The 1080528-nt window shown below is 37.1% G+C and overlaps 1 protein-coding gene and 2 pseudogenes across 12 annotated transcripts; all 3 read left to right on the top strand.

Moving 5' to 3' along the window:
• The first annotated feature begins 87239 nt into the window (after nt 1-87239).
• Nucleotides 87240-88208, top strand: LOC308521774 (large ribosomal subunit protein uL10-like; annotated as a pseudogene). The gene has a single exon. The product of its transcript is annotated as a large ribosomal subunit protein uL10-like (transcript).
• A 315855-nt stretch (nt 88209-404063) lies between these two features.
• LOC308521604 (ferritin light chain-like) lies at nt 404064-406493 on the top strand (annotated as a pseudogene). Its single transcript has 3 exons — nt 404064-404162; nt 404768-405445; nt 406474-406493. The product of its transcript is annotated as a ferritin light chain-like (transcript).
• A 112035-nt stretch (nt 406494-518528) lies between these two features.
• On the top strand, nt 518529-1070489 carry KHDRBS2 (KH RNA binding domain containing, signal transduction associated 2). 10 transcript variants are annotated; one of them, XR_013996149.1, is made up of 14 exons: nt 518529-518895; nt 600380-600507; nt 689469-689585; nt 758539-758685; nt 840470-840597; nt 846437-846635; nt 972941-973023; nt 1000732-1000790; nt 1020387-1020560; nt 1022506-1022566; nt 1041514-1041547; nt 1042029-1042199; nt 1063005-1063095; nt 1070277-1070489. XR_013996149.1 is itself a non-coding variant. In XM_081094151.1 (11 exons), the coding sequence occupies exons 1-10, from the start codon at nt 518805-518807 to the stop codon at nt 1022528-1022530; spliced, it is 1029 nt and encodes a 342-aa protein (XP_080950277.1). In that variant the 5' UTR covers nt 518529-518804; the 3' UTR covers nt 1022531-1022566; nt 1024765-1025000. The 10 variants fall into 10 exon arrangements, 4 of the variants coding, with proteins under 4 accessions (XP_080950277.1, XP_080950275.1, XP_080950276.1 ...); XR_013996150.1 differs by lacking the exon at nt 1070277-1070489 and having other exon boundaries at nt 1020387-1020438; nt 1042029-1042076; XR_013996151.1 differs by lacking the exons at nt 1041514-1041547; nt 1042029-1042199; nt 1070277-1070489.
• The last annotated feature ends 10039 nt before the right edge of the window (nt 1070490-1080528 follow it).

Here is a 1080528-nt window from a genome sequence, read left to right as displayed (position 1 = left end):
CCATAAACCCTTATCAGAAGAGAATTGCACCCTGCTGTGGCAGGAAAAATATTGACAAAATCAAAAGGGTTTGATTTCGGACAGGTTATTTAACACCTCTGAACCTCACTTTCCTCATCTGGGTTGAGAAACATATACCACTTGGGTTGTTTTACTGAATAAATAAAACAATAATTTATGTACATTGTAAGGCCTATAGTAAGATTTTTTTAAAAATAGCAATTATTCTTTGTGGAAGGCGGTGAAAAGAACACTTTTCTTTTGCCCATAAAAGGAGTGGCTCTATGTAGTAGAGGCTGTAATGTGCTATACGGATTCTCCGTTTGTGATGCAGGTGCCCCAGCAGCTGCTGAGACATTTGGCTGCTGACTGATAATAGCTAAGCTCAATGGCTGATTGATGGATGAGGAGTCCAAAGGCCGTGTTCCAGTGCGTCAATGTGACACCTTCGCAGGGCTGTCCTGGCCCCATAGCTCCCTGTGGGACTGGCTGAGGCTCTGACGTAACTGCATTGTAGTTCTTGTCTCTGCCGCATCCTGCTGTCTCCATTCCCTCACAGGTGCCGCATCTGACAGCCGTCCTCAATAAGCTTCCTTTAAGAACATCTGTCTGAGTCTGTGGCCAGGGCACCCATCCCAGGACAGTGTACTTGAGGAACGCTGACATTTCTCCGCGCTGGCCTTCCTGCAATGTCAAATAGTGGTGCCAACCTTTCATGCATTCAACACCTACTTTCTATTCACCGAGGGCCTGCTACACGGCAAGCACAATGCGTCTTTTTGAGAGTTTTCTTAAATGTGTTTTTTTCCTAACTGGAATGAGGTATTGTTCTTAAACAAGAGCAGAAACATTCTAACATGTTGGCAGCACGGAGATTTCCTGATTGTCTATTACCATTCAGCGTCAGCTAGCAGGGGACTTTCTGTCAGGTTTACTAGAAAACATCCCCTAAGTAAACGAAGTATACGATGGATTTATGTTGAGAAAAATAATGGAGCAGCATGAATAAATTATGAAAATATGCTATTATAACACAGGCAGTGCATTACAATAACAGATGCAAATTTGTTTTGTGAATTATGAGGTTATTCTCAAGTTATGTATGCTTTTATTCTCAAGCTGTTCATTGCATCTTTTCTCCTATTTCATTTGGTTTGAAAGCATGTTTTTCTAAATGGGGACTGGTTTATGCTCTAAAATTAGAGGCAGCAGGGGGAAATGAAAAGGAACACAGGTTTTCGTGTAAAAAGACTTGGGACTGAATTTCTTCGCCTCTTTATAGCTGTGACCTTGGGGAAGACTCCAGGCTCTTTCAGTCTTGGCTTTCTTATAACTTAAATGAGGACACTAATTCCTACTCCATAGGATTTTTAAGACAATAGATGATATAATATATGCCACTTAAAAAGAACTCAATAAGTAGTAATAACTATTACAGTATCTGTTTATATATGATGCTCATCACATGATCAACTTCATTGTAGAATTAAGAGCATTACTAATATGTGGGAATTCAGGATTTTCTAAAGTGAGCATATGATCAGAAATGTCATGTAACAGAAACTTTCATCAAGCCCAATTAATTCAAATTTGTGAGAATTTAATGAGTTGATATATGTATAAGCTGCAAAGCAGAAGACAAAAATCAGCTTTTTATAGTTGTTAATGACCACAGCCTTTAAATAAAACTTTATTAATCACATAGGCACTCAGATATTTGTTAAACTATGTAAGCATTTTGTTCCTTTATTAAAATTATCAATCTACTTCAAGTTACAGTAATATGGGCCTTGAAATTTTTAGCCATTTATAAGGAAAGCATTCTGTTCTAAAAAAATGTTCTAACCTGGTCACAGGGAAGTGGAGCTATGGCTGTCTTTATATATTGTGTAGTTAAACCTAGTCAAATTAAAATAGAAAAATTATTGAGCCTATCTTCTACTTAAATACAACTTTAAGAGAAATGTAGTTCATATGTTTTTCTTCTGACCTTTCCAGCAATTACTAGTTTCTTCAAGTTTTTACAGCTTACTGAAAGTTATCTTGAATATACCTAAAGTTGGATCGGGACCAAATGCTTTAGCCTAGAGCAAGAGTGGGGCTCAGCTCACTTTCAAGTTTGTAGATGTAAAAAAGGTTTCTTTTCAGCTGTCTACCTACTTAAGGAGCTTTGAGGTATTTCTTAGAACTGTTTTCTAGAAAATGCAGCTAAGGACATGGCCTTGACATTCTTGCATATAGCCACAATAATCCCAGCTGTGAAGTAAAGACTTAAGACAAGACTTCAGGCTGAAAGGACCATGCTGAAATGTACAACAAATGCATTGGCTTGGCGTAACAGATTTATGTATCTTCAGCTTTTAATATTTAAAACTCTGCTGTGATTGTGTGTGGCATAGGAAATTAATCACTAGATAGTAATTATAAAGAATTTCTCCTTTTACATGGACATCTGTAATGGTTCCCCGTCCCCCAAGAAATCTTTATAATTTATGTGGATATATGATGCTGGCTTTCTTGTCCAACCTTAGGGTGACTATTAAAATGCCAGTTAGGTTACAGCAAAGCAGCAGAATTGTCCATGGAGAGGATGTCCCACTCTCTACTGTGGTCTCAGGAAGCAGAAGAAGTCTTTGGCAGATGAGGGACCTGAAATGTCAGGGTTCTGCTACTGGGGTAGCCTTGATGGAAAAATGACAGTGAGGCCCACGACAGGAGTCACACGCAGTCATGAGTAATGTAGGATGTGCCTACTGTGGCAATGTTTTCCTCCTGTCAGTTCAGATTTACAGAGAAGGGAGGCAAATGTGAATCTCAGAGCTGTGTTGTAAGGATCTATACTAATTAGTTGTGCTCCTTTAGGCAAGTAACTTTAAGTGTTGATGACTGCTCTACCAAATGGCAGATAATGTAGTTAAAAGGATTATGAAAAGCATGAAGTGCTACATAAACATAAGTTATTACCAGTATAATTTAATTCATTTTTAGTAGCTTTTAAATGTCAAAGATACTTAAATGTTTAATTTTTTTTCTAGACGAACATAGTTTTGAGGACACCCTTTCCAAGGTAAAGAACAGAGGAGGCTGCTCTGGCCGGGTAGATCAGGGGGTTGGAGCATCATCCTGATAGGCCAAGTTTGCAGGTTCGATCCCGGTCAGGGCACATACAAGAAGCAACCAAAGAATGCATAAATAAGTGGAACAACAAATCAACATTTCTCTCCCCTCCTCTCTCTCTCTTTCTGAAAAAAAAAAGAAAAAAAAAGAAAAAAGAAAAAAAAGAATGGAGGAGGGTTCTATTTGTTTTGCCAATTCCTAGAACCCTTTTTCATGAACAACTTATGGAGATACAATCAGAGGGTCTATGTAACTGGTTCAAAAGTTGTTTCAAGAGAATTTTTCTAAAGATACATTATTGACAGTTATTGGAAGAATGATCATAAATTCAAGTTAAAAAATTCTACTCTAAAAAGATTTCAGAGCAGTGATCTCCCTATGAGTATACTAGGAAGGAATTTTTTTCTCTCTTTTCTTCCTCCAAAGGCCTATCAATGAAGCTGCATCAGTTTCACAGATTAATAGTGCCCCATTTCACATGCCCACCTTTTCCTCCTCCTAGGAAAATGAGAGTTATAGTATTAAGTCTCATGGATGCAAGTATATTATTGGAGTAAAATCTTACTGATTAAATAGAGATTGCATCAAAGTACTACCAAAAAAACACTATGAAATCCTTAAATTCATATTCTGTATCTAAGGGAGTAAACCACACACCTCAGCTATGTTGTGCGGTTCTGTGATTTGTTCTTTTCAAGTTTTCATAGTAGTTCATATCGAAGTTTGAAGAACCTACTGAAGTATGTTCCTTCTCTCTTCCCTCTCACAAGGCTGCTAGTTACCTGAACAAAAAAGGAAAAAAAAATGGCAATAACAACAAGAATTTGAACAAGTGAAGTATTAACAAGTTCTGCTACAAATGGAAAGAAAGCCTGTCCATTAACAATTCAACAGGGGTGGTTACATGTACTGATTCCAGCCAAAGAGGAATAAGTTGAAACAGGCAGAAGTCACTGCATGGGGTTCCCAGGTAAGCTTTGTAAACAGGGCAAAGGCAGTTGGCAAGACCCTTTGGATTTTGCTCTTTTATCTCCCGTCTTCCTATAATATGTTACAAAATGCCTGTTAGTTTGTAACTAAGACAAAATCCTTATCAAGAAGAGAATGAGTTGGGGTACCTGAATGGTGCTAGTTGTGGACTGTTATCTTCTGAATTTCTTAAGTGAGAAAAAGAAAACAAAACAAATAAAAACCTTCTAGTGGATTTAAGCCTGTGTTGTTAGGTTCTCTGCAGAATTTACACCCCGCCCCCCAAACAACTAGAGTCAATTTATAGTACTGTCTGAGTTACTATTTTCACAATACCTTTTTAAACCAGCCAATAAAACTTGTTTTCTAAGAGATACACACTTAGAAAACTGGTAGTGAGTAAATTTGAGAATAGATTTGTTTCTGGAAAGGTGAACTGGACTTGTTTCCCTACTGTAATGCACTCAGCCTGCCTACTGGGCCTTTAGTCTAAGTTCAGCAGCTAAAGCTCTGAATTCCTGCAAAATAATAGATGGGCCATTAACTCATTGATTTATTCAAAGTATAATTGTACATAAGATTTAAAAATATTTACATTTTAGGTTTTGGTACAGCATAATACTAACTTTGTAAATGATAGCATTTCATTTTTTTCTATATGTTGTGAACCCTTCATATAGAATGGAAGTAATCTAGTTCTTAAAATAGGCAGAAGTCACTGCATGGGGTTCTTATATAAATAGGAAACTCCTATATAAACATATATATCTGAAGATTACCTTTTCCTTGGAGTGAATTCTTTGAGAAGTTTCCCCATTTTTTAATGTCTTTTTTTTCTGTTTAGTTTTCAAGTTTTTCTTGAGACAATTTAGATATTTTAGATTTTATTCAAAATTATTTTTGCAGAAACCGGGTTGGCTCAGTGGATAGAGCGTCGGCCTGCGGACTGAAAGGTCCCAGGTTTGATTCCGGTCAAGGGCATGTACCTGGGTTGCGGGCACATCCCCAGTAGGAGATGTGCAGGAGGCAGCTGATCGATGTTTCTCTCTCATCGATGTTTCTAACTCTCTATCTCTCTGTAAAAAATCAATAAAAAATATATTTAAAAAAATTTTTATTGTCTGTAAACTCATAATTTAATCAACATAATCCAGCTTCATTTGTAAAAAATGAAAAATGTACACAATTTATGTAATTCTCATGTTGCCTTTTGTCATTGTTGTGTTTGATTTTTGTAACTTGGTTGTCAGGGTTCGAAATATGTTAGATATTTTACTTGGTTGGCTTTTAGAGGTAGAGACCAGAGATAATAATGGCTTAAACAAGATTTATAAGACTATAACATAGAACAAATTGAGATATAGGTGGTTCAAGATTAATGAGGCAGGTTTATTCTCATCAGGGACCCTATCTCCTTCAAGGTTTCTGTTCTCTTATAGTTAGCACATAATTTTCAAACCAAGATTGTCATAGACCAAATAGTTTCTGGAAATCTAGTCATCACAATTGAGTTCAAGGGAGAGGGCAGACACAAAAGGGAGAGCAAAAAGTGAAGCCCAGTTCCATAAATTCCCTTTACATTTCACTGGCCACTCCTGCTTCCCAGGGCATCTGGGAAATACAGTTTTTCAGTTAGGCACATTACTCAAATTCTGTTTAGTAAAGAAGGAGAAGATGATAACTGGGTAGGGGTTCTTTGTGTCTGTCAGTCTAGATATGCAGAAATTTTGTTTTATTTTATTTATTTATTTAATTAAATCTTTATTGTTCAGATTATTATATTTGTTCCTCTTTTTCCCCCCATAACTAGCCTCCACCCAGTTCCCACCCCACCCTCCTCCCTCACTGCACTGTCCTCATCCATAGGTGCACGATTTTTGTTCAGTCTCTTCCTGCATCCCCCTCACCCCTTTCCCACACAAGAATAGCCAGTCCACTCCCTTTCTATGCCCTGATTCTATTATAATCACCAGTTCATTCTGTTCATCAGATTATTCACTTGATTTTCAGATTCACTTGTTGATAGATGTGTATTTGGTGTTCAAAATTTGTATCTTTACCTTTTTCTTCTTCTTCCTCTTCTTAAAGGATACCTTTCAGCATTTCATATAATACTGGTTTGGTGATGATGAACTCCTTTAGCTTTTTCTTATCTGTGAAGTTCTTTATCTGACCTTCACTTCTGAATGATAGCTTTGCTGGATAAAGTAATCTTGGTTGTAGGCTCTTGGCATTCATCACTTTGAATATTTCTTGCCACTGTCTTCTGGCCTGCAAAGTTTCTGTTGAGAAATCAGCTGACAGTCCTATGGGTACTCCCTTGTAGGTAACTGATTTTTTTTCTCTTGCTGCTTTTAGGATTCTCTCTTTGTCTTTTGCTCTTGGCATTTTAATTATGATGTGTCTTGGTATGGTCCTCTTTGGATTCCTTTTGTTTGGGGTTCTCTGTGCTTCCTGGACTTGTAAGTCTATTTCTTTCACCAGGTAGGGGAAGTTTTCTGTCATTATTTCTTCAAATAAGTTTTCAATATCTTGCTCTCTCTCTTCTTCTGGCACCCCTAAAATACGGATGTTGGTATGCTTGAAGCTGTCCCAGAGGCTCCTTACACTATCTTCGCATTTTTGGATTCTTTTTTCATTTTGCTTTTCCAGTTGGGTGTTTTTTGCTTCTTCGCATTTCAAATCTTTGACTTGATTCTTGTGATCCTCTGGTCTGCTGTTGGGAGTCTGTATATTATTCTTTATTTCAGTCAGTGTATGCTTAATTTCTAGTTGGTCCTTTATCACAACCTCGAGGGTCTCATTAGATTTCTTGTAGATCTCATTAAGTTTATTGGTAGTTTCTAGAAAATTCTTGAAAAACCTTATAAGTGTCGTTTTGAACTCTATATCCAGTCATTTGCTTTCCTCCATTTCTGTCATTTGTGTCCTTTTTCTTTGTCTCTGCATTTGTTATGCTTCCCTGTGTTGATAAAGTGGTTTTCTGTGCTGAGTGTCCTCTAGGGCCCAGTGGTTCAGCCTCCCCAATTACCTGAGGAGGATACTCTTGGTGCACTCCCTTATGGTCTTTGTGCACAGTCTTGTTGTAGTTAAGCCTTGATTGTTGTAGTTATCACTGGGAGGAATTGACCTCCAGGCCAATTGGCTGTGAGAATCAGCTGTGTCTGCAGTGGGAGAACTTCTGTGCTGGAGACACCTCTCTGGGGCAAGACTTGCTTCAATGGGGCTTTGGTGCTCACTGAGTCTGCCCCTGGAGTGTGTCCTTTATGGTTCCACAGAGCTGCAAACTGGATGGTCCCACTCTGACCTCTGGGTTTCCTGACTCCTGGATCTCTAGGGAGGTGCTAATCTAGCCTTTTCCTGAGGTTATCCAGCAAAAGCCTCCCTGTAGGGCTTGGGCGGGGCGGGTCCCACAGGATCAACAGGGCGGGGCTAGCAGTTATGGCTGCTCTCAGTCCAGCCCTCAGAGGCTCTGCTTCTCAGTGTCCCAAAATCACTGCAAGCCCCTCGGAGAGAAAGCTGCCCTCGAGTTCTGACCGATGCCAGACAGTCCTGCTTCTCCTGTATGAGTCTGGGTCCCTAGAGACTCACCCAGAACTGGAGCTCAGAGCCTGAGACTCTCTCCTGAATGAAAACGACAACCGCACCCTCAGCCGCCAGCCCGTTCCTCACGCACCTCCTCACCTTAGTATTTTACTTCCGCACTGCGCCTCCTCTGAGTCTCTGTATGCTTTTCTCTTTCTTTCTAGTTGTAGAATTTCCACTCAGCCAGCCTTCCTGTGGTTCTGGGTGATGTCCGTTCTGTCTTTTAGTTGTATTTTTGAAGTGGTTGTTCGAGGCAGCAAACTCTGGTGTTTACCTATGATGCCATCTTGGTTTCTCAGAAATTTTGTTTTAGTATTGTCACAAATTCCAAGTTATGAGAAAATTTACTAGGAAAATACTCAAAATACTGTAATTTGTTCCTTGTTCTTTAGTTTTAAGAAATAAAATTATGCCCTGACTGGGTGGCTCAGCTGATTGGAGCATTGTCCTGTACACCAAAAGGTTTCGGGTTTGATTCCCAGTCAGAGCACATACCTAAGTTGTTGGTTCAGTCCCTGGTCAGGGTATGTAACAAGGTAACTCATTGATGTTTTCTCTCTCTCTCTCTCTCTCTCTCTCTCTCTCTCTCTCCCTCTCTCTCTCTCATAAATAAAAACATATCCTCCAGTGAGGAATTAAAATAAATTAAAGTTGTTCAAGAGTGTCAGTGATTAATAAAATTTCACTCTGCTCAGTACTATTAGAACATTTCAGTGCAAGCAAGTCAAGTGGCAATTATAGTTTGGAAACCCAAATGCTGCTGTTTTTAATTTCTTTTTTGTTCGAAAGCAAGTATTAGAAATTGACTTTTCTTCATTACACAGCTAACTGTATCTTAGTCTTTGTTTTTTATTTCCAGTTGCATCCTCTCTACTTGTTGATTTAGGTTTTTGTTTTTTTTTTTTTATAAAAAAATTTAAAAAGTTTAAATTCTGGTAACCTTCCCAATACAGTATCTCAGGATAAGAAAGTAAAATAAGGGTATTCTGTGCTGCTTGAAATAAATTATTATAAAATAGAAACTAAGTAATTACAAACATCTATCCATATATAGTTGATATACTGTATATACAAAGAACAAATTCTTAGTACACTTTCACAAAAACAATCAACCTAGATTAGATGAAATTTTGTTGGAATTGAGCCCTACCCTAAGTATGTCTTCCTTAAAAGAATTTCTTGTTTGAAGCATTTCATTCCCAATTGAGTCAAGGGCAAGCTGAAAAGTATCTTGTATGGCCTTTTATATAAAGTAAATTAACTTACCATAATTTTTCTCAGTAGTCTATTTAAACAATTGCCTAGTTAATTCATGCTGAAAATTCTTTATATCTGGTAGCACCTCAAATGTATTATAAAAAACATAATTTTTTAAACCTGTGATTAAAGTTTATTGATATAATGAATCTGTTATATTAGCTTTATAAAATAATTTATGAGATCACAGACACACACACACACACACACACACACACATGCTCATTTCATTTCTGTCACTTAATAACTTAATAGCAGTGCATCCTTTGGTAACCTCTATGGCACTGCTACCATGTTTCAAAAGTAAGTATTAATATTAGTACTAAGTTTTCTATTTTTTTGTGTGTGAGAATTAAATAAACAATTATTAACATGATGATGATCATCATCACAACTCTTACCCACTTGTTAACTCATGACAGAATACTAGTACAGAACACTGAACAAAGATTAAATTCTTCTTTGGCTCTCCATTAACTATATAGCATGAGTCACTTAAATCTGTGTTTTATTTCCCTCATCTGTAAAGTTGGACTAACTGTAAGGGTCTATAGCTCTGTCCAACAGAGCTTTCTGCAAATGATGGGTATGTTCTATTACTGCACTGCCAGTATACATCCACTAGCCACACGAGAAACCAAATTTTCTATTTATTTTAAATTAATTTAAATGTACATATTCCCATGTGTCTGGTGGTTGTTATGTCAGGAAATACTGATCTGTAACAATTTTAGGATTCTAAATGTACCTCTATTCATCAACAAAACAACAATGTAAATAGAAAAAATAGTTGGTAGGCTCATGATTGTTATTCATTCCCTGAAGTGGCATGTTTTTAGGAAACTTCTGAGATGCTGAGTATTATTAGTCTGAGATAGCTTACTTGTTTTACTTATGCACACACTAATTTATTTTTTCCTTAACTTGCACATTTCACTGATGGCAAAGTCTGTGTGCACGTGGCTTTAATGTACATATTTAATATTTCTTAATATCAGTGGGCACACTAAAGTTGTCTCACAAAAACCCAGAGAAAGAATAAACATATGTTAATAGTAAAAAATATGGACTGGAATAGTGTCACATAAGAATTATCTGGAGGAGGGAGATTAAAAAATCCTACTCCTTGAATTCTATTCCCAAAGATTTTTAGTTGGTCTAAGGTGAGGCCATGCATCGGTATGTTTCCAGGTGATTAAAATAGTCAAGTTGGGAAAGAATAACATGCCATTAATTCTCACAGCATCCCAGGAATTAGGCCATGTGTTGTTATTCTTATTTCAGAGTCATGTTTATCCGGCCTCAGTATGCATACAATTCCCTTAGGAGCTTAGAAGACGCTTCGTTTTGACAGGCACACCAGTGATTCTGATGTAGGAGGAACTCGGATTACATGGTGAGGAGTGCTTCTTTAGAGAACACTCAGAGTTTATGCCAATTTGGTAAGCTTGGGATGAGCTATGAAATAAGCAAAAGAAAGAACTACTGTAAAAGATTATATAAGTATGAAGTGGTTTTTATATTTGTTATATTTGAAATTCTTTATATGTGCGAGATTCCAGTAAATGAATTGGAATTGAATGTAAGGTTAGATGGGATAAGGGCAGATGGTGGTAGCAGAGACAGCAAACTTAAAATGAATGGAGTCTGGAGGGAAATAATGGGTCTCATCTATTCACCTGTTTAATAATGATAAATGGCGACATCATTCCATTTCCAGCTGTGACTGCAGACATTTAGGAAGGAAAGGTTCTAGCTTATAGGCCACAGCACTGAAGTTTTTGTCTTCTGGTTGTCCCCTAAGATCTACTCCGGTGCCATTTGTTACCATGGTAAATTTAAGATGGCTTCGTTCTGGTCCCTAGTCACTGTACACAGAGAAATCGTATTTTGTCTGAAAATATATAATCATTGGGCATTATATTTTTATTAACCAAAGTAACTCAACTGATGTAAACAAATAATAATGCCAGTTTATCAATTCACAATGAAAACTTACTGCTACACAGAGCAAAATACTTGTGTCCCATTGGTTAGTACATTTTATTCCTATAGATACATGTACATAAGAAGTGAAAACATAATTGAAGGCTGTTTACTGGCTAAAAATGAGGATAAAGAAAATATTTAAATTTATTGACCTGCCAGGCTATCAGACCAAAAAGAAATGAAGGCATTCATATCACAACAGAGATGGCCTTATTTACAATGAGCCAGAACACTTGTAGTCCCAAATCTAGGCTTCCTCTCCCCAAGCAGTGTCAGGACGGATACTGTCAACATTTACTTCTGTGACTTTCTATTATGCTTCCATGGCTAAATAGCCCATGCTTTTATAGGTGATATGATAATGCATGAATTAGGTTTTAGTCTTCTGTTAGCACTCTCAGGTAATGATAAATTCAGGTTTATTATAAGACTAGGCCTGGCTGGCGATCAGGACCGATTGGGGCCTTCTGGCTGCCTGCCGGGGCCTTCCTTCATTCCATGCCACCCCTGGTGGTCAGCGCATGTCATAGCAAGTGATCAAACTCCCAGTCTCCCGGTTGAACTCACGAGGGGACAATTAGCATATTAGGCTTTTATATATATAGATTTCCAGAGAAGGAATACTTTTGTAGCTGATATCAGCCAACTGTGGAGGACTTGAATATATTTCATGATCCAACAGCAACCCTGGTAACCTTGTATCAACCCAGTTTTTCTTTTTTATTTTTTTTCTACTCCCTCCAGTACTCTCTGAGTATCTCACACTAAATATCCTAAGATAAATGTGGTTTGGTCTCTTTCTTGCTAAGAGAAAACACTCATATTGGGTGGGGTTCTAGACCATTCTCTCCATAAGGCATTTGTTTTCTCTATATGTTCAGTTTATTGATGAATGTCTTCTTTAGAATGCTGATCTGTGGTCTCAATACAAAAGTCATGGATGCTTGTGAACAAATTTCTGCCTTGGGCATTTCTCTAACAAGAAGGCTCTGGACTTGTCAGGTACTTCTTATTTTTAAATTTTTATTGAATTTATTGGGGTGACATTGGTTAATAAAATTATATAGGTTTCAAGTGTTCAATTCTAGGACACATCCTTTGTATATTGTATTGTGTGTTCACCACTCAAAGTCTGATCTGTTTCCATCACCATTTATCCCCCCTTTACCCTTTTCTACCTCCTCCTGTCCCCCTTTCCCTCTGGTAATCACACTGTTTTCTGTGTCTATGAGTTTTTATTTTCTTAATTAGGAGAATCAAAAAGAGACTATGAAATAACATTTATACAAAATCAAAGATACTTAAGAGAGGGAAATTTTTATGATAATTTTTTAACATTATTTAGATGAGTTTTAGATAAAGATAAAAGATTCACATATTTTGGCACAAAACACTTATTACTAGTTACAAAATAAGAAAATGTGCCATTTTATTCATTAAAATACATAAATCTTTATTATGAAGTAATGTATACTTCCTATTCTTTATTAAGCTTTATAAATTTTAAAGTAGCCTGGATCTGCATGAACATAAAATTGGTATATGTTCTATATTTCATAAATATTAAATTTTGAATCCAAAGTCAAATTCTGCATGTAATAATATTCAATAAATTCTTTATAAATCTGTTAAACTTTTAAAGGAGATAAATATTAATATCTTATATTTATTGCCATTTGAATTTTCTGAAATCACTTATTAATTATCCTTCCTACAGATTTAATTTTTATCCAATATATCTTATAGAATATGTGTTATATTGGACAGAAAACTCTTCTTATTTATATTTAAAGTTAGACAATCACAGATATTTGTAAGTTTGACATTTGCCATCATTATAAAACACTTTTAGTAATTTCAGTATTGTATAGCATAGGGAATAAGTGGAAATAATAAATTCTGAATTAAACTTTACTGTCTTTGTATTTCACAACACTATCTTTCATACATTCTACACATCAATGCTTTGTGTTACCTTATTATGTTGGTGTAAATGTCAATACATTAAATACTCAGAGTGTGAATATAAATCTAGTTTGTTGTACATCACATTATTGAGGAAATGGTGACATTGAAATAAATGATTTTTAAAAATAAAAACAAACAAGATGTTTTTTTCCACCCAAAAAGGGAAAAAAAAATCTTTGTCAATTACTTACTCAAGATTTCTCTTCTTTGTGGAAATTTAAAATGAACATCAAGCTTGCAATTTTTTAAGTTCCTTTTAGTATTTGTAATGTTTTACAAAATATTCTGCTACGTAAGTGCATTAGTGTACTATTTTGTTTAAGAATACTCTGTTTTGCCCGTCCAGCATGCTCAGTGGTTGAGTGTTGATCTAAGAACCAAGAGGCCACTGGTATGATTCCAGGTCAGGGCACATGCCCGGGTTATGGGCTCGATCCCCAGTAGGGGGCATGCAGGAGGCAGTTGATCAATGATTCTCATCATTGATGTTTCTATCTCCTTCTACCTCTCCCTTCCTCTCTGAAATCAATAAAAATACATTAAGCAAAGAATAATCTATTCTTGTTCTCCACACTAGCTACAAGATAAAATCTTTATGGTTACAGATGGGGATAACCTTGAACCACATACATTGCAACTTGCATTTTACAGATAAGAAAAGTAAAGCTAGAAAGTCTTCAGTGACTTGATCAAAGTCACATTTTATAAACAGATGATCCAGAAAAGCACCCAGCACTGCAAATGAAGGGCTCTTTTCCTTACCCCAAAAGCTTCAGAATCTTGAATACAAAATACTATTTATGACAAGGGTTTCTATAGGGGTTCATTTTCTATTGTAAGGTGGTTTCTATTTTTAAGGAGGGCGATCTCTTAGGTTTAGTTGCACCATAAGACAGTAACTATTCAAAAACTGGAGAATGGTGTAGAAACGGGAATATAGAGGTAAGTCTATGCTTTAACACTTTAGCCTCTTTCATGAGTGGAGGAAAATTTGAAATGCTAAAAGGCATCCTAGAAACCTTTTAAAGTAAAAAGTATTTGGGAGTTACCCAATCCTTTCTTTAAAATGTCTTTGTGGAAAAAATGTCTTTGTGGCTGTGAGTTTAGATTATTAGTAAAAATATTTAATATAACTGGATGATCTTCAATATGAAGGAATCCAAAAATCTCACCCACATTAAGCCCAATATATTTATACAATCTTCTCAAAGTTTTATCTTAATAAAAGTGAAATACATAGATGAATGGATAATGCAGTTTTAATCATCTACATGCTTGATATATTCTTCACCTTCTTGAAGCTCTCTTATTGGAAGTATAAGTACTTACGATTGTTAGGTGTGGAGAGTGACTACTGCGTTCGGACAGGATCAAGCCTCAGACTGACTTGTGGCAAAGCCACATACAAGTCCCAGCTTGGAAGGCAAAGCCCTCCCAGCACAGTTATAGCCAAAGGCTATGGTTGTATGTAAGCTTGACCTTATAGTCTGATCCTGCAGTCCTTGGTAGCTAAAGGATGTGGGTTGTGGGGGATGTAGCAAGTGCTGCCAAAACAAAGCTTGGTAGAGTTCAGAGAATGGCAACAATAGGAAAGAAGCAGATTTGAAACTCGCAAGAACATTGTAAACATCTTGCTCTTGTTTTGCTTTGTGTGACCTGACTATAAAATAAAGATTTGGCTTACAGGCTGTGTCACTGTTTCCTCATCCAGGCACAGTGATCCTCCTGGCCCCAACTGTATTCTTTTGTCTGTTTTCTTTAATCCTTCACCGCCCTCTCTCAGGTTCACCACTGGTCATGCTGGATGCAGTTCAGTTAGGTTATTTTAATTTATTAATATTTTATCATTATGAAATATACCTTTTTATTGAGATTATACTGTGTGTCTTGAAGTCTACTTTATAGGACATTAATTACCACCACAACCTTTCTATATGTATTGTTTGCATGGGACATCTATTTTTCAACCATTTTCTTCCAAATGATGTTTCTTAAATTTGATGTAAGTTTTGCAGAAAGCTCAGAGTTGGGTTTCATTTGTTTGTCTTAAATGTGTTCCTCAATGTTGATCTGACATGATAAAACTTATGTTTAAAAGTTTTTATATATTCATTTAAAATTAGTTTAAGAATAATGCTGCCAATATTTTTATTAATTCAGAGATTCAGGTATCTGTTTTTTAACAATACCAGTAAAAATGATAAAATTATAAAAAAGGAATCAGTTATTCAAGTGAACAAATAATATGTTTAAAGAATAAATGACTTTTTAAAAGTGCCATGGAAATGAATCACTATGCTTATAAAAAATGTGTGATACGACATCTGAAAAGACAGCAAAAATTATTTTATTTTCTTCAAGAGCCTAAAAGTTTTGTAATGTTTATTCTGAAAGTTTTTTGATTGTTATTATTTCTCCATATTTATACAACTTGCAGTAAAAAATATAATAGGTCAAATGTGTAACTTTAAAAGGTTGAAATATTTTAAATGCTTTTTTAAAATAGGGCTATTTTAAGTGGACTCTGTTTTTTTTTTTTTTTTTGAGATACTTACATCATAATAGAGCTTCCTTTGGGGTAGAAAAAATATCCACTAGAATTTTTCATAATTAGCAGAGGGTCTTACCCTCTAAGTGCCTACTTATGACTAAAATATGTAAGGTACTTAACCTAAATTGGCTCATCTGTCCAATTTTTGTGTGCATTACAAGTGAAAATTTGCACTCTGAACCACTAGGTATAAATCTGACATAACACATTTAACCAGTCTCGGTACTCTTTTGGAAGTTGTTATCATTTGCCTAAATCTCCCAGCAGTCTACAGCCCATGGCCATGCTTCATTTCTCCCACTGTGCACAAATCTGCCTGCCAGCCATGAGGAAATATGGGCTCACCTGACCTTAGAAAAAGTGTAGGTAAAAAGAAATTTTCTTTGAAGTGAAAGTGGCCTGATTTGGTGTTCAATGCTTTCATAAAGTAAGAATTTTGCTTTCTCTCTAAATTCCAAACCAGAGTCTATGGTAGTGACTTAGAGTCATTAGAAAGCTGGAGGCAGAAACCCAATCATAATAGGAAATAGGTATCTCATTTTATTATCTACCAAACGTTCATCTGATTTTCTGCTTAGAAATTTAATATGCACCAAGTCTGTAGAAATGATTTTACCACAATGTCAACTTCTTACTCTGACTTTAAAACTAGTGGAACTTCTACTACTCAATGGAAAATGAATTAAATAGAAATAGATAACACATAATAGGCAACATGAAAAGATATCTCTTTTTAGGATTACATAAGCCTTTTAGAAAGGAAGATCATAAAGTTTACCTATAAATATGCCAGGAAAAATTATTTAACTTGAATATCAAGGAACTTTGAAACTGAACTAGAGTAGTTAAAATTAAATAAAAGTCTATTGTTTCTTTTATAGGGTCTTAAATCATTAGGGAATTAAAGTAGACAACGTTTATTTGTACCAGGAAGCTCCATAGAATATTTCTGATAAATACCAAATGAGCAGAAGAACAAAGGAGGCCAATTAAATTTACATGGCTTAATGTCAATGAAATACATTGTTCTCGTTGTTATTAGTCAGATATTTTATAGCAACAAAAATAAGTACTATAAACTCTCAGTAGAGCTATGTGATGCATTTAAACAAATTAAATCATTTTTAACCAAATGATTTGTTCTTTCATATTGTATCAACATATAATTTATTAAATAAATATAATTAAATTAAATGTAATTCTGATAATTAGAGATAAAATTGTAAACATTTCAATTCTTTGGGCCAAAACATAACTAATTATATAGCCACTAGAGGCCCAGTGCACAAAAATTTGTGCACTCGGGGGGGGGGGGGGGTCCTTCAGCCCAGCCTGTGCCCTCTCGCAGTCTGGGATCCCTCAGGGGATGTCCACCTGATGACTTAGGCCTGCTCCTGGGGGATCAGGCCTAAGCTGGCAGTCAGACATCCCTCTGGCAGCCTGGGAGCCCTTGGGGGGATGTCCACTTGCCAGCGGGGAGCAGGCCTAAGCTGCAGTCGGACATCCTTAGCGCTGCTGAGGAAGCAGGAGAGGCTCCAACCACCACCGCTGTGCTGGCAGCTGTCAGCCTGGCTTGTGGATGAACAGATCTCCTCCTGTGGGAGCACACTGATCACCAGGGGGCAGCTCCTGCATTGAGCATCTACACTCTGGTGGTCAGTATGTGTCATAGTGACCAGTCATTCCCAGTTGTTCTGCTGTTGGGGTCAATTTGCATATTACCCTTTTATTATATAGGACTAGAGGCCCGGTGCACAAAAATTTGTGCACTCGGGGGGGGGGGGGAGGGTCCCTCAACCCGGCCTGTGCCCTCTCGCAGTCTGGGACCCCTTGGGAGATAACGACCTGCTGGCTTAGGCCCGTTCGTGGGTGGCAGAGGGCAGGCCCAATCCCTAGGTGCAGCCCCTGGTCGGGCTCAGAGCAGGGCCGATTGGAGAGTTGGGGCGCTGCCCCCAGTTATGCACAGAGCAGGGCAGATCAGGAGGTTGCGATGCCACCCCCTGTCATGCACAGAGCAGGGCCAATCAGGGGGTTGGGGCGCTGCCCCCTGTCACTCACAGAGCAGGGCCCATCAGGGGGGTTGGGGCTCCGTACATTGTCACGCACAGAGCAGGGTCGATCAGGGGGTTGGGGAGCTTCCCCCTGTCACGCACAGAGTAGGGCTGATAGGGGAGTTGGGGCACCGCCCCCTGTCACACACAGAGAAGGGCGGATCAGGGGGTTGGTGCGCCGCACTCTGTCCAACTCAGGGCAGGGCCGATGGTGAGGTTATGGCTCTACCCCGTCACCCACAGAGCAGGGCCCATGGGGGGGGGGAGGGTTGGGGCTCCGCACCCTGTCACACACAGAGCCGCAGGGTGATCAGGGGGTTGGGGAGCTCTCCCCTATCAGGCACAGAGCTGGGCTGATCAGGGGGTTGGTGCGCCTTCCCCTGTCACGAACAAAGCAGGGCGGATAGGGAGGTTGTGGCCCTGCCCCCTGTCATACACAGAGCCACAGGGTGATCAGGGGGTTTGAGTGCTGCCCCCTGTCACACTGATCCTGGTGCTGGGAGGCCATGCGCCTCTGCTTATCCCGGTGCTGGGAGGCATATTACCCTTTTACTATATAGGATAGAGGCCTGGTGCATGGGTGGGGGCTGACTGGTTTGCCCTGAAGGGTGTCCTGGATCAGGGTGGGGGTCCCCACTGGGGTGCCTGGCCAGTCTGGGTGAGGGGCTGAGGGCTGTTTTCAGGCTGGCGGGTGACAGAAGCTGCCAACCACTCCTTTTTTTCTTTTTTTCTTTTTTTTTTCTGGGCCAGCTTTAGCTCTGAGGCTTGGCTCCAGCTCTTAGGCCTCCACTGCTGAAAGCAGGTATCTGGTTTGTTTGGGTTCTATAATCGAAACACTGTTTCAACTCCAGCTCTGAGGTCCCGGCTGGCTGAAAGCAGGTTTCTGGGGTTTTGTTTAGCTTCTATATTTGTAACAATGTTTCAAACTGCAAGCTCAGAGGCCGCCAGCGGCAGGCAGGGAACGTTGGAGTCCTCCGTCACTGAAGCAAGCAAGCCTCATGTTCGCTTCAAGCTGCCTGGCTGCCGGCTGCCATCTTGGCTGGCAGTTAATTTGTATATCGCCCTGATTAGCCAATGGGAAGGGTAGTGGAGGTATGGCTAATTACCATGTTTCTCTTTTATTAGATAGGATAGAGGCCTGGTGCATGGGTGGGGGCTGGCTGGTTTGCCCTGAAGAGTGTCCTGGATCAGGGTGGAGGGTCCCACTGGGGTGCCTGGCCAGCCTGGGTGAGGGGCTGATGGCTGTTTTCAGGCTGGTCAAGTCCCCCAGTGGGGACCCTCACCCCATGGGGGTGTGGCCAGCCTGAGCGAGGGCCTGAGGGCCGTCTTCAGGCTGGCCACACCTCCTTCAGGGTGGGGGTCCCTACTGAGGTGCCAGGCCAACCTATGTGAGGGGCTGAGGGCCATTTGCAGACTGGCCACACCCCCTTCAGGGTGGAGGTCCCCACTGGGGTGCCTGGCCAGCCTGGGTAAGGGGCTGATGGCTGTTTGCAGGCTGGCCAAGACCCCCAGCGGGGACCCTCACCCCATGGGGGTGTGGCCAGCCTGGGTGAGGGGCTGAGGGCCATTTTCAAGCTGGCCATGCCCCCCTGTAACCCAAGCTCCTAGCCTCTCCTTCTTTTTCCATTTTTTTTTTTCAACGCTTCCTTGAGCAGAGGCCAGGGCGGGCTGGAAGCAGGTATCTGGGATTTATTTATCTTCTATAATTGAAACTTCGTAGCCTTGAGTGGAGCCCAGGTCTGGCTGGAAACCTGGGTTGTCCCTGGAAACCCAGGCTCCCAGCCCCTCCTTGAGCAGGGGCCACAGCTGGCTAGAAGCAGGTATCTGGGATTTATTTATCTTCTATATTTGAAACTGTAGCCTTGAGCTGAACCCAGGGCCAGCCTGGGCAGGTGGGAAGCTTGGCTTCCTCCATTGCCGGGGGCAACCCAAGCCTCCTGCTCACTCCAGCTCTGTGGCCACCACCATTTTAGTTGGGTTAATTTGCATACTCACTTCTGATTGGCTGGTGGGTGTAGCAGAGTGGCAGACTGATGGTTAATTTGCATCTTTCTCTTTTATTAGTGTAGATTAACTATTATATTAGTCTTTTTTTATTATTTCAAGGAAGAATTTATTAAATCCCCTACAAAGCTTTATTTCTTTGGTTTACAAATTAAGAAGACAAAGAATCTGAATTTTTTCAAGTATAGCAGAAAGTTAATAGCTAAATCAAACCCAAGAACAAACAAACTCAAATCCTTGTAGAATAATTTCTGAGTTTCTCTTATGGGACTTATTAGAAAAGTAGGTGGCAGAGTCATCAGACTTTTCCCCATGTTACTATTTTAAGTGAGAATGGCTATATATCTATATATATATATGTAATATATAAATAATTTTAATATATTAAATAATATATTAATGTAGATTTTTAGTAATATACTAAGTATATACTTAATATAGATTTTAAAGCTATTCTTGAAAGTGGAAAATTATTACATTTATTTTCTCATATCAGATTTTACCATTAGACTATAAAATAAACAAACCAATGATAATCCAAATGTAATTTGCACAAACACAAATATTTTTTGAATGTACTAATTTGGAAGAGTCTGTTTCTAAATTTGTAACTGTTATTTCCTATTATATAAAAGCAAATATGAATATTTATAGTCTGTGCTTTCAAAACAGATTTGTATTCAACATTGTTTCTGGTTGAAATTATACTTAGGATTACATTAGAAAATAACTATAAGTGTTTTCTTAAATCAGTTTTTTCCCTTTTTTTTTTCCAAAACAAGTGTAATGCTAATTCTGTGTCAATGTATTAGGCATATAGAATTCACTGTACATAGGTGAATAAGAATTTATTCATAGCTTCTGGGAATACTGATGAGTTTATACTAAAAAAGAAAAAAAGTGTCATGACTAATTCCCAAAGGAGCACATAAAGGAGGCTGAAGCATATTCATATCAGCAGACATTTAGCAAAATGAATGCTCTGTGTTCTTCAGCTGACCTTTGGAGTTCTTCAACGCCAGTCCTGGGTAGCATTTGTAATGTCTTTGTGAAGGGAATAGTGCTAGCTGAGTGGGTTAATCAATAACTCAGAGTGAATCTCTACACGGTAGTAGAGCTAAAAAGACCCAAATACTCTATTCCTTCATTCTTAGCTAGAATTGCCACTGGGATAAAGTAGGGATAAACATAGAAGCACCAATCTCTACAACTATTAAGACATTGTTACACGTGTTTTCTCTATGTCCGCACCAATGCAAAAAAAAACCTTAAATATAGTCCAAACAACCTCAGAGTATCCAAGATATGAGAGAATATAAGTAAATGCTAGGAGGACATAAAGGAATTGACTTCTAGCCAAAATGCTAGAATGATTAACATATTTGTCAGGATTGGCTATCTGCCAATTCCATTAAACAGAGCACATCAGAATGGAAAAACTGATTTAATTTCAAAATTGTTTTTATTGGTAAAAGTACATGATATAAATAATTTTGAAGCTAATGTGATGATCACGTTAAAAAGTCTAGAAACATCCTGTGGATGGCACTCTTCAAGGTAAATGGAACATGAGTATTATTAAATCACTGGCAAGCCTAGACTTTTGTAATTCCCTGAAAATCTTGCTGTGTTTTAGTTCTACCAAGGGCATCATCGCAAAAGTGATGAAAAGCTACATTAAAAGGTTTAGTTATTTATTTAATAAACATACTAGTAAGTGGATCATATCTATAGAGAGAGTGCCAGCATGGACCTATATTTATTGTGCAAAGCGTTTGTAATTTAATGGGGAACCACTCATACACAGCCAGTTCGAAGATTGTGACCTCTGGATAACATTAGGAATTACTAAGAGGAAGTGTTCTCCCATAAAAGCTTTCTTGTGGCTTCAAGTGTTACTTCCCTGGTGACAGGAAGGGTTGCAGCCACGCCCAGAGGAAGCCTATCCTCTGAGCCCTGCAGGTGAAGACAGCGAGCACCCTCTCTACCTGCGGCAACATGGACACCTTGCTCAGATTCCCTTCCTGTGTCCTTCCTTGGTCAGCAAGGGCTTCCTATCCTCTTTGCCTGAACAAAGTACTTGAGTGTATGTTATATGCTACATCCTACGAAATTATTTTTCTTTTTCTCCACGTTTGACCTCAAATTCTAAATTAGAGTCCTTCTTCAGATCAAAACCCACAAAAAAACACACATTTTTTTCCTCTCCACCATTAGAACATTGCAAATATGAAAGGATTTGGTGTCAGACTTTTGTATATGCTCTGATTAAAGATGTTCATTCAGCCTTTCAATATTCTAGGCTGCAATTACATCATTTCTAGGGTCAAAAAAATGAGGAAGAGCCTCTGGGTCAGCAAGAAAACTGAAGATGGAAAAGAGGAATGTTTAAGTTAAAATCTTTAAATATTACTCCGTTTCATAGAAATTACCATATTTCTTCAAATTTTGACCAAAATAGATATACCTTGCCATTAGAAGATTCTTCACACTTTGTGAGCTTATTATCTTGTGGTTTATAGAGGAGAAACTTAAAAAGAAGAGCAAGTGAGAAGTCATTCAATAGATGGGGGGCGGGGCGGGGGGGGTCACTTTTTAAACTGCATTAGTTGCGAACTTTCACCGCCTCTCATTAGCTTTTATAATGTTTTGCTTCAATTGTTTCCAATACTTAACACGTTGGGGATATGGTGCTAAAGTAGGCATTGGAAGAATACTTAGATATGGACATAAATCAAAGAACATAGTAATAACACACATAAAAGTGAATGATTATTAAAAAATAAGTGTTTCCTAGAATTTTGGTTCTGGACGCAAATGCATTGCTTCTCTAGCTCAGACGTTTTACTTTAGAGCTGAGGAGGCTGATGCCCAGAGCGGCTGAGTGACCAAGGCAGGGAAACACACACAATGTATGTCTATTAAACATGAAGTTAGGGCTTCCTTCTTTTTGACTTTCCTTCCTTTGTCAGGGAAACGTCTACCTCAGGTGAATAAGCCAGGAAATAAACAATGAGCTGCTCACACTCTCTTCCTTTCCTCTGATCTGTTGTGGGGCTCTCTAGTGATCAAATGTAACCAGAAGCCAGAGGGCAAGGGAGACTTTTTCCTGTATGATGATATATTTTCTACAGGTCAGAGAGAGAAAATGGTAGATAAAGGTGGAAAATAAATCTGGAGGGGAAACTGAGATATCCCCTATGCCAGGTTTTATTTTCTTTTTCCTTTAAGGTTTTTCTAGGAGTTTAACTTGATAAAAAATACTTTATTGATGTTACATTCTGGTCACTGTTCTCTTTTACACTAATATCATCTTTTAAGATACAGAGGGAACAAATACATTTTTCTTTAGAAAACTAGATCAACCTGTTTTTCCTATCGGTCTTATCTGGTTTTAATGGGATAAAACAAAGTTATCACAAATAATTATGAGGTAGAATGACATCAATGAAGTAGAGAATTGAGGGTTATATTGTACTAGTAGCCCTGCGCATGAATCAGTGCGCCAGTAGCTCACCAGTAGCTCGCTGACACCCTCCTATAGCTCCCCCGCCTCCCCCTCATAGCTTGCTGCCCTGCCCCCTCCCTCCTGTAGCTCTCTGCTGCCCGCTTGTACTCGCTGCCCCACCCTCCTGCTGATCTGTGATCCGGTCGTTACGCGGTCTGTCGTTATGCTTCATGGCGTAACGACCATTTGCATATTACATCTTTATTCTATAGGATAGTTGAACCTCACCATACTCATGAGTGGCCTTAACAACTAATTTAGTTCATTTACAGTTGTGTCTAAAAAAGTAATTCTAAATGCGAGAATTTTTTCCATATTCTATAATGTATGCCTTGCGTTACCTATAAGTATTTTTTCCTAATTATTTTATGTTTGAAAAGTAACTCTACCATAGCACACACACACAAATCAAATGCTGAATACACAGGTCGAAGGCAAATTATTTCTGACCCATGTAGGTGAATGGCTTGCATCCTGGATATAATGTTTTATTATCCATATCATTGTCCTAGCTAGAAAATATTTATGAGTGATCATAAAATTAGGTACCCCGTTTGGAGTGTGCAACCTGCAGCAAGTATGTTGCTGACCTCCAGTGGGAGGTATGGCCTGGCTTGACTATTTTATTTAAAAAGGAATGCTTTCTATTGGCTTGGAATTTACCACACTTTCATTTTACTAAGTTTTTCAGATATCCCACAATTTCACATCTTGAAACAATTAAAGTTGGTAGCTTTAGCCAGTCTTTATCATATTCTTCAAAACAGTTTCCATACAAACACATTTTCATGCATAACCGTTTCAGACAACTGAACTTAACAGGTGTGCACATTTATACAAAGAAAAACAGAAAAACAATTCCCATGGAGTGTCTGACTCGGAAACGAATGTCACCAGTTAGCATCTCTACCCTTTCTTCAGAAGGAAACGTTGCATTCGATGAAGGTCTTAATACAGAGTTTATGTAACAAAAAATGTGTCTTATAAATGTAGTGAAACAGTCCAAAATTCTGTTTTATTTCATGGAGGTTAAGAATATTCAAAAGAAAGAAAAAGTATGAAACACTTATGTTTAAAAGTACTGCATTTGGTCCTTCAGAAATCAAAGCCAGAGACAAGGATTAAGGTGATGCCACTTCTGGAAAATGCAAGTGCAGGTGTTGAGGATGGAAACCAAAAAGGGTGTGATGCAAAGAAAAGTATGACACTGGCGGCTGCATCACAATCAGCAAAGTGAGTCAGACCCTTGTTCAGCAGGCAGACGTGTTCTTTTTACATGGGAGACTTTCTCTGCAACAATTATTTGGAGAAATCACACCTTAGAGAACACTATGAAAGGAAAAAAAAACAAGAGGAGGAATGCATTAGCCTCTCTTCCATTTCTCATTGGTCAAGGATCATTCCACGGAATGAAATTTCTTGAATTGCTGGGTTGTGTCATCCTTTTTCTTGGCAACCTCTCAGGAAGCTATATTCAGCCCAAGTTCAACAGAATGGCATTTCATGTAAGAAAAAGGCAGGTGGGTGAGGAGCTCAGAGATAATAAGGTTAGGCAAGTAATACTTGTTGACCAGATAGATGTGAAGTTTAAACTTGGACACCAGCCAGTTAGATGAATTCATAAAGGAGGCTTTATTATTATTATTATTATTATTATTTATTATTATTATTTTTATTTTTGCAAGAGGGAAATAAGGGATGGAATTTGAGAAGGCACACAGTTTGTGCACAGGAAAAGTAGGTAAACTGAAATGGTTTGAACTTAGTAATGGCTTCATTCAAGATTATGAAATATCTAACAATTACCAATAATCATATTACCTTAGAATTATATCCGTGCCAGACTCTCCCACTGAATTGTGAACATTTGAACAGGAATTTTATTTATTTATTTATTTTCCCTATATGCTTAAGCTTCATAATTAGTGAACATAAATATATATCAATATATATGTATGAATGCATGTATATATACATATATTTGAACATATATATGTTATCAAGAGACTTCAAATAGAGTTTCAAAAATGTTTGGGTCTTGTATAAATGGATAACCTCTAAGGTGGTAACATGGAGGGAATATTATGTTATTGTTTGGTTAAAGTATTAGATAATATTTGTAGGGAAAACTTATTGGTGAGCAGAACACCCAGGAGATAGAAATTAGAAATTTGAAGCAATGAATAAAAAAGGTACCATACATCATCTCATTTTACAAGGTCTTGTGTGGATATTAGTAAAAAGTATGATTTATTTTATTCATTAAAAATGTATTCAACAATATTCATGAAACACGTACTATTCTATATCCTGAACCAGCACTGAAGACCTCAAAATGAGTAAGACAATATTTCTTCCAGAAAATTAGAGTCTATGACAAAAACAGGCATACAAACAATTAATTATTCATTACAACAATTTTTAAGAGTTCTCTAATAGGCATATAATGAAGCAAGATTCCACAAGCCAGCTTTTTACAGCTGCAAAATTACTCTGGACCAGTTCCACCTAAAATCATAGCAATGACAAATAGAAAATCAAAACGATCCTGAACATTTATAACACCTCTAACCCATATAATGAAGTAAACAGAATGAGAATACTGGAATAAAATTGCTGCATAGCATTGCATAATTTAGCACACACAGGCTGCTGTTGTTTTTATAAGCTAAATCAAAATTTTCCATCATCAGTAGAAACACAAATGTCTGTATATACAAGAAGCCTATATGGTTTATTAAAGACAACAACCCAAGTTTTTATATTAAATATCACGTGGTCTGAAGTTCATTTGAAGATATTTTGTCCTAAATTTTGCTTTTGTTGCCCAACAACAAGGACATGTAGTTGGTCAAGAAGAAAGAGGAAATGAAATTATAATTGCAGTTATGCTGGGTTAAAAAAATCACAATATACTTACACTTCTTTCCTATTTCCCTTCCACCCCCCCCCCCAAAAAAAAAAGATTTAAGCCAGCGTATAAAGATGAGTCAAATTAAAGATAAAAATAAGTCTAGAAAATGAAAGGTGGGGACATAAGGTAGAAAAATGTTGTAAACACTTACTTAAGTTATTTGGGTTAGTAGATAATATGCTTGCCAGGGGTGGGGCACAAATGTGGCATTAAACTTCTTAGCCGTGTGTGTGTGTGTGTGTGTGTGTGTGTGTGTGTGTGTGAGAGAGAGAGAGAAACATAGCACATCCTAAAATTTAAAGCTTATTAGATAACACTGTTTTCTAAAGAGAAACATGATTACTCTTGATGCCAAAATTCAAGTTATCATAAACCTGATGACATCTTATATTTCATAATGTAAGTTGGTGGCATAATACCAAATCACAAAAACATAGATGGAGAGAAGAACAAAAGTAATGAGATTCAAGTATGTGATTCTCTGATGATCCAGCTTATTTCAGGGACTGATTTTAAATTACCCAATGAATGAATAAATTGCATATCCTTCCTACTACATTGCTGGGATAACAAATTGAATGTCCATTAACTTTGTTTCTCTCTACTGAGCTTTTGAAAGCTTTCTGTTTAGTGACAGAGCATTTGAAGTTATACTCATTGACAGGTAGCTGGAGTACTTGTATGCTTTATAAAACAAGCACACAGCTGTATGTTTTTAATAGCTTAGTTGGAGATAGGGTAAAAATTGAGGAACCCAATAAGAAAAGGGGAGAGAGTCTCTATATAATGACATTCTAACTCTGTGTAAGTGAGCAAAGAGATACCCAATTGGAGCCACATTTCTGTTTTGGATGTTTTTTTTTTTTTTTTGCTTAATGAATTTCCAAAGCAAATAATGAGATAGTTTTATTTTATTTAAATTAATATGTAATTCAAACATACTATTGTGTGAATTTAAGGTGTACACATAGTGATTTGATAGATGTATATATCGCACTGATTACCATCATCACGTTAGCTAACACCTTCATCAATGTCACATATTATTATTATTTGTGTGTGAATGGTGAGAACAACTAAGATCTAGTCCCTCAGCAATTTTGAGGTTCATAATACAGTATTGTTGACGGTAAGCTCTATGCTGTGCATTAGGTCTCCAAGACCTATTTCTCTACTGGCTGCAAGGTTGTACTCCAACACCATCTCTCCATTTCTCCTACCCGTTATCTCCTGGTAACCACCATTCTACTCTGCTTCTACAAGTTTGGCACTTAATAAGTCCACAGATAAGTGATAGCACATGGAATTTGAAGAAACAGTTATTTTAGTTGTAACAAAAGCCAGGACAAATCCACACATACACACACAACCACAAACACACACATAAATCACCTTACATTGAGCTTAGAACTATGTGAATTACTTATGTTCTAAGATAAACTAATGTCAAAACGTACATGTGAATAATCAATTGAAGGGATTTGAATAACATAGTGGGGTATCTTTTCAGTTTTATTTGCTAATTTAAAAAAGTCAAATTATAAAAATGACTTTAGTACTAATTAAAATATCTGGTTATGTATATAATTAGTTTCTGATAGTAATTAGACGTCAAAGACATCTATCTACTGCAGATACTCCTAATTCATGCTAATAACCTTACTTCATCTCTATAAAACATGTAAATTCATGTAACATTCATAACAGGCAAAGAGCTTTTATCAGACCAATCTAACATAGTATGAAATAATTAAGAAACAAGTTAAAAAACAGGTCAGTTCCTATACCTTTTTCAGTGTAACAGCGGGCTAGTACTTTTGAAATATTGTCTCAATAGGGGAGAGTGGGGGTAAAGGGGGAGAGATCAACCAAAGGACTTATATGCAAGCATATAGGCCTGACCAATGGACACAGACAACAGGGGGGTGAGGGCATGAGTGGGGGGATAGGGGGTAATGTGGGGATAAGAACACATGTGTAATAACTTAATCAATACAAAATTTAAAAAATCCCTGTAACTCACATAGCTTTTCATCTGTCTGCTTATTGAAATCAAAACATTCTTTGGGGAGAGGGAGGAGATACAGGCAGAGAAAGGAAACAGACAGCTTTGATGTTCAAAAATAATGTTTAAAACAGAGGGAAAATACAGGAGTCTTGAAAGTGTGAATTTCTTTTGCGGAAACCAGAATTTAAAAAAAAGAAAAGATTTGTGGTCCCCTAAACCAGAGCAAAGTGAATGCAGGAATGACCTGAGGGAAGGTTCCTGGAATGCAGAGAAGATGATAGCTCCTTTATAGGATGCAGGAGATGAACGGGGAGTCAGAGAGATAAATAGACTTAGAAGGGACAGGTCTCAGAGATGGCCAGAACCCACTGCATCCTTGACCTGCAAATTAGCCTCTCTTTGTTTCCTGAAGCCGCTGAAAAAGAGCTATGCACACTAGAGAATTACTGGCCTGAGTCCAGGGAGTGGAGGCATCACTCCCTGGCAAGGGGACTCGAACAGAGGAGCTCCCGAATTAGAGCCCCACCAGGTAGAGCTGCCATCACAGCTTGAGGAGGATAGAGCTGGAAGGTATGTGGCTGGGAGGGCTTGAGTTATGCCATGAAATGGGGGAGATGGGGCAGCAAAGGTGCTATCATTGGGCCTTGATTGCTCTGAAGGAACAGAGCACATGTTGCACTTACCACAATGACTAAGTAGCAGGTCACATGAGAACAGATGCTACTGTCTCTGTAAAGCACCATATCAATTATAAACTATAAGAATTTGTCTGATTCATGTGGATCTATTCCTTATGACATCGACTTGTTGAAATTTTATAGTTGGTTTAGTAGGGTCATGGGTAGCCACAGATCTGTGGTGAGCTCCCGGAATGTAGGTTATAACTGATTTCTGTCCAAAATGTCTAAGAAAAAAAGAGGGTCATTAGAGCTGTTAACAATTTTATATTATTCACAATAGAAATCTTTATAAGACTATATGTAATGTAAGACTGATCTTTAGCAGATTATTCATGCTTAAGGACCATCTTCTATTTGTATTATCCATTGGCTTTAGAGATTTGTAGTTTAATGAAAGCAAACATTAGTTTAAGTTTATATTTCTACATTTTACCTTTTACTATAACTCCTCATATTTATATAGTTTATGAATAGACAAAAGATATAGGGCACAAATTTCAAAAGGTACAAAAGTTATGCAGTGAAAAATAATCCCGCTTTCCTATTTTCCTGATTTTTCATTTGGTTTCTCTTTCCAAAGGCAGCCTCTATTACCAGATTGTTTCTTTCTTTCTTTTTCATTTAAAAATATCTTTATTGATTTCAGAGAGGGAGAGATAAAAATATCAATGATGAGAATCATTGATAGGCTGCCTCTTGCATGCCTCCTACTGGGGATCGAGCTAGCAACCCAAGCATGTGCCCTGACCATGAATCTAACAGTGACCTCCTGGTTCATAGGTTGACACAATCACTGAGCCACGTTTGGCTGGGCTTACCAGATTCTTATGTTTCTTTTTACTCATATGCCTTTCAAACCAACCTAATTTAATCTGGATTTTGGATATATCACTCCATATGAAAAATGTAATGAGTTAAGTCACCAAGTCACTAGTTCCAATACATGTTCAAAATCTACCCCTCCCTAAATCTTTCAATAACAATCAATATTGATTCTTGATCTCTCTGGCACATTCATTTTCCATTATTTGGAGGAGGCTTGAAATACTGAGGGCTTAGTCTTGGGACTTCTTCCTTAGGTAAAATCATCCACTTCTGCATATTCAATTACCATCCGACATAGATGACTTACATTTTTAACTCATGCTCAAGTTCATATATCCAACTTTTCACTGGATTCTTTCTCTTGAGTAGCCTAAAGCCATCTTAAAGTCATGTATATATGAATAAACATTGTATTTGAGTTGTAGAGTTGGTTGGTTAGCTTCCTTCTCCTCCCCTCCCTATGGTCTAGAACAGCTATTTTCAAGCTTTTCCATCTCATGGCACAGAAAAACTAATCATTAAAATTCTGTGGATCACCAAAAATATATAGTTCTTGCTAATTTGACAAAAAAATAGGAATAATTTCGACTCATTCACACCAAAAGGCTATTGTAGTGTTGGCTATTGTTATTTTTTTATGTGGCAAACTAAGAGAAAAAAAGTCAGTATCCCTGACTAAATAGTCAGTTATTGCATGTTTTAAAAAATTTTGTAGCATACCAGTTGAAAATCTCTGGTCTAGAATAATTTATATGAGTTAGAATACCAGTTCCTTGAGGTATAGGAAGGTATGCATCAGTAGGAATATCTCTCTGTCGAACTTTTAATAAAGCTGTCCATGCTTTGTGTACCTTTTTGGCTATATTTTGATGTCTACTGAGATTATGATTAATTAACGTTATATAACTGAGGTTATCCATCTATTAATTTACTTCTGCTTTCAGCCAAGATGGAGCAACAGAGACTGAATTTAGTTTCCTGCCTGAAAAACTAAAATACTGAACAAAATATATGAAGCAAGGCTTTCCAGATAGTGAACATTAGGCAATAAAGGACAATGATCCTGAGAGATGGGAATAAGTTAGGGGAAACTTATAATTGTTACAAATTATTGCTGAAGAGAGCTTCCTGAGCCTAGCACATGCAGGGGGAACCAAGTTAAACTGGGCGGTCAGTCCGATTTGAGGAGACAGAATTGGGAGAGCAGAGACAAGGATGGGCAGAGTTTACAGGGAAGAGTACTGGAGAGAGTTGCAGACAGAGGTGACATTACTACCAATTCTATCAATATTAGAAGGACAGTAAGATTATATTATGAATGATTTTATACCAATCAAAAAGTTAAATTAAAAGCTACAAAATGATTACTGAAGAATAGATAATCTGATTGGTTCTATGCCTTTAAATAAATTTAATTTATAGTTTTAAAATGTCCTACAATGAGAGAAACCAAGATTGCAGCATAGGTAAACACCGGAAATTGCTGCCTCGCACAACCACTTCAAAAATACAACTAAAAGACAAAATGGACATCATCCAGAACCACAGGAAGGCTGGCTGAGTGATAATTCTACAACTAGAAGGAAAGAGAAAAGTACACTGAGACTCAGAGGAGGTGCGAAAGTAAAGTGCAGAGGTACGGAGGCGCACATGGAAAGGGCTGGCAACTGAGGACACCGTTGTCTTTTTCAATCAGGAGGGAGACACCAGCTCCCGACTGCTCTGAACTCCAGTTCCGGGCGAGTCTCTGGGGACCCAGACTCATACGGGAAGAAACTGGACTGTCTGGCAGCGAGTGGAACTCGAGGGCAGCTTTCTCTCAGAGGTGCTTGCAGCAATTACTGCGGGACACTGAGATGGGACACTGAGACCCAGAGACCTCTTAGGAGAGGGCTGAGGATCAGCCATAGCTGTTTGCTCCGCCCTGTTGATTCCCTGAGACCCCGCCCCACCCAAGCTGCTAGCAGAGGCTTTTGCATATGAATGGTTTGGCCCTTTGAGATCTAAAATTACCTAACAAACTGCAGCTGGGTCTGAAAGACCTAGAACATCCAAAGGAAGGCCCAAGGCCCCACAGCAGCTTGCATTGCTTCACAGCTGGGCCTCATCTGGGCACCTCCAAACCCCAAACAAGGAAGAGGAATCTGAAGGTCTCTTCATAGCTCCTGCTGGGTAGCCTCAGGAAGAGGCTAAATTAGCAACTTCTTAGAGATCCAAGAGGCCAGTGTACCCAGTGGTCAGAGTGGGACCATCCAGATTACAAGTCCTCAGATCCATAAGGGACACAGTCAGGGGGCAGACTCGGTGAGCACCAAAGCCCCACTGAAGCAAGTCTTGCCCCATAAGGGTGTCTCCAGCACAGAAGTTCTCCCACTGTAGACACAGCTGATTCTCACAGCCAATTGGCCTGGAGGTCAATTCCTCCCAGTGATACCAAAAACAATCAAAGCTTAACTACAACAAGACTGTGCACAAAGCCCACAAAGGGGTGCACCAAGAGTGTTCTCCTCAGGTAATTGGGGAGGCTGAGCCACTGGGCCCTAGAGGACACCTAGCACACAAAGCCACTCTATCAACACAGGGAAGCATAAAAAATGTGGAGACAAAAAACAGATCACAAATGACAGAAATGGAAGAAAGCAAACTACTGGACATAGAGTTCAAAACCACACTTATAATGTTTTTCAAGAATTTTATGGAAACTGCTGATAAATTTAGTGAGACCCTCGAGGATATGATAAAGGACCAACTAGAAATTAAGCATACACTGACTGAAATAAAGAATAATATACAGAGATTCAACAGCAGACAAGAGGATCCCAAGAATCAAGTCAAAGATTTGAAATACAAAGAAGCAAAAAAATACCCAACCGGAAAAGCAAAAAGAAAAAAGAATCCAAAAATATGACGATAGTGTAAGGAGCCTCTGGGACAACTTCAAGCATACCAACATCCGAATTATAGGGGTGCCAGAAGAAGAGCGAGACCACAATATTGAAAACCTATTTGAAGAAATAATGACAGAAAACTTCCCCTACTTGGTGAAAGAAATAGACTGCTAAGTCCAGGAAGTGCAGAGAACCCCAAACAAAAGGTATCCAAAGAGCACCACACCAAGACACATCATAATTAAAATGCCAAGGGCAAAAGACAAAGAGAGAATCTTAAAAGCAGCAAGAGAAAAAAAGTCAGTTACCTACAAGGGAGTACCCATATGACTGTCAGCTGATTTCTCAACAGAAACTATGCAGGCCAGAAGGGAGTGGCAAGAAACATTCAAAGTAATGAATAGCAAGAACCTACAACCAAGATTACTTTATCCAGCAAAGCTATCATTCAGAATTGAGGGTCAGATAAAGAGCTTCACAGATAAGGAAAAGCTAAAGGAGTTCATCACCACCAAACCAGTATTATATGAAATGCTGAAAGGTATCCTTTAAGAAGAGGAAGAGGAAGAAAAAGGTAAAGATACAAATTATGAACAACAAATACGCATCTATCAACAAGTGAATCTAAAAATCAAGTGAATAAAAAATCTGATGAACAGAGTAAACTGGTAAATATAATAGAATCAGGGGTATAGAAAGGGAGTGGACTGACAATTCTCAGGGGGAAAGGGGTGTGGGGGGTGCGGGAAGAGACTGGACAAAAATCATACACCTATGGATGATGACAGTGGGGGGATAAGGGCAGAGGGTGGGGCGGGAACTGGGTGGAGGGGAGCTATGGGGGGGAAAAAGAGGAACAACTGTAATAATCTGAAAAATAAAGATTTATTTAAAAAAATAAAAAAAAATGTCCTACAATGAAAACTCTAGCCCCTTATGACTTTATTGATAAATCTATGAAACATTGAAGGAAAAACTACTAAATATTCACAAAGGCTTCTGAAAAACTAAAGGGGGAACAATATAGTCCCACTATTTCATGCGATCAGGCTGAAAGTTATACTTTATTTTTCTTTGCTGTTTTAGAATGCATTTTGGCCTTTATTAATATCCTTATAATGAGAATACCATAAAAATTTCCTGGCACTGTTCTAGTAATAGCTGTGTTTCTTTGTTTGTTTGTTTTTATGATATAATGCTCTTAGGAGTTTATTTTAAATAGACCAAATGGCTCTTTCATTTGAGAATTTGCAAAGGAGAATGGCATCATTATGGACCTGAATTTAAAATTTCTTCCATTGTACAAAGTGGTTTGAATTTTTAAAGGCTTTAAAAAATGTATTGGAATATTTTTTTATTTGCGTTAACCAAGGTGAAACCCTATACATTATAAAGTGCATAATATTGAAAAGAGTTAAACTTCTTTTCTTATTTATTTAAGTTAATTATATAACAGTTTAATATTTCTAATCTAGTTTCAAACTGGCATGATTTTTGTTTCTCACTTTCTTATAACCTTAAAATATTCCATAAGTGTTAGTTAAAATACATAAAATAAGGCAATAATCTTTTAAATTGTTGGCATTTTAAATTATAACTAAATGCTGTCACCTGAATTATAATAATAGTATTACAAGCAAGTAATTCTCTGATAATTTAGAAAGAGCATAGCTACATAGGCTATTCTCTTTTTTATAAAAACAATCTAACAGCAAAAAGATCAATACTTGTAGAAGTCTCTTTTGGATAATTCTAAGACAGTGTTATAGGGAGAGTGAGAAAATTACAGGCACACCAATACTCATCAGAAAAACACTACTATATATGACACAGTATTATGACAGACACTTATGTTGTTTCCATATCTTAGCTGCTGTGAATAATACTGTGATGAACATGGGTGTACAGATAATAATTATCTTCAAGATAATACTTTTATTTCTTTTGGAAATATATACCCAGAAGTGGGATTGCTGGATCACATGGTAATTTTATTTTTAGTTTTTTGAGGAACCCTTATGTTGTTTACCAGTTTACATTCCCACTAACAGCATACAAGCATTTCCTTTTTTCTACATCCTAGCCAGCATTTATTATCTTTTTAAAAAAATAATAGCTATCCTAACAAGGGTGAGGTCATATCTCATTGAGGTTTTTAAATTTGCATTTCCCTGATGATTAGTGAGGTTGAGAACCTTTTTATGTACCTGTTGGCCACTTGTATGTCTTTGGAAAATGTCTCTTCAGGCCTTTTGCTCATTTATTAATTGGGTTATGTCATTTTATTTTTTTTCTATTGACTTATATGAGTTCCTCATATATTTTAAATATCAACCCTTTACCAGATATTTGGCTCTCAAATATTCTTTTCCATTCCATAGGTTGCATTTTCATTTTGTTGGTGGTTTCCTTTGCTGTGCAGAAGATTTTCAGTTTAATATAGCCTCACTTTCTTATTGTTGCCTTTGCTTTAGATGTCAAATCCAACAAACCATTGCCAGATTGATGTCATGAAGCTTATCCCCATGTTTTCTTCTAGAAGTTTTATGGTTTCAGGTCTTATATTCAAGTCTATAATCCACTTGAGTTACTTTTAGTGTATTGTGTAAGAGAAGGGTCCAGTTTCATTCTTTTGCATGTGGTTACCCTGTATTCCCAACATCATTTATTAAAGAGACTATCTTTTCCCCATTTTATGCTATTAGTTGCTTTGTCATAAATTAATTAACCATATATGTATGGCATATAACTTGAGATTTTTAAGCACTACTTTGGGAAATTTTATTGGTATTTTATTCTTGATTTGAATTAAGTTTAATAGAGATAAGTCAGATCTGAAATGATATAGCTGAAAGTTTAGAAAAGAAAGTTGTATTTGAGAATGGTAACTGGATAAAAATATTTTAAAATTCTTTTTGGCATAAAGTGTTTTATATTACCAATGCAGACTTTGAGACCTAATGTATTAGTTTTTCCACTGTCACAGTGAAGCAAGATTTGGGAAGCCTTTATGTTGAGATTTATATGTGAAAGTAGTTGCTTTGGAGAGACTATCTTTTGACTCCAATTTTTCTCTGGAAGTATTTATATATATTTAATTCTTTAAATATTTATTTTACCATCATGATATAATTTAAATAAAATATTGGAGATTAAAAGCTATTAAACCCCTAAAAATGTAAACAAGTTTAAAAAGTTTAAAAATTCTGCTTTAGAAGGAAATTTTATGTTTTTAGGTATCATTTATTTATAATGTAGTTTTTGGTTGAAATATTTATTCAGAATCCCATTTAAATTTTTAAGAAGCAAACAAGAAAAAGAAACAAAAACAGAATGCTATTTAGAATAGAAAAGCAATGCTATTTCAAGTATTAAAGCACTTTTAAAACCACAAGTGGATTCTCTTCTCCAGAAAACCACTAAAGTAGAGATAAATTGCTGTGCTAAAATTATTTATCGTTCAAGTCTTCCTATATATCAGAAAAAATAATTCCTTACTATAATTCAGGTAAGTATATTTTCAATCCAAATAACAAATCTCTAACTACAATCCAGTACATACAACAAGTAAAATTTTATGTAAGTGTGAAGGAAAAAATACAGCAAACAAAAGAATCAGAATATTTGACTGTCATGATGGCGTATGAATCAAATAAGACAAATTGAAATGTCGTGTCATAAACTTTATTTATAACTGCCTGTTGCCACAAATTTAAGTGTTCTCTCTCTCTCTCTCTCTCTCTCTCTCTCTCTCTCTATATATATATATATATATATATATATATATATATATATATATATAGAACAAAACCAATCATCCATACAGAAAATAATCTTCAATCAAGAGACTTTCCTTTTATTTATTTTAAAAAAGTTTTTTTAAGATTGATTTCAGAGGGAGGAAGGGACAGAGAGAGAGGAACAGAAACATCCATGATGAGAAAGAATCATTGATCGGCTGCCTCCTGCATGTCTCCCACTGGGGATTGAGCCCTCAACCATGTGCCTTGGTGGGAATCAAACCCTGATCTCCTGGTTCATGGGTTGATAATCACTGAGTCACACTGGCCGGGCTGGACTTTCCCTAGATTTCTGTTTAAGTTTTTCCAACTCTATTATCTGTGTTATATTTTACAAAATATCTCATAAATATGGGTTGAAAATATAATTTAATTACTTGTGCATTTCATGTGTTCACCAGTTTTACATTTGTATTGTAGACTAAAAATCTTTTAAAAATGTTGAATTTAACTGATGAGATATTTCTGATATTCTTTGGTACAAAGTTCATTCATACCATTTTGCCCATTAAAATCTTTTGTGAATTTAATTTGTGAACACTTTTTAAAAATGAATAAGTAGTTAAACGACATATACTCTTCTCATTATACAGTAGGCATCTTTCAAAATGATGATAACACATTAATATCTCCCAAATAAGATTTTACATCTTACTTGAAAGTGCTTAATTTCATATTTTCATAAATGGGAAATAAGAAAAATATTTAATGTTCTACTTAGCCATTGTGTATATTTGAAATAGTATTATTTTGTCAATTTTACTTGTATAGTCAGTTATAGATGTCAAAATTTAGAATTATTACATTTTTATGGCCACACAGTTTTTGGGAGTGGTTCTGAGTATTTTTTCCTATTGAGTTACTAATCTACATTTCTCTTATTCAAGAAATATTTTCTTTATGTTTATCTGTCTGTAAGACTGTTACTTTAAAATTAAATGCACAGGAGCGTTTAGCAGGAAGCAGTCAATACAAGCTAGGTCATGGCAGCTCCCCAAAGAGGCCATTTTGTATGTCAAGCAGATCAATACAGATTGATTATATTTTGAAAACTTAGATAAATTAAACAACAGATTTGCAAACATGAGTGCAATAGTTTTGGAAATGAAAAAAAAATTATTTCAATGTCTGAGTCAAAAGAGTTCATTAACAAAATGCACATATGATTATGCATTTTGAGCAATATTGTGCACAAAATGGAAAAATAGTAAATCGCATTACTAGTCTACAGATGTTTGGCGTAATTTTTAAACTGTATACAAAAATTGATGGTGCTTCTTTTTCTATAAGCCATCTGGTCACATTTTATTAAGACATCTGTCTGGTCTTTATAGAAAATATAGTGAAATCAGAATTCATTTAACTTAAATGAAAGCTGTAGACACTTAGTTTGTAGTTATTGAAACAGAAACCAATAAAATGAAATATATACTTTTTCTCGATTGTCAGTGTACCTGAAAAGTTGACATAAAAATTTCAGGAACAGCACAAGGAAATATAAATTTTCAACCTGGAATACATTTCTTCTTTTTTCTTACCAAAACTTTTTTTTTTTTTTTTTGCACTGATCCTATATTACTCTGCTTTTGCAGAACTGCAGGTACTGAATCATTCTGTTTTAAAATTTTAATATCACTCTGCCACTTGGCAACTCCTATAAGCTTGAGTGATCTAGCTGAAGTGAAAAACTTTTGAAAAATATAGTGGTTTGTTGAGAGGAAGCATTAATTATATGCTGTATGAAAAAAGAGCATTTAGCTGGTAGATCTTCTTCTCCATTTGTCTGTTTCTGATCTCAGATCTAGGATATAAATCACCCAACTCTTAGAAGGAATTTTATGCTGAAACCCAAGGTTGATGAAACTCCTGGTCTATCCTCTGTTGCCTCCAATGGTGCCTTTCCCCAGTCTCATCTATGACCTTGTTATGAACTGTGCCCCCTCATATGTTAAAACATTACCCCCTAATGTGATGGTATCAGAAGGTGGGGCCTTTGGGAGATAATTAGAGTTAGATAAGATCATTAAAATAGAGCTCTCATGAATGGGATTAGTACTTTTGTAAGAGTTACAGATGAGTTTTTCCCCTCTATCTGTTCTGTACCAGGTGAGAATATAATGAGAAGTCTGCATCCCAGCAGAGGGTTTGTGCCAGAAACTGATGTGCTGGCACCCTGATTTTGGAATTCCAGACTTCAACACTAAGAAATACATTATGTTATTGCAAGCCACCCAGTCTATGGTACTTTGTTATAGCAGCCAATACTGATTAAGGCTGAAATTGGTAGTGATAAAATAAGTTTTAGGACAAAATAGGCAGGTTTAGGGAGTTTTAGGAATGAGTAGGGTCCGTAGGAGAGGAATACATAGACGGAGACTTGAAGATGTCAGGCTGCTTATCTTACTTATACAAAGGATAGAGAAATGCCACAGGAAGAGGGGGGTCCAGGCAGATGGAAACATTTCTGGCCTGAGCAATTAAAACAGCCATAAACCAAGGACAGATATCTCTGGCCTGAGCAGCCGGGAGATCAAAGGCAACTCCAACCAGCAAGATAAGGGGAGAGAAAGCGGGGGGCACCATGTGAGCTTTAAGCTTTGAAACTAATGCTATGTAGCAGAATGACCAAAGAGGAAAACATGGGGGCCCCAAATTAAGGAAAGGGACCAATAAAAAAAGGTCAGATTCAAACAAAGAACTGCAGCATATATAAACTGGAGACAAAGGGACACAAGGGAGGGTTTTTTAAATTTTCCCATTAGAGAGATAGAGCAGGCTTTTCCCATTGGGAGTCCCTCCCCAGGGAACTCTTGGCCAGATAGAGTTTGTATCTGCTTCCAATAAACTTCTACATTTTTTTTTTTTTATTAAAGAAGCTTTTTGTCCATGAGTTTATTCTTCAAACTTTGTGAGGACAAGAACCCATGGGAAGAACCCCAAACCTCATGTTTCAGTGAGAATAGGGTGATGCTGTAACAAAGATCTGAACATGGAAGTGGCTTTGGACCTAGATAATGGGAAGAAGCTGGCAGAATTTTAAGGTGCATGCTAGAAATACGGATGTTAAGGGTGATTCTGGTGAAGGCACTGAAGAAAAAGAAGTGTAAAGAAAGCCTCAGTCTTTTTAGACAATACATAATCAACAAAAATATTGGGAGAAATATGGATGGTAAAGGCCATTCTGAGAAGGTCTCAGGCCGAAATGAGGAACATGTTGTTGGAAGCTAGAGGAAAGGCAATCCTTGTCATACAGTGGCATAGAATTTGGATGAATTATATTTGTGTCCTAGTGTTGTGGAAGATGGAACTTACAAGCAATGAAATTGGATATTTAGCCTAAGAGATTTCTAAGCAAAGTGTTGAAACTGCAGCATGGTTCCTCCTGACTGCTTACAGTAAAATCCAAAAAGAGAGAAACAACTTTAAGGTGGAATTGTTAAGCAAAATGGAAGCAAACTTAAATATGTGAAAAATTCTCAGCCTATCCGTATTTCAAAAAATGAGAACATGGAGGATGTGGCTAAGATGAGCCTGGATCAGCCATCTCAACAGAAGCCAGGCCCAATTATTCAAAACAATGGGAGAATGACCCTGAAGGCAATTCAGAGATCATCGGAGCTAACCTCCCGTCACAGGTCCATATGCACTGGTCTGGGGAGAGGAGATGGCTGCCCCCTGGGACCACCAGCAAAGCCTTGTGTTCAGGACCCCAGCCCAGGAGAGTTACAAGGGCCTGGCAGGGAGTTGACATGAGGTCACTCTGCCAAACTATGCGAATGACTTTATCACTCTTATGGGAAGAATATGGAGTCAAAGAGAGGAGTATTTCTAACCTTAAAATCTCATAAACTTTGCCTTGCTAGGTGTTGGACTTGCTTGGAACCCATCACTCTTTTCTTCCCTTGTTCTCCTTTTTGGTAGGTGAGTGTCTATCTTATGCCTGACCTATCATTGTATTTTCAAAGCACATAACTTGTCTGGTTCACAGGTTCACAGCTGGAGAGGAATTTTGCCTTTTAAATATATATATTTCAGAGAGGAAGGGAAAGGGAAAGAAACATCAGTGATGAGAGCAAATCATTGATTGGCTGCCTCCTGCATACCCCACACTGGGGATCGAGCCTGTAACCTGGGCATGTGCCCTGACTAGGAATCAAACCATGACCTCCTGGTTCATAGGTTGCTCAACCACCGAGCAACACCAGCTGGGCAAATTTTGCCTCTTGATCTTGAGTCTCAGCCATATTTGATTTAGATCTTTACATGAGACTTTAGACTTTAGAGTTATTGCTGGCATGAGTTAAGGCCTTTGGGGTTTAGAGGGATAGAATAAGGTATTTTGCATCCAGGGACAGAATGTTATGGACTGAATGTTTGTGTTTCCTTCAAATTCAGATGTTGAAACACTGCAACTCAATGAGATACTATTAGGGGGGTGGGTCCTTGGGAGGTAATTAAAATTAGATGAGATCATGAAAGTAAAGATCTCATCAATGGGATTAGTGCCTTATAAGAGTGAGAGAGAGCTTGCCTCTCCTCTCTTTCTGCCATGTGAGGATACAGAAAGAGAGGGTATCAGCAGTCTGCAGCCCAAAAGAGGGCGCTCACCATAATCAACCATGATGGCATTCTGATCTTGCACTGTCAGCCTTCAGAACTACGAGGAGTAAATTTTTGTTGTCTATAAGCCATCTAGCCTATTGTACTTTGTTATAGTAACCAGAACTGACTAAGATAGTATTTTTATCCAAATGCTCTTGTTGGACACACCAGATGAAGAAGCTAACTTGTGTTTGTGAGTGTGATCAAAGGCAGTTCAGAAGTCTTTGGCAAATAATAAATAGAAGAGACACTTGTTAGAAAAATATGAAAACAAATAAAATTCCAAAGACACACAGCAACAGATATATCAATTGAACAATCTGTGATTAAAGACAAAAATCCTGTTAAAGGTAGGACGTATCTTTGTGTATCTAAAAGGCATCTCAGGAGACCAGCTGAGGCCTAACTCTGCTATTTGATTTGTCCTCTGGAGGGAGGCCAGGCAGTAGCCAGATCCGTCCAAGAATAACTTATTTCACATAATCTCAGGAAGTTGCCTTCAGTAACCTGTGTGGTTATATTATTAAGAAGGTCTCTATCTCAACCTTCAACTGAGGATTTGTGAGAAGGAAACCGGTAGCTTACATGTTTCTTATTGGCTGGCACATCTCAAGCATATACTCCTAAGATTTAAGAGTTTCTGACTGAATATGTCCCTAGTCTGGGAAGGAAAATATAAGTGATAGCAGATATTGGGAAAAGTAATTTATCTCTCTGAGAGTTCAAATTAATCTTGGAAAGAATTTATAGTTCAGTTTCCATTAGTAGCAAGGAGTGTTGGCCCTTCATCAGTGGGCCAGTCCCCTTCATCAGTAAGGGGACCAGAGCAATGGTACTGGTTTCCATTTAATTGGAACTTGAAATAAGAATCTCCAAGTGTATATGGAGAAATAATTATCTTAATTTTGGACTGGAGAGTGAAGATGGGAAATGGCTGATAAGAACCAGATAGTATCTAAACCCAATCCAAGCAACTGGGATGCAGAATAGGGGTTAATCTCCCTCATTAGGAAACTGGACTGAAGTCAGGAAACCAATTCTGCCTATATCACCAAGGCACATGACTGGAATTAAGAAGAAAGAGTGACCAAGTGGTCATGGGCTGCTGGAATAAATTTTATAGGAATAAATTTCACTCTAGAGCCCACTGATTTTAGTGAGGATGATTCTACAAATATGTTATGATAACTGGAAAAACAGACAAGGGAGACTTGACACCTGACACTTTTCATCTTATGACAAAAAACTCCAAATTTTAAGTCCATTTATTTTAATTAATTTTAAACCCATTAGCTACAAATAAATTTGAGAATGAGAAGTATTCTGCTTCTCCCAGAACATCATAACAACACAAATACATAGTTACTACATCACCTTAAGCTTTTTTATTGCTTAAGGATCTGACCAAGCTAAAGAAATGCCTGAAGCTGTTATGATTTAGTTTCATAAGAAATTGACAAATTGGATTTCTAAATGCAACCCATAAGTCACTTGAAGAGTCTTAATACTTGAGTTGGATCTGCATATACCAATCCTTTTAAAACATTTTAATAACATTTCACCCCCTGTAGATTGTTCTTATCCGTGGGTATTCCTCATGTTTTAAAACTTGATTTTCACAGGTCTCACATACTAAGTGGTCTCTGGCCAAAGACTGAAAGGCACTCCCATCTTATGCAGTAGTGGGCACAAGGCTGGCCAAATGTAGAGTTAGCTATGTCTAATTCCTATATTTAACAAATGCCTTTTCAGTGTCTATTACATGCCAGAGACTATGTACAATGCTAGAAATACCTATACTTATAAAAGGGTAATATGCTAGTTAGACCAGATAAAGCAGACATCTTCTGGACGTCCTTCTGGACAAAGTCATAACAGCTACGAGGGCCAAGGTGGGCCCTGGGAACCACAGCGGCCGGCAGTGGCAGCAGCAACTGTGTGATGGGGGTGGCACCTTCCCCTGATCAGCCTGGTTGCCTCCTGCTGAGGGAGTCCAGACTGCAGCTTAGCCATCAAAAGGGCATCCCCTGAGGGCTCCTGGACTGTGAGAGGGGGCAGGCCAGGCTGAGGAACTCCCTCCCACCCGTCCAAGTGCACAAATTTTCGTGCACTGGGCCTCTAGTAAGTAAATAAGAAACAATCATATAACAAAGAGCTTGGCAAACATACAAACCAATCAATGAGAGTAACAACTACTAATTGAGGCAAAAACAGAGTGCAATAGGAATGCTCTCTGGCCTCCCCCCTCACCCCTAGACTACTAGACTAGACTAGATATCCCAAGTAGGAAGTGCATGAGTTTTGAAAGGCTGGCCAAGTATATGATGTCTAAGCCAAAAGCTGAAACAAAACAGGACCTGGTCAGGTAAGGGAGAGGCAGTGGACTGGGAGATCATCTCAAGAGAAGGAATAACAAATGCTAATTCCCACCAGCATTAGAGAAACTGCTCTATTTAGGAAAGGCTGCATATTTCAGTACTGTTGAAATATTGTGTAACAAGACAAGCACAGAGTGGTTTGTATTATCTTTCTACAGAATATAACATAGTAGTAGAGTTTCAAGTCCTTCTTGTATCTTAATAAGTGGGGCTTGGGAGAGTTCTGGAGGCTGCAGAAACATAATCAAAACACGCGTGGCCCATCTGCCTGAGCTGCTTTCTGCTCAAATCCTGGTTTCCATTCTTCTGCTCCTCTGGGACAGAAGCTCATCCTCACTTCTGTGTGACCTGACCCCTCACCTCTCTGGTGCTCTCCTCTGGTTTTCACTAAATTTCTCTAAATTTGGTTGGTGTATTAGTCAGGGTCCTCCAGAGAAACAGAACTGATATATATGTAGAAAGGGATTTGTTATGAGAGATTGGCTCACGTGATTAAGAGGGTTGGGAAGGTCTGTGCTCTGCCATCTGTAAGCTGGAGCTCCAGGAAAGTCAGTGGTGTAATTCTAGTCCAAACTCGAAGGCCTGAGAACCATGGGAGCCTAGGGTCTAGGTCCCTGTCTGAGTCTGAAGGCCTGATTCAAATGCTAACCTTCCAGAAAGACCTTTACAAATATATCCAGAAATAATGCTTTACCAGCTTTCTAGGCATCCCTTAGCCTGGTCAAATTGACACATAATTTTTTTTTTCAATTAGAGTATTATTCTGTATCAGTTTCAGATATATAGTTAACCATCACAGGTAGACACTATTTCTTTTTCTCCCCTGTATTTTTATTTTTTTAAATTCTTTATTGTTTAAAGTAGTACATATAGTATTACATATATCTCCTTTAAACACTATTTCTTAATGCTTTCTAGCATTGCCTCTTTCAGACCTCTTCAATAATTAACCCCTCAAGACCATCCTGGATGGAGATATCAATCAGAGTCAGACTTCCTTCGTATGTTCTGAAGAATATTAATTCTTTATGAGAAATAAGACTTCCATGACCAAATATGTCAGGAAAGTGCTACATAGGGGAACAGTTCTGCCATAGAGCCCTCCTGAACTTGCACATATTGATCTAAGGCACATAGGGAAGGGCTTGAACCACAGTTAATCCAAGCCTTGACAGAATCTCCTGCGATCCTTTGGAACATGGAGAATGAGAGACCTATACGATGCTACTACAAGGTCATCTCCCATTAGCTTCCCTTTCTTTTCTCCAGGGCTTTCACAGTACAGTTTCTTCGGACCTCCTGGGTTCTGGTGAGATGTAGAGCTTTAGATCTCTGCCCTTCCCTCCTTGGAATAGAGCTGCAGGATATAAGATCACTTGGCAGCAGTCTAGAATTTACTCTTCAGCAATAGAGTATATCATAACTCACTGTGTTTTTTCCAGCCCCTTTAATTTTGGTGCCATACTTTTTTGTGTGTGGGACAAGGACTGGGGAGCTGGCACCTTTGGCAAATATTCCTTTCACTTTGTAAATAAAAAACTGTCTGAGTCTAAAAGTGTCGTCATATCTTTACCAGTCAAATTAGTCAGGCCTTGCCTCCCCTTGCCTTGTATGTGCGTTGACCTATTGTAGTCAATGGACATCTCTTGGAGTCTTGTAAGGTAGGATCTTCAGGGATCTGAGCAGTCTAGGGGTAAAGGCATCTGCTTAACTTTGTTCAACTCGGTGTGTCCTAATCTGTTTAAACACAAAGTTTTGTTTCTACCAAAAAATCCCCACTAAAACTACATGGAACACATTCATAGACTCATTATTATTCTTTTGAGAGGTTTGTCACTATAAATCCCGTTTATCATTTATTTAAAAATTGATATTATTTTTTAATTTTCAAAGACTATCTTTTCACATTCAAAGAGAGTACCTCTAATTTCCTAAAGTAAATATCTGTATTTAATTTATTTTCCTCAGAATTTTTGTAAACAACAAAATTATATCCTCTAGAATAAACTGGTATAGATTTCATTATACCCATATTTCTAAGTCTCAGATTCACAAGACAAAACATGATTTTTGGATAGTTAATATTTGTTGAAATTGAAGCACTTGATATTTCTACAAAAACTAACCTTCTTGTGAGATAGCCTCACCAAAGTGTACTCATCTTTAAAACATTAGGTTAGCTGAGGGAGGGTGGGGCTGTTGCTATATGTAGACATATCCTGTACCTCCAGACACCTATGGTTTTTCATCTAGTACAAGATTTAAAGAGAGTTTCTATTCAACCTATACATTTGAAAACCAAATTATCTTCTTTTTTGACTAGTTAGCAATTCAATGGATATTCAATTCTTCTGAGCAGCTCAATGGATAATTCTGAGTGGCAAATGATGCCATAACTAGTAGTGGTTAAAGAAAAACTATCTGGAAATATTTCCATTAATTAATTTATAAATTACAAAAGGTCAGCTTTCAAAAGGTACTATTTTGAATCCTGAAAATGATAGGGGGAATATTTACTACTTAATCTTATAATGATAGGTTTATGTTTTACTTTTAGGTGAAGAATAAAAAGTGGTAGGAATGAAGTGATTTTTCATAGCTGACAAGAATAGTGAGTGGGTTTCAGAAAGGCACAGTTCATTCACTGAGCAGATTAGCAAGGACTTTTTTGTTGGCAACTTAATGTTGCATGACTATTAATCAATATAAAGCTATGGATACAATAATGGCTTGTAATAAAATAAAAGCAGAGGCATAGATTTTAATTAGTTATTAAATGTTTAATTATTAAATCAGCATTTTATGGTTCAACTGATATTTAAGGATAAAAGCATCAGGCCTTTAAAGTGGATTTTATAATTATAATATATATCTATAGCTATATCTTTACTTTAAAAAACTCAAAGTTCTTAGTAGTTAATCAAATTTTATTTCATAATATGATACTTATAGGATACTTAGGTACTTAATAAGATATTTGTTAAATGAGTGGATTATTTTAATATTGGTATTTAATTCTAATAGGTCTGTTGAGTAGAATAAAATCATTTTAAGAATTAATGAATTTATAATATTCCTGGCCTCTAGATCTCTCCCTGTCCTCTCTTCCTTCTGCACATCTCTCCACAACACAAACACACTTTCAAACACAAGCACATAAACTCTTGCACCTGAACAAATTTAAAGGATGCTTTAATGAGATGTACAGCTAATTGAAAATCTGAAAATCATTGTCTCTCCCACTAATCCCATTCCTATGGAGAGGATATATTGGTCACTGAGTTTTCCTTGAGTTTGGAGGAGATAGTGGACAGAAATGCAAGCAATAAAGAACTTTCAATGTGGTATTAGGAGAATTGTGGAGCTGCAAACAAGTGTGTATAAGGGAGCAAATCACATTACATTGAGATGAGTGAAAAACCTGTGTGGTTGAGGAGTTGTAAAAATAGTAACGGTGACTTAGTATAAAGTACAATATTATCATTTTAAAGGTTTATTTTACTATAGGAAGAGAAAAAAAAAGTTAAAACAAAGAAATAAAATATGTGCTTCAAGTGCTTGAGGAAGAAATTGGGGGTTACACATTGTTGAACATCTATCGCCTAATAGTGTCTGATACAGTGAATGCTCAAGATTGATGATCTAATAATTTGAATTATTTTTTTAGAAGGGTATTGCAAAGTGGGCAAGAACAAAATGCTGGGAGCCTGGCTGCCCGGGTTAAAATTTGTGTTTCACCACTTACTAGGGGACCTTGGGACATTCTCAAGGACAGACCATGTGTTAGGACACAAAACTAGCCTCAACAGATTTAAGAAGATTGACATCATACCAAGCACGGAAAGGAAATGATAATATTATATTGTCAAGATTAAACAAATTAATATATGCAAAGTGTCTTAAACTGTGCTGACATATTAAGTGCTAAATTAATGTCATTACTGTTTTGCAAGTTAAGGACAGTTTCTATAAAACTCTAAGAACTTAAAGACAGTTGAAAATTGGTCTATTTTCTTTTTTCTGGGAGTATTTTATTAAATGCTGATTTAAATTGGACTTATCAAAGAAGCTTGGTGATCAAATATGGGACGTAATTCACAGAAAAATATGGTATATTATTCTCCAATCTTCTTGTACAAGAGATAAAAAAAGATCATGTGCCAATGACTTAGAGATACTCTTAGAATTATATACATCATATATAGAAATATGTATAATGTATGTAGGCTGTTTGCCTTTATAATTAATTCTGAACATTAGCAATAGAATTTTGTAAATGTAAGAAGCAAGATATTTAGTTAATTCTTTCATTTTCCAGATAAGAAAATAAAGACTCAAAACAGGTACAGATACAAAGCCAATATTATCAAGATACATAGACATTGTTTTATAGAAATACTATAGTATTTTGATATATTAGTATACAGTTGGTATATATTTTTAAAATAAATAACTATATTTAAACTTGAATTTAATTTGAAAAGCAACTATTTTGAAACTGAAAGAAGGTATAGCTAGTTTTTCAAGACTCAAGTTCTTCATTTTGATTCATTTTTTTGATAAACTGAAATTCACTATTGAGTTATTGAGAGTTCTTCATTGTGAACAATAGAAACTGACTGGTGACATAAGGAGAGAATGACTTGATTCTAATGGTATTTAGTAGCTCAGAGAATTTATAGGCTTGTTAGAGGAGTCGACCCAGGCAAAGATAAAGGGAAAGGTAATTAGAAGAAAAATTCAACTGACATAGGTGACTAGAATAATCATATTTCAAACAACCCATATAATATTTATAGTGATAGAGTCTAAGCATTAATTTTGCCAATTAAAAATTGATATTTAAATTATAATTAATGCTGCAAATATTTTTCACCCAACCTCAACATTTAATATTTTGGTTTCATAGTTAATGAAAGAGCAATGTATCTTGTTACCAGACCTGGTATTTCTACGTAAAGATAATTTTGAAAGGTATAAAGAATAGCAATTACTCATCAGAGACTTCCATTTTTATGGGCTAATGTTAGTAAGTAAAAATTTTAAACATCAGAATAAATAGGAATGGTGTTTTATTGGTTATTCTTGATATAAAAATTGCTGGGTTTGTATTCTCTCAAAGTGCTTAGTAAAAGTATTCAAAATTGTGATATATAGCTCTATCTTAACTGTGTGTGCTGAGAATAGATATATAGATTATGCTTATTTGAAAATATGGCTCAACATATGAACTATTCATCTCAATTTACCACTTTTATATTCTTGGACATTTTAAGCTATCTTGCTTTATCAAAAAGTACTACACACACTTGGTTATAGTAAGTTGTAACTCATAATTTCATGATAATGGAAGTTAGATGTATAATGTATGAAATCAGCTATCTACAAAAACAATAAGCACCAACACCCTCCTACTAGAACACAGTTCATATCATGGAAAAATATTTACCTGAATGAAATCAAAGTGAGAAAGGCATTGCTGAAATTTAGTCAAGGTACTTAGAGTATAAACTTCAGAAGGCATCACTGAATACAATTGATGTACAAAGACAACATAATCTAATCTGTGTGATTTTAACATTTTGAAAGAGAAATAAGCATATGTTGTGAAGGTAGACATTCTATGTGGAATCCACAGAGTATATACTAAAAGAGCTAGGATACATCAGAGTAATTTCAGGGCTGTCCAAAGAGAGGAACATGTATTTCTGATGGCTGCCTCAGACCATCACAACCATTATGATCATCTTCCTAATTGCCTTTGCTTACCAAGCAGCTTTCTAATTATACCTGCTTTCCATAAAGACTTTATTACTTTGGTCTGGAGGTACTGACCAGCTGATAAGGATACTCTCAACCTTTGAAAGTTCTATTTCACTTGAATTAACACATGAACAATCTGTTTTATAGGTCAGTCTTTCATGAGCTTGATTAATGTGACTTTGTCACAGAGCCTGATACATTGCGGCTGTATTGAAAAAAATTAAATTTCTTTTCTATCTGGACTTGGAACATGGACTCTTTCCACAGTGCTTCTGGCTTTAGGAGTCTTTACTAATGTAGCCAGACAGCAACCCACTTAGACTTCTCTTTTCTCTAAAAAGTAGTATTCTGTAGACACAAATGATCTCTCTCTCACTCTAATGATCTTAGCGAGCAATAAAAATGCCAGTATAAAGGGACAGTGAATGCATTCATCAGGAAAATAAATTACTGAGCATTCAATCTGGCACTATGCTAGGCATTGAAGTACGGTAGAAAAAAGAAATAACAGTTACTTTTTTGTCTTTAGGTCTTAGAACATCACCAATGTTCCAGGTGGAAGCTATGTTATTAAGTTCGAAACTGCTGATGAAGCTCTGGATTGATTCTATTGATTAAATGAAGCATCTTATGTAAAGAGCCCAGCATTGTCTTTGGCAGATGATGGGAGCTCAGTGGTAGTTACATTTCTTTCTTTTCTTCTTTGCATCTCCTTATTTTGCAAATGATTAAATATTGGAATGTTTAGATTTTATTTTGAAATTCAGTCATTTTTTTCATCTGAAAGAGAATGGAATAAAATTTTACATGTCTACTAGATGATGTTGTAGGGAAAATATTGAATATACGAGCATCTTTTGATGGTAATTTTCACTATCTATAGATTGTTTAGATGTTCAATACTATCTTATTTATCTTCATCTAAATACATAATTATCAATTTTCTTCCTATATTTTTGCATAAAGACCGATGATGTTTAATAAAATATTGATCTTTCACTTCAGAATTATATGTTCTTTTACATGTAAAATTTTCTTTTTCTCTGAATGCTTTTAATATTTTCCCTTTACCATTGATTTTAAGCAATTTTATTATGATGCACCTTGGTGCAATTATCTTCTTGTGCTTGGAATTTGTTGGGCTTCTTGGTTTTGAGGATATATAGTTTTTATCATGTCGTATTTGGCCTCTTGAAGTTATTTCATAGTTCATTGATGTTCTTTTCATTATTTATTCAGTTTTTTCTATTTATGTGTTTCTTTGGATAGTTTATTTTGCTATGTCTTCAGGTAAATTAATATTTTTATGCTGTGTCTAATATGTTGTTAATAATATCATGCATATTTTTAAGATAATTATATTTTTTAATTTTAAAGATTCAATTTGGGCCCAGCTGGTGTGGCTCAGTGGTTGAGCATTGACCTATGATCCAGGAGGTCATGGCTGAATCCTGGTCAGGGCACATGCCTGGGTTACAGGCTCGGTTTCTGCAACCATGCAGGAGGCAGCTGATCAATGATTCTCTTTCATCATTGTTGTTTCCATCTCTCCTCCCTTTCTCTCTGAAATCAATAAAAATATACTTAAAAAAACTCAATTTGTTTCATTTTATAGCTTCCATATGTCTTCTTAAAATTCTGTCTTTTATTACCTTTAAAATGTACACAATATAATTATAACTCCTTCAATGCCCTTAACTAGTATTTCTCTTATGTATGTCATTTTAGTACTTGTGTTATTGGTTGCTGTTTTCTTACCATCATGGAGAAAAATTGGTGGCCCGCTTTTCTGAATGCTGGTAGCTGTTAATTGGATGCCAGGCTTTGTGAATTTTCATACTACTATTTACTAGATATTTTTGAATCCCTGGAAATAGTCTTGAGCTCTGTTCTGACATGCAGTTAAGTAGTTTGGCAAAATTTAGTTCTTAAAGCTTTCTCAGGAGGAACCAAAACAGACTTTGCAGATCATTTTCCCCCTGTAGTGAGACAGTACCTTTCTGAGTACTTTACCTGATGTCCCTAGATTTATGAGGTTTTCTATTTCTGCCGATAGGAACATGAACTATTTCCTTCCCTGTGCAAACTTCAAGGATAGCTTTCAGGTGGCTCTTTCCCTAGGCTTAGGTAGTTTTCTTGCATTCCTGTGCTGGTTATTAGGGTGAAGCTGATGGCTCAAGGGGGGAGTTCCCCGGCCGGTCTCCAACCATCACTCCCTCTCTATAGCTCTCTCTTTTCTTAGTTCTGCTCTGTGAACTCTAGCCTGCACTCTCAATTTTCTCTCCTCAAATTATTGAGACTGCTGGGCTCCACCTGACTTTTTATGGTATCCCTTTTCTACAGCCTGGAAACTCGCTCCGAGCAGTGAGCTGGGGGATCACAGGGCGCGTCCCTGTTTTCCCATCATGGGGAACACCGTTGTGCTGCCAGATGAAAAGCAGAAAACCATTGTTTTGTACACTGTAGCCTGATCTTAAGTTATGTCAGGACAGCGCACTCGATCTTGGATAGGAGGTGAAGTCCTTGTATGTTCTTCTACATGTTTATTTTTTTCTTATAATGAATAAGAAAATAACTGCGTTATTTTAAAATTGTATGGCTGTTTCTACTTTTATGCTAGTTTAATAAAAAAACTGAAGCTAGTGAGCAGTAGTCTGTGCCAATTAATTATTTATTTTAAAAATATATAGAGATTTTTATTGATTTCAGAGAGGAAGGGAGAGGGAGAGAGAGATAAAAACGTCAATGATGAGAATCAATCATTGGCTGCCTCCTGCATGCCCCACACTGGGGATGGGGTCAACAACTCAGGTGTGTGCCCTGAACAGGGAGTCAAACTGTGACCTCCTGGTTCATAGGTCAACCCTCAGGCACTGGGCCACACAGGCTGGACTGTACCAATCTTATCTAATAAAGAGGGGATATGCAAATTGGCTGTCGCTCCACCACAAAGATGGCGGTGCCCACAGCGGACGGGGGGGGGGGGGTCTCCCATAACACAAGATGGCTGTGCCCACAGAGGCCAAGTTCCTGCAATGAGCCTTAATGAGCAATTAGCAGGGACCTGAGCTTGACAGGGGACCTCAGGCAGTGCCCCCCACCTGGCAGGGCTTGACAGGGGTCTCAGGCCATGCCCCTCACCTTGGCGCCAGGCCAGGGGACCTCAGGTCATGCCCCCTGCCCGGCGGGGCTTGACAAGGGACCTCAAGGTGCACCTCCTCCACCCCAGTGCTGGGCTGGGGGACCTCAGGCCACACTCCCTGCCCAGCGGGGCTTGATGGGGGACTTGAGGCTGCACCCCCCTCCTGGTGGGGCTTCATGGGAAACCTGAGGCTGCGTCCCTCTCCCGGTGCTGGGCCAGGGGCCCTGAGGCTGTGCCCCCCTCCTTGCAGGGCTTGACAAGGGTGGAGCCGGCTGGGTCTGGATCTAGCCCAATGGGTGGGGGCAGCCAGGTCTGGGTCTTGCATGATTTTGAGGCGCATGTGGGAACTTGACTCTGGGTCCCATGGTGCACCCCAGATTCTGACAGAAGGAAGATTTTCAGATACATTTTACTAATTTTCTTTCATCTCTGACACTTCTATTATAGAGAAAGGGCAAATGGCAATATTAAAATATTTTCTCTAATTAATCCCCTTTTAACGTGCATGAATTTCATGCACGTGGCCACTAGTCCTATATAATAAAGGTGTAATATGTAAATGGTCATTACTCTGTGAATCGTAATGACCGGCCATGTAACGACCGGATCACGGATCAGCAGGAGGATGGGGCAGTGAGCTACAAGTGGGCAGTGGAGAGCTACAGGAGGGGGCAGGGCAGCCAGCTATTGGGGGGGAGGAGGGCGGGGGAGCTACAGGAGGGTGGGGAAGCAGGCAGAGAGCTACTGGAGGGTGGCAATGAGCTACTGGTGAGCTACTGATGCATGGATTTGTGCGCAGGGCTACTAGTTATTTATAAGCAAACTTTATCCTGCATCAAACCATCAGGAAGCAAAACTAGACTATAAATTTTTTGTTTCAAAGCAGAAAAATATACTCAAATAGGTCAAATTTTATGGGACTATCATGAACTTAAGAGTAGCTTAAATAAAAATTTAAGTAGTTTTCCCAATAAAAATATGGTTATTAGTTTTCCAATTACTCATTTTCTACTTCTTGATATGGACAACTTAATATAGAGGAACAATAGATACTTCAGAAAGTGCTATACTTTTTCTAAGCAAGCCAGAAGGATGTGAGAGAAAAATTCCCCACTTTGCATAAGCAGTAGTCTACTTGAATATTCAAATGCAGTCTGTAAGCTCATACAAGTTTTATGTTTATGACTAAAGTAACAACCTTGAAAAACCTTAAAGTAACAACCTGGGCTGATGTTCTTAAAAGAAATTCTATTTGTAAATTCTGGTCAAAGTTGTAGCAATAATTACAGTTTTCAGTGGCTCTAACATGAATCATACACATAACCTAGCAAACTTTTCTTTTTCAATATATAAGTGTCTGGATGCCAATGAAACATTTTTCTTTTGTTTGTGTCTAGGAAAACGAATTTTAATATTACATTTCATTAATTTGAAATGTGTATTTTTATGTGTATTAAGGTAATCAGATTATACCCAAGAAGGCATCACTCATGCTCAGCCTCATGTCAGGAAACCAAAATTTAGGTTACTTTCTGTTTTGCTCTTCCAGAAAAGGAAGACCCAAGTCAACCAAGCAGCACTTGCCTGCTCAGCACCAGTTACCTACCCCAGCTCCATATAAGGAAAATAACTCTGCTTTAGCCAATCAGCAAACGTTCAGTATAACTTCCTTGTTACTGCCTAATTTTCCTTTCTTTTCTTTTTTCTTTTCTTTTCTTTTCTTTTCTTTTCTTTTCTTTTCTTTTCTTTTTTCTTTTCTTTTCTTTTCTTTTCTTTTCTTTTCTTTTCTTTTCTTTTTTCTTTTCTTTCTTTCCTTCCCTTTTCTTTCCTTCCTTCCCTCCCTCCCTCCCTCCCTCCCTCCCTCCCTCCCTCCCTCCCTCTCTCCTTCCTTCCTTCCTTCCTTCCTTCCTTCCTTCCTTCCTTCCTTCCTTCCTCTTCTCTCCTTCCTTCCTTGCTTTCTAATATATTTTTATTGATTTCAAAGAGGAAGGGAGAGGGAGAGAAAGATAGAAACATCAATGATAAGAGAGAATCATTGATTGGCTATTCCTGCACACCCCCCATCGGGGAATGAGCCCAGGATTCAGGCATGTGCCCTTACCGGGAATCCAACGGTAACCTTCTGGTTCATTGGTCAATGCTCAACCACTGAGACACACCAGCTGAGCTAGGCCAATGATTCTTAATCTTTAGCATGAAGTAGAATCATGATTTCCTGGAAAGCTTGTTAAGTAAAATCCAAATTATTAGGCCCCACCTCCAGCTGGGTGGAAATCAAGATACTAGAGTTCTTATAACCATAAGCTATTAATATCTATGCTAATGCTAAAAGCCACATTTTGAGAGCAGTTGCTTGATCAATGGCTCTCAGTTCTGTCAAAGCTTTGGAGACACCTGAGGAGTTTCTGAATATAGACAGGTCCCACTTTGCACATTGCCCCGGACTGTAGAGTCATCACACAACCTGAAATCATGCAAAGTGATCTCAGTAATCATTCGAAAACTTACTATTGCTCCATGATCTTTAAAGATTTGTGTCAAAATATTTTAAAAAACCTCTCTTAATGTCTAGTAAAAATTTTAAAAGTAAAACTAATATTTATTTAGGAAATGATTTTAAAATATTAAAAATATTGAGAATACTTTTTCTCTTATTGCAGAAAATTTATTAGAAGTAATTTGAACAGTGCTTGCTTTCTTGCTGTGTAACATGATATAGAGTATGCATTTTTCTCTGCTTTGGCAAATTTTCATACTCCTTTCTGAGTTGAGATCACCTTCCAACATTTTATCCTTTGGGTTTTCACTATTGTGAAATATATTCAAGGGTTCCTTTAATGGGAAATTTTTGCCAATGTCATTTCCTCAGGGACATCTTCATCTTTTTTTTTTTTTTTTTTTACCACCACTTTTCTCATTTGTGCTGGTAAGTTTGCCTTCACTAAATGCCTCTGGCTTCCTATCTAGAGACTATTAAACAGCAGCAATGTCAACATTCCCAAGGTCAGCTATTTCTTTTTGTTAATAAAACAATTTTATTGATTGATTTTTAGAGAGAGAGAGAGTTACCGATTTGTTGTTCTACCTACATCTGTATTCATTGGTTTCCTCCTGCATGTACCCTGACTACAGATCAATCTGCAACCTTGTCTCTGGCAGGGGAGGGGGAAGGGGGGAATGTTCCAACCAACTGAGCCACCTGGCCAGGGCAGCTATTTCTTTTTATAATCCATTTACATTTTATTTGCATATCACTTCCAGCATTATCACCTTTCTTTTTTTTGCTGCTCTTTTATCTTTGTTGGACACTTTCCTTCTTGACTTATCTATTTTTATAGTATACTAGAGGTCTGGTGCACAAAATTTGTGCATAGGAGGGGGGGAAATCCCTCAGCCCAGCCTGCACCCTCTCACAATCCAGGACCTCTCAGGGGATTTCTGACTGTGGGTAGTCAGTCAGACATCCCCTGAGTTGGAAATCACTCTTGCAATCTGGGACAGCTGGCTTCTAACTGCTCACCTGCCTGATCACTCTAACCACTCTTCCTGCCTTCCTCATTGCTCCTAATCACTCACCTGCCTGCCTGATTGCCCCTAACCGCTTCTGTCTGCCTGATCACTCCTTACCACTCTCCTGCCTGCCTGATCACTCCTAAACACTCACCTGCCTGCCTGATCACTCCTAACCACTCACCTGCCTGCCTGATCACCTCTAACCACCTCTGCCTCGGCCTCTGCTGTGGCAGCTTTGTCTGGAATGATGTCTGGAAGGTTGTTTGGCTGTCCACTCTAATTAATATATTATGCTTTTATTATTATAGATCACAGGAGCTTATCACTGTGAGACACACTTGCTTTCTATGTGTGCACTGAATAACAGATGTGGTGACCAATCACAGACATGCTTTAAAGAAAGTGATGTGATTGGTCACGGATCCCAAAGCACTTTTGTTATTTACATAAAGATTTGCTGACTGAAGAAGTGAAGTTAGCACTTTATGCAATAACTGGCAGTTAATATGCCATCACAACTAACATTTCTATAGTGTTTTGGGGGACTTGTGCTATTTAACTAAACTGTGATAACTGAAATCTGCTCAAAAAGCAAAGATGGCCTGAAATAACCCTGCCTGGTCGCTCCATCATGCCAACAAAATTACAATCTTTGAGATGGGATCCAGGCCAAGATATTATTTTAAAATCTCCTCCAGGTGATATTTACATGCAACCAGGTTTGAAACTGCTGCTCTAAAACAATGCTTCTCAAAATTCAGTGTTTATAAAATCATTTGGGGAGAAAATAAGATGGCGGCATAGGGAAACACTGAAATTGCTGCCTCCTACAACAACTTCAAAACGCAATAAAAAGACAAAACGGACATCATCCAGAACTTACAGGAAGGCTGGCGGAGTGGAAATTCTACAACTAGAAGGAAAGAGAAAAGCACATTGAGGGTCAGGAGCTGCGGAAGTAAAGTGCAAAGGTACGGAGGCTCGAGAGTGTGCGGAAGTGTGCTGGTACCTGAGGACGTAGCTGTCATTTTGAATCGGGAGGGAGTCACAGGCTCCCGACTGCTCTGAACTCCGGTTCCGGGAAGTCTCTGGGGACCCAGGACTCATATGGGGAGAAACTGGACTGTCTGGCAGTGGGCAGAACTCAGAACTCGAGGGCGGCTTTCCCTCAGAGGTGCCTGCAGCAATTGGATTGTCAGGACACTGAGATGCGCTCGGCCCCTTAGGGCAGGGCTGAGAATCCGCCATAGTTCCTTGCTCTGCCCTTTGATTCCCTGTGACCCCGCCCCACCCAGGCTGTGGCAGAGGCTTTTGCATATGAATGCCCTGGCCCTTTGCAACCTGAAAAATACCTAACAAACTGCAGCGGGGCCACAGACCCAGAACTTCCAAGAGAAGGCCCAAGGCCCCACAGCAGCTTGCATTGCTCCACAGCTGGGCCTCATCAGGGCACCTCCAAACTCCAAAAAAGGACAGGGAATCTGCAGTCCTCTCCATAGCTCCTGCTGGTAACCTCCAAGAGCCAGTGTACCCAGTGGTCAGAGGGGGACCATCCAGATTACAACTCCTCAGATCCATAAGGGACACACCCAGGGGGCAGACTCAGTGAGCACCAAAGCCCCACTGAAGCAAGTCTTGCCCCAGAAGGGTGCCTTCAGCACAGAAGTTCTCCCACTGCAGACACAGCTGATTCTCACTGCCAATTGACCTGGAGGTCAATTCCTCCCAGTGATCCTACAACAATCAAGGCATAACTACAACAGGACTGTTCACAAAGCCCACAAGGGGGTCACCAAGAGTGTCCACCTCAGGTAACGGGGTAGGCTGAGCCACTGGGCCCTACAGGACACCTAGCACACAAAACCACTCTACCAACACAGGGAAGCATAAAAAATGCGGAGACAAAGAAACAGGTCACAAATGACAGAAATGGAGGAAAGCAAACGACTGGATATAGAGTTCAAAACCACGTTTATAAGGTTTTTCAAGAATTTTATGGAACCGCCGATAAATTTAGTGAGACCCTCAAGAAATCTAGTGAGACCCTCGAGGATATGAAAAAGGACCAACTAGAAATTAAGCATACACTGACTGAAATAAAGAATAATATACAGAGATCCAATAGCAGACAAGAGGATCCCAAGAATCAAGTCAAAGATTTGAAATACAAAGAAACAAAAAATACCCAACTGAAAAAGAAAAAAGAAAAAAGATTCCAAAAATATGAAGATAGTGTAAGGAGCCTCTGGGACAACTTCAAGCGTACCAACATCCGAATTATAGGGATATGAGAAGAAGAGAGAGGGCAAGATATTGAAAACCTATTTGAAGAAATAATGACAGAAAACTTCCCCTACCTGGTGAAAGAAATAGACTTACAAGTCCAGGAAGCGCAGAGTACCCCAAACAAAAAGAATCCAAAGAGGACCACACCAACACACATCATAATTAAAATGCCAAGAGCAAAAGACAAAGAGAGAATCTTAAAAGCAGCAAGAGAAAAAAAGTCAGTTACCTACAAGGGAGTACCCATATGACTGTCAGCTGATTTCTCAACAGAAACCATGCAGGCCAGAAGGGAGTGGCAAGAAATATTCAAAGTGATGAATAGCAAGAACCTACAACCAAGATTACTTTATCCAGCAAAGCTATCATTCAGAATAGAAGGTCAGATAAAGAGCTTCACAGATAAGAAAAAGCTAAAGGAGTCCATTACCACCAGCATTATATGAAATGCTGAAAGGTATTCTTTAAGAAGAGGAAGAAAAAAAAGGAACTCTTACCATTTGCCACAGCATGGATGGAACTGGAGAGCGGATAAATACCACATGATCTCACTCATTTGTGGAATATAATGAACAACATAAACTGATGAACAAGGACTGATCCAGAGACGGAGAGGCATTGATTGGACTGTTGGGCCTTGGAGGGAGGGTAGGGGAGGGTGGGGGTAAGGGGGAAAGATCAACCAAAGGACTTATATGCAAGAATATAGGCCTAACCAATGGACACGGACAACGGGGGGGTGGGGGGGTGGGATGGGTGAGTGCATGAGTGGGGGTGGGGGGGGGGGTGGGGGGTAACGTGGGGATAAGGACACATATGTAATATCTTAATCAATAAAAAATCTATTAAAAGAAGATAAAAAAAATCATTTGGAGGGCTTGTTAAGACACAGATTTTTGGGCCCCATTTCAGAAATTCTTATTTAAAGATCTGACATACTACCTGTTGTAATTACCCAAGAAATTACCTAGAATTTGAATTTTTCACTAGCTCCTGGGTGATGCCAATGATGCTGGTCCATGGAACAGCAATTCCCTGAATGTAAAGACGATGTATCATCTGAATTTGAAGCTGGAACTAATTTGGATTGCCTATCTGAATGCAATATTAAGAGTGAAAACATTGTCACTGATACCACCTGATTGATTTTGAATGATGGTAATTTTTTTTTACTGTAAAGTTGATATCAAAACTCTTATTAATGAAAAATTATGATGAATATTTTAGTCTAGTTAATCATAATTAGCAGTCTACTTAAAATGACTAGAAAGTTCAATTATTTTCTCTTTCCATTTCATTTAATTATGTACACCCAATAAATTTAATGAAAGTTATCCATTTAGTGTCTTGTTGTAATTAAACACATCTATTAAGTTGATACTCAATATTCTTCTCATTGCCCAGTGTATTAGTTTGATAGAGCTAACATAACAATGTATCACAGGCTGGGTGTGGCTTAAACATTTATTTTCTAACAATATTTGAGTGTAGACGTCTGAGATCAAAGTATTCACAGGTTTCATTTCTTCTGAGGTCTCTCTTCTTGTCTTATTGATGGACTTCTCCATCTGTTTCTACATGGTCTTCCTCCCTGTATATCTGTGTCCTAATTTCTTTTTATAAAGACACATTATATTGGATTAGGGCCTACCCTAGTGACCTCACTTTAACTCAATGGCTGTTTTAAAGATCCTATCTCCAAATAACGTTACATTTGTAGGTACTAGGGGTTAGACTATCAATACTGAATTGAGGGGGGGAGGGGAGCACAATTCATTTCATAACACTCAGATAACTTTAAATCCACAACTTAGCATCTAGGATCTATTTTATAACTTCTCTCCTCCCTTCCTCCTTTTTTCCCTTCTTTTCTTCCTTTCATTGCACTCTATATTGTTTTCAGTTTCTATGCTTTCTTCTTAATAAGTAGAAATAGATGTTGGGCATCATAATGCCCAATAATGATAGTTGTGCTGTGCAAATACAGGAACATTTACTTCACAGATGGCACTGTGCTTCCTCACTGTCCTTGGTGAGGTCCTAGAAAGAGTTAAAATTGTACCACAGCATAGAATCAACCTCCAAAAACCATTTTCCTTTTTTCCAAGAGGAATGACAAAGTACCTGGTCATAAAATAAAGGTAAATTTATACCAAGCCTTGCTACAGTTTCCAAAGGTGATGTGGGAATATGTGCTTTGACCCTGGCTGAATGTGAAACTTGTAATATAGCAAAGGTGTGCTAGTGGTGGACATAAAATGACATATTTCTGTTCCTGACAAACAAGCATTTCCTGTGCTTGGTGCTTTATTCCATCTTAGAAGTTCTTAAAAATATAGCTATATTATATCGTTAAATCATAACTTGGGCCAACTTTGCCAGATGACACTATTGAAAGCTTAAAGTCAGTTAAATCTATGTGATCGATCTTCAAGGAAATGCATATTAGATTAATGTATTGTTTATATAAATAGCAGTCCATCATATGAATGTTCCTGACAGTTATTCTTCCATTATGAAAGATTGCAATTAAAACAATTGCAAGACATTGTAATTCACCTACTGTTGGAGAGTAATGGGAAAGATTTGATTGATATGTTTTGCATTTTAACAAATATCACACATTTTAATATTTACTTTGTAAAGGGGATTTCCAACTTGTCTTCCTAATCTATTCATTACTATGCTTTTTCTTTTTTTATCACAAAAATTTGTATTTCTTTCCTCTAAGTGATTCTTACAATAATAAAACTATTTTGTTCTGTAGCTTCTCTGATATTGACTTTAGTAAAAACATAACATAAAGCAAAACAGACTAGGAGTATATTTGAAAGTATAATATTTCAAAATAGTCTCTACATTTCTGTGAAGAAATAGAGTTTATTCAGTACCCTATGATTCTAGGATTCAGTGTGTTTTGAATGCTTTAAGTAATGGAACTCATATGCAACTCCAATTAGTAAAATAATAAAAAGACATTTGCTTTTTTACATACCATACCATTACATATCATACCTAAAAATCTCGCCAAGATGTTACTGGATGAAAATTCACAGGTGCACAGAAACACACACACACACACACACCAAAAACAACAACAACAACAAAAACCTGGGGTGGATGGATTGGTTGTGCTGCTCTGAGACCAGAGCCTGGATCCCAAAAGGCCCGTTTTCTACTAACTGCCTATCTGGGCCAAAGTCAACTCTAGTGGGTGGCATTGCTGTTTATCCTTCAGTTATTGTGGCTTTGTATCCTATTGTAACAGTCCTTTCAGCAATATCAGTGCTCTGTTTTCTTTCTAAATTTGTGTCTATCTATGGACAGATCTTGCTGGCATTATCTCCTTCACCCTCCCTCCCTATTCCCTCCCCCCACCCCCAGGTAATTTCCTGAACAGCAGCTGGTGCTGACCTTGTCTACTTGTTCTTTTATGGCAGCTAACACAGATCTTCTACTTGGCAAAAACAAAGGGAAAAATAAGCCAAGTTATAATTTATTCTGATCAACAGATATTTCCCTTAAAACATTATTAACTTTAAAATTACCAGATAATACAGCAGCTTTGCATTTTGTTTAAATCTCCCCATTTGGATGTTGTAAGCTATATTCAACTAAATAATGATTCATCTCTATAAGCCTTATTCATAACAACAGTTGTGGCAGAATCTTTTAGGAAAGAAAACACAGGCAGCACCTACTCTGATGAACTTGGGGGATATCTTACTCTTCCAACAAATAATTCTCAGGTTAAATGATTTTTCATACCATTTAGGCCCTAAATTGTTTATTTAGTTGCCAGCTGAGTTGACATAAAAGATTATGGTATTCAAATGTAAAACTCTATATAGAGCTGGTAGCTAGGAATATAGCTAATTTTATAGAGCACTTATTTCTGAATACACTGAGAGCCAGTGCTTGAAAATCTCTGCGTGAGGGGAATAAAAGATTATGGAACTAAATTCTGGAAACTTAGAAGTAAGTCATTTAATAATAATAATAATGATAGTTGCATAGTCAGAAAAAGAAACCACTTCTATTTAATAAGGAGACCCAAAGAGAGAAAGTGACTCGTTGAAGGGTAAATGGCCTATTTGTAGCAAAGCCAGGGTGGGAATTTTATCTTTACCTGTACTATAACAGTGCTCTTTCCACAGATAAAGAATTAAATATTTAATTAACTTAAAGTCCTCCCAGTAAATATGACAAATTTTATATAGGATTGATACCTGGCCTTCCTACAAAAATGTTATTGTTATCTCTGTTTTAATGTTGAAGAATCTGAGTCTTGGTGACATTTAACTTGCTCAAGGTCACCCAGATGGAAAGGGACTAAGCAGGGTTTTGGATCAGGCCTGCGCGAATTCAAACCCTGTGTTCTCATTACAAGGCAATGTTGTTTTTAACTCTGATATAAAAGAAATGCTGACCACTGAGTTTGCATTCTAAACAGACTGTCAGACAATATGATGTTAGGTTCATTTAAGGTCTGCTGCTACAACAGTCAGGGAAGTCAACCCTTAGTTGTGGAGCAGGATCCTTGGGACCTGTCAGATCAGAAGGCCAGATGCACAACTGGTTTAGATGAACTTTTGGTTCTGTGTTTCTCCATCAATAAAATGTGGAATTAGGGGCAAGATAGAGTTCAAATTCAATGGCTGTTTATTTCTACTACATGGTCTCTACTCAGAGCTGCTAACAGTTCAAATTAACTGTACTTTTGCGGTCAAATATCTGATTGACCCTCACTTTAAATAATTTAACTATGTCTACCATGTAATATTTACTTCATTTCTTTATATGTTCACCAAAGTTACATCCAGGAGCTAAACAGATTGGACCATGTTATTCTCAGTAACTACCTAGGGATGATACGGATACCAACCTGAGGCCGGATAAAGCAAGAGACAAGTAGGCTCTGGGTGAGACGCCCTGAGTCTTAGTTCTGAGTCTGCCACTAGGCAGTCATATGACCTTGTGTTAATCCATTCACAACTTTTTTGATTAAAAAAAAAATGAAAATAAAAGAGGGACAGTTGATTTGCCTGCCTCAGAACCTGCAAAAATAAATGTAATGGTGCATTTTATAACGAGCTTTTAAATGGAAGAAATTATTATTAATCAGCATATTTTACTGATGGACCTACAGTTTGTTATGATTTAATTTAGGCATTTGAAGCAGGAACTTACCGGATAGTACCTCATATAGTACACATCGCTTTCAGAGAGCAAAATTATAATTTACTATTTGGAAAATACATCACTTTAGCCTGTCCAGAGGAATGAAGAGAATGAGCATCCATTTTTTGGATGTTTGAGAAGAGAAAACTAAGTGCCATATTTCTGTGATACAACTGGTTCTTGATAAATTGTACAGTAAACAGCACATAATTAACTTAGAGAAAAGAGGGAAACTACTTCTCAAACTTATAAAAAGGCAAGTGCATTCTAATGACACAAATGCATTTAGAGCATTTTTATTGATACTTTCCATCTTAATCTTTAAAAATCTAGAAATATGCCATTAACTTACATGAAGATTTTAATTTCTCTCTCTGTGCCCCAGAGATTTAGAATATATCAATGTGCTAAACCCAAGGTGAGTCTCACTTTGATTCACTTACGGAAAAATCAGAATCTTACTGGAGTTAGGATGTAAGTTGGAAACTTTGGATAAAGAGAATAACAATGCTCCTTTCCTGTACCTCCGCTGTTTGCTGCATTTTAAAGGGGACGCTTGAGGATGAAAGGCACTACAAACACTGACGTTGGAAATTGAATATAGTCTGATATCTGTAATCTTACGCTGTTAAAACGATGACAAAGAAAACCGACACCTCACAGCATACAATGCAGTTGTCGCATTGCTTGAGCCGCGCAGAAACCATTACACCTGTCTATTTAATACACAATTTTAAGAACCTATTTTAGTCCTTTCCTCAAAATCCAAGTTTTGCCAGGTATTTCCTCTCCTCATGCTCAGCAGGCGCTATTTGTCTACCCAGTGGTATTTTCTACAACCAATCCTCACGTTCATTTTAAAAACTTCTAAAAAATTTTATTTTTTATGCTTTTTTCCTAGATAGAATTTGAAGTGAACTATTTCAGTAGTCAACTGTTATGGAAAGTCTAGTTTAATTGCTCTCAAACATCAAGTGCATAAGTAGCACATGGCAGCTTGTTAAAATGCAGATTTCTGTCCCTATTCCCAAAGACACATTCCATAATTGGAGCTCACAACACTCCCCTGCCCCCTGCCCCCAGCACTGATTTTGAAGCAGGTAATGTCCCGATACATCAAAAAACTATGAACTTGATATATGTGAACACAGGTGAGAGGAGTTGGGGATTTGGGATTTTAGAGAAATTTAAAAACTTGTCTCAAGGGAAGAGGAAATAATTAATATTAATTGAGCAGGGACAGTCATTGTGCTAAGAGCCTTACACATGATATTTCATTTAATGTTACTAACACCTTCTGAGGGGCCACATCATCATAACAGTTTTAGTATCATAAATCGCTAAGTAGCAGAGCTAGAAATGGAATGATCTTTTTCCCCACATCAATGTCTAGTGAGATTCTGCTTTTTGCTATAATTTGTTAAAAATCTCCATACCTTATAAACGTATAAATATTATTATTATTTTTTATTGATTAAGGTATTACATATGTGTCATATTATTAAATAAATCTGTAGATATTTCATGTGAGGGCAAGGAAAATATGTTTATAGGAATCACTTTTTTGATGTATTATAATTTAAACTAAAGAATGAGTAAGATGAAGAATTAGTAAGATGAAGAATTAGTAAAGAATACATTGTTTTAGTCATTATGGAGGGAGATGCAAAAAAAATAAAGGGCTCTAGGTTCTTTCAATAATTTCTTAATTTTGCACAAAAGTGTGTCCCATCCTCCAAAAGTAAAAGTAAAGGGCATAAGACATGTACAAAAAGATAAAGGTGATTAAGATTATGAAAGGGAAACAGTTAAGCATTCATGAAATTCAAAAATCGCATGCCAAAAAATAAGCTTGTACATTATTATCAATTATTATATACTGGAAGCCCATTGCAGGAGGATTCCTGCAAGAATAGGACTTCCTCGGGCCGATTTCACCGCCAAGCCCGCTGCCCAAGGCCGCTCAGGGGGGGTCCCGGCTGGGGTCGGGGCTTAGGCGGCACACGGGGGCCCAGATGGCGGCTTGCACTGGCCCGCCCTGCCTGCAGTATGCAAATTAGCCGCCACCTTTGTTGGCGGTTAATTTGCATATTGTGCTGATTAGCCAATGGGAGGTGTAGCGAAGGTACAGTCAATTACCATGTTTGTCTATTATTAGATAGGATTTGACATTACACTGCTTGACATAATAACACATTATTGTATGTTTGTGTGTGTGTGTGTGTGTGTGTGTGTGTGTGTGTGTGTGTGTGATGGGGAGGCAGGGCAAAGACAAACTATATGTTGTGGGAAAAATTGTAATGTTTATTTCCAAGCTTGAGCTGCAACTTTACTTCTCGTATTGATCTGAATGTCTTTGCCCAATGTGTAATTTTCACCTTTCCTTTGTGATTTTTCCATGTTTTAAAAAATATCTTCAATTATTTTATTTTATTTTATTTTTTTCATTGCTCAATGAGTTACATTTTAGCTTTTCACTCCTCTCCCTTCCCCGAGTTTCTGGACCATTTCTCTTGCTTGTATGTATTTTCCAGCTCAGTCTCTTTGTAGGTCTCAGTTCCAACCCCACAAGTTCTAGGTACTCACTTCCACACCTCTGATATGGGATTTACAAATTGTCCCTTAAGAGTAGGAATAATTCTGAAGTTCAATCTCCTACAAATCATTTTCCAAAATGAAACTAGAAAAGTGTCTTCCTCCCACATTGTAAGTTTGTATAGACTACTCTCATGATTATTCAACTTGAACATCTTCTCAATTATACACTCAACTTTACCCTCCTTCCTTAATTCAGATTGAAATCAAAACTCATAAATAAAATAAAATTAAAAGGAAAGACAGTACATTGAATACAATCTGACAGGTTTAATTTTTCAGACAATTAAAGGTGTGCGTAGAACTAATGACATGATTTATTGCTGTAACTAAGAGTTCAGAAGAAGTCAGTATTTTACTTTTTAAGAATAATCAACAATTACATATAAAATTTGCCTCTCTGAACCGGTGTATTAATCACATGAGATTATTACATGTTTAAAACTATAAAATTTTTGAAACAGTGTATAATGGCATATTTGTTCTTGAGTTAAATATATAAAGAGAAATAATTCTTATTCAACCATTTTATTCTAATATATATACTACAGGCCCAGTGCATGAAATTTGTGTGTGTGTGTGTGTGTGTGTGTAGTGGGGGGGAATCCCTCAGTCTGGCTTGCACCCTCTCACAATCTGGGACCCCTCTCTCAATCCAGGACCACTGGCTCCTAACTGCTCGCCTGTCTGCCTGCCTTATAACCCCTAACCACTCACCTGCCTGCCTCATCACCCCTAACCACTCTGCCTATCTGCCTTATTGCAACTAACCCCTCTGCCTGCCTGCCTGATTGTCCCTAACTGCTCACCTGCCTGCCTGATCACCCCAAACCACCTCTGCCTCTGACCCCACTGCTGCAGCTTTGTCCAGAAAGATGACTGGAATGACATCCAGAAGGTTGTTCAGCTGGCCGGTCTAATTAGCATATTATGCTTTTATTATTATAGACTAGAGGCCTGGTGCACAAATATTTGTGCACTCAGGGGGGTCCCTCAGCCCGGCCTATGCCTTCTTGCAGTCTGGGACCCCTCGGAGGATGTCCATCTGCTGGCTTAGGCCTGCTCCCTAGGGGATCAGGTCCAAGCTGGCAGTCAGACATCCCTCTGGCAGCCTGGCAGCCCTTGGGGGATGTCTACTTGTCAGTGGGGAGCAGGCCTAAGCTGCATTCGGACATCCTTAGCGCTGCTGAGGAGGCGGGAGAAACTCCCACCACCACCACTGTACTGGCAGCCATCAGCCTGGCTTGTGGCTGAGCAGAGTTCCCCCTGTGGGAGCGCACTGACCACCAGGGGGCAGCTCCTGCATTGGGTGTCTGCCTCCTGGTGGTCAGTGTGTGTCAAAGCGACCAGTCATTCCCAGTCCTTCTGCTGTTAGGGTCAGTTTGCATATTACCCTTTTATTATATAGGATAGAGGCCTGGTGCATGGGTGGGGGCAAGGTGGTTTGTCCTGAAGGGTGTCTTGGATCAGGGTGGGGGTCCCGCTGGGGTGCCCGGCCAGCCTGGGTGTTTGCAGCTGGTCACACCCCCTTCAGGGTGGGGGTCCCCACTGGGGTGCCTGGCCATCCTGGGTGAGGAGCTGATGGCTGTTTGCAGGCTGGTCAAGCCCCCCACATGGGAACCCTCACTTCACGGAGGTTTGGCCAGCCTGGGTGAGGGGCTGATGGCTGTTTGCAGGCTGGTCACACCCCCTTTAGGGTGGGGTGTCCCCACTGGGGTGCCTGGCCAGTCTGGGTGAGGGGCTGAGGGCCATTTTCAGGCTGGCCAAGCCCTGCGACGGAAGCTCCCAGCCTCTCCTTTTTTTTTTTTTTTTTTTTTTTTTTAATTCTGGGATTTATTTACCTTCTATAATTGAAACTTTGTAGATTTGAGAGGAGCTCAGAGCAGGCCAGGGCAGGTGGGAGGGAAGCCTCCTGCTCGCTCCAGCTCCATTGCCACGGCAGGGTGAAAGCAGGTATCTGGGATTTATCTATCTTCTATAATTGAAACTTTGTTGCTTTGAGTGAAGCTCAGAGCCGGGCCACTGCAAGCGGGAAGCTTGGCTTCCTCCATCATTGGGACAACCAAGCCTCTTGCTTGCTCCAGCTCTGTGACTGCTGGCTGCCATCTTGTGTGGGTTAATTTGCATATAGTTGCTCTGATTGGCTGGTGGGCCTGGCTTAAGGCATAGCAAAGGTACGGTAAATTTGCATGTTTGTCTTTTATTAGTGTAGATGCTATTTCAATAAATATATATATATATACATACTCTATCTATCTATCTATCTATCTATCTATGATCTATCTACTTACCCACCTACCTACTTATCTATCTATAGCAGTCTATATCACAGTGTGTTTTGTAGAGCTCTAGTGATCTATCACCCATTCAATCATGGATTAGTCAGGAAAATGGAGATCACTGTCCTACCTGAGTTGGAAGAGGCTTTAATACAGGAAATTTAAGGCATAATACAGGGAATATGGCTGGAAGCTATCTGTAGCTAGAAGTGGGGGATTCTCACTCATTTTGTAGATGCAGGACAGGGCTGTCAATAATCTCAGCTACCTGCACTGTAAGCACAGGTAAAATGCCATGTTCACTTGCATCTGTTGTCAGATTAACGAAATCTCCTCTTCTACTTTCCAAATGCAGAATGAACAAGTCTCAGTGCCATCATCTAATCAGAAACTGGCTGGAAAGGAGGTCTTTGAAAAATGAGTGTGAAGGATGGGGATTATATTGTGTAAACAAACTGCATCTGAAACAATAAAACAATGACAGGTAGTCATTCACATTTTGTGTGTGTGTGAAAATGTTTGGTAATGACCAATTCACAAACTCTCAAAGGAATTTGATAGCACCAATTGCTAGAACATTTACCTTATTTTGAACAAAACACTCATTCCTCTAATTTGCATTCTTTCTCTTGGTCTGTTGTCTGGCATGGAACATGGAATATCTTCTCTCTTATTCACATGAAGAGCCAAGTAGCTCAGTTTCTTTAGAATTTTCTCATATAAATTAAATGTAAACTGCGATGTTTTCAATATTTTGAATGCTTATTACCAAATGTACGTTAGTTTCTTGATGTTGATATCAATGTGCTGATGTGGCTTGATCCATGTAGTCTATAGAGAAAATAGACTCTTCTTCTATTTTAACCTTAATGTTGCAATGTATATGTTTCTGACCTTCACATTAATCTTGCTGATAAAATAATTTTTTATAAACCATTGTCCCTTACTCATCATTTCAAATGCTATTTTAAATCCAAGTGTAGGATGTTTGATCAATTTCTTTTAACTCTTATTTTGGTCATTTTTTACTATTGCTCTAATCTAGTAAGATTTTCCTGAATGTTAGGTTTTTTAGAGGCTCTGAATTAACTTAAATAAGTGAATTAAATGAATAAAATAAATACATATTTGTAAGAGTTAGGAAATATTCATTTTAATCCTATGTGCACATACATATATTTTGTTTTTCTTCAGTGCTATTTGAATGTGTCCTCTCAAATTCATATGCTGATGCGAGCCCCCAAGGTGATGGTATTTGGAGATGAGGCTTTTGGGAGGTGATCAGGTCACGAAGATGGAGATCTCATGAATGAGACCAGTTCCCTATAAAGGAGGCTCAGAGGGCTTTGCCCCTTCCACCACGGGTGTATACAATAAGTTGACAGCCTGCAACCTGGAAGAGGGTCCTCAGTAGAATCTGACAAAACTGACACCTGATCTTTCTTGTACATCCAGCCTCCAAAACCATAAGCATTACATTCCTGCTGTTTACCAGCCATCTAGTCTATGGCATTGTGCTATAACAGCCTGAACAGACAGAAATCCCTAGAAACCGGTCTTCTTGGGAAAGTTCTTCCAGCTGTATCTTTCCTTATTTTTCTTTTCCTTTTTCCCATTCCTTTTATTTATCCCTCTCACTGCCTCCACACACTTTTGAATCTCGCTCTTACAAATACTTGAGCTCCCAACCACTCAAGGTAACATGGAGAAGACAGAGAAGCTAAATAGCATTTCCTACTTATAAGTAAGGCGATTTAGGTTAAAATTCTGCAAAAATAAGCTCTATCCTTTTAAAATCCTTTTAAAGAATAAAGCATGATAAGAAAAAGCATAAAGAACAAATATGCAAACCTTGTTTTCTTCACTATATAATAAATATGTTTCCTTTATCCTTCAGAACTGACAGTCCTTAGATTATTATTGAAATGAACCTAGGGAGAAAAACACAATTTTCTGAAAGGTGGCAATTTACTATGGAATGCCATCATTTTTTTTTATAACGTACTTAATTGCAATAAAAATATCACTTTCTCTTATCCAAAGATTAAAATAGCTTTGAAATTGCCAAGTCCAAAGAGCTATTCAGTTATCTTTATGGGATGTTCTATTATTGCTATAATGTTTGAAAGGTCAAATTTGTACATTATATATTGATGGTGTGGAGAACATGTAGAGAAATCAATTGAAAAGATTTTCCCCTGTGTTGCTGTATTGCATTTCTAGGTACAAGTGATATCTTTAACAAAAGCATATAAAGCAAACATCTCATATACTATGCAAATTACATGGTTAGAATTTGGTTCAGTTATTGGACTGGGATATAGAAAGGATTTGAATGATACAAAAGTGCCAAAGATGAGTTAATGTTGGAGTGAAAAGCTATAGCCTTTGAGCTAAGTGCTTTCAGCTTTAGCTGTAGGCCCTAGTGAATAGAATTCTACTGGGTTTTCAGTTACAACTTTTTTTTTTTTTTTGTAACAGTAAAAGTTCTTAACAAGAACAAATGCATACCATAGATGCAGATATTTTGGTTCTCCTAATAGCTATAACCGATAACTTATTAAAATAACTAACAGAAGACAAGACTGACCTTTCTCGAGTAGTTATGAATGGCTGTCTTATGTGCCTGGTTTCATTTAGCCCTCATGAGATTCTAAGGACTGGTGTTGTTATTCCACTTTTACAGATCGATAAACTGAGACCCAGACTGATTAAGTAACTTTCTCAAGCTTAGGCAACTAATGAGTGTCAGAGGCCCAAATTTAACCTGTTCGATATGCAACAAAGTCCCTGCTCTGGGACTTGGCAATGCTTCAGGGAGGGAGCAAGTCTCCTTTATTTGACTTTTATTATATCAGCTTCTGACCATCACAAAAGGGCCAATATCATCCAAATTGATAATAGTCCCTTTTTCCTGGAAATGCTTACACCCAAGTGTAAACATTTCATGAACTTTTTTTAAAAGAACAATTGTATTTTTAAACAACACAATTGCCACGAGAAGGGTTTCTAACCGCTCTGCCGAGTTCCTGAAGAAGGGTTAGAGAGAGACAGGATAATGTTCATGGAGGCTAATCATGCTTCATGAATTTAACAGTAGAAAACGAAGAGAGAAAATAATTCAACATTTAATTTAATGTGTTAACAACAATATTAGTGGTTTTTACAGATTCTGTATCCGTTTTCCCCTTTTTAATCTCTAGAAAGGACAACTAAGGATTAGAAAAGTTACGTAACTTTTCGCTTTCCAGCCTTTAATGGAACCAGGATTTAAACCCGTCACTCCGACATCAAAATTAGAGCTCCTTGCTTTTTGGTTGGATGTATGTAACATTTTGTTCAATAGTTCAAAGTAGCAATTATCTGTGATTGTATGAGATTGTTAAACTCAATAAATATTTTTATTGAGTACTTTTTATATGCCAGACCATGTTTACGGTTTTACCAGAATTAGCACTAATTCTCACAACAGTCTTTTTATATAGGTATTATGATTATCCTATTTTACAGATGCAGAAATTCAGAATCAGGGAGATAAATAATGATGTGGTAAGTAGAAGAATTCTTGTTCAAATACAAATCTATGTCCAAATTGATATGTTCTTGCATATTAAACTACAGTGCACTATAGATTTCTCTAGCGTGGGTTTTAAGATAATAAAACAATTAGAAACCAGTGAAACATTGGGATTTTAATGCAATCATTCAAATAATCACTATGAAAAAAAGTAGAGATTTAATGAGATATTTATTGTATTATAAGTTTTATTTAAAAAAAGAACTTAATTTATTATGTACCTGATTGCAACTATATAAAAAATCATCATACCTGTAGATGAATACTAGATGATCAAAAATAAACATGTTACTTAATTAAATGGTGGCATTATAGATTATTTTCTCCAAAATTTTACTCACTATATGGTTATATTGCCCTCTTAACCTTTTAAATAATAAAGGGTAAGACTGATGTTTAAAATTTGTGTGAAGTTTAAACCAAATAAAAAATACATATCTGTAGAGGTTTTTTTTTGGTGCAAAGGTAAATAAATTTTATTTCTGACAATAAGAGCTTAAAAAATCCTTGTAATTTACACTAATTTCTTTATCTTTAATTTGTATGCAACTGAGTTTTAAAGTCTTTGCATAAACTTAGTTTTATACCATTTTCTTTTTTTAAATCTGTCATATGCAGGTTGATGATGTATATAAGATGGAAATGAAGCATTGTAAGTTTACTCAATCATGGATATTTTCATTAGAATTTACTTTTCTAGTTTAGAATCTCTATGTAGAATTTTAAGGCTAAATTTCTGAATCTGGAAAACATCTACCCAGTGTTGTTTTTGTTTTTTTGTTTTCTCTCCAATCCCTATAGAAATATTAATTAGAACTTGTTTTCCTATGGCTTTAGTAATAAACTTGGGGGTAGATTTATGCTTCCAGTCATGGCCAATGGGTAAATGTTATCCAGCTTTCTTACTGAGAATGACCAAAGTTGTGGAATATATACTTGAAGGCATGGAAACCATTAAGGCAGTGAAGAATGAGAATCTAATTCTGGAAGATGAGAGGTGTACCCAGTATTAAGGGCTGCTTTTCCCTCCCAATTTTTTTTTAAGATTTTTGGTGATATAATTGACTGGCTAAGAAATTGAAAGGGACCTTTGAAAATGTTACAAAGTTGGAGGACAAAATTCAAGTCTAGACATTCCAAATCAGGGCACATTAAATTTTCCACTTTTGTTTGGGATTCTCAAGGGATGCACTCTTGGAGTAAGAGTGCAAACAAAATAGTTCAGATGTGTACGGGTTGAATCCCACCTTTCAATCATTGTAAGTCCTTATACTGGATGAAGATGCTCCCAGTCTTCCAGGGGCAAATGTAAATCATCTCTTGAGCAATATGTCATTATCATTTGTAGCCTCATAATATTTCAGATTACAATGCTTGACACACAAGTAGTTAGAGAACAAGGACAAAAATAAATGAAAAGCCATTGACAAGAGAGACATACTCATGAAGATCCTGATAAAGTAATTATCAAACACAGTCTTTAAAATGATCATGGTTAATATGTTGAAAAGTTAATGGATGAGTTTGGAGACTTCAGCAGAAAACTGGAAGACATAAAAAAATAAAATGAAAGTTCTAGAATTGAAAAACCCCCCACAATATTTAAAATTCAGAAATCAATACCTGGGTTTAACAGCAGGTTAAACACAAAGAGAATCAATTAATTGAGATATAACTTTGCAACAGAATCAATGGAGGATAGAAGAAATGAAATCTTTAGGGGACCAAAATAAAATAACTGGTAGTTAGATCGCTAAACCCATGAAATTTTTCCTCTAAGATTGAAGATGAAGACAATTTTTGGAAAACAAACAATCCGGAATATATCACTGCAGATGAGATAAAGGAAATAATAAAGGATTGTTTTATGATTTAAAAAATCACAAATGGAATGTTAATGATGTCAAAGGAAATGAAAAACAGTAAAAGTAGAATTATCTGAAAAATATAAATATTAATTGCATAAAAGAGCAATAACAGTTATTTCTAGGATTTAAAATAGAGTAAAAATATGACAATAACCCAAAAGTCAGGAGGTGGGACAAAGGGATAAATTGTTCCAGCACCTTGTATTTTCTGACTACAAGGTACATATACCAGTTAACCTCAGTCCCACCCAGATTACCTTATCTCTTTCCCATCTTCAATTTTCTGCATAGTATTATCCCACCTGATTTTGTGTGTTTATTACTAATATTTACTGTATCTCCAGCTCTTCTTGAATGTAAGCTCCATGAGAGAGAGCTATTTTATTCATTGTGTTGGTGATAACAGACATCATGGTATATGTCCTATAAGTATTTGTTGAATCACTCAATAATAAATATAGTGGTAAAATATTTGCAAGTTCAGTTTTTATAAATTGGTAATATACATAATTGCTCATATGCAGGAAGTATTGTTAAAAATAAATCTTAAAAGGATCATTTGGAAAAGATATGTCCTTTTTGCTCTTTTAGCTTTGCTAATTAAAATCAGCTAGGTTGGTAGTGTTATATACTGATACAATCCGAGTCAATATAGCATTTTAATAAAAGGCAAAGCCTGAAAAATGATGATAAAACTGCATCATAATATGGCAAATATAATTATTGATTACCTTTATAAATGCTAACTTTTTTTTTTTAAATATATTTTATTGATTTTTTACAGAGAGGAAGGGAGAGAGATAGAGAGTTAGAAACATCGATGAGAGAGAAACACCGATCAGCCGCCTCCTGCACATCTCCTACTGGGGATGTGCCCGCAACCCAGGCACATGCCCCTGACCGGAATCGAACCTGGGACCTTTCAGTCCGCAAGCTGACGCTCTAGCCACTGAGCCAAACCGGCTTCGGCTGCTAACTTTTTTTATACTGCAGAATATCAGAGTGATTCATGTCACTTCCCAAATATATATTTGCAATTTAATCTAATTGTAGAAGTAGGCTATTATCTTACCTTTATGTGTGGAAATACTTTATTTGTGTTTTAAAATAATGAAAAAATTTCTTGAAAATATGTGGAACTTTCTTTTCACAATATAGACATGTGACCAAAAATATATTGAATTAAGATGTTTGATTATATTAATTTTTCTATATCAACTATTTATTTTTCAGTTAAAAAATCTATGTCAGTGGGTTATATCTTTTCGGAAGAGAGAGTAAATAAATAATGTTTCCAAAGGAATTATCTTGACTGGACTGGAGCCCAGGGCCCTTCACCCCACAGGCCAATGCTCTATCTACTGAGCCAAACTGCCTAGGGCAGATGTCATGACATTTAAAGTGAATAAACAAAATTATCATACAAAGCAAACTATTTCAGAAAAAAAAAAAACACATTCCAAAAGTTTGAAGTGAAAGTATTTTTCCCATAACCCTATTAAAACCCACATAAATAAACTCTAGCAATGCAACTACTAATCACTTCACTTGAGATTTTGGGGAAGTTAATGGATGATAAAGAAAAGAACATATTAAATGAAAATTGAGCATTGCAATAAAACATCCTTAAAAAGATTAAAAAAAAATTGTGCCTGGCCAGTGTGGCTAAGTGGTTGAGTGTCGACCTCTGAATCACGAGGTCATGGTTCGATTTCCAATTCCAGGTCAGGGCACATGCCCAGGTTGCAGGCTTGATCCCCAGTGGGGGGCAGGCAGGAGGCAGCAGATCAATGATTCTTCTCATCATTGATGTTTCTATCTCTTTCTCCCTCTCCTTTTCTTTCTGAAATCAATAAAAATGCATTAAAAAACAAATTATAACTTCATTTATTTCTAGATTAACTATTGCTTTGAAGATATTTAAAGCAAAAAAACCCATTATTTAAGCATCTGTTTAGCACCTACTACGTCCTAGGGATTTCATTAGTCCGATAGGCTATACGTCAGTCAGAAATGAGCACAAGTCTGTCAAAATGAATACTGTCCTTCTTGAACACACATGCTTTGTAAAATATACTAGGTATCTAAAATAATTGTTTATAGTTTTGATTATTAGAAACCACATATTGCTGAAGTTTATTAAATATTAATATTGGAAGTGATGTCTTTTTTAAAAATATTTTTTTTATTGATTTTAGAGAGGAAGGGAGAGGGATAGAGGTAGAAACATCAATGATGAGAGAGAATCATTGATCGGCTGCCTCCTACACGCCCCCTACTGGGGATCGAGCCCACAACCCAGGCATGTGTCCTTGGCTGGAATCGAACCTGGGACCCTTCAGTCCGCAGGCCAACGCTCTATCCACTGATCCAAACCGGCGAGGGCCAGAAATGATGTCTTGATTGGCACATATGAATCAATCAGAAAACATTACTGTACTCAATGGTATATTAACTGATTTATTGCTTTCATAATAAATGTTACTAAGAGATAATCCCTTAATTACAATGGTACACTAAAAAACATTTTTCTTTAAATTATATTTATTTTCAATCAATTTCAGAATCAACATTAAAATTACTATAAGTAATGCAATTTTAAGAGTATATTAAGCCGAAACCGGTTTGGCTCAGTGGGTAGAGCATCGGCCTGCAGACTGAAAGGTCCCAGGTTCGATTCCGGTCAAGGGCATGTACCTTGGTTGCAGGCACATCCCCAGTGGGAGATGTGCAGGAGGCAGCTGATCGATGTTTCTCTCTCATCGATGTTTCTAACTCTCTATCTGTCTCCCTTCCTCTCTGTAAAAAATCAATAAAATATATTAAAAAAGAGAGTATATTAAAATAGAAAGACTGAGATAAGTTCCATAAACTCTTGCACAGTTGTAGGTAGCAAATAATTATTTCTGAAATTACAATACATTGATACAAATTACTAAGAGTTTTATGATTATAATGTACATAAGTAAAAAGACTGACCTTACTTATTGAAAATTCAGGGGTGCGAAATTTTTTTAATGTCATGTTACCTCAAAATGAAATAAAGGCTAACATGCTTTTAAATTCTTATGCAATATCACCTGTAGGGCATGAAACACTCTTAGTGAAGAAAGGATGTTTTCCTTAAAGGTACATAGAATAGGAGATTTTACCTCAAGAAAAACTTTACAGCAAGTACAATTCTTAATATGCTGGATTTATTCATTTGTTTGTATTTATAATGTTCATGATTTCAAAACTAGACTAGGCGTAGTGACTCTTTATAAGGCAGTGCCTCAGTCAATTGAAAATGACTTCAATTTCAAAGTATCTCTGATTAACTGGTGAGAAGTTCATTGAGGAGGCTTGAATGAAGAGGCTGTAATCATGGCATATGTACGGTGAGAACAGGACAGAATGAGGGATATTGCAGCATCCAGAGACTAGCAACACTAGGAAACCATTATCACTCATAGAAAGAGATGAAAATTTTACTGGAGCCAATGAGAGAGAGAGAGAGAGAGAGAGAGAGAGAGAGAGAGAGAGAGAGAGAGAGAGAGAAGCAGATGCTGCCAGAGGAAGAGTTTGATGAAGGGAGAAAAGCAGAAAGAAATATTCCAACTTCTATTCTCAGTTTCCTGCTGTTGCTTCTTTTCCAAAATCACTCTAAGCCCAAAGGCAAGGAACTCTAGGTAATATCTCCTATAATTTAAAAACAACTGATAGAGTAAATGGAGAATAACAAGCAGAATAAGTAAGAGGTTCATCACATCCACCTCTACAAAAGTACTAATTAAATTTATAGGGAATGTTTTTCTTTTCTGGCTGAAAATTCAAAACATTACTTTATTTGTTGTTTTTCTTATAGTTTTTGGCATATGTTAGTGGTGAAAAAAAACATATTTGGAAAAGCAAATTACATTAATTCATTCCTTTTGGAATATATTTCTAATTTTAAGAATAAATCTTAGAGGACTTCATTAGCATAAAAGCAAGAAAAGTTTATTAATGACTTCAATTTCAAAGTATCTCTGATTAACTAGTGAGAAGTGCCTTGAGAGGCAAACTCATTTTCATTAATTATTCTTTTTATTGTTTCTATTATAAAAAGTCTCCAATTGATGCACATATTTTCCAAACAGTCTGTATTGGATTAAAGCTTGACACTGTTCATATCTGAACACATGAACAAAAAATAAGCACATTTAATAATAATGGAAAGAACCCCCAGTAATCCATCATGCCACTATTGTAGAATGAGCAGTGAAGCTGAATGGGTGCCAACTTACAAAAATGATTCTATAAAAGTATGCCAATTACTGTAACCATAATAAAATTCCTACCCCAATTAAAGTGAATTCGAATCATGATCATCACCTCCAGTCAAACCCCTTAAGACTCTACTGTTTCTAAATGTTAGATGCTTTTGAACACACATTTGGCACAAAAATTTTATGAAAGCTTAATGAGAAGATGCATTTTTAAAGCAATGATAGCTCCATAACTCCATATAACTCAATTGTTGAACTTTATTTCTATATCTAAATATTGATGAGTTACATAGCTGTGATTTACTTTGTGATTTCATATGATCTCTCTAAGCTTTTATTTGGACAAATCTGGGCATACCACTATAGGAAGTTGAGAGAATCATAAACAATTCACTGTATTTTTCATGATACTATTTTTCTATCCAGATTTAAGGTTATTGTCATTTAATGAAGTAAAATGTTGAAAATGAGCTTTAAGTTAAGAACTACCTTCACCATCAATTTCAGGCTTCTCCTCTTTCTAACCCCTGAGTTTTATGGATTTGCGTTGTTATTCAAAATTCATTGAGAACTTATTGTAAATATATTTTCCTGTGCCTTTGTTGGTGTGGCATGAAAACGAACTTGTATTCAAATTCTATTTATGGGCAGGAACAGGGGAAAATGGGAAAGAGAAGAGAATCTAAACGTGCACAGATTTCCAGAGGCCCCAATATTTGTAGCATGTGTTGCTGGCTTGTAAGCACCCGTCCCTTCTACTCAGAATTTTCCTTCAAAGCAAAGTACTAAATTAATCTTTTAGAATTCTCTCTGTTTAATGTCAAGTAAAATATATAGATGAAGGACTGAATTGGGACTCTTAAATATTTAATTTGTTAAGGGAGAAAAATCTATCAGAGAATTTGTTACTGAAAAAGTTGTTGATCTGAAATTAGAAACATGTTCATGTTCCTTAGAAAAGGACATTGATCAAAGCCTTGAGACTCCATAAATATTTGTTCAGCTCCAAATGGCATTTCCCTACTTACTGAGTTGTTTCCTAAGTATGCAGTAAATGTGTTGCATCCTTTCCAGAGTAGGTTTTAGCAAGAAAGTAGGAAACATTAAGAAATCAGGCCTGTCACTCTTAAAAGAAGAGGCATGTCACAGATTTATACAAGGAGCACACCTGTTTCACAAGTTCTACCTGGTCCAGCAAAGATGTCCCAAATCTTTGGTAGCAAATGAGTCACCAAATGCGATCATAAGAAAACAAGGCACATTCATGAGTGAATTGTGTTTCTATTTTTAAATACATTCTGTCATTTTTTTCTTATATATGAGAATTATTTCACAATTTTATTATGTATCTATTTATTGCAAGTATCAAATCTATAGATATAAAAGCCTAATATGCTAAGTGTCTGACCAATTGGTTGACCGTTTGGTCTACGCTAGGCAGGTCGCTATGATGTGCACTGACCACCAGGGGGCAGATGCTCTGACCGGTAGGTTAGTGTGCTGCTGGAGTCCGGCTGATCGGGACTGGGTGAGATGGACTGGACATGCCCTGGAGCCCTCCCACGGTCCCTCCCCGACATCTAAAATATTTTTTTCTAATTAATTTCCTTTCACTGTGCACGAATTCATTAACCAGGCCTCTAATTGTAATGTTCTATGACACAAGGTAGTTTTCTCTAACACTTATTACCTTTTCTTTTCTTACATCCATTCTGTTTCCCTTTCTGCTCAAGACAGCATATTTTTACCTGATGTTTCTAAAACCCTTAGCCTCAGAGTCAGGACATGATAGATAGAAACAGTAAAGCAAGTTAGGTTGGATCACAGAACCTGGGGTTGGCTCCAAATCTGGGGAGAATGATGACTCAGACTCATCTAGAGTTGCTTTGAGTTTGGTTTGCTACCAAAATTTGGTGCAAAGGACAAATGCAAGATTAGGGTATAAGTGAGTGAATATCACTGTCTGAGGATGCCTACTTCTACAAAAAGATGTTCCTGAATTCAGAGGTTTTAGTGACGTGCATGAGGTGCAGAATCTACCAGACAAAAGGAAATCAGAATTGTTTACTCACCCCTCAATTTTATTTTATTTTATTATTATTTTTTTATTCCTCACCCAAGGATATTTCTCCATTGATTTTTAGAGAGAGTTGAAGAGAGAGAGAAGGACAGAGAGGCATATCTATGTGAGAGAAACACATCAATTGGTTGCCTCCTGCACGAGCCCCAACCAGGGCCTGGGCTGGGGAGGAGCCTGCAATGGAGGTACATTCCCTTGACCGGGACCTTTTGGTCCTTGCTCTATCCACTGAGCTAAAGTGGCTAGGGCCTCACCTCTCAATTTTATTGCAGTCCATAGGATGTTAGGGAGCCATGTAAAGACTGGTGACACTCCAGTCTTTACATGAGATTCTCAGATAAGGGGTTCTTTCTTGACTACCCTTGCATACTTACTTCCAAGTTTTTTTTACTACATCATCAGGTCTACTTGAAATTTTCATTGAGTAGTCCAAGCCATAGAAGACTAAAAAAATATTTTTGTAAGGGGTGTGTGTGTGTGTGTGTGTGTGTGTGTGTGTGTGTGTGTGTGTGAGAGAGAGAGAGAGAGAGAGAGAGAGAGAGAGAGAGAGAGAGAGAAATCTGTGGGTTCTAGTAGTCCTGGTAGTTCATCAAGAATATAACAAGACCCCGAGAAAAATGCCTATGTCAATATTCAAAGTTAATAGACTAAAGAGCCCTGTATCTCAAAGAGCAGCTGGCATTGTCTACATCTGGGGAGGCCAAGCATGTTGCTAGGTGGTGTGGAGGTATTCAGGAAACACAGCATAGCATCGAGTTAGATCTCAAAATCATGTCACTGAAGTCAATAGCAGGGGAGAAGATATGCCCATGAGTGATAGATGTTACTTTGTTTCTTTTAACTGCCCAGCAGAATATAGACTTAGAACCCCAAATTAAGTTATAGAAAATAAAATTATATGACTTTAATACCTGGATTTATGAACTGAGATTCATATGTCTTATGCCCACTAATATACCCATTAATTATTTTCTGTGTTGTATTTGTGGAGTAAATAGTTTTGTCTTTGAGAATCAGCCTGCCCTTGAACTTAACCCTTTTTCTTTTTTCCTCACTGACCTTTCAAGGTACATTTTTATTTGATCTTATTATCCACAGTCCATGCTGACATGCCTGATTTGTTGTTGCCGACCAGGTTAATTAAGCATAGCTTCTAGCCCATCATTTGGATACATGATACAAACACACACATGATGGGCTCATTTCATATAATAAATAAAACTGAAAGCATTGCAAGATATTTATTCTTTTGTTTATTTTATAAAATCAAATTTGATCACCTAAATTTCCTTAAATAAACAAATATTTTAGTTGCTATACATATTGAAAAACTTAAGAACTATTTCCATTAATACTGTCTTGTTCAGAGAATGAGTAGGAAAATCATAGAAATTGAAACATTAGACTTTGTCAATCATATTGTACCATGCAATAGAAAAACTTTCTTCTTTGTTACTTTTTATGGGCAAGAACAATATTGTGTAATGTCATCTTAAAAATACATTGCATACATCAATGTCAAGGCTCTATTATTTTTTTCCATATGGGAGAGAATAAGTCTCTTGAGAATTACCTCCATTATGGATTCTCCAAAATGACTTGCAGATGTCTGCATGGGCCCTTAAAATTCCATAGAACTGAACATGAGTTATTTGAAATACTTTTATTTGCAATTATACTGTGAAATCCTTGCCTTGACTGTAACAATTGCTATTTAAGCCACTTAGAAATATTTATTTCTGCACAGCCAGTGTGGCTCAGTGGTTGAACGTCGACCTATGAACCAAGAGGTCACCAATTCGATTCTGTCAGGGCACATGTCTGGGTTCCAGGCTTGATCCCTAGTAGGGGGCATGCAGGAGGCAGCTGATTGATGTTTTTATCTCTCTCTCCCTCTTCCTTCCTCTCTCTCTAAAGTAAAAAAATATATATGTTTTTAAAAAGAAATATTTATTTTTAAAGAAGTATTAAAAACTTTAAAAATGATGTACAATTTTAAAGATAATAAGTGTAAGTATATGCATGGTGTGTGTTGGTGTATGTGTGTGCATGTGTGTATACAGTATTTACAGAAAATATGTTGGGATAATATTAGGGACTTATTATTTTTTTTACTTCATATTTACTATGTTGTGAGATTATTATATTACTTGCCATGTTTAAACTACATTTTCTGTGGACTATACACATAGTTTGATTGTTTGAAAATACAATGCTATGGACTATACACATAGTTTGATTGTTTGAAAATTTTTTAGTTATGTGAAATTCCAATGGTGAAGGGCTTCAAACTTTTATCCTATATAATAAAAGCCTCATATGCAAATTGTCCCTTTGGGCGGTTGTTCAACCTGGAGACCTGGGAGTTTGACCGCTCACTGTGATGATGTGTGCTGACCACCAGAGGGCGGCGCAGAACATGGCAGGAGTCAGTAATGTGGCACTAGAAGTGGGTGGCAGTGGAGGCGCTGCCAGCCCTGATGGGCCCCGACGAGAGCGGGAGGCACTAGGCCAAGGCATGTGCAAGTGGGGGCCCAATCGCCCCTCCGATTGCCCTATAGACAGTGACCAGCTGTGGTGGCTGGGGGCGGGGCCGCCGCCTGGTTCCCAGGGCTGTGGGAGCCGGGCAGGGGGCCTGGTTCTGATCAATTGCCCTGCAGGCGGGATGGTGGAGCAGGTGAGGGGGCGGTGCCAGGCCAAGGAGGTGTGTCAGGTGGGGCTGCGGGGCTGCGAGGCTGGAGGTGTGAGCTGGGGCCTGATCTCCACAGGCCACCCCGAGGGACCCCACCCATGCACAAATTCATGCACCAGGCCTCTAGTTTACTATAAAATTAGTAAACTGCTATATGTAAACATAAAATTAAGATATTTGGGCTCACTGAGTCATTAAAAAACATCTAATATTTAACTGCATTCTCAAGATGAATCAAAACCTGTGTAAATTAAACTGGCTGAAATGGAAGATCCACACAATGTATAGATATCTCCTTATCAAATAAACTTGGAAAATTACCTCTGGTCGGTAGTGAAGGGAAAGGGCTGGCTCTGCTTTTAACCAAGGATGTGTGTGTGTGTGTGTGTGTGTGTGTCTCTGTGTGTGTGTGTACTGGATTTGTTGTTGTCTAGACTTAATATTAAGGATTTTTCCAGGATTGTCCTATTTTAAAATATTACCTCCCACTGTGCCCATGAGTTTATTCATATTTGTCAACTAATTTATCTCAATTTTTGATTTAGAAAAATGGTCACCACAGGCATACAACCCCCAGGTGAAATTTGAACCATCCTCTCTCTGATTATTGCACATCTGGTTAACACCTAGCATACAAATCAGATAGACATTCCCAAAGTGAGGACTGTCACAGAATAGACACGGAAGGTCAAATAAACATTTGATACTTGGGTCACGAACACATGCTGTGCACCAAAGAGCAGAGAATCAATCACTGTGTTGTGGACATGACTTTGGATGTAATCCAAGCCAGGGTGAACTAATAGGATGTCACATGGAGAGAGGTTTAGGAAGATTTTAATCTAAGAACATTTATAAGTAAGCATACAATTTGTGTTTTGATTTTTACATAAAACATTTCCAGTAATAGATTTCAAAGAGCACAATGGCAAGACAGAGTTTGTGTCTCTTAGATAAATAGTCTTATTTAACAATGAACACAATTTTCTAGGTAAACAAAGCCCAGTTAAGATAAAGGTAATGAAGCATTTAGTGAAGAAGAGAATATGTGAAAATTATAAAGAGCTGGAGAGAAAAGCTTTTATTCTTGGAGTTTAGCACACGCAGAGCAATCTGTAATGCTGTAAAGATTCGCTGCCTAACTGCCTTTCATTATCATCGTCTGCTATTGTGTGTGTGCCTGAGACACATCACGGAGTAAATTATTGGTGGAAGAGGAGAGACATACAAGTGGGGCAGGATAGTCTACCTTGGGAAATTGTATCCAGAATCTGCACCACAAATCTTGGAAAATAAGCTCCATTCAAACACGAAAGGTACTTTAAATCCTTACAAGAAATGCTCATTGTCATTAAGAAAATTGTTGGTTTCTGTGAAGTAGCATAGCATATCCACAGAAGGTAAATACTTGTCAGTGGATCTTTAATAATTACAGTGCTTTATTTTTTTATAGCATCTCCCTAAAATGCAGAGCCATGCTATCGAGGCACCTATAAGACCTAAAAAAAAATAGTTGGAATCATCTTTATTTAAGCATTGTATGCAAGAAAAAGAAAAAGAAACTGCTTAGTGGATATGTCTGAAATGCTACCAAACAAAAATATTCTAAAAACTGGAGATGATAAAAATAAAGTTTTAAACACACCATGTTCTTTATCCCACAGGCAAGCTCCAGTGCTGAGTTGGCTGCATAGACTAATGAAAATAAACTTATTAGAGAAAATGACCTGAAATAATATAAAGTCACAATCCTTTCTCAGAGCCAGAATCATTCACACAGTGAAACTCTTAGTTGCTTAGCACAGTGCACTAACTTTGGGTTGGTTGCTTAAAACTAACTTGCAATATTTCCCCAGATAGATAAATAAAACACTCACATAGCTTTAAACATCAGTAGGACTCAAATATTACTTTAGATTTTAAGTAAATGTACTGTGTAGATCTAAAGGCCAGATGTGTAAATATTAATGTTCTTGCCAACTACATTGAAGAGAAAAGAGCAAAGGTGACTGTTCTGTTTTTATGTGTATCCCCTTTATTTATGTTTTTCACAAAACTGATAGTGTATTCTGATGCGTGTTCCAATAATATAAGCACAAAAGAATGCCAAATCTTAATGTTTTGAGGTAGAGTCCACATCCAAGACTGCCAAAGAGTGTTTGTATTAAGGTTAGTTTACTGATGATGAATTGATTGTTCATTATATATTAAAAAGTTTCAATATATTATTAATGAAACTCATTTAAATAGTGTATAGGAGAGCTCCTTTAATATCAATTCATTTTAAAAAGAACATTTATACTGTAAAATTATGGAAGTGAACCAAATAAAATTAATTTAAATGTGAATCTAGCTTCCAACAATGATAGACTTGTATGAAAAGAACTCAGACAAATGTTATTTATAATGAAACAGTCTTATGTGGCATAACCTTAGATGGAAAACTATAAATTGTTTGTTGAAAAATGGAATAGCAAGTACCCTATGTTTTTCATTTTTGGTGCAATATTCCCAATTTTTTCTTATAAAAATTCTTTGAGGTATAGATTAGAATTCATGTTTAACAGATTACAGGTTATAGTTTTCTCAGAACCTGCAGAATCTCTTGTAGAATCAACAAGAAAAAATGAAATTCACTGAATGGTAGAAAAAGACATCAGGTTTAGGATAGTGACTGATTTAAGGAAGAGAATGGCTATTTACAGATGACTCATTTAGTAGTAAATAGTATAAGTAGTCTACACACAGTTTAAGACTTAAAAACATTTGGATGTGCCTATACTTACTCATTTTTGTTTATTGGGTCTGGTCTGTCCCACGCAACTAATTTTGTGTTTTAATATCTTAAGTTGATCCTATGTCTAGTAGCTGTAGGCTCATTCCAGGCACATTATCCCAGCAATTCCTTAAGTCTTGAAGTCTTAGTGATTCTGCCCATGATATTTCTTCTGCCTGGGACACTGTCTCATCAGATGTCCACAGAGATTCCTACATGAGTACCCCAAGTCTCTGCTTACTTCTCTGACCAGCCATATATCGAAGAACCCAAGATAGTCTGGTAGATTCTCCATTACTGCAATGTTGACAATATTTGGTCATAACAGTACAGTCTTTTTCATCTCATCTTTTGTGGAGGGAGTATAGTGGTGGCTCATTAGTCTTTCCATAATGATTAATGAAGTTGAGAATCTTTTCATGCTTATATTGGCCTTTTAATATCTTTACCTTTGAAGTGCCTGTTCAAGAGTCTCACCAATTTGCTATTGAATTGTCTCTACTTTTCTAGTTATTTGAAAGACTTAACATATTCTGGATATGTGTTCAATTTCAGGTATAAGTGTTCTGAACATTGTCTCTCACTCTGAGCCTTGCTTTCTCATTTTCTTAATGATGTCTATAGTGATAGGAAATTCTTAATTTTAAAATAGTACAATGTGCCGATCTTCTTTCTAAATAGTTACAGATTTTTTTTGTATTTTGTTTAAGAAATATTTACCTACCCCAAGATAATATAAGAATTCTCCTATGTTATCTGGATGTTTTATTCATATCATAGAAAACAATAAAAAAGAATGAACTGCTTTATGTATCCACATAAATCTCACAAAAAATGCATGAAAGGAAATTAATTAAAGGAATACTTATTGCATAAATGTTAAAAAATTTATAACCTGTAAAGCAACTCTAAGATATTGGAAGGTTGGAGGTAAGGGAAATTTGAATCGGGAGGAAACAGGATGGAGGGTGTTGTTTGTGGTTTCTAATGTCCTGTTGCTTGACCTGTGAGTTTACTTCATGGGTGATTTTACTCTGTGGCAACTGACTGAACGGTTTGCTTATGGCTTGTTTACTCTTCCGTAACTATGTTATAATTCAATGGAGATTTAAAGTAACTTTCAAGCACTAAAATGTAATTTAAATTATTTAAGAACAAGAAGGCAGTCTGAGGATCTACAGCAATTTGAGGAAGGAACCTTTAGAAATCACCCTTCAGGGGCTCTGCTTTGCTCTTAGAATATTTATTTGGATTTTTAAAAATGGCAGGAAGGTTAATTACTTAGATGAGTGATCCAGCAAAAATGTCAACATAAATATTATAATATCTAATTCCAGCCTGCTATTCTGGAAAATTAATTTTATAATAAAATTTTAAATGTTATTATAGAAATGAACTGCTAGAATTGATTTCGGTTGGGGAATCTTATTGAGTACATTTTAATAAAGTAGAATACATTTTTCTAGAAAACCGTCAGTTTTCAAAATTAACAGCCGCCAGTTTCATATATTGTTAATTATGAATTACCTGAAAAAATATCTTCTCTTATCTAGTCTTTTCCAAATACTCAGTAATGAAAGCCATATTAATGCAAATGCTTTTTAAATAATTACTTTCTAAAATAGCTCTGAGGTTTGAAGTTTGTTTACTATGAACAAAGAGAAAACAAAATGATTGAAGTTGCCTCTGTAGAATGAAATTAGTGATAATACTTCTGTTTTGAACCCTATCCCAAGGTTTGTATGTTGAAGAATCAAATGAATCTAATTGTGGGCTTTAAAATAATGATACCCTATCGATAAGGCATGTAATCATTTCTTATCAAAATACTATATTCTTTAAAATTGTCACATGCTGCCCAGCCGGCGTGGGTCAGTGGTTGAGGTTTGACCTGCGAACCAGAAGGTCATGGTTTGATTCCCGGTCTTGGCACATGCCCAGGTTTCAGGCTTATTCCCCAGTGTGGGGTGTGCAGGAGGCAGCCAATCAAAGATTCTCTCTCATCATTGATGTTTCTATCTCTCTCCCTCTCCCTTCCTTTCTGAAATCAATAATAAAAATATATTTAAAAAATAAAATAGCTTCCTCTTGCCAGGTGTCCTCGTGGGAGTGACATCGTCTTTAAACCCTGCGTGGCAATCCCTGATGCACTGCTGTGATGCCCAGGGAAGACAGGGCGACCTGGAAGTCCAACTACTTTCTTAAGATCATCCAACTCCTGGATGATTGTCCAAAATGCTTCATTGTGGGAGCAGACAATGTGGGCTCCAAGCAGATGCCGCAGATCCGCATGTCCTTCCGCGGGAAGGCGGTGGTGCTGATGGGCAAGAACACCATGAGGCGCAAGGCCATCCGAGGACACCTGGAGAACAACCCGGCTCTGGAGAAACTGCTGCCTCAGATCCGGGGGAATGGGGGCTTTGTGTTCACCAAGGAGGACCTCACTGCGATCCGGGACACGCTGCTGGCCAATCAGGTGCCAGCTGCTGCCCGTGCTGGTGCCATTGCCCCGTGTGAAGTCACTGTGCCAGCCCAGAACACTGATCTGGGGCCAGAGAAGACCTCCTTCTTCCAGCCTCTGGGCATCACCACTAAAATCTCTAGGGGCATCACTGAAATCCTGAGTGATGTACAGCTGATTAAGACTGGAGACAAAGTGGGAGCCGGCGAAGCCACACTGCTGCACATGCTGAACATCTCCCCCTTCTCCTCTGGGCTGATCATCCAGCAGGTGTTTGACAATGGCAGCATCTACAACCCGGAAGTGCTTGACATCACAGAGGAAACTCTGCATTCCCGCTCCCTGGAGGGTGTCCGCAATGTTGCCCGCGTATGACTTCACATTGGTTACCCAACTGTTGCATCAGTACCTCATTCTATCATCAATGGGTACAAGCGAGTTCTGGCTTTGTCTGTTGAGACTGATTACACCTTCCTACTTGCTGAAAAGGTCAAGGCCTTCTTGGCTGATCCATCTGCTTTTGTGGCTGCTGCCTCTGTGGCTGCTGCCACCACTGCTGCTCCTGCTGCTGCTGCAGCCCCAGCCAAGCTTGAAGCAAAGGAAGAGTCGGAGCAGCTGGACAAGGATATGGGATTTGGTCTCTTTGATTAGTTACCAAAAAGCAAACAGCTCAGCCAACTCTATTTGACAAACAAGGAAATAAAGCTTACGTCTCTTAAAAAAATGTATAAAATAAAATAAATAAAATTGTCACATTCTAAAATATAAAGGATCAAATGAACACTCAGCAGTTTATAATGTTCATTGTAATGAGCTACTTCACAAGTTAGTTTACAACCATTTATCATAGAGCAATCCTATATAATAAAAGCCTAATATGCAAATTGTCCCTCCAGCGGTCATTCGACCAGGAGTTCGACTGCTCACAATGACGTGCTCTGACCACCAGGGGGCAGTGCAGACCATGGCAGGCATTGGCAATGTGGCACTGGTATTGGGCGGCAGTGGAGGTGCTGCTGGCCCTGATGGGCCCCGACAACAGTGGGACTGTCGTGGGATGGTGGAGCAGGTGAGCGGGTGGCATCAGGTCAAGACGGGTGTGAGCAGGGGCTGATTGCCCTGCAGATAGCGACCAGCAGCGGCAGTGGGGGGCGGGGCCACATGCTCAACTCTCAGTCACTGAAGGAGCCAGGTGGGAGGCCTGGCCCTGATAGATCACCCTGCAGGTGGGATGGTGGAGCAGGTGAGGGGGCGGTGACAGGCCAAGGCAGAGTACCAGGTGGGGCTGCGGGGCTGTGAGGCTGGGGGCATGTGCTGGGGCTGTGAGGCTGGGGGTGTGAACTGGGGCCTGATCTCTGCAGGCCACACCAAGGGACCCCACCCATGCAAGAATTCGTGCACCAGGCCTCTAGTGTAGTTAATAATTATGTCTTTATACATCTATATATATAAAAGCCTAAGCAACTATCCAACTGTTCGACCAGTTCTATGACGCGCACTGACCACCAGGGGGCAGATGCTCAACACAGGAGCTGCCGAGCTGTGGTGACTTGGCAGCTTCGGTTCTGGGGTGACACACCCGGAACCAGAGAGGAGGGAGCCCAATTCCAGGGTGTGTCACCCGAGAATCTCCCTCTCCCAATCTGGGACCCCTCAGGGGATGTTGGAGAGCCGGTTTTGGCCCAATCCCCACAGACCAGGCCGAGGGACCCCACCTGCCAGAGGAACCCCACTCACTCCATGACACCCTTCAAGCCCCAGCACTGCCCCAGGTGTGGCTGGCCGGGGAAGAACCACAGGAGGTTGGCTCCAGGGTGTGTCTGGCCTGTCTCACCCAGTTCCACCCCACCAACCACCTTCTAATTAATTTCCTTTCAATGTACATGAATCCATGCACCAGGCCTCTACTTTGATTATAATGATGAGCTTCATTTAGATAAATACTCACTCAATAATACTAAAGATACTTATTTCAAGGATGTTAAAAGTTAGCAATCTTATGACCTTTTCTTATCCTAATCACTTTATACACACAGATTCCATTTCTTCATTTTTTTAAAAATAATTTTTTATTTTTCAATTATAGTTGAGATACACTTTTATATTAGTTTCAGGTGTACACCCCAGTGATTTGACATTACATAACTTACTAAGTGCTCATCCTGAGAATTCTCGCATCCATCTGACACTATACAGTTATTAAAATATTATTGACTTTATATCCCCATGACTATTCTATAACAACCAATTTGTATTTCTTAATTCCTTCACCCACAGCCTCATCCCCACTCCCATCTATTCCCCATTTCTTTGTTTCTTTTCTGGATTCCTAGCAGATATTATGATGGAAATAAAGTACAGAGACAGGCAAAGAATGTGTAAAAGTATTATGTCTGAAAAGGCAAAATAAGCAAGTAATGAACAGACCTTAATCTAGTTATTTTTTATTTATAAAACAACTACTCTAGGTTCAATATACATTTTTAGTCTTTGCAGATTAAACAACAGATATTGAAAAGGAATACCAGCATTCATAATAGCAAAGCCTTTATAAAACAAACAGAAAATCCCCCAGTTTACAGTGTGCAAAGTTTTTCCATATGCCTGATCTCACTGTATCCTTGCAACAAACTCTTGCAGTTGGCAGGGCCATTTTATAGATGAGCAAATGACACCTTAGAGAAGTTAAAAGGACACCTTTGTCATATAACTGGCAAATGCAGATTGTAGGTAGAATCTTTTGATGACCAAATAAATGCTTTCTCAATATACTGCATTTATCCCATCATACCACACACACACACACACACACACACACACACACACACACGTACCAAAAACAATTATAACAATAATAAACAGGTTCTTTCTGCTCACAAGCATAAAATATAATTTTTTCAGTAAACAACTGCTCAGAATTCATTGGTTCTAATTTTTGTGTCACTTTCAAAACTCCTTCAGCATCTTCAGGGTTCTCAACTTCATATCTATCTTTTAAAAACTGAACCTTGGAAAACTTCTTAATGAATTAGAACTTAATATTAAATAATTGATGAAATTACTTGGAAATAATTTTTACAAGATTTAAAAGAAAATATATAACCAGTGAAGAAAAAATGAGAAATTCAGCTCTTTTAAAGATTGGCTGTTGAGAAATATCAATATACAAAAAATAACAAGCCAGATGCATAGCAAGTTATTGCTTCCATGAAAAAAATAATTTTTGTTGCAGAAAATAGATGTCTGCAGAACTTCAGTCAATGACTAATCTTTTTAAACATATAAAGTGATTACAGATACAAAAATGTAGTTCATAAGTTGCTATTCAGTAGAGAATCTGTTTTGTAAAAGATGGTGGGCCATACAACAGCCACTGAACCTTGGCGAATTAGTGATCCTATCCAAAGTCAAATAAATACTTAAAACTAAAGTTGGAACTAAAGAGGAGGTACAACTCTCCCTCAGTTATTGGTTTTTCTCCACATTACTCTAGGGAGGGTGGCCCCTATTGTCTCACTGCCCAGTAAAGTCTAGAGAAAGAGTTTAGGCACATCAGCTCTGGAGACAGAAAGTCCAATTTTCACAATTTATTAGCTATGTAGTCTTTGGCAAGTTTATTAAACTCTCTGAGCTTCAGTTCCTCCGTCTATAAAAAGCAACAATAATAAAACCTGTCTTAAAGGAATGTGAGAAAATTAAATGCCAGAAAAGCCTTTCTCTCAGTATTTGTCACATAGGAAGTACTCAGTGTATAATAATTATTATTTTGTGAATATTATTTCTGACTTTCCAGTATTTTAATGTTTCTAGTGCAGAAACACAAACTCACATTCTCAGAGCTACGCAGATTTTGTATCTTAGGTTCTCTGATGAGTTCAGTGATCTACGAGAGACTTGGCCGGTTTGTGCATTCTGACCCTTCCTTAAATTTCTCATTGGTAAGGGCAGATGGATCAGCTGGGCTTTTCATACCTGGGAACATAGGTGTCTCGTGACAAGAACTGGGCAGTTTTGCAAATGAGTTTTCAACAGGTTGTAATCTACTTAGTAAACTTTAGGGAAAGAAAAATTCTCAATCATATCTCACATTACTGTATTTTACGTGTTGGAAAAGGGTGAGGAAAATGTTCTGGTTTACAGAGAGTAATTTTTGAGAAGTCATAGGAAATGCAAATTAGAATTAAAAGTGTCAGACCAGATTTCAGGGAGTATTTATGTAGGACATTAAGTTGAAAAAATTACATCAATGATAGCAAATTTATTTCATCTTTCTAGTCTACTCTGATGGATTATTAGAGGCTTTCAAATTTTGAGTTAAAAATGATTGTAAGGGCAAGTCTTGACTCTTCAGAAAAGCTTGCTGTCATCAATTACTATGTCTTTTTTGAAATACGAGAGAACACATGAGACATGTTTGCAATACTGAGCTGGCCTAGGTAGTCAGAAATAGGGACTAGAGCAATCTCGGTCCTCCTTCAAGACTCTGGTTGGGGCAGATTGAAGAGGCAAGCCTGAGTCAGAGAGACTAAGTGGCTCTGAAAAGAAATCAGGCTGATGCTTCCCAACATCTGTTTTGTTTGGTAGGGTGTGTATTTTGTGAGGATCTATCTAGAAGACTTATAGCTACTTCGAAGTATCTGAAAGCAACCTGTAGCCCTGAAGGCTAGCACTGTAAGGTAGGTGTGTCTATCAGTCAAGATGGACTCGGTTATGGTGTATTAACAACCTACTAAAATATCTGGGGCCTTAATGCAAGACATGTTTATTTCTCACTCATGATTATATATATATTTTATTTTATTTTTTATTTTTTTTCACTGCATGCCAACAGGGGACCCCACCTCCATCTTCCACACTCAGGGACTCAAACTGATGAAATTCCACCATGTAGAAGGGCCAGGCTGAAGACAGAAGAGACAGCTGCAGTCTTATACACTGGCAAATGAATGTTCTTACCTAAAAGTGTCACTTGAGCCCAGCGCCACTGGCCGGATGGGTCACATGACTCTGCCTAACACAAGGGGTTGGTAGCAGTGAGGTAAAATCCTTCCAAGTGCCTGGCACAAATATGAAGCAGATATGGCTGAGCAATAGCAAAACAGCTTTACTACAGTATCATAGAAAAATATATCTAAGGTAAAAGGTAATGGAAAATGGCAGTATTTCTGAACTGGTTGAAAAAAGAGCTCCCCTATTAGAAAAAATGGATAATGATAACAGTAATTAATAACCTTATTAAAAGTTGTCAAATACCTTGCTCTAAGTCATTTGATCTTTATAAAGATTCCATTTGGTCATCAGCATAGATGATGTGCTAATTATTTGACTGATACAGAACTTGAGACTCAGGTTAAGGGACTGATGCTATTTGAGTGTCTAGTTGAGCAGCAATCGAATTCCTGTGTTCAAATACAGTAAAGTAATATTTTATGTTATTGTTTCTTCAGTTTTAATGCTCATATGATTCACTAGGGGATCTTAAAAGAAGATTCTAAATCAGTAGTTTTCGGGTGGACATAAGAGTAGCAAGAGTTTTAGATGAACCACACATCACTTTCTGTAACTTAGATACCACATTCTACATTTCCTCTCTGCCAATTCTTTCATGTTTGAAAGTCCTTTCGAGGTAGAACAGGAAGTACATGTGAAATTTCACAAATGTCCTTGAACTTTGTAAATCTTTTAGTAAAACTTTTCAAAACATACAGGTGATGAGCAAAAAACACATTATTTTTGAGACTATCTCATTTGCTTTACCTGTGAATTACAATGAGAGTCAGCTGATGTGTGTGATCTGCAGGCAGCCTTCGCAGAGGCAAGTCTATACCCTGGGAGGTGAGAGCTAAGGAGAGAAGGTAATTGAGTGGTACTGAGTACCAGTTGTAAATTTCATTGTGTTCATAACACATTGATAGCTATTAAAACTGGTGTTTTGAGAAAATTACATTTGTTACTTTCTTACTTAAGTTTCCACAGAGAAATCACATTTTGCCACCTGACTACCCATTTGACATTTTGAAAGGTAAGTGTAGCTTTCTATCATAAATAACATCTTGAGGCCATTGTGTGCTATTCAATTCAAAGCAGAGGGGCTGAACAAAAAAAAATCATTTAGCTTCAAGGACAAAACAAAAGACAATTGACTGAAAGCGTATCCGTATCTGTGGGTCTTGTGAGTCAGAGGGTCTTTGGGAAAAAGTCTGTCTGAGACTTTGGTGATCAAGTTGCCTGCCAGACTCTGAAGGGACACATTATTCAGGGTTGACATGCTGCTGATTGCACCATTAAATCACCATCATGGGCTTGATTTGTTTCATCAGATCAAGGAAAAAATTTTGGATGGTAAGTTCTTTTCCGAATTTTCTTATTTAAGTTTCTCCAAATAAATCTCTATTTTGCATTGAGGTAGGCTAATGGACCATAAAGTTCTACCCTTAATAACAAGATACTTAGAGTAGTCACCATGCTTCCTTAAGCAGGGTCAAATTACTATTTTTAGCAAGATGGGGAAACATTCATGTTGTTAACTCTCCAGAAAGATATGTGATGGACTGCAGGTCATGTTGACTTTGTCTGTATAGGAAAAGGGAAGAAGGTAAAGGTTGTCATAAACTTTTGGACAATGGCTAAGTGTGCATAAAATCTACACTTAAATTCAGTTACAACTTAGCACACATAGAGAATATCATAAGTTGTTTTATGTTTTATGTTTTATATTCTATCCTAAATGAAATTATTTAAGATGTTGAATATTTATGATTGATGTAATTAGAAAAATAGGTTTACACATATTCAATATGTGAAATGCTAGTATATTGTAGAGAGTCAGATACAATTATTCATTTATTAGGGAAAAACAAATCTGAGACCCTACTCCATTTCAAAACACTAAAATAGGTATTATGGGGATAACAAAGATAGTATACTGATAATAATCTATGTTAATGATAGTGATAATTATCTTTCCCCTGAGCTCTAAGATATATTAAAAACTTATCAATAACTATCTATACTAATAAAAGGGTAATAAGCTAATTAGCCTGGGAGACCTTCCAGATGTTCTTCTGGACAAAGCCATGGTGGCGGGGCTGAGGTAGAGGCAGTTAGAGGCCAAGAGGGGAGGGCAGTTGTGGGTGATCAGGCTAGTGGGGGGCAGGGCCATTGGGGGTAAGCAGGCCATCAGTGGGGGTCAGTTGGAGGTGATCAGGACTGTGGGGGGGCAGATTGGAGTGAGCAGGCCAGCAGGGGGACAGTTGGGGATGAGCAGGCCAGTGGGGAGGGAAAGTAGGGGCGAGCAGGCCAGCAAGGGGGGCAGTTTGGGGTGATCAGGCTGGCGGGGGGGGGGGCAGTTGGGAGCAAGCAGACCGGCAGGCAGAGTGATTAGAGGCAATCAGGCAGGCAGGCAGGCAGGTGAGTGGTTAGGAGCCAGCAGTCCTGGATTGCGAGAGGGATGGCCGACTGCCGGTTTAGGCCCAATCCCTGCAAACTGCCAGTAGGACATCCTTCGAGAGGTCCCAAATTGGAAAGGATGCAGGCCAGGCTGAGGAACATACCCTCCCCTGTGCACGAATTTCGTGCACCGGGCCACTAGTCCTATGTAATAAAAGGCCAGTGACCATAACAGCATCACGACCAGAACAACTGATCGATCAGTCGCTATGAGATGCATTGACCACCTCTCAGTCCCTTCCTCTAGCCCGCTGGCTCCAATCGCTGGATGGCCAATAGGGAACCACGGGGAACTGGGATGGGTGTCAGTGGCAGGGCAAGACTTGGGACTGGTGAGCGGGTGGAAGGCAGACCTCTTGGTCCCTTCTCCAGCCCACGGGCTCTGATAGATCTCCAGACGGCAAACAGGGAACCAGGATGGGTGTCAGCGGCGGGGTGGGACTGGAGACTGGAGAACGGGCAGAAGATGGCCCTGATCGCAGGCTAGGCCTAGGAACCCTACCTGCACGTGATTTTGTGCGCTGGGCCTCTAGTAATAAATAACTAGTATCAATTTATATTGACACCAGTTGTAAATGGAAGTGGCCACTTGATTCTACATAAATAAGCACTATTACCATTATTTAAACTTTTCTGAGAAAGAGGGAACTCTCAATTTAGAAAGGTTTTGTCATATATATGTTTTTTGTTTGTATTTATTTTATTTATCTATTTTTTAAAGTTTGATTTATTATTATTTTTTTTTGTTAACCCTCACCAGAGGATATTTTCCCATTGATTTTTAGGGAGGGTGGAAGAGAGAGGGAAAGACAGAGAGAAACACTGATGTGAGAAAAACACATTGATTGGTTGCTTCATGCGTGAGCCCTGACCAGTGCCCAGGCCGGGGAGAAGCCTGCAACCAAGGTACGTGCCCTTGACTGGAATCAAAACCTGGACCCTTCGGTCCACAGGCCAATGCTCTATCCACTGACCCAAACCAGCTAGGGCTGTATTTATCTTTTTAAATTGCTTGCTCATTTTATTAGGTCTTCATTTTTTTCATATTTACTTGAAAAATGTTTCAAAATTAAAAATCTAACATTTCGCGCCAACCGGTTTGGCTCAGTGGATAGAGTGTCAGCCCATGGACTGAAAGGTCTCAGGTTCAATTCCTGTCAAGGGCATGTACCTAGTTGCGGGCACTTCTCCAGTAGGGGTTGTGCAGGAGGCAGCTGATCGATGTTTCTCTCTCATCAATGTTTCTAACTCTCTATACCTCTCCCTTCCTCTCTGTAAAAAAATCAATAAACTATATTTTAAAAAATCTAACATTTCACCATATTTACAAAATGTTATTTATCATGTCAATCAGTAAGACTGTTTTTAGAACTATATTAGGTTCAAGTTGGCCATATTGGTATGATCTGGAATAATAAAAATAATGCCTGCTTTTGCTTTAACCTGTGCATAGAGCATTGATATGTTCTTTGAAATCTAGATTTTGATCAACATCGTAGTTTAAAAAAATACTGTCAATTAAACGTTTTTCTTTAATGAAATAAAAATTCTTAGAATGCATGAAAACCAGGAGTTGGTGATATTGGGAAAGTTGATATTTTGATTGACTTGCATGCTGAATAAAAATGTTATACCTGCCAACTGACCTGTTTTAAAAACGAGAAAACACTGTCATTTTAGCCTGGGGTAAATGCTATTTTAAAAAGGCATGTTATAATTGAATTTCTTTGCTTTAAGCCACAACTAACAAGAAGATTTTTAGGGCACATGGTTTTACCAAGGACTCCAATTGTGCATGACTTCTTTTGCTTGGGAGTGCAGAAATGTAAATATTGAGAGTACTTCAAGATTTGGCTCTTTTGTAACAGACAATTGAATTTGCTAAAGTCCTATTCATTTTAAATGCATCATTCTCATAAAAAATCCACCCAGTCAAAACATTTTCCAGGTCATTTTAAAAGTAAAAGTATACATGAGTTCATTTTTCTTAGTAATCTTTAATATATTTGAATTTTATTTGACTTTATGGAAACAGAGATCATAATATTACAAAAAGTTAATTATTTTCAAAGGGCACTATTTTCGGAGTGAAGTTTTGTGATAGATATTTCTTTTACATCCATCAGCAGAACCTTTCATTGAAATGTTTAGCCCTTATTGGAAAGAATTCAATGACCGATGTGTGTGTGTGTGTGTGTGTGTGTGTGTGTGTGTGTGAGAGAGAGAGAGAGAGAGAGAGAGAGAGAGAGAGAGAGAGAGAGAGAGAAACATGTCTCTTCTCTCAATATATATCTCACATCATTATTATTTTTCATTATCATAAAAGTACTTATTTTAGAATATTATAAAAAAGTTATTTCTAAATATGAAAAGTGGAAAAGTGGTGCATTCAAACATAGTTCTTAAGCATTTGAAGGTTTGCAAGTATATATTATTTTTACTTTGTTTTTTAATATTCACTTTGATATAATGTTATTCATATTTCCCTGCTTCTTGATCCACTCCAAGGAATTTAGCCCTCAAATCACTATATTATTTTTATGGTTGTTTAAGCAGAATATGAAATAAACACTTGAAAATATAGCAGCTGAATTTATCACTGATTTTCAAGTGTTTATAAGTTTAATCTGAATAGACGACTAAAATAAAGGTGTTAAAGCTACACTATAAAAACATTTCCTCACATATATATTTAAACCTTTGCTTATGAAGAAACAAAAATGTACTTAATAATACTTTCTTTTTTAATAAAATCTGTGACTGATATTCTCACATAATGATTACTCACAATCGATACTTCACATCTTCTGCTATTTATTTGTTTCTATCTTAAATATTTTATAATCAGAGTCCAACATCTTAGAGCATTTCTTTTGAAATGTTTAAGGCTCTAGTTATTCCAATAAAAAATTTAAGTTTTAATGCAAATATATCATGGGGAATAGCAGACAAATGATAAAAACAGTGAACAATCCCAATATTCCAGGGGTCCTCAAACTACGGCCCGCAGGCCACATGCAAATACAAATACTGTATTTGTTCCTGTTTTGTTTTTTTACTTCAAAATAAGATATGTACAGTGTGCATAGGAATTTGTTCATAGTTTTTTTTTAAACTATAACCAGGCCCTCCAATGGTCTGAGGGACAGTGAACTGGCCCCCTGTTTAAAAAGTTTGAGGACCCCTGCAATATTCCATAGCAGCAATTTTTTTTATCAAGTGTTCTGTACATGAGAGTGATATCTGATAATAAATAAAAAATATAACTTCTAAAGGTTTTCAGTTATTCCAGAATTTAAAAGCAAAAAAGAGTAATTAATAAGCATGAATTGCTTGAATTCTCATTCATTCAGTGTGGTAACATTTCACATTTTAAGTACATATTTTTAATTTCTGGTGTTTAGTCATGCATGCCTTCCATAGCCATTGACAAATATAAATAATCCTTTGAAGTAATGAAATATTTTGCTATAGGGATAATTTAGTGATATGGCTTCAGAATAATTTAACTCCCTTGAACCAGAAGGTGAAACACTTTACCTTTAATCCTTTAAATTGAGTTTCATGCCATTTATTCAGATTTTGACAAGGTCTTACAGTACAAGTATCTATATACTTCATGTGGGTAGTGAATATTTTTGAATTTTGATGAAGACTACAGAATATTCACTAGTATTGGTTTATGTCCATCAATTCATAATAGCAAATATCCCAATATTAGTAAGCTAATTAATCTGTAGAAGTATTAATGTCGTATTTAATATACAGATTATAGTTTGAAAGGCAGATTTTGCACACAAAGTATCACCAGTGCTACTTTTAAGAGTCTTGGAAAAAATCTGTACACTGAAGCACATTAAGTTTCTACTGAGCAGTTGCCATATGCCAACTCAATGCTGGACACTGTGTGTACTGCCTTCACAATGCTGAAATACATAGTATGTTCAAATCACTGGAATATGATAGATGACAGCTATACAACTGGATGGTTACTTTACAAATTTAATTTTAAAGTGTATAAAACAATGTAAATGAATTTAAACCAGTGGGCTATTGAAACCTGGTTGCTTGCACACAAACATCATAGGGCACTATTTTGTAAAGTCCATATAAAATACTAATACATTAATTTTAATAATTGAAATAGAGCTTATTGTTCTGGAAGTACTAACTCAAACCTTTGAGCCTGTGATTTTAGACTAAATAATTATACAGCATTAATTACCAAAGTTTTTATTTTGACATATTTCCATGAGGGGGCACTATACACAATTAATGTAAAAATTAAAGCCTTTTCTGAGTTGTAAATGTGTCTGATCAATATTTGTCTCCTATAATTTATTTGCAAGTCTAAAAGTTAAACTTTTGTGTAAAAATACAATGTTGCATTTCAAACATACTTACCTCTATAATTTACGAAAGCCATTAGGTTAGAAAATGCCCTTTATATAAGCATATTTAGAATGCTTGATTTTATTTACATCAACAAGTAGAATCCATATATTATGCCAGTAGAAATTAAGTAATTATTCTCTGAATATTAAAAGAGAGTTTACTTAATTGTAATTATTAAATTAATTATTACAGAAGTCATAAATAGTAGTTCAAATGGATAAAAATAAGGGATTTTATTGAGTTATATAAGAAGAAGAGCCGAAGCCGGTTTGGCTCAGTGGATAGAGTGTCGGCCTGCGGACTGAAGGGTCCCAGGTTCGATTCCGGTCAGGGGCATGTACCTTGGTTGCGGGCACATCCCCAGTGGGGAGTGTGCAGGAGGCAGCTGGTCGATGTCTCTCTCTCATCAATGTTTCTAACTCTCTATCTCTCTCCTTTCCTCTCTGTGAAAACTCAATAAAATATATTTAAAAAAAAAAAAAGAAAAAAAAGAAGAAGAAACTGTGTGTTTTTTCTGGTCTGTTCATGAGGCCTTAGATTCCTATAGTTCCACTAGTATGTAAAATCCTGATCCTTTTTATGGAAAATCATTTGTATGATTACAAGAATTAAATAGTCTCTCATCATAGAGACATATATAATTAATATCTATAACTGCTAGAGTTCAAGATATTCCGTGTTTAAAAAGTTGGTTTTCAGCTTGCACTTGGTTTTCTGTTTTTATATCTATAGAAAAAAAGTGTGTGCAATTACATTGTTTGGGGACAACCTAACTAAGCAATAGTTTATTTATTAGTGGTATTTAAAATAGAGGTTGTTAATTCTGTTGTTTTGATAAAAAATTATTGCAATGTACTACAAAAGTAACACAAATAGCTGCGGATATTCACAGTCTAAAGTGAGAATAATTGCATTGCTTGAAAGATCCATCTTAAGGTAATAAGTAGGAAAACAGAAGTCTATGACAGAGGTCAAGAGAAAGTATCCATCACAATGTTAATCTCTTAAACACTTAAAAAGTCTCTATCTCTTTTAAATGACAAATCGGTTATAGGGTCCTCTGTACATCACCAGGCTGATAAACATTTTGATGTCTTAATCTTTGTAATGTTGCTGTAACTGTAGGTTTGGATTAGCATGATCTTGCAAGCTTTAAAATTTAATCAATAAAAAACAAACTGAAAACAAACAACAAGGACTTATTGGGCATCTGTAAAATAATCCTAAAATTCCTCCAATTAGAATTCGAACCTTAAAATACCAGCCAAACCCTGCTGTCCCATTCCTGTTTCATATAAAACTATTGGCTTTTCTTTTAATAGGTATTAAAAAATAAAGCCACTGTGCTCGCTTTGGCAGCACATATACTAAAATTGGAACAATACAGAGAAGATTAGCATGGCCCCTGCGCAAGGATGACACGCAAATTCGTGAAGCGCTCCATATTTTTTAAAAAAGAAAAAAAAAAGCCACTTATCAATTCAAATGAGTATTTGTAATGATTTTGAGGGTATAAATGCATGTTCATATATTTTACATCAACAAGAATAGGTAAGGAGAAAGAAGGTGGAGTATGTCAATAAATTGCTGTAAGTGTAGATTAGTGATTTTAGTTGTATTTTCTATTCACATGTTCCATATTTTTGAAAGCCCACTGTGTGACATGTGGTATAGCATGCACTGGAGATAGAATGGAAACTAAGATGCAGTACCTGTCTTCAAGAGGTGTGGTGGCAAAGGATTCAGGGGAGAAGAGAGGCAATGATGAGTTCACTTAAAAGGTAGGCATTCCAAGAAAGAAATATGTATATTGATGGAATACTGTACAATGTTTACATAAAGCACACCTTTTAGGGTATATCAGTTTAGCCCTGTACATTGTCTTGAACTATTTTGGGACTCTGAATAGTAGGAAAGGACATGCAGATTCTGTCCTGTTAGAGGTGCAAATGACTTCCCACTCCTAACACCCATCCACCTTACCCCATTCCCATGTTTTGCTTCGATTTGTAGTATTTTGCCTCTATTTGCACATTTACTTCAATATATTTTTATGCTCTATTTTTTACCTTTTATGAACTGACTATATATATATATATATATAATAAAAGGGTAATATGCAAATCGACCAAATGGCGGAATGACCAGTCAATATGATGTTCACTGCTCAATGCTGGAGCTGCCCCCTGGTGGTCAGTGCACTCCCATAGGGGGAGTGCTGCTCAGCCAGAAGCCAGGCTCACAGCTGGTGAGCACAGCAGTGGTGGCGGGAGCCTCTCCTGCCTCTGCAGCAGCGCTAAGGATGTCCAACTACTGGCTTAGGCCTGCTCCCCACAGGCAGCGGGTCTAAGCCATCAGTTGGACGTCCCTGAGGACATCCAGGCTGAGGGATGCCCCCCTGGAGTGCAAAAATTTGTGCACTGGGTGTCTAGTATATATATCTATACTAATGGCTTGGAGCACAAATTTGTGCACATTGAAAGGAAATTAGTTAGAAGAAATATTTTAATATTGCTATTCGCCCTTTCTCTATGACAGAAGTGTCAACCAAATTCACGATCAACAATGACAGACAGAAACACGTGTGATTGGCACCAGTGAGAGCTTTATACGTATTGAGCATGTGCAAGTCAACTTAGCCCTTTATAGATAAAATAAACTTGCTTAATTAGACCTGCTTTCCGATTTAGCTAAACTTTTTTTCAGCCCAGTGAAGCACCCCAACTTCTCTTTCAGGTAATTGTCAGCAACACAGCAGTAAATATCAACATGAAGCAGGTTATTATTGTAGATCACGCAGGGAGAACAACGGATAAAATATTTAACTGCAGCAGAGTTTGACTATATTCTGTGCAGTGAGAAAACCTGAAGTCATTTCCAAGGTCCACCATTTCTTACTTCTTTTCAGTCAGGTCAAGTTTCTAAACTTTCTAAATCTCCGTTTTCCAGCTAATGAGAAGAAAATAGGATTTCACCGAGTCTCCTATGTACCTACTCCAGGACTTCTGTGAGGATCAAATAAGATGAGGCATGGGAAAACGCTTCACAGACATTTGGTTACAGTGTAAAGTGGGTATAAACAAGTCATGTTCCTGGGCTGAAGGAACTTCAAGGAGGCTAGTTGTCGCTAGGGAGAGGAAGCCAGATGTTGGTTCTCTCATGAGAAAAATAAAATCTTTAATATGTCTTCATTTTTATATCTGTATGAGAGTCACAATTTTATCATATTTTAAAAACTGTCTTTGAATATGATATGTTGGTTGGATATGAGTTTAGATCTTAGAAGTGTGTTAGTAGAAGGTACCCAAATTTATGGGAGCAGATGACATCCCCCAGAGAAAGTGGTTATAGAGGTAAAAGAGGATGAATAAAGAACCTTGAGAAAGGCTAAAATTTAAGAAGAAAGCTTTTGGAAGGAATATATATATATATATATATATATATATATATATATATATATATATATTCTATCTCAAACATTTCCCCCCCTCCCACTTGAATTCTAAAAGAAATGATTTTCACTTTTCAGTTCAGTTCAGAGAGTAGAAACACATAGAATACATTGCTATAGCAATTTAGAATCCCGGATTTTACAAGCAAAATTTGCAAACCGGAAGGTGACTAGAAGTGAAATTTTCAACCTTGTCTGTATTTTAGAATCATCTGTGAGATTTTCAAATGATGATGATTTGATTCCATCCCCAGAGATTTTAATTTAGCTGATTCAAGGTGGGGTCTGGGCTAGGAATTTTTTAAAAAGTCCCCAGGTAATTCTAATATATACAACCAAGGCTGAGTAACACTGGTCTAGGGAGAGGTGGTGAGGATGCTAAGGGCCATGGAAGGAATAATGAGGAATCCTTTGTGTGTGGTATAGAGAAGATGAATGGAAGGAGTTAGTCTGCAATAAAGAAGATTCCAAGGCTTGAAGGGTTGCCAGGTAATGCTCTAATTTACTCCATATGTGTAGAGTTAGGACGTCAGTGAAGGTCCTTTAGGCAAAGGAAGAAACTTCAAACAAATTAAAATGTATTTGAATAATATAGACTGCTTTGCAGGACAGCTAAGTAAACACTTGAAGCATTGGAGGATGTCTAACATAGTTCTTTCTTTGATACAATATTGTAAATTTGTCCAAATCATTCATCTTTGAAAACAAAGATTGACTACATTTCATGGCACTGTGAAAGGAAATTAAAATGTCTGCCTCATGTTTTCCATGCCAGCCATGACAAATCTAGTGCTATCTGCTTTCTCTTTCTCAAGGTCAAGATAAAGCCACTCCTATAATACACAAGTATCTCAGTCAGACTCTGGTCACTGGCTTGAAGAGGACTTGCTGGATACCCATAAAAGGAACAGAGTAGAATGTCCCTGAGCAGGATATCCAGAGACCTTCGAGGACACAGAGGTTATGTTGGGCTCACACTTTATGGAGTAGAGGTATCCACCCAGCTTTTTTGTTGTGGTTTTGTGGGAATCTATAGTAAGAAAACAACAGCAGAGAAAACAAGTTAAGACTAGTCTGCAGCACATTAAACAAAATTGACTACTTTAAGCAGCCCTGACAGTGGGGGCAAGGAGGCATGCATTGGCATGAATCTTGAAACAAAGACTGCAGGGACAATGATAAAGATCTCTTTTGCTGCTGAAATGTTCGTGAATGTACGGAGTGAAAAGGCCTGTTGGTTCATAAAATCATTTCTTCAGTCACACCTGCTATTCAAATCCTAATCACTCTTGGTAGTGCTTTATTCAAAATAAAAGAGCTAGCTATGCATATGTTGCACTTTACTTTATCTTTCTGTTTATTGTAAGTTATCAGTCATTAAGTACATGCTTTATTATAAAAGAAGTATTTCAGCAATGACATTTTTTAACAGTAAATATTTAGTATGCAATTAATGATTACCAACTGTAGTCACCATACTAGCATAGTACATTAGATGTCTAGAATTTATAACTGAAAGTGTGTTCCCTTTGACCAACATCCCCCATATTTCCCTTCCCACAGCTCTGGCAACCACCATATTCTTTGAGTTTCACGTTTTTTGGAAGCCACATAAGTTAGATCATGCAATATTTATCTTTTTGTGTCTGGCTTATTTCACTTAGTATACTGGCCTGGGTTCATCCATTTTGTTCCAAATGGCAGGATTAACTTCTTTGTAGAAGGCTGAATAATATTCCATTGTATATACCACATTTTCTTAGTCCATGCATTTGTCAATGGACACTCAAGTTGTTAAGTGTTTGCTTATCTTGGCTATTGTGAATGATGCTGCAATGAACATGAAAGTGCATGTATCTCTTCGAGGAACTGACTTCACTTCCTTTGGATAAGTAACCCCAGAAGTGAGGTTGCTGGGTTTTATGGTTTTCTTTTTTAAGAAACTAAAAATAAAATCACATTTATGAGTTAAAAAAATGTGATGAGAAGATTCAGAGTAAAGTAGAAAGAATGTAGAATGATGATTGTAAGAATTGGGAGTAGGGGAAATGGAGAGTTATATTAATGGGTTTAATGTTTTTTTGTTATTTTTTTCAAGAAGAAAAGAGTTGTGTGGATGCATTGTGGTGATGGTGATGCAACAACTCGAATGTACTTAATGCTCTTAGACTGTACACTTAGAAGTGGTTATGCTGGAAATATTTATGTTGTATCACCATAACTAAAATAAGTAATACTAAACTGGAAAAATTTGAAAAGCACTTAAAATTTTTAGTCTCCATAATTTGTTTCTGAATTTGTATAAACATTTTGAAGATTTCTTTTTTAATTTTACTTGCCTGACTACTGAAACATGCTTTGGATTGTTTTTTACTTATTTCACTAGTGTACCTTTAATTGAATATTGAGGATTATTACTTTTTAATTAGTTTTTGTAGTTAAATTCTGTTGCTTATTGAACTGTTTTTAGTTGAGAGGGACTAATAAGATTTATGCTTCATCCAGCATTCTAATTTATTTTACTTTAATTTTAGAAAATATAAAGTAAGCTTTTCTTACTCATTTGAACAAGAAAGACAAACCTATTGTATTTTTAAGTTCTTTTACATTAGGTAAGGATGTGGTTAATAAAAAAACTAAATTGTTGCTATAATAAAAATATTGTTAATCCAGATTCTATGTTCAGTAGAATCACAATTTTACTATACTATCAACTGGTTAAAATATTACATGGTGCCGATATTCATCCTTTGATGCTATTTCTATACATAAAATATGTGTTAACCTTTAATCAACAGTAATATATATAAAACAGAAAAAGGAACATTTTCCCTCCCTTTCTCCTCCTTATACAATCTTTCTCCCTTCTTCAATTCCTCCTTCCTATTCAATCAACCTCCCTCCCTTCCTTCCTTCCTTCCTTCCTTCCTTCCTTCCTTCCTTCCTTCCTTCCTTCCTTTCTTCCTTCCTTCCTTCCTTCCCTTTTTCCTTCTTTCTTTCTTCTTGCCTCTTTCCTTTTTTTCCTTCCTTCCATGATTTTGTATATATACTTTCATCCTTTCTGTCATTTTGCCATATTTCTTCATTCTCTTTTTTCTTTTTAGTTTCTGCATTTCTTTATATCTTTGGTTTGACTTGGAACAACTTTATAAAAAGAGTATAGTCATCTTGAAGGCAACTTTTTTAAAAAACTAAAATATATCCATCACTAAAAGATTAAAAGAAAACATTTATGTTAGGAATAACTCCTTTCTGAGCTACAATTTATTTATCTTTATCTTTTTTGACATTCTCATAATATAGTATAGGGAATTACATCTATCATTTTAAAACTCTATTTTTAAATTTTCAATAGATAACACTTTTTTTTTTAACCTTCTGTGAAAGCCTTTTTAATCTCATTTTTGGCTTCTTACCTTCTTCTGCATATTTTCCTGCCTTCCCCATTCTCAAAACTCTCTCTCTTTTTTTAAACATTTTAATCACTAACCAAGTATTTCAAAATTTGGCATTTGCTGATAATGTGTGCCAATCCCAAGAATGCATTTCTAATGACCACAGACTGCTTTCTTTTTTGGGGGTGGATGCCAATAAAATTATATTTACAAAAACTGGCAGTGTGCTGGCTACTGTTTTCCAACCCCCTCAAATCTAGCCACTGTCCTTTCAGACTGCCTTTTTTTGTATGACCTTTATATTTCTCGTCCATGAAGAAGTAGGGAATTGCTAATATTTCTAGGCCTGTTTCCACACTTGTAAAATGGGAAAAGTAATAGTACCTACATCATAGTGTTGTTGAAAAGCATATAAAATAATGCACCCATAGCACTTTCAAAAGCACCTGGCATCTGGTAAATCTTTATAAAGGTCCCTGATGTCTTCATGGTTGTTGAGATGTCCCTATCCCAATGTGAATTCTTCAGTACCATATGCCTAGATTATGAAAATACTTTTATAATTGGATTTCTTGCTAAAGTTTGTCATCTGATTTATTGGGTACTGTATTTTAAAAATAATCTTTCTAAAGTACCACTTCTATCATTTTACTCCACTTTGTAAAAAGCTTAGAAGTATTGATTTTTAATTTTTAATTTATTTATTGATCTTCAGAGAGAGAGTGAGAAGCATTGATTTGTTGTTCTGTTTATTTGTTGTTTCTTATATGTGCCCTGAACCTGCAACCTTGGCATTTTGAGATTATAATCTAACCAACTGAGCTACCCAGCCAGGGCTAAAAGTCTTGATTTTTTTTTTATTTTCTCAGTTATACTACCGACATAACATTCTTTTCTGACTGTTATGGGCTGAATGTGTGTGCTTCCCCAAAATTCATATGTGGAAGCCCTATGCTCCCCCAGTGTGATAGTATTTGATAATGGGGCTTTAAGAAGGGTTAAAGTTATGAGGAGGGAGCAATCATGACGTGATTAGTGGCCGTATTAGAAGAGGAACAGCGGTATCTCTTTTTATCTCTCTTTCTCTGAGTGCATGCACTGAGGAAAGGCCATGTGAGGCACAGTAAGATAATGGCCATTTGCAACTTGAGAGCACTGTCACCAGGAACAAAGTTGTTTGGAACCCTGATTTTGAACTTCCCAGTCCCCAGAATTGTGAGAAAATAAATTTCTCTTGTTTAGCCAACTGGTCTGTGTATGTCAGTCTGAGCCAACTAAGACACTGACCATAATGATACTTCCAGAATTTTAAATTCCCATCATAAGAGGTTCTAAAATATGCATATTTTATCTTTGTAGATTTTCTGAAATTGTATTTCAGATTATGTTACTCTTTAGTTACTTCCATTGACAATAATTATTTAAAATAGGGACCATTTGTTGGGAAGAGAAAGTTGGAGATAAAATGTGACACAGAACAGACTAAATAATGTGTTTGTCTGCAAAAAACAAAAAATGTGAGAGTAATAAAGTAAATGAAGTTAGAATGGCTTAGACTCTTGAACTACAGTTTTTAGTATTTTAGAAGACAACAGACGCACCTAAAAGTAACTAACTGAAATGTATTCTAATAAATTTTCTCATTAGTTGACTTATAAATAGGCAAACTATATTATACAGGGTACTGGGATAGCAGAAGTAATGAAAACTAATAAATAGACAAATAATAACAAAACTTTTGTTAATATTGAGAACAAATTTGACACTACATGTATACTTTAAAATTTAAGGGTGATTATATTATAAGAAGCACCATTTTTTAAAGAAGAAACACCCCATAGTTGATTTATAGAACATGCTTTCTTTTCCTTTTCAAATTTTCATATTCATTAAAAGAGAACTTTTACCTCAATTTAACATAAATTTCATTGAATACTTTTGTGCATATATATAAAAATAAACAAGTTAGTTTTTTATTTTTTACTTTCAGAGTCTAAGTCATTTTTCAATGAACAATGTTTATGATTTTTCACACGATAAGGTCTGCTCTGTCATCAAATGCATTAGTGATACAGTAATTCTTTTAAAATTCCGTAAATGAATTAAAGTTACTAGTAGTATGAGGTTCTAACCAAGACTCTTGATTATGTAGTTAGCCTGCTTTTGACTCCTGCTTAAGTAGTCTTAATAAATATTCTTAATCATCACATCTCTCATCCTTTTCTCAACACAGATTTTTTTGTAAGGGTTGACAGATTACTATCATTTCTTGGATATTTTTGTAAGTTAAAACCCAATAGGCAAGATTTGATGCTGGAATACCTGGTACTTGACTGTGCTCTAATAATGAAAAATTAATGAGATTGTTGCCTTTCCTACAGAAATATCTAGGAGGAAAGATGCCATAGATTTTGTCCCATTTCATTGAAATTACATGTGCTGTTCTCCAATGATTTGGAGAAGGAGAATGCTGGAAGAGAATGTTCTTTAAATTGGCTTTCATGGGAGAGGGATCAATGACCACCATGTAGGATTTTCTGAAGCAAGAGGAAGTTCATGGAGTATTGTGCTAATAACAAAAATCCTCTCTCTTCAATTATACTGTGCACTTTTTATGTATTTCACATATTTTGTGTCTATGGACTGAAAAAAATCAGGCAATCTATAAACATATAATATACCTAAATCTTTGGAAATCAGATTAATGATTTCTCCAAGCTATGCTTTGCACTAAGTAAGGTATTAGGCACTGCGTCAAATTTGAATGTGCAAATCACTCCACGTATGCCTTCAGGGAACTTGCAATCTAACACTGGTCCCTGGGGCAGGAGAAGATAACTTGAGTCTACAAAAGGCTGTGAGAATTCTACTATTGGTTTATATTATTAGAAGCTTACCTTGGTTCCACTGGCTGCAGTTGATTTTGCTTAAAATGACTCAGTCCAATTCTGATTTTAATGGTGTGTGTCTAGATCCAGCCATCAATTGTTTTTATTAACCTGCAGCTTGGTAGTGAACATTGACATATATGTTGGCAAAATAAACAAGACTTAATGAATGTTTAAGTTGAACCATGACCTTGCTGGGTCTGCAAAATATTGATAAGTTGTATTTCCAAGTTGAACAGTATCTTAATATAAATAAGAGAATCTGTACATGGAGATACCCATTCTTAAAATACATCATTTGATAGTACAATGTTTAATAGACATGTATACCAAGTTAATAACATTCATTTGTTTCTTTAAAGATGAAAAGGCTTCTTGGCAGGAAAAATTGTTAGTATGCTATTAGGTTTTTCTAAATTGTTGTTACTCACTTTTTAATTAGTAGTTGACTCATTTATTTCATGATAATTTACTATTTCATGGATTATATGCTGTATTTGATGCTTTTTGAGCTTTTATTTTATTATTACTTTTAATTCTTTATTGTTTAAAATACTACATAAGTCTCCTTTTTTGCCCATTGACATCTCCCCAGGATCCCCCACTCCCCAGCACATGCCCTCACCCCTCTACTCTCTGTGTCCATTGGTTATCTCATATGAATGCATACAAGTCCTTTGGTTGATCTCTAAGACTGCCGTATTAACAGCCTTGAATGCAGTTTCTATTTTAATGCCTCAATGTCCTTTTTTACTGCATGCACATGCACTAAATAGTTTAAATTATTCTAAAAGCAAAATTCATGCATAATATTCTTCATGTGATAAGACACTTCAAACAAAAATCAATTAAACTCAATAAGTTATTATTGAAAATTGACTTTGAATTGAGGAATATATCAAATAAGAGAGCTTGAGTGAGGTCAAAAGAAATGACTTATCAGCTGTAATTTGCTCTTTCATTGGAGAAATAAAGTATATGTCATATATATTTACATGTATATGAATCCTATATAATAAAAGGCTAATATGCAAATCAACTGAACGGCAGAACAATGGGTCACTACGATGCTCACTGACCACCAGGGGGCAGATGCTCAATGCAGGAGCTGCCCCCTGGTGGTCAGTGCACTCCAGCGGGGGGAGCGCTGCTCAGCCAGAAGCTGGGCTCATGGCTGGCAAGCACAGTAGTGGTGGTGGGAGCCTTTTCCGCCTCCGCAGCAGTTGATATCCCCCAAGGGTTCCTGACTGTGAGAGGGCGCAGGCCGGGCTGAGGGACCCATCCCGCCTCCCCCCCCCCCCCCCCCGCAAGAGCTTTGTGCATCAGGCCTCTAGTTTATATAAAAAAGTAAATGAAATGTACATATAATGAATATACACATGTATGATACTGAACAGTCAAAAGTACTAAAAATATTTTATTCTAAAGTTAACTGAGATAGGATTTTTTTGTTTTCGTGTTTGTTTTTTTAAGATCCTCACTTGAGGTTATGGAGAGAGAGAGAGAGAGAGAGAGAGAGAGAGAGAGAGAGAGAGAGAGAGAGAGATTAATGGGAGAGAAACATCACAAGTGCCCTGACCATGCCCTAATCAGGGATTGAACCCACAACCAGGTATGTGCCATTACTAGGGATTGAACCAGTAACCTTTCGGTGCACAGGTCCACACTCAACCACCTGAGCCACTCTGGCTGGGCTATTTTTTTTTAATCTACTATGCTTTGAAAGGAGTATCAAGGTTATGATAATACAACTAATAACTGCTAATATAGTATTCAAATTTTTATATATTTTATTTTTCTACTAAAAATATGAGTGAAATACTTCAATTAAAAATTTCATGGAAATAGCTTTTTTAACAAAAAATACACAGAAAAATATTTCTATCATTGTAGTATTTTTCTCTTTTGCTAAATTTTCTCCAAAATAGTTTTGTCCTGTAAATTTTATGCTTTACATGTTGAGTGCCAACATTTCTTATACAAAACTTCCCATCAGACTCAGAATGCATTAGTCATTCCTAGCAATGCTAGCTGCCTCGCTGTTCCTTGTAAAGGCTATATATGCAAAGTGGCCCCCAAAGGCCAAAGGAGCTGAGATACCAAAGGAAGAGGCAGTCAAGTCCAGGTTGTCCATGAATGAGTTTAATAGGGAACTTTGTACTGAAAAGAGGTCTCAGGCAGCAGCAGGGTAGTCAATCTCCTCAACTGTCATCCCCTCAACCACTGCTTATCCAGCCATGGGCAAACTACGGCCCGCGGGCTGGATCCTGCCGTTTGAAATGAATAAAACTAAAAAAAAAAAAAAAAAAAAAAGACCGTACCCTTTTATGTAATGATGTTTACTTTGAATTTATATTAGTTCACACAAACACTCCATCCATGCTTTTGTTCCGGCCCTCCGGTCCAGTTTAAGAACCCATTGTGGCCCTGGAGTCAAAAAGTTTGCCCACCCCTGGATACCCTCCTTAGAAATGACCTCCCTGCTAGGAAAGGAATGTGTGGTGATCAGAGGGAACATAGGGACCACATGCCAGGAGGCTCTGGCACCAATGTGAGCTAAGAGAAAGAGAACATTCAGGGCCTCCAATGAAGGAGGGGTTGACAGGAATTCCATGATTAGTCTGCAGCCCCTGTACACATTCCAGAGTCTGCCCAGGGAAAGAGAGGGGCCAGAGTTCTGGGTTCAGTTAAGATGGCAGCTTAGTTTCCATATGGAGTCAGCTTTTCAAGACGGATTCAGCTCTGTCCACACAATCACTTCCTCCCCCAGATCCAAGATACGACACTGGAAACATAAATTGAATGATACTTGCAATGATTCCATCAATCATAATATTTCCACATGTAGAAGAGGCTTTAAATCTTATGCTAGTTCCTATCCAAAGCAAGAATCCTTTCAGAACTGTCCATATATATTGCCATTTGCCTTTTGCTTGAACTAACAGATTCATAAGACAATCCTTTCCAATAACAGATATCTCAAATTGTTGGGGATTCTTCAAGATCTCTCCTAACATTTATGCCTGCTTGACCTAATCCCACCTTTTACACATTTCCTCAAATGTTTAGAGTCAATAATTATGGTTCATTCCATGTCTCTTGTTCCAGCTAAATCTATCCTGTATCATTAACTATTCATTGTGTGATTCGCTGTACAGATCACCTCAATGTCTTTCTTAGTTTCCTTCCTGAGGGTTTATTTCAATTGGTTAATATCTCTTTAACAGGAAAGTTATAACTCAACCCAATGCCTTGGTTTTGACAAATTATGGCTTCAGATTACAAAGAAACTCTTATTTCCCCTTGTTGGTGCTTGTGCAATATAAACTTATATTGGGTTTTTCATGAATATTTCATATTGCTGATGCTTAGTGTGCTTTGAGTTAAATAAAATCCTTTCACATACATGTATGCTAAGCCAAAGATTCTACTGTTTTGTCGTTAAGAGATGAGAAATGAACAAAGAAGAAAGAACAATGTGATAGGGTTTAAAAAGGGAGAGTGGCTCACAGTATTAAATACAACAGGAAGGTTGAGGGAGATGAGGACTGGAGAGAAAGTGATTTGATCCCAGGAGGTCAGTGCTCACTCGACCTTAAGATAAGAGCTTCTGTACAAATGAGGTGATATAATACAGATATTAGAGTTTAAGGAGTGAACAGAGTCAGCATGAGAAATGCCTTCAAGGAATTGGAATTGAAAAGCAGAGAAGGAAGTAGTTTTGAGAGAGAAAAAAAATAGCTCCTGTGGTTTGTTTTTGTTTTGTTTTGCTTTTTCTTAGTTCAGAGGAGACAGGGAACAAGTTTATAGCTAAGGAAAAAGGAGCTGGGGATTAGTCTGCCTTCCTTTATAGTTACAGTTATTTGTGTGCTGACATTCTCTGTGCACTGTTATAAGTATCTTGAGAGTGAGACTGATTCCCACTCGGCTTCTTAGCACTGTGTCATTCACATAATAGGTGCGACAAAGATATTTGTTGAATTGAATTGTGTCATTTCTCCCAATGGGCATGTTTCTTCAAAGATTGCTGTAATTCTGCAATCACAGCAGCAAGTTTATTTCATTTTCTTGTTTGTTTCTAGTCTGGTCTGTAAGAAAAGCAAAATAAAATAAATAATAAGCAGAAGAAAAAGAAAATGATAGAAAGAAAAATTATGGAAACATACCAGCAATATTTTTTGTGTGTCCTTCAGCATCTGGACAATATGTTAAGCCAAGAGAGAAGATCATCAAGGGAATGAATGTAACTAGAAAGAGAAATGAGGACTGAGCCCTGGGAAACTCCAATATAAAAAAGTGAAAGAGAAGAGGACAAAGCAGTTTTGAAATAAACAGCCTATGAGAGAGGAAGAAAAAAAGAAAGTGTGATACCCTAAAAGACAAAAGGAGAAAGTGTGTAAAGAGGAGGAAATGATCACAGTATCAAATACTGTTCACAATTCAAGTAACTAAGAACTAACCATTAAATTTAGCAACCTAGAAGTCATTGGTGACTTTAAAATAAAATTCCAGAATATTCAGATGTTAAACAGCATTGTGACAAAGGCTTGTGTGCTCTAATCTTATAGTTGCCTTGGCATTAGGTTACATTCTTCCTATTATGCCTTTCAAAGACTCTACATTAGTATCCTCATCAATACTAGTATTTGCCTTATTCATAAATTTATTTCATAAATACTTGATAAGCAACTACCACCAGCCTGTTAAGCCTACTTGATGAGCAACTACTGTTAAGCCTTTGAGATACTGCATTGAATTAGGAATGCATGATATTTGCTTTCACAGAGCTTACCATCTATGGCAGGAGTTACTCATCTGTTGCCAAATCAAATGCCATTCTGCTCATATTTATTGCATAGAGAATCCTCTTTTTTTCAGGTGTTGAGCAGGGTTGTGCTGTACTCCTTTCAATTTACAGCAAATGAATGCGAATGTCATAGACTATTATTTTTCTAGCCAGTGACTGGTTAAAGAATAGTTATGTCAACCAAATATGGCCACGAGACCTGAGGGAAGTCTATGGAGGGAACTCTGGGAAGGATGCCCAGGTTTTAAAAAGGGAATTATGAGAGTTAATGAATCTCTTTCTGCTTCTGGACTGATGTCAATTATAGGGTTCAGGATATGGAATCCAAAAATATGGCACCTTGACATATTGTATATTTTAAGTGAAAGGAGTTTGAGACAAGGGAAGAAACAGGAAGCTCATTCTGACCTCTTCTTGCTCTCACCTTTCTTTTCTGAGATGTCACAAAACACTCATGTGAATGGTCCCCTCCCTATGGAGGAAAGGAGCATCCTTATCTCCAAAAACAAAGGGAGGCCAAGAAGAATCCGAATAACAGGCTTTCCCCCATTTTACTGCTATTACCTCCTCATACTTCTTAACCTATCATACAATTCTCATGTCTAATTCTTTGGATCTTTACTTCCTTTTTAGGGCCCCCATATCATTCAAAACTTATATTTAAAAATATGTATGCTTTTCTCCTGTTAATCTGAGAACTATAATCCTTTCAATCATTGTAGGAAAGAAAAATACAATGTGGAAATATGAAAATGAACGTGGAGTCATCCTGAGTATTCATAACCTTTTTGTTATGTGAGCTGCCAGCGGTTCTCAACCTGTGGGTCGCGACCCCTTTGGGGGACGAACGACCCTTTCACAGGGGTCGCCTAAGACCATCAGAAAACACATATATAATTATATATTGCTTTTGTGATTAATCACTATGCTTTAATTATGTTCAATTTGTAACAATGAAATTGGGGGTCACCACAACATGAGGAACTGTATTAAAGGGTCGCGGCATTAGGACGGTTGAGAACCACCGTGCTAAACTATTTTGTGGGTACTATTCGGCTGTGTCTGGCAGCGAGATGCATTCTGATAGCAATTTTGTAGCATAAATAAAACATTCTCTGTTAATTGGAGGATACCTAGGAAAAGTGATGAGGTAAAAGAAAAGTAAATGAACTGAATATTAGTATAAAACTAAAATAATAAAATTAAACATAATATACTTGACATATTACGAAAAAGATGCATGAAGCAAAGCAAGAGGAAATAGGGAAACCATACTGAAAACAAATTACAAGCACAAGTAATTTATGGCAGCAAATTTATATAAGCCCCCTGGTGGTCACCTTTTCTCAAAGAAGGAATCATGTAAGGAGGTACCTGCCAGGCACCATTTGAATAATGAATTCTAGCATTAACTTGAGAATATAAAGGTTGGATAAAAGTGTTTGTTAAATAACAAAGGCAGTGCCTCTAGCGACCAAGAGCCACCAACACATTCATTTGGAAAGAAGTTCTTCTGAAGCAAGTCTGACATAATGTAAGTTCAAAACCTAGGTGAAACAATGAGCGTGTGCAATCACCTTCAGCCTAGGTAAGTTAGAGCACAGAGGCATATTTGTTCACCCCAAACTAACCTCACAAAAATCTATCTTGGAATTTCAAGGCAGAGTGAATGCCCTGGGAAAGGCACATGCCAAAAGTAAATACACATAGAGAGGTAGAGGTATCTACACATGAGCAAGATAAGGGCATGCAGCAGACAAATAACTACAAATTTAACTATATCATTTTCTTAGGTCCTTAGAATCAGCCTGTAATTATAAAGTAGCCCAGATTGAGAGCTTTCTCAAGGGAACCAATTTTAATTTTTTAAAAATGCCATTCGAGTTCTAGTTTAAGTCTAACATTTCAACAGGAAAGCTTTTTCACTCGTAAAATACCACATCACCTCTAGGAATTCTGCAACAGTCATCTGATGATCTGTTCTCAGTATAAAATCAATTTAGGATAGAGAAGGTCAAAACATTTGTCACTTAGTTTTACTGTTCAGAGATTTCCATCTTGACTGTGTTAAGGAGACAATGAAAATATACTTTTACACTTTAGGATAAATATTTTTAATCTTCTAAATGGCTAGTAATAAACAAAGTTTATAGCAGTGGAACAGTGTATGAATCCACCATCAGGAGATGTGGAATGTGATGGAAAGAGCTGAACAATTCAGAAGGGATACATCTAAAAATCACAAATTTCAATATTAGGGGAAAAAAAGAGATTTTAGAATGCTTATTTTATGATTCAGCAAGAACACTTTAAATAGGAAAATGATATGTTTACATTCAACCGCTGTCTTTTTAAAACGATTTCATAGTTCCTATTCTCTTAAAATTTTGTTGATGCTAGAAGATTATATAGAAATTTGAATGAGAGCAGAAACATTCTAGACTAGAGCATGCCTTACTGAAATACTACCAAACTCATTTCTATCCTGCCTTGCAACTGACCCCAACTTCTTGACTGCTCAAATGAACCTTCATAGTATTCAGAAAGTAGAGGATGGAGTAGGAGAAATGATCATATCTAGTTCTTTCTCAAAAACAAGGTAGGTAACATTTTGTATGTTATTTTCTTTCTATGTATTTAAAAGTAATCATTTTTATTTAAAACACATTTTTATTTAAATTTATATATGTTAAATAAATTGAGTATTGAAAATTGCAGAGTTGACATGAAAATTTGAAGGAAAAGACATTCTGTGTAGAGAGAAAGATGCCTCTTAGCTAGATTATTCTATTTGAATATTTTTTGTCTCTTTCTACAAAGGGCATCCACACTGAATGTGAATCAAATTAATGTGGTCAGTTCTCCCACATGTGGAAGCCATGCTTCTTACAGAGAAACTGACTGATTTGTTCAATTTAAGTGTAGGGTCTGAATGAATCTGGATTAATGGGCACTTAGAGGCTGAAAAGTCTAACCAACACAGGGAACACTTGATTATGACTGCAATTTGATTGATAAGTTAAGGAGTGGATTATTGTTTCAGTCAAAACGTTGAACTGATCACAGCACTTTCTATTTCATTTTCCACCTATGTAAATTAGCACTAAACATTAATTTTAAGTGGAAATGCATTAGCAACACTTAGGAAAATAATACTCAGCCTCCCTTAGTGTACCTAGGGAATTGCTTGGTCTTCTTGACAGGGCAACTGCAATTTAGAATTTAAAAGATGAACAACAAATATGTGATTACAGTATGTATATTTGCAGATAGAAAAAGAGTCTCTCCTGAGTCTCTACTGATATATGAATACTAGCAACTGAAGTTTTGTGAGAAATTTAGGCCTTGAAACAGATAGTATAGCTACAATAAAGATTTAACAACTGGAAAAAGAACCAGTATTTTAGAAGACATGGGGAAAGTAAACTAGCTTCTTTCACTGTGCTGCTGCATGAAGGCTAATAAAATAGAAACAGCAAAAGCACTTTAAGAACATGATTCTAGGCAGCATTCATATACAACTCATTTTATTGAACAATTTAAGTGGAATGCCCAGAAGGCAGAGTGAAAATATCTATTTAAATGGTCATTCCTAAAGGCTAGGTGTAAAAGGAAAACAGGGAGAACAATTCAAAGATAGGGCAGGAGACAGATGTTTAGATCTTCAAACTTTTACTTGCAAAACCTCTGCACATAGCAATTTTATTTGATTGTTTAATCTGCAATGTCTCTAGGAATCTTAATCACAGTACATAGTGATTAAACATTTAAAAATGAACTGAAATTTTTGCTTTATTCATTTGGATCCAGTGAAGAAAACAATTTATTCCCACCATTTATTTTATCAAACAAGAGATTAAATAGTCCAATTCAATACCCCATATCTGAGGGTCTTCACTATTTTATGGTCAGTATGCTGTAAACCTGTAAGTAACATAATATTGTATGTCAACTATAATTTTTAAAAATTTCAGTTATTTTTACATGGACTAGTAACTAATTCTGTGTATATTTAATTATCTGTCTTTATATTTCCTTAGTTGATTTCGGAGATCAACTAAGGAAATTCTATATAATATGCTTGCTCTTTCCCTAGATTTGTTAAGTTTGTACTCTGCATCTCACACACAGAGTGGAGCATGATTATTTTATATAAGTTAGTTAGCTGGACCTACCCATAAACATTATTATGAACTCAAGTCCTTATAGTACTTTTAATCAAAACTCCTTGTTAATTCTTTAAGTGGAAAGTGAATAGCATGTATAAAAGTTTGCATAGAAGACATTCTGAAAGAGTAATGAAAGCTTAAGTGGGGCCAATGATTAACCTTGTTGACATAGTATCCTGCTGTTGCTATCCTCTCTCCCTCCACTGCTCTCTCCTTCAGGGACCATTCTTCCATACTCTTTCAGTATGAAGACATATGAAGACTTTTTTTGTACTATGACCTAATATATCTTACCTTTTCATATTCAAGTATCCCATTATTTACATAATTTCAGATGTAATGTTAGGACATTTTGCCCATTCATTTATTCAGCAAACAATTATTAAGTACCTGCTTGGTAACAGGTACTTTGTTAGGTTCAGGGAATAGAGAGGTGAATAAAAAAGGTTCATAGTGATGGAGAAATTTACAGGTCAGTCATCTCTTCTGTTTGTGCATAGATGAACATATTCATTTTACCACTATAAGGCATATATAATAAGATAAATATAACAAATTTTATATGAACATTATTTGAATGTACTTGTGTTTATGTCATAGATAAATATTCTAAGTTAATACAGTCACTTATTTAAACTTAATTATAATATTTGAACATTTTTTAAAAATGAGGAATATTTCAATAATAGGTCAATGGATACTTAGTGAAGCAGAAATAATTTTTAGTTCTTGTCAAGTTTTTATATAGCAAAAGAGAAAGAAACTATGTATAATTTTATGTAATATATTCAGATGAGATGTGACATGTAGCTATCAGCAAAATTCTAATTTTTATCTAATTCTCCAGTTGAACTGAGATATGAGGAGGAAAATTGACTTTCCAAGGTCAAATGATGAGTCAGGAATTGGTCAGGAAATGGAAAAGAAGGCAATTTTGATTTGTAAATCCTGTACTGTAATCACCTGACAAGCCAACTGTGCTTGGCAAGAATACGGTACCACAGTCATTGGATTTCTACATTTTGCAGCCAAATAAAATAATAGTAAATAGCAGTTGTTTTATTTCTGTGAAATCCTGCAAACAGGATTATCCTCAAGTCCTCTTTCTGAAAACCTCAAACAATATAAAGTTTCAGAAAGGAGCAATTTCAATTTGGTGAAATATATGTTTTCTTTCTTTAAAGAAAAAAATATGAAAGGAATGTTCCCAATATACACAAGTTAAGGCAGTTTGTGAAGAATAATGTGACTATATGGAACCATATTGAATTCTGTGGATGGAACAAAAAATATAAAAAATGCAATTTGACTACATGAATAGTACATAAAATTTTAATAGTATTTTTCCTAATTAAAATAACCTAATCTAGTGGTCTAGGTAATAGCCATCATATTCTATCCTATTTACTAAATATCAATAACATCTCCCTATATTAATGTTTTATTATGTCCAATTCTTTGGTTGAATCCAATAGTCAATGTTTTACCTACGAGAAGGAAGGTGTCAAACTAGAACCATCCTGCCTTTTGAGTATGATGGTCTATGCATACATAGAAGGGAATTTAATTATTTAGTTTCAATGAACTATTGAAATATTTAGAACACGACAGAGAAAGAAAGAGAAGTAATTAGTTTAGCGCAGGAGAGCTGGATTAGGGAGACTCTGAAAGCTTCCTGGATGAGGTGATGATGGCCTGACATCTTATTTCCTTTCTTCCTCTTCTTCTTTTTTTTTTAATATGTAGAAAGTAGCATCTAACCATCCAATAATCCTTATATCATTTATTTTTTCTCCTTTTCTTTATTCATTTTTTTGTCTTCCTTTATCTCTGGTCTATTTTTCTATCCAAACTCTACCTCCATCTTCCAAAATTTTGAGACAGTTTAGGTAAAAACATATGGAATTAAAATGACTAGGTCCTAATCTTTTTGTATAGTGTTCGGTGAATCCAATTAAGAAATACCTCCACAATACTCTTGGGTATTGATGTGTTTTCAAGAACACACACACACACACACACACACACACACACACACACACACACACACTGGAATGCACCTAACGAAGCAACTTTCAAACTGTACTTGGAGTAGGTCTAGGAGAACTCCCACCAGGAGCTCACATAAAGTATGCGTGAAGAAATTAGTGGTGAAATATTGTAAAACTACTGTGTTGTTTTTTTCAGGTGTTTACTGAGTTCTTGTGTTCATGACACTGTGCTAAAATTATGCGAGGGAAACTAAGATGATCAAAAAGAGACTTTGCTTTCTTAGCTCAATAACCTCCTAGGGGAGAGATGCCTTTAACATAGCAATGAGTAAAAGATGTTTCCACTAAAGGAAGGGTAGGTTTGGACAGACAAAAGGGAAAACGGTAGTCAAAGGCACAGGGATAGGATATTTTGCAGCATATTCAGGAAACTTTATAAAGGAATCAGTTTGCTTGATAGAGGACTCCCATTGCTCAACTGGACATCACAGCACATTGAACACCTAAATGACCTCAGCCAATCCTCCTTTAACTCATAGGGACTGAGACTCTAAACATGTCATGATTCATAACCAGGACCTCACATCCTCCTCACCAGATGGTATGATGCATCCATTTCAATTCTACTTCACACATCCTCAGGCATTTGTAGACTGAACTGAACATTCTGTATCATGCCAAACCAAAAAGCTCTGTGACACCAGAACAATGAGTCTGGTGTCAACAATGAGACAACTGGACACTGAGCATATTAGGCTTTTATTGTATAGGATAGGTTTTTATATTTGTAATTTTTAAATTAAAATATAAATTACAACACATCGTTTTTTTGGGTGGTATAAAACTGAGCTATATAATGCTCTGTTAAAAAGCATGGAGAAAATGCTTAAAACAAGACAAAAAAGAGTAGAATAGGGTATGATCCTTGGTTTAAGATTGTACTTCAGAAAACTTATATAATAATCATAGTGTCAGTGATGGTTCTCAATTGTATAGTTATATTTGTTGATACTGTCTCTTATTCTATAGCCCTGATATTGAGCTGAGAGCCTTACAATCATTTAAATTTGTATTTTTCTTGTAAAGCAATAGGCCATGTTAATTAAACTAAAGAAGAGTATATTCCATTGGGCATTTCAAGTGCCAGCTTAAAATTGACATTTGAATGGAAGCAAAATTATAAGAAAAGGAAACCAACATCTTCCACTGTATATGCTGTAAGGAGAAAGAGACATGGTGAACTCGTCAAATCAAAAGCTTTGGAATGGGCAATGTGAGTGTTTATTAATTCTGGAAATTTTATTTCTATTCATAATAAACTAGAGACTGTTGTACTTTAAAAAGGTGTTATATAAAGGTACACTGGGTGAGAGATGATGTTGGAAATATAAATTGAGGTAAGATCACAGAGGGTCCTGAAGATCAGACTTGGAAGAGTTTGGATTATGTGGTATAGGGGGTGAACTGGCTCGCAGTATCTACAACAACCCTTTTCTGTTGTAATGCAAAGGCTGGAAAGTGAAATATGTTTCCTGTGCTACCATATAGCTAGGCTCTGACTGAAAACTAGGTTTCACCACTTGGATGCACTTGTGTGAACTTTGGAACAGTAGACTTTTTTTTGCAGCAATATCCAAATCTCCAGTCTTTGCCTTCATGGTGCCAAGCATCAAGGACAGTGACAGCTGTTGCTACAGTGGCATCTCTTAATTCTCCACCCTCCTGATGGGGCAGACTCCCTTCGGAAGCCAGTTTGCCAGTGCTGTTATGAAGGCCATTTCTTAAGGCCCTGACTCTGACCTTTGCAACCAATTTGTAAGTGTCTACTTTGTTTTATTAACCAACTTAAGATAAATGGAGATATTTCTATGTCATGCAACTAAATCCTAGCAGAAATATTGAATTTCCCAGACAATGAGATCTTGAGAGTTTGAAGACTTCTGAATGAATTACAGTTGTGTTTCACTTAAGCCAATTAAGAATAAATTACATTTCATGCTGGATGGTGTAAGAAACAAGCCAGGAAGTATTTTGTGAGAGTTAAAAATAGATGGAGATCCAGAGGTAATGTGTAACTTAGTAGTGAAATACTTAATTTTGATTCAATGTCTTGTGGACATAAGTGGAAGGAGAACAAAATATAAGTCCTGCTAACAATATGAACAAAGTAGTTGTAAAATTAGATTGCTTTCTTCATTCTTACCTAGAAAATTATAAGTCATTTCTTTTTGCATGTGGTGGTAGAAAGAAAATATAGAGCAAATCTGTGATTGTAAGCATTCTGGATTTTAATTGCCTTGTCTGGCTGGGAAATCATAATAGTAAAGGGGAGAAACAATAATGAATGGGTTGAAATTACTTTTTAACTATTTTAGACCATTGAGAAGAACATTATGTCTGAAAGAAACAATCAATTGTGGATTTTGGAGTTTAACTATTAGTTCTTAAGGAGAAAATGGTAATTAAAAAAAGAAGTCAGTGAGATATCCAACCCATCAGCTGCTGAGTAACTTAGACCCTAGGTTGGGTGAAAAAAAGTCGAATATATTCTGTGGTAATTGTATCAAAAAAGGCATTAAATTATTGATGGCAATAAAATCATAAACAGAGAATTAAAGAGAGCCAGCATTAGCTTGAAGGGACTTATTCCAATTGTCCCCAATTAACTTGTTTTATGTCAGCAAAGTCTGGCAATGGCCATAGAGATGGTGGGAGACAGAGTACAGCTGCCTGGACACTGTGACTAAAAGCTGATGTATGTACGCAGTCTCCTGTGCAACCTGGATCAAAGGACATTCTTCAGCAGAGCCAAGTGTTTATGGGTTCGAGGAGTCCACCCATCACATTCCCTCCCCACAGGGTTCATCAGGCCTAGAACATTCACCTAGTGTCTTAGTTCTCATTTTTGGAATAGGAAGAAATCCTCGTTTATACAATGAAAGGCTTGCAGGGACATTAAATCATCACACTGTGTTTTCAGAGTGGGCGCTGAGCCCAGGAGACGAAGACTCATTATGTTGCTATGTTCTTATTAAAAAGTTATATTCTCTAGACCAGAAAATGGAAACCTTCAAACTTCAAGATAAATACTTTATAAGAACTAAAATTACTTCAGACTAAGAAGAAGGAAGTTATACATTAGTTATGATGGTTTTCACTATTAAAAACAACCAGCCAAGATGAAATGAGTTGGGTGAGGATAAAAGTAACATAAAATCCACAAAAGTGTAAGAATTCACTCTGGTTGAAGGACATTCTTAGTAAAGTATTTGGGAAATAAATGAGTATCATTGTTGTTATATTTTCAAAACATAAAAACATCAAAGCTATTTGTCAAAACATACACTTTGGAACAAAAATACACAATCACAAACTAGCTGCATTTCTCTCTCTCTCTCTCTCTCTCTCTCTCTCTCTCTCTCTCTCTCTCTCCCTCCCTCTCTCCCTCCCTCCCTCCACCCTGTATATGTGTGTGTGTGTGTGTATGGTGTGTGTGTGTGTGTGTGTGTGTGTGTGTGTCCATTTCAGACCTGCTTTTTAGGACGAAAAAATTAACTGCCATTTTAGTTAGAAAAAAATCCATCTATTCCTGTATATTTTGAACAAAATTACCAGTAAAAGTGTCTTTTCTTGTGCAATTGACTTTTTAAATAAGTACCTGCAGGACTTAACTACCATAAATCCAAACTTTTAAAATGTGATTATTTAACAAATTTTACACAGAATGGTTAATTGACTTCTTTAAGGACACATATATAGGATGTCCCCTCAAAATGCATACATATACTTTGAATAATTATAAAGGCAGTATTTGTTAAAATGCATTTCATTTTCAAAATTGAGCTATCAGCTGTTACAGTGTGTATACATTTTGGGAGGGACACCCTATAGTTGGTAACAAACACAGAATTCTTAACTTTGGGAATGAATAAGCTTTGGGGCCAACAGTATCATTGACATTTATTAGCTGTATGCCTTCTTGCATGTTTTGTTATCTATTTTGCCTCAGTTTTTATCTGTAGTTCATGTTTCTCAGTGTTTTCTCTCCTCCAGTCATTAGCACATAGGATACAAAAGAATATCTATTATTATTTGACAAATTCAAACTCATTTATTTCCAATTTTGTGCTTTTCTAAAATATACAATTTAATGGTGATATTTTAAAATTAAGTTATTAGATGTTTGTTTTAAATAGTGAAAAGTTATTTCTTACAGTTTTTAGATAATTTTTTTAATAAACAAGGGAATAATCAGCAGAGTCTAACTATGAAACATGAAAAAAAACAACCAATATTAATATAAGTCTATTTTTATTATTTCTACTCTGGAATTATTTTAAATCATATTTTTTAAAAAATGTTAATGATATACTAATATACATTCCTCATAAAATTCAAACAATAAAAAATAAAAGTCTTTTTTTTAATACAATGGTAAAGATTCTACAGCTTTTTGCCATTAATTTTTATATCTGCTGAGGTTTCTATATGTACCATTTATCAAGGTAGAGAATTTTCCTTAGCTAGTTTTTAGTGAATGTTATAATTTTCTTAAGTGTCAGTTTAATTTTATCAGTCTTTTTGAATTTTTTCTGCTAGTATTGGTAAATTTAATAAATTACATTAACACTGTTTTTGCTGTTCAACAATTTTTTTTTTTTATGGGATAAAACTCCCAGGTCAAGATATATCCTTCCTTCAATGTACACAGTACAGCCAGATCAGCTATGCTGATGTTTTAATCACATCTCAATAAGAATATTCAGTGCTCTCAAGTAAGATTAGCTTCTAGCCTGTGCTTTCGTGTCATTCTTGGAACCATAGTTATGCTGACCTTAAACAGTGAACTGCAGACATTTTCACCTTTTCTTGCTCTGAAGTGGGTTATATTTGTGCAGGATTGATTTGTGGAACTCACTGTTAAATTCCTCAGGCTGAGTTTTTTATTTTAGGGCAATGCAGCAACATTTTTATTTTTAAAATATATATATTTATTGATTTCAGAGAGGAAGGGAGAGGGAGAGAGAGATAGAAACACCAATGATGAGAGAGAATCATTGATCTGCTGCCTCCTGCATGCCTCCCACTGGGGATTGAGGCCACAATTTGGGCATGTGCCCTGACCAGGAATCAAACTGTGACCTCCCAGTTCATAAGTCGATGCTCAACTACTGAGCCATGCCAGCCGGGCCATTTTTACTTTTGTTAATATTTTGCTCGGGGTATTCCATTTTCCTCTACTCCGTTTTTTAATGGATATTTTAATACAATTATCCATTTTGTTTAAATGCTCAAATTTATTGGCATCAAGTTCCATATTATTCCTGTTATAATTAAACATAAAAACAAAGTTTATCTTGAAACATTTATGCTCTCCTAATTTCTAATAGTGTATACTTGGCTTTCTTTCTTTGATCATCTTTGCCAACTAATTATGTGTTATTTAAGATCAGCTTTCAATTTGCCATCAACTCTAATCAATTATTCCTTCTGATTCATCAATTCCTGCCTTTATTTTTCTACTACTTTTATTTTAGTATCTTTGTGTTCATTTTCTTGATATTTTCCTAGGTTATTGAGTGAGAAAATGTTCAATTATTTTAAATCTTTGCTTCCTCACATACATACTGGTGCTCTAACTTTCTGAGTACCTTTTCTTTCCTGTCTATTGGTGTTGATATGTAAGACAGTCATAAAATGTCTTTCAAACATTTTAACTTTCATTTTGCTGTCTTTAATACAAAAAGTTATTGAGAGTTTTTAACTTTCCAAGTGGATAAAGTTTTTTAAATGTATTTTCCTTTTATTGTGTTTCTCATTTTGCTGTTTGTGGAAAATATGACTTCTATGAATATTGCATTTTAGAAATTGTGGACATTTTCTTGTGGCTTACAGTGTGGTCACTTTTAGTAAAATAACATACAAATAAATGTGTATGTTATGTTTATGGAATATAAAGTATATAGAAATATGTATCTGCTATCTCCAACTCTCTATTTCTATAAATCTGTGTTATAACTTAATTTTTGTCTCATAATCTACCAATTTCTGGAAACACTATTTTAAAAAACTTCTGTCATTTTGAATTTTAAAATGAATTTTACCATGATCTGTTTTGGATTTCTTTTATAACTGAAAAATTATTTATTGTTTTTTTTAAAAAATATTTTTATTCATTTCAGAGAGAAAGGGAGAGGGAGAGAGAGATAAAAGCATCAATGAAGTGAGAGAATCATTGATTGGCTGCCTCCAGTGGGGATGGAGCCCACAACCTCGCATGTGCCCTGACAGGGAATTGAACCGCTGAGCCACACTGGCCAAGCAATAGCTGAATATTTGTATTTCCCCCACCCCCCAAATCATTTTGTTGAGACCTGTGTCATGGAGTTTGGAGGTGGGACCCTTGGGAGGTGATTACATCATGAGGCTAAAGTCTTCATGAATGGGATTAGTGTCCCTGTAGAAGAGATCATAGAGAGCCTCCCTCACCCCTTCCACAGTCATCTTGAACTAGAAAACCAGTTCTCCCAGACACTGAATCTGTCAATGCCTTCATCTAGAACTTTCCAGACTTTAAAGCTGTGAGGAATACATTTCTGCATTTATAAATCACCTAGTCTATAGTGTCCTATTATAGCAGCCAGAATGGATTGAGTTTCCATCCTTTATCTTCTTTTCCTTCCTCCCTTCCTTCCTCCCTCCCTTCCTTCCTTCCTTCCTTCCTTCCTTCCTTCCTTCCTTCCTTCCTTCCTTCTTTTTATCCTTCAGAGTTTTCCCTAGCTAGTAACTTTATAATTACATAATTCCAATTTTATATTATTAAAGTTTATGAAATCTATAATCTTTCCTTTGGCTATAGTTCTCATTTATATAATTGTAGTTCTACTTCAAGTATATTTTATATTCTATTTTAGTTCTTTATCATAGCTGCTTTTCTCTTTCTTAAATTCCTTATTTTAAATTCATCTTTGATTAGTTGTATTTTGAAATTAATAATTTTTTAACCAACAGTCTATAGGTCCTTTAATTATTAGGTTGAGATATATATTGGTTGTCTTTATCCATAATTCTGAAATTCAAAAGCTTAGAAAAATAAAAGGTGTGTGTATGTGCATGCACACAATTTTAAGTCAATATTATTTGATGGCAGATTCTGACATGAACTGATGAAAGTCTAGTTATAGTTTATATTTATTCTCTAAGGTGAATATTGGTAAATTATCCTGAGAAAATATTGATGCATGCGATGTGAATTATGTTAACCCATGGCCAGTTTTATATAAGAATTCTATATCCTATATAATAAAAGCCCAGCGACCATAATGGCAGAATGATCAGAACGACCGCTCAACCGTCACTATGAGGTGCACTGACCACATCTTGGTGTCTTTCCCCGGCCGACAGGCTCTGATTGCTGATGGCGAACAGGGAACTGGGGTGGGTGGTGGGGGATGCGGGTAGCACCAGGCCAAGGCTCCTGCCCCACCAGTCACCTCACACACAGAGGACGAGCCATGGTTTGGAGGGGCTGGCAAGTGGCCAGGAACGGCCGACCTCTCTGTCCCTCTCCTGGCCATCAGGCTCCAATCGCCAGAACGGGGAACCGGGGGCGGAGGGGTGGTGGTGAGGAGTGGGGCCAGCTACCGGCAGCCGGGGAAGATGGCCCTGATCACACGCTAAGCCTAGGGACCATACCCGCACACAATTTCATGCGCCGGGCCTCTAGTTATATAATATTTCTAAAATCCAACAAATTCTGAATTGCAAAACACATCTGCTTTTAAAGGTTTTAGAAAAGGTACTGTGGACCAATATTCAAGGGACCATGTTCTGGGGTTTAAAAAACTTGAAGTACAGGTGTTTTCTCTCTGAATTTTGTAGATATAGTTTTATAACTTTTGTTACTAAATTTGGCCTTAAGCCACTCTGATTAATTTCTATCTTTTAAAAAGTGTCTTGCCGAAACCGGTTTGGCTCAGTGGATAGGGTGTCGGCCTGCGGACTGAAAGGTCCCAGGTTCGATTCCGGTCAAGGGCATGTACCTGGCTTGTGGGCACATCTCCTATGGGAGATGTGCAGGAGGCAGCTGATCGATGTTTCTCTCTCATCGATGTTTCTAACTCTCTATCTCTCTCCCTTCCTCTCTGTGAAAAATCAATAAAATATATTTTTTTAAAAAAGTGTCTTATTATTTTTTCCTGCCTGAATATACATAGATGTTTTATTTGTTTTAAATTCACTATTCACTGAAATTCAATAACTTAAGAGTCTAGACATGTTTAAGTTTTGTCTCTCTATATTATCATTATGACAGTTAGCACTAGCTAATATATTAGCAGCTATTTATATATTAGCAGTGGGCCTTTTTTTTGTACATGCCTTCATTCATTTTTTCTCCATTTTAGAGAAATTTTCATCATCTCAATGTAATTATAAATTTTTAATTATCTTCTTTTATGTTCTTTAATTTAGGGAGACAATAATCCTTATATTGGATCATTTTTGCCTTTTTAAAAAATCCATTTTAATTATCTCATATTTTTTTGATTCCAGAAATTCTCTACTTGACTTTGTCTAAAATCAGTTTGTGTTTTCAGTTTAAATTTACTTATTATTTTTGTAGGAGTGCACCAATTAGTTCAATAGTTTCTATTTTCATTGATTTATACTTTTTGGTAGCCCACCTGAAAAAAATAGTGGATCAAGAAATCTAGCAGTCTTTTAGAAAAAATTTTTATTGGAAAATCTGCTGTCTCAAGATTTTAAAAAAAATCATTCCACTTTCTTGTTTAAGTCATCTACCTCTGAGAAACTCCCCTTAAATTTCATGTTGCCATCCCATTTGAGAGATAGCTCTGAGTATGGTCAAGTTTTTGGCTTGTGGTTTTGTTTGTTTGTTTTTGTTTTCTTTTTAATATTCTGAGATGTTATGGTAGCAGTGATCTATTTATTTTTAATCCATAACCCTACATTCCTTAACTGCATGACTTGAGGCAACTGGTTTTACCTTTTCCTTAGTCAGTTTTTTTTACTGTAAAATTGGAATAATAATGGTATTTACTCATTGTTCATAAGAAAAAATAGTGTGTTTGTCCTGCATAGGTGGCTCAGTGGTTGGAGTATCATCTCGTATACCAAAGAGTTGCTGGTTTGATTCCTGGTCAGGACACATACCTACGTTACGGGTTTGATGGGTACAAGAGGCAGCTGATCCATGTTTGTCTCTCACATCGATGTTTTGGTGTTTCTCTCTTTTCCTTCTCTTCTCTCTAAAATCAATAAATGTATCCACACACAGAAAAAGAATGTGTCAATATAGTAAGTACTTAGTGAAAGTTAGCTATTTCAAAAGTTGGATAAACAAAAGCTCTCTCAACAACTTCACAATCCATATAGAAAGAAAGAAAATTAATGTATTATTGAGTAAATGTATCAATGTACGTGCATGTGGGTAGTCTGCAAGAGACTATAAAATGAGAATAAAATTTAACACACTTTATATAAGAAATACTAAAAAACTCATCTCCTTGACAGACTAATGGCTACTTCAGGAGATGGGCTCTTAGATGAACTCTGGAGGTCCGTGGTTAAATGTCCAGGGATGATGAGGTCCGTGACTTTGGAAGTATCTCTGTACTGCAAAACTAGCGCCTGCCTTTACACAGGCCCTGAAGAGATTAACTTACATTCCAGAGGTTAAAGCCAGGACTCAGGACTATTATGTTTTCAAGGAGATCTTTGTAATCACCAATATTATAATTATTAATACTCAATCCTCAATTTGTTTCTTCCCAAATAGTTTTTGAGTGATAAAGAGGAATTACTCTCTTCTCCGGTACTGCTTCTGGGAGATTTGGGTAAGATTAGGAGTCAGCCCAAAATGTATCATAGTTTATGTACAGGATTCTTTGCCATTACTAGTTAGGTGTTGATAAATCATTTCTTAGTTATTCAAATTTTTGTTTTTTTCTTGCTTTTTTGATTTTGGCATTGGGGAAAGAAAGCTCTGTGGTCCATCTTTATTCTGCTGTTCATCCAAATATGTAAGGTTCAATTTTTTTACTACTTTTGTATGCCACATACGTATATGTTTAACATTTTTAATTGTCTCTCATATTCAGACTTATATCCATAACCTCTCCTCAAATAAGAAAAACATTAATCCTTAGATTATCATTTAAAAGAGTTTCCAAGGGCTGAATAGTCTGTTCAAGAGAAATCAAATAAAGACACTGAATATAGATTCTGACATTTATATGCAAACAATTGTTTTAAAGGAAATTGATGCTGAAAATACTTTGTTGCTGTTGACAGCATGTGACCCCTCCCTGTCTTCACGGCTGTGTGCTGGCATCCAAGTGTTATTAAAAATGACCAGGGTTGGCTCATCCCTGCTGAAGGCCAAGAGATGATCAGCCCAGGGTAATGCAGTGGGTAATTGAGTGTCTAGGGTTCTGTGTTCAGCCACCTACAGCTTCTTACACAAACACATTTCTCATAGTGGTGTCATCGCTAATGAAATTTAGGAAGGATGAAAGTCTACAAATTAGCAACGAGTCGCTCAAGTCTTCTAGCCTAGTCTTTTTTTTTTATTTTTAGCTTCCCTCCAGAAGCTCATCTTGCTTTCTATCATCATTACCAGAACGAATCACTTGCTCCTTGTTAAACTTTTATCTCCACAAAGTGAAGGTGACAATGAAACACTTTTCTGTGAGACCTTGGCAGCTATCCCACACACCTGCTGGCCTGTATTGATCTCATTCCATATGTCCACAATTTAAGTGGCAATACAACTCTCTCTGAATTGTATCGTACAGCACCGCAGGGCACAATCCTGCATTATCTGCGTCTGGAAATAATATTTTCAGCCTATTTCAATTTTCCCATTAAAAAACTGGCTGCCTGAAACTTGATGATTGCAGCCTTGTAAGGACAGGATCAAACAGAAAAAGATGCTAGCAGGGAGTCAAATGTGAGAGCATTATTCTGCATGCATAATAGACTGTTCTCTTTTGCTAAATTTGAAGCCATTGGTAGTATTATTGATTCAGGCAATGGCCCTGCAGTTACCTAGTCTTACAAACTCATTCTAATGAAATGCTGAAGTGCAATATCTTATAGAAATGTAATTTCTAAGGTGTATTGACAAAATTAATTAAATTGCTGGGGAGTTTAAAGAGTTAATATATAAATGGGTTTCAATTTAGAAAACTTCCCATTTAATGAAACTCAAAGGGGAAAAAATCAATTATTTGTCTCTTGATTAAAGACAGTGAGCATTGATTTTCTCATAGGAAGAATTTCATTTTCTTTAAATGAAATTAGTGATAATGAACAGACATAGTTGTCCCTTTGCTTAATCTGTCAAGTGTGTTTATTTTTATCTGAAAATTTCTAGCACTGTTTGTTAATTTAGTAATTATTTGGTGATACAGCATTTTTCTGTCAGTATATCTATAAATGAGGAAGTAAAGATTCATTGCTATTGTTAAGGATTGAATTTTCTGCTCAGCAAAAACAATTTACTTGAAAGCGAGTCTATTCTGAGTCACTACTAGGGTAATAAACATGATTTTGACATTCAAACCTAGTATATTGAAAGATTTGTTAGCTTAACCTTTAAAACAATTTTACAGTGTTTATACTTTGAATATGGTTAGTGTGCTAGTGATTTGAAGAATGAAATCAATTAATGATTATAAAGTTTTCTGCGACTACAGCAGCAATTCACTTTTAAATTTAGTCACAGAGATATTTTCGTTCATTTCTATTGTTACCTCTTTTTCTTGGTTGATATGTAACTGCACTTGAAAAATTGCTCTAACTTCAAACTTACCCATAACAATGATTCTGCCACTTGGTATCTCTTTACAAACAGATTTCAATATCCTTTTAGAACTTATGGGTCCACATAAGTGAGACAAAACTGTCTATTTATAGATACTGATTTAGCTATGGCAAACCCATCTTGTCTGTACTCAAAACTTAAATCAAGTTAAATGTTATGAATGCAAGGGACAATTTCTTATTATTCTCTCTAACCTCCAGACCTAACCAGTTTTTGATAAATGGTAGACAGTCAATAAGTTCTGATTAAGTTATTGACTAGAATAAATGTGACAAAATTGTCAAAGAGGCACTGAGTATAAATTCATTGAATGACGTTAAAAAAAATCCATAACTAAGTTAAGGTGTATTATTTTAACATCAACTCAGTTTTTGCTATCACCTCCTATGCTCAGCTGTCTTATCTTTCAGAATTTTCATTGCATGCTTATTCTCTGATCTAACAAATGATAGCATAGGAGTCTTCCCTGAAAGCTTTGATTTAATCATTCTAAATTGTCCATTGTCTTCAGTGTGTCATCTTCTTTAATGGCTTATGCAAGTAAAATAATTAACTCTGAATTTAACTTATATTGCATAATTTCACATGGCTTTTCATTATTTTTTAATTATTTGTCCCAAATTATTATATCTCTGCTATACAGTGGGGTTGTGAATAAACCAATCTTTCCAGTCTCATAAAGTTCATTTTCTGTCCCTATGTTGCTATAAATGAAAAATATTAGTAAAATATATAACATATGAATGAAAAGAGAAAAATAATGAGCACCTTTGTATTGGTACATTAAAATGTTACAGAAATCATGAACTAATATTAATGAAAACAATGGTGTTATTTATTGATGATTAGGCAATTTATGTATATTTTTTGCATGTACAATGAACTGAACCTAACTATTGCTATTGCCATTTAACAGATAAAAAAAAAAATCTGGGACCCAAGGAGAAGTATATTTAAGACTCCTGAATATTGAAAACTAAGATTACAAAATGAATAAACCACTATATAAATAAGGCTTTGATATAAAGCTCCAATTCCTTGGCCTGACATTCAAATCCTTTCACAATGTGCATTTTGAATTACAGCTATTATTAATTTTCTACTTGATATCTCACACTGTGATCCTTCTCTCCACCACACTGAGCTGGTATGAGGAGAGAGGAACTCTAATTTGGAGTCTAGTTCCTACGTGACCTGGGACAAACCTCTAGTCCACTAAATACTCCTTTGAAAAATGAAAAGATTGCACTAGACATTCTCTGAGGCTACTTCAAAATCTTACTATCTGTAAATTTTCTTGCCTTTTATTTTTTTTTTTGTCTTTATTTTTGCTCTTGTTCTTCTCTTGGTCTGAAATGTCTTCTAAGTTCTACTTATTACTTCAAGTTTATCTCAGTTTATCTAATCTTTCCAAATCATCATAACACATGGTAGCAGCTCTCATTTGTAGCGCTAGAAACTCCTACGCTTTATTGTCAGTTCAAGTTCCCCTTATTGCGTGGTGACCTGTGGCAGAGAAAAAGAAGTGGAGTGAGAAGTTAAATTGAAGTCAGTGCTTTTGTGTTTGGAGTGGGAAGTGAAGCATAAACTGTCAGATGAAAAAGATAGTGTGTATAAAATAGCAATAAAAGCAAGTCAGGACTGTGGAATGGGAAGCAGAGAATAATGAGATATGATTTGGGAGAGCCTAAGGACAGGATGGTGTTTGTGAAGGTCACTATATTGTTGAAGGCTAGGGTCATGCCTATTATGAGATTTCTATGTGGCCTTCAGTAGAAACTGAAAGTCAATATTGGTGAGGGAGGTTTGTGTTATAGACCGTTTAACTTACTAGTTTGCACTTCCTACAGGTCAGAGTCGCTGAGAAATTTTTAAAGTTCTAAATTTAAATGGTTTCATTAAATGTTATTTTTGCATACTTTAAAGTCTTGCAGAAGTTTTCATTACTTTTATTCAGTGAGTTTTTTTTTAAATTTTCTTATTGAAATAATTTTAGGCTTACAAAGCAATTGCAAAGATTTGATGGAGGGTTGCTCTATACCTCAGCTCCCCCCAATGTTAACATCCTGCATAACTATAGCAACATCGTTTTAACAAAAAATTAACCTTGGTTCAATATTGCTAACTAAACTACAGACCTCTTCCAGATTTCAGCAGTCTTTCGCCATGTCCCTTTCTCTTCCAGACTCAGACCCAGGATCTCACATTGCCTTTAGTCGTTGTGTCGCCGAGCCTCCTCCAGTCCGTGAAAGTTTCTCATCCTTTCTTGCTTTTCGTGCTTTTAAAGAGTACTGGCCAATTATTTTGTAGAATGTCCCTCAGCGTAGTTTTGTCTGATGTCTTCTCACAATTGGATTGAGGTTATGCATTTTTGACATGAATACCACAGAAATGGTACACTATTCTCCATGTATTATATTAGGAATTCATGGTGGTAATATTTAATACTGGCATTATTTCTTAATAACTTTGGTTAGTTGGTTAAGATAATGTGTACTGTGTTTCTTCACCATAAAACTACTAGCTTTCCCTTTGACATTAATTACCACCTTGGGGGAGATGAGACTTTGCAAATATCTTGCTTCTCTTCAAATTTTTACACACTAATTTTAGCTTTCGTTAGTAGATCTTGCCTGCAACATTTAATATGGTGGTTTTCTAGTGGTGCTTTCTTATTGACCTAATTCATTTCAAATTTAACAATTGGAATTCTTTTTAAGGATGAAGTGCCAATTTTTTAAATGTGACTATTTATTCAAAATTCTTATCACTATGGTCTTATTGTATGAATTACAATCCAATACTATTGTTATTGTTTTTTGAAATTATTTCAGATTTAGCTAATCAGATCTCTTTCAGGATAACTTCTGTGCCTTTTCTATATGCTCCCATCCTTTTTTTGTGTGCATGTCCTTATATTCACCACAAGAATTTCCAAGTTCATCTGGTGTTTTCCCTGACTCAGCCTTGGATTCAAGCACTTCTAGGGTTCCTTTATATTATAGAATAGTATTTGGAAACCATGATCTGGGTGTTGGGTGTGCTCATAATTACTGGGATATTATTCTTACCATTCCCTATCAGTGAAGAGAGATGAGAAATATATGAGTGTATACTAATGCATGAGCCTGTATACACATGGCTGTGTAATCTCAGTAATGCATGTGTCTCTGTGTGTATGTCTGTTTTCATCTATCTATCTATCTATCTATCTATCTATCTATCTCTCTATCTATCTATCTATCATCATCTGTCTATGTATTATCATCATCTACCTACCTATTATCTATTCATCTATGAGCTTGGACTGTTCACATTTTAGAAAATATATATTTTTATTGATTTCAGAGAGGAAGGGAGAGGGAGAGAGACAAAAACATCAGTGATGAGAGAGAAGCATTGATCAGCTGCCTCCTGCATGATTCCTACTAGGGACTTGGGCATGTGCATCAGGAATCAAACTGTGACCTCCTGGTTCATAGTTTGACACTCAACAACTGAGCCAAACGGGCTAGGGCTACTTTTATATTTGTTGGAACTATACTTCTACTAGGGAAGAATTCTCTGTTATTATTTGAGAAATTCTTTATTTCTCCTTAATTTTGAGGAAAACTGTTGTTGTTGTTTTTTTAAACTAGGTATAGAATTCTGGTGTGACATATCTTTTTCTAAATATTTTAAATATTTTACTCCATTGTCTTCTGATATGTATGATTTCTGACAAGTCTGTTCTACTGTTAGTTTCTTTCTTCTACCTGTTATATATCTTTTACTCTGGATAAATTAAGGATTTTATCTTTGTCTTTTGTTTTTAATAGTTTAAATATGATATGCCGGTATCTAGGTGTGTGTGTTTGTGCACATTTATATTTCTGTCTGGTGTTCTCTGAATATCTTAGATCTTTAACTTGTTTGCAGCCATTGTTTTTGAAAAATTCTTAAGCCAGTATTTACCTTCTTCCACATTTTCTGTTCTTTACTCCTGTCTCCTGGTATCCTAATAAGTTACTTGTCCCACAGATCCTGGATGTTCTATTCTGTTTATGTTTTTTCACTTTTTTTCTCTCTCTTGATGTTTTAGTTTGGGTAATTATTATTGACCTATCTATTTTTCCTGATTCATTACTCAGCTATATTATTTATTTGTAAGAATGAAAAAAGTATTTTTAGTTTTTCTTACTGCTTTTTTCATCTCCAGCATTTCTGTTTGATTATCTTATAGTTTAAATTATTTTTGCTAACATTCCTGATCTGTTGTTGTATATTATACACCTTTTTCATTAGTGATTTAAAAATTGTAACCAAATCAACAGTTATATTTATTTTAAATTATCAGTCAAATTATTCCCATGTTTATGTTATATCTGGGTATGTTTCTGTTAATTGTTTTTTTCTTAGGGTTGTGTTAATTTTTCTAGCCATTGATGTGTATTTTTTAAAAATATACATAACATAGAAGACTATGGAGACTAAAATAAACAGTTTTTATGACTGTACATGGATATCACCTTCCTTCTTTTAGATTTCTATTAATCTACTGAGGACTTGGGCTTGTTTGAGGTTTTTACTGTTGCTACAGTTACCCACAGTACACACTGGTTTAGTGTGAGGGCTGTTTGCCAGAGGATTTTTCTCAACGTCTGTTCCACCCACAGTTTTAGATCTTCTTTTATTGCTTGTCAGAGAGCATGCTTCTTGTAGCTCTTCCACTAATATTCATCTATTCCTTTTGCTCAATGATTTATTTCTGTCTGCTGGGACATCACAGGGAGTTGTGCTCTGATGTTCTGATTGAGCCTCAAGCCTGATATGGGCACTGCACTCCTGGGTCTCATGTGCAAGGTCTTCACAGGTACCGTTGCTGTTTCTCCCACTCTAGTTTGGGACCCAGCATGTACTCAACCCCTCCACCAGTGGTGGAGGGTTTTTTTTTTTCTTCTTTTCTTTAATTTGTCTTTATTGTTGAAAGTAGAATAGATGCCCCTTTTTGTTCCCCTATTAACTCCCCACCCTGCTCCATTCCCCTCCCTAGGCCTTCATGGAACTATTGTCTGTCCATGGGTTATGCATATATGCATATAAGTTCTTTGGTTAATCTTTTCCCGCCCCCTCTCACGCCCTTCCCTCTGATATTTGTTAGTATCTTACATGCTTCAGTGTCTCTGTGGATATATTTTGATTATCAGTTTATTTTGTTCATTAGATCTACATATAAGTGAGATCATGTGATACCTGACTGGCTTATTTTGCTTAGCACAATACTCTACAGGTCCTTACATGCTGTCTTAAAGGGTAAGAGATCCTTCCTTTTTACAGCTGCATAGTATTTCATGGTTTAAATATGTACCATAGCTTTTTTTATCCATTCATCTACTAATGGGTCCTTGGGCTGTTTTCAAATCTTAGATAAATAGTGCTGTGCCAGGGCTGACCAGCAGCCCCTGAAGGAGGGATAAACAGATTACTCAGACACAGTTTGACTGTGAAAGAGAGGGCTAAGGGGCCCCTGGCTCTAGTGTCCAGGGCAGCCTCTATTGACTGCCTCATTAGGCTTTTATTGGAATTTTTATCTTTAGATGCCATCAGTAGGGTGAGTAATCTTGGGAGGACACATGTGTTTACATTGTCCTCTAGGCAAGGGCATCCAAGGATTAAGCATGAGGATTCCAGTAAACACCCAGGGGTCTGCACCTGCACAGGCTTGTTTGGAAAGGTCAAGGAATAATGAGGGGCACCATCTTCGACACTCCCCTAAGTTGGAATTCCGATAAACAGAGCAGGCGGCCTTCCACACACTTTCCTTTTACCAGAATGTCCTTCTTACAACTTTCCAACCAAGTCTCTTGTGCTCCCCAACAGCACTACCATCAACATAGAGATGTGTATTTTCTTCCTGATAGGTGTTTTGGGATTCTTAGGCTATATTCCTAGAAGTGGGATCACTGAGTCAAATGGCAGTTCCATTTTTAATTTTGGGGGAAACTCCCTACTGTTTTCCATAGTGGCTGTACCAGTCTGCATTCCCGCCAATAGTGTACCAGGGTTCCCTTTTCTTTTTTTTAAAACATTTTTGTTGTTGTTGTTAATACTCACCAGGGATATTTTTGCATTAATTTATAGAGAGGAAGAGAGAGGGAAAGACAGAGAGAAACATTGATGTGAGAGGGTAGGAACCTGCAACCGAGGTATGTGCGCTTCATCGGAAACGAACCGGGACCCTTTGGTCTGCAGGCCGATGCTATATCCGCTGAGCCAAACCAGCTAGGGCGTACCAGGGTTCCCTTTTCTACACATCCTTGCAGGCGCTTGTTATTTGTTGATTTGTTGATAGCAGCCGTTCTGGCAGGTGTGAGGTGATACCTCATTGTTATTTTAATTTGCATATATCTGCTGATTAGTGACTTTGAGCATTTTTTCATATGTCTCTTGGCCATCTGTATGTCCTCTTTGGAAAAATGTCTACTCCAAAAATTTATATGGAACCACAAAAGACCCTCAATAGTCACAGCAATCTTGAGAAAGAAGAACAAAATAGGAGGGATCACAATACTGGATATCATATTAGAATACAAAACCATTGTAATCAAGACAGCCTGGTACTGGCACAAGAACAGGCATATAGAACAATGAAACAAAACACAGAACCTAAACATTATTCCAAGCCATTATGCTCAATTAATATTTGACAATGGAGCCAAGAGCATATAAGGAGTCAAGACAGTCTTTTCAATAAATGGTCTTGGAAAAATTGGACAAGTATGTGAAAAAAAAAATAAAACTAGACCACTAACTTACACCATACACAATAATAAACTCAAAATGGATAAAAGTCTTAAATGTAAGTTGTAAAACTATAATAATCCTAGAAGAAACCATAGGCAGCAACAACTCAGACATCTCTCATAGCAATATGTTTGCTAATACATCTCCTAAAGCAAGGAAAACAAAGGAGAAAATAAACAAATAGGACTGTATCAAAAGAAAAAGCTTCTGCACAGCAAAAGCAACCGTCAACAAAATGAAAAGGGAGCCCACTGTATGGGAGAACATATTTGCCAATGATATATCTGATAAGGGGTAATTTCCAAAATATATATAGAACTCATACAACTTAACAAAATGAAGACAAACAATCCCAATAAAAAATGGGCAAATGACCTAAAGAGACAATTCTCCAAAGAGGTCATATAGTGGTGGAGTGTAAGGTGTGTGTGTGTGTGTGTGTGTGTGTGTGTGTGTGTGTGTGTTTGTGTGTGATGGTGTGCCATTTCCCATTATGGATGAAGGACTTTGTAGTTTCATGCCCAGGTCACACTGGCTGCTGTTCCCCTCCAGCAGCCCTGTACTATGAGGCAATCTTTCTCAGTGTTATCTATAGGTTTCCTTTAAGTACCTGGCATGGTTTTTTTACGGAAAGGGTGTGACTTGCTCTAGGAGGAAAGCAATCTCTCCCACCAGCCTGCACTCAGCTTCTTTCAATGTTAACTTCTCTTATTTTTGTTCCGAGGCATCTCTTTCAAACAAGGAAGTGTTGGCCTCTTAGCTCTCCCTGCAGGTGCCTGCCTCTCCTAAGATTTGGGGTTAGTTGCTTGTCCTGCTATTTCTTCTCTCTGAGAGTTTCTTTTAAAAAGTCATGAACTGGCATCTTACACAGCTTTTTTCCTGAAGTAAAGTTGGGACTAATGATCTTCCCAGCTCTCATCTTCCCTGAGCAGAAATCATAAGTCTTCACTGTTGTTCAAATCTAGTATTTCCCCTGTTCTCTGAAACTCATTTCTAAGAACCACCTCTGGGACACCTATTTTTGTTACCTATACTTCTTCGCACTGGCAGCTCCACACCTGCTGTCTTTAAAGGCTCTTTCTGTACACTTTTTAAGATATTCCTAGCACTTCCTTTTCCTAAAAACAAACAAGTTTTAAAGCTACCTGCTTTCCTCTCTAGGTATCATTCAATCACTTCTTCCATTTTGAATTCTTGACGTCTGGTTACTACCCTGTGCACAACTGTGTGGACACTAACTGTTAGTTCATTACCTTTGTTTGCCACTAATCTTAAAAGTATTCTTTCTATATTTGTAGACATGATACCTACCAGACCCTGCTCTTACTTCTTTTTCTATTTATTCTGTCATACTCCAAACTCTTTCCTTACTTTTCTCTCAGTAAAATTCTTATTTCTATGGTTTAAATTTTTACTGCTATTTGGATATTATATATTGGATTCCCTGGAAAAGAGATTTTGAGATTGAAATATGCTTTTAGGCGTTTTTGTCTGGAAGGGTGTTCCCTGTGGGGGAAAGCAGAAGGAGAGTTTGGACAAGGTGAGAAGTTGGGCTGCAAATAGTTGCCCAAAGCCTTCAACATTTTATGTGGAGCTTTAAAATGAGGATAGACCTTTAAAACTGTCTCTCATTCAGAAAAGGGGGGTCTAGCCTTGACTACTATCCATGTGCATGCAGATGCCAAGGGGCCACATGTGGGGACACAATGAGAGGGTGACCATCTGCAAGCCAAGGAAAGGGGTCTCAGGAGAAACCAAGCCTGCCAACCCCTTGATCTTATACTTGTAGCTTCCCGCATTGTTGGAAAATAAATTTTGTTTTAAGCTACTCAGCCTGTTTTAGTTTTTCTGTTTTTTTTTTTGTTTGTTTTGTTTTGTTTTTTTAATTGTCGCAGCCCTAGAAAACTACTACAGGGAGTCTGGCTGAATGTACTACGGATGTGGCCCAAGAGAAAATGCACTGGCATAAATCATCTGACATTGGCCAAGGTGAGGCAAAATATTGTAATATACTTATGATCATGCCCATGCATAAAAAGCACTCAATAAAATGACCTATCACTTCAATTAGTGTTACCTTCATTTCAAAAGGTGATTAGTGGATAGGGTCGCTAATATGGACCAGGAAGGTAGTGGTGTTGAGTGACCCAGCAGTGTCTGAAGGACTATGAAGGACTACTTAAAACAATAACCCTGAAAAAGATAAAATCAACAGTGGCACTGTTGATTTCCTTTTCTTATAACAAAAATCAGAATATTTTTCCTTCTCTCTGTGAAACTACCAGGTATACTCCCCTGGGGTTCTTAAGAAGCATACTAGTATTTATGGAGCAGATAAATGGAGAAGAGATTGAACTTCTTCTTCATCAATCATATGGATCCTGATATTGTTTTAAATAATTGGGAGAAATAAGACATGACTGAGGGTACCTCTGCATTTCAAGGGTGATTCCATGTTATTTAGATTGAGGTCTATTGGGGGCCATTTTAATTTTTTCCTATTGATATTTTATTAATAAAAAAAATCCTTGGTAGGCCAACAACTGATAAAATGAATTAATAATAACTAATATCAGGAACTGAAACATTTGGTGGATATTTAAATAATATATTAAGCTTAGACAGCAAAGTATGAGGGATTCCTTATAGCTTCTAGTTGTCTCATTACAAACCCAAATTGCAGATGTCAGAAAGCTTCTTTAAGTTATATATCACTTAGAATTAAACTTCTACTAAATACATATTAGAAAAATGAAGGCATGCTATACTGAAATTTATTTAGGTTATTTTCCTATAAACTATTACATTAAAAATGGATATTATATAACTAGTACTATCTGATCCCATACATTCAGGAAAAGTGGGTTTTTCATTCCTTTCCTTAGCAGAAAGAGGCCAGAAGTACCAGGTTTAACCCAATATAACTGACTTTTACTATTAAATGAGTTTAAACTTTAATAAAATAAAACTATTAAATAAATTACAAAACAATATATAACTGGAATCTCATTTGAGCTTACACAACTGCTTCAGATTACATATTTCAGCTATTTCACTTATTTCTTACTGAGGGCTGGGCTTACCTATTCATTTCTTTTTGCAACTACCAAAGAAATCTTAGCTAAATAATAAATTGTAGTTTAATGTCTCTTCATTACTATCTATTCCATCATTTCAAGCAAAGCACTATAAAAAGTTGGAAATATTCCAGTGCCCAAGAAAATTGTAGAATCAGTTTGTGTTTTATCTCATGTGACAAAAGCAATTGAGTAAAATACCTCAGCTAAAGGAATTATTAAATTTCTCCCTTAATAATTCTTTAATTTCAACATGTATCATTTAGTTATTTGTCATGCAAGTTCTGTTATAAAGTTATATAAGTAAGTTTTAAAGGTTTTTGCCCTGGCTCTAATTCACTTGCTAGTAATAGGTAAATTATGAGAGAAGAAACATCTATGGCAACCCATGGCCAAAGAACTAGCCAATCCTGTCATTGTAAGGTGGTTACCCTCAGTCCTGAGTAGGACGTGGCATATATACAATGGATAGGGTATATCATACGTAAGCTAACATCTATAAGATAGTCTCCAACACATGGTTTAATATCTTTAGGAGTTTTATCGTATCATAGAGCAACAAAAATAATAAGGAAAAATAAGATTTTTAATCATCATCTCAAACCAGTTGCATTTTGAAAAATTGAGCTCATAATAAAGATTGAAATATTTTCTAAATAACAGATGTCTCACTAAAGGTAAATATACATCTGTAGATATGTATTGAACAACTACCACTAGTTTTAGGAGCATCAATTTAAACTTTCTAAGCACACTCAGTGAACATTAGAAAAGAAAGATGAAAAATTTAACATTCAATTTCTGGTAATATTTTCACCTTGCTGCTAGGTCTATTTGTTTTTATTCACTTTCATTTTACTTTTGATCTAAGCAAAACACAAAACTTTCATATAGAAGCTTTTATATACATAAAAATGCATTTAACATCCTATTTTTCTTTTCTGGGAGGAAATTGTATAAATTATGTAGCATAAACCATTAAATTAGCTCCCCTCTGGTGCCAGGAGGACAAGGTGTTTGCTATCAAAGTATCACAAAGCACCATTTCATTTCCTCTTTTTTAAAAAAGCAAGCCATTTATTCTCAAATACTAAATTAATTTAATGTAGAATTTTTTATTTGAAACATAAAGATTTAAGAGTTAGAGTAAATTACTCCATATCAACTTAGAATTATAAGTTTGTTCCCTAATTCAAGTTTATAAAATGATTCTTGGCATATACATAATGACAAAATGTGGTTAGAAAAGTGAAAGAATTTATTACTTGGAAAAAACAGTGTCAATCTGGAGACATCAAGCATTGTGAGCCCTGTGATTTTTAAATTTGTTTTCTATGTTTTTACCTTATTAACCTTCAAGCTTTGTCTCATCATTTCTTTAAGAAAATATTTTGAGGGTCTTGAACTAAGGTAACACTGTTAGAAAAGAGATATAAACCCACGATGTATTAGCTATTACATAATGCTTTGTAATCCATCATTCCAAAACCTAGCAGGTTAGCATTTATCATCTTATTGTTTCTGTGGGTCAAGAGTCCAGGCATGACTTAGCTCAGTGCTTGTTGATTCTCATATGGTTGCAGTCAAGCTGTGGGCTGAGACTATGGTTTCTTCTGAAGGTTCAACTTCAGAGAGGATCCACTTCCAAGCTCACCATGTGGTTGTTGTCAGGTCTTTGTCCCTGGCCTAGTGGGTCTCTCTATGGGGCTGCCTCATGACAAGTCAGTTAGAGTCCCACAGGGTCAGTGACCCAAGAGACAGTAAGAATAACCAAGACAGAGTCAAAGTCTTCTTATAACCTAATCTGCAAAAGACATCTTATCACTTCTGCTGTATTCTGGTAATTAGAAACAAGTTAGTAAATCCAGCCCACAGTAGGGGCATGAGATTATACAAAGGGATGACTACAAGAATGTGGGGATTGTTCAGGATCATTCATTTTAGAGGTTGCCTTCATTTAAGGAGCTTATCTATAGATCTCAATGTTAGATTCTTGGTACTTACTAGTAATTAATCATGCTCATAGACTAATGCTTACTTAATGAATGGATTAAAGAATAAATAGATACTTTATACTATAATATTTTGTATGGTAAACATCACATATAAAGAGATCTTGTCCCTGCAATATCATATGCAGAGTTCCTTGTAATATTTTCATTTCCAGGGACTTGCATGGCTTTCAAAAGTCATACCACGCAAGCTACATAAGAAAGAAAAGAGAGAAGCACTATATGCTTTAAAAATACAGTGGGGCCTTGACTTATGAGTGTCCTGACTAACAAGTTTTTTGAGATACCAGCTGTCTCTCTGCTGACTTTTTGCATTGAGTTGACAGAGTAATTTGAGTTAACGAGCTCCTTAACGAGCTCGGTCTTGGAACGAATTAAACTCCTAAGTCAAGGCCCCACTGTAGGTTTGTCCTCTTGTATTTGTGTTTAAACCTCCCACACCCTTCTACTATGGTTGAATGACTTAGAGAAATAATAGTTTCTCCTGATATTTTCCCTCCTCCCATCAAGGCAATAATCACACAACACCATCTTGGTATTTTGAGGAGAATGGACATTGTAAATGGAAGGAAGCTGGGTAGGTGTGTTGAGAGTACATGCTGGGAATAATGACTGATACTAATTTCTCAGTCTGTGTAGAAGGCCATGAACTTGGAATATGATATGCATTGACTAAAAAAAAAGAGAATGTGGTATTTCTTGCACATTGGAGATTGTGGTTTCTGTTCAGACCCACATGGAGTTTTAAACCTGGAACTTGCTTAGCATTTTAATCTAAACAAGAGGGAACTGTTGATAATGGTTGCATAACAAAAACTACTTTGGGAAAATGAAAAGTTTCAGCTAAAGAATAATTAAAAAACATGAAGTTGCCCTTTCTAGTTATTCCTCCTCCTCTTCTTCCTTTATATGGTTGTAGTCAAGCTGTGGGCTGAGACTATGGTTTCTTCTGAAGGTTCAACTTCAGAGAGGATCCACTTCCAAGCTCACTATGTGGTTGTTGTAAGGTCTTTGTCCCTATTTTATAAAACTTATTTCTTTAATATAGTGTGTGACTTGAGGAATGATATTTTATCTGAAAACATATCATAATTTTACTCTTGGGGAAATTAATAGAGTACAAAAGTCTTGAAACTGACCTGGATATTAGAGTGGATATAACAATAATGTTGTGTTTTGAGGTTTTCATTTCAATAACAAATATTTTCCATATAATTACAGCAATTATAATATTTTATGGTTGCATGATTATCCAATCATTTCAGATGCTGCATTTACATAAAATCTCTCCCCTGTGGAATTTATTTTGAAAGTGTTGACCAACACATTAGGAAGGGTAAATGTGAGTCTGCATGATGGTCAGATATCAATCTTTAATGTTTCTGAGAAAAATTCAAATATAACGTGTTTCTGTAAGTGGGTGTGTTTTTTTAACCTCAAGTATATTTTCTATGATTATGTAGATTTAATTTACCTGATCTATTCCTTTGGTGAACCCACAGAGTATAAATTAAGAAAACGAGGCATTAAATCTCAAATAAAATGAAAGTAAAAATGTTGGAGGATTCTTCTTTATATCAAATCTAACTTTACATAAATTTGTGACTATGAGGTAAAAAAAGAGAATAATTTATTACAGTAAATACAGATACATGTCAGAGACAAATCTGAACAACTTATCCACCTTATATTCCAAAAAAAGGCTGCCCAAAATTGGTTAATATGAAACCAATACCTTCCAAGGAAGGAATGATGTCAGCTTTCATAAGACTTGCTCTGACCAAGGATCTCTGCAATGAGGGTTCTGTTTTGAAAGTGTGTATAAATGTACTCAAAGCAGTGATGTTATGAATTCTGTAGACTTTTCCTTATTGTTAATAATGCCAATGTCTAATTCAAAATACTATGAAAAATACCACTTAATGAAAATCAATAAAATGAAATCAAATTGTAAACCCAACTTACAATACAGTTAACAGTTGTTCACTACCCAGCCTTCAAGAATGAGGTCCATATCTCTTTCTCTTTGTTTCCCCAGGCCAGGTTAAACACAGGGCGTGTAACAGGCATCAGATAAATGTTTAGTGAAATCAAGGAGTGAACTGGCACCACAGGAGGTCTCAAATTGTGTAAATCTTAAGAGTTCCAACTTCCATTTGTGAGATCTTTCTGGTTACAGATAGGGGACTCCACATTTTAGAGGCTTTATCTTATTTCATTGTCATCCTGTATAGAATAGGCATTATTATCCCCATTTTAATGCCGAGGAAGGTTAGATCAAATTAATGAACTATTCTCAAATATGCAATAAATGTAGTAAAGTATCTAATCACAAAAAGAAAGTAACAGCATAGTTGCACACTAAGTTTAGGAAGAGAAATTCAAATGTTGTGCTGTCTTAGTCTGTTCGTGCTGCTGTAACAAAATACCATAGATTTGGTGACATATAAACAACAGAAATTTATTTCTCCTGTTTCTGGAGGCTGGGAAGTTCAAGACTAAGGTGATTCATAGACAGCTATCTTCCCCCCCCCCACCCCCCGTGTCCGCACATGGCAGAGAGGGTAGGCAGCTTCTGTTACAAGGGCTCTGTCCTCATGACTCACTCACTTCTTGAAGGTTCCATTTACAAATAACATCACACTGAGATTTAAACTCCAATATAAGAGTTGGGCGAGCACATGAACATTCAGTTTATGGCAAAGTCCATCCGGGTCTAAGCCAGAATACACCATGTTGTCCAACATGTAGGGTCCTTTTTCTGTAGGCATTACAGGACCATAAATAACCAGTTTTCTCCTCTGAATTTTCTATGCTATGAAATATTTGCTCTATGTAGCATGTAGTCAGCCTTTTGACGTTTACTAGGAGGCTGGGGGTTGGAACATAAAATAATGCCATCTATATACAGAAGTCAAGCATGGACAAGTTCAGAGTAAATAATACTGGGTAGGTGGCAGAACTAAATTATTTATTTAATCTTATACGAGAGCCTTTCACTGTTTAGAAATCACTTCCCTTCTCCTATATTTGATTAAACCAAATTAGAACTAATCTCTTTTAGAATTACAAATTTTCTTGGCCATGAAGAACAGATATGCATGTGAGTTGCTGGGCCTTGACAAAAGGTCAAGAACTAAGCTTTGAGGTACCGATTCTAAACACTAAAGTGTGCTTATTGTTTCCCTGTCTCAAATAAAAAATAAAATGTGAATGGGAAAAAGAAACAAAAGGACACCTCAACGCAAAGCCATTTGTAATATCAGCATTTAACATTCTCTTTTATTTTGAAATATTTAGATCTTAAAGACATAGGCCGAATACAGAAGTCCTAGAACTATATTATTAACATTATATTACAAAAAGTGATGCTTAATATGACAGTATTATTTGTGTGCACAGAACTAGCGAAAATGCTTCCATTAGCTGGTCATATCTTTAAACATCTATGAAGAAAGCTAAAAAAAACCCACAAAAAACCCCCCCACAAACCTATTTCTTCCTCAATATAACTTTGTGGATATTCCTACTTCTTTACATCAGATTTAACTGAACTAGTTATGTGTGTTGATGAACTCTCATTTAACTCTCTGTAAGCCGATTAATGAATTAGATATCAGGAAACATTTAATTAAAACATGATTATAACCATTCCAACACTGTTACAAAGACACTAAGGAAGTCTTATATATCTGCTTCTTGAATTATTTCTGGGATCCTAAAATAAGAATCCTTTTTAAACATTTGTATTCCAGGTGCAGATTATGTAAATTTAAACTCCCCTTAATATGGCATCAACAAGAGATGACAGCCCTACATCATCTTTTCTTGCCACATTTATTGTCCTCTATGTCAAAGACAGGGGAGACAGGGTAGATAGGGTTCTTCCACATCATCTTTTAAAACCTCTTCTTCAAAGAAAATAGCAGAGAAACAGAGTCTGGTCTATATTGTTTCTTATGCACTGGGACAAATCTATTCTACATAATTACAAAAATTTCTTTTCTTAAATCCTTATACCTCTCAAAAACATACTGAAATCTGACTTTGGGGAACAAAAATGGGCCTATCATACAGTATCGCTTAAAGACTATAAAGCTTAAAATCTGCCTTGAAGTGCCTATATGCCTCCACTTTGCAAACATTCAGCAATTCCCATTGATGAGATATTGGAAAGAGGGAAATGAAGATTAACTTCCTAATAATGACCTGGAGACTAATACATGCAGGAAGAGATTTTTTAAGTATTTTTTCAGACATAAATATACTGGCATCTCCTGTTTACTAGATGAAAAAAAAACAAAAACAAGTATTAAGTAATTATCAGGGTTTTCCTTCCCTCTTTTTGCATTTCTCAAATTCAGGTAGCTACTGGCTTATTTGGGGTTATACTAAGTATGGCTAGAGAAGTTAAAAATCAGTGTGGACATTTGTTAAAAACTTGTTGCTCTTCTGAAGCACTTCCAGAATCTGCTTTTTGATAAAGAATTGTTCTGAATGTGTCTTAAAAGACTAGCTAAACCTTAATCATTCATTTACCTTCAACCACTTATTACTTGTATGAGTGGGGAGGGAAACTGTTCAAAGAGTTCAACTGTTGAGGAGCACAGAACACCCCCAGTGACCTTGAAATATCTGTAGCTTCAATTTAGATTTATGTCAGCCCCTCTGAAAACGAGTGAACTTCTTCAGTGAAATAAAATAATACAATAAAAATTGGTTCTGTTTAATGAAGGCAGAGAGACTCTGCAATGATCATTGGTTCTGCTAAGAAGTACCATTGAGCAATAATTCAGCTTCATGTGCTAGATTCAGAATCCTTTTGTTCAAATCCTAGCTTTGCTTTCTAGTTGGCTGTATGCCCTTGATAACATATTTTATTACTACGTCTTAATTTCTCATTTGAATACTAAGTGTGAATTTCTCACGTTTTATGCTATTGTTCTAAGCATTTTAATCTAAATTAAGTCACATAATTCACAAGACAGTGCTAAAATGTAGGACTTTACAGACCAGGAAACTCAAACTCTGAAGCTGTAAGTTAAGTTGTGGGTGTCACATAACTATTAAGTGGAATAGTAGGGATTCCAACCCAAGCAGCTAGTGTGGGGCAGACTATGTGGTCTCTTGACTTCTTTATTTACTACTTCTCAGGCTTTTGCTATGGATCAGACATAAAATGAATTCCTATGAGTTTATTTTCATCTTGAGTTGCTATTTTGTTTGTTACTTTTTTTTTATATTCCGTATATAAGTTAAATCATAGGGATATTGTCCTTTTCCATCGGACTTAGTTCACTTAGCATAATATCCTCCAATTCCATCCATGCTATCACAAATAACAATGTTTCATCTTTTTAATGGCCAAGTAGTACTCCATTGGTTGTATAGGCCACATATTCCTTATCAGAGATGCCAACAGAAGAATGATATTTACCAGAGGGAAGAGGGTAAAGGGAGGGTGAAATGGGTAAAACGGTCAAGTAACAGAAGGACATTAGATTTTGCATGATAAACATGCAATAGAGTATATAGATATCAAGTTGTAATATTGTGCACCTGAAATGTATATGTTATTAGCCAATATTACATTAGTAAGTAAAAAAATAGAAAAAATAAAAAAGCTAGCTAGCATTTCTTTTAAAAAAATAATGCCTAGTTGGCCTTCTACAAGGCAGTTTTCTTTCTCTTTTTTGTATTTTATTCAATTATACAATAAATAAATTAGAAATGTTATGAGCCATTCTATTCTATATAATGTTACAAGGTGAAACAGTTTACACATTAACAGAATGAAAAAGTATAACAAAATATATAAAGTACCAATAAAAAGTTAGCCATTTTCTCATTGACTGTACCTGATGTTGAAAATAAGGGAGTCATGCTAATAAAAATTCCTAGTGACCCTGCCATAATTTTTAAGAAGAAATATTCATGTATAAATCCTGAGACTTGAAAGAGAAAGCTTTACTAGTATATAATGAAAAAAAGAGGGGCTCTGGAATAAAACTGATTTAGGCTCCAATCATTGTTTTTTTAAGTTTAAAAGGCACAGATTTATTTATTTATTTTTAATATTTTTATTGACTTCAGAGAGGAAGGGAAAGGAAGAGAGATAGAAACATCAATGATGAAAGAATCATTGATCGGCTGCATCCTGCACACTCTGCACTGGGGACTGAGCCCACCATCCCCGGGATGGTGACCAGGAATCGAACCATGACCTCCTGGTTCCTAGGTCGACACAACCACTGAGCCACAAAGGCTGGCCTAGGCTCCAATCTTAATTTACTAGTTATGTAACCTGGGAAAATAATATAACCTAAGTGAGACTTGGTTTCCTCATCTGTAAAACTGGATTAACCTTTAACTGATAAATAAAATTGATAGATTAAATGAACTAAAGTTTAGTATAGAACATAAAGAGTATAGAATTGATGTTAAATATATATTACAGTCACACACAAAAACATACTGACAATGCCATACATTTCAATAAACACAAAATGAATGATATGATCATGTGGCAATAGTTAATTTGTAATAGACAAATGAAAAGCAAAAGAAAAAAAAAAGAAACTGGTATAGGGAAGCCCTACATATTTCTTCTTAAAATTCTTTCTGGAGTTTTCTTTGTTTCCTCTTTTCTTCCATCATTTTTCATCTTTCCAAAGCTTTAATCTTTTGTTTAAATGTAGTTGGGAATCACAGATACGGATTAAGATTTAAAACAAAAAGAATAAAATAAACTGTGGAGTTGATTTGTTTGCAGATCACATTGGTGACTGAATAGTTTGTTTACTCTTTGCAGCACTAACTGGTAACAAAATGCCCAGTGCAAGCTAAGAGCCTCTTAGTTGTTTCTGGGAAACAATATCCTCCTTAATATGCCCAATTATAAAGGCATTTGAAGGAAAAACAACCCCAGGTAATCTGTTCTCAATTCTATGGCACCCTCAGACAACTTTATTTACTTTCTTGCCTAATTTGTCTTTGACCAAATTAATACATTTTCAGGTGTTAAATTAACCACTAGAGGGAGCTATAAAATGTCATCAATATATTTTTTCAAAGGATGCTGATAGCGAAAATGAAATCAAAATAAATGTTTTATCTGTAGTACTCAGGATCCAAAATGAAGGCACTGATAGTTTATATCAAATACTAAATGCACACAAAATTAAATAATTGTTATTTTTGTTTCTATGTGCTTCCCAGTCCATCCAAAAGAGAGTCTCCCAAAGTACTGTTTTATGGTTGCATAAATGAGAGATTTCTGGAAAGAGGAACTATACAAGAGAATATTATTTTTAATTTGGATATTCAGTGAAAAAAAATATACACATGTAAAAGAACAAGTGCTAATGAAAGGGATCCTACAATGACTGTTAGCACGAAACAGATATCTACACGTCCTACTAGAGCAAACTCCTTTATGTTACAAAAAATAAAAATAATAGAATTATTCGCTATCATTATGTACAACGTCTATGAAAGAGGGGAGAGTTGGTAGAGAGAAATATGCTTAGGGATGCATTCTACATGATTCCACTCCCTCTCCCCATCCATACCTTATACACTCTATCATTTAACCGTTCTCTTCCTCCCACCAGGCAGAAAAGCACTTCAGGGATGTTGTAGACATAGGTTTGGTACTTTCTTTGCTACCAGCATGTGGCACCACAAGGTATATGATCAGGCTGCCACATCCCTGAACAGTTTCTTTCTGTCCCTCATAGAATGCACCTCACCCTTTTCTCAGCTGAAGCTCAGACTCAATACTTGAAAAACCTGTGAAGAGAACCTACCTGTCACCCCATAGGCTCCTGCAGCAATGCATCCATCCAGTTCTTTAAGCCGACACGGAAGAAGAAATGGATACAGTTATATCTTTTGTCTGCTGGGCTAACCTGATAATGAAAAAAAAAGGAAAGAACAGCAAATAATTTCACGCGTGAATATAAATCTTTATTTTATTAAAAGAGATACCATGTATTAACCAAAAATAGATTTGTAAGACACCCTTAAAATGATCTCTACTGAAATTGTATTCTTATAATTAAGGGGAAATAAAAAACAGCCCATGCCAGGCATTCCTTATCTCACTAAAAAGAACTCTATAATTTAAAATTAATTTTTTTTGGAGTTTTAAAACAATATAGAAGAAAAATAACTGTAATAATACCATTTGAAAGGGGGTAAATGTTGTTTAATTGCAATATCTTTTGTTAGACTAAATGTACAAGCTTGATGACTTATTAAAATTACAAGCTATACTGATTACATAAATCTCTAGTTACATGTAAATCACAAAATTATATCTTATAAAGCTTCCCAAGCAGAAGATCATCCTTCAGTATAATTCATAAGTAATTAGCTGGGACTCAAGAGTAAAAATAAAATGCCATTAACATTCATAACAACAAAACCATTTTTTAAAAATAAGTAAAACAGTATGTTAGTTTCTGCACAAGTGAAAACTGAAATGAATGTGTAACTGAGTGAATTTTTTTATTAAATAAATCAGTTTATGTAACTACATTGCCCAGATTTACATACTGTTATTACAAGTTTCATTGTACTCTTTTTACTTCCAGCTTTAAGTATGACTGACAAATAAAAATTACCTACATTTAAATGTAAAATGTGATATTTTGATATTCTTACGTATTGTATAATGATTATAACACAAGCTAATTAACAAATATATCACCTCACATAATTGCCAATTAGTGTGTGCTTTAGAACATTGAAGATATACTTTGTTAATAAGTTTCAAATATACAATAGTGTATTATTAACTGTAATCACTATGCTGTATATTAAAATCTAGATGAAACTTTGTACCCTTTGACCAACATGTCCCCATTCCTCTACCCTGCCCCCACCAAACGTGCTGCTTGTATGCATTTGAATTTTGAAGACTCCACATATAAGTGAGATTATGCATTTTTGTCTCTCTGTGACTAGCTTGTTCCAATTAGAATAATGTCCTCCAGTTCAATCCATGTCCTTGCTAATGGCAGAATTTCCTTCTTTTAAAAAGTTAAATAATATCCATCTTATATATGGCATTTTGTTTTGTCCATTCATACATTGACAAACAAGTAGGTTATTCCCATATCTTAGTTCTTGTGAATAATACTACAATAAGCAAGGGAGTACAGGTATGTTTCAGAAGAATTCCAGGTGTAGCCATCTGGTCTGGGGATTTTCTTGGTTGGGAGGATTTTGATTACTGATACAATTTCTTTACTTATTGGTTTTTTCAGATTCTTTATTTCTTCATAGTTCAGTCTTGGAAGGTTGTATATTTCTAGGAACTTATCCATGTGATGTCTCCTCTTTCAGTTGAATCTTATTTTTTTGGTCTTGGTTAGACTAGTTGAAGGTTAGTCAATTTCGTTCATCTTTTCAAAAATACCAAGTTCCATTGATCTTTTCTATTGTTTTTCTAGTCTCTGTTTCATTTATTTTTGCTCTAATATTTTTTTCCTTCTGCTAATTTCATGCTTAGTTTGTTCCTTTTCTAGTTCCTTGAAGTGTAAAGTTAGGTAGTATATTTGAGATCTTTTTTTTTTTCTTAACATAAATATTTATCATTGTAAACTTTCTTCTTGGAATTGCTTTTGCTGCACTCCATAAGTTTTGGTATGTTATATTTTCATTTTTATAAAAAAGTCTGTATCTCTTAACTTTATCATCTATGCTATTTCTGGGTCACATTTGTCTGTTTCTTCACATTTAGTATGAAGTTAATTATCCAAATTTTATTGTTTTTCTTATTGGGATGTCAAATTTTCTCACAACTTAACATTGCTCCATTAGTTCAACTAACTTGGTTAGTATGTTTTATTTCCACTTTTGTTTGTCTCAAGATATTTTTTTATTTCCCTTTTAACTTCTTCTCTGATCCACTGTTTGTTCAGGAGTGTGTTTAATTTTCACATACTTATGAATTTTCTATTTTTCTTCCTATTATTGATTTCTAGTTTTATGTCATGTGATCAGAAAATATATATGGTATGATATGAATTTTATAAATTTAAGACTTATTTTATAACATAACGTAACATAACATAACAACATATAATTTATCCTGAAGAATGTTCTGTGTGCACTTGAAAAGAATGTATTCTGTTGGATAGAATGTTCTATATATATAACTTAAGTCTATTTAACTTAAGTTATTCAAGTCCATTGCTTCTTTATTGGTTTTCTCTCTGGACAATCAATCCATTGTTGATAGTAGGGTGTTAATGTATTATTCTATTACTAGAGGCCTGGTGCACAAAAATTTGTGCACTCAGGGGGGTCCCTCAGCCCAGCCTTTGCCCTCTCGCAGTCTGGGACCCCTTGGGGGATGTCCACCTGCTGGCTTAGGCCCGCTCCCCGGAGGATCGGGCCTAAGCTGGCATTCAGACATCCCTCTGGAAGTCCAAGAGACCTCGGGTGATGTCCACTTGCCAGCGGGAACCAGGCTTAAGCTGCAGTCGGACATCCTTAGCGCTGCTGAGGAGGTGGGAGAGGCTCCCGCCATCACTGCTGAGCTGGCAGTCATCAGCCTGGCTTGGGGCTGAGCAGAGCTCCCCCAGTGGGAGTGCACTGACCACCAGGGGGCAGCTCCTGCATTGAGCGTCTGCCCCCTGGTGGTCAGTGTGTGTCATAGTGACCAGTTATTCCCAGTGGTTCTGCTATTAGGGTCAATTTGCATATTACCCTTTTATTATATGCCTGGTGCATGGGTGAGGGCTGGCTGGTTTGCCCTGAAGGGTATCCCGCTGGGGTGCCTAGCCAGCCTGGGTGAGAGGCTGAGGGCCGTTTTCAGACTGGCCACACCCCCTTCAGGGAGTGGGGTCCTGCTGGGGTCCTGGCCAGCCTGGGTAAGGGGCTGAGGGCCATTTGCAGGCTTGTCAAGCCCCCCAGCAGGGACCCTAACCCCTTGAGGGTGTGGCCAGCCTGGGTGAGGGGCTGATGGCTGTTTGCAGGTTGGCCATGATCCCAGCCACCCAAGCTCCCAGTGGAGGCTGGCTGGAAGCAGGTATCTGGGATTTATTTATCTTCTATAATTGAAACTTTGTTGCCTTTAGCAGAGGCCACAGCCGGCCAGGGCAGGCGGGAAGCTTGACTTCCTCCATCGCCGGGGCAACCAAGCCTCCTGCTTGCTCCAGCTCCATGGCTCCCAGCCACCATCTTGGTTGGGTTAATTTGCATATAGTCGCTCTGATTGGCTGGTGGGAGTGGCTTGGGCGCAGAGAAGGTACAGTCAATTTGCATGTTTTCCTTTTATTAGATTAGATTGTATTACTGTCTATTCTCTCTGCAGTTGTGTTTGTATTTGTTTTATATATTTTGGTGCTCCAGTAATAGGTGCCTATGTATTTACAGTTGTTAAAATATTCTCTTCATGTATTGACTTCTTTATCATTATAGAATTAACTTATTTGTCTCTTGTGACAGATTTTGAATTTTGTCTGATGCAAGTATGGCCACCCTTTTGCTTTCCATTTGTATGGAATACATTTTCTATTGCCTCACGTTCAACCTATGTGTGTCCTTAAAGTTAGAGTGAGTTTCTTGTAGGGAGCTTATTGTTGAGTCTGTCTTTTTTTTTTTTTTAATGCATTCAGCCACTGCTGTCTTTTGTGAGAATTTAATCCATTTACATTTAAAGTAATTGTTGAGCTCTGGCCAGGTGGCTAGGTTGGTTGGAGCATTGTCCCATACACCAAAAGGTTGCAGATATTCCCAGTCCAGGCACACCTAGTTTGATCCCCTGTCAGGGCATGTGCAGAAGGCAAACTATCAATATTTTCTCTCACATCACTGTCTCTCTCCGTCTTTCTCTCTCTTCCTCTCTCTCTAAAATCAATGGACATATCCTCAGGTAAGGATAAAAAAGAAAATAACGTAATTATTATAGGTAAGGACTTACTATTGCCATTTTATTGGTTTCTGACTGTTTTGTAGTTCCTTTGTTCTTCTTCTCTTGAGTGTCTTTGTGATATGTTGATTTCTTTTTATAGTAGTATTTTGAATTCTTCATCTTTTTTTATCTATCTACTAGAAGTTTCTTCTTTTCTGTTACCATGAGATTTACCTATAACATCTTAATGTTAAAACAGTCTATTTTAAACTGTTAGCAACTTAACTTCTACCACATAAAAAAAACCTACACTGTACTTCTCTTTCTCACATGTTAGGCTATTTAAGTCAAAATTTACATATTTTCATATTATGCAAACTTTAAAAAAATTATCTTAGCTATAGGTATTTTAATACTTTTGTTTTTTAACCTTTGTATTATAATTAAAAGTTATTTACACACCATCATTACAGTATTAGACTATACTGGATTTTACTGTATATTACCTTTACTAGTAAGTTTTTTACATTTTCATATGTTTTTATGTTGTGTTTTAGAGACCTTTTGTTTCAACTTGAAGAACTCCCACTAGTATTTCTTGTAAGGCAAGTCTAATAGTGATGAAAATCCTCAGCTTTTGTGTGTCTGGGAAAGCTTTTTCCTTCCTTCATTTGTGAAGCGTAGCTTTGCTGGGTAGAATATTATTGGAGGCATTTTTTTCTTCATTACATCGATATATCATCCTACAAAAGATGGTCCTTACTACCATTATCTAATAGAAAAGAGGAAAATGGCAGTGAACTAAGAAAGTAGGTTTTAAATTAGGAATATCAAGGAGGAATGAAGGGGAAGGTGTTTCTGTTAGAAATCCTGATGGAGGTAAATAATGTGGCAATCCTATACAATAAAAGCCTAATATGCTAAGTGTCTGACTGTTCGACTGGTCGCTCAGTCACTATGACATGCACTGACCACCATTGGGCAGTCGCTCCAACCGGTAGGTTAGCTTGCTGCTGTGGTCCGGCCAATTGGGACTGGGCAAGATGGGCCAGACACACTCTGGAGCCCTGGCCCTGATGGTGCACCGGTGGGGTCCCTTGGCCTGGCCTGCGCCCTCTCACAATCTGGGACCTCTCAGGGGATGTCAGAGAGCCACTTTCAGCCCAATCCCCCGCAAGCCAGGCCAAGGGACCCCACCGGTGCAGAAATCCGTGCACCAGGCCTCTAGTCATTAATAAGAGGTCAGTTTTTTATAAAACATTATAATGTCACTTCCATCAGAAGAATCCCTGCTTCCTATGTTGCCTATCGGTATTTTTTCCAGATTAGGTTATGAAAATACACATACTGCAAAAGGAAATGTAACTATGAAATTATTTAGCCTTATTATGCACTTGTATAGCTATATATGTAGGAGAAAAAAGGATTAAAAATAGACATGACTGATTATACCATTAGTACATACTTTCAAGATTATCAGACAGGGATTATAGTGCTTTAACTAATGAATTTATGGAAATATGGTACCTTTGTGTAGTTATAAAGAGTATAATTCAGACAGAATGTTAGTATGTATTATACATTTTTACATATGATATGGCATTTGAATCTCACATTAAGCTTAAAAGTTCAATATTGTTATTTACATTTCACAAAGGAAAAAAATTAGTCCAGCGAATTTTTAAGTTAATAGCAACCATATATTTAGTATGTTTCAACTTTGGTATTTAAACCTGAATTTCACCTCTTTACTTCCTAGAACTTAAAAAGTTAATGATGTATATATTCTTCTCTAAGGAGAAAAATACTTTGTCTTCATTATCATGTTTAATTTATCATTTGAATAATGTTCATGATAAATCATATCATTACTTATAAATAAATTATTATTATATATTTTTATGTATTACACTTTCTGCTAAGTCTTTTATACATATACATGGATACACACTTCATGGAGTAAATACTATGGTCTACCTAGACTCATTGTCCGCTACATCCCCAAAGAGATTCTCATTTTCCCTAATATTCCTATCCTGGATGACATTAAACTAGTTCTAGTCTCACTGATTGGGACTTATATTTTAGGTTATCTGAATCTATTTTACAAATGTAATAAGATAGCAATCAGTACACACTCCCTGCCAATAGAAACACCACTAATATTTTATGTGCCCCAATTATTTATCTGTTTCTTGTAGCCTACATATTACATGTAGCCTCGCTCTTTAAGAAGATATAGACCAGGTAAAGAAAATAATGAGAGGCTCGTCCAATAGATAAGGGCATTTCTTCATTTACATATTTTAAGTAACTCTAGCTTTCCATGTAAATTTCATATCTCAGTATCTTTCATTAATCTAACCATGAGGGAAAACTATAACCTTATGTGACTTTCCATCATAGCCAAAATGATTAAACTGAAAATACCAAGGAGTGAGAAGAGACTTCAGGTTTTGAAAACCTAATCTAATCTGACACTCCATAAACTTCTATTTCCTGATTTTGAAAATCTTGTCTTGGTTTTTTCTGGTATCCACTTATCCCTAAAGTATTCTTTTTGGATGCTTCCCTTCATAACAAATACGTGACAATCTGTCCCAAAGAGAATATAATTTAAAAAGTGTTATATGCCTTCATTCAAAATAAATATAAAAAATCAAAGAAATACGGCATAATAAATCCTAAAGAAAAAAAGATATTTTTTTCTGACTGATCAGAATGAACCATCTATTAAATAACTGTGTTTTACTTATTAGCATCTTATCTCAAATGGAAAGTATAAACATAAGGAGGCTAGAAAATGCCCAAACTTATTTTATGAAGCAAACATTACCCTCATATCAAAGGCAGATAAGAACAATATAAGAATAGAAAAATTACAAGCCAATATCCCTGATGAATACAAATCAAAAAATTCTCCACAAAACACTAGCAAATAAAATCAACAATACATTCAAAGGATCTTACACCATGATCATGTGGAATTTATTTCTGTGATCCAAGGATGGCTGAACATACACAAATCAATAAATGACATATAGCACATTTACAGAATGAAATATAAAAATCACATGATCACCTCAAAATATTCAGAAAAAAGTATTTGAAATTTTAAACTATCCATACTACCCCAAACTATCTATAGATTAAATGCAGTCTGTTGGGGAGCACAGAAGACTTGGTTGGAAAGTTTGTAAGGAGGACATTCCGAGATAAGAGAAGAGTGCTGAAGGTGGTCCATTCTGTTTATCAGAATTCAGAATTAGGGGAGTGCTGAAGGTGGTGCCCCTAATTATTCCTTGACCTTTCCAAACAAGTCTGTGGACGTGTAGACCCCCTGAGTGTTTACTGGAATCCTTATGCTTAATCTTTGTGTGTCCTTGCTTAAAGGACACTGCAAACACATGTGCCCTCCCAAGATTACTTACCTACTGATTGTATCTAAAAGATAAACTTTATCTCAAACTGCTGTTACAATAAAAGCCAATTGAGGCAGGTGATGGAGGCTGTCTTATTCCTTTAGCCAAGCAGTCCCTTAGCCCTCTCTTTTACAGCGAACTTGTCAGAGTAATCATTCATCCGTCACTCAGGGACTGCTGGTCAGTCCCAGCAGCAGTCTTTATAAAAATATCAATGGTAATTTTTAAAGTAGTAGAAAAAACTATTTTAAAATGTATATTAAGCCAAAAAAGCCCCCCAAAGGCAAAGCAATTTTGAGTAGGAAGATCCAAGCTGCTAGTTAACAGTACTGTGTAGTATATATGAAAGTTGCTAAGAGAGTGATAAGAAGTTATGGAAAACACTTCCCATACAGAGTCAGTCATTCATTTCCTGATTTCTTTACCCATAATTTATTCATTAATCTATTTACCTATCCCTTATATTATGAAACACCCATACTTTTATTTATTTATTTATTGGTTTGTTTATTTATTTACTTTTATAATCCTCACCTGAGGATATTTTTCCATTGATTTTTAGGGAGAGTGGAAGAGAGAAGGAAGGAAAGACAGAAAAATATTGATGTGATGTGAGAGAAACACATCAATTGGTTGCCTCCTGCTTGAGCCCTGACCATGCTGGGGCAAAGCCTGAAACCGAGGTACATGCTCTTGACTGGAATAGAACCCAGGACCCTTTGGTCTGCACTTCAACGCTCTAGCCACTGAGCTAAACTGGCTAGGATGGAGTTTAGTATTTCAATTAGTTTTCCACTGAGGTATAATTGACACAACATTATATTAGTTTCAGGTGTATAACATAATTCTTTGATATTTGTATACTATGCAAAATGCTCACCACAGTAAGTCTAGTTAACATTGTCAGCATACATAATTACAGAATTTTTTTGTGTATCTGTGTGTGATGAGAACTTCTAAGATTTACTTAGTTTTTTAATTCTAAACTTATGCCTTATTATTACTAAGAGGGAGGATTTTTTTAAAATAATTTACCAGTTGACATTAACTTGATTGTTTCAAATTTGAAGCAATGAATATTCCTTTTAATAGAAATAATATGCATATATGGGGACAATTGGATTTCATGGTACAGAGATTTATTTTTTTGCTAAAGCCAGAAAACATCCTCCACCTAAAGAGCTCCCTGTGGGTCTCAATCCCTTTTATTTTCTTTGATTTCTCTAACGTCACTGTAACCTTAACCAGCTGACAGAACCACTGAGTTACATCCATCATGCATCACAGAACCATCTGATTATCGCCTAGTCCTCTTCCTGCTGGGGTAGGATAGTACTAGCTTTCCACTTTTCTATTTATCCCTTATTAAAACTTTCTCACTAATAAAAGCAACCCCTAGAGATTTCTATATTTTCCAATAATACTGAAAATTTATACTTACTATTTAATATAGGAATCATAGGCCCTCACTTCACTATGTGCAAATGTGTTGGGCAACCATCATTTCAAAGTTACATTTGGGGAAAAATAAGTATTTTGGCAATATGCCTTCAGTGGTGATCCCATTAAAAAATTAATTTTGTCATGATGTCAGTAGAGTTGTAAGGGAACGAGATGGAAATAAAAGAGAGGGGGAGAAGTAGAGGAATGAAGAAGAGAAAGAAGTGGTGGAGGAAGGGGGAAGACTGACAGAAAAAGAAAGAAAATCCTTTCTCTGCAGCTTTGTGAGTAAATGAAGTTAAAATCTCAGTATTTTAAATCCAGAAGGGATTCTCTTCTGGGGGGTTGGTTGTTTTTAAAAAATGACTTCAGCTAGAGAAATGTAAAAATCTTAAGTTTATATAATTAGAGATTCTATAATAATGTTTTAGAAAAGTATCAGTTTATGATAAATACAACATTAGTAATTTGTGACCTGCCAGATTGAACACTGGTTCCTGATTTAAAAGTACTATTTTATTGTTTAACTTCAAAACTGTTGGAGGGAGAAAAAAAAAAGAACATAGTACATTCAGAAGTACAGTCTGAATGCTGTATTATTGATTCAGTTCATAGACACACTTGTATCTAACTGGCTTTCATCTCCTTTAATAATTCTGGAGCATCCTAGTCACGTTTTATCAAAGCTGTACTGAAGGAATGTTAACTTATCCATTAAGATAAAAGCACCAAATGTCAATCTTAGCGCAAAGGGATTAGGGACTTCATATGTAGCATCACACCCCTTCTAGGCAAAGCCAGGAGAATGACACTGAAGTGATAGGTGACCTCGAAGTCAATAATACGTTGTAACAGACTCCATACCCTCTGAATAACAGCTTGAAATAACTTTCAACTATGCATGTGAATTTTCTTAACGAGACTACTTCTCAGGTTGTTAGTTTAAAAACAGGATCTTGCACTCTTATTTTGGTACTCAGTCTCCCATTCGTGCATAATGCAGTACTTTGATTTCATTAAAGGATACCTTCAGTTTCAAGGAGTGAGAGGAGGTCAATCAAAAGTGAGTGTGAAAATAAAAGGCTTACTTGAGAAGTCCTTCAATAAATCTGCAGCTTTTTAATTTAATTCGTTCATATTTTAAATAGCATAAAATCTTATGTCCTGTCCTCTTAACACACATATACATACACACACAGATGACAAAAACAAACAAAATAAAAACAAAACAAAAACAAACAAAACTCCAAAGGGGCATAATAAAACTTTTGGAGATGATAGATAATTTGATCTTCTTGATTGTGGTAATTATTTCATGGTTGTATATAAATGTCCAAACTCACCAAATTGCATGCATGAAATATATAGTTTTGTGTTTAGTAATTATACATCAGTAAAGCTGTTAAAAACATGCTAGTCTATAAGTTAAAATATTTAAGCCAGGTTACTTTTTTAAAGGGCCACTAATTTTGAAATTAGTCTCTCTTCCCTAACATAAACTGTGTGAAACTTTACTACTAAATTTTTATTACTAAACTTTTATTACTAAACTTTTATTACTAAATTACTAAATTTTTAAACAAAATTACAAAATAAAAATAAAAAATCACAAACCCAAGGAAGGTAATTCTGAACTAATTCCTCTACAGCTGAAAAGTCAATTGATCCTGATAGCTTGAGCTTTGATCAGTTGGTGCCCAGGGATCAAAATAATTAATAAAACTTTTAAAATATGAAGAGACTATTCAAATAATACTAAAGAGTTAAACATTTTAAAGAAAATACCATCCTAAGATGATTTTAGTAATAATCTGAAAGAGTATTTTGAAAGGACTGGCATTTTCCAATTTGGTTGAGTGACTGACAATCTGCTGTAATGAATTTCAGTTAATTTATATGCCTGCACCTAGGACAGAAGAATAGAACATTTTAAAGGCTTAAAAAAATAGAGATAATAACCCAGAAAACTATTTGGAAACATGAATTATATTGATTGAAAACTGTTTGAATAATAAATTCACCTATATGCATTGAAACTATGTATTTAAGATGAAAATATTATATATGAAATATTCATAATTTATACTTGTAACAGTATCATAAGCTATTAAAATGAACATAATTTTAATATGTATGTAATTTGTAGGCTATATTTCAAAGAAATCAAATAATGTGATACTGTTAAAGACAGGCATTATTTTGCTAATCTGTGAAAATCACTAATGTAATTACATTCATGCTCATTATGATCCATAAAAATAATATACTTCCAGGATGAGGCAATTAGATCAAACTTCATGAATAAGAAATTTGGTAATGCAATAAATTGATCTTCTGGGAGATGCTGATTTTTCTTTGTATGCTTTATGGCTTTGGTCTATGTCTCAGGAATATTTTCATTTCCCTCCTGGGATAGAGTAGAATGACAATGAGAAAAATAAAAAAAGAAAACAGGACCTGTTACATTTGCACTCTGTGTTGTATCTGTTGCTTGGATATATTTGGACACCATTATATGGTTTTGACATTTTTCTGTATGCATATATTTATTTTATGCTGCAGGATACATACATGGAGACCAACTTATGCATCCTGTAATTTAATATTGAAATTATCAATTATGAAAGTGATTAACAGATGTTTTCCTTAATCATTTTCTTAGGTTTGCTAATGCATGCAATTATAATCATCAATATATTCATGAAATGTTGACAGTACAACAATTGCAACATTATCCTACAAAACCCTCAGAAAAGACTACTGAACACAAAATACCAATTAAAATGTAAATCCTTTGGTTTCTCATTTAAATTTATAATTTATTTGTGTTTAAAACAAAACACAAATTCTGAATACATATATATGTATGAATATGAGTATATAAGACTTTGATAGTTTTTAATGCATCACTGGTAGGTTTGATGGCAGAGTAGAAATGCTACTTTGTGAGTGTTTATCTGTAACACTCAAAAAATAGCATTTTGGGTCTGATGATTGCTCATAAGACATTTTACTCCTTGTAAAGGCCTTGGACTGCTAAACACCAAGCCTACCCTTCTGTTGATCTCCTGCTTCTGCACACTTTTTGATACAAATTAAAAGTTATTTAATCACATCATCAGTTAGATTGGGTTTGACACCTGGATAAGTTATTTTAAAGAATAATGTATAATATAGTTCTAAAAATAATAAAACTTTATTTAATATAGTCACTCCAGATTATTTATACTATTTAAAGATAAAAATGCCACAGAAGTAAATATGGAATATTATTCAATTATATGAAGTTACATTTTAATTAGATAGAAAGGAGAACACTTTAATTTTAGAAATCTGGAGATGAGTTATGAGCTTAAAGATGTATAGTGCTTTTATGGCTTGAAAAATTCCATTTCCACAGCTCTGGACTTTTCTTTTGTTGCTTATATCATTTCAGTAATCTTTTAATTGCTCTACCTGCATATGAGATCTTAGCTCTCTAGCTTTAGGCTGCTGTTAGAGTTATTGCGCTAAAATTCAAGTCATGTCTCATTTCTATTCTTCACAAAAATTTCAGTGGCTTTCAAGTGGCCATGACCATAAAAGTTGTTTCTTAGCTTGGCTTCAGAGGCTGCCACAAACTGGTCCAAATCTTTCTGTTCTGCTGCTGAGGCTCCAATTAGAGCATTAGCAAGATCAGACTCTTTGCCTCCCTTAACAGGTCATCATGCTCTTAAGCCTCCGCCTTCCTATTTGGGCAATTGCCTCTGTGTGGAATGCCCTTGCTCAACCTTTGCAAGCTCTAACTCAACTCATCCTCTTAGGTCTGATTCAAATGCCCCTTCACCCTGAGACTTCCCTCTTCTCTCCAAGGTGGGATAATTCTTTCCATGTGGAATAATTCTAGAAGCATGTGTCATGGGCTTCAGTTATTGTACTAGTATTTAATTTAGTGATAGAAAGCAATAAAGGGGAGTCCCTAGAAGCATGTATTCTGACATCTGAGAGAGTTAGGATTAAATTCATGCCTGTTCCTAAGATGGTGACCTTGGAAATTTTACTTAATATCTAGATTTAATAATCTTATATAATAAAAGGGTAATATGCAAATAGACCAAATGGGAGAACAACCAACCAATCAAAGTGTAATATGCTAATGATATGCTAAGGCTGCTCAACAGCTTGCTATGATGTGCACTGACCACCAGGGAGCAGATGCTCCAACCTGTAAGTTAGCTTGCTGCTGGGGTCTGGCCAATCAGGACTGAGTGAGATGGGCCTGACACACCCTGGAGCCCTCTCATGCTCTCTCCTCAGCCCTATCGTGTACCGGTGGGGTCCCTCAGCCTGGCATGCACCCTCTTGCAATCCGAGACCCCTCGGGGGATGTTGGAGAGCCAGTTACAGCCTGATCCCGCAGGCCACAATTGCACAGGCCACTCCCCTTGGGAGGGTGCAAGATGAAGGGCTCATGGCTGGAGAGTGCTGTTGAGGCAGCACGAGTCTCTCCTGATCGATTGGACTGATTGGGCGAGAGGCCATGGTGGGGCTGTGATGAGCAGGAACAGCAGGTAGGAACTGCAGGAGGCGTTGGACTGTGGGTTTTGGCCCAATCCCTGCAGGCCATCCAGAGGGATGCCACCTGTGCACTGAGCCTCTAGTTTTTAAAACGTGAGATTAAAAACATAATGATTCTTATGCTTTTGTCTCTTTGACAAATGAGACACTAGATGATATTAAGAAATCATTTTAATTTTTTAGATGTGATAATGGTATGACAAGCATTAAAACAAGACTATGAGTTGATTATTGTTGACTATGATTGAAAGGAATATGGGGGTTTATTGTTCTGCTTTCTGCTTGTAAAGAAAGTAGATATTTGCCCTGACCGGTTTGGCTCAGTGGATAGAGCGTTGGCCTGTGGACTGAAAGGTCCCAGGTTCGATTCCAGTCAGGGGCATGTACCTTGAATGTGGGCACATCCCCAGGTGTGCAGGAGGCAGTTGGTCAATGTTTCTTTCTCATCGATGTTTCTAGCTCTCTATCTCTCTCCCTTCCTCTTGGTAAAAAATCAATAAAATATATTTTTTTAAAAAGTAGATATTTGAAAATTTCTAGCAAAGGTATGGCAAGGGAGAGGAGGAAACAAGAGTAACATTTATAGATAATATAATTATCAGCATAAACAAGACTCTAAGTAATTCCCTGAGAATTAGTTAGACATAAAGAACATAGTAGGTTAGTTTGTATATAACATCGATGTACAGAACATCAGTTGCATTTCAAAATGGAGGCTAAAATACACTGCAAAATTTGGAGAGGAAATTTAGATTTTAATATTTTGCCCCAAATGAAATTTGTTTTAAAGACAGGAATAAATGGGGATTGAAAGAGACTTTACTTTGGGAGATGAGCACACAAAGAAGTATACAGATTATGTCTCTATTGAGTTGTACAATTGAAATCTGTATGGTTTTATTAACCAATGTCACCCCAATAAATTCAATTAAAAATAAATTTAATGCGAGAGAGAGAGAGAGAGAGAGAGAGAGAGAGAGAGAGAGATAAGATAGCCTTTTGGTTTGATCACAAAGTTGCAATAGGTCTTCAATGCACAGAGTTGACCAGTAACTGATGTAGTAATCTTATTTTGCCATAAATTTCACAATAGGAACTGAAAGTTGTCTATAACAATGCAACCTTTTGTGAGAAAGTTGGCAAGGATGTCAAATAAAGCATAAGATTTTATTCCCAGAACTATTTACCAAATCAGATATTCAGGCATTTATGTTTCTAACCCAAAACCCAAAGAAGGAGAAAATCTGATAAGAATATTTGCTTTTCTCATATAACATCAGTTGTCTCTTATAACTTAATTAGCACTTTACCTGTTTTATGACTGTAGTTCTAGTCGAAAAATGTTTTTTCTAGTAAAAAAATCTACTCTGCATTTCACTTAGAAGCGAGGTTTTGATTTTACTTAAGGATAAAAGCCAGAAGGGAAAAAATGTAAAATATCTCTTAAGGAACATTGAGTAAAACTAAAGTATTTTGCTTACTCTACACATGGCATTTTATATCTTAATTCTGTAAAAAAAAACTGTTGAGGGTTAATGACTTAGAATATATATTATCAGATCATATTCAGTAAAATAATCTTTGCATCATAATCTAGGGGACAAATACTAGCTTAACAGGACACATAACATCTAACTAAAAATAACAACTAGATGCTGGCATTTGTATTCCCAGGTAACGTCTATAAATTCTAGATTTTAATAGAGAATTTTAATGACTTTTTATGTGAGAGACTCTTGAATGATTATATTAATATTTCAATTCAAACTAGTCATGATATAGCATTTGAATAAAGTAATTATGAGTTCTGCCACTAAAAAATGAATGTTTAACAAGATTGAGTTATCTCTTTGAGTGACTGAAATATTTCCATTTCTTATTTGGTGAATTAAATGGGATGTTTACTTTCAATGGAAAAGATAACTGTTTGTTAATAGAGAATTTGCCTTTCTTGGAGTAAAATATCAAAGGTAGTAAAATATTATTTACATAACTTATAAACATAAATTAATTAAAAGCTTACATGAACCATAGAGAATATTAAGTAATCCATAAATATAACTACATAAGCCATGGTGAATATGTTGTTCATCTGTATTTTTGGGAATATTCAAAACCATGGAAATCTTCAAGTCCATGATAAAATTTATAATGCATTCTTGGTACACTGCTTATTATTAACAAGTCTGTCCCTGACATGTGAAGCCTATACATCCTAATCTTCATTTAATAAGGATAGAAAAGGCAGTATAGCCCGTAATTATTTATTCAACATGTACTGTTTTGTAAAGAGCAGTATACAAGCCACCTGCATCAGAACACTGGGCTTTCTGACTCAAAGTATTTGGGCATAATATCTAGGAAAATTGCATTTTAAACAAACTTTCTTGGTAATTGCTTTATATTTGAGGGTAATGGGCATAAGTGGAACATTTTGAAATATCTCCATTGCTTTAAGAAATCATCAAACCATGGAAGTCAGTGTCTTATAATACAAAGAAAATGCAATGGAAGTTTTGTGTTTTGTTTTTAATTCTAATTCTGTCATTAACTTATTGTATGATTTGGGTAAACCACTTCCTTTCTCTAGGCTTTATTTTCCTTCACCATAGAATGAGGGATTAAGCTAGATGATTTCTAATGAGCCTATGGTTTTATAATTCTTTCAAAATCAAGTGGGAAGACTCATGTGAACATATCCCGATGTTATATTCTAAGGATCTCAAGATGCCAATGACACCCATAAGAGCATATTCAATTCCTATTCTCATTTCAAATTAAAATTTACTGTCCTCTGAAATACTAAATAGAAATTAGAATTATGACACATGTAAAGATATATTAAAGGAAATAGACCTGTCATTAATTAGTACAGAGCTTTCACTTCTGCTGTCTCACGAATAAGTTTGAAATACAGTTCTGGAGTCTGTTTGCTTCCCTACAAATATAGTACCCGAACTTCGGAGAAGTCACTAAGAAATAAGAAATAACCTGCACAGGTTCTTTGTTAGGGAGAACAGCTTGCCATGAGACCTTTATCTCTCGAGAAACTGTAGAGCAACTAAAAACACTGGATCTATGAAATACTGAAAGGTATTCTTTAAGAAGAGAAAGAAGAAGAAAAAGGTAAAGATAAAAATTATGAACAACAATTACATATCTATCAACAAGTAAATCTAAAAATCAAGTGAATAAACAATCTGATGAACAGAGTAAACTGGTGAATATAATAGAATCAGGGGCATAGAAAGGGAGTGGACTGACAATTCTGGGTGGGGAAAGGGGTCTGGGGGTGGGGGAAGAGACTGGACAAAAATCGTACACCTATGGATGAGGATAGTGGGGGCGGGTAAGGGCAGAGGGTGGGGTGGGAACTGGGTGGAGGGGAGCTATGTGGGGAAAAAAAGAGGAACAACTGTAATAATCTGAACAATAAAGATTTATTAAAAAAAAATAAAAACACTGGATCTGCCCTAACCGGTTTGGTTCAATGGATACAGCATCGGCCTGCAGACTGAAGGTTCCCAGGTTCCATTCAGGTCAAGGGCATGTACCTTGGTTGCAGTCACATCCCCAGTAGGGGGTTGCAGGAGGCAGCTGATCGATGTTTCTCTCTCATCAATGTTTCTAACTCTCTATCCCTCTCCCTTCCTCTCTGTAAATAATCAATGAAATATATGGGGGGAAAAAAACACTGGATCTGAGAATATTGGATTAATTTTTAGTCTGAATCTATAGAAAAGACATTTATGTTAAAATAGTCACTTCAAAGCCAATGTATGCTATAAACAGGATGCTTTGGAAATGAGAGCATACAAATATTTTAAAAGAAAAAGTTCTGCATACTTTCTATCATGATGCCATCTCTGAACCTTACATTTCACCTTGTATCATAAATAAAGAAAATAGCAATCCGTGGAGTTACCACAGGGAACCTCTCCAAAACATTAAACAGCTGGTGTGGCCCACACACTAAACGATCAGTGTGGCACTTACATTATCCCATATAGTTCATAATCAAGTGTGGTTCCACACCTATTTAAAAAAAGTTCCTCAATAGTTGAGGTCTAAAATAACTCAAATCTCTCCTTTGGTTCCAGAAGCCTGTTGAACTTTACATACATAGGAACAGGGCTCTACTGAAATAACTCCCTTGGCTCATGTAAAGGATGATGGATCGCTCACTCATTGCATTTTCCTGCTTTTCCAAAAAGAGACCTCTGGAAGTGTGCCTTGCTATTCACTGGAGACCAGCAGCGCTTCCTGCCATCTCAGCTGTTTTCCTTTACACGATGAAATTACATTTCCACCTCTAGCCTTGTAAGAGCATCTTCTGAATTCCAATGTGTTAATCCAGATACTTTTTGTACTATTTTCCAAACACTTTTTATAGAGCTTTAGCAATATTCCGCACATCTCTGAGCCCCGTATTTCTATGTTTCTTTTATTGGTTTTCAAATTTCCTCTGGTGTGCCAGGAAAAAAATAGTGTCTAATAGCTATTGGTATTTTGACAGCTTTTCTTAGATATCAACTGGGTGTATTTTTCCCCCCTCTGGTTATGGATTTGTAAATTTTCATTTTAAAAGCATTGAATTGATTAGTGTGGAGTCATTTAGAAGTCTCTGATCTTTCTCTTTCCATGCATTACTTACTGACTCACTGGAATGACTCTATCAAATTCCTAACTTTATTTTTATAATTACTTCTTATTTTTCTAACATGATTTATTCTTTTATTCTTCTCTTCTGTTGAATAATTCTCAGTTACTGTTAGTTCAACTCTAAACAACAAGAACCAATAAAAATAAACTCATACGTCACTCACCTATGTTGAAGGTCAAAAGTAACAACAAGGTTTGCTGGGGAAGCAACGTATGTTAAGGAAGCCAATAATAGCTCCTATAACTAAGACATTTGAAAATGTCACTTTTTTAAAAAATAAAAATTTATTTCATGTCTATACAATGAAGATGAAAGTGTTCTTCATTAAGGTGGGGGGAAGTTTTTTATTTAAAGATCTTACTTAAGGATCAACCCCAGAAACACTGTCATTTTCTGCCAGTCAGCACACAGAAGAGTTGGTGGATAAAGCACATCTGCTACTTATTTATTTTATTCAAAAGTGATATGTGTCCTATCTTTTATTCCAATAATGAAGACTAGTCACGTGGTAACATCTAGCTGCAAAGGAGTCTGGGCATTACAGCTCCTGTCTGTACAGATGACTCTTTGCAGCAATTAATGACACAATGGAAAGGAGCCTAAATCTTTGGTAGACTGCTAGTTGTTTCTTCTACTTAGCAGAAATGAATGAGCACATCAAATGCATGAATTCACCCTTAGTCTCCATCATTCTTAGCTATATTTTCTTTAAGGATAGCCACATTTTGAAGTCAAATACTTATTCTTTGTTGTAAAAAGGTATGAACTATCCAAAACGCATATAGATCAGAGTATTACTTATATTTTTAACCCTTTGTTTATCAAAATTTGGAAATATAGTAATATGTAATTAGACATTTAGGAAAAACCTAGTAGTGCGGACATCTATTATTTTACAAACAAGCATTTATTAATTGCCTAACCTTATATTATACTGGGTGGTCCTTTCATCATGTTGTGGTGAAAGTGATAAATTATTCTATTTGCTGTGTGAGGATTTTATAAATTGCTTATCTCTTTGGGTCTCATTCACACCATTGTAAAATTAAACAAAGACCACCTTTTCCAGAACACTTGTATTTAGACCACCATAGAAAACAGCTTTAAAGTTTATATTTTCTTGCAACAAAAAAATGCTTCATACATTTTTGTCCCTTTAAAAGATACATTTTTGTTCTCTTCAAGGACAGAATTTTGTCCTTTTAAATTTAAAGGCTTATATTTTCAAAAAGAGTGAGTGAGAGATAGAGACAGAATTAATGGAAGGGAAAGGAAAAGTGAGAGAAAGGAAAGGGAAGGGAAGGAAAAAAAGGAAAGGAAAGGGGGAAAAAGGAAAGAAAAGCAAATAAGCTGATGCGATCTGTAGCAGTGAGCTTTTATTGTGCATTGCCCTTGAGACCAGGAGTTCTATCATCCATCCCTTAGTGTTTACTGCAGTGCCTTCTACTTATTAGGGAAATATCAAGTGTTTATTTGAATTGATTTACTTATATGACATTTAAAATAGGGAAATGTGTATTAAGGACGTTGGGCAAGTATATAGTTTAGGTGTGTTATATACTCACATCACATGTAGAAAGAGGTAGCTCTCTTCTGACAGAAGTCTTCTGAGAGAAAATTGTACTTTAAAATTAGTGTCTGAAATTATGCAAAAAATTATTTTTTAAAATTAAAAGAAAACATTGGCATGAGTAAAATATAGCAGAGAAAAGAAGCAATTAATTAAATTGTAAATCAAATTGATTTTTCCACTCCCTGAGCATTTCAGGCAAATTTGATCTTTAAGTTAAAATGCCTCAAATATAAAGTTCACTTTGTATTTAGGGAACAATCCAATCATTCTCATAGGCCCTTTTAGCTATATAAACAAATATTGCAATCTTACAAATGATTGAATACCTAAAAATTGAATATTTGAATATCTTTAAAAACTCATAATTTAAAAAAAGTTGTTAATACGTGAGTTCTACTGAGTTGTTGAAATCACATAGTCTTGTGTGATTATTGCTATGTTCAACCCTAAAAAGAGTAAGATGCTTTTTACACAGAGTAAAATTGCCATAATTTACAACACATCTCTTTGATTTTATAAATATTAACAGAAAATTTAGTTATTTTGCATCATAGATTATTTTAGAAATATATTTGAAGACATAGGTTTGTATAATATTCAAAGTGGTTCAGTTTTTCAAGGTAACCATTGTTCTCACAAACTTTCCTTTTAAATATTAGAAATATTGTTATATGATTCTTTTAATTATAAACAAATGATTGTTTCTATTTTAGAAACGCTGGTATAGTTTAAGAAAACCTAAATGAATGCGTTTTTTCCCCAGTTAATTTACAACTTACCCCTAATATCATACTTTCTCTTCTACCTTAGTCCCACAGACAGACACAAGCACAATTATCATTTAATGAAAAATAATTGCATTATAAGATTACATATAAGATTTTTGAAATGAATGAAAGTTTATTATACTTCTCTGCTTCACACTTAAATTACTCAAACTATAGCTTTGTACAGAAATGCAGAAGCTGTTTAACAATTCCTAAGCTGAGCATGAATGTGTTAACATCCTCATTACTGTTCCTCTTCAGATTTCCCATATATGATTCCCTAACTATAGATTTTAGGACAATTGGCATTGCCTTAATGTTTTTTTGGAAAGAATATTTAGTCTCCAACTAAATTTAGATGCAAACAACACAACATTTGAAGACTTAACCTAAAAAGTTAGCAATCCATTTAAATGAATTACCTTGATTTTTATAAGATTCTGATATATTCTATTATAATCAACTTTACAGCTCAAAATAGCATTAGATAAGTAATTTAATAATCATGAAATATTCAATGAAAAGGAAGTTATCTTCTTACTACCACTCTCAATTATAGCTCTATCAATTTAACTGACAGTTACTAATATGTCATTTAAAATTAACAGCTTATCCAGTGTTTCTCAATTATTCTGAGATTAATGTTTCCCAAGGTACCAGTAGCAGGAGAAAAATATATCTTGAGACATGTTATGAGTAGAATTGAAAGCAAATCATGTCAAAATAGATTTGGATAGACATTTAGTATCTCCTTTCTATGTTAAGAATATAATGCTTCCAATTGTTCAACATTGAGATAAATTAATAAAAATTTACATTCATTTCTAGAGAAAAAATTCCCAAATTAGAGCAAATAGTCTGTAATGGAAGTTGGCAGTTGAAACAAGAGATGTGACAGTTGCAAATTAAATTCTTTTAAATATATGTACTATGTATATTTTATTTTATTTTGTGTTCACACAAGAAAAACTGCACAGCACAAAACTGATGAACTAGAAAATAAATGCTTGGAGAGCTCTTGTTAGGAGAAGATGGCAGAACAGGAAATGCTTCTGATTTTCCTTCAATCTAAAGATGCCATAGCATAGAGTCAGGAAGTATTTTACGTATTTTAATAAGTAAAACAAAACTACGAGATTGACTTGTAGATACAAAAATGACTGGGGAGAGGGGAAAGAAGGAAAATGGCAAACAGAAGACCTGAGTGTCATTGGTGGAGGATAGGCATTGATGGAAATCTCACTTCTGTCATTCTGAGGATCACAGCCATCGTTATTACCACTTTACAGCAAGAAGATGGAATAGCATGTCAATAAAGTCTGCCAAAAAATTAGAAATAGATAAAGAAATGTAAACAATGAGAAATATTTTCAGGAATATAGGTGATGAAGTAGAAGTAATATATATGTGTGTGTGTATATATATACATACATATACATACACACACACACACACACACACACACATATAACCTTAAGTGACTGCTACGACTGAACAGCCGGAATGACCGGTCGACAAGTTGCTATGATGTGCACTGACCACCAGGGGGCAGATGCTTAATGCAGGAGCTGCCCCTTGGTGGTCAGGGCGCTCTCACAGCCAACCTCCTGCAGCCCCTCCCCCTGGCTGGCTGGCCCCCTCACCGGCCCTGATGGGGGGGGCCAGCCGGCCAATCTCCCACGGCCCCTCTTCCCTGACAGCCAGCCCCCCAGTAGGCCCTGATCAGAGGCCAGCTGGCCAGCCAACCTGCCAGGGTCCTTTCCCCCAGCCAGTCAGCCTCCCGATAGGCCTTGATCACCAGCCAGGCCAAGGGACCCCACCCATGCACAAATTCATGCACTAGGCCTCTAGTTTCTACATAATAATAGCACCTGAAGAGAAGAAAGTGATGAGAAGAAAATAATTATAGAAGAAAAGTAATGATTAAGAACACTCTAAGTTAAGGACAAATTGAATAGTGCCAAATTGAATAGTGCTGAGCAACAGCAACAACAAATAAAACCAAACCAACCAAACAAACAACTGCATACACATTTTAGTGCATCAAAGTAAAAGGAAAACTCTCAGTATCCAAATAGAAAAAACAGATCATTGAACAGAAAAGAATGTAAATATTACATCAGACTTTTCAACAGCAACACTAGATGTCAGAAGACAATAGATTTTTTTATTTTAGAGTTGAAGAAAGAGAATTTCAACCTTAACCTTGGAATTTTATTTGTAGCTAAACATTATTTAAGTCAGTGTTTATATGAGGATTTCAGGCACATGAAAACCTCAGGAAGATTATCACACAAAAATCTACTTTGCAAAAAAAATCATGGAAGAAATATTCTGTGAAGGAGATAAAACCGAGGAGTACTAAAATATAGAAAGGAATAGATAATGAATAAAAAGTTAGTCAATTTTTCTGTTAAGTAAGCAAACATATTAAAAATATGTTTATAATACTCTACAAATAGCATGCTATGTAATAGCAACATGGCAGGCATAGTGGTGTGAATGTGAATGACGGTGGAGACTAGAGATGAGAGGGAGATGAACTCATAGTAAGGTATTTATCCTGATTGCAAACGGGGACAGGGAAGATGAAAGTGGGAGGAAATGGTTAAACTTAAGACATTGGTCCCCAGTGTAAGCACAGAAAAACAGGCCTTTTTTTTTTTCTTTGCTGTGCTTTCCATAATTTATGAGAAGCACCTGGTAATTAAATCCCAAGATTGTTAGCTACTCTGATTCAAACAGCCCCTCTATTCAAACTGAGGGACAAGATAAGCTACTTTCAAGGCTACATTCTTGCATACCTCTCTTTCCTGCGGTTTTAATGATTCTGGGGAAATCCGGGCCAGAAAGTTTCCAGTTAGTAGAAGGGCTCTACTCCCTCCTTTCAAACCCAAACTGGCCCCCTTTTGAACTCTTTGTAACTTTTGCTCTAAGCATGTTTTACAGGCATGGATGAAGATACTGATGAAGACACCTCCCTAGGACATCTGCTCCTGCCTGGACTGTCTCATGAAGAACTAACAAAGACACCACCCCCCCCCCCCATGTCTACTTATTTTCAGCCCCCAAATCCTCCTCCCTTCCTTGTCGCCTAGCAACAGCAACCATTAAAAGAGCAGGCCGCTGTTTATTTCTTTGCCCTTGCATTGATTGGCAATGCACTGGCTTTTCCCCACAGGGAAAGTAAAAATAAACTTTCTCTCTGTATGTATCTCATCCTTCAGTTGTGTATTCTTTCGTATCCTGCATCACTGCACCCACCTCTTCCCCCCACCCACCAAACCCTAACAACCAGAAAGACCAAGGCATGATTAGAAACTCTATCCCTCACCTTCCAGAGAATGGAGGGGGGCTCCAAACAGTGCTCAATACTTGATCATGCCTACATGAGGAAGTCTCCATTAAATCCCAAAGTACAGGGTTCGGAGAGCTTCTACATTGGCAAACACATTTGTGACTCACTGCAACTCCTGAATTTGGGAACCTTTCAGACCTTATCCTATGTTTCTTTTCGTCTGGCTGTTCATTTGTATTCTTTGCATATACTTCATAAACTAGTATATGTAAGTAAGTGTTTTCCTGAGTTCTCTGAGTCCCTCTAGCAAATTAAACAAGCTGGAGTTGGGTGTACTGGGAACCTCTGAGTCACAAGAGACAACCTGGATTTGAGATTGACATCTGAATGTGAGGGCAGTCTGGTGGAATTGAGTCCTAAATCCTTGGGATCCGATATTATTTCCAGGTATATAGTGTCAGAATTAAATTAAATTGTAGGACATTGAGCTGGTGTTACAGAGAATTGCTTGGTGGTGTGGGTAGGGGAGGAGTGGGGAGGAGTCCACACATTTGGTAACCAAAAGTATCAAAAGTAAAGTGTTCTGTGTGAGTAGTAAAGGAGATGCACAGACAGGAATTTGAGTTTTTCTAATGCAACATATAATCAGATATTATTCAACCTTAAAAAGAACAAAGTCCTGCTATTTGTGACAACAGGGATGGACCTGGAGGACATTATGCTAAGTACAATAAACCAGACATAGAAGTACAAATACTACAGGATTCCCTTGTATGAAGAATCTAAAATAGTCAAACTCATAGAAGCTGAGTGTAAAATTGTGGTTCTCAGGGACTAGGGGCAGAGGGAAACAGGGAGGTACTAGTCAATGGGTAAAAAGTTTCAGTTATACAAATTAAATTAATCCCTGAGATCTGTTTAGCATAGATTTTATAGTTAACAACATTATATTCACAGATGCAAATAGGATAGAATCATAATCTAATGTAAGATGAGGCAACTGTGTAATTAGAATGGAATTTGGCAGCATTTGGAATTGAATGGCTTTGAAATAAATTCTGTTGCTATAAAATACAGCTAAAGAACAGTACAATCCCTCACTTATCGAACCACATAACAATAATTCAACAACTAAAAGACATATTTACTAGTACTAAACTAGTAAGGATTTTTACCTACTTATAGGAACAATTAGGTATTGCTCATGGTGAGATTTAAGCATGGTATAAAACAGTTGCTCATATTATAGATAGAAAAGCTGAAATTTTGCATTTGCATGTTAAAACTACTATAAAGCAAATCAATATTGTCTAAAGCTTGTAAGTTTTCATCTATGCTGATTAGGAACAAATATCTTAGGTGAATGCCTCTCATTCAAGGAGATTTAATTAATTTCAATTCAAATATTACTATTGCTATTGCAAAATTTGAAACTGATCAATTGGATGGGTTACCCTCCAAGATCTGGGACAAACTAAATCCTAGTCCTTAAAATTTAACAATTCTACATATACCTTACAATGAACACTCCATGATTAAACTTTATTAATGGAAAATGTTCTTGGTGGAATATGTGTGTCTTATATGAGAAACAATATGTGAGAAGATAGTACTACTTCTGTTGGCCCTGGTTTAACCTGTAAAAATAACATAAAATACAAAAAAATGTATATTCACAAGAGGTATATTGAGTTATGAAGAAAACATTCAAGTCAAAGCTTTAGATATCAAGTAGAAAAAAACTAAAAAAGCTGAAGAATAACTATCAAATTGTAGAGCACTTGGAAAAAATAAGCTACTAAAACTTATTAATAACTAGAGGCCTGATGCATAAAATTTGTGCAAGGGGCTCAGTCCCTCGCAGCTGCGGCTGCCTCAGCTCTTACAGGCCCAGCTGCCTCGTAGCCCCGCGGCTCCGCCCTCTTGGCGTTCCAAAAGGGCATTCCGGAAGGTTGTTCTGGAAGGTTGATCCACCCTCTGGTCTAATTAGCATATTAGCTCTTTATTATACAGGATTTGTAAAGCTTTTATATAATGAAAGATAATTCTTATCCATAGCTAGCTAGCCAAGAATCTGCTTTAAATACATATTACTACCTTTTTTCAAAGCTAATATGATTCTTAATTTTGTAATACACCTGATTGTAACATTAATCATTACTTTATCATGTATAATACTTTGAACTTGATGGAAAAATTGAATATTAAGAACAGCTCAAAAAGAAATCAACACTGCAATGCAAGTCGTACAGAAAATTTGATATTATAAATATCAAAAGTTGGAATGCTTGTGGGAAATTAAATTTAATGTTATTAAGAAATGTTGAATAATGTGACTAACCATTTGTACTGCCAAGTAGATGCACTGTCAGGAGGAACTGTAGGAGGTACTGATAAAAAATTTTGAAAATCAGAATGTCAGAGTAAACCTAACACAACTACCAATACAAATTGAGTAAGCACTGACTGTTTACTAGTAGGAGGAGGATGTATAAGAACTGTAGCTTTAATTTCATAAAATAGAATTAAAAATTTCCTATAGCTTTGTAGCCATTGTGAGCTTTGCTTATGCATCCAGTTTTTTTCCTTTTTTTCTCCTCTATAATATACTTAGCTTATTATTATTATTTTTTTTAACTATCATGTTCTTTGGGTCAAAACTTTTTATTTTCTCATACTGGTAAAGGAGACCCACCACTGAGTGTTTTTTAAATGTTAAATTCCCCTTCAACAGCATGATATCTTTAGATGCCATGATTCCAAGGTGCCTGTGTGGGTCCCTAAAATGTTCAAAACAGGGTGGAGGGTTAAGAATGGGTTTGTTATTGAGCTGGTCCAGCATCTTGAACAACTGAAGTTCAGTCTTGCTGGAGAGGGTCAGAAGAGTTGTGTAGAATTTCCACTAGGATTTCCTTTCTCAGAGACGGAAGCGGGGACTATTTAGCCACTGGTCCTTGTCGTTTTGATCTATGGACAATGAACCCCTTTTCACTTCCATCTCCTTACATGGGTCAGAGTGGGCCTCCCATCCTGGCAGCAGAGAAGCCCTGGGCAGAAAGCCAGAGATAGATGGTGTAGCTGAGGTAGGATCTGTCAAGTGTCATCCACACACAGCGAGTGGCCCAATTTGGAGTAAAAAGTTAAGCAGAGAGGAAAGTCACAAAGAGTTTCTGGCAGAGTGCCATTTCACTATCCATAAAATTGCCATATACATTATCACCTTTATTGTATTAATGGGATGAAGTCCATTAATAAATTATCTCGTGTGCAATCATAATTACACTTCTCAAGTACACTTTTTGGGGCTGTGCACTCATAATACATAGCTGGATACAACTAATAATTTATTTAAGATATTCATATCTATAATTAATAACATACATTTGTCTTTATTTTTACTTGGTTGTAGTTCTTGTAGTTATGTCAGTTTCTTTAAAAAAAAGCATGTATTTTCATTTTTACTCTGGGACATAGTAAATAGCAGAGACTTTACCTATTTGACCCTCAGCTCTTAAAACATATTTAAAAATGAAGGGAATTTAGTTCTTTTTAGAAACTTTTAATTTTTACCCATAATTATTCATTTATGCATATTTGTTATCTCCACTTGAATAAACCTCCACAATTTGTATTAATTTTGAATATGTTCATTTATGGAAATGTTAAAATTTAAACCTAGAGTTACTTAGAGCATTTTCATTTTAAAAATCTCTTTTGAATCAGTAATTACTGATTTTGATCTCTTAATAATTTCTTATGCATACATTTTTCCTTTCATCCATTTTCCCCCTCTTGATTAGAAATGGCAGAGTTTTGTTTAATTTATTAGGACTTTCAAAACATAACTCATGGTGTGTTTCTGTAATTCTCACCCTAGGCTGTGCTTTCAATGATTCTGATAGGAAGGAAGAGAGAGAGGAGAGAGAGAGAAACATCAACATGAGAGAGAAACATGGATCAGTTGCCTCCCATATGTGCCCCAACCAGGGATGTAACCCACAACCTGAGTATCTACCCTGACTAGGAATCGAACCCACAATCTTTTGATCCATGGGGTGGTGCTCTAACCACTGAGTCCATGGGCCAGGGCATAATTTTTATTTATGAACTTCACTGTTATTTTTAGTGTCTAATACATAGCTGATTTTATTAATAACCTCTCTATATTTTCTTGAAAATATACTTTTGATTTAATAAATATAAACATTATATTAAGATAAATTTCCAAAAATACAGCTTAGGTCACATTCTAAAAGTTTTGATATATAACAGAGATTTTATTTACAAATCACTTATATTAGCAGTTTTTATCATCTTTTTGAAACATTTACTGGAAAAGGTAATGTTTGTGTCTGTATAGGAATTATTGTCATTGAACTTATGGAAGCCATTGACCCTCTTCTCAAAAATATGCACGCACAAATACACATTCAATATGTTACAAATGATGTCAGTATGCCTATCAATTATGTGAAATTTGAACCACCAATTAGAAACCCTTAATTAAAACAGCTTTCAATAATTTCTACTTAATTGCATGTATCTGATTTTTGTTAGCAGAGTTGGATTTTACATTTTTTCTTTGGGGATAATATTAGTCAGTGGTTGTTTGAAAAGAGATATGGAATTTTCAATATATGTAAGTATAAATATTAAATATATAGTGCATAGGTATATTTTTAAGAAGTTAGTCATTAAAATTTATAAATTATATTATTTAGATTTTCTATATAATTTTTGTTATTGTTATACTTAAAAATACCTTATTCTAAAAAGTACATGTTAAAATCCACTACATAAACTATAAAGTCAATTTCTTGTGTTTTTGAGAGTTTCTGTTCTATATATTTTGCTATGTAAATTAATAATTTTATACTTTCATTTGTTCTCAATTTAAAACAGCTGTTTTAGCAAAATAAACTATCAACAAAATGAAAAGAGAGCCCATTGTGTGGGAAAACATATTTGCCAATGATACATCTAATAAGGGGTTAATTTCCAAAATATATAAGGAACTCATACAACTTAACAAAAGGAAGACAAACAATCCAATTAAAAAATGGGCAAAGGACCTAAATAGACACCTCTCCAAAGCGATACTGATAGCCAAAAGACATATGAAGAAATGCTCAAAGTCACTGATCATCAGAGAGATGCAAATTAAAATGACAATGAGTTATCACCTCACACCTGTCAGAATGGCTATCACTAACAAATCAAAAAACTACAAGTGCTGGCAAGGATGTGTACAAAAGGGAACTGTGGTACACTGCTGGTGGGAATGCAGACTGGTGCCGTCACTGTGGAAACAGTATGGAGTTTCCTCAAAAACTTAAAAATGGAACTGTCATATGATCTACTGATCCCACTTCTAGCAGTGCAATTTATAATAGCTAAGATTTGGAAACAGTCCAAGTGCCCATCAGATGAATGGATAAAAAAGCTGCGGTATATTTATACAATGGAAAACTATGAGGCAGTAAAAGAGAAGGAACTCTTACCATTTGCAACAGCATGGATGGACCTGGAGAGAACTATGCTAAGCAAAATAAGCCAGTCAGAGAAAGGTATCACATGATCTCACTCATATGTAGAATCTACTGAACAAAATAAACTGATGAACAAAATAGATCCAGACACATAGAACCATGGAACAGACTAACAAATTTTAGAGGGAAGGCAGGGTTAAGGGGGCAGATGGGGAAAGATTAAGTAGGGAACTTATATGCATATATTCATAGTCCATGGACACAGACAATAGTGTGAAAGCTTGGGAAGGGCGGGTGTTGGGTGGATGGGATCATGAGAAAAAAGCAAAAACACAAAGGGGGCATCTGTAATACTTTCAACACTAAGATAAAGTTAAAAAAAAATAAAACAGCTGTTTTATATCCTGTAATTTTTTACTATTTACTTTTTTTTTTTTTTTTTACTATTTACTAGAGACCCAGTGGGGTCTCTTGGCCTGGCCTGCAGTATTGGGCCGAAACTGGCTCTCTAACATCCCCCGAGTGGTACCAGATTGCGAGAGGGCACAGACCAGCCTGAGAGACCCCACCAGTACATGATTGGGGCCAGGAAGGGACATGGAGGTTGGCCAGCAGGGGAGGGACAGCAGGAGGGCTCCAGGGCATGTCTGACCCATCTCGCTCAATCCCAATCAACTGGACCCCAGCAGCAAGCTAACCTACCGGTCAGAGAGTCAGCCCTCCTGGCGGTCAGTGCACATCATAGCAAGCAGTTGAGTGGTCTTAGCATATCATTAGCATATTATGCTTTCACTGGTTGAATGGCTGACCAGTTGACCAGACACTTAGCATATTAGGCTTTAATTATATAGGACTAGAGGCCCAGTGCATGAATTCGTGCACCTTGAAAGGAACTGTGGGTCGCGATGCCAGGGTCCAACCCCAGCAGGTCCAGGGGTTCCCAAAGGCGTAGATGGAGTCGGCGAAGAAGGAAGGACACGGAGACAGTGTTCAGTTGATCAGCAGCCTAGCTAGGATCTCCAGCCAGGATCTCCAGCCAAGTTCTGGTCTGGATCTCCAGAGAGGTTCTGGTTAGGATCTCCAGCCAGGTTCTGTGTCCATGTTCTCTTGCTAGGTTCTCCAGCCGGGTTCTGTAGCCATGTTCCCTCACTAGGTTCTCCAGCCAAGTTCTGTCCAGGTTCTCCAGCCAGGTTCAGTCACCAGGTTCTAGTCAGGTTCTCTTGCCAATTTCTGTAGTCAGGTTCAGTCCAGGATCTTTTGCCATGTTCTCTCGCTAGGTTCTGTCTCTAGGTTCTGAGGCCAGTTTCTGTCCAGGATCTTTTGCCATGTTCTCTCCAGCGAAGATCTTCTGTCTCTAGAGAACGTTCTGTGTAGGTTCTGTGCCTAGGTTCTGTCTCTCTCGGTTCTGTCTTCATACATCTGTATTTATACCAGTTGATTCTAATCCTATCAATCTCTATTTCAAAGGTTAGGGCGTTTCTTATCTCCATTCCAGGGAGTAAAGATTATGTAGCTTAAGCATGATTGTTCGTAGTTAAAGTGATTAATTACCCACCTGGCACTTAGTTAAGAGGTTTTATTCCCTCCCTAACTTCAGGGGAAAATCCCTACCTGGGGAAACAACCTTTCTCAGAGACCTTGGTTAAAACACATAGTGCCAAGAAGGTGAGCAAACATATTAAGAACAGTATGCCATATATGCCAGGTCCCTTGGAACAGCAAGCATGGACCAGCTCTTGGCATCGCGAGGCTGCGGTGGGCACAAAGGCAGATCTCAGCCCATCCTCTGCACCCCTGCCCAGCCCCTCCCACCGCGGCCCAGCCCTCTGTCTGCCAGCAGCCCCGCTCCCGCTGCTGTTGCTCCCATGTGCTGACTGTACCAGCCCTCCTTGCACCTGCTGATAGCGTGGAGTGATTGGGGCTGACACCAGCAGCAGGTACAAGTGGAGCCGGCGCCATCAGCGGGTGCAAGTGGGGCTGGTGCTGTCAGTGGGTGCAAGCGGTGGCTGCTGCCCTGATTGCCCCTTAGGAGCAGGGGTAGGTGGAGAAGCCCTCAGGGGCGATAAGGGCCAGCAGCTGGCACTCGCATATGCTGATGGCGACAAGTATTCGGGACCAGTGCCAGGCACCGGCAGTGGGTGCGAGTGGTGGCTCTGGCACTGGCTGTGGATGCGAGCGGGGCTGGAGCTGGCAGTGGGTGAGAGTCGTGGCTCCAGGGCCAGCAGTGGGTGCAAGTGCTGGGCGGGACTGCCACACGAGGGAGCAAATCAGTAACCACCAGATCCTTGCCCTGATGACAGCGACCGGTGCCTCCACTTGGTCTGGTGCCCACACCATCCCACTGCGGCCAATGCCTGCCATGTTCCGCACATGCCTCCTGGTGGTCAGCGCATGTCATAGCGACTAGTTTTTTGGTTGTTCTGTTTGTTCCGCCTCTTGGTCTATTTGCATATTAGCCTTTTATTCTATAGGATTGTTATCACAATCAATAACCTTCTTTTAATTTTTTATTTTGGGGTTTTATGAGCCATTTTGTTTTAAGTGTCCCTCATGTCATTATACCTGGTAATTAAGGAAATTTAACCCATTCTTATCAAGATAACTGAAAGTTTTGGTTTCTTTATCGTGGCTATAAGGTTTTATAATTTGTGTATGTATATTTATCCTCAAGCTATATTTGTGCTTTATGGTATTTGAAACTTTAGTCAACTTGTTTCTATTTTATCTGTTCTTTTGGAATTGACTTGTATTTTTGTTCTAATAGTGGATACCTCAATAAAAATAGAAAATAATTAAACCTATATACCTATGTACCATTAAAATTAAAGATGAAATAATGTATAGATTTTAAAATGTCTCGGTAACATGATTTTCTAGTTTTATTGCCTTGCCCAACTTCCCACTTCCCAGATTTTGTTAAAACAATGTAATTTTATTATTATTTTTTATTTTTTAGGCTTTCCAAGAAGTTATTTCTTGCTTTATTTTTTAAAGGTTAAAATTTAAATCTGGGTTACATTTGAAAATCATATTCCATAATATAAAATTATCAGGATTTTAAATCTCTAAAAAGAAAGCAGTTTAATTCTGATAAATTATTTTCTACACTAGAGGCCCGTTGCATGCATTCGTACACTGGTGGGGTCCCTCAGCCTGGCCTGCGCCCTCTCGCAATCTGGGACCCCTCAGGGGATGTATGTAGCAGTGTGCAAAGTGGCAGGCAGCTGGCCCAAGCTGGGGCTGGGCACCACTCACACTCATCTTGGCCCCGCTGCACCTGCCACTGCCAACTCTCGGTAGCGCTGCCACAGAGGCGGGAGAGGCTTGCATCACAGCAGCAGCACTTGCCAGCCGTGAGCCTGGATTCTGGATGAGTGGTGTTTCTGCTATGGGAGCACACTGACCACCAGGGAGCAGCTCCTGTGTTAGCATCTGCCCCCTGGTGTCAGTGCGCGTCACAGCAACTGGTTGTTCGGTCATTTGGTCACTTAGGCATATATATATATATATATATATATATATATATACACACTTATATATATTATTGCTGTTTTTAAAAGCAGCAGCATTCATCATTTATAATATACATAAGCATATGTATAGATATCCTACCTAATAATAGACAAACATGGTAATTGACCGTACTTTTGCTATGCCTCCCATTAGCTAATCAGAGATATGCAAATTAACCACCAACAAAGATGGCAGTTAATTTGCATACGTAGGCACGAAGCAGTGGAGTGAAGACTGAAGGTGGCTCTAGTCGGAGCAGTGACAGTTTGAAGGCGGCTCCGGCCAGTGCAAAGGCCTGAGTCCCTGGTGCCGGAGGAAAACCGGTGCCGGCAGCCAGCAGAAGGGAAGGCCTATTGCACGAACCTTTTCATGCAACAGGCCTCTAGTGAGAATATAAAATCCCCCAAGATATATGACACATAACTGAATATTTATTTCTTTTAATTTATCTTTATTGTTGAAAGTATTACAGATGTCCTTCCTTTTCCCCCCATTGACCCTTTCACCCCACATCTGTCCACCCCAGGCCTAATCCAGATTGTTGTCCAACATGATTTATTTTAAAAAAGATACTGCTTTCTTGATATTTATTTTAATCCTCACATCCACATAATAATCACTTAGATTTAATTTTGAGTAAAGACTTCATTGATCACAATTTTCAAGGTAGTTAATTTGTTGTCATTTTTGTAAATTTTTGAATATTAAAAGATGTTTTTCTTTTGATCTTACATTTGGAAAATAATTTGTGCACAGAAATGTTGTTTCCTAATGTTGTTTCTTTTAAACTCTGGTATCATGTTTAATTATAGAATATCATTTTTGTTCTGGAAGAAAAGTCTGAAGCAAGAATTATTTTATTTTTCTTGAATGTTTAGATTCTTATCTCTTTACTAGATGCTTATAAAATGATCTCTTTATCTTTAAAATTCAGACTTTTTTTCTACAATAAATTCATTATTGCTATGACAAAATAAAATTTTCTGTGATAAAACTAGACACAGATTATTTGCTACTTCTTTCATTAATAATTTTTGTCTAAGTATCATTGAATCTAGCTTGGCCTAGTGACTTATTTGATTAATAGAATATGCAAAAATGATAGAACTTCTGAGATTAGGTCATAAGAAACCTTTTAGTTTCTATTCAGGCTTCTTATAAAAACTCATTCTAGGGTAAGGTCAAGCTGCCACGTAAAAAGTCCAACTACCCTGAGAGCAGCATTCTGTGAGGAAGCCAAGTTAGTTACAAGGGAAGGTCATGCTAAAGCAACCTCACCCCACCTATTGTAGACATCCCCCCCAAGACTATACATGAATGAAGAAGCTACTTTGTACACACCAGTCCAGCAGATGCAATGTGAAGACATGAAGAACCCTTACAATATCTAGATTGAAGGCTTCAGGCATATGGCCCTAGTCAATCCTTCAAAACCATCTCTAGCCATTGAAACTGCCATAGCTGAGGACTCCATCATCATGGACAAAGATGAACCAAGCCTGCCTGAATTTCAAACACATAAAATTGTGAGCATAACAATGCATGGTTGTTGGTGTTTGGTTTTGTGTGTGTGTGTGTGTGTGTGTGTGTGTGTGTGTGTGTTTAATGCAGCTTAGTTTTTTTTGGTTTGTTTTAAAATATATTTTATTGATTTTTTACAGAGAGGAAGGGAGAGGGATAGAGAGTTAGAAACATCGATGAGAGAGAAACATCGATCAGCTGCCTCTTGCACACTCCCCACTAGGGATGTGCCCACAATCAAGGTACATGCCCTTGACTGGAATCGAACCCAGGACCCTTGAGTCCGCAGGCAGATGCTCTATCCACTGAGCCAAACTGGTTAGGGCAACGCAGCTTAGTTTTAAGGTAGTTTGCAACATTAGAAAAACAGAACAATTTTAAATATGAAAACTAGTTGTTTTTATTTTTTTTCTAAATTCAAGTGTATACCACTATTTCTTTAATAATTGCGTCTGCTGTTTTATTTGTTTGTTTGTTTATCAATGCTACCCTTTACAGATTGGATAGCTTGTATTTGTTCCCCATGTCTATTTCTATGTCTGCCTATTACATGTATCTTTTCATCTATCTTTTTATCTTTTTTTCCCCTTGGGAAAATCATTCTGCCTTTTAATTTTGAAGTCTGCCTTTATGCCCTATCCAATTGGCTCCTTACTGCACTGCATTGAGGTTATTAGTTTAATAATTATGTTTTACATCCTCAACAACTCTTTCCCAAATTGTTTCTTTGCTGTAAAAGCATGGTCATCATATATGGCTGCAATATACTATTAAGATTCATGGTAAATAATGTTTGTATTATTTGTAATGCATTCGCCTTTTACAAATTTTGTTTCAAGTTATCTGAACATGTAAATTGATTCTTGTGGAAAAGTGCTATAGGCTCTTTATTAAGTAAACTCCTCATTAAATAAAATCCTTAAAATCTTATCAGCCTTGTCTCTATTTCCTCCAGTAAAATTGAGGTCCATAGAGAGATTTTTTTCTTATAATGCCAAATAATGAAATTCCAGACCCTTCTGTTAAAAATTCAAGTTTGCAGAACCAACAAAGGAGTCCAAGAAATAATGAAGGAGATGTATTTTCTCCCTGCAGATTTGGGGGAAAGATACACTATTGTATTATTAAATTTGCTTAAATGATCTCATATAGTAAGGTATTAAAGTGGAAACTTTCCCAAGAATATCAATTTTATTATTTTGTGTAAACTGGATACATGTGAATATTTATAACTATTATCAACATGTTTGGTTCTCTGTAAAATACATCTGTCCATGATAATTCACTTTGAACAAAGGGGCATTAGGGTCTTGTAAATCTCCTAAGACTTTAGAAATGTGTGCTACAATCTGTGAAAAATTGTTGAGGAGGCTGATTCTTATTTGGCTGGTTTCTGACCTATTAACAACATTAAAATTGACATCTCAAATGGCTAACTTGCTGAAATACTTAGTTTTGCCTGTCAAATGAGGAGGGGATCATTGGAACTTTTATCTTTTCCCACAGGCATACTAGAAAAATAAGAGCCTATGAGACTTTTAGAATTATTGTTTAACAAATAATGACAATATATAGGCTTCATTTAAGTTTCTCTCTTTTAACCTGATGACTCTTCTTGTATTTCTTATGATTTTCTTCTCTTTTCACACATTTACAGAAGGTATTTCTTTATACTTGAGAAGTACTATGCCAGAGATTGTAGAACTTAATATAATTCTTTACCCAAAAATATCCTCCCTTTCATGTCTTTTGGACACATTTGGAGCCCATTCTTCAACTGGATCACTTCAATAAGAACTAATCTTTGTGTTCTTGTTTCTCTCCATGGGTTATCCACCCACAGTACTGGCAGCGTGTATGGATTGCAAGCAGTTTGCTTACGCACGATTGACTCTAAACCCAGTCAGATGTTAAGTAGGGCCACCTTCAGCATTTATCCTGAATAGAGAGCGCTAATTGAGTTCTGCAAGGTTAGAGAAAGAAAAAACAGGAATAGATTTTGTGTTGTTCACTCTCTTCAAGGATTTTAGGCAGAGTGATGAATGAAAACGAGTTGATTCTACATCCGTTTCCTGTCACTTCCCCACATTTCTTACCAGAGTTGCAGGTGGATTCCCTCCCTAATATCCACATGATGTAGAAAATTCCCATTGTACTGGTGGGTCATTTGGCCAGAAAAATTATAGATAGAACTAGGTATGTAAGTTTTGAATGGTAACTTCAATTTTGATATTGTCCTTTTAATAGTTGAATTTGTTTTTAAAAGTAACACTTTTTTGTGTATTGTTTGCATTTCTTTTTTTGTTAAATAATTTTTTAAAAATTTCAATTACAGTTGACATTTAATATTATATTACTTTCAGGTATACAGCATAATGGTTACACATTTATATGACTTATGAAGTGATCATCCCAATAAATCTAGTATCCATCTGACACCAACCCAGTTGTTACAATACTTTTGACTATAGTACCTATGCTATACTTTACATCACCATGACTATTTTGTAACTACCAATTTGTACTTCTTTGTCCCTTCCTCTTTTTCACCAAGTCCCCCAATCTTCCTCTGATCTAGCAACCACCAATAGGTCCTCAATATCTCTGAGCTTATTTCTTTGTTGTTGTTCTTTAAATTCCATACATAAATGAAATCATATATTATTTACCTTATCCTGTCTAACTTATTTAATATGATACCTTTTAGGTCCACCCATGCTGTTGCAAATAGCAATATTTTATTCATTTTTATGACTAAGTAATTTTCCATTGTATATGTGTTCCACTTCTTCATCCATTCATCTATTGATGGACACTTCGATTGCTTCCATATCTTGGCTATTGGAAAAATTGCTGCAGCAAACATATGGGGGCATATATCCTTTAGAATTAGTGTTTCAAGTTTCTTCAGATAAGTATCCAGAAATGGAATTGGTGGACTCTTTTTTGTCTCTTGTTATAAACTTTGTTTTAAAGTCTATTTTTTCTGGTGAAAGCATTGCTGATACAGGTTTTTATTTGTTTCCATTTTCATCAAATACCTTTTTCTATTCATTTACTTTTAGTCTATGTGTCTTTCCATCTTAAGTGAGCCTTTTGTGGGTAGCATGTGTGAGGGTCTTGTTTTCTTACCTAATCAGCCAGCCTATGTCTTTTGATTGGAACATTTAATACATTTGCATTTAAGGTAATCATTGATAGATATGTAGCTATTGCCATTTTATTATTCACTAGAGGCCCGGTGCACAAAAATTGGTGCACTCAGGGGGGTCCCTCAGCCCGGCCTGTGCCCTCTTGCAGTCTGGGACCCCTCGGGGGATGACCACCTTCTGGCTTAGGCCCGCTTCCCCAGGGATTGGGCCTAAGCTGTCAGTCAGACATCCCTCTGGCAGCCTGGGAACCCTCGGGGAATGTCCACTTGCCAGCGGGGAGCAGGCCTAAGCTGCAGTCGGACATCCTTAGCGCTGCTGAGGAGGCGGAAAAGGCTCCCACCACCACCGCTGTACTGGCAGCCATCAGCCTGGCTTGTGCTGAGCACAGCTCCCCCTGTGGGAGGGCACTGACCACCAGGGGGCAGCTCCTGCATTGAGTGTCTGCCCCTTGGTGGTCAGTGTGTGTCATTGGGACCAGTGATTCCCAGTCTATCTGCTGTTAGGGTCAGTTTGCATATTACCCTTTTATTATATAGGATAGAGGCCTGGTGCATGGGAGGGGGCCGGCTGGTTTGCCCTGAAGGGTGTCCCAGATCAGGGTGGGGGTCCTGCTGGCGTGCCTGGCCAGCCAGGGTGAGGGGCTGACGGCTGTTTGCAGGCTCGCCACGGCACCCAGGCACCCACGCTCCTAGTGAAGGCTGGCTGGAAGCAGGTATCTGGGATTTATTTATCTTCCCTAATTGAAACTTTGTTGCCTTGAGCAGAGGCACAGCGGGCCAGGGCAGGCGGGAAGCTTGGCTTCCTCCATCGCCGAGGGCAACCAAGCCTCCTGCTTGCTCCAGCTCCAGGGCTGCTGGCTGCCATCTGGTTGGGTTAATTTGCATATAGTCGCTCTGATTGGCTGGTGGGCGTGGCTTCAGTGTAGCAGAGGTGCGGTCAATTTGTATGTTTCTCTTTTATTAAATTAGATAGACTAATCTTTTTCTTCTTCTTCTTAAACAATACCCTCTCTAACCTCTTTTGTATTAGTGGCAATGACCTACTTTTTCTTGTATGGAAAGCTCTTTATCTGTACTCCTATTCTAAATGATAGCTTTGCTGGGTAGAGCAATCTTGGTTATAGGTTTTAGCTTTTTATCACTTTGAATATTTCATACCAATCTCTTCTGGCCTGCAAAGTTTCTTTCAGTCTTTCTTCCTTTCAGGCTTCCTTCCTTCCTTCCTTCCTTCCTTCCTTCCTTCCTTCCTTCCTTCCTTCCTTCCTTCCTTCCTCTTTCCTGTAACAGTTTACAGATGCCCCCCTTTTCCCTTTCCTTTACCCCCTCTACCCAGCCCCCACCCAACCCCAGGCCTTCTCCACACTGTTGTCTTTGTCCTTCGGTGATGGCCTGCAAAGTTTCTGTTGAGAAATCAGCTGGCAGTCTTATGGGAGCTCTCTTGTATGTAACTAATTGCTTTTATTTTGCTGCTTTTAAGATTCTCTTTTTGTCTATAACCTTTGACATTTTAATTATGATGTATCTTGGTGTGAGGATCTTTGAGTTCATCTTGTTTGTGACTCTTTGTGCATCCTAGGCTTGTATGTCTATTTCCTTCACCAGGTTAGGGACATTTTCTGTCATTTGTTGTTCAAACAGGTTTTCAATTCCTTCCACTCTTTCTTCTCCTTCCGGCACCCTTATGTTACATATTAGTATGTTTGGCATTGTCCCAGAGGTCCTTTAAACTATTCTCATTTTTTAAAATTATTTTTTCTCTTCGCTGTTTTGATTGTTTTCTGCTAGTTTATCTTCCAAATTGTTGATTCATCCCTCTGCTTTATTTAATCTATTGTTGATTATCTCTAATGTATTATTCATTTCAGTTATTGTATTATTTATTTCTGACTAGTTCTTTTTTATGTTTTCTATCTTCATTTTAATGTTTAATTTCTCATTGAGATCATTGAGCATCCTTATAACCAGTGTTTTAAACTCTGAATCTAATATATTACTTCTCTTCATGTTGTTTAGTTCTTTATTCAGGAGTTTTATTGTCTTCTTTCATTTGGGATATGTTTCTTTTTTAAAAAAATATATTTTATTGATTTTTTTACAGAGAGGAAGGGAGAGAGATAAAGAGTTAGAAACATCAATGAGAGAGGAGCATCGATCAGCTGCCTCCTGCACACCTCCACTGGAGATGTGCCCGCAACCAAGGTACATGCCCTTGACTGGAATCAAACCTGGGACGCTCTATCCAATGAGCCAAACCGCCCAGGGTGGGATATGTTTCTTTGTCTACTCATTTTGGCAACTACCTTATGTTGGTTTCTACATGTCAGGTAGAGCTGCCACATCTCCTGGCCTTGATAGAGTGGCCTGTGTAGTAGGTGTCCTGTGTAGGCCCAATGGCATAGCCTTCCTGGTCACATAAGCTAGGTGCTCCAGGTATGTCCCTTGTGTAAGTTGTATGAGTCTTTCTGTAGTAGTTGAGCCTAAGATGAAACGGAACTTCTGTTTGACCCAGTGATCTCACTCCTGGGAATATATCCTATAGCCCCAAAACACTAATCAGAAAGAATATATGCACCCCTATGTTTATAGCAGTGTTATTTACACTAGCTAAGATTTGGCAATAGTCCAAGTGCCAATCAGTAGATGAATGGATAAAAAAGCTGTGGGACATTTACACTATATAATATTATACAGCTGTAGAAAAGAGGGATCTCTTAAAACTTTGGAACAGCATGAAGGACCCAGAAAATATCATTCTAGGAGAAATAAGGCAATCTGAGAAAGAAAAATATCACATGATATCACTTATTTGTGGAGTCTAATGAACAAAATGTGATGACCAACAAAATAAGACCCAAAGCAAGGAGGCATGGAACAGACTGACATACCTCAATGTGGGGTTGGGGGATGAGAAGAGATAAACCAAAGAACATATATACTTATATGTATAACCCATTGACATGGGCCATAGGGTAGTGAAGACATGGGGGGGGTCTGGGAGGATGAGGGTAAAGCAGGGAAATGGGAGATATCTGTAATACAATCTATATCTATATCTATCTATACACACACACACACACACACACACACACACACACATGCATGGCCATGGCCAGTGTTACTCAGTGGTTAAAGTATTGGGCTGCACACCAAAGGATCATGGGTTTGATTTCTAGTCAAGGGCACAAACCTTAGTTGCAGGTTCGATCCTTGCCCCTGGTTGGGGCACATGTGGGAGGCAACCAGTTGATGTGTCTCTCTCACAGCAATGTTTCTCTTTCTCTCCCTCCTCCTTCCCTTCCACTCTCTCTAAAAAATTCAATGGAAAAAATATCCTCAGGTGAGGATTAACAACAAAAATAATTTTAAAAAATTATATATATATATATATATATATATATATATATATATGAAGATCTTCATGGACATGTTACTTACAAAATGAATTTCAAAACATTAAAACCTTTTTCTATAAAAATTAATTTAGTGAATTATGCTGCCAAATTTGATGGAATATCTGTAAAACAATATTTAATAGTTTCAAGCTAAAACATTAAGTATTATAAAGGTTGATTATGTGAGAACACACTTTTTTATGATGTTGAGAGAAAACAGCAATTTCAAAAGTCTATTTTTGCTATGTTTACATTCAAGTAAACTAAATTTTATATAGTATAAAATCTTGAAAGACATATGAAACAAAGAAATTTTTGTTTGTAAGGACATTAGATTCCTCCCAATTTTTTTTCATATAATAAGAGAAAAATCTATGAAAGTTAATAATGAGAGTAGACTCTACAATAAATCTGACATTTTTCTGATTATTGAACTTGCAAATTATAGAGTGCTTTGTGAAAAATTATAATTTTGAATTTATTTGCTTAAATAAAATATCTGTGAATTGTACAAATATGTTGAAGTACTATGAAATGAAGGATTTCCAGAGTGCAATATGAAATGAAATGTCTAACCTATACAAGGCAAAAGGAACATACAATGTGTGAAGTAAATATGTTTGAGCTGACTTCAGACAGAGACTACAAAGATGACAGATTGACTTTAAAAATTATGTTAAAAACCATGCTTACTGTAAAAAAACACACTACTTAATTCTTAAAGCTATAAGGCACACTTTCAATTTTTGTCAATATAATGACATTTGAGGGAAATAACATTTTATAAAGGTTGAATCATTTTATCTCAGAAAATAACTGTCAGCTCAAAACACCACGGGAACAGTGAAACTTTAAAATATCACATATTAATGTTATCTACTTCACCTATGCAAGGTAGCTTGAATTAACTTGAATTCGGTAAGTAAAAATGAGTAATGACCAAATAATTTATGAAAATCTTATGAACTTTTTATGATAGGGTAACAAACAAATCAGTTATGGTACTATTATTCCAAGTATGGGGAGTGGCTAACTCAGATAAGTATAATGATGCCTTCCCCTTATAATACTGAGTGCATACACTCCACATATATACATAGGATGAAATTCTGTTCTCTTCTAATTCTCAGACAATGAAATAACAGGAAAGGGTTTTTCATTTTCTGCTCAATGACTTATTAGGTTGTTGTTGTTTTTGAACTCCAATACTCAAATATATTGTTGGGATCACCACACAGTGCAATTTGAGGATTTAATATTTCACTGTTGAAATATTTATGATAATTAAATACTGTTTGAGGAACATGATGCTTGGACAAACTACAAATATGTAGCATAATATAGTGATTTAAGATTACAAATAAAATAAAATATATGTTTAGTTTAAGATTAATAAATTTCCCTCCAATGACAACCTATACAATATTGTATGTGTTGTTGACACTATCAAATGTAATCTGACTAAATCATATATTGAAACTCTCCTTTAAGGAAATATAGCCTTAAAAACTAACTTTACTATTTCCTTGACTTATTTGGTCTATGATATATATAGCTATTTATCTTCATTTGTCAGGATGTTTTGTTATAAATTTTAACTACCGTGGGTAATATATCTTCCTTGCCCTATGTATTGCTTTCAAACAATAATTCTTGTACTGTTGCATTCCCCCTGAGAACAATGCCTTACAGAGTTATGACAAATTTCAGGTTTCTAATAGCCTTTTAAAAAATCATGTTCTCATTGTTTTCTAATTGCACACACATACACACATACACACATACACACACACACACACATTCTGAGGAACAGTATCACTGAAAATAATGTACCACATTATTTTCCCAAAGCTAGAAGGCTAAGAATACTCATTTCACAGTTTTCTGACAAGATTTATTAACCTTAAGTTTAAATACTGAGCAAAAGAAACATATGCCCACATTGTATTTTCTTTATCCATTCAAAAATAGCCAGGTGAAAAGTGTGTCACTATTCCTCTCTTTTTAAAAATTAGGTGGTTTAGAGAGTGAGGAACAAAATTAAAGTACGCTTTGCAGTTGAGTAAAGACTTCTTTATGGTCTAAATTATATATGGAGAGGAGAGAGAGAGAGAGAGAGAGAGAGAGAGAGAGAGAGAGAGAGAGAGAGAGAGAGAATGAATAAGGAATTGGCCTACACACTATGAGGCTGAGAAGTCCCAGGATCTGAGTCAGCAAGCCAGAGACCCAGCAGAGCCATGGTGTAGTTCCAGTCTGAAAACTGGCAGGTTTGAGACCCAAGAAGCAACATTTCAGTCTGAGTTTGAAGGTAGGAAAAAAAGTAATGTCTCTGCTCAAGCAGTTGGGTAGGAGTTCCCCTTACCAATATTTGTGGGAAGCTTTCCAAGTCATCTTCCACTGACTGAAGGGGGCCATTCACATTAGAAAGGGCAATTTGCTTTACTTAGTTTACCAATTCAAATGTTAATTTCATCCCAAAAGGCAGTCACAGACTCCCAGAATAATGTTTGACCAAATATCTGGGCACTCCAGTGCCCCAGTCAAATGGACATACTAAATTATGTATTTGGCTAAATGAAACATCATTGTGAATAAATGCCATAACACTAACTTCAAAAATGCCTGCTTTCTAGTCCTAGACATTTGTATTTTGGGATTTAAACTCTACATTTAGTCTAATTTCATGGAGCGTAAAGTTGGCCTTAAATTAAGGCTAATGTAGGCTATCATAGAGCATTGCAATCTTGCTTCAATGAACAGTTTGCCTATTTTTAATTTTATTAACTTCAGAGGACTTTGAGGATCTTCTGGAACTGACTGTGCTTTTGTGCAGTCCTGCCTTCATCTTCTTGAACCTTAACCATATGGCACAGCATTTTAAGATTATGGCCCTAACACAAAAGGAAAACTAAAGCATAGAGCAATCTAAATAACATTTGGGGACTAAGTATAAAGACACTACAGGATTTTTTTTCATACAGTGCAGTTATGGTGGTGATTTCTTATGGAGGGTGAAGAAGTTATTTGGTAGTAGCAAGGGTACCTCTGGTGATTCCAGTGGTCAGCTTATTTACCCAACTTAATTGCATCACAGGACTTTTGGCTTTAAGGCTTACTGATGTTGAAGCTCTCACTTTATATATTGAGAAAATCCCAAGACTGTCTCTATGGGCAGGTGAACTTTTCTCTACAGAAAGTTTAGTTTTGTGGTTTAGATGAAAAATTTGAGGATGTAGGTTTTTAGTCTGGGTCCAAAAATTATCAACAGTTAGTGCCTTAATCTTCTAAGTACATGTGACTTGATCTTTTAAGGTAAAACTTTCGTGTGTTTTTTTTCCCCAAGGGTATATAGAAGACTGCTTCCCTTGGTTCTAAATAAAATCTCATCGGAATAAAAACCTCAATAAGTGATTTAGAGGCACCTCTCTGATCTGTCCATAAATTCATTACTTCTTACCTCGAAATTTGCATATCGGTTTTCAAACATGTGGCATGTCCTGTTTCTTAGAAAACAGTGATATTCTCACCATAGGCTGAACCCTTGCAGTTCCTTACATAGCCCATGCTGATTCTCATTCCCCTCATTTGCTCATTCTGACATCTCTGCCTTTCTCCTTTCTGCCCCTATAATGCCTATTAAAGCTTTAAAGTTCCTCAGGTGTCACTCTCTCCCATAGGAAACCTCATCATCTTTATCCACACAGCCAGGTATGTGAGGTGATGTCCTTCTTGTCTCTGTGTTCCTATATGGGCTCTTCAAATGTTCTTACCTTAATAGCATGGTGGGAAACAATGATCGAGACCACTTTCTAATCCAAGTAATTACTAACCTGGGCAGGGATTATTTTAGAAATCAATTATGGTGAGAAAATATACTGTCCAGGAACAATTTCAAAGATGGAACAGTTTTAGCACGAAATTACCATGCTCATGGCAGTAGTAAGGGAGGCTAAACTATTCATGTTACTTTATTTCAAGAGATAAAAGAATGGGGTGGGTAGAATAAGGAGAGATTAGTGTTAAAGGTGAGGGAAATGATTTGGATCCCCTTCCTAAAGCTAAGAAAAGGAGAATTTCTGCCCAAACCAGAGACTGACATGCCCTTGAGTTGGCATCTGGTTAACAACCGAGCTTATTGACTTACTTACTCAATGTTATTGGTATCAAAGGAAGGGAGAGCGTGGGAGAGAGGTGCGTATGCTGTGATAGGAAGACGGTGTGAAAGAATGATCCAATGACTCCCCAGTTCTAAATTAATACAAGTGGATCCTTCCCATTTCTATATGCCTTAAGTTGGAGACTTCGAGTTGGGCTGGGAGTCAAGATGTGTGGATCAGAGGTAAGCAGCTCATTGTTGCTGCAGAGGACAACAGGAAAATAAAATTGTTCTCCAAAAGATCATCGATGCCTAGAAGATATTTTGGGATGGAGTCTCTCATGGGCAGGGCCTGTAGGGCTTTCACAATGCACCTTAGATCAGAGACAATGAGCCAGAAAAGTGGTGAAGACCAACAGGAAAAGGTAGCACCCTTGATCAAGTAAGCCATGGAGGAGATGTTTTCTCCTCTGCCTTCAAGAGGTCTCAACCATAGAGGGTAAATACAAGAAATACAGAACATTAAATGTAGTACAGATGGGTACAGCACACCCCTCTCTCTATTCCATGACTAAGGAAAGCTGGAGCAAGAAAGACAAGGAGCACTTTGAATTAAATATGATGACTGTTATTACTCTCTTGAATACCTACCTTCTTTTGTTTTAATTCAATAATATAAATTATCTACATAGCTGGGATTAACATATTAAAGGTAAGATTAAAAAGAATAAAATCAGGAAGGAGACAATGGATTATTTTATCTATAGCTACTGCTGCATAGAGAAGATTATTTGTTCATTCCTTTTTTTATGGTAGATAGCTGTAGGCCAACTTTTAAAAGCAGTGTCTCTCTCAGAACTTTGTTTTTCCTCAACTGAAAGTAGATACTTTGATATCACTACATCCATAGAGCCAGAGCAAAAAGAAACTTTTCAGTCTATGCTACAGTGGCAGGTGACTTAAAGGCAAATATTAGAGACTTCAGTATAAATCTCTTGATTTCTCAAATGTCTACAATTTTTTGCACTAACCAGAAATAGAAATTATTAAAACTATAAAGAATAACTTAAAATATAACTCTAAGGTGACTTTAAATGCTTAACTTACAGTAATTACATACAAAAAAACCTGAAAGTGTTTCTTGGCAGTTGACCTGTCTACTCAGACCCCAGGAGGAAATGAGTGGGTGTGAACTGGCACTGTGCCCAGAAAAGGGCGGGAGGCAGATATATAATAAGAAAAACAAAAAAGAGCTAAAATCTGGACTGAAAATTTTCTATTTGAGGTTCCTAGATTAAGGTCTTCTCCTATCAATAGAGACCAACACATGTGGAAATACATACATATATATATATATATATATATATATATATATATATATATATATTTGTAGTTTATGTATGTTTAAACTGACTTTTGGGAAAACCATATAGCTTATTTTCCTGCTTTTTGTTCAAGAAATTCTTTGGGTTAGTCATTTCTAAATAAAATAGTTACTTCAATAATTGTAAAAGAGAAATATCTGTACCAAAGGAACATTTACTGTCTATGTTACCGCATCACTGTGAGCAAGCGATACATTGTAGTTCAAGTACTGTGGTAACAAGCACCAGAAACAGATCTGCTTCTCATAAAGAATGAGACAATTTTTGGAAGTATTTTAAAGCAATCTTCCCCCTTCATACCAAAAAGATGGAAAATATAAAATTTTAGAAGGCAAGTTTTTGGTGCAGCTACAGCGAACTAAGAGGCATGAATTGAAATGTATTCCCACCCCCAACTGGAAACTCTTCATGGAATTGTATCATTTGAAGAGCACCTTGAAGAAGAGTAGGGTTTTGACAGATAGCAATAAAATAAAATGTAGGGAAGGACTCCAGTAAAATCTTTCTCTAAGGATTTAGTATTTTGTCCTACACACACAACACACATACACACACACACACACACACACACATACACACACGACATATTTTTAAACCCCTGAAATATCAGTGAACATATCAATAATTCAAAGTTGCTAACCTTTTCCCAATCAGATCTGCATTCACCAATTTGATATTATTTTTTAGTTGCATTCGATTTAGACAGCATATAGTTGGGACTTATTTTTTTCACCTAATCCAGTGCTATGAATCTCTTCATGCACTATTTGTAACACATTGTTGTCCAATCACTAGGGATGCTAACCGTGTTCTCCTTGTCATGTTTTTATCTGCTAGGTTTTCCCATCATATTTCCACTATTTTTCCCCTTTTGGATGATTAGTAAGTTATTAGAGGTATTAGTAATTTATTAGCATTATTTCATAATTACTCATCAAACTTTTAATTCATCAATTTTACTAATTGTTTAATCTCAACTAAAATAACCATTTATAAGACATTTGACTGGGAAAGGAAGATAAGGGAAAAGAAGAGGAAAGGGAAGGGATGATAAATTGAGAAGAGCAGAGAGGCAGGGAAAAGAAGATGGAAAGTTATGAGAAGATGGGGGGGGGTAAAGATAGGGAAAGAAAGGAATATGAGAAGACAAGGCAGAAGTATTGCTTTGAATAGTTGCTATCTTATCTTAAAGTAAAATCATCTAACTATAAAATACCTTTCTTGGGTTTATATCTGACTGAACTTCAGATTGGGCACTTATTATTTATTAAAATAGCATCTAAATAATTACTGTGTAGAATTAGAGATGAAAAATGCTCAAGACAATTTATTTATCAATTTTGACTAAAATCTAGCCATCATTTTGAGACATTTTGGCATGTTTAAGGGCTGAGGGTTTGTTGTGAAGCAGTTCAGCATTCTTTGTGTTCATTGTTCCATATGAGTCCCCAGCTAATGTGGCCAGCTAAGGTTTTATATCTTAGGGTTTTGGTCATAAATTTTAGGTGCTAGGGGAAAAGTAGTGTATGACCAGGTGATGCCAAGAAAAAGGGTAAAGATGAAAAAATAGGCAACCTTTTGTTCTTCCACAGCAACACACAGAAGCTTCAATCATAGCTACTGCAACTAATGGACTTCTAAACTTTTCATTTGCGTATCTATTCTGTTATTTGTTCGTGGGCAAAAACCTTGTCTGATTCATCTTTGTAAGCCTTACACTTAGCACAATGCCTAGCCCATATTAGGAATTCAATACATAATTTCTGAAGAGATAAAAAATGACTTAAAATCTGTGGTATAAAGCTAAATGAATTAATAAGACAATATCTGGGGCTAAGGTCAAGGAGTAATTGTAGAGAGCTCCCTGGATTTGTGGTATGGCAGACAGGAGAGGTTCCTGGAAGTAATTATTCTAACAACTGCCAGATTAATATTGCTACCTTTTAAATATTGAGAAGTTTGGTCTACCTGCTCAGCACCTTTCTGCTTGGCTGGATCCCCAGGATTTGAATGGCTTCTGGTGGCCTGTGGTCAGGTTCCCTGGACAGCAGTGTCTTCAATGTCAGGGGCATCTTTTCTAGATGAAGAATAGATCCTGAAAAAGAATGCAAATGTCCTTAGGGACTGAGACACAATTCATTCTTTTCCCTGTGGTGATTAATCTGTGAGGCAGAATAACACAGTGGTTGGTGGTGTTGGCATGGAACAACCCTGAGTTGAACTCCAGCTCTGCCAAATCCTAATCAGGTCACCCTGAGGCAATTTACTTAACCTTTTAATGTCAGTCCAAGTCCCAGCAGTCAACAATTGGAATATTCCAAAGGGTGTAACTGAAGAAAGCAAAACAAGGCTGTGCAGTTAAAGAAGGAACAAAGGCTAACGAAGAGCCAGAATTAGCAACAGCAGGAAGCTGTTTCCACCGAGGCCTGGAAAGGAAAGAAGGAAAGGTGTTTCCACACTGCAGAGGTAGCTGGAGACAAGGGGTGGGACCACTGGCTTGAGCTGTGGTCATGAAGAAAGGCAGTCCCTGGCAGAAAGTCAGCAAGGTGAGTAAATACTGAACTCTGCTCTCACACTCCATTGCCTCCTAGTTCTTCCAACTTCAAAACGCGACCACTAGCCAAACACCATGGAGTCCTGGGAAAGAAGTCCTTATGATGCAGTTGTTCTGGGAGTCTGGTGCCCGAGGTTCAGAGATGCACTGTAGATTCTTGGCTTCATGCAGGAAAGGATTCAAACCTAAGCCAGCATAGAGTTTAATGTGCAAGTGAGTTTTTTAGTGAAGCTCTGAGAGAGAGAATGGACTATTCCATAGACAGAGCAGCTCCCCTTTAGAAGAATTTACTTCCTTTGTTGCTATTGTGGTTCATTGTTGGGGGTGGTGGGTGGGCAGGGGCAGAGTATTCAACAATGAAAGGAATTTTAGAGATAAATCAGGCAGGTATGGAGAGTCATAGGAATAAAGAGGGTCCATGGCAGAGGAATGCATAGGTGAGGGCTTGGAGCCGCCAGAAGGCATACATTCACAGAAAATAGAAAAGTGACACAGGATAAGGGGAGAGGAAGGCATACATTCACAGAGGATAAAGAAAAGTCACAGAGTATGGGGAAGAAGGAAACATACTTTCATTGAGGATAGAGAAATGTCCACAGATGCTGGAAAGACGGAAACATATTTTCACTGGAGATAAAGGAATGTGGCAAGATAAGGGGGAGAGGACGAGGGGGGAACCACGTGGGTTTTGGGCTTTGAAGCTGATATTCTGCAAAAGACTGACCCATTAGAAAAGCACAGGGTCCTAAAATGGGGAAGGGGTCCAATTAGAAGGGAGCATGAAGAGACAAAGAACTACAGCCTTTATAAACCTTAGTAAAAGAGGCTTAGTTGGTTTTCCCCTTGGGAACCTCTCCCCACGTGGGAGTCTGTATTTGCTTCCAATAAATTTCCACTCTTTTACTAACAAGTCCTTTAGGTCTGCAAATTTCATTCTTCAAACTTTGTGAGGCAACAACCCGCCAAGGGAAGATCCGTTCCCCGAGCCCCATGTTTCAGTAAGGAGGAGGAATATTCAGGATCTTCTTGGGAAAGGGGTGGAAATTTCTTGGAGGAGCTCTGAAATCATTTGTGTCCTTTTATGGGCTTTCTGTTTCCAATCATGGCAACTCTGAGGTGTGTTGTTTAGCATGCACTATAATGAGAGAATGAGGCTAGGGTCACCATACGGTGGAATTAGTTGCTGTATTGGATCAAGTTGGCCTGTTGATTTTAAGCTATAAACCTGGTGTGTGTGTGTGTTGGGGGGGAATCTTACTATCTTCACAATTCCTGTAGCTTTTATCGATTATATCTATTTCTTGTATCTATTTCGCCACATATCCTATCTCACTTAGAGACTGGACCTCAGGGTGCAGAACAGGGGAGAAAAATGCAGAAAATAAATCTGGAAGGAAATAGAGAACAAAGATATTCCCTAATCATCAATTTCCCTTTCTATAAATTGGGGATTATAATCACATCCTCCTCAAGTAGGAGAGTTGGATAAGATAATGAATGCAAAGCTTTAGCATAAAGCATAGGACATTGTTTATACTTGTTAAGTATTAAAGTATCCTCTGAAAACTGCCCTAGACTCTAATAAGATGGATCCTAGTTTGTGAAAACAATTCTTTTCTAATTAATCTCTAATATCCAAACAGATGAAATAGAATATCCAAGGACACGTCTTCCGTTTTCAGAGTGTACATACATGCACAGTTTATAAAGTAACAAACATTCCTGGCATGAGATTTGGATTCAAAAAGACCCAGGCACCAATCAGGTTTTCAGTTTCTTTATTTACCATTTCATGTGTCTTAGGCAACAGGGTATTTTATGTAAACTGAAGGGTTTTTTTTAAAATATATTTTATTGATTTGTTACAGAGAGGAAGGGAGAAGGATAGAGAGTTAGAAACATCGATGAGAGAGAAACATCGATAAGCTGCCTCCTGCACACCCCCTACTGGGATGTGCCCACAACCGAAGTACGTGCCCTTGACCAGAATCAAACCTGAGACTTTTCAGTCCGCAGGCTGACGCTCTATCTACTGAGCCAAACCGGTTAGGGCTGAGGGTTTTTTTAAGTATAAAAATAAAGGAATAACAACAACTACCTTACAGATGTGTATCAAAAATAAAACAAGTTCTAACACATAATAGGCACCCACAAGTTAGCAACATTATGCTTTAATATCACTAAAAAGGTTATATTAGACATATGTTATTGAGCATAAATAAAGATAGACCTTAATTGTATCACTTAGAGTATTTTCTTTTTAAGAATTAAAAGAATTACATAGATAACCTTAAAAACTGTCCACTGATCATCTTATATTAATATTCCAATGTTTGTGTGTTTGGAGCTATAAAGCAAACATCCAGAGTGAGGTTAATGTTAACATACAGTCTACAAAAAGGCAGAAAATCTCAATAACCCTCAAATATATTATTATGTTCTCCATTACCAAATAGCAAAGAAAATAACAGGCTGACTCCAGATGTTCTCAGGAAAATGAGTTGTTGTTCAACCTGACTTTATTTTCCTTTGACTAAGCTTTATGGAGTCATTTTGGACAATTACACAATTTTCCTTGCTCTGCTTGGTCAAGAGACACTAGAGAAAAATGTTTGGGGAAAAATAGAATCACTGTACCTTTTCTTGGAGGGAACCAGCAAATGTCACTGAATGAGAAATGTTCTTGATGCAGAAGAATACACCAGTGATGAGCATATTTGCCATTCCTGATGGCTGCATCAAGCCCACACCTCCATCAGCATTCAGTGTAGCACCATGATCTGCAGGAAACCATTACATTTGTAAAAGGTCAAACATTGGTAGCCCTAAGCTTTTGAAACGAAGCAGAGAAAACAATTTCAGAGCTATTTGCTACCCTGTCCTCTGACAGCTTTTGTCCAGGCTTCCAGTAAGAGAGATTTGCTTTTATAGTCACAATCCTTTAAGTAAATACGATGCTTGTGGCTACAAAAATGCATTTGATTGCTTTCTTTGAGTCAGAAGGCTTTTATCTTGTTTCCGAAATCATAAAGCCCACTAGGCATTGCATTTTTCCAGGAGTATTGACTGATGTCTATCCTATACATTTAGGTAATCAGATAAGGGTATGGATGTTGATAGAGTAACTTTGCAGGGAGGAATTTATAATACATGAAGATTCTTTTACAATGAAAATAATGTGCCTTTTGGAGGGTAGAAAAATGTTATTATTGTTTGGTTATAACATTTTGCATTTCTAATATACTTCCTAGCTTTGTTCTATATTAACAAGAATATATTTGGAGGTCCTTCAGCGTTATTTAACAGAAAGAAACACACATACACATTGTCAAACTTGAATACTGTTAAAATAAAAAGAATAGTAAATATAAAGCCGATAGAAGCTTTTACAAAACCCAGTATAGTTCCTATCAGGAACTGGTGGTTAGAATAAATTCTATGTGTACTTTTAATAAAATAAAGGCAAAAAGGAGAAAAAATGTATAAAAATGACATCTGTTTGATTTTAAAATTATTTATACTTAAAGTGAATATCATAGTACATTAATTTCACAATGTTTACAGAAATTTAAGCAATTCATAGAGCCATTGCTTTAAAAGAGCATTGTTATTGCTCTCATAGAGAGGAATTTTAATGATTATGTGACTTTCCTGATAACATACAGGGTAGAAAAAAAAATTGATCTCACATAAGATACAAGAAAGGAAAAGAAAACAGAATGAAAACAGAATGTATTCTCAAACTTTTTCTCTAGGTTTTAATCCTGCTGTAAATATGATATACAGCTTTTTTGAACTCCACTCATCTGTTATGAGCTGTCTTAGCCCAACAATTATGAACTATTACCAATAGTCAAGATGTATTTCTCCACCTGTTATGGAACAAGCTTTGTAAGGCTATAGGGAAAAAATGGGGATTAAGAAAGACAAGGTTCTTTTCTTCATAGAGTTCAAAATCTTAAAGGTAGTCAGTGCTGCTGAAGAAGCAGTAAAGGAAGCTATCCTAATAATAAATATACAGGAGCCAGAATGTCATCACTAAGGGAGTTGTATTGAACTGAAAATTAAAGGAAAACTAGGGGTTAATAGACAAAGGAAGTAAGTGACTATGGTTGCTGAAGAGAAAAATGGGCAGAAATGATGAAGAGCATAGCATTTTTGGTAAGGGAACAGCTTACCGAAGTGAGGTGAACAGAAACATGAATGTACTCAAGGAACCAAAGTAAGTCCAGAAAGTGCAGTAAGGCTGGAGTGTAGCATTTTGATAGAGAAGATCTGAGGCTCAAGGACTTCAAAAGACTAACTCGCATTTATACTTATTGAATTAACTCAAAGGACTATATTGTCACATCAGACTCATAAGAATCAGAAATCTTATCTGGTATCAAGCTTTACTAAAATATTAAGGATATAAGTAATCTCAAGAACTAGGCAAAACTGAAAGAAGTTTGGGATAACCAATACAACTTCTTGACATGAAGATGTGTTCTTTGGGCCACATTTAAAGATGAACTGTCTAAGTGAAACATGAAGGTCATCATTTATACAAAAAGGAATTACCTTTGTTATTATATAGCTCTGTAATATTTTCCCTGGTCCTGTGGCCCATAAATCCAGAGTTCATGTTTGTTTGTACCCTGTTATAAGCATTCTATATGTAATGACTCTCCCATTAGCAAATACCAATAATGTGCCTGACAGCAGGTCTGTCAATAACATGTTTTCAAGGGGATTTGACCGAGTTATCTTTCTTTCTATTTCTAGGACATTCCCTGGTAAAGTGAGAATGCATCACAGGCCTGCGATTAATTCTTTTTTTTTAATCTACAAGATATATTATAGATTTTGGACATTATCATGATATTGGATAAAAGATAAGGATAAAATATTTTAGGCTTGATATGTAATATAAGGAGACTAGATTGAAAAAGGAAGAGTATAGGCAGCGAGACCACCAGTTGCAAGCTTTTAAACAGTGAGTGTGGCTTAGACAGTGGTCGGCAAACTCATTAGTCAACAGAGCCAAATATCAACAGTACAACGATTGAAATTTCTTTTGAGAGCCACATTTTTTAAACTTAAACTATATAGGTAGGTACATTGTTATTAACTTAATTAGGGTACTCCTAAGGCTTAGGAAGAGCCACACTCAAGGGGCCAAAGAGCTGCCTGTGGCTCGTGAGACACCGTTTGCCGACCACGGGCTAGGATATCCCACCAAGGTGTTGCAAGAGCAGAAGGCAGATGCAAGAGTTGCTTAATTAGTCAGAGTCCATGGGACGTGGTGGTTAATTAAATATAGGTGGGGAAAGAGAGTAAGGAGTTAAGGACCACCTATATTTGCGCAGTGAGGTAAATGGGGTCATCAGCTGAGATAAATAAACATTAGAAGGGTTTATCTTAAAGTCAAAATATGGTCAATTTTAGATACATTAATCTGTGGTGACTGGGAAACATAAAAGAGAAGAATTCTAGTAGGCAGTTGGATAAATGGGTTAGAAATTCAGGAGAAAGCTCTGGGCTGGAGAGTTGGGAGCTACTGGCATAAAACAAAAATGCATTGAGGTGATAGGAATGGATGACTTTGTCTAAAGAGATTAATTAGGAAGAGGGCCAGAAGAAAGCTAGCCAATTTTAAAGAACACAAAATGGATAAGGAGAACAAAACAGTCATGGTATGGAATTAGGAAGTCAGGGAATGCTTCTCAGATGAATAAAGAGAATGTTTGTATAAAAAGTTTCTGAGCATCCAAGAAATGACTGTGCATTTGACTTAATAATGTGGAAGGGATACTGAAATAAAGCCCTAATAAAGAGATGGAGACTGAGTAGGTAAACAGATTCTCATAGAAGCTGGTTTGTCAAGCTAAGAGCAAGATCAGGCTATAGGTAAAAGGAGGTACAGTTTCAAGGAATGATTTGTCATTAATAGTAGGAGTAAATACATTTGAATGTTGATGGTAGAGTTTCAGTAGAGAGACCTGTAAGATGGAAAGGTAGTTTTGCTTCTTAGCTAGGCTATATTCCGTTTTCAGACTTGTATCCCTTTCTGTATGCCCCCAAAGCAGCAGCAGAGGGCTATGTATGAGAGCTTAAAAAATCTTTTGAAAAGGAATAGTTTTGAAAATTATTATTTGAAGAAAGGCTGCATCTAGATTAATTCTTTGTTGGATGTGTGCAAGGTGAAACTTCCAAGCCAGGACTTGAGTACAACTGTCCAGTGTGCCTTCATAGCATTTTTTACCAGTTTTGTTTTTTAATTTGCCAAATCTTGTGATCATGTTTGTGCTTCAGGAATGAAGTAATCCATTTATTTTAGCTTGATCAAAAGAGCTGGAAAAGAAAATCTGCTACACAAGTTATTATAAAATACAAGTCTAATACAGAGAGAAGTTTTATTGACTTGCTATTGAATTATCCATACAACTCCACTCTTCTATTTTCATATATAATAAATGATTATATTTCAAAGGAAAAAGAACTGACTTGCATTGATATATTGATATGCTTGTATAGATCCTTATGATTTAATATAAAAATGTTGACAGAGTAAAGATATTTGTTTTTAGTTTGAAATAATAATAATAATCTCTTGTTCTTAAGAGATTATATCACTGATTCATCAACAGTAAGATATTTTTTCCTATAGGAGGGTATGTATTTATACCAATTTACCCTTTAGTAATCAATTGCACTCAGTTGAGAGATTACTTATTAAGTTTAGGAATCATATTTAAGCAGGAAAGAAATGAGAGATATTTGAATGCTAAGAGGATGACTACTTATCTCTTATTTTTAATCAACTGAACATATTAAGTCATTGTAGGACTTTCAGGAATCATTCCTAAATTTTTTTAAAAAATGCTATTTTACCTTTAGATTGAGAGGCAGTTCAAGATCTTTGAGATCATCTAATCATCAAGGGCTACTTAGCATTTAAGTGCAGAATATTCATGATAATTCTGCCTTTCAGTGAATTCACTGAGAAAAAAATCCCCCAACTGATAAAAACGTAACACAGTTTACAGGCACATTATCATTTGTAACCATTATACTATCGCCTTTGTTGTGAACATCCCTAAATGCCATCAGGTTTATGACTCTATAAATCTAGAAAATGCCTTGCAGTGAAATATGGTCATCTGTTTCCAAATTGAAATGCTTCATAACACTGAGGGCTGGTATGCATAAGTTGTTAATTCCTATAAGTAAAACATTAAACAAAGGGAAAAATCCCTCTCAGATTTGATATTTCTAAAATGGGTATGCACTTAAAGAGTTTCAGAGGCAAAGATAATTTTATTCTTTTTCCATGGGAACATAACAAGATATAGCAGGCCTCTTGATCCAGTCTTGTATGTTTGGAAAGGAAGGCAATGAGAAGGATAAACAATTCAGTCATTACTTTAGAATTACTAAAGGAGTAATTTACAATGAGGCATACATAAAATAAATTATGTAGAGTGTATATAAAATAAATTAATATGTTTAAGACAGATAGGTGCTCTGACCAAGGCCTTGTCAGCTGAAAAATGTATTATACCAGTTGGAACAGTGTCCTGATATTGGGTCCTTGTTTTCTGCAGAAAAGTCTAGGAGCCAACAGGAAAATTCCCCCACAAACTGCTTAGTACAGGCAAGTGCAATGTAAATATGATAAAATGTTAATATCCAAAATTTATAAAGAACTTATTCAACCCAAACCAAAAAAAGAAATAATCCAATAAAAAATGGCAAAAGGACCTGAATAAACACTTCTCCAAGCAGGACATAGAGATGGCCGGTAGACATATGAAAAGATGCCAGCTTTATAATTCTGTTAAATAAATACCTTAAGTTCACCTAATGTATCAACTTAGTGCAACACTAAGTTTGATATGCATCTCATTTTATGATGTTAATCTGGAGAAATACAATATTTTACTTAAAAATAATTTTATCTTTATTATTTTATAATTGCTTTATTACATTTTTTCAGAGTATAGAAAATGTTGGCATCAAGAAGTCCATAACCTGTGTCCTAAATTAACAAGGTTGAATCAGTTCTTCTATATAGGACCTCAATTACAGATGCAATTCACCTCCCTAACTGGTAGTATTCCTCAGAAAAGTTGACAGCTTTCAGATTCCTAGTGATTCAAGTTCAAATTGAATTTGAGGAGTTAAATACATTTAGGTAAATTGCTGGATAAAGGCTTTTCTTCGCATCATAAAAAAATGCTTCGTGTGGAGGTTGAAGAGTAATCAGGTCAGTGCCCCACAATGACTCCGGAAAAATTATGCATATATAAAATCATGTGTCAAAAGCAGTCATTAGGTATGAAAGACAAATACATGTACTTCAATGCCTTTAAGATAAAAAAAAATAAATAGAGACCAACCTTGAATATACCCAGAGCAGACAAAACCAGATTAATCATACAAGCAAAGTTTAATTTAGTTTATTTTGCAAGGCTAACCTGACCTGGGTCATTTCTGGCTTATGCCTCTGGAAATCATAAGCAAAACTTGAATGGTTTCCCAAGGTTGATATGAGGTAACCACTGTGGAAAATTCTAATATTATAACCAATCACCATGAAAAACAAGCAGTCACTGCTTTCTCACTATATAAGCCTCTTTATAACAATGTATCCTGCAACTGCTTCTGGTTTGCAAACTCTGTACGTGTGTTTAAGTTAACATATGTTTATTTATTTTTTAAAGGCATGGACATATGTGATTTATTATTTTTATTTCAATCATTTTTTAATTTTTCAAACATTTTATGTAATACTGGTTTGGTGATTGTATTTCAAAAATATTATTAATAATTAACTTTTTTCTAGGACTTACCAGTATGTAAACTCTTTCTACTTCAAGAAAAAAAAAAAGGATTATACATACAAGAAAGCATACTGGTACCTTTTCTCACTACAAAATACAAAGTTATCATATCATATTTTACTAGTGGCCCAGTGCATGAAATTTGTGCACGGGGGGCTGCGGGGGTGGGTGTCCTATTGGAAACTGGGACCGCTGGCTCCTAACTGCTCACCTGCCTGCCTGCCTGATTACCCCTAACCACTCTGCCTGCCAGCCTGATCACCCCCAACTGGCCGCCCCTGCTGGCCTGCTTGCCCCCTACTGCCCCCTCTGCTAACCTGCTTGGCCCCAACTGACACCCCCTGTTGGCCTGTTCACACCCAACTGTCCCCCCCCACCCCCCACCATCCTGATTGCCCCCATTGCTCCCCCTGCCGGCCTGCTCACCCTCAACTGCCCCCCCTGCTGGTCTGCTCAGCCCCAACTTCCCCCATTGCCAGCCTGATTTCCCCCAACTGCCCTCTTGTCCTGGCCTGACCACTCCTAGCCCCATTCCTAGGTCTCTGGGGCGACCCAGGAAGCCAAGCCTTCCCACCTGCTCTCCAGATGGCTCTGTGGCTCTAGCCGGTGCTGCCATCTTTGTCACATCAATTTGCATATTTCCTCCTTATTGACTATGGGCGCCACCATCTTTATTGCGAAGTGATAGTTAATTTGCATATTACTCTTTTATTAGATAGGATTTTATTTAGAGCAGGTATATAAAAATCACTTTGTTGATGTTTTATATCAATATATATAAGACATTTGAATTATTCAAAACAGAATGGGCTAAATAAAATTAGAATATAAATTAGAAGAAACGAAAACAGTTATTTTTAGTATATATAGCACCAAAGTTATGGTTAAATTCTTAAGAAAAAGGGTATTGGCAGCCTGCCACCCACCCCCATTCAAACTTTAGCCCATAAAATAATTTCCTCTATTTTTTCCTTATAGCATTCTTTAATTTAAACCACACACATTTAGGAAAAGTACAGCAATGATATCTACCATGGAGTCTAGGCTCACTTTTATTTTATTTTAGTTCATTATTTTATTTTATTAAGATATTTTTTATTGATTTCAGAGAGGAAGGGTGAGGAAGAGAGAGATAGAAACATCAATTATGAGAGAGAATCATTGATTGGCTGACTTCTACACAGCCACCACCAGGGATGGAAACCGCAACTCAGGCATGTGCCCTGACCATAGGTCAACATTCAATCACTGAGCCACATCAGACAGAGTAGGCTCACTTTTAAATCCTTACTGATTTCTGTCTACATATTCTATCAATTACTGAGAGGGAAAGATATTGGATCTTCAACTATAATTGTGAATTTGTTTAACTTTTTCCAGTTCTATCAGTTGTTATTTCATATATCCTAAAGTTCTTTTATTAGAGACAAACATTTAATGTTAATGTAACTTCTTGATGAATTAGGCCCTTTATCATTATGAAATGACCTTTTTTATACCAAGCAAAATTCTTGCTCTAAAACTTATTTTGTCTGGCATTAATTATAGGCCCTAAAGTTTTCTTTTGAATAGTGTTAACACCATTTGTTTTTTTATTCTCTTCCCTCTTTTTTTCTGCACTTTTTAAAAATTGGATAACATTTTATGGTTTTTAAATTTTATTTGTTGGCTTATAGGCTTAAATTTTATTTGTTGGCAACTTTTTTCTTAATGTAACGGTTGATTTATGTTTTATAATATATACCTTTGATTTATCACTGCCCATCATTCAGTAATATTACATATTATTTTATGTATGGTATAAGAATCTTATAATGGTATACTTTCATTTTTCCCCTTCTGGTCTTTGTGCTAAGTATCATATATTTTATTTTGATATATGTTATAAACCTGACACATTTTTCTTATTTTTGTTTTAAATCATACTTAACCTCTAAAGAGTTTCTAAAATGAAATAAAGAAAAATAAAATGCATTTATCCACATAGTGACTATTTTTGGTCTCCCTCTTCCCTTTGTAAGTTTCTGTTTTCCTCTGTTACTAATTTTCTTCATTCTGGAAATTTTCCTTTGACATATCTTGTATTCAGATCTATTGATCATTTTTGCAGCTCTAGTATGGCAAAATAATCTTTATTTCAACTTCTATTTTGAAAGATGTTTTTCCTATATAAAGAATTGTAGGTTGAGAGAATTATTTATTTGATATTTTAAAACTATTGGTCCATTAGTTGAGCTTGTTGATGGCAGTAAATCAGCTATCTTTGGTTTGTATGTTTTGTCTTTTTTCCCCTCTGGCTGCTTTTATAATTTTCTCATTATCATTTGGCTTAAGCAATTTGATAGTTATTTGTCTTGGGGTTTTCTTCTTTTTGTGTTCAGCTTCTTGGTCTTGCAAGTTTTTGATTTTCATCAAATTTCGAAAAATTTGGCCTTTAATTCTTCAAATACTTTTGGTGTCCCCTGCCTCTCTCCTTTTTTTCTTATACTCTTACTATACATATATTGGGAAGCTTGAAGTTTTCTTCACAGCTCTTTAATGTTCTGTTCAATTTTTTTCGGCTCATTTATCTCTCTGTGTTTATTTTGGGTGGTTTCCATTGCTATGGCTTCAAAAATGTTTTCTTCTATGCCTAATTTTTAATTTATTTTATCTAGGTGTATCTTTGATCTGACATAGTTTTTATCTCTAGAATTGCAACTTAAATCTCCTTTACATTGTCATTATCACTACTTAATGTGTTCTAATATCTTCTGGCTCCTTGAGCATATAAAATACAATTGTAATAAGTTTTGGTGACCTTATCTGATAAATCTATCAATGTGTTATTTCTGGCTTGGTTGATTGACTTTTTCTCTTACTTTTGGATAGTATTTTTCTTTTTCTTTGAAAGTCTTATAAATTTTAATTGGTTGTCAAACATTGTGACTTTACTGTGTTGGTGCAGGATAATTTGTATTTCAATAAATATTTTTGAGTTTTATTCCAAGACATGTTTAAATTCCTTGAAAATAATTTGCTCCTTATATCTGGTATTGTCTTTCTTTATGCTCTATTTTCTTGTCAAACTCTGAATGCTTTGGCTTTCCGGAATTCTGAGCTCAATCTACTTAATTCAGGAAGACCACATAGCTCTGCACTATGGTCTCCTCTTCCTACACTGCTGCTTGGAAACGTTATCCAGTCAGTACTCTGGGGCAATGTTAAGGCTCACTTCATTTACTTTCCATCCGCCAGGGAGCAGTGCCCTGTGATGCCTGCTGCCCAATGTCTTGAGACATGTTTCATGGTATTTTGTTGTTGTTTTTGTTTTGCATGTTTTATTCAGCCAGAAGTGTAAATCCAGTTTTTCTGTATTCATTTTTATATTTGGACTCGATAAACCTCATTTAATTATCTTGACCTCATTACTTCTCCTGAATTCATTTCCTCTTTAAAATACAGCATTATTTTCCTCTTATCTACTTCTTCTTAGCTAGAACGGAAAATATTTTATATGTTTCTTTATAGTGTAGCTCTAGAAGTATGATTATTCTTTCAGCAGAATAATTTTTTTTGAAAATTTTATGAACTGGTGAGACATGGAATTTGTTGAGTTCGGACTCTCCTTGTGGGTTCTTGTCCTATGAAGTCTGAATAATAAAATTTGTGAACTAAAATATTTTAAATAACTGTGTAGAAGTTTATTGCAAGCATATACAAACTCCCCCTCAGGGAGGGGTCCTCAAGGGGAAAATCCTGCTCTTTCTCTGAAATGGGAAAAATCTAGTCCAGCTCTGAGTTTCTTTGTCTACCGGTTTATATATGCTGGTAGCTTCTTTGTCTGAACACGGTCCTTTCTAATGGGACCTTTCCTTAATTTATGTCCCCTGCGCTTTCCTAATTGACTACTTTCCTGCCTGGCATCAATGTTTAACGCCTCCGAGCTCACCCAGGGCCCCCACTCTTCTTCCCTTTATCTTGTAACATTCCTCCATCCTCTATGAATGTAAGAAAGTCAATCTTAATGTCTTCGCCCATTACATATGCATTCCTCTCCCATGGACCCCCTTTCCCTAAAACTGCCTTTCCTGTCTCTAAACTGTTTTCACTGGGATAATAATCAAAATTTATAACAACTCAAATCCACAGTTTGGCTATTCTAGATGTTATTTCCTTTAATGCACTCTTAACAGCAGACTGATTTATGTGAACCTCATGGTTTTTGCACACCGTACATACTCCCCAGGTAACGTGTTTTGAACTTTTAAAGTGATATTCAAGAAAAAAGCTAGAGTATACCTAAATATTCTTCTACCTATTTCTTTTGTCAGGATTTCTCAAATACTTGAATGTGTAATTTTTCAAGTGATAATTTGGTATACAACACTTTAAAAATCTATTTAACTGTGATGTTTGTTTTGAGTATATTTAAGTAATATATGTTGAAAAATATGTCCTTAGCAAATATTTTTTTAAATCACAAAGTATTCTTTAATGACACTCTTTTTAAAAGAATTGCCTTAGAGAACATAACGTTGTCAGATACTTAAGCTGTAACGTTTCTTTTCTTTTATTAGCCCAGAAACCTCATCTATATCAAAATGCTGAAGGAATGTAATTAATATATTTACAATCTTGCTGCTTTGTCAAGTGTGTTCTTGTTAAATGCTTTTTAAATTAATGTGTATAACACAATTATACTAATAAAATTAGAAAGGTTAGTATGAATAGTACAGATATGAAGAAATGAGGGTTTATTTTGTTAGATAGGAAGCAGCTGTTTTTCCATTTGAGTGTTTTTCATGGTAGTGCCAGGTATAAAAATTATACTACTTGACTTTACATACAAATACATGATTTATAATTCAAATCACGTGACTTTGGTGGCTTTTACTTCATACTAGTTAATATTTGCAATTTTTTAATACACCCTGGATTAACAATTCATTTTCTTTGGTTCATTTTGTAAGTTTCTTTAAATATTTTTTATTAGTGTTGATGTTAGAGACTCTAAGTTTTTAAGAATCACAATCTACTCATTGGTTTGATTCATCAACTGAATGCAGAGAATATCCTACTGTTGTTACATTTAGTAGTAAAGAATTATTAAACTAGATTACTGAATAAGTGGGTGTTCTGATTAATACTGTCAACAAAATTTAAAAATACTTTTTAGTTAGGAAATTGGATTATATTTTGTAGAAAATGCAGTGTACTTGGGGCTGGATGTGGGCAAAATGGATGAAGGAAGTTAAGAGGTAAAAACTTCCAGTTATAAAATAAATAAGGCATGGGGGTGTGATGTACAAAAAAGAAGTACTAGGGATGCAATGTGCAACATGATGATTATAGTTAACATGATTGTATGACACATAGGACAGTTCTTCAAGAGAGTTGATTCTAAGAGTTCTAATCACAAGGAGAAATTTTTTTTTCTTGATTTTTATTATATCTATGTGAGATGATGGGTGTTAACCAAACCTATTATAATCACTTCACAATATGTATAAATCAAAGTATCATGTTGTACACCTTAAACTTACAGTGTCCCGTATGTCAATTATTTCTCAGTAACACTGATAAAAAAGAGTGGAATCTTTGTAAAAGAAAATTTAAAAAAGAACAGATATGCAAAAGAAATAAAGGCAAGGGAAAAAAAAGCTAAGGAAACTAAAGAAAATATTGGGGTGTGTTCCCAATTGGAAAATGGGGCCTTTCTCTAGCAACTGCTTTGTAATTATTTATTTGAACTTTTATATAATGATAATGATTTGATATTATGGAATGCATTATACTATATTCCACTAGAGAGAACATAGCAATGAAACAGAGTTTTTGGACTGGAACACACCGTATTCCCCTGGGCAGACTGGTTCCCAGTCTTGTCCGGTGGAATCAAAGAATGAATCCACTGACGGGAGGTGGTATAGCAAAGGTGGAAATTTTATTGAAGAACAAATATAGATTCCCTCGTGGGGAAGGGGAAAGAATATCACAGCACAGACTCCCACGTGGGGGTGGGGAACGAGTCCCACTGAGTCCCTGCTACCATGGTTGATAAAGGCTGCAGATCCTGGTGCCTTGATATCCCTTCTGATTGGTCACTATTTCCTTGGACGAGTTACTATAGGAACTCCTGAGCTCAAAGGTCAAACCTCACATCGGACATGTGAGGCTCTCCTCCCCTCCTTCCTTATTGTTTTTCTATTCCCTTTGGGTTTTCTCCTTCTCCTTCTGGATGAAGGGCTTCCTTCCCTTTATTTTGTAAATATAGATCTTTTGCTGTTTCCAGCTCCCTCATTCTATGGAAATACACCTTCTGCTGCTCTGCAGCCCTGTGCTTCTTCCATAGTCCTCTTAATTTCTAAAATTTCTAATTTTTCCTAAACCTGTCTTTTTTCACCCTAAACATTCCTTTTTCAGTAACATTTAGAAAATTGTCTTCCTTTCTGGTATCATTATGAATAATGCTACTATTAGAAATAAGTACTTGTGCACATCTTAAAAATTAGTTAAATCTTTTGTTGATGATTAAGGGGCCTGTCTATTCTCAGGACCATCATTCACTGACATCAGTGAGCTATGGGGAGTATTTGTATGAAGGAATGGAGCAGTATATGTTATCTATTAAAATTATAGGACAAAACCTATAAATGTATTTGGTTTATGGCCTTGTGATTAAAATATGAATGCAGAGGAAAATGAGAAAGTGATTCTAGTTAATTGATTCTTTTCTATCATGTTTTGTTCATGGCAGTGTCACTCTGTTTCCTTAATATGGTAAACTAGAGGCCTGGTGCACGAAATTCATGCACGGGTAGGGACCCTAGGCCTGGCCACCGATCAGGGCCAATCTGTAGGGCGACCAGTAGGGTGATGGGAGGGCTTGCTTCCACCCGCCTTGGCTGGCCTGGCACTGCCCACTCACCAGCGCCACTTCCCACCACCGCTGCCAGTCTGGGCCTGCAGACTTGGGGAAGCTCCTGCATTGAGCGTCTGCCCCCTGGTGGTCAGTGCATGTCATAGTGAACTGTTGTTCTACTGTTCAATCAATTTGCATATCAAAGAAGACACAGTCACAAAGGCTCAAAAATAGGGATCTATATAAAAATGGAACATTTCTTTCAGTAGTATATATTCATGGAATAATATAAATTATAAAAATCTACTTCACTGAGGATATTAATCTTAAATATTTTCCTTACATATATAGGCATAAAATTATGCTTATGCAATTTTAGTCTATATCATAAAATATTTAGTTTTTAAAAAATATTTTAAAAGTAATCATTACTTAAGCAAATTGGAAAATTAGTATTTACATTTTCTTATTTTATTCTGCAGCGCCACAACAAATTTATAAAGAATAATCAATTTTCTACTTCTCCTCAGGTTGTTCTTTTAAATTCCCACAAATCAGGTTTGCTACTCTGCTTCACTGCTCCATGTGATCTCAGATTAATCTACCGAGAGTCCATAAATCAAAAACTCCTTTATTCATGGACAAAGTACATTTAATCAATTTGCCCACTGCTGAGTTTCTAGTATCATCAAATCTCTGATCTATCTTTATGAATTTAATACATAATCTAAGAATATGATATTGACTGATTATTCATTATTTTGAAGCACTTATGGACTATAGCAATATTAAAATGTTTCAAATAGACAAAAATATCACCTCTAGTTTTGAGAGCACAATGGCTTAGAACTCATTGCTGTTCTGTGGTACAAAGTTATTTTATCTTCTAAGGATATTATTTGTTTAAATTATTATTTTTGGCATTGAATCTAGTATAATAAATTGCATTTGTTTTTATCTGCTTTATTATGCAAAATAGTGACTTGTTTTATCAACTGTATTCTTATCCAATTACTCTTTTTTATTCTCTTTCTGGTTAATTTTTTTATTTTAAAATAATTCAAATGTATAGAAAAATTGAAAGAATATTTGAAAACATTCCCATAAGCTTTTGCCCATTTTCTTTCTTTGTTTTATTGCTCTCTCTCAATATGTAAATATGAAATATATACATCTATATATATATATATTTAGATGTATATTTACTTTATATAATTATTATTATTTTCTCTTTATTTTTATTGTTGAAAGTAATACAGATGTACCCCTTTCCCCCCATTGATCCATTCCAGCCTGCTCCCTCTCCCGGCCCCAGGCCTTCATCACACTATTGTGTGTGTCCCTGGGTTATGCATACTGTATATGCATATAAACTTGTTGGTTAATCTCTTCCCGCTCACCCATCCCCACCTCATTATTTTTGGAACCAACTGAGAATAAGTTGCAAACATGATGCCAGTTGTAACGAAAAGCCAAGTATACCTCCGTGCCTAACCTTAGTCCAATTACTGGTGCGCCACCACTAGTTTGAATTGGCCCTCGAGAGCCAAATGTGCACAGCTCTTCTCAAGTCCTCTCAGTGATTTCACATTAGTACTTTGAAAGCAGCCGTTGTGGGAGCAGTTATATCACCATTGTTACAAATCTGGGGAAGCAGTAAATGTTACAAACCTGGGCTTCCTGACCGCCATCTCAGGGGAGCCAGTTTACCACTGAAATAATCATCACCTTCAGGAAATCAACGGTACTACAATCCCACCATAACTCAGATATTTCACTCAAATATTGAAATTTAATAATGTTCTTTGAGGCAACAAAGCAAAACAAAAAGAAAAGTAACACTTTCTAGTTTCCATGTCCCTTTATATTCTTCAATCTGGAGTAGTTTCACAGGGTGACGTTTTCTTTTGGGACTGACACTTTTGGGGAGTTCATGCCAACTAATTGGGAGATCTTTGCATCATTGGGGTATATATGATGTTTCTTCCTGTTTGTACCTGGGTTATACATTCTTTCAGGTAAACAAAGAAGTAATACCGTGCTCTTCATGATGTATCTCATCAAGAGGCTAAACAATGTTAACTTTGTCCTGTGACTGCTGGCACTAGCTTTCATTACCTGGTTAAGGTGTTGTACACCAGGTTTCTAATTCTGCCACAGAAGCTTGAGCCTGAGTGACGTGCAGCCACTAGGCTGGAACATTTAACTGCTAATCTAAGACCCTGCAGCGCTCAGTCTTTCCATCTGGCTCAGTCACTAGCAGAGTCATCCTTTAAAAAAGTGTAAGTCAAAGTATTTTATTTATTTATTTTTTTTATTCTAAACTGTTCAGTGGTATTTCTTTCCTTTCACAGTAAAAGCCCAAACTCTACATGATTTGTCCTTTCACTACTCTCTCCATGATACTCTGTCCAGGCTCACTGTATCTTGTTCTTTTAAGGTGACAAACATAAACACACTTCAAGGGATTAAGTAAAAAACAAACAAACAAAAAAACCAACAACAACTCACAGACTCAGACAATAATAATATAGTGATTACCAGAGGGAAAGGGGTGGTTGGGAGAGGTAGAAGCAGGTATAGAGGAAGTACGTGGTGATGGAAATAGACTTGACGTGGGGTGGTGAACACACAATGCACTATACAAATGATGTATTATAGAATTGTACACTTGAAACCCATATAATTTTATCAACCAATGTTATACCAATAAATTCAACTAAAAAATTAGAAAGCTATTCAATTGCCATTCTTAATTTTTAGAAGACTTTTCTTCTCCTGTGGTCGGCAAACTGCGGCTCGCGAGCCACATGTGGTGTGGCTCTTTGGCCCCTTGAGTGTGGCTCTTCCTAAGCCTTAGGAGTACCCTAATTAAGTGAATAACAATGTACCTACCTATATAGTTTAAGCTTAAAAAATTTGGCTCTCAAAAGAAATTTCAGTCGTTGTACTGTTGATATTTGGCTCTGTTGACTAATGAGTTTGCCGACCACTGTAATCTAGACCTTTACCCCAAAATGTTGATTACTCATTTCTTTCAACCTCAGATGTCATATTAATCATAAGGCCTTCCCTGACCCCTTATGTAAAATAATCACCTTCACTCAACCCTGATTCTTCTCTTTTCTTATCCATCCTACCCCTGCATTTATCACCAAAATGATTTACTTTTTGCTATCTTTATATACTTTAGTTCTGTCTATCATGGGGAACAGTACATAAGCATGCTTGGAGTATAATGAACATTGGTTTAATTCAGGGATTTTCAACTGATACGCCACAAAAGGCACAGTTGTTGCAAGAATTTTTAAAATATGCAATACCTGACTATTTAGTTAGGGACACTGACCTCTTTTCCCTTAGATCAGTGGTTCTCAACCTTCCTAATGCCATGACCCTTTAATACAGTTCCTCATGCTGTAGTGACCCCCAATCATAAAATTATTTTCATTGCTACTTCATAACTGTAATTTTGCTACTGTTATGAATCGTAATGTAAATATCTGATATGCAGGATGTATTTTCATTGTTACAAATTGAACATAATTAAAGCATAGTGATTAATCACAAAAACAATATGTAATTATATATGTGTTTTCTGATGGTCTTAGGCGACCCCTGTGAAAGGGTCGTTCGACCCCCAAAGGGGTCTCAACCCACAGGTTGAGAACCGCTGTTCTAGAGGTTGTCTACATTGTTTGGCTCGTCACATCTCTGACACTGACCCTCCTCCCTCCCATTAATAAGAATATGTGTGATTGCATTGGGCCGACTAGTATAATCCAGATCATCTCTTCATCTCAAACTCCTCAATTTAACATATTGGGGAAGTCCTTTGTATCATGTACCTTTTGTATGTGTTCCTATTTTTTTTAATTGAGGTAACATTTTAAATGTACAGAACTTGTGAAGTTTTAACAAACATAAGACCCATTTAATATACATTCCTATCTAGATATAGAATATTTCCATCACCCCAGAAAGTTTCTTTGTGTACTTTCCAAGTTAGTTTCCCTCACCCAGAGATAATTTTTCCTATTTTTATCTCTATAGTTTACAGATGGTTCCTGACTAACTGTGGTTTGACTTGCAATTTTTCAACTTTATGATGAGGAGAAAGTGATAGGTATTCAGTAGAAACTATACTTTGAATTTTACCTTTTGATCTTTTCCCAGGCTAGTGATAATTTGAACAATACTTTGTCATGATACTGGGCAGCAGCATCAAGAGGATTTTACCCAACTCTAAGCTCATGTAAGTGTTTAATGTGGGCTTGGCTAAGTTGTGAAGCTCAGTAGGTTAGTGTATTAAATGCATTTTTAACTTACAATATTTTCAATTCATGATGGGTTAATCAGGCCACAACCACATCATAAGTTAAAAAGAATCGGTAATTTTGTTTGTTGCTGAAATTCATATGAATGGAATCACACAGTATGTAATCTTTTTACGAATGGTTTTCTTTCATCCATATGTGCTTTACCTATGCAGTTGTATACATCAATAGTTTTGTTTTATTGCTGAACAGTATTCTATTGTATGAATATGCCATGATTTATCCATTCTCTCTCCTTTCTTATGGACATTTAATTTTTTTTCAGTCTTTGATCAATATGAACAGAACTGCAATAAACACTATTGTCTCATGAATACATGTTTGTTTTCATTTCTCTTAACTAAATAGGAGTAAATTTCTGGATCAGAGGAAAAACTAGCAACCTTTTTATTGTCAAAATGGTTGAAACAGTTTACATTAAGCAGCACATTTTTGTCAATATTTGTACTTGTAGGCATATCCATTTTAGCATTCTAATTGAGGTGAAGGATAGTTTAAATTTCGACTTGTGATGATTAATTATGTTGAACACTTTTTCATGTACTCATTGCCCTTAAAGTTTTTAGTTTATATTTTAATTAGGTTGTTTCTTTTTTTTTAATTATTGAGTTAAAAGTTTATATATATATATATATATATATATATATATATATATATATATTCTGGATATTAGCAGTTTGCTAGATATATATATTGCAAATATTTCTCCCAGTTTGTGACTTCATTGTTCATCTTGTCAGTAATATATTTTAACAGGCATTTTTTCCCTATTCATTTGTTTTCCATGTGGGTTTTCTTTCAAAAAAAGTTTGAGTATTGAAGTTAAATTTATTATTATTATTAAAATATTTTGAGGGGAGCAGTTTAAGGTTACAGAAATATAGACAGAAAGGTACAGAAACTTTCTATATGCCCCTACTTCACACATGTATATCCTCCCCTATTAACAGTCTCCCCCAACTAATGGCACATTTGTTGCAATTGGTGAATCTACGGTGACATATTATAATAATCCAAAGTCCATAGTAACACTAAAGTTTACACTTGGTGATGTACATTCTATGTTTGTTTGTTTGCTGTTGTTTTTAATGAAGTCAAATTTATCAAATTTTTTTCAAACCCTAGTGTTGTATATTCAAAAGTTACTATTTCAGTATTTGGGAATTAGAAATTTAAAGAAAGTATATGACATGCCATTGGGAGTCATTCTACTACGTCAAACAATAGTGTTCGAAAGATGTTTAATATTAATTACATTTTTAAATTGTGTAGTTGTTTTATAAAAATATAACATATGCCAAAAATGCAATGGGATTGTTAGTGACATTGAGAATCTTTTCATATGTCTATTGGCCATCTGTATGTCCTCTTTGTCTATTCAGATTCTTTTTTTATAGTGTTGAGTTACATAAGTTCTTCACAAAATTTGGATATTAATCCGTTATCAGATTTATCAGTGGTGAATATGTTCTCCCATTTAGTGAGCTATCTTTTCATTTTGCTAATGGTTACTTTTGCTCTGCAAAAACTTTTTAGTTTGATGTAGTCCCATTTGTTTATTGTTTCCTTTGTTTCCCTTGCCTGAGGAGATATATCAGAAAAACTATTGCTAGGAGAAATGCTAGAGCTTTTACTGCCTGTGTTTTCTTCTAGGATTTTTATGGTTTTGAGTCTTACATTTGTCTTTAATCCATTTTGAATTTATTCTTGTGTATGGTGTAAGAAGGTGCTCTCGTTTTGTTTTTGTGTGCACAGATCTGTCCAATTTTCCTGACACCATTTATTTATTTTTATTTATTAAAAAAAATCTTTATTGTTGAAAGTATTACATATGTTCCTCCTTTTCTCCCCTTCTAGCCCACCCCACCACCTGCCCCAGGCCTTCACCACCCTATTATCTGTGTCCATGGGTTATGCATACAGGAATACAAGTTTTTTGGTTGGTCTCTTCCCACCTACCCACCCACCCTGGCCTTCCCTCTGAAATTCGACAGTCTTTATCCCATTGTATGTTCTTGCCTACTTTGTCAACTATTAAATGAACAAAGTAAATAAATTAAAAAAAAATAGAAACAGACACAGCCTGGCCGATTTTGCTCAGTGGATAGAGCATTAGGCTCCATTCTGGTGAAGGGAACATACCTTTGTTGCAGGCTCAATCTCTGGCCCCTGTTGGGGTGCTTACGGGAGGCAACCAATTGATGTGTCTCTCTCACATCCATGTTTCTCTCCCCCCGCCCCCCAATCCACTCTTTCTAAAAAATCAATGGAGAAATATCCTTGGGTGAGGATTAAAAAAAAAAATAAATAAATAAAATAAGCCCTAACTGGTTTGGCTCAATGGATAGAGCATTGGCCTGAGGACTGAAAAAGAGTCCTAGGTTCGATTCCGGTCAAGGGCATGTACCTTGGTTGCGGGCACATCCCCAGTGGGAGGTGTGCAGGAGGCAGCTGATCAATGTTTCTCTCTCATCGATGTTTCTAACTCTCTATCCCTCTCCCTTCCTCTCTGTAAAAAATCAATAAAATATATTTAAAATAAATAAATAAAATAAAATTTAAAAAATAATAAATAAAAAAAATAAAAGAAACAGACTCATAGATACAGAGAACAGAGAAGAGGGGCATTAAGGGACTGAATATAAAAGGTGAAGGGCTTAAGCAAAAAACCCCCAAACAAACACAAAAACTTATAGACATAGATAACAGTCCGGTGACTGCTGGGGACTATGAGGTGGGGACAGGTAGCAGAGGGTAAAAGGGGGGAATGGTGATGGAAAGTGAACACACAATACAACATACAGATGATGATTATAGAATTTTTTTAACCACAGTCAGCCCAATACACTCAATAAAAATAAATAAATAAATATTATCAATATCACTAATCATCAGGGAAATGCAAATCAAAACATGGTGATTATATTGCCTCACACCTATTACAATGGCTATTATCATTGGATAAGAGTTAACAAGTGTTTACAAGGATGTTGGAAAAGGAAACTCTTGTGCACTGTTGATGTGAATAGCCACAATTTAAAGCAGTATGGAGGTTCCTCAAAAATTAAATATGAACTACCAAATAATACAGCAAGTCTACTTCTGGGTATGTATCCAAATGAAATGAAATCATGATCTTGAAGAGCTATCTGCATTCCCACATTCATTACAGTGTTATGCACAATAGCCAATATATGGAAATAATGTGTATGACTATGAATGAATAAATAAATAAGATGTGATATCTATGAAATGGAATATTATTCATCCCCGAGAAAGAACTTTCTGCCATTTGCAACAATGTAGATGGACCTCGGGGGCATCATACTCAGTGAAATAAGTCAGTCAGAGAAAGACAAGCACTGCATGGTCTCACTTACAAGCGGAATCTTTAAAAGGCAAACTCACAAAAGGAGACTACAGTGGGGTTCAGAGACTGTGGGTTGGTGAGAGAATGGGGGAGATGTTGGTCAAAGACAATTATGAATAAGTTTTGGAGAGTCAATATGCAGCATTAAGATTATATGTAGTTAATAATAGTGTATTATATGCTTGAAAGTTGCAAAGAAAAAAATCTTAAATGTCCTCACTCCAAAAAAGAAGTAGTAATTATGTGACATGATGCAAGTGTTAGCTAATGGTAATCATTTTGCAGTATACTAGTATAAATATATCAAAGCAACATGCACATCTTACACTTACACAATGTTATATGTTAATTATATCTTAAAATTCGAAAAAATTATCATCCTAAAGCTTTATGAGGGAGACCCCTAGCATTCATCAAAGGACTTTTGCTTACTTTGGTCTCTCTTGGTGGTTCACAAGTTGTGTGTGTGTGCGTGTGTGTGTGTGTGTATGTGAGCTTGTGAGTATACATAAATGCATGCTCACAGCTGGTACGTCTTTTATTTCATTTCTAAAATTTGGGTGGGTGAAAAGGGAAATGTGGGCTAATGCTGCAGTGGAAATAATTTTTCTTTTTTTAAAGAAAATTAATTTTGCTACCTTTCCCATAAATAGTCAAATTCATTTACATATTATTTATAGAAGAGATATTAACAAGGGCTATGATGGGATGTAGCAATGATCATTAAGTTTAGAAACTTTGATAAAAGTTATCATTACTCTATGAATAAAAATGGACTGGGGGCCTTCTGACTATTCAACAAAACTCCATTCATCTTCCAACTCTTAATCCAATGACAATAAATAATTCTATTTATTTTATTCTCTGATGTTGGTATTAGACATTGCAACAACTAAATAAGGAAAGAAGGTAGGTGTGAAAGACAAAGAAAGGCCAGGTCTTAATTTTCTGTGAGTAGGTTTTCTCATACTTTAAGTTCCAAACTGATTCAGCAACATCTAACTTAGTTTATAATAACCATAAATAATTATTCAAAATACAATTTTGCTTTTCTTTTCAACTCAACCCCCCCCCAAAAAAACCCCAAAAACAATAAGACCCCAACTGCTGTTGAAGTCTTGCAGTGCATATCCTACTGCATCACACTGCTGCTCTTGTGATAAGCGCACAGTGTGAATTATTCTTTGGTTTGAAAGTCCTCTATCTAAAAAAAAAAGTGCATCTACTTATCTAATAGCGGTGCCTTTGGAAAATCACTCTATGTAAATTTTTTTAAAAAAATGTTTAAATTTTGGACGATATCATTAACTCACTATATATAGTGTATCCATAATATTAAAAAGTATTAACTCAAAATGCTCCATTTGTGGTGATAATGTCTATGTTTTTTAATTGTGGTAAAATACACATAACCTAAAATTACCACTTTAACCATTATTAAGTATATTAGTTAAATGTAGTTAACATTTTTAACTACAATAAATTTACAATTGAGTGGTATTAAATATATTTTCTGTGTTGTGCAAACAATTTCCCAAAATTTGTCATTTTGCAAAACTGAAACTCTATGCTCCTTGCACAGTTCCCCATTTCTACTTCCTGCAGTTCCTAGAAATCATTATTCTACTTTCTGTCTTTATGGCTTAGACTGCTATAGATTTTTCATACAGGTGAAACCATATAACATATGTCCTTTTGTGACTCATTTATTTCATAATGAGTAATGTCCTAAAGGTTCACCCGTGTTGTTGAATGTGTCTGAATTTCCTTTTTTTTTTTTAATGCCTAAATAACATTCCTATGTATGTATAAATCCCATTTTGCTTATCCATTCACCTGTCAATGGACATTTGGGTTGCTTCAAGTGTCTATGTTGGCTATTGTGAATAGTGCTGCTAGGAGCAGGAGTGCGCTTATATTGTGTTTTTAAATTAACCTAACAGATGAGACTTACTAGCAATTTCACAAGCTCCAAATTCTTAAGCTTAAATAAAATTTTAAGTTGAAACAGTAGAACTGGCATTTCTCTTTTACTGCTCTCCCTCTCTGATCTGGTACATTTCAATCATCTTGACCTAAAACATCCAGAAAAGTCCTGCAATTCCAAAGATAACATGAATTTCAGGGCCATCTGAAAAGCTTTACACTGTAAAATAAGCCAGGATCCCTTTTTTTTTTCCTTATCTAAGACTAAAACTTCAGCTTTTTATTTAGATTTATCCACACTTATCCCATCAGAATTTTCTACTGTCTTAAAATAATTTGTACAATAGGTAGAGATTTTTATTTATTTATTCTGGAATCTCTGTTTTTCTGAAAGCTGAACTCCATTGCATTATATTTTTTTATTGTAAGTAAAACTCTACTTGGTTTTTAAAAGATTTTCTAAGATGTATATAGAATTTGTACGTTTTATTATTTTTATTTCTTGACAATTTACTTAGCGGGTCCCAGTGCAATATCCACAGAAAACACTCAACATAGTTAAGTAAATTGTGCTGCCTAAGAAGTGTATTTCACAGATCCCCTGTGCCGGCCTTGCTTTCCTCAGTTCTAAGTGTATTAAGGGTTATCACCAGGCAACAATAGAATTTTACTCCCTGTGAGCTTGATTCATGGTCATCTTGTTGTCTGGGATAAATCTACTTTAAAACCAATCTGGATTATTTCTGTCTTAATGGCTTCCCGAACCGCCCCAGTAAAGGCAGGTGCAGAGAATTTGGTACCTGCCTTTGCTCTGTGCTGTGTATTTATAAGCTTCGTGGGCATCCCCTATAACAAACACTCACCTCTTCAAACTGCTGCATTATAAAAGCAGCCATTTTATAGAAATCACTAGTGGCTCGGTGCACATAATTCATGCACAGGGGGGAGTGTCCCTCAGCCTGGCCTGCACCCTCTCCAATCTGGGACCCCTCGGGGAATGTCCAATTGCTGGCAGTCGGACATCCCTCTCACAATCCGGGACTGCTGGCTCCTAACCGCTCACCTGCCTTCCTGCCCGATTGCCTCTAACTACTCTGCCTGTTGGCCTGATCGCCCCCAACTTTCCCCCCTCCCGCTGGCCTGCCTGCCCCAACTGCCCCCCTGCTGGCCTGCTTGCCCCCAACTGTCGTCCCCTGCTGAGCTGATCTGCCTCTGCCCCGCCACCATGGCTTTGTCCGGAAGGATGTCTGGAAGGACTCCCAGTCTAATTAGCATATTACCCTTTTATTGGTATAGATGGGCCAGTCTCAACTGCATGTGTGAAAAAGTTACCCATGTCATGTCCAACATCATTGATGTCATTTTTATTTGGCTTAACATGTCTGTCAGCCTTCTGTACATAAGTTGTTTGCACATATGTTTGCAACTGTATTAACTTTTGACTGCTGAATTGCCAAATGATCCCAGATCTCTGATTGTCATTCTGTCAGAAAAGCCTCTCTCTGTACTTTGTAAAAGGGCTATTATTAACTACTATGCATTACTTATTTTCAATTAAGGTCCCTTTGAGTCTATAGACAATGTTCCTGTAGAGTCTTTCTTATAGATTTATCAGGCATAAAGATCTGTCCATACTATAGGAGCATGTAATTCAAAATATGTAATTAAAAAAGAGACAGCTGCACTATCAAAAAGAAAAATACCTGCGAATATCTAAAGATTCAAAACTGGATTTGGAAGACTTGAAGATGAGAGATTTCTGATATTAAAGCAAGCAATGCCTAGCTTGCATAGCAATTGCATGGATGAACCTTAACTCATATTATAAATCTTGAACACTCAAGGTGCCAGAAAAGTACATGTCCTTTTATATCTGCCTTCCCCAGCAAATTTATGGCCTCCTGTTATGGGTGCTAAGATACATGAAACGTTCTGAGTGGGTGCTTTTTTCTTTCATACAAAGTAGATAAGTTCCAAATACACAAATTGCTGAAGTCAAGATGTGAGAAAAAGCTTTATGTTTTGATTACATGTTAAATTTTATATTCAAGCCCGTAGCTTGATCCACAATCTGACTGGATAAGGGCTACAGAAAAGGGCATGTATGAAACATCAAAAGACATATGCTTTGACCCTGAACTCTTTCTTCTAGACATTCATGGGAACTGATATTCCTTCCCAGGACTCAGCCCTTGGAGAAAGGACTACCTTCTCCAGAGAAAGACTCTGTCTAACCTGTGGAAGAACTTGAGAATATTCCTCTGTTGTATAATATGAAGCATTTTCTGAGCAAAACAAAGGTTTATGCAAAATTGCCCATTTCTAGAATAAATGAACTTATTAAATAATGTAATTGTCATATTTAAAAGAAGTGTTTTGAAACTGGTGTTCATGAATATCTAAGATAAGGGAAATCAAGAATTATTTAGGGACAGAAGAAAAATATTTGCTTTTCAAAGAAAAAATTCTGACACAGAAACTTCCAGCTTAGGAAGATTAAGCTGTGATAATAATGGTTGATTGCTAGTTAAGAAACAAGCAAAAATACAGAATCAGGAATAACTAATAGTCATAAAATACACAAACAAAATTAATAAACATTTTTAACATATTGTGAAATAAGTACTGAAAGAATAAGAATTCAAATTCATATATTATAGCTAATTAAGGTAAATCCTGGAGCAACATATACCAGCTTAATGATTTCCTCTAAAATTAGCTGTATGTTTTTCTCTGTGATCTTTGATCCTGCCATAGTGTGAAATATTATGCAAATGCAACATTTTCTTTTATGTTTGATTTGAACTTTTATTTTTTCCCATTTCTTTGAACTTCCTAAATTCTCCTCACTGCTTTTATGGGTCAGACAAATGAACAAACTACTTAAATTCATGGAATGTAAGCATTTGTTTGAATATATTGAATTATAATAACTTTTTTAAAAAGACTTGTTCTTGTGAACCTCAGATATTGTTCACCTTGGGCGTTTCTCTGTTGTAACTGTCTGAATAAAATCTTAATGTAATTTCTTTGAACAATATTAGATATAAATTATAATTTCCTTATTTGATAGGTTCATCTTAAACTGTAGTTTCAATATAACTAATTGACGTTAAGACCTTGGACTAATCTGAAATCCAGTTAATGAATAAGGATTAAGAAGATTAAAATTATAAAGAGAATGCAAATGATCTGAGTCACCAAGTGTGGTTTTAACTTACATACTCATGTTTATAGAAAGTGTCTGTGATATTTGTAATACTTTCATTAAGATCATAGCACCTTTAACGTGGTAAATGTATTATGATGACAAGATTTGTATATTTGTGTTTGTGTGAGACCGTGTGTATGTTTAAACCAAACATATAAATGTAGACTGTTATTATTCAACAAATTTTATGAAAGACAAAAGGGGAAATTCAATAGCTGGGAAGAAAACTGTCCTCATTCAGGTGTTAATGGGAAGCAGCATCCTGGGCCCGCTTGAGTGCCCAGAGCGCACAGAGCCTGCTTATCACCAAGACTCTCGTTTCCCAGTGGCCTGTTGACGTTTTGGGTCTTGTTGTTTTTAACAGATGCTCTCCACTTCTGGAAAGAGCTAGAATTCTTAGCAATTATTACTTTTTGCCTTGCTTATTTGGAATATTCTTATGCTAAACCAGGACCAGAGCTATTTCTTGTTTGCAGGTGGGTACTAGTATCTGTGACTTATATTGGGAGTTTACATAACAATGACTTTCAGGCCCCAAATGCAGAATTATAAAACCACTAGAGGTCCAATGCACGAAATTCGTGCAAGAGTAGGCCTTCGCAGCTGCGGCTGCCTGGATCCTGTGGCTGCAGCCCTGGCTTCGTCCCGGAAGGATGACCAGAAGGACATTCGGTCTAATTAGCATATTACCCTTTTATTATTATAGATGGGATTTTTTACACTTTCACACTTCAAAAGGGAAGGAGGCCATATATAGCTAGATAGGTCTAATATTCCCATATTTTTCATTAGTTCACTATTTTATGTGCTGTCTTTTTATTAAGCTACAATATAGGAAAGTCATTCAAATCAAATGGAGGAGCTAAGTTTTGCCATTGTCTATGATATAAAATATTCTCAAATGAAAACATTTAAATAATTATATACTTTTTCAGAATGCATAGGTTTATATTTATGTTTATGTGCAAGAACTGGTTTAATGACTATCCCTAACTTAATGTTATGAAATATATTGTTTCATGGTTTTAAAATATCTTTGTTGATTGATGGTACTTGTGACACACAGTTTATTGGATAAGTTGGAAGTCTCTAGAAATTTGTCCATGTCCTCACGGTCTACAATAAGTTCTTACCTCAGGGTAATCAGTAACTAAAGATTCCATCAATAGTGTAGTACATTGATTTTCAGCCTTTTTCATCTCATGGCACACATGAACTACTAAAATTTTATGATACACCAAAAATACATTATTTATTTAGCTGATCAGACAAAAAAGGTATAACTTTGATTCATTCACAATAGATGGCTATTGTTGTGTTGGCTGTTGTAGGTTTTTTTATTTCACAATCTAAGGGAAAAGAGGTCAGTGTCCCTGACTAAACAGTCAGGTATTGCATGTTTAAAAATTGTTGATGCCGAAACCGGTTTGGCTCAGTGGATAGAGTGTCGGCCTGCGGACTGAGAGGTCCCAGGTTCGATTCCGGTCAAGGGCATGTACCTGGGTTGCGGGCACATGCCCAGTGGGAGATGTGCAGGAGGCGGCTGATCGATGTTTCTCTCCCATCGATGTTTCTAACTCTCTATCTCTCTCCCTTCCTCTCTGTAAAAAATCAATAAAATATATTTTAAAAAATTGTTGAAAATACCTGGTTTGGTATTATAATACCCAAAAAGAGGATTCTGTAACTTTCCATTTCTATACTGTTTATCACTATAATAAACCTGCTGAAACTCTCTCTTAGTCTTAAAACATGATAGCCTCCACAAGGACTGTGCTCTTTGCTCTTGGCCGTCTGTGGACAACTATGGAGCAGCCTCAGGAGTCCAGGTGGGATCTGGCTCCACCTTCAGCACATACTAGTACTTGTCAGTCTAGTCTGAGGAGCTGAGTCAGGATTTCCAGCCCTTTCATTCAGAGGCAGATGTCTCTACAACTAACTCGAGATGAACTGAAAAAGTATTGATTACATGGAAAAAATGAAATTAGTGATAGAGTTTGTGAGATTATTTATTTGTAATATTATTGGTCTCATTGGTAAAATTCTAATTTCTGATGAATGTATAAGAAAATCTTTGTCTTTATCTAAATTCTCAGTATAGTTGGCTCTGTTTGTTTAAAGTGAAATGCAAGATTTTTTTGAGTGGTATCTGAATTTAAATGATCCTTTAGAATTGAGGGAAAATATCCTAAAGTTGGCATACTAAAGATTCTAAGAGACTATTTAACTAAACAGCGTCCACAACCTATTATTCAGAATCTATAGTTTTTAACACCTATTTATATCTTTTTGAATTCTAGTATTCTCAAAACATTATTTGAAAAATACTATAATAGTGTTCATCTATTCCCCAGATTTTCAGAAATGTTCCCTTTTACATGGATTAGCCCTTAAAAATCTCCCTATTATTTTAACTTAAAAAAGGGGGGGCTTTGGGAGAAATTTCAGCTTTGACTCTCTTCATATTAGCAGACAATTGCTATAAAATGTGATTATGAATTATCAGTGGGCTCAAATTGGTGTTTGGTCAATTACAACCTGCAGACGTTATAGTTTGGCTTAAGCAGCTTAAATGAAACACAAAATCAGCATTTAAAAAATTAAGAGATTCTGAATGAAAATACTAATTTCTGGCATTGCCTGATGAAATGGAACATCTGTCTATGTTAGGGATGCCTTCCCTCATGACAACAATCAGCTACTGCTAAAGTGGTACTCCCTCATACAGAAGATGCCCTCGATGGAACCCCCTGTTGGGCCACTTTACTTACGTTAGTTGACCTGGCCACTGCAGTCATTTGAGTTTACAGTCCCTGATTTCATGGTAATTGACCTTAGGTGTGTTCCTAAACATTTATTGGATCTCTTCTCAATAAATGGGAAAGATTGAGAACAGAAAACATAAAGTAAAGCTCATAGCCTCTATGGAGATAATAAGTCAATAAGAGCACAGAAAGTTTCATCTTTCTAGACTATGAACAGTATTAGAAATGTGTCATACTAAAATGAAGAAGCCCACTTCAATCAATCAAACATTTGATAGGTAGGAAAGAATATCACGGCATAAGGGAAAAATTAGCAGCACTGCAAAGTAAAAAATGTATTCTCTTTATGTCAGCATAAATTTTTCAGACAGTAGTATGAAACTTACACTAGGCTTTTGATTAACCCCATATACATTAACCCCATATGTTTTTTTTTCTCTATTTAACAGGCATTTTTGCACAACTCTAATGACAAAGTTACTGTGTGCTGGCAAACATATGATGACACTCTCCTAAAGGTACTTGATTAGGTATTTGGAAGTGGATGAGAAGGGACTGTGAAGAGCAGATAATTAATCAGCATAATCTGAATTGTAATCAATCGCTTTCAGTTACAAATAACAAAATAATTCACCTATCAAAAATTTCTGAGTCCAAAGTTGAAATCATAAAATTATGTGAATGAGTATGGAACTAAAGTATTCACAACCTAGATTAATTTGTGTTCACTAAAATTGAATTAGTTTAACCATTTGACTAAGAATATGTTTTCTCAAATAAATTGTAGAAAAGATAAGTTGCATAAAATATTTTCAACAATTTCTTTTTGCAGAATAAGCTCTGAGAAACTCAGCTATGATTTGACCTATTAATTGGATTAGAGTCCAGTTTTCTTTATTAAAAATTACAAAATATTTAATCTGATAGTTTTTTAATCCAAAGTTCAGTAACTAGACATTAAGACTATGAGGGAATCTATTATAAAAATATGAAAAGATGAATAAGATAATAATTATGGCACAGAGGTAGAATTGTTTCTAAATATTTTTTTCAAAGTGTTCCATGAAGAGTAGGCTACTTTAATCCATTTGAATACTTACAGACCATTTTAAACCTTTGAGAATCTTAGCAACTGGATGAATAGCTAGTCCTTTTTGTAAAAACAAAAACTTTAATCAAACATTTCAGCATGAATTCATTCACTCAATACTAAGGGTCATTTCCTCTGAAATTATCCATAAATCTTCAAAGCCCTGTGTTAGAGAAATGTAAAATTTAACAACATTTTTTAAAGTTCTGAAATTAAACTGTGCTGCATTTTTAATGGAACCCTAAGTTGAGTACAACATCCATATCCTTTGGGAAGCTACTAAGACACCTGCAAAGAAGTTTAGAAGAGATTTTCTGAAATGTTGCTCTATACGCATTGTTAGCCACTTTACCTCTTGATTTCAAAGGAAATATTATGTACGCTTTTAGAAACAGGCCTTTAATCTTTGGTAAAAATTTTCCTCTACTGCTAATGTGTTCTGTGACCTTGAACAAGTTATTCATTTGGTGAGGCTTTTGATTAACCCCATATATCATTAAGGTGATGAGTCTTTGAACTTTGTAAAGAATCTGAAATTAGTTATATATCAACATTTTGGTGCTATGCATTTTTTTTAGTTTTAATTTTGAAATAATTCTAAATCCATAGAAGATTGACAAAAATAGAGTTTCTATATACTCTTCATTCAAGTTCTTTTAATGTTAATATCTTATAGCGCTATGATATATTTGTCAAAACTAAGAAATTACACATTAGTACATGTTATTAATTAATTAAACCTTTGACTTTGATTGGATTTCACCAATTTTTCTACTGCTTTGTTTTCTGTTTCTGGATTTCATCCCAGATCCCACATTGCATTTGGTTGTCATGTTTTTTAAGTCTCTTTCAAATTGTGATAATTTCTCAGTCTTTCCTTGCCTTTATGACCGATACATTTTTGAAGATGCTGGTTAGGTACTTTGTGAAATGTCCCTTAGTTTGGATATGTCTGATGTTTTCTCATGAATATATGGAAGTTTGCGACTTAGGGAAAGAATGTCACAGACATTACATACTCTTTTTATTGCATTGTATTAGGATTAAGCATAATAACAATATAACTTTTCACTGGTGAGGTTCATACTGATCACTGATTATATCAGTCAGGTTTCTCTACTCTAAAATTTCTATTTTTCTTTTTCCATACTCCATTTGCTAGAAGCAAGTCACTAAGTTCAGCTCACATGAAAGTAAAGGGGAATAAAGCTATAGCTCCTAAAGAGAAGGGCATCAAAGAATCTGCAACCATATATTAAAACCATACCATAGTTAGTAAATTTTGTAAAGGAACTTAAGGCTATTCAAAGATCCTGTTTCACCTATTAATTTTAGCACTCCACTCATCAATGGATCAGGATGCTGCAGTTTAGTCTACATTGATTAACTAAAATTCTTCTGTAAGAAATATTTATCCCATATCTCCCATTATTCTATTTATTCAATTATTTACTCATATCAGTATAGCCTCATGGAGATTTACATGATTTTTTAAGATTTTAAAATTGATTTTTAGAGAGGGAGGGAGAGGAAGGTAGAAAGAGAGAGAAAGAGAGAGAGAGAGAGAGAGAGAGAGAGAGAGAGAGAGAGAGAGAGACATCGATGTGAGAGCATAACATCAATTAGCTACCTCCTGTACCCTCCCTACTAGGGATCCAGCCTGCAGCCTGGGCATGTGCCCTGATCAGGAATTGAACTGGTAACCTTTTGGTGCATAGGATGATGTCAACCCACTGAGTCACAGTAGCCAGGACTACATTATTTTTTGTGTTATGATATTTTACATTATTGTTTAAGTTGTTCAAACTTTTGCCATTGGGAACTCTCTTGGCTTGGCTTCTGAGACTCTTTGATAGGACCCAACATGGCGTTTTGCTTTTGTGTGTGTTTACTTCTTTACTTTTTGTCACCAGAAGTTAATGTCCCAGGCTTATCTTGTATTTTTCCTGCCTCAGTCCTAAAATCAGCTGTTTCTCCATGGAGTCCTGATACCTTTTATTGGACAATGATACCTGCATTCTTTTCCTAGGATTTCCATAACAAGTTACCATGAACCAGGTGGCTTAAAAACAACAGAAATTTATTGTTCCATAGTTTAGAAAGCCAGAGTTCTGCAATCAAAATGACAGTAGGACTGATTCTTTTAGGGGACTCTGAAGGATAATTTGCTACATCTCTCTCTCCGAGTTGTGGTGCTTGCTGGTCATTTTTGGCATTCCCTGGTTTACAGCTTCATGGCTCCAGTCTGCTGTGTCATCAGACGGGCCTTCTTCCTTGTGTACCACTCTGTGTCCTCTCCTGCTCTTGTAAGGACACCGGCCATTGGATTTGAGGCCCACCCTAAACTAGTATGACTCATATTAAATAATGGTATCCGCAAAGACCCTTTTCCAAATAAGGTAATATTCTGAGGTTCCAAGTGGACATGCATTGAATTTTGGAGGGATACTATTCAGCTCACTGAAGTATTTAGAAACCAAGATCTGGGCGCTACATTTTAAATAGGAAAATTATTGTGTGTGTATGTACTTTGCTCAATGACAGACTGCATACACAATAGTGGTCCCAAAGATTATAATGGAGCTGAAAAATGCCTCTTGCCTACTGATGTTGTAGCTGCTGTACTATTGTAGTGCAGTGCATTAATCATGTGTTTGTGGCGATGCTGGTGTAAACAAACCTACCATGCTGCCAGTCGTATAAAAGAATAACACATAATTATGTATAGTACATCACACTTGATAATAACAATTAACAACTATTACTGGTTTATGTATTTACTATACTTTTTTTTTACTTTAGAGTGTATTCTTTTCAACTTATATATAAATAAGTTCGCTGTAAAACACTATGTTATGTTACACTGGCAGCAGCCTCATACATCTGTTTGATGTGTGTCTTGATTGCATTATTTTCTCTCATGCTTGATTTAATCATGTGTTGATATATACAGTAGCATGGTGTGTAGGATTGTAGCCTAGGAGTAATCCTATATAATAAAAGGCTAATATGCAAATCGATCAGACAGCAGAACAACCAGTCGCTATGAAGTGCACTGACCACCACTCAACACAGGAGCTGCCCCCTGGTGGTCAGTGCACTCCCACAGGGGGAGCGCCAGTGCTCAGCCAGAAGCCTAGCCTATCGCTAGTCATTCAGTTAGATCCCCTTCCCTTTTCCTCCCTTAAGATAACATCTAGGCCTCAGTTGTATTTCAGCTTCAGGCTCAGAAAAGCAGCAAAACCAGAGAAGTGATACAATGGCTGCCTCAGGACCAGCGGCCTTGACTAATGAGTGCTTGCCCTGACACGGACCAGTCAGTCAGACCATGACCCTGAAAGAGCACACCTGGATAGTTGATGAATAGTCTATTAAGACCCTCCCTGGAGATCAATCTCCCGTAAGATTTCCACCTGCAAGAGAGAGATAACTATGCTGAGGATGAAGGACCCAGTGTGCACTCTCCCTCCAAGGAGCACATCCATGCCATTTTCCCACAGGCACGTCTCCCCCAATCTCTAAGGGACCCCACGAGACTTGCAGCCAGGGGGACAATGGGCAGTGGCAGCTCGTCCCAGGATTATTCCCTGAACCTGTCTTCAAGGTCCCCTTTCCTCTGACTTCTCAGTGAGCCAGTGCAGCCCAGCCCAGGCTTTCCTGTTGCTTCTTTTGTGACTTTCCTTGTTTCATTGTCCCACACATATTCTGGCTGCCATCATGGACCCAGTATCCCCTTGGCTCAGTGCTACTCAGCCCTTCCCTTTGGATAGCCCATCCTCAGGCCCTTCTCTTAAATAAATTTAATTTTATTTAATCACCATCTGAGATGGCTATTTAGCCTTCCCCCATGCACCATCCACCATGTTAACCTTTCAGTAAGTACTCAATATTTATTCAAAACTCTCTTGCATTTTCTTGGTCTTTTATTCTTCCTTGTGAATTTTAGGGCCAGCATTTCAAATAGTTTAATAAACCCTATCCAGATTTTTTTGCTGAAATGTCACTGAGTTTATAGAGTAACATATGTTCTCTAACTGATTTGGTGAATGTTTTATTTGAGCACCATTAATTCCTATACTAAGTTGTGATAGAAACTAGTGTGTAACTAGTCTTGATACACAATATTTTATGGAGTAACTTTCTGAAATCTTATGACTATAAAGAAACTGTGGAAACTTGAGAGTTATTTTTTTTTTAAGATAGAAGAGTGACTTAACAATCATGTAAAATTAGCTCCTGATGGAAAAATGAGGAACATGAGGCTCAGGGAACTGATTGGCTCAGTGTGTCACAGTGGAGCGGGCCTAAGGCTCATAGCTGGAGCATGGCTCTCTTTCTTTGTACACTAGAGGATCTTTGATCAAAAATAGATTTGTTGTTATTAAGGGAACTTAAAAATAATTAGATATATTAAATTTTAATATCCTACTTAATAAGTTTTTGATAACTGACTACACTTAAGTATTTTAAAGTGCCCCCAGGTCAATAGGAACATAAATTGATGCTTTGGAGAACATTTAATAGGGATTCTCAGCTGAGAAAATTGGCACATAAAAATCAGCTTTTATTTTGTTTTAATATTTACCTCAAAAGAACTCTGAATTCTTCTCATGTCATATTCTCTTTTCTATTTTTTTCTTCTCAAACCTTTTAACCACTGATGTACTCAGTAAATTACTAGAGGTTTGAAGCATTTCTATCAGCTCTGCTTTGAGTTGATGCAGCATTAGCATGCATAGCGCTCAGCAAGTTTTTGGGTGATGGTTTGGGGAGCATTATGAGGGTGCTGACTTGGTTATTCATGAAAACACCTATTTGAGGGTCAGACCCTCATCATTGTAAAAATTGTTTTTGACTGCAATTCATCTTTTAAAATCCTGCTTTGCTGTCATCACTTCCATAAAGCTGTTTCTGACATCCTCCAGAGGAAAAGGAGAAAATGTTTTGTAAATAAGTTTATCCTTAAAGGAAAAAAGTGAATATAACTGTATCATAATTGGATAAAAGGTTACCAGATGACATTTTTAAAATGTACTACAAAAACCATGCATTTGGCATATTGCTTGCAAAACATAAATAAAAATCCTAGTGAGCCGTAGCTGGTTTTGCTCAGTGGATAGAGTGTCAGCCTGTGGACTGAAGGGTCCCAGGTTCAATTCCGGTCAAGGGTGCATGCCCTGGGTTGCCAGGTCCATCCCCAGTAGGAGCATGCAGGAGACAATTCTCTTTCATCATCGATGTTTCTAACTCTCTCTCCCTCTCCCTTCCTCTCTGAAATCAATAAAAATATATTTTAAAAAATCCTAGTGATTGGGTTAAAGGAGGACATTTTTTACTTATTTACTCAGGTAGTTTTGCTGAATTTTTAAGCTGGCAGATTCTCGATTCACTTTATTATTGAAAAGAATTCAAGGAGGGAAAAAAGAATCCACTTTGTTGTTTACTCATTGGTCCATTTTACAGCAGTTCATGCTGGGATTTGTGATTTCCCATTCTTTTTAGAATGCATCTACTCAGACATATGATTGAAAGGCATTTCTACTTCAAAGCTTCTATTTTCAATAACTTGCAACCAAACTAATTAACTGGTGAAATGAAATGATTCATGCTTATTGTCAGTTGAAAAGCGAATTTAGCTATATGGGGAAAAAATATCCTTGACATTATTTTAGAGGATCAGTTGAAAACATTTAGATATTTTGACAAAAATTCTTCAGTGAATCAACCTTGACTCAAAATCTTTAATATCCAAACAAAGAAACAACTATTCAAGGAACAGTACATTGTGCCTGTTGGGTTTTTTTAACTGTATTTTTCTTGTTGACACTATTATAAATGTCTGTGCCTATTTTTGATTCTCCTCATCAAGACCACAGGATGGCCTAATCATGCTAAAGAATTAAATTTATGTTAAAAATAGGACAAGATTGATAAACACTTAGATCATTTAAATATAAAAGCAATAATGAACAACATAAACTGGTGAACAAAAATAGAACCAGAGACACAGAAGCATCGAACAGACTGTCCAACCTATGAGGGAAGGTGGGGGGTGATGGGGAAAGAGATCAACCAAAGGACTTGTGTGCATGCAATGGGCATAACCAATGGACACAGACAGAATGGGGGTGAGGGCATGTGCTGGGGGGTGGGAGCGGCTGGGAAGAGGTCAATGGGGGAAAAAGGAGACTCATGTGATACTTTAAATAATAAAGAATACAAATTTTAAAAAATAATAAAAAATAAAAGTAATTTTATTTTATTTTATTTTTCCCCCTTCTCCTTGCTACTCAGAAAGAATAAAACACAGTTCTAAGAGGGCAATTTAAATTCTTTTTGCCCTTGCATAATGGGGGTGTATGTCTGAGTATACGAAAAAATTAGATGTCACCTATGGAGATGAGAAACCAGCCAATCTTAAGGAAATTGGGCAACAGTGGAGAAAACTCCACTCTCTTATAATACCTGGGTGAGCAGATACAGTAAAGGATCATCAGAGTAACTTGGAAGTCTTGGTAACTGTCATATTAATTCAACCACTCAACCATTCACGGAAGCAAGATTGGCCTATTGCTTTTGCCCAAGGTGCTGTAATGTTGATGTCCAGAGTTTTACCTTGTCAGCGTCCAGCACCTCATCTGTTAATTAACAGTAAGAATGTCATGTGTTCCCTATCAAACCCTTAGGTCACATCAGTTCAATATACAAACACAACATGCCAGACCACAAATACTCAGTTCTCTGATTGTAACCATTACATGGAGAATGAGAATTTAAGATAAACTTGAATTAAATATTCAAATTTCACTTAAAAGACAGAAAAGAAGTAAGAATTTAAAAAGATATAAGAATTAGGAAAGCAAAGTGTCATAAAACCACAAAATATCAGTTTTCTATAAGGTAATTTAAAATATTAAATGCTGTTGAAAAAAAAACAACAGTTTAATTTTTTTTAAATGGGCAGAGGACCTGAATAGACACTTCTCCAAAGAGAACATACAGATGGCCAACAGACACAGTTAAAGATGCTCAACATCACTAATTACCAGGGAAATGCAAATTAAAACCACAATGAGATATCACCTCACACCTATCAGAATGACTATCAAAAGGACAAAATATAAGTGTTGGCAAGGTTGTGAAGAAAAGCTCATATACTGTAGGTGGGATTATCAATTGGAGCAGCCACTATGAAAAACAATATGGAGGTTCCTCAAGAAATTAAAAATATAACTACCATATGACACAGCAATTCCACTTCCAGGTATTTATTCAAAGCAATTCAAAACACTAATTTGAAAAAGATATATGCACCCCTATGTTAATTGCAGTGTTATTTACAATAGCCAAGATATGGAAGCAACCTAAGTGTCCATCTATAGACAAATAAATAAGGAAGAGATGGTACATATATATGATGGAATATTACTCAGCCATAAAAAAATAAAATCACGCCATTTGGGACAACATGGATGGACCTATATGGTATTACGTTAAATGAAATAAGTCAGACAAAGGATAAATACCATATGGTTTCACTTATATGTGAAATCTAAAAAATGAATGAACAAACAAAACATAAACTCATTGGTACAGAGAACAAATGGGTGGTCACACTGTGGGAGTGAGCTTAGGGGGATGGGTGAAAAGGGTAAAAGAAATTAAGAAGGGCAAATTGCCAGTTATAAAAATAGTAACAGGGATGTAAAGTACAGCATAGGGAACGTAGTCAATAATATTGCAATAACTATGTATGGTGTCAGATGGATACTAGATTTATCACAGTGGTCGCTTCATAAAGTACAGAAATGTCTAATCACTATGCTTATACCTGAAACTAATATAATATTGTATGTCAACTTAAATTGAAAAAATACATTTTTTAAAAATCCATACTTTTAATGTGCTTTGTTAGAAGAATCAGACCACTCCAAATGTGCTCTTAAGTAACATGAATATTTGTGTAAGTCCCTGAAAAATAATGAATAAAAGAATATACTACAGATCCAATAGGCATTAAGAGCAGTATGGTTGTACTTATGATAAGATCTGCAGGAGATAACAGCATTACAGCTGAGTTTCCTAAACTATTAAAGATGAATTAGAGCCTCTTCTGCATAACAGTTATATTTCTCAATTAAATATAAATAGAAGAGCAGTTTAGTTTTATATAACCATTTATGTGAACTTTCTGCCAACTCACAAAGAGAAACACACTCATTGAATTATCAAATTAAAAGACCAGATGTTTAGACTCTAGTGAATTTACCAAGAAAATATATGTACAACTGGTCCAGGGGCCAAGTTGGCCCTTTCTTTGAGATGCTACTATCTAATCTAATAAAAGACAAACATGTAAATTGACCGTACCTTTGCTATGCCTTAAGCGACGCCCACCAGCCAACCAGAGTGACTATATGTAAATTAACCGAACCAAGATGGCAGCCAGCAGCCATGGAGCTGGAGCGAGCAGGAGGCTTGGTTGCTCCAGTGATGGAGAAAGCCAAGCTTCCCGCCTGCCGTGGCTGGCTCTGAGCTCCACTCAAAGCAACAAAGTTTCAATTATAGAAGATAAATATACCCCAGATACCTGCTTTCAGCCGGCCATGTCCACAGAGCTGGAGCGAGCAGGAGGCTTGGTTGTCCCTGGCAATGGAGGAAGCCAAACTTCCCTCCTGCCTGCTCTGGCCGGCTCTGAGCTCCTCTCAAGGCTACAAAGGTTCAATTATAGGAGGTAAATAAATCCCAGAATAAAAAAAGAAAAAGAAAAAATGGAGAGACTGGGAGCTTCTGTCACCAGGGGGCTTGGCCAGCCTGAAAATGGCCCTCAGTCCCTCACCCAGACTGGCCAGGCATCCCAGTGGGGACCCCCACCCTAAAGGGGGGTGTGGCCAGCCTGAAAACAGCCATCAGCCCCTCACCCAGGATGGCCAAACCTCCATGGGGTAAGAGTCCCCACTGGGGGAGGGGGGGGTTTGACCAGCCTGCAAACAGCCATCAGCCCCTCACCCAGGCTGGCCAGGCACCCCAGTGGGGACTCCCACCCTGAAGGGGCTGTGGCCAGCCTGCAAACACCCATCAGCCCCTCACCCAAGCTGGCCAGGCACCCCAGCGGGACCCCCACCCTGATCTGGGACACCCTTCAGGGCAAACCAGCCAGCCCCCACCCATGCACAAGGCCTCTATACTATATAATAAAAGGGTAATATGCAAACTGACCCTAACAGCAGAAAGACTGGAAATGACTGGTCACTATGACATACACTGATCACCGGGGGCAGATGCTCAATGCAGGAGCTTCCCCCTGGTGGTCAGTGTGCTCCCAGAGAGGGAGCTCTGCTCAGCCACAAGCCAGGGTGATGGCTGCCAGTAAAGCGGTGGTGGTGGGAGCCTTTCCCGCCTCCTCAGCAGCACTAAGGATGTCCAACTGCAGCTTAGGCCTACTCCCCGCTGGCAAGTGGATATCCCCCGAGGGCTCCCGGGCTGCCAGAGGGATGTCTGATTGCCAGCTTAGGCCCAATCCCCTGGGGAGCAGGCCTAAGCCAGCAGGTGGTCATCCCACAAGGGGTCCCAGACTGCGAGAGGGCACAGGCCAGGCTGAGGGACCCCCCCGCCCTCCCGCCCCGAGTGCACAAATTTTTGTGCACCGGGCCTCTAGTAGATTATATTGTGCTCAAATTTTTATTTAACTTTTACTGTATAAGACCCTTCTGAGAAATTTAAATTTAACTTAAACATATATACATCTGCAAAAAATGACTATAGTGCTTCATCCTTTGTAATAAACAAAGTAGTCCATTTATTTCCTAAGTAACTAACATATTTCTAGTAACTAAGTTTGTTATAAGTAACTATCTTCTTTCACAAAATTTAAGTCAATGTTGACATTTTATACTATTTTAAGGAAGCCAATATCTCATTTTTATTTTGAGTTATATCAGTTATTTTATGACATATACTAGTTATGTGTTGGCCCCTTATACAGGCTTTTAAACTAAACATTTTTAGGCTGAGTAATAAGTAATAGCAAGAAATAATTCATGTAATATTGTTTCATCTATAATAATAAAAGCGTAATATGCTAATTAGACTGGACAGCTGAACGACCTTCCAGATGTCATGTTGGATGACCTTCTGGATGAAGCTGCAGTGGCAGGGGTGAGGCAGAAGCAGCTTCCATGGTGGGTGGAGGCTTAGGCAGAGGCAGTTGGGGTGATCATGCAGGCAGGCCAGTGGTTAGGGGCGATCAGGCAGGCAGACAGAGTGGTTAGGGGTGATCAGGCAGGCAGATGAGCAGTTAGAGGTGATCAGGCAGGAAGGTGAGCAGTTAGAGGTGATCAGGCAGGCATGCAAAGTGGTTAGGGGTGATCAGGCAGGGATGTGAGCAGTTACAAGCCAGCAGTCCTGGATCGCTAGAGGGATGTGTGACTGCCAGTTTAGGCCTGATCCCTGTTATGTATTGATCAGACATAAGGGTCCCAGATTGTGAGAGGAAGCAGGCCAGGCTGGAGGACCCATGCACCGGGCCACTAGTATATATATATAATGATTTTTGTTATGAGATGTTTGGAAAAGATCCTCATTTTGTGATAGTTTGTGGCAATTTACATTCTTTCTTGTTTGTTTCTTTTAGAGCAACTGTCAGAACTTCACTTTTAATCATGTAATGTTGATATATTTATTAACTATATAATTATTATTGTAACCATATCAACAGTGAACTCTTCCTATAAATGGCCAGATAGTGAATATTTTTGGCTTTACAGGCCATTTGGTCTCTGATGTAACCACTTGATTCTGTTTTAGTGAAACATCCATAGACTGTATGTAAACTGATAGCTATGACTGTGTTCCAGCAAAACTTACAAAACAGGCAGCAGGCTGGATTTGACCATGGACCACAGGCTGCTGATCTGAACTTAAAGCACTGAGAGATGTATGCTTAAATTGTGACTAAAATGTCACTGAGGTAGCAGAGCTTAGAGCTTCAGTGTCTCAAACTGAGTTTGATTCCTAAACTAACCTTTTCCCAGCTCTATGACTTTTGGCAAGTTTCTTAATCTCTCTGTGCTTCAAATACTTAAGTACAAATGGAAATAATAACTATTATTATAAAAATATTTGAGATAATTTCCCTAGGTCAGTGGTCGGCAAACTGTGGCTCGTGAGCCACATGCGGCTCTTTGGCCCCTTGAGTGTGGCCACGAAGTTTCAATTGCATTGTACGTGCACACCCACACGTGGTAAATTGTGGAAGAGCCACACTCAAGGGGCCGCAGTTTGCCGACCACTGCCCTAGGTAATTCATGTGAAGTACCTAACAGTGTATCTTGGCACACGAAAAAAGTCAATAAACCTTAGCTATGTTATCCTTTACTAAGATTATATATTATATAATGTCACATAATCTAATATACACAATATATGTTGTCACTTTGCTCTCACTAAGATTATATATTGCGAAATTAATAAGATATGACAATTATACAATACAACCTAAGACAGATATTATTTAAAAGCTAGAGGCTCAATGCACGAAGATTCGTGCAAGAATGGGCCTTCCTTCCCCTGGCTGCCAGCACTGCCTTCGATCTGGCCCAGAGCCACCTTCGCATGCTGCCCAGAGGCCCAGAGTGGCTGGGGCAGTGCAAAACGCCTGAGTTGTCACCATGGCGATGACACAAGCTTCCCGCTCCACCCCGGCCGCTTGGCGCCTGCATATGCAAATTAACCCACCATCTTTGTTGGGTTAATTTGTATACTCACTCCTGATGGGCTAGTGTGTGTTGTGAAGGTATGGTCAATTTGCATCTTTCTCTTTTATTAGTGTAGATGTTTGATTTTAAAAGTTTTTGTTTCCCAATAATTTTTGGTGAAATTTCTCGTTAGTTTTGTATGTTTGCTACTAAAAGTGTTTAAAATAGCATTGTATTAATTTAATTAAATACACTTTTCTTAAGTTATTCAAGACTATGTATAAGATTGGGACTAGGCATACCAGGAAATGCTAAAGTCCAGACATGCAGATTAAAGGAAGTCTAGACATAGTAGAATTAATGAAAATCTATACACAAAGGATTAAAGAAAGCTATATAATCTGTTGCATTTAATCAAGATCCAGATTCACTTCAAAACAAGTGATTCAAAAGCTTTTCACATGTTAACCACCAGTTATGTGAAACAACAGTATTATAAATGAACTAAAGGCCCAGTGCATGAAATTTGTGCACGGGTAGGGTCCCTAGACCTGGCCCAAGATCAGAACCCATCGGGGCCTTCTGGCTGCCGGCCAGGGCCTTCCTTTGTTCCACGCCGTCCCCTGGTGGTCAGCACACATCATAGTGAGCGATCAAACTCCCAGTCTCCTGGTCAAACTCCCAAGGGGACAGTGTGCATATTAGCCTTTTATATATATATAGATAATTTCAGTCTTGATAGCATGGCAAGTAAAATATATGGCCTTGATATTTCAAGTGGTGCAAATTTGAAAAATCTAGACTTCACAAAATATGATTGTAATTTATCATGACTTATAAAATATATTTTATGAATTTTTTCCTTATACAATTTATATATATACATATTTGTATAAATGCATATGTGGGTATATATTTGCTTAAATATATTGCACAACTTTCCACCTTAATAAGATTTAATAAACAGGTGTGTTGATCATAATTAACCTTCTCCTGATGACTCATCATTCTACAAAAGTGAGCATGGAAGTTGAGCTTGCATTTAAAGGCCCCAGGATATTCTAATTACTAGTTTCATTTTATCTGATATTGAAAATTTTTTATCTTGTATAATCTGGTGTAAGTCAAGTAAAATCATACTGCTTCATTTTTAATTTACATACAATTTGAATGCAATAGCAACCTGCCTTTGGATTTAGAGCTTTGTGATATCCCATGCTCAAGATGTTTACCTGTTTATTCCTTTTTTTAGAGAGATAATGATTCCAAACTTCATATGTGCCCAGAATTCAATTAATATCCAGTTTCTCCTAAAAATATAACACATTTGGACTCTTAAGAGAAGATGATGCTGTTCAGTGAACTCCAAAGGTTACTTGTAGACAACAAAATTGGAAAAACATTGCCACCAATGTGATTAATTTTGACTATTGAAAATTTTACACATTTCAAAGTTTTACAGAATAATTTCAAATAATTTTTGACAGTATGAGTAGTGAAGACAAATGTCTATTTGAAATCTTTTTTATCCCTTGTATGTATGTTTGTGTGTGTGTGTGTGTGTGTGTGTGTGTATCCTATCTAATAAAAGAGAAACATGGTAATAGCTGTATATCCACTACCCTTCCCATTGGCTAATCAGGGAGATATGCAAATTAACTGCCAGCCAAGATGGCGGCCGGCAGCCAGGCAGCTTAAAGCTAACATGAGGCTTGCTTGCTTCAGTAGCGGAGAACTCCAACGTTCCCCGCCTGCCGCTGCCGGCCTCTGAGCTTGCAGTTTAAGAAACATTGTTACAATTATAGAAGCCAAACAAAACCTGAGAAACCTGCTTTCAGCCAGCCGGGATCTCAGAGCTGGAATTGATACAGTGTTTCGATTATAAACCCAAACAAACCAGATACCTGCTTTCAGCAGCAGAGGCCTCAGAGCTGGAGCCAGAGCTAAAGCTGGCCCAGAATAAAAAAAAAAAGAAAAAAAGGAGCAGTTGGGAGCTTCAGTCACCCACCAGCCTGAAAACAGCCCTCAGCCCCTCACCCAGACTGGCCAGGCATCCCAGTGGGGACCCCCACCCTGAAGGGTGTGTGACCAGCTACAAACAGCCATCATCCCCTCACCCAGGCTGGCCAGGCATCCCAGTGGGGACCCCCACCCTGATCCAGGACACCCTTCAGGGCAAACCAGCTGGCCCCCACCCATGCACCAGGCCTCTATCCTATATAGTAAAAGGGTAATATGCCTCCCAGCACCGGGATCAGCGTGACAGGGAGCAGCGCCCAAACCCCCTAACCGCCCTGCGGCTCTGTGTGTGACAGGGGGCGGGGCCACAACCTCCCTATCCGCCCTGCTCTGTTCGTGACAGGCGAAGGCACCCCAACCCCCTGATCAGCCCTGCTCTGTGCCTGATAGGGGGGAGCTCCCCAACCTCCTGATCACCCTGCAGCTCTGTGTGTGACAGGGTGCAGCGCCCCAACCCCACCCCCCCACAGGCGCTGCTCTGTATGTGACGGGGTAGAGCCATAACCTCCCCATCGGCCCTGCCATGAGTGTGACAGTGGTGATGCCCCAACTCCCCTATCGGCCCTACTCTGTGAGTGACAGGGGGGAGCTCCCCAACCCCCTGATTGACCTTGCTCTGTGTGTGACAGGGTACTGAGCCCCAACCCCCCTGATGGGCCCTGCTCTGTGCATGACAGGGGTCAGTGCCCCAACTCCCTGATTGGCCCTGCTCTGTGCGTGACAGGGGCTGGCGCTGCAACCTCCCCATCGACCCTGCCTTGAGTGTGACAGGGAGCGGTGCCCCAACCCCCCAATCAGCCCTACCCTGAGCGTGACTGAGGGTGGCATCGCAACCTCCCAATCTGCCCTGCTCTCTGCATGACAGGGGGCGTTGCCCCAATTCCCCAATCGGCCCTACTCTGAGCCCGACCAGGGGCTGCACCTAGGGATTGGACCTGCCCTCTGCCACCCGGGAGCAGGGCTAAGCCAGCAGGTCGTTATCTCCCGAGGGGTCCCAGACTGCGAGAGGGCAACGGCCGGGCTGAGAGACCCCCTCCCTCCCCCCAAGTGCACAAATTTTTGTGTACCGGGCCTCTAGTATATATATATAATTTTATTAAATTTATTGGGGTGACAATTAATAAAAATGATATGGGTTTTAAGAGTACAGTTCTAATAAATCATCTGTATATCACATTGTGTTTACCACCCAAGGTCAAATCTTCTGTCACCAAAAATTTGACCCTCTTTACCCTTTACTATCCCACCCTCACATCCACACTCTGGTAACCACAATACTGTTGTCCATGTCTATAAGTTTTTGTTTATTTGTTTTTCTGGTTCAATTGTTGCTTTCAGTTTTATATCTCACCTATTAGTGAAATCTATGGTCATATGGTCTCCCATGTATATTAATCACAATTGTGATTTAAAATAATCACAGAACTTTATGATTAATAAAATATTTTTTTCATTTAGCCCAGAAAATTAAAAAAAAAAAAAAGCTTATGAAGCACCAAAAGTCAGGTTATGGATTAAATAGCTCTCAATACTCTTGATTTCTTTCAAAGCCTCAGTTGGTACGATGTTTATAGAATTTTTGAGCTGGTCTTTTCTCATTTGATTCTAGTATGTGTAAGATAGAAACCAGTATAACTAAAATGCATAAAAATGAAAACGTGGTTTACCGTAAATGTTTAATGTTCTTGAATTTTATAGCAAGCACAATCTACGTTTATATTAATTGAAAAAGAAGGGAGGAAAGAGTTAACATAAAACAAGATATTTTAGAGATAATATTCTACTTTTTTCCCCTAAAAGGATAAAATTATTAACCATAATACAGCTTCCCCAAAACAATTCCAAAATTATATACCTTGTATTGTTTGGCTTTTTTAAAATGAGTTTTGAAATATGCTTCCTGAAAAAGAGTAGATTTTCCTTGTGGTTTATTGGTGATCTTAAAGAATATATTTAAAGAGAACAATTTTAAGGATCCTGGCAGCCTACAGATGTAATGTCATTGATTTACTACCTCCCCCCTTAGAAGCCAGTCCTTGAGAGTAGCAACTGAAATGGCTATAGTAGAAGGCAATTCAGCAGAGCTAGTTCAAGTGAATAACAACAGAATGTAGAGCAGCCAGTGATGCCCTGGAGTCTGCTTTCACCAACACAGGAGAGACAGTTGTGCATATCCCATCCCCATTCTTTGTCAGTGACATTATGTTGGTAACTTGCAATGACCATGACAGGGGTATCATGCCACAGAAATCAGAAAATGCTACAAATCAAGCCTTTTCTCTTTCTTTTTATTTCCTTCTTGAGAGCTAGCTCTTAAAGATTTATGAGCACAACACTGCACTTACTCATAAAGATTCAAACATATTTTCTTTTGGGTTTAAAAACAATACAGTGATATTCTCACTTAGAATTGTTATAAATAGAATAAATAAGAAAATAAAAAAGAATGGTCAAAATTAACTGCAGCCCTGGTCAGTGTGGCTCAGTTAGGTGAGCATCATGCCGTGCACTGAGCGGTTGCTGGTTTTATTCCTGGTCAGGGCACATGCAGGGGTTGCAGGCTGGATCCCCGTAGAGGGTGTACAGGAGGCAGCAGATCTATGTTACACTCTCACATCAATGTGTCTCTCTTTTCCTGTCCTCTTTCTCTAAAAAGCCAATAAACTATTTTTTTTTAAAAAAATAACTGTAATAATGACACTTCTACTTTCGATGGTAGACTATGGAATATTTATTAATTTATTCACTTCATCATTCTTTGTTTATATTGTGTGTGACAAACACTAAAAATAAATAAGAAATGAATTTCACTCAAAAAGCTCATATTTATAGGAAAGAGCACATTTACAGAGAGTATGTATTAAATGCAAATGTAGAAATGTACATGGGATACGGTAGGGACACCACAGAACAGAACCTGTTATAAGATAATGAGTTCATAGGAGACTCCTAGGTTCTGAATTTAATGTCTTAGAATGTAGGTACTAGAATATATATTGTTTATTACATCAGTGACAAAGAAATGGATCCTGTCAATGAAAATTCTAAATTTAATGGTATATATTTAAAATTCCTAAATCCATCACAACTAAAGCATCTTTCCCTCTAATCTAAAACAGGCATCTATTCTCTTTGGATCTAGCTTTTCACCCATCATGATATGTTCAAATTGTCAGAAAGAATTTGGGTTGTTCTCAGACTATGCAGCGGTAGGTACATGTGCTGGAAAGAAAACCAACATTTTAAGCAAGTGATTTTATTTATAGATGTAAAACTTCCTTCTCTTTCAGTATGCTGGGGAATTCCTGAGTGGAGGAGGAAGGCCACATTTCTGTGAGAAGGAAAATTTACTCCCTGGTAATGGCCGGGGAATTTCCATGATGGTATCCAAGAATATCCATGTTATATAATATAATTACTTTGTTTCTGATAGTTTTAAGTTGAGGTCTGGTTTTTGAAAGATATAGGCTCAGCTATTAGGAGTAAATGCAATTTACATTTAGTTTAATTTATTGAGCACTGTTTATGTCCAGAGTGTTCTAGGATAAAAAGAGATGGGCACAACCAGGTATCTGCTATCTAAGTATTTATAATTTATTTGGTGAAGAGCAATGCAAAGATCTTCAATATAACATTGCATTAACTACCATAGAAGAGGTAACAATAAAGGGAGAGATCAAGAGGAAGAAAGAATCATTTCACTGGGGAGGAGATATGAAGGAGGTGGTATAGAATTAAGATAGGGAATGGCAATTGCAGTGGAGGAGTAACCTAAGGAAAGACATGCTTTGAGAAAGGCCTGGGGTGCGTTGATGAAACCAGCATAGAAGGATCCTGCCAAAGACAGAGATCTGGAGACCTAAATGACAGCGGCGACATAGAAGCCAAAGGAGGAGAGAGAGAAAGAGTCTCTAAATGAATTCAGGTCTTTAAAATGTCTGCTGGCTTTGGGACATAGTGATCAGCTAATTTCCAGATCAGATCCCAGGGAATAGAGTGTGATGGGAGAAAGAAGGTAATCTTAGTGGATTGAAAAGGGAATGGAAGATAGAGGAGTGAAGATGGGAGCTGGGGAGGAGTTGATGAAATTTAGCCTTATGGGATGGAGATGCTTAGGTGAGTGGCAAAGAATCTCCAAAGAGCAAGTTTATAGGCTGAGGGGAAGGAGACGATAAGGAGGGCCAGAGAAGAAGAAGAAAGGGGCATTGCCTTGGAGAAGACTGGATCTCTCTGACCCAGTGGAAGTGGGTAAACCAGCTCTAAATAGAAGGAGACTACAAGAAGGAAGGGAAACATGGATTAGGATATGTAAATAAGTAAAAGCGTCAGGAAATTGCAAGTATCTACTCCTAATTATGTCAGTTTTCTACTTGTCAGTGAGAAGAATGAAAGATGGAACTAAGAAGACACAAACATATTACCAAGTAGATCTGAGAGCCCAGCCCTCTCTGAAAACATTGTTTTTGGGTGTCATTAGTCTGCATGGGTGCTCGGTTCTGGTTATCAGAGCTTAGGAAACTGCCTAGGTAAGAAGAAAGATACTATGGGATTGAGTTGTGATTGCAATTTTGCCAGGCAGATGCAGTGAAAAGGCAGGAATACAAAGATGTTGAAATTCTTTGTAATCAAGATTTTGGAAGGGGATTCTGGGCACAGAAAGAGGTGAGGTAAGAACCACTTTACATAGTAGGTGAAAATGGAGGGGAGAGGCTACCGTTATTAAATTGAAAAGGAATTCCCTTGGAAGTGATATCCCAGAGGTGAAAGGACTGGAGATTGTAGTTAGACAATGAAGTGAAACTGAGATATCTTATTTGGAGCAATTCAAAGTGATTTCAAAAAGGGCGCAGTTGTGTGTGTTGGGAAGGGGGTTATATGTGTCTGCATGTACATACTACCTTCTCTTCTCAGGGTTCCTTTTTCTCAGTCTGGCTCTTACTTCTTTGTGCAATAATTCTAATTGTGGTAAAGATACATGTTGTATTACTTTGTATTCAACTTATAGATTTAGAAATTTCCTCTTAAAAATAATATCACGGCATCAGGACCCCAATAGCGGAACTGGTTTTGGGAGGTCTGTTTGGCAACAGCAGTTTCCTTGGATAGCTGATTCAGCTCCGGTGATAAGGTTTGGCTCTCGCACAGATGCAGCTACAGGAAGACAAAATGAGCTTAACAGCTAAATTGTAGACAATTCAACATTCTCAGCAGGTGAGCTTTCTAAGTTTGGACTCACAGATTTCTAACTTCTGGAGGCTGCGTGGTAGTCACTACTGCACTAATTGGGTTTGATTTATTATTGCACCAGCTACTGCACGTGCTTTAAACCATAGATTCTCCTAACTGCTAGATTGAAGTCACTGTGTACAATGTAAGGGCTTTTGTTAGGTAATAATGCTCCTAGGTGGAGCAAAATATATAACAAAAACAAAAAGTAAGCTTATGTACAATTAAAGTGTAACACCCATGGGCTCCAAAACTGGTAAGAGGCTATTTTAATTTAATATTGCGCAAAGTTCTTTTCATTCTGGATAGACTGCTGACAGATTTTGTTAAAGAGCATGAAAACTCCCCCCAGCCATACCTGTTTTCTGTTGGCCTGCTTTCCCTTGTCTTCCTCGCATTCTAAGATATCCTGAGTTATCCAGATTCAGTGTTTAAATATGGATAGAGCATTACTGAGGAGAGAGGGTAGTATATAGAGCTTGCGTTTTAATTCTTAATTCTAACCAGACATACATTTCCCAGAAATTCTCATAACCAAACAGTGAGCTTACACTATTTTTGGTAAATTCACATGCTCTTTCATTTTAATTCTTTTTTTTTAAATTATAAGAACTTAAATATGTCTATCTAGATATCTATATTTATACATCTATATAGGTCTTTCCCTATTCTTAGCACTGTTCTAGATATTTTGGGAACACAAAAAGATGAAACCTATGCCAGGACCTCAACTTCTGGCAACCTAATTGTGGTAGATTAGTATCATGCAGGGGATAATAAAAGCTGGGAAAACAAAGTGAAATATGAAGTGTTAAACCACACTCCCAATATTCATTCAGCAAACATCAATGGAACACTCTGTTTTAGGCGCCCTTCTGGGTGTTGAGCACACAGTGTTGAACAAAATGGATAGAAATACCTGCTCTCACATGGTTTATGGTGAGCAATAAGCAAGATAAATAAGTAAGTACATTAAAGAGTAGATAATGCTAAATAGAAACAATGAGGAGGAAATGGGTATATGAAGTATCAGCAGGATGGTGTGAGGAATTTTGATGAGGTATCCAGTGAATGGTTCATTGAATATAAATCTAAATAAAGTAGCTGAACTGGCTGTGCAGATATCTGGGAAAGGGGCTATTCCAGGCAAAGAAGTCAGGTGCAAAGGCCCTATTGGCAGGAGTATGTTCAAGAGGGCAGAACAGTGGGAATAGCATGAATGAAGAGGGAACATTGGGTGAGAGAGTTGAAATGAAAAGGGACAGAAATCAAGAAGTATGTAAAGAGAGATAGCTCCAGGATTTGGAATTTGAACTGGGTTCTGATGAGTAAATGGACATTGAATTGGCATATAACTATTGATAAATAGCTCAATCTGAGCTAAGACATAGTAGGAGTTACCTTAGAGGCCTTGAGGATGAGGCACCGTGTGTGCCTTGAGTAGAGGAAACATTCCAGGACTAGCTAATTTTGCTGGAACTAAATTACTAATGCCATTAAAAGACATGAAAGGAATCTCTTGCTTGAGAAAAGTGGAGAATCTTGGAAGTTTTTTGACCATCAGAGCTTAAATAAATTGGTCCAGAAGAGATAAAAGGAAAACAGAAAGAGAAAAAATAAAATTGACTTCTAAATAGCAGTTTAAACAATCAAACTCTATTTCTCATTTTCAGTGGACTTGTGGTTTGTAAACATGCGTGGTTTTGAACCGTTGATAATTTATATATATAAAAAGCCAGCAACTGTAACACCATGAGGACCAGAATGACCAGTTGCTATGACACTCACTGTGGCCAGCAAACCGGCCTGATCAGGGGGTGGGGCCAGCTGGCCAATCTCCTTCAGCCCCTCTCCCTACCTGGCCCCATCCCAGATCACAACCCCCCCCAACAGGAGAGCCGGCCAGAAATCTGCCAGTTGGCCCCTTCCCCTGGCTGGTCCCACCCCCAATGAGCCCCCACAACCCCAATTGGTCCACAGCTTCTCTCCCCAGCAAGATCCACCCATGATCGACCTCCCCATCCCACATTCAGGGGCAAGGCTGCCCAGCCTATCACCCACAGCCCCTCCCCACAGCTGGCCCCACCCCCAGTTGGCCCACCCACTCCAATTGGGGGGTGGGCCCACCAGCCAATCGCCCGTGGCCCCTCCCCCCAGCCAGCCTGGCCCTGATCAGGCCCTGATCCGGGCAGGCTGGCCAACCAACCTCCCACCATCTCCTCCTCCCAACAGGCCCACCCTGATTCACCTGATCGGGCTGGGCCAGCCAGACCCCACCCATGCACAAATTCATGCACTGGGCCTCTAGTGATATTATAAGAAATGTGGTTTGAGATTGTAGAAGAGTATAGGAAGTGAAGAAGATTAAAGGAAGATATGAGATGTAGAAATAGGAACATAAATAAAAAATAACAATTCAAAAAGCTGGAGTTTCCTTAAATTTTCTTTTAACTTGATATTAAGAATGTTTTAATGTGTCAACATTTATTGCAGTACAGTAACCTGCTCTTTAGGTTATCCCAGCTGGTTTTTCAGCTGTCTACATTTTTAGATAGTGTTTTGAAGCCTATTTTTCTAACAGTAAAATATAAATGTACTTTAATGTTTGCCTCCTACTTCCTCTCTGACATGGTAAGATTTTCACACAGGTTGATACAGGAGGTAAAAATAAAAATTGCTTTTACTGAGCCATTGGACTGCAAAATGCAGTAAATTTCTAAATGGCAACACTAGAGCAGTGTTTATGACTGTGGGGGATTTGCTTACTACAGAACATGCTTTTAGGTGGGTTGGGAATTTGTGAAATTCTATTTTCTATATTTGACCTTTAGCAAGTGTAGAAGATGGGAGAAAAACTCTTTTCAACCTTGACTGGTTTACAAAGTTATATCCATTAATTGGGTTGTGACTGTCAGTGCATGGTTAGGCTAACCAAAAAAAAAAAAAAAAAAAAAAAATCAGCTTAAATATGTGACCTGGAAAGGTTCATGTTTCTGAGCCCAAATTGGAAAGAAATAGGGGAGGGTTTTGTGAATGATGATAAAGAGAAACAGAATTTCAAATATGTTTAACAAATTTCTAGTGATCTATTCTTGAAACAGATATTTGTTGTCCTTATGGTCTTAAAAGAGACAACTCTGGCATGGAAACATGCTATGGCCGAATTAGCTCACACACGAAAATTACTGATGAGGAGGAAAGGAAGCAATGTTCTAAGACAAGGATTTTCAAACTATGGCTCCTGGGCCAAATCTGTCCCCCTCAACGCTGTTTGTAAATAAAATTTTATTGAAATGCACCCATATTTATTCATTTATGCATTGCCTATGGCTGTTTTTCCAATACAATTACAGTTGAGTAGTTGCTGTAGAGATTGCTTGGCCTCCAAAGCTGTATTTACTATTATAGAAAATGTTCGTCATCCCTGTTCTAAGAGAAGCACCGCCTCTGAGGTTCATACTCCTAGAAGATACTATAACCAGTGGAAAGGGAGGGCAAAGGGAACTGGGAAATGAGTGGCAGAGATAAAGCAGTAAAAGAATTCATAAATTTTGGGAAACTGTTTGAGGGCTACTATTTATGTACAGCTTATTTGAATACCCACATCATTCAATGTTTTATTTTAAAAAATAAAAAGCAATTTTTGCCAAATTCTAAATGTTATTCTGTTGTTGTTGTTGCTTTAGGAAAAAAAGGGCATTTTTATGTACAAAAAAACTACAAAGGCAACTCGTACCTGTTGACCTTAAACAAATATACCACCAGATATTTCTTTAGCAAAATGGGTTTAATTCTGCAACAACAACAACAACAAAAAATGCAATTTGGAAAATAGAGTCCAATGGCCAACTATGGACAAGTCTACAGAACAAAAGAGACAAACGTTCCTTTTATGGAGGAAAGGGGCACTTCAGAGGGGCTATTATAAACGAAGAGTTTATTGGAGGTAACTTGGAATTGGAGAGTGGTGGTTTTTCAATGGCTGAGTGACTGCTGTGGGAGAAGATCCTTCTTCTTACTACTAGAGTAGAGTGGAAAAGGTCTTTCTGTTGGAGATGGAAAGCACATCTCTTCCATTTGGGGTTTTTGACAATGAATGGTAGGGTGTGAATGCTTTCTTTACAGGTCCTTTCAACTCTAATTTAAATGAACTTTCTGTTTATTAATCATCACATATGCAATAAACAATTATCAACAATTAGATTTATTTACCAAAGGAGAGAAACATAACCTGTTGCCATTTTATCATTCTCAGTCTCTTTCGTTATAAGAGCAATAGTGTGTTTTGAAGCTACATAAAAGAAAACTGCCACTTGCTGAGATCACAATATAAAGGCAAGAGAGATGAGAATTTCAGATCTACTACATGCTACATATACATCTATTTATTTAAAGTCTCAAATTTTTTGCTTTTATTTAGGGGATCATCTATTTTAAGGAGAGCTTGTATCTCTTCTGTCTCATCCATAAAAACTCATGAACAATGCGCTCTATGAACACATGAGAAAAACTTGAATGGTGCAATGGGATGATGGAAACACTAATTCCAGTTGCTAATCAGATATTTTTGTTGCTGCTGTCCCAGATGTTACAGTCTTTGTTTACAAAACTGAATTGATAAATAATAAAAAAGTCAATATTTCTTTGTTTCAAGACAGTTATTGTTAAACTAGAGTCCCGGTGCACAACATTTGTGCACTCGGGTGGGGGGTCCCTCAGCCTGCCCTGTGCCCTCTCGCAGTCTGTGAGCCTTTGGGGGATGTCCAACTGATGGCTTAGGCCCGCTCCCTGCAGGGAGCGGGCCTAAGCCATCAGTTGGACATCCTTAGTGCTGCTGCAGAGTGAGGAGAGGCTCTCGCCACTGCCACTGTGCTCACCAGCGAAGAGCCCGGCTTCTGGCTGAGCAGCGCTCCCCCTGTGGGAGTGCACTGACCACCAGGGGGCAGCTCCTGTGTTGAGCGTCTGCCCCCTGGTGGTCAGTGCACATCACAGTGATCGGTTGTTCCGCCTTTTGTTTGATTTGCATATTAGCCTTTTATTATATAGGATGTTTTTGGAGAAACGGTCCCTCTTTCCATTTTTGCAATGGATTTTAATTCTAATTAAGTAACAGGCTAAAATAGCAGTGATGTTTAGAGAAGCACTTTCATACTTAAAAATTAGTAAGGATTTTAGGAGTTTTATGTTTATGTGGATTATATCTATTATTATTTATAACATTTAAAACTAAGTTTAAAAATTACTAATTCATTTTAATTTCCAATTGTAAAATATACATAAAATTTACAATCTTAAACATTTTTAATCTATTGTTATTGTTAAGTATATTCGCATTGCTTTTTATCATAATAAATTTGAAATGACAATAAAACTCTCTATGGTGACATAAGTAATATATTTTTAATGCAAAATACTATTATTTAGTTTTAAAAATTAAAATAAAATTTCCCTCAAATTCTAAAAAGAATAGATTTTCCTCCCAAATTCTATAAAGGTAAAAATGGAATTGTTTTACATTATTTTAAACTTCTTTAATATCTGACTTAATAGTAAATGTCAGATCCTCATATAGGCTTTGCATTCCTTACAGTATGTACAATATGTTTTTTGTGGGTTTTTTTGGTGGAAGTATATTAAGAAAGTCTGGGTTTGCATGAATTTGTAGTTGATAAAAAATCTTTTTTCCCTCTTTTTGTTGAATTTATTGCAGTGACACTAGTTAACAAATTTATGCAGGTTTTAGGTGCACAATTCTACAACACATCATTTATACCCTATATTGTGTGTTCACCACTCTAAGTCAAGTCTCCATCACCATCTATCTCTCCATGCCTTCCTTCACATCCTCCAAACCCCTCCTTCCCTCAGCAATCACCTGCAGCATGGTGAAAAAGAATATTTTAATAGCCTTTCCAGATAATTTTGGATTTTTCATGCAGCCAACACTGTGTATGTGAAACACAATAAGATTAAAAATTAGCAAATAACATCTTAGCATACTTGAAAATATGTTGACCTCACAGATCCCCTGAAATTGACTCCCACAGGACCTCGGACAATACTTTTAGAATCACTGGTCTAGAGTACAGCATTGTACAAATTATAATATGACTTCTTAGAGGCCAAGGTTAACATCAAACATTGTTATTAGAAAAATTAAATTTAAATAGTTTTTAATTGTGGTAAAAATACATGTAACAACATTTGTCATCTTAACCATTTTTTAAATATGTTTTTATTGATTTTTAGAGAAAGAGGAAGGGAGAGGGATGGAACGATAGAAACATCAATGAGAGAGAGACATTGATTGGCTGCCTCCTGCACACCCCCTACTGGGGATAGAGCCTGCAACCTGGTCACGTGCCCTGACCCAGAACCTCTTGGTTCATGGGTCAACACTCAACCACTGAGCCACACTAGCCAGGCCATCTTAACCATTTTTAAATGCAGTTAAATAGTATTAACCATACTCACATTCTTTTACAAAAGATTTCATCTTGCAAAACTAGTTTTGGAAAAGCTGGATATCCACCTGCAAAAGAATGAAGTTGAACCCTTATACAACATTAAAAAAATCATACACACACACACACACACACACACACACACACACACATATGCTATGTTTTGCTGATGAATTGACCCTTTATCCTTATGGAGTCTTTCTCTTCTACTGGTATATAACTGTATTGATTTACATATCCACCAATAGGATACTAGTAATAAACAAGTAGAACTAGAAATTACAAACATGCTACCATCTATATTAGCATCCAAAAAATGAAATAGTTCATCCAAAGAAATGAAATCTAACAAAATATGTACAAGATCTATATGTAGAACACTATAAAACATTGATGAAAGAAGTCAAAGACTTAAGTAAATGAAGAATCAGTCCATATTCATCTATCTAGGAAAACTCAATATTGTCAAGATGTCAGTTTTTCCTCTCAGCATTAGTTTGTGGATATATACAACCTGATTCTAAAGTTTGTATGGAGAGGCAAAAGTCCCAGAATAGCCAACAGTATGGTGAAGTAGAGGAACAAAGTTAGAAGACCAATTTTACCTGACTTCAAGACTTACTATAGACTTACAGTAAGGAAGGCAGGGTTGTACTGTCAAATAATAGACAAATAGATCAATGGAATACAATAGAGAACCCAAAATAGAACCACATAAATATAGTCAAGTGATCTTCAATATAGGACCAAAAGTAAAAATAAATAAATAAATAAAGAAAGAAAAGAAAAGGTAGTGTTTTCAACAAATGGTCCTGGAAAATCTGAACATTCACATTTTATAAATAAATAGATCTAGACACAGAATTATAGCCTTTATAAAATTTAACTCAAAATTTATCTCATACCTAAACGTAAAATGCAAAACTACAAAACTATTGAAAATAAAAGAACATAGCCGAAACCGGTTTGGCTCAGTGGATAGAGCGTCGGCCTGTGGACTGAAAGGTCCCAGGTTCGAGTCCAGTCAAGGGCATGTACCTGGGTTGCGGGCACATCCCCAGTGGGGGATGTGCAGGAGGCGGCTGATTGATGTTTCTCTCTCATCGATGTTTCTGACTATCTCTCTTCCTTCTTCTTTGTAAAAAAATAAAAAAATAAAAAAAAGAACATAGAAGAAAACCTAGATGACTTTGAACATGGCAAGGGCAATATCTAAGACATGATCCATGAAAGAAATAATTGCTAAGCTTTTCTTAAAATTAAAAACTTTTGCTTGATGAGAGATAGTGTCAAGAGAATGAGAAGTTAAGCCACAGACTGGGATAAAATACTTGCAAAAGACACATTTGATAAAAAAAAAACACAAAAAACAGTTATCCAAAATAGTCAAATAACTCATAAAACTCAATAATAAAACACAAACAATACAATAACAGGCTAAGGACCTTAATAGATACTTTAACAAGGGAGATATACAGATGGCAAATAAGCCTATAAAAAGATTTTCCACATCATATTTCTACAGGGAAATGCAAATTAAAACAACGAATTACCACTGCACACCTTATTAGAATGGCCAAAATTCAGAACACTGACACCACCAAATGCTGGTGTGTACATAGCACAACAGGAACTCCGTGTTGGTGGAGATGCTACATGGTACAGCAACTTTGGAATACAGTTTGTCAGTTTCCTATAAAAATAAAATTTTTCTTACCATATTATGAGGCGCAACTACAGTGTTTTGGACAGGTTCAAGCCTTGGACTGAGGAGAGGGCACGGTCCTCTCATGGCCACGTGCAAGTCCCAGCTTGGAGGGCAGGGCCCACCCAGCACAATTATAGCCAACAGCTATAGTTGTGAGCTTGAACCTATGGTCCGAACACGTGGCCCCACGTGCCTGGTGATAGAGTTCAGGTGCATGTAGCTGAGTAGGATTGAAACCCATGAGAATGTTGTAAACATCTTGATCATGCACCTACTTTGTCTCGTGGCATCTGCTATAAAATAAAGACACAGCTTCTGGGCATTGGCGCTGTCCATCAGAGGAGCAGCGTCCCACTGAGACCCAGCTTTCATTTTCTTGTCTGTCTTTTCTAAGCCTTTCATCGCCCCCACTCAGGGTCACTGAACCCAGGCTGAGCTGGCATGAGTATGACATGGCCGTGCCGGCTCCTCATACCATGTGATCCTGCAATTACACTCCTTGAGATTTACTCAGAGTTGATTCTTATGTCCCCACAAAAAACTGTACACAGATGTTTATAGCATAAATTCCAAAACTTGGAAGCAACCAAGATGTCCTTCAGTGGTTGAATGAATAAAAAAACTGTAGTACATATAGACAGTGAAATATTATTTAGTACTAAAAATAAATGAGGTATAAAGTCATGAAAAGACATGAAGGAACTTTAAAATGCACATTACTATGTTGTGGGTTTTTTGTTTTTGTTTTTTTTTAAAAAAGCCTATATGAAAAGGTTATATACTATAATATTTCAACTATATTCTGGAAAAGGCAAACAATGAAGACAGTGAAAAGACTATTGGTTGCCAGGCATTGGGCATAAGGAGAAGAGTAGATTGAATACACAGGATTTTTAGGGCAATAAAACTTCCCTAAAATTGTTGGCTTAGCTCTTGAAGTTTTCCCTGTTTGATTTTCTATTTTCCTGCCCATATTTTACTTCTCTGATCTCCACCAATCCCTTTCACTCTTTGTCCTCTTGGCTCACCCTAGGCTAAGTGAAATGTCAAAGACCTCCATCATCAGGATGAAACATCACAACAGTTACACTGAAAAATGACAGTATAAGGCATCCTTCAGTGATTGAGGTGGATGTCAAAGCAATGGAAACTTTGACTAGGGTTGCTAATGTATTCAAGGTCTTGGTAAATATCTTGCTAGGTTATACTCCTCTAGCTTCTTGTGAAATATTACCTAACTCCCAGTAATTTTCTCAGGCAGCACAACAAGCTATGCACTGTAGTATACCTATACTTGTTTCTTAAATTTCTTTTCTTTAAAAACATAGACATAATTTCCATAGTAGCCTTGAGTTTATGCCCATTTATTATAATATAAAACTAGACACATGCTGTGAAAATTGGTAAGTCTCTGAACTGCCTTACAAAAATCTTTAAAAAAAAAAATTATGGCTCCTCATATGTATAGGAGCTTGCTTTGATGATGAAATACTCCACTTTACCTGTCTAGAGAAATTAAAATCTTTAGATTAAATCTTTAGTCATTTGGTGATCTGCTTCTGATGAAAGACTAATCCCTTTCATTAACTGTCTCAGCCATAAATACTGAGGCAGATGCAGTGCGAAGGGAACTTGCAAGAAATTATTATAACTGAAAGGATAGATCAGCAGCCTCTGTGTTGTCTGGGCTATAACATATAGTTATTTCCACCCTTATTTTATAAAGTTTTTGTTATGTAGGTAAGAGATTCATTGATGAATGCTACAAAGAAAACAAAAACAAGACAACTAAAATCACCTTATTTTCTCAAATAGTGGTAAAAATCTAATACTACATACAAAACTGTTTTTGCTAATAACTAATCACAATGATGATTCTTTTAAAAATATGTTTTTTATGATTTCAGGGAGAGGAAGGGATAGGGAGCAAGAGCTCGAAACATCAATGATGAGAGAGAATCATCCTTCGGCTGCCTCCCACACCCCCGCCCCACTCCTCAATGGGGACTGAGCCCACAACACGGGTTTGTGCCCTGATGGGGAATTAACTGTGACTTCCTGGTTCATAGGTAGACACTTAACCACTGAGTAACACTGGCCAAGCGATGATTTTTTTTTAATTTCAAGATACTTTATAGCTTGTAACGTACTTTCATCTGCATCATCCCATTTTAAAAATATCATTTCCCACTATCTCAATAAAGAGAAAACTAAGCTGTAGAAATGAAATAATTTTCCTAACACACTGAGTAAATGTCAGATTCAGGATTTGATCCATGGTCTTTAGACCCTAGGTCCCATGTTCTTTTCACACTATAATATTATCCTTCATAATCAGCAAAATTAACATTTTGAAACAATGTTGATATTTCAAGTTCTGCATTCACTGGCAATTAAACAACCTAAAAATGTCATTAAAAGTAAGATGAGAAATGATACTTGGATTACGTAGAGTGCACTAATTAATCCAGCTTAAATCTAGTGTAGCATGCTAGTCATTAATGAATAAGTTTGACTGGTATCACATCAATTTAAATCATATTTATGCATGAAAATGATAACAATTTTTCTTTTTCCTGACTCCGTTTTCTTTTCTATTCTTCAGAAAGTTAATTGAAAATAGTTTGCATAAAGTATAATGGTGTAGTGAGGATGGTAAGGCATACTTTCTTAATCTGAGTAAGTACTTAGGGCTGAAAATATGCATCTCTCCATCCATTCTTCCATCCATTTGTGTGACTTAATATGAAATTTCCAGTGGCTCATTGTATGAATATGGCACAGACTTGGATTTAGAGAACATTACATCATTTTTATTGCTTTGCCTAATTAGAAGTCTTAAATTCAAAATATTTGGGACCCCAGAGTTACAGACAGGAATAGTTAGCATGATATAGTGAAAAGAGTCTTTAGCATCAGACAAACTTAAATATGAATCCTAGATCTGCGACCAACAGGATGGTCTTGGGCAAATCACTTAACTTTCCTGAGCCCAATCTTTCCCATGTGTAAAGTGAGAGAATTGTTAATATACCCCAAATTGCAGATATGTACAGCAAGGGTGTATGCATAGAATCAGACACTTTATGCATGTTGCTCTTTTTATTTAAATTTGAATTATATTATTTAATGAATTCAAGGACTGTTTAAAGTTTAGGTATAAGATGTATTTTCCCATGAGAAGGTATATAAAACAATATTTTTGAGTACTTAATTGTGTGTTAGGTATTATGTCAAGAGCTCCATGCTTACTATGCCATTTAAGAGTAATGTTGCTGAAAAATTATATTATAGTTAATGCAATTTTTTAATATACCAAAATTCATGTTAATTTATTGAAGATTTTAAATTTAATAAAGGATATATCCAGTTCTCAGATTCAAGGTTGATTGACTCTTTCATTATTTTCTGACCATACCTTATACTTAAGCATCTATGAGTTGGTATTTATCTATACTAATAAAAGCCTAGGGAGACCTCACGCACTTGTATGATGCCCTCACGTCATCACAAGATGGCCGCCATAAGATGGCCACCCCCACGTTATCACAAGATGGCTGTCACAAGATGGCCACCACAATATGGATGGCAGGGGAGGGCAGTTGGGAGCAACCAGGCCAGTAGGGGAGGCCAGTTGGGGGCCATCAGGCTGGCAGGGAGGGCAGTTAGGGGCAATCGGGCCAGCAGGCAGAAGTGGTTAGGGGCAATCTGGCAGGCAGGCAGGCGAGTGGTTAGGAGCCAGCAGTCCAAGATTGTGAGAGGGATGTCCAAGGGGTCCCAGATATGAGAGAGGTAGGCTGGGCTGAGGGACACCCCCCCATGCACAAATTTTTTGCACCAGGTCTCTAGTATGAAATATAAACACAGACAAAAGTAAAATATGTACTAAAGATCTATAATAAATTTAAATAATTTTTTAATTATTCAGCATCAAAAATAATAATGAAAAGCATTACTTTGAAATTCATTTATACTAAGAATGAAAATTAATTCATAGAAATAATTGTTATCCACGGGGGGGGGGGGGGAAGAATGCCATCTTAATCTATGCAAAATCAATGTAAAGGAATACTGAGCTATCGATCTCATAAGGACTTTAGAAAAGAGTGAATATCTCAGGAGAAGAAATTCATGACCTAAGCGCAGATGTAGGAAGGACTATGATCCAAGTGTCATACAAGTTTTATGAAAAAAAGCCTCCAAATCTGACTCTGTATAATCTCAGTGAGAAAGGAATTGGAAAATGGGAAATATTCAAAGAAATGGCACATTTGAACAATTAACTCTTTGAAGATCTCAGATTGTAAAAAAGGCATCAAACCATAAATTTGAAATGAGCACAATGTAACAAAGTCAAGGCTAACAAACAAATGTCATGATGACATATTGAAAATTTCAGTAATGTTAAACCTTAAATTGTTGCAAGATTATTATTTTAGGAGCTAAAGATAATGCCTATAGGGTCTTCTCTTTGTTGCTTTCTCTTTTAAGGAAAATGAAGGAAATAAAACCTTTCATGAATAGGCTCTGTGGGTATTGAGGTTTTCTTTAATATCCGAACTGGAGAAATCTTTGTACAACCCTTTAAAAATGCAATCTATCATTCTTAGCTCATGAGTTTTAAATATTCTTGTATCATGATAAGAGATGACAAAGATGAAACTTTTCTATGCTGCCAGTTTACAACTTATTAATTGTTTTACCTCAGAGGAGTTATTTACCTTTTTTTGTACCTTTGATTTTTTTCATCTTTATAATGAAAATAAAAATAGGTTCTACAACATGGTGTTATTGTGAGATTCAAATGGGTTAATATATTTAAAGCAGGAGTACCAAATGGTTCATAATAACATTTAGTACTTCCTATTTCTATTACTCTACTCATTGGTATGTTAAGAAACTACTCTTAACAAGGTGGGTGAGAAAGAGGCTTGTAGTATTTGCCAATGTCTATAGCGTAAATATTCCCATGCTACCTGATCCTATCTATTATGAAGTCACTAAAGTCACTGGGCAGATATGCACAATAGCATATAACTATAAACTATTTTCATCATACAGAAACTGATTACCATAAGGGCATAGATGATAATAATATCCTATCTAATAAAAGAGAAACATGGTAATTAGCGTACAACCACTACCCTTCCCATTGGCTAATCAGGGCGATATGCAAATTAACTGCCAGCCAAGATGGTGGCTGGCAGCCAGGCAGCTTGAAACTAACATGAGGCTTGCTTGCTTCAGTGAAGGAGGAAACCAACATTCCCCGCCTGCCTTGCCGGCCTCTGAGCTTGCAGTTTGAAACATTGTAACAAATATAGAAGCTAAACAAAACCCCAGAAACCTGCTTTCAGCAAGCCGGGATCTCAGAGCTGGAGTTATACATTGTTTCGATTATAGAACCCAAACAAACCAGATACCTGCTTTCAGCAGCAGAGGCCTCAGAGCTGGAGCCAGAGCAAAAGCTGGCCCAGAATAAAAAAAAAAGAAAAAAAGGAGCAGTTGGGAGCTTCAGCCCTCAGCCCCTAACCCAGGCTGGCCAGGCACCCCAGTGGGGACCCCCACCCTGATCCAGGACACCCTTCAGGGCAAACCAGCCAGCTCCACCCATGCACCTGGCCTCTATCCTATATAGTAAAAGGGTAATATGCCTCCAAGAACCGGGATCAGCGGAGCCGCGAGGCCTCCTGGCGCCGGGATCAGCGTGACAGGGGGCAGCTCCCAAACCCCCTGATCGCCCTGCGGCTCTGTGTGTGACAGGGGCGGGGCCACAACTTCCCTATCCACCCTGCTCTGTTCGTGACAGTGGAAGGCACCCCAACCTCCTGATCAGCCCTGCTCTGTGCCTGATATGGGGGAGCTCCCCAACACCCTGATCGCCCTGCGGCTCTGTGTGTGACAGAATGCGGCACCCCAACCCCCTGATCGGCCCTGCTCTGTGTGTGACAGGGTGCAGCGCCCAAACCCTCCCCCCACGGGCCCTGCTCTGTGTCTGACAGGGTAGAGCCATAACCTCCCCATCAGCCCTGCCCTGAGTGTGACAGTGGCAGCGCCCCAACCCCCTGATCGGCCCTGCTCTGTGGGTGACAGAGGGTGGCGCCCCAATCCCCCCTCCCCCACAGCCCTGCTCTGTGTGTGATGGGGTAGAGCCGTAACCTCTCCAACGGCCCTGCCATGAGTGTGACAGTGGCGGTGCCCCAACCCCCTGATCGGCCCTGCTCTGTGGGTGATAGAGGGCAGCACCCCAAGCCCCTGATCCGCCCTGCTCTGTGTGTCACAGGGGGCGGTGCCCCAACTCCTCTATCAGCCCTACTCTGTGAGTGACAGGGGGGAGCTCCTCAACTCCCTGATGGGCCCTGCTCTGTGCGTGACAGGGGGGAGCTCCCCAACCCCCTGATTGACCCTGCTCTGTGCGTGACAGGGTAAGGAGCCCCAACTCCCCTGATGGGCCCTGCTGTGTGCGTGACAGGGGGGAGCTCTCCAACCCCTGATTGACCCTCCTCTGTGCGTGACAGGGTAAGGAGTCTCAACTCCCCTGATGGGCCCTGCTGTGTGCGTGACAGGGGGCAGCGCCCCAACCCCCGGATTGGCCCTGCTCTGTGCTTGACAGGGGGTGGCGCCGCAACCTCCCCATCGACCCTGCCTTGAGTGTGACAGGGGGTGGTGCCCCAACCCCCCATCGGCCCTATCCTGAGCGTGACTGAGGGTGGCATCACAACCTCCCAATCCGCCCTGCTCTGTGCATGACGGGTCGGCGCCCCAACTCCCCAATCGGCCCTGCTCTGAGCCCGACCAGGGGCTGCACCTAGGGATTGGGCCTGCCCTCTGCCACCCGGGAGCAGGCCTAAGCCAGCAGGTCCTTATCTCCCGAGGGGTCCCAGACTGTGAGAGGGCACAGGCCAGGCTGAGGGACCCCCCCTTCGCCCCGAGTGCACAAATTTTTGTGCACCGGGCCTCTAGTCTATAATAATAAAAGCATAATATGCTAATTAGAGCGGATGTCCTTTTGGACCACCTTCTGGACGAAGCCAGGGCTACGAGGGCTGAGACTAAGGTGGCCACGAGGCGGGTAGGGGACAAGGTGACGGGGGCCAAGCCCCTTACATGAATTTGGTGCATTGGGCCTCTAGTGTAGTAAAATAATCAGGAAATGGTGAGTTTTGACTTTTGGGTTTTTCTTATTTTTGGTTTTTAGAAAATAAAGAAGGAAGGAGGACAGGGAGTACTTGAGTAATGGATTACAAAAAATATGCATTCTTGGTGTAATGTGATAAAAGCTTCCCTAGAATTTTTAGTTCTAGGAGAGCAGAACTATACCACTGACAGTGTCTGTTGCACCTGACGTCTGTTTGACTCTCCATAGAGCAGGGGTAATGAATAAAGCATACTGTACATGTAGAGCCTGTTGAGGTTAGAAATAATATTTTGAAGACATCTCTATCTAGAATGTAGTATGACATGTCTGTATATATGTATTGCTTTTCCATACTTTGTCATTTTTCTATAATAAAAATATATTACTCTCATTATTATTAACAATGAAAAGTAAAGCTATATAGCATCTAACTCAATAATTTTCTAAAAATAGAATTAACCAGCTAACATTACAAGGATAAGGTATGACTGTGACTTAGTTATGGTTGGATCCAAAGGTTAAAACAAGTTTTCAAAGCTCTCTTTCTTCCTCCAGCCGCCTGTAACTATGAATCAGTTGAATGCTATCCTAATCCCATCAGATTTCCCTCTCTATGCTAAAAAGGATGACCACATTCTCCTAGTTTTTGTGATATGACCTTGATGGCAAAGAAGTGTATTTTACATATGATTTGTGTAAAACTTTTGCAGAAGATTCTGATTGGCCCAGTGTGGGTAATGTGCACATTCACGAATCACTGAAGCCTTAGAAAGAGAGTATTCAAATTGGCCAGTAAAAATAATCTTTTCCCTAATGGAGGAGAAGTAGTTTGCAAAAAATTCCAATTCTGTAGAAGAGAAGAAACGATTTCTTAAAGAAAGGAACTTGGACTGTAAATAACATGTCTACTGTAATTGCGAAATGAAGGTGAAAGGTAAATTGGTAGCTAGAGGGGAATATAAGGCTGAAGGAGAGCACATGAAATAAAATGTATGTGTGAGATTTGTGAATTACCTGAAGCTGGGAGAAACTATAAATATAGTTGATGGAAAGATTGGATTCAAAATGATCTCAATAGTCAGAAATGAGAAGCATAAGACAAGATGTAATTTCACAGCAGCAAATATAAATTTCTACATTTAGGTTCCAACACTTGGTTTTATATAAATAAAAAGTAGAAAACAGGATTTATAGCAGTTCTGCTGAAAAAATAAAAATGTGAAGTTTTATTTAGCTTCAGGTTCAATAGGAACTGACACATGACACTTGCTAAGAAAGGTAATCCAATTTTAGGCTGTTGTTTGGCTCAGAACAAAGGAAATTATAGTCTCCTAGTGCTCTGGGCTGATCATGTTAAATCCAGATTATTGCTTCCAGTTTTGGATTCCACACTTTGAGAGTGACACTAACAAACTCAAGGAACTCCTGAGTGAGATGAATGGGGTAGAATAATATCATCTCAAAAAAAATGACAGAATAAACTGGATATATTTTATCATGGAAAGGCTGGTTTCAGAGTCATATAATAGCCTTTGTCAACTATTTTCAGAGGTATCTATGGGAAAGGAAGATAATTAATCCTGGGGTGTAGAAGGACAGAACTATACAGTACTAATAGAAGTCAAAATGAATTCTGGCTCACTAGGAAAATGACTGTTCTAGCTATGGCTATGAAATGACTGTCTCAAAGTAGTGTGTGTCTTTCATTGGAAATGATAAGCTATAATGCAGCATGGTGGAGAGAGGGAGAAAAACCATTAGTAAAAATATTAGTAAGAGTGGGAAGTTCGACACTGGTTCCTACTAAAACACTGCAAAAATATTTAAAATACATGTATCAACTATATTCTAAATTTTAGTGTCTTCTGCAATTTTATGTCATGCTGCCTTAATATCTGATTTTTTTCAATGTGATTCTTAACAGCTTTATTGAGGTATAATTGGCATATAATAAAATGCAAATAAAGTGTATAATTTGATGTTTTGACATATATATGTAGCTGTGAAACCATTATTATAGTCAATAAAGTGAACATATCAATCACTACTCAAAGTTTTCTCATGGCCTTTTGGAATTCTTCCTTCTTAATACTTGTTCCCTCCTCCGCCTGCATCTCTTGGCAAACACTGATCTTTTTTTTTGTCACAACGAATTTGTAGCATTTTTTTAAAAGGACGTCATATGAATGTAATCATTCAGTCTATGCTATCATTTTTTTTTCTTGGCTTTTTTCACTCAGCATAATTATTCTGTGGTTTATTCATGTTAATATAGGTATCAATAATTGAATCATTTTATGGCTGAGTAGTATTCCACCATATAGATACCACGTAATTTGTTCATCCATTTATCGACTGACAGCCTTTTGGGTTGATTTAGTTTGGGCCTATTACAAATTTTGGTATAGACATATACTTTCATGTATTTTGTGTAAAGTTTAGGAATAAAATAATCTGGACTATATGGTAGGTGTATGTTCAGTGTTTTCAGAAATTGCAAAACTTTTCCCCAAAAGTATAGCACCATTTCAAATTGTTACCAGAAGTACAAAGTTCCAGTAACTCCACATTCTGATCAATTAGCTTTAGACATTCTAGTGGGTACAGTGGTATCGCACTGTGGTTTTATCTTGCATTTCCCTAATTACAAATATGGTTAAGCATTTTCTCATGGACTAATTTACCACCCATTTGAATTCTTTAAATTGTCCAACTAAATATTTTCCCATTCTTTAAAAATTAGTGTGTTTATTTCCTATTATTTCACATTTCAGACACAAGTTCTCTGTCAGATATATGATGTGCAAATATTTTCTCCCCATCTGTGTATCCTTCAGAGTTTTTAATTTTAATGAAGTCAACTTATCAATTTGTTCCATGAATTATACATTTTTATAGATTGTGCTAATAATTCTTTAACTAAATATTCATAAACTTTTCTCAACAGTTTTAAAAAAACTTAATAGTTTTAGATTTAGGCTGCGATCCATTTTGAATAATTTTTTATTTAAAAGTATATAGGATGGATCTAAATCCTTTTTAATTTTATACATGGATAAGCACTTGTTCCAGCATCCTTTATTAAAAGGTCCTTCTCTACCACATCTTTGCATTACAAGAAATCAGTTGTCCTTGTATTCTGTTACAATGATGTATTCGTCTATTGTCATGCCAATACCATACTGTCATTATAAATAGCTTCATATTAAGTGTTGAAACCTCGTACTATTAGAATTTCAAGACTATATCTCTTAATGTTTCTAATTCTTTAATTTTGCTCAGCAATGTTCTGTAGTTTGTGGTGTGTCTTACACATATTTTGTTGTATTTATCTCTAATTATTTTCTATTTTTGGTGCTATTGTAAATAGCATTGTGGTGTGTTTTTTTAATTTCAATTTCCAATTTTGTTACTACTATAAAGAAATGCAGCTCATGTTTATATCCTCTCTTGTAGATTCCATTAGATTTCATGTGCATATATGAACATGTATATGACCATAAATAGGTCCACGGAAAGAGCATGGCTTTAGTGGGTAACAACTCTCTTCTCCATTCAGTGTTCAAGAGCTTCATCTCAAGAAAATGACACTGAAGCCAAATTCTGAGAAGGATAACTCAAGTAAAAGTTCTACCTGAGTGACTTTTAACTTTAAAATAACCAATTCGTAAGAGGAAAACTATAGATAAAAAAGAAGAAAAAATGCAAACTACTCAATAGTCATTAAAATTAAGATGTAAATATTTTATATTTACATTTTCCTTTGAATGTGGAAACCTCCAATTCTAAATTTTATGTGGAATTTATGGACAAAAGAATAGGGAATTTCTAATAAGAAAAGTGTTAGAGTAAAAGTATTTTATATTAAAATTTCTCAGTAAGGTAGAATGTATGAAGATATAGCAAGTATATTATTCTGTGAGCTAATTATGAGCCATTATATATCGATGCATTCCAAGACCTTGAATAAACAAGGTAGTTTCAGAAAAATGTACAAAAGCAGATGAATTTTATTTTCACCCTTTTTGAGCCATATAGCCCAAATAATTGTTATCTAACAGGGTTAAATAATATTGCTCCCAAGTTTTATTTTTCCTACCTTTTTCAATTTTTTTTTTATCTTCAAAATCCTATTACCTCATTTGCCATTAAAACTCTTGACCTCTTAATCTTTCATTCTTCTCCTCAAACTTTCCCAGTTGGGAGTATTAGAAGCACCAGTGTATTAATTGATAGATAGTTAAACATGGAACAGAAATTAACTCATAGATATTTGTTTAAAAGTTCAAAAAGTTATCTCTTACATTTACTTACATCAGCTATAGAAAATCACATTTGCTCTTTTATTCCTAAGAAGGAAATGGGTTTTATTTTTATATGCTATAAACACAGAAATCTGTCACAACTCAACTTCTGTCTACTTAAGGAAGAATAATAAAATCTCAACTTTTTTTAAATAACCGTAGCAGTGACATGCCCTTGCACTCATCATAAGGTCCTTGAGGCAGTTTACATTTGGTTCTGCCCCACTTCAATGCCTAACCAAAGCTCTATTCTAGGGAAGTGCTGAGTCTCTATTTGTTTATTGACGATGTATTTTATGATACAACCTCATGAATTGAGTAGAGTACGGCTGAGTGTGAAATTATATGGTTGGCTCTGTTCCTCAGTAAGTCTTTGTATGTAAAGTGATATAAAATTAATAAAATCAAAAGATTTTGATCTTCAGATAACAAGTAAAAATTAGCAATGGTCTAGCTTCAAAGTAAATGATCATATATTATAGTCACTACTTTCCTGCCTGGCTTTTCTGGAAAGTTAGCTTTTCTTACTACTTCACTGTGTCTATTAACTGTGACAATTGTATTGGCTATGGTTCTATACTTTTAAAAATGCTCCTATTTTTAACATCCATTAGGTTATAAACCTGGATATTAAACATGTCACATTGTCATTTAGTAAAAAGCAAATGATTATCTCATGGTTTAATAATATAAAAATTAGTGTTGATATACTAGTATACCAATATGTCAATTAATATTTCAACTAACCTCAAAAAACTTGCTTCACACTCTGTGGTTCACGCAACTTGTTAGGTGTAGAGTTGGAAAGATAATGACAAATATTGCATTTTACTGTTTAAAAACAATATTGAAAGTGTTTTTCTTGGTTAAATCTATTTTGAAGAAATTATAAAATAAGAATTAAATACAAGTAAAAAAATGGAAAATATACGCATTTACCTAATCTTTTTAATAGTTTTGTAGTTGTCTGGGTGCTGTTTTAATTATTTAATGTCAACCTCTTCTCTAGATAAAATTTAATTGTATTGTATTTTCTAAAGGTAGGGGGGATTAAGAGAAAAGTGTGCTATGTCCTGGTTCTGCCCTCCCCCCAACAAATATATGTTATTTAGTAAACAGATACTAAGCCAAGGTACTACTCTTTTTACATGCATTTTCTATTCATTACTTCATTTTTTAAAATAAAATTATCTGCAAGGTAAATATTATTCTCCCCTTGAAGATATGGCAAGAGGATTAGGGAGGTTAAGTGATTTGAAAAAGGACACACAGCTGGCACATAGTGGCTGATATTAGAGGTAAGTAGTCATATTCCAAGTTATCTTCATTTGCCATATAACTTATTTCAGGCTCAATATACTCATATGGAAAATAAGGAGACGATCAGATAATTCTTTAACTATGTCACTTTGCAGATTCTACAAAAGGAAAATAAAAGCTTTAGGTTTAAAGTATTGTTTATGTGACATTAGCAGGATGAATAAAACACTAAAACAGATCATCCATCTGTCTCTTCCTAGAATCTCCAACATCAAACATTTTATCTGCACAGGTTTACTCAGTTGAATAAAAACTAATTTTTTAAACATTTATTATAGCTTGAACATAATTACAACATTCATTTCTAATTCTTTAAAAAAATGATGCTGGTATACTTTTCCACTAAACCAGAAAATATACCTTCCTCTCTCACTAGCCTAACGCATATTTCTTTCATTAATTCAATATGGTGTTCATAGAACAATGCATTTTATGTCTGCTAATTCACAGTCTGTCTTCTCTGTTTTCAAGTGAAATTCCTATAACTGTGAAAAGAGTTTCATATTAAAATCTATAGTAGGACACGACCCATGGTTTTGTATCTTGAGATTTCATCGCAGAATTATAACTACAATTCATGGTTAACTGCTTGCAACATCCATACTTGAATCGTGTGTATTTAAAGTATGTTTATTAAGCGTAGAGAGGCAAACATTTCTAAATTAATTTTTGTGTTGGTAATATAGACTCTTTTCTGGAAGGTATTATTATTTTATTCCAATATAATAAATTAAAATAAAGCAAATTGAGAAATGATATGATGGGAAATGCAAGTGCAATTCCTGTGGATGCTTTTGTAGGGATGCTTAGAAGGAATAGCTTACAGATATTACTTGAGGCAGGAGCAAGACCAAATCTTACCCCCATCTGATGAAGGGTGCCTAAATACCTCTTAATAATATTTCCAATAAGCTTTATTTTTTAAGTTTAGAATTTAACAATAGATTAGAAATGTTTCTTTAATCAGTTGCTTATATTTCAGTGTGAACACATTCTTATTATCTGACAGTTTTCATTTAACAAATATATTTATTGAATCAATTATCCATGTACTGGTAGATGCCAGATACCAACCTAAGCGAATTGAAGGATATAGAGTGACTGTGGCTAGCATAGGTAGTTGGTGAAATTGGATTGAAAATTGAAACCAGAGATGTCTGAATAAGGGTGAAAAGAACAGTAAGTGCAAAAAATAGAAATAAGCTTAGCACGTTCAAGGAACAGAAAGAATGACAGTGTGATTAGAAGATGGGGAGGTTTAGAAGACAATATTAAATAGACATTCATGAACTAGGTATGAAGGCCATTGTGAGCCATGGTAAAGAGTCAATTTTATTCTAAATATAAGAGGATGTTTTAAAGCAACAGAGCCATTTGATTAAACTTGAAAAAAATTGTTTTGTTCTTTGAAGAATGGATTGAAGGGGGCAAGTACGGAGAGGTGAAAGTTTAAGGTGAAAATTTCAGATCTACTTATTTATCTATTATTTATTTATGATGGAACATGGGTTGACAGTGAGGGTGAAAAAAAACATGTAAACAATATATATTTTGGAAATCAAGTGAACAGGATTTATTGGTTAATTGAATTCTGGGAAAGAGGAATAATAATAAAAAGTCCACACTTGGATATTTTATCTACTTTTCCAGATAGTTTCATTTACCATTATGGGGAAGACCAGCAACGGGGCATCCATATAAGTTTGGGATATAGATTTGCCTGAATCAAGTGTTCTCTGGTCCATATGTTAAATTTGAGGTGACTGTTATTTAGCCAAATGAGACATGTAGAAGACAGCTGGTAGGGGGCATGCAGGAGGCAGCCAATTGATGTCTTGCTCTCACATCAATGTTTCTATCTCTCGCTACCTCCTCCCTCCCTTCTTCTCGTTCTGAACATTAATAAATAAAAAAATAATAAACTTGTGTGAAAAGATAAATTTGAGCTAGGAATTTTAAAAGTAATAATTATTTTAAAAGTTACCATAAAAAATACTATAGATCACTTTTCTTTCTCCAGGTTGGCACACTATCGATGACAAATGTTTCATTTGTAGGCAAAAAATATAACTCTAGAAGTACAAGGATTCAATTTAACTTAAGAATTAGATGTATTTAATGTAATGATAGTCTTTTAAAGATTTAATTTAGTGCGTTGAAGAGAGTTTTAAAAGAGGAAACTAACAGTTGGCATAATGCCTACCAAAGATAATAGTACCAATGTGCCATTAATAAAAGAAATAAAAATGACAGTTTCAAAATTGATGTACAAATATAGGTTTTTCATACTGTTACACTTTTTTGGCAATTTTGTGTCATTTTTCTGGTATTCAGGCACTATTATATTTATTTATGAGTACTTTATAATATTTTATAATTAAAAATATGTACCTCTATAGCAGCCTGTTCTGCTCTTCATTCCACAAAAATGGTTGTGAATTGGCACAAAAAAATTGCTGAAAATGGCACTGTCGGTAGATATTATCTCTTTCATTTGGAAATAAGCATAGAGTAAGTTAGTGATATTATTATCTATTGCTAAACATTTTTGGTAGATAATCTAGAGGCTGCTTTTCCAAGATACTTTCAAGGACATTGAGTTTTATTTGTCGAAGTTTTATTTGCAGTAGAAAATAATTTTTTGACCTCTAGGCATCAATATTTGGGGTGCATCAAACTACTGCTTCCCATGTTGAATGTTCAAAGTAGTATCCATTCAGGACACCTAATTTTGAGGATCCCAAACTAGAATGCCAACTTGGTAATGGTTTTCTCAAGAAAATGATTTCCTAGGAAACTAGATAGGATTGTCCTAATTTCATTTGGAAATATCGATGTCAGGATGAGTCTTTCTAGAAAGTCATGGTTTTCTTTAATGGAAAACTTTTTTTTCATTCTTTTTGAAAAATATCGTAGTGTATTGATATACTTAATTTCATCACACAAATTAGAAAGCATCATCAGCAGAATTTCTACTTTTAAATGTTCATCTCTACTGGAAGAAATTGATATGTCCAAGTTCATGAGGCAAGAAGCTAATGACCCAGTTTCAATCAGAACCAGGGTTTGCAGACCACTTATCCAGAGTCAGTCATTCTATAACATCCAACTGTTCCCGAAGTGTCTCCTTAACATAATCACAACAACAAAAATAAATCCTGTGAAAGATATTTGTCTTTGGACCAGAAATATCCGCAATTATAAAAACCCCTTGCTTTCCAACCACAGGGGCCTTGAGATTTATGAGATTCATTGGGAAAGGGGTTGCACTTTAGAATATTGCAATACTCTGTTGGCACTAAAAAATTAATGATACAAAAAACTGTCTGCAAGACAAAAAGTAATGGAAACACTCCATCGTTCAATAATCACTCTGGTATTTAGTACTTCAAGATGGGTAAGATTGTTTCCAATGTATCATTCTGCTAAAATGAAACAGTGCTTTTAAGGAAAAGAACCTGAGGTGTTTCTTAACAAGAAATTGAAAAAATATCTTAATAATGTCTAAGCAGATGAATAACAGCAGCCAGAGTTTCCCCTTAAACTGGTATGCTGGGAGATGTATTAAAAGCAACTATAATTATGCTATTCAAAAGGCTAATTATTAATATACATGTAACTCTTTTAAGAGGCTTGGAAAAATAGCATCCAAATTAATACCTAATCTCCTTAAATCCTAAGGTTTCCAAGTATTGTTAAAAATAGTACTGCATGGATTTTATAAAATGCTACCATGCTATTAAATGTCTCATTTATGTTTCATACACAGTTCTTAGAAATAGGGACTGATTTACTGCTGAGTGTTTCTGAGTTAAGGCACTAGGAGGGAGAAAATAAAAGGGCCTTCAAAAGCTTAGGAAATTACACAATACTTTTTCTCACAATATGAGAGAGAAAGATGCATTTTCTGTGGACAAGAGATCTAAATGGAAGTAAAGAAAGTACACGTCTTGCCTGGACTCTGAGATACAACTAATTGCAAGATATCCATTCACCATGAAAGATATGGACAATGTACTTTCCATAATTGCCGGTGAATATGCCCATAAATGACCCTCATAAAATAATGGAAAAAAAATGGTCCATGAATGATCAAGTTTTTGATCTGACTATGTAATGAATGAAAAACTCAACTTCAATAACTTGAGGAAAGGACACGATTTCATTAGAAACCTTAGCATAAATATCATTTTATTTCCCTGCAAATATTTTATTCACTACCTACTATTCTAGGTAGTGGGGATCCAGATAAACAATAAAGAAAAGGTCCTTCATGGAGTGCACATTTAGTAGGAGTGTGGTGAGGAGATGATGGCCGAGTAAACACATGCATAGATCACTTCAGGCAATTGTCAGGGCAGTGCTATCAGGTAAGGAATGCTATAGGGTGGGAGTGGGGCTTTTTTATTCAGTTAGATCAGTGGAGACCTCTGGCAGATGATGCTGGAGCTGAGTTCTGAATGCTGAGTTGGAACCTATCTGCAAGGCTATGCAAGAAGTGTCCCAGGCTGAGGATAAGAAATTTAAGGTCCTGGGGTAGAAAACAGTGAAGGTTCCATAAATGTCACTTGACATTTTGGTTGCAAAATTTGACTATTATTGGTGCTCATACTAAAGAAAATGCAGAAAATTAATATTATAGGTGTGTGAAAAGTCACAAATTCTATCATCTACTGAACTTTAAGTCATTGATTTTTCTACCCTTAGTTCACTACAATTAATTTAAAGAAACAACAAACAATATTATCTAAACATATTTCATTTACAAATATTTTCATTTTAACAAAATTAAGTGATGCTGTTGTGTTCACAGAAACATTAGTGACAAAGCACAGACTTAACTTGTATCATTTTTGCTTAAATTCACCTAATCTAACATAACTTCCTAACTCCAATAGTGCAGAGAAATACCAGGGCTACAGCTAGCATTAAACTTGATTTTTAAATTAATTTTTCCACTTAAAAAATTCATAAACATGTTTTTTTATTTAAAAAAGACTAGAGGTCACTATCAATAGAGTGAAAGGCAATCCATAGAATGTGAGAAAATGTTTGGAAATCATGCATAGAATAAGGAGTTAATATCTAGGATATGTAAAAAAAACTAAAACAAAAAAACTATTATTTGAAAATGGGCAAAAGACTTGATATTTTCAAAATAAGTAAATATATTCTGTAATATATATAATACACACATACACAAATGGCCAATAAGCACATGAAAAGTTGCTCAAACGATCAACCACTAATTAGGAAAATGCAAGTCAAAACTATAATGAGATACCTTTTCACACTCATTAGGATGGCTATTATTAAACACACATACACACACACACACACACACACACACATACACACACGGAAAATATCAAGTGTTGGTGAAGTTGTAGAGAAACTGAAATTCTATGCATTGCTGGTGAGTATGTGAACTAGTGTAGCTCTATAAAAATTTTATGGCAGCTCCTCATAAAATTAAACAGAATTGCCATATGATGCAACAATTCCAATTTTGGGTATATACTTAAAAGAATTTAAAGCAGGAACTTGAACAGATATTTATACACCCACATTTGAAGCAGCATTATTCACAAGAGCCAAAAGATGGAAGCCATCAGATGAATGGACAAACAAAAAGTGGTATATACATACAGGGGAATATGATTCAGCCATAAAAAGAAAGACATTTTTACACATGCTACCACATAGATGAAACTTGAAGACATTATGCTAAGTGAAATAAGGCAGGCACAAAAGGATAAATATAGTATAATTCCACTTATATGAGGTACCCAGGGCAGTCTAATTCAGAGAGAGAACAGAATGGTGTTTTCCAGGTGCTGGGGGAGAGGGATGGGAGCATGAGGAGTTATTCTTTAATTGATACGAAGCTTCAGTTTTGGATGCTGGAAAAAGTTCTGGAGATGAATGGTGGTAGTGATTACACAAAAATGTGGATGCATTTAATGGCACTGCACTGTACACTTAAAATAGTTAACATGTCAAATGTTGTTATATGTATATTTACCTCAATTTAAAAAAAGAAATGCAGTGTTATTAACTTTGGTGATGTGTTCTCCCTATGTAATTGAAAGAGACCCCTTGCTTAATATGGAATTCTCAAATAAAGAAATTTAAAATGTACTTTTTGTTGCTTTGATCATGTTAAATATTTCAAAATCTATCTTATTAAACCAAAAAAACCTTACTCTTTGACACTTGTTAACAAAAACTCTACCTACAAATGTCTTCTCAAATTTCTTGTACAGTAAATGACTCTAAGTAGCATAAAATGTGAGAAATAAAAAAACTATTTTGTTTACATTTTATGTGTTTTAAATATATATACTTAGTATATACATATACTAAGCCATATAAACAGATTAAAAACAAACTACTATGAACATACTAGTATACTTCAAATAAGTCTAATTTATTGGGTGTAACATGTAACACATTTCATCACAATTTAAGATGAATTCAAAATTCTAATAGTTTTGCTGGAGCCTTATCCTTCTGGTTATTAGGAAAGTGCTTTTTCTCTGGAGTCAAACAATTTAGAAGAACGATTGCACATAGTACATGATGTCACTTGTACATCTGTTTGTACTAATGCCATGGTTCGTTGTCAAGGCATTGCTTTAATTACATATGTTATTAATTAATGTAAACCATATATAGTGAGGGCAAAGTAAACTGCTTTCTCCCTTCTCACTGAGCTACCAAAGCTTAAAGACAGAAGATGCCTCTGCATGGAAAATTATATGATGAGAGAAAAAACAACAACAAAAAACAACAACAGCAGCAGACAGTGTGGTTCTTGCATTACAAAGTTGCCTTCCAGGCAGCACTTAGCCTCAAAATCATTTATCTTTAATTCAAATCTACAAAAGACCACGATTTGAAACATCCCTAGCATCACTGAAGGCATTCTTGGGGAAAGGAAACTCTCAGACACTTAGGAGCCATTACACTAGGAAGGGGCACCTCTTATTGTTTCTGCTACATGTAGATTATTATAGTAGCAAGTAGAGGGACTTCGCAATAACAAGACAATAGAAATGTGGTTACTGAACTCTACAAAAGTCTATATTTAACTCACTCTTCATTGTATTTGCACAACCCAACCCTACCTCTTAGCCTAGACCCACGCAGATGGCTATGGCTGGAAAAACAAATCTATGTTGATTCTAAAGACTCTTGTTAAAATTATAATCTAGAGACTTCAAGTTGAACACTGCTCAGCCATCCTTTCTTATTCCCACAGTTAATTTATTCTTTTCCAGGTTCTCCATTTCCTGTCTCTCCTCAAAATTCCATCTGCCTCTTCACTGATGCTCTAAGGAATCTTAAAATGATGAATGCTCCTTGGACTAAAAGAAAAATCAGGAGGTATCATAGTTCTGGGGCATTGCAGTGAACACATCCCACTGTCCTTGCTCTGTAATTCAAGACTGCACTTGAGATCACATTTGCTAACTCTACGGCCACCCATCGAGTGACAGAGGTTGTATTGATTTGCTCCAGTAAAGATATGCCATACAGCTCAGCAGCTGTGGGTACCAGGCTGCCATTGGATTAAATTTATGGGAGTGCACTCTCATCCATTATGACACATTCTTTTTTGCAAAGGCAAGACAGATGAATTGGCCAGAGATAGTATGAAGACCACCAAGCCTGAAGCCTTTACTTAATGTTACTGGTTTGGAAATAGTTTTAGTAAAAGAAAGTATAATCCCTGGAGTTTAACTTCAACCAAGTTCTTTGAGTAAAAATTAAAGACAAATAATAGTGAATATGTATGGAAACAAGAAGTATTATTTATATGAGCTCTTCTTGTAGAATATATCAGTAGCCACTAGCTCCATGTAGCTATAAAAATTTAGTTAACATGAAATAAAATTAAAAATTCAGTGTCTCAGTCACACTAATAGATATCAATGTACATTCACTAGTGCCTACCATGTTCAACAGCATGCAGATACAGTCTTTCCGTAATGGAACATTGAATGCTTTGTACTAGAGGATGAATGAACTGCATCGAAAAGATTAGGAAACCTTGGCAACGCTGGTAAACTTTGAATATATTTAAAAGTAGAATACTTTGTAATCAACATTAAAAATATTAATTATATTTAGATATAAAATGAAACAAAGGAAAAAATAAAAATGATATGTTGCTATGTATGTAGCTTGTACTTTGACACAAAAAGGAAATAATATAACTACTTCTTTTTAAAAGGAAGAAAAACAGAAAAATGACAGAAAATAGAATATTTCAAGCTCTTGCCTTTTAAGTAATAGTTGGGAGAACAAAATATATCATTTAAATCAGATAAATCTGATAATCTATAGACATACTTGCTTTTATTGGGCTTTGATCTATTGTACTTCTTAGATAATACGGTTTTTACAAATTGAATGTTTGAGGAAACCCTACACTGAACAAGTCTATCTATGCCATTTTCTAGCAGTATTTGCTCACTTTATGTCTCTGTGTCACATTTTGGCAATTCTTGCAATATTTTAAACTTTGTCATACTTATTATATTTGTTATGATTATCATGAAAAATATCTGTATTTAGTATTTAAAAATAAAACATGTGAACACAGCATTACTTTGCCCTTTCTCATAACAACACCTGCAAAGTTGATTCAAAATTAGTTTTTGTGTAGGAAGTGAGAATCTGGAGATGACTGCCAGGTTATATTTCTGCCTGATGCTAAATGACTTCATTAAGAATTATAAAGCAGCCTGGCTGATGTGGCCAAGTGGTTGAGCATCAACCCATGAACCAAGAGGACACTGGTTTGATTCCTGGTTGGGGCACATGTCAGGTTGCGGGCTCCATCCCCACGAGGGGGCATGTGGGAGGAGGCAGCCCACTGATGCTCTTATCTCTCTATCCCTCTCCCTCTCTCTCTCTAAAATCAATAATACTTAAAAAATTTGTAAAACGCAGGCTGTGCCCAATGATCCAGATATTCCAGCTGTGTAAACACGAGAAAAATCAAATGTATTATGTTTAATAGTTGATGACCAGAAACTAATAACAGCAATTTTTTTTATTGTCGAGGTAAAGGGCTACGTGTAATGCTTATTGTTAAAGTAAAAAGCAAAAAATGACTTTCAATTATTAAATTAAGATGGAGATTGATTTAACATATTCACACAGAAACTTGTTTGAATTAAGAAGATTTGCAATAAAATTTGCATTTAAATATGGGGAAAAATTTATTTTTCTGTGACCATTCCTCACTTCCCATTTTGGCTTACTGAACTGAGATTCCTTGGTTCATCCTTACCTATAATGCTATCACTTAATTTTTTTATTATTATCCAATTGACAACAAGAATCTCTCCTTCCCTATTGGGTTCCTCTTGTTTAAATAAGTGATTTAATAGTCCATGCTGAAAAGCTTCTTCTTCACCATGTTTTTATTAAAGAAATATTTCCTGTTTGTCAATTGCAATAAGGAATATGGGAAGACATTAAACAAAAAAGCCCCACAGTGATACTGGGAAGAGAAATATACATCTGTGAAACACTAGAGACCAATTAAAAGGCAACAAATCAGTAAAGCCATGATTATGTGGTGTAATCAATATGCATGAGTATCAGGAGAATGAAAAATTAGGAAAAATAGGTCTGGAATGTAATTAGGTCTAATTACATTTCCTGATAATAAGCCTGATCGGTGGTGATTTTACATTTATTATTTAAGTCATACAGTAAGGACATTGCTGCAAACGATTACCTTATTTGACTAGAGAGTGTTGTTAGTATTATTTATCTCCCTGTGACTAAAAATAGATACAATTTTGAGTTTTGGGGAAATGGTTTAGTGTGTCCATGTTATCATTTTTTTAAAATGTCAAAATAGAAATCATGTGAACATGAGGCGATATGGGTACTACAGATGAAAAAGCTAGCCTATTTTTAACTTTTCATTTTAACTTTGAACTAGAATAACACAGATTAAAATGTGGTTTCATTATTAAATACAAGTGGTATTAAAAGAAGCAATACAATAACTAATCATCGGCCCTGACAAGTTTGGCTCAGTGGATAGAGCGTCGGCCTGTGGACTGAAAGGTCCCAGGTTTGATTCAGGCCAAGGGCATGTACAGTGGTTGCGGGCACATCCCCAGTAGGGGGTGTACAGGAGGCAGCTGATCGATGTTTCTCTCTCATCGATGTTTCTAACTCTCTATCCCTCTCTCTTCCTCTCTGTGAAAAATCAATAAAATATATTTTTAAAAAAACACCTAATAATCATCGGATAAAGTGACAATTTTCATTACATCAATACCTTTTTATTTTCATCAAATAAATGACATATTTAGATTTTAATAAGAAAACAAAGTGTTTATACTAAAATTTCTACTCGTCTTCCACTTCTAAAGTATAATTCCATGCGAATCCAAGTCTCCAGAGTGGGCCACTATTAACGTGTAGTGACATTTCACGCATGAAAACATATACAAATCATAAATGTCCATTCATAGTACCAGTATTGCATATACATACCGCAACTTTAAAACTTGCATATAGGAATATACACAGACAGATCTGATTTAAAAGCTCCATCCTATCTTACTTAATGAAACTACAGCAAGTTACTGAACAAATATGCTACTGATGAGCACTCGTTATTCCTAGGCCTTTTCAGTAATAGCAAAGAGCTATTGGTAATGTGTTTATACTATAGCCTTGCACATTAGTTTAGGCATATTTATTCAGGAAAAAAAATAGGAATATGTCTGCTTCTCTGTCTGCCCTGAAGTAAACTTGCTTACTTAATGAGAAAGCAATTTTAGGTGTTGCTTTACTTGTATTTCCCCAAATATTTCTCATTTCAAGAGAATGAATGTTTTTATTCTTCTATTAACAATGTTCTGTGGCCTGTTTCTTCTTTCTTACCAAATATGAGTATATTTTAAGATTTTGCTTAGGTGAATAATAGTACATTGTTATTTTATTTTACATTATTAATTATAATGAGATTTAACATCTTTGCAAGCTCATTATCTATTTGTATTTTGCTTTTTATTGAGTTTTCAATAGGTTAACAAACTTAGCCTAGCTTTCATATTTTTCTCATGTTATTTGTCTTTGACTTCTAATTCTTTTATTTAGAAAATATTGACTTTATTTAATCAAATTTAGAAAATAGTAATTCATTTTTAGAAAGAATTTGTTTTCCCTTAAAAGCTATACTATAGCTTTACTATAACTTTAAGCTGTACTATAAATATTGCCTCTACTAATGCATTGTCATGTCAAAGATAAAAGACTACTTAATAAATTAATAGTTATTTTATATTTACATTTTAAATATTGAAAGTAGCCACAAAACTGTAGTCTTGCTGAAATATTAAAGTTAGAGAAGGCCAGGCCAAATTTACACAAATAAGAGAAACTTGCTGCTGATAACCAAGTTCTATGAATTAGTGAACAAGCCAGCAAACATGATTAGAAATGAAGAAGACCATATCACAAAATTTACTTTGTTCATTTATCTTGACAAATGTAGTTCAGTACCAATTCCTTGATAGTGCTTCAGGGTAGACTAGCAAATGTCTTCTAACACATTTCGTGAAAATAGTTTAATGTGAGTGATAATGAGGTCTCACTCCAGTTCCTAGCTAATGATTTGCTGCTGAGAAATGAAGGAAGACTGCTGGATATGCAATGAGAATTATGGGCTTTGCCAGCTATGGAAATGACACTTAACAAGTTTCACTGAATAGGAGGACTATTTTATCTTTTTAGAGTAAGATGCAGTTTCATGACTGTAATTTTAAAGGCCTGCGGTGAAACTTGAGTGTCACTGTAACTGCATATGAAATAATGAATGAAACACACTTAGTTGCAATAACTAAACATATCTGTGACTATACCGAGAAGGTAACTCGATAAAGTGCCTGCATTTACAAGGCCATCTTACAAGACTTTATATTCAACACTTAGTGAGTTTTTCTATGCAATGAACCCTGGTCTCTCTATTTCCATCTATGTGATATAGGAGTACTTGTATACGTTTTGATACATTATGCAAGAAAATAATTAAGTATATTTAATTTTGACCTACATTAGGCTTTTAGGAAAAGCGGTTTATAAGGTATTTCAGAACAGGCATTACCACATGATTATGCATGTGATTTTGCAACACCATAGTTAGGTCATAAAGAATTTTTGATGAGAGTGGAGTTAGGATGGAAGTGAACAACAAACAGATGTCCCAGCAAATTACACATTCTGGGAGCTGTGGTTTTCACCTGTTCCCTGCCTCTCATTACACACACATTTAAAGGATATCAATCAGTTTTTTAATGAAAATGGGATCATGTAGAAATAAAAATGCCTTTAAATCTTTCCTTCTTCTTCAAATACAAATATCCTAGATTTCACCTTTTGAGTAAATGAATTCTATTAAGCTTTCTATTTTTCTTTCTCCTCTCTTTTTCTTTCTTTCTCTTTGCTCAGACTTATTTTACTATTTTAGTTATTTAAAATGTACTGAATACTTGAAAGGTACTAGTAGTCAAAAATTCAAAGATGTATGAAACAAAGATAAATGAATGCATGATCCTGCCCATTACCCATGAGACCTCTCTAGCTAGAAGAGGGATCTTCCTTTCAGGTTTGCCAGGACAGTACTAGTTAGTTCTTGCTTTCCAAATGTAAGTATAATGGCACTAGCTTTGACTTGCAAAAGTTTCCCAGTGGGAAAGATGACATATATGTGCACTCTGGATATTGGAGATATGGTGGTCAGAAACTTGTTTTAGCTGATACAGTTTCAACCAGTGCTTTTACTTACCTCCATCACTTCCACCTGAAAAGATTTGTCCAAAATTTAGTTCAAGCAAGAGAATTCAGAAATATTAAAATTTCAGTGACAAATTGGAAATTCCCAACTCAGTAAGAGTTAAAAATTTATCTTTAAAGCAGTCCCTGAATATAAAAAAAAAATCTGTTTGGAATGTTGTGATTTAATCATGTTTATTTCAGAAAAAAAATCCAAAAATAATGAATTTAAAACATTTACTTCATTGTTACAGTTTTGGTTGTTTTCTAATTTCCTTAAACATACCAATTGCTTGTGGAAGCATAAAACTTTTGGTTATGATTTGCTTTCAATTTTTTTCCAAGTTGAAGGAAACCAGATGACAGAAGACCAGAAAGGATGACTGAATCCATATTTACTAGTTCTATTATCTAACAATTTCATAGTGGTATACATATATATAAATATATATAAATATATATAAATATATATAAATATATATTCATATTGAAGGGTCCTGGTTTGGATTCCCTTCAAGGGCACATGCCCAGGTTGCCGACTTGATCCCCAGTGGGGGATGTGCAGGAGGCAGCCAATCAGTGATTCTCTCTTATCATTAATGTTTCTCTCTCTCCCTCTCCCTGCCTTCAATACCAGCTATGCTAGGCAGTAATATAGGGTTTTGAAAAAGTTTCTATTTTCTAGTTAAACAGGTAAATTTCTTTTATTTGAGCAATATTATATATTTGAAATACTTGTAACACACTTCTGATTATTTAGACAACTGCTTAAAAACACATACTTTGAAGAAGATACAATGAATAAGACATCAACTGATATCAGCTAGTAGCAAGGGAGCAACACTTACTGTCAAAAGTATTTCTGCTTGCTAATTATCCATAAACACTGCAGAGTTTACCTCAATGGTGCATATTTAAGCAGAATGCTTCTTATTTAATGTGAAATGCTATCTCTGCACAACTGTCTAATGTTCAAAAAGAAATCAAGTATAATTTACATCTCCCTTAGAAGGATGATTCCATCCACCATAGTGTTGTGGTTTCCTGGATTTATGTTTCATTACTTTCCATTTGTCTGATTTTATTGGTTAAATATTGTCATCTATAATTTTTAAAGTGGGATGCATAAGGACAATAAAAATCACAATAATGGTTTCTTATTTTTAGAGAAGCAAGAAATGCATATTAATCACTAAAGCAAAAACGTAGTGTTAAAATAAACACATCCAGATCACTATTGACTTATATAATTCATTAGAGAGAAGAATCATAAAAGCTTTCCTGAACTTGCAGGAAGCACAAATGGAGTCACAGATACAAATGGCTTTTCTCTGACCTTATTTGCCAGAAAACGCCTCCAAAGGAAACAATATGGAAAGAAGAGTTGTTTTACCAACATTCCAAGGAATAAAGAAGACACATGCACATGTCTTCTATTTTTCTCCTGAGAACATTTGAAGGAAAAAAATGAATCTCACCATGTCTGTTTCATAACATGAATGTAATTATGTATTTCATGAGTCTATATTTTAATATACAAGTAGAAGATTATATTTCCTATTTTTGGTAAATGAAGCATTTATATTGAATGCATCATACATATCAGAAGGAGTATTTTTCTTCCTTTTCATTCATTCATTCATTCATTCATTCATTCATTCATTCATTCATACTAAGCATCTACCCACAGGTACAATTAAGTTCTGCTGGAATTTCCTGAGTGACTTGTGATTTCTGTCCACAGGAGCTCACTATTAATTGCTTAGCAAACTATTTGTCATTTCAGGTTCTTCAACTTGAAGAAAAAAAAGCCAAACCATACTTATTTCAAAGTATTCTTTGGAAAAAAAGCTTCAATACTTAGAAAGTGATTTAATTTTAGAAACAGTAGGTAACATTCAAAAACAATGGCCCTGCCCGGCTGGCATGGCTCAGGGGTTGAGCATGGACCCATGAACCAGGAGGTCGGGGTTCAATTCCCAGTCAGGGCATATGCCTGGGTTGCAGGCTGAATCCCCAGTAGGGTGCCTGCAGGAGGCAGCTGATCAGTGATTTTCTCTCGCCTTGATGTTTCCATCACTGTCTCCCTCTCCCTTCCTTTCTCTGAAATCAATAAAGATATATTAAAAACAAACAAGCAAACAAACAAACAAATAAACAAAAAACAATGGCCCTTACTTGGCATGAAATAGTATGCATGTTTCAGTTAATATCAGTTAGTTAAATAACTCCTGGTCCCCAAACAACATAAAATTAAAATTTTGAGTTACCACAGCATATTATTGTGGGTGATTATGTAAAGTATGAACTTTGCTTCTAGCTCTTTCAGTATACAAATTACTACACAGATAACAAAGTGTGCTATGGTCAGTGACCAATCCCATGATTTTGTTTATAGGTGAACATATTTTGCACCCCAAATGTGTCTCTTTGGCATGAGGATTATTTTAGGCTGATTGTATATTTATTTTTATATATTTTTATTGATTTCAGAGAGGAAGGGGGAGGAAGAGAGAGATAGAAACATCAATGATTAGAGAGAATCATTGGTTGGCTGCCTCCTGCACACCCCCTACTGGGGATCAAGCCCACAACCAAGGTACGCGTCCTTGACCGGAATGGGACCTCGGACCCTCCAGTCCACAGGCCAATGCTCTATCCACTCAGCCAAACTGGCTAGGGCTAAGCTGATTATTTTTAAGAAACAGAAGACTCAGGATGTTTTCCTTTTTACCTAGCCCTTAACTGACTTAAATAATTTAGGTAGGGAGCCTGTACTTTTTTTTATTATTACAAAGGTAACTTTATTATCGTCATCATCATCATCTCCTCTTCCCATCTCTCTGTGAATTGTCTTCATTCTCTTTCAAGTCTCACACCCGCATCCACTTCTCTTTAGCTGGGAATAGCATATAAGCTGCAATTGCCTGTCTTTCTGGGAGCCTCAAATCTGTGGGATTCCTGTATGTATGAAATTATTTTTTTCTCCTGTTAACCAGTTTTATTTAATTTTATTATTAGACCAGCCAAAGATCCTAGAAGGGGAAAAGAAAAATTTTTCCTTCCTTAGCCTTTCAAAGTCTTTTGCTAAGACACCACTGCACATCTGTTATTCAGCTAGTACACAGAGAGCCAAACATGGAGTTATGCTGTCCCATATCTCAGAGATGGAGAGATACTACAGGCAAAATAATTTAACTCCTCAATTACTGCTTCTATTGGATAATGCTTTAGGTCACCTTGATTCTCTTTGGGATTGGTAACATTTCAATTTTACCATCAAATTTAAGTTCATCCATCCAGCTAATGGACCAAAAAGTTATTTCAACTTTTGAAGCCTATTACTATAGACAGATTTTTGGACAGGTTATTGATGATACAACAATTCATGCGATTTCTCTAGATAAACTTTGAAAAAATATGACAGAGAATGCAATGGAAGTAATAGAGTAACATGCCTACATTATAACAGAACCTTCTATTGCGTTGCTCAAATAACTTTGCACAAGTTGAATCAAACACAAATGGATTTTTAGGTCATAGGAATATAGACATTGTGGCTATTTGGGAGGCACTAGAAATACATCCAGGTGAACTTAGAGGTGGTGACTTAAATGGTGAAAGAAAATGGTTGTGATGAAAAAGATGATACACCAAGAATGATGGGGACAAAAAATTAACATAAATCCTTGGAGATATTTTATAACATTGACAGAACAAGGAATAAAATGTTAAAAGTGGATCCAGAATTATAAAGGTATAGAAAAGATGCTTACTCTATATTGTAAGTTATACAACATTAAGGAGTCAAACACTTAAACTACTTTTGACATGTATTTTGTATAAAGATGTAAAACATCATTCTCGATGTTCTTAACGTTTCAAAGTACAGCATATAAAATAAAATGTAATTTCACTATTTTTATTTCTGTATACATTTCTACTGACATATTTTAACTTTTTGGCAAAAATGTTAAAGGTAATAAAATAATAAATTTCCCATTTGCTATTAAAATTACCTTGTACTCTTTTAGCTTGCACAGTCATTTTTGATTTGATACATTACTGTGCAAAGCAAGAACTTCCTGTACTTATTTCAGATAAAAACGTAGTTGTGACTCAATACAAAATTTTAATTATGTATATTTTAAAGATCTTTTTGCCTCATTCTTCAAAATTATTTTTTTTACAAAGGACAGGCTGCACATAAAATTTTAACCACATAAAGCATATAATTATGATATAAGTTGAAATTAAGTTTTAAAAATTCTAAACAATGAGCAATAAATGTTTTTTTGAGAAACTAAAAGCCAGTAACCTGAAGTGTTTTTTTGAGATCCGGTGTAGACGGTTTTGAAATATAAAATTTTATATATTTCAATTTTAATTATGCACACATGTTCTAGTCCCTTGGAATTGTAAAGAAAAATTAGTCACAAAATTCATGTAGCTCAGAGAAAATTTATTTCTGTTGGGTGAAAACATCTAAGAAAAAAAACATGGAGATGGCAATCAGAAGCTGAATTCAAGATGTATATCTTTTGTGTCAGTTACTAGAAACAAACAAACAAACATATGCAGCCAAGTTACACCAGAGACTCAGTGCAAAGGAAATGCTATAGCTGATGGAAATGCCCGGGAATAGGTGACTCCCAAAGGGAAGAACAGAACTGGCACTTAAAGGCAAGTTGACAAAGATCTGCAAGCTAAACCTCTAATCATGGTAAAGTGGAATCCTGACTTTAATTGTGAAGCAGAGAAAAAAACAACAATGATGGATTCAAACTACCTGAATAGAAGTATGTTGAGTGAAGCATAAAAAATATAATCACCAAATACAGTTTAATCAGATTTTATTAGAAATAGATGGATAAGAAATCTCAATGATAATTCTAAGTACAGTATAATAAAGATTATTAATACATACATGTGTGTTTCCCCTACAGATATCATAATGTGGAAATCTTTCTTGTCTATTTAAATTTGTTTTTGTTAGTTATGTTTTGTGTTATTTGGCACTCAAAACTTTGTATAGAAAACCAAAAACAGTGGAATTTAGGTGGAATGGTTTTACATTCATTAATTCACTCACAAAGCAGCTTGCCATCTGAATAGCACTTTTTATAATATTATAAATCATCTTTCTCTGCTATGTTTCATCACACTAAATATGACAAACGTTCATTGCTTGCTAACCCAACTACCCATTTTCCCTATACCTGCACACCAAAAGTCAAGCACTGCTTGTAAAAGTCAGATAACTTCCTTACAAATTCAAGATCAATAATTTCAAATGGAGTCAAATTGATAATTTAATTCTATCCTGTTTCTTTATCTCATTCTCATAATTGGCATATGTGGGCATACACACATACTCAATAATTCTACACTGCCCTTAAATCTCAAGTCTTTTTTCTCTCCCATCAAATCCTTAAGTCTTGATTTATAAAATATGTACAATAAAGATTTATAAAATATGTACAATAAATAGCCCAGCAACTTTCCAATGCAATCATACAAAACTGTCTATTATCCATAAACACCCTGTCCTCCTTCCTTCCTGTTACCAGAGAGGAAAAGTCATTACTATTGAATATACTGTAAATCAAATGTACTTCTTTTTATTTAATAGTCTTGTAATGGGGAATGAATATACTATACTTATATAAAGCTTCACATTTTAATTTTAGTATGTGTTAAACCCAGCTTGGTACTCTAACCTGATTTCTCTCTCAAAAGTAGAGCTTGCATGTTGAAAGTTTTTTTTAGTATATTTTACAATTCAGGAGTTTCAGTTCCTGTGTGAACCTAAGAAGCAGCCTGACCTGCGGAGAGCCCAGACACAGGAATTCAACCAGTTGGCCAACTCAAGGATGCTGACCATGAGAATCCATCTTGGGACCAGCAGGTACACTGCCTGCATGCCCACAGCCCGTCCCTCTAATCACTTTATTCTGCTTTCCCTCTCCATCCTCATAAAAACCTCTGCCTGCACTGAAATCTTAAGATGGGTATTTGAGGACTATGAAAAGTCCCCCATCTTCTCAAGACGCCAGCATTCACATGAACCTCTTTCCTTTTTCACCAGCACCTGCCCCAGGAGTCTGGTTTTTGTTGCAGCAGGAAGCAGAGCCTGTGTTCATTCGGTTACAATATAACAGTATTGAATATCCCCTTTTCCTTTTAGTACTCAACCTCTACCCGTCACCTAGAATTCTTCCTATTGGATTTTAGACATATTCACATTTTTACTATTGGAAATAAACACACTTCACAATGTTCACTGTTTTTCTCAAATTTTCCAGCTACTTTGGTTGCTTTCTCTTCCCCTTTTAGCCATCATTATAGGGGAAAACATTTTTCTATACATGCTGTATCCATTTTTGCAACTTAACTCTTATTTCATTCGTTGTATACTAGTATGGATGTAAGTCCAGCTGCTACAACTGAGGTCCAAAAGTAACAAAATACTAAACAAACTGATTTATCTTTCTCATATACAAGTTGGAGCTTTTTGTGGCAGGACCCTTCCGATAAATTTTTAAAACCCACATCCCTTCTGTTTTATTGCCCTGATGTTTATAAAGTGTTGCCTTTATCTGCATGGCCAAAGATCACTTTTCAGCAGATCCACATTCTAATCACTGGGCAAAGATGGAAAAGGCTGTGATTTACCAGGAAGTTGTGTTTGTATTATCTATAAATTAACAATGTGACCACATTTGTTTGCAATGTTAATTGAGAAATGTTGGCTTGATTTTGGAAGCCATGCCCACAGCTAAGAATTGGAACGTCTTTTACTCTGCAGGCGGAGCAGAGAACGAATACTGGAACACAAAGCAGAATCTGCCAAATACTCCAACTTTATATTTTCTCCTCCAAAATAATTTTCACTAAGATCAATGGTCATGTCCATGAATTGAAATCCAATGTGCCCTTTTCCACATTTCTCTTGTGGCACCTCTGAGCAAAAATTGACAGTTCTGGGTTTTTTTTTCCCTTCTTGAAATGTTCTCTTAGCTTGACTTCTATGACATAATGACTTCCTTATTTTCTCTGATTTCTTGCCATCCACTTTGCAGATTAACTTTTTTCTAGATATGAAATTCTGGAGTTTATTTTGAGTAATGCTACCCCGTACTTTTTTTCCTATTGTATTCTCCCTCCCATAGGCAAATGCCTTACATGAGTATATTCTCTTTTTTGTTCCCTTGATTTACATCACCAATCTGGGCATCTCCCAATGTTTCCTCCCCAGTTAATGACACATACACTCCCAGGTGAAACAATTCCAGTGCCTAACATAGTTTCTAGTTTACAGTAGGCACTAGACCAGTGTTGGCGAACCTTTTGAGCTCGGCGTGTCCGCATTTTGAAAAACCCTAACTTAACTCTGGTGCTGTGTCACATATAGACATTTTTTGATATTTGCAACCATAGTAAAACAAAGACTTATATTTTTGATATTTATTTTATATATTTAAATGCCATTTAACAAAGAAAAATCAACCAAAAAAAATGAGTTTGCGTGTCACCTCTGACACGCGTGTCATAGGTTCGCCATCACTGCACTAGACACTTATTTTTTAAAGAATAAACAGCCCTAACTGGTTTGGCTCAGTGGATAGAGTGTCAACCTGCGGACTCACGGGTCCCAGGTTCGATTCCGGTCAAGGGCATGTACCTAGGTTGCAGGCAGATCCCCAGTAGGGAGTGTGCAGGAGGCAGCTGATTGATGTTTCTAACTCTCTATCCCTCTCCCTTCCAATCTGTAAAAAAAAAAAAAATCAATAAAATATATTTTTTTAAAAGAATAAACAAATTAATAATATGATGAGAATCCTTTCTTTAATACTATGCTGGTCTTTGTACTTACTAATGAAAATAAATTGAGGCCTGGAGAAATGAAATTACTTTATGAAATCATAGAAAGAATGAAATGGATTCAAAACAGAGTTTGTTTGCATATCTATGGTCTTTCCACAACATGTTTTCTTTTCTTGACAGAATCGGATAGGAGAGGCAAGAGGTACAGAGAGAAAAGAGAGTGAAAATTAATTTTTGCAATGTTTTATATTGTAGGAAGAAAAGGATAAAATCTGAAAGTTTGAATTTGAGTTACTGGGAAAAGATTAGTGCTATGAAAATAAAGTGGAGATAATGAATTGAGTTTTTGACAAAATGAACTTAAAGTGCAAAGAATTGATGTGAGATTTCCAAACGTTATTTGGATGAGTTATTCTAGAGGTAAATCCTAAAAGTGAGAATGGGAACCTCAATAAAGGGTAAAAATGGCAACAAAGGGAGTATTAAAAGAAAAAAAAATTACCTTTTTGAGAAATTTTCTTTGTTATGCTTATGCCTTCTTTGGATATGCTTGCAATTAGTTACACTGCCTGGTTAGACAAAAGTTTAGTATTGCCTTTCTATGAAAAACTCCTTTTATCACCTCTAATGTCAATGGTCTCACAGATCTTCTTTGTGCGTTTCAGGATATTAATTATTCTGTTCCCTTCATTGTCTATATGGGATGAGAATTCCTTCTCTGTGGCACCAGATTATTCTCTCTTTATAGTTCAGCTATGATTATTATGCATAGATATGTTCATTTTATATAATTCTTCTGAGTTTTTGGAATGAATTGTTGAAATGAATGCTATCATCATCTGGAGGTATACAGTAGTCATTTTTGCCCTTTCCCCCACTTTGATCTATATCCAGATGCTGTAATTGTCCTGGGATGTTATGAGATATTCAGTCCCTCTGGCACAGAAATATATATAACAGGAACTTTTAGAGCAGAGGGTAGAAAAAATTGACAAAGTCTGGATTCATTCCTGAGCATTGCCATTGAAAGTCTAAGAAAGTCACGTGATCATGATTAATTCACAGGAAGACTCTCCAGATTTGAAATTCCTCGATGACTAGGAACGTGTGTCGGACTCATTTTTGTTTCCTCAACAATTAGGCCGTAATGGGGAACATAGGAAGCACTTGGCAGTTTGGTGTCTTAAATTAACTGAGGTAGTCAAACATATCTCACTATAAAATAGATGTAATTTGAAGTTTAATTTCTACTATAATAGGAAAACAGTTATCTATTGCCTGAACTGATTCATGATTTAAAACTCAAACTGTTTTGGCAAACATTTGTAAAGGCTGCTGAAGGTTTGTTATCAGCATTTACACAATTAAATCCCAGTACCAGTATTTTCTTAGGATAACATAATTGAAATACTAAAAAAACAAAAAACAAAAAACAAACAAAAAACACACAAAAACCATACCAACAAAAACCCAGCGTGGACAACCTGCTTCACGGTTGCAAACGGGAGGGAGTCTCTTGCTGTTGAACAGAGTGCTACACAATTAATCACGATTGCTGTAGTGACTATGTCTGCCCTTAGGGAAAATCCGAAGCAGGACTTGGTATTACACTACCTCTGCGTGATCTCCACAGGCACATGTATCACCATGTGGCAGAGTGCCGCGCGGAAACAAACTGGCCTGCGCAAGTCTGAAAAATGATAACTTTTAATCTCCTAAGATGTATGGTGGTATAACTTTTTAGCTGTTTTCCATTCCCCAGTTTTTAAAGCAATTATACCGTAGGCTGCAGGGCATATTGTTAGACGCTTTTTCCTATCCTCAAAACTTTTCTTTCCCTATTGAATATTTTCCCAACGTGAACATTTCCTAAATTGCTATGGAAACTGAGTGTGAAGCACAAAAGCTGTAAAAACACCTAGAAAGTCCAGGTTTTGAAACAAAGCAAGAAGCAGTAGCTTAATTAGGGATTCAGTTGTGAAGAAATAACCCTCTTTCCCATACACATATGTGCTCCCCTAATGATATTTACTTGCATGTCATCTCAGCATATCTTGACAAACTTGAATTTTGAACTTCTTCTGTAGATTATGTACATTTATAAAGAACTAAAGGCCCAGTGCACAAAAATTTGTGCACCTGGGCCAGTGGGCGAAGGGGGTCCCTTAGCCAGGCCTGCAACCTCTCATAATCTGGGACCCCTCAGGTAGGGTCCCTAGGCCTGACCTGAGATCAGGGCCTGTTGGGGCTTTTCTTCCCCCTGGCTGCAGGCAGCTGGCCCCACCCCCGCCGCTGCCACTTCTTGCCATCTGTGCAGCGCTGCCGCCCCCCCCTTCCCCCCCCCCCCCCCGCATGCGACAGGCTGGGGTGTGATGGCTTGGCTGGTCTGGACCTCCCTCTTTCTTTGCTGGGGGGCGGGGCCAGCCCAGTGAGGGGCCATCTGCCTACCTGATTTCCCCTAAACACTGGTCTGCCTACCTGATTATCCCTAACCACTTACCTGCCTACCTGATCACCCCTAACCACTCTGCCTGCCTGCCTGCCTGATTGCCCCTAACCACTTACTTGGGGTTGGGGCCAGTCTGCGAGGGGCCATGGTGGTCTGGTCTCTGGTCATTCAGGTTCTGATGCCTCTGGCCTTTTATTGTATAGTATATGTATGGTTGGGCTGGTGTGGCTCCGTGATAGAGCATCAACCTATGAACCAGGGGTTATGGTTTGATTCCCTGTCAGGGCACATGCCCAGGTTGTGGGCTCAATCCCCAGTATGAGGTGTGCAGGAGGCAGCTGATCAATGATTCTCTCTCATCAATGATGTTTCTATCTCTCTCTTCCCCTCCTTTCCTCTCTGATATCAATAAAAATATACTTTTAAAAAGAATCTGTATTAATTGGGAATTCTCATATTCCTTAATACCAATAATATAATTGCTACAATATAATTGAGAAGTATTTGTGGATTCCCATCCTATCTAATAATAGACAAACATGGTAATTAACCATACCTCCGCTACACTTCCCATTGGCTAATCAGCAGGATATGCAAATTAACTGCCAACAAAGATGGCGGCCGGCAGCCATGCAACTGAAGCGAGCAGGAGGCTTGCTTGATCCAGTGATGGAGGAAGCCAAGGTTCCCTGCCTGCCGCGGCTCAGCTCTGAGCTCCGGATGCAACAATGTTGCAATTATAGAAGCTAAACAAACCCCAGGTACCTGCTTTCAGCCAGCGGGGCCTCAGAGCTTAGAGCAGCCAGTGATGCCAACAGAGTTACAATTATAGAAGCTAAACAAACCCAGATACCTGCTTTCAGCCGGCAACGGCTTCCGAGCTGAAGCGGACTCTCAGCTCCAGTGACAGTTATAGAAGGTAAACAAATCCCAGAATAAAAAAAAAGAAAAAAAAAGAAAAAAAAAGAAAAAAAAAAGAGGCTGGGAGCTTCAGTCACCCACCAGCCTGAAAACAGCCCTAAGCCCCTCATCCAGGCTGGCCAGACACCCCAGTGGGGACCCCCACTCCAAAGGGGGTGTGACCAGCTTCAAACAGCCATCAGCCCCTCACCCAGGCTGGCCAGGCACCCAAGCGGGACCCCCACCCTGATCTGGGACAACATTCAGGGCAAACCAGCTGGCCCCCACCCGTGCACCAGGCCTTTATCCTATATAGTAAAAGGGTAATATGCAAACCGACCCTAACAGCAGAAAGACTGGGAATGACTGGTCACTATGACACACACTGACCACCAGGGGGCAGACACTCAATGCAGGAGCTGCCCTCTGGTGGTCAGTGTGCTCTCACAGGGGACAGCTCTGCTCAGCCACAAGCCAGGCTGATGGCTGCCAGTACAGCAGTGGTGGTGGGAGCCTCTCCCGCCTCTTCAGCAGCGCTAAGGATGTCTGACTGCAGCTTAGGTCTGCTCCCCACTGGCAAATGGACATCTCCCGAGGGCTGCCGGGCTGCCAGAGGGATGTCTGATTTCCATCTTAGGTCCAATCCCCCGGGGAGCAGGCCTAAGCCAGAAAGCGGTCACCCCCGAGGGGTCCCAGACTGTGAGAGGGCACAGGCTGGGCGGAGGGCCACCCCCCACCCCCGAGTGCACAAATTTTTGTGCACCGGGCCTCTAGTCTATATAAATAAAAGCCTAAGTGACTGGAACTACCAGAACGACTGGTTGCTATGATGCACACTGACCACCAGGGGGCAGATGCTCAACACTGGAGCTCCCCTGGCCAACCTCCTGTGTTACCTCCCCACAGCCAGCAGGTCCCAATCACCTCATCAGGGCTGGCCCCCGGCCTGGGACAGGGAACTGAGGAGTGGGTGGCGGCAGACGTGGCCCTTTCCCAGGGGAGCCGAGGGCCAACTCGCTCCTTTGGCTGGTGGTTAACCTCCTGGGCCTGTCTCTCCCCGCGGCTGGCAGGCCCCAATCAGCCCACCCACTGCGGTGGTGAGGGAAGGAGGAGGTGGGAGGCGGGGAACTGTGTAGTGGCAGGGCACCAACGATGGCAGTGTCGGTGTCTGGTGTCCATTCTTTCCGTGCCTGGCCCAGAGACCATTGCCTCTTCTCCATCCTGGCCCTGATTGGTCTGGCGCCAATTGACCCTGATCGCCGGCCAGGCCTAGGGACACCACCTGTGCATGAATTTCATGCAGTGGGCCTCTAGTTAAATAATAATTCTATATACTGATGAACATATTTAAAAGCATTTCACTTGAATCATCTATCTACAGAGCTCTGTTTTTCCTTGTGCTTATCTTGTGAAATGGACAAAAATAGTATGAAAGCTAAAGTGATTCTATTAATGAGTAAAGAAAAATAAGCCTTTATTGTAATGCAGATAGTAGGAGCTGCCTAGCCTACTGGGAAAGTTAAAAGAAAATCTTGTTCCTTCTCTCCAGCCCATTGCTGTGTGTCTCAAACACATTGTGATGAGGCAGAAGTGAAAGTTAATTATATGTCATGAAACTTCAAGTCTATTGTAATAAACTGACAAGGAAAAACTCCTCCAGAGGAAAGCTTGAGTTAAATGAGGTCATCAATTTGAAAGTAGGAAAGTAGGTGAATACATTAACCATTGATCTTTATTGGTAGGTTCATTTATAAACCCATCCATACCTTCTTCAGTCTCCCTCACAATTTCTACTGTTCTAGAGCTCTTAATAGCCACTCATCATTATTCACTATTCATTCACTCAAAAAAATTATTAAGCACATCTAATGTTCTGTCCTGGGTGAATCAAAGAGTGGGGTAAAGAGAGGTTGAATACCTATGTCTAAAAAAATACATACTGAAAATTGTGATACGTTCTTTGAATGACAACCCAGAGCAATAGGACAAAGAATAAGCAAAGGGGTAATATTTAGATTAGGTGATTTGAAAAAGTTCCTATCTGACATAAGTCTGGAAATGTCCATGTTAGTAGCTTAGAAGTAGCTATTTCATCTGAATACAAACATGTTTCCTCTAAATGCAAAGTCATTTCCTTTTCAAAGATTTCCCACTTACTACTCTAGATGTAACGAACAAACAAACAAACAAACAAACAAACAAAACACCTCTCAGAGCCAAAGAGAATCTTTCAAGGAAAACATTTTCAGATTGCCATCAGACTGAAATTTTCACCTTAGCTAGAGATACATCTTTCCCATCCCTAGGATTGTATGACTACCACCTCTATACTCACACAGTTACCTTTGCCTCAACTCAGCCAAGGAGTAAAGAATATATCTCCAAATGTCCATTCTCTAAAATTTTTTTAAAATATATTTTATTGATTTTTTACAGAGAGGAAGGGAGAGAGATAGAGAGTTAGAAACATCGATGAGAGAGAAACATCGATCAGCCGCCTCCTGCACATCTCCTACTGGGGATGTGCCCACAACCCAGGTACATGCCCTTGACCGGAATCGAACCTGGGACCTTTCAGTCCGCAGGCCGACGCTCTATCCACTGAGCCAAACCGGTTTCGGCCATTCTCTAAAATTTTAAGATTATTAATATGTCAATTGTCACCCTGCCCAACAGAAAAAAACATTGACTACATGCATGCTAAAACCATAAATGTCTCTCCTCCCCCCTCAACAGCGGTCTAAAATCCAAGACCAACATCATGAGCATATTGCCCATAAGATTTCAGAGATAAGACAGATATTATCTTCCCAGTTTGGGGTTGTCAAACTGTGAAGGATAGTCTGGCAGGACTGTGGGCTCCTTCTGTATCTATCAAAAAGGACTTCAGATCTGATTAATATCTGTATTGATGAGTGAACGAATTTGTTTGAAAAAATAAGTTCTGGGCTCTATAAAGGTATACAATCACTACATGATTTCACTATATCATTGTTTGTTTAAACAATGTAAGGTACTAATGCTAAGACTGAAGAACAGCATCAGTGGTTGCTCCTTTTTCTGATCCATTAGTTTTTCTCTTGCCCAACATAAGTTATATCTTATAGTCAGTGCCTTCAAAAAGTGAAACCTACAAAAATGATACAAGCAGGAAATAGAAAATTTGTGTTCAAAATCAGGATTCCTTCGAGGTAAACATTTGTAATGTTATGCTGCCTTTTGGAATTATTCCAGAATAAAATGCTTCCAATAAGGCGCAGTCTCAATGGATGTGCAAAGGAGATATATTTATTAAAAAGCAGCATGAGCTCAAATATACTTCTATTGCCAGCCAAAAGACAGAAGTAGGAAAGCAAAATTGAAACTTAGCTAAATGCAACCATTAACTTATTTCATTGTGCTTTCATTCTTTCCAAAGACTCACACCAATTAAAAATGTTCAGCACCTGTCAGAGACTTAAAAAAAGAGTTAAAAGTCTAGTTGGAATGTTGGGGCCTAGAAATCTAAAGCTAATCCTTCAGACTGACACCAGAAATACTGCTGGGCAATTCAAGAAAAGATGGCCTATTGACCAAAGTAGCTAAAATTGCCAAGCTTGTGACAGTTTTGCGAAGGTGATGAATTTACCCTTGATAACCCCTTACGACTATTTGTTCTGTTACAATCCAGAATTGATAATAGATGGAGACATGGTCACTGCGATTAGACCTCAGAGCACAGGAGACTTTGAATCTGTTTCTGGTTAGTGGTTTGTCACAGGATGGGGGAAGTGACATATCAAGTACTGAGACTGATTTTTAATAAGCCTATTAGAATATTTACATTGAATTGAACATAGTATTCAAACCAGCTTGAATTAATATATGTTTTTTGTAATGACCCTTTTCTTTCTAAAGTTATATTTCAATACGTTTCATGTTTATTTTCATTGCTCACATATTAGAAAAATTGATCTCTGCTATTACAAAAGCAAAATAAAATTTCCCTTATTCCTCTTTTTAGTGACAGTCTGGTTGCTTTGTTTACTGCCATTGCTAAGCTACATGAAAATCAATTTCCGAGATGCAAGGCTTCTTCGACATACCTTCATTTTACTGTAACTACCTCTTGTAAATATAGTGGCTTTGTCTTCAGTTTTATTCTTCAACTTTTATGCAGCATTTTATTAATTTTTCTGTCTTGAAGTTGTTTGCCCCTTGCCATTTATTCCATGGCTCTAGAATGTTCTTTTTACCTCTCTGGTCTATTTCACCAGTTACACAGCATCTTCTGATCTTCATATACAGGTATTCCAAAACAATCATTTCTGCTCACTGCTACAATTCTAAAGTCTCAGATAAATTCCATCATTCATGATATCCACCCTCTCTTAGAACACCAGAGTTTTTCATAGTGGAATAAGTATAATCATAATAGCTGGATTTAGTCACAGAATTGTTGGAATTAAATGGGATAATATGTGTAAAATTAAATAAATAATTATAATCATTTATAAAGATACGAGAGGCCCTGTGCATGAAATTCATGCATGGGTAGGGTCCCTAGGCCTGGCCAGCAATCAGGGCCGATTGGGGCCTTTCAGATGCCAGCTGGGCCCTTCCTGCCCCTTGGTGGTCAGTGCACATCATAGCGAGCATTCAAACTCCGTTATCCCAGTCGAGATCCCGAGGGGACATATTAGCCTTGCATATTAGCCTTTTATATATATAGATTTTGATCTATGGCTAACCAATTAGCATCACATTGGCAAAGGTATGCTTATGATGCAAACTGCCAAGTCAGAGACTTTTGTGGGAGTTTTTATTCTGAATTCCCAGAGGACTCTTTTTTTGTGATTGTTAAGCTGGAGAACATGGTCCAATTAAGGTCACCATACAAAGACTGTTTAGGAATCCAGCTACAGTCTACACTGTCGGATGTTTCAGTGATCTGAGCTAATCAATTATTTTTTTCTTTAGATCTGTTTAATTTTTATGTTAAGCTACCAAATGACAGCTGATTAATATTACATTTCCCCTCTTGTTCAATACATAGTGGATATGTGACCATTCTTGTCAGAACAGGAGTGGTTATTTATTTTACCCAGAAGGCTATAAAGAAATACAATAATAAAGCCTCCTCTAATTAAACTGAACTTCAGAGATCAAACATCCCAAGTCTTCACCTTCTTTTGGCTTACACTTCTATATACATCTTAAATGCCATCCCTCTGCCTAACACTGTTACTCTCTGTTCATATATTACTAAACGTACCACACACACATCATTTCACTTTTTAAAATCTTGTCTTATCACTGTCACACTGGACATGCAGTCTTCTGTTTTCCTTAACTAGATGCCTTTAAATATCTTCCTAAAGTGTAAACTGTGAAGGCAGGTATTTTGTATTCACCTTTGTGGCTCTTGTAATGCCCACAAACTAACTGGTAGATTTCTGCTGTTCTGTCATATTGGCTTGATTGGATTAAGCTGTGTTCTTAAGAAAATGGAAAAAAAGATTTTTATATTCAATACATTTAAAATTTTCTATCACTATTCCCCCCGAAACAATGAGGACAATGATAGAATTAGTGTGCCAGCAGGTGAGTATCAGAACCCTTTCTGCTTTCTAAATTGTTAATTGATTTGAATTGAATACTCAATGAATTGAGAGAATCTCTTAGAAAATCTGCCCACTCACCTCAAATGTCATGTTCATTTTTTTGAGGTATTCCCTCTTTAGTATAATTATCTAAACCTTCTGCATAACCTTTAGGTTGTTTGGGTTTTTTCCTTCCAAATTTGGTATTGACATTAGAAGAACATTTGTAGTCCAAACCCTTTTCAACATACTTCCAGTATTCCTGAAATTATTAAATAGATATAAGGGTTCTCCCTAAAGTTAAAGCATTCAGTGGTATCCCCTCAATAATTCATTCATAGATTGGCATAAATTAATAAGAAAATTCCAGTTGAACCAGATGAGAGGCCTTCTTTCTTACCCAATTCTTGGGATTTCTAAAATGCCCTTCCTCTACCCAAAATAACTTTATGCTATAATAGAGTAAAGCATATTGCAATGATGCTTTATTCTCCTCTATTACACTGTGTATGTTTTATTCTTTATTGCTCCCAGGAATATAATGCAAAAGCATTATTTTTGTTTCTTTTTTCTATACATTTTTAACTATTGTCACAATTTATTCTATTATTAACATAATATAGTCATTAAGAGAATTAATTTTAAGGCTTAAAACAACTTGGTATCAAATGAGACTAGTACCCATTAGTTTTCTGATACACTGCATAATAGTTTACTTAGCCATGTTGATCTTCAATTTTACCTGTAAAATGAGTTAATCTGAGAATACTTAGATTCTCATTACATAGAAAAATTATATGATCAATAACAAGATTAGTAAATCTTACAATGAATTTTTCATGACGCTATGCATAAATTCTCAATTTTAAAATATTGGAGCAAGCCTAAGTAACATGAACAACTATGTTGAAAATGCTGCTTTTTCCTCTACAAAAGAAAAAGAAACCCTAGTCGGAAATATCTCTCCGGCTTGAATTTATGCACAGTTCTCTTTTTCCTTCAGCTTATTGAGCTATCATTTATAAGTAAAATTTTATTTTTTAAATGTGTTAAAGTGATGTTTTGATATACATATACATCGTGAAAAGATTCACACCATTGAGTTAACATCCTTCATTCCACACATTTATCTTTTTTAAAGTTCCACTCTCTTAGCAAATTTCTACTACACAATACAGTGTTTTCCATAGTGGCTATACCAGTTAATACTCCAGCCAACAGTATAAAAGTATAGCCTTCACATTCTGGCCAACATTTTTATCCCTTACCTTTTGATAATAGACATTCTAACAGGTATGAGGTGATACCTCATAGTAGTTTTGATTTGTATTTCCCTGATAATTAGTGATGTTGAGCACGTTTATATATATATACCTTGTGGTCATTCATATCTCTTCCTTGGGAAAATGTCTATTCGAGACCTTTGTCCATTCGTACGTAGTTTCTGTTGTTGTCATTGTTGTATGAGTTTTACATAAGCTCCTTCCAGGGGGATATTGGTGATTTGGAGCAGGTTGGTTTGAGAAGCCCATGGGTTCTCCTGGCTTGCTGGGTCTCTGAGGAGGACCACAGTCAGGCCCTACATATGTGCTACATCAGAATCCTGCAGAAGCTTTTAAAGTATGCAGATAAGCCTCTTCCAGGGAAAGAGTGGGAAACAGTTTCCTTTTCCACTACTCCTTCTGCCTTGAGCCCTGGAGCAGCCGCCATGATGAGTTCCTTGAAAGTCCATTAAGAACTGTTTCACGGTTTGCTCTGTTCTTGTGGTTTCATGGGTGCAAGCCCGCTTGGCTTTCAGAGCTAGGTGCTTTGTGCTCTCTCCCTCATGTGGGACTCTTAAAAGTTGGGGCGCTAGATGTACAGCCCCAATCTTTTGCTCATCAGGGAGAAGCTGGGAGTTGGGAGTACCCTCCTGCTTGTATGGCGATATGGTGGTGGGGGTTGTGGTGGAGCGTGTCTCAGCCTTTCTTATATATTTTGATGGGGGTAATGTGGGTATTTTCTCACTCACTGATGTGGAGTATCTGGATTAGCTAGTATCTGGATTTCTTTCAGAGGAAATAGCTCTGTGTATAAATGTAGATTAATTGTGTCCATGGGAGGAGGTAAATTCTGTAGGCTTCTATGTCCCAATCTTGGCCCGGACATGTAGGTAATGTTTTATAGGATTAATTTCCATTAAGATGATAAGGTGTCACGTGAAGATACCAAATAGTCAATAACTGTGACCATGAGTGTCCCAGAGAGTCTTGGTTGGAATTAGAAATATTTCTTTTTATTCAGTAATTTAAATTATCATTAGTTACAGGCCATTTCAAAAAATTACTTCTAAATTTATATTGGAGAATATCACAGGGCCATCCACGGTCAAAGTGCCAACCATTTTGTTTCTAGTTGGAGAAAAAAGGATGAATAATGACCCAGTATTCAAAAAAAGGGGGAAAAATTTCATATTGAGGACATGGTAATTATACATGACATTTAGGTCACACTCACACATTAGTAAGAGCAGAGTGAGATGACTCAGAGATTAACTGAAAGATAAAGATACAAATAAAACTGCTTACCAGGTTCATGGGATTAAGAGCAGAAGCAACTCTGGGAGGGGTTTAGTTGGACTTGCTATAATAAGCAGAAAATGTGTACAGTGTGTCAAGAGGGCTTATGTAAGCATTTATTGGTAGTTAAAAGAAGTTGGTAAGAGCAGTGATGTTTGATTTACAGCAAATTAGATTTATAAAAAAGACAGGTCATTATTTTCAGAAGATTAAACAAAGGATATACTACATCAATTAAATATCTTTACCTATAGGTAAAGTCCTGGGGTCTCTGCCCTACAATATACAAAATTTAGGGAGATAAAGTTTTAGAGGTCCAACAATTTATTATGTGGTCATTATTTGCATTAATGCACACATATTATTAACCCTCAAAAATCAAATGCTGCTATGTCTTGTTTTATGCATAGTTTTTAGTTGCTGAAATACAGAAAGACAAAATATTATTCCAGCATATTAGCATAGGGAAGCCTGACTGTATTAGGCTTCTGGAAATGGAAGGAAAGGAAAAGGAAGAAAAGAGAGGAAGCTGGCAGCAATATAGCTACTTGCAGTAGGATTAGGTACTCATTATCTGGCCATTAATATCACTGACTACGGCATATAAAAATGATTGGCCTCCTAATGAATGCTGAGAACTCCCCTCTTATATCTTATTTATATATAATATTTTTGAACAGTTAATTTATCTTGACATATTTTAACTAAGGTTTCTTGCAAATGATTTTAAGGGATATTAAATAGGAAAGCCATAATTAATGCTTCAGCAAACTGGGCTAAAAATGTCTCCCAGCTGCAACGCTTCTATAGGGCCTGGCTCAGTCTCATGTTTTCATGGGGTTTATCAGTGGTTCAGTGTTGGAATCTAACAAGGCCCACATTTTTCTTCAAGTATATTTCGTGCCAGTTAAGGTTGAATGAACTAGATTTGAGACAGAATTCTACAATCAGAAAAGCAGAAATGCTTATATTGATTATTGTTTATATGATGCAGATTAAGTTAAATGTTCCTATTTGCTTCATATTTAAGTAGTTAGGGGAAATCATTCTTAAACTGACTTGTTTTGAAACATTTGGCGATATTAGCAGAAATCAAAAGTTCAATTATTAGCAGAAAAACACAGATAAGAAATCTCAATTTTCCCCTAATACAGTTTTAGATATGTGAAAAATCTTGAGTTCTTGAGATAAGATTGACCTTTATCAGCCCACTTAGCTTTATTGTTTCTAAACTTAATATTATCCAAGTGCCTTCTAGCTCTGATCAGTGCAGCTTTATACTGAAATATATACAAATGTACTAAGGTTTTTCTCATATTTCTTCAGTTTTATAACAGACAGGCTCTTCTACAATAGCTCCATATATATATATTCTCCATTATACTCCTCTCTCTCTCTCTCTCTCTCTCTCTCTCTCTCTCTCTCTCTCTCTCTCTCATTGTAAACAATTTATAAATCATGCTCTCATTCCCAGGCATGAACTTATCCTTTCTTCTCTCTCCTTTTTAGATTCTAATATATTCCTTTTCTAATCTGACCAAATAAACTACTTTAAAAAAAAATCTTGGATAACATTTTTGCCTGGTTCTCTCACAAATGTAATTTGGACTTATTTTTTTAAAAATTATTTTTAATATACTTAATTCTTTAGAGGAGACTTAAATTCACTGCAAAATTGAAGGAAAGATGAGATTTTCTATATGCATCTGCCCTCACACATGCACAGCCTCTTCGATTATCAACGTTCCCCACGAGAGTAGTACATTTACTGGCACATCATTATCACCCAAATCGCATAGTCTACATTACTGTTCACTCTTCATTTTGTACATTCTATGGTTTCAACAAATATATAGTGACATGTATCCATTGTTTAAGTACCAAACAGAGTATTTTCACTGCCCTAAAGAGCCTATTTATCATTCTCCCTACTACCTCAGGCCTTGGCGACAACTGATCTTACTCTTTCCATATTTTTGCCTTCTCCAGAATGTCACCTAATTGGCATCATCTAGTATATAGTCTTTTCAGATTAGCTTTTTGCACTTAGTAATCTGCATTTAAAATTCCTCCATGTATTTTTATGGCTTGATAGCTCATTTATTTTTAGTGATGAATAATATCCAATTGTCTGAATGTACCACAGCTTATCCATTCACCTACTGAAGAACATCTGGGTTGCTTCCAAGTTTTGGCAATTATAAATAAAGCTGGTATAAACATCTGTGTACATTTTTTTGTGAACATGTTTGCAACTCCTTTGGTTAATTACTAGGGAGTGTGATTGCTAGATTGTATGGTTAGAGTATATTTAGTTTTGTAAGAAAATGCCAAACTGTCTTCTTACATGTCTATAGCATTCTACATTCCCACCAGCAATGAATTAGAGTTCCTATTGCTCCAAATCTTGGTCAGCATTTAGTGGTGCTATTGTTTCAGATTTTGGTCATCCTAATAGCTGTGTAGTGCTATTTCATTATTGTTTTAATTTGTAATTCCCTGATGACATATAATGGGAACAATTTTTCCTGGTGGGTTACCTGAAAGTTTTATTTAGAATGCCATAAGGAAATAAGGAATTGCTCTGGGTTTCTCAGAAGCTGTAATATTTCAGTTAATATTTAAACACTATATTTAGAAGGCTTTGTATCTTTACTTTTACTATATGCAGTATTGTATCTTTTATTGTAATAGGCCCTGAAAAATAAGAAAGAAAATATAACTCACTACATGCAGATTGCGGTGAACACTAGAGAAGCTTGTGATGTGATGTGATAAAAATCTTCCCAAGTTTTACGAGTACCCAGAAAATCTGCACAAATCAGATGTAGACTCACTCTATGATAACTTCAGACTTTTAAATCACCAGATCAGCATAAATTGCTATTCACATCTTTTTACATATGATAAATGCCACATAAATTATGAACAAAATAAAATTTCAAATATCTAGATTGGACTCTCCAATGATTCTGAGAGCAAAAATTAACATGACACGATTTAATAGTCTTGCCCTTGTAACTATTAGTCTATGTTACTTTTGTGTATTAGTGAAAAAGATAAATGCAAACCAATAGACATAAGACACTGGGGGATAGGGGAGGCTGGGGGACTGTTTAGGGCGGGGGGATAAAATGGACACATATGTAATACCCTTTGTAATACTTTAAGCAATAAAAAAAAAGATAAATGCAATAAATCTTTTTATAAATTTAATAAAATTTTTATAATTTTAATAATAAAATTATTATTATTAATTTTACAAGTGATTGCTATGTTATTCTATATTCTATAATTATATCATTAAAATTTACTATATGCTGGATTCATCATACAACAGCATTTTGTATTAAGGGACCTAGAATACACAAGGCTGATTTATTTCTGAGGTTTGGCAACTAATACTAATGTGGATTTTTACCAATAGATTTTTACCAATCTATCTGTGGACAATAAATACATTTGTAACTTATGAGAAATATTTTTTCAGGATACAGTGGGGTCTTGACTTACGAATTTAATTCGTTCTGTGATGGAACTCATAACTCAAATTACTCGTATGTCAAATCACTGTGATGTTCCCTGCGCAAACTAGCGGTGGGGTATCTGAAGCTGGCTCGTAACCCGATTTTTTTTGAGCTTGCAACTCAAAGCAAAAATTGGCCGAGAGACAGCTCGTATCTCAAAAAAATTCATTAGTCAGGACACTCATAAGTCAAGGCCCCGCTGTATCTGAAATAAACTTAATTAAAATTATCAAATATATATATATATATATATATTAGAGGCCTGATGCATGAAATTCGTGCAAGAGTAGGCCTTTCTTCCCCTGGCTTCTGGCATCGGCTTTCCTCTGGCACCCAGGACCCAGGCTGGCTTCCCTCTGGCCCAGCCGTGGGCAAACTATGGCCCATGGGCCGGATCCCGCCCGTTTGAAATGAATAAAACTAAAAAAAAAAAAAGACCATACCCTTTTATGTAATGATGTTTACTTTGAATTTATATTAGTTCACACAAACACTCCATCCATGCTTTTGTTCTGGCCCTCCAGTCCAGTTTAAGAACCCATTGTGGCCCTCGAGTCAAAAAGTTTTCCCACCCCTGCTCTGGCCACTCGCAGGCACCCGGGACCTGGGCTGGCTTAGCTCCAGTCACTGGCACACACCCGGGACCTGGGCTTCCCTCCAGTCCCAGCTTCATCCGGAAGGACGTCCAGTCTAATTAACATATTACCCTTTTATTATTATAGACTAGAGGCCCGGTGCACAAAAATTTGTGCACTTGGGGGCAGGGGCACCTCAGCCTCACTGGTGCCCTCTCGCAGTCTGGGACCCCTCTGGGGATGACCACCTGCTGGCTTAGGCACGCTCCCAGGGGGGTTGGGCCTAAGCTGGTAGTCAGACATTTCTCTGGCAGTCCCGGAGCCCTCGGGGGATGTCCACTTGGCAGTGGGGAGCAGGCCTAAACTGCAGTCGGACATCCTTAGTGCTGCTGAGGAGGCAGGAGAGGCTCCCACCACCACCACTGTACTGACAGCCATCAGCCTGGCTTGTGGCTGAGCAGAGCTCCCCCGTGGGAGTATACTGATCACCAGGGGGCAGCTCCTGCATTGAGCGTCTGCCCCCTGGTGGTCAGTGTGTGTCATAGTGACCAGTCATTCCCAGTTTTTCTGCTGTTAGGGTCAGTTTGCATATTACTCTTTTAATATATAGGTTAGAGGCCTGATGCATGGGTGGAGGCCGGCTGGTTTGCCCTGAAGGGTGTCCCAGACCAGGGTGGGGGTCCCACTGGGGTGCCTGGACCGCCTGGGTGAGGGGCTGAGGGCCGTTTTCAGTCTGGCCACACCCCCTTCAGGGTGGGGGTCCCCGCTGGGGTGTCTGGCCAGCCTGGGTGAGGGGCTGAGGGCCGTTTGCAGGCTGGCCATGGCCCCCAGCCACCAAAGCTCCCAGTGGAGGCTGGCTGGAAGCAGGTATCTGGGATTTATTTGTCTTCTATAACTGAAACTTTGTTGCCTTGAGCGGAAGCCTCAGCTGGCCAGGGCAGGTGGGAAGCTTGGCTTCCTCCATCGCCGGGTTAACCAAGCCTACTGCTTGCTCCAGCTTCGTGGCTGCTGGCTGCCATCTTGGTTGGGTTAATTTGCATAGAGTCACTCTGTTTCCCTGGTGGGCATGGCTTAGAGCATAGTGGAGGTGCAGTCAATTTGCATGTTTCTCTTTTATTAGATTAGATTAGAGAGTTCATAGGTGCATTTAAAAATATTTTATTGCACTGGCCAGTGTTTTAGTTGCTTGGAACATCATCCCATAAACCCAAAGGTTGTGGTTTTGATTTCCTCGTTGATGTTTCCTTGTGTGTGTCTTTTTTTTCTCCCTTCCTTACTCTCTAAAATCAATAAAAACATATCCTCAGGTGAGGATTAAAAAATGTTTGATTGATGGTTAACCTACATAAAGTGTACAAACCGTAAGTATACAACTAAATGCAGTGCTACATGTATACACTTATATGACATCTAAAGCACACTTAATAAAATATTGAATTTTTAATCCAACTATTATATAACAAAAAAAATCTAGCTATTTTCTTTAGTAAGCAGCAGAAATGGGTTTACATAAGCAAATCTATTGCTCTGGGGTATGGCTAGAGGCCACGTGTGATGGTCAGTTTTTTGGGTCAGCTAGGCTGGGCTCAAGTATCCAGTTATCCACTCAGATACTAATCTACATGTTGCTGTGAAGGTATTCTGTAGATAGAATTAACATCTACGATCAGTTGACTTAAAATAAAGGAGAATGCTCTTAATAATCTGGGTGGGCCTTGTCCCATCAGTTGCTAGGCCTAGAAAGAACTGAGGTTTCCCTGAGGAAGAAATTTGGCTTGAAGACTATAGCACCAGGGAATGAAATCAAGGATTTTGTGGAAGACAGGTTTATATCAAATTAAAAAGGTGACGCCTCAGCTCCACAGCAAATTTAGTTTCAGACATCCTTGCGGCAGCAGTGGGCTCATTTTTGACCCTGAGTTCTCCTGGTTTCCTCCACCTTTCTGATTACTATCTCTCAGATTCCACTGCATGTGTAGTCCCCTCTATTTGCACTTAAATGGTGGGTTTCACAAGAGTCAATCTGAAGCCATTTTCTGACTTAGTACTCTCCTTTTAGGTAAGGTATCCATGATTGTGGGAGCAATTATAATTATATGCCAATGATTTCCAAATTATATGCCAATGATTTCCAAATTATATGCCAGTGACTCATCAGCCTAAGTCACTTTTCTGAGAGGTGGATGTACATCCTTAAATCTCTATCTGAAGGCTTGGCTTTAATGTCTCCCCGTTGCCTGAAAATCAACATGCTCAAAATGCAGTTCTCTCCCTACAGTGGCTGCCTCAAGAACAGCTGCAGGTCATACAGTGTCCTGGAGCCTTTGGAAATCAGAGAAAACACACTGGTGCAGTGGTTCTCAACCTTGGCTGCACATTAGAATCACCCGGGAATCTTTTTAAAATCCTGATTTTTGGGCCTCATCCTCTGGCCCAGAAATCAGGATTTTAAAAAGATTCCCAGGTGATTCTAATGTGCAGCCAACATTGAGAACACTGCACTGGTGCCAATGAATGAGAAATGTTAAGGAATAAAATTTAGTCAGGAAAGTAGAAATATCCATATTTAGCTCTCCTTCCTCAGCATGTCTGGGTTTTAAGACTAATCATTTCACTCTAAAAACCAGCTTCATCAGCTTCATAGTAAACATTGCAATGCTTTTTTTTTTCTTCGAATATGCTCTCAAAAATCACAATAATTTAATTTTGTGTATGGTTATACACAATACTAGAGGCCTGGTGCACGGATTCGTGCACTGGTGGGGGGGTCCCTTGGCCTGGTCTGTGGGGATTGGGCTGAAACTGGCAGTCTGACATCCCCCGAGGGGTCCTGGAGTGGGAGAGGGCACTCTGCAAAGTTGCTGTCGCAAGCTACACTGAGCGTCTGCTCCCTGGTGGTCAGTGCGCGTCAGAGCTACCGGATGGTTGCACGGTCAGCCAGTCACTTAGGCTCTTATATATATATAGACAAGATGTAACAAATCTGAATAAACATTATTTACTTAATTCTCCTAACAGTTCTTGAAATAAGTAATTTTGCCCCTATTTTGTGGACAAGAAAATGCAGACACAGGGAGATAAAGTATTTTCTCCAAGATCATACAAAGTAGCAGTAGCATTAAGATTTGAATATAAATGTATCCAATTTAAAAGTCCATTAGCTTTCAACTTCACGAATCCAGGAATTGACATCCCCTTTTCTAAACTATGGCTTAAATGTTATACATTTTTAAAAATGGCTTAGCTAATAGAAGTTTTAAAAAAATTAAATCTAGTGTTCACTTTATACATTCCTAGAAATTTGAACTTTATATATCTTCTTATATAACATAAAATGGCATTAAGATGCAGATCTATTTTAGCAAAAATATTGTATTCTAATGTAGCAATTTTCTCAGGCTGTCTTTTGAACTCAGAATAATGTGTGTTTCCACACAGTTGAGTATGTGTGTTTAGCATGTTACAATTTCTTTCTGTTGGACTATTTTCCTGTTATTCCATTTTATATTCCACAACCAATTTGTACTTTTACCCATACTGCATTAGCTCATGTGAAAATGTTATTAATTCAGCTATTAACTTATTCTTCCAGATCATAAACCAATAAAATATCCTGTGGAGTAGAAATGAGAACAATACATTTTTTTTTCCTTACACACAATTGAAACTTATTCAATAAGGTTTCTAATAAAAAAAAAGAGACCTTTCCCTCTCACAGTTTGAATATTACAAACACCTCAATTCTTATTGTAAAATAAAAACTGTCATTATCTTTCTTACTATAGTGCTATTTGCAATAAATGAGATTTAAATACTTTTGATTTTGAAAATAGAAGGGTTCCCTACCTTCCCCCCCCCCCCACACACACACACTTCATATGGTTTAGATGTTTCCAGATATCTATTTATATCTTCTCTATAGAATTAGGTTGCTTATTACCAACCACTTTATAGACTCCACTTTCAGTTGCCAATTGTCTTTGGCCTCGTCTCTCAATTCTGGAAAGCTATCAGCAGCAGCCCCTTGTACAACTATGAACCAGCCAGATGACCCCCATCCAAAACCCATCACCTAGTATCTGCTGTCAATTCCATTTTGTGTGTGTGTCTTACTGCTACATTATACTTACTTCTTCAAAAAGGGTTTTAATAAGGTGAAAATAATATACAAGTAAATAGACCAGCATGAATCAGGAAAACCAAGAAGATCTCAGGAATATGTATATAAAGATGAAAACATAATCTTGATCAAAATGTTTGTCTGTTTATAAAATAAAGTTTCTAGTACCTCTATCTATGTTACAAAGAGGAAATAATTTTATTTTGTGTGTGCTAAAATTCCAATAAGAAATTGTAAAATGTAGTATAATTATATTCATTTTGACAGTTGAGTTTAGATTAAGGCCACAAAATCAGGACATAAAAAAGTATTTTTATAATGTTTTCCACTAAGAATGGCCAGTATTAGAAAGACAATACACGATTTTCTCAACTAAAATTAGGTTATCTATGCTATGCTTTATTTGTACTTCCCTTATTCTGTTAACTCTATTATTGAAAAAATATTTTATCCACTATATTCGAAACTCTCTGATTAAGTAAAATTTCTACATAGGTTCTATTTTCGATTAAAAAATACTTTCTACATGTGTTACATATTTTAATGTCTTTCAAATTTGTAAATATATACAGTCAACCAATCACAATACGTTGCTACAACACAAACTCTATTCAAATGTTGTCAAAATGCCCCTTTGGAATATGGCACACTCAGGATTCAGCTCATTTGCCCCTATTAAAAATAATTTTCAACACATGATATAAACAATGAAAAAGTGTTGAAAGTCAGTATAACATGTACTTTTTAGAATATTCCACATGTAGGAGGTCTTCTGGCCACCTCATTTAACTTCAGAAATAATTGATTTAGCTTGAATTATTCAGATTCTACATCTCTTTAGTCATGGGCAATTTAGAAGGTCTTACCATTTTAATAATTGAGTGTCTGTCAATTCAATTAGCCATGTGGGACTCTAGATCAACCATTAAGACCACACTCAAGTTGAACCTGCTAAAATCCTTTTGTGTGTTCAATTCTTAGAGCTCTCAATGTCCCATCTCTGTACTGGGCTTTATGGCCTGAATAATAGCAGCAGGGCTTACTTCTTCAGGGAAGAGGTGTTTTAATGGCTGTGAAATGCTGCCTTGTTTTTAAATGCATAATTATCGGTTTTTGCATTTGCCTGAATATTTTAATAATTTAAAAGATACTTTTCTAGTAATCAAAATGAAATAATTTTCCCTGATAATTACCACAGTCACTTTTAAAGAGTCAATGATGAACGTAGTCATGCTGTGAGATATAAAGAGGTGATTAAACAGAATTTAGCATTGAATATGTTTTTCTCGCTGCCATCTATTGCAGTCACTACTTATATTTAGTACTTGTGAGAAATTAGTATTTTCTTAATGGAATATAATTAATAGCATCTTTTTTTTTCATTTCAAGTAAAATGAGTTTTATGCAACTTTTTTTCCATTATCTGTGATTATAATGTGAGGGAGCAAGCACATGTGGAGATATAAGGTCTAGGAAATGGGCTCACTTCAAAGACTACCTTCAGGGCAGCCTCATAGGCTGGATACCACCTCTAGGGAGAGAGCTCTCTCAGCCTTACTTTAAGGAGAGTTCAAGATAAGGGAAATTTAATATTATGAGCAGAGTACTAGGGAATTTCTATAACAGTTAACACACAGGAATTCATTAAGTAGAACTGGATCTTATTCTTAACGTGTAGCCTTGGATTAAGGCACAGGTAAAGGCTCCATTCCCTGGAAGGTGATAAAATCAAAGCTTACAGAAAGATTCTTAACCTACAGATTGCTATCTATTTATATCAAGGTAAGCAGAGGGGGAGAATATAAAAGGGCAGTAGAAAGATAGGTAGTCCTGTTGTTCTTTAGTCCAAGCCAATAAGAAGGTTTGTATTTGAAAACAGAACTGGGTAAAGGCGGGTTTAAGGATTGGTGGTGGTGGTGGTAGGCAAATATGACTATCCAATAACACAAAGTCTAAGATGTTTTCCCTGAGCAGTTGGGTCTAAGTTCTTAACAGTAAAAAAGGCACGGATATCACTCCAGAGCTCAGCGGTCATGACTAAATAGCCAGATCTCAAACACTTAAATCTGGGTTAACTTTGAGTTTGATTTGGGAACAGAGAAAGCCTGGGCATCATGGGATATTGTCATAGGAAATACTGAGAACAATATCAGGGGAGCCAGGGAAGAAGCGGGAGTTCTTTCCACATCGCGATAACAATGTTGAATGGAGCCCAGGCCTACTTTGTCTCTCAAACACACTTAGAATTCAATCGCTTTCCAAGATGATTGTTTTCCATATGATGAGGTTTGTTCAGTATCTCCTTTTTCTGGGGAAAATTCTAGTTCACCTGCAGACCTGCTTAATTTATATCAGTGGGATTATCATGTATTCTTTCGTATCTGCTTCCCTTCACTCAATATTATGTTTGTGATTTATCCCTGTCATTGCCTGTTACAATCGTTTGCTCATTTTCATTATTGCTATTCCATTGTGTAGATATTTATTGATTTATCGATTCTGCTCGTAATGAAAATTTGTGCTGTTTTTATCCACTCACTTTTAAGCATAGAGTACAGTGATTCAGGTCATTATTTTAGTGTAGTAGGTTTATTTACAAACTCTATTTTTTTTTTTTTACAATTTAAACCACAATACATAAATACAATGAATTATTAACAACATAATTTAAGAACAGAGTCTTATAATACTCTAAAAACACTGGAGAAAACTGGAGAATTTCCTATTGATGAAAGAATTTGAAAGATGAGTGAAAACAGAATGTAAAGGTTTAGAGGTAGGCGTGTAATTAACAACATGATACCCATGCATGGCCTTGGTGAAATATGAACTCTGGGCCTTCCTATGGGACATACGCCTCCACCGAGTCTTGTGGCCTCACATAATATGATCATTCTAGCATGCATTTCCCTCGCCCGTTTATTTTTTCCTCTGTTGTCTATCAGAGCAACCCAGACATTTCCACTCCGGCACTGGCTCTTGATTTCTCCAGGCTTCTAACAGCCACTATCAGCCAATTTGCCCTCATTTCCTGGGATATTTTCCTGGGGTATTAAGTCCTATGTCCTGAGAATGTGCCCCCAACTTAACAAATTCTCACATATCCAACCTCATGTCCCAGCTCTCAGGATCAAGCGTCCTCCGTATTCCCCTGGTTCTTGGTCAGTACAGGCGGGGTAGTTCTTATAGTTCCTTTGGTATACACTCCTTGTCCTTTCTTACTAGGCATAGCAACTCCCTGGCAAGGTTATGTGGGGATTTTAGAGTTGGTACAGGTCTGTCAGCAAGGGGGAAGGGTAGGGACACTCCTAAATGGAGATACCTGTTAGCTTGCAGGAAGGGGGGCTCTTACAGGTTGGGGGAAGTGCTAGCTCTGAGTGGGGAAGGAACCAACTCTGCTAGCACGGGCATCAAGATCTGCAGAGCCAATGTGCTCAGGAACATCCACATCAATGACTCCGTCCTATGTTTTACAGCCCCAGGTTTTCCTAACCAGGACTCTGATCAGAGCACATGACATGTGCCTTGGACCAGCTTTTAAATGTCCCTGAATCTCTGTGACTAATTATCAGAACTTCAGTCCTGCTTATTTGCATCAGCTATTCCATTACAGGAGATGGAGGCCTTTCTGTAAGCTACTAAAGACACATGGAAGAGACTGAAGGTGTTGTGAAGGACCAAAGGAAGAAGAAAGAGAAGGTTGGGAGTTAATGCACATGTTAATGCACATCTGACCCCCTTTAAGTAGAGGAATGTAAAACACTCAGTGCAGTGTTAGAAAAGTTTGCGTAGTCAGATGGGGATATCCTTAAGCTGCAGTCATGCTTTTAAAAAGTCTCCATCGCCCGGCTGGTGTGGCTCAGTAGTTGAGCATCGACCCATGAACCAAGAGATCCCCAGTTCAATTCCTGGTCCGGGCACATGCCCAGATTGTAGGCCCGATCCCCACTGGGGGGGTGTGGGGGAAGCAGTTAATTGATGTATCTCTCTCATCAATGTTTCTATCTCTCTATGCCTCTCCCTTCTTCTCTCTCTAAAATCAATAAAAACCTATTTTCAAAGAAGATAATGTCCTTTAAAGTAAAAAGAAAAGAAATAAAAAGTCCCCCATCTTGGAGGAATGGGCCTCCTCCTGCTGTGAATCTCTGCTGAGAGTGGTCTGGGTGCAGCCCTCCAGGAATGTGGTATGAACACAGGCTAGAATAGATCTAGAGGAGAAGCAACTGAAGCCATCCGTCTGACTTTCCCTCCATCAGCAAATCTAGATGCCTATTGCAAGGGTACCACGAACACATTTCCCAGGCTCCCTTTTCAACTGGCTCCCTTCTTAGCCCATGGAAAGCACTGGGAGGACATGGGTAGGAGACAGGAGAATGCCAGGGAGTTACTCTCCCACTTTGTCCTTTGGCTGACTGTCCAACAGCACGCAGCCCCTCTGTCTATGTTCCCGGCAATTTCTGGGCGGCCCCTGCTCTGGTCCCAGGCTGCCCAGGGGCCTCTCGTTTCTCTGCTCTCAGTGGGTTTTTCTCACTTCCTTTTAGCACCAGGGTGATTACAGTTTCCCTCTGAATTAATCTCTGGATGCAGTCACTGCTCTCTTTTTGGCTTCACAGTTTTTCCATCATTTAAATAATCAATTTCTTTTATTCAATTTCTTATGATTTGAAGAGTGAAAGTGGTTCTATTTGCCTGTCTGGACTCTAACTGATAGAATTAAAATAAACAATGTAAAAACCCACACCACTTTCATGAAATCATATCTTTTTTCTTTATATATAGCTTTCAGAAAATGCAAATATTACAGTTTTCTAATGATACCTTCTGAAATTAATATACTAAAATTATTATCCATTCTAGGGATAGTCTTTTCTCTATACCTTATGTTTCTAACTATGTTCTTAAAATCACAGCAAAAATGAGTTAAGAAAAATAAGAAATTACATTCCATAGAACATGTTTACATGTTAAAGACACAGAGTATTTATAGTTAGAGAGATATAATTCTAATTCTATATTTTTGATCCTGATATTTAAAAAATATGAATTAGCTTAAAACTAAATTAATATACATACGTTTCAAAACAGAAATGTATATTAATTTGGATATTTTTCTTCCTCATTATTGAGTTTTTAAGCCAATAGGTAATGGTAATAAAATGTTCAATGATGCATTTAAAATTCTTTTAAGTCTTTGTAAATGGACAGTCCAGAGACAGATTTATCTACCAGGTAGATTTATTTTTACCATTTATACTGAACTGTAATGAACACATATACCTGTATCTTGATCTCTACTGATATGTTTGACAAGTTAAGTAACCTTTCTTAGTGTTTCTGATTAGTCTGCATTATTAGTCAGCAAGACTCGCACAGTCTAACATCACCTATGATAAAGAATTACTTAAACATACACACACAAAAAGGAGGGGGAGGGGAAAATAGGTCAGCAGAAATGGAGAATTATTTTTTGTAGTTTTACTCTACAAACTTATGTATTTGATACATAAGAAAAAAGTTATATAAATTATTGGCTTTGCTAATTACCTTAACTGTGGTCTTCTTTCCTGAACATTGGCATCCATTGGAGGAGCACCCTTCCCATCATTTTTTACCATGCCCGAACCCATACTAACATTTAAACATTAAAGTTTCCCAGTGAATTTGAGAGAGTATATGTCCCAGTGCAGTATGATTGGGATGTTTTTACCACTCATATTTTTTTATAATCCATATTGTAATTAAGTCTATATAGCCCTGGCCAGGTAGTTCAGTTGGTTAGAACATCATCCCCATACTCCAAGGTTGCAGGTTCCATCCCCAGTCAAGCCACATATAAGAATCAACCAATAGATGCATAAATAAGTGGAATAACAAATTGTTCTCTCTCTCTCTCTCTCTCTCTCTCTCTCTCTCTCTCTCTCTCTTCTCTCTCTCTCTCTCTCTCTCTGTCTCTCCCCCCCCCCTCTCTCCCTCTCTCAGTCTCTCTCCCTCTCAACAATAAATTACTTTTAAGAAGTGCTTTATATACTCAGTGAACTGATTGGCTGTCACCTGATGCTGGAGTAAGAGTATAAGCATAAAATCAAGTGGTCTTTGAAGATCTCAGAGAATCTCTACATAAAGCATCTATACTAATAAAAAGGGTAATATGCTAATTAGACCAGACATCTTTCAGACATCCATCCAGATGTCCTTCCAGACAAAGTCACGGTGATGGGGGCCAAGGCAGAGGCGGTTAGGGGCAATCAGGCCAGCAGGTGAGGGCAGTTACAGATGGCCAAGCCAGCAGGGGAGGGCAGTTAGGGGTGACCAGGCCGGCAGGGGAGGGCAATTAGGGGTGACCAGGCAGGCAGGGGAGCAATTAGGGGCATCAGGCAGGTAGGCAGAGTGGTTAAGGGTGATCAGGCAGGCAGGCAGGTGAGCAGGAGCCAGCGGTTCCAGATTGCGAGAGGGTGCAGGCAGGGCTGAGGAATCCCCAACCCCCACCCCTGTGCACGAATTTCATGCACCAGGACTCTAGTTAATTAATATACATGAATGCATACTTGCAATACAAATACATAAATAACACACAAGCAAGAAAATGTGCATGGATGCCACTATTCTTTTTTCTACAAATGGTTACCTAGCCATTCTTGATAGTAATAACTACTAACATATAGATAGGTAGCTGTAGAGAGTGAGAGAGACAGACAGAAATGAAGATGGATACAAAGATGAAGCCCAGAAAACACACATACTAAAACACAAAGAGATATTTACTCATCATTGACTTGGGAACCAGTGAAACTTTTTTTTTCTTCCACAGAACCAGTTTGAAAATCTTTGAGAAACAAACAAAATGGACATGAGCAGATACACTGTTTCAGAAGGTTCACTGACCCTCTGAAGTCCACCAACTCACTATACATTTTCTAAAATGATCATTTATTATTTTTCTAACAGGGAAAACCTAACTAAGATGCTCTTAAGAAGAAAAGAATAGTCAGCTTACCTGGTAATGTGGAAATTTTCTATACTTCTAGGAAATTAAGACAACAAAATCTTTCTAAAATTAACATGGCATCATAATATAAAAGTAAGACTATTTTTAAAATGTGAATGTAGTTGTTTTGAGCAGGATGGGAGAACCAAAAAATCCTATTTATGAATACTACATCATCTTTGTAACATTTTACTACTTAGGTAACATAAAACTAAACTCAAAATATTCCCTCAAAATCATTTATAACCGCTAAAAATCTTCCATAAAGACATTGTATTTGATTCAGTTTATTTTCAAACTGTCTCATTTGAGAAACCCTTTTGCATTGCAAACCAGAAAATTCATGGTGCCTCTGGTGTAGGAAGAATGAAAATATTATTTCCTATATATAATAATATTTTAGTGATTAATATCTAATATATGTAGAGGTATAGTTTCAATTTTCCTTGAAAATGCAGATCAAGTATATTTGCCAGGGGAGTTTTCTATCCAATATGTTCACATGTTTTAGATTCTGTGGCTGGCTTTAGAGCTATGAATCTTCCCAGTGTTTCTTCAACTGTGCTCCTTTAATTATCAAATAAGGATTGGATTTGTTCATACTCATAAATACTGTATGTAATTCAAGTGATTGGTGATAATATTGATGCTACTTAAGAATAGTGTATGTTAGCAAATTAACAGAGGAAAGTAACTACCTGAAAGCAAGTACCCGAGGAAAAAAATAATTGCAGATTATGTATTTCATTTAATAAGCAATCTTGGATAAGGTAATTGCATTTGTGTTTTTTTAATACTGTTTTCAAGTTATTTCAGGAGGCAGGAAGGAAGATGGAACAAAAAAAATGAGTAAAATTTAGCTTACATATATTTATAATAATTTTAACTTTACTCGAACACCTAAAATTGAAATAAGACAAAAATCTAATCTATATAATGAAATTAATTTCTTATAAACCCAGTTATAGTTTTGTTATTATTAATGTTAAGTCTTTTCCTACTCTGAGTCCCACCTCTTGTTTTGTAGCCTCGTGTTTTGTAGTTTTTTAGGGATGTGCTTTTAACCAGGGACTAATGATATGCTGGGTGTCAGGACAGGAGTTGTTTGTGTTGGTAATATTCTTCAGGATAATACTCAGACACAATACATAATTCATGAGACTGGGCTTTACTAAAACAAGCATTGCAGCTGTATCTCAGGGCCCCTACATTTCCAATTTTATTTCATACCATTATCCCTGAGAATTCTAGGAGGTTAGCTTCTGTAAGTTGAGAACCATTGTTTCTACATTTGGGCATTATTGATAGAATAAAAAATGACACCTTCCCCCGCGGGTGCCCAGCAAGTATTTACTGGTGTATACATTCTGGAGATCTCCAGTCAGACCAGTAACCTCCGTTTGACCTCTCCATTCAGAAATAATTTTATCATTTATCTGCAGACATATCTGTTACCTTCTCTCCTTTCTTTAAATTATCTTAGTTGTTATGCTAAATCTCTAAATCTAGCACATAGATTAGATTGTACACCATTGTTAGTATCTCATATACATTTATTTTTTATGTGTTAGCCTTTTTTTCTCCAACACAATTACAGGCAAGAATGTTATCTATATTCTTCAATAACCTCCTATAGCACCTAAAACATTTTTTCATGTTGAATGAAATATAAGAGGATGAATTGAAAACGTCAGCTAAAGGCATAAGCAATTGTAAGTATTTATTCAACCCCTATTTATTGAGTACCTACTCGATGTGAGAAACTATACTTTTGATGTTAGAGATTCTAAGAAGAAAAACAGGCATTAATTTCTTGGAGCACATTCTATTGGTATAGACTGGGAATCTCAACAAAAGTTAAAATCAAGGAAATTAGTACTATAAGTAGAGGAAAAAACAAGATGCAATAAAAATAGGGGTGGACTGTGTGATGGGCAGAATCAGCAAGAACTTGACAGAGGGTATGAGTCTAGAGTCCTAACTTCACTTAAATAGAAATTTTATATGATTACCTTTATTTGTGTAAAACAACCCCTTGTTAATTGGTAACGTCTTACTTAGTACATTGTTTTTCTAATGTGAAAGAATAATTTATTCATTGTTAAATCTATGTCTATTCTAAATGCAACAACACAGCTGAGGACATTAGAGAGCTCTTAGGTATTAATTTTCTCATGAAAAGAAAAACTAATAGCATAGCTGCAATAGGAGTATACTCTTACTTCAAGAGCAGATTTATTTATCAATTTGTTTTTAATCCTACCCACAAAGTAGCACAATCTTTAGGCTCATACTTCTAGTTGTAGATGTGATTTATTCAAGCAATACTAGTGGGATCCACCTCAGTGCAGCTTTATCACCCATATTCATTTACTCCAAGTGCTAAACTTAAAAGGTAATCCAATGTTGTCTAATTTAAAAATTACATGTTGCATGCGATCATAAAGCTAGCAAAATTATGCATTTAGTTTCAATACTGGCTTGATATAAAATTTTTTATATAAAAACACAAGTTTATAATCCTTACAATAAATATAGGGTACACACACTTTGAATAATTATAAAGTCACTCTTTATTAAAATATATTTCATTTTAAAAATTGAGCTATCAGCTGTTAAAGTGTATATACATATTTTTGGGACACCCAGTGTGTATAATTTCCTTAATATTTGAAATGAGTTTTAAAATACTTCTGAGCTTTCACTTTAGAGCCCTGTTTTGGCCAGGGCTTTAGAGTTCTAGAATGGATTCTATTACCATTTTATTTGGGAGATATTCACGTCTTGGGTTCAATGTTTGCCTTTGGATTTTTTCATAAGTATTGGAACTGCTCTGTAACCCATCCATCCCTCACCTTATCAATCTAGAATAACAAAATGCAAATTGTATTTATTTCATATAAACAACTTATTAGAATAAGAGCCATACACTAGCTTAATTAAAGAAAATTATCCCAGACATGATCTCCAGTTACATTTGAGGACAATTTTTTTAGTCCTTATTCTCTCCAATATTTAAATTGTTGCTCTTAAGCAAAAAGTCAACCAGATATTTCTCCAGCAAAATGGATTTCAGGAACAACAAAGAGTTGCAATACAGAATATGCAACCATGGCAAGTCAAGTGAAAGTCCCTTAAAACAAAGGAGCGGAAACTCTTTTGTAGCGGGGAAGAGGAAGCTGACAGGGCTATTATAGAGCTCTTGTGCTCAGAAATCAGCAATCACCGGAGCCCAGTGATGGCGAACCTATGACACGCGTGTCAAAGGTGACACACGAACTCATTTTTTTGGTTGATTTTTCTTTGTTAAATGGCATTTAAATATATAAAATAAATATCAAAAATATGTCTTTGTTTTACTATGGTTGCAAATATCAAAAAATTTCTATATGTGACACGGCACCAGAGTTAACTTAGGGTTTTTCAAAATGCTGACATGCCGAGCTCAAAAGGTTCGCCATCACTGCCGTAGCCTGTGAGAGCTCCCCCTTCAGGCCTCCTTACTTCATTTAAAATGAGATTTCTGTTTATTCCTTTTTTAAAAAAACAGCATCTTGCCATTGTGCTGCTTCTCCAGCTACCTGGCCCAATGAGGAGAGCTGTCTTCTTGTGGGATGGATGCTGGTAGTCCTAGTGCAGCCTGGGAGAGGACAATGCCCTTTTTCCATTCAAAGAGTCATTTCTGGCTGCTCTTATTGCTCACTGGGACAGGAACCCAGGAGCACCGTGTGGTGGGTGAGGTTAAGTGGCAATCTCCAGCTATTTCAACCTCCTTCGAATTGCCTTTCTCGACTGCAAGGCACTGAAAAGCTAAAAGCTATTTGTTTACAGACTTCTTTTGTGGCCATTGTGGATGCAAATTAGTGTCTGCCAAATACAGGCACTCCTGAGAGATTTGGCAGGCAGGAGTGAGGCTGCAGACAGCTGCAGTTGCTGTGGGCAAGAGGGTTGGAGATGTGGTTCCTTTCTGCAGCAGTGTCCCAGCCACTGGCTTTGGGGTTGCTAAGATGTAGATACAAGGAATCACCACTACTTCAGAGAGTACCTGAGTCTGACAGTGTAAGAAACAGCCTCCAGAGGCCCCTTCCATCCTCACTGTAGCTCCTCTGGTGGGCCAGTTAAGTAGTGTTATTTGAGAATTCATCTTGAACACTCAACCTGTGGTTTTTATGACAACTTCCTGTTTTAAATCCCGTTCTTAAAATAATGAGAATGGTTTGGGTGGTGAACACACAATGCAATATACAGACACAATATTATAGAATTGTACACTTGAAACTCACATAAGCTTATTAACCAACTAGAGGCCTAGTGCACGAAATTCGTGCACTGTGGTGTGGGGGGGAGTCCCTCAGCTTGGCCTGTGTCCTCTTGCAGTACATGAGCCCTCGGGGGATGCCGAATGATGGCTTAGGCCCACTCCCTGATGCTGCGCTTCCCAGCTGTGAGCCCAGCTTCTGGCTGAGCAGCGCTCCCTTGTAGGAGTGCACTGACTACCAGAGGGCAGCTCCTGCATTGAGTGTTTTCCCCCTAGTGGTCAGTGCACATCATAGTGTCCAGTCGTTCCATCGTTGGGCCGAAACTGGCTCTCTGACATCTCCAGAGGGGTCCCAGATTGCAAGAGGGTGCAGGCCAGGCTGAGGGACCCCACCAGTGCATGATTGGGGCCGGGGAGGGAAGCGGGAAGTTGGCCAGCTGGGGAGGGAACACAGGATGGCTCCAGGGCATGTCTGGCGGTCTCACTCAGTCCCAACCGGCCAAACCCCAGTAGCAAGCTAACCAACCAGCTGAAGTGTCTGCCCCCTGGTGGTCAGTGCACATCATAATGACTGATCAACCTGTTGACTGTCTGCCCCCTGGTGGTCAGTGCACATCATAGCAAGTGGTTGAGCAGCCTTAGCATATCATTAGCATATTTATTAGCTTTGATTGGTTGAACGGATGACCGGACACTTAGCATATTAGGCTTTTATTATATAGGCTGTCTCCTCAATAAATTTTATTAAAACAATAACAACTAGAATGGTTGCTGTTTCCTGAAACTGAACTATAATAGATATTTATTGTGAGTTTCACTCACAGCTGCCCAAACTTGGCTGTTTACCATTTTACTACATTTGCAGCTGTTGCTATCATTGATGAACGGTGCACTCATTTTAGTAACCTTATTTCCAAGCTGCTTTCACATGGATGAGGAATAGCTGAATATCATTCCCGAAACAGTCCTGGGACATGTAATGTCTTATAATCAGAGACCTGTTAGCTCCAGATCAGGTTCCAAACCTACTTCATTGATTATCTGAGAAATAACCTCCCCTTGGGTACTTCTCAGTAACAACATCAATTCCCTTCTGCTGAAACCCTACTCCCTGCTCACAAGTTTTTCTGTGTCCTCAAGAGAGTCTGACATGTACAGACTTCCTAGATAAAAAGTATCCATTCTATTTTGTCTCCTCTTGCTTTATAATACTCATAATTCTCGTGTTGGAACAAACTGTAATTGTACCTTATACCTAAGCCAGACACAAGTTCTCACTAAAAACAGAATAAAATAAATGCTTAGAGGAAAAAATAAAAGTGGGCACTTCTTTTATACTCACTTATTCTTATGTGTTTTCCATGATTTAAAAAGCCACTTATTTTTTCAAAGAATCAAATATACTAGCTAATATTAAAATCAATTTTTATTTCTATGCAGATTCTCACTTTTGTCTTTTATGGAATTTATTTCACATAAGATAAAATATTCTCTTTGTACATTGAGTGGAACTATAATTCTCTTACATATCCACTTTCAGATTTTGACTCCCCAAACCCACATCATTTCATTTTCCTAAATTAATGTGGTACCTATTAACACTTGAGCATTTAATATTTTAACTTTAAAATGAAATTGTGCCGAAACCGGTTTGGCTCAGTGGATAGAGCGTCGGCCTGCAGACTGAGGGGTCCCGGGTTCGATTCTGGTCAAGGGCATGTACCTGGGTTGTGGGCACATCCCCAGTAGGAGGTGTGCAGGAGGCAGCTGATCGATGTTTCTCTCTCATCGATGTTTCTAACTCTCTATCTCTCTCCCTTCCTCTCTGTGAAAAATCAATAAAATATATTTAAAATAAAATAAAATAAAATAAAATAAAATAAAATTGTTTTGAGATTTTATTTTTATTGTGGATATATTTACTACTCAAATATTAATGCTTCAGTTTAAGTACACCTAGCATATCCATTTATTTATTGTGGTAAATTAAAAATGCTACTCTTCCCATTGATAGATGGACTCTAATTCCCTTTCCCTGAAAACCAGACTTGCCTTATGATTTACTTGTCTAATAGAATGCAGAAAAAGGTAGGGAGTTAGACATGAGCGGCTGGAGTGGGCCCTGCCCTGGGGTCTTGAACAGGGTGGGACCAACATTGCCTTCAGACCGCCTCTCTATGGGTGGTCTAGCAGCCAGCAGTCCACCAGTGGGCAGGTTCAGAACCAGCCGGTTCTTGGCGCAAGCTCAGAGGAAAATGACATGACCTCAATGTGACCTTACCTGGGGCCTGGACTAATTATAATAAAATTTGCATTTCAGTTTTGACTCTGCCCCACTTTGGGTTTTTCTGTATGCATTATGGGTAAGGGCATGCCCAGAAGAAATAATAGTTATGTAACCCTTTTCTGTCAATCATCCCTGATGCAAATGAAAGTCTCCACCCAGAAAATCCCTCTTTTAAAACCAGGAGTTTGGGGCCATTCATATTCTCTTTGTCTCTCTCTCTGTCTCTCTCTCTCTCTCTCTCTCTCTCTCTCTCTCTCTCTCTCTCTCTTTCTCTTTCGGCCTGCTCTAAGTTTGGAGTGTATCTTCCATAAACTCCATTTTTTGTTGACTTTAAAATCTTTTCTGTGTCCATGAAAAGAACTGAGGTCCCAGCCAGTAACCCCAATCGGTGACACTTGAACTCAGTAGCAAAACTGTAACAAGTTTTGCAGAGTCTACCCTGACTATTGGAACACTTGTTTTTGTGTATGTCCATGAAAAAGTGCAACAAACATGAAATTACCGTGATGTGAGAAGCATAGCCTTGTGAAAATTATCTGAAAGATAAGACACCATGGGGAGGGAGTGTAAAAGAGCAGGAGAGACGAGAGAGAGAGAGAGAGAGAGAGAGAGAGAGAGAGAGAGAGAGAGAGAGGAGCTCGGAAGCTCAGAGATACCAATGAAGCAGCCATGTTGTAAGTTGATCCCGAAGCAACTGAATACTGAAGCCCCAGCTGAATCCGCAAGGATTAAAACAACAACAACAACAAAATCTGTGCAAGCAATCTATATATATATAAGCCTAATATGCTAAGTGTCCGACTGTTCGACTGTTCTACCATTTGGCCAATCGACTGTTTGACCAGTAGCTATGACACACACTGACCACCAGGGGTAGACGCTCAATGCACAGGCATGGAAACATGGAACAGACTGATGAATCTCAGAGGGAAGGGAGGAGGGGAGAGCCCAGGAAGAGATTAACCAAAGATCTTATATGCATACCAGAGGCCTGGTACATGAATTCCTGCACCAATGGGGTCCCTTGGCTTGGCCTGCACCCTCTTGCAATCCAGGACTCCTGGGGAATATTGGACTGACAGTTGCTGCCCGATCACCGCAGGCCAGGCCGGGGTCCCACCAGTGCAAGAATCCATGCACTGGGCCTCTAGTCCAGTGGTTCTCAACCTTCTGGCCCTTTAAATACAGTTCCTCATGTTGTGACTCCCAACCATAAAATTATTTTTGTTGCTACTTCATAACTGTAATTTTGCTACTGTTATGAATCGTAATGTAAATATCTGATATGCAGGATGGTCTTAGGCGACCCCTGTGAAAGGGTCGTTCGATCCCCAAAGGGGTCACGATCCACAGGCTGAGAACCACTGCTCTAGTCTCTTCATAAACTTCTGGCCTCTGATACTGGAAACCAAATAAAATGCTTGTTTTAAGCCACTAAACATTGGGAATGTTTGGCGTGTAACAGTAGAGGAACAACATATTTATTCATTCAATAAATATCTTCAAAAACTTACTGCCTGCTAGGTAATACAAAAGTGACCATGTTAAATAACAGCAAAATCCTTGGTTTAAAATGAAAACACTCTAGTGCGACAGGCACGCAAATGGTTACACCAATATTTGCCAAGAACATTAGAGAAATGTACAGAGTATTACAGGAGAGGAGATGAAAATGCATTTCATTGTAAATGGGAGGTGAAGATAAGGTAAAGAATAGACAAAGAGGTATCTGAGTTGAGCCCATGTAGTTAATGGGAATCCTTTATGTAGGCAAAGGAGTTAGAGACATTTTAGGGACAGGGAACAACTTATGAAGGGAAAATGAAATGTGTTCATTGTTGTATCAGTGAGATGATTTCATATAGATATACAGCAAGATGTACACATGGGGAATGAAAATCTTCTTTCAAACCATTTTGATAATTATTAAGGGCTTTGTGGATTAGATATAGTACTAGAGGCCTGGTGCATGGATTTGTGCACTGGTGGGGGGCATGGCCTGCGGGGATGGCCCACTATGAGAGCCCCACTCATCCCGGTCAGCTGAGCGGCGCTCCCACTGTGGGAGCACACTGACCACCAGGGGGCAGCTCCTGTGTTGAGCGTCTGCCCCCTGGTGATCAGTGCCCGTCATAGTGACTGGTCAACCAGTCGTTCTGGTCGTTCTGCTGTTCAATCACTGGGCTTTTATATATATAGATATCATAGGTAACAAGTTTCTAAAGGATTTTAAAAGTAGTTAAACCATTATAACAAATAAATCCTCAAATATTTGGTTGTTCAAACACAAGAATATTTATTGTTCACCGAAAAGTCCAAACCTCCAAGACAGGTTTAAATTAACTGGCATTGGAAAGATGGCAGTGGGACAGTGCTCTGCTCCACACAGTCATTCACAGACTCAGAGTGATGAAAGCATCAACACATGAGCTACAAGGTCACTTTGGGGATCTAAACCCAGAGGCAGAAGGGAAAGAGGATGGGGTATCAAATCTTCAACTCTTTATGCAATTATGCAATTCTTTATGAGCCATACCTAGAAAGTGGTTCATATCACTTCCACCCACATTTCCTGGGTGAAAGATCAGTCAAGCCCTCACCATAAGAGGGTCTGCAAAATGTAGTCTAGCAGATGCTCAGAAAGAGGAGAAATCAGCTGTTTTTTATTTGTTTGTTTTGTTTGTTTGTTTGTTTGTTTAACAGCCAGCAGTCTCTGTCACAAAGGTGAAATTAATAGATCTTGACAACTAACTCAATTTGGAGAAGTTTAACAGAGACGCTGTTCAGGATGACGATCTGATTTCTCACTTGAGCAGTTCAGTGTATACTCATGTCTTTTAGTTAGAATAAGGAATACGGAAAGAAAATACCATCTACTGGTTTTATTACGATTAGATGATATTAACAACAACACACCAATACATCTCAATTTTTATTAGATAAGAAAGACACCTCAAACTTTTAGGGGGTTAAGTAAATTTCCTGAGGTCATATAATTATTAAATGACAGATCATGAATCTAAGACATATTTCATTTCATAATCACATCTTTAACTACTTATACAACTTCTAAATTAGAATATTCAGAAATCAGCTGTAAATAGTCTTACAAAGTTTGTGAAATTCTAGATATAAATTTGCGTGTCATGAGAGCACAGAGAATATTTGAAACTGGCTCCGTTTCTCAGCTAGCCAAGGGTGGGTGTATAGATAAATAAGAGAAACACAGAAAATCTGCTAAGATGAGTCTCTTGGTCCTGGACCCTAGACTGCAGCTCCACTGTGGCAGGGGTAAAGAAGAGGCAGACAAGACATGTAAGACATGTAAGAACCACTTGTCTTTGAAAGCTGAGAAATGAGTCACAGGAGGACTCTAAATCTGGAAAATTCAATGCTGTGATTTCTAAACCAAGGGGGTCATGTGTGGTGGGAGGCTAACAGTTTTCACAAATTTAGCTCTCAAATCCCCAAATCATAGTATACGTTAATGACCAACTGGGCAATACTAAAAAGAAAAATACACCCAACTCTTCCTATTGAGGTCATTTATGTCCTAGCAAAGAGTTTTCCCTGAGCACTGAAACACTGCTTCCTCTTCTATCAGCTTAACTACCAAATGGTATCATGTTTGCCTTGTAGGCTTCCACCATCTTTCCACAAAGGGTATGACAGAGACTGCTGTCTGTTCACAAAGCCAGTGTCTCCTTCCTGAGCTCACAATTAGGCTGAGTTTCTCAGGCTTCCTGCAGTTGAGCTTGGTCATGTGACTGAGTGCTATTGGACAATGCCATATGAACAGACATGATGCAAGATGCTCACAGGCTTGGCCCACAAATTCTCCCCTTGTATGGGATCTCTATCTCTATTCATGCTCTTCCTCCATCCATTAACTACACATAAATGATTCAAAGATCCTAGAAGATGTCAGAGCTCCAGCATAACAAGAATTATTTAGAGGTAAAGTAATCCCTTGAATAATGTAATGTTGTTCAATGTTTGTTATAACATGGACAAGCAAAAAAAAAAAAGTATTGATTCCAAGCTGGGGTGCCTGTCTGTGTGGAGCCTGCACATTCTCCCCATGTCTGTGTAGGTTTCCTCTAGGACTCCAGATTCTTCCCACACCCATAAGATGTGCACATGAGATGAACTGGTGTGTCTAAATTGTCCCAGACTGAGTGAGTGTGTGAGTGGCCATGCCATGGGAGGGTGTCCTGCACAGGCTTGGCTCATACCTGGTGCCCTGAGCTAGTGGAACAGGTTCCTTAACCGTGAACTAGCATAGTGTATTGAAAAATCATAATCATATTTATTTCAATGTGTTCAATATTATAAGTGTTTTGAGTCTTTATTTAGAAGTTGGATCATGTTTTTTTTAACCAGAAGCACGCTGTAGGAATTTAACTCTTGTTTATATCAATTAGCCTGTGGTAAAACTTACTTTGCTATACATCTTTTCCATTAAAGTTGCAGTTTCCAAGAACCTACTGATGACATTAACTGAGGACTTACTGTACACTTGAACATAAAGGGAAAATTCACTCTCATGCAGTAAAGTTAATGAAATGTTGGAAGTTGTTTGTTGCAACTTGTGTTATCATAATTAGTGCATAGGAAGGTGGTGAAAAATCCTACAGGACCAACATTAAAGCAAATGGGGTTTCTAAGTAAGGTTGAACATGTCATATTGTAAGAATTTGGGGTTTTAGTCATTTATTATATTCCCAAATTTAGACATTTGCCTTTATAATATGCCAACAAAATTCTGCTGAAAACATTTGATTAAGAGCAGGGAGAGTCAAAGCCATGAGAAAAGAAAGGAGCTGAAGAGGTAAGACAAAAATTAGGGGAACAGTGGCACAAAGGTCAAGGAAGAGTAGAACTAAAGAAGAAAAAAGTTAGCCACAGAGTCTAATGCCATAATATACTAGGAAACAATACTCATCATACCAGTTGAGGCCATGAGTGCCAAATAATCAATGCCAAAAATATATATTTAGTCCTGAGAACATGCAAGGCAGTGTACTAGCCAGAGATGACAAAAGAACCAAGGGACACTAGAGCCAGCCTTCACAGAGTTGCCATTTTAGAGGATTGGCTTTCAATGACAGCTGATTTGAAGCAGATTAACTTTTATTGTGGAATTATTGAGTACAAAAGAATTAAACACAGCAGAATATGGGGACAGAGGGTGATGGGATAGACAGAGTTATAAAATGATATAAAGCCAGGGAGCTGGAACACACTGAAGGGAGGAAAAGGGATGTGAGGTGAGGTCAGAGGTAAGAGAGAAACCACCTGCAGGAGGAGCTCTGATGCTGGCCTCTGCCGCTGCAGGAGCTGTGCACACTGCAGGGACCTGCCAAGGAAAGAGCACACAGGTCCCAGAAGGAGGAACACGCTTAGCATCATGCCAGCGGGCCCAACGGAAACCTGTATAGCACCCAGGTCAGTGGTTGAAGAGTAGTTTACAGCTCGGATGTGATAAATGGGTAACTGGGAGAGCCTTTGTCTGACAGTTTCTTAACCATTTTTGTCTTTGTCATTAATAAATGTGGAGAAATATGCTGAGATTATACAAATATGCGCCTACAAATTTTAGCATTTATTAGTGATTCTTGCCTGAATAATTTATTACTGTGTTATTTTCCAAAGGTTGATTTACTATTTCCATAATCTTTTCTACATTTATTATTTACAATTTTTTTTTGTAAGGAAGAGCTATCAGTCTTACCTATTTGTTAGTTTATATGAATATAATGATTTAATTACATGGGTTTTAATATATTATTATTATTTATTTTGCTGCTCAAGTTTCCTTAGATTTAGCCACTGGGAGCTCTTTCAGAGAAACTTCTGATTCTTTCTGACATGCTTTCATGATCTTTTCTTACTCTCTAGCACCACAGAATGTTCTGGTGCTATCTTGTATTTTCCCCCACCTCAACTCTGGAATTAGCCTTTTCGCCAAAGAACCTTAAATTACTTTTAGTGAAAAATCTTATTTAGAAACCCAAAACTGGTTTTGCTACTGGAGTAACATGTCCCTAGAAGCATATGAAGCTAAAAAATACTTGTATATATACATACATATATACACATATCTGTATCTATTTACAGTGGGACCTTGACTTACGAGTGTCCCGACTAACGAGTTTTTTGAGATAACAGCTGTCTCTCGGCCGATTTTTTGCATTGAGTTGATAGAGTAATTTGAGTTAATGAGCTCCTTAACGAGCTCAGTCTCGGAACGAATTAAACTCGTAAGTCAAGGCCCCACTGTATATATACATATACATATACATATATATACACATAGACATGTATATACATATATATACATACATATACTGTGTGTTTATCATATTCATAGAAGTACTATTTCCTCCTTATTCTTTCTATCCTGTTCTCCTTTCCCCATTCTTTTCACCTTACTCCTAGTTACCAATATCTGATACATACATATTTTTTCTCATCTTTTTTCTCGCATGTTAGATACCATAATATCTTTTGCAATTCATTTAATTCACTTATATCCATATCAGTTTATACATAATTTTCTTACACAGAGGTCAAAGTGTTTTCTTCTAATATTTGTATTGCTTCCTTTTTAATAATATTTATGTCCTTTCCATTTGGAGTTTATTCTGTGTATGGTGTGAAGTATGAATCTAATTTCATCTTTTTCCAAATGGCTATCAATTGTCACAGTATCATTAATTCCTCTCTATCCTCGATCCAGTGATTTGAGATGCCACCTTTATCATACACTAATTTTCCATTTGTTTTTGGGTCTACATCTGGGCTGTTCATTTTATTTCACCATTCTCTGTTATGTGTCGGCACAACATTATTATAATTAAGAGCTTCAAAATATGTCTTAAAATTTAGTAGGTCTAGTTACCATGTAGGTTTCCTTTTTTAGTGTTTGCCTAGCTCTTCTTGCATGTTTAGTTTTATCATATGAACATTAGCATAAACTCTTCTAACTTTATTTTAAAGCTTGCTAGTATTTTTATTGGGATTATATTGACTTTTTAAATTACCTTAGGGAGAACTGACATGATTATGATGTTGAGTCATTTTATAAAAGAACAAATTGCATCCCATTTGTCCAATGTCCACTTTAGTATCTTTCAGGAGTGTTTTAAAGTTTTCTTTATGTAGGTCTTGCATAATTCTAATTCTTTTAAAATATATTTAATCTTTGTTGTTATTACAAATGGATTTTCTTTAATATTATGTTCTCTAACTGGTTACTTTCTAGATAAATGAAGGTTATTGATTTATATGTGTTAATTTTATAGCCTGCTACCTTACCAAATTACTTTATTGTTTTATTTTTTATTCTTTTATTATTAGTGTTTATTATTTTTATAAATAATTATCTCTGGTTTCAAAAGTTCACTATCATAGTATCTGTAAATAGAGCATTCTTATCGTTTGCCAAATATTTTGCCTATAATTGATTGATCTTGTCTAATTTGGGAAATATATATATAAGAATGTTAAATAGTAACAGAGATAGTGGGCATTCTTGCCTTATCTTAGTAAAATGATCTTAGTGCTTTCTCATTCTGTAAGATACTGGCCTTGAACAAAAACAAAAACAAAAACAAAAAAGTAGCAACTTCAAACACTTTGTTTTACCATTGGAAAGATACCTGCATGTTGCAGGTTTGAAGATGAAAGAGAAGATAATTTTAAACAAAACTGTAAAAGTCACTTATATTGTGGGCATTGATTTTCAGCCTTTTATAATGTGATACCTCTTAATTTTAAAGTGTTTCATGAGAATCAATGCACCAATGTCTACAAAGCCACTAAACTAGTAAGACCAACAAGTTGTTATTTGTTATTATTTACTGTGTGTTTGTGTTCTTTCCATGCATTCTCAACTGCTTGGCCAGCCCTGGAAAGTTTCCAGGGATAAAACCTGTGTAATCTTGGCTTACTTGTGTAGAAGTGAAGCCTAATTATTCAGAACAGGTTAAAGAAAGCAGGTTCCAAAGAACTCATGGGTTGTTCAAAAAAACTCTCTGTGAGCAGAGGCTACTTGTTGCCTTGAATTTTATGTAGGACAAAAACATGAACCAAACAACAAAAACCAAGGAACCTTCCTACAGGGATGGCAAACATGTGACAGCGTGCCCTCAGCTCTCCTCCGCAGTGACCCCCATCACCCACACACCACAGCTCCTCTCCGTGCTCAATAGGCTTGTGATTTCAGAATCGTTCTTGACAAAACTACCTCTATTACCCTCTCCCACTAATAACTGGATTGAGTAAGTCATTAAAATGAAAGTGAATCTGTCAACTGTGATGGACATCAGTGGTTCTCAACCTTGTCTGTATGCTGGAAGCACCTGACAGAGACCTAACCACCATTCCTGCCTGCACCCCACACAGAGAATCTGCTTTCTTTGTTCTGGCCTGGGCATCACTGTATTTAGAACTCCTGGGTGATTTTAATACGCAGCCCGGAAAAGCCTGAGATGGACTTCTGCAGCAAACACAGGCTGACGTCCAGCCTGTGCTGACCTTCATTCTGGGAACTATATAATTCCCCACTGCAGCTGCTCCTGCAATGCAAAAGGTGTGCTCCTCCCACACGACATGGTTCCGGTCAGCAACCAGGATACTGCCTGGCTGATGTGAAAAAGCCCATTATCTGAGCCTTCATGGGGGGGGGTGGGGGGGACTGAAAGAAAACCTCCTTAGACCTGACCTTTGCACACACTGTCTCTAGAGTTATTTTTTATATTAATCGTGTCTTGTTACATACATTCCAGCTCTCCGTTAAAAAAAAAAGTTAAGGTAGAGATACCACCTATTCCGTTTCCTTTATTTTACAGAAAAATATATTGAAAATCAGAGCAATATGTGATTTGTAAAAGCTAACAAACTTGGTAGTGGCACCGGTTAGTTGAAAATGCAGTTCCCTTTCCTAACTCCCAGGATGGGGTTTCCTGGGTTCAATATTTCTTAAAACATTAGCCTTTATTGTTTACTTCCAAATGGTAAAAACAAAAACACAGGCCACTTTTATTATAGTCTGATACCATCCTCAGAAAAATAGCTAATTTAGCAGAAAGATCATAAGTAAAAATGCTCTAGTCGGCAGGTTTTCGTTTCTTCCCACCAAATACTTACTGACGTGCACTGCTAATGAGAACAGCAAGGGTTTTACCCTACCTCTCCTTGCTAATTTCTGATGTCTCATTGAGATTTCCCTCTTCTGAACTTTGACAAATTACTCTGAACTTCTAAGTTTATTGAGACACTGTCCTCATTTCCAGAGTACATTGAGTCTCACACTACTAAATAATTTACCCTGGAAAATGATACTTAACTAATAATCTGCTACATGAATTCAGTAAAGACTAGAGATGAGATAGATCTGAAAATGAAACAAAATGTAAAACAAGAATAAACATAAACTGAGAGCCCTAATAGGGGTGGTACAACGTACCTTCATATATTACGAGTGTTCAAATTAGAAATCTGTTTTTTATGGAAAACCAAAAGACTATTGCAATAAATACTATAACATAATGAACTAATTTCTTAAAAATTATTGCTGAAAAAATTTATTATACTAACACTTCCATTTATAACATAACTTACTACCATACAAAATCATATCACCTAGTTCAAATTATAGTCATAGATTAATATTGACAAACAATAAACTTGACATAAAACAATCAATGCATAAGGCATTCATGAATATTTATCTTCTTTAAGATAATCACATTAAAATTGTCATTGTAGCCGAAACCGGTTTGGCTCAGTGGATAGAGCGTCGGCCTGTGGACTGAAGGGTCCCGGGTTCGATTCCGGTCAAGGGCATGTATGTACCTGGGTTGCGGGCACATCCCCGGTGGGGGGTGTGCGGGAGGCGGCTGGTCGATGTTTCTCTCTCATCGATGTTTCTGACTCTCTATCTCTCTCCCTTCCTCTCTGTAAAATATATTTTTTAAAAAAATTGTCATTGTAGTTGTAAATAAGTTGTCTGTAAATAAGTTGTCTGTAAATAAGTATACTTTCTGGGCAAGCTTAGAATTCTTGTTTAATACTGCTAACTGTAATTTTATGGTAAAAGTATTAACACTGAAATGAAAATCTTTATTATTCTCCAGATATTTTAAACCTAGATTTAGGCCTATCATTCCAGCATTGGAATTTGCAGGGGGGAAAATATACAAAAGATTAGAAATAATAATAACAAAAGTATATATGATGTCAAAGCAACTGCCTTGAATATTTCTTTTTAATGAAAATCTGTAAATAGATAAAAAGGAAGAATAAAATTATTAAAATTAGATCTAAACTAATGATTTCAATAAAATTTTAGGTTTTGAAAGTAGTCTGATCTAATCAAAGGAAAATATCAGCTCTCTCATTAGCTACCTCTGGAATTTCATGCAACTCTTAATATTTTGGATATCTATGCTTTAACAGAGATGTAGCCTTCAAAATAAGTTAGCATAATGTGATATGGATTTGCAAGTTAAATATAAGGACATTTTGTCACCAAATATTAATATATCAAGTTATCCTGGTGTCTGCTGGTCCAAAATGAGATGCTTTCCCCTTTGGGTTTAAATCTTGCCTTATGCTTGGCAACCCTTCTTGGAAGAAAGGTTTTTGTATAAATAAGAAACTTAATGGATAATTCTTCCACACAGAAGGCTGATAGTGATTCCTGGGTAGAACATTTCCTTAAAGAGGACCAAATTAGAATACCAGGACTCTATAGAAGGAAAGAATATCTAAAAAGAGAACAACATGTTAAAAAGAAGATAGAGAATATCTAAGACTATCATAAATTTTCCAGGACAGCCTTATTCATCAGACGCAATTTTACTTGAGGTAGAAAAAGTTTTCTTCACTGTAATTTAGTTTTGGGGTTGTTCTAGTATCTAGAATAAGCTAGGTTGCATTCTTAACATATTATTTGAATATGTGATATTCACATATATTAATTTTAAAAATTAAAGCAACAGTTTTCTTTCATTGTTGACACTATTACAGATGTCCCTCATTTTACCCACCTTTAACCACCTCCACCCAGCACCCACTCCCCCTCACTTCTGGCCATCACCACACAGTTATCTGTGTCCATGGGTTATGCATGTATGTTCTTTGGCTAATCTCTTTACCTCCTTTCATTTAGTACCCCCTAGGTGACCTCTGTCAGTCTGTTCCATATATTTAAAGGAAATAAATATTTTAAGAAGCAAATAAATCATATAAATATATGTGGACAGATGAAAAACCAATAAAACTAGAAAGAGGAAAAAAATGCCTATACTTGAAGCATTTTCTTTACCATTTAAAAATCTTTGGTTATTACAGTATTCAGGACAAAATAGGCCTTATCAGAACAGTATTTTAAAGAGATAAAAAGTCATTTCCTCCTTTCCTGTAACACTGAGAGTTACAAACATCTTATTTTAAATGAACTTGTGCCTTTTCAAACTGTAAAAGTTACATAGCAGCATGCATATAAAAATCTCACCAACACCAACAAAAGATTTAGAGGTAGAGTAGTAGAATGTAACACTTCTAAAATTTTGAGAAGCACTGTAAATTATTCATTATTCCAAAAAGACTACCTTGTAAATCAATAAGTTTAGGTTGGAATAACTACTCTATATTGCCACTGTGAGGTCTGCACAGTAATTAAATGTGAATGACATCATTTGGAGACTAGCACATGGGAAGTGGCAAATACTAATCATATGCATGCAGTTTTTAGCAATTTATAAGAGTAAACTTGAACTGGAAAATCTTTCATTATTAGTCTTGACAATCAATGAGGGTAATGCCAACATAACTGTTTTGAATGTTTATTTTTTAATGACGATTGGTAGGTTCAAAGCAAGAGAAACAGTGGTTATTTCCACAAAAGTTCGTTTCAGAGATAATATGGCCCAATTGGGGGAAAAAAGTGTCATTATTTAGTTATACAGTGTAAAGTGGTCCCTCTCATTTGAGAAAATGTGTGCTTTGACCATGACATCAACACTCAAAATGACTTAGCTCTTCTCTGTGACCTCTCACTCTGTTATCCTGGTCACACACCATCCTTTGATCTTTCAATCCTACTGATTATAAAAGCCTTCTGTCTCCCAGCAATCAGTTTCCTTTGTTCTGAGCATAAACAGAACATAATAGGTGTCTGGGTGTCAAGGACATGAGGATACTTTATGCTTACATCAGGACCCTGATTTAACTCAACCTGACCTATCCAGAATACCTGCTCTCTTTTTTAAAAAATATATATATTTTTACTGATTTCAGAGAGGAAAGGAGAGGGAGAGAGAGATAGAAACATCAATGATAAAAGAGAATCATTGATTAGCTGCCTCCTGCATGCCCCCTACTGGGGATTGAGCCCGAAACTGGGCTCATGCCCTTGACCAGATTCGAACTTGGGACCCTTCAGTCCTCAGGCAGATGCTCTATCCACTGAACCAAATCACGATACCTGCTCTCTTTTCTCTCTTCCTGAACATTCCAGGTGGCACAAAATATTGCTCTCCTCTCTTACCAGTTTTCAAATATATTCATCACCTCTGATGATGGTGCAATAAAAATACATTGTTCCATTATTTGATGCTGTGCATGTATCCTCCAATTGCAAATTTCTGCATGAAGAGACAATCAAACCACTATTCTAAATCAGAGGTTGCCACTTGCATAAATTGGATTTGTAAGTAGGAACCATTTACAGGTGTGGTTTCTTTGCTTTTCAATTTTATCTAATGACAAGGAGCAAACACATATTCAAGGTTAGTTTATTGCTCCTACTTTATTGCACATTATGAGGGTACAGCTAACTTCAGAGACATATGACATCAACCTAGCCAGTCAGTGTGTCACCAGGTATGAGATGTTCCTCATGGTCTCTTAAATTATCATATCCCAATGGGTGTTTGGTATCAGCCAAGCCAAGGCACCTGCTCATGCTACATCAGCTCTCAGAGGAGAGAGCTAAAGAGCTTTCTCACTTGGGCAAATGAACAAGGCTCTTTTTATTGGAGCCCAGGCACATGAGAATGCTACCTCAACACCCAATTTCCTTAAAGCTTTCTAATGTAATTCAACTATCATCATTGAAACAAATTGACTTTTGGCCATGGAGTTAACTGATTAGATCAGAGTCTGGTGATCATGTAAAAGGAGCAACATTGCCTGCTACTTCAAGCCCAGCAAAAGACAAAAGAGAGATTTTTACCCAGGATTTTTCTCAAGCTAAAAAACAATGACCTCAGCCTGGCTGGTGTGGCTCAGGGGTCGAGTGTTGACCTATGAACCAGGAGGTCACGCCTCAATTCCCAGTCAGAGCACATGCCTGTGTTGTAGGATCGGGCCTCAGTAGAGGACATGTAGGAAGCAGCTGACCAATGATTCTCTCTCATCATTGATGTTTCTATCTCTCTATCCCTCTCCCATCCTCTATGAAATCAATAAAAACTATATATATTTAAAAAACCAATGGCATCAAATACTGTGTTGTGTATGACTTAAATAACTATAATTTTGATAAGTCCTACCCTGATAGTGTCCTGGAAAAGAGAGGGATGAAGTCTTGTGATGCTGCATGGAGGAATAGAAGTGGAGTAGAGCTCAGCTTTTGCACATCAGAAGAGACCCCAGAGATGACAGAACTATGGGTGGGTGGTTTGGGTGAGGTAGGGAGGGGTAGTGATAGAGTATAGAAGATCCAAGATACTGAATGGAGGAAACACCCCTATTGGCTATTGCCACACAAAAGTTTTTACTTTATTCTCAACATTTATTTTTCTAATTTTATCTAGCATAACCATTTTCTTAAAAAAATTTTTTGCAAACAACCCAAAATTCTAACATGAAAAGATTGATTTAGGCCTACAACCAGATTACTCTACTCAGCAAAGCTATTATTTAGAACTGAAGGACAGATAAAGAGCTTCCCAGACAAGAAAAAGATAAAGGCATTTATCACCACCAAACCAGTATTACAAGAAATGTAAAAGGGTCTTCTTTAAGAATAACAAGGAGGAAAAAAATAAAATATAGATAATAAAGTGGCAATAAATATATATCTATCAACAATTACTTTAAATGCAAATGGATTCAATGCTCCAGTCAAAAGACATATGGTGGCTGAATGTGTAGGAAGACAAGATCCTTACATATGCTGTCTACAACGACTCATTTAAGATCAAAAGACATACACAGACATACACAGTGAAAGGATGGAAAAGACATTTCATGGAAAAAAAAAAGCTGTGGTAGCAATACTCATACCAGACAAAATAGACTTTAAAACAAATGTTATAATAAGAGAGTAAGAAGGACCCAGCATGTTATTTATCTGAAGAAACCCAAAACACTAATACAAAAAGACATACGCATCTATACATTCATTGAAGTATTATTTACAGTAGCCAAAATATGGAAGCTTCCTAAGTATCTATAATAGATGAATAGATAAAGAGAACATAATGCATATATGCAATGGAATATGACTCAGCCATAAAGAAGAATGACATTTTTCCATTTGTGACAACATGGAGGAACCTACCTACAGAGTATCGTGCTGAGTTAAATAAGTCAGACAGAGAAAGACAAGCCATATGATTTTACTTTTATGTGGAATCTAAAGCACAAAATAAACAAACAAGCAGAACAGAAACAGATCCATAGATTCAGAGAACATGTTGCTGGTTGCCAGAAGGGAGCGGGGTTTGGAGTGATGAATGAAAAAGGTGAAGAGTTTAGAAAGTACAAATTATTTTTCTGACATCTGAGGTTCTGCCTGAGATGCTCATGCATATATGCATGGAGATGAATTATCTATGATTTTCTAATCCGAGCTCCATCTTGAATTAAACAAAACTTTGCTATTGAGTTTTGTCAACATAGAATCCATTGGTTATCTAGTCTCTTACTTCGGCATCATAATGAAGGCACTAGACCTTTCAAAGATCTGCCTCTTCTAACAGCACAGTGATTCCTATATATATCTTTACAATTGGTGCTGCAGGAAATTTTCCAGTTTAAATGATCTAAAGTATATCATATATGCAAATAGGAGAGCTTTCAGATCCAATAGTTTGATAAGGTTCAAAGACTAACAAATCTTCCTTAATGGATATTTCATTGTTCTTTCTAATTTGACTGAGTCTTAAAAAAGTATTAAAGATGACCATTTTCTGCTGCAATCTCTACATTTGTAGTTCATAGCAAAAGAAGAGAAAGGGCAGCATATCATGCCAGACAGTCTGTACTGCCAGCGCCTTGACAAGTGTGAAAAGGGAATATAACAGGGACTAAGACTCTGTTTATAGCCAACACAACGTTACCATAGCAACTATTTTCCAAGAATATTGCCATGCACTTTGTTAAAAAAATTATTTCTTTCTCATTAAAATAATTATATATGTATATTTTATTTACTGTATATATAAATAGACAGATCATAATTATATCATTAAATATACAAAAATAGCTCACTAAATTAAGCAATAGATGTTTAGTCATTATATTATATATCTACAAAATATGTAATTATAGAAAAATGCTTATAAGTGATAAAGCAAGATACTTATTATATATATATATATATATATATACATACACATATATATGTATATATATATATATTTCTTCTCTAGATATATTATACAAATATAAAGGCCATAAAGAAATTTATCTAATTATTATTAGCTATTAATTGTGCTATCTTTGGAAGAAAGTACAAACAGGGGAGTGATTTTAACAATTTCTTTTCTAATTTTTTTAACATGGATATATTATGCATGTAGGTGACAACATTTATTAAAGTCTATATATAGTAAAATCATTCTTCTCCCTCTTCTCTTTCCTTTCCTTTTCTCTCTCCTCCTTCTTTCATTTTTTTTCTTTTGCTATATTGTTCTGAATTTTAAATATGCATAGATTCTGCCCTTTCTCACCCCTCTTTTCCTTGCAAAAAAATTCAGTGTTTTTTTTCTCCAGACAGACAATGTGCTCAGGGCTAAATGATAAATCATGATTGGCTTAAGACAGTCCTGACTGTCTTAAATGATTTCCCAATTTCCATTGTATGTAGTAGGGTAGCTGCACACCCAATTAGGATTGCCAGGTAAAGTACAGGATGCCAGTTAACTTTGAATCTCAGATAAACAATGACTAATTTTTACATCCCAAATATTGCATTGCACCTACTTACAGTAAAATTCATCATAGTTTATCTAAAATTCAACTGGTTATCTTGTATTTTTATTTGCAAAATTTGATGCAACTTCACGCCCAGGTCTGGCAAATGGAACCTAATGGAAATACTTGGGAAAGCTTTTGCCTTCTTTATTTTTAAAATATATTTTTATTGACTTCAGAGAGGAAGTAAGAGGGAGAGAGAGATAGAAACATCAATGATGAGAGAGAATCGTTGATTGGCTGCCTTCTGCACACAACCTAATGGGGATCAAGCCTGCAATCAGGGCATGTGCCATGACTGGGAGTCGAACCATGACTTCTTGGTTCACAAGTCAACGCTCAACCACTGAGCCACTGTGGCTAGGTGCTTTTGTCCTTTTTAATAAAATGGTCTCACAGGACTAGTCCTGCCCTCTGCCTATTCTTGAATGTAGATGTAGTGTATGGAGATTAATAGCATCTTGTGATAAGTGTTATCACAAGCATTGGGAATCAAAGCCACAAACTGAGAGGAAAGATTGGAAAGCTATCTGAAGCTGGTCTCTGGTATTAGACACACTGGAGGCTAACTCCTGAATTTTTCCTTTATGGAGAAAAATAACTTCCATTAAGTGAGAACACTGCAAATTTGATTTTTGTATATTTTAATCTGAATGAAGTCATAATGGCTACATACTGCTTGAGGACTACTCTGCTTTCTACACCAAGAGTGCTTTGCTTATAGTGATAGTAATACAGTTATATATTCCTTCAGCAATTATATTTTGAGCTCTGAATTTATGCTTGACACTGTTTTCCTATACCCCTCTCCCAGCTATCTGTCAATTATTTTCCATGAGGGCGCACAGAAAGTTGATGGAGTTACTAACATGCTTTAAGTTCTTCCAAAAACATTACCTGACAGCCCATTCATATGGAAAAGCTCCTGCAAACAGCTTGGGTGGGGCTGCAAATTGGAATGGGTGGGGTCTCAGGCAATCACCAAAGCTGAGTCAACAGTGTGGGCTCCTTGATTAAAACTCAGATATGGCTGTCAGTCAGCTCTGCACAGAGTAGGTCCCAGCAAGAAACAATGACCATTGCAAGCACCCCTATCTGGGAGAAATCTACCCCCGAGGTCCTGCCCTAATGCCAGACAATCCAGTTCCTCCCCATGTGTCCCTGGTTCTCCCAAGCCATTGCCCCAGCCCTGGAGCTCAGAGGAAGCAAGACTATGTAAGTTCCTTTAAAAGGAACTGCCTGGGTCTCCAAAAACCTCCCTGTCACTCAGCCACAATCCCCACTGTTTTTTCCACCCCAAAGTTATGGGGACCTCTCTTCCCAGCTCTGGAACCCTGGGCTAGGAGTCTGGTATGGGGCTGGGACCCGTTGCTTCTCATGGGAGTCCTCTGCAGTGGAAATATCCCTCCTGATAAAAAAAAAAAAAAAAAAAAAAGCTAGCTCTTTTGGTGCCTCCACCTCTCTTACTAGTCTCTATGTAATTTCTTCTTTACCTCTCTAGTTGTAGGACTTCCATTCAGCCAGATTTCAAGTGGTTCTGAATGATGGCTTTCTGTATTTTAGTTGTAATTTTGATGTGGTTGTGGGAGGTGGTGAGTACCAGTGTTTACCTATGCCGCCATCTTCCTATTTCAAGTAACATATTCTTAGTCTTAAAATAAATCTATTTAAAACATATTGGCTATGTTGAACACAACTCAGTTGAAATCTTGAATGTATACACTGAGTGGCCAGATTATTATGACCACCCCATCAGTACTTCGTTGGGCCACCTTTTGCCTTCAGTACTGTGGCGATTCTTCTTGGCATTGACTCCACGAGATGTTGAAAGGTGATGCGAGGAATCTGACACCATGCCTGATGAATAGCACTGTCCAGTTCTGTGAGATTTGATGGTTGTGGAACAAGCTGCCTGATGATTCTTTTAACTTCGTCCCACAAATGCTCAATTAGATTGAGATCTGGTGATTGTGGGGGCCACCTAAGCAAGGTAAAGTCTCCCTCATGTTCTTGAAACCACTCCTGCACAATACGAGCACCGTGGCATGGTGCATTGTCTTGTTGGAAGAAGCCATCTCCATTGGGTTACGCCATCAACATGATAGGAAGAACTTGGTCAGCAACGATACTTAGGTATGTTGTGTTATTCAGACATTGTTCCACACAAATTAAAGGGCCCAACTCATGCCAGGAAAACATGCCCCAAACCATAACACTGCCCCCAAAATTATAGTTAATTTGCCTACAAACATCAGGTGGTCATAATAATCTGGCCACTCAGTGTGTGTGTGTGTGTGTGTGTGTGTGTGTGTGTGTGTGTGTACACACACACACACACACACACTGAGTGCACATTATTTTGCATAGAAGTTATTTTAAAGAGAACTATTGCTACTGAAATAAGTGCTGTCAAAAGTATGCTCTGTCAACATCAGTGAAACAGAAGGGCCTTAAATACAAGCAAATTTATCACTGACCATCTTGCAATCTTTCTGTAGTTCACTGGATGCAATATTTCATAATAAAGTTTTAGAATATTTGAAATATTTCAAATTTTTTAAGTGTTTTTCTAAATATTTTAGTTATGTCTTTATTGGTAGACTTATCCTACATTTTATGAACATATGAAAAAATGATATTCTTTATATTATTATTGTCATGCTACTTTGCTTCTGTTAAAACTCCAAAATTTGAGTTTATTTTAGGCCATAAATAAGATTTAAAATCCTTATTTCATTTTCAAAAATTGGGACATTCTTTCCAGTTGTTTCTTTACTATAACTCATATTTCTGAAGAAAGCAACATTCTTTTCCTTATGATAGTCTCATAAAGCTAATTCAAATGACAGATTGTGAAAGCAAATTGATATTAAAAATGTGCTTAGATGAGAGGTTTTGGATTTTTAGGAATATTTATGGCAAAGAATGTGTTGATGAAATAAGATGGGCCATTAAACCCTTACAACTAGGATGTAAACCGATAAAGAAAATGAACTATTTTTAATTCTTGGTGTTTTATCTTAATTGAATTTCACTTGTGTACTTGATATTTAGTAACATTTTTGGCTTTGAAAGGATCAAGGTGTTGCAAAACACAATGTATAAGACAAAAATTATAAGCAATCATTTCTAGCAACTTGCACTTAGAGAAAAGAAACTCTTATCAATGAATCGTATCTCTTATTCTGTTCTGTAAACACTTCTCAATTCTGCCAGTTTTACTAAGCAAGAACCATTCTATAAAAATAAACAAATTATTTATTTGTCTAATTTAGAGAAAAAAGAACTCCTATCAATAGACATGTGTGTCCTCAATTTTCTAGTTCTCCAACATAATTCACATCAGTTATAATTTCTGTTCAACACTCCTCTTTGCTCACTGACTAGTACTAACCGCTCACAAGTTGGACATAGAGACAGACCAACACTACTAATTTTACTCTGTGACCTTCCTCCAGGCATGGTGCTTACATGACATTGAGGATTTGGAATAAGTTAGTCCAGTGGTCGGCAAACTCATTAGTCAACAGAGCCAAATATCAACATCACTTCTTCAAAATAGACTCACCCAGGCCGAAAACCAACTTCTGCACATGGGCCACGAAGTTACAATCGCACTGCATGTGTGCCCACACGTGGTATTTTGTGGAAGAGCCACACTCAAGGGGCCAAAAAGCCGCATGTGGGCCACGAGCCACAATTTGCCTACCACGGAGTTAGTCTATCCCAGGGATTTACACATTAGATCTGGTGGGACAGGTTTCTACCTTGTTTGTTATTGTTGCAAAATTGTAGTTGCCTGTTGTTTTTAATCCAAGCTTTATTGAAATACTAGTGGCCCGGTGCACAAAATTCATGCACATTAAAAGGGGATTAATTAGAGGAAATATTTTAATATTGCTATTTGCCCTTTCTCTATAATAGAATTGTCAGAGATGAAAGAAAATTAGTAAAATGTGTATGAAAATCTTCCTCCTGTCAGAGTCTTGGGTGCACCACAGGAACCAGAATCAAGTCCCTGCCCACCCACGTGTGCCTCCAAATTGCGTGAGACCCAGACCCGGCTGCCACCCCTCCCCCCATTGGGCTAGATTCAGACCCACCTGGTCCCACCCTTGTCAAGCCCCGCTGGGTGGGGGTGCAACCTCAGGTCCCCTGGCCTGGTGCCAGGATGGGGGTCATGGTGTGAGGTCCCCCAGCCTGGGCCGGGGTGGGGGCACACCTTGAGGTCCCCCATCAAGCCCCACTGGGGAGGGTTGCAGCCTGAGGTCCCCCGGCCTGGGGTGAGGAGAGCAGCTTGAGTTCCCCCGGCCCAGCACTGGGGTGGGGGGGCGCACCTTGAGGCCACCCGTCATGTCCTGCCAGGCAGGAGTCACGGCCTCAGGTCCCCCGGCCTGGCACTGGGGCGGAAGGTACAGCCTCAGGTCCCCTGGCCCGGTGCCAGGGCAGGGGGCATGGCATGAGGTCCCCTGACAAGCCCCATGGGGCAGGGGGCCCAGCCTGAGGTCCCCTGTCAAGCCCTGCCAGGTGGGGGGCACGGCCTGAGGTCCCCCAGCCTGGCACCAGAGTAGGGGGTGTGGCCTGAGGTCCCCTGTCAAGCTCCACAAGGGGGGCCGGGGGGGGGGGGCGCAGCCTCAGGTCCCTACTGATTGCTCATTAAGGCTCATTATGGGAACTTGGCCTCTGCTATGGATGCAGCCATCTTCTGTTATGGAAACCCCGCCTCTGCTGTAGGTGCAGCCATCTGTGGCTGAGTGATGGTCAATTTGCATATTCCCTCTTTATTATATAGGATAATTGACATATTGCATTGTGTAAGTTTAAGGTATACAGTGTAATAATTTGATATCTATATAGATAAAAGGCTAATATGCTAAGTGTCTGATTATCCGACCAGTCACTATGATGCACCTGACCACCAGGGGGCAGACACTCAACGCAGGAGCTGCCATGACGCGCACTGGCCATTTACAGAGAAATAGCACCATGGACCAGGCACCCACAAAGCAACACTCGGCTTCCCCTAAGTGGGACACAGGCCCCGCCACCATCCTGGAGCAACAGCCCACCAAATCGCAGCCAATGCTGCCAAGACCCCATGGCGCAAAATGGGGCCCACAGCCCAGCTCAGCCTGGAAATGGTCGCTGTGGGCATGGGTAATGATGTCACATAGCAATGCCCAGCTTCCTCTCTCCAGCAACTAGCCTCCTTGGAGTTTCTTCAGCTCAGGAACATGACTTGCTTTATAGCCAGGTGAAAACATTTTACACTTTCACCAAATGTCTGTGAAGTGTTTTCCCATGCCTCATCTCATTTGATCCTCATAGAAGTCCTGGAATAGGTAGTTAGCAGATTCAGTGGAATCCTATTTTATTTTCTTTAGCTGGAAAACGGAAATTTAGAAAGCTTAGAAACTTTACTCAACTGAAAAGAAGTAAGAAATGGCAGACCTTGAAAACGACTTCAGGTTTTCTCACTGCACAGAATATAGTCAAACACTGCTGCAGTTAAATATTTTACTCTTTGTTCTCCCTGTGTGATCTATAATAATAATCTGTTTCATGTTGATATTTACTGCTGTGTTGCTGACAATTACCTGAAAGAAAAGTTAGGGTGCTTCACTGAGCTTGAAAAAGTTTAGCTAAATCAGAAAGCAGATTTAATTAAGCAAGTTTATTCTATATCTATAAAAGGCTAAGTTGACTCACGCATGCACAGTACATATAAAACTCTCACTGGTGTCAATTGCACGCATGTGTTTCAATCTGTCATTGTCAATTGTGAATTTGGTTGACACTTCTATTATAGAGAAAGGGTGAATAGCAATTATAAAATATTTTTTCTAATTTCCTCTCAATGTGCACAAATTCATGCACCAGACCACTAGTATGTATATAACTCAAAATGAGTACCACAATAGCTTTTTAACACATCCATCAGCTCCCATAGCTATATTTCTTTTTTTCTTTTTCTTTTTCTGTAATGAGAACTTTTAGGATCTCCTTTCTTAGCTACTTTCAAGTATACAATTCGAGATTGTTAACTCTAGTTATGATGATGTACATGCATCCACAGATTTATTTTATAAATTAAGTCCGTACTCTTTAACTGCCCTCACCCATCACTTTGCTCCTATCCCCAACACCTTGAAACCACCTATCCACTCTGTTTCTATGAGTTTGTTTGTTTTTTGTTTTTGTTTTAGATTTTACATATATACAATATTGTACAGTATTTTTGTTTCTTTGTGGATTTATTTTATTCAGCTTAATGCTTTCAAGGCCCATCTATGTCACTACTGATGGCAGGATTTCCTTTCATTTTCTTTAATGGTTGAATAATCCATTCTATATGTATATATACTACTTTTTTTACCCATTTCATTAAAGTCAATAATGAAAACCATGTGAGGTAAATACTATTATTTTAATGAAGAATAATTGAGGCTCAGGAGTTGGGTATCTTGCTCAAGGTCACAAGATTGCTAGACTCTTCCCCAAAAGGACTAATTCATAACTGTAGAATAACATAAATATGCTAAAGCTTCTATTAAAAAACAAAATCTATATTTCTTTTAGAAATGAGCCTCCATTCATTTTAATGTAACTATATCTCAAAACTGAAACACCTTAGAAATTCCAAACACAAAGTTATTATTGACAAAAGAAGCAATATAGTTTTTTTGTCTGTTTATTAGAATACTATGAAAACCCAATGAAATATCATTTTCCTTAAAATAGTTAAAAGTAAATTATTCTAAATTCAGGATAAAGTTTTTATTCTTCTAAATTTATTTGGAATAAGTCCTTACTTTAACTCATTTTTTAATGCTTATAATATTGGCTAAGTTGAAGAAATTAATGAGGTGGCTCATTATCATCCATTTTTCAGACTAATTCTTATCGGAGTTTTCAAAAGTAAATGTGACTAATTTGAAAAAGCAGTTTTGTTGGACTTTTGGACTGAATTTTTCTATATCAGCAAATAAAGGATCTGGTTAAAAACAATCTATATATTTCCATACCTGCTTATAACAGGAAAACTTCCAATCTACTCATCATCACAGTCACAAACTCAGTGATAGACTGTCAGAAGGTCTGGTTATCACCTATCTAACATCTAATTATTTGAGCAAACAAAATCATTCATAAGTTGACAAACTTAAAAATTGAGTATGTCTAGCCTCAACTTAATCTCTTTCTTTTTTTTTTTTTAGACACAAGGGCTCAATGAGATGATTATCAAGTTTATGTTTTCTCTCTTTCCTTTACACACACACATACACTCACATCACATAGTATCATATAAGATATATGGACTTAATTTTAGTATCATAAAAGAAATCAGAGGAGATATTGATTGATTTTACCTAAATATCACTAAGGCAACATTTCAATGAAGATTTGGAAATGGGATGGGGTTGATAAGGTTAAGGAAAGGACACTGTATGTAGAAGAATAGCATGAAATATGGTGTGAAGTAATCCATGAACTATGAGAATTTGGAGCCACACATCTTTGCCTAAATACAGGTTGTATGAGGCAGAAAAGGCATGAGCTAATAATGGAAATATAAAATGGAATGGCATAGTGAACGGCCTTGAATGCTACATTAAGGTGTTTAAAATTTTTCTCAGAGGCTATGGGACACCATCTAAGTATAGTCTTGTTGTTTATTTTCTAAAATGGAAAAAGGTATATAGTTGTTCTTTTTAACTGTAAGTGTGGTATATATTTTTGGTTAAAAATAAAATACCATAAAATATAAATAAGAAATAAATGTCTATAATCCCATAAGACAGATAGCAGCCAACACTTTGCTTTATGTCCTCTATACATGTTTACACTAATTGAGACTATCCATATACCATAAAAGAGCTTTGAAAACCCTTTTAGAACTTGTTAAATATGCAATAGGCTTTATAGGTAAATGTTTAAAAATTTTCAAGAGAAAGGTAAATATCATCCTACTATTTCTCCATTCCCCCAAGTTCACTGTCCAGAAATATAAAATCGGATACATAATTTCAGAAATGGCTATACATACATAAGGATAAATTGTTTTTAAAACATGTTGTAGTATATTATAAACATGTGAAATGAAACACTATACTACACTATGCTTTGCTTTTTCACATAACAATTTATCATGAAAGTATTGAACATTAACTAAAAATGTTTGAAGTAGAGAGAAGGTGAGAACTAATGCAAGCATATGAATTATTCATTTTTGCTTGTCTTAGTAATTTGCTGACTAATTTGTTGTTCTCTTACATTATAAACAAAGCATAATGTTTCTAGTAATTTTACTGTTCTGAATTTATTGAGCATCTTTTGTCAATAATATGACTGTTTTATGGGTACTTGGAAACTGTAAATTTTATGCTCTGCTGAGCTATATCATTTAGATCAATATAAGCCATAAGGTTATTTAGGTCTTATGTATTTTTTTTATAATTTAATCTATTATAGGTTGACAGAGGCCCATATTAAAGATTTTTTGTTTTATGGTTTTTACTGCAATTGTTTTGTATGTAGATCATGATTATAAATAGTTCAGTGTGGATTAAGTCTTTATTTTTAAGTCTTTTTATTCATTTTTTTACTAGAATCATGTATTGTCTGACATTAATATGCTGTAAAATTTTTAGTCTTCAGTTTCCTGCTATGTCTTTGTCTACTCTTTTACTTTCTGAGTTACTTCATTTTATTTCTCCTGTACATAACATGCCATTAGGTTTAGCTTGATTATTTAATATAAGCATATTTTTCTTTTAATAGGTAAGCAAATCTAATTCATATATAGACATAAAATTAATGTTTAATCAAGTTTTGTCAGCTTAATTTATATTATTTTTTGAACATTGATATTTTATTTATTTTTGTTCTTGATAAGGTCTACATTTCCATTATTATGCATGTTTACTTCTGATCATTTTGAAAGTTTATACTCTTTTAAAGTCATTGTGGCTCTTTATCATTGTAATTTATTTAGTGGAATTAATCTCTTTCTTTCCTAGTGCCTACTGATTTCCCTGCAAGTGATGTTGAAATTTTAATACATCTACTTTCTTCCATCTTTTCAATTGCTGTTAATTATATAACCCTTTCCTTTTCTAGAGGCTATTTTCATACATTTAAACACAAATATACCTCTTACTAATTTACAAAATGTACATAATACGTCTTTTCTCCCAAAACAGACATTTTTCTTTAGTTGAAAACTACCCCCTCACCCACAGGTTTTCTTTTACTATGCAATGCAGTTGCCACAGATGGTAGGTTTCTTTAGTCACTTCAACTTCCTTTTTGATATCCTTGCATGAAATAAATCGGAGGGAAGTTTCTGCAGCAGTTCTCATCATTGATGCAAATCTGCTTTTCCAAGTATGGGTCCACTGAAATGTCACTCAGGATAGCTCTCTACTTTTGAGGATCCTGTGTCCAAACACGTTTGCCTGCTATCAGCACTAGCTGCCGCTGTGAGCACGGCGGGGAGCGCCTGCTCAACCAGAAGCTGGACTCGCTGATCCTTAGTGCCGGCCCTGTCCCTATCAAACAGGGGCTGGGCCGGTTGGGGCAGGGGCAGTGGGAGGTTGAGGTGCCGCGGTCATATATATGTATATATATTAGAGGCCCGGTGCATGAAATTTGTGCACTCGGGAGGGTCTCTCAGCTCGGCCTGCGGCCTCTCGCAGTCTGGAAGCCCTCAGGGGATATCTGACAGTCAGATATCCTTAGGGCTGCCATGGAGGCAGGAGAGGCTCCTGCCACCACTGCTGCGCTCACCAGCCATGAGCCCAGCTCAGGGCTTCTGGCTGAGCAGAGCTCCCCCTGTGGGAGCACACTGACCACTATGGGGCAGTTCCTGCATTGAGCACCTGCCCCCTGGTGGTCAACCAGTTGTTCCACCGTTCGGTCTATTTGCATATTAGCCTTTTATTATATAGGATATATATATATTATATAGGATATATATGTATATTTCCTGTATAGTTATTTCTTTCTTGTCATCAAGATAGATTTCCATTATTTTTCCTCATTGCTCTTGTTATCTATTAGTAAGACAGTAAAAGAGGAGGTTCTTTATTCCATCGTAAAGCCGAAGTCCATTTAAAAACTGAAGGTTAATGTTTGCCACACATGCAATTGCATTTTATTTTTTTAAATACTTTTATTGATTTCAGAGAGGAACATCAACGATGAGAGAGAATTATTGATCAGCTGCCTGCACGCCCCACACTGGGGATCAAACCCAGGCATGTGCCCTGACTGGAATACTCCTGGTTCATAAGTCTATGCTCAACCACTGGGCCACACTGGCCAGGCTGAAATTGCATTTTAGAAAGATAACTACAAGAATATAAAAACATTGCCACACACCATGATTCAGTTGTGATCTACAAATATTTTAGATATCTATGAGTTTATCTAAAGACACATCAAGATATACAATTTGTGAATTTCATACAAGAAGTGATTTAAGAAGTCCAAGTATGGCATGATAGGCTAAAAGCCTTAAATGAAATCACCTTCATTGTTGGTTAATACCTGAACTTCTACATTTAGAACTTAACCAATGCTTGTTATTTGAATCATTTTTAATTTCAAAACATTATTGTTACTAATAGCACTATAACTGACACTCATTTATTCAGACCTTAATACTAATACGCATGTTGAGAAAAACATTTTTATAAATATTTTGAGAGGAAATTTAGGAAAAGTAAGAAGGATATGGATTCCAGAAAATAAGAGGTATTAAGATGCAGAATAAAGTATACATTCTGCAAGTCCAAGTTTGAAGGAAATCAGCAGCTATGAGGTAATACAGAAGTTAGTTTGTAACTATAAGAATCAGTAAAAACTATCTAAAAAAATTATGTTTTGATATTAAAATTGTATCTTAAGATTTTTACACGTTATAAGGCAAATGAGACATATTTGAAGGTAGTCAATTCCAGGCTGAGAGAATGAGATGCTTTAAGGCTCAAAAATATAGAAAATATGAAGTGATCAATCCAAGTAGGCTTCAAATAATGTAGATATGGGTGCTTAGCAAGGCACATGTAGATGGGTTTTGTCTGTTAGACATTTTGGATGCCAATGACAGAAATTCAGTTTAAATGAGGTGAGCATTAAACTAAAATGTATCATCTCTTGGATCCAAAGCACAGGAAGACTGAGAGTTAATCTGCCTCAGAGTCAACAGGAAGAACCCTGCTTAGGCAGGAACGTTGTCCTTGGTTCTGTAACTTCCCCTGAGGTTAGAATGTAGAAGTCAGTTGCCAAAGGAAGAAGATAAAAAACAATTGATTCATAGTATATTCTCTCCCAGTGTAGTAAGCCAACACACACACACACACACACACACACACACACACACACACACAGATACACGTATCTTTTTTTCAACATAGATTATAAATCATGCTCTGGCTAGTTTTTCATATATTCATAGCAAAACATACCCTTTTCTAAATGGACATAATGACAAATTGGATCCATCTACAGATTCTGATCTGAGTTCTGTTTCCTTCTATATTAAATTTATTCCTTTAGACTACATCTGGATGTGGCTCATCGTAATTCTGCAAATCTAGCCCAAGACATTCGAAGAAAGGCAATTTAGATCAGGGACTCAGATGTAATTAGGATTCTCTCCATCTTGTCTCTCTGCTAAATTTCTGTATTTTTATTCTATTTTCTACCTTCAGTTTCTCCATGAAGCAGAAATGGTGAGAAGCAACTATATGACTAAAAGACAAAGCAAACCATATATACCTTTGGCTAGACTAGCCAACATAAATACCAACAATCATAAGAGACTATTATGAAAACTATATGCCAACAAATTGGACAACCTAAAACAAATGGGTGAATTATTGGAAACATGAACACTGAATCATGAAGAAATAGAATATCTGAATAGACCAAATGCAAGAAGATTGAATCAGTAATCTGAAATCTCACAACTAAGAAAATCACAGGACCAGATGGCTTCAAGTATAAACTTCACCAAACATTTACAAAAAGAAATCATGCCAATCCTTCTCAAGCTCTTGCAAAAAAGAAAAAAGAAGAAGAAGAAGAAGAGGAGGAGGAGGAGGAGGAGGAGGAGGAGGAGGAGGAGGAGGAGGAGGAGGAGGAGGAGGAGGAGGAGGAGGAAGAAGAAGGGATGAGAACACTTCCAAACTTATGTTATGAGGTCAGCATTACTCTGATACCAAAACAAGATAAGGAAATGACAAGAAAAGAAAATGACAAGGCAATATTCCAGATAATATATATGCAAAAATACTAGCAAACAAAATTCAACAGCACATTAAAAGGATCATACATCATGATTATGTGGGATTCATTCTTGGTATACAACGATGATTCAACATACACAAATCAACAAATGTGACACATCACATTAATAAAATTAAAAATAAAAATCATATGTTCATCACAAAAGATATAGAAAATCATTTGAAAAAATTTAGCATCCATTATAATAAAAATATTCTCAACAAATTGGGCATAGAAGTAATATAACCCAGCATAAGGGCATATATGACAAGCCCACAGCTAACATAAAACTCAGTGATAAAAGATTGAAAGCTTATTTTCTAAGATCAGGAACAAGACAAATATGTCCACTTTCACCACTCCTACTCACATGATACTGGACTCTGGCCAGAGCAATCAGCCAATAGAAATATATAAAATGCATCCAAATTTGAAAGGAAGAAGTAAAATTATCTCTGATTGCACATGACATAATCTTATATATAGAAAATCCTAAAAAAAAAAAATGCACCAAAAAATTGTTAGAAATAATGAATTCAGTAACATTGCAGAATACAAAATCAACATACAAAAATCAGTAACATTTTTCTGCACTAACAATGAAATATCTGAAATAGAAATAAAGAAATCAATTTCATTTATGATAGCATCAAAACCAATAAGTTTAGGAATAAATTTAACAAAGAGGTGAAAGATCTGTATATTGAAAACTATGAAACATTGACAAAAGAAACTAAAGTAAACCCACATAAGTGAAAACATATCTCATGTTCATGGATTGATAGAATTAATATTAAAATGTCCATACTACCCAAAGCCATCTATAGATTCAGTACAATTCCTATAAAAATTCCAATGGTGGCTCAGTTTGATTGAACATTGTCCCAAGCATTGAGAGAGGGTCCAGTTCGATTCCTGGTCAGGGCACAGGCCTGGGTTGAGGGCTCCATCCCCATTAGGGGGCATGCAGGAGACAGACTATCTATGTTTCTCTCATCAGTGTTTCTATCTCTCTCTCGCTTTCCCTTCCTCTCTCTCTAAAAAAATCAATCAAACCATATTTTGAAAAATTCCAATGGCATGTTTTTTACAAAACTTGAAAAAACAATTCTAAAATTCATACGAAACCACAAAAATCCTGAATAACCAAAGTAATTCTGAGAAAAAAGAACAAAGCTGGAGGCATTACACTTCCTGATTTCAAACTATATTACAAAGCTATAGTAATCAAAAAAGTATAATACAGGCATAAAAACAGACACATAGCCAAAGGAAGAGGATCAAGAGCCCAGAAGTAAACTTATGCATACATTGCTAATATTTGACAAGTGAGCCAAAAATATTTAATGAAGAAAAGATAATCTATACAATAAATGGTGACGGGAAATGTATATTCGCATGCAAAAGAATGAAACTAGACCCCTATTTTACATTGAATACAAAAATTAACTCAAAATGGATTAAAAATTTAAATGCAAGACCCCAAAACTCCTAGAAGCAAACACAGGGAAAAAGCTCCTTGGCATTGACCTCAGCGATAATTTTATGGGTGTGGTACTAAAAGCACAAACAGTAAAAGCAAAAATCAATAAGTGGGACTAATTAAACTTAGAAGCTTCTGCACAGCAAAAGAAACAATCAACAAAATGAAAGTCTGCCTACAGAATAGGAGAGAATATTTGCAAACCACACATCTGATTAATCAATATCTAAAATATATAAGAATCTTATAAAACTCACTAGCAAAAAAAATTAATAAATGTCACTAAAAATGAGCAAAGGATCTTAATAGAAATTTACTAAAAAAGATACTGAAATGGCCAACAGATACATGACAAAGTACTGAACATTACTATTCATCAGGGAAATGCAAATCAAGACCACACGAGATTACATCTTATACCTGTCAGAATGGCTGTCATCAAAAAGGCAAAAGATAAGTGCTGGTGAGAATATGGGGGGTTGGGGGGAGGAAGATGTACACTGTTAGTGGGAATATAAAATAGTACCACCACTATGAAAAACAGCATAGAGACTTCTCAAAAAATTAAAATTGGAACTATAAATCCAGCAAGTCTACTTCTGGGTGTATATCTGAGGAAATAAAATCACTATTTCAAAGACATATCCAGTCTCCCTATCCATGTTTTTTGCATCATCGTATACGATAACCAAGACATGAAAATAAGTGCAATAATTATTTCTATGTTGAGCTTCTATTTTGTTTTACTACTTTTTTTAGTAAATACAAATATTTAAAGCACAATTATTTTCAATTTGAATGCTGAAATAACGTCTTGTGCAAAATATTGACAGAATTAGTATTCAGAGTCTCAAGCTGCAATGCATACACAATTGAAAACAAACTTGATTAATTAATGACAAAGCAGTTCTACCTTTGATAATAGTGTGGTGGCTTGTATAAGAAACATTTTCTTATAGATAGCAAATAAAAACTCTAGGATAAAAATTCTGAAAAAAATAACTACTGACAATTCTGGAATACAGCCTAATTTGGGCAGAACTGGAGGGTAGATAATCCTTGAAAGAGGAATTTTCACTGGGAGATATTTGTGTTCATGTGGCTTTTTTCTTTATATAGTGTGGAGTAGCCTGAACATAAGCAGAGAAGTCAATACAACTAGTTTAAAAAAGTAAGAACTAGAGTTCAGGGCTACTAGAGAAATGAAACCATCAGGGAGATATGGGTGGAAGGTGACTCTAGAGAGGACAGCCCCAAAACCTGAGTATAAACATTGCTTACATCCTTGCTTCTGCCATAATCTATACATACATAGAGGAGTATCCAAGGTGCTGTGAAGGTAACAATGGATGGAAGGTTACAGAGATGGAGTAGAGATTTTAACTTTTCCCTCACTGCAAAAGAGACAGAGTGTAGAGTTTAAGTTCAGCTAAATTAACTACCTTGTAGAGAAATACACACCATTCTTCAAAGGAAGCTGCCTGAACTCTGTGTCTGCAACGTATCCACAATGCCCAGTGTATTATCCACAATACAAAACAAAAACATTAAATATATGAGTTAAAAGGAATATATTACCATTGGATAAGAAAAAATGTGATCAATAGTAATCAAACCTGAAGTCATTCAAAGGTTGAAATTAAAAGTAGGAAACAAGACCTTCAAAGCAGGTAGTATAACAATGTTTGGACTTAAATAGAAATATGAAGAATCTCAGCAGAGATATTTAAATCATTAAAAAATCTAATAGAAATTCTACTACTAAAAAGTAAAGTATGTGAAATAAAATGAGGCTTTGCTAATGGCTTTAAAAGCATATTGGAGAGGGCAACAAAAAAATGAAATATGAGTTTAGAGATAGAGCAATATAAATTATCCTACCTAAAGAATGGAAAAAAATATTTTAAATAGTAGATGGAGAAGAAGAAAAAGAAGGGAACACATAAGAGAAAGGGAGAAGAGGGGAGAGAGATGGGAAAGCAGAGAAGGGGGATGGGGTGAGAAGGAGAGGGAATGGGCAGGGGGAGGAGATGAGAGAGAGGCAGGAAAAAGGGAGGAGAGTGTATAAAGACAAAATGTAAACAATAGGTCAGTTTAAGTATAGGTTATATAGGATTTTCTTATTCAATTCCTATTCCTACAATATTTTTATAAGTTTGAAATTACATAAAGAGCAAAAGCAACTAAAAGCAAAAAAAGTCATTCTGTTTTTATTTACTTCTTTTAAACTTAAAGGATGATTTAAATATTTGATTCACTTCTATAATAAGTCAACATCTTTGGACTACTTAATAAGACATTTTAGAACAAATTAAGTTAGAGTATTTACAATAATGGTTAAAAATTCAATTAAGGAAAAGTCTAACATGTATATAATGCATGATGCCAGAGCTAATTATTCACATTCATAATAATCTTAGAGAGAGGCTAATCTTTCCATAATTTTATTTCCAAAGACAGAGTAATATTGAAAACAAAGACAAAGACTTAATTAAGTCTTAAAAATAGATTGAAAAATTAACTGCATTTGCTAATTAATTTGTAATGCAGAAAGCTGTTCTACTGAGTGCTATTAAATAAATACACTTTCAGTGTGTCAATGGCCTACAGTCTTTATTTTTCCAGATTTAGACCAATCTGCTCCTTAAAGTTTGGGTAATTTTAAAGGGAATTGAGAGTCTGAATTTAGGTCAGATTGCTCACAGCTGTTGCAAAGTGGGGTCTTTGGCTTTTCTTTGATTTCATATTTTATAAACAGAAACATACCCTCATCTCCACACATAAATGCCACACAATTAAACAAAGAGGTTACATTGTTTTGATACAGAAAAATGACGTTCTTGAAATTACCAGATTTATTTTCTCTGAGAGCATATAAAAAAATGAAGAACTTTAAAGTGTTAAAAATAATGATTTTGTTTAATTTAGCCAGCCACATTTTTAAGAATATATAAAAATTCTCAATATATAAAGTATGTTTAAATCTATAAGTAATTTGTATATTTAAAAGAGTATATTAAAACAAGTAGTGATACTGTACAGCATTAATGTTACTAGGTTTATTTGCTTAAATTTATTTGTATATATGATTTAAGCCAAAGCAGTAGTCAAAATAAGAGTAAATTAGAACAATGCAGAAATAATATAATTTAATAAAGTGAGGTTTATATTATTTTTCTACTTTTTAATGTGTTTTGATTATACAAATTGCAGCTACCTACACATTTGTTTAAAATGTCAAATTGTACAGAAAATTTAGAACATATAGTCTGCCTTCATGGTAGCCCTGCATCTACTTTATTTTCTTCTCCACATATAAATATTAATATGTTTTTTTGCTTTTTCATACCTTCTAACTTATTATATATATATTTACATATTTTCACTTAATAAAAACTACTAAATATCATTGTGAGGCTTGCCTTTTTTACGTCATAATAATATACTCATATCATACATATTGTAAAGGAGAAAGAAATTTTCTTTTACTCTTTTGGCTTCTTTTTACTTGTAAAGAAAAAAACAACAACACACAAGGACTTTCACCACTCTGTTTCCAACAAACTCTGCAGTTAGAGATGCAGGAGTCTGATTTGGCAAGAATTCTTATCTTTTGCTGGCTTGTTTCAAAGGCCCAGGATCTTCCTACTGCAGCAACCCTGGGGTGAAGAGTGCCCAGCAGCCAATGAGATATATCTTGCTGGCTATGCAGATTGTGGGGGAGGAAGAGAGTTTCCTCCATCTTAATGAGTTCTTTTGGCTGGCTTAATAATTAAATCTACATGAAACAGATGAACAAAATAACCAAATTTAATTGCATACATGCATATGGGAACCTCACATACATGAATCAGAGACCCACATACATGAGCAGTGGAGGAGGGTAATTCTCAGGACCGTAAGAGGAGCAGATGATTATTAATTAAAAGTTTGTCCTGCCCTAGAGGTTGGTCATAAAAAGTTAATTCTGTTGATGGCTCTTATTATGAGAAAAAGCCCCAACTTTAAGTTCTTTAAGTGAAAGGTAAATGTATCATGAGCCTACAGAGTCTCCATTGCCTTTGGCTAAAAATAATCTACGTGCTGAAGTGTCATATGTTGGCGAAGCCTATTCTGACCCTTCAATAACTTAATATTCATGGACTAAGACTATGTCTATATGCCTCCCTTTAAAAGTACTGCTCAATATTTCATTGCATAGATATAGCATATTTGATTATCATTCCCTATTTATAAACGGAAATGTAAGATATGCGCTATTTTTACTATTGCAGACTTGGATGCAATGTATCTGCTTGTTCATATATCTTTCAGTACAGATGAATTGTGGGTCAAAAGTTTGATGGATACTGAAAAACTGAAAAATTAAAAAAGATTACTGAATTATCAATCCATCATTAACATTAAAAGTATCATTTGCCATTCCCTTCACAACACTGAATATTATAGAAATGTTAGGTATCCTAAAAGGCCAAACAATATATTTTTATTAATTTGCATTTTCCTGTGACTCAGTATTTTTATTAGCCATTTTTCCTAAATATGTTTTTTTATTTTGAGAACATTTTTCTACAATGTTATTAACTATGTTCTTACTGTTTTTTAAGAATTGTTTTTAGTTTTAGTTTATTCTTTTATTTTTAAATATATCTTTATTGATTTCAGAGAGGAAGGGAGAGGGTGAGACAGAAACATCAATGATTAGAATCACTGATTGGCTGCCTCCTGCACACCCCCTACTGGGGATCAAGCCCTCAACCTGGACATGTGACCTTGACCAGAATCAAACCTGGAACCTTTCAGTCTGCAGGCCGACGCTCTATCCACTGAGCCAAACTGGCTAGGGTTTTAGTTTACTCTTTAGTTAGAATTTATTTTGCTAAAATAATGGTAGAGTTCATGACATTCAATGATGAATGAAAAATAAAAGCTTAATATTTACTTATTGTTAGACATCGTATCTAATAATAGACAAACATGGTAATTAACCATACCTCCGCTACGCTTCCCATTGGCTAATCAGCAGAATATGCAAATTAACTGCCAACAAAGATGGCAGCCGGCAGCCACGCAGCTGAAGCGAACATGAGGCTTGCTTGCTCCAGTGATGGAGGAAGCCAAGGTTCCCCGCCTGCTGCAGCCCAGCTCTGAGCTCCGGATGCAACAATGTTGCAATTATAGAAGCTAAACAGATCCCAGGTACCTGCTTTCAGCCAGTCGCAGGCTCAGAGCTTAGAGAGCCAGTGATGGCAACAGAGTTTCAATTATAGAAGCTAAACAAACCCAGATACCTGCTTTCAGCCAGCCACGGCCTCCGAGCTGAAGCCAGCTCTCAGCTCCAGTGACAGCTATAGAAGGCAAATAAATCCCAGAATAATAATAAAAAAAAAGAGGCTGGGAGCTTCAGTCTCCCACCAGCCTGAAAACGGCCCTCAGCCCCTCACCCAGACTGGCCAGGCACACCAGTGGGGACCCCACCCTGATCTGGGACACCCTTCAGGGCAAACCAGCCGGCCCCCACCTGTGCACCAGGCCTCTATCCTATATAGTAAAAGGGTAATATGCAAACTGACCCTAACAGCAGAAAGACTGGGAATGACTGGTTACTATGACACACACTGACCACCAGGGGGCAGACGCTCAATGCAGGAGCTGCCCTCTGGTGGTCAGTGCGCTCTCACGAGGGGAACTCTGCTCAGCCACAAGCCAGGCTGATGGCTGCCAGTACAGCAGTGGTGGTGAGAGCCTCTCCTGCCTCCTCAGCAGCGCTAAGGATGTCCAACTGCAGCTTAGTCCTGCTCCCAGCTGGCAAATGGACATCCCCTGAGGGCTTCCGGGCTGCCAGAGGGATGTCTGATTGCCAGCTTAGGCCCAATCCCCTGGGGAGCAGGCCTAAGCCAGTAAGTGGTCACCCCCAAGGTGTTCAGACTGCGAGAGGGCACAGGCCGGGCTGAGGGACCCCCTACCCCCAAGTGCACACATTTTTGTGCACCAGGCCTCTAGTTAATAATAATAATAATAAATCTGGAAAATTATAGCACGAGTTTACTTTTATTTAATTACTGGAGACCTGGTGCACAAATTTGTGCATGGGTGGGGTGTGGCTGGCTTGCCCTGATCGGGGCCAATTGGGCTGGGCTGGCCGGGGGAAGGGGACACAAAAGGTTGGCCGAAAGGCCCCTCCCCTGATTGGGTTGGGGGGGGGCTGATTGGAGGTGGGGCTGGCCAGGGGGAGGGGCTGTGGGCGGTTGGCTGGCCAGCCCCGCCCACTGGTTGAACTCCTGGTCGAGGAGATCATTTTCATATTAGCCTTTTATTATATAGGATCTATTTAATTGATTTTAGAGAAAGAGAAAGGGAAAGGGATAGAAAGATAGAAACATTGATGAGAGCTAAACATTGATCAGCTACCTCCTATGCACCTCCTACTGGGGATCGAATCCAAAACCTGAGCATGTGCTGTGACTGGGAATTGAACCTGTGACCTCTTGGTTTATCAGTTGATGCTCAACCATTGAGCGACACTGGCCAGGCATGAGTTTACTTTCATATTCCTGAGCCTAGAAACATTTCTAGGAGCATGATAGGTCTCTTTATGGACAATGGATGATCTCCAGCACAGCAATAAACTCTCTCAATATGTATTAAAATATTTGTGTTTGCTCATATGCTTGTTTTTTGCTGGGGAGGGCATAGATAGATTACTAGTTTATTATAAAAGGATAGAACTCAGGACCAGCCAGATGGGAGAAAGAAAGAAGGTAATGTATGTGGGAAGGGCCACAGAGTTTCTACGCTCTGTGTGGGTGTGCCACTCTCCCAGTACCTCCACAGATTCACCAACATGGAAACTCTAAGTAGACCTCATCAGATTCTCAAAGGAATTTTAGATCATAGGGACTTTTCACTATTTAGGACCAAATATGCAAGTATTTTTCACAATTTATTGTATGCAACACATTTGACCTTGATTCTAATGCAGACAAAATGATACCGCCCTAAATTGTAGAAAATATGACTCATGGCCAAGTGAGGTGTGCAGGAGGCAGCTGATCAATGATTCTCTCTCATCACTGATGTTTCCATCTCTCTCTCCTTCTCCCGTCCTCTCTGAAAACGATAAAAATATTTTTTTAAAAAAGAAAAATATGACTCATATACATAAATGAAAAACTTTTAATATTCATATGTAGAAACCACCTAGGTCTTAGAGAGATAGTATCCGATCTAAAAATAGACAAACATGGTAATTAACCATACCTCTGCTATGCTTCCCATTGGCTAATCAGCAGGATATGCAAATTAACTGCCAACAAAGATGGTGGCCGGCAGCCACGCAGCTGAAGCAAACATGAGGCTTGCTTGCTCCAGTGACAGAGGAAGCCAAGGTTTCCCGCCTGCCTCACCCTGCTCTAAGCTACACTCAAAGCAACAAAGTTGCAATTATAGAAGCTAAAGAAGCTCCAGATGCCTGCTTTCAGCCAGCTTCGGCCTCAGAGCTTAGAGCGGCAGTGATGGCAACAATGTTTCAATTATAGAAGCTAAACTAACCCAGATACCTGCTTTCAGCCAGCCCCACTCTCAGAGCTGGAGCCGGCTCTCAGCTCCAGTGACAGCTTTAGAAGGTAAATAAATCCCAGAATTTAAAAAAAAAAAGAAGAAAAAAAAAAAGAAAAAAAGGAGAAGCTGGGAGCTTCAGTTGCCCACCAGCCTGAAAACAGCTCTCAGCCACTCACCCAGACTGGCCAGGCTCACCAGTGGGGACCCCCACCCTGAAGAGAGTGTGACCAGCTGCAAACAGCCATCAGCCCCTCACTCAGGCTGGCCAGGCCCCCAAGCGGGACCCCCACCCTGATCTGGGACACCCTTCAGGGCAAACCAGCCAGCCCCCACCTGTGCACTAGGCCTCTATCCTATATAGTAAAAGGGTAATATGCAAACTGACCCTAACAGCAGAAAGACTGGGAATGATTGGTCACTATGACACACAGTGACCACCAGGGGGCAGACGTTCAATGCAGGAGCTGCCCTCTGGTGGTCAGGGTGCTCCCACATGGGGGAGCTCTGCTCAGCCACAAGCCAGGCTGATGGCTGCCAGTACAGCAGTGGTGGTGAGAGCCTCTCCTGCCTCCTCAGCAGCGCTAAGGATGTCTGACTGCAGCTTAGGTCTGCTCCCAGCTGGCAAGTGGACATCCCCCGAGGGCTGCCGGGCTGCCAGAGGGATGTCTGATTGCCATCCTGGCCCAACCCCCTGGGGAGCAGGCCTAAGCCAGCAAGTGGTCACCCCCGAAGGGTCCCAGACTGCGAAAGGGCACAGGCTGGACTGAGGAACCCCCTACCCCCAAGTGCACAAATTTTTGTGCACCGGGCCTCTAGTCCTAAATAAAAAAGAAACATGTAAATTGATTGTCCCTATGCTCACCAGCCAATCAGGGTGAATATGCAAATTAACCCAACAAAGATGCTGGGTTAATTTGCATACACAGGCACCAGGCGGAGAGCAGAAGCGGGAGAGCCAGCAGCTTTGGGGAGATGTGGCTCCCTTGGGGGGACGTGGCTCTCTCGGTCACCAAGCAGAGAGCAGAGCAGGAGAGCCGGAGGCATGTGGGGCTGTGGCTTCCTCAGTTACTCCCAGCATGGGGAGCACCAGGAATTCTGGGAATAGTAGTTCTGATGGCAGCCCCAGGACCAGAAGCAGAAGCCCAGAGTGCAGGGAGCACCAGAAATGGTGGGAATTGTAGTTTTGGTTGCAGACAGATCTCCTAGAGTCTCTAGACACTAGAGCAAAGTGAGCCTGGAGAAGGTTACTGTTGCAGTGGGGATGGAGGGAAAGCAAAGATGAGAGACATAAGTTAAATCAGAGTGTCTAGGAAAAATTAAAGGGAAGATAACCTAAAACTTCCAGGAAATCTCCACCAATGAAACAAAGAAATAAAAATGCCTCTATTATTCTGTGAGCAACAAACCAAACTTGGTTGGGGGTCTCAGACAATTCGCTCATGTGATTGCAAAGACAGACAGAAACTCCCGGATTGGAAAGGGTGCAGGTCAGACTGAGGGACCCTCCCCCATCCCCCCATTATTCGTGCACGAATCTTCGTGCACCGGGCCCTAATCCTATATAATAAAGAGCTAATATGCTAATTAGACTGGGCAGTGGAACAACCTTCTGGAACGACCTTCTGGAACGACCAGTGGGCGGGGGGGGGGGGGGGTAGTGATCCTGTGCTGCTAGGCCAGCCCTGGCAGTCCCAACGTGCCCCCTTCCACAGAGGCGGCAGGAGAGGGGGTGGCACAGTCCTGGCACCTCCACAGAGGTGTAACAGGGCACGACCGTGGCGCCTCAAACTCCCAGGGCCCCTCCCCCAGCCGGCCCAGCCCCTGCTCACCCCCCCCACACCAGTAGGCGGCAGACAGGGCCAGGTCTAAGGATCAGCAAGCCCAGTTTTTGGTTGAGCAGCACTCCCCACTGCTTAGCCAGAAGTCGGGCTCATGGCTGGTGAGCACAGCAGCAGTGGTGGGAGCCTCTCCTGCCTCTGTGGCAGGCAGATGGTAAGAAGCAAGCAAGGGGTCCTGGACTGCGAGAGCCCAAGACTGCGGGAGGGCACAGGCTGGGCTAAGGAATCCCCCCCCCAACCCAGTGCACAAATTTTATGCCCCAGGCCTCTAGTATCATAATAAAATTCAATTAGCTCAGGAATTCATTAGTTTAATAGTAGAAATATTAGGAAATATCATTCCCATACTAATTATATCATTTTCACACTAATAGGCAAATCTGATAACTTGAATATACTTTAAACTTTTGGAATTGTTATCAACAAAATGTGAAAGTGTACTATCTCCACTTTTATCTAGCTTTGGAAGTCAAGACACTGGGGGCAAGGAGAAAAGGGCAAGTGCCGAGGGGTAGGGAAGGCCGAAGGGAGGTCAGTGGGGGAAAAACAAAGAGACATATGTACTACTATTTGTAATATCTTAAATAAAATAAAAAGAAAGAAAGAAAGAAAGAAAGAAAGAAAGAAAGAAAGGAAGGAAGGAAGGAAGGAAGGAAGGAAGGAAGGAAGGAAGGAAGGAAGGAAGAAAGAAAGAAAGAAAGAAAGAAAGAAAGAGAAAGGAAAAAAGAAAAACAAGGAGAGGAAGGAAGCAATGAAACCCAAGACTATCATTATTTGATGAGGTTTTAGATATTTGCATATAAAATACAAATCAACCTATAAATTATGAAAATTAATAATTGAGCAATTAACAGTTGAGCAAGTTTATTGAAGAAAAAAAAAGTGTTGAAAAACTAGTTGTGTTTTTATGAACCAGAATAAGATGGATAATATAATTGTAATAAGATGTAATTTATAATGTAGTATCTGAGAATAAGTCTATATTCTGTATAAGCACAAGTCCTTTCTTTAATATTTTAAATGTGTGAAAAAAACTATTTAAAATATATCATCAAAGAAAGTGTATGTAATATATCATTGATGTTAATTATTTATTTAAATGCATCCTATCTAATAATAGAGAAACATGGTAATTAGCCGTACCTCCGCTACCCTTCCCATTGGCTAATCAAGGCGATATGCAAATTAACTGCCAACCAAGATGGCGACCGCCAGCCAGGCAGCTTGAAGCAAACAGGAGGCTTGCTTGCTTCAGTGACGGAGGAATCCAACGTTCCCTGCCTGCCTTACCGGCCTCTGAGCTTGCAGTTTAAGAAACATTGTTACAAATATAGAAGCTAAACAAAACCCCAGAAACCTGCTTTCAGCCAGCCAGGCTTCAGCCAGGAGGACCGCAACATTGTTTCAATTAAACAACAGATGCAGATCCCTGCTTTCAGCTAGCCGGGATCTCAGAGCTGGAGTGAGCAGGACTGCAACAGTGTTACAATTATAGAACCCAAACAAACCAGATACCTGCTTTCAGCAGCCGAAGCCTCAGAGCTGGAGCCAAGCCTCAGCGCTAAAGCTGGCCCAGAATAAAAAAAGAAAAGAAAAAAAGGACAGGTTGGGAGATTCAGTCACCCACCAGCCTGAAAACAGCCCTCAGCCCCTCACCCAGACTGGCCAGGCACCCAGTGGGGACCCCTACCCTGAAGGGTGTGTGACCAGCTGCAAACAGCCATCATCCCCTCATCCAGACTGGCCAGGCACCCAAGCAGGACCCCCACCCTGAAAGGGGTGTGACCAGCTGCAAACAGTCATCATCCTCTCATCCAGGCTGGCCAGGCACCCCTGTGGGGACCCCCACCTTGATCCAGGACACACTTCAGGGCAAACCAGCCGGCCCCCACCTGTGCACTAGGCCTCTATCCTATATAGTAAAAGGGTAATATGCCTCCCAGCACTGGAATCAGCGAAGTAGCGAGGCCTCCCAGTACCGGGATCAGCGGAGCCGGGAGGCCTCCTGGCACCGGGATCAGCGTGACAGGGGGCAGCGCCCAAACCCCCTGATTGCCCTGCGGCTCTGTGTGACAGGGGGCGGGGCCAAAACCTCCCTATCCGCCCTGCTCTGCTCATGACAGGGGAAGGCGCCCCAACCCCCTGATCAGCTCTGCTCTGTGCCTGATAGGGGGAAGCTCCCCAACCCCCTGATCGCCCTGCGACTCTGTGTGTGACAGGGTGCGGCGCCCCAACCCCCTGATCAGCTCTGCTCTGTGTGACAGGGTGCGGCGTCCCAAAACCACCCCACGGGCCCTGCTCTGTGTGTGATGGGGTAGAGCCATAACCTCCCCATCAGCCCTGCCCTGAGTGTGACAGTGGCGGCACCCCAAAACCCCTGATCGGCCCTGCTCTGTGTGTGATGGGGGGAGCTCCTCAACCCCCTGATCGGCCCTGCTCTGTGCATGACAGGGTACAGAGCCCCAACCCCCTAATGGGCCCTGCTCTATGCGTGACAGGGGGGAGCTCATCAACTCCCTAATGGGCCCTGCTCTGTGCGTGACAGGGGTTGGTGCCGCAACCTCCCTATCAACCATGCCTTGAGTGTGACAGGGGGCGGTGCCCCAACCCCCCAATCGGCCCTACCCAGAGCATGACTAGGGGTGGCATCGCAACCTCCCGATCCACCCTGCTCTGTGCATGACAGGGGGTGGCGCCCCAACTCCCCAGTCGGCCCTGCTCTGAGCCCAATCAGGGGCTGCACCTAGGGATTGGGCCTGCCCTCTGCCACCCAGGAGCAGGCCTAAGCCAGCAGGTCATTATCTCCCGAGGGGTCCCAGACTGCGAGAGGGCACAGGCCAGGCTGAGGAATCCCCCCCCCACCCCGAGTGCACAAATTTTTGTGCACCAGGCCTCTAGTATGATTATATGTACAAATATTTACGTAAAATCATGGTGATCGAACAAATGTATGGCAGTTATTACTGGTTACTAAGATTTCAGATGATTTGGGTATTTTTTACTTTCTTATATTACTATGTATTTGATTTTCACATAAATTTACTTTTACTATTTATATAATTAAAAACTAGAAAAGAAAAAAAGAAAAAAATAGAAAATAAGTAAATCACTGTTAAAAAGTAAAACTCAAAAACTTGCAAGGTATTATGAAAATGTATTTATCATTATTGTATAATGGCTATTTTATTTATTTTTTTCTTTTTTGATTAAGGTATTACATATGTGTCCTTATCCCCCCATTTCCCCTCCCCCCACTCATGACCCCTGGTGTCTGTGTCCATTGGTTAGGCTTGTATGCAAGCATACAAGTCCTTTGGTTGATCTCTCCCCCTTACTCCCACCCTCCCCTACCTTCCCTCTGAGGTTTGACGGTCTGATTGATGCTTCTCTGTCTCTGGATCTATCTTCGTTCATCAGTTTATGTTGTTCAGTATATTCCACAAATGAGTGAGATCATGTGATAGTTATCTTTCTCTGACTGGCTTATTTCACTTAGCATAATGCTTTCCAGTTCATCCATGTTGTTGCAAATGGTAAGAATGCCTTAAACTTATAATGGCTATTTTAAACTAAAACAATTTGGTTAAATGGTTGTTTATAACAAGCTCTAGAGCAGTGATGGCGAACCTATGACACGCGTGTCAGAGGTGACACGGAACTCATTTTTTTGGTTGATTTTTCTTTGTTAAATGGCATTTAAATATATAAAATAAATATCAAAAATATAAGTCTTTTTTTTACTATGGTTTCAAATATCAAAACATTTCTATATGTGAAACGGCACCAGAGTTAAGTTAGGGTTTTTCAAAATGCTGACACGCCCAGCTCAAAAGGTTCGCCATCACTGCTCTAGAGTCTATTTTATGTCATCCTGAAAATAAATTTATTCCTAAGAAAATGAACTAATTCAAGTTATTTTACTTTAAAGTTTATCTGATTCCAAAATCACAGCATAGAATGATATATATAAAGGAACATAGCAAAGTCCTTCATAAGCTGAGAAACATAAGTTCAGTGATGAGGGGAGAGTGAACATCAGAGGAACCCTCATGAAAGATGTGCATTTAAACTGGTGTGTGTGTGTGTGTGTGTGTGTGTGTGTGTGTGTGAATGTCCTGATCCTTCATTAGCCAATCAATTAATAATGACTGTATCAATACTCGAATTCTCCTACCTCTTGTGTGAATAATTCTAAGACATGTGTTCTACACTTCGCCCCATGTTTTTGAGTTCTCGTTACTATAGATTTACCTGGCTTAAAAATGTACACTTTATTGTCTGTCTGTCTTCCCCTATCCCAGTTTCCCATTCTTTACCATTTTTTCCTTTGCTTCTCATATACATACTTGCACTTGAATCTTTGTGATGTGAATCTTTGTCTACTTCTGGGAGAACCCAAACCAAAATGGCAGAACGTTTCCAACTAAATAGTAAGGTCTTACCTAAGGAAGTGCAAAAGTTGACAATTTTCAGGTTGAGAGATTTTTCAGATGAAAAATTTTAAATATAGTGTTGAACTATAAAGTAGTCAAATGAAGAACTGTGAAGGAAGTGGTAGGAAAACAACAAGGGTTTTTGATTGTTTGTTTGTTTTCAAAGAGACTACATGAAAGAGAAAAAAATATTGGGAAAATTTTAGAAAAATCTTGCTATTCAACTGTGTTAAAAGTCACAGAGCTTGCTAACCTCCACAGATCAGACCACCTGTCTGTCCTTTGTACTGTATGTAAATAAAATATACCCAGCTTCCAACTGATCTTATAGTTGGTGACTGGTGGACTTGTATTCAGATCCTAATACAAGTCATTGAAATGAGGTGGATGGGACAGAGAGTGTGGACAAAAAGTGCTGAAAAAAAAAATGGAACCATCCTCAAAGCTTAAAATTAGAGTGTTGGTATTAGTATGTGGGTTGATGAAGTTTTATGTTAACAGAAACGTTCGTGACAAAAAATCATATTTAAGGCAGAGATAATGCAGATCAGCTGCATTCCAATCTGGTTATAATAGTAGCTAGGAAATTTGAAAAAAAGTATCTCATCTTATTGACATAAGCCAGTAGTATACTGGTAGTTCTGTGGCAGAGAAGATTTGCTCCTCAAAATGAAAATAGTTTGAAAAACAACCACATAAAACCTATGAATTGGCTCACTGTATTCTTAAATGAATGAAGTAACTGGATTCTGACAAATCGTTTTTCTTTCCCATTACTATATTTATTTTCTAAAATTTCCATCTGCTTTATAAAGAATATTGTCCTATTTACAGGACATTTCATTTAAAGTAGTTTAATAAATTAAAATTCTTAGGCTTTCTTTAACTTTGGAGAAAATAATTGGTCCTATACAGAAACCTTTGGTATTAGGGCATAAAATGCAAGTGTTTGCTCTAAAAAAGAATGTGTATTTAGGACTTAATGCTATTACTGAATTTTGAGACTAGTGATCAGAGTCACATTTACTAAATAGTGGTCAGTGCTTTTTCTTAATTCAATAACAGACTGATACTGAGATATAATATTTGCACTAAATTCTTAAAAGTCATGGTTGGATTACTAATTCAACTGTCATTATTTTTTTTAAATATATTTTATTGATTTTTTACAGAGAGGAAGGGAGAGGGATAGAGAGTTAGAAACATCGATGAGAGAGAAACATTGACTAGCTGCCTCCTGCACACCCCCTACTGGGGATGTGCCCGCAACCAAGGTAGATGCCCTTGACTGGAATCGAACCTGGGACCTTTCAGTCCGCAGGCCGACGCTCTATCCACTGAACCAAACCGGTTAGGGCTCAACTGTCATTATTAATGGTGAAGAGTTAGGCATGTTTCCTTTATGATTAAGCCAAAAATCTTAGCTTATTTGAATGTAAAGTTAATAACTGGGAATGGAATATAGCAGCTGGCTTTACAGTTGCCAATAAATGATCATTTTTACTAGGATGAGATTTAGATAATGATTCCTTCAACTCCCCATTACCAAAGCAGAAGCAAAGCGCTCCATGCAGCTCATCTGAATGGACCTCCTGGTTCTTTGCTCTGTCAGTTTTGTGATGCACCTTAGGAGGTTTCCAAAATCTTCCCTACCTCTCTGTCGGATAAAGGATAGCAGTGTTCATTAGAAAAGAACCATATGAAAGATAATTTTGCCATTAAAAAAAAAAGCCTTCTTGAAAAATAAGAGTTCTATGATGTTGGAAACTCCAGTGTGTCTTGAAGAGTAGCAAAGGTCTTTGTCTTAAGGCTTCATAAGTGCTTGTTGAAAGGAAATTACCTGGAATAGCGTAGTCCACAATGTGCATAATGCAATGCATTGAAGTTATGGCTCATTGCTAATTCCTCGTCCATACCACTTTTAGAATTGTGATTCTGCTGACCCTATTACCTTTTCAGCAAATGATATTTATCCAGGGCAGCCCACTGCTATGAAATCTGGTTGGCTTAACCTTATCCCATCAACAGTAAATTGGACTGAATGTGTGGGAAATGAGGCCACACTTATAGGGGCCTCGGAGGTAAGGAGTCTGCTTTAAAGTATGGTGAAAATAATGTGAGATGAAATAAGCCTTTCAAGGTACAGTTTAAGAAACTCCATCCTTTGAAATCTCCACGAGGGACTTACACTCCTGAAAATTGTCAGGAACAGGGCAATGCAGCCTCTAAACACTGTCCCTTCGAGATCCGTAATTACTCATTATTGCCCTGGTATAACCACCAGGATTCTCGAGGAGAAAATGGGCCACTCTACAATGTTGCAGCAGGACTGAATGAGGCAGAATTGTTTTTTACCTTTGTGAAGTGAATCTCTTTAAGTAAGTTTTCTCTAAATCCTAGAACTAGCCACAGTGGAACGTGAGATATCATTTTCAATGGCTTCACACTCCATCTGTGTAGGATAACATTACATCAGAGATGATTGAGTGGGGCTTACTAAGAACTTCTGAGCAACATAGCTAAAAAACAAATATCAGGGCAATTGTAAGCCAGTTTCAGTTCTGGCTTCTTGTTCGCTTTGATGTTGGGGCTGAGTTTAAAATGCTTTTAAAGGAGACTTTGGTGTGTGCCTTAAGGGGACAGCAAGGATAAAAATGGAAACAGCTAGAGAAAATGAACAGATTCCAAAGAAAATGAAATAGTCCTGTCACTCTTAAATGTCACTTGATTACAGAGATTCTATTTACCATCATTTAACAACATAGAAAAGAGTATTCCTTATTAAACTATTACCCGTTTAAGCAGAAATCTTGAGAATCGACATGGGATCATACTTAAAAGCATAGCCTAAAGTGCAGCACGTTTTACATTCTAGTTGATGCCCTCTCTTGGCTATAACAGTCAATCCTAGATTGCTTTAGGAAGAACTATAAAAATGCAAATTACTGAGACCTGATTTGGTCTTATTGCCTTAGCTAAGTTCTAACACTTAAACTTAAAATATATGACTGCTGGAGCTAATTAATACTGGTTAATTTGCATATTCAAGAGTCTTCCCATAGTACGCGTTCTCTCTCCTAACTAATACGAGATGACTCTTTCAAAGCTCATGAGGCCATTTAAATAGTGAACCGGATTGAAATGTGTGCCTTCATTTAAAAATGTTTCAATTTTATTTTTTTTTAGCACCATATCCCAGTTTGAATTGCCTGTTATCCCTTACTAGTTTCCCTCCCTAATAAACAGAAGACAAGGACTATTTGGTATCAAATTACACAATTTAAGTAGAAATTAATGTCTTGAATTAGCATAATCACAAGTTTTGGAAGTGATTGTATACTTATAAAATAATTTTACCATGCATATAAATACAGTAAATGGCAAGTCAAGTAATATATTTGCAAATAGGACAGAGGAAAATATCTACCGCAATGGCTTCATAACATAGCAGAAATAAATAGTTATATAGTTGGAGTCAAAAGTGAGTTATGTACTTGATATTTTTCTAAACTTTAACATCTTTGATTTTGAGGTTACTTGTTTTTTTCAAATAAATGAGAATTGCACATAGTTAATACTAAAAGAATGACTAGTTTATTCCAAATTATAAAATGATACTAGCTGGATATACAATTATATATTACTTACAAAATTTAAGGCATATGTAGATATATATGCTATCTATACAGACAGAGAAAGAGGAAAACATAAGGGTGAATAATATCAAATGCATGATCTTGTAACCCAAGTTTAATGCTCTATAATATTTAGCTTTTTTCACAAAATTCATCAATATTAAGGTTCTTATTGTTTCTTTTGAAAACTTAAAAAATTACCTCAGAATTTGTTATTTAACAAAGTTAACATTAACATTCACCACAGGACATTACACTACTCCTAATAACACCCCCAAAGTGTATGAGGGAAATTTGAGGACGATGTCATTACTGAAATAAGTGCATGGTCGTACCTGGTAACTCTTTTGTAGGGAAGAATACAATAGTCATGAAACCTTATAGTCATACAAAATCTATAAATGGCTACATGTATGATATGTAGATAAATTTACTTTGACACAGGTAATATGTCAAACCACATTTTAGATTTCCATGGTTTTAGTACCCAAACCAGTGAACACACCTTAGATTCTAGAGCTAAGAAGAAAAAGGGGAAAATTGAGACTATTGGGCCTTCATTAGGAGGGTTTAAATATAGTTACAAGCTCTGGTTTTGAAATACATTATCTAATAACCTCAATCTCCAAAGTATAATTTTAACAGAATGAAATGCTAGGTCTCTCTGACTCCATTTTGTTTAAGCCTGCTTTGTTCTCATGGCCTTCAGGCTAATAGCTCCTACCACGGTATTGCATATACACATGCTAATCATTAGAGGAATTCTGTTTGAAGCTTGGTGACATAAGGGAAGTATGTATTATTTATCAAAGATTTGCAGAAACCTTCAGACAAAACTCACATCAACTAGCACTCTCTTCCTGGACCCCTGCTGGCACCCAGATGTCTGAGGTTGTCATCACCTACGGCCCCTCCCATGGTCCCTTCCCTTGACACAACAGAAGCCTGAACTCTGTACTTGTTTAAAATGGACTTGAGATACCACTAAGGCTTCCATCTTCATGCTTGGTTCATTCTCTGACATTTTGAGTGTGGGCCTTTTGAAGCACAGGGCACAGGACTTGAAACTGGTAGCATAATTAATTCTTACAGATACCTTCCACTTGAATACAGAAAATAATGACTTACATCTGCATAACAACCTTACTTTTGTTTACTCCGCTTTTCCTGGTCACCTCCAATAACTGACTCCCCTCCCCCAACATCTTTTTATGATTTTAGCGGAAGGTGGGGTATTTAACCTCAAATATCACTTCTGCCACTTTGGCAAGTGACTCAGTTTTCCTGAGTCTTTCCCGTGTATATAGATGGTACACATGTTAGTAAACTTTAATTTTGTTGTCTTTGGCTAATCTGTCTCATGTAAATTTGATCAAGACCAGCCAGAAGAACTTAAGAGGGTGTTGGGAAATGTTCTACCCCCATTAGAAATAAGCATAACATATCTTTTAAAAGTTGGATATCATGGTTTAGGGTATTGCTTAATGTCATCACAAAAAATAGTCTATTAGCATAAATAAATTTATAGTGACAACTATAAAATACTGACGACTCATATATCCATTATAATTTTTGAAATAAGCTTTATGTTAACTTAGTTGAACTTTATAGCATGTTAGCAAATTACTTATCAGCAAACTAAAGCCCAGTAAAACTTCATAAAACATCATTTATAAAAGATATTAAAATATTACTTTATAAACAACTTTTAGTTAGACGTAGTCTTAACATATTTCAAAATAGCAATATAACCTATATAATAAGAAAATAGGAAATATTTAACTGTAAGACAACTAACAAAGTTATATTAGATACAACTATCAGAAAATGTCATATTGCTATAGTATATTAACACTTTAGTTGCACATTTTACCAGATAATTAGATGAGATTGATAATGGGTTCTTAGAAAAATTTCCTGATTGAAAGGACAGAACAAACATGAATTTGTACTCTATTTACTAAACAGACAAGTAATTGGCCCTTGAACCACATTGATACTGAGCTTATCCTATCTAATAAAGAGGGAATATGTTAATTGACCCTCATGCTGTTGCAAAGATGGCAACACCCACAGCCAATAAGGAGGGAATATGCTAATTGACTGCCCTGCCCTCAAAGATGGCGGCACCCACGGCCACAAGATGGCGGCGCCCAGTCCCTTCAGATCCGCCCGGGTGGTGCCCAGTCCCCTCAGCCCCGCAACCACCCAGGGCTGCCTGAGGCTCAGGTAACCAGGGCCGGCTGGGGCCTGCACTACTGGCAGTGGCAGCAGCAGAGGTGTGATGGGGCGTTTCCTTCCCCTGATCACTGGGTCGCCTCCCGCCCCTGAGGGCTCCCGGACTGTGAGAAGGGGCAGGCTGGGCTGAGGGACACCCCCCTCCAGGGCATGAATTTTCATGCACCGGGCCTCTAGTTATTAATAACAAAAAGTAATCCAACTGACAGGGAAACTCTGGAAAATCTGATGTTTTGAATGGATAATTCTGTTGTATATTTTTAGAAATTAATTGGGTTTGAGTAAAGGGTAGACAAAAAATATTTGAGCAGCCTCTGTTATATATGTTTTTAACCTAGCACTCCCTCAGCAATAGACCAAAGTCCTTGTCCTGGAATTTACATTCTTGAATTATTTCTTTAATGATGCTTCATTTCATTGTCTTATATTTGTCTTTCAAGAATTTTTTTTCTTTAAGGAAAACTTCTCCTACTCCTGCAAATGTTCTAAGTTGCCACTCTTTCTTGAAATTCTGTGGGGAAAGAGGAGGATGGAGAACTTCTCCCAATTTGTGTTTTTGCCCAAGTTAATTTTAAGTCTTTGTTTCTAGATCAGGTTTCTCTTTCTTCACTTAAGACTTCTAAGATCAATTCAGCCTACATAATCCTTTCTTCTTCTTCTGAACACTTATTTAACCACTTTAACAACTTATTTATAAATAATGTACTGCTTCTTTAATATTCTTTATGGCTTCACATGTCTCCATGTCTGAAAGAGTACACTAGAATAGTTTGCACTCTTATCACCATTTTCTGTATTTTACCTATCCTACATCATCGTTAGCTTTGTCTCTGATCTTTGACATCATTAGTCTTCCAGAACCTATTTATTCCCCTTAGTTTATCCACTTTGCCTTCCTCACTTCTATACTCATTGCCTGGACCACTCTTTCATTCCTTAAAACCTGCCTAGCTTACACATTTACTTTGCTGCACTCACCTGAAAATCTGACTGGATTAACTGTAATCTATCTTTAATATATGCAGTACCTAGAAGACTGAGTAACTTTTGGGGAGAAAAATCACATAATTGTGTAGCTAAGTGTCATTGCAAGTCTAGACTTCAATCTCAGGCAAACCCTCAGCGTTCTCTGAAAATCCTTCATGTTTTGGACAGTTCACTATATTATTCTTTCTCCTCAATCATCTCCCCAATCTTTTGCCTTTTTCTTATGCCTCTTTCACAACACCTGCCACACTCACATTCAGAAGACTTTCTGGCTCTTTTTCTGGCTCCAAATGAATGGGTTAAATTGAATTTATTAGCCGTGAACCCTCTCAAGCTCAAAATAATAATAACAAAGTTATCAAATGTTATGATACTCCTTCATTTCATTTAGTCTCTAAGAAAAAGAAACCCCTTCTCCTCTTTAACTCAACAAATTCATTTCCACACAATAGCTTCCTAATATCACTGTAATCCTTGTCATCTGCCTCATCCCTCTTCTACTACTTTAGTTCATCATTTCTAAAGTTCTGAGTGCTTTGCATGTACCTAATTAAGGTGTTACCCCGATCACAAACCAATTCATTCTCTCCATCACAGCCAGAGTGATATTTCTAAGATATAGATCTGATATGTCATTCTTTACTCAAAATTCTCAATGTCTTTTCTTTAACTTGTCCACAATGTAAATGTCTCAGCTTCGCTAATTAGACCTATCACGAGTCTGGCTTATCACTCAACTACCCTCCAAATACACTGAGCTCCTCGCATTTTTACATCTTGTATTCTCTTGTGTGTGTATTTTGTTTCATTTTTACCTTTGTGCATGCTGCTACCTCTGACTAGAGTGCTTTCTCCCTGGAAAAACTGCTCTATGTAATTCAGTGTTTGCCTGATCTACAACCTTTGCCTGGACAACCTCTCTTCTGACTCTCTTACTCACTATGTTGGGCTCACATCCTTCTTTGGGCTCTGTAGCATTGTGCTTGCATGCTGTCCTTTGCATTTCGTCTGTGTAGTGAGGGTACAGATAACCTCATTTACCCAAGATCACACTAAAATTAAATTCAAAGTTTCCCCCCCAAAATTAGTTTATTGATAACCATGAAAAGACCCTCTTTTCATTTTATCCTATTTTTTTGTTACACATCTCATATAAAATACTAACATTGTCCAAAATACATGTAGCAAAATGAACAATAGCATTTATAAAGCACGTTATAATAGCATATTTACTTTGCATGACTGTATGTTTTATTAAGAAGTAGGTATAATTGAATAAAATACTATTACTAGCAATCCAATCTTGGCATAAAGGATTAGATTGAAGTGTCTAGTTGGTGTGTGTTTGGCAGTGAGAGCCTGTCTAAAGGATGATTTGAAAAATATGTTTAGATGTTTCATTATAGACACAGAAAAATCTTCATCATTTGTCTTATTCCTGTTCTTGTTCATTTGTCTATTTATTCATTCCTTCAATATATGTTTATTGAACATCCAATAGGTGTTAGGCCATGTGTTAATTGATGATTATACGTTGGTTACATAAAACAGTTATGGTTCTGGCTTCATAATCTTGCTATTCCAGCTACAAATATAGTGACAAGCAGATAAGGAGAAAGTAAATACTTTTGATCAAATATAACCATTTACAGGTGTATGATTTTAAAAAAAAAGACATATTAACTCATCCCAACATTTGATTGGAACTAGTAGTAAAATTTCCATTAGATTTATTACTAAGCTTCTGTTGAAGAATGGTTAACTGATCAGAGTTTTTATTAGAAAATATATATTCACCTCATAGTAGAAGGAAACTTTTCAGTTATTAATACATCTACCAGGTTAAAAAAAAAAGTGTTACCATCTTCTATTTAGAAATAAAGGAAGAAAATAATTATTTTCAAATACTGTCATGAGTCATCGTGCTAGCCATTCTCATATGCCATTTCATTTCATATAGCAGATTTGTTATTTATATTCCTATATTCATTTCACACGAAAATCCCAACATTTAGGGGGAAAATGGCATTTCTTTTTTCCCGAAGGGTGCACATCTAATAAATATCAAGCCAAATTGTAATTCAGAACAGTACTCTTTTTATGACCCAGCTGCTATACGATTAGCAACACTCAGTTTGAACAGGTTTCTATCTGATGAAGGATGCAATACCATCAAACAATTTCTTGCTGAGGAAGGGTCTGTAGAGTCCTAACCAGTGCATCAAGGAATTGGGGCAAGAAAGCTTATTTGCTTTCAAGCAGACTGTATTGTATAGTTAGCAAGAGAAAAAGTGTGAGCAAGAGTCAGTATGAATATCTCAGCTGTCAATAGGACAACTGAGAAGGAATTACACTTTTAAGCAGAATGAAAAATACCACTTAATGGAGATGTCAAGGGGAGAGATTTAATAGATGAAGCTATATGTCCACCTGCTAGATTCTCATGACAAGTTTCCTGGGAGGGTTGTTTCAGAAAAAATAATACTGTACTGAATGAATTAGTGTCAAGATCTAATCCTCATACTTTTAGAATTTATTTTGTAGGAATTCAAGCCCTTAAACCCGTCCATGAAGTTTCCTTTTTATGCTTTAAAACATGGATAAACTAGCACAACATCAACGTATGTCATTTTCAATGTTCCTAAAATGTTTTGTAAGAGTCCTAAATTGAACCATTTCAAAGGTGATAGAGATATTTTCATTTGAAGCATAAGGATTAGCTTTCTTGGAGTCCACATTTGTGTATAAATACTTCTTTAAATAATTTCAGCCTTAAACAACTTGCTTTTAGTTCTCATAAGAGAAAGAGATTAGAAAAGACTATACATAGTTAGAAGACCCTTCTAATCCTTCTTTGGTTTATTTTTGAGTAATTTTTTAGCGCCTATTTTGTATCAGGCTCTGGTATGTGCTAGGAATGCAAACATGTACAAGCAGACATTGTCCCTGCATTCATGGAGTAGCAATCTAAGGGAAAAACCTTTCACATTTAATGTTTAAAAAATACTTTACAGATATGTATCTTGATATGTCCTAGCACAAATTTTAATAGAAGAGTAATTAATTTGCTGTCGGTTATTCTAAGGCGAGGCTGACATTAAAGGGAATTTAGTAACTTCCTTGCAAATCTTCTCATGTTGCTATTTTCAAGAACTTATCAGAAGTGTAGAACTGTTTATTCCCTGTTCTGAAAATCTCTCAGTTTAGCTTTCATTGTATCCATCGCTATCATGGCACCTGGATTTTCGATGGGGAATTTCTACTCTTCCAGTCCACACAGCCTCAGTAGCTGTCAATCAAGATGCCCTGTATTCTGTTTGCCAAGAAGTGAAAAAGAGACCAGACAAGAACAATTTGCATTTCTTTTCTGGGCATTCTAATCTTGAATCAAAGGACATAAAAACACAGATTAGTTAGAGGTGATTTGTCCACGGAAACAGCATCCTAAAGAACCATCCCATTAATCCTGCAGCTTTCATTTTTCTGTTACAACTCTGGTCTCTGTGTCTTCTTTAGTCAAGTCCTACCTCAGGTGCTGAGGGTAAAATGGTGAAAAAAACAGATGTGGTCTTTGCTCTCATCATGTTTAAGTATGGAGGCAAAGGCAAATATGTTTCAGATAATCACAAAAATGAATTAATTGCACATTTGGGTGAATAGGACTAAGAAAAGATTGGAATTGATCAGAACCGCTAGGTGCTCATTTTAGTTAATATTGTGGAAAGCTCTAAGGTCCTTTCCATCTTTCTTGCTAGGTGGGATTTTTGAGATTTATTGAGAATTATAGTTTAATTTGGTTCAGATAGGTAGATACATGTGAACTCACAATGAAAGCACCAAGAAAGAAAAGAGAGCTAACAGGCTCCATCAGCAGTTTTCATTTTTCCTAAAGAACCTGTTGTATAAACAAAATAAGCTTTTATTTGGTAGAACACTAACATCATCCCAACTAAAATGCTAAGAATCAAAATAAGGTGACGCCATTATAACACTATTAAACTTACATAAGATGAGTAAAAGGCACTCAACACTCAACATTACCTATTTAGAACATAAGTATAGCTAAGAGATAATTGAAGATTATATGATGATAAAACATCTGTCTTTATGATTGTAATAGATATTGCTGTACATTTGTAGTCTTTCTATTTAATTTAAGTGTGATGTTTCCATTGGAAGAAAGTTAGGCATGTTAGTATTTTTCTATAGAAATCATTTTTCATGTCTTAAGAAACAAAAATAAAACAAATACACTAGAATGTCATTATAAAAAAAATTACTGGAAGTCTGAAAATATAAATTTAAGTGGAGAAAGGTGAAATTCTAGGTTAAATATTTATTCATTTAGAAGATTAATCTTTCTCCCTAATCTATCTACACTAATAAAAGAGAAACATGGTAATTGGTGTACGACCGCTACCCTTCCCATTGGCTAATCCCCTTGTCACTCACAGAGTAGGGCCAAGATATGCAAATTAACTGGCAGCCAAGATGGCGGCCGGCAGCTAGGCAGCTGATGCGAACAGGGAGGCTTGCTTGCTTCAGTGACTCCAATGTTCCCCGCCTGACTTGCCGGCCTCTCAGCTGCAACTCTAAGCAACTATTTTGCGAATAAAGAAGCTAAAAAAAACCCCCAGGAACCTGCTTTACTCAGCGGAGCTTCAGCCAGCCGGACCGCAACATTGTATCAAATACAGACGGTAAACAAAGGCCAGAAACCTGTTTTCAGCAGCCGACGCCTCAGAGCTAAAGCTGGCCCAGAATAAAAAAAAGAAAAAAGAAAAAAAGGAGCAGTTGGGAGCTTCAGTCCCAGCCTGAAAACAGCCCTCAGCCCCTCACCCAGACTGGCCAGGCACCCCAGTGGGGACCCCCACCCTGAAGGGTGTGTGACCAGCTGCAAACAGCCATCATCCCCTCACCCAGGCTGGCCAGGCACCCCAGTGGGGACCCCCACCCTGATCCGGGACACCCTTCAGGGCAAACCAGCCAGCCCCACCAATGCACCAGGCCTCTACCCTATATAGTAAAAGGGTAATATGCCTCCCAGCACCGGGATCAGCGGAGCCGCGAGGCCTCCCGGCACCGGGATCAGCGTGACAGGGGGCAGCGGCCAAACCCCCTGATCGCCCTGCGGTTCTGTGTGTGACGGGGGGGGGGGTCCCAACCCCCCCACCCCCCACGGGCCCTGCTCTGTGTGTGACAGGGTAGAGCCATAACCTCCCCATTGGCCCTGCCCTGAGTATGAGAGTGGTGGCGCCCCAACCACTGGATCAGCCTTGCTCTGTGGGTGTTAGAGGGCGGCGCCCCAACCCCCCCCCCCCCAAGGGCCCTGCTCTGTGTGTGATGGGGTAGAGTCATAACCTCCCCATCTGCCCTGCCCTGAGTGTGACAGTGGCGGTGCCCCAACCCCCTGATCGGCCCTGCTCTGTGGGTGATAGAGGGCGGCGCCCCAACCCCCTGATCTGCCCTGCCCTGAGTGTGACAGGGGGCAGTGCCCCACCTCCCCTATCGGCCCTACTCTGTGAGTGACAGGGGGAAGCTCCTCAACCCCCTGAACGGCCCTGCTCTGTGCATGACATTGGGGAGCTCCCCAACCCCCTGATTGACCCTGCTCTGTGCATGACAGGGTATGGAGCCCCAACCCCCCTGATGGGCCCTGCTCTGTGCATGACAGGGGGTGGCGCCGCAACCTCCCCATCGACCCCGCCTTGAGTGTGACAGGGGGCGGTGCCCCAACCCCCTAATCAGCCCTACCCTGAGCGTGACTGAGGGTGGCATTGCAACCTCCCAATCTGCCCTGCTCTGTGCATGACAGGGGAAGGCACCCCAACTCCCCAATCGGCCCTGCTCTGAGCCCGACCACGGGCTGCACCTAGGGATTGGGCCTGTCCTCTGCCACCCGGGAGCAGGCCTAAGCCAGCAGGTCGTTATCTCCCGAGGGGTCCCAGACTGCAAGAGGGCACAGGCCGGGCTGAGGGACCCCCCTTCCCCTGAGTGCACAAATTTTTGTGCACCGGGCCTCTAGTATATATATAAAAGGCTAATGTGCTAAGTGTCCAACCATCCAACCAGTTGCTATGATGTGCACTGACCACCAGGGGGCAGATGCTCAATGCAGGAGCTGCCATGATGTGTACATAGAAAAGGTACAGTGGACCTGGCCCCACAAAGCAACACTCGGCTTCCTCCAAGTGGCACACAGGCCCTGCCACCACCCTGGAGCAACAACCCACCAAATCACAGCCAACACTGCAGAGACCCCTGGTGCAAAAGGCGGCTCACAGCCCATCCCAGCCCCGATATGGTCACTGTGGACACTGGGTCATAATGTTGCATAGCAACGCCCAGCTTCCTCTCCCTAGCAACAACTAGCCTCCTTGCCGTTTCTTCAGCCCAGGAACACGACTTGCTTTATAGCCAGGTGCAATAATTTTACACTGTAACCAAATGTCTGTGAAGCATTTTCCTGTGTCTCATCTCATTTGATCCTCACAGAAGTCCTGGAATAGTTAGATAGGAGACTTGGTGGAATCCTATTTTCTTTTCATTAGCTGATAAATGGAGATTTAGAAAGTTTATAAACTTGACCCGACTGAAAAGAAGAAATGGTGGACCTTGAAAATGACTTCAGTTTTCTCACTGTGCAGAATATAGTCAAACTCTGCTGCAGTTAAATATTTTACCCTTTGTTCTCCCTGCGTGATCTACAATAACAATCTGCTTCGTGTTGATATTTACTGCTGTGTTGCTGACAATTACCTGAAAGAGAAGTTGGGGTGTTTCACTAGGCTGGAAAAAGTTTAGGTAAATCAGAAAGCAGGTCTAATTAAGCAAGCTTATCTATATATAGAGAGCTCTCGTTGGCACCAATCGTACCCGTGTGTTTCAATTTGTCATTGTCGATCATAAATTTGGTTGACACTTCTATTATAGAGAAAGGCCACACAGCAATATTAAAATATTTCTTCTAATTAATTTCCTCTCATTGTGCATGAATTCATGCACCAGGCCACTAGTATAATATGTATGTAACAGCAAACAGCAACTATTAGAGTTAATGCATAATCCTGTAACTTCTCAACTTCCTTATTTGGTTAAAAATATTTATAGGCAGGCTAATTACCTAACTATGGATTTATAATATTTTCTAATTAATCATTACATTGGAATTCTGGTATAAAATTCTAAATATTAACAATAACATTAGTTATTCATCAACAGCAGGTGACCGAGATCTAAGGGAAATATTCAAATAATGATTTGCTATATAAAAACAAGAGTTAGATTATATGTTAGCTGCTGACTTCAGCTATATATATTTATATCTATACTTTTCATCATTACCTTTTAAACCCTCTGGGGAAAACAATATGTTTAATGTCTTCAAAAAAATATACCAATTGTAAAACTGTACCTGCTTTATCCATGAAAATACAATTATAGACTCCATGAGTTTGTCAGTTATTGAAACATGAGGTGCCATAGATTTCTACCTGATACTATCTTTAAGTACATGTAAATAAGGATCTTTTATGGCTTCAAGTTCCCAATCATCTTGTCTTAATTATATATAGTTTCCTTTTTAAATAAATTAAAATATGGCATTTTAACCACCCAAATATTCCAATATATTCAAATTTGACCTAATCCATTTCAAATCCCAAACATACTTCCAGCATATGAAAGTAGGGAAAACAATTTATATCTGAAGAATATTTATTAACTATTCCTATTAAGGTGTGGCACATTACAGGATTAACTGAAATAATTATAGCACACACATACTCTGTTATAACTGACCGGTCTTTGTCATCAAATACATATTATGAACATATTTACTACATTTTATTAAGTCTGTCGATAAAACAATTTTTACTGGATAAAGAGACTTCCATTTTTAAGAATATATCACAATTTATTTAGCCACTAGAGGCCCGGTGCATGGAATTTGTGTAAAGGGGTTGAGGGAGGTCCCCTCAGCCCAGCCTGCACCCTCTCCAATCCGAAATCCCTTGGTGGATGTCCGACTGCCAGACATCCCTCTCATAATCCTGGACCACTGGCTCCTAATTGCTATCCTGTCTGCCTGCCTGGTCACCACTTACTGCTCCCCCTGCTGGCCTAGTTGCCCCCAAATGCCCCCCTCTGCCAGCCTGGTCACCCCCACTGGCCTGGTTGCCCCTCACAGCCCCCCTCACCAGCCTGGCCGCCCCATGCAGCCTGCTGTTCAGTCATTTGGTCATCCCTCACTAACCCCCCTGCCAGCCTGGTCGCCCCACGCAGCCTGCTGTTCAGTCGTTTGGTCATCCCTCACTAACCCCCTGCCAGCCTGGTCGCCCCACGCAGCCTGCTGTTCAGTCGTTTGGTCATCCCTCACCAATCCTCCTGCCAGCCTGGTCACCCCACGCAGCCTGCTGTTCAGTCGTTTGGTTGTCCCTCACTAACCCCCCTGCCGGCCTGGTCGTCCCACGCAGCCTGCTGTTCGGTTGTTTGATTACCCCATGCAGCCTGATGTTCGGTTGTTTTGTTCTCCCTCACTAACCCCCCTGCCAGCCTGGTCATAAGCAGCCATCTTGTGAGGGTGTGAGGGTCAATTTGCATATCACCTGTTTATTATATAGGATTATTATATAATGGAACATTTTTCTTTATTGCTATGATAAGTTTGCAATAGATATTTTTGCAGATATACTCTTGCACATCTGAACTGTGTTTGCATATGTCAGACAAAGACCTTTTGATTCAATTGTTTAAATGCTTTGGCATTAGGATTATATTTTAAATATCTGACTTATGCCTGTGCCTACATGTACACACTAATATGAAGGAAATTCTTAAATTTAAAAATATTCCCTTTAAACTTAAACTTTTACTCTTCCTTACATATATAAAGCTCTTTTTCAGCCAATTGAAGTTTTAAAGGATGTGTATATCACTTAGGAGGGATAGGCAACTTTATGCATGTATTTCTGCTGAAGAACAGATAAGCTTATCTAAACATTATTTCCTTTACCCAATTGTCAGCTTACATTTTACTACTAAATTTTTCTCAAAAAGCAAGGGTGAGCCCTAGCCGGCTTGGCTCAGTGGATAAAGCATTGGCCTGTGGACTGAAAAGTCCCAGGTTTGATTCCGGTCAAGGGCATGTACCTTGGTTACAGGCACATCCCCAGTAGGGATTGTGCAGGAGGCAGCTGATCGATGTTTCTCTCTCATCAATGTTTCTAACTCTCTATCCTTCTCTCGTCCTCTCTGTAAAAAATCAATAAATAAAAAAAAGCAAGAGTGATATTTTAACTCTCAGTTAATGAATTATTTAAAACATGTTTTTATAGAATTAGTATATTTCAGGAATTTTAAAGTCAGATAAAATGAAAAAAAAAGTACAAGTTTACCAAAATGATATTTCTAATAGATAAATATATGGTTTGATAAATATATGTCAATTTTAATTAGCAGTTTATTTTGTACCTGGACTCTCATTCACATGTCTCTTTTTAAAAATGTATTTATTGATTTTAGAGAGAGAGGAAGGGGAAGGGAGGGAGGAGAGAGAGAGAGAGGGAGAGAGAGAGAGAAACACTGATTTGTTGTTTCACTTGTTTATGCATTCATTAGTTGCTTCTTATATGTGTCCTGACAAAGATGGAACCTACAACCTTGACACATAGGGAGAATGCTCTAACCAACTGAACTACCCAGCCAATGCCTCATTCATTTGTCTCTTAAGCCTGAATACTTTCTGTTTATTTTAATGTTTAATGTTAGCTCTAATTGATTTCTTATACAATGTATACTACTTCGCCAACACCCCCATCCCTCCTCTTTCTTGTATTGATCACATACTGTGTCAAATAAAAACTTTGATGGCTTTCCCTCTCCCACAATATCTTGTGTGCTTTTGAATTTGGGCCTGGCGTAATGGCTCCCAGTAAAGAAGGATGGTAAGAGCAAAGTCCATTCTGCCATCAGTGAGTTAGTGAACGGAGAATACACAATCAACACTGAAGTGGGTTTCGAGAGGCGTGCCCCTTGGGCACTCAGAGAGATCTGGAAATTTGCCAAGATCATGAGATGGAAACTCCAGATGTACCCATTGACACCAAGCGCAACAAAGCTGTCAGGGCCAAAGGAATAAGGAACGTCCCATACTATATTTGGGTGCTGTTGTCCAGAAAACATAATGAGGATGAAGATTCACCAAACGAGCTCTATATGTAGGTTCCTTATGTACTTGTCAACATTTTCAAAAATCTACAGTTCATATGGATGAGAACTAACTGCTGATTGTTGAACGAAGTTATAAAACTTCAAAAAAACAAACAAACCCAAAACAAACCAAAAAAATCCAAAAACTTTAGTAAACAGTTCAAGATGTTCCATATATTATGTTCCCATCAATTTACTTTTTTTCTTATAAGTCTGAGTACTCTACCTCAGCCAAACAAAATTATTTGTTATAGGCACAAAATCAATTACAGTCTAGACTAGAGATATGAAGTTATTATTCTACCTTCATTTATAACTCTAATTAATAATGACCTCAAAAAGATCTTTCTAAACTAGCTCCTCTGTGGTCTTTGCCTTAAATGAACTCATCAGTCTTGATACAGGGTGGGGCAAATGTAGGTTTACAGTTGTTTGTATGGAAAATAACACAACAATTAATAATAATATGAAAGTAAACTCTGTGTTTCTAGTATCACAACTGTAAACCTGCTTTTGCCCCATCCTGTATTTCCTCACCTCCTTAATTACTTTGCAACTTCATATCCGCCCCCTTCTAAAAATGTGCACATTGAGAAAAGAAAAAATATTAAGAGGATAAATACAGTAGTGTAAATTGGGTTATATGCACTGTAAGAATAGCAGATTTAATTTCAGTGCTGGTTTATGAGTATAGACTATCTTTTCAAGAACATCCGTGTCATTCACTGTGGTTTATTCTACTACGAAGTGTCTTTGCACTTATGAGGAATGGCCACTAGAGTGCTGCAAGTATCCATTCAAGTTTGAGCCCCTGTTCTGTGCGGATGTTCTATTAGTGATAAAAACAATAAGGTGGATCTATCTTTGGAACTTAGGGGCCACAATCAGTAAAGAAGTACTAAGAATCTTATAAACCAAGAATGGTTTTATGTGTTTGTACATCTATTACACATTTTTGCATTAGAGTCAGAAGTTACAGAAATAATTTAAATAAAGTAAATGTCTCAGTTAATAAAAATTAGTTTCAATTTTACCATCTTGTCATCAGTCTTTTAACTTGCTTTTTTAAAAATACATAGGCTTGAGTATTTATATATATCCTTTGTGTAGCACTCCTTAATTTCTATTTAATAAGAATATAGACCATGCTAAAGATGAACTTTGATTAATTTTCTTCTTTAAGATATGTTGTTTAGTTTATATATTTATTCAATATATCAATGAATACATTTTTGAAAAAAATTAGTTTTTATTTTTAAAATTACTATTTGATGAGTTTTTTGTACTTAGTGGTGAGTTCTTTGAGGATAAGGATTTTATTTATCCTTATAGCTATAATGTCTACAGCATATTTTAAAAATATATGAATGTTGATTATTTAAAAACAGAATAATAAAATGTATTTCTTAGAAAACATAAAAAAGCACTTGCCCTAGCATCTATGCTTTATTGTCTGTGTTGTTTACTGATATTTATAGTTAAATAATACTTTATATGAGATACATTGTGATATTATTATTTATAATGAGAAATATATATTTGGTCTTTATCCCAGTTTCTGACACAGAATTCCTGAATCTCCTTGAAATCTCTCAAGTGATCAGAGTAATAAAGGTGACTTTTGTTATGCTAATTAGATGTCTTTTGGATAGCAGCTAACATTGGGGGCTGGTCACCAGAGGAACCAACCAGCAGTGGTTCTCAACCTTCATAATGCCACGACCCTTTAATACAGTTCCTCATGTTGTGGTGACCCCCAACCATAAAATTATTTTCATTGCTACTTCATAACTGTAATTTTGCTACTGTTATGAATTGTAATGTAAATATCTGATATGCAGGATGTATTTTCATTGTTGGCAACCCACAGGTTGAGAACCGCTGAAGAGGATTAGTAATGTCAGTCCCAACTGCAGAGTGGAGAGAGGAAGTTAAATCAATGGCCACTGGCCAATGACTTAATCAATCTGGCTATGTAATGGATCCTCCACAAAAACCCAAAAAGAGTGGGTTTAAAAAACTTATGGGTTGTTGAACCTTGGTGATTGGAAAGAATGGTACTCCTGGAGAGAGCATGAAAGCTCCTGTCTTTTTCTTCTCACCTTGCTCTATGCATCTCTTTCATCTGAATGTTCCTGGAATTATATCTTTTTATAATAAACCGGTAACCTAGGGAGTAAACAGGTTCTTGGGTTCTATGAGCTGCTCTAGTGGTTCTCATGAGAACCTCTGATTTATTACCAGTCAGTCATAAGTACAGGTAACAGCAGGGACTGTGACTGGCATCTGAAGAGGAGGAGGGAAGGATTGTAGGACTAAGCCCTCAACCTGTGGAATCTGACAATATTTCCAGGTAGATAGCATCTGAGCTGATCAGAATTCTAGGGCACCCTGCTGGTATCAGAGAATTGTTTGGTGTTGTATGGGGGAAACCCTTCCACATTGGAATTGATCCAAAAATACCAAAAAAAGATACCTCATTACCTTTGTTAGGATTAGAAGTATTGGGTAGTAATAAATTAATTTTAAATATAAAGGAAATCAAGTCGCAGAGTTTACATCATATGTTACATTATTGATAGGTACCATACTGGACTTCATATTTCCTGGCTGAGAGAACTATTTTTATGGTCTTCATTGTAGAATAGTCTTGAACTTGCCAAAGTTTATGTTCAATCAGTTTATATCTCACCAATATGTGATATACTTCAATTGAAAGTATACCAGTACACACCAACTAAATAGAATCAGTTAGCTTCAAATTAATTAAACATATTTCATAGCTCAGTTGGTTAGAGTGTTTTCCCCTTAGGCCAAGGCTGTGCATTCGGTCTATAGTCAGGGCACATAGAGGAGTCAACCAATGAATGTATGGATAGGTAGAACAACAAATCTCTCTCTCTCTCTCTCTCTCTCTCTCTCTCTCTCTCTCTCTCTCTCTCTCTTTCTCTTTCTCTCTTTCTCTCTCCCCTCCCCCATTCCTCCTGTCTCTCAAATAAATAATTTAAGAAAATAAACATATTTCATATAAGACCAGAAACTACTATTTTCACCCATCAAATGGATAAATGAAATAGAGTCATTAAGATCCTATGTCTGTTCATTTGTCTCTGAGATGAACAGATTGCCTATTGTTGCCTGATAGAGCCAGTGGTGAGAGAGGCATTCATCTCCTCGATAAAACTACCTGGCTCTCTGCTGCTTGCTGCTGTCCAGTCAGTTTTCCATGAAACTCAAGGCAAACCTATACCTAGTCTCATTTTTCATAAGAATATTTCATAAACTCTACCCCGGGAATTCATGTCTGTCTGCCTCTGTTTCATTATGTTCTCTTATTCTTAAATACCACCTTTCCAAGACAGCTCAAATTTCAGCTCATTAGAGAAGCCTCATAATTCCCAAACTGGAAAGAATTGCTTCCTTACTAGGACTCCACAGGGTTTTGTTTACAGGTCCAATTATGATATCATGGTGAGTATGTCTCCCTGTTTTACAATTAGGCATTTTTTTTCAAAAGTATTTCTCAGACAACTGAATTATTTATTCATTTTTTCCACAAGTATTTGATGAGTACCTACTATGAGCTCAGAGTTGCTCTACGCCAGTGATGGCGAACCTATGACAGAGGTATCAGAGGTGACATGCAAACTCATTTTTTTGGTTGATTTTTCTTTGTTAAGTGGCATTTAAATATATAAAATAAATATCAAAAATATACATCTTCATTTTACTATGGTTGCAAAGATCAAAAAATTTCTATAGGTGACACGGCACCAGAGTTAGGGTTTTTCAAAATGCTGGCACGCCGAGCTCGAAAGGTTCGCCATCACTGCGAGTCTAGGCCCTGAGTATAAAGTAGTGAACAGACAAAAATCTCTGCCTTCATAGAGTTTTCTCAAATGTAATTTGGGCAGATGATAAATAAAATATAATATGTAATATAATTAAAGTGATACATGATATGGAAAATATAAAGCAGGATAAAAGAATTAAGAATGGTGATAAGCTATATATGTAACAAGTCTCTGTCAAGGAAACAGAGGCAAACAGAGACCAGAGTGTCCAGAGGAGAGGGCCAACCCATGCCATTATCTGAGGAAGGAGTTACCCAAACAGAGAAAATAGCAACTACAAAGCCTAGGGCAAAAGTGAACTTGACAAGGTGAAGAACAGCTTTTGCTGGGTTGCAAAGGGGCTTTCAAGGAGTCAAGTTCAGAGAGGGGACAGTGATGTCTTATCACCATGCCTATCTGCCATTGGTTTCTTTTTATTTAAAAAAAATGTATCTTTATTATTGAAAGTATTACAGGTGTTCCCCTTTTATCCCCCATTTACCGACCTCTCCTCACTCCCTACCCCTCCCCAGGCCTTTCCCACACCGTTGTCTATGTCCATGGGTTTTGCATATATGCATAAGTTATTTGGTTATTCCCTTCCTGACCCCTCCCTTCCCTCTGAGAATCGTCAGTCTGTTGCATGCTTCCATGTCTCTGGATCTATTTTGCTTATCAGTTTATTTTGTTCATTATATTCCACATATAAGTGAGATCATGTGATATTTGTTTTTCTCTGACTGGCTATTTCACTTAGCATAATACTCTCTAGGTCCCTTCATACTGCCTCAAAGGATAAGAGATCCTTATTTTTTACTGCTGTATAGTATTCCATTGTGTAACTGTACCACAGCTTTTTTTTTATCCACTCATCCACTGATGGGCACTTGGGCTGTTTTCAGATTTTAGTCATTATAAATAATGCTGCTTTGAACATAGGGGTGCATATATTTTTCTTTTTGGTGTTTCAGGCCTCTTAGGATATATTACTAAAGGTGGGATCACTGGGTCCATTTTTAATTTTTTGAGAAAACTCCACACTGTTTTCCATACTGGTTGTACCAGTCTGCATTTCCACTAGAAGTGTACAAGGCAACCTTCCCCTCCACATAGCAATCCCTTGGTTTCTTATAGCTCATATTGCATTTAATATATAGGTTTTACATAGAGTGATACTCAATGATAATGTAATATACTGATTTTGGGTAAGCAGAATTTGGGTTAGAGTTGAATTTCATTTTCTTATTTGTTTAATGACATTGAGCAGATTGATTTCTTACAGAGAGGAAGGGAGCGGGATAGAGAGTTAGAAACATCGATCAGCTGCCTCCTGCACACTCCCTTCTGGGTATGTGCTCGCAACCAAGGTACATGCCCTTGACCGGAATCAAACCTGGGACCCTTGAGTCTGCAGGCCAACGCTCTATCCACTGAGCCAAACCGGTTAGGGCAACATCTTTCTTCACTGAAAAATCACTTCCAACAGAGGCTTTCTTTGCTCTGAAAAACCAAGTTCTCACCCTCCACTAGGAAAAAAACTGGGTTTATTTCACTTAGCATAATATTCTCTAGGTCCATCTATGGTGTCACAAAAGTTAAGATATCCTTCTTTTATTATGGCCAGATAATATTCCATTTTGTATATGTACCACAGCTTTTTTTACTCACTCATCTACTGATGGGCACTTGGGCTACTTCCAAGTTTAATAAGCCAGGCAGAGAAAAACAAGTACCATATGATTTCACTTACATGTAAAATCTAATGAACAGCCAAAACCGGTTTGGCTCAGTGGATAGAGCGTCGGCCTGCAGACTGAAAGGTCCCAGGTTCGATTCCGGTCAAGGGCATCTACCTTGGTTGTGGGCACATCCCCAGTAGGGGGTGTGCAGGAGGCAGCTAGTCGATGTTTCTCTCTCATCAATGTTTCTATCTCTCTATCCCTCTCCCTTCCTCTCTGTAAAAAATCAATAAAATATATTTAAAAAAAATAATGACAGTTGAATTAGTAATCCAACCATGACTTTTAAGAATTTAGTGCAGCCGAAACCGGTTTGGCTTAGTGGATAGAGCGTCGGCCTGCGGACTGAAGGGTCCCGGGTTCGATTCCGGTCAAGGGCATGTGCCTGGGTTGTGCGCACAGCCCCAGTAGGAGATGTGCAGGAGGCAGCTGATCGATGTTTCTCTCTCATCGATGTTTCTAACTCTCTATCTCCCTCCCTTCCTCTCTGTAAAAAATCAATAAAATATATTTAAAAAAAAATCTAATGAACAAAATCTATACTAGTATATATAAAAGGCTAATATGCAAAGTGTCCCTGTGGGAGTTCGACTGGGAGACCTGGGAGTTCTATCGCTTGCTATGATGTGCACTGACCACAAAGGGGTGGTGCGGAACGAAGGGAGGCCCCGGCCAGCAGCTGGGGAAGGGAGACCCCAGCTGGCAGCTGGAAGGAAGGCCTCAGCCAGCAGCTGGAAGGTCTCAATCAGCCCTGATCGCCAGCCAGGCCTAGGGACCCTACCCATGAATGAATTTCATGCACCGGGCCTCTAGTAAACAAATAAACAAAATAGAAACAGATTCATAGATGCAGAGAACAGACAGCTGTCACAGGGGAGCAGGGTTGGGGGACTGGGTTGAAAAGGTGAAGAGATTAAGAAGAAAAAACTGATAGACACAGACAACAGTATGGTGATCACCAGAGTGAAAGGAGGGTGGGGGAGGTAAAAGAGTTGGAAAAGGGTGGATAAATGATTATGAATGGAGACTTGATTTGGGGTAGTTAACACAAAATACAATATATGGATGAGGTATTATGGAATTGTACACCTGAAACCTATATAATTTTATTAACCATTATCACCTCAATAAATTTAAAGAAAAGAAAAAACTGGGCTTATTCATGAGGACTCCACTTTTTCCCCTTTCGTACTATCTATATTAAATTCTGAGCTTCATTCTTTCCAGTTTTATTCTTAAGACAACAGCAAGATTAATTAAAATGCTATAAAATACCAGTTGACAAACATCATAGTTTTCTGTAGTTTGTCTATAATTAAACATATTTTGAGTTAAAAATAATCATTCCTATACTCTCCTATTATTTTTATTGATTTTAGAGAGAAAGAAAGAGAGAGGGAGCGAGAGAAACATCAATCCATTGCCTCCCCACAGGTGGGACATGTGGAAAGCAGCTACAGCATTTGGACAAGTTCAAGCCTTGGACTGATGAGAAGGCACAGTCCTCTTGTGGCAAAGCCACATACAAGTCCCAGCTTGGAGGGCAAAGCCCTCCCAGCACAGTTATAGCCAAAGGCTATGGTTGTAAGCTTAATCTGATGGTCCAACCCTGTGGTCCCAGGTGGCTGAGGGATGTGGGCTGCAGGAGATGCAGCAAATACTGCCAAAACAAAGCTTGATAGAGTTCTCTGGTGCATGTAATTAAGTAGATTTGAAACTTGCAAGAACATTGTAAACATCTTGACCACTCCCTTGTTTTGCTCTGACTATAAAATAAAGACTTGGCTTATAGACTGTGTCACTGTTTTCTTATCCAGGCACAGTGATCCACCTGGCCCCAGCTATATTCTCTTGTCTGTTTTCTTTAATCCATCATCTCCCCCTGCTCAGGTTCACCACTGGCTATGCTGGACACAGTTCAGGGACAACACTCAACCAACTAAGCCACACCGTCCAGGCCAGCCGTGGGCAAACTACGGCCCGCGGGCTGGATCCGGCCCGTTCAGCTGTTCTATCCAGCCCGCGGAGCCGAAAGAGCAGAGGGTTCTCTTGCTCTCCCCTCCGCTCCTTCACCAGCAGCAGTGTTAACATGGCAACCTCGGGAAACACGGCAGCAGCTCCTTCTTCTGAATCCAGTTTAAGAACCCATTGTGGCCCTCGAGTCTAAAAGTTTGCCCACCCCTGGTCCAGGCCATACTCTTCTGTTTTTAATGGGTGGCAAACATCAGGATCATTAGGGAGAATGGTTTCCCTGAAATCTGCAAGCAACACAGTTGCTATCAATGAAGCCAGAATTGGTCTATTATTCTGTTTGAGGTCACAATTCTTCTGATAATATCTTCTGTCCTGAACTTACATGATCTCCCACCTCTCTTCTTACATAAGTAAATAGAAAATATTGATCATCTTAAATGTGACCTAGAGCAATGTCTTTCTTTACTTCTCTGATGCCACCTCCAGATCAAAGTGGCACAATTAATATGCTTGATTTGCCTGCGATAGCTTTATCAGATAATAAAATGAATGACAAATTTTGCCTTTTAAAACCTTTACTTTCAGAATAAGACTTGAAAAAATGAATATTGCCTAATTATTAGGTTGGGGATGTTCTAATTTCATCTCCTATCAACATCCTTTGTTATTCTTTTTCTTTCTGCCTCTATACCTGGGAAAACATAATGTGTTTCTTTAGATCGCTGTGAGTTTACATATTGTCCTTTGGCACCCTATTCTGCCTCCTACATTTGAAAATTCCTAGTGTCATTAATTTCAGAAAAATAGTACATCCTCTGTGAAGCCTTTCTTAACCTTTCCACACCCCCATTAGAATTAATATCTGCAATGTTCTTTTATCCTTTTATAGGCACTATATTCTACTACTCCTTGTGCTGTGGTATAATTGTTTGTGTGCAGTTCACAACCCTTCATTAGATTGCACAACACTAAAAAATAGAAACTGTGTATGATTAACTTTCATAATCCTAGAAGTTAACCCAGTGACAGGCACATAGTAGATACCAAATTATTACTGGATTGATTTTACCTTAAAGAGAACAGTATTTCTTTTGGAACTAGAGAATTCCCCGTCTGTAAATTGCCCAGTTCAACTATATCTATTCTTAAAAATAAAATGTTACCTATCTCAGGTATGAATTTATAGACATTAGCAAAAGAACCAAAAGCCCCAGTGCTCTCTGCAATATTCTCTTATTTCTCCATTGTGTGGACTCTTGGTTCTTGACACAGGTGCCTACCTCTGGTGGACATGAGCAACCACATTCAAGGGGACTAACATCACCTTTGCCTTAATTCCACTATAAGATTTTGGCTGATGAATTTGCCATTTTTCATCTAGAATTTATTTATTCTTTTTACCTCTTTGCCATCTGCTTGTAAATATACTGCCATGCATTGAATCTTAACACATCATGAAAATATTATGATGTCGGCATCATCTCCTGTGGGGAACTCCTATGGTATACGTATCTGTCAATTTCCGTAGTTATCCTAAGTAACCTTGCACTGCATCTATTTGTGTGGAGTAGATCACTCAAAGCGTCTAATAGACTTTAAGCTTCTTAGTAACTGTGGCATACTCTCTTAGTATCATTTGTTATATCCAGTACCTGCTTTGCATATGGAAAATAATAAATATATCTTGAATGAGTGAATGAATATATGTTGGTAAGGATATATATTACAGGTAAATATTTACTACTACTTATTTATATTCATCTTATAAATTAGCTACACATTTGCAGTGACTTCTCCCCATGTGATATATAGGAAAATTAGTATTAACTGGGGTTAGGCAAAATATTTTTCTGGAAGCCAAATCCATATCATTGACTGTTTTTGCTTTACCCACAAGCCAAGAATGGTTTTCACATTTTTAAAGATTGAAAAGTAATCAAAAGAAGAATATTTTCTGCCACATGAAATTAAAATTTCAGTATCCATAAATAAAGTTTCGTTGGATAATGGCTATACCTATTTGTGGAGGTATTTTCTATGGCTGCCCTCATGCTATAACAACAAAGTTGAGCAGTAGCAATATGTATGGCCCATAAAGCCAAACTATTTACTATCTGGCCCTTTATTAGAAAAAGTTTGGTCACTCTCTTTATAAATGAAAAACAGCAATACAAACATTGATAAAACAAAATTCAATTTGCAATTTGCATTCACAACAGACTTTTCTAGTTATTATTGAACCTTTCAATAATGCAATCCCATATTTACAAGATTGTAGTTATTGAATTCCATGTATAGCAGAGATGTATAGACTTGTTACTTACAAGAGAATAAAATGTACATGTATATTAAAGTACATTCAAACACGCATATACAAAATCAATGCAGTGTAGGAATTGAAGAATCATGGAGCAATTTTTATGCTGAAAACTAGTGAGCTGGAGTGGTATACAGGTATAAACCTAGCACAGATTTAAGAATTTTGATGCAGGTAAGAGTTAACATTGAGTCCTGTTGATTTTAATTAAAAGAATGAATGTACTAATGTATTCATGATTCTACTGAATATTACATAAGCATGTGATGAATTTTAAACTAGAACATGTCTCAAGTTACATCTCATCATTTTAATTAAAGAATTTACAGAGACTTTACTGTGCTTCTTAAAATCCAAAATACCCTATTTGTCTAAAACACTTAATTTTGATTTTGTTTATTTCTTTGAGGACAGAGTCAGATAAAGAAATTTCTATTGGTATGTAGAAGTCTTATAATAAAATAGACTGAATTTATCCTTTTAAAACAAAATGAAGTTAAATAAATGCACTCATTTCTGCTACGTCTTTTCTTTTCCACCACAGGGGCATCTCTTGATAATTTCTTTGCTCAGCAGTCTAGCAGACTTTAAGCAGCAAAATTTATGAAATGAAAGAAAACACTTAAGCCACAGGGCTGAGTGGGTAATCTTCCTCTCTTAGCAACTGCATTGCTAATGGAGTCTCCACTTCCCGTGATGAACTGTATAACTTTTGCCAAGTCGAAGAGTGCATATATACTGCTTTGCACAATGATATGTTAGTGAGGGGATACTACTATTCCATTTTGTGTTTGTGTATTGAATGAAGAGGTTTACTTATATATTCACTTTAATTAAAATTTTCTGTTGCATAAAATAGGCTTTATTTAACAGTGATTATTCCAAAGTTAGCACACATAATTGTCAACAATTACAAATGCATGCTAACACTCAGACCCAGAGCATAATTACAATGCAGGCAAAAGTTGTCTATGTACAATGAGTGTTAAAGTTTTTATGCTCATTTCAGAGTTGTTTGTTTTGCTTAGGTCCCAACTGCGTTTCTAATTTATGGTTACTGTACCATTTTTTCCCCAAACTTCACCTCAATTCTACCTCCACCTCATTTCTTTCTCTAAGTGATTCTTAACCAATTACTTTTCTCATTATATTATTAATCTTCTGAGGACCCGAGCCTAGTCACTTTGCCATTCTTATGGAGTATAAATACTATACAAATAGAGTTTCATGTTAACCTGAATATTATACCAAACTTTTTAACTTGCCTCACTTCATATTCTTATGCTTTTAAAATATGAACAAAAGGATAAAAATATGAAAGGATTCCTTGTTCCTAGTTCTTTTTTTTAAAGCAACTTCTTTCTTTTCTTTTCTTTTTTAAATATATTTTTATTGATTTCAGAGAGGAAGGGAGAGGGAGAGAGAGAAACACCAATGATGAGAGAGAATCATCAATTGGCTGCCTCCTGCACGCCCCACTGGGGATTGAGCCCGCAACCAAGGCATGTGCCCTTGACCAGAATCAAACCTGGGACCCTTCAGTCCACAGGCCAACGCTCCATCCACTGAGCCAAACCAGCTAGGGCTGTTCCCAGTTCCTTATGTTGTTACAGTTTCCCCCCAATTATTCCCTGAATTATTTTTAAAAGGCCACATTATTTTCAACTAACTAGTTTACAATATATTGACATGTGCAAAATATCATTAATAAATCAGTATTACAAAGGTCATTAAACATAAACAACCCAATAATCATACTATTTTAAAAACATCTAACCAGTTGCTCCAACACCAATTTTTTAAAATTCATTTTTGTCAACTGATAAAATGCTAACCTTATTATATGGTAAATTCCAAAATTGACTCAGTTTTTGTACTTTCCCATTCAGTTCCACTTATCTATCTAGTCCTATTAGTAAGAAATCTTTTTTCAATTCTATTTTCAAATCTATTTTAACTTCTAGATTTTAATTGTCCTACTTGATTATTCTTCTTTTCTATCATCTCAGTGAGCTTTAGGAAAGTAAGTTAATTTTGGCAGATAAATTTGTATTTTCAGGTTCCATGATAATCTTCTTGGTGCTTTGAATTTTATAGAACTTAGGGGAACCAAATCATGTGATAATCTTCATAAATACTAGAGAAGATATTTGACAAAATTCAACACCCATTTATGTCAAATCATGCTCAAAATAGGAATTTATGGATACTACCTTAATAAAGTATAACATGTATAATCCAGTGCAGTTGCTAGCAGGTTACTTAGTAGAGAAGTAACAACAGGGACTTTCCTACTAAAGTTTAGAAAAAGTGGAGGCTCCATTTGCAATTCTTGGTCCTATTTTTGGCATTTAGTTGAAGATCTTAGCCAATGGAATTAAAGAGGAGAAAGCAATTATATATTGTAGATTTTATAATTTATAGATAAAATTATAATTTAAAACAAGTTGAGGCATATTAACTTATTCAACCATCACACTTTATAGATCTTTGTAGATACTTGCTTGACAAATTTTTAAAAAAATGAGACAATGGAGGAAATATGTACACAAGTGATATTGAGAAAGTATTTAAAATTTTTAGTGGGATAATTGTATTGCAAATCTATTTAGATAATATTCTGAAATATTTTCAGATAAAATGATGGGATATCTCAAATTTCCTGCAAAATATTCTTGGGTGGGGGAAGGGAAATGGAGCACAGATAAAATGAGATTGGCCATGAGTTGGGTAATGATACTATTCTAATTTTCCATATGTTTAAAGTCCATCATAAGAAGATAAGCATGTTTATTGATTTATTTATCTTTTACTCAGCCTTTCTTTGCTTATAAAGATATTACTCTCCCAGAAAACAATGTGCAGTCACCACTCTATCCCCTTTTTATACACCCTCAGTGCTTTTCTTGGAGTTTGCCTGACATTTCTGCATTGATTGGTTATATAAAGATGACAGAAAAGGAGGAATGTTAGAGGTGTATATACTAATAAGTTCTGACAAGTTCACATATCAGAGGGGTTGGAGGGTATAATAAATAATCATCTGCACAAAGTTCTGGTTGCAATCTCAGGACTCAAGATTTAAAAACTGATGGATTTTTCTACCCTTTTCACGGTTGGTCTCTCTCCTAAGTTGAATTCTGAGGGCACCATGGTATGAAATTTCAAAGAAAAGAGTCATAAAATTGTTACTTTGTGTAACCCATATATCAGGAATTCTTTTAGATCTAGTTAAACTGGGCCCAAACCCCAATTTCCTGGTTCAAGAATATTCTGTTCACATTTTTTATAGATTCATATAATTTTCATAATTTTATTCCCTCAACTTCTCTTTGTTTCTGCATGTAAATGAGATTTTTCTTGATTTTACAAATATTATTCTGCTTGAAAAGTTAGTCTCTTTGTTAATATCCATTAAAATATGCTTTCAGGTGGCCGGTGTGGCTCAGTGGTTGAGAATCGACCCATGAATCAAGAGGTCACTGGTTAAATTCCGGGTCAGGGTAGGGGTGTGCAGGAGGCAGCTGATCAATGTTTCTATCATTCTATCCCTCTCCCTTCCTCTATCTCTAAAAATCATTACAAACATACTTAAAAATAATAAAGTAAAGAGCAAACTTCAAAAAATATATGCTTTAAGTAAATTGACTCTCAGTAAATTTTCTGAAGGTTTAGAAATTGTGAAAATCAAATTACTGAACAAAGTTATCTTCTGCAATATTACTGACTTTACATTCCTCTTCATCCCACCCTTATACCTCTGTCCTTCCTTTAGGAACTGGAATTTTTTTTTCCTATTAGCAAAGTATTTTTTCTCACATTCAGGACCTAGAACCTTACATTCTATCAAAAAGGTCTTGCAAATAATTACTTAACCCAATTATTGTACCCTCTTATATGCAGAAGAATAATTCTTGATCAGTTTGACCCAGTGTTACAGCAGAATGAATGAGGACAAATTCTGCTGATGGAAGTAGAAATGGAGAAATAGACTGGCCCTGGCATAATGAAATGTATAAATTCTTCGAACTATTAGGTTTGGAGAGAGCATTTAGTTACTTCCTCATTTCATATGAAGACAAGGCCTATTTAAAAAAAACAAAAAAAAACAAAAAACAGTATTGTCTGTGACTGCAGAGTTGGTGACAAAGCCAGAACTAGAATGCATATCTTTCAATTCATGGTACAAAATGTGTTCTATTGTGTTGCTTCTAATACCAAAAGATATTTTTATCTCCTTGTGAAAATGCCAGAGTTTAAAGAAAATAAAAAAGGAGAATATCTTTCCACTCAATACAAAGAAACAAACTTTCTTGAAGTACGAATTGAATAGCTTTTGAGAAACATGGCAAAGTCCAGGTTTGATCTCAGAGATTACAGCTCTTACTCTTTTCAGGCTAGATAGATAATTGGATTGGTAAAGCCCATGATAGTGAAATTTGACAGATGGCAGAAGGAAAGATTTAAGAGATGTAATTGAAACTATAGTTGTTGTTTTTTGGAGATGAAGCGCAATGATGTGTTTGTGTCAGACCAGAATAATTTCTTATTTCAAGGTAATTATCTATGTGTGAGGATTTACTAAGATAAGAAGCGAAAGGAAATTTATAAGAGTGATAGGCATTTTAAATGCACTGTCAATTACTATACATAAATATGTATAATAAATAATTTGAAAGGTAATGTTATTTGAAAACATATGTAACAATTATAATGAAAAAAAAAACAACATATTATTGTATTTTTTAAAAGGGAGACATAGGTAGTTTTCTGTCAGCAAATGTGTTAATATCCTTAAATCAGTTGTTCTTAAATTGTGATACACATCAAAAGCACCTGGGAAGGTTTTTAAAGCATATATGCCCAGCCTGGCTGGTGTAGCTTAGTATTTGAGCTTCAACCTATGAACCAGGAGCTCAAGGTTCCATTCCCCATCAGGGCACATGCACGGGTTGCCTGCTTGACCCCCAGTAGAGGGCATGCAGGAGGCGACTGATCAATAAATCTCTCTCATCATTGATGTTTCTATCTCTCATATCTATATATCTAAAAGGCTAAGCAACCAGATGACCAGCTGACTGGATGGTAGCTATGACACACACTGACCACCAGGGGGGCAGACGCTCAATGCAGGAGCTACCCAGCAAAAGTAACTTTGCAGAGTGCCTCTTGTACTCCAGGACCTCTTGAGGGATGTTGGACTGTCGGTTTCTGCCTGATCCCCACAGGTCAGGCCAAGGGACGCCACCAGTGCATGAATCCATGCACTGGGCCTCTAGTATATATATGAAAAACAAAGCCCTAACCACTGTGGCTCTGTGGATAAAGTGTCAGACCGTAGACTGATGGGTTATGGGTTCGATTCTGGTCAAGGGCATGTATCTCAGTTGCAAGTTCGATCCCCATTCTTGGTTGTGGTATGTCTAGGAGGCAACCAATCAATGTGTCTCTCTCACACCCATGCTTTTTTCTCTGTCTCTCCCCTACCTTCAATTCTCTCTAGAAATTAGTGGGAAAATATCCTTGGGTGAGGATTAACAATAACAAAAGCAAAAGCTTTAAAGCCCATATGCCTGACTCCTACTCTAGACCTACTTCCTCAAAGTATCTGTGTGAAGTCCAAGAAAGTCTATTTAAAAATATTCGCTCTGGCTGGTTGCTCAGTTGGTTAGAGCATCATGCCAATACACTAAGATTGCAGGTTTGATCCCGAATCAGGGTACATACAAGAAGCAGCTAATGAATGCATAAAACTAAGTGGAATAAACAAATCTCTTTCTCTCTTACTTTCAAGTCATTTTTATAAAGAATATTCCTCAGGTACCTGATGCACAACTCTTGTTAAGATGGGCCCCCTTAAATATAATGTTCATGATAAACTCTGTTGCTCTGCTGAATAGAGGAGAGATTTCAGGCAACATTCACTCACTGTCTTTCATTTGATAACTAGTGGTGCCTAGATAGTCACCTCTCCAGGTGATAAGTGATACAAGGTACATGTTTATTCACAAAGCTAGAGAATTTTTCTGTTGAATAATTTTTTTCTTATCTTCATATTCTGCATTTTAAATAATCTAGTTCCTTCTTTGAGTTCATTCAGATTAATCTCATCCCTCCAAAATATTTTAAACAGAATTTATTGATTACAAAAGCATAAAACTGGGCAACATTGCAGAGCATGAAACAGCACACAATGGCAGCAAAAACAAAACAAACAAACAAAAAACTGAGAGGGCTGTACTTCTGTAAAACTGATTCACTCTTATATAAGAATGCTTTACTTCTGGCTTCTTACCTTCCATTATGCTCTGACTCAGAATTTGAAGCCCCAGTTTAATCACTCAGGTGGTAATCCGAGTGGGTTGGAGGCTATCTGAGGAAATCAGCAGCTTTACAACATTAGGTGGTTGACTTGGTTCTGGATGAACCAATTTACAGCTCCCCTGGCTAAAAATGGTAAGGCCAAAACAAGCAAGGGCAGGGAAGCACATACACAAAAAATAGGAAAACCAGAATGATAGGCAGTCACCAGGTTTTAATTTCAGTTTAGGCAAATGGAAGATGAGGGAGAAATTTAACAGAGAGGTCCTGGAATTGAGTAAGACATAGAAGGGCGGACGTAAACTTTCCCCAAATTCTGGCTGACTGCTAACCACATATGCAGAAGAAATCTGAATGTGCCAGGAAAAAGGCAAAGCCATCCGAGAACTTGGAACTTGCAGCATCTTTGATGCTGAATTACACAATGCATTATGCGATGCACACACAGCTCAGGTAGCAGAGGGTGGAAGTCTTACAGGCTTCATATGTCTGATCCCAGCCTCTTACCCTAATCCAAATTGTTGGCTGACCAGTAAACTTAACTACACAGAGAAGACTCCTCAGTGGATACATACAAATATATACATACAGATATATAAACATATATATGTACATACACACACACATATATTTATATATATGCCTATATATGAATATGAATGATTGTATACTATAAAGGAGGTAGTTCTACAGTTAAGTCTTGGCAAGTCAATAAAAATAATAACTTGAAAGAACAGCATAAAATTCAGAGACAATGCTGTATCTACTTACATGTGTAATTTTAAAGCAAAAATTATTGAACATACAAAGAAATAGGAAAGTGACTACAATTCAGGAAAATAAAAACCTTTCAAAAGGAACTGACTCTGAATGTGCTCTCACGTTGATTTTAGCTCACAAAAGCATCAAAGCAGCTATTATAAATATGTTCAGAGAATTTAGCAATATGTTAATAACGAGACAAATAAAAAATAGCCACCAAGAAATACAAACTATAGGCAGTGCCCTCGGCGGTCCTAGATCTGTCTCTTTCTTCAACAGTGTTTGGAATGGAATAGACCCAAGGACACCTCTTCTTCCAGCCTCCGGCCACCCTCCTGCATCTTACCCAGTCAGAACCACCTTCAGAACCACCTCTGAGACCAGCCAACACACCGTTACTGTTTTTTTTCTACCTTAACTCCTTATTGCCGCACAACCATGGCTCCCAAATTCGTCAGAATTACCCCACCGAGGTGGAGGCTGCCGTCAACCGCCTGGCCAACCTGCCTCTGCGGGCCCACACCTACCTCTCTCGAGGCTTCTATTCCAACCGTGATGATGTGGCTCTGGAGGGCCTGGGCCTCTTCTGGGAGTCGGCAGAGAAGAAGCCGAGGGCGCTGAGCGTCTCTTAAAGTTGCAAAACCAGCGCGGTGGCCGCATTCTCCTCCAGGACGTGCTGAAGCTTCCCGAGATGAGTGGGCAAAACTCAGGACGCCATGGCAGCCACCCCGGCCCTGGAGAGGAGCCTGAGCCAGGCCCTTTTGGAGCTGCAGGCCCTGGGTTCCACCTGCTCAGCGCAGACCCTCAGCTCTGACTTCCGGGAGAGCCACTTCCTGGGTGAGCAGGTGAAACTCATCAAGAAGATGGGCGACACCTGGCTCACCCCGCAGGCTCTCTCGCCCCCAGGCTGGGCTGCGAGTATCTCTTCGAAAGGCTCACCCTCAAGCATGACTGGGAGCCTCTGGAGCCCAGAGGCCTTGGGGGGGCGGGGGGGGGGTCCGCTGCATGCCCCTGGTGTCTGGCTTTTGCCTGAGCCTCTCCCCGAAACTACTAGCCATTCTTTTAACCACCCTGAAGCCCTCTCCCATGCATTGGACCAAATTAAACAATAAAGCTTTTTGCAGCAAGAAAAAGGAAAATAAATAAAAACTATAAGAAAAAATATTTTCAGATATTATAGATCTGAAAAGTACAATAATTTAAATGAAAATTGTAATAGCTGGGACCTATATAAAACAAGCAGTTGCACATGTGGTGCCAAAGTCAGTGAGACTTTAATGGGTGGGTGGATGGATGAGCTGTAAGGCTCTATTCCTTCCAAGAATTTACCATGTCTTTCCTTGAGGCAACATTCCCTATGGGAAAACCTTGCTATAGTTCCTTATGCTGACCTTTATAATGTATTTATCATCTCCATGCCAGTTTCTTTTTCTCATGAAAAAAATTAAAGCAACCTAGCTCTAAACTATCTTGTAATTTATTTGGTAAAGATAGTGAATTGAGCCTTTGTTTTTAACTCATAGACACAGACAACAGCATGGTGATTACTAGAGGGAAAGGAGGATGGAGGGAGGTAGAAGAGGGTAAGGTAGGGATAAATGGTAATGAAAGGAGACTTGACCTAGGGTGGTGCACACACAATATACAGATGATGTGTTATAGAAGTGTACACCTGAAGTCTACATACATTTATTAACCAATGTCACCCCAATAAATTCAATAAATAAAAATAAATGAATAAAATAATTAATCTACACAAACACTTTATTAGCACAATAAACTACATTAATGTTAAGTACTGTCATTAATACTTCTGATTGTGATGAGAAGGTAGAAATACAGCTCTCTAGAAAAATCTTACAGACAAAACTCACTCATGGCTCATTTTAGCAGAGGGAAAAAAAGATTGCCATTTATAACCAGTATCTAACAGTACCTTTAGTGAACAAAATTTCAAGTGCTAAAATATTCAATTTTTTCCCTTTTTTTTTTTTAATTCCAGGGTTCCAGATTCAAGTGTAGGCGGGATCATTTTTAGACATGGGATAATTGCAGCAATCCTACATCATTTGGTCAAAATCACCTTCTTGAATTTTCTGACTGCCCCAACCCTCCTCAACTCTTTTAAGTGCTAAAATAGTCAATATACATCAAGGCACATAACCAACAAGTACATATAATATTTAATTTTATTATAATGAACTAATGAAGGTATCATCATTAATACAATGCTTTCTCCATTTACTATTTCTTATAGTAGAACCACTTTAGTTGAATAGTACCTAGTAAATATTTCTTTTCATAAAATGGGTTTTACATTTGCTCTTAAAATGATAGAATTACCAATTTAAGCTTAAACACTGGGAGTAGGTTTCTTTCTTCTCTATAACAATAATTCAATATAATGACAGAAAAGTATAATTTTAAAAATTATAAATTAATAAACTAAAGGAGAGATATTACTGGATGAGATTTCTATTAAACTAGAAAAAGAAAAGCTGATGAGAAGGTGTGGATTGATGATGTAGAAGGAAAGAAATCTTACATAGAACAATATGTGGAAGGTAATGTAACCAAAACGCAGGTTTGGCTGCCTGCTGCGATGAAAACCAAACTCATGAGCCAGGTTCTGGTGCAAAAGGAAAGATGTTTATTAAGGTAACATAACCTAGGAGAATGGTGGACTCCTGCCTCAAAGATCATCTCCCTTCTTGCTCAAGCCAGGGGTTCTTATGGGGATACAAAGAGGGGGTGCTTTTTACTATTCAATTTCCTTGCTACCTTTTTGCTGCTCAGTGTAAGATTCTCCCCTTGTGCCATCTATGCTAATGGGGGAGACCCCCTCCCTGGCTCCCTAATGGCCTACAGCAGTGGTCCGCAAACTGCGGCTCGGCAAACCGCGGCTCACGAGCCACATGCAGCTCTTTGGCACCTTGAGTGTGGCTCTTCCACAAAATACCACGTGCAGGCGCGCACGTACAGTGCGACTGAAACTTCGTGGCCACCCTCAAGGGGCCAAAGAGCCGCATGTGGCTCGCGAGCCGCAGTTTGCCAACCAGTGGTCTACGGTAACAGTGATACATCTAAAGAAAGTACAATTTTTAGCAGTCTGCTAATTTTCCCCAAAATCTATTCTGCCTTTTTCCCTTTGGGTAATTAAAACGTGCTGACATCCAGCCTCCCATTTCTAGCAAGGAATATGGTGCAAGTAGAGATTAGATACCCTAGCTTCCCTTGAAGCTTAATAAAACCATGTGGCTAAATCCAGACCAATGAGATGTGAGCAGAATTTGACATGTAAACTTCTAAGTCAAAATCTTGAAAAGAAAGAGGATTGTGTTCTTTTTCCGAATTCCCTTTCAGATTGTCAGGAAAATAGCAACTTTAAGTGAGCATACCAGATATAAAGAATTACCTAGTGCTTTCATTTAACCATTTATTGTTTTTATATAATTTATGTTGTCCACCTTTCCATTAATCTTTTAACATATACTAAGACTTATGAAAGAATATTTTTTAAAATACGGAAACTGTAACTATATCACTAAACATTTAAATGATTACTACATGAATGAATAAACACAATGTTAATAATATTCTGAGAAAAGACAAGTGAAAAATCAGTAAAAGCATTTTGATTTTTCAATGATAATAATACCAAAGTTATATAAAGTATCAAAACCCAGCACAGAAAAAAGATATTGAAATTAGCTAACCTGATATAAATTCCTGAAATACACATGTAAATGAGTGTGTGTGTGTGTGTGTGTGTGTGTGGTGTGTGTTATCTCAGATCATTTTTCTTTATGGATACAAATTTTTACCCTTTCAAAACCTAAATAATTTTTCTGTGATATGCAAAATATGGTATTGAGGGAAGAACATGCTTTTGAAACAAGAGTAAATGCTTTTCAAACAAAACTGAGTTAGAAAGCTAACTGTGTTTCTTGTTAACTTTCAAAATATGCTAAAGTTATTTAAGCTCTCTGATATATAGTTTTCTCATTTATATAAAAAAGGAAAAGTGGATTTAGAGTTGTTTTTTAAGTCATGGAGATAACAGAATCTGACATACAGAAGCTGCTCAATATATTGTAGCTGAGCTTTTTGCAAGGAGGTATTGAGAAGGGTTGTTACAATTTAAAGGTACATTGAAAAAAATGAAATTTAGACTTGTAATTTGAATTTATTTTTAGCTGATAATTAGTTTTGTGATCATGAGATACATATGTAATGAAATGATTTTTTATGAAATAAAAATACATGTATTTAATAGTGTTACTGTGAATGTTAGAAAAATATACAAAAAATACCAAAAGTGTACTGATACTATGTATGATTATATATATATATATATATATATATATATATATATATATATATATATCCTATATAACAAAAGCCTAATATGCTAAGTGTCCAGTTGTCTGGTGACCGGTCATCCGTTCACCCAATCAAAGCATGATATGCTAATGATATGCTAAGGACGCTCAACGCTCACTATGATGTGCACTGACCACCAGGGGCAGACACTCTGACCAGTAGGTTAGCTTGCTGCTGGGGTCCAGCCAATCAAGTCTGAGCAAGATGGGCCAGACACACCCTGGAGCCCTCCCATGGCCCCTCCTCAGCCCTGATCCTGGACCAGTGGAGTCCCTCAGCCTGGCCTGTGCCCTCTCGCAATCCAGGGCTCCTTGGGGGATGTCGGAGAGCCAGTTTTGCCTGATCTCACAGGCCACTCACCTTGGGAGGGCATCAGATGCAGGGCTGATGGCTGGTGAGCGCTGCTGCAGTGGCGCGAGCCTTTCTCGCTCAGGACTAATTGGGTGTGAGCCTGCGGCAGGTGCAGTGGGGCCAGGATGAGTGGGAGCGGCAGGTAGGAGCTGCAGGTGGCGTTAGACTGTAGGTTTTGGCCTGATCCCAGCAAGCCACCCCAAGGGAACCCACCTGGGCATGAATTCGTGCACCAGGCCTCTAGTCCTATATATTAAAAAAAGGGTAATATGCAAATTGACCCTAACAGCGGAACAACTGGGAAGGACTGGCTGGTATGACGTACATTGACCACCAGAGGGAAGACACCCAATGAAGGAGTTGCCAACTGGTGGTCAATGTGCTTCCACAGGGGGAGCTCTACTCAGCCCCAAGCCTGGCTGATGGCTGTGAGCGGTGGTGGCGGGAGCCTCTCCTGCCTCCTTGGCAGTGCGAAGGATGTCTGACTGTGGCTTAGACCCACTCCCCGCAGGTCTAAGCCACAGTTGGACATCCCTAGAGGGCTCCTGGGCTGACAGAGGGATGTCTGACTACCAGCTTAGGCCCATCCCCCAGGGAGCCAGCCTAAACTGGCAGGTAGAAATCCTCTGAAGGGCCCCAGACTGCAAGAGGGTGTAGGCCCGGCTGAGGGACCCCCCTGAGTGCAAAAATTTTTGTGCACCGGGACTCGGAATATATATAATAGTACAGCTACCATTATTATGATATGCTTCTTATGAAAATCATTTGTTCATTTTCAGGAAACTTCACTTAAGTATTAAATCAAAATTTACATTTTTTTTTATTCACAAGACTTCTATCCATCTTTAAAAAAAAAATACCCTGTTTCTAATATGCTTTGTCTCTTTGCACTAAAATTTGAACAATTTATGTTCCAAGTGGTTCATTTTATTCTTAGCTATTTTTCTCTAATTTCATCACTAACCTCAAGGCCTAAACTATCAGAAAATCCCCACCTTCATCAGTTTCAGATTATCAAATATAGATCTGTTCTAGACCACCCAATATAGTTCCTCTAAGGTAGCTTTCAGAAACATGTCACTAATAGCAGATTGTCTTGAATGCATATGGAAATGAATCAATAATATAACTATACTTTCCATTTCTCTTATTCCTCTGCCATTACTGTGTAAGGAGACAAAAATTCACATATATCACCTACCCCTGGGAATTTTGTTAGTTTCAGCTCTATAATACCAATATTCTCAGCTCTCAAGTCTTATTACACATGCTCTTAATTTCACAAATATTTTATTGAGACAGTCTTTGTTTTATGCACTTCTCCTGTTGAAATATTGACTATTTGGGAATCTTTACTTTTTAATTAAAAAAGATGTGAATATTTACCAGTTTTAAAAAGAGTAATTCAAAGAACACTATTTTAATTTTAGGTTGATAGCTACAACTGCCACTTTGGAAACAGTCTCAGTCAATAGTGAACTAGTCTAAACAATGAAAATCTTACAAAAGTTATTACATAATTGCTCTTTTAAACAAGGTATAGACAGGTGTCTACTAAGACAAAAGTACCTAACTTTTCAGAGAAGAGTTATAACTATTTTCAAGGAGCAGGAGCTAATAGATTTAGCTTTGAAAAATAGCAGGCATTTTCATTGTAGAAAAAGGAAGATGATTAAAAGCAATAGGAACAGTTTGGGTTAAAAAACTATTTTGATGCATTTATCAAATAATGAATTTTTTAGTGGGTTAGAGTATATGTACCTAATTAAAATGTCTGAAAAATTGAGCCATTCAGTGTTAATTGAGTTAAAAAAAATAAGGATTAAGAAACAAAAGGGAAAAAGAAGGAAGGATAGAAGGAAGAAAGGAAGGAAGGAAGGAAGGGTCTTTTAGGGGAAAAATGTATATTTCTTCATTTTGAAGAGGAGAAAGGAGGTACTCACAGATACCACAATAGGTAAGCCTATAGGCAACAGGAAGGAAGTATAGAGACAAAAGGCACTATTTTTTCTATGACATATTTAATGTATGAAAAATAAATTTATAGAAAGTTCATTCCAAGGTTACAGTAAGAATGTGGTAAATACTATAAGTTTAAAGGCTTGGAAAGTAGCTTTGAGAGCCTCATTGATGCAAGTCAGAGAACTCTCATCCAAAAAATACTAGACTCATCAAACAATTCCTTGATAGAAGTGGAATTTAGTACCTGGTTTAAGTTTAATGAAGCCAGATGGAAATATAAACTAAGATTATGTGCCTCTTGATTCCTTCAACTCTCTCAGAGTAACTGTGTGTCTTTCTTCTGGAGTTGCTGAATTTTGTCTTTCTAATAAAGCAAAGGAATCAGTTATTTTAGTTGCTTTCTTAGGGAGGCCTGTCAGTGTATGATAAAGATAAAGCTGTACAAAGAATGTGGCTTAAGATACACATTTGATAAAATTTCAGAACAAAATTTTTCAACATTATTATTCTTCCTTGAGGACTAAAACCAAAACCAATTTGTAAACTCACACAAGCAATTAGAAGCAGCAACTTTCTAGACCATTCTGTCTCTCTTTATCATACTAATGAAATGGGTACAATTCACTTTCTAGTAGTAAGGTGATGCCTACCAAGATATAGTGCATGACAGGACGATAGGAAAGACTCTGCCAGAAAGATGTCATATGGTGTATAAAGAAAATAGCCATATACAACCAAGTACAGTGAGGAGGGAGGGGTCATTGTGCATAGATAAATTGCTTGCCCAGTGCCAGAAAGTTGAACCATTGAGATAAGGCATCAGGTAGTTAAAAAAATATACACCTTGTGTATGGTGAAAAGGACTTTGGACAAATTCATAGGTTCCCAGATATGAGGGTCTCTGACACTCTTATGTATATGGGGTTCACTAATATATATATATGTAGTTGGTTATTTTCTTTCATTAATCTATCTCTTATAAATTTAATTAATTATTGGGCCAGTTGAAACAACATTAAAAGATAAAGAAAAGTTTCTTCTTCCCCAATACTGGCATATACAGTAGAACCTTACTTCTCAAACTTAATTCGTTCCAGAAGACTGTTTGAGAAGTAATTTATTTGAAAACCAAATGATTTTTCCCCATTAGAAATAATTGTAAATTGAAGTAATTCATTCCAGATCCTCGAATGATTCCCTGTTTTAACCTTTTTTATGTACAGTACATGTCCAATGTACTGTTTAATCTATAAACAAACACTTATTTTCTTAAATTTATCAAACCACTCCCTCCTAACCTTAAATGAATCACTTTCAGCACTCATTTCAGGGGTGTCTGTCTGAAGTCAGTATGCAGCATCTTTGCTTTTTCACATATCACTGCCTGTAAAATGCTGTCACTTTAACAGCTTTTTGTTTATCCAAATCAGCAACAGTTTTTCTACCTCTTCAATTGCCTGTGACCATTTGTTTCTTTCACACCTTTAGCAACATTAGCACACTTGATGGTCTCTTTTTGTTTTTAAATTGTGCTAATAAACCACTTCACCAGCAACAAAGGCAAAAAATAAAATTAAAAAACCCACAAAAATACTCACAGCACAATTTCCCGAGATGTTAAAAACAGGAGTTTTAGTGGTAAACTGACTCACATTCTCTTCTTTGTGGCCTGAGAAATGCTTTCTGTCCTGCTGATACATCATAACCAGGACATATTTTCCATGAACAACTTGGTCAAGAACAGAATTGTTCAAGAAAGGAAATTGCTCGAAAACCAAGCTTTGATCATAACGAGGAAAAGGCTGAAAGAGAGATTCCCAGTCTGTGACCTAAGTCACTAATCAGATGAAACAGATGCAGCGGATCTACCAGTGGAAATAGTACGTCTGGGGTCTTCCAATGTATGGGCTCTTTTCTGTTGCATTCATATTATGGCATTTACAAATGAAAAACTTTTATGCCAAATGCATTAGGTTACCATTCTTTCAAGAATTGTTTCAGTTTAATTATGCATACATGAAATTTTTAAAAAATGAGTCAATATCTCAACCATTAAGAAATTCTCTACTCTTCTTTTTTTTCTTTTTACTAATAATAGATCATTAAAATGAATGAATAATCATTGGACAATACATTTTTATAAAAAGAAAATTTTGAAGATGAAGGGGAACAGAAGGTTCCACCCCAGATTATATCTCTTTTGTATAAGGAATACTTCAAGCTGATTATTTTTAAGAAATTGCAGGCACAAGAGAAACTCTGAAAACTGAATTGAAGTTACCCTTTTGTAAAAGACATTTACATTTATGAAGAAAATTTCCATTTTGCAAGGGTGCCTCCCTAAATGTATCAGGAAGGGGCAGATGTAAAAATCTCTAGGAACTTTTATTAATATAAAGGCAATACCTTAACAAGGGTATAACAACCATTACTTTTATTACTTGTTATTGTGCTTTTCCTAGTAAACCTCCACATCTGGTCTTCCTCCCACCCCTTTCCCAACATCATTCCTTTGTTCTTAGCTAGAGGTGATATTTAAGATGACTTGGGTCTCTTCTGAGAGTTTCTCAGATTTCCTGTATCTCTGCCATGTATAAAGGAGGTATCCATGCTATTAATATTGTGTTTGTTTTTTCTGTTAATCTGTATTTTATTATAGGGAGAGACTCAGACAAGAACCTGGAAGGGTAGAGGGAAAATTATTTTCCCTTCCTTACATACATGACACAAATGTTGTTGTTAATCATGACAGCTAAGTACTTAGAGTTAATTTATATTAATTTCACTTATTAATTTAATTTAAAACTTGTTTAGTTATAACCTTTTGGCCAGTTACAAAAATGTGGATAATTATAAACTTTATGTTAAGACAGAGGAAATAAGCTCAAATCTCGCCATATCAATATATCCACAACTGCTTGTTAAATGAGAAAATAAAAGCAATATGCATAAGTTACTGCAATTTTATTTCTCCTTCCAGGGTCATATTTTCACTACCAAAAAGAATGAGTATTTAGTAAAATAGAATAGTCTTGGGGAAAATACACATAATTGTCCTAATTCTATTTATAGGAGATAAGTTTCAAATCTCCTAAATTGTACATTATTCATAATTAGCTTGTGTTTTGCTTGCTTCGTTTAAAATTTTGAGGTTAGCCCTAGCCAGTTTGGCTCAGTGGATAGAGTGCCAGCCTGCAGACTGAAGGGTCCCAGGTTTGATTCTGGCCAAGGGCATATGCCTGGGTTGAGGGCTCAATCCCCAATAGGGGGCATGCAGGAGGCAGCCAATCGATGATTCTCTCTCATCATTGATGTTTCTATTTCTCTCTCCCTCTCCCTTCCTCTCTAAAATCAATAAACAAATATATTAAAAAATAAAATTTTGAGGTTAAACTTTTTATTTTGAAAATATTTTTATAAACTATAAGAAATGAATGAGCATTTAAACCACCTTGATTTATTTAAAATGTTTATTTTTTTTCCTTTATGGGGAAGTCTAAATTTTGTAGTATTAATTACTTATCCCAAATGCTTTTTTATATGCTTATAAAAGGTACAATTATACATATATAATAGTAAATCAAAGTTACACATTCTGACATGGTCTTGTTATTGGAGAAAAGTGTGTTTGGTCTTTCTCTATTGCTAGTGGGAGTGTGGTTCTTGGAGCACCCCTGGAATGAGCATTTCCGGAGGCCCCCATGGGAGGATGAAATATGGCAGAAAGCTTTATTACATCCCTTCAGTCAAGCCAGCAGCAGAGTTTCCATTTCATATTGCAGCTGGGTCCAGTGCAGTATCAGGCCAGTTGCAGTCCATCAGTCCATTGTGTGGGGTCCACATGACTCTGGGCCACATTGGTGAATGCAGTAGCATGAGAGTGCACCCACTGCAACAAGAATCCCGAGAGAGCAAGAGAGTGAACTCCTTTATTTAGGGGATAAAATATCTTAAATTTCCTGCCATGACTACTCTGGCCTATGACCTATTCCCAGGTGTGACTGACAGACAAGTACCTTCCCTTTTTCATCCAGACTTTCCTGGGCATGCATCTATTCTCCCCCTGTCTGGTCCCTTCCCCCATCAATCTACAGGGAATGGGTCGGAGGTTCCCTGGGGAATGATAAATGCAAAGCTGCACATATGACAATAATATTTGGTCTCCCCTTTGCTCCTTTCCTGTTAGTTATAACTAAGTTGCTTACAATGGTATCAGTCTGATTGAAAGTGGGATCTGAATATTTCATGAGAAAGAACTAAGCAGAACTTTGGTTTACTAAAAATTCTTATTGAAACAATTACCTTACGGTTCTATCCAAAGTAATTACTTGATCTTTTCTAAACTATCCAATTGTCCATGCAAACAAAGAGAGGAAAATGAGCATGTGCTCCTGCTGGAAGGCTCTTCTTTCCAGCAGTCACTTAAAGCAGTCTTATTTCTGACCCAGAACGTCTATGTGTACCTTCACAATGGTCCAACCATTCTTTCTTTTGAGTTTCCTTGTAAAAAAATATCGAAGACCCTTTCATTACATGAAACAAGCAATCATTTATCATATACTTTTCATGAATAAGATATATACATATGTACATGTGTAAATACAAGTATGTATATTAATTCACACATGTAAATATATATATATATATATATATATATATATATATATATATATATACTCATTCTCAAAATGAATTGTTTCTTGGTATATGTTAACTTTGAAATAAACCCTAGTGAGTGTTTTTGGGTTTTGTTTTGTTTTCATGTTAGGAAGGTTCTTTGTGAAATTTATTCAAGTTGTCAAGAAATCAGATGAAAATATAAAAAACGGAAATACAAATTTTACTTTTGATTTTCACTAAAAATAAATATTCATACAATTTTATACAGTGTCACCTAGTGAGTGTTTGAGATTTATTTTCTTCTAAAAACTATGAGGTTGCAAAACCTTTTCAAGTCTAGATTACTTAATATCTCATTTTAATTAAAGTAGTTATCACAGACTTGTAGGTTCCAAATAAAAGAAAAATTTACCAAAATAGAAATTAATTTATTTTGAACTTTCATTGAAAATTAATTTATCTGATCTTAAATTACACCATTCTTTTGTATTTTAAGTAGACTTTGACTAATGGTGATATGACTTAAAATGACATTTGGCAATGAGAGCAAGGCATATGATTAAACAAATATTATTTGCCATCATCCATTTCCAGGACTTGTTTAATCTGAAGAGCTAGAATGGCACTTTTTTTTTTCTTCGTTTAGTTTTCTTTATGATCTTGTTATATATTCAGCTGCATGATCTGAACATCATAAAGTGTGTGTGTGTGTGTGTGTGTGTGTGTGTGTGCATGAATGTGTTAGAAGGGGAATGAGAGGAAGGAAGGAAGGAAGGAAGGAAGGAAGGAAGGAAGGAAGGAAGGAAGGAGCAAAAACAAAAACATATAGAGGCATGAAACAGAGAAACAAAAAACAGAAACAGCAAGAAACACAGGGTTTACATTGCTGTTTAAGTGCAGTTTGCATAAGACTATCCAGACTGAAGTCTAAATTAATATCTGCATCTCAATCCAAAGCCACACTCGTCCATATCCAAAGCTTGAAAGGAGGCCAATCATCTGCCCACAATCGTCGTTACTCTTTAAAAAAATAATAAAGACTGAGGCAGAGATTTAATAAGAGATAAACATGTTTAATGTCCACCTGTTCCCCTTGCATAATTTTGGATTGGAGCCTGAACTTGTAATTTATTAACAGCATAAAATAAATGAGATTAACTAAGTTCTACTCTATAATAACACAACAAAAACACTGAATGGATCTTTAAAATGGATTTGCCTATATATTTTTGGTTTTTCAGTTGAGATGATATTTTGGATTTAATTTGAGGAGGGTTTTGCAAGAATCAGAATTAATACTTAGGAGAGAATTGGATGATTTTAGAGACAGAAGTTTTTATATTTTGCTTTGAATTTAAATTTTAACTGAATAAATAAGAAATATTACTGTGTATAAGCCAGTAAGAGAGTTTAAGAAGCATGGATTTTAAATATTTTTATCTACAAACTGAGTAGTTGAGAACACACATACAAAGTATTTCTGGGCTTGTTTCACTCATGGTCCTACATTTTAGCCTACTGTTATAGCCCCTGCTCCCCATCCCCCCACCCTCCACTCCAATATGTTTTGAAACCTAGATTAGAATTTCTAATACCTATATACATATATATTTTTTTCTCCTTTCCATCATCACCCAAGAATATTTTTTCCATTGATTTTTAGAGAGAGTTAAAGAGAGGGAAGGTGGGGAAAAGAGAGAGAAACATCCTTGTGAGAGAGACACATCAATTGGTAGCCTCCTGCAAGCAACCCAACTGGTACCAGGGATAGAACCTGCAACCAAGGTACCTGCTATTGACCAGAATCAAACCCAAGATCCTTCTGTGTGCAGACTAACACTCTAACCATTGAGCTACACCAGCCAGGGCTCACTTCTCTCATCTTTATCCCTTCTCGTACTTGGGGCTTACAGATTAATATTCTATTCCATATAGATAGTTAGGAAAATAGTTTTCAATAAGAATGTATGATAAATACTTAGTTTATAGAAGTCCTTACGAAAATGTTTTCTAACGTATTTTCTTTTCACCAACACACAATCTGAGAAAAACTTATCCTCCTCTATTCCACTCAGCATTTCTAAGCTTTTAGCACTTTTTTACATTTTTCTAAATAATTGATTTTCTCATCTATTTTTCTCTACCCATTTATAAGTCCATTGAAAGAAGCTATTGTTACTTAACCATCTCAGAAGAGTCAGCAATAGCCTTTTGGTGATCTTGTACTAAGAATACAATCCATATTTGAAAGAATGAGTGAATGAATGAATGAATGTGTAAATGGCATGAGTATAAAGGGAGAAAAAAATAGAAATCCACATTTCTCATAAGAAGTATTGAGGAAACTAATTTTTAAGTACTTCGGTGTCTATAATTTTTGCAGAGACAAAAACAGACTAATTTATGGTTCACTCTTACCTCTTAAGATTTTTCCTGTCTTCACAAAATCTCTTGGAGCATGCTATAGATCATGGCTGAGTATAATGAAAGGGTTCCAATAATTTAATCAGTTAGAAACTGGTGAACAAGTAGATTTCCCTAGCAATAGTTCTTGTTAAGATAAATGTATCGTTGTATTTTTTGTTGTTTCAGTCTTTTCAAGTTTCTTTCTCATCATCTTACACAATATGGGAACTGCTTAATCAATGACATGTTTTTAAGTTTCAAGACAATGAAGAAGCATAAGAAAATCAATTTGTAAGTTTGTAATTCAAGATTCAGGCTTGAACACTTCTTGTTTACAGCTATTCTTTATGATGTTAACTAGTTGGTATTATCAGAGGGCATGTAATAAAATTATTTTTGGTTTCTGTTGATTTCAATAAAATAGACTTGAGCAAAGTGAAGTTTTACTATTTGGTTGTCAAACACAGCATAATGTTATTACGTAAGTTAAGGTTAACTATGCATTATCTTAAACCAAACAGAGTGACTAGCGTTTAGATCACAGACATAACCATTAATATTGTTTGGTATTAAAGCACTAAATTATCAGGTAAATTTCTATTCAAAAAATAAACAGGACAAAATGGAATCACTTTTGCTAAGCCATGTCACCTAATTGCAGTTTAGTCCCTCCCAGGAGTAGAGTTTTAAACCAATCAGTCTGGGTTTGTTCCAGATTGATACTAGTGAAATAATTTGCCTGGTAAGACCTCCTGCCTTCCCCTAAGAGAAGGTATTCTAGCTTGAAATAATCCACTCTTAACTTCTTAGTTAGACCCTCTTTCTGCCTATAAAACCTTTCCATTTTGTACAACTCAACATAATCACATTTACTCCATTGAATTTTGTTCTTGAACGTTTCTGAAGCTTTGCTTTCTTGGGTACTTTGAGGGGAGCACAGGAATATAAGAACAGTTGTGAGATTGAGGAGACAGAAGGATGCTAGGTAGACAGGGGTGGGACCATGGGAGGAGGAAGTAGAACCCGGGAACTTAACTGACATGAAGTTACTAAGACAGTAACTTCCCAACTGGGCTGGGAAAGAAAGGCACTTGTGGGAGGCATAAGCTTTAAAATGTGTGGATGTTACTAAGACGGGCAGCTTACAGCAGTGAGGCGTGGAACCAATCCCAGGGACGTTACTAAGGTAAAATTCTTTTAAAGAACCAATCAGAAGCTAGCAAGGATGCGTACAAAACAGCATGCATTTTCTCTCTCTCTCTCTCTCTCTCTCTCTCTCTCTCTCTCTCTCTCTCTCTCATTCTGTCTCCTGGCACTGGGTTCCTGACTCTCCTATGGCACAAAATGTGCTCCCCTGGGCCCACGTGGCTTAAGGCCATGTGGGGCTGGCTCCACACATGGACTAGGAGACTTTAACACCAGCTGTAACATGGAAAGGAGTCTCTGGACACTGGCCTGTCCATGGAACTCCAGCTGCACCTTTTCTAGGGCTGGCTTCTCTCAATAAACTTTGCTCCTGCTAACCGTTTTGTCCATGAATCCATTCTTCAGTTTTGTGAAACAAAGAACTCAGACTCAAACCCCACGTTCTGGTTTCAAGATGTTCAAAATAAAGCAACTTTTAAACTCATCAAGTGATAAAACTTTTTTACTTATTTACCCAATAAGAAATCAGTAGAAAACCATAAACCAGTGTTGAAATTAGCCCTACTGAACAGTTGATCTAAATCTTTGAGGGGATAACTAATTCTGTAACTAGTTTATTCTTTTCACATTTGCAATAATGATAATGTTGTGGGTGGCAGGCCCAGCAGCAGGTGTCTGACCAATGAGGTTAGACCAAACCTGGGTTCAGCAACCTTCATACTTGGGTTCTGGCTAGGAAAGTATTCAGAGACAAGACCCAAACGGTAAGAGAACATTTATTTGGTAAATCACAGAGGTAGAAGAAGTAATTCCTAGATGAAACTGGTTTAGGAAAGGAAGGTTGGTAAAGGAAGGGCCGTTGGAGTTTGGGAATGGAGAAGCTAATGGTAAAGTGCCCCGGGCAGGGAGGGGGAGGGGAAAGGCACGGGTGTACTCCCAGCAAGGAGAGCACACTGGGTCCTCCATCTGAAGGATTTTAGGGTGGAGAGTTTAGGGGCGGTCCCAAGAGAATATCTCAATAGAATATTCAGTAGTTTTCCAGATGTGTACTTTCAGGGTTGTGGTCTCCACTCCTTGATTGGCCAGCACTAGGACAGGGGATCATCATTCAATGCAGCTGGTCCTGAGGCTGGTTTTGTTGCTTATCTGGGTTTGGAGCTGAAACACAACTTGAGGCATAGATGTTATCTCTAGAGAGGAAAGGTCAGGGGGTCCTGGTCCAAACCGCATGACCAGCCATATGCTGGGGGAGGAAAAGTCACCCTGGGGGCTATGTCCCACCCTACAATTGTCCTTTGCTGGGCACCTGGGGCTTTGTACCCTGGTGACTTTCTGTACCTGACTCATCGTCTTTGCTCTGCTCATGTCTATCTAACTGCCTATAACAATGACACTTTATAAAAGCATATATTTCACTTAGCATTTTTTTTAATATATTTTATTGATTTTTTACAGAGAGGAAAGGAGAGAGAGATAGAGAGTCAGAAACATCGATGGGAGAGAAACATCGATCAGCCGCCTCCTGCACACCTCCCACTGGGGATGTGCCCGCAACCCAGGTACATGCCCTTGACCAGAATAGAACCCGGGACCCCCCAGTCCGCAGGCCAACGCTCTATCCACTGAGCCAAACCGGTTTCGGCACTTAGCATTTTTATATATCTTCAAGAACTTTTAAATAAGTTAACCTTAATAATCATATATTTTCTTAGTTTATGATCACTGGATTGAAAGGATTGCTGAAAGTAGGGTTTCCAGATAAAATATAGGATGTATTTAATTTTTTTTTCAGATAAATGATGCATAGTTTTTAGGATAAATATGTAATATTTGAAACATACTTATAAAAATTATTGATTGTTTATCTGAAATTCAAATTTAAATGGGAATCTTGTATTTTTAATCTGGCAACACTAGCTATAACGGTCCTTAGAGTGAATTATAATGAATCGCTATTTACTAGAAATTTTACTTTCCTTAGTGTACTACTCTCTTAAAACTATTAGCATGAAGCACCACAATACTCATTTTTTAAAATTTTATTGTTGAAAGTATCACAGATGTTCATTGACTCCCTCCACCCGACACCTGCCCCACCCAGGCCTTCACCACAATACTCTTGATGACACCTAACATTCAATATATTAGAAGCAAATCTATAAGCTTCAGAATATTTGGAAATTATTTGGTCTTACTATTAGGCAAGAGTAGAAATGAAAGAATTAAATTCGTGGTTAGAGTGTTATGCAGTTACACTTTGTTTTGCTTTAAGGCGGAAATTTGGTGAAATATGTTGGAAAATTCTGCTAAAATGCTAAAGGTAGAACATCCTATGTATAGAAAAGATTTTAACCTTTCCCCAAAGGAGGTCTTACTTTTGTCCTTGGCTTCTAGGAGATAATCTCTAAACCCTTGGGATGTTGTGCCAGATTGGAGAGTCTGTTTGCCTGGAGCCTTGGAACATCCAGATAGTAACAATGTGATGGGGGTGGAAACTGAGCTGGATCAATAATGTAATGTAGGGTGGAGGTTTGAGGTCGAGGGGAATCAGCTCAAACCCCAAAGGGGCTGGAGAGGCAAGGCACTTGGACAATCAGCCTGACTTATGTGATGACATCCTGTAAAGACTCCAGACATCCAGACTCCGGTAAGCTTCCCTGGCTGGAAGTACTCCAGGTCATACAAAATACCACATATCATACAGTGGTTCTCAACCTTCCTGATGCAGTTCCTGTTACTAATGTTGTGGCCCCACCCCATAACAAAGAAACAGAATTTCCGGAGGATGAGGCCCAGAAATCAGGATTTTAAAAAGATTCCCAGGTGATTCTAATGTGCAGCCAAGGTTGAGAACCACTGCATTAATCTATACACTTTTCCTATAATACACTGTAACCATGAGTTCTGGGAGTCCTTCTTACAAATAATCAAAACTGAGGGTGAACCCTCCCAAACCTGAATTATTGAGAATAATTCTTAATACCCTTAATCTTGTTTTACCTTTAAAGTAATGTTAATTACATTATTTTTTAAAAAGCCTTCAAAAACAAAATATACTCCAAAAAGGAATAATTTAACTTTATACTCATTATCTATTGTTGCATAATAAACCAGATCAAATTTTTGTGGCTTAAAGGAACATTTTACCACATTGTACCACTAGTGTGAAGCACCTGCCATCAAAAAAGCACTAATGGACAGTCTCACAGATAATTTTAGTTATTGTTTGTTTGATTGTCAGCCCTCTGTGCCTCTAAACCTAGAAAGCAACTTGGGCAAGTGTTTTAAAATTTGAAGAAACATTTTAAGGTTTTTAAAAATAAAGATATGCTGTCTGTATAAGTTAGATGAATGTAGTGTGTAAATGTGAGGTCCAAGATGACATTTTTAACCTGCTCTTGAACAGGCATTAGTTGAGTTAGATAAAATAGAAAACACTTCTTCCACAGAGTAGCTAAGATAGGTTAGAACATTTTACTAGCTCTCACAGTTTTGAGGACTGATTGAACTCAGGAATCTGTCTCTCTCCATGAGACTAGCTTAAGGTTTACCTAATGAGTACATTGGTCAGAAAGAAAATAATCCCAGATGGAAGTGCTGTGATATAAGAGCAGTGAGCAAAAACATTGATAAGTTTGTTGCCAAATCAAGTAAGCATTGACTGAAAAAGTCAATGATAATAATGTCTTAAAAGGTGAGATTCAAATAACAAAAAATAAGATAGATATATAATTTGGGTCAGGGTATTTAAAATAGTCTAAAATGATTATATTTTTCAGAGATAAGAAAGTTAATAACTTTGGATATTTATAGGTATACTTATCTAGTGTATAGGGAGAGTATAATTTCCAAATAAGTGGAGGAGAAATAGAATGTGAATATCTACTCAATTGATCTCAAATATGTCAAGAAAAGGAAGAAAGATCCAAATAAGAAGCAAGACAATAAGACAGACTATCTTTAAAAGACTAAGTGTTCCAACTAAAATCAAAGATTTTCAGATCAGCTACACAATGTTTAAAAAAGATATAGTTAAGCATCAATATGCTAAAATATTAATATTCAAAATATTCAAAATTCAGGCAAATTAAGCAATAAAAATGTGTATTACTATAATAATCTGAAACATGACAGATTTTAAACAAGTCATTAATTATAGAGATAAAGTGATCACTAAAATTTTTTTCAAAAGTTTCAATTTAGCAGAAAGTTATAACAAATTGAAATATGTATGACTTATTAACATAGTGATATATTATAAACACATAAATAAAAACATCATAGAATTATGGAGAGAAATAGCTAATCACCAATAGCCTGTGAGACTTGAACATATTTTCTTAGTAAGAGGCAGATTAAATGGACAAAAATTAGTAGTAATAACTTAGAAAAACTATATAACAGTACAAACTTGATCTAATAACAGATGTCAACTTCCACTTAAGTTGACGATACAAAGCATTTTTAGTAATAAAATCATTAATAAAAGTAATTTTAAAAATATAGGACATAATTATTTGCAGTAAGTGCTAAAAGATAATACTCAGCCAGAATTGGAATGCATAAGCAAATAACTAAGAATGTGTAGTACTATAACTCAGTTTTCTGACCTTAAAAATTAGTACCTCTCATTGATCGCCTCTATACCAAGTAGAAGAGTATGACTTACACTGTGTTCTGAAGATATAAAGCTTACTAAGAATAAACCCCTAGAAAATTTTAAAATTCTGAATATATCAACAGCCCTAAAATGACATTTAAAAAGTTCTAAAGGATTCACCTCCTAAAATTGCTCTTGGACAGACATTTTAAAGATAAAATTATCTTAAACTTTCTAGAAATAGAAAACTTAGATGTTTTGATACTGTGATAAAAAATAAAAAAGGGCATGTTATGCAACTTGGTGCTAAAATAGACAATGAGAACATAAAAAAACAAAAAGCACAGATAGTGACAGCAAGTTTTCAGTCTCATTCCAACTCTGATTCATTAGTAGTAGCTGCTGACAAGTATTATGTAAATAATAAATCATTAGCCTCATTTGCTTTCACCAATTACAATATCTGCCATGAATACACGTGGCTCTACAGATGATAGCATCCCATTCTTACTATAAAAAACTATTTTGAAATAAATGTAGACATAAATTCCTATATAACATCATCAGAATCAATTTCAAGACCACAGTAGAAAATGATCAGCTACTATGATTAAGATATGTTCACCCCAGGAATCAATGAATGGAATTATCTTGGGAAATCTATTCATATATCACATCAATAGATACAAAAATGAAAACATGTAAGTCTCTCAAATGATGGTATACATTTTTAAAAAAATATATTTTTATTGATTTTATAGAGGATAGGAGAGGGAAAGAGATAGAAACATCAATGATGAGAGAGAATCATTGGTTAGCTGCTCCCTCCCCCTACTGAGGATCGAGCCCACAACCCAGGCATGTGCCCTGTATGAAAGGCTAACATAGGCCAAATAAACAAGGTTTAAGTTTATGTGGGCCATCAAAAAACAAAAGCTTCAATTTTCATAGAAATATAGGTTTATTTCAATAGAGACATGCTGAATACAAAGAGCTGAAATAAATGAGTAATTGTTAACATAAAATAATAGAACATTTTAATAAAAAATAATTTTTTTCTTGAACATTACTGTAACACAAACCTATTTTTCTTGTCCTCCAAAAGCGAACTATTTCCTGTTGCACACACCAAACAAGCCAGTCCAAGACTCATGACGTGGCAATCGGCTGCTAGAATATTCGCTGCTAGTATTAGTGGAGAGAAATGGTATGCCTGCACGTTAGGCGCATAAGGGAAATGAATACGCTATTATAGTAATCAGTCATTAGCGAATGTTGTAGTTCATTATTAATTATCCTTTCTAATAAAAAGGGGATATGCAAATTGACCATCACACCATCACAACGATGGTGGTGCCCACAAGCAGAGGTGGGGTTTCCGTAACACAAGATGACTGTGCCCATAACGGAGGCGGGGTTTCCATAACACAAGATAGCTGCACCCACAGTGGAGGCCAAGTTCCTGTAATGAGCCTTAATGAGCAATCAGCAGGGACCTGAGGCTGTGTGGCACTGGCTCAGGGCAGGGGACCTGAGGCTGCACCCCACACCCTGGCACCAGGCCAGAGGACCTGAGGCCATGCCCACACCCCAGCACCAGGCCGGGGGACCTCAGGCTGCTCCCCCTGCCCCGGGCCGGGGGACCTGAGGCTGCACCCCCCACCCTGGTGCTGGGCCAGGGGACCTGAGGCTGCACCCCCCACCAGGCAGGGTTTGATGGGGGGACCTCAAGGCACATCCCCCACCCAGTGGGGCCTAATGGGGGACCTTAGGCCATGCCCCCAGCCCAGTAGGGCTTGACGGAGGACCTCAAGGCGTGCCCCACACCCCAGTGCCAGGCCAGGGGACCTCAGGCCACGCCGCCTGACCTGGTGCTGGGCTTAGGGACCTCAGGCCATGCCCCCTGCCTTGATGCTGGGCCGGGGGATCAGAGGGTGCACTGAGGGACCTGACGCTGCGCCCCCCACCTGACGCCAGGCTAGGGTACCTGAGGCTGCGCCCCCCACCCAGCAGGGTTTGGCAAGGGTGGGGCTGGTTGGGTCTGGATCTCGACCAATAGGGGTGGGGCCGGCTAAGTCTGGGTCTCACATGATTTTGAGGCACCACGGGTGGGCAGGTACTTGATTTTGGGTCCCACTGCGAGCCTCAGACTCTGACAGGAGGAAGATTTTCATATACATTTTACTAATTTTCTTTCATCTCTGATGCTTCTATTATAGAGAAAGGGCAAATAGCAATATTAAAATATTTCTTCTAATTAATTCCCTTTTAATGTGCACAAATTTCGTGCACGGGGCCACTAGTTATATGTAATAGGCTATTGTAAAAATTAAGTTATGAAATTTTTATTAAAATATTTCTTACACACTGTTATATTGGCTGGGAAGCAACAATATTCGTTTTGGGCCACATGTGCTGTGAGTTTGACATTCTTGCTGTAGAGGAATCGAACTGTGAACTCCTGGTTCATAGGTAGATGTTCAACCAATGAGCCACACCATCCAGGCATGATGGTACAAATTTAACAACTCTTCCTTGTAAAGTACTCTTAAAATTAGCAGTGGCAGGATCTTTTCTTAATATGTTATAAATTTTCTGTCATAAGCTAATAGCCAGCATCATATTTTATGGTGAAACACTTCTGTCACCAGCGTAGTATTTTTTGTAGGTGTTTTTGCTTTGCTTTGTTCCATTTTAGAAATTCTACCCAATACAATAGACATAAAAAATAATTAATTGGTTTAACTTTTGAAATTAAGGTACAAAATTATCATTCAATTCAAAGGTATAATGCAAAAGTGATATTTTTGCAAGAGGAATTAAAACATGAAATAACTAAAAATAGCCCTAACTGTAAATGCTTAGACTTCTTCCAATGAGGATATAGAAAGATGTGAAAGGCATGTCTTATGATAATAAGAAAAACATGAACAAATAATAACTATACTATTTTATGTGGCTAACACAGAGCAGTAGACAACAGAAAACCTCAAAGATGTAATTCCAGAGGAAAACAAGCCTTTCTTACATGAGGGACAAGAACTACAACTTCCATATGTGGGGTGGACATTGGGCTGGGATAAGTAAATTGAGGAGTGACCCTGCCATAGAGAATTTTTGCAGAAAAAAAAACAGAGGTCTGCTGAGACTTAAATGGGCCATGGGTAGAAAGAATGGAATAAAATCAGAAAAGCTCAAATACAATCACACCAAATCAAATGGCCAAATAATTCTTCCCTTACATAAACCCTCTGATTTTACCTGGAAAGTGCCATGGAAGAGGGGCTAGACAGCAGAGCGTAACTGCATTGTCCCACACATTCTCACAGGGCCAGATTCCAAAGCCCTAACAGAATTGGAATGTAAAGTGAACAAAACATATCTCAAACAGTAGCCCCATGTCCAACTGAACTACTATCAAGAGCAATACCAAATACGTTCAAGATGGTGAAAGTTTTGGCTTGAATACAGGTGAACCCATTCCCACTTCAGCTCAATTTGAATTAAAGAATCAGAATGATCAGCTATTACCTTAACTAACTGACAGAGGGAAGGGCTTGTGTCATTTGAAAAATAAAACAAATAAAAATGCTATACCTATATATTGCTGCATTATAAACTACCCCTAAACTTCATGACTTAAAACACTAATAATTTTATTATATTTCACTATATATTGCTATAAAGTTTTACATAAAGTGGGACTCTCCAAAAATGTCTTGTGAATAGGTAAATATTTTAAAAACGTGCAAAAAACTTTAGGTTTATGCACAAAAACACAAGGATAATTCTGCCTTTGTAAAATCTCTCAAAACTTCTAACTAGAATATTAAAAATTTACTACCAGTTTAAATTAGGAATCTTAACTTGATGAAAAAAATTACATTTTATTTTCTGCAAACTGCTGCTGTTGAGCTCTCTATAACTGCCCTTTTCTGTGTTTGGCAAGTCTCTTAATGATATCTTAGCCTGAGCTCATAAAATTTTAGTTATTAAAAGAGTCTAATTTCAGTGATTATACCTTGGTCTTGCTCATTTAAATGCTTCAATTTCAAATTTGATTCAAAGTGCACTAGAAATAAGTACAAGTTAAAACATGCTGAGTATGAGAGCATTTCTGTGCTTCACAAGGTGAAGGGACAGGCTGCCTGTGAAGTTACTTAAGGCTCCTAAAGGAGCATACTATGACCAAGCAGGAGGGATTGGAGTCCAGGGATCCTCTCAGAAATCAATGCCATGTAACTGTGAGGCGCCCAGCCAGTGTGGCTCAGTGGTTGAGTGTCCACCTATGAACCAGAAGGTCCGGGTTTGATTTCAAGTCAGGGCACATGCCCAGGTTGTGGGCTTGATCCCCAGTGTGGGTGTGCAGGAAGCAGCCGGTCAATGATTCTGTCATCATTGATGTTTCTATCTCTCTCTCCCTCTCCCTTCCTCTCTGAAATCAATAAAAATATATTTTTTAAAAATGTAACTCTGAGATAACTTGCTTGGGTCCCCTCCCTGCAGTAAGAAGCTTTTATGTAATAAAACTTTGCTTTTACTCAAAAAAATAGAAAGAAACATAACTGTGAAAGATTGAAAACTCAGGTACCTTACAAATTAATAAATAAGTGCAGAGATTTGAGGCAGATGCTGTAAAGTTTAGAAAATACCCAGAAGACATAGAAGAAACAAATTGCTGAGTTCCACCTATAAAGACGAGCTAAATATTGCACTGTCAAGTTGGTTTGGAACATCTGATCTCTCTCTTAATTAGAACTTATAAAGCTACTAGAGGCCCAGTGCATGAAAATTCATGCACTGGAGGGGGGTCCTTCAGCCCCACCAGCCCCCTCTCATAGTCCAGGAGCCCTCAGGAGTGGGAGGTGACCCGGCGATCAGGGGAAGCGATGCCCCAACACACCTCTGGTGCTGCCACTGCCAGCAGTGCAAGCCTTGGCAGGCCCTGATTACCTAAGCTTTGGCCAGCCCTGATTACCTAAGCCTCGGGCAGCCCTGGCAGCTGGGCAGCTAACATCTGAGGCTTGCCTGTGCCCTGGGCCGGCTCTGGGTGGCTGGGGGGCTGAGAGGACTGGGGGACTCCAGAGGCAGGTGCGCGGAGCAGCCAGGGCCTTGCTGCATGCCTGCAGCCCCAGTGGGGCTGAGGGGACTGGGCGCCGCCATCTTGTGGCTGTGGGCACCGCCATCTTTGAGGTCGGGGCAGTCAGTTAGCATATTCACTCCTTATTGGCTGTGGGTGCTGCCATCTTTGCAATGGCATGAGGGTCAATTAGCATATTCCCTCTTTATTAGATAAGATTATACCAACAAACACCTTTCTAGTGAAGAGGTTGGAAGAAAAAGGGAATTTTACATTATAAAGCCCTTGGAATTGTAAATTGTAAAACAATAAATAAATTGAATTGCATGGGAAAAGGGAGTGAAGACACTTTGTCCTCATTCCCAGCAATGCTAGGCTGAAAGCTCTCGCCATGCATTTGGAGAGGACAGTGGTCTGCCCTTTCAAATCACCGTCGTCTTCCCAATACTCTTCCCCTTGTCTTGGGACAGGCAGGAGAGGATGCAAAGGCATTTCTTTTAAATGCTATTCTTGTTGGACAGGACAATATGAGTACCTTGATACCTCACATATCAAGGATGGGGACAGTGCTGAGATGGGTCTAGTTGTCATTGTTTCTCTACCTAATACCAACTGGCTCTGTGCTTTTTGTATTTTGTGTGACCGAATGCTATCTCCTAGTGATACCTTTCCTGGTTCATCAAAGGACTAGATTCTGCCTCCACATGACCTCCTGGCATGGGAGAGTCACTTAAAGTGCAAGCTTCTCCCCGACTCCAAGCCTTGCCACGGGCCACCTCCCTCACATCTTGTGTGGTTGGGGTCCTCTCCCAGGAAGTGGCTCTCTTAGAAGTTTGGCAAGAATACCTAAGATGATGTAACCATCCAAAGTGTCCATCAGATCTATGGGAAGGCACTTACCTTTGCCAAATTAAGTGGAGGTGATCTAGGCTCTAATTTCAGCTCTTCCTCCTCTCTTAGGCCCCTTCTGTTTAAAGCAGCAGAAGAAAGAGATCTATCTGACTCAGCAATTTTCTGATAAAAACTCATTATTTATTGGAACTTTTAAAAAAAAAGCATATTTCAGGCACTTTCTAGTGAAGAGGTTGGAAGAAAAAGAGACTATATGGTTGTTGCTGCAGAACTATATTCTTATGAAGACCATTTTCTTACTTTTAGGCTACTTAATATATCTCTTGATAGTTCACCAAAAGACTTTAACCTTCTTTCTTATACCAAGAAACATGAGTTCTATATGAAGAGCCAGGTATTCTTCTGACTCTGGAGCATTTAGCAACTTTTCTGTATGCCTACTTTAATCACTGCATTATTGAGTTAGCCACCCTCCTGCGCCCACTGAAAATATAGATCTCAATTAGTACGTCTCAAGCACATTTATAAGTGTACCTCTGTGTTGGAGATTTATGAAAATGAGGAAAAGTTAACTATGGCATTTTTGATCCTCTGCAATCTCTATAAATGCAAAATGTACACAAGCTTGTATCTGAAACCATTTCATATTGTCAGGAATAAAATGGAGACATTCTACCCAAAGAGATGGATGGCAAATGTTTCTTTTGGGCCATTTTTAGTTGCATAGTTGACATTTCGGCATAAATAAAATATTCAAAGTAGCATGAAAGGTGCAAATTAGGATTGGTAATAGCTCTGGCATCAGCCATATTAATATCATTTTCTGAAGTTATTATCTCATAAAAAATTCTCATGAGAAAGACAAAGAATGAGCTATATAATTACACAAAATATAGGCATCTTACAATTGCTCCCTGTGATGGCTCTTAAAATGATTGCTCTCCATGTGAATACTTTAGTAGTTGTAACTGTCTAATTAGAAATACTTAGGTATAGTAAATTAAAAAGTTTATTCCATCTACTGTAACTCTTGAATAAATCACACCAGCAATTAAGCAAAGAAAAAGTATTCAGAAGTTTAAATCAAAGTAAAAAAAAACATATCATTTTCAGTTTTGCTGTACTTTCTGAACTCTTCAGTTAGACAGATTGTCATTACCACACCTATGCCTTTAAGGGACATGTCTGGTTTTCTCACTGCCACAGAGCAGAAAAGTGGTTTTATGGTAGCAACACTAGCATTTCTGCCATTTCCTAACACCAAATTTGACACAAATGGAACAGAAAATCCTATAATTTTCCAAATAGTGACACCAGAGATGTGGCACCATCTTAAATTACTGTCAACTCTATTCCCTGAATTGATGGCTTATAGCTGAAAGAGGCAGAGCTGGAGATGAAATTCTCTCATGACGACTGCACAGGATCTTGGTCAACATTTGGAATGCTAAGAATTTTTCAATACCCTGATTACATGTTAAGAACCTCAAATACTAACAAGTAAGCAAAAATACAGATATTGGAATATTAATGAAGGTTTTTGTTTCTTTTCTTAGAAAGAAAAATAAATAATCATACTATATTGTATATTATTATCAATCACATTCCTAAGGTTATAAGGAACAGGTAGCTAAAACTCCATTGCAATGAGGTAATTTTATTTGTAACTTGCATTCTATTATAGCAAACCTTATCTTTGTCTAATAATAACTAATTATAAAACACATCTTGTACCATTTCATCCTTCAAATAACCTGATGAGGCAAATGGTTTTCCCATTCCATAAAATAGGAATTGAGACACACAAATGTTATTCACCTTATTTCAGATCACAAAGCCAGTAGCTATTTGGCATGGAAATTGAAATTCAGTTTATTTCAAGGTTAATACCTTTTTTATATGCCACTGTTGTCTTTACATTATAGAAAGGGTGTAGGGAGAGTGGTAAGAGGACATACTTTTCAAGGTTTCAACCAAGCACAGATAGGAAACTTGGATTTTGGAAAACATAAATATTTTGGCTTTTGAACAACTGTTTTGAAAACGTATGGGTTGATTTCATTATGAAAGCACCTATATGAACTACATACCATCAAAAACAAAGGCAGGTAGGTGGGTGCTGGATACACTTTTATAATTCAGCTTTCAGATGTGGGGATGTCTCTTTTAGGGCACTTCTTTATTTTTGTTTTGTCGTTGCTATTTATGGCCTCTACTGTCTGATTATAATGTCTCAAAAAAATCAAGAGAAAATATATTCTGCTTGCAGCGACTTAGATGTTTTATTTTCCCTTTAATTTAATAAGTAATTCAAGTTCTTTATAAGTCTCCAAAAATCAGGCTTTTAGAAATAGCAAACAGTCTAAGTTGGCAAACAGAAAGGGACATTTTCATTTGATTTACCATCTCGTTAAAATTTGCGACGCTGTACTGATTAATGAGGAAGTAAAAATAGGAACCAAGAAACTCGAGACAGAGAAAGATGATTCTGAATTAGAGTGCTATTACCAAATAGCAAACCAAGAGGAGATGGCTTTGGAGTTTCAGTGGGCATTGGCTCTCTGTTGTCTGACCAAAGAAGGTGAATTCCAACTTCGTGATTTTAAAAATCACAATCACCCCTTAATTTCTTTTGTCTCTTATAAGACTACATGATCAGAATAGAAGACAGATTTTTTAAAAGTCAATATAAGCAATAGTGTCAGAGAGAAATTGGCAAACACTTGTCTATTTTCTTTCAGCCCAGCAATTTATTTTTAAGGGTACCTTCCAATTATGACATAAAACCTTACTTTAACAATAAAGCTCTAGGTCTTTTTGAAAATAACTTGCCAGTGGCTCTGGATACTATAATGAACACCAAATGCTGGGGAAATCCTAAAATCATGAAGTCTTGGGAGGTAGTCAATAATCTGACACAAAACAAATGCTCACATCCACTTGGCTTTGCTTTACTCGGACTACTCACAAGCCTGGCAGGCAGAAACTGGAGCAAAGTGGCAAAAGGAAGTACATTTTGAGTAAATGCTGACTAGGAAATAACAACAGGAGGGAGCCAGGACTAGTGTGTGTAGCAATTGGAAATGAGAAAGCTCAGTTTGAGCTAAATTGTTGGGCCATCCATGAATCATATAACGAACGAACCTTTGAAGTTCAAACTGTGTCAGTCATTTCCATCATTAGGCAGCATCTATCTGCACAAATCCACATTTGAGCAGATATGGGAAATGTAAGGCTTATAAAATACTTAGTGATAGTGATGGTTGTTGGATATTAAATGTGTGCTCTTGTTAGAAAGCAGCTATTTGGATGGGGTGCTGTCCCTTTGTATTTACAAGTGGCTACCATTACTATATTTGAAGTTAAGGCCATTTTTTTAGGGCCAAAGTTTTGTGTGAACATTGAATAATACTTAAAAAAACACACACATAAAAAACACAGAATAAAAACCCCACATATCCCAGCTGGTGTGGCTCAATGGTTGAGTGTGGACTTATGAACCAGGGGGTCATGGTTCGATTCCTGGTCAGGACACATGCCCCGGTTGCGGGCTCAATCCCCAGTGTGGGGCATGCAGGAGATAGCCAATCAATGATTCTCTCTCTCATCATTGATGTTTCTATCTCTCTCTTCCTCTTCCTTCCTTCCTTCCTCCCTCTCAAATATTAATAAAAATATATTAAAATAATTAAAAATAATATAAAAACACATAAATAAACAATAACACTCTGACTTTTTTAAAAAATACATTTTTTTTTTGGAGAGAGAGAAAGGGAGAGGGAGAGAAAGAAACACCCATGAAAGGCTGCCTCCTGCACACCCCCTACTAGGGACTGAGGCCAATGCTGGGGAACCAGCTACAATTCAGGCATGTGCCCTGAACAGGAATCAAACCACTGACCTGTTGGTACATGGTATGAGCTCAACCAACTGAGCCATGCCAGCCAGGCAATAACATTCTGTCTTAATAGAAAGTCAGGACTAAAACACAGATTGTAAACAGTGGTTATAGCATAAACCGAATGTACCCATTTATTGTGTCAAGCATTGACCTGTGTGATAGCCACTTTAATTCACAAAGGGTCTCTATTTTATGTGTACAGTGCTATGTGTTTTAAAAAGGTATATAATTTAACAATCATCAAAATTAATGTGAAAGAAATTATCAGCATATCATAACGTTTCTTATGCTTATTTGCAGACAGCCTCCACCCACTTTCCCCTTTCAGAATCTACTAATGCTCTTGTTATTTATATTACCTGAACTTAGTGTTCCTATCTTATCCTATATAATAAAAGGCTAATATGCAAATCGACCAAATGGCAGAATGACCCAGTCACTATGACACACCCTGACCACCAGGGGGCAGACGCTCAATGCAGGAGCTGCCCCCTGGTGGTCAGTGTGCCAGAAGCCAGGCTCACAGCTGGCAAGCGCAGTGGTGGTGTGCCACCAAGGCAGCCCTAAGGGTGTCTGACTGATGGCTTAGGCCCAAAGGGAGTGGGCCTAAGCTGGCAGTCGGACATTCCCCCAAGGGCTCCTGGACTGTGGGAGAGCACAGGCCAGGCTGAGGGACCCCCCCTGAGTGCATGAATTTCATGCGCCGGGCCTCTAGTAACCTTATATAAATGCAATTATACAGTATATGCTTGTTTATGCCTGGCTCTTTTACTTTGCATAATTTCTTATTATCACCAGCATAATGTAGGAGGAAAGCTGACATATTTACTTTTGAAATTCCAGAGATACAAACCACCCAGGAGATGTCTTGGATTGTGGTAGAGTATTATTGCATTTACTTTTCATTTTTGCAACATCTCTGACCTATAGCTTGGCCAACTCTTACAGTGATCTTAAGGTCAAGAGTACTGGTTTTTGCAGTTTAATGGCTAAATCATATTGGGCAATGATTTACATTCTCTACCACTTAATTTCCTTATGCATATAACGAAGATGATAGTAACACACAAAATTCAGTGCTTTAGTAAAGATTAAATAACAATTGATCTCAACATGTGAGACTTCTAGTTTTTGCTTAGCATATACAAAATAGATAATCTACAAAAATCATAGCTTTTCTTCAAACTGTCAGAGAGATCAGGTCATAAGCCAAAAAAAGGCAGGCACTTTGAAGGAGAAGTGGAGTGTGCGTGCTGACTTATGTAGGGCAGACCACAGGAGAAAAATGAAGCTTCCACTACAGGTGGGAAAAATAATTCAGCTAAACTTTTAATGAATGCTACAGGCTCTGTGTGGCCTAATGTGAGAGTTCAGAAGCCAGGGAAGCAGACCCAGGGAACTTTACACTCATTCAGTGGCTCTTCTGCACAGATCTTCACTGAATGCTCATGAAAATAGTTAGACTAGGATGGTTGACCCAAGAAACCACCTCAAATTTGCAGGTTTCTTGGGGGAGAGTACTTGTCATCTTTGGAAAGTCAAGTAGCGTTGCTTGAATCCTTTTTTTTTTTTTTTTAACAGAACGAAAGCCTTCATATTTTTGGGGAAGGGCAGCAAACACTACTGTCCTCAAGACACATACGGAGATTGATGGTGGCTGGGGAAGAGAAATAGGAACTGTTCCTCTATCTTTGAGAAAGGGACAGGAAATAGGCCTGAGCCAAGAATTAGACATTTTGTACAGTGGAGGATGGACAATAGTATGTCTAAATGTTGAACATGAAGACACATGGGTACAACATCTGCTTAAGTCTGAGACTGGATCAGGACAACAGAGCACTTTCCCTGGGCTGACAAGCACTAAGATAACAGCATCAGCTGTCTGGTCTCGGAAAGGAGCAAGAGCCTGGAAAAAGTCCATGAGGTAGTGAGGACTGGACAGGAGGAATGTAAGCAAAATTCTCAGGCAACCAAGCCTTACTCAAGGTAAAGGTAAAGAAACGTGAAACTGGAAGTGCACCAAGAGTAACTACAGCAAAACAAAATCCCAAAACATCTAAACAAATGAGTAGATTGACTGTATATCTCACACTTGGTGTCAAGCAGAAAAAAGAAGTATGTCGGTCTCCAGGTCAGAAAATAATTTACCTCTGTCATTAATACGCACAATGTCTAGAATTCTAAAACTAGAGACACAAAATGGAAAAATTAATAACCTAGGTTAAAAATACAAAGTAATAAACAAAATCAGATTGAGAAATCATCTATTTTAACCATTGACAAAAAATTTAAAGAAACTATGATTAATGAGTTAAAGGCTCCAGTACAGACGGTATAGAACATACAAAAGAGGATGGGTAAAATCAGGAGAAGGAAGCTACAAAAAGTGTCAATTTGTAAGACTAGAAAAAAAATGTGGTATGAGAGATGAGGAATGCCCTTAATAGGCTATTTAGTATATATGATACAGACTTGGATAGAAACAGTAAACTTTCAGGAAGTTCAATAGAAATTATCTAAACTGAAATACAAAGGGAAGAGAGAGAGATAAAGAAGAAGAAAAAGAAGAAAGCGAGAGACCAGAGTAATGCAACATCAAGTAGTCTAAAATATGTATAATTAGAATCACAGACGGAAAATAAAGAGTAGAAAACAAATATTTCAAGTGATAATGGTCAATAGTTGAAGTTAATGGCCAAGAATTAGACAAAAACAATGCAAGACATCAGCCTACATATCTAACATCAGAGAACTCCAAACAGAATTAGTACACACACACACACACACACACACTATATTTAAACAACAGAAAATCAAAAGTAAATAAAACAATTTTATAGGCACCAATAAAAAAGACACATTACATATAAATAAAGATAAAAAAATTTAGCAGATCTTATGTGATAAATTTTTCCAGCAAAAAGACAATAGAGTTGCACCTTTTAAAGTACAGAAAGTAAAACATAATTTTCAATACAGAAAAATAATCATCAATAGAGAATTGTATTTCTGGGACAATATCCTTCAAAAATAAATAGAAAAAAGACTTTTACCCCAAATCAACAACTGAAAGAATTCATTACCAGTAGACCAGCCTTATAAGAAATGTTAAAGGAAGTTCTGAAGACAGAAGTAATATTGTAAGACAGAAATTTGCTTATATATAAATCAATGTCCATGGAGATGACGCAGGCTATATAAAGACCCCTTACAACTCAATAGTATTTAAAACCCTATTTTAAAATATAGACATAAAGTTTGAATAGACATTCAGATGTATGGATGGAAAATAAGTAAGTGACTAATTGTTCAAGATTCATTATCCATCAGGGTAATGGAAATTACTTAAAGCCACAGTGCTATATCACTACATACCAATTAAAATCACTAAATGAAAATGATTAAAAATATCAAGTGTTGGAGAGGAGGCAGAGCAATTGGCATTCTCAAATATAGCTGATGGGAAAGCTATAAAAACAGTATAAAAAAACTTTAAAAACATATGAACATCTCTTATAAAGTTAAGATCACACATTCCATGTGATTCCAAATTTTACTTTAGGAAAATGAAAACACAAGCTTACATAAAGATTTACATAAGAATTAATTACATTTTTATTCGTGAAAGTCCAAAATTGGAAACAGTACAAATATTGTGAGCACATAAACAGCTAAAAGAAGTTCTGATATATTTGGAAAACGGAATTTTACTTTAAAAAAAAGCAAAACATAATATTGATATATACAATAACCTTAATGAAATTCAAAATTTTTATGCAGAATGTAAGAAGAAAACACATAAGATTTTATACTGTTCATACATATATACATGAAACTGCAGGAAAGACTAATCTATAGCTAAAGACAGTGTATCAATAGTTGCCTGGAGCTAGGATGGGATTGGTGATTGTTTAGGAAGCAGTGATGATGAAGATGAGAAGGAAAGCACAAAATTAAAATATTTTTACTTTTGGAATATAAGTGTTGATTTTAATTTACTGTTGCTGTTCAGTAAATTTTGTATATACCTTTTATTTCCTATTAGATTTTATGTTCTTTGATTCCCTGAAAGCTATTTAACTCAAACTTTTGAGCAGTTCTATTTATGTAGTGGTTATTCAATATTTATTGGCTGACCAAAAAATGAATGAGTAAAGTAATTGTCACCATTTATAGCACCGAACATGGGGAATGAAGCATCATTCATGTTTAACAGAAAGTTAATTGGAATAACTAGCTGTTTTTGATTAAGCACCTTTCTCAGTTATTTAAATCCTTTGGAAGTATTGCACTTGGCTGTGATATAAAAGGATTACTTAAGATGTTGCAGACATCAATTAAGGTGCATTTGTTTGTGTATAATTAGATGAGGACCTTACCAATAGTAATTTCACTGAATGCAAATTATGGCCCTATTTAGGTAGTGACTACTGAAATCTCTTCCTACAAAGCCATTAAACAATGAGCATGTCATTGCATCTCTAAGTTGAAAGTTGTTATTGGTTTTTTTCTTTATCAGAAGTTTCTTGTTCTGCTACTAGTTTGATAAGACAAATAGAATAAATTCAATAAATTTCCAAAAAGGGCTTTAAAACATTTTGTTAAAACTTTCCCTAAATGATAAGAAATATTCACTTTCTTCTTTTTCTAGTGAAATAAAATAAGTGCCTTTCCATTTTTTATTTTGGTAATTTATGCTCAAAGTTCATGGAAGATATATTTCCATGAAATATTTTACATTAGTAGAAGATAGTAACTAGTTGATTCATATATTAACTCATAGAAAGCTACTCATCATATGAAATGAATCTTCCACAGTGAAGATTCATCCTGGAATTGTTACCCACATGGGATCATAATGTGCCTTTTCTCTATATTCTGGCTTGGATAGTAAGAGTATATTCATATTGATTTGCAACAGTCAATACTATGTAACATATGAGTGTTCACTCTTTCGTATAAAACAATTACACTTTGAAATAATCTTTTGAGAAAACTGGAAGACATTGAGGTGAATGTATCTTTGAGTGTAATGTTCTGTGCTAATGAAAAAAGTAAGTGACCGAAGCTTATAGTCTCAAAAATATTCTGTGTTGTAAAATTAGAGACATCTCCAATATTCTGGTATTTGCCTACTGATGGGGAAAAAAGGTAGCATATATTTCTTCTGCAGACACTGAGAGTGTAAGGAAATGACTGCTGTAAAGATAAAAAAGGGATAGATTGTGACAGATGAGAATTTATTATTTGAAAGTACAAAGCAAACTTGTGTGTATAAAAGAGAAGCTTGAGCGAGGTCTCTGAAAAACTTAAAGCTATAAAAATAAGTCATCAACATATATAAACAAAATGAGCAGAAAAATAATAAGCTAATTTTAAAAATAAATGTTAGTTAAAGCCTATTTGTCATGGACATTGAGATACTCTTTTATTTTATAAGAAGTTATAAAAATATTTTAGTAAAATGGTTTTAATAGGGTAATGATATCTGTATATCACTGTCATCTTTTACAATGTTTTATTCATTAGAATAAAGTAGAAGGAGTAATCAGTGAAGTTGTTAGTAGAATGATAAGCTAAAAATCTATCATTTCATTTTTCCAAACTTTTAGCTTCCTGTTAATTTAAGACAATAAATATCCCCATGTATATAGCGCATTTTCCATATATACATATAGAGAAATATGCATATAAGCATATATATAGAGAGAGGGGGGGGGAGACTATCCTATATAATAAAAGCCTAATATGCTAAGTGTCTGACCTTTTGCTCAACCATTCAACCAGTCGCTATGATGCACACTGACCATCGGGGGCAGATGCTCCAACTGGTAGGTTAGCTTGTTGCTGGGGCCTGGCTGATCAGAACTGGGCAAGATGGGACGGACATGCCTTGGAGCGCCCCCCGCGGCCCCTCCCCAGTCCCAATCATGCACCAGTGGGTTCCCTCGGCCTGGCCTGCACCCTCTCACAATCCAGGACCTCTTGGGGCATGTCAGAGAGCTGGTTTCAGCCCAATCCCCACAGGCCAGGCCAAGGGAACCCACCAGTGGGTGAATCCATGCATCAGGCCTCTAGTGTGTCTGTGTGTGTATTACTTTGAGAAATACATTACTTTGAGAAATGTAAGTCATAAAGTATAATTTCATGTTATTAATATACTAATTCTTAAATGTTCACTACACATGGACATGAAGTCTAGCTACAAGTATACTTATGGCTGTTAGAATTGCTCTATTTCTAATGTCTGCAATTCTAAAATTCTCCAAAAACAATCTCCATAGCTCCATGTTTTGTTTTGTTTTATATATTTTTATTGATTTCAGAGAGGAAGGGAGAGGGAGAGACAGAAACATCAATGATGAGAGAGAATCATTGATCAGCTACCTCCTACATGCCCCCTATTGGGGATCAAGCCGGCAACCCCAGCATGTGCCCTCACCGGGAATCAAACCATGACCTCCTGGTTTATAGGTTGATGCTCAACCATGGGCCCATACCACATGGGCCATAGCTCCATGTTTTAACTTATTGTTTAGCTGTCTCCCCCTACCCCCCAATCAACTGGCTATGAGCAGTCTTTACCCATCCCTTTCGTTCTAGTTCCTGTGCCACTTCTAGAGCTTCCTGACTTCTCTGTCACTAGAACCTGGATTTCCCTCACCACCTTCTTTTTCTCCCTTTGATATTAGGCTCCCAAGCACTTGAGAGCACCAAGAAATTATCTTCTCTGACTTGAGAAGATCCTACTATTTTCTTCACAATCTTCAAACTGGTCTCTACACAAATTCTTATTACATGATTCACAATGTCTTTGCAATTTTCTTAGTAGTAGTAATAGTAAACAGTTCTATGTTGCCCACATCATGCAAGAGAGAGTTTTAAGGACTTTACATACATTAACTCCCATAGACACATAAAGGTGTTCAGGTGGGAGCATTTTTAGGAAAACAATTAGCATGCATATGCAGGAAAAGTAAGTATGTATTATGTGTAATGTGACTTTGTGACCCACTTTTTCAAAAAACTTATATAAATCAATTATTTTTTCTCATTTACCCAATTCAACAGAAATTGTAGAACATATTCCTGAATGAATACCTTATACGGCTTGTAAAATGTAATACTTGATCAGACTTCCTTCCAACATTCTTTCCTTTCTTTGCTTCTCTAACATTGCTTTGATTTAGTTCTTTTATTCTCTTCATATTATATAAACTCTTTTAATTTTCTTATTTTCCTTCTCTTGTATCCTACATAAAGGTATCCTAAAGCTTATGCTTTGACCCATGGGCTGAAGCAGATGCCTCTCATGAATGCTTCCCATCCTCTCAGCCTTCTGACTCAAGCGTGAATTCTGGTAGACAGTTCAGAGCAACCTTAGACTCATCTTGGCTGTCAGTATCCCACCTCAAGTGCATAATGTCTTTCAGCATTCCCCTTCAGGTCATTTTCTGAGCTGGGTAGTTCATCCACGGAGCAGTCAAAAGATTCACCAAGAATTAACCTCTAGGTCAATCCTCTGCCAATGGGAACTGGTTGCTAAATGCTCTCTAGCCTCTAGCTTTTAGGTGACCAAATCTAGGAGACGTTTTTATTCTTTATTAAGTCCTGGGGCAACTGAGTCCTATTATTTACAGCAGCGATTCCATTCTCCATCTCTTTTTTATTTTGTTTAATATATTTTATTGATTTTTTGCAGAGAGGAAGGGAGAGGGATAGAGAGTTAGAAACATCCATGAGAGAGAAACATCGATCAGCCGCCTCCTGCACACCCCCCACTGAGGATGTGCCCGCAACCAAGGTACATGCCCTTGACCGGAATCGAACCTGGGACTCTTCAGCCCACTGTCTGATTCTCTAGCCACCGAGCCAAACTGGTCAGGGCCATTCTCCATCCCTTAAATTTCAGTGATATCTATACACAGAAACCATGGTCAATCCTTTTTTAAAAAAATATATTTTTATTGATTTCAGAGAGGAAGGGAGGAGGAGAGAGATAGAAAGATCAATGACGAGAGAGAATCATTGATTGGCTGCCTCCTGCATGATTGGGGATTAAGCCTGTAACTGGGGTATATGCCCTGACCACGGAATCAAAACGTGACATCCTGGTTCATAGGTTGACACTCAACCACTGAGCCACCACGGCCAGGACTCCTTCTTTGCTATTGTTACCTATCTGTGACTCAGGCCAGCCATAGTGTAAGGGTGGTGTGGAGGAAGGACATTCAGGGACAGTCACGGCTTTAGTTCAGCACTGTTGTGAGAGCACTAAGCCTCCTATATCTATTATCCTTTAAGACATAGTTTCCTTAGGTTGCTTACATTCAGTCAATTGCTATGACATGTATTAAAGCCCCTTAATTCATGGGGTCATTATGTTATAATAATTGCTTTTCTTCCCTTTTTTTTGTCAATTCACTTTGGTAAAAGCCTGTACCAAATTGAAAAAAAAAGTACATATTAATGTTTCTTCTTCAGTTTTAATTTCCCCACATTTATGTGCTGAACTGAAGCAATGCCCATGTTTCTTCTATGACCTCCCATCTCTATATTTTAAAGATTCACAGGACATATCTTTTAGGAGCCTGATTCATACTTTTAGGGACATGTTAACTCTCCCTTACTCCTTGTATGTAATGAGTTACATTTAAGACCTTGTGTCCCTCTATCTTTACAATTTCAGAGCACCTAACAGTTTTTTGATATAATATATGCATTGAAGTCATGATCTCTTTCTGCCTCATTAAAGAAAGGTTTCTTTGTATATATTTTGTTCATTTTATTTATTTGATAGAAGTCAGTGAAAGTAAAGAAAATTAAAACAGCCTCATGCTGTCAAGTTTAGACCTGTATTTATAATTACTCATTATACCTGTTATTAAGAATCACTTTTATAGTACTAATTTTCATAAGCTAATAAAATTATAACCACGTACAATACGTAGGCTTTAGCAAAATTTCTTTTATCCTGCTGGAAATAATAATGGATCCAACTGCTTTCAGTCTCAATTAGTAAAACTACTCATCTTCAATGCAATTTTCTGTCTTACAATAGCACAGTAAAGTGTCTCAAATAAAATACTATCTAGAGAGTTTTACTTCAAATTTGGCTTTAAAATTCCATTTTTTCCTTCATTAAAGGTCTTTTCTTGAAGATGTATTTACTTGGCTAAAATATGGCTTGAGATTTACAGCTAATTCATGCGGGAAAATGTATAGTCTAGCTTATAAATATTCAAGGCAGTAATAATAGAAAGAAATATAGAGAACATATTTTATCATTAGAGGTCAGTGGTTCTTTTTACATTATACTGTTGATTAAATACCTTAGAATAGACATGCAAAAGAAGAAAACATTTTTCCTTTGCAGAAATAAAAAATGAATCTTAGAGTTTCCATTTTTATGAATTTATGTGTTCCTTGTGTTCTTAGGATTTATATTGAGAAAGCGATATGTTCTATTTTTGACATGCAGAACTTATTTAAATATTGTGAATCTCCATGTTCCATCTGAGAAAGCTCTCAATTATAGCATTTTCTTTGGATCCTCAATTTCTAAATGTAGATTACCAAATAAAATTCTTTGCCACTTAACTCAGATGGAAAAAATTAAAGCTTTGTTCTGGTATGCTTTATTGTTTTGGGTGGAAATATATTTTTCTCAAATAGTATCCAACAGTGATAAATTACTGAACCACCAAAATTATTTTGGTAGGCCTTATATATGGATTCTAAAGGCATAAGAGGCTCCAGTGTGATTCATGTTTAATGACAACATCTATTAGAATATTGTAACTAATACAGTTGCATTCCCTTCTGTGAGAGGAAACATGCTTGTTTTATGTTTACAGGCTGGATCCTGCTTATAGTTCAGCTTCCTCCCTTTACAAGAGCCATCCCATCTCAGATTGCTAATATGCCAGCTTGGTCTGCCTGTTGCTATGGTTTCCCAGCAGTCATTGGCTATGCCCTGTTGCTTGAAATTATGCTTAGGCATGTCCTCATAGAATTTCATTGTTTTCCTGTAATTTTGGTTGTTCTCAATTTTGCATAGAGTAGTAATCCATTTTTTGGTACCCATTTTTCCACTGAGTTAATTTGACTACAGCTAGAATTGAATGTCACCAAGGTTTGTCTGGCTCAGGATTTATGGGGGTTTGTCTTGTTAATGGCAGACCTTAGACTTGTAATATCCCTATTGCTCATGAAGTTGAACAAATGGCATGACATCTGAATTTGTTTTAATGGCCTCTTGAACCTGTAACATATTATTTACATAGGACGAGTTTCAATGTTGACACAGCTGTTGGTTTCATCTAAGGGCTTACCTTTTGTTCATTGTGACATGGTGGAAATACGACATTTAGCAACATCTGTGAAAATCTAGGCCTCACAGTCCAATTACAAAATGCATACTACCACCGTTCTATAGGCTATTAGCTTGGCTGGGAGCGTTTTGCTCTGTTGGTGTCATATTTTGTCAGCTACTCTTTCTGGGAATATACTAGCTTTCTTAATTTTGTTCTCTATTCTCTTTCCTTTTAAAAAAATTTTTTATTGATTTCAGAGAGGAAGGGAGAAGTATAGACAGAAACATCAATGATGAGAGAGAGTCATTGATCGGTTGCCTCCTGCATACCCCCACTGGGGATCGAGCCAGCAACCCAGGCATGTGCTCTTGGCCAGAATCAAACCTGGGACCTGTTAGTCTGCAGGCCAATGCTCTATCCACTGAGCCAAACCGGCTAGGACTGTTTTCTATTTTCCGAACGGCATGCTATTTGATGATATTGTAGCAAGAGTAAAATTTAATAATCAATTTTTATTTTTCCATTTCCAGTAAAGTTCTTATGGTCCTATGCTATGATGCAGTCTTACACTTCAATGGACTTCAGACTCATTACCCTATAATATTATTGGATAACAATTGCTGAACATTTATTAACATAAGATCATTTTAAAAATAAGTACAAATAAAAAGAAAAGAAGAAAATCTTAATTTTTATTTTTGTATTGTTTAATATTTTTATTTTCTTCTACTTAAAGTTAATTTTTACATGATAATGTTGGCAGTGGTAGAGTATAAAGAGAAAAAAACAGTGAGAACGCAGGAGAAATAAATTCAGGAAAAACAATAGTATGACTTAGTCTGGTTAGGATAATTAAATATTATATAAAGTTATATGTCACATACTTTGCACATATACATTTATATTAAAACCTTTAAAATGATCTAAGACATTTATCTTACTCTAAGATATATCTGTCTCTAATTTATGCTCAGCCACTCCCCATAAATATCTTACACTTAAATTTATAAGACTAGTTTTAGTTGGAAAGAAACAAATTACAATAGATATGTTCTTTAATTTGGCTATGACTAGGAAGCATAACTTCGTTATTAGTTTATAAAAAAACCTTGAAAGAATGGTGAATTTTTGACATAGGTAATTTGAAAGGTCGGCCCATAAGCCAGTGTATTCTGTTGAAAAACAGGAAAGCAGCAAATATGTACATATTTCCTTAAAAGTTAACTTAAATTTAAATGTATCCTATATCTTGGCATCATATAATTGAGAATCATTTAAGTCCATTTGTTAATTGGGCCAAATATATTTTTTGAATTATTTTAAAAAGTTATATTAATATTGTCAAGGATTATTTATTTGTAACCTCCAGATTTTAACCTCTAGAGAATATTAGTTATTACATTTATTAGGATTTTTATGTCGAACCATAATTACTCAGTTCAAATTTTAAACCATGTTTCTATAAAGGGTTCATTTTCACTGCAAACTTGGTGATAAATTAGCCCAATTTAGCTGTAACAAAACCAATCTGTATAAAAAGAGATCACAAAATTCCTTTCAGTTAGGAACATGGCAAAGGATCCATTTCTCTTACTAGAGTATAATTACTGGTAAAATAAAAGGATAAGCAAAATAAAGATGACCTTGAAAGTGATACAGATTTTCAATTGGTGATCACAAAGGATTTTGAGAATATTCAACTGGACAAGGGCACCAACAGAGAACTATCTTCTAGATGCAAAATCTCTGCATTAAACTGCTACTGTTGATGAATTCCTATTCATAATGCTGCTTTATGATACATGCAATTTTGTATTACTTCATGTGTACTCCTTGCCTTTGCTATTATGAGTCTATGTGGTGTGTCACGAAATTTGGAGTCAGAAGTACTGGACTGTCCTCCTTCTACCACTTGCTTCCCCTATTACCTTAAATATGTCACTTTAATTTTCTGATTCTCTCACTTATCTGTAAAATGAAGAAAATTTTTTGTGAGAATTAAATGGAGGGAAATTTTGACAAAAATTTTAAACTGTAAGATAACAACACAAGTGCTAATCAATTGTTAATTTAACAGTTGTGGAGACTTACCTCCTGGGTTTCTGAGGATGGCATGTATTCTAAAGTTGAAACTGTGTTCTGCAAGAACACAAGACCATATTTATTTTACTCTATGGAAAGTATTCTTAGTCACTACAGAAAATGCATGAAATTGAGATGAATGAATATAACTATTTTAAGAAAGAACATTTTTTCCCTCAAAAATGGCTTTGCAAGCCACTTTCTACTTTCACTTCCAGTCTCTCAACATAACTCAATACTTTCAGAATTTTTATTATTTTAGCTTAAACAAATTCCTCTTCCTTGGAGTAATTCATAGTCATTATAATGACATAAGGTGTTAAAAAATGTAAATAAGGTAAAAAAAAAAAAGCCCAACCTAGTATATTGAAAATAATATGGACTAGAGAGTCCAACTGATATGGGCTCAAATGCCAATCCTTTTATTTTCTTACTCTGATCTTTGTGAACAATTTTTAAATAATTATACCTTAATTTGCTGTTTATATGATAAGAGCAATAATATTCATTTTTTCAAGATATTTTTATGAAAGTGATATGAAATAAAACATACAAACTATCTTCTGTAGTGTACAGCACATAAATCCCTAATAAATGACAGCTTTTATCATTACAAGACTTCCACTTCTCATGGGACTGTTGTTGATATTTTTATTTATTTAGTTATTTTTTTTGCTTAACATTTTAAAAGCAGTTTTCAGCTTTAGTAAATTATATAATTTTTACTTTTGAAAAGCAACTTAATGTTATTAATTCTTCAAACTTTCTTTTCCTATTACTTGCCTGCTTAGCCTTCTAGTTTACAGTTTCAAATACCTTTTACTTAAATAACAGTTCCCAGGCATGTTTACTCTCTAGGTAAGCTTTATTTATTTATTTTTAATATGTTTTTATTGATTTCAGAGAGGAAGGAAGAGGGAGAGAGGGATAGAAACATCAATAATGAGAGAGAATCATAGATTGGCTGCCTCCTTCATGCCCCCTACTGGGGATCAAGCCTGCAGCCCCGGCATGTGCCCCAACCAGGAATCAAACCAGGAATCAGACTGTGACCTCCTGGTTCATAGTCTGATGCTCAACCACTAAGCCATGCTGGTCGGGCAATAAGCTTTATTTTTTAATGACATATTGAAAATATATGCCTCAAGTGTTTAGATTCATAAGTATTGGAATGGACCTAATCTCTTTGTCTGGTTAATAAGTTTCTGTTAATAGCACTTCTTTGCCAACTTCCACTTTTATCCTTAAAATCTCAAGGGAGTGACTACTGGTTAAGCTTGAATTCCACTAAACTGTCCTACCTGCTACCCCTTGAAGAGTTGTCAGTGTTCTTTCATCTAATATCTATGTTTTAAACTGCAAATATAAATGAAAGTTTTTATATTTGTTGTTAATAAACCTTAGTTGACTTGTTTTAGCACATTATTCTAGCCTTATTTTATATACGTTTATTCTGATCCTGTCAACCAAATATTTTAACAATTCTCCCTGCTTTGTAATATTGACTGAATGTTTTATGTATCTTTAGAAATTTTTTTACTTTCAAAAAAGTTAAATAAAATAAAGCCCAAAGATAATCTTATGACATACCTCTAGAGCAATTTCTCCACATTGACAACATGTATAATAATAAAAGCGTAATATGCTAATTAGACTGGACAGCCAAACAACCTTCCAGATGTCCTTCTGGACAACCTTCCAGAATGATCAGTGGCAGTGGGGGTGGCAGAGCCAGTGAGCCTGTGCTGACAGGCCAGCCATGGCAGTCCTGGCACCCTTCCCCCCTTTCGCAGAGGCAGTGGGAGAAGCTGCAGCTCAGGGCTGGTCCCTGAGCTGCCCCTTCCTCTCTTCCATAGAGACTGGGGGGACAAGGAGAGGCATGGTCCCAGAGCCTCTGTAGAGCTGTGATGGGGTGCAACCATGGTGCCTCAACCTCTCATGGCCTCTCCCCCAGCCAGCCCAGCCCTACATCCTCCCCCACCAGTGGGCAGGGGGTGGGTCCAGTGCTAAGGAACAGTAAGCCCAGCTTCTGGTCGAGCAGCACTCCCACCCTCTCCCCTCAGCTCAGCCAGAAGCTGGGCTCATGGTTGGTGAGCACATTGGAGGTGGCGTGAGCCTCTCCCACCTCCATGGCAGGCTGGCAGTAAGGAGCGAGGGGTCCTGGACTGCGAGAGCCCTGGACTGAGAGAGGGATGTCTGAGTGCCAGCTTAGGCCTGATCCCTGGGCGTTCCTGGACTGTAAAGGTCACAGGCTGGGTTGAAGGGGCCCCTCCCCTCCAGTGCATGAATTTTGTGCACCAGGTCTCTAGTTTCATCAATAAATATTCATTTTTAGGTAAGAGTTGCTCATTAGTTCACATGATTATAATATAACCCCATGTCTATTTTTCCATCTTATCCATACTGCTATGAAAATATTTTGCTGAATATAAGCTGAAATAAAAATATGCTATTTATAGAGCAGTCACTTAATCCATTGGTCTAATGGTCCAATTGGGACATAGTAAGTTAATTTTTACATGATGTTTTTAGTAAGGAGGGTAGTTATCAATATTACTTTTATGTTCCTTAACAAATCATTTATTTAATAATTCATTATGGAATTTTTACCTGGATATCAAACATATTGATTTGTTATGATAGATTCAATTATTTTTTCTATTAAAGAGTCCACTTCCATGTATTTTTATTTCCCCAACTATCATAATATTTTTATGTTATTTTATAGAATAACAAATATATAGGGAGCAGCACACATGTGCCAAGCCCAGTGATGAGACAATGTTGAACTAGACATTTACAGTATGAAATTTACATTACAGAAAGTTAGACAATAAATATATCATCTAATACATAAATAAAGGAACTCTATAAAGAAGTAGAATTGGAAAGAAAAAGAACAGATTGCTATGATAAAGAATAATAGAGGCAGTTTTTCATAGAAAGAATAGGTAGACAGTCATTATTTAAGGGAGCAATATATTAGATTAAAATGGGTCAGCTGAGTAAAGAACCAGGAAAATAAAAATTTTAGACAGAGAGAACAAAGCAAAAACCCTATACAGAAAATATTTTAACTTTTCTGTAGTGGGACTGAGATCCAGGTGACCGACTAATGTGGTGAACAGGGAAAGGGTGGTTTGAGATGAAGTTAGAGATGTAGTAGGGAGTCAGGTCACTAAGTGTAAATTGGGACTCCATTAATAGACTAGACATGGGCAGTGATATGATCATCGGACCTTCTCAAAGTGATGATTCTGGCTGCTGTGAAGAGAGAGGGTTGGTAGAATTGCACAAGAACAAAAGAAGGAAGGCTAGTTAGGAAGATTTATAATATATTCCAGTAAAGATATAATGAATGAGTGATTTTAGCTCAATTTGCCCGAGAAAACATGCATCGATTCAGAATGACTGAATCCTTTAAAATAAGTCATAAATATGTTGAATGGCCAAATTGCAAATTTAACAATTTACTGAAACCATTATTTATTTATAAAGTTTTGAGATATTTTGATTGAAATGAATAGCTTTAATAAACTTTGAAAATTTCTGAGATATTTTAGTCAAGCAATTTAAGTTTTAATTTATTTTGAATTTATTTTTTTATTTGTTATGAGTCATTTCACTGTGGCAAGCCAAAATCTAGTATATTACTGAATGTTTTACTATTCCCTGGATTGGAAATATCAATGTCTTCTGTATCTCCCATGATAATACTTGTGCATACATATTAAATATTGGAACTTTAAAATGAAACAATTTTTACCTTCCAATAAATTTACAGGCACTAATTCATTAATAAGCTCAACCAAATTAATATTTGAGAATTTATTAAGTACTGAAATGGGAATCACTCCAAAAACAGACATTTAAATTAACTTTATCAACAAATTCACTGCAAAACAACTAAAGATTTAACCATATTAAAACTACTGTGAATCAACTTATCTTACAGATAATGAAAAATTCCTTAAAAATCTCTTGAAACAACAATGTTTGAAACTATATAAATATTTAGTATAAATGTGTTGGAATAAATTTACATTTTTGGCCATTGGATCTTTATGAATTGGCCTTTAGACAATTAATTTTTTGCTAATTTTAATTAAAAGATAAACAAGGTTTTGGTAAATTGATCATTTGGCTTGAACTCTGATATTGGCAAGTTCAATAGAGGGTAGTGGATATAATACTCTGGCTGGAGAGACAGTAAGATTTGACCCAGGGATCATTTTGAGGGGCAGGAAGAAAGAGAGGCCAGTAATTACTCCTACAGTTTTGAGTTTGAAGACATGGTAAGTGCTAGTACTATTTACTAACCTAGGGAAATTGAGGGCACAATTGTGTTTGTTGGCAAGAGGAAGGAATATTTCCAAATTGATATTTTTATATACTTGGAATGCTAATATAATAGCCATGTAGAGATGTCACGTAGATAGTAGGATATACCCATCTGGATCTAACAATAGAAGACCAATATGAAGGTAAACATTTAGGAATCATCAAAATATAGATGGCAATTAAGACCAAGAGTGGGAGGTGAAGAAAGAAGCAATAAGATTCACACCTGAGGTTCTCAACATATAGACTGTGTCTAGAAGTAATTCAACTGGGAAAGAAGTCTAAAAGGAGTAGCCAGGGAAATGTGCTGCTATTAAAAATAAGAAAAGAAAGTTCTCAGGTAGACTAAAGTTGTTAGTTATGTATAATAATAAAAGTGTAATATGCTAATTAGACTGGAGAGCTGAACAACCTTCCAGACATCATTCCAGATGTCCTTCCAGACAAAGCTGCGGCGGCGGGGGCCACGGCAGAGGTGGTTAGAGGCGATAAGGCAGGCTGACAAGCAGTTAGGGGCAATCAGGCAGGCAGGCAGAGTGGTTAAGGGCCAAGGCAGAAGTCATTAGGGGCGATCAAGCAGGCAGCGAGCAGTTAGGGGTGATCAGCTGGCAGACAAGCAGTTAGGGGTGATAAGGCAGGCAGGAAAGTGGTTAAGGACGATGAGGCATGCAGACAAGCAAGCAGTTAGGGGAGATCAGGCAAGCATGCAGAGTGGTTAGGGGCAATCAGGCTGGCAAGCAGTTAGGAAGCAGTGGTCCCACATTGCAAGAGGGACGTCCGACTGCCAGTTTAGGATTGGTCCTAAACTGGCAGTCGGACATCCCCTGAGAGGTCCCAGATTGTGAGAGGGTGCAGGCCAGGTTGAGGGACTTCCCCCAACCCCCTCATGCACAAATTTTGTGCACTGGGCCTCTAATAGCCAATAAAACAGCAAAGTTTTATCTACGCCATCCTATTTGACTTCGCAATTCCCCTTTCTCTTAAGCCTTCCACTTCACTATTACTCATAATTTCTGTGCTTTATTTTATGCATATACACACACATATGCATGCATATATACACAAATGCAGTGTGTATGTATGTGATTATGTCTACATTCTATTTCATCCTTAACTATGAATTCTTTAAGGACAGGCACTCTGTCATCAGTCTTTATATGTCCAGCACAGTATCTGGAAAAGAAAAAGTGCTCAGAAATATTTGTTGAATTGTATCATACTATTTCTCATAAGAACTTTGTATCAGTCATCAAGATACAACTATTGATGAAACTTATAAGAGCATCTTGCATATTCAAGCTGAAATAAAAAGTATATTTCAATTCTTAGTGGGCATTTTATCTTTGCACCTGAAAACCAAGACTACCGTTTTGGTTGAACACATCCTATCTAATAATAGACAAAGATGCAAATTGACTCTACCTTCGCTACACCCACCATTGGCTAATCAGAGCGATATGCGAATTTACCTCCAACAAAGATGGTGGCTAATTTGCATATACTGGCTGGGAGCAAAGACTGAAGACACAGTAGAAGGAAGCCAAGAAACGGAGCCAAGGTAGCGGAGAAGGGTGGGAGAGATGTGGCAGAAATGGGCAGAATAGAAGGGGCAGAGACGGGTGGGGTAGGAGTGGCAGAGATGGGAGCTAAGCCCTATTCTTGCAGGAATCTTCCTGCAATGGGCCTCTAGTCTAATCTAATAAAAGAGAAACATGCAAATTGACCATAGCTCCACTATACCCACCAGCCAATCAGGAGTGAATATGCAAATTAACCCAACTAAGATGGCGATTAATTTGCATACTAGGCACCAGTGGCCTGGGTCTGGGAAACATCATAGGGTACCCAGGTCACTCCAAGGTAGGCCCCTGAGAAGCCTAGGAAGGGCCTGAGCCGGGGGGCTCCTGGGCAGGGCCTGAGCCTGCAATCAGAACTGAGGGGGGCCCCTGCCCAGGCCTAACACCCTGGCCAGAGGCCTTAGGCCTGGGCAGGATCCGAGCTTGGGATTGGTGTGAACTACAGAGGAAATACCTTTTCTGACCGCGCATTGGCTAAGCTCCCCATATGCCACTGGTAATATTCTTAGTAACTTGGGTAATAAGAATCCAAGAAGGTGATCTAGGTTTTTCCACCTCACTCCTGGAGAAAAAAATGAAGATCTGCTGCTGGAGGGCTAAGAAATGTCATATCCTGCCCTAGCTGGTTTGGCTCAGTGGATAATGACTCGGCCTACAGAGTGCAGGGTCTGGGTTCAATTCTGACCAAGGGCATGTACCTAGGTTGCAGGCTCCTCCCTGGCCTGGGCCTAGGTCAGGGCTCATGCAGGAGGCAACCAATCAAAGTGTTGCTCTCACTTTGATGTTTCTCTCTGTCTTTCCCTTTCTCTTCCACATTCTCTAAAAATCAATGGAAACATATCCTCAGGTGAGGATAAAAAAAAGTAATAAAGAAATGTCTTATGCTATGAATGACACATCTTGAAAATTCCTAAAGAAAGCTGTCATTTTTTCATGGTGAAGGGACTGGAGTCCGTGTTGATGAAAACACCTTGGTGGCTGTGGTGACTGGCAGTGGCTGCAGCAGCGGGATGATGGGTCTGGCGCCTTCCCCTGATCAGCTCAGTCGCCTCCCACTAAGGGATACCAGACTGTGGCTTAGGCCCCCTCCCCAAGGGGAGCAGGGAGTGAGCCTAAGCTATCAGTAGGACATCCTCTGAGGGCTCCCAGTATGTGAGAGGGGGCAGGCTGGGCTGAGGGACCACCACCCCCCGCCCCCCCAGTGCAAGAATTTCGTGCACCAGGCCCCTAGTATTGTTTATGTTTATCTCTAAACTTCTTTCTTTGACTTTTTATGAACATCTTTTGAGAGTATGTATTTAAATCACAAACGCTGATCTCAGAGAAGAAAATTTGCAAAAATCATGCCTACTTGCTACACCGGCTACTGATCCAAAACTACAACCTGCACCTGTAGCACTAAAATTGTTTTTACTCATCCTTGCATATGTCATCAAGGTCAGCATGAGTTTGAACCATTACTTAAGATTTTGTTATAAAATGTTGAAAGTTGTAGCGTGTGAGAATGATTGGTTTTCTGAAATGCTTCTCTGCTCATTTGCACATAGACAAAGGCCATGTGTAAGCTCCTCGACAAGGTATAATCTTGGCATTATGCCATTTTATGAGCAAAAACTCTAAAGATTTATTTGTTCCTGCTATTGAAATATTCACTGAAACTATTGTTAAAGAGAAAACCACAGGCCCAAAAATGGCATCACTTGAGCTAAAGCCCACGATACCAAACCTAGATTTAATACCTGCTCTAATTGCTGTTGCAACCTCTCCGAGAAAGACAATCTTAATCAAACAGGATAGATTTTTTTGTCTACACCAATAATCTGCCACCTGCACTCTCTCCATCCCATATATAAAGAAGAGGCAATTTGCATGACAAAAACCTTTACAGTTCTCACTGCTAACCCCCTCCCCACCTCCAAGAGGTTCTGGTCTAAAAATAATCCTTTATTTTCTTTAGTTAATAGCTCCCTTGCACCACCCTTCTTCTTATGTAAACCTTCCATTTTGTACAACCCCTTCTGAATATCCTTCTAGATGCTAGATGGGAATCTGACTGATTCATGAATTGCTTAATAAAACCAATAAGATCTTTAAATTTACTTGGCTGAATTTTGTTTTCAACTCAATGAAATAAGAATGCGTTCCAATCTGTGAATAACACAATAAAAAAATAGAATAATGTAGCCTAGTGCATGTGAGAAAACAATGTTAAATCAAAATGGAATGGGAAAAGTCCTGAAAATCGGTAAGCATACTCCAAAGGATATGTGTTTAAATTGGTCTGAAGGTGAATATACATGTAATAGATTTTCTAGTATTTCAACTTCATCTTTTGGGGTTATGGAATCATAAAGCCACATATCAGCATTAAGATGAATCTTAGAAATCCTATGACTCAAAGGAGGAAAGCCATAGGATGTGAGGCAATATTAGGAGGAGCAGGGAAAGCTGCATTCATATGTCAACTTAGATTGCTTTTCTACCAAGCCACATGCTTGTCAAAGTAGAGATGAAAGCTTTTTCATACCAATCTTGTTTAGTACCTTAAAGGTTCCCAATAAACAGTAATGGTTGCCAGATAATTATCTACATTTATTTATACTTGAAATTTAGGTACCAGCAACAATGGAAAACATTTTTATGCAGCATATTACTAATAATAGCAGCATATCAATCTACTATTTCAAATGGTCTTCACTGGCTAACTACACACAGAGAGAAGTGAGAAACGAGGGCCAGTGTTAATTCAAAAATTAACATTTGAAATTGATCAACAATGAAGCGCATCATTTCACATGCAGTTATATTTTGAAATATTTGAATTATTGATGTTTATTCTTCATCTTGTCCTATGAATTCTGCAAAATAAAAAAGAGAGTAATTCAAAGTGGATAAAATAGAAACTGACTTTTAGTTCATTACCTTTAAAGTATAAATCACCTATAATAACTCCCATTAGCACTAATGGAAATTTGCATGTATTAAATCCTTTTGGTGCCTGGAGAATATACCACAGCTCTTTTAAACTGTTTGGTGCTTTTACCCCTGGGCCTTTCAAAAGTGATGAGCCAGCAAATAGTGTTCCTGGAGTGGAATAAGATGATAAGTAAAGTATCTCCAATTTTCTGTCCTTGAATATAACAGTCATTTTCCCCTCTCAGAAGTACATGCTTACATACCTTAATACTCACAAAACTATACTTCAGAGGAGCTCAAGTAAAAATATACTGAATCACATGAGGGGGACGATGGTTATTACTTATGAGAATCTTATAAATTTCTAGAAGTATAATTACAGTTGGTTATAAAGACATTTATTTATACTCTTAAGTACATAATAGTTCACTTTAAAATGACCATTTTGCTTGATTAACTTAAAATTGAAAATATCTACCAAGAAAAAAGTCATACTTTAATGCATCCATTTTTTGTTTTATAGGAAAATTTTTTTTTGTATTCCCACTAACACTGCACAATAGTTTTAATTTCTCAACATTTTTCCAATACTTGTTATTTTCTGTTATCATGATAGTAGCCATTTTAATGGGTATAAGGTGGATCTCATTGTAGTTTTGATTTGTATTTCCCTAAAAATTAAGCATATTGAACATCTTTTTTTTATGCGGACCCACTAGATCGTTAAGCTCCTTTATTTTTCCAACAATTTTTATACTTTCTAGGAGCCCTACCTGGCATAACTCTGTGTTCAATTTCTCAGCTCAGTCATAAGTATCATGCCCTCTTCTTACCTATTCATCATTTATGTAGAGCACTCTATCATTTCTGAATTTGCTGTAGTCCATATTTGTTTCAGCTTTTCTCAATTTATTCTGTGATAAATTGAATGGTAGTAGTGTAAATGAAATAATATCATGGTATTGTTTTTATTGATAGTGTTTTTTTTTCCTAATGACTATAAACACATTTATTCATAAACTTAATCTAAGTCTGAACTTCTGATCTTTCCTAATAACCCTGACATTTTCTCAATGTAACAACTCAGTTCCTCCAATGGAGATCAACTTAATCACATGATTAAAGAATATCAAACACAGTTCAGGGCTTTGAAATTAGAGTGATTTGTTTATATCCTTCTTTCAGAGCTTAATAAAACTAGGGCTGTGGAAAAATCACTAACTTTTTCAAGCTTAAGTTTACTCAGGTGTAATTGGGGGCCCATCTAGCTTTTCCTCTAGGTGGGTGGTAGAGAGTAGAAACTGACTTATAAATTAGACATATAAAACATTTTTTTAAAGAAAGTTCTCATATTAGATATTTCATTGCGGTCTGTATAAAACTTGATATATTTCAAATTTTCAAACGTTTCATAATGTGTATTTCATCCTCAAGAGAGAATTTCAAGAGTTGAGGAAGAACAAAAATAATTTATCAGTTTATGTGTTCCAAGATTGTATTGGAAAACATAACATTTTTAATCAAGATAGTGTTATATATGAGAGACTATTAAGGAAAAACTAGTGGAAGTGAAAGTATTAGTTAAAAAGCTGTAACAATTCCCTAGCCAGTTTGGCTCAGTGCCTAGAGCTTTGGCCCATGGACTGAAGGGTCACGAGTTTGATTCTGGTCAAGGGATGTACTTCAGTTGCAGGCTCGATCCCCTCCTCTGTCGGGGCATGCGGGAGGCAACCAATCTATGCGTTTCTCTTACATCCATGTTTCTCTCTCTCTGTCTCTCCCCCTCCCTTTCATTCTCTCTAAAAAAAATCAATGGAAAATATCCTTGAGTGAGGATTAACAAAACAAAACAAAAAAGCTCTAACAATATTTCAAGTGAGAATAAATAAGGCCTTAACAAAAGAGACGAGATGGAGAAGTAAGGGCATATCTTAAAATTAGGAATAAATTCAACAGCAGCTGTAGGTGACTTTTACTTGGGAAACAAGGAAAAGAATGATTCACTAGAAGTATTTGCTATGGTGTCTAAGTGTGCCTCTCACTTGGTGATGCTCTTAACAAAGAGAGAAGAAGGAGCATTGACGGATTGGAAGAAATGGAAACACACTTGTTTTCCTCACTGAGTTTGATATGCTGAAAGAGTTTCTGGGAAGAGAGGTGCAAGGCCTAGAATTTGGGGAAGTTATAGGGGCCAGATAATAGATTTGGCAGCCATGAGAGTTGCCATCAATGTGCATGAAAGATAGGACAAATAAATACAAGAGAAACAAAGGTAAGCCACGTAGAGATTGTTTCTATGACTAATTTAGATGATAAAGAATAGAAGCTGAAAACAAGAAAAACAGTTGATGGAGGAGTCCAAGAGGCATCAGGAGGAAGCACTGTCCTGCATGACAAGTAAGAAGAGCAGAATAAGTGGGAAAAAGTGCAATGATTCAAAACACCAAAAGCCTTAAAATGAAGGTTTATAAGAGATCTTTGGAATCAGTAATCAAAACTGCAAAGAAGTTCAGTAGAGACAGAAGCAAAGTGCATGGGATTTAAAAGTATCTCAATTTTTATATTTCCCACTTGTATCAACCTTTATTATTGCTTTTGAGCTACTCTGAACTGTCTATTCCCTGGGTAACTTTGAACACATTTCAAAATTACATTTCTTTAAGAAATTGAAGTAATCCTTTAGATTGGTAATGTTTTGTTTGAGAATACTATGGCCCTGTGAATATTCTACACATGTATGATCTATTTGCCATGAGTAGAAAAAAATTTGAGTTAATCACTTAATTATTTTAAGCAAAAATGACACCCAAATTATTATGGTATAAATAACTTTACTGAAAATTTTCCTTATTATTAGAAACATATATTTAATAATACATGCAATGTACACACACAAGCACAATTGCTATAGTACTTTGTATATTGAGCTCTTCTTTATCTAAAATAGTCAATTATACTAAAAGTACAGACAGGTAGCTTGACAAAATAGTGAATACTATTGGGCATAAAGAGGAGATGGTAGTGACTTGGGTATAAAGAAGAGTGATGGGCAGGTGCTTTAAGAATGAATAGCTGACAGAGTACTGGACTTCTAGGAACACATGGCAAGGAAGATTACCCTGGGATCCTACATGCAGATTCAATGCAACCTTGGGAGTTTTAGGAAACAATTGTCAGCTCTCAGCTCAGAGCAGAATGGAGCTCTCAGCCCATCTTCAGTCCTTGACACGTTATCTGGGACAGTGAGGACCTGGAATGGGACATATTTCAGACTATATTTTAGGCCTGACCTACACTCCAGTTTGTGTGTTAAGAAACAATTAAGTACTTTGGTCCAAAGATGAAAATTTACTCCTCCTTGGGAAATATTAAGAAGGCCAAATTTATTTACTTAAAACCTTTCATCAAAGTCCTAAAGTCAGAGACAACGTCGTAAAAATTGTCCTTCAGTTTTAAGTAACAATATCCATAACCAATTAAAGCAAAATACTGTGCAGTTGTCTAAGTCTGCTCAGGCTGCCGTAACAGAATACCAGATGCAGATTGGCTTAACAGACACTTATTTTCTCACAATTCTGAATATCGCAAAGTTCAAGATTAAGATGCCAGCTGGGTTGGTTTCTGGTGAGATCTCTTTCTATTTTGCAGACAGCTGCCTTCTCACTATGTCCTCACATGGCCTTTCCTTCATGCGCTCAGGAATAGAGATCTCTGGCGTCTCTTCCTCCTATCAGTACACAAGTCCTATTGTATTAGGGCTCTAACCTTTTGACCTCATTTAACCTTAATTACTTTCACAAAGACCCTATCTTCAAATATTGTCACATTGGGGATTAGGGTTTCTATATATGAATTTTGGAGGACACGATTCAGTCCATAACAGATGGGATCCATCTGATACAGAACTTCTCACTGACAAAAATGGGAAATTTCAAAGATTAGTAAACTCTCTTTTATATGCCTTGGTAAGTAAAACTCTAATTTTAAAAAGGATAACTACCAATCAAAATACATTAATAAAAATATTATATTGCTGGAGACTGACTTTTAATTCTGCCCCAATTCATCTTTAGTCAAAGCACACAAATTTATTGACTTGTATTGATCCTGATACAAATATAAATAGATAGCAGCAATGGTAGATTTATACATTTGTATAGAAATTATGTGTTAGGTAGGTATAGTGGTGTAACTTTCAAGTATTTATAATTAAGTCTCTGGCTAACCAAGCAGTCAGATAACAAAAGTTCATGATGTGAATTCATATTTCCCTATTATAAATAATTCATTCTCCTCATATTAAGGAATAATGTTTACCTCCTTTAAAAGCATCATGCAGCCCAGCAAATGTGGCTCAGTGGTTGAGTGTCCACCTGTGAACCAGGAGGTCAGAGTTCAATTCCTGGTCAGGGCACATCCCTGGGTTGAAGGCTAAATCCCCCATGGAGGCCGATCAACAATTCTCTGTCATCATTGATGTTTTTATCTCTCCTCCCTCTCCATTTCTCTCTGAAATCAATAATTATATATATATAAAATGCATAGGAAAATTGCTCTATATGAGTATGTCAATTCAAATTAAGCTATAATTTTAATGAATATTTCAACATTTATTTTTAATAAAGTTGTTTTCCCAATAAATCAGAGAATCAGATAACTAAAGAGCTTAAAAACAAACAACCTAGACCAGCCGTGGGCAAACTACGGCCCGCGGGCCGGATCCGGCCCGTTCGGCTGTTCTATCCGGCCCACGGAGCCGAAAGAGCGGAGGATGCTCTTGCTCTCCCCTCCGCTCCTTCACCAGCAGCAGTGTTAACATGGCAACGTCGGAAACACGGCCGCAGCTCCTTCTTCTGAGTGGGTGGATTTATATCCGCCCATTCAGTAGAAGGAACAACCTCTCAGTCTTCCAGAGGCTCCTTGTAATGCCCGCGGACTTTTATGCTTCACTTAATGAAGCCACTTTTCCAAACATCCGGAGGATGGCACAGAAGATACTGGTGCTGTTTGGGTCAACCTATGTTTAGGAGCAGACATTTAGCGTCATGAACATCAACAAAGCCCCTCACAGATCCAGCTTAACTGACGAACACCTCAGATCTATCCCGAGAATAGCCACAACAAAACTAACTCCAGACTTTGATGCATTAGCTAAAAAAGGAGACCAACAACACTGTTCCCACTGAAGTTGATGTTTTAAAGACCAAAAACCTTTCAACCCAGTCTACATTGCCATCTACATCTACGTCCCGGGCATAATTTGGAAGTTGCACTAAAGAAAATGTTTAATTTACTGTTTACACATTTTGTTCTTTTCTATTTGTTTTAGTTTTAAATTATTTTATTATATTTAAGTTTAATTTGAAAGGCTTTTGTACCTTTCCTTTGTTAGGCAATTTTATTTTGCCTTTGCCATCTTCAATATAAGGTATGTTATTGTGCTATGATTCCTCCATTTTTTGAAGTTTCAAATTATAATAATTAGTGTTTACATTCTTTTTGTTAAAATGTTTGAAATGAATAAAACTATTGAAATAAAAAGAAAAAAGACCGTACCCTTTTCTGTAATGATGTTTACTTTGAATTTATATTAGTTCACACAAACACTCCATCCATGCTTTTGTTCCGGCCCTCCAGTCCAGTTTAAGAACCCATTGTGGCCCTCGAGTCAAAAAGTTTGCCCACCTCTGACCTAGACAATATTTATTTTAAAGAAAAATCCATTTGCATGTGTACTTCTTAAATATATTTAACAACAATAAAATGATACTTAAATACACTAATAAAGCTTGCTAACAAATATTTTTTGTAGAAAAGTCAGTATTCAAAGTGAATATTCTACAGAGTATCTGTTAATTCCAGTGGCTAGGACAGTTTTCTAATAACAAAAATTATTTTTAAAATAATATTAAATATTATAAACATATACACACAAAGTCATAAAGGAAAAGAGCAAAATTATCCATAAGGACATCATCCAGGCAATCCATACTGATTTGTTAAAATGAAAGTGAAAAGTCCATATAATTAGAATATTTAACAAATAATAAGTAAAATCCTCCCTATCCAAAACCTGCACCCATTTTCTCTTCCAGTCTTAGCCACTTTAAATATTTGTGTGTTATCTTACATTTTGTTATACTTAGGAGTATATCAATTTGAATTGAACAAAATTGCTAATTGTTGACCATCAATTTTATGTTACTCAAATAAACAAGTATATCTCAAATAATGATAATTTTGGCAGATGAAACACTGACAATATAGAAAAAATAAGTTTTAAAAATTGTATTAAACAATGCTAATGATTGAATTCTCTAGGAGGATAATTTTAAAAGGTATAGGCCTAACGATTAACCTTTGAAAAATGCCAAATACAGTTTACATTTAATTTTGAAAAATAAAACAAAGCAGAATTTTTCTTTCATAGGCTTAAGAAAAGAACCATCAGTGTATATTGTTGCCTAAGTCAGTGAAAAACCGAGACAAGAACACTAAAACTGACAAGAAAAGCAATTTGGGTTTAGTCATATACACAAAACATTAAAAAAGATTAACAAGAGACTAGTATGAGTAAAGGATGTCCGAGTTTATAGATTATTCTATCTAGAAGTTTCATATTAAAATAACAACAACACAGTGCAAATTGTCTTTGAGTCAAACAAAGATGTTTTTAATCTGGATCAAGACTTGGGCAATTGTAAAGGCAAAAGAGAAACCAGAGGAGAGGCAGAGGGTAAATAAGATGAGTTGAGAGCGAGGAAAGAGTGACAAAAGAGTCCTTCAAAGTGAGGAAGGATTAAAAGCCGTGGTATCAGTAGGATTTTGAGGGAAATGGGAAAGCTAAGGACAGAACTCCAAACTAAAATATGCTCTCCTGTTCCACAGGGTTTGGCTAGGCATTTGGGATTCTCTGAAACAACTAATGTGAAAATTAGCTGAATGACATCTAAACTGATAAAAGTATGAAATATTCTAACACAGTTCAAAATTATCAATATTACTTAGTAATTATCCATAACTTTCATGGAAAAAAATAACACAAAGTTAAGAGAAAACATTTGAAGTATTGCAAATGGGGATTTAAGCTAAATTAAGGGCAAATTTAAACATATAGAGGCTTCAGTAACAGAGAGGAGAATGCCATTAACTTGAACCTATGTACATAAAAGTCTTCCTCGGGAGTACAACTTTTAACACATTAAATTATAAAAACTAAGGACATTGAGTTTATTATTAAATATCTGTCATATATTTATATGCTAATAAATAATTGATTTTGATTAAAAAAATTTTATCAGTATATGCATTCAGGTACCTACACCTGTTGGGACATTTTTGTGTTTTTTGTGGGTACTAATAGGCTTATTTCTTCCTAATATGTGTGTATGTACCAGCAAATAAAAATTCAATATGAGTACGTCCCAAAAGGAATATTGAAAAATTTATTTCCCAAAATAATACAGCATTTATCTTTTATCTAGAGTAAACTTAAAAATTAATGGTGACTTCCAAGTAATGTTGCAAAACAATTTTAAATGTTTTTTTTCTCTTTTTGGTAATTTTTGAATAAATAAGTTAAATTTTTCTATATTCTACATTAGGCAATATTTATTTTACTTGGATTGATTTAAAAATATGTTGTTTTTTCTCTATTCCTGAACATTTCAAAGTAACTGAACAAACATCTCATTAATCTTTCCCTGAGCTAGAATCATTTAAAAAATTATTATTTGTACTTAAATACAAAGGAATTCAATGTAACAGAAAGGGCCACTGTGTTTTAAGAATTATTTTTCCCCAAATCTCAATGACATTTAATTAGATAAAGAAGAATACCAGACAATGAGGAACTTGGTAGCATTATCCCTTCCATTTGACAGTACTTGCCATAAGTTTAGGCGTCTTCCTGAATTAAGTTTGCCATAGATCAATATAAATTTTTTCATTTTAGGAGAACACTTGATCTTGTTACAGGGAACATTGATATATCAGTAGATAAACTTTCATCTTCTTATAATTTTAAAATTGAAAACAAACTATTCTACATTTATTCTTGAGTGTGTCTTTATATCAAGTTCTTGAAAGTAAAGAAACTCTACCTTTGGTCTTTATAATACTCATAATGTTGGAGTTTAAAATAGAATGTCTACCCCTTTCTCTTGAGCCTGCAGCTTTCATGAGGACAGACAGATATGATGCAGATGTACTAGAGTCAGCCTTCACGTTTGGAGTTCCCAAGAACTTTTCCATTGAGAAACTATTTGCAGCATTCATCTTTTATCCAAAGCAAACTTAGATATTAATGGTGGCTTTCAGAAAGTGATGACAAAGCAATTGGGCTTTATATTTAGAGGAATAGTTCAGCTTGAAGAGGGTTCTGTTTATTTTGTAAGAAATGTTGAAAACACATTGCTCTGATTGATAATCTTCTTGGGCTTTCTAGGAATTAATATGCAAGTTCAACTTTTCATCGACAAGGGATTTTCCCACTTTTCATGTTGTGTTCATTACTTTTATGTATGTGATGTTAATATAACAACACCTTCCGTTCCCTACTAAGAGAGATAGTTGAGTGTTGGGCTCTTTCATATTTGCCTTTGATCTTTATCTTAAAGAGCTCCTTGTAGCAGAAGCTTAATGATTTTGAGCCATAACCTTGACAAAAATCAGGAAGAAAAATAAAATTGGAAGAGAAGATAAAAGGGTGAACATAAATAAATGTAGAATCATATACTTTTCTTAATAAGCTCTCAGGAGTTCTTGGTTGAAGAGATTATGCTGGGAGTATTAGGAGAATTGTAGATGATACTCCTGCAGTTCACAGGGAACAGAGACAACCCACTTAAGAACCGGGCCACGGGTGCCAATGAGTGGATGTGGGAAGCATAGATAATGAGGACTAGGAAGAGGGGGAGACACTACAACCCAGGAGTGCTGAACTGTTCAAATTCTTCCTGACAGCTCCTATTCACCGATATCCAAACTGAAATCACAGTTGCTTTTTATCTGCAGTGGGCAAGTGGGAGATATTGGCAGGAAGAACACAAAGAGAATCATCCAAACAATGATGTGAGGACAGGATGACTGCTCCAAGGTAGATTTTGAAATTCCATAGAATAACCTTTCAACTCAAGCATCTAAGAGCAAGAATAACTCATTTTTGAGAACAGAGCACAAAATAAATACTTGAATTATCTTGACTACAAAGTTTGTTTGTTTAATAATGGATAAAATTGAGAAAATAGATAAAAATGGAAAAGGAAAAGGAAGTAGAATTATGTGGTATAATGTATTTGCAGTTACTCAGTAATGTGATGACTATATTTTTTACATTTATCAACCATTGAAGCTAATAACCTTTATTTTTTGAAATATTTTATATTAATGACATTATCCCCTTAGATAGTTTGTCTTTCTAAAAAATGATCAACTGGAGTAAATTACTTCTCTAAGATACTTTCAGCTGTTGGAGTTAATGATCTAAATTTTGCATTCAGATTTATACTGGCAACCCACATTCTTTCAATAATGTATACAAGTTAATCGTATTTCCCAGAAATCAATCCTTATTCTTGAAAATATTAAAAGTTAATGTATAACATCATGAAGTAATTTCTGTCATACACTGAAAAGAGAATAAAGAACTGGGATGAGCCCTGATTGGTTTGGCTCAGTGGATGGAGCGTCGGCCTGCGGACTGAGGGGTCCCAGGTTCGATTCTGGTCAGGGGCATGTACCTGGGTTGCGGGTACATCCCCAGTGGGGGGTGTGCAGGAGACAGCTGGTAGATGTTTCACTCTCTTCGATGTTTCTAACTCTCTATCCCTCTTCCTTTCTCTCTGTAAAAAAATCAATAAAATATATTTTTAAAAAAAGAACTGGGATGAGATGAAATCTCTTAAACTCATATCCTTCTATACTCTTTAAGCACTAATTTTATGCCAAGCAGTTTTTTAGGTTTTATGAAAGATAAACAGATAGTCGTTCCTACCCTTAAAGAATGTTGCCAATGACCTAGTTCTGATTCCCATTTTTTCTTACCTTGGATGTTGTAATCATTATGTTTTTTCTTGATCCAGTTCTTTCTCTTTTATGGTTACCCGAGTTCTCATGTCACACACTGCTTAAAACTTTTGTTTCCCCTTGCCCTAAACTGTTTAACGCGCAGTCTGAGATTTTCTAATATGTAATTCCAATTGGCCTTTCTAGCTTTATCTTTAGCAGCATCCCTCCCATGTACACTACACACCTACATCACCAAAATACCCATTCTATAAGAATTTTATGATTTTGTAGCTATTACTTTGACCTGATATGCCTTTTTCCAATCATAAATATCTTCTTACAATCAAATGTGAATTCAAATCCAACCTCCACCAAGAAAGGCTTCCTCTATCTCAGTGGTTCTCAACCTTCCTAATGCCGCGACCCTTTAATACAGTTCCTCATGTTGTGGTGACCCCCAACCATAAGATTATTTTCGTTGCTACTTCATAACTGTAATTTTGCTACTGTTATGAATCGTCATGTAAATATTTGATATGCAGGATGTATTTTCATTGTTACAAATTGAACATAATTAAAGCATAGTGATTAATCACAAAAACAATATGTAATTATATATGTGTTTTCTGATGGTCTTAGGAGACCCCTGTGAAAGGGTCATTCGACCCCCAAAGGGGTCGCGACCCACAGGTTGAGAACCGCTGCGCTATCTCTTCATACCTTGAAGGAAATATTTTTTATTTTCTATTCCAATACCATATAGTATATTAAGGCATTTTTCAATCTCTTCTTGCATCATACTTAATTGATTTTTTATGTCCCCCTTGCCTTGAAACTATTTCAATTGTTACTATTTCTTTCCCTGGTACAAATGTTTTTCTTTGAGGACCACGTGAAATCCCTTTTTCAGGGATAGGAATATTCTAATGCCTTCCCTCTAGGTTGGACATTACATCATAGGACTACATCATAGTTACTTTTGTCATAATCAATAAATATATAATAATTGGATTGTAGGTAATATAATTTGACTTGATTTCAACAACAATTAAATGGAAAATCCTTCAAAAATAATTTTCATAAAGGAGTGACCCGGAGGTTACTGTACAAATTAGTATACTAGTAATGAGTTACTTTATTTAATATTTTGTTGGATTTAATTTGTATTCAAATTATGAAAGCACTGCAAGTTATGGTTAAGAATAATTTCTAGTACAATAAAACATCAAAGCAAGTCTTTATTTTATAAGTAATCATGGGTTATTTAACCCCAGGTATTTTTGTTTGACTACTACTGGGTCTGGCTAATGAATGAGAAATTATCAGAGAGAAAATAAAGGAGCACAAGTGTACATCAGATAAGAAATATCAGAATGAGGATGACCCATGGTTTAATTAAATGCTCTAATCACATTTGATGGCAAGGACATTTGCCTAGAGGGCGATTTCTCCATGAGAATAATATTTAAATATATCTATATTAATTTATTTGATTCTATAATTAATTATGTCATATATATATATATATATATATATATATATATATATATATATATTTAAATACCCCTTGAACCTAGTAATTTTTTTCAACTGTATTATAGCTTTAACAGATTCCTGATACTGATTCAAGGCAATCAAATCCAATAACATTCACCAAGTGCCTATGATAAACCAGTCTCTATATACTGAGCAATGTTATGCAAAGACATAATAAAAACTTCTGTTTTAAGAAAGTTGACTAACAAACACTGTTATAAAATAATGGAATGGAACAGTGGTAATTTCTTACACACACACAAAAAAAAATCATAGGAGCCCTAAAAAGAAGCTCTTAACTTGTGTTGGTGTGGTTAGAGATGGCTCCCAGGCCAAACTAAAATCTGTTAGGAAATGTGAAGTAACGTTAGGCAGTTGGAAATGAGGAAAGATGGAGGGAATGGAAATTCCAAGTAGAGGAAAAAGTGTCATTAAAAGCAGAGCAAAGCATGAATCAGCCACGCTAGAAACTACTGATAGTGCAGGGCTACTGAAACACAAGCCATTCTCACACTGGTGTCAAGTATTGGGCAGTGTTTCTAATGTCTTAGGATTTGGTGACTAAACTATGGTTGCTTTTTCTTTTGAGTTAGACCTTCCAGAATAACAGTATAATAAGTATAATGATAATAACATATCATTAAAATATATAGATTACATTAAACTTGCAATTGTGTGTAAAATATAATGCATAATAACATTTGTTGAAGGCTTATGTGCCAGACATTGTGCCATGAAATTGAAAGACAATCTGTCATCCAATTTTATCCTCACAAAAATCATTTGAAATAGTGTTACCAACTCCATTTGACAGAATGAAGCAATAAGAAATAAAGAAATGAATTTACTTGTCAAGTTCTAATTATTACGAAGTATTGGAATCCAGATCATTTTAGATGACTTTGCTGAACACTTGAAATCTCTCTGAATCACCTTGAGGTGATAACCTTTCACTAATTGCGTTTTCAAGCATAGAATTTTTAAGTGATGAGTTTTCAGTTTTAAGGAATGGCTTGTCCGTTGCTGTGTTCTCCACAATGATGTGGATTTTTCTATGAAAAAGAATAGCAATCACAATTGTCCCTGACTTTCTTAGAGAAATAATTATTTTTCTCTCCAAAACTCTTGAAAACTATCCCATTTTTATCACTTTGTAGGTTATCATTGTCCATTCAGTCATTCAGGGTTAGATCATAATTATTATATTTTAAAGTCTATATCATTTTCCTTCTTTGAACTGCCATGTTTCTCTCCAAAAATGAATGCACTATTTCTGCTTTTTAAAGATGTTGTACTTAGTACTAAAATGACATCAATACTGTGACTTGCTAACCTTGATTAAATTAACTTTCTATTCTGAAACTACCCCATATCATATTTTTCCCTTGAGTTCAGATAAAATTAGCATTAATTTGTGTTGTCCTTAACTTGTTTTCCACCTTTAGAAACGTCAAAATTTCTGACACTTATAGAACTATGTCAACTTTAGCACCTTTCCTTCTACATGTTATAAATAAATTCCACATAGTCCCACCCAAAATTCCTTCCTTTCATTTCTCAATCTTTCTTTATTCAATAAAAAATATTTATTATCTGTGTGGCCTTTACCTTATGCTTCAGGTTTGTATTATTTCATATGCTATTTTGGTTTTGAAACTTGAAAGAAATGTTTTTTATTATTATTATGAACAAATTTATAATTTTCTTTATATGTTTGACACAAATCATGGCATCATACTATAATGAAATCTTACTTGAGCTTAAAAATATCCAATTTTTCACTTATCTGTAACCCAAATCCTTAATGTACTATATCATTAACTTGAATTATCTATCTCTTTTGACTAGGGGCTCCCAAATGTTAATATGAAAATAACCACTTGAAGACCATGAAAATGAAAATTATCTGGCTGCAACCTTAGATGTGTAAGAACATCTGTAACAAACTTCATTATATAACACTAACAAATAGGGGTCCTCAGCCATATTTAAGAATCACTGCATAAGATTGACACAAAACACATTCACAGAGCTATACATTTGCTATGGCAGCTCCTTGACATATCTTCCCTGGAAGCTCACATAAATTGTTTATTTTTAAATAGTTTTATTGGGGTAAAAGTTTATGTATAATAAAATGTATTCATTATAAGAATACAATTCAATGATTTTTAGTAAGTATATTAAATTGTTTAATTATCATAATCCAACTTTAGGTTATGTCTATTAGCTCTAAAAAGTTCCTTAGGTCCTTTAACAGTTTGCTGTTTTATTCTGTTTGTATATCCAGGTGTCCGAAAAAAAATGTATGCACACTTTAACAGCTGAGAGCTCAATTTTGAGAATGAAATGTATTTAAATAAGCACTGCCTTTATAATTATTCAAAGTGTGTGTATACATTTTTTGGAACACCCTATATTTATTTACCTTTTATAGACATTTAATATAAGTGGAATCATTCACTATGTGGTTTTTTATTTGGATTATTTCACTTAGCATAATAATTTAAGATATATTTGTGCTATATTATATATCTGTGGTTTGTTCCTTTTCATTGATGGATAGTATTTCATTGTAATTTATGTTTTAAAAACATCTATTCACCAAGAGACAGACAATTTGAATTGTTTTAAGTTTTAGGCCATTATGAATAATGTTGTGAAGATTTATGTACGGGTCTACATGGACATTATTGTTTTTCTTTTTTGGGGAGTATTTTTAAATAATAGGATTTTTACAATTGATTTCAGAGAGGAAGGAGAGGGAGAGATAGATGAAAACATCAATGATGAAATAGAATCATTGATTGGTTGACTCCTGCATGCCCACAACATGGGCATGTGCCCTGACTGGGAGTTGAATCGTGACCTCCTGGTTCATAGGTCGATGCTGAACCACTGAGCCAAACCAGTTGGGCTCAAATAATTGATTTTAAAGACTACATTTTATTTTCATAATCAAAATATTAAAAATAATTTTTATTCCTTAAAAGGTTTATTTATATACATTGCTTATGTTACATTAAATATACAGTTTACAAATCACGTGCCGGAAATCAGTATTTGTCTAATCTAAGCTTCATGCCCCCTTCCTTCTTAAGTAGCGTAATTTTTTACTGGATTCATCGTCGTTAAATCAAAAGACTTCCCAAATTCAACTGCAGTAAAATGTGGCTATGTGATTTCTGGAAAGGCTTCTTAGAGAAAGTTTACTTAAACTTGGAGGGATAGCTACTTGCAATTATGCCTTTATACTTCTTTCAGTCTTCAGTAATGGTATAATGTCTGGGAATCCAGCAGCCATCTTGGGCTAGACTAACCTAGAAAATAGAAGCCATAAGCTTGGGCAGAAGAAAAAAATAGAAGTTTGGTCCCTGCCAAGATAGAGGGAACAGTCAATAAAAACACCCTCATTTCCGACACCAATTGCAAATTCAGGAGTCACAAGGACCGCTCTCGATAATTTGGTAGGAGGACTCACAGACCTCACTGAAAGCTCATGGTTATGGTATACTAGAGGCCTGGTGCATGAATTCAAGCACGGGTCGGGGCCAGTGGGGGGAGGGACCTCAGGTGGTTGGCCGGATGGCCCCACCCCCTGGTCGAACTCCTGGTTGAACTTCCTGTTGAAATCCCAGTCCAGGGGACAATTTGCAAATTAGCCCTTTATTATATAGGATTACAGTTAGATACAGACTAAAATCATACAAGAGAAGAGGCACATAAGACAGAACTCAGGACATTTTCAAACACAAAGCATCTAATTTCCAGCTGAGTGAGAGAGAAAAGTAGAGAAACATTGATGTGAGAGAGAAATATCGATTTGTTGACTGCAAACATGTCCTGATTGGGATGGAGCAAGCAAACTGGGTACGTGCCCATTGGGATGGAACCTGCAAACCAGGTATGTGCCCTGACCAGGAACCAAACCCACAACCTTTTGGTGCATGGGACTACACTCAACCAACTAAACCATACCATGCAGGACAAGTGATATATTTTTTAAATGCTAAAAAGATAATTTTCTCTTAGATATTTGAGGATCTGCTATTTCAGCCTAGAGTATGGCTTCTTGATTGAGCCTCCCGACCGCAAGGTCTCTTCCATCCAACACCTATTGCATTATTCTTTCAGAAACATCTGTTTATTCCATTCCATTTGAACAAATTGATGCATCATACTGCAGTTTTTGGTAACATGAGAACAAATTCTGAACCTGAGCACACTGCTTTCATCATTTGGATAATTCCCAGAACTTACTCATCAGCTTGTAGTGCTCTTCTCTCAGCACATAAACTGTTTTATTTTCCTGACATCCCTGTTGATAATGCCCATGGTCTGTTGAATCTCAATATGACAAGATTTCAAAACCATTTGCTTTAAAATTTAACTTCCCTTTCTTGGCTTGATATTTTTGTGCACAAGCCATAGGTTGTGTATATAACCTGCATTTTTCTTTTTAATTGAAAAAATTTAGAATATCAATAAACACTTCAACAAATATTTTCCCTGATTTTCAATAAACATTTTCTTCTGACAAACAATACTATAAGAGAAAAGATCCTATCATATAATTACCAAGTAATGATAATTGGAATGAAGAGCCTTGAGTCCGTTTTAAACATTGCTGCAAAAATATAAACTGCAGCATGTACCTTCTTTATTTGTCCATCTCTTGTCAGGTAGAAAATTTTTATCCTTGATATATTTTTAATTATGTTTCCTGAATTATTTATGATCTCACCAAAATAACTGCAAATGTTTCAGAGAGGTGCCAGAATTTTAGATAATTTCTGATTAATAAAGACAGCAAAATCCATTGTGTACCCATGTGTCCTAAACGTTGTGCTAAGTATCACTCAGTCCAGATGAAGCAAATCATCACATGAGGACACTGAGTTTTGTATAATGACCTAACTTGTCTATGACCACAGAGCCAGTTATGAGAATAAAATACATGATTTGTCTGTCTCCATAATTAATGTGACAAACTTAAGTTTGGAGACCTTTCAGAAGCTGGTACCACTCTAACAATATTTTTCATTTTGATCTGTCACATGTCATCTTCTAACCCTTTGTGCATTTATCACATCAGGCTTCTGAACTTTACAGCGTTGACAAGAGTTTCTGTAACTTTCTCATATCCTTAGTGTCTCTCTTAATTTAAATACACAGCCTTCTTTTTTTTTTATCATAGTGGGAAAATGTAACCTACCTCCCCATCACTGTTAAATACCACCATCACCTTTCTTTATTGCTTCTGTCTCTTCTGATATACTTTGTTTTGAATCCTTTTATTTCTCACCTATAAGCTTAGTTGATTTCTTTTCTAGTTCCTTCTCTTTCCCATATAAATATGCTTAAATATCTTCTATTCTTTTTTTAATACTATTTTGAAACAGATGATACTTCTTTAAAACTTTCTTGACTCTTTCTAGGGTTGGAATGGTGGAGAGAAGGAGGTTGAGCCTTTTAGATTGACATACTGGTGGCCCTTGCCGTGCAGAACTGATAAGGGCTGAGTCTGGGGAGGCCAGAACTGGTCAAAACCACAAAAACAAGTGGAGTGTAGATTGACAGAGGATAGGAGAGAGCATTCTAGATTGAGGAGCTAGAATGGGCAAAAGAGGACAGGTTTGGACAAGTACAACAGATAAGGTCATTAACCTTTACTAGCAGAGAGAGGAAGTGGGCATAGTTTGTGAGAGAGCTTCAAATTCCATCCAAGGAGGTGGAATTAAATTCAAATATCTGCAATGCCAAAGCTATAAAAATGATTCTGAAAATATTGTGGTGGAAACATCAGAAGAGACACAATACCCAAATTAATCCTGGATGGAGAGGTATACAGGCAGGATACAATAAAACATAATAAAAATAATTCCCAAATTTCAAGAATGATAAGCCTGGATATTGATAGTACTTAAGGAATGGTACAATTTTGTAGGATAATATCAAAGAAAAGTACTTAAATTCATATTCCTGAGAGCTAGAAAATTCCTGAAGTTCTCAGGAAAAAAAAAGATTTTATATTCAAAGACCAATTTCAAATGTATAGTATATTTTCAAAACTAAAATTCTAGGGGCATATACACTAAAATGTTGAAATTATTTCAGGTTGTGATGTATTTAAATATAGTAATTTGTGTAAATCACTTGCATATTCAATTAGTTGACCTTTTGTGACTAGATCAATAGTCTCAGGGTGATCATTAAATATCAGCCTCATTTTTCTGGATATCAAATTAGCTTTCCAACCACTTAATATTTTTTATGTTTTTTTATTGATTTCAGAGAATTATTGACTGGCTGATTCCTGCATGCCCCCTTAATATTTGTTTTTAACTCTTAAAAAGTGAATCTAAGAAAATGAAGGCCTGTTGTATCTTGAAGTAGTAGGCCTGCTACTTCTTTTTTCCTAAACTTGTGTTTGGTTACTGACCCCAGTGTTTGACCCTGACATGTGAATACAGAAAGAACCCAACATTTAAATATCTCATTAATAGATGTATACAGTATATCAACACAAGCGATGGAATCACCTAGTCACTATCCTGAAGCAGGAATTTGGGAGGAACATAAGCAGGCTTAGGGATTTTTTAGAATTGGGGTCCATAGAAAAGCACGGGGCTGCAGACTGGGAGAAGGTGCATTTCCACAACACAAGGAAGCCAGCTGCAGTGACATCTCCATAAGACAAGGGAGCTGCAACAGCTGCATTTACATAAGACAAGGGAACTGGACTAGCCAGGAAAGGTCTATATTTACAAAATAAAGAGAACGAAGCCCTTCATTCAGTTGGAAAAGAAGAAAGCCCAGAGAAATGGAAAGACCATGAGGGAGGAGGGCCTTAGGAATCACTATAGTAACCAGTTTGAAGGGGGATACTGACCCGTCAGAGGGGTATCAGGACACAGGAACTGCAGCCTTTATAGGCCATAGAGAAAAAGGACTCAGTGGGACCCTTTTCCCCCACCCTACTTGGGAGTCAGTTTTGTGGGACTCTTTCCCTCTCCTCATGTGGGAGTCTGTACTTGTTCTTCAATAAATCTCTACCTTTGATATACCACTTTCTGTCCATGGATTCTTTCTTCGATTCTGGCGGACAAAGAATCCGGGTTCCAGTCCAAAAATTTGGTATCAGTTGGATTAACAGGAATTTTCTACCTCTGATATGGAACCCTGTAGGAATGTACCTTTTTTATCATTTGCCATTTATTACTTTACTAGACGCCCAGTGCATGAAATTCGTGCACTGGATGTGTGTGTGTGTGTGTGTGTGTGTGTGTGTGTGTGTGTGCGCGCCTTCCTCAGCCCAGCCTGTGCCCTCTTGCAGTCCTGAGCCCCGTGATAGATCGCCCCACAGAGGGAGGCCCCACCCACCCGCCTCAGCCCACCAGCTGGGTACTCGGCCTTCCCCTGGCCGGGGCTTTGCAGTCCATCCCTCCTGCATAGGGAGGCACTGCCCACCCACTGCAGCACCCCAGCCAGTGTCCTGGGCCTCCCTCTGCAGGGCAATCATGGGCTGATGGCGGCACCCCCCCACCAATCTCATCTGCCTTGGCTGGCCTGACACCAGTGCCTGTCATAGTGTGGTCATCCGGACAGTCATTCTGCTGTTTGGCCAATCGGTTGATTTCCATATTACCCTTTTATTATTATAGATTATTTATTGAGCACCTAAAAAGTGCTGGTCCTATTGGCCCAGCAACAATGCAGCACTTTGAGGAATTATATTCTAGTGTGTAGAAACTGACAATAAATTAGCGAGTAAATAAGCAATAAATAAGAAGAAAGAAGTAAAGAAACAAACAAACAGAGATTATAAAATGGTGTAATTTCTGATCATGGAAACTGCTCTGAAGGAAATAATTATGGTATTGTGAGAGAGAAATCTGTAGAGAAAAAAGTCAACATTGAGTGGTCAGTGAAGACCCATCTGAAGACCTGACGTTTTGAGATAAGACCTGAAGAATAAAAGAGATAATCACTCTAAAAACCAAGTGAAGAGTGTCTCAGGGAGAGAATATAAGAATTAAAAGCTAAAACTATAAAATTCTTGGAAAAAAAATCAAACAAATAAACCTGCATGACCTTGGATTTGACATACAGAATGGGGAAAATATTTGCAAATCATATATCCTTACAGGAAACTTGTACATATAGAACACATAAAGAACTTTAACAACTCAATAATGCAAACACAAATAAAATAAAAATTGATAAAAGATCTAAGTAGGCAATTCTACAAAGACAATGTACAAATAATGAATAAGCATATGCAAAGATTCCTGACATTATTAGTCAAGGAAATGTAAATTAAAAAAAAAAAACACAATGAGATGCAACTTCACATCCTGTAGGATGGTTATAATAAAAAAAAAAAAATAAAGTCAGATAATATCTTGGCAAGGCTATGAAGAGATTGAAACCCCCATGCACTGCTTTGAGAATGCAGTATGGTCCAACCACTTAGGAAAACAGATGGATAGCAGTAATTCAATTAGATATATACTTACCATAGGATCCAGCAATTCCATAACTCAGCGTTATTCATAATAGCCAAAAGGTAGAAACAAGCACATGTGCATGTTAGAGACTTGGGAATGAGAGAGAGGGACACACTCTCTCTCTCTCTCACACACACACACACACACACACACACACACACACACACACGAGTGAAAGAGACAGAGAGAAAGAGAAAGAGAGAAGAGCACTGACTCCCTGAATCACTTGGGGTGGAGGAGAGAGGATTAGTTGTTGAGGAATAACTCTGCTGGATTAAAGGAAAAAGAATGTAAAATAACCCTTCTCTTTCCCAAGTTCAGAGAGAGAACGGTAATCTGAAGGGTTTGGAAAACTGAAATTTGGTTAATTTAAGTAATATTATATTATGAACTAGACTCAGACAAAATTATCTAGCAATTTTAACTCCTCTGGTCCTAATTCCAAAGGAGAGATGATACAAAGGCACTGGTTATAAGAGAATAGAAGGAATCCAAAGGCAAATCATGACAGTCATTTTCACAGTGGTTGGCTCTGGGGAGGGAACATGGTGCTGAAATGGGGTGGGATTTATAAATGTACATTTCTTAACTCCGTACCTCATCCATGGAGAGTTTGGCATATGTCTTAGATGTAAAGGATGGCTGAGCATATGGATTAACAGATTTTACTGCATTGCCAGGCTCCTGTTATCAATATATATGATGCATAGTACCAGGAGTGGAAATAAATATAATGTAAACTTTCGTTAGGAGAAGATCTGCATTAATTTTTGTGGGGCATGTATAAGACTATGGACGATGTAATATTAAATCAACATTAGCTACAAAGAGATGATGAGGTTTCCATGAGAAAATAAATCATAATAATGCCTTGCATTTGTATTATACTTGAATGATTACCACATGCAATCACATAGCTGAGCTCATTTCATTTTCACAACAGCCCTGTAATCTAGGCAAAATAGCTATTACACTATTTTAACATTTTTGCAAGTCAGGATAATTCATGTGTCAAAGTTTACAAAGTAAATAAGCAAGAACTTATTGAGTACACATCTAATGCTCTTGTCTATTGCACCACAGCTGTTCCCCATAGCAGGGAGACCAGGAATGGAGGGAGATGCGGGCTACATCCATTACTGGGCTAGCAAGAGCCCCATGCCTTCATTACAATGGGTAGTTTCTGTTTTCATGTCTTAGGGTTTTGTTAAGGCAATAACCTAAAGCAGAATGCCCTAGGGCAGTGATGGTGAACCTATGACACACGTGGCGAACTCATTTTTTTGGTTGATTTTTCTTTGTTAAATGGCATTTAAATATATAAAATAAATATCAAAAATATAAGTCTTTGTTTTACTATGGTTGCAAATATCAAAAAATTTCTATATGTGACACGGCACCAGAGTTAAGTTAGGGTTTTTCAAAATGCTGACAGGCCGAGCTCAAAAGGTTCGCCAACACTGCCCTAGGGCAACTCTCAGAGGTGCCAAATAAATAACCAAAATCTTATCAAGGCAATGAAATTCCTAATGCTTTGTGTAATTTTTTGAAGTCCACAAATACAGTCATCTTTAAAGCACTGGAACAGAGTTCTAATACCCAAAGTCAGCATTGATATTAGGCTTTCTGTGACTTAAAGGGACTTATGGAGATTATGAAACTGTCAATGATATATTGAAGTTTTGGGAAAGCTTCATAAGGTAGTCTTCAAGTAATTAGTTAATTAGGGTGTACGTGTGTGTGTGTGTGTGTGTGTGTGTGTGTGTGTGTGTGTGTAAAAGAGAAAATATAAGCACTCAGCTATAAGGTTAATAAGTAGATTATAACAGCCGTGGGCAAACTACGGCCCGCGGGCCGGATCCGGCCCTTTTGAAATGAATAAAACTAAAAAAAGAAAATACTGTACCCTTTTATGTAATGACATTTACTTTGAATTTATATTAGTTCACACAAACACTCCATCCATGCTTTTGTTCTGGCCCTCTGGTCCAGTTTAAGAACCCATTGTGGCCCTCGAGTCAAAAAGTTTGCCCACCCCTGGATTATAATCAAGTAAAATGACAATCTATAGGCACTATAATAATTTATAAATCTGCTATTGAAATAAGTAAACTAAATTAATTAAATCTTTAAAATTTACCACTATCAGTCTTTTCTCTTTGCCTACAAAACTAACTGTAGGAAACAATATGAATTGACTACTTTCACTGGATCATTTGATATTATAAATTAAAAATTTATTTTAGCATTATATTTCAGGATTGGCAAAATGTTTCATTACTGAAACCAATAATTTTTAGAGACATTTAGAAGGACATGGACATATTAGATTGTTAATTACTCAAAACTGGAATGTTTGTCTTTGATATACTACAGGAAACATCGTGCTAATGTATGCACAAAATGAAGTGAGATAAAGCGCTGATGCTCACGGATATAGCCCAAAGCTCTGGTGGCTTGATGCCGAGATACTGAGTGTAGTTCCAGGAGAGGAGCTTGGCAGTGCCTCTCTCCTGCTGCAGAGAATGCTGCCTCCATGATGGTTCCTGCAAAACGAACTCCAAATGAAATTTTAGCTTTTCACCTTTTTCATAAAAGTGAAAATCCTCTTTGCATTGTTTTCGGTGTAGGGAAACAAATGCTAATTAGAGCTTTCTTAAAACGGAACTGGCATAAAGTGAACTTTCAAAAAGGGGGGATGCCTGATTTTATTGTCTGTGCACTGAACACATGTCTGGCACATAGGAGCCTTGAATAAACGTTTAATCAATTGAATTGAAGGCAATGCATTACCACATTCAAGAGATTTGAGGCATGATTTTATATTATAAACATTGCAGTATTCCAACTGAATACATTTCAGTCAGTCTGGAAACAAAATCAGAAAATAAGTAATCATGAATGGTTAGCAATATATAGCTATATATCTGTACCAATCATTTCCTTTAAAGACATACTTTGAAAATCACCTTGAAAATGGTAAAATCCTATTGAAAAGTTAGGTTTCATTCAACTTTTTAAAAATATATATATTTGTATTGATTTCAGAGAGGAAGGGAGAGGGAGAGAGAGATAGAAACATCAACGATGAGACAGAATTATTGATCAGCTGCTTCCTGCATGCCCCCTAATGAGGATTGAGCCCACACCCTGAGTATGTGCCTTTGACCGGTATCGAACCTGGCTGTAGGCCAAAGCTCTATCTACTGAGCAAAACTGGCTAGGGCTCAACTTTTATTATGGATGGTTTTCCCCAGTGGAGAGTGTGTTTCTTAACAGTGAGAATTGTGACTAATCTGTGGGTGCAGATTAAGTTTCTCAGAGCTGAGAGCCTATAGCAACATGTATTTCCCTCCACAGATCACCCTAGAGAATAAATGTGCATATTAAGTGCACATTAGAATACAATTCTGAGAAGTCGAGCATTGATACTTGTTTTGGCACCATTGTATACCCAAGACCATATATATATATGGCATATAAAAGGCACTCAATAAATATTTATAAAAAATCAAAATCATAAAAGTGTTAATATAATTTTGCAGTTTATATCATCTTCTTTAATAGGATGTATCTAAGGTAAATTACATTTGATAACATTTATTGAGCCATCATTCTGTGTAGAAAATTGAATCATACACTTGGAGACAAAAGAAATATTTTACAATGACATTAAAATAAAGCATATGGAATTGCTTAAAAGACTATGAACAGATGTTCTGGCATTTGCTAAACATAATGTAAATAGATTATTTTTTTTCCTTTAATTGAAGTATAATTGGTATACAATATCCTGTTAGTTTCAGGTGCACTAATAGTGATACAATATTTATATACATTAAGAAATTATCACCACAATAAGTCTAGTTGCCATTTGTCACCATACAAAGTTACTATGATATTCTTGACTATATTCCCTATGCTGTACAGTGCATCTTCATGACTTATTTACTTTGTAACTGAAAGTTTGTATCTTCACATATTTCAGCTCAACTGCTAACCCCTCTGGTAACCACCAGGTTGTTTTTGTATCTGAGTCTGTTTCTGTTTAGTTTTGTTTATTTGCCTTATTTTTTAAATTTCATGTAAGTGAAATCATATGCCACTTGTCTTTCTCTTTCTGACTTACTCCACTTAGCATAATACCTTCTGGGTCCATCCATGTTGTCTCAAATGGCAAAATGTGATTATCTTTTATTACTGAGTAATATTGCATTGTATGCCACATCTTCATTATCCATTCATCTATCAATAGACAGTTAGGCTGCTTCCATATCTTAGATATTGTAAATAGTGCTGCAGTGAACATAGGGATGCATATGTCTCTTTAAAGCAGCGGTTCTCAACCTGTGGGTCGCGACCCCTTTGGCGGTCAAATGACCCTTTCACAGGGGTCGCCTAAGACCATGCTGCATATCAGATATTTATATTATGATTCATAACAGTAGCAACATTACAGTTATGAAGTAGCAACGAAAATAATTTTATGGTTGGGTAACAACATGAGGAACTGTATTTAAAGGGCCAGAAGGTTGATAACCACTGCTTTAAAGTAATGTTTTTGTTTTCTTAGGACAAATACCAGAAGTGGAATTGATGTATCATACAGTAGTTTTATTTTTAATTTTTTGAGGATCCTCCATACGGTTTTTCATAGCATCTGCACCAATTTACATTTCCACAAACAGTGCATGAGGGTTCCCTTTTCCCTACATCCTCACCAACACTTTTTATTTCTTGACTTCTTGATAATGGCCATTCTGACAGGTGTGAAGCGATATCTCATTGTGGTTTTGATTTGTATTCTCTTGATGATTAATGATGTTGAGCATCTTTGCATGTGAGTGTTAATAGATTACTTTTCTTTCACCCACTTGCAACAGAACTGGCTAGGAAAAAAATAAGAGAAGACCCAAATCAATTATTTTTGGATTCCAGGGCTGTATCTGTCTTTGTACCTAGTCACATGCTGTGATTCATTCAGTTATTCCTGGGGCATTCTTTTGTCAGAATCTGGAAACATTTCTCCCTTATTCTTTATATTGCCTTTCTTGTCTAATCCCAAGAAGAGAAAACAGGATGAACAAGGAAAACTGATACTCAGGCACAGAATGTCAGTATGTAAAAGTGAACTAAGGTGGATGCTGGCAAGGGTTAGTCATGTCCCCTTTTGCTTCCATTCTGTGGTTGAAGTTTAACAGGAGCTTCAGGCTCTTTGTAAACCTATGAGGAGTCATTATGACCCCTACCTCAGGCAGATCCACAACAGCCAATGCAGTAGTTGACCCCGTGCTATCCTTTCATTAAAACCTCACTTTAGGGCTAGGAAGAAAAGAAATCAAATTGATATTTAGAAATAGAAAAAGAAAGTTGTGATTGGCAATGCATCATCTCTGTAGCACACAAATGCTCTCTGGATTTATATAGAACAAAAGTAACACATTGATTAAATGTGAGGAAAATTCATATCCACAACTTTTTAATATCTCAAGCAGATACGAAGAAGACTTCCAAAATCTCTGTTTTTGGTAAATTTTGAATTAAAAATAAGCAAATCTCTTGGAAATACAAGGTTGCAAAATTTTCTTCTCTTTTTATATTTTCACGTTTTCAGCCTCACAGTACTTTTGCTTCTCACCCAAGACACTAAAGTAGTTCACAGATGGTCTCCAACTTGCCATTTCTCAATTACAAAGTGTCCCAAATGTAGCTTATAGAGTAATTTTCCTTCACATTCAGTTTAAGAACTACATTTATTCCAGAGGCTACTTCCAAGTCACTAGACTAGATAGAGGGGATGAGATGCACTGCCGGGCAGCCTGAACTCCTGAGGAAACTACTTTGGAAAAACAACAAGAATAATCCTTAGACCTGGCAGCAAAAATGTAGAAATACATCTTTTTTCAGAGATAATGTAGACATGATCTGGGAGTTCATTCCTGGAAGGAAGAATAAGAAATAGGAAACAGAAAAGAAATGGGAAATTCCACTGGTTGCAGGGGTCTATTTGAATTGATATATTAAAAATGATCATAAAGCCTGGCTGGCATGGCTCAGTGGTTGAGCGTAGACCTATGAACCAGGAGGTCACGATTCAATTCCCTGTCAGGGGATGTGTCCAAGTTGTGGGCTCTATCCTCAATGGGGAGACATTCAGGAGGCAGCCGATCAATGATTCTCTATCATCACTGATGTTTCTGTCTCTCTCTCCAGCTCCCTTCCTCTCTGAAATAAATAAAGATATATTTTAATAAATGATCATATGGTCTACACAAGCCCCTAGGAAAATATTCATCATAAGAAAAGTGATCTTGCCTTAACCAGTTTGGCTCAGTGGATAGAGCGTCGGCCTGTGGACTGAAAGGTCCCGGGTTCGATTCCGGTCAAGGGCATGTACCTGGGTTGCGGGCACATCCCCAGTAGGGGGTGTGCAGGAGGCAGCTGATCGATGTTTCTCTCTCATAGATGTTTCTAACTCTCTATCCCTCTCCCTTCCTCTCTGTAAGAAATCAATAAAATATATTTTAAAAAACACACAAAAAAGAAAAGAGATCTGATTATAGGATAGTGACTGCCGTGGGAATTATTTTTCATTCTAATTCTGTAGATTTGGTCTGAGGGTCAGGGTGAGGGGAAGCAAACCCTGAGAATCATTTCATTGGCATAGCATCATCAGGTGCAAAGAGCAAAGCTGTCCTGGGCTCCTTCAAATGCGTTGTGCAAACACAGTCTCCCAGATGCAGGTGGCTGGGGGTGTTTGACAGAAAGAGAAAAATGAGCTATGAGTGGACAGAGAAAAGCAGAGGTGGCCGACAGCAGTGGTACCACTGCAGGGGAACCAAGCGGATTAACCTAAAACACCTATATGAGAAGCACAGTTGAGAAGAAAGCCTTCAGGCTGGTTGAGGTGTGGTGATTCCTGTATTCCTTGGAACAGTCATGCATTCTGTGAAGGATTTTCTTCCCTCTTAAGGTTTCAGCCTGTCTGTGCAATCCCAGCATTTGTATTTCTATCCCTGATTTGTAAAATGAATTTCAAAGGCATAATAACTCCTCTGCCTGTATGACCTACTTGTACCTTGAGATCAGCATGAGCAAACCCTAATTTATTACTTCAGCTCCAAATGCAGCAACTCCCGGTGACCTGCAGGTTTTGATTAATGGCCCATGCACTTGACTTACCCAGAATAAAACCCCTGAGACATCTTGGACTCTTCTCTATATCCACTTGATGAGTGGAAAAATCTTCAGTTACCTCCAGCATGCTTTTTACTTGCACATTCTGCTGTTTTCACTTTGATTGTTATCTTTAAGATAATACTCTTGGTAGATGACAATAGCTCTGATTATTTGGTGAGTGCTTACTTACTAGGGGCCAACAGTCCTTTCATGACTGACCTTGTGCAATGCTCAAAAAATCTAAAATGAAGGCACTAATGTTTGTGTTCTCCGGGTGAGGGAAATGATCCTCAAAGAGATTTAATTATTTGCTTACAGTTACCAAACTATCAAACAATAGAGTCAGGATTTGAGCCACAACAGCCCAGCTCCAAAGCCCCAAATCTTACACGTGTGCTCATCTGCCTTCCACAGAGATGTGTCACTTTCTAAAAGAACAATATCAATAGTCTCTTGCCTGAATCCTGTCTTTCAACACAGTCATGCTCAACATTAATTTATCCTAAAGCTTGTTGTCAGAAAATGTTGTGATGCTATAAACCGACAGTTGTGTCCACCTCATATAAAACTTCCATGGCTACCCACTGCCCACACAGTTCGGTAAAACTCTTCTCTCTGCAATTCTAGAATTTCTATGTTTTAGCCATGAACTACACTTTTCACCTAATTACTTTATTTTTTCTGCATAACAATTCCTAAGCAATCTCTAACTTTTCTGCTGTCATAACTCAGTGCCTACAGCTTCTTCTACCATGATTGCTACCATATTGATTTCCTACTCAGTCTTTAAAGATATTTTGAAATAAAGTCTTAATGACCAAAGATGCACATTTTTCTTGACAAAATCTTATAGGGGGAGCATTATGTCTCTTGGGCCCACATTGTACTTGGTATGTACATCACTTAAGACCCTTAACTTTCATGGCAATCACTTGTGTATAGGTACTATTCAATTTATCAGAGAGCAAATCCTCCTAAGATTAGAACTTGGCCTACCAGTCATTTCCACTTTTATTTTACATATTGATTAGTTAATTAGCTAATTAATTGCATACTGAATTACCCTGAGCTGACAGGAGGTAAAGGAAAGGTGTTGATGAGGGAAATAACAGAACAGAGGCAAAGATGCAGCAGGGCCAAGGGAAATGGTAATGTTTAACAGGATAGAGTCATGAGTGGCATATGGGTTCCAAAGCAGGAAGGAATAGGTCAGGCTTACAGCCCAGCTGTAAAGTTGTGGGCAATGTCAGCTATAGGCTGGAGGAAAGGGAATCAGTTGGTGAAGCTACCAGTATGTTTTGTGGCAGTACAAAGAATGTTAGGACAGAGATGTTTTGAAGGAAAAACAGAAATATGTGAGACTCACACTGGATGGTTCAGCTTTATAAATAAATTATTGATGGAGCCATCTTCTGGGGTTAAAGATGAAACAGCAAGATTATGACTTATGGAGAAGGGAACACATTTGCAGTATCTCCTGAGGGAAAGGATATTAGAATCCAACAAAGTGGAGGAAAATATTGAGTGCAGCAAGGAGACTCAGCTGAAGGTACAGTGGATTCTAGTGGACCCAGTCAGTGTGATTTTCTTATAACACAATACTCAGAACAATTAAGAAACATGAAGTTATCATATAACACTATAAAAATTGCATAGAAACAGTTAATATTGATGTTACTTTTTAAATAAATAATGTGCTTTTGGGGTGTGTGTATGTCCACATGGAGTAGCTCTTACTTCTATGGAATAGTGTATTTTATAGAGGTAAGGTATATGTATAGATATATTAATAAACTTTGTAGTATAATAAAATTATATATTTTAGTTAAACATAGCATATGCACATATTAATCAAATGTCAGATTACAGATGAGAGGAGAACATAAATAATAAAATCATAGTTTTTAAAGACAGTATTATGTTAATACTCAAACGTATCTGCTCGTAACAATAAGTATATTTGACTAGGATGATAATGACGCAAATAGCTCAAATGTTATAATTTTTCTTAGACTAAAAAGTTATATATACTTTACTTTTTATAAAACTAGTGTTCTACTAGTATATTATACAGCTACATCTATTTTCTAAATAATACACACCCATGCATATAACAAACACTGACCAAAAGATGCCATTGCGCACATCTTATCATCATCAAATAAACAAGATCTAGATACTATAGCATTTGTAAAAGGTCATTTATATTTGAAATTAACTTCAGGCTCTCAACCCTTGCCCTCCTCTTTATCATGGCACTAATTAGCTGCAACACTGCCTTGTTTCGTCTTATTTTATATAGGGAAATAAAGAAATATTCTAGCCCAGCCAGTGTGGCTCAGTGGTTGAGCATCTACCTATAAACCAGAAGGTCACGGTTCGATTCCTAGTCAGGGCATATACCTGGGTTACAGACTCAGTCCCTTCTGAAGGAGGTAGCTGATCAATGATTCTCTCTCATCATTGATGTTCCTATCTTTTTCTCCCTTTCCCTTCCTCTTTGAAATCAATAAAATATATTTTTTTAAAAAAGAAATATTCTAGTTTTGTTGCACAATAAATCAGCCTAAAATCAACTGTATCTTAATCCTGTTTTGACTCTGGACCCAAATTCTATTAAATTTCTGTCCTATTCCTTGTGACTAATTCCTTGCCTTCTATTCATTTGCTCAATCCTTCATTCATATTTATTGGTACATACCCTATGGCAACCACTGAACTAAGCTCTCATGAAACAAAGACTTATGGGATCCTCTATCTTGAGGAACAAATAGAAGAATCTATCTCCCAGCTTTTCAGGGCCCATATCTTGCCATCAGGTTATAAACTTGTTTATCCCATTTCCTCCTCAAACCCAGGACCAGATTCTCACAGTTCTTAACTTCACCGTTGAGGTTCCATAATTCACCCATCACACAACCCCTCCACTGGTCTGCATTGCTGTGCTTATGTAGTATACTAGAGGCCTGGTGCATGAAATTCATGCACTTGGGGGGGCGTAGACTGTGTCCCTCAGCCCATCCTGTGCCCTCTTGCAGTCCGGGACCCCTCAAGGGATGTCCACCTGAAGTCTTAGGCCCCTCCTTACAGGGAGCAGGCTTAAGTAGACATCAGACATCCCTCTTGCAGTCGGGAACCCTCACTCCTTACCGCCTGCCTACTTGCTTCTCCTTAACACTTGGCTTGCTGCTCCTTAGCACTGTGAACCAGCTGTGAACCCAGCTTCTGGCTGAGTGGCACTCTCCCTGTGGGATCACACTGACCACCAGGGGACAGCTCCTGCATTGAGTGTCTGCCCCCTGGTGGTCAGTGCACATCATAGCAACCCGTCATTCTGGTCATTCCACCGTAATGATCGCTTAGGCTTTTATTATATAGATGTTGATAGGACTCATTGGAATCTTCATCTTAGATGTTCATCTTTGACCACCAGTTGATGTCATTTTTTTGCTCTTTCTACTCACAAAGGATCAGAGCCCTAGCACTTTCCAAAAATCCTCCAAAAATTATCCAATGATACCAGCAGTTGTTTTAGACCCATCTTTCCAGGTTTTATTTTCTGGAATACCTTTTCATCGCTTTACTTTTAACATATTTATTTCCTTGAATATAAAGTGTGTTACTTGTAGAGAGCATGCATTTAGATCTTTTTTTTTCTTTTCTTTTCATCTAATCTCCCATTCTCTGCCTTTTGATCAGAATGCTTAATCTTTTCCCTTTAATCATTTCCCTTCCCAATGCATTTACTGTTATTCTATGTTCTGTCATCATGTTCGTTAACCCTGTATCCTGTTGTGTCAAGTCTGCAGTTTATCCCCTCCTATGATTTCTTTATTTCTGACATATTTTTAGTTCTAGGATATCTATTTTATTCCTATTATTCAACTTTGTTGTTGAACTTTCCCATCTCATATATTCTGGCCATATTTTACTCAAGTGTTCTTTTATTTCCTCTACTTATAATATACACAGTTACTTGTAAAATGTTGTTTGCTAAATCCAACATCTGGAACATCTTTAGGTCTTTTTTAAATTTATTCATAATTGAACTTTTTTCCTGCTTCTTCATATACCTAATGATTTTAGTATATGCTGTATATTTTGGAAAATACCTTGATGACCTGTGGGTTATTTTAATATATTTTAGATAGTATTAAGTTTTGTCCTGGGGTGGAGTTATAGTGCCATCAGATCACACTAATTTAGTCAAGGGTTGCTTTCAAATTTTATTATAGGGGGACAGTTTTGGTTAGCACATACTCCTAGAGCAGTGGTTCTCAACCTTCTGGGCCTTTAAGTACAGTTCCTCATGTTGTGGTGACCCCCAACCATAAAATTATTTTCGTTGCTACTTCATAACTGTAATGTTGCTACTGTTATGAATCGTAATGTAAATATCTGATATGCAGGGTGATCATAGGCGACTCCTGTGAAAGGCTCGTGTGACCGCCAAAGGGGTCGCGACCCACAGGTTGAGAAACGCTGTCCTAGAGCGTAATAACTATTCTTACAGCATAGTTTTTGTTTGTACAGTGTGGCCTTATTTCAGTTTCAGTTGAAAGCCTGGTATGTCTGTCCAGGGGTCTGTCCATTCCCAAAGGGCCTAAGCTCCAGTCTGTATTTAACAGCTTCACCATTGTGCAGCTTCACAATCTTTTCTTTCTTTTCTAGTCTTTTTTCTTTTTTTTCTCTTTTGTTTATCCTCACTCAAGGATATTTTTTCCATTGTTTTTCAGAGAGAGTGGAAAGGAGGAAGGGTCAGGGGGAGAGAGACAGAGAAGAGAGGGAGAGAAACATCAATGTGAAAGAAACACATCAGTTGGTTACTTCATCCCAACTGCGGCCAGGAATCCAACCTGCAACCCAGGTTGCCCTTGACTGAGAATTGAACCCATGACCCTTTGTTGCATGAGCCAACGCTCTAATCACTGAGATACACCAGCCAGGTCTCTATTTTAGCCCTTAATAGATGTTCTCTATTAGTTTTTCTAGAGAACTACCTGTGTATTCACAGTTTAGATGCTAAGCAAAAGCTCTGAGCTAATTTTACAGAAATTTTTAGGGCTAACTCTCTGAGGTGTCTGATATCTTCCTTCAACTTTCTTGGCATTCCTGAACCACAGTTTATGTTTTTATTCAGAGAATATCACTGTTTTCTTTTTCTTTTCTTTTTTTTTTTTTTTTGCAGGGTGCTATTTCCTTTAGCTGCAGTTTGTAAAAAAAAAATCACACAAAGAAATCTGGGAGATATGCATTGTTAAACGTGTGTTCATCTTTGTTTTAGGGACTAGAAAATTCAATGGGTTACTGAATACTCTTTTTTTTAATCCTCACCCAAGGATATTTTTCCCATTGATTTTTTTCAGATAGAGTGGGAGGTAGGAGAGAGAGAGAGAGAGAGAGAGAGAGAGAGAGAGAGAGAGAGAGAGAGAGAGAGAGAGAAAGAGAGAGAGATCTACGTGACACATGCCCTCTTGGGGCTGGAGATTGAACCCACAACCCAGGTACATGCCCATGACTGGGAATCGAACCTGTGACACTTTGGTCTGTGGGGCTGGCACTCTAACCACTGAGCAAAACTGGCTAGGGCTGAATACTCTTTTTAAACAGTTGTAAATTTGTAGCTTGAATAGTTATTTAGCATGGGAGGGTTTCAGTACCATCTAAGACAGTGGTTCTCAACCTGTGTGTTGTGATCCCTTTGGGGGTCGGGCGACCTTTCACAGGGGTCGACTAAGACCATCGGAAAACACATATATAATTACATATTGTTTTTGTGATTAATCACTATGCTTTAATTATGTTCAATTTGTAACAATGAAATTGGGGGTCCCCACAACATGAGGAACTGTATTAAAGGGTCGCGGCATTAGGAAGGTTGAGAACCACTGATCTAAAATATCATGGCTATAAATGGAGCCCCATTTTCTCTGGGGTTGCATCTTACTCATTTATTCCATGCCTCACAAGGATTTTGCCCTTATACCCCATACCAGCTACTAAGGAAGCCTGTGTCTAATACCAGTGGTCTGAATCACTATCTGTTGTTGCCAAACCCACTGATGCTGTACATTATCTACAATTATTTTTATGGTAAGTTCACAAGTATTATCTTGATCTCTACTTTTTCCACTGTTCTCTTTATTGGACATTATCATTCCCTATCTAACCCCGGGTATCTTTCTAAGCATCTGATTCTATTTGCTACGAATTTTACGATACATTAAGTTGATATCTGCTTTACAATGAAAACTTTTTGATATTTTAGAACTTTTGAGATGTAAATTGATGGGGAGCAACACACAAATCTGAGTAATTGATTGGCCTTACAGAGGAGAAGGGACTCATTAAGCATGTATATTTGATTTCATATAATAATAACACTTGTAGATTGTTTCCTATATTCCAAACACTACTCTAATCTTCCCAATGTATTGACTCAGTTATTCCTCACAAAATTTCCCTAAGGTAGGAGTTCTTATTTACATTTTACACAGATGAAGACCTTCACATTACAAAAATGCTTAAACTTTTGAGTGAATACAATATAAAGGTGAGTGTAATGTTGTGAGGCATAAAATTTTAGTGAAGAAGAAACTACAATGTGAAGAGAAGATGAGAAGCTGGGCCTTGTAAGTGCACATCAAATGTTACCATTATTGTTCACCAAGTTATCTGTTCCCTTCTAGTAACAAACTATAGAAATGATCCCGGAAAGTATAGTCTTATCTGTTCCTTTCTAAACAGAGCCAATGCCTTCTATAGCTGTAGACTGATTTAGATTAATGAAGTGTCATTTGAACAACATTTCTGTGTATTTATTTGAGATACAAGAAAAGACTTAAATACATTCTCTGCAACCAAGATTTTAAAATGTTAAGATTCTATATAAAGTGCTTCATTGTGCACATAAAATAAAAATTGGATTAGAAACTGAATTAATTGATGGTTCATTAAGCAATAAAGTGAATTAAGTATTGATCCTGAATACTTTAAAAATGAGAAACGAATTCACATCTGAATTTGATGGAAGGTATGCCTCACATTAAAAATCATTCATTTATTAAGAGATAGAATATAAAGATTAATAAAAGTAATTCCTAGTTTAATGAGTGCTAAAGAGGCCTCAATTGGTTCAGATAGGAAGCTCATAAAAACTGTAACAAAAGATTGATGACATTTTTTAGGGTGAGATCAGGAGTGGTTAAAAGAGATTTATGAAAAACAACCATCTTTACATTATTTTGTATTTTGCTATGACTTTCTCTTGCCTAAGATGGTTAAAATGGCAGAAGCCAGCGTAATTGTTTTGAAATCTACATTGAAATACCTGAACAACTGGAAAATATAAAGGTGGAAAATGATGTGATGAGACTTGAATTAAAAAGAAAAAACAATCAAATTTTCTCTAAAAAAATAATAAATTGTAGAGAAGGAACTAAAGGTGGGAAGACAGTAAAGTATTTAAGAGGTTATGGCCCCCCAAAAAAGGTTATGGCAAACTGCAAAGAAACATGGTGACAATATTAATTAAAGCAGTGGCAATAGGAAGTTGTAGAGGAAGCAATACATATGTAATATATTAAAAAGCAGAATCCATGGCCAATAGGGATGGGGTGTGGGAAGAGCTCAGGAGATTTATCTCAGTGCAGTGGCAGATGCAATGGCGTGAGCACACTCCGCCTATACAAGCTTCCTCGGCACACCAGGAAGTGGCAGCGCCCGCCTGAGCAAACCTCCTAGAGCCCCTACATAGTACCCTGATCTTTCCTACTATTGGCTGCCCTAAGGATGGTGTAAACTTCTGATTGGTCCAAAAAGTTATATATACTGCTGCACTTACACAATAAACTTAGATCTGCGTCACTGAACCTGGTCTCCGGAGTCGGGCATGCTTCGTTAGGGCTCTGTTGGCCTCACCCACGCGGGACCCCCTGCTTCACAATAGGGATGGGGTAGTAAGAGACATGAGAGAATCAAACATGCTCACTGAGTTTTATACAGCATGGAGAAATGCCAACAAGTACCTTGTGCTGGATATCTGTCATTCCCTTTGCAAGTCCTTCCTGCTTTGTGCTTAAGAAGCTGAATTACATAAAATTATTTGATACTCTCCTTTGCCCTATGGCTTCTGGTTTAGATTTAGCCCATAGGCAGAAGAAAGGAAGAATGGAAGAGAGTGAGTCCACTGTATTTCCTTGGTCCCTCCCTTCAGAGTCATCTCAGGTCATGTGTCTTCTCTAAGAAACCTTTTCAACTTTGAACCTCTCCTTCTGAGTTCTAGTAAGTGTCTTTGTACCAGCCCTAAGGAGATTAGGGTTAGTATACTGTTTATTGTGGCCTCTTCTTATGCTACCAAACCTCTGTAAATAGTCCACTTGAATATAAATATTCTTTACATTTTTCTGATTTGTTTGACACCCACTTCTACTGGGACCCTGACTGAAATGTAGAATTCTGCTTTCTACAAAGATGGAGAAACAGGAACTAGATTTATCCTTCTGCTGAAACAATAAAAAAAAAAATAGTGGACAACAGATAAAAATGCACAATGATTCCTGAGAGATAGGATACAAAAAAGGTGAGCTCCAAGGTTATTCCTCACTTTGACTGCTGTGAGGAAGTTCTAAACCAAGGTACAAGGACAGTACCCAGCTGGAGATGTAGGTGACAGTGCAGAGAGATCAAGGAAACTAGAGTTTACAAGGCAGAGTACAAAAAGGAGAGAGCTGTACACAGAGAGAACTCCAGAGATCTGCAGAGAATTTCCCTCAAGTATCAGACAATGAACTGATTAGCCTATGAACTACCCAGGCCTGGGGCAAGAACCATCTGGAAGTATTAAAGGTAACAGTTCCCAGCATCCAGGAAGGACAGAAATAGTTGCTCCAACCAATCACACTGAAAACAAACAAACAAACAACCCTCATAATTTACAGGATATTGGGGAGAGTATTCAGGTAGACTTGCCCTGGTAAGGGATAATACATAGTCCTAGATTTCACAATGCTTCAGAACCAGTAACTAAATAAGCAGGGAAAGGGGATGAAAGAAAGATAATATGAAAATGTTGAAATAACTAATGAGAATTATATATTTAATATAAATATGTGTATGTATAGTAAATATAATATATTGTCTATATATTAAATATAATATAAATATGTTATCTTTATATTAAATATAAATGCTGTAATTATTCCAATTGAAAGAGTTTGTCAGAGAGAATAAAATCATAAGACCCCACTTGATGCTGTCTACAAGTAACCTAAATAAAAATTTTTAAAACAAGCTAAAGGTAAAATCTTGGAAAAAGATAAACTATGAAAATCTTGTTCATCAAAAATCTATAGTGGCAGTATTATAAAAAATGGAAATACATTACAGGGATAAAGAGAATAATTCCATTATGATAAAGGAGTCAACTTATCAATGTGAGGAAGTAAGACCTGAGCAACTGGGGTGGGACCTGCCCTTGGGTCCTGAAAGGGGTCAGACCAACATTGCCTTCAGGCTGCCTCTCTATGGGCAGCCAGGCAGGCAGGTACAAAGCCAGTCAGGTCTTGATGCAAGCTCAGAGGAAAACAACATGACCTTAATGCGACCTTACTAGGGCCTTGGACTAATTATAATAAAATTTGCATTCTGGTTTTGACCCCACCCCCCATGGGCTTTTCTGTATGCATTATAGGTAAGGGCATGCCCAGAAGAAAGATAGTTTCTGTCAATCATCACTGACTGCATATGAAAGTTTCCATCCAGAAAATCCCTCTTTTAAACCCAGGAATTTGAGGCCATTTCTCTCTCTCTCTCTCTCTCTCTCTCTCTCTCTCTCTCTCTCTCCCCCCCCACTGGCCTGCTCCTCACTTGGAGTGTCTTCAATAAATCCCACTTTGTTTTATCTTCCTTTTTCATTGACGTTAAAAATCTTTTCTGTGTCAACAAAAAGCACTGAGGTACCAGCCGTAACTCCAATTGGTAACATCAACAGCCAATAAGGATCCTGAATATGTATGTACTTAACAACTGGACATTTAAATACCTGAAGAAAAATTTATAGAACTTAAAAGATAAAAAGAAAAGCACACAATTTCTCTCTTCTATCTAGTACTGATAAAATAAATGGAAAGAAAATCAGTTAGATATCTTAGAAATATATAGATATCACATTTTTCTGTCTATTAATCATATGTATATCTATTTTATCACATCTAATATACATCTATATAGCATATATGTATATATACCTTCAATATATATATATAGATGTAGATGATATATATAAATATGAATATATCTGCAATATCTCATACATGGTACATCAGATTCTACCCAGCAACCACCCAGAGAACATTAACAGATATATAGATCTTATATATAGAAATAAAATGTCTCAATACACTTAATATGATTTACATTACAGTATGTTCTCCATCACAACAAAATTATAAGCTACTGATCTACCAACCATATGAATTAACCTCAAAAACTCTATGGCATTTAGGGGAAATCTAGTGAATTATATAATATATAATTAAATGAATATAAACTTTTCATTTGAGTTTATAAATGAAAAGGCAACAAACAGTATATTCAAAATGAGTGAATGTTCTTATATGTAAATTAATTTACATATAAAAATACTAATTAATTTTTAAAATCCTAATATTCTTTAAGATCTTGGATTGTAAACAGCATACTCTTATATAATTCATGAATAGAATAATTTTGAAGTAATTTACAAATAATTGGAATTAAATGGAAATGACAACTCAGTATGCAAAATTGTAGTTATAATATTCAAAAAGATTCATTAAAGCATTGCTCAATAGGATTTATAATTTTAATGTGTATATTAAAAAACACATTTAAACTCAGTAAAATGTATAAAAACTTTGAACATATTCTTCAAAGTCAAGGTGCACAAATAGTAACATATAAAAATGCTCAACATCATTTGTCATCAGGAAAAGTAAATTTAAATACATTAAATACTCTATTCTTTCATTAAAGTGGCTAAGATCAAAAAGAATGACAACATTGTGTGGCCCAGGATTTGGAGGGTAGCTGGCAGGAATGTAAAGTTGTACAAACTACTTTATAAAATGTGTTATCATTTATTTGCAAAATTAAATATTTACTTACCATTTTATTGAGAAATTTAAGAAGAACATACCCTATAAAAGTGAAAACATATGTCCATGCAATGACTCAGTTATACATGGATCTCATACTAGCTTTATTCATAATAATAAAATATTGGAAATAGCCTAAGGTGTCCAACAACAAGTGAATGGGTAACCAATTTGTGGTACAATGCAATAAGAGCATAAAATGAATAAACTACTGATCTACCAACCATATGAATTAACCTCAAAAACTCTATGGTATTTGGGGGAAATCTAGTGAATTATATAATATATAATTAAATGAATATAAACTTTTCATTTGAGTTTATAAATGAAAAGGCAACAAACAGTATATTCAAAATGAGTGAATGTTCTTATATGTAAATTTTATTTCAATAAAATTTATTTAAAACAACAACAAAGTATTGAAATTGTATATTTAAGTACTAAGGGGAAATAAATCCTGCCATGTATAAGTGAAATCATATGGTATTTATACATTACACTTTAATCAAAAGTTAAAATATAAAACAATCATTAACAACTGGAAAAGTCTTTGCATCCCCTAATATAATGGGCATTTTTCTTAATATATAAAGTGTACCTATGAATACATAAAAAAAACAACAACCTACCATCAACTTCTTTTAGCATCACCAGTTGACAAGAACAGAGTTCACAGAGTAGGAAATGAAAATGTCTCAAATACTTAGGTGCTCAATCTCTATGATTAAATCAGCAAATATCCAAAAGTTTGACCATACACCATCTTTACAAAAGTATGAAGAAACAGAAATTTGGTAAATTATTGGTGAGAGCATTAGTCTTTAAAAAAGGAATAGAGGGGGCGGGAGCAGCCAGGGAGAGGCCAATGGGAGGGGGGGGAGAGAGACATATGTAATACTTTCAACAATAAGGAATTTAAATTAAAAAAAATAAATGAATAGAGGACACTTATTAAAGAATCACCCAAATCCAGAATGCTGACAACACCAAATGCTGGCAAGAATGAGGTGGAACTATCTTTGCTGGTGGGAGTGCAAACTGGTGCAACCACTTTGGAAGACAATTTGATGGTTTCTCACCAAACTAAACATACTTTCACCTTATGATCCAGCAATCATGATCCTTGGTATTTTCCCACAAGAGTTTAAAATTATCTTCACACAAAAACTTAGACAGATGTTTACAGCAGCTTTATTCATAAATACCCAAACTTGGAAGTAACCAAGATGTCCTTCAGTAGGTGAATGGTTAAATAAACTATGGTACATCCAGACAATGGAATCTTACACAGCACATAAAGAAATGAGCGATCGAATTATCAAAAGACATAGAGAAAACGTAAATGCATTACGAAGTGATAGAAGCCAATCTGGAAGGCTGCATGACATTCTGGACAAAGCAAAACTGCGGAAGCAGTAAAAAGATCGCTAGTTGCATGGAGTTGGGAGGGAGGATATATAGGCAGAGCACAGAGAATTTTTAGGGCAGTGAGAACATTCTGTGTAATACCATCATGATGTATCCGTATCATTATACATTTGTCCAAAACTATAGAATGTAGAGCACCAAGTGAACAGTAATGTAAACTATGAACTTTGGGTGATCATGATGCGTCAGTGTAGGTTTATCCATGTAATAATTGTACCACTCTGGTGGGGAATGGAGCTAATAGAAGAGGCTAACCATGTGTGCGGGCAGAGGATATATGACAAATCTCTGTACCTCTCTCCCAATTTTGCTGTGAACCTAAAATGCCTCCAAAAAGGTAAAATCTTTATTTAAAAAAAGGAATTGAGGCTCATTTGGAAATATTTCTCCCTATTTTAAATATCCACGTTCTACTTGTAGGAAATTGTCTTAGAGATATGTTCATATACATGAAGAATAGTATCACTTACACAGTCTCTCTCTATATATATATATATATTTTTTAATATATTTTTAATTGATTTCAGAGAGGAAGGGAGAGGGAGAGATAGAAACATCAATGATGAGAGAGAATCATTGATCGACTGCCTTCTGCATGTCCCCTTTTGAGGATCTAGCCCAAAACCCGGGCATGTGCCCTGACTGGGAATTAAATCATGACCTTCCGGTTCATAGGTCAATGCCCAACCACTGAGCAACACCAGCCAGGCTGTCCTGTCTATATAATAAAATACTGAAAACTTCCTAAATGCGCAACAGTAGGAAGGTGGCAGAGATAACTCCCATGTACTCACCAATATTATTTTATTCTTCTCTTGGTCATACTGCATTTATTATTCTCCCTATTATTGGATGGGACCATTGGGCTGAGTTCTGTGGGCCAAAGGAATGTGGGCAGAAATGAGGTGCCTGATTTCTAAACCCACTCTCAAAAGTCTCCAGTGCTCTATCTATACACAGGTATTTACATCATAGAGCTCTATGGGTGGGGGAGTTGGGTGAATGCAGGGATTGGAATAAATAACAATGACTACAATATTATAGTAATAATATTATATAAATTATTAGTTTAAGCTTCATATTCTCTCTCAATTTAAATAGATTAACATGTCTTCCTGTTTTTTAAAGTTTTCAGTAATATGTTTTGCATTTTGTGTAATGCTTCCCAGCTTAGATTTGTTTCTTTTTTTAATGACATATTGTGTTGAATTATTAATCCTTTCCCTAACACAGATAACTTGAATAACCATTACTCCAATACTGAAGTCTCCTAATTTTCCTGACACTGTCTTAAGTGTCTAACAGTATTAATCAAACTAATCTTTACAAAACTTGCCCGAGATACATAATAATAATAGCCTGATATTATAGATAAGGAAAGTGAGGCATGACAACTTTCATTAAATTGACAGAGTTAAATATCCAGCCAGTAGATGAGCTAGACTTCAAACCCTTTCCTAAACACAGATTTATATTCTCTCTTATTAAACTGCTTTTGCATTCTGGAGAATCTCACTTGATTGCTAGAAAGTATTTTAATATACTAATGAGTATATTTGTTTATATTAAATGTATGATTTATATTATTGTCTATAATTGAAATTGAGATGTTAAAAATAAAGTTTTACTTCACTTGTACCAGCTTCTTAAAATGATGACAATGCCATTTTTTCCTCTGAAATATATATTATAGAATATGAATAATGCTGTCTTAAGAAAGTGAGCCTGAGCTCAACTATACAACATTCTCAGAGTGGAGATTTCAGGACGTCATTCTTTCAATCATTTTCATTCTCTTACTTGACTAGTGTCTATTCAGATTGTGAAAGTTCTCTGTCCCACATTTGGTAAAATATATTCTCCCACAGAATTATTCTGAACATATATTCTTAAAACTAAAAAACAAACAAACCAAAAAGAACTGCTAAAATTTTTGCCCAAAGCTTCTCTGAGAAATGATAATTTTTGATTTGACCCATAATTTGACCTTTACCTATTTGAATGGGTATCTGGTGTAAGATTAGGATGTTCTGCTTTAAGAAAGTTTCTTCTCTCTTCATTGAATAAAAATAATTAGTTTATATACTTAAGCCTACCAGAATATTTGCTTTTTGTGTTCTGTATTAACATACCACATGATCTCACTCAGATGTGGAATCTAATGAACCAAAAAAAACTGAATATCAAAAATGGACCCAAAGACATAGAAGCATGAGCAGATTGTTAATACTCAGAGGGAAGGCAGGGGAGGGTGGGAAGAGATCAAGCAATGAATTCGTATGCATTTATGCATAACAAGTGGACACAGACAATGGGGTGGTGAGGGCCAGGAGGGGAAGACTGGATCAGGCTGGAAGAGGTTAATGGGGGGAAAAGGAGGACCTATGGAATACTTTCAACAATAAAGGTTTAAAAAAGAAAAGAAGATATTGTTATCAGTCTATTAAAATTTTAACTTTAAAGTAATGTGCAAAACATGATTTAATTTTAAGTTTAACATGACTTTTTATTGTTTTAAAGTGCATTATATATTTCCAATTAAGCATATTTTCTTTAGTACTAGCATAAAAATACATCCAAATGTCAGACAATTAGAAAATTTTTGTTTTAAGACATCTATTGTTGTCCATTTCTTTTGCTGTGCAGAATCTCTTCAGTTTGATATAGTCCCATTAATTTATTTTTCCTTTCTCTCCCTTGCCTTTGGGGTCAAGTCCATAAAATGTTCTCTACCACCCATGCCCATAAGTTTGGTACCTATATTTTGTTCTATGTGACTTATAGTTTTGGGTCTTATAAGTCTTTGATCCACTTTGAATTAGTTTTTGTACATGGGGACAAACTGAAATCCAGTTTCATTCATTTGCATGTGGCTTTCCAGTGTTCCCAGCACTATTTATAGAAGAGACTATCTTTAATGTGCATATCTGGCTCCTTTGTCGAAAATTATTTATCCATATATGTGTGGTTTTATAGCTGGGCTTTCTATTCTGTTCCATTGATCTGTGTATCTGTTTCTCTGCCAATACCATGCTGTTTTGATTATGGTAGCTCTGTAGTATATTTTGAAGTCAGCGTGATACCTCCAGCCTTGTTCTTTTTTTTCAGGATTGCTTTGGCTATTCTGGGCCTTTGTGGTTCCATACAAATCTGATGATTTCTCGTTCTATTTCTTTAAAAAAGGACATTGGGATTTTGATGGGGATTGCATTAAATCTGTATATGGCTTTGGGTAAAATGGCCGTTTTAACTATGTTGGTTCTTCCAATCCATGATAGAGGCTGGATAAAGAAGATGTGGTATATATAGACACAATGGAGTACTACATGGCCATAAGAAAGGATGAAATAGCGTCATTTACAACAACATGGATGGACCTTGCGAACATTATGCAAAGTGAAATAAGTCAAGCAGAGAAAGCTACAAACTATATGATTTAACTCATATATGGAATATAGAAATGAAACTTATGTACACAAGCAGCAGTGTGGGGATTGCCAGAGGGAAGGGGGATGGGGAAGAAAGGGGCCCTAATATATATGGTGACAAAAGATTTGACTTTGGGTGGTGGGCACATTTTATAAATCTATATACAGATTTTGTAAATTAGTAATCCACACATGTAACCTGTATGTTCATGTAGACTAATGTCACCCCACTAAAATAAAATAAAAATCTATTGAACTTAGTGATCATACTAAAAAGGATTGCTTATGTATGTACATTAATTTCACTTTTACAGATGTCTCTCAAACTTTGTTTCTTTTCCCAATGCATTAAAACATACTAAAAGATAGCAGTGAACTCTAATTGTTTACATAAAAAATATTGCAATTTCTGTTTTGGTCACAATAATAGGTTCCTGTAACATAGTCTTATTTTAAGAAAAAAGTTTCTCACCAGACTCCAGATCTACTGGCACCTTGATCTTAGATGTCTAGCCTCTCGGAACAGTGAGAAATAAATGTCTGCTTCTTTAAAAAAAATCGTTGATAAGATAAATTCATAGAACAACCAGAACCATGGAGAAAAGCCTATATTTTAAAAAAAGATATTATGAAGATTGTACTTTTTAAATGTTAAATGACCTCAAATAGTAGTATAACTTCAAATATACAGAAAAGAGTCTATCTGGAGGTTTTGGGTTAAGATTGGACAAAGCAGGAGTTAAATTTGGGAGAGAGCAAGGGATGCTAAACTTAGTTCAAATAGGAAATGCAGTGGCTTCCAGGTGTCATGACCTTGGCCTGCCTCCTGTGTTCCTTCAACGCCAGAGGGAGCCAAGCCAGGAAGCTACCTTGCAAGTAATATGGGCAAGGAAGGCTGCAGATGAAAAATGTGTCTCTCTGTCACTAAAAGTGCATAGTTTCCTAATTTAAAAGAAAGGTTAAAGCAGGAGGAGGATGGCCTGATGGAAGCCCAAAATAAATTAGGAAACATCACTGAGAAGGAGTAGTAACATAATGGATAGCGGGGAGAAAGTGTTGCTCTAATTGTTCAGTAGTCAGCTGGAAAGTCTTCATTTAGAGTAAAAAATGACTGGGTTGTCAATGTGCAGTGTTCAAATATGACAACTGAGTGCAAACTGAAGGTCCTTTATAAAGATACAGAATTTATTTGTATGTTAAATTATTGTTTATTCCTCTCACACTACCATTAGTAGTGATCCACATACCAAGTAATTCAGCTTATTTCTGTTCACTTAAAACTATAGCATGCACATAATAACAGCCTTCATTTGAATACAGTTATATATATATATATATATACATATATATGTATATATAATTTGTATATATACTTTTCTGAGCTATATTTTGTTTTAATATGTTTTTATTGATTTGAGAGAGAGAGAGGAAGGGAGAGAGAGAGAGAGAGAGAGAGAGAGAGAGAGAGAGAGAGAGAGATCTATGTGAAAGAGAAACATCAATTGGCTGCCTCCTGCACCTGGGCTTGTGCCTTGACTGAGAATCTAACTCTCATCACTGCATGGGAGGATACTCAACAAACTGAGCCACGCTGGCCAGGGCTATATTTCTTTTTAATAAAACATGCTCACATATATATAAAACTTTCCACCAGGATATGAACTTCCTGAGGTAAGAAACTATTAATTTATCTTTTGTATCCACTCATCATTTAATGTCAATCTTTTCATATATGAGCTCTCAATGAAACACAATGTAGTTTGTGTTTTTTACAACCTCTTCACATTTGAATCTAGTACTTAGGAAAAACAAATTCCATGTTTGCTTATATCCACAGTGAAATAACTGAACTCCAGGACATTGAGCAATTGATATACTAAAGAAAAGTGGGCATTTAAAAAAATTATTGATTGATATGAGAGAGAGAGAGAGAGAGAGAGAGAGAGAGAGAGAGAGAGAGAGAGAGAGATTTGTTGCTCCACTTTTTTATGCATTCATTGATTGATTCTTGTATGTGCTGTGACCAGGAATTGAACCCACAACCTGGGTGTATTGGGGCGATGCTCCAACCAATGCTCCAACCAACCGAGCAACCCAGCCAGGGTGAGCAGGGCATTTTTATTTCTTATTATTTAAAATTTTTAATATATTTTTATTGATTTCAGAGAGGAAGGGAAAGGGAGCGAGAGAGAAACATCAGTGATGAGAGAGAATCATTGATCAGCTGCCTGCTGCATGTCCCACACCCAGGATTGAGCCCGCAACCCAGGAATGTGCCCTGATCCACAATTGAACCATGGCCCTAACTGGTTTGGCTCAGTGGGTAGAGTGTCGGCCAGTGGACTAAAAGGTCCCAGGTTCGATTCTGGTCAAGGGTATTTATTTTGGTTACGGGGCACATCCCCAGTAGGGGGTGTGCAGGAGGAAGCTGATTGATGTTTCTAATTCTCTATCCCTATCCCATCCTCTCTGTAAAAAGTCAATAAAATATATTTTTTTTAAAAAAGAATTAAACCGTGACCTCCTGCTTCAGAGGTGGACACTCAACCACTGAGCCATACTGGCCAGGCTAGCAGGGCATTTTTAAAAAGAAAGAATTTAGTGGAAAGAACTCTCTATATTACTAAGTTATTGTTTTTTTCTATAAAAATGTATTCCAGCCTTCTCCCTCGCAGAGGCAGATAATTTCTGTTGTCTAGAATTGGCAGTGCCCTTTTATTTACTCCTCTTACCTCTCATTTAAATATCATGCACTAGACTATCATTCCTGATTTTACTACTTTTTACTGCCTATGGGCTTTTCTCAACTCATTTAAAAGACATTATGCTTTGATAATGGACTGTCTGAAGATGGAACTAAATTATAATTTTTTTAAAACTTCAATTTAATCAATGCCAGAGGCTACCTAGGGATATAGGGCTTCTCATGAAAAGTTCTATTCTAGTTAAACTCTTTATATATTGCATCTTATTGGAAAGTTTTCAAAGTGTATATGTAGGGTGTGGAAAAGTAGGTTTACAGTTGTTCATCTAGAAAATAATACAATAATTAATAAGTAATAAGCTTTGTTTCACATACTCCCAAATGCAAGCCTACTTTTGCCACACCCTGTACAATATGTGTTGATAAACATGTAAATATATTGCAAAAGTAATATTCATCACTGTAGCTAGTTATCATTAATATAGTGTCTTCGAATTTGTTTAACTTTATAGAATAAACATACAAGAATGAAGCCAGTTTTAGTAGTAGGAACACGGGCCTTAGCATTTGGCAGATACAGCTTTGAATTCTTATTCAGAGTTTTTCTAGCTATGTAACCTTGGTGACATTACTTAACTTCTCTGAGTTATCCATCTGGAAAATTATGACAACAAGCCTTATAACAAAGGTCTGAATTAGGTAACATTATAAATCACTAGCCTTCAAAAACATTAGCATTCCCCCTAGAGAAAAGTGAGAAAAGCTACTAGTCTAAATATAGATCCTATTTGGTTATTTTTTTCTCTCTCTAAAATACATAACAACCAAAAGAAAATGACATGTTTGCCCAGCACCTTAATCTACTTATGACTAACATAAAGACAAAAATACAAAACAATATACTAAAAACCAGATTCAGTGAGAATTCCTAAACTGGCTATAGATCTTCTGGTAAAATTATAATTAACTCATAGTTTCATAATGAATTTAGAAAGTATGTTTATTTCTGAAAGTATATATACATTGCTTGATGGGCTTAGCACAGATTTAAAACAAAAGTAGGAAAATTGAGTAGTTTTGAAAGACATCCAAGGTGAAGTTTTTATGTCCCTTCAGTAATGATTATACCCTCTACCAAATGGTGTTCAAGCCACTTATCTTGGATTAATTTTTCATATTTCTATTTCCCTCACTATGCCATATTCAATATGTTGTTAAGTCCATTGTCCTCTACTTCCAAGATATATCTCAAATATGTCATTTACTCTCCATATCCACTACTATAATAGTACAAACCACTGTTATCTCTCATTTGAACTATTACATCAATCTCCTGTATTACATAGTGGCTGCAATAAAAGAAACACCCTAAGTAACCATTGCTTTCAAAAGTTAGCTGTTTTTTGTTCATATATGTCCAATTTCCCCACAACCATTTATTGAATAAACTATCTTTACCTCATAGTATGTTTTTGTCTCCTCTATAAAATATTAATTGACTATAAAGGCATGGGTTGATTTCTGGGCTCTCTATTCTGTTCCATTGATATATATATCTGATTTTATGCCACTATCATGCTGTTTTGATTACTATGGCCTTGTAGTATAGTTTGATATCAGGTAGCATGATTCCTCAAACTTTGTTCTTCTTTCTCAAGAATGCAGTGGCTATTTGAGGTCTTTTGTGGTTTCATATATATTTTTGCAATATTTGTTCTGTGTCTTGATAGAAATTGCATTGAATCTATAGATTGCTTTGAAAAGTATGGACACTTTAATGATGTTAATTCTTTCTATCCATAAACACAGTATATGCTACCACTTATTTGCATCTTCTTTAATTTCTTTCTTCTGTGTCTGATAATTTTCTGAGTACAGGTCTTTTATTTACACCCTGGGTTAAATTTATTCCTAGATATCTTATTTTTTTTAAGCCATCGTACTAGTAAATAGATATACAATGCACAAGAACAAATTCAAAATGGATTTAAGACTTCAGTGTTAGAATTGAAACCATAAAAGTTCTAGAAGAAAACATAGACAGTAAAAAAGAAATCTCAAACATTTCTCTTAGCAACATTTTTTCTTATATGTTGCCTTGTGCAAGTAAAATAAAAGAAAAAATAAACAGATGGGACTACATCAAACTAAAAAGGCTTTTCACAGCAAAGGAAACCAACAAAATAAAAAGACAACCCACTAAATGAGAGAACATATTTGCTGATATATCTGATACGGGTTTAATATCTAAAATTTACAGGGAACTTATAAAACTCAACACTGAAAAAAGAAACAATTCAATTAAGAAATGGTCAAAGGACCTGAATAGATACTTCTGCAAAGAGGACATACAGATGGCCAACAGACACATGAAAGGATGCTCAGCGTCACTAATCATCAGAAAAATGCAAATTAAAACCACAGTGAGATATCTCTTCACATCTGTCAGCATGGGTATCACCAATAAATCAACGAACAGCAAGTGCTGGCAAGGATGTGGAGAAAAGGGAACACTGATGCACTGCTGGTGGGAATACAGATTGGTGCACCCACTGTGGAGAGCAGTATGAAGTTACCTCAAAAATTAAAAATGGAACTTTCTTATGACCCAGCAATTCCACTTTTGGGAACTTATCCAAAGAAACCAGAAACACTAATTCGAAAGAATAACTCATTGCAGGGTTATTTACAATAGCCAAGATTTGGAAGAAGCCCAAGTTCCCATCAGTAGATGAATGGCTGAAAGTGCTGTGGTACACTTACACAATGGAATACTACTTAGCTGTAAAAAGAAGGAAATCTTACCTCTTGCAACATCATGAATGGACCTAGAAAATATTATGGTAGGTAAAGCAAAACAGTCAGAGAAAGACAAGTACCTTATGGTTTCACTGACATGTGGATTTTAATGAACAAAATTGACAAAGTGGAGACAGACTCATGGATATAGATAACTGACTTAAGAGCTGTTAGAGGCGAGGGTGTTGGGGGCTGGGTGGGAAGGGTAGAGTGATTAAGCAAAGAAAAAAATAAAGACTCACAGACACAGACAACAGTATGGGAGGGAAAGCTGGTGGGGGGAGGTAGGAGAGGATAAAGGGGGGTAAATAGTGATGGAAGAAGACTTGATTTTGTATAATGTATTTTGGTAAACACAAAATACACTATACAGGTTATGTATTGTAAAATTGTACCCCTGAAAAATATATATTTTATTTAGCAATGACACCTCAATAAGCTCAATTTAAAAAAGTCGTTTCTTTCCTAAGATAAAGTAAATGTAAAGTTAAAATAATCCAGAGCTGGCATGATGGTTCTACAAAGTTATTAGAGAAGCAAATTCCTTCCTTTTCACCATGTAGATGTGTCTTTTAGATCTCATGGTCCATGATGACCTCAAGAACTCCAGCCCTCACCAGCAGCAATATGGAAAAAAGAGGGCAGAGGGTGTGTTTCTTTCTCTTTAAAGGGACTACCTAATAATGCACATGACATAATTTTGCATAACACTGGTCAGAAATGAATTTCATGGCCCACAAGTTACAGGGGGGCCTGGAAAATATCTTTAAGTCAATGTGACCAGCTAACAGTTTGGGTTCTGTGTTTATCTGGTTCTCATCTACTCTCTGCATACTGTTGTAGTATGTTCCCATTATGTCTCCAGCTATCTAATTATATACTAAACCAGGGGTGGGCAACCTTTTTGTGAATGTATGCCAAAACCAGCAAAATCTCTGACTCAAAATTCTTCTGCGTGCCAACCCTAATTTTTTGAGAACATGTTACACCTACTTTATATCTCTTAAGGTGTACGTATGTGAAGAACTTTGAAGAAATAATAAAATTCATTCAAGCGACAACAACACAGTATATGGTGATGAAAAATACATTTATTTTTTAATGTATACATGTACACTGATATTCCGACAGAAAACTTTATGACTCCGTTTGATATTATCAGTGGGACTTTTGCTGCTGCATCACTGATGACAGAGATTTTACATCAGGTTTATATTTCATGACTTTCAGAGATGTGCACGAGCTACTACTTTCAACCATCAGGCTACTCCTGTTACGAGACTTAACAAAATTCATCACTGAGAACAAAGATTCACAAGCGTATGTGGATGAAACCAAAACACTGGTCGGATCTAGGAAGGCTGGGAGAGTTAAGGCAGAGGCATAGAAATTGCTCTTCCCCTCTCTCGTCAATCCATGTCTATGGTCTTTAAAATAACTTGTTCTGTAAAATTATTTATTTATCTAAGATGCATCTACAATGAATTTATCTGAAAAATAAAAAAGTCGATATTAAGAAAAAAAATTGTAAATGGAAGATTATAAGAGAGGGTTTCACGTGCCAGCAAAAGTTACTGGCATGCCATGTTTGGCACGCGTGCCAGGGGTTGTCCACCCCTGTACTAAACTATATCCCATTTCATGGTCTTAGTACACTCTATGTTCTCTGCTTAGAGGTTTCTAAACACTATTCCTCCCCAAATAACTTCTTATATTTTAGGTTTTACTGTAATATCACTTAATTGAGTGGATCTTCCCTGACAATCCAATGAAAATTGCCTCTTTCCATCAACTCTCTCTCAGAGGACCAACTTTTTTTCCTTCATAACACAAATTATCAATGACATTTATTTATCTGTTCTTTTTCTTGTTGGATTTCAGTCTAGAAGGTCTATGAGAATGTGGAATATGTTTCCTTTTTATCAGTGTATAGTGCCTAGTACATAGTAGATGCTCAATAAGTATTAGAAAGTGAAAAAAGTAAGGAATAAGAGAGGGATTAAGGAAAGAAGATAGAAAATATAAAATTTTATGGGATGATTGATAGTTTACCTTTCATCTTCCTATTAGTCAATTTTCCATTTTTCTTGTCTAACAGTTATAATTCAGAAAAAATACATTCAGTTCAACAAATATTCATTGACTGAATCATTTGATCATAATGTGAAAACAATCAGAATTGTTCTTAAAATGCTTGCTTTTTTGAAATAATGTTTTGAAAGTCATATCCACTGGATTCACCTCTCCAGGTGAAAATGAAGCCGAGTGAATCTAAATGTTTTAAATCATGTTTAACGCAATCTCCCAAGGAACTACTCTGAATAGCTTTCTGAATCATGTTTATGAATAAAACCTAACAGATCTCTTTACAAGTTCAGGCACAAAAATATAGGGATTAATTTCATGAATGCTTTAAAACTGCCCTGTCTGCTGCTGTATTTGTTTGTAAAGAAGTAAAAGTACATTAAAAGTCTTTTGCCTATATGGTAAGGAATATGAAGGTATTCTAGTGAATATAAAATCACTTGTTTCCTCTAGAAATCAATCCAGTTGGGGTAAGTGTCCCTGAATATCTTATGAAAGTTTGCCAATCCTAAACATCTCTCTTGAACTTGCTTTGTGCTCAATTGTCAATAGCAATATCTTGTTTTTGCCTTTCCCTGAAGAACACTTCAGTAATGAAATAAAAAAAACTAATTGAAACCAATATTTGTCCTGAATAACATTCTCAGTGCTCATAACTATTCTAGTTTGTAGTATGATTAGTTAAATTTAAAGACATTTCTGTCATATTACATTGGCTTCATTTGGAGTTTTCTCTATTTTTTTCATCATTTATTTGGGTTTGCTTGTTATTTTGTTTAGCCTTGTCGGAATTTAAATTTCCTCTCATTTTACTTCCCACAAGCCATCTTTCAGATGTTCATACATTTTTTAAAAACTTATGCCAAAGAACACTTTATAACATTGGTGAAACAGTGCACTGCCAATACTTTTAGTTGAGCTGTATTTTATTTTTAATGAAAGGAAGTATTACTATTCATTGGAGAATATGTTTTCAGTTCAGTCACATTTCCAGTTGGCTGCTTTGTAGACATATTTTTTTTTTCCTTAAGAAGGATTTATCAGAGACTTATAAGAAAGGAAGAGACTTCTGATAGCCATTACCCTGCTACCAGAAAGTGAGTACATTTTTGATGTAGTGGTCATCATCATGTATGAAAATTATCTTCACCTAAATAGAACATAATTTTTCAGTGTCTAATATAATTACAATGTATATTTAATAAATCATTTGCCTCAAAATATGGTTGCTGTAGTAGGCACAATGATATCTCCCCCTGCCTGCCCCCCCCCCCCGCCCCCCATGGATATCCACATCCTAATCCTAGGATTCTGTGAATATGTTAAGATTGCATTATATTCATTTCCTATGGTTGTTGTAATAAATTACCACAAGCTTAGTAGCTCAAAACAATATAATTTTATTATGTTACTAGAGGCCTGGTGCATGAATTTGTGCATGGGTGGGGTCCCTCGGCCTGGCTGGTGATAGGGGCCAATCGAGGCTGATCGGGGCTGGCCGGCTGGGGGGAGGGACCACGGGAGGTTGGCTGTGGGAGCTCAATGACCACCAGGGGGCAACTCCTGCATTGAGCATCTGCCCCCTGGTGGCCAGTGCATTGTCATAGGGACAAGTTGACGGGTTGTTTGGTCAACTGGTTGTAATGGTCACTTAGGCTTTTATATATATAGACTAGAGGCCCGATGCACGAAATTCTTGCAAGGGTCTTGGTCCCTGCTGCTGCGGCAGCCACCTCTGCCTCAACCCCCACCTGCTGCCTCAGACTTTGCAGCCCCGTCTTTGTTTGTTAGGTCGTCCGGAAGGACGTCCTGTCTAATTAGCATATTATGCTTTTATTATTATAGATAATTTTGGAGGTCAGAGTTTTAAAATGGGTCTTCAGGGCTGCCTTCCTTCTAAGGGTTCCAGGGTAATATTTGCTACTTATCTATTTTACCTTCTAGAGGCCACACTCATTCCTTGGCTAGTGGCTCTTTCTATCTTCAAAAGAGTCAAAATAACAGCTTTACAGCTTTCTCTTTATTTTCTTCCCTTCCTCTCCCTCTCCCTTAATTTGCTTTCCTCTCCTCCCTTTTTCTCCCTCTTTCTTTCTCTGTCTGTATCTGTCATTTTATCTCTCTTTGTGTGTCTCTGTCTGTTTACCTGTGTCTGACTCACATGCCTCCATTTATAAGCACCCTTTTGATGACATTGGGCCCCCACATGAATAATACAGGATAATCTTCCCTTTTCATGGTCCTTCACTTAATTGCATCTGCAAAATCTCCTGTGCCATGTAAAGTAACATATTCACATGTTTTGGGGATGAGGATGTGAACATTTTGAGGGGGTGTTGTTCAGCCTACCATAGTTGCAGATAAAATCATGGTTGCTAATAAGCCAATTGAAACGAAGGAGATTATTCTTGATCATACAATTAGGCCTAGTGAAATTACAAGGGTCCCTGAAAGGAGAGGGAGGCAGAAGAGTGGGTCAGAGTGATGCAACGTGAGGAGGACCCTATCTGCTGCTGCTGTCTTTGAAAATGAAGAAAGGAGTCCATGGGCCAATGCAAGGAGCCTCTAGAAGCAGGAAGAGTCAGATCTCCCATAAAGCAAGACAAACAGCCTGGAGAACACTTTGGTTTTTAACCCTGGGAGACCCATGTGAAACTTCTGACTCATAGAACTGTAAAATAACTTTCTGTTGTATTAAGCCACTAATGTATAGTAATTTGTTAGCAGCAGCAACAGGAAACAAAAACAAGAACCCATTTTTAAAAATAGAAAACTTTTGCATAGTCTCATAACATTTGTCATGCAATTCATAATACATTTTAAATAATAAATCAGATTATGAGAGGTGTGTACTTCCATGAGAGCATTGTTGCTTCACTTATTCTTTAGGCCACTTGAGTGTCTTGGGCATTGGGAAAAAGACTTCTTGAGTTGATGAGTTTGTGTCCATAGTCATTGTCTTGCTTTAAATATCATACAGGGAGAATATAGTACCTACTGTGACATTCAGTGCATTTGATATCTTTTAGACATATTTAACTATAAATTTGTAATCTTCAATTTGGTATCAACAATCCCAGGCAATCAGAGAAAATATCTGTTTCTGTAATTCAATGATATTCTGAAATAGTTTAATTTAGTTAAAATAATAGTTTGTAATCCACAAAGGTACATATCTTAATTTTATAATGCTACTTTTTGATTATTCTCTTGATAGAGGCCTGGTGCACAAAATTCATACACAGGTACGGTCCCTAGGCCTGGCCTGCGATCAGGGCCATCTTCCCTGGCTTTTCGCAGCTGGCCCTGCCCCCCCCCCCCCGGTGCCCACTTCACCATGGGGTGATCAGTGCCTGCTGGCCCGGGAAAGGGACCAAGAGGTGGTCAGTGTGCCTCATATTGAGTTGTCAAGTGGGCATTCTGGTTGGTCTGCCATTAGGGTCAATTTGCATATTACCTTTTTATTATATAGGATATTTTATAGTTTATGTGGTATTTGACTAATAGCCACACCTAACAAGAAATCCTAAAAAGATGGGTGACATTTTATTTTGAAGATATGTTATCCACAAAGAAATGACCTTTAAAATGGCATTGGCTATAGTTAATATAAGAAATGTTTGCATTTTCCACAAGTACTCAGAATTCTGTGTGTGATACCATTACTATGTATATTATATAATTTTTAACATCATGTGATTCTCAGGTGCTCATTCTTGGATCCAATTACCAATGTTTGAATATTAATTGAGCTACAAGTCAGCTTTGAGACATTGGGCAATTTAAACTTCCCATTCCTCAATTTTTCTCCTTGTAAAAATGGGAGGATATCCACTTCAAAGTGAATTAAATGTGTTGTGGTTGCCAGCCTCACAGATGGCCGCCTATGATTGATCCCTGCCTCCTGGTCTTTACTGTGTAATCCCAATCAGCTGCCCTATACTCAGCCTGTCTGTGGGGAGCACCATGTCAGGACAAACTGGAGTCTCTAGCAAACAGCTGCCATGTTGGAGTCCTATATCTTCATCAAGCCTTCAAATGACTACAGCTGTTCTGGCTATTTCATGTAAATAGATTTACAGGTTATGTACATTTTTCGCACTCGTGGGGGATTTTGTTAACTTAGCATAAATGTTTTTACAGTTCATCTACTTTGTAGCATGTATCAGTACCTTATTCCTTTTTATGACTGAATAATTTTCTGTGTGTGAATAGAGCACATTTTGTTTATCCATCCAATGGATGGTGGATATTTGGGCTGTTTCCACCTTTGACTATTGTAAATTGTGTTATAATGAACACATATTTGCCTGAGTACCTGTTTTCTATTCCTTTGCATATACAGGGTGGGCAAAAGTAGGTTTGCAGTTGTGAGTATGTGAAACACAGAGTTTATTCTTATATTATTATTTGTCTATTTATTATTGTATTATTTATATTATTATTATTATTATTATTATTATTTCATATCCTTACTTATGACTTACTAGTATCTTTTAGGTAATTTAACCAATAACTAACAAAAGTGAATACTTAAACCTATTTTTGCTCACCCCTATATATTTAGGAGTAGAATTGCTGGGCTATATGGTTATTTTATGCTTACATTTTGGGAAACTGTAAAACTGTTTTCCACAGCTCTACCCCATTTCACACTCTTATCAGAAATGTATAAGGATTCCAATTTCTCTACAACATGGACAAAATTTATTTTCCTTTCTTAAAAAAAATAATAGCCATCATAGCGGGTGTAAAGTTGTATCCCATTGTGAGTTTGAGTTTCATTTTCCTAATGATTAATGAATGAAATTGAGCATCTCTTCACATGCCTGTTGGCCATTTATAAATCTTCTCTGGAGAAATGCCTATTCAAGGCCAATTTTTAACATTGGGTTGTCTTTTTGTTGTTGGATTGTGAGAGTTATTTTTAATATTCCAAATACAAGGCCTTTATCAGATATTTGATTTGCAAATATTTTCTCTCATTCTATTAATTGTCTTTTCATTTTCTTTATAATATCCTTTGTTGCATAAAATTTTACAATTTGCATGAAATCCAAATTACCCATTTTTTCTTTTGTTGCATGTGTGGTTTTCTTCTAAAAGTCTCATAGCTTTAGATTTTATACTTAGATTGTTGAACCATTTTAAGGTCATTTTTGTATATAGCGTGAGACAGGGGTCCAACTTCATTCTTGTGCATTTATATATCCAGTAGTCTCAACATCATTTGTTGAAAAGAGCATTTTCCCCCTTTGAATGGTCTTTGTACCCTTTTCGAAAAATCAATTGGTCATAGAGGTATACGTTTCCTTCTGGACTCTTAATTCTATTTCACTATCTATGAGCCTATGCTTATCCCAGTACCACACTTTTCTGATTACTGTAGTTTTGTAGCAAGTTGAAATCAAGAAGCTTGAATCTTTCAAGTGTGTTCTTATTTTTAAAATATTGTTTTGCAAATTTGAGATCCTTTGCATTTCTATATAAATTTGAGAATTTACCTTTACATTTCTGCAAAAACACTATTGAAAAATTGACGGAAATTAGATTGACTATGTAGTTTGCTGTAAACAGTATTGCTATCTGAATAACATTAAGTCTTCCAATCCATGAACAGAGGATGTCTTCCCATGTATTTAGGTCATCTTTAATTTCTTTCAGTAATATTTTGTCATTTTCACTTACACGGTTCTCATTTCCTTGGCTAAATTTATTTATAAGTATTTTATTATTTTGGATGCTAATGTACATGGTATTTGTTTTTAAATTTCTTTTTAAGATTGCTCATTTCTTGTGTATACAAACACAACTGAATTTTGTGTGTGGATCTTAAAATTACAAATTTGCTGATTTTTTTGTTAGTTCCAGTAGTTATGTATTCATTGGGATTTTCTACCTGTAGGATCATGCTAACCATGAATAAATATAGATTTATTTCTTTGTTTCAAGAGTGGATTCATTTTATTTCTCTTTATTGCCCAGTTGTTCTGGCTAGAACTTCTAATACTAAGCTGACTAGAAGTGGTGAAAGTGAGAAGCCTTGTCTTGTTCCTGACCTTAGTGGGAAAGTTCTCAGTCTTTGACCCTGGATTATGATGTTAGCTGCTGGTTTTTTTACAAATGTCTTTTTATCATAGTGAGAAAGTTCTCTCCTTTTCCTATGTTCCTGAGTGTTTTGATGATGAAAAGGTGACTGCTCCCAAAATGCCAGTCAGATGACAACATTTACTGCTCCTAAACTTTGCCACAATGGTAAACTTCTGTCATATACAATGACTTTTGTCCTTATATCCCATTACTTCCATTCCTGCCCCTAATTTTTGAACCAGCCAATTAAATATGTTCAGGAGCATGCAGAGCACATTATGATATAAAGGAACATACGCTTTGCCTAATAAAGTCGAAAAAGTATGTAGAAGACAGAGAGTAAAATCAGGAATGCAGAGATATTGTAACATACTCAAAACACAAGACCATACACAAGAAGCATGAACTCTAGTTTCTTCTCATTTTCTTTCTATATCATTAAAATAGAAATATATTTACTTCTAACATCTATTCAAAATAAATGTTTTTATGACTATAGTTCATCTAAAGAAATTATTTTAAAATGGTTAATTTTATAGTGAATAGCTGCAAATGTTATTTTAAAGGAAATAATTGAACCAACATAATCAATTGTATTCTATATTATTTGGAAAAATTACAAGTAGGTAATCTACAAATATATGTTTGCTTTTCTAGTGAGATTTGTAAAGTCATGAAAAATATTTGGTAATTTGTGGCCAAATTCATGAATTCAGTGCATGGTATGACAAAGGCTACATGATGGAAATATAGACTTGTGCTCTCTGTTGCTAGCTACTAAACTGAGGTTTGGATAAGGTACTTTGAGATTATTTTCAGTAATATCTAGATTTAATTTTTTTTTATTTTTAAGTAATTTCAGGTTCACATAAAAGTGGCAAAAATAATAGAGACTATTTCAATATACCTTTCATCCAATTTATCTAAATGTTACTGTTTTACACTATTTGCTATATCACTTTATCATGTTCTCTGTCTTTCTCTATGTTTCTGGTTCTGCCTCTTCTCCTCTCTCTATATCTATCTATATCTATATCTATATCTATATCTATATCTATATCTATATCTATATCTATATCTATATCTATATCTATCTATCTATATCTATATCTATATCATCTATCTATATCTATATCTATATCTATATCTATATCTATATCTATATCATCTATATCTAATATGCTAAATGTCCTTCCCTCCGTCAGAGTAATGATGTCACATAACAATGCCTGGCTTCCTCTCTCTGGTGACCACTAGCCTCCTTGCAGTGTCTTCAGCCCAGGAACACGACTTGCATTATAGCCAGGTGGAAGCATTTCACACTTTAACCAAATGTCTGTGAAGCATTTTTCCGTGCCTCATCTCATTTGACCCTCACAAAAGTCCTGGAGTAGGTAGATAGGAGACTTGGTGGAAGCCTATTTTCTTTTCATTAGCTGGAAAACGGAGATTTAGAAAGTTTGGAAACTTGACCCGACTGAAAATAAGTAAGAAATGATGGACCTTGAAAATGACTTCAAGTTTTCTCACTGTGCAGAATATAGTCAAACACTGCTGCAGTTAAACATTTTACCGTTTGTCCTCCCTGTGTTATCTATAATAATAATCTGCTTCATGTTGATATTTACGGCTGTGTGCTGATAATTACCTAAAATAGAAGCTGGAGTGCTTCTCTGGGCTAGAAAAAGTTCAGCTAAATCAGAAAGCAGGTCTAATTAAGCAAGTTTATTCTATATCTATAAAAGGCTAAGTTGACTCGCACATGCACGATACATATAAAGCTCTAGCTGGAGCCAATCAAATGTGTGGGTTTCCATCTGTCATTGTCGATCGTGAATTGGGTTGACACTTCTATTATAGAGAAAGGGTGAATAGCAATATTAAAATATTTCTTCTAATTAATTTCCTTTCAATGTGCATGAATTCATGCACGAGGCCACTTATATATATATATATATATGTATATATATATGTTTTTCTTAATTATTAAGAGTAAGTTGCAAATGTGATGTCCCTTTACCCCTTAAATATTTTATTATGAATTTTCAAAAAGCAGACACTCACTTATATAATCACAATACATTTAGCAAAATCAGTAAACTGAAACTATAAGCCTTATTTACATTTTGCTAATTATCCCGTCACTGTCCTTCATAGTAACAACAGCAGCAATAACAAAATATAAACAAAATCTTGCCCAAGATTCAATCTAGAATTACACTTTATGTTTAGTTGTCATGTATTGAGATAATTTTCATGGTGGTGGTTGGACGGCCATGATAGTCAATGTGTCATTGATTTTTTGTTATTTTTCCTCTGTTGGGCTGATAAGAATCTTGTCTCTGATGTTTTTTAATTCTATTATCATTCTCTTCAAATGGATGTACTCACTTTGTAATAATTATTTTATACAGTAGGTTTTCATAATGATGGTTTTCTACATGGCAATATCATTTAATGTGAGAGAACAAATAATAAAAAAAAATCAAAAATTATTTGCAGTAATTTAAGTCCTTAAATGTGATCATATTCTCTTAAAATACTATTTCAATATTAACTAATCCTTTCCAGGATTAGTTTATTACCTTGTTTAATGATATAAAACAATTTCTTATCCATCTGCCTCTGCGGCAAAAGTTTTAGTGTACTTGAATATTGTATTAAATAATATTTTAATCATCTATTTATTTATACTGAATACAAGAGAATTCAGATCTTCATTTGTTGTGTATAAATATATTGTATTTTATGGATGTGGTCTCACGTTAATATATTGATCTCTAGAAATAATCAATATATGAGCTACAATTTAACAATTCAAGGAATTAATTTGAAAAAGACAGTCAATAACTGTCACCTTGAAACAATAGCTTCATTCCCCTTTCTCATAATGCAGTAAATGCTCCTCTGCTGCTATCAATGTCACTAAAAATGTGTCAGTGCAGTGATTATAACTTGGTCAGTTTTCCAAACAGAGATAATTTCAACATCATAAATGTGGTATTTGGGTGTTATGCCACTTTAGAATTCATATCAGCTTCTTTCTTGGCCTTCCTTCCTTACATTTGTGAAGATTTAGAATGGCAATATTCCAAGCACAATAGTCAGTCCTTTCTCTCATCTGCTGTTCTTACATTTGTATCTGTTAAAATTCAATATGATAATTTTAAAGTTTTCCAATCAGTAAACACTTTTTTCCCTGTGTATATATATAGGCCAGCTATGGTTGATGAATATTCATTCTGTGGCATATTAACATATAGCATACATTTTTTGACTCTGAACATATTACCTATGAGAGATTTTTCACTGAACTTGCTACTGCTGCTATTGATTGGCAGCACAGCCAAGTCCCCATTCCCTTCTTTCCTACTTGTGACCCTAACATATATTATGAATGTTATAAAAGAAACTGGAACTGATTTCACTAGTTTAGTTAGTGAAACTAAAATAAATGGAAATATTAAAACAGCACTTTCTATGTAATGGGCTCTGCCAGATTCTTCAGTAGATGACAATCAGTCATTCAACATTTTGGTCCTTTATTATATCCTATCTCAGGCACCAAGGCATTAGAAAGCTTAATATAAATGATTGGGCTGCTATGATTTTATTAACCCATGGTTCTTATTATAAGTTCTATGGAATTCTTGGTGTTTATAAATGATTGGGCTGCTATAACTTTATTAACCCATTGTTCTTGTAATTGGGGTCTACTGAATCCTTGGAGTCAGCTTAATGAGGTATACCTAAAGTTGATGAGAACTCTGAAGTGGAAACTGTGTTTTATTTAATAATACAGGTTAGGTATTTTTATTAGTGTGCAAAGATAAGGTGATTAAATGCCCTTTCACCTGGCTCTTCTAAAAATGGTCTGTGAAAGTATTGGATATATAGTTTGTGCATTAGCTACAGAACATATTCTATAATGTATGCCTTATTTATTCTTCAAAACAAAATTAGTTTATTGCAAAATTTTACTTAATATCTCATTGTTGAAATAATAGTGCAGTAAATGGAATGCCATTTAAAAAAAAAATCTTTCAGGACCAGAACTTGTTTAATAGGAGATAAATCTTTATCCAAGATATACAAATCAATCCAGTGGCGATTATGGTTAAGTTATTTACATCATTAGAAGAAGAGGTGGGTTTACCAGTAGTTATAATTTATTCATGTATAGATATGATACTTTCTATTCAATAATGATCTCTAGCCGGCTCTCAATTTATTTACATATATGTTTATACAATGTTTGCATGAATAAGTTTGCTCTGAGAATATTCACAATGTAATTATGGTAACTGTAAAATAGTTATATGTGAAATAAGTGGAGAACATGGTAAAATAGAGTCATCTAATGAAAATACATGGATCTGCCCTAACCGGTTTGGCTCAGTGGATAGAGCTTCAGCCTGCGGACTCAAGGGTCCCAGGTTCGATTCCGGTCAAGGGCATGTACCTTGGTTGCAGGCACATCCCCAGTAGGGGATGCGCAAGAGGCAGCAGATCGATGTTTCTCTCTCATCGATGTTTCTAACTCTCTATCCTTCTCCCTTCCTCTCTGTAAAAAATCAATAAAATATATTTAGAAAAAAAAGAGAAAATACATGGATCTGATGTTTGTAAGTGGATGTGTAGGGCACTTGGAGAGTATTCTATTTTCAGCCATATCCTGTTTGGAAATACATTTCCCCTGTTAAAATATATTTTAGGCATTCTGATGAGAGTTTACCTAAGAAATTAAAATCCTAACTTTCTTGATAATAACTAGGAAAATAAAAATCAGCCGGCAAACCATACTTATAATGATCTGGATATCCAGAGACATTGTATAAGAAAGTCAACCCAGGGACTGTTCTCGATTGTATCTTCTTAATGCAGCTTTAACATGAAAAAGAGGACTATGAATGGATAATGTAATTGCTGTTGATGGATATAACAAGAGTTACTGCATCTTTTTAATTTATGAAACTGGGTTTGTATATGTCTTCATCAGCACCATATGCTTTTAATCTTTTGGTATGCTGCAAAGCAAAATGTGATCACAATTACTGGACAATAATTTTTCTAATTTATATTCATCCCAAATGTTTACAATGTATTAGTTAGCTGCGGTTGGCATCTTATTCACTCTCCACTACTATTGTTACCTGTCTAAAGATTGGTAATATTCCTATGGTGAAAAAACAAAAATATCAATGAGTCATGGTTCTACAGCTTATTTCGTAAACTTGAATAGTCTTATCACACTTGTTAGCTATATATCCTCGTATCATTGGCCCCATGATAGCATATAGTCAACTTCTAAATGGGATGAACAATGGCTGGTGCCAAAAGAGGTCATATTTATATTGCTGGGTCACTGAACTTCTGTCTCTTTAGTTTCCATGCCTATAAAACAGATAAAGCAATACTTGCACATCTTTTTCAGAGTGCAAACCGAGATAATGGATGTGAAGACATGTTAAAATTTTAAAACATGTGTAAAAGATAATCTCCCAACCCTATCTTGAAAAATAAATACAGAAATAAAAATTGAATCAGTAAGAGAACTTGGAAAAGTTTCGGTATGTTTTATTTGTAGAAAAGTTAGTCCCCATTCTTAGGAGGGGTAGAGGCAAAATTGGAAAATGACTTTATGAAGAGACTGAGGAAACATTTTAGTGACATTTGAAGCATGCATTTTCAGGCCCCGATGGTGTTACCTGGAGAGTTTCACTGTCCTGAAATAGAGGTGGGATAGAGACAAAGTACCTCAGCAAAAACATCTGGTGAAAGAGGCTGTCACATCTAAAATAAGGAGAAAGGGGCAAATGAGAGCAACCGTGGTTACCTATTTTCTAGTCTCTTCCTTCTTCCACATGTCTTCCCAATTCCTTCACAAACTCTGGCTTTTTGTGTTGCTTTTTAGCTTTAAAATCCAGCCACCTCCCCGAACCCCCTCCATAGTCAGGGAATGGGGAAGGAAGGATAGATGGGAGAGAAATCGGAACTAAGTCAATACCCCCAACGATTGTATGCTAGAAGCATGTTGCTGTACAACAACATCGCCTGGAGCCTCTTTATTGGTTTATCAATGAACATCCTACTGCTTCCCGGAGATGTAGGTCAGGCTCATTGAAGACAGGAGTCACCGATCACATGCAGTCTTCGTTATGTTTCCAGACTGGGTGCGCTGCTAATTCCTGCACATTGGAGCGCATCTGAGCCACGAGAGCGGAGACACCTGTGCCTTAGGGACGCTGGGAAAGTCCCATCTACCTCCGGAGACTTTCCCTAGTGCTTTTCCCATCCCCTCAGCTGCTCACTCCTCATCCCCATCCTTCCTGCCGTCTTGGCCCCGAGCTTCTCTGTTGAGCGGGTGCGTTTCCCGCTCTCTCCCCTCTCGAATCCCAGCTGAAGCCCCAGAGCTCCTCACAACTGGGCATGTCTAACAACCAGGGAAGGCTTGAGCTGCAAGAAGAAAGCGCTTGCACCTTCTGCGCTCCCCTCCCCTCTGCAGCTGTCGCCTGCCAGTCAGGCGATCCGACGTGCGGGACGACCCAATGAGGGCCCGCGTCCTTCGCGAGGGCCCCGCCTCTCCCGGCACCCCCACCAATGAATGGCTGGCGGAGGTGGGACGCGTCCTGTTCCCGCCTCTCCAGTTAAGGCGGCTCGTGTGAGTGGGGGGGCTCGGCGCGAGCGAGGGACGACGGCAGGGACGGGCAGGTGTGGGCGCTGGGCCGCGCAGCCCGACGGCTGGAGTCGCAGGTGCTCGGTGCTCGGGCCGGTGCGGACGCGCGGAGATCCCCTCGCCGCGGGAGGCGGAGCAGCGCGGGCGCCAGGCGCTGCCCCGCGACCCTGCGTCCGAGAGAGCGGAACCCAGCGCTTCGCCCGTGGACGGTCCGAAGTCCGCGCTATGGAAGAGGAGAAATATTTGCCTGAGCTGATGGCAGAGAAAGATAGCCTGGATCCATCTTTTGTGCATGCCTCGCGCCTTTTGGCGGAAGGTAAGACTTGTCCCCGCAGATGGGCGCAGACCATCGGCCGCCCATCTCACCCGAGGCTGGGTTCGGAGAGTGAAGTTGGGGAGGGACGCCTGTCTCCTTCGCAGAAACTGTTCCCCCGAAGATGCTAGCTCCAGAGCCTGTTCTCTGGGCGGCCAGCGATGCTCCCACTCCTTTATGTCTTAATTTGGGGCAGACCGAAGCGACCAGATCTAATGGCAGTGGTGATGTGACCTGTTAGGATCATTGATAGAGAAACCATAAAGTGTATCGCGGTTTGCAGGGATGTTTTCACTTCGCAGAGGGAAGGGCGATCAGTTTGGGAGTAAATAGTGACCAGTGCAGTGTTCTACGAGCTTCTTGCAGCATATCAGCATTTTTTTTTTTTCTTTTCTTTCCTGCATTTGGGAAGTGATGTGAAACCCTTTAGTCTAATTACAGTCTTTCCTATGGAAAGTCTTGGAATTAGCCCAGATTAAACTATGCACGTACTATGCATGTTCTTCTATGTTTGTGAATGTGGCAGAGGCTAAAGTGGTTATCAGTTTATTTGAAGTGTGATAATTGGTTTACTCTGCGAGTTACCGGTCCCTGGGAACACTTCACAATTGATCAACTGTTTCACCAAGTGTGCATTTTCTTTTGTGTACCTGTAATGCCAAAGGAGATTTCATTCCCAGAGGAACATATATGTCTTGTCTTTTGCGTGGCTTTGAAAGGTTTTTTAAACACACACACACACACACACACACACACAAACTTCATGAGAGGAATATTAATCAAATTACTCCATTTATCTCGTTATAATGCCATCTAGCTGATAAAGATACAGTATCTGTAGTAATCTACACAAGCCTTTTTAAGAACAACTTTAGATTTTTTTTTTTGATGAGTGCTTCATTAATAATGAATTGCTTCATTATTAAACTGACTACAGTGCAGTTTTGTAGCTGAGGTTTTTATGGACTTACCTATAGCCAAACTAAAAGTGACAACTTCCTCTTCCTCAGCCCTTCAGCATTAGAGAACTGTTTTCTTTTTTGAGATAGTTGTACATGGCAGGGAAAATTCTGATCCTCCATGTGTGATCCAAATAGACATTAGGTTTATTCAAATATTTTAATAATAGATTATTATTTTAATTATAAAGTATAAGGTGTTTTATTCCATTTTTACATACTAAACAATTAAAAAAGATTTATAATCAAAATACTGAACTTGTGAAACAACTAAACTGTTTTTCAAGAAACAAGTTGGTATTGTAGAGGATTTGGGAAGGTAAAAGACAATTCTGCTTACTACTCTCAAAAATAGAAATTAAAGTTGAAAAGTAAAGTCAATTACAAAAACTATTGAAAAACAAAGTAATACATAAAATAAAGAGTATTGAAAATTAATGAATTATTAAATGCTTAGGATTGTTCAAAATAATAAAAATGAAACTAAGCTTGCAAAATGGTTTACTTCAATATGTTTTCCAGAAGTGTCTTTAGCTGATAATGTCTTTAAAGTGAAAATAAAAAAAAACAACAACAACAAATAAAAAGTGATCATTTTCTCTGAACTGCTCTTTGGGACAGCAGGATCAATAATTAATTCATCTTTCACTAATGAGAGTTAGTGTACTTTTGAAAACTGCCACGCTAAAGGGATGCATGTGAGAAAACCTTAAAAGAGTACAAAGTCTTCTATGGTTGCTGAAACAGTCAGAGAAATCTATGCATCTGGTTCCTTAACATTTTTATCTTACCCAGGAACTTGATTTTTTGATACTTAGGAACCTGTTCAGATGTCCTTGTAATTTAATTTTTCCCCAGTAGGGGGAAGTAGCCCCTGCTTTTGTAAAGCCTGAAGCTCCTAAATAGAGAGAAAAGCATCTAAGAAACAAAGAGAGATGTCCAAATTTCACAGAATCATGAGGAAAAGAGAATGAAATAGATGATGGTAATAATCTTGGAGTTTATAAAGAGGTGTGCAAAAAGATGCACAAGGTATAAATTAATTTTCTAATTGTACTTTTTCTGGGCTTATTAAAAAGTATAAGGTGAGTGTGCTTTGGAATCTTTAATAAATCTTAATGTGCATTTTACATTATAGATCTTTCATTATCATTTCAAAGACCGTTTGCCAAGATTTCCAGGTTTCTGTTCAGATCTCTAGAGGAGAGTATTGTTGAGATGATTTTATATCTCATACCTGGAAATGCACTGATTGAAAGCAGTGGCTATAAATAAACCTGACATAGATATTCATTTGGAAGGAAGGTGCACACTGAAGTACATTTCAGTCAGTACTGTGCAGACAGTCTCAAGACTGAGTGAGTAATAAAAATGATCCAGATGATTCACTTCGGAATGATTTTTCCGGAAACTGATATCTGTAAGGGTAGTGATATGAACCAATGAGCTTTCATAATGGTTTACTTTGCTGTTGTGATTGGTGATAGATGCCAATTAGTGCTCAATATTGATTGCTTTGTTTGGAATTGAAGGCCATGGGGTTTAAAGTACTAGTACTAGTTTTTTAGTTCTTTTGTCATTTTTGTTGTGTGTGTTTTTATTTCACTGGTTTCTGCTGTCTGTTTTCAGTAGGAAGGATCCAGAGAAAGCTAATGGAAGAGCCTAAACATTTTATGTATTTTAACTGTTACTTAGAAAATATCTTGAATAATATGGTTCAAAGAGTATTTATAATATGTTTGATTAATTAAAATAATTATTTTCCTGTGATTATAATATTATTTAATTATCCATTTGTTATGGAAGGTGCTTTTGAATATGATAAAACAGCAAACTCAGCATGATCCTTAAAGTTGCTTGCCAGATGAAATTAGATGAGGTTATTTATACCTACTACTTCTGGGAAGTGCACTAAACTGTGAATTCAGATACCTGGATTTTAATTCCACTTTTGCCTAAACTGATTCTTGATAAGTAAGATTCCCTTCCCTGGGCCCAGTTTCCTTGTCTCTCAAATTAAGGAGTTGGACTAGATGATCTATATGTATCTTTGTAATTCTAGTTAAGTCTGGGACTACTGCTGATACAGAGGAATGGTGTTTGTGTATTCAGAACACTAAAATCAATGGTTGAACATTTTTTTTGAAAAATTTTTCTTCCCTCCTAGTTTAATGATTAATGTAATTTGAGGCATACACATTATTTTGGGCACTCGGGACAGATTTATGTTCTTAAGTCTATTGAACTGTAATGGAGACTTGGGGCTGAAAATGTGTATACATGGAAATATTCTTGTTTGCATTCAAGCAGGCCTATCTGCTGGCAGACATAGATCTGTTCAAATCCATAGATCCCATTATAGTGATTCCATACCCTCTGGAGGATTAATAAGTTCCTATCAAATTGAGAGTGTTTTGGGTCCTCTGATTGGCATGGCTTTGTAACCTGAATTCTTCAACATTGTTTTTGACTCAAATATTGCCAAATATCCCAACAGTTCAAATGTTCAAATGTGGTTTTTTTTAATTTTTGTTTTTTAAACTCTAGGTTCTATTTTCAAATTTTGGTGAAAAGCTTGGCTGTCCATCTAGGATTGGATTCCAAGCTGCTGATATAGCTTTTAAAACCACACAAGAAATGGGGAGTAACATTTATTTCAAACATTTATTTGTAGTGACTTATCTACATTTAGATTCTCAATAAAGATCATTTTTAATTTAGATTGTGTTTATTAAAATATTTTTCTTAAAGCATGGTGCGTTCTTAAGTGAAGATATTGGTATAATGTCTAAAAGCAGCTTCTGATAAGAAATGATAATCATGTGACTTTCCTTTAATTAATGTAATCTCTATTTTTTTTTTTTTACTCTCAATATATTTACTTATGTTTCTTAAAGAAAAGAAAACTGGCAGAAAAGCTAAATTCAAGGTTTAACTTTGATCTTCTATTAAAAAACATTTACAATATTGTAAAAAAAAGTCTGATTAAACAAACAATACATTCAGGATAGGGTGGTGACACTTCTGCCAACTGTAAAATTTCCTCCCTGACTCTCATCAGGCCTAGTTCTTTACAGGTTAAAAATGCTGTTTCTGACAATATAGGTGGTATTTTATACAAGTATATAAATGGGATATTTTGTTCAAATATAACAAAAGCATAAGCAGAAAGTATTTAGATGTAACATGATACTTTCAAGATTTCTCTTAACATGTTAATGGCATCATGGACTGACTGGACCTCCGCTTGAAGTTTGATTTTGTGAGAAAATAAACACTGCCTTATTTTTTACTTACTTCTGAGTGAAATTTGAACTCATAAATCAAACTATGAAATAAATAACCTTATGAAAAAATGACTCCAGTGAAGGTTTTAAAATATCATGTTCCCTTAGTCAATGGTTACTTGTCAGTATTTTACTTGGGCTTGATTAACTCTAGTCCTGTGTCTTAAAGGTTAATTTCAAATCTCCTGGGGCCTCTTCATAAACCCATATATCCTTCTTTCTGGGAAGCTGATTTCATCCTGTTTTCTGGGGGGGAAGTGGATATGTATTTTCTGATGCCTTCAACCTCCTACTATCTAAAAAACACCATACTTCTTCTTATTATCTTTCATTCTCAGAAGATGAACTGTTTCTTTTTTTGTTCAAGGCGGATTTGTTCACCCGTATCCTTAACCCTGATACTCACCATCTCCGCCAGACTTGTTCTATAGTTATATCCTTACTCCAGTGTCTCTAACTTCTTCCTCCCTGTCTGTTCTTTCCTTGTAGCAGTCTGTAAACATGATCCAATCTGAACTGCTTTTAAAAAGTAGAATTCTTTTTTCACTTGCCAAAAGTAATAAAAGTAATCTTTCTTGACATTTATCTTCCTTCATTTTCTTAAACTTTTCAGTAAGTCTATACTAAGCTGCCTCACTTTTTCAGTTTACCTCTTCAAAGCTCATCATAAAACCAGTGTCCCTAGTGACAGAATCATCTCTTAATTGCCAAATCCAATAAAATGTTTCTGACCTCTCATCAGGTCTCTTGGCTGCATTTTCCATTGTTGACCTTTTTCCAATTTTTTTTTTTTGTGTGTGTGTGTGGCTTTTCCTTTGGCTTCCAAGCATTGCAGCACTATTGGTTTTACTCTTCTCTATTTCTTACCCTCACCATCCTCCATCCTTCTCCTCCCTGCCTGAACACATACTGTGCTATCTGAGTGATTCATTCAAAATCAAAGTGTGACCATGGCACACTTTTTAATAATATTCTCTTTTAGCAGGTCACCTCGGACACAATGTCAGCAGAGGGAGAGGGGGCACCACCCTGATACTTCTGGGTGGAGGTGAAAGTTCAGTCTTTCCACCAGGTGTCCATTGACAACACTGGCAAGGAAGGGTAGGAACACATTGTTCCCCCACCCTCGTGTCCTCTGGAGGAGTGGGAGACCTCATTCCTGCTGGAACATGTTGAAAGTTCCAGAAGGAGTGAGACTTCTGATAACTCCTACTTTGGAAGGAGAAGGGTGGCTTGTTACTGTTCAGAAGGGTGGAAATCCAGGATCTCCATGTGGCCCCATTGACACTCTAGGAGGCCTCCTTATTGTGGGTGGAATTAAAATCCCTATTCTCCATTCAATCTTCTTTAATTCTGAGGAGACAGAAGGAAGCTAGGTAGATAGGGGTGAGACCACAGGAAAGGAAGTAGAACTGGGAACCCAACTAAGTGGAGTTACTAGGCCATGGTCAGCAAACTGCTGCTCGCGAGCCACATGCGGCTCTTTGTCCCCTTGAGTGTGGCTCTTCCTAAGCCTTAGGAGTACCCTAATTAAGTTAATAACAGTGTACCCACCTATATAGTTTAAGTTTAAAAAATTTGGCTCTCAAAAGAAATTTCAATCGTTGTACTGTTTATATTTGGCTCTGTTGACTAATGAGTTTGCCGACCACTGTATTCCAACTGGGCGGGGAAGGTAGGGCATTCATGAGAGAGGCATGGACTTTAAAATGTATGGATATCGCTAAGACAGGCAGTGTGCAGACAACCAGTCACAAGACAGTAAGGCATATAAACCAATCCAAAGGATATTGCTCAGGCAAAATTCTTTGAAAAGACCTATTAGGAGTTAGCAAGACTACCCACCCCTTAAATTAAAAGGCACACACTTCCTCTCTCTCTCACTCTCTCTTGCTCTCTGGCACTCAAGGGTTCCTGACATTCCTTCCTGTGATGGGGGAGCACATTCCTACTTCTTTTTTTTTTTAATATGTTTTATTGGTTTTTTACAGAGAAGAAGGGAGAGAAACAGAGAGTTAGAAACATCGATGGGAGAGAAACATCGATCAGCCGCCTCCTGCACACCTCCTACTGGGGATGTGCCGCAACCCAGGTACATGCCCTTGACCGGAATCGAACCTGGGACCTTTCAGTCCGCAGGCCGACGCTCTATCCACTGAGCCAAACCGGTTTCGGCCCTACTTCTACATGGCTTATGGCCATATGGGCCTCCACACATGGATCATCAGACTTTAATTAGCTTGGATACTAAACTGCTCCTGGCTGTCACATGGAAAGGAAGCTCTGGACACTGGCCTGCTCCTGGAACCCCAGCTACACCTTTCCCAGGACTGGCTGCTCCCAATAAACTTTGCTCCTGTTCATTGTTTTTGTCTGTGATGTCATTCTTCGATTTTCGCAAGACAAGAACTCGGACTCAAGCAACACTCACACTTTTTGGTATCAATTCCACCCAGAGGGCAAAAGGATGCCTCTTAACATCTGGGTCAGATTGGAAGTCTAGGCTCCCTATTTAACCTTTCTTGACAGGGGTGAGCAGGAGACACCTTTTTTTTCTTTTTATTTTTTTCCACTGTTGTTTAGCTGGAGCAGGAGGCTTGTTGCTAAGTGTTTTCTGTTTTTCTAGGTTGCCCTTTTTCTAGTCCTTTGGCCAGAGAAAGCAGGCTTTTCCTAAGGCTTTTGTTTACCTCTTTTGTCTGTTTCTATTGATGTTTATGGATTGCCAGCTTTCCAGTACCCACTTTGGCATATATGAGATGCAAGAAAAACTAGGGAGACCATTGCCTTGCTGTTCCTGGGTCTTGTGGAGCCCAGTTAGCTTGCCGCCTTCATTCCAGACTGTGGTTTATCTATACTAATAAAAGGGTAATATGCTAATTAGACTGCGCATCTTCCAGACGTCCTTCTGGACAAAAGCCACAGCTGCTGCAAGGGCCCGTGATATGGGAGAGGCGCGGCTGCCGCCATGGGAGAGGCCTTGCTGCAGGCCAGTCCAGCACCGCGGCTCCTGCGGCCCCTTTCGCAGAGGCAGCGCAGGAGAGGTGGCAGCGTGGGAGAGGCCAAGGCACGGGCTGGTCCAGCGTCACGGCCCCCACTGCAGAGGCAGTAGGAGAGGGGGCTGTGTGGTCCCGGTCCCAGGACTGCCCCTTCCGCAGAGGCAGCAGCTCAGGCCTGGTCCTGGCACCACACCTCCACAGCGGCTGGATAGGATGCAACCTGCTGTGCCTCAACCTCCCTAAGCCCACCCCCCAGCCAGCCTGGCCCCAGATGGCCCACCACCCACCAGTGGGCGGGGGGCAGGGCCAGCATTAAGAAGCGAGGGCCAAGGGCCAGCAGCTGAGGGCAGCAGCTGTGGTGGCTGGCAGTGGCACCAGCAGTGGGGTGATGGGGGCGGTGCCTTCCCCAGATCAGCCCAGTCACCTCCCGCAGAGGGAGGCCAGACTGTGGCTTAGGCCCGCTCTCTGAGCGGGCCGTCAGTAGGACATCCCCTGCGGGCTCCCAGACTGTGAGAGGGCGTAGGCTGGGCTGAGGGACCACCCCCCCCCACCTCCCATGCACGAATTTTCGTGCACTGGTCCTCTTAGTTGATATAAAATACCCCATCTCCATTTATTTGTGTTTCTTTATTTATCGGCCTTAATTTATTTCTTTATGACATTTTCTTGTGAATGTATACTAGGCCTAGTACATTAATATTTCATTAGCAATTTATATAAGAATGAGCATAACTAGGATAAATCCATGTTAATAATGGGCACCTATTTTTTTATATATTTGCTTTATCCAATTTCAAAGAGACTTTGTGACATGGTACCTGAGAGTGGGAACAAAGTGAGGTCTGATCATTATTTCTAGTTTCTGTTGAAGTATACAATCTAGATTGAAGCTCTTTCTTCCCACAGGAGCTGTAAAAGGGAAGAAAGTTTTAAGAAACACTTGGAAATAAGTCTACAGTGTCATCAGCTTTCTTATGCCTGTATTTGTTTGAGCATCTGATTTGTTCTTTTTTGGCCTGAATATATATTATGAGAAATGTATTTTAATTGTCATATTCTTATACCAGTTTGTTTTTATAAATGTAAGATTTAATATGTTCATAGATTTAAATGTGTTCCTTTTGCTCACATTGTGAATTTTAATAAAATAAGCATGATGTGGAAATAGATTTAAAAAATGACTACTAGGTAATAGCTGATTTCCCAAATTCATCTTAGCAAGTACCCATATTGTATCACTTCTTTTTCTGGAGAATGGAGAATCCTGAAATGATCAATGTATTATTTGTCAAAAACTTGAGAACTCACAGCCAAGCATCCTTTGCTCAATCATTATTAACTATCATGGGAAATAAGTCATTTGTAGCATATCCACCATTGCTTACCTTTGCCTCATGAACATAACTTTCAAAAAGATTTTGTTGTAGAGAAAGATAATAATCAAGAACACCTGAATGACATTTTTTAGGCCATTTACTATAGATACCCTTACAGTTTAGCTACAGTTTGGGGGAGAAATATTGACGGGCGTGGACTCTGCTGTATTTGACTATAACATACATGCCCTTGAATGTGTGTTGGTAACACCTGTCTGGAATATGTGCTTTTGGTATATGAAGAGGTATCAGATGTGTTATTTATTAGTTTTTAAATTATCTGGGGAATTCAACAATATGCCTAAGGTATAAATAACTAGGATTGGGAAGATCTGCTGGATTTTATGTACTTACGATTTCCTGGGAATTTAGAGGAGGTCATGACTCTTGTTGGACATGGTAATTATAGATTCATCATCATCATCATCATCATCATCATCTTCATTGCTGTCCACATTAAGGGGGAGATTACTCTTTATCAGGTACTGTGCTAACATGCTTTGCATGCATTATCACACTTAACCCACCCACCAATGAGATAGTTATTAGCATTAACTTTTTTTAACAAATGAGAAAATTAAGAATTGAAGAAGTTAATTTATCATAAGTCACAAAGCAAATGAATTATAAAGCTGAAACCTGGCTTTCTTACCCAAAGTCCATATGTAACCATTACACCATACTGCTCCTGCAGGGGAGACACAACTGGAATCAGGCTTGGAAGGAAGCCTAGATATTAATGTGTGACATATGTCTAGGAGGTCAACATGGTTGTTGTCCTTACCTTCTGAAATATGTTCCTGATGCAAGTATTGGATACATTATTACACAGTATTGTTAAATAATTAAAGTGCATATGTAAAAAGCAAGTGCAATTATAAATAGGAAAATTAGTCCCAGTGCAGAATTGTGTTAAGGATTATCGAGGCAGCTTAACTTTTCTGTATGTCTTATATTGACTGTTGTTTCTAAGGAAGTTTGGTGATTCCAGGCGTATTGTTTTGTTTTGTTTTGTTTTTTTGATCCAAAAAGGGATTGGAGAACTTCGTGTGATTTTCTAAGGTATTTTTCTTATTTTCTGGATGCTTCTAGAAAGGAAGAACAACTATGAGTCTCTTTCTTGTGTCTTGAGGCAGTGTTGGTTTTGTTTAAAATTTGGAAGCAAGCAGATACACGTATTGTCAGAAATCAAGAACTCAGAAACATGGCTTGGTTTAAATGTCATCTACCGGTTTTTGAGGTTTTAAGATTCAATAACTTCCAAACAGATTGGTTGGTATTAGTATACTGTTATCAGAAATGGCACAGTTGATGCTCATCTCCTTTAAAAAATTAAAATTTTACTTTTCTAATAGAAAAGCAGAATGAGTGTGTTTCCTGTGGAGTGTAGATATATTTTGCAAGTTCATAGAATTGTATAACAGAAAATGATGTGTCCTGACTACAGCTCAGGAGAGGGAGCCTCTATGATAAAATTCAGTAAAGAGGATGAAGGAGAAGAAAATTTGTTAATTTTGAGAAGAAAGGGATAAATCAAGTAATAGCTACTTTAATTGAACATGCATTCTGACTGAGGTCCTTATCCTATCTAATAAAAGAGAAACATGGTAATTAGCCATATGTCCGCTACCCTTCCCATTGGCTAATCAGGGCGATATGCAAATTAACTGCCAGCCAAGATGGCTGCCAGCAGCCAGGCAGCTTGAAGCGAACATGAGGCTTGTTTGCTTCAGTGACGGAAGACTCCAACGTTCCCTGCCTGCCGCTGCTGGCCTCTGAGCTTAGAGTTTGAAACATTGTTACAAATATAGAATCTAAACAAAACCCCAGAAACCTGTTTTCAGCCAGCCGGGATCTCAGAGCTGGAGTTGAAACAGTGTTTTGATTAAATTCCCCAAACAAACCAGATACCTGCTTTCAGCAGCGGAGGCCTAAGAGCTGAAGCCAAACCTCAGAGCTAAAGCTGGCCCAGAATAAAAAAAGAAAAAGAAAAAAAGGAGCGGTTGGGAGCTTCAGTCACCCGCCAGCCTGAAAACAGACCTCAGCCCCTCACCCAGACTGGCCAGGCATGCCAGTGGGGACCCCCACATGAAGGGTGTGTGACCAGTTGCAAACAGCCATCATCCCCTCATCCAGGCTGGCCAGGCACCCCAGTGGGGATCCCCACCCTGATCCAGGACACCCTTCAGGGCAAACCAGCCAGCCCCCACCCATGCACCAGGCCTCTATCCTATATAGTAAAAGGGTAATATGCCTCCCAGCACCAGGATCAGCGGAGCCACGAGGCCTCCCAGCACCGGGATCAGCATGACAGAGGGCAGCGCCCAAACCCCCTGATCGCCCTGCGGCTCTGTGTGTGACAGGAGGCGGGGCCACAACCTCCCTATTGGCCCTGCTCTGTTCCTGACAGGGGAAGGCGCCCCAACCCCCTGATCAGCCTTGCTCTGTGCCTGATAGGGGGGAGCTCCCCAACCTCCTGATTGCCCTGCAGCTCTGTGTGTGACAGGGTGCGGCTCCCAAACCCCCTGATCGGCCCTGCTCTGTGTGTGACAGGGTGCGGAGCCCCAACCCCCCCCCCCCCACAGGCCCTGCTCTGTGTGTGACAGGGGGCGGTGCCCCAACTCCCCTATTGGCCCTACTCTGTGAGTGACAGGGGGTAGCTCCTCAACCCCCTGATCGGCCCTGCTCTGTGCGTGACAGGGGGCAGCGCCCCAACCCCCGATTGGCCCTGCTCTGTGCGTGACAGGGGGTGGCGCCGCAACCTCCCCATTGACCCTGCCTTGAGTGTTACAGGGGGCGGTGCCCCAACTCCCCAATCAGCCCTACCCTGAGCGTGACTGAGGGTGGCATTGCAACCTCCCAATCCTCCCTGCTCTGTGCATGACAGGGGGCGTCGCCCCAACTCCCCAATAGGCCCTGCTCTGAGCCCGACCAGTGGCTGCACCTAGGGATTGGGCCTGCCCTCTGCCACCTGGGAGCAGGCCTAAGCCAGCAGGTCGTTATCTCCCGAGGGGTCCCAGACTGGGAGAGGGCACAGGCGGGGCTGAGGGTCCCTCCCTCCCCTGAGAGTGCACAAATTTTTGTGCACCAGGCCTCTAGTATTATATATAAAAAGGCAGCTAATGTATCTATTTTATGGGGAAGTATAAAGAAGCAGACTAGAAGGGAGCATAATCAATTAATATTTCTTATTTTTTTAAATATTCCCTCAGTATTCGTATTTATTTATTAATTTATTTATTTTCCATTACCATTTATTAATTCCCTTTATGCCTTCTTCCACCTCCACTCACCCTTCAAATTAAATGTTAGGCAAATGTCCCATTATAATGTGAAAGAGTGTCAAAAAGCAGCCATTAATCATAGAAACATTTAAAGATATTTAAGAATATTACTTGTTTAAGGAAATACCAAGATATTGCTTTGAAAAAACTTTTAGAAGAGTTACATATCTGTTACCATAGAGTCTATTATTTCCTTTAAAATACTTTTCTCCAGGGAATTTAAGAAATTTGTTTGTTTAGAAAATTGATTTATATGCAGTAATACACTTATTGTATAATAGAAGACAGGTAATGGCTGGTTACATAATATAATACATTTCTTATTATATGTTTAGGCATGTAAATATTATAAATGGAGAAATTTCAATGATTGTTATTTTGAATTAAAGAGCATTCATGTCTTAAGAGGGACTTATGTTTTTCTTTTTGGAAGGCAAAAACTAGAGCTGCCATTTTATCCATCCAAGTTCTGATGGAAGAGGGGGCCTTTAAGGAATTGTGTGAAGATGAAAGAGCATTTGGTGTGCTGAGGGCAGATGGCATTTTATTAAATGATAGTGTTTTGGAATGGACTTCAGAATGATAGATGGCTATGCATTAAGCTAGTATTCCGAAATTAGAGCAAGATTGGAAATTATATAATACCCATATAAGGAAAAGCTGGTAGAATAAAACAGTATGATAATGAAAAGCCATTTAATGAAATTATATGAAATGGTAACTATTTTGAATGATTTGCAATAAGCCAAATGGTATAAATAACTGGGATTGGGAACATCTGCTGGATTTTATATACTCTTTGAGTAAAATGAGTAGAGAGAGAGAGAGAGAGAGAGTGTGTGTGTGTGTGTGTGTGTGTGTGTGTGTGTATGTGTCTGTATGTTTTTGTAAAGCATATGCTAGACAGGTAGTCAGTGAGAAATAGTACAGAGTTGGTCTAGTTGGTTCTTAATGCCTGTGACTGAGTTCTGTTTTGATTGAGGAGGAAGAGTTACAATTAAGTAAACAATTTTCATAGGATCTACAAAATGCAATAATAAGGAAAATTGATGATTTTTAGGAGTCCCAGGAAGGGCCCCTAAAAACATCTACAGAGACCATGGAAAGCTTCATTTGGAAGGGGCATGTTGGTTGAGATCTAACAAATAAGTGGGATATGGCCAAGATTCAGTGAAGAAGGGGCTATAATTGAGGAAAATTATATATGGATACAGCAATCAACATCTCTAAACTCTGAAAAGAAAAAGAATATTTATTTAAATAGGTAGGAGTTCAGTATTATATTGTGATTTATAATAAGAAATATATATTTTTGTCTTCTTCCCTGGTCCCTGCACTGAGCACCTAAAACCCTTGTAATTTCCTAAGTGCTGAGAGCTGTAAGATGTCTTTTTTATGTTAATGAGGTAGCTTTTGTACCCCACCTAAGGATGGAGCCTGTAACTTCAGTCCCACTTCCCTAACCTCCAGGAAGGTGAGAGGGGCTGGAGGTTGAATCAACTGCCAAATGGCCAAAATATTTAATTATTCATGCCTATTAGTGAAGAGCTTTATAAAAACCCAGAAGAACTGGGTTCAGAAATCTTCCCATTGGTGGAACACATGAAGATTTAAAAAGCTCAATCATGGAAACTCTGTGCCCTTCCTGCAGCAGTCCCTCCCCCTCCCCCCCTTCCCATGCATCTGTTTCATCTCTGTGCTCCGGACATACATCCTTTGTAATAAACTGGTAATCTGATAAGTAAGATGTTCCTGTGAGTTCTGTGAGCTGCTCTAGCAAATTGAGGAAACCCTAGGAGGAGATCACGGAACCTCTGGTTTATAGTCAGGACCGCGGCCCCTTTCACAGAGGCAGAGGTTAGGAGAACTGGTAACAACCTGGAATTGCAACTGGCCTCTGAAGTGCAAAGAAAGCATTGTTGGAATCCTCAATTTATATCTGGTCAGTCAGAAGCACAGATGACCACTTTGCTTGCAACAGGCTTATAAAGTGGGGCATGGGGCAGGCTTGTTGGACTGAATCCTTAACCTGAGGAGACTTATGCTATCTCTGGGTAGATAGTATCAGAATTCAGTTGATTTCTTGGACATCCTGCTGGTGTCTGAGAATTGCTTGGTAGTGTTTGGGACTCTCCCCTACCCCACTCCCACCACACACACACACACACACACACACACACACACACACACACACACACCAGGTTGGAATTTGGTCTAGGAAGCCAAAAGATTAAGTGTGTTTGAAAGATTCAGTAAAATAGCAAGCATCAAGAATAAGTGGTAGATGCTTATCACACTTATCTTGTCAACTGTGCTAGAAAGTTTGCACTTTATGCCAAAAGCAATGGTAAATCATTTAAAGGTTTTTAAAGGGGCAATTGTGACATCAGAATTTCATTTAAAGCATAATGTGGCTGCACTGTTGGGGAAGGATTTGACAGATAATAAGACATGGGCAGACCATCAGATAGATTGCGATCCAAGAGAGGATTTATGGTGACATGAATTCAAATAATGAGAATGCAGATGGGATGAAGTAGACAGAGCTAATAGAAATTTAGCAAGTGAAATATAAAGGATCATACTGAATAGAGAGGATGAAAAACAAAGGGTAGTGAAGGCTATTGTCTAGGATGCTCTTAGTAATTGGTTTAATGGTGGTATCAGTTATTGAGACAAGAATTAAAAGGAGGTTAATGCTGAGTTCAGTTGGATATGCATTGAAAGGCATGTGGGGTGTTGAGGTATAAGGCAGGTGGAGAGCTGGGTCTGGAAAAAGGTCTGGCTGCAGGCAGTGGTTTAGGTTTCATTAGCATGTAGGTCAGTGGTTCTTAATCTTCCTAGTGCCGCGACCCTTTAGTACAGTTCCTCATGTTGTGGTGACCCCCAATTTCATTGTTACAAATTGAACATAATTAAAGCATAGTGATTAATCACAAAAGCAATATGTATTTTATATGTGTTTTCCAATGGTCTTAGGCAACCCCTGTGAAAGGATCGTTTGACCCCCAAAGAGGTTGCAACCTACAGGTTGAGAACTGCTGATGTAGGTGATATTTGACCTTAGGAGAAGAAGAGTTCACTCAGGGAGAGCATGGAGAGAGCAACAGGAAGGAGATTTAGGATAAAACCCTGAGGAACATCAGCATTTAAGGGGAAGACAGAAGAAAAGTGGTCTGCAAAGCTGAGGAGTTCTTAGAATGTAGGTAGGAAAGATGAAATGTGTCCAGAGTCAAGTAAATAGAATATTTGAAAAATGAGGGATTTGGTTAATATTTTCAGGAACTGTAGATAGGACAAGTGAGACAAAGATTTAAAATGTCTAGTGGATTTGGCAACAAAGAACAAATTGAGAGAGGAGTTAGGTAAAATTCCAAATCCATTGCATGCACCTACTCTTTTCTTTGACAGTTCTTATTGATTTGTTGGCACATGTGACTTTGTTGACCACTGCCCACTTTAAATTAGGACACTATTAGTTCTAAACTAACAAGTTAGTGACAGCACTTTCTTGATACATTTCCTCCTGAAATGTGTGGTTCTACAATCAATGTAGAAATTTACCTTCTTTATTCTTGTCTGTGAAACTATGATCAACAGTGAGCATGAGACCAGCACCTAAATCTGTTGTATGCGTAGATCCTTAAAGCTTATAGTATAATCACTTATCCATACTGAACAACAATATTATGTGAAAAGATACATGTATTATCTTTCATAGGTTTGTTTCAAGGCTGGAGAAAATACCGACTTTATTGGACCTGAAAGAAGACATGTGCTTCTGCAAAATTTCAATTATATATATTTTAAGGTTAATCACTATTTTATGAAACATTTGTGTGTGTGTGTGTGTGTGTGTGTGTGTGTACTGTGGAATTTCTTATTCTTTATTGTGGTAAAAAACAGTTTCAGAGTTACTGTTATGGTAGAAACAATATGGTCGGTGAAGTGAAAATACTAGTGTTTGAAACCCAGATCTGCTACTTGGCTGCTTTATGATGTGGGCAAATTTCTAAATCTCTTTGAGTCTTTGTTCTTACCTATGAAATATGATCTTGTCAAGTGTTTCATAGATCAATCAAGCATCTCATGAACCTCATGCTAGTGTATGTGCAGTATTTATGGCCGAAATCAATGAAGAGTCTTTCCTTTACTCCACTTTGTCTGGTTTTCTTACTTTAACAAAAAAGTATCCCTGTTTGGGTAGCTTAGGTTGGTTAGAGCATTGTCCCGATATGTCAAGGTTGTGGGTTCAATTCCAGGTCAGGGCACATGCAAGTATCAACCAATTAATGCATAAATAAGTGGAACAACAAATTGATGCTTCTTTCTCCCTTCCTCTCTCTCTAAAATAAATAAATAAAAAATAAATAAAAATAGAGGCAAAATTTGTGAAGAATGAAGTGCAGCTTTTAGGTATACAATTTGATGAGTTTTGATAGTTGAATATTCTTGCATGAGCAGTGCTCTTGGCAAGAGAGAGAACATGTCCCTCAGCTCAGACTTTCCTTATACCCACTACCTATTAATCTGTATTTCCTTTGGCAACTGCTGTTCTGATTTCTACCATAGATCACTTTACTGTTCTTCAACATTATATAAATGAAATAATTCACTATACACTCTTCCTTCTTTTTAAGTTCAATAAATTTTTGAAAGTCACTCAGGTTGTTGCATTTATCAAGAGTTCATTATTATGTTTCATGCTGAGTAGTGTTCCATTACATAAATGTCACAATTTGCTGAACTTCTTGTGGATGGACCTCTCAGCTATTTTCAGTGTAAGCTTATCTGTCCTATATACTAGTAATAAAAGGGTAATATGCAAATGGACTGAACAGCAGAACAACCGGTCACTATGATGTGCACTGACCACTAGGGGACAGATGCTCAATGCAGGCGCTTCCCCCTGGTGGTTAGTGTGCTCCCACACGGGGAGCGCCGCTCATCTGGAAGCCCTGAGACAGGCTCACAGCTGGCGAGCGCAGCTGTGGTGGCGGGAGCCTCTCCCGCCTCCACGGCAGTGCTAAGGATATCCTGGAGGGAGAGGGCCTAAGCCATCAATCAGACATCCCTCAAGGGCTCCCAGACTGCTAAAGGGTGCAGGCTGGACTGAGGGACGCCCCCCCCCTCCACCCAAGTGCACGAATGTCGTGCACTGGCCTCTAGTATATATAAAAGCCTAAGTGACCACTCGACCACTCGACCAGTAGCTATGACACGCACTGACCACCGAGGGGCAGACACTCAATGCAGGAGCTGCTTCTAATGGTCAGTGTGCTCCCACAGTGGGAGCACTACTCAGCTGACCAATGGCGCCAAACACCGGGCTCAGGGCTGGCAAGCCTCTCCTGCGGACACTCCCCTTGCGCGCCCCTCCCCCATATGGACCGGGACTAGGACTGGCATTGGGACTAACTAGGCGCGAGCCCGCCACTGCTTCTTGGTCATGGGAGAGCAGGTATTGCCCTAGGACGGCACACGGAAACCGCAGCAGAGAGGCAGCAAACCTACTGAGCAATGGCAGCGGCAGGCACAGCGGGGCTGGGATGAGCAGGATCGGCAGGGTGCCAAGCCCAGGCTTGGGCTCCTCCCCGGCCGCCTGCTGCTTTGAGCACTACTATATCCCTCCAGGAATGTAGGACTGCTGGTTTCTGCCGATCCCTGCAGGCCAGGCCGAGGGACCCCACTGGTGCACAAATACATGCACCGGACCTCTAGTTACAATTAAACTGCTATGAACTTCCCTGTACAAGATTTTTTTACACATGTATTCTCTTTACTTGGAGTGAAAATGGTGGGTTTTTGAGTGTGTATAAATGGTTAGCCTTTTATTACATGGGATTGCCAAATAGTTTTCTAAAGTGGGTGTGCTATTTTACTCTCTCACCAATGATATGAAAACTCTGGTAGGTCCCCTTCCTTGCCAACATTTGAAATTCTCAGTCTTTTTAACAACAGCTGTTTTAATGATGTCAAGTGGTTGCTTACTGTGTGTTTTTTTTTTTTTAATTTTTGTAAGATACAGCTCTCTCTGGAGAAAGAAAGACTGCCTCTTGTTTCTTTCTTTGGAAGTCTGGGCACCACAGTAGCCTTTCTTTTCTTTTTTTTTAATTTTCATTTTTTTCTTTATTCATTAAGGTATTACATATGTGTCCTTATCCTCCCATTGCTCTTTCCCCACCCATCCGCTCATGCTCTCACCCCCCAGGTGTCTGTGTCCATTGGTTATGCTTATATGCATGCATACAAGTCCTTTGGTTGATCTCTCCCCTCTACTCCCACCCTTCCCTACCTTCACTCTGAGATTTGATGGTTTAATCAATGCTTCTCTGGCTCTTGATCTGTTTTTGTTCATCATTTTATATTGTTCACTATATTCCACAAATGAGTGAGATCATGAGATATTTATCTTTCTCTAACTGACTTATTTCGCTTAGCATAATGCTCTCCAGGTCCATCCATGCTGTTGCAAATGATAGGAGTTCCTTCCTTTTTAAAGCAGTGTAGTATTCCATTGTATAGATGTACCACAGGTTTTTAATCCACTCATCTGCTGATGGGCACTTAGGCTGTTTCCAAATCTTAACTGTTGTAAATTTTGCTGCTATGAACGTAGGAGTGCATATATCCTTTCTGTGTTTTTTTTAAAAAATATATTTTATTGATTTTTTACAGAGAGGAAGAGAGAGAGATAGAGAGTTAGAAACATCGATGAGAGAGAAACATCTATCAGCTGCCTCCTGCACATCCCCCACTGGGGAAGTGCCCACAACCTAGGTACATGCCCTTGACCGGAATCGAACCCGGGACCCTTCAGTCAGCAGGCTGACGCTCTATCCACTGAGCCAAACTGGTTTTGGCCTTTCTCTGTTTTTTAATTTGCATTTCCTTTATGATTAATGATGTTGAGCATGTTTTCATGTGCTTTTTGGCCATTTGTATGAATTCTCTTATTTGAAACTAGAGGCCTGGTGCAAGAAATTTGTGCATGGGTAGGGTCCCTAGGCATGGCCAGTGATTAGGGCCGATCTGTGAGGCGACTGGTGGGTTGATTGAGGGGCCCCTGCTGGTACCTGCCATGGCTGGCCTGGAACCTCCCACTCACTGGTCAGCCCTGCCCCCCACCACAGCTGATGGTCACCTCCCCTGTGGGGTGACTGGCGGGGTGATCGGGGGAAGGGGCTCCCGCTGGCACCTGCCTTGGCTGGCCTGGAGCCTGTGGGCTGGGGGCAGCTCCTGCATTGAGTGTCTGCCCCCTGGTGGTCAGCGCATGTCATAGTGAGGATTGAACCTCTGGTCTCCTGGTCGAACTCCCGAGGGGACACTTTGCATATTAACCTTTTCTATGTAGATTATTGTATTATTTTACATTTTAAAATATACATAAAATTGATATTCATAGGACATCTAATCAAAACTTTCATTTACTAGGAACTATCACTATATATCTTTTGAGGAAAACAAAATAACTATAAATAACTATAAAATAACTGTATCAAAAAGTGAAAATTGAGCACTACTCAGTAAATTCTCCGAGCTGACCTTGGTTTCTGAGAAACCCCATAATTTTTCCAAGATTTTCACTTTTTGATCCAGTTAATTTTTGATCCCGGACTCTAAAATAACTATTTTGTTTTCCTATATGAACAACTGTAAACCTAGTCTTATCTCACCCTGTATTGTACAGAATTGACAGTCTTTTCCTGTATAAAATAGATATACCCAAAGATGAATAACTGAGACCTACATCTGCATCCATAGTGATAGCCCATTTATATCTCTTGATCTTCAGTGGCATGTTAACTGTCAGCATGGCTATCACCCTGAAATGTGACATAAAGATTTTGAAATTGCCCAAGGGCATAAGTGACTGTTGATTTTACATTAATCCATAGAGCACAGGTACCAAACCACTGTCATTTAGTAAACACATAGGTAGTCATCATGTCAACAGTAATAACCCCAAAGAAGATTTAACAACTATCCAAACTGACAAAATACATCAGTGCTGGTACCTGACAAGCTAATTCTTGGGGAGTGTGTTTATACAGGTAGGAAGGCTGCTCCCTGAAGGAAAATGATCTGATAATGGGGTTTAAAAGTAGGGATGCAGTGGACAATTTTATTTGCATTTGGAAAGGAAAAACACTGGACTTAGATGCCATCAAGTGAATGTAGCATTAGAAAATGTGTTACCATGGAGGTATTTAGAACCTCTTATAGATGTAAGAAAAGGAAAAATAGTTATTTTGTTTTCCTCAAAAGATATATAGTGATAGTTCCTTGTAAATGAAAGTTTTGATTAGATGTCCTATGAATATCAATTTTATGTATATTTTAAAATGTTCATAGCATTGACAATAATTCCTCATGTTACCATAACAGAAAACTGTTTTTGAAATGTAGCTCAATATGAAATGTTTGAATGTATGACTATATTAAACAGTAGTCCACAGAGATATTTAAATATGTGAAGGAAAATATATATATTTAATAATATTAGAGAGTTTAAGATCCATATAGGTGAATAGGAGAGAAAAGGGTTCTTGATGCATCTAATGTTTATTGTTGGTAGCTCATTTTGACTACACCTAATTAGAAATGAAAAAATAAGTACAGCTTTCTTAGATGCAATTCACCTTTAGTCCCTAATAACTGATCCTATATAATAAAAGGGTAATATGCAAATCGACTGAATGGCAGGACAACCGGTTGGCGGGGGGCTGGGTGACGAGCAGGTGGCACCAGGCCAGCCAAGGCACGTGCCATCAGGCAGAGGGCGGTGATGGCGATGGGGTAGGGGGGCGGTGGCAACCAGCAGCAGGGTGATGGGGGCCAGCGCCATCCCCTGATCGGCCCACCAAGCACCTCCCGCAGAGGGAGGCCATACTGTGGCTTAGACCCTCTTCCCCTGGGGAGCGGGCCTAAGCCATCAGTTGGACATTCCCTGAGGGCTCCTGGACTGTAAGAGGGCACAGGCTGGGCTGAGGGACTCCACCGAGTGCATGTATTTTTGTGCACTGGGCCTCTAATATTATATAAGTGGTATTTTAGAGGATTCTCTACTTGTTTTGACCTTTATTCTCTTCTGTATTCTCTTAGAACCCCACCCCCTTCTTAGAGCACTATATCACATACCATTGTCCACCTGCCTGGAACCAAATGGATGAGTGGCCATCTGACACTTTCTGAAGAGAAATCGGCATTAAAACCAGGAAGCCACCAGTTAGGGCCAGTTCCTAATACAGAGAAATTCTAAACTCTGGAGTTGTAGGTCTGATCTCCAAACAGAACAAAACAGATGCACTGTGTGAAGCCAATATGGGAGAGAATTTACTGAGACTATCCAATAAGTCTTTTAGGGAACTGAGCTGACCTTGGTTTCTGAGAAACCCCATAATTTTTCTAAGATTTTCACTTTTTGATCCATATTAAAGATGGCTCCTAGTGGTTTATGTTATTTGTGACCAAAATAACTTTGACTAAGAGAAAGCAGGACTGGTTCTGCCTGAAAACAGCCCTCAGCCCCTCATCTAGGCTGGCCAGGCACCCCAGTGGGGACCCCACCCTGAACGGGGTGTAGGCAGCCTGAAAACAGTCATCAGCCCCTCATCCAGGCTGGCCAGGCACCCCAGTGGGGACCCCCACCCTGATCTGGGACACCAGGGCAAACCAACCGGCCCCCACCCGTGCACCAGGCCTCTATCCTATATAGTAATAGGGTAATATGCAAACTGACCCTAACAGCAGAAAGACTGTGAATGACTGGTCACTATGACACACACTGACCACTAGAGGGCAGACGCTCAATGCAAGAGCTGCCCTCTGGTGGTCAGTGAGCTCCCACATGGAGCTCAGCCACATGCCAGGCTGATGGCTGCCAGTACAGTGGTGGTGGTGGGAGCCTCTCCTGCCTCCTCAGCAGCGCTAAGGATGTCTGACTTCAGCTTAGATCTTCTCCCCGCTGGCAAGTGGACATCCCCCGAGGGCTGCCGGGCTGCCAGAGGAATGTCTGACTGCCAGCTTAGGCCCAATCCCCTGGGGAGCAGGCCTCAGCCAGCAGATGGTCATCCCCCGAGGGGTCCCAGACTGTGAGAGGGCACAGGCCGGGCTGAGGGACTCCCCCCCACCCCCCAAGTGCACAAACTTTTGTGCACCGGGCCTCTAGTCCTATAATAAAAGACTAATATGCAAATTGTCCCCTTGGGAGTTTGATCCGGAGACCAGGTGTTCGACTGCTCACTATGATGTGCGCTGACCACCAGGGGGCGGGCGAAACATGGTGGGCTACCAGCTGTGGTGAGGCATTGAGGGAGGGAGGGAAGGAGGAGGTGGGGAGATGAGGAACCTGATCATCCCTGATCCTCGGCCAGGCCTAGGGACCCTACCTGTGCACGAATTTTGTGCATTGGGCCTCTAGTAGTTATATATAAGTTAAAACTGCCTCTATTAATCTAAGGGGATGGAAATAAGAAGGAAAATAATACAGCTATTGGGTTGTCTTATTCTCTGGTGACATCTTTATTGCTGATGGCATTTAGGATAAAAAATGTATTCTATTCATTTTGGATGAAGTTAAGTCCATACTTATTTAGCAATAGGTACATAGTATCTTATAATTTTCTCCAGAAGTAGACCTTGAAACAAATACTGGAGTGTAAGTAATTTATTTTGAAGGTGATCTCAAGAAAGGATGAAGTTAGATATGAAGGAAAGGCATCCAACAAAGGTTTTTTCGTTTGTTTGTTTGTTTGTTTGTTTTCCTCAAGCAAGTTACTGATATAGGCAACTAATTCTTAATCACATTGGAAAAATTTGGGAGTCAGTGTAAAACATACACAATCTGAGATTGAGGAAGATTGTTTACACTGTAACCTATTACCTATTGGTTGAGAGTAGCTCATTAATTTTATCCCATTTCATGCTTCTCATTTTGGGGTAAAAAAGCAGACTGATGGCCAGCAATAACTCTTAGGCAAGAAATGTATAGGCCAGTGATGGTGAACCTTTTGAGCTCGGCGTGTCAGCATTTTGAAAAACCCTAACTTAAGTCTGGTGCTGTGTCACATATATAAATTTTTTGATATTTGCAACCATAGTAAAACAAAGATTTATATTTTTGATACTTATTTTATATATTTAAATGCCATTTAACAAAGAAAACTCAACCAAAAAAAAAAATGAGTTCATGTGTCACCTCTGACACGCATGTCATAGGTTCGCCATCACTGGTATAGGCCCTGGATATTAGAAGATGGGCAGATGTGCCCCGAAGTTAAAAGGATGAGGGTAGGCAAGTATAGACACTGTATTGAATGGGATGGTCTAATATGAGATTGCTTTGATTCATTTTTTTTGGCTATATTGGACAGACAAAACATGTGAAAATCCCATGTGCATTAGAAAAGAGTCAACTAAATAAGGAGGATGATGGTTTGTCTACCCGCCTCTCCTGTCCTCTCAAACAACAAATCGATCAACGGGAACTGGGTTTGGAAAGTACCTCCCCTGAAATGTTTCTGTATGAATGAGTTTTAGAATAACACTGTTCTTTATTGAACTGAGGCAAAATATTGTAGCTACTTGATAACAGCCTGCCACATTACAAATCACCACTTGCAAGGTTACACAAGGTGCCTTTAGAAAAAGCTAAATGAATTACTTCAAACAGTGTGTTTGTATTCAAAAGGGAAATAGCTGGTAGTTTGAGAGTGACAAGTCTTTTCTTTGGGTTTCAAAAGGCCCATTGCCATGCTCTGCTTTTTCGAGTGCTGCTGGGAGCTGAAAGCCTACAGTGAACAGGTAAATAGAAGATATTTGTAATTGAGAAAGAAAATTAAAAAAGAATTTTGGTGAAACAGTCACAAGGTTACTCATTTTCCTATTGTAATATTTATAGACTTTGAGGTTGGTTAAACTAAATGTAATTTTAAATATAACATTTAGTTAATTTATTTTCTTAATTCTTCTTCAATTAACTTTCTTATTTAAAAGGTATTTCATACTTTTTAATATTTTTATGTTTTAAATATGGAAGAGTCTATTAAGTTTAACTGCCATATATCTCAAAAAATATACCCACACAAACACATGTACATATGTGTGTACATGGCATTTAGGGGAGGTGTACACACACACACACACACACCAGGTTACAGTAATCCTGTCATTTCTGCCTATCGGGGTGGAAGTTAATCATTAGCAACATTGGTTTGTAGTTGAGAGGAGATAGCCACTTGTTCAGCAACAGTGGCATGCAGGAGATAGTTTTTCAGTGGTTTGTTGTATCCTTACCTCTTATTATTTAATGACTTACCTTATGGGCAAGATCAAATAAATTCACTTTCTGCCTAAATTATGTTTTAGGATATATTGTACCACAAATACCTTCAGGGATTCCTATTGTCTCTCTTTGTTTACTTAACAATGTTTTATGTTAAACGTTCAGCTTACTAGTTCTCTGGTAGTTTGTGAACCCCACCTCATTTTAAAAATCATTTTTTTTCTTAACTTTATATTAGCCAAAGTACACATTTCCTGCTATTATTTCTCTGAATCTATTGTGTTTGAGAATGTATCTTTATATTAGGTAATTGAAATGGTTGATTTCATGAACCTTAGTGGGTAGAAGTAGGGACATGAAACACTTGCTTATTCAATTGTTAGTCATAAGAAATTATATTTATGGGATTTCTGGAAGCACTGCCACCTTGAATGTCTTAATCTGTGAACTCCTTTTCTAATTTTCGATTCAATTATTGTAGTAAGAAATGGGACAGGATAAGACCAGTAAATTTCAAGATAAAGGACCTAATGAATTTAAAAAAGGTAGATTTGAAAAAAAATAAGTCAAGATGACCAATCAGTCTAGTCAGAATTACATGATACTATAAATACCTCAGTAATTACAAAGCCACTCTACTCTCACGTTTCACAATAATAATAACTTGAAACTATCAATAGTTTTGTATTAGTGCTTGCAAAAAAAATAGAGATTTGTAGATTCTGAGAGGATGAAGGCTACAGTAAATGAAACAAGAACAGCCAACTTATGCTCCTTAGTATTATCAGTCCCATACGTATAGCTTCAAAAAGCTATCAAGTTGAATTTGAAAATCACTGTGCAAACAAGCTTTTACTGAAATGATTATAACGGCTGTATTAGAATGAATAGAATGTGGATAATTTTTATTTGTGTCTTAGAATTTTTAATGAAGGGAGTAAGTATTAAGTGATTTTGGTGTGACATGTTCCTACAAAGAGAGATACACTGAAACACTGATAATTGTGATTTTTAAACCTAGCATTAATATTTGTGGTTTCAAGTAAACATGGTAAAGTTTCCAGCTAGTATTTTTAAAAAAGTAATATGATTCAATCACTTCTTATACTCACTGCTTTTAGGTGATTATATAAAACCTATTGGCCTGGCCAGTGTGCTCAATGGTTGAGCATCAACGTATGAACCAGGAGGTCACAGTTTGATTTCTGATCAGGGCACATGCCCGGGTTGTGGGCTCGATCCCCTGTGTGGGGCGTAGAACAAAGAAGGCAATTAATGTATTGAGCATTGGTTACAGGCTAGTCAATGTTCGAGTGCTTTACCTTTCCTGAAATCCATCTAACAACCCAGTAACAGGGTTGATAATAAGGACAGCAATAATAACAATGGCATTTTTTTGCTCACAAATGTCCAGATGAATGCTAAAGTTGGTGCTTAAGCTTGGGACTGAGGGTGCCAGTGTTCACAACCCAGTGACAGTATGTGCTCTCTGTGCCATCTTGGAAAAAGTTCTTATTATTCTGCATATCTCATTTTCTTCTTCTGTGAAGTGGAAATTATATTTGACCAAACATCAAGGTAGTTTTTGAAGATAGGTCCATATGAATCCCTGATAAAGTGCATGGCATACAGGAAGCACATAGTGAAATAGCTGGTATTTCTCCTCCCCCACTGGTTTAACATCATTCATTTGCACAACAACCTCCAGAGGTAGATACAATTTTAGCTTCATTTGGGGAGACTGAGGATCAAGAATACAGATAACTAGTCCAAAGTCCCACAGCTTATATGAATTCAATATTTTCTGTCTCCATAGCCCGTATTATTTCTCTTCTTGTGCAACCTGAATGCACAGAAATTATTACTTTGGTTCCCTTCCTCTGACTAGTGGCTTATCATTGCTGCCACTCTGGCAGTTTTTGAGAAAAAATAAATTATTCAAACGTAGATGCAGGTAAGAAACTTGGCAAAAGTTACTGCTGACAAGGGTCCCTGGATTACCCACCCAGAGTCAGATATCTGGGCCGAATGCCCCCTATAGCTGCTGCTTAATGTCTAAAACTCTTCCTTAGCCCTGAGATGAAGGATTTTGTTTGTTTGTTTGTCTTTTTAGTTTGTGTCATTGAAGAACTTCATTCAGTTGGCCAATTTACCATGTCATATAAGAGTATGTAGGATGCTTTACAGTAGGACACCTACCATGTATTCTGAGATGGAGCACCAGGATCTAGGAATAAATTTCCCCAAATAGGCAAACAATGGTTATTTCTACAGATTCTTTTTAAAGCATGAGGAATAAGATTAAATATACTACTGCATGGTTGTTAGGACAGTTTAAAAGAAAACAAGCTTGGTTTGAACTGCCCAGGTTTGACTCTCTGCTCTGCAGCTGCTGACTACATTGGCTGGTTGTTAACCTGCATTTCTTAGTGTCTCCTCTGTAGAATGGACATACCAGTAGTTTCATTTATTTACTTCGTGATGATGTAAGAGGCTTCTGTTAATCAGCACTTAGAATAGTGTTGGTACTCATTTAGCATCCAGTCAATGGTGGTAGTTGTTTTCTTCTTATATATCATACAGACCTCTGACTCCCAAATCAAAACAGTGTACATTATAGATTAAATAGAACACTATGGACTATCCTGGGGAAGTAACCAACATTCATTATGTCTATGAGAATGTGTGCTCTAGACTTACAATTATGAATGAATGAAAGGACTTTTAGAAAATGATCCATTTGTCAATTGGAAACTGCCTATTTTATTTTCTCATTTTACAAAGTGCCAGTGTAATCAGTGATCACATTTGCATGTTTACCTTACCTTGAGTGTCAGGATTAGGTCACAACTCACATCCCAAACTTCAGAATTCATGGGGAGAATAAAAATAAATTTTTATCACTGACATTTATTTAGGACTTACAATATGCCATGTACTCTATCAACATTTTACATGCATTATCAATTTCAGAATAGCTTTATGATAATAGGTACTATTGTTCTTATACAATCCATCCATAATCCATTCTTTCAACTGCTTTCAGGCATTTCAGAGCATATTGTCAATGTTTTATAAACTGCCCATTGAAATTAGGATGAAATGCAATGTCTAAATCACACCTACTCTGTTCCTCTTTCCTGGCCTCGCCCATGTTTCTGATCTAATTTCACACCCCTTTCATTCCACTGCTCATTTTATCCCAGCAGCACTGGTTTCCTTTTTCCTCCTTGACCAGCTATTGGCTCTTTTCTGTGTTAGGGACTTTGTACTAACTGTTTACTTTCCCGGGAAAGCATCATCCCAGAACTTTGCGTGGCTGATTTCATCTCATCATTCTTTCCTCAGCCCAGAGTGGCCTTCCGTGGCTAGTTTAATTTAAGTTGTCTCCTTCCTCACCCTCCTCTGTTCCATTATTGTCTTTTTTTCCTTTCTGAAAACATCTGTCACTAACTGAAATTTATTAACTTACATATATTCTTATTGCCTGTCTCTTTTTACACATTGTGAATTCCATGACTACAGAATCCCTCTCCCTTCACTGTATCTAGAAAAGTACTTGGCATATATTAAGCATTCAAATATTTGTTGAGTGGACAATTGGGTGCAGTTTAAAAAGATTACAAAATGTGTCCATCATCTTGAAGCTCGGGAAGTGGCAGAACTCAGTATATTGAATCGAAGCCTATTGCTCTCTAAGGTAGAAGGACATATGAAATGCATGAACAGCAACTGAAACAAAAGCATAAAGGTATTGATGTAATAGCTTTTTGACATTTGTTTTATTTTGTCACCCTTTTTGCAAGAAAGAAATGTCCTGTTTTACTTCTTATTGCACCATTACCTCCCATGTGTATGAGTTTCTGTCAACAGTGATATTCCGGGTCACTCATTTCTGTCTCTGTTAAAAGTTAGAATACTTGCCTGTGCTATTCTGCATGGCTGTTGACTAATGGGAGAATTCCCCAAGTTAAAGAACTCCGGCATCTGGTCCCCATGGCTATGTGTGTGGAGGAAAAAAAAACAATCCCCACAGTTATGTCAGAAATAGCAAAGTTTTATTTTCTCCCCCAGAACAACAATGCTAATTGCAGTAGTTTATAAGTCCAACAGTCAAGTACTTTAAGGAGAGGTAGGAAGGCATTTGCTTGTCAGGATCAGGTGAAAGTATACACTTCATGGGCACAAACTGTTATTGCAATTATTATAATGATAAAAAATAGTTTTATTTGTAAGGACTACTACAAATTACAGTGATGATAGCATTATTTTCTCTTTCTTATGCTCTCCTTCTCCTGTGTGTCATTTTTTTTCTTTCCATATTATAGATACTTTTTGGGATGAAATGGGACCTGCATCTCAAAAATTTTTCAAGTTGTACATCTTTGTTTTATTTGAAAGAGAAAGAAATGAAGACAGATAAGGAAAGGGAGAGGGACAGAGAGAGGGCAAATAGAGAGAGATAGAGAAGGAGAAGAGAAGAGAGGAGAGGAGAGGGGAGAGAGAGAGAGAGAGAGAGAGAGAGAGAGAGAATTTTTCTGATCCCTAAAGCAAAAGAATCCCAGTGAAGAGTCTTAGTGACCAAGCTTTATCTCAACCAGCTCTTTCCAGGGGAGGGACAAGAAGAGAACAAGGTAAATGAACCCTAATTTTACGTGAATTGCCGGGGTCCAACCCCAGCGGGTCCAGGGGTCCCCAAAGGTGTGGACGGAGTCAGCGAAGAAGGAATGACATGGAGGCAGCATTCAGTTCATCAGCGGCCTAGCCAGGATCTCTAGCCAAGTTCTGGTCAGGATCTCCAGCGAAGTTCTGGTTAGGATCTCCAGCCAGGTTCTGTGTCCATGTTCTCTTGCTAGGTTCTCCAGGTTCTCCAGCCAGGTTCTGTAGCCATGTTCCCTCGCTAGGTTCTCCGGCCAGGTTCTGTCCAGGTTCTCCAGCCAGGTTCAGTCACCAGGTTCTAGTCAGGTTCTCTCGCCAATTTCTGTAGTCAGGTTCAGCCCAGGATCTTTTGCCATGTTCTCTCGCTAGGTTCTGTCTCTAGGTTCTGAGACCAGTTTCTGTCCAGGATCTTTTGCCATGTTCTCTCCAGCGAAGTTCTTCTGTCTCTAGAGAACGTTCTGTGTAGGTTCTGTGCCTAGGTTCTGTCTCTCTTGGTTCTGTCTTCTAAGTTCTGTGTGTAGGTTCTGTCTTCTAAGTTCTGTGTGTAGGTTCTGTCTTCTAAGTTCTGTGTTCTAAGTTCTGTGTCTTGCTGTCTTGTTACATCTGCATTTATACCAGTTGATTCAATCCTATCAATCTCTATTACAAAGGTTAGGGTGTTTCTTATCTCCATTCCAGGGAGTAAAGATTATGTAGCTTAAGCATGATTGTTTGTAGTTAAAGTGATTAATTACCCGCCTGGCACTTAGTTGAGGGGTTTTATTCCCTCCCTAACTTCAGGGGAAAATCCCTACCTGGGGAAACAACCTTTCTCAGAGAGGAGACCCTGGTTAAAACACATAGTGCCAAGAATGTGAGCAAACATATTAAGAACAGTATGCCATATATGCCAGGTCCCTTGAAATAGCAAGGATGGACCGGCTCCCGGCAGTGAATGGGAATAATATATGTATAACTTATATTTTTTCATACATACAGCAAAAATCCTCCCATTTTTAAGATGTGAAGACAGTCTTGATACTTGAAAGAAGAACTGTGTGCCAAACACAATCCTAGAAACGGTGTCAAGGAAATAAATGTAGAAGATATTCACTGGCCTTTATAATTTCTAGGGAAATTTGGGAAATGTAAAACAAACAAAAATTATAAAGCCAAAATGTTCTTTTTACAAAGTGTATAATGTTACATATGCTTTTTATGGTGTGTGTGTGTGTGTGTGTGTGTGTGTGTGTAAATAATTTTAATTTACTTGGAGGGAGAAAAGGAAGCCATAGCCAAAATTAAACAAGAGAAAAACCACCCAACATTTCAGTCTGAGGCTATCCTATCTAATAAAATAGTAATATGCAAATTGACCGTCACTCCAACACACGAGATGGCCAGCCCCATGTGGTCAAAGATGGCCACTACAAGATGGCCAGCAGGGGAGAGCAGTTGGGAGGGACCAGGCCTGCAAGGGAGGGCCGTTGGGGGGGACCAGCCCTGCAGGGGAGAGCAGTTGGGGGAGGGCAGTTGGGGGCAACCAGGCCTGCAGGGGAGGGCAGTTAGGCATGACTGGGCAAGCAAGGGAAGGCAGTTGTGGGTGACCAGGCTAGCAGGGGAGGGCAGTTGGGGGTGACTGGGCCAGCAGGGGAGGGCAGTTGGGGGCGAGCAGGCTGGCAAGGGATGGCAGTTAGGGTGATTGGGCCAGCAGGGGATGGCAGTCAGGGGCATTTGGGCTGGCAGAGGAGTATTTAGGCATAGATCAGGCTGGCAGGGGGGTGGTTAGGGGCAATCATGCAGGCAGGCAGGTGAGCAGTTGGGAGCCAGCAATCCTGGATTGTAAGAGGGATGTCCGACTCCCCGGTGGGATCGGGCCTAAACAGGCTGTCAGAGAACCCTTGAGGGGTCCCAGATTGGAGAGAGTGCAGGCTGGGCTGAGGGACCAACCCCCCACCCCCCCCCCCCCCACACACACACAAATTTCGTGCACTGGGCATCTAGTTAATGATAATATGTTTATATATGCCATTCTAGTTGCTTTATAGTATAATTTTTTTAGTCATGATCATATTTTATACACACTTTTGTTTTTTGTTGATTCAAGCTATCAACTGACCAACCAGGAAAAGACAAGGAGTAAGTTGAAAATGTTATGAAGCCTTTCTTTGAATTGAATTTTTAAGAAATTGAATTTTAATTAGAAGAGGAGGACCATTTACACTATTTGTTTTCTTTTAAGTAATCAAGAGTACCTTCACACAAGATTTAAAGTCATTTTTTTTATTTAAAAATATTTTTTATTTATTGATTAGATATTACATAGGTGTCCTTATCCCCCCAATGCCACCCCCCCCCCCCACTCATGACCTCACCTCCCTAGTGCCTGTATCCATTGTCTTATGCATGCATACATGTCCTTTGGTTGATCTCTCCCCCTTATCTCCACCCTCCCCTACCTTCCCTCTGAGGTTTGATGTTCTTTATATTCCACAAAAGTCATTTTAATGTTCTTTATGAAACTTTGAGACAAATTAAAAATAAAATCAGTAAATAAATATTGAATTGATTCATTCAGAGGCTATTAGGCATTATTATTAATGCAAAGATATCTTATATAGTTCTTGGTCTCAAGAAGATTATAATCAGTTTGGTTGGAAATTATAGAACTGGTAAAAAATCTACAATAAGATTTAAAAAAGCTGTTCAAAGTTATGAGAAGGCATTATTTATTACTAAATGAATGAAAATATTTGAATCTGAAATAGATAACATTTTTTTTTCGAAGAGGTGAGACCAAATTATTTTGAATGGATGAATAGGGAAAAGTAGAGATGTTATTCTGGCTGCATGATGGTGGAATGAAAGCATAGAGACCCTCAAAGTACGAAGCATTGCTGCAGACCCATCAACCGTGAAATGTTCTCCAAGTGTAAATCTGGCATCCATAATATTGAGTGGTATCATCAAGCAATGAATATTATCTTTATTGTTTGACAAGGCCTATTAAAAATATCAAAGCCTAAGGGAAAGAACACATTTCTAAGAAATTTATTACACCTCTCCTCTTATTAATGCATTCAATAAATATTATTATGTGAACTGCTGACAAGAATAATCTCCTCCTGTATAATAGGTAAGCTGTTCATTCATATTCCCAAATGTCCTACTTTAAGTTATTATAAATGGTAATGGAATTGGATTTTAAATTACTTTGAATATTTAGTCTTCTGCGGGATTCATATTATTCTCACAACTTTAAATATTATTTGTCCTCTTATCTTTAAAACTGTATCTACTGTTTTCTTTTTTAATAATTATACATTTGAAGTAAAAAGGTGATGCCATGCATGGGTGCAGGAAAACAGTTTTTGTTGGTTTTGAAAATGATTTTCATAATGTGTGATTATATCAAGCGTAAAATGTTAGGCAAATTTGTAGGTGAAAGCTTTAGTACCTGGAGTTATTATTAAGTAGTTATCCTCTAACACATTTGTGGGAAAGTTGTGCTACTTCATTCTCATCTTCATTTATTAAAATCCCTGAGATTCCTTGGCAATTTCTACCAACCTGACATCCAGTATATTGAATGAAACCGAGTTGTCATGAAGCCAGAACTTTGTATTCAGGCTCTCTAGGTTTGAATCTTGGCTCTGTCAATTATAAGCTATATACTTTGGGACCAGTTGTAGACTACAATGTGTCTTAGTTTTCTTATTTGTAAGAACAGGGCATGTATCTCAGAGGGGAATCTTAAGGATTAAATGAGTGAATAGCTAAAGCTGCTCACAGAGCACATCTTTGTATGTTTGTTAAATTTTAAAAATGCACAAACATACTAAAAGTGCCATTCCATCTGCCATGATATTATTTTAACATTTTATTTTAAAATAATTTCATACTTAAATGGAAGTTACAAAAATGAAAATGTTACAGAGAATATTAGTATACCCTTTATTCAAATTCACCTCTAGGTAGCATATAGGATATTTTCCAAAGTTAGGGATATTCTATTCTATAACTACCATTCAATTGTCAACCTCAGTAATTTAATTTTGATGCAATGTCATCTTCCATTCTTAATCCACCTGTATCAGTTGACACAATAATGTCCTTTATAGCATTTACTTCTCTGGTATAGGAGTCAGGTATTCCACTGAAGAGTGAGTTATGTATGTCTCCTTACCCTCCTTTATCTAGAACCTTTCCACAGCCTCACTTTGTCTTTGATGACTGACATTTTTGAAGAATACTGTACCACTATCCCCCTTTATAAAAATGGAAATGTCCCTGTTTATTTATAATTAATAGTTTTTCTCCTTGCATCCTATAAGAAGTCTGTGAGGCACTTCAAGATCCCTCTAGATTTAACATCCATTGATAATTCGTGCTTGATACAATCTTTAATATGATGATGGAAAAAATGGTCATTTTGCAACTCTAGCACTCCCTCTGCATATACCTGCCAGCCTTTAGCATTCCACTGAAAGCCAGAGCCTCCTCCCTCCCTCCCTCCCTCCCTCCCTCCCTCCCTCCCTCCCTCCCTTCTTTCCCTTCCTTCCTTCCTTCCTTCCTTCCTTCCTTCCTTCCTTCCTTCCTTCCTCCTTCTATTTGAGTTCTATATTTATATCAATATTTATATTTATTTCCTAAATTAGGTTATAGAATTCCTCATTAGAAGTTATCTATTTAAATAGAATTATAAGACACTTGTCTAATTACACTCAGATAAGGGAGTATCATCAAGAGAGGACATTAGGCACATGTACAAACAAGTCTAAACATGCTTCGGAATTACAGTATTTCATCAACAATGGCTGACCTAGAGGAAGCACTTTGTCCTCTCTTATAACTAAATCTTCATTCATTTGCCAGGAGAATCAGTATGCGTCTTACATTCCCGGGGGTTGACTTTGGAAGATTTTCTGAATGGCAGACCATTGCCCTTGGAAACACTCCATTTATCATTTTAAGCAATAATAAAAGTATTTTCTTCTAATTTAATTCTAGTCCTTGGTGCAAGAACAGAGCACTACAGTTAATAAAAAGATAATTAAGAGACAACATGTGGGTAAAATCAGTGCCTCAGTAGAACTTCTGAACATATGAGAAAGCTGCCTCTTTAAGTGTGAACTTTAATTAAATAAATTTATCATATTAGTTATTTGAGGCAAGGCGTTTTTATGAAAATGTGCAGCATGGACTTAATCATTAGTAGAGAGTATAAGAGCATGCTCTTTTCATAAATATGAAAGCCACTTTTCTGAATTATTCCACATGGAGAATAAGACCTTTATTGAAAAATAGAAGATATGTAATGTACTGGTTTGCACATGGACAGCAAGATGGCAATTTTCAATTTGGGTTAAATGGCAGCCTGAATCCCACAAACTTATACGGGGGCAAAGTGAAAATTAAACTTTTTTTGGTTTTATTTTATCTTATTATAGAATCAACATTGGGTTCCTAAATTAGTAATTGTCATATACTCTTGTTCTATACTATATTTATTTATAAATGGAGGGAAGAGAAAAATAGACAATATTTTCTCAATATTGCATAGTTTCTGTTGAAAAATTAGGATAGACATTAAGTATACAATTATCAAATTCGATTTTGCTACATTAATATGTGTGATTTATAAAAAATAGCTTGTAGTGTTTAATATACTACCTTAGAAAGTGACATTTAAAGATCACTTTCAGGTTAATGTATGATCTTAGAACTTTTTAAAATGTATTTTATGGTATTTGTTCCAAAATCTACTGAGGAGGGCGTACAAGTTGAGACTTTCCTTAAGGATATGTGAATTTTCAGTATTTTTTATCATTTTGACTACAAATATTATACATTACAAATAAATGTATAGTGACATATACACTTATAAATCATCATGACACTGAAGCAATAGTGGAATACTTTTACTGAGAAATATTGCACATTTCACCTATCAATTACTTTAGAAAATTTATATAGAAATGGGTGAATAGACATGTTTAAAGTATCTTTTACACAGGATTTTTCAGCACTGAGTTGTAAAAGATTGATGAAACTGATTATTTTTCTAGAAACTCTTTTGCTAAATGTACATGGCCAAACTTTAAAGGATTATTCATCCGGAAGTATTACATTAAAGAATGATAGCATGTGAGTTAATTTGTTCTGTCTTCTTTCACTATCCCAAGTCCTTAAATGCCCCCATTCCCTTTTGAACACAGTCTTTCAGCATCTACCTTAGTAGACATCAATTCTCCCCTGTTTGTTTTCCTCGCTTTGCAGTTGCAGTGGGACAGCATGCTTCCTTTTTAATTATTTTGTAATAAGTCTGTTGCCCTTTGGGGTTTTCCTCCAAGTAAAATCAGGCAATTCAATTGAGTTCTGCACCAGTCTTTTGAAGTTGAAGAAATAATTCCATCAATAAAAATGACATTAGAACAAACATCTTGCTGGGTCCAAGTTTAATAAGAAAAAAATCCCTTCTTTGTATTAGTAATTTTACCTAATTCTATTAATTTCTCAAGCTGTTGTGTTAGTAACTTTCTTTTGTTACAGAGGTAATGAAAGCTAGGCATAGATACAACTTTTACTTATAGTATTTTGATTAAATTTATCTTGACTATACACCAGCTATATGCAAATGTAGAAAAATAACTGAGAAGTGTTAACTTATGTGTAATTTATTTGCCAGTTAGCAGTTCTGCCTGAAAATAATATAGAGACTGAAATTTGGATTAGGAGTATTTGTTCCAGGATAGTATTCCATTAAAGAATATATAAAAGGGGTCCTAATACATTGACAAGAGAAGATTTGACTTTGGGTAGTGAGCGCATGGTGCAATATACATATCTTGTAATATAGAAACCTGCACCTGAAACCTATATGTTGATGTTGACCAATGTCATTCCAATCAATTTAATTTTAAAAAAGAGAAAATATAAAGGAAAACTCATTTTTAACTAAATGAGTAGCATTGTAGGAAAACTCTTTTTCATTTCCACTGAAGCTTTTGGATTTGAAAAATTGAGCTCTTCTCTATAGAGTCCTTCAAATAGGAAATTAATGCTTACCTACAGCCTTTTTATTGATATCAGGAATAGTGGTATTCTAATTGAATGCAATTATGCAGCAGTGTTGGCTAAACATTTAAGCACTGATTTTGTACCTGTACAAAGTGCTTATATCATTTATCTCTTTTCATAGTGGTGATTACTCTGTGTTGTAGAAATTATAATGTGCTTTCTTTTACAAAGGAGGGATCTGAGACTTAGAGAACCTAAGGTAAAGAGGTAATAGCAACATGTACGATCCACGTGTGCCAGATCCCAAAAGCCTACATTCTAAATAACTTTATGTATAATATATCCTTGTAAAATACTTAGTGCACTTGATGTCTTTAAGATATTCCCATATTATCTATCTATCTATCTATCTATCTATCTATCTATCATCTATCTATCTATCTATCTAAAAGGCTAAGTGTCCGTCTGTCTGACTGGTAGCTATGATGTGCACTGACCACCAGAGGGCAGATGCTCAACGCAGGAGCTTCCATTATGCTCACTGGCCATTTAAAAATAAATGGCACCATGGACCTGGCGCCGACAAACCAACACTTGGCTTCCCCCAAGTGGGACACAGGCTCCCCACCACTCCGGAGCAACACCCCACCAAATTGCAGCCAATACTGCCGAGACCCCATGGCACAAAATGCGGCCCATGGCCCAGCCCAGCCTGTAAATGGTGGCTGTGGACACTGGGTAATGACATCACATAGCAACGCCCAGCTTCCTCTCCCTAACAATTAGCTTCCTTGGAATTTCTTCATCCCAGGAACCTGACGTGCTTTATAGCCAGGTGCAAACATTTTACAGTTTAACCCAATGTTTGTGAAGCGTTTTCCGGTGCCTCATCTCATTTGATCCTCACGAAAGTCCTGGAGTAGGTAGATAGGAGACTCGGTAGAATCCTATTTTCTTTTCATTAGCAAGACATGAATAGCGATATTAAAATATTTCTTCTAATTAATTTCCTTTCAATATGCACAAATCTGTGCATCGGGATGCTAGCCTATACATATAAAAGGCTAATATGCTAAATGTCCCTCCTACCATCCCACCAGTTGCTATGATGCGCACTGACCACCAGGTAGCAGACACTTAACGCAGGAGCTGCTGAGCTGCAGTGACTTGGCAGAGGCAGTTCTCAGGCGATGCACCCCAGAACCAGAGAGGAGGGAGCCTGATTCCTTGTGGGGCCACATGATTTCACCTTTGGCCATGGGTTATGTTGTTGCTGGGGCACTGTTGGCCCTGAATCTGGTTTACTGCACACTTGGCATTTGCGTTTCGCACCCTGTACGACAACAACTTTGCAGAGTGCCCTCTTGTACTCCAGGACTCCTCAGGGGACGTTGGAGAGCTGGTTTCAGCCTGATCCCCGCAGGCTAGGCTGAGGGACCCCACCTGCCGGAGGTAATCTGCTCACTATGCAGATGGCAGATGCTTGGAAGGGACCATGGGAGGTTGGCTCCAGGGGGTGTTTGGGTCATCTTACCCAGTCCTGCCTCTGGCCACCTTCTAATTAATTTCCTTTCAATGTGCACAAATCCATGCACTGGGTCACTAGTTTTGTATAAATCTGCAAAATTTCCTTTTCTTATAAAGCTAGAAATTTCTTGTTTGTGTTAAATTACTTCAAATGAAGGACATGCTCTTTTTGGCATAATCTTTAGTATAAATATCCTTGGAAGTAGAGTAGAGCCTAAGCTTCATAGTAGAGTTGTGGCTCTGGTGGGCAGATTTAAAAATGTACCTGAAATATTAACCACAATACTGTTATTTACCAGAGGAGTCAGAGCAGACATACTTGCTATTGCCGTAAGCTTTCAAAGGAAATCTCTGTCCCTTCTCTCCCTAGAGACAGTTTGTGTGTATGAATGAGTTTGGGAATTGATCAAATAGCCCTCTTCTTTATAAGGAGTGTGGATAGTTATTTCAACCAAATGTTTTGGCCTAGCACTCCTCAGAAAAACTTTAAAAAATTCACTGTAGGGTAAATTATTAACTGTTGCCATTTTTCATGGCTTGCCTGATAAATTCATTTTCTTTTATTTAAAAAATGCTTTATGTTTGATTAGTATATTTGATTAAAATAGAAATCAATTGAGGAGGGGCATGGCATTAATATTTTGCTTTACCAAATTAGGGCAAGTATTTGAAAAATCAGAAAGCACTAAGATATATATATATTTCCTCCTGAAACGTCATTAAAGATACATGAGGGTTCATTTTTCTTTTCCTACTTTGTCAGCATTTGAAAATGGCTTTATACGTTTCTTCTGAGAGCTGACTTTGATTAAATGCCCTATGTACTGAAAAGTTTCTTATTCCTTTTATTTTGCAAAGCAGGATATTTAAAGTTATATGCTGTAGATTGCACAGAACAAGAAAAGAATTCCTGTTATATATTCTTTCAGTCCATTTGATAAAATCTGGGAAACCACAGTTGAAAAAAAAATGAACTGTTAGTAGAAAAGAAAGGGTTGTGGAGGTTTTCCTTATATTGATATCTCAGGTTTATTTTAGCTAAGAGAATATGTTTTGTTTTTTAAAAATATATTTTTTATTGATTTCAGAGAGGGAGGGAGGGAGGGGAGAGAGAGAGAGAGAGAGAGAGAGAGAGAGAGAGAGAGAGAGAGAAAGAAGCATGAATAATGAGAGAAAATCATTGATTGACTGCTTCCTGCACGCCCCCTACTGGAGCCTGCAACCACCCTGACCAAAATCGAACCATGACATCATAGGTAGAGGCTCAACCACTGAGCCATGCCAGCTGGGCAGAAAATATGTTTTCTGAGGTGCAAAATCATGTAACTCCATGTAGCTTATGTAACTGGTTGAATAATCAAAAAAGATCTTGTCCACATCATGGAAATCCTCAGCTTGGCTATGATTACCTGTCCTGGTTCTCTGGCTTTTACAACCTCCCTTTTCTTCTTTTAGAAGCAGTTTACCATAACAGGAACCCCTCATTTTAATATATATTCTTCCACTTTGATGAAATTCTTTTACTGATCAAACTAGGTTAATACAGGCATCGGGGTATAGTTTTAACACTGATTTTTATAAATAAAATTAATTACATTAATATTTGTAAATTTTCCAGTTAGAACATATTATTAGGCATGAGTGCATATATGTGTATATGTTGTGATGGCCATATTTCTAGAAATTCTCCTCAAAATAGAGGTATGGGCACATAATTTCCCTCTGTGTTGCATTTAGAATATAGATCGACTCTTTTAAAGATGTAAAGAGCCAGGCCAGCGTGGTTCAGTGGTTGAGTGTCGACCTATGAACCAGGAGGTCATGGTTTGATTCCTGGTCAGGGAACACACCCAGTTTTCGGGCTTGATCCCAAGTTGGGGACATTCAGGGGGCAGCTGGTCAATGATTCTCTCTCATCATTGATGTTTCTACCTCTCTTTCCCTTTCCCTTCCTCTCTAAAATTGATAAAAATATTCCTTTAAAATATGTAAACAGACATTGTTTGAACTGATCCTAGCCAATACATATTTCAATATTCACATATATTTAGGCCAAGCTTTGCTTCAGCTGAAAGGGATTGAAGTGGAGACAGAAATAAGATCAAATGTAATTATTTGATGCTATGTTTTCAAAAGGCTTTAGCCACAGTTTTGAGTAGAGGAACTACATTTAAAACAATATTCAACAAAGTCTCTTTTAGAGTAGTAAAGCGAGGATTTTCTTTGTGTAGTCTGCAGAAGGTTTAAACATTTAATTAGCATTTTCTTTTTATGATATCTGGGCAACAGAAATGAAATTTATGAGATCAAAATGCTAAAAAAACACCAGAAAATCTGAGTGTAAAAGTCACAGAGAATAGCAAAAACAAAGAGAATGCAGCATTCCTTCCTGTATGCATGATCACGATGAAGACCATTTCTGAATTGCACTTTCCACCTGTGTTCAGATATTTAGTCATCCGTCTTCAAAGCCCTTCCAGCTTCATGGAAATAAATGGTCGCTGTGTTTTTAGTTTTCTAGTATATGAACATTTTGGGAATAAGCCATAGAACTCATAAAATACCATAATTCACATCTCCTCCTGCACAGAAAGTTACCGTTACCTCCTTAGTGTGAGCAAGGGTGGAATGTGCTATCTGGCCCTGATGACCACAGTTGCTGATGTGAAAATATTTATCTGCCTGACTCTGCCCATTATCCCACTTAATAGTCACGGCTGCTTCAGATGCAATTGCTGAAACATGGCTAGGCAAGTGCAAACTGCTGTGTTCCATAGAGATTACATTCCCAAAACATGAGATTTGGATGCAAAAAGGCTTAGGTCAGAGATCTGTAATGGTGATCTTAAGAAACAGATTAAATCTATTGCTTAATCTATTTCTACTTATCAGTCTTCAGTAGGGCACTGAATTGATACCATGGAGACTCAATTCATCTACCTCCATAGAGAAGGATGTTGGATATTAGAAAAAAACACATTTCTTCTTTTATACCTGAGCTATGCTTTCCTTGAGGTCTAGCCCATTATCTTTAATTTATTCTCAAAATAAATGAAATTGCCACTTGACAGTGCCTGTGTGCTTTCCTTATTACCTCATATGGTAATAGTTGTTCAACTCTCACTTCTTTCTCCACCTTCTTTGTTTTTAAGGCAGACTGAGACCATGTGGGACATTATAGACAGATGAATTTGAACTTTCCTTAATTTTTAAAAACAATCTATAGTTGTCTAGCAATGGAAGGATCCATTTAAACATATGCAAATGCCTTTTAACTTTCCTTAAACTTTGGCTCTTTATAATGTATAAAGACATTCCTAAGATAGAAAATACAAAATATTTCAACTTAACATTTGTGATAGCTAGCAAAACCCAACCTCCCAAAACTGATAAAGCAGATGAGAAAGATTACAACTTCATGTATACATTTAAGTGGGAAAACTCTAAATAAATTATTAGCAAACTCAGCAGTCTTTTTAAAAGTAGCAGATGACAGGAACAAGTATTGTTTTGTTGTTTTGTTTTGTTCCGGGAATGACAGCATGATTCAATAATCGGAAATATGATTCGTATGCTCTATCACACAAAATGATTAAAGGGGAAAAGAAGGCATGAGATGCTCTTGAAATCTACAAAAAAAGGCATTTAAAAAACACCAGTAGATTCTTATTGCCCTGTGCATAGGGTATTTCCTTCATATGTGAAAGATTTCGTATCCACCATGTAGTGAATATACACTGTATCAAGCCCTTGGCTTGGCATTTTATATGCTTCCTAACCCATTCTCATAGCATTTAGTGGGGTCAGCGATGACATCTTCACTTTATATATGAAGACCCAAAGGATGATGAGGTAAGAGGTGGAGGTTTTAACCCATAGAGTCTGACTTCAAAATTCATAATTTCCGTTAGTTCCTTATTACAGCCCTTCTTTTTCCTTTTGGTTTTCTTTGTATCTTATTAGAATGAGTTGTTATTGTTGTTTTTCGTTTTTGTGTGTGGAGGTGGAGGAAGTTATTAAGTCTTGTTTTCAAGTCTTCTGAACATTGTGCTTTTACTTTTCACACTTCAAAGTAAAGGTGAAATGACAGGAAACCGTCCTGGAGAGTGGACTTCTCAGTACAGTCACTTCCCGTCTGCAGTTGGTTTCCAGCCGGATGAGCAGTGTGATTGTTTTCAGTTTAGGTTTCTATGTTGAGGCCTCTGAATCTTAGTGCACCTACTCTGTTGGATTCATGTTTGCATTAGGGATTTAAAATGGACCCACAAGCACATATAGCTGTATCATGTCAGACTTAAGAGGTTCTGTGACCACTGTAGAAGCACAGAGAAACAGGATGTTTTCTGCCTTATAAAACACTGTAAGTTCTTACAACAAATATCCCAGGAAGGTACAGCTATTGGGTGTTGCTTGAGCTATAGCCACTTGTAACCAAACTGCATCTTCCATTTAGGCCACTATGTCACTTCTCTTTAATGTCAGACTCAGTGGCTAAACTGACACAAATTTCACAGGCTGGGAAGGCACTTCTGAAGAAATGATCTGGGTATATGCACTGTTTCTCCCATACCTTTTGCCATTCTGTGAGGGTTATGGTTGTGGCACCTGAGGAAGTATCTAAAAGCAGAGGCATGTCCTGCAGGGGTAACATGTAGGCCAGCTTTGGTTTAGAGTTTAAATTGTGTTGATGCTATTAGGGCAGATGTCTTTAAAGAAACAAGCAAAGCATTGGTTTTTAGAGTACATTGTTCATTTATCTACTTCTGAGGGTATAATTTATAAAAGAGGTATATTTTATTTTTCTTCAATGCTGCTGAGGTTGACCCTGTTTAGGAATAAAATTTAGACAGTTAACTCCAGGGGGGAGGGTGTTTGTTTTGTTTTGTTAACTAAATAAGAGTTTTCTTCCTTGCTGTATTATCAAAGGTCCTCCTATTTAAATTCAATAAATATCATTCCTCTAAGGTTTGGTTCTCAACCAGTGGTTTTCTATCCATTTTTGATGAGTTCTTTCTTCTGCATCCTTATATGATGTCTAGTCTTGTCATTACCTGTAGTTTTTCTTTGTAGAGTTACCATGAAGATACTAAAGACATTATTAAGGCTTAAGCTTCAGCATGCTGCTTCTCTAGTTCATTGCAAATACCTGCCTTCAACAATCTTTTTTTAAAAAAATGATGTTTTAATTAATCTTTAGAGAGAGAGGAAGGGAGAGGGAGAGGGAGAAACATAAATGTGAGAGTGAAACAATTGGCTGCCTTCTGCACGCCTATCTAATTAGGATCAGGCCAGCAACTTAGCCAGGTGCCCTGATTGGAAATCAAACTGGCAACCTCTGGTGCATGGGGCGATGCCCAATCAACTGAGCCACTGCCTTCAGCCTTCTTATTCAGGGTACCTGAGCACTCAGCTCTGCGGGCTAGTACAGGTATAAATATATTTTCCAATCTTGGATGGTTTACTTAATAGTCAGTTTACTTTTTCCTTCTACTTTTCTGATGAACTATTTAGTGCCTTCAGCACTTTTTCTAAAGTTTATCTAGAGCTTATTACTTCAAATATATGACCTTATATTTTTCATCACAGAAGGGGAAAAAAGGGCAGTTATTGGAGTTTTCTATTAATTCTTGATGAGCACCTTCTTCTGCATCCTTGTATGATGTCTGGTCTCATCATTATCTTTAGTTTGTTCTCATAAAGTTAACATGAAGATACTAAGAAATTAATAAAGCTTAAATCTCAGGGTCTCTCTTTTATATCTTCTTTACATAGGAACAGGGAGGTCTTCCAGCAAGGTTCCCAAGGTTTTATGATTTTATAAATGTGCCAAAATAAGATGATTTTACTTTATTTTCAACAGTTTTAAATTTTTTATTTTGAAATACTTCAAACCTGCAAAAAGGACAAAAAAACCCCAAACTAAATAGGGGATAAGAGTGTTGGTCCAACTGTGGAATTGAGTGCAGTCTGTAAATCAAAGGCACTAGGACCTGCACATAAGCACTGTATTCTGTTGATGAAATTGTGTCCTGTGGAGATAAGGTTAATAGTTCTGAAACCTCTCACTATATATTTACAGTGGAATTGAACAAGGGGGCACATGTATGATGGATGATAGGAGCCATGTTTCTCATTGTTGGAATGAGAGATGACAGACAAGCAAGGGGAGAAGGCTAGAAGGATCCCTATGGTAATGGATTCAGGTTGAGGACTTAAGTATGAACTCAAATGTTTACCATAATTTATATCAATTATATATATATTATATGATATTAATTTTATTACAATTAGGTTTAGATTTATAGATATTGTATATTATGTATACATGATCAATATACAATCCTTGCTCTGTCTTCTGAGAGAGCCTAGAGACAGTGATACACCAGGAGCAAGAAAGCACACCCAGCTCATATTTTTATAAATGTCTACTTATTTATATATATATACTAGAGGCCCGGTGCACAAAAATTTGTGCGCTCGGGGGTGGGGGGGGAGTCCCCCAGCCCGGCCTGTGCCCTCTCGCAGTCTGGGACCCCTCAGGGGATGACCACCTGCTGGCTTAGGCCTGGTCCCCGGAGGATTTGGCCTAAGATGGCAATCAGACATCTCTCTGGCAGCTCGGAAGCCCTCTGGGGCTGTCCACTTGCCAGTGGGGAGCAGGCCTAAACTGCAGTCAGACATCCTTAGCGCTGCTGAGGAGGCAGGAGAGGCTCCCCCCCACCCCACCACCGCTGTACTGGCAGCCATCACCTGGCTTGTGGCTGAGCAGAGCTCCTCCCATGTGAGAGCGCCCTGACCACAAGAGGGCAGCTCCTGCATTGAGCGTCTGCCCCCTGGTGGTCAGTGTGTATCATAGTGACCAGTCATTCCCAGTCCTTCTGCTGTTAGGGTCAGTTTGCATATTACCCTTTTACTATGTAGGATAGAGGCCTGGTGCCCGGGTGGGGGCCGGCTGGTTTGCCCTGAAGGGTGTCCCGGATCAGGATGGGGGACCTGCTTGGGTGCCTGGCCAGCCTGGATGAGGGGATGATGGCTGTTTGCAGCTGGTCATACCCCCTTCAGTGTGGGGGTCCCCACTGGGGTGCCTGGCCAGTCTGGTGAGGGGCTGAGGGCCGTTTTCAGGCTGGCAGTTGACTGAAGCTCCCAACCTCTCCTTTTTTTCTTAATTCTGGGATTTATTTACCTTCTATGGTTGTCACTGGAGCTGAGGCCGGCTTTAGCTCTGAGGCTCGGCTCCAGCTCTGAGACCTCGGCTGCTGAAAGCAGTTATCTGGGTCTGTTTGGGTTCTATAATTGTAACACTGTTGCGTTCCTGCTCGCTCCAGCTCTGACGGCTGAAAGCAGTTTTCTGGGTATTATTTAGCTTCTATAATTGCAACATTGTTTCTTACAGTGCAAGCTCGGAGGCCGGCAGTAGCAGGCAGGGAACCTTGGCTTCCTCCATTGCTGGAGCAAGCAAGCCTCCTGTTCGCTTCAGCTGCCTGGCTAACGGCCGCCATCTTGGTTGGCAGTTAATTTGCATATCTCGCTGATTAGCCAATGGGAAGGGTAGCGAAGCTACGGTTAATTGCCATGTTTCTCTATTATTAGATAGGATATTTTTTAAAAACCAAAAAAAAAACAAAACTAAAACAAAACAGGATCCTTAGAGAAACTGCTGATGTGGGACTGGAACAGGATATAGACAAGATGAGTCTAAGCATCTTATAAAACTAGAAAGTAAGGAAGTTCTTTCAAAAAAAAAGAAGGGAAAAACCCACAATGATAAGAATATGTCAAAAGGATACAAGAGCCTAAGGAGAATCCCCAGTGGCAAATCTAGAGAAATTTGGGTAAAAAGTAAATAAAGCACTACTTGACTGTAACCCAAAATATATAATAAATATCCATGAGTTCACACTGATATAAATAATTAATATACAAATAAATAAATGGGGAAAATACACCAATATCCTATGCAAGAGAATTCTAAATAATTTATGTAGACATTTTGCCTGAAGGAGGAAGAAAGTGAAGAATCACTCCTCTCTTTTTTAAGCGTGGGTGGTGCATAGTAACTTCCTACCTAAGAATACTGTGTGGGAAGGGAGGAAAAGAGTAACTTTACAGCAAAGAAACCTGACAAAAGCTGCCTCAGCTAGGTAATCAAGGTCAACATTAACTGTGCTATCACGATGGTAGTATCTGTCCTTGTTATAAGGTGATGAGAATGTCATTTTAATTCTGTGGTCTTTCCCCCTAAAACACATTACCCCAGTTGAATGTGAAAAAAACATGAGGCACATGCTATTTGAGGGGTAGTCTGCAAAATACCTGATGAGGACTCCTCAAAACTGTCAAGATCATAAAAAACTAAGAAAACCTCAAAAATATCAAGACCAGTAGAAGAAGCCTGAGAAGCTTGAAAACCAAGAGTAATGTACTGTCCTGGATGAGAATCTGAAGAAGAAAAAGGACATGAGGCAAACCTAAGGAAATCAGAATAAAGCATGGACTTTAGTTAATAACTAGAGGCCCAGTTCATGAAATCCATGCATGGGGTGGGGTCCCCTCAGCCCAGCCCTTAACCTCTCCAATCTGGGACCCCTCAGGGGATGTCTGACTGCTGGATTAGGCCCGATCCTGGGGACATCCCTCTCACAATCCGGGACCACTGGCTCCTAACTGCTCACGTGCATGCTTGCCTGCCTGATCACCCCTAACTGTCCTCCCTGCCAGCCTGATCACCCCTAACCGCCTCTGCCTGCCAGCCTGGTTGCCCCTCACTGCCCCCCTCTGCCAGTCTGGTTGCCCCCAATTGCCCCACCCGCTGGCCTGGTCGCCCCTCACTGCCCTCCTGCCAGCCTGGTTGCCCCACACAACCTGCTATTTGGTTGTTTGGTCGCCCCTCATTGCCCCCCCTACTGGCCTGGTCACCCCATGCAACCTGCTGTTCGGTTGTTGCGTAAGGGCTTGCTGACCAATTTGCATATTACCCTTTTATTAGTAGGTAATATATTAATTTTGGTTCACTAATTATAACAAATGTACCATACCAATATAAGCTATTAGTAGTAAGAGGAACTGGTTGTGTGGTATGTGGGAACAGTTTGTACTATCTTTCTGTGCTAAACTTGTTCTGTAATAAAATATTAAAATGTTAAAAAATGCACTGGATTAAGTTTGCCACATTTGTGCTTTAAATGTGTGTTAGAGGGTATGTGAGGGTATACATGTTTTTGTGAACTACTTGAAAGTAATTTATTGACCTCAAGACACTTAAACACTACCCGAAACATTTCAGCATGTACTTTTGAAAATAAGGTCATTCTACATAACAATGGCACTATCATACCTGAGAAAATCAACATTATTCACTAATATTTAATTTATATAGTTTATTTAAAAAGAATAAGGATCAAATTAAGGTTTATGTAGTACATTCGGTTGAAATGTCTCTTTAGTCACCTTTATTCAATGACTTTCCTCACCTTTGTCTTTCACAATATTGAATTTGCTTAGCAATTCAGTCAAGTTATGTCATTGTACTCTTACATTGTTTGGAGTGTCTACTTAAGATTACATTCAGGTTAAACTTTTTTGGCCACATAGGAGATGTGAATTTCCTGTGACATAACCATAGAAGGCACATGCATTCAATTTGTACCATTATTGCTTTTGCTAAGCTTATTCACTTGATTAAAGTGTTGCATATATGTCAATTAAAAATAATAATTTCAATACTTTAATAAGTAAGTTATAGGGCTATAGTTTGAGACTATGTATATATACTATTAAAAAAATATCTTTCTCCCAGTGGTCTTAGCATCCATTGATGATGATTTCCTTAATCAGTGATAACTTGAGTGTTGTTTATGATGTTTTTATAATTCTACTTGGGGCCTGTGCACGAATTCCTGCACCTTGAAAGGAACTGTGGGCCATGAAGCTGTGGTGGGCACAGGGGCAGGTCTTGGCCCATCTTCTGAAAACCTGCCCGGCCCCTCCCACCACAGCCCCTGGTCCCCTGTCTGCCAGCAGCCCCATTCCTGCTGCCACTGCTCCCACCTGCTGATGGCACCAGCCCCGCTCACACCTGCTGACAGTGCGGAGTGATTAGGGCTGGGGCCAGCAGCGGGTGTGAGTGGAGGCTGCTGCCCCAATCGCCCCTCAGGAGCAGGGGGAGGTGGAAAAGTCCTCAGGGGCGATTGGGGACAGCAGCTGCCGCTCGCACCCACTGAGGGTGCTGGGTGATCAGGACCGGCGCCGGGTGCCGGCAGTGGGTGCCAGTGAGGCTGACACTGGCAGCAGGTGCGAGTGCCAGGTGGCACCACAGCATGCGGAAGTAAAGAATTTTCAGTAACTACCGTAGGCTCGCCCCAATGACAGCAACCAGCACCCCCCTTGGTCTGGCGCCCCTCGCTCACCTGCTCCACCGTCCTGTTGTGGCAGATACCCACCATGTTCCACATTCTGCTACCATGTTCCGTGCGCGCCCCCTAGTGGTCAGCACATGTCATAGCGACCGGTTGTTCGGTCTATTTGCATATTAACCTTTCACTATATAGGATTATTTTTTCTACATTTAACTACTTGGATACTTAGTAAATACATTTTTCCTTCCTTGTTAAATTTTTCATATTTGAATATTTTTATGATTTCATGAACAATTTTTTAATTGAATATTTTACACTTTATTAGTTACATTGTTCTCTTTTTATTTAAGTTGTCCCAAATTTTGTCAGTAGGAGCACATGTAAAAGAAGACATTTGAGGCTCACTTTTTACTTTTTTCACTAGAATTCTGGACTCAAGCATTTTTCTAGTAATTATAGAATTTTCTCTAGTTTATTTTAGGAATAAAATTCAAGGGGATGGGTGTGGTTATTGTTACTGGGGTGCTGTTTATACTGGGCTTTTAGGTTTTAGGGTACCTAGCTATGAAATGCACACATGTGTACATACATCACATGAAAATATATATATATATATATATGTGTGTGTGTGTGTGTGTATATATATGTATATATGTATATACACATATGTATATATACATACATACATACATATATATATATACACATATATATGTGTGTGTATGCATGCAAAAATAGGCATATTTGTGTTTGTGTTTTAATAATTAAGAGATAATTTTCATCCTTGTAATTCAAATCCAAAAATTCAGAGTTCTTACCCACTTTACCCCATTTCATATCTGCTCTCTTCCATAGTGAAAATTTTGATTCTCCAAACATCAGTATATTTATTCATTTGCTTTATAATTAAGTATATGCTATAAACTAGTTATGGAATTTCTACACTGATGTCACTATCTACTAGTTTAAAGAGTCTTACTAATTAAAGTTTAAAATGCTTGGCAATTCTTTTTTTTCTATGGCATATGTAAAAAGGTGTATTATCATAGTACTGCATCTAAAATAGGTTTAAATTTTATTGTGTTTGTGTTAATATTATTTTTAATATATTTTATTGATTATTTACAGACAGGAAGGGAGAGGGATAGAGAGTTAGAAAAATGGATGAGAGAGAAACACCGATCAGCTGCCTCCTGCACACTTCCCACTGGGGATATGCCCACAACCAAGGTACATGCCCTTGACCAGAATCGAACCTGGGACCCTTGAGTCTGCAGGCCGATGCTCTATCCGCTGAGCCAAACCGGTTAGGGCTGTGTTAATATTATTAATTTTATATATGATAATGTGTATTTGGTTCTCGTTGCATGTGATTTTGGAATTTTCGTTTTTAATTAATTTTGAACCATGTAAAACATGGTTCCTATTGTTCTATTTTCCAAATATATAAATTAAATAATACAACATATAACTATTGTTTTTCAGCTATAAAAATGTATTTAAGTTTCATACATGTTTTGCATGAATTGGGAGTTTTTTTCCTTTTATTCTGAATTGTATTCTATGATAAGGATGTATTACAGCTTGTTTATTCATTCACCTAGGTTGTTTCCAGGTTTTGTCATTTTGAATAATCAATCTAGGTATTTTCTTAAGGGTATCTGTATGAACATAAGTTTTATTTCAATAGGGTAAATACCATGAAGTATGATGGCTATGTTGTATGGTAAATGTATTTATTTATTTTTTGATGGAAGGAAAGTGATTTTTTCAGGTGCCGACAACTTGAGAAGATAGTAGGATCATGCCTTATCAGCCATCTTAATATCTTAGGGTAGGCAAAAGGGATTTTTAAAAAAGTTTTTATTTAAATTTTATTAATTTATTTATTTTAAAGTCTTTATTACGGAAAGTATTACATATGTCCCCTTGTGTATTTTCAACTGTGTAAGACACTATCAAACTCTGTTTAGACAACTACTTTTTAATTTCATCACTTCACTTATTTTGTTTCTTTCTAATGTGATGACCTAAAAGTGCTATGTTTTTTTTAAAAAAGGTTTTCTTTTATAAAATAAAACTATGTTTTCTAAGAAAATGTAAAAGAACTAAAGTTAAGCATACGATTCAAATTTTATATATATATACACACATATATATTTATATAACATATAAAAATAAAATTAAGGCAAACTATATTTTCTGTAAAAACATACAGGAACTAAAAATAATGACTTAGTTTTTTGGAATAGGTTGAAAATAACGCTACTGACATATTCAGTTGGGACTTAAAACCACAAAGCTTTGTTCTCTCTCTTTTTTTCCTAAAGGCATATCTATGACTTTTTTAAAAGTGAAAAATGACAGAAAGTAGATAAAATGAGAGAGATAGAAAGAGATGCCATTCTGACATAGGAAATTCTAAGATTTTTTACATGAAATTATTGCATTAGACACCATGTGAGGGAGGGAAATATTACTGATATTGCCATTCATTTTGTTAACTTTTAAATGGGTTCAGAATGTTTTTTCTATTATAAGCTTTAAAATGAGTGTCACTGAAAACATTGTATTATTCTGTCAAGTTCTTGGGGGTGGTGGTTTGCATTTCCACTGCTTTCTTGGGAAAATTATTGGGAATACTCAGTGAGAGAACACAAGATAAGTGTATATAATATCTTATCACAGAGGAAATAAATATAATTCTAGGGCCAGAAGATAGAATTAACAAACACAATATTCTCTGTAATAATTATCCTCAGAAAGTTTTGAGAAGATAATGTGACTTCCAGTTTCAAGACTGCTAACATAGAGGCAGAATGTTGGTTGGTAAAGGGGTAGGTTAGGACAAGTGGTGTGTTGTGGTACCAGCTGACTGAACATTAAGATCCAAACAGTATAAGACTATCAGGAAGCAATGGAGAGGTAAATATGATATAGGTATAAGAGAAGGGTGTGAATTGGAAGGTAGAAAAAGAGCAGCATTTCTTTAACAATTTATTTCCCAATCTATCAAGTATGTGGTCATCTTTAGATTTAAAAGTTAAAATGGAAATAGATCATGTGAGCATTAGTCTACTGTTTTGTTATTTTGAGCTAGCTCCATGAAAACCTAAAAGAAATTGCAACATCCTTAGTTTGCAACATACTAAGAACTCTATGATTATGTAGTACAATTTGTGTTAAATCTTTTCATAGGTATTCATACTTATCAACCAAACCACTTAAAATGATGTATTCTAACATAAAAATAATTAATGAATTTATATTTGAAATTTTAATTTTAGTTGGGTTTTGGTCCAGAAGAAGAATCTTCTGGGACTTTCACTTGACCCCAAAGCTCAGATTTAATCTTTGTTAAAATTTATTTTAGCTATTAGAGATTGCTGTAGATAATGATTTTGTAATGATGTTGGAAACTGTGCTGGGTGATTTATTTTCAAGTACTTTTCTTTTATATTGATTTATTGGGGTGACATCCTATCTAATAAAAGAGAAACATGGTAATTAGCATATGACTGCTACCCTACCCATTGGCTAATCAGGGCGATATGCAAATTAACTGCCAGCCAAGATGGCGGCTGGCAGCCAGGCAGCTTGAAAGTAACATGAGGCTTGCTTGCTTCAGTGAAGGAGGAAACCAACGTTCCCCACCTGCCTTGCTGGCCTCTGAGCCTGCACTTTGAAACACTGTAATAAATATAGAAGCTAAACAAAACCCCAGAAACCTGCTTTCAGCGAGCCGGGATCTCAGAGCTGGAGTTATACATTGTTTCGATTATAGAACCCAAACATACCAGATACCTGCTTTCAGCAGCAGAGGCCTCAGAGCTGGAGCCAGAGCTAAAGCTGGCCCAGAATAAAAAAATAAAATAAAATAAAAAAGGAGCAGTTGGGAGCTTTAGTCACCCGCCAGTCTGAAAACAGCCCTCAGCCCCCCACCCAGACTGGACAGGCACCCCAGTGGGGACCCCCACCCTGGAGGGTGTGTGACCAGCTGCAAACAGCCATCATCCCCTCATCCACGCTAGCCAGGCACCCCAGTGGGGACCCCCACCCTGAAGGGTGTGTGACCAGATGCAAACAGCCATCATCCCCTCACACAGGCTGGCCAGGCACCCCAGTGGGGACCCCCACCCTGGTCCAGGACACCCTTCAGGGCAAACCAGCCAGCCCCACCCATGCACCAGGCCTCTATCCTAAATAGTAAAAGGGTAATATGCCTCCCAGCACCGGGATCAGCGGAGCCGCGAGGCCTCCCGGCACTGGGATCAGCGTGACAGGGGGCAGTGCCCAAACCCCCTGATCGCCCTGCAGCTCTGTGTGTGACAGGGTGCGGCGCCCCACCAGCCCCCCACGGGCCCTGCTCTGTGTGTGACAGGGTAGAGCCATAACCTCCCCATCGGCCCTGCCCTGAGTGTGAGAGTGGCAGCGCCCCAATCCCCGATCGGCCCTGCTCTCTGGGTGATAGAGGGCGGCACCCCAACCCCCTGATCTGCCCTGTTCTGTGTGTGACAGGGTGCGGTGCCCCAACTCCCCTATCGGCCCTACTCTGTGAGTGACAGGGGGAAGCTCCTCAACCCCCTGATGGGCCCTGCTCTGTGCGTGACAGCGGGGAGCTCCCCAACCCCCTGATCGACCTTGCTCTGTGCGTGACAGGGTATGGAGCCCCAACCCCCCTGATTGGACCTGCTCTCTGCGTGACAGGGGGCAGTGCCCCAACCCCCCAATCGGCCCTACCCTGAGCATGACTGAGGGTGGCATCTCAACCTCCCGATCCGCCCTGCTCTGTGCATGACAGGGGTCGGCGCCCCAACTCCCCAATAGGCCCTGCTCTGAGCCCGACCAGGGGCTGCACCTAGGGATTGGGCCTGCCCTCTGCCACCCGGGAGCAGGCCTAAGCCAGCAGGGCGTTATCTCCCGAGGGGTCCCAGACTGCGGGAGGGCACAGGCCGGGCTGAGGTACCCTCCTCCCCCCCAAGTGCACAAATTTTTGTGCACCGGGCCTCTGGTTGGTTAATAAAATTATTGTTCTTTAGGTGTACAATTCTACATACATCATTTGTATGCTGTATTTTATGTTCAATTACTCCTATGAACCGGTCACTTTTCACTGCCCCAGTCAGCTGCAGAGGAGCAGTACAGATTTTGATGATGGTAATGCTTATTCTTTCTATCAAACTTGTCCTCTCTGTGACGATTGATTTAGACTTTCCAAGCTAGCACTTTTTAGTTTACCACTAGAGCATTTTAAAAACAATATTTCATTTTTTTAAGTTTCAGATTGAGGTCTGAGGAATATGAGATATAATCTATATATATAAAGGGTAATATGCAAATCGACCAATGTCAGAATTACTGGTCGCCATGATGTGCACTGAACACCAGGGGGAAGACACTCAATGCAGAAACTTCCCCCAGCCTGCAGTCCCCGATCGCCCGAATAGGGAACCAGGGGTGGGTGGCGGCAGACGCTGGTGGTGCCAAGCCAAGGCGGGTGTGAGCAAGCAGGGCCTTGTTCGCCTGGCTGGTCGCCCCACACATAGTGAGTGACTGGTGGTGGGGGTCTGTGGCTGGCGAGCAGGTGGGAATGGCCAACCTCTCAGTCCCTCCTCCGGCCAGCAGGCTCTGATTGCCCGATGGTGAAAGGGAACCGGGGGTGGGGCAGACACAGGTGGTGGGGGGTGGGGCTGGCTTCTGGCAGCCGGGGAAGATTGGCCCTGATCTCAGGCCAGGCTTGGGGACCCTACCTGTGCATGAATTTCATGCAACGGGCATCTCGTCTATATATATAAAAGCCTAAGCAACCAACCGACTGAACAACTGGTTGCTATGATGCACACTGACCACCAGGGGGCAGTGATACACCTGATAAGAGGTTAATTTCTAAAATACATAAAGTACTCATATGATTCAACAAATGGAAGAAAAGCAATCCATTTAAAAATGGTCAGAGGACCTGAATAGATACTTCTCCAAAGAAGACATACATATGGCCAAGAGACATATAAAAATGCTCAAAGTCAGAGAGATGCAAATTAAATGAACAATGAGGTATCACCTCAAACCTGTTAGAATGGCTATCATCAATAAATCAACAAACGACGAGTGCTGGCAAGGTTGTGGAGAAAAATGAACCCTAGTACATTGTTGGTGAGAATGCAGACTGGTGCAGCTACTATGGAAAACAGTGTGGAGTTTCCTCAAAAAATTAAAAATGAAAAGGTGCTACTTTTTGAGGATTCCATAGAGATCCCAACAGGACTTGAATTCATGATTATTGTAAGCAATTACCAACCTGGAACCTAGTATTGATTAGGTTTTTGAAAACTGTGATATCAATAATTTTTAGAGAAAACTATTAAATTTCCACTTTATCCTTTCAAGAGTCTAGAAACACTGAAACAATAATGGGGTGGACCATAATGGGAGGGTCTGAGAAGGAGACTGTTGGATGTTTCGTTGCCTACTTGTCTATTATGCCTTCTGTTTTTCTAATAGAAGCTGGATTTTGCTCTAGTACCTGAGCCTCCTTCGTGCAGCTCTGTACTTCTGAGGAAGCTACCTCTGTCACTGGCTTCATGGGTGGATTCCAATTTAAATCGATCATTGTGATGTTTTCCTAGCACCTGTGGGCAACCTAATATAGTCCGGTAAAACTGAAAGGCAGGACTATGGTCCTGGATCCAAGAGGGGTGTCTTTCTCTTCATGTAAGATGTGACGAGGAGCCACGACTCTTACGAGCTTCTCTTTGGTTGGGTGGCAGATAAGGAGAGTCAAGTGCTCTGCAACCTAATTCTACTAGTACTTTGGGTGGACTGTAGTTCTCTCGTGGCTTGCCATAATTCTAGGTGTCTTAATGTCTCAAATAACCAGTTTCCTTATTGAAACTTATTTATTTTCTGTTACTAGCAGATAAAACCAAACTATAGATAGTTTGAGAGAAAAAAAAGTTTCAAAGTAGAAAATAATGAGCAAAGGAGAATAAGAATCTACTTGGTTCCATCTGTGAAGGTGTTTATAAATGAAGAAATACAGTATTAAGGACAGTACAGTCATTAGGTTTCAGATGTTTGTGTCTTAGGTACATGTGTGTGTTTAAGTAAATGTAAATTTTAGATGTGTGTGTGTGTGTGTGTGTGTGTGTTTCACGTATGTGTTTTGTTTCAGTGAGAAAGTGACTGGCATCTTTTATGTTTTGGACTTAACTTTTCTTAGAGTAATTCCATAATTAGGTGATGGCTTGGTCAAATGATTATAAAAATTTTATTCTATACATATTGGGATTGGGTAGGACGAAAATCATTCTCAATTACACGTAGAGAGGACAATTAAACTTATTTATTTATTCAATAGCTATTTATTAAGGGACAGTATTTACCACATACTATTTTGAGCATGGAAAAGAGAGGTCTTAATAAAACTTTTTTTTTTCCACAGAGCTTATAGTCTAGATTGACAAAAATTCATGGATATTAAAATGTTATATAGTATTCGTGCTGTTCATGACAGTTTGAAGTTTAAGTAAAAGTTAAAATGTTCTCTCTTTTCTAAGAATAATCATTTGTCCCAGTAACTTCTGTTTTTATTACTAAAAATAAGAGTGTAACCCAGTTTCAACAGTGTAATCACCCTCATAGAATACAGCATATGAACACATTAGAAAGGCAAATTGTTAGAAACATATTAATTTAGGAAGCCCTGTATCAATTCATTACTATGAAGTATGATAAATTAATGTTTATAAAAAATATCTTAACATGCTCCATAAGAATTCATCAGGAGACAATGAAGACAGATTGATGTCTTTAGCAGTCCATCATCACTAGGTAAACCATTTATGCCACTTTATCTTAAATAAGTACTGAAAGTTAATGCTTCCAGAGAAAGCAAATTCTTCAGAAAGCAAGAATAAAAGGAAAAGGGAAGTGATTAAAGATGTTCTTTGGATATTAAAAGGTGCTACAAACAATATTTTATAATTTTTGCCAATAGTTTTCAGCTACAACTATATATGCATAATTTATTAGGCTTGATGCAAAATACTGTTGGTGGTTTTATTTTCCTTACTGTTGAATATTCCTCACATGTTTGATGCTGCTGGGGAAATTTTATGTTCGTGCTTATATTTGGACCTCTCAAACAGTGATTGAACTGTGAGGCATGAGCATTTGAGGCATGGACTATTCTGTGACCTAGAATGGCATTTTGCATGTCCTTTAACACAACTCCCAGTCAAATACAATCATTATAGATATATATGATCATATGGTGATTAGGGTCCTAGGCTATTCAGGAAAAGCAAAATAATTAAACCAGTCAGGCCGTTAACATGTGTAGCTGTTAAATTCCTGCAAGTGGCAGTATCACTTGATTTGGTTAAGCTAAAACATCATAGTTTGTGTGTGTGTGCGTGTGTGCGCATGAGCTTGTGTGCGTTTTCTAATCCTCACCCGAGCATATATTTTCATTGATTTTTAGGGAGAGTTGAAGAGAGAGGGAAAGACACAAATATCGGTGTGAGAGAAACACCTGATTGGTTGCCTCCTTCATGAGCCCTGACCAGGATCCGGGGAGGAGCCTGAAACTGAGGTACATCCCCTTGACAGGAATCAAACCTGGAACCCTTTGGTCCTCAGGCCACTGCTCTATCCACTGAGCCAAACCAGCTAGGGCCATAGTTTTGTTTTTAATTGACCTCTGAATTATGAATTGATTTTTCTTTTCCCTTACTTTTAGAAGGTTTTGGAGGCTAGTGAATTGGATAAATATATAATAATATTTAAACATTAAGTAAAATATATTAAAATGATTAGGAATTTCTGCTAATTGCTAGGGACTGTTCTACTCACATCATATCAAATCCTCATGACTTTCTCTAAAGTGGCAGAGCTAGGATTTGATCACTAGCAGTCTGAAATGCAGGGATAGCCACCACTATGTTATTGTTGCTGTAGTCTGCTCAAAACAATCCTGTATAATAAAAAGGCTAATAGGCAAATAGACCTAACAGCCAAATGACCAGTTGCTATGACATGCACTGACCACCAGGAGGCAGACGCTCAATGCAGGAGCCGCCCCCTGAAGGTCAGTGTGCTCCCACAGGGGGAGTGCCACTCAGCCAGAAGCCCTGAGCCAGACTCATGGCTGGCTAGCACAGCAGCGGTGGTGGGAGCCTCTCCTGCTTCCGTGGCAGTGCTAAGGATGTCCACCACTAAAGATGCCCAGCTGCCTGCGCTAAGTCGTCAGTTGGATATCCCCCAGGGCTCCTGGACTGCTAAAGGCACAGGCTGAGCTGAGGGATCCCCCCACCCCTCAAGTGCAAGAATTTTGTGCACCTGGCCTCTAGTCTTTCATAACAAGAAAAAAGTAATTACTCTATTACAAACTGAAAATCCCAGCTGAATCTTGGAGTTTTAATTTTTTAACCATTGATTTACATTTTAATTGTCTCTAGACATACATAAAGAGAAACTCCAGGTTTCATGAAGATCATTATGTTTCTAATGCCAATGTGAAAAATATGAAACAAATATTTACATTTCTATTTAAATAAGCACATCTCAAATTGATATAATAATCATATTTCATATTTCTCAATTAGTCAGATATATGATTAAGAGATTCTTTAATGAACGTTGTGAATAGGTCACTAAAATTATATTGAGGGACATATGAGAGTAAGTATATCCTAATTTTTAGATCTTAGAATTTTGACTAAGTTCAAATTTTAATCCCTTATTCTAAGGATGGACTTTGTCCAGTCTAGAAAACATGAAAGAAAGCAACACAGGGTAACTGTTGCAAGATTGGAGGGGTAAGAAAACCCCTGGATTGATCATATTAGACCAGGCCTACTGGGTGAGGCTCTATGGGCATTTTGGGCATAATCCATTCTTGTGGGGGACTGACTGTATTGTAGGATGCTTAACAGCTTTCCTGGCTCCTACCTTCTAGATTCTGGTAGCATCTCCCTCAGTTATAAAGAACAAAATATTTCTGGACATGTCCCCTGGGAATGAAATCACCCTCAATTGAGAATTACTGGATTAGCCAATATTAGAAGGAATATCAAAGAGAACAATAGTCTAATCAGGGGTGATGAGCAAGCCAGGAGGAAATGTGTGTTTTTTTTAAAAAAATACTGATAGGTCAGATATGAATTCCTTTGAGAATGCAACTTTTCTTTCTATTGATATTTGGATAATGATTTAAAAAGTATTTTTTTTAATTTAAATGCATTTTATTTTTAGACAACCTACATGACATCTTTTTTTTTTCTTAAAAACAATGCCTCCGCTCCAGATTAATCAAGGTCAAAATAAATGAAGAGCTCCAGATAACATCAGTCCCATTTGTCCTAGTCTTGGTGTGTGGATGAAAAGCAGCAGCCAGTTACGATGACAGGTGATGGAGCCAAACTGCCCAATTTGTTAACATTTTCCCATTTCTAAACCATCCTTAAAATAAATATTTGGATCATTTTATCATCCAGTTTACTCACTGTTTTCTTTCACACATTTGAAGACATTATTCAGCTGTCGTTTGGCTTGCATGGCTATTTTTGAGAAGTTAGCTGTCAGTTCCCTATCAGTAAATTTCCTCTTTCCTCTAACTCAGCGGTTCTCAACCTGTGGGTCGTGACCCCTTTGGCGGTTGAACGACCCTTTCACAGGGGTCGCCTAAGACCATCCTGCATATCAGATATTTACATTACAGTTCATAACAGTAGCAACATTACAGTTATGAAGTAGCAACGAAAATAATTTTATGGTTGGGTCACAACATGAGGAACTGTATTTAAAGGGCCAGAAGGTGCCCTAACTGTTTAGCTCAGTGGATAGAGCGTCGTCCTGCAGGCTAAAGGGTCCCAGGTTCAATTCTGGTCAAGGGCATGTACCTTGGTTGCGGGCACATTCCCGGTAGTGGGTGTGCAGGAAGCAGCTGATCGATGTTTCTCTCTCATTGATGTTTCTAACTCTCTATCCCTCCTCTGCCTTCCTCTCTGTAAAAAAATCAATAAAATATATTTTTAAAAAAATAAAGGGCCAGAAGGTTGAGAACCACTCCTCTAACTACTTATATTAAATTTCTCTTTAATTTTTTTAAAGGTATTTTACATTTTATTTTATTTATTTATTTTTTTATTTTACATTTTATTTTATTTATTTATTTATTTATTTTATTTATTTTACATTTTATTTTATTTATTTACATTTTATTTTATTTATTTATTTTTATATATATATTTTATTGATTTTTTACAGAGAGGAAGGGAGAGAGATAGAGAGTTAGAAACATCGATGAGAGAGAAACATCGATCAGCTGCCTCCTGCACACCCCCTACTAGGGATGTGCCCGCAACCCAGGTACATGCCCTTGACCGGAATCGAACCTGGGACCCTTGAGTCCGCAGGCCGACGCTCTATCCACCGAGCCAAACCGGTTTCGGCTTCTCTTTAATTTTTAATTTCATGTTGATGTTATCAGACATATGATTTTGTTTTTATTTATCTTTCTTAGGATTGATTGGAATGTTGAATGTGTGGATTGATGTCTCATCATTTTGGGGGAACCTCTTAGATATATTTCTTTTTTATTTTTTTGCTTTTACTCCGTTTTCTCTGTTCTCTGGACTTCTGTTACAAATTTATATTATACTCTTCCCTCTTCTTTCTTTTTTTTTATATTTTATTGATTTTTTACAGAGAGGAAGGGAGAGAGAGAGAGAGAGTCAGAAACATCACTGAGAGAGAAACATCGATGAGCTGCCTCCTGCACACCTCCTACTGGGGATGTGCCCGCAACCCAGGTACATGGCCTTGACCGGAATCGAACCCAGGACCCTTCAGTCTGCAGGCCGACGCTCTATCCACTGAGCCAAACCGGTTTCGGCCCCTCTTCTTTCTACATCTCTTATATGCTCATATTTTCTTTATGCTTCTTTTCTTAAAGTTTCCCAAGTTCATTAGTTTTTAATTTAGGTATGTTTTATCAGCAGTAAATCTTTCTGTTTATTTTCTAATTTCATTATTTAATATTTACACTCTGAATACTCGTATTCTTTTACAAATCTTTAAATATTACCAATTCCTATGTGAAATTTTTAGTTTCAGATTTTTTCTCCATAAATATTGCCTGCCAGTCAGCTACTGACAATTTTCACTTCTGTGCTGCTTACTAGTCTGTGCCTGTTTTCTGTTGTTTGTGTTCTGTTCATATTGTGTTGACTTTTCTGTGTACATGATTTTCTTTGTTGCTGGATATTGTTATTAAAAATTACCTGAAGACATAATTATTTTTCTAGGATGATGATATCTCATTCCAATGTGAATATTCTTTTGCTCTGTTAGATTCCCAGAGATTCAAAAATCACATTAATCATGTTTCAGGGCCTGAGATATTTCTGGATTGTTCAAACAACTAGCAGCCTGGCTGTCGTCCATTGAGGGCTGATTCCTTTTGGGATACCCTTACTCCTTTTGCACCATATCCACCCTTGACTCCACATTTTTGTCTCTGTAGCTGGAGAGACAATCAACATGCTAATGGTCCCTTTTCTGTCTCTTCTGTGTTGGCAGATGTCAAGAGAAAACCCAAATGCTAACCTTTTCTCTCCAGATTTCACTCTCCTCCTGGGTCTTGGCCCAGTAATTACTTTCTTTTTTGTTAGTCCTTTATTGCTTTTAATATTTTATAGGTATTAGGTCTAGTAGGAGGATTGGTTCAAATTATCCAGTCTGCCACTGTGAAAGCAGAAGCCCTCTCCTAATGCCAATCAGTAATTAATTTCAAAACTTCATTTACTTAATCATTCAGGATTCCACATTTTGATGCTTTATGGTTCTGTGTATTATACTTTTTCCTTTAGGTTTTAAAAAATAAGTACTCATGATTATGAAAAGCAAACTATGTGTTCATGTTACTTATTTAAGACAATATGACACATTCTTTTAGACTCAAACTGTTCTAATCAAGACATCTGCTGGACATTCTTCTAGAAAATGTCATTTTATTTATGAGCCTATTTCCAAATACTCTAGCTAGTATTTAATTCTCTGAACCCTTTGTATTTTGTTAATTCTTCTTATCACATATACCACATTGTATTGCCAATTATATGTTTGGAAACAGCTTCTCAGTAATAAAGATTGAATATCATTAATATGTATATCCACAGAGCCTACCACAGCATCTGGAATTTAGTATGTCCACACTAAAAGTTTAAATAAATTAAAAACATAACTTTTACTTCTATGTCAGAAATGTTCATCGAGAATAAGCAATGAACTGACATTGGATATAGACCTCCTGAATACAAAAACCACAAACCTGTTGTTAAAGGATCCTGTTTTTTTAAGCTTTATTTTTTTTTCTGCTCCTTTAAATATAGAGTCATTTGATCAAAAAGAATCTTGTGACTTTAACGTGTGATTTTAGGTTTGTGGAGAGACTTGGTTTCCTTTTGAAAAGAGCACAGAGACATTTCCTCTGCATTATTTAAGTGCATGTATTATTCTCTTTGAATTTATTCAGTGTTCACAGTAATAAATGATAATGTGGTAAAGATGTTGAAGACAGCAAGAACATAGCCCCAGATTTTGTTCTTTGACACCTTATTTTTTAATCAGATCATTTCTTTTTGAAAAGACATAAAGATTTCAGGCCGTATAATTTTTATAGTCCACCTGCTCTTGATATCAGCTCCTGTAACGACTGCGACTTATTTGGGGGCCTTGATTTTAATAATAGTACTTGGCTCTTCAGAGATCAGAAATTAAGGATGCCTGGGAAAATGTGTCTAGGTACATATTTCAGGCTCCTTATATCCAGCCAAGGTTGAGGGATGCAGATTCTAAGTCTACTCAAGTCTACCCCATTTTGTTTGAAACTTGCTCTTCTTCCATTGGGAGAAAACTATATAAGCTCTGAATAATTGGAAAAAAGAAAGAAGGAAGGAAAATAAATATACTCAAATATTTTAAAGAAAGAGGATCCAATCTTAGCTGTGTGATTTTTTTTGCTTTGCTTCCTAAGACCACCAGTGTCACTATGAATCATTATAATGAATCCTATGGAACTTCAGTTCCCAGAGACCTTTAAAAAAATACATTTTAAATGCTGAGGGCATCTTGTTTAGTTAGCTATTTTAGACCCCTAACCTTTAAATGGTCTATTGTATATTAACATTTCTTTGTATTTCATAAGAATTTTTAGATTTCATGTTAAAAAAAACAACAGATTAGATGTGCTTTACTGAGAGATTTTAAAGGTCCACTGAATAAATCATTGTGTCACTAGTTTTATTTAGAAGTAGCACTCAACCTTATTCTTGATCATATTATTCAGCCTTTTGTTGAATGATTTCAATTTGTTACTGAATGTTACATGTAGCTGTGTAAATGTTTTTCTGTACAGTGATTCTTATACTTGAAAGTCAGCTTTACTGAGTTATTTTGGGATTTAACTATAAAACCCAAAAGGATTCTTAAATCAAATCTTTTATAATTCATGTACAACTCATATGGCTTATGGTGAAACCAAGATTAAAATGTTGAGTCCAGCCAGCATTAGATCAACTTAACATGTATGAAAATACTATGTCTAAAATGTTTTAAAACGTAAAAAATTATGCAATGTCATTTTTAAATGTTATTTGTAAATAAAATACACATCTTATTGAGAGATAGTTTGTGGCATATAAATGATAATAGAACCTTAAATTTTACTTCAAATGTCTTGTATTAATCAACAAGCTGAAATTCCTGAGTGACTTGCATCATTGAAATATTATTTGTGTTTTAAAGAAAATTCCAATTTACTAAATAAACCAACACTATAAAATCATTTAGTAGATTAAGAAGATTTTAGTGGATTAAGGAAGATTATGCAGAAATCCATAAATTTGGAATGGTTTAAATAACCTACAAAAATATTTTTTTAATTTCAATATTATATGTATTATTTTTTAAATGGACATTTTCTATTTACTATGTTTGGAAAGACTTCTTCCCAGTACCTGCTGTGTCTTTTCATATGAAAAAATCTTCAATGACTTTACACAGGAGATGGCTCTCACATTCCTCAGTCACTTATCTCTGGGAGGACGACTTAGTAGTTCAGGAAGTATCTAAGCAATCAAACCTAGCTCCTATCTCCTCCTCCTACAGCAAGCATGTCAAACTCATGGCCCACAACAAATATTTTTAGGGCCTAGCCAACATAACGGTATGTAAGAAATATTTTAATAAAAATTCCATAACTTAATTTTTACAATATCCTGTTATACATAATTATTAATAACGAACTACAAGGTTTGCTAATGACTGATTACTATAATTGTGTTGCATTCATTTCCCTTACGCGCCTTAGGCACAGGTGCACCATTTCTCTCCACTAATACTAGCAGCGAATATTCTAGCAGGCAATTGCCACGTCATCAGTCTTGGACTGACTTGTTTGGTGTGCGCAACAGGAAATATTTTGCTTTAGGAGAACAAGAAAAATAGGTTTATTTGCATTACACTTATTAATTTGAGCAGTTATTCAGTGACTGGTAAATTAATGTTCAATAAAAAGTATTAAATTTTATTAAAATGTTGTATTATTTTATGTTAATGATTACTCATTTATTTCAGCCCTTTGTATTCAGCATGTCTCTATCAAAATAAACCTACATTTCTATGAAAATTGAAGCTTTTGTTTATTTTGTGGCTCACATAAACTTAAACCTTGTTTATTTGGCCCATGTTAGCCTTTGAGTTTGACATGCTTGTTCTACAGACACTCTCCCATAGGAAATGTGTGTTTTTCTCTCTCTATCATGCCCTAATACTTAATGGGCAACACTTCCCACCCAATGAAGAGGTGATGAAGCACAGCATGTGAATTGGTGAGGAGATAACGAATGTGGAATTCTAGGGTTCAGAATTGGAAAACTCGCTTGTATTAATGTTATCATTTTGAATTTCTAGTTTATCAGTAATAACATGATATTTTGGCCTTTCTATTGCTTCACTTTTATTTATCAACTTGAATATCTATAGGGAAAAATAATGCTTTCTATTGGAACCCTCTTAGCTTTCTAATACAACAATGTCAAGTTCAAAGAAATTGTGATTTTTATATTTTTTAAAATTTTCTTTCACTTATGTCTTGATTTGTATGTATAACTCTATCCCTAAATTAAGTGAATGAATGAACATTGTCAGAGACAAATGAAGAAAATATTATTTTGGGTATTGTTGATGAAAAATGAAAACTTTTATGCATTCAAGTTTGAAAGAAGTGGAACTGAGAGGAAATAGATTATTGTGATCTGTTTGGGTGGGGAGGTGAGTATAGGTGAAAGTACCTATTGTCCAGTGAAATTTTGCTTCTGTGGGTCAAATGTGTATGTGACAGAAACTTGCTAGATGCTGCTTAGCCAATTTCCTCTTTCTGGACAAAAAGGAAAACATGCCTAGGTCTCCCTTTCATATTAGCTACAGCTGTGTGAATGAATTCTGGTCAAACGGATGTGAGTGACAATGATGTGAGCCATTTCCAGGCATACATCTGTTCCTTTTCTAGTGCATTCAGTCAGCTGCTTTTCTTTATGATGCCCAGGTTATATACTTTTTTGTTATCTGAGGCAGGATTGCCTAAGATCATACTCAGCCTTTTCCACCAGTTGCCTTTTAAGTAGGTTTAGATTTCAGGTACCTTACTCATTTCTAGGCAGTTTTATTCTCTGAAATTTTATATTATTACAGCTTCTTAGGGTTATAATCTTATTTTGTATTAAAATAATTCCATAATATATCAACATTTCGTACATACATTTGTATAATCATAAACAGTGGTTCCAATATGATATATAATCCCTTTTCTGCATTGGTGAGATGGTATAAAATGTGTGTAGTGGAGTTCAAAAAATAAAACATACCAGCAGTCACTGCAATGATATACTTTACACAAGGAAATTTTACCATGGAGGCATTTTCTGCAATATAAATCAAAACTCAAAAGTAAATAAGTGAAGCATCAAAAGGGATAGAACAGGATTTGACTATACAAAGAGAAATATCTGCAAAGCATAGAAGACAAGGCTGTCCAATTTGCTGTGGACAAAATCTTATAGTTTGACTAGAGGCCCGATGCCTGAAATTTGTGCAAGGGGCTTGGCCCTCCAGCCCCGCTGCCTCGGCCCTCGCAGCCACGGCTTCGTCCGGAAGGTCATTTTGACGGTCATCCGGACGGTCGTTCTGCTGTTCGGTCTAATTAGCATATTAGCTTTTTATTATATAGGGTAGTTATTTTTGAAATACATCTTATACTTAAATTAAATGCCAAAGTGTTTTATCATCATGTGTGTCTCTTGGCATACTAGTAAAGCCTATTTGAGAAAACAAACACACATAAGACATTTAAGTTATTCATTTTCTATTACAATGGAGATATATGGTCCAGACTTATTTCATCTCTGAAATTTTATGACTACTGGCTTCCCCCACTCTATGATCCCACTAAATCCATTCTATCAAGGGCCAGTTCTTCCCTTTATAATTTTGTTTACATTCTATTTTACTTTCAAAAGAATTGAATGTTCCAGGAAGATGTTATTTGATAAAGACTACACATTATCTGTTTAGGTAAAGATTGATGTTTACAAGAATTCAGATGATTAATTTATGACATAAATTTATTTTGGGGAGATAGCCCAATATAATAGATAAACTGAAGGGGATTTTTAGAACTGTGTGTTTTTTGCACATATTTGTATTTATTTATTTTATTTTTTAAAAATATACTTCTACTGACTTCAGAGAGGAAGGGCGAGGGAGAGAGAGATAGAAACATTAATGATGAGAGAGAATCATCAATTGTCTGCCTCTTGCACGCCCCCCCTCCCCCTCCAGGGATCGAGCCCTCAACCCAGGCATTTGCCCTGACTAGGAATCAAACCAAGACTACCTGGCTCATAGGTTGATGCTCAACCACTGAGCCACACCTGGCCAAGCTGCACATATGTGTATTTAGAGGAAGAAAAAGAGAGAAAGAATTTAGGTTGGGTTTGAAATTTGCATAGCTTTGCTTTTTTTAGTTTTGAGTACTAATTATAGATCGAATTTTGTAGTACTGTAAGACAAATTCATTAGTTTAGTCATCTATACCTGGGCCTGACTGTCTACTCCATTGATAGAGAATAACTCTGAGAGAGGTTCTTAACCTCATGTTTAAAATTATTGAAATGAAATCAGTGATTGTGTTATGATTGTTTATTGAATCAGTATGTTAATATATTCATGTTCAGGTTTCTCTGATAAAGTAATTTGCCCTGTGATTTACTCTTAACTGGGAACACCTGAAGAAATATTACATTTGTAGAAACATTATTTGTTGAGGATTTTAATGATACTAAAATAATATGCTATTTATTTTTCTATGGTGACTAGCACCTATAGGTGTTTACCAGGAATTTATTATTCAACCCACAAAATTCTTAGGAATCTCATCTTTATTTTCTACTGTTCAATCCAATAGAAATAGGTGGTCTGAGATTCTCTTGAGAATAATTTTTCTCACCAGATAAGTAAAAGCCAGACTGTTTTTCAATATTTAGATATTAGTTCTAAATGGTATTTTGTTTTTGCATTATCAATGCCTAATGGTGGTGTGGTGGTGTATGTGTGTGGGCACATGTGAGCAAACACTTTTATGTACAGATGAGGTATGTATAACCTTATACAGCACTTTGAAGAATGGCCTGTAAATCACCAAAAATGAAGCTAATCTGCTTCCACAAAATAATATGATCTGCCTCCATTATTCCCTGTCTTTGATTCTTCTCTTCAAAGCTCTTTCCCTTTGCCTGATGTTTCCCACCACCAGAAAGGAGAGTGGTGGGGTGAGAGATACTTAAAAACATGCTTTGCTCTTCCTACCATCCATCTCTTTTTCAAGGAATCATTTACTACTTTTTCTTGTTATTTATTTTTAAAATTTTTATTTTTCAATCACAATTTATTTTCTGTATGATTTTGTATTGTTTTCAATTATCTTTTAAAATAATCATTGCATGGAATTCTCAAAATATAGAGATGGCAGTATGTTTTATAATATGAAAATCATTGGAGGTTTACAGATGTCAAAGATAGCTTACCTTCATATGAGGGTTAGATAGCAATAAGAGTTCTGTGGATTAAAAAGAGAATTTTGGGGGTTTTCATTATGTAATAGAGGCCTGGTGCATGAATTCATGAACCAGTGGGGTCCCTCAGCCTGGCCTTCGGATCGGGCCGAAACTGGTTCTCCGACATCCCCTGAGGGGTCCTGGATTGTGAGAGGGCACAGGACAGGCTGAGGAAACCCATCGGTGCACGATTGGGGCCGGGGAGGGATGTGGGAAGTTGACCAGCCGGGGAGAGACTGCAGTAGGGCTCTAGGGCAAGTCTGGCCCATCTTGCTCGGTTCCGATGGGCTCGACCCCAGCAGCAAGCTAACCTACTGGTCAGAGCATCTGCCCCCTGATGGTTAGTGCATGTCATAGTGACTGGTTGACCAGTCAACTGTCTGCCCCCTGGTGGTCAGTGGACATCATAGAGACTGGTCGACTGTCTGCCCCCTGGTGGCCAGTGCACTTCATAATGAGCGGTTGAGTGACCTTAGCATATCATTAGCATATTACGCTTAGATTGGTTGAATGGCTGACCAGATGACCAGACACTTAGCATGTTAGGCTTTTATTATATAGGATACCTTTTATTTGTTGTAAAGCTTTGTTTAAATTTAAAATCCATTTTCATATGGATTTTCACTTTGGCTTCAGGCAGTTTTTGAGATGAATTGGTGGATTTTTTATCCACTCACCTCTAAGGCTTAAGAGTATCAGGTTTTGTAATTTAAGGGTACTGCTCCCATTTCTTTCACAGTCCCTGAGCTAATTCTAGAAGAGCCAGCAGTCTTGCTTGTCATAGAAACCAAAGTGGCCTTTGAGTTTGTGGTTAGATATTTTTAACGCATATTGGAGTACATGTCTGGATAGCAAATTATACCATTTAAAATAATTAATTTTGATATTATTGATGTGTCTCTCTCTCTCTCTCTCTGTGTGTGTGTGTGTGTGTGTGTGTGATAATCTAATTTTTATATATGACATACAGAGTCCTTTGTGCATTGTTTTATTCACTGATGTGTCTCAGTTATTTTGAACAATGGCTATCATATAATAGTCACTCAAAATATTTGTTTAATATAAAAAATAATGTCTTAAATATGGATGAGAGAAGTTTGACAATAGCAACTGTGGTATTATTTAGTCTGTTTCTGCTCATTGCTTATTTTTATGTTATTTTTTTCTGCCAATAACATTTTTATTACTTTATAATATAAATTATTTCTGTATGTGTTGGTAAAAAATAGATAGATGAAAATGGTTAGATAGGAGGTTTTGTTAAATGGTGCATACTACCTGACTAGTGTGGCTAAGTGGTTGAGTGTAGACTATGAACCAGGATGTCAGGGCACATGCCCAAGTTGCAGGCTTGATTCCTAATAGGGGGCATGCAGGAGGCAGCCAAACAATGATTCTCTTTCATCATTGATGTCTCTCTCTCTCTCTCTCTCTCTCTCTCTCTCTCTCTCTCTCTCTCTCTCCTCCCTTCCTCTCTGGAATCAATAAAAATATATTTTTAAATGGTGAATACTGCCATACTGCCTCTGCCATGCCTTGGGTGTCTGGACATGAAGAAGATACACTCATAGCAGTGTGTGAACATGTGAAGTTAGACAGCTACACTCAGCAAGCCAGTAGGGGGGAAAAATCACATCCATTCATCCATCCATTCCTCTCTGTGCATCTGTATGTCTATCTATGTATCTATCAATCATCTATCTATTTATGTGTGTATTATATCTATTATATAGGATACATATTAATTCAGACTTGAATATGGATATGCATGTGAATATGCATGTACATAATTATTTGTATCCTGAAAATATTTTTAAATGAAGCTGGGAAGATTGAGTAATGTCTTAGCTATATAAGGGTAAAGAGATAAATGAGGTCAGGGGAGTTGCTGTGTTTCTAATTTTGATGTACCAACAGATTATGAAATTGAATTAGGAAGTAAATTATTACTTTGGTGTGGGAAACAGAACACAGTTACTGAAAAAGTAACAGCCAAATTCCTACTCACTGTTTCTAAAATTTTGGAAATGGTATAACTATTATAAGATACTATTTCAACTGTAATGGAATGAGTGTACTAATTACAGTGTATAATTAAAGTAAGCACAAGCCCTACATTTAGTGCCAGTTATTTTTAAATAAAGTTATTTTCACATATAGCTTGGAAATTACATCTTAAAAAACAAATACGTATTGCATGTGCATTTTAAGCAACTATATAGAATTTTTTACCCAAAAGGTTATTTAAAGATGACTTTTTGAATATCCATAAAAAAACATTTCTAGAATCAAGGAATTAATCATTAATTTTATGAAAGTGTATAACTTTGAAATGTGTAAACATCGACATAACTGAACAGTAGCTATCTTTTATAAAAATAGTTTTCTCCCCTAATAGCTCTAGGCATTATGCATAAATGCCTTTATAATAGTGATTCATGGTTTAAGGTTATAGGGTAGACTATGTTATTCTTCTAATCTATTTGGCCAAAGCAAAAGTGAAAGCTTAATTCTCAAATTAATATATTTTAGTTAGAAGCATGTATTTTCCCCTGTGTAGTTCATTTTCTCTATTATTTGAATTAGCTAGATGTCATTTATGTGATGTCTTCTAGTATCTTGGACATTTTAATGTGAACTGCACACAATTGTTCGAAACATCTTTAAAAATTCATAGCCCTTTCTTACAAATTTCAAAATGTCTTTCAAATGTCTGCCACATTTTAATTATACCTTTTCTGTTCTATTTTGAATATAAGCTTCTTTCATGTGTTTACATAAGATTAGAATTTTTATCCCCACACTAAAGTCTGTATTTATAAATTCATGGACTTTTTCTCTACTAAGCACACTAGAGGGCTTTCATGTTTGTTAGTCGGAAAGACCAAGCTCAGGAAAGCTCATTTTTAAAGCTTAGTGTGACAAATACTTGAATTGGCAAATGTGTGTCTTACTAGAGGAGTAAACTCCAGCAGGACCCATTATTTCCAGAAGCAGTGCTCTTAGAGTAATCTTAAAGAACACTTCCCGTAAATGATTGATGATATATTGTATATGTACCAGTTAGAATTCATGTTGATTTGATTGTACCACAGTGTTTCCTCAGTAAAATACCGGTTTTCAGAAATACAGATTGATCTTTGTTCACAATTGAGTTTGCAAGTTTTACCTTGATATTATGATACATATCTTTATCACATTTGCCTCAGGTTGTGATTAAATTTTAGGGAAAAACATAAGACTGTTAAATTTGCTTACATACCCAAGGGGGACCTTGAAATTAACTTTATATGACAAATTCACTTATTATAATCTAATACCCCCTTTTTGAGGGAAATGTTCCTGTTCTGAATCCCTGTTCTGATTCTTTCCCATAAGATAAAAAGCTTAAATAGTTGCTTTAATTATTGTACAAGTTCTTTGATCGTTGTGATTTTTATCTTGCATGATGGAATGCGTAAGGTCTAAGCAGGTTATCATCAACCTGTACCATCCTTATTAGACCTGGGCCAGGGGGCCCCTGCTCTGAGCTTTATGCCTTACAGAAGCCCCTTATGGTGCTTATCAGGTTGTGCCTTTCTTGTGGGGCAAGGATTCTTGTAGGGTCAATTCGTTTTGACCATATAAAATCAGAATGCCCACTCTCAGTCTCTAGAACATTTTCTGAAAACTCAAAATCCCTGCCTATTTGTCCCCAAGCCCACTTCTAGGGCCTATTTAAATATGTTCCGTGGGCCCATCTTTCTGAGAGCAGACCTCACTGCTAGTGTATGAGTATTTGGCTTGTAGGATTCCAAGGCATGCTTTGTGCCCGGGATATATGACTGAAACTTGGCTATCTGGCCTGGGTGTCCATCTTCCCATGGAGAGGCCACACTATAGATGTGCAGGTCCAGAGCGAAAGAATCCCAAGACATGGCTGTCTGCAGGGATGGATTTGGTGGTGTGGAATGGACATCCACACAAATGGAGGCATGGCCTTTAGCAGTGCTAGATAGAGCGGAGAATGTGTCTGGCTCTTCCTATACCATGTTCTTGCATAGAACTTGGAAAAGTACTAGATATGTAAATTCTATCAGACCATTTACCTAATTGAAGTATGTTGACTAAGAAGTAATGAATAGCAATACCAATATTAAGTAAAAAGGTCTATTTGTAAAGTAAGAAGAATAGGATACATTTTACAGTTTCTGAACTTGGTTTATAACTTCTAAGTATTTAGACTTATGTATAGGGGTTTCTATTTGCACTACTATCCCAGGTCCTGCAAATGGTAGGAGTTGGTCTTGATAGAGGTTCCAAATTCGGTTTTCTAAAAGCAATATTTTCTTTTTATTAGAGACTTGCATTCTTTTTTTAATAGAATTTTAGATCATACAGGAAACTTTGAGGTCATTTCGTCCACTACAAAATGAATAGAAAATCACTTTATAGAGTCCATGACCAGTTCTTATTCTGCCTCTGTTTTAATCCTTTTAGACACAGACAACTTACAAGTCAGTGCTTCTACTTAAATCATTAATTTAAATTAAAAAATAATTTCTGATAGTCCTTTTATTTTTTCTCCATTTATTCATATGAAATAGAGATAGGGCTCAGTGTCCCTATCCTCTAGTCTACACCAAGAATTAGCGCTGGGCCCATTTTGTCTGCACTGAGACTTTTCTCTGGGGATGAGAAGTCATGGATTTTTCTTAGTTGTATTGTGCATACCTTATGTATTTTTATACACCCCATTCATTTTTATATTCATTCAATGAAGATTTATTGAATGTCCAATGCCCAAGGGCTTTTTTACATTCCTTAGCTCAGAGAGCTGTCATTATTTCACAGTATTAACTTAATTTTACTACAATAAAAAAATTAGCTCTGCTTTATAAGAAATATGTTTGTTTTTCTAGGGGAGTTTTGTTTGGTGACTAAGAAATTTCTCATTCAGGCATTGCTGCTTCTTTAAATTTATTTTATTAAAAACTTAGCTGATGGGGAAGAATATTGTGATTATACTCCCTCTTCCAAAGACTATGTGGTGGTAAATCAGATTAATGGATTGTTAAGAGAATGTAAATGTTAAAATGCAATTGATATAGAAAATCTTAAGGAAGTCATGCCAAAATTTTAAAACTAATTAAAAAATAGCAAAGTTCCAGGATACAAGAGCATACAAATATAAATTGTATTTCTATATCAGCAGGGAAGGATCCAAAAATGAAATAAGAAATAATTTCATTTACAATAGCATCGAAAAATAATAAAATTCTTAGGAATGAGTTTTTAAAAAGGAGTTGTAAGACTTTTATGCTGAAAAGTCACAAAACATTGTTGAAAGACATCAAAGCAGACCTAAATAAAAGGAAATGAATCACATTTTTATGATTTTAAAGGCTAAATACTGATAAGATGGCACTGTATTGACCTACATATTTACTGAAATGCCTGCCAAAATTCCAGCTGCTGTCTTGCATAAACTGGCAAAATAAACATAAAATTTATATTGGCATCCAGGGATCTATAGCCAAAACAGCCATGAAAAAAATAAGGAAATTTAGAAAACTCACACTTAATGATCTCAAGACTTACTATAAAGCTATATGAATGTCGATGGTATTAACATTATGTCAGACAGAGAGATCAGTGGGATAATTTTCAAAGTATAGAAATATACCTTCATATTATGGTCAATTGATTTTTGACAAGGGTTTCAAGAACATTCAATGTGGAACAACTAGTTTCTCAACAAATGGTGGTGGTACAATTAATTTTTAAAAAGTAGAAATAACCCAGATACCCATCAAGTAATGAATGGATAAACAAAATGAGATATATTCATACAATGGAATATTATTTGACCCTAAAGTGCAATATAGTATCAGTACATGCTGCAGCACAAATAAACCTTAAACATTATGCTAAGTGAAAGAATTCAGGCACAACAGGCTACATATTGTGTAGCTCCACCTATATGAAAAGATCACACTCAATTCTATTTAAATACCTTATGCTGTTGACATATTAGGAATTTTTATCTTCAATTAGTAATAGCTCACCTTTATTCAATTCTGCAAAATTGATTTTTAAACACAAGGAATGCCTAATGCAATTAGGCTTTTGAACAGGATTGAGAATAAATGAATACAAATTCAAGCACATGAGGTATTGTATTTCTATAAAATTAGTTTAACTGCAGAATAAATGCTGATTTAGATAAATATCACAATAAAAGTCTTCTCAAACATGGTCTTTTAATTTGAACCTAGACAATGAAGATTGAGCTGCTACTGATTTTGAATGTTTTTCTTTCTTGTTTTTTTTTTAAACTTTATTGTTGAAAGTATTACATATGCCCCCCTCTTTCCCCCATTGTGTGTTGTTTTATTTGTATTAAGATAGTATATCTCAAGATATCTTTAGCAAAAGTAAAATCTCTCAGTTATTTTTTTTCTTATAAATATGGGATATATGTTCTATTCATGCTCTAGAAATAAATATGGTTAATATGGGTATGAGAATTTCAGAAATAAATTAGTAATGACTACAGACTGCTTCTGCTTAACAGTAGTAATTCATTTTTAAAAAGCGAATAAGTTGAATAAAAAGGCTGAGAGATTATTTTCTAACATTTTACATAAAAATTATAATGCATGACATGTCAACCAATTTCCTAAGATATAACCAAAATTAAAGTTAAACAACATAAAGGTAATAAGAGATATCCTATCTAATAAAAGAGAAACATGGTAATTAGCGTACATCCGCTACCCTTCCCATTGGCTACTCAGCAAGAGGCAGCCAGGCAGCTTGAAGCTAACATGAGGCTTGTTTGCTTCAGTGACCGAGGACTCCAACGTTCCCCGCCTGCCTTGCTGCCTCTGAGCTTGCAGTTTAAGAAACATTGTTACAAATATAGAAGCTAAACAAAACCCCAGAAACCTGCTTTCAGAGAGCCAGGATCTCAGAGCTGGAGTTAATACAGTGTTTCGATTATAGAACCCAAACAAACCAGATACCTGCTTTCAGCAGCAGAGTCCTCAACGCTGGAGCCAGAGCTAAAGCTGGCCCAGAATAAAAATAAAAAAAGGAGCAGTTGGGAGCTTCAGTCACCTGCCAGCCTGAAAACAGCCCTCAGCCCCTCACCCAGACTGGCCAGGCACCCCAGTGGAGACCCCCACCCTGAAGGGTGTGTGACCAGTTGCAAACAGCCATCATCCCCTCATCCAGGTTGGCCAGGCACCCCAGTGGGGGCCCCCACCCTGATCCAGGACACCCTTCAGGGCAAACCACCCGGCCCCCACCCGTGCACCAGGCCTCTATCCTATATAGTAAAAGGGTAATATGCCTCCCAGCACCGGGATCAGCGTGACAGGGGGCAGCGCCCAAACCCCCTGATCGCCCTGCAGCTCTGTGTGTGACAGGGGGCAGGGCCACAACCTCCCTATCCGCCCTGCTCTGTTCCTGACAGGGGAAGGCCCCCCAACCCCCTGATCAGCCCTGCTCTGTGCCTGATAGGGAGGAGCTCCCCAACCCCCTGATTGGCCCTGCTCCGTGCGTGAGAGGGGGTGGCGCCGCAACCTCCACATCGACCCTGCCTTGAGTGTGACAGGGGGCGATGCCCCAACCCCCCAATGGGCCCTACCCTGAGCGCGACTGAGGGTGGTATCGCAACCTCCCAATCCGCCCTGCCCTGTGCATGACAGCGTGTGGCGCCCCAATTCCCCAATCGGCCCTGCTCTGAGCCTGACCAGGGGCTGCACCTAGGGATTGAGCCTGCCCTCTGCCACCTGGGAGCAGGCCTAAGCCAGCAGGTCGTTATCTCCTGAGGGGTCCCAGACTGCGAGAGGGCACAGACTGGGCTGAGGGACTCTCCCTCCCCCCCGAGTGCACAAATTTTTGTGCACCGGGCCTCTAGTATGGTTATAAAAATGCAAAAAATGTCACTTAATGACCACTAAACAATAAGGTTGTACAAAAAAAAAGTTTCTTTGAATAATTACTGCCTCTTTCAGTGGTCACTCTCATTTTCTTTATGGTTTTCAGAACATGTACATGAGATCTAAACTAATCCAGATGATAAAAATGTTGTATTGCATTTTGTGGAAATATATATGAATTTTAAAATGTGTCATAGAAATAAATATATGTTTTCTTATGTAAACAACAATCTAAAGATCTTCATATTGGAATTCACATATAGTCTGTTTGTTTCTTTTTTCAATTAAAAAACAAGAGACAGTTTTTTAGAAAAAATTATTTGAACAGACAATTTGATGATTAGGCCTGATGGTAAGTGTGTAATGAGTGCTTGGAGTAAAAAAAAAAAAGTGTGATGTGGTCTCTGACCTCTAGAAGTCACAGTTTAATGAGAAAATACTTGTAAATGGCACATTACAAAGTGACACAAGTGCTGTATTTTAAAACTACAAAGTGGTAAGGGAAGCCTGGGATGGGGTAAGCATGCAAAATGAGCAGGGCCTGCATTAAAGAAAGAGTTATCCTTTATTGGTTAGAGGAAGAAGAAAAGATCATAAGCAAAGCCTGAGACTCTCAAAGCACATGGTTTGCTAGGGTATGTGTGAGGATAGAATGCAATTTTTCCCTCAGGATGTCAAAAAATAAACTAGAATGTGGCAAGAGACAGTAATGGAATGGTTGATCAATTTTTAGTGGCAGGAAAAAAATCAAGAATTTCACCTTCAGGTAATGAGAAACAGGTAAGTGTCAGAATAGCCACACTCATTCATTCCACAAAGGAAATTCTAATGTTCAGTATAACCAGGAATTAAACAAAACTCAAATACCACATTCCAGTAGCAAAGAGAAATATGCAATGCTCAAGTCTGTGTTTACAAAGACAGCTTGGATGTGAAAGACAAGTTGTGCATGGGTCTTCAGGGAAACTGTGGCCCCTGCCCTTGGTGAAAATGATGGCAAAGGGGAGGGAGCAGTGGCAGAGCAGCTGCAGGGAGAAGCTGGATTTGAGAGGAGCTGCAAAGATGGAATCAGTATAACTTGAAGACTACTGCATGTAGAATGGTGAGGACCAGAGAGTATTAAGGCTCAAGATTTGTGTCCTTGATTTTGGGTGACTAGGAATAATGTGGTGGAAAGGAATACAGGGCGAGGATAGTCTTTAGAGTTAAGATGAATTCACTTTGAGGTGTATGAGTTTCATATGTCTTGGAAATTTTAGAGTGGATATGCAAGAGCAAGACATTGAAGAGATTTAAAACTCAGGAAGGTTGTTTGGGCTTGATGTCCGAAAAGATGGAAGATGGTAGATGTGGATTGTGAGAGTGGATAAAATCAACTGAAGGTGTGTTTAATCTAGGTCAACTCAAAGACAGTGATTTAGGTCCTAAGTTAGAAAAGAAGGGGGAAAATGTTATCAAATTAAAGGACCTGCAGTACAGGTAGGTCTCAAGGAGGTTAGAACAGGGTTTAGGAAGGCAATGAACCAGAGTAGCAGTAGGTGGAAGCTTCATATTTACTTGATACACATCCTCTCCACCTATTCTCTCCTAAATGTAAGCCCAGTGACTGAATTCCTTATTAGAAAGATCCCCAGCATCCTTCTCTTGCCAAATCCAAGGGTCAAAATGCAGTTTTCATTACTAAACTTCTCTCTCCTCCTTCTGCCTCTCTCTCTCCCTTAGTTCATAACACTGAACTAGTCATACTTCTAAATTCATGTTATGGTATTAGATAGTAGTTTTATGAAACAATTTCTTCTTTTATACGTTTTAATTTTTTTCTTATTTTTACTGTTTTCATTTTCATCTTTTAGGAACTCCAGTTATACATATCTTGGTGAGAGGTAATTTCTCCTTTTGAAAAATAAGTGTTTGAAATTTGAATTTCTCTTATGATTAGTGATCTTGAGTATCTCTCCATATGCTTATTTCCCATTTGTGTGTCTTCTTTGGAATTTTATTTTTTTTAAAAAAAATACATTTTTACTGATTTTAGAGAGGAAGGTAGAGGAAGACAGAGATAGAAACATCAATGATGAGAGGGAATTATTGATTGGCTGCTTCTTGCATGCCCCCCACCAGGGATTGAGATCTCAACCCAGGCATGTCCCCTTGACCAGAATTGAACCTGGAGCCCTTCCGTCCATAGGCTGAGCCAAACCAGCTAGGGTTGGAATTTTCATTTTTATTCATCCATGATCTTCCCATAATTGCTTTTCCACATAGGACCCAGCAGAGTTCCTACTATTTTCAGTGTTTTGAGAAACTCGCTTTTATTATAGGGTTCTTCTAGAATACCTGGATTGTGGGGATGTTTTCAGAATTCAGGTTTTTTTTTTTTGTTCTTTTATTATCTAGGTGCTCTTTCTTGTTTCTATAAGAGAAGTAGGTGAGATTCAAAAATTAAGCCATTGAAGGAAAATGGAAGTCATAGAAACACTTCCATTCTGTGGAATGTGCCTGATATATTTTGTAGAACAAAGTAGCAGAACTTTGTCAAATTAAGTTTATGCATAATTTATGAACCACAACTCTTCTTTTATGTACATATTCTAAAGAAATTCTCACACACCTTTTTCACTTCAAGATAGATCTAGTATGGGTAAAAGATATTTTACTGATTTGTATCTAACATTTTGCCCAACAACTGAGGATATAAGCCCTTTTCATATAATATTCACAAATCCTGATTAAAAATATACAGTCATGCCCTAACTGGTTTGGCTCAGTGGATAGAGCGTTGGCCTGTGGACTGAAGGGTCCCAGGTTCGATTCCGGTCAAGGGCATGTACCTTGGTTGCAGGCACATCCCCAATAGAGGGTGAGCAGGAGGCAGCTGATCAATGTTTCTCTCTCATTGATGTTTCTAACTCTCTATACCTGTCCCTTCCTCTCTGTAAAAAATCAATAAAAATATATTAACAGAATATACAGTCATTTGGAAAACAGTGTAGAGATTCCTCAAAAAGTAAAAAAAAAAAATGTAATTACAATATGACCCAGCCATCTAATTCTGAGTGTATATCCAAATAATTAAAGCAGGACCTTGAAGAGATATTTGCATACCCATGTTCACTGAAGAATTATTCATAATAGCTAGGAGGTGGAAACAACCCAAATGTCCATTGAGAGATGAATGGATAAAGAAAATGTGGTATATAAAAGGGAGCATTATGCAGATTTTATGAAGGAGGAAATTCTACCACATGCTACAACATGGATGAACCTCAGGGACATTATGCTAAGTGAAATAAGCCAGTCAAAAAGAACAAATGCTGTTTTATTTCACTTATATGAAGTATCTAAAGTGATTAAAATTGTAGAAACAGAAAGTAAAAAAGGTGGTTGCCAAGGCTTGGGGGACAGTGAGAGGGGAAGTGAGTTTTTAATGCATCTAGAGTTTCAGTTTGGGAAGATCAGTTGCATGACAATGTGAATATACTTAACACTACTGAACTGTATACTTAAAAATAATTAAGATGGTAAATAATGTTATGTGTTTTGACCACAACAAAAAATACCTTCTTACATAGCTTCCATCTGACTTATCCATTGGGTGAATTGCAAGGTGAATGACCAGCATGACCAAAGGTTGACACTGTGTAATCACATAATCCTAGTACTGTGGGGATAACCACTACAAATAAGTCAATGAATGCTAAAATAAATTCTTGAATAAATATATACAGTAAGGGACCAATAGTGAAAGTGGAACAGAAAATACTAAAATCTCTGAGCTGTCCTGTGGCTGAGCTGGTAAAAGTGCCTGTCTTGTAAAATCTATGTAGTTTAACATTTTTAAAAGAAGACAGTTGTCCTACCTTAAGGTATTGAATATGCTTTCTCAATAATATAGCAGCCAATTTTAAACAGACTATATAAACAAGTATAAAAATGATTTAACATTTCTACCCAAAACTATTCAGTTAGTGCTGAATGATAATGGGTGCCTTGCAATTTTTATGGATACCTATGTTGTCTAAATGTTCCACAGTGAGCATGCATTAATTATGAAATAAAAAAGAATTACTTTACAGTAAACATTTAAAAAATAAAGATGATGTATACATCATTTTCACTGGTTTTAAAGCTAGGCAAGCTTGGCATATACTGTTCTGTGACTGTGTTGTTTACAAATGCGATTACTGAGCTATTAGTCGTGTAGATATATATGTACGGACAGACATCTCCCCAAAACTATAAGAAAGGCAAAAGAAATATCAAACATTTTGAAAGGTAAGTATGAAATTGAACAGAAAAAGCAGTGGACATGTTATTTCATTCAGCTCTATTTCTTGATGGAAATGTTATTAATCAAAAATTGATCAAATTTCAAAATCTAAAAATGTCTAAGGTAGTTTTGTAGAAAGAAAATAATATCAGACATATCAATTTATTTTTATAACAGAGTGACAAGGGGGAAGCTATACATTTAAGAGATTGGGAATTGAGCCAGCTTCTTCAGTGTGAACTGTTATAATTACCTTAGCAATCTAGGAAGTACAATGTTATGTAGGTGCATGTACCTAAAGGACAGTGATCAAGAGTTTATTGTCAGTATCAGAAGACATAATGAATTTTCTTTCTTTTTTCAGTTGTCAGGGTTTTGTATGTAATAATTATATAATGGATTGAAATTCTTAAATAGAGAGTGCTTCTTGTTTTAAAAAACAGTCAAAGTGACTTGTTAATACTCTGGAGTACAAAAGTAAGAATCTGATGCCATCATAGTAAGGAGATATTATAGACATATTACAAATAACTTCTTTTCAGATAGCTCAGTGTAAGATGATTGTTTTTAGGAAGATTATAGCATCTAACTGAAAAAGTATAAAATGACTTTACACAAACTATGCAGTGTGGCATTCGTTCAGGCATTATCTGGTAAGAAATGTAATCTTACTTAAACTTTTTTTTTTAATTTCACATGGATCAAATAAATAATATGCTGTAAGATTACTACCTGGAATGTTGTAGGGATTTTACATATGCTATGTGAAAGGACTTTGGGAAAGATGTTAATTAAAAATTAAATAACAAAGAACAAAGCTGTTTTATAATATAGTATTTCTCCTAACTGCAGAAGTAGTCAGCCCTTTAACCATAATTGTTAGACATGCAATATAACTTAATATGAATTAATTTCTCTCTCTAAAAACTATCATCACTTATTTGTCTCAAAAATAACAGAAACAGGATGTTGTTTCATCTATAAGAAAACTAAAAAACTGACACATTCATATTTTAATTAGGGAGTGCTTTGAAAAAGTACAATTGACCAAAAGCAAGGAGAACATAAATGTTTATAGGTGACTTTATGCTAACAATAACTGTCCAATAATCATAAAATAAATAAGGGAAATGAATTTTCCAAGAATTCTTCAAAACAGTGATTTTACATAGTGAATTCTATGAAGTGATTCTAGCTATATACATTCTTCTCACCATTTCATTTCTATTATTTTAGAATAATTCACCATCATTTCTCAGCTAGACAAATAAAAGTTGGTTTTCTTGATTGCTTGCTCCTGGCTATGATGGGTTTTGCATATTACATCTGGTGTTATCTTTACAAGTAAAAATCAAGTATGGCTTCCTCCTTCCTTTACCAAAACCACCCAATGGCTTTCCATTATTCACAATAAAAAGCAGAAAATCTCACTTGTACAAGGTCTTACATAATCTTTCCTCAGAGTATGTCAGGCTGTTTCTCCAGCCGACTATAAAACTTGATTTCTCAATCTCTCCTGACTTTATTTTTCTCATTATTTAGGGTTCTGCTCATCTCACCCTATAAATCTAAAGTAATAACCCCACTCCTTGACTTAACTTTCCTTTATATTTTTAATAGCTTTGTTGTATTTATTCTTTATGCCCATATATACATATGCATGTGTACATATATTCATTTTCTAATTGTTCATTTGTCCTATCAGAGCATAGATTTCATAAAAGCAGACACATTTTCTTGTTTTCTGTTCTAGCTGTGATACCCACAGTAGAGGTTTAAAAGTTTTTGTGGAATACATTCATTTTTAAAAGAAACAATGTATAAATCGTGTACATTTGCTCAAAAATATTCATTTTGGGAACATTCCATAGGGCAAAATTAGTAATTCCTCTTAAACATGCAGACAATTTCAGGATGATGGATGTGAATGATAGTATTTACATATTTAATCCTTTATGTGACTTTTCTGTGATCTCCTTGGTAATTGCCTTTAAGTTTGATTAGAATATAAAATAACATGCTATTTATCTTTACTACCCTATCTTAGATAATGGATAATTACTATTTTCAGTTACTTTTTTCTCAGGAGTAATTCTAAGTAAAAATAAAACATATAATTTCAAAGTATATTTCATTCTACCCATTGCTTCTAGGGAAGTTATTAATTCATAGAAGACAGATCTTCAGTTACCCCATTTTAGTTTTGATTGGCAGGGGTCCTTTTACATCAGTTGCAGCATTCATGTAGCTGTTAACATGATGCTGTTTCAGCCCTTTTATCAAGATTCTTCACAGTCTCAAGAAGGGAAGTAATAACAACCATCATATTTTACAGTGGCTTCCCATTTCACTTATTGTTGTTTTCTTGTGATTTTTTTTCTTTCAGAAATTGAAAAATTCCAAGGTTCTGATGGAAAAAAGGATGATGAAGAAAAGAAATATCTTGATGTTATCAGCAACAAAAACATAAAGCTCTCAGAAAGGGTATTGATCCCTGTGAAACAATATCCAAAGGTACTGCATTGCATGCTTTGGTCTCATAAAATTCAGAAAAAATAAAACAAGAGGATATTTTATTCACTGACTTTTATAAACTAAATATTTAAAGTTTCATTATATTGGTGTACACAAATATATGATTCTGATATAGAGAAAGGAAAACTTTTAAAAGGACCATGATGAGAATAATTGTCAGCTGAAGCCGATAGCATTTTTGTTCTGTGAATGTGGGAAACAGCATTAGATATTTTAATAATTTATTTAACATGTTAGTGGTTCAGTGTTTAAATATGTACACTCACTTGATTATGTTTTGGGTCATGTTAAAATGTATATTCTTATTATAAAAAGGAGTGGAATTTAGAATGGTACTAAATATGTAACATTTGCCAATCAGAAGGAAATTATTTTATACAGGGATGCAATAGAGTCTTTATTAGATCCTTGGATTATAACCATCAATCTTCCGTAATCAGGAGACTACATAGAAATAATTATGATATTGTTCTCTTCCAAGTACTTTTTACTAGACGTTTTGTCATATGAGGTTTAAATCACCAAATTCAGGATTATAAAATATATCAACCAATGGCATGATTTCATTGTTATATTCATAAATTCCAATGGGTAAAGAGAGGTTTTTATTATTTTAAAATGCGTTAAGTAACCCACAAATGGAAACTCAAATATTCAAGCTGGTAATTTACTTTCTGAAGAGTGAATCTGAAGCAAGGACCATGTAATTATTCTAGTAATAAAGATTATAGAAATAGATGCTATAGTTTATCAATTGCCTTCTAATGTGATACATTATAGTAAATATAATTAAGTGGAATGTTATGTTTATAATTATTTCAAACAGGGATAAAACTGTTGCAGTCTACCAAACCATGAAATTTAACTTTCAAATGAAGTTTTCAGGCATGAAATTTTTTAGTTTTTGTCTGTTTCTTCCTTTTTTTTTTTTTTTTTTTTTTAGCTAAATTGCAAGAAAGGTGCATTCAATAGATATACTTTCACATTAAATTATATTAGATTTACTTTATAATCACGTTTTAATAAATATTAAATTGAGAAGTCAGCAACATAAATGAAAACTTTTACATAATAATTAAATATGGTAGAAATAGGGGGTATTAAGAAAATTGTATCTTTTATTAAAGAACATAATTACCCCATTGGGTAATTATAGTCTAGAGTGCAAGGTAATTATAGTCTAGAGTGCAAGGATTTTTCTTTAAATCATACACTTAAATATTATATAACTTGATACTGTTTCTCAGAATAACACTTGTCTATTCGCTGGACATGAAAAAGTCAGTGAAAAACTCAATGTCTGCTTCTGAATAAAATTCAGCTTTATATCTTTGACCAAATTAGGTTGTCAAGTAGTAGAAGGCATGTCAAGCTCAGATTGCTCTGCATGTGACAGTATCTGTGATTTTATGCTGACTATTAAAATAGTTTATTTTAGTCATAGTAATTAATATTGGAACAATATTTTTCAATTTTTAAAATTTACAAATAGTTGATATGAATCTTATATAGGTTATATTAGTTTCAGGTGTACAACATAGTGATTCAACATTTTATACCTTATAATGTGATAATTCCACTAATTCTAGAAATCATCTATCATGTAAACTTATCAGACTATTATTGAATATAAAGTATTTTGTGGCATCTAATTTTTGAGATTTACTTTTATAATTTATCTCAGAAGCAAATTATTATACCTTTAGAATCACAGAATCCTTAAGCTGGGACTAAATTTGAAAATCACAGAATACATAAAACTTTCATTTTGGATGAGGTACCTGGGAGGTTATGAATTGTTCAAAGACATAGCTTTGATATACATGGAGATACTTAGAGAGATTGCTGTTGATTTAGACTAGAGGCCCAGTGCATGAATTCGTGCACAGGCGGGATCCCTTGGCCTGGTCAGTGATTGGTGCCGATTGGGGTATCTCATCCAGTCCTGATTGGAGCCGGTAGGAGGGGGGTGGGGGGTTGGTTCTGTGGGAGGTTGGCTGGCTGGGGGATGGGGCCGCAGGAGGTTGGCTGGCTGGTGGGGGTGAGGGGCCACAGGATGTTTCAATTGGGGTGATTCGGGCCAGCCAGCCAGGGAGAGGGGCCACAGAGGTTGGCTGGCCGTGGGAGGTTGGCTGTGGGAGCACACTGACCACCAGAGGGCAGCTCCTGCATTGAGTGTATGCCCCCTGGTGGTCAGTGCACCTCATAGTGACAGGTCAACCGGTCATTCTGGTCTTCAGTCATAAAGGTCGCTTAGGCTTTTATATAGATAGATTCCTCAGTTTTTGTGAGCCATTACATTTTTAATTTGACTAATAATGCTCACATAGTTGTGTTACTTTTTCATGTAAAATATGGAAGAATGAAAAAACTATAGGTCCTAGTAATTAATAGCTTTATGTCATATTATCAAATCTCAGTTTATGCTTTAGAAAAATTACCATTTGAATTGATGAATAGAATGCCAAATCCCTGCATTATTTTTTAAAAGACTGTGCATTTCATATATCTAGTTATCACACATAAGAGAACTCTTTTTTTTTTATAAGTATTTCTTTTTTTTTTAATATATTTTTTATTGATTTTTTACAGAGAGGAAGGGAGAGAGATAGAGAGTTAGAAACATCGATGAGAGAGAAACATCGATCAGCCGCCTCCTGCACATCTCCTACTGGGGATGTGCCCGCAACCCAGGTACATGCCCTTGACCGGAATCGAACAGGGGACCTTTCAGTCCGCAGGCCGACGCTCTATCCACTGAGCCAAACCGGTCTCGGCAAGAGAACTCTTATTAGAGTTTTTACAGGAAATAAGTACTGAGAAACAGAACAGAATTGTCTAAGTTGACCTACATTTGTTTTCATTTACTTGTTTACTATATGATAATAATATTAAAATAAATCTTTTGAAAAACCATATTTTATTTCAAAAGTGCTAATTCTCTCCTACTGAGTGATGTTTGCCTGCTTCTCACAAAAGTATCAGTGGGGTTGAATTAAGATATGAACACTAAACTTGAGCCTTAGTTGATGTATATTTGTGAGCTATAAAATATGTGTTGTGGATGATACTGTGAACTGCTGAGAAGAGCACACCAGTATTTATGGCTTTAAAGTTTAATGTTTATAATAAAAAGGTATTTATCCTTCTGGGGATTTATTGAAAACAGATCTATTTTTGATAACTTCTTTCAGAGCCATCTTTGCCCTTGATGCCTGCTGTCTATTTGAAGTGCTAATTAATGTGGTCCTGACACAGTCCTTTCCAACAAAGGGCAATAAATAACTATGGGGGTTCTTGAGGAAATGACTTTATCCTGACTTTACTATATGACCTATCCAGATAGATTTTCTTTCAGTTAGTGCTCAATTCCTAGTTAATTTGCTGACTTAATTAACTAATAAATGGAATGGAAAGAAGTTTAAGATTTAAAATTATTTAACATATAAGGATGGTCTTATACTATGCTAGAGGCCTGGTGCACAAAAATTTGTGTCCCTCAGCCCGCCCTGTGCCCTCTCACAGTCTGGGACCCCTCAGGGGATGTCCACCTGCAGGCTTAGGCCTGCTCCCTGTGGGATCGGGACTAAGCTGTCAGTCCGACATCCCTGTGGCAGCCCAGGAGTCCTCAGGGGATGTCCACTTGCCAGCAGGGAGCAGGCCTAAGCTGCAGTTGCATATCCTTAGCACTGCTGAGGAGGCAGGAGAGGCTCCCACCACCACTGCTGTTCTGGCAGCCATCAGCCTGGCTTGTGGCTGAGCACAGCTCCCCCTGTGGGAACGCACTGACCACCAGGGGCAGCTCCTGCATTGAGCATCTGCCCCTGGTGATCAGTGTGTGTCATAGTGACCAGTCATTCCCAGTCATTCTGCTGTTAGGATCAATTTGCATATTACCCTTTATTATGTAGGATAGAGGCCTGGTGCACAGGTGGGGGCTGGCTGGTTTGCCCTGAAGGGTGTCCCGGATCAGGGTGGGGGTCCCGCTGGGGTGCCTGGCCAGCCTGGGTGAGGGGCTGAGGGCCGTTTTCAGGCTGCCCACAGCCCTTTCAGGTTGGTGGAGTCCCATTAGATTGCCTGGCCATCCTAGGTGAGGGGCTGATGGCCGTTTTCAGGCTGGCCACACCCCCTGGCTACCCAAGCTCCCAGTCTCTCCTTTTTTTCTTTTTTTTCTTGTATTTATTCATCTTCGCTAATTGAAACTTTGTAGCCTTGAGCAGAGCCCAGGGCCAGCCAGGGCAGGCGGGAAGCTTGGCTTCCTCCATCGCTGGGGAAACCCAAGCCTCCTGCTCGCTCCAACTCTGTGGCCACCGCCATCTTAGTTGGTTTAATTTGCATACTCACTCCTGTTTGGCTTGTGGGCATGGCTTGTGGGTGTGGCTTGCATGTAGTGGAGTGATGGTTAATTTTCATGTTTCTCTTTTATCATATAGGATTAAGAATGATTTGTATAGCTCTAATGCTTTATGTTTAATCGCATAACTTAGAGAAAATATGCCCCATTATTAAATTATTTTTAAAAAATAGGTTTTCTTACTTGATTTTAATATTTTTGTTTGTAACAAATTTTTGTTTGTAAAGAAATAGACCTTGTACATCTATTGTTTGCATTTCCAAATGTATTAGAATCAGAGAAATTATTCCTGGATAGTCAAGTCTCCAAGGAGGTATAATGTGGCAATATGTTGTTCTCTAATCCTAAGAGATTCAAGCAGAAAACTCACCATCCTTAACATTGTCTCTTTTCCCCCAAGTTCACATGTATTATATTTTATAGTCAATATATTTTTATTGTGTTTTTTTAATTTTAACATCTCTAACTGGTATGCATATTATAATCAAAGTAATTTTGCATCTTTATCAGGCAAGCAGTGGTCAAAACTCATTGTTTTGGTCTGTAAAGTGGCACATGTAAACTTGGTCATGGCTTCATATGTCAAGTTGTTTGTAGTATTGGAAATATGCATATTGAATTTAATCGCTGTTTAAGATATTTCCAAAGGTTGCATTATGATTTAGTGTTGATTATGATTTAGTGCCAAGCTATTACATTTGCAAAACAGAATAAAACCGTAGTGTGGGGTATATATTTGGTATTGCTGAGGACAACATTCATGCTTGGAAGAAGGAGAATAATACTACAGTTTCCTGGCCCTCAACAAACAAGTGCCTTACCGGACCTAAGAAACAAAGATGGCCCTGGCCAGCTTGGCTCAGAGGATAGAGCATCAGCCTGCGGACTGAGGGGTCCCAGGTTCGATTCCGGCTAAGGGTACATGCCTGGGTTGTGGGCTACGTCCCCAGTGGGGGGTGTGCGGGAGGCAGCCAATCAGTGATTCCCTCTCATCATTGATATTTCTATCTCTCTCTCCTTCTCCCTTCCTCTCTGAAATCAATAAAGAAATATATTTTAAAAAAAAAGAAACAAAGATGGACATAAATGGCCAAAGCTATATTATGTTTGTTACTGCTAGATATGCAATAGGAGTGCCTATCAAGTGTGGGCAAGTTGAGAGAGCATGAGAGGATAGGAAGGTGTACTTGCTGGGAGAGATCTACTTGTCGTTTGCTACTCTACCTCTCTATATTTCAGGCTCTCAGTGTCTTTTAAAAATATCTTTTTGATGTTGCCTACAGAATTCTCTGAAATACATCAGAACTTCTCTAAATTAAATTTGCCCCAAGGCCCACTTTTCATTTCTCTCCTTGAGTCACTGCCAACATTTTAAAGCAGTAGATTGCCAGGAGTATAAATCGGCTCCAAATGTGGCCCTTTTTAAGATCAAACGCAGCCATGTTCCCCTGTGCTGCTTTGCAAATCAATTCCTTATGTAGATTAATGCAGAAAATTAAAGTTCTAAAATATGTTCAAAAGCATCACACTTGCTCTATATTTCATCTTACTCTGCGCAGTCCCAGAGAGAGGGCCTGCCTTCCTTGCTTGGTTGGAAGCAGTTCCACAACCAAGCCTGTCATACCACAGAACTGTTTCCTTCTTTACACTTTGAAAAATGAAAATGTAAGTCCAAGTCCTTGATTAGTGATATTTTTTCTGACTTTATAAGTAACTATCAGATCATTTAAGGGTAGGTTATGGAGATGAGGGGTACTAACCGAGGAAACTATGACCACATTTCAAAGCCAATATAACTAGAGGTAGAAACACCTCTCTATTTTTCTAAGCAAGGTGGTTATCCCAAACCCACTCTGTAGTTTACATCTTAAACCCATTTCATCTTTACTAGACAGAGACCATTGCATAGCATCACTTTTGATTTTCTAAAGGAAACGGAAGAAATAATTCGATGAGATTTATGATTTCAGTTTCATTTATATCAGTTTCCTAGTCCCTCACCTATGAATTTAAATTAAACTTATGGACACTGACAACCATATGGTGATTGCGGGGAGGTAGGATGGAGGAGGGTATAGGGTGAATAAACAGTAATGGATGGAGACTTGTCTTGGGTTGATGAACATACAATACAGTGTACAGATGATATAGAATTGTACACCTGAAACCTGTATAATTTTGTTAACCAGTGTCACCCAAATAATTTCAATAAAAAGGAAAAAAATAATTGAGGAAATAATGACACTCAGATTTACATTTCCTATAACAAAAACCAAAGTGCTTGTGGACTCTATTCTTTCCAGTAGAATGATATCTGGAATAACCCTATTTTCTAGCAAAATTTAGATATTTGCAGTGATATTGTCTTTTCTGATGACTTTCTTGTAATTAATGCTCATCCCATGTATTTCAATATTATTTTTCCTTTGAGAACTTAATTTTTTTGTCTCTATCTCACATTGACCTATGGATTTCTAATTCTGGTTTATATATGCTTCTCTCCACATCCTCTTTTTTATGGGCTCAGCCACTTCCTCACAAAATATATATGTCCTCATACTTCTTGAAATAATCTGTCCTTCTTTTCTATGTCTGTTTTAATGGGTTTTACCCATCTTGTGAGGTCATTTCACTTTCATTCTCAACTGAAAAGCTAAAAACTACTTCAAAGGATCATGAAATTGCAAATCCCTGTTGAAATGTCCACACCTATATCTTTACTCAAGGGTTCCTTGAGTGGCTAAAGATCTTCCACCTCACATCCCAGTCTGTAATCTTGCCATTCATTATTTGCTTGTTTCATCATGTGTTTGTTTGTTTAATAAACTTAAGTAAGTTTCTCTGCACGCATTAGAGCACAGATGGCTCTTTCATTCCTTTTGATGTTACAGTAGAAGTGGCTTTGACATAAATCTTTAAGAGACTAGAGAAGAAATATCACTTTTAGGATCAAGAGGCAAAATGTTACCAATTGAATGGATTCCTAAATTATTGTTAAATTTGAAGGACTTATTGACATGTAGAAACAAGTGAATTCTATATAAATTCAAGTAGTTATATGTTAATATCTTGAGATTAACAGAAAAACAAACTCTCTAGAAAGATACAGGAAATATACATTAATGCATCCCCTCGAAACCTGCAGGTAAGGGTTAATGGTACTTGCATTATTAAATTATGACCTTACTACACCTAACTTTTGAAAGAAATTTAATCTATGTAGAAAAGTTGTGAATGAATGTGAATTTTATGTTTTTTTTAATTTTAAGTAATGTTTAAAAGAAATGTCTATAACATTTGTATTTCTATCATTTTGTAAGTAATTTCCTTAAAAAATATGTGGGTTTCACAAGTGTCTCACCCAAATAAAACACTACCAAACTCTCATTATTAATATCCATGCAAAAAATTTTAAAATATTACCAAATGTTCACTAGTGTTCAGAGCATCACTATTCACAATAGCCAAAGAGTAGAAACAATCCAAATATTCTCAACAGATGAATGGATATATAAAATGTGATATATCGGTGCAATGGAATATTATTAAGCCTTAAAGAGCAATGTAATTCAGATACATACTACAACATGGATTATCATTGAAAACATTGTGCTAACCAAAATAAGCCAGACACAAAAGGACAAATATTGTATTATTCCACTTACATGAGGTACATAGAACAATTTTATAGACACAGAAAGTGAAATAGAGGTTACCAGGGACTTTGGAGAGAGAGGAATGGAGAGTTATTGTTTAATGGCTATAGACTTTTGTTTGGGATGATGAAAAGTTTCTGGAAATAAATGTGGTAGTGGTTGCTCAACATTGTGAAAGTACTTATTAACACTGAATTATATATTTAAAATAAATTTATGTTATAATATTTAATTGAGGCAGAGCATTTCTAAGAAAGATGGAAAATTCTGAAGTCATACGTAAGTTATTAAAACATTTCACAACATAAAATTGAAACTCCAGTACAAGTAAAAATGATGATGACAACCAAAACCCAAAGGCACAAAAAGTGCCAAACTGGTGTGACTGTTTGAGTAATATTTGAAACACATGACAGAATGATCATTTGCTTTATATGTAATGGACCCAATTTTATAAATTAAACAAGAAACCAGTGATATCACCAGATAGTTTTTACACATATACTGTTGAAAGCAAATAGAAAAGGAAAACAAAACAAAACTTGCACTTCATTTAGAAAACTGCAAGTTAAGATGAATATGTAATGCTTCTATTCTTTATCAGACTGACAAAAAAGGTTGATAATAACCAATAATATAGTTAGTGTATGGGCAAAAATATACTTCACTTCATAACCTGTTCATCAGAGCACTGAGATTCAACCATTTTGGGGAACAATTTTACAAAATCAATGAAAATTTCAAAGGTACAGACTTGGAAGCAGTTGATTTATTTTCGAATTTATATATTTAGTAGAGGCCCGGTGCACAAAATTTGTGCACAGGGTTTGCCGGTCGGGGGAGGGACCGGGGGTGGTTGGCTGGCTGTGGGAGGTTAGCTGTGGGAGTGCACTGACCATCAGAGGGCAGCTCCTGCATTGAGCATCTGCCCCCTGGTGGTCAGTGTGCGTCATAGTGACTGGTCTACCAGTCATTCCAGTAATTTGGTCATAAGGTTGCTTAGGCTTTCATATATATATATATATATATATATATATATATATATATATATATATATATATGCTCGCGCACCCGTGTGTGTGTGTGTGTGTGTGTGTGTGTGTGTTAGAATGGTAGGTAAATGATAGGAAAACAGATAGATATAAGTAAAAGGAAAGGTTTCTTTTCTGTTACAGGCACTTTTGTGCTATTTGAATTATTATTAACAGGTATTTTTCTAGTAATAATCATATTTTAAAAATTGTTTGGTCTATTGAAAACATTTAAAATAGAGAAAATTAGTTGGGCTAATTAGTGATGGGCTGCCTCCTGCACAGCCCACATTGGAGATCGAGCCTGCAACTCAGGCATGTGCCCTAACCAGGTATTGAACCATGACTTCAACTACTGAGCCACACTAGCTCTCTATCCTTCCCATTATACAGAAAAAGAAACTAAGTCTCTAAGAGCTGACTTGCCAAAATCCCGTAACTAGGAAATGACCAATTCAGGATCATATCCAGCCACTCTGAATTCACAGCTTGTTGTCTTTGCCTCATTACACTGTATGATTTTGCTATTATTATGTAAGGAAATAGCATCTTCAAACATCCAGTACAAAATGTAACCCAAAGTATGACTCCTCAAAATCTGTTATGAACTTAAAAACCAGGTGAAAATTTTTTCTTTATAAAATATCATACACTTCTATTTTTGGTTTATGAGTAAACTAGTAGCCCTTTGCACAAAATTCGTGCACTCGGGTGGGGGGGAAGGGGGCCCCTCAGTCTGGCCTGCACCCTCTCCAATCTGGGACCCCTCGGGGAATGTCCAACTGCCTGTTGTGCCCTCACTTTTAACAGATGACAGCTCCATTGTTGTTTCTTTTCATGCTTAAACCCTTTGGAATTAGTATTCAAAGTGTGTATACATTTTGGGGGGGACACCCTGTATATCTCTAGTCAGCGGTGAAAGGAACTAACAGCGGATTTGGAACCCCCAGACAGGGAACCTCGCTCACTCCCTGCATGTCTCCCCACTTTTCCACCTTTACGGGCAGCGGGAGAATCAATGTTTTCTCTCATTAACTCAGAAAAGCACGCCCTGTCACCCGCTCGCTGCCTGGCAGGAGTGCACTAGGACCCAAGGCAGGACTTGAGCAGGCACTCCTGGGCACTGATGGCCTGCAGGCACTACTTCAACTCGGCCCCCAGGCTCCGCTTGGTGTGCTCACAGCTGCCACGGTAGCCATGTAGGGAGTATAGACCGCTCTCCGCCAGCCCACCTCCTTTGCCCAGAGGCTCTCCTTGTGCAGCCCACAGACCCAGAGGGCCTGGGCAGGGCGGGACACTGGCATGCACTGCTCACCTGCCCGGAGTGATGGGAGTGGAGTGGAAGCCAGGCGTCCCTGCCCAACCCCGGCCGCTCTGCCCCTGTGCACACTGCCCACTGGCCGGAATCAGCCAGGGCGGGGCAGGGCGGGATGCCTGCCCCCTGTGCTCGCTGCCCACGTGCCCCAGCCAGGGTGGGGTGGGGCGGGATGCCTGCACCCAGCCTCTCGGAGCCTGTGCACATGCGCGCTGCCCACAGGCCCGCCATCTTTGTCAGAATAATTTGCATACTCACTCCGATTGGCTGGTGAGTGTAGCGGAGGGATGGTTAATTTGCATGTTTCTCTTTTATTATATAGGATATGCTTAAATGAAGAGTGTAGTCTAAAACTCCAGTTTAGAGAAACAGCTAACTTTAAAACATCATAAAATAAGTCTTTCAATCTGGGACCTCACACTTAGACAGTTAGGGCTTCTGTGAGTGCCCACTATGTCAAACACTGAGAAAGCACAGTGAGCTACTGTTCTATTCCTTCAAGAACACTGGTGGTGAGAATTCTGAAGCTACTAAGCTTTAAAAATATTTAAGGAAATTTTCTAAAGCCACACATTGTATCATTGATAGTGTTAACATTGCAGTTCAGGTCTGTTTTGCCCCACAGCCTCTCCTCTTTGCATTAAACCATTGTTATAATTCACTTTCTTTTATATGAAGAGGCATTGAGATAATTCTGAACGCAGACTACTAAGGCCCACAGATGGAAAAGCAGATGTATTTCTCCTCTGGTGTTAAGCGAGGCAGAAATAATAGACTCATTAGTTGGAGTGTATCTCATAGGTCGTACAGTCTAATCTTCTACCCAATTCAGGAATCATTTTTACAAGATCTGCGATACTCATCAGCCTGTCTATGAATACCTCTAGTGATTAAAAAGAAAATTTGCTGTATTATGAAACAGCTGGATGTAATATTGAGCAGTATTGCTGTTCATTTTTTTTCTCATTGAAGTAAAACCTTTATCCCTGTAAGTTGACAGTGGACCTGGTTCTGCTTTCTGCATCACTAAAGAACTTACTTGAACCGTGGTCTTACTTGAACTATCATTGATACGTCGTCTTCATTTGGCTTCTGGACACCACAATTTATTTTTATCTCCTGTTGTAAAATTTATTTCATTTCTCATCCTCTTCTCCTGGTTTCTCCTCTTCCACACAACTTCTTATTGTTGAAGTTCCCCAGGAGTTATCTGTCGGTGCCCATTCTCTATCTACAACCTCTCGGTCATCTTGCCCATGGCATGATTCTGGCCAAAACCTCTCTCCAAGACTTAGATATGGAACTGCCTACTCAACATCACCTCACAGATGTCTAGACATCTCAGAATCAACCATTATTTTTCTTACCCCCAATGCCCTTCACTTGTAGTCTACCTGTCTCAGTTATTGGCAATAGCATCCTTTTACTTGGTCAGGTCAGAAATGATGAACTCCTCCTTGACTCCTCTCTTTCTTCTACACATTCTATCCAATTTGCCAGGCAAACCTGGTATTCCTTTCTTCAAATCAGATAGCTCCCATAATCTTTACTGCTATTACCCTGGCCTAAGTCATCATCTTTTTTTACTTGAATTACTGTGATAGCCTCTTAACTCATCTTTCTGCTTCTATACATGCCTTCCTCTATCCCTATCCAAGTACTCACCATCACGTGTTGTTGTGTTTCCCCCCATAGAATGTAGCACCTTTTAACATAATTTGCAATATACTTATTTGCTATTTTTATGGTTTTCCATACTAGAATGTAAATTTCAAAATGCCAAGTCTCTTTGCCTTTCTCGGTTAGTTATGAATCCCAATCATCTAGAACAGTGGTTCTCAACCTTGGCTGCACATTAGAATCACCTGGGAATCTTTTTTAAAATCCTGATTTCTGTGCCTCATCCTCCGGAAATTCTGTTTCTTTGTTAGTAGTGTTGTGACCCCACCCCATAACAAAGAAACAGAATTTCTGGAGGATGAGGCACAGAAATCAGGATTTTAAAAAGATTCCCAGGTGATTCTAATGTGTAGCCAAGGTTGAGAACCACTGATCTAGAACAATGCTTAGCACTTGGTAGGTGGTTAATAAATATTTCCTGAATGAATAGAAGATAATTTTATATAGCCTCTTCTCCAGACACTCTTGGGGAAAGAAATGCAGTTACTGTACATTGGATCTAGAACAAGGATCTACTGATTCTTACCTCTTGCCTCTTCTTACAGAATTTCCAGGGGACCTATCACAGTTGCAGCAGTGACATCACAGGTCCTCTGAAAGAGACCCCAGCATTACTGTTCTCATTGAAGCCCTGATGCTATGCTAATCTTGGCAGAGAGTCCAAGTACTGCAAAAAGAAATTACAGTGAAAATGTCATTCAATTCTAATGCCTACATAATCGGTTACTTGGTTTAACCAAATTTTCTAATTAAAATGATATTAAAAGGTTAACTCAGAAATTACTTTCAACTCATTTCTGAATATCATGTTAAAGTTTTTATTATATAATTATCCATTTTTAGTAAGTGCAGTATATTGAACATCATTTGACCTTTTACAAAGAGCCTTATGAAGCCCTCCTTATTTTCATTCTGAATATTAATTTCAGTTAATTATTTCGGTCATCCAGGAGATAATTTATTGGGTCTATATGGCAGTCACTTTGTCTCCAACTTGTAAATGTAAAAATGGAAAAGTTGATTTCACTGGTCCCAGAAAGACCTATAGTACACTTAAACTACTGTTCTAACATGGCTTCAACCAGAATGGATCAGTATGGTGTTAGTTTACATAAAAGCCTGAAGGCAGATTGTCTTTAACAATTGTCTTTAAAGTTTAAAAGCTAAGACCTGAAAAGGAGGCAAGGAAATAGAATGATTGACCTTTTTCGAAAAACAGCAGAAAGGAGAAAGAGAGAAAGGGTATTGTTTCAGATGTAGGGTTGAGTGGAGCAGAGGAGTAAGATCATGGTAATGTTTGCTACTACTGTCAAGTCCTCTCAGTAGAGAACCCTTAATTTATATGGATGCTTTTGGAACTAGGTAATTTTTAGTCTGGCCTCTTCTCCTATAGAGTTTCTATGTTCTGGAAAGAAATCCGTAAGAATATACTAAGATAGAGAGTTTCTTGAGATGCAAAAGAGCTATGAAGGCACAGTATAATATAATGGGAAAATAATAGCATTTTGAACTTGAGACTTAAGTCACAGCTCTGCTTTCATTCAAGGATGACAGTGGTGAGCTCTGTAAACAACTTCATCCTCAGTGTTTTTTCAGCTGCAACATGAATATAATGGCATGCCATGAAGTTTCATCAGGAATGCAGAGAATATATGTACATACTTGGCATGATACATAACGGCACATACTGTAGCTTGCATGAGAATAATCACTAAGTAAATATTATTATTTTTTTCACTTAGTCACACTCTTTTTGGCTGGGAAGCACATTTTTGTGCCAGATTCTGTATGTGTGATAGTTGTAATTAGTTCCTCAAAGGGAGAACAATTAAGACATTAATAAAAATAGGGATAAAATAAATGAAAGGTGGTGATGATGATATTGGCAGTAAAAAGTCTTTTATTTGTTGACTATTATGTATTAGGCATTTTTTCTGTGATTTATATTATTACCTAATTTAGTCCACTTAATATCTCTGTGGAGTAAGTACTATACACAGAAGGAAATTTAGAAACAGATCATTACACTGTTCAGTCCCATGGACATTTCATAATGAATTAAGACTAAAGAAAAGAATAAAGTTTAGGCATGAATGCTATCTTCTATAATTATAGTATTTTTATAAGCTAAATTTCATCCTTATTTATTTTTTATTTTTCATTTTTATTGAATTTATTGGTGTGACACTGGTTAACAAAATTATACAGGTTTCAGGTGCACAACTCATCATCTGTACACTGTATTGTGTATTAACCACCCCAAATCAAGTCTCCATCCACCACCATTTATCCTCTTATACCCTCCTCCAACTCTACCCCACCAACTCCCACTCCCCTCCCCCCCCCAGCATTCACCACACTTTTGTTATCCCTATTTACTTAAAAACATTTCAAAAGAGGCCATGTATACTCCACGTCCTTGTTTTAATGTTGGGAATTTAAAATTGAAATTTGTGAAATTTCATAAATTAGAGAATAAATATTATACATATAATATTACATTTTGAAATGAGTAAGTTTATATAAACCATGTTGGTATTATATTTTTACATATTTGTTTTTTGACTTATTATGTACTGCTTTGTGTTAAACCATATGAGTACCTACCACTACAGTACTTTTTGCTTATTTCTTATGTTCTCATTTGAAGACACATCTCTTGAGATAGAAATTGATGTTGCTGTTGGTTTATTTTTTAATTGCATGTACTAACTGAGAGCAAAATATTCTCTGTTTTAGTTAGTTGGGTATTTTTTTAATCATTCCAGAACTATCCAACAAATATCAAAGTTTCATAAAGTTCTTTATTATCGCTTGTCTGATACTAACTTTATTTCACTCATATGCTTGGCTGTGTAATATGAAATTAGAATGATAATCCATGTTGGGTTTAGCATACCTCATTTAATTTTCTTTTTTAGAGTATGGTATTATATTTAACCTAATTAAAAAATATTAATCCATGGTGTCATAAAAATCTACAAAATTACCTGTTTAGAACAGTAACTCTCTGCACTAGAAAAATCTAATGATTTTTCTACTAAAAACTCTAATAAATGTTCTAATAATTTGTTCATTGTATGACTTTAGCAGTAGAATTTAACAAAATACTTGGAAGAGTATTTCCTTACTGCAATTCAAATAGAATCTTAATGTTAGGTCAAAAAATCAGGATTCATTTTTTAAGGTAAAGTTTTAATGAGGAAAATTTAATTTCTGAAATGGCCAATACACATTTTAATTTTTATCAAATAAAAAATCCTCAAATTTATGAATACTAATGATAGTTATAGTTACCTTTTAGAATCTAATTTCAAAATCTTGAAATAGTTTTTGATTTTATAGTTTCATACAGTTGACTTTATCACTGACATTTAATCGTGTATCCCATTACCACTTGCTTTACTTCAATTTACTTAACTATTCAAAGAAATTTTTTTAAGATTTAATGTAATCTTCAAAATTCTCTCTGAGGTTGACTATTTTTATTATTATTATTTTAAAATATATTTTATTGATTTTTTTTTACAGAGGGGAAGGGAGAGGGATAGAGAGTTAGAAACATCGATGAGAGAGAAACATCGATCAGTTGCCTCCTGTACACCCTCTATTAGGGATGTCCCCGCAACCAAGGTACATGCCTTTGACCGGAATCGAGCCTGGTACCCTTCAGTCCACAGGCCAACACTTTATCCACTGAGCCAAACCGGTTAGGGCTGAGGTTGACTATTTAAAGTGTAACTTCTTGGTTGATAAAAATATAAAATATGGTGCAAGACACACACACAAAACACATAGTTTAGTGGAACTCGGGAAATATTTTTCACATGGTTATCATTTTTATATTTGTATCACAGATGGTTTGAAATTATTAAAACCTTCTTTACACACTAATTCTGTACCTAAGCTATCAAGTATAATTGGGTTGATGGCATTACTAAGAACTTTTTATTTTTTAGTATGTATAGAGTTGCTTTTGACTACATTGTGGGAAATGTATGGGGAAATGCATTAAATTAACATACAAAATTCTGCTGCCAAACAATATGTTGTCTAACTAACTAGACAGATGAATTGCTACAGCCATATTTTGCACGTGTCAGGAGAATAAGCCTGTTCTGTGCTCTGAAATCATGATGGGATTTCCCCCAACACACACCTGTGGGACAGAGCTCTCCAGTCTTCACAAAAACGGAAAGACCCTGCAGAAACTACCGCTCCCTCACCCCCATTTTTATCCTTCTTGCAAATGACTTCTGTGGGCTCTTGCATTTTTGTAAACTGTGGAAGACATATCTGGAAATAGTTTATTCTGTGCATTCTAAAACACTTATAGGAGCACAGTTGTTTTAGGTGATCTGAATAGTGTTCACACATTAAAGAAAATGAATAGCTTAGCAATGAAGCAGGGAGGGAGAGGGCATTCAAGTTCGAACCCTTCTTTTTTCAGTACAGAGTCTAAAAATCGGGGCTTATATTATTTGCTGTTTTTAATTAAAATTTAATATATTCTTAAAGTATCTGGCAAGATGTCCTATGAAGTAACTTTGATGAAACAATTTCAGGGCTTTTTATTCCATTTTTTTTTCTATGCAAATCTAGGTTTAAAACTAAATCAAGCGGAAGAACATAGGAATGGAAGAGGGAGAGATCAACAGAGAACAGTCAGAATCCCAGTGACACCTGGGTGCTGTTGTGTCCCTGGGGCCCAAGCATATTTATCTGACCTCTATGCTTACTTTTCCTGACCCAGCACTCACTTGTGCTGGAGTCTTCTTTGATCACTCCTCATGCAGCCTCGTTATGTGCCACCCGTCCTCTGCCTGCGTCTCCCATTAGTCTTGTCCAGGAAGTGTTGTAATCTAGTTACTAGGAAGATAATTAACCCAGTGATAAAAGAGCTTCCACTACTGAAAGAAAGAAACCCTGTGCCCAGCATTCTAGTACCCCAAGCTCCTTAAGAGAGGCCTGTTTTGTGACTCCAGAGAAGGTGGATGGGGAGATGACAGAGTAGATCGCCTATGAACCATGTGTGAGATTGTTGCCTGTAAAATCTTTCTCTCGATGCTTTAGTCAAAGTCTGGGTGGAGGACTTCTAGTGGTAGCAAAATAATCTCCCTTAGCCTACACTCATGGTTCAAGAGAACTGAGTATAATTATGTCAGGTAATAAAAAAAAGTGGCAAAATAGTGTTCTTCGTTGGGTTTTGAGGACAAGAAAAAGGTGACATCAAGTAGGGTTGAGTGGGTCTCACTGTAGCTGCTCTCAGATCCTTGTCCCTTTTCCCAGCATACCATTATATAAGCATGGTCTTAGGAGAAATCACTGATTATCTTTTACTATTTTCTCCAAGTCTTTAAAATAATTCAACAACAACAAAACATATTGGAATGAATATTTATATCATTTCTCTTTAAACACATATTCTTTTAAAAAGGGAGAGCCATTGTGCTTAGTTATCATACTTTGTTCCCCCTTCCCCCAATGTAAAGGCTGAAACTTCTTATATTTTTAAGGGCCATGCATTATGTTTTCATAGCACAATGCAGCACAAAATGCTCTTTTGCTATTTGATGTATGCATGGGCCTCAAAAATATGACTTCACACTTACATATATTTTTATTAATAATCAGATTTTATGTTATAATATACAGGCATTAAGAACATTCATCATTTGCTCAGCATTAAATTTGCACAAGCAAATGTGGATTTGGAATTTGATTGTGCAGAATGTTCTATTTAAAACACTAAGCGGGTTATTCTCTCATGCTTGTGCAATTCATTCCTAATTTATGGTAATGAATTTAAGACTTGGAAGAGAGTGAAGCTAATCCTTGAGAATGTGAAGTTTAATGTTTATCCCATTGAGCAAGCTATAAACTGTGAAATAATGTTTCAAAATCCAGAGTTGCCTCTCCAAGCCCTAAATTCACATACATAATCACTAGTGAGCCTCACATGACCCAAAGCCTTGATGCTATCAGGTGGATCCAGAACCCTGAATCTTTACCCTGCTGTGTTTATGGAAACTAAATGTGCAATTTAAAGAACTTGTAACAGGATGAAGATATTAATTTGTTTATTTCGGATCTGAGTTACGTTCCCTGAGGGTGCTTGTCATGCACAAGTTACTTCTCAGTCATTCCTACCTCAGTAATGTGTGCATATGAGTGACAGCCACAGAGCAGCCTGTGCCAATTTATGGCCACTGTCTCCATGGAGCAAGCAGGTGGCAACGAGATAAATGAACTGCAGAGAGGAATTTACTCAGGTCAAGATTTGAATACGGATTTTCCATCCCTCATCTCTAATTATATTTTAGACCGTCTCCTACAAAAACTCTACATCTTTAACTTTTGGGGTAAACTGATTGAGTAGTAACCATATATCACAGTAAGAGGAGTTTTTTTATGTCAATTAAATATTTTCCTGAGAGTCAATAGATTATTAAGTAAATAAATAAATGCCTTTTCTTAAAAGGAAGAGAATCAACCCATATTTAACCCATTAGTCTTAATATGGATAAGAATTAGCATTTAGTGAATTCTTATGGAATTCCAGGCATTGTACTATCTAATTGTATTATCTCAATGAAGCATCACATAGCCCCATATAATAAGTATTCCTCTTTCACAGATGAGGACAGTATGGCATAGAGAAGGAAAGTATATTGACTAATCACATAGCTATCAAGATTTGGGTATATGTCTCAAACCCAGAAATCTGACTCCAGATCACATACTTACATTAGCTGTTTCTCTTCTTTATATGTCTCTCTATATAATAAAAATTGTCTGCATAAAATATATCTCTTTGCAGATACTGCTTTTTTGCTGCATGTTAATGCCATCCTTATTTTAAATTATACACCAGTGCTGATGCTGATTCTTTGTTTAGATGGTCTACTTACATTTTTTTTTATTTATGCTGCAATATTTGAGGGGTGTGTGTGTGTGTGTGTGTGTGTGTGTGTGTGTGTTTATGCACACATGTATGGACCATTTTTCTTCTTGTGCCAATAGGGACTAAGTTCACCACCCAACATCTTGAATGTCTTGCTGCAACTTCTTACAGAGTTTGTTTAATTAACTTGTGTCTCCGAAATGTGTGTTATCATCCATCATAGATAGTACAGGCCTGCAGAAGATTAAATAGCATTTTTCCATGCCTCTCGTTCTATTTTATTCATCAGTTTATTTTGTTCATTAGATTTCTTGTTCATTTATTTTGATTTTTAGATTCAATTGTTGATAGATATGTATTTATTGACATTTTATTGTTCATGTTTCTTCTTCTTCTTCTTCTTCTTCTTCTTCTTCTTCTTCTTCTTCTTCTTCTTCTTCTTCTTCTTCTTTTTCTCCTCCTCCTCCTCCTCCTCCTCCTCCTCCTCCTCCTCCTTCTCCTCCCCCTCCTCCTCCTCCTCCTCCTCCTCCTCCTCCTCCTCCTCCTCCTCCTCCTCCTCCTCCTCCTCCTCCTCCTCCTCCTTCTCTTCCCCTGCTTCTTAAAGAACACTCTTCAACATTTCATGTAATACTGGTTTAGAGGTGATTAAAGGAGTTTTTTTCTTGTCTGTGAAACTCTTTATCTGACCTTCGATTCTAAATGATAGCTTTGCTAGGTAAAGTAATCTTCTTTGTAGGTCCTTGTTATGCATCACTTTGAATATTTCTTGCCACTCTCTTCTGGCCTGCAAAGTTTCTCTTGAGAAATCAGCTGACAGTCATATGGGTGTTTCCTTGTAGGTAACTAACTGCTTTTCTCTTGATACTTTTAAGATTTTCTCTTTGTCTTAAATCTTTGGCATTTTAATTATGATGCATCTTGGTGTGGTCCTCTTCAGGTTCCTTTTATTTGGGACTCTCTGTGCTTCTTGGCCTTGTAAGTCTATTTCTTTCACCAGGTAGGGAAAGTTTTCTGTCATTATTTCTTCCAATAGGTTTTTAATATCTTGCTCTCTCTCTCTTCTCCTCTGGCATGCCCATAATGTGAATGTTGGTATGCTTGAAGTTGTCCCAGGGGCTCCTTACACTATCTTCATATTTTTGGATTCTTTTATCTTTTTGCTCTTCTGATTGGGTGTTTTTTGCTTCCTCATATTCCAAATAGTTGATTTGATTATCAGAGTCCTCTACTCTACTGTTGAATCCTGTAAATTATTCTTTGTTTCAGTTAGTGTATGCTTAATTTCTGAGTGGACCTTTTTCAGGTCTTTGAAATTCTCACTAAGATTCTTGAAAGTATCACTAAAGATCCTTGAAGCTCTCATTAAGATCCTTGAACAACCTTATAACCATTGTTTCGAACTCAGTATCTAGTAGTTTGCTTGCTTCTATTTCATTTAGTTATTTTTCTGGAGATTTCTTCTGTTCTTTCATTTGTGACACATTTCTTGGTCTCTGCATTTTGGCTGCTTCCCTGTGTTTATTTCTATGTATTAGGTTGAGCTGCTATGTATCCTTGACTTGGTAGAGTGGCCTTGTGTATTAGATGTTCTTTAGGGCCCATTGGTTCAGCCGCCCCAGTCACCTGAGCTGGGCACTCTAGGTGCCCCCTATGTGGGCTGTATGCATGGAACAGACTGAAGAATTTCAGAGGGAAGGGGGCGGAGGGCAGGAAGAGATTAACCAAATAACTTATATGCATATATGCATTACCTATGGACATAGACAATAGGGTGGTAAAAGCCTGGGTAGGGCAGAACCTGGGTGGAGGGGGATAGTGGGGGGTGGGGGAAGAATGGAGGATATCTGTAATACTCTCAACAATAAATATTTAAAAATAATAAATATCATTTTTCTTTTCTATAACATTAGAATTATTTTTTTCTTACTTAAACTTTAAAGTAATTATCACTGAAGAAAGAAAACAAAAAAAAAAATCTTAAATCTAGATGAAACCCTAGTGTTTATTTTTCAAAAAGACATCATTTCAGGAATATTCTCAGAGAGAAAAGAAAAAGATTAATTCTGAGACTCTGATTGTGAAATATAGAAACATATGGGTTTTATGCAACAGTATGGGGATCCAATTTGTTTTTTTGTGCCAGAAGAAGGAAGGGAGAATAATACCTAGTAACTGCATAATAAAAGGCAAGTTCTGCCATAGTAAGTTCTTACATCTAATTTAGAGATGAGGAGATCAAAGCTAAGGGAAATGAATTCATATCTCAGGATTACATTAATGGTGTGTGGTTAAGCCAGAATTTGAGAATCTGAGTTCAGAGTCCATCTATGTTCCCTCCCTCCATCCTGCTGCCTTGTTACAAAACATGCAGGTAAAAATTTCTGGGGGTGCAGGAGGGAAGGAAAAGTTACAAAGTGAAGCTGAAGGAAAGAGTGTCCTGGGAGAATTGAGATCAAATTAAGATCAGCCATGAATCATAAAGGATTATCTTTGGGTTTTAAATGTATGTAAGAACAAGATAAAGATCTTTCAGTTGCTTACAGAACTTAGATTAAAATCATTAACACATTGATTTGGTGTCTCCTTTATAAACACTCACTGGGACCTGGGGATATAAAGACTTCTGTGACAAACCCTAAGGGACTAGCAGTCTCCTTGTGGGAAAGCAACTTACACATTCAAGCAAAATATCCAAGTCAGTGGTGATAAAGGAACCAGAATTTTTTTATTTGGGGGCTTTGAAAGTTGTCCATTTAGATCAAGTATTTTTCTAAATAATTCAGATTTCAGTCTTTAGTGGAACACAATTTAGAAAGCAAGGACAAGATTATGGTTTGGTGTTTTATCCACTGAAATAGGAATACCCTGAATTCTGATTGCTCTACCACTTGTTAGTTGCATGAATGCAGGCAAGATATTGTCCTTCCCATGTCAATGGTCCATGGCCATCTTTGAATCAGGGATACAAGGAGTACCAGCCTCACAGGGTTTCCTATTGTTGTTACTTAAAAAAAAAAATGAGATAATGCATGGCAAATACTTAACATATCTTCTATTAGACCAGTGCTCGGCAAACTCATTAGTCACAGAGCCAAATATCAATAGTACAACGATTGAAATTTCTTTTGAGAGCCAAATTTTTTAAACTTAAACTATATAGGTAGGTACATTGTTATTAACTTAATTAGGGTACTCCTAAGCTGGCCTTTGCTAAAAACGTCCTCAATCTGATTGAGGTATGTTCGCTGAGGTCGACCCCTTCCAACTCTCCCATCCATACTCGTCTTGTATACTTGTTTCATCTTTCTCCTTTCGTTCATCCTCTCTATATGTCCAAACCATTTCAACATACCTTTCTCAATCCTCGACACTACATCTTCTTTCACTCCACAACGTTCCCTGTACGTGCGCACCCGCACGTGGTATTTTGTGGAAGAGCCACACTCAAGGGGCCAAAGAGCCGCATGTGACTTGAGAGCTGCTGTTTGCCAACCACTGTACTAGACTATGGTAAGTGAGCTCCCAATGCAAGTGATAGTTTCTAAAGATTTTAAAAAAATATCAAATAAACACTTCTCCCAAGAGGACATACATGACAAGATGCTCAATGCTGCTAATCATCAGAGAAATGCAAATTAAAAGCACAATGAGATATCAACTCACACCTGTCAGAATTATTATCATCAATAAATCAACAAATAACAAGTATTGGCAGGGATGTGTAGAAAAGGGAACCCTTGTGCATTGTTGGTGGGAATGCAGATTAGTGCAGACACTGTAAAAACCAGTATGGAGTTACTTCTAAGAACTAAATATGGAACTGCCTCGTGACCAAGCCATTCCACTTCTGGGAATATATCTGAAGAAACACTAATTTGAAAGAATATAATCACTCTTATGTTTATTGCAGTGTTATTTACAGTAGCCAATATTTGGAAGCAGCCCACGTGTCCATCAGTAGCTGAGATGATAAAAAAAGCGGTGATGCATTCACACAATGGGATACTACTCCACTGTAAAAAAAAAGAAAAAAAAAAGGAAATCTTAGCCTTTGCAGCAGCATGAATGGACCTAGAGAGCATTATGCTAAGTGAAATAAGCCAGTCAGAGAAAGACAAGTACCATGTGATTTCAATCATAGCACAATCTAGTAACAACATGAACCATCAAGCAAAATAGAGACAGATTCATAAATAGAGAGCAGGCTGACAGCTGTCAGGGAAATGGGGGTTAGTGGGTTGGGGGCGTGAGGGATTGAGCAAAGAGGAAAACAAGAAGAAAACTCATGGACATGGACAACATGGTGATTGCCAGAGGTGAGGGTGGGCTGGTAGGTGGCAGGGTAAGGAGAGGAAGGTATATGGGGGATAGGTACTGATGGAAGGAGACTTGACTTGAGGTGGTGAATACACAACATAGTGTACAGATGATGTGTTGTGGAATTGTGCACCTGAAACCTGTACAGTTTTGTTAACCAGTGTCACCCCAGTAGATTCAATGGAAAGGAAAATCAATCTCTTTAGCTTGATTCCCACATCCACTGCCACCAACCACATGGTGGCAGCAAAAATATTATCAGGGCCATCACTGAAAAGAAACATTTGCTCCCCCAGATAATGAGACGAGCATAGCAATAAATGAACCAGGCTAACATAGCTGGATTGAAGGTAGTATTTCTTCTTGGCTAGTAACTTTCTAAGGTTCTTCCTCACCCACGCACATTACTGATCTGTTTTTACCATGGATTTTAAAAAATGAAGAAAGGATATTCAGTATGAATTCAGGATGTACTACATGCCCATCACAGAGCTAAATACTTTTCATCTTTTATTTAATCTTTTTAACTATTTATGACATAGACACTATAACGTTACTTCACACATGAAAAAAAATTATTTCAGTTGAGTTAGATTGTCTACTGCTAGTACATATTAGATGTAAAAGGTTGGAACACTTAGGCTTATACAGATGAAAATGCTGTATCTTTGCATCACCATGTTTCTGGTATATCTTTAATTGGGTTATTTATTTATTTATTCCTTTTTCCTGTGATGTAATAAGTTTTACATGCTGCACCATATTATACTGGACTTTAAAAGAACCAATGTTTTGTGAATTTTTACCAAGTGCTTTATTTTAATTATATCACATATATTTTCCATAAGTTAATTTGTTTGGTGAATATTTATTGAGCAAATTATTGGTGTCATGCACTATGCTAGGCAGTGGTACTATAAAGAGCAGTAGTAATTCTTGTTTTTTAAATGCTCACTTTTCCTTGAAAGGTTTTTTTTTTTTTTTCCTTGGGAAATAGACAAGTTATTGGACCACTGCAATACAATATGGACAGACTCTGAGAGGTGAACTGCCAGGTGGTTCAGAAGCAAGTAAGGTAGCTACTGTCCTACACCTCAGAATAATAAAGGACTCCTCAGATGATCTGAAAGTGGTCTAAGACACTTAGAAATTAACACATAAATGGGAAGAGGCAGGAAAAGGGCAGAGATGTAGGAATAGAATTCTAGGTGTTACAAGTGAATACCCAGAGGCCTTTCTGCTATTGCTGTGATGTTAATAAGCAACTCTGAGTGCAAATGAAAGAAATCTGAGGGTTTACTTTTTTTCCCCTCTTGTTTTATTTCTTATGATGAACCTTGTGCTGAATTGTATCACTATGCTTATCACATTGCCCTATAAATTTCTGGTAAAGTCCAAGACTCATGGGCTTCTTGAGGCCAGGGCCTGACTTTTATCTCCTTACTGGAGGCCTGGTGCATGAAAATTCATGCACTGGAAGCGGTGGGGTCCCTGAGCCCAGCCTGCCTCCTCTCACAGTCCGGGAGCCCTCAGGGCGGGAGACAACCCAGGCGATCAGGGGAAGGTAATGCCCCCATCACACCTCTGCTGCTGCCACTGCTGGCAGCGCAAGCCTCAGCCAGCCCTGGTTACCTGAGCCTTAGGCCTGCCCTGGGCAGCTGATCAGCTGCATTGGCTGCTTGCCTGCACCTTGGGCTGGCCCTGGGTGGCTGGGCAGCCACCATCCAAGGCTTGCCTGCACCTCAGGTGGCCCTGGGTGGTGGGGCAGCTGCCATCCGAGGCTTACCTGCACCTTGGCTGGTCCTGCTTGCCTGAGCCTCAGTCAGTGGGGGGTACAGGAGGACCCGAGGCTCCCGGCAGGGCTGAGGGGACTCTGGTGGCAGGTGCTGAGTGGCTGACCCCACCCTATTGTGACAGTGTGATGGTCGATTTGCATATTACCTCTTTATTATATAGGACTCTTAGTGTCCGTCAGAGTGCCAAGCTCATAGGAACAGGCAAAAAGTGCCTTGGTAAATTATCTAATTTATGTGCATATTATGGGCCTTGTTCTTTATATTAGTAAATAATGAGAACTAGAGATTTAGTCTGTGGTGCAACAATAAACTGTTTTAAAAGTGGTTACCAGGGCTTCGGCATTATTTGTATACTAGTGGCCTGGTGCACAGATTTGTGAACATTGAAAGGAAATTAATTAGAAGAAAGATTCATGCGGTAATGACATTGCTGCAAAAAATTACATGTCAAAGTGGTATATATAATATAGCATTATAAAACCAAAACATGCACTGATGGGCGCCAGCAAGAGCTTTATATGTATTGCTCATGTGCGGGTCAACGTTTATTTTTAAATTGCCAGTGTGCATCCTATGTACCAGTCGGTCGGTCAGGCATACATATGGTCAGTCACTTAGCCTTTTATATATATAGATTGGCTATAATAAATTAAAAATAATCGCTAAAGATAATCCAGTTGCAAAGAACTCTTTTTTAATTAATTTTCAAAGCCAATTCATGAAGTCAGTATGTTCTATAAAGGTGAACATAAAAATGCCTCTTAAACCATTGTGGCATAATAGTACTTACAATTCCAGTTTGCTTGCTTCAGAACATTTAATATTTTTCCTGCACGTCTGTTTTTATTTATTTGGTCCTAGTTTCAAAATGAGTAACATGTGTAAGAGCTTATATTATCCTTTCATATGGAGACTTTTTAGTGCTGAAATGAATGATGTAGTCACTGGCTATTTGGCCTCCTCAGATACCAGATATAGCGAAAACCAAAGAACCCTTGCTGTAAAAAAAAAAAAAAGAGAGAGAGAGAGAATGTTTTCAGCATTATCACTTACATCCACACCCTTCTTAACAAGACACTGTAAGTGGTTTAATGATTACATTTATCATCCCCTCTAGCCACCACACTTTCCATATTATCCAGGAAACCCTCTCAGACATGTTGGCAATTCCAGCCCTTTAAGAATTGAGTTCTAAAAAAAAAAAAAAAAAAAAAAAAAAGAATTGAGTTCTTTGTTGTTACATATTCCTCTTCTAATATAGCATCAGGGTAAAGGGCCATTGAATAGCAGTGTCTTTTGTGATGTTCCGGAAGAATCACAGCCACAGCTTCATTGATTTAAAAAAAATAAATAAATAAATAAAAAGAAGAAACGCTGATGGAACTGAACAAAGTGAAATTAAGCAGTGTCTAATGACTGGTGACTTCTGGGATGTGGGATCTTTTCTCTTTCTCTCTCTCTTTAAATATATATTGATAATGTAATTTATATATAATAAGAGAACACTAGCTTACTAAACATATTGCCATTATTTGGCAGATTTAAGGAAGATCTTCTGCTTAGTAGAGCATTTCTGGGAAGAGTTAGGAAAAAAAGCTCGCTTACCTCAGTTTGGGCCATATCCAAAGTCTTTGAATTCCTAAGATTGATCATCCTAGGGAAATTTTGTCAACACAGTGCAAATTTATAAAAAAAGTCATGAGAGCAGGCAACTCCATAAGCAAGAATAAGTGAAAGATACCCAATACATAATTTCTGAAGAGGAACTAATCTGAGGACTAATGGGCATATGGTCAGGTAAATATCCTTTTGTAGATCATATATTGTAAGCATTTTTGTAGGAAGGGATCTAAATAACTGAGTATAAATATAACTGCTGGGGTTGTGAACTTAGACATAAAAATGTAGCCTCTTACAGTGGGAGCTGCTCATTCATAGATTCACTAGGTCAAAGTTTGAGACCCCTTTATCAGTAGAGGACCCTATGCTTACATCATCATTATTAAACAAGAAACTTGCACAGCTGAAAACTTCTTTATAAGAAACTAGAGGCCCAGCGCATGAAATTTGTGTGTGGGTACAGTCCCTAGGCCTGGCCTGTGATTAGAGCCATCTTCCCAGGCTGCCCATAGCCGGCCCCACCCTCCGCCGCCACCCACCCCGGTTCCCCATTCACCATCAGGAAATCAAATCCATCAGAGGTCGGCCATTCCAGCCTGCTCACCGGCCCTGCCCCCGCTGTGGGCTGCTCTCTGTGTCTGGGGTGACTGGTGGGGCAGGGGCCTTGGCCTGGTGCCACCTGAGTCACCCACCACCCACCCCCGGTTCCCCGTTCACCATCAGGTGATTGGAGCCTGCCAGCCAGGGAAAGGGATCAAGAGGTGGTCAGTGAGCCTCATAGTCACTGATCAAGCAGTTGTTCTGGTCATTCGGCTGTTAGGGTCAATTTGCATATTACCCTTTTATTATATAGAAGATGGTTTATTGGGCTATTTTGCTAGCCAGAAAAGGACCAGGTCCTGAAGCATGAAGTCGCAATGACCGGCAGTATGACTCTGTGGAGAAGACAAGCATGTCAGTCTTCCTGGACTCCATCAGTGCTTTTATACATGATATTTTGGGAACGATGTAAGTTGTTTCTAAAGAATTTACATTGGTTACAGATAAGGGGGATGGGAAAAGCTGAAACAGGGCAGTTCTATGGTAGGTGCACAGTCTGTAAGGAAGCAATATTTACTATATTTGGTGAGTTTCAGGACAGGCAGCAGTCCTGAAGGTCCATGCATAACAGTGCAGTGGAATCTAGTGGTTGGCTATCAGACTCCTGGAGGTTGATTGAAACTCCAACATACATTCAGGAATATGAGCAGTCTTTTGTTAGCTGGCCTACAGCTATTAACTAGCTAACTGATCTCTTTTTCTCACTCTCTGGCCCGCTGTAATTTAATTTAGAGCATCTCAAGAATTTTTTCTTATCGTTATAAAAAAATGTTCTTTGTATCAGCATGTGAAAGTATCTGTCAATATTTGCAAAAGTTAGCATTGCTATAGATGTGTAGACTTGTCATTTTTTTTTAACCCTTGAATTGGGGCTGACGCGGAGGAAATAAACCTTATTTCTCTGCTTCTAGGGCATAGTGCGGCCATTAGTAATATGCTTGATTATGATACTCAGTTTAGGTATACTAATGAAAGATATAATTATGATTTAGGAGACACCTTTCTTTTAGTCACTTTACACATATTGGCATCTAAGTGAAGTTTTTGTGCATGCATCCCCTTAATTTTTTTAAAGATAAATAATTCATTCCTGTGTGGACAAGCAACCTTGGTTTTCAAATGAAAGTATTGTAGTAGGTAATATATTTTATAGGAATGGGGATCAAGTGTGCAGAAACTCATATAAAAGCTATACTTCAAAGTTGAAAAGTATGTAAAGAAATTTTAAAATCTTTTTATTTTCTTTAAAATCCATATATAAAGTCATTACTTAAAAGCAAGACTTGGTAAAATAAGTGAAAGCTGAGCAAAGAGGTTGGAACCAATGATTTTAAAAATATTTTCTTTGGTTAGGTGATTTGGGACACTGGCCACCCAAGATGCAACCTTGAATGACATGCAACTTGGGGAGAGATTATGAAAATAGAAAGATAGTGAGGAAAGTTTAAATGTTAATGGAGCAAAGATAGTCTCTTCAACAAATGGTGCTGGTACAACTGGACATTCAAATTCAAATAAATTAGTCTAGACTAATTTTAGGGGCTTTATACCCGGCCTAGACAAAAGTTAACTCAAATTGGATCATACACCTAAATATAAAATGCATAACTATAAAATTCCTAGAAGAAAACAAAGGAGAAAGTTTATATGACCTTGGGAATGGTGATGACTTTTTAAGTAAGACAACAAAGGTATGATCTAGAGATAATTAAGAACTGAACTTTATTAAAAACTTCTGCCCTGCAAAAGACAATATTAAGGGTACGTAGAAGACAAGCCACAGACTTGGAGAGTTTATGGTAAAAGAGATCTGATAAAGGACTCTTATTCAAAATGTAAATATTACATTTAAAACTTAACAATAAGAACATGACCTATAAAATATTGGCAAAGACCTTTATAGACATGTCAGCAAAGAAAACATACAGGTGGCAGATGAACATATGGAAAGATGTTCTACCTCACATGCAGTCAGGTAAATGCAAATTAAAATGAGATACCACTACCTTGCCTATTAAAATGGCCATATCAGAAACACTGACCACACCCAGTGATGGAGAGGATGTGGAGTAACAGGAACTCTCATACCTTGCTGATGGGATTGCAAAATGGTGAGCCACTTTGGAAAATAGTTTGGAGGTTTCTTACAAAGTAAATATATTCTTAGCATATAATCCAGCAATCATGCTCTTTGATATTTACCCAAAAGAGTTTTAAATTTATGTCCACACAGAAACCTACACACAGATGTATGTAGCAACTTTTCTTTATAATTGCCAAAACTTGGAAGTAACTATGAAGTTCTTCAGTAGGTGAATGGATAAACTGTGGTACATATAGACAATGGAGTATTATTCAGTACTACAAAGAAATGAGTTATCAAAGCATGAAAAAACATGCAGAGAATTTAAATGTGTGCTATTAAGTGAAGTAACCAATCTGAAAAGGCTTTATGCTGGATGACTACAAGTATATGACATTCTGGAGAAGGCAAAACTGTGGGGAAAATTAAAAGAGCAGAGGTTTCCTCCAGCCAGCATGACTCAGGGGTTGAGCATCGACCTATGAACCAGGAGGTCATGCTTTGATTCCTGATCAGGGCACATGCCCAGGTTGTAAGCTCAATCCCAGTGTGGGGCAGCCCAGGCTTATATTTTTTCTTATTTCTAACAATGGCCCCTCTGTCCTTCCAGTTGCTTGATCCAGATATTAGGATGTTATCCTTGATAACTCCTTTTTTCTTAACTCTCATAGAGATTCTGCTTCCGCAATATAGTTGGATTTGCTCATTTCTCCTCACCTACTCTGAGATACAATCATCTTATTTGTACTAATGCAACAGCTGGGTGCCCAGCTTTCAGTTTTGTCCTTCATTGTCATCCCGTTTTCAAACAGCAGTCAGGTGATCTTTTAAAAATACAAATCCAACTATGAAGCTTACTTTTAAAAAATGTGGTGGCTTCCCAATACAGTGTATTTCTAATGTTTGACAAGGTCTGTTACCTGGTCTCCCGTCCCGATTTTATGAACATGGTACTTTTTCCCTTACACGTTGTTATTCTTTATCCACTGCACATTCTGTCAGGCACAATCTCATCTCAGAGTATTCATATCCCTGCAACTTCTTACTGGGATATTCTTTTCATTCTATGTAAGCTCCTTATACCCCAGAACTGCTTATTTTTACGATATTAGATAAAATGTTATTTTTGCAAAGGAACCTTTCTTAAATCCTCAAATTAAACTACATAATATCTGTCATTCAACAAATTAGAGTAAATATTAATCAATAAGATGAAATTGAGATTCAAATAGCTGAGTAAATTTTTAAAGAGCATGTAGCTATTTCACATGAACTCGAGTCTGCTAGAACATAGAAATGACATATCCAGGTATTAAGGGTGATTGCTGATAAGATTTTTGAGCCATTTTCAATGTTTGTTAAGGAAAAGAAACATGAGTATTAGTAGTTCTGAGGGACTCAATATAGACAAATGCCTACTAAGTTTTATAAAACATTAGAGCAGCGGTTCTCAACTTGTGGGTCGCGACCATCGGAAAACACATATAGCATATCAGATATTTACATTACAATTCATAACAGTAGCAAAATTACAGTTATGAAGTAGCAATGAAAATAATTTTATGGTTGGAGGTCACCACAACATGAGGAACTGTATTAAAGGGTCGTGGCATTAGGAAGGTTGAGAACCACTGCATTAGAGGATAGAATCTACAAACCATTGACTGGTTAACTTGTTGTAAATGCTGTATGCTATCTTAAAAGAGTTTATTTTAAAAATACATATCTTGTTAGCATATTATACAGGAAAAATATGTTGTTAGAAAAACTGGCATAGACCTCTAAATATAAATGAGATACAACTAGCTTTTTAGGCAAGAAAATAAGGGAGACTTAACAGTGCTATCTTTTATTAAGGCACTTACTAATTTCTTCATGATATAATGGAGGAGCTATTTTCAACCTTTTCCATCTCGTGGCACACATAAACCACTGAAATTCTGCGGAACACCAAAAATATGTTTTTTGCTGAACTGACAAAAAATAGATATAATTCTGATTCATTCACACCTGACAACTATTGTGTTGGCTGTTGCCATTTTTTAATTTGATAATCTAAGGGAAAAGAGGTCAGTGCCCCTGACAAAATAGTGAGGTATTGTATCTTAAAAATTCTTGTGGCACACTGGTTAAAAATCACTGTAATAGAGAAATATGAGGCAGAGGTAAAAGTAATTAAGAATATTGAACTAATGATCCTGATTTTATGTCAGTTTCAGAAAATGCATTTATTGGTGGGCTGTGCTTACTCCTTTTATCACTGGCTTGAATGGAACACTGAGACTAGGATCATCACACTGTGTTGGTTTTTCAAGGGGCACAGGATGGCAGTTGTGTTAAAAATCTGAATTAAAAGATATATTGTACCTTTAAAAAGGGTATATTTTTAAAGGACTAAATATAAGAACATGTGTTTTGTTTTTGACACATGTCATGAGTACTGTTGACATAAATCCATAATGTAGGGCAGCTTTAAGAGCAGCCTGTTATTCAGAAGAAGGGAGCCCGTAATCCTATTCTGCACTGCCTAGAGTCACTCTTAGAGTATTACACTCTGCTCTGAGGCTGACATTCTAAAGTAATAATAATAAAAAAAAATAACACCAGAGACTTCAGAGAATTACCATTGTATGATCAAGAGTTGCTCAAAATTAACTCCTATGAAAAAAGAGTGAAAGATCTGCAGGGAAACTATACCAAATGAACAACAGTATAAACTTTTGACTACTTAAAACTATATGACTACGTAGGTAGAGTGTAGAATGGCAAAATGTAAAAATCAGATCATTATACAACATTAAATATCCTATATAATAAAGAGGTAATATGCAAATTAACCCTCATGCCCTCACAAGATGGCTTCCTATGACCAGGCCAGCAGGGGGATTAGTGAGGGACGACCAAATGACTGAACAAGCAGGCTGTATGGGGTGACCAGGCCGGAAGGGGGGTTAGTGAGGGATGACCAAACGACTGAACAGCAGGCTGCATGGGGTGACCAGTCCGGCGGGGTGGGCAGTTGAGGGCGACCAGGCCAGAAAGGGGGGGCAGTAAGAGGTGACCAGGCTGGCGGGGCGGGGGGGGCAGTTAGCATTGACCAGGCCAGTGGGGAGTGCTGTTGGGGGTGTCCAGGCTGGCAGGGGGGACCATTGGGGGCGATTAGGCTGGCAGGGGGGAGGGCAGTGAGGGGCAACTAGGCCAGCAGGGGAGATAGTTGGGGACAACCAGGCCAGCAGGGGGTGGGAAGTTAGGGGTGACCAGGCCAGCGGGGGGGGGGGCAGTTGGGGGTGACCTGGACAGCAGCAGGGGGATGTTAGGGGCAACCAGGCTGGCAGGGGCGGCAGTTAGGGGCAACCAAGCAGTCAGGCAGGTGAGCGATTAGGAGCCAGTGGTCCAGGGTTGTGAGAGGGATGTCCCACTGCCGTGGATTGGGCCTAAACTGGCAGTCGGAAATCCCCCAAGGGGTCCTGGATTGGAGAGGGTGCAGGCTGGGCTGAGAGTATCCTCCCTCCATGCACTAATTTCATGCACCGGGCCTTTAGTCTGTATATATAAAAGTGTAAGCTACCATTATGACAGGTCAACTGGTCGACCAAACGACCAAATGAATGATCGCTATGATGCACACTGACTACCAGGGGGCTGACACTCAATGCAGGAGCTGCCCCCGGTGGTGAGTGCACTCCCACAGCCAACATCCCACAGCCAGCCAACCTCCCACGGTCCCTCCCCCGGCTGGCCTGCCCCGATGGGCCCCAATCACTGGCCAGGCTGAGGGACTCCACCTGTGCATGAATTCATGCACCAGGCCTCTAGTTTCACATAAATGACCATCTAAGTATATGTGAGAACAGTAGTCCCACATTATCTGCGATTTCCTCTTCCATGGTTTTTGTTACATATATTCAACCATGATCTGAAAATATGAAATGGAAAATACCAGAAATAAATAATTTATGAGTTTAAAATTGTGCACTGTTTAGAGTAGTGTGATGAAATCTCACACTATTCTGTTTCTTCCCTCTCTTCATCCAAAGTATAAATGCTGTACATGCTACCTACCCATTAGATACTTAGTAGACATCTTAGTTATCAGATGGGTTTTCAGAAAAAGAAAAGAAGACCACATTCATCTAACTTTTTTTTATAGTATTCTAGAGGCCCAGTGCACAAAATTCATGCATGGGAGGAGGGGGAAGGCTCCTCAGCTTGGCCTGCACCCTCTCCAATCTGGGACTCCTCAGGGGATGTCTAACTGCCGGTTTAGTCCCAATCCCGCAACCCGCAGTTGGACATCTCTTTTGCAATCTGGGACCGCTGGTTCCTAACTGCTCACCCGCCTGCCATCCTGATCACTCTAACTGCTCTCCCCTGCCGGCCTGATCCCCCTAACTGCTCTTCCCTGCTGGCCTGATACTCCTAACTGCTCTCCCCTGCCAGCCTGATCCCCCTAACTGCTCTCCCCTGCTGGCCTGATCGCCCCCAAACTGCCTCTGCCTCAGCCCTGCCACCATGGCTTTGTCTGGAAGTTAGTCTGGAAAATGTCTGGTCTAATTATCATATTACCCTTTTATTAGTATAGATTGTTATAATTATTCTACCATTAATTACTGTTGTTAATCTCTTACGGTCTGTAATTTATAAATTAAACATTATCATGTGTATGTATGTATAGAAAAAACATAATAATAGAGAGGTTTAGTACTATCCACAGTTTCTGGCAATCATTGTGTCTTAGAACATATCCCCAACAGATAAGGTGGGTTACTGTGAAATAGCAGCTTCTCAAAAGTAGACAAAGCAGACACTGATTGCACCCCTCCCAGTATGTACCCAAATGGTGTCCTACCTGAGGTACCTTCAAATTGCTTTTTGAGAGCTTTTCCTCAGTCCACACACAGATCATGTCAGATGTGCCAAGGAAGTAATGACTTTGATAGCAGCTCTTGGACAGTGACAGAAGGCAGTGAGGCATAATTACCAAGGTTCTTCACTTCTTGGATGGATAGCTGGGAGGGATGGTCTATACTGCCTCACAGAGGTCCCCAGTGGGATTGAGCTGGAGTTGCTTCCAGAAATACCTGATTAGTAGGCTTTTCTTGGGTTTCTTACCTTCCTTTTCTCACTTTCTCACTTTTCTAAGTGCTTGCTAAAGTCCCCTCCAACATAAACTAAGACACTAAAACTTTTGACTCTGCATCTAGGGCAGTCCAACCTAAGACAAATGCCTACTGACCCTCCTAAAGTTCTCTCTGGAATGCATGTAAATATACCCAAGGAGATGCCAGGTTGCAACACTGTACAGTCAGGGGATATTAATTAGCAATCTTTCAGGCTACAGACACATTTCTACCCATCAAAACACAAATAGAAACCCAAACTAAAACAGCAATCTGGAAGAAAGCAGAGGTTTGTCATTCCATCCCAATTTTGTTTCCTATTTGCCTAGACCTTGGTCTTTGACAAGGGGAAACTTGGCTACAGTTTACCAACTGCTATTTTACAATATCTTGACAGATTAAGGCCACTTTTCTGCCCTTACCAGTATTCTTCTTTCGATAATTTCCAGAAATTGAGTATAATCAGGTGAAAAGTGTGGAAGTTCTATAGCAGGAGAAGTGGTATAGATGCAAAGAATACTAAGATCTATGATTGTAGCCCATGTTCCCTCCTCCCCCATTTTTGGTGAGTTAAGATGTATGGCTTATTTACAATTACTCACTGATATTTCACACTCCCTGTATTTTTTGATAAAGCATTAGGAAAGGCAACATTTTTAGCCCAGGGAAATCACACTAGAAAATCGTTTTTAAATAAAATACATTTAGCTAAGCATTCCACAGATCAGCTTTCCTTCTAATTTAATATCCAATTATTTTAGTCCCATAAAAATGAAAGATGTCACATGAAATCCACCTACTCTGTATTTTAGCATGTGCCAAAGTAAAGGATACTATAAGTGCACAGAGAAAGCAAGTAAATAACAATTTATAGATTGACTGCATAGATATATCAAGACTGGCTATATATTTATATTTCAGAGGGCTTATGAATTCTCTGAAGCCTATTAATGGACGTTGGATTAAGAACCTATGATCAGGGGGTGGGGGTAAAGAGACCCTAAAATATGGTGACAGAAGAAAATTTGACTTGGGATGGTGGGCACACAATGCAATATGCAGATCTTGTAACATAGAAATCCACACCTGAAACCTATATGATCCATTAACCAATGTCACTCTGATAAACTTAATGTTTAAAAAGTTATATAATAGGCTGGCATTGCTCAGTGGTCGAGCATCAAACTATGACTCTGGGAGTGATGGTTCGATTTCCGGTCAAGGCACATGCCCAGGTTGTGGGCTCAATCCCCCAGTGGTGGGTGTGCAAGAGGCAGCCGATCAATGATTCTCATCATTGATGTTTCTATCTCTCTTTCCCTCTCTCTTCCTCTCTGAAATCAATAAAAAAAAAGTATTTTAAAAAGTTATATAATAAAAGATATCCATGATCATCTACTCTTCAACTATCCATTCATAGCTCAAATTTATTTTATTTCTCTCCATGTTTATTATAGAAGTTTCCTAACTGTCCCTGCCTGTAGCCTTGTTCCCACAAATGCACCCTCCATTCAGCTGCCAGAATTATTTATCTAAAATGAAAATCTGTTTGTAAAATCTAAAATCCTTAATATCATGTGGGATGTTTCCCATTATTTGTATGCTACTGTCTCTCTCGCTTTATCTCTTGTCATCTCCTGCATATAAATACTTTCCATGGTATGCTTGCTATGGGCCAGAAACTGTATCAATCATTTCACTCTGTTTATATCAAAAAGCTGAATAATTTTAAAGTATTGCTATGAGATTTAGGATTCTTTATGTAAACTATAGAATGCTAGGAGGTTAAGAGACATACAGAGGAAAAGCAATATTGAAGGAAAAGATTTCCTGGAAAATTGTATGTTTGTATTTATGGAATAAGATTAATAGACCATAGGGTTCAGGCTATTTTTAAGTTTATATTCAGATGTTTAAAATATTCTAAATGAATGTTTGAAAATAAATCAGATGAGCGGGGTGAAAGGATAGCAGTTGGAAAGGTGGAATTTCACATGGTATACTATAGTCGGAGGGCGGATCTGGCATTCAAGGGCAGTAACAGAGCATAAACCTTCAGCGGAGAAGCTGAGTTAATTACTGCTAAGGCAGCCCTGATGGTGAGCCATCATTTAGTGAAAGGTTTGACTTAGGCCATGTGACTCTAATGGTTTAAAAGTCAATGACCTTCTCATCAGTATCAAATAGCTCTGATGAAGTGTATATTGTACTGATAAAGGTGCTGCCTAATGAGAACTATGGAGATTGAATCAATATTTAGAAGATGGGGTGATACATTGTAGTCTCAGAATATATATTTTTTCAGGTTTGTCATAATGCTTAATGATAAAAAACTTTCTCACTCAAATTAACAAAGTCATTTTTATAAATAATATATATTCTCTCTCTTTTCGCCTTTCCACTGGCTTCTTAGGGAAACTTTTTTTTTTCCCCCTGAATTTTTTTGTCAGTGGCTCTTAAAAATGAAATAAAATCTTAAAGTAAAGGTATAAAATTACTATGTTTTCAAATTGTTTCCCATCTTAAAAAAGTCAAACAATTTATTTTCAGTACTGCCCATTTCAGGATGAAAAGAGCAGCACTATATTTACTAAGGGAAAAGTGCATAGCAAGCAATTACTTATGACTTGCCAGTGGCCATTTTATATACTGTCTTGGAATAATTTAAAATAACCAATTTTGCACTCCTCCTGTAAAAACTTGCTGGCAGTTTAATAAGATAAAACATCAAAGATGCGGGTTTGTTTGTAGTTAACCTTATATTTCGCTCTAATAGCAACAAGTATAGTTTTTGGTGACATTTCTCCATTTTCCTTAAATTTTTCTTGAGGGATTAATCTATATAAGTCATATCTGCAAATTTTAATGGGTTCCTAAGTTCTAGTTCACAGTCAGTTTCACACAGAACCATTTCTAGGTTTAATTAACCTCCTAGATGGTCTTGACAAGCTTCGGTTATTCTGTTATTCCTTTTGTTGACAATAGACTTCTATTTTAGGATTAAGTGAAAATGCAATATGAACAACTCACTGTAGAATCACTTTTTTTTATTAACCTTTGAATTGGCACAGTAATAGGAGATAAAATTTTTAGTTAAAGTTTGCATAAGTAGAAATTTAGAAGCCTACTTGCTTTACAAATAACAAGAATTTCACATAATTCACAGTTGATGGTGATTTTCTCCTGAAATATGGATCTTTTAAAATACCAGATGACTAATATCAATATTGGTTTTATTGCAGAAGTGGCATTGCATCTTCAAGTTATCTGATTATTCAAAAGAGCAAATGCATTCCAAGGGCACAACTGTGGGAAAGCAAATGCAATTACAGAATAATTGAAGTTTGTCCAGATCACCTAGATGGCTGAAGAGGAGTGTAGGATAATGTTTATTCATACAATATTTGGAACCAAGAAAACAGAGGTTATTGAGTGTCTTTACATGCTATTGCTTTGACTCTAAGTCTTATTCAGAACATAGGAATCAGTCATGGTTGTGCTTCTACACCATGGAAGAGTTAGCCTGCAAGTCTATGATTGACATCTGTCAACTGTGGCCCTGGGCAATGTCGGTATAGGAAATGTGCAAATGAATAGGGCAGGAAAACAAACATGCAGGAAAGTAAACATGGGAAGGTAACCCATTGCAAACATTCTGATGTGATCTGAATGAATCTCATTGAACTATAATTAAACCTTTTAGAGGAAATTTGTTTTATTTAGTTTTGAGGACATCAGGGATGTGAACTCAAACATTTGAAATAACTTATTAAACCTTAAGTCAGAGTTTCTAAAGTGGCAGCCCATGAAGTATATGTTTAATCCTCATAGTGCAGTGGTTCTCAACCTTCCTAATGCCGCGACCCTTTAATACAGTTCCTCATGTTGTGGTGACCCCCAGCCATAAAATTATTTTTGTTGCTACTTCATAACTGTAATTTTGCTACTGTTATGAATCATAATGTAAATATCTGATATGCAGGATGTATTTTCATTGTTACAAATTGAACATAATTAAAGCATAGTGATTAATCACAAAAACAATATCTAATTATATATTCAATATGTGTTTTCTGATGTTCTTAGGCGACCCCTGTGAAAGGGTCGTTCGACCCCCAAAGGGGTCTCGACCCACAGGTTGAGAACTGCTGTCATAGTGTTTAAGAAACAGGAATTAGTGGGCAGCATTTAAAACATTGGTATTTCATGTAGAAAATCTACTGTTTTAAAAAATTAATGAATGAAAAAAAATGGAAAAGAGGGTAATTCTGGGCTCCTGTTTTCAGTTGGTGAAAAATAGAATTTTTTTTTTTTTTTTAGATAGGATATGCCCCTTTTGATTCCCCAACTCTTCACCATCTCCTGTTGTTCACACTGAGGCCAAATAACAGTTTAATATAAATCTTGCAATACTTTTTAATTTATATCTGGCATTTACATTCAGGTTATACCTGAATAGCCTCTGAAAATCTTGAAACTACAATTCTTCTCTAAATAAAACTGACTTTCAAATTATGTAGCTTAATATGAATTATCTCCCCGAAGTTTATCTCCTTCAGATGCCAGGAGTGCAAGATAAAACAATCAGTCACAGAGTCTGAGAATTACATTGGTTTAAGAATCAGCTAATTTTCATGAACAAATTGGACCAAAGCAGGCCAAAATCTGCTTCAAAATTATTTGCATGTCATGTGAAGTCAATACAATGAGGTTTGGCCTCCAGAGACTCACACCAAACATTATGAATGGGACAGAATGCATTTTAAATAGGGAGCTCAGGCCAACTTTGCAGGTGCTGTTACATATGTCACCAAAGAGCTATGAGCTTGGCCTCAGGGAACAGACCAGAAAATGGTGTGCTTAAATTACTGTGCTTTTCAAGTGCTTGGCAAGCCTATGCCGGGCAGAAGCCAGAATCTGAAGTGATTGTGGCTGTTCACTGCCATAAGGAACCTGAGCTAACCACTCACTGACACTTTAACATCCGTGATAGTCTTATGTTGTAGTTGGTTTTTTACTGTTCTGTTCATAAGGGAGAAAAAAATTAAAGCCTTATCATCAATAAAATATAATTATAAGAAACTAAATCTATTCTCTAAGCAAAAGTAAACACTATTCCTTATGCAATAGTCATACAGAATTAAGACAATCTTGAATAAACTGTAATGGATAAAAACGTATTTATGTAATAATGGAATGGTACTGAATCTTGAGTTATAATGAGTTCCTCATATTTAAAGGTGAATATCTTCTGATGGAGGATCATTTAGTGAAACTGCCTTTTATTTTATGATTTGAGCAAAATCCTTCACCTGCCTTAGTTCTATTTTTCATGTGTAAAGTGTTGTCATTATATTCCTCAGTCCACAAAAGTTTACAAACTATAGCCTGTGGACTGATTCTATGACTTGTTTGGTAAAGTTCTATTACATACCCATTTGTTTGCATATTATCTACAGCAAATCGGTGTTACAACATAGCTGAGTAGTTCCAAGAGACCAAGTGGTCTGAAAAGCCCCAAACATTGACTGTCTTACTGGTCCTTCATAGAAAAAAAATGACCATGCCTTGATACTCAACTAATTTTCATGAGTAAATCAGACTAAAACAACCCATGTTAATCTGGTTAATTAGAAGGTAAGAGTATGAGAGACCTGATCCTTTTTAAACCTATTATAATAGATGCATTATGAAAATAATACTATCCTATGTTTCTACTAGGTATCTTTCTGGAAACAGAAATCTAATAGTCAATAGATTAAAATGGGGACAGATTAATCATTTTTATTATTTTTAATATGTTTTTATTGATTTTTAGAGAGAGAAGAAGGATGAGGGAAAGATAAAAACATTGATCAGCTGCCTCCTGCAAGCTCCTACTAGGGATCAAGCCCACAACCCAGGCATGTGCCCTGACCAGGATCCAACTGCTATTTCTTGGTGCATGGGATGATGCTCAATCCACTGAGCACACTGGCTGGGCAGATTCATCATTTTAAATCAGGCTAAAACTGTAAAAAGTTCCATTAGTACACTTTGGTTCCTTCCAGATCCCCAAGTTTCAGCTATGGTGGCTGCCAGCAGTTAATCAAAGGCAATCCATTTGTTGACCTAAGAAACATCCAAACCTATTGAGAATTTTATAAAAGTTTATTTGAGCCAAACATATGCTCTGGAGAATAATAACTTTTAAGCATCTTCTGTGCAGTTGAAATTAAGGAAGGAATTTAAAGAAGATTACATGGAAGTGGGAGAAGCCAGGTGAGGACTGAATTACAGAATACATAGATTATGTATTTTCTTGATGGTGGTTATAGTTTATTTCAAAGGTGTGTTAAACTAGATGCACACCTCGATTAAGCAAAATATAAGCCTTTTACTAAAAAGTTATATGCCTGGGGCATGAAAACCCAGCAGAACATGCCCAGTTAGGAATTTATGATCAGATTACTATGTGAGATTAGTTTCCATAGAATCCCCCCTTTATTTGTCCACACATTAAAGGAATGGTTCTTAAACTTTAGTTGACCTTAAACTTTAGGTCACCTGGAGAGCTTTAAAGATTCTTGGGCTCCACCCTCAGAATGTCTGATTCAATAGGAATAGGTAATAATGTTCATTACTAACAAGTTTCCAGGTGATACTGGTTCAGCATCTTGGTCTAGGGACCTCATTTTGAGAATCACAACATTAAGTACTTAGTGATAAGAAATTGACAGATGTCCACTTGACATATTCACATGCACATTTCATTATAAGCATGGTTTTAAATGACAAATAGATGAATCATTTAAGCAAAGTAACGAAACTTTAAAACAACAATGAAGAGTTGAATCTGGGTTCTGGCTCTTTCTCATGTACTCATTAGCCAATTAAAAACTTTGTTCTCTCACAATTAAATACTGGAAATGAATTTCAATCTCCCTTACAGAGTCATTTTGCACTATTATTGATTATTTAATGACCTGAAAATTACTCTTAAAATGTAAGACATTTACAAGCATTTCAAGAAGATTTGCTAGTTTTTAGAAATGTTCTTACTCAAAATAAACTAGATTATTTCGCTGATTTATATTTCAGCTTATTCTCAATATCTTGTTAATGATCAGTTTTTATTTATATCAGTAGAACCTTCATCTACTCATTCAGAACACAACCCACCATAAAAATAATAAACCATTCATTAAAAATTAGACAGTGTACTAGATACCTTATATGTATGACATGTATCTCCCATTTACTTCTCAATTTCCACTCTTTACTGGTCAGCACCCTGTTTTCTGCTACACGAAGCTGAAAGACATGCACTAGATCAGCTGGCTTCTATGTCCTCTTGCTTCCTGGTGGGTTCCATCAATTAGGTTCCAAGCAGAAAGTCAAGGGTCAGAGGAGAATAGAGAATGCAGTGAGGGTATCTGTTCCCCTTTTTCTTCTCTGTGACATTTCCTAAGGAAGGCTATGTTCTATCATTGTCACTGTTGCTCTCATGATGCCTTACTTATAGTACTTATTGTCTTTCCTGGTAACCTCTCCTCCCTCCTCCCTTCTGACCTGATGGAGGTATAACTCACCTGTGCTACCTCTATGTACTACTTTTCTCTTTTTAATTAGCTCTCTTTGAATTATTGGAATTTCCGTGGATCTTGGTGGGATCCTAATAAAGACACCCTCACAATGATCTTATGTTACAGATGAGGAAACCAAGCTTCAAGAAGTGGCAGTCTCTACATTCAGACTCGGTCCTAATTCCCCAGTATGCTCTCTTTCTGCTACCAAACGTTCTCAAATTTTGATACATGTAAGGATTACTCAGAGAGTTTCTAAAACATATTGATTAGTAAGCTCCATCAACAAATATTATGATTCTAGTATGAGAGATACATTTTAAATATCTGCATTTTAACAACAAGCACAGGTTTTTCTGGAAATAATAATGTTAACAATACTAATCTTACTACCTTTATACATATCACTATTAATTAAGATTCATGTTCCCTATTAGCTGGTATCTTCATAATAACCATAATGAAGAATATACCATTCTTATCCTGATTTTACAGAACTGATGAATAGAGAGTATAAGTACCTTGGTTAAGATTATACACCTCAATTCAGTGGCTCAAGTATATAATTATGAGCCTGTTCTTGAATACCCCACTATGCAGCTGACTTTTGGACTATTTTGAGTGAACTGCAGCAAACTACCAGTTGTTTTCTCACCTTATCGCGTGTCCCTGTAACTTCTCAAAAGGGCTGATTCCACCATGATATGGCCCTAGCATTTCTGATTTACCTCTTCATGCCAGGAGTGTTTTTGTTTTTTTGTTTATTAATTTTAATAGGCAGTCACATCTAACCATTTTGGAATTACAAAGAAAAGCAAAATAAGACCATAAGCAGTGAAGTTAGTCCCCTTATATCTGAGTTTAGTATTTATGTACAGATATGTGTCATGTCTTAAAATATGCACAGGCATTATTTTAGCTGATCGTCTAAAAGGAACTTCAGCTGCTGCTTCTGCTTTGAAATAGCATATTAAACATCTAGAATTGTGACATCAAGTGATAATAATAATTTAGTTCTTTATCCCTAAATCCCCAGCATAGTGTTTTCTGAAAACCTACAATACCATTCTCCAATAGAATTTTCTGTGATAATGAAAATGTTCTGTCTGTACTATCTAATATATTAGCAATTAACTACATGTGGTTTTTGAGCACTTGAAATATGGGTAGAGCGACTGAGGAATTGAATTTTTAATGCTATTTAATTTCAATTAATTTAAATTTAAATAGTCACAAGTGACTAGTGGCCATCATATTGGATGGAATGGTTCTAGAAACCACATTAAACAGCATTCTTTGGTTACTGCTTCTTTTACTGAAACATTTAAATAATATTTTAATATATACATTTTTTATTGATTTCAGAGAGGAAGGGAGAGGGAGTGAGAGACAGTAACATCAATGATGAGAGAGAATCATTGATTGGCTGCCTCCTGCACGCCCCCCACTGGGGATCGAGCCCCCAACCCCAGCACGTGCTCTTGACCGGAGTCGAACCCGGGACCCTTCAGTCCACAGTCCTGTACTCTATCCACTGAGCCAAAACAGCTAGAGCTAAAGAATATTGTGTTCTTTTTAAACTTGGACCTGGTTAAGATATTTGTAATTAAAATGACATCTTCTTTGTGCGTGGCTCTTTTTCTGTTGTTATTTAAGTTTAACCCTATGTATCAAAACCATACTTGGTTTATGTATTCTGTGTCTAATAACATATTCTTTTTTGCTCCTCTGTAATATTTTTTTATGACTGCATTTTTTATACATTGGAACTTCACCTTCTGTAGCTGTGATGGATGTTGTCAGAGTGCTCCGATATGTGAACAGTTCCCCATGAAATCATGACAGTTACCTATGAAAATGCAGTCCAAAGGTGTCTTCCACCAATCTTTAATCAAGTTGTATCACTTGTTGTGGAGTTTTAATGAAGTTATAAACATAGGAAGTTTAAAGCTATCATTTCACAATATTTTAATCCATAAAACATAGAAAGGTGGCTATTACTTTATCCATCTGCAGCAAAATTGAGTGATTGTAACAAGCCTTGGAATGAATACATTGAACACGATACTCATTTTTCAGTTGAGTTTGACATTCAACTTCATGAGTAAAGAAGGTCCTATTTATCATGCAGTGATAGTCACACACATATTTATCATGCCTATAAGGGAATAAGTTATTCCTGAAACTGTTATGTTACTACATAGTAATTATATAATATAAAGTAATTATAAGCATATTAGGTATATAAGTAGAATATAAACACTTCAAATTTGCCTTTAATTTTATGTTAATCTGTTTTCGGGCCAGTATGTAGTTTTAATGTGTTCTTATAATTATTTTCATCTGGGAACGTTATTAATTCTGTCTTGCTTATAAATACCACATTAAAGATATATTTAGAAAGATGCACATTTTAAATTTATCAAGCTGAATGTAAAATAATTAATGGAGTTCATTCATTGAACAGAGTTGAAAGGCTGTTATTTTAAGTGTCTGTGGTACTTCCACATTTTCCATACAAGCTATTATTTAAGAGAAATGTACAGTCTTTGGCTTAAATATTGTCTAACTCTTAAAAATCACCTCTCATACATTTCTACTAACATATTCATTAAAATATATCATTAAGAGAAAATTGTACACAGTGACTATTTGGACTTAAAATCCATGTATATCCAAAATCACAAAGATCTTTTTACCAACTATAAGGCCAAAGGAAATAGACTGAAAAATTCAATAACAGAAACCATTACAGCAAAGCTATGTAGTTACTAGTAATATTCCCATTTAACAGCCTGGAAATGGGAGAATGGAGTAATTTGCCTGAGGACCTACAGGGAGTAAGGGTCAGAGCCATGATTTGAACCTAATCTGGCTCTCAAGTCCACATTCTCAACCACAACTACATAGTATAAACTAGAGGCCCGATGCACAAAATTCGTGCAAGGGGCTGGGCCTTCACAGCCACTGCAGCTTACCTCGGCCCTCGCAGCCCTGGCTTCTTCTGGTAGGTCATCGGGAAGGACATCTGGAAGGACATCTGGTCTAATTAGCATACTATGCTTTTATTATTATAGATACTTAACTGCCCTTGTCCCGGATGAAACTGTGGTCTAATAGTAGGGTGATTCAAAAGCATTTTTTTTTTCAAAAGCATTTAAATGCAGGAAAGTTACTGGTTGTAAGTTATACTCATGTAAGCTGATATAAAACAGTGAAAGAAAACGTGTCTAATTCTATAACAGGTAGGAAAGATATGACAAAATTTATTTTTCAAGTATTTTAATGTTAGTGATTAGCTATTTTTAGCAGCTTCTCAGCACAACCCATGGTGTCTGGCAGGTTCTAGGTATATAATAATTGCATGATTGAATAAATGAATTAGTCAAACAATGACTGGATCAATCTATGAGAGACTTTACAGAAAATCCTAGCCAAAGTTTTCAAGGATCTTGAAATATTATAAGGAAACCAGCAATGCTAGGTTTGAGAGGTAAAGATAGCTTTCTTACTAGTAAAAATCTTTCAGAGGTTTTTGAAATTGAAGACAACTGGATTTGTAATGTATGGCTAGAGAGGGCAAAATAGTACAAATTAGAAGTTGCAACACAGCAAATTTTGACACAAATTAAGAAGCAATTTTCTAATTGTTGTTCTCATTTGTATCTTAATTTATGAAATGTAAGAAACCTTGGTATGATAAAAATGTCAATCCTTTCTAAATTGAATATATCTTACACTATCAATTTGTAACCTATTAATACATTTGTTAGGTTTTAGGGTAAGAAGTTTTTTTATTTAACCAAGTCAAATTGGCCGTTTTTGAGTATTTCATTTGCCTTTAAAATGCTTCAGTATTTTTAAGTCTAAGAGGGAGTTTATTTGGTTATGATAAAGAAGGAAATCCTGCCATTTGACAACATGGATGGAGCTCAGAGGCAATATGCTGAGTGAAATTAGCCAGATTGAGAAAGACAAATACTGCATGCTTTCATTTATATTGGAAATTAAAAAAAGTCAAACTCATAGCAACAGAGTATAAAAATTTAAAGTGTACCTGGTATGTGGAGAAATAGGGAGAGGTTGGTAAAAAGGTACAAATTAGCTGTAAGAATAAGTTCTGAAAATCTAATGTAAAACATGGTGACAATGGTTGTTAATATTGTATTATGTAATTGAATTTGCTAAGAGAGTAGAATTGAAATTTTCTTAAATTTTAAAGAAGACTAAAGAAAGTAAAAATAAATATGTTAAAAAAATTTTTAAATTTATTTTGAAAGCCTGTGCTCCTAAGAGAGAGTCAGTGTTTAAATTGAAGGAACATTAGTAGTACATAGAATTATGAATATTTCTATTTTAAAAACACAGCATACACATAGTCATTATACATGTCTTTTGGTTCCATTTTAGGATTTTAAATCTTTAATTCTATCAAGATAAGCTGATCCTCTTCTTACCATACCCCTACTCTGAACCCCAACAAATGAAATTTGTATTTAGAGTTAAAGGTGTTTCTCATTATCATATACCTTCTCACCATATTGTGAAAGATGCCTCGGTCCTTTTTCATGACTCCCTTATTCAACCACATAGAGGAAGGCTAATTTTACAAAAGAAGAGATAGGAACAGGAGGACTCAAATTAATAAATGTTGTGCATATTTCTTTCTGGTTGTTCAGCCAGGGAAATCTTTTTATCAAGTTAAATAAATCATGTTTCGAAAACTAAAGTGAAGATTGGCAGTCTCTCTTTCTGAATGGGAACCATCAAAATGGCACCCATAGAATCTCTAAAAAAGATAATAGAAGGTGAGGGAACCTGTTTAGCTCCATGAAAAGTAGAAAACGGAGATTTGGGAGAGGAAAAAAAGCCTTTCACAGAATATGTATTTTTTTTAGGAAGGAGACAAAATATGCGAGAGGCCTGTTCATAGTGAATGGTGTATTAAGATACCTCACCGGATTGTTATTAAGTTTAGGGGAATAATGAATACTCTTGAACTATGACTTGAAAGTTTATGAATCAGATAAGAAGAGGGATGCCAAAAAAAAAAATCCAAAAGACAAATACATTTATAGGAGACAGAATAGACTTACACAAAACCATTTTTAATCAAAAACAAAATTGTATGGATAGCACAGCTTATATGGAACATCACTATTTATAAGACTCAAATATCAGTGCTAAGTTTAACCACAGTATACATTATCCTTTGTAATTACTGAACTACATGTTCTGATAATAAGAAAAAATATAAAAAATCCAATGCCTGACCTTAAAGAGTGGCTGATTTTAAAACCAGGGGGATCACATGCAAACTTAGACGTGCAGTGCAGTGTGGTGCCTGTGGGAACACACAGAAAAAGGTGGTAAGGAGGAGGGCTCAGGAATTATTTTCTAATATCACTGATTCTTAAATTGAACAAGTTTCCATTGAATTACAAAGAGACAGTCCAGGAGCTCTAGCTGGTTTGACTTAGTGGTTAGAATGTCAGCCTGCAGACTGAAGGGTCCCGGGTTCAATTCTGGTGGGTTGCAGGCTCACTCCCCAGTGGGAAGGCAGCCAATCAGTGATTCTCTTTCATCATTGATGTTTCTATCTCTTTCTCCCTCTCCCTTTCTCTCTGAAATCAATAAAAGTATGTTTAAAAAATAAAATAGTTTAAAACACACACACACACACACACACACACACACACACATGTCCAGGAGATATGTGAATAAGTCATGAAACAAGTTGGCATAATAAGACATTGGAAATGTTTTGTGGCCTCGAGTGCAGAGTTCAAATTGAGAGGAACACTTGAGAGAGTCGTGGATGACTTCCAGCTGTAGGAAGTTGCAAATTGCTTGAGATTGGGTTCACCATTGAGGCTCCAAGTCAACATTTACTTTGTAACACTTGAAGCCAAAAAGATGGACAAGGTCACTCAGGTCGGAGCAGAAGGCCACATTCAGATCCCTCGGGATATGATATTTAGAATCTCCGTCTCTTTACAAACAGTCAGAGTGAGATGAGGACAGAAAAGTGTCCATCAAATTTAGCAATTTGGAAGTCACTTGTAACCTTTGCCAAAGCAATTTAAACACACAAGCACTGAAAAGGGCATGTGCGGGGAGGGAAAAAAAAAATCAATGAATCATTGTGATGTTTTATCTATCCCACATCTTATCAAGGCTCAAAAGGGCAGTTGTTTTACAGAGAACACATGCCATTTGTTTGTATTTTAATTGATAAATGCAAATCTGTGGACAAAACAGAACATAACTGAAACAAAAGGGATAGTGTTCATAAATGTTCACAGGATCGAGACTACCTGATGGCTGTCAAATAGCACCAGAGGAATTGCATGGCTCAGCACAAGCATGTGAAACGCATCTCATTGCAAAGTGCTACCAGTGATAAGGGTCAAATGTTCTCTTGTGTGGCCTAATGATCGTTAAAAAAATCAAACAACTTGGGCCAAATGTAATTTATTGATTGGTGTACAATATAAAAATGATGGCATCAATAATTCTAAGTGAGATATTAGGGGTCTGGATATACTGTTTTAAAAACGTCAGTCAAAATTTAAGGATTCAGGATTAATTTGTAGCATGTTTTAGGAAATTTAAAAAAATTGAATCATCCTCAATTAGTTTGATGATAAAACTGACCTTGTTTAAAATGCATGTTATGCACCATTAGTGGACCCTGGTGTTTTAAGAAAATAAGGAGTAAGGACACATTCACTTGGGAGCCACATGGAAATAGCTTCATAAAATAAGGTCTTTGCTAATTAGAAAAATAACTTATCTGGACTTTTAAAAAATTCTACCTTTGCCAAACGCTTGCAGAAGGCAAGCCAATAGTATGCATACATAGATTTTTTCCTCCCTCTGATTGATTCTGCCATTTGGCTTTGTGTGAAGGATCATATCACACTTGTAAGATTAACTGATTTCATCCTGTTGCTTAAGACTTTGGAGTTTGACTTTTTATAACATCTGCCATTTGGCTTTCTAGCCTTGGAAAAGTTTCTTGCCCTCTCTATGCTTTTCTAAAGCTTTATCGGTAAAGCCAAGATAAAGACAGCACCTGAGTCAACAGCACATTATAATCCCCATATCAGGAGTAGTAAGCCTGAGGTGAGCTGGACCATTAGTGTGTGAAGTACTGAGCAGAACATAAACATGTCATTTGACTCTCCTTTCTACGGCCCCATAATATAAAAATTAATTGTAGTTTAAACTTAAACTCATTCTTTCTTGAAGTAAAACTGAATTTTGAAATAAATCAGACAGTAATCAGAATAATGTTGGAATGGAGAATTTACATGTGCTTGTGAAATATTTTTAAAACAAGAGATAAACTAGCAATTCAGAATAATTTGAATACTGCAGCTGAACCACTCTTAAATCGAATTATGGCTAATAGATTGGCAACCGAGAAATAGTTATTTACATATTACAATCAAGATACACCTATTGTAGGTTGTTTTGTTTGTTTCTTTATGATTTGAAGTAGTTGAGAATTCACACTCTGTAATCAATGTGTACTAATTCATTTCCCCTGATTCTTGGTCTGTAAAATGGGCATAATAGGCCTGTTAATAAGTTAATCTAGGTAAAGTGCTCAGAATAACACCTGGGATATGGTCATTAATATTAGATGTATGCTGTCATTGTCACTGTTGATAGTACTTCGTATACGACTTCTTTCACTTAGTTCACCCTATATAATAAAAAACTAATATGCAAATCGTCCAAACAGTGGGTGGAATGACTGGTTGCTAAGATGGGCACTGATCACCAGAGGGCAGATGCTCAACGCAGGAGCTGCCCCCAGCTCGCAGGCCCCAGGCCAGCCAAGGCGGGTGCCAGCGGGGGCCCCCCATTGCCCTGCCAGTTGCCCCACAGAGGGAGGTGACTGGCAGCAGTGGCAGCGGGGGTCGGGGCTGGCCAGTAAGCAGGGCTGGTGAGCTGGTGGTACCAGGCCAGCCAAGGCAGGTGCCAGTGGGGGCCCTCCGATCTCCCTGCAGGTTGCCCCACAGATTGGCCCTGATCGCCGGCCAGGCCTAGGGATACTACCCATGCACAAACTTCGTGCATTGAACCTCTAGTAATATAATAATGTGATGAATAATATTCTTACAGGGTTTCAGGGTTTTAACATTTTTTTACATATTTTATTCTATTTCAGTACTCTTTGTGATTGCTATTATTGTCATCCTATTTCTCAAGTGAGGAAAAAATAGGCTCATAAAAGTTTAGTGACCTACTCAACATGACAAAAATATTTTATATTGGAGCTAGGTCACTAAGACATGCCTGTTTCTCCTTTTAATCAACTCACAGTTCGAAGAAAATACCTACAAACTCTTATTTAATTTTCTTTATGGAAAGTAAATATTTCTTGTAGGTGATGTTGGATTTGGTCATTACAGTATTTTCTGGACACTAATTAATTCCCCAGAATGGAAATTATTTTTAAAAAATTCTCTTTGCATTTACTTTTTTGCAAGCTTGGTTGAGATATTATTGACATACTAGAGGCCCAATGCACGAAATTTGTGCAAGGGGCTTGGCCCTCAGTGGAGGCTTGTCTTGGCCCTTGCAGCCCCAGTTTCATCCGGAGGGTCATCTGGAAGGACGTCTGGAAGGTTGTCCGGCTGTCCGGTCTAATTAGCATATTATGCTTTTATTATTATAGATAACATTGTGTAAGGTTAAGATAGCACTAACCTTACCTGGCCTCCAGAACTATTACAGCTTTCTGCAAGGGTTCACCAGCCATTTGCCAAAGCTCTCTCTCTCTGCTGCCATTGGGAATGAGCACAAAGAGCCAGCCCTGGGGTGGTAGTATGTGCGGTGAGGTGCACACAGGGCCATTCGAGAAGAATCTGTGAATGAGGCATTTCCAGTGGCCCAGGGTGGGCTTTTGATGGAATCCACAATTCAGCTGGTAGATCGATCATATCCCTTTAATGCCTTCCAAGAGTCCTATCTGTCATCCTCCCAGTCTTTTCCTGTCCTGCAGTGTGCAACTCAGGATTCAGTACTCTTGACGGGCCAAGAGAGAAATGGGCTTCTTTGGCAGCATCTAGCACAGGTGGAGAAGCCCAGGTGCTCATTGAAATGCAGTCACTTCCACCCAACAGACAGATGACGGGGTAAAAAGTTCTCTCTGCCCTGAGTTGTGCCACCTTGGAGGGCCGATGCAGGTAAAGTCTCACTGTTCCTCTTACCCTCTCCAATGCATACACACTCATGTTTTGCTCCAGGGGTGAGCTGGAACTTCTCTGCTGAAAAACCTTGATTTCCAAAAAGGTTCACTCATTAGTGAGTGATTAAGACAATGCTTTTGAGAGGATCCCAGACCTTGGCTGAGAGGGATTGGAACTGGTCCATGGGCCACTGCAGAATCCAAAGCCAGAATTGAGGTCTAGTTGCCTATTACCTACAGCACAGCTGGACAAGATTCTTCTTGGGTCCCAGGTACATGGTCCTGGATCCCTCATCTCCCACGAAGGCACTTTGTCACTGGATGGATACCGAAGCTTTGTTTTAGGGACATGGTGAGGGATGTCTTATTCAGCCATGATGCTCCACAGTGTGGGAATCGACATCTTTCTGGCTTCTGAGAGTCATTACTAATTGTGTCATTGGTGATTATGTTAGAGACTGGGATTTGAAAATTCTCTGGTACTGAATATGTCTTGTGAAATCTATCTTTTCTGTTAACTTGTCAGGTAGCTCATCTCAACTGATATATGCAAAATATCTAAGGTATTTCATATATTTTTAAAAGTCTCTAGAGAGTCAATTGTCTACAATATTATGCAGTTATGGGCATAGATGTGCTGTAATTATTTAAAAAGTAGCATTGGGAGAAATATGAAAGAATAATAAGTTTTATTATTTTCACCTAAAAATGAGTTGGCATGATTCTCTGGAAGACTTTTGGGCAAAACAAGGCTATATGTTTATTATGTTATTCTGTATTTAATGTTAAGGCTAAATGTATGTCTCTGAAACCATTCTTCTAAATTAGCATTTCATGATTCAGGTTTTCTCAGGGGTTTGTGATATATACATATATCACATTAAAAATTTATGTTCTCATCTGTCTGTAGCAATTCAAACCTGACTCTAATACTGTTTGCCCTCTTCCCTTAAGTTTAGATTTTGGTTATCCTAAATTTATATAAATTTCAATATATTCCAGGAAGCAATTGTTTAAATAGAGCCCGAATACTGTGACATAATGCGTGCTTAAAGAGTGTCATTTCTAATGAAAGGATTCTTCTAGGTTTTAGTCTGTAATATACCATCCGTGTAGTAGCACAATTCCCTTGGCTTAAGTCTCAAAGAGATATTTGTGATAGTCCATCCACTGACAGCATCATTGGCTTTAATCAAATTACCTCAAAGGATTTTGAATGACATGTACTAGAAATAAGTGGTACTTAAAATAAAGTAATAGCTAACGATATAGATAAGGTGTGTGGAATGGATGAATATGAAGATAGCCATCACCATCCTGGCTCATGTTTTTGTTTTTCTGGAAAGTATATCCACTTATAGTAGCCCCCCGCTCCTTATCTGTGGAGGATATGTCCCAATACCCCTAGTGGATGCTTGAAACCAGATAGTACCGAATCCTGTATATGTTATGTTTTTTTTTTTTCCCCTATACATACATACCTATAACAAAGTTAACTTATAAATTAGGTACAGAAAGAGATTAAAAGCAACAATAATAAAATAATTTCAACAATACATGATGATAATAAAAGTTATGTGAATGGGATTTCTCCTCTTTCTCAAAATACATTGAAGTAAGGGGATGGTTCACATCCCAGGCAGGATAGAGTGGGAAGGCCGGAACGCTCTTCATGCCATTCAGAATGACACACTATTTAAACTTTATAAATTGTTTATTTCTGGAATTTACCATTTAATATTTTTGGACCGTGGTTTAAGCCTCAAAAACCAAAACCATAAGTCAAGGGGAACTACTCTATATAGGAATTCCAGTGAAGATCTTCCGTTGAAGATCCTTTTGAGGTATTGGCTGCCTTGTTATTCAAAATCTGTTTGCATTGCACCCTTTTGCTAAGGACATAGAATCCATTGAACTTTCTGGAGTATACTAGTAGTCATGTTTGTTGCCACAGAGTAGTCTATATTAGTGAGATAAAAATACACAGGAAGCTTACAAAGTAATTTAGAATCTTTATTAGGTTTTTCTACCACCCTTTTCATTTTCATTATCTAACTCTTAATTTTTTTGAAAGGATCATTGTCTAAGGTATGGGATTCTTTTTATTACCTTTTTCTATTTCATTTTCAGTCTCCTATTTTACTCTTCTCATGGGAACTCAGTGAACAGATTTTCTGGTGTATAAATCCCAGTGGAGATGCCTATTTATTCAGCGTTGCTTGAATCTTTTGTGCCCAAAGGGTTTCTCCTAGTTTCATTGCTTTATTTGATATTTTAATATTCTTAGGATAGAGATATATATGACTAAAGCCACAGGAATGCTCAAACATACAGTATTCATTTGCCCCATCAAAGTTACTGTAATATGTTTTCCTTTAACTGGAGAAATCAGTCAGATTTGTAGATTATAGGTTATTTCTTTTCCAATCTTGTGGAAAAATATTTCAAATGTAAATGCCAAATTTAGGAGTATAGGCTCAGTTTAACTATAGATCTTCACATTTATAATCATGATACATTATGTGAGGTGAGATTTAAAGTGAATAATAGGTATTTCCTGTGTAATATATGTATTTTTTCTATCAAGGTATCTTGCCTTATTACTTACAGGTTTAAACTTTATTCTTAATTATTCACATGCAGTTATAAAATGATTTATAATAAATCATTGCTTCTCAAAGTATGGTTCTTAGAGCAGCAACATCAGCCTTGTGTGGCCACTTATTAGGAATGCAAATTTCCCTGGACCAAACTCAGACATTCTGAGTGAGAAAGTCTGTGGTTGGTGTCCTGCAATGTGTTTTTTAGTTGAAGCCGATGCAGCTAATGTATGAGAACCACTGTAATAGATCATCTAACTTACCAACAAAAAATTAGGTATATCTGAACTATCTAAATTGCCTAAACATATTGTCTGATTTAACAGGATGATTGTTGGATCTCTCCATCAAATGATTTTGTATAAGGTATACTATGAAAGAGGCAACACATAAAATAGACATTCAAAAACATTTTTTGAATGAATGAATGGTTTTTATGTGGAACTAATTTGTGTAGGCCTTATTTCAGAGATTTAAAAAATGATGCAATGTCTAGAATATTTGCATTCCATTATCTGTGTTTAAGGGAAAGGTTAATGCATTGTACATTTTTTTCCTAAAGTGGTAATACATATAGGTTTATCTGTGAATCTAGGAGTGTATGTGTATAGTTTACCTTTTAAAATAAGCATACAATATGTGCAAAGTATATTATTTGAAAAATAGAATTAAGTTGTAGCAACTGATCTGGTCTGAACTTGGTTGTCACAAGTTGCAATTAATTGCTATAGTTCCTTAGCTATAGAATAGTTTACCTTAGAACTGAAATGTGGGATTCGAGGTACAGACTTCTGTGGGTTCTTGCCCTATGAAGTTTGAAGAATAAACTCACGGACAAAAAGGTTTCTTTAGTAAAAAATGTAGAAGTTTATTGGAAGCAGATACAAACTCCTTTTGGTCAGGGAGGTCCCCAAAAGTATTATATATGCTGGAGACTACCCTTTCCCTTATTGTGCCTTTCCCACCTTGGGATCTTAGCCTTGTAATCAGTTCTCAGGATCCCCACATCCACACTTCTCCCCTTTTTTGTTATTCTATTTATTTATGTTGGAGTTACTTTAGACCTCCCAATGGCTTCCTTTCAGTTGTCCTAGCTGGAGACCTTTTATTAATCCTTAGGTCAAGGCTGCTTTAATTATTTAGGCCAAGATATTTTTCTGGACCTCTTCCCTCCTTCCTGTCTACCTAATTAAGCTAGCTAGTTAACCCTTATCAGAAGAATAAAATCCTCACTTCATATAGTTAATGTAGTTATTACAAAAATCGACTATAATTAGAAAAAAATTTTTCTGTCCATAAGATTTCATTATAATTCATCACTCCTGCCCCTCACTACTTCTCTTAATTTCTTGGCAGTTACTGCTCTACTTTCAGTTACTCTAAATCAGTTTCTATATCCTCAAATTTGTACAGATAGAATCATACAATATGTGGGGCTGGGGGAGACAAGGCTTCTGTTGGGTTAATTTCATACAATTATTTTGAGTATCATTCATCTCCTACCATGTGTATATGTAATTCCTTTTTTCTTGTGGTGTAAAACTTCATAGTATGGGGGAGAGAAACTAAGATGGCGGCATAGATAAATACCGAAATTGCTGCCTCCTACAACAACTTCAAAAATACAACAAAAAGACAAAACGGACATCATCCAGAACTACAGGAAGGCTGGCTGAGTGGAAATTCTACAACTAGAAGGAAAGAGAAAAGCACACTGAGGGTCAGGAGCTGCGTAAGTAAAGTGCAAAGGTACGGAGGCTCGAGAGTGCGCGGAAAGGGGCTGGTACCTGAGGACGCGGCTGTCTTTTTGAATCAGGAGGGCGTGTGGCCCCTTAGGGCAGGGCTGAGGACCAGCCATAGCTGCTTGCTCCGCCCTTTGATTCCCTGAGATCCCGCCCCACCCAGGCTGTGGCAGAGGCTTTTGCATATGAATGCCCTGGCCCTTTGCAACCTGAAAATTACCTAACAAATTGTAGCTGGGCCAGACAGACCCAGAACTTCCAAGAGAAGGCCCAAGGCCCCACAGAAGCTTGCATTGCTTCACAGCTGGGCCTCATCAGGGCACCTCCAAACTCAAAAAAAGGAAGGGGAATCTGCAGTTCTCTTCATAGCTCCTGCTGGGTAACCTCAGGCAGAGGCTAAATTAGCACGTCCTTAGATCCAAGAGCCAGTGTACCCAGTTGTCAGAGGGGGACCATCCAGATTACAACTCCTCAGATCCATAAGGAACACACTCAGGGGGCAGACTCAGTGAGCACCAAAGCCCCACTGAAGCAAGTCTTGCCCCAGAAGGGTGTCTTCAGCACAGAAGTTCTCCCACTGCAGACACAGCTGATTCTCACTGCCAATTGGCCTGGAGGTCAATTTCTCCCAGTGACACCAACAACAATCAAGGGTTAACTACAACGAGACTTTGCACAAAGCCCACAAGGGGGTGCACCAAGAGTGTCCACCTCAGGTAACTGGGGAGGCTAAGCCACTGGGCCCTACAGAACACCTAGCACACAAAACCACTCTACCAACACAGGGAAGCATAAAAAATGCGAGACAGCCGAAGCTGGTTTGGCTCAGTGGATGGAGCGTCGGCCTGTGGACTGAGAGGTCCCAGGTTCGATTCCGGTCAAGGGCATGTACCTGGGTTGCGGGCATATCCCCAGTGGGAGATGTGCAGGAGGCGGCTGATCGCTGATTCTCTCTCATCGATGTTTCTAATTCTCTGTCTCTCTCCCTTCCTCTCTGTAAAAAATCAATAAAATATACTTAAAAAAATGCGGAGACAAAGAAACAGGTCACAAATGACAGAAATGGAGGAAAGCAAACGACTGGGTATAGGGTTCAAAACCACGTTTTAAGGTTTTTCAAGAATTTTATGGAAACCGCCGATAAATTTAGTGAGACCCTGGAGGATATGAAAAAAGACCAACTAGAAATTAAGCATACACTGACTGAAATAAAGAATATTATATAGAGATCCAACAGCAGACAAGAGGATCCCAAGAATCAAGTCAAAGATTTGAAATACAAAGAAACAAAAAATACCCAACCAAAAAAGAAAAAAGATTCCAAAAATATGAAGATAGTATAAGGAGCCTCTGGGACAACTTCAAGCATACCAACATCAGAATTATAGGGGTACCAGAAGAAGAGAGAGGGCAAGATATTAAAAACCTATTTGAAGAAATAATGACAGAAAATTTCCCCTACCTGGTGAAAGAAATAGACTTAAAAGTCCAGGAAGCGCAGAGAACCCCAAACAAAAGGAACCCAAAGAGGACCACACCAAGACACATCATCATTAAAATGCCAAGAGCAAAAGACAAAGAGAGAATCTTAAAAGCAGCAAGAGAAAGACAGTCAGTTACCTACAAGGGAGTACCCATACGACTGTCAGCTGATTTCTCAACAGAAACCATGCAGGCCAGAAGAGAGTGGCAAGAAATATTCAAAGTGATGAATAGCAAGAACCTACAACCAAGATTACTTTATCCAGCAAAGCTATCATTCAGAATGGAAGGTCAGATAAAGAGCTTCACAGATAAGAAAAAGCTAAAGGAGTTCATCACCACCAAACCAGTATTATATGAAATGCTGAAAGGTATTCTTTAAGAAGAGGAAGAAGAAAAAGGAGCTCTTACCATTTGCCACAGCATGGATGGAACTGGAGAGCGGATAAATACCACATGATCTCACTCATTTGTGGAATATAATGAACAACATAAACTGATGAACAAGGACTGATCCAGTGACGGAGAGGCATTGATTGGACTGCCGGGCCTTGGAGGGAAGATAGGGGAGGGTGGGGGTAAGGGGAAAAGATCAACCAAAGGACTTATATGCAAGCATATAGGCCTAACCAATGGACACGGACAACGGGGGCGGTGAGGGCATGAGCGGGCGGGGGGGAGGGGGAAGGAGGTACCATGGGGATAAGGACACATATGTAATATCTTAATCAATAAAAATGTATTAAAAAAAACCTTCATAGTATGGGGGGTACTATATCACAGGTGGTTCATTCATTGATATATTAATGAATATTTGGTTGTCCAGGTTTGGCTATTATAAATAAGGCTGCTAAGAACATTAGTGTGCAAGTCTTTGTATAGTCACAGGTATTTATTTCTCTTGGGTGCTTAACTAAGATTTGAATGGCAGGATCACATGTTAGGTGTACATTGGCATTTTAAGAAATTGTCAAAACATTTAGCAAAGTGGTTGTATCATGTTATTTTTCCACCAGCAGTATATGTGAGTTTCTCCACATCATGATCAACACTTGGTATGGTCACTCTTTTTTTTTTTTTTTTTTTTTTTTTTAAATATATTTTATTGATTTTTTACAGAGAGGAAAGGAGAGGGATACAGAGTTAGAAACATCGATGAGAGAGAAACATCGATCAGCTGCCTCCTGCACACTCCCTACTGGGGATGTGCTCGCAACCCAGGCACATGCCCTTGACCGGAATCGAACCTGGGACCCTTGAGTCCGCAGACCGACGCTCTATCCGCTGAGCCAAACCGGTTAGGGCTGGTCACTCTTTTTAATTTTAACCCTTCTACTCTGTAGGTAGGGATATCACTTTGTGGTTTTCATATGCAATTCCCTAATGACCAGTGATATAGATATAGATAGCTTATTTGCTATCTATTTTTTTTTTCACAACTTGTTCAAATTTTTTGAATTTTGGACTTTCTTTATATAGTATGTGTACAAGTCCTTTATAAAATATATAGGGTGGGGCTAAAGTAGGTTTATAGTTGTTCATATGGAAAATAACACAATAATAAATACTAATCTATATATATAAAAGCCTAAGCTACCATCCATTTGACTGGAAGCTATGACATGCAATGACCACTAGGAGCAGATGCTCCGACCGGTAGCTAAGATGCACACTGACCACCAGGGGGCAGATGCTCAACGCAGGAGCTGCCAAGCTGCAGTGACTTGACAGCTGCGGTTCTCAGGTGACACACCGGGAACCAGAGAAGAGGGAGCCTGATTCCAGGGTGTGTCACCCAAGAATCACCCTCTTGCAATCCAGGACCCCTTGGGGTATGTCAGAGAGCCAGTTTTGGCATGATCCCTGCAGGCCAGGCCCAGGGACCCCACTGGTGCACGAACTGGGCCTTTAGTATAAGAATAAGCTGTGTTTTGCATACTCATAACTGTGAACCTACTTTTTTCCCACCCTGTATGCTTTGAACATATTTTCTCCCAGTCTGCAACTTATCATGTTATTATCTCATCTAGTGTTTTCTGAAGAGCAGACATTTTAATTTTGATGACATACACTTTATCAATGTTTCCTTTTGTGGACCTTGCTTTTGGTTTCATATCTAAGAAATATATTTTTTTAGCCTAAGATTACAAAGGTTTTCTCATATGTTTTCCTCCAGAAGTTTTAAAGTTCTAGGTTTTACACTAAGGCATATGATCCACAACTTTTAGTTAATTTTTATAAGTAATGTAAAGTTTAGATATATTTTTTCTTCCCTTCCCCCTTTTCCTTCCCTTCCCTTCCCTCTTTTTTTTCTTTTGTCTTCTGGTCCGCTCTCTTTCATTCTTTCCTTCTCCCCCTTTTCCTGCAGTTTGTTGAAAAGACTATCCATGCTCCACTAAATTGACTTTAAGCCTTTGTTGAAAAGTAGTTGTTTATATATGTGTAGATGTATTCCTGGACACTCTAGTTTGTTCTACTGATTTATTTTTCTATCTTTATAATCCTTTATAATAAGCCTCAGAATAAGTAGTGTTACTCCTCTCACTTTGTTCTTTTTCAGAGGTATTTTGGACATTCTTATACCTTTGACTATTAAAGTCTAGTTGTTAATTTCTATTTAAAAAACTAGAGGCCTGGTGCACATTTGTGCACTCGTGGGGGGGGGGGTTCCTCTCAGTTGGACAACCTCTGAGGGGTCCTTAGTGCTGCCGCAGAGGTGGGAGAGCTCCTGCCACTTCTGCTGTGCTCTCTAGCCATGAGCCTGGGAGCAGCACTCCCCCTGTGGGAGCGCACTGACAACCAGGGGGCAACTCCTGCATTGAGCATCTTCTCCCTGGTGGTCAGTGTGCAACATAGCGACTGGTCATTCCACTTTTGGTCAATTTGCATATTAGGGTTTATAATATAGGCTACCTGGTGGGGTTTTTTAAATATGCTTTTTATTGATTTCAGAGAGAGGAATAGAGAAGGGGAAAGAGAAACATCAATAATGATAGAGAATCATTGATTAGCTGACTCCTGTGTGCCCCCTATCGGTATCAAGCCAAAACCCTCAACTTGTGCTCTGACTGGGAATCGAACCATAACCTCCTGATTCTTGTTCAACATTCAACCACTGAGCCACATTGGCCAGACCACCTGTTGGGGTTTTGATTGGAATTATATTGAATCTTTAGATAATTGTAGATGATGCAGGTTTGGGAAAAATTGACATCTTAACAATATTGAATCTTTTAATTCTTGAACACAGTATATCTTTACATTTATTTAAACTTTTGTTAATTTTCCTCAGCAATATTTTGTACTGCTCTGCATATTTTGTCAGATTTACCTAAATAATTCATATATTTAGATGGTATTATAAATTATATTTTAAATCTTGATTTTTTATTGTTTGTTGTCATTATACAAATAGAATTTTTGTATATTGATTTCATATCCTATAATATTGCTAATCTCACCTAGTAGCAGCTTTTCTGTGAATACCATTGGATTCTACATAATTAATAATGTCATCTGTGAATAGAGTTTTACTTCTACTTTTCCCTATAAATGCCTTTTGTTTCTTATTCTTGCCCGATCTCACTGGCTGGAACCTTCAGTGCAATCTTGAGTAAAAGTGGCAAAATCAGACACTTTTGTATAATTTCTCATGCTCCATTAAGTATGATATTATCTTTAGGATTTTGGAAGATGCCCTTTATAAAATAATAATTTTTCTTTTCTTCCTAGTTTGGTGATCATTTTTTTCCAAGGAATGGATGTGGAATTTTCTCCAATTTTTTTTAGCATCTCAGCGAGATGATTGAAATGATTATATAGTTTCTCTTTTTTAGATTATCAAGTTGAGAATTTTATTGATTAATTTTCCGTTGTTAAAAACAACCTTGCATTTCTGAGGTAACAGTCCTTTATATATAGTTGGTCCCATTAAAAAAATATTTAGAATTTTTGAGTCCATGTTTATGAGACATTGATCTTTAGTTTTTTATTTTTTTTTTAAATATATTTTATTGATTTTTTATAGAGAGGAAGGGAGAGAGATAGAGAGTCAGAAACATCGATGAGAGAGAATTATCAGAGAGAAACATCGATCAGCTGCCTCCTGCACATCCCCCACTGGGGATGTGCCCGCAACCCAGGTACATGCCCTTGACCGGAATCAAACCCGGGACCTTTCAGTCCACAGGCCGACGCTCCATCCACTGAGCCAAACCGGTTTCGGCTGATCTTTAGTTTTTTAATAGTATTTTCATCTGATTTTGACATCAGGCTAATGCTGGCCTGATTGAATGAGTTGGGAATTATTTGCTCCTCTTAAATTTTTTGGAAGAGATTCTGTACAATTAGTATTATTACTTCCATAAATGTTTGATCCAATTCACTAGGGAAGCCATTTTGACTTATGATTTTATTTATGAGAACTTTTAAACAAAAAATATATTTATTTAATTGATATAGGACTAAAGAAATCATCACTTTTTTCTTGAAGAAGTTTGTAGTTTGTTTTTCAAGGAATTTTTCATTTCTTTTATTGTCAAATTTATAGCACAACATTGTTTCTGGTATCTTCTCATTTTTCTTTAAATATCTCAAAATTCTGTAATGATATCACTTATTTTATTCCTGATACATTTTGTATTTTTCTCTTCTTCCTGACCATTCTACCTGTAGGTTTATTCATTTTATTGATCTTCAACAAGAACCATTGATTTTTCTGTATTATTATTAATTTTTGCTTTCTATTTTATTTATTTCCACTTTGACTTCTTTTGCTTCCTTCTGCTTACTTTTGATTTAACTTGTTCATATTTTTTTTCTTTTTCCTAAGTTGGCACTGGAGTCATTTATTTGAGACCATTCACTTTTATTGTAGGTACTTATTGATACCTGATCCCCTTAAGGACTGCTTTTTGAGACCCCACAGAATCTGATTTGTTGAGTTTATTTAGTTTAATGAGACTTGAAGAATTGTCAGACCATGGTCTATCTCGGTAAATAATCCATTTATACTTGGAAAGAATGTGAATGTACTTTCCTTGGATAGAGTGCTCTAAAGACTTCAATTAGGTCAAAGTGATTGATAGTTGTGTTTATGTCTTCCATTATCTTACAGATTTTCTGTACTCTGTATTTCTGTTTAAGCAATCCGTTGTCTTTTACAGTCATTTGAATAATGAAAGTCTTATATATTTTCCTATAAGCTTATCATTTATAGTATTCATTATTTTATGTAGATATATATTTCCCTCTGGTTTTATTTTTCTTATAGCTGAAAGGCATCCTTTACATTTTGGGTAATAAAGATCTGTTGATGAATAATTTCATTGTGTCTGAAATAAATTTATCTCATTTACATTTGTAAGAGATATTTCACTTTGTATAGAATTCTAGGTTGACAGCTTTGTTTCTTTCAATACTTTTTAGTCTTGCTTTATTTTCTTCTCCCTTGAGTCATTTCTAATTGAGAAATGTGCTCTTAACCTTATTGTTTCTCCAATGTATCTTTATCCTCTGGCTGCTTTAAATTTTTTTTAGGAGAAACCAAGATGGCAGCATAGGTAAACACCGGAAATTGCTGCCTCAAACAACCACTTCAAAAATACAACTAAAAGACAAAACGGACATCATCCAGAACCACAGGAAGGCTGGCTGAGTGGAAATTCTAAAACTTGAAGGAAAGAGAAAAGCACACTGAGACTCAGAGGAGGTGTGGAAGTAAAGTGCATAGGTACAGAGTTGCACTCAGAAAGGGCTGGCAACTGAGGACACGGTTGTCTTTTTCAATCAGGAGGGAGTCTCAAGCTCCCGACTGCTCTGAACTCCAGTTCCGGGCGAGTCTCTGGGGACCCAGACTCATATGGAGAGAAACTGGACTGTCTGGCATCGGGTGGAACTTGAGGGCTGCTTTCTCTCAGAGGTGCTTGCAGCGATTACCTGGATACTGAGATGCTGGGCCTCTTAGGGTAGGACTGAGGAACAGCCATAGCTGCTTGCTTCATCCTGTTGATCCCCTGAGACCCTGCCCCACCCAAGCTGTGCACAGAGGCTTTTGCATATAAAAGGCCTGGCCCTTTGCAATCTGAAAATTACCTAACAAAGTGCAGCTGGGTCAGAGAGACCCAGAACTTCCAAAAGAAGGCCCAAGGCCCCACAGCAGCTTGCATTGCTTCACAGCTGGGCCTCATCTGGGTACATCCAAACCCCAAACAAAGAAGAGGAATCTTTAGATCTCTCCATAGCTCCAGCTGGATAGCCTCCAGCAGAGGCTAAATTAGCACCTCCTTAGAGATCCCAGAGCCAGTGTACCCAGTGGTCAGAGTGGGACCATCCAGATTACAACTCCTCAGATCCATAAAGGACACACTCAGGGGGCAGACTCAGTGAGCACCAAAGCCCCACTGAAGCAAGTCTTGCCCCAGAAGGGTGTCTTCAGCACAGAAGTTCTCCCACTGCAGACACAGCTGATTCTCACAGACAATTTGCCTGGAGGTCAATTCCTCCCAGTGATACCAAAAACAATCAAAGCTTAACTACAACAAGACTGTGCACAAAGCCCACAAAGGGGTGCACCAAGACTGTCCACCTCAAGTGATTGGGGAGGCTGAGCCACTGGGCCCTATAGGACACCTAGCACACAAAGCCACTCTACCAACACAGGGAAGCAGCCAAAATGTGGAGACAAAGAAACAGGTCACAAATGACAGAAATGGAGGAAAGAAAACTACAAGATATAGAGTTCAAAACCACATTTATAAGATTTTTCAAGAATTTTCTAGAAACTGCCGATAAATTTAGTGAGACTCTCAAGAAATCTAGTGAGACCCTCCAGGATATGAAAAAGGATCAACTAGAAATTAAGCATACACTGACTGAAATAAAGAATATTATACAGAGTTCCAACAGCAGACTAGAGGATCACAAGAATCAAGTCAAAGATTTGAAATACAAAGAAGCAAAAAACACCCAACCTGAAAAACAAAAAGAAAAAAGAATCCAAAAATATGGAGACAGTGTAAGGAGCCTCTGGGACAACTCAAGTGTACCAACATCCGAATTATGGGTGTGCCAGAAGAAGAGAGAGAGCAAGATATTGAAAACCTATTTGAAGAAATAATGACAGAAAACTTCCCCTACCTGGTGAAGAAATAGACTTACAAGTCCAGGAAGTGCAGAGAACCCCAAACAAAAGGAATCCAAAGAGGACCACACCAAGACACATCATCATTAAAATGCCAAGAGCAAAAGACAAAGAGAAAATCTTAAAAGCAGCAAGAGAAAAAAAGTCAGTTACCTACAAGGGAGTACCCTTATGACTGTCAGCTGATTTCTCAACAGAAACTATGCAGGCCAGAAGGGGGTGGCAAGAAATATTCAAAATGATGAATAGCAAGAACCTACAACCAAGATTACTTTACCCAGCAAAGCTATCATTCCGAATTGAAGGTGAGATAAAGAGCTTCACAGATAAGAACAAGCTAAAGGAGTTCATCACCACCAAACAGGTTTTATATGAAATGCTAAAAGTTATCCTTTAAGAAGAGGAAGAAGAAGAAAAAGGTAAAGATACAAATTTTGAACAACAAATACACATCTATCAACAAGTGAGTCTAAATATCAAGTGAATAAATAATCTGATGATGAACAGAATAAACTGGTGAATATAATAGAATCAGGGGCATAGAAAGGGAATGGACTAACTATTCTCGGTGGGGAAGAGTTGTGGGGGGTGTGGGAAGAGACTGGACAAAAAGAGACACCTATGCATGAGGATAGTGGGGGGGGTGGTGGTAAGGGCAGAGGGTGGGGTGGGAACCAGCTGGAGGGGAGCTATGGGGGAGGGGAAAAGAGAAACAACTGTAATAATCTGAACAATAAAGATTTAATTTTAAAAAATTAAAGAAAAATTTTTTTTATCTTTTTCACTTGTTTTGAACAATTGAATTATGTTGTACCTTGTAGTTTTTTCTTCATGTTTCTGGAGCTTGGGGAGTAATGAACTTCTGCAGTCTTAACAGATTTAGAAAAATTTTGTCCATAATATCTTCAAATATTTTTTTCTGTTCATTTTAGGTACTTTTCTTACATGAATATTTAGGCTCTTGAAGTTGCTTGCAGTGCATGGTTTTTTTGTTGTTGCTGTGTTTTATTTTTAAATAGTTTCAATTGTTATGTTTTTAAGTTCACTAATTTTTTGCACTGCAATGTTTATTCTGTTGCTCATCCTGTCCCGTGTATTTTTCATCCCATATAATTTTGGTTTTTGTCTCTAGAAGTTATTTGAGTCCTTTAAAAGCCTTTTAAATCTCTAACTTTTTTAAAAAAATATATTTTATTGATTTTTTACAGAGAGGAAGGGAGAGGGACAGAGAGCCAGAAACATCGATGAGAGAGAAACATCCATCAGCTGCCTCCTGCATGCCCTCGACTGGGGATGTGCCTGCAACCAAGGTACATGCCCTTGACCGGAATCGAACCTGGGACCTTTCAGTCCGCAGGCCGAAGCTCTATCCACTGAGCCAAACCGGTTCTGGCTAAATCTCTAACTTTTTGGACATATTAAGTTGTTTAAGTCGATTGGCATATATAAATATGCAAACATCTACTTACACAAAGATAAATACTATAAAATGGCTTATCCTTCCATTGATTTCTTAATGTTAATTACGCTAGTAGTATAAAACTCTCCAAATCTTGCCAACAGCCCTTTAAAATTTAACCTGCATGCCCTGGCTTGTTTGACTCAGTGAATAGAGTGTCAGCCTGTGGACTGAAGGGTCCAGGGTTCAATTCCTGTCAGGGGCACATGCCCAGGCTGCGGGATCGATCCCCAGTGGGGGGCATGCAGGAGGCAGCCAATCAGTGATTTTCTCTCATCATTGAATATGTCTGTCACTCTTTCCCTCACCATTCCTCTCTGAAATCAATTAAAAAAATATTAAAAATTAACCTGCCTGATGTTCCATGGTCAATGTTATCTAAATTAGCACATGAATGAAAGTTAGAGGGAGGACACTGGATTTTTTATTTTTTATTTTATCCTTATCCATCATTCATATGTCTTACAGATTAACTGCTAATTGATCCTAAGTGTAGAATTTATTTTTCTGCAGTGCAAATTAAACAATTGCCTTCCTCTTACATTATTCAATGCATTTTTCACTTTTGCCTACAAATTAGTTAGAGAAGAATGATTAAGATAATTGTCATTTATAAATTGATATCTATTCCAGAGAATGAAGGTTTTAGGAAAACATGTAGTAGGAGAGGCAGAAATACAATGGAATATTATGGTCCCTTGAATCAGGTAGGTACCTTTTTAATTAATAAACTTTATTTGTTAGAGCAGTTTTAGGTTCACAGCGAAATTGAGCAGAAAGTACAGTTTACTCCCATCAGGTAGGCAATTTTGATTAGATGAAATATCTGTTTTTCCCACAGGCAGAGGCCAGAGGGGAAATAAAATAGAATAAAATACATTAATTCTGACCATTCCAGCTTCATAGGAAACTATTTGAGAATATGGAAAGTTGCTTTGTGCAATGTTTGACTCAGCTGTGGCCATACTTTCTGATATCAATGAGAACTGAGAGAAAAATACCTGAAACTGATTACCTATTTGGAGATGTTCATTTTCTTAAAGTTATTGTGAATTTCCAGGTTGTGTTCACTAAATTATTCTCAGGAATAAGCTTTTGTAGGCCTCTCTGTAGTTGTAGCATAGCAAATGTCATTTAGGTGAGTTATGCAGGGGCCAAAACCTTCATCAATGGAGTCTGGCATGTTCTGAATGAACAAGGGTGTCTCAGGTTGCTTGGAATTATAAAAACCCTTTGGAAACAGACTGGCAGATGAACAAACAAACAAACGAAGGAATGAAAACCCTGAAGAATACAAGAAGCACAACTTTAGGAAATGTGTAATTGGAAGTGGCTGGAGATCAACAACAATAGGCTTAGCTAGCAAGTAGGGTAATTTTATACTGTCTTTGCAGTGTGCTCCCTACAAAAAACCAGTCCAATGCATCTGCCTTTGCCCTAGGGGCTCCTTAATCTACTGAGGTTTCATTGGTCCAAAAACTGGAATAATAATTATAATTAATAATTAATATGTAGTGAGCATTGGTAAGCCCTGTTCTTAATGCTTTACATATAATCCTCAAAACAAACCATAGTGTTATTTCCAGCCTTGCTTTGTGGGTGAAGAGATGGCATTGTAGGAAGGTAAGTAATATGTTAAGAGACTCAAGAAGCAGAGCAAGGATTAGGCCCAAGTTGGCTGGGGCTTTTTCTGGTGAAAACTCAGTATCTATTATTAACTGTTAATTCTGACAGCTGACTTGCAGCCATGAATTACAGCCATATGGGCTACCAAGTAATTGGGGAAAAACACATTTTACTGCAAAGAAAATTAAAAATGTCAACAATTTCCATTACTCTGGAATAAGTGACTTATTAAATTAATTGGATAACTTTCTATTAAATGCCAGGGGAATAATAGTTTCAAATTACTATTACTTTGATTTTCCTCATGAGTAGCAGAGAGGTAATTCAATAATTATTGATATTTCAGGAAAAAAATTATTACAGAATTTAATCTTTATGTATATTATACAACCTAACTGAAAATGTAGAAGAGTATAATGCAATTATAGCCCCTATGTATATGAACTCAGCAACCTTTGAGGCCAATTCTAGCTCTAAGTTTTTAGGATATTCCTCGTAAGGCCACTAGCCTGTTAGTACATGTACTGTTCTGAAGGCACTGTTCAGGGAGATCAGGACTATGGCGGTGTATGTCCTTTGAGAAGGGTAATGTGCTCTTGAATCGTCCACATAGCACCAGATGGCATTGCAGCTACGTTCCCCCATGGCAGAGCAGCAGCTGGGTTGCAAAGAAGGATGGGACATGTTCTTCCATTCCCGATTATTTTATCACGCATAGGCTGTAGGAATGATGTTATCCCTGTGGTAACTTTATTTTGCTATAGGAGGACTTGCCTTTCTAACCCTACTGGGTAATATCTGAATTGTTTCTTGGTCAGTCTTCTTTGTGACACATGCTAAAATCATGCACCTAAATATAATTCAGTGATATAGTGATGTTTCTCCTTTTATTTTCATTAGTTTGAAATAAAATTGAAGTCAGTAACATCAGATTTCAAGTTCCTTGGAGGAAATGTCCATTTAAATGCAGGCTAACATTTGTCATGTGCATTGCATTTTAGTAACTTCTATTTCTTTTAAAAATCAGACTCTTAGATAATAAAAATTGTACCTCTGTACTTTTTCTCTCTTCTTTCATTTTGATCCGTACAATTTTAAAGGAATTTTTATTGTTATTATCTTTTTAAAATCTTTATTGTTGAAAGTATTACAGATGTATTACAGATGTTTCATTCCCCCTCCTCCCCCGCCATTGACCCCTTCCACCCCGCTCCCACGAACACCCCAGGCTTTCATCTATTGTCTGTATCCATGGGCTATGCATATATGCATATACATTATTTGGTTAATCTCTTCTCCCCCTTCTGCCTTCCCTCTGAGATTCCTCAGTCTGTTCCATGTCTCCATGTCTTTGGATCTATTTTGTTCACCAGTTTATTTTGTTCATTAGATTCCACATATATGAGAGATCATGTGATACTTAGCTTTCTCTCCAGTTCCCTTCATGTTGTCTTAAAGAATAAAGAGATTCTTCTTTTTTATAGCTACATAGTATTCCATTGTGTAAATATACCACAGCTCTTTTGTCCACTCATAGACTGATGGGCAAGAGAGTAAGAGATTAACCCAAGAACTTGTATACCTGCATGCTTAACCTATGGACACAGACAGTAGTTCAGGGAAGGCCTGGGGTGTGGGTGGGAGTGGGGAGGAGGGGGTCAACCTGAGGGAAAAAAAAGGGGACATATGCAATACTTTCAACAATAAAGATAAATTTAAAAAAAAGAATGAATAGGTACTGAAGGGTACCCTTTTAAATCCTAAAGAATAGAGTAATAAGTAAGTTTTAATTTCTAGAATCTTAATAATATGCAGATTATTTTATCATAAGATGTTTGAGTCTTATCTTTAAACACTTAAATGTGTGGGTTTTTTTGTAGTGATTTGTGTAGGCACCAGTGTTAATTTACTTGTGATATAAGAATTAAAAAATCACTGAATCATTTATTTTTCTTGAAGGGAAAGGAAAATAGTTGTAATTTAATTTGTCATGAAAATCTTGTTTCTGTAATGGGCAAAATAAATTTAATGAACTATTTAATGGGAGTTCTGTTCTCAACTGAAGCATATTTTGAGAAATGTGAGAAACCATTATTATAAATCCACACAATACTTCATTAGGACTATTTACAGAAAACACATTTTTCATCTTTAATGATGCAACATGAATAATTTAATGTATTTTTTCTTTAACTTTCATTATTAGTTCAGAACAGCTATATTGATTTCTGAGAAACCTTTAAGCAAATACTACCTCTTCTACTTCTTGGCACTATAATCATGTGTTGGAAATAACACATGAACATCTTTCTTTATTTTTTTAAATATATTTTTTATTGATTTCAGAGAAGAAGAGAGATGAAAACATCAATGATGAGAGAGAATGATTGGCTTCTTCCTGCACTCCCCCACTGGAGCTCAAGCCCACAACCAGGCCATGTGCCCTGACAGGGGATCAAACTGTGACCTCCTGGTTCATAGGTTGATGCTCAACCACCAAGCCAGGCATAAATATCTTTCATATTTCCAGAACTGGACTCTGAGTTCAGTCTGCAGAGTCTCCTGATGTCTGTTTTTCCTCTGGGGACAGGTTAATTTCCACTGGGTCCTCTCCCCTGGACACATGCCACAAAATATTAGGGCTTTCTCTCTTTACTGAGTCTATTGGGGGGAGCTCTGTCTTATTCTACCCAGAAATGGGGGAATGTCCCAATTCTGGTGGAGTTTTATCCCCAGAACTCTCCAGCATTATTGCATAATGATGAATCTCCAAAAACCTCTTTGGCTTCTGCATGTGGTCTTTTGTTCTTTAGGAGCTAAAACCTAATCCATGAAGGTAAGTGGGGGCAGGCATTAAACCATCTCCTTCATTGTCCTCTTTTTCACAAAGCATTACCCCTTCCCTTCAGCAAAACAATATCAAATACATACCAGGGGCAGATGGGAACAAATTGAAAACCCCACTATCCAGTGCCTTCTTGGATTTGCACCTTTCAGAATCATATGGCCACACACAAATGTGTGCTCACTGGAGGAGAGTAAGAAAGGAATAATAAACTATTTGGTTTATATCCTTCTCTAACATATGGTAGTTAGGAATGTGTTATATTTACCATGTAATTTGGTCCATAATTATATTTATTATTTAATCTTTCTTGATGATATCCATTTTTCATTCTTTCTAATTGTTTCCAATGGGACAATGTGAAATTTGACAAACAACTGGTGTGGTGAAGTACCTTGGTGATAGGTAGCTTTTTACAAGCCTATAAAGTACGTGCTCTATAATAAACTAGAGGCCCAGTGCAGGAAATGTATGCATGGGTACAGTCCCTAGGCCTGGCCTGCGATCAGGGCCATCTTCCCCAGCTGCCAGCAGCCGGCCTCACCCCTGCTGCCACCCACCGCCGGTTCCCTGTTCCCCATTAAGCCATCAGAACCTGCTGGTGGGGGGAGGGACTGAGAGGTTGGCGGGCAAGCCCTAACCAGGGGCCTGCGGGCTGGGGGCAGCTCCTGTGTTGAGCATCTGCCTCCTGGTGGTCAAGGCACATCATAGCGACTGGTCGTTCCACTGTCCGGTCGATTTGCATATTACACTTTTATATATGTGTATGTGTTTATATATATAGTTTACCTCTAAAATATAAATCTACATTTTTCAAGATATTATTTTTACTGCAAGTGACAAATCCAATTCCCCAATTCTAGTTTTACACAGTTTCATTTAAGAAGCTCCAATCAATTATTGTTCCCCCAAATTTCTGTCTTTGACAGGGACATCTCACATACTTGAGGAAAGAATTGAACATTCAAATTCTGGGACATAGAGGATGGAGTTGGGTCTCAGGATCAACTAGTAGGCAGGGCTCAAACACGATAGTGCACTATTTATTTCCTATCACCTTTCCCCTTTGTATTTCTGCTCCATAATCTCACACTATATACAGTACTTTCTATACATGGCAGGAAATTAGGTTTCTCTCAGCTCTCAGTTTAATATTCAGAACTCACACAAGAGGATAGGCTCTCTTGCCCAATTCTATTTTTCTTTTTTTTTTTTTTTTTAGTTAAACACCTAAACTTTTACCTAAGCACTAAAACCTTTCTTATTGAATTTATTGGGGTGACATTGGTTAATAAACATATATAGGTTTCAAGTGTGCAATTCTATGATACATCATCTATATATTGCATTGTGTGTCTACCACCCAAAGTCAGATCTCCTTCAGTCACCATATATTTCACCCCTTTTACCCCAGCCCACTTCCCTCTGATAACCACAATACTGTTGTCTGTGTCTACGAGTTTCTGTTTGTTTGTTTGTCATGTTTATTTATTTGTTGCTGTCAGTTTTATCTCCCATGTATCAGTGAAACCATATGGTTCTTGATGTTTTTTCCTGTTTGATTTATTTCACTTAGCATGTTATTCTCAAGACCCATCCATTTTGTTGCAAATGGCAGTATTTCATCTTTTCTTATGGCTGAGGAGCAACATAGAATAAAGAGGGAGAAGTGTATTTATTAGACATTCTTATAGTTTATTATCCCTGTTTTTCAGTCCAGACCAGGACAAAACACACATCTTATGAATAAATAAGTAAAATCTTCCTAGCAATGTTTCTATAATATGCAGCAAAGTTGGGTTATTAACACACACACACACACACACACACATTGTGCATTAACTTCCTCAATAAACTATAGATGTTTTAGGCTTGTTTTGTCTAAATATTTATTTTAATAATTTTAATGATTTTTACAAGAATGGTTAATTTGCCAATCTGTAAATAACAGTATATCAAATTCATAGAAAAACCACCTTCTCTTTAAAATAGAGAAAAAAACATACTAAATAAAACATGGAGAAACATATATTGTTACACAGAGAAACCCAAGACCTACATTATTCACAATGGACAGACAGTTATGGATTACAGTGAGCAATTGTGCTTAGTTCACAGTTTAAAGCAATTGGTTTCAGATATGCTGCACAGAATTTTACCAGTGGACTTTGCCACATTGATTGTCATCCCATTTCAAGTCAGTTGGAATGCAGTTTGCCTATGGAGAAGTAAGATATTATGATACAGATTTTGAGAGGAAATCAGTTAAAAATATAGCTGTCTTCTCTATGAGCAAGTCTCCCAACAGTGACATACAAAAATGTTCCCTTTTAGTAGAAAATGCAAAAAAATATTGATTGTCTCTAAAGTATATCATTTGCCATTTTTGCATCAAAGCACTTTAAAACCTTTTAACACCACGGAAGTAGAAACTAAAATACATTAAATGTACTTTCTGTGGTATAATTTACTTCATAATATTATATTATATCTTAGATATAGAATAATTATTGCATTTTATGTACTCGTTCACAAATTCAGTAACTTTTTCTTTGAATTCCTGTCATAAATAATCACAAAGAAATTTTCGTTTTTGTGCTTGCCTGATAACGAATAAATCATAATTTAAGATGCTTTGCTTTTAAAAGTCAAGTAATCTACAGTTTCATATTTGTTTTGAGAAAAATTGTTAAACATTATCCCGCTACCAAAAGATGAAGTTATATATGTGTAATAACTTAAGTAATCAAAACTACTTTACATATTTAATAATATAACTATTTTCTAAATCTCTGGTAAAACTGTGCACCTCTGATAAATATATTAAGAACCTTAGTAACAAAAAAGAAATTGTACAAATGCATACACAATCCCAAAATAACATTATTTTATATTATTATTAATTACTTGTATATTGTTTTATGATATTAGTTATAGATTCTAAAGCAGAGTCAGAGATTTTTAAATTTCTCAATCACTTAGGATTTATATTTAGGCTGTTTTATGTTCATAAAATATGTCAAGGTGTTATGTAGTCAGAGTGAATTACAAAACTGCTGAAGACTTTGGGTGATTTTGCAAATGAGATATGCAGATATTCTCAGTCAGCAGCATTTATTAAGTTATTTTGCTGAAAACAACAAAAATGCCATTGTAATTATCTTACGTGTGCATTTTCAGATGTATGCTAAGATACCTTTTCCCTTATGTTGCAAATGCATTTAGAAAGATAAATGCTGTAGTTCTTAGCTTTTAAAAATCAGTGGTACACTATGCCTGTTGTTATTAAAGATAAATGTTTTATTTATTTACTTTTTCAAATCCATGATACACTATGCCTAATGTTATTAAAGATAAATGTTATATTTCTTAATATTTTTTTTAAATCAGGGAGACACTATGCCTATTGATAATGTGCATTTCAAATGTGCCCCACTCTCATATTGCCTTGTAATGTAATCTTTCTCTTACTAGGTCATTATTTATTTATTCATCAATGCATTCCTTTTTAATTAATAGAGCACCTATATGCTGAGTTCTCAGTTGTTGAGGTGGTCAATTAGAATAATAAGTCAAACTGAAAGTTAACAATAAGGCAAAAAAATGCCTCTAGCCATTTTTCTTCATGAAATGACACCAGGTGAAAGTCAAATGGACACAAAGCAGATGTGAAAATTATCTCACCTTAACAAAACTCCTGTCTTTTGTGGATTTGGGGGATGAAGAAGAGGGGGAGAAGGAAAAGGGCTAGGAATGAAAATTACTGAATCACAAATGGCAACCTTGCCTCCTCAGAAAAGGACCCCAGAAAAGGAATTCTCCCTGGAGGTATCTGGGAGCTGATATGTGCATGAGCATGGCTGGCCTGCGTGAGCCTTGGACTGCCATTCTTTTTAGGAGCCTGCAAAGCACTAGCTGTGCACCATCCTGGTATGGGAAGGGCAGCTCCCCCACATGAATCCTGGCAGGTAAAGCCTTTCAGTTGCCTATGGTAAGGCAACATTTATATGAAATGTGCAGAAGAGGCAAATCTATAGAAACAGAAAGATTAGTGGTTGCTTAGATCTAGGGGTGGAATGGAGAGTAACTGCTGCTGGGTAGGAGTGTCTTTTACCAAGGACTTAAATGTTTTAAGGTTAGATTTCAGCAATGGTTGCACAACCCCGTGAATCTACAAAGGAAGGAATTATTTATTTTTAATGGGTGGATTTTATGACATATCTTAATAAACTATATTTTAATACATGAGTTTAAAATATTCAGACACTTCTTGAAGGGGGTATGTCAGAGAATGATGACTGGGCAGAAATGACAATTTAACATTTACCTGCAGGATTCTTAAGACAATCTTTAGACAGTGTCCATTGCTTAAAGGAATCATGGCCAAGCAGAAGGATTATTGAGTTTATTATGTCATGTTTCTGGTTTAAGAAATTTCCTTTCAAATATGTGGTAACTATAATATTTTCTAACTAGAGGCCCGGTGCACAGATTCGTGCACTGGTGGGGTCCCTCATCTCGCAATCCGGGACCCCTTGGGGGATGTTGGACTGCCAGTTTTGACCCGATTCCCACAGTCCAGGCTGAGGGACCCCACTGGTGCACGAAATCTGTGCACTGGGCCTCTAGTATCCATATAAGATCTTTGGTTAATCTCTTCCCACCCTCTCCCTTTCCTCCTTCCCTCTGAGATTCATCAGTCTGTTCCACGTTTCTATGCCTGTGAATTGAGCATCTGCCCCCTGGTGGTCAGTGTGCATCACAGCTACCGGCCAAATGGTCAAACAGTCGAATGGTCGCTTAGGCTTTTATATATATAGACTAGAGGCCCAGTGCACAAAAATTTGTGCACTCGGAGGGGGGGGTGTGGGTGGGGGGGGGGGTCGCTCAGCCCGGCCTGTGCTCTCTCGCAGTCTGGAACCCCTCGGGAGATAATGACCTGCTGGCTTAGGCCTGCTCCCAGGTGGTAGAGGGCAGGCCCAATCCCTAGGTGCAGCCCCTGGTTGGGCTCAGAGCAGGGCCGATTGGGGAGTTGGGGCACCGCCCCTGTCATGCACAGAGCAGGGTGGATTGAGAGGTTGCGATGCCACCCTCAGTCACGCTCAGGGTAGGGCTGATTGGGGGGTTGGGGCACTGCCCCCTGTCACTCACAGAGCAGGGCCCATCACGGGGGTTGGGGCTCCGTACCCGGTAACGCACAGAGCAGGGTCGATCAGGGGGTTGGGGAACTGCCCCCTGTCATGCACAGAGCAGGGCTGAACAGGGGGTTGGGGAGCTCCCTTCTGTCACTCACAGAGTAGGACCAATCGGGGGGTTGGGACACCGCACCCTGTCACACTCAAGGCAGGGCTGATGGGGAGGTATGGCTCTACCCTGTCACACACAGAGCAGGGCCTGTGGGGGGTGGTTGGGGCGTCGCCCTCTATCACCCACAGAGCAGGGCCGATCAGGGGGTTGGGGCACCGCACCCTGTCACACTCAGGGCAGGGCCGATGGGGAGGTTATGGCTCTACCCAGTCACACACAGAGCAGGGCCGATCAGGGGGTTGGGACGCTGCACCCTGTCACACACAGAGCCGAAGGGCGATCAGGGGGTTGGGGAGCTCCCGCCTATCAGGCACAGAGCAGGATTGATCAGGGGGTTGTGGCACTTTCCCCTGTCAGGAACAGAGCAGGGCGGATAGGGAGGTTGTGGCCCCGCCCCCTGTCCACAGAGCCCCAGGGCGATCAGGGGGTTTGGGCGCTGCCCCCTGTCATGCTGATCCCGGTGCCGGGAGGCCTCACGGCTCCGCTGATCCCAGTGCTGGGAGGCATATTACCCTTTTACTATATAGAATAGAGGCCTGGTGCATGGGTGGGGGCCGGCTGGTTTGCCCTGAAGGGTGTCCTGGATCAGGGTGGGGGTCCCCACTGGGCTGCCTGGCCAGCCTGGGTGAGGGGCTGAGGGCTGTTTTCAGGCTGGTGGGTGACTGAAGCTCCCAACCACTCCTTTTTTTCTTTTTTTCTTTTTATTCTGGGCCAGCTTTAGCTCTGAGGCTCCAGCTCTTAGGCCTCCGCTGCTGAAAGCAGGTTTCTGGCCTTTGTTTACCTTCTGTATTTGAAACAATGTTCCGATCCTGCTGGCTCAAGCCCGGCGACTAAAGCAGGTTTCTGGGGTTTTGTTTAGCTTCTATATTTGTAACATAGTTGCTTAGAGTTTCAGCTCAGAGGCCGGCAGCGGCAGGTGGGGAACATTGGAGTCCTCCGTCACTGAAGCAAGCAAGCCTCATGATCGCTTTCAGCTGCCTGGCTGCCGGCCGCCATCTTGGCTGTAGTTAATTTGCATATCGCCCTGATTAGCCAATGGGAAGGGTAGCAGTTGTATGCTAATTACCATGTTTCTCTTTTATTAGATAGGATACCCCTAAAGGGGTATGATGAAGGACTTGAAATTTGGATTTTTTCGTTTTCTCTTCTAACAGATTCATATCAGTTTCAGTTAAAGATTTCAGAAGAGCAGGTAGGAATACTACCTGTTTTGGGTATAAAGCAACCCAAGTAATCTGCTCATAGTGCCCAATCCTTGAACTGATACTGACCAACTCGATGGTATTTTAAATGAGCTAATAAAATATTTTAATTATACTACTGAATTAATATCTAACCTTAATATATTATACATATTCTTTTAGAATGATTAGACCTATTATTATATAAAATAAAATACTAAATAATCCGATATTTGAATTTTTAGTAGCCTAAGCTTTGAAAAAAACTAGATGCCATCCAAGAAAGAGAACAGCATTAGGCTATTTAAAAGTGTTTCAGTTGGAAATAAATGTAGATATAGAGTGTGAGCTCCATAGGGACAAGGAACTTTGTTTCATGTACTTCAATATCCCTGGTGTAGAACAGTGCCTGGCATGGAGTAGATGCTCAGGGAGCAATTGAATGATTATGTACTTATCAAACATCAGCTCATATATTGATTTCATGACAGTGTGTAGAGCAGAAGAAGTCCTGTAAAGAAAAACATCTCTAATTTGGACAAGTAAATGCAGTTTACAGGAGACTTATGTGACATTTAGATAAAAGATTTACTTTATAAATTCAGTATTCCATGTGATGGCATCATTGTGGTATATTTAAATGAATAGAAAATTATAAAATGTAAGAATATAGCTGATATTAAGGTATTATTTTTGTGACTGTTTGAAAAGCCAAATAAATATATGTGAAGTATTAAAAGTGAAAGGATGAAGATAAAAAATGAATTATGTGCCTGCATGTCCGTGTATGGAGTAAACATTTAATCATCTACCTCCACCAATGACTCCATGACAATGTCATCTATGAAAGTATACTAGAGCCCTAGCTGGTTCTTCTCAGTGGATAGAGCATCAGCCTGTGGACTGAAGGGTCCCAGGTTCGATTCCAGTCAAGAGCACATGACCGGGTTGAGGGCTCCATCTGCAGTAGGCGTTGTGCAGGAGGCAGTCAATCAATGATTCTCTCTCATCATTGATGTTTCTACCTCTCTCTCTCCCTTTCCCTTCCTCTCTGAAATCAATAAAAATACATTTGGAAAAAAAAGAAAGAATACTAGAAATATTTTTATTTAGACAAGTAGAGGTCCGATGCATGAAATTTGTGCAAGAGTAGGCCTTCCTTCCCCTGGCTTCTGGCACCGGTTTCCCTCTGTCACCCAGGACCTGGGTTTCCCTCTGGCCACCAGCAGGCACCCAGGACCCAGGATTCCCTCGCAGCCCAGGCTTCGTCCGGAATGTCATCCAAAGGACGCCCCGAAGGACGTCCAATCAAATTAGCATATTACGCTTTTGTTATTATAGATTGTACATGCTGAACAAATTAGGGTTTGTGTTTGAGCTGTGGTTATAATTACAATTAGTACTGTTTCTTGATACTTTTCACTTAATAGTGTTTTAAATTAATCTTTTGAAATAAAAATAATTTGAGCATGGAGAAGGTGTCCTTAGAGTTGTATAAATATGGCAAAACATATGGCTCAGAGACATTGAGGATTGCTCCACACAGGATGAAAAACATTTAAGACATGACCAAACCTTAGTTGTCTATAGAAGCAAACCTTAGTTTTTTTTTATATAGTAGCAAAATGTGATTTATACACAAATATGCTGAAACATAATAAAATATTTTTTTTATTCTTTAAAATATATTTTTATTGATTTCAGAAAGGAAGGGAGAGGGAGAGGGAGATAGAAACATCAATTATGAGAGAGAATCATTGATTGGTTTCCTCCTGCACACCCCACACTGGAGATCGAGCCCACAACCTGGGCATGTGCCCTGACTGGGAATCAAACCGTGACCTCTTGGTTCAGAGGTCAACACTCAACCACTTAGCCACACTGGCTGGGCAGTACAGAATTATTTATAACAAAATGAACAGGACATCATTAAATTCATGTTGAATCATTTTTATCAGCCTATTCTCATTTCTTTACCTTTTCTATAAAACACAGATTATCTGTAAATGACAGTGTGGTTTTAACACAGACCATGTTATTTTAAAACTTCAAATATGGAATAAGCACAAGATACCAGCTCAACACGTTTTAAAGGACCCACAATTTGTTTACTTGATATAAATGGATTCTTCTTCTCCAACATTGTATGCTTTCTTCAAATTTAAGTACATCCCTTTGATGAGAGCAATTTCAAATGGGATTTTTGTATTTAACATCAAGCAGAAGTAATTGCCTTTTTCATTTTTGGTAGGCCTTTCTACCTAAACTCTCTTAGTTCATATATGCATTGACATTTACTGTTTTATTTACAAGTGTTTCTCAAGTTTCTCTCCTGGGCTTTCTATTCTAACCCCTCCTGCTTAGCAATTTCATGACTTTAAGTGGCACCTTATGTAGAAAATTGCTAGGCCTGTATATTCACCTAAACATTTTCTCACAGTGCTTATTAATGCATGGCTACTAGATTTTTTTTTCATATGGAGGACACCTCAAATTGAATATATCCCGAATTTTCTCTATAACATTTTCTACTATCTCCCACAGTTTTACTCATGTCACAGTATATTTTCAATCCTCTGGGTATAGGATCTAGTTTGATTGCTAATTCTTTCTACCCTGCTTATATTCACCCAATTCAATTAATTGTCAAGTCTTAGTGAGTTTTGCTAGTCTTTCTCTTATTTTGTCTTCTGTTTTCTGTGACCACCATTCTACTTTATGCTCCTTTCATCATTATTAGGTAATACCGAACAACTTCTGACTGGCTCTCCCATTTTTATTTCCACCCAATTCCACTGCGTGTTTTTCATTCTGCCTTTTTTATGCTCCTGTCTTTTCCCATGCCCAGTTCCCACCTCCCTGATCACAGGTCAACCAACCATGTGGAAGACATTGTTTTCTTTCATTGAATTCTCATAGCACTTACTTTGTACTTCTGTGATGACATGTCATTGTTGCTTTTTTATTCTAACAGTTTGTGTACATCCCCTGTTTCTTTCACAGCAGTGTACATTTCCTGAAAGAAGTATTTACGTCTGGGTCACTTTGTATCCTCCATACATTTCACAAGTTTTAGGCTAAACCATTGTGTTTAGTAAATAACTGAATTCATTCCATCCCTGATTATATATTGATTTATTTTTTGAATAAAATTTAGTTTACGGACAGTCTATTAGTATTATATCTAATGGCTAATTTAAAAACGTTTTTATGTTTCCCTAGTTTCTTGAATACTCATCCTTGTCAATTTTTTTAAATTGAAAGTGATTTTCTCTGATAGAATCTTCTATAAATTCTAAATGATTTATTTGCAGTCAAATAAATCTCTATCCCATTGTTTGATGATTGCTGAGATGAGAACCTAAAGTGTTGTCTTATCCTCTCTTCTTATACAGAAGAATATTTTTTTTGATCTGCAACAGTGGTCTCTCTTTGAACAATCTGCCCAAAATTACTTTACTTAGTTGGTTATTTTTGTGTGTGTGTGTTTTAAGGTATATTTTTATTGATTTCAGAGAGGAAGGGAGGGGGAGAGATAGAAACATCAATGATGAGAGAGAATCATTGATTGGCTGTCTCCTGCACATCCCAAACTGGGGATCGGGCTTGCAACCCAGGCATGTACCCTTGAGTGGAATCGAACCCAGGACCCTTCTGTTCTCAGGCCAGTGTTCTATCCACTGAGCCTAACCAGCTAGGGTGCTTTACTTTGTTTTAATAGCAACAAACACAAAGGTACAATGCTAAAGGCTGATTTATTGTTGAGTTCCCAAAGTGCAGAACAGAAGCTCTATGAATCTCCTGACCAAGAAAGGGATTCATTCCCCAAATCAGGAATAGGATGGAAATGAAAATAGTGTTCCAATAGTATCAACATGAGGGCAAGAGGGATTTTAGGATCAGGAAATGAGGGAGTTCAAGTCCAGTTGTGTCATATGAAAGAGGAAGAATGAGATGAGGCCCTCAGCAGAAACCATCACAGATTCTTCACAAGTAGCCCTTGTGGTCACACTGCCCTCTCATCATAAAGCAGATGTAACCCTAGTGTCCCTGCAAAGAGAAGTAAGTGTAGTGAATTACCTCTCCTATTTGAGAAGGAACAGAATTGTTGGAATTAGTTCATAAACATTTGACCAGAAAAGAGAAAGGTGTAAAAAGAAAAGAGGGGGGATGGTTTGGTTTTTATACATGCATTGATGAAATATTGTTAATCACGAAAAAATAGTGAAATGGGAGGTTATAGATAAGATATTCTGGGGTATCCAATACTTAGAGGATGAATTTATAAATTTTGAAATATGTATACCAAATATTACTGAAAAATTTTTCACCCAATTTTAAACTATTCTTGGGGTTTCTGTGTTAAAAATGTCTCCAAAATATCTTTTCCAAATGTCACTATTTTTATAAGCCTTGCTTTGTCACAAATTATGTTTCGTTTCTTTAAAAATACATTGAAATGTGTTATTTTGGTTAATTTTACTCAACACAATCCAAATATTTGCTTTTAGAGAAACTTCTAAAATCTGATTAAATTGCTCACAAGACTTTTTGAATATAAAAGTTATCACAAAACTTAAGCCTAAGTGGATTTGACATACAGATTTAATTTTCTTAATACACAGGTGGACAAAATACTTTCAAATTATTTGACAATATCTAACATACTGAAAATACGATGGTCTTCATTCTGAGGCAGGCTAAGCTTCTCTTAAAGGAATGGAATGTTCTTCAGTTATTCTTTTAAGTCTAGACATGTTTAAAGTTTCTCTTGAGTCACTGTCCAGAGACCTCTATTCTGCCTGTGCCCTTCAATGCCAGCCCATAGTGGGAACTCGGGAGGCAGGAGCTCTGCTCTGCATGTGCGTGAAGAGCCCAGCCCTCCAGAATAAGCCAAATCCTCACAGCAGTTTGGGGAGCCATGCTTTTCCTTGGCGTGTGCTCCATCCCGTTCTCCTTCCCCTACACCGTGTTGTCAGCGAACCTTTTCTTTTGAATCTGTTTTACCTCTTCTCTTGCTTTCTATCTTGGGGGTGAATTGGGGGCGTAGAGAGGGGTGGAAGCAGAAGGGCAAGAACTCCTTACCCAGCGACAACTCTCTTCAGCCTTAAGAATCTGAGAAATCCCAGAGTTACTAAATTATGGTTAAATATTGAAGACACTGCTGTGTAGTGCATGAGTTGTTTTCTGTGTTTAAAAGAGATTTGTTTCAAAGAAAGGGTTTGAACCCAACTGTTGTCTGTGAACTGAGAATTCACCTGTCAGGGATTATGTCAATTGCTTTGTTTGAAGGGGGACTGAGTATACATTAAAGCAAATGAGAGAGAAAAAAAATCTCTGGTTAGAACAACTTTTGTATTGGCTCTTCAAAGTTTATCTTAAAATAAATTTCCAAAAACTAAGCACAGCATCAAAAATATGTAAACCACTGCATGATTACTTTTGATGTTTTAAAATCTCAGATGGAAATCGTCTCCAGTCCTTCCTGAAAAAAAAGCATTCTGAACCATTTCTCATTGTTGGTTCCAAAAACTCCAGATATTAGGAAAAAACAGAAAATCACTTAAGCAAACTTAAACTATGGTAAACACATACTCATTAGCAAAAGCAATGGTAGATTGTATATTCATAAATCCTAAAAACACATTAAAAGAAGGATGGCTGGCTTAAAATAATGTTATGTACTCATTAAAAGTACTTTATGTCAGTTTATGAAAGTAAATCTCTATGCAACATCTTTATTTACTTGAATGTTTCTGTTCTATTTCAAAAGGTAGAGCGTGTGAAAAAATTAAAGAGATCTCACAGCTTCAAGACAATTTGTTTTCAAATTGGTTATTAATAATAAACAAGGCTACTGTGTTGAAATAGAAGTTTTGAGAAATGTGTCATAATAATCAAGACAGAACACAAAAACTTCTGAGAGTAGGGACCATGTTTATGTTTTGTCAACAGCCTGTCCTCAGCCAGAAATGAGTGAAATGCTACCCTTTCCTTTCAGAGTCATAGTTATCAGTAGAAACATCGCTTTTCCTGCTTTGGTATTTTTGCATTTGGTGGTTTGTTACCACCAGTAAAGGGGCAAGAAGATTCTGTAACAGAGTCCTAAAGAGAAATTTGGTAAAATTTTGCTCAAATTTAATTGCTCTCTTTGATTTGTTTTTAAAGTTATGCAATATTTATTTTTATTTTTAAAATATGTTTTATTGATTTTTTACAGAGAGGAAGGGAGAGGGATAGAGAGTTAAAAACATTGATGAGAGAGAAACATTGATCAGCTGCCTCCTGCAGGCCCCCTACTGGGGATGTGCCCGCAACCAAGGTACATGCCCTTGCCAGGAATTGAACCTGAGACCCTTCAGTCCGCAGGCCAACGTTCTATCCACTGAGCCAAACCGGTTCAGGTTAAAGTTATGCAATATTTAATGCATTCAAAGAATATGTATAATTTTCATATAGAGTGTAAAGCAAAGTAAAATTAATACTCATGAATCCCTAAAATAAAGTCTAAATGTTACCTATTACTTTGACACCGTCTGTATAGTAGTCCACTTGATCACATTCCCTACTTTTCTTTCCCAGAGGTTATTAAGATGTTGACTTTTTTGTTAGTTACCACTGTTAATTGAGGCTTAGACTTACTACTTAGCCATATATATATTTACAAGTAAAATTGTATTTGATTTTTTTTTGTTTTGTGTTTTATAAAAATTGCGTCATATATCTAGAGTTTGAATTTTCATTCAAATTTTATTTCTAGGATTTGTTAATGAGATTTCATAGTTATCAGTAATTTGTGTTTGTCACTGTATAATATTCTACTATGCTATTTCACAGTTTACTTATTTATTTGTACCAGTCATGGTTTTCTCAGGAAAACAATCCACTCTATATCCAATAGTTTCAGGACTAACATGACTTTTGAAAGAGATGGGGGGGGGGGGCGGGACTTTAGGAAAATTACCATGTATGGGCAGTATAGATGTAAGCCTGAAACCTGCCTGCACCTACATCTGGGAGGTTATGGAGAGGTCTGTGGGGCTCCCATATCCACCCAGTGGGAGATCATGTAGAGGTCAGTAAAGCAGTCTGACCACCAATGGCTTGCCAAGAATAATGGAATACAATTGTCCATCTTCCGATTCTCATGCAACTTGCAGTTATTGACAAAATCCAACACGAAAGGAAGAATATGTGGGGAAAAATCTGGGAATTGTTTCTGAGACATAAACAAGTGCTGGTATGGTATCCATTTGACAGCACACCATGCTTGAATTAATGGGCATTTCTCCCCAGTTACTTTTACACTTCAAGTACTGAGACTTTGAATATTCTTGTACATGTGCTCACATTTCTCTAGAGATTTTACTAGGTTTACTGCATTCACACAGTTTTAATGCATTTACAGACATTTACAAGACATTGCCAAATGGTTGTGTCTGTTTACATTCCTACAAGCAGGGTCTACCAGTCTCCATGGCTCCACATTCTGGCCTTTGTTTGCTTTCTGACGTCTTCATTTCTGCCATCATAGCGTATGCAAAATGCTATCTCATTGTCGTCTTAAATTGATTTTTGTTTAAATTCTAATAAGGTGACGTGTTCATAAATCTTTTGCCATTCTGCTCTTTTGTGAATGACATTTTTATGGTTTTATCTACATATAATGTCTTTTCCTTACAGTTTTTCACTTATTTTTGTAAACTAATGCTATATTAGTAACATGTAATAGAAATAGTTTCTAACTTTGTAACATATTTTCACCTACTTTGTAGTGTATTTTAATTAATGGATATTCTTCATTTTAACTGAAGTTTTATTTTACAGGTAGGAGACTTTAATGTCTTGTTTTAGTAGGCTTAGGCATTATTTCCCTCTATTTTCATCTTAGAAATTGTAAATTGTTGCCTTTCACACCTAAGTCTATAATTCATCTTAATATATATTTTTCGTTATAGTTAAGGAAATATTTTTCTTTTTCTTACTATGGATAGTCAGTTTTGCTATGTGTTGAATAGGTCCTTCTTTTCTTGGCATAGTCACAGTTTCCTATTATTGCTGTAACAGTCACTGCCAGCTTAGTGGCTTAAAACACAACACACTTATTATTTTACAGTTACAGAGGTCAGAAGTCTGAAATGGTAATGATAGGCTACAGTCGGGTGTTGGTAAGGCTGCAGTCCTCTGGAGGCTCCAGGGGAGCATCTGTTCCTTGACTTTTTCAGTTTCTAGAAGCTGCCCTTATTCTTTGGCTCAGGGCTGGCCCCTTCCAAAATGGAATTGTACCACAGCAACCTCTGACTCTGCTGCCTTCTTCTTAAATTTATGTGGGGGTTGCACACAGCTGGATCATCCAGGATAATCTGTTCATCTCAGAACTCCTAATTCAATCACAATTGCAGTGTCCCTTTTGCAAGCTAACATATTTGCAGATCCTGGATATTAGGACATGGCTATCAGTAGAGGACCATTGTTCTGTGTCAGTGGTCAGGAATGTCACCTGTACCATATAGAACTTTAACATCAGCACAAGTCTGTTTCTGTATTCCATTGTTCTGTTGTCTGTCTATGCCCTAAGTCTAGGACTACACTTACACACTATCATAACTGACGCAGCTTTATCATGAATCTTGTATGTCATAGGAATAGCCTTAAGTTATTCTTCTGCTTCAGAATGTTTTGGCTATTCTTGGTCTTTCACCTTTTCATATAAATGTTAGAATAAGTTGATAAATTTATTAAAATCCTATTGTGTTTGTAATTAGAATTGCTTTGAATTTATAGGTGTGATTGAGAACACCAGAAATCTATGTAAACAGTGTGGTTTCCAATTCATTAACATGACCTATCTCAATTTATTTATATTCATTAGATGGCTTTATTAATGTATTTTCTATATTTTAGATAATCTCCATAAATAGTGTGACCATACATAGTTAAATTTATTCTTAGGAAGTCTATTTTCACTTTTTACTGCTGTCCTAGATAACATCCCTTAATTTTTTTCTAATGATATGTTTTGGTATACACTTGAATTTTTTATATTGAATTTGTATAAAACACCTTGCTAAATTACTTGAATAATTCTGTAATTAATTAAAGCTTTTTATGTACTTAATTATATAAACCATAAATGGTACTTGTTTTTTACTTACAAACACTAATAACATTTACTTTATGCCATGATTTGAACTATCAACAATAAGTAGAACACCAAGAAGATGAATCTTTACTTTGTTTCTGATATTATTTTACTAATTAAGTATACTATTCTTACTGGTTTTCAGTAGAAACCTTTTTTGGGTAGAGGAAACTTTTACTCATTTTGAAAATGATATTTTTTATAATGATTGAATTTTATAACAGTATTTTTCTGTTCAAATAAAATGTTAACTTTTTTTCATTAATTTGTTAATGAGCAAATTGCAATTGGGGGTTATAAATCTTAAACTACCTATGTACCTATCTATGATAAAGATAACTCCAACATCATGTTTGTGTGTATGTGTGTGTGTTTTGTTTTGTCTTTTTTTGTATACAACAGGCCTTGGTTATGCTACTGTTTTGTTGAATAGGTTTTGTTTCATGAGTGGATTTGGTCTATAAATTCCCTTTTCTGATTTGGTTTTGGTATCAAGGTTATGCTGGCCTCCTGAAGTGCGTTGGGGCAATTTCCCTACTTCTTTCTCTGAAATAGTCTACATAGATTGGAATAATATATTTCCTAAAGCTCTAGTGATACTCCTTTATACAACTGCTTGGGACTAGTATTTCATGGTAGGACATTTCATTATGATATATATTGAAAATATTTATGTGAGCTTTCAACTTTCTAATTTATTTTTTCTCCATTCTTAATTGAGGCACTGTTTACATACAGAGAAATGCACGGGTGATAAGTGTGGAGCTTGATGAGTTTTGGACAAAAAATATACTATACCGTCAATGAAATAGAGAACAGTTTCATCACCTCAGACATTTCCTTCATGTGACTTTCCAGCCATTCAACCCCAACTTCAGTTCTCAATAGGCAGCCACTCTTCTGAATTCTAACACTGTGTACTCTTTTTGCCTCTAATATTTTGTATTAATGGAATCTAACATGAGATAGTCTTTCATATCTGACTCTTTCATTGAACATAAATGTTGGTGACATACATTCATGCTTTGTATCAATCAGTAACTACTTCATTTCTGTTTATGCATTAATTTGTTGATCCACTTTTCTTGGATGAGCATTGGTTTATTAATTTAAAAGGGATTGTGAGCCGAAACCGGTTTGGCTCAGTGGATAGAGCGTCGGCCTGCGGACTGAGGGGTCCCAGGTTCGATTCCGGTCAAGGGCATGTACCTGGGTTGCGGGCACTTCCCCAGTGGGAGATGTGCAGGAGGCAGCTGATCGATGTTTCTCTCTCATCGATGTTTCTAACTCTCTATCTCTCTCCCTTCCCTCTGTAAAAAATCAATAAAATATATTTAAAAATAAAAAAAAATAAAAGGGATTGTGAATAAGATGCCATATATATTCTTGTGCAAGTCATTTTGTGAATATATGCATTTATTTCTCTTGGTTAAATACTTATGTATAGAATTACTGGGTCATATTGGAGCTTTATATTTAAATTAATAAAGAACTGCCAACTTCTTTCCAAAGTAGTTAGTTAGTTGTTTCATTTTAAACTGCCAACAGTGATTGCTCCAGAAGTTCCACATTTTCATCAACATTTGGCCTTTTTTCTTTTCTTTGTTTTTTGTTGTTGTTGTTGTTGTTGTTATTATATCAATTCTGATGTGCATGTGTGTGTGTTCAATTATCAACTTGTTGGAGTTCTTTATAGATTCTAGATATTAGTCATTTTTCAGATGTATGCATAGGGAGTATTTCTCTCCATCTGTGGCTTGTCTATTTAACTTTTTAACGGTTTTTAGATCAGCAAAAGTTGTAGTGAGTGCTCTTTGCTTTCCAGTTAGGTAACATTTCCCAGCTTAAGTTTGCAATGACATTCTTATATGCTTTCTCCCTAGAATCTTTATAATTTTAGCTTTTATGTTTAGATCTATGGTAGATCTCAAAATAAGTTTTGCCTTAAAAGTAAGGCATATATTTTTGTTTTTGTTTTGCATATAAATATCCAATTGTTGTAGCACCACTAGTTAAAAACACTTTACTTTTCAAATTTATTGCTTTGGCACCTCTGTTGAAAATCAGTTGACCATTTATGTGTGATCTGTCTGAACTTTATACTGTTCAATTTATCTATTTGTCTATGGGCACACAATCCATACTCCAGTACAGTATTGAATACATGTGGTAAGAGCAGAAATCCTTTTTTTACCCTGAAAGTAGTAGCAATGCATTATTTTCTCACCATTAAGTATATTTCTTACTGTGGAAAATTTTTGTTTTAGAAGGCACTTAGTTAATTTTATTTACTTTGTCCTTAATCCCCCAGATTATTTTTTGAAACATTTTAAGCCTTGTGTATTTCTTAAATCAGTTACTGATTATCCTAGTGATTTGGTTTGATAATATTCCTTTTAGTAGATAACAACATACTCTGATAAGTGCTCTTAGTTCACTTGTTTTCAACCATGTTTCAGGATGAATAAAAAAATTGGATAGACCTCCCCCACACTGTTCCACTTAGACAAACTGTTTTGTATATATGCTCTATCTGCAGTGTTTTAAACTTTTCTTTATGCATCCAAATCCTTTATTTGCTGATCCTAAAATCAACTCTTTAACACAGAGAATCTAAGACTAAAGAAAATTTGAGTCTCTTTTTCTACCCATCATGACATTTGCAATAGAATATAGAGGGCAATGCTTAACAAACATTAATATCAAGTTTTGTTTTAAACATCAATTTTAAAGATTAACTTTTGAAATTTTGAAAATGCATAGACATGTTAAAATCATTTGTTTCAAATGTGACTAGTAAAAATTGCCTTTAGAAACTTTTTAAACCATCGTGCTTCTCCCTACTTTCTTAAATAAGTGAGTTATTTATTTGATATAGTAAATGATAAGTTTAGCATATTACTAATTTGGCATTCATTTAGGAAGGGACATCCCTTTTAAAATAGATGCCAGATTAGAGGTCTGAAATAGATTTCTATGTGTGTGTGTGTGTGTGTGTGTGTGTGTGTGTGTGTGTCTGTGTGTGTGTGTGGTGTGGTGTATATGCATATAGCATAACTCTCTTCTCAGTGGTGAAGCTTGAAATGCCCATAACCCCTTAATTATTCTTGGTGCAAATTCTTCTTCTTCTATGCCTTAAAACCACCATTCTATTGATTTTGTTTCCTAGTTCAATTTTGTGGGGAAATTGCTTGGACCAAGAGGAAACTCCTTGAAGAGGCTACAGGAAGAAACAGGTGCTAAAATGTCTATCCTGGGCAAAGGATCAATGAGAGACAAAGCAAAGGTACTGAACTTTGAATTTGATATTTAACACGCACAGGAGGTTACCTGTACCACTGACGGCCAAATTTACAAACACATCTCAATGGTTCTCCCATCATTTCCTATGAGTTTCACCTTCTGCTGCCACTCTGTTGCCTTTCAGATATGCCCTCTATTTACATAAAAACAAATTATCAGCCCTTTTTTTTCAGAATATGTAATTCTGTGTTTTTATTCTTTCTAATCCTTGGTGTAGGTTATAATCAAATGTTTTTACTTTTTGAGCATCTTCTGTGGGATGTTTCTATATGTGTATGCTTATTTTCTTTAATTCCCTGATCGGATCCCTTTTCTCTCTTCCACTGTGTCACCTAATCACATTCATCTTATCCCTCTGCTCTATGTCACTTTGATCTTTTTATCAGAGGCAACTTTATATACTTATCTCCCAATCTAAGAGAGTTCCACTTTTAAAAAATGTTTCAATGATATTAAACAACTTACCTGGCCCCACAAGAACAATAGCCTAAGAAATATATCAACTTTGATGTTTGAAATGATTTATTGCACATCTGAACTTTATCATTTCTCCATTTTATAAATTGATAGCAATTGTCCGTGTGTTAGAATTCAACACTTTGGAAAATAAGTATTTCTAGGGATGTACTCCTAAAGGATCATTTAAAATTCATTGAGAAATGGTGGATGTTTTATGGTATTATCATTTGACTACGCCATACTTTTTTAATTTGTTTGTTATGGAAAATAAAGTGTTCATATATTTTTGTGACTATGGTATTACTTAGACAATTGCTTAGGAATTGTGTCTTCTAACTATTAATGGAACATCTTAAATGAAGGAATTTATAATGAGAAATATCACCGAACTGGTGCATGTTGCATACATAACGTCTTTTACCTTAATTGTAGTAAGTCTATATATGGAGTTTGAGGCAGACTCTCCAAATGATGCTTTGTTTGAAAGGATTGATAGTCCATTCCATACATTTCAAAAGGGATGCTTCTTACTAGTCTCTTATTTTAAGTAACTTTTGGTTACTCTATACAGTATATAATTGCAAAAGTAACTACATTCTTGTCAATTCTCCTGCCTGTAGATTCTCTGAGTACATGTAGAAGAAATAATAAAAGTATTTAAGAGGTGGTAACCCCAGTTATAAGCTTTAACCCTCCTCCAAAAAACTAGATTTTCTATAGATGAGGACAGAATGACACCATAATCTATATCTGTTTGTTGTATATTGTTTGATATTGTTTTTTGTTATATTTTCTCCAGATATCTCACACTCCTACAATATAAACTTGGTATTGTGTGTTTTCGATCTTTGACATATTCTTCAAGATTTAGATCAGATATCTCCCCAGTAGGGCTTTCCTGAACAACTATAACAGGCTAATTACTCTATTTTCATGTCATACATTTTACTGACATTTTCTGTTTTTCTCCTTAAACTATAAGCTTCCACTGACCAGATAAATGTCCCAGTCATTTTTGCCAACCAGGGGTTTTCATGCAGATGGCTGTATATTTTTTACTCACGAATCTTTTACATATACACTTGGACATTTTTTCCTCTTCATAAAGTTTTAAATTGGATACCTTTCCCCTGTGAGCATATTAGGTACCGGCATGAATATTTAAAAATTTAGCATGAAGAAAATATGCTTCTATTAAATTTCTATTAAGTTTAAATTATAGATATTACCTGTTATTTAAGGTCCTGTTTTTCATTGATTACTTTTTGGCGGTTCATCACGTTTGGCTATGCTTTGTGTATTTATATTGTTTCTTTACAAAATAAAAACATTTAATGATAACAGTAGCAATAATAATAATAATAATAATAATAATAATAATGTATTACATTATAAAATTCATTTCTTTAGAATATAGATAAGTCCTTAACTGCAAGGGGTGTTGGACACACAGCTGAAATGAAAGTACACACATGGGGCCAAAACCGGTTTGGCTCAGTGGATAGAGCGTCGGCCTGCGGACTGAAAGGTCCCCGGTTCGATTCCGGTCAAGGGCATGTACCTGGGTTGCGGGCATATCCCCAGTAGGAGATGTGCAGGAGGCAGCTGATCGATGTTTCTCTCTCATCGATGTTTCTAACTCTCTATCTCTCTTCCTTCCTCTCTGTAAAAAATCAATAAAATATATTAAAAAAAAAAAAAAACAGTACACACATGGGTACATAAAAGTTTACCTTAGTAAACACTTTAAAATTAAAAAAAAAATCATTGGTAAATTTTAGATTACTACGCTGATATTTGCTTCTCTGCGACATTTCCTGAACAGGCAGGAATATTTCATATGATTTTCTTTTTCTAACATATACATAAAACTCAATGGATTTTGCACTGTAAGTGTGTATGTGTTTATGTATATACACAGCCACACAGGCATATATTTATGCATTAATTGAAGTAATTACTAGACATACTGTGTGCCATTCACCATTCTAGTTGACAGGTAAAAATGGGACAAAAATTGTTTTCCTCTTGGAGCTTACATTCCAGTGGGAGAAGCAGACAGTATACAAGTGAATAAACACATTTTATACTTTCAGGCACTGATCATTATTATGGTATAGGCCCAGTGCATGACATTTGTGCACTGGAGGGGGGGGAGGGGAGGCGAGGGGCTCAGCCTGGCCTGTGCCCTCTTGCAGTCTGGCACCCCTTGGAGATATCCAACTGCAGGCAGGGAGCGGTCCTAAGCTGGCAGGGGGACATCCCCTGAGGGGTCCTTAGCGCTTCCATAGAGGTGAGGAGGCAAGAGATACTCTCGCCACTGCCACTGAGCTTGCCAGCCGTGAGCCCAGCTTCTGGCTGAGCGGGGCGCTCACCCTGTGTGAGTGCACTGACCACCAGGGGGCAGACACTCAAGGGGGCAGCTCCTGCATTGAGTGTATGCCCCCTGGTGGTCAGTGCAAACCATAGCGACCAGTCGTTCCACCGTTAGATCAATTTGCATATTAGCCTTTTATTATATAGGACTAGAGGCCTGATGCATGAAGATTCGTGCAAGAATAGAACTTTCTTTTCCTGGCTGCTGGCACTGGCTTTCCTCCAGCACCCAGGACCCGGGACTTTGCTCTGGCCACCGCCTCCTGTCTTTGCTCTGGGATGGAGCCACCTTCCCCCTTTGCTCCAGGCTGGAGCCACCTCTTGCCTGCTCTGGCCAGCTCCATGGCCACCGCAGCTGGCCCTTGGTGGCTGGCCAGGGCTTGTGGGAGGCTTCACTTCCTTCATCGCTGGGGTGATGAAGGAAGCCAAGTGTCCCACCCGAAGGAAGCCAAATGTCCCGCACACTCCGGCTGTCTCCGTGGCTCTGGCCGGTGCTGCCATCTTTGTGGCTATGAGTGCTGCCATCTTTGCGGCTATGAGTGCTGCCATGTTTGTGGCTATGGGCACTGCCATCTTTGTCGTGGAGTGACAGTTAATTTGCATATCAGCTTTTTATTAGTATAGATTAAAATAAAACAGAGGATGGGCAAAGAGGTTACTTATGGTGGGAACAATATTTTGATACAATGATCAAGGAGGACTCTGCATAATGAAAAGGAACCAACGATAGAAAAATCAGAAGTGAGAGATAGAATTCCAGGTGCAATGACTCTAAAGGAGAATCTGTATTTTTATCTGTATCCACATCTTTGTAACTATTATGACAACTGTAGCCATATCTTTGTTTATAACTATGTTTATTCCCATTTAGCTACCACCTTATTTCTTTGCTCACCTTTATAGCAAAACTCATTGAAAGAGTTATTTACACTCAGTTAACTCTCATGAATTCTTTATTGTTTTTTCCTCAGTCCTCATGACTGGCTCCTCTTTCTCGTCCAGCCCTGCAAACCCAGGGATTAGTCTTCAGACTACTTTCTTCCCTTTTGTGATCTCATACCATTATATGTATGCATATATTTATGTAAGAAGGTGTATGCATATGCATGTATATTAATGGAATACATATGTATTATATATTTAACTACACATATTACATCATATATTTACCCATATATAAAATAAATATAAATGCCACATAGAGAGAGGGAGAATAAACCAAGATATTAAAAGAGAGAGCTAGAAATATTTAGAGAAATAACTTTGCCAACTTTTAGGGCCTCAGTGAACACAATATGAATCATGTAAGTCTTGAGATTAAAGAATACCCCCTCTTTTTGTTTTTTTGTTTTGTTCAAAGGCAAAACTCATTGAAAAAGGAAATGAAAAACCACTTGTATAAATTGAATGGCGCTTGGTAGCTCAAGCCTACATAAGTTAGTGGTGTTTGTTTGAAGATTATATCAGCAGGCATTAAGGAGCTTAATATACACAGCTAGTCTGTTTTTCAGAATTGTATTCAACAAATACATATTCATCCATCCATGCATACATACATACATACATATATACATAAACAGTTGACTCACTGAAGCATACCAGGTGCTCCTTGTGCACCTGCAGGCAAAGCCTGGGTCAGCATCTCTTCTGAAGCCCCATAGTCAGATACCTTTGCAGACTAACTGGTTTAATAACCTTGCTTATAATTACTGTCTTAGCTCAACTTTCTAGGAAATATGCAGATGCTTCTCTGTGCTGGGTATACTGCTGGGATGCTACCCAATGTATGTCATAAATTTGATCTTTACCTTGAAGGAGATATTTGAATAGTTGTCTAAGTCAGCACCAAATAACTGTGCAAAAATATTTCTTACATATTTGCTATAGTCCAACTGTAGATAAATATAGAAAATAAGAATTAGACATGACTCAAGCCCTCACAGAACTTAATTAAATGGCCTGATCTGGTTAAAACTTTGTTTAAAAAAAGTAAGAAATTGTCAATTATTTGAATCAGTAGGTGAAAGAATGATAAACTCATTTGGTTTTGTTTTTATAGGTCTAACAAGACTTTTTAATATTTAGAAAAATTCAAAGTTTTAAGATTTGTTACAGGATCATCATAAAATTAACTACATAATATAAAAAATAGTTCTAGAGTTCTGGTGTAGTAAGAAGATTATAACAAGTTGAATGTTTTTATTCATTATTTTTGTTTTTGGCAGTGATGGGCAAACATTTATTTTTAGTTTGTTATACCTAGCGAATAACTCTACATGCAAAGAAAGAAAACAAAAATGAAATAAAATGTAGTAGTATCCAAGATAACACCAGTAACAAAATCATACCTTATATTCATGAGTTTGTTCCCAAATAGGTCAAATCCCAAAATATGTGAACTCCTTCTATTCAATCTAAAACCATCTAGCAATCTTGAAGAGAAGCTAAATTTTCATTTGTGTTGATCAAAGGTACCTTAGAACATCTAGAAAGTAAAATATACAGTATGTTTGCAGTATTTGAAAATACCTGAGGAATTTAACTGGCAGTGCAGAAATGTCTTTAAAGTCTAAGTTCCTAGTGCACCATATGCCCAGCTGGTTCTAAATAACCACACATCTGCCGGCTTCTCTAACAGCAGCTTCTGAGGATTCTTCAGGGGTAACTGACTTTAGCTTCAGATAGAGTTGCTATTTTTTAGTGATGTGGATGGCAAAGATGGGGAAGAAGAGAGGAAACAGTGGTTCCACAGTCTTATCTTTTTAAAAAAATATATTTTATTGATTTCAGAGAAGAAGGGAGAGGGAGAGAGAGATAGAAACTTCAGTGATGAGAAACAATCATCTATCAGCTACCTCTTGCACGCCCCCTACTGGGGACCGAGCCACAACCCTGGCATGTGCCCTTGACCAGAATCAAACCATGACCTCCTGGTTCATAGGTCAACTCTCAACCACTGAGCCACGCTGGTCTGGCTACAGTCTTACCTTTAAAAAGAGTGAGAAACAAACATATTATGTCCAAGGGAAAAAGATTAGAGAGATTTGAGAAAATCAGACAAGGGCTGAACACTCCCAGGTAAGAATGAGGAAATAGCAGGAAATCATGAAATCATACGATTTGCATGCTTTTCTATTGTTCTTAAGTGGAAATCACAAATGGCCACGTTGCAAATAAAGTGCTTTTGAAATGAAAGGTGTTTTGGCACACTATTAATAAGCTTGGTCAAAATTATGGCATGTGGTTTTAAAACATGTGAGTTAAATATATGTTCAAAGCAAAGCGCTGTTTGGTAGTGTTTTATTTGACAATGTGTGATAATTCTCCAGGCAAGTCTTTCTCTCTTTGATATGCTAATAACAAGTGCAGTTTCTATTTCATAGCATGTCATGTATTTGGTGATGGCAACTATAGTAAATCCTTTCTGATTTCATGGCACAATTGATTTTCATCAACAATAAAATCAGCTAAAAATCTTCAAAGTAATGCGGCTGCCTGGTGGGCAATGGGAGAGTGCACCCCTCACCAGACATCCTATCTCATTTGGCTTCTGGGCTAATGCCTCACATCAAACAGCCTGGTAGTCTCTCAGATCCTGAGGGGTGAGGCCGTGCTCACTGCTTGTCATTCAGCCTGGGGTTGGTTACATAGACTCCTGTTTCAACTCTTTAATATCCCCAACAACAAAGCAATTTGTAATCCCACAAAATCAAGAGCCTAGATACTCTGATTTTCATTTTAGCTGTGTCCCTGATAATCTGTCCAGTAGATCAACAACATTTCTTTCTCAAGATTTCTGCCTCGCTCATCTTGGCTTCCAAACAGAGACAGAGAAATAAGCATAATACTGTACTGTGCTTGACTATCACTTGAATTTGTGAAGAACAAAGAGTGTATCATAAATTACAGGTAGGTAGGGTTTTGACTTTTGGCTTTTTACTGTATTCTTCTGTTTCTCTTATCTGAATTCTGAGAACTTACAGTAACATAGCCCACTTGAACAGGAGCAGATGTCATGAGCAACATTTTGTTATATATATATATATTTTGTGAGGACACACTGAAACCTGTGTTTCCATGGTGAACCAATACAATATTATTTCAACCTATGATATATTTGGATTGCAAGTGACCAAACCATCATAATAGTTAAGTTTGTGTTGAAGAGTGAAATATATCATGATATTAGTGAGAAATAATTTTTCACATTAGCATCTTCAACCATTTTATATACAGTCATTCACTATAATGTGCTTTGATCTTTGAAAAAAAACTAAAAGTCATAAATCTACTCATGCTCAGTTCTTCATAAGCTTTAATGACAGAGCATGAGGTAGCAATGTTTTATGTATTGGGAATAGTTTATTTTATTTAACTTTTAGCTGAAGAACTTTAATATTTTATTTCTTTTTAATTTTATTTCCCCATCACCATTTATCACTTCTATACCCCTTTTCACCTTCCCCATTGCCTCCTGCATTTTCTCTAGTCATATTTTATTCAGAGCTAAAAAATTTATTTTAATTTTTATAATTAAGACCTGCTTTTGGAAACTTTTAAGAACTAATGTCTCATCCATATACCCTGGATTATATACAAAAATACACTTTTTAATGTTACTAGTACAGTAGTTTTTTCACCATTGTCATTTGTTATTTGGGCTGCCCCCTTGTTTCCCACAAGGAGTGAAATAAGGGAATCACAGAATCAAGCTATCTCACATCATGTTGGGAATTTTTATTTATTAAGCTATTAAAAATCCAATATAAGAAAACCGAGAAATTTCTGAACATTTCACATTTTATAAATCAGAATTATAATGGATTTCTTTTTTTAGAGGAAGCCTATCTGTTTTTGTCCTGTTGTTCACCCAAAATATTACAACCAAAATTCAAATGAGATATAACCAATCTCAAAAGAGGCCATATATGTCTTGGGAATATTTAAATTTCACATTCTGTGACAGTTTGAAAGATGGCTGCAAATTCTTTGACTTCCACTTAAAGGTAGATAAGTAGTATCTAATTCTCTTCCCCTTAAATCTGGATGTTCCAGCAACTTGCTTTTAAGGGACTGCAGAGGAGGTGTTGCTTCATGATTTCTAAGCTTAGGCTGGACCACAGTGCATCTTCTGCCTCATTTGCAAGAACACAGTTTTGGCGCTCTAAGCTGCCTTGTAAGATTCTGACAATCCTGAGCTGTCCCCTGGGAGGAGGTCAGAGTTTATGGAGAGGCCTTGTGTACGTACCAGTGGGAAGTCCCAGTTGAGCCCAGTCTTTGAGTCACCTCAGTCCAGGCACTACACATGCAAGGAAAGAGCTCTCCAGATGTTATCAGCCTTTAGTCATTTGGGTGATCACCAATTGCTTGAATCTTCCTGTCTGTAACTCCAGGTTCAGAGAGCAGATTCGAGTTATCTCCATTGTACTCTGTCTGAGTCCCTTACACACAGAATTCACACACAATAATAAAATGGTTATTTTAGGCAACTAAGTTTGGCATGGTTAGTTATGCAACACTAGATAACTGGAGGACATTCCTACTGCTATATACATATATATTCTTCTCAACATTGTTAGCGACTTTCCAAATACTAGATCCGTTCTCTGGCATTTCTACTGCCCTCACATGGCAATTACTATAGACTTAGATAATGTCTGGGGTTTTGTTTGGATTTGTGGGTTTTATGTTTTGTGGTATTGTCCTATAACTTACCACTTATTTTCAATTTATTTATGCCTGTTCACAAATCAATTGATTGAAGCACCTGACAAAGTTTTATTTCAGAGTTGCCAGTAAGAGTGAAAGCTTCCAAGAAAGTTAATTCAACAATTTCTTCTTAGTACAGGCATTTTATGAGACATAGACCCCTCACCCCCCACAATAGACCATTCTAGTTAAAAAGTATTGCACCTTTGAATATCTGGTTTAATGTCACATGACTTAAGGTTAATTGGGTAGCTAATTCCAATTTCTTTGTAAAGCTTCTTAATTTCACTACAACCTAAAAAAGCAAGAGCTCCTGTATTTATCAGGGATGCTAGATGGATCCCAGAAGGGAAATAAACTGCACCGTATAGAAAGCACCAAACCACGATCGAGACAATATGTTTTTTTTCTTAGTCCCTCTTTTTTACCAAGTTGGTTTTTTAAAGATTGTCTTAGCCAAAAAAAGAACCATATGGCAGTTTTGTGCTGAGAATATGAACTAAATTTGTTGCTTTATAAGTCATTTATTATATTTCTTATAGATAGCAAAACTTAGATATGTATTAAGTTATACAGTACATGGGCCATCAATATTACCTGCAATATATAGACCCATTGTAATTACTTATTTTTTACCAGTTTCCTATATTAGAGAAGAATTTCTAAGCAGAATATTACAGTGATTCAATTTAGTGATATACATTTATATGGTATTACTATATTTTATGGCAGTTAGTACTACATATATTACATATTTAGTGGCTTTTCTCTCTCACTACATGTTTAAGAATATTAATAATATTTGCTTTATTTTTTTTACCTTGGATCCTATCTTTGCATTGCTCACATATACAGTAACCAAAGCAATTGGCCCATCTAAATATGTCATTACTCTAATAGAATTGGGTATTAAAAGAAATATTTCCTGAATAGCTTTACATTGCGTATAGTAAGACATAACACATTTTTTTTTAATTTTATGAGTCATTTCAATGTCAAACCAGGTGAGGATGGTTATCTATAAAGTTAAATAATAGTGTTATGTAATATCTTAGATAAGCCTTTGTTGGAAAAGTTGTTGTTGCTGTGTATGTATTTAGAAAGATGCCATTAAAGGTTTGCTTTAAATTGTTGAAACTTGACCCCGATATAAGCTATGTTCTTTGAAGAGAAACTTGGACAACTTGTTCTAGCACAGCTTGGGGAATTTAGAGATACTAGCATTTGGGTAGTTAAGAGGATAATGGGCCCAGAGTGAAATTGCTAAGGAGAAAATCCTGCACTTAACTCAAGTGCACTATCAGCACTAATTTGGATTCTGGATTTTATTAGTTGTAGTAATGTTTATTTGATTTCTTATTCTGTTTTCTCCTTATAACTTAATTTCACTAGTCATTTAAAAGTTTAATGGTAGTTTTCTCAGATATATATATATATATATATATATATATATATATACACACACACACACATATAATCACTCCTCAGCTAAGTAGAGTTGTCATGAATACTTGAGAATTGTTTGAGCTCTTGACAATCTTGATAAATCTTGATAAAAACGAAAGAAGTCTGTACTCAGGCTACAGGTAGTGATGCTGAACAAAGGATGCACGAGCTCCTCAGCCTCGTGAATAATAACATGAATAATAACAAGTTCACTTCTGCTTTCTGTGAGTATTGGTTCACTAAGACTGAAGTCAAAATGAGGAAAATGAAATGCTCAGGATACAAATGAAATTTTACATATTTTGCTATGAACACAATTGATTAGCCCACTTGACTTTTTGCAGCCAGGACAATGTTTTTACTCTTCCGGGAATGCATTCACAAGGCATTCTCTGCGAACTGTGCCCACAATTGTCCAATACTTCTTGTTAACAGCACTTAATTTATCTAGGAGCATACCAAATGTCAATATAGGGAACACTTTTATGTATTTTCAATTGATATCTAAATATCAGAAACCACCTAGACTTCATAGGAATATAATGAACATCTTCAATTCTAGCATCACTATGGGATTTAAAGAAGAAGCAAACAGCCCTATCTGGTTTGCTCAGTGGCTACAGTGTCAACCCATGGACTGGAGGGTCATGGGTTTGATTCTGGTCAAGAGCATTTACCTTGGTTGCAGGCTTAATCCCTGGCCCTGGCCAGTGTGCATGCAGACAGCAACCAATCAATGTGTCTCTCTCATGTTGATGTTTCTCTTTCTCTGTCTCTCCCACACCCTTCCATTCTCTCTAAAATCAATGGAAAAATATCCTCAGGTGAGGATTAATAACAATAACAAAAAAGAGGCAAGCAAAATGTAGGCCTTGATTCAGAGAATTTGGAATGTCTTCAAACACTTTAATGTTCACATTTCTAGGCTCTATTTGCTGCTTCCTTTTTCTCTATAACAGGCTTACTGTTTTCCTCTTATAACTTTTGCATGTTTTGAAAAATATTTTATTTATATCATTTGGCACTTTTATGGAATGTCTTTCCCAGTCTTTCTTAATTTTTTCTTTTCACCTATCTACCTTTAAAATAACTTAAAGCTAAAGTAATTTAAAACCTGAATAATTTTCCAGTGTTTGAATAACTCTCATTTCTGTCTTATTGAATATTACTAGAATATGTGAGTGATGTTTATTTATTCAGCAGCACCACCAATATCATATTTACTTAAATAAAACTCATCTAAGTCAACAGTTACCCGGATAAATCCAGGAGCATAAACAATGAAGAATAAGATAGTAAGCAGTCAACTGAATAGACATATCCTACTTCATCTTGAGTTAATATTTTCAGGATTGCAGCTCTACACATTTCAGATTTAAAAGTTTTATTCATACTTTATTTAATAATAATCATCATCATAAAGAAAGTATGTGGTGCTCTGGCCAGTGTGGCTCAGTTGGTTGGGCATTGTTCCATGCACCAGACGATCACTGGTTCAATTCCTGGTCAAGGGCACATGCCTGCCTAATAGGCTCTATTCCCAGGAGGGGATGTGCAGGAGGCAGCCACATCGTGGTTTCTGTCTCGCTCCCTTTCTCTTCTTCTCTCTTTAAAAATCAATAAACTATTGCCTGGTTGGTGTGGCTCAGTGGTTGAGTGTCAACCTATGAACCAAGAGGTCACAGTTTGATTCCCAATCAGAGCAAATGCCTGGATTGTGGGTGCAATCCCCTGTAGGGAGTGTGCAGGAGGCAGCCAGTCAATGATTGTTTCTCAACATTGATGTTTCTATTTCTCTCCCTTCCTCTCTGAAATCAATAAAAATACATTTAATAAAAATTTTGTATTATAAAAATGAAAGAATGTGCAACCTTTTCTTGTGATTATCTTTTTCTTAAATTTTTTTTTATTGATTTCAGAGATGAAGGGAAAGATAGATAGATAGAAACATCAATTATGAGAGAGAATAATTGATCGGGTTCCTCCTGCACGCCCCCACTGGGGATGGAGTCTACAACTCGGGCATGTGATGTGCCCTGACTGAAAATCCAACCAGGACCACCCAGTTCATAGGTCGACACTCAACCACTAAGCCACTCCTGCCAGGCTGATTATCATATTTCTAAAAGAATATTTCACAGTATGAGAAAAGTAAAACTACATTTTTATGGATTTTTGGTTGTTTGTGTTTTGAAACTCTTTGGCTTTAACATAATATTCTGGGACATAGTAATTCAACTTGAGCAACCCTTAATATTATGAGGAGCCTGTGTGGTTGTTAGTTTCTAGTCAGTTGATCAGAGATATAACATGTGTTTCCAAATCATACACACCCACAGGCACATAGTATGTTGGATTATACACTGTTAAAGTTGACAGGGAAGTGAAGACATTAGTTTAATTCATTCATTTTTTAAAAAAATATTTTTTATTGATTAAGTTATTACATATGTGTCCTTTGCCAAAGAGACTGTAATTTGCTTGTGATCACTGAGAAATTGCTAAAAAAAATTTAATTATTAGATGTAAGAAAGAAAATAAATATGAAGACCAGCCAGTTTCATGAAAATCTTGCTTTAACTAGCAGATTCATATCAAGGAACCATAATATTACAACAGATAGACTTTACTAGGTTGTCTCTTGATGTTACTTAAACTATTACACCCAAGGTACATAAATAGAAAATGGATGCACATTATTTTAAACATAAAATTACCCATACACTATAGAAGGTTGAGTTGACCCTGAGTCTTCAACATGATCTGGCCTCTATACAGTTGAGTAGTTTATTATAATTTATTTATGAAAATGTCTTGATCCATCCTCTCTTCTGTTTCAAAGATAGTGCGTACCCTGGATGGAAAAGGGGAAAAGCGCACCCGTGCTGGGCTGCCTTTGTCAGCAGCCAGTGCACTGGGGCTTGGCTGCTGTCTGCATTTAGCGCTAACACTTGCAGAGCAGTGAGGTAACCACTTGGCAACTCTAGCTCCATCCTCAGGGGAAGACTAGGATCAGCCTGGGCTCCTCTAGGAAATCTTTCTGTTTGGAGAGCCCAGTTTCCTTTTCAGGAGGATAGTTTTTCTCACTTCTTCATCCCTATATAGTTTTGTCGGTTAGAAAATTGACCACAGTATTCAACATTTCTTCTACATTGCTATAAAATATTACTAAAATTATAAGCCAAAAATGTAAATTTAGTGCAGATATTTTTCCTCTAACCATTGATTTTATTAAAATCACCAGGGCCAGATCTTTTTTTTTTTTTTTTTTGTCTCACTTGTATTAGGGGATAACTTACATATATGAAGACCCCCCACTTTAAAGTATACAGGCATACATAATTATATTTGTATGACTACAATCCAGATAAAGAAAACTTTTGTCACCCCCAAATTTCCTTTGGGCCTTATTCTACCCCTGGTCCCGAGTGACAACTGGTCTGCTTTCTGTTGCTATCATTGAGCCTTTAGCCCGAATTTCATAAAATGGTCTACGCAGTAGAGACTTTCTCCTACATTCTTTCACTTACCACAGTGTTTTTGAGGAGTGTCCATGTTGTTGTGTGTATGAGTAGTTTGTTCTGTTGCATCACGGAGAAGATTTCCATTGTGTGGCTGCACCACAGTTTAGAATTACTTCTTTAGATGGTGGTTTAGATTGTTTCCAGTTTTGCCCTCTGTGAGTCAAGCTCTTATGAAGATTCATATCTGTCTTTGTATTGATGTACGATTTCATGATAGAGACTTTTGAAATCATCAAAAGTTAAAGCACAAGGACATGTATACCATCTTTTTCATGAATATAAGAAATGCATTTATCACAGAACTGTACATTTTCAGAAAGTTAAGAAAGATGTACTCCTAATGCACTGGATGAATATTTACTCTCTGATTTTTTGCATGATTTACTTGACATTAGTAATATTTATTAGTTCTCTGAAATACTCTTTTATTAGTTATTAATTTTTCATTATGCAAATAATCATTTCTAAATCAAGTTTGGGGAGAACATTTTTCCAGCAATGCTCTAAATTAAGATCCCAGACTTTATAAGCAAACTGGAGATTCTGATTCCCTAGTCAAAGAGATTAGATTTGTTAGATAAATGAAGCCTTCTGCATCAATTTAAATAGTTCTACCAAATTGATTCATGAAGTGTCTAATATTTCCATGTAATTAGCAGTGGCATTTTCAAAACGCTATAACTGAGAGGGAAATTTAACCTTCTCTGAAGAATTGCACACTCTAGGGTTGATACTTTAGAAAATTATATTGTTCTAAGGGAATGCTCACCAAAGAATTACATCAGACTTTGAACAGATGCTGCAAGATCCTTGTTTTATTGCCGGTGCACCGGTGTGGTGATATTAAAAGTCTTCATCTCCTCCCTCGCATCTGATGTTAAAGCAGATTTTCCATTTCTCAGCTCTGACAGTTTAGTGGTGAATCTCTTGTGGCTGTTCCAGAAAGATACTGCTTTCTCTTTTCTTTTCTCCTGCACTGTAAGATTAGCCTCTAGTCATTACGTTCCATGGATAGGTTTTTGTTGGGACTCTAAGGAGTATTTGCCTCTAATGCAGCCATTCTCAACCTATGGGTCGCGACCCCTTTGGCGGTCAAACGACCCTTTCACAGGGGTCGCCGAAGACCATCCTGCATATCAGATATTTACATTACGATTCATAACAGTAGCAACATTACAGTTATGAAGTAGCAACGAAAATAATTTTATGGTTGGGTCACAACATGAGGAACTGTGTTTAAAGGGCCAGAAGGTTGAGAACCACTGCGATGGAGGCTTTGTTTCAGACGATAGTACCTGTTTTTCTCTTACTCAAGGAATTTTATTTCTTAGTAAAGGATTTTATATCCACAGATGCACATTCACTTAAAAAAATAAAATAAAAAATCTATGTATGATATTAATAGAGTTTTATTTATGGTATGATAATCCAGGAGTTTCATATAATTGCCATACTCGGGAAAAATCTAGGAAATTGATTTATTATGAAATTTATTTATTGATTTATCACAAGTTTGTTAATATGCCTTGTTCACTTCTGTTTTATCTTTGCTGCTTAGATTTCTGATCTTTGTCTCCTTTGTGCTACATTAGTGGTACTGAATGCAGATACATCACTCAGTTATTTTATGAAATGGGAGATAATCTGCAGTGTTTTTCTTCCATGGGAGTTACAAGTCAATTTCTAAACACAATTATGACTGCTCATAATTGTACTTATTCACAAATACTATATTTTGCACATTATACTAGAGGATAGGTATTGTTTATTCAGTTAAAAAATATTTGATACCTTTCATAAAACAGTTTTATAACAAGAATATTACATAAATAGGGCATATTTGAAGATTTTCTAATACATCATCTATATGGGGGGGGGAGGAACTCTCCCCCAAATGTCAAGTAATACAAGACAGCTGGCTGTATTAATGTTGACAAGTAAGTATTATTGCTATCCTTATATTTTATTGTACCTGTTACTAAGATTTGGTTATGAATTATTTATATCTGAACATTATTAAAGTATTTGCTTTCAAATATTATGCTTGGATAATTATTATATAACATTTCTAAAATATGAGACTATTACCCATACTTAGTGGGACTATACTTTAATTTGTGACCATGGTTAATTTTTTTGAGGATTGTATATCCTTTTTTAGGATTGGTTGAAGGATATAATTTGTCAGATCCATCTGCACATAAAAATGCTACCATTCTCATTGTTTGTCCAAATAATTGAACAGAATCCTAGTTGTAGGTCAGAGAAAGTAACTTCAAGTCACAAGAGAAAAATAAAGTATTATCACTTCTCAACTGTAGCTGTCTTGTGGATATGCTGCCAGTACCCGAAGGCAAAGGAATTTGTGACTTATCCCATGTGTTGACAAGCAGATGTTCACAGTATGCCAAAGTGATTAGTTAAGAGTGGAACACTGAATTATTTAAGCAGGTTATTTGCTAATGTCTTTAAGAAAACAAGTTACCAGTGAGCATTACTATTTGACATTGCACATACACACTCTCAAAGCATGATCTCCTATTTTTAAAAAGTAAGGTAAAAGTATATTGCTGAAAGGTTTCACTAACGATGTATGTTAAATATAAGCATATATAGAAATTAGTGGCTTTAGAGTAACTATGGATTGTACATTTCAGGACTAGTTATATAATAGCCAGAGGATATTACAATTACTATATGTAAGCACAGAAAGTCCTCATAAAACAAGCAGTTAGTTTTCAAGTTAACCAGCCAATCAACAAAAGATCAGATCTGTCCACAAACATGCAAATGACATGTTACAGTATTGGGTTCTCAAATATTTTTATTGAAATAGTCTGTTCAAAAAAAGAAATAATAATAAGAGACTTAAGTTTTATCCAGGTTTTACCATTCTCAGCTCAGTATTCTTTGAAAATTGCAGTTCTGTACAATGTTTCAAAAAACAAAAATATGCATTGCACTTACATCCATATTTATCTGATTACTTAATTTTAGATAGGTACTTATTAAATACAATTAGAACTGAAAAAACATCCTACATTTTTCCTGTGGTTTAATAAACTTTATAATGTTCTTCAACACACTATCCCTACACAAACCACTGCATTCCAGCATTGATCCCTCACTCTCTTCACATTGCATGAGGAAAAGAAAATGTATTCAATGGGTTACTTATTTCCAAAATGAGTATGTAAGTTATTTCTTAAGCTCCAATGTACTAGACCTCTCTGTGTATCTGATATTCTGGATTATTCACTACTTTATTTTCATTTAAAAAATACATTTAGGCCCTGGCTGGTATGGTTCAGTTTGTTGCAGTGTTGTCTCATACACCTAAAAGTTATGGGTTTGATTCCAGGTCAAGGTACATACCAAGGTTGTGGGTTCAATCACCAGTTGGGGCGTGTGACAAAGGCAACTGATGGATATTTCTCTCTCACATCAATATCTCCCTCCCTCCCTCCCTCCCTCCCTCCCTCCCTCCCTCCCTCTCCACTTCCTTTCTCTAAGTAATATATGTAGAAAAATAAATAAATAAAAACATTACAGATACCATAGAAAAAAAAACAAAAATACAAACAAATCAACATCTGTACTAAAACTAAGTGATAGTTATTATCCACAAACCCCAAAGCACAAGTTGACAGAAATACACCAATGAAAGCTACAAGATCCTTATTCTATCATCATTTGTAGGGAGGAAGTGGGGAAAAACAAACAAAAAAAAGGTGTCTGATGGCACAAGAACAGAAAAATCCCCAAAATTTTATTAGGTAAATCTAAGAACAGAAGCTAAAGGTGTTTTTGTATCTCAATTCATGGGTGAAGTAATTGGGTCCACTTCAAGATCTGAAGATCCTAAAAAGTCTAGGATGAACTTTTGAAATTATAAGACAGAGCAACACAATGAGAAATATTGCCAGAAAAAACACAGGGGCAAAATAAATCGAATATTTGCTTGAAATGGGCTATTGAGCAGAGAAGGTATATCTCAGAAAGCAAGAGGCTATATTTCGTATCTCTTTTGATAAGTAACAAAGAGGGAGTGGTAATGGTTATTGCATATAACAAAAAGTGAAGAAAATTTAAATTTACTTTTTAAATGAACAACAGGAAAGGACATTGCCTAAATTTTATAGGAAGTTAAGAAACATTTATGAAAATGAACACAAAATAAATAAATCATTTAATTTTCTATTTATTGTCACGCTAAAAAAAGAAATATTGAAATTACTCAGAAATAGAAAGCCTCAAAAACGATTTAATTGGGGAAAAGAGAAAGTAAAACTAAGAGAAACAAAAGAGCAACCAAACACAAATAGTAATGTATTATATTTAAACTAGAGGCCTAGTGCACGAATTCATGCACAGGTGGGACCTGGCTAGCCGGCCTGGCACAATAGAGGCGTATCAGGGCTGGGCCTGTCGGGAGGAGGAGATGGCGGGAGGTTGGCCAGCCAGCCCACCCCGATCGGGGCCCAATCAGGTCTGGGCGGGCTGAGGGAAGGGGCCGCAGGTGATTGGCTGGTGGGCCCCACCCTCAATTGTGGTTGGGGAGTGGATTGGGGGTGAGGCCAACCATTAGGAGGGGCTGTGTGTCCGCTGGCCCTGTCCCTGATCGGGGTGGGGTGGTGCGATCAGTGACGGGCCAGCTGGGAGGAGGGGCTGCAGGCTGATCAGGGTGGTGGAGGCCCATCAGGGGTTGGCCAGCCAGGGGGAGGGGCTGCAGGAGGTTGGCTGGCCAGCCCCACCCCTTATTGGGGTGGGGGGTGCGATCAGGGGCAGGCAGGCTGGGGGGAGGGGCGGTGGGCCTATTATGGTGGGGAGGGATGATTGGGGGTGGGGCTGGGGGAAAGGGAGGGGCATTTGACCACCCGCTCTTGATGGGGTGGGAGAGTCCAATCAGGGGCAGGCTAGCAGGGGAGAGGGGCTATGAGGTAGGCCGGCCGGCCCCACCCCACGATCGGTCTGGTTTGCTGGCCACAGTGGCCATCATAGCGACTGGTCATTAGGTCGTTATGGCCATTATGGTAGCTGGCTTCTTAAATATATATAGACGTAAGGAGAGAAAGAGATGATTAGAATATAAGGGGAGTATGTGTATAGAATAAAGGCAAAGAAATCTTCCATATGTACAATAGCAATTCTCAAGAAAGGAAACCAAAGCAAAGGAACAAAATAAAAAGCCATTATGACATTAAATTTTCCTGGAACTAAAAGCAAAGCCTGGAACTACATATACAAAAGTACTCACCATGTGCCTAGGAATATTGCCCCCAAAAAGAAAATAGATTATTTTAGCAATGCTTTTTGCCAGCTATCACCAAGTAGCTTATATAAAACTCGGGGCCCGGTGCACAAAATTCATGCACTGTGGGGGGGGGGGTTGGGGTCCCTCAGCCCAGCCTGCCCCCTCTCACATACTGGGAGCACTCAGGGGATGTCCTAATGACGGCTTAGGCCCACTCCCTGCTCCCCTTGGGGAGCAGGCCTAAGCCACAATCTGGCCTCCCTTTGTGGGAGGCGACTGGACTGATCAGGGAAAGTCACCAGCCCCATCACCCAGCTGCTGAGCCACTGCCAGTCACTGCAGCCACCAAGGTGTTTTCATCAACAAGGACTCCATGTCCTTCACCATGACAACTTTCTTTATGCATTTTCAAGATGTGTCTTTCATAGGATATGACATTTCTTTCTTCCTTTATTATTATTTTTTTTTTATCCTCACCTAAGGATATGTTTCCATTGATTTTTAGAGAATGTGGAATAGGAAGGGAAAGACAGAGAGAAACATCAAAGTGAGAGGAACACTTTGGTTGCCACCTGCATGAGCCCTGACCTGGGTCCCGGCCAGGGAGGAGCCTGCAACCTAGGTACATGCCCTTGGTCAGAATTGAACCCAAACCCTGCGGTGGGCAGGCCAAGGCATTATCCACTGTGCCAAACCGGCTAGGGCAGGATATGACATTTCTTAGCCCTCCAGCAGCTGACCTTCGTTTTTTTCTCCAGGAGTGTGGTGGAAAAACCCTAGATCACCTTTTTGGATTCTTATTACCCAAGTTACTAAGAATATTACCAGTGGCGTACAGGGAGCTTAGCCAATGAGCGGTCAGAAAAGGTGTTTCTCTGTAGTTCATAGCGATTGTCGACTCGGCCCCTGACCAGTCCTAAAGCCTCGGGGCCTGGGCAGGGCCCCCCCATCTCCCTCCAATTGCTGTGAACTAAAGCCTCTGGCTGAGGACCCCCAGACCCTCCAATCACCGGCTCCGCCCCTCGGCTCTGATTGCAGGCTGGGCCCTGCCCAGGAGCCCCCTGGCTAAGGCTCTTCCTAGGCTGCTCAGGGCATATGGGACTGAGTGACCTGAGTGCCGATGATGTTCCCTGGACCCAGGCCACTGGGTGCCTACATATGCAAATTAACCATCATCTTTGTTGGGTTAATTTGCATACTCATCCAGTTGGCTGGTGGGCACAGCAGAATGACACCAATTTGCATGTTTCTCTTTTATTAGTGTAGATACTTAAAGAAAGATAATGTGAACCAGGAATTATTTATATATATAATTGATTTCAGAGTGAAAGGAGAGTTAGAAATATTAATGATGAGAGAATCACTGATGGCTGCCTTCTGCATGCCTCCCCCACATGCCCTGTCCACTGGGGATGAGCCCTTGACCTGGGCATGTGCCCTGACTGGGAATTACATTGTGACTTCCTGGTTCATAGGTCAATGCTCACTTACTAAGCCATGCTGGCTGGTCTGAACCAGGAATTTCTATTCAGCCATACTAACCATCATAAAAGGTATATATATTCACCTTTTTTTGTGATTACCATATTAATTCTAGTAACCATCTGCCACCAATGCAAAATTATCACAGTATTATTGACTATTAGAGGCCCAGTGCACAGATTCGTGCACAGGTGGGGATCCTTTGGCCTGGTCTGCATCCTCTTGCAATCCAGGGAACCCTGGGGGATGTCAGACTGCCAGTTTCGGCCTGATCCCCACAGGCAGGCCGAGGGACTCCACCAGTGCATGAATCCATGCACAGGGCCTCTAGTATGCATAGAAGATCTTTGGTTAATCTCTTCCCTCCCCCCTTCCCTCTGAGATTCATCAGTCTGTTCCATGTTTCCATGCCTATGGTTTCCACTCCTTCATTTAACATCTTTCCCCAGGTGGTCAATGTGAATCATAGCTACTGGCCAGTTGGCAGATCCAATTGTTGCTTAGGCTTTTATATATATATAGACAAGAGGCCCAGTGCACGAATTCATGCATGGTGGGGTCTGGCCGATTGGGGCCAGGTCTATTGGGAGGAGACTGTGGTAGGTTGGCCAGCTGGCCCACCTAGATTGGGACCCAATCAGTGCCAGGCTGGACAGAGGGAGGGGCTGTGGGCGATTGGCTGGTGGGCCCTGCCCCTGACTGGGGTGGGGAAGCTGATTGGGGTGGGATGGGTCTGTGGTGGCCCACCCCACCCCCGATTGCCACGATTTTCACTCATCTCTGCATCCTCCCTAACCTCTGGTAACTGTCAATTTATTTATTTTTTATTTTTTAAATATATTTTATTGATTTTTTACAGAGAGGAAGGGAGAGGGATAGAGAGTCAGAAACATCGATGAGAGAGAAACATCGACCAGCTGCCTCCTGCAAGCCTCCCACTGGGGATGTGCCCGCAACCCATGTACATGCCCTTGACCGGAATCGAACCTGGGACCTTTCAGTCCGCAGGCCGACGCTCCATCCACTGAGCCAAACCGGCTTCGACTATTTTTTATTTTTGTGAGTTTGTTTTTGCTTCTTTTTATTTGTTTGCTTGTTTGTTTTTATTTTTCAATAAAATTCTGCATATAAGTGAAATTGTGGTATTTGTCTTTGTCTGACTTATTTCATTTAGCATAAAGCATTCTAGGTCCATCCACGTTGATGCAAATGCCAAGATTTTCATTATTTTTATTGCTGAATAATCCTATATAATAAAAGGGTAATATGCAAATTGACCCTAACAGCAGAACAACTGAGAATGGTCACTATGACACACACTGACCACCAGGGGAGAGACGCTCAATGCGGGAGATGCCCCCTGGCGGTTAGTGCACTCCCACGGGGGAACTCTGCTCGGCCACAAGCCAGGCTGACGGCTGCTAGTACAGCGGTGCTTGCGGGAGCCTCTCCCGCCTCTTCAGCAGCGCTAAGGATGTCCAACTGAAGCTTAGGCCTGCTCCCTGCTGGCAAGTGGACATCCCCCGAAAGGCTCCCGGGCTGCCAGAGGGATGTCTGCCAGCTTAGGCCCAATCCCCCGGAGAGTGGGCCTAAGCCAGCAGGTGGACATCCCCCGAGGGGTCCCAGACTGCGAGAGGGCACAGGCCAGGCTCAGAGACCCCCCTGAGCGCACAAATTTTTGTGCAACAGGCCTCTAATATTTCATAAGAAGATGTGATTATCTTCTTTTAAAAAAATATATTTTACTTATTTTAGAAAGGAAGGGAGATGGGAAGAGAGATAGAAATATCAATGATGAGAGAGAATCATCTATCGGCTGCTTTGTGGGGATTGAGACCATAACCCAGATGTGTGCCCTGACCAGTTCATAGTTTGACACTCAACCACTGAGCCATTCCAGCTGGGCCTTATCATTTTCTTTATTTATCATCTATTGATGGACACCTAGATTATTTCCATGTCGTGGCTATTGTAAATAATGCTGTAATGAACATTGCAGTGTATATATCTTTTTGAATTAGTGTTTTTGTTTTCTTTGGATAAGTACCCAGAAGTAGAATGCCTGGGTCATATGATTCTATTTTTAATTTTTTTAAAATTAAGTTTAAAAGCAAATTTTAAATTTTAAATAGTGATAACAAACTTCTCCTCCAAGAATGGAAAGATAGCAATATCTTTAAATGTAATTTCATAGTGTATTAAAATTAGAAAGAAAAGATTTATAAGCAACTGAGAGTATTAAATTGGAGAAAATAGAGATTGAGAAAAATATGGAAAATTGAAAAGATGTCTGAGGCAATATAATTTAAATTATCACTAGGTTAATATTCTAAAAGAATTTTATGCCATTTTCAGACTATCTGTGATAGTGTCATACTGGGATAATGACCCATCAAAACTAAATTTCAGTTTCATTAAGTATATTAATTTCACAGTGTTGGTAAGATTAGAAGTATTTGTTCATTATTAGAGTGCTTTTTATTTTTATTTTTTAGGTTCCTATTGATATGGCTTTCTTACATGTAGACAAATGAAGAGAGATTTTTCTGAATTATTTGTAGCAATTATGCATCTTGGGTTTCTATTTGTTGTGTTATTGGTACTCGTGAGGATCATGATAAATACTTTTAATATACTTTAATGGGTTACTGTTACAAGAAATTTGCACTGCCACAATAAAGACAGCATTTACATTAAATTACATTACAGACCTACAATTAAATAGAATGATGAAAAAATAAAAGCTCAGAGCAGCAGTTCTTTGGAGCCCAGAAAAATTATATTCCTTGATAAACAATTCAAAATGATCATCAGAATATATATACCAAATAAAATCATTTCATCTGTAATATCACTATTAAAGATTAATGATCTATACTTTAGAAAGATTGTTAAGTCTATATATTATTTTATCTTAATAAATTGCTGTAGTAATATATTTTGCCTTCAACATGTATTCATTGTGAATCATTTTAATTTTAAAGTTATGACTTTAAATAGGTCTATATGGCAAAAGTGCAGTAATTTATGGTTTCCTTAAAAAATTATCTAGAAGAATTTTTAATTTGTGCATCAGCTAACTGCCATATGCTTGGAAATAGAATGGTAAATGATGTTCCAAAAAACAAAAATGCATATTTTTCAAATATATTTTTAAGAATAGTATTAATAAATTGTTAGTAATATTAATTTAGTTGTCCTGTTTTTAAATATATATATATATTTATTGATTGATTGATTCCAGAGAGGAAGGGAGAGGGAGGGAGAGAGAAAAATCAATGATGAGAGAGAATCATTGACTGGCTGCCTCCTGCACACTGGGGATCAAGCCCACAACCCGGGCATGTGCCCTGACTGGGAATCGAGCCATGACTTTCTGGTTCATCAGTCTATGCTCAACCACTGAGCCACAACAACTGGGCTAGTTGTCCTGCTTTTATCTCTATATTAAAATCTACTTCCTTTGTACATCAAAATCACAAGTCAGCCCTGACCAGTTTTGCTCAGTGGATAGAGCTTCGGCCTACAGACTGAAGGGTCCCAGGTTCGATTCCGGTCAAGGGCATGTACCTTGGTTGCAGGAACATTCCCAGTAGGGGGTGAGCAGGAGGCAGCTGATCGATGTTTCTCTCTCATTGATGTTTCTAACTCTCTATCCCTCTCCCTTCCTCTCTGTAAAAAATCAATAAAATATATTTTTTAAAAATCACAAGTCATTACTTGTTTATTACAGTAATATTCAGTGTAGGTGTATAAGAGATATATAAGATCATCAGTGGGTGGAGTGAAGAGTAAATATTATAAATTATTTTCTTAATTTTTATGAAAATGATATTATTTGCTAAAATAATATACTAATTGAAATTGTATACATATATAATTTATCAATGTATTTTCTTTTATAAGGAGCACATGTCCAACAAATTATATTGTTAGAGGCATATGATCAATAAGCTTCAGAAAAGAATGTTCTAGTGCCTTAAAGATGCAAATAACTACATAAATGCTAAAAATAATGGTATAGTTTTAAACAACAATGGAATATAAGGTGAAAACATCTTGTTCTTTGTTTTTTTAGCCATAGTTATGTTTTATAGAATAAATTATTTTCACACTTAAATTTTAAGAACTAATTATGTAGCTATGCAAAGAATAATGATTATATAAAATATTCTCAAATTTATTATGATTTTATTTTGACTCAGACTTCATTCACATTGTAAATATATTGCTGACTGAAAATTTCATTTACATAAATTTTCTTTCATGGATTTTGTTGATACTTTAGTGATAAATGTATTATAATAAATATAGTTTGTCTTTGATCTCTAAAAAATATATCTTTACTTAAGCACTTCAAAAGGAATACCACTATAGTTTTTGAGTAATTTTCTTTTCAAAATAAAGTTCTGTTTTAGGTCACACTTTACCCATTAAACAAAAAATTATAAATTAGAAGCTGTGGTTATAATGCAAAGAAGATAAAACATTTTGTCAAGATATAATAGACAATAGCAGAAAAATTACAATTGAAAATAAAAAAGCAATGTTTAAACAATAATCTTAATTGTCTTTATAATATATATCCCACAAATAATTGACCCAGAAATTCATCACCTAGTAAGAAACCAATATAATATATAAAATTCTGGTTTACCTAGAAACTGAAACAGAGGAAGATAAACATATTATCTAGAATTATTATTTAGATGCGAACAGATTGGTTAACTCAAATAGGCATTTAGCTTTTGGCAAACCTGATGATGTTTTAGAAAATGATACATTCACACTGCAGGTAGCTAATTAAGAATTTTTAATTCAAGAAGAGAAACTTCGTTTTCAACACCAATAGGAAATCTTCTAAAAGGTGAAATCCTAACAATTCATTGAGAGCTTTTCTAATGATGTAGCATATGAACAATTTTGTTTGTGCTCATCAAGTATATAAAACTACTATTTTCCAAATAATATTTAGTTCTTTCTTCAAGGGTCTTTCTTCCTCAGAAGTTTTGTTGCTATTTCTATTAAATTCACATGAAAAGATATATTTTCTTTTCATACACTCTAATTTTGCTTCTGTACAATTAATAGGACTAAAATGACTCTTGAAGGCCTTATGTAATGTGTTATGTTCATCTATGTTAAAATTTAACTTTTTTACATCTACATTTTAACCTTCAAAATGTAAATGCATTTAGGGTGACATCATTTTGTTGACATTAAAAAGTATGGATGTGCCTTTGTTTGGCAAGCAGATGACTGCTATTTGTCATGACACATTATCCTGTCACAGACATGCTATTTCAATACATTGAGACCCTCACAGTTTCTATGTATGCAGTGCAAATGATAAATTGTTCTGTGTTCTATTTTATTTTCTTACTTGTAGGATGCTCTTATTCATAGATAAATTATGACAAATGTGTACTTCATAGCTCTTCCTATTCAGGAGTTGTCAAGGTGCATTGTTATTTTTCTAATTAGATTATTTAAGTAGTTAGTAATATTGGGATGAATCATATATTCTTTGAATATTTTGTTCTCTTTAATATTTAGATTCTCTTTTAACTTTGAAAAACACATTAAATTTCTTACAAATGTATTAGTCTAATAAGTCAATGAAAAATATGTAAAGTTTTCTTTTATAAAATGAAAGATGATCCTTTAATATTAACATGACTATTAATAAATCCAAATTTTGTGATGCTATCAAAATATCTTTGGTTTTCCTGGGCAAATTGGACAAGACAGATTTCACCTTATGAATATGATTAAGAATGGCCAGAAGATAACACAATCAAATTGTTATCTTGGTTACTATAAGCAGTATACCAATGAAGACATGAAAATAAGCACTGGCTCCAGGGCTTCATTATCTTCCAGGAAAAATAAGTAAATTCTAATAAGTCACTCGGACATAGTTTCTGGTTGTTTTACCAGAATAAATTGTAGGTGTAAAAGAGGATTTATTGAAGGTCAAGGATATGTGTGATCACTTAGACTTATGCAGTGGACAGTAGTTATTTTGACTTAGACATAAAAAGAATTTATCTTCCTTTTTAGAATTATTCAAATTTTAGATCATGTTCAGAAATTTTAGTCAGCCCCTATGTAAATGAGCAGCTCTATCTTTTTTTGAAGTAAAAATACACATATATATATATATATAGTCATACACATATATATATAGTGTATGTATACACATATATATATAGTCAATTATATTTATATGCCCTACTGTGACCATGACTAAAAAAGAGAATATATATATAAATGATATAGATATGGATATAGATATAGATATAGATATAGATATAGATATAGATATATAGATATAGATATGCTAGAGGCTCGTTGCATGAGATTTGTGCACTCGGGGGAGAGGGGTCCCTCAGCCTGGCCTGCACCCTCTCACAGTCTGGGAGCATCCATGGGGAGCAGGCCTAAGCCATCAGTCGGATAGCCTTAGTGCTGCCGCAGAGGCAGGAGAGGCTCCTGCCACCACTGCTGTGCTCGCCAGCCATGAGCCCAGCTTCTGGGCTTCTGGCTGAGTGCGCTCCGTCTGTGGGAGCCCACTGACCAACAGGGGGCAGCTCCTGCATTGAGTGTCTGCCCCTGGTGGTCAGTGCCTGTCATAGCGGCCAGTCGTTCTGCCATTCTGTCAATATACTTTTATTATATAGGAGATATATATATATCTCCTATATAATAAAGATGTAATATGCAAATGGTCATTACATAACAACCAACCACGTAATGACCGGATCACGGATCAGCAGGAGGTTGGAGCAGCGATCTATAAGTGGCTGGCAGAGAGCTACAGGAGGGGGCAGGGCAGCAAGCTATGAGGGGGCGGGGGCAGAAGGGAGGGAGAGTGTGGGGAGCTATAGGAGGGCGAGGTAGTGGGCAGAGAGCTACAGGAGGAGTGTGACAGCGAGCTACTGAAGCTACTGGCTCACAAATTCATGTGCAGGGCTACACACACACACACACACACACACACACAAACACACACACACACACACACTAGAGGCCCAGTGCATGAAATTTGTGCACTGACTAGGGGGTTGTCCCTGAGCCCAGCCTGCACCCTCTCTAACTCTCTAATCTGGGGCCCTTTGGGAGATGTCCGGCTGCCAGGGGATCAGGCCTAACTGGCAGTCGGACATCCCTCTCACAATCCAGGACTGCTGGCACTCAACCACTTGCTTGCATGCCTGCCTGATTGCCCCTAACCACTCCCCTGCCAGTCTGATCAATGCCTAACTGCTCCCCTGCAGGCCCGGTTGTCCCCAACTGCCCTCCCCTGCAGGCCTGGTCACCCCTAACTGCCCTCCCCTGCTGGCCTGGTTGCCCCCAACTGCCCTCTCCTGCAGGCTATCTTGTGGTGACGTGAGGCTGGCCATCTTGTGATGACACGAAGGTATCACACGAGGGTGCAAGGACTACCTAGGCTTTTATTAGTAGAGATTTTATTTCAGATTCACATTTCAACAATGAAAGTTTGTCTTCATAGTTAAAATTTCATGATACATGTTCCTCTGCTCTCCATTTTATATAATTTTATCATGTTTTGGTAGCAAGTCTGATTATTCTGTTATCCAATTTAATCAGTTCCTGCCTAAAGCAGTTTCACCTTCCAGAAAGCTAGGGAAGGTCACCACTGTGAATCCTGAGAGTACAGGCACAACTTACAGGTGTAGTGTGGTCCTACATTGGCAGATTTGTGAGAGGGAGCGGAGTCTATCTTGTTGATTTGCTTTCTTGTCAATTTGGTTCATTTGCTATATCTTATAAAATAGAAACCAGTAATGGAAAATGAGACAAGATTAGAAAATGAAAATTACTGGATTAAAAATAATTAAAAACCTAGATGAATTGGTTCCACCAACATAAAGTTGTTTTCATTTGATTTGTTGAATGATTTTTATTAAGATATTTTTTTTGTTTGTTTGTTTATTCCTCATCTGAGGATATTTTTTCATTGATTTTTGAGAGAATGGAAGGAATGGGGGAAGACAGTGAGAGAGAAACATCAATATGAGAGAGACACATCAAGTGGTTGCCTCCCACAAGGGCCCAGAATAGAGCCTGCAACTGAGGTATGTGCCTTTAACTGGAATCAAACCCCAGACCTTTTAGTCCACAGACAGATACTCTATCCATTGAGCCAAACTGGCTAGGGCAGGACATATTTTTTCAAAGTAGCAAAATTTGAGTAAGAGAAATGAAGGTTCTACTTTGACTTCATGTAATGTTGGGTGAGAGACACTGCCTTAGAAATGGTAACATGTTACCATTTATTGTGAACACAGTTATGGCCACTGTTTATGGCCGAGCATCTCTTTGGATTGCTCAGTGTCCCGGGCTGTTTGGTCAGTACACATCACTGATTGATCATTACTCATGCTCTACTAGCTCTGAAGTACTTGAATGTCACCCTTGATCAGATATTTCCTGTTAAGTATGTATGTATAAATATATACATATTATAATTATGTATATATATCTTTTATTTTCTCATCCACATACTTTATTAGGCCTTTGCCAAAGCTAACAGTTACCAAATATTTCTTCTAGTATGGCCAGAACTAAATTTACACTCTAGAATATGAGTGCAAATTAGAGAGCCTCCTAAATTATTTCCAGAAATTATTGATGTGATAAAACTTTTTTAAATGGTTGAATTTTATTATCTCACCTCATTTTACCATTGAATATATACCAGGTTGAAAGTGGAAATACCCAAGGATAAGCCAGTAGGACCACAGGAAACGAAAATATCTGTTTAGGGGGGAAAGTGAAGGAAAAAGGAACGACTCTTTTTGAGAAAGACTCTTCCTTAGTTGTCACTATTTGTGTTCTCTCTTTCTGGGTCCAGCTATTCAGGTTAAGTGATTGATTGAAAAAGCATCCTTGGAAATCTAAACCCAAGTAAGGGGTGCCCACTGGAGCGACTTCAGAAGAAAGGCTAATGACTTTAAGCATAAATGGCACCATCCATCTTTGCTGACCCTGGAGTGAAATAATTGAAATTATCAGAGCAGGATGGAAACTGCTCAGACAGTTTAGCCTTTATGATTCAAGAGGGAATGCCAATTGTACTTACCCTAAGAGAAATTTAGAAATGACTATTAAATCTAATTTTCGGATCTGTGGATAATACTTTTGGCTGTTATCAGTAGGATTGGAAAATGTAAAGGCGTTCCTATGTTTTCATGCAAATTTACGTCTTGATGAAACTGCTATTTTTGCCCTCTATATGGGTCCTACTTTGTATCTCTGAGTACCTAACCGTGAAATCAGAGGCAGAACAGGTGAGTGGAACGCAGAGATTCTCAGAGTTTGGTCTGGAGCTCTGGAAATGGCCACTGCACTAGGGGGAGGATCACAGGACCTTTGGATGAAAGGCTGATTATGACTAAACTGATTCTGATCAGATGTTTGTACTAGAAGAAGGTAGAACACGTAGTATATTAATTAAGGTACAGAATGGAGGGTGAAAAAATACTATAACAGATGTGTCTCCATCACTTTTTGTTTAAATCTTGCAAAGCTAAGTGGACCAAGATGTGGGTTCTAAGAGGCTAGGCGACATGTATAAAGCTACATGACTTTAAATATTTTACAACACCGGACCTCAGTGACTTTATCTGTAAAAGTCAGGTTGCATAAATAGGAAATTCTTCTTACTCTATAATGTAATATGCACACTGTGTGTGTACTAATTTATAATTTTAGCAGCTTTAAATATTACTGAATTAGTGCTACAATAATAATTTGATTATATATTTTTGAAAGATACAAAAAGCAGGAAAGAATCACTTTTTTAAATATGCCTGTTGTTGTGTTAGTGTCAAATATGCCCACCCTGAATGCATTTTCTGGTCATAGTTTGTCATCATAAATGTTTCAAGCATTCCTGGAAAACATTCCAGGGTGTTTGTTTTTTTTTTTTTTTTTTTTTGGCCCAAACAGAATCTCACAGTAAGACAACAAAGATTGGGAGGCTAAAGGAGAATAAATTTGCAAATATATCTTTGTGTATTATTAAGAATCTTCCTAAATGAAACCAGATTCTTATTGTTTTCTTGTATAGTATGATTTATACAATTCATTAAATAGATGACAGTTTTATGACCAACTATCAAAAATAATTGCATTCAAATGAAAATATTTCATGAATTATCTGACTAGACAGAAGTAAAATCTAAGATTTTTCAGTGCAAGAAAGAAGTGATTTTACAGTCCAAATTAAGTGTTAAATATTAGTTAAAATGAGAGATTATTTAGTTAATCTTTGTTATGCTAGTCAAATTAGTTAGATTTCATGTTAAATTAAACTTTTAGGTATTTCATTACCATATGCATTAAATTATCCTTTTTTCTGTTATTCATACTCTATTTAGCCAATAATGTTATAAAATATGCAAAAGAAAACAGATACAGCAATATATGCCTACATTTCCATGTAAGTTAACTGTTATTCACAAAACAACTTGGAGCATGCATTTTGACTAATTGTAGGATTCTCTTTATAAAACCCCAATTAAAATAATTAATAAAAAAGCCAAGTCAGAAAGAAAACCCATGTCTATGCCTGGGAAAACATGAGTAAGATCTTCCAGTACACTTATCCCTTATTTACAAGAAACAATAAAACCAAAAAGTTAGTATAATTGATTCTTATTAAACATATTTAAACTAATATATTGAAGAGTGGGAAGAAAATGTACATAACTCCATGATGGTAGAGATAACACCTAAGAATTATATGGAGAAATAAGTAATACTTTTATATCATTATATATTTACAATGAGAACACCCACCATGCATTTAATCACAAGTTTTATCAATATTCTTTTAAAATATTAATTATTAGTATCATTCATATGTGGCTGCAATAATCCATGTACTTGTCAGATCTTTCCCTATGTTCTTAGCAGCATTATTTACAATAGCTAAAATTTGGAAATGGCCCAAGTGCCCATCTAGATGAATGGATTAAAAAGTCGTGAGACATTCACACTATGGAATACTATGCAGCTGCAAAAAAAGAAGGATCTCTTACCCTTTGGGACAGCATGGATGGGCCTGGAAAATATTATGCTAAGTGAAATAAGTTAAACTGAGAAAGACAAATACCACGTGCACTCACTTATTTGTGGAACCTAGTGAACAAAATGAATTGCCCAACAAAATATGACCCGAAGCAGAGAGGCATGGACAGACTGACATACCTCAATGTGGGGTTGGGGGAAATGAGAAGAAGTAAACCAAAGAACTTAGGTACTTATGTGCATAGCCCATGGGCACTGGCAATAGAGTAGCAAAGACCTGGAGGGATGACTAGGGGCTGGGAGAAGAGGTGAGAAAGGGGCGCAAATGGGAAATATCTGTAATACTATCAACAATAAAAGCATATTTTAAAAACTAAAGATTAAAACTCTTAGTGAGACTGTAACCTAGGAAACAAGCGTGAAGAGAAGGAGAGGGATATACTTGTCTTCTTCTCATGGCTGCAAGCTTCTCTCAGGCCTGCTCCCAGATTTGAAACCTTGTTATGCCACTTGCTGTGTCAGTGATCTGTGGTGAAGTCTTTAGTATTTTTGTGCTTATAAAAATGTTGGTATTGACAGCATGGTGATACTGTGTGAATGATGCCCCAGTGTTAGGTATTGCACTGTCAACAGAGAGAGCCACCCTCACTGAATTATTGTAAGGTATAGACAAGATAAAATTTGCAAAAGTACATAGAACAGGGTCTGAAGGTCAGTTCATAATAAATGTTGCATCATTATTGTTGGTGGCTGCACACATAGCCCCTGTCATCAGGGACGGGGTAGAAATGACTTCAAGCAGGTTCTTGAGTGACAACTTTGAACAGAGAGAAAGGATTGGTTAGAATTATGATGTGTCTCTTGAATCTCTCAAAAATACTTGGTGAGGAAGGAGAAAGGCAGATTTTACGGGAGGATACTTGGGTATCTTGTAGGTGTTAAGTGTAGGAAAACCAGAGATTTTGGATTTTTGCTGTTAATGCTAAGATTTCTTTTTTAAAACACAGACTGGGTCTGGGGAGGAGCATTTCAGGTAGAGGGAAGAGCTAATGCAAAGACCAGAAGTAAGGTACTTTCTTGGTATGTCTGAGACATTTAAATAAGTTTTCCTGGAATGTGATGAGTAGAGAGAAGTGTTAGAAGATGAGGTGAAGTGGGATGTTTAAGACAGAAAGAAGAGTCTGGATTTTGCTCTAAGTGAAATGAGAAGACTTTAAATAGACCCTATTTATATTTTTGAAACAAACTCTCTGTTTAAGGAAAATGTCTGTGGGTGAACCAGAGTGAAAACCAGGTAACTCTTTAGGAAACTGCTACAATGATCAAGCAACACATAGTGGTGGGTTGGAATAGGAGACTAGGAGAAAGAGAAATACATGACTTTTTTAGTATCCAGAGGCCTTATAGATGCATGTGGGTAATTAGTGAGTAAGACAAAATAATAAAGGTAATTCCTGAATTCTTAGGGTAATATGAACAATTGTTATCTGGTAGGGCTGTACCAGATAGTTTAGTTTTAGGTTACTTACAGACATTAACAAGCAAATGCCAAGAATGGAGTTATGAGTCTAAAGATCTGGGTAAAATCAGTTCCTTGGTTCAAGTCAAGAAGCATTTACTGGATGCCATTTTCTGTCCGCTTACTTTCTTTTTTAAACTTTTTCATTGATTTCAGAGAGGAAGGGAAGTGGAGAGAGAGATAGAAACATCAATGATGAGAGAGAATCATTGATCAGTTGCCTCCTACACAGCCCACACTGGGGATTGAGCCCACAACCCCAGGCCTGTGCCCTGACCGGGAATGGAACCGTGACCTCCTGGTTCATAGGTCAGTTCTCAACCACTGAGTACGCCAGTCAGGTTCTGTCTGCTTACTTCATGTGAGTACCTCCTGCCACTTTCTTTTTGTTTAGGGAAATATAGTCCTAAATTTGTTTGTAGGTCATTTAAAATCTGCACTACTCTTACTGTTTTAGCAACTTTATTTGCTTAACTTATTTCCTCAGAGTACTTTTGATAAAGTTCATAAAGAGGCTACAAATAATAAACTAAAACACAAGATGATACATAGCTAACATTTATTGAGCACTTAGTATGCATCAGGCAATGCTACAAGTGCTTTGAGAGGTCCGTTATCAAATTTAATCATCACAGCAGACCTAAAAATTAGCTTCTAATAAAAATAGGAAATCAGCACCATGAAGGTAAAGAACTCCAACTAGTATACTAGCCAGGGGTGTTAACAGTGTCACTGCCATTAAGTCCAACCTAAAATTATGTTTTCTATCACGTATTTTATATTATTCTAGTGATTCAAAAGGAGAAGACATACTGGTTTTTCAAGGGAGATAGGTATTTTCCTAGTACTATATAATGAAAGTATTTTTCCATATGGAATATTACTTTGGGAATATTGCCTTGCCATATTTCAATAATTTTACCATGCATGTTTTTCACATCGCCACACTTCTGATTCAAATGAATATTGCAGTAATGAAAAAACAGGGAGCAGCATGATATAGTTGTCATTATCCATGGGCTTCAAAACTTTACAGAAAGTGTTTTTGAAAGAAAGCCCTGGGAACAATAGTGAAGCACTCTTAAGAAATGCTGATTCATCAAATATTCCTGATGGCTGGGAGATCCTATTGTGCGGTGGGGTAGACTGTACCAGTGATCCAGTTCTTCACCCTTCTCTGTATTAACCCCTTTACAATGTCACTTGGCAGTGTCCACTTATGATGACACTGGACCCCTATTGGACCAATAGAGGGTTAGTGTACATGATATTAACAGAGCTTGAAAAGGAGCTTATTTTCTTGCATGCATGTTATCAACATAAGAACATTCTACAGTAGCCTGCTAGTGGTGAGACACATGTGTTGATGAGACACACGACCAAAGACAACCTCTACCAGTCAATAGCCAGTTAACTCCCAGATCTAAGTAGCCCTAACCAACATCAGCAAAGCTATGTAGCCAACATCCAGTGAACTACAGATACATGTAAACAAAGCTTTGTTGTTTTATGCCTTTGAATTTGGGGAAGTTTATTACTCAGCAAAAGCTAATTAATATTTATGGGAGGAAAAACAGATATCACTGATTCTAAGTCAAAAAGTGATTCAGGAAATTCTTGCACTATGAAAGAATTTGCTTTCACTGTGTGAAATTCAAATGTGAAAAAGTTTTAGGAATATCTAAACCATTTTCTTGCTAATCTTTTAATTTTTTGCATTTGCACAAGAGATATATAATTTAAACAGGTCTTTCTAAATAAGTATAAAAGCACCCTCGCCAGTGTAGCTCAGTTGGTTGGATGTCAACCCGTGCACTGAAGGGCTGCCATTCGATTCCCAGTCAGGGCACATGTCCAGGTTGAAGGCTTGATTCCCAGTTGATGTTTTTCTCTCCCTCCCTCTCTCTCTCAAAATCAATAAAAAATGTTTAAAAAATCTAAAAAGTACTCTGTCAGTAATATAAAATAAAAATTGTGTGGAAAAAGAAAGCAATATTTTGAGGTTAAATTGCAGCATTTTTTTAGTAGTGCATGACATATAGTTGGGCAATACAATTGATAATACCTTTATATGACTTGTAAGTGCACAATTATGTTATTTCCTTGTTCATTTCTTACTTTGAAAGGCAGAGGCTACCTCATATATATCATTGGATCAGTCTTACCTAGTGTAGTGACTTGCACACAATTAAGTCAGTAAATATTATCTAATCTGTTTTCATATAGCAAAACATTAATTATTAATTAATTAGCATGGCCTCCTGTCACTGTCTCTTTCATATAATTAAATGGACTTCAGTATTAAAGTGAAAAGTTATCAGTTATTTCATCTTCTTTTAATATAGAAGGATGATATGAGGAATAAGAAAAAGATTTTGGAGGTTGGCTGAGAAATTCATTTTAATTATTTCAAAATATTATTTATTGGACATTCAATTTTAATGTGAATGGAAATAAATTTACTTTGCAGACAAAAATTCATTAGTTAAAATGTATTCTTCTATCATGAAATATTTATTATTGCATGTCACTAAGCTGCATAATTGTTTACTTACAGGTTTTATTTTCATGTGCATTGTGTAATATTAATTATCGATATAGTGTTTATGGTCATAATTTTGTCAGCATCACAGGAAGAATCATAAGGTCCATTTCTACCTGATTCATTCTACATGCTAGCTGCTCCTACAGTTCAGCATTTGTGATTCTGAACAGATGGCAGAATCCTGTTAAGATCAATTCAATTTTTTTTTTTCATTTCTAGTCCATTTTTAAGGGGGGCCATAAATTATCAAAGCGTTATAATCAATATAAAACTGCTTATTTATTTAATAATGAGCTCCTGATTAGAAAGCGCACAGTGAGAACCTGTGTGGGCAAATGGAAACACACAGCACCGAAGTGAGAACCTGGACTAAAGGACACAGATGTGTTTACGTTTGGAATATGGAGGTGGGGTATGTAGGCCTCGGTTTTTATTTATGTATACGTTTCTCTTCATTATTTTTTAAAAGGTGAATTTCAAAAAAATTTTGTTTAGTTTGGGTATTCATTGTACAAAAGTTTAACAAATTCTCATGTATTAATACCTTAATGAAAACTATAAAAATTATTGGTTATTTGTGTCCTTTGTCATCTGTCCCTATGTGTTTAGTTGACTTACAATTTGCAATCACATTTTAAATATACTTTGGTAATAATTTTTTTCATAAAATATTTCACTTTGCATGATCCTAATAATAAGCTAAATTAGAAGTGTTTTAATTTTCAAGAAAGACTTGGCTTACTTTTTACAAGAGCTCTAGGGTTTGCTAAATTTAATATAAAGTTAATTACACATAAGATTTAAAAACCTCTACCTTCTTATTCTGTGAAACCAGGCACTTTGAATAATATGGCAGAGTAAAGGAGTAATGAGGACTGCCCAATTGATATAATTATAAAAATTGGACAAAATATTTCAAAGAAACTATTTAAAGATGCCATTAGGGTTCTAAAAATCAGGAGAAGATGGAAGAAAATTAATTCTCTAAAAAATTGTAACTGTAAGGCAAAAGGATCATGACATATTTATATAGATAAACAGTTTTATTTTAGTCAACATCGCCTGTCTTAACTTTTTTTTTTAATGTTATTGTATCCCTGTGTTTTGGTTAGATTTCTTATAAATATAAAAAAGGTGGCTTTTTAAAAAAAAAATCCCAATCAGATAACTTCTGCCTTGCAATTTAGGATTTTATGTTGCTCATTTATATATTTAGACCTTTCTATTATCATTCTTAGTTATCGTAATTTGTTTTGCTTTATTATACTTGTTTCCATGTGGGGCGCGGCCAGAGTGTTTTGGACAGGTTTAAGCCTTGGACTGATGAGAGGGCACAGTCCTCTCATGGCCACGTGCAAGTCCCAGGTTGGATGGCAGAGCCCTCCCAGCACAATTATAGCCAACAGCTGTATGTAGTTGTAAGCTTGAGCCTGTGGTCCGAACACGTGGCCCCACGTGCCTGAGTGATGTAGTTCAGGTGCATGTAGTGGAGTGGGATTGAAACCAATGAGAATGTTGTAAACAACTTGATCACGCCCTTACTTTGCCTCATGGCATCTGCTATAAAATAAAGACACGGCTTGTGGGCGTGGTTGCTGTCTTCTCTCCATCAGAGAGAGCAGCGTCCCACCAAACTCAGCTTTCTTTCTCATGTCTGTCTTTTCTAAGCCTTTCATCGCCCCCACTCAGGGTCACTGAACCAGGCTGAGCTGGCATGGCACATAAGGCGCCCTGGGGCTGAGTATGCCATGGCCGTGCCGGCTACCCACATTTCCATTTTATCTTATAAATTTTAGTTAGAAAGTTATAATCATTTCTTTTTTTTCAAAATGCGTTTGAACGTTATATTCTCTAAATTAAACTTTATTATGTTTACTATGCCCACTTAAATGATGAAATTAAATAATATTTGGACTCCCACCTATAAGCAGTAAGAAGGAACTAAGGACACTGACCAGTAAGTATTCCCATTGAATCAATGGGTTCCAGTATTTTAGATCTGTGCGTGTGTTGTGTGTGCATGTATTGTAGTGTGTGATGTGTTCTAAACCATCCTTTAGGCATTATTATTGTTGTTATTGTTATTTTAATATAGCCTGTATTTGATTAAACTTATCATTATGTTTACATATTTCATTGCTCATTTCTCCTCCTTCTCAAAGTATATATTTTTCAATTTCTTTGGAAAAAATATTGATGGATGCTAAGCTTTTCTTCACCTAAAAATGTTTATCTTGTTGTCTTTTATGTTTAATTAGGAGCCAGTCCCTCATGCTGCAACTGTGATGTTAAGCTAATAGGCCTCTATTTATTTTTCTCATCTTCTTATATCTCTGTGCTACATTGGGATATTTTTCTCAGTGTCTAGTTATCTGTAATGCTGTGTCTCATCTTAAGATTAGTCCATCAATTGAATTTTAAATTTCACAACATTTTTATTTCAAAAAATTTCTGGTTTGAATCAGTGGATATAGCGTTGTCCTGTGGGCTGAAGGGTCTTGGGTTCAGTTCCGGTCAAGGCACATGCCTAGATTACAGGCTCGATCCCCAGTAGGGGCATGCAGGAGGCAGCCAATCAATGATTCTCTCACATCATTGATCTTTCTATCTCTCCTTCTCCCTTTCTCTCTGAGATCAATAAAAAAATATTTTTAAGAAATTATATTTTATGATTTAAAATCTGCTTTATTATTGTTTATTTTTATTCTATATCTATGGTTTTCATTTTCATATTTTACATTGCAATATTATAAAATATAGTTATTTTATATTTTTATGGGTAACTTCAAGATCTAAAAACTTTAATTTCTATATGTATTTGTTTAATTTTTTAACTCACTTGCAATAGGTTATTTTTAATGTTATTAATATTTAAATCTAAATTTTATCCCTTAAAGTTGTTCCTTTCTAGTGAACTCATAAAAATATTGAAAAATAAGACTGTTGTCATTTGTATGAGACAATTGATGTTTTAGGGAAATAGTTATTTAAAAGACATACTCCTTCATACTGCCAAAGCATATTGGGATCATTTTTTTTATAGTAACAGTAAATTGTAATGTTTCCTTTTTTAAAAATTTTGGAGTATTGTAGTGGCTTCACAATGATGGTGGACTTGGGGTGGTAAATACACAATATAATATACAGAGGATAAACTGTAGAATTGTGTACTTGAATCCTATATAATTTCATTAACCAATGCCACCCCAATAAATTCAATTACAAAAAGAAAAAGAAAGATATGTTTATTTTGAATTGCTGAAAAAAAGATGATGGAAGAAATAGTAATACAAATGATAAAGTTAATTGCAATAATGTCAGTGTATGGCTGTTATATTTGCATGTATAACTGATTATCTTTCTTATAGTAGCCATTTTGCAAATGTTACTTTGTTGATTAGGAAGAAGAGTTGATTGAAAAGAAATTTACTATTTATTTTCAGGAATAGCACAACCGATAAATGTCCATTAATGTCAGATTTATGCACCAGGAGCATTAAGAAATTGGCAGCAGACCTTCAGATCTCTTAAGTGAATTTTGAAAATGAGTGTGTTTTGCCTTTACCTAAGTTAAAGAAAAAGACAGATACAATTATCAACCATAAAGGTAAAATATTTCCCACTGATTTATTTTTTTATTTAATAAGAGTAATATTTCAATTGAGTAAGTGATTTTTCCTCTTTATTTACTATATAAAATTCCTCTATCGGGGTATAAATTTTATTAACTGAGTTTGAAGAGCTCTATGTTTTCTACTTTGGTAATATTGATTTAACTCAAAAAAGATAAAATGGTGGTATTTTAGAAAGCAATAGTAATATATTTTGCTAATAACACATGCTACATATAGCAACTGATAATTGATATTAATTGAACAACTTCAGCAAGCCTTAATTCAATACACATTTACTGTGTTAAGTTATACTTTTCTTATTATTGATTTTAAGTCAATGCTCTCTATTACATCCATTGCCATGGTTACTTAAACATTTTAATATAATTTTTTATGGAACGGTCAGGTCATAGGGTTAGTTCTATGAATGTTGTATTATAGATAATCAATACTAATAAATATAAATCTTAGCTCAGTGATCCTACCAGAATGCCTATATTTTACTCACTGACAATGGCTAGAGAAATGATGATTCTCCCCAGTGTGAAATTTTAGGTGAAATTGGTACGTTATTCTTCAAATCATTAAAGTAAGCAAAGTTCTAACATCCAAAGACTTTATTATTTATTTATTTATTTATTTATTTATTTATTTATTTATTTATTTATCTGAATTTTGGAGGGTTGCATTGGTTAATAAAACCATATAGGTTTCAAGTGTATGATTCTATAATACATCATCTGCATGCTGCATGATGTGCTCACCACCCAAAGGCTTCTCTTTCTGCCATCATTTATCTCCCCTTTGCCCTCTAACAATTCCCCCCACCCCCTATTTAAAATGATAATCTAATGGATAAGAAGACTAGTGATCTAAATCTATCAAGTATTCTGTCAGGTTAATTTTCCTAATTCTTTTATTCCTTCAGGGTTGGGAAATTTCTTTTTAATGTAATTTTGTTTTGTTGTTTTATATATTCTTTTTTTTTTAGTAAAAGCCATGTCAGGTAACCCACTTTTCTTTGACCTAAGTATGAAATAGATGTGTCAGTAATAAGGACAAAGAAAATTGAAACAAAAACTCAACAACTTTTTACCTCTGCGGTTTTTTCACTTGTGTCATTTTAGTTCATCTTCTGTATACTGGCTGGGGCAAAAGTAGATTTATAGTCATTCATATGAAAAATAATACAATAATTAATAAATAATACAAGAATAAACTATGCATTCCACATACTCATAACTGCAAACCTACTTTCCCCCACCCTGTGTGGCATTATGTGTGCACAGATTTTATTGGTCATATTTTGTGGAAAGGCCAAATCACTCAATTCATATTTTTTTTTTAAAAAAAGTAATGTGAGTAGAGTCTATAAATAACTTGGGTCAACATTCAGAAGTGAATGTATTTACCAAGTGTCAAAAATGTATTCTTATTAAGACTATGTTCCATGATATTGTCACTGAAGCTTGCTTTGCTGTTATTGTTGTAAATCTTGGTTTTCTGTTGTGTTTTTTGTTTGTTTGTTCCATTCAGGACAATTTAGAGTTCTTATTTTAGTAGTTATTACCCTCTCACAAGTATCTGTTATTTTGAAAAATATTTTAATTTTTCTAACATATTCAGTGTTTCTAACCAGTGTCACATAAAGAGGAGTCCAATCTATAAAGAACAAATGATTGTAAGGCCTTCAATTTTGTGGACAGTGGTTTTTATTAATTAAATATATTGGGGTGACATTGGTCCACATGATCAAATAGGTTTCAGGTGTGGGTTTCTATGTTATAAGATCTGTATATTGTGCCCTGTGCCCACCACCCAAAGTCAATTTTGTGTCATCAACTTAAGTAGTAGATTTCCTTAGTGATCCTCCAAATATAGAAATAATGTGTTACCTTCTATGATGAAACTCTGGGTATATTTGATGGTTTTTAAACTTTAAACCACAGATTACTGACCCATTAACTCCACTAATTAGGCTGAAACCTAATTTGCATGTCCTTTAAGGACTTTGCCCTTGAGTTTCTCATCTACTTTTATATTTCACTAATCATTTAAATTGTCCTTCCCAAGTAAGGTGACTAAAACAGAGTAAGCTTCTCCAATAATACTCTGAATGGTGTAAGAAAGGCTTGCTTCTCAATCACCATATATCAGTTTTGATTCATAAGTGTTGTTACCTTTCCAACCAATATGTCTTTTGACAATTATTCCTTCTTTTAAAAATGCATTCCTTTTTATGTCAGCAGACCATGTTTCTGCTGAATTTTAGACAGATTTAACAGTACCAGCTTTTAATAATAGCCAAATTTATTTTTGTTATTGAAGAGCCATGCTTTTGCAATTTTGCATTATTTGAAAACTGTTAAACCTATACTTGATTAAATCCCACAAATCTGTATGATGCTGGATTTGATACTTCTATTTCCCTTTCCCATTATTTCATTATTTGATACCAAAGTTGTAATAAGTTGTCTTTCAGTTTAATTCTGAAGTCCATTCTCATTGTTGCTAATTTTCTCTTTTTAATCCTCACCCGAGGATATTTTTCCATTGATTTTTAGAGAGAGTGGAAGAGAGAAGGAAAAACAGAGAAATATCTATGTGGAACATATCAATTGGTTGCCTCTGGCATGCACTCTCACCAGGGCCTAGGTCAGGGAGGAGCCTGCAACCAAGGTACATGCCCTTGACTAGAATCCTCAGGTCGAAGCTCTATCCACTGAACAAACCGGCTAGGGCATAATTTTTTTAAAATATATTTTTTATTGATTTCATAGAGGAAGGTGCTGGGGTTCTTGTTCCAGCATCTAGAAGGGTTCCACAATCTGGAGAAAGGCTGTGTGTAACTTAGGTAAGAGTCCAGAGACGAAGCATAATTTTGAAAGGCATTTGGGGGTCAGAGGAGCCTAGCTAAAGAAACTTAAGATCTTCTTGTCTCAGGACCCCATGCTTTTTATTAACACAGATTGTCCTGAGGCGAGGCAGAGATATACACTTCAAAGAGTCCGGTTTTGTATACACAGTCCATTGTCAGAATGGGGAGAATTAGCCTATGGCTGTTCAGGTGTTTGGCCAGTAGGAGGCAATAACGTAGATTAAGATGCCCTGAGCTGTCTGGCAGCAAACAATCAATTTAACGCATCCTTTTCAGGTTTGGGGAAATGCCTTGCCACTCCAGATTTCAGCCCTGCTGAACATGCTGGAATTGGCTTCCGGCAGAAAGGAGAGGGAAAGAGATAGAAGCATCAATGATGAGGAAGAATCATTGATCAGCTGCCTCTTGCACATCCCTCACCAGGGATCAAGCTGCAATCCGGGCATATACCCTACACGGGAATTGAACCAAGGACCCCTCAGTTTGTAGGCAGATGCTCTATCTACTGAAACAAACCAGCCATGGCAGGGCACAATTTTTAACAATAATGAGAGATGGTAAAGAGTTTTGAATTTACATTCTAAATCAAATTAACATACTTTGTTGGACTCTGTTGAGAAGGATCCTGAGGATACCTTTGAGTTTAGCACAAATAAAATTAAGAACAAGTAGTGATACTATATACTATGGCTGTGTAACTGAGAAAATGGTAGAATTTTGCTCTACATTTGCCTGTCACTTAATCTAGCTGAATGTTTCTGATTTTTTTGAAACAAGAACTCTCAGTAAGAATTATGTTTTACAACATGACCCAGCACACACCCACACACACACACACACACACACACACACACACACACACGCACACACACATAATTGTGGTAGGATGAATAATAGCCCCCAAAGAGGTCCACATCCTAATAAACCTGGAGAGTGTAATGTAGTTATCTTACATGGTAAAAGAGACTTTGCAGATGTAATCAAGGTAAGAATCTTGAGATGAAGAGGATATGCTGGATATCCAAGTGGGCCCAGTGTAACCACAAGTGTCCTTATGGGGCAAAAATAGCAGGATTAGAGTCAGGAAAAATAAATGTAAATATGTAACGAGGAGGTGTAAAATAGAAATAGAGGTTGGAGTGACATACTTTCAAAATGGAAGATGGGACCATAAGCCAAGGAATGCAAGCAGCCTCTAGAAAGTGGGAAAGGCAAGAAACTGTTTCTCCTCTGAAATCTCCAGAAGGAATGTAGCCCTGCTGACACCCGGATGTAGACTTCTGGTCCGAAGAACTTTAAGAGCATATATTTGTAAGTTTCAGGTAAAGTATTACAGCAGCAATAGGAAACCAATACAATAATATATAATTGAAACACAAATTTTATCAAATAATACTAGGGGTGTGTGTGTTTACCAAACCTTACTATATGTCATGCTCTTTGATATTATGATTCTATTGTATTCTATTCTCTTTCACTTTTTAAAGTGTCAGTTGAAATCCAATAAAGTTTTGTATTGACCTGCAGTTTGATACACCAATGATCTGTTACATGCACTTTAAAAACCCAGGTCTAAATTTATTTTCTTATTTTTTTTTTTTTATTTTATTTTTTTTTTATTTTTTTTTTATAGTGGTATACAAGGCTTACTGTGTGATTCTTTTTCTTTTTTCTTTTAATTAAATCTTTATTGTTCAGATTATTACATTTGTTCCTCTTTTTTTCCCCCCCATAACTCCCCTTCTCCCAGTTCCCGCCCCCCCCCTCCGCCCTCACTCCCCACCCACTGTCCTCATCCATAGGTGCACGATTTTTGTCCAGTCTCTTCCCGCATCTCCCACACCCCTTACCCCCCAAGAATAGTCAGTCCATCCCCTTTCTATGTCCCTGATTCTATTATAATCAACAGTTCATTCTGTTCATCAGATTATTTATTCACTTGATTCTTAGATTCACTTGTTGATAGATGCATATTTGTTGTTCATAATTTGTATCTTTACCTTTTTCTTCCTCTTCCTCTTCTTAAAGGATACCTTTCAGCATTTCATATAATCCTGGTTTGGTGGTGATGAACTCCTTTAGCTTTTCCTTATCTGTGAAGCTCTTTATCTGACCTTCAATTCTGAATGATAGCTTTGCTGGATAAAGTAATCTTGGTTGTAGGTTCATGGCATTCATCACTTTGAATATTTCTTGCCACTCCCTTCTGGCCTGCAAAGTTTCTGTTGAGAAATCAGCTGACAGTCGTATGGGTATTCCCTTGTAGGTAACTGAGTTTCTTTCTCTTGCTGTTTTTAAGATTCTCTCTTTATCTTTTGCTCTTGGCATTTTAATGATGATGTGTCTTGGTGTGTTCCTCTTTGGATTCCTTTTGTTTGGGGTTCTCCGCGCTTCTTGGACCTGTAAGTCCATTTCTTTCACCAGGTGGGGGAAGTTTTCTGTCATTATTTCTTCAAATAGGTTTTCAATATCTTGCTCTCTCTCATCTTCTGGCACCCCTATAATTCTGATGTTGGTACGCTTGAAGCTGTCCCAGAGGCTCCTTACGCTATCCTCGCATTTTTGGATTCTTTTTTCATTTTGCTTTTCCGGTTGGGTGTTTTTTGCTTCCTCGCATTTCAAATCATTGACTTGATTCTTGCGCTCCTCTGGTCTGCTGTCGGGAGTCTGTATAATATTCGTTATTTCAGTCCGTGTATGCTTAATTTCTAGGTGGTTCCCCAATATAAGATCGAGGGTCTCATTAGTTTTATTGTAGATCTCATTAAGTTTATCGGCGGCTTCTAAACAGTTCTTGAGAGACCTTAAAAGTGTGGTTCTGAACTCTATATCTTCCTTTGACAATTTTGTCCTGTTTCTTTGTCTCCGCATTTTGTTATGCTGCCTTGGTGCACCCCCTAGTGGTCTTTGTTCACAGTCTTATAAACCTTGATTGTTGTAGCTAATACCAGGGAGGGTTTGACCTCCAGGCCAAGTGGCTATGAGAATCAGCTGTGTCTGCAGTGAGAGAACTTCTGTCCTCTAGGGAGGTGCTAATCTCGCCTTTGCCTGAGGCTATCCGGCAAATGCCTCTGTGCAGGGCTTGGGCGGGGCGGGTCACACAGGATCAACAGGGTGGGCCTGAGAGAGCAGTAATGGCGGCTCTCAGTCCTGTCCCCAGGGGCTCTGCCTCTCTGAGTCCCAGCAACGGCTGCAAACCTCGGAGAGAAAGCTGCACTCGCTCTGACCGAAGCCAGGCAGTCCCGCTTCTCCCGTTTGAGTCTGGGTCCCTAAAGACTCGCCCGGATCTGGAGCTCAGAGTCTGCGACTCCCTCCCGATTGAAAACGCCAACCGCGCCCTCCGCCAGCCCGCTCCGCGCACTCCGCACCTCAGAATTTGACTTCAGCACTGCGCCTCCTCTGAGTGTCCGTATGCGTTTCTCTTTCCTCCTAGTTGTAGGACTTCCACTCAGCAGGCGTTCCTGTGGTTCTGGGTGATGTCCCTTCCGTTTTCTGGTTTCACTTTTGAAGTAGTTGTTCAAAGCAGCAAACTCCGGCGTTAACCTATGCCGCCATCTTGGTTCTCCCGGCCTATTTTCTTATTTTTTTTATTGTTCTAAATCTTACTTAAGATTGGTTATATTTAATCTTAGATTCATAAATTTTTCCACTTTTAAATCATGGCACAGTTGTTGTTTGTAATTTTTCTCATTCAGTATTTCTGCCTATAAAAAGTGGCCTTTCAAAGTTGCATATCTTATTTGCAAACACACTTGCTATAAACATAAATTTTATAGATTGAGTCATTAGGTCAAGTGATGCATTTACTTATTAAAAATAGTTTAAAGTATTAGTTTGCATAGAAGCCATGCTACGAAATTACTAATGTTGAACCAAAGAATCATGAACCTTATAGTCATAGATCATATTTTAGTGAGAATTAAAAACTGTTTTCTTTCTAGATAGTTTATATATTTTTGCTTTTATTTGCATTTTACTTTATTATAACTTAGATTAGCTATTCACTTGGACTCAGCTATAGTTTTATTGATATTTATCTTGTTTTTGTCTTTGTAATTATAGGGGAAAACAACTTCTTTAATGTCATTTTATTTCCATAATATTATATGGAGCATCTAATCTTTAAATTTGTTTTAATAATAAATATCTAATATTTTTTATTTTTAGTATAAAGTTTTGTCAAATAAACACGAGAGTAAATTTGGTGGGCAGAAAAATACTTTAAAAAGAAAATATATCCTTTTATAATTTAATACATATATTGTTTTTAACTGGTTTTAATATTCAGTTTGCTCTAGTACCACCAAAACCTTCTTGTGTTAATGATGTATTATCTGATTTGAGTTGGTTGGTGAAATCGATGTAATACATGGGATTAATAATAATAATAATAAGACTATTTATAACTTTTAGCACTTAGAGACCAATTCTGAAATTTAAGAGGGATTGTTTTGAGAGTTCATAAATGCAGCATGTGCCTACAGTATATAAAGGAAAGGAGTACAATGAAAACATCTTTAAGTTATAGCAACATTGTTGCTTATAATAATGATGCTTGATCACATTTTAATTTATAGAAGAGGTCCCATATATAAGGAATGAACTTTAAAAATGTCAATTGCCCCTAGCTGGTGTGGCTTAGTGAATAGAGCGTTGGTCTGCGGACTGAAGGTCCAGGTTTTTTTCCTGTCAAGGGTACATGCTCCGGATTGCAGGCTCGATCCCAGATTGTGCAGGAGTCAGCCAATCAATGATTTTCTCTATTCATTGATGTTTCTATCTCTCTCTTCCTTTCCCTTCCTCTCTGAAATCAATAAAAATATATTTTTTAAAAAAATGTTCATTTCAATCACTATGCAAATTTAATTAGAATATTTATGAGATTTCTTGTTTGTTAATACAGAAAGAAAATATTGCATTTCTGAAGGCACTTGAAAGTCACAGATCTGTAATACTTTCTACACAAAAATAAATTAAAATTTAAAGTCACTTACAAATGTTTTTCTTTGTTGAAGAAGTAGTTGATCTTGATGTAATGGAAAAGTTAAAAATTAATTGGTCGCCATACATTTATTTTAATATAAATGAGTTAGGTCACTTTCTCAGTCAATTTATATGGTTACTTTAGGGTTTTTGTTAAATTAATGAATACATTCAAACTGATCTATATTTTGCATTAGTGCCAAAAAGAATTTTAGCCAGTGCAAATGCATAAATGTAAGAGGTTCAGAAACAAGGTAAATAAGATATAGTCAAAGAAACATAGATTTTGGAAATATGACGAAGCCTAAAACTGGTTTGGTATAGTGAAAAGTATGTACATACATATATTTATATCTCTGTATGATAAAGTTATACTTAGGTGAGCATGTAGCACCTGGTTTTGAATTTGAGGTGAATTTGGGTGAAGGGAAGGTCAAGAGGAGGAAAAGGGTATCCATTTTATTCTGTGATCTGCAGATCAATTTCAAATGGACCTAAGTTCTAATTTTTTAGAACCAAGATGGCCTGTTTTATTCTTTCCATGAATTTGAAATGCACAAAAGAGAAGACATACAAACAAAATATATTTAAAAAATATGTCAGAAATGAATACAAAAACAATGTTCTGGAACTTCTATAAATATAATATGGTTTAATACCATGACTTCAAAATATAAAGGTCAATAAAGAAATTTGTTTTCCATTGCAGGAAAGAAACGCCCTGTCAAATTTGGTTTGTTTGGCCCACTTGGTTTTGTTCAGAAGTATTATTTAAAACAAAAATATAGATCCTGTGATTTTTTTAAAAAAAAATCTATATTTGCTAGAGGGAATTGGATGCCTTCCAGAAACTTTGACTAGAATTTCTCAGGAGCATAACAAATAGCAACAATATATTATGGGTAAAATTTTGTCAATGAAGTATGATTACAAATTGGGGATTAAACTACTTATGCCCTGAATTAATCCAATAGCTTTATACTGTTTAAAATTGCCTTAATTACACTGCTTTAATGACTTTTTATTTTACTCATAATCTTTCAGAATGCTTTGAAGTTTTCAATAAGTCTCCTTCATTCAGGTTTTGAATTTAACTAATTATACTGAAGAGGAAATATATTTTATTTCTAGTATCACTGTATGCATAATAATTAAACTATTTAATGTTCATTCATACCTATAATTCAGCTTTAAAATTAATTCTGATTATTATATCTCCACACACTTAGTTACATTGTCAAACAGTGAGCCAACATGTTGATTGTAGTTGATGGTAGGCTCCAACTTCTGTGTGCAAAGCATTTTTCTCAGACATTTTTTGGAACCTAATGCTTTCTGAATGTGCTATAATCATTTGTCTCTGTAATACTGTGCATATCTTGTGGAAGGGTGCTCTTCATTTCTGTATCATGGCAGCTAAATGTCTTTGGAGCTTAGGAAGAGAAAACATAGCCTGGGCTGGGTGTTAATTGGGAGAACTAACGTCCACCTGGAGAGAGCACTGAAGTCTTGGCATCTGCCTTGAGAACATTCTCCAGAGTCAGTCAGATATGTTGCCTCTCATCAACTCCTCACGGGCTGTATTCGGGATTAGGAGGATTCATAGCTGGTTGAATCCTCAAAGTGCTTACTTAATACATTGGTGTTAAATTGGAAGAAGGTCCTACATTGAGGCAAGATAATTTTTTCAGTGGAGTTAGATGGGAATATCAATATCATGGGCACCAAATTCGCACAACAAACAAGTATAGATAAACTTAAATAATGAGCTGCATTTGACTGATTCTTCCCATTAAAAATTTTAACAGCCAATTTCAAATCATCAGTGATGTTACCTATAAGCACTAGCAATGCATGTGAGAGAGTTCTGGTGACCTCTGTTGTCTCCTGGTTAAAGAGGAGTTGAGGGTGGGACAGTATGTTAGCTGGTATTTATGGACCTTTTTAGCCAGAATCAATAAGATAATAATTATTTTCTCTGTACTGTGATAAAAAATACTAAACATAAAACTGTAGACAGTTCTAAAAACTACACTTTAAGAGGGTTGTTAAAAACCTAGAATTCATCTGAATGAGAGTCCAGGTTAGCAAGAGGTTCCCAAAAGAATGATTTAACTCAGAAAACAAATGATGGAAATGTTTTAGTTTGAAAATATATGTTTCTTTATTTGTTTAGTAGTTAAAATGCTATCACAATGAAGAGATAATCAAGCTCTATGTGACTCAAGAGAGCAAAAATTGAGGTTGATAAAAGTTTTAAGTTCTAGATTTCAACTTCATGTGGAGAACTTAATAAGAAATGGGGGCACCCTGAATTGGAATAAGTTGCTTTTGCAGAGGGAAAACATTTCCATTTTCCTGTCTGCTAACTGTTCTTTGATATAATAAAATTTAAAATATAAAGTGAATACCTACTTTTCTAATAAGTCCAAGAAAAAATATTTTTAGCAAACTTGATTATAACAAAACTTAGGATATAGATATAAAACCAAAAAGCTACTTATAAAACTAAACTGGATACAGAGATTCAGTGTTGTTTTTTTTCCTACTCGTTTCATATATATATAATATCTTTATCAGAGTGTTGACATCAGTTCTTTACTCGCCAATTTTTGGATCATCTAAAGCTTTCCTGAGCACCTTGTTTCACATTCATGTAAGTTGTTTGTGCTACAGCTCTTTTTGAGTCTCTATATGATATGCTAATTAGAAATTCGAGCCCAAATCACAGATGCTTTTTTATAAAGCATTAAAACATTTTTAGCATTTGCCCTGTAAGCAGATTATACATGATAATATTGCTTTTAAAAGTGACCTTTTTTTGTCATCACTGGTTGGTTCAGTGGATAGAGCATCAGCCTGTAGGCTGAAGGGTCCTGGATTTGATTCTGGTGAAGAGCACATGCCCAAGTTTTGGGCTTGATCTACAGTGGGGGCATGCAGGAGGCAGCCGATCAATGTTTCTCTCTCATCACTGATGTTTCTATCTCTCTCTCCCTCTTCCTGTCTCTCTGAAATCAATAAAAATATATTTAAAAAATTTTAATAAACAAAAGTAATCTTTATTATTGTTGTTGTTAATCCTTACCAGAGGATATCTTTCCAGTGATTTTTAGAGAGTGGAAAGAATGGAGAGAGACACACAGAGAGAAAAATGGGCTCAGGGACCTAGCCTGCACCATGGGGTATGTGCCCTTGATCAGAATCGAACCAGAGACCTTTCAGTCTGTGGGCCAATGCATTATCCACTAATCCAAACTGACTAGGTCTAAAAGTGATCTTTTTAAAAAAATATTTTATTACTTTTTAACAGAGAGGAAGGGAGATGTATAGAGAGTTAGAAACATCCATGAGAGAGCAACATCAATCAGCTGCCTTCTGTACACCCCCTACTGGGGATGTGCCCGCAACCAAGGTACATGCCCTTGACCAGAATTGAACCCGGGACCTTTCAGTCCACAGGCCGACGCTCTATCCACTGAGCCAAACCGGTTAGGGCTAAAAGTGACCTTTAAAAGACTAGTTTACATAGTCAATGTTGAGGTCATAATATCCCCAGAAATAATTATAGTTATGCTCCCTTTTTAAAATTTTATTTCTTTTTTAATTAGTATTACTTGGTGACCTATAAGTATCTTGAGCTAACATGCATTGATGGAAGTTTTTACAGATTAATGTATCTTCTACAAACAGTAATTTTTTTTTAAATGAAGCAATTTACAAAGCCCCATGTAATATGAAAGTTTGAAGGACATGTGTTTAAGGCATCTCTCTAAAGATTGATAATTGGTGGGAGAAGGTAGTGAATCAACTTAAAACCAGACAGATACAGCATTTCATAAACTGCCTGTTGATTTTTTTCTCTGAAAAATGATACTAAATAATATTAAACTCCTATATCCCCCAAATCCCTTCTTAGATTACATAATTAATATCCATTTAAATCCCCAGTTATGACCATGGGGCCTCCCCTCTCAGGTTCATTCTAATTCTTCCATATTAGATCACATTGTACTTCTTGCACACTTGCCTCATGATCCTTGGCAAGAGCTTTTGCTGTTTCAGACACAAATGCCTTCATGCCTTTACTGGTGATTAAGGCTGACCATCTAATTTTTTGTCTTAATCCTGAACGCTTGAGAGTGAAAGGGGGTACTATTAATTCTTGGATAAAGGTATTGCTGTGAACCTGTATTCTCCAAGACAAACAGGTGAGATTATAATCAGGCTATTCTTCTTTCTTGACCTACTACCTTCTCATTTCCAAACCTCAGCCATCCTTCAAATCCCAACTTACCCATCCTATATAATAAAAGCCCATCCTATTGGTTGTCAGTTCAACCAATCAAAGCATAGTATGCTAATGATATGCTAAGGATGCTCAACTGCTCTCTATGATTTGCACTGACCACCAGGGGGCAGACACTCCGACCGGTAGGTTAGCTTGCTGCTGTGGTCTGGCGATCAGGACTGAGCAAGATGGAGCCCTTCCTCAGTCCCTCCCTGGCTGGCCAACCTCCCATGTCCCTCCCTGGCCCTGATTGTGCACCGATGGGGTCCCTTGGCCTGGCCTGCACCCTCTCGCAATCCAGGAAGCCTTGGGGGATGTCGGAGAGCCAGTTTCGGCCTGATCCCGCAGGCCAGGCTGAGGGACCCCACTGGTGCACAAATTCGTGCACCGGGCTTCTAGTATCTCTTATATAATACTTCATAGATTATGAAAGTAGACATTACATGTGTTGAAATTAAAACAAAAATAGTCATTTATAGCCTGAAGTACTTCTTTACTAATGTTTGGAAATGTTATGTCAGCAATTATATCCCTTGGAAATGGAACAATTATTGCCATTGTGATCTTTTCAACCAATTGCACTTTTTTGTGGTTTCACACAATTCTGTGGCTACTTTTGTAAAATTCAAGGACAAAGCTTCCTCTCCCCCACACCAGCTTTTTTTCTTTTCCTCAAACATGCCAAAATTTTCCTGCTTGAAAACATTTTCTCTTATTCTTCACTTTGCCTGTAATACAGCCCCCACCTACCCACTCCCCCTCTGATTTTTTAGTAATCCAGCACCCTCTCATTACGCAGTATAAAGCTCAGAGTAGCCCCCTGACTACCCTATGCGAATAATGCTCTATCCCCGATTCTCCTACCCTTCTCTCTTTTTTATTGCGTTTATGATATGAAATTATATACTAATTTTTGTATCCTTTTATTATTTGTCTCATTCCACTGGAGTCTAAGCCCTGTGGGAAGACTAGCTTTGGTTACTGCTGGGTCCCCACACATTGGACCAGCGTTCCCTAGGTAGAGGGGCCCAGTAAACATTGCTGTGTGAATACATATGCCCAGGAATGAACTCACATAACTTTTCTTCTGACCTCTGGTACTCACCAGAATCTATACATGATGCCTACTCTCTCCATGTAAATGACGAACTGTCTGAGCTCAGGGTCCACCCCAAAAACTCACAGCACAGAATATATTTGCATAAAGATGCATTTAAAATATGTATTACTTAAATAAATTAACATATGTGTTAGTGACTATTTAGAGTAGAACCATCAATTCCAACCTTCTAGATATTTTACAGAAAAATCCAATATGTTTCAAAGGGGAATGATTGAGAATTCATAAATAACTGATAGATTTCCTTTTATCAGAGTTGGCCTCTGGAATAAAAGTAATCCACTGTCAATCCATGCTGGCCATGAGAGAAGTCTTTTTAGAGTTTAGTTATATTCCAGTGCCTGCTGTCATTCCAAACAGTGTATTTATTTATTTATTTATATTTTTTTTAAATATATTTTATTGATTTTTTACAGAGAGGAAGGGAGAGAGATAGAGAGTTAGAAACATCGATGAGAGAGAAACATTGATCAGCTGCCTCCTGCACATCTCCTACTGGGAATGTGCCCGCAACCCAGGTACATGCCCTTGACCGGAATCGAACCTGGGACCCCTCAGTCCACAAGCCGACGCTCTATCCACTGAGCCAAACCGGTTTCGACCCAAACAGTGTATTTAAAAGTGGGTGGCTATACCCTTGGTTACTCCTCCTTGAAGAATTCCTCCGTTGACAATTAAGGCCTTATTAGAATGCCTATGATCATTTTAAACAGGAATTGATTTCTTTGAAATTCAAAAATATATTCACTTCCCTATCCTTTTGTTAAGTATGTAAGAGAAACTTTCCTCTTAGACATTATCAATATATTTTGGCTAAGACAGAGTGAAAGACAGAAACAGAAAACAATCTACATATACTAGAGGCCCAGTGCACAAAATTTGGGCATGAGTGGGGTCCCTAGGCCTGGCCGGCGATCAGGGCTGATCAGGTTCCCCGCCTCCCCATCTCCCCGCCTCCCCGCCTCCTCCTTCCCTTGCCGCCAGCATCCACTGCCACCCACCTCTGATTCTCCATCCCAGCCCGGGGCCCACCCCAATGAGGTGATCGGGACCTGCCAGCTGGGAGGAGGGACCAGGAGGTTGGCCGGCAGGCCTTGATCAGACGATTGGGGCCTGCTGGCTGGGGGAAGGAAAAAGGGGAGGGACCTAGGAGATTGGCCGCCAGCCCCAAGGAGGGAGCTGGCCCTCAGCTCCCCTGGGAAAGGGGCCGTGTCTGACGCTACCCACCCCCAGTTCCCCATCCCAGCCCAGGGGCTTGGCCCCAATTGGGTGATCAGGGCCTGCCAGCCGGGGGGAGAAATCAGGAGGTTGGACAGGAGGCTCCATCAGCGATTAGAGCCTGTGGTCTGGGGGCAGCTCCTGCGTTGAGTGTCTGCCTCCTGGTGGTCAGTGTGCGTCATAGCGACTGGTTGACCAGTCGTTAGTCGCTTAGGCTTTTATATATATACTAGAGTCCCAGTGCACGGAATTCATGCACGGGAGTCCTCTCAGCCCAGCCTGCACCCTCTCCAATCTGGAACCCCTTGTGGGATGTCTGACTGCTGGTTTAGGCCCAATCCTGGGGACAGGGCCCAAACCGGCAGTTGGACATCCCTCTCACAATCTGGGACCACTGGCTCCTAACTACTCTACTCACCTGCCTGCCTGCCTGATCATCCCTAACTGCCCCCCCCCCATAAGCCTGATCTCCCTAACTGCCTCTGCCTGCTGGCCTGATTGCTCCTAACTGCTCCCCCTGCCATCCTGGTTGCCCCCAACTGTTCCCCCCCCCACCGGCCTGATCGCCCCACGCAGCCTTCTGTTTAGTCATTTGGTCATCCCTCACTAACCCCCCTGCTGGCCTGGTCACCCCACGCAGCCTGCTGTTCAGTTGTTTGGTCATCCCTCACTAACCCCCCTGCCAACCTGGTCACCCCAGGCAGCCTGCTGATTGTTACTGTTAGTGTGATGGCATCCTGGACAATTTGTATATTCCTCTATTATTAGTATAGGTATAAAAGCCTAAGCGACTGTTACAACAGAATGACCGGAACAAACGATCACTATGATGCGCACTGACCATCAGAGGCAGACACTCAATGCAATAGTGGTCAGTGCACACCCACAGCCAACCTCCTGCAGCCAGCCAACCACCCATGGTCCCTCCCTCTGGCATGCCAGCCCCAATAAGCCACAATCAGGACTGGACAAGACAGCCCCGACTGGCCCCGATCGCTGGCCAGGCCAAGGGTCCCCACCTGTGCATGAATTCGTGCACCAGGCCTCTAGTCATATGATAAGACATTACAATATCTAAATGATCCAGATTCCTAAATCTTCCATTCCCCTTGGAAAGTGTTTATTATCCAAGTAACAGAAAAAAGCTGTTTATTTGGTTAAGACAATTAATACAAAAAATATATAGAGGTTATACATCTTATTAAAATTTATATATGGTCTAAGAAGCCTCACTTAAGTATACTGTGCTCTAATCTACCTTCTGATCTTTTTCTCTTTTCTCTCACACATACATTTAGCTCTCCAAAGAGAGTTTCTTTTCTTTTTTTAAATATTTTTTAAAATTTTTATTTTTCCATTACAGAGAGTTTCTTGTGTACTGAAAGACATTGCATTCCTGATAGCTAGCTCCTTTTAACAGCTGACGATGGGGTAAACAGCAAAATGTCAGCAGGTCAGAATCCATTCTCTGGTTTGATTGCACATGGGATAATACATGATTATTAATTGAGCACTTGACAGTTATCATTGAGCCAGTCTTTGAGTTATTCCATTCTGTAGGATTTTGTCTGGTTTATTGAAGAACACTCTTCATTTCCTTAAAAGTTGAAATACAGGCACATTGTGAATAGTCAATATATGTAATTAATATATTTTGCAGACACTTAACTAGCAATGTTGGCAGCAGGAGCAAGACAGCTAAATATATATGCTCCCTTCAAAAAACAAAACAAAACATTTTTTGGTTTATTTTTTTAAATATAATTTTATTTATCTTTTATTTTTTAAATATATTTTTATTGATTTTTAGAGAGGAAGGGAGAGGGAAAGAGAGATAGAAACATCAATGATGAGAGAGAATTATTGATCAGCTGCCTCCTGCACACCTCCCACTGGGGAGCAAGCACACTACCCTGGCATGTAGCCCTTGGCAGAAATCAAATCTGGGACCCTTCAGTCCATAGGCCCACGCTCTGTCCACTGAGTCAAACCTGCTAGGGCTTGGTTTATTTATTTATTCGTTTTTGTGGTTGAAGAGGTGGAGGGCAGTTGTGTGGGCCTCTTGTCTTTGACCTGTGTTCTCTCTAGATATTCATCATTGCTGACTGCCACAGCCAGAGGCATGCTTGCTTTCAGGTTAGCTGTGGAAGGGTAGGCGCTCTGCTGAGAAGAGATTGCATTAAGACTTTGCAGACTCGATTATTATTTTTATATTCATCCTCTCTCAGTGCTACCGGGTAAACACTAGTTCTTTAAACTATTCTCATTCCACTTCTCCCTGCTGTTTATGTAGCATCCAAAGAGGCTCGTTACCCTGAGGTAAAGAGTGAGTCTAAGCCCCATTTAAACGTAGCTAGGTGGTGATGAACAATTTCCAGATGATGCAATGAAAATAGCTCTTGTCAGGGTTAGTGAGGGGAAAGTCCCTCTCCTGAAAGAGATATTTTCTGGGTGACTTGAGGCAAGATGTGCTATGAATAGCCCAAGCCCAGGACCTTAGCTGCTCCTTCCATACTTATACTTTTTCCAAAAAATGTCCATTTCACACATGTTAAGAAAATTTTTAGAATCAAGGGTTTTCTACATCCCAGGTAAATTTTGTGGTAGCTGTAGTGTTATATGCCCAAATTCAGATTCCTGACCAACAACGGCATATGAAACAGTTACAAAAGGGCACAACTAAGTCCTTTCCCTCCTGTGCTCTAAATCTTACCTTTCTGGCATCTCTGGTGCTAGGTTTGTATTTTCCAGTCCTGACAGAATATTCCGTAAGTATAAAGAAACAAAGCAGAGATGAACTCATAAGAAACAAATTGTGTTTATAAACAGCATTCAGTTTCTACAACGTTAGTAATAGATTTCTTTGAAATTCAAAAATATGCTCACCCCCCATCTTTTTGTTAAGTGTATAAGAGAAACTTTCCTCTTAGACATGATCAATATATTTTGGCTAAGACAGAGTGCAAGACAGAAAGGGAAAACAATCATATGATAATACATTACAAAATCTAAATGATCAGATTCCTAAATCCCCCATTCCCCCTGGAAAGTGTTTATTACCTAAGTCACATAAAACTTAGCTGTTTATTTGATTAAAACAATTAATACAAAAAGTACATAGAGGTTATACATCTTATTAAAATTTAGATATTTGTAAGCCTCACAAGTATACTGTGCCCTAACCTACCTCCCATCTCTCTCTCTCTTTTTCTCTCTCTCTCACAATGCTTACAGAAAAACAAAAAAAGCAAAAACAAAAAAAAACACCCACTCCCTGTTTAATAAGACCCATGGAACCAAATATTCTGATGGAGGATACTATCAGTATTAGTATTATAATATCAAATATTTATGACTTAATATTATTCAGAAGATGTCATACTGAAGATTGTGTGGAGCAGTCGGTTCTGCAGTGCTGGCTGTGTGCAGTCTAGAAGAATATATTTGATCTGAAACTAGAAGTAGAACAGAGGTCCACAGGGGTTTGAACGAGGATGATGCTTTCAGAGAAAGGTGAGGATTTTCTCCTTTAGTGATTTGAGAATAGTGTCTGTGAAAGGGTGTCAGAGATGAAACTGGCGAGCTAAGCCAGTGCCAGATTAAAAAGGTCTGCAATGCCATGTTGAAATTGTAGAATTTTAGGTAAATAGGATATCAGCAGAGGCTTGTAAGCAGGAACTAATATGATCCGAAAACCCTTTTTTTCAGAAAGCTAAAAGTGCCAACCATATATGGTATTTATTCACCTGCGCCTATGCTATAAATGTGGATGCCCTTTCCCATGGATTCCAGGTGTATTCTAGTCCATGGTTAGCCACTTTCTAGGTCCTAATTGTGTTCCCTTCCCAGTCTCGTTGCTTGATGAACAGCATAATGCGTTTGTTCAAAGTACAGTCCTCCATATTAGATTTTCAAGGGCCAAGTTGATCTGTCTGCTGCCCTTGCATTCCAGGTGGGCAGAATCTCTACAATTCTGCAGGGGTTTCTGCAGCAGCTTCTGTGGACTTCTTGTTGCTCTCTTCTCCTTTTGGTTGTAGTCACTCCACATCAGCACCCAGGATGTAGCTCTTTTGGTTTCTTGCTGTGGTCTCCTCTATAAATATGTCTGGCTGCATAAGACATCCTCTCCCAAATTGCTATCCCAGTGCTAAATGTTCTTTCAGACCAGCATTCACCTATTGCTCCCTGCCAACTGGGATTCACTCATATTTGCTTTTCTATTCTTGGTTGGCAGTGACCCCTTGGGGCTCAGAAACAATTCTGGCAATAACTCTGAGTTAAAGATGACTTTACTATGATCCTCTTAGCCAGCTCTCACGTTGTCTTCACTCCTTGATTGGTTCATAGGTTCCATTTCATCCCACCTTTCTCTCTGGGCCCTACTCCAAATTCAAAAGAGGCCTGTCTCAGGATTCATGAAGACTTTTCATCCTTGGAGACACCTCTTCTTGAAATGGAAAATGGGATGCTGGTACCCCGAGAACTAGCTTGCTAAGTAATGTGACTCGTAAAGTACTTTCCATCTTCTCCCAAGTTCTTGGCAAACAGCTTTTGTTTTATTTATTGCTGTAGTCGGCATATACTCAGAACGTTTTAGGTCCTCATTAATTCTAGACTACTGAGACTTCTTGGAAATAGGCCTTGTCTTTTTGCATTAGTGGAAATGTTTCAACAGACTTAATTCCAGGTAGTCTAAACACTGTATTTCTTGGAAGAGCATAGTAATTGTCATAATTTGTAGTGAACTAGATAAAATAATGAATTATCATCTTATTATATCATCAGCATTCATGGCCCTAGGAATTCTGCAGCCATTGAGTCCTCAGTGCTTGAGAAGGGTTATTGAATACTTTATATCATTTCTGGAAAGTAAATATAATTATGCATATAAAGCACTCAGCACAGGGCCTGCTAAGTGATCCTGGTAAACATATCTGTATTTCTAAATTCAAAATTTTATAGGTGAGATGTCCATTGCTGATGATATTTTTTCTCTTTGTACATCTAGTTCTAGAACCTTGCAAGAGTGTTTTGCTGTGGGCTTGTTTGCTTGCTTGCTCTTGCTTTACTTAAACTTCAGGGATTATGCTGAGATATACCTCAATGTGAATCTTTTTCTCTTCAATCCTGGATGGAATCAAGTGAGCCCTTATAATCTGCAGATCATAATATTTTTTTATTATTTGCTTGTTTTTGCTCTTCCTTATGTTCTGCTTTCTTTTTGTGGATTTTTATTGTTTACATATTAGCTCTATCCTCCATATCTCTGATATTTTTTCTTCATTATGATTATGTACTCAAGTACTTTTCTTTGCATTCATCTTTCTGACGAAAAATTCTGCTTTTGATCATTCTCTCCATACTTGAATCTACTGAATTGCTGTCTCGGTTTGCGTTCCCCTGGAAAAAGACCTGTATCAGGACTTCATTACATGAAGTTTATGTGGAAGGAGATCTCTGGAAACTCTGGTTAGAGGAGTGAGGGAGTAAAATGAGAAGATGAAGGAAACCGTTTGATGTGCCTTTCCAAACCAGTGAAACTGTGAAAAGACTGAACCTTACCCCATTGGGGTCCTTTGAGAAAGAAAGGCATGTACGTTACCCCATCTAAGGACTGAGTAAGCTGGGGTTTAGAAGCCAACTGTCCCCAATCAGTTGAGAGATGCTCCTAGAGGGAGTTAATTCCCTGGACTGTCACTCTGCTATGTGCATGATAAGTAGGGCTGTTATTCCCAGCCAGACCAGAACTCTGGCAAAAAGATAAATAAGTGCTGGTTGCATTGAGATGGTAAGGCAAAGAGGGAAATAGGCAGAGCATCAACAGCATCTGTTGCTATTCGTTTCAGTGAGTGTTGGGGAAATATAATTAATGACAAAGTCTTCTCCCAGCCCAGAAATCTTTTCCACAGAGCTAGCAGAGAAGGAAGACACTTTTATTATTGAATAAGCATTAAACCAGAATGGGGTAGACATCACAGGCAACCCACTAAGATTGAAAAAACAGGATGAAATTTCACTCTTTTGTGTAGAGAAGCAGATACAACCCATTGTATACTTGTTCTCAGCATAAACAAGAACTGGTCCTCAAGTAAGAGGACTTGACAGCACCATCTGTCACACAGAGTTCATCCTGACTTTATCTGGTCAGTGGGGATGACCATTTGTGTTAGCTAATGGCTTCCTCCAAAGGAAAACCAAACTTCTCCTATCTTTATGACAGGAGGTAGTTTTGCAACTTGGAGCAAGGCACCCACCAAAGTTAGGTCCTCCCCTCCCACAGAAACCTAGAGAGACAGGGTGCTATTTCCCTTGATGTTTACATTTCAAAGATATCTCTCAGAGCTCCTTGAAAAAGACATTCTGGGTCTTACAGCTGACAAAGGGCCCATTCATATATCAAAGAGAGAACTTAAAATCACATATTTTATAAAGTAAGTGCTCTGAGAAATGGAGGGAGGGAAGTCTCTTGCAAGGAGAACTAAGCCTCATGCTTTTAGTTTCCTTTTGTCCTTACCTTGGAAATTTTTGTACCTGCATTTTATTTCAATTGCTTCCTAAAATGTATTCATTCAAGTGTTCCTCTTTTACTTCCTGCGATTTACCTGGCAGTGTTTAAATGGCATGTGTTCTCATGTTCTGCCTGCTTTTCCTTCTGTGGCTGCTAGTATTGCATGTTATTTTTGTCAGCTTAGAAAAGGTTTTGGAAATTAAGTATTGAAGTCCTTTAAATTGTGAGCGGGAGACAGAGAATTTCCCACCCCTGTTGACCTCTGGTCTGTCCTTGGTTTCCCTTATTTCTCCCAGCCTCAAAGGCAACCTCCTTCTTGGTATCTTTTTATCTTTTGAGGTCTGGGTGGACCATTATGGGATGTCCTTTCCCCATGAAGTCCACAGATGTCTAAGTTCCAGCTTCTTCCCAGGATCCACTTCCCACTTTCTGGATCCACTGGGCTTCAACACTGTTCTCCAAGTGCTTCCACCTCCCATACAGTCTCCTGCACTGAACCTGAACAAAGCCCATTCCCATGGGTTGCATATGAAAAAGAAGCTAGAGAAGCATAGTTAGATAATTTGTGTTCCCAGATGGTTCTATTCCTAAAAATGTGTTTGTGAGCCTCTTAATTACGTTAATTTATTTATTTTTTAAATCCTCACCCAGAGATATGTTTTACTGATTTTAAGAGAGAAAAAGGAAGGAAGAGAGAGAAGCATGGATTGGTTGCTTCCTACATGCGCCTGGACTGGGAATCAAACCCACATTTTATGGGACAGTGCTCCAGCCAGCTGAGTCTAAGCCAGGACTAAGCAAATGGCTTTTAATTAAAATGTAGGGACATGACCTTTCATATGTCAATTAAGGAGGATGAGTTGTAAGTCTTTCCATAGGTTCCATTTTGTCAAAATTAATTGTTTTCTTTTTCTTGAAGAACGAAATAGCCCTTTTATTCTACCAAGGTATTCTTTTCACCATTTGAATAACAGGCCTTCATAGTCTGAATAGTTAGACTATCCTTGATGAACCCAAAGTGTATGATTTGATTGTCCTCAATTGAAGGTTTCAACCTCTAGTAAACCCACAACTTCCAATACTAGCATAAGGAGTCTTCTGTTTGTCATATCTCCTTCTCCACTTTCAAAATAGTGACCTACTTTTAAAAACATCATCCTTGGTTACATAGATGCTTCTGATACTTTACCCTTCATGAATCTAGATGGTGCTAGAACTGGTGTGCAGAGTGAAAAGATTTCTCTCTCATAATTGACCCTGTGGAGGATGGACGGCTATAAGCTGGAAAAGTTATTGCCATCTTCAATTCAAGAGAGCAGGGCCCAGCTGGGTGGCTCAGAGGTTGAGTGTCGCTCTATGAACCAGGAGGTCACAGTTCAGTTGCTGGTCAGGGCATATGCCCGGGTTTCAGGCTCCATCCCCATTAGGGCACATGCAGGAGGCAGCTGATCAATGATTCTCTCATCATTGATGTTTCTATCTCTCTCTTCCTCTTCTTTCCTCTCTAAAATCAATAAAAATATATTTAAAAAAACAAAAACAGAGAGCAGGGATTTGTAAGTGAAGGCCACAAGAACCTGAGGTGCTCTTTGGAATTAAGCCATTGCTTCTCTATCATGTATGTATGTATATCCATTTGTACAAAAACCTTTTGTGTGCATAAATTTTGACAACTAATTTTTACATAAAAGAATTTTCACATATATGTATTTAAAAATGCTTTTCAGTTAGTGATTCAGACAAATCCCAAACAGGCCATGGTATAAATAATAAATGTGTGTTTATTTCAATTTCTTGATGGAGAAAGCTGTGCAGACAATAGACTTATTTATTTCTGAAGAGGATTTATGTTAAAGGAATATTCCCTGGGGTGTTGAGGAGAAAAAGCCTTCAAAAAGCACTCTAGTAAATTATAACTCTCAGGATAAAATATGACAGTAATAATTGCTAAAGTAAAAACTAAAGTATAAAACTTGCATGTACTTTATATCATGTGTTTTCAACTTCTTTTAAAAAAAAAATTAATGTATTCCTGTCACTGGAAGAGCTACTCCTGGGAGAATAATTGAGATATTTGAATACATTAACTCTTTCAGCTCATATATAATTTTATATATAGATTCCAATTTTAAATATTTAGCAATGATCATAGTGCTTACTATGTTACTCTTACTAGTACTGTCATTATTTTACAAGTGAGGAATTAAAAGCCCAAAATTGAGAGGTTAGTTGCTCTAGTTTTCACAGTATTAAGTGGGAGAGCTGGGATTTTAACCCTGGCCATCATGAACGGAACCTGGGATGTTAAAACTGCCATCATATGTGACCTTGCAATATTATATGGTCCATGTGACATACTATAGACTATAAGTTAATAATAAATTTAAAAGTTAAAATTCAAGAAAGCATATGCAATGATGTTAGTTTTTCCTTATCTTCCCAAAACATGTGTGAGCTCTTTAGCTTACAGTAGTTTTAAATGTACATTCTCTTAAAGTTTTACATTTAAATTAACTCAGTAATAAGTAAACCAGCATCATCAAACTGATTCACTTTGTTACAACTCTTTGAAGAAATACTTAATTAGAAAGTTTTGTAATTATACTATTTCAAGGGAATTTAATTTTCATAACCAACAGTATGGCTTCGAAGTCAGTCAGGCAGACCAAATGCCATTCTCTCACTTCCTGAATCACTGCAACCAAGTCACTTAGCTCCTCTGAGAGAAAACCTTTCATTTCTTCGAGAGTTTATACTGCACCGGGCACCATACTTGTGATCTATACATATTACCTTCTGTTATCCTTGTCCGAGAAATCTAGAGTTTCCTTATCATGTAGATTAAGAACCTGAATCTCAAAAATTTTAGTAACTTTTTCCAAATACTATTGGTAATAAATATCAGTGCTGTTAACTTAAATATAGATCTCTCTGACCTCAAAATCTTTTTTTTTTACTTCCACTACACCTTAGGGTCCCATGAAGATTACATGGTATAATGTGTATAAAATATGCAATAGCAGCCTCATTCTAGATGTTCAAAGATTGACCTGAATAGTTGCCATTTAGAGTTTTGATTTTTCTCAGTGATATATCTTAGAACACTGTTTGGAAAGTGGATTTTCTAATAGTAAAGTCTACTTTGCAGGATAAGGATGTCTCTGAAGAAAAGTCACATAGTGAGTCATGATTTTTTAAAGCTATGAGAACCTTTGACATTATCATGTCTACCATTGTCTGTTGTTTTTAGTTTGCTGATCTTGTGGAACAGTATTCCCTTACCTGACATTTTATGCATAAACAGGTGTAAGTTGAGCTGATATGGTTGAATGGGATGCGGGAGAATCCTCATTTTGCTCTAACATAGTCCATAAGGCGCCTTTCTGTAACCCTCCTGGCCCCATATATCACCACTTGAAAACTACCTCTCTAGTACATAACCTTCTCTGTTCATATATATATAAACACATAGGTGTTTAAAAATGATGAATAAGGTATCAACTCAGTTATTCAGGTGTTCTCCCTACTGACAGTGTTGGTGATGTGATTCCTTTCAGGAAATTCTGGAAGAATACCAAAATCTGGAAAACACAAAGGAGGAATATATGGTCTATATCATATTATGAACAACTTATAACATATTCTTAAAAAAATGCCCAAAGCACATGACTATCTTTCTTAATTTGACAAAATAAAAACATTTACTTTTTCTAAAATCACACTGTAAAAAGTGCTTTAGTGTGTGTGTATGAGTGTGAGTATGTGTGTGCACTTGCGTGTACATTTCCATACTGTGACTTCTAATGTGTCACTTACTGGTGTTCCCCTTATTTCATTGAGCTCCATAATGACCTGGACATGTGAGCTTGGGAATTAGCATTCAATAACTAAATTACTCTGTTTAATAGAGGTGAAAATAATTTTCAATTCCCTAGGAAATTTCAGACAGGAAGAGAGAGTAATATGAGCATTAGAGATAGAAGAGAAAAAAATTAAAATTGTGTAATGAAGCAGGAAGGGCTTGGGACAAGAGAATACAATTTTTTTTTTTTTAGTTGTCCCTAATGATATTATCAATATGACCTCTTTGCTTTGTGCCCTGTGATAGTTTCCTTGAAATCTATGTTACCCATAAGTGATTTTGAGAATGGGTCTTTTAGGGTATTTTAAGAAATTTTGAGTTTTGCATTACAATTGGCATTTGGCAAATCCAGAGACCAAATGGCTGGACTCAGTGCCAGAGCACATCTGATTCTGTGTTCTGGTTGGGAATTTGTCTTAAATTGTCTGAGCTAAGGTAGAATACCCATTTGTGAGCTGACTTGAGTCCCTGCCCCCCAAAATAGAATCAGGGTGTGGATGGTCCTAAACAATCCTGCCACCAGTATTCAAGGAAATAGAGAAGACCCTTCATGAAGCCCATTTGTTTTAGGAATACAACATGAATTATTCATGAGAAATTATGCAAACTAATCTGAACTCACCCTTCAAAAAAAAAAACTTTGTATGAAGGCCTTCTTTGGAACCGATGGTTGCAAACAGAGAGTTAGAAATAAACAATGTGATGTGAGAGCACACACATTTTTAGGTAAGCCCTTCAAAAAGGAAATTAGTCAGAATGCTGAAAATAGTAGTTTCACACCCCACTGGCAGATGTGCCTTTTGTGTAAAAATCTGTAATCTACTGTAGGTGCCCGAAGAGCACAGAACTATAGGGCCAGGATACCAGGAAATTGCTGAGAGATCACTGGCCGAGTTCTTCCAGAAACTAGAGCTACCCCCGGGGAAATATGAATGTATAAAAAATTTACTTGCACTTGTGTACCTGTACCAGCAACACACCTCTAGTGATTAACAGTTTGACCTCTGGATATCAAATTACCTGGATGGTAATGCAACTCGATGATGCATACTCTGTGTAACTCTTGGTAAGTTTCTCTCTCTGTGCCACAGTCTCCTCATTAGCAAAAGGAGGGAAATAACATTATCTAACAGAAAGTGTAGTCATGCAGAGAGAATTAGATAATCCATGGAAAGTACTTTGTAACTTTGACCTAAAAAGCAATACCAAAATTATGACTTCTATTTCATGACTATTATAGTAAAAAGAGACTTGAAAAAAATACCCTGAAAGTGATAAAAGTGTATCTTGAATTGTGTGGCTGTTGATTTTATAAAAAAACAAAAAACATTTGTACTTTTGAGGATTTTTTTTTCAGGTTTTCTTCAATAAACATGCTATTTTGAATTAAGAGCAAAAATTTCTAATTGTCAAATTATTTACACGTCAGGAATATGTCTGTTGTAGAAGGTAACATACAAATAATATTTCTGATGGAAAAGTTTCCTTTTAATTTCTTACCAATTAAATGCAAGAATGCAGTTCCAGTTATACACCCTTTTAGTGCCATGTTAGTCTCTGTCAAATAACTAATAAAAACTGATGTATTTTACTTATATTTTTACCTTAGGGCGTAACATGGGGATTGGTTGGGGATATATAAAACTGGATTTGATATTTTCTAATGACTTGGTTTAGAATCTCTTATATTTAGTAACCAGTAATTTTTTTAAAGTGTGTTTTTATTTATTTTAGAGAGAGGAAGGGAGAGGGAGAGAGAGATAGAAATGTCAATAATGAGAGAGAATCATTGATAGCTGCCTCCTGCACTCCCCCTACTGGGGATTGAGCGGGAAACCCAGGCATGTGCCCTGACTGGGAATTGAATCCTGATCTCTTGGTTCATAGGTTGATGTTCAACCAATGAACCACACTGGCTGGCCTTTAATGCCCTTTTTTGTTGAGGTAAAGAAATCAGTGTTATGATTCTTATGCCACACCTCACAGTACATAGGCCTTATAAAACTTGGCTAGTGAGGAACCCTTAATAACCAGCTGGAAATTGAAAAGGTGAGGACTACACCCTCCACCTTGCCCCAGGGTAAGGGCTACGCCCTCCACCTTACCCCAGGGTAAGGGCTATGCCCTCCATCTTACCTTGGCCATGTGCTCAGCAAGGCTTCTTCCTGGAAGCCAAGCCTCTGCTAGCCACACCCAGGACTTCTTTAAACTAACTAATGACAATCAAGGGAAGTTGCCATAGATATGGCCACATCCTGTATAACAAGACACGGACTTGTGCCTGGACAATCGGCAGGGCCCACAGTCCTTTCTCCTCCCCTTACCCCAACCCCCTATAAAACCTCGCTCCACACAGAGTTCCCTCTCTCTGCCACCTGCTGCTGTGCCAGTAAGGGGGGGGGGGAGGGGAGCCAAACCTAGGTTTGAAATAAATGACTCTTTGCTTTTGCATCAGACTCACTGGCTCCCTGTGGGTTCTTGGGAATCTTGAAATCTGGGCACAACAGAAATCAGCTTAGGAAGTATTGAGAAAGGATCACAATCAGGCAACCCCTGGTTTAACTATCCCAGCAATTATGTGTAAATAAGCTGACACCTGAGATAAGAAGCAGCTTGCCTCCCAGTGGAACCCAAAGAGGAAGGAAATGTTTCCTATACCTGAAAGGGCGAGTCATCCTGGGGCCTACGTGGGCCGGCCGCTGGGCCCCATGAGGCACAGCCTGACCACGCTGCTGGCGGCCTCGGGCACCGACTCCCCAGCCCACGGCGAGAGCCCCGCGCAGGCCACCCGCCCGCCGCCCCCGGACCGGACCCACGCAGCAGCAGCAACGGCGGCAGCGGCAGCGGCGGAGCGGGGCGTGTGCCCTTGCCCGAGGAGATGGAGGAGGAGGCGATCGCCAGTGCCCCCGGGGATGAGACGGAGGATGTGGACTTCCTGTCTGGGCTGGAACTGGTCGATCTGCTAGACCCCCGGCAACCGGCCTGGCCCCTGGAGCCCGGGCTCAACTCGCCCTTGCGGGGGCGAGGACTGTGCCCTCCATCTTGCCCTGCGTCCTCCATTTTTGGGCAGAGCCATGTGCTCGGCGGGGGCTTCTTCCCGGAGGCCCAGGCCTCTGCTGGCCACGCCCAGGATTTCTCTGGACTAACCAATGATAATCAAGGGAAGTGCATGCCATCAATATGACCACATCCTGTGTAACAAGACCGACTCGCGCCTGGCCAATCAGCAGGGCCCACAGTCCCCTCCCCTGCCCTTACTATAAAACCCACAATCCCATCAGGCCTCTCTCTCTCTCGGCCACTGGGCTTACCATTGTTGCATCAGTGAGTGTGGTCAGGGAGCCGAACTAGTTCGAAATGAAGGACTCTTTGCTTTTGCATCAGACTCGCTGGCTCCCTGGTGGGCTTTTTGGGACCTTGAAATCTGGGCACAACAATATCCAAGGGTGCATACTACTTTAGTCAAGCCCCGCTTTTCTTCCCCAACTGAGAATTTGGAACCAAGAAAAACTCTTTTAAATAAAAAGTCCTAGCCAAGGCCGGTTTGGCTCAGTGGATAGAGCGTCGGCCTGTGGACTGAAGGGTCCCAGGTTCGATTCCGGTCAGGGGCATGTCCCTGGGTTGCGGGCATATCCCCAGTGGGAGATGTGCAGGAGGCAGCTGATCGATGTTTCTCTCTCATCAATGTTTCTGGCTCTCTATCTCTCTCCCTTCCTCTCTGTGGAAAATCAATAAAATATATTAAAAAAAAAAAAAAAAGTCCTAGTTAGAAATTGAGGTTTGCTAGCAGAGTGGAGTGTGGATTACCAGGCTGAAAGATGTTGATATTCCCTAGGTCTGAGTACTGTAGATGATAAATGAGCAGGAAAGGAGGCTGCCTTTTTTACCCATCTCTGTCATGGACTTTCCATGTGTTGACATGATGGGCTTCTCTAGTCAGATAAACACATTAACCTGGGCCCTATAGTTAACTTATCTAAAATCAATAGCAAATTTGCTTTTGTTTATCTGGCTTAGGTCTACTTGGGTCATTTTTTCAAATTAATTTCCATATAAAACTAAAAAATGCTTTTTTATCCTTTGAAATTTAATGAAACAACTGCTAGATAATTGGGGAGGGGTGTCAAGAAACATGTTAATTATGTTAATTATTTAACCAAATTTTGCTTCTTTGAATTCCTAAAAGAAAAATGCAACTCTGATTGAAAAATGAGCTGGGTTTGAATCCTAACTTTGCTGAAGCTACTAAGTCTTTTAAACTGAGTTTCCTAATCTGAAATCTGTGAGTAATGTACAAAATTATTGTGATATTAGAGATGACATGTGTAAAATACATAGCACACACTAGCAAAGTATATGGATCAGAGGCTGATTGGCTCTTCACCTGGATTGAAGAGCCAATCAGGCTTCACTAATCACTTGGGTACAGGACTGTGAAAAATCTGCTCCAATAGGAATGCATTGTTAGTTCAGCTGAGGATATGTAGCTCATGCATAATCAATGCCAACCTAATACTTATCCATCATCTCTTTAACGTTCTCCTGTTGACCAAAATGAGGCAACACATTTTACAGAGGATGTGGGTGTGAAGCTCAATGATAATCTGGGTTAGTGGAATTTGTTGGGGAGATAACCGTTGGTTTTGCATACTTTAATAGCAAACAACCTTTCACCACTTAAAGGTTACTAAAAAGTTCTCGTTCTCTTAAAGAATAGGGACGATCTTTGGTTTATTATTTGCAAAATCTTACTTATCAAATATAAAAACAATCATTTTTTTTCCAAAATGAGGTGGTGCACACTGAAGAGTTAATGGCAGTTCTGCTAAGTCTTCTCAGGGATTTAACATTTTCATTTAGCTGATTAAAATCTGTTGTAGATGATAAGTATGCCAGCTTTTTTTTTTAATCATTCACTCAAAAATGATTTTAAAAATCTTTAAATGGCTTGTACCTGATTTTTATTTCTCAAAGGGTTTCTACTTATGGAAAATTTGCTTAGATTATATCCTTTTGTCAGTCTCAATGAATGTTAAATCAATGCAAAATGAGTGGATTTGTATTTCTAAAAATAACTTATTTCACAGGAAGAAGAGCTAAGGAAGAGTGGGGAAGCCAAATATGCCCACTTGAGTGATGAACTTCACGTGTTAATTGAAGTGTTTGCTCCACCTGGGGAAGCTTATTCACGTATGAGTCATGCATTGGAAGAGATTAAAAAATTCCTGGTTCCCGTAAGTGTTTTTCATTTTTTACAAAGAAGTTTCTCAGCGGTTTCTATTTTTAAAAATGTGCCTTTGAGCTTCACTGACTTTTTAGAAGGAAATGCATATTGCAAACTAATTATTCATAGAGTTGATATGAACTATAGAATATCCAAAACACTTGGCACAGGACCTGGCAGGCTGCTACCTCATGATGGTTCGACTTCAGTATTTGTCTTCAGTACATTACCAGCTGTGCATCAGTACATAGCCATAGAGTAAGACAGTGAACACATAAACACAAAAACGTAACTGAAGTTGTATACTTTTCTTTTGTGTCTTAATAAATTGGTAATTGACATGTATTATTGGAAATTTTTAATTATTAAAGCATTTGCATTTGTAGTGGGAACAAAAAGATTACACATTCCATACTTGTAACAAGACAGTGATGTTATTTGAAAACATCAAATGCATTTTTATGTGATGGTATGACAAGTGCTGGCTCATTATAAATGTAATGTAAAATAATCAGTGTTAATAGAAACAGACATTTGTTGACATGAAGCAAAATTTGGAAAAATAAATGCATTGCACTAAGTGAGAGCAGTAGAGAATATTTGGTTAGTAAGGCAGTAAATTCATGGTTGCATATTGAATAGAATTCTGCATTGATTTTCAAAAAAATTGAGGAAGATTAAATGATGAAGCTTTTCTAAAGGTTGACAGTTTAGCATCCTAGGAAGAGGTCATTCAAACAGAAATCTTGGCATCAGGCTTAGAGCTGGGAATAAGACAAACAAGAGAATGCTGAGGAATGTTTTCTGGAGTACCTAGGCAGAAGTCTTTGAGAGAGGGAGAGGGAGAGGGAGAGAGAGAGGGGGAGGGAGAGGGAGAGGGAAAGAGGGAAGGGGAGGGGGAGGGGGAGGGGGATGGGGAAGGGGAGGGGGAGTGAGAGAATCTAAAATTAATCTGTGTAACAAAGAACACAGTAGGTTTCTAAACTGATCGATAAACTCGGAGGAAATGATGCATAAGATTCATTGATTGACAGTGATTTTAAGAATGGGAAAATAAAAAAATAACTATTTCAGAAGGTAAAAGTCTCAAAATCTAACAACATAATTAATTAATTTATATGCCCAGTTTAAAAACATCTCTCAGGACAAGGTTCTGAATAATGCCGTACCACTCATGATTATTCCCTGACATTACATGCATGCTGAATTTCTGCACAAGTTAGTATCTGGTGCTCATCTGAACCCCTCCCTAAGTAGATCCTATGTTTCTTAAGAATGAGGATGCTATGTATGTTCTATCTTCCTTTTTCCTCTGAACAAAATGCCTAGTACTGTTGTGTAAACATTTTTACTATGTTTACCTCAGACCAAACTTCTTGTGATATTGAATATGTAGAAAAATGCTAGGACTGCCGACATTACTAATTCATTTCATGACTGTGGACAAGGCATTTAAGTTCCAAGAGCTTCAGCTTATTCATCTTTGAAGAGAAGATAATTATAATTGACTGACCTCTGTGACAGCTATTGTGACTCTTACATGGGGTACTGCATATGAAAGACGTAGACAATTATGAAGTACTATGTAAATGGGTGTTTTTTAATCTATTTTACTTTTACAGTAGATAATCTAAGAATGACTTTTGGGGTGAAATATATAAGATGGAATACTATTTTATTGCTACATATATCTTGGACCTAGGCTGTAGGCTACATTAACCCTATTTTATTATAAATATCAATAATACATTTTTCTTCGTAGGCCTCGTGATGCTTGTGATCATTTCATTATGTCTTCGCCACTGAAAAAAAAAATATATATATACACACACACACACATATATATATATATACATACATATATAGGCAGGGATAGCAGTGCCTCTCTTGGATTTCCATCATTCAGCATCATATCTGGCAAATCAGTGTTTGTTTGATTGTCTGACTGAAGCAATGGCGGCCAGGGTCCCATGGAGGAAGGAAATAGCTCTCTGGGCCAGGTTTGGGGAATATACCCCACAATCAAGGTGCTCTCTATAGATACAGACTCAGATGAAGGCTGAAGACCTTACATTGACCAGGTTGACTTGTTCCTGTCTATCTCTGGGATTTTACCTCTGCCTATCCAACTGCTCACTTCCTGGTCTCCAGACTTGCAGCCTTCCTTTCATGCCACCCTCCAGGCTCCCTCCTCATAAGGGCCTGTTGTGAAGATTCTTCTCCAGTGTACTGGCAGGGCTATCTCCTTGTCATTCAGGTCTTGGCTCTGCTGTTAGCTCTGCAGGAAATCCTTCCCTGACCACACAATTCTATTATGTGTGTACAATTCTATTCTGGTTCACAATATCACCGCTGTCTGATTTCACATTGCCATTCATTGTCTCATTATGCCCTAGCCCTCTTCACTATGTATTTCCTCAGAGCTCTTATCACCTTCAGATTATCTTTAATATATATATATATATATATATATATATATATATATATATATACACACACACACACATATATATATATACACACACACACATATATATATGTATATACATATATATATATATATGTATGTATATATATATATTTAACTCGTTTGTTAATTGTTGGTTTAATATACATGTCATGAGGGCAAGTTATCTAGTTTCACCACTTTATTCCCCCATTTTGAACCATGCCAGGGACATAAGAAGCACTTAATAAATATTTTTGTGAGTGAATAAATGATTGAATGAAGAGCTTTTAAAAATAACCATTCTGATATCTCTCCACATTGTATGAGCAAATTTTACAATCACTGAAGGTCCTCTATATCATGAGTTAACAGAACTTGACAAGTATTTGTCATCCCCGGGTTAAGCCTCTAATGATCATCCTTGGAGGTTTGTATCATTTAAATAAAAGGCATATACTATAGTATGTTCAAAGGGACGTTCACAACTCCCTGTGTTTAGTTTCTTCTAAATGCCAGAAAGGAAACATACCATGTGACTTATTTTTTGGGCCTTCTATAGTAACACCTAGTATGGCATGAATACGTAAATACATTATGTATATGAATATATTCAAATTACACATATATGTGCATATATATATATATAGTATATCTGTGTGTGTGTGTGTGTGTGTGTATAAAGTTTATATCTGTGTTTGTGGTGTATATGTATCTTTTTGTTAGTCTCATCACTTTTACATATAATAAGGCTTTAAGTAAATTCAACAGAAAATAAAAGCATCAGACCTGGTTGTTATTTTCTTCATGAATTAGATTGGACGTATTTCTTGGTGACAGCCATGATTCTTGAAATGGGGCCATTAGAGTATATTGTATCATTTTGAGTTTGAGATATTGGAAACCTATATAGAAAACCTACCAAAAATGTGACTATGGAGGAAAAGTAAAAACCCTTTTCCTCTTTATGATAAAAGCAAAAAGAGGATATTCTTGCCATCTGTTCTTCAAAGACTGTAATCCTAGCTCCAAAATGGGAAAATGACATTTATTGCTAGTAGAAATCATACAAAAAAGTAAGCAGATATAAGGAAATTAGAAAAGAGAAGCAGGATATTTTGAGTCTAGGAGGTGGGGAAAAAACCTACACTCTCATGCACTGAAAAAATTTTTCCAAAGTTTTGAAAGATTATAAATGTAAGAATGTATCTCTGAAATTTATACTATAATTTGATAAGAAATGACTATTTGGTCAGAATCTTTTATGCTGGTGAATATGTAGGGGAAACAGTTTATTAAATGAAAACCTACCAGCCCGCAAAAGCAACATTGGTAAATGGCAAGACCCGCAAGGTGCAGAAGGGCAGATGCATTTTGGCTGGCTGCTGGCAGGAGTTCAGCATGTATAGTAACAACATCCTACAGGCAAGAGAATGATCAGTAATAATAACAAAATAAAGTTCAGTGCAGAGAGGAAAACAGGATCTGTGGCCTGCATATTGTTCCTTTATTGTTGTGGTTATTGTAAAACAGTTGTCAAGAGTTTTCTCAGATTGTTATTATCAAAACCAATTAATTTCCTTTTCTTTCCCATAATTAAGCAAATTTTAATAGTGTGGTAGGTAATAGCACTAAGCACAAACCACATATATTTATGTAATTATTGCTTGCTCTGAAATGTCTACTACATTTCTACACACTATGATTATTTTCGGATTACATTTGGATAAATGTATAATCATCTAATATTGAGCATTTTTAAGCCTGATACCTTGTAATCTACACTAATAAAAGAGAAACATGCAAATTGGTGTCACTCCGCTAAACCCACCAGCCAATCAGATGAGTATGCAAATTAACCCAACAAACATGGCGGTTAATTTGCATACGCAGGCACGGAGTGAAGACTGAAGGCTCCGGCCAGAGTGAAGACTGAAGACTGAAGACTAAAGAGGCTTGGTTTCTCTGCTGAGGCTGTAGCGGAGAAGCCAAGCCTCACTGCGGCTACAGCAGAGAAGCCAAGAGGCCACAGAGCTGGAGGCTTGGATTACCCCTGGTGATGGAGGAAGCCAAGCTTCCCACCTGCCCTGGCCACCGCTCAAGGGAGAGAACAACACACAGGTGTTTCCAGGAGCCTGAGAGATCAACACAGAGGGGCACCTGCTCCAAGCCTCCACGGTGGGCCTGGGGAAGCCACCAGTCATCACACACACACACAGGGTGCCTGCTCTGAGCCTCTGTGGCGTGGCTGTGGGCATCCACCAGTGGACACACACACACACACACACACACACACACGGGGCGAGTGCTCTGAGTCTCTGATACGGCTGGGGGCAGCCACCAGCGGACACACACACACACACACACACACACACACACACACACGGGGTGCCTGCTCCGAGCCTCTGCTGCCAGACAATGGCTTAGGCTGAGCCGGCCTGAGCCGTCGGTGGGACATCCACTGAGGGCTCCCAGTCTGTGAGAGGGGGCAGGATGGGCTGAGGCACCCCCACTCCCCAGTGCACGAATTTTGTGCACTGGGTCTCTAGTTCTATATAATAAAAGGCAAATATGCAAATCGACTGAACAGCGGAATGACTGGTTGCTATGATGTGCACTGACCACCAGGGGGCAGATGCTCAATGTAGGAGCTGACCCCTGGTGGTCAGTGCACTCACACAGGGAGAGTGCCACTCAGCCAGAAGCCGAACTCACAGGCAGGTGAGTGCAGTTGTGGAGGCGGGAGCCTCCGTGGCAGCGCTAAGGATGTCCAACTGTTGGCTTAGGCCAACTAAGCCTGCAGTCGGACATCCCCCAAGGGCTTCTGGGCTGCGAAAGGGCACAGGCCAGGCTGAGGGACTCCCCTTGCCCCGAGTTCACAAATTTCGTGCACTGGGTTTCTAGTAGTAACAAAAGCCTCTGAATTAGAAAAAAAATAAAATTTTGTTAGTTCTTAGAACAGAACTAATAATTATCATATAATTAATTACATGATAATATAATTTATTATTATTATTATTACTAGAGGCCCGGTGCACAAAAATTTGTGCACTCGGAGGGGTCCCTCAGCCCAGCCTATGCCCTCTCCCAGTCTGGGACCCCTTGGGGGATGACCACCTGCTGGCTTAGGCCCGCTCCCTGGGGGATTGGGCCTAAGCTGGCAGTCAGACATCCCTCTGTCAGCCCAGGAGCCCTTGGGGGATGTCCACTTGCCAGCAGGGAGCAGGCCTAAGCTGCAGTCGGACATCCTTAGCGCTGCTGAGAAGGCAGGAGAGGCTCCCACCACCACCGCTGTACTGGCAGCCATCAGCCTGGCTTGTGGCTGAGCACAGCTCCCCTTGTGGGAGTGCACTGCTCACCAGGGGGCAGCTCCTGCATTGAGCATCTGCCCCCTGGTGGTCAGTGTGTGTCATAGTGACCAGTCATTCCCAGTCGTTCTGCTGTTAGGATCAATTTGCATATTACCCTTTTATTATATAGGATTAAAACCCAAGGCCACTTTAGCATTGCTAATTGATTTACATAACCTGGAAGACAGATGAAAGAAATGCAAAGACAGATAAAACAAACCCTAATACACGTATCTTCTGACTCCTCACCAGTACAGATAATCAAATATTCTCTTTACGAATCTAGGACCAGGCATCCGCTTTGTATCTTAAAAATAAATTCTCACTAATTATCACTGGTCTCATTTGATGCCAGTGTTGTGAATTCTCTGAGGCCACTCTTTTCATGAGTTCTTAGTGCGTTTTATATGCCAGCATTGTTTGCCTATCAGCACTTGGATTTCATCTTGATGAGGTACTTCTTCACCATTAATTGACATTATAATTAAAAAAAACAACAACCTGCTTTTGTAATTCCAAATGTTGTTAGCATGAAGGCTTAGCAGCATTCCTAAAAAGTTATCTATGTTGTTAAATATCTGCACTTTCTAAGAATGCAGGTTTAATCTACAAGGTGAGAATCTCACCTCTTAACTTTATCAGCTTTTAGTGTAAGGAAATCTTAGAGGATTATATAGAAATTTTATATAATATTCAAGTCATTTACTAATTACTAATCCTGCAGTTTAATATAATAAGCATGTCAACACTGACCTGTTAATATTTGCCAAATGGAATCAACTAAAAAAGACTCATAGTTATTGAAGAATTTGGTACAAAAAGAAATCAAGACAAAAAAAGTAGCTGAATAATCAGAATTGTTCAGTAAAGTAATTTTTAACTGAGTAAATAAATAAAGAAAATAAATGGTAGTAATTAATGCAAGGTGAAAACCTTATTTACATTCAATTCAACAAATATTTCTAAGCATCAAATTATATGTCAGTCATGGTTCTAGACATTTGTGTTACATCAGCCACTGCCCTTGGAGAATTTAAGAGCCAGATAAGTATATTCAGAGATATTTGGGAGAGAATTGGGATGGGAGACCAAACTGGATAATATGGTCAATAGTGATGACAGACCAAGCAACACTGATCAAACCAAAAATGTTATTTTCTAGTCAGGAAAAATCAATTGCTGACAAAGACCACCACCAACCAGACAAGGGTCTACAGCAGGGGTGGGTAACCTTTTTGTGAGTGGGTGCCAAAACCAGCAAAATCTCTGACTCAAAATTCTTCTGTGTGCCAACCCTAATTTTTTAAGAACATGTTACTCTTACTTGATATCTCTTAAGGTGCACGTATGTGAAGAACCTTGAAGAAATAATAACATTCATTCAAGCGACAAAAACAGTAAATGATGATGAAAAATACATTTATTTTTTAATGTATACATGTACACTGATAGTCTGACAGAAAACTTTATGACTCCGTTTGATGTTATCAGTGGGACTTTTGCTGCTGCATCACTGATGACAGAGATTTTACATCAGGTTTTTATATTTTGTGACCTTCAGAGATATACATGAGCTACTACTTTCATCCATCAGGCTACTCCTATTATGAGACTTAGCAAAATTCATCACTTTTTTGAACAAAGATTCACAAGCATATGTGGATGAAACCAAAATACTGGTCGAATCTAGGAAGGCAGGGAGAGTAAGGCAGAGGCATAGAAATTGCTCTTCCCCTCTCTCGTCAATCCATGTCTATGGTCTTCAAGATAACTTGTTATGTAAAATTATTTATTTATCTAAGATGCACCTACACTGAATTTATCTGAAATATAAAAAAGTTGATATTAAGGAAAAAAAATGTAAATGGAAGATTATAAGAGAGGGTTTCGCCTGCCAGCAAAAGTTACTGGCTTGCCATGTTTGGCACACGTGCCAGGGTTTGCCCACCCCTGTTCTACAGTAATTCAATGATTCAGAGAGTGATAAAGAAAGAGAGTTTTGGGGGAAGAGAGTTTTGATTAGTTTCTTGGGGGCAGTTGATGTCCCACAAAGAGTCTATTTTATATTGAATGTTTTTAATGCAACAGGAAAATCTTAGAATAGCATATTTTAAAACATTACTTTTGAAAAATTAAATATTCCTGAAATGTGAAATCTTCAACTTCAGCTCTAGCAATTAGTTCTTACTTTTAATCAGCTAATTTTGATTAAGATACAGTGTAAGCTTATTTTGAATTGCCCTGCCTGATTCACTGATCTCATTTCATGTCTCTGAAGTTTCTTTCAGCAAGCTACCATGGACAGTGTATTGATTCTTCCAGACAGTATTCAAGCTAGAAGTCCGGGGAACTTGGATATCTCTCTTCCTCCAAGAACTATATCTTCTTTCTGATCTCTAATCTTTGTGGGGTTTTTTTGTTTGTTTTGTTTTGTTTTTATCTGTCTGTTCCACCCAGCCTCTCTACATAGTATATATAAGAATGCATATACACCACTTCCTTAAAATACAAGTGGAAAAGGCTCACTGGGTTGTCTGTACTAAATACAGTACACATAGGAATTAGTTTATATTTTTCTGTGACCACTGTCATCCTTTCATTCCTATCACCAACAGCTTGAGCAAATCACAGAGTTTTCCACTTGTTCTCCTGTAAGAAGAGTCTTAATTTATGCAGTTCAGGTTTTAAGCCCACTTAGTTCCAGTATATTCGATTTCAAATTCCATTCAATTCAAAGCTCTACTCCTCTCCAAATTTACAGCGGGGGGGAGTAGCAGGAGAGAAGGAGGCATGGACTCCTTGTTTATCTCCTTCCACTCTCTACCTCAGGGGTCCTCAAACTACGGCCCGCAGGCCACATGCAAATACAAATATTGTATTTGTTCCCGTTTTGTTTTGTTTTGTTTTTTTTTACTTCAAAATAAGATATGTGCAGTGTGCATAGGAATTTTTTCATAGTTTTTTTTTTTTTTAAACTATAGTCCGGCCCTCCAACGGTCTGAGGGACAGTGCACTGGCCTCCCTGTTTAAAAACTTTGCGGACCCCTGCTCTACCCTCTGGCTTCTGATGCTTCCAAAGCTTTGTGAATAGTCTTGGCAGATGGGGCAGGAGTTGATATGGAATTAAAGAAAGGGGGGCTGTAAAACTGGTCATGTAATAATCTGGTTAGTTTGAGTCTTATTTCCAGTATCTTCTTCTGATGAGATATATGGAGGATGGACTAGCAGAGTCATGGCCAGTCCTCAAATAACTCGATTCCCTTCTTTCGGAAGGCCGAGGGAGCTTAGGGTCCTCACAATGCGGGCCTTTCTCTCAGTAGTCTCTTGATGCTGCTCTACCACCTTCCTGCTCCCAGTCTTACAGATGAGCCGTGTCCTGTCTACCAAACTTGTTCTTCCTCTCTGAGAGGTTGTGAGAATATTTTCCCTGTCCTTCGGGTTCAGGAATTTTACCAGGATCTGCTCAGATGTGGCTCTCTTCTCATGAGCCCAGCCTGAAAATCAGTGAGCTCTTTCAATCGGTGGCGTTAGATCTTTATTTCGAGGGAATTCTCTCTTTGTGATTTGTATATTTTCTTTTCTCCATATTTTCCCTTTTTCTGTTTGTGTAATTCCTATTACTTATAGCAAGTCTCTTAGATCTTTTTTTCCAATTGTATTTTTCTAATATTTTCATCTTCTTATCATTTTGCTTATGTTTTCTAGAGATAGATACCTTCTGCAAGGTCATCTAAGTCACAGCCACAAATTCAGTATTTAGGGTGATGATGTTCTATTCCATCCTCTTAAATTACTTAGATCAAATTATGTAGATATTGTGCTTACTTTTTTGTTTGTGTGTTTCTTCAGAAAGTACTAAAACTGTATCTTAGTTATCTCTTATGTTTTTCTATTCAGGTTTATTTCTCTCTTCTCCAGCAGTTTTATTTCCCTGGGCAGATGCTCTTACTCTCTTTTTTCTTTCTTCTCCCCCCCCCCACACCTTTATTTTGTTTTTATCTCAATTTAGTTCTTTTTTAAAAAATATTTTTATTGATTTCAGAGAGGAAGGAGAGGGAGAGAGAGATAGAAACATCAATCATGAGAGAGAATAATTGATTGGCTGCCTCCTGCATGCCCCACACTGGGGATTGAGACCACAATTTGGTCATGAGCCCTGACCAGAAATCAAACTGTGACCTCCTCCTGGTTCATAGGTCGACACTCAACCACTGAGCCACGCTGGCCAGGCTAGTTCTGTATTTTTATGTACCTTTAGTGACACCAGTCCTCTAAAGTTAGAAAGTAAAGCAGTCTTCCCCACATAGATCAAGAATGTAGAGCTAAGCAGAGCACCAAAAACTTGTTGAGAACCTGAAAATGCCTTCCTGTTCTTCAGTCTCCTTTTTTCTTTCCAGACTAAGGGCTCACCCATTCTGGTCCTTCTTAGCCTCTTGCTGGTCCGAGAAAATAGCCATACTCAAGTGGGTCTACGGTAACTTTCCACTTGGATGAAGTATAGATCCTTGCAAGTCAAACTCTTTCCCAAATATCCACGCTACCATTGCCACTCTGGGGTTTAACAATGCTGGTTTTCAGGTACTCATTCAGCCCACAGGCAATAAAGGCCTGCACCAGTCAGTTTTCTTACCTGAGTCTCAGTGAACTCAAGGCCTCATTAAGTTTCTGATGATCCCAGCCTGTATTTTACTTAAAATCTGCTGGTGTGTTAGAGTTGGTAAACAAGGGAAAGGAACTTAATTTAGCTCACTATCTTCCCATAATTACCAAGGTCTTCTACAGTTAGTTTGATGAGGTCTCTTTATATTTAGAACACGAAAGAAAACATCCAAAGTAGCTTTATAGGCACCAGAGGTTTTATATTTGAACTCTACATGACGTGAAGCTTCTAAGAGGACTATTTTGTTTTATAATAAATCAGAAATTACATATTAAAAATGAAATAATGAAATAGCCCACAAGAGAAAAAGCATAGTATGCCATGAACATCTACCTCTATGAGTACCTGATACACAGTTGTTCCCATGTGTTTTATACAGATGTTGTCAAGTTAATATGCACAAATACTAATGAAAGCCCCTCCATGATGGTAGAAATGCTATGATAAACCTATTTGGGGATTCAGACCATTCACATAAGTGATATATATATGACAATAACAATTCCCATTTGCCATTAATAGCCAATTCTGTGGGTAATGTTCATTTTACTATGCTTTTAATAGAAAAATTAAAATGCTAACAGCTTACTTCTACTCTCTTTGTATACCTTTTACCTGTAGATTGTTCTTTAGGGAAAGAACGGTGACATTTGTTTGGAATATAACACCTGCTTGGCATTCCAGTGGGTGGCTTATAGACATTACCTTTTGTTATCCTCACAACAAGACTGGGAAGGATGTGTGATGTTTATTATATCCATGAGGAGGCTGAGGCTGAGGAAGATTGTGTAGCCGCGTAAGTAGCATAAGTTGCCCAGCATAGCAAAGCCTACCTGACTTTAAAGCCCATAGCTTTTTTGTTTGTTTTTTTTTTTCACAATAGCATATTGCTTTCCACATTAGATAATAAAGGAAGAATTGAATGTCTAAGATTTGATCCAGCTAGACATCTATATTTAATTATAATACCATTGATAAGTGACACAAACTAGATTTGGAAAAAAAACAGAAAATACCACCTTTGCATATTTCCATTTGGTATTCCAGAGTGCATAGAGATAGCGAGTGTTTAATCCACAGTGCTCAGACCAGGGCCAGGGAGGGACACGGGAGGTTGGCCAGCCAGGGAGGGACCGAGGGATGGATCAGATGCCTCCTCATCAGGGAAACTTTCAAAATATGAAGGCCCAACTGCTATAAGATCTCTCAAATGCTACTGGGGAGGACTATGCAAGTTGCTTACAGGTGGCAATGTTGGTGTAAACTGCATTAGGCTCTTCCATACTTAGAGCATCCTATGTGCCTATTCTCACATAGACATCTCTGGACTTCTTATCATGCAGTAAGCATTAGCCAATATTATTTTTAGTGGTAAAGCAGGTATAGTTTTCCTGCTCATTCTTAGATATTCATTAATTCAGTAAGATCCCCATGCGTCTGCTCTCCCTGGACTTCTTCCTTGCTTTCACTTTCTTATTTTCATGGCACAAATGCGTTATAACCTTGGTCAAATCACTTTGCAATTGTTTTACACATAGGTGAGGAATTTGTAATGGAACTTTTATGGTAGGAGTAGAAGCATTAAAATAACATATGTTGAAATTATACTTTGCCAGACTCTCTAAAGAATACCCTGTTATCTCTAACACACTGATACCTCCGTGTATTATAATGTGGTCATTCTCACAGTTAATAGTAGTGGCTAACAATGCAGCACATTAAGATATATTTAGAAAGTTAACTCCAGAAGGCAAGAAGGGGACTGACACAATAACGAATATATCATTGGTTAATCTTAGGAATAAAAACCAAGAGCTATTTGAAATCACCATTCTGAACTTCAGGGTCCTCTTATCTAGGTAACAAAGTTGCAGAAATAGCCAATATTCCACAAGCTCTGGACAAGGTTATTCTGTTTTGGACCCTTTGGGTTGCAATGAAAAGGGATTTATTAAGATTAAATCACAAAAGCATGTGTGGAGGAAAGGGGCATTACATAATTTAATAAACTAAGAGAGAGGGGAGGGGAGAGAGAGAGAGAAACTGGGACTGGAGGCAGATTCCCATGGAAATGTTAAGAGCAGGAAAAACAGGAATCTGGGGCCTCACAAAGAACTGCATTCTGGCTGCCTGAGAAGAGTCTTCAACATTAAAATGACGCACCTCTCTCTGTGTGTCTATTTACTTCTCATCTCCCCATCCACCTTCCTTACTTACCACTCTCTCAGTCTTCCTCTAATTCACAGCTTCTCCTAAATCATGCTTTGTGATTCCTCCAAACTTTGGTTTGCATAGGAACTCTGGCTCCCTCTCCCCAGCCTTTTAAAGCTCTCCTTCCAGCTACACTCCCGCTGCTGGCTTTGTTGTCACTCGTATGTATATACAGATAGATATATCTACGAGGATGATTCCAGGTGTACAGCTTGGAAAACTGTTATAAAAATCAAAGCATTTTCAAGTAAATCTGATAATTTTTCTGCCTCAAAGTTCATTGATCTTTGTACTGCTGTCAGAAGTTATTTCTCGGTCTGGCCTGGTAGCTCATTTGGTTAGAGCTTTGTCCCAGTTTACCAAGGTTGTGGTTTGACCCCTTTTAGGCCACATAGAAGAGTAAACCAATAAAAGCATAAATTGATGTCTCTCTCTCTCTCTCTCTCTCTCTCTCTCTCTCTCTCTCTGTCTCTCTCAAATAAACAAATAAATAAACAAGCAAATAAATACATTATTTTTAAGTAAGTTATTTCTTTACTTTTTTCCTTCTTCCCTTTTAAAATTGGAATGGAGTAATTTATTTATTTATTTATTGTAAACTTAAGGGAAATAAATCCTACTCCAGTCTAATAATTCAACCATAACACAATGTTATAATTATAAATTCACATATGTTGTTATATTTGAATGACTTTGAAAGGATAATTTTTAAATTTTTAAAGAAAATAGCACAAATCCTATTTTATTTTAAAATGTGTTCCAGTTAAAATAGATTTATAGATATTAATTTATAACACTATTCTATAAATTTAATAAATACATATTAGAAGTTATTTGATAAATTGCCCAAATATATTCCTAAAGTTGCTTAAATTAGGCCCCAAATTACTATTTTTCCTGCTCTTAATGTTGCTTGAATTTTAGAAATTATAAATAAACAAATTAAAAAAATCTGATTATGACACTCTTTAGGGAGATGTTTTCTTTAAATAGGTTGAGGTAAGAAAAAAAATGAAATATCTGAACTAGGTAGGAATACTCATTCCAGTGGTTCCACAGACTCTTGGATCTTTCAAAATCCACCTTCCAAAAAGATGAATTCGGGGTTAGAATGGCCATGGAGTCCTCATGCAGCTAGGGACAGTATTAACAATTTCAGGGGGGGAAGGTAAATATGTAAGGTGATGGATATGTTAATTAGCTCCATGGTGGGAATCTGTTCACAATGTATATATACATGAATCAAATCATCATGTTGTACACTTTAAATATTCTACAACTTTATTTATCAAATATACCTTAATAAAGCTAAAAAAAACCCCTTTGTATTGTTTATAAGACAAAAAAGAATTGGACTGTCATATCATATCACCTTATAAGGACCTTGGCTTCTTAATATACTTTCATGTCTATTTTCTACTGCCGCATAGATCACTGATCACTTCAGAATCAGATGAAACCTCCAGATAGTCTTCCCACAAAAATGGGAAGGACATTAGTATTTTACACAGAAGTCCAGGGGATTTGCATTCATGGATCCAAATTAAGGGCTTTACACTAGAAACATGGAACTCTCTGTATGGGAGCAGGAAATAGAAAAATGCATGTCTAAAATTCATTAAAATGCTAAATGTATTCTATATTAGAAAACTAAATGATCTATATTGAAAAGCACAGGTCATTTTGCCTTAAACTAGCTGAAGATAATTATAATAGAAAAGTAGTTTTTCTTACAGTCATCTTTTTAAATGAATGAATATTTTATCTTATGATGAGGTAATTTTACTACCAACTATACTTCATTACCTTTCAGCATAATTCTCAATTCCAAACTTTAGTTACAAATGCTATATCAATTATACCACATTTAGAATGTATTTCCCTCAGACATTTTCCTCCCAATATCAATCATGAGACTTTGTCTGATTGAACAGGAATAAGATTCCATATATGCTGAATAAATGTGAAGATTTCCTGTCTATTGCCAACTGACCCTAAACTTCTTATCACAGTAATAAAATCAGGAAATGTGGCTCTTGATAAAAAAATTCACAAGGGTGAAGAAACCTGACTATGGGTTCTTTATTACATTTTAGATTAATTCATTGCAGTCACTCAAGCTTCCACCTCTAATCAAAGTGATTCTCTAAACATTATCCATCACAATATCAGCAGTTCCATTGCTCTCTACTCTCCCCGGCAGTAAAATGCCTGAAGGTCCTCTGAAATAGGAAAGCATTGCCATAGTCCAGAATATTCATATGCAAAAATTGTACCTATTATTTATTTTTGATTCTTTGGGATTACAAATAATTGTATATTATAGTGGAAGAAATGCTTCCATATATTGGTGACCAGAGTGACTGTTTTTTAGGATGTCAGATTTTTCACTGCCTGATATCCAACCAATCTGGGAAATACCTCTCCTCCTTTGCATTGTAGTCTCCATTCGTATGCATTGAACTTGGGTTATAAGGGAAAAAAGCAACTGTGGGAAAGAATGTTGACCTGAGCGTTAAACATCTCTCCAAATCCCACTTGACTTTTACTATCTGAGTGAAAATACTCAGAGGTAAGGAAAAAGCAGGAAGCCTAATGTCTGTCCTCCTCCCAGGCCTGGTTCTGGGCCATGCCTGCAGCAGTCTGGAATCTGGGCCTTTTTGTCTCTTTTCAAGGCCTTCAAGCTTTCACACCTGTAAAGGTTTTAATTCACTGGGGAGTGGGGGGTGCAGGGGTTGGGGGTGGAAGATGTTTCAAATGTTCTGAAACTGGCCCCTGGCACTTGGCAAGCCCTAAGCCCTTGTAGATGCTTATGTGCAAACCCTCTGAACTCCTGTCACTTTAATTTCAGCATTTTCCTTTTACTGTTTCCATCTCAACTCTAGGAAGTTAACAAAAAGCTCCCCTTTTCCAAACAGCCACAAACCTTAGCTTCCCCTCCTCATCCAAGTGCTTGGATTAGCAAATTCACCATAATATGCAATGATATTCATGAGTTACATGTATAATGCAATATAAAGTAAAACATTAAACTTTCTAAATATTTCTAGGGATCCAGGTGTTTACCCATCTGTAGAAAAACAACAATACATATTTGACTAAAGATTTTTTTATCCTATTGACAGGTTCTATTTTTGCCTAAACACCTGTGTGGAAATCTGCTTAAGTGGTTTTCTTTTGAAGCACATTTCTGCCACGCTGTTTGGCTCATTCATCTGTAATTTGGTTACGATTCAAATGTCACAATCACTGGAAAGCTAGACCAAGACAATGCTTGCTTCATTTATTTTAAAAAATAATTCAATGTCTATAAATCACATTAGCTCATTAAATTCCACAGAAGTTGCTTTTTAAAAAAATTGAAAATTCCAATCAAAACATGTAATAACAAGCTGTTAATTTCAAGGAGGAAACTGCAGTTTATCTTTCAGAAATAGTCAATCTACTTTCAGGATTTAAAATGTGATGGATCGATGTGAGGGCAGATCCGATGCGCTACAGAGAAGTATGAACTGACAGTGGATTGCTATCTGCACTTGTATCTACCCTGTGTTTCCCTTGAAACCCAGCTCCCTGAAGTCAGACCTCAGAGCTAGATTACACGTTACAAGCCACATGCTGCTGCCTGATACTACTACATACACTGTCAGCTTCAATAAATATTGATCGATGGAAGTGGAATCTCACAATGTGAGCAAGTTAAAAATATTTAACGGAATTTTTACATTTGCCAGAAATCCTTCTACAACAATATATGTATATGTATTTATGATATGCATGGGTCACTAAAAAGCAGTGTTATCCCTCTATAGCAGTGGTTCTCAACCTTCCTAAGGCTGCGACCCTTTCATACAGTTCCTCATGTTGTGGTGACCCCCAGCCATAAAATTATTTTCATTGCTACTTCATAACTGTAATTTTGCTACTGTTATGAATCGTAATGTAAATATCTGATATGCAGGATGTATTTTCATTGTTACAAATTGAACATAACTAAAGCCTAGTGATTAATCACAAAAACAGTATGTAATTATATATGTGTTTTCCCGTGGTCTTAGGTGATCCCTGTGAAAGGGTCATTCGGCCCCCAAAGGGGTTGCGACCCACAGGTTGAGAACTGCTGCTCTACAGCACCGATTTTGAAACAAGGGACAATGTGTTATTGACCTTTGAGCTTCATTCTTGATGGTTTCTGTAAGTGAATCTATGTGGTAAATGAGCTGCAGTATAGGAGGTTCGATATTTTGTATTGCAGTCAATTCACAGAGAAAGGAGTACATTTATGGATCTATAGTCTATTTTTAGGTATCATTCATTTCAAAAATCAACCTGAAAACATTAAATTAAAATTGGCCATTTCATAGGGCATACAGCAGGAGATTCTTAAAAGCTGTCTTTATGTATGGAAAAGCTTCTGTAGTTAGACATAAAGGAAGAAACAAAATTTCCCCAGGCTTACTTTTTGACATATTGCTAAGAAATCATTCTAAGTTATAGGTCACAGGTGTGGATATCAAGAAGAAATCTTTAGTTTTGGATTTATCGGGACCCATATACAAGCTTTCACATCATATGTTGAGGATCATAGAGGACCTATAAAACCTGCAGGCTATGTGTCCCAATCAGACCACATTAGGGAACTGTCTTCATGTAGATGATGGGAGAACATCATTTCCCAAAATATTCTGTGGAACATTCATTGTAGACAGAGATCCATGGGAAAAGAAAAAGTTAGAGGGCCCCTGTGGTCAATTAAGTTTAGAAAATGCTTGGCTTCAGTATTTCCTTCTTCGATATTCACAGTCTGAATTACCATTTAAAGGCTCTGATCATCCCTGAAGTAGAGAAGCTAAACTAACTTTTAACCCAGGATTTGCAATATTTATTTGGCCAAGTATCTCTTTGTCAGGATATTATCTCACTCAGTCACAATATGTAATATCAAGATCTACATTTACAGAAATTTAATACTTGTAACAGTTGTATTTACCTCACCCTGAAATTTCTGTATTCTCAGGTAGTCTCTTAGATTACTAAAATGCTATTGTTTATTTTTTCATAACATATTACAGAACACTAAATGCCATCATTTATAATGTGGCTACATCTCACGTTCTGAACAGGGTCAAGGGAAACCAAATTGACAGGAGATATCTTCTGCTTTTGCATGTATTTGACTGCACCAATACCCCTGTCAAGACTGTTTACTGCCATGTTTTATTTCACTGCTGCATAGTAACCAACTCAAGTGGTATTCGATAATTAACAAGCCTACTATTACTTTTGTGAGGAGTAAGAACAGAATAATGAACAAACGTGCTTATAAAGTCATTTTTCTTTAATCATACTTGCCTCCATAAGAACAGACTTCTTCGTACATTTGATATCACCTTTAAAATGTAAATGATGTTGAATCTCAGAGGGAAGGCAGGGGTGAGTGGGAAGAGATCAACCAAAGAACTTGTATACATATGTGCGTAACCCATGGACATAAACAATGGCGTAGTAAAGGTCTGAGGCCGGGGTGGAGGTTTGCTAGTAGTGGTCAATGTGGAAAAAGGGGGACATATGCAATACTTTAAACAGTTAGGATTAGAAAAATTAAATACATACAATGTAAATTAATTTTCCTTTTGATAAACTGAAAATCTGGGCTTCCAGAGTCAATATTCTGCATAGAGCAGGTGGAATATGGATTTACATCTGATTTGTATAAAATTTACATATTATTCCACTGTCACAACCTAAGACACCTGGCCTAAATAATTGGCATTACTACCTAATTTTTTTGTCACAAAGTAATGATGAAAACAATGATTTTTTGCATGTAGCTCCCAAATGTATTTATATCATTATTGACCATCCTCTAACTCTAAAAAGGGCCCCCCAAATTGTAAATATGTTGAATGTTGAAACATTTAATGGATCTTCCACACATAGTAGTTGTACTTATTTAAAATAATTGAAAAGTAAAATTCACATGCAAATGTGGACAGACAGACACCTTTGTAAAACCTTGACACCGCCCACTAAGAATCTGACCTCCTAGGGTCTGCAGTCCATGGATAGGAACCAGGGCAGTGGAACACAGAATTGGGGGCTTCATGTTATTTTCTCTATATTGGGACAACAGTTTCCTGAGAATAATCTTGAATGTGCCCATAGTTACTGCTTCATTACAAGTTGCTCAAGACGTGAGGTCATGTTTCTTTGTAGTGATAACCAAAACTAGCCTTTGTCAGCCAGTCCAAAGACCAGCTCTTTTCCAAATTAACTGTAAACTTTCAAAGCACATGGTTATACCTTTGATTGACAGCACAATGGATCTGCTCTTCAGATCTTGCCAGAGATTACAAACTCAAAAGCTTGGCCGCACAATTCCTATCAAAGTTTAGTTGTGAGAAATGATGTTTATTGAAGATTGCCTATATTCCTATAAGATATGCTTGCCCTAGATCACAAGTACAGTCTTAGAATATTTTCCATGGATCAAAGGTCCTAGTACTGTCTCTGCAAAAAACACACATATGTAGATGCATATATGTAGATATATACATATACACATATTTGTGAATGATTACATTATCCTACTCAGTAATATTTTATAAGCTAGTCCTATAAAATCTGCTATTGTATTTATTCTGTGGCTTCCACACAGTCTGTTTTCAACATAGCATAGCATCCAGAATGACCCATCTTAAAGTGTGAGCCAGACCACATTGATCCTGTGCTCAAAACCCTGCAGTGACACTCTGCTACATGCCCAGTGACAGTTAAATAATGTATGATGGCTTTCAAGACCCGACATGACTTGGTCACCCCACAGTTTCATTTTGACCTCATGTTCTGTGACTTTCCTTTGCTCCCTCTGCTCCAGCCACTGTAACTTCACCCTGCCTTGAGCAGGTCGTGCTTGTGACCACCTTAGGACCTTTGAGCAGGTGGTGCCTGTTTATGAACTCCCCTTGATTCAGCATTGTAGACTTCCTCCCCTTTTGCAAGTCTTTGTTCACATGTCATTGTTTTCCAATGAGTCCTTCCCCAAACCCTACTTAAACTCATCTTGCTCACCCTGCCGGCACTCCTGATTCCCCTTACCCTGCTTGTACTGTCTTATCAGATTAGAAAGACTAATCACTTTCTAAACCACAATATAATTTGCTTACTTATTCGGTCTATTGTTTATTGTCTGTCTCCTTCTACTAGAGCAGTGATGCCGAACCTCTTGAGCTCGGCGTGTGAGCATTTTGAAAAACCCTAACTTAACTCTGGTGCCTTGTCACATATAGAAATGTTTTGATATTTGCAACCATAGTAAAAACAAAGACTTATATTTTTGATATTTATTTTATATATTTAAATGCCATTTAACAAAGAAAAATCAACCAAAAAAAAAAATGAGTTTGCGTGTCACCTCTGACACGCGTGTCATAAGTTCGTCATCACTGTACTAGAATGTAAGATCCAGTGATCTCTGTCTGTTATATGTATTGATTCTCACCTGAGAAAGAACTAAAAAAAGAGTCTGGCTCATAGTAAGAATTCAGTAAATAATTGTTGCACGAGTCAATGAAGGAAAGTATATTGCAGTGCTATTGTCTCAGCATAATACGATGCTCACCTTCTTGAGAAATCATAGAGGAAATTCCTCTCAGGTTTCTCTTTATCTGGACAATGCTCACTTCCAAGTCATGCACTGACTTGAGTCCAGGCCAGGGGATACATGAAGAGGGAAAAGTAGTTAATTCATCACCAGTTTAGTGTTGTTTCAAATTCTGGTCGTCTTCTTCAATGTGCATGATATTTTTAAGAGTCCTAAAATAACTACCTCATGCATTCATTGGGAGGAATAATGTAGAATGTGCTAATTCCATCTTACCCTGAAGCAGAATTTCTCAAGGTGCTTTTTTTTAAAACTCTTTACCTCATTAAGATGAAGACTTTTGGCTCAAAATTTGCTCTCGAATGTACATAATCTTATAAAAAATAAATTTATGTTAAGGGAAGAAAATTAGTTCTTTTCATGGAGAAAATTTGTTAAAATGTTAGAGTAGTTTATTTGTTGCTGAATTTGGGCATTTTTATGGAGACATACTGCTTCTTGTTGAAATGTTCCAGATCTGACCTTCATATTTATTTTATAAAATCCATCAGTGTAAGCTACTCATGTTTTTATTGATCTGAGGTCCAATATGTCTATTGCTTATGAGTTATTCCACTTCATTTGACCACAGTTTTGTGGAAAACATCAAACCACACATAATTGTAATTATTAACAATCAGGTACTTGAGTATAAAAACTTCTTCCCACATGAATGCCATTTTTCACTGTGTAACTTCACAAATATAAATCAGAAAAGCATCTTAACATTCTTATTTATAATTGTTCCCAAACCCAGTAGAATGGGATTAGTGCTTACGATCTTTTGAATATCCTTTAAACATTGCTGTAACATGTTTATGATGAACTAGAACCAATTTTCAAAAATTCTACTTTTCATTTAGTATTACTTTTGGACATGAAAATTATTATGGTGTTTTAGTTAGATTCTTTTAGAAAAAGCAGCTTATAAAGATCTTAAGATTTTTTTACAAATATATATTAAAATGAAGTGTTTATTTTTTAAAACCACATATTCAGTGGAAATTTATCTGTTATTTTGGTTCTGATTTTGACCTCCAAGATACAGTTAAACTACTTTCAAAATTAAAAAGACTGTAGCCAAGAATGCTGTCAATATTATATGTCCAATGTACATATTAACATAATTTATATTAATTAACATTTGCAGAATGGCATAACAATTAGCAAATTAATGAGGTCAGTTTCTATTAGTAATATTAGTGTGAAAATATTCACAACTTGCCTAAAACTTTGTATGGATTGCAATTTTAAATATATGAAAATGTTGATTGCGACTAGACTCCATTTGTGTGATTCAAAGGGGAAATAAAATATTTTTATTATTCGGCAGATTTAATGACTGAGTACAAAGAAATGGTTGAAATCAGCCTTGTAAATGAACTAAAAGCATAAAAGCATGATTCTAAGTTTCACATTTGTTTTCATACCCTGATATAGAATTCAGTTGGTATCTGCTGATTATTCTAGACCAGTGATGGCAAACCTTTTGAGCTCGGCGTGTCAGCATTTTGAAAAACCCTAACTTAACTCTGGTGCTGCGTCACATATAGAAATTTTTTGATATTTGCAACCATAGTAAAAGAAAGACATATATTTGATATTTATTTTATATATTTAAATGCCATTTAACAAAGAAAAATCAACCAAAAAAATGAGTTCGCATGTCATCTCTGACACGCGTGTCATAAGTTTGCCATCACTGCTCTAGACTATTGCAAAGGTTTGGGGGTGAGGCCACATATATCCTTTCTGGAGTCAGATAGTTCCTGTTAGCTGTCTCATATCAATAGGATACATGTCTGAAGAGAGCAGGGGCAGAGGGACTGGGAGTTAGCCAAGCCTGATAGGGTGAAGGGCCCCATATGGCCAGGGAAGACAACTAGACTATGAGAAAAGGACAGGTGCTCTAAATTCCGGTGGGGAAGAAGCTATCAGAGTACAGGCGATCAATTCCAACAAGAAATGCCTTAATGGAGGGTCTAAAAGAGGATGTCTTCTGAGCCCTGGGGATCGTCACAGAGAGCCATGAAGCCTCGCCAGGTGTATTAAGAATTCAGAAAAACATATACCTGGCTAGAATATAGGAGCTTGGAGGCAGGGGACCCAGAAGTTCTTGACAGTGGCATTAAAACACATTTATTGTTTTATTATAGAGCTAAAATTTACTTTTTTATTAGAATTTCCTATTAATATGGCTTCCATTGAATGCAGATTTGACTTTTGTGGCAAATCTAACATTGTATTACATTTCACCTACCTTGAAATCATATTTTCACTTGTACTTGGCAGAGTTACTTTCTATTAGGTTTATCTTTTATTCTTATTCCTATTATATAAGCAAGAGTAGTAGAAGTATCAAGAAACCAGACTGTATGATCTCATGAAGCTCTTATTGACTTTCCTATTAGCTTTTCCAATTTCCCTGCAGAAATCGTTTTTATCGATATTTTAATTTCATGTGAGTCGAATGACAGGAAGTAAAGAGATTTCAGCAGATGGTTGCCACAAACTGCATACTGCATTTCAGAATTGGTCTACAAAACTCTGCAGCTTGGCAGTGTGCAGTGGATCGTTTTACTGCCTGTTAATGCCAAAAGAAATCTGGCTTTATATGTGTGTTTTTCCATTTAATTTATTCTGACGTTATTAAGAGCTACCAGACTTGGTTTACTTGTATCTGATGTATCCATAAAATTTAAATTCAAGAACTTTCACAAGTCAATTTTTTTCCATCTGCATTAACTGAGATTTCATCACATCTAAGATTAAATCTTTAAAGAAACAGCCGATGGCTTTAAGTATAGCTTTACGTATTCTTTTCCATAGGCTGTTCTTAATGCCGGTAGTTGAAACCATCATCAAGTAATGTGGCAAGACTACACCCTGATATTTTTAACCCAAATCAACATTTCAATTCTTAAAGGTCCCATCCAATAACTCCTGGTGGAGTAGGAAGTCGTGTTATCTACTAAGTGCAAGGGCAGACAGAGATACTGGGTCAGGAGACTGGGGACATATAAAAATCTCTCAGATAGGTGTGGACAATAGGAGAGACTAGGCAAACCCTAGAACATTTGAAGAACCAGATGCTGTTTCGTGGCATCAGTTGAGGTTATGTAATGCCACTGATCCTGGAGCACATCTTCCAGCAGCATTGTCTGTTCCTCCAGCTATTCCTGGTAAGAGGCAGAGATTTGGCTCAACCCAGAGTTGGGTTTGTGTCAGGCGGTGTGCTGTAGGAACAAGAGCCAAGAAAATTGAAAGCCTTGTCAAGGGCATGGTTTTTATTACAGATCATGGGGTCAGAGCTCAGCAGAGGAGGGAGTAAAGCCAGAAGACAGGAGAGATACAATAAAGAGAAGAAATGAGATAGAATGCAGTAGTGTGTTAAAAAAGAACAAGTGCTCCAGATTGAATAGGAACAAATGGATAAACAAGCACAGTGCTGCTTAAATGGAGTATTTGAGGTAAACTAATACCAAGTCACGCAAAATCAAGAGTATGGCCATTAGAATGTGGCATTGAAGTTGAATAGAAGTAAATATCACTGTGGATGAGATCACCATATGGCTATTTGAAATATATTATGTTAATGAATATGTGTTTTTTAAAGAATAAACTAAACCTTAAAGTCACAAATGAATGAGGTTACACTGGACAGTTTACAGAAAACAGTGTGAGAATAAGGGTGGCCAAGTAGTCTTCTCTTCAAGACTGCAGGCGTTTTGCAACCCACCAAACAGGAATTTAATCCGTGGGAGCAACACCAATGAAGATGGAGAAAACACTTCTCTTTGTGACCTTGACAGAATAAAGATTTACAGAAACAGCCTCCACTAACTGGATTGCAGGGAAGGGAGAGCCAGGCTTTAGTTAAGAAAATGAAAATTATATCCACTAAGAGATTGAGACTATGGGGGATATTGTTCTGTTTTCTCTTTTGTTATACTATGGAGTAACACAGTGAAATAGTTTAGGTTTGAATGGAGAAGTCAGGCTGAATTAGGGACTAAAACGGTAAGAACTTTTTGATTGAGATTGGAGTATAAAGGTAGATTGTAAAAATAATGATGTTGATGAAGAAAGCTAACAACTGTTGAATGCTTGCTATGAATAAGGTGCTGTTCTAATTGACTTAACTCAGACCTCCAAACAATCATGTGACATATTACTGTTTTAAACTTTAAAGTGTGGTTGAACTGATGGTTTGAGTGTTTTAGAGACCTCAGGCACACAGCTAATATGTGAAGAAGCTAGGAATATTGGTGGAGTGTACCTGTTTGCAATCAAGGATATAAGGATGTATGGAGAATAGTGAATTTACCTGGTCCCGTGTTGTGTTTTGTTTGTTTTTAAAATACTAGTCTTATTAATCTGGTGTACTTTTCTTGGTATATGTGAGGCAAGGGTGGGAAGAGGGTTGGTGGTCTAGATTTCATTCCTGAGTGCTCACTGTGGCTGGTGTGGTCAGTAGCCTCGAGCAGCAGCAGTAGATGTAGTGGGGGAAGTTGCTGGAGATAACAATGCCACAAATGTGACCCATGGAATCAGGAGATAGAAGAGGCAGGCTGGCTGTTTTGATTTCAATGTCATCAGTGAATCATATGAAGTTTATCAGTTTACATCTTATGATGTTCTCTGAATGTATTAGTTGATGCTACAAAGTAGAAGTCATTAACATTGATTCATGAGAATCAGAATTACATAAGATGGTCTCTGACTTAACGATGATTTGACTTACAATTGTTTGAATTTACCATCGTACAAAAGTGATGCCATACAGGAGAAACTGTGCTTTGAATTTTGACATTTTGACAGGCTAGTGGTATGTAGTATGATACCCTGTCGTGATGCTGGGCAGCATCCTTGAGCCGCAGCTGCCAGTCAGTCATGCAATATCCAGGGTAAATAGTGCTCTACAATGTAGTTATTGTGTGAGATGATTATGTTCGACTACAGGCTAAAGTGAGTATTCTGAGAACTATTTCAAGCACACCACGCTAAGCTATGATGTTTGGTAGGTTAGGTGTATTAAATGCACTTTTGACTTAGGATTATTTTCAAGTTATGATGGATTTATCAGGATATAACTCCAGCATGAGTCAAGGAGCATCTGTAGACTGGAAAAAATACACTGGCATGTTACTACTATACCTTGAACATATAATAAGAACAAGTTGAGAACATGATCTCTCGTGCCAGACTGTGTGCATTCAAATCCTTGCTCTATGGGCAAAGTCACCTGTTTTGTGCAGAAACTTCAGCATCTGTAAATTGAGGATAATTATAGTTCTGATCCCATAGGATCATTCTGTGCATTTAGAAAGGTGATTGGCACTAGCTACGTAAAAGTTCTCAGTAAATTATTATTTACATTATCGATCTATCTACGCATATATGCAAGCGCGTGCACACACACACAAATACATACGCGCGCACGCGCGCACACACACACACACACACACACACACCTATCGGCAGATTTTTTATACTAAAATAAAAAGGAAGCACTGCAGACAGTGCCAAACTTGGCAGGTGCTTCCGGAAACAGCGACATGCCACTGAAGCGTGTTCCTCAGAGCTATGCCTGATGGCGCTGAGACGCCTGTGGAGCCTCCCTCTGCCAGGATATTTTTCTGTTACTGTTTGACAGATCCTGATTTTGTGGCAACTTGGTCCTGATGTCTTGTTTAGTCACTGCGAGGTTTGCATCGCCATCTGTCTCCTTTCCCCGCCGCATTTATTTCCCCAGTCTAGAAACTTGTAGGTCTTCTTTAAATGAATTGCTCACAGTTTTCCCTCCTCTCTGCCAGCAGAAAAGAAGTTAACCGTGCCTCGGGTTTTATTTGCTGGTGGCCCAGGACCTTCCCCTGGCTCTTGCTGAGATGGCCTCTAAATTCATTCTTTGTTAAGCTGCACTTGTCTATTCTAAGAAGGCAGAGGGGTCGTGGCCCTATATTCTCCAACAGAATCAGCAAATTCTTTTTATTTCTAGAGCACAGGTGGGTCATATGCTTTCTGTTTTCCTATGGAAGAATACATTTTATCAACACAAAGAGAGAGCTTCACTTTTTACAGTTTTATGGCTGAGAGCAATTTTAATCGTGCCCGCAGCCTGCTTTTCCAGTTGGGGGCTGAAGGGCACCATTGTCATCAGGCCTGAGAGCAGCTATGTCAAGATGCTGGCGATATTAACTGGCTCCTGCATCTCTATCAGCGCTGAGCCAGTATAACAGGGGTATTCCTTAGACAATTTGAAGAATTGCAGTGATCTTTTCAAATTTCAATGTCTCTCTTTAAGTTTAGATGGTCGGTCCTAAGTGGATATGCATATTCGTGCATGTATGGAGGAGGGATGGGGGCAAGTCCAAAAATTCTTGGCATTCCAACCTTTATTTTTCTAATGCTTATAATATGTATATCAAGAGCTCCTAATAACATTTAAAGCCCACAAACTGCGTGTAAAGTCACAATCAGACCATATGCAGTCTGAGTGATATCACTTATGCCATGATTTTCTCACCTTTAAGACAGAAAAGATAAGAGTTTCCTGCCTTTCTTTGGGCCATAGTGAATCTCCATTTACCTTATATATATGAAAGTGCTTTGAAAATTCTAGATAAATATAATATTCCATGTTTAGGTAAATATATAAGACATTCTTAGAATTTTCTAAGTGAAATAAGATATGAACAGATTTTCCTTTTAACCTTTGAGTCAATGTTATTATAGTTACTTTTTTGGCAAATACAATAAAAAGAAGTAACTTCTAAAGTATGTGTTTCAGAGTAGACGTCCTAACAATATTGTTGTACACAGCTCCCCTGGACACTGTGAATGGAGGAGATAGGATTTCAACACAACTGTTATGAGATGAAATGAGACAAAATCATTACTAGGAAGACTAAACTGGTTGATGTATTTTGATTTGTTTAGTTATTTAATGGCTATTGTTATAGTAACACTTTGGCAACATGTGTGCCGGGGTCCAGCCCCAGCGGGTCCAGGGGTCCCCAAAGGTGCGGATGGAGTCGGCGAAGAAGGAATGACCTGGAGACGGGAGTTCAGTTGATCAGCAGCCTAGCCAGGATCTCTAGTCAGGATCTCCAGCCAAGTTCTGGTCTGGATCTCCAGAGAGGTTCTGCTCTGGATCTCCAGCCAGGTTCAGTGTCCATGTTGTCTTGCCAGGTTCTCCAGGATCTCCAGCCAGATTCTGTAGCCATGTTCCCTCGCTAGGTTCTCCAGCCAGGTTCTGTCCAGGTTCTCCAGCCAGGTTCAGTCACCAGGTTCTAGTCAGGTTCTCTTGCCAATTTCTGTAGTCAGGTTCAGTCCAGGATCTTTTGCTATGTTCTCTCGCTAGGTTCTGTCTCTAGGTTCTGAGGCCAGTTTCTGTCCAGGATCTTTTGCCATGTTCTCGCCAGCGAAGTTCTTCTGTCTCTAGAGAACGTTCTGTATAGGTTCTGTGCCAATTTCTGTCTCTCTCTGTGTCTCCTAAGTTCTGTGTTCTAAGTTCTGTGTCTTGCTGTCTTGTTACAACTGTATTTATACCAGTTGATTCAATCCTATCAATCTCTATTACAAAGGTTAGGGCGTTTCTTATCTCCATTCCAGGGAGTAAAGATTATGTAGCTTAAGCATGATTGTTCGTAGTTAAAGTGATTAATTACCCGCCTGGCACTTAGTTAAGAGGTTTTATTCCCTCCCTAACTTCAGGGGAAAATCCCTACCTGGGGAAACAACCTTTCTCAGAGACCTTGGTTAAAACACATAGTGCCAAGAAGGTGAGCAAACATATCAAGAACGGTATGCCATATATGCCAGGTCCCCTGAAACAGCAAGCATGGACCGGCTCCCGGCACATGTGTAATGCACTTGGCATTTTAGGTTGTGGTAATCATTATATAATCTTCATAGTTCTGTTTCAAATATTTATTGATATCCATATAGAAAATTGTACTTGGTTTGAGGATATAGTGTGTAAAAAAGATAGATGTGAGTCATGGGATAATGAAGTTTAAAAAAAATTAAGTAGTATTTGTTCATTTTGAATTTATATTCAGCGATTACTCATAAAAGTCCAAACTGAGAAAATTTAAAAAATATTATCATGGCAGGCTGATAGAAAAAAAGATTAGATAGAAGATTCAGAAATATTTTGTGAGTTCAGTCTTCAGTATATTGACATCAAGCCATTGTCCCTAGTCATATTATCTTTATTGTGCTTCTATTTTTTTGTTAACCCTTACCAGAGGATATTTGTCCCATTGTTTTTCAGAGCGAGTGGAAGTGAGTAAAGGGGGGGCGGGGGCAAAAAGAGAGAGAGAGATGAGAGAGACACATCTACTGGTTGCCTCCCACATGCACCCTGATGGGGGTTTGGGTTCAAACCCGCAACCCCGGTATGTGCCCTTGACCAGGAATCGTACACATGACCCTTTGGTGCTCAGGCCAAAGCTCTAACCACTGAGCACACTGGCCAAGGCTCATTGTACTTCTGACTAGTATATCTGCAGTTAGCCATTTCAATATAGCTTTTAACTGAAAAGCTCTCCTAACCAACCTTTTAAAATACTTACTTAAATTATCACTCAAAATTGAAAAATGGAACCAAATGCTCAGCAATGTATGCTTCTGATTATTTGTAAGTAAAAATGAACTGGAGAAACGCTTATGGATTTTCTCTTAGTCATGATCTTCCAATATATCAGTATTACTGATAGCTGTTACATCTTTAATCTCCAATGCAAGGTGTGGGGTATAATTACAGAATTCTGATAAACCATTTGGTTCTTGGCCTAAGGATTGGTTTTCTTTGATTGTACAGATAATGTTTTAGTTTACTTTAGCAAGACTATTTAAACTTCAAAAACTATAATTACAGAACCTCTCTAATGTGGTTTTTGAACTCCTGTGATAGTAAGCCAAATACAAATCCCTGAACAAGAGAGTGAGGGGTTACTTTTGTGGACACTGATGTGATAAACACCTTTTATTCACTTCAGGTTAAATTGTGCATTTTAAACATGGCTATAAATAGCTCTGTCAAGGTCACTTTCTGGCCACTATCCCAAGATCTGTGCATCCTATAAAAGTGTTCAGTAATTTACACTGTTTGCTGATTTCCTAATCTTGTCTTTGAATTTCTTAAAGTGCCTTTCTGTGAAACTAATACATTTAAAGGGACTGGATTAGGGAGCCATCAAGATTATTAGTATGGCAGGATGTTGTACAAATCCCCTATATTCTTGACCATTATGCTAGAAGGCAAGTTTTCAAGCGTCTTCTTAAAAAATGCTTGTGATGAAAATAAAGTAGCAATAATATTAAACCATTTATAGTACAATGCTAGTACAGATGAAAACTAATTTTTATAAACTAAAATGTGCTGTTTGCATGCCAATCAAAAGTGATTGGTAGATTATGAACTATAAATTATCCAATTCCTTCCTCAATATTTTTGAGAGCATCTTTAAAGTCATTGCAAAAATCTCTTCTCCAAGAGATTTACTCCTGTTTGCACAAGGAGTCATTTGTCAGTGTCAAAACTACCTTTCTAGGGCAGCAAAGACACTGTCTACAGTAATTGTTTTAGTATAAAAAATTTGCCCCTAATACAATTTCATTGATATAGAACAAAGTTTCTCTCTTACTCATTCTTCCCATCTTTGAATGATGGTTACTGTCTTGTAGTTCAGAGGAAAGAACCATGGAACAGAGCAGAAATAGCATGATTTGCACCCAATCTCCTGCTTATTTGGGGGGAATTTTCCAAATAAATGAAAGGCTTACCTATAAGCATTTGTGTGTATGTATATATGTATATGTATATGTATATACATATATGGAATTGTTATTTCAGTCACCCCAGATTCGTTCCTGGTTAGTATTCCCTAATCATGAAAATAATGTTTGTGAGATTTTGTCCCTACAAACATCACTAAAATTAAATTGAGAACATAGCATACTTAAGCTTATCCATAAACAACAACAAAGAATCACCACCCAAACAAATGGCAATGGAGCTCAGATTCCTTCCCTTCTCTGAAGGGAAGATCGGCATCCAACCTCACCTCAAGGAAAATCAACTTAAAATAACTATCACTTAAAATCCTCAAGGGATATCTTGTCTTACACTTTCTAAGTCTTATAAAGACAAATCATTCTTTTCTAGGGAGGGCACCAAACCAAAAGCTAATGCAGTTTAAAAAAAATACAGGTAGGAGAATTTTAAAGAAAATATACACTTTCATAATACTCAGTGTTGTTTATTAACAAATACAGAATCCAGAATCACATCAGCATCAATTGATCAGGGGAACAGACGGTAACTCTTATCTGTATGAAAAAAAAGTCTAGAATTAATTGCCTTAGAACATCTGGAATGTTAACTTTTAGTGAACATTTCAACACTCTACTATCTCAATTCAGGAAATTCATTTCCTAGCATCTGTTTCAGAAGGAAGTCGGTGATATCAGTAGTGATTACTATACGATCATTTACACCAGAGTAATATATTGAATTCTCAACATCAGCACTTACTGTTAAATAGCAAGCCATTCAACTCTTGGAACTGTACTGTATCCAAGTGAAGAGAATTAAGATGCAAAAAAAAAAAATAGGATTTTCACACAAAAAGTCTTTTCCAACAGTATATCAGCTGTCATACAATAAGCTTGCCAAAGACAACTCTCTCCAAGATACAGGAATTTTTAGTCACACAGCCACCCACCTTCCTGTTGAGTCTGGTATCCGGCTTTAAAAAAATTAACAACCATCAGTGCATTTGATGCCTTTCAGAACTTTCAGCTGTAAGAGAATACCACATTTTATTTTTGAATATTGGGATAAACTTTCTGCTAACTCAGCAAAATATTTTTTAATAATAAATCTAGCTATAGGTAATATTGCCTATTTCTATTTCAAGTTTAAAACATGAGGTAAGCAAACTTGTATGCATTTATGCATAACCCATGGGCACAGACAATAGGGCGGTGAAGGCCTGGGGTGGGGGATGGGGGGTGGGGGCAGGCTAGAAGAGGTCAATGGGAGGAAAAAGGGAACATATGTAATACTTTCCACAATAAAGATTTAAATAAATAAATAAATAAATAAATAAATAAATAAATAAAACATGAGGTAAGAGAATGGTAGATAAAACAATTTATAGGTGTTTTACCTGGAAGATATTTCAACCTGGAAATTATTTACAACTGAGAATATAAATAAATTGTTGGGGGCATGGGCTATTCATTTAAAATTTAGTCTAAATAATTTTATATAAGTACACAAAAACTATCTATCTTGCATGTAAACATAAATCTATAAGTAAAACTATAATTAGTGATTATGGACTACTAACCACAAATGACACTTTATGGAAAGAATTAGAATCTCTATTTTACAAAATAAAGACAGAATTTAGTAAACTTGCTCAGAGATACATAGATTGTTGGGTATGCCAGCTTTATGCCTTTCGCTCTTCAACCAGGAATTACACTTTTGTAACCTAAATGAATTGCCATCAAATGGCAAAAGTACTTATATATAAATATTTATATAGAGACTTTGAGTAGGATTTTCTTCAGCGAAAAAAGAGAACTCTGTATTTTATATCATGCCTAATGTAATTATCATTGGTTACAAAACGCAATAATATGAATTACACAGATGAAAGAATAATTAAGTATTAAGACAAAGTTTAGATTCAAAGACAATTTAGTTAGCTACATATTTATATAATTTTTATTTCTTATATTCATTTGCCTTCCCACAATAGTTTCTTCCCAATTATCTTTCAGTATAAAATATAACTAAAATGCCAGCTTTCATAGGCTTTGGATTCTTAAATATTGTTCTTATGTGAATTACTAGAAAATATTTTCCTTTATGTACCATTCAGAAATTCATGCTTATCTTTCTACAGCTACCATAGATCTCATTTCTCATGGTTTGCCATGCTTAACTGAAATCAGAGTGGACCTGTCTAGCTGCCATATGCCAAGTGGTTAAATGTTTGAGAGCTGCAATGCATTTCATATCATGACTTTGCATAGTCATGTATATAAACATGAGATAAAAGTTTCATAATACATATCCTTAGTGTTTGTGCTATACACTGAAAATTCACATTTTCCCTTTTCATTATGTACTGAAATTGTTGTCAAAACCCAGTAAATTTGAGTTTTTGATCCACTATTCAGATGTGACTCATACAGTTTAAGACCACAATTTTAAATTCTCTGTTAGGGACTCAGCTAAAAGGCAAGATGCTACATTTTCTCTAAGCCCTCCCACACTTGTTTTATTTCCCTTCCCTGACTAACTCATTAGTTCATTAATAATACCTGTACCTTATGCTATAGAACTCAATTTTAAAAAAAATATTTAGCCCTAGCCAATTTTGTTCAGTGGTTAAAGAGTCAGCCTGTGGACTGAATGGTCTCAGGTTTGATTCTGGTCAAGAGAATGAACCTTGGTTGCAGGCTCAATCCCTGGCGCAGGTGGGGCACCGGTGGGGCACCTGTGGTAGGCAACTATTTGATGTATCTCTCTCACTTTGATGTTTCTCTCTCTCTGTCTCTCCCCCCCCCCTCCACTCTCTCTAAAAATCAATGGCAAAAAAACAACAACAACTATATCCTCAGGTGAGGATTAAAAAACAATGAAAAGATATTTAGTGAGCTTTTTACTTTTGTTGGGATTGTGTCAAGAACTGAACCTATCAGAATGTCAATATCTGTGCCCTGGTATTGAGTAATGAAATGGGCAGTGTCATTACTAGTGAAATTGGATTGCCTGTACACTCTTTTTGAAATTATTATTTTGGGGCTGTTATATTCTGTGGATATTTTGTTTGCCAATCCATATTAACTGACAGATGAGCACCTACCTCGATTTTGCAGATGGCTTATAATATATAGTGATAGGAAATGGACAGTTGTCAGCTAATGTCAGTGGATAAGTTGTGGATGACCAGATTGACACATTTTAGCCAGAAGCTTTGGTCATATTTTCCTCCTTTAGAATATTATTCTAGAGCGGAAACAAAAACACAGATTTTTGAAACTGAGTATCTCTGTTGGATTTTTATCCATTTGCCCACCCCCAGCCCATTCTCCTCTCTTTTCTTCTCTGCGCTAATACCAGGAAGGCTGATCCCTGAATCTGGTGCCTTCCATAATTCCTAGCCCTCTGGCTTAGGTGGGGTGCCTGATTTGGACAATGAGAGGCAACAGCAGGGACGCAGAAGGTGGGAAGAGGGAGTGAGAGGTCTGGATATTCCTCCTTGCTTTGGAGCTACAGGTCTAGCAGTAGCTCCATCCCTCAGGGCTAAACATCCACTGGGGAATCCCTCCACCCTGGTTCCAGCAGCCCCGTTGCTATTTCCTCCCCTTGTCCCTTCAGTGTCAGTGATGGTCATGTCTTGTCCTGTTGATAGATTCAGGGTAGCTTGTGTTCTCCAGCCCCTGCCCCTCCAAATAGCCCTTTCATTCAAGTCTGTTCATATGAACCATCAAAGTGATTTTTTTTATTCTCGGTAGGATAAACATTACTATTTGATGGAGATAGGATTCTTCTTCTTCATTTTTTAAAAAAGTAGATTTAAAACATTTTAGGATAGGCTTGACTTTAGGATAGTCTTCTGCACTACTTGTAAGCGACTAGCAAAGAAGCTGTCCTAGACGCAGTTCCAGTGTCAAGCACAGTGGCAGCTCAGATGAACTGAGGCTTTAGCTCACTTTGGTTTTAACCTTTTTTTTTGTTTTTGTTTTTTCTTTACCATTCTATCTTAAAAATTTGAAAGGAGAGGGGGAAAGAGATGATTCTGAAAAGGTGGATTTGGTGCATTTATATATGTGATATTTTTCCATGGCAGTATTGCTGAAGGAATCTGGCCTAGGTGATTAATTTAGTGGACAACAATGTGGAACTCAGTTATAAGAAGTACCGAAGTGGTTCCCAAACATGTGTATAGTGTTTGGTTGTTTTAAATGTAGTGGAGCGTATTGATTTTGTGACCTCTAAGTAGATTTCTGAATCACAACTGGTATCTATGCCAGGTACTTTTATCTACACAGTTTATTTCCTAGTACCTCTGTAAAAGTGTTAGCCTGCATCTTCTCTCTTTTCCTCCCCACACCCCTCTCTCCTTTGTGTGCATATGTACTTAAGCACACACACAGAGACAGCAACCATTAATGTGATGTATAAAGGCAGACTTACCAGTTCTTTATTGACCTGGATTGTGACATTCTGTGTGCAACTTTAGTGCTTTTTTTAAGTAAAAAGTCATTTTTGTATGAATTAACTGAGTATTATTATTAATAGATTCCAACTGTTGATATAACTATTCTAGGAATCCTATCTTATGGTTTTTTGTGCGTGCGTGCATTTTGCTTAGTAGTATTGTTTTAGGTATACCAAACACATATCTATTTATTTTGAAAGGTGTTATTTGGCTTAATTTCATATGGAAATAATATAAAGAAAATTAAAATCAGTAGGAGACAGTTTAATTAAATCCATGGAAATTCAGCTTCTAGGGAACAAAGAGAAACACATTGCAAAGAAAACGCTTCTTCTATCCTAGAAAACAGAAACACCGATCAGAAAGGATATATGCACCCCTATGTTTATAGCAGCACAATATACAATAACTAAGATTTGGAAACAGCCTAAATGCCCATCAGCAGATGAGTGGATTAGAAAACTATGGTACATCTACACAGTGGAATACTATGCTGCTATAAAAAAGAAGGAATTCTTACTTTTTGCAACAGCATGGATGGAACTGGAGAGCATTATGCTAAGTGAAATAAGCCAGTCAGTGAAAGAAAAATACCACATGATCGCACTCATTTATGGATAATAAAGAACATTATAAATGGATGAACAAAAATAGATACAGAGGCAGAGAAGCATCAAACAGACTGTCAAACTACAGTGGGAAGGCTGGGGAGGGTTGACGGGGGGAAGTAAGAGATCAACCTAAGGACTTGTATGCATTCATATAAGCATAACCAATGGACGCAAGGCACTGGGGGGGGCGGAGGGTGAGGGCATGTGCTGGGGGGGTTAGGGGAGGCCGGGAGAAGGTCAATGGGGAAAAAAAGTAGGCATATGTACCACTATTTGTAATACTTTAAACATAAAAATAAAATTTAAAACAATGCTTCTAAATAAATAAAATTTTACATGCAAACATTTTTGTATGCACTTGGGTATTAAATTCAGTAAGAAATAAAGATGAGCTTCAATTGTGTCTTAATGGAAAATATAAATAAAGCTTGCAGAAATGGAGAAGCTAAGGGAAGAAGTGATAATACATTTTGCCTTCTGGCTACGCTTAGCACATTTTTAAGTATAATAAATATTTGAACATAATTATTTCTTTGTGAAAATATTGTTTATAAAAATTACAACAAATGATCTTCCAAATAAGGCAATTCTGTTTTATTTGTATGAAGTTCATTCACCATAAAAATATGGTTTTAAAATATTGAATTGTGTACTGACTTATTTTAATTAATAAAACATTACTATTTAAAAATAAAGTTTAGCAAGGTAAGACTTCTTGTGTATACTTTTATGATATAGTTCCATATAGGTTATTTCATATAGGTAATACATTCATTTTTGAACATTGATTTAGTTATGTACTATTATTAAAATTTATATTATATTCTCATATTCTAATATCAAACTTTTTATTGCTCCATTAAACATATTTATTTGATAATTATATTTACCTTTATTGAAAAAATATATTTTTGTTGATTTCAGAGAGGAAGGGAGAGGAAGAGAGAGATAGAAAAATCAGTGATAAGAGAGAATCTTTGATCGGCTGCCTCCTGCATGCCCCAGACCTGGGATCCAGCCCACAACTCAGGCATGTGCTCTGACTGGGAATTGAACCCTGCCCTCCTGGTTCATAGGTCAATGCTCACCCACTGAGCCACACCCTCAGGGCTTATCTTTATCTTTGATAAATTATAGAGTTAATATTATTTACATAAAGCCTAATAAATTTGAATATATGAATAGACACTTTGCCAATAATGTGACTATGAATTTTTGTCTTTATTTTTTGATTTAGTATCATCAGGAATTGTGTCACAGGATTAAGAATAGGGGTTCAGAGGAAGAACCATGAGGAAGAAGGGGCGGACTTTATTGTGGCTTGCATGTCAGTGGAACAAAACATTCTGCTACTATTTTTCTTAAGAAAATACTAGAATACTTCTGCGTTGCTAGAAAATCTATAATTTTTCACTTACATGGTTTTCAATAACTGTTATCTTTCTTCCAATGTCTAATGAACCAGTATGTCCTTTGGTTTCTTACCAAAGTTTTATAATCAGCATTAAGGAGTCCTATACATCACATCGGTTCCTTAAAGAAAGGATATTCTTGCTGCCTAAAATCCAGTTTTATTTAAAAGTGTAAAAGAACAAAACAAGATGTGAGAAAGATAATTTATAGTCATACCTACTCTTCCTTACTCTAGGTACCTTAATTTTTAACTACAGTGCCATTAGTTAGACCAATAAAAATTTGTGCCTTTTTACTACATTCATTCATTCATTCATTCAGTCAGTCAGTCAGTCAGTCAGTCATGCAAAAAGTATTTAAGAATCTGTTCTGTGCAAGCACTGCCGAAGGGAAACATTAGTCCACAAAACTTACAAAGATCCCTAAGCTGATGGAGCTTATGTTCAAACAATTGCAGGGGGGTGAGTAAAAGAGATATAAAAAGTAAAAGTACTGTAGTGGGTATAGATATATTCAGCTGCCTCCATCAGTTTTCTCTTTCTTTTCCACTTCCATTACCAGTCTCCTAGCCTGAGTCTCTGTCCTTTTACAATTGAATTATTGCAATGCCTTCCTGCCTCTGTTCTCTTATGCTATGATGTAGAACGCTGACAGATCAACCTTCTCAGAGCAACAATTTCACAATGAGGCATTCTAACTTAAAATATCCTCAATAAAGGAAGCTCAGGCTCTTAGAAATAAAATACTTCAGAACCGTTCCAGGTCTTTGCTCTCAGTTCTGCTCCAGCTGAGGCGATAATAATTATTATCCCACAATATTCTTTGCTCTTCCTCATCTCCAGAGCATATCCTGCTTCTTTAAACTGGAAACACTTTTTCTAACTTGACATTTTTTAAAATCTTTTCTAATTTTTTTTATTTTTATTTAGAGCAGTTTTAGGTTAACAACAAAATTGGGAGGAAGCTATGGAGATTTCCCATACACCTCCTTGCCCCTCATATACATAGCCTCCCCCATTATTAGCATGACTCACTAGAATGGCACATTTGTTACCAAGAATGAACCTATATTGATGTAGCATAATCACCCAAAGTCCGCAGTTTACCTTAGAGGCCATTCTTGGTGTTGCATATTGTATGGATTTGAATAAATATATAACAACATATGTTCATCATTATAATATACAGAGTACTTTCACTGCCACAAAATATTCTGTCCTCTGCCTATTTATTCCAACCCCACTCCCCCTGGCAACTACCGATCTTTTTATTGTCTCCGCAGTTTTGTCTTTTCCAGAATGCCTTATAGTTGGAATCGAGCAGTGTGTAGCCTTTTCATATCGGTATCTTCACTTAATAATATGCATTTCCCCCATGTATTCTGGTGGCTTGATGGCTCATTTATTTTTAGTGCTGAGATAATCTGTCGTGTGGATGAAACTCAGTTTAGTTATCTGTTCAGCTACTGATGGACATCTTGGGTGCTTCCAAGTGTTGATAATTATGAATAGAGCTGCTGTAAACATCCATGTGCAGTTTTGTGTCAGTGAAAGTTTTCAACTATTTTGGGGTAAGTACAAAGTAGTGTGATTTCTGGATTATATAGTAAGTGTATGTATAGTTTTGTATGACCCTGCCAACTGTCTTCCAAAGTAGATACACTATTTTGCATTAACACGAGCAATGCATGAGGGTTCTGTTGCTCTACATTGTCGCCAGCATTTGGTATTGTCAGTGTTCCAGATTTTGGCCATCCTAATAGATGTGGAATGGTATTTCTTGTTGTTTTAATTTGCATTTTCCTGATTAACTATTTTGTGGAGCACCTTTTTATAGCTTATTTGCCATCTGTATATTTGGTGAGATGTCTGTTAAGATGTTTAGCCCATTTTTAATTTTATAGAGTTTTTTTAATATTTACTCAGCTCAAAGATTTTCACTTCTTTATCAAGTCATTTTAAAAATTATATGTTTTAGGTGTACAACATTATAATCCAACATCTGTATGCACTACAAAGTGATCACCCCCAATTTATTTGTATATTTTGAAGGATTCATTTATCAGCTTTGTCTTTTGTAAATATTTTCTTACAGTTAGTGGCTTGTCTTCTACTAACTTTATATTGCCTTTCACAAAGCAGAATTGTTTAATTTTAATGATGTCTGGCTTATCAATTATTCCTTTCATGGGTCATATCTGGTATTGCATCTAAAATGACATAAACATATTCATGGTCATGTAATTTTTCTCCAAAACTATCTTCTAATTTTATTGTTTTGCATTTTACATTTATGTCTCTGATTCAATTTGAGTTAATTTTTGTGAAAGGTATAAGATCTGTGTCCAGATTCATTTTTGTTGCACGTGGTAATTCAGTTGTTCCAGCATCATTTGGTGAAGAAAGTTTCTTTGCTCTATTTTATTGTCTTTGCTCCTTTGTAAAAAATCAGTTGATAATATATTTGTGAGTCTACTTATAGAGTCTTTATCCTACTTTATTGATCTATAGGGTCGGGCAGAGTTAAACAGTTGTTAGTATGGAAAATAATACAATAATTAATAAAAAAAATAATAATACAAGAATGAACTCTGTTCATGTACTCACAACTGTAAACTTACTTTTGCCCCACCCTGTACGTCTGTTCTTGTACCAATACCACATAATGGTGATAACTGGCACCTTATTGTAAGCCTTAAAGTCAGGTAGAGTTAGTTCTCCAACTTTGTTCTTCACCTTTAATACTGAATTGACTCTTCTGGTTCTTTTGCCTCCACATATAAACTTTAGAATTACTTTGTCAGTGTTCACAAAGTAACTTACTAGGATTTTGATTGATATTGCATGGAATCTATAGACCAAGTTGGAAAAAACTGACACCTTGACAATAATGAGTCTTTTTATCCATTACATGTAATATCTCTACACATTTAATTTTGTTGATTTCTTTAACCAGTTTTGTAGTTTTCTCATATAACTATTGTACATTTTTTGTTAGATTTTCACCTAAGTATTGTATTTGTGGAAGTGCTAATATAAATGCTACTGTTTTTGATTTCAAATTATACTTGTTCATTGCTAGTATAGAGAAAAATGTTTAACTTTTATATATTAGCCTTGCTTTTTATAACTTTGCTATAATTGCTTGTCTTCTCAAATAGATTTTTGTTAGTTCTTTTAGATTTTTTACATAGATGATCATATCATCCGTGTAAAAAGATAATTTTATTTCTTCCTTCCCAACTTGTATAACTTTTTTTTTCCTATTATTGACTATTAGTTAGAACTTCCAGTATGATATTGAAAAAGAGTGATAAGAAGGAATATCCTTGCCTTACTTCTGATCTTAGAAAGTTTTGAGTTTCTCACCATTAAATATGATGGTAGTTGAGGTTTTTGTAGACATTCTTTATCAAAATCAGGAAATTCCTCTCCAAGTTTCCTGAGATTTTTTTTTTTGGTCTTTATCATGAATGAGTGATGATTTTGTCAGATGTTCTTTCTGCTTCTATTGATATGATCATGCAATTTTTATTTTATAGTTTGTTTATTTGATGGGTTACATTAATTGTTTTTTCAGATGATAAGCCAGCTTAACATACCTGAGATAAATCCTATTTGCTCATGTGTATATTTCTTTTTACATATTCTTGAATTTGATTTATTACTATTTTGTAGAGATTTTTTTGCATTTATGTTTATGAGGAATTTTTGTCTGCAGTTTTCTTTTTCTGTAGTACCTTTCTCTGATTTTTATATTAGGGTCACTTAGCTTCATAGAATGAGTTAGGAATTATTCCTTCTGTTTCTATTTTCTGAAAGAGATTATACAGAATTGGCACAAATTCTTTCTTAAATATTTGGGAGAGTTTATCAGTGAATCCACCTAGGCTTTGTGGTTTCTTCTTTGTTGTTGTTGTTAAAAGTTATTTGTTATTGAATCAATTTCTTTAGAGATTAGGCCTATTCAGATTGTCTATTTCTTTTGTGTGTGAATTTAGACAGATTGTATCTTTCAAGAGATTGGTCTATTATATCTAGACTAGAGGCCCAGTGCACAAAATTCGTGCACGGGTAGGGTCCATAGGTCTGGCCTGTGATCAGTGTCCCAGCCTCCCCGCCTCCTCCTTCCCTTGCCGCCCTTGGGCCGCCACCTCCACGGTTCCCTGCCTCCCTGTCTCCCTGCCTCTACCTTTCCTCACTCCCTCAGCACCCCACCGCCGCCGCTAGTCACCTGCCATGTTCCACACAGTCCCCTGGTGGTCAGCGCACATCATAGCTAGCAATCTCCCGGTCTCCCAATCAAACTCCCGAGGGGACAATTTGCATATTAGCTTTTTATTATATAGGATCATAAAATATGTGGGAATAGAGTTTGTTCATAATGTTTCTCTATAATCCTTTTTAGTGTCCATAGGATGTCCTTTAATTTTTGGTATTAGCAATTTATTTCCTGTCTCTTTTATTCTTAGCCGTGCTAGAGGCTTGTCAGTTTAATTACTATTTCCAAATAAACATATTTTGATTTCATGATGTTATTCATTGATTTCTCATTTTAAATTTCTTGATTTCTGTTTTGGTTTTCATTTTTTTCTTTGTTACTGCTTACTTTAGATTTAGTTTACTCTTTTTCTAGTTTCCTAATTAGAAACTTAGGTTATTAAATTTAGATCTTCCTTCTTTTCTAATATTTGCATTATATGCTATCAATTTCCCTTGAAACACTGCCTCTGTTGCATCTTTTTAATCTGGATAATTTGTGTTTTTATTTCATTTATAGTTGCTGGATATATCTGTTTTTGTAGCAAGTTGAGTTTTGACTCTTCTGTGAAACCTTTACATGTCATTCACTCAAAGTGATGCAGCCCTTCTTGAATAGTCACTGATCTTAGTGCATTTTTATATTTAAATTTTGTTAGTATTTAAATGTTTAATCTCATTTTAAGTCACCACTAGATTAGAGACTCTTTGAAGAGAGATAGTGAGACTTATACTTACTTTTTGCTCAGCCCCCCAGTGTGGTAAACATGAAAGCGATGCAATAAATCATTAGTGGTTTGATTGATTGCTTGGAGTTGTAGATTGCGCATTGGGAGCTTTTGTTCAAAATGGTGAAATTAGTTGACATGGGAAACAACCTCTCACATCTCAGTCATGTACATATGCTAATTGAAAAATTGGAAGCAATACAAATTGAAAGTAAAAAAAAAAAAAGAAAGTTAAGAGGAAATTTATTGCATTACCTAAGAATGGACCTATGTAGCTTCTGGGTATAAAGCTGTCCTCATATAAGCCATAAATGATGGATTTTAATTCTGTTTAGAGGTCAGACTAAACTCAATAGAGCTCATGTAAAAGGTACTAAATCTGAGCTTCTTTTATAAATATAGTTACAGGACAAACTAAGTCCCACTGGGAAACTTTAGCCTGTTGGCCCAAGGCTATGAGTACAGATTCAAATGGAAAACCAGTAATTCTAGCCATTTAACACAAACGGGTGTGTGATCTCAATTCTTGCCCTATATACATATAGCCAAAATCCCTAAAGAAGAAGTTAGTAAAATAACCCAGTAAGTTAAGGGAACAGAAGGTACAACAGACCCCAAAGCAAGTTAACAAATACAAGATGTATGAAATATGCCCAATGACATCATGCAACAGTCAAGTAATAATAGCTAAGGAACCATTTTTAGTAGGAAAATCTGAATGATACTCTAAAATAATAATTTTAAAGTGGTCATTTAAATAAAAGAAATATGACAAGCAAAAGAAATATGATTCATAAGGCAAGAAAACACCTGATAAAAGAGAATCCTTTACAAGAGACCCAAATATAAATTCTAAGCAATAAAATGAACTAAAATTTAAAAAAAATTCAATAGGATAGATAGTAACTGAGGAGAATGTTAATATACATAAAGATTGGTCTAAGGTGATTGATTACACAGAATGCAGAACCATGAGATGAAGGAAAAATCCTGGAGGAAGGAATGAGAAGTTTCTACATGTCTACTAGGAGTTCAAAGAGAGTGTTAAGAAAATGGAACAGATGCACTACTTTAAAACATATTGTCTGATAATTTTTCAAAACTGAAAACAATATTAAGCTTGAAAAATATAATTAAAAGTCCTGAAAAGCATAAATGAGACATATGTTTGTGATAATATAGATTATCAAATAAATTTTTTTTGAAAATTAAAGTTCTTTAGGGAAATCAAGATTCACAAAGAAATATACATTAGACTGAAAAACTTATCATCAGCAGATATAGAAAAAGGACATAAAAGAATAATATTTTTAAAGCAATGACATAAAATAATTATTATCAACTTCAACTTCAACTCCATGCTAACTTGACATTTCAAGAATTAGAGAACAGTGATATAATTTAGACCAGTGAAAGCTACAGACCCTCCTTGAAAGAAGTACAAAAGTTGTACTTCAGCCCAAAAGTAAAATTAACATAAAAGAAAATAATATAATGCAAGACACAACAATAAGTTCAAAGTTGAGAAAGCATGATGGTCAAATCAAAATAATTATTGACCTGAAAAATTAATAAATATAATATAAGGGAGATGCTTAAAATAACATAAATTAAAATATAGGAAAATACTAAAATGGAAAATAAAAATTGAGTGGCAGTTTAAGGTAAAGTACAAGCATAATTAGGAGGAAGAACTATGGAACAGACCGTATATGGCAGGCTAAAGATATTAATGAATGATATGCTTTGTTGGAAAAATTTGAAGTCAGTTTGTGAGTTTAAAATATGTAATAGAATATGTACTAGTACTTTACAAATCATTATTGGAGGGAGGGGAAGAAAACATGATAAATCTATTAGAAGGTAAAAAAAATGGAGGAGCAAAGAAGGAAACATAAAAACCTATGTATATACTATAATTATATGTGTAATACAGATAGATCTTCAAGACCATGTTAACTGAAAAGAGAAAGTTGCTAAAACATTTGCAGAAAATACATTGTTGCTTGATTAGGCATGCATAGACATATTATAGAATATAGATTAAAGACTTTAAAACATGAATTGGAAGGATGCACACTCAAGAGAAGGAAGATGTGAAATGGAATTGAAAAATTGGAAACTTTCACTTTAACATAATTATTGTATAAAATGTACTAAAATTAATATGACAAGATAGTTATTTTCTGAGTTTTCTATAGTTAAATATTCAGAAAATTACTCTCTGAAATTCTCTGTAGTTAAATTTTGTTTCTAAAAATAAAGATGGGGATGAGGAGCCATGCATTCTAGTTCCATCTTTGGCCTCAAGTAAGTGTCTTTTTACTTACTGGTCCTCAAATTTTATTAATTTTAAAATGAGTAAGTTGCACTAAATTGTCTCACAAGGCTCATTCAACCGCAGCACATTGGGCGGAATATGAATAGTTTCGAGGATTTAGCAGCATTGATAGAATTCCACTCAGGGGAATTTGTTTCCCATTTGCAGGATAATATGCATAATTTCTATTATAGTATTGTAAAACCTCAGATAATATAATCTGTGACTGTAATAGTCTAAGTAATAAAACATTAAGCATCATGCCTATTCTGACAGTCTCCAACAATGTGTGTGCAGGAATGACCTTGGGAGAACTCCCTGGTTGGACATGGCATCTCCACTGTTCCAGGTGCTCCTGCGCTTGTTCTCACCAATTCTCTTCGCTGGTCCCCACTGAATCTTTTTGCTGCCTGGATAGTTCTCAGTCATTATCTGCCTGCCCACCTTGTCCTATTGCTAGTGGAGGACAGGATTTACAGAGATGAGACTAGCAATGGCAAAGGGGTGCGGGGGCCGGGGGGAAGGATAAAGACTCATTAAGAATATCTCTCATTCATTCAAAATACGCTAACTTTTTTTTCCTTCTTTCCTCGGATTATTTTTTAATTAAATCTTTATTGTTGAAAGTTTTGCAGATGTCTTTTTTCCCCCCATTAACTCCACCTTAGCGGCCCCTGTCTCTTGACCCAGGCCTTCACCACCCTATTATTGTCGGCATCCATGGGTTATGCATATAAGTTATTTGGTTGATCTCTTCCCACCCACCACTGCCTTCCCTCTGAGATTCCACAGTCTGTTCTGTGTTTCTATGTCTCAAAATCCACTGACTTCTGCTAAATTCCAGGGATGATGACTTTCAGGAAACACTGTTTCATGGCCTCTCTTTAGAGGTCTGTTCGTCACCCTTAGTCTTCCAAAAGTCTACTTAAATTTGCTAATGAAAAATTGAGTCTTAAAAAAACATTAGGAGAGGTATGATATGGCCATGAGTTTCCTAGATCTTCTATGCTTCTATGCTTCTTTCAGTCTCCTGAATCTTGGCCCCAGTACATCCAAGAGAATTCCAAGTTTCTGTTACCCAATTTGAAATTCTGAGTGACTTTTCCCATTAATAAAAAAAATAATAATAATGCAGTCTTTGGTAACTTGAAGTTAGATTTCTTTTAGTTTCTTATACAATAAATTCTGACATTCTTAACCAGTTTTCTGTTAATCAAGAAAACTGACATTTTAAAGTCAAGACTAAATTTTAATAAGTAAATTTATGCTACACAGGATTGCACAATTTATGGAGAAGAAAAGAACCTGCCTCTTTAATTAGACAGAATTTGTTGAATGTATTTTCCATATGTCCTAGAGAAGAGATTATGACAAACATTTACTCTTCTATCAATGTGATATCCCACTTTTCTGACATTTAAGAATTCACTATTCTGCAATTTTCTCTCAAAAGCATGAAATTATGGTATTTAAAACTCTTTATTACTAAAAAATATGGGTATATAAATCTAGTTAAAATAACATTTAATATAATATATATAAATTATATGATATATACATTATATAGTATATACATTATATATACTTGAAATTCCACATACTTTTTTAAGTCCAACATTTATTTATTTTTTTGTTTCTTTTTGGTAGTAGTATTCTTTTCAGACTTTATAAAACTTCCAAACCTGTATTAAAAGTTCAGTTAATAGAAACATTTACCAAATAATTATTAGAGGTTTATGGATAAGTAAACACTAACTCTAAATCAATCCTATCTAATAATAGACAAACATGGTAATTGACCGTATCTTCGCTATGCCTCCCATTGGCTAATCAGTGCGATATGCAAATTAACCACCAACAAAGATGGTGGCTAATTTGCATACTGCAGGCAGGGCAGGCCTGTGTGAGCTGCCATCCGGGCCCCTGTGTGCTGCCTAATCCCCGATCCCAGCCAGGACCCCTGTGTGCGGCTCTGGGCAGCGGGACCCTGCGGCCGTGATCGTAATCGTGATCGAAACTGGGCCGCAGGCAAGGTGGCACCCCGGGACCCAGGAGCAGACTTGCCTGCGGCCCGTGATCATGATCGAAAAGCCGGGCCACAGGCAAGGTGGCACCCCGGGAACCAGGAGCCACCTTGCCTGCAGCCCGTAATCGTGATTGGAAAGCCAGGTCGCAGGCAAGGCAGCCCCCTGGAACCCAGGAGCCCATCGGCGAGGTCTGCTGGCGAAGCAGTGATCAAGCTATAAGGGGGAAGGTGGGGGGCGGAAGGAGCTACAGGAGCAGCTCTGGCCAGAGACTGAAAACTCCCGCCAGAGCGAGGAGCAAAGACTGAAGGCTCCAGCCGCAGCGAAGACTGTGTCCAGAGTGAAGATGGAAGGTGGTGGCGAGTGAAGGTCTGGGTCCCGGGTGCCAGAGGAAAACTGGTGCTGGCAGCCAGGGAAAGAAGGCCTATTGCATGAATCTTCATGCAATGGGCCTCTAGTATTATTATATGATGATATATAAGGAATCAAATCATACTTTCTTATAGTGATGTTCTGTGAAAATTCATAGGGGAATTTTAGACATGGCTCTTTATATATTTATTAAAATACTAGAGGTCCGGTGCACAAAATTTGTGCACGGGTAGGGTCCCTAGGCCTTGCCGGCGATCAGGGCTGATCTGTGGGGTGAACGGGGGCGATCAGGGGGCCACCACTGGCATCTGACATGGCTGGCCTGGGGCCTGAGGGCTGGGGCAGCTCTTGCATTGAGCATCTGCCTCCTGGTGATCAGTGTGCATCATAGTGACTGGTCATTCCACTGTTCAATTGATTTGCATATTAGGCTTTTATTATATAGGATCTTTTTCCATTAAAAAGACATAGAAAATATTTTATTATTTATGTTTAATATGATTTAATTCTTTGTTCACATTATTTTGTCAAGTTAGGATGGTGTTTATTTCAAATATGCAAAAGAGTTGCTCATTGAAACAAAAATTGTCAGCAGATTATTTCTATCCACCTGAGTAGAAAAATTGCATGTGTTAACTTTTAATTTTCTTTCTTTGAGTACAGAATACATTACTAAATTTGACATTGAAATGACTCAAAACTCTCCTGAAGCTTGGTACTTAGCTTTCTTCAGGCAACTCATGAACTAATTTGTTTGAGTTAACTCCTTTATTTGTTTTCATTATGATTCTCTCTTTTTTTTCTTCTGTGTATATTGTCAAACTTATAGTCATTAGTAATATTTCTTTAGGGGATCTATGAAGTCTATAATCACTTGCCAGTTCATTCAGGAAGTTCACCCTTGGCACACAATGGTGGAAATTACTCTCCTTGAGCATTCCCCATAAGAATTGCTAATTACAAGAACTTGGGCACTTCTCAACACTTCTATTTTCAGTGCCTTTACAAAAAGAAATGATAAGCTATAAGGATGTTGGCTTTGGGGAGGAGAAGGTTAAGAAATCAAATAATCTTGATCTTTTATTTAATGGATGAGAAGACCATGAAATCCAGAAAGATATGTTTATGCAAATGTTAATACAAACAATGGCTTTATCCCACAATTTGAAAATATTACATACCTATTTTTAGTACATAGAGATTAACTTTCCTCTGTTTAAACATTGGTTAAAGGGCAGCCATATCATTTTTAGTTTACAATTTTCTGCTTGGCAGTGAATTTGAATTCACAGTTTGGTTTTATGTTATATTTTGTGGTAATGTTTAAGAACCTAACATCACAGAGTCCTGCTGAATTAATCCATTTGAATAGGCAATGTTGTCTCTCCTGTGCTACATTCTCTCTCTGGACTCCCCTCCCCCAGCTGCCTACTTCTTAATAAGTTGAATATGAATGATTGAAAAGGTCTTAATAACCCATAGGTATCCAGATGGTAGAAAATGGCCTTTGGACAGACCCTTATTGTACTGCTATTAAAATGACTAAGTGATGGAAATTAAGTACTGTAATAAAATGTTCTCTAAGCCAAATTTGTTAGCTTTTGATTTTGGCCTACACCCACACATGTTAAACACTGCCATAGAAAAATCAATCAAGTTTGCTTTTAAGGTTTAACTATCAGTAAATTTAGAATCATATTCCAAAGTTGTTTTTTTCTGATAAATGCTTGAAAGAAAAAGACTTTACACATATGTGATTCAGATAGACTATGACATCAATTAGGTAAATTCCTCTTAACATTTAAGATTGCTTTTAACACGTAGTTTAACAGTTTTAAAAATAACAAACTCAACTGAACATTTCAAAATGATATATAAGACATACAAACAACAAGGAAAATAAATGCCACTGGTGCTTAGAATTTGCATCACTTTGTAAAAGTTTGGTTTCATCAGGATGGCTAAAATACTCTTTAACGTATTTTGAAAATACATAACTCCTATGACTTAAACAAAAAGGATAATATTGGTCAGTACATTTACATTGAGTACTTAAGTAAGTAAAGCTATTACAACTGTGCACCATAAAACACTGCCCTTCACTCAGATGTACTTTGGTGACAGATGGGAAAGTTGTTACACACTCAAGCACAGAGATGGTACAGGTTACACTGATGAAATGATACACTCCTGAGTTCTAATTTCCAATCCCCCATGACTATTTTCTTTATGGCTTCTCACATTAGCGCTTTTCCCCTCTCTATTTTCTGGTGACTTTGACAACCACACAGGAGCAAAACTGCACTGTATTGTACTTCCTCGCCTAATTTGGATCCTTGGTCAGCCGTATCTAGAGGAAATATATTTTCTTATAACAGATTTGTCATTTTTATACAATTGTAAAAATGTGATATGTATAATAAATAGTACTATTTACTTTTACATTTTACTACCAAAGAACTGCCAGCAGTCTTTAAAAATAGTGGTAACAATGGAAACAAGAATAAGATAGAAAATAAATCTTATGGCCCAAAACCACTCATAGTTTTATAATATTTCCAAAGCATCATGAAATCTATTTTTCAGTAATAAATATGGCATAGATCATAAATTATTTTTGCCTTAAACATTTAGGTAGAAATACAACGCATGATAAAATCTAAGAAAACATGTGTGCCCTGAATGAGTAATTAAGTGTTCTTTCTATAGTACAAAAACATAATGGCTTGCATGTATTTCTGTTTCAAATCCATGTCATATTGTAGCTGGCACCCCACTAAAATTCATATTTGTTATGTTTATATGATCTGAAAATTTGCTGGGAAATATATTGTCAGTAGAGTAATCTATATATGTAAAAGCCTAAGCGACTGGCCGACCAGCAAACTGGCTGGTAGCTATGACACACAATGACCACCAGGGGGCAGACATTCAATGCAGGAGCTGCTGAGCGACTCCAGGACCCCTTGGGGGATGATGAACTGCTGGTTTTGGCCCAATCCTTGCAGGCCAGGCTGAGGGACCCCAGCTGCCTGAGGGACCCCACTCACTCCACAGATGCCCTTCGAGCCCCGGCACCACCCCAGGTGTGGCTGGCTGAGGAGGGACCACAGGAGGTTGGCTCCAGGGCACATCCAGCCCATCTCACCCAGTCCCACCCCACTGGCCACCTTCTAATCAATTTCCTTTTAATGTGCATGAATCTGTGCACTGAGCCTCTAGTATATATAAAAGCCTAAGTGACTGTCCGACTGTTCGACTGTTTGACCATCCGACCTGTAGCTATAACCACCAGGGGGCAGATGCTCAATGCACAGGCATGGAAACATGGAACAGACTGATGAATCTCAGAGGGAAGAGGGGTTGGGAGAGGGCAGGAAGAGATTAACCAAAGATCTTACAAGCATACAAGAGGCCTGGTGCATGGATTCGTGCACTGGTGGGGTCCCTTGGCCTGGCCTGTGGGGATTGGGCTGAAACTGGCTCTCCGACATCCCCCAAGGGATCCAAGATTGCGAGAGAGTGGAAGCCAGGCTAAGGGACCCCACCAGTGCACGAATCGGTGCACCGGACATCTAGTAGTAAATAAAATAAATAAAGTCACTGTATGAGATATTTGATCATTGTGAATAACAATATGAATAATTTAGAACTTGAAATACTCATACCTCAACAGATTGGGAATTATACAAGTAGTAGACTCATATTTCCTCTTCACCACCCTGTTTCCACATAGAAATTTTATAATTTTATCATTAAAAGTAGTGTTTTTCTCCTCTGAGGATTGGAGAGTTGTAAATAAGGAGACAGAAAAAGGAGTGATTTCCTCTTGAATTTATTCAGCTTTGCTTAGCATTTTACACTAATAAGTTTTAGGGACTATAATTACTAAAAAAGTATACATTTGAATTTAGAAGACAAAAAGAATTGCTGTATTATATACTGAATTTGAATAGGCAATCAAAACATGAATAGAAAACAATCACATTGTTTTCTATGGGAAGCTTCCATTTTCCTGTGGAAGTTTCAGCACTGTATATAATGAGGTAAACACAAGAACATGGTTTGCCCACCAATCAAGCAATGAGTAAAAAACTAGCTGGGATTTCTTCTGACACCAGAAAGCAACTCAGGTGTAGGAGTATCCTAGACTAGGCAGAGCTCAGAAGAGGTCAACAGTGTCGCTCTCAATGTCTGTGAAACAAATCCCAATACTAATTAGCTGCTTCTCAGATACTACTTTATTTGTAGATACAGAACTATCACATACTACACTTTTATGCCTGATTGAAAACTTTAGCAATAAGATTTAAAATAAATATCTCATCCTTGTTTCCCATTTCTGTGCAACAGATGTATGCTATACAGTGTTATGTATTACAACATATTTTCATATATTTATTATGAATTGAAACAACCTGTGTTTTTAAAGTGATGGATTATGAGTGTGGGCACAAAATTGTTAGGGTGTTCAGGGACACAGATTTGGAATTTGAGCAATCAATTACTTAACCTAGTCATTTAAGAAAAAAATTTATTTTCAAGGTTAGGAGAATGTGATTCTATTCATTTAAAAAGGTGTGGTTAATATAGAGACTTATTAGAAGGAGATATTTCCTATTTTCTGAGTAATAAGCACCATTATCTTAATACCACATGGAGAGTACTTATCAATTTTTATTGTGTAACATTGACATGACATTTTTTTGTGTTTTGTAGGGTAGCTTATAATTGAGATATTTATGATTTTAAGGGTAAAAGGGTGACTTGCTGATAACAATCACCCCCTTAGTTACCATAAAGTAGTTATTTTATTGTAAAATAAGTCTACAAACCTATTTAGGTGCTTCATATTTATTTTTATCACTCACCCGAACAACTCTGTAAGTTAAACTGTGTTTTTATTATTTTTGTTATTGTTTTTGTTGCTATTTGTGAAAATGTTAGCACATTTTTCTGTTCACCCAGCTCATCATAGACAAAGTCAGTGATCTAAAGTATGTCCTATTTCAAATTTGTGGCAGTTTCTCCTCAGCTATATGTGTCAACAAGAAATATGTGGTGATTGTGGGGGGAAGGGGATAAAGAAGGGGGGGATGGAAGTGGAGGAGGGCATAGAGGGGATAAATGGTAATGGGAAAAATGTATAATAAAATACAATAAAATTAAGAAAAACAACCAGAAAGCCAGAGACGTGTTTGAAAACTTTCCCCACTGGTTTCTTGTTTGATAATTTTTCCCACTGTTTTTTTTTTAATTTTTAATTTCTTTAATCTTTATTGTTGAGATTATTACAGATATCCCTCCTTTTTTGGCCCCCATTGCCTCCTTCCACCCGGTTCCTGCCCACCCCAGGCCTTTGCCACCCTATTGTCTGTGTCCATGGGTAATGCATATAGGCATATAAGATCTTTGTTTAATCTCTTACTGCCCCCCACCCCATATCCCCTCTTCCCTCTGAGAATCTTCAGTCTGTTCCATTTCCATGCCTCTGATTCTATTTTAATTCACCAGTTTATTCTGTTCATTAGATTTCTTATTCGTTTAATTTTTGATTCAATTGTTGATAGATGTATATTTGTTGCCATTTTGTTGTTCTTTTTTTTTTTTTTTGATCTTTTTCTTTTTCTTCTTCTTCCTCTTCTTAAAGAATACCCTTCAACATTTCATATAATACTGGTTTGGTGGTGATGAACTCCTTTAGTTTTTTCTTGTCTGTGAAGCTCTTTATCTGACCTTCAATTCTAAATGATAGCTTTGCTGAATAGAGTAATCTTGGTTGTGGGTCCTTGCTATTCATCACTTTGAATATCTCTTGCCACTCCCTTCTGGCCTGCAGTTTCGGTTGAGAAATCAGCTGACAGTCATATGGGCATTTCCTTGTAGGTAACTAACTGCTTTTACTTGCTGCTTTTAAGATTCTCTCTTTGTCTTTTGCTCGTGGCATTTTAATTATGATGTGTCTTGGTGTGGTCCTTTTGTTTGGGGTTCTCTGTGCTTCCTGGACTTCTAAGTCTATTTCTTTCACCAGGTAGGGGAAGTTTTCTGTCATTATTTCTTTAAATAGGTTTTCAATATCTTGGTCTCTCTCTTCTTCTGGCACCCCATAATTCAGATGTTGGTATGGTTGAAGTTGTCCCATAGTGTCTCCTTACACTATCTTCATATTTTTGCATTCCTTTTTTCTCTTCTGGTTAGGTGTTTTTTTGCTTCATCATATTTCAAATTGTTGATTTGATTCTCAGGATCCTCTACTCTACTGTTGAATCCCTGTATATTATTCTTTATTTCAGTCAGTGTATGCTTAATTTTTGACTGGTCCCTTTCCATTTTTTTGGAGGTTTCTAGCAGATTCTTGAGTGACCTTATAACCGTAGTTTTGAATTCTATATTCAGTAGTTTGTTTTCTTCCATTTCTTTCATTTGTGATATGTTTCTTTGTCTCCACATTTTGGCTGCTTCCCTGTATTTGTTTCTATGTATCGGGTAGCTGCTATGTCTCCTTGAGTTGGTAGAGTGGCCTTGTGCAATAGATGTTCTATAAGGACCACTGGCTCAGTCTCCCCAGTCACCTGAGCTGGGAGCTTTAGGTGCACCCCTTTGTGAGCTGTGAGCACAGTCTTGTTATAGTTGAGCCTTGATTGCTGTTGGTGTCACTGGGAAGAATTGAACTCCAGGCCAATTGGCTGTGGGGACCAGCTGCAACTAATGTAGTAGAGCTGCTGTGCATGAGACACCCTAATGGAGTAGGACTTGCTTCAGTAGGGCTTTGGTGCTCACTGAGTCTGCCCCTTGAGTGTCGCTTATGGATGTGTAGAGTTGTAGTCTGGTATGTTCTGACACTGACCACTGGCTCTTGGGTCTCCAGGAGGTGCAAAGTTGGCCACTGCTTGGGGCCACCCAACAGGAGCTACAAAGAGATATGCAGATTCCTCCTCTTTGTATTGGGTTTGGAAGTGCCCTGAAGAGGCCCAGCTCTGAGGCAAGGCAGGCTTATGCAGGTGCAGGATCTTGGGCCTTTTATTGATAGGTTTGGAGATCCCTGAACCAGCTGCAGCTTTTTTGAGATTGTCAAGCACAGGCTATTCATATGCAAAAGATGCTGCAGGCAGCTTGGTTGGGGTTATAAATTGGATGAGGCGGGGTCTTAGGGAATCACCTGGGAGGAGCAAGTCAGCTCTGGGACCCGGAAGGTCCCTGTACAGGAACATTAACTGCTGTGAGCACCTCAGTCAGGGAGAAAGCCGCCCCCAAGTTCCTTCCCTGATGCCAGACAAATGTGTCCCCCAGAGCCTCACCCTGCTGCTGGAGCTCAACGGAAGCAGAACCTGGTAAGTTCAGTTCGTGTACTGGCCTTTTAAGAGAAGCAGCTGGGTCTCCAGCAGCCTCTGTGTCACTGAGCCCCAATCTGCACTGGTTTTTACAGCCTGTAGTTGTGGGGACTTCTTTTCCCAGCTCTGGGACCCTGGGCTGGGCATCTGTTGTGGGGCTGGGACCCCTTGCTCCTCCAGTGGCCTCAGCAGAGATGATCTCCCTCCCGATTAAAAAAGCAGCACGCGTGGGTGCCGGACCAGCCCGTTTCGTGCCTCTGCACCTCCTACCAGTCTCAGTGAGCTTTCTTCTTTACTTCTCTAGTTGTAGTCCTTCCATTCAGCCAGCTTTCCAGAGGTTCTGGATGAAGGTGGTTCTGTATTCTAGTTGTAATTTTGATGTGGTTGTGGGAGGCGGCAAACACAGGCATTTGCCTATACCACCATCTTAGTTTCCTCTCCCCCACTGTTTTCATTTATACACACAAAAAGAGGTCACTATTCTTTAAAAAAGTTAAGAATCCAGGAAAAGTGTGGTTAGTTTGTGGCTCATTTGTATTTCTCTCCAAGTTTTTATTTTTTTTTTTCTTCAGGACAACATCCTTTACTTTCTTAGCTCTGACTCCCAGCTACTTACTGAAAACACAAAAATTCTTGCTTCAGATTCACTCCTGAGTTTTAAACCCATAGACTCAGTGCCCATCCTACCTGATATCGAGAATTTCCATGGCCAATAATCCCAAATCCCTGCTGCCTCATAAGATGCCTCAAGAACACTTGAGTTTGTGGCAGCCTTTTGAGTGTAGTGATTGCACTTGAGCACTCCTCTGGTAGCACCCCTCGTCCCTGGCTCAGTATTTTCAAATTTGTACAGGCTTGCTTGCTGTCCATCTCCCAGCATGTCATACAGTTGCCACCTCTTCAGGAAAGATCTCTACACTTTTTCAATCCGTTGTCTTTCTAAAGCACTTAACTCTACTTAAAACTCCTTCACCCACAATATCATTTTCATGCTCCTAAGAATGGTGCTTTCCCAATCTGCTTACAAACTACCAAGCCCATCCCCTCCTTCACCTACACTCGCCCACTTCCACACCACCATCCAGCAATAATTCTTTTCCCAAAGTTCTTTAAAAATATTAACAAACTGTTCCTTTGCACATGGTTCCTCCTGTCATGCTTCTTGCTTCTTTTCTATCACTCAGAACCCAACCCATGGGTTCCTTTCTTCCTTTGCTATATACATTGAACCTCACTCTATAAACCAAACAATACTTTACTATAACACCAAAATATTATTTACAGTTATTTTCATAGAAATCATTGTTTTTACAATTATTTGTAACCCATGTGTAATTATAGACATGCCATTTAAGTTGCATGTTTCTCATTTTTAAAATGGCAATAATATTATCACCTACTTTATAGGTATATGAAGTTTGGAGATATAATACATGCAAAACAAAATGCCTGTCACAGAGTATGTGCTCAATAAAGGTCCCAAGTGACACTAATCTGCTTTTCTTTGTTAGAAATTTTATTACTCAAAATAACTAATACTTTCTTTTTTAAAAAAAAATATATTTTATTGATTTTTTACAGAGAGGAAGGGAGAGAGATAGAGAGTTGGAAACATCCAGGAGAGAGAAACATCGATCAGCTGCCTCCTGCACACCCCCTACTGGGAATGTGCCCGCAACCAAGGTACATGCCCTTGACCGGAATCGAACCCGGGACCTTTCAGTCCATAGGCCGATGCTCTATCCACTGAGCCAAACCGGTTTTGGCTAACTAATACTTTCTTAAAGAAAAGATAATATTTATCTTTGTAACTATAAGATATCTCTTCATTACTGGCACATAATTTGCAGTCAATATATTTTTATAAAATAGGGAATTATTATTCCTTAACACTTCTATGGCACTCATTTTGAATCTTGCCTTTTCAGAAAGTGTGCATTGCACAAATAATCAATGTCAAGTGGATAATACCACTATTAAGTAGTGGTTTAAAATACTTTGCATACCATTACACATAACACATACCTGTGAAATAGAAAATAGAATATCCACTCAATTGTTCTGCCTTTTGTTAGAAATCTTAGTGATCATTCTTCTAGCAAGCTACTTTTTCAAGTACTAATGTTGACAATTACAAGTTTACATGTTGTATAGAGGCACCACATTATAAAAAAAATGTTCATTTATAGTTTTAAACTCAAGCCCATATTATGCCCTTGGTTTAATTAATCCATCCCATTAATATCTGACCACCCTGCATAATTACCAGTATGGCGCTAAGGAGAGTGGTCTAATTGCTATTAGATGGAAACACAATGAGTGGTCATTGGATACCTAGAAAGAGTCCCTCCCACTTAGTCTGGCTTTTACTTCCATGGGCCTGGTTTGTCTGGATACTAGACTGCAATAGAAAGGTTATTGCATCAGCAATGCTCTGCCCACTTATGCCATGAGCTCTCATTCTGCCCACAGCCTATTGTCAGCACAGCAGACCAAGTGATCCTTTTAAAAATATACATCATGCCGAAACCGGTTTGGCTCAGTGGATAGAGCATCGGCCTGCGGACTGAAAGGTCCCAGGTTTGATTCCGGTCAAGGGCATGTACCTGGGTTGCAGGCACATCCCCAGTAGGAGATGTGCAGGAGGCGGCTGATCGATGTTTCTCTCTCATCAATGTTTCTAACTCTCTATCTCTCTCCCTTCCTCTCTGTAAAAAATCAATAAAATATATATAAAAAATTTTTTAAAAAATAAAAATATACATCATATCAGTATACTGCTCTATTTAAAACTTTCCTGTGCTCCCTAGTTGAGATGGAGTAAAAGCCAAAGGCTACTCCAGCACACTCACCTCATCAGGACTTTCTGATTTGACCCTATTTAAAAATTGAAATTGATTCCACATTTGCATTTTTTATTTTCTATGTTGTATTATCTATTACAGGCCATATCTTATGTATTATTTATATAGCACTTTTAATACTCAATATAACACATCAAAACGTATTTACTTCTTTATTTGTTGTCTATTACTCTCCTACTACTAAATTTTCATCTCACTTCAGGCAAGGATTTTTGTTAAATCAGTTCACTCCTGCATCTCCTGTGCTGATACATTATAGGTTCTCAATAAATATTAAACAAATGATGTAATTGATAAATAAAAAAGCAAATGCAAGGATAATTTAGCTTAAGTATGTTCCAAGTTTTAAGTTATCATGTATTTCTGTATAATCACTAGTGATAATAATCAAATGTATAGTAATTAACATATCTCTAGCTCCATAGAATTAATACATTAATAAACTAATAAACTCTAAGTTAAAAAAAATCTAAACAATATTAAATAAAATATGAGAGAATAGTTACATAATCTTATTTTTTTGCCAATGTAATTAAAGAGCCCCAGATTTTATAACTAAAAGGTTTTATATAGCCCTAAGTGGTTTGGCTCAGTGGATAGGGCATCAGCCTGCAGACTGAAGGGTCCCAGGTTCGATTCCAGTTAAGGGCATGTGCCTTGGTTGTGAGCACATCCCCAGTAGGGGGTGTGCAGGAGGAAGCTGTTCGATGTTTCTCTTTCATCAGTGTTTCTAATTCTCTATCCCTCTCTCTTCCTCTCTGTAAAAAAATCAATAAAATATATTTTTTTTAAATTATAATGCTCATTACAGTTTAAGGATAAGGAGTGTCTAAAATTTTAAAATCAGATTTATTATAGCATAATTAACTTTGAAAATTGCACCTGTCTAAAGTGGACAGTTTGATGTTTTGGCATATGTATGCATCTGCTAAACAATCACTAAACAAAATGATGATTGTCTCCACAACCAAAAATTTTATTATGGTCCTTTATAAAAGTCCCTTCCTCTCAGATATCACAATGGCCCACTTACTATCCCCAAGATGATGCTATAGATTAGATTGCATTAAATAAATAAAATAATTTGAGGAGAATTGACTACTTCCCAATATTGAGTCTTCCAACACATGACATGGCATATTTCTTGTTTAGGTTTTCTTTAATTTACCTCAACAAAATTTTATAAATGAGAGTGTACAGTTTTTTCACATCTTTTGCAAGATTATAGCTATTTTATATTATTAATGCTATTGTAAAATATATGTTTTTGTATTTTCAATTTCAAATTATTTGTTGCTAGTACATAAAAACAAAATTTATTTTTCTGTGTATATTTTATATCTTACAGTGTTGCTGAATTCATTCACTTATGGCTTCTAGTAACTTTCTAGTAAATTCTATTAGCTTCCTTATATAGATGAATTGTCATCTGTGAACAGAGGCAGTTTAATTTCTTTCATTCCATTCTGCACGCCTTTTATCTTTTATTTGCCCTATTCCATTAGCCAAAACCTCCAGTATAGCATTGAATAGAGGTGGTGTGAGCTGACTTGCTTTTTTCCTGATTGTAGGGAGAATATAATTCAGACTTTCATCACTAATATGATATTACTTATAGGTTTTTCATAGGACTTTTTGTCAGTTAAGCAAGTTTGCTTCTATTTCTATGTTGCTGAGATTATTTTATTTTATTTGTCAGACGACTATCTTATACCCTTTAAATTTCTGAGTTTGTGGATAATTAGTATTTCTTTTGTAAAAGGTTTGTAAATTTCATAAATGAAGACATTCAAGTTTGGATTTTCCTTTTTGAAAAGATTTTTAACTATAAATCCAATATTTTTAATAGAAAAAATGCTATGTGCGCTATCTATTATCTATATCATCTTAAGTGAACTTTGGCAACTTTTGTCTTTCAAAGACTTTGTTTACTTTATTTAAGTTGTTTAACTTTTTGGTGTAAAGTAGTTCATAATAGTTCCTTATTTTACTTTTAACACCTATAAAATCTCTAATGAAATTACCTCTCTTGTTACAGATATTAGTAATTCATGTCTTCTCCTTTGTTCATTATTTTTTAATTCATATTTACATTTGGTGTGTATTTTGGGTAGTTTTTATTGCTTTGTCTTCAAATTTATTCATCTTTTTTTTCCTGTAGTCTCTAATCTCTCATGATCATATTTGGTGTATTTTTGTATCTCATACATTGCAATTTTCATTTTTAGAAATTCAATTTAGGTCTTTCTCCCCATGTTTACTTAAGTATCTCATCAAATGGAATACAGTATATAAACACTATTTCAATATCTTTGGCAGTTAATTCTAACATCTGTATCCATTCTGGATCAGTTTCAATTCATTTATTTTTTTCTTTCTTATATTTTATCATATTTTACTTTTCTGTGCTTACCTGGTAATTTCAGATTGATTACTAAACATTGTAAATTTTACCTTATAAGGTGCTGATATTTTTATTACTGTAAATATTCATTAACCTTATTCTAGAATGCTGTTTAGTTACTTGAATACTGTTTGATTCTGTCATATCTTGTTTTTTAAATTTTATTAGGCAAGATCAGAGAGTTTTTTAATCTAGGGCTAGTTATTTCTCCTCACTGACACCAGATCCTTTGAATACCCTTCCCAATAATGCATGAATTAAGTTTCCTAGTGCAGTTGGTTGGCCTCTACTCCTGGTTCCGTATGAATAATGTGTACTGATCCCTGTAGACTCTTCTGTTGGTTTATTCTCGGACCCAAGTAGTTTCCATTCACACAGGTGCTGAATAGGACTCTATTGAATTCTCAAAATGGATCATCTTTAGATCCTTAGAGTTTTCTGTATTTACAGTTCTTCATTACTCTTTCCTGGGAGCTCTAGCAACCTTAGTGTCCCTGGACCCTCACCAACCTCTCTACACCTCAGGAAGTTTTCGGGGCTCTGTCTGGATTATTCCTCTCTGTGTCTTGGCTTCATAGACTTTACCTCATTTGTTCCCACCAGTCGGGGATCACATGCTCCTTAGTTGCCTGAAGTCCAGCATTTTGAAACTATTGGAGTTTTTAAAATTATTATTATTATATTTTTCAACATTTTTTTTTATTTTTTCCAGATAGGAGGAACACATCTATTCCCATTAGTTCCATCTTGGTTTGAAACAGAAGTCCCTACAAATAGATTCTTAAAATTACAAATAATCCTGTGGTGAAATGAAAAGGCTTTTCAGAAATACAGATACCCAAATAGCTAAGAAAAAAAGGTATTCATCACAAGGCACAATGTAGGTGGAAAGTACAAAAAATGATGACTTTCTTTGTTAGCAAATTAGTGGGAAATAAGCACTTTACTGTTGAAAATAGTGTGAATAATCAAACCATTTTGGAAAGTCTGACAAAGTATATTACATTTTTAAAAAACACACACATCATTTGATACAATAATTCCATTCAGGTAATCTAACCTCAGGATTAAAAGAAACAATATAATAGAATGATAATCATATCATGGTAGTCAACTCTTAAACACCCATGAATGGAAGAATGGTCACTTGTATTAGTAAACTACACGTATGCAGTGGAAACTAATTAGCTACTAAAGAGAGTGAGTTCTGTCTCACTGACTTTCACAAGGAATGGCCATGGCATATTGTTGAGTTACAAGAGAAACTTGCCAAGCAACATGAATAATATGATCATTTTTAAAGAAATATAATGAAAAAGTGAGAGGATAAACATCATCTGATAGTGTTAACCTACAAAGGGTATTTTGGAGAGGTGTCATGGCAAGATTCTTAATTTTTTTATTACTTATCTTTGCATCACATTACTTGTTACATAAGCAAGTATCACCTCAAAATTAAAAATAAAAGTTAATAACGATTTTAAAATCTCAGGAATGTTGGCAACCAGTGTGCAATGAAATTTGCTAATACATGTGTATCACATACATATTGACAGAAAATCAGTAAAGAAGGCCACTCCAATATGAAACTTGAAAATTTAACAAACTTTATTGTTTATCTGGAATTGCAAGTTAAGTTAGCATTTGAATAAAATAAAAACAATTGCTGATAGGAACTATTTAACATTTTTTATTAAAATAATAGGAGTATTTTAAAATATTTTAACATATCCTGTAGCTTTAACCTGTGTTGCTCATTACTCAAGGATATTACCATACAACTAAAAATAAGACTACTGATTTGACCTAATGAACCGATACTTTACATTTTTCTTGTTTCTACATCTCTCCTAAATGAATTGAATTTAAAACATCTGTCTTGAGTGTTTCTTTTCTTTTCAACTTCTCTTTGCCTTTTTGGTTTTCATTTTTATTTTAAAAAATTCTGATTTTGAAATGGGTAATGCCTCCTCCCCATAAGTATTCTGGCTTTTGGTGACATTTTATTAATGTTTGCTTTTATGAAGTGATTTACACAAAGCTTCTATTTCATCATAGGTATTTCACTGTACACTCCACTGCATTTCTACAAAACCTTCTTTTAAAACTAAGTACTTTTGTTTCATTCATTTTCCGTAGACCTTCACTTTGTATCAATGATATTATGACCACTAAGTCTAAATATGTGCTGGCTGCAGACTCTTTTAGGATGGTATCCTTTCTATATACTCAGTCAAGAATAGCTTCAGACCTGACTGTTGGGTAAATGTTCTGTACAAAGAAGCAGCCCTTAACTGATTCATGGCTATGAATCTTCCTGAATTCATCAATCCGGATTTACCTGTAACACATTCTCACCCAAGGCCTTAACCTTTCAAGGATGAATAGCCAAAAACAAATTTCTCATATTTTATCATTTGCCACTTTAGAAAAGTATGGGAAATAGTGTATTCGCGTACAGGTAACACTTCAGGATTACCGTTTTAGCTAAAATTCTTCAAAGTACTGAAATAAAGTGGATACAACAGACCTGTCTTACAATTTCAAATAGGTGGTGTATCAGAGGAGGGAATCCTGTAATCTGATGGGGAAAATAATGGCTAACATTTCTCTTGTGCTCAGTATGTGCTAGACACTATCTTAGCAACTCACATATGTTTGTTTATTAATCCTCCCCCACATTCTACTATTTTGTTTATTACTATTATTAATCCCATTTTATAGGTAAGGAAATTTAGATCCCAAAGGCTTAGTGTTCTATTTTTAGCCACACAAATAAATGCCAGTGTGTGAATCTGACTCAGGCAAATGGACCACACTTTCACATTCATAATCGCTCCATGATATCCTCTCTCCAGAGTCTATTACAGTTATGCATTCATATAACACATTCATACACTGAATATTTTGCTCACAGTTTTAAGCTTAACTCTTCTGAAAATTGTTGTAGCATCAATTTTTTATTTTTTAGCATGCTACCATTGTACAGTAATGCTGCAACCATGTTTTTATCCTTTTAAAGCTCTTGGGGTCCTATATTATCTTTTTAAGTAGAAATTGATTTTTGTTTCAACTCCAAACACATAAAAATAGATTTTCTCATACCACTCTTTGAATTATAAAAGGGAATGAAAGGCACTGTGATATTTCATGCCCACGTCCCTCTGAAAGACCCAGCGATAGGCCCCCACATGGAGAATGCCAGGCTTTTAGTTCCCACAGAGAGAGGGCAGGTCTTCTTCTTACTTCTTAAGTAGGTCAATGGTTTTCAAAATGTGGAAAGGTGTGATGGTTCGGTGGTTATTCATTTTAAGTTTGAATTCACAGTGAACATGGCCAGAAATAATTCAAAATGAAGAAAGTGGTCAATATAATACTTTCTGGAAAGGAGATACTAACTGAAAGATCATGTGGTAGCCATGTTTCTACAAATAAAAGTTATGCCAGAAAAAAAGAGCCAATATGTAAGAGCTTAAAAATAGTCTTATGACATAGCTAGCTGGTTTACATGAATTATTTTGATGTAACAATTTCATCTCATCACAGTGTGAGTTTAGATCTCTTCAAACTTTGTACAGTTGATTTCCAACATGTCAACACATGACTATGCTGACATTTATTCCCCTTTTGTGATAATGTGAGCTACTCAGCCTTCCTCTGGGCCATGAATCTCTGTTGCTCTTGGTAATTCTTTCCTGACTCCTTTACATGTCTTTTGTATTTGTTGAAATTTTTGCACAGTCACATATTTCGTATAAACCTCGGGCTGTTGTGTGTTTTGCTTTTCCACTTACCTTGCCCTTGCCCTGGGTTTTCATTTTCTTTCTAATCTTATACAAACACGCATGCATGCCAATGCACATATGTTAAACTAATGGTACCTAGAGTCTCACAGGATAGTTTGAGTTGTCTTCAAATCTTTGGACATGGAGTCGGGTTTTATTAATTTATTTTATTTATTTACTTCTTTATTTTTTAGGGGTAAGGAAATAGTAAAGGAAGAAAGGTAACTTGTAACGTCAGACAGACAGAATCTAAACTAGAGGTCAGAATTCCTGTCCCCAGGCCTAAATAGCAGCCTATCCAGTTTCTACACTTATTTGCATCACTTGCTTATTTCCCTGGGCTAATTCATGACTCAGAAAACTAACATGCACACATTTTACACACATGTCAAACATGCACTTACACCATCAACAACACCATCAATAACAACAACAGCAGTAATACCAGTTTAGCAACAATGTGGTATTCTTTCATTTCCTTTTCTGTTTCCCAAAAGAACACAATGATTAGGAAGCACAGCCCCCATACAGCCCATTATAATGTGTGTAGAGTAAGGGACTTGGAGCTCTGATTCAAGACCTGTGCTTTTTTGATTCCAGCATGCTTACTTTCAGAGTAGCATTAGGCTGACAAGGTCTTAGAACAAGAGGAAAATAAAATAGGAATAATTTAACTGAGACAAGATGAGAAATGTAAGGCATTTAAAATGTTTTCTACCACTAAATCCCTGCTTGTGATTTGCCTCACATTCATCATTTAACCTCTGAGTCTGTAAATGAGGGTAATAATCCTCCAACCCTTCATCATTCACTGAGTTGCCATAAAGATGAATTCATGATGCACATAGGGCTCTGTGCAGATCTGAAGTGTGTATGCAGGGGAGTTGAGCAGCCAGCCTTCTACCTCTGATTAGAGGCAAAGTGCTTTTCTACCACCATGCTTTTTTTTTAAGCATGCAGAGATTGTTTAAACTTGGTAAAAATGCTCTTTATTTCATGGCATCGCACATCAAAATTGTATCCTAACTGCGCTTTTAAATACCCTTTATTGTTTAGGGAAGTTTTAGGTTCAAAACCAAATTAAGAGGAAGGTAAAGAGATTTCCCATATATCCCTGCCCTCAAATATGCATAGCTTCTCCCGTTATCAACATTCTCCATCAGAGTGGTACATTTTTACAATTAATGAACCTACACAGACACATCATTATCACCCAAAGTCCATTGCTTACATTAGGGTTCACTTTTGGTGTTGTATCTCCTATGGGTTTTGACAAACGTATTATGATATGTGTTTCTCTAGACTGAATGTTGACGTCCCCCTAAAATTCATATCTTGAAATCCTAATCCTCAAGGCGATGGTACTAGCAGGTGGGGCTTTGGAGGTGTTTATTTCATGAAGTTGGAGCCATCTTACATGGGTTAGTGTCCTTAGGAAAGAGACCTCAGGGAGATCCTTTAACCCTTTTGCCATGTGAAGACACAGAGGAAAAGAAGTCCATTCATGAACCAGGAAGTATGTTCTTGCCAAACACTAAATCTGCCACCTCCTTGATCTTGGACTTCCTAACATCCAGAATTGGGAGAAATAAATGTCTGTTGTTTATAAGCCACTCAGTCTATGATATTCTGTCTTTGCATCCTGAATGGACTAATACATGTATCCACCATTATTATACAGATTAATTTCACTGCCCTGAAATTGTCTGTGTTCCATACATACTTCTACCGTAACCCTCAGCAACCATTGATCCTTTCACTTTGTTCATAGTGTTGACTTTTCCAGACTGTCATACAGTTGGAATCAAATAATATGTAGCCTTTCAGTTTGGCTACTTTCAAATATACCAAAGGTTCCTCCATGTCTTTTCATGGCTTGAAAGCTCATTTACTTTTAGTGCCTGGATGTAACACAGTTTTGTTTTATTTTTTTAATATATATTCACACACTGAAGGACCTCTTGATTGCCTTCAAGTTTTGGTAACTAGAAGTAAAGCTGCTATAAACATTCATGTAAAGGTTTTTGTGTGGACATAAACTTTCAGCTCCATTGTGTAATTACCAAGGAGCACAATGGCTGGCTTGTATGGTAAGAGTATATTTTGTTTTGAAAGAAACCACCAGACTATCTTCCAGAGTGGCTGTGCCATTTTGCATTCCCACCAGCAGAGGATGAGCGTTCCTGTTGCTTTACATCCTCACCATTGTTTAGTGTTGTCATTGTTTTCAATTTTTGTCATTCTATTAGGTGTGTAGGTGTAACTCGTTGTTTTAATTTATAGCTGACTAATGGCATATGATGTTGAGCACCTTCTCAAATGCTTATTTGCAATCTCTATATACTTTTTGGTGAAGTATCTGTTCAGATCTTTTGTCTATTTTTTTTTTTAATTGAGTTGTTCATTTCCTTATTGTTGAGTTTAAAATTTTCATTGTGTATTTCAGATAACAGTCCTTTATCAGATATGCCAGTCTGTGGCTTATGGTCTCATTCTCTTGAAATCATGATTGATTTTTTATATTTATTCTCCATTATTTTTCAGATTAATTTTTAGTTTTCAGATCAGTATTGCATTGATAGTTATTAGTAATTAATATGAACATTTATCTGTAATTCTTAGTTAAGCAGGACTTGACAATTCATCTAATATTGGTTTATATTATATTCCATAATTATATTAGAAATATACTATAATTATATTCTAAATAGAGTAAAAAACAGAAGTTTATGCATCTAGAAAATTTAGATGGAAACCCAAAGCTCTAGTGTTGCAAAAAATTTAGAGAAATAGCAAGAGTAATTTGGTAAGAGTTGGATTCTCAGCCTTCACATGTACATCATCGCCTGTATAACTATCATTCAATAACTTAGAACAATATAGGTCTTTAAGCCAACAAGATTTTACAAATATCATTTTTTAATTCTTACCTGAGGATATATTTTTTATTATTATTGATTTTAGAGAGAGAGGACAGGGAGGGGAGAGAGAAACATCAATGTGAGTGACACATATTGATTGGTTGCCTCCCGTACATGCTCCCACCAGTTGCTAGAAACAGCAACCTAGGTATGTACCCTGACCGGGAATTGAACCCACAATTTTTTGGTATATAGGGCGATGCTCCAACAAGCTGAGCCACCTAGCCAGGCAGGGCTACAAATATCTTTTTAGCTTTTCAGAACAAGGCCATTACTCAAACTGAGTTCTGTGCCTCAAAATGGCTACTTGCAAAGTAAGCATCAAGTGAATTAGGTTTAGAATTAAGTGAGTTTAGAAACCTATAGAAATCAGACCTCCTGGCAGAATGTTTTTTGTTCATTGTAAAAGCAATATCTGGGTATGTATTTTTAATCTATAAATTATCTGGAGGGTGATAGAGGAAAGAGAACCATAGATCTGCTCTGTACTTACTGATGCTTTGGAAGCAATATCCGTAATGGTGCAGAAAACAGCCAATTAATGGCTTTTGTGGTTTTCTAAATGCCTGAGTAAAATTGAGGTGTTTAATAACCACAAAAGCCCTTTACTGCCACTATAGTCCTAAAACTCCAATCACAATTCATATTCTATACCAGCATTAAAGCTGGTCCCAAAAAAAACCAAAGCATAAATCTCTTTTCAAAACATCCCCTTTCTCCTCAAGAGGGTTATGATACTATTTTTAAAGCTGTATTTTTAATTTCTTTCTGTTTATCTCAGTGACTTGGTAGCAGATAAATATGTTAAATGAGATGGCTTGCAAAGCCAAGTGTTGACCATGTGCTTTATGAAGAAATTACTGTGTAAAAAGACAAGGACACAGCACGTTTCTATTTTACTTTATTTTGATTCTACTATAGGGAAGTAAAAACCCAGTAGCCTGCCCTCCTGTTGATATCTAAAGCAGAGAAACTCTGGTAGAGATACCTTGGGGATTATTTAGTTGGATCAGATATGAAAACGAGGCCAGAAATGAGTTGTTTAAAGAGATAAAACTAGTTAACAATAAAACTTGAATTCTGTCCTCATTCCCACCTGCATTGTTTCATGTCTGGATTTCTAGAAAAGTCTTCTGCAATAATTCACTATTTGTAGAAGAACTGAATGATACCCCTTTAACTCCAACCCCTCATCCACATTCCTGAGGGAACCTTCAAAGTCTGTCCATGGTGATGCCTACCTGTGAGTACTAATTTTCTTGAGAACATAAGGCTCCAGGCTCCCAACCTATGTTCCATCCACAGGCCCTTTAGTGTCCACCTCAAACATGATGCTTTAGGAATATTGGGTTATCACTATTCCCCAAAACTACCACTTTTCTCTCATGGCCTCATAACTTTATGTATGGAAATATGCCTGATTTTCTTTTTTCCTTTAACAACTTTTTTGCCTCTCTCTTTTTCATCCCTACATGCCTCCTATACTTACTTTTCCTTTTATGATTAAGAGTCTATGTCTTTTCTTTTTTATTATTATTTTTTTTAAGCAGGGTTCTTAATGATTTGCATGACTACCCAGAAGATAACTACCCACATAGGAAAAAATCATACCACACCTTAGAAATTCCCAATTTAAAATGGCTCCTTGCCAACAGACAATATTTGATCTCATTTTTAAGAATAGAGAGAAAAGAGGAAAAGTCGCAGTTACTATCTTGCTCTGTTCCTTTTTATTTGTACTTTATTACTGTCTGAAATGAGGTTTCTTACTTCTTTGTTTGTTTGTGTTTTATCTGTTTCCCCAAGTTAGAATATAAGCTCAATGAGGGCTCTCCTGTTTACTGTATCCTCAGTACCTGGCACAAATATGTAAACAAATAAGCATATTGTTATTTGAAATCTACATAATGTCACTATATTTATTAATAATATTTTTCTTCACTGAAAGAAGCAATAAAAGAATCCCAACTGCCTTCTTCTCGGTTCTTGTTCTTGTTATGTTTGTACAGGTTCAATAGAAATCCTGCCTTCTGTCCCCATCACTAAAAGGTATGAGCCTGTATAGTGATACAGTAGACTTTAAAACAAAATAGGAATCCCCCCTTCAAACAAAGGACAGGAGTGTTGCAGATAGTATCCAGATCTTTCTTGATCCTGAATTTCATAGAAAATAAAGAAAAACTGAAGCTCTTTTGGCTGATCTCCACCTTTTGAGAACCTATAATTTCTCTCATTGGGGTGAAAACAAATCAGAATATAACCTTCCTCACACAGCACAGAACTAATGTCGCAACAATTAATTGGTTACCTTCTCCCAATCAGATTTTGCAGAATAAATTTTAAAAATTAGTGTGAAATGGAGTTGGGGAAGATCGTGATCTGAATGCTAATTTTTAAAATTTCTTTATTGATTAAGGTATTGCATATGTGTCCTTATCCTCCCATTGCCCCCCACCCCCCCCCCAATCATGCCCTCACCCCCCTGTTGTCTGTGTCCATTGGTTAGGCTTATATGCTTGCATGCAAGTCCTTTGGTTGGTCTCTCCCCATTACCCCCACCCTCTCCTACCTTCTCTAAAAGCTTTGAAGATCTAATGGATGCTTTTTGAATGCTAATTCTTGATACCACTTTTCCCATGTCTTTAATGAAAGGACTCAAACACAAGCATCTTGATAGAGAGACTAAATGGTCTTAAAGTACCTAATGTTGGAAGTGATTCCAAGAAAGAAGGTGCTCATTACCGTTACTCTTTACTCTTTGAGATGCAGGGTGAGAGAGGGAGGAGATCCAAGACCTGAAAGGAGCCTAGAAAAGGACCATGGATCCCATGGTTGCTGAGAAGATCTGGTGGCATCCTGCAGTATACCCCTTCTGTTTCTTTGTTATGGGGTGGGGCCACAACATTAGTAACAAAGAAACAGAATTTCCAGAGAATGAGGCCCAGAAATCAGGATTTTAAAAAGATTCCCAGGTGATTCTAATGTGCAGCCAAGGTTGAGAGCCACTGGTGTAGAGGAAGGAAAGTGGCTGCCTGAATCCACTGACTCAAGTGCTGCTGAGAACAGCTTTGGGATTAGGGAGTCTTGGGGGAAGCCCGATAGCAGAGAGATGCATTCACCCTTCAGAGAAGCAGCCCAGTGAGCCAACCAGACCAAATAATCCAGGCCTTCCTTGCTTAGAGGTTTGCCCCTGACAAAGAAGTTCCAACATAAGAGCCTTCTGGATGCTGAACCAATCCACCTCACAGATAAGTAAATACAATTTATTATTCATTGAAAGACCTCAGCAAATTGAGGAAGAGAAACCCAGCTGAGCAATCCAACAGATGGTTCCCATTGAGGCAAAGCCAATGAAAACAAAAAAGGAATAAAGGAATAACTTTACAATTATGACATTTCATTACATGAAACTTTCATATCATATATGAACATGGTTTTTTCAAATATTTCTTTCTCTGTATTGTACTCATACATTACAAGTCCATTTCTTCAGTTACTAACCATGAAACTGAAATTTTCAACTATCCTTTCCTTTCCTTCCGGAGTATTCAACAATTGACATTTTCCACTTCACATCCTTCATCCTAGCGCCAGATACTTCCATTCCTACTTGCCTGTGCTCATTTTCTGTGCTATGCTCACCTTCCACATCTAGTACATGTTTCTGCTCTCCTCTAATATGTTGTCTGAAAAAGTGGTACTTTCATTACTTTAAAGGACTATTCTACTCTAATCTGAATAAATATGTGGGGAGAATTATATGCAATTTTTTTTAGATTAATTTTGGAGGTAACTAGAAGCTGCCAAATAAAAAATTCACTTAAGCCTGATCCCTGGGGCTCAGTGGTGAGCATCAACCCATGAACAGGGGGTCACTGTTAGATTTCCAGTCAGGGCACATGCCCAGATTGTGGACTCGATCCCCAGTAGAAGGCATGCAGGAGGCAGTCGATCAACGATTCTCTCTCATCATTGATGTTTCTATCTCTCCCTCTCCCTTCCTCTCTGAAATCAATAAAACTATATGTTTTTAAAAAGGCATGCACAATAGATTTTATACTCTCTTCAAACAATGTTTTTAAAAGTTACCATGACGGAGTAGCTGATTAAAAGATGCAGTCAGAAAGAATCATTACAACAGTTTCATTTGGGAGAAAGCAGAGTAGAACTTCTAGGAGAGATTTTCTAAAGAGCCATCTATCTACATAGTTTTGTCAGTTAATATTTTCATTTCTAAAACAAAAATGTGGATTTCAAAATTTTTTCAATAAAATAAAAATTTAAATTTGGCAGCCACTAAAACAGTAGTATAATGTTGGGAATAAATTATTTTTTAAACTGACAAAAAAAAATCAAAGTTGAATGGAGTGTACAATGATTCAGAGAATATGAAGAAGCCTTCTTTCCTTGTGTAGGTATCAGAATGTTGCTCACTCTGACATTTCATGAACAAGTGTAGGGATCTTGTCATCTGTATTCACGTAAGCTCCACTGGTTCAGGAGCTTCCCTCTACTCTGTCTCCAGCACCCACATCAGCACTAAAAAATACATTGAATAATTAAAACGGTGATTTATTTTAGCAAAACTCTTTAGGAACTTTAAAAAATCTGGCAGATTAGATTCCTTAATATCTTGAATATATAAAATTTCCATATCTAACAGAAGGCCTAGAATGTTAAGGCTATTGATAAAAATCATTCATATGGCCCATACCCTATCAATGCTCAGAATTTTCATGCACAGAATTTGCACTGTCCTCTAAACCATCCTTATCATGATAGTTTCTTTGTTAAGAAGAATTTGGGCCCATTGGGTCGATGTACCAGTAAGCATCATTAATTCTATGTTAACAGAGAGTTCATATTTTGTACTTGTAAATTAAGGTAGATATAATGTGCCAAAGTATAAAATTAATTTTTATTTCAACTTAAAATACAGCTAGAGATCCTGTATCATGTTCACAGTGACTTGCCAAGAAAATTTGCTGCAGAAAATATAGCATTTGTCTGCACCAAAACAAACAAAACTTAGTATTTTTAGAAAGCAGCCCAAGTCTCTCATTTAATATTATCTAAATATGTATCTACCAATCTAAATTTAAACTGGTGTAGAGACTGACTTGATAAACTAGGATGGGTGAAGGTATAACACTAAATACGTGAGATGTTTGATGCCCATTCAAAAGGTCTTGGTTCCTGGACTGCATATGTCAGTGGCCAATGGTTACTAAAGTAAAATAAAACAAGGTAGAAAATAATCCTTTTCAATAATCCTGCAAAATATCTACATAAAATCTGTATAGTTATCTTATTTTTTTAATCTTTATTGTTGAGATTATTACAGATGTGTCTCTTTTTTTCCACCTATAGCCCCCCTCCACACAGTTCCCACCCCACACCAGGCCTTCACCACCCTATTGTCTGTGTCCGTACGTAATGCATATAGGCACGTAAGAGCTTTGTTTAATCCAGGGGTGGGCAAACTTTTTGACTGGAGGGCCACAATGGGTTCTTAAACTGGACCAGACTGCCGGAACAAAAGCATGGATGGAGTGTTTGTGTGAACTAATATAAATTCAAAGTAAACATCATTACATAAAAGGGTACGGTCTTTTTTTTTTTTAGTTTTATTCATTTCAAATGGGCCGGATCCAGCCCGCGGGCCATAGTTTGCCCACGGCTGGTTTAATCTCTTACTGCCCCCTGCCGATCTCCACTTCCCTTGGAGAATTATCAATCTGTTCCATTTCCATGCCTCTGGTTCTATATTATTCACCAGTTTATCCTGCTCATTAGATTTCTTATGCATTTAATTTTTGATTCAATTGTTGATAAATATGTATTTGTTGCCATTTTGTTGTTTATATTTTTTACCTTTTTCTTTTTCTTCTTCCTCTTCTTAAAGAATAGCCTTCAACATTTCATATAATACTGGTTTAGTGGTGATGAACTCCTTTAGCTTTTTCTTGTCTGTGAAGCTCTTTATCTGACCTTCAATTCTAAATGATAGCTTTGCTGAGTAATCTTGGTTCTAGGCCCTTGCTATTCATCACTTTGAATATTTCTTGCCACTCCCTTCTGGCCTGCAGTTTCTGTTGAGAAAACAGCTGACAGTCATTTAGGCATTCCCTTGTAAGTAACTAACTGCTTGTACTTGCTTTGATTCTTTCTTTGTCTTTAGCCCTTGGCATTTTAATTATGATGTGTCTTGGTGTGGTCCTTTTGTTTGGGGTTCTCTGTGTTTCCTGGATTTCTAACTCTATTACTTTCACCATGTAGGGGAAGTTTTCTGTCATTATTTCTTTAAATAGGTTTTCAATATCTTGCTCTCTCTCTTCTTCTGGCACCCCATAATTTGGATGTTGGTATGGTTGAAGTTGTCCCAGAGGCTCCTTACACTATCTTCATATTTTTGGATTCTTTTTTCTTTCTTTCTTTCTTCTGGTTAGGTGTTTTTTGCTTCCTCATATTTCAAATCTTTGACCTTTACTCTACTGTGGAATCCCTATAAATTATTCTTTATTTCAGTCAGTGTATGCTTATACATACACTGTGCCAACCAATATCCTAGGAACTATGCTAAAATTGCCAAGGCATTTTTGCTGGTTTTACAGCAGTTTAGGAAAAATATTATGAATCGCAAGTAAATGAAGTTACACATTCAATATCTTCCACAAAATCGTCATCTTCACAGCAAGAATTGACATACTTAGCAATATCATCATCACTAATAAAAACAGACTTAGAACTGGACACTGCAGGAGGAGCACAATCACGCTCCCCGGCACTCTAGGGGTTAATTTCTGACTGGTCCCTTTCCATTTTTTTTTTTTGAGGTTTCTAGCAGATTCTTGAGTAACCTTGTAACCATGGTTTTGAACTCTATATTCAGTAGTTTTCTTTCTTCCATTTCTCTCATTTGTGATATGTTTTCTTTGTCTCTACATTTTGGCTGCTTCCCTGTGTTTGTTTCTATGAATTGGGTAGAGCTGCTATATCTCCTTGAATTGGTCGAGTGGCCTTGTGTAGTAGGTGTCCTATAGGGCCCAGTGCTTCATGATCCCCAATCATGTGAAATGAACACTCCAGGTGCACCCCTTTGGGGTATGTGTGCACAGTCTTGTTTTAGTTGAGACTTGATTGCTGTTGGTGTCACTGGGAGGAACTGAACTCCAGGCCAATTGGCTGTGGGGTCCAGCTGTGTCTACAATGGAAGAGCTGCTGTGCATGAGATACCTTTATGGGTCAGGACTTGCTTCAGTGGGACTTTAGTGCTCACTGAGTCTGCCCGCCCCTTGAGTGTGTCGCTTATGGATGTGCAGAGTTGTAGTCTGGTATGTTCTGACACTGACCACTGGGTACACTGGCTCTTGGGTCTCCAGGGAGGTGAAAAGTCGGCTACTGCATGGGGCCACCCAGCAGGAGCGATAGAGAGACCTACAGAGTCCTCCTCTTTGTGTTGGGTTTGGAAGTGCCCAGAAAAGGCCCAGCTGTGAAGCAAGGCAGGCTGGTGCTGGTGCCGGGCCTTTTATTGATAGGTTTGGAGCTCCCTGACCCAGCTGCAGCTTGTTTGAGATTGTCAAGCACAGGCTATTCATATGCAAAAGATGCTGCAGGCAGCTTGGGTGGGGTTATAAATTGGATGAGGCGGGGTCTTAGGGAATCACCTGGGTGGAGCAAACAGAAATGGCTGCTAGTCAGCCTTGGGACCCGGAATGTCCCTGCACTGGAACATTGACCGCTGTGAGCACCTCCTTCTGGGAAAAAGCCACCCCTGAGTTCCTGCCTGATGCCAGACAATCCGGTTCCTCCTCATATCTGTCTGGGTCCCCCAGAGCCTCGCCCAGCACTGGAGCTCGGAAGAAGCGGAACTTGTAAGTTCAGTTCCTGTGCTAGCCTTTTAAGAGGAGCAGCTGGGTCTCCAGCAGCCTCTGTGTCACTCAGCCCCAATCCCCACTGGATTTACAGCCCAGCTTGAAGTTATGGGGACTTCTTTTCCCAGCTCTGGGTCCCTGCACTGGGGGTTTGGTTTGGGGCTGGGACCCCTTGCTCCTGCGGGCAGCCTTTACAGAGACAACCTCCATCTGGATTAAAAAAGCAGCACAGGTGGGTGCTGGATCAGCCCTTTCCTTGCCTCCGCACCTCCTACCAGTCTCAGTGAGCTTTCTTCTTTGTTTCTCTAGTTGTAGTCCTTCCATTCAGCCAGGTTTCCGGTGGTTCTGGATGATGGTTGTTCTGTACTTTAATTGTAATTTTGATGTGGTTGTGGGAGGCAGTGACTACAGGAATTTGCCTACGCCACCATCTTGGTTCTAGTTATCCTATTTTTTATGCTTGTTTCGTGGTGTGCAATATATTTAATAATGTGCAAAAAGAATAAAACATTCTTGAGCAACAGAAATTACTCTATCAGTTCTGTATAGAAAGTCCATAACATTTTACTTTGTGATATTCAATCTCCTTTGATGAATAAGCTTTGGGAAGCCTTTATACAGATCTTATGCAGAGTCATGCACCAAGCAGATTCTTATTAAATCTTAATTGACTGTTTTGACCACATTTTGTTAATGAGTTTTTCTAGTCCCTAGTCTGGGATGATTAAAACTCACGCTTGTACTGGCTAGGTTATTTAATAGCTAAGATATTTTGCTAAATAATATTCAGCACAGCTCTAGGTGTTGTCTGAAATAGCTTCCTATCCATTTCAACTCAGCTATAGACTTGATATTGGCACAGGACCCGTTGCTTCCCACAGTTTCTTGTTTATTACTCTGATGAAAGTGTGGTAACCTAGCTGTTTGTAAGGGCTGAGGACATCCCAGGTCTCTTTGTCATGGCCCAGACGGGTTGCAGTCTGCATTTCATTCTCCCCTGATATCGTCTGATGGTCTTGGCATTGGAAAGGCCAAATATGCACTCACATGTTATCAGTGGTTATAATCACAGTTTTAAATGTACAGCAACAGTGCCCATCGTCGTCTCAGAGGAGAGAATTTGGCAGGAAAATGGTCCTTCACTGTGCCTCGAGGTAGACTGTCTACACCTGTCATTACCTGGCATCAATACACAAGTGGAATAATCTTCCCAATTTGTATTTGGGCACAATGCCATCCTAGCAGATGGACATGAGTGTATGTAATTGGGAAATTATACATATACATTAAATAGCCAGACTAGAAGCATGAGTCCTTTCTAGGAACATCCAAACATCTGTCTGCTCTGAGCTCTTGTGTGTACTGTCTGCACCATATGTCATCACAGTGGGAGGGCCTTGTCAGAGATGAGAAAGGAGCACTCACGAATTCCATGAAAACTGTTACATAGGGCACCTATGCCTGACCCGGAGCAAAAGAACCATACAAGTATTGTGAATATCTTTGTTATAATTTCAAGATAGAAAATTTTAAGAATTGAGTTTGGTAGCACAAAAAAGGCAAAACACTTCTCATATTACAAGAAAATTAAAATTTGTATCAATTTAAAAAATGTCTTTATATGATATGATTGTGTTATTTAGGCCTTGATAGACTCTTTTAAAGGTTTACTATTACTTACTTAAATTGCTTTTGCCTGAAACCAAAGCCATCATACCAATCAGCACTTTTAAAGCAACTTTGTAACTCATCTTGCAAGGCAAGGAGTATTTTTAGCCTATGTTTGTTTTATTTACTGCAGGTGTGCCCCAAAGTAGTAAAGCAGTCTTTATTATTTGAAGTGTGGAATCTCAATAATTTGGAATCCTGTCTAAAATAAGATTAAGGTATATCCATAAGTATGTTTTGTCTTTTGACCAGAACAGGTTGTTTTTTTTTTAATTTTGAAATATTTCAGCTTTGCATATACATTAAAGGATTATATTAAATTGTCTTTTAATATTTCTTTATTTTTAAATGACTGAAAATTATTTCTTCTGGTTATTTTTTCAGCCTGAATTGCTGTAACTTTACCTTTCTTTGTCCCTTATGAACTTTTCACATGCTTAGGTGATTGTCTATCTCTTTCTCACGGCTCTTTCAATATGAAATTAATGACTAAAAGTATACTAAAATAATATCATAAAAATACAGATCATTATTATAATTACTACTTGTGAACTTACCTTTTTACTTTTCAGTGAATATATGTTAGAAATGTTAAAATTTCATAAAACTACAACCAACCATTCATATGCATTTTTTATGACTCCAGAATCTTAGAACTCAATACTACTCAAATGAATTAATATGTGCTATATTTCTTTTTTTTTTCTCTTTTTTTAAGTGCAGGCATGTGATTTCCAAACCTGCTATGATTTTTTTTAAAAATATATACCTATACATTTTATTTCAGAGAGGAGGAGAGAGTGAGAGAGATAGATAGAAACAATAATGATGAGAGAGAATCATTGATCGGCTGCCTCCTGCACACCCCACACTGGGGACTGAGCCTACAACCCAGGCATATGTCTTGACTGGGAATCGAACCTAACCTCATGGTTCATAGGTTGATGACAACCATTGAGTCACTACAGCCAAGCCAATATGTTGTTTATTTCTAATAAGATAACACAAGATAAACTTGGAATATTTTGTTTACTAGTATCTTTAAAGTTTATATACCCGATGCATTGGCAATGCATGTGACAAATGTTCAACAGGATGTTCTAGCTCAACTAGACTCATGTAGTAGTTATGAAACATTAATAAAAAATTAGGCCTGGCCAGTGGCTCAGTGGTTGAGTACTGACTTATGAACCAGGAGGTCACGGTTCAATTCCTGGTCAGGACATGGGCCCCAGGTTTCAGGCACAATCCCCATTAGGGGGTGTACAGGAGGCAGACAATTAATGATTCTCATCATTGATGTTTCTATCTCTCCCTCCCCATTTCTCTGAAATTAATAAAATATATATTTTTTAAAAAGTTAGAATTGTGCTTATTGAATGACTGGAAATAAGCACTATCATATAAAATTACAGACTTTGGTGTTTAGAAAATTATATATACAGTGGGGCCTTGACTTACAAGTGTCCCGACTAACGAGTTTTTTGAGATACCAGCTGTCTCTCGGCCGATTTTTTGCATTGAGTTGATAGAGTAATTTGAGTTAACGAGCTCCTTAATGAGCTCGGTCTCTGAACGAATTAAACTCGTAAGTCAAGGCCCCACTGTAATAAAAATAATGTACATGATCTGTGTAGTCTAGAGAATATTTAGAATTTTAACTATCTCTACACTTGGGCATTTAAAATAACTTTCTTCTGTATTTGTAACATTTAGATGCTTTATTACTACAAATACAGTGGTATATATTTTGGTTGTCCACTTATAAAAACCTGAGTTTATTAAAATATCTGATCATTTAACATTTAATGATCCAAATACTGAAATTTAATAAGTTAACTGGTCATCTTAAATTATACAAATTTGCATTATAAGTATGATTAGAAACTTTCTGTCACTACATCATTTTACTCTTCTCTTAGGCAGTCTCTGCGCTTCAATGATCACAAATACATGTAGATGACATTCAAATTTACTTACCAACACAGACTTGAATTTCTAAGGCAGCCCTAATGTCTCTTTGGCACTTTAAACTTAAGGTGATCATGATCAGATATAGATTCTTCACCTCCAAACTTTTTTTTTTCATTTTTTTCTTTATCCGATTAATGGTGTCATTGTAATCCTAGTCATTTCTGATCCTAAAAATGTTTTTTGTTCCTACTTTTCCCAGTCATACCTTCACTTTCCACTATGTACTTTTAAATTTCTTATAGTTGCCAGTATTTTCTCTCTCTTACACCAAAACACAAATGTACACACCAGCCTTTTCATTGTTGCCACAATTCATCTGTGCCAACCATGTTGTTCTACTCTCCAGCCCAAAATATGCTTTGTATTTTCCAAAGTGTCACTCTGAATCTTCCATATTTTCTTAAGTAAAGAGTTTAAAAATGCAATTTATTTTATTGAAAACTAAACCCTTTTTGGTATTCAGAAATCAGATTTAATTTAATCTGTATATAATGATTTTTAAATAGGCGAATGGCAGGTACTTCAGTTTTATCAGATTATGTTGATGTAATTGTCTCCATTAACGTTAACAGATTTACCAAAGCTCTCAGTTTAGTTATCTTAGGAACTTGATTGTGTCAACATTCTGTATGTTAGTTTGGGTTCTCCAAGAGGCAGATGGCAACTTGGGATTAAACATGTAAGCGTTTTATTAAGGAGCATTCTCTGTGACAAAAATAAATAAATAAGGAAGCCAAGGAAGGCTGGAAAGCCCTCACACTGTGATATCTGACCCAAAGGAAAGAGAGGTGGGAGCTCCTATACTTTCCTGGTGCAATGGCATTCTAGGGACATTCCTTACGATTATATAGTGAATAGGACTCCTCCAACCTTATTATATTGTTTGATTCTGGCATCAAATATATATGCTCTAAAATAGATTTTTACATATATTAAATTAATCTGCAATTTGTTCATTTTTATCTCAACCTTCAGTGTTGCCAACAATGAAATTGCGTCCATTTTTAACAATTCATAAGGATCCTGAGAGTCCATCAGTTTTCCTCAGATAAGAAGCTGCAAAGGTCCCCTTTCTTATTAGGAATATCCATGGAAAATTATGGAATTTTTCATTTTGATGGTAGCTTGTCAGTTTATTCAGAAATAGCAATTCATTATATTCCCTGATCTTAATAAAATAATAAGCACGTTTATTCTTTAGTCTGGTTGTTGCTTGAGTGAGAAAATTCAGAGGTAGAAATTTAATAATTCATGACTGACTAGAAAATATAATTTTTTTCTGTATAGCTCTTCTGTCAGCCAGCTATGTTGAGCCCATTATTATTATGACCAGGTACTAAAGAGGATAAACATAAATGAAACATGTTAAAAAGAAGGACGTAAATGCCTTTGGATGGACTAGTACTTTTGCTTGTAATCAAGACAGTTTTTGTAGGTAAACCTGTGTTTTAGAAATTCTTATAGGCTGAATGCAAACCTGCCATTTTCTAGATATAGGTGTATAAGAGAATGCACACAGTTTTTATTTCATGTTAGTATAACATATATAAGTAGAGCTAAACTGGCATAATTTTTTTCAATTTTATTTAGTTGCAGTGTACAGTCAATATTATTTGGCATTAGCTTCAGGTGGACAGCATAGTGTATAGACAATAATATGCTTCACAAAGTGGTCCCTCCAGTATTTCCGGTACCCACCTGGCACTATACTTAGTTAAAACAATATTATTGACTATATCCCCTATGCTGAGCTTTACATGCTGGTGACTATTTTGCAATTACCAATTTGAACTTTTTAATCCCTTCAACTTTTTCACTAAGTTCTCCCAACACTTCCCTTCTGGCAACCATCAATCTGTTCTCTGTGTATATGAGTCTGTTTCAATTTTTTGTTTGTTTATTTTGTTCCTTAGAATCTATATATAAATGAGATCATCTGGTATTTGTCTTTCCCTGTTTGACTTATTTAACTTAGCATAATACCCTCTTTCACAAATGACAAAACTTCATTCTTTTTTTATGGCTGAGTACTATTCATTGTATACATGCAGCACCACATTTTTATCCATTCGTCTATTGATGGACACTTGTGTGGCTTCCATAGCTTGGCTATTGTAAATAATGCTGCAATGATCATAGGGATGCATATAGTGTTTTGGGATTTTTCAGATATCAACCCAGAAATGGAATCATTGGGTGGGTCATAAGGCAATTTCATTTTTAATTTTTTGAGGATCCTTCATGCTGTTTTCCTTTGTGGCTCTACCAATCTGCATTCCCACCAATAGTGAACAAGGGTTCCCTTTTCTCCATATCCTTGTCAACATTTGTTGTTTTGTAGATTTATTGATTATAGCTATTCTGACTGTTGTAATGTGATACTGATTGTGGTTTTAATTTATACTTCTCTGGTTATTAGTAATATTGAGCATCTTTTCTTATGTCTATTGGCCATCTGCATGTCCTGTTTGGAGAAGTCTATTCAGGTCCTCTACCAATTTTTTAATTGAATTTTTTGTTTGTTTTTGCTGTGAGTGTGTGAGTTCTTTATAAATTTTGGATATTAACCCCTTATTAGATGTATCATTGAAGAATATCTTCTGCCATTCAGTAGGTTGTCTTTTTGCTATGTTGACAGTTCCCTTTGCTGTGCAAAAACTTTTTCATTGGAGAGAGAGAGAGAGAGAGAGAGAGAGAGAGAGAGAGAGAGAGAGAAATATTAATTTGTTGTTCCATCCATGAATTCGTTGGTTGATTCTTGTATATGCCCTGACCAGGGATTGAACCCACAGCCTTAGCATACTGGTTCTATGATCTAACCCAGCCGTGGGCAAACTACGGCCCGCGGGCCGGATCCGGCCCGTTTGAAATGACTAAAACTAAAAAAAAAAAAAAAAAAAAAAAAAAAAGGCCGTACCCTTTTATGTAATGATGTTTACTTTGAATTTATATTAGTTCACACAAACACTCCATCCATGCTTTTGTTCTGGCCCTCCGGTCCAGTTTAAGAACCCATTGTGGCCCGTGAGTCAAAAAGTTTGCCTACCCCTGATCTAACCAATCAAACTACCAGGCCAGGGCTAATGTTGAAAAACATTTTAGTTTGATGTCGTTCCATTTGTTTATTTTTTTTCTTTTTAAACTATGATGTGATAATAGACTTGATTTTTGGTCCCACAACTAAGTCTCAAACAACATTTGTTAGCTTGGCCTTTATAAATATTTCTAGTTTCATCTCCTAAACCTCTTATCAGCACTAGAAAATCTACTCGATTAATTTCACTTGAATATATATTTACTGAAAAAAGAACTTAATCAGATTGACTATTTAGCAAAAACCCTTGCAGAAAATCCAAAATATCCATAGACACATTTGGTCCACGCCCAAAAGATTATTGATATGTGCTGACATTTTAACAGCTCATGTATCAGGAGATCCCCTCCTCAACTTTTTGTCCTCTGAGCGTTTCTCTAACTACAGGATTCTTCTCAGAAATCATGGTTAATATAAATTTTGTTCTTCTGCAAGATTGGAACCTTAACCCATGTACCTAACCCCATGAGCCATTATCAGCTGGGACACCTAGGCAAGAAGGGTTATTTTGGGCAATACAACCACAGCACAATGATTGGACCAGTAAAAAAATAAAAGATATTTTATGTATTAATTCTATAAACTAAAAATGTAAATAAACATTATGGTCTATTTTAACTCAGGGACATTTTATAAGCATGGATATTTTTGACACCAAATAGCAAGGACCATCTGGTTTGGACCAAATAAACTCATGGATGTTTTGGGCAGATGTTTCAAGAACATTTTGATATGAATCACTATCTCAGTGGATGTTTTGCACAGAACTAATTACTCAGTTTTGTAGTATTTAATCAGGTTCATGTGTTTATTAGTAAAAGAAGAAACAGGTAAGACTGACATTTGTTTTTTTTGTTTTTTTTTTTGAAGATAGCATTCATCTTCAGTGACTCAGGTACACTCTTTGGTCATATTGAAATAACTGGTAGATTTCCACATTGAAGAAGGATGGGTAGTTCCTTTGACTTTGACTAAATCTTTGGTTATTACTGTGAAATTTGTCTTCTGCTATCACTACCACTCTCTGTCAGTATAATGCTAGAACACAGAAAATGTCTTATTTTTAAACATTGCCTATCAACTTGGTTGGATTTGACAGCTTCCCAGTTGTCTGACACTGTCCCTATTATTTGCACTTTTTTATTATTTTAACATAATAAAATATCTACTCAGTATCTACTGTGGGCCATGAGATTGCCCCTTTTTGGTTTATGCATCAGGAGTTATAGGAGTATCATGTAGTCATTAGTTGTTTTTCATTAATTCTATTGTTAGAATCATCACCTTGGTTCATGCCAAGATTTTACACTAAATCGTTATCTTCCCTTTTCTGGCTAACACATCAAGTGATATCCCAACCAAAGTCATCTGAGTTCCTGCTGAGTACTTACTTCCTTGATAAATAAAGCAACTTCAATGTCTCTATGCAAAAAATAAGAATTTCAAGTATATGCACTTTTATATCATTTTAGATCTTTGTATACAAGGTCCAGAAAGTACATGAAAAATTTCCTTTTTTTACTGTGTTTGTTATTCTCCAAGGACCCCAGACCCCCTTTTAACTCATCAGGTCATGTTCTTTTCTTTCTAGGACTATAATGATGAGATTCGCCAGGAACAACTACGAGAATTGTCTTACTTAAATGGCTCAGAAGACTCTGGCCGTGGCAGAGGTATTAGAGGCAGAGGGATCAGAATAGCCCCCACAACGCCTTCAAGGTACCTTGGTTTTTACTTTAAGTAACTTAGCAGCCAGTGAGGCGGGCAAGCTTTTGCTGGCTTGCTCTGTGGCATGATCACAGCAAGGAACAGGCAACACCGACCTCAGCAGCAATAACCCCCACCTCTACAACAACAACAATGAATGCTTATAAAGTACATAAGAACTTTCAAAAATTAACTCATCAAATCTCCACACCAAGATTAAATATTATGTACAGATGTAAATTGAGATACAGAAAGATATCAGATTTTCCCCAGGTCAAACAGGAATCACAGTTTGAGCTCTTAACAACTACCCTAAGAAAATAAGAGCAAACCTGAGTCTTTCTACTTTTTGGTTCTGTCCCTAGGATTAAGACATGCAGATGGCACACTAAATGCTTTTGAATCAGGATGGCCTTGTGTAAAGAGAAAGTTACCAATGTTGCCTGTGCCTTAAGTAACCCTTGAATTAATAGTCTTGTCAGCTATGTATAGAGATAGTTGATGTTAGATAAATAGATAGATGATAGATGATTATATATATATATATATATATATATATATATATATATATAGCCATTACAGAAAGCCAGAAGCATACTTCTTGCTTGGCAGATGGTAAGAGTATTTAAAGTTTAGTTACACTTGACTGTGCAATGTCTTTGGCCATCAGAGAGGATTTGTTTTGTAGGATTCTAAAATTGTCAAGCTTTCAACAGAAAGCATTGGTTTGCAAAGAAGTGAAGTAAAAAATACTCATAGCCTTCATACGCAGACATTGTAATTTTGTCATTCTCTCACCCTGTTATAGTTGGCCTTCAAATCTCTGAAAGACATAGATCTAGAATACTATTTCTTATATTGCATAGAAATCATCTTAAGAGAGTCTAGGATACTTTGCTGTTTCAATTTATTTGTTAATTATGCTCCAAATATTTCAACCAGCACTGTCAAAAGACCACTATTTTAATATTTAAATCATAAATACCTCAAAACAGTTTCTTACCAGAAAAAAAAAGTTAAGAATGATAAATTTCCAAATAAAACATGAAGGCAATAACTATCTAAAGGTAAAATGTGGCAATTCTTGAAATTACATTTGACTAAAGGAAACCCTTCTGAAAATGTTCTAGAGCTTATTTTTACACTGTTATCTTTAAGAAATAAAAACAGAATTCTTAATGTTATTCAGAAACATTTGTTTATTGCTAAAAATGTGACATAATATTTTTATGGACATACTTTTTATGGAGTTAACCTCTTATTAAAACAATGTATGGTGCTAACCTCATTATGGAGGGTTGTGAAATCACATAGCAGGTACTTTCAAATGATTAAATCATATGCTTTAAATCATGAACTTGTTGCTCATATAATTCAAAAATGACAATTTATGTCTACAGAAGAGATTTTTGTTCCCATTTTATATTCCTTGAGACCATTTTAAAAAATAATACATTGACCTGTTTTTGAGATTATAAAATAATTGCATTAATAGATTTTATTTTGTTATTAATGTTGCTTAATGTAATATTACATTTGCCATATTTGAGTGAACTAAATGAGATTTTTATTTGAGTAAGATGTTGTACTAAAACTTCAATCTCTTTAATGACTTAATAAAGAATAGTGTATTATCTAGATTTTTAATTATTTTAAAGGAAAATTTTGACTGAAAGGTTTAGGTTTTTAATATCCCATATACTTACAGATCTAATACTGCATACATAAAAAGAAAAGACAATTATTTTTGAAAATTAAACCTCACTTTCAATGCTGTATTGATATCTTTAATGTATTAACATTAATGAAATGGAGCAGAGCTCTGTTGTCTTCTATTTTAAACCACATGATGAAATGTATCTATAAATAAGGAATAAGGAAACAGCTTCTCAAATAGAAAATTATATTGATCAGAAACCCCTTCAAAATAGAAGTTAATGTTAATTTTTACATTTTAATGAAATTGTGTCTTTATTAAGTTTTCAGTTACACATATTAAAAAAAGAATGGTACCTGGAATATTTTTAAACTTCTATAATAATTTGTTGAAAATTTAATTTAAAAAATTTTGTTTCAATAAACATATCTATGGAAACTAATTCTCTGATAATACATACAAACTAGAAAACAAATTCTCTGATAATACATACATAAAGAATTTATGTTTCACTAAACATAACTATGAAAACTAATCTCTAATAATATATACATACTAGAAAACACATATATATTATAATAATTTCTATCATATAACTAAAGACTTAAGATATATGACATCTCTAATACCCTTCACCACTACATGCTGAGTGAGGGCAAACAGAAGAAAATGAAACATTTAGGGGCAGATTTTGAAGGCTTTTGTTTCCTATAATTAGAATCAATACAGAGAACTAAAGGGGTTTATTAAAGAGGGGAGTAATCATATTTGTTTCTAAAAAAGACTACTCAGTCATCACTGTGGGTGATGGAGAAGAGAGACTGACTCATGGCAGGAAAGCCAGGGAGAAGACAGGTCCATTATCCAAAAGAGAAATGAACACCACTCAGAGGGTAGATATATAGGACTAGATTAGAGATTAGAATTTGTGGGAATTAGTGCCTAATTAGGTATTGGAGAAGAAAGAAGGCCCAAGACAAAGATAACTTTGTGATGTCTATCCCGGTTGGAGACTATTATATCATCAACTAAGATTAGGTGTGACAACCAAGTTAAATGAAGGCAATAATTATTCCTATAATTAAATCTAACTCTTTGGATGTGCTTCATGACCTTTGGCAGATGACTTGTACTTTCCATGCCTTTGTTCTCAACTGTTAAAATAGCTTAGAAATGGCTACATAAAAAGCTTGTGAGGATTTTAAATTTAGATGGTGCGTATAAGGCAGGGGTTCTCAAAGTGCCTGCACATTGGGGTCACTGAGGGCTCCTGCTTCTAGATATTGTGGTTTAATTGGCCAGAGGTATGGCCCAGAATTAGGAAGTTGTCAAAGGATATCAGGTAACTTTAATGTGTAGACAAGTTAAGAACCTTCTGATGTAAAACCCATAATCTGGGAAATGTCAAGTGTTAGGAAGGAAGCAGATAATAGCCATCATTAGAGTTAGGGACTGCAGGGTGCACCATGAGAAAAAAAGAAGGATAGAGGACAGAAGATGGGGACACCCATATTCCAAGGGGGACCCAAGAATAGAGAAGCCAGTGAAGGAGGTTAAAAAGTAAGAAAGAGGAGGGAGGAAATGTGGAGAAAAACAGAGTATTAAAGTCCAAAGAAGGCATTTTCCAGATAGAGGTCTACAGTGATTAAGTACAATAGGGGAGGCGAAGTGGAAAGGGGGCTGTACACAAATTGAGTGGATTTTGAAGTCAGTAGGCTATTGGTGAGGTCAGTCAAGAGTATTTCCAACAGAGTGGCAAAAACAATACCTAGATGACATTTTTAAATTGTATTTTTCAATTACAGTTTACATTTAATGTTATTTTGTATCAGTTTCAGGTGTACAGCATAGTGGTTCGACAATCATGTACTTTACAAAATGTCCTCCCCTCTGATATTTCCAGCACTCTCCTGGAACCATACATAGTTATAAAGTATTATTGGCTATATTGGCAATGCTGTACCTTACATCCACATGATTACTTTGCAACTGCCAATTTGTACTTCTTAATCCCTTCACCCTTTTTTTTAAAATTAATGAATGGGGATTTGAAGAATTAAAGTGGGGACATTTCAAGAAGTCAATAAAATGAGGGAAAGAATACTATAGTGTGGGTGCAGCCAAGGCCCATATCCTAAAATAGGTGATTTGAATCTTGAGTTGAATTGGAGAAGAGAGATGTGGGGTTAATACCAAGGGGAAGGACATAATGAGTCAGATTCTGGAGACAGGTTTGCTAGGGCTGTGTCTTGGAGACATTTGATGAAGGAATGGGATAAGAAATTAGATTTGATGCAAGGGTCATAAATTTTTTTAAAAAGATATTTTTATTGATTTCAGAGAGGAAAAAGAGAGGGGAGAGAGAGATTATGAGAGAGGACTGCTGCATCTTGCATACCCCTTCCTTGTGTTCGAGCTGGCAACCAGGGCACATGTTCTTGACTGGAATCAAACCTGGGACCCTTCAGTCCACAGGCCAATGCTTTATCCCCTGAGCCAAACCAGCTAGGGAAAGATCATAAAAGATGAATTGTTACAGATTTAGAATCGGATTTGAATCATCAGGGGAAAAAAAATCCACCTCAGGCCCAGTGAGTTATAATACTTACCTGTGATTATTCAGTGATATACCCTGGACTTGTGAATGTAGTTTAAAGTAGGTGACATATAATTTACTAGCCCCACATGGACACTTTTAAGAGTGTTAAAATGCTAAACTGAACAGCAAGCTAACACAACAGCTGTAAATCAGAACGATACTGAGCAATCGTTGAAATATGCTCACCCTATTTATGAGGAAACATACAGATAGTTGCTCGGTCCAGTGAAGGTAATATTGGTCTTTACATGCTTCTTTATAGATGTGTTTTTATATTACCATGATAATATAGAATATGGTATTACATTATCATGATAATGTAGAACATTGCCTCCTGGGCTCTGTTGTGCTTGAAGCAGGCACCTGGCCTTCTGGGTCTTTTATATTTCAGCTTCCCCGGTCTAGGAGTGCATTTTCTATACATTAGACTCACAATAAGTTCTCTGATAATTCCTCTATTCCTCAACTCTGTAATCTATTTAAAACTTTTAAAAGCTTTACCAGCATTCTTACTGTTCACTGGTAAGAGCTCATTTTCTGCAAGCAAGAGAGAGCCAGCTGACTGCTATTCATAGCAGAAAGCATAACCTACATTCCCCATCTGTAGGTGCAGCCAAACCGTGTGATTGTTGACATCCCAATGATCATTATTTTTCCCAAAGCTTTAGTGTTCCTGCTGAAAGCAGTGCTTTCTGCAAGCCAGCCTTTCAGACACAATAAAAAGTGAAATAACCATGCTTCCGCCCAAAGACTTCAGACAAGCACTCCACCTTTCCAAAGGCCTCGGAATACCATAAAAATTGGCTGCATCCATTTGATCTAGGGCTTTTAGTACAAGTTACTTTTGTGCCAAGCACTGTAGTACAGAGTATTCAGTCTATTTATTTATTTTTTATTGCAGAGTCCTAATGTATTTCACTAGCGCCATAGTTACCAGAGGAAAATAAATTGTATCAGGGACTCTACCAGTTCAGGGGATTACATGCATGACAATAAATCAGTGACAATGAGCTGTGACTTCAAGTGACCTCGAGCTTGAGCTACTATAATAAACAGAATGATATCACCATGGTTAGAGTTTCTCCTTTTATTAAGTATTAAAGTGCAGACAGATTTTTTTTTTTTTGTAAATGACAACATTGCACATCACTGTCAATAAACTCCAGCATGGAGGGGACATTGACATTTAGCAGCTCAGTTTCCTACATGGTCCAGTGAGTTATAGATAAGACAATGCTCTCATTTGGGTCTTCGTGGTAAGTTTGGAATAAAAAATGAGAATGGGTTGGTTTTTGTTTGTTTATTTAGTTTTAGAAAAGAAAATATCAAAATATTTAACATGGTTTTCATAACTAAGTCATCACCAGTATCTAAAAAAATAATTATTTACCAATATTTACTGTGTAGATCAAAGTACGTTACATTCTGAAGAATCAATTACACACACACACACACACACACACACACACACACACCTGTGGTGATAAATGTGGTTTCTTCCCCTTGTGTGGAGGCTATGAAAGGAGCACTTTATCTGTGTAAGTCCCTTTCTCTCATCACGTGTTTCCCATCTGAGCATGTCCTGTTTTCCCTAGGAGTCGTGGGGGTGCCATTCCTCCTCCCTTACCACCTGGACGAGGTGTTCTCACTCCTCGAGGGACCACTGTGACCCGTGGAGCTCTTCCAGTGCCCCCTGTAGCCAGAGGTGTCCCTACCCCACGAGCTCGGGGGACACCAACAGTGCCAGGATACCGGGCACCCCCTCCTCCAGCCCACGAGGCATATGAAGAATATGTAAGTACCCTCGGCAAGTCGGTTGTTAGGAAGATTTTAATGAATTAACAAGCTAAGCCTCAAAGACTTATATACTATGAATATAGCAGATGATGTTTGTTGCAGAAAGTGAATGTCATTTGCAACAGAATTTAAACAGTGCACGTAAATGGTAGTATTTTGAGAAAGGCTTTCATTTTACAAGGTGCCATGATTGTTGTTAGTGCCAGTTAAATAGCTTACATTTTAAGAATCAAACTATCCTGAAGTTTTCTTATCTCTATAAGACTACATCAGTTTCCAAATGGAAATAATTGTGGACATAATGTGAATCGTCATCTATTCAGATGCTTCTCCTGGGATATGATGAAGGTCAGCATAAAACGCTCAGCAATATTTGACGAGTATAATGTGATTATATTATAAACTTTGGTAATAACGTATAACCATGCGACTGCTCTTTCGTTTAAATATCCTTACTTTCTCTTTCACTATATGAAAGACATAGGATTGGCAGATATGAAGAATTTTTAAAAAAATGTAGAATGAACAAAAGAAACGCAGCATCTATAAATATCTCCCTCTCTTCCCACCCACTGTATCATTAATACACCCTTTGACCATTCAACTAGGCTGCTAGTATTCCATGGGTCACATTGTATTCTAATCCTGTATCCACCCCCCCTACCTGATAGTGAAAATTTTAAAACAATTTCCTATTCACTTCTGTGATTAAAATAAGTCCATTGTAAATGTTAAATTGAATTGACGCAAGCCAGATCATAATTCTGTGAAACAGATTCATTTTGCCATTAACCTCTTCAGTGTTCTCATTTCCTAATCTGGGTGTTTGTTTCATTCAACCACCCACAGACATGCTGTCCTCTTAAATGTCCTCTGTAAATGATTACTTATTAAATATAAACTCATCAAGGACACTTACTGTCGCATGCTGGGTACTCAAAACAAATTTTCTATGGATTCGTTAATAACCAAGTAAAACTTAATCCTACACTCAAGTGAACATGGTTGATAGGTATCAATAAGAATATATTAATGCTTAGAGTATATTAATTTTTAGGAATAATGTTACTGCTTAAATAGGAAACACTGACTAGTCTCTGCAAGAGTGATGAAAAATTATTGTTATAAATCCATTTCTACTGGAAAAAGGGAAATGTGTTCATCTAAAGCAAGGATGGGGAACCTTTTTTCTGCCAAGGGCTATTTGGATATTTATAACATCATTCTCGGGCCATACAAAATTATCAACTTAAAAATTAGCGTGCTACACTCTCGCCAGTTTGGCTCAGTGGATAGAGCGTCGGACTGTGGACTGAAGGTTCCCAGGTTTTATTCTGGTCAAGAACTGGTACCTTGGTTGCAGGCTCAATCCCCAGCCCTGGTCAGAGTATGTAGAAGGCAACCAATTGATGTGTCTCTCTCATACTGATAGTTCGCTCTCTCTGTCTCTTCCCCTCCTTTCCACTCTCTCTAAAGATTAATGGAAAACTATTTTTGGGTGAGGATTAATGAAAAAGAATAAAAAAATTAACCTGCTATATTTGATCCAACGTTTAATTAACTCACCCCTAATGCCTCAGCAGGGCCAGACCACATGATTTCTCAGGCCTGATGCAGACCCACGGCTGGATGTTTCCCACCCCTGCTCTAAAGTATCTTTTCTATAACATCAGGTCTCAGTATTTAAAATTTTAGACAATCTGGAAATTTAAAAATCAGAAGCAAAAAGCATTTTCTACCCTAAAACCAGCCCTCAGGCCAGGAAAAACAGAGCTGAATCTTGGTTCTGCCCTCTCTTCCCTGAGACATAGGATGTACGAAGTGAGTACTTGCTAAATGAATGAATTAAAATCCACAAAGGGCATGATGGGATCGTTTTTAATCTGTGAAGAATGTTTTCCACTCTACCATCTTTATGTACATTGCCACCATGGCATTTCCCCTTTCTAAATAGAGGGTTCAACAGTTATGTCTTTATTTCAAAAATTAAAAGAGAGAAACGCTGTTTCCTAGTGGTCAGCAGTGTTATTAATCAGGTAATTTACATGGCATACACAGGGCACCATGAAAGAGAACAAGACTGGAGAGACATTGTAGCCTTTCACATGCATTCCAGTTTACAGTGAAGAAGTCATTGGAATGCAAAGTAAATAAGAGCAAGCTACAAAAACATCAAGCGTTTGTAGAAACGTGGATGGAAAGGTTATATTCTGACAGGAGAAATCTAGGAGGAGGGTGGCTCTTCAAGAAAATCAAAGAAATTATGTAAAGTCATGTAATCTGATTTTTTTTTAACTTAGATTTTAAAGTATCTATTCCCTTGCCTTCGTTCACTCAATCATTTCTAAGCCCATATCTTATTTCAGGCACTGTTCTGAAGGTCCTGGAGATATAGTTGTGAACAAAGACCAAATATCTGCTTTTGTAAAGCTTACATTTAGTTCTCGTCACCTACAGATACTGACTGGCTGTCTGTCTCTCAGTCTAATCTAGATCCCCAGGTGGCAGAATCCTATTGTCAGGTGTCTCACACTAGTGAATCAGCTGTGACAATAGGTGGAGAGTTTCTGGAAATTATGCCTGGAATCTATCACTCATCAGCCACCAGTGAAGAGGGGAGGAGAGGGGTGAAGTTCACAAAATATAAGCATGGTTATTGGGGACCTAACCCCAAGGCTAACATGGGGGAACGCTATTTTCCAGAGGAGAAAATATTATGAATTTGGCAGATATCCCAAAATAAATCTATGATAATGTACTGTTGATAACAGGAAAAAATAGATAACCGTTTTTGTAAAAACTCTTTTGTGCTATATTTTTAAAACCTGTCATATGTTATATTTTAATTCTTTTTCTATAAGCCATTCAATGAGTACATACAACATTTAATGCATGGCTGGTAAGCTGCTTACAACAACCTCAGAAGTCTCAGTACCAAGCCCTGATTAACACTCAAGAGCTTCCACTCTGCTCTAATTTTAAACTATTGATTTCTCTGTAAGGCTCGGAAAAACAAAGTTTAAGTGTCTTGGTAACAAAACAATAGCACCACGCTGAGTTGGTGGTGAAAATCTCTAGGAGTTCTTAACTTTCAAATAAAATTTCTTAGAAAAGGCTTCCCTTTATTATAGATGACACCACAAGCCAATTCACTCTTCTTACTTTTCCTTCTCCCCTGCTGAGTCTGAACATTAAGCTTCTGACCACATAGAATGTATATGGGTGATCAAATCCATTCCTTGCAGCTTGCCTGACAAGAAACAGCTTACTGTAAGTGAGATTGCTGTTTACAACCATCATTAGCGTCAGCTTCAGTCTTTAAAAAAAAATGGGGATTTTAGTTTGATACACATCCTAATCCAGACTTAAATATTTTAAAGCTTCTTTTCATTGACCTTCTGCTAAGAAGAGTTCCTTTACATTTTACAGGTTCATCACCACGATTGAAGTAGATTTAGGGAATTGAAAAGTACATTTCAGAAAAACATACCCACACAACAAAATATGAAGCTGATTAGCTCTACAATGGATAATGTGTTCAGTGAGAGACAACTAACACTTCATCTTTTGAGTACTTACTAGGTTCTGGTCACTGAATATTAATTCACTAGGTTTCGTGATATCATGGACTATCTAGTAGATGGGGAAACTGAGCCTTGGAATTGAGGATGGCATCCAGTTTTCTGTTTCCAAAGCTTCTGTGTTTGTCACATCAAAGTATTCTACAGTCTTATCTCACGGAGAACCGACACGTACCTGTGTCCTCCATACTTTGCTTCCAGACCACAGGTCAGTGTTTGAATCCCCTTAGTGATTTGTAGGACATATCCCAGCCCCAACATGAACACCTCCAACCATGGACAGCTCAATTCCTGCAGAAACTAAGCACTGGAAACATGAAAACTGTGGCTAAAGAGACCTAACAAGATGCTGTCTCTACTGCCAAAAGCATGCCATCTAGTGGGAGAGACTAAGGTTAGTCTAACTTTCAACATACAATGTGCAATTGCTGTGCAGGGCTCTTATCTTACTCTACCCTCTAGTAGAAGTAATTTTTGTTATCGCCTCCCACTTACAAGATTAAACATGCAGAAAGCATTTCTTAAATGTATGTCATTGTTGTAGTTCTAAGTGCTTGGTAATAGCCATTGAATTGAACCTATTTATGATATTGTTAGAAAGACGTTATACATACATATATATATAGTGAATATGTATATTCACTATACATACAAATACATATTTTATAAAAATAGTAAATGAATGAAAGTATAACATAGCATATATTAAGTGCCAAAGAGAGACTACAGGGTTGGGTAAAAGTAGGTTTACTGTTGTTAGTATGGAAAATAATACAATCATTAATAAATAATAATACAAGAATAAACTCTTTTACATACTCACAACTGTAGCCTACTTTTGCTACACCTTGTATATCTGCTTCTAAAGGGAATTATCACTATGGCTATGGGTGTTTTAAAAAACCTCTAAGAGGGTAAGGAAAAGAATAATAGAAATCTAAGATGAATAATTATAACTCTGAGAAGTAGAGAGAAGAGGCAGGAAGTTCCATGCACAAAATAATAATAATAATAATAATAATAATAATAATAATAGTAGTAGTAGTAAAGGCAAGAAAAAGGACCGTTCAAAACAAATCTAAAGAATCTGGGAGGACTATTTGGGAGACAAAGTTCACTTAAGATAGCAGTAGGAGTAATATTAGAGTTACAGGGGACCTCAATTGCTGACATTATAACTTCTCTTATTGCAATAAAAAGAACCTGAAGGTTCTTGAGTGGAGGGTAAACTAAGGTTTTAGGGAAATTTATAATTCTCAGTTGTTTAGGGTGAACTGGAGACTAGAGTGAAGAAGGGATAAAAGATTTAGGGGATGAACAAGAATGAGACTTACTGAGATGTGGCCTTGGCTCTGAGCATTGGAATGGATTGAAAATATCAAGGTGAAGGATAATACTGAAAATGGAAACAAAGGGTTTAATGGCAAGTGGATGTGGGGGAAAATAAAAATCAATCAGTTCAAATGTGTTAGTATATGAGAGTGGGGAGACAGAAGCAGGGCTGTGGTGGGAAGGGGCGGGCAGTAAAAGACTGACCTGGAAGCAAAAGAATCTCCTTTCAAAGACTCAGAGGGGCCTCCTGAGTGTGCTCAGAGGATCATGCCTCTAGTTGCAAAGTAAGGTATTTTACCTGCCTTCAGTTGAGACCATTTCCCCAGCAGTCACACTTCCCCTTGGGTCAGGTGGGGTTAGAGTGGGCAAGACTATTTGTGAGATTGTGCTAACTGAAGTTTGTGTTGGAGATTCACTTAGTTTGCACTTAGTGGAATATTTTTATTTGTATAAATCAGGTGTTCCTAACACTGTTATAGAAATGATTCCAGGGATACAGTTGCGAGTATTCATGGATACAAGTTTTCATGGACCAAGGTCAGACTATTTGATGCTTAACTGCAGCACTGATGCAGGAAGTTGTGTTTAGTGATGGAGAAACAAGTTTTGAACTGTATTGGGCCAGATTTGTTCTGGGTAAACCTCTTCCATATCATTCAGCTCAACTATGAAAAAACTTGATAGAATTTTACCTGATTTTGACAATCATCCTAATAGTCTATAACAACCAATTAATAACATGTGAAACTGAAGCTTTTCAAAAATGTATAAAAAAATACCAAACTTTTCTATCAATCATTCTAGAGGGGGGAAAAGAATTTGAATTTTCACCCTGGTGGTTTGGCTCAGTAGATAGAGCATCGGCCTGTGGACTGAAGGGTCCCAGGTTCGATTCCGGTCAAGGGCGCATGCTCTGGTTGCGAGCTCTATCCCCATTAGGGGACGTGCAGGAGGCAGCCGATCAAGGGTTCTCTCATCATTGATGTTTCTATCTCTCTCTCCCTCCCTCTCCCTTCTGCTCTGAAATCAAAAAAATATATATTTAAAGAAAAGAACTTGAATTTTCTGTCCTCACTTTAGAAAATAATTGTAATTTTAGAAGGTGATCAAAAAAATAATTGTTCCAAAATGTGGAAAAATAGTATAGGGGCATATCAAGTAGTTAGTTAATAAAAAGACTATATTACTTTCAGGATTTTGTAAGATTTCATCTTTTTAAATTTTTCAATATATTCACTTTCATGCTTAATTTGTATTCATAATTTTGTAAACTTTTTCTAATAGAATGCATACTTGTATAATCTTCAGGATCCACAAACTGTGGATCTGTCACCCCCTCTCCTAGAAAAAAAAAAAAAAAAAACAGTGTCAATGTTTATAGGGAAGTATATATGGAGGCTGGAGGAGGGGGTGGGTATTGTTTAAAGAAAATATTGACTATGTAATCTTAGTTTCTTTCTAGTACTGAAAGTCTGTCTGCACTGCTGTGCTTAGCTGTAACCATGTTGGCATCATTAATAAGTAAAAGTTGATGCTGTCTTTTTAACAAATGTTGAATGGAAAAATTAAATGTGCAGATAAAGGCACATAACATCTGCAAGTGTCCATCAGAATGTCACACCCTGTCATAAATTGACAATATATTGACAATATAAATATTTGCTTCAATGCTCTCTTATTGTTTATATGTTGGTGTAGCATGAAAAAAATAAAACAATAACAAAAACCCCTGAGGTGCAAAAATAATTTCTAGTTTCCAAAGACATAGGTCCAATTTATTTTTAAATTACCTCATATTTTCTCCAATGATTAATACTCCGATATTAAAGAGTTGTATGGGGCATAGCAAAGCAAGAAGAGACATGAATTCAATGCTACATAAGAAATTTTGGCCAAGTATAATCAATCATGTTAACCTAATTTATAATACTCGTTTTGACAAAGTTTTGAGGTGCTTTTCTCTCCATCAGTCTTAAGTAAGCCTATTGGCATTCCAGCCCATCTTATCATCTAATTCTGACTCTGAGGCATCCTTCCAGTAGCAATGAGAAAACTAGAAAAATTCACTGGTAAATCAATAGTCCTTAAAATTCCATAAATGAGTTCAGGCTGCCAACCTTCAATTTCATGTATATGGGACTTTCTTTTTTTTGACAGGAGAGGGAAATAAGTATTTAATGATAATTGAAATCAATTCTTGTGCCATTTTTGTGGAAGGGAGGATTATGAGCCTGATCTGTAATGCATTTTTGGGGAGCCACATGTTGTGGTTTTCTGTGTAATAGCCAAGAGCCTTCCCTCTACGAAGGGAAACTTTTATTAGAGTTTCAAGATTGGATATTTGTATTGCATTATACATTTTTGTTTGAGTTTCATGCTCTCTTCTCCTCTCAGTAGATAGTAATTTACCAGAATGTATTGTAAGGTTTTGTGTTTTGAAATGTAACTAATATCTAAAATAACCAAAACATGTGAGGTTAATGAATTTTTTTTTTTAAATGATAGAATGGGTATAATACTACTGTGGTCCAACTCTCCATAGAATGACAGTAGTATTTATTTTTTTAAATATATTTTTATTGATTTCAGACAAGAGAGGGAGAGAGATATAGAAACATCTATGATAAGAGAGATTCATCGATTAGCTGCCTCCTGCATGCCTCCCCTTCCCCCCACTGGAGACCGAGGCCACAACTCAGGCATGTGCCTTTGCCTGGAATCGAACCCGGGACCTTTCAGTCTGCTGGCGGAGCTCTATCCACTGAGCAAAACCGGCTCTGGCTGATAGTGATATTTAAATGCTATTAAAATATTAAATGATTGCCCCTCCCCCAATATAAGATGCTATCTTTTAATATTGTGTGCCTTTTCTTCTGAAGTTGAAGCTTAAATAAAACATCCTTCTTCTTCCATTATGTCTTAGATATTTTAGTTATCTTAGAACAGATGCAGATTCTTTTATTGGCCACAGCACTCAGGATTGTAGCCAAACCTATGTCTTATAATTACGTGATGACTAATGTCTTTTGTAACACTTACAGGATGAAAATTGGTTTCCTCTCTGTACCTTTTGGAGATGACTGTTAGCTGATGGAAAATGTTATAAAGTATTTTAGAGTTCCTCCAGGAGCAGCTGGGGAGAAGAATGTCATGATGCTTTTGCAGCATCTGCTGCAGACATGGGGAGGAGAGTGGTGACAAAAATGCCAAAAATAGCTACCTCAGCCTTAGGGAACTCCACCATTCTTTCGTTGTTAACGTTATAAGTGTATTTTAGGTTATATTATCTTTTATCTGTTATTCATACACGTGGCCTAAGGATTAGTAATGAAAGTGAGTTGGGCCTTTATTTTTATAAGAATGTTCTTACAAAGCTTTGCTGGTACAAATTAAGACTTTACATCAGAGTTGACTGCTTTTAATGAATGTATTCCTACTGAAAAATTAAGACCCTGTACAGGGTGACAAGTCATACCCAGGAATCCTAAAAATTATTTTTTTTTTTATTTTGTTGTCTGAAAATCATTATTCTTCATGTTTTTATCAACTCCACCCATATAATTTTCTGGAAGGAAAACTTAAATACAACTCGCCTCGCTAGTTAGATTGTCAGTGGCTTTTGTAGACAACCAAGTAGGAATGGTGAAGTAGGATTGAGTTCTTGTCTACATGTTGGTCCTCTTCCATTATGGATTCCTCACTCAGTAGAAAACAATGGCTGCTAACTCTTTCCATCAGCCACAGATATTTGTGGGGTTTTTTGTTCGTTTGTTTGTTTTTGTGATATCATATGAGCTAAAGCTTTTTCCTAGGAAGTTACAGTTACAAATGTTTTTTGCAGTAGTTTTTTAATCATCTCAATGTTTGAATTAAGACAATTTCTCCTGCCCTGACCGGTTTGGCTCTGGCTAGAGCGTCGGCCTGTGGACTGAGGAGTCCCGGGTTCGATTCTGGTCAGGGGCATGTGCCTTGGTTGCGGTGGGTGTGCAGGAGGCAGCTAATGGATGTTTCTCTCTCATGGATATTTCTGGTTCTCTGTCCCTCTCCCTTCCTCTCTGTAAAAACTCAATAAAATATATTTTTTTACAAAAGACAATTTCTCCCTATAATTGAGGATGGAAACCTGTACTTTCCCTTTATATGAAACCATATTATTACTCAACTAGAGGCCCGGTGCATGACATTCATACACTGGAGTGGGGAGGGTCCCTCAACCCAGCCTGCACCTTCTCGCAGTCTGGGACCCTGTGGGGGATGTTCGCCTCCTGGCTTAGGCCTGCTCCCTGGGGCTGGCCTAAGCTAGCTGGTAGACATCCCTCAAGGGGTCCTTAGTGCTGCTTCAGAGGTGGGAGAGGCTCCCGCCACCACTGCTGCGGTTGCCAGCCCTGAGCCTGGCTTCTGGCTGAGTGGCGCTTCCCCTGTGGGAGTGCATTGACCATCAGGGGACAGCTCCTGTATTGAGTCTCTGCCCTCTGGTGGTCAGTGCACGTCATAGTGACCGGTCGTTCTGCCGTTTGGTAGATTTGTATATTAGGGTTTTATTATATAGGATTTGGCAGTGGAGGGACACAGGACTCACCCTTATTTAACCCACTCTGCCTTGTATTTCTTAGAGGCAAACTAGAGAATATACCAAAAGCGGGCTTTTGATTTCTTCACATTCCTTCATGTTTTTACATTCATTCTTCTGCAGAACCTCTGACTTATACACATTCTTGTAAAGTGAGTTGCTCCCTGTGTTGCACCATCATGGATACTAGCAGAATTGGACAGCTGCAGATGCAACTAGTGTGCATGCTGGGTAGAAGGGTTAGGATGCTGGAGGTGACCAATTTGTTTTTCTCAGGTGGTCTTTTCTTGCTTCTTCTCTATCTCTATGAAATCCTGAGATCTTTTCTGTTTGTTTTTTTTTTCTTTTTTTTCTGTTCTTGGTGTAAGAAAAAATTTAAAATGACAAACTCCCAAAATATGAATCATGGGGGTTGTGTAACAGAGAGAGTGAGAGAGGTTTTGCTTTTGCTGTTCTTCCCTGCTGCTGCAGCACTAGATGTGACTACTTGAAAATAAAAGCGAGTGCCCTTTGCTATAATTTCAGCCCATGTTGTAGTTTCTGGTGATCAACGATACTGCAATATTATTTTATTAAATAATACAGCTTGAATTTATGCCTTTGAAGAATAGTAAATAGTAAACCAGCCAGAATGGTAACTGCTACCCACCACTGATCTATTCAGCTGGTCTGCACCAGAACGGGTCACCAGTTGGTATCCATTCTGCTTGACCAGACTTCAGATCTGATTGGTTGGGGCCTGAGCCATTCTGGCCGTGAAATGTTGTGCCACTTCCATACTGGTGAATTCTAGTAGAAATACAGTATAAGAGATTTTCACAAATAGACAAGTCAACCAAGCTTAGCGATTAGGAAGATTCCTTAGCCAAGCCATTGGGCACTTGTCCATGACAGATGGTTGCCCTGCACCAAAACCTCTTTTACAGCTGATGGCACGTGTGACTTCAGAATTCCCAGTACTGCCTGTCATGCTGAAATTCATCACAGTCTCTTTCCTGGTTTCCCAGTGTACCCCACATCTGTAGAGAGAGTTGCATATAATCTAGTGTACCTCACCTATGACACTTCATCATTTATATAGAGTATCTTGAATGCAAAACACCATAAAGCACTTTGGGATGTTATAAAGGGCTTAACATTATTTTAATGTTAAAGAAATTAAGGTTCAGAGAATGATGACTAAACCTAAGTCACACACCTGGTAATGCTCACAGGTCTCCTGATATTCCCTATAATGCTTTTTAAAATGGCTATTAAAAGAGGGGGGGGGGGAGGAGTACAAATGTATTCTCCTATGTGTTTTCCAAGTAACTAGATTAACCATTTGACACCATGTTGAACTGAGTTTCAGCTTTTCTAAAATTTACAGGAAGTAGACAAAGAGGATGACATAGAAAAATGTTTGAGCCTTCACCTTCAGCAGATCTGGCAGTGAGGTCCATGGAATCCAAATTTCTCTTGTTATGGTGTCTTCTCTCATAAGAAGTCTGAAGGTCTTGGGGGCGCGCGCACACACACACACACACACACACACACACACACTTTTTTTTTTTTAGTTACACTCTTATTAAAGAAACAAATAAGTGCCAAAAGCAAAATAGAAATGGGAATATAGTTTACTTTAATGTAGCTAGCACAATCTGGATGTAGGAAAAGGTTTCAAGAGGTTTTTTGGGGGATTTAGTAGGTAAAAGAATACTTACTCACGAAGTAGGAACTGATATCTTCTATCTTTGAAGCCAGATTTTCAGCAAACATATCTTTTTGGTTGTACATTCCAAATATAAGTTAAAGCATTTTAAGCAATGCATTATATAGAACAGAATTATACATATAACAGTCTAAATACAGTGAAACAAAAATATTTTGACTTCAATCTGTCTCATTTAAGATTTTCTTTTACGTAAGAAAATATACTCTTAAAATTTAGACAAGTAGTTTTCATTTGTGACTTAAGCACCTACTGTCATCCAAAATAAATCTACCAAATTCCCTTCCTCTCAGAAAATAATCTCCATGAAAATTTCTTCCCAAGCTAACAAGATTTATCCAGCTATAGTCCCCTTTTTTCTATTCTAAGCTCTTTGCAAGGCTACCCTAACACCCCATTTTCAGCTTTCATCTCCAAAACTGTCTTAAACCTTGACTCTCTGATTGACATATTGTTTGCGAGTTTCCAATTTTTTGTGGACCTTTTATTTAAACAGTATATCTTTTCTTACTCCCATGCACCTGTACCAGTCATCAAAGTCTGCCAAGTTAGGATTCCTCCTGATTTGTCTATTTCTGTTTAGTTGAACTTTAAAAATCCAAAAGTCATCTTTAGCTTCTTTCTTTGCCTTGATGCAAATGCTAAATTATGATTAGTTTTCCTAACATCATTAATCTCTCCCTGTTGACCAGACTATAAAATCCCAACTTCTTAATTTTAATACATAATATTATGAGGTGATGAAAATAATTACTTTAGTTTTATGAGCTTACTTATTTAACTGTGTTTCATTTTCAAATGAGAGTTGACCAAGAATAAACATAAAATGAACGATCAAGCAAGAGAAAAAAATCCTAAATTTATATATCAACAAAGTTAGCAGCAACTTTATAATTCTTAGTATGTTAAAATATATTATGCTATTTGATTCAATTCAACTTGACATTTACTTGAATGCACATTCTATATTATGCTAATTTCACAGGAAGAAACAATAAGAGATTAAAAAAAGGTGGTCACCTTTAATAGATGTTCATTGTATGTTAGGGCTATAATATACATAATCTCATAATAATAATAATAATGGGTAAGTTACATAATCCTTGTTTCCCATTAAGGAATTTGGGGATCAAAAAATTATATAAAAGTATTGGTAACCTGTATGATAGCAGAGACAGACAGGTCTGTCCTCAAAATTAACAGCTTGTTAGATTCACACATGTAAAAGGAAAATTTCCTGGCTTTAAAAGGGCAACAGATAGCTCACCTAGATTTAAAAAAAAAAAAACTCTCAAGGTCAGTGCAGTGTATAATTTGTGAGGGTGGGCTGAAAATTTTATTTTTAGATAAATGCTGATGTTTTCCTGACCTACCTCACAGACTGGGTATAAAATAGTTATGACACCTGCTGGAAATCCTATTGAACTAAACGTGTCTGTAAAACTTTTTATTTGCTTTGCTTCCACTCAGAAAGTTTGAAGAACTGGTTAGTTCCACTGCTATCTATTTGATATTGTGCACATATAGAAACTTAGGGGGAAAGCAACCAGTAATCTTGATCTTTATAGTGGTCAGACTGAAGCAGTTAGATGCACCCTGAAGTTCTTTGGAAATCTAGAATATTAAAAGTAGTCGCCATAACCGGTTTGGCTCAGTGGATAGAACGTCGGCCTGCGGACTGAAAGGTCCTAGGTTCGATTCCGGTCAAGGGCATGTACCTTGGTTGCGGGCATATCCCCAGTAGGAGGTGTGCAGGATGCAGCTGATCAATGTTTCTCTCTTATAGACGTTTCTAGCTCTCTATCTCTCTCCCTTCCTCTCTGTAAAAAATTAATAAAATATATTTTTTAAAAAATAAATAAATAAAAGTAGCCAAAGAATCCAACAATGGTAATAATAATAATGATACTGATAATAGAAGCAACGGATATAATTCAGTACTTATTATAAGCTGGACACTATGCAAAGTGCTTTACCTTTAGTGTTTAATTTTTACAACAACTATTATGGTGATACTAGTGTCCCGGTGCACAGATTCATGAACATTGAAAGGAAATTAATTAGAAGAAATATTTTAATATCACTATTTGCCCTTTCCCTATAATAGAAGTGTCAACCAAATTCACGATCGACAATGACAGATCGAAACACATGAGTGTGATTGGCACCAGCAAGAGCTTTATATGTATCATGCATGTGCAAGTCAACTTAGCCTTTTATATATATGTATAGAATAAACTTGCTTAATTATACCTGCTTTCTGATTTAGCTAAACTTTTTCCAGCCCAGTGAAGCACCCCAAGTTCTCTTTCAGTTGTCAGTAACAAAATAGTAAATATCAAAATGAAGCAGATAATTATTATAGGTTATGTAGGGAGAACAAAGGGTAAAATATTTAACTGTAGCAGTGTTTGACTATATTCTGCACAGTGAGAAAACTGAAGTCATTTTTAAGTTCCACCATTTCTTACTTCTTTTCAGCCTGGTCAAGTTTCTAAACTTTCTAAAGCTCCATTTTCTGGCTAATGAAAAGAAAATAGGATTCTACCAAGTCTCCTATCTACTTACTCCAGGACTTCTGTGAGGATCAAATGAGATGAGGCATGGGAAAGCGCTTCACAAACATTTGGTTACAGTGTAAAATGTTTGCACCTGGCTGTAAAGCAAGTTGTGTTCCTGGGCTGAAGAAACTCCAAGGAGGCTAGTTGCTAGGGAGAAGCCAAGGCATTGCTATGTGACGTCATTACCCAGCACCCACAACCACTATTTCTGAGCTGGGCTGAGTTGTGGGTCGCATTTTGCGCCATGAAGTCTTGGCAGTGTTGGCTGCAATTTGGTGGGGTGTCACTCCAGGGTGGTGGCAAGGTGTGTGTCCCACTTAGAGGAAGGCAAGTGTTGGTTTGTCGGCACCAGGTCCATGGTGCCTGTCAGTGCGCGTCATGGCAGCTCCTGTGTTGAGCGTCTGCCCCTTGGTGGTTAATGTTTGTCATAGCTACCAGTTGGATGGTCGGATGGACACATAGGCTTCACGATCGACAATGACAGATCATATATATATATCTCATTTTACATGTGAAGAGACTGAGGTATAACGAGGTTAAGTAGTATGCCCAAAGTCACCTATCCAGCAAGCAGCAGAGCTAGTATTCTTGAGTTCCATTTCAAGAGAGGTGCTCAGACTGTCTAAGCTACAACAACGTGGCATTTAACACATGGCAGGCACTTGCCTAAGTCCTTAACAGGCCTATACTTACTTTACTCTATTGGCACCTCTGTGAGTTAATTACTATTACTTTCTTAGTTACAAAAGGCTACATTCAGGGAGAGATTGAGTAGCGAGCCCACATCATCCAGGTAACCTGCATCAAAACGGATTTCAAACCAAATGGTCTGGCTACAATCCACCTTGCTCTGCTCTCTCTCAGGGGAAGCTAGCAAAAATATCATTTGGGCATGCAGTGCAAATGATGTCAATAGGGGGAAAAATGAATAAAATACTTCAAGGAACCATCTAATAAATCTACCTGGGCTGAAGTGAACATATAAAAATGTGGGGTGGGGCCCTAGCTGGTTTGACTCAGTGGATGGAGCATCGGCCTGCAGATTGAAGGGTCCTGGGTTCAATTCTGGTCAAGGGCACATACCTGGGTTGCAGGCTCAGTCCCCAGTGGAGGGCATTCAGGAGGCAGCCAATCAATGTCTCTCATCATTGATGTTTCTATCTCTCTCTCTCCCTCTCCTTTCCTCTCTGAAATCAATAAAAATATATTTTAAAAATGCAGGGTAGGGAAGCTTGAAAGATGAGTTGGGAGAAAATAATAAAATGAGCTGTGGGGAAAAAATGCCTAGATGAGAATTTAGTAATTCAGTTGATTGTTAGTGAGAACTGCTAAAGGTTTTGAGTTACCCGAGGATTAATGTGGCTGTGCACGTCATTGCAAGTGAGGCAGGCAGACACCAGAGGCAGGAAATGCCCTTGAAAGCATATGCAGTGATCTCAGGAGGAGTGAATTACAAAAGATGGGACCATGGGAAACATTATGGAAGATATAGTAAATTAATTAGACACTCTGGAACTAATTCCAGAATTTCAGTTGTGCAAAGCATTTTAGGTAGCCTAAAAATTGAACATTATTCAATATTATTTCTTTTTTAGACTTGAAAATAATTTTAGAAGATGTCTTTCTTAAAATTTATATATATATCTCATAGCTAGGTTTTTGCCAGCTTTACTGAGATATGGTTGACATATAACATCATAAGTATAAAGTATGCAATGTGATGATTAGATACAGGTAGATATCACAAATGATTTAGAACAATAAGGTTAGTTTACATTTCCATCCCTTAACATAATTACCATTTTTGTGTGTATGGTGACAACATTTTATATCTATTCTCTTAACAACTTTCAAGTATACAGTTTTGTTAGTTATTGTCACCATGCTGCACCTTAGATCCCCAGATTTTATTCATCTTATAGGTTGGAGTTTGTATCCTTTGACCAACACCCCCCCTTTCTGCACCCTCAATATGTTTACCATACTTCTTTATATTGTAGATCTTGTTTTCCCAATTTATCTGCATTATGATAAAAGCTTCAGTTAGGACACATTTTAGACAATTGTTTATGAAAACCACAGCCTTTAAATGAGACTTAAAAATGAGATTTAGACAAGAAAAGTGATGATTTTTTTTTTGCTCTAACTAAAATAATGTAAGGTAGTCATATCATGACTACAGGCTTCTTTTCATCCAAATGCTTGACCACTTTCTAAATGGATGTTTTAAACATATGATCACTATAACACTGTGAGATTTGCACTGTTTTTGTTTTTTTTTTTAGAAACACCCATCTGTCTAAGGCAATTTTAGCCCTTGCTCCTGTTGCATAATAGTGAGGAGCAAGGTTGTTTCATCTTTATCATCAGAAGTTGCTTCTCCGTTTGTAGGACCTTTGCAGCCCCTGAGGGGAGCAGGGTGGGCCCCAGGGGGTTGTAAACCCGCACCCTCCCCCCAGGGAAAGAACAGAGACTGAGTCAAAGAAGGGAGACCCCAGGCCCAAATGCAACGCAGGTAAGGAGAGGAGCCAGGACTTTCTGATGACTAGAAATGCAGCTTCCATGGAATTTTTCTATTTCTACTTCTGGGAAAACACTGAAAGCGTACTCTATAGGAATTGTGATTATCCCAGTATCCATAGTTTTTAAGCATGCCCATCCTCTGGCTTCCTATCTCTCCTCCTATTCCTTCAGGGCTGGTCCAATACAGGGGTCAAGGAACATCTCCTGTAAAAGACCTGAGAGTAAACGCTTTGGGCTTTGGGGAAAATAGAGTCTCTGTCATGACTATCTGGCTTTGCTATGGTAGCACAGAAGCAGCCACACATGATACACAAATGAATGAGAGCGACTATGTTCCCATCAACCTTTACTTGAAAAAAGCAGGTGGCAGGTGGGCCGTAGTTTGATGATCTCTGGCCTACTGTGAAGCATCCATTATATTTTGTATGTGACAGATACAGATTCCAATTAATAAGGAGGAACATATATTCTTCAGTAGTGACCAAAAGAAGACTCTGAAATTCTAGCTTATGTGAATTACCTGAGGATACTGCTTTTCTAAGAGGAACTGTATGCCGAAAATAATGGATAAAACATTCCATAAAATCATATCGAATCTACTCCGCTAGTTCTCAGAGATGGTGATTTGCATAGAATTATTTTTATTTCAAGCCCCCCAGCCCTGCCCTTTACATCACATGTGCAGCACACTGTTAAACTGCTCACAGCAACAGCTGAATACCATTAAAAAAAAAATCTCATTTTCCGCAGACCTCTGAAGGGTGGGTGACGGAGGCAGTGTGCAAGTGAGTGTCTTGCTCAATGATAAATGACCTTGGATCCTCATTTTTTTCTAGCAGAATGTAGGTACAGTAATACCAATATTCTACCTACTTCTGATGATAAATTCTCTGGTGTCACCTCACTAGTAGTGCTATGTCGCGGTCATTTGTAATAATCTAGTATTGTAAGCTACTGTCAGATAAATATTCACACAAGTGCACTACTTGTTTTCTTCTGAAAGAACCTGTTAGCCATCGTGCTTCCGACAGACTCAAATTTAATGCATCCTTTAAAAAATGTATTTGGCAGTAAAAATGTGGTGGAAATTGATCTTGTTATAAAATTTAGCACCTGAGATTTGACATTAAGGCCACTTAGAGACTTCAGCAATCAGTAAGGCAGAGAGGGAACAACTGAATTTCAAGGTAATGGCTCTGAGACCATAAAGTGAGAAAGTGGAACAGGTTACAAAACCTAATCTTTCAAGTCGGTCATTTATTTGTCAACTACTCCTGTGCTAGGATGCTCCACATATACCAACAAATAAATAAATAATGTCTCCCTTGCTGTCATTTTTTTTTGAAATATAATCTGAGGGAAATAAATCCGAGTCTTCAAGACTACTTCAATTTTACAGACGATAAGCAGGAAAAATCAGAACTACGCAACAAATGACAAAAAAACAAACAGAACATTTAATAGTAAATAAATAGAATGAGGTGATTATAATTCAATTTAAATTTATAGAGTTATAATCAAATATGCTAGCTTGACCTCAGAAATTAGGTAATATAGAATTAACTATTATGGGCATCGAGATGAAAATAATTACCAAAGTGACAAAAGTCCTATTTGATGCCTGTTAGAAGCTTCATTTTAATGGCATGTTTGAGTCATGAAATAACTCAATATAGATCTAATATTTCATGGAAATGTGGAAAATATCTTGTTCAGGGCTCTCTCTAGCCTGTGAAGGACAGGCAGTTATAGAGATGTAATTGCAACCGATTTCTCAGAGTTAAGCCTGGAATCGTCCTGAGAGTATAGATTGTACAATTTTCTGAAGAGTGTCACCTTCAGGCAGGAGTGGGGTCTGAGTGAAACAGATCAACAGGGCTTCACTTATTAACACCTGTAACACATATACTATGTGTTGTTTTTGTTTATTCTAGAAGTGGGTTTTCTTGGGCAAGCTTGCCTTCCTCCTTCATTTTCTCCCACATACTGATTGTATAAACCCTAGCTCTGCCTGAAATATTTACTATCCCAAAACATTGCATGCAGTTTCACAACCCCCTGCCTTTACTCTCTACATATATTCTCTCGACCTTTCAAACACAACACAACACACACACACACACACACATTTACATACAATGCATATAATGGGGTCTACTCAACCTTTCAGGTCCCCAACTCAGAATTTGTAACTAACACATTTAAAAGTGACCTCTAGTTCAACCTGTCTTTAATGTAGTCAATTAGATACTTGCCTCTCCCTTCTGCTAAATTGTAAGGGCTTATTCTACTTTATTTCCTACATTACATTGCAAATAATCTGTCAATTACAAATCAGTTAAACGAATGAATGTCATCAGTCTAGCCAGATGGTTGAAAAGAGATGTTGTACCCCTGCTGAGGGTAGTAGGAGATGAGAAATCCCAGAAGGCTTTTCAACTAGACTCTCAGACCCAGGCTGGGCTGCAGTGTGGTAGGGAGAGGCTGTGCCAGATCCGTCTAGGCTACCCCGCCCCCCTAGTTTCCCCTGTTACTCACATGAGCTCCCTCAGATCTGTTTGACTCTCATCACTGAGACCTTTCATATGCATTTAAATGAGGTGCTCAGCTCCTCATCTATGTAAGACACAGCCTTCTCTACCATGATCACTGTTGTACTGCAGACACAAAGAATAAAGAGGCACCTAAATAAATATTGACTAGTTATTGATTAGGAAAAATATTACTGGTTTGGGTGGAGAAGGAGGAAGAAAAATATTATCATTTACTTAGGAGTTGGCTAAATAACATCAACTAATTCTTGTTTTAAATTAGATAGTACTTTAAACTATTCTGTTTAATCAGTATAAATTTTATATGATATTGACAAATGGTCTAAATGATGTACTTTGCAAAAAAGTATCAATTATTAGATTTCTTAGAAAATTTACTTCTGAGGATTTATTATGAAAGTTTTTTTGTGTGTATGTGTAATGAATGTTAGTCACTATTTCTTATAAGAAAAAATAGTTAACGAATGAATTAGCTCTTCTGGTATCCTATATAATAAAAGCGTAGTATGCAAATTGTCCCATTGACTGGGGTTCTTCTGGGAATTCAACCAGGGGCAGGGCCAGCTGGGGGAAGGGAGGGAGGCTCCGGCCAGCAGCAGCAGCAGGTGGCCAGGGGAAGGGAGAGACCAGTGGCAGCAGGCAGCCAGGGGAAGGGAGGGAGGTCCTGACCAGTGGTGTCAGGAGGCAGCCAGGGGAAGGGATTGAGTACCAGGATAGCAGCCAGCAGCTGCTAGGGACCCTACCGGTGCATGAATTTTGTGCACTGGGCCTCTAGTTTTATATAAGCACAATTTTGAATCAAAGGTTATTTTTAAAAATAAAAAAATTCAGTAATTTCATTATCCTAATAGCTGCTTCCATTATTCTTTATTGCTGTGAAAAGTTAAAAGCACGTAAGAGTTTGTATCATTATTGTGTACTTTAAAGAATAATCTATTCAAAAATTAAAAACATTAAACACACAGATTAAGTCTGAAGCCTCCCATGCATCCCTTCCCAACCATATGCCCTCATCATTCCCCAGATATAATGTCCTGAACTGAATGATAATCATCACCTTGCCTTTTCTTTTATCATTTATACATATATCTCAGGACAATGTATTGTTTCATTTTGTTTCTTATTAAACTTTATAAAAAGGGACTCAGACTATGTATATTCTTTATTTTAAAGTTTATTCATTTTGTAGCTGTAGTTTATTCATTTGCACTAATGACTATACCAGAATTTTAAATATCCATTTTGTTGTATGGAAACATTTGATAGCTTTTCAATTTTTCCTTTTATGAAAAATACTGTCATGAACATTCTTGTGCTAGCTTCCTGGTGCTGGGCCCTTGGGAAAGACAATGTTCAACTTTCTGAGTTAAACTGTTCTTCTAAGCAGATGCACTAAATTATCTACTATATTATTATAGCCTTTATTACTCCATATTCTTGCCAACTAATCAAATATGAATTAAAATTGTATTGTGGTTTTAATTTGCATTTTTTATGATTACTAATGAGATTTTTTGTCTGTTGCTGTTTTTTTCTTTGGGGAAATGTTTGCATGATTGTTTGCCTGTTTTTCTATTGGGTTGCTTTTGGTATTTATTTGTAAAGGTTCTTTATATATTCTAGATATATTAACCTTTTGTCATTTTTATTTGTTTTTAAATCATTCCTGGTTGGTGCTTCATTATATCACTATTTTTTATGATGGGTGCTGAATATAAGTTATTCTTTGAATATGGTAGAATTGATCAGTTTTCCTTTTACAGAATGAGAGTTTTGTGTTTTATGTAAGAAATTCTTTCCTATTCTGAGGTAATGAAAATCTTCCAAAAATTTTCTTTTAAAAATGTATCAATTTTCCTCCCACATTAATTGACTGGGAGCAGATTCTATGTACAGTATGTAAAGATATTTAGGTTTCATTTTTTTTATCACCAACTTCACATCAACTTAATTTACATAGTTTTTTTTAATAAATTTTCATTTATTTTTATAAATCCTGATATTTAATCATTCAAGGCCTCTTGTTTTCTCTTTCTACTCAGGACCACCTTAGTTTCTCTTGGTCCTGTTTCTTTCATATAAATTGAATTGATATATTATTTAGGAAGGAATTAACATCTTTATGAGATTGAGTTCCCTACCCTTATACATGGCATATCTCTACTTATTTAGATCTTTGTTAATTCCCTTCAAAAAGTTCCATGTACTTATACATGTCTTTCACATATTTTGTGCTTAGTTATTATATGTTTTGTTGCTTTAACACATAATTATTTAACATATTAATCTAATTATTCTAAATGTTTACTTTTATTGTATAGAAATTAATTAAATTTTGTATATTAATATTTTCAACAATATTATGAAGCTTCTTACCAAGTCTAATAATTTGTCTAAAGATTATTTGAGCTGATAAATTTGGATCTGCATGCATTACATTTAACTTAACAAAAAATACAGCTTATCAATATTGTAACCTTCCTCCAGAATAACAAGTGCACAATAAATTAATTCCAATATCCCTCTAAAATCACATCCCATTATGCAATAATTTTTTAGTTTATCCTGAATTTAGAGTTTAATTTATTGTTTTACATACCATCTTTCTACATATTTACCCTATCCTATTTTCTGACTCCCTTATGCCTTCTTGCTCTCAAAACTTCTTTTCATAAATTTTCTCCTTTGTACAATTCATGATTTAGAAGTTAATTTTGTCAGTCTGTTAATACTAATGTTCTGTCTTTAATCTATCTAAAATGTTTCTACTTTTGCCCTTTTCACTGGAAGATACTATCACTGGATAAGGAATTTCATGTTGCCAAGTATTCTCTCTCATTATGTTGAAGATATTCAACCTGCTTCTCTTATTGTTGAGCAGTCAGCCTTGACTCTGATCTCTGCTTGTAGGGCATCTGTTTCTCTCTGGTTGCTCATAAGACCTTCTCTTCTTCTTTGATGTAGTTTTTACTATGAGATATCTAAGTGTGGATTTATTTTTATGTATTCCACTTTAGATTTTTAAGGTTTACTAAATTTATGAGCTAGCATTTTTCATCAATTATAAAAGCTTTTGTAATTTCCAGTATTTTCTTATTCCATTTGTTATGTCATTCTCAAACATTGATTATAATACATTGAACTTCCTCATTCTCTTCTCTGTGTGTTTTAAATACTCTCACTTATTTCCCTCGTTTGCAAGAATCTGTGTAATTTCTCAGATTTATTTAATCTGAGATTTGATTTACTTTTATTACTATATCTTTAACTTATAAAAGTTCTGTATTTTGACTCAGTTAAATTATATTGCCTCCTGCTCCTTTTGCTCAAGTACCCTCTTCTAGATATGTAGTCATATTAAACACACAGACATCCTTTTCATAACTCTAACAATATGAAGTCTTTCTGAATAGTACCCATTACTTGGATGTTCGTATACAAATTTGCCGGTATACCTCGCCGGCTTGTGGAAGCATTGCCAAACAGGACTACTTAACCACATTTTTGGCACAAGGAGCTTTAGGCCAATTGATATTATGAATATAGGTCCAAACCCCAAGTGAATAGATGTTTCTTTTTAGTTTCACTCAGAGATAATACCCTTTCAGGGAGGAATGCCATTGGTGTTTTTTTTTCTGTTATATTATTTTTTCCTATTTACCTACTAATGTGTCATCCTAAAAGTGGTTCCAAAATGTTATGGGATTTTCTTTTACCTGATTTTTACCTTTCTAGGGCTAAAGGTACTATATTTCCTGTCCCAGGCATGTATGCAGCCTATTAAAATCAAACATTACTTACTTAGCATTGGTAAGTAGATATTTTAAGAAAAAGCTTTGGCTACAGAGCTTTATAACTTGTGTAGAGTCACACTTTCTAATTATTTGAGGGTCCTGAGGAATTTATTTTATCGGTTCACCTATATAATTTAATATATATTTTGTCCCTCATGTTTCGGTCTACAAAAAAGCTTTCACTGAATTTCTTTTTTTTTTTTAATATATTTTATTGAGTTTTTACAGAGAGGAAAGGAGAGAGATAGAGAGTTAGAAACATCAATGAGAGAGAAACATCGACCAGCCGCCTCCTGCACACTTCCCACTGGGGATGTGCCCTCAACCAAGGTACATGCCCTTGACCAGAATCGAACCTGGGACCTTTCAGTCCGCAGGCCGATGCTCTATCCACCGAGCCAAACCGGTTTCAGCCACTGAATTTCTTACCCATAGTATTTATGGGAATAACTTATTTTTTCTCTATTTTTTAGCCTTTATCAACATCTAGACATTATTTTAAATTTATAAATGAAAATATATTTGATGACTTGAATATCAATCAAATAGATTACATATCACTTGCACAGGTTCCTAGAATATCTTGCAAATATGAAGATAGAAACTCTTCATAGAAACTAGGTATAATATATAACATTATAAAGTTAATAATTTAGGGAAGTTTCATTTTCAATATGAAAACTAATCTCATGATTTTATTATATGCACTGGTTTTCTTATTTACACAAAAATAAGTGGAACATTTACTTCTCTGTAGACTTCATTAAAAGGAAAGCAAAATTTTAACCTTTAGAAAGTTCATATGGGCAACATGCAAAATCAATATAATAAGATAGACAGCTACTTTTTAAAACTTTTATTGAGAAATAGTTGGCATATATCACTTTGTAAGTTAAATACATACAGCATTATGGTTTGATTTACTTATGTTGTGAAGTAATTACCATAGTAGATTCAGCTAACATCTATAACCTCAGATAGACACAGGAATAAGAAAAGCGGGAAAAAAAGTTCTCCTCTGGTGAGAACTCTTAAGATTAAATATCTCTCTTAACAATGTCCCTGTATATCATGCAGCATTAACTGAAGTCATTATATTGTACATTAGATTCCTAGTACTTATTTGCCTTGTGATTGGAGATATGTATCTTTGACCACCTTCCTCTAATTCCCGCTCACCCTTCTCCACCTCTGGTGACCACAACTCTGATCTTTTTTTCTGAGCTGTGTGCTAGTTTTTATGTGCGTGTGTGTGTTTAAGAATCCGCATATAAGTGAGATCATAATAGTGTTTTTCTTTCTCAATTTGATTTATTTCTCTTTGCATTAATGCCTTTAATATACATTCATGTTGTTGAAAATGATAGGATTTCCTCATTTTTTATGGCTGAATAATATTCTAGTGTGTATATATGTGTGTGCGTGTGTGTGTGTGATATATATCACAACTTCTTTATTCATCCATTGATAGACACATAGTCTGTTTCCATATCTTGGCTGTTGTAAATAATGCTGATATTAACATGGAGGTATTACAGGTATCTTTTTGAGTTAGTGTTTTGATTTCCTTTGGATATTCCCAGAAGTAGGCTCACTAGATCCTAAGGTAGTTCCAATGTTAACTTTTTAAGGATTCTGCATACTGATTTCCATAGTGGCTATTTACCGTCCCACCAACAGTGCACAAGCAGTCCCATTTATTTACATCCATGCCAGCATTTGTCCCCTGTCTTTTTGATGATGGCCATTCTAACAGCTGTAAGGTGATTTCCCATTGTGGCTTAAATTTCCATTTCTCTAATGACTAGTGATATTGAACATCTTTTCATGTGCCTGTTGGACTTTCATATATCTTCCTTAGAAAATGTCTATTCAGGTCCTTTGCCCACTTCTTAATTATTTATTTTTATATTAATTTGTATGAACTCTTTAGGTAGTTTGCCTATTCAGCCCTTATTAGATATATGGGTGTGTAAATATTTCCAGGAATTGTTTTGTTGTTTATAGGGTAAAAGATGGTTTTGATACCATATATTGCAGTATATTAAATAATGTAAGTTCATGCCTTTCCATAACATTTTAAGTGATTACATTTTTATGAGTCAAAAATAAAAATTTTAACTAAATGTATTTTAAAGTTATAGGGAACGTGTTGAAGGTAGTATATAGAAAAAAGCTAATACCAAAAAACAATAAATAATTGATATTATGTTAAATTCTAAATTGCTCAGGTGATGAACATAAAGTGAAATAAGATTCAATATTGAGTAATATAGTACCTTATAAGTAAATTTATCCTTTCTAAGATCATAAAGAAAGAAAAAGCTAGACTATCTGACACTGGGGTTTGGTGTGTTTTTTAATTACAAAGAACATTCTTGGAAGTAAAATATCAATTCTCTTAGATACAAATGGCTTTCAAGGGAATGTAGAATGGGAAGTAAAAAAAAAATACTTTTAATGTGCTCATTTGGTGTGTCAAAGATAGAAAATCAATCAAATAAGTTCTGTTACTTGACAGTAGGACTAATTTAAAGCCATGACATGACACCAATCTTGAATGCATTTAAGTCTTCACAGTAAGCGTATGTTACCTGATCTATGAGTATGGATTCTGGAATTTTTCATGTTATACAATTATAACATCATATGTTACTTTGCATGATATATTGTGTCATAATATGACGTAACATAAACAACTTTAAATAATACATTTAGCAAGTTGAAATGATTTGTCATATTCATAGAAGTATACTATTTACTGCCAGTGAAAAATCCACATTGTGTTGTACTCTTTTAATGAAGGAGGTTATTTGATACCAAGAATTTCAAATTATGAGGGAGCAGGAGTTGCCACAAGTGATTTATAATCACATCGGCATTGCCTGCATGCGGTTTATGAGGTCATACTGTTTGATCAATTCCAGAAGCTGCAAAGGGAAGCTCTATGTCAGTTGCTGGGGTCGCTCTGGCAAAAATATCAGTATGTTACTAACACGGCTTTTTCTTAAAAGTGCTGTGACAATTTTAATTGTTATTCAAAAAATAGGAAGTAAATAGTCATATTACCCATGGAAGATTGATTATAGATTCTATCAGAATCCAGATTATTTTGAAAAGACATGGAAAGAAAATAAGGCTGTTATGCTAGCCTTGATTTTTTTTATTTCTTCACTAGATATGCCCGTTCCTGATCAGGAATGGTAATTGATCATTTGTGACAAATTTTAAGCTGTAGCTATAGTTAAGTTGATGACTTATGCAAAAAGTAATGTCATTAAAAAGTCATGGAAATTTAAGAGAAAGGGTTTATCATTCTTTTTAGTCAATCTATATAGTCATTTCACTACATTAGTTGGAAAAAAATGAGTATGCTATTATATCCAAGACTTATTCAGCATACATTTTTAAATATGTTTCTGAAATATATCCCAAAGCAAGATTGTAGCCATGGTCATCATCACAACATTTGAAGAAGGCAGTTGACTTGCCTCATAGAACTGTTCTTGTATTCTGGACAGAAAAACTGTTTCTTCCCGAGATGTTTTGCCAGCACTGTGTATAAAAACAGAAGGATTAACAAAACCACTACATTGTATTTCTGACTCTACTCTGCCTCAGCAATCCCAGGAGTGTTCCTTGACCCCTTTGAGTGCCTGCAAGGCTTAAAAGTCACTGCTATTGAAGTATTGAAGTCTTAGCAGAAAATACACCTATACACCAGGGGAAAAACAGAAGCAAAAAAAACCCCAAAACAGATGGTTTTACAAAACAGCACACTAACTCAGTAACCTGGGAAGAAACCTTCTAAATCTATCTTCTTCCAAAAACAAAAGAAACTCTCCAAAACAACACTCACTTCTAAAATAAAATTAAAAAATACTTCAGCCCCGTCAGAGTGGCTCAGTGGTTGAGTGTCGACCTGTGTACATGGAGGTCATGGTGGTTCAATTCTCTCATCACTGATGTTTCTATCCCTCTCGCCCTCTCCCTTCCTCTCTGAAATAACATATAGGGGACCCTCTAAAGTGCCATTTGGAACCCACCTCAGATTTTCCCACCAAAGAAAAGAATTTGGTTCATAAATCACTGCGCTGCTTCTCCCAGAGCACTGAATGCCCGTGACCTCACTGTTGTTCCTGTGGGGACTGTTTTGTTCCGAGGCTTCAAGAAAACAGCAACAAAACATTAGGCATATGGTCTGGTTCTGAGCAAATATTTAAGTTATGAAAGGCATAAAGAAGGAGAAAAGAAAATTCTAAAATAAGTAAATCCAAATCAGGATGATATAAGACAAATGAGATTGCCATAGAATAAGGAAACTGAAGAAAAATTTAATCTAGGGTATGAAAAGAACAAAATTCCATAACTTGCATTTGAAAACTTTATTTTAAAATTTGCAGAATTCCTGACACAGTGCCAGAAATGATGTTTTGTCTTTAATAACTCTTCTGTATATCTTTCATAGGAATAGTTATTTAGTTGTCACCATGGAAATCCTGAACCGAGACTGGATGGCCCATACTTCCTTGCAGCTAGGTGCAGACGTGTGGCGCGATTCTGGCCAATATAAATATTCTATGGGAGCTTCTAAAAGTCTTTCTTAAGATAGTATTAAAGGTCCTTTTTCTCTTATTCTTCATTCATTCAGCCAACTTCTAGTAAAACAGATGCCACCCCATGGTCTTTGAAGTCAAAGCCATGTAGGATAGAGCAATAATAATAGAAGGAACTGACATTAAGAAAACCAAATCAACCTAAACCAGCCACCTTGATATTTAGATGAAAAAGCAATGAAATTTCATCATGTTTAAACTACCTCTGTTCAGGTTTCATCTCCCTGCCCCTTAACATAAACCTACTAAATATAGAGACAGAATGCAGCAAATAAAAAATGCAGTATTCTTGCTGCATATATATATATATATATGTATATATATATATATGCATTACAAATATGTATATCTACATTTGATGTATATTTCACACATACAGTTGACATATGATGCATATGCATTTGATGTATGTATCTGTGTATATATTTGTGTACATTTTATATACATTTGATATACTGTATATATATATATATTTTTAATATATTTTATTGATTTTTTACAGAGAGGAAGGGAGAGAGATAGAGAGTCAGAAACATCGATGAGAGAGAAACATCGATCAGCCACTTCCTGCACATCCCCTACTGGGAATGTGCCCGCAACCCAGGTACATGCCCTTGACCGGAATCGAACCTGGGACCTTTCAGTCCACAGGCCGACGCTCTATCCACTGAGCCAAACCGGTTTTGGCTACTGTATATTTTATGTATATCAAATTTCCTAAGTAACGTTTGCTTTTCATTACATTTTTGCACTCAGTAGATTCCAAAATGTCATCAGGATGAAAGAAGGGAGGAAACAAAGGACCATGCTGCTATTTTAGTTCATTTCCTTCTAGTCTTTTTTTCCCAGTGCCTAGGCTTTTGTTCACATAAATGTAATTGTGTTTATACATTTTATTATTTTATCAGTGTTACATAGTGTTAATACCTGATTTTAATGGCTATAAGTTTTTAAGCATATGGCAAGTACATTTAATGGTTATAAAGTATGGAGCTGGTAACTAAGAATAGGTTTGGTAGGCAACAAACTCAGTGAATAGATTTGTGGATAGGCTCCAGAGAGCTGTAGCTTAAGCAAGAATTCACTGAAATACATAAGGGCAAAGTAGCAGAGGATGCTAAAGCTGAATCCATAGAGAGGGCTGAATCCAAGGCCAAGGAAAGCAAAGGTATCGAATGCCAACTTCTTAAGGACCAAAGTCAGGGCAATCTGTGGTCATGGCCAAGAATGTGTGTGTGTGTGTGTGTGTGTGTGTGTACATGTGTATAAGGATGGAGGGAACAGGACCTTGACATTTCAGTAGGTTGTTCCTGCTTCAGTGATTAGGTGTGTCAGATAGAGTTAAGATTAAAGCCATCCTTTACATACCATGGTCACATAGGTGCCTTTTAATTTTCCATTATAAATACTAATTCAATAAAGAAAAGTAAACATAACCCTGTACAACATACACACACACACGCACACACACACATACACACACACGCACACACACATACACACATGCACACACACACACTCAATTTTGGATATTACTTCCATAAATCATTTAAGAGAAGTGGGATTCCAGGTCCACCAGTCTATTTTATGTTTTTGTTAAGTCTCCTCATAAAATTTTCTTAATTACTTTCCATAAAGGTTCTAGCAAATGAGACTGCCATCAGTAATGGATGTGACCTTCTTCTTTAATCTCACTGAGTCTTGTAAGAAATAATTAAAAGGAAATTATATTTGATAGGAGATAAAAATCAATGTTAATCTGGTTTACATTTTTATTACTACGAAGAAGTGGACATTTTTTCTAATTATATACTAAGTTTAGTTCATCTTTAATAAATATCATCTTCATATCCTTTGCCTGTCTGCCAAACACAGACTGCATTCTAGTTCACTGATGAAGTAGTACGCAAGGCATAAAACCTAGTGAATGTTTCTTTGTTGAATACATGTGTATTCGTTTGCTAGGGTTGCCCTAGCAAAATACCACAGTCTGAGTGGCTTAAACCACAGAAATTTATTTTCTCAGGTTCTAGACGTTAGCAGCCTCAGCAGGTGTGGCGTCCTCTGGAGCCTCTCTCCGTGGCTTGCCAAAGGCGGCCTTCTAGCCATGTCCTCACTTGGTCACCCCTCACTGGGTGCTGTCTGTGTCCTAATCTCCTTTTCTTAAAAGAACGCCAGTGATAGGGGATTAAGGCCACACACACACACATATGACATCCTTTTCCTTACCTCTTTAAAGGTCCTATCTCCAAATAGTCCAGTCACAGTCTGAGGTACGGGGCCAACTTAGGACTTCAACATACAAATTTTGTGGAGACACAGTTCAGCCCACGACAATATCCAAATGACAAAAGGCAGCATTTACATTGTATTAAAGCAAGCAGTGTGTATTTTTTGCTGTTTTCCCAGAAGAGGCTTTTTAGGCAAGGAAGTGAAATAATCATACTTGTTGGGGGTAGTTAATCCTAACAACACTGTAGTGTAGAAGGTGAACTGGATTAGAGAAAAAATGGAAATAAGGGACCAGCTGAAAGACAGCTGGGGAGGCAACTCTGAGGCCCTCACCCTTATTGTGGTCAGGGTACGAGTAAGAGGACCTTTCAGGAGGCACGATCTGTTTATTTGACAAATTGTTTACGACCTTCTGCAATAAGAACAGGTCTGCAGGGGCATAAGGAAATCCCTTTGGTGGCTTGTGACAACAATGATGTGAGAGGTGGGGGGGGGGTCAGTGTTCTAAAGCATCCCTGTTGTCCCGGGGAGCCCGTTATTACTCCCTATAGAAGCTTTACCTCAGACTCCATGCGGCAGTTGTTTGAGTTAGATTGGCAAGAGCTCTGTGCTAGATAGCTGACAATTTAAAATCAGACTAGTGTCTGAATGTTCAATAATTCAATTTTAAAAGAGCTCTGTATGTCTTAAATAAATTTTGCAACAAATGACCCTGATAATTGACTCTGAACTTGTCAGAGAGTAGATACCTATCATCCTATTTGGAAGTATGATTGGTACAAATTATAAGTAAATTATTTTAAATAGCCTCTTTGGGTATTAAGTCAACATAACAAGACTAGATAATGCTGGAATTATTAACAGAAAGATTCAAGCTAGGTAGACTAATTTTTAGGATTAGTTTTCTCCTTGCTAATTACTTATTCATAATAAATGCAAATGTATTTTCCAATGGTACAATAAAAACAACAATTTTCCCTTGAATTATAGGTATCTGCACTTAGGCAAATATAATAATAGTGACTTAGGGCTAGTAAAACGGCAGGTGTTAAAAAAAAGAGCTGAGCTATATTGGAATTTAGCTATGTGGGTACCAGAGTTTAGGCTAGTTATTTGTATTAGTTTTCTCATTTTGTCCTTCCAGGGGATCCATTAAAGTGCAGGTTTCCATTTTCATTCTACTGGTATGAGATTGAGGCCTTAGAAAATTATCCTAGAACTAGAGGCCCGGTGCATGAAAACCGTGCACTGGTCGGGGGATTTCCCAGCCTGGCCTGTGCCTTCTCACAGTCCAGGATCCCTTGGGGGATGTCTCACTGCTGGCTTAGGCCTGATCCCCAGACATCCCTCTCGCAGTCCAGGGCTCTTGCAGCCCAGACCCCTCACTCCTTACCACTCACCTGCAGCGGAGGCAGGAGAGGCTTCAGCCACCACCGCAGCGCTCACCAGCCTTGAGCCCTGCTTCTGGCTGAGCGGTGCTCCCGCTGTGGGAGCGCACTGACCACCAGGGGGTAGTTTCTGCATTGAACGTCTGCCCCCTGGTGGTCAGTGCACGTCATAGCAATCAGTTGTTCTGCTGGTTGTTCTCCATTTGGTCAATTTGCATATTAGGGTTTATTATATAGGATGGAGAGTTTGTAAGTGTCAAGTCCAGGATTTGATTCAAGTTTCTGGGCGACAAAGTCTTATCTCCTACTATGCTGAGGAGCTTTGATTTTAGAAAGTGTTCATACCTGAAAACTAAAGTTCAGACAGACTAAGTTACCTGAGGATGGTCATTTACATTAGGATGGTCTGTAGATATTGTTACTCCCATCCCATTCAGTGAGCCATGGATCCTCCCACAACAGCTGTGCAGCTATTTCCCGTTTCCAACTTAAGGTTAAAATTAGTTCTAATAAACCTTTAAACATAAAGGAAATCTTAAGAGATCTTTCTCCACTATACTATTCTAGAGAGGTTGAATCATGGTCTATGATTCGTATTAATAGCATTTTATCAATATCATTGAAAGTTCCTTCTGTGTCTTTAGGAAAGGTTCATTTTTTTTTTTATGAAAACCTAATTTCTCTAAGGGACATTACTTGTCAGGTCACTGAAATCAAAAGTCAATACTAAGGATAGATACATTTTCTTAGACTTAGCAAGTTAGTGATTAAAATAAGCCCATTATTGGTAAACAAACAAAAAAAAAGTGATTCTAAATTCTCTATTTTAGAGTTCATTAAAGAGATTTTTAGTTTGTATAAAGTTTATGTTTATATACTTTGTAGATAATTTTTATATGGGAAATGTTCCAAAATCACATGACTTTTATTAACATGTAAGCAACTTCTAAGTGTTGTTTGAAAACATATTTTTTTAATAAAGTATTACTGTTAAAGTTTAATTTTCGGAGGTAAAATCATTATCCTCAGGTAAATATTATATAAATCTGTGTCAATGATTCTATTTAACTCATTAATTAATGATGGAACTAGTGATATAGTGGTCAGGACAAATAGCATTTAAGAAGTTAAGGTAGTTATAAGCAACATTACAAGGAAATAGTAAATAGCATACATAATGATTAATTAGATACAAACTGGTTAGTATCCAAGAGGCTATCAATCTTTACAGTTATCTCTTCCACCAGAAATTATTTGCATCTCTACTGGATAAAATCTGGAAGTTAGTAAGCAAATTCTGGGAACTTTAATTAAAAAATAAACAGTGAGATGAAACAATTCATCCCTAGACAATCTTTGGCTAGTTGTAGCTCCTGTGTGATAATTAAAGATTGTGCTGCCCATCTTTTTGCTTTCCCCCATGATTCCATTAATTTTTCTGGCAACAACATGCTTGAATTCAAATTTGTGTGAAAATGCATTTATTTAACTATTCTATGTCTGCTTTTCTACTCAACATAGGTTGAAAATATAAATAAGAAATTTACCCTGTCTTCTAGTAGTTTACAGTATGAAAGGGACATAAACAGGTATACAGAGTATTTTGATAAATACAGTAAAAGAGATATGAATGAGTTATGGTAGGATTCTGAGGTGGGTCAGGGATATCAGGTATCAATGATCAGGAAATTACTTAAAGAGATGACATGAGCTACAGTACGTACATTGAAGAACAGATAGGATAGATCAAACTCCTGAAATTCAGCTAAAAGAAAATATACTTCCATCCCTCTCAATATATTTTTGGTGCATTTCCTTCTATCTTCATTTCTCAATGATGAGTTTTATACATGTTAATATTGTACATGTAACACTGTGACCTGATTGTTCATGAGCATATACGTTAAGCAATTTTCTATAGATATGTGAGGTTTTAGGAGTTAGAATGTAGAAGGAAATAGAGGCAGGTTAGTCTTTTTTAAAATGGCATTTCATAAAATGTGGGCTATAGGCACCTGTATCAGAATTAGAGACTTGTTGAAAGGAAGGTTTCTAAGACCACTTCCCCATGTCCATCTTGCCTTGTCTTATACTCACAACCCCAGTACATAGCTGGCATATAATGATATTTAACCAATTGCTTACTAAACTGAACTTTAGGAGTGAGTATGGTAACAGATGGTTGGCTAGATGGTTAGAGATTACCAGAAGTGTTCCAGTCACTAAACCAAGGAAAAGAGGAATTCAGAAGTATCTAACTAATATTAGTTATGGAAGGGCAGTGATTTCTCAACAACAATCAAATCATCTTATAACATTAAGCAGAAGCAATCATTTTTAAAGATTTTATCAAATGTTGTCGAACTTGTAAAATACAATTAGTTGATTGCATTTGTTGCTCTGAAATAATATACCTACATATGTTAAAATCAATAAATTGTGGGGTAAATATATTTGAAAGTAAAATATCCCAATCCAGAAATCCTCTCCACAAATGTGGTAGAGAATAAAAAGTTTTATTCTTGAATAAGCATTAAGCTAGAATGTGGTGGACACCACAGGCAATCCACTAAGAGATTGCAAAGAAATAAGAGATAGCCAAGAAGATACAATCCATTGCACACATGTTTTCAAGATAAACAGTCCACTAAGAAATAGCCAAGAAGATACAGCCCATTCTATACATGTTTTCAAGTAACTACCCTTTTACTAGAATAAACAATGACTAGTCCTCAAGAAAGAGCACTTGTCAGCACCATTTGTCTCTCTGAGTTCATCCTGACTTTATCTGGTAATTGGGGTGATCATCCATAGCTCACTGGTTTTATCCAGAGGGGAGAAATATAACTTCTTATATCTTTATGATTGGAAACAGCTTTGCAACTTGGATAAGATGCCCACTGAAGTTAGCTCCTACCATCCCACAGAAACTGGAAGACAGGGATATTATCTCCCATGCTGTTTACATTTTATTTTTGACATAAACTGGTTAACATTACACTTTAGACTTCACAAATTAATTGAAGGCATTAATAGGGGGTCAGTTAAAGTCATAAAAAAACAATATACTTAGAAGAAAATATATTTATAGCATCCAAGAGAAGTAAAAAAACTCCAGTAATCATACAAACATAATTAAAACATAAGTGAAGCACTACCTTTAATCACTAAAGTAGTTTTTAAAAGTATAATACTCAATTTTGACAAGGTTTTAGTGAAATTGGTATACATTGTTTGGAAGGGGCATTACGTTGATACAATGTATATTTAAAATATGGATTGGATATATATCAGTTGTCATAAACGTGTTTATACCTTTTGGTTGAGGAATTTCAAGTTAGTATATTTTGCCTAAGAAAATTATCCAAAAGGAGCTTAATCAAGTATACAAAAATGTTACTATACCATTATTTATAATTCTTAAATACTAAAATTATTGAACATAAACTTAACGGAATATATACAGTCTTTGACCTTACTAAAACAGATAATTTTATCAGGAGATAATTTAATGCATGGAAAAAGTCATAGAACAATGTTAAAGTATATCCCATTGACATTGATGTTTCATTTTAAAGGGATGGCTCTCAGGTCCTTCAGAAAGACATTCCGAGCTGCCAAAAGGTCTAGGACCACTTTCTTCGTAGGTGAATGTGTGTGGTTTTTATTCAATGACCATAATCTATATTAATAAAAGGGTAATATGCTAATTAGACTGGGTTCACTAGCCATCTTCTGGACGTCTGACTTCCTTCTGGACAAAGCCATGGTAGCGGGGGCTGAGGCAGAGGCAGTTAGTGGTGATCAGGCTGGCAGGGGAGGGCAGTTGGGGGCAAGATCAGGCCGGCAGGGGAGGGCAGTCAGGGGCAATCAGGCAGGCAGGGGAGAGCAGTTGCGGGTGTTCAGGCCATCAGGGGAGGGCAGTTAGGGGTGACCAGGCCAGCAGGGGAGAGCAGTTGGGGGCAATTAAGCTGGCAGGGGAGCAGTTAGGGATGATCAGACAGGCAGACAGAGGTGATTAGGGGCAATCAGGCTGGCAGGCAGAGTGGTTAGGGGTGATCAGGCAAGCAGGCAGGTGAGGCAGATGAACGATTAGGAGCTATCGGTCCCAGATTGCGAGAGGGATGTCCAACTGCTGGTATAGGCCCAATCCCATAGTGAATCTCTCATTTCCTTACTATTACTGTAACTAATTTCTAAGAAGGTTAATATAGATCAAGTTATTGACTACTTATCGAATTACATTCTGGAGAATACTTTATATGTCAAATTATAAGTGAATTTCTCATATAATGTGATAGAAAATCTAAACGATAGTTGCTACCCTTATTTATCCCAAAGTGGTTACTATTTCCATAGAATGAGTCATACATACTAGTATACTAGCATGTGTATCTTTTTGGCTGGTTTCACAGTACAGGTCCCTGATTGGAGAGGGAGCAGGCTGGGCTGAGGGCAACCCCCTGTGTACAAATTTTGTGCACCAGGCCTCTAGAATACTTTAAATGAAATTTTATTCAGTAAATGTTTGAAACTAAGTTATCTTTCTCAGGAAAAACTATAATAATTGTAATGTATTTACTCTCTGTCTCTATGACACTGGAAGCCATCATATGTAAATTGTCATGACTACCCTTTTACTAGAATAAAAATACCATTGTTTCTATTTTTAAAGGCATTGAAGAAAAAATAATTGTAAATACAATTTTTAAAGTGTTTTGCTGTTTTATGTCATATATTACTCAATAATGGGCTATGCTTATGTGCCGTGTATATTTTTTAGCAAGGGCTCTATCTGATATTTTTAGAAACAATGGATTTGGCAGTGCTTATTTTTGGAGTCCTTACATTAGCAACTATTTAAAGCCTATAAAAGAAATGTCTTCTAATTTTGAGAATTGAATTACAAATCTCTGTAATTATTATAGGACTTCCTAGTGGATAGATAAATCTGCATTTGCAAATAATTTACTATTAAATCATGTAAATTATTCTTATACATTAGTGTTTTTAAGTTTTAACTCTAATACCTCAGATGGAAATATATTTAAATACAGAAATATTTTCAATAGGGCAAAACCCAGCTCAGGTCAGACTTTTCTGACCTCATTAACCAACAGGTAGACAACAGCCACATACTGTGTAACCAGCCAAAAAGGTACACATGCTAGTATACTAGTATGTATGACTCATTCTATGGAAATAGTAGCCACTTTGGGATAAATAAGAGTAGCAACTATGGTTTAGATTTTCTATCACATTATATGAGAAATTCACTTATAATTTGACATATAAAGTATTCTCCAGAATGTAATTCAATAAGTAATCAATAACTTAATCTATAGTACCCTTGCTTAGGAACTAGTTACACTAATAGCAAGGAAATGAGAGATGCACTACATTTCCTTTGAAAGAATAATGGATAAAGAGGCTTTCTCAGAATTAGTCCCTACACATCTCCCACCATCATCTCCCACCTATAACAGTTAGTGAGAAAAATGTCATGGACATCAACTCTGACCTCAAAGTGAGTCAGAATTGGGCGGTGATAGCCTCTGTTATCAGGCTATTGGCAAAGTGGGACAATCCATACACTATACCCGTTTACCTTCGAAAGCCCCAAGCTTTTGAATGGTTTTCATTGAAGTGGGCTCGTAGGTCAACCATACTTCTTTGTAAAAGATACATTCTGTAAAAATTCAAAATTCCCAAATAAAACATATCTATGCACTTTACATAAAAACTAAGTAATTAAATGCCCTAGAGTTTACTTCATTTATTGTTAAGTACAGTTTTTCTCTTTCTAATCATGTAATATTTATGTAAACCCTCCTGCAGAGGAAAATAATGCAAAGGAAATACAGTTCCCAAGTGGGGATATGGAGCTATGTTGATTAACTTAATTCAGCCAATATTGACTTTACAGAGACTAAGTTCAAGGTGAGGTATGATAAAAGGCTGGACATAAATGAGTATGAGACAATCAAGGAAAAGGTAGTCAACCCAAATATACAGCAGGATATTAAGTATAATGAAAATTAGTTTTATAGGATTTTTAGGAGGAGTAGAGAGAACTGGGGTATCAAGAAGACAATAAAGAAGCTATTAGTGCCTTCATTTAATTATAAATTAATTTTTACTTATTTGCTTATTTATAGCTTGAATTTCTACTTTGTGCCAGGCACTGATCTAGTCACTGGGGTTAAACTAGGAAATGATGGAGTTCCTGATTTAATGAGAATTTCTGTGTTGTCTGTTATTGATATACTAGTATTTGAGGCCAAGTGCACGAAATTTGGTCCCAAGCAGCTGCCAGCTGCCAGCTGGGTACTCCCTTCCTTCCCCCAGCCCCCTGCAAACCAGGGCCTCCCTCCCTTCCCCCAGCCAGCTCGCCCCCGGGTCAAACTTGCAGAAGAACTCCAGTGGAGGGGACAATTTGCATACTACACTTTTATTAAATAGGATGCCTTAAGAATTGGGTGGGATATCAAGATAGTGATTGAAATGAAACCATTCCAGGCAGTAGGATGTTGCCAGGATCACAGTAAAAAATATGGGTGAAAAAATAGGAAATAAGAAGGGAGCTATTTGGTTGAAGTATAATGTACACGTAGGAGTTACTGAGATATGAAATGGGAAGAAAAGCCAATTACCATACTGAAAATTATGCTAAGATCAATAGGAAAGGGGTATTTATTGACGGTTTCTGAGGAGAGGAACACTAACAGAATGTGCTTCGGGGAAGATTAAATGTGTAGGAAAAATTAGAGTGATAGGGCCAAAGAGTGAGTGATGCCAGTTAAGAGATCATTTTATAGTCCCAGTGAAAGATAATAAAATATCTGAAATCATATAGTAGATTTAGAGAAATATGATAATTTGAGGTCTTTATAATGTATTTTTTTTGTCTGAGAGATAGAATTCTATTTCCATTAAACTTCTAGAAACAGAATCACAAAGTAGAAACAGCAGGATCATTTTCCTCATCTCACTCTCCAAAGGCAATAGGAGAAATTTAAAATCAGCTCAGATTTTAAACTAGTGTGAATATTAACAATGATGTGATGCTCAATATCAGAAACACAAAAGATTGCCACATTAAGCACACTAAGGAAATTCAAACAAAGGAAATTAGGGCTTCTTTAAAAAAAGAGAGAGGTGAAAAATATCAAATGTGATATATCAAATTATAATTATATACATTAAAAAGTATATTTAAAAAAGTAAGTCGTGGGCTTTTTTTTCCAGTTTTGATATTAAATATTTTTAAAATATATTTTATTGACTTTTTACAGAGAGGAAGGGAAAGGGATAGAGAGTTAGAAACATCAATCAGCTGCCTCCTGCACACCCCTTACTGGGGATGTGCCCACAGCCAAGGTACATGCCCTTGACCGGAATCGAACCTGGGACCCTTGAGTCCGCAGGCTGATGCTCCATCCACTGAGCCAAACCGGTTAGGGTGATATTAAATATTTTTATTAAAACCTTAAAAAACATAAACAGTAGAAATATTATTATGAACCCCCATATACCAACCGCTCCACTTCATTAATTATCAACATTTTGTCAATCTACTTTCCAGTTCTCTTTCATTCTTTTTCTATTGCTGGAGTATTTTAATGTAAATCTGGATTCTTATAATTGCATAAACATATAAGCATGTATCTCTAAAACACAGGAGCACTTATTTCTTAATAACCACATTGACATGATCATCCTTAAAAATTATTTCTAAATATAATCTAATTAACTCGGTGCATGTCCACATTTCCCCCACTGTCTCCAAAATCTTGTTACATTTTGTTCAAAGTAGTTCCAAGTAATGCCCACATACTAAGTTTAGTTGATATGTCTCTTGTCATCTTTTAATCTAACAGTTGCCCTTCCTTTCTTTTTCATGCCACTTCTTAGTTGAAGAAAGCAGGTTGTTTGTAGACTTTTACACATTCTGGATCTGTCTAGCTGATTGGTTGTGTTGCCATTTGCTTTATTCATCTATTCCACAAATTATTGGTTTAAAATAATTTGATGTAAAGGTTTAATTCCTTCAGTGCATGATGTTGGAAATTAGGTTTTATAAGTAGTGTTGCATACTCCTATTGCATTCTTTCAGGAGGTGAATAGTCTGATAGTCCCACTTTTATCGAGGCTAAAACAGATGAACAGATTCAGAGGTGATCAGCTTGATAAATCCATTCAAGCATTCTCACTATAAAATCTTTCACTTAATACTTGTAATATCTACCGATCATTTTCATTATTCCATTAGGAAACTAGAGAGTTGTGATTTTTCTAATCCTATGAATCTCTCTGTATTTACTAGAGTAAAAAATTAATTTGATGAGCATTTGATGGCTGTGAAAATTGGTTCAAAAGGGAAAAGCAAAAAAAAATTATTTAACCGTTGCCAATTTTCAGACACCATCCATAGCTGACCAATAGTACAGTCATAACCAAGTAAACTAACTTCTAGGGGAGTCACTTCAAAAGACCCAATTTCCACTGGTTGAAGATGGAACAATTTGAGCACCAAAATTATATTGACTGCAATAAAATGTTTTCGTTTATATGTGTTTTATGCACATAAACACATACACATGGATATGCACATAGAATATTAAATTTCCAAATGATTCATTTCCTTTTTGCCATCTTTTTGATAGTTTCTAATTAATTTTAAATTGTGCTCAGACAATAGAGATAATAAAATCTTTACTTTCAGGAATTTATTATGGGGAAATAATTTCATGTTTCTCTTTGATTCTTCAATAGTTGTACTCTTCACAACTCCATACTCATGAAATTCTTAACGCTTTCTTTTCAGCATGAAATTTCTGATGTAGCTTAAATGATGAACTTTTCATATTCAATATAACATCCTAGGTTTTATACAGAATAAATTAAATAAGTGCTGAGCAGTATAGGAGGCATTTCCCAATTTTTTACTCCTATAGGAAATTCTTTTCATATGAATTCACTAATACTAATGATAACAATTACAGATAATATGTACAGAAAACATGCTATGTGGCTGCTATTTTTCCAAGTAATAACTACTTAATCCTTACAATTCTATTACAGTGCACACAGGCTGACTCTCAACTGGCCCCAGTGATCCTACCCCTTGGTCTTCACACTCTTTCCTTGAGTGTAGGCAACCTAGAAATTTGCTTCTATCCAGTAGAAGACACAAAATGGTGAAATATTCCTTCAGTGATTAGACTACACAAGATTATAAATTTTATGATTCTAGCAGACTATTTGTTGATGAAGCAGCCATGTTGAAGAGGTCTATGTGGCAAGGCACTGGGGTGAGCCTTTGGCCAACAGTCAGAAACTTAGGACCTCAGTGCAGTAGCCCTCAAGAAAGTAAATTCAGCCAACAACCATAGGAGGTTGGAAATGGATCCCTTCCCCAGTTGAGCCTTCAGATGAGACCCAGCCTTAGCTAAAATCTTGAGTTTAGCTTCATGAGAAATTCTGAAGCAGAAGACTCAACTAAATTATACCCAGTCTCCTGATACATAGAAATTGTGAAATAATATATATGTATTATTTTAAGCTACTAATTACGTTGTGGTAATTTATTACACAGCAATGAATAATATACATATTATCACCATTTTGCAAATGAACTAGATGAGGCACAGAAGTTTAAGTACCTTGTCCAATAACACACTGGTAATACAGTGGGCCTTAACTTATGAGTGTCCCGACTAAGGAGTTTTTCGAGATACGAGCCGTCTCTGGGCTGATTTTTTGCTTTGAGTTGCAAAATAAAATTTGGGTTACGAGCCAGCTTCAGATACCCCACCGCTAGTTGGTGCAGCGAACATCACAGTGAACTCCACAACATCAGCCCAGCATCACGTGTCTCACTCATTCACAATTGATTTGACATATGAGTAATTTGAGTTACGAGCTCCGTCACAGAATGAATTAAAGGCCCACTGTAAAGTGGTGAAATTGAGACAAAATATATATATATATATATACCTAATGTGCAAATTGTCCCCACAGGAATTCAACCAGGAGACCAATTGCTCGCTATAATGTGCACTGACCACCAGGGGGTGGCGCGGAATGAAGGAAGGTCCCAGCTGGCAGCTGGCAGCCCCGGCCAGCAGCCAGCAGCCAACAGCCAGGGAAGGGAGGCCCCGGCTGGCAGCCAGAAGGCCCCAATCGGCCCTGATCGCCAGCCAGGCCTAGGGACCCTACCCATGCATGAATTTTATGCACCGGGCCTCTAGTGATAAATAAAGCTAAAACTTTTCTTACATTAATGTATTATTCTCTGACGTACATTTGCCAGAGACAATGTTTGAATGGTGAAGGAAGGCTTTTTTTTTTTTTAATATTTTTTATTGATTAAGATATTACATATGTGTACCCTCTACCCCCCCTCTCCCCGCTCACCCCCTCACCCCCCCCCGTTGTCCGTGTCCATTGGTTAGGCCTATATGCTTGCATATAAGTCCTTTGGTTGATCTTTCCCCCTTGCCCCCACCCTCCCCTACCTTCCCTCCAAGGCCTGACAGTCCAATCAGTGCCTCTCCGTCTCTGGATCAGTCCTTGTTCATCAGTTTATGTTGTTCATTATATTCCACAAATAAGTGAGATCTTGTGGTATTTATCCGCTCTCCAGTTCCATCCATGCTGTGGCAAATGGTAAGAGTTCCTTTTTCTTCTTCCTCTTCTTAAAGAATACCTTTCAGCATTTCATATAATGCTGGTTTGGTGGTGATGAACTCCTTTAGCTTTTTCTTATCCGTGAAGCTCTTTATCTGACCTTCATTCTGAATGATAGCTTTGCTGGATAAAGTAATCTTGGTTGCAGGTTCTTGGTATTCATCTCTTTGAATATTTCTTGCCACTCTCTTCTGGCCTGCATGGTTTCTGTTGAGAAATCAGCTGACAGTCGTATGGGTACTCCCTTGTAGGTAACTGACTGTCTTTCTCTTGCTGCTTTTAAGATTCTCTCTTTATCTTTTGCTCTTGGCATTTTAATTATGATGTGTCTTGGTGTGGTCCTCTTTGGATTCCTTTTGTTTGGGGTTCTCTGCGCTTCCTGGACTTGTAAGTCCATTTCTTTCACCAGGTGGGGGAAGTTTTCTGTCATTATTTCTTCAAAAAGGTTTTCAATATCTTGCCCTCTCTCTCCTTCTGGTACCCCTATAATTCTAATGTTGGTACGCTTGAAGTTGTCCCAGAGGTTCCTTACACTATCTTCATATTTTTTGAATCTCTTTTCTTTTTTCTTTTTCGGTTGGGTATTTTTTGTTTCTTTGCATTTCAAATCTTTGACTTGATTCTTGGGATCCTCTTGTCTGCTGTTGGATCTCTGTAAAGTATTCTTTATTTCAGTCAGTGTATGCATAATTTCTAATTGGTCCTTTTTCATGACCTCCATGGTCTCACCATATTCCTTGAGGGATTCATTAAATTTATTGGCGGTTTCCATAAAATTCTTGACAAACCTTATAAACGTGGCCTTGAACTCTAAATCCAGTCGTCTGGCCTCCTCCAGTTCTGCCAATTGTGACCTGTTTCTTTGTCTCCGCATTTTGGCTGCTTCTCTGTGTTGATAGAGTGGCCTGCGCGCCAGGTGTCCTATAGGGCCCAGTGGCTCAGCCTCCCCAGTTACCTGGGGTGGACACTCTTGGTGCACTCTTGGTGCCTCGCTAGTTGTAGGATCACTGGGAGGAATTGACCTCCAGGCCAATTGGCTGTGGGAAGCAGCTGTGTCTGAAGTGGGAGAATGGTCCCCCTCTGACCACTGGGTACAGTGGCTCCTGGATCTAAGGAGGTGCTAATTCAGCCCCTGCCTGAGGCCTCACAGCCGGGCCACGAAGAGGCTCAGCTGTGAAGCAATGCAAGCCGCTGCGGGGCCTTGGGCCTTCTCTTGGAAGTTCCGGGTCTGGCTGGCCAGGCTGCAGTTAGGTAATTATCAGGTTGCAAAGTTCTGGGGCATTCACATGCAAAAGCCTCTGCCGCAGCCCGGGTGGGGCGTGGTCTCAGGTAGTCAAAGGGCGTAGAAAGAAGCAATGGCCGATTCTCCGTGCCCGGAGTCGCGCGTCTCAGTGTCCCGGTAATGGCTGCAAGCACCTCTGAGGGAAAGCGGCCCTCAAGTTCGCCCGCTGCCGCCTGAGAGAGCCGCCTCTCCCCGTATGAGACCTGGGTCCCCAGAGACTTCCCGGAACCGGAGTTCAGAGCAGTCGGGAGCTTGTGATTCAAAAAGACAGCCGCGTCCTCAGGTGCCACCCCCTTTCCGCGCGCGCGAGCCGCCGCCGTACCTCTGCACTCAGCCTCCGCAGCTCCTCTGGCTCTCAGCGTGCTTTTCTTTTCTTCTAGTTGTAGAAATTACACTCAGCCAGGCTTCCTGTTGTTTTGGACGATGTTTGCTCCGTCCTTTAGGCTAATTTTCAATTGTTGTGGGAGGCGACTATTTCCCGGTGTTTATCTATGCCGCCATCTTAGTTTCTCCTGAAGGAAGGCTTTTAAAGCAAAATTTTTTCTGCATATAAAATGTCTTATGCTTAGATGTGAGCATGAAAACAATTCTCAAACATGAATTTTGTGATATTCTGTAACATAATGTACACTTCAAAGCTTTCTTGTACTAAATTCCAGTATAAGTCTTCTGATGTTGAGTAAGGTGTGAATGCTATCTAAATGCCTTCTTACATTTATAGGGTTTCTCACCTGTATGAATTATCTGATGTTGAGTAAGTTGTGAGTGCAGTCTAAAGGGTTTCCTACATTCCTTACATTCATAGGGTTTCTCACAAATATGAATACTCTTATGTTGAGTAAGTTGAGAAAGCAGTCTAAAGGCCTTCCTAGTCCTGGGCTTTTTAATAAAAATGTAGAATAGTGGCTATTAAAGTTGAAATGCCTCTTAAAATAAATTAATCTGAATAAGCTTCCTTTTATAAGCATGTGGAAAATATTGGCCTAACAATGATTACCACGAAGATGCAAATCACATGAAAACATCAGTAATAATGTGAATTTTTTGCTGCTGTTGTTTGTCCTCACCCAAGGATATTTTTTACATTGATTTTTTTCTCAGAGAGTGGAAGGGAAGGACAGGGGGAGAGAGAGACATCAATGTGAGAGAGACACATGGATTAATTGCCTCCAGCACACACCCCAACCTGGGCTAGAGATTAAACATGCAAGCCAGGTACATGCCCTAGACCAGGAATGGAACCTGCATTCGGTGGATAGGCCAATGCTCTAACCACTAAGAAACACCAGCCAGGGCAATAATGTGAATTTTTTAAAAATATAATTCACATACCATACCATTTATCCATTTAAAGTATAAATTCTATTGTGTTTGTTATTTTCAAAGTTGTGCCACACTACAATCTAATTCCAGAATTTTTTATCACTCCAAAAATAAACTCTATGGCTATTATCAATCACTCACTCCCCATTCCACTGTCCCTTCAGCCCCTAACCAATACTGATTTCTATGTCATACCTACAGATTTGCTTATTCTGGACATTTCATAAAAATGGAATCATATGACAGAATCTGTTGTCCTTTTGTGTCTGGCTTCCTTCACTTAGCATAGTGTTTTCAAGGCTTATCCATGGTGTAGCACGTTTCAGTACTCTATTCCTTTTCATTGCTGAACATTATTCCATTACATGGATCTACTACATTGTGTTTATCTACTCATCATTGATGGTATTTGGGTTGTTTTGACTTTCTGGCTGTTATGAGTAATTCTGCTATGAATGTTTGTGTACAAGTTCTTGTGTGGATCTACTTGTTCTATTCTATGAGTATATACCTAGGAGTGGGATTGCAGGGTCATATTAAAACTGCGTTTAACTCTTTGAGGAGTTGCCATGTTTTCCAAAGCAGCTGCACTATTTTATATTCTTGCCAGCAACGTCTCAGCGTTCCAATGACTCCAAATCCTTGCCAGCGCTTGTTATTGTTTGTCCGGTATGTGTATTTTGTCTGCAAATTTAGAAGCATACTTCATGCTGTTTCACACTGTGGCCTATCTAGCTCTTCAGACTATAAAACAGCTACCAGGTTAGTCCCAGAATGCCTTCGAAATCCTTCTCCTCTTTACTGTGAGATTTGGGTCACACATGCAAAAGTAGTATAGACTGTCATTATTCAAAACAAGTTTTGAATGTGAATGTTTGTGTCTCATTGAATAAGCAAAACATGTATCACACCGCTACGAAGCCAGGCCCTGCTGGCCTACCCAGCGGTAGCCAATTTTGCTCTTCAATATGTATGTCACTAGAAAACTGCATAAGTAATAACTATTATATTCCCATGCTAAACTGGTGTTCTGACCTTGTTTTGTCATAGGTGGCAGCACGCAGAACCTTAGCAGCTTTCAGATTGGGGAGCTAGGTAAACATTGCTTTCCGTTAAGATCCAGCAGGAAAGTAATAAGGCAGCAATTTCAGATGTCATAGGAGCCAGGAACACATAGGGCGAGGTGCATTTTCTTTACACAGCGAACAATATAAAGGACAGACATTCTTCATCTGCCAGTACACTGAGGAAGGAACAAAAATGGTTTAGCATTGTTTAACGCTCATAAACTGCAACCATAAATCAGCAAATTAGCTAATGATCGCCTCTGGGTAGTGATTCATGATGAAAAACAAATGAGGAAAGGTACTCAAGCATTGCACTTGGTAGCTACTGAAAAATTAAAGTTCCATCTTCATAAAAAAACTGTTTAAGGGATGTTATAAAGGGCTGTGCCCTGGTAGCAGAACAATTACTGCTTCAAATGAGTATGTTTTATAATAAATGCTACCACATCCACTGTGCTTTTCACTGCTAACTGTTGTAAATGATTCATACTGTTCCCTGGAAGATGCGAGTGTGGGCTCATTTGGGAAAATGCAATCCTGTCTCAACAGAGTGCATGGAGATAGAGAGCATTTAATCCATAGTGTCCAGACCAGGGCCACGTCATCAGTCAGGTCCCAGTAAATATTCATTAATGAGGTTGCTTAAGAAATCAGAGGGTAACATTCATCTTTGTAAAGCCAAATTAATCTCCTGAATCTTGTTTCCCCTCTAGATCTACTTTGCCACCTTATTTTAAACACTAGAGGCCTCGTGCACAAATTCGTGCACCAGTGGGGTCCCTTGGCCTGGCCTGTGGGATTGGGCCGAAACCAACTCTCCGACATCCCCCGAGGGGTCCCAGATTGTGAGAGGGCACAGGCCAGGCCGAGGGACCCCCCTGGTGCACGATCAGGGCCAGGTAGGGATGTGGGAGGTTGGCCAGCCAGGAAGGGACTGTGAGAAGGCTCCATGGCTGGACCCCATCAGCAAGCCAACCTACCGGTTGGAGCATCTGCCCCCTGGTGGTCAATGGATGTTATAGCAACTGGTCCACCGGTTGACTGTCTGCCCCCTGGTGGTTAGTGCACATCATAGCGAGCAGTTGAGCGGCCTTAGCATATCATTAGCATGTTATGCTTTGATTGGTTGAATGTCTGACCAGACTACCAGAGAACTAGCATATTAGGCTTTTATTATATAGGATAATGATGAAATTTTAAAAGGTTGAATGATTTTCTGTTGTTAATGTATGCAAGAAATATTTACTGAATATTGTCCACATGCAAAGCACCATTATAGAAAAGAAGGTAAATTTGAAGACATGGAGTCCTCCTTGGACAGGGCGTATAATCTAGTAACCATGCAAAATGACACACAGTGTATTTATTTTGTTACCTATTTTCAGGTTGTTTAAACAGCAGCGAGGCAGAGTATGCTGGAAAAGAAGGCTTAAGCTGAGAGTGGTTGGTTACAGTTACAACCTGTTTAGATGCTTGGTTTAACTTAAAAAATAAGGAAATCACCATTTCTTGTCTTTAAATTTTTTTTATTGTTGACACTATTACAGGTGTCCCCCATTTCCTCCCCTCGATCCCTCTCCACCAGCCCCACCCTTCACCACATTGTTGTCTGTGTCCATGGGCTATGCATATATGCATATACCATTTATTTTGATTAGTACCTGAAGAGCCTAAGTGCCCTGAGATTTTGGAACTTCAATTGTTTTAGGGCTAGAAATCTACAAATTGAGATTTATTCTGATGAAAGTTATATTTAACTCTCACAACTTAAAATTATATTGTAAAACTTTTTTGAAAGTGTTTTGAAAATGGCCCTTTGTTTTTATTCATGTAAATTGTTTTTATTTTTGTGTTCTTGCCCTAGGAATAATTGAGGACAAATATTACTTTATAAAGATTTCTCAAAAACTAAATACATTATTTAACTGAAAATATTTTTTATGACAATTAATGCACAAACAATTTGTGGAAGTTTCATTCTAAAATAAATACTCACTCAAATGGGGAAAGAGACAGCAGAACCAGAAGCACTCTTCACGAACTTCTCTTGTGCTCTGTGTTTCCTTATCATCCATTCCTATTTCCTCCTTTCAGTATCCATGTGATACGGTCTCTCCTTTCAGGCAGTGTGTGTTTCTTTTTCATCTAAGGTTATGCAAACACCTGTGTTTTAGATCTTCCACTGACTTTCAATAACTTATTAACACATTAATTTCCCCACATTCTCTTCACATTACCTCTTTACTTACTTGTTTTTACTCTACAGATCATTTCAATTTCACTATTATAATAAAACCAAACATAAAGAAAAAAGTCTTGAAAGTTTATTCACTCGTTAAATCTCATAGAAAAAAATAAATAACAAAGCCAGATATTTAAACTAAGTCAATTATGAACCCTATACACTTGACTATTAAACACTTTTGCTTCCTTGGATATTGGCCTTGGGCTCTATCTATTCATCCACCTACCCATCTCTTCAGTTGTTCATTCTCTCACAAATATTTATTATTTACTGGTTTACTACTAACCATGCCCTTGCTAGGCACAAGGTAGTCAATGCAGAGCAACTAGAAACACCCATGAAGTAGAGTGAGGTGATAGAGAAATAACAGAGATAATCACAGAAATAAATACATAACTACAAGTTATAACCCAATTCCTATGCAATAAAGGTAGATATTGCCATGCGATTATGTAAGATGAGTGACTATTTTAGATTGGAAGTTCAGAGAAGCTTTTTCTGAGGAAATGGTTTTAAGACGAGATATGAAGGATATGAAAAATTAGCCAATTATAGGAAAGGGAGCAACATTTCAGCCAAAGGAAAAGCATCTGTAAAACCCCTCAGGTGTGCAAAGGGTTGCCCTATTAAAGGAAATCTGTAGTTACTGAAGCATTGTAAGCCTGAAGAAGAGTGGGAAATGACTCAGGACAGGTGGGCAGGGCTAACTTAGCCACTTTTGCTCAAGTTGAGTATATTTTTACACTTATGCAGTAAAAAATCTTTGAACTTTAAGCAAGAGAATATATGAGCACATTTAGATTTTTGAAAGATCACCTGCATAACACACTACTACTGATACTTCTTTAAAGATACTTTTTTATCATTGTCAGTATTACAGATGTCTCCCATTTTATCCCTTTTCGTCCCCCATCACCCAACCCCCACTCCACCCAGGCTTTCTCCACACTACTGTCTGTGTCTATGGGTTATGCATATATGCATATATGATCTTTGGATAATCTCTTCCCATCATCTACCTCCCTCCCCACTGATATCTGTTATTCTGTTCCATGCATCCAAGCTTTCATGAAAGATTTTGTCTTGAGGTATTTCACTGGGAGCTGGCAGGCTAAGGCTTCAGTCAACTTATCTGTGTGACACTGGGCAAATCACTTAACCTCTCTCGTTTCAGTCTCCATGTCTTGTAAGTGGAAGGAATTCCTACCTCAAAGGGTTGTTGTGGGGATCAATTATATATAATTTCTGTAGAGCATCTAAAATTCTTGAAGAAGGTGCTAAGTTAATACAAAATAATATCTATTATAAAGTTGGTTTATTTGTTGTTGTTTTTTAAAAAAATCACTTAATTGCAGTATATAAAATGAATTGGAATTAAGCAAGTGAAGAAGTAGAGACCAGTTATGCATCCATTATGTTAGTCCAAGTGAAAGATGAAAGTAGACTGGCTTGCTGTGGTGGTGACGCAGATGGAGAAAATAGCAGGAGTCTGGTATATTTCTATTTACAAGGAATCACAGGAACCTGAATAAGTCACAAATCATTCTGGGCTTCAGGGTCTCCTTTATATCTTTCCTGGATTCTACACAATGTACAAGTTGAAGAAGGAAATAGAATTTAAAGAGCTTTGATTTCTTAGAAGAGACAATAAGGTATTCTGATAATGGTGTATATATATATTTTGAGGTAAATTTTATATGGAGTATTTCCAAGGTACATGGACTAATATTAAGAATAATAGAAAATTGCCATGCCCTTTGTTTATAAAAGAGTTAGTGATAGGATGATATCCTTTTTAATTTTTTTTTGTATTTCTGATTTAGGCACTAATCTATAATAATAAAAGCATAATATGCAAATCAACCAAACAGCCAAATAGCAGAATGACTGTCCAGACGACCATGCTATGACACCCATTGGCACCAGGCCAGCCAAGGCAGGTGCGATGCGATTAGTCGGGGGCCTCGCCATCGCCCCATGATCTCCCTGCAGAGGGAGGCCCAGGCCACTGGCCGGTGGGGCAATCGACCGGGGGGCTCCACAATTTCCCCAAAGAGGGAGGCCCAGACCACCTGGCTGGTGGCAGGTGGGCGGGGCCTCCCTCTGTGGGGTGATGGATCGTGGGGCGATGGATCGTGGGGCTCCTGGACTGTGATAGGGCACAGACTGGGCTGAGGGACCCTCCCCCACCCAAAGTGCATGAATTTTATGCACTGGGCCTCTAGTCAAATATAAATGTAACATGGATTTTTTAAGTTTGAATAATTTAGAAATTAAGATTTACATAATATGTCTTCTCCAAAGAGGACATACAGATGGCCAGTAGACATATGAAAAAAATGCTCAAATGCTAATCATCAGAGAAATGCAAATTAAAACTACAATGAGATTATCACTTCACACTTGTAAGATGGGTGTCTTCAATAAATCAATAAACAAGTGTTGGTGAGGATGTGAAGAAAAATAAACCCTAATGAATTCTTGGTGGGAATGCAGATTGGTGCAGCCACTGTTGAAAGTAGTATGGAGTTACCTCAAAAAATTAAAAATGGAACTGCTTTATGACCCTGTGATTCCATTTCTGGGAATATATCTGAAGATACCCAAATCATTAATTCGAAAGAATATATGCACCCCTATGTTCCTTGCAGTGTTATTTACATAGCCCAGGTTTGGAAACAGCCCAAGTGCCCATCAGTAGATGAGTTGACAAAAAAGATGTGGTACATTTACACAATAGAATACTACTTGGCCACATGGATAGACCTGGAGAATATTATGCTAAGTGAAATGGCCAGTCAGACAAAGACAAGTACCATATTATTTCACTTAGCTGTCAGAGGGGAGGAGGGTTGCAGGGCTATAAAGGGATTAAGCAAAAAAAGTAAAAGAAAAGAAAAGAGAAAAGAAACACCAAAACCTCATAGACACAAACAACAGTATGGTGATATGATATAGGGAAAGGGGTTGGGGGACGGTAGAAGAGGATATAGCCGGTTTATATTACATATAAACCTATGTAATTTTATTAACTGTCACCCTAATAAATACAATAAAAATTTACATAATATGTTTCAAGACATAAGGTTTTTAGAACAAAGTTGGGTGCATCCCCAATTTTTAACTTCATAACACTTGTTATATATATAAAGTATTTCTTGTCAACACTGAACCAATCTATACCATCTATCATTAATTCCCATGGAAGAATCCACATGCAGGTGGAACTAATTTGATCAAATTAGTGTGCTTGTTTTGTGCCTTTTCCAGATTGTTCTTTCCTTTTCTTAGTTCTAAAGAACAGTGTGCTATGTTTAAATTCTTTCTGACTCTTACATTTACTTGTCCCAGAAGAGGATCTTTTGTCATTGCCCAAGATTAATGGGTGTTCTCAGTTATACATTTTCCCTTCTTGGTGAGCTAAAGGGGCATCTACTTCATACAATTCCTATAGGTCTCCAGGTTCTTCACCCTATTTCTGGTTTGAGTGGTAGGTAGGTACTATAGTTTCCAGAACTGCTGTTGAATGAGGTTTGTTCATAGAAATTGGTCAGAATGGATTTTCCTGTACCTCAGGCAGTAGTCTGTTGCAAGCTGTTAGCTAGTTGTCTCTACAAAAAAAAAAAAAAAAAAAAAAAAAAAAAAAAGGCACACAAGTGGTAACTAGTCACTGACTCTGTTTCTATATGGTTCCAGTGCTGAGGGAAATGGCAGGTGGCTTTTTGGCCCTTGCAATCTTTGAGTCAGGAGCCATTCCTGGTGTGTGGTCTCTCCTCACCTCTTCCCACCAATCAAAAAGGGGAAACAGAGCAGGAATATTCACTCTTAAAAAAAATGTTTGAACGTTTCTGTCCTACACTAAAGCTGGTGGCTTTTATTTCGTAGTTATGGATCTGTTTCCTTTAATTTTTTCTATTTTATTGTGACCCTTTCCTCCACCAAAACATTAGCTAACTCGTGTATAGCCATTTGTACCTAAGAAAGAGTGGTCTCCAGAATATAAAAGTGCTGACAACAGAGGCAGAAAAGCATGAGGAATCCTTTGTTAAAATTATATCCCACATATTTCCTATTATTTCAGTACCTGCTGATCCATGGAACAATAAGGTTCCATTCAAATACTAATGGTTTGTCTTTAGTTAGTGTTAGAATAAAACATGTTCTGGTTTAGAGTTATATTTTTGCTGATATTTAAAAGTTAACAATTAGTATTAGCATATCCAATGATACAAGTTTAAAAAATATGAAACTAGCTTTAAGTGGAGTCTGAACCCATATAATTTTATTAACTGTCTCCCTTAAATATACAATAAAAAATTTACATATGTTTCAAAACATAAGCCTTTTAGAACAAAGTTGGGTGCATCCCCAATTTTTAACTTCGTAACACTTGTAATATATATATGAAGTATTTCGTGTCAACACTGAACCAGTCTATACCATCTATCATTAATCCCCATGGAAAAGTCCACATGTAAGGGAAATCTGGGAATGTATCTGGAATACATACCTTTAGGGTTAAATCCAGAATGATACTCTACATCTAGTTTCTGTAGTGCACCTTATAATGCATTAGAGATCTTCTTAACATTCTTTATATCCCCAGTCTAGAGGACGTGCCATGGTTGAATAAATTCTGCTACTACTGCTCAATAGATAAATTCTTAAACTTCAAATAATTTATGTTTAATATATAAATGTCTAAAGAAAAATACTATTCTATATGCATAATATGATAGAAGAATTGTAAGCCTCTTGTCAACACCAACTAATTGGAGTATAAATACTTTGGTGTCCTAAATCTAATAGGGTGGTTATGGCTTGCTTAACCTTCAGTGCTATTAATCTATTGTATGTATGTGTGTATATGTGCTAGTCCATCTTGAATTTCTATCTAAGTGGTGTAACACTAAATATAGCCACAGCATCATTACTTTTAGCCAATTGACACTTCATCCTTACTAAATAATTGAAGAGAGGTCATAGACATCCATTTTATTTCTCTAGTTAGTTATAGCACTGTTGTTTGAATACAAATTAGCTTCATCTGTTGCAAATAACACAAGGCAGTCACAGGATTTTTCACACTGCAAGCACATTTTTCTTGTTTATTGGAAGCATTAAAAATAAGTCCCACCTAATTTTGTGAGTAGATAGATAATGCAATATGAAAATTTTCATTAAGTAAAAAAAATAACAAGCAGGCTGCCTGTTCTTTATGTAATTTAGTCAGCGTTTTAGGTCCATTTAATGATGCATGTGTCTTTCATGTGAAAAAAATACTAAATTTGACTTATATGGAGTCTGTGTATAAGAATGTTTATTGAATACAACAGCTAAGGTTTCTCTTTTGGCTACCCAAACAGCCACATAGAGAGGAGATGGGTCCAGAGTAGTTTGAATTGCCACTTTGTGTCCAACAAAATGATGGCAAAGAAGAGACCATGCTAGTTGATGTTTATTGAACAGACACATAAATCCTGTAATCATCTCTGATTCCATGTGGCAGAGAGTGAAAAGGAAACCTAGACTGAGAATCAGAACACATTATCATTCCAGCTCTACTTCTCCTGAGTTAGAGGTGACCTTACCTGTAGCACTTAATCCTTTGTGAACCTCAGGATTATCACGTTAAAAACTAAGGAACACAGTTTGACATCAGTGGTTTATTAAGTTGCCCATAATCAATGTTTGTTATCCTGGGGAAACTTCCCTAAGTTTAAAAATAATAAAAATAAACAACATCTCAATATGTGCTTAAAAGGCTGAAGAAATGAATGAACGTCATTAGATTTGCAAAAATGACTAATTCATCGATAAAGCTGCAGCATATTCTTAATTTTCTTAGTACCTTAACTTTTCCTACTGGGATTTGGAGTCTATATAGATAATTTGCAGTGACTGACACAGTACACTTAAGTCTATGTTCTTGTAATCTGGAAATTAAGGCAATACAATATTGTTTTAAGTGAGTAAACCAAATCCCCTCAAAGGTTTAGAAAAACACAATGTACATTCTATGTTGAAATAATAGATGCTTGTCTTTCTGCATTACCCTGTAGTATTCAGAGCTTTTTCATATTCATTATCTCAGTAGATCCTGGCAATGACACTGTGAGATGGCGCCAGCTTACAGCAATAGCTCTATGCCATGGATTAGAGAAAGGCACCACTGTGACTAAGGAGCTATGTCCAAGGTTCACATACCACAACTGCTTTGTAAAATACCCCTGACACTCAACTCTTCTTATACCTCACTGCTATTCAATTAAAACACATTTTATGAGAAACATTCCATAAAGCATTACTATGTTGGCATTGTTATTGATGGAAGTGGAGTTCTTGCTGCTGCAAGGAAATGAATGTCCTGGAAATTTTGTGGAAAGCTTTATTGATGATGTAAAATTAAAGGGGTTCCCCTCTAAGGTCCCATATCTGTCCAAATTGTCATGGAAGAAGTCCAACCTTGTCTTCAGCAAAGGCAACTGCCCATAGTTTCTGCTCCATATTAAAGTCCAGTCCAGTTAAGCATCCTTCTAGCTTAGCTGTGTTTCCAGCTGCAGTCCATTGTGTGTGGGGTTTGCAGGACCAGGGCCATGCAGCTGCATAAGGCCACATGGCTATGGAAAGAGAATAGGCGAGTGCACAGGCAAGTGTGGATTATGGAGCAAGAGAGAGCAAGAGCAAGAGAACAAACAAGAGAGGGGATTTTAACCAGGAGCTTCTTCAAACTGACCGATTCATTTTCAAGATTTAGCAAGCTCCTGACAGGCAAGCACCTCCTTTGCATCACCCCAACTCCTATTGCACACATACATATCTCCCTCTTCTCCCCGCAACAGCCAGTACCGGATAGGGGAAGAAAGGGATACTAATTCCCTTAGAGGTACAGTGCTGTATGAGGTTGTAGCTTCCTGGTGAAGCAAACAGGCTTTTGCTTCCCAGCTGAATATGCTCAACAATATCTTACTCTACCTTTTATTAATATTAACTAGCTAATTACAATGATAACAGCGCAAGAACAGTTTTTAAGGAACCCTCTGCAACTGATCAGTCTGAAGTTGTCATCTCCATCTGCATTAGTCAAAATGTCAACTGTAGATTTTGGATGTATGTCTTCAGACTTAAGAGCTCCAAAATTCAAATTGAAAGGGCAAGTCATCGCGGGGCCTACATGGGCCGGCCGCCGGGCCCCATGAGGCACAGCCTGACCACACTGCTGGCGGCCTCGGGCACCGACTCCCCAGCCCACGGCAGGATCCCGGCGCAGGCCACCCGCCCGCAGCCCCCGGACTGGACCCACGCGGCAGCGGCAGCGGCGGGGCGGGGCGTGTGCCCTTGCCCAAGGAGATGGAGGAGGAGGCGATCGCTGGCGCCCCCGGGGATGAGACGGAGGATGTGGACTTCCTGTCTGGGCTGGAACTGGTCGATCTGCTGGACCCCCGGCAACCGGACTGGCCCCTGGAGCCCGGGCTCAGCTCGCCCTTGGGGGGGCGAGGACTGTGCCCTCCATCTTGCCCTGGGTCCTCCATTTTTGGGCAGATCCATGTGCTCGGCGGGGGCTTCTTCCCGGAGGCCCAGGCCTCTGCTGGCCACACCCAGGATTTCTCTGGACTAACCAATGATAATCAAGGGAAGTGCATGCCATCAATATGACCACATCCTGTGTAACAAGACCCGACTTGCGCCTGGCCAATCGGCGGGGCCCACAGTCCCCTCCCCTGCCCTTACTATAAAACCCACAATCCCATCAGGCCTCGCTCTCTCTCGACCTCTGAGCTACCGTTGCATCGGTGAGTGTGGTCGGGGAGCTGAACTAGTTCGAAATGAAGGACTCTTTGCTTTTGCATTGGACTCGCTGGCTCCCTGTGGGTTCTTAGGAATCTTGAAATCTGGGCACAACACAAATGATGAATCTTAAGCTTTTCTCACTTTTCTAATCAACTTGGCAAGTTTAAAAAAATCTGATGAGAGTAAAATCTGTGATCGCTAAAGTGTCATTCTTGAAAAAAAAAAAAGAATTCAAGTTCTAGGCCCTAAGAAGTGCACTTTGCATTCTGTTGCTTTGCTCATTATGGATACTTCATGTTTGACAGCAAGGAAGGAAGACTGAAAGGAAGAGGGAGATCAATAGATAGGGGAAGAAGGAAGGAAAAAAATGAATTTAATAATATTTAAATTCTCTATCAACAAATCACATGCTTATTATTTTAAAAATGTGTAATACAAGTTTCAACAAACCTTGTAATAAGTAAATATGATTCAAATTTATAAGTAAACATAAAATAGAATTACAATTTTTCTATTAAATTATCTTTTTTACAAAAAAAGATGCCTATGCATTAAGATTTAATCGACCAGATTTATTCTTTTATTTATTCTCATCCAAGAATATTTTTCCATTGATTTTTAGTGAGAGCGGAAGGGAAGGGGAGAGACAGAAACATCAATCTGAGAGAGTCACATCAATTGGTTGCCTTCCGCATATGCCCTGACCAAGGCCAGGATCAAGCCTGCAACCGAGGTACCTGCCCTTGACCAGAATCGATCCCATGACCCTTCCAGTCCATGAGCGACATGACACTCTATTCACTATTCAACTAGGGCTGGCCTTATTTTCAATATACCTGTCCTAAAGAGAAGAATGAATGGTCAACTACTAAAATTATAAGTAGGCAACCAAGTCTCTACCTTATGATTTTCATCTGCTAAGGATGCTAATGCAGTGACATATTTGCATTTATTTAGCAACAAACATTAAAAAGGCAAATACAATAGATGCCCTTAAACCAAAAGGAATTAACTTTTGAGAATGTTTTTGGTTGCAATTATAATAAAGAAAATTAAAATGGAATCAGAACTACCAAAGGTGAAAACATACATCCTCTCTGCTGTTAATTAGTTTTTTATGATGCTAAGTGATTACATTTGCATGTTTACCTCATTATGTAGTTCATTGTATCTTATATTTCATATCCTGCATAAATGCATGTTTTTATTTTTAAATAACAATAATGAAAACAGAATTTGGGTTCCAAAAATAAGGAAAGTATATTTAGCCACACAAAAATAGTTCTCTTTATTTAACTCTACCTTAAGAGCATTTCTTTTCTCAAAGCTATCCTGTTTACTAATATATCCAGAAATAATACGAATGGTTAAATAAAAACAAAAGTACTCCTAAGGTTAATAGTAGTATAGGTGAAATCTTGTTTGCATGGAAACTGTTCAAAACATTTACCAACAGATATAGGTCAGGTCACCAGTATTTATCAGATGCTTGTCTATTTTTATGTCCATGTGGAGAGTCAAAGTCTTATTGTTATTTAGAAACATTGTAACAGTCATTTGAAAAAAAGGTTTAAATGAAGGGTAGAGGAAAGGGAGGTGGAAGAGAAAGAAAAATGGAGAGAGGAAGGAAGGGATAAAGGGAGCAAAAGAGTCTTTTTCAAATTTTAAAGAAATTGAGATTTGCTTAGGGATATTGTTTTTTGTTTTGTTTTTTGTTTTTGTTTTTTTTTTCAAAAAGTCCCAGAAATATATTTTATTGGCGAGAAACTGGGAACAAATTCAGTGTAACTGGTACAGATGGGAAGAGGTCCTCATCTCCACCTGTTGCTCATGGGAGTGGACTTCTTGTGACATCCCCAGAAAAAGAAGTTTCTGAGACTCTCAGAGGAGAACTAGTGATGTTTATTTGTGAGGAATTAAACCTGCGTTTAATTTGGAAGACATTTGGTCATGAGTTAGAACATTCCTTCCAGTCCATCAGTCCTTTGCATGTGGGCTCTGCAAGGTCAGCTGGCTATGGAAGAAGCACAGGCAAGTGCAAGGAAGCAGGAATGAGAGAGCCCATAAGCCACGTGCCACAAAAGAAAGCCAAGAGAGCAAATTCCTTTGTTTAGGGGATTACGTATTCCCAATTTTCGTGGCTTCCAGTGGCTACTCCCATTCTGGCCAATGATCTCTGCTACCAGGTGTGACTGACTGACACCTTCCCTAGTCACCCCAGCTTCACTGCACATGCATCTATCTCCCCTTTGTTGGGCCCTTTGGACAAGTGATGTGCAGGGAGTGGGTCGGTAGATCCCTGAGGAATGTGAAATTGCAGCTTCCTGGTGAAGCTTCCCAAATGACATGCCTATAATGTCTGGCCTTCCCTTTGCTCCTTTCCTGTTATTAATAAGCTAATGATAGTGGTATCAGAATCATAGTATTTTTCACAACAACATGTCTGGAGCTTTCTTGCCCTTGGAAAAGCTTTTCAAGTCATTAAAGCCTGTCTTATCCAACTACCTGAAAATGATGAATGAAGGAGAAGTATAGGCTGGGGTTTCATTTAATTTGTATCTGGAAGGAATGTTCTAGCTCATGACCAAATGTCTTCCAAATAAACACCAGGTTGATTGATGTGATGCAACCTAAAACAGAAGGTTTTCTTGAATTGGGAATATCTGATAGAAGCTGAACATATGGTATTATATAGGAAAAGAAACTCTTCCAGAATGTGTGAATGAAATAGCATTTTCAAAGCTATTTCAAAAATATTACATTTGTAGATGTTAGCAATTGCCATGCCTAAAATTTAATCAACAGCAAGTGCTTTTGAAAAGACTCCAGGACAAAGAATGTAGGTAATGTGAAAAATGTCACTCAGGCCAAAAAGCATTGCTAACAAATTGTCATTACTCTGTGCTACAGGCATCATTCATACCAATGTCAATAATAGCTCCACAAACTGTAATTTTATAGATATAACAAGATATCTAATGTAAACAGCCTGCCCATTTTTCCCTTTGAACATCTATTCTGGTAAATCCATTGAAATATTAAAAAAGAGAAGATGCTTTATAGGAAAGTTGCAATAAAAAAAAGAATTTATAAAATTGTAATTATTGTGTATATTTGAGAATCAGTGTAAACTACATATGCCTGATCTAGATATTTATAATCTATTGAGATGTTTATAAAATTTAATTTCAACTTACTATTTTCTACTTTTAAAATACTATTAATTTTAATTTACCGTTTTGGCAAAGGGGGTAATGGGGATGCAGTGTGCAGATGATGGTTTGTTGAAACCTGTATGGTTTTGCAAACCAATGTCACCCCAATAAACTCAATTAAAAATCAATTTTCAATCATACAAACCTCATTTAGACACAAAAGGCTTTGAGACACCCATTTCACAGGTCTCTTATGTTCCAAATACACATGGGTCAGTAGCAGCCAGATCATGACTGACATTCAATCAGTCATTTATCTTTCTCCATTTGGACCATTGTTAAGGACTTGAGCTATCAATCAGTGGGCCCTAATCCCTAAAATAAGTGCTGAACATGACTCTTCACAGTTTAGAATAGGCTTTTACAAACATTTTCCCCTGTGCTCCAACCAGAAATCCTTTGAGATAAGTATTCTAATAATCCAGTTTGAGGGAAATAAAATCAGGGCTTTCCCAAGGCAGAAATGGCAGCCTGTCTTTCCTGTCCCAGATTCTGGAAACAGCCGTGTATATTTTTGGTGGTGGTGGGTTTAGGGTGGGGAAGGGAAAGGGGGGCATGGAGTGGGGAGGGAGTGTGGGTGGGAGGGAGGCATCTGCATGGGTCTTTTACTGGATTATCTGATCGTGGTGGAGGGAAGGTAGGAGGCTTGTACCCACTTCAGGGGCCCTGCTAAAGGGAGCAGTCTGAGCCGAATCATATTTAACCTGAATGTAGTAGTGAACGATGTCTAGAAGCACGGTTGTGGGTGGTGGTTTGGTCACCATAGCTTAGGTATATAATAACTTTGAAGCCATAACTTTTAACTGGAGTGGGTTTTTTGTTGTTTGTTTTTTAATTTTATTGGGAGGGTCTAGATTTTAACTTTTTTAATATTATTAAGTTTTTATAAAAGGAAAACCATCTCTATGTGATGATTACCTCTCAATTTATTTGTTTTTAAAGAAACCCTTACAAAAACAACCACACAAAAAAAAAATGGATGAATTCAGCTTTCTGATGTCAAATGGCAGCCTTTATTTACTGTATCATATTTTAATACTTTTGAAGCTATTAGTACTTGAGGGTTTGAGACACACACAAAAGACAAGAGGGAAGAGACTTTTAAATAAGAATATATGCAAGCCACACTCTGAATCATGATTTAAGTGGCCTCATTCCTAAAACTAGCCCTGAATGAAATAGCTGTTCCTTATAATATTTAGAAATTATTTAGAATAATTAATACTTCACCTTATTAGTGTACAGATACCTTCACTTCATGTAATGACTTAATACCCCTAATTATGCTTAGAGTATGTTTATAGTTTATTATGGTTAAAATTGCTCTTGGAAATTGTTATGTAAAATTTTCACTTAATTCTATATTGGCATATTTTAAGTAGCTAGATAATTTCATTTCTTTGTCAATAAGGAATTATTTTATTAATGTACTCATAGTACCACTAAAAGATTTCAGATGTTTGAGAAATTATAGATAAACCTATTGACCATATTTTGCATATTTAATGTAAACTGAACATATTAATCACATTCATGAAAATCAGGAAGCTCCCAAATTTAATTAAATTATATAATAAGGTCTTGTATTAATCGGTTGCTTGCAATTCATTTTTTCACTGTAAAATAATCTTATAAATATTTACTAGTATATCAGGATACCATCAGAAAGTCTCTTCAGTCACAGTACAGATGAAGGAAACACAGTACATAATTGAAATATATGTTTTACAAATTAAAAGTAAGGATACATTATAAACCCTAATGTATACAACACACACACACACAGTTTTCTTTTTGTGGCCTTCAGGAATTGTGCAATTAGTGATAGTTAAGTATAAGTAGGTATATCACTTTAGTAAGATATTGATAATAAGCCAACTATTCAATAATCCTCCAGAATTAAAACAACAAAAATGTATTGCCAAATATCCTTTAAAGCTAAGAATTCCTTTGGTATAGAAATTACTGAGCATGTCTTTTAAAGGCTTAAGGAGCCTTAATGCTAATAACAGACTTACGAACTTTGAAAAGAAGAAAATCATTGAGCCTCTGACTTATTATGGTCAATGCATTTTTAAGTGTGTAAAGAAAAAAAAGTATCTGATCTAACTACAACTTTTCTAAAATACTGAGATATTTTTCACATTTTAACATCTCTAGAAAAGAGGTATTGCTAGAGTCAAACGTTTAGCTAGGAGCATTTTATTTTTCTTAAGTATATAAAACAATGACTTATCTTAAAACCACCATCTATAATAATCTATAATAATAAAGGTATAATATGCTAATTATACCGGACATCCTTCCGGACAAAGCCGGGGCTATGAGGGAAGCCTTGTTCCCAGGTACCTGCTGGCAGCCTGGGGAAGGACAGATTTGAGATCATGTGGCTAGATGCTAGAGAAAAACACCTCTTGAACTTTTAGCTCTCAGCATATCATTCATGTACTTCACTCAGGACTGGCCCTAAACAGGAAATACAGAAACTAACCACTCTGAACCTGACTAGGCTGAGGATGAACCCACATTCCTTTATCCTAAGAATTGGCTCCAACCTCATCAATATACCCTTGAGCTTCTTGTTTTATCTGCTTCAAAAATTTAATTAGAGAGGACATGAAAAGTGTGGTTTCACATTGCAATTACCTCTTTGCCTTCAAGCTTCTCAAGATGTTATCTATATGTAGTGTGAACTTGTCTGTTTTTTCAACTTATTGCAGAGTAGATTCAGAGTAGAAGTCAACTTCGGTAGGAATTAGAAGAAATTCCCTTTCAACTTTTCTGACACATTTATGAGTGGGCATAGGAAATAAGAGATAAAAACAGATTTTGATATTTTGGCTCCTAATCTCTGTGTTGCCTTCCAATGCAGCTTATCCAGTCACAGTACCTCTTGTTCTGGATGAACTCTGCGTAAGGTCTCAGACTCTGGGTCCATGTTTGCCCTGACCATTTTTACTGCACTAAATAGTGAATAACCAGTTTTACAATGATGCCTGGCTATGGACTCATATGAAAACGATTTGGTACATGAGTTTATGGGGGCCATTTTACTTTACTTCTGGCCTTAACATCTGATGTAATTACATAACTTTGTTTTCCACAGTGCTTAATAGACCTGTAGATAAATAGTTTTAATAAATATCATTATATAATTACTTTGTTTTCTTTTATTAGATCATTTTGATTTCTAAACTTCTTGGGTTTCTGTTTCTTGTTTGAGTTTATTTTTCAAAGTAAAGTCAATGAAAAATAGGACTGCTTAAAATCCTCAATCCTCAGTACACAGACACACACACACATAATCAGTGTTATATTAACAAATATTACCAAATTAATGTGAATAGAGAATAGCCCTATAGAGCTCTCTGGATTCAAAGACTAAATAAAATTTTCAACAATCATTTTACTTGAAGTTAATGTTTTCCAGGATAAATTAATAATCCTAACCTAATTGAATACTAATGAATATAAGTGTTTTCAACACTTACAACCTAAGGTACATTCATTTATTCAGCAAACATTTGTGAAGCATCACCTATGTGCCAGGTATATAAATAATACAACTATAAATAAAATTATATGGAACAAATGGAAGATAGTAACAATGTACAAATATACATTTAAAAAAATGGCCTCTGACATCAAGGGTCTCTAGGTAGACAAGGAGGATCACTGGGATAAGAGCTGTAACACAGGCACATCAAAGGGGCAAGGGGCAGAGTGGACTAGAGGGATGAACTGAAATGTGGAAATGGGTACATCCTAGCCACCTGGGGACCACAGACACAGAAGAAAGAACCTTTGAGCTAAGACTTGAAGTATTAATAAACACATAAGATGAGCTCTTGATATTTTGTCAAATGCTAGGCTAATAAGGAAATGAAAGAAAACTGATAATCAAACATACAAATAGAAATAATATATAATAATCCCCCACTGCTCCCCCAGCCTATAACCCTCTTTGCTAATCTGAACCTAACATTCAGGTCTTAATCCTGAAGTCACCTCAGCAGAGAAACCTTAGTTCACACCCAAATCTATATTTGGTCCTTTTTTTATCCTCTCTTAGCATACCTCGCAGTTTCCCTTTATAGCCTTTATTAAAAAGGCTAGATTAGATGTTGTGTGTGTGCTTATTTGTGCACACATCCTCGCTAGACCAAGGACCAGATTGCTAAATCAGATCCATTGGTCAGGGTTTATATACCCAGCATGAAGGATATAGACAATCCAGAGACTCTGGTAAAGGGCAGAGGGTTCTGGAGCATCACAAGCATCTCCCAGGCTCTTCCTTCCTACATCAGGAATATCCCAGAATAACCATGTCTCGGTGTGAGGTCCTCATAGTTACCTTCCAAAACAAAGGAGCATTAATTTATGCAATATCCCCATTTTATATCAGCTGTGGGCGGAACCGTGCCTCCCTCGAACTTCATATGTTAAAGCCCTAACCCCTGATGTGATGGCCTTTGGAGATGGTGCCTTTGTGAGGAACCTCCTTATCTCTTTCTCTTCTGTACTTGGAATTTTTGCTAGTGCCTCCCCTTGGCCTAACCAAGAGAAAGCCAGGTGGCAAGAGAACCTAAGTGACATAGCCTATGGAGGTCAGCCTCCTGGGGCACAGAGCATAGTGGATCAGGCAAAATAAGGGAAATAGGAAGGCAAACAGGAATTAACCCTCAGAAACACCCCTAAAATGCCACAATTCTTTATTTGAAGATCAGGGCCAAGGTCTGAAAATAAGGAACATTTGGAAAATAAGCAGAATATATTTGGGGATGGGGCTTCTTTCTTTCTTCTGTCTTTTTACTTTGTTTTATCAGGTGAAGGATATCCTGTCTCCTATTTTTGGAAGGGTGAGAAATGTTTTTAGTGGTGACAACCTAATGCAGCACTGTGTCTTTAAAATATTATTTACAATCAGTTTCATAGTGCTTATTATGCGGCTTGGAGCTGCTTTAAAAATTTTTATACAGACTGACCTATTCATATAAACCATTTACAGTGATGTGAAGCAGACGCTTTTCTCATCAGCCTCATTCAGTATCTGAGCACCAAGACCCAAAGAAGTGAAGTCTCATGATCCAGTTCACCCAGACGATAAAAGGTGCTGGAGCCACCATCTTTCCCGGGCTCTTGGGCTCTAGTGTCTGAACTCTTAGCAGCTACAATGTGCCACCTTTTTTATGGGGACTTGTTACAGAACCAAATTCCCAGTACACATTTTAAAGTGACCATGTTAATAAATTAGAGATGGTGATTGTTTCCCCATAAATTTTCACAATCCTCTCAACTATATGACTTATTATAAGACCTTTAGAGAAGACACATCCTCTACTCACTGTCAAACCTACTAAGAACACTGTTTAAGATGATTTTGGTGTAAGTACACACAGATTGGGGTGGTCTTTGCCAGAACTGGAGATGTAGAAGTTCATTGCAAACATTAAAGTGGGATCTGATACAGAATGATGGCAGCTATTAATGCGAACAAATCCAGCAGGTATATCATCAATCCCAAAGACTCAGAATGAGTTTCCCAATATGGAAACCCTATTTTAAGCTGATTCATTTTCTTTCATAAAAAAAAGAAAGTATATGAATTGTCACATGAGAATTCTTTGACAAATATAATTTTTAAAGACCTCAATGACATTTTATAAAAATACCCTTTTAATATAAATGAATTCCATTTCACAACCTAAATTATATCCTTTCCCACATGCTCTTGGCTAATGAAATAATTTATCCCTGGATTTCAACTAAAATAAAATGAATATTAAAGTGAATACCGAATTAAATTTGCAATAAAAACATGAATCTATGAAAATTTCCTAGATAAGAACTGTGAAATTATAGATTTAAAACCACCTAACACAATAAATCTGCCCAGTTTTAATATTAGTAAAGTGGGCAATCAGTCATTTGAATGAGGTGACGATCATTAATGTATTACTCTAATTTAAAAATATGTAGTAAATTTTATTTTTAGAAATTTAGGTTTCCAGTATAGGAAATTTTACATAATCAGTCATTTGTAGACAATCCAACAACTGAATTTGGACCACATCATAGTATCACCTGAAACAAATAATTTGAATGTCTTATTATTAAAACGTAAAGTCTTCTTCCTAGTTATGTGTGTTGTATGGATTTTCAGGGTACTTAACTTTCCTGATGTAGTTGAAAGTGGAGGTTCTAAAATGCATGTCTTCTAGTGGTCAGATTCTGATACAAAGGAGAGTCCAATATTTTCTTTTTTATTGTTTATTTTATGAATTTTCTTTTTTTATTAAATTTATTGGGGTGACATCAGTTACGAAAATTATGTACGTCTCAAGTGTACAATTCTATGATACATTAACTGTATGTTTAGATATTGAATAGACAAGATGCATAAAAATAGGAGCAAGATTCAGAGCTTTTTGGCTATAAACCTAGGTACTTGATCCTCTTAAAATACTTTTTGAACTTTTAAAGCCATGCATATTTTATTATTAAAATAAGGAGAGAAAAAGATGTCTTCAGGACCTGGCCGATGTTGCTTAGTGATTGAGCATCAACCCCAGTTCAATCCTGGTCAGGGCACATGCCCAGGTTGCAGGCTGGATCCGCAGTAGGGGGCAAGCAGGAGGCAGCAGATCAATGTCTTTCTCTCTCATTGATGTCTCTATCTTTCTATCTCTTTCCCTTCCTCTCTCTCTAAAATCAATAAAAAAACATTTTTAAAAAAGAATTTAAAAAAAAACTGTCTTCAGAGAAAACTCTGAAGATAAAAATAAATGTTTTTTCTTATTAGTAAATTAAGAAAGGATCGATAGTAAACATTTCTACATGATTTACCTTGGAATAGAGATCTGCTATTTTGGAGCATGTTATATCAGGCATTATTTCTTTATTAAAGGAACCATGCACATGTTTTACTGGCCCCTAGATTCTAGGTTTTAATTTTATAACTTCCAGATTTTATAGTAGCCACACATTTTGAAAACTGTAAATTTGAGCAACCTTTACTTCCAACACAAAGTCATAAAAAATGCACACAAGTATTTAGGAGGCAAATTATGTTATGAGGAAGTAACTGTTCACAGATATTTCCTGATAGGAAATGAATAATGTAAAACCATTTTAACACAATTACCCCATTGATGAATAGAATCATGACACTAGTTTGCTTATCCTGTGTATCACACTCTGAGAGAATTAACCCATGTTAGGGGTACTTTCTGGAAAAGATCGTTTGTTCCTGAGTTTGTTTGCTTGATGTATTGGCCTGTGATCTGTAGCCATTAATAATTTCTACCCAATCTCTACATCTAGAAAGGCTTTATTCTTTTAATGAGAACTTTATAAAAAAATAGCAATAATATATTGCAAAACACTGAACCCACATGCTTTATCAGAACAAAATGTATTTTTAAAAAATATATTTTTATTGATTTCAGAGAAGAAGGGAGAGAGGATAGAAACATCAATGATGGTAGAGAAGCACTGACCTGCTGCCTCCTGCATGCCCCACACTGGGGATGGAGCCTGCAGCCTGGGCATGTGCCCTGACCAGGTCACAGGAACCGAACTGTGACCTCCTGGTTCATAGGTCAATGCTCAACCTCTGAGCCACACTAGCCAGGCTAAGCGTGGTCCGATCTGAGCCATCATCATCTCTTGACTAGAATTCCATGAAAGCCTTCAATGGCTTTCACTCTAACCTCTAACAATTATCCATGCTTTCCCAGCAGTAGGAATCATTCTTCTTAAATATAAATTAAGTCACTCAACTACTCACAACTCTTCAAAATCTTCCCATGGCAATTAGACAAAACCAACAACAAAATGCAATTTCTTATCACAGGAAACCAAGGCCTTGCTCCCTTGCCTTGCACATCTTCATTAAGTTCTTGCTTGTTCAGCCAATTAGCTGTAGGTGTTGAGAGCTAGTTTCTGGAAACAGGTTATCTAGGCTTGCATTCTAGGTTTTACCACTTTCTAGCCTGGGCAAGCTAAAGAACCTTTCTGTACCTCATCTGAAAATAAATGATAAAATGGAATGTACTTCAGAGAGTGTTTGTTTAAAAGCTCCCATTTGTTCAGTTTGGTTTTTGTTTTGTTTTGTTTTTGTTTTTGTGGCCTGATGCTTCCTTTACCAGAACTGCTCATCCTGGATCTTGCCTAAGTTATCTCCTCCTTATCAGTTGGTTTTGGTTTGAAGTTTGCTCCTCAGAGATATCGTTCCTCATCAGATTGCTTTTTACTCTCATATCTTCTAACTTCAACAATTACCACGTTGTGTTTGTTTATTTACTGTATTTTTTCATCTAAGTGCTAGAATACGGAAATTTGCTTTTCCTACTACTGAAAAGTACCTACTAGTATAAACAGGAATCAAGCTTACTGTAAAGTCTTATTGGAATAAAGAGGAATGTTTGTGGGTATAATTTAATCTCAGGGAAAGCAATGTCCTCAGTTACTAGTCAATAAAACAAAAAACAAAATGTTGAAAACACAATGTTGATATTATTTATAGATATCTAGGTACCAAGCATAACAATATTGACAAAGAAGAGACATATCAAACCCAGAATTTTGGACATCTTTCTAGAAGGAGAGGGGGCAGAGAAAATCACAGTAGGAACAAAGTGAGCTCCAGAATTTTGTTTTATTTCCTTAAGTTAAATTATATTTGATATTATTTTATAGAAATATAAAAAGTTCTTATTTAAATTATCCATTAAAAGTAGATGGGAAAAATCTCTGCCCTCAATTCATTATTATGCCTTCTTTTGGGCTCCTTGATCACATTCATTACCCTAAACTCACTTATATGGATGGAATCGTTATTTTATATTTTATAAATAAAATATTGCCTGCTTTACAAAAGGGATAAAGGTTTCCCAAATGTCAAAATATTATACTTAAAATAAAGATTTTTAAAAGGAAAAATATTGAGAAAAATTGAGAAGAGGAACATTTAGAGGAAGTAGTTCATTCAATTATGTACTACATTTGCTATTGAGGATATTATAGATTTTCCCAAACCTCTTAGGATTCAGTAAAGCAATTCATAGTAATATATAGAAGGATGTGTATTTTCTTTAAGCTATTATCCAGACTACAGGACATTATACTAAACAGAAATTGCTATAAGAAACAAGAAAAAAGCATTTGTTAGAGAGAGACAGGGTGGACAGTACAATCTTTTATGCTTATTTTGTTCACTCTGTAGATTTAGAAACCCAGTCTTACTATTTTTCTAGACTTAGCAGTTTCGGGAGGAATGGTTTCCTTTAACCAAACCCAGAAGAGATAGATGAGTACAATATTTAAGTGTCACTTTAGCAATTTACAAAGGGAGGCACACATTTCCAATGACCTTTGTGTCATTTCCATTGTCCTGTGTCAAAACTGTCTGGTGAACATGAAATAACAGCAAAGTGAGGTACATAATCTTGAAGTGTATTTCATCTACCCTGATAAACCATGTGAATTCACTCTATCCCAAACCAAACACACCTATCTCTACAGCAGGGCTCTATCCACTGGATGCTAGTTCCTCAATCTCTCAGTGGCAGTTGAGTTCACATTTCCAATTTCCCACTGTTGGAGCTTCCACTTCACTTCTTAGTCACTCCTTCTTCTCATCATCATGTACTGTTATATCAACTTTCAGAAGCCTCTTAAGTGTCCCTAACATCCTTATTTCCATCCTCCTTCTGTTGCCTGCTTTCTCTTTCTTTCACTTCATTGTGCTTCCCCTGCCTGATATTCTCATTTTAACAAAGGGAAGATTTTTTTTTAACCAGGGAGCAAAATTATCCTTTCTGAATTGGAACTGATGTGAAGAACAATAGAATCACATCTTACTTATTGCAGTAGATATTATCTTGGCAAGATAAATATGAACTAGTAAGTGAAATTCGTATTGTAAGTTTGTGGCATTTTTAGGAATTTTCCCTGTGATTCAATCTATGGGATTTGAAATGAAGAATAGGGGCAGTGTATTAAAAAAAATGTAATGCCTTTAATCTGTGAAAGTTGTCAATCAAACTATAGAACTCCACATAGACAGCCTTGGGCATATCAACACCCTAATTACAGAAAATCTGGCTCATCACCAATGTTATAGCACTTGATTTATTTCCTGTTCAATTTGTTCAATAGAGCCAGAGTTAATTGGTTTTCCAAATGAGTGTTAAAAATATAAAGACCTAGCTTCATTAAGTGAAGGCTGTGCTTATAATGCACCAGTGACTTGTAAGTCTGTGTAAAGGTTAGTAGAGTGTGCTTTCAGGGCATTGTGTACAAAACCGCAGCTTTGACTTGGTACTAATATGGCTAATAACTAATAAATATTGAAAGCCACAGTAGCTGGTAAAAATAGAGAGATGTTTTATGAATTGAAATTTCCCCCAAACCAAGTGTATTTAGTAAATAGACTATCAAAAACATAGCATTTTCTTCTTCGAGCCTAATGTATTTTATTTTTCTTCTGGAAAATGTGTTTAAATTTTTTCTATAGCAAAAAAAAAAAAGATGTTTATACACCAATGGATATTTAGCAAACTGTGAGTTTTCTAATATAGGGCTTAGCATTTTCAATAATTCGCATTCTACTATGGGACAGATATGCATTTAATGTGACGATTTGACACCATAATGTGAAATGGAGGACTAAACAAAGAAAGCTAGTGTGTATTGGGGTAGTTTTGGAATTCTACATGGGTAAAGGCATATCATAAAGCAATGATTTTCATCATATTTTCTAACAGCAGGGCTTAAAAAAAACTTCATAATGCTGGTTTTCATTACTGTTAAATGTAATTCTCAAGAAATATCATCATCACTTTGCAGTAAGAGTCATCGTTTAGGGGGCAGCCTTTACATTCCTTGTAGAAAAACTAGAGAAATCAGATTATGTTTGGGAATTTTTTTCAGAAAAGCTGAATATTTTTACGGGAATCAATACTGATTTCATAACTCTGTGCCTCCACTTAATGTTTCAGCAGCCACCGCCATGTTACTAGTGTCTGGAGACCATGATAGAAATATCAGCAGGTAAATTTTCTTAAATAGAAGCACCAAAACTGAAATCTACTAACTTCTAGCTGTGTTATCATTTGTAGAAAATATATGGGTCAGATCAATATAACTCACATAGATTGAAAGGATCATTTTTTTTCACATGAAAATATTAGTATGAAGAAAATTTGTGTGGGAAGCTTGTCAATGTCACACATCATATGAATATGGTGAGTTAATTTTGTTTCATTACATAAGATCATGGAATTCCATATTTTAATTGATTTATTTTATAAGAGTAGGCTCATTTTACTTTGGCAAATTTGATTGTAAAAATAGATAACACTGTTATATTAGTTTTCTATGGTAACTTAGGACTGTGGTAACAAAGTACCACAAACTGGATGGCTTAAAAAGAAAATAGAAAGTTGTTCCCTTATAATTCTGGAGGCTAGGAGTTTGAAATCAAGAGGCCAACAGGGCTATGCTCCCTCTGAGAAACTGGGTAGAATCCCCCTTTGCTTCTCCCTAGCTTTGGGAGATAGCTGTCAAATGGTGTTCCTGGGCTTACTGTTGCATCACTTCAATCTCTGTGGACACATGTAATTCTCCCTGTATGTTTCTGTCTCTACATGGAGTTTTCTTTTCATGTAAGGACATCAGCCATATTAGATTAGTGCCTATCTTAATGATCTCATATTGCCTTGATTATACCTGCAAAAACCCTACTCCCACATAAGACCATATTTATAGTATTCAGGGATGAGAATTTCAACATGTCTTTTAAGGAAACATTATTTAAACCATAACAGCTCTTTTGTGGAAGTTTTTTCTAAATAAGAAGTGTTATGTGTAATTATATACTTTTTTGTTTGTTCGTTTTGACAAGTAAAAAGAAGTCTGAGAGATGCATTACTCCATCATCAGAGATTTGGTGGGGTGGGGAATGAAGGTGAGATTTGGTTCACTAAATCTGACACTTATGAGACCTCTGTTTAATTGAAGAACATGGTTGACAAAAACCTTCCTATAATAAAATCTGAGTTTTTTAAATTGATTTTGCTTTCATATTAATAAATATTCTAGGAGAACATATTAAATACATTTAGTAGGGGTTTTTGGTGCACTGGTTATTATCAACATAGGGTTTTATGGTGGATGTGCAGGGACAAATTATACAGAGCCTAAATTTATGTAACCTAGCCAAGGATAAAAAAGTCCCAGAAATTAAAGTAGAGTCCAGAACTCATCTACTTGGCTGAAAAAAAAAATTAATTATATATTTTTTTCATTAAAAACAAGAGCACAAAAAATTTCCTTCCTCAATAATACTTCAGTGGTAAAAGAATTCATAGAGATCAAGTCCATACTAGTCTTCCAATAATGGTCTAATGATCATGCAATTGAACACCCTGGGGACCAGTTATTGTCATTCATGTCCATGGCCACTAACCCTAGGGATAATAATCCCAGTCAACCACTTGCAAATGCAGAGTGAGTCCAAACCACCATAAACATATGAATAGATCAGCAAGAACTCATAATCTTTGGTAAAACTACAAGTTAAAATATATACTTAGCTACCTATGGGCAAATATTGACATTTAGAGGGATAGACTATTATTACTTTCATCTAGTTATACTTGCTTCCCACCACAGTCTATACAACTCAAACCCTTATAATTCAAATGTTTGGGTAAGGCCAAACTATATTAGCATCATGTGTACATTTTTTATAGTGCTTATTTACTTTAGCCTGTGGCCTGGATTATAGTTATTTATTTCAATTTCAGTCATGATGAATTGTTGCATTATATTGTTATAGAAAGCAGTGGCAGCTCCAAGTTGCAATTTTTGTTGAATTAGTAAACAACAGTTTTGCCTTGAAGAAACCATTTGCCATATTTTTGTCACAGGATTCAAAGAATCATAGAAACGCATTTGAATGAAACTTGAAGGTCAGCTACTATAAATTTTCATCCAGATCTCCATAAAGGAATAAATAAATTCAGTGCTTTCTTTCATTAATCTTGCTGGAGTTCAATCAATCAGACTAAACCCAGGACTGGAACCTTTGTTACTGATATGGAGTCGAGAGAGTGGCTCAGCAGATTTTGGGCAGCAGTGGGAGGTGAGGAAAAACAGAAACTGATAATGGAAGGATGGTGCCACGTGTATACAATAGCACCACTTCTATGAATTGGAATGCCAATAAGGAGGAAAGAAATCTTTCTTTGTTATAATTAGTTCCTGACTAGTTAATTCTATAACATGAGTTCATTTCATTTAACCCTTATGGGATTTGATTACACTGATGCTAATAAGTATAAGCAGTTCTGCTAATAGCTAAGTGATGAGCAGAGGACTGAGAATTCAAATAGAAATCACACCTTGAAAGATTATACTGTAACTTGCATAACAGATAAATGGTACCAAATAATGGCATGCAAGACAATCTATCTAAGCTCAAACTCTTTTACTATCGGTTCATTCAGACCTTTCAGATCTAAAAACTACAGCAAACAGTAACACCTCCCAGGCTCATGTGGTCCCAGCAATTCCTTACTTTACAAATTCTGGTTAATCCTTGCCAGTTCAAGGGTCTACCTAGTTATATGGTCTTCCTTGCTATAGCAAGCTAATAAACCCAAATTTATTTGACTATAGTTTGTTTTCTTGTGGTCAGTGGGCTTTAATAATATAATAGCAAGAATAATTACAAGTACAATATTGTCACATAGCAAGAGTAAGTCTTCCATCTGAGTAGTATCTGACTCATTAACTTAACTAAACCGAACCTATATTGTTGGATCATCTTTTGTTTCCTCCTCTATGCCATTCTTAAAATACTGCAATGACTTTTCCATTCTAAGTCCTGCATTTGTCTTAGATTTGAGTCCTTGCAATTTTTAATCCTCTCATTTCCTTTTCCATTAAATTTTATTTGAAACAGAAATCACCTAAATACATTTACATATATATATATATATATATATATATATATATATATATATATATATGATGATAGGCTCAAAATTTTAAATTGGGGACATAAATCCTATTGATTGCAAACCATTTTAAATTTTAAGGAGTAATCAAAATCAAACTGGGTAACTTCAACTAACTTAAAATATGGTAAAAATAACATAAACGTAAAAATGGTATAAGAATATATGTGTGAGAATATGCTAAGGCCAAGGGTGGGTATAAAAGAAAAACATGTAAATGATCATATCTCATCTCTCAAGTTATAGTATATTAATATTTTTTGTGTTTGTTCTCTTGGATATTTTACTATATTATATGTGTATTGATTCTTTTTTCAAAGTAGTGATTTGTTTTATATTTCGTCTTTTAATCGGTAAGGTGGATATAGATAAGGCATTTTAAACTAGAAGGCTATTAATGCAATGGTTTTGGACCTGGAATAAGAAAATGTACATGAAGAAACTTCAGATTTGATCATGTGCTGAATATAAACCTCAAAGGAGTGCAAGTTGGAGTTTTGTGACATTTAGGTATCTGAACTGATAGAAATATAAAAGGCAATGAGAAAAATGTTAAATGGATATAAGGCTCGGAATAAATGTCACCCACATAGAGAAGTACCAGATTGAGCAAATGATACTGAAGCTGAAGTATCAGGACACATGTTAGCTCTCGATGCCGTTCCCTCCCCTCAGAACCCTCAAAGGACCTTTATGCACAACTCCTGAGATCAGTGGTTCTCAACCTTCCTAATGCCGCGACCCTTTAATACAGTTCCTCATGTTGTGGTGACCCCCAACCATAAAACTATTTTTGTTGCTACTTCATAACTGTAATTTTGCTACTGTTATGGATCGTAATGTAAATATCTGATATGCAGGATGTATTTTCATTGTTACAAATTGAACATAATTAAAGCATAGTGATTAATCACAAAAACAATATGTAATTATATATGTGTTTTCCGATGGTCTTAGGCAACCCCTGTGAAAGGGTTGTTCGACCCCCAAAGGGGTGACCCACAGGTTGAAAACTGCTGCCTTAGATCATACTGTATCGCTTTACTTTATTCTGATATACAAGAGGTAGCTTATTGTATTTAATTATCAGAAACTCTAATGTCTTATGTTTTTATTGCTAAGTCAGTATTTTTGCCATGTCTTTGTTCTTTTTTAAATTTCTAAGAAACAGTATCCACTTAATAATCTATCCAAAACCTCTTACATATTTGAGTATTAGTATTCTTTTAACACGATTTTTCTTGAGATCCTGCCACAAGCTATTTTTCTCCTGTGATATTTTACAAAAAAATTTCTTTGCATTACAAATCTTTCTTTACAATGACAAAACTAAAAATATCCAATGACTGAAGCACTAGCATTTCTCCGTGATTTATACAGCTTAAAACCCTAGTTGCAGTATAAAGATCGCTGCAATATGTATTCATAGCCTTGATGTAATTGGAAAGAAGAGAATCCCAGAGTAGGGTCTTGATGAGAATGTGTCAAAGAAGCTCCATCACATATGTCAGACAATTTTTTGAGGCTGACATTTTTCAGCCACAATAGTTTAACCTGACATTAGTTTGCAAAGCTTTAAAAAAATTGCAAACCGTATTAATTCAGATATCAATAAAGCATTGGCTTTAGATTTCTTTATTGATTCAGTGTCAACTCAGAAGAAGGCAGGTGTTTGAAGGTCAATGTTTTCTTCAGGTATTTTGCAAGTAGTGATTCTATTAACTGGCTTGGATTTTAGAACAGCTAATATTTCAGGCTTATGTGTAGCAATATCTTTTGCATGAAAAGTTGCCCAAGTTTCTAGCTAACCAAATATTGAAGCATGTACTTGAGCAATAAACTAATTGGTAGCAAACCTCATTAAGAATTCTGGGTGCAGTAATCGCCTTTCTCCAATTGTTACTGCCTTTAATGAGAAGCAGAACAACAGAAGCCACATTACTAGTCTGACAATTTATTCTATTGATTTATTATGCCAGCTTTGCCGCCATCTACATGAAGGGACTACAAAGTATTATGGGCTGATATTAGTACATTTAGATTTCTGCAAATATAGTAAAAGGAGGCCGGTACTTAAATGTGGCCCCATTGCTTGGTTTTTACCTTTTATATTTCAGTGGAATCCACTGACTACAACTTAGATAAGAAACTTATATTTAGGAAATCATTATTACAGAGTATTTTATTTCAGTCTTGGAAATAAAGAAATCGATGTTGCATTTAACAAGATGCTATAAGCACATTTTATGCCAAATTTAATTAAATTTTATTTACTTTTCTACCTTTTCCTTCCCTTTATTTCTTTTAAAGACGAGGAATATGTATGCTGTTTCAATCATATATATATATATATATATATATCATAAATGAGGAAAAAATAATTTAATGTAGAAAAACAGCTAAAATGTATGAAATGGCAATCTGAATATTTTTTCACAATCCTGTCATCTCATTTACAAAAAATTATTGAATTTATTGGGGGTGACATTGGTTAATAAAATTATATAGGTTTCAGGTGTACAATTCTGTAATACATCATCTCTATATTACAGTGGTTCTCAACCTGTAGGTCAAACGACCCTTTCACAGGGGTGGCCTAAGACCATCGGGAAAACACATATATAATTACATATTGTTTTTGTGATTAATCACTATGCTTTAATTATGTTCAATTTGTAACAATGAAAATACATCCTGCATATCAGATATTTACATTACGATCCATAACAGTAGCAAAATTACAGTTATGAAGTAGCACCAAAAATAATTTTATGGTTGGGGGTCACCACAACATGAAGAACTGTATTAAAGGATCGCGGCATTAGTAAGGTTGAGAACCACTGCTATATTATATTGTGTGGTAACCACGGCCAATCTCCTTCCATCACCATTTATCCCCCTTTACCCTCTTCTGCCTAACACCACCACCCTTGTCCCTCTGGTTATCACCATACTGTTGTCTGTGCCTATGAGTTTGTTTTGCTTAATCACTTCCCCTTTTCCACCCAGTCCCCCATCCACTCCCCTCTGACAGCCATCAGTCTGTTCTTTGTATCTATGAGTCTGTTTCTATTTTGTTAGTTCATTTGGTTCATTGGATTCCACATATGAATGAAAAAAAAAAAAGGGATTTCTCGTTTTCTGATTGTCTTGTTTCACTGCCCAAGCCCATTCATGCTGTCACAAAAGGTAAAGTTTCCTTCCTTTTAACAGCCAAGTAGTATTCCATTGGATAAATGTAGCACAGCATTTTGATCCATTCATCTATGGATGGTAACTGGGGCTGCTTTCAAATCTTTGCTATTGTACTAGGTGTACAATAATGGCAGATTTTGTAATCAAAAAAAATACGATAATTTCAAGAGAAACATCAAAAGTGCTTTATTCAAAGTAATGTCCATCGCTAGCTACTCATTTCCCCCATCTTTCAGGTAATTTGTGGATACCATCCCAATAGAAATGTTCTTGTTTTGAGGCAAACCATTCAGAGACCAATTTTCCACTTCTTCGTGTGTTTTGAAGTGCTGCTCAGAAAGTGTGTGCGCCATTGATAGGAACAAGTGGTAATCTGAAGGAGCAAGGTCTGGTGAATACAGCGGGTGGGCTAATACTTCCCAGGCAAGATCTTTTAACGTGTCTTTAACTAGTTTTGAAGTGTGTGATGGTGCGTCATCATGAAGCAAAATTTCTTTGTTGTGTCTTCTGGAACATTCTGGTTGTTTCACAACCAAAGCATGGTTTAAATTGATTATTTGTTGTCAGTAGCGATCAGTATTAACGGTTTCACCTGGTTTTAGAAGCTCATAATACACCACATCCCACCAAACATAGAGCATTGTCTTCTTTCCAAAGCGATTTGGCCTTGCTGTCAATGTTGATGGTTGACCCAGAACAACCCATGATTCTGTGCATTTGGGATTCTCAAAATAAATCCCCTTTTCATCGCCAGTCACAATTCAATGCAAAAAAGACTTTCATGCTGTTGAAGCAACATATTACTGATAACTTTTCAGTTTTCCATTTGTCTTTCGTTCAGTTGATGTGGCACCCATTTTCTTTCCTTTAAAATCTTTCCCATTGCTTGTAAACAATCGGAAATTGTTTGCTGAGCAATGTTTAATCTTTCTGCAAGTTGTTTTTGAGTTTGACACTCATCTTCATCCAATAATGCGTGTAATTATTGATCTTCAAACTTTTTCGGTTGACCTGGACATTCTTTATCTTTCACATCAAAATCATCACTTTTAAAGCATTTAAACCAGCATTCACAAGCATTATTAACTGATACACCTAATGAATAACACTGCAGTGAACATAGGAGTGCAGATATTTTTTTCAATTACTTTTTCCGGTTTCTTGAAATATATTCCCAGAAGTGGAATCACAGGGTCATAAGGCAGTTCCATGTTTAATTTTTAAGGAAACTCCATACTGTATTCCATAGTGGCTGCACCAATCTGCATTCCCACCAACAGTGCACAAAGATTCCCTTTCTTCCACATCCTCGCCAACACCTGTTTGTTGATTTATTGATGATAGCATTCTGACAAGTATAAAGTGATATTTCACTTCAAATAATAAAATGTCCTATTTTTTCTTTCATTACAATTACAGTAATTGAAATAAAGAAATTTAACCTAAAAATTTCCAAAAAGAAATCATTTCTCATTCATTTATTTTCAGTTTTTTATCCATAATGTGCACACACTCTGAAGATATGACTATGGCAATGACTTCTTTGGTGTCATTACACAGTTGCATTTAGGAGAAAAAATATCATGTCATTGAGAGAAATCCCACTTTTCCTTTGGTCAGTATTTCTTCAGAAACCAAATGCTGAAACTCAATTTCATTGTAATTACACTGACTTCTAGTAAAATATATATATATTTACTGGAGCTAGAGCTATAATTTTGGATATAATTTCATGTTTATTACCTAACATCATGTAAAATCAAAGCTTTACACTTGTTTTAGGGCCCATTTGAATACTCCAAGGTCATATTGAGGGGTCAGTGTTAATTTCTGTATCATTTTAACAGGCATACATGGAAACAAAGTACTTAATATGATTGTCCTCTGGAAAAATAATCACCTTAAATATTTAAGGTGAATCAAGTTCATATTACTGATAGTAGTTGAGTTCACACTCTCACGTTTTGTTTGATGCATATATTTAAAATTAGGAAGTGTGTAAATTTGACAGTCAGAATATTCCTACTCGAATAAGATGATCACCGAGTGATAAGATAGTGCCTACTGGGTAAGCATTAAAGCAGTTGCTTCGTTTGAGTTAATGAATGGGAATTTAATTTCTTCTTTAAATCTCCCCCTAACATGACAGTTGACTTAATATTATTACCCAGTAGGGGTTTTTCTGACTATATTATTTATCCATGGGTACTTTATTCACAAAATAGAAATGTTTCCCAAAAAAGGGGTGTTTTTTTTTGTTTGTTTTTTTCAGGAATGTAGACAAAACCTTTTATCCTGAAGAAACAATTTTTTTGTTAATCCTCTCTTGAGGATATTTTTTCCATTGATTTTTTGGTAACGATTGGGAGGAGGGCAGAGGGAGAGAGATCGAGAAAGAGAAAAAGAAACATTGATGTGAGAGAGATGCATGGATTGGTTGCCTCCCATAGGAGCCCCAAACTGAGGCTGGGAATTGAACCCAAAACCCAAGCACGTGCCCTTGACAGGAATTGAACCTATGACCCTTAGGTGAATGGGGCAATGCTCTAACTATTGAGCACACCAACTGGGACCTGAAGAAATAATTTGACATTAGAGGAACATAAATCAACTATATCAATTTTCAAAGTTGAAAGTGTTAGGATATAATTACTATAATTTCAATAGAAGTTAACCCATCCTTCAAAAAAGTAAAAAACAAAATAAAACTGATAACTGAATTAAACCACCTTTTGAGATTCAAACAATGAGATCAAAGCAAGAATATTTCTGTTTGGGAAACCAATACATATACCAAAATATAAACATACCATATTAACGCATTTTTAATGATTACATACGGTAATTGTATATAATTCATTTTTAACCAAATGCACTTATCTTCTATAGGAAAGGTGTAGCAATTATCTATTGCTATATAACAAGTCACCCCCAGGAGTTTTGGAGGAATCAGTGATCTGGGAATTACTTGGCTAAGCAGTTCTCACTCAGGCCTCCCATGTGGTTGAAGTTAGATGGTGTTTAGAGCTAGAGTAGTTGGGATGCTGAAGCAGTTGAGGGCTTCCTGGCATCCCTACCTTCATGTAGACGAGGGGCCTCTCCATGTGGTCTCCCTTTTATGGTTTAATTTGGGCTCCTCATACCATGGTGACTCCTGGGATATCAGATTTCTCATACAATGTGCTCAGGACCGGAGAGTGAATGAACCAGCAGAGAAGGTGAAAGCTCTATCGCCTTTTATGAGCTGGCTGCGAAAGTCACACAGTATCATTTCTAACTTAGTCCCAAACCCTGCTCAGCTTTAAGGGGAAAAAAGCATAGACTTCAGTCATTCAGGTGAAGTGTGTCCCAACAGACAGGTGAGTGGGCTACTGCAATGCAGCATCTAGGAGCTGATGATACTCAGATTCCCCCAAAGCAATCTGCATTAGGAAGTAGGGCCACAGTCACGGGGGTTCAGAAGCAGGAGTGCTGTCCCAGGTGTGAGGGACTGGCAAGAGCAAGATGGTGTCCCAATTCTGAAGAGAGAAATATTATAGGTAGAAATCTCAAAAAAAAAAAAAAAAAGAACTTGGCAAAGGTGAACAAATTAAAAATTGAATTTCAATACTAGGATTTTGGGTGGAGATGCTTAGGTATGAAACAGAGGTGGACACATGAAGGCTGTAGCCACATGGGCCCCATATCTAAATAAAGTAGATCCAGCTGTTATTAAGTTGGAAAAGGTCCAGAATCAGGAGGATTCTGAAAGTAGCCCATGAAAGTAAGAATTTTTTCCAAATTGTTCATGTTAAAAAAGGAAAATGTAATACTACCTACACTACTACATACCTACCCTCCAGTCGGTTGATTTTGAACATAGTGATTCTGAGACACATGTAGCATGTGCTTTTCTGCTCACGAGGAAAGAATTGGAGTCAGGACAGGGCAGAAAAGGATCACCTCACTTAAGTTCCTCCTGTGAATTGTGAGAGAAACTCCTTTAAAATGTATTTTTAGACAGAACCACCTAGCTTTCTATTCTAGCAATACAATATGGAGCAGTATGCAATTCATCAGTATAGATTTGAATCACTAAAATTAACTTCTTAATCATTCTCTTTGTAAAAGTTTTGCAGCAAAGTTAATTATAGACCAAGAACTCTGATTATCAGATCAAAGGCTAGAGAACCTTAAGACACTAGGGCAAGTCCACCAGCATTATTATAATTACAAATTTGAGCTTAGGATGTAAAAAAATGTCTTTTCAGTCATTCTTATAGGTATATTTTTGAAGAAATCTAATTAGATAGAGATGTGTATGTATCCACATAGCTTACTTGTATGGTTTGATTAATATACATAACTTTCTACTTTGTAACTTTTACATGTAATAATACTCATAAATAACATGTGCATAGCACTGTTGAACTGCAGTGGAATTATAGTGTTGAAAGTTGAAGGAAGTGGATGTAGGAGGAAAAATAAAATGATTATACCTCAAACCTTTCTTTACTGCCCACCCAGCTATTTCTTTCCTTCTAAACATTATATTAGTGCATTCCACGCTTGAATGGATATAACAATATGGAGAAATTGATTCAGAATCATAGTAATGTTGGTAAAGGTTTGGTTGTATATGTCAAGATATGTATTTGAGAAACTGTAATTGAAAGGGAACTAACTAAAAAGGAATCTACCAAAAGAGGTATGCTTTAAAAAAAACAACTTAGATTTCATATTAGAAAATCTAAGTCATTATTTTGTTTCATTAAGGTGTCATACGATGATAATATCTCTTGATTATTTTATTGAAGATATGCATTACTCACAAAACCATAAACTATGTTAAAGACTTAGTAAGTTGAGAAATAAGAATAATTTTTTAGGTTATAGCAGTAGGAATCTGTAATGAAAAGCCCTCGAGATATTAAAAATGATGAAAAGAAAAGAAAAGGGACACTTATATAGCTTATATCTGTGCCTGCTTATATCTCTGACAGCCTAGTTAATGCTTTCTAAAAAAAATACACTATATAATGTCTTGGAACTGATACCTTGGGGACATAAAACTACAGCATTAAAAACTTACTCTACTGTCATTCATGATCAGTGCTGCAAAGCCTCCTGAAAGAAGACTAAGCCTCAGAAAATGTTTCAAGTCCAGAACTGTTTTTCACTTGTTCCTTTGATTCCACTTTTAAATGGCTTTCAAATATCCCACACAAAAAAAGTGAGGTTAAGGCATGTCTTCATCATCAGTTCTTTACTTTTCTATTCATTTTCATGCAACTTAACATTATGACCATAACTATTTACTTAAGATTTGATATATTAAGCAATTATTTTATTTTATACATATAATAGTATTTGTCTATATACACTATAGGTATATACTATTATAAAACTATGTAAGGTTTTTTGTTTGTCAAAGAGAAAACTACAGAGTAATAACTGAAAAACATAAAAGTAGTTTCCAATTTTATCTTTTAAATATTAAATAAGCTAAAATGCCACATTCCCCAAGACAATAATGTATTAAGAAAGAAAAGGCACTCATTTGCTTTTCTGATTATTGTGGTGGCCAACTATAATAACCATAAAATGTATAATTTAGAACTCATTCGAATATTTTTAAATTCTGTAGTGCCTTGGAATACTTTAACAAACAGTATAAAATGAATTTCTGCTGAAAAACTTTTATGTGTTGTACTTATGAACTAAATATAGTATTCTTAAACCAAACTAACCATAACTAATGGCTCTTTACTAATGACGTTATATGGCTTTATACAAATTTCACTAGTACAAAATGTGGTCTTGCATATTCTTTGCTGTTTTGGCAGTAAAAGCACAGATTAGGCACCTTCATGCTCAAGAATATCAAGACAAAATAATCCACACTGCATAGGGATCTTTGTTTCTCATTTGTATGTCTCTTCTCATATGGAGAATGAGCTGTACACATAGTGATACTAGGGTGATATAGATATATCAAAATGACCATTCTGGAGAGTGGCATCAGCAAAGAGCAGCATACAATGTTCCTCCTTTTCGTGTCCCCTTTTAAACAAGAAATAGATATCCACCCTCAAACAAAACTTTGTGGTGTTGTGGAATCTAGCACTATAGGCCAAGGGACCCAGGAGTTGCATGCACTTGTGCACCCACTAATAGATAGACAGACCTCAGTATAAGCATTGAACCAGGGAAAATGGTAAACATTCCCAGACCTCTCTCACCCTGGTTAAAAAAGTCTGGAGCATGCTGATCTGAGCAGATAACCACACATAAGAGAGAATTTGCAGGCGTCCAGCCTTTCCTAGGGGAGATTCAACCACACCATTTGAGGGGGAAAAATACATATTTGGTCACAGGGGAAGCAGGAATAAGAGAAACTTCCCAGCACCACTCCCTGTTCTAAGGAAACACAGCATGAGGCTCACATATCTGGCAGCAGTAACTTCTCTACCAAGGAAAAGGAGAGCAGTGGTTGATTGCCTGTCTATTGCCTGGATCTAGAAACCCATTTCTCTCCACTAGTAACCAAAGTACTGAGGTAGGGAACCACCAAGACTTGGGGGAGGAAGGAGATTGGGAAAGAGCAGATACAACATTCCTTTTCCTTGGATAAACTCTTCAGAAAGTCTACCCAAGAGCCTCTGGGTGTACCTACTAGGTCCACAGGCCTGCAGGCAACATTCAGAGGGCTATACCCACTGCCTCCTCTCTGCTGCTGGCTCCTTGTGTGCTCCTAAGTCCTGAAGCAAGAGAGCTCCGATAGAGAGTACACTCAGAAAACAGGCCACTGTCCATGGGGAAGAGAAAAGGCACAAAGTCGATTTGTAATCCCATCTTCTGGAAGCAAAAAATAGAGGCTTCCAGTAGTCAACCTGGAGACTTTTAAGCACCAGAGACATGAAAGCTGAAGAATCTTGCCACAAGAGGGAGCAAGTACAGTAGAGCAGGTTTACCAATACAAAGACAGAAACCCCATGTAATACAAATACTGCTGAACAAGCATCTCAAGGCAAGTAGCAAAGATTTAAGGGGGTGTTTGCTATGTTAAATGTTGAAAGCATTAGCACAAAACTACAAAGAACATGAAAAATCAAGGACATATACTATCACACAAAAAATAATAATTATCCAATAACCAATACCAAAGGTGTGAATTATATGATGTAGCTAATATCTATTTTGATGAAACTCAACAAGCAGGAAGAAAACTCAGACAATTCAATGAAATCTCAACAACAAAAAATCAACCCAAAAACCAACATGACCACAATGAGATTTTTTCCCCCTCAAAGACACAGAAATCATTTAAAAGAACCTAACAGATATTCTGGAGCTAAAAAAAGACTTAACAAATGAAATAAAAGATGCAATAAAGAACATCTGCAGTATAGTAGAGCAAATGGAAGGTAGAATAAGAGAGCCAGAGGATAGGGATTTTGAAATTACTTAGAAGAGGACAAAATAAAAGAATGAAAGGAGTGAAGGAAGCCTATGTGACCTATGGGATTTCATCCAAAGGACAATATGAGAATAATCGTGATTATAGAAGGAGAAGAAAGGTAAAGGGGGTGGAATATTTATTTTAAAATATCATAGCTGAGAAATTGGCAACCCAGGGAGAGAGTTGGGCAGACAAGTTTAAAAAGCTAATAAATCACTCTATTATCTCAATGCAAATAGACCCCCCAAGATACATTACAATGAAACTACCAATGAAAAATCAAGGTTAAATAAAGAAATCTAAAAGCAGCCAGGGAAAAACAGTTGTAACCTATAAGGAACCCTCATTAAACTATCAGTAGATTTTTCAGCACAAATCCTATAGCCATGGAGAGAGTAGAATGGCTTATTCATAATGTTGAAAGAAAAAAAAAAAAAAGGATGCCAGCTATGATAACTTTATCCAGCAAAGTTATCCTTCTGATATGAAGGAGAAATAAAGATTTTCCTAGACAAACAGATGCTGAAATACTTCATCAACACTAGGCCTGGATTCAATACATGCTAAAAGCAGTTTTCAGGCTGAAATCAAAGGACACTAATTAGCAACATGGAAAACATATAAAGGTGTACAACACACTGATAAGGGTAAATATATACTCAGACTTAGAAAACTCTCAATTTGTAAAAGCATGGCGTGCTAATCACAAACATAGTGTAAAGGTGAAAGTAAAAGATTAATGAAAGCAATTTTAGCTACTCTACTGTGTAACAGATATATAATATAAACGTAAATCATCACATCAAAACTGATACAGAATTTTTGGACTGGATCCTGGATTCTTTGTCTGCCGGAGTCGAAGAATGAATCCACAGACAGAAGATGTTATAGCAAAGGTGGAGATTTATTGAAGAATATATATATATATATATATATATATATATATATATATATGAATATATATATATATGAATATATGAATATATATATATATATGAATATATATGAATATATATATATGAATATATATGAATATATATATATATTTTTTTTTTCTTTGTTTCCTTACTTCTGGGCTTTTGCAGCCCTACCTTAGTTAGAATGGGGAAGATTACAGCTAAAGACCTGGCCTGGGTGGTGCTAGTGACCTCCCCTCTGGCTAAACTGTTAAATTCTTGGTTTGTGGCCCTTGTAAACTGGGAGTATTTAGGAAAACAGATTATTGCCTAAGGAAGGGGCAGTGACTTAATTATAGGCTAACAAGAATGTGCACTAGGTCACTGGCACAGATTCAGATTGCTGCCCCCCCCCCCAGGTTGTCCCCTATATTCCTCCTCAAAAAGGCAACCTACAAAATGGGAGAAAATATTTGCAAAACATATATTGGATATGGGCTTAATATTCAAAATATATAAAGAATTCATACAATTCAGTTGTTAAAAATTTGATTTAAAAAATGGGCAGAGGAAGTAAATAAACATTTTCCCCCAAAAAAATATTCGGCCAACAAGTACATGAAGAGATGCTCAACATCACTAAGCACCAGGAAAATGCAAATCAAAGCCACAATGAGCTAGCACATTCACACCTGTTAGAATGGTGATCATCAAGAAAAGACAAGTGTTGGCAAAGATATGGAAAAAAAATGAAACCCTTGTACACTATTAGTGGGAATGTAAATTGGTTCATTCATTATGGAAAACATTATGGAAGTTCCTTCAAAAAATTAAAAATACAACCTTCATATGATCCAGGAGTTTCACTTTTGGCTACATATCAAAAGGAAATTTAAACGAATTTAAAAAGATATATACACTCCCTTGTTTATTGCAGCATTATTCACAATAGTCAAGATATGGATACAGTCTAAGTTTCTATCAATGGATGAATAGATAAAAATGGGTTAGTATACATTCATAATTGAATATCATTCAGCCATGAGGAAGAAGGAAATCCTGCTATTTACAATAGCATGGATGGATCTTGAGGGCAATGGTAAGATAAAGATATACTGTATGATATCACCTATATGTGGAATCTAAAAGAACCAACATTAGCCCTAGCCGATTTGACTCAGTGGATAGAACCTCAGCCTGCGGATGGAAGGGTCCCTGGTTCGATTCCGGTAAAGGGCATGTACCTGGGTTGCAGGCTTATCCCCAACTCAGACCCTGCTCAGGATATGTGCAGGAGGCAACCAATCTGTGTGTTTCTCTCACATCAATGCTTCTCTCTGTCTTTCCCTCGCTCTTCCACTCTCTAAAAATCAATGGAAAAATTCCTCCAGTGAGGATTAATAAAATATAAATAAGAAAGCCAACATTATAGAAACAGGAAGTAATGGTGGTTATCAGGGGATGGGTGATGGGGGAATTTGGTGTATATTGTATAAGGGTATACAAATTGAGAACTAATAGATAAAAAAGTCCTGGAGAGGCAATGCACAACATAGTGATTATAACCAACAAAACTGTATTAGAAACTTCAAAATTGTTAAGAAACTAGATATTTTTAATTTTTTATTAAAATATTGGGGTGACATTAATAGAGTCACATAAGTTTCAAGTGTACATTTGATACATGATCTGTATACTGCATTGTGTGCCCACCACCCAAAGTCAAATCATCTTCTGTCACTATATATTTAATAAGAGACTAGATCTTAATTGTTGTAACCATAAAAAAGAAATGATAATTATGTGATGATTTAGAGGTGTTAGCTAATGCTAAGGTGGTAATCATATTGCAGTATATAAATGTATCAATTAACATGATGCACATCCTAAATTTACACAATGTCACTTATAAATTATATTCCATTTTGAAAAATGACTACTACCTGAAGATAAACTAATTGTGGCATGTGATATTTACTCTTTCAGTTAAAAGACTGAAGTTCCCTCTACCAATGCATGCATTTTTATCTTGAAGCAATTACATATTGTGTGTGTGTGTGTGTGTGTGTGTACCATTACCAACATAAAAACATCAGGATATTTTGTCAAGTCAATGAGTTATTCTGAGGAGACATTTATGTAAAACTAGAGGACCAGTGCATGAAATTTGTGCACTGCTAGGGTCCCTAATGGCTGAAGGTGGCTGGCCGGGTAATCCCTCCCTTCCCACGGCCAGCCCCGCCCCCTGGTCAAACTCCTGGAAGAACTCCCGGTTGAGGGGACAGTTTGCATACTACGCTTTTATTATCTAGGAAGGATGGATCAATATTAGATGATGCGTATGAGGTACAACCAATGAAGGAGGAACTTGGCATTTCCTAGAAAGGACCAGACAGCCCACAAATTGGGAGTAGAAAAGAAAGAGCGCTAATATATTTGAGAGCATGCCCAGGACTTGCTAATTGCTTAAAAGGATGTTCATGGAAGGAACATGATTGAGTCTTAAAGATCAGTTACCATTTTTCTTTGTAACCAGACATACTCATTCTTCTCTAATCTCTCACAAATTAAAAACTCTGATCCTGTGTGTCCTTGTTGATAAAGACAGAAATATGAATACCTAACTTACCAAGTCGTGATGAAAATTTTAAAACAAGATGTGACTCATACACCTAATGAGCTCTTAGAAAGCTGTTATATGTGGATGGGGCATCGCGGAGCACTGTGTTTGGCACAGTATCTCATCTTATACTAAGCAAACATTTCCCTGATTCACCCAGTTTCTTTCTGACTTCCCCTAACTGCAGCATGAAACAGGATCCTAATGTTCCTTCTTTTTATAGGCAAAAGAAAAAAAAATATGTTCATCTATGTATCATCAGTGCTATTTCATTTTTTTTCAATTTCTCTATTTACAAAGAAACTGTAGAGAGATGCTGCATTCAAGCAGAATCTTTTTTCTATAAAAAACAGACTTCGTAGTTTTACTCTCTATTATCACTTCCATAGGCTAGAAAACTGCAGATGCTTTTTATTTCTTCAGAAGTGATATAAGGCAAGTTAGCTTGAAACATGTCATTTAACTCTTTTCAGGTGTGGTTATCTGTTCTTATAAAATGTCCGGCCTGAGAAATAAAAAGCCAAATTATGAAGATCTCAGTCAATAAGTAAAATTATAAAATACTGGTATTTCCTATGTTCTGTAAAGTGGAATTTAATATCTCATTTAGTCTTAGAGAAACCTTAATAATATTTTAATTTTCCACATGAGGAAACCAAATTCTCTAATGTCACACAGACAAAAGTGACAAAATTGAGACTCATGCTCATTGCATTTTATTCTAAATCCCATATACTTTTGTTCATCCTCATCCAAGGATTTTTACCTTGATTTTTAGAGAGAGAGTGGAAGGCAGAGGGAGAGACAGAGAAACATCAAGAGGCACATCGATTGGTTTCTTCTCACACACACTTCTGGTGGATCAAGCCTGCAGCCAGGGTACAAACCCAGGACCCTTCAGTCCACAGGTCAACACTCTATCCACTGAGCCAAATCGGCTAGGGCTAGATCCCATATTCTTAACCACTAGACTATGTCTTTTTTTTTTTTTCTTACCTTCATTTCCCTTTGAACATCCTAATATTCCAGGATTCTAATCTTGTAGAATAATAATAACCCTCACTATTTCAGAAAAAAAATACTCAGGTCTACTGAAAAATAAGGTGATTGAATAGAGCAGACCAAATAAACAAAGAGTCTAGTATATTATTTGTTGCTCAAATATATATGTAAAAATGATCTCCGGGGGAAGAACAAATTATAAGTTTCATTGATCTGGAGAGGGTATACATAAATAAGAAAACTGTGCCAAGTAAAACCTTCTGTGAAACTAAAGGAAGAGAGAAAATTGAAACAAAAGTGGCTTCAAAACCATCTTCTTCTTGTTACGTTAGTGAGCATTGATTTTTTTAAATATGATTTGTATCAGTGGATTCAATATGCCTGCCTCAACCAAAGCAGTGTTACAGATGCGCAGGCACTTGTGTATGACAAGCACAGCTCTGACTGTATGCACTCCCATCAAGTTAATTTCTGCAAAGTGTTTGGCAGCAGGAGCTTTCATCTTGTGTAGAAGCTGACGTGCCTCCCTTCAGGTGATTTTTGTGTTGAGTTTTTGCTGGATTGAAAGCCATGCGTACTCGTTCATTTTCTTTCCCCAGCATTTCTTAGTAGTGTGGCCTTCAATACTTCGAGTTCAGCCTTTCTAGTGTATAGACAAGATGTGGGCACATAATTAGACGATAGGATGAAAATGTGTAAACAAAATGACATTAGATTTCTTTTTTTTTTAATTGTGGAATTTCTTTCACTTACCACAATTCTCTGATTAAACAATCTTTAGGGGCATACTTTTAAACAAGTCATGTATTTGCGCCTACAGCCACTTTCTATACTTGCAAAGGACTACTTTGGTTAGTACTTTATGAAGACATCTTAACTACATTTTAAATTGCCAGTGATTTCATAATTTTCAAAGCTTCTAATTCTACATTCTTTTTATATCATTAGATAAGGTTTTGAATATTTTCTGAGATAAAAACACTCTTTCTAAAAAAAATGTTTGATTTATTAGTTAAATCTTATTTAGACAGGTAAGAAGCTATTACATTTAACTGACTCGTTTCAAATTTGATGCTAGATATATGTTGTCCACCACTAAAATGTATAGGTGCTTCGACAGCTTAGAATACAGCTAGCTAACTGCCATAGGAAACATCATTTTCCTTTCTGGAGAAAACTGCTTATTTGCTAATTATAAAGTTGTCATGAATGGCTAGGGCTTTGGAGCTGGTACAGCCTGCATTTGCCACTTCTCTATTGTCTCAAGTACATTATTGGATCACGAAGCCTCAGTTTCATCAGTAAATGGGTAGTAATTGTACCTTCTAGGGTTATTGTGATCATCAAGCAAAATTTATATATATATAATTTTTGACATTCTACTCAGCACATAGTGAGGGCTCAGTAAATTGAGCTATTAGTGTAATATATAAAGATTTTATAGTACTACCCAAACTCTCTAAACCTTGATTATTCTTGTTTTGTAGGTTTGTTTTAGCATTTTCTATATTTAATACTTCTTGACCAGATATAATCAATGAGTGTTATATCCTGGTAGCATGCCGAATTTGAAATAGAAAGCAATAGTGAAATCATCATCGATAAGATAAATTGCCATTGCCCACTGCCATGTGAACTGTTCTTATTATAAAATATGATGTTAACACCCTCATAATTCAAAGGTAATGCTATAGTTTTTGATAATTGTCATCTCTTTATGAGGTAACATCTGTGTGAGTGCACTAGGAACAAAAACACTGCATGCATAGAATCATTGAAAGATATGCAAAATAACATGACAACCTACTGGATTCGCCAAGTAAAACTACCATATTTCAGTATTTTATTTAACTGATTTACTTTAAATAAATAAAATATTATAGTTTTCTTAAAGCTCCTTTGCCACTTTGTTTATCCAGACTTTTCCAATTAAAAGTAACTAGTTTTCCTAAATTGGTAAGTTCCTGTTTATATTTTTACACTTTAAATATATTACATGCAACCATAAATATAGTATCCCTTAATCTTTTTCACATGCCATGTCTTACTTAACCAACCTGACCCTACACAACGACATATAAATGACCCTGTATTTACTTCTTCGGGCTTTTACCTTTTGCTTTTTAGATGTATTTATTTATTCATTTATTTATCTGAAATCTATTTTGTACTTGGTAAATCTTGTGAGGAAGAGTCCATGTTCTCCTTTTTGTATATTTAGCGCACTGTCCCAGAACTTTTATAAGTAGACCATTGTTTCACCACTGACTTAGAAAGCACACACTGTCATGTATGAAGTTCCAATATATGCATGGATCTGTTTCCCAACTTTCCCTTCTTTTCATCCCTATGTAAATTCAAAGATAGCAATCATGGAAGCTTTGTAGCAAGCCTTTCTTTGTTGAGTTTATTGGGGTGACATTGGTTAACACAATTATGTAGGCTTCAGGTGTACAATTCGGTAACACATTGTGCGTTGTAATGTGTGCTCACCACCCCAAGTCATCTCCTCCCATCACCATGTATGCCCCCTTCCCCCTCTCCCACCTCCCCCACCATCTTTTCCTCTGGTAATCACTGTACTGTTGTCTGTCTATGAGGGTTTTTTTGTTGTTACTTAAACCCCGTACCTTTTTTCACCCAGCCCTATACCCTTCTCTCCTCTGACAGCTGTCAGTCCGCTCCTTGTATCCATGCCTCTGGTTCTGTTTTGTTCATCAATTTATTTTGTTCATTAGATTCCACATGTAAACGAGATCATATGGTGTTTGTCTTTCTCTGACTGTCTTATTTCACTAACGTTAATACCCTCCATATCCATCCATGCTGTCACAAAAGGTAAGATTTTCTTTTTTACAGCCAATTAATACTCCTTTGTGTAAATGTACCACAGTTTTTTATCCATTCATCCATTAATGGGCACTTGGGATGCTTACAGCTCTTATCTCCTATAAATAACACTGCAGTGAACATAGGGGTGCAGATAATCTTTCGAATCAGTGTTTCAGGTTTCTTCAGATACATTCCTAGAGGTTGAATCACAGGGGTCATAAGGCTTGAAATTAAGTAGAGAAAACCCACAGTACTCTTCTTAATTGTCTTCAAAATTTTCTTGGCTACTCCTGTCTGTTTATAGCTCTCTCTGAATTTCAGGATGTGCACACACACAAACTTTTTAGAATTTTGGCTGAAATTGTATCATATTGATAGGGATGACTCACATCTTTATGGTAATGAGTCCTCCTATTCAGGAACATAATATATTTTTTTCACTCAGAATAATCCATACTAAATCCATACTTATTCCTAACTTACTTATGGAGAAAGCATTTTAAAATTTTTATTATATCTTCTAATTAGTTGTTGCCATTTGACTTTTCAACAGCAACAATGGAAATAAGGTCATACGAATGATACTTTAAATGTGCCAAAAGTAAAAAAAAAAAAAAAAAAAAAAAAAAAAAATCAATCTAAAAATATGTTTCTTATGTGATAGAAATAATGTAAAATTTAAATATAAATTTATACATAAGTAAGTAGTATTTCCATCAGAGCAGTATATGAGTGAATGGAATTAAAGTGCTCACATGTCTTATTTTTCAAGGTCATACAGACATTAATTAACTTTAAGCTTTAGACTTTGACAAAGTAAGTTTGTTAACTATAGACAAATTAAAGACTTTAATAAGTTGGAGAGACAAATAAAGAATGGAAACAGAGGGTTTAATTTCTAAACTAGTAGAGAGCAAAATAGAATAAAAAATGTTTTTTTCAACAGATTTAAGATAGAAGAAAAAAAAACAAACACAGAACAGCAAGTCCAATTCAAGAAACAAGAGAGGATGGTGAGAGAATTCTTTACCCTAATAGCTTCATGGATGAATTATATGAAACACTCAAGAAACAAATGTCAGCATTTATACATACTATTCCAGAAAACAGAACTTCAGAAATGATTCAATAAATCACTTTTTGAAGCTACATATCTTTGATACCCAAACCTGACAGGGGCAAAGCGTGTAAAGTAAATTACTGAACGCTGTTACTCATGTGAGCACAGATGCAAGAAATCTTAAACAAAATACTAGTAAACTGCATTCAGCAATGATAATGGTAATTTAACAAAAGAAAATATGCCATCAAAAAATTAGGTTTATGCCAAAAACACAAGGTAGTTTAATTTAAAAATCAATGAATGAACTCTTGAGAAGAACAGATTAAAGTAGAAAATTCAAATGATTAATTTGGAGTTATTTCGAGGCCCAGGTGGAATAGTGCAGGTGAAGAGTTTTGTGTTTGTTTGTTTTTTAAGTTGAACTGCTCTTAAAGAATTATTCTTGCTGGTTCAGGCTACTCCCGTCTGGCTTGGCTTTTGTTTAAAAAGAAATTGCAAGTAAGGTGTATTGTGAGAGCTTTGATTAATTCCTTTAGCAATTGCTGCTTTACATTGCACTCACTTAAGCATCTTTCAAATCGAATGGATTAGAAATATTGGTGAAACTAAAGGACAAATACTTCAAAATAAGAAGAGGGAAAGGTAGAAGAGCACCTAATGAGGAAATCTTGGTAGTATTTTACTTTATAAGGATTTCTATTTTATTTCCAATAAAGACATCTTTTGAAAAGTACCTTTAATCTAGAAAGTGCATTACTCGTTGTGGTCAATAGAATCTGTCCTCTTGTTCTGGATATAAAACACCATTGATTTTACAAAGAATATAGGCTTGAATCAATTCAGTAGTACCCAGACCAACTTGAATAATAGATTATTTACCCTCCCTTTTTTTCTAAAATATCATTTCCCAAGAATTTCAATTAACTTTATAGTAATACTCTCATGGAAGTTTACAATTCCTAATTAACAGTGGGACCTACCCTTTTGTTTTATGAACGTGGATGATTATTAAATTATCTTGTTAGCTATGTTAGTTTGTTTTAGCATCTGCCTTTCCTCAGAGTTTGAAAACAAATGTGCCTCCTTGTCTTTTTAAAATCTATGCATTATTTCCAATGAACAGTGTTTGAGATCCTTATGTTTTCCTTTTCCCATTCCATTCAAATTCCCTATGATTTCTCTGCTAATGCCTCCCTCTGAGTTTTATCAAGACAGTGTAATTTCTGCACAAAAGGCTCAGCTTAGAAGTAAGGCAGAACTTCAGGTAATGTGTGCTTTTTGTTTGTTTGTTTATTTGTTTTTTGTCACTTAGCTATAAGACTAGTAGCACATGAAAAAAAAAAGTTTCCTCAATTATAAAGTAAGCATAATGGTGCCTTTACTGGATACTTGTGAGATAAATGTTCTTAGGTAGGTTTGAACTGGTCACTAATGTGGATGGATGTGATCATGCATCCATTAAAGTTACTCCATTTACATTTAAGAGTAAAGAAATTATGGCAGACCAGCTTGATTGCTTACAGGCATTTGGTTCTGCCCAAAACATCCGCAGAGACATTTAGTCCATGCCCGATGATCCTTGATATTCAGTCATGTCCCAAATGTCCATGTGAACATTTGGTCCCCACCAGCAGGTCCTTGAGCATATGCCATCACCAACTGGGCTACCAAGGCAAAGGCGTTCTTACTGGCAATACAGCCACAACACAAATACTGAACCAATAAAGCATGATAGATTCTCTATGTATTAGTCTTGTAAGCCAAACATATAAATAAACGTAATGGGCTATTTGAACCAAGGGATGTTTTTCTGAGCGTGAACATTTGCCGGGGTTCTTGTCCCAGCATCAAGAAGGTTCAGGAATCTGGAAAAGCGCTGTGGGTAGATGACATGGGAATCCGGGAATAATAAAGAGTCCAGAGACAAGATAGAATTTTGAAAGGCATTGGGGGTTAGAGGACCTTCAGCTAAAGGAACTGAAGACTCCCTCCTTGTCTAGGACCCTTGCTTTTATTAACACAATTTGCCCTAAGGCAAGGTGGAGGTAATACACTTCAAAGGGTAAGGTTTCAAAGGGTAGAGAAGCATTGACAGTTTGGGGGAATTAGCCTAAGGCTGTTCAGGTGTTTGGACAATAGGAGGCAATAACATGTAGATTAAGATGCCCTTTAACTGTCTGGCACAGTCAGTTTCCTATTCAGGTTTGGGGAAATGCCTTTAGCTATTCCCAGATGGTGACTACCTGTGTGACTCAACCCTGTTGAGTCCCCAAGTCTCATCAACCTTTTGGTGAAACTCTTGAAATTATGACATGCTGGAATTGGTTCCCCACAGACATTCTTGACAGGACCAAATACCAAGAGCCCTTTGGGGTGGCCCAAATGTTTCCGTGGAAATTTACGACGGGACCAAATGTCCTGCAGTGGCAACATTCTTACAAGAGTAGCCCAAAGCCTCAAATTTATGTGTCAAAATAAAATATTAGAAATTTTTTTTACAAGGCCTCTAATTTATTTGTTTCTTTTGAGCTATGTTTTGGCTAATCACTGTAAATCGATTTTTTAAACATGTTACCTGACTATACCAATAGTTCCTTTAAAGTAATAACACTTGTCCGGCTGATGTGGCTCAATGGTTGAGTGTTGACCCATGAAGCAGGAGGTCACAGTTTGATTGGCAGTTAGGATACATGCCCAGGTTGTGGGCTTGATGGATCTCTCTCTCTCTCTTTCCCCCCCTTCCTCTCTCTGAAATCAATAAAAACATATTTTAAAAAAAATAAAATACTAACACTGCATTTTCCTTCTTTCCAAACTTGTGTGCTTAGCAATTTCACTTTTTAGATTTGTTTTTTTTTCTTTTACATTTACTAATAAACCTGTGCTATTTAATTTTGATTTTTGCCTTCATTGTCATTGTCAATTGCCTGATAACTTTATCTACTTTCTCACTATGTCCATGTTTATCTCCTACTATGCTTTCAATTTTAAATACTCAAGATTTGCCTTTTCAATTTATCTTTGCAAACTACTAAGATCTACATATACTCTAAATATATTGGGTTTTCAACAAATAACTAATGACTGAATATATAACTTTTCAAAATAGGCCACTACTAATATGGTGTTAATATTTATTGAAGGTTATTAGATGCTAAGCACTATTCTAGTTAAATAAGCTATAAGATAACAATTTTGTGGATGAGAAAGTTTAGGCATAAGAGGTTAAGAACCTGCTTAAGTATGTAAGTGGTAAATTCATGTTTTCAATTCCAGAATATAGTTTACAAACCTCACTCCTAACTTCAATCTACTGCAACTCTAATACGTCTTCTCCATTTTACATGGATCTTGGGTTTAATGTGTAAAAGAAAATAGTTAAGGGAAATTTTCACGTGCTTTTCAAACATTATGATATATGATTTCTATAAATGTAAGCTATGAATATTTCACTTCTTAGCAATGTCTTATTTTGAATAAACTCCAATCAAATTGGTTTTAGTAAAACTTCTAATTGAAAATTATTCTCCTACATCAGCATGCTAGTTTAAGGAAAAAGGAAAAAACTTGTAAGTTTTAAGTTTAAATAAAATTAGCCTACCTGAATTTACTCTATTATGGATTTTTATTTACTTAAATATATGCTTTCTATCTTTGAGAACAAGGGAAATTATATTTGCATAAAATATGCAAAAACTCTTTTGCAAAAGCCAGATCGAAATATGTGAGATACTACATAAATATCTCAAAATTAGATGTCAAATGTATACCAACAAATTGTTCTCACACTGATACTTTGCATGATAAAATAAAGCAATGTTTGAGCTACAGCTGGAAAAAAAACTATTTTCCTACTCATTAAAATACAATGGTGTTAAGCAAATGATGTGTTTGAAATGACAATAACTTTAGAAATAATCACAGAAAATCTCATCTAACAGCTTTAAGTAGTAGTTTTCAGTAATTTGTGTTCACAATAGATATTTCTTTCTTTGATAATAGATTACATAGGCCAGAGGCCAAAAACACACACAATATTTCAGAGTATGAGAGCAGCTGAGTATGGTTCGCTTTTCCCAACAATATCTAATAGGAGATTTTTTAAAATAACTTCTGAGATCACTATTTTGCCCACACCTATAAGTAGACTAGCCAACTTGGTTTTTCTTGGCCAACATTGATTTGGATCAAATGCAGAAAAAAATTATTTCCAACAAATGTATTAGTGAAACTTCACTAAAATATAGTACTTAGATAATAGAATGTCTCTAAAAATTCTGTATTATGATTCACTGTGCACACTTCCAGTCTGATTTTAAAAACTCACACTTTTACCATAAAAGTAACATTTCAAAGGAAGAAGAGATTAACTTTTCCAAATGAATCTGATGGGGGAAAAAGCCAGAAATATGCAATTACTCAAACTGGCATTGGGCCAGAATACAGGTTAAGACCTTGACATTAGTAAAGAATAATACCAACGCTTTTTGGATTGATAATAGGTCAGACCAATTTAAAAAGTAAACAAACCAGAAAATGTAATTAGATAAACGATGAAGTAATTAATATAATACCTTTGAATTTTTTTAATGAGGCATAAATAAGGCTGCGTATTCACTTTCTAAATAAAATCCATGGTTTTCATCTGTAATGAAAAACCATGAGTCAAAATGTATAAATTATTCATTGTCTGTAATAGCATCTAATATACAATATTATAAAAAATTATAAGATTGAACTGTGGCCATGGTAAGCTCATATATAATTTCACTCATAATGTTGTACTACATAGAGATGGACACCCTTTGACAATTAATTTTATTACTAGAAATCTGTCCTAACAAGATAATGAGAGCTAAGATCAGAGATTTATATGCACAGATGTTCATTACAGCATTCTTTATAATAATCAAATGTTGAAAACAAACTAAAGGTCAAATGAAAGAGACCTAGTAAAATAAATGATTGTATATTTCTAACTATTTTTTTTTTTTTAGGAATTAAGAAAAAAAGGAAAACAGCTTGCTTGATATTGATATATCATTTTATATATACATATGTACATATTACCTGTAATATGTATTTTATATATAAAATGCCTCCAATTATATAAATGTATACAAATTGTATGTAAAGGAAAATATAGACGATGAAATTTGCTTAAATATTTTATTGAGCTTATTTTTGGATTATGGAACTTTTTATTTCTGTGCTAAACAATTCTGGCAAAGCATGTATTCCTGGTGTGTGTGTGTGTGTGTGTGTGAGTGTTAAGCAATACTAAAGAAAAGCAAAACTATTGAAGCTATTGTGCTTAATTCTGAAAATTAAGACTGAACCAACTAAATAATTTACTTACCAAGAATAACTACTTACTCATGAAGACTGAATTCAGAACCTCTCCCTAATTGTTCCTTCCCACCAATCCAAAGTTATTATGTCATAAACTCTGCCAGATCCCAACTAATTCCCTTACTTGCAAGACCTACCTCAAAATCACTTATCTCGTGTCCTAAAATTCTATACATAATAATTCTAATTTTCTATTTAAAGGCATGAATAAATTTGGCTTTGCTTGAGCTAGCAGTTTCTTTGACATTTGCTTTTCCAGCAGTCTTGACAGAATCATGAATGATTTTAATTTTCAAAATATTTTACATACTTATTAAAAATGTTTATTATAGCCCAACTGGTGTGGCTTAGTGGTTGAGTGTCATCATATGCACTAAGACAGTGATGGCGAACCTTTTGAGCTCGGTGTGTCAGCATTTTGAAAAACCCTAACTTAACTCTGGTGCCGTGTCACATATAGAAATGTTTTGATATTTGCAACCATAGTAAAACAAAGACTTCTATTGTTGATATTTATTTTATATATTTAAATGACATTTAACAAAGAAAAATCAACCAAAAAATGAGTTCACGTGTCACCTCTGACACGCGTGTCATAGGTTCGCCATCACTGCACTAAGAGGTCACTGGTTCTATTCCCTGTCAAGGAACATGCCCAGGATGCAGACTCAATCCCCGTAGGGAGCATGCAGGAGGCAGCTGAATGAACTTTCTCTCTCAGGGATGCATCTATCTCTCCCTCTCTCTGAAATCAATTAAAACATTTAAGAAAGCTTATTATAATGTTACAGTTCATGAGTAAATATGACCCCTAAGCATGAAAAAGACTCTCATAGAAAATTCACTTAAAGAAACATATGTTTGGCCAAAACCGGTTTGGCTCAGTGGATAGAGCGTCGGCCTGCGGACTGAAAGGTCCCAGGTTCGATTCCGGTCAAGGGCATGTACCTGGGTTGCGGGCACATCCCCAGTAGGAGATGTGCAGGAGGCAGCTGATCGATGTTTCTCTCTCATCGATGTTTCTCTCTCATCGATGATCTCTATCTCTCTCCCTTCCTCTCTGTAAAAATTCAATAAAATATAAAAAAAAAGAAACATATGTTTGGAAGGTATGGAATATTTTCAAATACATTTCAATTGACTTAATAGCAACTTTTTCTACTCTGCACTCTATCTTACTTTTGTTCTTCCTCTCTTCCATTATTTCTGTATCATCTATCATCTGCCTTTTATCATGTGATTATAGAAACTAAATAAATACATGTAATTTAAAGGTTAGCAGTGTTCATACTTTTGAAACTACCTTAATGAAGTATTTGGTACCTATTGTGTGTAGATCAGGGATGTGTGTGTCAGAGAGACAGAAAAAGACTGTGCCATGTGTGTACTATATGTGTTCTGACAAAGATCAAGTCAGCAGGAGAACAGGTATAAGTCTTATATTTGCCTGAATAAGTTCAACTGAATAAAATTGGGAGAAGAAAAAAAAACAGAAGTTCACCACACCAGACAATGGAAGTTTATTTTATACTATTATAGTCACAAAATTTGTATACTTTTTTCTTTTGATTATGGTGGAGGATAGGTAACATTTATTGTCTATGTTCTAAAGCAATTTAAATATAGATGGTGGTTTTTAAACATACACAATAAAGAAGCTAATCTCAATAATTTTTTTGGTTTTGGTTGGAATATTTTTTAAGAATCTCCCCCATACCAATCCCTAATTATTTTAATAGTTATGAAGTCTTTCCAAATTTTGTATGTATACACAAACACGCACATATTATTTTTCCAAAAAGGGTCTAGTTGCACTTTTACTAAGGTATATTGTAGGATAGAATTCTATAAATAAATTGCTAGGTTCTAGGGTATGCACAAAATTAAGTTTTTATAAATGGACATTCTTCAAAATTTATATTCCCATAATCAAAGAATAGGAATATTATTTTTCATATCCTGGGTATAATAGCTAGTTGCAATTTTTGTTGAGGTGAAAGGCAAAACAATGTTTATTCATCTTATAAAAATTGCCTTTCTCTGAATATTAGATTCTGAGTAGCCTATCTTACACTCTTTTTCCCATGTTTTTCTTATTTTCTTTGATTGCCTGTTTAAGCATATATTTTTAAAAACAAAATTTATACTAACTTAAAAATCCTAATTTGGTAATCATTTTAAAATGAAAGACTAACATTCCTATATGGCTACACATACATCTATGCTGCTTTCTGTTAATCTTTTTTAGATTGAATCATGTGAAATTACCAGTTTTGTTGCTAAAAAGAACAGTAAATATTGGCAACTTCATTTGATTTGATCTAATATACTCACCAGAAATTATATTAACAGTGTTAAGGTGAAATAGTTAATATTTATGAATTTAATTATATTCACTGTTCACAACATTTATTCATTGAAGAATGTACAATATGCCATGATAACTTCTAGATTAAATAAATTTATTTAAAAATTGTTATTAAATTACATTCTGGGGAAAATCCATCATTCATATTTTAAATTTTTCCTCATTCTTGTTATACTCTTGGTATAGATTTTTTTTTAATTTGCTACTTCAAAATAATTAAAAGAAATAATCTTTGTAAAATTACTGAAAGAGTGCATTCTTAACAAAGTCATTTATTAAAGTTATCATTTGTTAATATAATGATTGAAGTAATAAATACTTTCAGATTCTTAATTGGAAGTTGTATCACAGAATATGAAGCTAAGATTGCTAAAACACTAAAAATCTTTATATATATGCAAATTAAATAATTCATACTTTAATACATCTCCAAGACCAAATATTAAAGCAATTATGTTTTAAATAACTATTTTCAAAAATTGTTCTTAGTTTGGAAGTCTATACTTACTGCTATGTTTAATTTTAGAATATATTTCTTGTAACTGAATAAAAGAAACTTGATAGAGTTATTCTAAGGTGTGTTTTCATAGCTTTTTAATGATATTTGAGAGCTGTGATTTAATTGCTTCAATGATTATAATTTAAAATGGTAGAATTTGATGTTATCAAGTAAATCTTAACAATATTCATACTAATTAAATAGTATATGTTCAGTAGTTTACAAATGATTAACTGAGCTCAAGCTTGTATAGTTAATGGCTATTCTTATTAATATCCTACACATATTACAGTTCTATATAAATTAAAATGCAATTAGTTTTAGAGAATAAATACATATGATATTGTTTTAAAGGAGGTAACATGGCACTATATTATTTTTAAATGGATAAACTATATAGTTATGTGACTTCATTTCATTGAGAAAATAAGTTTGATTTTATCATTTAAATACACTTGAATAAAAGTATTGAAAAATGTGTTTTTGAGCATAGATCATGAGTTTTGAAGGCAGGGACTTTGTCTTCCTGTCATTTTTTAAAAATATATTTTCTTCCTTCAGTAAAAATATACAGTTGACCCCTGAACAACTCAGTGGTTGGAGGCATTAACCCTCCTCCCGTGCACAGTTGCAAATTTGCATATAACTTTAGACTCCCCCAAAACTTAATTTAGCCTACTGTTGACTAGAAGTCTTATCAATAAACAGTCAACGCATATTTTGTATGCCAAATGTATTATACACTGTATTCTTATGATAAAGTAATATAGAGAACGGAAAATGTTATTAAGAAAACCAAGAGGAAGAGAAAGTTCACAAGCAGTACTGTACATGTTTAGTTTTTTAAAAGTCCATGAATAAATGGACCTGTGCACTTCAAACCCATGTCAACTGTAATGAGCATCTGCTACATGCTACATGTCATGTTAAGAATAAAATAAGATTCAAAGGCGCTCCCAACTTGTGGAGAGAATAACATAGATGATGGCAATGCAAGATGGAAAGTGTTGGGGAGCCATCATGTGTTCCTGACTTAAACTAGAATAGACGGAACATACTTTTTATAAAGGTGATGCATGGGTTGAGCTAAACAGATGTGTAAAAATGCGTGAGATTGAGAAAGGGGAGCTAGACATTCTAGGTAGGAGAAGGAGCCAGGTGTGGGAATGAAGGGTTAATAAGTTCTAAGAAGCAGTTGATTACAACACTAAAGGCTGAGAATTTTTATTCTTTCAAGCAAAGTGATTATATTTTGTAAAAATTTCGTTTTCTCTCCCAAGTTATGGTAGTTTCAAGTATTGTACTCAATTCTTCATTCCCCTTCCCCTATAGTAGCATTACACATCCATACTTTTGCCGTAGCCTTAGAGTGGACAAAGTGTGCTTCTCCACCCTTTGACTATGTCCTTGGCCAATGTGATATAGTGGAAATAAAGTAAGGAAAGGCATGGAATGTGCTTGCATCCTCCTCTGCTTCCACCATTTTTATGAGAAGAATATGGCCTGTGTAGCTTTCTAGTCCAAGAAAGATGATAGACATGGATATATCCTTCAGTTTCGGATAAGTTCAGCCATTCCAAGCCTAGATCAGCCCAAGCACAGACAATTCATACCTGAGTAAAGTACGTGAGACAAATGAGTGAACAATGTGTGCTTATTGTTGTATGCTACTGAAATTGTGGTGTTTGTTATGCAGTAAGAGCTAACTGATACACAATTGTGAGCATAAATGCTGCCAATGCGGGTGGTCAATACAAGTTTTTTGAATGGAGGGAAGACCTTTATCTGTTACAGCTATTCTGATAATTGGATTATTATAGTTTTTTATAAATCATATTCACTTCTTACATATTCCCCTGGAACTAAAAAAAAACAAAGCAAGGCTCTAGTATACAAAGTTTACATTTGGGCCCTTCACATACGGCATTTATAGTCTATAAAAGGAGCATAAAACTAGCAACTACAATCAATTGATTGATCTTAAACTCAAAAGGTGAGAAATCCTGGCATGGCCACTCAACTTGATGACAGGAGTACAAACCTGAATCCTGCCAAAACAATGATGACTATAACTGATGCTTTGTTTATACAGCAAGACCACTTCCTGGAAAAAACAAGCAGAGACAGCTCATTGCCTACACAACATGTCACCAATCAGCACAACAGCTGTCACCAAAGACTTTGATTTCCTAATATGTGATACTCTGGATTTTCAACTCTTAAAAACAAAACAAAACAAAACAAAATAAAAAAGCATGAAACAAAACCAGGCAAATCAACCAACCAACCAACCACAAAAATACTTCCCAATTTCCCTTCCTGGAGATATATCCTTCACTGTGCCCTCTCCTAACATTTTTCAAAAATATTTAAATTGGCAGACAGAAATCGTTAGTCCTCAGTATCATGTTTCTATTCTCTGGATAAAATTAATTTCTCCTCCTACTATGCAGAGGTTTTCAAAATGAGGTTCTAAAGAGGATTTAAAGTCAGTTCTTAACAGGGTCCATTCTCTACATCAGCAACAATCTGTCCTCCAGTTTTAAAGGTTGTGGAAAGTGAAAAGTTTGGGAATTTCTAATATGGAAAATGCATGTTTGTTCATTTTATTTTTTTATTTGCTTGTTTTGAAAAATTGGTCTTATTGAGGGCGTAAGGTGTCTACACTTGATGTGATTTTGAAAAAGAAATTTGTAGAAAAATATTAGCTTGAGTTAAGCTCAGATTCTGTCTCCTTTTTTTAAAATCCTCACCCAGGGATATTTTTCCATTGATTTTTAGAGAGAGTGGAAGAGAGAGGGAAAGACAGAGAGACACATTGATATGAGAGGACCACATTGATTGGTTGCCTCCTGCATGTGCCCTTACCAGGGCCTGGGCCAGGGAGGAGCCTGCAACCAAGGTCTGTATGCTTGACTGGAATCAAACCTGGGACCCTTTGGTCAGCAGGTGGATGCTCTATCCACTGAGCTAATCTGGTAGAGCAAGCTCAGATTTCTTAAAATTGACTTTTTTTTCCTAGGGAGATTCAGTTTATATTGGGAATATTATCCACTTCTGATCAATTTATACTTCATCTTTTGTTTTAGAAAATCATTTCCTATAAAAATGGACCTGAGAGTTATGGTAGAAATAAATTATTTGCACATTTGTCTTAAATTCTTAATGTCATTCTGGTGCTGAGAGATAGAATGAAAGGGATGTTAGGAAATCTATATCAATAAAATTAAATTTCTGTCTTTGTGTTATTACATCATGTAAAAATAGTTGGACACATTTTCTTCAAACTTAGAACATACTGTTTAGAATGTAATGTTTTATATTTTGACTAGTGGGCTACATGGTTCTCACTTTAGGAACTTTACCAGGCATCTCAAAATGAAAGGCCACCATTTTCTATAATAATTCCTCTGAGGTTCAATGAGGGACTCATGTCTATAAAACAGGGTAGATGCCTTTTATCAGTGGTTCTCAACCTTGGCTGCACATTAGAATCACCTGGGAATCTTTTTAAAATCCTGATTTCTGGCCTCATCCTCCAGAAATTCTGTTTCTTTGTTATGGGATGAGGCCACAGCATTAGTAACAAAGAAACAATTTCCGGAGGATGAGGCCCAGAAATCAGAATTTTAAAAAGATTCCCAGGTGATTCTAATGTGCAGCCAAGGTTGAGAACCACTGCCTTATACAGTGGGGACTTGACTTATGAGTGTCCCAACTAACGAGATTTTTGAGATACCAGCTGTCTCTCGGCCGATATTTTGCATTGAGTTGATAGAGTAATTTGAGTTAAGGAGCTCCTTAACGAGCTCTTTAACGAGCTGGGTCTTGGAACGAATTAAACTCGTAAGTCAAGGCCCCACTGTATACTGAAGATGCCACTGAGCTTTCAAATAGAAGCCCGCATGTAAAACTCACAAGGGCAGACACTCTGATTGTAGGTAGGGTGCTTCTCATATGGACAACAGTAGGTAGCAACAGGTATATGTTTATTATAAATGAATTATTCTTTTCCCAAACAGATAAAATATAGATTTCAGAAGTAAGATCCAAAATTTGGACGTAAATGACTGATTGCTGAAGAAAAGTGGTAGGAGCCATGATTGAATTATTTTTTAGGGTAGTGATGAAAATGAATCTGGATAGATTCAGTGAATTCAAGAAGAGAAATATTAGTCACATGTGGAAGAATAAAATCTTAAATATTTTTAAAAATCAACAGGTGTTTTGCATATTGTAACTGGTGATATATATATTTTTCCAATTTTTCTCTAAAAAAACGTGTCCTAAGTTTAACTGAATTTAATTTATTATACTACTATTCTTAAGTCATCCAACAAATAAAGTTATCTGCCTATTTCTTGGATCAAAATGTACTAAGACTACAGTATGTATTTAAAAATATCTCTAATATGTTGTGCAGAGAGTTAGTGTGCTGAAACGTAACCCAGGAGAGGAAATATAAAGTACTACAATTTGGTGAGTTTCTTCTATTCTTATAGTGGTTTATAACTGGGATATGATTGCTAAGCAATCAGCTTTAGAGTCAGACAGATGTGGGTTTAATTCCCAGCTTGGATATATCCAAGTTGTGTGGTTTTGGACTTTATGCCTCAATTTTATGATGAGTAAAATGGGGATGGGTAGTATCTACTTCTTGGAGTTATAATCCGAACAAATTGTGGTAATTAATGTAAAAAATGTGCATGCAGCATAATATGCATTGAATGTAGGTTGTTATTAGTATTAATATAAATTTAAGTCTACCTCATTTATTTTGCATTGCCATATTTTCTAACTGGCGGTTTTCTGATTGAGTGGTTTTGAAAGAAAACAGTTTACACATTTTCTGGTCAAATGTTCTCAATTACTCTTTACTTCCCAATTTAATTCCTTCATGAGAAGTATATTATTTGCCACTAATACAGATTGCCCCACTTTTTTCTTCTTGTTATATTAATTAAAATTTTCTTGAACCACATACTCATCTAATAATCAGCACTCTTAATTCAATACTTCACATACTGTCTTCATCCTTATATTATTGTTTCATTTATTAAGACAAATGTCTAGCTTTTACTATTATGTTATCCTACACCATAGCAACAAATATGTCTTTTCATTGCTGTTGTTGTTGGAGTTATATTAAGTGGAGGAGAATTGCTAGTTTAAAATATTGAGTCATTTTATTCATGAATAGTCTATAAAACAAAAGGAGTTTAACCCATTTCTTTCTCACATACACACACACACTACCTGCCTCAGATTAACTAGTGTGATTTTAAGTAAATTATCATCACCTGTTCAAATTTATTCAGCTTTAATTTGAGGGATGAACTACTTGTTTCACCAAGTTATGCTAGGGAGTTCCACATGAGGTAAAGGCTGAGAAAACCCCCCTCACAGTCCTGGGCATATTCGGCAGTGTCAACTTGGCTCAGTTTCCTTAGTGCCAAATCCTGTGTGAGTCCATGGAGTTAAATAAGTCTTAAAAAGTCTAATTATTGGAGCTGGTATTATATAGTTCAGTAGCTGTTCATTGTCTCAAAGACATGCTCTGGTAAATTGTTTTTATTAAAATGTATGGCAGCTAATATAAAATTAGAATCTTACAATCTTTCTTTCTGTAGCTTATGTGATATTTCATAGCCTTAATATAAGAGTGCTAGGCCCTGGCCAGGTAGTTCAGGTGGTTAGAGTATTGTCCTGATACGCCAAGGTTGCAAAAATAAAGGGAACAAAAAAGAGATGTTTCTCTCTTTTCATCCTTATTTCCAGAGTGAAGCAAACCAAAGCCAAAAAACTTACATACACAAACCTGGTAACTCCTTTACTAATTTACTACCCAAGCCCAAACTATGTTTAGATTCCTCACTAACGAGCACCCAAACCCAAGTGTCTTTGTCCTCTCAATTCTTCACAAATGTATTGTTTCTTTGTCTAAAAAAAAATAAAATCTTGGCTGGCTCATCCAAAAATAAAAAAGAGTGCTGAAATCCTGGAAAGATACCAAACATATGTTGTTATGCTCTTATCACAACAAAGAGGGTATTTCCTTTGAGGTTTCTATCACCTGAGACCATAGACGCCCTGGCAATTTTTTAGCCTCAACACAATGGATCTCTCTGGAGGCTTTCATTGTTGTGTGACTTTATAATTCCACTTTGGTCTTTCCCAAATGAGTAAGTAATAGCTAGAAAGAATTTTTTAAACACTTTCCTATGGTTTCTTGGCATTCTCTGCTTCAACGCTTATTTGCAAATGAGGAACAAAATAACTTTATTACTCTTTTTCTGTCTTGGCAAAGGCTCCTAGTGTTGCTGCCTCTTGTCCATGGGTTACTAGCACAGCATGGCAACATACACTTTTCCCCTCCTTTATTCAGGTCCTCCTCTAAAAATGAAACTGAGAATTTATATTTTATGAAACCCACAGTAGTTTTTAAATCTTTTTTATTGCTCCTTTTCTTTTTGTCTTTCCAGTATAATTTTAATCATAAGTATTTTTAGGTGATCTCCACTTCACATTAGCCTAAAATGCAATATATCAAACTGAAAAGATGAGCGCATGCAGCATGCTCTTTACCTGAAAATTATGTCTGTTATGTATAAAAAGCATCCAAGACCCTGGAGAAAGACTAGAACTGAGCAAAGTTCAGCAATATGTTTCTTTTACTTTCAGAGGAAGATGATACTGATGTATTCTGAATTAAGAAGAAAGTTCCTTCTAAATTCTTTGTCATTTGAATCAAATTTTAAAATAGAGGAGTTCAACATTTTAAATTCTTTCGTTTTTGTTCACAACTGAGAGATAACCTTTGCAATTGAAACAATGGGCTGTAATAAGTGAAAGATAGTCCCTATTCACCCAAGTGTGCATAGAAATTCACAACCTGTGCTTTTCTTGGATACTCATAAAACTCAGTATGTCCATGTAATTCTAAAAAGTGGTGGATGAGGTCCTCCATATACATTAAAAAAATTGTGATTATTATTATTGGTTTGATTTCTATACTGCATGACTCACATGTTCTTTCATTGTATAAAATGGTTCCCCTGATATATATATATATATATGCCGTCTTTGCCCTGCCACCCAGCTCTTGCCTGCCTTCCTGGGTTTCCGATCACGTTCTTCCTCCCTTCCCCTTTCGCCTCCCATCATTGCGCCTACATATGCAAATTAACCACCATCTTTCTTGGCAGTTAATTTGCATATCGCCCTGATTAGCCAATGGGAAGCGTAGCAAAGGTATAGTCAATTACCCTTTTTGTCTTTTATTAGATAGGAGGATATGCATAACCCATGGACACAGACAACAGTGTGGTGAAGGACTGAGGCAGGGAGGTGTGAGTTGTAGAGGGTCAATGGGAAAAACAAAGGGGGCATCTGTAATACTTCCATCAGTAAAGATAAATTTAAAAAAGAAAAAGCCTAATGGGACAAAACAAATGTAGGAAAAATTATGTCTTGTGTGATTTTATGGTACCAAGGCATTCATGTTTAGTTGTGCAGATTAACTGAAATCCTACCCCTCCCACTCAAATATAATGGATATATTGTTATCAACATTTTATAAAATGGAGAAGTGTTAAAGCCAAAATTCAAATAATGAATGGAAATGGAAATTCTTCCAATTCCATAGTTTTCTAAGCACACTAATCAAACATTTTGTGACTTGCATATGTAATGACTGTTCCCTGTAATGCATACATACTTATTTCATAGAAATTCCATCAGCAGGTTTAAAAAATCTGCGCTAGGTGACTTAATTTGACATTTATGGTGTTAGTCTCCAGACCAATAGTATACCAATAGTATCAAATACCTTAATGTAATGATATAATTTCCGTATTATAAATATCAGGGACATATTAGTTGGTATATACAAAATCTTCCAGATTAAAATGATCTATTAGCTGGTATAACCAGCGTATTATTATTTGATGGGAAACATAACCAAATGCTATATCACTGGCACAAAATCTAAAAGGCATTTATAAGAATTGCTAAACAGACATGTACATGTTTTCTAAAATAAATAACAGTCAAAAGTGTCAGTTCAATTCAAACCCAACTGCCTTGATGAATGCCAAAGAAGGCCAGCCCCTGACAACATCTTTCTCTAATCTGCATTCTTATTTGCATCAGATTGGCATTACATCTCTTCACTGACCACAGGGTTTAAAACTCAAACACAGCTTCTCTAGAAAGTCTTACTGCGGACAACAGAAAGACCTGTTCTCTAGCATATGAAACTGGTACACTAAAAATACAGGGTACACAAAAGCGAAGCTGCTGCAAATTTCATTTTGATTATTTTCAATCCTAACTTTTTGCCTGGATCTCAGCACTAAACTATATTTAATATTATAAATAACAGGTGATACAAAAAACAATAATCTTTTCCACTCAATTATTGATGAAATTTTCAGAACTCCTCAAGTATTTCTCTGTGGTATTTCCCAAAGTAGAATTCCGTGTGTTTGTGTGTATCTGCCAACATATTTAGATTTATGCTTAATGTGAAGGTGCTCTATCAAACTAATGATTTTCTATAAATTTCCATGATTCTTTATTTCCAACTCATATAAGTTAAAACCAAGAGCATCATAAACTATTTCCGAAGGGCATGGTTTTCTATTCTGTTGGTAATGGCTTTTCTTTTAAGAATTCCTCTCCAGAGGGTTGCTGGTATAGTGGGATAAAGAAGAGTTTGAGGCCTTATTCTTTGTTGTTTCTACACTTGTTTGCAAACCTTCTCTAAGGGGAATAATGCAAATGCTTTTCGAAAAACAATTATAAATTTATAGAACTTCTCTCACCTGTAGTAAGGTCAGAATGTTTAGGCATACCGTGTATAATTGAATTTACCAATTAAAAATACCGTGGCATGCATTTTAAATAGCTCATCTCTTTTTAGATGAAGTTCAACATTTGGACTTCAAGAAAGTTAAGTGTTTTTTGTTATTTATTTCAAGTTATTTTTGTGAATAAGTAAACAAGTACGAGAGAAATGAATCTTCTCCAGTGAATCAAGTTTGCCATTTACCTCCTGCCCAAAGGCTCAGACCTTCACAAAAGTTTGGCCGGGCTTAAAAGACAGCCTGTTCTGGGCGAAGACAAAAGTTAATTAAAACTGAAACAACAATCCTTTGCACACATTCTGGTTCCTTTAGGCTGCAAGTGTTCATTTAATTTTTGTTGATTAGCCAAATCCTGCCACTATGATGCCCATCAATTGTATCCGGCTGCAGCCTGCTCACCGTAACTTGCGGCTAAATGTGCTACCAGGGGAAATGAAAGAGCTTTTGTGTTTTTCGAAATAACTTGGTGTTTTACAAATGCCAAGTAGGAACTGGGAGCAAGTGGCTTAGTGAGGTTGACTTCATGGACTTAGAAGGAAAGCTGGCTAACTTTTGGGGTCTCCTAATACCTCCCAGATGAAACACAATTCTTAAATCTTGAAAACTGAGAAAAGACTTAAGAGCAGTAAGTCCATTTTATTTGCTTGGTTTGTTTATTGCCTTTTGTTTTCTATCTCACATATGGGTGAGATCATATGATTCCTGTCCTTTTCCAGCTGCCTTATTCCGCTTAGCATGATACTCTCAAGATGGTATTTTAAATTATGAGATGCAAAAAGGTTCTGAATTGCTATTAAAATTGCTTTCTTGTGTGTGATGCATTTAGAAAAGTACTACATGAGAGGAATAGACATAGCATTTCAGCTTTTGCATTTTTAAGAATCACAGAAGGATGGAGTCACAGAAATAAATGCATAGAGCAATGTGGGAGTGTAAGGACTTTTGGTGTAGCAGTGTTAGGTAAGTCAGGACTCAGTATTCATCATAGTTATCAACTATTGCTAACCTGTAGACACAAGCAGATGTCTAGTTAAGAATGTTGTGTTTGTTCTTTTGAACAAAGAAATAGTGACGATTCCCTTATGCGTTTTCCACTGAATTCTTTTAAAAGATTGGAGCCCTTTGAACATCAAAGTATCTATATGCAAAATCATTTTCATTAATATTTTAGAAAGCTGCTGAGGGAATATCATCTATTACATACACACCGAGCTTTCATTTTTTAGCCATACAATGATCACTTATTGAGACCCAGCATAATTATATCCATTTTATAGATAGACATAAACCATCCGCCACAGGTTGATAAATTTGCTTAAAAACATACAACAGGACTGTATTTTATGTCGGACTCTTATTACTTTTGGAAAAGATATTAACCCTTTTGGGCCACATTTGACACAGTAATAATTATGGAAAGTAAGATGTACAACATTTAACAAATCCCAACTTGGAGCTTTGGAGAACTGTTCAAAAAAATTTATCAAATGCTTCATATGAAACACTGTGCTGGCAATGGGGGCAGATAATAAGATGAAAACTCAGAGAATCTGTCAAAAGCTCATGATCTCATAGAGGAAAGTGGTACAAGGTTGTATTTGAAGCAGATTGTAAGTTCAGATAGCAAGTGCTTCTGGCAAAATGGAGTAAATGAACTAAATTTACTCATTTACCTAAAACAAAGAAAAACACAAAATATTTGAAATAAAAATGAATATATAGACGTTATTAGTAGTTGTAGCAGTGAGAAAACTGAGCATAAATTCTGAAAAAAAATTCAGGTTTACTCAAGAACTTCAGAAGTTGAGCACCTGTTTTTTTTAGGTAGTTATGATTTTACTTTAGAAATTATAGCTGGGATTCACAGTTATAAAATGGGGATGATGAAAGTGGCAGCCTCCTCGCCCTGGCCAGGTGGCTCATTTGGTTAGAGCACTATTCTGATATACCAAGGATGTGGTTTGATCCCCGGTCAGGGTACATAAAAGAAGCAAGCAGCCTTGGTAAGTGTTGCTCAGTGGTTAGAGTGTTGGCCCAAGCACCAAAGGGTCGCGGGTTTGATTTCCGGTCAAGGGTACATATCTGGGTTGCAGGTTGAATTCCTAGCCCTAGTCCAGGTACATGAAGGAGGCAACTAATCAATATGTCTCTCTCACATCGATGTTCTTCTCTCTCTCTCTCTTCCTCCTACTCTCTAAAAAAAAAAAAAATCAATGTAAAAAATATCCTCAGGTAAGGATTAACAAAAATAAAAGAAGCAACCAATGAAAGCATAAATAAGTGGAACAATAAATCAATGTGTGTGTGTCTCTCTTTCTAAAATCAATCAATTTAAAAAAAAGTGTCAGTCTCCTAACAGTATGTGGAATAATAAATAGCATTTAGCACAGGTCTCAGATATGTTTCAGAATATGTCTCTCAAAATTTTTTACTATGCTACTATGAAATATCCTATATAATAAAAGCCCAGCGACCGAACAGCGAAATGGCCTGTCGACCAGTCGCTATGATGCACACTGACCACCATGGGGCAGACACTCAACACAGGAGCTGCCCCCTGGAGGTCTGTGCACCACCACAGTGGGAGTGCCGCTCGGCTAACCAGGATGAGCGGCTACTTCTGCTGCAAACCCCTGGCCGATGGGTAGGAACCTGGGTTGCAATGGTCGCCTCCTCGCCCCAGGCTCCTCCTCCTCACTGCCGGCTGCCTCCTTTGGACACCCACAGGCCATGCAGCACCGCCACTGGGCTCTCAAAGCTGACCCAGGAGGTTGGGAGGCGGGTTCCTGGCGGCCACAGGACTGAGGCCTACTCTGCTGCCTCTCAGTGCTATTGTCCCTGGGCCCGGCCCAGACCAGGTTCTCTGGAGAGGCCAGTGTTCTGGCTCCACGCAAGATGCTGGACCAGGGAGCAGCCACTCAGAGGGCGGGTCCACAACCACTTGGCTGACTGGGATGAGCGGCGCTTTTTACAGTGGGCCTATCCCCGCAGGCCATGCCCCCCACCAGTGCATGAATCCCGTGCACCGGGCCTCTAGTTATAAAGTTTAATATTTGTGTACTTTTGGTTGTATATAATAATAATATAATAACATTATAGTTACTATCATTGTGTACCTTGTTTTCAATACTGACATATTATAACACCATTTATACACAGGGCCACTCAACATAAAATCAGAAACACAGCAATTCAACCTTGGAAAGAATTGTAACATTTGTCAATTTTGGCTATTGCTGTGATGATTTATTGCCTACTGGTGTTTTTATTTTTCATTTAGTCATAAATGAGAAGAAATGAGGCAGGCACTCCTTGGTAAAGAAGGAAATTGTGAGCGAGGGAAATTAAGAAATGTTAAGAGCTTAGAAAGGAGATATAAAGGCATAAAATCGGGAGATGGATTTGTCTGGATACACTTGATTGCTCTCCAAATAAGTGGAGTAGAGAGGGTGAGCAGAGCCTAGTGGATTAGCGAGTAGAATGAGCATAACTGTGCATAAGGTCAAGAACACTGAAAAAGAACAGCAGAAGCTCATGAAGCCAAGCTCACTATGAGCTCCACGGCTAGAAGAGTCTAATCAAGTAGGTTTAACAGGAATCCAGGCAGAGAGCCTGAACCCAAAGACTGACCTGATGTGTTCCTCTTGCTGTTCTCTATGTTTACCAATCCTTGCACAAGCCTCACCACCATCATTTCATTCTGTTACCATTTGCCACTATTCATTTGCTTCAGACTTAAGCATATCACAAACTTTTAAAAAACTACCTTTCATCTTTTGTGATGCTCTTTTTAACCCCTGTTTCTTTCCTTTCTATATATTTAAGTTCCTCCTTGTGGCAAGAATGTTGTTTGACTGGTGTTATTCTTTTTAAAAAAATGGATAGTATCACACATAAAATGTTTCTGTTATCTTCTACCTCTTTCTACCCAGTAATCTTATATGTTCTTAAAACAACTCTTTTTAAAGTCAGTTCCATGAGGGTTGAAAACTTCCTTAACGAACCAACCCAGAGGTCATTCTACTAGTTTATAAAGAAATAATGAGAAATATAATAGAACTGACAACATAAGATTCTGCTTTAAAATAGCTGTCTTTAAATCATCAAAGATTCAAACATGTGGATCTATTTTTTTTTTCTCTCTTTTGTTGATTCTTTAAAAGGGTTATGAAAGGGATAAGTACAGAGTCAAGAAGTGTTCTCATTTCCTCTATGTTCATTGCTTTTTGCTATTGTTTGGATGTTTTTATATTGAAATTTTCTAAAAACTACCAACAATCTTATGTCATTAATGGTTTCTTCATTTTATTTTTTAATGCAAAATGCCATCAAAGCTCCCGATCCACCTCACTCACTAGAAGGCAAAATCTCTCAAAATAACAAAAGAGAAAAATCACAGGCAGTTTCTACAATGAGACAGGAAAAGATAAAAGGGAGTGCATGGCAAATTCAAAATAAATATTCTTTTAACTATCAAAATTCCTTCATTTATAAAATCCAAGTCCTTTAGCTATTGTCCCTCTATGATTAAGTTTGAACTGAAAAAAGAAAACACATTAAAAAATGTCTGGTCAGCTTCACCATCTAATATGGTAATCAGTAGCCACATATAGCCACTTTAATTAAAAATTAAATTATTTAAATTGAAATAAAATGAACAATTTAGTTCAACAGTCTATTAGCCACATTTTTGTGCTCAATAGCTATATGTGGCTAGAGACTATCATACAGGACAGCAGAGAACAAACAAAATTTCTATCATCAAAGTTCTGTTGGACAGTACAGCACTAGTATAAATGAGGTCTCTATGTAGGAAATGCAACAAGAGTTTTGACATTATAAGCCAACACAATGTTAAATTTGGAAAGAAATGAGTCACCGCAGATAAAATGAATAGTTAATAAAATAACATAGCAATTTGAATGATCTTTTGATAGAAAATTGAGCATCTAAATGGCAAACTGATGTTTTTAGCCCAAACATCCTCCATTTGGTAGTTACAATAGAACATGTAAAAATGTTTATTAAAGTCAAATTCTCTACACCAATATATTTTAAATATTTTAGACTGAATATTTTTAATGTAGAAATGTAAAACTTAAAATAGCTAGTCTGGTCAAAGCAAAGATGGAGGGACCCTGCTTGCTCAGATAGTCTACCTCCATGGTTGCAGGTTTCCAAGGCAGCCCTAAGTCACCAGCCTCAAGGAGAGCTGGCGATGTAAAAAAAAAAAAAAAAAAAAAAAAAAATGCAATCCCTGCTCAAGAGAAAGGAGAGAGTAGTTTAAAAGAAGAATCCTATATAATAAAAGGCTAATATGCAAATTGTCTCCTCAACTGGGAGTTCGACCAGGAGGCGGGGCCGGCCTGCCAACTGTCCGCAGCACCTCCCCACAGTTGGACACACCTTGGGGGAGGGGCTGGCCAGCCAACCTCCCGTGTCCCCTGTTCCCGGCCAGCCAGGCCCGATTGGCCCCAATTGGGGTGGGCCAGACGGACCCTACCCATGCACAAATTTGTGTACCGGACCTCTAGTATTAAAGATCAGACCTAAATTAATTCAGCAGTGAGACCTTTCCTATTCAAACAATGTCAAAATAAATACTTTATTTTTAATAACTTAGTTAAATTGGATGTTTATATTTTCTCTGTAAAAATAAGCACAACATTCCAGCAAGATAAAATTGATAATGCTTTCGTGACTAAGAACAGAATAAAGTTTGGGAAGACAACTCATGTTTTTTACTCATTAAGTATCAAATGTTAGACATGGATAGAAAGGCATTGTCATATCTTAATATATTTCTAATCATTGGAATCACAAAAAATTTAGAAATGCCTAGCTTCCAGGATTATAAAGGAATTTTTGTGATATATGGTATCATGTTACAGAAAAAAAATCAACATAAAAATGAAAATTATCTAACTTGTTTATATAAAATTATTATTTAATTTTAAGACTCATTTGCCTGATGCATAATTTATTAGAAAGTGATAGTTATGTAAAACAGAATATCAAAATTGCTTCATTTATAAATGTAAATTATAGATTCTTAAATTGCTTTCTAATTAAAAAATGTTACTTAAGATCTGAACTCAAATACTTTTGGGGAAGAGATATTGAAAATTATTAAATAGATACATCATGCCATCATACTCTTGTTTTACAGAAATAAAATTCCTGTTTCAAAAACCCAAATCATGTTAGCAAAAAGTATGGCAGGAGTCATTACAGGATGTTGAATTTGGGATTCTGTTTTGTTTTGTTTTTCTAATTTATCCCCTGCCATATACAGGTTGATTTGAATCAGATCAGTTGCGATTGTGTTTACAAATTTAGGCTTTAGTTTCCTATAGCCTAAAATAGCAGTATAAATATAAAGCACACAGCAGCAACCTCAGGGTACTGTATAGATTATTGGAGGTAAAAATACCTTAAAGTAAAACCTCTCCCCTTGTGAGGCCAGCAGTATGATTAGAAATATATTAAGAGACAACAATGCCCTTCTTCTATTCATCTTTAACCTTTTGGTACTTAAGAGTGAGAAACATGAGTTGTCTTCTCAAACTTGACCCTGTTCTTAGTCATGACAGGATTTATCAATTAAACCTATATTTTTCCTGTTCAGTGCGTTAGAAGACCTTAGAGCTGTGGTCGGTAAACTGCGGCTCACGAGCCACATGCAGCTCTTTGGCCCCTTGAGTGTGGCTCTTCCTAAGCCTTAGGAGTACCCTAATTAAGTTAATAACAATGTACCTACCTATATAGTTTAAGTTTAAAAAATTTGGTTCTCAAAAGAAATTTCAATAGTTGTACTGTTATTTGGCTCTGTTGACTAATGAGTTTGCCAACCACTGCCTTAGAGCAGTGGTTCTCAACCTTGGCTGCACATTAGAATCACCTGGGAATCTTTTTAAAATCCTGATTTCTGGGCCTCACCGTCCGGAAATTCTGTTTCTTTGTTACTAATGTTATGGCCTCACCCCATAACAAAAAAATAGAATTTCCGGAGGATGAGGCCCAAAAATCAGGATTTTAAAAAGATTCCCAGGTAATTCTAATGTGCAGCCAAGGTTGAGAACCACTGCCTTAGAGCCATATACCACTGTTTTTAAAGCATTTGTTGAGATCTAATGTGAAATAGTAATGCTGTCTACAATGTGTGAAATACATAAAGCATTAACATGTAAAATGGATCCATTAGCATACTAGCACTCATTAGTACATTATCCTGAACTTCCGATTTCATTAGTCATATTTCTGTTCATTAACTAGATTGAACATATTGCTGTGTGATTTCTAAGGTGTTAAAAACACTTCTAAAAATGGGGGTGGAGCAACCCTACTGACAAATGAATCCTTTTTAAAAACACACACAAAGTTATCAAACTTTCATAGCATACTGGGTAGGGGTGCGGGGGGGGGGGTGACTAAAAGATTACAGGAAATCTAATTTTAATTATATCCTAGAAACATTCTATAAATAGCTACTGCTTCCCCTGTCTTCACCAACTACCACGTTTTATTATTTCAGTCCTCACAGAGAATATTTTTTCATTGATTTTTAGAAAGAGTGGAAAAGAAAGGGAAAGATATCGATGTAAGAGAAGCATGTCAATTGGTTGCTTCCTGCATGAGCCCCAACCAGGGCCCAGGCCAGGGAGGAACCTGCAACTGAGGTACGTGGCCTTGACTGGAATCAAACCTGGGACCCTTCGGTCAGCAGGCCAGTGCTCTATCCACTGAGCCAAAACGACTAGGGCCGTTTTACTATTGTTATTAGTCTAGAGTTTATGATGTACCTTGGTTTATTATAAAGTTGTTTTAACAGAAAATTAATACAGTGTTTATGACCAAGAATCACTTACTTGCAAGCTTAAACTACATTAAATAAATTCATCACCAAAAATATAGCTAGATGACCTTTGAAACTTGTAAAACTTTGGAAATTAATGTACACTCATTCCAATAGAGGAAAGTAGATTTGAAATCATGTTAACATTCTTCAGGGACCAGGGAGCCTTACTAAAAATATTTGTCTGTGTTTTAGGAGGTAGTATATCACAAGTGACAATGTTTATTGCTACTGATAGAAAAGGGTTGCTGTCTGAAATGACCCATGGGTAAAATAGTATAGAAAGCAAGGAGACAAAAGCAAAGCAGAATAAGAAAGAGCAAGCATGTTAAATTTTGCTGAAGAGATAAAATTAAAGGCACAACTGCTGACCCAGCCTTCAGATGTTCACTAAACAAGGAAACAATATAATAATCTATCCTCCCTTCCACAATACTGTAAATCAGTTAAAAGACTCCTCAATTTCACCTGTTTTGCTCATCTCGTTGGCAGAAGCAATCTGCCATGGACCTTGACTGACCCTTCACTTTCTGGCTGGGTATGCCAATAATACAAGGTCCTGACCACTCTTTACTCCTCCTATTTCTCAGGACTGTGCTTTCAGCAAGAAACACTGAGGGATAAAGTAACAACACCATCTCCAGACAAAGAGCAGATTCACTTCCATTTAAAGATTCTTGCCAAAACCGGTTTGGCTCAGTGGATAGAGCGTCGGCCTGCGGACTGAAAGGTCCCAGGTTCGATTCCGGTCAAGGGCATGTACCTGGGTTGCGGGCACATCCCCAGTGGGGGATGTGCAGGAGGCGGCTGATCGATGTTTCTCTCCCATCGATGTTTCTGACTCTCTATTTCTCTCCCTTCCTCTCTGTAAAAAATCAATAAAATATATTTAAAAAAAAATAAAAAAAATAAAGATTCTCTAAGCCAGGGGTGGGCAAACTTTTTGACTCTAGGGCCACAATGGGTTCTTAAACTGGACCAGAGGGCCGGAACAAAAGCATGGATGGAGTGTTTGTGTGAACTAATATAAATTCAAAGTAAACATCATTACATAAAAGGGTACGGTCTATTTTTTTTTTAGTTTTATTCATTTCAAACGGGCCGGATCCGGCCCGCGGGCCATAGTTTGCCCACGGCTGCTAAACCTATGGTTCCTTCCCATGTAATGCTATCCAATGCAAGCAGATGCATCCACTTGGCCCACCTGCGCTGTACCTGTGGGGTGTGGGACACATAGGGAACTCGCTCAAACCAGTATGAAGCTCTGTCTATGACTTTGCTCTGAGTAATGAAGTCCCTTATTTCTGACCCAGGAATCTTGTGTTTTCAGCCAGAATCCATGAAACAGTAACAGGCTAGCCTTGTTAACTTATAAGTCCATTAAAATCTCAAACCCTGCAGAGTCCTTGACAGTTAAAAACAGAGCAGTGCTTTTAAGAAATATAGGATGAAAAAATATAGAATGAAAAATAACCCAAAATACTTTTACATTTATGTCCTCATATCTATTTTAGTAGCAAAAAACCTCAAACCTTATTTTTATGATTAAAATTTACATACTCAAATGATTTTAAAGTGGTCATGAGAATTATATTTTTCCATTAATATTAGACCTTTAGTAAAACAACAAGAGATTAAGCACTAGACAGTTTCAGAGATTGGGTTTGAATTCTGGCCAGGCCACTTGCTGACAGGCTATGGCCTCAGGAAATTATTTCCAAATCTGTAAAATGGGTATAAAAATACAGAGCATTCCTTAGAAGTTGATTTATGTTTTTAATGAAAAAACTATTTGTATGAGCACTTCACAAAGCAACACTAAGTAGCCCCAATTGCATGCTTATTGTATATGGATCCAAATGTTGTTTAATTGAATGGAATGTTATTAATTTCATCTTTAAATGTGCATAATCTCCATATGCACATACTGAGGTTTGTTATTTAATTTTACTGGTCTGCTTTAAAAGTTAGAATTAGCCTCTTGCAAGATTAATTTTAAAGTGTTGAGTATGCACATGCATGGCTGTCCGAGATGGTCTTGTAGTTCCTTGCGAGCTTTGAATTTCCAAAGAAGTTAGGTATCAGGAATATGTCCTTTCTAGCCTTCACATTGAGTGCATATTTATATGGGGAAATTGTGTAATAGCTACAATCTACCCAGGAGATGAAGATGTAATAGAGAACCTTTCCCCTTATTAAAGAGTTATTTGTTGATTTCCACAGAAAACATTCAGAAATGGGAAATATTGCCTCATTGCGAAGCTAGACCATTAGGTGTGGTGATTTCCCACTGCCTGGGTGGACCCTCATACTATAGGATGACTTTGAACAGATAATGACTTCCCACCGTGAGTAAGTGAGCTGGCCTACTGCATCAGTAACAAAAGCCATGTTGGGAGGCATCTGTTGCTATGCTATTCCAAACCAGCCAGTGGTTCATAATAGGCAGCCATTCTTTCAGTGGAAAAAAGAGATGGAAGACACTATTAAAATCATTCTATTTTATGAGAAACTTATCTATTTGACATGAAGCCAAAAATGTATGACAAAAAATGTAGGGAGATATTTACATAAAAGAAGCATTGATCATTTACATCCTAAGGAAATATTGACTCTTAAAGCATAAGCATTCTGTGTTTAGTTTTTGTCTTAATACTGTTTCATATGTTTTAAAGTTTAAATTATTGCAATAAAGTGCTTTCATAGTAACAAAAGACTGTATATGTGAAATGGGCATGCAATGCATTTTGTGGTTTAACTCATTACAAAGGGAACATATGCTTATAAGAATTAACCACACTTAATAAAGAAAGTTAAATGTCAAGTTCCTATCTGACCTGTTAATTATATTCAGTGACAAAGGGCAGCATTTGTAAATTGCTTCTGTGCCTAGTATTTTAGTGTTTGATGACAAATTTATTATTTTGACCCTGATAATTAAATTACTTAATTCTAGAAGGTTTTACGATTCTTGATTGCATGCTTGACTTTATTTTCTTTTTCTCTTGATTGTATTAGAAATTTCCACATTATTTTCTTTTAATACCCACTGACCTTTTACAGAAAATAAAAACCCCAAATGAGAATAATGACCAAATGCTATATCTGTCACAGAGGCCTGTTAAATTTAAACGTCTTCCAAGAAAGTGTGGGCATAAAACAGAATCAGGATGACATTTTATAGCATTAAAATTTTCAAAAAAAATGTCTTCTGGAAGTCACAATAACTTACTCATATCACAAGTTATTTTTGCTTCTCTTTAGCTGAAAAAAAATGTCAGTTTTATAGTTTCTAATATCACTATGAGGTTTAACTATAGCATATACTACACACACACACACACACACACACACACACTAGGTGTACCGGTTAATAATGCAGATTTTTTTCAATAGATGGAGTTACACGTATGTTGACATATATGCAATTTGATATGTATACTGTTTTGTTGTATTGACAACAAGCTTGAAAACTTCATATGTCAAATTTGCTGAAGGTGTTAACATCATAGATATTTTTACACTTAAAAATGTCGAATTTCATGCCAAAAAAGAGCATTTGTGGGAAGTTTTAATTCATTACTTTGTGTTGGAGAAAAGTGCTGCTGAGAGCTTCGGGAAGCTTATGCTGAACATGCTCCATCTCAAGATACTTGTGAACGCTTTAAAAGTGATGTTCGATATGAAAGACAAAGATTGCCCAGGTCAACCAAAAAAGTTTGAAGACCAATAATTACAAGCATTATGGGATGAAGATGAGTGTCAAACTCAAAAACAACTTGCAGAAAGATTAAACATTTCTCAGCAAACAATTTCCGATCTCTTATAAGCAATAGGAAAGATTTTAAAGGAAGGAAAATGGGTGCCACATCAACTGAGCGAAAGACAAATGGAAAACCGAAAAGTCATCAGTAAAATGTTGCTTCAACGGCATGAAAGAAAGTCTTTTTTGCATCGAATTGTGACTGGCGATGAAAAGGGGATTTAGCCCTAACCGGTTTGGCTTAGTGGATAGAGCGTCAGCTTGAGGACTGAAGGGTCCCAGGTTCAATTCTGGTCAAGGGCATGTACCTTGGTTGCGGGCACATCCCTAGTCGGGGGCGTGCAGGAGGCAGCTTATTGATGTTTCTCTCTCATTGGTGTTTCTAACTCTCTATCCCTCTCCCTTCCTCTCTGTAAAAACTCAATAAAATATATTTTTTTTAAAAAAGGGGGAGGATTTATTTTGAGAATCCCAAATGCACAAAATCATGGTTTGATCCAGGTCAACTATCATCATCAACTGCAAGGCCAAATCGCTTTGGAAAGAAGACAATGCTTTGGGTTTGGTGGGATCAGGAAGGTGTGGTGTATTATGATCTTCTAAAACCAGGTGTAACCATTAATTCTGATCGCTACTGACAACAAATAATCAATTTGAACCACACTTTGATCGTGAAACGACCAGAATGTGCCAGAAGACACAGCAAAGTAATTTTGCTTCATGATGACACACCATCACACACTTCAAAACCAGTTAAAGATATGTTAAAAGATCTTGCCTGGGAAATATCAACCCACCCGCTGTATTCACCAGACCTTGCTCCAGATTACCACTTGTTCCGATCGATGGCACATGCACTTTGTGAGCAGCACTTCAAAACATACTAAAGAAGTGGAAAATTTGGTCTCTGAATGGTTTGCCTCAAAACAAGAAAAGTTCTATTGGGACGGTATCCACAAATTACCTGAAAGATGGGGGAAATGTGTAGCTAGCGATAGACATTACTTTGAATAAAGCACTTTTGATGTTTCTCTTGAAATTATCCTATTTTCTTTGATTACAAAATCCGCCTTATTAACCAATATACCTAGTGTGTGTGTGTGTGTGTGTGTGTGTGTGTGTGTGTGTGTGTATATATATATATATATATATATATATATATATGGCAATTCCTTATGGTATTCATAATCATTACCCAAATTTTCAGTAATATAATGTTTTAGAAACAGATATTTTCCAAAATATGTGGTGAGAGATGTTCTAAACCATTTTTGTGATGATTCCCTTTTCTGAGTTATAAGAAATATTCAAAAACTCCATAAATTGGTGCTGATTAGAAAAACTATATAGCTAGAGGAAATTTAATACATAGTTTGTGCTCCGATTTGTTGTGATTTTTTTTTTATTTGGTGTCTGTGGTTAGTGTACACACGGTATAACCAGAGATTCTCACAGGTCGACGTTAAGAAAATACATATGCATGGGGATTTTGCAGCAGGCCCTCCAAGTGGTAGCATCTTTTTTTTTTATAAATTTAACACTGATTTTCTTTTTATAGTGGGGTCTTATTATCAAAACATGATTATATTTATAATAGTTGATGTCTGTGCCTTCATTTCCCAGTGATATAGAGACCATTTAAAGAGGGGTTTATAATATTGTGTTCATGTTGAGCATGGTATAGCCTAAGCTTCTCTCTTCTCAGTAAACACTCTGAACAATGATTATTTCAATTGTTAGCTACATGTTGATGACTTTCAGAGCTCTAGCTCTAGCTCTAGCCCAGACTGTCTGAACTTCAAACTCCTTATATTCAATTGCCTAAAACCACCTCTCCATGGCCTCAAGGTTATCTGCTGTTATTCCAACTGCCTGCCAAGAGAGACTTAATCTTATGGAAGAAAATATCATCAGACAAAATCCTTCACAAGCTTCCATACATAATATAAAGAGTTTAGTGAAAAATTACAAGGCAAGTTGAAAAAATATAAAATCAAGAAAAACCAAGAGAAAAATAAAGACATAGGTGATTCAAATTTTGGAGTCATCATCTAGGGGTTTTATAGTGACTACTAGAGGCCCAATGCATGAAAATTCATGCAGGAGTAGGCCTTCCTTGACCTGGCTGGCGGCACTGGCTTCCTTCCTCCAGCCGCCAGCAGGCATCCAGGACTCGGGCTGGCTTACCTCCAGCCCTGGCTTCGTCAGGAAGGACATCGGGAGTGACGTCCAGAAGCTGTCCGGTCTAATTAGCATATTACCCTTTCATTATTATAGATGATTAACATGTTCAAAAAAAGTAGAGGGGGAAAATGGAGCCTAGTCCCCAAATACTTGAAATTTTTAAAGAATCAAATGAAATTTACAAAAATACAGATGTGTATATTGTCATTCTACTGCTTGAAACTTTTCCATGGCTTCCTCACCTATAGGATACATGTTAGAAAGGAGCACTTCAGACTTGACTCTACCTATTTTATATATATATATATATATATATATATATATATATATATATATGTTTATATTGGTCTTTAGAGAGAGAGGAAAGGATAGGAAGAGAGAAACATTGATTGGCTGCCTCCTGCAAACCTACTCTGGGAATCCAGCCTGCAACCCACGTAGTATGTGCCCTGACTGGGAATCGAACCAGCAACCTCTCAGTGCATGGGACAACACTCGAGTAACTGAGCCACACCAGCCAGGGCCCTACCTATTTCTTTAGACCAGTGGTCGGCAAACTCATTAGTCAACAGAGCCAAATATCAATGGTACAATGATTGAAATTTTTTTTGAGAGCCAAATTTTTTATTTTTTAAATATATTTTTATTGATTTTTCACAGAGAGGAAGGGAGAGAGATAGAGAGTTAGAAACATTGATGAGAGAGAAACATCGATCAGCTGCCTCCTGCACATCTCCTACTGGGGATGTGCCCGCAACCCAGGTATATGCCCTTGGCCGGAATCGAACCTGGGACCCTTCAGTCCGCAAGCCAACGCTCTATCCACTGAGCCAAACCAGTTTTGGCAAGAGAGCCAAATTTTTTAAACTTAAACTATATAGGTAGGTACATTGTTATTAACTTAATTAGGGAACTCCTAAGGCTTAGGAAGAGCCACACCACATGTGGCTCTCGAGCCGCAGTTTGCTGACCACTGCTTTAGACCAACTGCCTATCATTTTGTAGGAATTCTGTGCTTTAGTTAGACCAAAATACTAGCACTTCACCAAACACAATGCTTTCATTCATGTTGCAATGCATTCATACTCAATGGTCTTGGAAATTGACATACACTCACATTACCCATTTGTCCACCTAGAAAATATATATTTATGTACAAATAACCATCTCAAATAAGGCCTTACCAGAGAAATTCTCTATAAAACTATTGGATAGACTTAGACATTCCTTCCATTGTTCCCATAGCACCAATTAAATACTCTATTGAAACATTTTCCATTGGTATTTCATTTTCTAGACCTCGGTGGGTCTCTTGTGGGCCAAGAGCAGTGATGTACTAGAACTGATGTGTGCTGGCTCATGAGAACCTTTGTAATATTTTTAAGAATATTGGCCCTGGCCTGGTGGCTTAGTTGGTTGGGGCATCGTCCCTTGTGCCCAAAGCTTGCAGGTTCAATTCCTGGTCAGGGAACAACTAGATTGCTGGTTTAATCCCCAATTGGTGAGATGAAAGGCAACCAGTTGATGTGAGACATCAATGTTTCTTTCTCTCTCTCTTTTTTCTCTCTCTAAAATCAATAAACACATTCTTGGGTGAGAATAAAAAAAAAATTTTGTGAATTTTTTGTGTGAGGAAGAAAAATATAATAGTCTTCCACAGACCAAATGGAAAAGCTATTATGTATAAATAGAGACAATACTACTATATATTCATCATATGAAATATTTCTCTTTCAGTGGTGATTGATTTCAGGCAATCCATATCTACACTGGGTGAGATAATTTCCTTTGTGCTAACTAAAAATTCAATACATATTTATTGAGTGAATACTCTCGGGAATACAGTATGCTAAGCACCACAAGTATATAGTCCTTGCTTTTCAGAAGTTTAAGTTCTAAAAGGAGACAAAGGTATAGAAAAATACAGTATTTGTTTGCACATTCTAAATACTGGCGAGAAAAAAATCCCACAGGCTATTATAATTCACAACGTAGAAAGTTGCCATATGCTTAGAAGGAGCTGGAAAAACTTCCTGAACATGGTGTAATACAAAATGGCCTTTAAATCAGTAGATTTTAACAGATGGAAACTACCCCCTACGTCAGAGCAAAAATATGAAGAGATGGAAATCATGAATGAAAATATTAAAGTCAGACTCAGAAAGCCTCATATATAAATAATAACATTATATAAAGGATAGAACAGATGAAGTTATAAAAAATAATTTTAAGAATTTCTTAATTTGATGAAAAATATTACGCTTCAGATTAAATGAGCTCAAGGGTCTCGGTCAAGACTAATGTGGAAACTTACATCTTCACATTTTTGTTTATATTTCTGAACAAGATAAAGAGATTTATAAGCCTCCAAAATTAAATGAAGTTATGGATTTGTGGGTTGTATAGAAATCCTTCATTTTAGAGAAAAGAAACACACCAGCAAAGGTCCAGAGGCAGAAAAACTAGAGGTTTTTTCAAAAGTCATCAAGATGAATGGCTAGGATTTAGAGTAAAGCCAATGGCTACAAAGAGTAGTAAAACTAATTAACACACAGAGGCACTGATAACTACAGTGTATAATTGTTAGCTTGCTTGTACATTCTGAAATGAAAATACACAGCTTTGTTAGCATTAATTTAGTCAGGTAATCAAACTTACCTTACAACATTATTTTACTTATGAGATTTAAAAACTATAGAATGCATAACAAACCAAAGTCTTTATTTTGCCTCTTGTTCTTCCTTCCTTCTTTTTTTTTTTTTGAGCAATTTGACTATACCCATTTTGCAGGAAGTTGACTACAATTTAAGGGTTCTACATTTTATAGTTTTAATCTTAATTATTCTATGTAATAAAGGCTAATATGCAAATCAACCAAGTGGCGGAATGACTGGTTGCTATGATGATCACCGACCACTAGGGGGCAGATGCTCAATGCAGGAGCTGTCCCCTGGTAGTCAGTGCACTCCAACAGGGGGAGCGTCACTCAGCCAGAAGTCAGGCTCATGGCTGGCAAGCGCAGTGGTGGTGGTGGGAGCCTCTCCCACTCCGCAGCATCTGGACATCTCTCAAGGGCTACCGGACTGCGAGAGGGTGCAGGCTAGGCTGAAGGATCCCCACCCCCACCCCTGAGTGCATGAATTTTGTGCACCAGGCCTCTAGTGATTACAATAAATGAAAGAAAAAAACTCCCAATACGGTTGTAACAAATATGTGAGCACTACTATTAGGTTCTTACAATTGCTTTTATCTACCCATAATATTTTCAATAGAAAAACATGTTTTGAATTTCTTAAATTGTCTTCATTCGTATCAGTCAAAATTCTAAATAAAGTATAGAATAGGTATTGCTACTTCAATGGTATACTGAGTTTAATTATTAAACACCAGAAGCCTGGTACACAAGTTCCTGCATGGGTGGGGTCCCTCAGCCTGGCCGGTGATTGGGGCCAATTGGGGCCGTCTTACCAGTCCTGATGGGGCGGATCAGAGCTGGCCAGCCAGGGGGAGGGATCATGGGAGGTTGGCCAGCTGCAGGAGGATGGCTGTGGGAGCACGCTGACAACCAGGGGGGAGCTCCTGCATTGAGCATCTGCCCCCTGGTGGTCAGTGCACACCATAGCGACCGGTCAAACAGTCGACCGGTCGTAATGGTCACTTAGGCTCTTATATATATAGATTACTATGTAATCCATGAAATATTATTCAAAGTTATGGAAAATTGTTAATCTAGTAAAACATGATGCAGTGTAACTACCCAAACATAAAAACTAAATCAAGGTAACATTATATAATATCTCATTAAGGAAAAACAGATAATCAAATTGATTGCTAATAGGTCTTTCTACCATTTTCTGCCGCAGGGGTATGATGATGGCTATGGGGGTGAATATGATGACCAGACTTATGAGACATATGATAACAGCTATGCCACCCAAACACAAAGGTAAGGCATTTGCTGCCTAAATAACCCTTCCCCAGATTATTTCTAATCTTGTTATATTGTTTCTTGTATCTGAATATCAGTTATGTTATGTGAGAGTTTCTGGTAGTGGTTTTCCTCCATTGTCTGAATTATGAAATTGCTTATTAGACTGTGAGAGGTAAAAGATAATAGCTTTCAATTGTTAATAATGAAGTAGTAGTGTGTTATTTTCAGAACAGATAATTATCATACCCAATCAACTCATTAACAAGCCTGTATTTCATGAAATTGTTGTTTTTGAAGATTATTTTAGTGAACTCATAATTAAGTTAATAAAAACAAGTTACTTTTTTGATATAGCTATTTTTTCCTAAAATGTAATTTTTATTTGTAATACAAAAGATATAGGAAGTGTTATTGGTGCTCTGAAAAGAGAAAAATTCATAAAATAATTTAATGAATCAAGAATTCCTTTCCTTTCTTAATGGATCACTAAATGATTATTGAATATAACTTGTCAGATTGACTCAAAAATTTTGATATCAATGAACTTTTACTTTTTTTAAAGTTGGATTTATTTAGATGTTATTTACATGCAGTATGTTTTGCCTGTTGTGGTACATTTTGGCAAGTGCAAACTAATAAATTCAGATAGAGGGCCTTTTCATCAACCCAAGATGTTTCCTTCCAGTTCTTTATAGTCAACTTTTCAAACCAGGCCTTGGAAACCATGACTTGTTTTCTGTCACTACAGTTTTGTCTTTTCTAGAATGTCATATTAGTAATATGAAGTAATATAATATGTGGCTTTTTGAGTCTGGTTTCTTCATTTAGCATAATGTATTTGATATTTACTCATGTTGTGTGTATCCGTGTTCTGATTCTTTTTATTACTGTGTAGTATTTTGTTGTAAGGATGTACTACAGTTTCTTCATTCACCAGTTGGAGGACATTTGTGTTGTTTCTATTTTTTGCAGTTATGTATAAACTTGAAATAAAACATGCATTTTTAGAAAAAGTAGTCACTTAAGTTTTTTTTCTAAAAAATAATTATTTTACTTAGTTACAAATTTCATGAAAAAGTAGAAGCCCATATACCATTAGTTGATTCTCCTATTTGTGATTTATAGAAACTAGTATAACTGACTGTCACAAAATCATTAGAGTTGATCATTTATTGATCAACTTTATTGGCACCCAGAGAAAGTTGTATGATTTGTTAAGTAATATTTGGAGGAGAGAAGATGACAAAGAAAGAAGCAACTGCAAGGTCATTACGGAGTGAAGGAAATCTACATGTATTGCACAAGTGGTTTTCGTGGCGTGAGGGACAGCATAGTGAAAGGGGTGAAGAGAAATTCTATTTAAAGAGAATACTATAGACAATTAGGAGAAAGATGAGTGAACTGATACCTTTAAAGCTACGCATAACATATCATTATGGAAATGACCATCTTCAACTTTGAGTAATTGGTAAATTTATAGTAGGTTAAATAGAAAAGCCATCATGAACTAAGGGCGTTTATTGTGGGTAATATTTTAATTGTCCCAATTACATATTGGAAGACAGCACACTTAGTTAGGATTGGGGAAAGTTTTGTGTCACATCACAGATAGTAAATAGAGTGGTATATGCAACTTGGCTACATATTTAAAACAACTGCTAATATTTTCAATGAGATTGCTAGTTCATCACTATATATTAGTACATAAAAAAAAATAGTGATAATAATGTTCAGAAACTATTTGGTAGAAAACACAATTACCACACACTACTAACACAACCAGAACAGAGTAAAATCATTTCTTAATGTAGCTCTGCAGAGTTACATTCATCTTATAGAGATTTTGAAACCATTTTCTGGAAATTAGGAACTTTCTAAATCTTTCTTCCTGTTAAATTTAAATGGGCTTAACTGGTGCTAAGAGAAAAGAAAGAAGAAGAAAAAATGAAAATTAACATAATTTATCTTTAAATATTTAAAAAGTCGAAGAATTGAACATAATTATGTTTAAAAAGTAATGCCAATATAGAATAATTTGGGGAAAAATTTACCTTGTTTTAATCAAGTATGACTTAAATGTCACAGAACACTTTCTATGTCCTTTTATTACCTTCTTATTTTTTTTTCCTTTTCTATCTATTCAATTTTCTATGACTGAATCCTTTTCATCCTCCTAGGTCTAGCTCAAAATCTAAGTCTTCCAAATCGTCTTTCCTTAATCCTTTATTTAGGAATAACCTGTTTCTGAATTCCAATAGCACCATATCTTTATTTCTCTATGGCACTTTCTATCTTTGTCTTACATTAGGATCATTTGTGTACATATCCCTTAAATTCCTCAATCATTTACAAACAATATGACTATTACTACTTGTCCAGAATCCTTGCCTGATCCATCCCTGTGTGCTTTCTGTATCTATCAAGACTTTCATGAGTTATGTGTTGAATAGATGATTGTTGAACATGTGAATGTCAGCCCCAATGTAAACCTACACTATGAAAATTCAAAAAAGAGCTTCATGTCTCAAAGAGAATACACTATTCAGAATTGTATGTATCATATTTACTGACAAAATATTTATGTGTTTTGAGATATGTTAGTGCTAAACAAGAAGGTTAAAGAAAGCAGGTCACGAATTTCGTTGTAATGATACTAATATTCTATAGTATAAGTATAAAATAATTTTCTATATTATAATAAGTTTAAATTATCTATTTTCATCAAAACATATTTTCAATATTAGCATAGTATATGGACACTAGAGGTTCTTAATAAAGATTTGTTGAATAAAATGAAAATTCATTAATGAATGTATGAAATTAACACTATAATCTCAGAGAACTGTGGAAAAATTCTTAAATATAATACCAATTTGCGATAAAAATGGATAAGCACTGAGACATTTTATTACATAATGTATTTAATATCTACTTTTAGATTATTTCTATTGATCCAACTATGCCAGCAAAAGGTAAGATGAACAGTGCAGTTAAATAAGCATTTATTATTATATAACTACTAGGGGCCCGGTGCACGAAATTCGTGCACTGGTGGGGGGGGAGGTGTCCCTCAGCCCAGCCTGCCCCCTCTCACATACTGGGAGCTCTCAGGGGATGTCCTATTGACGGCTTAGGCCTGCTCCCAGCTCCCCTTGGGGAGCGGGCCTAAGCCGCAGTCTGGCCTCCCTTTGTGGGAGGTGACCGGGCTGATCAGGGGAAGGCACCAGCCCCATCACCCCGCTGCTGCAGCTACTGCCAGTCACCGCAGCCAGCAAGGTTTTTTCAGCAACACGGACTCCAGTCCCGTCACCATGAAAAAATGACAACATTTTTTAGGCATTTTCAAGATGTGTCTTTCATATAATAATAATTTATTTATTAGTTTTTTATCCTCACCTGAGGATATGTTTCCATTGATTTTTAGAGAATGTGAAAGAGAAAGGGAAAGACAGAGAGAAACATCAAAATGAGAGGAATACTTTGATTGGTTGCCTCCTGCATGAGCCCTGACCTGGGCCCTGGCCAGGGAGGAGCCTGCAACCTAGGTACATGCCCTTGGTCAGAATTGAACCCAGACCCTGCCATCGGCAGGCCAAGGCATTATCCACTGAGCCAAACCGGCTAGGGCAGGATATGACATTTCTTAGCCCTCCAGCAGCGGACCTTCATTTTTTTCACCAGGAGTGTGGTGAAAAACCCTAGATCACCATTTTGGATTCTTATTACCCAAGTTACTAAGAATATTACCAGTGGCATACAGGGAGCTTAACCAATGAGCGGTCAGAAAAGGTGCTTCCTCTGTAGTTCACACCAATCTGCGGCTTGGCACCCCACCCACCCCCGCCCCAGGCTTGACGCCTCTGGCCCAGGCCTGATGCCTCTGGCCCAGGATTCAGGCCTGGGCAGGGGAGCCCCAGCCCCCTCCGATTGCTGGCTCTGCCCCCCGCCCAGGCCTGATGCCTCGGCCAGAGGAGTTGACCCTCATCACCCTCCGATCCCCGGATCAGCCCTTTGCCCAGCCCTGAGGCCTCCGGCAGAGGTGTCAGGCCTGGGCAGGGACCCCCAGCTCCCACCATCTCTGGCTCCACACCTGCTACCCACGATCTCTGGCACCACCCCTGCCCAGACCTTAGGCCTCTGGTGGAGGCATTAGTCCTGGGCAGGAGACCCCCAGCTCCCCGGGATCTCCTGCTCTGCCCAGGCCTAGACCTAATGCCTCTGGCCAAGGCGTTAGGTCTGTGCAGGGGACCCCCAGCTCCCCAGATTGCAGGCTCCACCTCTGCCCAGGCCTAACGTCTTTGACCAAGGCTTTAGGCCTGGGCAAGGGACCCCTAGCTCCCCAGACTGCCGGGAGAGCGGGTCGGGGGCGTGACTGCAGGCGGAAGCCGCAGCCGCCCCGCCAGCCCCGCTCTGCCAGTGGGAGAGCCGGTTGGGGTATTGGCCAGTGGGGGACAGCTGCAGTCACGCCCCGCCAGCCCTGGGTTGGGTCGCCCGCCATCCAGGTCACAGATAGCAGGCCTGGATGGCGGAGGGGCAGGCAGGATGGCGCTGTCCCATCCTGCCTGCAGTATGCAAATTAGCCGCCATCTTTGTTGGCGGTTAGCTGCCATCTTAGCTGGCAGTTAATTTGCATATCACCGTGATTAGCCAATGGGAAGGGTAGCGGTCATACGCCAATTACCATGTTTCTCTTTTATTAGATAGGATGTGTGCCAGAAAGTATACTCACCATACAGTATACTTCTTTAAAAATGTTTAAATACATTTTAATATCTGCCCCTAATAATTTGTTTGAAGAGTCATTTGTAAGCTGTGTATATATATTTAAATAAATATAAGTAAAACTACTATAGGATAGTCAACTATTAAGAATTAAAAGTAAGAGAAAGCAAATTTTCTACAGGGATTGTTTTCAAATTGTAGCTCATTAATTGGACTTTAAAAGGTATGATTTGGATTTATGGAGGAACATGAAGTTTCTAAAGAATTGGAATAAAGAGGACTACATGAGGTTAAAGTTTCTCCATCATTTACAAGCAATATGACTATTATTTTAGTATTGTCATGGTCAAAATCAAAAGAAAAGCTAATTTAGAATCTTGAAGGTAAGACAATAGATTATGAGTGACTTAACAGAACTGAAAGACAAAAATCCTTAAAGAAAATGGTCTTTAATTGACTAGTCAGCACAGGTGAACACAGAATTTGTGGAGATTATGAAGCAGAATCTGGCAGGTGCCTAAATGGAATAATTATATCATATTTAATAGAGTCTAAGGGAAGTTCACAAGGTATATGCACTACAAAGGTTCACCTGGAGTTCACCTGGAGAAACTATAACAATTTTAATTAATATCCACTTTTCTTGTAAGGTGTCTTTAGTTCTGGAAAATTTCAAATGGAACAGAAAAGGAATTTCACTAAAGATTCCTAAGAGGTAGCTCAACTAAATGACAGGAAGGACTGGTCTCTAACCATCATTTCCTCTTGCTCTGTGTCTATGAGAGGAAAGAGTAAGGAAATAGATTGATGAGTTTATTATACAAGCTTCAAATTGCAGGACTAGAATTGCGGTTTCCAGGGGAACTCAATTACTTGAAGTCTTTGCCTCAAGACAAGTTACATCCTGTGATTTACACCTTTAATTGGACCGAATATTAAATTCTATTCATGTTCTGATACCCCATTTTTAATGTACTCTTCAAAGTTATTAACGTTTCAAAGATCAATCTTCTAAAATTATGCAAATTCACAAGGTTTTACAACCACTTGGTTTTTCTCAATGCCCAGATTTTAAGCAAGAATCTATACTAGCCAAAACCGGTTTGGCTCAGTGGATAGAGCGTCAGCCTGCGGACTGAAGGGTCCCAGGTTCGATTCTGGTCAAGGGCATGTACCTGGGTTGCGGGCATATCCCCAGTAGGAGATGTGCAGGAGGCAGCTGATCGATGTTTCTCTCTCATCGATGTTTCTGACTCTCTCTCTCTCCCTTCCTCTCTGTAAAAAAACCAATAAAATATATTAGAAAAAAAAAGAATCTATACTAAACCAAATCATAGATGTAGAAAAGAATAACTTTCATGTACAGAACTTATAAACAAATACTAATAATGTAAACTAATGTCAAAAGATCAATTCTGACCTAACTGTAATTTAAATTGAATGTTAAATGTTGATCATTTATAATTCTCCAGTATAAACTTTTTAACTACTGGTTGATGATGTAATAAGCAAAATATCAAAACGAAAGTGTTTACTTTCCTTGAAGCATGAATCAGGTGAGATACTCACACAACCTAGGAAGGGAATCATCTTTTCTATAGATTAAAAAAGGAAGGTGCCAAGAGTGCAAAGATACATCTCTCTCTGATATCCTAGTATAAGACAGAAGTTCCCAAATTTTCAAAGATGAAGATCCTTTATATATATATAATTGATTTCAGAGAGGAAGGAAGAGGGAGAGATAGAAACATCAATGATGAGAGGGAATCATTAGTTGGCTGCCTCCTGCACGCCCCCGACTAGGGATCGAGCCTACAAGCCAGGCATGTACCCTTGACCGGAAACGAACCTGGGACCCTTCAGTCCTCAGGCTGACACTCTACCCACTGAGCCAAACCGGCTAGGGCTGAAGACCCTTTTTGAATATCTGTCTACACACTAGGGCCTACACAGCAAGAGGGGAAATGAGACCTTTAAATGAGGATAATCTGGAGAGAGTTTAGTAAGACTATTTTCAGTGGCAGAGTATAGTGGAACCACAGGAACTGTGTATTCCTCTGGGGCTAGTTTCCCTGGGACAAGGTGTTTGCCACCAAAACTAGGAGTGAAAGGCAGACACAGAAAGCTGTGAGAGAGGTGTCCTGTCAGGAGATTCAGAATGGCACCCGTGGCCATCCCACAAGTAGGACACTCCAGGGAGTCAATACCCAGACCTCACTCAACTCTCCTTTGTCTCCTCCCATTGCTCCCATTGGCTGAACTCATTCAGAGGCAGAGGACAAGAGACCCAGCAGATGGAGTTCCCATGAGTCATCCAGGGTTTAGGGCAGAGTGGAGAGAAGAGTAGACATGGGGAGGTAGATGGAAGAGATCCAGCCCAACATCCAAAGTTTTTATCACACCCCCAGCAACTAGTCATGGACATATTAGTCTCAGTTGCCTGAAGATATAAATCACGACATGAAATTGCTATGGAATCAGTAATGCTTTGAAATGAATTTGTGTCTTATTAATGAGAAAGTATCCATCTACTAAAAAAAAGTCAGAATATACAGTGAACAAATGGGCTGTTGGATCCCCTGGCACAACTTCTTATCCTTTGAGGGTCAGATCTCACACAACAGGAACCACTGCTTTGCTGCTCAGAGGCTAGTTGGCACTAATGATTCATAATAACTAACGTTAGCTTTGTGCTAGCTGCTATGCTAATTATTTAGGCACTTTATGTCATTTAATCCTTGCAACAACACCTAAAACAGAGAAAAAATGAAGCTTAAACAATATTAAGCAACTTTCCCAAGTTCAAGTAGTAAAGTTTGGATTCAGAATCGTATCTGCTGACTCCAGAGGCCTCAGATATAAAGACTAATAAGTAGCGTTTGAAATCTAAGTCAATTCATTGGTGTAACAGGTTTCTGTTATGCACCTGAACATGCCAGAGAGAATATGCATTTAATATACTAAGAATGTAACAAGTTATTTGCATGCTTTGCAAAAGGCTCTTACTAAAGGGCATCTATGAAAAAAATGAAATTATCTTACATTAATTATTGTTTTTAGGCTATAAGTTTAATGTGACACTAAGAATCTACACAACCCTTTGGATGAAAACTTAAGTGTAAGGCACTGCAGTTACCCAATCTATAATAATAAAAGTGTAATATGTTAATTAGACTGGACAGCTCAACGACCTTCCGGACGTCCTTCCGGATGACCTTCCAGATGAAGCCAGGCCTGCGAGGACCGAGGGCAGCTGCCGTGGCTGCAAGAGCTGAGCTCCTTGCACACATTTTGTGCATCAGGCCCCTAGTAATTTAATAAAAGTTACAGTATTAAGTATATAACAGCTTGTCCTACTCATTTAAGTGGAACTACTTGCTATAAAGTGATTCACTCTCATTTTGTAATTCAATTCTCTTAAGTCTCAAACTATCGTCAACAATGAGATTGAATTTACAGATGGTTATTGAATTTGAGATATTTCCCACAGTTACTCTACAACTTAGCTGTATTTCCGTGCCAAATACAGACCTCTGTATGCATAAAAACAGTGGATCTGGTATTGTTTAAAATTATCTCAACAGAATGAGAATCTAGCTCTGGATACACACTATATTTGTTGTGGTGGTTCTCATCTGACATTTATTTTAGGCATATAAGATAACTGGTGTTAGTTTCAGGAAAGAAACTATATTTCCTCAAATTACTCATTATGTATTCATTGTATTTGATTTTTTAACTAATTTATGGTTAATTTTGATAACTAAACTACATGCCTTAATAGTCACTTTCATATTTAAAATTTAACATTACAGTACTTTTTATAAGACTAATGCGAAGGGTTAGAAAGACCATTTTTGAATGACAAGTCTCCCAAGAGAACTTAAGGAAGTGTCCCAGTTAGTAGTAAAACCTGCTTAATCATTTATCAAGATCAGGAGATGTCAGCATATGAGTCATTTCTCCTCAGCAGATTAGTTTAGAACTAGAGATACCTCTCAACAAGTAACAGGACGGTATTGGGCAAAACACTGGCCAGATGTTTCATATTCAGAATTGTGTTTTAGAAAGGCAATACCATACATATACTATATATTACATATTACCTACAGTAGCATCTGGACAAAAATATATATTAATATAATAGTATTGAAATATAACAATAAATACACTAAGCAGATGTATATAGCTATAAATAGCTTCTGATCACTTCAGATTAGAGTTTTGTTGCCTTATGATTTCAAACACCCAACTAAAGAAAACAATTTTGGTTTTGAGCTTTTGGACTTTGCATCCAAATATAAGTAATAGTAGACTTATATAAAATTCAGTTAGATTTGAGTTATAGATGATGTGTGAAAGAAGCAAGAGAGATGTTTGAAGGGCTAGGCCAGGAACACTTGGCCAATACTCAAGGTAGTAAGTGTTTAATAGTAATAGCTACAATGCAGAGTAGTTATATGCAGATACCTACATCATCAAATTAAGTGAATAGTTTTATCCTCATGTTACAAATAAAGAAACTAGGACTCAAAATGTTTACCTGGCCCAGGACTTTATAGCTTACTAGGTAAAAGGTAAAAGCTTTGAACTGATTCCTGTCCTGTGCAAAAAAACTGGACTCTTTGTACTAATACCATATTGCTTTCCAAACACTTTATTTTTTTTAACACTTCAGCTTATTAGGCAACTCTTAAATGCAAAGGCGGTTACATCGCATTGTTTACCCATATCTTCAGAAAAAATCACTTCTGTCGTGGTAAACAACCTGCTTCCCTATTTATAATGGTCTGGCCCTCTAGCAACTTCAGCGAGAAATTATAGCTGATTTGCCTACAAACGTCAGGTGGTCATTGTAATCTGGCCACTCAGTGTATATATCACTAATCCACTTTGTGAAACTACATATAATACATCTAGCTTTCTTCCACATACCAGCCTTTTTTTATGAAGATTATGTCCCTCAATCATTACCCACTCAGTGTTTGAGAGTGCATTCTTGGCTATAATTCTTCACCTTCCTGTGCCTTGACTTCTCAGTCCCTCCCAAGAAAGAGGCAGGAGATGTTTGTCCTGACTCCTTATAGCATGTCCCTTGCTTTAGCTATATAGAACACTGCCACCTCTAAGCCTATACGTGGAGAAAGCTATGTGTGTTCCCACTCGCCCTCTCCAGAGAAGAGCTTCCCCAGGTAGCTGCTGGCAAACCCTTAGTCTGGGCTCCAGAATGAACACATCAGAGGGGCCAGGCACAGCTCCAGCCATAGCTTAGAACAGAAACCCCAACAAGCCCAGCCTAGATCAGGGAACCTCCAGCCAAACCAAAACACATGACCTAAACAATTATTGTTATACAATCTAATATCTTGTGATTGTTTGTACCGGTAACAAACAAGTAACCAGGATGAAGGCCCAGATAGACATGATTTTCCTCAACTTTTCTTGATGTATTGTGACCCCTATTTCACCATATACTAGTACCCTGATTGCTCTCTTCTACAACCATTTCAGTTGTCCAAGTGTCCATCTTAAGTTGTGGCACAGTGACCTTGAGGAACATTATATCAGCAGAGAGCTGACTGGTGCACAGAAATAACATGGTTATATTTTGTGCTTCTTGCTTTAAAGCCCTTCAAATCATCTGACCATGTGGTTTTCTCTAAGTGGCTATGTAACATTATTGAATTTTATTGGATTTTTTTTCAACTAAAAACCTAGGTTCTTTCTAAATGAACTGCTGTCAAGCCAGTTCTAACACCATCCTGCATCTTTGCAATTGATTTTTTTTTAACCTAAACGCAGAAATGTACATTTATCTCTATGACAGTTCACCATTTTGTTTAGACCTTCTGTTGTTAATTTGTAGCTATGATTTGGAATACTAATTTATTTTTATTGACTTCATAGAGAGGGAGATGTAGAGAGATATAGAAGCATCACTGATGAGGGAGAATCACTGATCAGCTGCCTCCAGCAAGCTCCCTACTGGGGATCAAGCCTGCACCCCATGCATGTGCCTTGACCAGGAATCAAACTGTGACCTCCTGGTTCATAGGTCATTGCTCAACCACCGAGGAACACTAGCTGGGATAGAATACCAGTTTTTAAAACCAGAACATTAGTTATAATTCCTAACATACCTTGTATTTATCAAGTACTTTTCAAAAAAAAAATTTAAACAGAGAGTAAACTTCAGTAGCAACATTTAAATTGACATTGCCCACTAATTAAAATTCTCTAAAAACAGCTGAAAACATAGACACAAATAAGCATGGCTGTACTGTCAGGCAGCTTACACATCATTCACAAAGAAATCATGTATTTTAAAACGACTTATTTATTCAAAAAGCATTTGTTCAATGTCACTGTTCTGGACCTATGTATTCAAATCAAGTATCAAATGGCCCAGACATTGGTTTATTCACAAGTAGGGCAGTGTGTTTGTTTTACAAAGTATGGTCTTGGATTTCTGCATTAGAAACAAGGCAAATAAAATTGCATATTTCTTGGCCCCTGCTGGTGTCAGCTAACTCAGAAGCTACAGACTAGGGCTCAGGAATCCCCATTTTTGGCACAGTGTCCATATGATGCTTATGCACACTAGATATTGAGAACCACAGTGCTAGAGGAAAAGACAGACTAAAAAATGTACTGGTAGAATGAGATCTGTTCTACATGAAGATGTGAGCAAGATATTACAGAAGGCAGGGGGCAGGAATGTCATCTTGCCTGGGAGGTCGAGTAGTGTTAAGAAGCTGACCATTGAGCTGGAACCCAGGAAGATGATGAATGCCTTTCAAAATGAAGAAGTGCCTGGAGTTCCATCTAGATAGAAGGATAACTATGGTCAGAGGTATCAGGTTATGAAAGGATTTGTGACCACAGGAGGGACAACACTGAGCCAGGATGGGGGATACAGTAACAGGGAGAGATAGAAGAGAGACTGGATAGGTTTTTAGAGCATAGAAAAGGGACTTATGTGTCGTATGAAGGAGTTACCACTCACAGTCTGAGGATTTGAGAAGGAGACAATAAAATGCATAAATAGCCTAGCTGGCATGGCTCAGTGGTTGAGTGTTGACCTATGAACCAGGAGGTCAGGGTTTGATTCCCGGTCAGGGCACATGTCCGGGTGGTGGGCTCAATCCACAGTGTGGGGTGTTCAGGAGGCAGTGGATCAATGATTCTGTCTCATCATTGATGTTTCTATCACTCCCTTCCTCTCAGAAATTAATAAAAAATATATTTTAGAAAATACATAAGTACAATTCAGTTCAAAGCATGGCACAATGGCAGTGCATGACAGAGCCTCACCTGACTTAAGGTATTTGCTGAAAGTTTCTGGATGAATGTGGCCTGTTTCTTCACATAAAGAAAAAAACTTGTGAAACACAGTAATTATTTTCAATTGGTATCATTTTTCCCCAAACTCTATTTGATTTATTTAAACTTCCAAAATCTGGTGCATGAAAAATATTTTTTAATAAGTAAGAGGTTATTCTGGAACATTATGCAGCACAGGTGAGATTCCATTTGTGATTTGAGTAGAGAATATAAATCACCATTAACACATAGCCATAGTGCAATTCACACCAATGAATTCAGTCTCAAAGTCAACTAGATTAAAGTATTAAAGTAATTAGAAATTATGTTTATGTTTACAGTACTGAAATATTACTGATACTTACGAATTATGATTCAGACAAAGAAATATGGCTATACAATTAAAATTATGTCCATATCAAACTAAGGTTCAATAGCTTCTGTGTATTTGTACCAAAGGCATGTAACAGTTCATTTAACACCTGTACCAGTGAGACTAATTAATCAGCCAGTTGAAGGTCATATTTATAGAAAAAAATTGCTATGTTTAAATGATAATTCCACATAATAAAACAGAAGATTAATGCTTTTGTTATGATTGCTCACCCCTCATTTATGTAATAAAGGGTCAAAGTAAGCAAAAAATACAAGCTGAATTAGAAAAAAAATGATTAAAGAGTGTCTATAAAAAGAGACCAGACCATTTGCTGAAATGTATGTGCAGTGTTGAATTAAAAAAACAAAAGCTTATCTAAATGTATTTCTCATTTGGAGTGTTAGGCCGATTTCTCAAAACATCCATTTTCTGTAAAGGAGATCATTGCAAAGCTGATCATAATTCTATCCTTGATGCCTTATATAGATCATCTATCTTGATCTTTAATCTATGAGCAGAACAAATATGTCACTTCCCTCATGAATAATCAGCCTATATTTCATCCTGTGAACATTAAATTCCATCAACTGAAACTTAAGAGGGCATGTATGGTTATGTCATGTTTCAGAATCTTTCAAGAAGATGAAATCTCTATCAGCACTGCCACCTTTATGAATATGAAAAACAGGAGTTTGATGTCTATGCCTTCATTGATTGGACAACCACCCATTATTAATATTTATTGAGTGCCTGCTATGTACCAGGCAGTTATCATGGAGCTGTCACAGGTTATCTCATTAATACTTGAGGTAGATATCATTATTGCTATATTAAAGATGATGAAACTGGAGTTCACAGAGATTAAATGATTTGTCCAAAATGACACACACAATAAAAATAGCAGCTCTGAATTTAAGTTCAAATACCTTTTTTGCTGTATTCTGTGTACTGTTTTTAGAAGAAATACTGATTTACCTCCAAATGGATCAGAGACTGGAGACCTTACTGTTGTTCTCCATTCAAAACTGTGGACTTTGTCTTTCTCACAATGAGTTCTGTCTCATAATGAATATTTAAGTGAGAGAGATTTATATTTTTGACTTTCTCAAATGAACTAGCCAGAAAGATTACTGCAGTGAGTTATTGTGTTATCTATCTATTGATCTATGTATGCTTAATGTACTGCATATAGCTTACTAGTTCATTTTGAGTACACAAATTTATATTTGTTCAAAAATGTGGCTGCTTTATATCATATATCACTATTGGTTGAATGAAATAAATAATTCAACAAGAAATTCCAAAATTATTTTTAAACTATGTATGCAATCATGATGGAATTTTAAAGATACATTAGAAATACAGAATCTAAAGCATTGATCTTTACCTTTGTTAGAACTCTGTGAAAACCACTGATATTAGAGCATGAAAAAGGGCATTTGCAATTTAGTTGACACACATACACAAAAAGAACATATTTTACTTAATATTGTTGAATACACACAAATTATCAAAAATTTTAATTTTTAAATAAAAATATTTTAAGAGAGTGTCCTTTCTTTGTGTCTATTTTGATTATTTCTGTACCAGAAATGTATAAAACTTATAAAGAAGAATTTAAGGGTTTAATATGTTTCATTTTCATACCAAGTTTTTATTTACTGACAAAATGCATGCAATGATAGTGAATTTTCAACAAATCAAATGATCAATATTAACCTATTCATACTTCCTTGCAACACTGATATTTATTATTTAATACATCTCAATAATAGATTATTAGTAAGTTGATTATATAAATAATCAAAAGTCTCCCAACAAAGAAAAGTCCATGACCAGATGGCTTCACTGGTGAATTCCACCAAAATTTCAAAGAAAACTTAGTAACAATTCTCAAACTCTTCCAAAAAATAAAAGGTTGAAATTCTTCCAAACTCGTTATATAAGGCCAGTATTATCCTGATAACAAAACCAGTATCCCTATTGAACATAGGTGCAAAAAGTCCTCAACAAAACATTAGCAAATTGATTTCAACAATACATTAAATGGTTCACACACCATGGTAAAGTAGAATTTGTTCCAGGAATACATGGATGGTTCAACATCTGCAAATCAGTCAGTGTGATATAACATGTTAATAAAATTAAAAATAAAAATTAGATGATAATCTCAATAGATGAAGAAAAGCATTTGAAAAAATTCAACATCCTTTTATGACAAATCTCTCAAAAAATGGGCCTACAGGGAACATACCTCAATACAATTAAGGCAATATGTGGCAAGCCCCAGCCAACATACTCAATGGAAAGAAGGTGAAAGCCTTTCCTCTAAATCAGGAACAAGACAAGGTGGCCCACTCTGACCACTTTTATTTAACATAGTATTGGACATCCAGCCGGAGCAGTTAGGCAAGAAAAATAAATAAAGAGCATCTAAATTGGAAAGAAAGAAGTAAATCTGTCACTATTTGCAGATGAAACAATATTATATATAGAAAACCCTAAAACTTCATCAAAAAACTATTAGAACTAATAAAATCAGTAAAGCTCCAGGATATAAAATCAATATGCAAAAATCTGTTTTATTTTTATACCACTACTAATGAACTACCAGAAAAAGAAATAAAGAAAACAATCCCATTCACAGTTACATCAAAAACAATAAAATATCTAGGAATAAACTTAAGGAGGTGAATATTTGCATATTAAAAAAACTACAAGACATTAATGAAAAATTGTAGAAGACACAAAGGGAAAGATAGTCCATGCTCATGGATCAGAAGAATCAATCAATATTGTTAAAATGCCCATATTACCCAAAACAATCTACAGATTCAGTGCTATCTCTATCAAATTTCAATGGTATTTTTCAAAGAAATAGGACAAATAAACTTAAATTTTGTATGGAACCACAAAGAAACAATAGCCAACGCATTCTCAAGAAAGAACAGAGCTGAAGGCATTACACTCTCTGATTTCAAACAATTTTGTGTGCTTGGGATGGGCCCTTGTTCTTGATGGTAGCTGAATTTTTCTGAGAAGGAGGATAGCATGTAAATATACCATAGAGGAGGGCTCATAGCTCATCTAATCTTTCTAATCCCAATTAGTCCAAGATCATATTGACTTTAAAGAAATTATTCCCCATATTTTTGTCTGGTATTATGCAGATAACATTGAAAATGATGTTTGAATACATGTAATGGTCTAGATGAATAAATTGTCCATGTGATGGTGTTTGGGAATTTTTATTGAATTTATTGAGATGATATTTGTTAATAAAATTATATAGGTTTCTGGTATACAATTCTATAATATATCATCTGTATATTGCATTGTGTTTACCACCAAAGTCAAGTTTCCTTCCATCATCATTGATCCCCCCCTTTACACTCTTCTACCTCCCCTCATCCCCCTTTTCCTCTGATAATCACAATACTGTTGACTGTGCCTATGAGGTGTTTATCTTCTTTCACATTTTCAACCCAGCTCCTCATCCCCCCTCCCTTCTGACAGCTATCAGTCCATTCTCTACATCTATGAGTCTGTTTCTATTTTGTTTTGTTTTGTTTATTGGATTCCACATATAAGTGAAATCATAGATTCAAGGTATTTGTCTTTCCCTGCTTGGCTTATTTCATATAGCATAATACTCTCCAAGTCCACCCATACTGCTATAAAGGAAACCATCAACAAAATGAAAAGACAACCCATTGAATGGCAGAACATAGTCAACAATGATATATCTGCTAAGGGGTTGATACTAAAAATTTATAAAGAACTTATACAATTCAACACCAAAAAAAAAAAATCTAATTTTAAAAATGTTCATGTGAATTCTGCCATCAGCTACATCAAGGTTCAAATCTGAGATTCACCACAGAAGGGCTGCATAGCTTGGGACATGTGACAATGAGTTAAACATAGATTTCCTCTCCTGAACCTTGTCTAATACCAACTCAAAAATTATAGGGATGATTAAATAGGATAAGTTATGTAAAGCTCCGAGCAGTGTTTGGCCTGTGTTAAGTGCTGGAAATGAAATTGATATATGTTTTCATGGTTATTACAACTATTGCTTCTGTGAGGGGAGAGGAAAGAGAAGAATTTTAAAGAGACAAGTAATTTAATTTCTTGTTTAAAGCCCCTTCACATTTAAAAGTTTCAATTCTAAAAATCAGGTGGTAGAAAGGGTGAAGGAATAGGAAAGAAGGTTTAAGTCAACAAGGAAATAACATTTAATTTAATAGCAAATATTTAATTCACTGCAGATGTTAATAAAACACTAGCAAAAAAAAATTTAAGCAAATCGTGTTTCTTTATTATTCATTCATTTGAGTTTGGGCCTTCAAAATATCAAACTTAATTTATATATTCCTCTCAATAGCCACCAAATCTTCCAAAATGCTTTTTTGAACTACCAACTGAAGTTAACCAGAATTATCCTCTTTTTTGTTCTTGTATTTTAAAGATGTTAGGGGAGGGACATTTAGCAGTTCAAACTGCAGATCCTAAATGAAGCAGCTAATGAAATGTAATAATTATGATTTATGTTCACAAATAATTTAAGCAAATAGGCAAATTTTCTCACATGTTTTAATTTAACAAAAAAGTCCATACTCATGGATACAGAGGAAATGGAGATGTAAAAACACAAGGGAGGGAGCAATTATGAAGAGACATATTCATTCTGCAGGCATATGTTTATCCAGTCATTTATTCAATAAATATTTGTTGAGCACCTATTATCTGCTTGAAGTTCTGGCAGGTGCCGATGATATAGCAACAGAAAAGAAAGATACCACCACCAGAGGGGTTTGTTTTAAGGCAAAATATAATCATGTCTGTCCCCTTCTTCAATACTTTCTTGTCTTCAATGCCTCTTAAGAGAAAAGACTCCTCACCAGGACTGAGACAAGGTCCTTTGAAATGTAGCCCCTGTCTCCTTCTCAAGATACAAAGTTGAGCTTCTCTCATTTAAACTAATCCCCTGGCTATGCTGGAGGACTATTTGCCATTGCTATGCCTTTTCCTGCTTCTGAACACTTCCTGTAAATCTTCACTCCATTTACCTGGGAAGTTAATTCCTCCTCCATTCAGGTTTTCATCATTTGGTGAATGAAATAATAATAGTAGTAGTAGTAGTAGTAATCTACACTAATAAAAGACATACATACAAATTGACTGTACCTTCACTATGACTTAAGCCATACCCACTAGCCAATCAGAGCAACTATATGCAAATTAACCCAACCGAGATGGCAGCCAGCAGCCTCGGAGCTGGAGCAAGCAGGAGGCTTGGTTGGCCCAATGATGGAAGAAGCCAAGCTTCCCGCCTGCTCTGAGCTCCACTCAAAGCAACAAAGTTTCAATTGTAGAAGGTAAATAAACCCCAGATACCTGCTTTTAGCCATCCATAGCCACAGAGCTGGAGCAAGCAGGAGTGGGTTGCCCCTGGCAATGGAGGAAGCCAAGCCCGCCCTGGCCGGCTCTGAGCTCCACTCAAAGCTACAAAGTTTCAATTATAGAAGGCAAATAAATCCCAGAATAAAAAGATAAAAAGGAGAGTCTGGGAGCTTTCATCGCCCGGGGGGGTGGGGGGGGGATTGGCCAGCCTGAAAACAGCCCTCAGCCCCTCACCCAGACTGGCCAGGCACCCCAGTGGGGACCCCCACCCTGAAGGGGGTGTGACCAGCTGCAAACAGCCATCAGCCCCTCACCCAGGCTGGACAGGCACCCCAGCAGGACCCCCACCCTGATCTGGGACACCCTTCAGGGCAAACCAGCCGGCCCCCACCCATGCACCAGGCCTCTATTCTATATAATAAAAGGGTAATATGCAAACTGACCCTAATAGCAGAACGACTGGGAATGACCAGTCACTATAACACACACTGACCACCAGGGGGCAGACGCTCAATGCAGGAGCTGCCTCCTGGTGGTCAGTGCGCTCCCACAGGGGGAGCTCTGCTCAGCCACAAGCCAGACTGATGGCTGCCAGTACAGCGGTGGTGGTGGGAGCCTCTCCCACCTCCTCAGCAGCGCTAAGGATGTCCGACTGCAGCTTAGGCCTGCTCCCTGCTGGCAAGTGGACATCTCCCGAGGGCTGCCAGGCTTCCAGAGGGATGTCTGACTGCCAGCCTGGGCCTGATCCCCCAGGGAGCGGGCCTAAGCCAGCAGGTGGACATCCTTCAAGGCGTCCCAGACTGCAAGAGGGCATAGGCCAGGCTGAGGGACCCCCCGAGTGCACAAATTTTTGTGCAATGGGCCTCTAGTCTACACTAATAAAAGAGAAAAATGGTAATTGGCGTACGGTGATACCGTTTTCATTGGCTAATCAGGGCTATATGCAAATTAACTGCCAACTAAGATTGGCAGTTAACTGCCAACAAGATAGCGGCTAATTTGCATATGTAGGCACAATGCAGGGAGGCGAAAGGGAAAGCAGGAAGAAGCCCCCTGCCACTGACAGTGATCAGAAACCCAGGGGGGAGCTAAGAGCTGGGGGGCAGGGCAAAGGCGGCCCTTGCCCTGCCCCCCAGCCATGATCAGAGAATCAGGCGCCTTTGCCGCCCTGGACAGTGATAGCAGGAAGTAGGGGTGGAGCCAGCGATGGGAGCTGGGCACAGTCGAAGCTGGCAGTCCCAGGAGCTAGGGGTCCCTTGCCTGGGCCTAAAGCAAAGCCCACAATCGTGGCGCCCCCCGCTGCCACTGCAGGTCCCCGCTGCCCGGGCCGGACGCCTAGGCCAGAGGCGTTAGGCCTGGGCAGGGGCGGAGCCTGCAACCACGGGGAGCTGGGGGTCCCCTGCCCAGGCCTGACACCTCTGCCGGAGGCCTCAGGCCTGGTCAAGGGGCCGATCCGGTGACTGGTGATCGGAGGGTGATGAGGGTCAACTCCTCTGGCTGAGGCATCAGGCCTGTGTGGGGGGCGGAGCCGGGGATTGGGGGGATATGATGGTCCCCTTGCCCAGGCCTGAAGCCTGGGTCAGAGGCGTCAGGCTTGGGCGGGGGGTGGAGCAAGCGATCAGAGGGAGATGGGGGTCCCCTGCCCAGGCATGATTCCTGGGCCAGAGGCCTCAGGCCTGGGTGGGGGCCAGAGCCAGTGATCGGGGGGAGATGGGGGTCCCCTGTCCAAGCCTGACACTTCTGGCGGAGGCATCAGGCCTGGGCAAGGGGCCGATCAGGCGATCGGAGGGTGATGGGGGTCAATGCCTGAGGGCTCCCAGTATGTGAGAGGGGGCAGGCTGGGCTGAGGGACACTCTCCCCCCACACACACACACCCAGTGCACGAATTTCGTGCACCGGGCCCCCAGTATAATAATAATAAAATCACTCATTATCACTTGTTTAAAGGCTTTTCTAATCGATTGTAATTTCCCTGAGGGATTTTTTATGCCTGCCTATTTGGTTTTTCAATGTTTTATAAAACAATGCTAGAGTTTTTGTTTTGTGGGTATTACACCATTAATTTGTACAGTCGGGAATAAAGAAAGTGAAGATTAGTTGGGGGAGGTGAATGATGCGTGATATAGGTAGCCAGGGTCTGTGGGAAGCTAGAATTTGTTCTGGAAGGGACAGACAGAAGAATATAATTTTGAAGAAATCATTCAAAAATAAAACTGCTCACAAATAGTTCCCATTTTTCAATATGACAATAAGGTTGATCCCATGTTGGTACACTTCACCCTTAGTGCTGGAAATAACAGGAGATGTCCCTCCAGGGAAGACCCAGAAATAACAGAATTAGCAGGTAACACGACCATAATGTGATGTGGAAGAAAGTGGTGGGGCCTTGAGCTATTTGATGAAGTCTCCCATTTCTCCATCCCAGAAATGTTTGTTTAATGTTCCGAATGACATTGAGGGAGGTTTGTGGTTGGTGGTGAGAAGTGATACACGTTCCTGTGTGTTGCTGTCATTATTTTACACACTAGATTTACAGCTTTGTAAGTAGCACTTATATGGAGCTTTAAGAAATTTAACAGAAAAATGTTATTATCATATAAAGGAACTAGCAATTTTCAATTTGAGGATGGAACCTGGGCTGAAAATGTATGTTTATTTGACAGGTATTTCTGGAAATGCAGTGCAAATTCACAACATAACAAGGTTTCAGCATCCATGCTTAAGAGAACAAATTTTAAGAACACCCTCTCTTAAGTGCTAAAAATAGTTAGATTGCTAAAAGTTTTTCATATTAATACTTTAATCAAGTCCCTTTATTCATTCTTCTAAATTATTATTTTGTGTTTCTTACTTTACTTCAATGCAAAAAATAATTAATGAATCTTTAGTTACAACTCAGCCTTATCTGGTCCTATTTTCATATACATAAATCTTTAGTGTAGTCAAGAGTCTGGGAAAGGCTGCAATGAAGGACAACATGGCACAAACCAAATGTATGGAAACTAGGAGTATAGAAACTTTAGTCTTATGAGAGCCACACAAGCTATGGTGTAATTGTAACCTTAAATTATCTCTGAAAAAAGTTTATATTCTTCCAAGTAAACAGTTGAAATATTAAACAAAGTGTTGATTTTTTTAAAAAACATTGCATCCTCTATTATTTTCCCCACCATAGGAGTATAACGGGTTTGATTGTATAACACATCAAATAGAGCAGTGTTACTGTTTACATTACTGCCAGTATCTCTATTTGTAACAAATGGATGTCAAAATAGCTTCCTTTACAAGCTTGGTTAGTCTCACTGACTTCTGGGCAACTCTGTCCCACCATCAGCATGGTTTCTCCTGTTCACAGGAACATGAACACCTATTGCTAAAGTGTGAAGCACTATAGAAATATAAGTGCTATTGTGTCACAGGTAGGCTCACTAAGAACTTGCTTGCAAAAATAGTGGGATGATGGTGAAGATATTATTTGGCTTACTAGAAACCAAATTATACCCTATTTTTTTTCTATTATGCTTATTTCCACTTAATTAGTTGCCTTCATAAACTAGCATAATCTAGTTAGGGCAAAATGCTCCTAAATAAATAAATACCTGAAAATTTTCATCTCTCATTTTTATCTGTTTTACATTTGGCCATTAATAAATTAACCTGATATTTTTTTCTGATTCCGTTACTCCAGTTTTTCATTATTTTTTCCAAACGTTTATTAGTGTCTACGGTCTTGATATGAAAAAGTCAAAATGTTTTGTAGAATTTTACCTGTAATAATTACATGTTGTTTAATGTGTCAGTGCAGCTACGCTGTTATATGCTGATGATATATATCAATTCCTAGAGAAATCATGTCACCATAACTGCCAGAGTAAGTTTCAAATCACCAATAATTGTCATAATTTTATTTAACACTTCTATAATTGTAACTGTATTTCAAACCAAGAGAAGTAAAGAGCTCTCTGGGTTCCTTCCCCCTTGTTAAGTGGACTAATCCCATTCATATGGGCATTACCTTCATGATATACTTACCTCCCAAAAGCCCCACCTCTTAATACCATCACCTTGGGAGTTGAGATGTCAACATACAAATTTGGGGAGACACAAAGATTCAGCCCAATGCTCTATGATTAACATTAGACTTCCAAAGTCACTACAATCATTGGCATTTCCAGGAAGTTACATGAAGATTGAAAAGAAGTAGAGGATAAGGAATTTACTTTTATGCAAATCATGAAGAATTTGTACACCTCACTCTGCACATGGCCTCTCTCAAATGTAAGGAACACTAGAAAATGTAGTCTTAAGAAAGTCAGCCTCTTTTATTAAATAAGAAACAAATGGATTTTAGAGGGGAACAACTAGAAATCTACTATGGCCCAAACTCTAATCATGCAAACATGCATGAATACCCTTCTCATTAAAGAAACAACCAAACAAAGAAAGATTCCTGCCTTCTATCCAACAGAGAAAATCCAAGCCCAGTTCAAATATCTGCAACCAGCTCAAAATACAGAATCTCTGTAAGATATGCAGAAAACTACAATGGGCCTTGATGTGGTTTTTTGAAGTGTGGTGGCCTAAATAATAAGTTATATTTCCTTCCCTCTCCCCCTTACAAAATGCCCAATGTAAAGCAGTGGAAAAGGAACAACAGAAACTTTTGGGGAAATACTGAAGGTTCCATAGGAAATAACAATTACAGAATATTGGCACGCTGAGATTAAACAACACCTAAGCAACAGCATTGAAATGAGTTTTCTGATTAATGCATTTGGCAGCCTGGGTTCTCTTTTCTGAAATTTTTTCGAGATTTACTGGCAGGTTCTTCCTCATCTTAATGGATACATGGCCTTATCCGTGGCTGTATGTGAATCGGGTAAAGAAGAGCAATGTCCTCGCTGGGGACTTCACAGTTTTCGCAGCAGGCTTCCTCTGGTGCGTGTTAGGGGACCTGAGGATTGTTCTAGGGCTCATAGTCTAATGGGAAGATGCGAGGGCATCTCAGGGCAACACTCATTATTTATTGCTATGAGAAAGAGAAACCATTTACGTATCTAAGCCCCTTAAGCCCCACATTTCTAAACCCACTCCCATTTTAAATGATAAAATTAACACATAAATCAGGCAGAGATAACTTCCCTGAGTCACGTGAAATTCACTTTTGTTTCCTCTAGAAAAATGACTCATTCCTATTGGAGCATACACCTTTTGTAAACCTTCCTAAAAGTAGCAAAGGTTACTAACAGGATTTGTTCAGTTTTTCCCCCCATAGTGCAAAGTATACACAAGCTTATAGGCTTACGGCCAAGTTTTCTCTGGCAATGGCATTACAGTCGCCATCAGCTTTCTGTTCTACAGTACTTTTTCCTTGCATTCTTCACCCTCCGATTAAGTTAACGCCTCATGTTTGGGGATTTTAATGGCAATTCCACACTTCTACATACTGATTTCAATATTCAACTAAATTGTTATAACAATGAGGTTTAATATTCAGTGAGGTAGGCAGTGGTTTAGACTAAGTCTGTTCCAGAGTGATCAGTTGCAGTGGTTCTCAACCTTCCTAATGCCGCGACCCTTTAATACAGTTCCTCATGTTGTGGTGACGCCCAACCATAAAATTGTTTTCGTTGCTACTTCATAACTGTAATTTTGCTACTGTTATGAATCGTAAGGTAAATATCTGATATGCTATATGTGTTTTCCGATATGTGTTTTCCCACAGGTTGAGAACCGCTGAGTTAGAGACAAGTTCCTCCGATATTTCATTCCATGACTTCCTTAGTCGTTCCCTTTATTTTCACGGTAGATGTTAGATCATCAGTTTGAATGCATTCTACCAACTGAGGAGGTGATGGTGCATAAGTCCAAGATGAGGAGCTTGTTCTTAAATTAGAAATGACCCCAAAGTTGCCCCCATCTCTCCTGTGCATATCCCATGACTTAGTCACAAGGGCACATCTAGCTGCAAGGGTGGTTGGGGAGTGTATTTTTTGCCAATGTAAATTACTCTCCTATAGAAGATAGGGGGAGTAGTATTTGGATGAGCAAAGGTGTTGATGCTGAGAGGGTTCATTGTGATTATTTTCCATGATTTTGCATTACCCATTACTTCACAGATATCTTACATGTTCCACTTTCCCCTTTTTAGACTTCTGAGAGTTCACCTTCCCTCTTGGTGTGTATGTATACTGTATGATTGACAATACCTGTCACTATTCTTCTTTTACCCCCTCTCTTATCTTCATCAATTAAAGTTGGAATCTAGTGAGAAACATAGTAATGCTACATGGTAGTTTTGGGGGGCTACTGGTCTTCATATAACACACTTTGGGAAACATAATCAGGCTTTCTCATGGAAAAATTATTGTGAGGAAGGCAGGGAGAAGCTTCTAACAATGCTCTCATTTTTCTCTTCACCCCTATAAATGAGAATGCTGCTTTTCAAAGCATAGTATTCTTAGGGCTGCCACTTCTTGATTATACAGGGAATCAATGTAACAATTCTCAGGAATTTGCTACGCATTTATAAGTGTTCTCAATTGGGTTGCATCATTCTTATTAAGATAAGCATGTAGGGGAAAATGGGGGATACTGTAATAGTGTCAACAATAAAATAAAGATAAGCGTGTGAAAGAAGAGATAAACATCCAGCCACCAGCCAATGGCCTTAGGTTTCTACAATCTGAAACCATTAGGAAGATGGGAAGAAGACCATAGTGCCATACATTTTCCCTAGATAGTTTGTGTATAACTATCCCGGGCAATGAAGGCTGGGCTAGGTAATCTTTGCATTAGCATTTGCCTTCCAGAAGATAAAAATGGTCAAACTTCTGTCTCTCTCTTCAATATATCAACTTTTTCTTTTTTGCTTCTCTTCACTTACTATCAATGAAATCTCAAGTTTCTAATAAAATGAGACCTATGAGATTGCCTTAGGGAAAGGACAGCGACATAATTAGAGGCTTTTCTTCCTTCCTTCCACCCTAACCCTTTGTCGTCTATCACTCACACTCAGCTCTTACATAATTTAGTTTTTGATATAAAGCCATTTCCTTGCTACACTTTTGTATACTAAAAGGAAATTAGTAATCTTAAGGCAATTGATAAATTCATAAGTAAGATTTAGGCAGAAGACTTTAAATGAAGGAGCTTGAGGTTAAAATACAGTGTATCATAAATATTAATAGATCCCTAAGTAAATCAAAATATGCATTCACTATCCAAACACTAAGCTCAATTAAAATAACATCCACTTTTTGTATATCATTTTTAAAAAATATAACTTGGGTACATTAGGCTACTCATGTAAATGGTGGCTAATCTTCCTATGAGCAATATGATCGATTATCCCATAAAGATTTATTGAGAAGCTATCATATGCCAGGCATTGTAGACCAATCATCCTGGAAAAAATACGAGCAAGTAAACTAAGGAGAGAAGAAATCCTATGCCAGGGAGCTGTTACATTCTACACGTGGGAAACAGCCAAATAAGGGAATAAACAAGTATGTTTGTTGGTTATATAATATGTACATTAGTGACAGATAGTAAGGTGAACAAAGCAAGGTAAGGATGGGTGAATGCTAGTTTAGATAGATTAGTGAGAGAAACCTCTTGCAAATGACATTTGAGTGGATTCTGAAAGAATAAGAAAAGAGACAGCTGCACGTTTAGGAAAAGTGTGTTCAGGTGGTGGGAATAGCTAATGAAAAGGTGCTGAGACGGTAATGTGTTTGTTATATTCAGGAAGTCGCTAGGAGGCCAACCTGCCCTATGCAGAGTGAACCAAGGGGAAATGGGACAGGTCTATGTGTGCAAAATAAGATTTTTACATTTTTCCTAAAGGACTAGGGAAGCTATTTATGGGCTTTTAATAGAGAACTAATATGATCTAATTTACTTCTATGAGAATGACTTTGGCCCTCGCTGGTTTGGCTCGGTGGATAAAGTGCCGCCTGCGGACTGAAGGGTCCCAGGTTCGATTCCCATCAAGGGCACATTCCTGGGTTGTGGCCTTGGTCCCTGGTGGGGGGCATGCAGGAGGCAGCCTATCAATGGTTCTCTCTCATCATTGATGTTTCTATCTCCTCACCCTCTCACTTCCTCTCTGAAATCAATAAAAATATATGAGGGGGAAAAAAGAATTCCTTTGACTGCTATGCAGAAAATTGAAACAGAGGAAGCAGGGCACAGAGACCAGTTATACTGTGTTTATGTGAAAGATGGTGAAACTAACCATAGTCATAGCTGTGGAGATGTTTAGAAATGTTTAAATTCTGGATATATTTTGCAAAAAGTGAAAGAATTTGCTGTTGGATTAGACATTAGAAGTGAGAGAAAAGGAGAAGCCTCCACAGCTTTCAGCAAGAATAACACTAATTAAGGTGCCATTTATAAAGATGGAAAGCATTCGAAAAGCACTAGTCTGAATGGGAAATAATATTTTTTTAAAAATTTATTGATCTTAGAGATGAGATGAGAGAGAGAGAGAGAGAGAGAGAGAGAGAGAGAGAGAGAGAGAAAGAGAGACATCTATCAGTTGCCTCCGAAACATGTCCTAACAAGGAATTGAACCAACAACCTGGGCATGTGCCCTGACCAGAATTGAACCCACCACCTTTTGATGATGCTGAGCCACACCGGCCAGGGAAATTTTTTATATTTGGATGTGTTAAGTTTGACATCCAAATGGAAATATGCAGAAGGCAACTGGATATACGAGACCAGAGTGGAGGGGAGGTGCTAAAGCTGGACATATAATTTGGAAATCATCAGAGTAGAGATGGTTTAAAGCCACAGGAACAGATACGATTGCCTAGGGAGTATCACTAGCAAAACGATCCAATAACTGAGCTCCAGTACTCTTCAGGGCTAAGTGGCTGGGAAATAGAGAGTACCAGTAGAGAAGAATGAGGAAATGGAGTGAGCTAAGGAGATCCAAGAGAGAACATCTCAGTAGCAATTGAAGTGTTTGAAGGAGCAGAAAATGGTCAATTGTGTTAAATGTGCTAACACAAAATGAGGAGCAAGTCTTGACCGTTGGATTTGAAAATGGCAAGATATTGGCAAAAGCTGTTTCAGTGGAGAAAACAGCCCGACTGGAATGTCTTCCAAAGCATGTGAAAGGAGAGGCAGTGAAAAAGAGTGAATGAAGTCACATCTTTTCAAGCAGTTTTGATATAAAGAGAAAAAGATAATCACTAGAAGGAGATCTCGGGGTGAAGGAAGGTTTTTGAGGATGGGAGATATAAAAAATGCTTGGAGGCTAATAGGGGCAGTGCCTTAGTGGGGGAAACTTGCTGTAGGATGAACTGATGACAATTGTGGTGGGGGAAGACTTAAAGTAACTTCAGTAAGAAACGGAGGAAGAACTCCTTTTTTCTGTTACTGAAATGTAGACGCATCTACCAAAATGCTGAGTAAAAAGAAACAGCTTATATATTTGAGAACTGCATGAACATGCCGTGGAAGGGCTAAAGAGGAATAGAAACATAATTTCAATGTTTGGAAGTGAAGATGAAATTGATGCAACTTTTTAGGATAACAGCATTAAAAGGCAAACACTGTTGACCAGATTGTCACCTTATACAGCACTTTTCTTAGAAATATACCTTTTATAACTCTCCTCTTGACAAATTTTGAAGAGTACACTTGTATTTTAGGGGAAAATTGATTTATAAATTGAAGGAAGTACTGAGGTGGCATGAGAAAATCATAGCACTCCTTGTCAATAACCTGTTATTTTTCTTCCTATTTCTTTAGAATTCTGTTTTATGCCTACAGGTTATTGGGATACTACCTGAGCACACATTTGCTTTCAAATCCCATCTGAGTTTCTGGGTTGAGCCCTCCTGATTACAGTAACATTGATTGCTGTCTAAATCTGTTGCAGTGTGCCTGAATACTATGACTACGGTCATGGAGTAAGTGAGGATGCCTATGACAGCTACGGTAAGACCTTTTCTTTACTAAAACTGTGAAATCAGAACATTCATCAGTCACTGACAACTCAGAAATTACTTCTATCTTTCTCGCCCCAGTTTTTACAGAAGTCCAGACTCAGTTGATTTATGTAATTCCAGGGTGAGATTTGACATACAGAACCAGTGCCAGAAAATTAGACAGATCAATTTCGATCAATATTTCAAAAGCAATTATTCACAATCATAGATCATTTTCAACAGCAACAATAAGTATATCTGAACAGTGTCTTATAAGTTTCACTGTGTCCATTGTCTGACTCATTGATTTGACAATAATCATGTGTCTTTCCTGCTTTCAGAAAGATCATCAGAGTAATACACAATTGAAATATTTAAAAACTTTTAAGGGCAGATATTGTAGCTTTCAAGTTATTTTCTATAGTGTGTGTTATTCTTAAAATTGCCAGATAATGCTTGCCTCATGAGAATTAATACTCAATAAATATATTAGCCTATAAAATTAATTTTAAAAAATACATTGCTTAATTAAAATACATAACACTTTGAATTAATTGTAATTCAATTCAGTAAGATTTTACTGAGTGCCTATGAAACGTATAAATATAGTACATCACTTTAAAGGGTAGTTACTCCACTAAATTAAAAAAAAAATTCTAAAGGGTAGTTACTCATTTCTTAAAAGACGTCTACAGCAACAACAGTTGACCAACTTGAAAAACACTCATTTAAGGGTTTCCAGGCCCAGATTTTTATTAACATAATGCCAATGCCACTCCGTTCCCACTTATGGGAAACAATAAAGGACACAATACATGTTCCTCATGCGGGGCTCCACATGATGAAGGTGTAGCCCTGCATTAGGATGGCATTTGGATGGTCCAGACACCAGGAGGAATTACACTCTACCTGGACCCACAGTCACCAAACTGACTAATTTCTCTCAGTGGAATATCACTAGGCTGAGCTCAAAAATAGGAGTAGAAAGGTAAACCAATATTACAATTGCCATTCATAAGCTGATTACTTATATATTTTTTCTCATGTATTGCTTTATAATAAATTGTAATATTAAGTATTTTTTATCTCCACTTAATAGTGAGGAAACTGAACCACAGAGGTTAAGTCAACTTCTGTTTTTATATTCTCATCAGTGGTTAGAACGCTATTAATTAATTGCTGCAACCACACACAGGGTACCTCATGTAGCTCTGTGCTAAGCAACGCGTAATGAGGATTAGAGGCCATGGAGATAATCATCATTATGCATTATATGTGTATCTATAAACCAGTCCCCATTATTACCCTGCAGGGTACACACTCACATTGTCATCTGCATGTTACAAATGAGGAACTAAGGCTTAGGCCATGCAGTAACCTGCCTCAGTTAAACAATCAGCAAAAGACATAGAAAGAATGTGAACTCAAGTTTGTCTCATTTTTGTTTCTGTTGTCGGGAGTTGGGGCAGAGTTCTGTGGACTGTGGGAGAAAGAGAACAGGATCTGGTACTTTAAACTTGAATTTGTTTTAAAGAAAAGATATTCAGCTTAGTGTGATCTTATCTAAATCTTGCCAACTGTTGTCCTACTAATCTAAGGAGATGAAGATTTTCTATAGCATTTCACAGGAAAAAAATAAAGAATTAGTAAACAATGAGCACCAGACTGAGAGAGATAAGAATATTCTTCAAAACAACTTAAACATATTTTCAGAAATTATTTCACAGAAATAATAGTTGATGGACACCTTTGCATAGGTCCAGCCCAGTTGGTGAGCTACCATAGAAAGTACAGCTTTAATTTTGTTCTCTATATTCTTCCCTCATTGGAAAGAGGGATCAAAGATATCATTTGGTCTTTATTAAGAACAATAATATACCCAACCCAGGCCTTCTCCAAAGCCACATGCCTGGGCCAGCCAGGCTGAGCTGAGAGATTGCCCAACACCCCAGGGTAGCCCCGCCCAATACTGCAGCATTCTCTGAATTCAACACAACAATAAGTGTATCTCCATTGTTCCAGCACATTCTTAATCAAATGGGAATCAAGCCTCTTATCTTGTAAGATTAGTTACTGAGGATGATAGATGAATAGGACACAATAGGGGCCTTTTTTTAAATTCATTCAACTTTACTTTAGTGCACATAAGTATTAACAGGCTCTAGGAATATGATGGTGTACAAGATAGACTTTGTCCCTCCTCGGGTTCTACTGTCTGTCTACTGTTCAGAAACAGGGCTACATATAAAAAAAAAATGGTGCCATGTTTTAAACTGTGTGATGCAAGAGTTCTACAGAAGGTCAGAGAACTTTACTCTTGAATATTTATTTAATGGGTAACACATGTAAGCCATTGTGCTTAATCCTGGGCATACTGCAGTGAACAATCTCTTGCAGTTGCATGCTAATGAGAAGACATTATTTGCGCATCACTTTTTAAAAATGAAATTTCATTTGCAAAAGCACAGTTACTAGTTTTTACACTTGTCACATCAACCTGAGAAAAATCACACCTATGAGCTTTACTGTACAGCTTTGCATGGTGGGGATGGAGTTGATGATAGATGACTGGGTAGTGGGTAATGAGATGAGATTTCTTTTTTTTAAATATACTTTATTGATTTTTTTACAGAGAGGAAGGGAGAGGGATAGAGAGTTAGAAACATCAATGAGAGAGAAACATCGATCAGCTGCCTCCTGCACACCCCCTACTGGGGATGTGCCTGCAACCAAGGTACATGCCCTTGACCAGAATTGAACCTGGGACCCTTGAGTCTGCAGGCTGATGCTCTATCCACTGAGCCAAACCAGTTAGGGCAAGAGATGAGATTTTTAATTCCAAATTCTTTACATTTTATTTTTTATTAAATTGATTGGGGTGATATTAGTTAATTAAATAATGTACTTTTCAAATGCACACTTCTGTAATACATAACCTATAAATTGCATTGTGTGGCTACCACCCAAAGTCATATCTCCTTCCATCACCAGATACTTGCCCCCCTTTATCCTTTATACGCTAACACCATCTAAGGCAGCGGTTCTCAACCTGTGGGTTGCGACCCCTTTGGCGGTTGAACGACCCTTTCACAGGGGTCACCTAGACCATCCTGCATATCAGATATTTACATTACGATTCATAACAGTAGCAACATTACAGTTATGAAGTAGCAACAGAAATAATTTTATGGTTGGGTCACAACATGAAGAACTGTATTTAAAGGGCCAGAAGGATGAGAACCACTGACTAAGGCAATAGGGAAAAGTGTGTGAATACAAACTATTGCTTCTCAGACCTAATGGAAATTCAGGAGCCACAGGCAGGAGATCAGAGCTTACCTCTGTAAACGATGGGGCTTACATTGTTTTGGGGGGGTTTCTTTTGTTGATGGTTTTTGGTTTTTTGTTGTTTTTGTTGTTGTTGTTGTTTTTGCTGAGGAATGAGGCTGCTCACAAGCCAGGATTCCAACCTCCCTGGTTCAACCCATCCCCCCAAATCCTCTGGGCTCACTGTGGTCCATCTGTGGTAAATACTGGGCAACAGAGTAGGGTTCAGGGAGCTCTGAACAAAAGTGTCTAAGTTTTAAATGATGCAGATGCATACTCATTTTATTTTATAAGAGTTATTTTTGCCACAGGTGTTTAGAAATCTAAGCAGATACAGAAGTCTGACTAACCTAAAAATAAGTTATTTATTTTCTTACTGTAAAACTAATACAGTATAGAAAATTTAGGTCAAAAAAAGAAGGATATTTAAATCACTCTAAATTACACTACTACATTTATTTATTCTTTACTTTTTGTTATACATTTTACCAATTTTTAATCATCATGATACATATTTTATCTTAAAAGGGTACACAACTTAGACTACTTTAGAAAAATTCCTTTAAGATTTTTCTATCCTAATATATTTCTATCACTTTCTTTTAAATCTTCACCCAAGGATATTTTCTCCATTGATTTCTAGAGTGGGAGGGATGGGCAGGGGGAGGGGGAGAGGGGGAGAGAAGGGAGGGAGGGGGGAGAGAGAGAGAAACATTGAGGTGAGAGAGACACATTGATTGGTTGCCTCCCAAACATGCCCCTACCAGCCAAGGTATATACATGCCCTTAACCAGAATCGAACCTAAGACACTTTGGTCTGCTTTAAACACTAAGCAAAACTGGCCTCTTATTTTGTACCAATACAAAATACAGAGTTTAAAATATGTTCACATGTACTATCAGAATTAACTATTAATATATTCACTTGAAAAGGAATAGTCCCTTCTTTTATGTAACCAAGAAACAAAGAAAATACTTGCATGTCAATCCATGTGGTCATGAGATTTAAATTTGATAACTTTCATACTCTCATATCCTACGTACATCGACAATAGAAAAAGGACCAGGTCAAACGACAAGGAAAAGTAAGTCCTCAGCATCATAACCTGGAAGCCCAATTAAATTAATACACATTACATGCACTCGGCTTTTGGTATTAAGTGTTATGTAGAGTGAGATTTAAGTACGGAATACTGGCTGTTCATCCTATGCTACCCAAATAGGCAGAAGAAAAAAATTTAAATAAGTATGTGGAACAGTGATTTAAGGATCCACTTATGTCATACATAGATTGATGTTGCTTAGTTATTTTTCTATACCTCACATATTAACTAGTATCCACTTATAGATCATCTTTAATAAACTCTGAACAGTCTTTAACATCAATAACATTTATTCTCAATTGTAAATCTTGCATCTCCATTTACTTGTTCACTTTCATTCTAAATAATTTCTAACATTTGGACTGTATAATGGGTATAAATATTATATCTCAATGGAATGTCTGTATTTTTATAAAATCATAACCCCAAATCTCAGTTTCCCAGCAATACCATGGATTCAAACAGTATGTGGGGCGGCTCAGGTCAGTTTTTGCTGCAAACTCCCTCCTCTGCCTCAAGCTGGCAGAAAGACCTGTGGGGCAAGCTGAGGTAGGGGCAAGGGAAGGAGGAATGCTGACCGGGATAATTGTGCTGCACTCAGAAGACTCACAGATGTATCGCTCATTCAGGATCTCTTACAGTGGTCGGCAAACTGCGGCTCGCGAGCCACATGTGGCTCTTTGGCCCCTTGAGTGTGGCTCTTCCACAAAATACCGATTTCTGCGCATGAGCCACGAAGTTTCAATCACACTGTACGTGCGCGCCCGCACGTGGTATTTTGTGGAAGAGCCACACTCAAGAGGCCAAAGAGCCGCATGTGGCTCACGAGCCGCAGTTTGCCGACCACTGCTAGGAAATGGCCTTAAATAAACCAGTAGAAAAACCCAGTCATTCACTTTGAATCTTTATACATTATGTTGTGTGCATCACCAGAGGAAGTAGTATTTGTCTTTTTGGGGCCTATGATTCACATTGAAAGAAATATGTCGACTTCCAAGAAAAACAAGTATCATTTGGGGTTTCAAAGCAATTAAATTATTCAAGATATTTGAAGAAATGTAATATTAAATAGTATACTATTTTTCTTATAGCAATGTAAATATAAATGTTTAAATAGGATGAAAATAAATATGATTATTATTTATTATATTATTTAATGTTAATATTTGTTAAACATTTCATTACTATTTACTAACATTTAATGAATGTTACATAATTATTTAATTAACACTTAAAATATTAAAATACCGGTAACTTGAATTTGTTTTTGGAAGCTGAATATTTGACTTACAGGAATTGCAAATCAGTTTTTGCATTTTAAAAATATTTCCTAATTTATGATTCATCACAGTTGTTTTGGATAAGTCTAATTAGGTCATAATTCCATAAGAGAGAATTTTAAATACAGTACATAGATCAGCTTGGCCAAGCAATGCTCCACATAAGAGACACCCTCTAAATTCTCCTGGAGACTGACAGCTAAGAACGGGCAGCAATAGTCTCTTCTCAGAGAAAAGAGCTGTTTATTAAAATGTATTTAATGTGTGAGCTGAAGAGCCAATTATGCATCCATTCTTTAGTGGCATTTTAGATGACAGCTGTGTGGAACCAAGGAGGATAATATTAATACACTGTCTTAAAATCAATGAAAGCAAAAAGAATTTTGTGTCCTATTCTAGGACATTTGAGTGCCTCACTTCAAGTCAATTGCAGAACATGAATGTATTAATTTTGTGCTGAGAACCTGGAATGATTATTCTCCCGGTGTGAAAATAAGCCCTACATTAATTAATCTGTAAAACAGCAAAGGAAAATGGAGCTAACTGGCCATCATGCCAGCCATGTGACTCCAGAACAAAGACTCTCTTTTCAATAGTAAATAGAAATACGAAGTTGAGGAAATGTGCTTTTACAAATGAAGCTGAGTTTTCTTAATATGGGCAAGATTTTATCGTTTTAAAAACTAATACAAACAATATATTTTTCTTAGGATTTATAAATATTGAAGTTGTTACATGATAAGCTATTGAAAACAATACTATGATTTATTCTATTTGATTTTAATATAGGTTGTTGAATTTTATTTTTAACTGAAAGGCTAATGATATTGCATTTTTAAATTCAGTTGTAAAATTAACTTAAAAATTTTAATTTTCTGTTTCTTACTATCTCAGAGGTTACCATGAGGTGTATATCCAATCCAACTTGTCTGGATAATAAATGCAGATTATGTTGCCTAGGCAAGAAACTATCTAAAAGAGCCATGTGCCATACCACTATTTCATTGCTTGCATTGCTAATTTTGTTAACTGTTTCAATTATGTTTTGAATTGTGCACTCCTAAATTCAGCAGTTTCAGGCAAAACTGGAACCTGCTTGTCAGTATTTTAGATCAGAGATTTTTTTTACCTTAATTACACAATTAAGAATCACCTGGTGAATACTGAAAAAATACCAAGGTCCAATTACTACCTCACATCAGCTATATCATAATCTTTGAGGATGAGAACTGGGTATTAGTTTTAAAGATTCCTGGGTGATCCTATTGCAAACTAAGGTTCAGAGTAAGTTTTAAATAGATGCATGCATGGGAGCAGGATGAAAAATAGCCTATGAACTTAATATGAATGTGCCGTTCATTTGCATTATTGGAGGTCATACTTAAGTTATATGCAGACCACTTTTAGAAAAATTGGTATTTTGTAAGTAAACAGTGTGGCCTAGAACCTGGCATTTTAAGTTAACATTTAAAAAAACTATACAGTGAGGTAATGGAAATAGAATTTAGTCCCTTTTTGAACAGTTGTGTGTTGGACAGTTAAATCTCAGACTTGACTTTGTCTAAAATGTGCCCGACGGATACAAAGTCCACAAAAAAAAATTAGAGTCCACAAGCATCTAACAACTCTCATGTTGAGACAATAAAACTAGCCACAGGAATGTTTATTTTTATCACTTTCTCTCCTGCTGAGTTCATGGTACAATCATTTTAACTGGGGGAGAGGGGAGAGCTGAGAGATCTATTGTCAGAATCTTGGGGTGAACAAATAATGTACAAAAAGTATATTCAACATGGTATAGATTTATATTTAGAATGTTGAAAAAAGGAACTTGTTTTAAAACACAAAGTACAGAATACAAAATACAAAGCTAGGAAATCACTGTCTTGCCCTCTTGGAAATACACCAGCTATGAAAGTATATACCCAGGAGATATGCCTCCTTAGGAAGTCTTCACATAATTTCCAGAGTTTGAGGAGATTTTTTGTTTATTGAAAGAGGTCATGGATTTTTAAAAAGAAACATTGTTTGAAATAAATATAATACACTTCATTTATCAAATATGTCATTATTTATTGAATGACTCAATAGGAACTGCTGAAACTACGCCAGCTGAAAATATAACTATTATTATTGATGATTTATAATCAGTGTGTTTTTGTATTAAACAAATGACTTACATAACCAGACTGGTAACTTGTCAAAACTTTAGCTCAGTTGGTAACAAGATATGCCAGTAAAAAACAAAACAAAACCTAGACTAGATAGGTCAGTCTCTCTGGAGAAAGATCTCAGAAGGCTCTTTATACTCAGCAGAGTGCAGGAGCAGCCAATAGACAGCCCAGGAGGCTTTTGGCATTTGGAAGTTCTGTCAGAGATAGGTCCCGTCATGGGCAAAGAACTAAGATTCGGGCTGCTGAGAAGAATGGGGAGAGCAAACAAGAGACTGGGTGAGGGGGTATTTCATAAGTTAAGGGCACATGTCTGCATGAAACTGCCTTTCACGTCACAACCAATCACAGTCTGGGAGACCCCAGGCCACCCTTCCTTCTAACCAGCTGCCTACAAATTTGGCAGTTCCTACTACCCCATCAGGTTTGATAATTTGCCAGAACGACTCATGTAACAGTAAAGCGCTATACTACAAATCATAGTTTCATTATAGCAAAAGGATAGACAGCAGAATGAGGCAAAGGGAGAGACACAAAAGGCAAGGTCTGGAGAGTCCCAAACGTGAAGCTTTTGAAATTTTCAGGCCTGCATTATTCTCTAGGCAGTCTGATGTTTAACAACAATGTATTGCCAACCAGGGAAACTCATTTAAGCGTCGGTGTTCAGAATGTTTTTACAGTTTCACTGTGTAGGGGTGATTGACTGAACCATCTCAATATCTATCCTCCTCTCCTCCCCTCCCCAGGTTGGGCTGATATCCCATGGACAAAGCCCACCCCCTAATCTCATGGTTGGTCTTTCTGGCAGGACCAGCCCCCATCCTGAGTCATCTCATTTGCATCAACTATCAGGTGTGGTCAGAGGGATCCACCATGGATCCAGTTGCTCCAAGAAATTCTAGGGTTTAGAAGTCAACTCACAGTAATCAGGGACAAAGGCTAGCCAAAATATTTTGTGGCAGAGGTGGTAAGATGAGAGCACCAACCTAGGAAAGGTGACATATAGGCAGGCTGGGACAAAATCCCAGAGATTTAGAGCTAGTCAAACAACCAGTTTAACATTTCTCTGAGCTTAAAGCCTGATTTTTTTCTACCTCCCATGTGTTGGTCTGAGAATACACTGGGCTCATTTCTGTCCTCAAACATAGAAAGGAGGGACTTAGGGCGAGTAAGACAACCAAATAACCACAAATGCATTCTCTTCATCTGTGAAGCTTTGTCACCAAGCCTGCCTTCTCCAGTGAATTAAAGACATTGATGGAATTCTTGGAGAAGAGAATTATTATTTTATATCACCATTTTTATTCCTTCTTCCATTATTTCTCATAAAGTCAGTGGCTGAATTCTGTAGGCTTTTCATTGATTCTGGATTTTATTCGACAATAATTAAAGTAGTTTTTAAATCAAGCAGACAAGCTTCTATGTTGTATCCAATTATTATTCACTATTTTTTTCTGTACCTTCCATTTTGGAAATCCCTTCTCTAGCTGGCATCTCTTTCTCCTTTTTACTGAGATGAGATCTTAATTCCAGTCTAAGAAGATAGATATTTATTTAAATTTGAGAACTACTGGCCTGCATTACTCAACAGCTTTAAGATATTATATAGCAGAGTCAAGAATAAAATATAAATTTAAATTTTAAGTACATATGTCAGTCATTAATACATGGTAATTAGAAATTAAATGGTACAAATTGAGTCAGTTTATTATTAAATATAATAATGTGTAAGGTAGGGATTAAAACTGAGTAAGCAATTTAAAAATACCACCACCATGACCAAAGGGAAGGAATCTTATACTAATAGCAACATATTTCACTTACAGTGATTTTTAACATTCCAAATCATGGTAGCCTTGCCTAGGAAGCTAATAAAAATCACCCACTGAAAGCTAAACTACTTGGAATGCCATTCTTCGTGCAGTTTTTTTTACCCTCCTGGAGTTCGTAATCAGAAACAGCAGTAATTCAAACAACCTAGGCTTAACACTAAAGATAAAATTGTAGACCATACTATGATCTGGAGATTAGGTATATGCATGAAGTAAACTTGGTGGCATTAAACAAGGGTGAGTAAATAAATGGAGATGGGTTAAGAAAAATGGCTCTAAGATTTCCATACCAAAACTTAAAAAAGAAATTGGGTTTAATTCCTAGGTTAAAAATTCAAGCCATGGCTACAGACCCACATTACACTAAACCAAAGTAAAGTTAATAGAGAAATACCAAGCATCAATTAGTTAGTCCATGGGTGTATTTCAGAACTTTACCCTCAAAAATTTTAATAATTTTCCTCATAATAGATTATTCATATATTTATCAACTGTCGTCTTGAAGTTACCCATTCATATTTTCAATATGTAGCACATTTTAAACATTTATATTTGTTGTTTATGTAAAGTTTGAACTTTGGAGTTAGTTGTTATTTATTTATTTCATGGTTAAAATGGCCAAATGGAAACATCTACTTTCAAAAGCCACTTAGGAATTTCATATAAAGACTTCTTCAAAGATGAAGAGGATGTGACTGCTCTTGAATAGAATTTTAGTATTTAGGACAACTTCCTCAATAGCAAGAGAGGGTTTTCTTCAAAAGTTCCAAAAAAACCCAGCCCATCTCTAGTTTATAAGATCCCTACCAGAAATCATTATCTTTCTTAAGATGAATCAAAAAAGCTAATCCATAAACATTTACTAATTGTTAAGGAAAGTAAAATTTTTTTCAATACATTAAGTAAAGTGGAATCATGCATTTGCCAAAATTTAATGGGTATTAAATTTCTAAAATATTAAATGGGTTTGTTCTCCTGGTTCCATCTCCAAATTGACTCTGAGTCTATTTCTTTGCAAAAATAAGATGACTTTCCTTTTGAGAAATATATTTTAAAATTTTAACTTTAGCAAAACACTCCTGTATTTCCAGACCCAATAATTTTTTCAATGAATATGATAGCTACTTGTACTTTAAGAGATCATTGTAGTTATCAACTCCTATTATCTAGAATGAAATCAGGGTCAGCTCAAGCTAGGCCTAGCATGGAATTTCTTGCTAAGGGATTTGGGTTTGATCTTGAATGTGCTATAAGAGCAATTGAATAGGCCTAATCAATTGTACTTGGTAATGTACCTCTAGCTCAAAGGTAGAGAAGAGCAGAGAGTATATATACCTACACATACACACAAACATACACGCATAAACACATACATATACACAGTATGGAATATATATAAAACATATATATGATATCAATTAATTAAATATATAATAGTAATTAATATACAATGTTTTATACACTGAGTGGCCAGATTATTATGATCAGCCAAATTATTATGACCACCCCATCAGTACTTCGTTAGGCCACCTTTTGCCTTCAATACTGCGGCGATTCTTCTTGGCATTGACTCCACAAGATGTTGAAAGGTGATGCGAGGAATCTGACACCATGCCTGATGAATAGCACTGTCTAGTTCTGTGAGATTTGATGGTTGTGGAACCAGCTGCCTGATGGCTCTTTTAACTTCGTCCCACAAATGCTCAATTGGATTGAGATCTGGTGATTGTGGGGGCCACCTAAGCAAGGTAAAGTCTCCCTCATGTTCTTGAAACCACTCCTGCACAATACGAGCACCGTGGCATGGCTCATTGTCTTGTTGGAAGAAGCCATCTCCATTGCGATAAGCCATCAACATGATAGGATGAACCTGATCAGCAACAATACTTAGGTATGTTGTGCTATTCAGAGGTTTATAATGGTCTGGCCCTCTAGCAACTTCAGTGCAAAATTATAGCTAATTTGCCTACAAATGTCAGGTGGTCATAATAATCTGGCCACTCAGTGTATTTTATAATTATATATTTATATTACATATCATTCATTATATAATATGTTATCTATTTTGTAGTTTAAAATATATTTTCTATTGTGTGTTGTATATTATAACTATAAAATATATGCAATATTAATTTTATATATCTATATGCTATAGCATGGATAAAGTCATGGAAGACACAAAAAATAACTAGGTAGCTAGCTTTCTGGGTGAATATAATAATGGTTTGCATCATTTGCCAATGATAAACTTGAGAAGAGTATTAGGCAGTATGGAGAAAAAGGTAAGTTTAGTTTCAAAAAGTTGACTTCAAGACACCTGAAGAGATGTCTGACGGGCAGTTCGATATGCATGTCAGCAGCTCAGAATGTTTTGCAACAATTAAAATGTGCCATCAGAATTTAGAATAAGAGCCTTGCATAGGGGTCTTTCAACAAAGAAGAGGCTGAACTGGAATCCAAATGCAGCCCTGGGGGCAAGACTCTTGGGACTCCCATTCCAAGTGAGGATTCCATCTGAGGGAAGCCTGGGGCTTCCTTTGTGGGTACAAACTAGAAATGTAAGCTACTTAAATATAATTAATGTATTCAATAAACAATTACCAGGTGTCTGCCATGTGCACAAGATTCTATAGTTGAGAAAGAATGTTTAGAAAGATCTAGTCCTTTATTATTCTCAAAGTGGATTACCTCAAGTGTTACTTTTTTTAACGGGACATATCTAATTAAAAATTTGAAATAGTGATAAAAGCTGTAAATGCTTTCCACAGACTGATTGAATTTCCTGAGAGCATTAACTGAAGGTGCACTTAAGTTAACTCTTCTTGGAACATAATTCAGTATGTTCATCTGTGAAAACAGATGTTGGTCATATATTTCTCCTTCAGTCTTTTTCCCTTTTACCATCTGCATCTTAAAACAATAAACCCAATGATTATAAATAGTGGCCATACAAATTGTGCGGATGAAATAGTTGAACCATTAATATTTTTAAATGCTCAGAGCAGAGCAGATAATTCTACCATTCACTTTGAGTGAATGAACACCTAGATTTACACCTTAACAAATTCAATTCATGCAGCCCACATTCTTGTTAACAACATTAAAGCTACAATCTCACTCATTTAGCTAATTAATTGTTGAAATCACCAATTAGTATATAAACCACAGGGAGTGAAATAAAATTAAGTCCTATTTTTAGGAAAGAAAAGGAAAGGGTGAAGAAGGGGCAGTCAGGAATTCTTTTGGATGAAAGGGGTGGTGGAAAGATGGTAAGACAGTTACAGATAAAAATTCTGAGGTATAGACTGGCCAGTGTGTGGCTCAGTTGACCTATGAACCAGGAGGTCATGGTTTGATCCTGGTCAGGGCACATGCCCAGTTTTCAGGCTTGATTTCCAGTGGGGGCATGCAGGAGGCAGCCAATAGATGATTTTCTGTCATTGATATTTTTTTCTCTCTCCCTCTCCCTTCCTCTCTCTGAAATCAGTAAAAACATTTTTAAGAAAATTCTGAGTTATAGTTTCCTCATCTTAAAAAGGAAGGCAACATTAGCACGTATCTTGCAGGAAACTTGTATTTGCTGATAATATACATAAAATGCCTAACCCTCTCTTCACCCTTAGAAGGTGTGATGGTAATATCTTTATTTTTAATAGGATAGATAGTTTAAAATTACATAAAGAAAACAGATATTATATGAATTACAACAACAATAAAATATCTGAGTAACATATTTTCTTTGGGAATAAATAACCATAAAACAACAAGTATATATTTGAAATATGTTTTCACAAAGAATTACATTCTTCAGAAACTTAACTGAGACCAACCAACTGGTCTCACTGGCTTAGAGTCAGTGTGAATTTTCATCAGCCTTGTTGTAATGCTCTTCAATGACTGACAAACCAAAACACTGGCAGCCAGTAGTACTAGACCAGTGGTTCTCAACCTTGGCTGTACATTAGAATCACCTGGGAATCTTTTTAAAATCCTGATTTCTGGGCCTCATCCTCCGGAAAGTCTGTTTCTTTGTAATGGGGTGGGGCCACAACATTAGTAACAAAGAAACAGAATCTCCGGAGGATGAGGCCCAGAAATCAGGATTTTAAAAAGATTCCCAGGTGATTCTAATGTGCAGCCAAGGTTGAGAACCACTGTACTAGAGTTGAACTTAGGCTTCCTACTTTACTTGTGGTTTTTGCATACTGCTTTATAATGCACCAAAAATAAACAGCATGTGTGTTTTAAAGGGGTTTTTTTGAGATTATTTTTCATGTCTCAGAAATATAAACAACTAGCTATGATGGTCTAGCAAAGTGTGAACACAGAGATGTGCTCTCAGGAATCACCATGATTCCTACGTCCTTTCTGAAATGATCTGTAAAAGTTAATTTACTCAGAAGGTGGCATTTTAAACCTACGTTCAGAAAGACAAGCATTAAAAGTTTACTTTCCGGGTACTTAAATAATGCCAACTTTTCCTAAAATGGCTCCTTATTCCTATACTTGATTTTCCCCCTACTAACTTCAACATTTATAGTATCTCAGGAGCAATCAGAGAATATAGTTTTGCAACGTTAAAAACCATCCAGATTTTTCTCCCCAAAGTACCTGGTCCCATAGCAGGAATGAGGACACTTTGAGAAATGCACACCTCTTAATAGGCCGGATTCTGCTGATAGCAGAGCACTTGAGGGCAGACACTTTTTAAGTCACCAGAGTAACATTTAATGCACCAGAAGAGTTACCTGAGTAATTTGCACCTCTTTATCAAAAGAAAATGCTCCTCAGTGGTGCTTAATAGCATGTAATGGAGATGCACTCTATGGTATTCTATAAAACTTGACTCAACTGGGTAAAAGAAATCAGAATGAGTTATAAAACCAGAGATGGAGTAATTTTTAAAAGAAATATTGCTATATTTCAAATATATGTAACACTATAATTGCTAATAATGTGTTTCTGAATAAGAGTCCTGTTTTACTTATTTTGCATAATTGATTTTAAAATTCCTATTTATTTAGTAATAGCATTTATGTGTACCTTACAAATACTTATGGTGTTCTTACTACGCGTCTGCCACCTTTAAAAGTCTCTTTTCTCATAGATCTTATAATTCTGTTTTAAAAAAACAAGGCCAGATGACACAAAATAATTAATACAGAAAAGTATTTAAAGAAAGTGAATTCTTGCCCTGGCCAGTGTGACTCAGTTGGTTGAGTCATCCCCATGCACCAAAGGGTGGCTGGTTCCATTCCTGGGCAGGGCACATGCCCAGGTTGTGGGCTTGATCCCCAGCAGGGGAACTGCAGGAGGCAGCAGATCCGTTTCTCTCTCACACATCAATGTTTCCTCTCTCTCTTCTTCCTCTCTATCTAAAATCAATAAAAAAAAATTTTTTTTTTAAAAAAAAAGAAAGTAATCTTAGTTGAAAAGCATCTAAATTCATATTTGCTCAGAAAATTACTTCTCTGAGATTAATAAATGCTAGATTTCAGTCCAAGTTCAATTGAATGATGGAAGTTAGTAGTTCCTTTCTCTAGACTTTCCCCAGCATTTTCTTCAAATACAGTGGGGCCTTGACTTACGAGTGTCCGGACTAATGAGTTTTTTGAGATACCAGCTGTCTCTCGGCCAAGTTTTTGCATTGAGTTCATAGAGTAATTTGAGTTAAGGAGCTCCTTAATGAGCTCGGTCTCTGAACAAATTAAACTCGTAAGCCAAGGCCCCACTGTATCAATTATAATTGTGTTGTAATCTATTAAATTTCATGTTAGCTTTGTCCTGTGATCTCCTTGAGGCTCCTTAAACTATCCTCTTATGCTGGGCTAAGTACAATGACTGGCATATAGGAGATCTTTCATAAAGAAGAAAGAAAGAAAACGTTTATTTTATGAATGCTTTCTTTGTCCCCTTTCCTTCTTATTTCACATACAAATTGTACATTAAAACCTGAATTAGGAAGCCTAGAAATGGTGGGAATTTGATCAAGGCACTTAAGCTCCATTCCTCATACCCTAATTTGCTATTTCCAGATCCACAATTCTGTAAGTCATTCCAATAATTTAAACTTTGCAGACAGTTATTTTTCACCTTCTCGAAGTAATAACTCATTTATTTGCTTGATTTACATGCATAGTCTAGCCAGTGCTTCTCATCTGATAATGATCCTGATACTGAGAGCATTTACTTCCTTGTTTTCCAGGAGGACAAAGAAATATTATCTCTAAATCTCATTGTCTGCAATGATTTTTCTTTTAACTGACATCCTAGAATATGTCTTGGGGATACATACAATTGGCCAGGACTCCAAAATTTGCATGAAGCCCTAAAATATGTTAAATCCACCTCATCTGCTGAATAGGAGAACCCAAAGAAGACAGATTTCAAGTGCATTCCTAGTCCTTTATAACTTCAAATTTTAGAGAATTCCTACTATGAGAACCTTATAATAAGTTTTCTTTTCCTGTGTGTGGATTTTTCCCATGTGCGGCATTCCATGGTGGACTCAAGTTAAAATTCCTTTCGATTTCTAAGAATCATTTATATCTCTAATACTTATAGGGTGGGCCAAAAGTAGGTTTACAGTTGTGAGAATAGAGAGTTTATTCTTGTATTATTGTTTATTAATATTGTATTAGTTTCTATACAAACAACTGTAAACCTACTTTTGCCCCACCCTGTACAGTGAAGAAATCCAAGAGTTTCTGGTGAGCAGTGAGGGGGCTAGCAGGCCATATAAGGTTCAATGACACACTACATGATGACAAAGGAAAAACATCCAGTACAGATCACATACCACACATTTCCCTGAGACAAGCTGACTGGTATTACTATAGGATAATATGGGTGTCTATATTGTGTATAAAACCATGATATTAGAAAAAATATAGACCACGGAAATTGGAATAGAAATATTTTCCTGATCTCAATTCACTATTATTATTGAGAACATGTAAACAGTGAACCCAAGACCTGAACTAAGTGAAATAAATCCTTGATTTCCTCTACTAATGGTAAGGAATCTCAGAAAATCTAAAACTCACTTTGCCTGGGTAAAAATTCATTTTGGCTGACTATCTGGTTATAATTTCAGTAGACTATTTCCCCTCTTCCTAGCCTTTTCAAGGAGGAAAGAGCATAGTATTAATTTGCATAAAGAAAACTATAGAAGAGCACACTTTTGTGCAATGAAACATAAGGTTTTTACACCGTTTTATAATGGGATTCCACTGTGATTGTTTCACTGAATCCAGTAGTGAATACTTTTGGTACACAGCTAATTAACCCTTGAGTTAAGAAGCCTCACTTCAACTCATATCTACGATTTCTAGTTATAGAGCTTTTAAAATTCATGCTGAATTTCTTCAGCTTAGTTGTTCCTGTTTTCAAAGTTGTCATTGGAAGCTCTTTCTGCCTTAGTTCCTAAAGTTAATCATTCATTCATGTAATCTTCATTGCATTCAAGCCCTATTAGGCACTGTATATTTTCCATGTACTTGGGATATAGCTGCGAACAGGGACACTTCTCATTTCAATCTTGGTCAACAGTTGAAAAGTGTAAAATATTAGTCCACCAATTAGCTGTCTAGAGCTTCAGATAAAGTCAAGTAAAGCCAAGTCAGTTAGTTCACGTTAAACATGTTCTGCGGCAAATCCCCAAGATGATGCCAGTTTAAAAGTTCTGACAGATCTGGGGGTGGATGTGGCTGGTATTGCTGTCTCTGCTCAAGGTTGTTTCACTATTTTGCAGAACCTACCAGGAACATAGAGCATCTGAAAAAGGATTCAGAACTTCCATAACCTGGGAAAACCTAAAACCTATCTTATCTCTGCTCCTAAACCCTATAGACTGCAACCCTGGGATCTCTAACACTCTAGAACAAAAGAAGCAAAAAGTGGTGCATCCCCTTTGTTAAAAATAATAATAAAATGGGGATGATTTTACTACTAGAGGAGATATTATTGGTTATTCATATACAAAGTATAAAACTTTTATTTCATAAAGCTAAGAAGGCACTTTTGACCTTGTAAGCAAAAATTCATTTTCCATTCTAGTACATCAAAGAAAGTTTTATTTAATTCCAGTCAAGTACATACATAAAATTCTTCTCTGAAATGTCTCTGATGAGAAATTCTGGCAGCTTGAAGTCAAGTCCTCCCTCAGGAAATCACAGCTGAAAGACCAACACCCACAACATCCACCAAAAAAGGCAACAGGATCCAGAACAGGGTCTGTAAACCTTTTCTGTAAGAGCCCAAACTGTAGCTAATTTAGGCTTTGCAGGCAGTATGGCCTACATCATATTCACTCAACTCTGTCCTTGTAGAGTGAAGCCAACCTTAGACCACGTTAGTAAATAATCATGCCTGTGTTCCAGTAAAACTTGATTTATAAAAATAGGCAGCTGACCAGATTTTGCTCACAGGCCACAGTTTGCCTGATCTAGGTGGTCTGTGTTCTGAGAAAGGGTAACGTTTCTCATATTAGGTTCTCACTTCTATTTTACTCCCTGTCACATATTGAAATAAACATAAGCATGAAACTTAAATAGTGAAAGACATAATGTTTCATTTATCATCAGATATCATTTGTAATAAAGATTTCCTGGTGAAGGATATATTTAGAAACCCAGTGTTTACCTATTTAAATGCTATTTATTGCTACACTGATACACTTTTGATCATTTTTCTATATTGTCGATCCTTATCCCATGCTCATATAGTGAGTGTAAGTTACATTTTTCTTACTGTTTTTGCTAGAGATATTCTCAGGGTACTTGAACTATCTGGGGGCATATACCCCATATCAGTTGATCTCAGCCTGCAGTGATTTTCCAGGTGATATTGCCATTACCACCATCTTTTGTATCAGCCATCAATGTCAACGATCTCTTTCAAGTAATCCTTTTTCTTATGTACATACTTCCTCCCAACATAGCCCCATGCATCAAGTCTGCTCTCTACTCAAAAACTGAATTCTGTTCAAAAGACCCAGATAACTTAGTTTCTGGCATCACATAAGTCACCACAAACCCAATATTAAGTCCTTGTCCCTCTGATGGAGTCATATTTATTTTCTGGGGCCATAAACATTACAAACACTATTTTCTACAATACTCAAAATCTTAGTTGCTTGTTTTTTATGTGTTGGCTAGGTTCCAAAATGTTGCAGTTCCTGAAAGTCTGATGAACCAGTAAATGATGAGTTTTCCTAGAGTATTAATACCTCTTTATTTTCTAACTTCTTTATTTGGAAAAACTAAGATGATATCTTTTTCTTTACCAAATTTGCTCAAAATTTACTCTTCTCCATAGCCTGCTTATTTCTGACTAACTTTGCCTAGAACAGTTTTGCACTATGGATCTTAACCCAGGCCTATAAAAATGATCTAAAGAAGCATTTGAAAAAAATACCAAACCCTGGTCCCACCCTATAGAGTTTTCTAGTCATTTGGTAAGGGATACATTAGTCATTTTTGGTTTGGTTTTGTTTTGTTTCGTTTTAACCTCTCAGGTGATTCTCAAGTTAACTGAGGCCTAAGAACCACCAGTTTTCTAAACCTGATTTCTTTTAGGAGTCTTTATAAAGGATTAAATATGATATTTCTCTTTCTACTTTGTGGTATGGAAACTTAATACAATAAATGTGAAGTTACTGAAGAACTTCAACTTTCCCCTGTTGAAAAATGCCCTGCAAGTTTAATTCCACATGACTGCATTTCAAAATATATACCCTTTTTGGATTAACGCACTATGTGGAACATGTAGTAAGGCTTGAGCTGTCGATGTTGAGATCTTGCAATCTCTCTTCTTGGGTTGACTATTGTGTCTTAAACATTTTTGATACCTGTGAAGCCACGTGAATGTTACTGTTTTTCTCTTGTTCATAGCCCCAGAAGAATGGGCCACGACCCGCTCCAGCCTGAAGGCACCACCGGCAAGGTCAGCCAGAGGGGGATACAGGGAGCACCCCTATGGTAGATATTGAAGGTCCTCCTCACCTGTGACCTCACCTCAGAGACAATGCATAGCCTCTGGTCTCCACATAAACAGCAACAAGACAAGTAATAGTCCTTTTTTTTCCTATTCTAGGGATAACTCCTTTATGATTACTCCCATATATTTCTTGTATTTCCTCTATACTGTTGGCGTGACATTGACACTAGTATTAATTTTTAAAATGGACTGAAAGAGACATTGGCAAGCATTCTCTACAAACCATTCAGTAGGATGATATTCTCTTGGTTGTTTTTCATTGTTGTGTGTAATTTTTTTTTTCTTCTTTCTTTTTCTTTTTTTTTTCTTTTTTTAGAAAGAGCATGAATCTGTTGACAGATTTTGAGTCTCAATCAACTAGCAAAAACTTTGTTTAGGGTTGCTAAAAGACTGTAACATGATTTTTGAAGTAGCTGCTAATAAAGTTGTAGATAAGATGTTTTAACCTGTCTTTTAATATCTGTTAGTTAGATGAAGATGTTCGATATTAAGTTTGTAAATTTAATTTTAAATGCTGTTTTAATGGGGTTGAAAACAAGCAGCTACTGTATGTATGTAGCTAACTGAATTTGTTCAGTGTTTTAACCTGTATTTGTTAAAAAAGAAAAAAAAAACACATAAAGTTCCATGTGTAAGCTTCTCTAAATAGGAAACCACAATTTGTCAAATATGTTTGCCATAATTTGTCAATAAAGCTGAAAACTTTTGTAAAAACTAAATTTGGAATTACTTGTTTTCTAGCTTTAAATGTCTGCTTTATTTCTTCTTCAAGAGATGCCTAAAATGTTTTCTATTTAAAAATTACAAAAATGAACCCAAGCCTGTTTTAAGATATTTGTGTAATACTTAAAAAAATGTATTAATAACTTATGGTTGTTAAATAATTTAAAAGTTAACAAACTAAACTGTTACATGAATCATGGTTAGTAAACACTAATGTATAACTTGTTAATGGAGAAAAATGGATTTAGAATAATAAATGGATTTTAAACTATCCTCTAAGCTTTATCTTGCTAAACACAAATTCTGATTGACTTGTTTGCATTAGCATGTCTCTCCTGAGAAAGAGTAATGGAGTATAAAGAGGTAAGATTACCACTTACCACTGTCTAAATGCCTAGTTCTTCAACCTTTGAGTTTCCCCGCACATTAAATATCCCATCCAACATGTAAGCATTGCGTAGATTCACTTTATTGTTTTCACTCAAAGGAGTGCGTGGACTTCATTTGCGTAGTTTATAACAATTTGTTTTGACAAACAAATCATCAGTGTCACTGGCCAGTTGTTGCTATTCAACCTCAAAAACTTTATTTGTAATTTTCAGTGCTAAATATCACCGCCCTTGAAGGCAGTTTAGAGGGCTGATATTTCTTTTGAGACTATCAGACTTGATGGCTGATGATTATTAAGGAAATATGTCGCAGGACTCAAAGGATGACTAAACGTTAAACAGGTAACACTAATAGTAACTCTGTAATTTTGCCTATGTAACAGTAATGTTAAATATTCTCAGTTATTAAGTTCCTGATAGTTAAAAAAGTAAACCTACAAAAACATAACAAATAGGTCTATAGGTTATTAAAACAACTAATTAACATTAACTAGAGGCACCAAAATTATTTTACAATATATAACCCTCAAGGTAATAAACAGAACTAAAATTAATAATAATAGTAATGCAACTCTTGCTAACATCAAACGTAAGCTAAATTTTGATGGAAAACAAAAAAAAAGAAAGTAAAAGACTTGATGGTAGGGATGAATGCCAAAACTGTTAATCTTTTAAATACAGTTTTTTTGTTTATGGTGGCTTTTGTCGATGTGATTGGTTTACTTTTTTGCTGCTAACCAGCTTAGGCATATTGCTGTTCAGTTTTTGCAGCTGGAGTTGCATGCTAATAGTTTTATGAAGTGTGTGTCTGTCATCAATTAAAATTGTAAATATTTGCCTTTCACAAAATGCTATTGAGTTATATTTAATTTTCTTTTTTTATTCTTTCTCACTATTTCAGGTACCCACAAGCAAAGAGCATATAATTGAATAGCAGAAGTGATGGGCTAAGAAAAGTAGAGGTAAGCTTAATTTTTATCATCTCTGAAATAGACCGTCTTTACCAACATGAAGCTGTGGCACTGGACTGCAACACCAAATGCCACTTGGTGAATAACTGAAAAGGTTTAGATGGTTGTCAAGGAACAAAGTTATTTTTATCTCCCTTGAAATAAGGTGACATACCTTGGTGTTTACCTGGCAAGACTTTCTGAGCTTGTCCAGAAGCTTGTCAAATGAAACGTGAATTAGTAGTTAATATTCAGCCCTTTTCTTTGCTGCGAACTACCACATATTACGTCCTCTAAATTTTACGAATAAAGAATATTAAAACTTGCACTCTTCAGATATAAGAGAAGGAAATCACAATTATTGGCTGAGGTGGAGGGATGGGAAAGGGAACCCCATAACAAACCCCTCACCCACCCCTTATCAATAAGATAAAATTTACTAACATTAACACTTATTTAGTAAGATAAAAATAACTAAACTGACCATTGTTTCCCCCATTTATCCCACTGGATTTATCAATAAACTTGTTTCTTATCTGTCAGTCTATTTGATTCTGCAAGTATTTACTGAATACAAACACTATTGGAAATGGAGACTTGATTCCTGTACACAAGGAATTGGAAACATTAGCCAAGAAACCTCCCACTGAAAACAATGCAAGGGCACATATCTGACTTAACTCTCAAAAAAGGTTACTGGCCCTAGCTGGTTTCGATCAGTGGATAGAGCACCGGCCTGCAGACTGAAGGGTTCCAGGTTTGATTGCGGTCAAGGGCACATGCTTGGGTTGTGGGCTCAATCCCCAGTAGGGGGTGTGCAGGAGGCAGCTAATCAATGATTCTCATCATTGATGTTTCTATCTCTCTCTCCCTCTCCCTTCTTCTCTGAAATCAATAAAAATATACTAGTATGTATATAAAAGGGTTACTGTTTTTATAAACCAAGGGGATAAATAATCTCTAATCCAGTTATCCTGCATATTATTCTCCTTTGATCCTTTTCCAACCATAGGCGTGATCTTGTAAAGCAATGAAAGAGAAACCAGTCAGAGTTGGTTACTATTTTGATATATTAATCAATATGGTTTGTTGTTGCAATTTTTGTTGTGTCATAACTCTGTGACTCTCTCACCATTCAACACAGGGCAGAGCTATCACAGAAACACAGGTGTTGAACAGAAGAGAATATTCTTGTCTGTAAAGCTCAAAAACAATGATTTGTGAGAAAGAGAATTTTGTGTTTCAAAAGCTTGCATTTTTAGTAGGCTTTAAGTAGGACAGAAAGTTTGTGTTAACTGTAGATATAAAAGACTCCCATCCATCTATAAATATAATACCCTAACATGCAAATAGACTGAATGCTGGAACTGAACAGTCGAACAACTCGTCACTATGACGTGTGCTGACCACCAGGGGGCACACAGGGAACATGGTGGCATCGGCCGCAGCGGGAAGGTGGAGCAGGTGAGCGGGGGCGCCAGACCAACGCGGGGCACTGGGTCTCTGTCATCCGGGCAAGCCTCTGGTGGTTACTGAAAATTCTTTGCTCCCGTGCACCACAGTTCCGCCCTGCGTTTGCACCTGCTGCTGGCACTGACCCTGCTTGCAACCACTGCTAGATCCCTTGCTCGGTGCTGTCAGTGGGTGCGAGCGGCAGCTGCTGGCCCCAGTTGCCCCTCAGGGCTTCTCCGCCTCCCCCTATTCCTGAGGGACACTTGGGCAGCAGCCACCACTCGCACCTGCTGCTGGCGCTGGCACCAATCACTCTGCACTGTCAGCGGGTATGAGCCCTGATGGTAGGAGTGGGGCTGCCGACAGACAGGGGACCAGAGGCCATGGTGGGAGGGGCCGGGCGGGGGCATGGAGGATGGGTCGAGACCCGCCCTTGTGCCCACCGCAGCCTCGTTGCCCACAGTTCAAGGCGCATGAATTTGTGCACTGGGCCCTAATGAATAAATAGACTACTACCCACCTCCACACATCAAAAGGTAAGTGTTGTATACCAAGCTGAGAAGAAAGCCTAAGAGGCAGCAGTAACTAAGGTTTTAGTGTGGGATGTTAGTGTGGCCTCAAGTATGAGGTCTGCACAATATGTCAGTTATCCAATAAAAACCTGAGATAGTTTTGGAACACAAAGGGGACCTTTGCCTAAAGAGGAGGCTGGGGAGGCAGCAAGCTTCTCAGAGTTCCCCCACATCCATGTGTTCCAGGTGCAATCCTGCAGATGGATGTTTCCTTAGAACGTTTCGCCTTGCTGGCAAGAGTGAACGAAGCAGGTGTGGCCAAGAGAATCACACAGACAGTCACCTCTACAGGTAGGCAGGGAGGACCCAGGAGCCTCAGCCTGGGCCACCCCTGACCAGGTGTATCAGTGGATACAACCTGGGAAGGTAAGAAGATCAGCTGCTCTCTGCCACCAACACCTCCAAAACTTAAATGCCGTCAGAAAAAAAAGAAGAAAAAGAGGGGAAAACATGAATTTCTGAGTTAACAGAGGAAATCCTGACCAAAATTCATCTGAACTGGCTGATATTATTTTTCTCCATCTGGCAGTATGGCAATTTGAGAATGAAATTAAGTTGAGGTATAGAAAAATACAATTATATATACTCTAGAGGCCTGGTGTATGAAATTTGTGCACTTGGGGGTGTGTCCCTCAGCCTGGCCTGCGCCCTCTCACAGTCTGGGACCCCTCGGGGGATGTCAACTGCCGGCTTAGGTGCAGTCCTCACAAGGACCGGGCCTAAGCCGGCAGTTGCATTACTCTCGCAGTCTGGGACCCCTCGCTCCTTACTGCTTGGCTCGCTGCTCCTTAGTGCTGGTGTGGAGGCAGGAGAGGATCCCGCCACCGCCACTGTGCTCACCAGCCATGAGCCTGGCTTCTGGTGAGCGGCTCTCCCTCTGTGGGAGTGGACTGACCACCAGGGTACAGCTCCTGCATTGAGTGTCTGACCCCTGGTAGTCAGTGTGCATCATAGTGACGGGGCATTCTGGTTGTTCCGCCTTCATGGTCGCTTAGGCTTTTGTTATATAAGTTGCAATCATTTATTGCATAACTTGTCTGACTCTTAAAATAATCAGAAGTGAATACAGCAGGTTTCCCTGGCAACAGGGAATGAAAATTTCCTTAACTTAGTGGCCTCTTAGCCAAAACCACTGATAGCCCTCACTGGTGTAGCTCAGTGGATAGAGTGTCAGTCTGCAAACTGAAGGGTCCTTGTTCAATTTTGGTTAAGGGCACATACCTCAGTTGCATGCTTAATCTGAGGCCCTGGTCAGGGGCCCACGAGAGGTAACCAATCGATGTGTCTCTCTTACATGGATGTTTCTTTCTGTGTCTCTCCCCTTCCCTTCCACTCTCTCTAAAAATCAATGGAAACCTATCCTCAGGTGAGGATTAAACAAAAAACCCACTGATAGAATGAAAACTTTTCAGAGTGGCACTAACTGATGAACATCTGCCAGACAGGGTGCCTTCTTCTCCTCAGTATCAAGTAATGATGTGGGGTCCCACCTGGATCCCTTTATGACATCATGTCTGCTCTCCCTAATTTCAAAGTGCTGGCTCCCAAAGATGGCAGAGCAGGTACTTTCCTAGTTCTAGAGCTATGGCCCATACAAACATTCTCAGGTTTGACATTCATCTTGTGCAGGTCATACAAACTTGCATAGCAAATTAAAGTTTTTAAATAACAGTGTGTTCCATCTAAGTGTAGTTGAAGTTGTCCGTGGCCATGTTCCATACATTCTATCAGGTAGTGCTATAACTCTTGATATACTACTGATGATCCTTATAACAATCAGGAACTCAGAAAACACCAAAGGTATCTAGCTTGGGCACTAAAAAAAAATACTTTAAATAGTAATAACAAGAGTAATTTATATTTGTCCAGCAAAAAGTTTGACTACACTCAATTATGATTCAATCAAAAATCAATTTGATGCCAATTAAGAGACCAAATAGTGCATTTAAGTCTTATTTGTACTATTTAGATAATTTTTACTTTTAGTGTATTAATGGAAGTAAGGCCATTTAACTTAATGATAATTGAAGGACTAACAATTTTTAAATACATTTGGAATAGAATGACAGTAAATGTTCTTATTAATTCTTTTAAAAGAAAGGGTTTTTTTTAAACTATTAAAATGTTACTCTTGTTACTTTAGTTTTTCACTATATCTATGTCTGTTGGTTAATGTAACATAGAGCTTATAGGGTTTGTTTGTTTTCTGTGCTTTTTAAACAGAATAGAGAACAGTGATCAGGAATCTGAATTGTCTAAATACCAAGTATCAGTTTCAGTATCAAAGGGCTGTCTGTTACTAAAAACTCCATCTGTTTGACACTCTTGAAGGTTCCATAGGAAAGTTTAATTTTTACTGCAAAATAATATGTAGTAAATGATTTCAAATATCCAATTGCATGGTAATTTACAAAATTGATGACATGATTATGTTTGATATGAGGACAGAGTATTAATAATGGAAACAATAGTAATACTAGGGCCATCTGTTTCACAAACATACATGCCTGGCAAGGTACTAGAATTTTCACATAAAGACTAACATGAAACATCTGTAATCTTACAACAAGCTTACAGAAGAAGGACAATTAACCCCATTTTATAGAAGAGAAAATTGAAATTCAGAGGTTTAACTAATGTCACACAACTTATATGTAACAAAACCAATATTTAAAACAAAGTTTGATAGCCCACATTTTCCAGAATTCTTTGGTGATTCCCAGCTTTTCATGAATTTGATTGAAATGAGAATCTAAAATTTCAAATAGCCTTAATATAAGTTCTCTTCTATAGCAGTATGATGAATAGTGACTAAAAATATTACAAAAATATTTAACTTGAAGTGCACCTTTACCTTGATCTTTCCTCAAATTTGTCATTTTTTCAAAAGTTCTGATTTCATCAGAGAAAAATATAAATGAAAGTATCCTACATTTGTCATAAAGTATGAATTCATTTGTAATCTAAACTCTATTTTAACATTAAAATCTCACATAATTAAAAAAAGCATGAAAGCAATTTCAGGCTTTTATTCTTCAATCTATAAATAAGAACTCAGCTTTAAAGTATGAGGGTTAATTTCAAATCAGAAATATCTTTGTGTAAGTCATGCAGCCATGTGTTAAGGACACAAACTACAAGTATCACTCAATGTTAAATGTTTTTTTTAAAAAGCATTTCCTATTGCCAATGCAATGTGTAACATTTTTCTAGACATCCTAATGTCCTACTAAAGTATCTGAGTTAATGGTAAGATAGCTATTTTTGTTGACTAGCAGACACCAGTCTTCCATACCATCATAAAGTTTAATTTTCTGAACTCTTTACATGCAATTTATTAAGCTGCACATGGATGATTACAGTGAGAGGAAAAGGTCATTCTATTTGACATGCTATCTTATATCTCAGTCTCTTATACTTCCTTGTGAGAGAAATTGAGAGAAAAGGAGAGGGAGTAATCAGATTCATACACCACTGGATGCTTTAACAATAGCTAGCTTATCTGTCTTTTACCAAAAAAAAAAGTACAGAATGAGTCATATTAAAAATTGGTAACAAGTCACCCAATATTAACTTTTTCAAGGTTCTATTCCATCATGGTTCATACTAAACACTTCATAATGGGATAGAGTGAATGGTCTGTTTTCAAAAGGTATTTGGTGATTCTTGGATCCCCTTCTTAGAACCACGCAACGCAAATTGCAGCACTACACACAGATGCCTCTCATGGTGACCTCTATCAGCAAGTTCCCTCCCTTCTCTTCTGTCTCATTCGCTGCCTGCCCCACACAGGTGATCCATATGGCCTATATTCTACCTGTCTTTTTGGACATGACATTTTTCAACTTGTCTGATATATCTTGCCCTTCTTGCCCAATGTCTGCTGTCATCCCCTCCCCCCTCCCCTGCACATGGAGATGTGAAAAGACAAAGAGAAAGGCAATTAGTGACTGTAGAGGAAGAAGTACTGTGCAATCTACTCACCAGAGCCATTAAGAAATGTTTACTGTGTTAATTATGAAACCAATACATGTTCATTGTAAATCAAAAAGTATGGAAAGGAAAAAAAAATCACTTTTAATTAAAACAGAAATAACAACTGTTTACATTTATATACAAGCTACTAGTCACAAAGTCTTGATTTCTTAGCTAAAACATTTAAGGGGATACAATAGGTGAAAAAATTTCTCCTATTAGTCTAAGTTCTCCATTTCAAAATATAAACCTTAAAATTAGAAGTAAACAAACTTACTTATGGAATTCACTAAGATCAGCATATATCTGTGACTGGAATGGAGCCAGTTTTAAATGTCCTTAAACAGGAAAGATTATATTTATGTTTCATAAAGATAATCCTCATAATGAATTAATGCTGAATTTTAGACTGGTTATTTCAACATTCCTGTTGGGGGAAGAATGTGAATTTGTTTTTTATTGACCAATAGTTATTTGAAACTAATATTAGGCATGCTGCTTTATGCTTTCTTATAAGACAACTAGAGGCTCAGTGCATGGATTCGTGCACCCGTGGGGTCCCACAGCCTGGCCTGCACCCTCTTGCAATCTGGGACCTCTCAAGGGATGTAGTAGTGCGCGAAATAGCAGGTGGCCCGGGAAAAGCCCAAGCCCAGGTCAGATGGTGCACTGCTCCACTCCATAAGCTTGCTGAGCAAACTGACCACCAAGGGGCAGCTCCTGTGTTGAGCATCTGCCCCCTGGTGGTCAGTGCACGTCACAGCAACCAGTTGTTCCGTCATTCAGTCGCTTAGGCATATATATATATATATATATATATATATATATATATATATATATATATTTTACAGTACTATATTCTGCCAGAGAAACTTCTCTGGAATTCTTTCATACCTGATAACCCAAATTGCAAATTGGTTTAAGTTCTTAAAAAATTTTCTTTCATTTCTAGTAAGTTTATCATTCATGTACAAATAATAGTTATATTAGACTATGGCAGAATTGCTGGTGAATTGGTGTGGATTTTTTTGGGATGGGTTCTTTTTTAACATGTGTGTGCATGTATGTTTGTGTGTGTGTGTGTGTGTGTGTGTGTGTACTGTATCCTTTTTTATTATAAAAGTAATCCATAATCAGGGTTTTTAAAAATTAGACTGTATATGTAAATATTTAATCTAAAAAATCAAAAGTTTATAATTCTCCTCCTCAAGGAGAATTATGTCAACAGATTGGTGTATTCCTCCTGATTTTCTTTCTCTCTCTTTCCTTCTTCCACTCCATAGCACCTGTTACTTCTTTATTCACTTGAAATGGGATTCTGCTGTTTACATAGATGCAGAAGTGAGACAAATTTTGTTTCTTTGTGAACTAGTACCGATTTCCATGAGGCAGATTTGTGTGTGGAGGATTAAAGTTGTACTATTACACTATGAAACTTTAACCCACACTACACATTCTAGAGACTAAGAAAAGTTACTTTTCAAGCTTCAGTTTTCTTATAGGTAAATGGAGATAATAACAGCACATACTAATAGAATTATGAGGTGTGTAAAGTAAAATCACACAGATGTATTTATATTCTCTGCAAATTTAGTTAATATTCTTCCCCAAAATTATTTTTCCTTGACTACAAATTTTTATGCTTTAAGATATCATCATGGTGTGTATCAAATATAAAAATAAAAGCTATTTAACCCATAAAAATATTCATATTACCCAAATCAATTTGCAACTTAGACAATATTTTTAAATCATTCTTCACTAAAATATTCAGCTAATACAGGCTTTAGAACAGTTGTAAAATTTATCTTTTTTCATTATACCTACTACCAAGCATCTATTGTGTATCTTCATAACAAATATTATATAATATGCTTATACACAATAATCTTATAATAATGTTGCACATATATAGTTCACACTAAAAGTGAAAGTGAGACTCAATAATATGGTATACTAGTTTCAATAATAAGGTGAAGAAACAGAAATTTGCAATAAATGGAATGCATAATACATGTCAAGCATTGTATTAAGTATTTGTAAGAATGACTTCATATAGCCCTAACTGGTTTGGCTCAGTGGATGGAGTGTCGGCCTGCGGACTCAGGGGTCCCAGGTTCGATTCCGGTCAAGGGCATGTACCTTGGTTGCGGGCACATCCCCAGTAGGGAATGTGCGGGAGGCAGCTGATCGATGTTTCTCTCTCATCGATGTTTCTGACTCTCTATCCCTCTCCCTTCCTTTCTGTGAAAAATCAATAAGATATATTTAAAAAAAAAAGAATGACTTCATATATTTTCTCAATGACCAGTGATATAAATTCTAAGGTATCCTCATTTTCGAGTGACAGAGCTGAGCCTGAGAGAGAAAGAACCCATCCCAGGTCACATCCCTGGTCAGTGGGGTAGACTCTAAACCCAGGCAGTCATAATCAGAGGCCTCATCCTCATCCCCTAAGGTCCCCTCTGACTTCAATGATAAGTTTTAGAGCAAACCAATTTGAGAGGAGACCAAAATGTGTATGTGTAACTCATTTTTCAAGCTAATAAAAAGGAATTAGAAGAAATTCTCTTACTTTGAATATTTCCAAGATAAGTTCTAACTTTAAAGTCTGGTGATAAATTTTTAAACATGTCTACATACATAAGCCAAAATATTCAGAATATTTCCTTTCCTTGGATTACTTAAAAGTGAGTCTTGTATAATAACTCAAAAACTCTCTATATATTGTGCCTGAGTGTGTTTATTTGCCCATCTTGCCATTGATTAAATGGAAGCTATGTGTATCGAATTTAGCCTTCATGGAGGTTCAGATGTCCAAAATAACAAAACTTCAATTAAAAATGAAAATTATAAAAATACATTTCTAGGAAAATAGCCATGGTTGCTTTTTCTTTACTAACAGCATTCTCTATTGTACTGAAATAAAATGTACTTTTCCTTTGCTATCTCTTGTTCTATAGACAATCCACACTATTGAAATGTATTTTATACTTTATTGTAACAGAATGAAGGTGAACATGAAAATAAGAAAAAATTAAATTTAGAAGAAAAGGGAATGTAGTTGGAAGGCTGAGAAAGATCCATTAGAAGTGGAATAGGTAACAACATGAAAAAGAAAAGGCAGACCACCCCTTACAGCCTTCAAGGAATATAATGTCCTGAGTCTAAAAATTATCTTAAATCACCATAATGTGCAACTTATCACATAAGGCAGTAACTTTAAAAATTAAAAACTTGCTTTTCCTTTACCACAAACACAGAACATTCCACTGTTGAATATATCTGGAACTTCTGTTGTCTGTCTCAAAGCAGTCACTTTTAGAGATTATTGCATTTTCCCTTCACTTCCACCAGCAGATGTTTTTACCACTTTAAAATTTCTATGTGTCCAGTGTTGGGTAAAAAAATATTCACACCAGCCTCTCACAATGCATCTTAATTCAAATTGTGCTTTTAGAAAATTACAAATTATTACACATCTTATATTGATGTTTGAGAGACACTGTCCCAGTTATATTTGAAAAATCCTGTATTTTGGCATACTGTATACTGTGAGTAAAAAATATTAATGTTATAAACATTAATTCTCCAATGTTCTCAAAAAGAATTGCTTATTTGTTGTATTTAGATTCTTAAGAAGATATGTAACATAGGATATTATAAAAGGTTAATTACTAATGAACGAAACTTGGTGATGAATCGATTTGATCTCTCAGAAGTAGGAGAGGTTTGTTAATTCTCTCAGGATGTAATTCCAAGTATCTGTGTATTTTAAGTAATATTCAAATGACTTACTGAATCCTTATAGTTTTTCATCTCTATTTCTAACTGTTCGTTATATCACTAATGGAAACAATTTAACCTGCAAATGAGACTAGAAATGATCACCTCTGACTAAGTGAAATGGATTTAAAAGAAAGTGGCCTTATGATAATTTTCAGCTAAAATAATAGTGGATGGAAATTAGTTTGCTGAGCTAAACACATTGCTGGCTCTCATATGAGGAAGCCTGTCATCAAGTGCAGCATCTTGGTTTAAAATGTTCAAGAGCTTGGCCTGTGTGGCTCAGTGGTTGAGCATAGACCTATGAACCAGGAGGTCACGGTTTGATTGCCAGTCAAAGCACATGCCCAGGTTGCAGGCTCGATCCCCAGTGAATGTGCAGAATTAAGCTAATCAATTATTCTGATATCACTGATGTTTCTGTCTTTCCCTCTCCCTTCCTCTCTGAAATCAATAAAAATATATTTAAAAAATAAGTATGTTTAAGAAATATTTAGAGAAAGAATACCCATACATTACCTTCTGAACACCAAAAATTAGAGCCCTCCTTGAAAAAGGCTTAACTTTTTTTATCTTCACTAGAATAGAGATTCAGATTTGTGGGAGGCATTTATCAAATATAACTAAATGAATAAATATTAATTTGCCTCCATCTTTTTCTAATCTTATATTTCTTCTGTACTATTTATGATATATGTATAGTATATCATTTTTATGTAAAATACTAATATTGTATATGACATATGTACATACTTACATATAGTATGTATATGTAGATACCTATATATGCCTTGATATCTTAAAATCTTTGAAGATAGTATTGTTTTTAATTATCACAACAGCTCTATGAAGAAAGCAGGGCAAATTTTCTAACCCTCATTTTAAAGATAAGGAAACAAAATTTCATAGGGTTAAGAGATTTGTCCAAAATCACCTAAATTCTAAATGGTAGGACATGTTCTGAACATTAACTTCTCCAAAATAATTAATCTTGTTTTTTTGTAAATTATAGCATCAGTGGTGAAAGACAGATCAAGTTTGTATGAGAGAGAACATTGTCCATGTGTAGTAATTATTAAACAGCTTTTAATAAAACACACTCTATCAGTAATCCAAAAGCTCTGAGATGTACATTTACCTATATATAAACATTCACTCATAACTTTAATAATTAACATATACCTTCTAAAGATGTGCCGTAATGTTAAATAATTTTTTAAAAAACAGCTTACTGGTATCAGATCCATATATAATTAATTACTCAAAATCAAGAGCCTAATGATTACAAAAGTGTACAGTGAATCAAAATGTCAAATATTTACCAAGTTGAGTTGTTTTTTTTTTTTTTTTTTACTGATTTAGCTGGAAGAGGAAGAAGTTAAAATGAATTAAAAGTGTAAAACATTAAGTAAGAAATTATTGGAGGCAATGCAATTTTTATTTATAATACATCAAAATTAACACTTGCTCCATTTTTTTTTTAGCATCTGTGATTCTCAGAACTTTAAAAAAAAATAGTGAATTATTCTGCCACTAGATAAAACATTAGCATAACTTTGGCTATCACTTTTCGTATTCACATTAGTCCTTCAATCTTTAAAAAGGGGGTGGGGACTTTATAATCCTTGAATAAATCAGATGTTTAAATGCCCTGTGAATTTCAAAGTCTAATTTTGGCTTAGTTTGCAAAGGCCAAAAAAAGTCACTGAAATTTTCTAATTTTAAATCAAGCGCCCTATTTTGAGAAAAAGATCTCTGAATGTTTGAGTCTAAATTAAACAGATCAGCAGTTGACTTTGATTTAATGTCCTAAACAATTTCATTTAGCAGTGGAGAGACAGGCTTTTTTTGTGCGAGTGTAGTCATCGGGTAGGATTCTATTTGATTCCATTTATCTCTGTTCACCTTTATTATTAAAATGCATTGCTTGGACCCAGAAATACCTACATGTCACAAACTCACCATTGAAGTAATACATGGCATTTCAATACAGATTTTACAATTAATCTGGTGCATTATACTGTGCAGAAAATATACTAGCTACTCTAACACAAAAGCAGTGTATTAGAGTCTTAGGCTTACTTAGTTTCCAGGTCACACCTCGTTCCTGAATTTGACATGATGTCCTGAATTCTTGCTCCTGTGGTCTGTCGGATAGCTGAACTGTGCTATACATTTCAGGTTCTGATGTGTTCAGAACACAGGTTTCTGGTTAACTTCTGAGATCAGGAAGTGCACTTTTAAAAATTAAGCATAGGTAACCAATTAAAACATCAGGGTTCATTATATAAATAAGATATACCACCTAAGTTTCAAATAGTGTAACAGACATAAATATTTGGTAATGAAATTATTCTTGCTGCCTCCCTCTCCCAATGTAGAGGAGAGAAGGGTTACAAATGAGAGATGACTTTAATTATGTCTACGATGTTCATCCCCCAGAAAAAGAGAGTAAGATTTTTGTATATGTTGCAGGGTGTTTCTAGAGCATGTATTTATTTCTAAAGATATATTATTTGATAATGATATTTGCTAAGTATCTAATTGGGCATTATTTTCTTCTCTTCTAAAAACAGATTTGTTTTTAGTATTGTCAAAATATTATAAGTGCCTTGTTTTATTTATTTTCTAATTAGACTCCATTATTACTGAAGTAGAAGTATAACTTATTTCTCAAAGTAACCCTCATTAACATTAATATATTGCAGCTGTATTCAATTTTACAGACTTATCAAGTTGTAGAAAACACCTTAGTTTGCAAATAATTTGTATATACAACTAGTATATTTACTCTTAATAGGAACATAAAAATATAATCATTTAACTTATCAGACTATTGCTTCCTAAGTATAGTAGTTTTTTTCATTATTAATCATCTTTAGTGTACAAATAGCTAAAATAGAATTTGAGAACAGAAACTTCAGAACAAGGTACAGTCCATTAAATTGTCAATGGCTATATATAATGATGGAATTACACTTTCAAAATCAAATTATTGGAGCACAAAATAAGGTATTAATGATCCTTATGATTAAAATATAAAAACAAAATAAGATCTTGCTTACATTGTATAGAATATCTGTTTCATAATATCTTTAATGCTGGGTACACTTATCCCTTCAAAAGATTCAGATCTTACCAGAACTTAAGCAAATGAATAAGATTATTATTTCATACTTTAATGGAATTAGTATAAATTTTATATTTTCCATATCACATATTTACCCAGCCTTTAATTCTATTGATTAGACAGTTTTAAAAGTTTATCTTTTTCTCACTTTAAAATGGTGACGTTTAGAAACAAGTATTATCTATTGAACTGATCATCTAAAATAGGACATTTGCCAAACTTAGCCAATTCTCATGATAAGCATTACTTATAATTGATGTAATTCCTTTCATATTTTAAAATAGACTTTTATAATGGAGTTAACAGAAAAAATGTATGACATAAAACACTTAAGGATCATCTAATAGTTCTGACTACATTTAACATTAGTGACATATGTCTTATATTAACATAATAACACTCAAGTCTATTCCTCATATTTAATATCCTAAAATATTTTCCATTCTAATTTTTGATATATTAAAATCAGCTATAAAATAACTGGAGAAACATACTATATGGGTTTCTAATTGGAATTAAAATTAAGGATTTATTATTTCATTCCTAATCAGGTCATCTACCAAATGCCCACCCAACACATTCAAAATTATATGTCACATATTAATTGCTCAGTAGCTTCAAAACTAGACTAGACATGAATTAGAATATTAATTAGTATCTAACAATATGTAGAATTAGAAAAAAATCCAGTTAAGGTACAATGAATTTGGTTTTAATGTCAAGCAATGATACATTTAAAATGATAATAAAAGTCAATTGCTCTGCTAAAATGTTTCTTAATGTGTTATAAACCATAGAGCCACCTTTATTTAATAACTGTAATACAAGTGCTAAACTAATCAAATTCAAATAAGCCCAACTATATACAAGGAATACAAAATAAAGGGAGAAAATGGGAGATATCTGTAATACTGTCAACAATAAAACATTTTTAAAAGAAATACAAAATAAACTAAAATATGAAAGGTTTATTGGCTTACATTCAAAAGCAGTTAGTTTTAAACTTGAACCAACCAGGTGATAAGTTTGTCATTTCTCAGTTGTATTCTTAGTGGAAATTTGTCAAGAATGTTTTGACATTTTTTAAGCTTGCTATCTGATTTATCCCTTTTTATGAATGACAAGTTGATATATTACCCTTGGTCAGCAAACTGCGGCTCGCGAGCCACATGCGGCTCTTTGGCCCCTTGAGTGTGGCTCTTCCTAAGCCTTAGGAGTACCCTAATTAAGTTAATAACAATGTACCTACCTATATAGTTTAAGTTTTAAAAATTTGGCTCTCAAAAGAAATTTCAATCGTTGTACTATTGATATTTGGCTCTGTTGACTAATGAGTTTGCCAGCCACTGCAACCATAGGACAGGGAGAAGAGGGCAGCCACAGTTCCACTGAAATATATACATTAGCACTTGTAAGTACCACGCATGGTGTGAAAGTAGCCTTAATTTCCAAAAGGAAATGAATACTCTCTCTCATCCCCTCAGTTCTTGTGGTCTTTCTCCTTTCCCTTTTCCTTTTCCTTTTCTTCCCCTCCCCTCCACTCCCCTCCCCTGCCTGCCTGACTTTTTTCTTTGTCTAATGGTGCCAACTAACATGGAACAATAAGAGATACTATTAATTGCCCACATGTTGGAGGCATCAGATCTCTTATATTAGAATGGAGAAGAGTAAATAAATATATTTTTGCCATATTCAAATAACTATAAAAACCAGAAATCATTTTTTCATAAATTCAAAAATGGCAGTCTTTCCACAAAAATATATTTTCAGTAATTTTACAAAACTTCTACCAAAGGAAGGGTGTTGAATTTATACCATCAGCTACTGCTGTGCTATGTCTTATATAAGGAAAGTAGACATATCAATAGGTTTGGAGTTACAAGCTAAAAAAGCAATCAAAACAAAAGCTGAGCATTTCTAGTATAATAAACCAAGCCTCACCTTTTGACTTAGTCTGACCAGGTTATTTCTATTTTAACCCTGTTTTGATCTTCAATTTGAATGCAGCAAGGCTCTACCTACATCGACCATTTGCTCCCAATATTTGATTTTTCTGTCATTCTTATGGGAGTGTAGAAGATTATTAAATATCAATGTCTGGTCTGTATTCCCTAGCTGATAGTTGGAACTACTCTAAGAACCTGGGGATTTTTAATAAGAGTAGAGGTTCCATGAAACTTAGTTCTCAAATAGCTTCTTTGAGTTTATTCATCAAATAATTCAGGGTGTAAAAGTAGCACATAAACATTAATTGAATAGCCATTAAGCAGTATGACTATTTGGTTTTGGTTGATAGAGGACATAAAGCTTCGTACCCTGTGGTGGAAAACAATTAGGTCTTATGATGAGCATGCCATTAAATATACTACTACCAGAGTAGACCAGTTCCACTTTACAAAATAGCAGTCAGCTGCAGTCAAAAGCCTGCCCGCATTATAGGATGTCATAATTTTACTGTCATGGCTTAGCTGCTTATAAATATTGTAGTGTGCCTCATGCCTCATGCTAATGCGATGACTAATGGTTGTCATTATCTTCATTCAATCTCATAAAAAACTTCCTCAGGAGAGCCTGATCCTAGCTTGAATGCTGCTTAAAGCTAAACTGTTTTTCTAAAACACAGAATATAAAAAGCACTTAAGTACAAGAGGTTGGATGGATAATTTATTTTGTTTTGAGTATGTTTGACAGCTGCTACTGTGGTTAAATTTGCCATGAGCCGAATTGATATCCCTTATGGGAATGCCTTATAGATGCCCATATGTGTAATTGCATAATGCTTTACAGTTGTGCTGCTCATCTGGGACTATAGGTGAAGATGTGTGATAGAAAAACTAAAAGCTGGAATAAAGTGGACACTGACTGTTTGGAGGGTCCAAGATTTTAACCATGGAGGTGAGTCCCTCGTAGAACATAAACCATTTGTGATGTCATGTGTGCACTTGACTTACAAGACAGGAACAGAACACTTCATTAGGGGCCCAAAAAGAAATGCTTAAGTGGATTAAGCAGCTCTTTGCATCTGATGGAAAGCAAATGGAACATGAAATTAACGTCAAACATGTGAGAGACTTTTCGTTTAACTCTACACTGTAGCAGCATAGCAGCAATGTGTTGATTCTCCAATGCACATGGTTTTGTATGCCTTATAGCACCAGAACTTAAGGTTATGCATTTCTGTATTACAGAGTAAAAACTGAAACTAAAATCCATTAATAAGAAAATATATGTAGTTGAGGGAATGTGATAAATATTCACAGGATTTCTGATAAGCAGGGGACACGGGGTTCCTGAGAGTAAATGTCACCCGCCATACCTGAATGGATCTTTCTGGAGCCCTGGTCTGAAGAGTTATTGTCATTGTCCTTCCTAATCTCGCTTCCGTGTATTAGAAGAAAAGTTCAGTTTTTTCGGCGAGAGCGCTGATGAATAGTGGGCTTCCAATAACTGTTTGTAGAATGAAATGGGGTGGAATGGAGCAGAATGGGCCAGCCTAAGACCATGATTATTTGTTCCCTCCTAAAATTCTAATTTGTTCGAAAATAAAAGGAGGGATAAATGTATGGCTGGATGAGTGGTTAGGGATAGAGGTGGTTCAGAAGAGAAGTTTGTTTTCTTTATACGCACTTTTATTTTAAAAGGACTTACTTAGAGAGTATACATTACAATGTATATGTTTGTTTAACGAGGCAGGGAACTGTGTGAGATATATCAGAAAGCTTCTCTTGAAAATACTTAAAGTAAAATTTAAAAATGTTGAATGGAAGCTCATTTCCCAGGACCTTGCTTTCAGAGAGAACTTGGGAGAGACTTCAGCTGAGGTATGAATACCAGAGAGACACCAGGCCTCCGTCTATTTTGTCTCAGAGGAGTTTTGATGGAGGCACACCATGCTTTTCTGCCCATGTTGAATCTGACCCATACATAACATCTTTCCAAAAAGCTCCATGTAAATTCCCGCGCACAATATAATACTCCCTTGGGAACTTGCTTTCAGCTAGAAAATATATTGCCGATAAGGTGACCATGCATTCTGGTTTATTATGCCTGCTGTCCCAGCACAGTTATTAATAGCACCACCATTCACTCTCCGATGTGTCCCCAGTATGCATGACAAATTATGGTAACTGTATCTATAAATAAGAAGTGTTCATAATAATAAAATAACCTTTATGAGAAGCTTGTTCTTCGTCAGAGACTTTGAAATGCTTTCATGTATAATGACTTCTTCACAATAACCCAATTAGAGAGGTATTTTATTTTCCGCATTTTACAGTTAAAGAAACAAAGAGATGGAGAGCTTAGAGAGATGGAGAGCATTGGGCTACTCTCACAGTGAGAAAATCTGAATCCAGATGAAGGTCTGACTCCGTAACAACATATGCCTGTGGATGATATGCCCCCTTCCTGTTTTCTGGCCAACAGTAACTGGGTGTTGCTATTCTTTACTTTTTCTAATCCTCACCTGAGGACATGTTTATTGCTACCAGAAAGAGGGAAAGGAGGAGAGAGAGGGAGGGAGAAAGAAACATCATTGTGAGAGAGAAACACTGATCAGTTGCTTTTCCATGCATTCCTTGGTCAGAGATCAAACCTGAAACCTAGGCAAGTACCCTGATCCAGAATTGAACCTGCAAACTTTGGGTGTATGGGATTATACTCCAACCAACTGAGCCACACTGACCAACACAACATTAACTTTTTTTATTCTTCCTAGTTAGTATAGCTATATTTTAATAAGTACTGTGCTTTTTAAGAGGCAAGCAAAGAGCACCTAACTAAACTAGAAGTTAACTGACATTTTTACTACTAGTAGTACTACTACTACATTAATGACAATAACAAGTAACTAGTTTACGGCAGGCACTGTATTTGGGGTTCCCTGTGTTCTCTCACTGACCCTTAAAACAGCTCTGCAAGGCAGAACACTTAAACCCCACAAAAGTGTATAAATTGGAGTGCCCTGCGGTCCCAGATCTGTCTCTTGCTTCAACAGTGTGTTTGGACGGAACAGACCCAAGGACACCCCTTCTTCCAGTCTCCGGCCACACTCCTGCGTCTTACCCAGTCACCACCTAGACCAGCCAACACACCAGGTTTTTTTCCTAACTTAACTCCTTATTGCCGCACAACCATGGCTCCCAAATTCGTCAGAATTACCCCACCGAGGTGGAGGCTGCGGTCAACCGCTTGGCCAACCTGCCTCTGCAGGCCCACACCTACCTCTCTCGAGGCTTCTATTCCAACCGTGATGGTGTGGCTCTGGAGGGCCTGGGCCTCTTCTGGGAGTCGGCAGAGAAGAATCCGAGGGCGCTGAGCGTCTCTTAAAGTTGCAAAACCAGTGCTGTGGCCACATCCTCCTCCAGGACGTGCTGAAGATGAGTGGGCAAAACTCAGGACGCCATGGCAGCCCTGGAGAGGAGCCTGAGCCAGACCCTTTTGGAGCTGCAGCTCAGACCCTCAGCTCTGACTTCCTGGGGAACTGCTTCCTGGGTGAGGAGGTGAAATTCATCAAGAAGATGGGCGACACCTGGCTCACCCTGCAGCTGGCCCGCCCCCGGGCTGGGCTGGGCGAGTATCTCTTCGAAAGGCTCCCCTGAGGCATGTGGGGGCCCCTCTGCATTCCCCTGGTGTCTGGCTTTTACCTGAGCCTCTTCCCGAAACTACTAGCCATTCTTTTAACCACCCTGAAGCCCTCTCCCATGCAGCGGACCAAATGGAAACAATAAAGCTTTTGGCAGAAAAAAAAACCCTGTATAAATTGCTTAAGCTATTAGCCCTAAGTTGGTTCAGCAGTTAAAAATGAAGACTGTGGGATTAGTTATTTCAGCAGGCCTCTCCACCTGACGTTCTATGACTAGATGAGACATCTCTGGAGTAACTGATTATCAGGATGTCAGGCAGGAAAGCTGATGCTGAGGACGTTCTCGGGGCCAAGAGACTTCCCTAACACCTCATATTCTATAAGCTATCCTGCAACGCACTGAGTTTACTAATGGCGTGCCCTTTACAACTTTTATCTTTTGTTTTTCTCCTCACCGTAGGGCAAATGAGAAGAGAATTTGGATTTGAACCAGGGTAAGTTTCACTGCACTGTGCTAGAAAGAGCATCCTTCTCTGAAAGTCTCTAGGAATTGCCCTGAAACTTTCTGAAAAGCAGTATTAAATAAAGATGAATACATGATGTTTGTTCATGATCAAATTTTTCCCACCATTATTTAAAGAATATGAATAGAAAAACAGATATGATAGTATTATACAGAGGTCGTTGAAATTCTTTGTTATTTTTTCAAAGAAGTGTGGAAATTCTTATTAGTGCAGAAAAAGTTCTATGTAAGACGATTCAGTTCACTTGGGGATATGATCATATAAATGCACAAATAGATTATGTGTCATTATAAGATGACAAATCGTCTAGTGTAATTTGAACCATTGTTCTTAACTGCGAGTGTGTTATGTGTGTTGTGTTTTAAAAATACAGATGCTAGACTGTTCCTGCCTTGACTGAATAAGTTTGTGATGTTGAAGCCTAAAACTGTGTATTTTTTAAACTCCACAGGTGATTCTAAAGTGCACTATGAATAACAACCATTGGATTAAAATACAGGTGGAGCATATTAACATGCTAATTATGCAGATTACAAAAGAAGAGGTCCATTTAGGCTGAGATTTTAAAAGATGGCTTATAGAAGAGATTCGATTTCAGTGAAAGGTCAGATATGGATAAGAGGTTGGTGAAACAGAACTTTTTCTTCTTTTCCTTTTTTAGTTCAAAATTAAATCTTGCCTTTGAGGTTGCTTTTTCTGCATTCCAGATTTCCAATTGGCTTATATAGATAATAAAACTTACAATAAATACCTGGGAATGTTCCATTATCCAGTAATATATCTACATCATGGCTACATGCAACTCAGGTTTAAAGTCTTGCTTGAAAGCTTGTATAGTATTATTAACATTATATCTGAAATAAAGAAATTTAATCACAATTAGTAAATTGTGATAAGTAAATTAAGACTGAAAACTGCCAGTGGGTAGGTAGAATCTGTGTTTTATTCAAATTTGGATGCTTAGATCTTAAGCTTAGAAACTAGAATATGCAAAATGTATTTTTGTTGATTGAATAAAAGGTACATGTGAATTTACTTGGTTTATTCATTCAGCCTTGTTTGTGGGGCAGATTTCAATGCTCTCCATGTGAAGGATAAAGTATTTTGCCTCAGAAGGTCTGGTTCTGTTTGTTTGTTTCTTGATGTGGGACCCATGACCTAGCAAAGACTTTTAATACTTTTAGCTCAGCAGAGTTAGCTCTTAGATGTTTTCTTTCCCTATAAAAAGACTAAAGGGGGAAGGAGAGTGGATGGAGGTAGAATGGTGATGGGGGGGGGGTGGGAAATAATGAAATAAGAGAAATAAAAGACTGAAGGGAAAGAAGAAATGTGGAAAAGGCAAAGGAGCTGCAAGGGGCCTTCTCCATCCATGTTTATGCCCAGAACAGCTGGCAAATCCCTCTTCTCAGGCCAGTCTTTCCAGAGGGAGGAGCACGCAATTGCCATCCTGTCCATGGGAGGCACAAGGCTTCCCACACTTTCCCGGGTTCGATCTGCTGACCTGCATTTTTATGGAATGGGATTATTTGTTTTTGTTTGGTTTGTTGTTAATATTGATTTTTAAAGGCATGACTGTCAAAAAGATCACCAAAAACTTTGTTTTACTGTATTACCTCTACCCAGCTCCAACCAAGCCAAACTTCTCTAACTTTTTGTTGTTGATGTTGTAGAAGAAATGTTAGGAGATATTCATATCCCCCGCAGTGGGATTTCATAATACTTTTCAAAACAGGTTCTTGAGGAAGAAGGAATGATAGGAAGAACAAAGAATGGAAGGAAAACAAAACACAGATGGAAAAAAGAGTATGCTGAGCTGATGACAGAAAGCTTTGATTGTACTATGCATCTATGTGTTTTGGAGGATAAAGGAGGAAGGCATCCTGTAGTGAGTGGCTGTGGACATGTGTTTGTAAAGTGTTTTTAGTGGTGATGCAGCTTTAACAATAAAGAAAAATACTCCGTTGATAGTAGAGAAAGAACAGAGAGGATACGGGAGAGGGAGCTTGGGCAAAAGCCACTGCCAGAGTACTGGATGCCTGAGCTCAGCCTCGGTGCCACTCAAGGGAAGTCCTTGTTGGCTCTCCCCATGTGTCTGGTTTGGTTGACACTGTTTGGCTAATGAGGTTACACAAGTGGCCACTCCTCCCTAAAGGACTAATGAATGAACTCTTGAGGTGATCATACCCTGTAGGAGACACATGAAATTCTTATTTAGACCAGAACCCAAGCCTTCCAAATTGCTAACTGGGATCTTAGTAACCCTACTAGAGGCCTGATGCATGAAATTCGTGCAAGGGGCTCGGCCCTTGCAGCCCTGGTTTCATCCGGAAGGTTGTCCAGAAGGATGTCCGGAAGGTCATTTGGCTGTCTGGTCTAATTAGCATATTATGCTTTTATTATTATAGATGGGCTGCAAAATGACCTAAGAAACTATGGTTTGGAAAATGTCTGGCTCAAGGCATTATCTACTAGCCATCATATAAATGCTTACACTTTTTCAGCCTCCCCTCTCCCCACTCCAGCTGTTGTGTGATTACCTCATCTCAGACAAGCCTGATTATCATCAGTAAAAACATACCGAAAATAGACATGATTACATTATTCTTCCTAAGCAGTGATTATACATGAACATATCTAAAGCAGTTTAATTCACATTGAATTTTATAAAACAGCTGAAAATAAAAATGAATTCACATTTGAAGAACATTTCAAGGGTGGATCATCAACTCCATGGCATACCTTGAGTACAACAGTAATTTAATCAGCCCAGGGTGTGCTGGCACCACAAGCTCACGAGATCACTAGATGCAGACATGTGCACTTCTTCTCAACTAGGCATTCAGTGGCTTCACTCTGGTAGCTTGAAGTGGATGCTGCTGGGAGTACTTATACCATAGAAACTGGCAAATGCTATGTCTTTGTCTGAGGTTTATAACAAAATGCCACAGGCTGGGTGTCTTATAAACAACATATATTTATTTCTCATAGTTCTGGAAGTCTGAGATCAGGGTGCCAGTATGGTCAAACAAGGGCCTTTTTCTACGCTGCAGACTTCTCCTTGTATCCTCATATGGCTGAAGTAGCTAGGGAGCTCTGTGGGATCTCTTTTAGAAGAACATGAACTCCATTCAAGAGGACACCACCTTCATGACATAGTCACCTCCCAAAGGCTCCCTCTTCTAACACCATCCCATTGGGCATTAGGAAAGGATTCCAATATGTAAATTGGGGGGGGGGGCACAAATCATCAGGGCTTTTTTTTTTTTTTCAGAGAGCCAGTGAGCCAGTTTACCAGCACACCACTGAGTTACATGCATATGTTAGAAGACACTCAATATAAAATATATGTCTCTGTGATGAAGTTTGTTGCTTAGCTTTCTGAGTACATATTTAAAGAAGACACTGCTTGAGACAGTATTTTGTTAGACTGTTAAGGCTCATATCTTACTAATTGTGACTTAACCTCCCTTTGCCTTAGTCTATCCTTAAAATGATAACATAAGAATACCTACTTCATAGAATTGTCCTGATGATTAAATGAGTTAATATATGTGATATACTTTAAAAAGTGCCTGGCACAGAGAAGGTGCTCAATAAGTATTTTCTATTAATATCAATGGGAGATGAGACTACATGGTTTCTTACAGTGTCCTCCTAAAAGACTCCTAATTTCAGTTTTTGTTCCTGGTTGAGCTTTTATATCTTTCCGAAGCCCATACCCAACCAACTTCCACAAGTCCTGTGAAGAACCATTCAATGAAAGCACATCAGATCACTTTGAGATGCGTAAAGTACTATGTAAATGAAAGGTGGAATAATTATGTGAAAGCATCATCTTGAATTTTGTTTATACTGCATCTTTGAAATGAGCATCAGATTTTTCTCTAGGCAGTTACTGCTCCTTACAGAAACAAACACAGATGGTGCCCAAGCTTCCTACTGCATAGTTTTAGGCAATGGCATTTATCACAATACCGCAGGTCACTAAATGCACAAAGATTCAAAACAAACCCACTTCCTCATGTTAGGCCCACATGGTAATTTAGGCAAATAAGCCTTTGTTTGATAATTCAAGGATTTTCTGATTTGTAGAATGCCCTAGCACAACAAACGGAAAATCTTACAGGTCGGCAAAGTTTTACAAAATAGGATCTTAAAATGAAATTTCTTTTAGAGACAAAAATCAGATTGTCATTTCTGATGAGTGTTTCTCACCAAATTAAAACATGGTAGATGTTCCCATTTTACCATGACCTGGTCAAGCAAAGCCCAGAAAGTGAGAAAACATGTGTAAAAAGATATTTTTTCTTAGACTCAAACCTTCCGAGAACCCAGTCTCTGGAATGCAGGCTTCCTTTTTTTTCAGCAAAATAGTCCTGGGAGTTCCAGAACCTAACTCTCCTAGTTGGTTCTTGGGCCAGTCTGCCCTTGGATCCATTCCTGGTCTTTTTCCGCCTTCCCCCCTCTCCGTCCCCCCCCCCCCCCACCACCACCACATGCACAGGACAGAGGTCTGAGCCCAAGGCTTCCCTTCCTAGAGTACTGTCTCAATTGGCTCACGGCTGGCTGCTGCCAATGGGGACTTGGGGGTGGGGGCAATGGCAGAAGACTTGAACTTGGGAACAAGGGAGAAGCCAGGGCGTTTCTCTGGGCATTCATTTGCCTCCTGCACCTTCCCAGGCAGCACTGAAGCCTGCCATGGTTCTGGTTCTCACCAAGTAACCCAAGTCCCTCCCCCCTCATCCTGTGTCCTTCCAGCCTGGGGTTGGTTATGACCTTTTCCTCTTGCTAAATCTATTGGCCTCACTTATCTCTGATTGGCTTCTTCTGTCTCTTTCATTACCTGTTTCAAGCTTTCATCAATAACCTGCATAAGAATCCGGCATTTATAAATTCCAGGTGAATCCTATTTTCCTTGATTGGACCCTGACTGACCCAAGGTCTAATACAGGCTCCTGCTCAACTGAATTCTTGGGCAAAGTACACCTGTTGGAAGTGCAGTGACTCTGTTCATCCCAAAGATCTCAGAGGACCATCTAGAGCAGTGGTTCTCAACCTTCCTAATGCCGCGACCCTTTAATACAGTTTCTCATGTTGTGGTGACCCCCAACCATAAAATTATTTTCACTGCTACTTCATAACTGTAATTTTGCTACTGTTATGAATCATGCAGGATGTATTTTCATTGTTACAAATTGAACATAATTAAAGCATAATGATTAATCACAAAAACAATATGTAATTATATATGTGTTTCCCGATGGTCTTAGGCAACCCCTGTGAAAGGGTCGTTCGACCCTCAAAAGGGGTCACGACCCACAGGTTGAGAACTGCTGATCTTGAATATGAACTCCCACAGTCACTGTTCTCTTTGCAGCCCTTCTCCTTTAGTTAAACGAAGATTCTACCTTGAGTCTGCTCTGTGCCATGTTCCTAAGATGAAAGCAGAGAAAAATTATTTTTCTTCATTTCTGCTAACAAGACACTCAGCCATTACACTTGAATGTTAGTCCAGCCGCTCCCCCTTCTTCAAGCCACACTCCCCAAATTCACCACAGGGAGCTGATTTATGAGTGATTCTGCTACCAAATGGTGGTATCCTTCCTAGAAAGTCACAGAGGATGACAGGGTTCCCAGCTTATTTCCACAGGGATGACGGACAGGGTGGGAAATGGGTCTGTGAGCAGCTAGCATTCTAAAATTCTATTCCTGCTGCTTTCTTCCCAAGGAAAGACATTTGGGCCCCAAAACGACTACAAATTTTAAAATGGCTTTAGGGAGTTTAAATTAATTCTAGGAATATACTCTTAATGCCAGAGTGTCAAACTTGGGATGTGCATCCCGTGCTTTCATTAAACTTATTTTGGAATTTGAACACTGAAACCTAAATTGATGAGGAGTTTCTAAAAAGAATATTTTGTGAACATGTTCACCTTTTTGCACACTCCCCATCCTATTTCATTGCCCAATGCTTCTACCCTTCCTGAAATGATCTTTTTTTCTTCTATTTTCTTTTGTTGTGTTATGAATTCTCCACCAAATAACCACATTTCCAGGAGTGTTATCTGAACTTCCGTACTCATTGTCTGGGCGACTCCACTTGTCCTTGCCCATGCCCACGTACTGCATTGTCTGAAATACACTATGTCTCTGTCTCCCATTAGCTTTTATGCTCCAAAATGAAAGGACTGTGAAGACCATGTTTCATCTCTGCAGTCCCGTGCTCTGTAACTTTCTAGGCACTTAGGAATCATTCAAAATGTATTTGTTGTACTATTTCTGAAAAATATTCTGACAGTTCCAAGGCCTCTCATGCTGGCCAAATGTTGTATTTCGGATCACAGGATGAAAGATTTTGATTGGTCTGGGTTTTTTTTTGCACTAGGAACATTTTTTGCCAGCAAACATATAGCAGACACTGGCTATTTCACAGAATGCCCGGTGTTTGTGCCCCACATATAGAAGTTCCTGTGTTTTGTTGACCAACATTGATCAATAGGGAACGAGGCACACAAGAGGAATGGGAGCACCTTAGCACATTTAGGACAAAGATTCTGAATTCATTGTCTGGTTTATGTTCTCCTTCATTATACTTGCATCCTCTTTCTGTGTTTATCTTCCTAAATTTGAACCCTATTTTCAGTGTCCATCCAACTATATTCCCACTGCTTCCACCATCAATTAAGTAAATTCCATGTCTCTGACTCATTTCCCTTGGAAAGGATGAGCTCAATCATGCTCTTTTATTCCATAGATAATGGCTCTCTTTGTACATTTTGGTCCATTGCCTCCAGTGTCATTTCTCATGCATCTGTTTATTCTACCCAATTAAACTCATAGCTTTGTGGTCAGAAGTACATTTTCTATCTCCTCATAGAATGTTCACACCACTTGTGAACTAAATATCTTCTGGATTTTACCAATATCTGTGCCAGCATTTTTAGTCCTTGTCAAATGAACACATTGCTGAGTTCACTCTGAAGCTAGAGCCTTGGGTGTTAGGTCAGTCACACAGGACATGGCTCTGGGTGCTTCCTTTATTCCAGTCCAGAGTCCATGGGCCTGGCTGGGCAGCCCAGGGGCTTCAAGACCCTTTTACCACTTTTCTCTAAAGCCAGGAATACCCCTAAGCCACCTCTCTCAGGGACTCACTATGGCCCTTCGAGTAATCCCCATCTTTGATAATTGGTTCTTTATTACTAGACCTGTTCATTTTTTTCATAGCACTTAGGATAATTCATAACTATATACATTTATATAATACATATATATAAAGTATATGTAGAATAAGCATATAAATAAAGAAGTTAAATGTATTTATGCATATATACATATATTTATACCTATATAAATAGGTATAGTTATATATAAAGTATATGTAGAATAAACACATAAAGATATTAAATTTATACAAATAAGTGAAATATATAGTAGATACAAAGTATATGCACATATGTGTATAGGTAATACAGAAAACACCCATATGTGTGAGGGTACATATGTGTGTGTTTTATGCTTTCATTTTCTCTTTCCATCCACATAACTCCTTCACAACGACTTGCTTCACCACGTGACACCCAAGCCTAACACAGAGCCTGGCACATCGTGGGTTATCAGAAATGTTTGTTGAATAAATAATGTGAACGAATGAAGCTGTAAGAGCAGAGAATTCTTTCCAGTCTTAGTCATATAAGATCTTAAGTCTTACTGTAAAAAAAAAAAAATGAAAAGAGGAGTAGAAGAATAGAAAAAGAAAGGAGCCAAGGTGCTACTCTCTACTCTAAAATTTCATGGATGGATAGTGTCTCCTCCCAGAAGGAGTCTCACAGACTTCTCAGTTGTTTTCCATCGAGAGGGGAAGGGGAAGACAAGAAACTCTCTGCTATCCACTGTTGGTGCTACCCACTAAGAAATACTACAAATATCTTAGCAAAAAGTTAATTATTTTCAAAAAATTAATAAGGCATCCCTACATTTACTGTTTCAAACTTTTTTCTTCTCTATGAGCACAACCCTGGTATCTTTAGAATATACCTGTAGCATGTGCACTCCTTTCTCCTACATAACAATTCTGATCACTAAACAGAAAGAGTGTGGCATAACTATAGGAGGAAGCAGTAGAGGATGGTGGCTGACAATAGGGACTGTGAGGACAGACTGGTTTCAAGTTCTCACTCCACTCTCTGGAGATGGCAGGCAAGTCATGGAACCTGCTTTGTCTCTGTTAACTCCTTTGTAAATGGGAGATAATAACACCTACCTCATAGGACTTCTTATGGGATTAAATAAGCTTGAATATGTAAAGCCCTCAGAATAATGCCTGGCACACAGTAGATATTCAGTAAGTGTTCAGTAATCTTGTTCTTATTCTTGATGTCACTATTTTTGCCACCATCTCCGAATTAAGACAGGTTTACTTCTAATACAGAATAGATGCATTCCCATTAAGCATGAGAAAGGGAAAGAAAACAGAGAGACATTGAATACATAAGTAACAGTAAGCAGGAAAAAGATATAGCAGTAGATGCATCATCAATGTGAAAAGGCATCATTGAAGGTCAGAATTCTAAGATTTTTATGTCCTCTTGCTAAGCAGTTTTTCTGTCTTTTTTACTCCTGGTAGAATATATTCCTTCATGTACCTTTTAAATACCTAATGATGATGATTACTCTTATTTCCTCTTTCTTCATCTAAAAAAATTGGAAAACAGCCTATTACAATAAACTTTTTAATAATCCCCAGTCTTGTAAAGGAATCAGAAGTAATTTAATCCAATTATTTTGAAACCTGTTCATTCAAAGGCTATTCATAGTCCCCCAAGTTGTTTGAAGTCCTTTACCTCATCAAAAAAGGCATTAAAAATTTTCCATATTGTTAAACTGTATATGTAATGCAATAACCATTTAACACTTAAAAAAAAGAAAAAGAAACTTTCCCACCTGACTACACCCTCCCCAGCTTATTTGTTCTTTAACATATATATGTATTTGACAAATATCCATTAGTTTCTATTATGTGTCAGGCATTGCACTAAAAACTAAGTCAAAAAAATAAGCAATAAAACAAACAAAAAGGAAATGAACAAGGCAAAGTCTCTGTTTTTATGAAGCCTAGCATTTAGAGGAGGTTTGAAGCAATGAACAAAACACATAATATTTCAATTACATATTGAGATCATCATTATGCTGGAAATAAATGGAGAGCTTGAGATAGACTAATGAGAATGGGTAGTAGGGAGGGTGAGGGCTATCTTAGGCCAATTACAGAAGGCCTCTCTGAGGAAGCAACATAAGAAACTCTTGAGGAATTTATGGAAAGGGGCTCTGAGTAAAGTAAGAAGACAACCTAGTTGGATATTAAAGTAATAAAAGCAAGAGAGATTTGTGGCTTAATCTTAAGTGTTGGCAGTGGGGATGCAGAGAACTAGATATGATTAGGAGATGGAAATGACAAAATTTGATGAATTAAATTGAAAAGGTAGGAGTCATGTATGACTTAAGTTTCTGCCTCAAATATTAGATGATGATTCCATTTACTGAGAAGGAAAAACTGGAGAAGTACCAGGAGTTCTGTCTTGATCAGGTTAATTTCAGGAAACATATGTGGCGCCCCAATGGAGATGTTAGATAAGCTTTCGATACTGATGTGAAGCTGCTATACAAACTAGCCAAAGACGGCTTGTATGTATTGACCCCTAGGTCTTTTATTTCTTCATTGGAGGCTGAGACCCAAAAACCAGCCAGGGGAAAAAATCAAATTTTTACACACCCATTTATTTTTTAAATAGGCCAAACAAGTAGATTTTTTTAGCCATTTAGCACCTGCCTGTTTTGCATACCTCTGCAAAATCTCACCCCACATCTGATAGCAATAGCTAAACCCAGGCCATAAAGACCCCAAACCACCGCTGCCCTTCAGAGCTCTCTGACCCAGAGACTGCCCGCCATGCAGCTTGGTGACTCGGCCCACATTCAGAAGTCCCTTCTCCAACCACCCTCTCCCAGGAACCCCCTAGTCCTCCTCCATTTCTGCATAGCTGCCCTGAGCCTTTGTCTCTGAATAGACTCCTGCTCTGAGGGACTTTTCCCCAGTGAATTTGTCAAAGCAGCTCCCAATAAAATTTGTGTGCACTACTGCCATCTTGTGGTCATTTTCCCCCCTTGATCAGCTGCAAAATCTCTTTAACCCTCTCCAGAAAGAAGCTCAAAGATCTGACTTCAGATGACGAGATGGAAATAATTAGTATAGAGATGGCCCTAAGGCCATGAGAATCAATGATATTATTTCAGGAGAAGAGTACAGAAAGAAAGCAAGAGGGCCCAGGACTAAATCTGAAGTTTCAAAATGTGAGCTCTAATAAAGAGAAACAACATACAACTATAGCCACTTGGTTAATTTCTCCTCATATTCTATGACTCAGGCCAGACACTGGTTCCTTTGGGACAAAACCCTGCCTCCTCCTCTACTAAGCCATGCTGTGCCAGAATGACTGCCCTGCCTCTCTGCTCCTGGGTTTTTCTATGTTATTCTTCTACCACAAGTTACAGGAAGTACCTAGTTATTTGTCAGTCTCCACATGAGGCTCTCCTCAAAGACAAAACATGTGTTCATCTCTAAATTCCAGATATCCACCATAAGGATTGCTAAACAAAAATATTCAGAATTTGACTGAACAAGTGAATGAATCACACCATCTGACTGTGTTAGAATGGGCGGCTAATGTGGTGATGGAACATTAGTTCATCATGTGTTCATGATGATGGTACTACTGTCCATTTCTCCTTCTCAATCTGAAGTTAGATTCTACCTCCACCCTAAATAAAGACATTAGGGCAATGGACTTACATATATGCAGCGATAATGAAATAATGTGAAAATATTTCAAGTAATTGAAAGGCAGCTAATTCCATACAAACTCAAGGTGGCATAATATTATATTAATTCAGTACTGCTCCTTTACAATTTTTTAAAATAAAGAAAAATGGCATTTTAGGTCAAGTTATATAAGATCTGAAACAATTCTTTATTCTTAACTAGATCCCCTTTTTGTGATTTCAATGCAGTTACCTTTTGATTATCATTTGAGGGAGCAAAGCTGGTCCAAGAATATTATGGATGTGTTACAGCATTGCTTCCATATATTTTTCACTAAGATACATGTTCATCATTCACAATTTGGCCTTTGGAAACAAAAATTAACCAGTATTGGGGAGGTCTGTCACTTCTACATCACTGAATTTAATGACTAAGGTAGAGCAAGGCTGATGTGGCTCAGTGGTTGAGTGTCAACCCATGAAACAGGAGGTCATGGTTCTATCCCCATCAGGGCACATGCCAGGGTTTCAGGCTGAATCCCCAGTAGGGGGCATGCAGGAGGCACCAAATGATGTTTCTCTCTGATCATTGATGTTTCTCTCTTTCCTCTCCCTTCCTCTCTCTGAAATCAATAAAAACATATTTTTTAAAAATTACTAAGGCAGAATAAGCATTCATAAATACTTCACAGCAAAAAAACAAACAAATGGAAAGCATAAAAGATCATGAAGGCTAATTGAGTAATATAAACTTATATCTACAAAATGTTTCTGACATGTGGTGGTACAATATCCTCTACTTCCTTCATTATGAAGCAAAATAGATTATAAGACATATTAATAAAAGATTTTTCAGTATAAAAGGTAAGTAATCAGAATAATTTTGTGCTCTTGATTATGAGAAGCATCCTGATATTCAAATTTAAAAATGTAATGTCTTATAATGTCTTTATTTTTTAAAATGTATGTGTACAATGAATAACTGAACTGAATTAATTTCTATGGCTGGGAGGAATGGTTAATGAATGTTTTAGAATTCTGTATTTATGCTAAGTAATTATCTATGATTATATAACTGTAGATAATTACATATTAACTTACATAAACATATGTTTTGATTTATTTATCTCTGTTTGTGAAAATACTGACTAAGGTTGGTCCCTCTTTGATATATAAACAAGTAAAATTATAGGTTTCAGTATAAAAATCCAACACACCAATTTATTGTTGCTATCAGTAAACATATATTTATAATAAATTATTATTTACACAATGCTTTCACAATCATTTCTCAATGATCCTACTTTATCATTAGATCTATAGCAGTAGAGGTTATAAAGACAATAGTAGTTGCACATTTAAATATATACCATATATTTAAGTACTCATTTTCTACTTGTTCTTTATTTTTTGATTAAAGTTAGACACAAAGGAGTACAAATCCTATACAATAAAAGCCTAATATGCTAAGTGTCTGATTGACCAGTCAGCCACTCAACCAATAAAAGCATCATATGCTAATGATATGCTAAGGTTGCTCAACTGCCTGCTATGATGTGCACTGACCACCAAGGGGCAGACGCTCCGACGGTAGGTTAGCTTGCTGCTGGGGTCTGGCCAATCAGGACTGAGCGAGATGGGCAAGACACACTCTGGAGCCCTCCCACGGTCCCTCCCCAGCTGGCCAACCTACCATGACCCTCTCTGGCCCTGATCGTGCACCGATGGGGTCCGTTGGCCTGGCCTGTGCCCTCTTGCAATCCAGGACCCCTTGGGAGATGTCAGAGAGCCAGTTTTGGCCTGATCCCGCAGACCAGGCCTAGGGAATCCCATTGGTGCACGAATTCATGCACCAGGCCTCTAGTACCTGATAAATCTTTCTGGTTGTGTAGGTGAAAAAAGTATGGTTTTTTTGGAAGGTAAAGATTGTATCATGGTTGACAAGGAGCCTCATAAACTTTTCTGACCATATTCAAAAGCCAAATTACAAAGGCCATATACTTTACAACTCTATAAGTTAAAGAAATCAGAATAATTATCTTCTTCATAATGGACAGATCAATAATATGTACTATGGCACCTCTCTGTAATTCCCAAGTACTATCCTATACATTTGTATAACGAAAGTAATACCCACATAAATATTTGTTTTCTTATGTAATAAATGATCCTCTAGAGCAGCGGTTCTCAACCTGTGGGTCACGACCCCTTTGGGGGTCGAACGACCCTTTCATAGGAGTCGCCTAAGACCATTGGAAAACACATATATAATTACATATTGTTTACAGTAGCAAAATTACAGTTATGAAGTAGCAACAAAAATAATTTTATGGTTGGGGGTCACCACAACATGAGGAACTGTATTAAAGGGTCACGGCATTAGGAAGGTTGAGAACCACTGCTCTAGAGGTAAGAAGGAAATGGTGTATTTGTTTTAAACCACGCAAAAAGCAACACAGGAGAGAGAACAAAGGTAGCTGTTGCCTGAGGGACAGACACATCCTGTGCAGATCTGGCCCTTCCTACTCCTCTGGATCTGGGAGGGCTCTCCACACCACCTGTTTTAAGGTTCCCGGTGCTCTGGGAACTTTCTAGAGTTTACTGTGGAAACAAAACAAAACAAAAACACCTCTGTTTACAGCACTGTGTGCTCATTCACATGACATTCCTGTAATTCAGTGGTTTTCATCCTTCTGGCCCTTTAAAAACAGTTCCTCATGTTGTGACCCAACCATAGAATTATTTTCGTTGCTACTTCATAACTGTAATGTTGCTACTGTTATGAATCGTAATGTAAATATCTGATATGCAGGATGGTCTTAGGCGACCCCTGTGAAAGGGTCGTTCGACCGCCAAAGGGGTCGCGACCACAGGTTGAGAACCGCTGCTGTAATTGGAAACTACCAAAAGGACAGATTGCCTTTGTGTGGAAATATGAATGATTTCTAGCTGGTCTGCAGGAATTATCCAAGGTCATGTCATTATCAGGTGACTGGACATGTTTTGAAGCACTGTACATGGACCAACTCATTTAATCCTTTCAACAACCTCCCGAACAGGGGTTATCGTATCCCTATTTTACAAATAAGGAAACTGAGGCTTAGATTAAATAACTTTCCATAATCATACACTTGTAAATGTCACACTCAATAAAAACACAAGAAACTGTACAAAGCACAAAAATGTGTGTGTTATGGCAAGGACTATGAGAGATGCATCACAATGATCAGCCTTAATAGCACAGTTCTACTTACCTGGATAATTAGGGGTGTTATCAACGGTTATAAAGGGTGATCCATTATTTAAAGATTTGAGAACATAAAGTTAAACACTTTTTTCTTGTCAAATATTTCTGAACCTTTAATATGCTGTTATACTTTACTAGAGGCCCGGTGCACAAAAATTTGTGCACTCGGGGGGGGGGGGGAAGGGGGGATCCCTCAGCCCGGCCTGTGCCCTCTCGCAGTCTGGGACCCCTCAGGAGATAACCGCCTGCTGGCTTAGGCCTGCTCCCGGGTGGCAGAGGGAAGGCCCAATCCCTAGGTACAGCCCCTGGTCGGGCTCAGAGCAGGGCTGATTGGGGAGTTGAGGCGCTGCCCCCTGTCATGCACAGAGCAGGGCGGATCGGGAGGTTGCGATGCCACCCTCAGTCACTCTCAGGGTAGGGCCGATTGGGGGCTTGGGGCACCGCCTCCTGTCACACTCAAGGCAGGATGGATGGGGAGGTTGCGGTGCCACCCCCTGTCACGCACAGAGCAGGGCCAATCAAGGGGTTGGGGCGCTGCACCCTGTCACTCACAGAGCAGGGCCCATCAGGGGGGTTGGGGCTCTGTACCCTGTCATGCACAGAGCAGGGCTGATCAGGGGGTTGGGGAGCTCCCCCCTGTCACTCACAGAGTAGGGCTGATAGGGGAGTTGGGGCACCGCCCCCTGACACACACAGAGCAGGGAGGATCAGGGTGTTGGGGCGCCGCACCCTGTCACACTCAGGGCAGGGCCGATGGGGAGGTTATGGCTCTACCCCGTCACACACGGAGCAGGGCCCGTGGGGGGGCAGGGGGGGGTTGGGGCGCCGCACCCTGTCACACACAGAACAGGGCCGATCAGGGGGTTGGGGCACTGTACCCTGTCACACACAGAGCTGCAGGGCGATCAGGGGGTTGGGGAGCTCCCCCCTATCAGGCACAGAGCAGGGCTGATCAGGGGGTTGGGGCGCCATCCCCTGTCACTAACAGAGCAGGGCGGATAGGGAGGTTGTGGCCCCGCCCCCTGTCACACACAGAGCCACAGGGTGATCAGGGGGTTTGGGCACTGCCCCCTGTCACATTGATCCTGGTGCCAGGAGGCCTCGCGGCCCCGTTGATCCCGGTATTGGGAGGCATATTACCCTTTTACTATATAGGATAGAGGACTGGTGCACAGGTGGGTGCCAGCTGGTTTGCCCTGAAGGGTGTCCTGGATCAGGGTAGGGGTCCCCACTGGGGTGCCTGGCCAGCCTGGGTGAGGGGATGATGGCTGTTTGCAGCTGGTCACATACCCTTCAGGGTGGGGGTCCCCACTGGGGTGCCTGGCCAGTCTGGGTGAGGGGCTGAGGGCTGTTTTCAGGCTGGCGGGTGACTGAAGCTCCCAACCGCTCCTTTTTTTCTTTTTTTCTTTTTTATTCTGGGCCAGCTTTAGCTCTGAGGCTTGGCTCCAGCTCTTAGGCTTCTGCTGCTGAAAGCAGGTATTTAGTTTGTTTGGGTTCTATAATCGAAACACTGTTTCAACTCCAGCTCTGAGATCCTGGCTGGCTGAAAGCAGGTTTCTGGGCTTTTGTTTAGCGTCTATATTTGTAACAATGTTTCAAACTGCAAGCTCAGAGGCCGGCAAGGCAGGCAGGGAACGTTGGAGTCCTCCGTCACTGAAGCAAGAAAGCCTCATGTTCACTTCAAGCTGCCTGGCTGCCAGCCGCCATCTTGGCTGGCAGTTAATTTGCATATCTCCCTGATTAGCCAATGGGAAGGGTAGCTAATTACCATGTTTCTCTTTTATTAGATAGGATGTCCCAAGAGGGAATGTAGTTTTCCCAACAATTTGACCACAGATCTCTCCTCTTCCCACTTCTAAATACAATAGCATCTTATGGGGCCAGCACTCCAGGAAATGCTTTAAAAAATACTGACATGAATATTAATAAGGTTATCTATTGCCAATACCAAATCTCCATGGACTACTTAAATACCACATTTATTCATGAAAACATTTTCCCTCATCCCCAGAATAAATGTGGTTTTTTTCCAATCTTTTTTGCAATTTCTGATCTATAGTAGTTAATGATATAACCTGTAATTAAAGAACTTTTAAAAAATATTATATATATGTAAAAATATATAATATATTTATGTGTATATGTATGTATATCGGAAAACACATATACATAAACACCAGAATTTACATATTCAAAATGAGCTGTCTTCCATCAGGCCAAATAACTTTTTAAATTCCTTTTTGGAGTTGGCTTTAAAGAATTAAATTTTAACTATCCCAATGATGTTCTCATCTCAGGATTAAAGAATTTCTGGAAAGAACCAAAACTATGTGGAACAAGTTGAAATTGAGACTATCAAGTAATGAAATTTACTTTCTTGTGAGACTTAGAAATTGAGATATATATATATATATATATATATATATATATATATATATAATGAGTATAATTACATTCTTTAAATAGGGATGAGGGTGATGTCATGCCTATTTTGGGGAAGAAAATGCAACTTGTTACATTAAGTGAAAGGATATAGATATAGATAGACATAGACATAGATTAGATAGGTATAGGTTTAGGTATAGGTATAGGTATTGGTATAGGTATAGGTATATAACTTCAACAAGTTAAATATGTGAAACCCTTGGGTATAAGATAATAAGTAATAAAATAAATAATGAAAATAAGAAAGTGAATGTCCTGCATTGCAGGTAAAAATGAAAAATAAACTTCACAGCAAAAAAAAAAAAGAAAAAGAAAAAAGAAAAGAAAAAAAAGAAAAGAAAAAAGAAGCTTCTGTTGTCAAAGTAGGGGCTGAGGAAGGGCAATATCTTCTGGTTGAGCCTTTTTCTTTTTTGTCCCTTGGGTATCCTTGGAGTTATATTTGCTAAATCCTAGGGCTTCCCTGAAACATTTAATATTAGAAAAGTGACTGTGTTTCATTTCAGGCAAACCTGGATTTGAATCAGACCATTTACAGACAAGTTACCTAATCTCTCCGAGTCTCAGTTTCAGTTTTCTCATCCAGAACGTTATTGAATTGAGATTAAACATGACAATGCAAAGAATGCACTCGGTCTAATGCCTGGCACAGCCCCTATTTAAATGGTGACAATGCACTGGGTAACTAGAATTTAAACATCTTAATGTTTTAAATTTGTGAAAGCACTTTTTGCCTTGATTTCTAGCTGTCTTTACATATACTTTTAAAATATTCCTCCACCATATTTATTAAATATGTCCTAAGCACAGGTCACTCTGCCAAAGATGAGGGACACAGAGATGAAGTAGATAAGTTGTGTCCTGAAAAGCTTATTGCTGAATGGAGAAATGAAGCTTATACCATGTTATAATACAGTGAGAAGAAAAATTCCCAAGAAAGATAGAACTCTGTAGAAACTTACAGAGTAAGAGGCCGATGCTGACAAGGACCAGGAGAGCCTTTGGGTTGGGGGGGTCTCAACTGGAAATGAATGGAAAGAGATGCCTTAAGCAATAGGAACACTAATAAGACAAAGAATTGAGGCCCAGAAGTATAGAGTATTTTCAGGGAAGGCCTAGCTACTGGTTCTGTTGGTTCACAGTTCTTAAAAGAAGTCACAAGTAGATTCTAGTAGACAGATTTGTGAGGCCTGAAATGCTGAGTGAGCAAAAGTTGATCTTTATTTTTATATATGTACTAGGGGCCCGGTGCACGAAATTCGTGCACTGGGTGTGTGTGTGGGGGGGGGGGGGAGTGTCCCTCAGCCCAGCCTGCCCCCTCTCACATACTGGGAGCCCTCAGGCGTTGACCCCCATCACCCTCCAATTGCAGGATCGACCCTCTGACAGAGGCGTCAGGCCTGGGCAGGGGACCCTCATTTCCCCCCATCACTGGTTTTGGCCCCATCACACTCCGATCGCCTGATCGGCCCCTTGCCCAGGCCTGACGCCTCTGCCAGAGGTGTCAGGCTTGGACAGGGGACCCCCATCTCCGCCCATCACTGGCTCTGACCCCCGCCCAGGCCTGAGGCCTCTGGCCCAGGAATCATGCCTGGGCATGGGACCCCCATCTCCCTCTGATGGCTTGCTCCACCCCGCCGCCCAAGCCTGACGCCTCTGACCCAGGCTTCAGGCCTGGGCAAGGGGACCATCATATCCCCCCAATCCCCGGCTCCGCCCCCCACCCAGGCCTGATGCCTCGGCCAGAGGAGTTGACCCTCATCACCCTCTGATCACCAATCACCGGATCGGCCCCTTGACCAGGCCTGAGGCCTCCGGCAGAGGTGTCAGGCCTGGGCAGGGGACCGCCAGCTCCCCGCGGTTGCAGGCTCCGCCCCTGCCCAGGCCTAACGCCTCTGGCCTGGGCATCCGGCCCGGGCAGCGGGGACCTGCAGTGGCAGCGGGGGGCACCGCGATTGTGGGCTTCGCTTTAGGCCCAGGCAAGGGACCCCTAGCTCCTGGGACTGCCAGCTTCGACAGTGCCCAGCTCCCATCGCTGGCTCCACCCCTACTTCCTGCTATCACTGGCCAGGGCGGCAAAGGCGCCTGATTCTCCGATCATGGCTGGGGGGCAGGGCAAGGGCCGCCTTTGCCCTGCCCCCCAGCTCTTAGCTCCCCCCTGGGTTTCAGATCACTGTCAGTGGCAGGGGGCTTCTTCCTGCTTTCCCTTTCACCTCCCTGCATTGTGCCTACATATGCAAATTAGCTGCCATCTTGTTGGCAGTTAACTGCCAATCTTAGTTGGCAGTTAATTTGCATATAGCCCTGATTAGCCAATGAAAACGGTATCGCCGTACGCCAATTACCATTTTTCTCTTTTATTAGTGTAGATAAGCAATGGTGAGCCACTGAGAGTTTTGAACATGGGAGTGGTATGATAAATGCCATATTTTAGGAAACATAATCTGGAAGCACCTGATAGTGTGTGTTGGAGAGGAAATGATTAGAAGCAAAATCCCACAGAAAAGCTTTGATGTAACCCACAGAAGAACAGAGGTGCACCCTGTCAATGGAAGAAAGGGCATACTGGTGGTAGAAAGCTGAGAGTGTAGAGGACTTCTTTCAAGGTTGTGTTTCTTTATCAAGCCCAATAATATAACAGATTTTATACTCTTTGGGGGCAGGTGTGATTTGGGGCATGCTAATGGAGGTAATCAAGGTTAGAGGCTTTGAATCCTTCCCTGAACAAATGCTAAAGAAGACCTTGTCTAGGAAAGTGTCAACAAAGATGCAAGGACAGGAATGAGTACGAAAAACTTGACAATAGCTAAGTCTAGTGTTCTGTTTTCTGTCCCTGCCATCTTTCTTTAGCATTTCCCCCTTGGCCAAGTCTATGACTTATATAAAAACTTCCCTGATTCCTGGAATATCTGTTAAAGGAAAGTTTATTCACAGCATTTGCCTTCCATGACATTGATGATGAGTGGATCCAGTTCAGCAAATGAGGGGAAAAAGTATTCTTTGCTTTTTATAAGGTTGTTGGTCATTCTCAGAATAAGTGAGTAAGTCATTTTGGATTAGTGGCTGACTACTTGACTATTATACAATCATGAATAATAAAAATGGGGTCCTTAAGGATAAAAATTAGGACTCACTACCAAATAGTCTTCTGTGGCATATGAGGAAGTAGGACATTGTGCAACTACTGTAATGTTTTCATATGTTGAATTGGTTCTAAGTGTTGGGTTAAACACTGTAAATGAAAATTTATTCAAGTTACTGGAGTCTCTTATAGGTAACATCTTAATGACTGAAAGATTATTCTGCTACTGTGAGAGTGATTAAAAGGTTATTCTCCTACAACACATAACATATTTCTTAATTTTTATGGAAATATTATTTAAACTTGCACTGAAGTAGGGAGATGTAATATAATGAACACTATGTATCCTTAACGCTGCTTCAATAATTATCAATATTTCATCAAACACTGTCAACTGTTTTATTATCTCTCATACTTTTTATTGGAATATTTTAAATTAAACATAAATTGTGTAAATAATTTAGTATGTATTTCTAACTGATAAGAATTATTTTTGACATAATGAGCATGTATTTGTCATAGATCCTAAATATCATCTATTACTCATTCCATATACACAGGTCTCCAAATATTCCAAAGATGTTCCTTTACAATTAGTTTGTTCAAATCAGTATCTTAACAATGTTCACACATCCCTTTTGCTTATGTCTTCAACAGTCCTCCCTTAATTTTTTCTTCATGTTTATTTATTGGAAAACAAATTTAATTTCATATTTTATAACCAGTTTTTCTACACTATTTCCTACTTCTAAAGAAAAACCATAATTCATTCAACAGTTATTCAACTACTATATAATGAACAATTGCTATGTTATATATAGGATAGGGTAGTGCTGCTGATAGTGATTCAAAGATGTATGTGAATCATGGCCTCTCCTATTAGGACATTACAATCTGGAGGAAAGGGAAAAATAATACTGCACAAATATAATGACAACAACATAACATAGAATTAAGTGGTATAAAATACTATGGTTCTAAAGGCAGAGGCATTGTTTAGAAGATAAAGGGAGCCTTTTTAGAGAACTTGGCATGTAACATAGATGATTTAGAGTGACCAAGTCAAGAGGCAGTTGGATTTTAAGCAGGGTAAAAAGAAAAAGTTTATTCCATGATTGAAAAACCTAAAGAAGAAAAAAAAAGAACATAAATCTTAGAGGTGAAGGAAGTAATAGATACATTAAAAGGATTGTAAATTAAAAAACTTAGCTGCAGCTGGACATTTGTGAGCTACACAGACAGGTAGGGGGCAGAGGAGGCAGGATCTTCAATGCCAGGCTAAAGAGCTTGAATATGTCCTCAAGAGCAGAGAGCCGTTAGCTCCATTCATTTTTCCAAATACTGGAGATTCTTGACATGATGTAAACACAGATATTCCATTAGTCAGCAAAAATGCATCAGCTTTTTACACAAGAAAATTTTAAAACTGTTTATGCATTCCAATAGCAATCATTTTCAAGTATTTATAGCAAGTTGGCAAGATAATTTAATGTTTTATTTTGCCCAAAAGCTATTGATGCTCTACTTAGAGGAACACAAACAAATTGGAGTTGATTTAACCAACACACAATACCCAGTAGCTGAGAGGCCTTCATAAAGCAAAGATTAATTGTTTGTGGCATAGTATAAAACAACAACAACTCTACCATAGGAGAAGTAGATGATGATGCTATTAAAGATAGATGTACTAGCTCTATAAACCTCAAGCTCTACATTTTTCATCTACTATGGAAATATAGTGAAGTTTGTAAGATGTTTGAGTTTGAGTGTTGTTTTTTTTTTTTTTTTTTTGGCCTATTAACAATAAACATATATTGACCCATACATTTTCTCTTTACCAGCATAATGTTAATTGACTTTCATCATTAAAAGATCCTCAAATGACAACTGAATTATCCAAGCCTTCAAAAATGTATACATTGAACTTGGTTGGTAAGTATTTTCTTCTTGCATGTTATCTACACTAATAAAAGACAAACAGGCAAATTGACCATACCTTTGCTATGCCTTAAGCCATGCCCACCAGCCAATCAGAGTGACCATATGCAAATTAACCCAACCAAGATGGCGGCTGGCAGCCATGGAGCTGGAGGGAGCAGGAGGCTTGGTTGCTCCAGTGATGGAGGAAGCCAAGCTTCCCGTGGCCGGCTGTAGCCTCTGCAAAAGGCAACAAAGTTTCAATTATAGAAGGTAAATAAATCCCAGAATAAAAAGAAAAAAGAAAAAAAGGAAAGGCTGGGAGCTTCCATTGCGGGGGGCTTGGCCAGCCTGAAAACGGCCCTCAGCCCCTCACCCAGACTGGCCAGGCACCCCAGTGGGGACCCCCCACCCTAAAGGGGGTGTGGCCAGCCTGAAAACAGCCATCAGCCCCTCACCCAGGCTGGCCAAACCTCCATGGGGTGAGGGTACCCACTGCGGGGGGGCCCGCACCCAGGCTAGCCAGGCATCCCAGTGGGGACCCCCACCCTGAAGGGGGTGTGACCAGCCTGAAAACAGCCATCAGCCCCTAACCCAGGCTGGCCAGGCACCCCAGCAGGACCCCCACCCTGATCTGGGACACCCTTCAGGGAAAACCAGCTGGCCCCCACCCGTGTACCAGGCCTCTATCCTATATAATAAAAGGGTAATATGCAAATTGACCCTAACAGCAGAGCGACTGGGAATGACTAGTCACTACGACACACACTGACCACGAGGGGTCGGATGCTCAATGCAGGAGCTGCCCCCTGGTGGTCAGTGTGTTCCCACAGGGGGAGCTCTGCTCAGCCATAAGCCAGGCTGATGGCTGCCAGCACAGCAGTGGTGGCGGGAGCCTCTCCTCAGCAGCACTAAGGATGTCCAACTGCAGCTTAGGTCTGCTCCCTGCTGGTAAGTGGACATCTCCCAAGGGCTGCCGGGCTGCCAGAGGGATGCCTGACTGCCAGCTTAGGCCTGATCCCCGAGGGAGCAGGCCTAAGCCAGCAGGTGGACATCCTCTGAGGGGTCCCAGACTGCGAGAGAGCACAGGCCGCGCTGAGGGACCCCCCTGAGTGCACAAATTTTTGTGCACCAGGCCTGTAGTTCTTTAATAAAAGGTGATCTATGTATTCCATATCATATAGATTTTAAAATATTTTTGAGTGTCCACATATACCAGAGATTGTGCAAGACTTTTGAAGAAATAACATTGTGCATAAAATATGGTCCTGGTTTCCACAGGCTTGTCTTCCAGTACAAATGAGTAACATTATAGGCAGGATTGAAATAGAGCTATAAAGTTGCACTGTTAGGGTTTTTCAGCTGTCATTTTGAATCAGGTCATTCACATTGGTGGAGACCGAGCTTGTATATTGTGAGATGTCTTAAAGCATCCCTGCCCTCTACCCACTGGACACCAATAACACCTTCCAGTTGTGACAACCCAAGATATCTCCAGATAGTGCCAAGAACTGAGTTAAAAATCACTTGCAATTTTCAACCACTATATTAGATGGAAAGTCCTAGGTATATTTTGCTAATTAATATAACTTCTAGTTGGAGAAACCAAGTAAAGTCCATGGAAGAAAGGGTGGCTGATATGAATAGGTTGAGAAGAAGAGAGAAATTCAGGACCAGAGAAGATAATGATAAAGTGGCTAAACTGTTGATGGGAAGCCAAGTGGATAAGTATGAATTATGTTCCAGAGTCATGTAGCACAGGGTGGTTCGTAGAGAAAAACTGATAAAGTAAAAAAGCAATTAAATTATGGAGGTCCTTGGATATAAAATAAAGAGAGATGGTTTTCATTTTGTAGGGTGGCCATTTGCACATAGAAGTGAAATGAATAAAGCATCATTTTGGAAATGTTAATATGGCAGTTCTGGGCAGAATGATTTAGGCAAATAAGAAAGTTTATTTTAGGTCTGGGACTCAGTTAAGGACATAATTTGGCAGAAATTGGAGAATATATTTGTGAGAGATGTATTTCCCAACATGGAATGAGAGAAGAAAAACGAGTGAAGAAGTCTATAACTTGCTTCTATGTTTGATCTCATAAATTGTTGTTGAAATTGTTTTCTCGTAATACAGCTGACACTTTATAATAGAGCTGATGGGCAGATGTGCCCAGATTCTCTGGGACTCCATGAAGTGGAAAGTTATAACTGATGTTGCAGAGTTGTGAAAACAAAGATAATATCATTCTCAAAAACAACTCTCGACTGACATAGAAACTAGGAATCTAAGAGTTTAAATAATGTCGTTCAAGAAAAGTATTCAAGTATTCTAAAGGGTTAAAATGTATGCTTAGCAAATTTACTCTTGATTGTAACTACACTGTTCATTTTCTCTTAAAAGATTCTCTATCCCTTTGTACATTAAAACCTCTCATGCACAGAATGGCCTGGGGTAGGGTGGGAGCTAGGTAGAGGGGGTCCAGGGGAGGGAGGAATGGGGGATATCTGTAATACTGTCAAAAATAGATTAAAAAAAAGATTTTAAAAATAAAAATAGGGAGAAGAAGAAGCAACTGTGAAATAGAATGTCATCACTTCCCCTTCACCCCCACATCTTCCATTCTTGCCCAAGTCACCTCTGACTTACTAGTAGATCGAAGAAAGGAGCATTTTCTGAAATCACAGAGACTTTCTAACACTTGTTTGCCAACAGGCTAGTATACTTATTTTAGAAACTCTTAAGCTTTAGATTATGACACCAAAAAAATTTAAAATGTTGGTAGACACCAAAAAATTAAAATGCACTCTTTGAAAAACGTAGAAGCAGGGAAGCAATAAGAGACTAACTGAATAGAAAGAAATGAACACCTAGGGAAACCATTGGAAAAATTTAATCTCAGGCACAAAAATCCTGATTTTGTTAAATAAGCAAACTCTAGTTTCATAAGCAGGGAATTAAGTATTGGTGGAAATTCAAGAGAGGTTTTTTTGTTTTTTTGTTTTTTTATTCCTGTCAGCTAGATATAAAATAGATGATAATTGGAAGAAACTTGAATAAGTGAAACAAGGTAAGAGGCTGCTGCAGTAATCCAGATGTTGCTCATTTATCAAAAGCAGTTTCTAAGTATCCTCTGTATTAATAGCACTTTATGAGATACAAATTAATGCTTACTTGAACTAGGGCAGTGACTACAGAAATGGAAATGTCCTACTGAATATTAATAAAATGACAAAACCGGCTCAGTGCCCATTTTTTTCTTGAGGTTGTTATTCCTACACTTATCAGACTTTACATATTTGAAACAAATCCACACTTTGGGGATGTTTTCCTGAAATAAGCTGCATTAAGAATCATGGGGAGAAGTTTGCTAATAGTTGCCAATCAACTGCCTGTCAGTCTGTACCGATATGACATATCTTCTGAGTTAAACAGGACCGAGTGCTAAAGATGAGGGGGAGGGAAAGAAGTCGGGAGCAGTGCCGCCCCTCCAGGTTTTAGCAAAGGCTCTATTTCTGTCAATCACCAGAAAATTAAAATCCTTCCTGGTCCTGCAAGAATGTTTTTAGTGAGTGAGAGTGTGTTTATGAAAAGAAATGAATGAACCAAATGGCCACAATTATTGATTCTTTCTGCCCTTGTGGCTTTAGACTAGAAGTGGTTTTCAAGGGTCCCAAAAGCTATTTCCAATTCCCCCCCCCCCTTAATTTGATCTGCAGCATTATGGATGCCCTCAATCTAGCCACATCTGATCTGTTCCATCAGGCCATTGGGAGTGACTGTCAATTAATAAAAAGACTGCATTTAAAAGCCCTTTTCATCTTTCTATATAATTTAAAATGTATATTGAGCTACATAAAAAGACAAAACACCTGGATTGTCACAAAACTAAATTTTAGCCCCACTTCTGACTGTGGCTTAAAGCATGAATCTAAAAAAATCTAAACTATCAAAAAATCTAAAAATGTCGTTGTGGTTGAGAAGTAAAACCCCTCAGCCATTCTCCTACCTTATCAACATAATATTCACCATTGGAAATGTTTAAGTAATATTAATTACAATTAAATGGCTTTTGGTAAGTTATAGAACTGTTAAGTGCTATAAATGAGTTTTCTTTTATGTAATATGAGTATCTCGATCTATAAATTAATATATACTCTTTTTATAAAGAACTGTCCTTGGCTCAGGGTTTGTTTCCTCAGTCCAATATTCTGTAAGCCTTTGTTGATAACATGTTATGTGTTCTGTGCCGTACAAGGGACTGGGCACATGGGGGTGTGTAAGACGGGGATCCTCTTTCTTCAGGAGTTGATAGTCTAGGAGAAGAGAGACAATTAACCTGGTACATGCAGAAAATGTAAAAAGTACTACCATAGAGATGAGCACTTAGGAGAATATATAAGTCAGAGTAGTAAGGGTTTTGTCTTGTAATGATGTTTGTTTCCTTTTCCCAGTATATTAAAAATCCTAACAAAAACCTTAGCAGTTTCCTATGCAAAATGGCAATGTGAATGTGTGGCTTCCATAAACTGTTGAATATTCTCACAGTAGTAAAAGGCTTGAAGGGATCTTCAGTAACTACAAGTTTCATTTACATAAATTCATCAGGTATTTTCCATATTTTGACATTACTAAGAACCCTTTTAAAACCGACCACATTTTGTTTGGGGAGTATCTTTCCAAGTCAAAATTCTTGTACTTTCCCCATTCTGTTTCTTTCCCGATTTTCCCCTAAATAAGTCGAGAAGCATTTATTTTCTGTGGCTGGTAAATATGATTTATCGGCTTTTGGAAGAAAAAAGAAGAAAGAAACACTGAAAAACCTGTGGTGCATTTTCTGCTTCAGTAAATGGGTCACACTTTGTCAAATTCTGACTATATTAAGCTTTTGTGAAGTTCTGTTTTTCTCAAATACTAGGTTGCTGCATTGGATATCGAAGGGCAATTTATTTTGTTCTAAGTAGGCTTTTACTCAGTTCATTTTTTTTTTACCTCAAATAATGAATACTTCAGAAAAGATAAATCAGATAAATTAGAATGCTAAAAGAAGGAGAATATTATTTTCATTTACATTTGGGCAAGTGCACGCTGCCCCATATTTGGAGATGGTTATTGCAAACTGAGACTTGTAAGATACTGACTTGTTAATTTTCTTGTGGCAGTGATGAATTTGAGGTGATCCATCTCTGAGAAAAATGGCCCTGTCAGAAAGTAGCTTCTATGAACAGGAAGATCAAAATTTGCCATCCTCATAGAAACTGAACCTAAATCATAGCCACCAACAATTATTACTGCATACAAATAAAGGTAGAGAGTAGATATAATCAAGAGTATGCCATTCACAAATGATTGCTTAAATGTTTTTAAATTGATCTGAACATTTACTTTTTGATTCTAAACTATTTTTCAAAATTGTCTTGCTATCACCTTGTTAGGATGAGTCTTTCTCAATTAAAACGATAACATACAATACACATTCAAATGCAAGATACATTTTTGTTCTAGTAAAGTGCCCAGCACAATGTCTGGAATATTATGTGTTCGTTAAATATTTTCTCTCTCCTTTTTTCCATTTGTCATGATAAACTACTTTAAGTTGGCTTAGTTATCATCTCATATGAGGACTAACCCCAGTGCAAAATAACCCACTCTTTTCCAAAAATCACTTGGTATTAAAATAACATTTACCAATTATTAGGTATGTTAAAATTTGTTTTCACTCACACATTTATACTGGTCATGCATTATTTGGTGCCAATCTTTTCACAAACATAGTCATTCTTGTTTTATTTTAGAACATTTTCATAATGCTGCAAAGCAAGAAGGGCAGCAACGTTAAAGGAATAGATAAGCGTGTAAGTGGGCATTAATACCTTCATCCTGAACCAGCTTCACCTTCTCTTTTTCAAATCCTCTGTTTACATCTCAAGAGAGTTTCATAGTCCTGAACAAGTTATCATTTGGGTGCTCCTGTTGATTGATTCATGGCTTTCTTCTCTCCTCTAGTTTCAATCAAATGGTCATCCCTGAGCAGAAAACATTTGAGAAAAACTTGGAACTCATACACACATTCTGACAACGTGTGCTCTTCCCCATGACCAGCATTCTAGGTCTTCATTGCTTCATACTTAAGTTGTTGATAAAAACAAATTATTAGCCTACTTCCCTGCCTTCAGTCTTCCTTTCACCTAATTGCCCTACTGACAGAGAGCCTTAGAAACATTCCTGCCATATTATTGTTTCCAGTTTAACATCTCAAATGATCCCCCATTTCTATCAAATAAAATTCCCCAGTTTGATATTCAAGGCCCAATACAAACTCATCTTTGAATGCTTCTGGTTTATGACTTGTCACATTTCAACAGATAGTCCTGTCCACAAAGTCACAAACATATATATTTAATATTTAAACTTGTCTCAGCCACTACTTTTTAAAAATGCTTTCTGTCCCTTCCCACCTGTCCCTGATGTGGGTGAGGTATGCCTCCCCTCCTAGAGTACCTTCAGCAAATACAACAGAGAATGGAACAAACTGTATTGTCATTTTTTGCTTATTTGTCTGTATCCCTTCATTAGGATATAGGTATCTTGTGGGCAGAAATATGTTCTATTCATCTTTCTTCCACCTTATAAACTTGCATCAAAGTTAACTTCTTTGGAAATAGTAAGATGGTCATAAAAAAAGGAAGAGATGTGACTTGGAGCTCCCAATATGAAGCTGAAAATAATTTGTTTCTAAAGCAATACTGCTTCTTACAGAGGACCCTAAAAAGTCACAGAATCAAGAGACAAATAGTCAGAATATGCAGAATTCTGAAAGTCTGACATATGGATTCAGCACTCAAATCAGTTGCCAGGAACATGTACCAAACTCCAGGATATTGTTATCTGGGACTGTTTATGTCCTCTATACACAGAGCCCCTGTTCTTCCGTCTGGATGACATAATTAGATCTGTTCCCTGCTTGCCTCTCTTACCACCATGCCCTGGCCACTCTCTTCTCTGGTCCAATATCTGAGGATCCCTAAGACAGAAAACTCATTTCATTAATACCTATTCTAACACTTCTTCATTTTAAGCATCATTTCAGAATTTGCTCTGCAAGCATGCACCACACTGTTGTTATAATACAACCTTTTACTGCATGTGAGAAATTTCCTAAGAAGCATTTCTCAGTCATGTCCCTCTGGTTTGGTTTCAGGTCCTTTCTTCCAAAGACAATCCTGTTCATCATGGAAGACAGTGGAACCTCCAGTAGTTGGAGCTGAGGGTCTTTATCAGAAAGCAATCATTCACCTCTGTTTTAGCCCTACCTTTCATTCCTGATATCAACTGTGGTCCAAGTATGATCTTCAGTAACCAGACCCTGTCATACATCTGTAAAATTTGAAAATAAACAAGTGTTTAAAATATGTACATGTCTACATTTATTTCTACTACTCTGATTTTCTTGTAAGCTAAACATAATGCTTAACAACTCATTCAAGAGGCAGGAATATGATAGTAAAAAATAACTGAACTTCTCAGTCACCATCGCACGTTATAGACCATTATACCATTACAGAAGTACATAGTTTTGTTTTCCCTTTGAGTTGATAGGAGTTCCTACTGTTTTTAAATATGTATTGACCTGCAAACCTACAAATGGTGGAAAGTACTATTTGAGAGAAACCATTAACTGAGATGTAGGAATATGAAAACACTACAAGATTATATTTGACAAAGCAAGATGTGTAAAAATGTATTTCCACTGGCAGTAAGTAAAAATAATGTGGAATCTTACAAGGCAATTTGAAATTTATTAGATAAGACTTCCCAGAGAAGTAAGTTTTCACAAATCCCTTTATCTTTATTTTCAAACACATTCATCTTTGTTCACAAACTAGATGTGCTGGTCTTTGAAATCCAGCTTTATAACATCCCAGTTTTATTATGGATCAGTCACTTTTGGAACATATAAACTTCTTTAAAACAAATGTAGACCAAATGCCCCAGAACTCACTTGCCCAAAGGTTTAGTGAACTCCCTTTAGTCACTTCCACAATTTTATTTTTTAAAAGGTTGTGTTTTCTCACAACACAGACATTTCTTCCCAAGGCATGTCTCCTAAATGAGTGCTGAATTGTGTATCCATCTTGATTAGTCAGACTGGAATCTTGTTTTTCTTCTCTTTGCCACAAAATAAGAAACTTAAAGAATTCCAATATTTAGTCTTCATTACATGTGGGTACGCAGGTAGTGTAAGGATACTAGAATATGCCAAATTAAGGATTGCAAAGCTGCCTAAAAATGCTGTGTTGCTTAAACAATGTTTGAGGCATGGTTTCTTCCCTGTTTGGAAACAGTGAGGGCTGCTGTATTATGATTATTGGTTCATTTTCTGCTTGATTCCATGGTGGGAAGTGTGAGCCTTACTGACTTTAGCAATGCAGATGAGAAAAGTTTAGATTAGAATAAGTATATGAAAAAAAATCACGCCTGTCTTGTCAAAGAAAAACAAATGAATATTAATTTCTCTGTAATTCTGGCTAATAGCAGGACAGTAAGGAAAATATAACCTCTGAAACTTCAAAGACATTAAGTTATTGGGTTGATTAGAACCACTTCTGAATTAGGAAGTTATTTTCCTCATCTTCATTGTGTATACAGATCAGACTTGGTTGCCTGTGATGATTAGACAGAATAAAAGAAAATCTATGTAAAAACTGAAAAGTTTATGCATGGTTTGCATGTTAGTCCTTGAGCTCACAGAAAAAAATAATGATCACATTGGCCTGTTTTCAAAACACCTTGGGATAGTTTTCCAAAGAACCAGGAAGGATAATGCATGCAACATGTGCTAAGAGAATTCGGAGGTGAGAGCAATCCCTGAGGAATGGAGAAGCACAAGAAGGCTCATGGAGGTGGAGCTGAGACAGTCGAGGGCGAAATGAGCGTTTCAGATACACAGTTTGTTCAATGGAATGGAGATGGACCCATATTGTTTGGGAGCAAAGTAATTAGTAAAGTAATTGGGTTGAAAGAGAGGTTTAATTTATGGAAGTAAGAGAAGACAGAGGTGAAGAGATATGTAGGGACCAAAACAAATAAATGAGTGTCTGCTATTTGAGAGGTGTACTGGGCACTAAAAAGACATCTCTGAAAAAGGTGTTTGAGCTTGAGGGTAGGGTAAAGGAGATAAATTTGACTGAACAAAATGGTATAGATTGCAATGAAAATAGACCAGTTTAAGTTGTACTGAACTGAAGGAGATGCATGTGAAAGCTGTTATGAAGGAAAAAGAAATTGGACTGAATGGTTGAGAATGTGGGAAGAGAAATAGAAAGTTCAGCAGGTAAGTTGGTTGGCTGTCAGGGGGAATTATGTTTTGCTTTAGGATTTAAAGAATGTGCAATGCAGTTCTAATGCTACCAGCCCACGTTCAGCCAAACTTCATGGGTTAAGGGCACAGTCCCCCACAAGACTGACCTCACTTCAGACTCTAGCCTCAAACTCTAGTGTTTCCAGATCACCCACACTTGGGACCAACTGGCTACAAATTTGGGAGTTTCCTCAGTTTTATAATTTGCCAGAATCATTCACAGAATTCAGTAAGGCACTAATCTTTATTATAGAGGATAAAAATTAGGACCAGCCAAATGAAGAAGCATATACAGGGAAAGATCTGGAAGCCTTCCAAACATGAAACTTCTGTGTGCTCAGGGTGTATCACCCTTTCAGCATATCAGTGTGTATCACCAGCCAGCCAGCTCATTAAGCATCACTGTGCAAAAGTTTTATTGGAGTTTCATTACAGAGGTATGATGTTTTTTCAATTATTTGCTATGAAATTAAACTCAGTCTCCAGCCCCCTTCCTCCTCAAAAGTCAGGCTGATATCACAGGACTTAAAGTACCAAATCTTTAACACATGATTGGTCTCTCTGCCATGGCCAGTCTCCATTCTGACCCCTCTTGTGAGCAAAAACTATCTAAAGGCACTCCATGAGTAATCTTATTAGCATGAATTCAGGTGTGGCCCAAGAGGCCCACCATAAATAACACACTCCTATCACTTGGGAAATTCAAGGATGTAGAGGATCTCTCCTGAAAACCAGAGACACGGATGCAGCCAAATTCTTTGTTACACAATAGAATGAGTTTGAAGTAACTCTAGGTTCTTTCAGGCAGAATCTCTGGCAGACAGTTAAAATGTCAAAACAAGCTGGAGAGAAAGAGAAAAAAGGACTAGAAAGGTGACTTTGGCCACAAAGTGAAAGGTCAGTGTTCAGTTATTCAACAAGGGTTTCAGTTGGGATATGAGTCCTTTGCAAGAGAATACACATCAGAAAGCAACTAAAACACATGTAACTTATTTGTCTAAAGAAATCAATGCTTAGCCTGAAGCTAACATTAACTTGAATAGAAACAATTCTTCCTGCATCTTCTCTGATAACCAGATGTCTAAAATATGTATCTTTTACAAGCATATCAAACAATCCCTAGAGAAATGTGATAAAAATATGTAAATCCAAAATTGACAGAGCAGTGACTTAAATACTTCATTCTTGTTCAACAAATGCAAAAGTGATGAGGTAAGCATCACTAATGCTCACTTGCTCTTCAACATTGTAAACCAAATGACTGAGTTCCTTAAGAACAGACAATGTTTTGTTCAATGTGCTGTAGAAAATGAAACAGCAGAAAACAAAACAGGAAAAAAACACCTTTTGCCTTCATGAAGCTTACATTCTAGTTGGAGAAATAAATAATAAGCCATATATATATATATATATATATATATATATATATATATATATACATACATACACACACACTAGAAGCCCAGTGCACAATTTTGTGCACAGGTGGGGTCCCTTGGAGTGGCCTGTGGGGATTGGGCCCCAGTTTGCACCCCTAGCCTCGCAGCCCTGCAGCCCTGCAGCCCTGCCTGGCACCCTGTCGTGCCGCCCCCTCACCTGCTCCACCATCCCGCCTGCGGGGCGATCGATTGGGGCCAGGCTCCCTGCCTGGCTCCCTCAAAGGCTGGGAGCCGAGCAGCGGTGGCATCAGGGGGTGGGGACGGCTGGTTGCCATATGCAGGGTAATCAGCGGGGTGATCAGGGCCCCCGCTTGCACCCGCCTTGGCCTGGTGCCACCCGCTCACCTGCTCCACCATCTTGCTGTGGTCCCACTCTTATTGGGGCCCATCTGGGCCAGCAGCACCTCCACTGCCGCCCACTGCCAGTGCCATGTCGCTGACACTCACCATGTTCTGCGCCACCCCCTAGTGTTTAGTGCACATCATAGCGAGCAGTCGAACTCCCAGTCAAACTCCCAGTCAAACAATTTGCATATTAGGCTTTTATTATATAGGATAGTTAAGGCATTAGAGAAAGAGCTAGCTATACATGTGGGAAACAACCTAGGGTCAGTTACATAGACGTCTGCTGATTCTCACTAAAAGGGCTGCAACTTCCTGAGTGGCAGACATATCTCAAAAGGCTTAGCCACATTAAGGCCAGTAATTGTTTAACAAAAAAGTGTCACAAGAAAAATCAAAGTATTTTCAAAATTCCTTTAAAAACAATCCTCTTCCCTGAAAACTGGCCACATATGCCTGCGTCCTGAAAAAAAACACCTCGTTCTATGTGTAATGGCAGACTGAATTCTAGACCTTCTAGATGACCACCAAGTTAGAGAGAGCTGTTTCCCAAAGGTACAGCCCCTGATGCTACTGGGTTCAAAATGGTCTCTCACAAATGCTAGAGTCAATATTTGTTGATTGATTGGTTCGTGACCTTGTATAGGATGAGTTTTCCTTCAAACATTTTATAATTGTTTAAAGAGCATCATTGCCCTGGCCAATGTGGCTGAGTTGGTAAGAGTATCCTCCAGTACACCAATATCCCAGGTTGGATTCCCATCAGGGCACATGCCTGGGTTGAAAGTTCCAACCAGCCCTGGTCAGAGTGTGCAGGAGGCAACTGATCTCTATCTCTATCTCAAAATCAATGAAAGTGTCCTTGAGTGAGGATAAAAAAAAAAAACATCATTATTTATTTTTGTGACTTTCTACTAAGGTTCAAATTCCTTCCTAATTTCAAAAACTCACACCTATATAGAGAACAACTTGATATGAAAGTATGAGAATCTTGGAAATAAAAAGGAAATAAATTGCAAATTGATTTAAAATAGCACTAAATTTTCTGTTCTGGCCAGTGTGGCTCAGTTGGTTGGACATCGTCCCATGCACCAAAAAGTTGTTGGTTTGATTCCTGGTCAGGGCACATGCCCCAATTGAGGTCTCAATCCCCAGTAGGAGGTATGCAGAAGGCAGCTGGTCAATGTTCTGCTCTCACATTGATGTTTCTCTTTCTCTCTCCCTCTCCCTGCCTCTCTCCCTAAAAATCAATAAAAATATTTAAAAATAAAAATAGCACTAAATTTTCTTAGAAAAGATTATGGTTTGAGAAAAAATTAGGATTTATTGCTTAATTTTAAAACTTTAATCTTATATAGTATTCTTTAAAATCCAAAGGTTGGGAAAAACAATAAAATTCTCTATTTCTAGAAAATATGTGGAAATTAATGATCACCTAGTGTCTAGACATAGACAAACACTTCTTCATACAAATTCAATTTTATTTGTACTTTTATAAGTTATTAGCATTCATTTGGATACAGTTATTTTTGTTAAATTGCTTTACTTAATGAGGTGTACTATGAACATGATATTGCTGACACTAGATACTCAAAATAGATAAAAATAAGAGACTTCTTCAGTTAATAAGCTTTCAGAACAAAATAAATTAACATTCTTCTTAATTTGTATTTTTAATATTTAATTCTAACCACATACTCTAGCTGTCTAACATATCAAAATAAATGTGGTTTCTAAAAGATTGGAATGTTATAAAGCACTGTTGCAATAAAATATTCAGAGGTAATTACTTTAATAATAGGTAGCATTGTAGAAAGATCATCAAAATAAGTTGATGGCTGAGACAATGAAATTGGTAATCTGGGTGAAAGCATGGCTATCTTTCAAAATCAATTATCACAATATATACAGACAGCCACACTGATCAATGAGAAGGCTGAAATGAATTCATTTTTCATGCATCAAGGTGCATAGTCCTTTGGAGAGACCACAGTTTAAAATGTGTATGGGACCAGTTTTACTGTTTCTACGTCTAAGACAAAATCCCACAGTTACAAATACCCAAATAGACAAGTTATATTTTTATGTATTTTTAAATCCCACTAGTCCAATTATTTCTGATGAAAATACTTGATTGCTTCACATCCGCATGTACATCCTCATTTCTCTTGTTTTGAATCGGACCCAACTGACACTAAGTTTTGGTTGTGATCTCCATCCTGATTACTGTATACATAAAAAAAGAAAAACAAGCAGCTACTCAATCAAATAACTTGTCCCTGAGAATTAGAATAGTCATCTGAACATGGATAGTTTTAGTGGGGCCAGATCTTGCGTAACAAAAGAGATCTTTTGCAAAAGTTTTAACATTTTCTCCACTTATGCTGAGACATCAGGGAAGAAAGCTCCATCTGCGAATGCAGGGAGCTGGTCTCTTCTGTGCCTGGAATCAAAGGGCTAAGAGGGCTTTGCAAGACACTTGACTCCTGTGAGCTTCAGACTTGTCATTAATCTGACTCTCAGCAGGGTTGTTAGGATCAAGCAAAAGAAAATAATACAACAGAGGAGACTTTACATATTTAACATATGTAAGTTTATCATTCATATTTGGCCTTAGCAAAAGGCTAAGGATACATCTTTCTTTATCAGTTAAATTAATTGTCACTTGATCAACTACAAATACTTAAAAGAAGTAGTTTAGGCTATGGATGGTTTAAAATGCAATAGCATTTTAAACATATTTTTCCATCTCCTAAATAAAATGTTAAATCATTCTTACTATTGGATCATCACATTTCATTTTTCTAGTTAATTACTTGCCTATCCTTCCCTCAACCCCCCACACACGCCCAAGTTGAGTTCAAGATAAAACACTACAGTAGTATTATAATGTAATCACATGTCCTAATCTTCCAGAAAGGCATTCAAATAGGGGAGGCGTTAGTGTATTTTGAAGCAAACAATAAACTGGGTCACATTCTTAAGACATAAATATTTATCCCCTAAAACTCTCACCCTCATTCTCATTGACACTTGATGTTTCTGCTGCTAGTTTAGGGGACACAGGAACATAAACTTTGTCTATAGTCAACTCCTTATGGGAAGAAAGTGCCATTTTTAGACAGAGCCATAATTTATCCAACTCAGGATTCTGTCTCTTAACAGAAATAAAAAGTGACATTTGGAGGGAAAAAATGACTGTTACTCTTTATAATATAGTACCTGGAACAGCCCTAACTGTCCTTTCCATAGACTTTTATGGATTAGTCAACTTTGAACCTACTCAACTGACATTATAAATGCTTGTAAAGATAAAAGAGCAAAGCTAAACATCTACTAAAATTTGGCTGTTTCTCCAAATTCTTTCTTTGATAGGTGATGTGTGTAGACTATTATCAATCAATAGCATCTAGGGATTCAGTGACTCCCAGAGGGAGTGTATGTGACTGTAGAAATGGGAGTAGACAAAATATGAGGACACAACACAGTGGCTTGTTTCTTCATTTGTTTTTAGTTCTGATTGTTCATGTTTTAGATTTTGAATGATATCCACCTACAATTTCTCAAATAATATGAGCAAAGAAGAAAGTCAGCAGACTTTGGTAGATAAAGTTCACCAAATAGTAAAATATATTTTAGTGCTTATCATGAGCCAAGTACTGTTATCTGCAGAAACTCATTTAATCTTGACATTAAGCATATAAAATATATTATTATTGTTGTTGTTGTTGCTATTTTCATTTTGAAGAGGAGAAAATTGAGGTTCCTCCGAGCTAACTTGCTCAAGTTCACAGAGAGCTAAGCAAGGTCAGGCTGCCTCTGGAGCCCGACTTTGTAACACTGATGCAAAATCCCAAGTTTGTGATTTTAAAGCAAAACTCCATTGTACTCTTTGAAGAAAATAAAGAAATCTGATGCTCATGATGATACCCCCATCTACAAGGAAAATGTTAGTGGATTCGGTACACCCCATCTCCCCATTCCTTTTGTCTGGCTGTAGCCTGGAATGTCATTAATGCTCATTATCATTTAAGTCCTGCCCTGAAAGACCAAACAGGAAGGCACTGAAGAGACGAATCTATCATCATTCCACAAATTAATAGTGGAATATACTAATAATAGTATATACTAATATAATATAATAGTATATACGATTATAATATAATAGTATATACTAATAATTAGTATATTTAATAAGAAGAAATAAAAATAAACACTTTATCTTGTAGTGAATTAAGATTGTCACACTAGGAAATCTTTGGAAGCGTTGTTACCCCCGGCAAGAAAATTGGGAAAAGTAGCAGATTGTAAATCTATTCTGATAATCATCCCAGCTGAGTCAGCCTGATTATTTATGTTATCACAGGACTCAATAGTGATGTCCGCACCCCTGACCCACCATCCCCACAAGCATGGGAGATCATAGGAAAGGGAGGCCACCACATGTTCAGTAAACAAAACACAGCACACTGGCTTCAAATTGTGATTTTGCTCTTAATATGTGATTGTGGGCAAATCATCTTTGGGAGCCTTGGTTTCTCTTGTTTAAAGTGGGGCTAATGGTAAGGATAAATAAGTGAATGAAGTAATATCTCTTAAAGTGTTAAGCACGATTTCTGGGTTAAAATCTTTCTGACATGCATCAAAATAAATGGAATTATAAATTGGCTTTATTATTGTTAAACAAGATGATGAATTAGTCATGTGATAGGCCAACTAATCTAGGAAATGGAGAAATGACTTAAAACATCATGTAGTAAACTGTTTGAATAGAAAAGGCCCAAATATTGCTGTTTGTTTGTTTGTTTGAAAGTTCAAGGGAAGAGTTTATACCATGGGTAAATCTGGTATACATCTTCTGGTGTCAATTGTTTGATATGCAATAGCTTTCCTCTAGTTCTTTGAGACACAAATTTGGATTATCCAGTAGAATTAATACTGACCAGAGTCAAAGAACACCTTTATTTAGAGTTATGCACACTAAAAAATAAATAAATGGGGGTTTCTTATACTAAAGAAAACAAGATTATAGTGACAGTACAAAGATAAAGTAAGGAAAGGCAGGAAGAAATGTGGACAGTCAGAAATAGTCTGACAGATGTGAGTGCTGATGCCTCATCTAAGCATTGTAAAAATTGGTATGATTTTACACAATTAATGCAATGTCTCTGGGCCATGGCTGCCTTATCTGAAGAACGAATTAAATAGACTCACTAAGTTAAGTCCCAGGGTCTCAAGCATTCTATGATTCTATTAGGTTGTGACAACAAACTATTGTAAAATTAAATGAATAAAATGTTATATGGTAAAACATAAACATTCACTCACCTAAGCATCCAGGAAACATTTATTGAGCAACCATTCAGTGTCACACACCATTTTAGGAAGAGAGGTTATAGCAAAAACTAAGTCAAACAAGGTGCCTGTCCTCATGACCCTTATATTCGAAAGGAGAACACTTAAAAAAAATAAACAAATAGATAAAAGCTACATTTTCTATTGCATTAGACTGTTTTATCTACAGGGAGCAGATAATGGGGTGGTGGTAACTATGAAATTTAGGTCCATAAAAATGTAAATAGGAAATTCTGAGCATTGAAAGGTAATAGAAACATGTCACTTTCCTATTTGGAGGTCATCTACTGGGCTGCTCACTGGTGGTCCTGCTCTGCAATGCACAATGATGTTGAATGCTTTTCTCCTCATTCTGAGAGCTCCATAACCAGGGAGTTGAGGAATACTAATGAATTTCCAGAATAAGTATGCTCATGACTAGTATCAGAATCATCTTTCAACCTCATGCTCATCCCGTACCCTGCCTCCCATCCATTTTTTATTTATTCACCCACCCATTCATCCATCAATCAATGATTCATTCCAATGATACTGGGGCTCAATATATATATACACACACACTGTATACACACACACTGTACACACACACACACACACACACACACACACAGTGCTACATTCTATATTATTTTGCAGTGTTCTCAAGGGGTTCATTAAATAGTGGTCAAAACAAACAGTGCAGAGATAAGTGACTACTAAGAGGTAAAAGCTAAAGTAGATCTCTAAGACATTACTAAGGGAACACAACAAAAGGTCCTCTTTTTCTTTCTCTGTAATTGGAACTCTCCTTAGAGCTTGGCTGGGGAACTGGTAATAGGGACATGAATTATTTTTTCCTGATTATCATAGAAAAACATGATTAAAAAAAATACTAGGACCAATTTGACAAACTCCTACATCCAAGACAATTTTGAAATATTTAGGATGTTTTCTAAATCCAATGTGATAGGGAAAGA

This window comes from Myotis nattereri (genome assembly GCF_964212035.1).
Source record: "Myotis nattereri genome assembly, chromosome: 6".
In the NCBI taxonomy this organism is placed as follows: domain Eukaryota; kingdom Metazoa; phylum Chordata; class Mammalia; order Chiroptera; family Vespertilionidae; genus Myotis; species Myotis nattereri.
This window is presented reverse-complemented; position numbering and strand designations above follow the sequence as displayed.

What these genes read in the sequence shown, in the direction of transcription:
- KHDRBS2 (XM_081094149.1), top strand. Translation starts at nt 518,805, where the DNA reads ATGGAAGAGGAGAAATATTTGCCTGAGCTGATGGCAGAGAAAGATAGC. An exon ending in CTCGCGCCTTTTGGCGGAAG is followed by an intron (nt 518,896 to 600,379) that starts GTAAGACTTGTC and finishes TTTTTCTTTCAG; the next exon opens with AAATTGAAAAATTCCAAGGT. An exon ending in TTAAAAAATTCCTGGTTCCC is followed by an intron (nt 758,686 to 840,469) that starts GTAAGTGTTTTT and finishes TTTTCTTTCTAG; the next exon opens with GACTATAATGATGAGATTCG.